Below are 1141577 nucleotides of genomic sequence, written 5' to 3' on the forward strand. Positions count from 1 at the left end.
AAATCAGTGCTACAGGTAGATTTGTATGCAGCAGGATCGGCACACCCCCAGCCTTGGGGTTATAGCAGGAGTAGTACGCTTTGGCCACCCACCCATGTGCCAGCTTTTGAGCTTTTTCTGAAGCAGGGGGAGGGGGTCTCTTCTTGGAAAGCCACACCTAAGTAAAAGCTATTGAGTTATGGCAGTACCATCTTCCTTTTCTAGAGGCAATTTAGAACTTTAACATTCCACATCCCCAATTTCATATCTCCTTTGACCATGGCCTGTGGAGATCCTTGACACATGGTCAAATCCTTGACACATGGTCGAAGGGGCAGAAAGACGCAGTTTTTCTTAACAGGGCCACTCCAGGTCATCCAGCAAGCTAGTGGTAAAACGTGAGCCCAAATTCAGAGGCAAACCCAATATTAACCAGAAGAAAATTAACATGAAACAATTCTTTGTATTTTTAAAGAAAATACATATGTAAAGAGAATCAGCCATAGGTAAACCAGCCGTACATGTCAGTTGTGTTATCTTCCACCTCTGAAAGTAAAAACAAGTTAGCACTGCAGTAAAGTAGAAATAGTCGAAAAAAGTGAACCGTTTTTTGAGAGCTCATCTAATTGTTACTCATTGGTCTGATCACCACAAGGGCACAGCCATCACCACCAAATAATCTAGTATCAGATTTTGGAGCAGGGGGAGAGCCTGAGCTCACAGCTCAAACTGCTGCACTCTGTCCAGGCATTCTAGAATTCCCTCCACCAACATTCTTGCAATGATTTGCGCGTAAGTACCTGCAAACCTTTGGCAATGGCATACAAAATGACCATGGATTGGTGCTAATATGCCGAAATTCCTGCATTTACATTTATTATGGCAATATTTTATACCAGCAGCAGTAAATTCTTAACCACGGGGTATTAAGTTTGGCTGTTGCAGATTGTTTCAACAGCAGCATATGAGCTGTTCCACTGCTGCTACTTTTATTACTGTTTGTATTATTGTTTGGTATAGATGGATTTCACTGGCAAAGTATATGTTCAATATCATGCTCCAGGAAATTCTGGAAGTGGATACATTGATGAGCTTGGTTCCGAGATCGTATTTTAAGGTGAAAGTGATCCCAGGATATGAAAGATATTTAGATGATATGGTTTTACCAAATGCCAAGCATTATTCACCAAGTTTTGCTTAGGGATCCTGCTGGTTGGAATAGTGATGTGTCAGACATATGTCCTTTATGCAAATGTGGCAAAGGGACATTACAACATTTTGAGGGTCATTAAGAGTTCAGCGGTAATACTGTTGCCGCAGCAGAATTACTGTTGCATTACAACCAGTCAGGAGCGCGCACTCATCATCGACGGTAATGGTAATGCCAGCATTCGGTGGAATTACCGTTGGCGGAAATAGAGTCAGTAACAGAACGGGAAGTTCGGTGGCGGCCATCTTTGACAACTCAAACCAATCTGAATCCCCCACTTCCTGCAGCCATCCACAGCAACAGGACACAGGAGCCATGTCCCAGGGAAGATCCAAAAGCAAGGTGCCTGAACACAGGCTGCGAAAGCCCAAATTCAGTGAGGAAGAGCTTCAGGTCCGCACTGAAAGGGTGGTTGCCCATTTAGAAGAGTTATATGACACTCGCCAAAGAAAAGAAAGTCATCTATTTGGTCATCCTTCAGCCAGAAGATGACATCTGTAAGCATGGTTCCCCGGGATGGGAAGGACTGTCGCAAGCGATGGAATGACCTCAGGGTCAGAGTGCACAGCCTGCGCTCACACCACACCGACAGGAGGCAATAGCCTCAGGAGGCGGCACCACATAGCCCCTTGCCCTGACCCAGTGGAAGGAGAAGGGCAGCTCCATCCTCAACATGGAGGGGATCCAGGGAGTCGGTGGAGCAGAAGCCGGTGTCAGCAGCCAAGAACAAGGAGGTGAGTTTGTTTCCCCCAGCCAATCCACAGGGCAAATGATCAACCAAATATAATGTGTCCCTTAGCTCAGATGGACCAAATCGACAGGGTTAGATTCCAGCACATGGCCATAAGTATACGCTACCAAATGCATGCCCATGCAGAGCTAGCTGCAGGCATGGGTGATCCAGTCAGTTGCCTGGGGTGCCACATCAGCCCCACAAACACACCAGGGGGGGTGCAGAATAACATAATTCCCTGTGTGCTGCTGGGCCAACGCTGATGCCACATGCATGGGTGGTGTGTAAACTATGTACATAACCGTGCACAGCAGTATGAATCTGCAATTGCACCAGGTCTGTGTGCTGAGAAAGGTCAAGTGCCAAAGTGGACCAGACCAACTGTATAGAAAGGCCGCCTTAGCAGCAAGAGGGGCAAAGAGCACCTGCCCATGGGGTGGACACCCTCAGGTGTGACAATACCCACCTTGCTGTGGTCACATGCAACGGCCCATAAACAACAATATCCTTCTGCCTACATGTGTGGGATATCCCTCAAACAATTAGCAGGTGTGACTAGCAAGCCAACGTACAGGAATGCACAATGACTGACAGCATGTCATTTGTCCCCCTACAGGGTCGCAGCCAACTTAGGATGAGGCGGAGGAGGAGGGTGAAGGCCCATCGACATCCCATGGCCGGAACTCCAGGGCGAAAACATCGACTACCACCCCTGAAGGGCCAAGCAATGAAAAGGGCAAGTGTAAGGGACACCAGGGCTCATCAGCACCACACGTGCCAGCGCTGGCACATCATCTGATGAGGACACCGAGGACCTGTGTTAGGAAAGATTTCCCATAGATGCAATGTTCCCTCCATTTGTGCACCCCCAAACATTTTGCTTTTGTTTGGCTTACCTAACCTGACTTTTTCCAGTGGAGCACATCCTTTTTTCTGGCCATAGTCGCTGTCTAAGGATTTGATGGCGTTTGTACAAGTGTGCCTAGGATGAACTTGTGGCAGCAGTTTACTTTCAAAGTATTTTTACTTCGTTTTTATGGACCATACCGCATTTGGCCCAAGACTGTGGCCAGTGCCGAAAATGGCAGTGCCACCAAGTCTTTTGTTCTGTCCTTTGGCCATTTTGTCCCTCTGCCTTCCCCCAGGTCGAGAGACCCAGGTATTCCTTATTTGGGCATGCAGCCTCTCACGAAAACCGCATCTTTTGCAGGATCCTGCATGTCACGTGTGCTAGTGCCCAGGAAGAGGGTTGGGACAGTCTGGTCCCAATCCACACATCTGGTGCCAGTATGTCTGGTAACCATGAATGACTGGAACCACCGTGGCCCGGGATTGGCCCATGCTGGCGTGCATGCAAGAGAGCAGATCTTTCATTGGCTATCTGAGGTTTGAGCGCAAACCGAATCTTGGATAAGAGAAGGGGCTCTGTATACATTCCAGGTCAATCTACTGAGGTTCACACCGAACCTCATAAGGAGTATCCTTAACAAGAAAGCAGACACGAGGAACTGCTGGTGACATGCTAGGAAGGTTGGCACTCTGATCCCACTGTTGTCCCGTCAGACCCTTGTTTCTTCATCGAACCAAGAAGGCCTGTAAGGGCGCTTCGCCCCTTTGGAGTAGTGGAAACAACTACTCTCGGCATCTCCTACTTACCCTCGCAAAGAGCATCTTCGGAAGTATTCCTGGGCCATCCAGTGAACTGACCAGCTCAAACCCAGGGTATTGCACAGGAACGCCACCGTCCCAAGTTGAGACTGGAGAGTCTGGGAATTGCTAGCTTGTGGTCCTGGGCCTTCTTCCACCAAAACCCATTTCCCTAGCTCCTCTGGGTCACGATTTATGAGAGTGTGACACGCTGCAAGTATTTGCGGTTCTTGTGTCGCTCCGCTGTGGGGACCATCACTGAAAGTGTCTGCAGTTCTTGCCTACCATGTCCTTGGACATACTGCACTATAACCATCCTTCACTTTTCTCCGAGAGCTGAGTAAAGGCTACTGTCCTGCCACGGACGATCGTCCCTTTCCACAGCCGCTGAGTGACGGGGCGTCCTGAAACTGCAGGGTTAACACCTACAAGCGAAGTGGGCTAGACAGCCAAAGTTTGGTCCAGACTGTGCTGAGGGTCGGTGATTACTTTCCTAACTTACCGGTGGCCCCCTGGCACATCCATCCCTTTTTACGCACGAGTATCCATCAAAAGATACTCACCTTGGCTCAGATAGCCTGCGCTCCCCAGTTATTCTTGAACTCTAAAAATTGCTCTATCCGCAAGCGTAGACCCTCTCTACGAATAGGAACATATTCTTCATCGCCCCAAGCCCCTTCCTGAGCACCAACAGCACCCTGAAGAGAACCTGCTTTTTCATTTACGCACAACCGCACGTTTTTAATGCACAACTGTACTTTGAGCGCTAGGCTCCTCACTTCATAGGGCTGGACTACATACGTTAGGGATTGTTGATGAAGGACTGCCTAAACTGGTATATATGCTGAACTTATCCCTATGTTGCAGGTTCTGGTTACTTTCTCCCCCATCATCAGCCTTAGGCTAATAGTGAATAAGCGTGTGTGGTAATTCTTTTCTCGATAACTGTAGTTTAATTTTGTTTTTGTTATAAAGGCCTATCATAAATGTATTTTTGCTATACATCTGTCTAACGGTAATATGTGGAGTTTTACTGGGTGTGCTCATGGTGGGCTTCCAATCACTCTCACCCCTCCTGAGACTTAGTTTTGACCACCTGCCAAGCTACCATTGAATGGTCTGGTTTGTCAGCAAGGTTCCCCTGTTCCACTAAACTAGGGGGGCCTCCTAAACTTCTGTCCAGCAGATCAGAGTTTAGAAATCCAATTTAACAAACTTGTGTAAAGCGGTGGGATAAGAGCAGAGGTACCCAGTGTTGTGCACTGGTGAAATACCCAGGTTGTACTTACGCAGAAAACACTGTGACTGTAGTTAAAATGTTACTGTTAGCCACTTGCCTCACTTATAACATGGAAGCAATTGCAAACATAACTTTGAGTGCTTCCGAATCTGAAACGCTTAGAAATATCTGTGCTGAAAGAGGCTTGTCCGCCTTCGGAGCTTCAGACGTCTGTGTCACCCCTATAGAAGCGGCTTCAGATTCAGAAATCCCAAGATACAAAGGTGGTGGCCTCAGGGCCCCAACAGACGGATTGAGGTGTCTTCATTAGCCATATTTGTCTCAACAGGCAGTAATTTATGATTTGGCAGTTTATTGGTTGACATTTGGGGAGAAGTATCCTATGGTAAAGTACGCTGCAGGGGAGGATCCATGCAAAGCACAGGACCCAACCGCCGCATGCGCAGAGACATGTCATGCTAGCCTTTTGCTTTATTACATTCCAGATCTTAGTTAAGGTGCGACTCAAAGGCCACTAGCCCACAGTCGTCTCCCCTCACAAGGATATGCCGATTAAGCCCGGAAAGTGCCAAGGTTCAGAAGACTTTGCCAGTGTGCGTATCAGCAAGTCACTCAAATAACAATAGGGGAGTATGCTTTCAAACAAGAAGGGAAAAAACTCCTAAAAGTCAAATGGATTAGAACACGAACAGAATATCAGTGCAAATCTATTTCTGCTCCCGATAAATAGCAATCACGCAGCGATATGGAGCAGTCCAAGAGAAGCGCCCAAAGATGTAAAGTGAGGTTGTGGCTGCAGAGCCGGCACAGTCGACACGGACTGCACCGACTACCACTCTCACGCCACTCTGCGCCGCTCCACAGAGTTCCTGGTGTTTTTGTAAGAAAGGCACCTCCTCCAGTAAATCAATGCCACAGTAGAAAGACTTCAACTTAGTCTCACAAGAGTCCTGAACCGACTGCCGCTCTCACCCCACTCTGCCTCTTTCCTTTTCTTCTGTCACCTTTAGATCCCACCACTTTCTTCTTTATGAAGAGATCACCTCTTCCTCTCTCCAGCTACCCTCTGTAGCACCCTCCTATCTGCAGAGTCTTTGTGGCACAGTTCCTCTGCACCAATCTCCCCTCTCCAAACAAGACCTGTCAGCTACCACACTGAACTGGGCTGCTTGGCTTATACAGGAACATGCCCGTCCCCCTGATTGAAATGAGGACTGATAGTCTGCAGTAGTGAGCCTAAATAATGCAAGCTTGGGATTTGCTGGGCTCTCTCACTTCCTGATGCTCAGATTGAGGGTTGAGCTGATTCTATATGAACCCTTGTGGCCATTTTGAAACTCTGTGGACAGGGAGGAGCCTGTTCACCTGCTTGTGTTGAGGACCTCATGCTGTGCTGCTGTTGGGAAGGCACTTGCGTTAGAGGGTCTCTAGGGGTGTTTAGGTTTCTTCCAGAGCCTCCCTGTCCTTGAAAGGTTTTACTATGGCCCCCCGCTCTTTGAAGGGATAATTTAACATCCCTGATCCATTCTGGGGTTTCCTGGTTGGGAGAGAAGAGCATTGTGGGAGATGAAGTCTCTCTGAGGGTGGTTTGCCTGCTTCATTTCGATATTTGGGTCCTGTCAGAGGTTTTCTAGTGTCTTTCCTGTCTTAAGTGAAAGGACTGGGTGCTTTTCCAGATTGACTGTTTCCCTAGCCCCTAATTTTGCTTCCTGGATCCAGTCCGGGGTTTACTCCTGTTTCTGAGGGGCATTGTGGGAAATGTATTTTTCCACTACTAGTTTGTCTGGGTTCCCAGCTCCCTGGGTCTCTTGACTCGTGGTCACTAGACAAAGGGGACTTCATGACAATAAGCAAATTTAAATAAAAGTTATAGATGTAAACATGCAAATGCCCCAGGCAGTAGGTAAGGCCTGACATTCATTGGATTTTCTTTCTACGATTTATGAACAAAATTGAACTTTGAGGCCCTTTTCGTTAGCAGATGTGCCTTGATTGCTGGTTGGCAGGGCAATGGCGGAAGGGTTGCGTGCCATTGCCAGCCCCGTCGTCTCTGATGCGGATCACAGAAGACTGTGGCACAGTCCGAGGAGAACTTGAGATCTCCCAAATAATCGCTGCCATTATCATCCAGCAGACCGCTCACGCAGTAACAACCGAGCCTCGAGGGTGGGGTAGGTGCTAATGATCGATGCCCGGCCTTCGATCTGACCAACACATGCAAATGCAGTCCAACGTAGTAGGGCCTGTGTCTGCATAGAGAAGACATAGGCTCACGGGTCACACAAGACCCACCTTGTATATTAGACAGCTTACCTAGATGCAGGAAAAATATGGTGTTGGGAGTACACGGTCATGAAATCTGCAAAAGAAGAAGCTTCAGAACAAGACCATGGCCAGGAAATCTGCTAAAGAAGAAGCTTCACAACAGGACAATTGCTTAAGTTATTGGCCATGGGCAGAGCTGTGATATATCTCAGTGCTCTAGGATAGGTATGGGCAGGCGCAGACAAAGCAGAGGCAGGGGCGGAGCTACAAAGATCATTAGCCAATCCCAGTGACAGAGCCGGTGGAGGGCTGGGCAATCAGCGTGGCCGCGCTGTATTTTCATTCCCAGTTGTTTATATGGCTCTAAACCTCTGTGGGTGGGTGGGGCTACCAGGCGGCTTATGTTCGCAAATTTAAGAATGCAGCTCTACCCGTCTGCCATGGGGAAGCAGAATATCATACAACACCGGCCCCTTCCGTTTCCGGGGGAATCCATTTATTTGCGAGCTTGCACATTTATGTCCAATTAAAATCAAACGTTTAGTAGTGACAAACAGCTTGTGTGAATGGGCTCCTGTGTGCTACTGGGAAGTAAGCACAATGAGGAACTGTTTGCACAACGACAAGCAAAGCCAATTTAAATGCTGCTGCATTCCGGCTTCTGTGCCGTGCAGGAAGTGCATGTGTCGACACTGGGTCCCACGCGGGGCTTCACAGGACTGCCAGAGTCCATTCATTGCTGATAAATGGCCGCTTTTGTTCCCAGTATGCGAGACTAAGAGCCGAAAGGTGCTCATAATTTCACAGCATGCGTCCACATTAGAGCTGCAACGCTCCTCCCCCGTCAATTTAGCATTTTCTGAAAGCTACGTAAAAATTATTGCGGACACATACAATCCGATCGAGACATGGGGAATTGTTATAGACTTTTAACCGTATTCAAAACGCCTCTGAAACGATGTTCGCTTATACAAATAGGGAAAGAAAATAATTCGGAATCTTTGAAGGATCCCATTGAATGCGCCATTGCCAGTGACTGTACTTCGACCTGGTTCATGTTGTGTCCTGGCCTTGCGGTCACGCAGGCCAAGGCTGGGGGGGGAGGGGGGGGGGGGGGCATCCAGGGACAGGGTGCATCCTGTAAGGCCGTGAACACATGGGTGCTTCACTGGCCTGGGGGCAGGGGGCACCCTGGCCAACATCAACGACAGCGCCGTGGTTGCCCAGCGAGGGTCACCGGCACCTTGATGCAGAGTTGCCCGGCAGGGGCTCTGGGGACACGTGGATGCAGAGTTGCCCAGCACGGGCTCTGCGGACATGAGGGTGGGGGGGATCATAGACAGCATTGCCCAGCAGGCCTTCTGCCTACCACGCAGCGCCAGCATCGCTCTGCAGTAAAACACACACAGCAGGCAGGAGTCAGTTTACATCGACTGACCAGCCGGAAATGGCTCGTCCCTTTTATTCTCTACACCACGTGGTCACAGACATTTGACCCTAGCATGAGCCGCTGGGAGGGACTCGTCCCCCTCAGAAGTGGCACACCACAGTTCATGTCTCCACATACGCCTCAATTTCCTTCCATGTTGTCTTTGATCATGGAGGGTCCTTTTCTCAATATTCGAAGGCAGACAGATCCCGGCCTAGACTCAAAGGTCTCAAATAAAATGCTGTGTTTTTCTTACTATAATAATCACATCCTAAAGCCACCTATCCTGCCCCAAACAGCAACAACTACCTGTATCACATGTAACATCAACTCACCCATATTAAACAATGTATTGCTGAGTATCACCCCTGATGTAAATACTGCAATATCACATTTGTCCACCACTAATGTTGATTGCAATGTGCTGAATGCCAACCCCCTGGTGCCCACCACTCCAGAAAATGGGACCCCTGATGTAATTACTGTGATACCACATTTGTCCACCACTAATGTTGATTGCAATGTGCTGAATGCCACCCCCCTGGTGCCCACCACTCCAGAAAATGGTACCCCTGATGTAATTACTGTGATACCACATTTGTCCACCACTAATGCTGATTGCAATGTGCTGAATGCCACCCCCCTGGTACCCACCACTCCAGAAAATGGGACCCCTGATGTAATTACTGTGATACCACATTTGTCCACCACTAATGTTGATTGCAATATGTTGAATGTCACCTCACCAGGGCCCACCACTCCATCAGTTACTAAGGATACATGCACCGACAAGGCTACAACCACCCACGCACTCACCGCCCCCACCCCCAAACGCTCTCTCTCTTGCTCTCCCTCCAAGCTACACCATCATCAGACAAGATCACCAATCCAAAGGTGGAGGTGTAGCGCTTATAGCCAAAGACTGCCTAGCCATTAGAAAAACGGAGAAATACATGAACAATAACAGTGACTACCTCCAACTCAAACTCAATCTCTCTCCACACTGCACCATCGTCATACACCTGGTCTACCGCCCTGAGGTCCCCTAGGTGACTTCCAACATGCACTCACTCACCTCCTCTCAGACAATCTAAAGAAAACTTCCAAAGTTATCCTTCTCAGGGATGTCAATCTAGGTCTCCATGACATGAAGGATCCAGCTGCCAAATCCCTTAACTCAGCCCTTGAGACTCTAGGATTCAAGAACACTATTTCCGATCCCACCCACTCTCTAGGAAGAACCCTGGATTGGATCGCCCAACATAACTGCCCCATCACCATCACTAGCAATACCCCCATCCCATGGTCTGACCACCACATCATCTCTTTCAGCATACCCACAACACACCCCTCTACTCCATCTCCTCAACCCTTACCACCTGCCCTCGCAAGAAGCTCTCGCCAGCTAACTAAAGAGAGACTACTACCCTTCCTCCAAGGCGCAGCCTTCAGACCACCCTTCTCCACGGATCCAGAAAGCCTCGCACTCTCATACGATGCCGCCATCAAATCAGCCGTCAACGCCATAGCCCGCTCAAACCCCGCAAACAAAAACCCACGAGTCACTCTAACTCTTGGTACACCCCAGACCTCCTCATACTCCGCACGGAAAAACAGACAGCCCTCACACTATGGCAAACTTCCCACTCAGATAAAGACAAACTCGCCTTCAAAGCACACTCTAAAGAGTACAAGAAGGCAATCATCCTTGCCAAAGCCAAATCCTTCGAATCAAGAATCGCCAATGCCAACTCCAATACCAAAGAAATCTTCTCCATCTTCAGAGAATTAGAGACCCCCACGCCTGCCCCCCGTAACCGCACCAAAGACAAGACATGGTGTGACGAAATCCAAACAGCCATGCGCAACAAACTCAGTAAACTCCAAACCAAAATCCAGTCCACTAAGCACCTGCTCCCCACCACCTCTACCCCACCCCTCCCGAATCCCCTGACTCTACCCCTGTCTTCTCATTCAAAGCCATACAGGAACAAGACGTGATCAACCTCATGAGGACACTAAAAACATCCAACTGTAAGGGTGACTCCTGCCCTGCCTCTATTATTAAAGACTGTGCTAAGACCCTCGCACCATTCCTGACTGCGTTCATCAATGCATCATTTGCCACTGGGAAAGTCCCCTCCTGCCTCAAGGAAGCCTGGGTCCACCCCCTCTTGAAAAAACCCTCTCTCGACCCTACTTCCCCCAATAACTACAGGCCCATCACCACCGTCCCCTTCTTGCTCAAGATACTGGACAAAGCAGCCTATCTGCAGGTGCAGAACTTCATTGAAGAAAACAAGCTCCTAAGGCTACGTCAATCTGGCTTTCGCCCCAGACATGGAACAGAAACCGCCTTACTTGACCTAAAGAATCAGATGGACGATGCCAGAGACCTAGGCAAACCAGCCCTACTCCTACTCCTCGACAACTCCGCAGCATTCGACCTAGTAGACCACAATGTCCTATGTCACCACCTTTCCACCACAGCCAGATTCTCCCTTGATGCCACAACCTGGATCACCTCCTTCCTACAAGACAGAACCATGCAAGTGTTCTCTGACTTAGCCTCTGCCTCGCCCACTATCATGCTCTGTGGAGTTCCAGAAGGCTCCTGCCTCTCGCCAACCTCTACAACATCTTTACTCGCCCACTCTTTCTCATCCACGACGCTATGGGCATCTCCTATACTAACTACGCGGACGATAAACAGATCCTCCTCACCCTCACGGGCAACTATGACACAGACTCCGCCATGCTTAACGACATTTACAACACCATCCAAGCCTGGATGGCAATAAACGGACTGTGCCTCAACTCTGACAAGACAGAACTCCTCCTGGTAGGCTCTCCCGACACACTAAAAAACCACAACTCACAATTTAGCCACTTCACTATTGACTCCATCAAAATTCCTGTATCAGACTCAGTTAAAACCCTTGGAGTCTATTTGGACTCCAATCTATCCATGTGCAAACAAGTTAGTGCTATCGCCTCCTCGGCAGCCTACCAAATCCAAATTAATTAACGCAGCCAGACCATTCCTCTCCAAAGAGAACTGCACTAACATAGCCAGAGCCATCACAGGCTCAAGGTTAGACTACTGCAACGTCCTCTTCCTTGGAACCTCACCAAAAACCTGGACAGACTAAAAGTCATCCAGAACAACGCACTCCACGCAGCTCAAGGCATCGCAAAAAGAGAGAACATTACTGCCGCCAGGAAAGCAGCACACTGGCTCCCAATAAAAGGGAGAATCTTATTCAAAACCCTGTCACTGACCCACAGGTGCATCCACCACTCTGCACCCGAATACCTCTCGCAAAGGATTCACCCCTCCTCCTCCACAAGGCCAATTAGGACACCTTACGCCAACATGCTTTGTGTGCCTTTGGTAAGAAGAGTTAGAGCAGGTGGCTCCAGCTTCCCCTACTTAGCACCAACACATTGGAATGCCCTACCTCCCACTATACGAGGTGAGGCCTCCCTCATGACCTTTCTCAAAGCCATGAAAACAGTGCTCTTCACCTGAAATACGCCACAATCTACAGCCATAATCTAACTGTTTATCACATAAATGTGAGTCCACATAAATGTGACTCACCTATGCCTATATGTATATTTTATGTATCCGAATGTATTGTTGAAATTTGCTCATTGTATAACTATTTCTCCCCATGTGCTCTCTCCCTGTAACTGAGCTCCCCTCAAGTAACAGCGCCTCAATGCCCAAGGGCTGTTGTGCGCTATACAAATGAAATAAATAAATAAAATACATCAGGCGCGCGTTTTGCAAGAGTGGTTGCTGAGTGGGCTGTCTTGCTGTCTCCCACGCTGTTCCAGTGTCAAGTGCAAAACCGCTGTGGATCTACTTTGGATTGGACTTTGCTGAACTTTGTTACTTGTGTAACCAGGCCCTATCATTGACGACTTTTGGGCCATTTGTCAGCTTCCTGCCGGCCCCTTTTCCCAGCAACCTCCTCATAACCACCATTTCCACGCGTTTTCGCACGCGCGTTTTGCAAGAGTGGTTGCTGAGCGGGCTATCGTGCTGTGTCCCACGCTGTTCCAGTGTCAAGTGCAAAACCGCTGAGGATTTACTTTGGATTGGACTTTGCTGAACTTTGGTACAAACTATATCTAAAAGCACACTAAGGAACTGCTTGACTTTATCCCAGTGAATAGTGGCTTACTTTCTTTATTTTCTTTATTTTCTTATAGTTACTTGTGTAACCAGTCCATATCATTGACTACTTTTGGGCGATTTGTCAGCTTCCTTCCGGCCCCTTTTCCCAGCAACCTCCTCATAACCACCATTTCCGCGCGTTCCTGCGGAACCAACCTTGTCAGTTGAAGTGAACAACATGAGAGAGAGTGGTAGTGGTGATAATATGACTGTCGCTGATGTGCATGTGATCCCAAAATCTTCTAATGAAGTCACAGACATGACTCTGGTGACAGCATGTACTCTCGACGGTCTTTCAGCCTGGTGGAGAGCTCATTCCCCAGGTTGACATCGGCACGCAGCCCATGTTGGAGCCTATCTGCTGTTCAGTGGTAGCCCAAGATCGATTGCGTGCTGCACATGAGGTGCTTACCATGGCAGGGGAGATTGATGAGGAGGCCATGGATTTTATGAACGCTTCGGAAGGGTCCATCTCCCCCTCTGCCGATGTCATGTACATATGTTCGAATACTGGGGATCTGATTAAGCTACAGCGAGATAATCTATCAGGAACTGACAATCAGATAGCCGGATCCGGCGAAGGGGGGACTCCTATTCAAATCTGTCACCAAACCCCTCCAGACACTGATCAAATGCCTAGCTCTAATTGTATTGAGGAATCACCCTCATTTATTGCTCTGAAACCTCGACGGACAAGGTTTGAGGAACCCAATCGGGAGTCTGTTTTTTCATTAATAAAAACTGCTCTAAGCGGTTTTCTTTTCCGGAAGCCCCGGCGCTCAGCAATACTCTGGGCGCCATGAACACTGCGCTGTTAGCATTAGCAAAACTTTATGAAGTTCTTGATAGTAAAGTCAACCATCAAACCTCCTTATTAGAACAATGTTGCAGTGGACTGGCGGTATTAACACATTCTCCGCTCATTGGGCAGGCGAGCACTCAGTCCAATGTAGAGGCTGTTCTAGATGGCGTATCGTCATCCCCTGACTTACATGATGCGAGAGTAATGGGTCCGATCATTGAGCAAGGCCCTTATCGGCCTGTTTCTCAAAACTTTAAGGATGATGAATGTATTCAAGTGTGTGCTATGACTGATACAGGATGCAAGGAAAGATTGTGTGTTGTAGATCATAATGGCTGGTATCAACAGTCACTGTTGACGACTAATGATTCTGCTCCATCTAGACCTAATGTCAAAGGTACTGAACAACACAATATAATTAAAAGTACCGATAAAAAATCTAATCCTGACACTGATGTTCAAGCTCAGAAGAGGGTCCCAGTAACTACTGCAGCACCGTCCAGCTATACACTTTTTTCTTCTAAACCTGTCAAGACAAATGCAAAGGTCACGGCGGTAGTTACTGACCCTGCGCCACTCATACCTAGGAAATTATTTACAAAGGGGCGGGGTACTGGACCACGGGCCACAAGTTTATCAAAGCCCTATTCAGACATGAACAAATTACTAATGCTGCAAAAGTTGAGTTGGTGAAATTATGCCCCAAGCAGGTCACTCAAACCGTTATGCCGTATGGGCCTCTGGATGAACTCGTCACTCCTTCAGGTGGTGTGGATATCCCGGAACTGGCACGGAGTCATAATCCCCCAAAAACATCAAATAGTCTTGAGTCCGGAGATACTGTGAATAATAGCACAAAACCCTGCAATGAGGGTCATGAAGACATACAGATCGGGTTGCCCACTGGGGTGAGTGATGGGTGTTTGAGCCAATTGGCCATAGCGGAACTTATAGAGGAAATTAGAACCTCCATTAAGTCATACATGTCTCTCATTCCAAGAGTACCACCTGGCCCAATGAGCATTGAAGGTTCTTTGATGATACAGGGTGCTGGTGCGGGAACAGAGACCAATGTATTGGGAAATGTAAAAACAGTAATTTCTGAGGAAACCCATATACAAGTTGATCCAAATTCCAAACCATGCCCTGTGCCTATATTGCAAGCCGAGTCCTCTGATCTACTTCTGCTCCCAGCTATGCCTCTACAATCAGTAATACCACTGGTGTCCCTTTGCCTCAACAATATAGCACCACACAAGTACATGCTCAGTTGCTCCGGCCTGAAACTACTGTCCAGACACAAAACCTCTGAGATATTATAAAATCTTCGATTGCTGCATACATTGACGAGACCAGCCAGTGTCCTTGAGGAACTGGTAGCAGTCAAATGCAGCGATATCCTGATGTGAGCCAGTTACTGAAGGGGCCGGCACAGTTGGCTAATCGAGTAGTATTAGAAAACAGTGTTCCATCAAGAGCGAATTTCTCGACTACTGCCCAAGGCCCCAATTCTATTTTTATGGATGGCAACAAACAGCAAACTAAGTTCAGGTCTCACTTTCTAGTGATCAGATGTCGTCAATATCCCTACCCTAAATATGTACTAAATCGGGCTAGCATTCTGAACATATGCAGTGAAATCCCATCCTTGTCAGCCTTATCCTCAACAGATGTCATTTTTGTAGAATTTACTAATATAAATGATCCATCTGAGGCCAGAATCCATCTCCAATCTGCAATTGTGATGAACATTGTGTGGCAATCCAAAGCAGCCCTATATGAACTGGGCTTCTATCTATTTCAAGACCCACTCATCACAAGTAATGTGATGGAAAAAACACAAATCAGGACAAACCAGCCTATCAAGAATAGAGAATCGAATCAGTTTGTAAACTTTGCTCCAAAAATGATGACATCACATGAATTCAATCCAAGATCGTAACATAATGCCACTGATAGAATAGGCAGCTTACTCTCGTGGAATACTAAAGGGCATAAGCACTTATTCGACCTTGCAAGAAAAGATCTGGCACCATATGAACTTATAGCCCTCCAGGAAACCTGGCTTACTGATTGCCCCATCTGGGCGTCCCACAACATTATAACAACATCGGCTATTCAAAATAGTAGGAGCCGGCCTAGTGGTGGTCCTTTATTAGTAATCAGCAAAGCTTCAGGATTTGTAAGTGAAAAATTAGTCTCCCCTTCTATGTATTTCCAGATCGCCAGACTGCACAGAAATAACGAGATCTTAGTGATTGTCAACATTTATTGGAGTAAAGGCAATGATACCTCAGAATCCTTTTCAGTCACTGAATTCGATTCTCGATTGCTTGACTCTTGAAAGAAATATTTGTCAAACCATTATAGTAGGGGATTTAAACCTCCACTTGATATCACAAAGTGTACAAGAACAGACTGTTGAACTAAATTGGTTAAATATCATGGAAGAGAGAGGGTTTGTGATGTTGAATGGTGCAATTGTGGGGGATGTTCCTGCTCAGTTTACATGGAGTAGACGATCCCAGCAAGCAATCCTTGATGTCGTCTTTGTCCATAATTTTATAACTATGTACAATCCATGCAAGTGGTATCAACTAATCTTAGTGATCATAACAAGCTCGCTATGCGCTGAGACCCCCAGATTTAATTTCATCCAGGGTTGAGGCTTATGTACATCCAAATCTCATAAATAACAGTGGCACACGAGTGAGATGGAACGTGAATAAATTAGACCAGTTTCATCAGGTGCTCCTTCAGTTTTCAGGGCCAACCAAATGTTATGTTACGGTGATGCAATTGTTCAAGCAGCTAAGAATGCCGGACTTGAGCGTTCGACACAAACATTGTCATCCCTTCAATCCTACAGCACAGTGTAGGAAAGCTGAATTACGTAGAGACTTACGTAACCTGATTTTTGCCAATAGCCAACCGTACCTTAGTCAAAAAACAACTCAAGGCCTCTTATAGAACATCAGAAAGGAGACCAGGAGGGGTCCCACCGAGCTACCTCAGGATGTAGGCACTGGAGGTGACAGAACTATGTAACAGCTTCAATGTGCTTATAGCCGCATCTTAATCAACAAATGTAACAAGATGGGGAGAAAAATGGTTCAAAAAATATAATCTTATTTTATTTACTAATTACTCATCTGTTAAAACAAGACCGACAGGTCACATTTGCAAATTTAGACAACATAAAACAAAATTAATAGGAAGACAATTCATTGAACACTTTTTTGTCCTAATGTTCACTCCTTGAATACATTCAATTTCAAAGTGATGTTGGTAACACATGGGTGACTTTGCAAGATGCAATTCGTATCCAACTATTTGCAGGGTCCCCATATACAAGTGTTTTATAGAACATGGCTAAAGGGTCAGCGAGCTTGGCGTTATCAACGCAATGGGGAGATTATGTTGTGTCATATCCTTAAGAAGTCCACTAGTGGCATTTGGGCTTGCCTGATCGAGGCCACACACAAAACACAGGACGCTGTTCAGATAAATGCCATTCCGAATGCAATCTGGAAGGACTATTGTGGCAAGCTCTACTTGTTGCCTTTTCCAAATCCGATTCCAAATACATGTTTTTCAGGCTGGGCCCATTACTTTACCATCTCCATTGATGATATTCAGTTATGTGTCAAAAATGTGAGTCGCTCTAGGGCGGTAGGCCCGGATGGTCTTCATAATGGTACGCTCAAATATCATCCAAAGGAGTGGGCTAGGATCCTCTATCAGATATTTAATCAAATACTTATGACAGGTGTTATCCCTGATTCATGGAGGAAGTCTATCATCCTACCCATATTTAAAAAAGGAAATTGCGATGATCCAGCTGCCTACCGCCCTATAGCGCTCCTGGATTGCCCGGGAACATTTTTTGCACAGTTGGTTTTGAATAGATTTAACACTTGGCTGGATGTAAACATGTTTCGAGACTTGTTTCAGACTGGGTTCTTGCCAGGTAATGGGACGACTGTAAATACTATCACTCTCAGAAGTATTATCCAGAAGGCTCTCCAACAACAGCAGCCACTCTATACAGCCTTCATAGATTTTAAAATGGCGTTTGACGCTGTACCTTAGAACTCCTTTTTAAAAAATTGATGGATAAAAAATGACCGTGGTCAATTGTTAAGTGGCTTACTGATCTACACACAGATACCTCTATTCAAATTAAATTATCCAGCGATGGTCTTCTGTCCGACCCTATTAAGAGCGCGTGTGGGTTGAAACAAGGTTGTCTGCTAGCCTCAGCTTTATTTACCTTTTTTATTTCAGATATTGGTATAGATTTCAGTAAAATTGTGGCAGATTCAACAAAAATGAATGGAGTCGATGTAAAGTACCTGCTTTATGCTGACAATATGCTTTTCTCAAAGACTCCCATGGGGTTAGGTGCACTTTTGTGTACTTTGGACACATATACCAAGAGGAACTGTATTACTCTTAATCTAAGCAAAACAAAGGTCATGCAATTAGGCAAAAGTAAACAACGGAATGCCATATATAGATGGCCGTTACAAGATGTTAATCCTATTTCAGTTTCCTCCTATATTTACTTGGGAGTCTATATAAGTAATTCACCAGATAAGCACGCTAACCATCAGCATTTAAGGCAGCAATTTACAACCGCCATCTCGCAAAGTAGACTCATTAGGAGTAAATACTGTAAATTCTCAATAACACCATTATTGGTCTATTATAGACAAAATGTATTCCAGTAATTCTGTACGACTCGGAGGCCGTCTTGGGTACATCATATTAATATTGGGCAATACTAGAGGGTTGCTATTGGAAGCATGCTTTAAACCTCCCATTGTCGGAACCCATTTGCATCTTGAGACATGAGCTAGGACTTCTGTCTCTTTATTCCATCTATAAATGGAAGCTATGCTCGTTGTATCGTAAGTGTATACTGAGTGTCAATCAACCTGGTTTGTTAGGACTGATTGCAGCATACCTTTTAAGATCTGATGATGCATTTGCGATATCCTGGAGAAAAAAAGGCCGAAAAAATCATCACCAATATCGTTTTTTCTTTGGCATTATTGCTAGGAAATCCCGATACGGCGAAAAAACGGATATGGGAGGACGACTGGATAAAAACAAGGTCTGCATGTCTCCTATGCCAAAAATTAAAGAATAACCTGTTTGCCTTAAAACGCTATGGGGAAACAGAAAGTTATTTAATCATGTTCCCACATTCCCGACAACGGGATGATTACCTAAGATTCCGACTCAATATCTGGCCCACAAAGGAAATTCTGTGTGCCCGCGGAATTATATTAAAAAATGATGTACGGTGTCGGTTTTGTCAACTTGCCACAGAAACAATGCAGCATTTATGCATTGAATGCCCTAGCTTGTGAGCGAAAAGAACTGTGTATTTTGAACATCTGTTTTCTGGGTATATGACTGTGTCTCAAACACGTTGTTGGAATCTGCTATTTCACAGTCATCTAAAAATGGTCATATATGCCATATTGAATTTTATGTATAGCTTGGGGCTTAAAGGCAAAGTGAGTACATTAAGTCACATCTAAGGAGCTCACCAGATAAGCTTTAGGTTATACATCTGTTACCTGTATTTTATATAACTGGTTTTTCTTTTCTCTCCTTTTTTAAAATTATGAATATGTATATTTCAACTCACAGCTGATCATGTAATATTGTGTATATGTATATGATTTGTGTTTTCATTTTCTTATCCTTAAACATGTTATGTAGATTTTATGTTGAAAAATCAAGTTTTACTTGATTAAATCAACTTTCAATTAAAAGAAAATAAAATAAAAAGAATCACATTTTGCAAGTAGTGTTTCTTGATAAGTATAGGGAATCTAGGATGATAGGATTGTTTGGGGGCTTAGCTATTTCCAAGTTGTTGGAAGGCTCAAGGCCTCAGCCACATACTCCTGGTCAGATCTAAATCGAACTGTTGCTGGCGTGTCATAAACACATAATTGTATTTTTTAGGTCCAACCAAAACAATACATCATGCTTTCTGAGAGTGTAGTCTAGCAGGAAGGAGTGTGAAACAGATCGTTTAGTGGTAAATTACACCCTGGTGCAGAGACCGTCTCAAAATTTTGAGGGGGTAGAGGACAGTTTTTAAAGCTGTTTATGAGTGGGGCAATCAACCCATTGGGCTGCCGAGCCCCTTTCTTCTGAGCCCAGGAGGCTGAATATCCATTGGCGATTAGTGAATTTTTTTAATTAGAGAGGCGTACATATTTGTTACAAAAATGCAAGAGTGACCGAAAGTAGACAGGGAGCCCGAACCATCCATGGGAAGTTCAGAGGGCTTCTCCCCCGTGGACATTGTTTGAATAATGGGTTAAATGGTGCAATATTCAGCACACATCTGTGGAAAAATTGGTAAAAAGCCAAACATTTTGCAATATCATAAAATAAACAATATATATAAGTCACCAACAGTGCACAGGATCAATTGCCAAATTATTTTCCAAAAGCCTTTCCATGCATTTCCAGGCTGGCTGCACTTCTGTTTGCCAGTATTCCCATATAAGCACATGCTCATGTTTGCTTTGTGCACAGTGCCATCAATGATACTATAAGAAAACAGGTTCAAGCTGGCTTTACCAATAAATGCTGGTAGCCCCACATAAGAACATATTTATGTTTGGCTTTTCAATTACAAATGCCTGGAAACAATAAGAAAGCATGTCCAAACCGGCTGCAGCAACATCGTTAGTTTGGACACATAATAACCCCGATCATGTTTCCTGTTTCATAGATGCCTAGTAGAAAATGTCATGCCATAGTAAGAAATGGCTAGACTAGCTGCACCAAAATACTGGTCTAGCCACATAATAACATTTATCATGCTTGCTTTATTATAGATAGTGGTACCAGCCAGCGTTGCCCGTCTCTGTCGCCGACATGCACGCGGGGGTCTGCTATAGCCTTATTGATTTTCACTTTGCATCAGATGGAGCTTTTTCCAAAAGATGTTCGTTTTTTGGGAGGCATGTTTCAGTCACTTAATGGCTCCAGCACATTTGATAATATATCCAGCAAAGATTGATTGATTGTGCCCTCTTCTCATGAAGTAAACTTAAGTAAACTGTAACTTTGCCATTTCCCAGATTTGACACTTTTCTCAATTTTGCCTCCTTCTAGTACCTACTGTAGTGAATCGGGGTGACTACGGAGTAAATATTTTTGAATCCGGGTGACTACAGTGCACTTTTCTTTGGCAACCAATCATAGACTACAATCTTGCCCCAGTCAAATGAGGAATCCATGCAAAATTTGGTAGAAGTGCGTTCAACGATGTGGATTTGTATAGCCGGCCAAACACACACACACACACAAAGGTTTTTTCATACGATTTTTGCATCCAAAACATAGACTATAATCTTGGTCGAGACAAGTGAGGAATCCATGAAAAATTTGGTAGACGTGGGTTCAACGGTGTGGATTTGTATAGCGGGGCAAACATACACACACACACATACATACATACATTCAGCTTTATAGATAAGATGCCCAATACAAAATGAAATGCCATAGTAAGAAATTACTAGATTAGCTGCACCAAAATGCTAATCTAACCACATAATAACACTTAACATGCTTGCTTTATCATAGACACCCATTAGAAAATTCCATGCCAAAGTAAGAAATGGCTAGACTGGCTGAATCAAAATGTCAGTCAAGTCATGTAAAAAAGCTTAACATGCTTTAAAAAAATCATAGATGCTCAGTAAAAAACATCATGCCACAGTAAGAAAAGTCTAGACTGTCTGCACAAAAATGCCAGTGCAGCCATGTAATAACACTCATCATGCTTGCTTTATTATAGATGTGACAATGCCACAGTAAGAATTTGCTAGACTGACTGCATTAAAATGGCAGTCTATCTACGTAACAACATGTATCATGCTTGCTGTATCATAGATGTCCAGTAAAAGAATGCTGCACTCCCTCCACTTTGCCAGCCAAAATCAGTGCCCCGGCATAACAAACACAAGCGCACACACACATTCACACAACATTTATTTGCTCATTAACACGTGCACCCATACACCATGCACTCACTCATTCACATGCACACCATACATCATATAGTCACTTATTACATATGCATACATACACACATTAAGCTTTAAACATAATCTTACCTTCTTCCCCAGTCCAGATACTTATCACCTCTGTTGGCTCCCTGTAAGCCTCAGCACAAACAGGAACCAGCAAGCAAAAAGCCCCTTCTGATTCCTGCACATGCGCGCAGAAGGCAGAATGCCCCTGAAGCACTGCCCCAGCCATCTGAATGCGCTAGGAGGCACATGAGACCCCCCCCCAAGCACATTCAGAGGTGCAGTTCCCCAGCCTGCTTCCCCAATGGGCCATGCAAGGATGGGGAGGCAAAAACGTCCCCAGCCTAGCACAGTCCATTGAACATGGGCGCTGTGGAACACAAAAACTGTCAAAGAGAAACCACAATGCCCTGAGACAATTTAAGCTGCATGTCCTGCAGAATGGATGAGGGTACTGGGGGTTCAGAGCGCACTCACCCATTATGGGTGAACTGCCCCTGTGAATATCTCATATGCCTTCCTCTGGTCCATTAGATTCCTCTTTCATGCCAATTCAGAGGCTATTAGTTTTAACAAGGTGATGCTAATCATTGGATGAGTGGACCATCTATAAGCTGCGCCCAGCAGTTAAGCCTTTGGCTCTATCCTAATGGGTATAATGATATTGCCTGGACAGGCTTTTGTCCTCTGCCGCTGGACTTTTACTGCTGCTTCGTGTTGTTGACTGTTGATAGTTTTAGCACCCCTTTCCCATCAGAGTCCCGTGCTGTGGATCGCATCAGAGTGCAGCCTGCTGTCTGCAAACTCCCCAAAGATGGAGGTCTTAATTCCCCCCAAGCCAGGGGCTAGCGCTGCCCCTGAGTAGGTCTCAGGTAGTAAACATCATGAAACATGGTAGAAAAAGAGCAATCGAAAGGTGCCCTCTTGCCAAACATTGCCTTTTGAAAGAATAGCTCTCCGCTGTTCCCTCCCTCCTCTCCAAGATTCTCCCATAGCATCAGACTCGCCGATCACCTTTTACTTCCTTCTCCCCATACCTACCTCGTTAACCATAGCACCAACTCCGTGTCACAGGATTATGCACCCGGGACATCAGCAGCCTGGAGCAGCGGCCTGGTAGACAACCGTGACAACGTTCTGGCTCTACGTAGGGCCGAGAACTGTGATGGTCTTGGTATTGTAGAATTCAAGTGGCCCGCTCTTCCCGCCTCTACTATCTCATTTCCTCCTTGACTCATTTCCATATCCCAACACGCTCACAATCTTGGGGTCACCTTTTCCTCTCACACTGCTCATTCCTGCTGTCTACAGCTCTTCAATATATGGAAAGCCTGCCAGTTCCTCTCGTTCCAAGCCTCTAAACATCTCATCTGTGCCCTTATATTTATTTGATCCACTTGATTATTGTTCTGCCCTTCTGATTGGCATCCCCGCCTAACCGACTTGCTCCTCTACGTTTGATTTTCAACTCTTCGATCCACAGTGTCTTCCTTCTTTCAGCTCTCTTCCTTCTATTTCCTCGCTCCCTTTCAAATCTCGCCTCCTTTTGCAATTCGTGTACGTTCTCTTTAAATGCATGCATGGGCTTCCTCCCCCTTATCTTGTTTCATTTGTTTCTTTCTATGTCGCGCTTGTTCATCATGCTCTCTAACTCTTTTCCTTCTAACAGTTCCTACCTCCCCCCCTCCCCCTTGTGCGCCTTTGAGTTTTTGCTTCTATTCTTTTCCAGCCCCCAGGCATTTGAACTCCTTACCTATAACCGTCCACTGTATTTACGAATAAGGGTGCCCCGATGGACAGCTGTGGTGGGGGTCAAAAATCTAAAAAGGTAAATACAGTCCACGCAGTGAATAGAATAATTCATCATTCAATATATAGTTATTTTGATAAGATGCGTGTATCAACCTGGATATCACGTTTGGTATCCCCCGGAACTGCCTCCCGAACGCGGGGGCGGGGCTTTTATTTAGTTCCGCCCTGCGTCCCGCTACGCGGTGACGCAGGGCGTCCTAAATAAAAGCCCCGCCCCCGCGTTCGGGAGGCAGTTCCGGGGCCGACCAGCAACCGGTGTGGGTGTGTAATCCTTCTGCTCCCGCTGGAGCTGCGCAACAGGCCGTGCGGCCTACCAGCATTCTGCCAGCCCCCGCGCGCGCAGGCCGAGGGCTGACAACTTAACAGTAATCCTTCGGCTCCCGCTGGAGCTGCGCAACAGGCCGTGCGGCCTACCAGCATTCTGCCAGCCCCCGCGCGCGCAGGCCGAGGGCTGACAACTTAACAGCAGTCCGTTTTATTCAAAAGAGGTTAAAAAATCAGTTGGTGAGAATACTCAAAAAACTAAAAATATAGACATACATCAAAGCATTTGGAATAGAGAGACAATTAATCAATGCAAAAATGAATGAAGACAAAATCCGCAGTTAACTGCCCACCGTCATCCTCTTCACCCACATTACTCTCTTCTTTGAAAACGCATTTACTTTCCTTACAATGATTTCTTTGTATTTCACCCGATGTGTGTCTCATATTATTGTACCGTTTTATTTTTTAGCTTTGCTTTGTCGAAATCATTTAAAAAATTGAATAAATACAAATAAATGCAAAAACACTGCTCTCGTGCCACCTGACAAGGGTACACAATTCCCATCAGAAGGAAGCCTATGCCCGCCTTCCAACTGAAGCCTACTCCCAGCAGCAACCTGGTCCCTACTCCCAGAAGCATCCTGGTCCCTAATGCCAGCAGCATCCTGGTCCCTACTCCCAGAAGCATCCTGGTCCCTAATGCCAGCAGCATCCTGGTCCCTACTGCCAGCAGCATCCTGGTCCCTACTCCCAGCAGCATCCTGGTCCCTACTGCCAGCAGCATCCTAGTCCCTACTGCCAGCAGCATCCTGGTCCCTACTCCCAGCAGCATCCTGGTCCCTACTGCCAGCAGCATCCTGGTCCCTACTCCCAGCAGCATCCTGGTCCCTACTCCCGGTCCCTACTCCCAGCAGCATCCTGGTCCCTACTGCCAGCAGCATCCTGGTCTGCCAGCAGCATCCTGGTCCCTACTCCCAGAAGCATCCTGGTCCCTACTCCCAGCAGCATCCTGGTCCCTACTGCCAGCAGCATCCTGGTCCCTACTGCCAGCAGCATCCTGGTCCCTACTTCCAGCAGCATCCTGGTCCCTACTTCCAGCAGCATCCTGGTCCCTACTTCCAGCAGCATCCTAGTCTTTCATGAATAGTTTTTTTCGGTCCAAATATTTTTATTGAGAAAATAGAAAACACCAATCAGTAGAAAACATAATAAAACAATGAATTCAAGAAACCTACATTCATCCAACACTGCCCTGCCCAGCAAGGAATACCTCCACCGTATTTCAATGATACTCCCACATGGCCTGTCTTGAAACGTACCTCTGTTTTGAATGGCTCCCTCGCCCTCTTATCCCTCCACTCTCTGTTCGTCTTCAGTTTGTTTACCCCGTGCCTGTCCTTCACAATCTTCATATGATGATTAGATCATTCATCTCGTTGCCTGCTGTATGCACACCGTACTGTTGTTATTCTCTCATTCTAGATGGTCTCTTCTCCATTTTATCACTATACATTTTTCTCTTCATCACTTTTTGTTTATGATATACCTACTGATATATTGATCTAATCGTTTCTGTCATTTGCTATTATTATTAAATAATTAATAATAAATGATTGAAACAAAAAAAATATTTACTTCTAACACCTACACGCCCATTCCCATTTTAATGGGCACCCTAATAAGTGTGGGGGAGGTGGGGAACGATAGCACAGAGAGGCGAGAAGAAGTGTCTGTAAAAATGACTTCATCCCAGGCCATAGTGTTCTTGAACGACTGGAACCATGTTTTCTAAGAAATGTTCCACTGCAGCCACCCTCCAAAACATGTTTTGTTTACCCTGATGCACCACTTTTAATTTAGTAAGGATGCCTCCATCCCCATCTCCATCAGTTTCCTCTGGACTCCTCGAAGAACTTGCCCCATATTCGGGGTACCCGCCAACATCAGGAACCAGGAGGATCATGTCACTGTCCAGCTCAAGACTGTTCTTCTCAGGATCAAGTCTCTGGCATCAGTTTCTCAATATCGCAGTAGAGTGCCACCACGTTGACCTGACTAACGCTTTGACCCTAGAAGGACATCTGTCTGCTTTAATCAAAGGCAGAATCTCCCTGATGTTGAAATACCACCAAGTTACTCAACATTTTTATGATGCCCCTCTTTGGATGGCTACTCTGTTGCCATTCGGGTAATTGTGGGACTCACACATTTCTCACCTGCGCACCATTCTCCACCCTTTCTACCATCATTTGCAGTTGAGTCCTAGTCTTTGCTGCACAGAGTTGCAAGTTTGAAAACCTCTCCTGTATCTCAGTAACCCACATCATTGAGGCTTCTAAATGTTTAACTTGTCGGCCATTACTTTATTGTGAATTTCCTAATCAGAAAGTCTCATAGCCATCTTGTCAAGTTTTGTTTCTGATGTTCCCAGCATATCTCATAGTCGGACCAGAACGAGCCTCTGTCCTTCCACAATTGTTTGTCACTCTTGAGAGTTGCCACTTCCAGAGCAGCTCACTATAGGTGGGGTGCTTTGGGGAATTTGTACAGATATTGGGATTCAATTATTGTGGCGACGCTACTGCTCCTGGCTGGGGCTGCCACGGGGCACGGCTGTAGGCATCGGTCACATTGCTGTCTCCTCCACCAGCATAGGATTCAGACATCTGTCAACTGCACTCTCTACTTTGCCATCAGTCCCTCACTCCTCTTCAGCTCATCCAAATTGCATGCCAGCCATCACCTCTTTGTTTTTGCTTTGTCACCCCGAGTGCTCTTCAGCTCATCCAAATTGCATGCCAGCCATCACCTCTTTGTTTTTGCTTTGTCACCCCGAGTGGAACGGGTATGCCCAGACGTGGGTCCCGTGCCTGCTGGGCCTAGAGACCCAAGCTACTCCTCACTGATGAGCCCCAAAAAGAGCGAAACATCTTTGGGGTTGCTTGTGGTCTTGTGCAGAAGGGATGTGACCTAGCAGTTCAGGCTGGACTGCCCCTTTTGGGGTGGGGCCAAGCCTGATTTGCATATGGTCTTTCCCCTTCTGTAATGGCTTGGCAGGCGAAGAACGGTGGTCTGGAGGGTTGCCCAGAGCAATGCCAGTGGTTAAGATTCATTCTAAACCTTCCAGCCATCACCTCTTTGTTTTTGCAGGCTCACAGGAGATAACAGAAGCTGCTGTCTCCTTGTTCCCTGCCACTCAGATGCCCTGTCTGTGCCAGGAGATGATACACATCAGTGCAGAGCCTCAAGCATGTACAGTCACAATCTTCCTATCATCTGCACAAAGAGGCTGGGGGTGCTGGGCCATCGCTCACCCCAGAGCTGCAGCACTGACTTTCCTTAATCACCAGCCTGTTACCAGGGGCATCAGAACATCTGCCCTATTCCCTGTGCCAGCCAGAACCAAAGACTGCTCTGCGCTCTCGTGATTGGACCCAAGAAGGCACCCTCAGCAAGAACCCTGTTTTCTTTGGCCCCCTCCCCTCCATGAATAGTTTTTGTGTAGTGCTCATGTTGGTGCGCCTGCTTTCAAGTGTGTACAATAAAGGTAGGGGGATATGATATGATATATGTCATTTATAACACGCCCATACACAAGTATTTCAAGGTGCGACGAGCCAAGGGGGGAACAGAGGGAAGACAGACAACGATCCTACTAGGCCAGGTGTCATTCAGATCACGCAAGTGCATGGGAAGGGGGAGTGGGGAAAGTGCAGTACATGGGATAAGGAATAATAAACAATAAGTAAAGTACGGCCAGCTGGTGGAAAGTGCATGGGTAAGTGCCGACATCAGGTGTCAAGTGCTGGTAGTAAAACTGTAGGGATACAGAAAACAGTCCCCAAGTGCCGGGGTTGCCAAGAAGGCATTGCAGGTGTGCGACTGGCGGGGGAGGGGACCTGGGCCAGAGATCAGAGGGTGGCCAGGTAACCAGTGCAGTTTCAGCGAGTGGTGAAGCGAAGATGATCAACGGAATCCAAGTGATCCATCAGCTAGTGTCTAATCCATATGCATGTTTGAAAGCTGAGGTTTCCGTCCTTTCTAGTACTTTCTGAAATCGTACCGGAGGTGGCGCGCAAAGAAGGAAAAAAGCGCCATTGCACATATTTACTGCACCTGGGTATGTGAACAAGATGGGCATGCGATGGGTTACATGTGCCTTGGAAAGTGAAGGCCGTGGCTGTACATGTGATTGCTTCACCTGGTGTAAGATGGCATTACCTCGATATTTTGGGGGATAATCTGCTCATATCTTGTCTATAATTGTGCATGAAGTTGCGCCTGGGAATCTGAAGGTGCAACAGGTATACAATGGCATAAGATGGGTGTGTCAGTCTGCACTTGGTTATGTGATGCTGAGCTGAGCTTATTGAACTGTAATTGATCATTTAATGGATGACCTTGATATATAAAGCAGCACAGGGCTTAGGTGGTGTGTCTGGTCCTGTGATGCTGCACCAGCACATGGGCAGCACTTGCATGTTTGGGCGGCACTCTGCCGCCCACACAGCCAAACTGATCAATGCCAGTAAACCTTTCCTGTCCGTACCCAATCACCTCACAATTGCCCGGGGCCAAGTTGGACTACTGCAACGCCCTCTTTGCTGGCACTTCAGAACGCAACCTGAAGAAGCTACAAATCATCCAAAACAATGTCATCCGAGCTGGCCTCGGCCTTACCACACACGCTCACATCTCAGAAGCCAGAAAAGACCCCCATTGGCTTCTGATCCGAGAGCGAATCAACTTCAAGATCCTCTTCATCATTCACAAGTCCCTCTCCGAAACTGCACTGGCCTACCTTTCTCAGCGCGTGGGAAAATACACCCCCTCTCACCCACTAAGCTTCTCACATGACCACTTGCTCAAAGTGCCTAGCTTCAATCACCAAACTGCAGGAGGCACAAGCTTCCCTGTCGTCGCCGCCAAGCTGTGGAACAATCTCCCCACGTTCCTGAGAAAGGAACCTTCCTATTGGACCTTTCAGAGAAACTTGAAAACTTGGCTTTCCGCTTGAGCTCCTCGGACCCAAGACACTATCACTATTGAACGTCTTGAATGTACACCTCCTGCTTTCCGTGTTTACCTTTACCTGTACACCCGCTTCCCACTTTCCCTAATGTAACTAGCGCCTAGCTACCTGAGGGTTCAGTGCGCTGCTACAATTGCAATAATAAATAAATAAATAAAGCTTTGCCTAGCATTTGGGGGTATATCCGTTCATTAATACTATAGTTTTATAAACACATAGAAAAGCTGTACCTGGGATACCAGTATGCACTTTTTAATGTGTTGATTCTCACCTTTGAGCATGAAAACGATGTGTAGTTACAGCATGTCAGTTTGTCTTCTTAAATGATCCTGCATGGGGTTGATCGAATTGTGAGTAGGAACAAGTTCTCTGCCTTGTCGCGAGAGGATGAAAATCATCCATTGGAGGGCTGGGGATCAGGCCTATTTGTTACAGCCTTCGCTCAAGGATTGTGTGCTTGCTTATAGCATTGGAGTGGATATATTCTTTAGGATCAGGGATCAAGGACTGTCTGGGTCAGGAAGCAAGGATCAGGGATCAAGGTTATCCCTTATGGACAATAGGACCCCTCCTCTTCCTCTGAACAGTCTCAATTCTATCTATGATCGATACAGTTTGTGGTTTGTTCACGGTACTCTAGGGGCTGGTAGAAGACTACTTTCATTAGTAATGGCAGGAGGCCAGGTGGGGAATGTTGGATATAGGGAATGCGTTTATTGGATTTTATGGATTTACCTAGCTGGTCTTCATTAAAAGATTGATGGAAAGTGGCGTGACATTTTATGAAACTATCACTTGGTGCGGGAAGGGCAAGTTGAAGCAATTCTTGAACTTGCAAGCTGGAATTCGCCACAAAAGAATGGTATTGGACATGTCTGTTGGGGAGGGGTCTGCTGGAGAGCCTGAATGGTTACTAACTGTAATGAGTTTATTGTCTGGTTCTGGTGATGCGAGTGAATGAGTTCAGGTGTGCTACCTTTGATAAAAGTGTTGCATGGTCCTTATCTTGTCTGATCATCATATTTCCTGTGGTTCAAAGAGATTTGATAGTTTTATTTGAGCTGATGGCACTGCATACTTCCTGCGATGGGGATGGCACCCTCTTGTGAATCACTCATAGTTTGCTGTGAATATCCTTATCATACAGTGATGCAGGTGCTGTTACAATTGTGCTTTAGAGTGTGTTGTAGTTTTTCATTCACATGCGTTCCATTTTCTGTTGCACTTCTTTAGTACTAGTATTAGGGGGCACCATACTATTGCATGCTTTATTTCGAGAATCACACGTTTTTTTTGGGGGGACACGCTTGCCAACGGGTTTGTGAGTCCATTGTTGTAATATCATTAGTGTCCTTTCTGGACCTATTGCAGGTAGGCTGTGGATTTGGAACAATGTTGTCGAGTGTGTTTTTGATGTACTTCATGGTCAGGACTTTCTGTGCTCTGGACGCTAGTGATCGGCTTGGGAAGCATGCAGATGTGTTCCTGGCGTGGCACATGTTAGCTATTAAACACATGCACATTAATGGGGTGCTTCATATAGAATTCTGTTTTGCTATAGTCCCTTTCACAGTGTCAGGAGCATTGGTTTTCAACAATACTGATGGTATAGTCTGTACACCTTATCTTAATGTATATGTGGTTACACCTGTCTTCCTTTTTTACAGCCTCATAGGCACTTCTTTTCTCCATTCCTCTACTTTCCAAATCGTTTGGCTTTTTTATATTCTGACATCATTAGATGAATCTTTTTTTCTGCAGTCTTGTGGAATTGCTCCTTCTGGAAGATAATTAGTTTGGAACTGTTCAAGTTGTTTCCTTATGTAACCTAGACTGTGGCAGATCTTGCCAGGATGGCATACATCCCATACGGGGTTCTGATGTTTCTGACGTAGCATAGATAGGTTCACCCCTTAATTTAATTTTCCAGTCATGTAAAAAAAAGAAATAACTTTCAATGTATAATATCCCCTAGTTATAGCAACTCTCTTGCCAAGGGTTATAGTGCTCAGGGCAATTTACTTCTGTTCCCAATGTGCCATATTTCTCACTTGTGTATATGACGCATTGGGATCTTGTCCTGTACCACATTTCCCTTAATGTAGCATTTCAGATGGCTTCATCTTTATTTACCTCTCTTTTTGATGTGACAGGGACAGAATATCTAATACTTTAACCAGTGTTTAAAGTGGGGCAAATGCCTAGATAATAGTGAATGCAGCAAACTGGCTTAGTCACAATCCGTATTATCTAAAAACATTTTTTTCTGGGGCAAACATGCAAGAGTGTTTTTTGTAAGGTGTTTCCTACTTCAGTGTATGGTGTTATGGAATGTTAACCCATGGCTATAAGAATACAGAGTGGCACAGGTTTCTTTGCTCAAGAGTATCACATCTTGGGATTGTGTTCCAAAGGTCAAAGAGGGATGCATTTCACTTTGTTTAAATGTTTCCTAGTTGAGTGTATTTATTTACTTGTAGAATTTATATAGTGCCTCTATCCAAGGTAGTGCACATAATTAACCCAGCAAAAAAAAGAGTAAATGACAATTTAAGCATGAAGAGAATGAAAAGTCATGAGGCACTCAAAAAGCTGACAGGGAAAAGTAGACTGCAAAAGTTGACGTTTAAGATGTTTCTTAAAAAGAACAAGGTTAGAAGAAGATCAAATGGAAGGGAATTCCATAGTTTAGGGGCAGGTAATTGGAAAGAATGAAAATGCGAAGAAACACAGTAAGACGAGGAACAGAAAGAAAACATTGAGATGAAGAACGTAGAACCCTATGGCGGGTGATATAAAGAAACTAAAGAAGCCAAATTATCAGAAGCCAAGGCATGAACACATTTAAAAACAAGAGGAAGAAAATGAAATTGAAATCTTGATCTAGTTGGAAGCCAACGAAGTTCAAGCAGAAAAAGTGATATCTTTGAAGAGTACTGCTATCCAAACAATAATCTAACTGCATAATGAGAACAGAGCATAAGCTGGAAGACCAATATATAGAGAGCAGAAAATAGTTGAGTCGAGAAGGTACACAAGTTGGTAGTAACGGTTTAGTAGAAGAAAAATTAAGAAGATGTTGAATTCTCTTTATATCATAAAGTTAGACGCAGCAAGATTGTATAATGGTGGTAATTTGGTTTTGAAGAGAAAAGGCAGAATCAAAAATAAAAACCAAAGTTAACAACATGAGTAGTGACTGAAAGACTAAAAGGGGGAAAATAAATAGCAAGTGAAATAATAGAAGTAGAAGCAAAAAAAAAGTGTCAGTTTTCCTCAGGTTAAGACAAAAGAAACGTGAGGTGAAACAATTGTTAAGAGCCAGGAGACAAGCATACAGATGTGGATGGATACTGTCATCAAAATGAAGAAGAAAAAGAAAATGTGGGTGTCGTCAGCATAAATGTGTGCCTGATAACCACGAGGAGAACTTAAAGAAGCCAGCAGCGAAGTATAAAAGTATAAAAGGTGAAAAAGAGGGAACCAAGGACAGAACCCTGTGAACCTCCAAAGGAAAGAGGAAAGGAATGGAATGAAGAATATTCCCAGGAAACCCCAAAGGAACCACTTGAAAGATAAGAAGAAAACCACTGAAGAGCCCTTCCCAAAATACCTAAAGAAGATAGAGTAGGAAGCAGCAAAGAATTCATTGACTTTACAGTCATGGAAGGGCAAGGTGGGGGAGAAGGAGAGAAGACCCAGCATGATGATCAAATATCATGTCCTTTAGATAAGAAAAAAATGAAAAGTCATTATAATCATGAGTAAGGTGTAAGAAATGGTGAGATAAAGGTGGAGCCAAACGTTTATTGAGGGTAGAAAATAATAATCTAGAAGAAGTTGCCAGTGATTGACTAAGAGAATTAAAGTAATTGGCCTTGGTTAAAGACGTAGAAAGAGAGTGATGGATAGAAGAATGTGCTTGGAGATTGGCTTCACTTCATTTTTTCAGCCATTTCCATTCAGCCCTACGTAGACAAGTTCTCGATTGTTTCAGAGAAGCAGACAGTCAAGCATGTGGAGGTTTGCCCTTGGGAATAAAGACTTACACATGACATAATACACAAAGAGATGAAAGGACAGCAGGGGCAGAGTCATTTATGATGCCATCAGGAGGACATGATGAATCATAGCAAGGAGATGAATGTTTAAGAACAGAAGGATTAAGAATACGAATATCGCGCCAGAGAAAAGTAGAAGGCAGCAAAGGAAGGAAAAGAAAGAAGAAAGCACTGGGTGGTCAGTCCAGGGGACCATGTGAGTCTGTACAGAAGCTACAGTAGCGATATCAGATAAAATAAAAATAAGACCAAGAGTACCTCTCTTCATACGAGTCAGTGGGAAGGGAACCAAGGAAATATTCTATGCTGAAATAGAGAATAACAGGGGACATAGAGAAGAGCCTGATTAAGAAATGTGAATGTTAAAGTCTCAAGCAACAAACAGTGAACTGGAGTAAGAAAATAACAGAGATAATAAGGTTTCATAAACATCAAAGTATGATCTTAAAGGACCAGAAGGGCGATTCATTATTGAAATAGCAATTGAGGAGGGCATAGAAAAGAAGATACAAAAGAAACTCAAAAGAAGAGAAGAAGAGAAGTGAGGGAACCCGGTGAGACAGGAATCCAGCAGGGATGGAACTGTCGATTGTACTTAGTGACTTGGTCATCTTTGCCTACAAATTGCATGAGGGCTTGTCCATGGTTCACCCTTCTCCTACACAAATAAAATGCACATGAGTTCCTCTGTTTGCTAAATGCAAATGGATTCATAGTGCTTCGGCCTTCTCCAACATCCATCCCAGCTCCTCGACTACCCTTGCACCGTACTCTACCCTGCTACCCATGGCTGCGCCCCCTTTGTACAGTACTCTGTTGCTTCCTGCTTGGTCAGCACTTTCTAAATTCCATACATCATACTATCTAATAAAAGGCCAGATGTATGCTTGTCCCAGCCCGTGTTGCCCACTTCCCCACTTAACCTGCTATCACCACTAGAGGGAGCTGTTGCCTTACATATACAACATTAAGACTTCATGTTCCTCTTCCAGGCAAACAAAATGTGTATTTCATGTTATCACTGTTAGAGGGAGCTGATGCCTTACGCATAGAACAATAAGACTTCAAGTTTATCTTCCAAGCAAACAAAATGTGTATTTCAACATTAATAGCATACAATTAGTTGCAGAAAAGGCCCCAAGACAGTGAAATTTTTTTTAAATAGCATACTTGAAGTTGCATACATTAAGAAAATATATAAACAGAAATTCATTTGATATTTCTCTAACAAAATACATTACTTTTTTAAATTTACTTATGCATTATGTAATTATTAATTGTAATATTTCTTGGTATGCATTAAATCGTTTTAAACTTTATTTGACTTCAATTGCTGCACAAGAATTGTAATATTCCGACATCCCTCAACATTATATATTTGAGTCCAAAACACGTAACAATTGGCTGTATGTACTATGTTCAATTTTCAATGGATTCTGTGAGCTTTTGTTTAAGGTTACAACTCCTCCACGTAAAAGGAACAAGAGCCTTTACACATTTGTTTTCTATAAACATAAATTACGTTAAAATACACCACATATGTTCACACTCTGCACAGTTCTTACTTTACGCAGATCATCCCGTTTACACAGGCTTTTCCACAAGTATGTCTAATGAATGCACATCGGGTTCTGAATACCATGGACTTTGCTACTACCTACTAAATGCACATGGGTTTCTGTGTGCTTTTCTTTCTCATACACCTACTAAATACACATTGAGCTCTAAGTGTTTTGTCCTTCTTCGCCTGCTAAATGCACATGAGGTCCTCAGCGCTTTGAGTTTATCCAACGTCTACAAAATGCATGCAGGGATTTCAGTGTTTTGGCCTTCTCCTCTACCTACTACATATGTGTGGGACTTTCAGAGTGTTGGCTTTCTCCAATGCCAACAAAAAGAACATGGTGTTCTCTGGGCTTTGGTCTTCTCTACCTACAAAATGCATGTGGGGTGTACTTCCCACCACCCACAATTCCCCCACACACACCCACAAATTATGTGCACCAGACTATCCAAAATTCTACCCCAAATCCCTAACTTTCCCAAAGCTCTATTGGCAATTTAATTGTACTCTAAGCTACACTGTCCTAGCTACAGTTGCCTTCCCAAATAAGCCTCAACTGCTCCGGTCAGTTCAAATACCAACAATTGATTGCCCACATTTTGTACACACCTGCATTTACATAGATTCAAGGTTGAATCCAGTAGAAACTCAATCATCCAGAAACACCCACAAAGTTAGACCTAGTTTACCCCTTCGAAATTCTAGGTGGCATTTTGTAGGTGTCGGAGAAGGCCTACCCCCTGGGAATCCTGGGCGCATTTAGTAGGTGTAAGATAAGGCCACAACACTGATAGTCCCAACTGTCTTTTGTAGACAGAGAAGAAGGCCAAAGCACTGAGATGAACGCATGCATTTAATAATGGAAGGAGAAAGCCAAAACAGTGTTGGGTGCCCTGCTTATGGAAGGGTAGCGGTGAATTGAATAAACACATTTTTTTAAAAATGTTTTATTGGTTTTTACAAACCTTTAAAATATGTACAACATAAACACCCACGTATTAGCATATGTCATATCACAAACTCCAACAAACAAACAAATTCCAATAGGCCATCCATATCAATATCTCACACGTCTAACATCAACATATGTTATTTTAGTCAACATTACTGTTTGGGAGGGGAATTTCTTCTGTTGATGTCAAACGTGTTTCAATTATTTTCAACAGCCGTGTTAACAGGAATATTAGTTTCACATCAGTTCCTTGAAACATCAGCTTCCACTATTCGTCTGCACACAAGGATGGATGGTTTAGGCTCCAGGGACCCAGATGAATTGTCCTCTCAGATCTTAATTTAGTACAAAATAGCTCAAAATGTTTAAGTGATTCCTTTGTACAAAAGCACAGCCTACATTCAGGTGTCAAATGATCATAACCTTTCCACAGCCGAAGCCGATCAGCGGTTTTAAACATGTTCAGTCTGAACAGCATAAAAAGTTGACGTGTCTGCGGATCGGGAAATAGTGCGACATAGATCAGGAGAGTATTAAACGCACGTGCCTCTAGTGGTGCGTCGCTCATTCGACGGGCAGCCGATCTCTCCACACAGGTTTCATCCCAGTCTAAACGCCATATTTTAAGCTTGGCTGCTTCCGGGTTCTCCTGGAGCATGTCGGCTTTGATGTCATATTTTTTTTTAAATTGCCTCACATCTGTTTAACCACATATTAACAATTTTGGAGTTAGCGGGTAAGTCGTCATGAAAGATCTCGAATTGTGGAATCTGCGCACGAGTACAGTTCTTTCTATAAAGATTCAACAGACTCCAACATATTCTTGCCTGTATCGATATTAATGCAAGCTCATACCTTATACAGGACGTCTTCACACCCCTAGGAAGGGATAGTACCTTGGTCCAGAGATTTTCTTTTAAGGTGGCCCAGGTCTCATGTGGACAACCAAGGGTGTTTTCTGCCCCGTAAGTCACAACCGGGATGACCTTCTGATGATAAAAGGACAAGAAAATTTACCAAACTTCTTATGAATTATTAATGCCTGGCTTGCTAGTTGGTTACATTTCCATTTGGTTTCCGCAAGCCAGGGCCCGTCATTTATAGTAGAACTTATTGTCATCCCAAGATATTTGACAGTTTGAGAGATTTGAAGCGTTTCTTGACCTAAGGACCATTTTATATTTTTTCTGTTTGACACGCCACCACCATTCAGATTCTGTAGGACCAATATTTCGCATTTCTTTGTGTTAATCGCTAGCTTGTTGGATATGACGTATCGTTGCACCGCATTTAGTTTTCTTTGCAACCCGATCGCAGTCGCATCCATGACAATCAAATCATCTGCATAAAGCAGCCAGTTTAAGTGTGTATTGGCGACTTTTGGCGGGAAGGACTTGACCTTGTTGATCGCGTCACCTATGTCAGAAATAAAGAGACTGAATATTGTTGCGGCCAAGGGACAGCCCCGTTTTACTCCTTTAAAAAGTGTTGATGGAGGCAGATAGAAGGCCAGATTGATCCAAGCGAACTCGAATAGAGGCCTTTGTGTGGAGTTCTCTGATTGCCGCAGCTAAATCCAGCGGACATCCCCACTGGCTCAGTTTAGCCCACAAGAGCGTTCTGTCAATGGTGTCAAATGCATACGAGAAGTCTATGAATGCTAAATACACCTTTGTATTTGATTTAATGGCCTCCATTTTGATTATATTTAGCAATAATAGATTCCGCGAACAACCCACCTTCTTTACAAAACCAGACTTGCGTATATCCACATGGGATGTTATCGACCAGGCTAGTAATTTTTTCTGTAACATTGTGGCATAGATTTTGCCTAACACGTCCAACAATGCAACAGGCCGGTAGTTTTTCTGGTTGGATCTATCGCCCTTTTTAAAGATGGGTACAATGATCGCACACTTCCACGATTTAGGCGTATCACAATTTTGGACTATCATTTTAAAGAGAGTATCACAAAACCCAGCCCATATATCTGGGAACTGTTTGATGGTAAAATTTGTGAGCCCATCAGGGCCAGGTGCTCGTGAATTTTTTGCTTTTTTGATGACATCCACTATATCTTCTTTTGGAAATTCTAAGTCCCACGGTTTAAGCGTTACTTTTACTGGAATTTCGTAGGACTCAGATGAATAGTATAAGGCTCCAAAATGCGCTATCCAATCAGCTTCTGACACCATGCATGCTTGAATCGCGTTTTGGGGAGCATGCAAGTTATTGATAAGGCACCAGAAGTCCTTTGTGTTTTTATTTTGCAGGATCCTCAACATTCGTTCAGCGTTGTTTTGCAACATGATGACCTTATGTGATTTTACCCAATTTTTGTACCTTTGTTTCGCATTCTTGGCTACTTGCAGACGGGCATGTTCTTCTAGCGTCTTAGCATGTCTTAATTCACTACGTAGCAATTGCTTTTCTTTCAAGAGCTCCAAGTCGAAGCAGTGAGTGCGTACGTAGGACTTGTTTTTAAAGCCCGTCTTTTTGGGTTTAAATTGCATCAATAGCTGATCATATTCCAGAGATTTACTGACATTACAGTACTCACTTGTAAGATTTTCAATTTCAAGATAATCTAGTCTCAGGCGTACCCTGTTTGATTCAGCCTGGACTTTATGCTGCCACATTGGTTTCGAGACTTTCAGCCTTGTTAGAAATTCTACTACCAGCATGTCATGGTTGCTCATTTTTCTTTGTGACAGTCAGTGAGCTTATTCGCGGATGTAAGGCTTCTGAAACAAATATGTAATCAATTGTTGAGGCTAGATTAGCCCAATGCCAAGTTTTAGCTGGTGGCATGTCATTACGCGTGTTCCCGTTTAACATCTGAAAGTTACGTACAGCCATCTCTTCTGTCCATGATTGGATTAAAACCCTTTTTTCTGTGTCCGCTGGTTGAAACAAATCAATATTCAGATCACCACAAATGATAATATTCGACCAAGCTGAAACCTCCATCAGAGAGCCCAATATTTCCATTACTTTATCCATAAAATCCTGTTTTCCGGCCCTTTTATGATTCCAATACGTGTTTACCAACGTAATTGAGTCGGTACACGTGCCTGAGCCTCCCAGAAATTCTATAGAGGTAGTCTGAATAAATGGAGTATGGTTGGTTGAGTTAACAATCCTCCATCCTGAAGATCTTCTAATCATTGTGAGCAAGCCTGCCATAGGACGACCCTTTAAAGGTTTAATTGCCGGATTTAATGCCTCCTCGAAATTATTGGAGACCGGGGCGTCCATTAGCCATGTTTCCTGTAAACAGACAATCTGTAATTGTTCAAGCCAGTTTGAGTTGAATAGATGTAGGTAACCACGGGTGTTCCAAGATGCAAGACTGCACACGTCCTGTGCTATTATTTGTTGGCGTTATTGCTGGGATATGCTGTTCAAAGCTTCAGACAACCAAGACCACTCATTAATTTCCATAGGTAGGTTCTCGAGAGGGATTCTCGAGCCTTCAGTTGAGGACAGGCGTGTTGTTCCATTTATTGTTATCTTGTCTGTTTGTTGAGGTGTTTCCATGAGTGGCACGGATAGATCTTGACCTGAATGCTTTGAGGCTATTTGATTATCGTCTATCGTTATGACCTTGTTGATTCCAAAGTGCGAGCTTGATTTTATAATACTTTTAGTCGGGTTGTTGGCTGGCAATGTTTTAATGGGAACCGCTCCCGTTGAAGACGTACAAAAGACAGTTTCGTCCTTTTTAGAGTCCAGTGATCGATACTTCTCCTCAAACTTGTAGACATCAAAGCCCAAGGAGAACAATGCTACATTGGCATCCAAGATTGAGGACGCAATCAAGGAAGATAAAACATGTAAGATGACTTTGTCGTTTCTGTTCTCGTCAAAGAATTCCACAATCTTCAAATCATTGGCGCTAATAGCTCGCAGTGATGGCACCAAGTGAAGGAGCTTGATAGTGTTCTCTCGGTTCAATATTAGGTTGTCAGAGGGTTCCAGCCTCTCAAGTATCAATTTTTGAACTGGGATTGACAAAACGGTGCTTCTGGATGATGAGCCTTTAGTGAATTGGACACGTTTTTTCGGGCCTTGTGGCTCCTCAGGTCTGACGAAACTTTGGCCGATTTCACGAGTTCCGGGTGAGTTTTTTTGGTTCTTTTTTTTTCTCCCACGGCACCAAACAAGGGGACACGCAAGAGTTAGGTCCTTGAGCATTGGCACTCTCAAGATGTTGGGATGCTAATGTCCTCATCCTTTTTTCGTGTAAAGTTAGAAAGACCGGACTGACCAAACATCTTGATTGTAGCGGTAAACTGTCGTCCTTACTGATGATACGGCAAATTCTGCCATTTGGAATTATGGTTTCTCGAGATACTTGCAAGGGCTCCTTCAAGCTATAGGCATTGGTGTTTACTCCTGAGGCCATACTGGATACCTGATGCTCCTTTAGGCAGATTTGTACATTTTGATTCGTCACACTCTTAGTACTGGTAGACTCAGGGTTCACGGACGTTTCGGGATCCTTTTCCAGGTCTATGATAGCGCTGTCTTCGTAAGTTGACAAATTTAACAACTCCCCTGTTAAGTCCATCGCTGTGACCAATAAGGCCGCTTCGATGTTGTCTGTCGTGACAACATGCACTGCAGGTACTTGTTGCCGTATATTATTGGTTTGAGCAGACACCGTAATGGAATTCTTTGTACTACTAGACGCATTCTGTGCTACGTTTATGTTCCGCAAGAATTTTCTGGCTCCTTGTAGAGACTTATTTTTCCGACTTATTTGATTTTTTGTTTTTTTCGTTTCCTTTAGAGGTTGCGAGCTGACCCGTTTTGGTAAAGCAGGAATTGTCAGAATTTGAAGACCCCCATTGAATATTGAATACACCACCTGTTGTGGCATCTTAGGATCCATTGAGAGCCTGTTGTCGGCCACCGCCACAGCCTGCTACAAGTGTGAGGAAGAGGCCGTCTGTAAATCCGTCTGCGCTGGATTTGCGCTGCTACGCGCTCGTTCAAATGCAGTTTTAAAAGAGATGTCTGCAATTGGGGCAATTTCGCCACCTGCAGCAGTTGATAAGTCAGCAGTTTTTGGATCAGATGTTTGTTCATTTGTTCCTGTCGAGTGTATAGTACATGACTCATGCAAGGCAAAAGAAGTTGTAGATTGTGACGCAGGCACGTTACTCAATCTTGGCAGTGGTCTAAGATCGATGGCCATGGAGTCCACCTTTTCCACAGAAGTTGAGTGAAGGGCCTGTGTGCCTCGTTGATCAGCTTTTTGATTAGATAAAGTGGTGTCAGTTGCAGATGTTTTAAGGTGTTGTTCTTTATTTGATAGATGGCTCTCAGATTTAAATAGCGCCAAAGCCTCTTCTGCAACTTCTGCCAACAGTTTTTTGTCAAGGGTATCACTTTTCATCTGATCGTGTAAAAGGCTGTATTATGTGTCAAGCCGTTTTATACCTTCATATTGTTCATGATGAGATCGGTCACATAGTTGTTCAAGGTGGATTAGTTTCGATAGTACTAAGGCCACCGTTGTTGATAAGTCCCTGGTTGCTTCTTGCATGCTTTCATATAATTTCATGAACGGTGCCAGGGAAATTGCTGTTGAAGATATCAATATATTTTGGAGGTCATGAGGTAAAGTAGGGATGATTTTATTAGGAGAGGACTCATGTCCCTGAATGATTGTAGTGGAAGTTTCCCTGCCTTTGCGAATTTTTGGGAAAGGACGTTCCATGAGAGAGGAATCCTGAGAGTCCTCTAAACATGCTTCATTCCTTCCAGGAGGCTGTGTCAGCAAAACATTATCAACAGATGAATTATGTTGTCTCGATATTAACCTCTTTTGAGATAACAGCAACTGGCTAGATGCATCATCCAGATTGACGTTGTTCTCAATAAGGTCATCTGTTTTTGTTCTTTTATAGCACACTTTGTTCCAAATGTCCTCATTTGCTCCTGTTATTTGGCAATTTGATCTTTTAACTGGATGTCTGACCATTTTGACTGGTGAGTGCAGACACCCTCTGTGGGCGTTCTCATTGCATGTTTTGTTCATTGCTAATAAGTTTGCCAACACTTTATTTGCAATTTCCAAGGAACCCCTTCTGTTGTCCTTTTGTGTGAAATTGTCCTTAAGTAACATGATTTCCTGTAAGTCTGTATTGGTGTTATGCTTGTTAGTGACTGTAGTAGGGCTTGAATGAACAAACACGTCGTCCTGCAGCGCCTCACACTGGAGGCTGCCTAAAGCCGCTACCGGCGAACAAGCGTCCAAGGAAAACACACGCGGACGCATAGCAACGCCGACGGACTCCCCGACACCCAGAAGCCCCAGCGGTGCCGCAGCGCTGACCTCCGCGCACATCCCGACATTGAGGATGCCGCCAGATCCAAGGCCAAAGACCCCGGGGCACAAGCATTCCTCTGCTGACACCAGCACCAGCCCGCCCTTCGCCCCACCTCGCTCGGCGAGTCGATCCTTGACAACAGCAGCAACACGAGATCGAGCACATCCACACTCGCCAAGCAGGACGCGAGTACAAGTCTCGCCGCTGTCGCCGATGCAGCCGGGCTTCCCCCCCCCGACACCCACAGCATTCGCGGAGGAAGCGGGCCCGCCACTCAGTAAGTCCTCAGAATGAATCACAGCAGTTTTATCATTGTTGGAGACATTTTCTTGTGATACTTCGTGCGATGCAGTTTGAGCCTTGTGTTGCGATGTAAATGGCATGTAAACAACATCGCCAGACCTCGTCTCATCAGTTAAGGCACAGTCAGGCGTTGATGAACCTCCCACACTACACGTGTTAGGTGAGTCATCCATAACCATTATAGATTGTGCATTACTAGCTTTACTGGCTTGACTGCAATCCAGGGGACACGGGAAAGGGGAAGGGGGCACAGGTTCATCTGTAGTTGGTGTAGTTGATGCACACGAGAAGTAACGACTTACTTTGTTAGCTGGTCCGCGCTGAATGAGTACATCAGTCACAGCATTGCCGACTGCAGCACCTTCACGCTTCTTTTGAGCGTGGTTCCTTAAGACTGGTGATAGTGTTGTAAAATCTCTTTTCGCGAAACTTTAGATCTCACCAACTCACCAAACAGCCCAACAGCCAGAGAAGTTCACCACCCTTCACTTCACCGGGCTTAACGCCACAAGGGTGCTTGAGGCGGCCTTAAGTAGTCAGCTGACCCTCAGCTGCTCCAACTGTTAAAGGCACACGCACCTCAGGTGTAGAGATATGCTCCAGGCTCCAGTAGAAACAGCAGTAATATCTTTTCAGCAGGTACTCGCCACAGCCCAACAGCCAGAGAAGTTCACCGCCCTTCACTTCACCGGGCTTAACCCTGAATCTGAATGTGCTAAAGTACACCAATGTGGTAGGGGATAGGGTAGGAATCGAAAGAGAACTGTATCTGTTTTATTTTCATCTGCTACAGCACTGGCTGTATGAATTGGAGAAGCCCAGTTAGTACAGAGCTATGTTGGCCAATCAGTAGCTGCTGATCTATTCTTCTGCAAAAAAAGGGGTAACTGACTCAAGTGAATCTGATGCATCAGAAGGAAATATAATTGCGCATGCACTCGCATCGGGTGCTAGAGGACTGGGTTCAGGAAGCAGGAAGCTCAGCCCCTTCAACCAAAGTACAAGGGGGGCAAGAGGTAACGTCAGCTAACCAAAAAGAGAGCAATCCACAGATGCGAGACAAGAGGTGATTCCTGAAAGCTTCCCACCATGGATTTCCTTGGAAACAGATGACAACGAAGAACATCACAAAGATTGTGCTCCATCCATGATTGAAGAACAAGAAGCAGAAACTGCTACTTTGACAGTGTCATTTAGCGAGTGAGTCAAAAAGACTGAAAAAGAGAGTGCAGGCATTGACAAGCCCATGGAATCGTCAAGTGCAAGCACTGTGTACAAGAAGCAAGCTTCTTGCACTCCCTGTGTGCAAGTGTGCAGTCTTTTCTGAAAAACACCTACTAGTGGCAGTTCAACTTTGCGGTCAGTCACATCAACAGCACCAGCTAATCAGTCAACAGACGCCGGAGAATACTGACAAAGAGAACACACAACGAGAAGTAGCAGAAGGAAGACGCCATGCAGCGAAGACTCTATTGGTCTACATGCCATCCAGAAATAGAGGCCTTATTAATTAGTCTCACCAGCCCAGCTGGGACATTAAAGGCCCACCAGAAGGCCTTTTGAAACGGGGACTCCAGTCCCTCAGAAAGTCTTTTACCTTTTTTGCAAGAGCTACTGCCAGAAAAGGGGGCAGGCCTTACAAGCCCTTTTTGAAGCCTCCCTAAGCACTTCCCCTGCCACAACCCCTTGAGCCAGTAAAGTGATTGGACAGGGTAAGTATCCAATCCTGGGAGGGGGTGAGGTATTTAGGTATTTAAGGAGGTGCGTGTGAGTGTGCAACTGAGAGTTAGTTGGGTGAGGACAAGCGGTGGAGAAGGACATCCGAGAGACCAGAGGTGGCAAGGGCAAAAGGAGCGCAGAGGTTATCGGTGAGAAGGGGTCTGTGTAGTGTTTGTGTTTGAGAGTAGGGAGTGAGTGAACTAGCGATAGAGTAGAAATTAGTATTCGTTGGCTGTGGTGGTAGTTGGTAGTAGGGGATAATAGTTGGTGGTAGTGGTTGTATTGGGAGTGACAGTAGCAGGAGAGGGTTTGTGAGAGTAGTAGGAACAGGGGAGAGAGGTAGTGGTGGTTGTGCAGTAACAGTAGATCGGAATAGAAGATGGTGTAGTAGTGCGCAGGAAGGAAGGCAATATTAGAGGTATTGGTACTCGAGTGGCAGGTGAAATAAGGAAAGTGATAACATCTAAGGGTGGAGGTAGGAAAGCGGAGTGTGAGAGCAGAGGAACAGTGGTATGGCAGTAGGGGGAACATCCCAGGGCCCAGTGTATGGAAGGGTCAGGAGAGACTGTGCATGCAAGGATAACAAGTGGAACATGTTAGAACGAAGCATCAACCCATATCCCCCTAGAGTACTAAGTGGGGTTGGGTCAGGGACAACTAGAAGACCCCCTAGAGAGTTAGCCAGCCATCGTCTTAGTGTCAGGGTCCAGCTTGTCAAAGTTCCGCAGGAGCTGATGCTGGCCCCACAGACCATCACCAGGAATTCACCTCTCAGCCCTTAAGTAATAGCTGAGCTGAGAATCCCAAGAAAGGGAAAGGGGAAGTGGAGAAAATAACAAACGAGATACTGCTGCCTTGCGATCTTCTGGTAGGCTCTGGTATCTGTGGTAAAACAAATATGCTTGGTTACTTATGCTTTATGTAAAATTCTCTTCTCTAAATGTTTTCAAACATATGCTAACTTCTTTACCCGCTTTACCTCTGCTATGGCACAGAGGTTCAATAATCATGTTGAAAACCCTAAAAAACTGTCTTGGTTCTCTTTATGAAATTTGCTACAATGCCACATGTAGTCTATTTAAAACTCTCTAGTGAATAGCTCTTGTGAGTGCTCAACAGTCTTGGGTACTTTACACTCTTGCTTCATTAGATATGGATCTGTAATGTCTACTCTCATATGCTTCAATGAATAAAGATTTATCTTCCTTATTTGCTCCTGTGAGATTGTCCTCTTTCTACTTCCATGAAAAGGACTTCATATGTATGCTCTCTAAATAGAAAGTCTGTGTGAAGTTGAATTGTGTCACTCTTCTGCCAATTTATTGTTTTAAAATCTCTTTTTAAGGTAAGAGTTGCGTGAAAATAGATATGTCTCTCTTTTTTTAATGCAGCTCCTCCCGCACATGAGTTAGTAAATAACACGCGCGTTGAAACATGTAAAATCCTTGCACGCTTTCACTTGCGCATATTCGATTAGAAAATTAACACGCGCATGCACTGCTCCGCCCACATATGTTAATTTTAAAAACACGCATTCAAAACTCCGAAAAAAACCTTGCGCTATTTCTTTTCTTGACCCAAGCTTTTAACACATGCACACACTTTAATTTGTGCTTGCACTCTTGTTTTAAAAATGATCTTGCGCATACTTCATTAGGACACGCGCATTGTCGCGCACCACACGCGCGCTTCCATGAACGACACTGCTAAAGATGCGAAGACACGCGCTTGTGCTGTTAGGTATTTAACAACGCGCAAATCAACACTGTAAACTTTTCGCGCACAGTTCTTTTTCCTTCTACTTATTACTTTAAACAGTGTTTATATTAGTTCTCACACTGCATAGTCATTAAAGAGTATCAGCTCAATCGTATTCTTTAAGTACTGGCACTTGACAAATTACTTAATGAGCTAACAGCATGACTAATAACTTTTTACAAAACAACAAATATATATATATATATGTACATATATATATATACATACACACATATGCTCAAGTTTTCTCTCTTTTCGCATTACAGTTATTCAACAAATGTCTTCTCCTTATTTTCTTGTCTCAAGGTTTCTCTTTCACCAACGTTACTGTTACTTTAGATTGAAAATTCTTTGTGAAAATCTATGAACTTTAAAAGGAACAATCCCACCTGAAACCTTCAAGCTCACACTATTACTGCAATCTGTTTTCTTACTTCTTTAATGGATTCTCTGAACTCTGGAAAGGCCTTACTTAAGGATCTTAATAAATTTACAACCAGCCACTGAATTACTATGGATGAAAGGCAGTTTAGAATCTTGCTCACCTACCAAGAATCCACCCCATTATCTTCCCACCAATCAGACAAAGCAAATATCATTGTTCCTTAAACCAATCAGATAAGGTTTCCTTCCCTGCATTTTGACTCGGGCAACCAAAAATGTTTATACTTAAGGAAACAGCTTCCTATTCTGTAAATAACTACAGGCCCGTTCCTGCTACCAGCCCACCTACTCCAGCCAGCCCTGACACTTAGGGATACCCTTTATAACCGAAGGAAGAAACTCAGACAGTAGGGGTTACCTTCCATTATTACTAACAACCCCATTAGGGATGCTTGGGACAGGGAGGTGGCATAAGACCTGGCGGGAGGCGAGGGAGAGAGTGTGAGAGTGAGAGACACAGAGGGACGGACGGACAGCCCTAGTGCTAAATCTCCCAAGAGGACCCGATAGGCCCTAAAGAACCTTGAAAACAGAAGCCATTCTGACCCGTTGTATTTTAATAAAAAACCCTTGGACTTGCTATTGGAGTCGGCGTGGTTATTTGTGGTGGACCACCCCATCACAGAGCACATATAAGTTAGCATCATCACATGCTTGGCAAAAAGGAAGGCTGCTCCCACCACTCAGCTGCAGGCAATGGGCATATTTACAATATCACCCCACACCACTGCACTGGAGAATCGTGCTGATTTACAGAGTTACAGAGTTTTACAAGCCCTGTTTTATCACATTCTTTGCTTGCAGATCTCATGGCATGCAGGCAACATATTTACCACCCAATGGGAAAAATTACATGTGACTGTAGCACATTGGGTGTCCCCCGCTGATTTGCAAGTACTCTTTGGGGCAGCTGACAAAAAGTACAGTATTGTAGTTGGCATGGGGAGCAGTGGAACCATGTATCTGCCCTGCTTTGACCCTGCCCTCCAATATGCGACCTCTGTTATAAGCCAGTATTCACCACTAGATGAGATGTTAAGTGTGTGCCAGGAGATATTATCCCACTTTAGCTACTCAGAGAGTTCATGGAATATATTCAGAAAGGTGGGTTGATGCCACCAATACCCTTGTAAGAAGCTGAAAACTGCAAAACCGACTCAGTTGAATTCAATCCTCAACATTCTGAGTGGTCTCAGAGAACAGTGCAGTGCCTGATTACTGTAACAGCCAGATCCGGCAATTGGGAGATGCCTACTCAACACCTACATAGTGGCAAAGGTTGGACAATGTAGGGGCTTTACTGAAGCCTTTTAAAGAGGGCATAGAATAGGTTATCTGTTATGCTGTGCCAGTCAGAGAGTGGCTAGCACTATTTTATTTGTTAGAATTGGGACTTTCCAATAAACCGTAGGTGTCTGGCAATGCAGGAGCAGGGGATCTAAGCACAAATCTCAACGTTGAACGGGATCTATGCATTGTTTGGATGAAGTGGATTATGGAATGCCTCCTGGCATCTTATCTGTACCCATGGTTTAAAGCAGGGCTGTCCAATTCCAAGCCACCAGGGCCGGAATCCTGACCGGTTTTCAGGATATCCCTCAATATTCTTGAGAAAAAATGTGCATACATTTAGAATCATTGTATGCAAATATATCTCATGAATATTAATCCGACCTGTTTCTGGCCCTTGGGGCCTGGACTTGGAAAACCCTGGTTTAAAGTGATGGTGACAACATTTAAACAGCATGCGAGAATGGTGAAAATGTAGGTCGTAAGAATAGGTGCTATCCATGTTTAAGGATGCACTAACAAGACTATTATCAGCCAAGGGAGTAAAAGAGGAGTGCAGAGGAGGTCAAAGAGCATCAAACCAATTTGGAGCCCACAACTACAATGTAGGGTGGTGGACCGGGCACACTCATTCTCCACAACGTATGACATACGTGCAGGGGCACTGTGAGGGGTCAGACATGAGAGCCAGACACAAGGTTGTCATGTTATTGTCAAACATATCTATTCAAATAAAAAGGGTTATGAAAATGCCTCTCTAACTCTATGCTAAAGAGGAGTTTCCCTACCTATAAACTAAAACTAAGGATCTGTCTGTGTCAAGATGCCAATAACTGAAAAGCCTTCCTTGTGTTCAAAACATCCTATACCGACCCTCACACTACAAAAACAATAGAAAATGTGTAAGGAAATGTCTTCAACTTGAAACTGGCAAAAGGTGTTCACAACGGAAGTAAGAATAATTCCAACAAACAAATGTTCTCCAAGGTGGAATTCCTTGGTTCCAGAGGGTGGATCCATTCCACTGGATTCTTGAGTAGATTGAAAACAGTTTCTTTTACTAGCAGAACCTTTGTTTCCTGCTTGGCTTCACAAAGTTCACGTTTGAACAGTAACGTCTGTGACTGTCTTTCATTAATGCAACTTTCTCCAGGATTAGGAAAGTCAACACCAATCTTTCCTTGGTTCAGCCAACACAGTGTTTCTTTAATATTTCTGGGGCTTGCAGAGGGCCTGGTATACTCTCCTACCAGCTTCCGTTATGCAAATCCCACTGCCTGGTGTACTCTCCTGGCACGGCTCTTTCTGCAATGTCAACTGCCTGGTGTACTCATCTACCAGGACTTTTATTTATGTAAATCCCTGAGTTGCCTGGTATCTCGCTTGCCAGGACTTCTCATGCGCTTTACAGTTCTCAGTGTTACCAATATTGTATATATTGTTCGTGGTCTCTCATATATATAATATTGTATATATTGTTCTTGGCTTCGTAAATTGGTTTGTGCGAAGGTTTTTTCAAAGCTTGTCCCACATTTCCACTTTAGGTATTCATAGTTCATTGGGGTTGTAATTTGCCTTTCCTGCATTCAAACATTTGTTCAAACAAATCTTCAATGTTATTAGGTTCAAACTGCTGTTGGTGTGGTTGCCGGAATGGCCAGGGCTCCCCACTTGCATCGGGTAGATTCATGGCTTTCTCCAGCATCTCCGGTTCCGTTTGCACCTCTGCAGCAGGCTGCTTTCACCCGCTTTCCAACTTAGAGGGCATAGACATTCTGCAGGCTTCTCTTGCAGCTCCAAGGTCATGCATCTGCTTTCCTGCAGCTCCCGGAATTGAGTTCTTGACTTGCTGAACACCCAGAGCCTTCCTCACCGCTCCCAGCATCTCCACGGCACTCCTGTCTCTGGTACGGCGTCCCTCCCACAGATGCGGCGGCCTCCTCTGCCTTGCCACACCGGTACATGATCCTTGTGTCTTTGAGCTCGGGGACTGGAGCCAATGGGCCTTATTACGAGTCCGGCGGCAACCAGCCGGTTTTTCCAGCTCGGTTACCGCCGGACTCGTATTACCATTCCGCCTCCGTGACTCCCAGAATTACCAGGGCATTACAGCCCTGGTGTCCTGGGAATTCCAGAGGCGGAATTCGGTAAATCCCCCATTCCCATTGAGTCCAATAGGACTCAATGGGAATGGGGAAGTGGAAACACTGGCACCATCTCGTGATGGTGCTGGTGTTTCCAGGTCCGCCTGCAGGCGGGCGGTGTTAAACCCGCCAGGTCAGACCTGGCAGGAACGCCACCTCCCGCCTGTAGGACTCGGGATCAGGCGGTCCGGAAATAACAGTGGCGGCGGGTCTACCGCCACTGTTATTTCCGGACCGCCCGACCCTTAATGAGGCCCAATGTCTCCTTCTGCACTGCCTCCTAGAATAGTGTGCTCGCCAGGTTTAAATGTCCCGTGCACAGGTGCTTTAGAGAAATAACTAGACTGCACCTTAGGTTTCATGCTTTTGGTATTATGTTGAAACTCCTGCATCCTACTCGTCTCAGTTATTGGGGAATTCTGGGACTGGAAGTCCATAGGAGTTATTGAACTGTTCTTCTTACTGATTTTACAAAAAGGTACTTTGGAAGAAAAAGACGTTGTGTTGGCTTTATGTGTGTTCGTGTCGGCGTTAGGAGTTTTACCAGAAACATATGAAGAAGAGGTTTCTTTACTTCTTCAACAAGGGGGAACAAGCAAATGGCAGTATGCCATCAGGGCCTTTGGTATTAGTGGGCCTTCTTCATGGAAAATGGTTCTGGGTATTAAAGCGTCTTCATCATGGGAAAGGGGGAGATACGGTGTCTCGTCCAGTGAAGTCATGACATCCCCCCCGGTAGTTGTCTCCTCCCATATGATCCTCCCTCATAAAGCCACCCCCATGGTCAGGATCAGGCTGCGTCTGCCGTTTCCTGGTTACATGGGAGGAGGTCACCGCCGGGTAATCTGTGATGACTCCACTGGATTAATCACAGCACCAAAGACAAGGTTTCGAAGAGTGGAAACATGTATGAGACTTTAGGGCAGATTTCACCCCCTGTCCGGCTTGCCGTATGTAGCAAACTCCCCACAAGAATACAATAGGCCCGATCCTGACCACGTGGTTAATTTCTATGTTCTCAAAACATGCCAATATTGATCATATCCACTGCAAAATGTTGTCTGGACAGGCAGTCAGTGTGTTTATCTGAAGTTGCTAATGTAGTTGTGGAAAGCCTTGGCATCCAGTGGCTAGTGTGCATTGTAATCCGGTTTAAAGGGCAGATAGGGATATTGTCATTGAACACAGGAGGGGCCTAAATGATACACACCTGAGAGAAATTACCTTCATGAAAATAAAGAAGCATCTTATATCTGAATATGGTGGAAGGAGGAAATACTAATCTCATCTCTTGAAGACCCAACAGAATCTTCAGATGATGTGCAAGTCAACTACAGTCATGTAGATGGATGGGGATAGGAAAGGTGTTGGAGACATTAACTCTAACAGTAGCAGTTGAGTGCATTGCAAAAGTAAATGTTTTTTCCCCTTATCCCAAATGTATTAGACCCTACCATCTACCAGAGCCACTGTCCATATTCTAGTACTATGCTCACAAACTGGTGGTTCTGTCTCTATTTGGCTTTTCCAATGAGCAGAGCCGCCCTCTAAATCCGAGTAATGCACACACAAAGTGGATATCCTTCCTCAATTTAATTTTCTTTGCTAAACAGCAGAGCCACTCTGAGTCCTGGAAGCAGACACACCATCTGGAAGTACTGCCTCAGTTTATTTGACTTCACTTACCAGCACAGCTGCACTTTGAATCCTAGTGCTGTGCTTGCAATTTAGAGGTTCTGGATCAACTTGTTTGCTTCTACCAACTAATGGAGCCACTACTGCCTTTCAACTGCACTCACCCAGTTTCTATGGTATCCCTCTTGCCCAGTCAGTCACACGAGTATGGGTTGAGGCTGGAACATGCGTTTCCCTATGGCATCCAATATAGTCCCCCCCACAACTGATAGAGGTTAGGAAATGCAGGCAGTGCATGCCTGCATTTGGCATTATATGGCTTCACCTGTCCTGCTCATATTGTGCCACACACTTGTGCCACATTCTTGCCCCTGTCATGAGGATCCACCTGAAACCTGCCACAAAGCGTAATACTTGGTGCGATTCTGATCTAGGGGCCCTGAAACGCAAGTGCAGAGCTGCTGAACGGAAGTGGCGGACCTCAAGCTCATCCTCTGACAAACTGGAGTGCCTTCTACAAAGGCAATATCGTCTCTCTATTTGCTCCATGAAGAGAGCCCACACCCAAGCCCGCATCATTGGAGCATCCAACTACACGGCTGAATTATTTTAAATCTGCAAGGAACTAGCTAATCCTTCTGCAGTCTCCACCTCGCCTTTTCCTTCCGAGGCCCTCTGCTCTGCACTGGCCACCAAATTCACTGCAAAAACTGAGAACACCTAAGCACACTCTCTTCCTCCCCAGCCCCTCCCCCTGCCACTCCCGGCCTCCCGTCTTCCCCCACCCACTCTCTCCTTCTCTCCTATCACACTGGACGAGGTCACTAGAGTTGTCCGCTCTATGAAGGTCTCCTACAAACAGGTCGCCCCCAGTTCTTCCAGAACTATTAAGGACAACATTGTTCCCTTGCCCCTACACTTGCTGATTTCTGTAATAATTCTCTTACTACCAAGTCTTTCCCCCTTCCTCCCTCAAGCCCTCCCTTGTGCAACCCCTCCAGAAAAAGTTCTAAGCTGACCCTTTGTGTCCGGCTAACTACCGCCCTAGCTCTATCATTCCCTTCCTTGGAAAGCTTCTGGAGAAGATGGTCTTCCCCCAACTAACCCAGCACACTGAGCTCATTGGTTGCCTAGACGACCATCAATATGGTTTCTGAGCATCCAAAGGCACGGTAACTGCTCTCCTGTACACCCGTGAATAACTGCTCACATATCTTTACTCTAATTCACCTACTGTTCTCATTCTGCTTGATCTCTCCTCTGCCTTCTATAATTTCAACCACTCCATCCTCATAAAGTGGCTCCATGATACCCTGGGTATTTCGGAGCGGGCACTAGACTGGCTGACCGCCTTTCTCACTGACCATCCCTCCCAGGTTGTCTTGGGTTCTTTATCCCCCCCACCTCTATCTCCACTTGTGGCATTCCCCAGGACTCTACCCTTTCACCCTGGCTCTTCAACATCTATCTTGCCCGACTTGCTCACCTTATCTCCACTTTCTCCCTGCACTTCCAGTGTTATGCAGACAACACCCAACTCTTTTCCCTCTGAACCTCCTCCTATTTCCTCTACCATTCCTGACTGCCTGTCTGCTATCCAGTCTTGGTGCACCTCAAATGATCTATGTTTCATTGCCAGCAAGACTGAGATCCTTCCCATTGGTACTCCTGTTCCTTTTCTCAACCTTTCACTCTGGCCACCCTGTATGGGCTCTCCCCTCTCTCCTTCCTCTGAAGCCATAAACCCCTGAGTCATCTTTGACTCCTCTCTCTCTTTCCTTCCTCACATCCTTGACCTTGCCAAGAAAGTCCATTTCCAACTCTACCTCCTCAGAGGTATCCTCAATTTTCTCACTTTTCCCCAGAAGCATAATGTCTCTAAAGCTCTGGTACTCTCTAGGCTGGACTACTGCAATAGCCTCTTCTTTAATATACCCTCTTCCTCTCTCCGCCCCCTCCAGCTAACTCAAAATAGGCCTGCAAAACGTATCCTTGGCCTCAAGCCCAGGGACCATATCTCTCCAGCCCCAAAATCTCTCCACTGGCTCCCGGTTGCTGCAAGGAACAAATTCAAATCTCTCTGCATCATTCATAAGGCTGTCTGGGGCCTGGGATCACGCTATCTACAACTTGCTTTCACCACATACTCCCCCCTCCAGATCTCGCTGATCCTCTGGCTTCAACTCTCTGCTTGCCAGGTGCTTCTCTAGGCACGGAGGGTGGCAAATCCCTCTCCTCAGCTGGCTCCGTTCTCTGGAATAGCCTCCCCCTCCCTCTCTGTCTTCAGTTGGATCTCCTCAAATTCTCCTCCTCCTTCCCCTTTCCCTCCCATGCTAATCCCCACAGTTGCTGAGATTGGCGGCCTGGACCCTTATGTGTCCTGCTGGGTGCTGGCCTTCTGTCCAATCACCTGCAGCCTCCGCCCACCCCCTGCACTTGCCTTCGGACTCCCACTGTCCTGTGTTGTCCCTCAGGCCTGCACTTACCATACTGGCAGGTGATCACTCTCCTACCGAGTGGTCACTGCCTGACATTTACCTATTGCCCTGCAATTGGCTTTCTGACACTTTCCCCTCTGTGCTACCCTAGCACTTACCCCCCTCCTCCTCTGTCCCTTCTCTCTCTCTCTTCACTTGCATGTTACGAATGTTCACAAGGCCTAGTAGGACCGCTTCTTGCCTATTGCTCACCATTGTTATTTTCTTTTCCCATTGTCATGTTTTGTGCCCTTGCTCCCTTCCCTTTGCCCTGTGGGCCCTTTCAAACACAATTTCTTCATGTATAAGCACCTTACGAATGCACAATAAAAAAATCAAATCTACCACCATCACATGAGGCAGCGCTTCTAGTGGTGGTAAAGAGGCCCTGCTAGTTGATGATGCCACAGGATCGGGTTTCACTGGGCCAAAAACATGGGATCAGTAAGACAGTTGGGCAGGCCCAGAGGTTGGGGAGGGTTTGGTGTTCCCTTGCTAGACTGTGACCAATGATGATTTGGACGGCCATCCAACACTTGTGGCAGCCATCGCTATTGGAGGATGATGCTGCAGTAGCTGGGTCTGTGGCATGTGATGTGCACTCCCCATACACATCCTTGTGCCACAGCTTACAGTGCCTGATCAATAGGGAGGTGCCCAACACACTTTTACTTGGGTTACACTGACAAGCTGTCTACTGGCAGCGTTTGCATATTTCACTGCCACCTCATCCTGATAGTCACACCCTCCAGCAAGCTGAAGTAGACCCACACGCATGACCATATTGGTGGTGATAATCTGGGTTAGTATGACATCTGTCCCGGCTTCACCCTCCTAAGGAAAGACTGAGCATGCATGGCCCCTTCTGCATGGGTAGGTGATTCTGCAGTGACACCAGCTCTTCCTTCTGGGCCATATGCTGGAGGACCATGTCTGGCTCCTCTGCCTAGTGCTCTTTATTCTTCATCAGCACCACTACCTCATCCGCTCCCCTTCTTTCAGCTGCATCTCATTGGCAACTTCGCCCTGCCGCTCCTGGTGTGCTGCCCTCACTATGTCAACTTCAAGGTCAAGGTACGTGTCCACCTTCTGCAGACATTTCTCGATTGACTGTGCAGTGTACAATATTATCTGATTAAATGCAATGCCTTCTATTAAATGATACAAAATCAGAATTATATTTTGCACCGTAAAAGCAAGTAAATCATGTTTAATAGACAAACCAATATAATGTCATGGCCACAGGCCCCAGAACACAAAACCACACCATCTAGTGATGGGGGCAATGGGTCACTTGACTCACTTATGTCCCTTTGGGACCCATAAACACAGGGGCCCTGACTGAACTCAGTCCTGGCGCCTTTGGCGGCAGCTCATATAGAGATGTGAGGAGCAGCGCTTTATGTCAGTGCAGGAGTGCTTTTATTTTACAAGAACTTTCCACGAGCTGAAAGCCTTTATTCGAGAGAACATCCTCATGTGCTGACTCATCGGGTGTGGCTCCCTAAGCCTGGTCTTCATGTGCTGACTCATCAGGTGTGGCAGGCAGGCTGAACCTGGTGGGCGTGGCTTCAGAAGCTCAGCTATATAAGCTGCTCCATCCTTAAGGCCGGTGCTTCGCGTTACAAACACTTGCGTGCAACGTGGTGCTCACCGCCGCTTGGACCAGTTTACTTACCTTTGAAACCAGGCGTTCTCCTGCATACTCACCTCCAGGAAACCCATGCTTCATCGCTTCATCTGCAGATTCATCTCTTGACATCCAGTGATCTTGATCCCGATGCTGCAGCACCGCACTCCACATCCACGAACTCGGACCCTGTGAAGAAGAGGAAACATCAAAAGTGGAACGGACAGCAATACAAGACAACAAACTTTACAATACAACAAAAACAGGCGAAGAAAGAAAGGCAAACAGGAACACTTACCTGAAGTATAGTGGCTTAGTCGCATCAGGACTGGACTACCACGTGCAAGGGACCAGTGAAGGAAATCAATCCAGATCATACAAGCGCCCCTGCCAGAAGCAGCAGGACGGAGTGCTCGCCAAAATTAATCAACAGTTGAGCTTTCCAGGGACAGCGCATCCCACGGGTACCACAGTTTGGGAGAAGGGCTCTGGAAGGGGATCAGGCGCACAAGCTGGCATACTCACACCCCCTATTCTCCATGCAGGAGCAGTCCTGAGCAGCATCACCTATTACCACCAGTCACGACATAAACGCAGAGGGCGAAGTCAGACCCGAGCGACCTCACCCCCGGGAGGGCTGCAACCGTGCCCCAACGCCTCCGCAAAGACTAGGTGAGCGTAACAGAACGCGAAGCCTCTTCGAATCTCTGCCTGGGCGTTATGGAAACTTCTGAAACAGACCAGTTGGCCCGATTACTGGGAGAGTTACTGGCTGAAGTTCATGCCTCAAGACAGGAAACCAATGTCCTAAGGAAGGATCTAATTGTGAACCGGGAGCGGACAGATGAACTAGCAATGTATTTATTTTTAATATTGTTTTTGTAATGAAAACAAAGTTTTAGATTAGCCAACACATGTTTCGACCCATGTGGTCTTTAACAAGACTACTCCAATAAGTGCCTAATGAGTAAAATATGTATTGAAGAATATATAATAATTCCATTTACCTGGCATCAGAAACATTTATTTTGGCATGTTAGTCAGTCCATCAATTAAGATACCATGAATGTTGTCCATAAAAAGACAATTGGAAAATAGAAATTGCATTAAAAAAGGAGGGAGAAGTTTAGAGGGAATGGGAAAGAGAACAAATGAGACAAAGATTCGTCCTCATAAATTAGTAACATACTTGTTTGTCTGTATTAAGTATTTTGTGCAAATGTTCATACCAATTTGGATATTCAAAATACTCCTTTTAGAGATGTGTGCATCACTCTTGTAATTCTAATAGCATCTTTAGTGACATGCAGGTGAGTTGAAAAGTCTGTATTGCTCATACTGGTTTGTTTTATCTAGGTTAAAATGTTGGATAGTTTCCTACTGCTTATGCATATTTTAGGTACATTGTCCTACCCTTAGAAAATATAATGTATCATGGAATAAATTGCTTTCTTTATTTAGAGAGACTGCAGTCCTCGATTTCTACTGATAATCAGAGCTGTACATTAAATGACGAATTCTCTTTTCACTATTGGACTATTGTTTTTAGCCTTGTGGATTTGTCCATGCAGGCCCATTGCATTTAGCCTATGCTGATTTGCCTATATTCTGATGCTCCCAGCCCAGGCTGCCCCAGGCCCTACTGCCTAACTATCGACAGGAGAAGCCCTTATTAGCTTTCTTCTCGCCCACCAGACTGGCCATCATACTCAGTGTTCCATCTCTATGTGTTTCTATGTGCACCACCTACGCCTGCCTAGCATTTACACCTAGTTGCTGCCTTACGGCATTCAACCTCAGAGTGTATCTTCATATCTAGGCTTTGCCCCATTGCAACCTAGCCAAATCAGTGTACAGTGTACTGTACTTGCTTTGTATTGCAACCTGCGCCCAGACCATGCTCATCTGGCTTACTCTCACCATGTTCCCCTTCTGTATTGTGCCAGACAATTTACCCTGTAGCGGCAACAACTTCATAACCTTCTACGATGGCCTAGCCAATCTTGGATGTCCAAGGCACCACCCAATCCCTTGCCCCACACCCTTCCTACCCTCCCAATCACCCTTCCCACCTAACCACCACCCTCACCACACCTCCTCCGTAGACAACAGCCCCCCAGACATTACTACCTCCAACAGACTCAGTGCCCTTAGCCACACTGTGCCCCCCACACTGAAATCCCCCAAACCCTTATGCTCAACCTACCCAGATATCACAACCCGCAACAATAGACTAGGCACTAGACTCCCCCTTACAGCTAGCAACCACCCTGCCAAACTTAATACCAATACCAAGAAGAATCTAACGCCCCCTAATAAACCTGATCCACTCCCCCTAAAAGGAGCCTTACTCAATGTCAGGTCCCTGGCCGCACACCCCACTGAGATTGCCGATACCATCCTAATCAACGATCTTGACTTCCTCGCCCTAACAGAAACATAGCTGCACGAGGCATCAGGACCACATTTATCGTTAGCTATTCCTGTCAATTACTCCATCCTCAGAGCTGATAGACCTAATGGCAAGGGAGGAGGCATAGCAATCATCTCTAAATCACGATTAGGCTGTAGACTAGTCTCCACCCTATCACTCAAATCCTGTGAGCTACTCACAGTCAAGCTACAAACCTCTCCCACAAGCATGATCACTCTTCACCTTATATATAGACCCCCAGGCCCTCCTGGAGTCTTCGAAGAAGACATCACTGCGCTCATCACTGAAAACTCCAAGCCATTAGCACAAACCATTATCCTCAGAGACTTCAATCTTGGATACAACGACCCGAAGGACGCCCCAGCCACATCCTTAGCTAACGCCCTAACTGAGCATGGATTTACTCAACTCAGTACCTCACCGAGCCACCAGAAAGGTGGAATTATCGACTGGGTAGCAACTCCCAACTGCAATACCACTTGTAAGGACCCCCAACCTCTCACATGGACGGATCACTACCTTATCCCCCTCGAAATTCACATCAACCATGCAGCTCCTAAAAAGTGCCCCTTGGCACCAGCCTGCCCAACCAGAAACAAACGCAACATCACCGCCGAAGCCCTATTGCCCCTGATCCTACCCACCCTTAACGCTCTACCGGACAATGCTGACCTAAATCTACTTGTTGACACCTTCAACAACTCCATGGCCACTGCCATTGATACCATTGCCCCTTTAAAACTACGTAAATGTAAGCCAATGAGCCACTTGAACTCATGGTACACCCCCGAACTTAAACTACTGAGGAAAAAGAAGGCCAAATCAGAGCTCCTATGGAAAACCAATCCATAATCTGAAAACAAATCCAATCTCAAGAACATCTCCGCGCTATACAAAAGTGAGATAATCCGCACCGAAAAAGATGCCTACAATGCTAGGATAGATCAGGCTGGCTCCTCCACTAAAGAACTATTTAAAATACTGAAGGAGCTAGAAAACCCCAGTCCACTTCCAGACACCTGCTCTAAAGATAAACCCTGGTGCACCAGCATCCAGAACGTCCTCAACAACAAAATCATAGGACTCCAAACCAAAATCGAGGACAAACGCCAACAACTCTTCAGCAATAAGACTACCAACCCTATCCTTAGCCTACCAAATCCTATCAAAGATAATATAGGCTTCACCTTTAAGAAAATTACTATCCTTGAGGTCCAAAAAATCATCACCTCCTTAAAACCACCTAACTGCAAAGGGGACAGTTGTCCTGCCCAGATAATAAAGGACACAGCCAGAGACCTCTCCCCATTTATCACCAAGCTCATTAACCTGTCATTCACTAAGAACTCTGTCCCCAGTAACCCAAAACAATCGTGGGTTCTCCCTCTCTTAAAAAAACAATCACTAGACCCAGCCATACCAACTAATTATAGATCCATCACCACTGTCCCTTTCCTGTTAAAAATCCTGGACAGAGTACCCTACCTCCAGATTCAGGAGTACCTAGAATCCAACCAACTGCTAGGCATACGTCAATCTGGCTTCAGACCTCAACACGGAACAGAAACCGCTCTGGTTGACCTCAAAAGCCAGATTGACGAAATCAAAGACAATGGTAATACCGCAATCCTACTTCTAGACCTCTCAGCGGCTTTCGACTTAGTCCGCCACAAAATCTTCTGCAACCACCTATCTATCGCAGCCCACTTCTCCTCCTCTGCCTCCGCATGGATACAATCCTTCCTGTCGAACAGAACTATGCAAGTTTTCTCCACTACTGCAGCGGCAGACCCCATACCCATCACATGCAGAGTCCCACAAGGCTCCTGCGTCTCCCCCACTTTGTATAATATATTTACAAAGCCGTTTTTCGACAAACTGGACCGTCTGGGTGTCACCTACACTAACTACGCAGATGACACCCAGATCCTCCTCACCATCTCGGGCAATTACAATGCGGACGTCACCCGGATCAACGAAATCTTCTCCATCATTCAGGCATGGATGGCCACCCACGGCTTATGCCTGAATGATGAGAAGACAGAGCTTCTTCTGGTCGGCTCTCCCAATAACCTGTCTAAACTCAGTCCTTGCTACAATAACATTATCATAGATGGCAATACCATCCCCATCGTTAAGAGTGTGAAAACCCTAGGCTTCCACCTTGACGCCAACACCAACCTCTCCAATCAAATCAACGCGACCGCCTCAGCCACGGCCTATACGGGTGAGCTAATTAGGGCTAGCAGACCCTTCCTATCCTCCAACAGCTGCCTCACTCTTGCCAGAGCCCTAATCCAGTCCAAACTGGACTACTGCAATAGCCTGTACCTAGGAGCCAACCAATCCATTATCAACAAACTCCAGGTTCTCCAAAATAACGCGCTACGAGCAGCACTCAACATCTCTAGATGAGAGCACATTTCCACAACCAGGAAAGCATGTAAATGGCTCTCCATTCAGCAAACAATTGACCTCAAAACCATTTGCCTCACCTACAAGTCCTTAAACCACCTAGCCTCACCGTACCTCACCAACAAATTTACTTTAACATCCTCCACCAGAACTACCAGATCATCCAACTCCTTATGCCTATCAGTGCCCTGATTCGCCCGAAAAAGAGCAGGGGGCGCTAGTTTCACAGTGCTTGCCTCCCAACTTTGGAACACCCTACCTCTCAACATTAAAACTATCGAGTCCTTTCCGATCTTTAGGAAACATGTTTTTGGCTGGTTACTGAACAAAGAATAGCACATACCTCATCTTCTAAGATCTTCAACTCACCAAGGCCGCAACCATGCCCACTCTATATGTAATTGTTGTACCATGTAATTTATGTAATTGTTGTACTATGTAATGTATATCTTAATGCTGTAACCGCTTCCTTAAGCGCCCATTTACCTACGGGTCTGGAGCGCCATACAAATAAAATAAACAAACAAACAAACAAACAATACAAGTATGATCTTTCTTGTTATCTATTTGAGGTATATCATCTTACCCTTAAAAAATATAATGGAGCAGACCAGCATGGGGCGCAGGAGAAGATGGCCGCCTAAGACCACAGCTCCCGCTACCTCCAGCAAAGATGTGATGAGATTGAGCGTGAATAGCCTGTGTGAACCACATCTGAAGGCATCCGCTGTACGAAGAAGGCTCCGGAAACTGTTTAAGCCTGAAAAGGAACTTGGAGAAGGTGCCAGCGAGGAGTTAGCCAGAATATGTCGAGTGGGGCCCTCCCCAGCGTGGACCCGAGAAGCTGTGTGCAGGCCTCCACCCGAAGGTTGGGAGCCGTGTAACAGTCCGGGCAGAGGGAAGCACATAAAGAGTTCCGGGAACAGTCGGGGTCCCACGCCTTGATCGACAACAACGTCCCCGACTGAGAGGAGAGAGCCGGCGCACAAAGGAAATGCGGTGCAGCCAGAGCCATCCAACCCGCTCTGGAGGGCTTCCAGGACAGCTTGGACATTGGCAGTGCCTTGCATCGCCAGAGGGGTGAAGAAAGCCGCAAAGCCAGCCCCGGAAGGAGAGCCCAGGACGCAGCAGACGAGTAGGAGCAGCCCCGGAGAACGGCCTGGGAGAAAGAAGAGAGCATGACAGTGCTACAGGAGCATCTGCCCCCCCCCCCAGCTCCCACCCGGGTGCCCCATTAGATGCCCAGAGCTCCCATACCCTGCCAAAAAGGCACAGGGGAGCGGGACGCTTGAGGGGCTGAGGCAGATGAGTCTCAAAGCTCCACAAGTAAAAAAATAAATTAAAAAATCAGAAAAGGCTAAAGGGGAACAGAAAGGCGTATGAATACAAGGCACCCAATATACTAAGGGGAAGGAAATGAAAGACAATCAGCCTGGACACCCGGAGGTGAGAGCCTCTGCCCAAGCATCCCCCGCATCGGTGGGGAGCCACTACGGGCTGCGACATCGACGCGGCTGGGAGCGGAACCAGGAGCGGCACAAATGACGTGGGGAAAAAAAACAGAGGCTGCACCCAGAACTATGCAGCAAAGTAAGGGAGAGACTCCCTCGCACCCGCAGGCTCTATAAAGCCAACGAGAGAAAGTGACAGAGTGGGCCATAGAAGCGAGACCCGGAGGAAGGGCCCACCGGAGCAAATCTCCCATAGATCAACATACACCCCGGGAGCAAAGACTCAGTGAGACCCGCACCAACCCAAAGCACTGCTCAAATTGTGGAGGAAGACAGGTGGGTCTGAGAAGGGGACTCACCAGCCAGGAGGAACCCCAGCCCCGCAACACATAGGGGACCGCATGACGCAAGGGTCTGATTGGCCCCACATGAAGGGAGAGAAGGTGCCAAGTGACAGGCTACGGTCCCTGGGATGGCAGACCCTACACAAGCTGGCAGGCACACCGCCACAGTGATAAGCCAAACCGACCTCAGCGCTGAAGAGACAGCACAGAGGAATTGCAGGAGGGAGCACCGGTGACTGGAAAGAACAGCCCCCTGGCCAATATAGACTGGCAGAGAACAGGCCCACACACTGTAGAGCAACACATTTAAATACACACAGGAAGAACCCCGAAGGGGGAAAAGGTGATGGCGAAGAAAGCTGGGGAGTTAAAAAAGGACACACCAATGGAGCTGGACCCATCAAGATTCTCAACCAAGGAAGACATAGGACACATACTGGCAGAAATAAAGGCCCTCAGGGGAGACATACAATCCTCTATCACAGACGTGACGGGCAGAGTGGCAACAGTAGAAGGGAAAATTGACAACCTCAAGGACAACCAGCTGAACACAGACATGATCGAAATGAAACTGGACGCAAGAATGACCGAAATAGAGCTTCGCGAAGAGGAAGTCGTGGTCGAAAACAGGGAATGGCGCAACAACATACGGATACTCGGATTAAAGGAATCACTGAGAGAGACACCGGGGTAGGTTGAAGAGAATGTCCAGGCACTGGTGCACCAGCTATTTGCGGCAGAAGGTGGAAAGACGGTGCAACTGGAGAGAGCACACAGAGGTGGCAGGACCTATGGGAATGGCCCTCGCTCCATAGTGGCTAAATTGCTATGGTACACGGACAGAACGGAGGTGTTAAACAGAGCTAAACAGCTAAGAAGTGGAATCCGAGGGTTCCACGGTTACAATCTATCAGGACCTCTCCAACCTCACGCTGACCAGGCGCAGGGCCTGCAAGCCCCTCACTACATGGTTTCTGGGCAAAGGGATCAGGTAGAGATGGTGTTACCCGTTCTCACTACAATTTGAAGTGGGGGGGTGGACTATCACATCATATCAGCAGAAGAAGCAGAACAGGCCCTACACCACCTCACAGAAGGCCTGGAGGAGGAGCCAAGGAGTATGAGGGGCCCGTCCACAAGCAGAGAGGGGTCAAGGCCTGCGCAGGGCCCACAAAGGAGGAGGAAGGGATAAACAGGGAGGACGTTTATGCAGCTCAAAGGGCCATCACCCCGCAAGACACCAGCTACGCAAGATCAGAGGCCAGAACAGGAACTCAGAGAGCGGGACACATGAACAGGGTAATGGAACCATAGGGTCCCAGGCTGACACTCACATAAGCATAATGGAATTGCCGGAAGGAGGCATTTAATTCCATTCCACGATGGCCCTCAGTGACAGAGGGGGCGTCTCCAAGACACTTTCTAAGTTCAAGTTAAGGTTGGGGTTTGTTAAATCACTGTTGGGGGACTCGCTCGAACGACAATTGTTTACAGTTAATAAATGGTTGAGGGGTTTGCACGAATGCTACAGCTCTTCGGACAGGGACGGTGTAGGAAGTAAAAATTGCTCCCAAACCAATGATGATTATGAGAGGGAGGAGTCACATGTCATGTTAACGCAAAGCAATAGCGATGAGGGGGGTGAAACTGAAAGCGGTCTGTTGGTGGGGACGCTGAATGTGAAGGGGCTCAACTCCCCAAATAAGAGATCATTGGTTGCAAGAGAATTTTTCAAAGCACGCCTGGACGTCCTCTGCCTACAGGAGACGCGTCTAATGCAGGGAGAGGAACGAGCTATAAGAGGGGTGGGTATAGGTCAAGTCTACTGGGCATCGGGACGGTCAAGAAGGGAGGAGCCTGTATAGTGATCCATAAACAATGTAAATTGCAGGATTGTGTGGCCACCCACTTACTGGAGGGACGATTACTGATACTCAAGGGGAACCCGGATGGGGCGAGGGTACTCCTGGCGGCACTGTACGCCCCCAACCAAGGGCAGGTGCAGTTTATATCGAGGACACTCAATGCAATACAAGAACAGGAGGCAGATATCTACATAATAGGGGGGGGACTTTAAATCATGGGCGGATGAAGCCATGGATAGGAAGCCTACCGGGGCCACAGTGCGAGGGGATATAGACGCCAAGCCCAGACACCTGGGATGCAAGCTACTGGTCCATGGCCTGATAGCTGTTTGGCGGGAGCAGCACCCAAGGGAGGAGGGATACACATTTTACTCAAACCCACACCATACATACTCCAGGATAGATTACCTTCTTATTAACAGGGATCAGGGGATGAAAATGAACCACAGTGAAATTAGGCCAGTGGGCTGGACCGACCACGACATGGTACTCGTGTCCCTCGATGTCACTGGACTCTATAGGCCAGATAGCAGCTGCCGCTGTAATGAGACTCTTTCGAAAGACCCCATCTTTGCCAACCAGCTTGAGGAGGCAATCAATGAATACTTTGTACTAAAATACAACAGGCAAGTCAACAGTGGAGTCCTTTTGGATGCAGGGAAGCGACGTGGCGGGGACTACTTATCAGGGAGGGGGCGAGACGTAAAACGGAGCAGAACCACAGGGAAGAGAAACTGAGGAGAGAAATAGTGGAAGGGGAGAAGAGGATGCACGCAGCAGGGGGAGACGTAGAGGCCGTTAGAGAGCAAATACTCTCCAAAAGGGCGGAATTGAAAGTGCTGGCAATGGGGGAAACCATGTGGAAACTGAGATACCGTAAGCAGACATATTATGAGAAAGGGAATAAAGCAAACACGCTTCTGGCAGCAAGACTTCGGGCGCAGAGGGCGGAAAGGTGGGCATCATCCCTTACGAGCCCGGGGGACTACGAGGGACTCAGCCAAAGAGATAGCAGGGGGATTCGCCCAGTATTACGGATCCCTCTACAACTCAGAAATATAGGGAGGGGGAACGGTGGTGCGGGAATACCTAGACAGGATAGATATGAACATGTTCACTAGTCTGGAAAAGTAACATCTGGAAAGTCCCATGACAATAGAGGAGATGCAAGAAGCAATATCCCGCCTCCCCAATGGTAAATCCCCGGGGGAAGATGGTTACACAAGGATTTTGCAAGAAATTCTCGGGGACCTTATTCCCGCATATGATCCGATTTTACAATCAAGACCTAGACACGGGAGAGGCCCCAGGCACCTTTAGCAAAGCACTGATATCAGTAATCCCTAAAGAGGGCAGAGACCCCACCCAATGCTCGTCATACCGCCCCATTTCATTATCGAATGTTGATGAGAAGATATTCTCACGCATCCTAGCAACACGCTTCGAGGAAAAGATGCTGCGGATAATACACCCAGACCAGATGGGGTTTATAGCGGGTAGACAGTGCCCCGACACGGTTAGAAAGACCCTAGATCTTATGGAGCATGCAGACGGAAATCAGGGAGATCATGCTCTCCTAAGCTTAGAGGGGGAAAACGCAGTCGATCGGGTAGAGTGGGGATTTCTATTTGCAGTGTTGAGGAAAATAGGGGTAGGAGAGAGAATGTGCAGAGCTATTCAAGCCATTTATACGGGCACCAGGGCGAGAGTTGTGGTGAACGGGGTGAGATCCAGGGAATTCGGGCTAGGAATGGGCACCAGACAGGGGTGCCTGCTTTTCCCGCTCCTCTTCGCTCTAGTGATGGATCCCCTGGGGGAGTAGATCCGGAAGGATGAGCAATTGAGAGGATAAAGGTGGGTGACGTCCCCCCTAAGCTATGCGGATGATATCATGGTATATCTCTCGGGGGTGAAGGAAGACGTGCCAAGGGTGCTCCGAGTGGTGGAAAGATACGGGAGACTGTCAGGCTTTAAAATAAATGTCCAAAAAATCCATCCTCCTCCCTTTGGGAGAGGTTATAGATGAGAGGAGAGGGGAGTGGGAGGGCCTCGGGATAGAGATAGGGGGAGGCAGTCTCAGACATCTTGGAGTGAGGGTCAAAAGGGAACTGGACAAGTTATATAAAGAAAACTCCCTCGCCCCCCCTACTACACCGGCTCTTTACAGATCTAGATAGTTAACCATCTCATGGCTGGGACGCCTAAATGCACTCAAGATGGTCCTCCTCCCTAGGGTACTATACCTATACCAGGCACTACCAATAGAATTGCCGGAAGCACATTTTGGAGAACTAAAAAGGCGAATGATAAGGTTCCTCTGGGAGGGAAAGAAGCACAGTGTGGCATACAGACTGTTGGTGCAACCCAAGGAGAAAGGGAGGTAGGGCTCCCGGAATGCGTCCATACTATAGGGCAGACAAGTTTAGGGCTCTGATCCCCCACTTGAGGGGAGATAGACAGAAGCAGTGGGTGGACATAGAGAACCACCTGTTCCGACTGGTGACACTTGGTGAATGGTTGTGGGCACCACGAGAATCCGCTCCAAGCAAGGTACAAAGGCATAGGATCCTGGGCCCACTCTGGTCCCTTTGGAGGGTTAAGAGGGAAATGGCGGGAGTAACAACATGGCCCTCACCTCCAAGCCATATTTGGGCACCCCCATAAGAGATCGAATCCCCGGTCATGAGAGATTGCAGGACTGGTTTGAGGCGGGTGTGGAAAGGGTGGGGCAAGTCCTGAAGAAAGATGGGTTTAGAGAGTTAAGTGATCTTGAAGACCGGCTGGCAGTGGGAATGATTTCGTTTTTTAAAATATCTACAACTCAAAGGGGTACTGATGTCGGTAGACTGGAAAGAGAACCTACAAATGGAATTAACACATACAGAGAAAGTGTTGGAAGCATGGAAAGGGACAAGGGGGCTTATTTCTGGGCTATACCAGGGCCTGTTGGAAGCACAGGGATGAGACAGAGATATGCAGGAGGAAGTGAGAGAGAGATATGGAAAAATAGTTGGAAGATACTCAAGGGCAAAGACTGTGCGAGAATGCCCACCGCAACTCAATAGCCTGTCAATATAAACTTCATTGTAACTTTTGTACAGGTGGCAATGGGACCCAGTGAGACTGTCACAGATGTTCCCAGGGGTTGATCCTCGGTGCTGGAGGGATTGTGGACACAGAGCGGACTATTGGCGCATGTGGTGAGCCTGTCGCAGGGTGCAGAGATACTGGAAGGAAATCCTGGGCTGGATAAAGGAATTAGATGGGGTGGAAAGACAATTGGACCCACTCCTGGTGTTATTTGGGGTAGAGGTGGGGACTGGATTAAGTTTCCACACATGCCACACTTCTTGCTACTGATGGCCAGGGCAGGCATAGCAGGAGGTTGGAAAGAGTGAAGCTTCCCAGCGAGAGGCTATGGGCTGCCAAAGCATTGGACATATACAGAATGGAACAACTAACTAGTCAGATACACGGTCAAACATCTACAAGGAAAATGGAATGGGCCCCCCTTCCGAGAAAATATGACCCGGAGAGGCCCCAACCAGGAGACCAAAAATGACCCCGGGTGACTCTGCGGGAGTAAAGAACGGTGCAGGGACACGTACACAGGGGAGGAGCGGAGGGAGGTAATGTCATGGAGGGGAGAGGGGGGAGGAGGTGTTCAACGGATCACAGCCATGCCCAGCACGGACCTCGGAGGGGGCTGAAGTAGACAACTGGATTCTGCTGCGTGACAACTCCTAACGTACGAAGGGAGGGAGTGACATTGAGACCTGATGGAGATGGGTCCCATGGAACTATCTTGCTTGCCTCATCTGAAGAGCCTACCTGTTCCAGCAGGGTGTGGGGGTGGAAGAGGTTTTGGAATCAGGGGGGGGGGGGTGGTTGGGGTGATTAAGTTTCTCAGGAAAAGTAAAAAACCTCACATGGTGCAAAATGCAATAAGCGAATGTCTAACTGCAATCCAATGTATGTTTACCATGTTGAAACATTAATAAAGTCAATTGGAAAAAAAAAAAAAAAAAAAACATATATATATATATATATATATAAAAAATGGAGACCGCTAGGGGGAGCGGTCCAGGATGGTCACGCGAAGAGGTAGCTCTGTGCTGAACTGTTGGGCCTAGGAAAACAAACTCTGCCCCCGGGGGAGATTTGAGCCAGTAGGCGCAAAATTAGATCCCCCTGAGGCCAGAGTGGAGGTTGAGGAAACTGAGGGCCCTGCCCACACACGGCGCCGCAGCAGCAAGAAATAGGGACACCGTGAGAGCCTCAAACAGGAGTGGCGCTGTGCCCTGCGAATAAAGGCACGAAGTGCCGTGGTACCCTTCTCCTCCATCCTCGCCATGGACATTGGACACGACCAGCGGAGCGAGACCTAGCGGGTGTCAAGGGTGGCTGGTCGGGTCACCCGGGGCGGCAGTGGGAACCCACTTGACCACATGTGGAGAGACAATACAGCCCGTGCCTCCGGTCGAAGAGAGGGCCAGTGAGACACGTGTACCTGTGAGTCCGTTTGCAGCCCTGCGCAGACACGAGTCGATTGTCCAGGCGAAGACGCGCTGTGACCCCTGAGTAGGAGACAGAAGCGCCTACTCCATACAGCAGAGGCGAGCACCGGCGACCCTCAAGATTGAGAAGGGAGCTGTAGGGAGAGGCTGTGTGCGTGGAACATCCAGATGAATCAATCAATGGCACACCAGGTGAGGAGTTTCCTCGGGGACGCGCAGACCTGCGGGGAAGGCACAGAGTACCCAACAACCCCAGGCACTGCAGAGAGGAGGCCCCTGTGTGGTTTTTGAGAGTGACTCAACACCGTGCAGTCAGGTGAGAGGCCCCGAGGGGCGTTGGGAAGGAAAACCGAGGCCCGGGGAGGGCAATGAAGGCACGGAGTGCCAATAACTGCAACGCCCAGGCCCAGGGCATAAACACGACATGCAGAGGCACTCCGAGGGCGGATCCGAGCACATTGCCGTCTCGGGAGAGCACCTGGGGGAGAATACGCTCTACCCACGTTCTATTTCAAAGGCCCAGTCCCACGCAGCCACAATGGAGATTGGACTGATAAGGCGCAGGCCAGAGGGGGAGAGGCACATCCCGAAAATTAATATGAAGATACTGTGGTGTCCACCCTGAAGCAGTGAATAAGCCTGAGCTGGGTGCAGGCCTGACCCAGGTGGGAAATCTATGTAGCCTCTACACAACTGAGGCGCAGGGAGAGGCAAATACTGGGTTGTAGTGCCGGGCTCAAACAGTGGGGCCCTTAGCCTGATCACAGAGCCTGGAACAGACTGGAGACAGACGCACAAAGCCAGTTGGAGGCACCCAGAGCACGCTAACACACACACGTGATCTGGAGGCCGACTGAGGGTCACAGTGAGTCCCCGTTACCCAGTGGTAGTGAGAATGGCACCCGGGACCGGTGGACCGGCCACAGGGACACGCTGCGGGAATCACAGGAACAGCTTGCCGAGCCCGGGAGTGTTCCCCCTGGGGTCCTATCCCTCCAGCGTCCAGCATTTCAGGAGAAGAATAGAGAGTGTGGTGGGGGAATCCCACCCAGACCAAAATGAGATGGCAACAGGGGAGAGCACACCTGCACGGATCCTGACAAGAGAGGACCTGAGGGACATATTCCAAGGGATTAAAGCAATTAGGATGGACATTCAAGCATCTATTTGTGACCTCAGGGGCAGGGTTGATAAACTGGAGGACAAGTTGGAGGGAATGGAAAACAACCACCTTCATGTCGATCTCCTTGACAGTAAATGTGAGGCAAGGCTTGCAGACCTGGAGATGCGTTAGGAGGAAACCCTGCTTAAATAGATGATTTGGAGAACAGGGAAAGTTGTAATCTACGCAGCCTGGGAATTAGAGAGCAAAAGGGTGAATCCGCAGCTGAGGTGGGAAGAAAGGTTCAATGACTAATCAACCAACTATTCGCCCTGGAGGGAGTCAAGGAGGTGCAACTGGAAAGAGCCCACAGAGGCGGAGGTGGCAGCCATAGTGGTACGCTTCCTTAGGTACAGGGAGAAGATGGAAATGCTCGACAAAGCAAAACGCATGGGGAGCTTCCAGTATCAAGGCGACTCAGTCAAGGTATTCCAGGACCTTTCAGAACTGACACTGTCACGACGTAGAGATTGCCGTCCCCTCACACAGTGGCTGATCGATAGGGGCATTCAATACCGATGTCTCCTACCCTTTTGTCCTCTCATTCGTACGTGGAGCAGTCGTCTATCGGGTGACTGGTGGCCAGGAGGCATTGCTAGTGCTCCAGGTCCTCAAGGGAGAAGACAGGACGGTGGGCGAGGATGGAACGCGTGGACCCCAAGGATCACAGAGCTCGAAAAAAAAAGATGCCAGGTGGCAGGAAATTCAAGAAATTGAATACCACTCCACAGAAGGGGTCAGGAGATAAGTGACAAAGGGAATGAGAGTGTGTGCTGCCCAATTAATAGGAGATGTATTTGATCTAAGGACATCACCGCGGGGAGGCGAGGGGACATGGGGGACAACAGGAGAGATGGACCTTCGCCCCTGATGTAACACTGAATGGTGGCCGTCTTACAAATGGTTTTTCTTAGGGGGGGGGATTGTGGGGGTGGGGTGCATGGAAGGGATGCATGAAGAGATGAGAGATGAGACAGCTCCGAAGCATATACACTGAGTCCGGTATTAACGGAAGCCGAGCGGTTAAGAGGCAAAAGAATCTTCTTAAATGGTGCATTATGAAACAGGGGGCTGGGCGGAGGTTCTCAAGTTGGGATCTTTGACTGTCAAGGGCCTAAACTCTCCAACCAAACATTCCCTACTGGGGCGAGAGATGCAGAACTGTGACCTGGATGTGCTCCTGGTCCAGAAAACATGGACTATACACAGGGAAGAGAGACGCATCCCAGGGGCACACGTTGGGCAGGTCTTCTGGGCATCTGGTTCTTTCAAAAAGGGAAGGGTAGGGATCATCCTCAGCTGCAGGACGAGGATGGAGGCACCGGGTTCTGGAGCAGTGCAGATGGAAAGGCTCTGGTGATTTCGGGAGAGATATGGGGCTCCAAGTGTTCAATTGCATCGATATACTGCCCGAATATGGGCCAAATGCTGTTCCTTTGGGAAACCGTAGGGGAAATATTGGACAGGTCTGAGGGCCTACTCCTGGTGGGTGGCGACTTTCATATGTGGGCAGACAGGGAGTTGGATCATAGTGGCGGGCAAACCTCAGCGGGGGGGAACGAACGGCCATCCAGGGAGTAGTTTTATAGACTACATGTGGGACCAGGGATTGGTGGATATGTGGAGAGAATGCCACCCTGGAGCTCCACTTTTTATTCCTCTGCCCACGGGTCCAGAACCAGAATCGACTACTGGTTCATGGGTCAGCAGAATGCAGGGAGGGTTGTTAAATGCGAACACCGTCCGATTAGCTGGTCTGATCATGATATGGTAGAGATGGATGTAGCATTGGCGGGCCTGAGACCTCAGGAATCCCTTTGGTGGTGCAGTGACCTCCTCTTTAGGGATACTGGGCCTCATTATAAGTTTGCCAGTCTGGAAACAACGGTACCGGTAAGCTTGCCGGTACCATTGTTTCCGGACCGGCAAACTACGAGTTCTGTGAGGGGGTGCCTTTCAGCCCGCCAGGTCTGACCTGGCGGGCGGAACAGCACCCGTACGCAGACCTCGACGGATGCAACAGCACCATTCATGAATGGTGCCGGGGCATCCGGCCTCCCCATTCCCATACTCAATGTGAATGGGAATTAACATTTTCTGTGCCCGGGAATGGGCAATTACCGCGTCCGCCGGGGCTGTAATGCCCCGGTAATTGCCCATTCACGGGTGCCAGAAAATTCATGACTCCGGCGGAAGCCATGCCAGTATTTACCTGCACGGCTACCGCCAGAGTCATAATGAGACCCACTGTCTTTGTGGATGAAATGAAGGCCGCAATTGAAGAATGTTTTCAGATTAATTACACTGGGGAGGTGGAGAGGGGTATGGTGTGGGATGCAGCAAAAGCCACGTGGAAGGGCCTCCTCATCAAGGAGGGTGCTGCCAAGAAGAGAATCAGAGCCCTTATAGCCGAAACCTCAGAGGGAAATCCGCCAATTGGAAAAGACGGTGGTAAAGGGGTAGAAGAGAACGAAAAAGACCTTGAGCTGGCACGTGGAAAGCAACACGAATTATAAGAAGTGAAATTGGGTAGGGTGTTGGCTAGTTTACAGTATCTGAGGCAAAGATACTATAAGGGGGATAAGGCTGATGTGATGTTAGCAGCAAAACTCTGATGCCAGAGAGCAGAGAGATGGGTGTCGGGGATCCGAGAGGCTGAGGGGCAGCTACATTCCCGCCCCGTCGAGGTCTCACGTGAATTTGTCACATTTTACAAGCAGCTCTATGGAGGGGAAGGGGCGGTGGAAAGGGGGGCACTCGAGGCATACCTAGCGGAGGATCCCTACCGTGCCTCCAGAGTACTGATTGGAGCGACTCGAGAAACTAATCACCCAGGAAGAGGTAGTGAAAGCAATTTCTGGACTAAAGGTGGGGAAGGCTCCAGGTGAAGACGGGTACACGGCTGGGTTCTACAAGACCTTCTTTGGATCCCTGGGACGACACCTGGCCGGTCTGTTTTAACAGTATTATGACCACAGAGGGGGCCCCTCTGTCTTTAGGGAGGGAACTGATCACGGTTATACCATAAGAAGGCAAGGATCCAAAGAGCTGTCAATCATACCGGCCCATCACTTTACTTAATGTGGACGCAAACATCTTCACCAGAGTGCTAGCCACACAAATGGAGGGCCTTATACCGAAACTAATCCATTCCGACCATGTGGGATTTATCCAGGGTCGTCAGGGGGCAGACACCCTGCGTAAAACTCTGCATCTGAAGGGGACCACCGCAGGATGGGGGGGGGGGGACCTGGTTCTGGTGGCCTTGGATGCCAAGACGGCATTCAATAGGGCTGATTGGGATTTCCTCTATGGGGTACTTCAGAAATGTGGGTTCGGGGAAGGGATGCTGAGGGGGATTCGTGCACTCTTCTCAGCACAAACGGTCAGGGTCACGGTCAATGGGCGATTGTCACACCGCCTTTCTTTGCAACGAGGGACAAGACAGGGCTACCCCCTCTCGACCCTTTTATTTGCCCTGACGATGGAGGTTTTCCAGGAACGTCTGAGAAGGGCTCCACAGGTTGAAGGTATCAGGGTGGGCAACAGAGTTTAAATTTGGGCTTTATGCCGATGATGTCATGTTGCACCTGGTGAAGCCGGTTGGGTCGGCCCTGGCGTCCCTGGCAATAATTGAATAATACGGTAGGTTTTCAGGGTAAATAGGGGGAAGTCTGTGCTGTTCCCCTTCGCCCCAGATGGCCACAGAGATGTAGAGGTGCTGCAGCCGCTGGGGCTGCAGATTCAACTTGAGGAAGTGAGATACCAGGGGGTTAACCTCGTTAGACCAGGGGAGGACTTTGGCCAGGCCAATTATCCCCCCCTCTGTTTGATAAGTTGTTTTCAGACATGTGCACCTGGGAAAAGGGGCAGCTGTCATGTATGGGGAGACTTAATGCAATAAAACTAACCTCCTCCCGAGGGTACTATACCTGTTCCAAATGTTACAAATTTGCGCCCATGAGGTGCTGCTGCAAGAGGCCAAGCAACGTACATTGAGATTTCCTTGGAAAGGTCAGAAACCTAGCGTGGGGTATGGGACATTGATATTACCAAAAGATAAGGGAGGAGTGGGGCTCCCCGACCTGATGATGTACTATAGGGCAGCACAGCTTAGGGCGTTGGTCCCACACTTGAGGATGGACCCAAGGAAGCAATGGGTATTCCTGGAAAACCAACACCTGCTCCCAGCCACGGCGGGTGAATGGTTGTGGATCCCAAGGGATAGACTACCGAGGTGGATCAGAGACCATCCAATTCTGGGAGTACACTGGGAAGTTTTAAGTAGGGGAGGAAGGGGGCAAGATATTACCACCTGGCCCTCACCGTTCAGCCACATCTGGGCCCCACCGGTTAGAGATGAGATACCCACGGTTGAAAGATACCAGTCATGGTTCGAGGGGGGGCTTAACAGGGTTGGGCAACTGGTAAAGGGAAAGAAGTTCATAGGCATACAGGACTTGGAGACGGCACTGGGCATTGGTAAACTACCAGTGTTCTTGCATTTGCGATTAAAAGGGATTTTCATGAATGAGAAGTGGAAGAAGGGTATTCAGAGGGACCTCATGGCAGTTGAGAAGGTGTTAGATGGACATGTGGAAATGAAATGCCTAATCTCATGCTTACATGGGGCCCTGTTGTAAAAGGGAGTAGGTTCTACGCAGGGTCTCCAAGCTAAGTGGGAAAGGGACCTGGGATGGAGATACAGGGGAACCTCTGGCAGTTACTGTGTAGGAGAGCCTTCAAGACGTCCATATCATGCCAATACAAGCTACACACCATAAAGCTTTTGGATCGTTGGCAGTATGACCCAGTGCCCCTATCCAGAATGTTTCCCACGGTGGACCCCCACTGTTGGCATGAATGTGGCCCCAGGGTAGATTACTGACATGTGGTGGAGTTGCCCACAGGTGCAAGTGTACTGGTCAGAGGTCCTGGGGTGGATTAGGGAGGAATGAGGAGGGGCATATGGATTGGACCCCAAGGTGGTCTTGTTCGGGTTGGAGAAGCGATAGGACTGTTGGGAAGCGCTCCTGCCGCCGGTGCACTTTCTCCTCCTGGCGGCATGAGCATGTCGCGCCAGGTATTGGAAGAGAAGGGCCCTCCCTACAGTGAAAGAGTGGTCGGGCACAGCGAAAGACATATTTAATGGAAACGATCACGGAGACAATTCATGGGGGTGGGGGTCTGTGGAAATGGTATGGCTAAAGTTCTACAGCGCATTTGGGTGAGGGGAAACAGGGTGGATGGTGCATGAAGTGAAAACTGCCTCCGCCCGAATCATTCTTGAGCTAGTGGGACACACTACAGAACTTTATCAGATGGTTACTGTGCACCTCAAACCCACTCAGACTTGGACTAATATATTTGTGGACAGTTTCCTTCCTATCCTGCAGAGGGAAGAGCTGAATTGATGCACAGGGGGCGAGAGGGTGGGTGGGAATTCAATGAGGGGACGGGTCATCTCATTTGATATGTTTCTGGAGGGTCACACTCTCAAGTTGTTTGGTTAACCCAACGCTTGACCATGTTTGAAAACTAATAAAATTCAATTTACAAAAAAAATATGTATAATGTATCATGGAATAAGAGGTCTTCTTATATAGAGAGCTTGATAGCCGGTTCTAGACCTTTGGTTTCTTCTGTTAATCATAGCTGTGAATTAGATTAAAGATCCTCAGTTATCTATGTAGATGCAGCTATAGTTTCTGCCTAAGCTAGGTATGCACTGCATAAGTTATAGTACTTACTACTAAAATCATTATTGGATAGTGCTCTATCACTGCTGAATTCAGCTTTCTAATACATATTAGTGGTCGCCATTTTCTTACTTTATTTGTATATTGTATGACGTCACAGGTATTGTGTGTAAAATAGGTAAATAAATGAACTGCGCATGTGGTTATTCTTAACCGGAGCACAATGAAGACAAAAAATCTCCATACAGATCCATTCACAATGCAACTAATTTTAAATTCGTTTTGAAATCTATTGACTGGTATATAGGTTGGACAATGAATGCAATCTATATGCATGTTGAATTGTCCATGTTGTGATGAGTGAATGTAGTGGCTTTAATGATCATACTTGAAATTAGGAAACAGGATTGAACATGATGAACAGAAAAAAAACATAATCATGAGGGTAGACTACTGCCAGTCCAGGAGCCCATCAGTATCCCACGCAGTCCAATGCCAACAGAGAGCCTGCATTGAGCCCTATGCAATCTGCGTATCAACACTGCCAAGAGTGTGGGAATAACTGAAGGAGCCGCCAGAGCTACTATGTGACTGCCCAACACTGCACACAGAGACTCATCCTTGGCACGCGCAGTGGCCGCCCTAGACCTCCAGCGACTAAAAGCAGAGCATCAACTGCTCCCAAGAACGCAACTTATCTGAGGTGGAACTGAGGCCTGGTCCTCTTACACAAACTCAGTCCCTTTGCAGTACAGCCTGCCATTGTTGCATCATGGCGGCGCTGCGTTTCTGAAACTTTCTGTAAAGCTGTCCCTTCCCACGTGGGGAAGACAGGGCCAGATGGGCCAGGGACAGTGAGCACCCCAAAGATAAGGAGAAATATAGGAAGCAGGAAGTTGTGGGTTGGCAGAGAGCGGAAGGTGGCAGATCAAGAGACAAGTAGGAGGAAGGATGGTGGAGAAGAATGGTGAGTTCAAGTGGTATTGCATTGCAGTGTGCATGAAACAATACTGAATGTGATTTGAGAGAGTATTGGAAGTGGGTGTAAAGTGAATGTGAGAGTGAGAGGGGTTTCTGAGAAGAAGGTGGGGTGGAATGGTAGTAGCTTGGAGGAGGGAGTAGTAGTGTGGCGAGGACTAGTAGTGTAGAGGATTGAGTAGAAGAGTGCGAGATGGAGTCTTAGTGTGTATGCAGGCATGTAGATTGTAGGTGGGAGTAATCACTTTGAAGATTTGAGGAGGCATTGGTAGAAGGAGTGAGAGACATCAGAGAGAAAGATGAAGAACGATTCAGGAAAAGGAGTGAAGGTGGGATGAGTTGCGAGTAGTGGAGTAGAATGAGCGGCAAGCAGAGCATAAGGTGAGGAAGAGGAATAGCAGGGCATGAAAGGAAGACGTCAGAGTTAGGCAGAAGGCCCCCCCCCCTCCTATCGCAGCCACTAACCAACGTTCACTGTAGGGCCAGTCTAGGAAGTCCCTGAAAGAGTCTACATAGAAAAGGCAACTGCCTTTTAGGTTATCACAACCAGCTTTCCAGACATTAGGCACGATATTCTCTATCTAGCAACCTGCGGAATAGGAAGGTTCATAGACATAATTTCGAATACAAAATATTCGAAAGTCAAAAAGTCGAAAAAAAAATGTCGAAAAAAAAATGTCAAATTTTTTTTTAATGACGTTTTTTTTCGAAATGGGGGGGTTCCCCCCCAACCCCCCTTTTTTTATTTTTACCCATTTTTTTCACAGAAACTAGAGCCAAAAAAAAAATATCGAAAAAAAAAACAATTCGACATTTTTTTTTCGACATTTTTGATTCGACTTTTTTTACTTTCGAAATTATGTTTTCGAAATTATGACTGGACACCGAATAGGAACACATGGGCTAGGGTGGAACATGCTATATCAAGCCGAGAGCGAGAAGGATTGCTCTAGCTCCCCGCTGAAACCATGAATAAAAACCCTGAAACCATGCTGGGATTTTGGTGTACTATTCGAATAATCGGTGACCCAACACTACTGTGAATGTAGTTTGTATGAACAAGAAGGGGTGTTTGTGTGTATGCTTTGAGAACGGCATCTGTTCTTATGTGCCGCATGATATTTTCTGTGGCTGATGCAGAATTTGGTGCTCTGTAGAGTAGCATTCTACAAGGGTTTGAGGCCAGTGGCGGCTGGTGAATATTTTCAGTGAAGAGCATTCATATCCCCCATGAATTAGCGTGAGCATCCGAGCATATCACGGAAGGTTTAAATAATGTGCATGGTGTATCCCCATGAGAACATTTGTTGAAATTGGTTTTAATGGTGCATTTTACATTGAGCAAATTCAGTGAAAAGCCATACAATTACCAATCAGCCCTGTACGGTAACACATGAAAAAGTCCTATAGATACCCGGTTAGCAAAAGTACACAGGACAATTTTATACATGTTCTTGATACATGTGTACATCAATTTCACAAAGCTATGCCCACAACATATTTGCCATCATTGTCAGTATACATCGCTTTCATGATGCTGCATCCACAATATAACCAAGCTTTCATACTGCAAATCCCTTTCATGATGACTCACCCACTATGCAGTATATGGCCGCATTGCCACTGTAAATCACTTTAATAATTCTGCATCCAAAATATATGCAGAGATTGCCACTGTAGATCACACTAATGTACCAAGAGAGGGATGCCTGGCACACCAGAGAGAGAGCCACCCCCAGGAGTATGAATTCTACAAATACAACAAAGGGCTCTCCCAAAGCCCTTTTTGGATTTGGACATAATATATACGGTTTCATTCTCACTGCTGCGGCACCCACAGATATGGCCACATAGTTGCTGTTAATCACTTTCATGATACTGCACCCACCATTCATGCAAATGGCTGTGGTGCAAAGTATCAATGACAGTAACATAATAAAACACTGCAAATCACTTTTATGATGTTGTACCCACAATATATGCCAGCAGTCTCCCTGTAAATCCCCTTTTTAAAACTGGGCCTACAATATATGGAACCTGGCCATTGTAAATAACTTTCAGTTAATAACAGTGGCCCTCATTACGACCCTGGCGGAAATCAACCGACCGGACCGCCATAGCGTAAATAGCGTTTCCGCCATTGCACGATGGAGCAAAGTGCGGCTCATTCCGACCCATCGGGCACGAGCACCACGCCATGGCGGAAGTGCAAAGTCCGCGATGGCGGAAATGACCCCAAAACGGCCCACACCGCCGCCGTACGGCGCCCTAGGTGCAATACCGCCACCCATCTCAGCGGACACCGCAGTGAGCGCCAACCGGAAAGTACGGTGACCGTAAATATACGGAAACGGAAGTAAAAGCATGGTCCCGGAACGGGAAACATCACGCCGTACACCTATAAAACCACAAATTCCACACAACCATTAAAAATACTACCCTGAGACACATCCCAACCCGTCATCCACCCTAGTGAAACCAAGAAAAATGGGAAAAGTAGCGAAGAAAGCGTGCGACCGCAAGCGGCAGGTCCACTTCTCCCGTGAGGAACTCACCGTGCTCACAGAGACCCTCCAGGAGAATGCTGCCGCCGTCTTCTCCACGCAAATGACCAGGACGGCACTTGCGAACAAGAAGGCCATATGGGCCCTGGTGGCACAGCGGGTAAGTGCGGTGGGGACCGCACCCCGCAACCCACAGCAATGCAGAAAGCGATGGGACGACCTGCGGATACGCGTCCGTAGCATACTTTCTGCCAACCGCAACATTGCCACAGCCACCGGGGGAGGATCGGAATCACCCATCAAGTTGACCCCCTGGGAAGAAATCTGTGCCTCCACCATTGGAATGGAGAGCATAGAGGGAGTCGGAGGGATGGAGAAAGGAGTGCAGACATCCGAAGAATCAGGTAGGTGTCCCAAATAAAACAATGCCAAAACCACAATGTCCAATCATGTGAAGTACCACGTGCCCACATAGTGCAACAGTAACACATGTCCAGGAGAACGTCCACATACATAGGCCTGATAGCACACTTTAAAACTCACATCAAATACATAAATAATTAAAAATCCTAAAAACACCCTCTACACGTGCAGCAGGCACACCCTAACTGCAGGCTGCCAAACAACTGCACCCTCACTCCACACACAAATGAAACCACCTCCAAGGCCCCGACCCAAATCACCCTCAGGTACCACCCCAATGCATGTGATACATTGCCATTCCAATTCCCACAGACCCATTAATAACGCTCGCCCTCCTTTACTCCACCACAGGGTCCGATCCAAACGACGAGCTCCAGGACACCCCTACCAGCACACCTGCAAAGAGGGCCAAGACCAACGGCCAAAGACCCTCCACCTCAGCTGCACGCATCAAGACACGGAAGCAGCACAAATCAAGTGGCAGCACAGAGGAGGGAACTCCAACAGGCACCCCAGCAGCCAGCATGCCCACAACACCACCACCACAGGTCCCCCCAATGGTGGCAGCAGCACCATAGGTGACACTGCATTAATGGCAGCATGCTCCGACACAGAAAACGGGGATGTCGAAGTCAGATCCATCCATGACCTGTCCCAATCCCCCTGTCTGTTCCATCCCGTACACCATGAGGATACCACGCAGGGGCACACACAAGACGACGACTGGCCATCCCCCACAAGCCCTGTGGTAAGGCAACATGAGGTGAACAGCCACTCTGTGACACCACCGCAAATGGCCATGGCCCAGCAGAGGCAACAGTCCCTCGACCAGTTAATCGTGCAACAGCAGCAACTGGCCACGCTCCTCAAGGACCATGCCGATGAATGTGGGGGCACTAAGGCAGACATAGAAACATCAACTGAGACACTTAGGGCAGAAATGGAGAGAAGTACAGAGACACTAAGGGCACAAATGGAGAGAAGCACCGAGAGCCTGAGGGGGGAACTGCATGCGACGTCCAAAGACGTATGTGCCGAACTTGCCGCAGTGCGCCGTGTGCTCACTGAGCTCTCACAAACCCTTAGGGACATGCATGGACGTGAGCAGGCAGAGACATCATCCGTTGCAAGTTCCGTCCAGGGCAGCCCCCAACGTAGATCTGGGAGGAACCTGCGCTCCACAGGCAGGGGTGCCCCTGATACCCGCAGAGGGGGCTTGCAATAGCGACAGCCCACTGACAATGAGCATCTTTGGACACTGGTGTTCGGGGGGGAGGTAGGAGGGTGGAGGGGGTGTGTTGGGCTCACTTGGGTGGCGGGTCGATAGGGTGTTTAACATGATATCACATATGCCATAAACAATGCACGATCATCCAATGAGATGTGTGGACATTGATCTTTGTGTACGAGGCCATTATAGGCGTACAGTCCATATTGTGCATGTTCCAGACACACACAGTGCCACGAGTCCCGTGTCCATGTATCAGCCACCAGGCGTGAGTGCTAGAAGCATGCATCTATGAGATGCTGACGAATGTCACGGCCCTCCTGTGCCTCGCAGACTCCTTGAGGTGCTGCCACATCCCCACCCTCATCATGACCATCTTCAGGTGCTTGCAGTTCTGCGTCAGGGGGCATGGGCACATTTCTACGTACGCACATGTTGTGTAGCATGACACATGCCATCACCATCTTTGCAACCTTCACATGGCGGTACAGGAGTGCCCCGCCAGACCTGCTGAGGCATCGGAAACGAGTCTTCAGTAGGCCGAATGCCTGTTCTATGACTACACGGGTACGTGAGTGGGCATGGTTGTAGTCCTCCTCATGCTGGTCCCGTGGGTTCCGGACTGGTGTGAGGAGCCATCTCTTCAGTGGATACCCGGCATCACCTGTATGTGGACAATAAAGGAATTTTGAGGAATGCCATTGCTACGTACGCACCCCCCCCCCCTTCCTGCCAGGTCATTGCCGCATCACATACCCCACATCATCATGCATGAAATGAGACTCACCGAGTAGCCAGGATCTGTTCCCTGCGTGTTGCTCCATGTAGCGTGGTATTGTAGAGTTCCTCAAGACCATAGAATCATGGGTTGATCCAGGGAATCGGGCACAACAATGTGTAATGATCCTGTTGGAGTCACACACCATTTGTACATTCAGAGAATGAAATTGTTTTCGGTTGCGGTACTGGGCCTCCATGGCATGTGGGACGACCAATTCCACATGGGTGCAGTCGATGGCACCAATACAACCCGGTATGCCGGCAAGTGCATGGAATCCCACTTTTGTGTTGGTAATTTCCTGCTCCGAGCGTGGTAGAGAGATGTAGTCGTCTGCGTGCTGCAGGAGGGCATCGAGCACTTGCAATAGTGTCCGTGAGAACAGTGGCTGTGATATGCCATGCAACTGTCCGACTATGTGCTGGTAGGTGCCTGTGGCCAGGAAGTGGAGTACAGACACCACCTTCAGTAGGGGTGGGATGGCGGTTGGGCTATCTATCATGCTGACAAGGTCAGCCTGTGTCATGTCCACAATGGCGGTTATGGTGTCCCGGTCCAAACGGTAGAGGGTGTGGATCTGCTCATCCGTGAGGTTGAACGGATGTGCTCGGAGGCGTGGGATTGCGGGCTGCCTGCGTGGTGGTAGTGGCTGTGCTGGCGGCCCTTGCTGGCCCTGCCTTGCCCTCCTCCTCCTCCTGCGTCTCCTCCGTGCGGCCGGTTGTAGTTGGTGTTCGTCTTCTTCTTGAAGTTGGAGTACTTGCAGTGCTATCAGGTCCCCCAGGGCCAACATAGCTAGTCCTGCCGGTAGCATTTCGGAGTGGGTGTGGTTGTGGGAGGAGACTGGGTGTGCAATTTATGTGTTTTCAGGCTGTATGGCCTCCACCTGTGGTGATTCATTCCACCTGTGCAAGCTGCTCTCCCCTTTGGGCGAGCACGTCCCGCACACAACGCTGCAATTCGACGAATGGCATCTTGCTATTACAATCATGTATTTGTACCCGATGGCAGTGTAACATTGGTTGATATGTTCATTCGGCTATGGTCCCATTGTTTCACATACTATCTTTGCAGTCGCTAACAGACTTGTGAAGGGTCAGTGGAACGTAGTACTCGAGTAACGGTGGACCCTCATGCAACACTGTACCGAGGTTCACCGACGGCCGGGGCGTCCCATTTGTGAGTGAAGGCAGTTGCCATTTTCACACACAGCCGCACTAGATGGATTAATTTGTGATTTCAAGCGGCCACAGATGCCTTTTCGACGTGATGTTGCAAATGAGGAATTCGAAGGGCGGCGCTTTCGGTTTTCAGCTAGCGGCGAGGAGATGCCCACAGGTCTGACTGCAAATATAACGTTCTATTGTTCAATGTCCTTGGGACAGGGGCCATGGCGAGGATGCAATGATTGATATGAATAGTTTGGGATGCGCAATAGCGAAGTGGGCGATGAGGCCGGACGTTCCCAAATACATGTTACTTCACAACACTGGAATTACGGGCTGGGGCACAGTGGATTTTGCAGGCTGCATAACGCACAGACTCAATGGAAATTTCACATGTTATGTGAGTATGGAAACAGGCGTTTTCATTACGGGATGAGGGAATGATGTATGGATGCATGGACAGATGATTTGATACAGAGTTTGCCATGTACAGGGCTTCTTGGTATCTATCCGCCTCCCCTGCGCTATGTGATGCAGGGCTGCCATAGTGGGACCATCGTCTATCTGGCCTTGTTGAGCCCTCCCTGTCTCGACGCGCCTTCAGACACTTGTGTCTATGCACGTTACCAATCCCATCTGATGGATTCTGTCTTAACAGACGCATGCACAGGTACACTCGTTTGTGATGGTGTTTTCACCTCGATATAGATAGTTATGATTCGCAAGTGGTTTTTGGGTGGTGATGATCCTTTGGAGTGGGCTAGCATGCATATGGCTGTGGATTTGGTGTGATCATTGAAGTGAGTAATTCAAATGTAGTTCTGATGGCCATACTATTCTTTTTCATTTCATTTGGTTGACAGGTATCTCCTCCCCTTTTGCCACTGCCATCTGTATGCCACTCCTGCAGATGGATTTTACTCCCGACACCTGCTGCTTCGTGTTAATCAGTGGAGCAGCATTACGATCTTATGGGACGATCGCCAATGGGCCACATGCCCTTACGCAGTACTAGTGGCTAGGAGCAACATTTCGGCCTTTCAGCTGGACTAGTGCCTCCCTATTGGGACGGCCCTGCGGTTCTAGGCACTTCCATGTTGCCTTTTCGTATGAGAATGTAGCCCCTGTGTACCATGAAGGAACAGGGCGTCACACAAGAAGTAGCTGGTCATTTGTTGCGGATGCAGCCCACAATGGTGAAATGTGTTTTGGAGTTCATGGCCTAATGGCTGTATGGGCTTGGTGAATTTGTTGTGCATTAAATTTCTATTCTGATATGAACCGTGTAGCGTTCTTCTTTGCAAGTGATGTGGCATATTCCTATTTGGGGAGCGATGTATTGTGAGGAGATCTGCATTGGGTTCCAGCTTCGGAGTATAGTTGCGTGGTACTGTGCTGGGCGCATTTGACTACGAAGCCCAGTGAGGTCAGGGATAAGGGCTGCCAATATGACTGTTTTGATCATGTCATGCTCAGGGGCGGGGGATTAGCTTTTGTGTAACAGATGCCGGTCAGCCAGTTGGATTGGTGGAATGATGTGATTATCGGAATATTGCTGGTCACAGGTGCCTGTGTTTGCGTGCGTTTCTTGGTGGGAGACTGAGGTCATGTCCATTTGTATGGCTTCTGTATTCGTGCCATCTGTGCCCTGCAGCTCCCATTGGCCCCTCTTGAGATTCATTTGTTCGTTGGCAGGCATGGATGACTAGTACATTTCACTGGTTGCATTGTGTGACTTCATTGCACCTACGGGGAGTTGTACAATGTGGCCAGGGAGCGGTGTACAGGCACTCAGTGGGGCCGTTTACGGTTGGTTCGCGATGCCGTACTTCTCACCATGGCGGAATGGTACTTTCCGCCGTGCTTGATGGCGTTAGGTGCATGTCCGCTAGGGTCAGAATTCGCGTACCGTTGCGCCATGGTGGTAATTACGGTCTGGCATGGCGCGCGCGCGCGTACTTGGTGCAGTTAGCGTTGGCGTTCACTACGGTGTCGCTAATGGCATCGTACTTTGCGGTGACGGGTCATAATCGCACCGAGCGCTATTCGATGGCGGTATTGCATTTCCGCCATCGTTTTTCGATTTCCGCCAGGGTCGTAATGAGGCCCAGTATATGCCAGCAATCATAATGAAAATCCCTTTGTTGATGTCATGCCCACAATGTATGATAACCGGATGGGGGTGAGGGGTGTGGGGGGGTATCCTAATAACTGGAGAAACAAAGTTGATTAAACTCAACAGCAACATATGTTGGGGTTTTGTTGGGATACAATTATAATTAATACAAATTAATACAATGAATCAAATATGTAAAACTCCAATCAAAATACAGACCTCTCAAGACCAAATCCACAGCAACACATCAATAAACAAACCAGGGAACAACAGGATTATGAAAAATCACAAGCCATATTTCATAATTCATCACATTCAAATAACCTGAAAAACAAATTGTCACAGTCAACAATCAAATACATAATTTCTGTTATACACTCAAAACAAATAGATCAAAGGTTTTATACTTGTTTATGTGCACCAAGCAGCAGGTATCTCACCATGATTTGAAGTAATACACAGTCACAGCGAGGCTTAATAACATGTTGTTGTGAACTACCTAAGTACACCAGGACAAGATTAAATCATTGAGTAACGTGTTGGAGAACAGGCTGCTGAATGCTGAAAAGGAGCAGCTGCCAGAAGACATCATGAGAGCCATCTGTTGAACATTTTTTTAAAACACTTTTTATTATTTAGCACAGAAACAGAAATAAAAACAGCCCCACATACAGGAGAAACATAATATTGCAAAACAATTGGACGACACTGCCAAATTCGAGCAAACAATAGACCACAGGAAGCACTGTCAAAAGAAGAATCGTCAAGAAACAATGCAAAGAGTTCACAATTAAAAAGGCCAGTCCCTCTAACTTCTCCCATCCCATTTTCCCCAAACTTCTCCCATTTCCCAGGGAAGCCCCTCACATTGTATATTCTCTTCTCCAGGGCAATGCAACAGTTCATGCCAGTGACCATTTAGCCAACCTTGGGCCGTCTGCTGCCCCCACTGTGCTGCAACCGTTTGTTCATCAGTCCGACAGCCCTAGAGACAAACAGTTTCTCAAACCTAGTGAAGTCGGTTTCTCCCTAAACCCCCAAAAGTAATAGTTTCAGGTCCCCGGGAATTACCAATCCCGAAACAGAGTGGACTTTATCCAAACAGTTCTGCCAAAAGTAGCGAACCTGCAGGCATTTCCAGAGAATATGAAAAAAGGTGCCCTCCGCCCCCCCCCCACATCTGAGATGCCCAGCGTGAGCTTCCCGCTTCCCATTTGAATAAGGCAGTTCAAGAGTAATACATCCCATGCAGTATCTTCAGTTATATCCACCTTATTCAAGCCGAAATACCAATTTCTCTAGGGAACAGATAGGCCTCCACCCAATCCTCTGGTTCCAGTGGGCCCAGATCCCTTTCGCACGTGTCTTGAGGCAAATCATATCTTTTGTGGCAAAGGTGATGAGGGCCTGATAAAGGGTAGAGATAACCTTTGAAGGTATATGTTCCGGGAGCAGGTATGCCACTATCAGGCAACAGGTCGGTAGATCTTGAAGGGACTGAAACTGAGCTGATAGGGCATGCGACAGCTGTAAATAATGGTACCTTTCAGTCTCCGGCAAGCCAGATTTGTCACACAGCTCAGGAAATGGTACCAGCACCCCTTTTCTCACCACATCCTCCAAGTTGCACACGACTTCTCTCCCAGACCCCAAGTCTACCAATCTTACCCACTTCCAGGATATAGGCATTATCTCATAGGGGCTGAACAAGGATGGCTGTGCCCCCCCAGCCCACATGGTGATGTGTATTGCTCTCCCCAAAGTGCACGGAACAAACATAAATCACCAATGCAATTACAGAGCAAATACTTTGAACGTAGACAGACGCAATAACTCACAGCCACGCACTCTTAGAAGATAATCAGCTCTTATACGGCTATTTATTCAAAGCTCAGAAATACATAGAAATAACTCACAAAAATAATATGGACATAAATCAGAGAAGAAATAAAGAATTCAAAAGGAAATACATCACCGTGAGCGTAACAGGATTCCTCATCTCGCCCAGAAGCAGCTGCAACACCCCGGGAACAGCCAGGCCGAGAGCACCACAGCTCACAGGAGGGCCGGACGTAAGCGTCCTTCTCTGGCTGAAGTCTCACCTGACCACCTCCGGGCTTCCGCATATATACACACTCCACAAAGGGGAGTCAATTCTCGAACCTTCTGGAAATTGCACTTGCGCAGTTGAGGAACAGCCGTCGGTTGCCAGCTAGGTCAATCGAGAGCTCCCCTCAAGAAGCGCAGTGCCTCCCTTCTCTAAAAAAACGCTCCACGGAGAACAGTAGCAAACCATAACAAAGTTAGCTTTCCCAGCAGAAATGTCCTTGATCGCATACCAGGTTTGGAAAGCATGTTTTTCTCAGCACCGTGAATCTAACACTCAGCAAAATGTGTGCAGCTTTTCAGTGCGACATGAAGTAAATATCCCATCATGGCTCCGAGCGCTCCCAGAATACATTGCGCACCGGCGCCATTTTAGATCAAGCATAACATGATGGGAGTCACACCACACCTTCCTAGTGTGTTGCATCATGGGTGAGAGCAGCCACCTCTTCCGTCCACTGTAAAGAATCAGGGGGGGGCGGAGACCCATCATCCATCCCTCCTCCACAATAACATGCGGTAGCGACACATCCTCATGTAGCCAATTGTTTACAACCGCCAGTTGGCTGGCCCATTAATAGCTGTGCAAATTGGAGAGCCTGATACCTCCTTCCCAGACCGAGGAAATAAAGGGCTGACCACCTCCACCGCCCCAAAGAAGAGTTGGGAGACAGGCGTCGTTCTGTAAAATTCAGCCTTGGGAATCTGTAGCGAGGCGTTCTGAAGGACGTACCATATATCTTGGTAGGGTCAACATCTTCAATAAGGCTGCTTTCCCAAGTAGTGTCAGCGGAAGGGACCTCCAGTGTGCGTCATCCCACAGGAACCTATCCGTAATAGGTTGTAAGTTGTAACGCGTATAGTCTTTTAGGCCAGGACCCACCCGTATCCCCAAATATTTGAAGCCCTCGGCTGAGACCTGGTATGGGCAGCCCTGGGGTCGATCGTTCTCCGTCCCCTGGAGAGGAAAGAAAATTGACTTGTCCCAGTTCACCCTCAGCCCAGTGGCCCCTTGGAACTCCTGCAGGGTATGTGTGACCCGGGTGCAGGCTTCCTGCGGCTTACTTAGATAAACCAAAAGATTGTCTGCATATAGCAAGAGTTTGTCCTCACCCCCATGCCACCAACAGCCTGGCCACGGTCAGTGCGTTCTCAAGTAGATGACCAATGGCTCAAAAGCCAGTGTAAATAAGAGAGGGGAGAGAGAGCGCAACACTGCTCGTCCCCTGCTCCAGGGGGAACACCCGGGAGGTCATCCCATTCACCCAGACCTCCACACATGGAGATGCATATAGTAAGCGCACCCACCCCATGAAACTTTCCCCACAGCCCATGCAAGACAGTACCTTCCACAAGAACCTCCACTCCACTGCGTCAAAGGCCTTTTCAAAGGCCACTGAGAGATGTGCCAACAGCTCCTGCAGCGTGCGTGCCTGAGCCATCGCCATCAATAATCTATGGCTATTTATCCTGGTGGACTTACCAAGCATAAAGCCACATTGATCCGGGTGGACCAGGGAAGTAATTACTTTATTGAGGCGCTCTGCAAACACCCGAGCTAGGATCTTGTCCTCTCTGTTGATAAGGGAGATAGGCCTTTAAGAGGTACAGAATTCCAGGGGCCTGCATGCTTTGCGAATGACAACTATACAGGCCCCCCTGAGGTCTGGAGGAAGCATGCCAGTAGTCTTTGAAAGATTAAATAAAATTGTGTATATGAAGCAACGTCAGTTCACCCAGAACTTTCCAAACCTCAACCAGAAACCCATTGGGTCCGGGGGCCTTCCCTGATTGAAGGTCTAATACAGCCTCTGCCACGTCCTCCCCTATGATATCTACCTCCAGGTCATCTCTCTGAGCAGTGGTCAGCCGCGGCAGAGTGATATCCACTAGGAAGGGTAAGCCCCCCGGCTGCTCCATTGTCTGTCGAGAGCAATAAAGCTACTCATAGTAAGCAGAAAACGCTTCTGCAATCCCAGCATGTTCCCCCATCCGTGACCCACCGGACCCATCACCTCCCTGACAAACCTGTGCCCTTCCTCCCTCTTTTCCAGCCAGGCCAGCATTTTGCCAGCGTGGCTCCTCCCCCACCCTCACCCCCACGATTTATAGATCTGGCTTCATTTGATCCTATGGACTTGCTTGGCATTGTCCAGGCTAATATTCCAGAGTCGGTCCTGTGCTTTGCAGAGCTCCTCCGACCTGCTCGGTGTCCCATGCTCCAGGTATGCCTCCTCTGCCGACCTCTTCTGTTACTCTGCCTCCCTCACCACCTGTCTTTGAACAGCTTTGCAAGCTGTAACTAGGGAGATCATCTCACCCTGTAGGACCACCTCATAACCCTACCATAGCACCTCTGGACTATGCACTGAACCTGTATTCATGTCAAAGTATTAATTTGTCTTGAAAACCCCCCCTTCCAGGAAGTCGGGAAACCCCAGATAGGAGCTATTTATACACCACAGAGGCCTTCTCCTCTCTTTACCTGTGTCAAGCTCCATAACCAAAGGGGAGTGGTTGGAGATACCACTGGCCAGAAAAGTGGCCGACCTAAATTTATGGGTGTACCTCATCTGGATAAAGAAATAGTCCAACCTAGATAATGAGCCATGCACACCTGACAAGAAGGAGAAACCTTTATCCAATGGGTGCACCACTCTCCAGGCATCCGCCAACCCCATCACAAGGGCAAATGTGTTCAGCTTAGCAGGAGTGCCAACCAGTCTACCACTAGTGTGCATGCAATCTTGTGCTGGGTCCATGACGTCATTGAAATTGCTCCTGATGACCCACCTGTCCACCTGCTTACGCCAGTGCTGACTGGATTTCGTTCAGTAGGTCCAGGAGTGGAGGTTTGTACACACACACACACAGGCACCACTCCCCAAACATCTCCCCATAGTTCCCCAGTCCCCAGCACAAATTGCCCCCTCAGATCCTGCATCACCTCCAGAAGCCGGAAGGGAATCCACTTGTATACTAGTATCAAAGCTCTCCTTGCCCCAATAGAAAAATCGGCATGTATCACTGTGCAATAATTTGCGTGTTGAAAGAAGCAACATTCCGATCCCACTAAATAGGTTACAGTAAGAAGGACAACATCGGGTGAATGGCAGTTAATTAATTGTAATACCAGTTGTCTTTTAATACTTGACCCCAGGCCATTCACATTTCAGGTAAAAAAGGAAATTGTCCTAGGCCTATCCTCCCCACCATACATTTGAGATGACCACAGTGTTATAACAGAGGGCTCTCCCTCTTCACCCTGGTCTGGACAGACAACAGAAAAACCTTCCAAATGTTTACCACTTCCAGTGCTCCAATCATTGAACAAACCCACCCCATCCAACCTTCCCTCCCCAACTCCCCTTAGCACAAACTTAAACACCCCACCCTCTACTCCCCCCACCCAACTAGTAGCATCTGTTGCCCAAACCCTTGAGAACAAACTTGTAACAACCCTCGTGAGCATGTTCGGGGTCACCCACGAGAGCCATTCGAGCCCCCTTTGATCCCCTGCCAAGGACTGCCATATGTAGGATCCTTCAGTACAAAAATGGACACAGCAATGGTCATGAGCATTGTTCTACACTCAACCGAAAGGGGACCAACTACTCCCACCCCACAGTCAGCCAGTGTCTTCATGATCTTGCCCACCTGCGACAGGCCCAGCCAGCATAGACCCCTACGTGTAAAACAATGCCAGGGACGATTCTCTGTCACAGCTTAGATTTGCCTGGTCTCTCTGTGATCCAGAGACCGGCCCAGACAGAATGTGTGTCTTCATACAGTCCCAGGCTTCCTTTGGGCTGTGGAACAAATTAACTGTGCCCTTAAAGTAGACTTTGAGCAACGCTGGGAAGAACAGTGCATATTTAATGCTGAGTGACATCAGCTTCCTCTTAACAGAGTCAAAGGGCTGTCTGGCCAATTGTGCCTCCTTTATATAATCCATGAAGAATCCGATCTGATTCCCGTTATACGTAATTGGACCTGAAATCCCTTGCCATATGTAGGAGAGTATATTGATCTCTGCAATTCAACAGACACGCTATCACAGTGCACTGAGGTGCTCCAGGTACTGAGCGGCCTGTTGGGACCCAATGAGCTCGCTCTATTGAGAAGTTAGAATGTTTTTGGGTGCCATTAGATTCGTCAGCAAGCGTTCGAGAAATAGCTCCGTACTTTGCCCCTCCACCTTCTCCAGCAGGCCCAGTATGCATAGATTATTCCGTCGGAACTGCCCTCAACTGTCCTCGGCATGGTTTACTAGGATGGTTAGTTTCTGTGACACCAACGCCAAACGTTCTTTTTAAGCACATCTTCATTGTCAGATATATGTTGCTCTGCCTCGCCCACCCTTGAAGACAAGTTGAGGAGATCCTGCCACAGGAAAGACACTTTTGAGGCCAACCCGTCTATTTTAACCTCCACTGAAGACCTTGAATCCCGTGTGGTACTCATAATGTCTGCAAGCGATATCCTCTGTTCTTCTCCAGAGGTAACCATGCAGGGCACCGCCGCCTCCTGAGACGTGACCAGGGGTGGAGGGGCACTCACTGTATAAGTGTCCATCTTGTTCTGTATGTTCCCCTTTCAGGGTTTGTTTTTTGCCTTCCCTGCTGGGGCCTTTTCATGCCCAAGTAGTCCTTGACAACTGCCGGTGTCCTCCCTCGATCTACCGGCGACCTTATGAAACACCACTGTGTGTCTCCACTATCATCGCACCGGCAAACTCACACAGTGCTTCGAGCTACGCTCATACCCCCAAATGCGCAGCATTTCCCACAGCCACCGTGCCCGCTGTGTCCCACCAGCTACTGTAGGCCCCAGGGATTCTGGTACTCGTGCACAACTGTTACAATTCCCCCCTCATGCGGGGGCGCTTCCTGTCAGCCAAGTCTACACCTACTGTGTCTGTGGGGGAGGATATGTTTGGAGGATTGACCCCTCAGCTGAGGTATGTAAGTCACCAGCGCTATTATGGCACCACTCCTATAAACCTCTGGCTATTTCAGTCAGGAAGATGGTACAAGTAGGAGACAACCAATGTGCCCAACAGGTGAGCCCCAGGATACCCAGGGTGGGAAGCAGTGGGTTGCCGCAGGACATTTATGTGAGGGAGCTGTGCTAGGATTACCTGTCAGTATTGCCACAGCTTTCTGCCAGCTTCCCTGGATGCCGCCAGCTCTGGACAACGCAGTCATATATGCTGGTCTTTGCCTCTCTTTGGGCCCCTTCAGCCCTTCGTCGCTCCTCTCGCCAGGGGAGCCCCACACTTTCAGTGCACCTGGCCCCCAGATGCCACCGGGGCTGGGCTGTGGATTAACAGGCAAGTCTCCTCACAATATTCCTGACTGGTGATTCTCGCTGCATGTGTTCGCACAGCAGGGGGCGACTATATGTTTGTGCTGGTGTGTACACGAGGGCCGAGGGGCCGCACCCCCAGATAATATGGGTCCTCATCCCCGGTTCTGTCATGAGGATACACCTTTTGCTCACCCCAACCTAGAATGAGGGACCCCACAAATAAGACTCAGACCAAATAAGTCAAGTCATCCATTTATTCAATTTAAACATTCGCTAATGGGCATGACTTCCTGCACATTCAAAAGGACTGCACGGGAGTGAGCTAAGCATTCAAAGTTCATAACAGCTTATATACATTTTGGTTAACATTGCATTCAATGGGCTGGCCTAAGCCCCGCCCACCTGGTACCTTCCCGTCTGCTGCTCTTTTTCACCACTTAGCAAGCCCCGCCCACCTGGTGCCTTCCTTCACCATCACTGTCTTATGGCCAATGCTGGATTTGACTTTTATGGACTTCATTCATTCACAGTGCGTCACTCTTTCTCAACTCTCATGCTGGACTTCCTTTGCATCTTGTACTCACGGTGGCCCTGAATCATGCTGTTCCCATCTTCATCTTGTATCCTGGCTTGCAACATTATGTGTTACTACTGACTTCTGCAATTGTATTCGCTCTCCACTCTTGCTTCTCCACTCTTTTTGACTGCTTACTCTCTTTTCTCTCCTCCTTTCCCTTCTCCCTTTTCCTATCTCCTCCCCTTACTTTCTTCTATGCACTTACTCTATCAGAATTGTCCCTGGACCTAATATGATAGCAATCTCGTCTGTTTCCTCCACCCTCCCATTACTGTTTTTTTCCTCCCCACCACCTCTCCAGCACTATCTGAAATGTCGTCAGGCCTAGTACGATAGTCGCTTGTTTTGTTCCTCCCATTCCTTTCTGCACCCCTCTCCCTCACCTTTAGTTTTTCTCCGGCTCTACCAGAAATGTCGTCAGGCCTAGTACGGTAGTCACCTGTCCGTTTCCATTTCCTTTCCACGCTCCCCCTCCCTTCCTTATCTATGGGCCTGATCACGACTTTGGCGGTAACGCCAGCGGTATTACCGCCGGCGGTATTAGCCCTACCGCCGAACTCCCCGGCGCTAATAGCGCCGGATCACGAGTTCGGCAGTAATGTAATTCCCCATTGAGCCCATTCGGGAATGCCCCATTCCCCATTGGGCTCAATGGGGAAAATGTGCGCTCTTACCGCCGGCGGATTTCCCGTCAGCGGTAATAGCGCAAATTTTCAGCGGATTTCCCTCCAGCCAAGAGCTGGGGCGAAATCTGCCGAAGTCCTGATTTGGCGGACCCTTAAATCCGGCGGTAATAGCGCGACCGTCGGATTTAAGGGTTACTGCCAAAGTCATGATGAGGCTCTATGTCTTAGCTCTTGCACAATCTGAAATGTCGTCAGGCCGAGTACAATAGTTAATTTCACATCCTTACTGTTCATGGCCTGTAAGAATGTGGTTGTATTTTCCCTTGTTCCCTCCCTTGCCTTGAAGTGCTTTGAAACACATAGCGTATAGGCGCTATATAAATAAACGATCATATCAAACGATCATATCATGTAGTCAAGACAAAAATCTGCATAGTCATTCGCAGCTGGTTGCACGCCCTGTCTCACAGGTCTTCGTTCGTGCAGAGAATTTCTTGCAAATTCATTCCTGTAGCATGGTTTGGGGAAATTGCTTGTGTGGTTGCATAACTAATGCATATCTTCAGCTACAGGCATGCATCCCACCCCTGCTCTGCTCTTCTTCTTGGAATACCAAGGGTCTTAGTCACAAGCTATCAGCCCTTCCTTCGAAAGTGTCAAAGGTTCCCGAGAAGGGTTTATCTTGCTGAAAACATGAGCACATGCCCAGCCCTCCTAATCAGAATCCAGTCAACGTGCCAGTACAGTGATCTATGCACCGCAATCACAGGTCTCAGTGCATGGCTTGACACTATTGCGGAAGGAAGATGTAATCTGTTAAGTGCATGGGAGCTTGTTGTTTACTGTTTAGAGGTATCCGGGCATTTGCTTTATGACCAGCAATAAACCTGGAGGAGACACCCGATGCCAGAGTTGATTGATACTCTGTCTTTCAATTGTTTTCTCAGGATGTGACCAGAGGCCATGCTTGTTGAATTGTTAGTTGTTTAGATTAGAGTGTTCAGAAGGCCAGCAAGTCGGGGTGGGTGAGATGGTTGTCGCCAGTTCAAAGGGAGCCTATTTATTCATCCCTGCCTCATATTGTCGGCACATGGTTTGCAAAATTACTTCAATTACGTCCTGGGTTAGGTTGTCTCGGGCCAGCTGGGACTTGTAATTAATTATGCTTGTATGCGAGTGTATAACTGTATGATGATGTCATGACCTTCGACGGACAAACTATATAAAGGGGTGTGTTGTATACATGAGCTAAAGATGGTAGTTAAGATAACTGCAATCAATGGGAATGGGGGAATTGGAGAAAGATTGGATTTATTTGTATATGTTTTGATCGATCACATGTGGGAGGTGGTTTGTAATGAAATATGTGGGAGTGTGTTAATTGTTGCAAAAATGTAAATAATATGTCAACTTGTGTGGTTCAGGGAGACCATGGTTAGTTTGACTCTATAGAATAATCTAGTTCCTCCCTGCCGATTGTACAATAAACTTGCTTTATGTACAAATGTGCACTCACTTCTTGAGTGGAGGGCCTGCTTTGGGTTAAGGTGATTAGAGGCCCATCCACACAATACTGGCCAATAATGTATCACTTGCACTCCAAAAGGGCAAACCGAAATGCAGGGAGTTACTTTTAAAATCCAGTCCTACTGTGCATCTGTATCCAAGGAATGAGACGGCATAGTAAAGTGTGAGAACAATCTGGAAGCACAGAAGAGGCAGCAGCAGAGAGAATAATGTTAGGGCAGTGAACAGATAGCAAAACGGCAAACAAAGAGTGAAACTACAGCAAAGATTCAGTGGCAGAGCAGTGAGTATAATGGCACAGACCAGTAATGGCCAAGTGTGAGAAAATGTCCCAAGACGGAGGAAGTAAACGGAAACAATTGTAAAGCGGCAGATCAAGAGGCCCAGAGAAAACATTGCATACAGTTAGCAATAGGGTAAAGGACAAAGCAATAGAGCAACAGACAAAGGGAGGCAGTGTGGTGTAATCAAATAAGAGCAGGTTCCATAGTCTTCAAGGCATTCCGACGAGACTATTATAGAATGAGTGCATCTCTCAATGGTAACTTGCTACATAAAATATATCTGTGTTTCATGTAAATTCTTTTTTTGTGTGGATCTCTTTTTCTCTTCTATCCAACATAGACCATGATAATACGACACGCATGAGGTTTCACTTTATTAGCTCTGACACTTTAAAATCTCTGACACCCAGGAGCTACTTTCAGCTCCTGCTCCATGAAAATCAATTTCGACCACTGCAAATGGGTACATACATTTGTTTGGAATGGCCATGGGCAGAGCCACCATAATTAAATGTTAAACAGATGAACTGACTAGCAGCTGGTTCAAGCAGACGTGAGCCCTAGCCGCTCTGCCGGGGCCGCTGATATCCTTTAGTAGAAATCCTTTTTGCAGATACTATCCTTTTGAAGTTTTTACATTGATAAGGCAGCGGAGCGCTTTCGCCACATTCTGCAGCACCAACGAAGAAAATCTGTGCAGGAGAGTCCTGCCTTTGCGAATCCTCTGAGGTACGCAGAGGCCACCTGCCATTTTAGTGAAGCGGCTGGGGGCGCTCAACCTGAGGCAGGCAATCCGGATGATGTGCGGGTCCCGACAAAGAACCCGCTGCAGTGGGTAAGCAGCAATGGTGGGTGAGCCACTAAGCAACCTGACATCTGCATATAGCAGCGGGCACACTATGGCTGCGGGGCTGAGACCTGGACCGGGATGCTGGAAGTGACGAATAGTCACACTATCCTGAGGATGTGCGACCTGGTGCCCACTCATCTATATTGCAGCCAGATGCAAAAAAGAAAGACACAGACTAGGCCACTGGCAGTAGTAAGCCATGGGCCGACCTGTTGGCTAACCATCTGCTATGGTCCTAGTTATGCATGACCTCTCCTCTGGCCTCTCAAACCCTACAAACCCAGTTTTTCCCAGCCACTAAGGATTCCCCTTGCAAACCCTGAGTGCAGAGTTTAATCAATTCATCAAAAGAGAAAATTGCATAAAGATGTATACATTCCCCATGTATATATATATATATCCGTGCATGTATGTTTAATAATAATTGTGTCTCCTGCACATAAGGTTCTTCGTGACAAATCCCCATCCTCACATGCACATTATAAAGCTCCTTGTTGCCCAGCTTTCAGGTGCTTTGTGACACACCAGTCCCAGATTATATTCATATTTCATTGGTGATTTTGATATGTATCTTTATGAGCACTTGCAAATCTTAAATGTATTAATTTAAACACAAAGTAGCACTTACAGTAACACATCCCATTCTCATTAACTATGCTAGATACATATAAAATTGCAACATTGCTCCAACTTGGCCGCTCCCCCAATTACAAATATGGCATGTGCAATACGAACCGCTCTCTCTCATTGGGACCTTCCCTGACCACCCAAAATTCCCCTTTTAGTTAATACTTTAACTAATAATTCACATTTTTGTTCTTTAGAACCATCTTCTCTAGGAAAACCCCTACAATCATCTCCGACATTGGTCCCAATATGGGCATACATACTCCTCTGCTGAACAACCCAAACTCATCCTGCATCATTTCCGCAATCTACCGGCTGCTCCACACAATCATCCCAACTTGGTTGAGGACACAAGACAGCTTCAGTCTGAGTATCCATGTAATAAGAAATGGTAGTGGTTCTAGCTTTGGATAGGGTGACAGTCATCATTACAGCTGCTTTCGGTACCTGGGCAGAACAGCGTCGTAAGAGCATTTGAAAAGAGCAAAAGATAATAAAGAAAAAGTCAAAAATAGGCATGAAAATGTTGACGCCTAGGCTCATCCAAGACGGCACCCAAGAAAAAAGAGTCCAAACAACGGTCATTTGTGATTCCTGCCTCGTTCTCCATGACCACCCTAAGCGTGTGCAACGCGGCAACAGTCCGAGTCAGGGTCCCATTCTTTGAATCATTAGGAGACACAAGCGTGCAGCAAGTGCTCCCAATCTTCTGACACACCCCTCCCTCCATAGCTGTTAGGAGGTCAAGTATATACCTGTTCTGCAAAGCTATGAGCTTCAGGGCCCGCAGTTCTTCCTTGATGGCACTGAAAGCTGATTCAGAGGAATTCACAGATAGCAGGAGTTTGTACCGGATCACCTGGAGCTCATGCTTGGGTGCCAGTAGGGAGGAAAAGAATGTCTCCATTCGACTAAACAACCCATAGTGTTCTGGGTTGTTCATCAAAGCTTTTGAAGATGCTGCTGAAAGGTAGTTGGACCGCTTGGTCTGTCGCAATAGTTCCTCCTCTCCAGGATTAGACAGAATCATTGGGGTGTCCATGTGTCATGGTACAGGGGATGCAAGGGGCACAGGGGACAAAGGGGGCACAGATGTGGCTTTGAGCATCGGGCGATGATTAAGTGTTCCTCAGGAATAACAAGGACAGGCCCAATTAACGTGGTAACATGTAAACTAATGAATGTACCCTTACTGGTGTACAATGTTCAAGGCAATTGTTTTGGTTGGACAGATGCAGGAATTTAGGCCTGTCCACAAGTTTGATATGGAGGTTGGTCTGCTAAATAGCAGATCCAAATATGGGGTCAAAAAGTACAAATCGCTCACTGTGTTAGAGAATACAAAGATATGGAAGCAATGATTTATTTGCTAATTGTCCAAACAAACATATAGTGCATACAATTTAGAGAAATGCTGGGAAATGCAACATACATATGCAGAAAATAATGACAATTAACAATGACATCAATTAACAAAAACAAAAAAAAAGGGGTGTGTGATATATACAACTAAGTAAACATAAAATGCTGTGTGATTAGTATGCAGATAAATCTCAAAGGTTGTTACATTATTATATAACAGTACACATGCTAATGTGAATACATAGGTATTTGGTAATAAATCCAAAGAAAAAATAGAAACAGGAGGGGCTATAAAGTCGCCCAAATTTTAAAAGTGTCCTAATTAGTGGATGATTTCCTATTTATGTTTAGGGATTCCTTCTAATTGTAACAATAAATGTTCCAGGGTCATAAGGAAAACAAGATATCTTTTTTTAGCCAACGTGGCAAAGACTGAATGTACAGAGTCTGTTGCAACAGGGAACCGTTAAAAACAGGTGTTCCCAGTTCGTATCACGTTTCGGCGGATTTTCAGTAACATACGTCCGCCTTCATCACGGCTCCATGGGGGTGACCCTGCAATGTATATAGAGAACTCCAGTGAGTATATTTGTGGAATGCCAATAATCAGGCATGAATAATAATACACAAGGTCTCAGAGCACCGTGCTGGCAGCTTACCTGCCGGTGCTGTGTATCCCAGGTTCTCGGTTTTCATTCACCAAGAGGCCAGTGGCTGAGCATTGGAGGTCCCCAGACTTGGTCCTGCAGAGATATATGCAGACCCGGACAGTAATAGTGGTTTACACGACCATTCTGTGTGGAGAACAGAAAGACAAAAGAATTAGTATAAGAGGAGCTTCTGAAGGGCCCGCACTGCTTACAATGGCATCCGGTGGGGGCGATGCAAAAACATAGTAAGACTACCGTGGTAGACAGAGGGATTATTGAAAGATGTACCTGCTGGTCGGGTGATTGTGGTCCACTGAGTGGTGGGTGGTTCAGTGGTATCTCTTCTAGTCAGCTGACTATTTGCTGAAACGAGTCCTGGATAGGTCAGGATCACTAAAAGGGAAAAACCCAGAGTAAAGTGGACGACCAAGGGTAGCCATAGAGATTATAACTAAAAGACTTTGTTACGTTCGTTTTCCAAAATATGCCAAGTGAAATTGAATGCGAGAAAAAAGAGGGGCAAACTCGCCGGGGATTCTGTTATAATCCAGTCCGAGTCGGTGAACTGCACTGGTATCGTTAGTGTTATAGTGTAAGTGGCAAGGAATTGTAGTGTATCCTCGCTTGCTCATTATGCGTGTGCAGGCATTTGGCCCGATGCCGTATGCAGCGATTCTAAAGAGGAGTTGTAAGGGCTGCAATCCAAGTAACCTGCGTGACCACTTGTTTGAAATACGTCACCCGATGTGTATTTAGTGCACGACCAAGAATACATAGAAAAAGGGGTCTCCGTACCTGATCGGGAGACTCAAATAGTCCGTCTTGTGCAGAGCGAGCGTGCTGGCCGACTGGCGTTGAACGCATCTAAGCGGTTGTCAGTAGTGGCGCGGGCGCTGGGTGCCGTTGTTAATGTAAAGGCGTCCCTGACGACCACGCGTGCGTGGAGCTCGAAGCTCCATGACGCAAGTCAATCCCGTGGGATCAGGAAGTGTGTTCGTCTGAGAGTACGGGCGCGCGCTCTCAAAGCTTGTTGATGTGGAAAACACGGGTCTACAGCATCTAAGTAGCTGCTCATGTGTAGCCCAGGGCACGACCCTCATAGCAGGTTAGTGTGTGTTAATACAGAACAACACATAGTTGTGCAAGTGTGCACATAACCAAGTGCTACTGTATGATAATGTCAGAAAAGGGAACATATTGGTACTTGTGTGTGGAGTGTCGCGGCACCTGTATATGAAATTTATATCACACAAAGTCCCCAAAGACTGAAAAGACATTCGGGGATAATTGGCTCATGTGATGATGCAATGTGTCCAAGTGCACAAGAATGGTGCAGGCGGGGGGAGGGGGGGTTTGTTGCATTGTGGGGGTCAGGCCAGCAAGCTCCTCACTATGGGTACCTTAAATGAGTGGCTGGAAAATCTCATTCAGGCCATGGTGGTTTGTGTCTAGGCGGTGAATCCACATAGATTCTTTTTTCAGGAGGCTGTGTTGGGTATCAGGTCCACCCTTAATTTTTTCCACCACCCACCACAAGATGTCGTTGGGGGTGTGGTTCATGGTAAGGTAATGCTCCACTAAAGGGGCTGTCAAGTTTTTACATCTTATTTTTGAACGGTGTGCCGAGATGCGAATAATGACTGCCCGGGTGGTCTGACCTATGTATCTAAGGCCACACGGGCACTCGATACAATAAATCACAATTTGGCTTTTGCAATTAGAGAGATCTCTGAGAATCCATTGTCGTTCACCGATGGAAAAAGTTTTCATCTTCTTGGTGAATTTGCAGGCGACACAATTGCCGCATGGATGGTAACCTTGTAAGGGACGGAGTGTGCGGGAGCTACCGAATATTGTGTCTTGTTGATAAAGAGAGTGGACCAAGTGTTCTTTTATGTTTTTGGCACGTTTGTAGGCGAACCTCGGAGGCTGTTCATCCGGTAGGTTCAAGCGTGCGTTATGCCAATGTTTGTTCACAATTTTCTTTAATTGTGACGTGTGTGTGCCGAAAGTGACCACACATGTAATTCAGGTCTCAGGGGGCGAGGGATGCTCCCGTTCTGGATGGACAAGGTTGTCTCGATTGGAGTTGCGGGCTCGTTTCCTGGCTTTTGTAAGTTGTCTTTTAGGGTAGCATCTAGCTTGTAAGCGAGTAGAGAGGGCTTCTGAGTGGCATTTGTAGTCCACAATCGAGGTACAATTCCTCTGACCGTAACACATGTAACATGGTAAAACTGCACACACTGCGCCAGGCTGGAGGTAATTGCCTGAAGACGAACTGTTTACATGTCCAAATAAATGTCAAGAAGCATAGCTGTACTTCCAGCCAGATCGGTGATGTGAAGCATGCAGTTGCAGTTCCCATTTTTGCCAACAGGCACTCTGCCATCGGCCTTAAAACAGAGAAGAATTGGTAAGTGTCTGTATCTTAACAGGTTTTTCTGGGTCCTTGAGCCAAATACTTTAAATATTTCTGCCATACATTTCCACCTTCTTGGTTTACACGTGCCACCCCTTCTTCTGAGAGTCCACTCATCCCTCCAGCTCTCCAACTCTTGACCCCTTGCTCCCATTGGTTATTGGTAATAATAGCCCCTTTTACACTCAACTGGACTCTTTGCATTCCCAGAACATTCTTCTGCTCTTTCTGATCTGTAGCTGAACATTCTTTGTCAACAGGTAAAATAGATGACGTGACTGATTGCCCTTGGACCCTGCACAAAAGCTAGGTGCACTAGACACAGTATCTCTGCTAACTCTATTTCACCTGGGATAAACACCTTAGGGACACCAGAAGCATGGGGGGGGGGGGGGGAATGCGAGAGCAGATGAAGCAAAATCCTACAGATCTTACTCTCCCAACTTTCCTCATATGGCTATACCATATGCTATCTGCAGCAAAACCATGTGCATTTACTATCAGGTCCAAATTTTCATTATTTTCAATGCCCAGGAAAACAGCTTCAACATTCCTTTGTGACAGTCATCAATTTAAACCAGTCACATCCATACTGTTTGCTATCTTTGAACATGATGACAAAAGAAATGAGAAAGACATAAACAATCATTCTGATGTACATTGTGAATCCAAAGTTTTCTCCTTCTTCCTGAAAAAATAACAATTCCTGATTTTCATTCACTGCCCCCTTTTCCACTGCAGTGAGCTGTGAATCTCCAGGGCCTGCCTAACTTTCAGCCTGCTTCTGCTCCTGTCTCAGTGGAGGGGCGCCGGTATCCTTTCATACGTCTCTGATGTGGACACAGCTCTTGCTGCCCTCCACCTTCACAGCAGTCGGAGTTGTGAAAATCACATGCTGCGGTCCATGGAAATGCTGCTCATTCCAGCGTTGCACAAAGGATCGAATAAAGATCAGGTCCACGGGGAAGATTAGTTGCTTGTGCAGATTGTCGGATTCTTTGCTGCTTCTTCCTCTAGGCTGTTGGAGAGAAGGGACAACCTGTGATGATATCATTCTGACACTTTTGGTGAAGGACCGATGATACTCCCTAAACTCCTCACGCAGGACCTCTGCTGGCTTGTGTGCATTTGATGCTGTGTGCGCAAGTGAGAGCGGTGTGCATAATCTACACCCGTCATGATCTCATGAGGGCTAAGGTGGTAATCTTTCTCTGGCCAATTCCTCAAATAAAACAAAACCAACAGCAAATCATCTAACCATGTTTTACTTAAATCACTGCACATCTTGGACAACCAGACCTTAAGAACTCCATTTAACCACTCCACAATCCCGTTAGCCTGTGAGTGGTATACTGAACACACCTGTGCTTGATCCGCAAAAGCGAAGTCATTTCTAAGAACAAGGCATTAAAAAAGTGGGTTCCATTGTCGGACTTCAGGACCTCATGAATTCCCCACCTTGACAATACCTCCCTCACCAGAAATTCTGCTGCAGACTTATCATCAGGGTATACACAGGGACCAACCTAAAGCCATCAGGAAAATGGGCAAACTACAACTATAAAGGTAACAGTAGTTGTAACATTTCACAATCATATTGAAAAAAATCAATATGGCGTTCCCGAAATGGCCCAGAGGGAACAAGCAAAGCTCCCCTTACTGACCTCATTGTGTTTCAGGATTGAATTCCCTACAAACTATGCAGTTTCCTACAACAATACTTACCTGTTCCTGGAGGTTTGTATGAACCATTCCTCCTGGAGCTCTGCTGCAATTTGTCACTGAGAAGAGTGCGACGGGTAATTTAGTTGCTCTGAAGCCACAAGATGCACCTCCACAGGCATTACTACCTTCCCCATCAGCTCCTGTCTTCACAGCAAATCTGTGGGCAAGAGAGCACATGCTCTCTTTGCCAAAAGCTCCTGCTCCCCTTTAGGTGCTTTTCCCTGCATCTCTATAATTTGAAGCAAAGGGACTGCAGTGTATGGGCTGGCAACTGTGCCTGCTGTGACACCGTTTCCATTTTCTGGAGATCTGGGAATGGCAAATATAAAGTTTATTTCACCGCCCTGTCTGTGGCATCATTTCCAAGTGCTATTGAGTTAGTACAATTAGTATGTGCAGCGCATTTAACGATTCCTCCCTCTGTGGACAGGTTTTGAGCTTCAATTAGTCTGGATAACTGTGCGGCATGCTGGACAGGGGTCCCATGAGATATCCAAAACCCTCCTCTCTGCCACCTTGATAAACCTGAATGCACAGTGGAGTTTCCATATTATGCAGAGCCTGCTAATAGTGACCGCCTTCCCTTTAATCATTTGTAGCACCTCTATACGTGCCACTAGTTCTGAAGCTTGTGCGGAGCAATGCAAAGGTAACTGTTTCTAGCAGTCTGACCTGGCATTCCACACCCCACAAGGCCCACAACAGCTGCACCCGTATGCCTCTCACCAGTGTCCTGATTGATTATTGATGACCCATCAACAAAATGTACCTTACCTCCCTCCAAAGTATCCTGCTTAACACTTGTCCTCTCTTCCTCATATGATATGATAAGTTATTCATAACATGCTTAATACCCAGAGGTTTCTAAGCGCGGATCTGGGGATTGAACCTCTGTTGCTCCGTTTCATCTTGCTTCCAAGGCGAGCGTGTTACCCCTGAGCTATCCTCCTGAGACGTGTTGCACAATCGTGGACAATATCATCAGGTTTCACTGGCTAGGCTAAAAATGTCACAGGATTGACTAGGTGACACAGTATGGGATGTGTAGATGCATTCGATAGAATAACCTCATACCCTGACACTCTTTGGGTCTCAAAGTCGACTTGGATTTTCCCAAGATCACAAAGACTGCATGCTCAACATACCAGGTGACCAGGCAACCCATAGTAAGGGTTGAAGACTTTTGAATTGCAAAAGCCGGTGCAGCTAAAGCTTGCTCACAAGGGAACTGTCCCTGCATCACTGGGTTTAGCAGTCCACTACAGTATGCTAAAGGTTTATGGCATAGCAAGGTTTGCTGGCCCAGGAACATTGTCATCACCTGCCCATTTGTGTAAGAAAACAGATTACCTTTTTTTTTTCTTCGGGGTCACCAATACCAGAGCATTGCTGATTGGAGCTTTGACTTCCCAAAGGCAAGTCACCATTTCTTCAGACCGATCTATCGGACTCTTCACCTTCTGTGCTTGCTTAAGTCCCTGCAGTAAGGGCCTTGCGTAACTAGAGTTGTCAAAGATCCAAGATCTACAATAGTTACAGTTACAGAGTCACAAAAACTGCTGCATTTGTTTCACCTGACTGGTTGAGGTGTATATTGAAATGCAGTGGCTCCCTCCGGCATTACCTTCCTTCCTACGGGTAATATCACTTGCCCCAAATATACTACTGCTGTCTGGCAGTACAGTCATTTTTCTTTGTCCACTTTGTCCCCTTCTGCACAAGCAGTGTGAGGAGTGTAATAGAATCTCCTTGTCACTGCTCTTCTGAAGTGCTACAAACTAGCAAATCGTCCACATACTGGATAACTGTACTGGACACATGTAAATTCCCCAAATCCATTTGAAACACCCTGTTGAAAACACTCAGATTCACAGTACCCCTGGGGCAACCTTGTGTGTTCGAATCTCTTACCACGATACGTAAACGCTTTGAGGTACTGAGAATTGGGGTGAAAGGACTGAGAAAAATGAATTCTTTAAATAGATCACGTGAAGTGGGTCGACGCAGTAGGGATAATACAGAGAATGGAAGCAGGATTTGGCACCACTAAGAATTCTGCCTCAACAATATTATTGAGGGGGCACACATCCCGGACCATCCTCTAGCGGGACACCTTCGCTTTCTTCACAGGGTAAATGGCTGTGTTACATGGGGACACAGAAAGTTGTATTATGCCTTGCTTCAACAATGCCATAATTCTCTCATAAATTCCTTCATCTGCCTCTCTAGACATGGGGTACTGCTCAACCAATGGTAATATCGCACCAATTTTCAATTTTATCTGCAGTGCTCCAATACTCTTTAACAGCCCCACATCATGAGGATTGCCAGCAGATAAATAGTCTGGCACGTTTTTCAAATCCTCCTTTGAATAGGGTGCTGTATTTCTATTAACATGGTCTGTGGTAGTTACCTTTGCTCCATCACTATCTGGCAAGGCACCCCACTCTCAAAAAACATCTCTCCTGCGTCTTTGAACAATAGCTCATCAGACACGTCACTTAGCGATAAGGTCGGATTGATGCACAAAACTGCACCACTCTCTGCCTTCCTCATTGGTGTGTGACAAACACCCTGTCTTTCTTTAGGACTACTGATTCTAGGAGAATCGTAACAATGCTGCTGGGCGTTACCTCCTGCGCACAACTGGCCGAATAAAAACTCATTCAATTCTCCATATGTCTGATCTCTACTTCCTGGTACCCAACTCTACAAAACCATTACCCCTTAAAGAAACAAAGTTGGATGTATAGGTACCCCCTTTATTGCGCAATCACTACAGTATGCATGGAAACACGTTGCTTGTCTTACCGGATAGAAACCTGGAGTTGAGCATACTGTACCTTCCTCCATGAAGGTAATCGACATGTGGAGTCGACTGAGGAGATCGCTGCCCGACAGATTCACTGGGGTCTCTGTACAATACAACAAAGGAGCAGATACCCTGCTTGCCTCCAAAGATTGTCTGACTCCCTCCCCACCCCCATTAGAGCAGTGAATAAGATTTTCCTACCCCTATGGGCAACATGCCAATGGTAGTGTGCTTCTCTAATGCATGAATCCACTTTCCCACCTGTGAAGGGAGTATCTTCATCAAATCATTCCAGTCCATGTGTGACCACGGGACATAATATGCCTTTACCTGACCCTTCTGCAGCAACATAAAATAAGTTACACCCGCTTATACTGGGGCTTCCCTATCCCTCTCCTACTACTTACTATGGCCATGCAAGTACCACAGAGAGTACACCATGGGGTCTTAGGACACTGTCGTTGCTACTTGAGCAGGAGGTGGGGCTGCCACACCCTGCTCTCCCTGCTCAATGTCCGAATCCCATTCACCTTTGTCTCCTACTCCTGTCATCCCCTCACTTAATACTTCTACAGGCACAGAAGAATATTCAGCACTACCGTAAGGTACAGGCTCCCGTTCTTCCTGCTTGAATCATGTACCCATAGCAATACTTCCATCCTCCAGGTCCACATTGACCTCTTTGATAACTGATTTATCCAACCTAACAAGAGCCTGTACATGCCTCCCCCTTCCTTCCTCTACGTCCTTTGCCTGTCTATTCACTTCTTCCCACTCTTCACTTCTCTGCTGTCATTAACAGCACTACCTCTTCTTCCAATTTTTCCACTCCTCTGTCTCTACTACCATTCACAGCCTATCCTCAATCCAAAGGCACAATCTCCCCTTTCATACTCATTCTCAACCCTTCGTCTACTCTTCTAGCTGCTGGCCTCACTCTCTCTCATTCCTCCACCCATAATATCTTTGCTAACCTAGCAGTCTGGGGAGTTATTCCCTTTCCATTCTCCTTTCTCAACCTTCCTACAGCTCTAACCGTTGAAGGAGTTATCCTTCCACTTTCCTCAATATCCCTTTTTATAGAAATCTTTGCTGGAGGTGTTACCTGTGTTCGTCTCACACCCACTGGAGAAAATTGAGGTTTGAACTCAGGGTTGTATACCCTTCTGTGGGTGACAAAGGATAGCACCCGTGTGGAGGTGGTGCATAAGAAATTCCTGCACATTCCTTTTCTGCCCTTCCTCTGACTTTAACATTATTATTGTCCTTTTCCGCCTTTCTCATATATCCTCCATAGCTCTAAGATGTTTAACCGCTTCTCTTACAACTAAAAAAGTATGCTGGTTTTCCAATATCCCCTTATCATAGGTCTCCTCAGTAGGCCAATCATTTAGCATTTTACCCTTAGTTTCCCCTCAGCCATTTCCAATGATACTTTAAAATCTTCACCTTATAGCCAGTACCCGACACAAATTATTCAGTGGAGTCTCCATACTCCACCCCAATTTACCCAAAATAATTTCCCAAAAACCAACACTGAAGCCGAACCTTGTGGCCCAAAATGTCCACCCAAGGGACCCCCCATTCTTCCCTTATCGGTATCTTAGTCTTCCCCCACAATCACTTTCCCTGCTCGCTTTCACCGCAATCATCTCGCTTATCTATTCACTTGTATTATGCTTCTCAATTTTACGCAAAAAATACATGCCAGCCAATATCTGAGATTTCTCCTTCACTCGCGCATAGAAGGAGTGCAACGTTTTGCACTACAACACCACTGCTCTCACTCTCTTCATTACTAGTGCAGTATTCTTGACTACAATTCTGTCCTTCCCTGACTACAGGAAGATACCTTTCACTACTTTGATTAACCAAGAAAAGAGAGGCAAGGGCTCTGCCCGCAAAGTCAATTCAAAATGAAAGGTACCAAGGGTATATCTATGGGTGGATTTACCATAAAATGCCCCCTCACCCCTAGGTGAGGGCTCCGCACGACCAGACAAACAAACTGAAGAGTATAAGGACAAACCTCACAATGGACGTGCTGGTGGGGATACCACCTCACACCTCTAAAATAACAAACTAGGTAAAAATATATACAAAGGATTTACAACCTAAAACAGTTCACTCGCTACTTCAAAGCATTCACTCTTTCAATCCCAGTTACCTCGGCTAACTCCACACATACACTCTGATTCTACCCTTATTAAACCCCTTAAATCGAAGAAACAACCCTCTTATTCCCCCACGTTTCCTCCTTGATTTACACCAAAAAGTGCACTCACATGAACCCGAAGCACTCTGAAGTGGTGCTCCTTGAATTTGCGCTGCATACCTAGATCACGGTACTACGCCTCCGAGGAACAGACAGGCCTCTAATCTGGCATCCATAAATCTCTTTTTTCACTGTGCCTGGAAGACTGGTCCCAGCAGAGAGGTGCTGCAGCCAAGTTGTGCGGACAGCAGACCCCCAACTGAAAAGCCTGGGGCCCACCCAGGGAAGCTAAATGTGCAGATGGGCTTCTAATTACCTTAACACAAAGCAGGCCCACCACTTAAGAAGCGAATGCACGTTTGTACATAAAGCAAGTTTATTGTACAATCGGCACGGGAGGGGCTAGATGATTCTATAGAGTCAAACTAATCAGAGTCTCCCTGAACCACACAATTTGATATTTTATATCTTTTGCAACAGTTAAAACACTCCCATATATTTTATTACAAACCACCCGAGTGGTCAAAACCAATACAAAGAAATCCAATCTTTCTCCATATCCCCCATTCCCAGTTGTTGCAGTTATCTTAACTACATCTTCAGCTCATGCATACAAAACACCCCTTTTTAGGATTTGTGCATGACAGGTCATGATATCCTCATACAGTTATACATTCACATTCAAACATAATTCATTACAGGTCCCAGCTGGCCTGAGACCTCCTAACCCTGGAGACAAATTATACATGGTTTGCAAACATACTTCAAACAATATGAGGCAGGGATGAATAAACAGGTTCCCTTTGAACTGGCGATAACCATCTCGGCCACCCCGACTTGCTGGCATCACTGAACACTCTAATCTAAATGACTACCAATCCAACACACATGACATCTGGTCGCATCCTGAGGAAACAATCGAAACACATGGAGTATCGGTCAACTCTGGCCTCGGGCGTCCTTCACTCCAGGTTTATTGCTGGTCAAAAAGCAAATGGCCGGATCCCTCGAAACAGTAAATAACAAGCTCCCAGGCACTTAACAGATTACATCTTCCTTCCATGATACGGCCAAGCCATAAAAACCATGGGCCGCCCTGTTGGCTGACCATATGGTAAGGTCGTAGTTACTCATTACCTCTCCTCTGGCCTCCCAAACCCTGCAAAACCAGTTTTTCTGAGCCACTCAGAATTCCCCTCGCAAACCTAAGACTGCAAAGTTAATGAATTTATGAAAAGAGCACATTGCATAGAGATTTGTACATTCTCCAAGTATGTATATCCTTGCATGTATTTTTAATAACTATTGTGTCTCATTCACAGTGGGTTCTCCATGACAAATCCCCATCCTTACAAGTGCATTATTAAGCTTCTTGTTGCCCAGTTTACAGGTGCTTCGTGACACACCAATCTCAGATTCTTTTTATATTTCATTGGTAATTTTGACATTTATCCTTCTGCGCATGTGCAAATCTTAAATGTATCAATTTAAACAAAGTAGTACTTACAGTAACTCATATCTCAATCTTATTAACTATGCTAGATACATATACAATTGAAACATCGGTCCAACTTCGCTGATCCCCCAATCACAAATATGGCACACGCAACACAACCCCATCTTTGACATTGGGATCTTTTCTCACCACCCCAACAGTATGGATGGGCAAAGAGAGGGATTGGGGTGGATGGGCTAAGGGATTTGAACCAATTGTCAATTTCTTTTCTGTCCTCATTCAAACATATGCATGCATGTTGCACCAAGACCTTGTGCGTGTGTGTGTGTGTGTTTTCATTCTCCTGTCCCCATTGATTAACTTAATTGTTAGAAGTACAAATAAATGTCTGCCACACAAGAACGTGCTGATTATCTTCAGGCAACATTTGGCCCCTATATTCCTTTTTGGTGTCTTCGATCTGAAAATGTGCTTGTGATCCAGGTTCCATGTGTTCACCGTTTTAGAAGGGGGCAGTGCTTTTCTGCTGTGGCTGCTTCACTATGGAATAAACTGCCTCGCTCTCTTCGAGTGATTCACAATCATTTATCGTTTCATCATCATCTGAAAACGTTTGTGTTTTACATGTTTTGTTTTTTTCCTTTTCAGTTTTTTAGCACCATGATGCCCTGGTTGGTGTAAGTTGTGCACTTCATAAGTTTCGTTAACATAACAGCACACAGTAATCTGCCTGAAAAGGGACTGCTGAATATGAACATTCTAAAGCTCCCTGAAGCTAATAATACAGACAAACTCTTGCCCGATTTTTTCAAATGGCAGCACTAGTTCATTCAACACTCTTGTTTCTCACAACTATGCCATTTTTAGCACATCTCATTTTGCATTCCTAGTACACATAACTGCAGGACTATATCCATAATAGCGCAAAAGCCAGGAGTTATTACATACTTGGCTTGGGGTAACATGAGATCTTTTCTAGCTTGTTATGCTTGATGGACTCGTTTTATAGCCAGTTCAAACAAACATCATGGCCAATTAGCTGTAAAAGGTTCTTAAGAGTAAATGCAAATTGGTGATCAAATCATGGGTGCTTTGAAATACAGATTGCCCATCCCCCTGCTAATGGCCCAATTATCAACAAATAAGTGCAAAGATTGTCAGTGGAAACGGCTGTACCTGCCAGTCTTTGCAGTGGCTGCTGTTGCTACTGATAGGACAGATGCATGTTAGACATGTATTGCTTTAAACAAACAGTGTTGGCGGGGGAGACTTGCAGTCTGCTGTTCAGCCATGTTGCAAGAGTGCTAAAAAAAAACGTGCAGAACCTTTTGCCTATGGGTCCTTATGACAACTGTCATGAGCACCAGCCAGATTAAAATAAAAGTCCCAGTTGAGTTGCCTTCCTTGTAGAGCCAGCAGTACAGAAACCTTGTTCAGAATGCTTCTTTAAATGTCTGCACCGACTGGATTAAGCCAGCACCATTTAACCTTTAATGAGGTGATATGCCTCGAGGTGGTCGGCCTACCCTGTAGGTAATGGCCCATCGTCCAAGTTAAGGGCCTGAGCGCAGCATGGATCCCTTAATGAGGGTGACGGTGCCGTTACTATGGAGTTATCTTAAAACACCATAATCAAAGAACACAAGAGTAAAACACACATCAAAATGCATGAGAGTGGGGAAAAAAAGGCTCACACTCTCTCCAGGTAAAAAAATCAAGTCCTCAAAATCCACCAAAGTTGCTGGGGGTCTCTAAGGTGAAGGTAATTAGCACATTTATAAGAATTCTCCCTAACACTCGTCCCCCCCGAGACTAAGGGACAGGGTTTGGCACGTCACCGAGGGGTATATCGCCATTATCACTCGTGTAGTTCCCTAGATGGGTGCTAATGATGTATATTTTTCATTAACATGAAAAACGGACTTCCTGAGATCAGCACTACTTTGGCACCGGCCGTGCAAGAAAGGTACGCTTATTATTTTTTTTTTTTTTTTAACAAAATAAAGTCACCATTAGCACCCATGTAGGAAACTACACCTGTGGGGTGGCTGCCCACAAGGCTACTCAGAACACAGGCATGTACTATACAATGCAACTCGCGCTCCGAGCATCCAGAATGGACAGTGCCCCCTCCCAGGGCGCTAATGAACAACTCCCCCTTGTAGTTAAAATGATCTGTCCACAGTTTCACAATGAAACCGAGGGCATCTAATCTAGCCTTTAAACATTGAGGGCCTGATTCAGAGGTGCAAGTGCCAACTGAGCGGAAAGACACTTTACCATGAGGCAATGGATTCTGATGTAAACCGAGAGTGGCGGTAGAAAATCAACACTGCCACTCCTGCAAAGGCGTGATTTATGGCAAAGCAACAGCCTTGCCAACTGCCTCGTGTGTAAGGGGCTGGCAGGGACTGTATTCTGAAGCCAGAGCACCCTTTCTATACCAGCTTAAGGAGGTGTTAATTAACGGCACCGTGGAATTGTCGTTAGTGTAGAAAACTGGCACTACTTACGAAGGTTCAGCTTTTTCCTAGAAAAAGGAAGTTTGTATTCAAAGAATATGTTAAAAAAGATATTACACCAAAAGACCACAAGATGGCAGACTGCACGCGCTGTAAGCAGTCTAACTGCAATAGGCAATATGCTTTCTTCTAAAATTGTCAGTGCCACACGTCTACATTACAGCAAGTGCTACCGAGGATCTGCAACACTTTCCTGCAGCGATTCATCTGCACGTATTTGTTTTGCCTGCCGCAAGACATCTCCCCTCCACTCTTCCCATCACACTCAGGGCCTGATTCTCAACTTGGTCTGAAGTACAGAAAAGGAAATATTCTGAAGGTGGGGCATTCTTCGGAAGTCGGTATGAATGCGCCACTTTCGGAATATATGTGGCGGTTGCTAGGATGTGTGGGTAACCAACCTAGCAACCGCCACAATCGTAACCTGCCACTTAAGACAGGTGTTCTTGTGGCACTCCTCCACTTTTAAATGTGCGCTAAAGTGGCACACATATACAGTACCATTTTGGTGCCGGTATTTTGGAGGAGTGCCACAAGAAGCCTTGTTGTAGTGCAGGGTGTATACGAACACTTTCATTGTTCATATACACCCGTGTTCTCGGCAGCCGTTTTGTAAAATAACAAATATGTTGTTATTTTACAAAAATGCTGCTGAGATTTCAGGATTGCACCCATTGTGCCAATAAACAGGCGTAATGCTGACTCTGCACTGTCGTACACTACGAAGACGCCCAGGCCCACTTGAGAATAGTGGTGGAGCCTGGACGTCCTGATTTGGCACAGTGACTTGTGCTCTTTAGCACGTTCACTGCGCCAACTTAAGAATCAGGCCCACAGAATGTAGGTGGGAGGATATACAGGAGGGGAATGTCGTAATTCTACACATAGTCCGAGTCAGGCCCTAAATGTTGTGCAGATTCAAACATGAAAACAACTGTCTTTTTTCAATTTGCTGTCAGAGCACTGCTCGTGCCTATCTGTTGTGCTCTGCTGTCACCTAGTGGTAGTAATTATAATTACATCTCACACAACATATACAAGCTGGCGCTAATGGCAGATCTGTTACCAGGAGATGAATCATCCATACCAGGAGCTATTTAGCGCCCGGGAATTTCGAACTGTTCATTGTACATGCAGGCACACTCATTGTCAGTTAAACTCGTGTGTGTGTGTGTGTGTGTGCGCACACACACATGCAAGCACTTAAACACACACTGCATAACATTTGTAAACATACATGACACAACGTTTTTTTTTTTTTTTTTTACTTTCCATTACATGCAAGTCGTCTGCTGCTTCAGTCTTCCCCTGGTGGGCGCGACAGCAGGATTCTGCCATCGGAATTAACACGTGGGGGCATGGAATATCAGCTTGGTTCCCTAGCAACCTGCGGGCTGCGGGCGGCGAGCCTTGCCAGTATGCCGTCTCCCAGCTCATCCCACTACTTTCATCGTGTGCTTTTTTCCTGCGTTTCACTTTTTACACAGGTAAATTCAAAATATCTGCTTCTTCTCCAATATTGTTCCAGAATTGAACAATCGTAAACATTTCCTTTTTGCTGTTTCCTAGAAGAAACTTGGCCCATCGATCTTCAGGATGTAGTTAGATAGCAGAGTTAATGTTCATGTCCCTAAATTGGGATTTTTTTGTGAGAGCAGGATAGGACATAATGATGTGTTGTAATGTTTAAGCTTATATTGTGATTTCTTCTCGATCGTGTTGGGTCGATCGTTGCGTGCAATTCTTTTTTTGGTTGCTTTTTCCGAACTAATTGTGTTTTTAAAAATGTGAATGTTTGTATTTTATGGCATTGTTGTGGAAGTGTGCATCAATACTCTAATGTCATGTAAAGTGGTCCGATATGCTGCCTTCCTGCCAGCAAAGTTGGCCTCGCGGAACATAACTCTGCAAGAGAAGTGGGTAGGTCATGGTCTTAGTAGAAAAGTGAGAGGCAGATGCTGGGAAATCTTATGGTGTTGATGAGTGCATGTCGGAAGTACCCATTACCTGTGTTCCAGTGGGGAAACCCCTGCGTTCTTTCAAGGGGAGTATATACCAGGGCATCCCCGTGGTTTGCAAAGCAAAAGTTGATAGTGAAAGCGATATAATGTGAGCTAACAGGGTTTATGTTAGTGATAATAGTTGTGTGTTTTTGATTTGTAGGTCTCTATTTGTAATGCTTTTACGAAGGCAGAAAAGTTCACCAGGTGTGTAGACTTTGAATCACATGGTTAATGTGTTTCTCTCTTCTGTGTTCTATCATGTTACCTTGAACTTAATTGCTTATTTGATAATATGTCTTATTTAGTTTTGTTGTAAACCCTTTAAGGTTTCATAATTAGTTATGTGTCTTTTAATTTTGCAGACTCTGTCCCTTTTCTCTTTCCATGGTGGCCCAGGAAGGAGCAGCCGTGCCAGGAGCACAGGAAGGTAAATGGGGTATGAGTAGGGTTGGAGGGGGTTATTTTGTTGAACCCTTACATAAGCCTCAAGTGTTGTCTTTCCTATGGCACCGCACACCCACGATTGCAGGTTCCCCATAGGCACAGATTAGGTGCCAATTATACATGTACAGCTAGGAGTCCATGCTGGGATGTTTGAGGTTTTGGTGGAAATATCATTTATCTGAGTGTATGTTGTGGGACATCGGTGGGGTGAAGATTTTAGTAATCTATGGGGGAAAAGTGTGTTTGGGGTGTAATTTCACTGTAGGTTTGTGTGCATGGTAGTGGGGTAGTGTTGGTAATTGTGATAGTGATTGTTGGATTCCATGCGTTAATATCCCCCCAGAAATATTGCCATACTAGAATGGTGCCTTTTTTTGCTGTGATATTAACCCATGGAACCTACAGGGGACACCCCCGCAAACACCATCTTTTTTTAAAGGCTGTGGTGGAACCCCCTCCAACCGCCGCTCCCATTTACCCCATTAATGATCCCCATGAATAATATTGCCTATGGCCTTTCCCGGCGACCATATATATGACAATATTATTTATGGGGATAATATTACCTGATTTTGATTGTTGTTGGTACAATTGTATCTGTGTGTGGTATAAATGGCACTGAGTTTGTGTTCTTAATGGATGAGAGTTGATTGGGTTATATTGTTATGTTATCCTACATTTGAATAGCACCTCCTGTCATAGTTTATGGCATCCAAGTGCTTTTGCCTTTAAGAGAGGCAAAGGAAGAGTATGCTGGAACATTAAGTAGTGGTAGAGAGGAGCAGAGTTGGGTAGATAGTTGGGATGAGGGCGAGGGATAGATCAGATGCTCAGGAAGGAATCAGAAGGAAAAGGCAGAGGAGATATGGGGCACAGTGCCGAAAGGATAGAGGTGGAGAAGAGGTGTACTCACTGCATGGTGATCCTGGGCATGTTAAAGCCATGCCCAACAAAACACAGATTTCAAAGCCCTTCCACTTACTTTCCTATGCCCCCCAACAACTTTTGGGAGCGGTTGTAGGTCAGGAATTCATAATTCCAAGTTTGCAAAAGCTCCCTGAAAAGCGTGCAAAAAACCTTCCAATTGTTTGGTTTCCACATTTATGCCATGATTACTAATATCCTTGACTGGTGCTTCTGTGCAAAGTGCTTGAGGACACAAAGCCTGTATATGGCCGAGCCATGGTCAAACTTTTGAGCCTTCCAGAGTGTCATGGTGAGCCGAGGCATATAGAAACCCTACCTATAATGACAGCTTGCAAAGTCCCTCTAATTACTCCATTAAGCCCAGAACAGCTAATAATGGCAAGGTTCTATAGATAGGAATGCTGGTACGAAACATGGGCACATTAATCGAGGGTGGGATCTCGACCACGGCTTCCTTGGGAGCAGAAGCCCTTTTATGGCCTTTTTGATGTTCCCTCGAGTCCTGCTAGGGCCTTTAAGGTAATTGGTATATTGCTGCGCGAGGAAGGAATCCTTTATGGATGAGGCTGGGTGCTGGTAGGAGTTCATTTATATTATCGAGCCTTTGAATAGCCTTCTCACCCCCACACTACAGTTACTGTGCCCTGTTAACAGGGGGGCATCATGCAAATGTTAGGTCAAAGCAGGGGTGTATGGTCTAGTTAACAGATTACATTTCCAGGTCTACCTTCTGTTTTTGTGCATGTTTAGGGGGTTGCTATATGCTGTTTTATGGCTGCTTCAAATGCACTTGCAAATTAGACATTTAAAGCAAAACAATGATATATCAACATAATATAACATGACCTATCTAGCTAGTATAAAAGGAAACCAATATCATATTCTACCCCCTCCACCAAAAGGAGTGAACGAGCACACACTGTAGCACTCAGGTAGGATATAGGCAGCATGTATTTAGCTTTGGGAAAAGAACACATTGATCCCAGTGGAATAAGACATTACAAATGTTTCTACAGCTTAAAACATGCCATGGCATAGCACAACATAACACAGTGTAGTACACCAAACCTAAATGAATGTAGCACATCAAAACAGGGCGGGCATAAATAACATAGCGTAGTCAAGGCGCGTAGCAAAACATGCCATTGCTAAGCATCCAAAAGGGCACACACACACACACACATTGACCAACCCAAACACACACCCACACACACGCGAACAGCCAGTTCTATAGAAAGGAAAGCTGAGCGCAACATGGGGGTCCTCACGCTTTCAAATGTATGACTTCAAGTAGGCAAGATTGTGTTCAAACCTGTTAAACCAGACAAAAAAATGCTTGCCATTCAGCTAGTCCACAAAAGCAAGATTTCTCCTTTTTCTCAGCACCCAACACATCCCTGTCCAGGATTGAGCATGTGGTTTCCCCTGTGCCTCAGCTGGCAAAGCTTAGAATATGTAGAGTGGACTATCTCCGAAGGTGTCTCTCCGGCCATTCCCCTTAATGTTTACAGTGCTGCGAGCAGTGGGATATGGACATCTTTCCCTTACTGGAAATGGAAAGGAGAGAAACACTCAACGCAGCTACTGATGACTTCTTCCAGCGCTTCGGTAAATGGACGTTGGGGAAGCATACAAAGCAGTCATTCGGGGAAATGTGTTGGCACTGCTGTGTGGTAAAGAGAAGGCTGAATGCACATCAACAAAGCCTATTAGAAGGGGTACTGGGTGAAAGTGAAGTTGAAATAGCTGTTAATCTGCTAAAGGGTGAAGGGACCCCTGGGCCAAACTGATTACCTTTGGAACTGTGGAAGAAATTGAAGTGAGAAGTAGTGACAATAATGCCAGATATGTTCCTTGAAAGTAGAGGGGAGGGTATTATCCCTCTGATCTATGGGACACCATGGTAATAGTTGTAGTTATCCCAAAGTAAAATAAACTGTCAGATCTTTGTAAATTGTTCAGGCCAACAACCCTTATGAATGGCGAAACTAAGATGTTAGTTTGGATCATCGCAAATCGCTGGCTTTAAATGATCTGTGATTGGATACATGAAGACTAAATTGGTATTATCGCAAGTCTTTCTACAAAGTTTAACCCGAGAAGGTTGAGTGTGGTGCTGGGCTTAGGTGGTAACATTGATGGGTTATTCAGTATTCTTTCTTAGGATTCGCAAAAAGCTTTTGATTCTGTGGAATGGAGTCATGTTTGCCTTGTGGGGAAGAATGGACTTTGTGATGGACGGTCTTGAACGGCAGAGGCTTCTATATAATCAACATAAGGCAAAAGTTAGTCAATCAGATAGTCTTGGACAAATTCGAGTTACCCTGGGGTACTTCATAGTGTTGTCCTCTGTCCCCACTACTTTTTTAATGTTGATAGGAACCCTGAGGACTGGGTGCAAATGGATCCAATCCCGAAGGGTTTTGATGGCCATGGGGGGCAGTCAAAGTGTATTTCCCTATAATTTCACTCCTGAGATTTTTATATATTATTCAAAACCACCCTGGGGTATTTAAGAGGGAAGAGTTCTGGAATATAAATTCCATTATCAGATCAGGATCAAACACAGCAAATCTGTTTCCACTCCTTACAACTCAATTTGGGGGATTGGATTCGGTCTCCCGTACCTCTAAATGTACTTCTGGTCTTCCATGTTGGCAGTGTTGAATGAAAGTAAGTTCAGGCACAGAAGGAACTGGATGGGTGAATTGAGAGTGTGTTCTATGGGACCGCTGACAGTGGTGAGGTCCCACAAGGTAAGAAGTTGATTTGAGAGGCATAGAGGCAAGCAAAAAAGCATCTCTGGCCCGCCGCTTGCTCCAAAGACAATACCGGTTCCTTGTCTGCACTAAGAAGAGAGCCCATATCCAAGCCCTTGTCTCTGCGGCATCTAACAACTCGGCCGAACTCTTTCAAATCTGCAAGGAGCTGGTCAACCCTGCTGCATTCTCTACCTCTCCCGTCACCTCCCAGGCCCTTTGCACGGCCCTGGTGTCTCATTTAATCTAAAAAACCCAGGACATCCTGTCCACCCTCTCCTCCCCCCTTCTTTCTCTGTTTCCTCTGCCCCCCCTGCAGCCTCCTCTCCTCCCTCCTCATCTTTTCCTCCTTTCTCCCCCGACTAGATTTCCAGATAAGTCTGATCTATGAGAGTTTCGTCAAAACAGGTTCTTCTCTGTTCATCCAAAACCATCAAGGACCACATTGGCACCCTTACTTCAACTCTGGCCGACTCTGTAGCCATTCCTTCGCCTCTGGAGTCTTCCCCTCCGAAGTACTCTCTTGTGCACCCACTTCTCAAAATGCCCACTGCTGACCCCTCCTGCCCGGCTAAATATCGCCCGATCTCTATCACTTCGCTCCTGGGAAAACTCTTGGAACTGCTGGCCATCTCCCAGCTTAATCTTCACACTGACTCTATTGGTTGTCTCCATGACCATCAGTCTGGCTTCAGGCCTTGCAGAAGCACGGAAACTGCTCTCCTGAACATCCCTTCTGTCGTCATCCTACTCGATCTCTCTTGCCTTTGACACAGTCAACCATGCCATCCTGCTCAACCGTTTCCGTGATAACTTGGGTATCACCGATCAGGCCCTGGCCTGGCTGACCTCTTTCATCTCTGATCGACCCTCTTAGGTCCAACTTGGGTCCTTCCTTTCCTCCATCTCACTCTCTATGTGTGTTGTTCCCCATGGGGTCTAACCTCTCTTCCTGACTTCAACTTTACCTTCTCCTCCACTCTAGTCTCTCCTCGGCTACCTTTTCTTTCTGGTTCTTTACTTTTCTGAGAACTCCCCTTTCCAACGGCACCTCACTCGGGCAGTTCTTTCTTGTCATGGGAATCTTTCTTTCCTATCTGTCTTCTTCTCCCCATTTCCTCTTGGCTGTACTCTCCTTGCACTCTCACCACTGATCCACTCCCACTATTTCTCCTTTTCACTACTTTTTAATGCTCTTAAGATCTTCCTTCTCGCAAGTGCCTCCAACTCTCCCTCCTGCTCCTGAAACCTTTTCTTCTCTCTTCTACTCTAATCTGTCCCCCTCCCTCTTTCTCTCGCTCTTGCCCTCAGCATTTGTACACGCTCATGCAGGGGCGTTGCTAGGGGGGGGGCTAAGGGGGCTATAGCCCCTGATCTTTTGGTTGTAGCCCCGGATAGAATCTCAGGAGCTACAGCCAAAAGACTAGCTAGCCCCCAGTCCCAACAGTTCCGACATCACCTTAGCCCCGGGTCTTTTCCAGACCTAGCAACTCCCCTGCGCTCATGGCATGAACAAATGCCCTGTACATTTATCACCTACAGTAGAGTCTTGGGGGATCTTAAGCCTCACAAATGGAGGAGGTTACGGGCAAAAGGCAGCACTGTTTCGTGACACTCAGCCAAGGAGTGCGGAGGGGAAAGGGGTGCTACCGCAAAAGTCACATTTTCACCTGTGAGAGCAACATATTTACATTTAATCGATCGTTAGCAAGGCACCATTAGAAAAAGAAAAATGGCACAGTACACAAGCCTGCCCAGTTATCGGTTTAACCCCCAGAACCCTCCCCCCCATTTTGAAATCAAAGACTTCACTGCTGGAATCAGCTTTTAGATGGCCCACAACTCCTATGATTAGCATCACTTAGTGGAACTAAATATCCTCAGAATTGGGGTGAAAGATGCATGGAATGGGCCAAAGAAATACGTAATGCCAATTCAGCCTTCTGTTCTCAGTGGCAGTGGGGAGGGAAGGGAAGGGGGTCCTGCCGATAGCTCTTTTTTTAAAAAAAAAAGAAATGTGTTTCGTTTCTAAGCACGGAACCGGGATTACAAACCTCTGTTGCTCTGGTCTGCTTCCAAGACCAGCACGTTGCCCCTGTGCTATCCTCCGTTCACGGGTTAATGGCTCCACTGACTGACTCACGAGCAGCTTTCAAAACTGTCATCTAACACCTCTCTACAAAAAAATAGATGCGGCCTCTGCCGCTGTGTGGTAAGTTGGGTGGGGTAACACGTTCGCTGCGTATTAAGGAGGGGGCTGCCTGCGTTAGGAAGGATGGTACAGGCGCGTCTGAGCAGTAGGGGGTGGATACACAGCCGGTGTGTCGGCAATACGAGGGAGTGTGTGTGTGTATACACGATATGTGGGCTGGTACAACAGGTGAGTCGGCCGATAAGGGCGTGGCCTGTGCTGTGTGCTGGCTGCTATGGCCCTGTGTGGCATCACGGACGTTGTGGGTGTGCCTGTGCAGTGGGTGGCAGGTGGAGGAGGGCCCGCGTGCTGCACCGCCCCCATGACGAATAAAGTAAAACTGAACACCCTCACAAACCACAACAAATAAACAAGCTACTGCCCGAGTGACGCTGCGGTGAGTACCTTGCTGCTCCCTGAAACCTCGAAATGATCTTTAATAAAATAATGCGTTTACTTACAGTGCCTTTACGCCTTCTCCTTAACAGGGCAGCTGTCACGGCAGGACACGGCGGGCGGACAGGTAATGAACGCACCCGTGATGGGGGTCTCTTTCAAATGCTGTTTCCATTCAGTTTTAGGTTTATATTAGTGTCTTGTATTTTATACTCTAAAGCATGTGGTACCGCGATCGGTAGCGATCACTTGGTGAGTGGAAAGAAGCGTACATATATGCTTCTTACCCTTTAATAATAAGTGTACTACTCGCATTATGAACTTTAGAAATAAGAAAACCGCAGTTGTCTTTGATGGGAATCAAGCGCGCGGCAGCTCAACTTGCACACCGGCCTCTGCTCTGAGCGCTAAACTCACCGAGCTATCTAACCTGCAAATGGTGTGATGCGTGATTTTATCTCCTTGAAAAGTTTCAGATAACAGTGATGGTTATTTGTGCTAGTATGTTTGTAGAATCCGACTGCAGTGACAATATATGCAAACCACTGGGTGTATTGCTTCCCATAAGAGTTTGGGTATGGGCAGTTTTATTGTACATGTTTTGGGCGGGGGAAAGGTGCACGAGGTTGCTAGTGCCTATATTGACCACGCACATTTTAGTCTTGGCGATTTGAAGGCCATTAAAATGGCGCCTGCACCCTGCAGGCGGTGAGCTCACCTGTTGTGGAGTTCAACATACAGAGGCGGGAACGTATCCACGGACGGGTTCACGAAGTTCATAGACAAGGGACTGTGGCTGGCAGTGTTTGTTTTACAGCAGAGTAAACACGGGGAAGTAGCGCTCGGCTCGAGGGTGCTTTCCATACAGCAAGGCTGCGCTGACCTCACAGAAACCCTGCGAGGCGCCATCTTGTTGAAACGCTGACAAATATGTAGGAGACACAAGGCTGGAGGTGTGACTAATGTATCTGAGGTTTTGTTTTGCAACTGCATTTAATGGCAGGTTTTGATATTAATATTTGAATATATTAGCAACGTATAGGAACAGCATTCCACACATGGCAACACTTTTTTTTAACACGTTAGAGGTAAACATTGTCAAAGCGGGAGAACTACATTTGGCCATTGGATTCCATTGGGCTTATAATGACCTTCGGAGGGAGAAAGAAAAGCAACATTTTTGGGTGGGGAGGGACTCTAGGATTTCATGGAAAGGAGGGCAGCAACGCATCATGGCTGCCAACTGGCTTCACTCGCGGGTGTGAATGGTAATTTAAAGACCTGTTGCAGGTGGATCACACCAGCATCAAAGGCTGCTTTTCAACGTGCGAAGTGTTGCGTCCTGGACCCAGGGCACAGGGTCCAGGCACACCTTTGCTGCGGGCATCCAGCTGGCACTCTTAGATGCAGGGATCACCATGCGGGACCCTGAGCACACGGTTGGATCGTGGACTGAGGGCACCCAGGCCATTGCGTACCCGGGCGCAGAATTGCCCAGCAGGGGATCTGCCAATTACATTGGGGGGCAGCGTTGCAGGGCAGGAGCACTGCCATGGTTGGGGGGCTCTGCAGGAGCAGGCCCTCTGCCTGCTACGCAGCACCAGCATCGCGCTGCAGGAACAACAACGGAGCAGGCAGGAATAAGCTGTTATCGACTGACGAGCCGAAAACGGCTCGTCGCTTTTATTCATGTGGTGCACATCATCACAGCACGTGACATTAGCACAATCCCTGCGAGGGACCATTATCCCCAAAGGGATGGCACAACACAGGAAGAAGGCTGCCTTCTTGAGTAATGTCATCCCTCTCCTACTGGTTTGCCTGAAGACTTAACATTAACATAACAGGAGCTTACAGCCAGTGGCAGACTGAAGACACAGGGCCCTGGGTAGGCAGAGCTTAGGGTGGGAGGAGTTCATGGCCTTCACAAGTACAGCATTTATCAACTTTAGGGACAAATGTTCCATATATTGTAGGTTATTTTCTGCTATTCGTGTTGTCTGTCTGTTTAGGGGTATGACTGGAAGGAACCAGCTTGCTCACCTCCCCAGCTCTTGCTGACGTAAATGTGTTTGTCCAAGACCACTCCATTTGCCCAAGTGGGAATGCTGCTTTATCTGGTCATCCCTTTAAAAATCACATGCTCTCCTGTGTAAGCCTTCCAAAATCTTCTGCTCTCCTGTGGTATCCGCCCACTTTTCATCTAGCAAAAGACCCTCACTCCTTTCACCTTCCATTCTCCACACCTTCCATCGGTCCTCCATTCTTCTTACCTTCAGTCCAGTACTCTCATTAGCTTCCACCCACTCTCCCTTTCCCCACAAGGAAAACTGACTTTGCCCCAACATGAATAACGAAAACTGTTCACTGCGGATCTCTCACGAGAGCCTGAGAGGTTAATCCGTTCCTAAGAATAAAAATGGTGCACCTTTTATTCAACATATATGCATGAAAAACTGTACGAACCCAGAGCAAAACAGAAGAAAGACAAGAAGTGTAAACACCTCAATCTACTCATCTTCCCATCTGGTCTCCCCTTTTTCCTTACATCCCCTCCCCTTTCAAATGTCACACCAAGTCACCTTCCGTTTACTACTCTTTGCCACCATTCTCATTGACCACCACTCTATTACCCCGCCCCACCATGTCTTGCTGACCTGGCTGGAGAGATTAAAGGAGGATGCCTCCTTTCCTCTAAGAGGACTGAGGAACGAAGGCCCCAGCCATATTCCATCTCTGCTTCAGCGCGCTTCTATGGTATGTCCCTGAACACTGTGGCTGCACTCAGTAGGCTGCGGAAAAGGGGCTTTGGGTCTGGGCATCTTATTGTGAAAGACACCCAGAATGCTGCAGCATGGAGTGGGACATTTTGTGGCTTAATAAATAAACATTTTGAAGCACACAATTGCAGTGCGTATTGAGGGTGTGAAGGAGCGCTACTTTGCGGGAGCGAGAGCCATGATGCAGCAGGATATGGAAATGTAGCCAAGATCCTAGGGCAACATAGATGTTTGGAAACAAAATCTGTTGCTTTGCAGTTAATATGAAGTGTCAATGTTATTATATACAGAGCAAAATTACTCTATTTAATCCTGGCTTTTTTTGTTGAAAAGTGTGCATTGGGAACTGAAACACTTCCTAAGGGAACCTCATTTTGGCAGGTAAGGCAAGATGCACAGATCACACACCTTGGTTAAGCGGTGAAGAGATGAGGCCCAAGTTTGAGCCTAGTCGGAAATGGCAGTACTTGACCAGGTATCTTCCTAGCTCAAGTTGGTACAAATATGTATTCATGTTTGGGGTTGAACACCTACATTAATAGTCAGTTGTATGCAGATGGCTTTCAGAGTGCTACAGTCACATGATAAACCAACCTGACAATGTATACATGCTTGTAGAAACATGCTGATCAAAAATGCATGGGGGGTCATTTTGTTTTGTATCCTAAATTGGACAGAGCGGACCACTTCTGTTTGCAGCTTTGTGCAAAAGGTCCTCCTCATGCAATTTTTATTGTTTCCACCACTTAGTGGAAAAGTAAATGGTAAAACAGGTGAAAACACCTGTACTCTTCACTTCTCCATTATGTGTCTAGAAAAGTGTAAATGCTATCTGCAGTTAAAGATTTGTGAGCCATTTACAGTGGACTCCTTTTTAAATCGTCTGCCTGCTTTTACCATGTGCACAACTCAGATGATTCCAAAGGAATCCATTGTTTTTCCAGCAGCATAAATCTACAGGCTTGTGGAAAACCAAGCAGATTTGGTAGGCAGACTTGAAAGAGCAAACAAGCATTTTATGGCTGCTCTTCTCTCCAACTTTGCATGCCAAATTATTCAAAATCCTGTGCGGCATACAAGGGAGAAGTAAATGCTTTTACCACCACTTTTTCGACTCTGCGGGACATGGACAATAACCCCATATGATTGCACTTTTATTTTCTGCATCCTGAACGAAACAGACAAATTCCAGCAGGCAAATCTATAAGAATCTACAAGAAATCTCATAAAGAAACAAGTTGACTTAAAATGCATGACAATGTCATTGTTTTACACTGCTTGCTGCTAGTTCGGAAAGCCCCCCCGCCCCCCATGTCTAATCCACCAGCAATCATAACATTAAAACCTTATAGAACTATAAGAAGGGGAACAAAAACTATAAGAGGGAAAACAGAACCATTAGAGGAAAAAAGTGCCTCAGAAATGGTCACTGTCATTTACCCGTTAACACCACTAATCCCTGTTGTAAATGGTCTGCAAGCTGAGACTGTGAAGAGATTTTATTTATTGGGCATTTCTAATGCGCCCATACACAATGTATTTCAAGGCGCGACAAGGGGGTGGGGAAACGGGGAGGAAAAAACAAAAAATATCCTACTAGGCCTTGTGAAATTCGGATCGTGGAAGTGCAGGAAAGAAGGTGGGGGGAAGAGTGCCAGTCAGGGTGCAAGGGCACCTGAGAAAAGGTGAGGGCCAGGTGGACAGAGCCAGGGGAAAGCAGAGTGCAGGGGAAGGAAGGTCCACAAGCTGAGTGCAAGGAAAGGGGCTGGCAGGGCTACAAGGGTGCAGGCCCAGCGAGGCTAGTGCAGGGGTGGGGCCCGGAAGGGCAAGTGCAAGTTGAGGGCGGGCGTGGGCAAGGGAGATCAAGTGCAGGGGTAGACTGGACTAGGGGGCCTGGTGCCCTGTAGGAGTCTGAAGGCACCAGGCAGCCAGTCCAGAGGCAGACGGGGGCATTAGCAGAGGAGGGAAGGAAGAAGAGAAAAGGAAGGTCTTGAGAAGCTTCCGGAACTTAAGGAGATCCGGCTCAAGTCTGAGAGGGGCACAGAAGGCATTCCAGTGGGATACACCTACAGAGGCGAGAGATCTACACCCCCCACACCCCCAATCACCCCAATTGCTGCTTGAAAAAGCATCTGATCTGCAGAGAGTTGGAGCTAGAAGATCGAAGGGCTCTAGCAGGGAGGTATTTAGGGAGAGAAAGTTGGTTATAACGGAGTCCCAGGCCCCAGAAAGCCTTCTGTATGATGCAGAGGGTCTTGCACTTGATCCTTGCAGCAACCGGGAGCCAGTGGAGAGATTTTAGGGCTACAGAGATGCAGCCCCTGGGCTTGAGGCCAAGGGTCAGTCTTGCAGTCCTGTTCTGCCTATCTCCTCCCTTCTTCCCCTTCAACTAATCCAGATCGAGGAAGAGGCTGTTGCAGTAGTTCAGCCTGGAGAGGACCAGAGCTCTGGAGACATTGAGTTTCTAGGGGACGGTGAGGAAAGGGAGAATGCCTCTCAGAAGGTGCAGCTGAAAGTGGGCCTTCTTGGCAAGGTCTGTGATGTGGGGAGATGTCAATGGGCGGCCTTCTGTAGCCTGGCCTATTTCCCTTGGAAGTGAGAGAAGCTGAGCAGAGGGGGCAGTGGGCATTTGCCAGGCACTGCTATTAGATGCCCAGATACTTGAACAATGTTGCACCTGCTACCATCAATGGCCAGTTAATACCACTACGGCTGTGCATGCCAAGTGCCTTTCCCATGCATATACAGAAGCCCAAACTGTTGGCATTGCCAATGCTTGTTCGGGGATGGAACAATGCTGCAATTGTAAACAAATAAACTCTGCGAGTCCATGGCTGGCCATTTCAGGGGGCTCGGCTTGGACTTGGAGTAGTGTGTGGCCAACTTTACAACATGGCTTTGAAGGACACTTTAGACAGGGAATCACATGTACGGCAGCAGTGTGCATGGCTGTGTAGAGTCCTTCATGCCCATTACGCCACCTCATCCACTCTTTGGGTAAAGCATCTTGGGAAATGGCGTGTTCGCCCAGACACAGCACAAAAAAAATCTGCAGCAGCGTTTTGCACACAGGGCCCTGACCGGTTAGATTTGTCTGCAGGGTCTGGGATTTCCAAAGCCCTGTGCGACAAAAATAAGCAAAAACCTTCCAATTTGCATATGCATTGACATCAGAAGTGACGGCCCAGACAAGGACTTTACAAATGGTGTCTTCAGTCTTTGATCCTTAGGAGCGCGAAGAGGAGTGATAACAAGTTACCACGATCAAGCAGAGAGAGATGTGAGATATAAGAATAAGAACTCCACAGTCGAGTAAACCACGAGTGGGGCTTAACAGCTTCTATACTACTTTGTACTATTGGGATGCCTTGAAAGTACACACACATTACATAATACACCTCATATCACAAGTTGAGCCACCAAAAAAAGTGTACGATTTTGCTTTATTTTCCCCAACTGTAGTGATTATGTCAAACAGATGCAATGATACCCCCAATTTCCTATCACCCACCATTCGCCCTCCAATGGAGAAGGGTCCCCACCAATAGCCAGGTCACTGCTTTGTCTGCTGTAGTGTGCCCCTTGCTCACGTTTGAATGCTCTGTTGACAAAGAGCGGTATGTTAAAACAAGAGACGTTTCACATACTGTCAAGCCCGAGCGAGGGGGTACATCTGTGATCCAGGACGTGGGACTTGCAAGTCACAGAATTCTGAGGTGGCCTGCAATGTCCGTGTTTCATACAGTACTGGCTGTCTTATTCCCAGTACTACATGGCAACATAACCTCGTCCCCTTTAAAACCTTGAGAAAATCTACTTCCATTAGTTTACAGGACGCCTGACTTAAGGGCCCAGAGCAAAGTAAGGGCCATTAAATATCCGTGAAACCTGCACCAAAATGGTGCTGTGTATTAGCACTTGTGAGCTGAGGCAAGCAAGACAGCACTGGTTGGAAAAAAAGGAACACATTTACAGGGTGAAGTTTGGCAGTCGTTCATTGTGCTGAAGCGTAGTGGTCAAGGAGGGCAGGATCGGTTCTCCTCTACTTTAACATTTTTTTGAAAAAAGGGTTTCCTATTTATTTATTTTCATTTGTATAGCGTACTTGCAGCCCAGAGGCATCGAGGCGCTGTTACATGAAGTTGTAAGAAGATTTGTTTAGAGGCAACAAATACGCGTTAGCAGGCTTGGTTACAGAAGTACAGGTGATAGAGCAACGTTGCACACGTAATACATGTGACGCAAGCATTTACTGTTCCTATCCTTTTATTTTAAAAAGAAACCGTACCGGAATGGTTTGAGTTTTAAAATAAAACTCTAGGAAGAAGTTGAAACTTGCACCTCAATGCACTTGGCTCAACATTTCATTTACCAGCAGGTGTGTTTGTTTGGGAGTTTGGATTGCACGTGGGAGGCAGCGAAGCGATGGGGTTTGTGGGGAGCGGGGGCAGGCCAGCAAGGAACATAGTTTCACTACTTCTTTTCGTACACTTCGACCACTGCTGAAGCACCACGGCACGCACAGCTGAAGGGGAGCGGGCATAGGTGCACCAGGGCGAGAAGGAAGTGTGCCCCATAGAGCGAGCCAAGGCGGGCGGAACAATGGAGTGGGGTTGTGTGCGGCGCAACCCTCTGGGACTGGGCGAGGGAGCAGAGCTCTCCAGGAGTAGCGATGACAAGAGAGGCTGCTGTAAAAAGGAGCAAGGTGGCCAAGCGAGAAGAACCATTGCCCAGACCTGCCTACATTTGAAAATCAAAAACCCTGAAACTTCTCTGGCCAGGCCCATCGTGCGCGCAAGCCCCACACAGCACATATAAGTAGTATAAACTCAGACACACACACACACACGCAAAATGAACATTTAGTATGTACACATCTGAAAGAAAGAATGCAGCAATTGCAACTTGCCCTCTGCAGCTCAAATTATTTCAATCTGGATAATCATAAATATTCCTGTTCCTTTAATAATTCCAAATAACTGCACACATCTGTTCTGTTCAAGTATTTGATCATCATCTATTCAGCGCAAAAGCAGAGCTTACACATTTATCATTAAAACTCCTTAGGTAAGGCACAGGGAGATACACCTGCTGCCCAGCATCACACGCTTTAGTAGGTGGGGTGGCCGCGATTTGACACCTCCCTTTTCCTTCAACCACCATTCGTACCTCTTAAAGGGCACGACCATGATTATAGCCACACCCCCGCCCCCTTCTATTACCTGTAAACAACGCTGCTCCTACAGCAATTCACAGATCGCTGCTGAGCTGGGCTTTGTGACTGCTTGAGAATGGGCTTTATCTCCAAGCAGTTAAGTGAAATAACCAAAGCCAATCCAGCATCTGCGAGATAGCACCATTAGATGAGACCCTTTATTATCGGCAAGGGCCAGGTTCGAATCCCCCGATGGGGAGAAGTTAAAGGCAGCCTTCCCTGCTGTCCTGGGTCACACAAAGTAAGGGAACTATGACAGATTTCCCAAAAAGTAAGGGAACATTTTACCCTTTAGTTTCCGCCCACTTTGATCTCTGTTTAAAGATCCCGCTCAAGGGCCATAACTGAAATTTGGGACACTGTAGTCTGAATTAAAGACCTGAGCACAGCGAGGACGTTAAATAAGATCAAGGGACGAAAACTTGCACTTCGGTCCAAGAACAGGCTCTTTAAAGCCATTAGGGGCTGTTTTAGGGATTTTAAATAAAAGTTGTGGAACCAGGATATCAGGAATCTGCCTGGGGTAGTTTTGGGGATTTAGCTGGGCTAGTTGGGTGCACATAGCTGCATGAGGAAGAGGTGGGTCTTCCAATATCGTGCTTGTCCACATCTGCTAGGTGTAGCCTGGCAAAGAATCGGTGCATTGGCTACGGCATAGTTAAAAACCTTAGTGCACCTTCCATGAGCAACTGGGGTTTCGGGTAAGGAGCGCAGGTGGACGCGGCCAGAGATTAGTAAAACCCTGGGCCATGGCTGTGAGGACAGGACTGGGGGAGGACGGGGGAGTGGTGCTGGGTCTCGATATTAAACAAGGCTGCGAGTTGACCCTGTCGGTAATGGCCACCCGCTCAAGTTAAGGGCCAGAGTGCAGCGATTGTCCCTTAACGCAGGTGGAAGTGCCTTTACTGACGGCGTCGGGCCGCTGCCTTGTTTAATATTGCCATTAGCACCCTTGTAGCCAGAGCTTGCCTGGGGGGGTGCGCCGGGCGACCGCCCGGTGCGCCACGCCCCCCAGGGCACCATTAGCCCCCGCCATGCCAGCTCGGAGGAGACTTTCAAAGGGCTACCCCGAGCTGGCGTTGTGGGAGAAGGTGCAGCAGGCAACCTTTTACTGCAAAATGTGCCCGCTGCGGAGGGTGCATTTAAATGCGCCCCTCCGCCGCGGCACTTTTCATAAGAAAAGCCGCCATTAGGCCCACACCACGCCAGCTCGGGGGAGTCTTTCAAGGGCTCGCCCGAGCTGGCGTAGTGGCAGGCGCCTCTGTCATTGAACGAACCCGTGGCGGCGGGCTCATTCAATGACAATGGAGTGCCAATGCGCCCTATTTAACCTCCTCGCCAAAGCGAGGAAGTTAAAATAAAAAAATTGGCCCATCCTGGCCCTGCCCCCTGTTAACCAGCGGTGCGCGGTGGGCAAGGGGGGCGTCAATTCGCCCAGGGTACTGCTGCCCTTAAGGCCGGTCCTGCATGTAGCTCCACTGATGCTAAGGGTGCGTTTTTGGTAAATTAAAAAAGAAGAAACTTACCTGGGCTGCGTAGCCCTGTGCTGGTGTCCTTGAAATCCGTTTTCACTGTTGATGACTTACGTCTTCAACATGAAAACGTACTTAAGGGAAAGCAGGACTGGGGCACAGCCAAGGTACGTTTCTTTTTTTTTTTATTTTGCAAAAAACAAAAAAACACCATTATCACCCGTGTGGGGAGCTACATGGGTGCTAAGGAGAAGGGGTAAGGGAAGCGCCCCACACCAATGAAAATGCTCAGAGAGCAGGCTTTCCTTAGTGAATACAGCCCGCGTTCCGAGCATTTTAATTGATGGACAGCGCCACACAGGATGCTAAAGTGGGCTAATTCCCATGATCATCTAGTAGGATACGATCAATACTTGTTGACATTTGCAGGGAGAACCTGTTCCTGTGGCGTGCCCCTTTGCTGACGTATGTCTGTATACTGTAAACTTGAAGTCATTCCAATGACTAATAGGGAAGGTCATTGTCAGAGAAGCAGCAACATCACCCTTATGCACGTTGGTGCAATCCATAGTGGTTGCCATCAGCCCCAGAGCCACAGAGTAAGTTATGGAGGAAGCAAGCTTGCGATTTCCAAGGAATGCTTCAAGGGCTTGCCTTCTAAGAAATGTTTGAAAGAAAAATACTGTGAACCCCTGCATTTTAAACCACTTGTCTCCAATAATGTTGGCTAAGTGCCATGGCTTTTAAAACAAGCTCTCAAGATAATCTTATACGTCAAAGTCTACCACTAGACCCCTAGGTATTACTCATTTACAGGGGTAAATAAGCATTTATTCTCCTCTAGCAAAAATAATGTGCATCATGTGTTGTGTGCCAGGATAAATAACACTTGAGCTCTGCTTCCAGTCAATTTCTAGGTGTTCTGTGTCGAGCAAGCTTGAGGTACTGGCGTTCATAGGAGAGACAAGAGTCTGCATTTGTTTGTTTGTTTAAAATAGCGCAGACCAAAACCCTCAGGTAGTTGGGCGCAAGCATTACAAGGATATTTAAGAAGCTTAGTTACAGAACATTACATGTTCATAGGAGCGACTTGAGAGTCAGCGTCGAGCAAGCTTGAGGTACCGGTGTTCATAAGAGAGACTTAAGAGTCAGCGTGAGGTACCTGTGTTCATAGGAGCGACTTGAGAGTCAGCGTCGAGCAAGCTTGAGGCACCGGTATTCATAGGAGAGATGCAAGTCGGCGTGAGGTACCTGTGTTCATAGGAGAGAATTGTGAGTCAGCATCAAGCAAGCTTGAGGGACCGGTGTTCGTAGGAGAGACTTGAGAGTCAGCAGTGCGAAGATGAGCTGGTCAGGACTATGATGAATAAGCTTGAGGTACCTGTGTTCATAGGAGAGACTTGAGAGTCAGCGACGAGCAAGCTTGAGGTACCTGTGTCCATAGGAGAGACTTGAGAGTCAGCATCCAGCAAGCTTGAGGGACCGGTGTTCATGGGAGAGACTTGAGAGCCAGCGTCGAGCAAACTTGAGGTACCAGTGTTCCGACTTGTGAGTCAGTGTCAAGCAAGCTTGAGGGACCGGTGTTCGTAGGAGAGACTTGAAAGTCAGCGTTGAGCAAGCTTAAGGGACCAGCGTTCATAGGAGAGACGAGAGTCCGCAGTGCGAAGATACGTTGGTCAGGACTGTGATTAATAATTTGGTTGGCGAGGTGTGGCTTATAGATGTTTGATGTCTGTTGGGAGGGGTGTTCAGTTGCAATGTGTTAGTTGGTATGTGCATTGTGCGTTGGAAGGCTTATGGTCAATCCATCGATTTCAAATGCATCGAAATGCATTTACATCGATGCAAAAGCATCGAATGCCTTTCCATCGAAATGCTATCTTTTACATGTAAAAGTGCATTTCCATCGAACTAGTCCATTGAATTTCTAAATGGAGAAGTTTAGATGGATATGCACTTTTAAATGTAAAAAACAGCATTATGAGCCATTTTATGTAACGTTTAAACGTTACATGGAGCTGCCCAGTGCTGAAATCTTCAAAGGATTTTAGCACTGGCCAGCTTCATGTAACGTTGCATTTTTTTTGTGGGCGGGGGTGTTCCCCCGCCCCCCAACCCAACTCAAACCTAATTCTAACCCTTGCCCTACCCCTTACCCTAACCTTAATTCTAACCCTTGCCCTAACCCTTACCCTACCCCATACCCTAACCCTAATTTTTAAAATCCATCGAATTGCCATCGAATAATATTCAATGAAAAGGCATTTCAATGGAAATGCTTTTCGTTGGATAGAATTCAATGTAAAGGTCTTAGATGCCTTGGATTTCGATGAAGGCCAGATACCGTGTTCAAGCATTGACATTTAGCATGATAGTGCTGAAAGCCGTCAGTGGAGATTTCATGGGCATTTGGGCATCCACTTGGTGTGGCTATGCCAACGTCTTAGTAGGGGTGCCCCTCTGGTTGGATATCAGCAGACAGCATATAGCGCTTGCTCCTAAATCAAATTATGAGAATGATGGGGGAAGGACATACAGCAGCGGGTGGCGGTTGTGGGGGGTTGGAGGGGGGGGGTAGCAAGTGTAGCAACATGAATCCCGGGCAACATCTTCCTTGGGAAACCCAATAGTAGAATTGCAGTAGGGTAGCTGGGGGGGGGGGGCTTGGAGGGGGAGTATATCGCAGCAATGGGTACAATTGAAATTTCCAGTGAGATGGCAGTTGTAGTTTAGGCTGCAAAAAAGTATGGTGGGTAAAATGGGAGTTGTGGGAAGCCGAGTTAGAGACTCTGTATCCACAGAATATAAGGGTCATGCTGGATTTGGTGACACAAGATGGGCGATTGCGTGGCATTCTTGCCAGGGTATGTAATCAGGTTGGGTCTTTTTTGCGTTCTATCGGTGTGCTTGCTTTCTGTGATCTAGTTTTGACTTTTTGAAAAAGACATTAGTCAGTTTCCCGAACTGATAAACATGTTCATAGTTATATTATTAGGTAACTTGCTCCAAAGAAGCGTCTCAAGGGCGTGAAACGTCTGGCGCCTGTCCATGGATTAATCCAATCTATTGGCAATGTCTGTTTATATGCTTCTAACCACCCCCCCAATCCGGGCATTGATGTAAGTACTCTAGTGATACTTCATTAAGAAGCACTGGCTGGAATATGTCTGCAGAGTGTGTGTGCTCGTGGACTACTCACAGTTGGGGCAGCATTTTCGGTACATTCAAAGCAATATAATGCCAAACACTGCACCCGTGGCACAGAACATAATGTCATCAGCATTCATCCCATGTGTCAAGGGGCTGAGAGTATGTATGCCAGGCAGCTGCATGGTGCTGCTCAATTCATCTAGCTGCTACTTATTATGCCCCGGTGCAGACCACTGACCGGTGCCCCTGCCACATCACAGGTTGTCTGCCCATCTGGTTATCATGAGAGTGTGGCGCAACATTAAAATTACCATATTTCCCCCCTGCCCCTCCCCAAGCGCCCCAAAAAAGAAAGTTTTGCGTCCATGACATCCACCCCCTATCAATACTTCTGGAAAAAACCTTTACAACATAACATTTAGCCTAATCGCAAACACTACCTCTAAATGGAAGAACTTTTGGCTTTGAACGGTTCTGTGATTTTACCGAAAAAAATCCATCAAAAAAACCCCCAATTTTTTGGGAGGCGGTGGTCGCCCGTTTCCCTATGTTTTAACCCTCCTCCCCCAGCATATATATACACATTTTAAAATGTAATATTTCTCGATGGATTTTTGTCAGTAAAAATCCCTGGATAACGTTTGGAACTAGAACAGGTTTTCTAGTGCATCAGCTTTCTGGTGAAGAGAACCTTTTTCCGCTGCGCTTGAAGAACCGCATCATACCAGTGGTCGAAGTGGGCGGGAGCGGTGGGGAGGGTGTTCCTATACTTCTTTTAATTAAGTTTTACCGTTCCTATACTTTTATTTTTAAAAGAAACGGTTCCGGAATGGTTTCGTTTTAAAATAAAAGTGTAAGAAGCAGTTGAAACTTGCACTTTTAGTGCACTGCACTGGACGTTCCCTTAAACATGAGGCGCGTGTGTTTTGGGGGTTTGTATTGTGCATGGGAGAGGGCATGGCGATGGGGTTTGTGGGGAGCAGTGCAGGCAGGTAGGGAACTTAGTTCCACTACTTCTTTTCGTACACTTCGACCACCGCCTCAAACTGAATCTCAAGAATGAAAAGGTTCGATGAATAGAATGCAGATGCAACCTCGCGCTCAGGTGCAGCAGAGGGTATGAACATTGCCCATCGGCAGGGCAGGGCACAGACCCAGGGAGGCACATGGTGCAGCCCATAAGGAAACATTATGAGCAAGGACGCAATGCTTTGGATCACTAGCCTAGCCTGTAAAGAGTATGCCAGCAACTTGCAGATTGGCCACAGTGGGCACTAAGGTAGGACATTTTAAATGTAAGCAAACATTCGCAAATAATGGGGGTTGGATCTTGGGTCCCAACACCTGTGATGAATGATGCCAACTCCTCCAGCTGCTCGGTACCCTCCAGCTGGTCTCTGATTTGGAGTCACCAAGGTAAGGGCACCCCAGCCCCGGTTACGACTCTTGGCAGCACGTGGTTGGCATTCGAGTTTGCCCTATAATACCATTTTCTGTAGAAAGAAAGGGGATCAGCCTGCAAGTCCGCTATCCATTTCCGACTCCAGCAAATGAGAGCGAGTTCTAGTCCCATCTCCTATGTTAAGAACCATTTACTCTCTTCATACGAGGGTGGAAATGGAGGGCTCGCGCATGGTGCAGGGCGGGACAGAAGTGAGTAGGGGGGCTCTCAGGATGGGGCCGGAGCAGCAGGGCATTTTGTACTGTGTCGAAACCCCTTCGTCTTAACTGGGGGAGCTCAGGCAGTGCCGAATTATCCATTAGGCGAGTAGGCACCAGCCTATAGGCCCCACTCCGTTTAAGGGGCCCCGCAACAACAGATCAAAATAAAGCGGTGCAGAATATTTAAAACATATTAGGAGATAATTTGCGGGTGGGGGGGCGACATTTGAATGCCTAAGGGCCTCCACATGGTTTAATCCGGCACAGCTCAGGCATCAACAGTTCCAGGACACCCACAGGTGATAGTGGGGGAACACAGACTCCCTGAGACAACTTTTTTTAAGGGAAGCGGTTCTCCATGGAGTCCACCCCAACCCCTTATGTTACAGCAGGGAGGAAAAGGTGATTGGTCTCATGGTGGTTCTGGGGACCGCTACGTGCATGTCACTTTTTAGGGTGGCCTACATTGTCGGGCCCAGCTTCCAATATCAGAAAGGTCTCTGTTCTCTACAAAACGGGGTGAGATCAGAAAGCAGGGTACACTGCACACATTCCAGTGTTCTCTGCACTGGAGCGGCTTTATACAGTAGTGTATCCACATTATTGTGGCAATAAGACCCGAGGCTGCGGGCCAATACCGCCCCAGGTGATGCCTTAACGAAGGCCACGGGCATTACCTGCGGCGGTATTGGCCCGCCGCCGAGGGTCTTATTGCCATTAGCACCCCAGCCCGTTGGATCGGGGGTGCTAATGGCATTTGTTTTTCTGTTTCGCCGCATTTCGAAACAGAAAAAAATAAAAAAACTGAAAAAATGGGCGGCGGTTTCCATGGGGGCCATCGGGAGCGGACGCGCTGGGAACACAAGTGTTCCCAGCGCGTCCGCTCCCGAAAAAAAATAAAAATGCAGAAGGTAAGTGGGGTTGGGAGGGTGGGAGGGAGGGGAAGAAAAAAATAAAAACGTACCTGCGTCCCCGCTGGGGGACGATGGAAGCCTCCAGCCATGTGGAGGCGCGGAGCGGGGATGGCCCGCTCCGAGTCTCCATACTGCTGGAGCCGGCTATCGTTGCCCAGCGGGGACGCAGGAGTAAAAAGGAAAGTGGGGTAGGGAGGAGGGAGGGAGGGAGGGAAGGAAAAAGAAAAAGCTTTCCCGAGTCCCCGGCTGGGGGTGAAGGCAGCTTCTCAGTCGTGGGGAGGCTCGGAGCGGGGATGGCCCCGCTTCGAGCCTCCTCATTGGCTGAGGGGCTGCCACGTCCCCGCCGATGACAAGGCGGCTGGAATCCCGGCCGAGATTCGAAGGATTCTCGGCTGGGTAATGACCAGGCGAGAGCCAATCGGAATGCTTGTTGCATTCCGATTGTCTCTCGCCGGGTACTAATGTAGGGTATTCACAGTTCAAATGCCCCCCTTGTCATTGCACCACACACTTGGGGAAACAAAAAGGCACGTAACAGTGGCAGAACGCAAAATGTGGGGACTCCCTTACGAGCCATGCTGAGGGGGCCTCCCCAAGCTCAGCAACAAAGCACCGGCACGTCACACTCCAGCCCAGCTTGGACCACCACGCATGCTCAATGCGCATGATGATCGTACTGCTACAGGGGCATGCTTCGCGCTACGAGAAAGCTAGAAGTATTTTAAGCAAACCTTAAATCTTTCACCTGGCGTTGAAACAAGGGGGCTGTGCCTGGCACCCAAACGTACCAGCCAACTCTGTGTAGCCAGAAATAAACCAAACGAAAAAATGTTTTTGCAGCCTCTACCAGTAAATGTCAGTCTCCCCCTGCATGAACCTTCTCTTGTTGGCTTTGCCTTTAATGCTAGTAAAAATCTCCTGCCACAGGAAGAAAACATTTTGCTTGTAATTTAACTCTTAAGAAAATCTAGAGGTATTCTCACAGCAGATTCATACTATCGACAGTCTTTCCATCTCCCCTGTTAGATATGCTATACTTGCAGTGAAATTAGTTGACCTGAGGATTTTGTAAATTGTTCTATGGTTATTAGAGCTGTTAATAATTTATAAATAGATGGCTCTTTTACTAGGGGTTCCTTGCTCAAGAGTGAGATAAGTATAAGCAAATTATTTATAGAGGTGACTGGAATGAAATTGAAATACCTAAAAGCACCTTGAAATCTATAAACTGTTTTTAGCAAAATAATTGTACGAAACTATCAGCAAATTATAATTGAAATTATATGTATAAATACTAATGGAAATGTTGTAAAAGTTCGTTAATCGAACTAAAAAACAACAACAAAAAACATGTTATTGCTGGCTGCACAAATGCTTGTTCAACTCCTGCACCACCATGTAAGAATACTATTCATGTTGACTTTGCCCTCAACGCAAGGAAAACATGCAATGCCAGAGCAAGGAAACCTTTACTTGCTGACTGCCCACGTGCCACCATCATCCCCATGTAAGAATACACATCTAAGCCTTGCCCCTTATGTGAGCAAAAACTACCATGTCACAGAAGATTGCCAGTCTGCCTGCCCCCAAGCACTGTAAGCCCTCCTGCCTAAACACATCTCCATGTAATACAATTTCACATTTTGTCTATGTCCAGAAATGCCAGTAAAACAAAGAAAACATCCATGTTCCAATGCGCCTTGCCTGGGGTGCCAACATTACATGCACACATTCACCCACCAGTCAATCACCCAGTGGTGGCAGGTGAATGTTTTTTTTGGAGGAATGTAAACATTTTCCACAAATATGCAAAGTGACCGAATGTAGCGAGGGAATCTGAACCAACCAATGGGGACTCTGGCGTGTGCCCTCATCCCCCCCAAGAAACGTTTTTTAAATTGTGCATTATACAACACACTTTCTGCAAGAATTTAGTAAAAAGTCAAAGTTTGAAGTTGGGTTTTGTAGGGTGACTCCAATCCAAAAGGGATTTTGTAGGGCAACTCCAATCCAATAGGTGCAGGTCACCAGCAATGCACAGGAGCTTTTCCCAGCCCATTTTAGTGATGCTTTTGCCCACAATATTCACCAGTATAAAAAATAATGTATACCTTGTCTGTGCCCATACATTTCCATTCTGGGCGCACCGATATATGCCAGTATTCCCATATAAGAACATACTGTAAGGCGCAGATGGATACTCGCGCACAGGCACCACACCCGGCTTTCCTAGCGGTTCCCATGGTGCTTGGATGAGTGCAGACTCGAGGCGAACCACAAACGCCAGAATTCCGTGGTCATGCTTTCTCGTCACTCTCGCCAACCCACCCCTCCCACACTTACGTGACCGATGTAACGCACGCCATCTTTGACTCGCCTATACCCAAGTCCTTGAAATAGCTACAGTCCTTTTTTGGTTTTGCTCATTTCTACCGGCGCATCATCGCATCTTTTTCCAAAATTGCATCTCCACTCACTGTATTAACTAAACCCGCTGTTTCCTTTTGGTCGATCGAAGCTCCAACCGCTTTTGAGAGACTAATAGCAGCCTTTACATCAGCCCCTGTAATGCAACACCTCAATCCTGATTCATTGTTGAAGCTGATGCTTCAGCTACAGCAATGTGGGCTATTCTATCAAAGAAGCGTCCACTCACATCTCAGTTGCACCCAGTAGCTCACTACTACTACACTGACCAAATAGACACAGTCACTGAAAGGGGAGCCAAACATCAAGTTCTGGTATATTCCGATCATCAGAATTTACAAGCCATGGCTCACTAAAATGTCGGCATGTCCACAGGCCATATGGCATTTTTCATGATCTTCAACTTTGTGGTCACTTAATGGCCCGGTTCCCTACATGGCAAAGCAGATGCATTGTCTCGGCTGAATGATGGTTTAGTTTCTTAATAATAATCATTTAGCATTTATATAGCGCTACAAACCCTCAGGTATCTGAGTGCTGCATATTATTACCCACGGTGTGTGGTGCTCATTTATCGACCTTGGAAGGATGAAAGGCTAGATTTGGCCTTGCTCTACACAGATGTCAAAGCGAGCGCTGGACTCGCTGTGCTATCAGACAGGCTATTCTCTTGAGGAACCTCTTTTGGGTCACAAACATGTCATGTCAGACTTGGAAACTGACCTGACGACACTGTAACAGTGGGCAAGTCTTCATTCCTAATCCATCAGGGATATAAACATTACGGTAAATGATGGTCTGCTGTTTAAACAAGGGAAACTGCATATAAGCACAGAAGCCCTACTAAGAAGGGTGTTACAATGGTCTTATGATACCAAGCGCACTGGACACCGAGGCCAACACAAAACACTTGACCTTGTACGTCGGTGGTGTTGGTGATCCACTATGCATCCAGATACCATTGACCATGTGCAATAAGTCTACAGAACAAAAACACCTCAGGAAAAACTTGACAGTTTTTTAAATCTTTTATTGGGTTGTGATTTGCATAAAACCTTACACAAAAACAGTAAAGTGACAAATGACATAACAGGTGACAAAAGGCAAAAAGAAGAAACCAGACAATAAAATAACAGCAAATAAACAAACAAAAAACATAATCAAGCAGTCAGAAAAATATCATTTAAAAAAACAGCCCAGCGCAATGATCAGAGGCACGTTTTCCTCCCACATCGGTCACTACCAGAACAAGTTCTCGGGGCAGAGTTAAAGCAATCCAAGTGTTTAGAAAACACCTTTATGCGAACAGGAGCTAAAACCCGACAGTCCAGTACACAGTGTTTTAGGGTTTCTAACTCATCCTTGAGATTACAGAACCAACAAAGTGGGGAGAATACCCGACGTAGAGTTCGACCAGCCTCTGATCCTTTTTTTCGTATGGAGTTGAGTTGAGTTGATTGAACCTGAAGCACAAGTAAGTAAATCTTAATTTGCTACACAGAAAGTGTTTCAGATAGACAGAAAGATGGTCTTTTTTTGTGAAGAAACCTAGCAACACCACCAGGATGCTCACCCTAAGCTGCAGGAGTAAATACAAACAGGAATTACTACAAATGAGCCACTTCCTCTCCCCCACCGGTCCCCACCACCACCTGCCCCACCCCCCAAAATTGTCTGTGGCCCAGCATGCATTAAAAACAAGCACAGACACACACGCAATTCACTCTCCCATTTACACACACCATTCACTCCCTCATTCACACGCACACCCATTGACCATGCACTCGCTTATTAACAAGTGCACCCAACCACCCATACATCATACACTCAATCACACCCATTACATAATACATATACTCACCCTTGCGCGCAGACGCATACAAACATGCATCATGAACATGCAACGCTCCTGCGCGCAAAAACACGCATTTATAAATAAATACATTTGTTTTGTACCTCTTTTACTCCCTAATCCGTCACCTAAACAGGGAGAGCGCCCTGGTCCCTGTCATGCGCAGAGGAGCCTGAGCAGCTCCATCTCGCGACACACCAACCGGAATTGACATTATTACTTTGATGTCCCTCTGACTTCAGAAAGAAATGATTTCCCTTCCAATTCATGAAGAAATTCTCTTTTTGAAGTCCAAGGGGAGCCCCCACTAGGACATGCGGGCACACCCACTTAGCCACTAGAATATGTTAATGTTAAAGGATATTTGTCTCGTGCACTATCGCCACCGGAGTGAAGAAAAGTCCTGAGACAACATGTCTTGGCAACTGGGTATTTCTGTGGGTAGCATTCCTAGGAGTACTTTTTAGCTTGCCACTGCCTTTAAAAAAAGCATCCAAACATATGCAAATCACCCTTGGTCCCAACCCATCTCCTTATGGTTTACACCTCAGACACCCCTAAAGAAGTCTATAGTTACACCCATTAGGTTTTGGCAAGTCTGTCTTCTAGAAAAGCACACACTTTGGACTGCAGGGGTCTCCAACCTTTACGTTGACACAAGCTACTTGTAGCTAATGGCCAGCAGGTGGGAGCTACTGGGGTGATAAGAATTTTTTTTACCACGATTATGTTGAGCTCTTTATATAAAAAGGAATATCATATGTATTTGGTGTGGTATTAATAACTTCAAAAACATCTTTATTTAATTATAATTATTTAGTATTCGTAGCCGTTGCCTAAAAATTGTCAAGCATATCTGAATGTAGGCATTGTGACATTCAATGTGAAGGCCGGCACTGCATGCTATCCACCAGTGCTCAGTAATCCGGTGCGCTGCACAGAACAGCAGCAAAACTCAGATGCTATCAGGTGGAATCAAAGTTTTGATGTCCGAAAGTTCATGTCTGAAAAAAGCAGCTTCGCAGACAAAGGCAATCACATTGGCAAATAGTGCAGATACCCTCCATGCCATAGTGTTTGTCTGCCATGTCAGGTCTGCAGTTAGATGAAAATTCAAGATAGTTTTTTAAATCTCTTACTAAAAGCTTAAAAGTACATTTGTTTTTCATGAAATAATTAACAACTTTGAAGCATGCCTCTGTAACAGCATCCGCATTGCAGCCTTTTGTTTACCTACTTTTTAGGATCGCAGACAGCTTGCTTTGGGAACATTATTTTCATAATTTGTGTGCATTATTGCAAAATGCCTGTCAACCTTACCCTTTTTTCCCCACTGTAACCTGGGCAACATAGATTAAAGATGCACATTTTCTTTTTACACTGGAAGAAAACAAATGTGTTTCCCACTCTGGATGGAAATGGTACATCTTTCTCCTTTTGTTGGATGGGGCGCCTGCTTCTGCATCTAGGATTTCAAAAAGGGAAGTTTATTGGTTTGTTTTAGAGCTGAATGTACTACAATATGGGGAGAATTTTAATCAATGTGTTATTCGGGTTTAAAACAAATTCAGCCTATACCAATTTCTACTTTGGCAAAAAATAAAATCCACAGCCATTTTAGCATATCACCAAATCATGCAGTCGTTCACATGCCTGGTCACTCAATTTAGCTAAGGACAAATAAGCCAAAGCCTACATTGTTGACTACCCTTAAAGGTTTATATGTCAAAATAACTGGCAGGATTGAAAACATGAACAGGTGGAATCCATGTGATCAATTTATATGCAACAAAAAGTGTAAATCACATGGATAAAATAACATTCAATTTTATAGCGATGACTTGAAACGTGCAGGAATCATGTAGCACTATAAACCAAGTTCTAATAAGGCAGAAAAGAATATCTTCAGATAATGAAATAAATTCCAGAGACTTTCTACAAGGCATTCAGTATCCCTAGAAGTACTAAAACGCGAAGTTTGCGACTCACATTACTATTCATTAGCAAAATTAAACAAAACTTTTCTTTATAGAGGCCAGCTGAACACAAGATTAAGTCAAGTCCGCATTCAAGAAGGCCTTCCAAATCTTACCAAAAGTAGCCCTTTCTGTTGCATAGAATAGATCACACTTTCAATATTGCTTGTACGATACATCTCCTCCAACCAATTGTTTTTTGTCAGATAATTAGCAGACTTCCAGTTTGGTAGGAATAATTTCTTCACCATCATGGCCCCTCATAAAATCCATGTGGTCTGATGCGGATTCAAAGCCTCAAGCAGAGCGGTTTCTCCTAAGATTAAAATCTCAAAATCAAAGGTCAGATTTCCCTTGACAACTTTGTTAATCGCGGTGGTGATCTCACTCCAGAAGTTTCTCATTTTATGGCACTCCCATAGCATATGTTTCATTGTCCCGCGAGTGTGACCAAATCCCCAACAGCCTTCCGATGTTGTCATTTTCCGTTCCTTCTTCCTAACTGGGGTCCAAAACACACCATTCAAGAGCATGACTTGACAGGACCTTTCTCCTACATTCAGGGACATTCTTTGACATTCTCACGTAGATCACTCCACCTTTCCTGTGTCCTCTCCTCTGTCAGGCAACTAGACCTGACTTTTTTAATGTGTTTTTTGCCTTTTTTTTATTTGTGTCATTCATCATCCACTTTAGAGATTCAATTAAATATGTATAAAATGTTACGTTATGATGTAGTACTGTAATATGTTAAAGGTTAATAAAATGGTTCCAAAAAAAGGAATCGTAGCAACCCAACCAGACAATAAATACAATGTTATATTAATATTTTGAGCAAAGAGTGTATGGTTGTAGCAAGGGGCGACTTATTCATCATGGTGGCAACCTGCCGCCTGTCTGCCCTTTATGAAAGAGGCAGTATCATGGAGAACAGCTCACAGGATCGCTGCCTTTCCCTGAAGGAATCCTGCAGGTCATTCTGGTGCACAACTAATGGGCCATGTCTGGCTTGCACATACATCTCTCTCAGACCCATTGGAATTTTCCAGAATTACTTGTACATTGTATGGTGTTTTGCCAATTGATTTGCAAAATAACAGGGCGTATCAACCGCACCACTTGACCCCAGTATTGAAAGGCTGAACATTCCGTGCCAGAATTTGAACATATGCGTATCCTGGTTTGTGTACATAGCCAAAGGGGATCAACCCTATTACTACCATCCAATGTCTCTCCTCAGTGTTCTCTCCCTATATTCACACCATGTTTTGTTAAGAGCTCTGTTACCTAGCAACTAGGTTTAAGCTATAGTGATCCTATACATAGCAAAATATATACATAAAAACCACTGCTCATTTTTCCCACCCAATTACCTCATTCATACTCTTGTTTGTTAAAACATATTCTGAAACCAAACTCTGAAATCATGTTTTTGTAAGTTCTGGCATTGATAGCACGTGCCACTTTACAATCCTGTTTAGTTTTATAAATGTAAGTAGACAAACACTGGAATGCAGTGCAGCTAGTAGTTTTCCATGTTTACTTAAATGTAAAATTGCTATTAGCACTAGAATTTCTGTACAGGCACACACAAATGTGGGCTCCTCTATATCATGTCAAATTCCATATTAACATTTAATACAGTTAAGGTACTACTGCCTTAAAATAGAAAACTCAGTATCTTCAACAACAAAAAAGTTCAGTTTTACCATAACCAGCAACATGTAAAGCTAGATGCACCTTTCTTCTTGTGAGCTGGGACACGCAGGGATTGTTCTTTTTTTAACACACACACACCGAACAAAACACGATTCTAGCTGTTGCTTTATTTTCCCCATTCTAATTGAAAGCCTGCAAATGCCAGCATGCAAAGTAATGCAAACTGAAATAATCTAAAGAAACATACTGAAATGATCACTGCCCCAGCTCCGTTTCACAGGGCACACAGATGTATGCATCCCTCCCCTTTCTAATCAGCCATCATTTGCACCTCTTCTCACAATTACCACTAAACACATTTCCCATTTAATATTTGTTTTGATAGTTAACCCCTTGCTGAGACACTGCTCTGAGCCCTTCAATCTCAGATGCAACTTCTCCTCTCAATGTGCACACAGCTTTTGACTGTTTGCTTTGCAGGAAGTGGAGTGGGCAGGAGAAAACAACCAGATACTTCAGACACCAAAATAAACCCAGAGTGCTCATTTTTGTGTCTGATGCAAAGAGCTACTTGAAAGCCTCAGGCGAGCTACTTGTGGCTCACCATTTACTGGTTGGAGACCCCGGCATTAGAGTGACCAGATTTTGCAAACCAATAAGCAGGAACGTTTTGCAAATCTGTACTGCAGACATAGGTGAAGGACATCGCAGCAAAGCCATGAAATCTACTTGATGGACCAATATGGCTACCCAAAAAGAATAATGATTAGGTCTGTGTTCTATTCATTTCAGCTAGATTTGGAGTATATTTAGCTTTTTTAAGTGCTATTTTCAGACAGATGCAACCATTTTAAATGGTTAAATGGTTTCAACGTGTTGAGGGAAGCTCTCAACTCCTCGACTGCACTAATGATGATCGATGGGCAAAAAATGGGGGCGATGGGTCGCCATTGCTCAAGTTCCATCCCCTGCTTGATATTGTCCATTTGTTTAAGCTCCTATTCTTCCCAATCTCAATCCTACAGCTTCATTCATAGCATCTTTTTAAAAAATTATCTTTTATCTCTTATCTTTATGTTTTCTGAGCTATCCGACCTTCTGGCAGCAGTACGGCATGGTTACGTTTTACGTTTACACTTACCCTGCAGCTGCAACCTGCTCAGCAGTCACTAGTTACCATAGAAATCCCTCCATAATTCCTGTGCCTTTTTTAAAACTAGAACACTTGACTGTTTTGCAGGAGTTTGTGGGAACACAGAGGCATTGTGAACTACTTGGACTGCCATCTCCCCCAAACCACGGAACATCGTGTGACCCTAACACACACTAGAGACACCTGGGAACAAGGCTTCATTCGTCAAAGCTAGGGGTAATGGCATGTTTTGAAATGTTCGAATGTCTGTAAAAGGCATTTAAGCAAATAGGACAGTCTGCATTTGTTTTCTATTTAAATTGTACTTTGCATAGGCGGCTGGCAAAATGTGAGGGTGTGCGGTGCCGTAAGGCCCAGATGAGCGAGACAGTATTGCGTCATGTACCTGGTGATACACTTGTGCTCCAAAGATCACATCAGCTCTTTATAATCCAACTACTGTCTTAGTTGAGGTGAGGCTTCTTCTCCGATGGCAGCATTGGTGAATTGTGGAGGTGCTTGCTGCATTTAGACATGCAAACCCAAATGCTAGGCTTGTTGCACTTCCCGATCTTGGGCACTGTGGATTTCTGAGAATGACCAACCAAAAATAAGTTCTTGACAATGTGCAATAGCAAAAATGACAGGCGGGCCTGCACCGACAGATGGCAGATGTGCCGAGGGTGCATGAACCATGCCCCCATCTGAATGACCAGCATTTGTCAAGGTACATTTTCCAATAAAGTTGTGGCAGTCTGTAAAATGTGAAAGGAGGCCGATATATAATTCTATATCCAAATGCTACATTCCCCATGTCCCATATGGACATCCATAGTTGCTCACTCTCCTAGCCTGGCACAAGTGTAGATCCACATTTAGCACGCCCAACAGTGGCATTCCTTACGCCAAGGCAGTTGCGTGTTGTGTGCAGCACAGTGTGTGTCACAGCACAGTCAATGAAGATCTTGACATCGATTCATAGACTTAGCCACTGCCAACAGGTGGGAATACACTCCAATCTCTGATAGGTATATGGGCATGCACTCTTCCTTATGGCAGAAGGCAAATCAGTGATGATCAAAGGTCCTATCAAGCAGCAACGAGAAGGAATAGAAGGGTACACATTACACTACTAGCCGGCCTTAAACGTTACTCACCTATCCAATTCTCTGTAAACACACACAGCACACCATTTCTTGCTGGTCAAGAGTCAATTACCACTAGCCATTGGGTAGAGGCAAGTGCAAATTGAGGGCTGGAATACAACACATGTCCAAAAGAAGAGCCGGATTTAATATGCATTGTGGGTGCTGTGATGAATCAAGGGTATTCGTCCATTCTCCTGAAGGAGGAACCACCCCCTTTGAAGCTCGGGAGGTGAGCCCTTCTATGAAAAACCAAACCCTCCCAAGGGATCTGGGCAAGAGGGACCTTACTGGGAGCGACTCCACCTAGGGGACAAGGACTCCTGTGTCCCTGTAAGGAACTCCATGGATCAGCCACACCATCAGCCTATATGGGACTGTCCACTGGGAAGAAGAATGTAACATTCATATATGTAGCTGCTGGCAATGTTGAAGCACAACTAACAGAACGTTTAAGTTGTCTCTTCAAGAGTCTTGCAGTTAATGGAGATGAGGAGAAGAGAATATTGGACACAGGGAGAAGCCACTGGACGTGATCACACCAAGAAGTGACGTAGTCAAGAGGGGGCCCTGGAGCCCACACCTTTTGAACCTGAGAGGCTTGTCAAAATGAGACACCGGCAGGCCGGTGAACAAGGCAACTGAGAAATCGCTGCCCGAGAGAGAAGAGGTATCCAGGACCTGGTGGTGGCGTGACCATGAGCGAATCCTGGTGGGCATAGCACCCACGCAATATGCTGAAACCATCACTGCTGGGAGCACACAGCGTTCCCTGTTGTCTGCGCCCGTAGCAGGCAGAAGCCAGAGGGTAAGCCGAGAATGGGACCCCGACAAAAGCGGAGATAGAATTAACCATGTACTGAGAAGAATACCTGACATGCAAGAAGAGTGTAACTCGTCCTAGTCCCAAAGAAGAGACACAAGGTCTAAAGTTATTTAACTGGCCACGCGAAGTGCTAGCGGCTCACGTATCAGATAACCCCAAAAGGGTAATAGAGACACTAGAGACAACTAAACTGGGAGGAAGAGACACAGTTTGAAAAGCCAAAACTGGAGAAAGCACGGCCCAAAGCCAGGTCTTAAGAAATATTGGCCTCATCATGCGGTTGCCAGTATCCTGGCAGTAATTGTGCCGGGATACCGCCAACACAAATGGCGTTCCCGCTACTCGGTCCGGCGCTATTCATGCAGATCACGAGTAGCGGTAAGGCGGTAAACCCCCATTCCCAATTGGCCCCAATGGGGCTGGGAGGCGCTATTAGCACCGGCACAAATTGCGCCTGTGCTAATTGTGCCGAAAATGCCCTCTCAGCCAGCACATTCACCTCCAGCTCAGAGCGGGTGCTGAATATGTCCTGGCAGGGCCAAAATCGTGATTGGGCCAACCCTTAAATGCAGCACTAATAGCGTTACTGCTGCATTTAAGGGCTACCGCCCAACTTTTAATGAGGCCACATGCCAGGAGAGTTTGAGAATAGAGGAAAAAGCACTAAAGAAAGATCCCAGCAGAGAGGCATTATACAAGGAGATGAGGTTCCACATAATAAAACCAAGGGTGAATTGAGAGAACATAAAGCAAAAGACAAGAGTGAGAAAGAATGTAAAGAATCACTGCCTACAGCATATCTTTAAAGAAAGCACACAACCCAGGAGTGTTGTTCAAGAATTAAGAGAGCTCATGGAGAAGACTTCCAGGGTTTATTGAAGAAGATTATTAAGAGAGGAAACAGGTGAAAAAGAGAGACATTTCATCCAGACTATTGAAGAAGACACTAACCTAACAGAATAAGGTCTTCTCTTGGATGAGTCTAAGTTATTTATCTTAGTGATAGGTTCAGGTTGAGTTAGGTTTGGACTGAGGACATTTTTACTTTGGGACTTCCTGAGGTCTGACAAGCACTCTTAGTTCTTTTAGATAGGCAGGGTGACTCTTTTAGCGATAGGGAAAGTTAGGCCTTACCTATATAATATTATTAAAACCACAAAAATGTCCGTAAAGTGTGCAACTCTTTCTTCTGACCCGCCACAGCGGGAAGACAGTCATTGGGGTGGTTAAGTCTAAAGGCTTTCATCTCCTGCATTCAAAACACATGGCACAGAGTTGTTGGTATTGGGGACACACATGCCCGCTAGGTTGGTTGATTCAGTTGAACTGATTCCTATTTCTCATATGATCCGTATGCAGACCTTAATTGATTGGACAAATAATTCCACAGTATTCAGAAGAACTTCCCAGAGTTGTGTTGGATCCCACCACGGCAAGCTAAGCATGGCATCGGCTTCAGTGTGCCAACATATGGGTGCTGACCTGTCCTGAAGAACAGTAAGGTGGCTCGGGTATGCTGAAATGATTGAATGTGTAGGGTGGAAGGAGGGCCTTAACAAGTGGAGAGGCCTGAAAACACTTCTAACAAAGTGAGCTAGGCCCCACCAAGAAAGAAGGTCGATGCATTCACAACAGGTGGTCCAGTAGAACCTCAGTTTGGGAAGTTTGAGAGCCTGAGAGAATTTGTAAGAAGGAAATCTGTGGTCACGTGTCACCTGTGAAAAAAGAGGAGCTGTAATCTTAAGACTGTATGCTATTACACAGTATACCTTTTATGCAAACAAAGAGGGAACATAATCTTTTGGAAGTATCAGTGAGGCAAATACCTAAAAGATAAGGCTTTTTATCATCAAATATACGACTTTTATTTAGCACTGTGTGTGTGCCGAGTGTTTGCAACACAGTTGCCACATTCCATGCAACAATTATTGCCAATATTTTCCTGGCCCATTTGTTCCGGTTGGATCTAATTACAGCGGCCATGAGGTGGAGGAACTAAAAAAGCAACCGCTTGCAGCATAAATGCACGAGAGAGAGAGACAAGCTGATTGTGCGACTTTGTGCTCGAATCTTAGCAAAGAGTAACAGCTACTAGATAAGATGACTTGCTATTCCCAGGAATTGTGAATGGGAAATGGAACTACTTTGTATACATGACTTTTACTTCCTCATGTTCTGGGGATTTCTACCGTAAACCTAACATTGACATGATATGCTGTAGAGATGGGGCCTAGGGAAACCATTATGTTGATTGCCACCAAGCCTTTCGTAGCAGGATCCAGTATTGACTTTCCACTCTGCAACATCCCGCTTGCTCCCCTTTTGCTTTTCATGGCCGAGCACAGAAACCACCCTGGTCATGCAAGTCACAATTTACAATCCTTCAAGTAAATAAGTAGAATGTATTGCTCTACTCCAGAGGCTACAACCTGTGACCCTATATAATACATGTTTTGGACTACAAATCCCATGACCCCTTTCCATTGACTATCCTGGGTAGGGCTCATGGCAATTGTAGTCCAAAACATCTTGAGAATCCAAAGGTTGCACAACCCTGCTCTACTCCCATATCTCTAACATCACACACTAGTGATGCCACATATTCGATGATCTGCACTACCATGCACAACTAGTATAGTGGGTGCAGAGAGGCACGCAGCACCAGTTTCTTTATCGATGGATGCAAAGTTCCATACCTCTCGCCTCCTTCCACTTCAAATGCATTCATATTCCAAGGCTAATCCTTGTGCTTATCACAGCAACAGACATCCACCACAGAGATACAAGTCGAAGCTAACCCATAAAGAGATGACTCGCAAGCAGTCCTTCCCCTGCCACACCCCGACTGTTGCATGTCATCCCTCCTGGGGCACATGGTACTGCCCAAGGATCTGTGTATGGTCACATGGTGGCAACCAAGTGACCAAGTTAATAAAAAGAACGAGCCGTTTCCGGCTAGTCAGTCGATCCTTCACCGACTCCTGTGTCGTTCTTTAGGGCACCCTGCAGGTGCCTCACCGTGTGCAGAAGGCCCAATGACGAGGCCCTGCACGAGGACGGTGCCCCTGCTGGGCAACACCGTCCCTCTAGAATGTGCCTGCCATGTGATCATGGCTGAAGGTGCAACCCCGGCCTGGGTGCCCCCAGAGCTGGGGCTGCAGTGAGCTGGATGCCCCGAGCCCACATGCAGAACTCCGGTGATCCGGCGAATGCAGGGTGATCCATGCTCCTGGTTGGTTGCGTGAACGCAGCCCTGGGGTTCCTGTCGGGTGATCCCGACATCAGTGTGGCCCGCACCGGTGACCCGGGAGCGGGCCACAACACCGACCATCTGGAACTCAATACCGGCAAATGCTTGAAATGCCCCCACCATCCCCCAGTTCAGCAAAACACTAAAAACGTGTCTCTTTCAATGATACCTGCCGGACGAATACAAATCGCTCTCCACCCCCACCAACAGTAGTGCTCTACTGTATAAAATGGCAAGCCCAATGCTGGCACCCTTCCGTTTTAAAGCGCTCAGCTACTCTTGAGCGAGTTTTGCACAATAAACAATGCATAAACTTGACGGAATGCCTTTGCCAAAACATAAATGTGTGCACTCGTTGCACAGGTAAATGTGTGCACTCGTTGCACAGGTCTCTAAATTGCTGCGACACTAAGATTTAAAATAACATTTGTTGTGTCTGCAGTGACAATAGATTCAACTGCTCAGCAAATGAAACGAGGGAAAGGGGCGTGGCCAAATAAAGAAAACTAGGAAACCATCGGTGCCATCGATTGACCTGTGAATGGCAACTGTTAAATGAGTGAGTCATGGCAGGTGCCAGTTAGGCCTTTTGAACAGTGCCTTCTGTTTAGCCTCAGGACTACTCCTGTCAACATCTGTTCCTGTTTTGAATTAATTAGAGTGCACTATGAAAGACGTAATTAAGTCCACGTGTGTCTGTTCTGTTTGCTCAAAACATATTTCCGCCACAGTACAACGGACATTGATAATACCAGGGTCTAAAATCTTATGCTTGCAACGTGTTCAGTGAGGTTTTAATTTTAAGAAGGTGCTTTAATCCTTTCTTTATTTCTATTTTGTGTTTATTTGGTGCGGTGGTCGGACATTTCGACCGGAAGTGCCATACAGAGAGCATCAATAGAGACCGCGAAGGCAGTCCCTTGCTAGGATGTTTTTACAACGTATTAATGATTGTATGGGTGGAGATGGGAGGCGCGGGGTAAGGAAATGTGTTGGTACATAAAAGAAGAGACATTAACTGACAGTGAGACATGCATAAATAAAGTGTACAGTATTTACATGTACTTGCATAGATTTGAAAGAATGTAGAGAGGGCAAGGGAGTGGGGTAGGTGATGGGGTTAGAGGATGTCCCTTCACTAGCAAGCATGTGGAGCTTACGTTTATCCTAAAAGTGACACTGACTGAATGTCTTTGATGCTGGATGGAGAGCATTCCAGTAGCCAAGGGGCAGAAAAGAGAAAGTGGAAGGCCAAGCAAGGAGTTCCGGGTCAGAGAGTTTGCTGAGAGTTGAAGAACAGCGATTGAGTGACCCAGTAGCAGGAAAGGCAATCTACTAGGCAATGAATTGATTTGAAGACCAGAAGTAGAAACTTGGAGTGGTAGTAATTTTGCATCAAGAGCCGCACAGCGTGGTGGTGATAGGGCAAAGTCGGAGAGGGTCTGGGGTAGGTTGTAGGGAGTGCATGTGGCAAAGCGGACTACTTTGTTAAGGGGAGTAAAAGAGTATCGGAGGAGACCCAGTAGTAGGCTGCAGCAGTAGCCAGGCTTGCTGCAACTAGCGCAGAGATTAGAGTTTTGGCAGAGTTTTGCATGCAGTGTGACCAGATCTTACTGATATTTAGAAAGGGGTTTCTGCCTGCAGTGAAGGCTGCAATAATTGCATGACTTAGCATAAGCTTGCTTTCAAAGATGACATCAATGTTGTAAACCCTGGATGATTGAGTGAGTCTGTCATGAGGAAGGATATGGGGCACAGCAGAATGGGTGTGACATTCGAGGGCTGGAGCAAGATGCCTTCCATCTTAGCGATGTTTCTTTATCAGGCTGCATAATGCCATGCAGCGACGGCTGGAATAGAGGCAGATGGTTTTATTATTGAAGACGGAGGTGAAAATTCAAAAGCTCTGGGTGCCATTAGCACAGAGGCAGTAGGAATGTACTCAGTGAGTGGGTTTAAAGTGTTTAGAGGAGTGGGCCCACGACTGGTCCCCCTGGGCCGCCCACGGAAGGGGGGTGTGGGAGAGGGCACGGGCCTCCCAAGAATTGGAGGAGTGTTCTGAGTGGCAAGGGCCCGCTTAGTCAAGTACAGTGCCCTTGAAGCTTAGGAACCAGAGAGTTTGAATAAGGGAGGTATGATCGACGGTGCCAAAGAGAGATCGTGTGGAAAGCAGAGTTGCGAGAGGTAAAAAAGCTGGAAACATGGATGACAGCAGTTTTTGTGAAGTGTGTACTCCGAAACCCAGATTGGAAGGGGTCGTATGTGGTTAAAGATACCTCATCAGGATTTTGGAGTGGTGGGGCAGGAGGGAGGCAGTTTTGCAGACAGAGGGATTGTGTCAGCAGTAGGTTTCTTCACGATGGCTACGACTTTGGTTGGGCAAAGGGATCAGTACGGGCACAGGATGGGTTAGCTGAGTGGAGGATGGGTGTCATCTCGAAAAAAGGGGAAGTGCAGAGAAATGGGACAGAGAAAAGATGGAAGGTTGAGTGGGAGGAGAAACGGTCTGGGAGGGTTACTCAGATGTGTTTATGCTTCCTTGGTTCTAATAATGAGGTGTATCTTGGGTCTCTTGGCATGGCAAACTTGGGGCCCACGTCTGGGCATACTCTTCACCCCCACCCAATCTCACACAAGATAAATGCAACACAGAATATGGGTATGCCCAGACTGGGTTCCTAGCTTGCCATTTCTAGAGACCCAGACTACACATCACTGACGAGGCCCATTGGGGATGAAACTTGTTGGGGATGATTGATGGTAACTTGTAGATGGTTCAGAGACATCTCTTCATGAGTCAATTTACCATGCTTCTTTACGTGGTCAGAGTTCCCGCAGCTCAACCGGTTCTAAATGCCCCTTTCTTTCCAATGGCCCTTAATCCATCACAGCAGCTCTTAGTCTCAGACCTCCTTCGTCTTCGATAAGCCACTTGCTCCCAATCGTGTGTTTTCTTATTCCTATGACCTAGTGCCAAAGAGAACAGAGAAGAAAAAGGGCTAAATCACTAATCTGTCCCTTTTACCATCATCTTAATTTCTACTGCCCTGCATGAATTAATGGGGAGATGTGTATCTAAAAATATCACCAGGCTATAAAACTGTTTGAAAAGAATAATTTGTTTTCAAAAAAGCCGGTTATCACACAAAAACAAAAACAAACGGGAGTGGGGACAAAGACATACTTAGGAGTGCTCCAATGTGTCCTGCCTTATCAGGAAATTTGTGTTGGATCACAGTCCTTATAACCCATTGTGCAAGTGTGCAGTGCGGAAGATGGCTATGTATAAATTTATTGGCTATGTATGACCAATCTTTCCTGAATTCTAAATTTATAATTCAGGAAAGATTGGTCATACATAGCCAATAAATGTACCAGAGACTGGCTGATACTTATAATTAACACGGCCAAGAAAGTTACAGAACAACTTATGAAAGAACTCAATGACAAAAGTGATGCTATTAAACTCAAGATCTCTCTGGAAATTTACAATGCAAAACTTTTGACTCTTGAAACATCCTTGAAAGAATTCAAAGACTTTAATTTAAATAAAAAATTGACCAAACTAAAGAAAGATCTGGCAGCATTCTCCCATGAAAATGTCTATCCGTATGTGGGAACAGATTACTTTACAGAAGAAGCCAAACAGGCTAGACGGGATGCCTCACAGCTCAGATTGCAAAACATGCAGAGAGGTAATAACAGAAACAGATCAGGTTCCTCATCCGGGTCCTCAAACAGCTCAGCAAATTCCAGAGTACGGTTCAACACCAATCGGGCCCTGGCAGCACCCACAAATGCCCCTTTTTTAGGACAACGAGGGGGCAACAAGGGCAATCAGCGATGGCAAGGTCAATCCCCTTGAGTAACTCGCAGCAGAGGACGAGGGCTGCAACAACCAATGTTTCTCTAGTGGTTAATTTATCCACATATATACTAACAAAACCAGAAGAGGAAATCTTACAGAAATGCCTCTCGTTTGTTCCTACTGCTTACTATGATCCATTCCAAACAAGAATAGAGGTTGGTCAATTTATGAGGAAGATCAGATTGAAACTATTCTTTACCGAAAATACACCAGCAAAACAAGATGCCACAGACCTTAAGCCACCGTCTCAATTCTATCCTCCGTATGGCACTAACGCAGTGGAGTCCACGACTTTTGAACAAGCCTTACTCAAGAGCATTAGTAAAATGGAAGAAAACATTCCGTTCAGACATTCCAACTGTACCAAACAATAACAGATAGCACTAAAAACCCTTGCTGACAATGAAGACATTGTCATAAAACCAGCAGATAAGGGGGGAGCGACGGTTGTTATGAACAAATCAGATTATGATAATATGGTTCAAGCATTGCTGCAAGACCCCACAAGCTATCGGAGATTCCCAGGCAACCCCACCAATCAATTGAAAAACCAAATCAATACCATCATTGAAGAAGCAGAGGAATATATAAGCTAAAGAAGCAGCTTTTTTGACACCCGCACATCCTCGGATACCAGCATTTTATGCAATTCCTAAGATTCATAAAGGTATCACTCCGCCCCCTGGGAGACGCATAGTATCTGGGATACAGTCCATTCTTGAACCGCTTTCACAATTTGTAGATCACTTCATCAAAGATGAAGTACCTAAAATGCGAGCTTACATAAAGGACTCCACAGCAATGTTGAATCTCTTGGATACTTTTTCTTTCAACCAAGAAACAGAATGGTTAGTCACCATGGACATAGTCATTGTATACAAGAATACCACAACAAGCTACACTCTCCATGGTTCGACACCTCTTGGAATCGGGCATTGAACTACACAATACACCACCCGGATTTATAATCCAATTAGCTGAGAGAGCCTTGACAAGAAATTACTTTATCTGCAATGATATTTTCTACCAACAGATATCTGGGACGGCTGTGGGGGCAACATTTGCCCCCAGCCTGGCTCTTTTGTTCGTCAATGCCTTTGAATGTGATGCCATCTATCCAGCCTCAAACCCTTTCCTTGACAAAATAACAGCCTGGAAGAGGTACATAGATGACATCTTCATGATTTTTAAAGGTACACAAGCGGAGCTACATGAATTCCATACTTGGCTCAACTTACAAAATCCATTTTTGAAATTCACCTTGGAATTTAACAAAAAAACAATTCAATTTTGGGACCTTAACATCATGGCAATTGGAGAAAAACTGTGTACAAAAGTACATAAAAAAACTACTGATAGGAATTAATTGTTGGCATACTTGAGCTATCATCCACAAGCATTGAAAGATAACCTGCCTTTCGGACAATTTCATCAATATAGAAGAACAGGCACACAAATAACAGACTATGAAGAACAAGGCAAATACTTGAAGAAACAACTTACTGACAGAGGCTACCCCAAAAGGATCATAGATTCCACATACAGGAGAGCATGCAACATTCCAAAAAGTATAACTCTTCAACAACATCCAAAAATGCCTCCACAGGACAATATTACGGCTGTTTTTAGTTATTCACCCATGTTGAATAATCTCAGAAAGGAAATTAAGAATCTATGGCCGATTCTCAATACTGGACAACATACTTTGGAAGTACCAAGATTTGCCATCAAGAGGAGGACCAATATTCGGGACAAATTAGTAAAAACGCTAAGTGAAGATAGAGAGAATCATCCTACAACTATCTGGCAAAGTACAGTTCCTACAGGACATTCCCCATGTGGATCCTGCTCTATGTGCTCACAGACGGAGCGCACAAAGGAAATCGATCTTGGACTACGTACCCCTTGGAAACAAAGCCAGCTTACTAATTGTAATACAGCAGGAGTCATTTACTTGATAAAATGTCCTTGTAATTTGAAATACGTGGGCATGACGATGAGACCGATCAAGAAACGGATGATTGAACATTGGTTCTGCCTTAGGACCAAAAAATTGACAGCACCTTTGGTGAACCACTTTATATCCAAAGGACATAGCCCGGAAGACTTTAAATGGAAGATAATTAAGAAAATGCAAATCCCTAAACGAGGTGGCAATTACCATAATATCCTTTTTAGGAGAGAACAGAATTGGATATTTAGGCTAAATACACATAGGGGAGGATTGAATGAATGTATCCAATGGAATGAACTAGCTGTCCTTCCACGTTAATTTCACTTATTGGCGTTAACGTCTAGATCCCTAGCCCCTGGAACATCTATGAATATTAGAAGGTCATAACTTGCGGGGGGTCTATACAGTGTGAATCCCTCAGTATGAACATGTGCCACAAGACAGCACGGTGATGGGAATGCAATATTGGTCTTCCTTTGGCCAGTTTAAGCACTGTTTTGTTAGAATTAGCACTCTGTTAAGAAATTATGATGTGAACCATTTGATGGCCAATTTAAGCATTGCCCTTAGGGTGTTCTACTGGAACGTGTATGAGACTTATATATGTTAGCCGCAGTCCACTGAGGTATAACATCATAGAGGATAGATGTTGACTATCTGAATATGTAAGCATTAAGGTAATGTTTGAACAGCACAGCCACTCAACACAAGGGACTTGAACGGGCCAGTAGTAATGGATGGACTCCCAGCACCAGTGCCAGATACAATTATGCCTTGCATTGGCAATCGAAATCTCCCTACATAAATAAAATAAATACGATAAATAGTGCCACCATACCAATACTAGAAGACACTTTTTACAATAATGCTCCATCAATGCTGTGGCACACTTCAACTTGATTGAGAGGCCCGGATCCATAATTCTTAATGTATTTACATTTATGATTAGGTGAGTGCACATATGTTGTCTAAAACTTTTTTTATCTGCCACTAGTTGCAGGCTTCTGTTTGAGTCTCCAGTATGCCACAATAGACACGGCTCAAGTTCGACACTCACATACAAGCCAGGCATTCACTTGATAGCCTGACTTAAAATGGCCGACTACAGGATCAGTGCTAAGATGGCGATTGTAACATAGAGCATAGGAAATCCTGCTCTCGTTTTGTATTTCTGCCATGGCAGTTGAGGTATCCAATAGCAGAGTACCGACGCGTGCAGCGACTATCCGGATGTGTTGAGATACACGCCATCGACCCGCAAGTAGTTCGGGTAAGCGCTGCCCTCTAGAACAGTGTTCCCATGCTCTGTAGTCTGTCCCCCCCGGAAAAGCTGTCGTCCCCTTTTTCACCGGGGTTTCCGGAGGGGACAGAGCTGCACATGTATATACACAGCCAGTGTTTTCAACACAGGCGGTATTTTTGATAAAGGCTCCTTTCCCTTTTTTCTCTCTTTTCATTCAGGTTTTTTGCCTTAGAGTCAGCTCCATAGCCGCGAGTGCGGCATATTTCCACTCACAGTGCACCATTCAAGCGTACTTCAGCTTATATCTTGGAGCTGGTAAGTTTATCCAGCACTTGTTGAGGAAAGTAGAGCTAGATTAATGTGCAAATAGTGGTCCTTAGAAAAAAGCAGAATCCATCCATTGTTCTCTCCGTTCTGTCTTTTTCACTATATAGAAAAACAGGAGTTAACAGCCCCCTAGCTCTCCCAGACATAGAAATACAGTGACAGCGTTAACTAAGTGCGGTAAGCCATCTTCCGCACTGCACACTTGCACAATGGGTTATAAGGACTGTGATCCAACACAAATTTCCTGATAAGGCAGGACACATTGGAGCACTCCGACAAATTATTCTTTTCAAACAGTTATATAGCCTGGTGATATCTTTAGATACACATCTCCCCATTAATTAATGCAGGGCAGTAGAAATTAAGATGATGTTAAAAGAGGCAGATTAGTGATTTAGCCCTTTTTCTTCTCTGTTCTCTCTGGCACTAGGTCATAGGAATAAGAAAACACACGATTTGGAGCAAGTGGCTTATCCCCAGAGGAAGTCAACACCCTTTGGTTTTGAATAAAGTCCTGATGAAGATGACCAAAATAAGATATGGTTATGAAACTGGTCGACTTTGATATAGCATGAGCGGGTCTCATGCACTTTTATGAACTGTGTACAGAATAATCAGTCATAGACCTATTTAATTCATTTAGATCTGTGCTTTATACCGGGTCTCACAAAGTTTTTTGTCTGTACGTATTTAGATGTGTAAGAGGACCTTAGAGCTTAGGTTCCTTTGATGTATTGTGTGTTATCAGTACAAGTTGCGAGTCTTTTCTAGTGGCTGGCACTACATTGGCCAATAAAGCAATTATACACTGTAGTGCAGATATAGCCCTAAAAAACTCTAAGTATTAGGCATTATCTAATGTAACATGCCTATCTGGTTTCAAACACTTGGGATTGATTTTTAACTGTATGTTTCATAATTGTATTAAAAAGCAGAAGGGTATTTTCATCCTTTTTCTTTTGGCTATTGTTAAGGGGTGTATTTACCGCTGTTGGGAATAGCCCACTGAGATACAGAGAAAAATAAATAAATAACAATCATTTTTACTGCTTTGTGTGTTAGATGCTATTAGATTATATATATTTATTATGTTGAACAGAACACTTTCGGATCCTGTCCATGGGGGTGGATATGCAAGGGAGGATCACCTGGGTGGAGAAGACTTGGGGTGCAGATGAGGCACCCTTGGGTGAGACAGGATATCCCCCATTTCCCACTTCCAGTGAACCTAAAATCCCCCAGGACTTTATAGGTTACTGTCCGTCCCTTCCCTATCTTTCCCAGACATCACTTCCCAGTATACATCTTTCAGGTACTGGGACAAGGAAAATACACCACAGAGCATTACATCCTCTTCATAGTGACTCTCCCATACATGGACATTCCTTTGGTACCGAGATGAGGAAGAGGCATCAAATACAGAAGAAAGACTGTTGGTTTGACACTGAGCAGTCTAGTCTTTCTGACATCGTAATTGATGGCGGGTACTTTAAATCGAGGACGCAATAACAAGAGAGAGACTACCTTTTCCCTGTGGGAACATAGCGGGACATGAGAGGAGAAGCAGAGACCAGAAGAGGCTGCAGAAATGGAGGAGCAGGAACCAGAGAGAAACCAGGTTGAGACTCACGAGCAAGCCAGAAGTGGAACCGGTATTGTGGAAAGCCGCAGAGATGCCGGGAGTGGAGAGAAGTTCCATGGGCGTTCAGAGCTGCAGGAGTGTGAGGACAGTGCTTACCGGTGCCCCAGGCAAGGCAGCCAGGTGAAGCGAGGTCCTTCGAGGAGGTGCCTAGACAGAGTGCATCCACCTAAGGAGAAGCCACGTTTGTGATTAAATCAAAGAAGATACATGTGAACTAAAATTAAGGAATTGAACTCTATAACCTTGTGAAAGGTGACTAAACCAGAAGAGCTGAGGAGCATCCCCGGAGAGTTGTGTGGAACATTGAGAGATCTGGAAGATTGTTTTATATGAGAATCTTGAGATACTTGAAAGCATGGGGAAGGGAACCCATATCTGATAACATGAACTACTTGAACTTTGGGGAAGGGAAGAGCCTTTTCCATCTAGAAGCGGGAAGAAGCTCTGAAATTTATTTGAACACTTTTTCATTTGACACCAACATCCCCACACATTGTATACAGTTAGATGTGAGGGCAAGTATACGCTTTGGCACAGACAGACATTTGCTTTGGACTTCCTGACAGACTATAATTAGTTCATTTAGGTAGGGAAAACCCACCTTAGCATAGGGCAAGTTAGGCCTTTTTCCAACCCCAAATTTTGGTTAATAAAAGTTTGTATCCCAAAACTCTACTCAGTTGTCTGTGTCTACTTCATGATGCCTTCACAGTAGATCATTTGCAAAATATTCTGCAAGCACCAACAAAAGATATGTGGAAGTCATTAACATATATCTACATACTTAAAACCTTGCAACTCAAATCTGTCAACATGACACAAACATCATACAATATACTCTTAAGACGTTGGATTTTTTATGTTAAGGTTGCTACCTATATGTTTGTGTCTACAAATGTTGAGAACAGCTAGCTTAAATTATTACTAAACATAAAACAAACCCAACACTTTATTTTGGAGTGTTCTCTTACCTTCACAAATAAGAAAGAAAATAAGATCAGGACGTATGTATGCCTTTACAACAGATACCAACAACATACCAAGATACCTAGCATAGACATACAATACATTCTAAAAACACACATCATCGGAGCCGCCAGGGGGCGCCAAGATGTCCTGATCCCTCTCGTTGGGTCTCCGTCCCGGGGTGCCTATTTCTAGAAATTGAGCCCACCCAGCACCGCGGGATCCGGCCCCCGACCCCCTCCAAGTGCCCCTGGTGCTGCAGTGCGGCGGCTGACGTGTTTTTGGGGCCCAAGGGTGCCGGAGCCTCTGGAACGACCAGTGCTCTCCCACGAGCGGGTCTTCCAGCGTGGCCGCGCCAGCCGAGAGATCCGAGGAGCTTCATCCCTGTTGGTGGTGGGGGAGGGGCAGGAGCCTCTCTCGTGCGCTTGCAGGTCAGGGATTCCTGCGAGCGGGGAGCCCGCCCGCCGGATTGTACACGGGGAGGACGGATTGTACAGTGGCGGGGGACGAGCCAGAGACACAGTGCAGGACGACGCGGGGCGGAGAGGCTGCCGTCCTGCTGTGCTTGGAGGTGTTCCGCAGCTCAGCACGAGTGGCCCAGCATGGTGGCTGGACCCGGGGGAGGCCTGCCCCTCTTGTCATGTCCGAGGGTGAGCAGGAGGGAGGAGGAGGTGGCGGGGGTGGGCTGGGATCCCCCCGGGGCCCGGTTGGTGAAGCCTGAGGGGTTGGTCGTCTACAGCTGGAGCGAGGTGCAGAGAGCTGCCGGTGGGGGCCATTCATTCATTTTTGAGCTGGGGGGTGCCTCTTTTGCTTTCAGCGGGCGACGGTGGATAGCACCCCTCCCCCCGTGGATTTTGCTGTACTTCAGTGAAGGAGAAAAAAAGGAGAGACAGCTAAAAGGGGGACTATTCCTGCTTCAGTCATGGGGCGTTCAGCCAGGTGGTCTTTGATGGAGCATAGAGGTCCCTTCCTTGGCAGCAAGTTACCGCAAAGTCTACCTTCCTGCGCAGGTATTTGGGACCCCCCCCCGTGGTGGAACTAGGTGCCCCCGGCTGCTGGCCTACCCTCAGTGCGCAGCCCAGTAAGTTTCACTCCTCTGGTAGGGGCATCCTTCCTCCTGAGGCCCCAGGATCGGTTTGGAGTGGGGGGGGGGGCAAGGGAACTGACGTGGCCTAGGTTTGGTCTACTGAGTGGTTCTGGGGAGCTGCGGGGAAGAGCGGGCATCGGTGCACTAGTTGTGAGTGCTTGCTGGCGCTTTGGATGGACTGGGCATAGGCTATGCAGAGGTTTCGGCACGCCCCCGACCTTCCTGAGAGCAGGATCAGCATGCAGGCCCAGAGTAGTACGGGGGAAATGGACTTGCAATCAATGAGTCGTAGCATGGCTAACCTGTTGGAGGAGATTTGCGGCTTCAGGGCTGACATAGGCAGAAGGCTCAACTCCCTTGACAAGAAGGTGGACTCAGTGGAGGATCGGGTGCAGGCACTCGAGGCCAACCAGACCTCGGCTGACCTCTTTGAAACGCAGTTTGACATAAGATTGGCGGACCTGGAGAGGAGGGAGGAGAAGATCACCCTCAAGTTGGATGATCTGGAAAACAGGGAGAGACACTCCAACCTTAGGTTTCTAGGGGTTCCGGAGCGTGAGGGAGAGATGGCCCTGGACCTACTGAAAGTGGTCAAGGCAATCATAAGCATCCTGTTTTATGGTGACAATACCAGTGATCCTACTATTGATAGAGCTCACAGAGATCTGGTGGGCGTCCTGGCGGCCCTAGATCTATACTGGTTAAATTTCACTACTATACGGAGAAAACCAAGATTCTTGACCTGGCCCATAAGAAAGGCCCTTTTGACTGGGAGGGAGCTAAAATATCTATCTTTCAAGACCTCTCGGCGCTCACTCTCGCACGTCAGAGACTCTGTGGTCCCCTGACAAGGTGGTTACATTTGAGAGGGGTGAGGTATAGATGGGGTCACCAATTCTCACTCTCCTTTGAGTTTGATGGCTTCAAGTACTCCCTGGTCACGGAGTCTGACATCCAGAGAGTGACTGGAGAGTTGTTGGGGGAGTCCACTGCAAAGAAGACTTTGGATGCAGGGAATAAGGGACAAAGATTGTGACCCCGCTCGGGAGAGTGCAGGGCGTCGCCGTGTCAGAGGTCATAGAAAATTTAGGAAAGTGGCTCACCTTCCCCGGAACAGCCAATGACTTAACTGGGAAGTTGGGGTTTTGATGGGTTCGAACTGGGTGCATCAATGCATGGGGGTCTAGTGCTGGCCTATGCCAAGTTCTTCTTGGTTATCTGCTGGGGAAGTTGCTTAAGATGTATCTATGCTGGGTGTGCTAAGGGGGGGGCTCAGAATTTCATGTGTGTGTCAGTTGTGATTCGCCCTTGTGGAGGCGTGGCCTGGCGGCCTGGGGGTGCGGCAGTTGGATGTCACAGTCTTTCCAGGTGCTCAGCAAGGGGATGGGGGGAGGGGAGGGGTTGGTTTTGACAGTGTGGGGTTGTACTGTCCAGGGGTTGAGGGTTGTTGATGTGGCGGGGAGGTGGACGGTTTGGTTCTGGTTTGTACTTAGGGTGGGGGGATGTTTGTTGCCAAGTTCATGTTGGGGTTTTGAAGTTCTATCCTTTTGGGCTCACCATTGTCTGCAATTGTTGGTCAGGAGACGGGGTTTTTTGAAGGGTATAGCTGGTGGGAACCTTCTTGAAAAGAGGCCCTGTGGGGCAGATCCAGCATTCTGACCCTATTATAGGGCCCAGCAGTGGTCTGTACTCACTTAATGGTTGACTCTTTATCTATGCTGACTTTGGGGTCGCTAAATGTACGGGGCCTGAATACCCCGGGTAAGAGATCACTGGTGATAAAGGAATTTAATAAACTAAAATTACATTTTTAATTTTTGCAGGAAACTCATTGGGCGAGGGGGAGGGAGATGGCCCTTAGATCTAGGTCGATTCAGGAAATATTCCAGGCTTCTGCTCCGACCAAGCGAAGAGGTGTGGCGATTTTGGTCTCCCCCAGAGCCCACTTTAGCGCAAGAGCGCACCGAGCAGCTCCCCCTTCACCATCCTTCGTGATGGTGAAGGGGGAGCTGAGGGGAAGAAAGGTCACCCTGGTGTCCATCTATGCTCCAAATGAAGCCCAGGACCACATTTGGGAGGAGACAAAAATGAAGATCATGGGTTTCGCAGAGGGGCTTCTCTTGGTGGGGGGTGACTTTAACATGGTGCTTCACCCCGAATGGGATAGGAAGTCTCTTCGCCCGTGTATAGACCTGCAGGCCCAGAAGAGAATGGCAGCATCATTTCTGGCCACTAATGAAGCCTTGGGATTGGTGGATTCCCATCCGACCAGTCATGATCAGAACCCCTTTTTCACTTTCTTTTCCAACCCACACTCGACCTTTTCGAGGATTGATTATATTTTGCTTGACAGAGCCCTGCGGGAGTGTACTACGGGATTCGGGTGGAGCTTATCCCGTGGTCGGACCACGACCTGGTCCGGGTTCAAGTGGGTGTCTCTCCGGGTCTCCCTATCCCCCTGAGATGGACTTGTAACGACCTCTTACTGAAAGACAGGGGGATCTCACAGTCCCTCGCTGAGAATATCAAGGTGTTCTTTGAACTCAACGATAATGGAGAGGTAGGAAAAGCGGGAATATGGGAAGCCATCAAGGCCACGTTTGTGGTGTTCTGATTGGGCTGGCGGCGGCTAGGAAGAGGCTTAGAACTGGAGAGGAGATGGCTCTCAGGAGGAAGATAGAGGAGATACAGCCAGGGGGTAGGCTCCGTTTGCAGATGTCTCCGGACAGATGGGCCAAACTACAACTTCTTAAGGCTAAAATGGCATCTCTTATGGTCGGGCAAACTGAGAGGAAACTGTCTCTCCTCAAACAAAAATATATGGAGAAGGGGGAGAAGGCGGATAAAATTCTGGCCTGGAGGTCTCAGAAATAGTAGGAGAGTTGACGCGTTGCGTCTCCCCGGGGGCGACATGTGCCTAGATGACCCAGGGATAGCTGAGCAATTCCGCGCATTCTACGAGCACCTCTATACATCGGAGTGCATGGAGGGGAGCCCGAGGGCCGATCAGTTCCTCGACTCTCTCCCGATACCTTGCCTCCCGTCAGAGATAGCAGCTCCGTTAGAGAGGCCTATCACGCCTCGAGAGGTGTTAGAGGCTATTGGCTCCTTAAAGGGTGGGACTGCACCTGGTGACGATGGTTTTACGGTTCTCTTTTATAAGTCCTTTGCTTCCGACTTGGCCCCTTTCTTATCTACACTGTTTAACGAGGTGCTTACCCTGGGGAAGCTCCCCCCGTCTATGCTTTCGGCTCGTATAGAGGTTCTCCCTAAGGAGGGGAAGGACCCGTTGTACACTGATGCAAAAATTTTGGCGCAACTCCTTGCGAATAGGTTGGCCCAGCATCTCCCTCTACTTGTTCATGGGGACCAAGTCGGGTTTATCCCTGGGAGGCAGAGCTCCGACAACATCAGGAAAACCATTGATTTGATGCATGAAGTGGGAAGTAGATCGGTGGAGGCCTACATGCTGTTGTTGGACTCTGAAAAGGCCTTAGACCGTGTGGAATGGTCCTATATGGGGAAAGTCCTGAGAAAGATGGGGTTAGGGGTAAGATTTTGTGGGTGGATATCTGCTCTATACAATGGCCCGTCTGCCAGGGTTTCTGTTAATGGGTGGTCTCAGCCCCATTTTCCCTTTCCCGTGGAACCCGACAGGGTTGTCCCCTTTCTCCTCTCTTGTACGCCCTTGCCCTGGAGCCCTTGGCTATTGCTATAAGGCAACACCGCCGGATTACCGGGGTCACCTGTGGGGATGTAGACTTTAAGCTATCTTTATTTGCGGATGACATTTTAGTCTACATGACCAATGTGGACCACTCCCTTCCAGCCCTCTTGAAGCTTATTCATTCGTATGGGGCCTTTTCAGGTCTAAAAATCAATTTAGCAAAGTCCTCTCTTATGCCGATGGGTCTGCTTGACAGGACCATTGACGGGAAGGATCAGATGGGAGGTATTAGAATTGAGCGCGTGGCCACGCCATACTTGGGGGGAGGGGGGTTTGCTCCCGAGAGAGTTGGGAAACCTGTTTGAGCTCAATTTTCTACCGGTTCTCGCTAAGGTTCGTACAGCGTTGGTCTCCTCTGACACTCTCATGGTTTGGACGTATGGTTTCCCTGAAGATTAACGTTTGCCCCGCCTTTTGTATCTCTTCTCGGCAATCCATGGCTTTGCGCATTATCTGGAATGGGAAAAGGCCAAGAGTCAAACTGACCACTTTGACCTTGCCGAAGTCCCATGGGGGAGTAGGTCTCCCGGACTTCGGTTTATATTATAAGGCTGCCCAGCTAAGGGTAATGCTGGAGCATACGAGGAACGAAATGCGAACTTACTGGTCGTACATTGAGTATGTCCACACTCATCCTAGGAAAGTAAGAGACTTGTTGTGGGCCCCAGCGCCCGACATCCCGAAGAGGGTCTGAACTCATCCGACATTGGCTGTTCTATGGACCCTATGGAGACATGATAGGTCCAATGCACCCCTTTCTTCCTGGCCCTCTCCGCTGTCTTCTTTAAGGGGCCCTCCCTTTGATCTGGGGAAAAGGGTATTCAAGTATACCCAGAAGTGGTCTGATTCGGACTTGGAGAGGGCCGCGCAGTTCTTCCAGAATGGCACCTTTGTAGAGTATCCCGCTTTGGTGTCTTTTATGGGGGATCACTCGATCTCAATTTTTGACTTCCTGCGTGTGAAAGGCCTCTTGACTGACCCCAAGTGGAGGGCTGCATTGGCACGCCCCTCAAACCCTTGGAAAATTGGTTGGTGGAGGCTACTACGAGGAGAGGTTCCATTTCCACGATTTACAGCATTTTAATTACAGCCCAGCTGGAGGGTAGGCAGGAGTTCAGAAAATTTTGGGAGGACAAGTGGGGGGAACTGGTAGAGGATGATGTCTGTTCTAGGCTGTGTGGGGGGCTTTTGTATGGTTTTCTATATACAGCGGCTATGGAACATAACTTTAAGATCCTCCACAACTGGCACCTTTCCCCGGGGAAGTTGTCTAAAATGTTCTGTGGTGCCTCCCCCCTCTGTCCCAGGGAGTGTGGCCAGAGGGGCTCTTGGTTCCACCTGTGGTGGGAGTGCCCCCTAGTGCACATTTTTTGGTTGGAGCTCCTGAGCTGGATTAAAGACATAGTGGGCCTCTCGATTCCCCTGTCCCCCATTGACCTCCTACTTGGGTTCCCCTCTCCAGTGCCTGAGTCGGATGTCTATTCGAAAGTGGTCCAGGCCATGTTGAGGGCGGGAGGCTGGCCCTGGCCCAGAAGTGGCAGAGCCAAGGGGGTTCCATCCAGAGCTGACTGGCTGGCGAAGCTCCGTTATTTTTACCTATGAGAAGTTGACAGCCCTGGTTCATGACACGATGAGTTCCTTCCTGCAGGACTGGACAGTGGTGCTTTTGCACGAAGATTGTGGTTCAATGAGACTCTGAGACCTCGGCCCGAGTGCTGCTTGATTTGCATACTTTTTCCGTATATTGATCATAATTGCCAGTGGTGCTAGATTAGTAGTGAACCCAAAATGTCAGCCCAATTACTTTGCACTTTAGTTGGCTCCCTTTTGTAGTCTTTATTTTTCTTCTTTCTTTCTTGTCTCTACAATGTTTGTGTGAGCCCGGTTGAATAAGGGTGGGGTTTGGGGGTTTTGTTCTCAGTTTATATTTCATCTGTTACAACCGTACAGTCACTGGTCTGTGCCTGTCTAAGAAAATGTTCAATAAAAATTAAGTGAAAAAAAAAACACACATCATGATTTATTTAGTAGTCCTAATGTATGCATTACATTTAATAACATAAAACCAGCACCAAAGCTTACATAAAGAACTCTTTCATAATAGAGTACACTCCTTCCACCATCTCCATACTGCGTGCCACACGAAACACTAACATTCCAAAGGACAAAATGCTTGCTTTCTGGACAGAAATCTCAAAATGGCCAGTTCAGTTTTTGAGATTTTTGATATGCACTGACACCTCACGGAGAACCGGTGAACACAAAAACATTGAGAATATCCAATTGGTCGATTCTGATCTAGTCAAAGTGGAATTGTTCACAATGCATCTAGACTTCGAGCATGCTCATCATGGCATTGCATTCCTCATTAAAGATTTTTAGTTTTCAAGGAAGACCTTTGATTTCCCTCCCCTGAAAAATGAGAACTCTGAATTTTCTAAAAGAAATATGCTTCGCATTGGCCAGTACACTCTTAGAAATGGGGGAATTAGATCACCAAATACTTTTTTTTAACCGGTAGATATAGTTAATATCTATATAAGTCTACTTACACTGGACATTCCAATGTTGAGGTTTCTACGAACAGTCCAACTGAACTGTTTCCCAAATGTAAGAAAGGTTCACACAACTAATCAAACCTGACCTCTCAATGCACCACTACAGCTTCACAACACTCACTTTGGAAGTACTAGTTGGCTAATCTCAGGAAGCGCTCACCACTTACCCCACATATCCAGTATTGGGAAGTACACAGAATCTAGGTCACACATAGTAAGAACTAAAGTAATTACAAAAAATAGGATTGCTCTTCTACCTAGATGGTGTGACTGATGTAGCATAAAAAACAATGCACCAGTTCATGATACAGAGGGCAGGTGGGAGGTCACTAGTGTCTTGTTCTAGTCTCTGGGAGAAGGAAGGGAATAGCAGAGCACACATTCTCGGTACCAGTTTCTGAAATGACCACGCTGCAGGCTCCCTGAGTGGCAGTGTTGTGTGGTGTCCCCGGCCGGGCCCTCAGGATCACAAGGTTGTCCTATGATGGATAAACACAATCATAAAAAGATTAGCCTGTGGCGCCTGGGAGCGTGCAGTGAGTCACAGACTCCGGCCGGGAACTAATATGCGTGCAAGGCTTATCTGGAGCATGTGATAGGATTGACGTTTAATGGGTGTTTGACGTGTTTGGCTAATTGCGCTTTTTTATGGGTTGGCTCAGCAGAGCGCACAGTTCAATCTATAATTTACTGACTCCATACGTATCATAGAGTTGGGATATACTGAGGTTCATCACTCCCAGCCCATTAGGGCTGCACTATCCCCAAAGTAGGCAGAGCAACACACAGCTTGTCCAGAGGGCTATACCGTCCCCAGAACAAACTTCAAATTATTCCCGATGATGGGGTCAGACCACCCCATTTACACTTCTTTGAAAACGAATCCATCACACAAGGAAGTGTTCAATGCAGGGCACACATGCTTTTCTGTGACTCGTAGAAGCACAATAAGGTCTTTGCCATTGTGTAATGGTAATAATCTTTTACACTGTGGCAAAATCACCACTGGGGTAATTTTTGGTTGCCCAGGTTGGTGTAATGTGCCCCTGCCTGGGTATGCAGACCTCCGTCTGCTGGAGGAAAAGAGTTAATAGGGTAATTTAAGAGAATGGGAAAGCAGGAAGTAGATGGTCTTTATAAAAACACTGTATACATATACACCATCTAAAACATTCAACAAACAGATAATTTAGTGTCACATAATGATTAAGAAAACAGAAAGGTGATGGCTGGAAGGTTTTGAATTAATCATAACCACAGGCAAAGCTCTGGGCAACCCTCCAGACCATCGTTTTTCAGTCTGCCAAGCCATTACAGAAGGGGAAAAACCATATGCAAATCAGGCTTGGTCCTACCCCAAAAGGGGCAGTCCAGCCCGAACTGCTAGGTCACATCCCTTCTGCACGAGACCACAAGCATCCCCAGACATGTTTCAGCCTTGTTGGGCGTCATCAGTGAGTAGCTTGGGTCTCTAGGCCCGGCAGACTCGGGACCCACGTCTGGGCATACCCGTCCCACTCGGGGTGACTTTAGCAAAACAGAAAGGTGATGGCTGGAAGGTTTTGAATTAATCATAACCACAGGCAAAGCTCTGGGCAACCTTCCAGACCATCGTTTTTCAGCCTGCCAAGCCATTACAGAAGGGGAAAAACCATATGCAAATCAGGCTTGGTCCTACCCCAAAAGGGGCAGTCCAGCCCGAACTGCTAGGTCACATCCCTTCTGCACGAGACCACAAGCATCCCCAGACATGTTTCAGCCTTGTTGGGCGTCATCAGTGAGGAGTAGCTTGGGTCTCTAGGCCCGGCAGACTCGGGACCCACGTCTGGGCATACCCGTCCCACTCGGGGTGACTTTAGCAAAACAGAAAGGTGATGGCTGGAAGGTTTTGAATTAATCATAACCACAGGCAAAGCTCTGGGCAACCCTCCAGACCATCGTTTTTCAGCCTGCCAAGCCATTACAGAAGGGGAAAAACCATATGCAAATCAGGCTTGCTCTTACCCCAAAAGGGGCAGTCCAGCCCGAACTGCTAGGTCACATCCCTTCTGCACGAGACCACAAGCATCCCCAGACATGTTTCAGCCTTGTTGGGCGTCATCAGTGAGGAGTAGCTTGGGTCTCTAGGCCCGGCAGACTCGGGACCCACGTCTGGGCATACCCGTCCCACTCGGGGTGACTTTAGCAAAACAGAAAGGTGATGGCTGGAAGGTTTTGAATTAATCATAACCACAGGCAAAGCTCTGGGCAACCCTCCAGACCATCGTTTTTCAGCCTGCCAAGCCATTACAGAAGGGGAAAAACCATATGCAAATCAGGCTTGGTCCTACCCCAAAAGGGGCAGTCCAGCCCGAACTGCTAGGTCACATCCCTTCTGCACGAGACCACAAGCATCCCCAGACATGTTTCAGCCTTTTTGGGCGTCATCAGTGAGGAGTAGCTTGGGTCTCTAGGCCCGGCAGACTCGGAACCCACGTCTGGGCATACCCGTCCCACTCGGGGTGACTTTAGCAAAACAGAAAGGTGATGGCTGGAAGGTTTTGAATTAATCATAACCACAGGCAAAGCTCTGGGCAACCCTCCAGACCATCGTTTTTCAGCCTGCCAAGCCATTACAGAAGGGGAAAAAACATATGCAAATCAGGCTTGGTCCTACCCCAAAAGGGGCAGTCCAGCCCGAACTGCTAGGTCACATCCCTTCTGCACGAGACTACAAGCATCCCCAGACATGTTTCAGCCTTGTTGGGCGTCATCAGTGAGGAGTAGCTTGGGTCTCTAGGCCCGGCAGGAGAATTGCCTAGCATTTCGGTGTTGGACTGCCCCAGGGCAGGACAAAGACTGATATGTTTAGGATATTTCTTTTCTGTGAAAGATAGTGAGCTAAAGACTCTGGGTAAGTCTCTCGCAACCAGGACTAATGTCTGGCAGAGGCACTCGCAGGACCCCCCTTGTTAATTTGCATATGCAAGTAACTTTGGGTCTCACCCTAAGTTACATGGGGAATCCAGACGTGGACCCCTTGCTCACTATTCTTAGAGAGGCACAGCTCCTCCCTACTGATGAGGTCCAACCAGACCGAAACGTGTGTCTGGGGATGCTGTTGGTACTCTTGTTCAGAGGAGAATTGCCTAGCATTTCGGTGCTGGACTGCCCCAGGGCAGGACAAAGACTGATATGTTTAGGAAATTTCTTTTCCGTGAAAGATAGTGAGCTAGAGACTCTGAGTAAGTCTCTCGCAACCAGGACTAATGTCTGGCAGAGGGACTCCCAGGACCCCCCTTGTTAATTTGCATATGCAAGTAACTTTGGGTCTCACCCTAAGTTACTAGGGGAATCCAGACGTGGACCCCTTGCTCACTATTCTTAGAGAGGCACAGCTCCTCCCTACTGATGAGGTCCAACCAGACCGAAACGCGTGTCTGGGGATGCTGTTGGTACTTTTGTTCAGAGGAGAATTGCCTAGCATTTCGGTGCTGGACTGCCCCAGGGCAGGACAAAGACTGATATGTTTAGGATATTTCTTTTCTGTGAAAGATAGTGAGCTAAAGACTCTGGGTAAGTCTCTCGCAACCAGGACTAATGTCTGGCAGAGGGACTCCCAGGACCCCCCTTGTTAATTTGCATATGCAAGTAACTTTGGGTCTCACCCTAAGCTACTAGGGGAATCCAGACGTGGACCCCTTGCTCACTATTCTTAGAGAGGAACTGCTCCTCCCTACTGATGAGGTCCAACCAGCCCCGAAACGCGTGTCTGGGGATGCTGTTGGTACTCTTGTTCAGAGGAGAATTGCCTAGCATTTCGGTGCTGGACTGCCCCAGGGCAGGACAAAGACTGATATGTTTAGGATATTTCTTTTCTGTGAAAGATAGTGAGCTAAAGACTCTGGGTAAGTCTCGCAACCAGGACTAATGTCTGGCAGAGGGACTCCCAGGATCCCCCCCTTGTTAATTTACATAATGATTAAGAGAAAACAACCAAGGCCTCTAGACATCAGTATCATTAAAAACCCTAAAAGCATATTCCCAGAAACCCACCATGTAATACATTAAATTGAAATCATTGCCATCTAGACATTTCTCCCACACTTCTGGAATATTACAATTGCCAATTCGGCTGTTCTACTGCAGGAGAAATCGATGCCTTAACCTGCCAAGACTCACTCCACAGCTAAATGCATAATAGATTCAATAACCATCTCACCACATAGCCTACAATAGCGTTAGATTCGAGGTAAACTTCTCCCGGGTCCCACTATTTTCAATATATTGACAGTTATATTTTATTTATTGGGTATATATAATGCGCCTATACAAGTGTTTTGAGGTGCAACAAGACAAGAGGGTCAGGGAACAGGGAGGGCAGAACAAAAACGATCCTACTAGGCCTTGTAACATTCGGATCGTGCAAGTACAGGGGGGAGGAGAGGTGCCAGTCAGGGCGGCAGAGTCTGTGAGAAAAGCGAGTGCCAGGGGAATGCAGATAGTGCAGGGGAAGATCCACGGCTAAGAGTTACATTTGATTGCCATGTATCTACTCCCTGTAGTACAGTGAGGGTAAGCTTAATATAGGCCAGTAAGCCCCTGCAATCCAGATACGCACTCAAACATTCCACGATTCACGAGGGATGCAGCATTTACAATATTGTGCTCTTTCCTGCATTTGTAAAGTACGTTTTACAGTAGATTGAAACCCATTATCCGTCCAATGAATCATATTGATGCCCATTTTTCATGTTTCACATAGGGGACCCAAAATGCTATATTTCGTTTGTCCCTCCAGTAAACATAAGCATTCCAGGCTCTTTGCAAGGATCCCTGCTCCATCCCCCTTATCTTTTTATAACGTCAGGCACTTCTGCGTAATCATGTTAGTGCCACTAGTCAAGTTGTTTTCTAATCGAATATACTCAATTGGGAGATTTTTCTTTAATTTCAGTAGATTTCCTAACCTTTTAGATTCCGACGCGCCTAATTGCTTACCAAACTTCCATCCCCATATCTCCACTCCATAAATCAAAATAGGTCATATCTTTGCACTATACAATGTTAATGTTTGAGTGGAGTGTCCCCCATGCCCTCCTACAAATTTACGTATGGTGCCTACTACTCGTACCATATTATTTTTTAGTAGCTTCCAATGCCCCCCACTTCATATACTAACAAAAGTTTGTATCAACAAAGTGTGCAACTTCTTCATGCTCCCCCAACAGATGCTTTCCGAATCTGAAGTCCATCAAACCCAGCTTTGGCCACACGCCAAGTCCAACCAAGGGAGCTTTTTCACCAACTCATGCAGAATTCTTGCCCCATCTGCCTATGACCATCTTCACCATCATCAGCACCCAGTTTAGACACAACCCTCCAAGCACATTTGGGTAATGTCCTAATGTCCCCCAGTCATACATAGCTGCTCCGCCACCACAAAGCGTCGGGTTATGCGTACCAATAACGGGTGGAACCGCCCAATCTTGTCTCTAGCAGCCCTTAACCCCCCACCCCCCAATGTGTCCTATTCAAAAGCATCTAATTTTCCTGAACTAAACACTATGGGTGGTATTACAGACACTTAGCAATAGGGCAAATATTTCCCAAGTGGAAAAAAACATTCTATTATGCATGTTGGCACCAGGGCAGTGCTTCCCCTTACCGCAGTAGTTTACCCTGGTGAAAAGATGCATAGAAGGAGCAATGTTAGCCCTCGTGCTAATTTCACTTGGTGCCACTGTACATTTTCTGTAATACTGCCCTACGAAAGATGTATCTATACACTAACAATTCACCATCTGAAACATGGGTGCCTTGCAACATGACTCAGGAGGATAGCTCAGGGGCAATGCGCTTGCCAAGGAAGCAAAACGACACAGAGCAACACAGTTTCGATCCACGGGTCTGCGCTTAGAAACCTCTGGGTATTAAGCGTGTTATAAATAACCAATTACAAAGACTTTAAGCCCTAGTTGTCTGTACCTCTTCCGCATGCTTGCGCAGATGTGGTAGGCAACTTTTCCCACTACTAATCCCTTACCCTCACTCAGGGAGTGGGATATAACCTGCCATTGTCCTTTTTGCTTTGGCCTTTAGGCAAGTAGAACCAAACTTCACCCCTTTTACCCAAGCAATCTCTTTCAGGTTGATATTTTGCAACCTAAAATCGAACCACACAGAAGAGACCACCACCTTGTGACATGGCCCATTACCTTTCTCCTTGATCTCTGGAAAAGTACACTACCCAGCCCACATCTCAAACTCCTCGCATTCTAACTATGCTAAGTGTCCTTCGCGTCATGGCCAGTCTCTAATAACTTTCACTAATGCAACACTGGGCTCCGTTTTCCATGCTTTAGTTCCACGTCCTAAAGCACCATCAGCTCCTTTTGATAGGTTCTCCCTATTTTCCGCCATTGGTTCTCCCTTCCCCACCCCCCATTAATTGGATATAATTATAATTTTTCTTGTAACGCACTTAATACCGAAGAGGTTTCTAAGCAAGGACCTGGGTTTCAAACAAGTGTTTCTCTGCGTCGTCTTGCACTGAGCTATAATACCCGTGCCCATTCCAGTATTGGTACCCATCATGTGGTGATAAGGGCATGTAGCCCTCCCTCATCATTGTGAGGGGAAGGCCCACGTTTGGGACAGAACAGAGGGAAGTGACGTTGCGTTAGGGAGGGAGTTGCAGCAAGGGGAATTCAGATAACTGTACACTGGTTTGCAATAAAGATGTGTTGTCTTGCACTGGCCCGTGTACGCGTAGTCTTTGAAAGAACGTCCCAGCCCTGAGCAGTCCTTGGGGTCTCGGAAGGGGGAACACCAAAGTATCAATTTAGGTACTTTTGAATGAATCAGTGCCTGTGCCACGAAATGATGAAGAGACGATGCCATCTGGTTTCTCTCTTTCAAGTCTGCCAGTGACTCCTGTGCCAAGTAAGGAACCCCTGGTGTGGTGGCACTCACAAACCTCCGTTATGATGCGGCATTTATAACACGCCTGTACACAAGTGTTTCTAGGCGCACATCCCATCAACCATACAGTGAACAGCTGAGCATGGGGTCATTCGATCTATGTCCAATAACATAAAGGGAGTGTCATCTACAACACTACTAAAGTATTTATTGTTGAATAACTATTCTATTGTACATTTCAATGTGCAATCTTTACATTGGGGCTGAGCCCCAGCCTAGGCCACTTCTTGCCTTAAACATACCTGAACCACCAGGTGTACTTTTGGACTGTTGGTATTCATAATTAATCCTACTTCTCACATGTGTTGCGTTACTGCAACATACTCACATGCACTTAATATATATTTTTGTATTATTATGTATTAGTGCACCTGGTTTATTACAAACCTTAGGCTATACAAAAAAAAGAACATCTTTAGCAATCAGTGTACATGGTTAATAAAATCCATATTATCAGTTTTATCCCTCCAACTTGATCTTTAAAAACCGCATAAATCAGCTTTAGGAAGGCCCCTGATAAAATAAAAGCCTAAAACGCATCAACAAGAACAGGCGGGTGGGGATCAGGAACCAAAGGACTGAAACGCATCCAAAGTCCCATCCGCAAATCCTCCCATTTTATGATAAGGTGCTGCAATGTTTAGATGTCTTGCCCATAGAATCAACATAGGGCATTCTCCAATGGTCGTTTAGCTCTAGTACACTGCAAGAATCAGTATTTAGCTAATTAAAACGAAATCTCAATGATGTTCATTAATCATTGTTGTGTTACTCTAACACACTCACATGCACCTAATTCTGTTTTTAAGAGTTCATGGATAATGCCCAGATGCCAGAGAGGCTTTACTCTAGTAAGCACCTCGTCATCAATAAGAAAGACCCCCTTCACCTATTCCACAACAACATTGGCAAAGCCTACTGTTTTGTGGCAAATGCGGTAGAGCTTAAAGAACCAGGCACAGAGGGAGACATGGAGACAAAACGTTGTACTGTAGGTCAAATCTGAACAGAACTCTGCACTGAGGTGCAAAGGGAGCACAACAACACAGAGGGACAACAACACAACAATGAGGTGCTGCTCAGTGCCTAGTTCTCTCCGCAGTTGCCACTAGGCACCGAGGGCAAATGTGGACAGTAGTGATGTGAGGAGCTCAACATATGGCAGAATTAGGACAAGCAGCATGGGAAAGTGTTTTGCAATGGCAATTGGATGGTGTATTTACGATTTCAGCTGCCCTAGGCCCAACAAAATGCTGGCACCCCTTCTTTACTCCGCCCCCTTCACCAGACTCCACCCCCTTCAGCCAATATTAACCCAAAAACCCATTGGCAGGACACCTGCAGGTCCAAATAGACAAATGAATTGAAGCAGTGACAAGAGGCAGCCGGTGAGCAGAGCTGATAAAACGGACACGTGTGGCATGGATCAGATTCATGAAATCACACGACTTGGTTCATTGAGACATTTCATGAAGTAATGTTTGCTGAACACGCCTTCAGCCCTTCCGGTGTGAATGTGGGTCTCAGAAACAAACTCAAATACATACTCCGATAAAACCTGCGCTTCCAGGCAGTGGTGATCTGTGCAGTCAGTCGCCAGAAACCACAGCAGAGTCACAGATGCAACTTTCAAAGGCACATGACAGGCTGAGGGAGTATCACCATACAAAAAGGTATTACTCTCAAGAGACAAATACCAACCCTCTTAGCATTTATAGTGTCAAAGCACTCAATAGTGAAACCAACAATACCTTCCGTTTAACAAACATTATTCCAAAAAAGAAAACAAGTGAATCTAGACAATACCATGTATAAATCTAGTTTGTTTTATTATTTATTTTTTGTTTGTTAATATAAATTCATCAGTCATCATAGAATTTTCAGAGCAATCACCGTTACAAAGATTTGATTAAACATTGTTAAAATCTAGAATGTACTAAAAACATCCATACCAACTAATCACCTTATATATATCAAAAAAGCATTAATCTCGTACCCATTCAAACCCATGTCATTCATCCTTGAGCAAACAAACTTCTATCTAGCGTGTGTTCTAAAATGAAAAAAGAGACCACTCAGTCTGTATCGTAGACTATTAAATGCTGACTAATATTTGTAGTCCTCGATTGCATCAAATGTATTCTGAAGGTGGTATATATTGTATCTAAATGTTACCATTATATTCAATTGCCACATTTTTCTTTATTTTTTAAGAAGTATATAGCCCAAGTAATAACGCACTCCTGAATGGAGTGATAATCGTAGTGCTGTCAATTCGAGTTTTGGGCAACTGATCTGTAAACCAATCTCAACCAGTGCACCTCATCAGGACATGTGGATATAAGACATACATTTGTTAGCAAAATAACTTAAGTTGGTGTGTAAGACAATTTTATAAATAATTATTCCATTTGTGTTTCTTCTGTATTTAATTCTCAGTCGTCTCTGATGTTGGATTAAATTTCAGAGAAAAAGGGAAAAGAAAGAAGAAATCGGAAATAAGCAAGGGTGTGCAGGCCAGCAATAATTCTCTACAAACACATTATACACAATATTCCAACATTCGATGAAAGCCAAGGGCTTATGCTTTGTCTATTGAAGCCGTAGTGCCGTTAAGGCTTCTACTACAATTGATTTAAAAAGTCAAGAAAAAAATAAATTTCTTCCCATTTCTTATTGGTTTTGGAAGGGTTGTTTAGGCCCCACTAGCAACCCAACCGACAGGCTGGAAAACCCAAGGTACCGCACACACATTGAAGAAATTCTGAAGTTGACATCAAATGATCTCTATCTAATATCACCCATTGCTGCATTGGTCCAACAGAGAAATGGCAAACCTATTCACTACTGCATGGCTCACCTACGACTGGTCGCGGATAGAGTTGCGTCCGGTTTTCTGATTATTTCACACCGGTGCCACTGGCTGACTTGCATCTCCTGGTGCCTCCCATCGCTTTACAACAGCAAGATTCTCTCCTTCTCTTAAGGTTCTTAGCGGCCTGTATCAATAATCATCTTGTATCTTTAGATAAATGATATAGGAAATGATGTTAGGTGTACGGCCTAAACTCTAATATCCCACCATCGTGTGTCTCATTCTCCATAATCAAGATAGCTATAGAGCTGCCACTGATGCCATTATAATTACCTCCACAAAAAGCTGAGTCAAGGGTCAGGTCGTATTTCCCCTGTCAGGTGGAAGCTGTCTGGAAAGTACCCCGACGGTCCGGCTCGCTATAAAGTATTCAGCCGTCATTCACTGAAGCAGTTCACGGTGTCTGCCTCCTGAATCAAAGCAGAGAACACATGAATCATTCGGTGTCTCAAAAGAAACTCGTCTGTGGGCCACACTTGGCAGGGGCTATCAATTGCTTAATTGTTGGTGTGTTGTACTCACCCTCCGCTGGCCATTGACACCACTGCCCGGTGTCGGCTCAGAAAGGCAGCAAAACCGATTGCTGACCTCCGGAGCCGCGCAGGCTTTCAGCTCCCCTAGACCCAACAAAGTGCTGGCGCCCCTTCTTTACTCCGCCCCCATCACCAGACTCCACCACCTTCAGCCAATATGAACCCCAAAAACCCTTGGCAGGACACCTATAGGTCCAAATAGACAAATGAATTGAAGCAGTGAAAAGAGGCAGACGGTTAGCAGAGCTGCGAAAGCGGACAGCCGTGGCATGGATCAGACTCATGAAATCACACAACTTGGTTCATTGAGACATGTCATGAAGTAATGCTTGCTGAACACGCTTGCAGCCCTTCCGGTGTGAATGTGGGTCTCAGAAACAAACTCAAATACATACTCCGATAAAACCTGCGCTTCCAGGCAGTGGTGATCTGTGCAGTCAGTCGCCAGAAACCACAGCAGAGTCACAGATGCAACTTTCAAAGGCACACAACAGGCTCAGGGAGTATCACCCACAGCAAAAATGCCCACCAAAACCAATGCATCCCTTTAATCCAGCAAGGGAGACAATGCAATTCCCTGAACCGCGTGTGTAGTGGTTTAACCAAAGATTCTTTAAAAGATCTGCAGCAGGTCGCAGGCTTGAATCCTGGCAAGGCCAACTGAGCCTTTCATTCTTCCGAGGTCGGGTCATCCAGTTACAGCTCAGAGCGTTAATAAGTCATCACAGTTTCATGCATTTTGGTCCATGACATGTCACATATGTATGTATGTATGTATGCATGTATGTATTTAATTTTTGTATAGCGCCGGTAGCCCACGGGCATCAGGGCGCTAGTACATAAAACACTGATACTGCAAGACGGACAACAAGTACGAGACGGACGATGTGTACAAATAGCTACTGCCTAAAGAATGTCCCTGAGAGATGGCCTTCACCCGAATTCTCCTCTAAAGAGGTGTGTCTTCAGCATCTTCCTAAACGCAGAGTGATTAACTTCAGACCTAAGGGATTCGGGGACGCTGTTCCACAATTTAGGAGCCAGCACAAGAAAAGATCTGCCCAGTCCGGTTTTTAGATTGAACTTGGGCACGTTCAAGAGGCATTTTCCACCCGAGCGTAGATTTCTACTGGGGTTGTAGGGCACTACACATGTTTTCAAGTAGGCAGGCGCTGTGCCATAAAGGCACTTGTGTACCAGGCAGAGAGACTTGAACTTAATGCGCTCTTCTACTCTGAGCCAGTGCAGAGCAAGCCTCTCTTCAGTAACATGGTCTTTCCTTTTCAGATTTTTCACTAACCTGACCGCGTTGTTCTGGATCACCTGACAACTAGATAGATCCTTGGATGAGGCCCCCAACAGCAGGGCATTCCCGTAGTCGAGCGGTGAGAGTATAATGGCTCTGGCTATCGTTGCCCTGTTTTCCTCATTAAGCAGTGGCTTAATTGCTTTCATAAGCCTGAGATAGTACGCTGTGTTTTTTTGGAGGAAACTGGTCTGGGCGTGAGAGTCGACCACTGAATCGACCATCATACCCAGAGTCTTCACCTTGGGGACCACCTGAATAGTGGCGTTTTTAATTTGGAATGAGTTGTACTCTGCCCCTAGTTTTTCCAACTGACGACTGGAGCCAAACAATATCAGTTCGGTTTTTGAATCGTTCAGGCACATCCAGTTTGCCTGCATCCAGTCGTCTATTAACTTGTAAACCCTAGTGATCACTTCACTGTCCGTGGCATGATTCCTACCCCCCAACTCCAATATGAGTTGGGTGTCGTCTGCGTAATTTGTAAACGACACTCCGGCTTTCACCAGAAGGCTACACAAAGTGCACATATATATGTTGAACAGCATTGGAGATAAGCTGGCCCCTTGAGGCACTCCGAATAAGATGTCACATGGGTCGGAGAAACTGCTACCCCAGTGTACTCTCGCTTGGCGGTTGGAAAGAAAGGATAGGAGCCAATCAATAGCTCCCTCCAGGCAACCAACATTCTCTCTGAGCGCCTTAATGAGAAGGTGGTGATCCACCAAATCAAATGCGGCACTAAGGTCTAAAAGCATCAGCATCCCCAATTTGTTATCGTCCAGCAAAGTCAGCATCTGATTCTGCAAGTCTAGCATGGCTGTTTCAGTGCTGTGGGATGCTCTGAAGCCAGATTGTTGCTGGTGCAGAATCTCCTGGTTCTCTACAAAATGTTGGAGTTGCTGTGTAGCTACCTTATCTAACAGTTTGAGAACAAAATTCGAGTTGGTTATGGGACGAAGATTTGCGGGATCCTTGGGATCTAGTCCCGCTTTTTTAACAAGTGGGGTGATAGTGACTTTCTTCAGATCTTTAGGCACCATGCCCTCTTAAAACGAAGCATTCACTATTCTCCGGAGGCAAGTAATGCGCACAATTATTGTACTGTTCTGCCGACGGAGCCACATTCTCATGCAGGCTTTTGTTCTGCCTGGTAAGTGCATTCGGGTTCAGCAAAATTAATCCTTTCACTGCCTGGAAATTGCGACCACAACAAAGAAACCAGTGTTTGTTTTGTACGAGCCCAATTAAAGACCAAAGAAGAAGGACAGAAACACCCAAAAATATCAGTTTTAACCTTTGTGCACCCTGTCCATTTGAAACAAACAACTGGATTGTCTGTGGCTCTGCTGACCCCCAAATCTTTGTGGCCAACTCTCTACTCCAACAGCATCATGAAAACAAGGGACCAATCTTTGGCAATCTTTGGAGGATAAATGAGCACCAACTTCGGTTGGGTGATATTATAAATATATGTTCTATGTATAGCGCTGTAAAAATAACATTATTATCATTCATTTCCAACAATATAGTGTTATGCAATTTACACTCAGCCTACTGAACTTCTATCAGTGCTAATCTGTTAAGCGCCTCTTGTAAGTAATAGCTATTCATATGCAGTTAAATCAGATTTCTTGAATTGAACTGACATTATTATCATTACATTGGAAACGGTTTGGAGGTTCAGCAGCCATTGTGGAGCATGAACAAGTAGACATTTTCTGGGCTATGTACTCAGCACTCACATGCTTGTCATGCATCCACATAAATAACAATCCTGTTCCTTTCTTCCACCACTTTTCTCACTTAGGAGGCCTCCATTAGCATTCACATGACTTGTAGACTGACTCACCTCCTGAAGTCAAGTCAGAGACCACAGTGATGTGACGAGACCAGCCTCTCTGGGTCGGGTCACGGTCGCAGAGGCTGCACAGCACCTGCGCGGCATCACTACAGCTCATCCAGAAGGGCTGGGCCTGGTTTCCGGTTTGGGCACAGAAAGCAAATGCTCTCTTGAAGCACCCTATGCCAGTGTGAATCCTCGCTGGGCAGCACACGTCTTGCAGGGATTCCGATTCCTCCAGTGCGGCAGTGCCACCAGTTGCAGACAGTGCACTGGGACACGGCAGGGTCCAGGTCCAGGCCAGTCCAGCCGGTTCCAGACAGAGTCAAGTCAGTCGCAGCACAATAACGCTGCCGCACAGCAGCCACTCCAGGACTTCAGCTACTAGGACCCAGGGTGGTGGTCACTGGTTAAGGGGTAATGGGTAGGCAGCAGGGAGGGTATGTTACAGCTCTTTTCTGGAAACTTGACTTGAGTCAGGAGAGAGGCCTAGAGAGCATGGGACCTAGTGCAACTGGACGCTGTTGCACACAGTCTGGAAGGAAGGAAGAGCAAAGACACGCCCGTCAGTGTCGTGATTTATTGACTTCTCGTTGTTGTCGGACTCGAACCATTCCAGAGCTGTTTCTTTTTAAAATGAAAGTATAGGAATGACAGATGAAAAAATAAAAGTATAGGAGCACCGCTCATCACTGATACTAAAATGTATTAAATGCACATACAAATGGGCTGCCCTTTAAGAATTTGCTACCCTAGGCCAAGGCCTAGTCAGCCTTAGTGTAAATACATCACTGACAATGCTTGTGTATTTTGCTATGGCAAGCCTCGTGGTTTCCCTTTAAGCACAACCAGCATGGAAATAGGGCAGTGCTGGTATATGTTGTTGCAACAGGCCTCTTAGTTGTCTTTGGTCACAAGCAGCATGAAAAAAAGTGTTTTACCTTGGGAATGTTAACATATTGTTCAGTCGTACCAGCAATGAAAATGCTCCTCTGTTCTCTTGGTGAACTGGCATCTACTGGAGTATTGCATAGGTTACTCTACACAACCCAAAGTAAATATTTGTGCTGCAAAATGCACCATTCGGACCAATTATTTAAAAACATTATTGGGTGGCGGGGCGACGCTGCTCACTAGCAAGTGGCATGGGACAATTAGGAGATATCTTTTAGGCCCCACCACAAACAGTATTCACCACCTGCCACTGTTCACACATATCATGTTGGTAGTGGACATCTGTATGATCTACCTCAGTGTATGAGCCATCTTCCTACTGTAAAAACCATACTCCTTGCTTTGCAGGCAAGGTCCCACCGTTACACCACACTACTCGTTATACTCTGTAATTTGTGTCTCTCTCACACTGTGCATCCCTCTGGCCTCAACAAGATTTCAGCGCTGCTCCCAGGTACTACATTATTCTCCAATTTAAAAGGAAACAGTACACACAACAAATGGTATTGTAATAATGTCCCTATACATAATGTCACTAGGAACACCCCCACATGTTCAATGTAATGATGTTACCACAAAAAACAGCAACTTTTTTGTCAGGAGACATTTTTGCGGGGACTTTATTACAGGGAACCCAACAAATTCCTTAATAAATGTAAACATTTGAGTAATTTTTACTAAACTTATGCAATGGTGTCATTGTCTAGTCCAGGCCGAATGGTTAAGCAGTTAAATGGTTACAGTTCCATTTCCGTATAATGTGTGCATGTATAAGGCTGGTGTTAGATGTTATGGAGGGGCATTTTCTGGACATGCTACTTCACTATAATGGCCTTTAGTTTATCATTTACTCTGACCTAACATTGTGGAGTTGAAACGTGTGTTTGTTTAGTGGGATGACTGGTCCGGAGAGTTAATGAAGCCTACCGTCTTGGCTTCCAAACCATATGTGAATTTCCAAAGTGCCATTGACCGCATTGAGTTTTCTCAGATTTTCACATCACTCACGAAACCACTCGCTTGCCATTCTCGCCAATGTCCCATGCCAGAGAAGTGGGAAAAACAAGTTTCCAATTAGGATTTGAAGAGAGCTCTCAGCTGCCAACTGGACTGAACCAAGAAGATCTGATGGTCTCCTTATGCTTTTGCCCTACTGATTATTAGGGCATCAAAGTTTGTTTCCTTCTGGGGTATCTCGGTGCTACAGGATCTTATGGTTTGACCCCCAGGACATGGGTAAATAAAGAGCTGCATGGCCACAATGGTAGCTACTTTGTAAATCTCACGCCGCATTAGCACATGCGATTCCAGAGCAGACTCATTTTGGAATAACTATTGTTTCCACCCTTTTTCTTTGTGTCTCGGTTGGCAAACTTTATTCTAGGCTCTCCTAGTACCCCTTCCTTGATGATTTGTTGCCAATGGATCAAGAAACAGCAGAAAACTTGGCTCTTGTAGCTGGAAACACAAAACTAAGCCTCACTTAACTACCCGCTAGCAAACATCATAAGCATTACCTTAAGACGACCTTGCCACCTGAATAACATTTGCTATTCTCTTCCTAGCAGACGTCTCCATGTAACCACAATTGTACCTCCTCGTTTTGCTCCGGGATGACCGTCATTGACACTTCTACAACTGTGTAATTTATCTGTCTGCAACTAATAACTCTGCAACAGTAACTTTGAACAATCTTGTATTGTTGCAACATGTACTTATGTAACCATGCATAACCACTGCTGTAAGATAAGCGCCCATATGCCTCCGGGTTGGGTGCGCTACATAAATTGCAAAAATAAATAAATAAATGGGTGGAAATCTAAGATTGATGAATAATAAGGAAACGTTGCTCCAAAACTATCTAGTGCTGTGCTATCATGTAATGTGTCCACAATTACTGCTTTAGCAGGTTTTCTAAAGCACAAAAAGAGGTCCACCTTGCAAACAAAGCAACAAAGGTGGAAGAATATAGAAATTATAAAGAAGAAAGTGCCCAAAGGGGGTGAAGATTTTAAGTGAAATAGTGGATCTTTAGAAGTTTGGATAAGGGAAAAGGAAGGTGCCCAAAAGGGTGAAGAAGACAAGGAAGAAAGTAAAGAGTGGAGAAGAGAATACAATAACGGGTGGTGGTTAAGAAGGGAGAAATAACTGGATGAAAGTGATGAGGAGTTGGTGCAGGAGTTTTAAAAGAATGTCGGGAGCAGGTGTTATATCCGGGAAACAGGAGGTTGATTTGTTGTAGGAGTTAAAACAAGATCTAGAGGAGTGAGAGGAGGGGAACAGCCAGAAGAAAAGAGTGAACCAGGAGAAGGGGTAAGCCGGGCAAAGGCCCAATTAACAGAGAATGGGAGAAGCTTGTCAGACTTAGGGGCAAGAGATTAGAACGTGGAAGGGAGAGGCAGAGTAGCGGCCCACCTTCTCGACCTGCCAAGCATCCCTAGTCCACGGCTCTGGGAGTCACCATACGTTCCACCCAGGAACCTCATACAATTGCCCTGGAGAATACTAGTCACTAGCTGAAATCAACCACAATGAAGGGAAGACCATGATGGTCAGTGAGATCAATAGTGGACCATTGCCTAAAAAGACCAAGTTGCAAAGCAAGAGGAAGAAGAAAGGAGAGATGTCCTCATGAAGCTGAGAGAATGTTTACACATTTTACTACCCAGCCTCACCAGTAAAGGAAGCTCTTGGAAGAACTTCAGGCTAGAGGGAAAGCAGTTGGAACTTTTAGTTGTCCCTGAATTTTTTGCTTGCATTATCCACTAATCCAAGCTTGACAATGTAGTTAAACTTAACTCCCAACTCGTTTATTATTTTGGCTCCACTGAAAGAATTAAAGTACGTTCAATTTGATTTGTTTAGTCTTTTGATACCCGTCACTTGTGTAAACGTCCATGTTTGGGAATTTGACAGGCTGCTGTGTCCAGTACGACACCTTTGACTTTGCGATGGATAAGTATTGCTTTTCTGGGGATGATTTGCCAGAGGCTTGTTTGACCATATATATTTTATATGTGACAAGATTTAGGCAGTTTCTCAAAAATCTCCAAAGGCCCATACTGTAGAAAATTCACTTGTTCGGTCGAGAGATAGAAGAATAGACACCACACAGCACAGTTAGTTACCCTTTGCAGTGAAGGGGACTTTGGTTTTCCTCTTGCCCTTTGAATGAACATTCTCCTTCTTGAGCTGTTTCCATAGCATGCGCTGCAAATTGGCGAACTTTGTGTTCTACATCCAGTCATCCACTGCATGCCACGGCTTGGCAAATGGTGAATCCAAACTTGAACTAGAAGTAATCGGGCACCTGCTATCCCACCTTCCCCGGTTCTAAGTGCTACAAGGACATTGCCACACGACCAGGCGGTTTCCCACGCAAACGTATTAAATTTTTCTGTTTGAAGTGCCGCTATGGGAGGGCATCGCCTTAAGTGCACGGAGTCAAAATCTGCAGGGAAGACAATGCAGTGCAGGGCTCTTGGGCAGAAATGCACTGCAAAGTACCTGTTAATAGTGTAGCTCTGGGTAGACAGTCTGGTGCGAATGAGTCCAGACGGGAGCTTAAGGTGAGCAAGGCTTTCAAAGAAGCTGCTGCCAGTTTAATGGCAGCCGTGGGAGACGGAGCATGAAGCACCGCATCACAAGGCAAGGCAAAACAAACAAATTTTACCATAGAAGAGGGACCCTTCAATAGCTAGAGATATATATATTTTTTTATTTACTTGTATTGAATCATAAAAAGATTTTTACAAGAGCGCATAGCTAGAGATATTGTATTGGCACATTTTGCCCATTCCACAGCTAGCATTGGTCAACTAAGAGATGATGAACTGTTCAGTGGCTAAATGTTCCCCAGCCAACCCCCTCAACCACCAGCATTTAGGCTAAAAAAAGACCAGTTGCACAATTTTAGGGTAAGTGTACACATTTCTATGTAATGTTTAATGCAGGTTATTTCACACATTGTTAATGTCATTTCAGCATAATTGTCTCCAATGTCTAGTGTGCACTGTTTTGTAGGTGTATCGTTTTTTCAGTGACCACTGTGAGGGTGTAGGAGTAAGAGTCGAACACAGGGGATGGCATGCTGATTGGCAAAGACTTTTATTAATAACAAAAACAAGGGGGGTGGAGGAAATCCTAACTAGCCCTCCCTTCAAGAGGGGGTTCCCTGCCTCAACAAAACTACCTAATGAAACTGTCTGTGTCAGAATGTCCAAAGTAAAGTTCGCCATCCTGTGTCAAAATCCTATCCTATATTCACAAGCTGAACTCAAAATAAGGTGAAAAGGGAAATGTCTCCGACTGCCGACCTGCAGACCGGCCTTGTAGTTCTAATCAAAAGTTCCAAAAAGGCATAGAAACGGGAAAAAAAAATTGGCAAGATTCAAGGGGTTGACTCCCTTTTCCATTAGTCTTTGCGCTTTATTCATAAATGTTTCTGCGTCTTCAGTGGTCAGGATGCCACTTCTATATGTAAAGTCACTTCTATATGTAAAGTTTGTATTCCTCTTTATTACTGTTTGAGGTGCCTTTCCACAGCCTGGGTCCCAGACCCCTTTCACTTGGTTACTCTCCCAGTTCTCTTTGTCTGATCTTTCTTCAGGCCACAGCCTTGGTTTACCCCCTGCCAAGGTCTGTGACTATCATCTGTATATGCAAAGTTTGCATTTCTTTGGGTTACTCTTTCACCCCCTCCCAACCACAGCCTCAGAGGTTTCCCTGTGCCTTCCTAGTCCCCATCTGCATACCTTTTTTCACTTCGTCCCCGAGGTTTCCAGTCCTCAGCAACACCAGTAAGCTTCTGCTGCATCCCTCAGACTCTCGCGGTCTTCTCTTGGTGGCTCTCCATCTGATCTCTTCCAGTGAGGGAGACTCCTATTTCCCTTTGTCCCTTGCACACTTCTGGTGCTCAAGGGTGCCCCCCTTTTTGGGAAGCCCACTGTACTTGTTGGGTGCCGTAGTTGGGGAGACTCCAGCTTCCCTTAGTTCCCCACAGGCTGCCAAGGATCACAGGTTCACCTCTCTCTGGGTAGTGCAGTGGTGCACAGCCCCTTCTGTTCCAGCACAGGCTTCCGACTCCCTGCTCTCCTAGGGAATGCTTGAAAAAACTTCCTGGTTTCCCTCCTCTATTTCTGCTCTAGATGGACAACTCAGAAATCAGTAACCACTACACTGTCCCGTGTCATTCTCAAGTTTGATCCTCATGCATCTGCACATCTTCCTCATTACAGTACTGATCTTGGACTCTTGTGAGTCATTGGGGGGGATCATCTTCATCACAGTACTGGGAAGGGGATGCCCACTATTCTTCCTCATTCCAGTACTTTCTAGGGAAATTCTAAAATGACCTCAACTCAGGAACCTATTACGGAAGTAGTTCTAAGGTTTGCACGAAGGGGGGATCGGGGGTCTAGGGGCCAGGTGATTGGCGGGTAGACTACATTCTCTCCTGATGGTCGTCCCTAATCCCACAGGGGTCTCCCACCAATGTTATCCTCCTGCAGGGTAGCACTCCCAAGGAGTCTATCAGGTAGCAACCTAACATCCCTATCCACATGTGAAGGGGCTCCGCCTAGGGAAGAAGGGACAACATCCGAAGATTTGTAACACCACGTTATTCAGAACATCTCACAGTAGGCTTCTAAAATGTACTCAGATTTTGAAGGAGAACCTGGTGAAAGGGTTTAATTAGTCTGAGCAAGCTGATGGGCACTGTTAAGCCCCGAAGGTACGTCGTTCATTTATCGACACTCATTTATTGGAGGAATTTTTTGCAGAATGTTATTTCTTGAAAAAATAGGCTGAGTGGGGAAGGGCATATAAGGGGTGGGGAAGGTCAGGAATAATGTTAAATAGGTGAGGAGGTTCAGGGGCAATCCCCCCAAAAGAAACCCATCGAAAAATGGCTGCTGATAGATGAACATAGAAACACCCCGAAGAAAACCTTTACACTAACTGGTTTTGTCTCATCCAAATATTTTTGTGGCATTTATCATTGACAGCAATTCATCTGGAGCTGTTATACATCAAGTTTAGGTTCCCTTCATATTTCAACATTTTAGGAAGCGGTTTATGAGGCTTTGTGTATTAAAAGGGCATTTTTCTCTGTTTATCATTCTACAATTAGTGTATTAGTATGTTATTTTTCTTAGGAAAAATAACAATTATGTTTCAACATGTCATACAATAGTACGGACCAGGAATATAGATGAGAAATCTACTAGAAAGTGTGGTAAGTCAGACATATGCAACAGACAAGGGGACATGTTTGCAACAGAATGTTTTTATTATAAGGAAAGAAATTCCTCTTCTATCCTTACTTCTACTATGAGCTCTGTAATCCCCAAAGAACAAAACAAAATAGTGCTCGTCAGTATGTCTTACAAAAATTCTGTCCTCTGTCCAAACCTAAGCTAACCCAACATCTACCCTACCACTATTACAAAAAGATAACAAACCTAGCCTAGGAAATAATTACTCCTTCATGTTGGCTAGTGGTGGTTGGTTTCTGACCCCTCCCAAAGCGTTCTTGGTGCTTTTTCAGGTCCCAGGTCAGCTGCTGTATTTCAAATGCGTTTTAGTCTCTCTTTTCCTGCTGGTGTTTGGACCAGAACCCCAACCAAATGTTTGGACTCTTTCTCCCCTCTTGCCTTCAGCCTGTCTAGGTAGTTCAAACACTTCACACGCAAAATCTATTCAATGTCTCTGGATGTGTGCCCCATGTCAGAGCCAGCAGGCTCTAGGGGTCTGAAAAGATCATTCACCCCTCAGGGAATTTCATGTCTCGTCACATTTCGGATGTTTCCCTTGCTCACCATTGCTTGGGTTGTGGGATTTCTTACCGCCTCGCAGACTATCTTGTGTTTTAACACGTTGGGCTACCTGGCTCTCAAGCCCTTCTTCTTGGATTGGTTTTCCATACCCGCCCTCCACCCACTCCATCTTTGCCACATACCCGCTGTTTAGCAGCAGTGCTCTTTAGGGAGGCAGCACAGAACTGCGTCTTCATTCCGGTCTTAGAGGTCAGGTTTCTTGCATTATGTCTCAGGCTGACAGGACTTCGGCATCAGTTAGGGAGGATGCCGGAAGCCCCGCTTCTGGTGTGGCTACATTACGCTTCTCCTGAAGGGGCTCCAAGCTCCTTGTGCTTCCGACCCTCCTGGAAGTGGCGGTGTTCTGCAGGCTTCCCTGTTCTTCCACCCACATCGACATCTGGGTGGATCGGTCTCCAGGCTTCTCCAGAGAAGGAGACGTTCCCTGCTTTGCGCGGCTACGCAGTCGTGGTTCTCTCGCTTTCTGGCTAGATCTCTCCTCTTGTGTCTGGGTCCTGGGACCTTTATGTTCCTTTGTGGAATGAGATGGGATAATCCATTCTTTACGCTCTTCGTGTAAGGACAGCACCAAATATAGGTCAAAATTCAAACTATCCACGTTTGAAAGGCCCTGTACATTGCTGTCCTGCTCAATCCCAATATAACCAACAAACACTGTGTAAAAGGGAGGTGAAGTAAAACCCTTGTTTGGGAATTCCTTGTCCTCTAAGGGGGGGGTTACTTCCAGCGGGATTTTGCCTGCCCTGTCCCATGGAGTGTGGGGGGCGGGGTAAGCATAGAGTGCTCACCTCTCTATTCCCAAAAGGAGTGGCTCCCAGTAGGGGAGAAGGAAGGGATTCCATAGATTTGTTATATAGGATATGAGAAGAGGGCAGAACATACCAACAGTGAACAAGTTGAAAAACCTTTGTTGAGAGGGGAAAACGAGACAAGGAAGGAAGTCCCACTAGGCTGCTGGGGCAGTAATCAAGCTTGCTTCCCACCAGAATGAAGATCCCAGTTCTAACAGAATGGAAGGTGATATGCAGGTCTGTTTTTCTGGTGTTTAATAGGTTATCCCCTGCTACAATGGTCATGGAAATGATTATCTGTTAGAGTTTTAGGTCGCTGTTAAAAAGAAGTTCCAGGTTGCTTGCCTTGGCGAGGGGTAGGATAAGGAGGTCAGGTGCAAATGAGGGGAGAATGGGTGGGGTGTTAGGAACTGAAAGGGAAAGAACTTCAGTTTTGGAAGAGTGGGGCATCAGAGAGTATATTGCCATTCGGTGATGGATGACAGGGAGACGGAGGTGAGGGTGGACAGCTTTTGGGTGAAGAAAGAAAAGGACTTGGGTGCTATCTGCAGAATGTTAGGGGGATAAGCCAAAAAAGGAGAACAGTTTGTGGCGTGAAGAGGCATAGAATGTAGTGATGTGTGGCCCAGGATTGACCTTTGGGCAGAGGAGATACTATTGCTCTATGGGATGGAGAAGGAGCGGTCAGATAGGCAGTAACCCAATCAAGGACAGTGTCTTGGGAGCTAATGACAGTGTGTGAAGGGGTTGAGAATAGTTCACAGTATCAAAGGCAGCAGAGAGATCCTGGAAGAGGCAGGTAAAGGGGAATATAGGGTGGTGAGCAGTGGTAAGCAAGTTAAAGACATGAAGTGAAGAAGTGCCATTTCAGTAGAGTGCTTTTTGTGAAATCCAGATTGACGGGGCAGGCCGTTGCATTCCTCTAATTGTAATTCAGCTGAATACCACATGTTCGATAAAGTTGGGTGGGGGGGGGGGGTGGAGAGATAGGCCAAGTAGGGGCTATGTCATTGGGGTCAGGAAATGTCTTTTTACCGGATTGGTAACCCAGTTGCTATGTTAAAGCAAGCAGGAGTTATCCCAAAGGCCTTTGACAAGTTAAACATAGGACACAGGAAGGTTTGATAGTGTTATGAGTAATTAATGCAACTGATGACTGGTCGGTGGTACGAGCAAACACACACACACACACACACCCCACCCCCCGCCCCCCCCCCGCAACCCACCTCCTCCAATGGAGGGGCACAGCCTCGTAAAAGGAAGTTCTTCGCGGACAGGTGGGATTCCCAGCAGCATGGGTCTTATTCATAGCAGCTACTGTGTGAAAGGCTGCAATGCCAGTACAAACAGAACAGATAGGAATAGAGGGTGTGTTGACGTCTTGAAGCATAGGTACTGTTTGTGTTACATAGGTGGGATGGAAGTTGCGCAAGGACGAAAAGGAAGGAGGTGGTTAATGATGGAGGGTTGACAGAAAGGAGAAAAAAAGGGTGTCTCTGATCTTAGATGAGCAATAAAGGGCAAAGTCCTCAACAGAGGAGATGGAAGCGGGGACAGGGGTCAGCATAGGTTGGGTGCAACGCTGGGAGCCGAGACATGAGGCAAAGCTGTGTGTTGGATGGGTTTATCAGAGTCGAAAGAGGACTCTGCTTCGTTACATTTTCGCAGGCGGAGGACGAGACGAGATCATAATGCTGCCCCATCGACGCTCAAGTATACATAACTGCTAAAACTACTCTGGCTGTGAATTTACCTTGGAACGGAAGCATCAATACACACGCAACATCTGTACTTGTACCATAGCCAAGTTACAGTTGATAAATAACATGGAACACCCATCCAGAATCAGGACTCTCTTGTCCAACTGTTCCAATAAAGCTTCATGGTGGCTCGGACCTCTGATGTGATTACTCTACATCTATTTGTGCTACATTAACATGCTCACTAGAACAGGGTGCAACATTTCAAGTTGCCAGCTACTAGCCAACCAAACAAAGTCACTAGTCCCCTCAATTCTACACTTACGCACAGAACACCATTTCTTACGCGTCAACAGTCAATTATCCCTAGCTAGTGGCAGTGCAAATGTTGAGCCATGCACAGAAGGTTGCGAGCTGACCAACCCATCTAAGCCTCAAAGTGTAGTCTCTAACTACTGGTGCAGTCCACCCCTGAAACCTGCTTTAGAACGCAGCGCCTTCCTTCGAAGTACTGACCATAAGAAGAGTAGTAACTTCTGGAGGGCCAGTGAAATGGAGAGCTTGTTAGGGAGAAAGGGGCAGTGCCAACAAATGTATTTGGGAGTAGAAATATTGACCTTGAAATTGATAGAGGATGTTAGTTACGTGCCACTCACACGCCTACTTTGAACCCAGTTGGCAAATGTGTTTCACAATCAGCACAGAAATCATTGTGCCTGTGTTGTGCGCCTACATTATTAATACATGGTGGTATTTATTTTCAGACTATTTCTCTTTTGTTATATTTAATGATTCTTAAAATGTTCTCATTGCTTGGGAAAAAAAGGCAGACTGTAAAGGAGGGCCCTCACGATGATAGTCTGTGGCGGTTTGTTTGCTGCCTGCGGGGTAGGGAGAGCTTTTATCGCAACAGGTGTGATGCCTTATGTTGCGCTTTAGGCTTTTGTCTTCCCAATGTGTGGTTTGTTTACGTCTGGTTTACTTGCACCTAATGCGGGTCGTTTTGAGACACCGGCTTTCATGTGTTGTCTGTACTACTAAAAAGGCTCCTTTCAATTGGGGAAAAAGCATTTGTGTATAAAAGTGGCTTGACAGGTGAATACTAGTCTTTCCCCATGTCACAACAGGTGTTTTCAGAAACCTTCTGTGTGGCATTAGATAAAGATCTGCGTATGCTTGTGCATCACGGAGATGCAGGAGGTCCACCTTTTGGACCCGCCCCCCCAATCACCAACCTTCTACAGAGTACAGTCTGAGCGTTCAGTCTCGCTACCAAACTTAATCTAATGTGAAACTGTTCAAAAACCCCTTGTTTGACATTAGATTAAGAGTTGTATATGTTGGGGCATCAGTGAGTTTAAGGAGACCGATTCTTTTGGACCTCTGCAAATCTCTGTGGGCCACACGGCCGGGCCAAGACCAGAGTCAGCAGTTCTACTGCTTCAACTTTTTAAGCCAATGTGCAGCTTAACTCGTCGACAACAGGCAACCAAAATCTGTTTGTCGGTCTGCCTATTTGTCTGTATGTCTGCTTATCGATCTAAGCCTGTGTATCTCTATTTCCCTGAACCTGCAGGGACAGCTTCACCACCGTTTCATCTTTTCAGTTGAAAGGGGCCTCAGGGGCCCCCCAGCAACCATCCCATGTCACTGGTCAGCAGTCTTATAACACAGCAATATATTCCTTTCTATATGTCGTTTTGTGGGTTTAAATGTGCATTTTACAGCGCTGACCTTACAAGCTGCGTTTGCTTGAACCCTATCAGCTGTCACTTCCCTCGGGGTATACAGAAGTGTAATCACCTCGTTGCCTTTTTAACACTGGTTCCTTCACATCAATCCCTCGCTGACATAGAAGGAATTGTAGCTTTTCAGTGGGCATTCAGTGTTTCATCTCCCTGGTGGCTGGCCGTCTCATGATAATCGGCAGCTATTCAAATTATCTTTGGCTCCATATAATGTGTGCACCCCACTGGTGTCTCAGGCTATTTTCTGCTCTAAGCAACGCCCTCCCGCAACTCTATTGTTGAAATGGGCCCCCACACATGTTCCGCCAGGAATGTGTGGATTTAACACCCCACAACTCCTCGCAATCAGCAAGTCTCCCATTGCAACGCATCTGCCATAATCCCCTGGCTCCCCACACCCCTTTATTGGTAACCAAGTCCTACCTAAAACAGTTCCTCACCCAGGCTCCACATGAATCTACACATTGACCTCCTCTTTGTCCTCAATTCACACCGATCAGAAACATTTAATGCTCATCACCAAAATTGCACCCAAGTCAGCACTAGGCTCGCACAACTGGCCTCTGCATCAACTGGTATCAGGTAATAAAATTGCGGCAAAAATGTTGCTGGTAAAAAAAAAAAAAAAATGGTGGCAAAAATGCCGTGGTTTGAGCCGGTAAAGGTGTACCCCATTATACCATTTAAGGTGAGCAGGGGTTGCAGGGGTGTCCCCCGCTCCTCTTAAATGGTATAATGGGTCCAGGGGTTGCAGGGGTGTCCCTCGCATCTTTAACATGATTGTGGCAGCAAAACCACTGCATTTTTGCCGCTATATTTTGTATTCACAGCCATTTTTGCCACGATTTTAAGACATGGAACCCATCAACTGCTCTCTACCCCCTAGTTGCCTTAAAAACACACCCATTTACTCTGTCTCATTGGGGCCATGGTTCGCCTGCTTTGTTGCCGGAACTGAATGCCTGCCCTTGATGTTTTTGCCTCCAGGATATACCTCAACACGAGGCAAGTGAGGGCCCCATAGAAGGGGGAGGTGTCTCATCAGTCTGTGACTCGGTCTGTGTACCGTGTGAGAAAGGTTTGATTTGGCCACAAAGCACATTGTGTTAGTGAAAAGGCTCATATCCAGAAAATATCAAAAACACCCTTCTCTTCTGTTAAATTTTAACAAGCGGTCATGCAATAAAGCAACAGATAATATGGCGCCTATCAATTAGACAGCGAGACTAGGTACGTTCAATGCTTCTCCTTTATTCTCCTGGCGACAAGGCGGTAACCCCACCCTTAACGTCACGTGGGTCGCAGCCCACAACATGTCAACAACAGAAAGGGGACAGGGCCCTCTTTCACAACAGTAACGATAAAGAGGGGACACTACATCTTCTAGTGACCTTTCTCTTGCATGCACAGCATTTTTCAGACCAAGTTCCTGGGAGCCACAATTTGCAGCTGCCTCATGTTGGTGGCCTTTGATCAGACTTATTGGTGAACTACGAGGGTGCCCCCCTGTCTTTTACACTTGACAAATGCTGCCCTTGGCTCTATGGAAAATGCTCCAGGAGGTACACCGGGCACAGGATAAGCCCAGAAAATACCCTCTGCCTCCATCTGCATATTAAGAAAGGAAACATGGTCCTTCCGGGGGGGCAGGCGGGGAACAGGGAGGGAGGGGGGATGGGACAGGGGAGGGGGCGGACGAGTCATTCAAAGAGGGGAGGGGCAAGGCGGCAGTAGCTCATAGTAAGGCCCAAGTCTGAAGTTCTAACTCCTTAAGTGGTTAACGCATAATGTGAGAGGGCTGAACTCCCCACTAAAGAGGAAAAGGTTGGAGCACTTTGCGAGAAAGGAAAGACCCGACATTATGGGGCTCCAGGAAACGCACCTTGTATTCAAGGACCAGGGAAGGTTGAAGCTGCGGGTATTCGATCAGATTTTTCATGCCTCAGGGCAAAGTAAAACAAGGGCGGTAGCTCTGGCCATTAGGAACACAGTTGACTTCAGAGTTGAAGCAGTGACGAGAGATAAAGAGGGGAGATAAATTGTGGTCAGGGGGAAATATCAGGATGCCCCTTACACAATTGCAGTTGTATATGGCCCTAACTCCGGTCAGGAACAGTTTTTGCTGCGGGTCCTGAAAGTATTAGAAGAACATTCTTGGGGGCAGATTGTTTTGATGGGAGACCTGAATATCGCTTGGGATAGGGAGAGGGACAGAAATGGTAAACTAGTCAGAGGTGGGGGGGGTGGTGATGGCGGCTGAATTGAAGGAAAGGATTGGTAGGCTGGGATTGAGGGATGTATGGAGAGAACTAAATGGGGAAGAGGAGGGTTACACCTTATCTGGAGTTCATGGATCGCAATCCAGAATAGATTATATATAGGTCTTGGTAGGACTGGTGGGAGGCATTTGTGAGGTGAATGCGGGACCGATAGGAATAGCGGACCATAAGATAGTTTCAGCGGTTCTGGACATGGGTAGAAGGGTGAGGGGAGTATGGGGCTGGAAGTTTCCAAGGGCGGTCCTGAGAGACCAGGAAGTTCGGGGGACATCGAAGAGAAGATTAGGGCCTTCTTTTCTGTTAATAGGGAGGAGGATACGGGAGAGGAGGTACGGTGGGACGCATTCAAGGCTACTAACAGGGGGGACCTAATTGCAGGAACTGCTTTTCGCGTGAAACAATTGAAGGCTTTGGAGGCCCAATTAGAGTCTGAGGTGGAAGCAGCTAGACAGGCAGCGGGTATGACCCCATCCCGGGTAGCCATGCGGAAATACAGGAAAGCGTTGGGACAGTTAGAACTTTTGCGTACTATAAAGGCAGAGGGTGCACTGTAAGCTGTGAGACAAAAATATTATGCGAAGGCAACTAAGGCTGATACGCTTTTGGCACGGCTACTCAGGGGGGAAAAGGGCAAAAAATGCCATTACGGTGTTGAAATCGGGCTCTGCGGAAAGGGTCACAAAGCGGGAAGAAATGCAGGAGGCTATAGCGGGGTACTATGACTCCCTTTATGCATCCCAAAACCCCCCTAGCAATAAGCAGGAAAAGGTTTTACAATCTGTACAGCTACGGGAAATTGATAGGGAGACGAGGGAAGCCCTAAACCGAGAAATCGCGGGAGAAGAAGTTTGTGGGGTGATTAGAACCCTCCCTATAAACAAAGCCCCAGGCCCTGACGGTTACACTGCAGCCTTTTATAAATTGTTTATCACGCAGCTGGCCCCGCAACTGACCTCTCTATTCAATTTGTTTCGGCAGACAGGTAGAATTGCCCCGTCCATGGAGGAAGCAAAGGTGACCCTTTTTTTCCTAAACCACATAAAGACCCTGAAGAGAGAGCAGCCTATCGCCCCATTGCCTTGATCAATATCGATGCCAAGATATATACAAACATTTTGGCAAACAGGCTGGATACCATTCTCCCTTTTTTGATACACCCCGATCAAGCGGGTTTCGCCAAAGGCCGGCAAACCGCAGACAATATCAGGGGGGTGGCCCATTTAGTCGAAAAGGTCCAGGGAACAAACACTCCCGCGGTCTTGGTGGCACTCAAAGCAGAAAAAGCTTTTGACCGCGTGGAGTGGTCCTTTCTGTTCCGAGTAATGGAAAAGATGGCCATTAGGGGGGAATTTCTGACAATGGTTCAGGCCAATTACCAAGCCCCGTCAATTAGAATAATGTTGAATGGGACAGCTACCAGACGGGTTAATCTACAGAGGGGAACAAAACAAGGCTGCCCGCTATCCCCAATTCTTTACGCAATTTATTTGGAACCGCTCTTGCAAGCGATTAGGGAGGCGCCGGAAATAAGGGGCATCCAGTTTGGGGGGGGGGGGACAACAGAAGGTCGCAGCCTTTGCTGATGACATGTTGCTTATGTTGACGGCGCCGAGAGAATCGCTCCAAGTTAGCTTGTCCCTGTTGGAAAAGTTTGGGGAGGCCTCAGGGCTAAAGGTGAACGCTAACAAATCTGAGGTCCTAAACCTAACGCTTAGGGGAATGGGACGAGTTAAAGGGGGGCACTCCTCTCCTATGGAGCCCGGGAGGGATTAGATATTTAGGGGTGAGAATCACAGCTACTCTGGCCGGGTGGTACTCAGCGAATTTCCCCCCTCTCCTTAAAGCAATCAAGAGGGATTAATAAAGGTGGAGAGGCCTTAGGGTATCTTGGTTAGGGCGGATTGCAGCGGTAAAGATGGTAACACTCCCGCGGCTGTTGTACTTATTCCAGGCGATCCCGCAGCCGGTTCCCTCAAGCTTTTTTAAGGAATTGGGGACCCTGACTAAAGAATTCGTATGGGAAGGGAAGAGACCTAGGGTGAGTGGTAGTTTGCTGATGACTCCCAAGAGAGAAGGAGTCTAGCGTTACCAAACTTTCGGCGGTATTATGAGGCAACTCAGCTACGAATCATTAGGGAATGGTTGAAGGGGGAAGAAAGTCAGCAAGAGAAACTCTGGGTGAGAATGGATAGAGCGGTGGCCCACCGCAATCTATCGGAAGTGCTTTGGCTCCCCAAAGAGCGTTAGACCTCGGCACCTTTACGAAAGCACTATAACTAAGTTAATGGCAGATACTTGGGATAAGTTGGTGGGATCTAAGGGAATCGCTACGTACCCATCCCCATTTACCCCCCTTTTTGGTAATGGAGACTTCACCCCGGGTCTGGAGAAAGGAGCATTTGAGAGATAGCAGGAGGGAGGCTGTGGGAAGCTGTGTGACATGTTTCGAGGAGGAGAATTGCTGTCGTTTGAAGAATGTAAACGAGAATTCGCAATACAAGAGAGGGAAAGATTGAGATACACACAGATAAGACACTGGGTACTTCACCCGAGAGTTAGGATTGCAGCAACTCGGGAACCAACACAGTTTGAAAGATTCCTACTAACCAATGACTGAACGAAAGGCCTCATTTCTAATATCTATAAGATTTTAGATAGCTCGCATTCGGATCCTCAGTGGACTTACATGCAGAAATGGGAAAAGGTTCTATCGAGAGAAATCAGTAGGGCTGAGTGGGAAAGATTGTGGAGGAGGATACCTAAATTGGCTAGAGCGTCCCAGCTCCAGGAAGCGTGGTATAAGATTTTATTCGGGTGGCACTATACCCCTGCCCGGCTTCATAAGATGTTTCCCACAAGATCGGGTAGTTGTTGGAGGTGCTGTGGTTCGGCAGGAACAGCAGAACATATTTGGTGGAGGTGCCCTAAGATTGCATCTTTTTGGGGAGAGGTACAAAGGGCGCAGGAGCAGGCTTTTGGTCCGGGGATGCATGAACTCCAATACAGATCCTCTTGGGCATCCGTGGAGCCTCCGAAGAGGGGGGAATCAGAGGAAGGGAGAAAGCAAAAGTGATCCTGACTCTTGCAGCTTTGTTGTTGATAGCTCAGAGATGGAAGAGCCTCGAGATCCCCATGAAACAGGATTGGCTACGGAAAATTTGGGACATAGTGGCCATGGAGTGGGCAACTTATGCCATGGAGGATAAAGTCAAAACTTTGCTGCGGATTGGGGGGAGATTATGACTTTTCTTAAAGATGACTACAGAGTGATGTGGTGCCTGCAGCGCCTGAGAGTACTTGAACTACAATAAGGTGGAGGGACTGTCTAGAAGAAAGAAGATTTAGGTTTTGAATGCTCGTCACTTTGGGGTGGGGGAGGGGTGGGAGGGAATGTTTTCTTTGCTTTTGACTTGTAAAATTCAATAAAAAGAGTTTAAAAAAAAAAAAAGAAAGGAAACATGGCGGCCTGTTTTTGTCATCCACAGTGGAGTTTAGGACGAGCCCAGCAAATAGACTCAGCCTCCATCGGTATACCAAGAAAGGAAACATTCAGGCCTGCTTTTGGCATCCCCAGCGGAGTTTAGGTCGAGCCCAGCAAATGGACTCAGCCTCCATCTGCATACCAAGAAAGGAAACATACAGGCCTGCTTTTGGCATCCCCAGCGGAGTTTAGGTCGAGCCCAGGAAATGGACTCAGCCTCCATCTGCATACCAAGAAAGGAAACATACGGGCCTGCTTTTGGCATCCCCAGTGGAGTTTAGGACGAGCCCAGAAAATAGTCCCAGCCTCCAAGAAAGGAAACACGTGGGCCTGCTTTTGGCATTCCCAGTGGAGTTCGCCATCTCCCTCTCAACCAGCGATTATCTCCCAGAATCCCAACCAATGCACTTGACCAAAAAAAGGGAAGGCCCAGGCAGCCACTCGCCCCTCACCTGCCACCTATGTATCTATGTATGGGGGGTAAAATGAGAGCCGTTTGCTGGCACATGGAGGGGAGTGGGGACAATAGAGTGTGGGTGGGGTGGCAGGTGGAAGGAAGGGGCATAGGTCTAGTGAGAGTAGTGGGGTTAGTGATGAGGCGACGTACCTGTAGTCAGCAACTTACAGCAATGTAATACCAAAGGAATATACCATACAAATGTGTACAAGGCTACATGGTGTGTAAAACCTCATTGCGGTTAATGGCTGCAATAGACTTAGATCAGGCAGTATTCACACATGTACAGCCAGCACCATGTTGGCTGCTGCAGTGACGACTCATTGCTTAATTGCCGCACACAGTTCGGAAAGCCCAAGGTTTCAGATTTACACCTTTTTGACGATTTTGTTTTTGATTGCTTTAACCACAGCAGACACAAGTTTCAAAAGTGTGATATTTTATCTTCAAATGTGTGACAAATAGGGATGTAACGGTATAACGGTATACCCTTAAAGATACCGTGAACCACTTAATTGAACAATAATAACCGTCACATTGTTTATACCGTTATACCGTTCATACCGTAAAGTGTGCTTTTCAATCTGATTTGGAAAGGCTGCAGTAAGCAAGTGCTGCACAGTCTTGGTCTTGCACTGTTGGATGTGCCGTCTGCCAAGTAGTTTCAGTTGGAGCAGTTTTTAATGCCATTCCATAAACCACACGTGCCTGACACAAAATCAATATGTTAGCAATAGGAAGAATAGATACAGTGCCAAGAAGGAAAAGGGTTTACTTTGGGTTGGCGGCTTTGGGGTTTATATATTTATAATGGATAATGTTCTCTAAACATATGGCAATGGGGGATTTCCCTGGTTCTATCATTGAATTTACACATAATAAGTCATACTGCGAAATTCACTCATCTCTGTGGGTAGTCCCTGCTGCCATACCAAAGGGTAACATGTCCGTGATTACTGAACACCTTTTGGCCCGCAAGTAAACTAAAGGCTGTAACGTAAAGAGAGTGCATCTGTGTGTGTGTCTGTGTGTGTATATGCGCACAAGCGTATACTACCATCAGCCTCCATTGATCGGTGGCATGCAGGTTATCAAGATGGCAACATGTTCATCTTCACCAGTAGCCAGTGGGGGAGCATAAAGCCTAAATGACCACTTAAGAAAAGCTATTCAGTTTGCTTTGCCAGTTGCAGCAGGGCTCCCCCCCTCCTCCTCTCCACACCTGTGTTTGTGTTTGGTGGAAGCAAGGCATTTCAGTGGAAAGTATGTTGAAAAGCCCAATTCTGGCCCTGGGTGCCTGGTTTTGTTTGTGATGCTAAATCTGTCAATTTATGACTTTTAGAAAATATTTGTTAAGATTATTTAACTCCACCTGCTATACCGCGATAACCATGATATACCGTCATTTGGCAAGAAGGTTATCGTACCGTCATAAAACTAATACCGTGACACCCCTAGTGACAAATGAAAGGGCACCATGCGAATGACACAGAGGGGAGTGAGGGGGGTGGGGGGATACACATGGCTTTCTGACCAAAAAAGCAACAAGAGGCTAGTTTCCTGTTTGAAGCCAGTTCTCAGACCACAGGCGTTTTTAGTTAATTGTATGAGTCATATTTTTTTTCATGTTTTTAGTTTACAATTTTTATTTTCAATCTAACCAAAATACATAAACAATTTAACAAATTAAATCAACATATGATCCTAAAAGCATCTAATAATTGTTAACAAGCAAAATAGCATACTAAACTACATCAAGGCCAAGATCATTAAAAAAGAGGTAAGAAATATAGGAAGAAAAGAAAGAAAATGAAAAATGTTTTTTTCTTTTTTAAACTACTTTTGTCAGCTACTCCACCAAGGCAGAATAGTTACTAAACGCAACATTTGGAATTGCAACCATATCTGTAAACTACGCCGTTCCCAGACTGCCCACAGCACAGCACGATTATTTAAAGTTACATATATCACACCTCTGATAGAGAAAGGAACACGTCACCTGATGACTGTTTTATGAGCGGACATCAAAAATACTCAACCTTTTGGGTAGCCATTTTTCTGTAGCAGCCCAAATAAATATATATACACACTAGTGTGAAAGCCAGTGTACACTGCCCAAAGTGTGTGAAGAAAGACATTTTCAGAGTGCTAATATATTATGTGATATCATCGATTGTAATTCATGGTAATAGAAAACAATATTGTTTAGGGTTTCATTCACACAGTAGGATCACTATATATCCTAAGGCGACAGCTCACTCTAGCGGTGGCAACAGGCGAAGCAGGCAATCTCTACTGCACACGACTGCATCAAACACATGCCTGTCCTTTTATTATATAGGATAGGCCACAAGGGCAGATAGACAGGGACACACAAGGCCAGCAGTCGTGCCACTGCGAGGCATTGGAGACGGCTGGGCTGGGGAGAGGAAGAGCCAGAGCCAAGTCCGAAGGAGCAGGAGGAGCTGACCAGAATGCATAGGCTAAGGAAGCAGATGCCTGTGCAGCCTCAGCGAAAGCCTGTTACTTTGATGCTATTTTTTCTCCAGACATGAGTATAATGGATCCTCCGCTGTGCATGTGACACCAGGCGTGTAGCGTAGTGTAGAGCAGGAGAGATATGTGTTTCAGTGAGTTTTCCTTCTTCCATGTTTTTAGCTTAATTGATACTTTCACTTATTCGACTGATGTTAGGTTATAGTTGCTTTCATATGCGCTTGTCTAATAAATATACAAGCTGTTAGGAAATTAGAGATATTAAACTGCGTTAAAAACACATCTCATTGTCATTGTAATTTACGCAACTCTTCTTCTCTGGTTGGGTTAGGTACTCTAATTTCCTGACCATGCTGTAATCACTGAACTAAATCCAAACATGCATAGGGCCAGCTTGTGAGCCTACTGTGGTTTCAGACATGAATGATTGATGAACAGAAGCCCTTATTCACAGTCTCACAAGGAGGTTGAGATCAAGGCCTTCGGATTGCACCCAATGTAATAAGAAAAACTTAAAGGGGAAGTTTGCTCAGAAATGTTATTGTCCCAATCAATCAGGCATTTATTTTTAAGCATACTGTATTCGATCTTAAAGAAATTTCTTATGCATCTTACCTTGGTTTTCCTCACATTTACACATGTGGGAAAAAAAAACTGTTGGGCGCTGTCATCTTGTGCTGATCTTATCCGTTGATCCATCGTCCTAAGTTCAAGTGCCCTCGCAGCAAGAATATAGATTGCCCGCCCCTCAAACTGACATCACTTGTCCAAACGATATGCTCCACCTATTTTCAGGACGTCTGTGGCCAGCATAGGCAAAACGTACCCCATCATCACCCACGCCATAACGCTACCCAGCGCAGTACCAGGAAGATAAACGCACACATCCTCTCACAGCACTAAACTTTTCATTCTTTTCACAAATGGGAGAACAACGGTATTTTGAAGAAAACAGCAATAGTCTACAATGTAACGAGTACTTTTATTTTTCACATAACGCTCAAAACTGAACATTCTGTCCATGAAAATGAAAACATTGATATTGTTTTCCAATAGAAGTTATTGATAGGGTACATAGTGTGCTTTGAATGTTTTATACGAGTTCCCCATGAAACGTGGATTGTGCTCTGCAATGGATTAATCCCTGTGTTTCATGTCTATGTTCCTTGTGTCCTTCTGTTCCATCACCAATGTTTGAACGCACATGGTGTTCCATTAGTCAGAAGATAATGAGTCATTTCACTTTCAAACGCAACGCTTTCACATCAGCTCATTTTTACATCATAAATGCTGTCAGCTTGCTCCTTATTGCTGCTAGCGCTAAAGGACATATTGGTCCCTGGTGATCATCGCACATAATGGTTATCAAAGAAGCGCTATTGGTGATTATCATCCAATGTTGATTGAAGAATCCAACAGACGGGAGATGGATACTATGGCATGCACAGAACGGTAGAATGTAGCTCTGGAAACGACAGAATAAAAGCATATTCCAGTAGCCACTTTTTTATCGACTATATACATTAAAATATGTTAGCTAACAAGTTATGTTAACATTTCAGAACCGGATGAAAACGAATGAGCAACACCCACACCACACGGAATGAACACAGATGTCAAAACAAGGGAGTGGTTCACACCACGACGTGCAGGGAGGTGCACAGAAGTAGTCAGACCACCCAATGGGAAGGAAACCCACGTTCCCCCGTTTCCCATAGCGAGCCCTACCTGAAACTAAGGGCACAGATAGGAACATCTTAGGTTGTACCACAGACAGAGGGAATTATAAATGAAGGAGAGGGAGTAGCGGGCGAACAGATAACCCCTAGGGCCCAGGGAGCACAAGGACACCGGGAAAAGGTTCAACGCCCCCCACCCCCTTATTAACGGTGCACAGGGATGCAATGGTGACTGCACACCAAGATATGCCACGGAACAAAGCGGTGTAGACATTAGCCTGAACACAGGTTGTGGGTGCTGGTGTTCAATGAGTCATCACCACAATTATTTGTAATTTGTTTTATTGATTAAAGTACAGCAAGGTTGTCTTCACATCAATACAACAGCAATATGCAATGGTGATGCTCTTCTTTTAGTACAATACGGTTAGGATATGCAGTCATCCCATTAGGCTTATATGTAGTCAACCTTTTGTCAAACAGTCAAACCAAAACTAAACAAAGATAACAAAGGTCACAAGAAGAGCTCAGATAATTGCTTTTCCTCCGATAAATCTATTGGCCTATAAATGCAACAAATACAGTATAATCAAACACTCTGAGAACTCGCTGAGCATTGCACATGTGGGATAGCATGCAACTACTGCAGGTGTGTTTCTATATTGTGCAGTCCTTATTACCATGTGTCTGTCTCACTCAAGGTGGTTTATCAACAGAAGGGTGAAATATTGCTATATTGAGACCTTTCCAGGAATCAAACGTGTCAGCCAATCCTTCCTCACTCTCCTGAACAGCTCCAGTTCATGCTTTCGTCCCAGCCACTGTGAGAAACCTGAATATGTCTTCGTAGCTAGTCCGCAGGGATCTGTCATCCAGGTGGCCAGGACACAGCCATCGCTATTGGATCCAGTTCCTGGGGGTGGACTAGTGAGGGAGGAGCACCTGGATGGGGGTCATCAGGGAGTGGGAGACCAACGGGTGAGACGCAGTATCCCCCTTCCTTAACAACTTTTCCCCATCCTCTCATATAGGACATTCCAAACCACTGCACCTCCCCGCCCCCATTTGCCACCACACTTTTGTACAATACAATGGACAAAAACTAGAGCCATTTTCCTGACATGTCCCAATACCAGGGTCACGCAAAGTCAGGCAATTGATCAGAATCACACACACTTGACTGCCCTTTCCCTTGTGCACAGGGATAAAAGGTGGAACCAGAGAGCACAGTACAAGCAAGACAGATACGACCGGCAGCACTTCAAGAGAAGGAAAAAGGCGGCCGGAGGCGACAGTGTGACAAGAAGAGAAGCACCTCTTGCCCTTTTCACCCCACGCCTGCAGAACCTTTGTGGAGAGGAATCAGACCGCGTACAATAGAACATGTGTCCTGCTGCAGATGTCAACTGTACACAGGGCAAGCCTATGCTGATAGGGCAGAGGAGAGGCGACTGCCGCGCCTGTGATACCGGTCTGAACTCCAGGGAAGCCAAAAGCCAAGCGGTTCATCACAGCCGGTGAGTCAAGGAGAGAATCAATAACCACCGGGCTGTGTTGAGTGAGAATCACGAAGTGGCAAGTTTTGAACAAAGCTAATGAACTTTAAAGGAATGGTTCAAAGTGCGAGACCAGCTGCAGAGGGAAAGCGGCACTACATGGGCGCTAACTCAAGAGACTCTGGTCGGGCCCCATATTGAGAAACTACAGAAACCTGAAGGCCATAAGAAGGCCAACAAAGGAACTCAAAGTGGTCATAAGTGAGGGTCGAGCAAAAGCCCTGTATAATCGAAAGACTGATCAGTACGTTGGCTGAAAGAAAGGGAAGTAAATCCCACAGTGAGAGAAAAGCATAACAGAGGTAAAGAAATAAAAGTGAGAAAGGGTTAGCCCAGAAAAGGGGGACCCAAGGGTGAAGCCATCCCCCTATCTAAGATACGGATTATTGACAGGTGTCAGTCCAGAAGAGGGGTACCCCGGGGTGAACCCATGACCCAAAGAATATTGGAAACAAACTTTAATTTGTTAAAGGAACTTTTGTTTTGTTGGTTTTCTGAACACAGACCCCGAAGGCAAGAGATTTTTAGGAGAAATGAGACTTGGCCATCGGCAGACCTGAGAACAGCCATTAGAACTGTTGTCTCATGCTAGAGAAAGCCAGACTGTCTGTCATTGGAACCACCATCTCGTGCTAGTGAAGCCCGAGACTGTACTGTGCTCAACCAGCTCCCATCCTACCCAGTGCTAAAACGTGGGGAAGCGAGACCCAAACCACTGCATCCTGACTCATTTGAGAACACATGTTTCTTTTCTTGAGAACTATCCCAAACCCTTTTCTGTAATAGTTGTAAGGTTTGGCAATAGGTTTCCTAGTATAGGCCCTTTTTATTTTGACACAATGCCACTAGGACTGAATTATTTTTCATTTAATGGTCGACACCTGTCCCCACCTTAGATATAGGTTTAGATTGGGCGTTTTTGCAACCAGCACACCATTTTTCATTGTTCAGAGAACACCCTTGAACTGTGATCATTTGTGTCCGTCTTACTTGTGTCACCATGCGTTTCTCATATATGGTGTCTGGAGTGGGATCCAGTTGAATTGACACAAATTGGGGAATCCTACAATTTCAAAAACATAGCCAGAGTGCCTCCAACCCTTCCATTGACACCAAGGAATTAATAGGGTTTCATATCTGTAGCAGTAGGGAAGCTACTATTCCCCCTGTGAAAAGAGGAATGATTCCTACGGATTTAGTTCCCCCTCCGGGGTGTTACATACGATTAACCCTGAAATCTGGCTTAGCATGGAAGTTCGGGATAGACGTCTTGGCGGGCATTATTGATCTTGACTTCCGAGGGGACGTGAAGGTTCTATTACGGAATCATGGCGAAGTCCCTTATGAGGTACATCGGGGAGACCAAATTGCCCTGGGAATTTTGGAGAGAGCTCCATTACCTCAATTCCAAGAAAGTGAATCAGATGAAACAGATTAATAACAAAAGCACTGGATTGGAGGTAGATTTGTCAACAGGAGGCTTTTTTTTATGAACAAGAAATCTAAGGTTCCTACCTTTTACATTCTTCCCAAAATGTATGACACTTGTCGACCCGCCCACCCCCCTCCCCCAGGTCACCAGATTGTTTCAGGGATTAATTCCCTAGTAGAATCACTATCTAAGTTGGCTGATCTCTACTTCTGCACTAGCAGCCTTTGGTTTGGACATGAGATCCTATATCTGTGATACTATGGATATTATAAGATTGGTTGAGGATTGTGCATTTAACCCTAATGAACACATGCTACTTGGCCCCAATATAGTCTCACTATATGCTAAAATTTCACAGAAGGCTACCTCCCAAATTCCTTCATTTGTTGGTGCACAGAAGTGGCCTTGACTGAAAAGTATTTTCGATTCCAAGGTGAATTTGACATACAAATAGAGGGATCAGCGAAGGGGACAACTGTAGCCCCTAATTCAGCAAACCTATTTGTTGAGTCATTTGAGAAGAGGTTAATTTACAGCAATGATAACCCTTTTCTATATAACATTTATCTGGAGAAGGTTTATTGATGATGTTCTGTGTATCTGTCATGTTAAAAGAGACCAGGCAGAAACATTTATCCTCTGGATTAATGAGCAGAATAGATTCCTGCAATTGACCCACTGTATGAGTACCAAGGAGATCAACTTTCTAGATATAACCATCTTCCATGAAGAGGGGAGATTAAGAATAAAACCACATCACAAGAGCACTGATAGAAATGTGCTTTTACACTTTCAGAGTCACTATCCAAAACATTTACAGGAAAATCTTCCATTTGGACAATTTGTAAGAATGTAACTGGACCGCAGCACAGATTTTTTAAACCAAAGCAGACACCCTGTGTGAGAAATACAAGGAGCTACCCAATAATAGTACAGAGAGCGGCAAGACATTCGTTTAAAAATAACAGAAGCGCTGTTGGAACCCAAACCGAGATAAGAAGAGCATAATCAGTATGTGTAAATACCTTTATTGAACTGTTGTATAAAATTAAGAAGATCATAATGAAGAATTGGAGAGTTTTTGATAAATCTGAGCAAAAAGCTGAGATACCAATTTTGGCTTTTACAAGAAGCTCTTGTATATGAGATATGGTCATGAGTAATGATGTAAGAATTTGCAAAACAAGTCAACCAAGTATTACAGAAGCTTGAGGTCTTCCACCAGTTTAAGGCCATTACTCTTATGGCAAATGTGAGGTTTGTCATTGAACCATAAAATCAACTGAGATTGATATTGGTTTACAATTTAACTGGCTACAAAATGGTTTTACCAACTGTGATTCCCACAATGTAGTGTATATGATAACCTGCTCTTGTGGCAAATGGTATGTAGGCAAACACTCCAAAAGGTAAAAACATGCATTATACAGCACAGGAGCTGTCTAAGGTTGAGGAAGAACCTATGGTGAGGCATTTTATAAAAATGGATCACAGGTACGATGACTTTAGTTGGACAGTGATTGAGCAGTTAAGAGGCCGAGACGGCAGGTGTATAGATAAGAAAATACTCAAACAAGAACAGCAACTCCTTTTTTTAACTAAACGTTGGAAAATAGGGTTGAATTAGTGTGGAATGGCAGACGGTATCTTGATAACTGCATACGATTGGACATATGTGATACATCCAAATTGATATTAAGGTAAATAGAGATGTATTCAACAAATTGGTATAAAATATAGTCCATCTAAAATATGGCACCCGCTAACTCCAGTAGACTATCCATCACATGTGTCTTGTGAATAAACTTTGTGGGTGAAAATTAGCAGTACCAATGGGGATACTGTACCAGCTTCCTTCCCAATAAACAATTTAAGAAAGGATGAAGCCCATTAATGCTAATTCATACTAGTCAGGTTTACGGTTTATACGTGGCAGCTATATATCTGCACAATACCATAAATATGGCAATGATGCCATCGGGATGGTTTAGTATTTTAGCTAATGCTCCAGCCATTATAATAACATTATGTTATTGGAAACCTAATGCGAGAGCATTTTGAAATTCAGTGCTACTTTAAAGATTTTTGGGTTGGAATCAATAATATTGCCAATCCTTGTAGTAAAATCCATACAGTGAAAATTCCCAGTGTTTGCTATAGGCACGATCCCCTCATGCTCTTGTTTGTAGTCGTAATGGGAAGGAGTACTGAAAACAGTATATTCGATATGGTGATGCTTCACGCACATGGTGGAAACCAGGAACTAATGGTATCCCTACAAAATATCCCCACCAAAAATATTGCCGTACATATGGCCGTTTGTCTCGCCATAGGTGATATTTTAGGGGGGGATAATTTGTTGGAGCAGGGGTTGCGGGGGTGTCCCCCGCAGGGTCCATGGGTCAATATCGCCACAAAAATATGGCGATATTTTTGTATCGTGATATTTTTGCGGGGATATTAACACATGGAACCGAACTAATGGTCTAGGAATTGCAATAGTCTAGAAAGAGTAAGCGGTACGCAGTAGTGTTTGTAACCGACCACAGAATTACGAGCAATGTGAGAAGAATGGAGCTCTGCTGTCACGATTGATGCTAAGGCTGAAGTTTTGTATTGAGCGGACTGGTAGAGAATTATTGGAACAGTAAATCTGTGTTTGGTACTTATCCTTGCAGGATGATCACCTCCAGTGTAATATTTACACTCATTCCGGAGCATTGTGAAGTAAAAGGAGCAAGATAATTTTGAAATAAGCGAAACTAGTGAAGTGTCAAAGATTATGATCTCGTTTCCTGTTTAAGTGAGGTGTTTTTTTCAAATTTTAACTTCTTAAGCTTGCTCCGTGTAAAATAATGGCATGTGGGTGATTAGAGGTTTTTATAATTAATATAATAGTCTTAATGGACCAAGGACAATGTTCAACCCTTCCGCCCCCTTCTTGTTCCGTGACAGATGGATGTCCAGGTCATTACACTAACGCAGACGTCTGCTCAGCCCCAGATTAGGTTGGGGTAACAGAAAAGGAAAACGCAGGTAAAGAGTCAACTGCAGGAATAGTTTCTTCTGATGCACCGGTGGTGACATTTTTGTCTATATTTACCATGTTATTAATAGGACCCCAATTGAATGTTTTCAGAATGGTGTAATTCTCTTTTCTCTCTAAAATAGAGGAACACTGAAAGAAGCTAATCATTAAAGATAAGGTATTCAATAACTTTCTGAAATACCCATGAAACTGAATGGGTTGATCCCAAATTAAGTTGGGTTGTTAATAATCACAATATTGCTATCTGCAGGTTCCTTTAAGAAGATGTGGGGTATCATTGGTTTAGGAAGGAACAATGGTATATTTGCAATGTTTTTTGTGTTGTAATGCACTTTCATCTCCATGGCGGAGGGGGCTTTTCTGGTGTTTTTGGTGTTTAACACTTTTTGAGCAATGAGTGAATTAATCCTGATGAATGTTCAGTATTAGATATGTTTAACAAACTGAAACATGTAGAGTTTAGGGAGACATATCTATCATATGTCAGGACAAAGTTAAACTTGTGGTATATACACACTTTTTGATCTAGTTTACCAGGTTCAGCAGTGTGTTAATTAGGAGATCTGTTGTACTGTTTGGTATAACTGTTGCTTGATCTGTTAGACAAAAGGAGGGACACTCGGGAAGTCTATTTTTGAATTGATTCTGATGTTTTAGTGAAAAATATTTTTTGGTGAAAAATATTTTTTGATAACAGAGACATTGTATGTGTTTAAAACGTTTAAATGTGCTTTGTACAGAAGAGGTTAGTGATGCCCTATGAAGTAATCCTAAATTACCTGCAGTGACTTGAAACTTCCCTATGCTGGAGATTTGATGTTTTATTTATCTAGTGTTCTGAGTAGCTTCTTTTTTGATTTTTTTTAAATGTTATGTTATATGGTTATACAATAACCTTTAACATTATTAACTTCAGCATAGTATTAAACATCTTGGAATCCTCTGGTTGTTTAAGTGCCTGGGTCATCTACATCTCTTCACACCGGTCAGCCATGCATATAGCAGCAGCAAGGGGGCTGCCATTTTAACTTCAGCCCTCCTATCTGTGGACCAACACCCAGTAAATTCTACTCCTCGTCCGCCAACCCATCTCACTATAGCCTACTACGCACACCCAAGCCCATCAAAGTTTGCAAGTTGGAACAACCAATAGGATAAAACATAGGTCTCCCCTTTAGCAGCACAGACCCCCACATGCCCTAACCCAATTCACTTAGAATCGTGCAACCAAACAGAAAATGCGGGCTTCCAATCTGCATGCATCGCCAAAACCAGTTTTGTATCTTGCCTCCACCTATCCACCCCAATAGTTCCAACCATTCTTCCTCTCTTATTGAACCTAGCACCAAGGGGATGCTCAAATAACATGAAGAGCGCTATAAAAGACCCAGGAACATTACATTATCCAGATATGCTGGAATGAGAACATTTGCATGCAAGTCTTGCTGCATTATATGTGAGGAGCAAAGCTCATCTCTAAAAATGTTCTGACATGCTCCCTTAGTATGCGTAGCATGCAACAATAATTTACAAATGTAAAGTAAGACAGAGTTGGTGACCATTTGAGAGCAGGCATATTCCCAGGAATGGAAACAAGTGCTCATTGTTCTTTGTTTTCAACAGAATTCTAGGATTTTTATTATCTGATGTACAGTGTGGACCAGCCCTGTACATGCAATATATATATTTCAGTAAAAAATGTTGTTAAAAGGATGCTGTGGTTACAAGTAAAATCGAAAACCCCCTGAAATTCGCCAGTTATTGTAAGCTAAGCAACCATAACTCGCACCACCACCGTGCACTGCTAAGACTAACACCCAGGACATCAAAGAGGACATCACAAATATTGATGACATCACATGTCTAGCCCCTTATTTTTTGTTCACTGCCATATCTAGGCCAGGTGGGTTTATTTACTGACAGTCAGAAACTTAACTTTCAAAAGGTATTACATTTATAGATATTGCTATTCTCACATGTTCTTACACTACTTTCCTTAGAATTTAATCGCATCTTATGATGTACATATATGGGGAAGAAGCAGGCCTGAAACACAGCAATCATTTTTGTACGTGAATACAATCATGTAGATTATACACAGTTGCTAATGATACTGCCTCTTGTTTGCTTACTTTACTCTCCATATATATAAGCCCCATATGTGTATGCATTGTAGTCTATTTATGTTTTGTGTGTATTAGTAGAAATATGTAGTACGTGATGCATTATTAGCTGTTTAGTACATGTTTCACAGTACGGAAAAGTCTGATACAGAAGCATTCACTGTTTTATTATATAACTTTGGAAAACTACAAATATAGCACCTCTGTGGTGTACGCTGCAGCCAATACCTACATTTCTGTATGAGTAGGTTCCTGTACTAGAAAGAACACTGCAGTTGGATGTTCTTTAGAACACTACATTGCGTGAGGAAGTATGTAGTTTATTACACATCTCCCGATAATCCCTGATACTTTTTTGCCAACATTACATTCACAACCCCTTGTATGAAAGGTAAATGCACATGTGATGTCATCCATGATATTTGTGATGTCATCTTTGATGTCCTGGGTGTTAGTCTTAGTAGTGCACAGTGGTAGCGCGAGTTATGGTTGCTTAGCTTACCATAACTGGCGTATTTCAGGGGTTTTTCGATTTTACTTGTAACCATAACGCCCTTTTAACAACATTTTTTACTGAATTTCATAGGTTTTTATTCTGCAACCTAACCAGAATGTCCCTTTAACAACTTTTTTTCAGTGAATTTCATGGGTTTTTACCAGTGCATGCTACTTTCCTACAACTTACTAATATCATACCTACCAAATATAACAAGATTTGTGTCCAATTTACAAAGTGTCACTCCTTCTAAAATCATTTTAACACTTCTATACACTTTTTGCAACTATTTCAACTAGTTTTGCATCCGTAGACATCTACGAACATCTGACTTCATTGCGGACCTTCCGGACCGTGCCACATGACCATACAACGGCGCGTGGCATGATGACCTGTCAGAGAACCCGTCCACACTTCACGATAAGATCCATCCTTCGCAGACAGTTCGGGACTGCATTATCTACTGATCTAGAAACTTTCAACTTCAAAATTTCCCTTGCACACCTCCTACACCTTTTCGTACTCATTATCCATTACCAATCTAGTACACAGTACATACTTGGAAGAAGGTTATCAAAACTGCTATCTTCCCCAAGAGCCACCACCACCACCACCACCACTAGCTGGAGGACCTTCACAACAAAAAAAGCACAGTACTTTCAAAGACAATGAAGAGGACCAAGAAGATGAGGTAGAGTAAGTGCCTACTTCTAGCACCAAGATCGAATCATGGGTGTGCCAGTTCTTTGCTACTGTTGGGAGTGTACCAAAAGCTAAATCTACCAAAGTGAAATGCACGGAGTGTACTCAGTCGCAGACTACCTGGACAGGACTCCTATGGGACCACCTCCATGGCCGCCACACCAAATCCAATGACCGCAATGCTCTCAGAAAGGTTGTTCCTTTCTCAGCAAGTAGTAAGCTGTCTTCCTCCACCTAATTTTCCTCAACAAATACTGTAACCACACAGCCTGATGTCTGCAGGCATTGGTGCGTTATAAATAAATAAGGAAGGCTACGGACCATGATTGTCCATTGCAGCCCCTGAAATGGGGGATAAAGGCCATTAGCACCCCTGGTTCCCAAAGCGGGAAACAAGGGTGCTAAAACATATTTTTCTTCCTATAGTGGGACGCCTACAGCGTCCCGCTGTAGGAAGGATAATCCTTTTACAAGACAGCCAACATGGAAAGAGAAGGTGGGGCTCCGTACACAGGCCCTCTTCTCTTGCCATGGCAGCCTGCAAAACCCTATGAACATATTACCACAAGCACTTTTTTCCCTTTCAAACTTATCCTACCTTCGAATAACTTTACCACATAGCCGGTCCCAAGTAGACATAGCCACTTTAACACCATTTTTCGTCCATAGCGGTCATGGCCAGTAGCCAGATTGTCCGCGTCATGAACTTATGCCATGACCCAGACAATCTGGCTACTGCCCACGGCCACAAGCTATACCTCAGTCACCAAAGGTATATGTCTATTCTTTGTACCAACATTACTACACTTGTAAAAAAAAAAAACAAGGGCACATTTGCAAAACTATGCTTAAATATTCTTGCCAATGCTCCTCACGTGTTTGCTCGAAATCCGCCCAGGTTTTATTTTTTTTAAAGTGTCAACATGTATGTACATACAATAGTCATAACTTAGCCCCCACTTGACAAAATCCATTCAGTCTTTACGCAAACATTGAAGGTTGGGTCTATAATCTTTCTCAAAATGTTTGTCCACATTCATCAAATAGCAATAAAGTTATAAGCCATCCAAAAATGTTAAAACCCCCCCTCTAATTTTGCCCCCTCTTAAGAAAATCCCACCAAACTTTACAAAACCATTAATATCTAGATCCAAAAGCGTTTTGCCAAATGTTGTGCAGATTCGTCAAATGACACCAAATATATATGCCTTTACAATATTTTGGGACCACCCCTCTAATTTTGCCCCCTCTTGACAGAATCCCACAAAACTTTGCAAAACTATTCAGGATTAGTTCTACAATAAAATTACATAATTACATGCAGTTTCATTGGATGGCGCAAAAGTTATAAGCCATCCAAAAACTGCTTTTCCCCAACCCTGTAATGCAGAAATAGGTACAGATGTCCTAGGACATGTGAAGTTTCCCCGAACACCACAGCACTGCCCCAGGACATCTGGAGTGGTTGCGGACTTTCGGGAGGTGAAACGACACGTTTTTTGGCTTTTTATGGCCATATTCAATCCAATCCTCATTCCCTCCACATCCCCCCCACATCCCCAGAGATTGATTGAGTTTGACAAGTGAAATGCTGCTTTTTTAAAAATGTTTTCACTGCGCTGTCCGCAGACCCCAAAAAAGTCTGCGAATCCAAGATGGCGGGCGCTTCAGGAAAACCGACGCATTTCACGTTTTCCCACCAGCCAATCAGCGGGCGCCTCCCGATGTCCGCGGACCATGCAAAAGTCAGCAAATTTTCTGGCCAATCGGAGGCCAGTCTGTGGACAGCACAGCCAATCAGAGGTCAGTCCGCGGAGCGGACATAGATTTCACACATTTTTTTGCCTCACGTTTTGGTCATTTATAAAAAAAACTACTGGACGGATGTACACCAAATTAACAAAAGCATGCTTTCGGGACCAAGCTGCCGCTTCTGCCGCAAATTTGGTGAAAATCCATCCAGCGGTTTGGGCTGTAGGCGTGAGCAAAGTTTTTTCCCCATTATGTCTATGGGAAACAAATAATATATTTTGGGACCCCCCTGTAACTTTGCTCCCCCCCCCCCGGACCAAATCTCACCAAACTCAGGGTGGGCTATATACCTTTTTTGCAAAGTCTGGTGAGGATTCCCTGGCTGTGTAGTGTAATAAATATATATATATATATATATATATATATATATATATATATATATATATATATATATATATATATATAATACACACACACACACACGAAAGAAAAAAGGCCAACACCGCAGCCATCCAAATGAGATGTGTGTCAGCTGAAAACACAAAGACCCAGCACTCGAATTTAGAAAAGTGCGAAAATCTTATTTATTAATGAATTGATAAAAAAAAGTTACATATTATTCAAACCATGACAGCCATTTTAGCCTGATTAACTATAATACTTTAATGACTAGAAATACTAGTGCATGCCCAAAATATAAGCTTCAATCCTCATGTTTGATACTACTTTAAATTGTATATCGGATTGCTTTATCGCTGTGCCTGCTGCTCGTGATATTTTTAACATTTGTGCCGAGTAGATTGCATAGTGCAAAATTCTTTAAAAAACAAATACTTTTAAATACAACATTTTCAGGTCTCTTGTGCAGAAACAGACTATTGCAGCAGATTCAGGTGCAATGAATGTAAAGACACAATTAGTTTCGAAGATATGAAGCTTTACCGTAAGCATAACACTGATTGGACATGAAAAACTGCACATCTTGTAGACCAATGAATATTCAATGTGTTAATTCGCAAATTGATAAATCGATATACTGTTCCAAATAGTGGTTCTGGTGTCGTGCAACAATGCAGTTAATTTCAAAACTATGAAGTCTCACAATAGATTAACCCTGATTAGCCACAACCGTGTATCTGAAGAAACACAGCAATGTTCAATATCTGAATATTCAGAGTAATGGAAAAATATGCCATTCCGTGCAATTGTACTTCGCACTCACAACTTGGTGGCCACTACACACGTGTAGCCATCATACCACAACTAAATTGGTAACCACCATTAGGTGGTTCCCAATGGAGGTACATAAACCAAAAGCAGACATATCACCATGTAATTGTAAATGGAATACCATGCACAGATTATATGAACTAGAAAAGTACAGCCCAAGTGGGCTAAAAAACATGTCGCTATTTGCGTTTTACCTGTGCTTAAATTCTAATGTCTGTCTATATAATATACATTACAAAGCTGTGGCTGTGTAGTTACGGTTAAATTGCTAATCCCAAAGGAAGAGCACTTTTTGGGCAGTTTATAACTTCGCTCCCCTTGGGCGAATCCTCACCAAACTTTGCAAAAAAAAGTATATGGCCCACTATGAATTTTGGTGAGGTTTGGTCCAGGGGTGGCAAAGTTATAGGGGGGTCCCAAAATGTATTTTTTTCCCATAGACTGAATGGAAACTACAGCCCAAACCGCTGGACGGATTTTCACCAAATTTGCGACAGGAGCAGTGGCTTGGTCCCAAAAGCGTCCTTTTGTACATTTGGTGAAAATCCATCCAGTAGTTTTTTTTAAAAAATGACCAAAAAGTAGGTCACAAAAAATTTGTGATATCTATGTCTGCTCCGCGGACACACTTCCCTGTTCGCTCCGCGGACAGGACACCGATTGGTTAATCGGCTTGCGTCATGTCCGCGGACATGCAACGTGTTCGCTGACTGGATGGTGAAGAGCGTGAAGTGCATCAGATTTTGCAAACGCCCACCATCTTGGATTTGCGAACATCTGTCGGTGTCCGCAAACATTTTGCTAAAAACATTAAGAAACACAATATTGCACTTGTCAAACTTATCAAATAATCTCTGGGGAGTTGAGGGGTGACGGGGATGGGATGGGATATGGCTGAAAGAAGCAAAAGAACAGGTGTTTTTCACTGCGAAAGTCTGCGAACAGTTTGGATGTTCGCGAACAGTCCTGAAAAGTTCTCGGACACCTCAACATTACAGGGTTGGTGAAATGCAGTTCTTGAATGGCTTATAACTTTGGCGCCACTTAATAGAACTGCATTACATTTTGCATGTATATTTCTGACCTGATTCCAAATGAGTGTACACAGTTTGGTGGGATTCTGTCATGAGGTGGCAAAATTAGAGGGGGGGTGCCAAAATAATGTAAAGGCTTAATAAATGAGGTGCCATTTGACGAATCTACACTTCATTTGGCAAACTGATAATAGATCTAGATATAAATGTTTTTGCCAAGGTTGGTGGGATTCTGACATTTGTGATGTCATCTTTGATGTCCTGGGTGTTGGTCTTAGCAGTGCACGGTGGTGGCGCGAGTTATGGTTGCTTAGCTTACCATAACTGGCGAATTTCAGGTGTTTTTTGGTTTTACTTGGAACCATAACATCCCTTTAACAAAGTTTTTTCATTGAATATATATATATACATTCTGTAGTGCCTCTACTGTTTACATAATTAGAGGTGGTTAAGTAAACTATACTGATGCACAATCAGAATTGAAAGAACACTATCTTAGAAAAACGTATAATTCTTCCGTCACTATTATGACCTTTAGGATTCAAAGTTTCCATTTAATAATGAGCCTAGATTCTAAACACTTAAGCTGTGCTTGTGCGATATATAGGGGGAGGGGGGTGAAAGGGCTATGAGTGGACAAGGCAATAGGGAGGTTGCCGAGACGGGAGTGAAAGGGACATATGGGGGACACCTATTATAAGAAAAGCAATATATACACACACAAGTCATGACTCTGTGTTACTTGATAAAACTGTATACTAGTAAAATATTGTTGAAAACACGTAGAACACCTTTTTGCCATTTAAAACTTTTTGACATTTATGTATAAGATGTACATGTCTGGCGATTTCATAAAGATTTGGTGCAACTGGAAACCCAACAAATTGCCACACTTCTGCCCGGACAATATATAGGGGGGGGGTGAAAGGGCTATGAGTGGACAAGGCAATAGGGAGGTTGCCAAGACGGGAGTGAAAGGGACATATGGGGGACCACCCATTATAAGAAAAGCAATATATACGCACACAAGTCATGACTCTGTGTTACTTGATAAAACTGTATACTAGTAAAAATATTGTTGAAAACACGTAGAACACCTTTTTGCCATTTAAAAGTTTTGACATTTATGTATAAGATGTACATGTCTGGCGATTTCATAAAGATTTGGTGCAACTGGAAACCCAACAAATTGCCACACTTCTGCCCGGACAATATATAGGAGGGGGGTGAAAGGGCTATGAGTGGACAAGGCAATAGGGAGGTTGCCAAGACGGGAGTGAAAGGGACATATGGGGGACCACCTATTATAAGAAAAGCAATATATACGCACACAAGTCATGACTCTGTGTTACTTGATAAAACTGTATACTAGTAAAAATATTGTTGAAAACACGTAGAACACCTTTTTGCCATTTAAAACTTTTTGACATTTATGTATAAAATGTACATGTCTGGCGATTTCATAAAGATTTGGTGCAACTGGAAACCCAACAAATTGCCACACTTTTGCCCGGAGAGGCTAAAGAGCTATAGTAAGAGTACCCCAGGAAATGTATTCTACAGGCAATTTTTGCCTGGACGAATAAGGATATCAGTCCCGGGAAAAGTGTATTCGATATCCCTACATATTATCCCCCCCAAAAATATCGCCGTACATCTGGTCGTTTGTGTCGCCAAAGGCGATATTTTTTGGGGGAGATAATTTGTAGGCTCAGGGGTGTCCCCGCAGGGTCCATGGCTCAATATCACTGCAAAAATATGGCAATACTTTTCTATCGTGATATTTTTGCAAGGATATTAACACATGGGACCATGTATAAGAGGCCAGATGGTGCAGTGAACCCCAAAATGGCGTGAAGGGAAACCTAGAATTGCTCAGGGTGCAGCAAGGAACCACGGTGCTACTAACCAACGTTAGGGCCACAATGCACTCCACCAATTAATGCCCTGGTAACTGTTCCTGCAAAATAGAAGGAATTGAAAATATAATGTATGCACAGGGGAATTAAGCCCCACCCAGCAGCACTCCAAAAGTACTGCAGGACCACAGTTTCCCATCTCCAAGACTTTATTACATGGTGAATAGAGATGGAACGAATTCTACAATGGCAAGTGCCACTACAAATTGATAATTTACAATATCAAAAATGAATTGTGAGGAATCTGAAGCATGAGATTTCTACAAATTATGAAATTTTGTTAAGTAAAGGGCTTCTAGGTCAGATACTACTTTCACGTTCACATGATATTAATATCATTGCTTCAAGTGAAATGAAAAGCAAATACTAAAATGTCAGTGCAGACTATACAGATACAGTATTAAAAGTAGAATGACAAATCAAGTAACCTAAATTGGAATAAATAGAATTTTACAAAATACAAGACTTATTTATGAAAGGGGTATCAAGTTCACATGCCAGTTCAGTCGTTAATATCTCTTCATTAAGTAAATCGAAGGTGCAAATGCTAAAGTGCCAATGATTAATATACAAATTCAACTATTTAACAAGAATGGTAATAGATCAAATAACCTAAATTGAAATATATGCACACTCTAAGGAGAGCAATAATCACTGAATTCATAAAGCCAATACATACTATACGGAACCAATAATTGTAATTACTGTGCAGCTTTACCTTATCCAGTGATCAAGTAACAAAAGAGCAATAGAAGGTCAGTGTGCACTTTGTCAGAATATATACAGATTAACACTTTCAACAATAGATAGTTTTGCGTCATGTCAGGATATGAGCAGCAACCGGAAATACACCAGCTCTAGCACTAATCCTATAAGGACATGCAGCTCCCCATCTGGGTTATGTCCATTGGGGGCATTTGTATCAGTCAATAATCAGTCAATAATGTACCTGCCATCTTCCTGTCTTAGTCATTTTCGCCTATTTCCCCCACCCCCATCCCCATCCCCACCCCATCCCATGCACTTTTTCAGGGATAGAGTCAATATCAAAGTAGGTAAACGAGGAACAATTCCCATGGTGTACCTTCTCAAAATTATTTGCCAATGCATACATAAAATCTTCTTTTTAATGGCTCGAATATGTCGCAAAATACAGATTTTAACCTTGTGTTTAGTGCTACCTATCTACTGTTTGTTGCATCCACAGGATAGCATATACACAGCATATTTGTTCTCACAGGTCAATCATAATCTTATTTTGACATGAGACAGTTTGTATAATCTTATATTCTATCATAGTAGTTCTATGTTGAGATGCTTTGCGTTTGAGGCATTTCAAAGTCTGTTTGTTAGCCATACTATACCCTCAAATGCTGTCTTTCCTTTGAAGAAGCGCAGTGCTACAAATGACTGCAAGGAAGATGATCTCCTGAAGGTCATCGATACATGATCACCCATAAGACATTTTAGATATTTGTCTCATGTGTGAGAAACCTGAAGGTGTCTCCCTGACTAGTCCTCGGGTATCTGTCATCCAGGTGACAAGGACACGGTCATCGCTATTGGATCCAGTTCCTGGGGGATCAACCAGTGAGGGAGGATCACCTAGATGAGGGGTCCTCGGGAAGTGGAAGTGGGACACTGATGGGTGAGACATGGTATCCCCCTTCTTATAACACCTTTTCCCCATCCTCCCACGTATGATACTCAAACAATCTAACCCTCTCTTTTCGAACAGAAACACTTTCATGCACCACAAAAGACGACAAACACAAGAGCCGTTTACCTGACATGTCTCAACACAAGGGTCAGGCAAAGTCAGGCAATTGACCAGAATCGCACACAAACACCTGACTGCCTTTTCCCTTCCCCACAGGGATAAATGTTGGAGCACAAGACAAGCAAGGCAGAAAGCACAACGAGAGAGTTAATTCCACACGGCAGTTCAAGAGGAGAAATACAGCGCAAACCGAGAGGGTGACAAGGGGAGACGCAACCTTGCCCTTTCTGAGCCAGGCCTGTGAAACCTGCAAGGAAGGAATCGTAAGACCGCGAACATTAGCCAGCGTGTGTTGCAGCAGATGTCAACAGTACACAGGGCCCTCCTCTGCTGATAACCAAGCCAGGGAGAGACGCTTGCCACCGTGGTATCGGCCTTGACTCCAGAGACAAGAAAAGCCAAGTGGTTCATCAAAGCCAGTGAGTTGAGGGGAGAGCCAATAAGAACACCTGTGTTGAACAAAAGTAGCAAATGACTAATTGTCGAAAGTACAAAGAACTATTAATGTGAAAGGGGAAAACCAGCCACAGAGGAGTCAGCCACCACGTGGGTGCTCATTCGGGAAACTCTCGGGGGATTACCCTATTGTTGAAACAACTGTTACCAGAAGGCATTGAGAAGGCGTGAGAAGAGGGTCACAGTGGTCATACAGGGGTCTAGCAATATTCACTGTACAGGCAAAAGTCTTTGACCTGCAAACAGTAAAACTAAGGTAAGTGAATCCTGCACTGTGTGATTTGCAAAAGTTGGCAAGAGTGAACCCGACGGAGGGACCTGAAGTCCCAATGTACAGTGTGTTGACAAGAGTGAGCCCGGCAAAAGGATGTCCACAGTGAACTGTTTAAAAAGACATTAAGATTTGTGAATGCCACAGAAGAGATTGTTTTGCGAACCTGACGGAGGGAGGCTGAATTTAGAAGGGTCTGAGCCAAGAAGAAGGGGACACGGGTGAAAAGGCATCACCCAACGTGCATGCGAGAAGGAACTTTATTTTGGATACATCAGGTCCTCGGAGGCAAGAGATTTTTTGTAGAAAATAGATTTAAGCACCAAAATCCCTGATAACTGAGAACAGAACTGTTGGCTCATGCTGGGAAAGCTGGAGCATGTTCTGTGCTCCATAATCCCACCTTGTCCTGTGCTCAAAACGTGGAGAAGGAAGACCCCCCCCCCGACTACCACATCCCGACTTATAATTTGCGTACACGTGCAGACGATACACAGATCCTCATCCCCTTGACGGGAGATTATGACAAGGATTTGGCCTTTGTGAACAGAGTCTACCTCATCATCCAGGCATGTATGGCCGCCCACGGTCTATGCCTGAATGATGACAAAACCGAACTCCTCAACCTAGGCACCCCCTCCAACATCAAAAATCTGGGCACCAAATATGACTCTGTCATAATTGATAACAACACCATCACGGTAGCCAAAGTTTTTAAAACCCTCGGCTTTTACATAGATTCCACGCTCTCATTTGACAAACAAGTGAATGTCATGGCCTCAGCTACCTCTTATACATGCAAACTTATCAGGGCAGCTAAGCCCTTCCTCTCACCCAATAACTGCGTCACCTTAGCAAGAGCATTAATCCTATCTAAACTAGATTTTTGCAACGCCCTTTACATAGGCAGCAACAAATACATCACCTCTAAAATTCAAACACTGCAAAATAATGCCCTGAGAGCTGCACTAAATTTCCCGAAAAATGCCCACATATCAGACCTTAGGAGATCCACTAACTGGCTCTCCACTAAAGACAAAATCCTCCTTAAAACAGCGTCCCTCACTCATAAATGCCTTAACCATTCAGCCCCGCAATACCTAATAGACAGATTCACCAGACAAACAGCTGCCCGTCCCCTACGAAAAGCCAACTCGAACCTCTTACTAGTACCCAGATTTAAACTCACTAAATCTGGCGGGAGTAGCTCCGCTGTTAAAGCAGCACAACTGTGGAACTCCCTCCCAACCAATCTAAGAGAAGACCTTCCCTACCAGAATTTCAGATCTAACCTGATCCAACGGCTAAAAGATCATGATGTCTAACATCTCGCTACCGTCACTCAAGATCTCATGTATTCTCTGTATTTTGTACCTTCTGTATTTTTAACTACTATTTATTTCTGTCATATCTGCACACTGTAAACCTGCTGTACATACTCTTATGATCCTTTGCCTCTACTCGCCTACAGCACTGTAACCATAGCTGTACCATGGTACCCTGTTTATATGCAACATGTAACTAAGTTGAACAATCCTCTTTCTGCCTTCGCGCCCGAATACCCCTGGGTCTGGTGCGCAATATAAATCAATAAACAAACAAACAAACTTCTTTCTTTCTTATGAACATTATCCCACTCTTCTTTGTATTTAGCGTAAGGATTGGCAATAGGTTTTTCTTAGTATGGGCCCTTTTTATTTGACAAGACGCCACTAGTACTGCCTTATTTTATTATTTGTTTGTTGTAGCTTGCTACTATATTAGATTTAGGTTTAGATTAGGCGTTTTTCCAACCTTCCGATACAGTTTAATAAACACCCTTGAACTGTGATAATTTGTGTGCGTCTTTACTGTTGCCACCATGAGTTCCTTACACATGCTAAAAGATGTCAATGCATGTTGAGAGGTATTCTGATTCCATTCGCTCTACTGTTAAAAGTAGTGATAAACTTAATACCAGACAGCTCCACTTCCTTCTGATGATTTTCTGTGATCATGATAACACTTCTTTTATATTTATATGCTTTCTTGAATGCTACATTAATACATTGTTTGGCGTATTTCCTTTCTTGGCATCTTCTAGCTAGAACTTGTAGATGTTGTATTTAACGTGCTCTGAGCAATTTCCCCTAGTTCTTAAAAACTTCCCAAAGGTTATGCTCCATTTATTTCAAACATCCATGGTGAGAGCCTTCAGCATGCAACAAAGAGTTGATATTAATTTATTTTCTGAAGAGTTCACTTTGTATACCATTCTCGCCAATGCCAATGTTGGCATCCAGATAACCATTTTATTTTAACTGTCTTGTTCAGTGAAACGAATATTTTATTATTCAATATACTAATTAATTCTTGGAGTTACTTTATAGAGCCACTACGCATGATTAATAGTCAATGTATCTGTTCCACAGAATAATCTTATCCCTGTAACAGATACACAACAGGATGTTGCCATAAAGAGGTTGGCATAGGTAGGTGTAAAGGATGGGCCCATGCCCGTCCCACATAGCTGCTCATAGTAATGCCCATCAAATAAAAACACATTAGGCCTCATTAAGTGGTCTGCGGTAACCTGCCGGTGCTTCTGGGGGGTTGCCGCCGACCTCATAACACCTTTTCCGATTCCCGATATCCCAGTGCCAACAGCATTTTACAAGTCCCGGAATCCCAGAATGTCAGGCAGTGGGAACTGTAAGTCCCCATTCCCGTTGAGTCCGATGGGACTTCATGGAAATGAGGACACGGAAACACTGGCACTGTTAACGGTGCCAGTGGTTCTGTGAAAACCATGCCTGCAGGGGCTGGTGCTCCTGGCAGGTCAGATCTGCTGGGAGCACCTTCCCCGGCAGGCATTCTCGTAGTCTGGCGGTCCGCAAAAGGTGCTGGTACGTTGCTACTGGCACCCTTATTCTAGACCACCAGACTTGTGAGGAGGCCCATTGTGTTTGAAACAAAATATTAGCATATCAATAATCATAGGGGAATGTTGCCAATAAACTAGAGGACCTCATGGATAGAACATGTTTAGCTGCTGAAATGCTCTGAACATGATCAATGTGCTTATAAAGGGAGACTACATCAAGTGTAACCAGAAGGTAACTTATGCCATGGGATCCCATGAATTGTACTCTGTGGCTTACCTCACATACAACGGTAAAGTTTCAACAAAAGTAAAGAGGAATTTATATACAAAACTAGATGTCTTTTCCAAAAGAGATTCATAAAATGCCACAATAGGTCTCCCTAGTGACTCAGAGCTTTTTGTGAACTTTAGGATTAAAGTAGATAATAGGTGTCAAGGGATATCCTTTAGTGAGATATTAGTTTAGTTTATCACTTGAATAGCGCACCTAACCCAAGGGTAACTGGGCGCTCGTACTTGGAGACATAAGTTGCATGATACATTACACTTAAAAACATATTCACACAGTTGCAGAATTACATGATACAATACAGATGATAAACATTTTACACATGTACAGAGTTACAGAGTCATAACAAGATGGATAGAGTAATTTACAGATAGGTTAAGTTAGTCATGTTATAAATGACTTCGGAAAAAGGGATTGCATTGCATTGAAGTCTTCAATATTGTTTTTCCTTCCATTCAATGAAGCCTGATTCAAACCACTTCTGTAACATACTATCATATTCGATTTGTACACTGCATAGGGGTTTGTTTCAAGTCTTTCATAGCATTTTCTATCCCAGAGTTGTCGCTCTTTCAGTAGAATATTTAATACCAATAATGACATTGCCTCCTTCATCGGATGACTTAACAACAATACTGTGCTCTTTTTGCAAGGACTGGAGAGCTTGCCACGGGATTTTACTTAGATTGAAATCCTTGACATTATCTCTTTTGCCCAATCTTTTAAATTCTTCAATGACCAAGTCCTCAAATACTTCCACATTAAAACAATTTGATATACCAGGATTACATTTCGACATTTTAAGTCCTTATTTACTGAAACTATGGTATTTGTGCCAAATCAATCTACATCTTTGATATGTCACTGATTCTGTTCATCACGTCTCTGCATATAACCAGTTCCACCAACAATGTGTGCTCCAAGGTCATCTAACGCACATTGAGCAAACCTCTACTTTGACTATCAAACAAAAACTAAGCTGGAATGCCATCTTTCTTTTTTCTTAAAGCAGTCTTGATTTGCAAAATATTTAGCCAGTTTGTTTTTTCTCATAAAGCAATGCAAATCGTTCAAGCTTGTACATAGTTATATTTGTTGAGGGGCAAAAGGTTAGCCCTTTGGCTAAAACCTCTTGTTCAGCTGGAGAAAGTATTCAATTAGACACGTGAATGACTTGTATGTTACTTTTAATTGTTTAATATGTTCTTCCCACCATGATGCAGTAGCCCCATCTCTTCTAAAAAGAAATGGAGATGTATAAGGGTGTGTTCTCCTTCACTGCTAGATGCTTCAATTGATTTGCAACCAAACATCTTCAATTTATGATTCAGATTCTTGTTCTTTTACTATATTCTACTTTGGTGCGATTTTGCAAATATTGTCGACTCTCTGGGCAAAGGTATATATTCTTCGGGTTTTATAGTCTTGTTTGTCCCTTAGACATTTCCTTTGTTTCCATTCCTTAATCTCATTTTCGATGTCTTCGTTTTTGGCATTATCTTACATATTGGGCTTTAGTTCCTTAGCTTTTTTTTCTTCTGGGCCAATAAAAACCAATATCTTCCAAATCTTTTAAGATTTTTTCACTGTCCATTTTTATATTTTTGAGCAAGATTTCCACCCAGTTAAAGGAAAAAGCGTTGGTAGCATCTCCCCATTCATTTAACATTTCTGAATCAGGATCTTCATATGTTGCGATAGTTAGGATACGTAAACATTTTGGAAAGCATTTCATATGTATATAATTTTGCAATGATGTTGCTTCCCATTTGTTAGTTTCCTTTTTATGTAGTCTCTCCAATTTGTCCATTTTTTTGTTTAATAATTTTATTTTCTTCTCTAGACGCGTTTGAGGATCGGTTAATGTACTTGTTACATAGAGCAGATGCTTCTACTGCTCTTGATACTTCCCTTTCCACCATGTTAACACTTTCGTAGTAGTGCTCAGTATATATATAAAAAATATAATTACACCATTAAAACCAGAGAATTGCATGGTTGGAAAAGTAGCATGCTGGGAGGATGCGAGTATGCAGCCAATCAGGTTGTTCAGAATGCGGGCCGTATCTGCTAGTAGAGTAGAAGCAGCTGGTCCAAGCGAGCTTTCAACCACTCTTCGCACCACACCCTTAATATAAAAAAAAAAAATCCTTTTTATTTCTCTGCATCTCCCAGTCAGAGCAACAAAGGCCAAGCATGGCCCAGGAGAAGGCAGTATCGCCTAATCAGAACATTGGAACTTTCGGATTTCCTTTGGAAACAGCAGAGGCAGCGGGTTATACTTGCTGCTGTTAAAGTGTTTACTGACCATTCTGATGTCTTCCTTGTCCTTAGGTCCCATATTCCCAGTCAAACCTCTGAACCTCTGCCTGTTCAGGGGATAGAGCACAGGGGCTTGTCGTAGTGGGGGTCGCTGCTCTGACGATCATTTATCTGGAAGCCGACTCTCTTTTAACAACTCAGCTAGAGAGTTTGAAAAGGGCTTAAGTGGCACGCTTGCCTCCATACTTCCCCCAAAGATGCTGCATTAAGCCAGTGCCAGTAAAGACAGTCGTCATGGGTGGAAGGTGGTGGGCGTCCTCTCTCTTGCAACAACTCCAAACCCATGCCTCAGTGTTTAGTATGGGTTGGGATGAGGGCACTTCGCCCACCCACCACCTGAGAAAGGCTACTGGCAACAAAGACCGCTATAAAAGGGGTGACTTGAAGGGAGGGAGAACTAAGGACAACTGCCTTTCACACTCCTCTTCCAGAGTTAAAGGGGCACTGCCATCAATCATTTTATATCAACACTTTTGTAATTATCAGTGGCACGCACCTTGGAGAACACGAACAGACTTGTAAATAAATAGTTAAACATCTCGAAAACTGGGCCAGCCAGTTGGCTCCTGGATGCAAGCAGCTTCCTCACCAGCTTCACTGGTGCTGTGGCTCCTGTTACAAGGTGCACATACAAGACTGATTCATCAGTAATTTTCAAGCAATCATAAAAGTTATTTAAAAAAAAATACGAATTCACAAGTAGTACAAGTATCGTGCCATTTTGCAATGCAATGCTAAGAAAGGAAAAAAAGGAAGGCATAAAAAGGAAAGATGGATTGAGAAGGAAAGATGGAAATAAAATAGGAAGGAAAGAGTAAGAAATTAAGTCACATTAGAAAAGATTTTTTTTTAAAAAGGACCTATGAATAAAACGATAGAAAAGAGACGAAGGCTAGAATGATGAACATAATGTTGGGAGGAGGGTCACAATATTATTGAGAAACATCATTTGTGAATTTGCCAAATTAAGATGTTCGTATGGTCGAGTTAATTATTGCGCCATTGTAATAGCAGCCATTGTCTCGCCTTGTAGAAAATGGCCTTCAGTGATCTGTCTAGTGTAGATTCCATGCATTAACAGGAGCCATGTGAGTCAGTGAGACAGATAGCAGCCTCCAGGAGCCAAATGAAAGGCTCATTTATGTGTCTGTTTTACATTTTTTATACGTTTTCCAGTGTTCTCCAAGGTGACACTGGTAATGGCTTCTTGCTTTAAAGTAAAACGATTCATAACAATGCCTCTTCGGTGAATTGGTACGAAGACGAGACCACCTTCCCTCACTGCAGAGGGGAGGTGGGCAAGGAAGCGAAGATATGAATAGAAATGTACTCGTCCAACGTTACTGCAGCCTTCCATCTCTTGCTGGAAAAGTGAGGGGGGCACAAGGATGGGGGATACACTAGGTGCACCAGTTTGTCTGCCCATGCACCAATGTACTCAGTGATAACACACACAAATGGTGTCCGATGATCAGTTCGAGTCCTTGAGAAAAATGATGCAACGTTAGCTCAGCAGGTTGAGTGATGGTTGCTGAGATGTTACATGATGAATTTGGAAATTGTGAATTTCAAAGTGTGACTAAGAAGCGCTATATAGCAAATACGTTATTACTATTTTCTAATATTGGTGCGCCTCTGAGCTCTTGACATGGACAAACAAAAAAAAGTTGCTTTTTGCACGGGGAAGTATTTTCGGCATTATGAGTGACAGTGCGCCAGAGGGTTTGTGGCAGAATCCCTGGGTCTGAGTTTATTGCATGGCTTCTTTTGTTGCGTGTCTTGGATCGCTTGACGTGCAGTGGGCATGAGTAGATTTTCATGGGTGCCATTGTATTGCATTCTGGGACTTGTAGTTTGCCACTCAGAATGTGAGGGTTAAGGCCACGGGGAGATTCTTTTGGCTTGGCATGTTGCTGCAGGGATTTCTGTGTTGTCATGTGGCTTTGTTGGGGAATTTGTGCTTTGGTATGTAAACTCTATAATACATTATGACTGTAGGCCTTGAAATCCAAACTGTTTGTACCAAGTAAAGCTTGGAAGGTATGGGGTAAAATTTGAACTAGGAGAGGTGGGTAGCATGCAAGGGGGCCATGTGCAGAAGTAGGAAAGCAACATTGCAGGCTTGCTAGAGGGTCAAAAAGTACAGATGAGGTAAGTTGAACAAAAGCAGGGGAATAGGATAGTCAATGGTACATAACAACAGAAGGACGCAGTGTTGCTTTCCCAATGAGATTAGGGACTTTCTGGTCGGAGTGAAACAAGTAAGGAGAGGAGGGTTTGCCTCCACACGGTGTGGCTGGCTTGGGGAAACAGGTAGGGCGCACTAGATGCCTGATGTTCTCCTCAGAGCAGAGGATCAGAAGGATGACACAAATGGGGGAATGTGCTAACAAGGTGGTGGTTATGGACCCCATGTTATGTGTAAAACAAATAATGTGAAGGAACTCATTCACAGGTCAGCTTGGGGCAAACGGGGAATGGTAAAAAAGTGTGTGAGAGGTCAATGGACCTGGGTAAATAAATAACTACGTAAGAGGTCAAGGTACCTTGGGGCAAAGGAAGAACTCCGTAAGAGGTCAAAGCACCTGGGAAAGGGGGAATTGTGTAAGAGGTCAAGGAACCTGAGAAAGGAAGAAATTAGTAAGGGGTCACGGCACCTCGGGATATGAGTAAGAGGTGTACGAGGTCTAGACTCTCAGGCAATGGAGAATGTTGCAAGAGACCTAGGAAATAAGGAACTGCGTAAAGGGTCAAAGCACCAGGGAAAAGGGAATGGTGAAAGAGGTCAAGGTACCTGGGTAAATGACCATAAGAGGTCAAGGTACCTGGGTAAATGACCATAAGAGGTCAAGGTACCTGGGGGGCGGGAGGAGGAAGAACTGCCCAAGAGGTCAAAGCACCGAGGCAACGAGGAATGGTTTAAGAGGTCAAGAGACCTTGGAAATGGATGAATAGGAGGTCAAGGTACCTGGGGTAAGGAATAACTGTCTAAGAAGTGAATAGCGTTAGGGGCTGGGAGATCTGGGAAACTAGCAAGGGCGTAAGAGTGACCTGGGAAACTGAAGAAGGGTGCAAGCCATGCAGAAGTGCATGTAACCTAGGGTAGGGGTACAGTAATTGTAAGGACCCCATGCTCGGTGTAGAACTGTGGACTTCCCCACCCACAAAAAAATGGTGTCCTGTTATTTATTGCAAGACATTGCACAAAGGGGGAGAGACGGGTTGAGAGCTCCTGGGGCGGAAGCTCGCGGGGAGGCTGTGAGGTGTTTGTTTGGCGATGAGGCAGCATGGGCAAGGTCTGGGCTGCTGCTGCTATGCCACTGACTGGCGCGAATGGCCCATATTTTGATTATTTATGACGTTAAGTATTGTCTGTAAGTTTTACAATGTTCTCACTGCGCAGTTTGGGATCAGGTTGCTGAAAGGGAAAAAACTGAAGTAAACAGAGCAGCGCCTCCAGCGATACTAGCTCTGTTGTGGACGTTGTTAAGTTGTCCAGATGGTTACAGCGGCCTTCATTGTTGAGCAGTGTGGCTGGCAGGCCTGGCCCTTTGGGCGACTGACAACAGACTGTCTTTGGCTTAATCCCGAGTTTTTCTGGAGAGCCCGGCGGCACTATGGGTGGGACTGAGAAACACGCACAGCAACAGCTTGGAGTGGAGTCCGTCTGCAGAAACGTTTGGGCATCACTCCTGAACAGGGTCGGCCCCTTGTAGCTCCATAAACACCACATTTATGGAATTACAAATGAGATACACGGTGTGTGTGCTGGGAGAGTCTACCAACACGTGTATCCAGTGCTAATAATCCGAGCTGAATTTGTCCAATGGTGGGTGGGTGTCAGCCAACTGTAAAAAAAATAAAAATGTGGCTTTTTGCCAGGTGCAGCCAATAGCCGAATTGAAGCCTATCTTTTGTGCAGGTACAGGGTGGCACGGAATGTAATACAGTGCTAGTCTTTCATACATTCATAAGGAATAATACCTACGTTAGCTGGCAAGATAGCTCAGCGGGTTGAGCGCTCGTTGCTGCAATTTGAACGTTATATGTAAATATGTGCTTTGTTAAGCACTTTGGATAAAGACGATATATAAATAAAAACATTAAAATTGTACATCATTTTGTTATTTCACTCTGATCACTTACACCCTCCTTTCCATTGCTAGTTACTTGCACCCTTTTTCCACTCCTTTCTGTCCTCCTGGTGCTAATTTGCACCTTTTCCTTTTCTTTCCGCTCTCTCCGTGCTTCTTTATACTTCTTTATACACTTTCCACTTTCACTTCCGTGTCTTTCGCACACTTTACCAATCGCTTTCAGCTTCAAAACCTTTTTACTTTTTGTAACTTGCTTTTCGCTCATTGCCACTTTATATTCTGTGCCTTTCTCCCACTCCGCTACAGTCACATGCACACTACAGAGTTTCTTTCTCACTGGTTTTACGAAACTCACTGGGCAGCATCGAGTTGACCGGCGGGCAGTCCCTTCAGGATACACAGGGTTGAGGTCAAGGTATCACCACCCGCCCTCCTTGGGAACAGCACAGGTCCCAAGAAAACAAGCACTTTTTCCTGGACACAACAAGCAGGATGCAGGCAGTTTCACTCTGGTTCCTTGGAGAAATGGCTCCTTCGCCATGCGGCAGCCCCTCACAGACACCGGGTCAGTGTATCAGCATGCTGTTCTCCCTCAGCTCCTGTCAGTCTCTGCTCCTTGGCTCCTCTGCTCCAGACAGCATCCCCAGCTCGCTCTTATTCTTGTGAAAAACCACAGCTTTTATAGTTGAGAAAACAGTCATGTGGAGTCAGGTGGGAATGAGGATTAAATGCATGACCATATTAGTGGGATAACTTGAGTTCTTTCGACAGGAGGTTTCCCTTACTTTCCCACTGTTTCTATGGGTAATGTAAGGGAGGCATGGTATCACAAATAGATACCGACGCAAGAGTTGTACGTTTCAAACCATTTATTGTAAGATTCTAGGGGGTTGGAAAAACTCCTATCTGGCCCTTGTGAGAAGCTCATGGTGCAACAAGTAAGACAGACACAAGTGTTCACAGTTCAAGGGTGTTTATTGAACAATCAATGCTGTGTGCAGGTTGGAAAAATGCCTAATCTGAACCTAATTCAGATGGGAGCAAGTGTCGACCATCAAATGAAAAATAAGGCAGTCCTAGTGGCGTGTCAAAATCAAAATGGCCTATACTAAGAAACCCATTGCCAAAACCTCACAATAAATACAAAAAGGGGTGTGGGATAGTTCTCAGAAAAAAAAAGAAGGGTTCTCAAATAATATGTCAGGATGCGGTAGCCTGGGTCTTCCTTCCCCATGTTTTGTGCATGGGGTAAGATGGAAGCTTGGAGGACAGTACAGTCCTGGGCTCCTCCAGCACAAGACGACAGTCCCAATGGCAGCTCGGACACGCTCAGGCCTTTCTAGCATGAGATGCTAGTTCAGCGTTTAACCCTCAAGCTTTCAATTATCAGGGCCATCTATGGCTAAGTCTTGTTTTACTTGAAAGTCTCTTGCCTTCGAGGACTTGACATTTTCAAACAACCAAACCAAAAGTTCCTTTAACAAATTAAAGTTCTTTTCCAAGATTTGCTGGGTGATGGGTTCACCCCTGGCTCCCTTCATTTGACCGTTGACCATTCTCATTAGTTTATCACAGTTTTTAGATAGGGTGACAATTTCACCCATGGGCCCCCCTCTTCTGGGACGCTGACCCTTTCCAATCGTATTCCAAAATATATCGCAGTTCCTTTATCTGTCAATTTTGGGCGATAGTTCCACTTTGCGATTCTCACTCATCACAGCCTGGTTCTTATCGCTTTTTCCATCGACTCACCGGCTGTGATGAACTGGAGTCAAGGCCATTACCATGGGCCCGGGAGCTTCCCTCGCTCCCTATTATCGGCATAGGTTTGCCCCGTGTACTGTTGACATTTGCCGAAGACACTTGCACTATTGTTCATGGTCGTAGGCTCTCTTCCACGAAAGGTCCGCGGGCCTCTGGTGAAAAGGGCAGGGTCACTTCGCTCCTCGCCACCCTCTCAATTCCCACTGCCTTCCTCCTTTTGAACTGCCGCGAGGTAGCCATCTTGTCGTGCTTATGCTGTACTCGCCTTTCTCGTACTGTGCTCTCTGGCTGCACCTTTTATCCCTGTGGGAAAAGGAATGGGCCCTCAGGTCTGTCTGATTCTGATCAATTGCCTGACCCTTGTATTGGGACATGTCAGGTAAACAGCGCTGCCGTTAGTCTGTTGTCCTTTGTGTTGTGCGAAAGCATTAGAGTTAGAAAAGGGGGGCCTGGGGGCAGTGGTTTGGAATGTCCTAGGTGATAGGATGGGGACAAGTTGTTAAAGGAAGTGGAATACCATGTCTCACCCATCGGTGTCCCACTCCCAGAGGACCCCCATCCAGGTGATCCTCCCTCACTGGTCCACCCCCAGGAACTGGATCCAATAGCGATGGCCGTGCCCTGGCCACCTGGATGACAGATCCTCGAGGTTTAGACAGGGAGACACCTTCAGGTTTCTCACACTCAATAAAGGCCTTTATTGTTTGACTAAGACTGACTAACAAAAACCTAATGGCTGCCTCGCTCTAATACACTCTAATGTGATATAGGCTTATGTATCTACAAAAGGAAAAATCAGTGATGAAACGAAATGTTAAAATAAATCTGCATTAATTCTCGTTCCAACATTGTATAGCACAGGGTTAAACGGCACACTTGATGGACGAACACACTGTCTTACAAACACAGTGTAACTGTTACCGGAAAACAATAGGAGTACTTTAAACTACTTTAAGACGGTGGCCACAATTGGGAACCTAGCGCCCCTACACACAGCGGTGAAGACTGCCGTAGACCGATAATACCAACATCTTTTACACAAACTGTGTCATGGAAACAGTACAAGAATAAAGCTGTTCCTGATTAGAAGTCAAAGGTATGGTGAATGAACACACCATCTGAATCGAATATCCAGAGAGCAGCCAGATGGCGCCAAGCTTTTCTAAATGTCTCGAAGCAATCTGAGTAAGATACAGAGTGCTTTCTAAGAAATTGTGAATCTGGGAAGTATATACTACACGTAAATCATTTTCTCTGTCCTGAAGACGGCCTTAAATAACAAGACCAACGGCATTGTGAGGGTGAACTGTAAGAGTCGTTACGGCCGAAACATATGTCGACTAGATTTGAGGAAATTGTTACCAACTTTTTTCTCTCTTAATCTACTCCAAGTATTACAAGGGTGTCCTTTTGGATCAATAACATGCACACCCTGAAATAACGTGGTACAGTAGCCCAGAGAGGCTGTATATAAACACGAATGAAGAAACCAATGTCTCCGTAGATAATTGTTGTATTTAATTATGCAGGAACAATCATGGCTATTGAGGCGAGATTTTTTCCTGAAATTACGAATCAGTAACATAGATCAATAGTATTTTAGACTGTTTTCCCTTTTTCTGATCCTTTTTTGTATTTGTTCTGATTTTTCTTTCTTTTTTTGGCACTTAGCCTTAAAAGTATGGTGCACTGACACCTTTAAGAATGTAAGTGCTTTGCACAGGATATATTTTATGAATATGTACATGACTTATTTTGGAGGCCTTTTTTAATTTTATAAATCATGTATTAAAATATAATGAATATGTCGAATTGAACTGGTAAAATGGTTAAACAATCTCTGAATTATTTAGATTGTTATTGATCTGATCTGTTGAGATTAAAAGAAGGGGTAGTCTACCTATCTGCTTTTTTGGTCATCCTTTCACACTTCAACCTACTCTTCCTCGGCTCAGTGTTTGTGTAGAAGGGGATGGGGGAGGGATTTGGGAAGTTGGAATATCCTAAAATGGTCCAGGCACCAAATCAAAAACTAGCCACATATGCATACTGCCACCTAACACTGCTCGTCACAAACAAACCACATGCCCATGTGCGGCTTCAGTCTGTCCCACCACAAAGACGAGCATGAAGCAGGACGCTGTCTCGCATGCACTACAACAAACCCTACAGACATATATATATATATATTCTCGTGTTCCAAAGAGAGGGTGGGAAAGCCGGCGAACCACGTGGACAGAAAATAAACTACCACACAGTTGTTTGAAAACATATGCAACGGCACACGTGAGAACACATGGCCAGCAGCCAAAACACTGCACGCAAACCCCCTCCCATATGGCCCAGCAACGAGGTAAACAGAGGCAGTGTGTTAACAAAGGGCTCTAGTAGCCAATACTACAAGGAACAACCCGTTCCCTGCCCTTCCCCCATACTTACTTCATGACCGCACCTCGACGACATGCTTACTTCATCCCAAACTCACCTGCAAAAGAGGATCAGTTTTTCCAGTGGAACCTTTATAAACCCTACCTCACCCTGCCCTTTCCGTGTTACCGCATCGCCCCCCAAACATTCCTTTTCCTGCCCAGCAGCTCCACCCATTCGCCCACCCTTCCCCTTACAACTCCTTTGCTATGGTCCAAGGGCATCCCTATGCCGTCCGAGCTGGACCCCCAGGTGTGGTGCGCGTCGCTATTGATACTGCATCCACCAAAGCCTTGCGCTGCTCGGCGCGTCCACAGACCGTAATGATTAAGACGGTCATTGTAGGCGGGATACATTCACATCCCAAACAGACTGGAAATTGTTTAAATGGATAGGAAAATGCTGAAATGAGTAAATCTTGTTCGAGCATATTTAAAAACATCTCACCTAAAAGCACCATGTGATACGTGGAATAGAACAAGTCTGATGGACATTCTTAGCTTCCAGAATTTCTGATTTGTAGAGCCTTTTGAGTGATTCTGCTGCATGTAATCCCTTTCCCTACAGAACCACTTGAGCGGACCAACATATGCATGCATACACAACATATGTACGTTGACTTCTATATGACGCGTACAAATTATGCCCGAACCCAATATTCGGTTTACAGCCAAGGATGAATAAATATCTATAGGATAGGGACACTGGACCAGCCCAGCGGCTGCATGGACTGTTTTATCAAGGCAATCAGCAATGTGTTTGAAATGTGATTCAAGAGTTCAGACGTTTGTATTCAATGAAATGAGTGCATGAATGACAACACCCAAGAGCAACTATCAATCCGAGCAGAGCAGCTACTTCCTCTGGAATACCTTCTGCAGTTCCCCATTCATCATAGAAATGGTTCTGCATGCCAATGCATCACAACAATGGTTCTGCATTCCCCCATACATCAAAACAATGGTTCTGCAATCCCCCAATGCATCATAACAGAACAATGGTTCCATAGCTCAATCTTCTCCTTCCCATATCTACTCTCCACCTCTGCGACTAATCCAGAACAGGACTGCAAGATTTACTCTTGGCTTCAAGCCCAGGGACCGCATCTCTCCAGCTCTGAAATCTCTTCACTGGCTGCAAGGATTAAGTTCAAGACCTTCTGCATCATCCACAAGGCTTCACACGGCCGGGCCCGCACTTCATCCAACTCTCTTCCGAAATACCTTCCTTCTAGAGCCCTTTGCTCAGCTACCTCCAACTCTGAGGGTCAGAAGCGTCTCCAAGCAGAGAGTGGGGGGGTAGATCACTCTCCTCTGCAGGGCCCTCCCTCTGGAATGGCCTCCCTGCCCCACTGAAACTTGAGCCAGAACACCTGAAGATCCAGAAGCAGCTCAAGACCTTCCTTTTCTCCTATGCCTTCTCATGTCTTTGCTAACTTACTGGTCTACTGCGCTGACTGGTTGCTTGGTACCCAGAGTCTCCCCGGGTACCAGTCTCTTCCTTGACAAGTCATCCTTGCAGTGCCTCCGGGCCCACAGCGCACTAAGGGACTGTAACCGCCACCGCCCCCTGCATCCTTATCCAGAGCCACACTGCTATGGCTGCACTTATGCAGAGCGTGCAGCCCTGTCCACCCTTCCCCTTTCCCTCAACCTTGCACTCTCTCAACCCCCATGCCTGCCCCCTTTGCCCTGCCCTTTACGTTGTCGCACTTGCACAGTCCGCATGACAGAAGGCCTAGTAGGATCATTTGTCTTGTTTTCCCTCCCTCGTTTTATGGCGCCAAGAAACACTTAGGATATAGCATTTAGAATGCGCCGGTACACATCAGAACTCAGATCGAAGGAATTCCAGCAAGGATATTTCCTGGATGTTGTTTTCCTAGACAGGCTGGTGTGGTGGCATGTATGCACTGGAAGGTATAGACCATGTGCTGGAAGACAGGAGGTAAAGAGGGCTGAGATGACGCTAGGGTGGTGGGAGAATAGAGATCGCCACAGCATCCTCTGCACAGGTTGAGGAGATGTTCACAGCGTGACCGGGGGTAAGAACAGGATTTGCCGAGACCCACATACGCTCAACAGTATGGCAGAGATGTGGGGGTTGGTCCAATGAGTGATGAAGGAACAACCTCCACATCAGACGTTCGAGAGAAAATTGGCCTGGAGGCGGGCCACGGAAAGTTTTGCAGTAGCCAGGAATCGCCAATGTGTGCTTGCGCGAAGTGCACCTGGATCCGTCCAGACTGTTGTATTCAAGAACCACACATCAGTTAGTGAACTGAATTCTTCAAAAGGCAACCCCAAGAGTAGGGGTCAATCTGACCTCAGCAGAATCTCCCCCCGGATGTGTTTTGGCTTTTTCCCCATACATTGTAACATAACTACCTTTGTTAGTAAAAACACATCAACATTATTTATCAATACTTGGCCATTCCACTCAGGCAATTCAAACATACTGGGAACATTAAAGATATGAATTATTTTTATGTATTAACTTTTATTTACAGCATGTTGGTGGTGTCCTTGCAACTCATAGATCAGGTATAAAGTACACTTGTGTTGGTTGCATACGCTGGCGCCACAATGATCATGTTGGACTTAGAGATCATGTTCAACTGTTGTTCAAGAGATAGTATGCACAGATACCAGGTCAACCTTAAATTTCAGATGAGTGCTACTGTTGGATGTAGCAATTGAGTGGATGTTATGTGTGCATGGAAATGTGGGATGTTCCAAGGCTAGAAATACTGGCAGACATCTTGAATGAACTAGTACCGCGCCTGCCTTCCACTGCCAACTCCCAGACCTTACTGCTATTGCAGAGTCCAGGCCTGATATCTCAACGCCCTGTTGTGCAACACTGAGCTCAGCTTCTTGCAAGGACCCATGGTCTTCCAAGCAGCTAGGAAGCCTTCAACAAGGCTAGCACAGGAAATACATGGCTTAGATCCTGCCCTTGCTTGTTGGTGAGGCAGCGCAATCCACTCTACTGTTCATTAAATGTCCTCTCTCGCCATTATGGCTATACAGATGAAGTGCTGCAAGTCCTATCTGGCTGCCCTTAGCATGTAATGTAATTCGGGTATCAACTTTTTTTTGCAGAATTCAGTTTTAAAGTGTCACTTTGAAGGATGGTATTGTTTCCCCAAAGGAAGAGTCCCATCCATATTATTGGGAGTTTAACGTTGTGCTAGCGACTCTAGCCACTTCCTCGAAAGATGGTGGTTTTGGGCACCATTACATCATCGGGAAGAGTGTTACAGGGCTTATTGACTCGGTAGCCGTACACAATGTAACATGTACAATGTGGTTCCAATGACCAGCCCTTTCCTTTCTTCAATGAATTGTGCCCGATTTTCACATAAACTAAGACATGTAGCTGCGCTTCTTTCGAAACCCATCCTCCCTGGACGAAAGGACTCTGCATCGCCTTGATGTAAAAAGAGCCAAATCATTCATAGCCCATAATCATCTGTTGCCGACATATCACTGCTCTACTTCTGGAAAGCCAGCTTCCAAAGACACTTTGGCTCATTGCCTTGCCACTTGTATACTTGAGGGTGATATGTTCTTGCATCGCCACATATTTTTTGGCCAAATATGTTCGGCCAAAAAAAAAAAAATTATAAAATCACAAAATGTTTATATTGGGGAGGGGGCAGGGTTCTCTCCCCCCCCCCCCACGCCATATTTTTCGAACCCTGCGGAAAACTGAAGCCTGGTGATGTACCAACACAATCCCTCCTCTGGAAGGGATGTATTGGCATGCCACATGGGTAAAGGCAGCACATGACAACCAGCGACTGATCTGCAACAGCAACCTGGGCTATGACGCATGTTTTTTTTACAAGCATTACTCCCCGAACATTCGCTCTTTGGGGTCATTTGTGATATGGCTTCTGTGTGCTTCATCATCTATCAGAGTTGTCGAAGTACACATAATTCAGCATTGGGGTGCTTATACTGATGGTCTATATCCCCCTCTCTAATGAGGCCCACGGACCCTTCCTTCATTCCTCGTTCCGGCATTTGCAGAATGTGAAACTGTGGTATGGAAGCCAGTGCACCTATTGGGTGGGGGTACCGGCAGCATGGGTGGTGACCTGCCTGCGCTCAGGCTTCCAATGCCTTCTCTAGGCTTTAGAAACTCTTTGTTCTGTGGACCCAAGATAGGGATATCCCAAGGAGTCTCAGGGTAGAGGGAATGGACTATCAGGAAAACAGAGACTACACTGAGTAACGTGTAAAATGTAAATAATTTCCAGGTGTGTTGGCATTTCAAGTTGGTGTACTGTTTTTGGGGTATAATGTTCATGAGCATCACAAAAGGTATGGATATGGTCACACATTGCAATCATGGGATTCCAACTTGATTTATATGGTCATCATTCTAATCATCAAAAGCTTTATTTGGGGACATTCCCGTACGTACATCACAGCACTGCTGTAAGAGAATACATTGGTACAAGAAAGGGTGGACACTCTTAAAATGTTCATCCAAAATAACAGCATTGAGATGCAAGTCTAGTCTTGTGGCAGTAAAATAAAATAGTAATAACAGACATATCTTTTCAGGACACAGCAGCCGAAAAAGGCTGACACGAAGCCCTATATAAGAACACATTGGGCCTCATTACAAGATTTGCGGTAAAAAATGGCAATTACCGGCATGCCGGTAACAACATGTCCGTGTAGCTTCGATCCCGCAAACAGCGGCTGATCATGTGTGCGAGCACGCGCATACCTGCATGCCAGTAACGGCTGACCGGCATGCCGGTAACGACCCTCAAACCCCCAGATAGCGGCATCATGAAATGCGCACCTAACACCTCCGCCATCGGCAACCCCCAAATAGCGGTACCGGTATTAACATAGTGGTATAAACGGGTCCGGAAGTAACGTCATCACGCCGGAATGGGAAATGCACCGGCAGCCATCTTTAAAACACAATCCATTGCCATCCTCCACAGACTGGACCTTCTCAGGCTAAACTCCAAACACACCCAGGAGAAAATGTCAAAGGCAACCCAGAAAGGCACTGCCCGCCTGCGGAAACCAAGATTCAAGGATGAGGAGCTCAACATGCTAGCAGATACCCTTGTAGAGAATGCGCACATGGTCTTCTGTGCTGACCTCAGGCGCCCAGCACAGCTCAGGAAGAAGGAGATCTGGGAGGAAGTGGAAAGGAAAGTTAGTGCAGTTGGCACCACCGCATGCACAGTGCGAAACTGCAAAAAGCGCTGGGATGACCTGCGGCTAAGAGAGAGTAATATCTAGTCGGCCAATCAGAGCCAGGGGCTGGCAACAGGTGGTGGTGTCCACTCACCTATTAAATTGGCATGGTGGGAGGAAACATGCAGCACATTGATAGATTTCGAGTCCATTGAAGGAGTCAGTGGAGCGGAGTTTGGAGTGCCATCATCGGCAGATGAAGGTGAGTGTCCCTACAAACACCTGACAACCAATGATCACAGTTGACCAACACATGTGACAGTGATGTGAGCCAAGACATGGCCCATCATACACACATACACATATCCCTGTCCAAATGCTGGCCCCACAACTGTCACATCCAAATGCATGCCGCTCCCATACACAAATACACACCCGACACACAGATGACCTGCACGTGTCCCACAGCACGCAAGACACAACACACCTGTAGGCCCCACAGCAGACACAATGGTGAACATGTGAACACATGAGGGATGGCAATACTCCCAACCCGCCGCAAACCTTGCACGTACCCAGCCCGCTGCAAAAATAGGCATGCAGCTAATCACATGGCGCAAACTGCACAAACACCAATGCATGCATGATGCAAGCACCACCATCACTGATTCCCTGCCTCTCTCTGTCCCCCAAAGGTACGGATGCAGACACCCAAGAACGTGATGGAACTGCACAAGCCACGACACCAGCCAAAAGGCCCAGAGGCCAAGATGATGGCACCAGGCCATCCACGTCGAGGGGATCAAGGATGGTCCAAGTGCCACGCAAGTCAGCAACGAGTGCACAACCAGCCACACAGCCACCTACACAGGACCAGCAGACACCTGCCCCTGCACCCCTGGAGACACAACCCACACAGGGTGAGGCCACATATGCGGAAAATTACCATGAGGGCTCACAGTCCGCTGCCACAAGCTTGATAGGGGAAGACCGCTGCATCGGCACTGCATAGTGGCGATGAGGAAGGGGTCCATGACAACAACATAATGCAGGAGTCTTCCACTCAGAGGATGTTGGTCAAACCCCAAGCCCCCAGGTCAACCCACAGGGCACCCCTCAAAAGGAATCTGTACGACAGGGCAGCCATGGAGAGTGGTCTCCAACATTGCACAGCCCCGTATTGGCTGCAGACATACCACCAAACCTACCATCCACCTCCACCAGCACAATACAGGACCTCAAAGGACGTCTGTCCAGGATGGAGGGCCGGGAGGAGGAGATGCATGGATATGTGAAACAGTACCTTGCAGAAGGCAAGGCAACACGCTGTGCAATGCGTGACACCACTGCGGCCGTTATCGAGGCCATCAACTGGAACACTAAGCGCATCCAAGATGGATTTGCTGCTGTGAGCCAGATCCTCACCAGAATTGCAAACAGCATGGAGCAGTGGCAAACAGCGGCTTCGGGGACACAACCATCTACATCATCTGCATCTACCACGCCAGCAAGTTCCACTCAGACCAGCCCTGTGCGCAGGTCCCTGCGCAGCGCTCAGAGATGCAACCCCCTCCTCCGAAGGGGGGTCCACATTAGCAGGGGAACCCTGCACATGTTGAGTTGCACCGCATCCGGACACATGTTGTGCCATTGATGTCTTTGGGTGAGGGTAGGGGTGTGTTGGGGAGGGTGGAGGGTGTGAGGGGGTGTTGGGGGGAGTGGGTGTAGAGGGTTCATTCACATTGTACAAACCATCACTTAAATACACCCGTTGTATAAAAAACGTCACATGAGTGGACATTGCTTCTTTGGTGTGTGTCAATGTATTGCTTTACAGAGCGCTGCACCCATATACCCCGACACCCAGTGCCCAGGGTACCACATACATGGCACCCTCAGCATCCCAGTACATCAGAATGATTGGTCTATGACCGATGCACGTCCCTCAAGTGTATCACGTCCTGGCAGATGTCCAACATCTACTCCTTTCTCTCCTTCAACTGCACCTGGTGATGGCTGGTTCATGTCAGGTGGTAGGGGTACGTTCCGCCGGATGCACATGTTGTGCAGCATGGCACATACCATGATAATCTTGCCCACCTTCTCAGGCCCGTAAATGAGGACGCCACCCGACCTGCAGAGGCAGCAAAACTGTGCCTTCAACAGGCCAAAGGTCTGCTCAATGACCACACGCGTGCGTGTATGGGCACGATTGAAGTCCTCTTCGTGCCTGTTCTGCGGGTTCCTGACAGGGGTGAGGAGCCATGCCTTCAGGGGGTAGCCAGCATCACCTGCATGGGAGCAGAAGAAGGTATGTTTAAGGATACTGCTCAATTTCCATTTGTTCTCGGCCTGCACATCGTTCATGTTCACATGCAGCATTCCATCAATGGCAGCTTTTGACTTCACATCTGCACAACTATCTGTCCTGTACAAATCTTGCCAATCCATGGTGCTGGCCTTGGGTGACGTACATGACTTGGGGGCCTTGACATTGGAACCACCAGCCACCCAGATAGATTGACAAGGTCCATGATGTACACACATGTGAGGACTGTGTGGCAGGGGATGACTCCAGTTGCATGTTGGGCAATGTTTGATGAATTTGGCTGCTGTACAACATGATATTGCTTGTTCAGACTATGAAGCATATGGGTCATTGTAGACTCCATGCACGTGACCCTCGACGTCTACACACTCGTCACATTAAATGGCACAATGTGAATGTTGTTAGTGTCCAGCGTTGGGTAGAGTACCTTAGATGATGCATGGTGTCAACTTGCATGCTGGTACTCATGCGCTGTGGGCAATGCCCATGCCTATTGCACCAATATAGGTGTTGCTTGCTACTTGATGTATCCCTGTTGCATGTGTACTGCCACTTTTTTTCCATCTGCACATGTTGCCATGGTGTTATGCAGCATTGGTGTCGGGGAGGGGCAGTGACAGCGGAAATACCTGAGGTGGAATTGATACTGCGCACTCATGGATGCTTGTACTGCAAGGTGCTTCAATGCGGTCATGTGTTTTCAGCTTCGTGTACATGTGATGATGCATTGTGGTGCTGAGGACATGGTCAGGTGATGTCCGGTGGGCATGTTCAAGGGTGTGTGCTGATTGTGTGCGTGACATTTACACATTGGTGTGCGGTCAGAGTGCATCAGACTCCATTGTCTGTTTCATGCATCATTTCTGGTTGATTGTGGGAACGGTCTTTGGCAGCATGGACAGTGTCCAGACATCCCATTGAGGCCACTCGCATGGGCCAGAGGGCAGTCTCCTTGCGTATGCATATACTCCCCCCCACCCCCCACAACACTCTCCCATGGCCCAGAGTGCAGTCTTCTTGCGTATGCATGTACGCCCCACACCCCCAACACTCTCCCAGGGCAGACTCACCCAGCAGCCAGCCACGTCGTACGACATTTCCTTCCATGTAGCGGGGTAGTGAGGAGTTCCGTAGCACCATAGCATCATGCGTGTATCCTGGGTATCTGGCACAGCAATGTGTTATCATCTTGCTGGCATCACACACCATCTGCACACTGATGGAGTGTTATAGCTTTCGATTGCGGTACACTACCTCCACGGCATGTGGGACTACCAACTCCACATGGGTGCAGTCGAGTGCACCAATTACATTGGGCATGCCTGCCAGTGCATGGAATGCTATTTTGGTGTCATTCAACTCCTGTGGTGTCCGTGGTAGGGATATGTAGGCCCTTGCGTGCTTTAGGAGTGCATCCAGCACTTGGTTTAGCACACAAGTGAAACATGGCTACGAGATGCCATGCAGCTGGCCCACTGTGTGCTTGTAGGTGCCTGTGGCCAGGAAGTGGAGCACAGATGGCACCTTCAGCAGAGGGGGGATGGCAGTGCGGATGTTGATCAGGCTGACCAAGTCCTCATGTATTAATTACACTATGGTGGTGATGGTGTCCCTGTCCAGGTGGTACAGACTGTGCTGGAGTTAAGTTGAATGGATTGGCCCTTATACGTGGAATTGGTGGCTGCCTGCGGGGCACAACTGCCTGCACTGGGGGGGGAGGGGGTTTGTGATTTGCTGGCCCAGTCTCACCCTCCTCCTACTGCGTCTCCTCTGTGTTGCCTGTTGTACTGCCTGCTCAAGGAGTAGCAGTGCAGGCATGTCCTCCAGCTCCAGTATGGCGAGTGCAAGTTGTATCATTTTGGTGTTGGAAGGGGTGTGGTGTGCGCTCCTTTTGTGCAGGGCCTGGCTCCATGGCCTCCACCTGTGTTGATTGTGTGCACCTGTGGCAGTTGAGTGCACAGCAGTTTCCTATTAACGGGTGATCCACGATGCTGGTATTGACGGCATCATGGTGGCCCTTATTACCGGCATTTGGATGCTGGTATGTGCATGTCCGTGCGACTCGTGATGTCCTCTTCCTTTCGGCATGCCAGTATTACGGGCATGGCGCCCGCACGCATGCCGGTACGGTAGTGCAAGTCCACAGCGGGTCCCTGTCAATGCCTTTGGTACCGGCATCTAGGGTCGTAATACAACGGCCTGGTAATGGATGCCGGTATTGCCTTACCAGCACCGTTATTACCGGAGCGCCAACCTTGTAATGAGGCCCATTGTTGATACTATTATTTTGTTTTTATAAGGGTCAATAATGGCTGCACACTATCCTAAAGTGCAAATAATAAAGTGGCAAGCTTGCCAAGATAAAAATTCTAATGCAAAATAGTATATGTTGTGAAACGAATTTATGAAATAAGATACCTAAAAAAGGTATTGTCACAAGTTTTAGAAGGAAAATAAAATGCTGAATGAACGTTTACTGCCCATTCGGCAGATACAAAAATATCAAATCCCACTTTACCGAATGAGGGGAGCGGGGGATGTAGGGGTCTCCCCATGTTAGATCAAATGAGACTCGGGGCTATCCCCTGCTTACATTACATGGATTGCGGGGGAAAATAAAGTAAAAATAATGACATAAAAATTAACATTATTAAAAAAAGGGACCCTGCAGCGTCAGTTGCCACCCACGTTGGGAATAGGGAACTGACATTGCAGGGGGAAAGGGGGGGGGGGAGGGGATAAGGCACCGGAAAGAAGTATGCCAGAGAAAGGTAAGTAGGGCTAAATGGGTAGCGGGTAGGGGGATGCAGGAAAAAGTGATCAATGTTATCACTGTGTGGCTCCATTTTCATATTCAACATTTTCGTTGTCAAAATTTCAGGCCGCACAGTGATCACATAGATCCCCTAAAATAAAAAAAATAAAAAAATCACTGTTCAGTTGCTACATGCAACACAACATAGCCTGGGCCTATTCTTTTACAAGTGTATTGAAGCAGTATTAGATATCAATACATGTCATTACCAAACTCATAATACCCGAAAGTGCTGATGCTTAAGTGAGAACTGTACTAAATGAAAGATACAGAATAGACATTTCCACATGTATCATACACCTAGTTCATACAGCGGAGATAGGCCTTATTAATAATCACTGAATTAAAATCCCAATACAAAACGTGCCTGGTCAATGTTGATGGCAAAAAAATGGCTAATGCTGTGGGAGCAAGGTTTGTGCCCCCTTTGCCACAGCCCCAAATTGAGGAATTCCAGCAATTATATATTTTATTTGCACTTAAAAGGTTAATTACTAGTGTAATTTGGGTCATTAAAAAAATAACTTTTGGTTAAACATACTTTTTACGTATTTGTAGCTTTGGGTCCTCAAGTGTCTAAATGCTGTTAAAGGGGTGTATACAACACAAAACTATTGGGTCTGGTTAAGGTCAGAAAATGTTAAGTTTGAGTGTGTGTCTCAGCAACTTAAGAAACAGTCTAAGACTCTGTTCCATTTAGTTAGGCCACCACAGCAGCTATTGTCACCGCACTTGGTAGCCAGAGGAATACGGGTTTAAGTATTGTATACAAAAAAAAAAACATTACAGAAAACCAATGTTTGCTATTTGACTTTACAGGAAACATGTCTCGCCAATCAAGACCAACCAACTTGCACTTTGTCCCCGACTTCCAGAATGGGCAGGAGGAATCCAGCCACCAGAGCAGATCTAGAACAACACAACAACAAAGTGACCTAAGAATCAGGTATCCATTTACGTTAGTCAACTTATATCTCTGTTATATTACCCCCTGGTTGATCCAAAAAAAACTACATGTAGATCACCACCCAAATTTAGGGAAGTGGCGTGGAACCTACAGTCGATGTATTGCAATGAATGTTATATGGATTTGGAATTATTAGTGTTCATAGAACAGCCATTGCATTTATATTTTTATTTGGTTAATTGAAAAAACCTTTAGCACATTGAAAAACAATACTTTCAAACATATACAAAATTACTTCAGATACAATATTCCATACATACTTCTCACACAAAATATATTCCATAATATAATTTAAACACTTTTCTCCATTATTACTCAAATTTATCACAATTCATTATAATAAAATATTCATCAAGTTAAGCTGTAAAACATTCAGTGAACACAAAAAGTAAAACACATATACTCATCCACATATCTTAGTTCTTAATTTCTGGGAGAAGTTGAAATCGACGCAATGCCTCCTTTCAGATATAAAAAAAAGACACCCGTCATCACCAGAGAGTCTGCACCATAAATACTACTACAGAATTTCTCTATGAACTCTATCGTTGGAGTAAGTCATATGTATCCCTTCAGATACACTTTTTAGGGTAGGGCAAGCCGTTAAAATATGCTGCAAAGTCTCAATCATCTAATTACATTGACGACATAGTCTATCCTTATAACGGGTCCCAACCCAAATTCCAGTGTGCTCCTGAGTCGAGATAATATTAAACCGCATATAGATGATCAATCTTCTCAGCTGCCTAGAGCATAACTTAGTATGTGCATCGTAGATGACGGCGAAAGCCTTGGCTGCTATACAGTACATCGTTTTTTGTTGTTGTGCAGATTGTTCAAATTAGTATCTGCATCCCAGACTTTCATTTAATTTTTAAGGATCATCAGTGCATTAAGGAGGTCAGCCAATTGTTCGATAGAAGCCTAGATTAATCAAATGATTTGTTACAGTGATTCAAAGTTCTTGTACAAATCGGTTCGATTTTTACGATGATATTGTTTAGCAATTAAGCCCAATAGCAATTCTGTCAACAATTGGGGAGAATATAAAGAGTGACAATTTACAACGTTGTAAGAGCCTTAATTATCTCAGGGAGGAGAAGCCAAGTGCACGTCTTTTTCTTTTGTGGAAACTTTGTTTATTGGTTTATAACATATATACCAACAATCCCATAACATACCCATTCGGAGTATGATCAGTACAGAAACAAAAAAGCATATGCATGTCTACATCTGCTTTCAGTGCCCCAAAATACATTCATCCAATGTTAATTCATGAGTGCGGTGAGGCCCTTTCTGACTTGGCCAGGTCTATATTGTCCATTGTGTTACACATCCAGCACTCCCCCCTAAGGCTGCAGGGGGATGACAAAGGCCCGGGCCATCCTACTTCATGGTGCCTGAGAGTGCTCCGGCAGAGGCTTTAACACTTGGTGTAAATATAGGCGGATCAGCGCTGGAATACCCTGTGGCGAGTTTAATTGCCTCTCAGTTGGAGTAGATGGGGGTTGACCCCACAAGATTAATACCGGCCTCCAGCGACTCTCCCCCGCCTATTTGCGCTACACCTCACTATTTTTTATTAGCACAAACCATGTGCTAACTGGTCCGGCAGTGGCCCCTCTTCATCCACGGGTGTGCACTTTCCTCTTTGGGTCCCAGTCCGACGTTGATCTTCGCGGCCTTCTTCTGTGCTACTCCTGCACTCCACTGTGACACTTGGCGACCTCTGCACCCAGGAGCCCACCTTGCTGCCTCTAGGGAAACTTGGGAATCCCCCTCCCGAGCTGCCGGCTCCACGGGCGTTGTGGTTGTTTTTCCACTGGTGCTTCCAGGAGAGATCTTGGAAATGGGTAACCAAAAAAAGCAGGCGAGGATGGACCAATATGCCAGGTCTGAATCGACGAGACAGGAGATGGAACCTGCCTCACCCCAACTTGACATCTCGGCTCTCAACCACACTTTATTAGCTTTCAAAAATAGCACAGACAATCTGAGGGCTAAAATCGATGCACTGACTTGTAAGGTGGATGTTTCAGCAATCCAAATTGAAAAACTGTGTGGCAGAATGTCGGATGCTGAACACCGGATTGGGGATGGGTATGGGGAGGAGAAGATCGCGGAGCTTCGGCGGGAAGTGGCGTCCCTTCAACAAACAGTAAAAAAAAAGTTGTTGCCAAGAATGACGACTTAGAGGGACGATCGAGGAGAAATAACATCAGGATAACTGGGGTTGCCGAATCCACTCCTGTCGACAACATGGAACTTTTCGTGGAGAAGTTGCTTAAAGAAGTGCTTGAGGATCCACCTGTTACAAATATGTTCATGGTGGAGCGGGCCCATCGTTCCCTTGTGACTCGACCTCCGCCTGGGGCCCCGGGAGAGCCACCATCGCCCACATTTTTAGCTATCGGGACCGGGACATTCTTCTCTGCGTGGCTCGAGAAAAAAAGACCCTACGATGGGGCTCAGCAACGATTAGACTATCCCCTGATTTCAGTCAGCAGGTCCAAGACCAGAGGAAACCCTTCCAATCAATGTAAAACATACTGAGAAAGAAAGATATATGCTATTCCATGATGTACCCGGCCAAACTCAGGGTTGTTTATGAAGGGAAAACCTTTGTTTTTCACCACACCGGAATCCGCGGAACGTTTTGCATAGGAGATCCCAGACCCGGAGGTCCCCCCCCACCACCCAACCTAGGAGGACCCAGGAGGCTCTGTATCCTTTTCATAACAGCAATTTGTCCCTGGACCATCCGGGTCAAGCCCGGGTCCTCCATTGACTATGTTTGAAACAGCGTCTATGCTTGGAAGCTCTGCCGTTAAAGTTATATTGTGGCAATTAAGCCTCTTGCCGCTGGGAGTCACGACAGCCGCCAGCTCCCCCCTGCGCCCAGCCGCAAGTGATTGAGTTATTGGTTAATGATTGGTGTTAAGCGGGTGGGATACATCGGCCGGTAGTTTGGAGTTTCTGGCATGGGTGGAGGGTGGCTGTGGGGGTGTATTGTTATGCACCAGCCGTGCTTTCAGTTCAGTGTGGGGGGTGGGAGGGAAACTTCTTCTGGGAACCAGGGGTCCACTACACACCCAATAGGCACAGAGCTATTGGAATACCTTGGACCAGACGGAGGGCTATCTAATATAAAAGGCAGGGTTTTGAAGCATCTAACAGACCTTGCTCAAATGCGTCTTCCTGCATCGCAGCCATTAGTAAATACCCTCCTGCTAGGCATAACATGACACCACCTTATGGGGGCCCAGCTCCAGCAAACACTAACATAACCCTGATCACATGGAATATCCAGGGCTTTACCAACGGTAAAAAGGCCAGTCTTATTGCTAATTATGTGAGGAACCACCACGCTACTGTTCTCTGCATACAGGAGACACACTTTGGAAAGGAACAGAAGCTCCCTGACCTGCCCGGCTGGGATATTCATAGGTATGACTCATCTTATAATAACCAGTCATGGGGCGTTGCAATATGCATTCATCGCTCTTTGGAATTCAAATTGCATTCACAGGTGTCTGACACTGAGGGTCGGTTTATCCTGGTGGCCGGGGAAATAAGAGGATGGCCTGTCCTTTTTATAAATAAATAAATATGGTCCTAACCATCACTCCCCAGACTTTTTTCAATCGTGCTCTGAGCACCTACGTGTACACTCAGGCTACGAGGTGATCTGGGTGGGTGATTTTAATCTGGCTTTATCACTATCACTAGACAGGTCCTCAACAGCGCAAACCTCTCTCACGGGCGGCACAGAAATGGAAATCCATAGCAGCAGACTACACCCTGGTTGACATTTGGCGATTTCGCCACCCTGAAAACCGCGAGTTCATCTTTCACTCGAGTGTACACTCCAGTTCCTCTAGGACAAGTTCCACTTGTATTCTGAGTTGGTTCGGACATCCACCAGAGCAGAGATACTTCCTCGAACCCTCTCCAACCACTCCCCGGTCATGGTACAATTTTCAGCCCCATCGCCTCCTCTAGGCAGCCTCGATGGAGGTTCCGTGCACGGGTATTGAAAGTCGCAGTATTCCGTGAGGATATGCGTCGTTCCATCTCCAAATTTTTTCAACTAAACAGGGACTCTGTCCCAGACCCGGGGTTGCTTTGGGAGGCGTTCAAGGTATATATCGTAAGAGGGTGTTGTTCTTAAAAGTATTCGCAGAGGTATCGCTCCAGGGAAAAAGATATAAAAGACTTGGAGCTCCGACAAGCCCAATCGGATTCCTCCCAGCTCCAGTCCACCCTGTCCGCTATGCGCCATGAGCTACACTCGTCATTGGACAAGGAAACATTTCTGGGACAACCCGGTTGCAGCTGCCAGGTATGGAGAGGGAGACCACCCAAGTAGAGTCTTGGCCTGGGCTGTTAGGCAGGAACACCACCAGGATCCCATAATAGAAATTGAGACACCCGAGGGTGAATCCACTAGGGACACTCGGAGTATAAATGCTGTGTTCCAACAATATTATGAGACATTATATATGTCCAAATGCACGGAGGATCACACCGCTATTATTCCGTATTTAGACAGGGTCGTCCTAGGATGGCTGGACCCGGAGGTCGGAACTCTCCTCAATGACCACCCTGCGGATGAGGAATTTCTTGAGGTGATCCGCTCGCTCCTAAACGGTAAGGCCCCCGGTAATGATGGCATTACTGCCGAGCTGTACAAAGCCTTTCCGTCCCTACTCATTCCCCATCTGCGCAGCATGTACGAAACGGCTATCTCATCGGGGGTCCTTCCGGAGTCCACCAGGACAGCCTTGGTGACTGTACTGCTTAAACCTAACAAGGACCCCAAGAAGTGTTCATCATACCGCCCCCTCTCGGTGGTAAATACCGACTATAAGATCCTGGCAAAACTCCTTGCAGATCGGCTTCTTCCGCACATGCCTAAGCTGGTCCTCCTAGACCAGGCGGGTTTTATACCGGGTTGCTCAACACAGAATAACCTCCGGAGACTATTCTCCATGATGCATAACGTAAATCCCGAGATCTCGATAGCTGTGGCGGCCTTGGAAGCTGAAAAGGCGTTTGACTCGGTTGAATGGCCTTTTCTGTTTGAAGTTCTCCGACGCTCCGGGCTGGGCACCTCATTCCTATACTGGACTTGGTTACTTTACTCATCCCCACAAGCCCTGGTTTACACAAATGGTACTCAGTCAGCACCTATTTATCCAACCTGGGGCACCAGGCAGGGCTGCCCTTTTTCGCCCATCCTGTTCGCCTTGGTGATCGAGCCGCTTGCCTGCGCATTGAGGGAATTTCATGCTCACCGTGGGTTAACTATCCGATCGCACACTTCCATTGTCTCTTTATAAGCGGACGATATGTTAATTTACTTAAAAAAGCCCCAAACCAACCTAATCCCTGTGATGGAAGAAATTACCGAATTTGGTGCCTTGTCTGGTCTACAGATAACTTGGTCCAAATGTGAGATTTTCCCGCTCACCTCTAGTGCCTCCCTACAAGACATAGGCGGCACCTTTGCATGGTGTCCGCAGGGCATCCGTTATTTGGGTGTCCAGGTGTCCACGTCCACAGCACGATTGTATGAGGAGAACTATGATGCAGTCCTACAAGACTTATAACACAGGGTAGACACGTGGGACCGCCTACCTATCTCTCAGGCGGCACATGTTGCCCTATCCAAGATGGTCATCCTACGGAAATTATACGTTTTCAACAACATCCCGATTTGGCCCCCTGTGACCTTTTGGAATCGTTTGAAGAGTATGATGATCAAATTGATATGGGCCGGGAAGAAACCTCGCATTTCACTGCATACAATGTCACTCCGTGTAGTCAGGACAGGCTGAGCGTCCCCAACCTCTTCCTGTATTACCTCGTGGCCCAGATCCAATACGCAGTGTAGTGGTAGTCCCCAATGTGCGATCTCCTCCACACGCGCTTGGAGAAGGCTATCATTAAGCCCGACAACATACTGGGCCTGCTCTGGGCACCTCGGGAGCGAATCTTTAGGGCTGAGATACGACCTTTGGAGATCACCCTGCGGGGATGGGACTATCTGGCGAAGAAGATGGGCTTGGACTGTTGGTTCTCGCCATCCTCTGCTATATATAATGTTTGCGGCATACCCCTCACGCATGAGACCATTTTCATTCAACACTTCACTAAACTCCAGATATATACACTAGGTGATATTGCACCAGGGGGTACGTTTATGCCTTGGGAGGAACTCAAAACCAGGGGCACATTGCTCTTGTACTACCGACTTCGGGAGGTCTTGAAGACCAGGTGGCCTGATTTTCCGAATGCACCTCACCCATACCCATTGTTGTCATTTGTGACAACGCTAAAACCACCAAGAAATTAATACCTTCCCTTTATGGTCAGATTCGGTCTTTAGGACACTCGCCTGCTACTCCGTATAGGGATAAGTGGGAAAGTGACATAGGAAGGTCACTATCAGAAGACCAGTGGAACCTGATTTGGAACCAGACCAAAATTATCTTCAGTAATAGCAGGTTCCGCCTGATGCATTTTAAATTTCTGCATCAGACATATTATTCCCCTCTTTCCCTTCATAAGCTATTTCCACATGGATCACCTCTGTAAAAGGTGCATTCACACCCCAGCTGACTTTTATCATGTTGCTTGGTTTTGTCCTTGGATACAGCTGTATTGGACAGGTATAGTGGGGATAATGGTCGTGATGGTGGACAACCACATTCCATGTACCCCTGAGTTCTGGTTGCTGGCTCTGGTTGAATTGAAATCCTGTACGGAGAAACGCTTAGTTGCTATGGCCTCTCTGGTTGCCAGATCTCTGGTGGCTCGTTCATGGGGGGCTCCTAGATCACCCATGGTCCAGAACTGGCTCAATCTTATGTCGCTGTGTGAGAGAAGGGAGACACATTACAACTCAACACTCCCTTCTGCCAGCAGACCCAAAGACTATTGGACTGCATTCAGGAGTCACATTGCTAGAGAACCGGAATCGGGGCATGCTACTCCCGACCGAAATTCTCCAAATAAGACTCTCTCAACCCTTCTGGAGTACCTGCCTCGTATAACTTAGACACGGCCAATTCCCGCAGGGTCAATGACGAACTGATAACCTGTGATCAAGGATCTAGCGCGCGGTGGTTGTGGTTCTTTGGTGTTTTAATGTTGCACGGTGTGCACTTGGACTCTAAGAGCAACAGAAGAAAGTGGGTGAGGGGAGGGGTGGGTTCTTGTTTACACGGGCTGTGTTAGTCTGTAATGTTTGTTAAATCAAAAAGTTAATAAAAAAAGTTAAAAAAAAATAATAATTGGTTATCTACATAGAGATCTCCCAGTTTCGTCACAACTAACTTATCAATCAATGGTATACACACTCCCTGGAGATTCCCAGACCCTGGATGTTTCACCAGCAGGGCTGGCGAGTACAGCATTGCCACCACCATTTTATCTGCCATCTTCCTTCATGCCACATGTGCTTGCCCACACCCCAGTCCTACGACCAGCCCGTACCAAAATCTTGGTTCTCAATAGGTGTGGTTCTGACATCGCTCTCACAATTTGAACATGTAGTCTACTGGATCTTGCCTCGTACCAGAACTATAGGAAGTGCGCTTGTGCTGCCAGTCATAATGCTCGAAATCTGGAAGCGCTAGTCCCCCTTCTTTTGAGGGTTGCGTAAGCAACTCCCAACGCACCTTTGGTACCTTCCCTGCTCACAAAAGTCCTGACAACATCCCCTGCAATTTCTTGAAGAAGCACCTGGGGAGATTGATTGATTGATAGATTGATATTTTATTTCTATTGTGCTCGTACACAAGTGTTCCAGAGCGCGACAAGGCAAGGGAGGGGAAACAGGGCAGAACAAAACAGCGATCTTACTAGGCCCAGTGACATTGAGAACGCGCAAGTGCATGGGAGAGGGTGGAGGGGAAAAGTGCATGGAAGGGGGGAGAGGTGGAAAGTGCGAAGCAGAGGAGAAACAGATAAATAACAATAAATAAATAATAAAGGCAACAAACAGTGGTAATGCAGCCAGTAATTTGCAAGTGCTAGGTTTAAGGCAGCAGACGGGGTAGGTCCGATAAGTGCAGGAAGAAAAAGGGGGGGCTGTATGGATACAGATACAGACCCCAGTGCAAGGGGTGGCCCGGAGGCAGTGCGGGAGGGGGACAGGATGAGCAGGTGCCTGGGCCCAAAAGACAGAGGGTGGCCAGGTGCACGGTGCCAAGAGAGAACAGATCAGCAGGGGAGAGGGGGAGTGAAAGCAGAAGAAAAGAGGAAGGTCTTGAGGTGCTTCCAGAACCGGAGATGGTTCTCCTCAAGTTTTAGAGTGGCAGGGAGGCTGTTCCAGAGGGAGGCACCAGCCGAAGACAGAGATCTAACCCCAGCTCGTTTCTTAGAAAAACGACTGACCCTGAGTGAGTTGGAGGTAGAGGAGTGAAGAGCTCGAGAGGGGAGGTATTTATGGAGGGATAGCTGAAGGTATTTTGGACCCAGGCCCCAGAAAGCCTTGTGGACAATGCAGAGGGTTTTGAATTTAATCCTTGCATCCACTGGGAGCCAGTGAAGAGATTTCAGAGCTTGAGAGATACGATCCCAGGGCTTGAGGCCAAGGACAAGTCTCGCAGTCCTGTTATGGATTAGTTGCAGAGGGTGGAGAGTAGAGGCAGGTAGATTTAGAAAGAGGCTGTTACAATAGTCCAAGCTAGAGAGAACCAGAGCATGAGATACCATGAGCTTCTGGGGGAAGGAGAGGAAAGGCAGCGTACCTCTGAGGAGGTGCAGTCGGAAATTTTACTTTTTAGAGACCTCAGAGATGTGGGCGGAGAAGGAAAGAGTGGAGTCAAAGATGACCCTGAGGTTCTTAGCCTCGCAGGAGGGGGTAGGAGGAGGGCCAAGGGAGGCCGGCCAGAGAGTGAGGGGAAAGGATGGAGGGTTTGGAATAGGTAAAGGAATTTGGGTAACACCACCATCTTAATCACTGCCACCAGCCTGATCAGAGTAAGGGGGAGACCCGTCAATCTATCCAGTTGCCCCAGCAGTTTTTCCAACGCCCTGCCATAGTTTTCCCGGAAGAGTATCTCTGGGTCTCTAGATCTCTATCCCCAAATACTTAGCATTATCATGCTTTATCACAGACTTGTCATAATTGATTTTTAAACCAGATATATCACCAAATTGTATAATCCGTCTGGATTAAGGTTCTCCTGTGAGTCTATTAGTACAACTGAATACCTCTCAGCAAATGTCGCGGCCATCGGCTTGATCGCAAGGGCGAACAGTAGCAGCGAGAGGGAGCACCCCTGTCATGACCCCCTTGCCAGCCTTTTAGGCATGGACTGTTCACAATTGATGGCTATCCGAGCCGTGGGAGAGGCATACAATAGAGCCAAGTACTCCAAGAATCTGCAACCCAGTCCCATCTGTCACAGCACAGCGAACATGAATGGCCAAAAAAACGGAATGCCTTTTCAGCATCCAGCATGACTGCTATTGCCAGGACATCACTATGCATCCCCTCAAGAAGCCCAAAGAATCGCTTCCGTCCATAAGTGGTGTTCGTTCCCGGTATGCACCAAGATTGGTCCGCAAATACAAATTCTCACATTAAGGGAAGGAGAAGGAAAGGGAAGGAGCCTGTTCGCCAGTACCTTTCCCAGAATTTTATTTTGAAGGTTAAAGAGATAGGCCTGTATGAGGCACAGTAATCCACCAGCTTCCCCTCTTTATGCAATAGCATTACCATGGCCTCCCGCAGAGTCTGCGGGAGGACGCCCCACTGCACTGCCTCCTGGTAGACCTGAAATAGATATGGGGCCAACACATGGATGTGCGCCTTATAAAATGAGCCTGTCAGCCCGTGCAGGTCTGGAGATTTGGCTCAATATATTTCCTCCACTGTCATTTCCCTATCCAGGTGCTTCCTCTGTTCCGGAGACAGGCAATATAGTGCCACCTCAGCCAGATATCGCTGAATGTCGTCCGCTGAGTGGGTTCCTTTTTCGAAATATAGCCCACTATAGTATTTGCGAAACGCCTCCCCAATGGCTGCAGTCTCAGAGACCAATTCCCCTTTAGAGTTTAGCACACATTCCACCTGCGTAGGACGCCTCTCTGCACTGACGAGCCTCACCAGGAAGGCACCAGCCTTCTGCCCCTCTCCATACTGTCTAACCTTAATGTACTGATGGAGATAGTGAGACTCCCATAATGCGTTCATATGAAACGCAACCAGCGCCCTCCTTTTATCTGCTAATATCTCTCCCTCGCTGGTCTCCCGATAGTGGTGCTCCAGGCTTTTCTGGTTAGTCTCAGTGACTTCCATCTCACCCCTAATCAATTTCAACATCCCTGCTTCCTTACCAATGCAGAGCCCACAGACGCAGGTCTCCCACAACACCCCAAGGGATTCAACAGTACCAATATTGGAGCTGGAAAAGGCATGTATATCCGTCAATTCCCCCGCAAACACTGTCTCTGAGCACCTCCGTCTTGAATCACCAGTTTATTGCCTTAATCCATGCCCCGGGATAAGACACTAAATTCACCGGAAAGTAGTTGGAGAGCATCCTCGGCAGGATCTCAGAGGACCCGATCTACTCCTGATTGTCTAGAGCCAGGATATACTCTATCCTGGACTCTGTATGATGTACCCATGAGTGGAACGTTTAATCCCTCGCATTCGCATGCTGCACCCGCCAAATGTCCACCAAATCATATGGCACAGCTATCCCTCACCCTTCAGCCGGCGACTGTCTAATGCTACCCTAAATGACGACCTGAATGGATCAGCTGGAGAGATACATAAAGTCCGCTCCCCAAAGGACAAGGGAATCCGGAATCGGCGGTAGGTGGGATGTGATCCACTCAGAGAAGTTGGGGTCATCGACGTTCGGCACGTATATATTCATCAAGGTGACCTTTATGTCATCCAAGTACCCTGTTAACCGCAGCACCCTCCTTTCCTCATCTTTGGCCATCTCAGCAAGGTGAAACCTAAGAGCTACAAATTAAAATGGCCTACTTGAATATCTGTAACATCTCACTCTGAAACTCCTGCCACTTAGCAGGCGTAGAGGATTTGGTCAGACATGAAATTCTCTCAGGAGAGGAATCACTATGGAGATCTGGAATGCCTCTTTTTCAACTTCTTAGTCGAAGACGAAGAATGGCGAGACGCACGCCTGGAGCGAGATCGTTTTTTGGAAGATATTGTCAGGCAAGAGTCCCCTCATGACTTGTCAGAAAATTTAATTTTAGATTGGTATGAAGGGGATTTCGAGGGGGTCCTATCCGCTGCTAACTTCCCTTTATGCTCTCTTAGAGCCTTACAGGTCACTGCTTGACAGGAGTCGCAATCAAAAATAGATGCTCTCTGCCGAGACACCATAGGTACACTCGATGAGGGTAAGTGATCGACAATTTGGCACTGTAATCGGGGCACTTCTTGAATCCTGTCTTCGGTGTCCATGAAGCGGACAATGACATGGTCTCTTGAGTGGCATTGTTCTTATTTTAAAAAACATAGCGCATCATAATTCTTTCAAAGCAATAGCTGCATCGGAAAAACGGAACTGAAGCCAACGGGTGCTGCGTGTGCTATATATACACTGGTGATGACATCGACCTTGAGACGGAGGCCCTCGAAGGACAAAATTATTTTTTCCGAAGCAGCATGAAGCTGGAAAGTAGATATCAAAAGAGGAGGAATGCATGGAAGGACACAATCCATTCAAAAGTACATTTTGCATATGGGAACTTTGTGGAGGACATGTCGCTGGTGGAACGTTTCAAAGACGTCTTCGCAGGAATTGGATGTATGTCAGGAGAGCAGCTACGGCTTCATATTGATGAGACCATTCAACCAGTAGCTTTAAAACCTAGGAGGGTGCCTTTTCTTCTACGGGAGCAAGTAGAGAAGGAAATTCAGAATCTTGTCCCGCTGCATACATTATAACCATTGGACGGGTCCACTCCGTGGGTATTTCATATTGTCATCACCCGCAAGCCGAAGCAACCTGAATCAGTGCGGATTTGCGAATCCCTAAAAAGGCTATAAAAAAGGAAGCGCAATATCACACCAACAATTGATGACATTGTGGCCGACCTGCAGGGCTTCACATTTTTCTCAAAGCTGGACCTAATGAAAGGGGCCCTTAGGCGTCCCTCATGCCATGGAAACAAGGCAATGACCATACACGAAAAGATGCGCCAGACATGAGGTTTCAAATTCCAAATGCTAGGGTTTATTGCAAGCAAAAGATAGTATCAATTGGCCAATTCTGATCTCACGCCCCGCGACGTGAGTTTCTAGGACCTCGAGGGACGCAAGAGAGCGAATTATGTACATCAGTTACATATATACAAAATACATATCATACAATCAGCAAAGTCATGTTCAACACCCCTCTTTACTACGTTCCTTTGAACTCGGGATGACGATGGACATATCCGACGAGTATGACCATTATCATGCTTTCGATGTCTATTCTAGTAACAATGTGCAATTTAGAAAGTGCGGAAGCATCTTTTAGAACACGGTGGTTCTGTACTTGGAAGTAAGCTGTACACAGGGGAAGAGCCACATTCCAAGCTTTGCTATCTATGAGGTACTATTCGTGTCCTGGGAGCCGACACGTTCTAAAGGGTTTTGCGAAGGGGGCCGTAAGAAAAGCATAATTCAAGCCTTTAACTGTATTATTCTAACATATTCTACCATCGTACGAGACTGGCTGGCAGCTGTGAAGTGATTAAATGCCCTGCAGCTTCCTCCCAAGGCTACAGAGAGGGAGCGTGGGCATTCCTCTCTGGGCTACTCATGAGGAGTTTCAGCAAACTCTTCAGTCCCGCGACCTTGTCCTTTCATATTCAGACAACAATGTTAACAGTTGAGCAGAGTAAGCAGAATCCGCAAGAATTGCAAGCTGCAAAGCAGTTTTTAGACAGAAAGCAATGAGCAATGGTTAACAAGCAAAATGGCGATTCTTGCTACATTTAAAATGGCCGCTCGTCGGTCAAGCATAGCAGTTTATATTTCTATAATTCGGTGCATAAGACGGTTGGCCCACGGCCATCAAGTTACGTCTATCATTCAAATGAAGGGTATTCATTTTTCCAGATTGACAAACCCTCCTTTTGGCCGTGTGCCAATCGTCTTATTTCTTCATTGTATCCTCCTCTTCTGAGGAGCAGTCTGGGGTCTGAATCATCTCCATCATTAATGTCTATCGCCATGAATTGTTTTACTATTTTTGTTTCCTCAGTGTCTCTGTTATTCCGGCCATGCGTTTGTTTTCCTCTCAACACCATGTGCATACATCCCTTAGTACATCCATCAGTTATTTCAGTGCATATTATTGGTAAGCATTGTATGCAACAGCAGCATGTTATGAATATCCAGAGTACCATCATTAGTATCGAAATTAACTTCCATCCCCAAGACCGCAATAATCCCCATAACCAGGATTCCATCCCCCAACCCCCTGCTTCAGTAGAGAGTGTGGAACTTATGACATGTAATTTCCGTATCGCTTTAAATATCGTAGGGGAGTAGTCATCTATATACACACAGCATGCAGTTTTTATGAGCTTGCAAACTCCCCCACGATCAACTAATATTATATCGAGGGCCATCCTGTTTTGAAGTGCCATCAGTCTTATTCCTTTTTCTTCTAACGTCATATTCATTAAAATATCCGTTGTGGAATCTATTGTTTTTTGTAATATTCCAGACAGTTTTCTTATATTGGGACAAGAATGGTATAAATGATTTGGCTATATCCACTGCTATCATTCCATCCTCATTACTCCTTTGAGTTCTAACTTTTGTTCGTCTGGCTACTTCTGCTGTCTCCAAGAGGAACACTCCTGGAAACAGTACACCTAGGTAGCATGTACCTCCCCAGTTCCTAGGTAACCATGGATATGCTTTTTCTCCACATATAAAATAAATGGGGTCTCCCACGTACACAGGTTCTATTTCATGTTTTAAAACCACTGTGTTCAGACAGTTGCTAAACGTTCCTACTTTATAGGAACCCTTTTTTCTGTAGACATAGGGGAGCAGTTTTGGGGCTGTGATCCACTGTATAGGCAGGGGGCACAGCATCTTTGTTCCATTCATCCCTCATCCGAAATGTCATTACTGATGTTCTTTCTGCTGGCTGGGTTGGTCTATTCTGCCTATGTAATCTATCTAGTCTTGTTATTTTCCGTGTATTCTTTCTCATGGGTTCTAGTGCAAACACGCAAGCTTTTTGGAATATGGAACAACCCACAGGTCTCATGATTACTTCCTCAAATTCATTCATATTGGTCTCATCTAGCTGACACGTATTACTCTTGTTCCATTTCCAAAAGAACATTGCACTTAACGTTACTTCACTGGAATAAATCAATGGCAACGGTTGTGCATACCAGCCTATCCCTTTCCCACCGTGCTGTGGTAAATGGGCGCAAACCCAGCAATGTTTTTTCTTTAACACCGCATGGGTCATGTTCATGATGAGCAACAATGTATTGTTGCCGTATACTTCTCTATGTCTCTCTTCCATTGGGGGCAAAGTACTAGTGATTACATGAACCGGGCTTTCAGTAGCTGTTTTTGGCAAAAGTGTTTCTAATGGGTGTACATATTCCAGGAAGCATAGTGTAATAGCTGTTATTGTAGGTACTATCATACTTAAAAAACATAGGACCAATGTCCAAATCAGTACCTTAGTCCTTTTACCATGCTTTTTCCTTAAATTTACAGTCTCTAAATTTATTATCTTTTCAGCGGGGGTGCAGGAAGAGGCTGAAACCGGTCTTGACTTGTTCTTCATCGCCGTCCTTCTTGCTGGCGAAGTTCATTGTGAATGTCTCTCGTTCTTGATGCCAGAAAAGTTCAATGAAAAATGTCACAGTTCAATTCTGCCAGCCTTTTCACAGCCTGGATCATTTATCCACTCCCGAGCAAGATTAGTTGTTCCTTTTCCCACTGCTCAGACGATTTCTGAATAGTTCTTTATTGATAGAGTACTATCTGCGTCCAGCTTGTCCTGCTCTGGCTCCTGACACATGTACTTTTATAAGCACACCGAGGAGCCGTGAGTCTTGAATTGTCTGACTTGCACAATTCTCACACTTCTCTCCTCTACGCCCCTGGTTCCTACTCCGTCCGTGAGTAGAACCAAAGGCCAAAAAGAAAAGCACCAAAGATCTGTGGATCACTTTGCCTGTCGAGGCCACAGATTATATCGATTCACTCCTGCTATTGCATGATCCGTGAATAGTGCCGTTGCATTTCCAGTATCAGGCTCAGTGTCAGCCTGTGGCACAATGATGGGCATCGATGAGCGTCGTGGCAATGATGTAGTTTCTTTCTCTGGCTTTGGTGCATTTGCGAGAACTGGTGGGCGCCAAAGGGGTACACGCGTTGTTTCTGCTCGTGTTTGCAATGCAGGGTTTGTGTCGCTCGGCAGTGATGTTGTTTCCGTTAAGCAACGTTGAGGTACCTTGAGCCCTTCCCCTTACTGGCAGCCTCCTCAGACTCTGTTTCGAGTTTCACTTCTCGCTTGGGCTTTGTTTCAACTTTCACTTCTCGCTCAGGCTGATGCTGTGGCACTGGACTGGCAACAGTTTCTTTTGTTTCCGAGACCGTTTCCTTTCTCTGGTCATCGGAAGTTGTCAGCAGTCCTGGGAATCTTTTGGCATGTGTCGCATGGATCCATGCCTTCCGTCCGTCCACTCGGATGGCTGTCTGTGTTGCCAAAAGTACTTGATAGGGGCCGCGCCACCTGGGTGCTAATGCTGTCTTCCGTTCAAAGTTTTTTATTAACACCCAGCTCCCAGGCTCCAGTGAGTGCCCTGGTCCTGTATATCGCATTGGCAACGCCTCCTGCACCTTCTGATGAATCAAACGCAAACTTTGTATTAAAAGTCCACAGTAAGTGCTTAACATAGGATGCTCGACCTCACATAATCTTTTGGGCTGCGGGGCGCACCATACATTTGCTGGTCTCCTCATTATAATCTCATAGGGGGAGAGCCCAGTCTTCGCCTGCACAGACGTGCGCATACACAAAAGCGCTAGGGGTAATGCATCCACCCAACTCAACTTGCTCCCAGCGCAAATTTTCGCTATCTTTGGCTTCAGGATTCCGTTGTGTCTCTCCACAAGCCCGGCAGAACTGGGATGCCTGGAACTGTGGAATCGCTTCTCTATTTGCAGACCTGCACAGATCTGTAGCACTTCTGCGCCCACAAAGTGGGGGCTGTTGTCTGACCACAGGACACGGGGCAACCCAAACCGGGAGAAATACTCCTTCAGCATTACTTTTGCTGTGGACATGGCAGTACAGTCTTTTAAAGGATATGCCTCCACCCACTTGCTGAATGCACAGATTACCACTAACACGTACTTGTAGTTCTGGCACCTTTCCATTTCTATGAAATCAAAATGGACCACCTCAAACGGCATAGAGGGTGGGCCGAAACTACCTGCTGGAGTCACGGTTCCCTTCCCTACATTGTGTTGCAGGCACGTGATACAATTCTGCACTAGCCTTTCTGCATTCTTTTTTATGTGCTCATTCTTTCATACTGTGGATAAATGCTGTACCATTTTCTTTGCGCAAATGTGGGTAGGGCTGTGCGCCATTATAACCATTGCAGTTACGTAACAATTTGGCAACATCCAGTTCTTTGTTCCCTTGTCCACCCAGCAGCCTTCCAAATCTAACTCAGCAGAGCCCTCAGCCCACCCCTGAATCTCTCTGGTCGTGGCCTCAGCCTGAATTTCTTTGACTGTGGCAACTCCATTCTCTATCATACAAGGTACTTCCTCAGTCTGTACTGTCATCATTTTATTCCCCAAATCTGTGGCTGTTTGCTTCGCAATCCTGTCTGCAAACGCGTTTCCCTCTCCCACTCTACATGTTACTTTCTTATGCACCTCGCACTTTACTATAGCTAGGCGCTTTGGAAACGTGAGCGCAGACAACAATCGCACAATCAAAGGGCCATGCTGTATCCTGGCTCCATGTGATGTCTAGAAACCCCTCTCAGCCCAAATTCGGCCAAAATTGTGAACCACGCCAAAAGCGTACTGGCTGTCAGTATAAATATTTACGTTCAAATTCTCAGAGAGTTCACAGGCTCGGGTCAGTGCTATTATTTCTGCGGCTTGTACTGAATTGTAGGGGATCCTTCTGCTTTTTACAACTCTCTTTAGGGTAGTAATTGCATATGCAGCCGTTGATGTGCCATCAGGTAATTTAAAACAAGAGCCATCGCAAAATAACTCCCCATCTGGCTCTTTTTGTGGGATATCGCTCAAATCAATCCTTCCCTTTGTTTCTTCTTCAGTGTTCATTAAACAATCATGGGGTGGTGATTCGTTGTCTCCAATTTCTGCTATGGGCAGTGGCATTAATTCTGCAGGATTCAATGCGCTACACCTCATAATTTGGATGTGGGGTGCAAACAAGATGAGCTCATATCTTGTCAGTCTAGCTGAGGTGAGGTGTTGCGTCTGCGTCCTATTTAATAGAACGTCTATAGCATGTGGCACCATCAGAATTAAAGTGTGCCCAAATACCATTCCTTCCGTTTGTTCCACTGACGCAGCAGCCGCTGCGACGGATCGCAAACATCGTGGTAGTGCGCTCGCTACAGGGTCCAACGCGCAAGAAAAATAGTCGCACGGCCTATTTCTTCCACCTTGTTCCTGTGTCAAAACCGCCAATGCACATCCTTCACTCTCACTCACAAATAGTCTGAAGATCTTTTTATAGTTGGGAGTGCCTAAAACTTGCGCAGCACACAATGCAACTTTCAATTGCTGAAACGCTTTCTGACATTCCTCATCCCACTGCAAAGGCATCTCTGCATCCTTTTTAGTCAACTTTACCATCAGCTTCACAATCAACGCAAAATTACTGATCCACTGCCGACAATAAGAGGCCATGCCTATTACAGCTCTCCCTCCTTTTTGAGTTTTTGGAATAGGCATACTAGAAATACTTTCTATGCATTCTGGTGTTAATCTTCTCCCTTCTTTCGAAAGTAGGTATCCCAAATAAGACACCTCCTTTTGATTATACTGGAATTTCTTCAAACTTGCCTTATGACCATGGGTCGCTAAATGTGTCAAGAGTAATACAGTACTTTATATGCAGATCTCTTTCGTGTCAGCAGCTAATAACAAGTCATCTATGTACTGCAAGAGTACACAACCTTCGGGTAGTTCTAGCATGTCTTGCTGTTCTTTTAGCGCTCTGCTGTAAATGCTCGGGCTTTCTGTATATCCTTGTGGAATGCATGTGAATGTGAATGATCGACCTCCTAGAGTGAACGCGAACAGATATCTACTGCTTTTATCCACTGGGATGCTAAAGAATGCGTTCTTCAAATCGACTACACTAAAGTATTCTGCAGTGGCCGGTATCATTGTTAGTATTGTTGTGACATCTGGGACCAAAGGGAATTGTGGGTCTACCACTTTGTTTAATGCGCGCAGATCAATTATGAAACGATAGGGTACTTCATTGCCTCCTTTCTTGTAAACTGGAAGAATCGGGCTGTTGCACGTGCTACCTGAAATTTCCTCAACCACCCCCAATCTCACCAGGTCAGTAACAATGCTTTTCAATCCCTTCTCACCTTCAACCGAAATTTTATACTGGGGAATTTGTGGTAGTGTTACACCTTCTTTCAGAGTTATTTTTGCTGGCTTTATTTTCAAGCATCCTACATCGTTATCATGCATTGCCCACAGACAGGTTGGTACTCTACTTAGCTCTTCTGGTAACTCTTTTGACATAAATCCCGTCACCGGTGCATCGTGAGGCCACATCGTGAGGAACACCCCGTCTGCCATACAATGTATGACTGCCCCCAATTTTCTCAACAAATTCAATCCTAACAAGTTCTCTCCACAATTTTCTGTCAAAAGAAATGGACACTGTTCCGTAAATGGTCCTATTGTAATTGGGACAGCTTCGGACATGGGGTTAATTACTGGTGTACCTGCGAACCCTACAGAAACATTCTTCTGCCCCGACAGTGGTATCGCCAGAACCAAGTGGTGGTCTATCGAGCACTTCTGTGCCCCTGTATCTACAAGGAAACGGTGCTCCTTATTCCCGACTCTCATTTCTACGTAGGGTCCACTCTGATTCACGGGAATAGACACTGTTTCCGACCCCTGTCGTGGGCTGTCCTATCGCGAAAATAACACATCGTCCGATGTGTAGTCACTGCTACTGCTATAATACGTGTTTGGTTGTGTATCAAAAATATTCCAATTTCCCCCTCGATGTCCTCCACTCTGATAATTTCTCTGTTGGCCCTGCCCGCCCTGATTTTGGTTCGAAACACTTTGGTTCAATGTCTGGTTCTGTTGTGCTTGGTTTTGGCCATATGATTGGGTTTGAGTACCTCCATTGGTATATCCCTGCTGCTGTTGCATGTTACTTCTGCTTGGGCCGTTTGACCCCTGATGTCCTCTATGAGGCCTTCTCTGACCAAGCCCACCTCTATTCTGTAAGTGCGGGCATTGCGCTTGCTAGTGTTCTTCCTCCTTAAAGTACGCACATTGATTTAATCCCAATGACACCCCATGCATATTATTCAAATTTCCCCGGCCTTGTGCATTACCTCTACCTCTATTGTATCCAATGACCTGCTGCAGTAACACCCCTACTATCGTTTGCATCGCTTCCTTTCTCATCTCCAATGGGTACCCATTACATATCTCACTTACTTCTTTTACTGACGTTCTTTTGTTCGACATCCATCGCATTGTTTCCCCTACCCATACCTGCAATCTTTGTTTATCGCCTATCTGTCCCGGTACCGGAAAATGCTTTGTACACCTGGAAAAACTCAGCCATGATTTTTTCATATTCAACCTTGACGCCTCCTCCCTACCTTTCTTAATAAACTCTCTACTATACTCAGGTGTAGCAAACATTTCAGCATATCTGTCTTCCATTTCATTTTTTACTTCAATCAGTCTGTGCACATGTTTTCTTACATCCTCATCTCTTTGCTCACTGCATGCTAACTTATTCAAATCTAACAACCGCTGTGGCGGTAAATTCCCAAGTATCCTTTTCCATTCTCCGACCAGAATTTCCCCCATGCATTCCAACACTACCTGTCTCTCGTCTCTTCTTCGGTACCCATACAATGAGGCCAATGCTGCCGTCTCATCATTTCCTTCTATTATCCTTCTATTAGGGATGTAACGGTATACCGTTAAAGATACCGTGAACCACTTAATTGAACAATAATAACCGTCACATTGTTTATACCGTTATACCGTTCATACCGTAAAGTGTGCTTTTCAATCTGATTTGGAAAGGCTGCAGTAAGCAAGTGCTGCGGAGTCTTGGTCTTGCACTGTTGGATGTGACGTCTGCCAAGTAGTTTCAGTTGGAGCAGTTTTTAATGCCATTCCATAAACCACACGTGCCTGACGCAAAATCAATATGTTAGCAATAGGAAGAATAGATACAGCGCCAAGAAGGAAAAGGGTTTACTTTGGGTTGGCGGCTTTGGGGTTTATATATTTATAATGGATAATGTTCTCTAAACATATGGCAATGGGGGATTTCCCTGGTTCTATCATTGAATTTACACATAAGTCATACTGCGAAATTCACTCATCTCTGTGGGTATTCCCTGCTGCCATACCAAAGGGTAACATGTCCGTGATTACTGAACACCTTTTGGCCCGCAAGTAAACTAAAGGCTGTAACGCAGAGAGAGAGAGAGAGAGAGAGAGAGAGAGAGAGAGAGAGAGAGAGAGAGAGTGTGTGTGTGTGTGTGTGTGTGTGTGTGTGTGTGTGTGTGTGTGTGTGTGTGTGTGTGTGTGTGTGTGTGTGTGTGTGTGTGTGTGTGTGTGTGTGTGTGATGCTAAATCTGTCAATTTATGACCTTTTAGAAAATATTTGTTAATTTACTTAAATATGTTAAATATTTGTTATTTAACTCCACCTGCTATACCGCGATAACCATGATATACCGTCATTTGGCAAGAAGGTTATCGTACCGTCATAAAACTAATACCGTGACACCCCTACCTTCTATGTACATTTCTGCCTCTTGCCGTAATTCAATCTTTCTCTCTTTGCTGATCGCGCTTCGAGTTACCCGTCCAAATCCTGTTCCTTCAGCCCCGCCTCTCGCCTCCCCAGTCTCAATTTCGACTTCGGGAGGGGCGGATGGTGCTGAATCTGTCTGATGGCGGATGGGACAAGTGTCACAGGTGGCATCTGTGAAGGGCCTTGCTGGGTGCTGGGAAATTGTGTGTCCGCGGTCTGCGCTTGTGGGAGTGCTCGTGCTGTGGGTGCGGCTTGGGTTAACGCTTGCGTGAGGGGAAGTGCTTGGGCTGCGGGAGGGGGTATGAGAGCTATTGGTTGGGCCTGCGCAGTCACTGCTGGCGTGTTTGGTTTCGATTCTGGTTTCGGGCCTCGACCCATGTTAGTTAACAAATGTTCCATTAACTCATCTGCTATGTGTAGTTCCCGCTGCGGGTATATTCTGTCTATGTTCATCTGGTCCCGTCTCCCTTCCCGTCTTAGACTCTCAGTCCACTCTGCCTCTTCCTTCTCTTCTGCTATCTCAAGCTTCGTTTTGTGCCTACACGCATGCTTCTCTCTACTCCTTAGTCGGAGCATCGCTTCCCTCCTCCAATCTTTGACGGTCTCAAAAGCTGCAGGTCGCGCTTTCTTTCTAATCAGCACCCTCTCTAGGTTATCTAGCCTCCCCATCTCAAAACTACCATAAATCGGCCACTGATGGTCGGGTTGCTTTCTAGTTTGCCTATGCCAAATTTCACAAAATATTATCGCACCCACACCATATTTCGCATACATATCATAAGCCGGCGTTCCCCCAGATGGTGCACTTTGGCCATTTTCCAAGGACTGTCTACCGCAGCTGAAAAGCCCCGCTAAAGTGGACAGTACTCCAGGCATGTTTCTTTAACCTTCCCCTTAGCCACTTTTACCTGGACGTTTGAGTTTGCAAAATCAACACTCTACCAAAAATCAGGTTTCTCTTTGAATCGGGGAATGGCTCACCTGATAAAAAAAAGTCGCCTGTTCTAACGCAAACTCTCCCCACGTCGTGTCTGCGCTTCTCTGGCTTCTGCCTCGTCTCGGGACCCTCGCCTCCTTTGCCCTCTGGCCCGGTACGTCGATCAGGGATCAGATGTGTGCAGATCTGCGGAAGGAATCTCTCCTCTTTTCTACATGGCGCCCCGTACACTTCTGGATCCCGGCTCGACCGTCCCGTCCTCACAGTTCTTCCGCCTTTACTCCGTTACAACGTATACGATGGGGCAAGTGGGTGAGGGTCCCTATTCGGGGCGCCATCTTGAAAGGGGCCCCTAGGGGTCCCTCGTGCTATGGAAACAAGGCAATGACCATACACGAAAAGATGCGCCAGACACGAGGTTTCAAATTCCCAATGCTAGGGTTTATTGCAAGCAAAAGATAGTATCAATTGGCCAATTCTGATCTCACGCCCCGCGACGTGAGTTTCCTAGACCTCGAGGGACGCAATAGAGCGAATTATGTACATCAGTTACATATATACAAAATGCATATCATACAATCAGCAAAGTCATGTTCAACACCCCTCTTTACTAAGTTCCTTTGAACTCGGGATGACGATGGACATATCCGACGAGTATGACGATTATCATGCTTTCGATGTCTATTCTAGTAACAATGTGCAATTTAGAAAGTGCAGAGGCATCTTTTAGAACACAGTGGTTCTGTTCTTGGAAGTAAGCTGTACACGGGGGAAGAGCCACATTCCAAGCTTTGCTATCTATGAGGTACTATTCGTGTCCTGGGAGCCGACACGTTCTAAAGGGTTTTGCGAAGGGGGGCCGTAAGAAAAGCATAATTCAAGCCTTTAACTGTATTATTCTAACATATTCTACCATCGTACGAGACTGGCTGGCAGCTGTGAAGTGATTAAATGCCCTGCAGCTTCCTCCCAAGGCTACAGAGAGGGAGCGTGGGCATTCCTCTCTGGGCTACTCATGAGGAGTTTCAGCAAACTCTTCAGTCCCGCGACCTTGTCCTTTCATATTCAGACAACAATGTTAACAGTTGAGCAGAGTAAGCAGAATCCGCAAGAATTGCAAGCTGCAAAGCAGTTTTTAGACAGAAAGCAATGAGCAATGGTTAACAAGCAAAATGGCGATTCTTGCTACATTTAAAATGGCCGCTCGTCGGTCAAGCATAGCAGTTTATATTTCTATAATTCGGTGCATAAGACGGTTGGCCCACGGCCATCAAGTTATGTCTATCATTCAAATGAAGGGTATTCATTTTTCCAGATTGGCACTAAGGGCCAGACACCATCAGTTGGCCCAACATCTGGAGTCGAGGTATAAAACGACTTTCACGACCCACATCGGATTCTATTGTTACAAAAGGATCAGTTTTGGTTTCTCATTGGCCACAGGGGTTTTCCAGAATGCCATCCATGGGGCTCTGGCAGGCCACAAGATGCGCTGAACATCAGCAATGACATTTTGGTGTTCGCTCTGGTCCGAGGCTGAGCACTTTCATCATCTGGAAACTGTTTGAGAATTCCGCTCCTTGGGGTTGACGCTCCATAGAGAGAAATTGAGTTCTTGAAGAGACTCATTGAAATTTGCCATTTGACATTCCAGGAGGGTGGCGGGTCAGCAGACTGAAGGTGAAGGACAATCTGGAAGCAAAGCCCCCCTGAACTGTGTTGGAAGTGTAAGGAAGCCATGGTATCAAACAGTGAAGACAGACTCAAGTGATCACAGTTAAAGGGCGTTTATTATACTTCAAATGGGTTGGTTGAATGCCTATCTAAACCTAATGTTGAGTCTCAAAATAAAAGGGTCTACACTAATAAACCTATTTATCGCGCCTTGAAAAACTTGTGCATGGGCGCGATATAAATAAAATAGATCATATCTATTGCCAATCCTTACTTCTAAATAGGAAAGGGTGTGGGACAATGGTGTATGCAAAATGAAGAAGTGTTCAAGAAAGTTCTATTCCTGTTAGGATTTTCACATGCACAACTTCTCATTTTCAATGTTCATCCTGGGTCTCCCTCTTCACGCTGAGACCCCCTTTTATCACAATGTTCATACTTGGTTTCCTTCATTCAGGCCCGGACCATGGACCTCCCTCATTCGGGCTCAGGTCCTCTTTTTACCAGAAACAAAGACTTTGGGTTTTGCTTAAATCGTTGCTTGACCACTTCCAACCACTTCAAACAATTGTTTTCCACAATCTTCTACTTTCATTTCTCCTGATGGGATACCTTACAGAGACCTTCAATTGAGCACATTCACGGGTGCAGGACCACTCTGTCAACAATATCATATCTTTCCTTTTCAAGTTCAAACATTAATTCATCAGCAATTGAGCTTTATTTCCATCTTTCGTCACACACATTTAACAATGTTCGTTCCGGGGGGCGCGGCCTGGAGCGCCACTGATGAGGCTGCTCCGTTGATGGCCTCCGTAGGGACCCACGGCTACAACTAGGATTTTGCTGGCTCCGGCGACGCTGCTGCTTTCCTCTGGCGGGGGGGAAGCTGGCGCACCCACTCCTGCACCTATAGCTTCATTCCCGTAGCCCAACGCTGCAGGATCACCAAGAATGAGACCGGAGAACTGGAAGCTGGTGCTCCCCGCCGCAAGCCAAGATGGCGGCTGCGACCCTGGCCCCTCGTCGCCCTCAGCATCCGGAATCAGAGTGCCCGTAGTGCCTCCTACTCCTCCCTCCCTCCACTTGGATCCGGCCTGTGGTCTCGCTGCCGGAGACTGGGGATTTGCTGCATCTCCGGACCAGAGTCCCTCCGGCTCGGAATTTGAGAGCGGGAGTGGGGGCGCTCCATCCGCCCCCCCCCCTCCGCGCCTGCTGCTGGTGGAGTGGGGACTCGGGACAGCTCAGTCTCCCCCCTTGGCCTGGGTTAATCCTCCTGCAGCCCCAGCCCCTGCCACCCGACCCTCCTGCCTGCTGATCACATAGCGGAGGAGAGCCTCCGGAGCTCTCGAACGATCTTCCGTTCCACGGCCCGGCTCCCAGGAGGGACGCTCGGGGCCCCCCCTGAACCCCCCCTGCTTGCAGACCAGATGCGGGGGTGAGAGCTCCTCATCCACCCCCCCTCGCCTGCATCTACTAACACCGGGAGTCGGGACGGTGGCGTCTCCCTCCCGAGCGGCTCCGCCTGCAGTCTGAGGCCCTGGTGGACCCCCCCATCCGTCTTCCGACACTCTCAAACGACCATCCGCTCCGCGGCCCGACTCCCAGGAGGGAAGCTCGGGCCCCCCGATCCCTCCTGTCTGCGGACCAAGTGTGGGGGTGAGAGCACATCATCCGCCACCCCCCTCGCCTGCATCTGTCACCGCCTGAAGCCCCAGTGGAGCCCCCATCTGTCCTCCTACGCTCCCACAGGAGGGAAGCTTCTAAAGCTTCCCGCCCACTGGCGGCTCTGCGGCCCGGCTCCCTGGAGGCAGAAACGAAGGACACGCTAGGTGAGTGCCTACCCCCCCCCCCCACGTCTCCATTAAAGGAGGAAGGCTTTATTCCCCCTCAGCCCGGATCCTGCTCTGCCTCCCACCCTTCCTGAAGTGGGGCCTCTCCAGCTATCTGCCTTCTCTGGGATAGATCACTGCTCACTGTTGGCAGGATCCATTGATGCGCCTCCACCTACGGCCACCCCGGGGCTAACTTTAGTGCCCCCTTCCAGCTTCCTGGGGCACCCCTGCTCACCAAACACCTCGCCGGCTGAGGAGAGTGGCCCCTGCTATTCTAGATCCTGGTCGCCCTGTGCAGGCGGCATATCGCAGCACTCTGACCCCCTATGACGGCACAATCCCACTCTGAGACCACTAGCTAAAGGCATTCCCACGTTTCCTGCCTGCATCATTTCCTGGGGCGCTCCTGCCCACTCCACCCCCTGTTATTACCACCCCTGTAGGCCACAGCCACTTGGGGGTAAGTGCAACCACCTAAAACTGGACCAACTCCCCATAATACTCAGGAGCTGCAATCCCAGATACAGTGAGTGCCGCATCACGACTGTCACCTGCAACTCAGCCAGTAGAGGATCCCCTGGGTCTCGGGGCTAACAAAATGTCGAGACTCACCAAACCATCCAAAACCTCAGACATTTCTACCATGCTCCTGGCAGCAGACAAGGCAAGGAAACCGGACCCCCCCTCCTAAACTCACCCCGCAGAAGCCCCCGGAAGAGCAAGGTAATCTCGCCACCAAAGATGACATTGTGGCCTTCATGCGGGACATCAAAGCTGAGTTCCGGTCCTGCATGACCGAACTCACCACACGGCTAGAACAAACGGACCAGCAACTCACTGAAGCCGAACAGAGGATAGGAGAGGTCGAAGACTTGACCCAGAGCCATGACGCAACAATAATAGAAATGTGACACGAGATCCAAGCGCTCCAGTCCTCGAATTTAAGCAAGAGGACTTAGAAAATAGGGCTCGACGAAATAATCTGCGCATCCGAGGGGTCCCATCAGCTATTCAAGACAAAGAGCTACCGGAATATATAAGCAATTTCTTCCAGGCTCTCCTCCCGCTTATGGACAAAGCCCAACTCGTCCTGGACCGAACTCACAGATTGCGCCCGAGACGAGGAGTAGATTCGGACGGCCCCCCGGATGTGATCACTAGGGTCCACTTCTATGCCACCAAGGAGGCCATCTCAGTGATAAGCCGCACCAAAGATGAACTTTCATTCATGGGTACCCCCCTGCAGATATTCCAAGATCCCTCCCTGATCACCATACAGAAAAGGAGAGCTCTCAAGCCCTTGACCCTGTTCCTCCAGAGCCAGCAGATCCGCTACCGATGGCTCTTCCCCGCTACTTTACAATTCTCGTACCAGGGAACCCTGCGCAAAATCAGCCATCTGGAAGACGCAAAATCTATCTTACACCCGAGCTCTCCAGAGACCTAACTCGCCTCCAGTCCGCACCTCCCGCCAGAGGAACCAGATCAATCACCCCAAAGACAGCAGCAACAACCCTGGTCTAAAACACAGAGACGCCGGAAGATGAAATGATTTAGATATCTTCTTCTATTGTGCTAATATCGACCCCGGAGCCAAAACGAAGCATAGCAATTCCGCGGGCCCCGAACGGCCCATTCCCCACTCCGAGGAGTATGTCACCAACTCACCAATCTCGATGGTTCGTCCCCCGCCCCGTTGGCGAGGAAAATTGTCTTGGCCCCGTTGGCCGTGGTGGTGGCTGCGCAGAAAACCCCGGCCCCCACACATTCTTGAGCTCACCCTCCCGTTTAAGTTCACCCTCCCGTTGGTTGGCCCACTCAGATAAAAGGTTACCCTCCCGTTGCAGGATACAGAAAACCCAGCCGCAGGAAAACTTAATTAACTCAGTCACGAAATGAAGACTGAATACCCCCAGCCCCTCCACGAGGAGCAGAATTCCATCCCAGAGGACATCCAGGAGGCTCCCCCTCCACACCAGACACTAAGATTTCTAACTTTGAACGTTAGAGGCCTCAAAGCCCCACAGGAGCGGAAAGCGATCCTAAGACGCATTCAGAATGACAAGACCTCCATTGTCTTCCTACAGGAGACACACCTGATTCCGGCGGATTTCACAAGGCTCCGAGATCGGCAATTCCCACTACAGTTCCTGGCATCGAACGGAACAAAGAAGGGTGGCACAGCAATCTTAATCGCCAAAGATTTGAAGCCGCAAATCCTGGACTCTAAGCTGGGCCCGATGGCCGCTTTGTAGCGGTGAAGTGCCAAATTCTCGGCCAACTATACACGTTGATCTCAGAATATGCCCCGAATGAAGAGCAGGAGGCATTCTACTCGGCCCTGGAAAGCACCCTCCTACCATTTGCTGAGGGTCAGACCATCATCGGGGGAGATTTCAACAAAGTCCTCAACCCCCTAGTAGACAGATCACACCCCCAGCCCGCGGAGACTTTGGCTTGGTGAGTGCTTTGCTTAATTTGTTCCGGACCTTCGACATGGTGGAAACCTGGAGGATCCTCCACCCAGAGGAACGAGACTACTCGTGCTACTCCTATGTGCATAGAACTTACTTGCGCATTGACCTCCTGTTGGCATCCCCGCAGATCATGTCATACACAGATGATGTCCTCATAGGTCCAAGAATCCATTCAGACCACGCACCCATAATGTTAACGCTAAGAGCTCATAATCCAGACCCGTCCCCAAGACGCAGATGGTCTCTTTATGACCCGATCTTAAATGATATGGCCACCAGAGACGTAGTAGCTAAAACAATAAAGCAGTTCTTCGAAGATAATAAAAACAAAGATACTTTCCCAGCGAATACATGGGACGCAATGAAGGCCGTGGTGAGAGGGGTACTGATCTCCCGAGGAGCGGCCTACCACAAACAAAAACAACAGTCCCGCGGCATCCTAGAAGAAAAGGTCCTGGAGGCGGAGACGGCGTGTAAGGCCAGAAACTGGTCCCCGAGAACCTACCGAGCCTTGCAGACGGCCCGAAAGAAACTAGAGGCCCATTATGCGGAGGACACCGCCCAACTACTAACCAAAACTAAGCAAAGCTACTATGCCAGAGGAAACAAGGCGAATAAATTCCTGGTGGAAAAACTGGCAAGAATCAAGAGGAGGAACACTATAATAGGCCTCCGAGACCCCCAGGGTGCAGTCCAATTCGCAGATCGGGATAAGTTGAGAATTGCAGAGGCTCACATGACCGAAACTATGTCGGCTACCCAAAAACCCTGTGGAGAGCAGCAGTCCTACCTGCGGGAAGCCGCCTTACCCAAGCTCTCAACTACAAGTAGAGAAGAGTTGGAGGCCCCAATTACCAGCGAAGAGATCGACGAGGCTATTAAAAGCTTAAGAACTAGTGCCCCGGGCCCAGATGGTTTCTCGTCTCGATTTTTTAAACTCTTTCGGCCCCAGCTACTAGCTCCAATGACGACCCTCTTCAACTCCTTCGCCACCTCTGGATCAACAACCCCATCGATGAAAGTCGATCACAGTACTAGCGCTGAAACCAGGAAAAGACTCCAGAGATATCGCAGCATATCGACCCATCTCCTTATTAAACCTGGACGCGAATATTTATTCAAAGGTCTTGGCAAACCGATTAGCGAAGCTTCTTCCGGACATTATAGACCCAGACCAGACAGGATTTATTCTAAACAGAGCCACCACGGATAATACTCAGAGCCCTCAACCTGGTTGAGATAGCTAGGCAAGGCTCGCCCTGCTAGCCTTGGACACGACCAAGGCTTTTGACAAAGTGGACTGGTCGTTCCTCCGTCTCACCCTGGAATCGTTCTGCTTGAGGCCCACCTTCTTAAAGCTAATCCTAGCGAACTACCAAACCCTGGCCACCCTTCTCTGAGTGAACGGCCTGCTAACCAGCCCGATCTACCTAACATGCGGCACCAGACAGGGCTGCCCCCTCTCTCCCGTACTATTTGCTATGGTTGTGGAACCTCTGGCCCAGCGGATCCGCCTCAACACCAGAATCAAAAGCCTCCAAGTGGGCCCCACCCAGCACAAGATCGCGCTCTACGCTGATGACGTGATGCTAACCATTACAGACACCTCCTGGTCCTTAAGAGCCGCCCTAGCGGAAATCCACAGATTCGGGAAGGTGTCCGGATTTGCCATCAATTTTGTGAAATCAACAGCGTTGGGGATAGGTTTAGACCAGAGAGACAAGGAATCCTTCAGCTCCCAGAGCGCGATCCCACTAAGTGAAACATCCATCCCCTACCTCGGGGTGCGGATCCCTGCTAACCCTGGAGACACCTATCGGATAAACTTCCCGCCCCTGATGAAAACGCTGGAAAAAGACCTAGACGCCTGGCTCAAGCAGGAAATATCGCTAATAGGTCGTATTACGGCCTGTAAGATGAATTTGTAGCCATGATTTCTGTATGCCTGCTCAGCTCTTCCCATCATAGTCCCTAGCCCCCAGCTGCAGCGACTTCAGAGGAAGATATTTGAATTCATATGGTGGGGGAAGAAAGCTCGCATCCCGCGGAGGACCATGCTGTGTGCCCCGGACCAGGGAGGCTTGGGGGTCCCTGACCTCCAAAAATACCAAATGGCGGCGCAGATAGCTCACACCCAGGCTTGGACCATAGCGTCAGGGCACCCCAAATGGATGGACATAGAACAATCCCAATTACCTCTCCCCCTGCACTTTCTCTTGCACCTGCCGACTTCACTGCGGCGGTCGTGGCCAGCCATTTTGTCATCGACTAAGCAGACGTTGAAGGCATGGGATTGGGCCCGCAAATCCAGAGGCATCCCGAGAGACCTGGGCCCCTCTGCTCCAGTCTTCCACAATCCAGCGTTCTCACCTGGATCCTCCCCCTCGAACTTTAAAAACTGGATCGCCGGAGGCCTCAGCTCCCTAAGCCAACTGTTTGAAGGGACCCAGCCGCTGACATTTGCCCAATGCAAAAGTGCGTTTATTCTCTCGGAGTCAGACAGGTTCTCATACTGCCAAATCAGGCACTGGTGCTCACATCCCCAGATGCGAGAGACGGCCACCCGGGACCTGGACGCCTTGGAGTTAACGGTGGCAAACCCTCCAGCCCGAGGGCGGATCTCGACGCTGCAGAGATTATTCCAGGTGAACCTATTGTCAGTTAGAGCAACATATATGTTGCAGTGGGAGAGAGGCCTAGGGCATCCAATCCAGGATCAGGACTGGACGATATCTGGTCCCGCACGCACTCATCTTCTTTCTGCATCACCAACCGAGAATGCGCACATAAACTGCTCATGAGATGGTATTTTCCACCGCTTCAACTACACCACTTCAATCAGTCGCTGGACCCACAGTGTTGGCGTCGCTGTGGCTCGCCAGGCTCTTACCTACACATGTGGTGGTCATGCCCGGTGGTGACGTTTTTTTGGGCCCAATGTATAGCTATCATCGCAGACATAACCCAGATCTCTTTGCCATTAGAACCGGAACCACTCCTGCTGGGGACCCCGATTCCAGGCATCTACCCAAAATCGGGCGCACACGCAGCCCTCATCACACAATTGCTCTTGCCCGCTAAAATCACAATAGCACGGACATGGAAGTCTCCGCAAGGCCCCTTAACGGTGTTGTGGTGGTTGAAAATCTGGGACATCTTCATTGCTGAGAAAATCATGGCAGCAAATAAAGGCCGCCTCCACCATTTCACAAACATTTGGTCGCTGGTGATAGACTATGACTTGCGCTTCCCGGCGCTGTCATACAAACCGCGCCTAGTGACATATGCCCAGCGGGCGGCAGACGGGGAACAGACTCAATCGATAGAGGAGCAGGCCCTGGAGGATAGCCAGAATCAGGATCTGATGACGTAAGCTCGGAGATAGAGGAGGAAGACTGAGCGGTGTAGGGGATGACAGAAGCGGATGAGTCGGGGATTGGACTTAATGGGCGAAGAGACAGTCCACAGGAGACTGCCGGAACTAAAGGGTGGGGGCGGGTGTCTGGGGATATGCAACTATATGTTAATGCTGTTACAAAGTGTGGAACTGATATGCTAATTTGTTTTCCTGTGCGCTAACCAAAAATAAACAAAACAAAAAAAAACAAAAAAAAAAACACAATGTCGTTCCAGTGCTAGTTATAATTATACAATGTTGCTGCTTGCAACCTTGACTTCAACACAGACCAGTCTTGCATCGGTCTCCCCAACTCACCAGCTGTGTTGATCTCTTCTGCATTTCTTTGTTCTTGGAGCAAAGGACGACAGGACAGCAGTTGCTGCTGCTCCTCCCCGCCTTAGTTACGCTGGAGGGCCCCTGGTTTCTTCGACACACAATGCAGGATTCTTTAGCATGTTTCCTCGCCTTGCGCTTTCTGCCTTGAAGGTTTCTTGAAAGTAACGGCGTCTTGCCGAAAATGTCAAGCATGTTTTACTTCTTAAGAGCTCTTCTGGTTTTGCCGTTTTTTTCTCTCTTGTTCAGCTGCCGACTCGAAACTGCTGTTCCTTCATGTGCTTGCTCTTAGTGTGCTCTCATGCTATGCCTTTTATCCATGTGGGGAAGTTTAATGGAAGTCACGATTGAGTGATTGTCAATAATTGCCTGACCTCGCCTGACCACAGTAGCGGGACGTATCAGGTACACTGCTCGGGTGTGTTTTCTCCCCTAGCGGGCAGTCAATGTGAAAATGCTGGAGAAGGGAAAAAGTGGTAGTGGGGGTAGGTAAGGTTCCCACATATCCTACCTGGTAGGATGGGGTAAAGGTGTTGTAGAGGGAGGGATACCACATCTCACCATCCGGTAACTCCCAGAAGACCACTCACCCAGGTGATCCTCCAGCACTGGTACACCCCCAGGGTGTGGATCCAAAGCCGATGGCCGTGACCTGGCCACATGAGAGAGATCTGCAGGGACTAGCAGGTGAGACACCTTCTGGTTTCTCACAGAAGTGAGATGTTTTTTGGACATGGGCACATATTCCAACTATTTCTGATCCTCTTAGGAATCTCACAAAAAAAAGAATCAGCAGGGCAGTGGACGCCATTGGAACAGAGGGCGTTTGAGGACATAGCTGCGCTGTCGGCTGACGCACACTGGCATTTCTTTATCCTGGTCTAGACACAGATCATGGTGGATGCCAGCCAGTTTGGTTTGGGGCAGTTCTCATATAGTATGGTCGGAGTGGTGAAGTCCAGCTGGTAGTGCATGCAAGCAGGGCTATCCATGGCTGAGCAACGCTACTCCCAGATTGAGCAGGAGGAACCTGCCGTGTTTTGGGGTTGCCGCCACTACTATCTGTACATATTCGGCAAACCTGTGAGAGTGGTGATAGACCACAAACCTCTTTTCCCCCCATCATGACCGGAGCATCGGCGAAAGCCCCACCCCAGATTGAAAAAATGTCTCTTGGCATTACAAGAATATGCAATCGAGTGTATCGACATGGAAAGAGGAATGCTGTGGACTGTTTGTCAACACACCCGTTGGGGAGTCTGAGGGAATTGGAAACAGAGGAAGTAGAGGATTTTGTGAGATTGTCTCTGAATGGGTAATCCACAACTCGATGGCGGTGGACAAATTGAGAGATGAGTGAGAAAGATGAATGTTTCCAACTCCTGAGGGATGCAATCAAGGGGAAAATGGAAGACTGTCCTGGCGAACCTCGAGAAAAAACGCAAGCGTCTTAGACCACTTCAGAACAGTTATGGAGGGTGAACCATGGGCTGATGTTCAACGAAAATGGGCTCCTTCTGCAAAGGTCACGTATGGCAGTTCCTGCAGCCTTAGTACAGAAAGTCACTGAGCTAGCCCATCAGGGACAATAAGGGGTGGTAAAGACTAAGGCTTGTCTCCACCTCAAAGTTTGGTTCCCAGCATTTCAGGACAGAGTGGAGTTCATAAAAGCATATGTATGGTGCCAGGCAGCTGCCCCAAAACACCAGGATCCCTGAATTGAGAGCATGCCTCGTAGTGAGACAGTCTGGTACGGCGTGCACATTTTTTTTTTGTTCAACCATCGAGAATCATTTTATCACCACGTTGGATAAGCGGCTCATTTATCTCAAAGTGGAGTTAATTCGCTCACCAACCCTTCTTGATGTCATTCCAGTCATGGAGAAGATTTTTGCCACACAAGGATTCCCCAGAACATTATGCTCAGACAATGGGCCCCCTTTTTCAGAGTGCAGGGTTTTTAAAATGTCTGCAAGAACAAGGAATACATCACTGAAAAGTCAGTGGCCTCACGCTAATGGTGAAGCAGAGGTTTTATGTGCACCCTGAACAAGGTGTTTTGGATTGTTCGTGGTCAGGGGCTGTGTGAGAAGAGAGCGCTGTTTCAGTTCTTATAGGAATATCGAACAGCTCACTGCTCTATGAATGTGGTCCCAGCAGAGGCTTTGTGTCAGCTATGTCCACTGGGATTTCTCCCAGATTATGAGGAAAGGGCCCTGGGGATGATTGATACTAATGTGGTGAGTGACGAAAGAGAAGGGGCCATTGAGCAAGAGAATGTTTGTCGGGGCCTTTGCAGGTATCCCATCACTGTGGGAGATGTAATGTTGGTACGATCAAGAAATCCTACTGGGAAGATTGCCTCTCACCTATGAACCGAGACCGCTCCAAATGGTGGACCTCCAGGGGTAAAAGGTGATGGCGTCATACAGACAGGTATTCCTCACCAGGAATCCCAGCTTGCTCCAACAACTTTCATACCGTTAGTTTTTTGGTTTATATAAAAAATAGAGGAATGTGGTGTGGCTCTCCTATAAGGCGGGATGACGTGTCACGCCATTGTGCCCAGGAAATAAATAAAGCCTTATTCTCGCACATCAGCAGTGCAGGAGCAGGGACAAGTGAACATACAAGGGTGTCCATGTCCCTTCTTTACTACACCCCCCCCCCCCCCGATTACACCCATGTATACAGGCACTTGCATCATTGTAGGATATCACACAGGATAAAGGGATATGGCATTTTTGCCAGGTCTTAAAGATGAAACAGACATTAAAGCATGTTATGTTAGTTTGCTCTGCCCTTCAGGAAACGCGAAAATAATGTACTGGTTTTGTGCACAACAGAATGGCTTAATACTGAAGTCTTTTGGGACAAGTTGAGCTCTGGTTCTGAAACTTTAACTTTGGAGGTTTTTACATTTTTAGAAAAAAATAAAAAAAATAGGCCTGCTGAAGCGACCATGATATCTTAAAATTGGTAATGTTTAAATCATGAATTTGAAGATATTTTTAATGCCATTGATCTTGTGATAGATATAGGAAGGTTCCTACTTATGTTTTATTAATTGATGCATTGTATTTTCATTTTTTTTAGTATGTTTGTATAAATGAACGTGTATTGTTGAATGCATATGTGAAAAGTCGATTAATTTGGCCATAACACAATAAAAATAAAACAACGTGATTTCTATTTATTTTTTTATGTTAGAACTAAGCTAAACAGTAATCATTTAACATCTGCATCTATTGAAAACATTGTGGACATACAGGTTATGGCGAACGCTGCAGACTAAAAGACTTCAGGCTGTAAAACACATGAAAAACCCGATAACACCCAGGTGGGGCGGGCAGTAGCTGAAACAAAACAAGAAACTGTTCAGCTTTCACCGTGCCTGCAACATTCAATCTCAAGTTACCCGCCTTCAGCCAACATTAGATTTCCGAAATCAACTTAAGTGGAGCGCTGAACTTGTTTCATGTCCAGTTGGTATAGGTCATCCCGTCGCTTTTTTTTTTCTTTGTATTCTGGGACTTTGTTTTACCTTTTCCATTGCAAATGCAGTCCTACACGTCTCAAAATGTGAAGAAGTAAAACAAACCTGGGTGGGCTCCATCCCTGTGACATGTGTCTCTTTAAAAGCTCTGTACATGAGACACGTAGGAATATAATCCTCACATCGAAATATATCAGATACATTATGTGTTTTTATCTGAGAGTAAAGTGGAAAAAGTATGGAGCAGAAATTGTCCACTTGATCTCTGCGATGAAAGGTAAAACTTTAAGACATGTGATCAACAAAACCTTGAATCCTCAATGAATGGCACAGAGAAAATGGCAATAAGGTCTTCAGAGATGTTTAATAGGAGTCGATTGTCCGTTATCACCGAATGCCCCCCCATCCTCATCAAGTTAGGGGCTTCCTCAGCAGAGGCAGTACGATAACCTGTTATTAGTATGCCTAAATGTGCCCACCCCCAAAAGCTACAGGACATCACCTCTCCTCCACCCCCACCTTCTCCCCCCTTTCTTCAGTCACATTCTAAGCGGATTCCTCAATTGCACAGCTCACGTTTACATGCAGCTCAAAAAACAGAGTGATACCCAAAAAAAACACCATCTATTGCTTCTAGAGCAACCGTAACTGTGCCACCTCCTTCAAAATACAACTTGCCCACCACATCTACTGCTGATGCCACATGTGCCAACACAAGTTACTTGTAGGTAACCAAACTATGAGCTATACTTAAACTAAAAACGAAAAATACCCAATTAAAAAAGGAAGGCATATGGCTTGATTTTAATTTCATGTGTGGTCCATGAGAATTTTTTTTTTTTTTTTTTTTTACATTTAATGTGGGAGACAACACAAAAATAAACACCCTAACGGCAGTAAAACAAAGAGGAGATTTGGCAAGGGAATTACCATATGAAGAGACGTCATGACCAGCCATGCCGGTGGCCATGTTATGGATGTTTTACAGTGGCTGTGGTACAGTTATAGTTGATTTACAAAGCATAACTGAGATGTTATTTTTGGTTGATTTTGGGGTCCTTGTGCTGCATCCATAAAGTCCTTTTAGGAAAATGTTTTCACTGAATTTACATCAGTGAATAATACTTTTATATATATATATTTAGATTAAGATCCATCATTGATCATAACATTGTGCTGCTTTATTTTTATAAATCACTCAGGGGGGTTTAGAGGGATGCACGGTCAAGATGGCGGAGTAGTCGGACGCGCCTTGCAGATCCGCTCAAAGCACTGGCCCAAAAGTGAACATTAAAACAGCACCTGTTCATCGCTAACTCGGATATTCACTGCGGCCCCTGGAAAGTAGGGTGAATGGCCGGTGACCGGGAAAATGCTGATCAGTGTTGCATGGAGGTACGATAGTGTGGTGTACACACTGATCGAGTCACATGAGCGAGGGGGAGCCCGCCTCACATGACAAGAGAGTGGGAGGAAATGAAGGGGATGCCCGGAAACGTGGATTTCCATTCAGACACAGCAAGCGGCCTGCCGCGTCTTGTTTCGCCGTGCGCAGCAGCCGCATTTGCTTGTGTATATTGCCGCCGACCCGACCTCCAATGCCCAGAGGCAGGTTGGGCCTAACACCATCACAGTGGCGACGAATAGTGGAAAGAACCCACAAATGCCACACCCTCTATAGCTCGCTCTCATATTGCTGGCTGCAACAAGACCACCACTGGCAAATGAAAAGGCACAAAAGCCTTGACAAACAGCCCAGAGTAAAGCCGTGTAGCAGCAAACCAAGCACCTACAGGGTGAGCGTGGGGGAAGGGCACACACCCCCAGAAAAAAACAAAAAAGGGAAAGTGTCATTAGCACACTGGGGAACACAGGCAAACCCTCATGCACACAAACCTCCAGGCCACATGGCAAGCCCTCAGAGCAGCCCCACCACAGAAGGCAGCAGTAGGAGAACCCATGGACCACTAAATGAGGATAGAAAGCCTGGATACTCGCTAACAACGGTCATGAGGCCCTTTGACCTAGATGCCACGGGAGCAGCCCTCAGGTGGGGGATATGGATTGAACAATTTTAACTTAACATGCAAGGCAGGGAGATAACGGAAGGGAAGAAACAGCACACGGTGCACTATTAAACATCGGCGCTCTAGCACTGAGGCTATTCAACATGTTACCTAACAGGGGAGCGATAAACTACTACAATGCATAAAAATCAGCACTGAACAACAAGTTCAAGCCAGAATTAAACCCTGATTACGAACGTTTTCAATTCTGCATGACCATGCAGAGAGCCAAAAGAGACCATTGAGGATTTCCATGCACGATTCAGGGAAATGGCACTAGGATGCGAATTACCCGATGAAGACTTCGCCCATCTGCATGCAAATTATCAACTGATTATCATTCGATAAACTGTTCAGGGCAGTGCTATCAGAAGAACATCCCTCTAGACCGGATCCTGGCCATGGGCATGTTAAGGGAATGCACAGACAACCAAGTAGCCGCCATGGAGGCTACCATGCAACAACTACCACTTGACAACATCCAGAAAGAGGAAGAAATTCTAGCAGTTGGAGGCAGACCAGAAGGAGGCCGACCCAACACCACCACAACAGGGCGAGCCCCGAAGCAACGAGAATCCTGCAAATGGTCTGCGGGACCCTGGCACAGAGGTGAATCGTGTCCAGCTCTAGGAGTTACCTGCTGGAAGTGCAAGAGGCTAAATCACTTTGCAGGAGTTTGCCTCAACCCTCCACCCCAAGAGGACCAGAACAACCAGAGACCTCAAGCCGGAGGCAAAAAAGGAAAGGAAAAGCCAGAGCCGTCGCAGTAGAATGAAGATCACCCAGCAGCAGCAACACAGACACCTCCTCAGAGGAAGAAGCGTCCCCTGAGAGACGCTGCAGTCGTCAGAAAAAGAACAGTGAATGGGTAAACTGGATACCTGTCATTAAACCCCTGACGAACAACCTAAAAAAGGAAAGATGTAAGTGACCCACCTGCACCATCCTGTCTGATGGAACACCTATCAAAGTCATCAGACACCGGAGCAACCCTAAACGTCATGCCCCTGCTCAAATTCAAGAGGATCAAACCAAGGCCCCAACTCAAAGACAAACAAGTACAACTCTGCCTATGGATGTAAAAAGCAGTTACAAGTAGCAGGATAATTCCGCTCCGACCTATTGCACAACGGGACAACGTATCGAGCCAGCATATACTTAGTTGACGCAGGTCTGGAGACACTGTTGCGCTGCCGAACTGCTGAAAAGCTGAAGCTTGTGAAGTTTGCGTTCAGCATGGACACACCTGAAATCGACAACCTACTGGCAAAACACAAAAAAGTATTCCAAGTCATAGGATGCCTCAAAGGACTAACAGTCAAACTACACATCGACCAAACAATTGAACCAAAGGCAGTGAGACACAGCCAAGTCCCTTTTCACATGCACAAAGCAGTGGAGAAAGAGCTAGAGAAACACTAGAAGAAGAAGTAATCATCGAAAAGACATCCGGTCCAACACCATGGGTATCCCTGCCATGATCGTTGCCCAAAAGCCACGGCAACCGAACGCAGCAAGAATCTGTATCGACATGCGGCTGCCCAACGTGGCCATAGGGCCTAAACATCATGTGACCCCCACAATAGAAAAGCTAATCGTAGACCAAACCGGAGCAAACATATTCAGCAAACAAGACTTGCGCTCCGGCTACCACCAAATACACCTGGTCCGAGAGTCACGCTACATAACCTCATCTCACCTTGGCCTCAGGAGGTACAAGACACATATTCAGCAAACAAGACTTGCGCTCCGGCTACCACCAAATACACCTGGTCCGAGAGTCACGCTACATAACCTCATCTCACCTTGGCCTCAGGAGGTACAAGACACTAAACTTCAGACTATCCTCTACCTGATATTTCAGAACGAGATAAGGATGGTGCTAAATGGTCTAGCGGGCACTACCAACATCATAGACTATATCCTAGTCTATGGGACAACTACGGAAGAACACCATGAACGGTTAGCTGCTGTCCTGCGGCACCTGGAACAGTCCGGTCTTATCCTGCACGCCGAGAAATGCGAATTTGGCAGGGGCGATTTATGTTTTTCCAGCTACGTGTTCAATGCAGAAGGTGTGTCACCTGACCCCGCCAAGGTGTCGGACATTAAAGAAGCCAAAGCCCCCACATCAGGGTCAGAAATCAGGAGTTGTGGGAATGGCTTTCTACTGCGCCAAGTTTATCCCAGACCTAGCAACCATCGCTGCACTCCTAAGAAGGCTGTCCCAAAGGGAAATGCTGTGGAAATGGTCCAAACACCACCAACAAGCTTTCCAACAAATTAAGGACTCCCTATGTAGTGCCACCAAGATGACATTCTTTGACACTAACCATGCCACAGAGCTACAGGTGGAAGACATTTGATCACACCCTACTCCCAACTGAAGTGCAAGTGCCCCTGCCCCACAGTGCCCCTGCCCCTCTCCGGAGCTCCTGTGGCCATTTGGCGCTGCAGGGTGTGCTCGTGGCGAGAGAGAAAATATACACGGCAGAGCAGAGGCCCCTCATCCTGTGGTAGCCGCACACCACCTGACCGCAAACGCCTGACTTCTGCTTGGATGCTGCGGCTGCGAGCTGCCTCTAGGGGCTGAGAAGAAAGCAGCTGATGAAACAGCAGATACGTCCGGATAGTGGTGAGGGCGAAGTCTTTGCGAATTACCGGAGGTTAGAGCCAGACCCTGGGAGCCACATAAAAATATAAAAAACAAAAAGAAAAAGATGGGCCAACAGTCCCCGTTTATATTGTTCCTACTCAGGCTGAGCTCGGATTGAGCGGGGGCGGGAAGAGAATCGTCAACGCACACATGGCGGAGAATATAAGGAGGGACCGGCAACCAGCCTGGACAACGGGGGGGAGGTGTCTGGGGGGAGGGGTCGAGATGGTCGTTCAACAAGCATGCAGTCAAGGGTAATAGCGGGTCCAGAGCACTGGAATAATTCGGTAAAAACGGTTGGTACTGGCAGAAGCGCCGCGAGGACCCCCCCAGAACTCTGAGGTTCTGAGATACAGGCAATATGCCCAAGCCTGCTTGCAAAACCAAAGACATGAATATCCAAGCCTACCTGGTGCTTTCCCATAAACAACCAACAATGCAGGACGACATGAAACGGAGGAGATGCTGCAGAGGTGCAAACTGCACAGACGATGGATCCACTTACCTCGGATTTCCTGGTACGCTCCCTGGAGACACAAACAGTCCATTAAGGAGTCACCCCACTCCGAACTCTCAGCGCTGTGCAAGGAAATGCAGAAGGCAATCAGGGAAAACAAGAAAGACATAGCCTGCTTGGTAGATCATAATGAAAGGGCTCTGTCCAATCTGGAGCAACCTGTATCAACTATGACCAACACTGGGGCCAATTTCATGACTATAAAATCAAGGAGCAAATACTGGACGAAGCAAGAAAGGCAATGCATAAGCTTTCAAAACTTTGCAGTCCAGGTGTACCACAAGGTCTCCCAGCCCACACTATTGAAGAGGCAAATGATGAAACTGGTAACGGAGGAACTCCAGAGAAGAGATGTCAAATATAAATGGACTTACCCCTTTGGCCTGCAGTTCAGACTAGAGGGGAAGCTGAACACCCTTTTCACGCTGGAGGCGGGTACCAAACTACTGGGCATTACAACCAACAACGATGACCCCTGCATGAGGAACATCATCCAATCGGAGAAGACCACGCATGGACTCATGGCATGCGGTGCACTCCATAAAGGAGGGCTGACGTCTAAGGCAGATAGTTGGGCAAAGAAGAGGGTTTCAACAACAGGCAGTGAATAGTGTAACTCACTGTCATTTTGGGTTACTTTTATAAATAAGGTATTAACAGGGTTCTACGTTATTTCGACAAACGAAATTTCATCGTGGGACATTTCATCGCCAGAACACTTGTCGCCAAAAACAGTTTTTTTTTATTTTTTATTTGAGGGGGGTTCCCCCCACCTACTTTAATAATCATACCCCAACCCCTACAAAACACCCCCCCCCCCAAAAAACTTTTTTAAAAAAATGTTTTTTGGCGATGAGTGTTTTGGCGATGAAATGTCCCACGATGAAATTTTGTTTGGGCGAAATGTGTGTATACCATTAACGGGCGGGCTGTTAACAGCTGTTTTATACGCACACATGGCCAGAGGGGAAAGCTTCCAAGTATAGGTTAAATGCCAGATGCAAGTCTAGGGAGGGGGGGTAAAACAGGATTAGTGCTTTGGCCAATTGTCAAACTCCAAGGGAAAACCTCATGTGGGCAACAGTTGGAACCCATATGTTTAGACCTACCTGTTATGGCATTGAAAGGAAATCACAGGAGAACCAAAGCCAAAGCCTGTGATCTACAAGCATGGTTAACAGGATGGGGACTTAAAACGTCAGGGGCCTGAGTACTCGTAATAAAAATATTTCTTATTAAAAAAAAATAACTTGCTCACATGATACATTTCAGGGTAAACGAAATCCAAATGTGCAATCACTCTTGAGAAAACAATATATCACTGAACAGATGACACGTACATGCCAAAATGCAAAGGTTCAATAAAGGGTATGTGCAGAGGCAGAAATAAGTGCTTTAAACTTGAGTATTACTGACATCTATAGAGAAGCTTCCCACTAGGCGTGCTTCTCAAAATGCAATTCTGATAGGGCTGGGGAATAGTCAGTTACTCACCTGCTATGGATTGGAGTTACTGCAACCTTACTTATCAAAGGGTGCTTTAGAGGCTTGGAGGGGAGTGCCTCCAACCTTACCAAAGGGTGCTTGGGACACAAGTCTGTTGGTGAATCTCCCAATATATGGGAGTCAGTGCCCCTAGTTTCAAAGCTATTTTACGTAACTGGAGATGGTAGGTTTCCTTTGAGGAAAGGGCCACTGCAAAGGGCAGCACACACTCACACACCTCTACTTCTCTAAAATCCTAAAAAAGGAAACAAACATTTATACGACGGCAGAGTTCAAATCAGGATATTTGTGCAAGCTGTATTAGGAAGAATTCTTTTAACAGCAATTGGAATGCCTCGAGGAATAGGATGTTCAAAATGCAGATGTTCAATATTGCATGTATGTCCCACACGAAGGAGATCCACAGAAGAAACGGCAGCCAATGCAAGCAATGCTGTTTTTTTTTAAAATCAGCATTTGCAGAGAAGTAGAGAAGAACAAGTAACTTACCAACTGGTAACGTTCTTTTGACTGGATGTTACTCCAACGTATTCCACATCTTTGACATGTAATGTCCACAGCTGTGCACTTCGGAAACTTTTTCAGCAGAAGGCGTCCTGCGATGATGACATTGGGTCGATGTCCCTCGAAGGCCTCCACCGAGGACGTCACCGGATATTATAAATAGGACGCACGGCACCCGGCACCCGTAGCCTCAGTTTATGTTTTTTCCTCCATAGCGTGCAAGACCAATGCGTGCTGGACTGCACATAGCCTTGCGGAAACGTAAGCTGCAATCTCATAGGAAATCCTCCTGTGGGGCAGGCTGGGTGGGCAATGTGAAATACATTGGAGGAACATTCAGTCGAAAGAACGTTAACAGTTGGTAATTAACTTGTTATTCGAATGGATTGTGTCCTCCAACTTATTCCACATCTTTGACAAACTCCCAAAGCAGTACTCGGAAATGGAGGAGGGAAAGAATTTGAAGTACCCAATCAGACGGCAGAATAAAGACCCGCCTTACCAACGGTCATATCAGGACCATGGATGGTATCCAGGGAGTAATGTTTATCAAAAGTTGGATAGAAACCCATATGGCTGCATCAAAAATATTCCTTGTAGGAATTCCCCACTGCAGGGCTGTGAAGGTAGCCATGCCCCTAGTGGAATGAGCTTGCAACCCTTTAGGAGGGTCCTTGCCCGCCAAACGATAACATTCCGTAATGGTGAGGATAATCCACCTGGACAAGGTCTGTTTTTTAACAAGCTGGCCCAATCAGTGACCTGCTTACCCCACAAAGAGTTGATCGTCCACTCTGACCCTGGACAACCTATGGAATCGCTCCCCTTACTTACAAGGATGAGGAAAAGGCTAGAACGAATGAAGAACCAATTTCTGGCTCAAATGAAATTCCGTAACTACCTTAGGTAGAAAGTAAGGACGTACCCGCAGTACAACCTGATCCTTGTGGAACACAGTAAAGGGCGGCTTAGATGAAAGTTCCTGCAATTCACTCACTCTGCGAACGGAAGTCACTGCAACCAAGAACACCGTCTTGAAGGACAATAACCTCAAAAGACAAGAGTGCAAGGGCTCAAATGGAGCACCCATGAGAAATGTCAAAGCCAAATTCAGATCCCATACCGGTACTGGAAAGGAGATGGCGGGAACACATTAGTGAGTCCTTTAAGAAATCAAAAGGAATATTAAAGTAAGAACATTCTTCAGATGAGCGCTTGAAGATAGACAGCGCCACCAGGTAACCTTTAATGGAACCCACTTGAAGGCCCCTGTGGGCCAAAGAAAGCAAAAAAGACAAAACCATGGGAATGGAACACTGAAAAGGATCAACATTTTGTCCTTTGCACCAGTCACAAAACTTACGCCAACAGTACAGGGATTTTGTTGCTCGCCACCTGGCCGAAAGCAACACCTCCATCACGTCATCCGGGAGGTCCCAATCCTTATACCTCAACCTTTCAGATACCAAGTGTGAAGGTTGAGAGTCCTGATCTCTGGATGGAGAACCTGAACCCGCATCCCACCCGCGCCACGCACTCCCCCATGCAGCGGTCAGATGAGACTTCTTGAAATGGAGGGAGAGCCCAGCCGGTGGAGGGAGCAGCAGGTGACACCGATGTGATCCAATGCCTGTTCGGGAGAACGCGCACAGATCAGCCAGTCGTCCAGGTAGGGGTAGACGTGAATTCCACCCCCCCTCGCCTGAGATATGCTGCCACCACCACCATCAGCTTGGTGAAGACCCTTGGGGCGGAGGTCAATCCGAATGGCAGGGCCCGAAACTGAAAGTGCAAGTTGCCAGCCGCAAATCTCAGGTGCTTCCTGTGATTGGGTTGAATAGACACATGAAAGTAAGCATCCTGTAGGTCCAGAGACACCAACCAATACTGAAGTTGAAGGGCCTGGAGGACTTGAGAAAGTGTTACCATCTTGAACTGGTCCTTCCTGAGAAGTTTGTTCAACCAACGCAAATCCAGGATGGGTCTCAATCCCCCGTCTTGCTTTGGAATAAAAAAATGTGGGGAATACCAACCCATTCCTCTCCGCCACAGGCACTAGTTCTATAGCGCCTTTCTCCAGCAGGGCTAGTATTTCCTTCACAAGGAGCGGATCCGGAAGCTTCAAAGAGAGATTCCCTGGTGGATTGTCGTGTGGCCGCTTTAGGAAGCGAAGGCAGTAGCCGTGGGCTATTGTATCCAAAACCTACGCATCTGAAGTAATGGCTCGCCATCCTTCGAGATGCTGAGACAGTCTGCCCCCAACCGGTGAACAATGGGACATGGCCTCATGCTTGTTTAGGAGCGGCTGTGGCCGCGCCTGAAGGCAAAGAGACAGCTGCCTGAGCGGCTTTGGCACCTCTATTTCCCCGACCATCACGGGTACTTTTACGCGGACACCTTTGACTGGCGACTCCTCTCGTTCTACTAAAGGAGGAGTAGTAACAAAAAGAACTTCCCCCTCCACTGCTGTCCCCTAGGACGAAAAGGCAAAGGTTGACGCACAGCAGCGATCAAAGATTCCACCGCAGCTTTTGAGGTCTGCAACCTCTCAAGGCTCTCGTCAGCCTTGCTGCCTAACAAATGGGTGCCATCAAAGGGCATGTTCAAAAGATGGGCTTGCACATTCGGAGCAAAACCCGACTTCTGCAACCACGCAAACTTAACGGTGCTCGTAGCCATGGCCATTGCCATCCTGTATGAGAGCAAGGAACCCATCCCTTTCTTCCCCTTCGGGAATATGCTCAGCCGCTAGTAAAGCACAGTTCCACAGAGTGTGTGAAAACCTTGCTAAGGCACAAGTGGAGTTGGCAGATTTCAACACCATACTCCCAGCATAAAATACCTTATGAGCCCAACCGTCGACGCGTTTCTCGTCCCTATGAGGAGGGATGGTAGGGTATGCTGCCTGCCTCCAGGTGGCCGTAGCCGCCTTAACTACCAAACTCTCGGGAGTGGGGTGAGTGGATAAGTAGCTGGGGTCGCTAACCGAAGGGCAGTACCTCTTTGTCAACTACTTGTGAACAGCCGGAAGAGATTCCGGTGACTGCCAAGCAGCCGTCACCCTTTTCTGTAAAATGAGATGAAAAAGTAACCCCGGGTCAGAGGACGGACCTTGATCTAAAATGTCTGTTAGATCATCTTGTACAAAATCTTCAAGAGGACTGGACCAGCCCAGATACTCCGTGACCCTAGCCATGAGCCTCCTGTATAACGATTCAGCATGAGCCCCAGGCCTACCAAATTCCACTTCTGTAAAAGTGTCCAAGCCACTGGCATCGTCAAGAGTTTGCCTCAACTCCTCCAAGGGACGGTCTCCAGAAAAGACAGAAGCCCTATCGGGTTCAACAGAGTCCATATCAAAGTCAGACCTTTCCTCCTCCTCATAAATGTGATCCAGTGGGAGGTAACAGCCCTGCCTCGGGACAGAAGAGGGTCTAGAGTCCACCACAGGCCTCACAGACTTAGACGTAGCCTTCCTCAGAGGATCCACAATATCAGGGATCTCCAACAGGAAATTTCGGGCAAAAAGCCCCGAAGGTGCCAAGGGCCCCGAAGGTGCCAAGGGCGGCGAAGGTGCCAAGGGCGCCGAAGGCTTCGACGCCGAGAGTGCAGAAGGCTTCGATGCCGAGAGTGCAGAAGGCTTCGACGCCGACAACCGTGTCGACAGCGCCGAGGGCTGATACGAAGGCAAAGCTTCGATGACGCTATCTGACTCACACGGCGCCAGAGTCAACGCCAACCTCAAGCCCTTAGCAGGTTTCTGCGGTCTCGCTGGGGACGAGGACCGAGACCTGGAAGCATGACTCTTGCGACCATCCTGAGCCTTGTCGGAAAGGGACCTCGGAGGTTCCCAATGAGTCGCATCGAGGACCCTAGCCCAAAGGCGTGCGAGCCACGGTGCGAGACTGTTCCTTGCCGGCTTCATCAGAAGGCACGGACGGAACTGTGCCTTGTGATTGAAAAATCAACATCTGCTCCCTAAAGGCAGTCTATTCCTCCGGAGTCAAGGACGTAGGGCAAGCCACTTTCCTTGCGGCACCATCCTCCGAAGACGATGGGGAAGGCGACCGGTGACTGCGCTTCCTAGAAAGCCGGGCGAGGAAGACGAATGGCAGGCACCACTCCGGGACCGAGATGCCCGGGCCTCCTCCTGACGCGGTGAATCGCCTCTTGAGTCGTCAGTGGACACCCCCTTGGAATTAGATTTGCAGGACTTACTGAGTTTAGAACCCCTACCTGAAGCTTCCCCTTACGCTCCCGCAAGGCCTTAGCAGTCAGCGACTGGCATTTGGAACAGTTGTCGGTGTCGTGACTCTCGCCCAAGCACCACAAACAAATGCTATGCGGGTCGGTGATCGACATTTTAGACTTGAAGTCCCGGCAAGACTTGAAGCCAGACCGCAGAGTTGGAGGGGTCGAAGAAGAAGACATCTTAGCGATAAAATACACGAGGCGCGCCGAGTTCTCGAAGCAAACACGTTTGCAGATAAAACGGAACTGAGGCTACAGGTGCCATGCGTCCTATTTATAACATCCAGTGATGTCGTCCTCGATGGAGGCCTCCGACGGACATCTACCCGACGTCATCGACGCAGGACGTCCTCTGCCGAAAAAGTTTCCGAAGTACACAGCTGTGGACATTACATGTCAAAGATGTGGAAATACGTTGGAGGACACAATCCATTCGAAATCATACATGAATGTGTTCGATTTGACTTGCCCGGTAAATGAAACGAAAGTAAGCTTCTTTGAAGAAACCACACTCGACTCTGGGCAACCAGTGCTGCTGCATGTACAATGATGGTCCCGAAAGGGACAGTCATCTGACTGATGACTAATCTTACTATATTAAAAACGTATTTCCACACCACAACAGTTTCATTTTATGCTGCATACAATTCAGAAAGTCAACAAAATGCATTTGTTACTGGTCAGCAAAATGTGCATCTTTTTCCATTCAATGTAATGTGGAATGTAATCATTACAAACATTGTTTTACTTTTGTCAGCAAATGCATTTCAGTAACGGGCATATGTAAACTGATGTCAATGTTTAGAACGTGTTCTCTTTATTTGTAGATTAGTAATCATTGTTTTCAGTAGAAAGCTTAAACCTCTCCAATTATGAATACATGTTCTCACTAGTATATATTTCTAGTTATTATATAACTAGAATTTCTAGGCTATGGTTCCACCATTTCACCATGCAATATCATTGCTTCCTTGTACACTATTCACATCTCAAACCATGATGTATGCAATTTACGACAATATATAGATGCTTCATTATACCATTTATACACTTTGGAGTACATTATAAATCATGGTTTGTGACAGAAAGGCGTGTTGGAAATGCTGAATTTTGCCTTAATGGCACCTCATGGGTTTCTTACTTTGTGTTCTGATTTGTGAGATGTGTGCTTTGATTTTTCCAGTATAATATATATTCGTGGCAGATATGGTGTAAAACATTGATAATGGTTAGGCATAGATAACTTACCTTGTTCATCCTGGTTTTCGCTCCAGCTCTGCCATTCAAGTTGGCAATCAACTCGCAATTATTGGAGATGAACTCAATCAAATTTACAACTGGAAGTTTCAAAATCGGCTGGTCCGTTTTGCACGCACATCCTTGTGGGGGTAAACTTTATTCTCTTAATCTTCTAAAAATGTGCATGCTTCCTTCTTTTATATGTACTGGTACTTTGATGACCACGTTATTTAAAATGCTGGCCATAGATTAACATTTTGGCAGACCACATCCAATCTTTCATCGTTCAATGTCAATGCACCAAGTACCTTGAAAATCGCGTAATAGCAAGACCCAACATTTGCGTTGCTGGGAACACAAACACCACAGTGGCAACCAGTAAGTAATGTAACAAAACTAGTTTTTGTTTCCATTCTGAATGTCTCACCTGAACTTCCCAATAAGCAAATCATCTCTGAAATATTCCCTTCTTGCACATGTTGCAGCTGTCAATCTACATATTTTAGACCCCAAAGTGGACATCATCCATCATGTCTGCACCTACATTTTTATTTAGCAGATCTCCCACTCAAAATACATGAAGATATGTGGTTTTAAACTGGCAAACTCTTCTGTAGCAATACTGTTACCCTCAAAACACTGTTCCTCATTAGCAAAATACAGTGTTACCAGGGCCAATATATGGAAACGTGATCAGGATCACCACTACACAGGACAAGTCTCAATCCAATAAATATATATCCTCTTCCCTCACAAGAGCCATGCTGAAAACCTAGAAATGTCTGACGGAATAAAAGATCATGAACGGGACCAGATATTCGTCTATGAATCCTAGCTCTCACTATTCTCACCCAGCTCCTCTGCTTAGTAACAGCTGAAGGCTACAGCATAATCCACAAAGAACAAATGGAGCAATTGCTCTCATATGAAAAGATGTGGTTGAGCGCTCAATGTTATTCCCGCTCATTATCCTCAGTGGAATATCGGTCTATTCCAGTCATATTTCCACTAATAAAGCTGCAAACTACTATATTATTTACAGACCCCCAGATCACCATTCTAAATTCAACTTCCTAAATGATTTAATGTCGACCGATAAAGTATGTATTTTTGCGCTAGGGGATATACAGTGGAACACAGATCAATACCACATAGTCATATCGCCAATGGAAATTTGCACCATAAATACCCTACACAAATTCTTCTCCTTCAATGCCCCTATAAAAAGTAAAACTTTCAGTCTGATCATAGCACCCACTAACCACTTCAAAGAAGTCAATTTCGGAACAAGCTAGACTGGTCAGATCACTAGGATACTCTCCATAAAGCCAAACACCCCTGCAACCAAATGAAAACGTCCAGCATTCTAACAAGTTAGAGCGCCCCGGCAACCAACTTGCATTCAACGTCACCCATCTTCTGCTAATCCCTGAGCACCTTTGCACAATGACTGGATTATAGAGCTTTATGAAGCCATCTACCTCTGGGACATTAAAAAGTTGGCATCATTCAAAAGGAAAATTAGACTAAACCCCTCGACCCCACAATGTAATAAGAACAGTGAACAAAGCAATATAACTGTGGAGACTGGAGCATTCAAAAATATCCTGCATTCCTTCAACATTTTGTTAACCAAACTGGCTCTTCCACTAACAAGAAAGCTATTTTCTTCATAATCAACCACTGCCTAAATCGTATTAGGCAACCCTTGCTGCTACCCTGTAAAGCACTCACCTCATCTTTTCTAATACATTTCAAATTCGTAACAATGTAGATATAAAAGTCAACCCAAATGTATCCCCTCTGCCTATATCCATGTCTCAAGCTCCTCATTTAAAAAAACTCTTCAAACATTTTACAAATATATCCAATCACAAATCCATTAGTGTACACAGATGGAGCAATCCCAGAAAACATGTATAGAATGTGAGCATGCAAGTTCTCACCTTTCAGAAAATTCATACCTCATTATCCCAAGCCTTTGCTTTGGGTAACCTGAAAGTAGCTCAAATCAGACCATATCCAGAACACTACATGGACCAGTTGACTATTCAAAATCTCAGACATTCTTCTTTTCCTGGGTAAACGATCTGAAAAACCATAGCAATGCAGATTCTCCGACAGTACCGCCTCTAATCGGCATTGAGATTACTATCTGGCAGGTTATGGGTGGAGCTTTTTTCATTTTGGATAAAAGGTGTTGCATTCCTTATTGATCACTTAGCAAACTAATGCAATTGATCGCAGATCACTCCTAACAAGTATCTCCCTAGATATTGACAGCAGTGGCATTATTTTGGACTGGTTCTCCATATTCTTAGATGGGAGATTAGAAGTTGAAAGGAAACTGAATCAGCTACATCTCACATCCTGTGCTTTAAACTTGTATTTCCCAGAGATAACTCCTTAGCCCATGACGTCCTAGAGAGCAATATCTTCATACACCAGTTTGCTGATAAAACAGTTGTACACTAATCTCTCATTCCCATGCCACATCTTCATCTGAAAAAACATACCACAAAATACACAAAAAATTGGTTAAACTTTCTATTCAAACTAAATCCCTCTACAATGGGATTACACCTTAACCACACTAGTACCTCTACTGCACCTGTCCAAACATGGCATTAAAAACCTCTTTTTTATGTCATATAAGAGTCCCCTAGCCAGAGTCTTTAGCACCCAAACTAGAGAAGGGTTTATTTCTACAAAGCAACATTGGCCAAATATCTCAAAAGGCTATCAGCCAATTCTAATCCTTCACTCCATCAATTTGGAGTAAATCTTTGAATCTCCTCTAGCTCCCATAAACGCTGGTAACCTCAAAGACAATTACTTCAGTCTAAACAATGCGACAGCCCTTCCATCCTTAAAGCATTCATTGACTCCCTCAAGGTATGCATTTTCTTCAAAATTGGCTGCATCACCTATACAGTTATTCATACTGTCCTACACCCACATGACATTTCAAATCACTAGTGACATCTACTTCACGCAAATCACATACAACCTCACCTTTTTGATCCTACAGGGCCTCTTTCCACAGGACCCTAGAGATTCATCTCTTCCGAAGCAGCCCATATAGACACTGAATTCCGTGTAACGATCTGGCTTGCACACGTGTCACACCTACTCTTCTTTCCTCCATCACCACTTTCTCTAGGTGATATTTTCTCTTCCAACACTGATATCTGTGATGTACTGTGCTGCTTTTGGCCTAAATGCATGATCTCCTCAAAATGTAATACTAGCTGTGTCAAAGAACATCTTGCGGACCTTAATGACAAGAGTGCAACCATGATGTCAGACATGTAAAATGCCATTGTTGACTCTTTACCGATTTAATACACTTCTGCAAACCTTCTCCACATTTAGGAAAATGAAAATACCCACCAACAGAGAATGAGGTAATTGGCCCTGTTGTGCCCACATATTACCCAGTCAGCATATATAGCCAGTCCCCGCCATACATTGATGCCTATCAAGGGTCAGTCCATCCAACAGTACCGTCTCATGAAAAGCTGGCACAAAGACGTAACCTGGTACAGAGCCAAAATCATCTCCATCACCAAGCTCAGCAAAAGAACACATCAGCATGCACCCATGCAAAGTCTTCGAGCAGTGTCAAAGGTTCTCAAACATAATAGAAATGTTGCTGAGCAATTCACTTAAATGTATGTAACAATTGGTGGTGATGTACTAGCTGCACACAAATCTTTCTATCGTCTTCTAGACTGTCAGGTTCTTAAATGTCGTGAGCCAGAACCTCTCAATGATTTGAGGGCCCTGAATGCAGACACCATTTGATCATTGTAACCACACACTGCTAGTAAGAGTTCTTCCATTCCTCTTTGCCAGGCAAGCAAAGAAATAGAAAATATAAGGAGACTATTCTGTACAATATGTAGTATTAATTCCAGGCTCTGCACCGCACACATGCGATAAAAGAAAAAGAGGAACAGGAAGACCAGAGCTGTAAACTTTGCATCAACGTACTTAAATCTTATTAGCTCCCCAACATCATGCTATAGAACTCTGGATGCTGTAAATGTTTTGTTCTAAGTTTCCATTTTGGCAGGATGGCAACCTGTGTTATGGGCTTGGTGGGCAGAATCAAAATGTGAGGAGTTTTGGCCTGAACTGGAGAGACAACCCACAAGTTTGACTCGTAGCATAGAAGCTATTCTTCAGAGTGATTATGAAGTCCCTTAATTTGGATGGGAAGACAAGATGGCGTTGTGCCACTGTTCCATTCCTGGCCTTTCCTTCAACAAAGCAATGTATTCTGGGAGTGGTACCTTAGTTAACTTGAAGCTCAATAAATTGTACTCAAGCTGCCAATATTAAGGATTTGTAAAAGGAAAGCTCAGGACTGGAAAAGTTATGTCCTGGTGATATGATGCTGCCTATTCACACTGTTTTAGGAGTAAGAGAAACCAGGAAAAAAAGAACTTCCATGACCACCTCCCCCTTGAAGTCCCCCCATCCAAACCCCAAAAAGTAGCCTTCCTGATACAAGCTATATTATTAGGACACTTTGCTTTAATCTCAGAGTAGAACAAGGCAGAATGTTAGCCCAACACATCACTCAGACTCCCCACTGACAAATGGCTTTCATGGAAAATGAAATACAACGTTGACACACTGTTTGAGTGCTTCATTTGGTGTTTGACATCAAGCTCCAACATAACATTTCTTGAAGATCAGTTTTAATTTTTGTCAAAATACAATTGAATTTCTCTCTAATCTCTCTCCAAAAACAACTTTCTCTGAATGTTTAAACCTACCTGCATTTTGCTGCTCATGTTTTTCAGTGTAGATGAGAAGCCTGGAGAATAACGTAATCAATTACATTATTTTACAGCATGGCTGTCGATGTTTGCCAGTTACGGGTTTTGGGTATTTTGAAAAGTGTTATGAAGTGGTTTACAAATGTTGTGAAGAACAATTCGACTCAGAGGATTATGGCCTTCGGAAGAGACTGGGTATGTTGGCATTATCTTTTCCAATTAGGTTTGTGGTTGATGGTCTGTTCCAGTGGGTGTGTAGATAGTGTTTAGTTGGCTTACTGCTGGCTTTACCTTGTGGTGTCTCTCTCAGCAAAGGGGATCAACAGAGAACTCGAGAGGCTGAAGTCACAATGCCAGGTTTATTGTGCTGTACTCTAGGATAGGAGTAGAAAGTCAGATAAAACAAAGTAGGATAGGTCTCAAATAATAAAGCGAGGAAAGAAAGAGGGCAGGGAATATTCACAAGGCCAGTCTCTATTAGGATCTTCACCTCTGGTAAAAAGTTCACCAAATGATCTTAGGACAACAGTCCCAAAATGATTTCCAGCCTTGTAGCCTTAGGCCTTCACACGTTTCCTGGCAAAGACTAATCCTCCTGCACCATATAGGGACCTCTGCAATTGGCAGTCCCTTTCCCCTCGATGACATGGTTCTATTTTAAGGTCAGTGTTATTATAGCCATGCAGCCCCCCATGCCCTCCCCACAAGGCGCAATTCTCTTGAGCCAGTCACAGGTTTGGTTCTCTTAATTGCCTCCTATGCTCTGGCATGACTAAGGATCCCTCATGATTTTAGATACCTCTTTGTTAACATTCACCAACTCTCAACCATTTGGAGAGTTCTCTTTAATATCCGTTGCTGGCCCTGCCAATTTCAACAGTGCTGGCATCAGCTACTGGCTGGTTTGATGAAGTCTGATAGGTTTAGTGTCTCTCCTTCTCTTCTGCAACAAGTAATCTTTGATCGCCTCGGTGGACTTGCCATCTATACCAGATCCAATCCTATTGCTACCGATTAGCCATTCTCCAATATGCTTCTTTTGGAATAGGTAGCCTTGGGTCCACCAGCTCTTGCTGCAGGCTAAGCAGGAATTCTATAGTCACTGCTCTGCCTCTGCAGTTCTTTCCCTTAAATGCACTTCTTTCCTCCAATCTCCTCTCTGCTGCCTACATCAGAACCATTTCCCTTCTGGGCTTCCTCTTTTCTGCAAATCCTTCCTCACACCTTCTCTGTCCTTCCTCATGTCTGTCCGTCACCTTGCTTGCTGTTCTCACTTCTTGCTCAATTTCATAACTGATCTTCAAACTCCCACATCATTGACTGTACTTGGCTCCCTTTAACACTTGTGATGAATCTAACAATAAATCACAAATTCCCTGGAGAAAACCTTCCCTTGCATGGCCAGGAAAGGCAGAAACTACCCGACTCGGACCCTTGGGGTGGCTATCTGCAGGAGCACCACGTAGGGGGAAGACCAACTCCAGAGAGACCAGCAATCACTGGAACAAAATAGTGTTACAGTCACAATCCACAATGATACCTTTGTGCTGCTGCAACATTCCTATATGTCTTACTGTGATGTAGATAAAGAGTTCAGGTTTTCCTAACCCCCCCCTCCCACTTTAGTACTGAAATGAGGAAGAGGGATGGTGCAGTGAAGAGCACTAGAAGCGGTAAGCGAACGCTACGTTCTAGTCTTTGGCGAAAGCTGGCCAATTTCCATTAGTTTAAAGTTGACAGAGCTGGCCTGGAAAGAGGCGGAGACAGAATCTGTTGGTAGCAGTTTTTGACACCAGTCAGAACGCTGGAGATGAGCACGCTGTGAAGAACAGCAAGAAGGCTGACAGACGGTGTGCAAGGAGAGCAAACTGAAAAGCAAACCGAAGGAAGCCCACCGCTTGATGACCTGAAGCAGTGGGAGTCGCACGAAGCAGAAGAAAGCAAAGCAAGGGTATACCGACTAACAGGACGCAAGCCAAGTCAGCGAACCAAACAGAAAGGAAAAAGCCGCAAGAGACACTGGATGCGCTCGGGGAGCAAATGGCTTTACGGCGCATTTGAAGGTGAATGCTGTGTCACACTAATGGTGCAAGAGAGTCTAAAGAAAGCCACTGAAGAAACTAATATGGAGGCAAGCATTAATGTAAAAACGAACAGTGTTAAAAAAAACACCAGTGATACAATGTTTGAAAATAGGAGTTGAAATCGATAAACATTTTGCTGAGAAAGGGTCAGTGACCCAATATTGGAGAAATATTTAATGGATAAAAGGCATACTGATGGAAATGCAAAATTCCTGGCAGGTTACCGAAACATGCCAGCAGCGAGTCTTGGACTCACACCCACAGGAGTGGGAAGATAAGTGAACTTAAAGTTGTGAAACAGTAGAGTGACATCCTGGCAGGAGTAAACCAGGAGTAAGAAGAAAAGTAAACCCAACATTTTGAAACAGTAACAAATATAACAGGGAAGAATCATCCCCCACTTTTTTGATCAGTGAGAAAGCCACACATATGCTTGCACATGAGTACACCAGGGGCATAAACAAGAATGAACAATGAGAAAGGGAAGACCTACACCCCTTTAACCCTAATGGAAATACTGAGTAAGATAAGATGAATATAGTGTGTTTAAAGGAAGCTCAAGGGAAGACTAATCCCCTTTGAAACAGTGAATAAGTTGAATGGTTGCAAAGTGGAAAAAGTAGAAAAGGAAAGGAACCAAGAGAAAGAGACATTTACCTTAAATAAACTGTGAAAGTGTAAAAAGTGGAAAAAAGTGGAAGAACTCAAGGAAGAGAGTGTCCCCCCTGAGACTGTAAAATAAGCTATCAGAAGGCAAGTGGAGCACAGGGAAAAAAACACCTCTGTATGTTTGAACAATGGAACTTTGTCGATTTTTATAATAAACAGTCAAAGACCAAAAGAAACGTAGGGGAAGGGAGGGTCCCTTTCTTTGCCAGAATTCCTCATTTCTTTTCTTGTACACACTTTAAAACTTTATATTTTCCGAACTCTGAAAAGCTACAAGTAAACAGCTTATGTGAATCCCCTTGTACACATTAAATTGCATTTAGAGTGTAAGGGTCAGTTTAGGATTTTTCGGACACAGGACACTCTTGTTTAACATCCTGACACAGACGTTCCTTAGTTTTGTTAAGGCAGGGAAACTCCTCTTTGGATTAGGGATAGATAGGATTTCGCCCAACCTTCTTACTGTTTTGATAAATGAAAGTCTTTAGCCAACACTTAATATCCCACTGTGTCTGAGTCTTACTCTTGATCCCTTATATACCTGTGCGGCTGTCTGGACTTTTAATCAGCTCTGCCTTCAGCTTCACTTTAACTATTCTACTGTAGTCAGGCTGAGCACATAATATAGGGCTAACAAAGGGCTTCTATGAATGTGTAAGATGTTGCAAATGCAATATGAAAATACCCGCATATTTAAAAAACAGTTGCTAAAACATATCTTAACAAAAACAGTTTTTATCCCAAAATACTTCAACTAATTGAACAATTAAAAAACCTAGAGATCAGGACGACAAGGGGTTAGGGAACCGAATTCTGAAACATTGGCCTAAGTTTATGTAGTATTCTTGTGAGGCTGTATACAGTCCAGCGTCAGAGGCATAATTTCCATGCCCTAATTTAATACGATAAAATACTTGCATATCTACTAAACACTTTAAGTAGACTCACAAATAAATTAAGCAACTTGCCTTTGGGTACATCAAAATAGGCTGTGCTTTACATACTTTCACACCCACCGTTCGATTACACACTTCAGCAGTTAGCAGGGCACCATGAAATACATGATCAGAAAGCCTTGCAGTTGAGAACCTTTGAATACAAAATAAAAACATTTGAAATACAGTACCAGTTATTTAGAGATACAATTCTGTCCACTCATTTAAGTTGGCTAGCTCCCAACCAAAGATACAATTTCATGGGTCTGCTAACACATCTAAATAGCACCCCTGATTGGTGTACAAGAGCATAAGATCTTGAACATAAGCCAGTAAACCTAAGATCTCAAAAAGGCACATCCTAGTGGCCCATTCAGAGAGTTAATAAACAGTAAGAGCACTGAAGACACTCTTGCCCTGAACCTTAAGCCATGGCACATAGCTCCTATAGAAGGACATTTTAAAGTAGTAACAGACCCAGAGAAAGCAACAAAAGCTTCTAAGGGACATTCAGGCAGATGGGATTTCACCTTTTTAGAATCCTACTTTTAATACATTTTAGGTACGAGTTATTTTTTGGGGTGGATGTCTAAAAGACTCCTCATACTTTAGGGGTCTGTCTACCCTTTTCTTCGAGATAGTCATCCCCCTGGGAAGTACTCCCTCTCCAGTATCAGAAGGAGCAGCAGTCTGAGCATCAGTTGTGGCCTTTCCCAGTGTTCGGAAAGAGGGCTCCCCCAGGGGTCATAGTCCCCAATCCTGTTAGGCTAGCCCAGGGGCCTGCAACCCACAGCTCCTCAGATGTTTTGGACTAGAACACTCATTATCCTGTTCCATTGACTATGCTGGCTAGAGATTATGGGTGTTGTAGGCCAAAACTATGGGTAGCCAAATGTTTCAGGCCCCAGGGCTACTCAATCTTGAATATGCTTTCCTATTCCTTCCCTTTTTCCTTTCCAGAACTCCCCCTCACCCCCAACCTTCATCAGTGCATACCTTCTCCTTCCCTATTGCTATATTCTTTAGTCACCTTCACCCTGTGGACTTTACCCGACTCCCATTCAGTCTCAACTTCCTCTCTCCCTGCTTCACCCCCTTGAGCACAGCTATCTAACCATTCCATCTCACTTCCACCTTCTTCACCCCTTTGCATATAATCTTCACACTCTGGATCTCTCCCTTATCACCACCTTCACCCGTTTGGGTACTACCGTCTCCACTTACCAAATCTTTCCCTCCATCACCTTCTTCACCCATTTGGGCACAACTGTCCACACTCTCCTTTGCTTCATCCCCATTGTGTAGGCCTATCGCCATTTTCCCGGCCTCTCTCCCTTCTTCAACGCTTGGATCGCAACTTTATCCTAGGTCAACTTTAGTATTGTTACACATTACTCCCACACTCCTTCCTAGCACCAGTTCTCTTGGTTCCTCAGTTTGGCCTCCTAAATTCTCCTCCAGCTCCCAGACTCTAGTATGGTCCACCCTTCAGGACATTTCTTCTAGTGTCCAGGGCTTTGCTGACATATAGGTGCTGCTTCTCTAGCTATCCCCAAACAGCTCCGTTCTTCAGTCTCCTGTTGCTAATTCAACCACTTCCCACCTCAGACAGCCATTGCATTTTTGTCTTTAGCCCCGCCTCTGGTGAAAGGGGCCTCAGAAGTATAAGCTGAGATGGGGGCTAGGTGTTGGTCTCTTTCCCCAAGAATGGCTAACTGCCCTGCTAGGAGACTAAGGATATGCTCACCCTTCATGGATGTGGCCCTGTCTGGCTGCCAGACCCTGCTCCTATGGAAAGAAAATACAGGTTTCTCTCTTCACGCAGCTGTTTTGAGGAGGGCTGGTAGGCTCCACCTCCAAGGATAGCTACCAGTTCTGAGGTGGGACTTTGTGTTGGCTCCTCTTGGGTGGATCTCTCTAGTTGCCATACCCTAAGCATGGGATGGATGACATGTGCGATCTCTTCCAACTGTTGACAATGGAGGTTTTATAAAATGGCTGGCTATCTACCGAGGTTCTCTTCCTGCTTCAGGTCGCCTCCCCCCACTATAGATTTAGATGGAATTCTTACACCTGTGCGGGGAGAGCCGAGCAATCTTGCACTGATGGTTCTGGAAGATCACTGTTCCGTGTTTTGGGTTTTGGTCGAGCCTGGCTTGCCTGATCCTCAATTGCCTTTGCTTCCCGAGGTGGCCAAAGGTTGCTGCACCCTGCCCTAAAATCTGGCAGTAAGTGGGGGTCCCCAGGTCCATCATCCACTCACTTAGGGAGGCATCTACCTCTTTGGTCTCCCCACTGAAGGTCCCCAAAGCGAGGTGGCAAGAACATTTGCTGCACCACAGATTATTTTCTGTGTCCCGACAATCACTGTGCTTTCTTTTGCAAACATATCAAGGTGCATTTGCAAGCAAACAAAAAAAAAGAGAGAGTGCAGCCCTAAAAATCTGTTCCTCAGCAGTCACCCTCTTGCCTAAGTCCTAATAGCTAATTGTAGTCCGAGTCAGTATTTTGCAATGTTTAAACCGATGAGGGGTTGCTTCACTAAATGTGTGCCAAACAGCATGCTTTATTCTGCCTGTACATCTCAGAGTAGGCATAAATAAACAAATGAAAGCTGCAGAAATGCTCCTTGTCAGAACAAGTGCTAGTCCTTGTCCTCATAACAATCCTAGTCTTAATGACAGTCACAATCCCACTTCTCTTCACCTTCCTCATCATAATTCTCATCCTCATCACCATGCTAGCGCTAACCTAAGTCTTGGTCATTGTCAAATTCTTGGTCCCCATGTCATAGTCCTCAATGATGTTAGTCTTCATCACTGTTCGAGGTCTATTGCAGGTCGGACCAGTTTTAGTACTCATTATAGTGCTAGTTTAACAGTCCATGCCACTGCCTTGGTAACAGTCCTAGCTCTCGTCACAAGTCTGTCTTTCATAATTTCATAGTTCCCTCTTGAGAATGTGGAGAAAGAATGTAAGACTACTTGGGGAGTTTGTGCTGGGGCTGGATGCATTAGATTGTGTGGGTGGGTTTATGTCGTTGTATTAGTTAGTAGTGATGTGTATGTAATCATTACTGATGGATAAGATAAAATACTGATCGGAATAGAGGCCATAGGAGACCTGCTCCTAGAGCCAAGCAATTTTTATGACCACAGATTCCAGAACAGTGTCAGGGGGGTCCTAGAGGGAGGTAGTGTATGGACGTGTGAGGGATTGCAAGATGTGCCAGGCTTGCCTTTGAGGCGTGGCAGGTCCTTCACCTGACAAATGTGTGTGACCAGCATGTTCTTTAAATGGTAATGTATGAATACTTCTGAAATGTTGCTCAGCCAGAAATGCATTTATTGCTTTTACGCTATTGAATCTTCCTTCTATCTCTTAGAAGTAACATCTTTACTTATTAGTGCTCTCTTTGCATGGGCATGGCTGGCGGGACTTGGTCTAGGACGATGTACTCATCTTGTTGCAAACAGTAGTGGTTAAGCAGGAAATGCTGGCCTGCATGTTGTCCCGCATAGTACGCATGTCTGCGTTCTATTTTAGAGTGGTTCTGGCACACTTTTTGGCCGCAGTCTAACCAGACCAGGGATAGCATTATTCTGTTAGACATCATTTAAGGCAGTGTCTAATTAGAGCATGAAGGCGGCTTTTAACATTATGAATTAATCCATGCTGGATGGCACAGAAATCCAGAGCATCTGATGGGCCTAGATAGTGAAGCTGAAGGCTTTGTGTCTCAGCTGCTGATCTAAAATGTTAGAAGTATTTCATTAGCCAGCAGAGGACCGCAGTGGTTACCAGCCCATCTATGTGCATGTTCTTTAGCTGGATCGTCACGTAATGTGGCAGACACACTCACGCCTTAACTGCCAGGCTATTATGCAAATTTATGCAAAAAGGACAAGCATACTCATCCTTGGCACTCAAGGGAATGCAAACTAAACGTCAAATGTATTCTCTTTGCCAACTCCTGTTATTTTAAAGCATTAATTTACCATGTTGGCAAGCACCTACTGGATGCTACTGGAAGAAAGGGAGAGGAAACCTTGTATGTGCTTAAATATCTGAATAGGTCTCCGGTGGATAGCTCAGGGGCAACATGCTCGCCTTGGAAGCAAGGTGATGCAAAGCAACACAGGTTCAATCCACAGGAAGACGATGCGGAGCAACAAAGGTTTGATCTCCGGGTTCGAGCTTAGAAACCTCTGGATATTAAGCGCGTTATAAGTAACCAATTAAAATAAAAATATCAAATAGGTAAAATTGTCATTTATGATGAGCATTTAATCAAGGCAGCCTTTTTCTTTTAGCTTATTCATTATACATTTTCTTTTTTCACTCCCTTTGACAGGTTCCTGCACTTGCTCTCAAGAATGTGTACCAGAACCGGACACTGATCGTCCTGTGCGCTCTTCTGTCTGTAGTGATCATGTTAGCACTATACAACTAAGGCCAGTGGGAGCACTCATCTGCCATTGCTGGTCTCTGGCTGACCCATCTAACACCCAGGAGGTGGAAATTATTGGTGTATGTTTTTTAAAAATGAAATTATTTCTTGAAATTGTTTTGATACTTTCAATCTTCGATTAGTGCTGGAACACTCATGTTTTAACTTCTTTTATAAAATAATGTTTTTTTAAAATAAAATAATGCAGGATTGTTACTGGCTAACCGCCTGCGATATAGTGAAGTCTGAAAGTGGTTCATTCTTTTATGATGTTGTTTTATAATCCAGATTGTGTTCTGCTTGCGGAAACACACCTTTCTACTAACTGGTTATTAGATTGATAGTTTTTCCGCAATGGATTCTGAAATCAAAAGTCTGAAGGATTGCTGGCCATCCTTGTTTATTTTCTAAAGCAAATCATGGGGCGGAAAACAATAAAACATATACAACAACTCTAGTAGTCTATTGAACCTTCTTGTTTTTCATTGATGTCAATTAACGACCACGACAGCGTATCCTAATCTGGAGACTTAAAAGTATCTTACAAGAGTACTTTATTAATACAAGTTCTGGAAGGGGTTTAAAGGAGACTGAGAAATATGCATGAAAAGAAAATCATATTAAGGATTTTTTTAATACAAAAAAGTAGTCAACAAAAACAATCTAGCATTATCTCAATATTTGCATGTCTCCTTGGTGTAGTCTGAAAATGAATCTCTTTACCCCTGAATTGGCTTTAGCGTTAATTCAAATCCCAGCAAAGGTTTGGCCCTAAAGAGGAGAGAAAAGGCCCTTTTTTATGTCCTTACATGGTCTACAGAAGGGGATATGCGTGGCAATACGTTTCTTCATAGAGGCTACTTTCTGTTATTGCTGCAAATTAATGGCATGGAGCAGAAGGTGTACTATTGTAGGGATTATACAATTACTGCGCCCAGTTTGCCGTGACCCCCGAAAATGCAGACTTATTTTGAATCCCTTTTCACCCCATATATGTGTGGGAGTATGGGAACAGTACATAATGGGTGAAAAGGTGGGGGTCAAAATATATATTTTTTTAAAACAAGGAAAATTCGCTTTTTTTGGGGGGCGCAGTAATCACAGATCCCCTTTGTAAACAATCAGGTATGTAGTTTCTGACCTGCTTGCGCAAATGGTGAAGGCCAGATTTAACTCGCAGATGCCACACAGGTACTTAGAGATGATGGCACTGACACCTCACCGTCCAAACATTCCCCAGAGACAAACAGGTCTGTTTGAAATGTGAGTGTGCCGTGACAATCGGGCACAGGGCGGATGTGGCGTCTTCCCTCAAGTGAGCGTCTGGCATGGTAAGTGAGTCAGGGGCAACTGAAGTGAAAACCAGTGCGGCTGGACGCAAGATACAAGAAAGAATGAACAGAGGTTTCCTAGAGCCCTCCCTCATCCAGAGGATAAACTCCTTCTCAGACACCAGCTTACCAGGTTAGACAGTCCGGCAAGAAACATCTGGAGAGCTGAGCTAGAGATAGGTAGAGGAGCTAGTATTTCTGGAGAGCATAGTCCTGCGACTACGCGCTGATAGGCTGTAAGCCGCAGTCAGAACAGATTCCAAAGAAAGAAGCTGAGGCAGGCAACTAGGCAGAATCTATTGGAGGATTGGCCGTTGACAAGTCAAAAGGCACAAGCTGACTCTGAAGCAAACTTTTTTAATCATTAATTTGCACAAGCTGGCATGCATCAAGATAACAATCAGTCTCATTGATATGAATGTCGGTTTTCCACAAATGCGCTCAGAAAGGAGACTCAGAGACAATGCTATGGTTTAAGACATTTGAATACCCTTTTTGTGCACAAAATATAGCTCAAACTGGTAGGACAGTGATATAACAATGCACAAGGGGTCAAGATGATCATGTCTCATGGTGTCAGAAGTGGGAAGAGGTCAGTCTCACCAGGATACGGTCAACGAAATAGCCAGTCTCACCAAGTTCCAGAAAACAAATCAAATAATCTAGGCAAGGTGATAGGTGCAACGGAAAATATCTGAAACGTCCCCCAAATCTCAACAAAAGATAAAAAGTCAAATGAAAAGATTCACTCCTCAAGGAAGAGGGCATTGCTCCTCCCAGCGCCAGATTGCAGGGACCATATACTGTACTCAGACCCTTAGCCGGGGATGTACATTTTCTCCAGCCATCGGCCAAAGGGGCTTGGGCAGCCAAATGCTTTTGGGGTCCTCCTGCTCAGTATCTTCTAGGGGTTTTCTGTAGGGAATACCCTTTCTTCGGTCCAGCAACACCTTCCTGCAAGGCAGTGGCCCAGGTTGCTACTTCTGAAAAGAATTGGGATGCCTTGGAGGGGTTCAGTGGAAAAGCGTGTCCCTACTCTCGTCATGTCCCTCTAAAGGCTCACCTGAGGACCTTCTACTCCTTGGTTGGCCTTCCTGTCCTCTGGCAGACGTGTCCCTTCTCTATCCCCCAAATGGCCTTTGCTCTTTCCCTTGGATCACCAGGATTCCCTTTAACCTCCTGGTCCTATCTGTCTAAGTGGTATGAGTTTCCTAGCCAGTCTTCTCACCAGTGCTCTATACTGTGAGAAACCAGAAGGTGTCTCGCCTGCTGGTCTCCGAGGAGCTGTCATCCAGGTGGCCAAGACACGCCCATTGCTATTGGATCCAGTTCCTGGGGTGGACCAGTGCGGGAGATCAACTGGATGGGGGGTGACCTCAGGGAGAGGAAGCGGGGCACCGAAAGGTGAAACACGGTATACCCTTCCTTATAACATCTTTCCCACATCCTACCCTGTAGGATATTCAGAAGTTTTAGCTACTCCCCCCACCCCTTTTCCGACACAAACACTTTCTTATACCCTGTGAAAGATAACAGACTAACACCAAAGCTGTTTACCTGACATGTCCCAACACAAGGGTCAGGCAGAGTCAAATTGACAATAACTACGCACACCTGATGGCCCTTTGCCTTCCCCGCAGGGATAAGATACAGCACACAAGGAGCAAGGGCGAACGCAGGAGGAAGCAGCTATTCCGGACCGGCAGTTCAAAGGAAGGAGAAAGGTGGCGAGACCTGGAGGTACGAAGAACAGTGAATTGCCATAGCCCTTTTCAACTCGGACCTGCGACGCCTTCGAAAGGGAAATCAGAAGACCAGGAACACCAGCTGGAGGGTGGTCTGACAGGTGTCAATAGTACGCAGGGATCTCCCACGCTGATAGCCAAAGCGGGGCGAAGCGCTTGCCGCTGTGGTGCTGTCCTTGACTCCCGAGACAAGAAACTCCAACAGTTCAGCATAGCCAGTGAGTCGGAGAGGACTGATAGTAAACCGAACTGTGCTGGGCCCAAGGTTGCAGGCGGCAACACTGTTGAACAAAGAACTTGTGTATTTGAACTTTAAGAGAAACCCCAGTAAAGGTTCAGAGGCAGAGTGGTCCAGCACCGCAGGGGCGCTCATTCGAAGGACTCCAACTGGAGCCTTTTTGCTTTGTTTTGTTGAAACTACAAGAACCAAGAGGCCTTGGGGGAGGCCGGCGTGAAGTGTCAAAGTGGTCATACGAGGGTCGACCAAAACAACCTTGGACAATCAGAAGTCTGACACATTGAGGAAAACTGAGTGAACTGTGAAATTGGCAAATGTGAACCCAACCGAGGGATACCTGCGAATTGGGGGTAAACAGTGATATACCCGTGAACGTTGTGGCGGTAAGTGAGAGCCCGGATGAGGGATGTCCACAGTGAATACTTGTTTTAAAAGATTGAGACTTTTGAATGTTATGTTGTGAGTGAAAGGCCATAGTGAACCTGACTGAAGGAGGCCAACTCTGAGAAGGATCGAAGAGTAATCGCCCAACATGAAGATTTATTGAATACACTTTTGTTTGTTGTTTATGGTCCATCAGGCCTTCTAAGACAAGAGACGTTGCAGAAAAGAGACTTATTATCTTTGAAAGGAACTGTAACCATGTGCTGGCGAGGCTCAGGAGTGTGCTGTGCTCAAGAGTCCCGCCTTGTCCTGTGCTAAAAACATGGGCAAGGGAGACCCCATCCATACCATCCTGACTTATCTGATGAACATTTCTTTCTTTTCTTGTGAAAATTATCCCACACTATTTTGTATCTTAATAGTTATTTTTTTGAGTAAAGGCCCTTTTTATTTGTCAAGACACCACTAGGACTGTTTTGTTATTTGATAGTCGTAGCTTGCTACCACCTTAGATTTAGGTTTGGATTAGGTGTTTTTCTCTCCCATTATACAGGTTAATAAACACCCTTTAATTGATCACTTGTGTCTGTCTTTACTGTTGCCACCATGTGTTCCTTATAATACCTATCTCCCTCTCGAGGCTTGAAGCCTTTCCTTTCACCTTCAGGGTTATCTTTTCTTCTGTCTCCAACTCTCTTCGAATCTTCTCTTCGAATCTTCAGTCATCTTCCTCCTTCCACTCAAAACAATCCTCACCTCTTCGAGGGTCTTGACTCTCCACCTGAATTCGGTCATCATCTCTAGTCTCTTCGGTGATTGCTCTTCTGCATCTCTCCCCTCTAATATTTTCCTCTGTCTTTTTATGAACAACATACTCCAAGCTGTTATCTCTTGCCAATCCTGTACTATCAGTCTTGCTTCCTCTTTCCAGATAGCATTCCCACTCTGACTGCTCCCAACCACTTTCTGTCCTTGACTCAGACTCATGATAAGATTGTTTCTTTCCTTTACAAAAGCTCACCCTCCTCAAGCTTCACTATTTCTCTCTTCTCTAAACACAACTTTACCCATGCTTCCCCCCTCACCACACACCATTACTTGCGTCCAAGGCTCCGCTTCTAGCCTCCAGGTTTTAAAAGTTTTCCCACATGTGGTTTCCCAGGCTCTTCCGTCGTGCTCCATCCAATTCTCCTAAGGACTGATAATCACTATCTGGGCTGGGTGAAACCCTTTTTCCTACCAAGCTAGAGTGCATTGTCCCCTTCCTTCTCCCATGCCCATTCTTGCTCACGGCCAGCTGGAAAATATCACACCTTTGACAAAACCTTGTCAATCTGAGAATCCTCGGTTTAGCAAGCAGGACACTCTTATCTACAGCCAAAGCAAACAATTACTTAACCATCATTGAAGAATCCAACGAGAGCAGGGCCATCTTCCAAGCTATGAAGCACTGCATCAACACCTCTGCCCAGACCCTTTAATACCGCAATCCACTGAAAAAAGCAACACCATCAGCAACGTCCTCAGACAAGATAAGGCAACACATTGACGGCTCCAAATACTTCACAGGCTTGCCCATACCAGCCTGTAATAAATCTAGATAGTCTAATCGAGGGCAATAACTGCACAAAACCTGACACTCTTGCAGTCCTCAAACCCAACATGTACAAAGATAAATAATCCCCCCCGCCCCCACACCTCCTCCATTCTGAATGTCATCATAGGTGAAACACTGACACCACTTTTCAATGTGATCAAGAGCAATCCCCACACAAAAAGCACCTTGCCAGATGCACTCAAAATGGGATAGATGTTAGCCCCCATGCTGACGAAACCAAAGCTTGACCTGGATGACCTGGCCCACTGTCACTGTTACTCACCGGTGAGATGAGTACGTGGAACCGGGGAGTATCCAAAACCCAGGAAGTTGCTTGAAGAGCTTTGGGTAGGGCCTCTACCCAAGCCTCCTCTCTGTGAGGGAATAAGACCTTCAAAATGTTATGACCACTTGCTGTATTTAACCAGACAAGGGGACTGATCACCCAGAAGGGCGGGGAGAAAGCGCACCGCCACGAACCAGGCTGTAAAGGAAGAACAACAAGTAAGTAATACGAAGGTAACAGTTGTCCCCTGTAAGCCTTACTAACTGATGGAATACCTGGGCTTTGTCCCCCCGTAGGATAGAAGAACAGCACAACCCGGGAATCACCTAGGAATATAACAAGACTTAGTATCTAACTGGTTTAAACTATGACACAATTCAAGAGGTGGACAGGATCTTACCAGTGGAGAATGACTGGAGGATTTGAGTAGTTTAGAACACAACGACAGGGATAAAATAAGAAAAAGGTGATGTTAGTAGTAGGATACTAATACCCGGGCGGCACGAGGGTCGCACTGGATTCGGGATGGTGCACAGCTGCAGAGCGTCCTTGAGTGCACGGAAAAAACAGGTGCATTCCAAATGTTCCGTTTGTGAAGCAAAAAGTCTTACCACTGATGAACGAAGAATGATGATAACAACCAGTCGGGATGGTATTTCCAGGAAAGGTAAGTGGAAGGCAGGTAGGGTCTGGCGCGATGCAGAACAACCAGTCGGGATGGCTATTCCTGAGATAGGTAAGTCGAAGGCAGGCAAGGTCTGGTACACTAGCGGACAGGGACTATGGCAAAAGCGCGTAGAAAAGAAGTCCAGCAGAAAATCGGTTTTCGGTACACAGGCAGGCAACAACAAAGACAAACTTTTTCTAGCGGGGTCCGTGAAGCAAAAACAGGTTCGGTACACGGGAAGGCAGTTCAATAAGGGTATTCCAAAAATAGAGGGTCCAGTAAACAGTCCGAGTCGAATCCGTAAGAACAAAGAGGTTTAGCAATTGAAGATGGAACTTCTAAATGCCGGGAGTAGCTGTAAACAGAAGCGGCGCCCTGGCTGCCTCCATGGACTACATCAGTGAGAGAGGCGGGGCAAGCCAAAGCGAGGCTCTACCGGCAGACTACGGTACGGAGCCAGGTTTTCTGGGGAATGTAGTTTCCGATTTGCTAACTTCCACGGCAGCTGCCATCGTGCATGAAATGGGGCAGCATAATGCCGAATTCTTTTGGGGAGCGCTACAAATCTCCTATTCATTCTGGTAGTTGCACTGGGAAGCCGAAGTGCTAGAGGTGCAGGTGGCTGGGTTTTGCACAAAGAGGGGGGTGAACGACGACCCATAACAGCATCCGCCCCCAAAGGCGGCGGCAACCCCTTGCGGGCATGGAAACGACGCAGGAGTACAGGTGAGTGGATATTACACAAGGGTTCCCAAGACCTATCCTCAGGACTGTACCCCTTCCAATCGACCAGATAAAAGGGCCGACCCCTGCGGAGGTGGAAGTCCAATATATCAGCAACCTCATATTCATCTTCGCCATCCACGCGAATAGCGCAAGGCCGCGTAGGTAGGCGCGTGGAAGGAAGGCAAGGCTTGAGGAGACTGACGTGGAAAACAGGATGCAGTTTCCATGAAGTTGGCAAAGAAAGACGCATTGCCACAGGATTCAACACCTCCGTAATGGGAAAAGGACCCACAAACTTCGGTAGCAGCATACGTTTGCCAGGAATACGTAGATTACGTGTAGACAGCCAAACCTTCATGCCCACTTTGTATTCCGGAGCTGCAGTCCTATGCCGGTCAGCGTATCTTTTCGCTCTCTCCTGCGCAAGTAGAAGATGGGATCGAACTCCCCTACGGAGTCCAATTCTCTTACAGAAGCCTGAGCGGCCGGGTTGTCAATGGGGAGTGCCGGATCCAATGGCAAAGAATGTGGATGGAATCCATACAAGGCAAAAAACGGTGATACACCCGAGGCACAGTGTACCGAATTATTGTAGGCGAATTCGGCAGGGGCGAGCGTCTCTAACCAGGTAGACTGAAATTGGAGACACAGGCATCGGAGGAACTGTTCCAGCGTGGCGTTAGCCCTGTCAGTCTGTCCATCGGTTTGTGGATGGTATGCAGAGCTGAAACGATCGTCAATGTGCAGCGAAGAAGTCAAAGCCTTCCAAAAGCGAGAAGTAAACTGACGGCCGCGGTCCGAAACTATGATAGAGGGAAGTCCAAAGAAACGAAAGACATGCTTGAGAAACAAAGAAGCCAGGACGGGGCCGAAGGTAACCCCGAGCAGGGAACAAACAGAGCCATCTTGGAGAAGTAGTCGATGACAACCCAGACGGTATCATAACCGCTTAGAGGAGGCAGATCCACGATGAAATCCATGGAAACCATATACCATGGTTTATGTGGCACCGGAAGGGGTCGCAAAAGGCCCACAGACTTGGATCTCGAGACTTTGCATTGAGCACACACTGAGCAAGAGGCCACGTAATCGATGATATCCCTGGACATCGACGGCCACCAAGCCCAACGGCGCAGTGCCTCCAACGTCTTTTGCTGCCCCGGATGGGCTGCCATCAAGGAATCGTGTGACCAGGCTAAAGCTCGAAGACGTGCTTCTCCAGGAGGTATAAAGAGACGACCCTGGATATAAGGCAAGCCCTGTACGATGTCGAGATTAAATGATTCACATTCCTCATCATTTGAGGTCACCCAAGATGATATAAGGGCACAGAGCGAAGGCTGAGGAGTGCAGACACAAACCACCCTTTCAGGTAACAGCAGGGGACGATCAGCCTTAGAAACACAGGAACCGTGGGATAACCTTGAAAGAGCGTCAGCACAGGCATTGAGGCGAGCCGGTCGATATGTGATGACAAAGTTAAACTGGGAAAAGAAAAGATGCCAACGAGCTTGTCGGGCCGTAAGGCACTTCATAGATTTGAAGGCAAGGAGGCTACGATGATCCGAATAAACAGTAACCTGATGACGGGCCCCCAACAGATGATGACGCCATTCCGCAAAGGCATCTCTGATGGCTAATAACTCACGTTCTGTGATAGGATAATTGCGTTCATAAGGGGTCAATTTTCTGGAAAAATATGCCACTGGATGGATTTCTCCTGAATCGGGACATACTTGTGACAACACTGCCCCAACAGCTGAACCGGAGGCGTCTGCCTCCACTAGGAAGGGAAGGAGAGGGTCCGGGTGTTGCAAGACCGGTGCTGTCGAAAAGGCGGTCTTCAGGATTTCAAAGGCCCGCTGTGCCTCCGGATTCCATGCATATGGTTTCTTGGAGCTGGTCAGTGCCGTTAAAGGAGAAGAGATCGATGAGAATGAATGGATGAAACGTCGATAAAAATTGGAGAACCCCAAGAAGGACTGCAGTGCTTTAACTGAAGCAGGAACGGGCCATTCCAGAATCGCTCTAACCTTAGAGTGACTCATACGAATGCCACGACTGGTTAAGTCATAACCAAGAAATTCCACCTCGGCGGAATTAAATACACACTTCTCTGCCTTGACGTACAGGTGGTTCTCCCTCAACCTCTGTAACACAAGACGCACATGTACGCAGTGATCTTTCATAGCGGATGAGTAGATAAGGATATCATCTAGATATATTACGACAAATTGATCCAGATAGTCATGGAAGATGTCATTCATGAAGGCCTGGAAGGTGGCCGGGGCATTACAAAGTCCAAACGGCATCACTAAGTATTCGAACAAGCCATAACGTGTCTTAAAGGCAGTTTTCCACTCGTCCCCTGCTCTAATCCGAACGAGATTATAGGCCCCCCTGAGGTCAAGTTTAGTGAACACCACTGACGAACCAAGTTGATCCAGAAGCACTGATATCAACGGAAGAGGGTACTGATTTTTTACCGTAATATTATTCAATGCCCTGTAATCTATACAAGGGCGCAGGTCCCCCTCCTTCTTAGGGACAAAGAATAATGGAGATGCCGCTGGGGATTTGGAAGGCCTAATAAAGCCTGTGGCCAAGGCTTTATCTATGTATTCTTTCAGAACCGTGTCTTCTGGTAAGGTGAGGGAATAGACTCTTCCGGCTGGTATCTTGGCCCCTGGTAACAGGTCTATTGGACAATCATAGGGCCTATGAGGCGGCAAACGATCTGCCCTGCCCTTATCGAACACATCCCGAAAGGATTCGTATTCAGGAGGGATGTCTTTACTAGTGTCACGAACGATGGCACCTATGACAGACAAAGAAGCCACCAGAGCTTGACAGGAAGACTCTGGGCATACATACGTATCCTGAAAACAGTTTTCATTACACTCCAAAGAAGGGAAGCAAACACTTTTCTTTACCCAATCAATAGCAGGGTTGTGGTGTTGCAACCACGGAATACCCAATATGACCTGATATTGAGGAGCTTTGATTAGATCGAATGAAATCGATTCAACATGTCCATCTTCGGTCTTCATGCTGACAAGGGAAGTATTCTGTGTAACCAAACCGGATACCAAAGTTGTACCGTCCACAGTATGGACCCTCTCGGGTTGAGCCTTTGGTAGAATGGACACATTGTTTTTTGCAGCGTAGTCAAAGTCCATATAGTTCCCCGTAGCTCCGGAATCTATAATAGCCAAGGAGGAGAACGTAGCGTCTTCGACTGCGGTAAATAACACAGGAAGACTGACAGGAGCAGACAAAAAACCCTGTGAGTCCAAAGAAGACACTCCCGGTGTAGGGACTCTATCTATCGCCGGGATTTGGCGTTTCCCACCTTTTTGACCGGTCTTTTGGGACAGTCTTTCAATTGGTGTTCTGAAGATCCACAATACATGCACAAATTATGTGAACGTCGATATTCACGTTGGGCCTGAGTCAAAGGACCCCTCACCGTCCCTATCTGCATAGGTTCTGGAGTCGGAGCAGGAGGAGTAACTACATTTGCTGGAATGGGGGTAAGGATTGATGTTTTACGTTCTCCTCTTCTTTCAGACCTTCGGGCATCTATTTGCAACACCAAGTCTAATAATTCACCGAAGGAGGTCGGAACGACCGGTACTGTGGCTAGGATGTCTTTTAATTCTTCGGACAACCCCTGGTAGAATACGGCTGATTTCTTCTCTTCGGGCCAGTCTGTCTCAGCAGCTAGCTGATTGAATCTGGTGAGATAAGAAAAAAGAGAAGAAGAGCCTTGTCGTAGACTCAACAACTCCAGGTCCGATGCTTGAGATTTGTAACGGTTATCAAAAACCTTTATGGCCAATATGAGTTCGTCACAGTCATAGAGGACGTAGCTGTTGGACTCAAGCAAAGGGTTGGCCCACGCAGCCGCTGTACCCCCGAGATGGGAAAGAATAAAGGCTGCCTTGGTGGTGGAGTTTGGAAAGGCGGTGGGCCGACACAAAAAATGCAATTTGCATTGATTCATGAAGGTCCGATATTGCTTTGGATCTCCAGTAAAGCGTTCCGGAGGGGCCAACGGGAATTGAGTGGCCATCAAAACCGGGGTCGCAGAAAACCCAGAGGCGGAAGCTGAAGGTAGACCAGAACCTGAAGCGGCCGCACCCGCCATGTCTACCCCGAGTGTTGGGGGGGTTTGAATACTCCGTAAGCTGTCGATCCTTTGATGCATGGCGTCATGAGCTAATGTCATGTCAGATCGTAACTCAGACACCAAACGAAACAAAGCAGCCAAAGGATCAGCTTCATCCATGGCTTCTGTTTTTGTTACTCACCGGTGAGATGAGTACGTGGAACCGGGGAGTATCCAAAACCCAGGAAGTTGCTTGAAGAGCTTTGGGTAGGGCCTCTACCCAAGCCTCCTCTCTGTGAGAGAATAAGACCTTCAAAATGATATGACCACTTGCTGTATTTAACCAGACAAGGGGACTGATCACCCAGAAGGGCGGGGAGAAAGCGCACCGCCACGAACCAGGCTGTAAAGGAAGAACAACAAGTAAGTAATACGAAGGTAACAGTTGTCCCCTGTAAGCCTTACTAACTGATGGAATACCTGGGCTTTTTCCCCCCGTAGGATAGAAGAACAGCACAACCCGGGAATCACCTAGGAATATAACAAGACTTAGTATCTAACTGGTTTAAACTATGACACAATTCAAGAGGTGGACAGGATCTTACCAGTGGAGAATGACTGGAGGATTTGAGTAGTTTAGAACACAACGACAGGGATAAAATAAGAAAAAGGTGATGTTAGTAGTAGGATACTAATACCCGGGCGGCACGAGGGTCGCACTGGATTCGGGATGGTGCACAGCTGCAGAGCGTCCTTGAGTGCACGGAAAAAACAGGTGCATTCCAAATGTTCCGTTTGTGAAGCAAAAAGTCTTACCACTGATGAACGAAGAATGATGATAACAACCAGTCGGGATGGTATTTCCAGGAAAGGTAAGTGGAAGGCAGGTAGGGTCTGGCGCGATGCAGAACAACCAGTCGGGATGGCTATTCCTGAGATAGGTAAGTCGAAGGCAGGCAAGGTCTGGTACACTAGCGGACAGGGACTATGGCAAAAGCGCGTAGAAAAGAAGTCCAGCAGAAAATCGGTTTTCGGTACACAGGCAGGCAACAACAAAGACAAACTTTTTCTAGCGGGGTCCGTGAAGCAAAAACAGGTTCGGTACACGGGAAGGCAGTTCAATAAGTGTATTCCAAAAATAGAGGGTCCAGTAAACAGTCCGAGTCGAATCCGTAAGAACAAAGAGGTTTAGCAATTGAAGATGGAACTTCTAAATGCCGGGAGTAGCTGTAAACAGAAGCGGTGCCCTGGCTGCCTCCATGGACTACATCAGTGAGAGAGGCGGGGAAAGCCAATGCGAGGCTCTACCGGCAGACTACCGTACGGAGCCAGGTTTTCTGGGGAATGTAGTTTCCGATTTGCTAACTTCCACGGCAGCTGCCATCGTGCATGAAATGGGGCAGCATAATGCCGAATTCTTTTGGGGAGCGCTACAAATCTCCTATTCATTCTGGTAGTTGCACTGGGAAGCCGAAGTGCTAGAGGTGCAGGTGGCTGGGTTTTGCACACAGAGGGGGGTGAACGACGACCCATAACAGTCACCCCATCACAGATCAAACCTTCGTCAACAAAATGAATGAGAAAACAATCTCCATTCAGTTGTTTGAAAAGGATCACTCAGCACAATCACCGACAGGACTACCAATTGAATTAAAAGATATTTATTAAGTGCAACATACGCACTAAGACATCTTGGTGCTACTGGTAAAGCAAGAAGCAAAGGGATCAAGCAAGAAGGGGTAAGATTTTCAGGGCTTTACGGAAAGTTATGTGGTCAACTGTAGATATTAAAGAGCGTGGAAGGGAATTCCACAAGCCAGCAGCCACCACCAAAAAAGAACACCCTACAATGCAGCAGTATTTCACTTCTGTAACAGGGAGCAGACAGGCATCGGCAGAGCGCAGGGCCGACCCAGTACATAAGGCTGTATTTTAGCTTGCAAGTATTCTGCTCCTTGCTGATAAAAAAAGCACGATGGACCAAACACAAAGCTTTGAAACAGATGCGCATGGGTACAGGAAGCCAATGCAGCCTCCGAAGAACAGGGGAAATATGCTAACAGCGAGGGGTGCAAGTGGCAAGTCATGCAGAAGAATTCTCAAGAATCTGAAGGCGCTGTATCACATACGTAGGCTAAGCCAGTAGGAGGAAGTTACAGAAATCAAAACATGAAGAAACAAGAGAAGAAACCACTGGGGTGTGAAGATGTGCAGGAATAAAAGAAAGGACTAGACGCAGAAGCTCAAGTTGGAAATAACCCCGCTGACAAATCGCACTGACCTGGGCTCCAATAGAAAGAGGACGACAGTATAACCGCCAGGTCTTTGACTGTAGAAACAGAAGAAGGCAAAGGCCAGAAGTCAGAGGTCCAGACAGAACAAACAGAGGGGGGCCCTACCATCAGAACCTCAGTCTTGTCACTGTTCAACTTGAGCCAATTGTTCTGCATCCACTCCCCCACAGCCTCAAGGCAAGCATGGAACATGGCCGCTGACTCAGGGATGGACAGGTCAAGGCAAACCAGGATCTGCGTGTCATCTGCTTAAGAAGAGCAGAGGAAGCCGCAAGAGGAGATAAGCTTGGTCAGAAGTTGAATGTAGAAATTAAACAAGACCGGGTAGATGGCGGACCCTTGTGGAACACCACACCTCAGGTCAGTCGCCTTTGAAAGAAAAGGAGGAAGAGAGACTTTGGTGGTGACCAGAAAGAAAAGATGAAACCACACTAGGAAGGTGCCAGAGAGCCCGTGTATGGCTCCCATGATAGATGGTGTCAGAGGCAAACAAAAGCAAAACACTGATGGATCTGCGCCAGATCGTCGATAATGGAGACAAGGACAATCTCCGTACCACGCCCGCGATGAAACCCAGACTGGAAAGAATGAAAAAGAAAATAACCCTCAAGAAAAGTAGTGACCAATGACAAACTTAAGATTCCAAAAGCTTCATAGAAAAGTGGAGAAGGGAAATGGACCGAAAATTAAGTTTGGAACGGGGAGTCCAACGAAGGCTTCTTAAGCTGTGGGATGACAATCGCATGCTTGAGGGGGGCCGGAATGATTCTCGTAGAAAGTGAAGTGTTAACTGCTTTGATCAAAATATCAATAAATAGCTTTAATTATGGAGAGAGGGATAGGATCCTGAGGAAACAATGACTTCAATTTAGAAACAGCCGCCGAGACATCAGAGATAGAGAATACAGGAAAAGTAGACCAAGAAGCAGGAAAAGTAGACCAAGAGGCAGTAACAAAGGATTCTATAGAAAGCACAGAAAAGGGAGATGCATAAAAAAGGAAGATGGCCAATATTAAGCCTGATATTAATTTGGTCTACAAAGAAATGGGACAAAGTCACAAAGATGCTGAGAGGAGGGCACAGGATCTGTCGCCAGAGTGGAAAGTTCCACGGACTGCTTTAAAGAGGTCTCTAGAACAAGTGCCAAAGGCTTCAAAGAGTTTAGCACTGATAATAGCACAATGGTACTGAAAAACAATTAAGACAGTACAGTTTTGGCAGTGGAAGTGTAGGAAAGTCGCTATTTACATTCAAACTGTCTGCACTGCAGACGAAGGGCACAAAGTTAATAAGTAAACCATGGTTGAGTTGGCCGTGAAGACCGCCTAATCTTCCTTAAAGAAGCCATCTGATAGGCTACCAGAGTAGAGGTAACAGGTAAAGTGTCAAAGTCGACAGAGGAGAGCTCTGGATGTGAAGCACAGATAAGCGTAGCAATTTCATCAGGGGGACAGAACGCAAGAGCAGTATTGGCCAGGACGGCTAGCTTAGGTATCCTAAGGTCCCAACAAAACAGGGAGGATGACATGATCAGTCCAGGTCACAGGGAAAGCAGGGTAGGCAATGACCTCCTGAGCCTGAGGGAAAAAAATGAGGCCCAAGGTATTGCCCAAGCTGTGGGTAGGTCCATTGACTTGAACAAAGGAGACTTCCTTCATAGAGGAGAGAAAACTTTACAATCTGATGTTATTAATATCATTGACACTAAGGTTAAAATCTCCCAAGATAATAAGATGAGCGAGTCCAAGTTAGATATCCACCACAAAATCCAAAAAGGCATCACAGAAAGAGCATCATACTCAGGGGGAGGGGGCGGTAAATAACCAGTAGATGAATACAAAGAGCCGGGGGGAAAGAGGCGCACCAACATGGCATCTATATTAATCTGATGGCTAATAGTAAGCATGGATTCCACATAATGACCGCAATATCACCACCACCAATCCTGGGTGAGGGGCGATCAAACTGCAGGAATTTTAAAATTCTCGTTCAGTATTCAAAAGTACTTTACTTTGACTTTGTTCGGCCTGCATAGTAACGCTTGTTTCGGTTAAAATACATGTTTGTTAGCTCCTTTACACATTCACCTGCCAGTCTGTGTTCCTCCCTTCTTGGTACACTCAACGGTCAGAGCTTACAGCTTGCTGCAAGGTCTTCTACTGTCACAGGTTCTCTGCTTTCCATGCAGTACCTCCCATGCTCTCCCAGCGGCTCTCCGTGGCTCCGCTCACTCAGCAAGCTTGGGACTTCCACAGCCGCTTTGCTCGGCCCCGCCGGCTTCCTTCTTGCTTTCTGCCTTCAGCCTCCAGCATCCTTCAATACTTGTTTCCGCTGCATACACTCTGCAGCCTCTTAGGTCTAAAGTGCTCTCTGCTTACCACACAGCTGCTTCTGAGAGGTCTGCCTGCACCCAGCAGTTTGTGTCACTGCTTCCAAAGCCGACTGCATTTTGACAAGAATGTCAGCATTTAAAGAGTTCCCGCCATAATGATTAGTCCAGAAAAGACTAGACCACTCACCATGGAAACGTTAGTCCGGTCTTGCGCTTGTCTCTTCCTTGTCTCAGTACCAAGCTGAGGTTGATGTGCATTATTAAAATAAGGATGGGTTTCTCTAGTTGGTCTCTTCTTCATCCCAGTACTAAACTAGTGTAACTTGGGGAATGTGTTAGGTGCAAAACAGGGAAGGGGCGGACAATAGCCTACGAAGGCGTGTGGGATGGAGGGCTCATTTTGAAAAGGCAATTGGGGGGGATACCATGCCTCACCTAAGGACATCCTCTCCCCACGCCCCAAGTTCCCTCCAAACAGGTGAGCCTCCACCCCCAGGGTCAGGATCCAAAAGCGATGGCCTTTCCCTGGCCTCCAGAGAGGAGGATACAGGGGGAAAAAGAAGTGAGGATGTTCTCAGGTTCCTCACAGTTTACAGATTTGCAAACTGGACTGACAGGAACAAACATTCAATTTCTGATGAATTTAGGAGACATGGAGGTAACCCGGGGAAAATTGTCACTGTCACCTCAGGACGTCTCAAAGAATTTGGAATTTTAAAGAAAGAAATGGGTGCAGTCTGCGTTGATTGTGAGCTGGCCCTATTGGAGCTCAAAAGCTGTCCCAAGTGAAGTAAAACTCATACAATCTGTCTGTTTTCTTTGAATTTGGGGAATTGCAGTGCAGCACTGTTTTTTTCATGAGACCACATGCAACCTGTCACATAGGTGTTAGTGCTCAACATAGACCAACACAAAAACATATCCAGAAATAAACAGGTTTATTAAGGCTCTGGTACAGACCTGGGCAAATTAGTGAACATGAGGGCTTCGAATGAAACATAAGTTATAAGGATGTGTATTCTCCAGGACACTAGAAGTGCTTTGGTACAACCTAAAAGATATTTCACAGGAAGTTGGAGTGTAACGAAACGTTCCCCCAGTTCTCAGTTGAGCATGGGTCACTCCCACATTATTAACACAACCACCATTAAGGTTATAGCCCCAGGATTAGGGTTTTCCCACACCCTTCTCTCTTCCATGTCAATGGAGATCCGGCTTCCTTCTTCCAGATTTCACCAGGGGGCTCCCTCCAGTTCTTAACTCCAAGTTTGGGCCTTCTGGTAAGCTTTTTTTGTTGGCGTTACAATAGACTTGGCCTTTAACCAAGGCCCAGAGCCACAAGGAGTGAACAGGCAGATGTAATACTTGCTAGTCCTCTTACCACACAATTCTGGTCCTGGTTATCCAGACATCTATCTCTCTGAACAAGGGATCCACCACCTACTTTTCACAGCTATTTTCCACCTCCCATTATTTCACCTCCTTGATGTTCCTCCTCTTCCTCCTACGATCTGTCACATCACTCCCTTCCTGGGGCCTATGAAGGAGGTGGACGCTCCGCCATTAATACTCTCGACACATTTTTCCTGGAACGTTAGTTGTAGGTCTAGCTCTTTCCAAGATGGCCACTGTCAGTATGCATATCATTCCAACCGCAAGGGAGCAATGCAACCTAGGATACTTATCTTGTCAACACTTGGGTTAATGTCCAATTTTGAAAAAGGCCAGGGGCCAAAATACGTGACTTGTAACGAAAGGACACACCAACAAATAAAATTAATTATCAGGGAGGTGGAGCTTTAGAACTGGGAGCACAACTAGCTTAGAACCCAGGTTTGGCCATACTCGTCCCACATGGGGTGACATGCAACACTGAAGAGTGTTGGATGGAAGGTTTTGAAAATCATAACATTGGCATAGCCATCTTGCACTATGCCAGTTCTGTGAGTTACAAACTATTATGCTGCATTACAAAAATGTTTGATTGCTTCAGCTTTTCTCTCCCAATACATTTTCTGGTTTGCCTGTCCTATGTAGCAAGCAATGGTTATGGAGAATGATCCTTGTTACGGGTACGAATAATGTAAAACACGGTTGCAGGTAATGTAATGCTGTTGATGAAAATAAATCAGTCCTCATCCACTTTGTCAACAATAATTTGTATTATGTCACCCTTCAATGAACATTAATAGGAGTGCTGAAATTAAAGATTGAGAATTCAACACATTTATAAATAAAAAAAATATATATATTTTGCCTGATGGGCCAATCACTAAAAAGTAAGTGTCACAGGTGGCTCAAGGAATATTCCGACTGAGATGGTTTATGGGTTTTTATTGAACGATTTCTCGGGGCTGCAGGGATGTTCATCTCATCTAGACAGCGCCAATCCACTCTAGCTCAGACATCCCTATTCCCCAGGTTAGCATATACAGAATATGGATCTCTTCTGTCTAAGGTCTAGTGTAGCTGGTTGGGACCATCTAAAAGGCAATAGCGTTATCAATCCTCCCTCACAGACTTCCTGAACTGGTCCGACACCTAACACAGATTTCCTGGACTAGTTCTACACATATTGCCTTCTCTCTCTCGCTTTCTGTTTCCTCCTATGTATTTATTTACTTGTTTGCTTGTTAGGCGCGTATACAGTAAGAAAATACTGTTTCAAAGCACCCACAGGGCAGGGAAGGAGCGAGGGAGGGAAAACATTAAAAAATACAATATTTAACAGCGGAGGGGGGAAAAGGTAGAAGGGACGAACCTACTATGCCTTGTGAGAATTCAGAATGTGCAAGTGCAGCAAGGAAGAGGAAAGAAGGTAAGCGCTGAGGAGTCTGAGCTCATGGGTGAGTCACAGATGAAGTGCTAGGAATGTTGGAGTGAGTGCTGCATGGACTGGGGCCGCAGGAGGTGCAAGTGCAAATCTCCAGGGCGGAGGCTGTGCAGATACAAGTGCTTTGCAGAATTGGTGTAGGAGGTCTGGGCCCAGAGGATGCATAAGGGCCCAGCACACCGATATCAGCAATTGTGGGATTAGTAGAGGAGAGAAAATGGGAAGGGAAGGAGGCGGAAAAGAGGAAAGTCTTAAGGAGCTTTCAGAATTTGAGAAGATCCTGCTCAAGGCGCAGAGGGATGGGGAGGCTATTCATAGGAGGGAGCCCGCTGATGAAAGTGAGCGACCACCTACTCTGTTTAGGAAAGCGCTTTACAAACAGAGTTGGTGCCAGAGGAACGTAGTGGTCTAGAAGGAGAATATTTGGTGAGATAGAGTTGAAGATAGTGTGGTTCCAGGACCCAGACAGCCTTGTGGATGATGCAGAGGGATTCGAATTTCATCTGTGCAGCAACCGGGAGCCATTGAAGACTTTAGTGCAGGATCGATGGGGTCCCTGGGCATAAGGACAAGGATGAGGCTTGCTGCCCTATTCTAAATTAGCTGGAGAGGTCACAGAGTGGAAAATGGTAGATTCAGGAGGAGGCTATTGCAGTAGTCAAGCCTAGAGAGAACCAGGGCTTGGGTTACATTGAGACTTTGAGGGAAAGTGAGAAAAAGTAGAACTCCTTTGAGGCGGAATGAGCTGAAAGTGGGACTTCTTGGCAATGTCTTGAGTGTGAGAGAGAAAGGAGAGGAGTCGAAGAGGGCTGCAAGGTTTCTGGCCTCAGTTGAAGGTGTGGAGGAGAGCCCAAGGAGGAAGGCCAGAGTGAGAGGGGATGGGGGGGAGAAGGGGTCCCGATGGGAAGGATCTCAGTTTTACAGGCGTTGAGGCAGAGATCGTTGGAGGCACACCAGGACTGGATGGCAGATAGGCAGTCAGGGATGATGGAGTGCAGAAGGGTCAGCAGGAAGCTTGAAAAATAACTGTGTGTCGTCTGCTTAACACTTGAAGTTGGAAGAGAAGGCGGCAATGAGGCGTGCAAGGAGAGCAAGGTAGATGTTAAAGAGCCAGAGGGAGAGAATAGAGCCCTGGGGGATGCCACAGGTGGAGAGGGAAGGAGGAGAGAAGGTGCCCAGGATGACTTGGGAAGAGTGGTCAGTGAGGAAAGAGGTCAGCCAGTCAAGTGCCCGTTCCGAGATACCAAGGGTATCACGGAGCCTTTGTATGAGGATGTACAGGTTGACTGTCAATAGCAGAGGAGACATCAAGAAGGATAAGGACAGCATGGGAGTTGGAGTACAGAGATGTAAGCAGTTCTTCACGGGTGTTCATAAGAGCAGTTTCCGTGCCTCTGGTGGCTCGGAATCCAGACTGATGTTTGTAGAGACCACCAGGTTCAGTGTGAGTTGAGTTGGGGCGAGGCCAGCTTCCCCATGAAAGGGGTGATGGAAATAGGGTGGTAGAAGGCAAGTAGGGTTTGAGGATGTTTTTTTCTGGAGTGGGCACACAAGGGAGTGCTTAACGGGCAGGGGAAAGATCCAGTGGCAAAAGCGTGATTACAGAAATCTGCCACAGCAGGGGCAAGAGAGACAATGTTATCCTTTATGGTCCTGGATGAGCAAGGGGAGACCTGTTTAGAAGAGGCCTTCATGGAGCAGACAACTCTGGTAACTTCTTCAGGTGTGACAGGGGAGAAGGGGGCAAAAGATGAAGGAGGGGACAGGGAGGTGAGGGAGTGTGGGATGGTTTGTGATGGAGTGTATAAAAGGTGGTCAGGATGTCCTGAGTTTTGGTGGCAAAGTGTGAGGCCAGTGCATTGCAGAGGGCTTGGGAAGGTGACTGCAGAAGGGTTGGCAAGTTCCCTGCAGAATTTGAAAAGTTCAGCTATGTTAGATGAACCGATGACCCTTGAATGTATGTGGGCTATTTTCTTTGCACAGATGGCGAGTCTGTATTGCCTTTGGAGCAGGTGGCAGGGCAGTTTGTCAGATAAGCCTGAGATTAGCCAATTGCGTTCTGCCCCCCTGCACTTTTCTTTCTGGGCTGGAAGTTTGGTACTGTATCAAGTGTTATGCATAGAGGCAGGTTTCAGGCAGATCCTCATGACTGGGGCAAGAATGTCGAGAGTGTTGGTGATGGACAAATGGAGGTTGCTGAAGGCAGAGTCAAGAGGTGGTGGGGTGAAGGTGGAGGCGAAAGCAGCCGCAGTCACAAGTTTCATCGGGCAGATGTTAGCAAACTATGTTGGTGAGACTTTAGGGGGCAGTCAGGGGGCCAAAAGGACCAAGGTGGACGGAGAAGAGGGAATGGTCTGTCCAGGAGAGAGGGGCGACTAGGAGGGGCTAGGGGGTGAGAGGTCAGAGTGTATGATGGCATCCAGAGTTTATCCAGCTGAGTGGGTTAGCCCAGAAGGGAGAATGGAGAGGGAAAGCAAGGTGCAGAGGTTAATGAAAAGAATGGCTGCAGAGCCAAGGGAGTCCAGTTGAATGTTGAAGTCACTCAGGAGGAGGAGGTTGGAGGTGGATAAAAGTAAGGAAGAGCAGAAGTCAACCCATTCAGAGAGGAACAGGGTGGTGGCGCCTGGAGGCTGGTAAATGGTAGCAATGGTCAGAGTGGAGATTGAAGAGATGACCAACTTGCAAACCAGGCTTTCAAAGGAAGAATAGGACTGGGTAGGTAAGATGGAAGCAGGAAGCCACTCAGGGAAGAGTAAAGCAACCCCCTCGCCAGTGCGGTGAGGCTTGGAGATGATCTTGAAGCCGTCAGGGAGCAGAGAGTCAAGCGGCTGTGAATGAGCTGGCACTGAACCAAGTCTCGGTAAGAGCGAGAATGTCAAGGTAAATGTCTTCAAGAAGGAGACAGTTGTCAGAGGAGTGTTTGTTGGTTGAGTGAGCATTAAGAGTTGCCAGATGGAGGAGGTCTGTGCCTTTGAAGGTTTTCTGGGGTGGAGTAGAGGGATGTGGTACACCAGTCAGAGGAGGGAGAGAGAGTGTCGACGGGAGAGATGCAAGAGAAGGAAGGATGTTTGTGCAAGATGGCAGAATGCGGTCAAAGAGAAGGAGGTTGAGTTGTGGACCCTGAACCAGGATGGTGCCCGTGCGATAGACATTAACGAAGCACCGTGAGGATGAGAAACCAGCCAAGAGGACTTTCCACTTGGTGCCACCGTTAATGGAAGAGCATGTGGAAGGAGAGAGAAGAGATTAGATGGAGGTCCATAGGGGACAGGGGAGAGGATATCAGTGAAAACCTCTCTAGAGGAAGCACTGATATAGGTGTCTGCAATGGGAAGTCCAGGGTTTGCACTCAAGATGTCTTTTTGTGCTTTTTCCTACCAGACAGAGAGGAGGGGGTGATAGGTGATAGAGTAGCAGTTGGAGAATATAGGAGAAATGGAGAGAACCATTAGGTCAGCAGAGGTTTAGACATGGAATGAAGGAGAAGCTGCACAGCACAGTTCTAGCTAAACTCACCAGGTGGCCCAGTAGATGAAGTCGGGAAAAGAGTAAGTGCAAACCAGAAGGAATAGAATTACATCAGATAAGTGGTACAGAAATGTATGAACTATACACACCTAAATTAGATTTTTAGAATGGAGGCAGCAAACCATGCAAAGCAGATGGTGCACAGATCTAATGCTGAACACAATTGGGAGTCGCAAATGCAGTGAAAGAGAAGAAGTTAGTTGAGGAGTGGATGGAAGAGGTGAAAGGCACAGTAAACGCTTCAGGAGAGTTTTTGAAGGAGGTCAACCATACTCACATTCATGTCTGGAGGGATCGTGGATAGACTGGATCCAGTGACAGGAATCAGTCCAGTAAATAGTCGGGAGGACTGGTCATTGTTTGTGCAGTGATTCGGAGGCCCTCCTCAGCACGCACAGACAGGTCCTTAGGAGTAGGTCTTTAGCAGGGGGCCGGCTTTCCCCTGCCGGCTTGCTATTGGCTGGTTTAAGGCAATCATCAGCCTATCAGGCAGCATCATGCAAACCAGAGGCCTACAGAAGGCTACAATGCTCCATAGCGGCCATCTTCGGGCACAGTGGATGTGGATAGAGAAATGCCCTGGGCCACAGAGTACCACAACTACACCCCACTTTCTCCTCAGGCTGCCCTCTCCAAATCACACAAGGTAATCTTTCACAAACACTTGCAATGAAGTACCACTTGGGCTCACTAATGAATGCCACAGCTGCTCCAAATGTCGCATTCACACTCTGCTCCACCGTCCTTCCACCTGTTCACCTCTAGGTCTGCCTTCTCCTCACCCTATCCCACACAACCCATACCTTCCTTGTTTCTGGGGTCTCCTAAGACCATCTAGGGTTCGAAATTGATATTGGATAAGTAGGATCTAAAAGCAGCTCCTGGGTATCCCACAATAACCAGTGACCAGGAGCTACCATGGGGGAACGAGGAGCTATTACAAAGTGTTGTGCATATCTAAATTTCACATAAGATACAAACTTTTATTTTGTCCATTATTTATTATCCTTTAAGCTTTACAGATTTGACCTAATATTTATTTATAGACTGTCCCAAAGGTTAAATTCACATAGGTGCATTAGTTTGGCATCAATTGGGCTGGGGAGCCAAAAGCAGCTCCTGGTAGGTGTTGGTGGCAAACTAACCATGCTCTTCTATACTACAAGCAGGAGCTAAATGGCTCCAAGCTCCTTGCAATTTCAAACCCTGCTCTCCCTATTCCGCTGGCTCGTCTGCTGGCCCTGGCCAATATAGGTTGGTCTTCCCGCCCGAGACGCGTTACATACACCCAATGTTTCATGTAATGCATTACGCCCCTCCAACTTTCTCTGTATGGGGCCACAGTGGAACAACAATGATGGTTTGTGTCGAACAGTGTTCAAGTTAGAGTTAGGTGGTTCCAACCTGGCCAAACACTGACCGCCATATTGGATTAGGGAGATCAAGTGATGCAAAAGAGACATGTCGAGAGACCACCAGGGGACACAGGCAAGATGGATGGCTGATTCTCGGTCCTCCCCATCGTCCCTCGAGTCAAAGCGGACAAACTTAGCTTGCCCAGCCGGTAAGCAAGTTAACCGGATGGTCCTGCAGCCTAAAGGTGTCGTGAATCTAGGGATCGAAACTCGGAAAGATTTGAACTGTAAATTCCCTAAAACGAGCCGTCTACAAGCACCCGTTCCCCCTCTGCCAATGCTGTTGAGGCAGCGAGGCCGACCAGCCAGATAGCACGGTGGCGGTGTTGAGCCGAGAGAGGGCGCAAAGCAGCTAGAAGAAGCTATCAAACACAGCATGGGCGCCAACCTCTTCGGGGATCCAGCAACGACACGAGCCAGCGTTGGTATACAGCAGAGAGACGGTCGCAGGTAGTGGAACTGCGCACTCGGGTAGTCGAACCATGTAACGCCATCGCCACCGGATCCCCGGCTGACTGTGTAGACCCCGGAGCGGCAGTGCTCTGAGGCCCCCCCAGTTAGCGAAAAAGAGTGGACAGCAGAGGTCTCCGACTCAATCCCTCCCTGCAATCGTGGCCGGATAAGGAGAGGCGGGGGCGCAGACCCAAGGAGGGAATTGCACCATGGCACGGAGAAACTGTGGGGGCGCTCGCGGGGACCTGGGTGCATGTGGCTCCTCGAAGCCCCAGTCCCCTTAGGCCTGGCATGCAGACCTTCATTGCATAGATCTGTTTAACCATGTGAGAGGCAGAGGAGCCAAGCGGTTGAGGAAGGATCGCTGTCCGATCTATGCCCCCGGCAGTGAGAGGGGGAGCAGGATTTGCTATTTTCGGAAAGGGAGCCAGAGGATAAACTGAGGGTATGCGAGCAGGGGCCGAATTACAGCAAGGGCGCAGCTTCACAGAGCTACCATTGTAGGCATGCAAATAGCTAACAGCTAAGCCTGCAGAGAACAGCTAGCTGCCAACCCGGCAAAGTGCGCCCTACTGGAACAGCAGGTGATCACGACACTGAGTCGAATCTAGCTTTGCCCTGCTGAAACCCCACCAAACATTTAGAGCTCTTTTCTTTGGGGAAAGCAGTAAGCGCTCCTGGAAGTACCCTCCATGAAACGGGGCCAACGTTGCCCACCTGCCCGCTCCGAGCTACTTGCGAACCATACCCGTCTGAGGTCTGGCTGTCTGCATAGCAATTGTAGAGTCATCCTGATAGCAGGAGGAACTTCGCAACAATGCTAAAACCAGCCAAATCAAACTACCAGCACAGAGTACCAAGAGTGGAGGTGGGAAGGGGACTCTGTTCCTCTCCGGGGTGGAAGCGACGAAAAGCAATCGCTCTTACCCCATCACCCATTGAGGGCAGCCCCCGCCCTAGCTTCCAGAGGAATGGGCGGAGACAGCAACCCTGGCGGACAGGCGGCATAGTGCAACAGAAGAGAGCTGTCTTGACCTAGACTATTGAGATTGCTCTACTGATGAAGCCCTTGAACCCCGGATACACGAGGCTAACAAGAACACTATCGGTTCCTCACGTGGGGGGACGAGGGAAACTGGCGTGGGTCTTACCCTGTACACTACCACCTACTGAGGCCAATGGCTGAGGGATACCCCATCAAGACAAGCCAGAAAAGGGCAAATCCGCTCAGTTAGCGGAGCAAAATAGGGTGGCCTACCTGCAGCGACTGTCAGAGATTAGTCCTGCAAGGAAAAACCTAACACTGGGATCGGTTCCCTTCCCCTCCAGGCGAACGACAGACAAGCAACACAGCTCCACTAGGGCGAGGCTGACAACAAAGTGCCGGGGGAAAGAAGGAGGAACAGGTCCCTGTGCATGCATTCCAGTGTAGCACCATCAACCGCCAAGAGGCTGTTGGAATTTTGGAGAGAGAGCCCAAACATGACATCACAGCCGCCCCAGGAGGAACCTCGAATCACAGAAGGAGACCAAGAGACATCAACAAAGGCGGATATCCGCCTTCAACTTGACGAAATCAGAGATTTCAGGACCAGCATGACCACGACAGTCAGTGCCCTCCAGGAAAAAGGTCCACAGGATAGAGGACAAGGTGGAGACGACATCTGAGGGTCGCTTTCAAGAATTGGAACAAAAGAATCGGGACCTAGAAGCGAAGCTGGACGACTTGGAGAATAGGGAGAGAATAGCCAACATAAGGATTCAAGGCCTCAAGCAATCCCCAAGGGGACCTCATAGCTTCCATACTCTGAGCACCGATACAGCCGCAATTGCAGTCTGAAAGGATTCACCGAGTTGGAGGCCATCCTGGAGGTCACAGATCGATCCTGGCACGATGTCACCACTACAAACAAATTGGACATCCTCCAATGAGCGAGAGTCTCAGACACAATCGGCTTTGAGGACTCCAAAGTCAGGATCTACCAGGATTTGTCAGCAGCGATCCTGGCCAAGAGGAGAGCCTGCCACCCTCTAACGCAATGTTTGAGAGACAAAGACACCAGATACAGGTGGAACCACCCATTTGTCTTGGTCTTCAGTTACAAAGATGAAGAGTACAGGGTCACTTCGGGCGAGGAGGCCGCTGGAGTGCTTAAGAACCTGCAGGAGCAAATCAACACAACCAATGGTGATGACCTGCCCTCCTCCTCAAAGCCAGTTCGAACCCCAGCGGGCCCCTGGTGACAGAAAAGCAAAACCAAAAGGTGGCAAGAAATTCCAGAGACTAAACACTCTGTGATTGCAATCAGCAAGGAGGAATCCATAAGCAGACACGGAAAAAAAAAAAAATACTGCAGGCCTGGGCACGACAAACGTGGACAGAAAGCAACCGCATTGCTATTGAAGCTCCAAGGGCAAGATAACCATGAGGGACGACACCTGTTGTGTGGCCCTGAACATTTAACCAGGGCGTATCCGAAACAAGAAGAATGTGTAAATCTCTTTGTTTCACTCTGATATTCTTATCTTTTTTTTCTTTCTAGAGGAGGGGGGGGAGGTGGGTTCCTGGGAGTCTTACAGGGCCAGAGGTGGAATGAACAATGAGACTTTGCAGTATTCCAAACAAAGAGAGCAGGATCCTTGTCTAGAGAGTTCTAGCGCGTTGTGCTTTGATGATGGGGGAGGGGGGGCGGGTAAAGCTGTCACGGTCGGGTCCCTGAATGTCAAGAGACTTAACTCCCTGCAAAAGAGATCCATGCTATTTCGTACTTTTAAACAAGCAAACTTGCACATCCTCTTTGTCCAGGAAACAAAATTCAAGCAGGGGGGCGAATTTAACTTGCGAGGTAGTACACTGGGGGGCACAATTTGCGCTTCGGCACCCGAAATGAAAGGAGGTGTAGGCATTTTATACCGGTCGTCCCTCGGTCTCCAAATATCAAATGTACACAGAGATACAGCGGGGAGGTCAGTGGTGATACAAGCCTTCATTTTCTCAGCGTCCATAGTGCTATGCTCACAGTCTATGCCCCTAACTCCCAACAAGCGTCTTTCACTAAAGACCTCTTAGCTACACTGGATGGTGTAAGGACAGGGCCATTGATCTGGGGGGTGGGGGCGACTTTAACCAGATTGTTGGCCCAGCTCTAGATTGGAAATCATATAGAGAAGGTGCCCACCCCCCCCAGACAGTAGCTCTTTCCGAAACCTAATCTCATCTCACCACCTGATAGACACCTGGAGGTCCGTGCACCTGCATTATATAGCTTTCACATTCTACTCTCCTCCCCACCAAACATACTCCTGCATAGACTACATACGCACGGAAAGCCATTTTGAACACTTAGTCCTAGGGTCCAACATAAAAGTGGTGGGATGGTCTGACCATGACATGTCACCCTTGATCTATGCCTGGGCAGAAACACACCGGTCGACAGGCACTGGATCTGCAACGACACGTTATTCAAAGACTCGCTTTTCAGAGAGTCATTAAGTGAGGAGATTGGGGACTTTGAGAGGAATAATACAGGTGAGGTGTCCCTCCGGACAGTCTGGGAGGCAGCGAAAGCCACAATAACAGGTCTCATAATTGCACAGGGAGCAGCGGTAAAAAGGCTAAAGCTATTAAAGGAAACCCAACTGAAGTGGCCAGGGCAGAGATTGTGAATCTTAGAGAAGAGCTTCAGGAAATATGGAAGGAGAAGGTGCTGACCCATTTAAGGTTCGTCAAACAAAAATATTGAGAAGGGGACAAGGCACACACATTATTAGTAGCAAGGCTCAGAAAAGAAAGGGCAGACAGAGCGGTCCCGAAAATAAAAAAAACTGCTTCTAAAGAGACTCTGGTAGACCCAAGAGACATAACAGTTTGCTTTGCCCAGTTTCATGAGGAGCTATACACGGCAGACATTCACCCACCCAGAGTGCCCAGACACCTATATGACTAACATAGCTTTCCCAGTCCTGTCAGAGAAAGATAGAGAACACTTAAATAACCCAATCAGCACGGAGGAGGTTAAGTGAGCTATATCCAAATTTAAAGCGGGCTCCGCTCTGGGCTCAGATGGGTTCACCCCTGTGTTTTACAAACGATTCAGCGGGGGTCTGATCTCATTCCTTATGCTCCTCTTCAACAATATAATATGAACAGGGGATGAGCCGCCCTCTTTCACAGAGGCCACAATAATTGTCATTCCCAAGGAAGGAAAGGACAAAACAGAGCGTAGCTCTTGCAGGCCGATCTCATTGCTAAATGTAGACGTCAAGATCTATGGAAGCATCTTGGTGAATAGATTAAGCACGGTTCTCCCCTCCTTGGTCCACAACGACCAAGCCGGATATGTCTCAGAAAGGCAGGGCACCGACAACATACGCAAGATCCTAGACCTCATAGCTATTATTACAGCAGCCGATGTAGACCCCATGCTGATCTCGGTTGATGCTGAGAAGGCATTCGACAGGGTCTAGTGGGGTTTCATGATAAGCATCCTCCACATGGTAGGCCTAGGCGCAGACTGGATCAGAGGTGCACAAGCATTATACCAAAACATCTGCACCAAAGTAGTAGTAAATGGGATAGCATCAACCCAGTTTAAGCTCTCTAGAGCGACGAGGCAGGGGTGTCCCCTTTCCCCGGTTGTCTATGTATTGGTTATGGAGCCCCTGGCTCAGAACATCCGAAATAATATAAGTATTAAAGGGGTACGAAGACACAGTGGAGACTACAAGCTGGCACTATTTGCCGACGACGTGCTTGCCTATGTCTCTCACACTGCACAATCAATTCCAGCGTTGCTGCAGGAAATAGGAGTATGGCTCCAGATCGGGCTTTTGCATAAACAGGGCCAAAACTACGATTCTCCCTCCCTCTTAAGGAGGCTACCGCTCCATCAGCTCTTCCCTCACATTTGTGGGGATTGCAGATTGCGCAATCCAGCATCCGTTATCTAGAGATCACAATCACTAAAAAACTTCAACACCTGTACCAGGCCAACTATAAACCACTGTGGACGGAGATACAGCATGACTTAGATAAGTGGAAAAGACTCAATCTTTCATGAGCAGGTAGGCTCACTGCCATTAAGATTAACATCCTCCCCCGTCTACTCTTTATGTTCCAGTCCATCCCAATCTTATTCCCAAAGGAGTACTTCACCACAGCGAGGAAGGCCCTGTTAGCATTCCTCTGGGCAGAGAGGAAACCCAGTATCAAGTATGGCACGCTCATTCTCCCCAAAGAAAAGGGGGGTCTAGCCTACCCAGATATTCATGCATACTATGTAGCTGCGCAACTACGGGTTCTAGTCTAACACTTGAGAGAGTCAAAGTCAAAACAATGGGTTGGCTTAGAGAACAGCCTCTTTGCTCCAGTCACCTTGGGAGAGTGGCTTTGGGCCCTGAGGAAAGCGATCCCGCATATGGCTAGAGAGCATCCAATTTTAGAGGCACTTTGGGCAATATGGCACGAGAAAAACTCAGAAATGGTAGGAGTGACGACGTGGCCTTCGCCGCCAAGCTGTATCTGGGCTCCCCCAATTAGGGATTCAATCATGGAACCACTCCGGTTCCAGCCGCAATACGAGCATGGTTTGGTGAGGGCCGGTCAAATGTGGAAGGAAGGATAAACCCGCTTCCATACCTGCAGTTAAAGGGCATCCTTACAGACAAGAAGTGGAAGGGCCACTTGCAACGCGCCCTCACTCCCTTTGAGCAAGTGTTGAACACACATCCAGGGACTAGAGGCCTCATCACCAGCATATATTGTGCCCTCATTGATAGAGGCCACCTTCGGACCCCGGGAACTAAAGCAAAATGGGACTCTGAGCTGGGCCTGGAAAACGACAAAAAAGGGTGGGAGGTCATATATAGGGCGGTCTGGAAATCCTCCATCGCTGTACAATATAAAATGCACAACTGCAGAATCATGACTCAATGGCACCTCACCTCCCCAGCCCCTGACACCCATCTAAAATGTCTGCAGGACTTTCCCCCCAACTGCTGGAAAGGGTGTAAACAAGTGGGTTCTTACTGGCACCAATGGTGGGAGTGCACTCAAATGCAGCTATTCTGGAAAGAGATACTGGGGTGAATCCACCAGATAGAGGGAATCAACCGATCCCTGAGCCCGCTCCTAGTCATTTTTGGGGTTGAACGAACAGGGGACGAATACACTCTTCTCCGGCACATGCCCAGAAACCTGTTGCTAGCTGCCCCGGTCTGTGTCACTATACAATGGAAGGCACCAACCACCCTCCCCCCCCAAAATTGGCCTTGTTACACAAGGCTAAGGAAGTATACAAAAATGGAAAGCTTAACTGCACAGCTCATGGAATCTCACACATACATAGATCAGCATTGGCTACCCTTCCTGCAATACTTTAGAGAAGCGCATCAAAAACCCAGTTTAACACCACAACAGAGTTCCATAAGCCCTAGCATGATATTTGGCCACCTCCACCATCCCCACCATCCCCCCCACCCCGGGCCCCAGAACACCGTAAGCCCAAGTGATGCCCAGACGGTAAAGCCTCTAGATCGATCAACCAAGGGCCCCTCTGCTTGATCTACTGCTTGATCTACAACTGCCCGAAGAAACACGCAATTCTCTAACCTCATACAAGAATCTGTTTAAATCTGGCGACCAACACCCCAGGAAGAATAGGGGGTGGGGGACCTTACACCTGGTTACTTTCTATTACTGTCTCTGTTTTTCTTTTCCTAATCTCATCCTTGAGCTTTCGCTGATCTGTATTCTTGAAAAAGTAAACATGTTCATTGTCAAGTGATCTAAATGTTAATTTTGCTTGTTGTACAATGTCACAAAGTTGTTTTCTTGATGATCACAATAAAAAAAAAAAAATGAGTTGTCTTGCATGCAGTACAGAGGGAAGCAGAGGTCCACTGTAGACGATAGGAAGAGGCAAAAGGAACATTTACAGGCAAAGTCCTGCCTGCAAAGCCCACACTTACCCATAAGCCTTTGCATGTACAACACAGTGAATTATTATTCTTTATTTGCATTTAGTTCAATTAACTTTTACAACATTTATATTAGAGAACACATCAAGTAACTATTATTATTGCTACATTGGTAGTACATATTCATCTTTCGTACCAAATTTCATACCCAGTTCGTTCTTATTCTAACATTCTTTGTTATACAATTCAACAATTTAATAATTTATTTTGCCTAAGATTCCTTTTAAAATTCCTCTCAAAATCCTTTAAAAACCTAAACATTCTTTTATATTACGTATTTCAAACGAGTTTTTAAGAATAATAATTCACAATAAAATAGGCATAGTAAAAGCTCAACATAATTAATTAATCTATAATAGACACGATTCAACTGAGGGGCAATAATTAATAGTTTTGGTATAAAATCAACTGAAAGTTAAAATTCCTTAGATTTAGACATACAGAATTAATCACAGGAAGTATTAATCAACCAGGTCTCCACTTGTACCAAGTATTGCTTTTACAGCAAAACAACAGTAAATGGAAACGGGTTAATAAAAGGTCACTGTCTGCATCACAGAGCAATTGATTGGTCTTTGATGCACACATATTTTTATTACCAGCAAGAGGTTTAGAAGAGAGCAAGCTCAATGAAGGCATACTACACACAACTGTTCTATGGAATCCCTTGCTGAACATCTACACTGTCTTTCATGGACTGCCTCTACGGCCCCAAGTCTCACTTGTATCCAATTGATTAAAACTTGAGGCCTGATTCATCAAAGCATTTTATAATGTTGCAATCCCATTGGAAAACGTTCTGTGAATATGGCCCTTAATGTCATTAAATGTTCTTTTTTGCCAGGGCTAGGAATTTGATGTAAAATTGAGTAGTACAAGTTTTCGGTATGATCTTAATATAATGTTTCATGGTTATAAGCTTAAAGAATTCTAGCTTTGGTACCAATTAATCACTTATCAGGATAACAACCAATTTCCCCGACTAACTCTTCACAAAGTGTTATATAAGTCACAATAATCAGTGAAGTCTTCTCAATATAGGCTGTGTTTGGATCACATAATAGCAGCAAGTGCAGAGGCGTAGACAGGGTAGGGCCTGAGCAGGCAAGGCCCACACAAAATTTGTAAATAGCCCACTCAGCAGCGATGTGTGGGCATTTACAGTTGTTAATGTCACTACGTCGGGCCCAGCTACATTAGCTTCAGGCCCCACTTGCTAGAAAATCCTGGCTACACCTCTGGATAAATGTTACGAATCTTTACAAATTACATTTAATATTAGTGGTTTATAGGGCCGGAGTCAAACCAGTACCAACATGGCCACTTGTAATGCTTGGACATGATCTTTGCTCAGTTTGGAGGAGTCAGGACTTCGCATTGTAGTCTCAGAAAGATAAGGCTGTAAAGAAGAAATAAAGTATAGTGTGTTGGGGCAAACTATCACTGCTCACATGTCAGCAACCATGTGTGTTGTCCCAGAAGCATGTGCCCTTGACACCAGCCATTTGCTGTCACCCAAGATGGCATCTAGGTCATTAAAGATGGCAGCTAGGAGGTCCCACTGGCCCATGAAATACATGTATCTGGTGGGCCGCCAAATCTGGTGATTCAGTGCCCAGCTGCAGGCAACCCAAAATGGAAAATCTAAAAAGCCATTGATTATCCCATTGAGCTATGACCAGATTGGCTGCAGATCCCCAATACTGGACATTAGAGTGTGCCTCTTCCGAGGAGTTGTGGAAGAGATTTTTTCAACAGGTGGAAGTGTCAATGAAGAATTCCCAATTGGGCCCATTGAGAAGCCAAATACCTTCAGGCCATATGCCCATTTATCTGCAAGATCTTCTTACCGAAAAACTGTTCACAGGAGATCTCTCAGCTCTAGGAACAACTGATGCCTCCCAGGCGTAGGACCATCAAGGTTGAAAGTGGGCAATTTACATCGCAGCTCCTAAGGCCTGGAACAATTTGTCCCTGGATCTTGGATGGCAGAAATCTACAGATTCTTTAAGTAGAAGCTGAAAACGTGCAGGTTTGTCTGATTCAGCACCTGGGTACCCCCCCGGCTCAGGAGGTTAATGAATAGCTCTGTGTTTGTAGCTTGTCTCATTGTCGGTTTGCGCCCTGATGCCTATGGGTCCATGGCTTGCGCATTATAAATGCATTAAAGTAAAAAATGTTAAGGGACATCTTGGGTCTCAATGTTGTAAATGAGGAAGATATTGTATGCCATTGAAAACCCAAACTGGGGATATTAAATTCCTCCAAGAAAGCTTATGCAGACAAGTAATGGACAGGAGAAGGTATGGGAACTTTACACGATGCAGCACGTGGATAATAAATATTAACATTAACCATATTGAGTGGAGGGCAACCTTATTTCCACGCTTGCTTTCCTGGGCTTTAGTAAATTTCTACTGGTCAAGTTCCTTCAAAGAAACCCTTCAGCATGAGTTTGAGAATTAAGGGCGATATTACCACCAAAAACTGCTCAGCCGTATCAGGCCACTACTGAGTAAACAAAACAGCACCATTATCACCAGAGCCACAATCTTATCCAGACTGGACTACGGGAATGCACTATTCATGGGGGGGGGGCAATAAAAAATGCATCACACAATGTCAAATCATACAGGACAATGCAGTAAGGACAATCACCAAAAAAAAAGGGAGAAACATATTACAGAAGACAGAAAGTCCCTTCATTGGTTAGCACTGGAAGACCGGATCACCTTTAAAGCAATGACCATTGTCCATCACTGTATATGTGGATCTGCACCCGTATACCAAAAAAAACAAATAACTACATACAAACCTTACCACACCTTAAGATCCAAGGGGCAAGGGTTTGTGAAAGTAACTCATTGCAAAAAAGCCAATGGACTTGGATGAGCATTCCCTACCAATGCGGCATCTAAGTGAAACAAGCTCTCAAACAACATAAGGCTAGAATCTAACTACCTATCCTTCAGTAAGAAACTGAAGACACTGTTGTTCAAATAAAGGACCTGCTTAAATACTAATGTCCATGTAATGTGATCTAACCATACGAGTAATCTTACTCTGTCCGGTCACTTTTCAGTTGTCCTGGTCTTCATGTAATGCGCCCTGATGCCTGCGGGCTTCGGCGCTATAGACATAAATAAAAATAAATTACAGTATATAGATTATGAGCAAATGTGAAAAGGCAAGCTGCTTTATTTCGTAAAGTGTTGAATGGCTTTGATACAACACTTTTTTCAGGCAAAAGCCAGCTAACTTTTACATCATATGTTGCCAACAGTGCTGGAGTTCACCCCGAACATCAACATTTTCAATGGGGATTTATACAGGTAACTAAATAAAAGTGCTATATATGCCCCATCTGTGAATAGTCTCCGTCTAGGACTATTTGAAAATCAATATGTGTTATGGCCACTGAAAGACTATAAAAACTAAACAGCAACGATACAAAAAGGTAAAACAAAAAAATTTCATTTCCGGAAATGGAGATTTACGTTTGACCAGAGCATAGTGCATACCAGGATGTCTTGCAAAATAACATATGTTCTCTCTTTTCTACAAGCTACACCACATATGAAGTACTGCCATAAACAATATCCAGAGAACTCCTCTGAGCAAAATTAAACTGTGGCGACCCGGGTATTTAAGTGGTAGAAAATCAGTAAAACAAACCCTTCATTCAAAGAAGCTAAAAATAAAACATTAATATAACATTAAGAAGCAATATCCAAAACAAATGTATATGATAACACCATGAACCTCACAAAGTTCAGAAATTAATAACATTCTGAATTAGAGTTGAAGCTGAAAGAATACAGAGATAAATCCACAATAATTTTCAAGAAAACACCCAACTTAAGATACATACTTTCCCTAGCCATCTCAGAAACAAAATGATCAGCCCTACACCTTGGCTTGGAACTAAAACACATGTACCAAAAGTTAGAATGCATTAATAAAATGAGATGTAAGAATAAAGAAGTTACAATCCAACATTTTCCAAATCACTTCTGTAATTATCTACACCTGCTACAGAATCCATCTAGGGCATGCAGTTCAGCAACTGAATTAGGATCATGAAGACCTCAGAGCCATAAAATCACAATACATGAGACACTTCATAGCAAACTTCTGGTTCGCGGACCACAGGAATGTTAACATAGATAAGATATGCTTCATTATCTTGAAAAGAATAAACAGATGTAAAAGAGGAAGCGACTGAAAACTTGCCATGCAACCAAGTACCTTTCTAACCTAATAGATATACCTTCCACGGGTAGCAAGACCACGTAGAATGGTACAGTAGCAGAACATCACACTTAGGGTGTGTGGAATTTATAGAGCGCTCTGTCCCCTTGGGTATCTTGGCACTAACTGGGAGAAATGTAGCACTAACAGGGAAAGTCAAAGGGCTTCAGGGCATGGTGAAATTGAAGAAAGTGGTAATTGGAACTGATGTCGAGGCAATTGGTACCAGTCCCCAGGGGCGATAAGATCTAAGGCACTTCCTTCCTCCTACACAGGAAAGAGGATAACAGGGCACCCAATAGCAAAATAATTTCTTGAACTGAGAAAGTGGCCAGAAACTTAAGGGCTGGTCTTGGGGTTCTGACACGAGGACCCAACACCATGGAGAGAGTAATGGACCAGAAGGGTGTCCTCAACTCTCACAAACCAGCAGCTATAGTAGTTTGGAAAAGATGGTTGCAGAGATAATGTGATCGGTAACCCATTGAGCAAGGCCAGCCAGTGCTTTTTAGATGATCCTAAGTCAGTGACAAAAGAACTCATTCATTGATAAAGGAATTTCCCATAATCTAGGCAAGAGGACAAATATGCAGAAAGCAAAGGGACAAACTTTCCAAGAACCTTCATAAAGGTTAAAAAAGAATATTACAGTGGACAGTGTGATCCCTAATATTCTACCTACCCTAAATTTGCTGCCAGACAATCTTGACCCAAGCACTATGGTGCAAGAATATAAAAAGATCATGCTCACCACCTTGGACAAAGTCACCCCCCTTAAACTGAGGGCTAGTAAAGCTAAACCACATCTCAACAAGTGGTTCACTCCACAGCTAAAGGACCTGTGACTATTAAAAAGAAAATACGAAACTGACTGGCGCATCTGCCCCTCCATTGTCACAGGTTTCCCCCCTTCTCACCTGTCTGTTTGTTCGTGATCTTCAAAGATCTCTTCTTTCGCACTGTTCGGGTCTTGTATAACCCTGTGCGTGGATCCTCGGGTTGCAGCGTGCAGTTTGTGACCCGACTCCAGGAAGCGTTCAGATGTCCGGGAAAAAAGTCCAGGAATGGCGAGTAGCGCACCCGGAAATATGAATGCGCTGACAATCCAGGAAATGCAAGGTGAGGAAAAAAGGGAAGGATGAAGAAAGAGGAGATTCAGGGAACCGGGAACCAAGATTCAGAAGTAATCGCTATACGAATTCCGGCCGCACACGTCTGACTACTGCAAGCGGTAGCGTTGAGACGCACAAGACCACAGGGGCGTTGTCTGCTTTGTAGAACGTAGTGCGTATGATGCAGAGACTGGCAAACAGCGTCTCGCGTTCAGCGGCCATGTTGGTATTACTGCTGAGTTCAGTTCCCTATGGGTCAGGGACCACGAAGTCCAGAAGGGACGCGTACGTTGGTTCATGACACCCATGAGAACAAAAAGAAGTTAGCATCCACGGCGTCATTCTATAAAAAAGAAATCTGCCAGGCAAAAAGAAACTCCTACAATGAACGGATAGCTAATTCCAACTCTAGTATGAAAGAATTATTCACATTTCTCAAAGAACTAGAGTCCCATATCTCTCCACCCGATATCTGCATCAAAGATAAGAACTGGTGCTCAGAGATACAACAAGCACTAACCAATAAAGTTAACACTCTCCAAACCAAAATAAAAAACAAAAAAGACTCTCTGAACTTATCTCAACCAACCAACTACCACTCTCGACCAAATGTAAACATCCCTGACCTAAATACCACATTCTGCTTCACTAAAACTACAATTCTTGAAGTGGAAAAAACCATCCTCTCTCTCAAACCGTCTAATTGCAAAGGAGATATCTGCCCAGCATACATCATATAAGAGGCTGCAAGAGACCTCTCCCCCTTCATCTCCAAACTGATTAATGCCTCATTTGCCTCCGGCACCGTTCCAGCCAATCTCAAACAATCATGGGTGCTCCCGCTTCTCAAGAAGCCAACATTAGACCCACTTATCGCTACCAATTACCGCCCTATCACAACGGTACCATTTGTACTTAAAATTTTAGATAAAATTGCTTACTTACAGATCCAGAAACATCTCGAACAGCACAAACTCCTGGGGGTCCGACAGTCAGGATTCCGACCATTGCATGGGACGGAGACTGCACTAATAGACCTGAAGACTCAGATCGATGAGCTGAGAAATCAAGGGAAAATAGCATTATTGCTGCTACTCGATCTTTCAGCTGCATTCGACCTGGTCGATCATAAATTCCTCTGTAGGCATCTTGATACAGCAGCCCACTTCTCCATAGGCGCTGTTAAGTGGATAGAATCATTCCTGAGTGACAGAACTAGTAGAGTATTCTCACCCTCTGCGGCTGCAGATCATACCATATCATGTGTGGGGTCCCTGAGGGTTCCTGTGTGTCCCCCACTCTCTACAATATATTTACCAAGCCACTGTACGATGATCTGGACCTTCTGGGTGTCACCTACACTTACTAGGCAGATGACACTCAGATTCTCCTCCCACTTTCTGGGGATCATGGTAGGGACCTGGCATTGGTGAATAGAATCTATCTCATCATTCAGGCATGGATGGCCACTCACGGCCTATGCCTGAATGATGACAAGACAGAGTTGATCATTCTTGGCTCCGCGTCCAACATTTCCAAACTAGGGCATGAATATGCCTCCATCATTGACGGTAACAACACCATCGTCTCCAAGGAGGTAAAAACACTGGGTTTCTACCTCGATGCAACAATGTCCTTTACTAAACAACTAAATTCTCTGGCGTCCACCACAGCTTACACTTGTAAGTTGGTCAGAGCAGGTAGGCCCTTCCTTTCTAATGATAGCTGCCTCATACTGGCCAGAGCATTAATTCTATCAAGACTAGATTACTGCAACGCCCTCTACAGCAGTGCTAATAAAACCATTATCCAAAAACTCCAAATACTGCAAAACAATGCCATTAGAGCTGCATTAGGCATTAACAAAAGAGTGCACATCTCTGCTATCAGATGTCATCACAAATGGTTATCCACCCATAACAAAATACAATTATAAATCGCCGCCTTGACACATAAAGCACTTCACAATGTGGCACCGAGCTACCTGATTGACAGAATATCTAGAAGAACCTCCAGCAGACCATCGAGAACTATTAACACTAACTGTCTGGTAGTACCGAGATTCAAACCCTCCAGGATAGGCAGTAACAGTTTCCCTGTTAAGGCCGCTAAACTTTGGAATTCCCTACCACCCCAGTTGAGAGCCGACCTCCCCTACTATTTCATCAGAAAGAATCTCATCACTCACATTAACTTGACTGAGAATTAGCTCTCCTCTGAAACTGTGGTACGTTAGTATGATGTTGAGATAGGACCGACGCCGTAAGGAGTTTAACAAAAGGCTTTATTTAAGTTAAACTATGCACAGGCAGCAGACACACCTTCAGCTTAAGGTACTCAAGACAAACTGTCTGCCAGTTCAAAGTATGCAGTACATACACATTATGAGAGAATCCTAGGATGCAGGAATTCTCGGAATGTGTATGCATGAATGGAACACAGCATAATAAACACTCCAAAGGTCTGTAACACATATAAACAAAATGATATGACATTTAAACCCAACACATCTCCCTCCATTAATGTGGAAGAATTTTAGCTAAACTATTCAAGGTAATAGTCTTTAAAACAATCAGGCAGTCTCTTTGTTCTTTTGCATTTGTCTCCAGCATTGGATTCATCCTCCACTTGCTCACTAATGTTTGTAGGTGATTGATATGTAACTCTTGGCTCCTGGCACTTCTTGACTCTCATCATTGACATTGTCTCTCATTATATTTTCTCTGTTCACATTTGGTGCACATTTGACTAATTTAGACTTTGACCAACACTCACCCCCTTCAAGAATGACCACGCTACTTCTAATAGTTTCAACTCTCTTGGGACCTAGCAATTTGCTTTCTGTACACTTCGCACCAAAACATGGGTTTTTGATTAACACATAATCTCCCACCGACAACATCATCTCTTTTACATTGAAATTAGAGTCGAATCTGTTTGTACTCAATCTGTGCATCATGAATCAAAATTACTGTCTGTCCATCTACATTCGCGCATCCTGATGCCTCTAGCCATCCAGGACATAACCCGGTAGCTGGCTGCCTACCTTTTAATGAGACAAAAGGTGACACCTTGGTTACTGAATGTGGAGTAATACGATAATTCCATACCAATTCCTTCAACACTTCTGACCATTCAAGACCTGAGTTCAGAGCTAGCTGAATACCCCCTTTAATGAATCCATTAGCCCTCTCCACCAAACCATTCGCTCTAGGGTGGTATAGCGCAGTTCTCAAATGTGTGATACCATACCTGACCAAGAATTATTTCATCCTCTGAGAACAGACCTGCACCCCGTTGTCTGTTATGATCTCTGTGGGGAAGCCCTCTCTGTGGAACACCGCTTCAAAGAATGAGACCATTTCATTCATAGTGGTCTCTCTTAGAACCTTCCACTCAACCCACTTGGTGTGATAGTCTACAAGTACTATCATAAACCTAAAGCCATCGCCCAGACCTTGTATCGAGCCAATTATATCCACAGCTAATTTTTTCCATGGCTCACATGGAACTTGAACAGGGTTAAGCGGCACTTCTCTGACTACTTTTCCTTTATCCGCTTTTTCACATTCATGACAACCCCTCACTTTTTTTCCACCATGCTGTCCATGCCTGGACACCAATACGATTGTCTTAATAATCTTTTGATACTGTTTATTCCCAGATGACCTTGATGAGACAGGTCTACTAAGCGGGCCCTAATACCTGAGGGAGGGATAATCTTGGACCCTCTCCTGAGTTTGATTCCATCTTCAGACAGATTTAGCTCTTGTTTCACCTCATGCATACGATCGAAATTCCTATCTAGGGTATCCCTGCTGGGCCACCCATTAATTGTCCACTCTTTCACCCTGGCGATAGATGTGTCAAATGCATCTGCTTCTAGCCATTCATCTTTCCCCACTGCAACTGTTGACATGTCTGAACTAGTTATATCTTCTTCCATGGCTATTTCTGATGTGCCCTCAGTGTCTTTCACTGACATTCTAGACAGGCAATCAGCCACCACATTTTCTTTACCTGGAATGTGAACAATCTTAAAATTGTATCCTTGCAATCCCACAATCCATCTAGAAATCCTGGGAGAGCCTTTCGCCCAACCACAGCTACTTAACAGTTGAACCAGCAGTTTATGGTCAGACTTCACTAAAAATTCTTGCCCCCACAAAAAAAAAAAAAAAAAATGTACAATGGCCCAGTGCACCGCTAATGCTTCTTTTTCTATTACTGAATAATTACATTCAGCCCTTCCTCGGAGGCCTGTAAGAAAAAGCCATCACCTGACATTCTTTCCCCGAGTCCACTTGGTACAATGAGGCTCCTAACCCAATCAAACTAGCATCGACTGTGAGCACAGTTTTCCTACTGCTTACAAAATCACCAAGAGATGGTGCTCCTGATATCCCTTCCTTTATAGCAGCAAACGCTTCCTGACACTCAGGAGCCCATTTGAAACTCACTCCTTTTTTCAATGAGTTCCTTAGGGGTGCTGAGATAGTGGCAAATGTTTCCACAAACTTATGATAGAACTCCGCCATACTCATAAATGATCTGAGTTGATCTTTATCGGTAGGTGGTGGTACTTCACATATATTCTGCACAAGATTGGTTTTAGTTTGCAAAGGTAGCGGGCGCCCCTCTCTCGAAAGAACAAGGCTTGATAACCTGTTCAGTAGTTATTAACGACTTGAGAGTTCGCAGCCACTACTTTTTCTCACTGTGCCTTTCACAGATGGGAAATATCCATTTGCATATCAGTCTTTGTCCTGCCCAGGGGCAGTCCAGCACCGAAATGCAATGGCAATTCCAACCTGAACGAGAGTACCACCAGCAACCCCATACACGTATTTCACCCTTGTTGGGGATCATCAGTGAGGTGAAGCTGATGCCTCTCTAAGCACAGTGAGAGGGAGACCACGTCTGGTTGCCCCCAGGAGACCTAGGGTTACCAATCCCCCCCAAATGGATATTTCCCATCTGTGAAGGTACAGTGAGCAAAAAGCAATGGCTGCGAACTCTCAATGTGGTTAATAACCACTGAACAGGTTATCATGCCTTGTTCTTTCGAGAGAGGGGCGGCTGCTACCTTTTTTGTATTTTTGAAAGGAACTTGGGGTTGGTTACCCTAGGTTACCTGGGACTCCCTGCTCACTTGTGTACGAGCGCGATACAAATAAAATGTCAATATCAATGACCCTCCAACTCTGCACGTGTCAGGAAGACCACAGAGGGCCAGAAACTGGCCCCAGAGACTTGTTAACTGAAATACATTATGTTAAGGGGCGGGTGACGTTGTTGAAGCCCACGTCTGTCACGTGGAAAGGGACACAGGGCTTATGGGAACGGGGAGGGGAAAAGGGAAGCCAGTTTAGAATGTAGTAGTAGGGAATAAAGAAACACGTTCTATCCCCCCTCCTGTGTCTGCCTCTTTTTCTCCCAAACGCATGCTGCGCTGAGAGGCTGTGTTTGGGCCATAGTATTGACGCGATGACCCAGTTTCTGTATGTACTAATGCAGTAGCCTCATACCTGCTGTTCCTTTCCTGATCATGTATGGCATTGCTGATCAACATGGCAGTTTACTGTGTTTGCTGGCAATTTGTTCCTCTCCATCCACGTCTGCGCTTCCATTCCTGTACCTCATTGAGCCGCTGCCTCTAGCTCACAACATCTAGACAGTCACTCTGCATTGAAATATTGGTGAAGCCAGCATGGAAATGAATGGGCACAGCCACCATGCAAACGTTTTTGTACTGTCAAATATTGTAGGAAAAGGCATTGCAAAAGGCTCCTGTGCCTTTTTGTGAGTTGCATCTATGGTATTTAATGCACAAGTTACCCTACAAAACCATTTATGAAATGCGTGGCTTTATACCCACATTTTCAAAAATGCGGTGCACTAAAATGCACCATTTTAAACCATTATTTTAAAAATGTTGAGGGAAGACGCCATGTTTATAATAACCAGTTATCTGTTTGCTTCTTTTGGGTCCCTCCGTTTGGACTAAAATGTACATGAAAAAGAACTGGCTGCAAAAAATGTTTAAAGTTGGAATTACCTTTAAAAAAATGAATGCCTAGTATTTCGGACAGGTGACTCCATTGCATGTGTCTTGTTAGGTTCCGGTTGCCACGCAGGACAAAAAGCATTTTCTGCAAGCAACAGAAGATGCCATTGTTCAAAATACTATATTTATTTGTCAAAGAATTAGTTAGGTTTACCAAAATAGGGCAGTGCTGATTAGGAACAGCAAAACAGTATTTCACAAGCCAAGTTTGAAAATTACAAACATTGGTATTATTGTTTACTCCTATGCACATTGTTGAGTTCATGTACACTTTCATAACGGAAGAGTGAGGTTTTCAATGAATAGTTTCTTAACCAGTGGCATTGTTCTAAGCAACACTCAAAACTATTTTCAGCCTGCCATGCCATTACTTCCAGGGTAAGTCCAAAAGCAAATTAGAGCTGCTAGGTCACATTCCTTCTGCATATGACCACAAGCATTCTCTGACATGTTTCAGCCTCATTGGGCATCACCAGGGAGCCATTTCCTCTTTGTTTGTTTATTGCATTTATAAGGCACACCAGACCCAAGAGTAGCAGGGCCAGATGAATATGCAAAGCTTTAACGTGTTACATAATATACAGGCAATAAATGAAAAGTCACATTACACAAGAAATAATACAATATACAAGGGTTAAATTGCGCAGAGAGGCAGAGTTATTTACATCTTATTAACTAGGGATATACACAATTTACATATTTACAGTCTAGCAACAGGTCATAGTGCGCTCCACCAACAGTCCCAGGGTACAAGAAAAGTTGCTTGCCAAGGATGTGGCGTTAGAGCAGGCGGTGGAGTTGACACGCTGCATTGAGCAAACCTCTCAATACATGAGGGCAATGAAAATTGACAAGCAATCATCACACAGCGTGGCGCAAGGGGTATGTGCAGTCATGCCAAAAAGGAAAGGAAATACCAGGAAGGAGTGGTGGAATCAGAGGTGCTCTAGATGTGGAAGTACCAAGCATTCATCAAATTTTCCATCCTGTGCCGCAAGAGTTGCAGAATGCTACAAGTGCAAGCGCAAGGGTCATTTTGCGAATATGTGTAAAGATGCTTCGGTGAATTGTCTTGAACAAAGAGACACAGAATACCAATCTTCCACACAGCCCCTGCAAAGAATGCCAGATGAACCGCCTGTCCAGGAGATAGAGGCTTGGCATGTGTTCCAGCTTGATGCTGTATCAGGTGATGCCAATGGACCAGTTGACCATTTCATGATTGATGGGTGTCACATCAAGATGAAGGTGGATTCGTGTTCGCCTTGGACCATAATTTCAGAATATACCTTCAAGAATATTCTAGGCAAGACGCCTGATCTTCTTCTTCCCGCTGAAGTACAACCCTGCGGTTATGGAGACTCAGACATTGCTCTCACTGGCGAGTTTCATGACACAGTATTCGAACATTGTAAGCAAATGGAAAGAATGTTCAGCAAAAATTCTGGCTGCAAAGAAAGGAGCATCATTACTGGGTTGGGAAGAGAAAAGGGTATTAGGTGTCCGTATACATGCAAGTGCATCAGAACCTGTAACTATTGCAGACATTGAGGACAGGTGGTCCAAAGAGTTTCCTGAGGTTTTCACGTCGAGCCTAGGAAGGCTGAATGACTTTGAGCACAACATAAGGCTCAAGCCTAATGCACAGCCGGTGGTGCATAAAGTTAGGCCTGTTCCACTTAAACTTCGGCAACAACTCCGTGAGGAACTTCAAGAATTTGATTAAAAAAGGTGTGATTGAGTGCATCAATGGAACGGAATAGCTCTCCCCTGTGGTCCTAGTAACGACAAACAATGGTAGCCTGAGACTGTGTCGACCTCAGGGACCTTAACAAGAACATTTTCAATGAAAGGCACGCTCTACCCATAATTTCTGAGACTCTGGCTACACTTGGTGAACCTAGTTGGTTCTCAGTAATAGATCTCTCTGCAGCATATCATCAGGTGCCGCTATCGGACAAATGTCAACATGTGACTGCTTTTGTCACTCTGGAGGGCACGTTCAAGTATTTGCAGATGCCTTTCGGACTAGCATCAGCTGCTTCCGTGTTTCAACGAGTCATGGAGGAAGTACTTAAAGGTCTGAAGAATGTTACTGTGTTTCAAGACGACATTTTGGTTTTTGCTAATTCAGAGGGTGAACATGATGTGGCATTGAGGAATGTTCTTCAAAGGTTGAAATCTTCAGGGCTGACGGTACAAAGAGAAAAATGTCGCATTGGTCTCAGGGAGGTTAAGTACCTGGGACACACAGTGTCAGGTCATGGTATATTGCCTAAAACCAATCTTGTACAAAAAAGGTAGCAGGCGCCCCTCTCTCGAAAGAACAAGGCATGATAACCTGTTCAGTGGTTATTAACCACATTGAGAGTTCGCAGCCATTGCTTTTTGCTCACTGTACCTTCACAGATGGGAAATATCCATTTGCATATCAGTCTTTGTCCCGCCCACAAGGGCAGTCCAGCACCAAAATGATATAGCAATTCCTCTATGAACAAGAGTACCATCAGCAACCCCATACACGTGTTTCAGCCTCTTACAGGTGAGATGATGAAGACTCCAGTGAAGAGCAAACCATCACCCTTGTTGGAAGTGTTCCATCCTTGGGTGTGCTTCTGCAGCCACCGAACTGGCTGTGAGAATTCCTGGCATCCTCTTGAAATGTACTAGTTTCGTGTTAACCCTTTTCTTTCTCCTTCAGCTGAGACAAGGGATCCTTTTACGTGAATTACAGTCATTGGTTCTTTGTCAAATGCATCCATGTGTTTCCTGGTTTGCGGCTGACACACTATCACAATGTCTTACTTCAAATTCGTTTTCCCATGCCTTTTTGTTCTTATCCGCTCTCCTTTTCATGTTCTTCTTATTTCTTGCATCTTGCTCCCTCATGTCGGCATCTCCCTTGGAACATTCCTCCATGCTTGTGATGTGTGGGATTCTCGTCGGTATGTTTCTACCAAACATCACCTCTGATTGGGTCTTTCCAGTTGTGCTGTGGGGTGTGTTGCGGTAGTCTCAATAGTTGATATAGGGCCTTCTCAATGGGTTCCCCTGTCAGGCGTGCAATCTATTCATGCCGTTTGAAGTTGCGCATAAAACATTCTGCAGTGCCATTGGCCTGTGGCCAGAGTGGTGTAAACCTCCTATGTGCAAAATCCAAGTACTCCGCAAATACCTTAAAATCTTGTCCTGTAAGGGGGAGACTGGGGGGCCCATTGTCCTATTTTACTGTGCATGGTATTCTGTAGGCAGCAAAGATCCTGTAGAGCACAAATATGGAGTGGTAGGCTGACATGGATGGTACCAGCTGTAGATCCGGGAACCAAGAGTATTCATCTATGGCCACAAATATATATTCTCCCCTTCTAGAGGTCCAAAGGAGTCAATGGCAATCTCGTCCCAGACCTGGTCGTGGAGGTCTGTCATGCGCAGTGGCTCGGGCGAGTGACGGGTTGATGACGGCACATGTGGGGCATTGTTTGAGCAGTTCTACTTAGGAGTCAAGTCAGGAGAATCATACCTTCTGCCTTAGCATGCTTTCATGCGCCAGTTATAGTACCTTTTTCTGCTGAGTCCGCGGGATCACCAGCTCAGTTCCTTTCAATGGTAGTCCTTCAATTCGAGCCATTTCTTCTTTGACGGCCACCAGGTTGCTGATGTTCTGCTGAATTTCAGTATTTGAGATTTCCCGTTTGGCTTTCTTCCATCGTCCCATCGCTAGGCACCTGAAGATAAACTGTAGAGCTTGGTCGTTTTCCATTTCATGTGCAATGCGATCAGAGCTTAGACCTCTCGGTGTGTTCTTGTGCACTATGTAGTGTATGTATTGGTCTCCTATGGAGTTTGTGAGCTGGGACTCTTTGCAGGGGTAACGTGATAAGAGGTCCGCTGGATTGTTGTCCTTTACTGGGCGATGTATAATTTGAAAACTGTAATCGGAGTCTTGGTGCCCATCTGGCAATTCTGGGGGGCATGTTTGATTGGGGGTTTCCATATATGAAAAGTAGGGCTTGGTGATCGGTGACCACAGTGAATGGGTTCCCGTATAGGAAAAGATGAAAATGCTCACAAGCCCACACTACTACGAATCCCTCTTTCTCTGCTTGCAAGTAGGCTTGCTTCATCTTTGATAAGCTCCTGTTGGCGTAGGAAACAATGTGGCACAAGCTGTTGTCTTATGGATCAATGTGTGTTAGAATCATGCCCAAACCCATAGGGGTTGCATCGACTATCAACTCTTTCACGTGTGGTGTTAAAGTAGACCATGTTGTTGGTGTCTGTTTTTCTCGGTTTGATTTTTTCGAAGGCCTGCTGACACTTGTCCACTAAAATATTGTTTGTTGCTTCGTGAGTGCTCAGAGGGGTTCGCTTACAGGCGCAAAGTCCTGAAAATATCTGTTGCACTAACTAGCAAGCCCTGAGAAGGATCGCAGATCTGAGATTTTTGTGGGTGGTTCCGCATTGGTGAGAGCTGTCACTTTCTCCAGGTCTGGGGTCATACCTTGTGCGGAGAATAGGTGTCCAAAGAAATCGAAGGGTGTGCTTTCTGAACTCACATTTTTCCATGTTTAGAGTGAGGTGGGCTTCTTCCAGTGCCATGCATACACGGGTGACGGTGTTGTGCTGTTCTTGATCCTGACCGAAGATTAGGATGTCGTCACTGTAGTTCAGGCAGTTGGGAATGTGTTTTATGACATTATGTATTTCTGCCTGGAACATTTCTGCAGATGAGGATACACCGAAACTGAGGCGTTTATACCTGTACAGTCCTAAGTGAGTGACAAATGTGGTTATAGATAGTGATTCCTCGCTTAGATCAAGTTGGTGGTATCCCTTGTTATGGTCCACTTTTGAGAATACCGTAGTGCCGTTTAGCAGATGCACCATGTCAGGGATGCAAGGGGCTTGATGTCGTTCCCTTAGTATTGCCTTGTTTGGCCGTTGCATGTCCACACAGATTCGGATGTCAGAGGGGTCCCTCCTGGGTACAGGGGCAATAGTGGATACCCATGGCCTTCTGCTGGCTCAATGATGTCTGTGTTTATTAGCTTGTATTGCTCCTCCTCCAACTGTTTTTGGTTGTTTGCTGGAATTCCACAATAGTGTTGAGCTACAGGTGCACAAGTGAGTCAATATGTAGATCAATCTGGCGACCTTTGAGTTTTCCCAAGCCCTTGAACAATGTTGGGAAGAGTTCTATTTTTGCAGATGGGTGCAGATATTTGTGTCCCATGAGTCTGTAAAGCATGTGAATGAGGCCCATGTCAATTACGGCTTTAAAGTTTAGGATTCAGCCACTGTCAGTTGCTGCTTCTAAGACATGCATGGGTATTCTCTTGATATGTGCCTTATATCGACAGGTTGCCATAAAATATCCTTTGCATGGCAGTGGTGTTTTTGATCCACAGGGGTAAATGTGTACCTCTGCTGGTCAGAGAGGCGGGGCATGCAATATACTAAACATTATAGGTGAAGAGGTCTACAAGAGACGCCCCTGTACCTACTAGCAATTCAGCTACAAGCTTGCTTATCTGGAGGAGTAAGACTGGGCTCTGTTCTTTTGCTGTCAGGTTGTCCAGTGCATATATGTACCCTTTCCTTTTTTGTCTCTAAGGGTCTTTCCTTTCTCCTAGTCTTCTTCTGATGACACGCTGGACCTACTGCCTGTTTGAGACTGTTCAATGAGGTATTGCACATATCTTTTGGGTCTTCTCCTGGACCTCGATGTCGTGGATTTGCTTGATCTCCATTCCCCTGATGTCCTTTCATGTGGCTTTCTTTCTTCTCGGTCTTCCCTAGGTCGTCGATGAGGTGGCTAATGAGGTTGGTTTGACGACCTTGGGGAAAATTGTGTTGGTCTCCTTCTGCCTTGAAAAGGTATTGCTCTGTTGCCTTCAGCTTATGCTAGGCTGCGGTACATGCGGCATACCGCTTTTAAATGGTTGTTCCCCCCCAACCCCTGTTTATTTTTAATAGCTAAACCCAAAAAAGATACAAATAAAAAAAAAACATTCAATTTTTTTTTTTCTACATTTTTGTTTTCGACTTTTTGCAGTCGACATTTCCACCACATGCAGAGCATTGTTGGCCTATGGCTGGACAGGCGCCCCCATGGGGGAATACGTATACACACCTGTAGCAAAATGGTTCACCATTTCCTTTATTCTGTTTGCATTAAGTCTAGTTTTTGTATGTTCTCTGCTTTTCCGTGGGAGATTGTCACTTAGCCCGTCCACCGGGGACGCCAATGCTGCATCTGACTGTGCGAGGCACAGTATTTCTTCCAGGGAGCTTCTGTAGCAGTCTCTTTCTGAAGTCGGCGCACTCCCATCCTGCTATAATTTGTGATCTCATTGCCTCGTTGATAAAGTCACAATGTTTTAACTTCAGACGCAGACACATGACATGTGTCCATTGACTCTCCCTTTGTTTGTTTGGTGGTGTGTGTCATGCGCAGTTGGAAGGTCAGGCACACCAGGCACACCGCCTTACAGAACACTCATACCCTCGGGTACTCCCTAACACATAACACAGCGAGACTCTCCAAGTCACAGTCAGCCCTTCACATGATCACGTTACCTGTGGTCGAGGGAAGCGTCACCAGCTTCCAGGCTCTGTCAGAGGGCGATATTATTTGTTCCCTCGTTTCCGCTGGCAACTGCAATGGAGATTGCGAGAGGGCTGGAGCAGGTCGAATTCCCGGTCACGTGCCCTGAGCTCCGCTCACGTGATCAGGAGTCGGCAGGAATAAAAGCGGCGCACTTTAAATCACTCGCCGCTTCACAGCTTTTTCACGACACTGTTTGGCGTTTTCGATTCACGTTGGATTCATTTGGATACAGACCTCAAGCTTACGGATTACGGACTGGTTCTTCTTGCTCCTTGGATTTGGCGTTCGGTTTCTGCTCGGATTTACGGACTTTTTGGACTTCAGCTAACGTTTCACGGATTGATTGGATTACCCTTCTCTACTTTGTCAAGTGTTCTACGTTCTCCAAAGTACCTCAAACTGCTACGGTACCACAGTGTTAAGAATACATCCAAGAATCATCAGGTGGTAGCCAGCGCTGAGTTTTCTGGTGCCTGGCTTTTAATGATTACTGACGCTTCCCTGCACCACAGCCTCAGAGTCCCTCTCAATTGTAAAATCACCCTTGGGTAAGCCCTGTTTCAATAACAGTTACATTGTTGACAGTACTGTGCTTGTTTGTACTAATACCTAAATTCATTCCACAGCTCTGGGGTCCTCGGCGGCATCTGGTCCTGCGAAACAACATCCACCACCTGTGGCCTCAAGGCTTGCAAAGGGAGTAGTTTTCTTTCTCGCTGTGTGGAACTTGGGGACAGAGGCCCATATATTCTTCACGACGAGTCAAGTCAAGACAGTGTGAAAGATAGGTAATCCACATTGGTATGTGTTGTGAAGAGGGCCATCTTGAGATTGATGTATCTGTTGTTCCCGTTGGGTATTCCTCCACAATGTCCCTTACGTTGGAGTCTCTGGATAATGTGAGGAGGATATGTCTTTTGTCTTCCTACAGGGGCCTAATGGCCTTAATGCACACTTCGAAATCTCTGACCCATCTCTTCCATCGAGGTCCCAGACTGCTGGTCTGACAGATCAAAGTGTGTGGGTAGCTGTGTGATGAGGCTGTCCTGTAATCTGGAGGGTAGGACCGCTGCTGGGGTCAGGGGCACTGTAAGGTGTGATCCTGATGGGTTCTCACTAACCAACATCTTGGGTGGTGGGTATGGACTGTGTTGAGGCCTGTGTCACTGGCTGTGAAAGTGGGCCCCTTGGTGTCTATCTTTCCGTCTCTGCTGGTTTTGCATTGGGGCTGGTGTTGTGAAATCTTCAGGGTCTCTTTAGTGTAACTGACCTTGGATTGTCTTGTGATCTCCACAGTGAGTTGAGGCCTTCGACCTGGCTGCACTTGGGCCTTCAGCTTGCTCCTCTTCATGTGCCAGCTTCTGCAGCCAGGCTAATTGCGTGCGCACATGCACTCTGCGGGCCCTGGCCCGATATCAGCACCATCTTTGTCACTCGTGCCTTCCCAGCATCCAGGACCTGAGGTAGGGCTGGCGGACTGCCGTGCCCACTGTTTCCTAGTTCGCAGCACTCATGCCACGCCTTTGAGGGATAAAGGCAGGGCTAGTGGTGCTTCCACGCCTACAATTCCTTCTTCCCATGTGGTTTTCTCCTCACGGCAGTGACCTGACACGCGGTCGACCCGCCTGGTGGCCAATGTTAAATCCGACCCAGAGGGTCGCATCAATACTATGGCCCACACAGCCTCTCTCAGCACAGCATGCATTCGGGAGAAAGAGGCGGACACAGGAGGGGGGATAGAACATGTGTCTTTATTCCCTACTACTCCATTCTAAACTGGCTTCCCTTTTCACCCGCCCCTCCCCTTACCATAAGCCCTGTGTCCCTTTCCACGTGACACGGACGTGGCCTTCAACAAAAATACAGTGAATGAAAAGTAGGGACAGCTAGGCTGTCCGAGTAGTTGATTAATCGGCTATACCATGCAATATCAGGAAACTAACATTAGCGAGGTTGCTGCAGCATGAGTACAGGCATGGACATTTGTTTTAAGGACTCAAGTACGAGTAATGTAGCATCCAATTCACGCTCGGCTTGTTGGAAATATGTATCACACAAGGAGAACCAGTCTGTAAACGAGCGGTTAATTAGCAGAGTTGGGAGAGGGTAAGGATTTGTTGTCAGTGTTACTTTAAAAGTGGGTGCTGTGGTAAACCAGCCAATGTGTGGTTTTAACAGCCAGAGTGTATGATATATTCAGGTTACAGGGATATAATTGGCAATTATATATATGTCTGCAGTAAACAAAGAATTTAATCATGTGTTGCGGACACAAAAGAAAAGTGTTTTTCTTGCCTTCACATTAAACGTGAAGACCTGAAGGTGCAATATGGAATATAGCTGGTTGCTAAGCAGCCTATGGACCGGCTCATTGGAATTGCTCCATTTGACAACAATGCATTGTTGAAGTGACTCTTGGAACTGCTCATTTGCAGAAACATTGTTAATTTAATCAAATATTTTAATATGGAATTTGCGGTTATAATGGGGAATGGGAAGGACACTTTATTGATGTAATGGTTTTAATGTTACAGGAAGTAAAACGACCAAGTTGTATTCATCACAAGAGGAAAAGGGTGGACCAGTGGCTAGTGGAAAATATATTTTTGTCCTGATGAAGGCCAAATACAAAATGTGGGGACAAGACCACAGCACATGTACCTAATCTCAATGGCCGAAACACAGTTGTGTTGATGCAAAGATTGTTTTGTTTTTTTGCATAAGGTTGCTTGCAGATCAGGGTTAACCGAAGCATTTCTCCATTGTACTGTGTAGAGAGGCTTTCTGTTCCAAGTCTCTTGCTATAGATCAAGGATGTGGCAAAGTTTTTGACTGATGTGATCTGCCAATATGATCAAAGAGCACAGGAGGTTTCTGATCATATTAAAGGATATTGAAGTATTGATCTGTATATGTCACAACTAAGTCACAGTAATACTAAACCCTCTGTCACAAAAACACCATGAGTGAACGATAATCTAAATTGAGAAGTGATGTTTGGTACAAAAAGATTTTTTAAGAATACTAAAGATGACGAATATATGTTTTATATATCAATTGTGTGTTACCATTCCCTGGTAAACAGTGATTGAGCAGAACGTAGACCGTGTACTACTCCCGTTAGGTGTTTTTTTTTCGTGTTCCCCAATATCTGCCAGCATTTCCATATCGGAACATACTCTGGTTTGCTTACAATGCCAGAGAAGATACTATGATAAAACATGTCCATGTTGGTTCTAACATATTTCAGAATACGCACTGTGACGAATCCAGAGAATTGGTCACCTCTCCCCACGGACTGTGAGGTCAGAAATGTGAGGCGGACAACTCTGAAGGTTTTTCAATTGATGCCATTTTATTCAACTCAAAAATGGTTTAATAAATGCCTCACTATCCCTACCCTGAGAAGGACTTCCCTGCCTAAAATAAACTAAAGGAAACTCACAAATGGATTCGGCCCACGACACTTCTACATGTAACAAATTCAATAAGGTAACATATGGCAATTTAGATACAACAAAATGGGCAGTTACATTCAAGGAGTTTGAGGGTGGGCACAGCTCTGTTTTTACAAGTTCAATCAAATAAAGGAATACATCAAAAATATATACTGGAGCACACCCTGTTGCCTTGGCACAAGGTCAGTGGACATAAATCAAATTAAGAATCAGAACTTAATCTCTTCGGAGTGTGCTCACTCCCTGCTCTCCTTCCGGAGTTACTCATAAATTTGAGTCAAAATGTTAAATAACAATAATAATAGGTTGATAAATAAGCTTCAATCCAATCTGTGTTGTAGTCAATCTACATTCATATTTTTTTTAATAAGAGGCATGATGCGTGCCCGACTATTCAGTGCCAAAATCAAGGATACCAATGCATTTCGGACCAAGTCCATCGTCAGGGCTTTAAGGCACTATTTTACAGTTACCAAAATCATCAACCACATGACCATATATTTGATCACAAAAATATATATAAAGCAAGCATTCAGCCAGCCATTGTACAATCAGTTGTCATATGTAAGCAAATTACAGTGCGAATAGTATAACACAACAAACCAAAATAAAGAAAATAAGACAAAATTACTTCACATACCAATGGTCCACCATTTGTGTAGTTATAAAGATCAAGACTTAAATAAACAAAAATAAGAACAAGATAAAAATTAGCACATAATTATCCCTTGTTGTTCATTCTCAGCCAATGTGGACAATAATGTGAAACGATGGTACCTGAATAGATTGTCACTATGTGTGAATGTAGGGCTTCATCTTGGGGGGAGCGTCATGCACCTAAGTTAGTTTGAGGTGGCATATGTTACACATGTATCTACCTCCATTCATCTCTACAAATTCATATGTCCAAAGCAATGCCGACCTGCGTTGTCCGTCAGTGCTTGTATGCATTTTAAATCACGTTCTGTGGAGACACAAAGTACGTGATAGCTAGTGTCCCTAGTTTTGCTCCTTCAACATGTTGAATATATCCCCATTACAAAGATACATCGTGCCTTCATATGGTGGTCAAGTTTACTTACCTTCGATCTTCCTTTAGCATATCGAACACACAATGCTTTCTAGAGTCGGTGTTCAGTTAGCCGAATGCTAATATAATTGTGTACTCCAGTATCCTAGCAACGGACGGGTGCGTCATAGTCAACGTGGCATTTGCGAGAATGTTATTCTTAGAGTGATCCGACTGTTTGTAACGTAGTAATAGCTCAATCTATATACAAGACCGCTGATATGAATGGCAATGAAAATAAAATGAAAAATGTAAAAAACACAAGTTGCTACTTGTCATTCCACTGTACTGTTGCGCATGCACAGTGCTCGTTCCACTGTCTTCTATTCTCAGCATTGGTGATGGTGTGCGCCTTACTATGGGTATTGTGTCATGCCACTATGTTGTTGTACATGCGTAATGTGAATTCCTCACTTTCTGTGCTAAATGCAGAAAGCAGTGTGAGACAATGAACAAAGTCATTGCCTCACATCCCACAGGGCCCAGAGAGGCACAACTGTGGGTAACTTTCTGCACTTATGTTATAAATTGTACATGGTGTATCCATTTGCATGGTCATTTGTCTAACCATATCTTTAAAACATGTCAAATATGCAAGCCCAAATAATACCCCAATATAAGGTTGCTATATATGTAGTGATAACACATGAGAAGTTGAGTTAAACCTATGCTCATATGATCTCAATTAAGACTCATAGGATCTCAATTTAAAGCTCATATGCATGCAGAGTTGGGTGAAGATGGTGATAAGTGATGGTTGCCAGACAATCGTTCGTATCGCTTTCATGAGTTTATGAAAAGCATAACCAACAGTAATGAACAATCATGAGCACATTAACAAGTGTCTTTGGGACCTTCTTAACTTCAGTAGGTCCCTGCAATGAACGCAGAGCAGTATTCAATGTCAATTCAACCCTGTATCCAATCTACTTGCAAATAAAGAAGCACCTTCTCGCTAATGTCTATTGTCCTTTTCTTGCTACCGTAACCTGGCGAGGCAGGGTCACTTAAATGAAGCATATATAAATCTCTTTGTTGATGCCCCCGGGTTTCAGGGAGTCCAGTCTATCAATCCAGTATGTCTCCTATTGATTCAGACGTCTGCTTAAGTCTTCCATGATGTGCATTGCGTTGTCAGATTACTTCTACAACAAAATCCTTATCTGACTCATATTATGCTTCAAAGTGTTCCAATGTCTGTCGACCGCAGAGTTTTCATTGTTTGTGCAAATGCACGACTTGTGTTGATTCCACCGCTGTTTTCCCGGTCTTTTGGACTGGCCAACATAGTATATGCCACAAGGGCACTTGATAGCATATATGAACTTTGGTGCATCACAGGTGGCAAAGCTTTTAAGTTGTAACTTCTGCCTGTGCACGGGTGATTAATGCTGTCGCCGTTCGTTATGAAACTGCAATTGCTGCAGTGTAGGCATGGGAAGTTTTCCTTTCCTGGAAGTTGGTGGTGTGTGTTGGTGGCTGGGTCTTGACAAGCCTATCCCTCAAATTTGCACTTCTTTTGTATGAAAATATGGGGACGTCCTTAAATAGATGTTCCACCCTAGAGTTTTTGGTTAGGGTGCACCAGTTCTTTATCACCAACTTGATTCGGTTGCTTTGTATACAGTAACAAGAAACAAAAACCATAGGTGACTTGGTGGCATCGTCAGTTCTTCTGTCTGGGGTCGATTCTACTCGTTCCTTGGCTGTTATTACCACCGGTTTGTATCCATGTGTCTCAAATCTCTTCACCATAGTCTCCATTTCTTTTGCATAGGTTGCTGGATCATTCACTATTCGTTTTACCCTCATCATTTGAGTATATGGCAGATTCTTGATCAAGTTTGTTTGATGAAACCTAAGGCGATAGAGCAAGTTATTGCGATCAGTCTCTTTTCTGGATATGCTGGTCTGGTATTTTTCGTCATGTACAGAATGGAGACATCCAGGAAGTGCATATCTGAAGTTGAGCTTTCATGAGTAAATTGAATGAGTTGATCAATGGTGTTGAGATATATAAAAAAATCTTCTAAAGATTCTGTGGTACCAGTTCAGATTCCAAAAATATCATCTATATATCTGGTCCACATAGAAATATAGTTCCTCCAAACTGCATGATTCAAAATGTAATCTTTTTCGAATTTGTACATTAAGCTATTTGCGTAAATGGGGGCCATGGCGGCCCCCATGGAAGTTTGAGGTCTACAAGAAGAACCGATTCCTGTATTGGAAGGAAGAATTCTCTGAAATGAACTGGAGGAGTGTCAGAATGAATTATTGTATTGCCTTCATGTCTCCTTCCTTCAATAGAAGCCAATCTATGGCCTCCATTCCCATGTTGTGAGGCATGGAAGTTTATAAACTCCTCACATCGATGGTGAATAGTATCAAATTCTTAGTGTACCTTGTAGCACGCAGGCGTACACAGAAATTGTTAGTATCCTTTATGTAGGTTTCTGTTTTTTGTATGAGGGGCTGGAGAAATTGATCAATATACTGTCCCAAAGGTTGTACTAGACTGTCTACTCCATATACAATCGGCCTGCCTGGTGGTTTTGCGGGATGTTGGTGTACCTTTGGTAAGGAATAGAAGTTCGGGATCCGCAGGTGTTTATTAATCAGAAACATTTTAATTCTCACCGATTCATCCCAAATCCTCTGCTTTGTCCAACAGTGTTTCTAGGTTATGTAGGATCTCCATAGCGGGGTCTGCATCGAGTCGGGCGTATGTGTTCATGTCACTCAGCTGTCTCATACATTCATCATGGTAATCTGTACTGTTCATGATCACCAGCGCTCCTTGTCCGCTGGCCATATTGTGATATTTTCATCCTCAAACAAATCTTTGATTAGACCAAATTCGTTTGGTTTCAAGTTACTGTGTCTGGGAGGTTTGAACAAGATCTTCCTTGAATCATTCAGAGTTTGCCTATGAAAGATATCTATGGATGAACACTTAAAGTCTCTTCTTTTTCTAAACTCTTGTAGCTGTCGGAGCGTCTAACTCGTCTAAATACCTTGAATTGGAATTTTCTGATGAGTTTGAAGAGATCTACTTTTGTCGTGTAAAGGGTTGTGCTGTGACTTGGTACAAATCTCAGACCTTTCTGAAGCTCTGTCTCTGCCCGATTGAGTATTCTTGATAAGTTGATCACTAAATGTTCTTCTGTTGGAGTCTCGTTACTCCAGGTTCTGCTTTTGTGCTTACTCTTCCCCAGTCTCGTTATATTCAAGACCAGGTAACTATTTCTCCTTGTAACCTGGCTGAATCTCCTTCCCCAGATTCAATCAGGATTTCAACCGACAGTTCAAAAAGAATAAGGAACTCCTGTCTTGCAACGACATTACAATATAGTTCCAATAAGTCTCTCAACTGAATTTGACCAACAGTTCAATTCTTTGGTCTCTCCACTTGAAGCACTGAGTTGTACACACAATTTCTTCAGAGAATAAGGAAGTTTCCTCAGTTCATCGAGATGAACAAAAAGGGTTCCGTCATGATAATTCTACAATAGTTCACAAAATACTTGCATCAGCAATGTTGATTTGTCATGTTTCCACAACAATTCACAATGTACATTTGTGGACTTGCCACTTCTTCTACACTCACACCACAGTACTTCAATGACTTCTGCCTTGTCCATTCACCTGCCAGGCCTATACTACAAGGTAACTTGCCCTGGTGTACTCCCCTGCCAGGACTAGCAAAACTACTACTTCAGGTACTCCTGTGGTTTAAGTTTTTCTTCATATAGCTCAAAAGGCTTATAATTTGATCAGCAACAATTTGGACTACTTCTTCAGGGAAAACACGAGACACATTGGTGCTGTTTGTTCCACAGTTGATTGCCACATGCAATGCAGGTTATGTTCCTCTCCTCCTTTCTCACGTCTGCTCCCCTTTGGCTTAGGCAAATCTATTTAGGTCAGTTCTCCCTATTGCTTATTTCTTCCTCTGACAATAGGGTTTACAAACAACTTTTTTAATTGTTCCCTCTTGGCTTTGGCAATGGTGGTTTATATTTGTTTCTAGCAATATTGCCCTCCTTGAACTGTTGATAATTGTTCTGACCTTTAAATTCTCAATGAAATTCTGATGGTCTGCTTGCAAAGTTCTTATATTGTCACTTTCTCCCTTGTGTTAGCTTGGTATAAAAATTATTATCTTCCTGATTTACATCAGTTCGACATACCTCATGCTTATGTTTCTGCTACTTTGCTCTTTTTCCATTAGTTTGATATTCAAACGCACAGAAACTTCTCTCCTGAACACCCATAAAGACCTGCTCTCCAATGTTGATGCCAGCTATCCATCCATTCTCATCCTTCTGGACCTTTCTTCCGCCTCCGATACAGTCAACCATGCCACACTAATAAAATCGGCTCTGTGATACCCTTGGCATCATGGACCTGTCTCTGGACTGGCTGACTTCCTTCCTGTTGGACCGACCATCCCAGGTTCAAATGGGCCCTTTACTCTCTACCATCTCACTCTGCTACTGCAGAGTTCCTTAGGGGTCTATATTCTCACCTTGGCTTTTAAACATCTACCTGGTCCCTCTTGTCCACTTGCTCTCCACCTTCTCTCCTAACTACCAGTCATAGGACACTCAGCTCTCCTTCAAGCTTCACTCCTCTTGCGCTCTCCTTCCGGACTACATGTCTGATATTCAAGCATGGTGCTTTGCTAACGATCCCTGCCTGTAATACCAGCAGACAGAGATCCTTCTCATTGGGACCTTTGCTCCCTCTTCCCTCCCACACTCTGGCCACTCCATGGGTCCCAACCCCTTACCCTCCGGTGAGGCAAAAAAAATTGGCGTCATCTTTCGACTCCTCTCCCCTTCTCTCCTCACATCACGTACTTTGCCAAGAAGGCACACTTTCAGCTGCACCTCAGAGGCATGCTCCCTTTCCTCACCTTCCCCCAGAACATCAAAGTCTCAAGAACTCTGGTCCTCTCCAGGCTGGACAACTGCAACAGCCTCTTCTTTAATCTGCCAAACGCCTCCCTTCGCCACTTTCAACTAATCCAGAACAGGGCTGCAAGACTTTTATCCTTGGCCTCAAGTCCAGGGACAGCATCTCTCCAGCCCTAAAATCTCTCCACTGGCTCCCGGTTGCCGCTAGGATCAAGTTAAAGACCCTCTGCATCATCCACAAGGCTTTCTGGGGCCTGGGGCCCTTCTACATCCAACTCGCTCTCCCTAAATACCTCCCTGCTACAGCCGTTCGGTCATCAAGCTCTAACTCTCTGCACATTAGATGCTTTTCCAAGCAGAAAGTGGGTGGCAGAATTCTCCTGTGCAGGTGCCTCACGCTGTAATGGCCTCCTTGCCCCACTCAGACCTGAGCCAATCTCCTTAAGTTCCTGAAGCTTCTCAAGACCTTCCATGTCTCGTCTTCCTTCCCTCTCCCCATCTGCTTCTTGACTGGCTGTCTGGTTCCTTCAGAGTTCCCCAGGTCCCCCCATTCCAGTTTATCCATGCACTTGGTCTCCCCGGACCCCACCCTCTCAACCCCGCCATCTCTACCTGCACTGCCCTCTGGGTTCCCTCCCCCACACTGCCTGGCTGTGCCTGCAGCCCTCCCATCCCTTTCCTTGCACTTAGCTTGTGGACCTTCCTTCCCCTGCACTCTGCTTCCCACAGCTCTGGCCACCCCTGGCACTTGTTTTTCCTCACTGGCCCTTCCACCCGATGGGCATCCCCCCCACACTCTCTCTCCCCTGCACGTCTGCACTTGCACGTTCCGAATAGCAAAAGGCCTAGTAGGATCTTTTTTGTTTTGTCCCACCGTTTCCCCCTCCCTCTTGTCTTGTTGCACCTTTAAACACATTGTGTATAGGTGCATGGTGTCCAGTTAAAGTTACAAAATCAAAAGGATCGAATGCCAAAGGTGAGAGTGCATTTGACTGAAAACAAAAGGATTGAATTTAATTTTTAAATGTCTTTTTTTTTAATTTAGTATCAGTACAAAAAGGTGTTTTTACACCAAAAACAGGGGCTTAGGGGGACCCCCCCAAAAAGAAAAAAAACTTCAATACTTTTTTTCGGTCAGATTGACTCGACCCTTTTGTCATTCTACCCTTTTGAGTCAAAACTTCAACCTATAACCTAGGTGCATTATAAATAAAATAAAAAGTGTAGTTTGGCCCAGTGGATGGTTACCGAGCGGTCCAGTTTCACAACACACAAGTGAACTCTCTGGGTTTGATGTGCGTGTCTGCTTGCCTCGCTTTCAGGTTGCCAGATTCTTCTGCTTCGGGCAGCATGGAAAACAGCCTTGCTTGGTTTTCCTTGGCACCCTCTGAGGAAAACATGAGTGTTCCGTGCTTGAAAGCATCTCTGGTGCTCGCCTGCCACCACAATCTGCCTTGTTGGAGGGAAGGCTTCTTAGATTCACGCTTCCCGTCGCACTACCTCTGCAACCACGATCTTCAGGGGGAAAGCTTGTACGAATAACGCTTCCCGCTGCGCAATCTCTGCACCTTAGTTCTCTGAAGCAAGAGACCCTCTCAGAACAGGCCTCTTCTCTCCTACAGCTGCAACTGCAATGTGGAGCAATGTTAGAATTGACCCACAAAATACAGCTTCAAATGAGGAAAGAACCAAAAAGCTTACCGGGATGGTTCTAGTCCTGGATGGAGTTATGATGCCCTGATGTGAATGGTGACCTTTGATGGAGTAAGACCTTTCCGATGATCGACCACACCAGCTGAGAGAACTCTAAAGCTAGTGCAGTGAATCACTTGCAAGGGCGTGGTGTTCCCGTTTAGGGGGAAGACCAGTAGGTTGGTGCTGCAGGTTCTGCTGGATTGGATCTTCTCCTAAAAAAAGAGGAACGGTTTGAGTAGAGTGTCCCCCGAACCCCAAAATGCCCTGTGAACCACTAAATGTACTGGTCTCCTACCGGAGGATGAAAGGAGCAGGCTCTAGGAACTTGAGATCCAAGGAAAAAAAAAAGGAAGGTTAGTTAGGGACTAAGCCGGATGGAATGAGAGATGCACTAGTGTCAGGTTGGTGCATGTATGGCCACAAGCGTCCAAGAGTCTGCGCATAGTTAAATGTGGAAGCAAAGTATCGAGGTATTTACCAATCCCAAAAGTCCCATGCGTTCCAATGGACGGAGTATCGCAATGAGAAGCAGAACCAGCACGTGGGAAATACATGAACCCTGCTAAGAACAAGTCTCAAGCACTACACAGATAAGAAAATCATACCGTATTTGCTAGGTGGTATGAAGCGACAGCAGGTGATGTAGCTGAGTTATGCAGAACCAGCAGGTGTAGTAACTGGAAATGCAGAAGCAGCAGGTGTTTGTAGCTGGAACAGCTGAGGCAGCAGGTGAAGTAGCTGGTAATGAGCAACCCCTGAACAAACCAATACAAAACGTCCTTTACGTCAATGATGCAGCTGCACTGAAAACAGGCAGATTACCAACAGCCGCAGAAGCCATGCGGCTGCAGTTCCTGTAGAATGTGGGAATACCACATAATGAGAGACTAGCCGCGGGAGGCAGTGGCAGGTGGCCTAATGCAGACAAACTGCCTGTCCCGAGCGGCGGCTGCAGCAGCGGATGATGAAAGCCCCAGAGGCGTGGATAGCGTTGCTGGCAAGCAGAAGGAAAGACAAACTGTCAAAATAAACAAATTGCCGAATTAAACGGCTGAAGCACTTAAAGGAGAGTTGCAGAATATGAGTGGAACGCCAAAGCTTCAGGAAGTATAATGCTAATCAGAAGCATCGGGCTCAAACACCTCAATGCTTAAATGAGGACAGTCACGGCCCCCATGACACGCGATACCAACTGACGTAATGTGCAAGTCCTGGGAGCGTCCCATCAGCCCTAGCAGCGTCTCCATGGGAACCTCCCTGAGACTCTATAACAAGAATAGAACCGTCTGGCAGCCGTTCTCTGTGCAAAATGTAGTTTGGATTGAAATGCAAAGCTTCTTCTGGCAGGAGAACGAACATATGCAGTGGGAGCCAATATGGCATGCATGACAAGCTAATGCAACCACTCCACCTTGTACTGTTACTCTTCTCTATGGCCTGCACCTGAGGGGGCCTTTCAAGAATCCCAGTTTTCCTCAGTTGTGGATCATTAACCATATTAACCCGCAACATGCACTCTAGGGCCTCCGCATCACTCTTCGTCCCAGTACTTTTAGCATCATGGGACTTGAAGCCAGCTTGCTCCTTTTAAGGGGATAATTGTTCACACCTTTGTTTTTATTCTTAATTATCTTTTTTAAAAGGAGTTTCACAAGAGGTTACTGAATGTTTTTTTCTCTAGGGGAATTAGTACTCTCAGAATCTGATACGTTAACATTTAAAGATTCAAATTTAATAGTCCCCTGCTGAACATGGGAGCTTTCACCTCTACATTTGCGCTTAACTTTGGGAAGAAGATTCTGACTCCCAATACAGGATTGGCGAGTACAGATTATACCATCCTCAGGATAAATAGCATTGGGAAAGAATAACTCCCTCTGACAGCAAGCCATTACAAATTCAGGAATTACTCCGTCTCTCTCAACCAAGTCCCCCCCCCACTTTCCATGAACACCTTCTCCTCCCAGGAGATCCTCCCGGCTAACACCGCCCCGGATCGGGATCAGGTTGTGGCTGCCTTCCCCTGGCCACCTGGGGGCTGGAAGGATACATTTGGTAGTGTTTTTGTGAAGTCTCCACAGGATTCATCACAGGAGCCACCCCCTTTGGGACTAGGAAGGTGGGCTAGCCAAGCTACACACACACACTCCTAGAGGGTAGGGCAAACTGGGTCCCACAGGGGAGGGGGGTGACCCACCACCTGCTTGAAGGACAAGCCAATCCTTAGCAGGGATATGTACCACCCTCCCCTTCCTCAGACAGCCTGAGTCTTGATTGGCCATTTGGCAACAACCTCAAGACACTAAGAACGTCGTGCCTGGCGTGGCTTCTGACCCCCTTGTTTTCCACACAAAAGCAATGGTTGCTTCCTCTCATTTCAGAGAGACATAAAAGGAACGCTCACCGACACAAAGAGGAACAAGAGAACAAGCTGGAGCAGGACTCACAAGACTGCTGAGCCAAGGCATAGAGGAGGGAGCATCCCACTGGAAGGCGGAGTCAAGGAGACATCCTGCGCACTCGGCGTGGAGCACTGGGCAGCAAGCAAGCCCACAGAGCGCTACTGTCATTCCAGGAGCCTGGCCCTACCATACAGAGAAGTGATGCTACCACCAGTCGTGTTGGACTGGCCTTCCTGAAAGCCACCAGAAAGAAACGAAGCCTGTGCACCAGTGCAGAGGCATGAAGGGAAAAAGGAGCTGCGCTGCTGCCGACCCCGAGGAACGTCCCACTGCAAGCTTGCTACGAGGGACTCAGAGCTGGAAGGAGGGTGGACCGGCCAGGAAAGACCACAAACCGGTGTGAGTGTGTGGAAGACCCAGAAGGGGGCACCCCGCTCGAAGTCGGGGGAAAGAAAGCAAACACCCCAAGTCTGGATTGGAGTCCCGAAACATGAGGGCGCGGGATAATCAGTGCTATAGCCAGAGATAGGGCAAAAGTCCATGTACCCCAGGTCGGGGTGAGAGCCTGAACAGTCCACACAGGCGTGCAGGAGCATGATACAGAAAGGGGCTAAGAGCACAAAGAGCCCCAGCCTGGCCAACAGCCCATATACCCCAAGCCGGGATGAGAGCATAAGAAGAAAAAAAGTAAAAAAAAGAGGCCTGAGCAGGGTTAGTGCCGCTACCCAGCCTGAGAAGAGAGTCTGAACACCCCATATGGGGGTAACAAACAATACAAAAAGGGTCTGAGAGCCAAAAGAGTCAGAGTGTGAAAAGGAAAATAGCCCAAGAGACTTATGACCCCACAAGGGGGTAGAGAACCAAAGTGGGTCATAACACAACAGGAGTGGCCTGGCCAACTGAGATATTTTGAAAGAGCTTGGTTAAGACTTTAGGAAAACCACAGGACAACCAGCCTAGAGAGACTGGTTTCCCCAAGCAGGAGCCTTGGGAGCTGATCCAGGCTGGATCTGTAAGAAAGGCAACAGATCTTAAACTACCATGTAACAAGGGGTTTGGAGGCTACAGTGTGGGTCTGAAGTGAGCCAAGCTGGGTGATCATCCCTTACTCTTTTCTTTAGTATTTGGTTTCTCTATAGCAGTATGTTAGGATTAGGCTAGGTAGGTTTTTGGACAGAGGACATTGATCTGAGGTACACCCTTTTCTTTCATTTAGTATAGAGAACAGTTTGATAGGCTTCATAAGTAAATATGCCATGCCACAATAAGAACACATTTCCAGACTGGCTGCACACAGATAGGCCAGTATAGCCATGTAGGAACACTCAAACTGGCTTTACACTTGATTAGTGCACAGAAGGGATGTACCTACCAGTGGTCATCCAGCATTTATTTAGCAATGTCTTCATATGAAACTAATCCAATACTTAATGGCATCTCATTCAAACAAATTGAGATTGTTATTTATAAGTCTCAAGCATCATTTTGCATAATTATACATTTTTTTGGGAAAGTTCAACACAGGTTTACACACAGACAATATTCCAGAGGGAAGTGCTGTGACAGAATACATTGTATGTACATAATTCCGAAGGTGGAAGACGGAGTGAATAAAAAGTCGCAAAATATTTTTTTGTGAGTTGTGCAGGGTCAACACACACTAGCTGTGTTTCGTCAAAAAAATAAATTTGACGCCTTCTTCCAGACAGGAGAGGCCTGTATAAGTGAAACTGAGGAACTGAACTTATAAACTGGTGAAAGGTAACTAAAATGAAGAGCTGGTAAGTGTCCCAAGGAATTGGGTTATTTTGGAACATTGAAAATCCTGAAGAACTCTAACTGTGGAACTGCGATACATTTGAAAGCTTGGGGAAGGGAACCCCTCTTTTGGGAACTGAACTGCTTGAACCTTGGGAACTTTTTTATTTATTTTTTAACACTGATGCTGCCATCCCTACACATTGTATGCAATTAGATGAGGGCAAGTATAGGTTTTGGACACAGACAGACATTTGCTTTGGACTTCCTGACACAGACTATCATTAGTTTAAGTTAGGTAGGAAAATCCCACCTTACTATAGGTAAGGTTAGGCCGTGTTTCAACCCTCAACTTTTAGTTAATACAAGTTACTATATAAAATTGTATTCAGTTCAGCGTCCACTTCATGGTGCCGTCACAACACGTACAATCAGGGCCTTGCTCCCTGGCACACTCATTTCTCTCACTCACACATGCATTCATACCTCCATTCATTTCTCATGTTTACACACGCATTGTGACAGCAAACCTCTTCTCATTCACTCCTGCACACTAGGAATACCTTTCCTTCCTTACCTGCAGCCCCAGACCGGACCCTGCCTGCCAGATAGACCCCTGGCTTTCACACAGCACAAACAGGTACCAGCAGGTAGAGAGCGAGCACCTGGATCCTGAGGGCAGGCGCTATGGAGCCCAAGCGCTTCCTTGATGCTGCCCATGAAGACCTAAATGTGCAAGATGGGACAGGATCACCCCCTAAGCACTTTAGGTCTGCAGATGCCCATCCTGTGTTGCCAGTGGACCATGCAAGGCGGGGTAATCAAATCACTCCCTAGGCCTTGCAGACCATTTATTTATTTATTTGATTTACTGAGCATTTGTTAGGCGCCTATACAACAAAATGGCGTTTCCAGGCAGGCACCACAAGGCAAGTGGGGGGCAGAGGGGAGTACATAATATTGGCAAAAAAAACACTATACACAATTTTGGTCCTACTAGGTCTTGTGATATTTGGACGTGCAAGTGCAAGTGCATGCGGTAGGGAAGGGGGGACAGGAATGGGCAAGTGCTGGTGAGAGCCCAGGAGGGACGGGCCGGAGGATGCCAGGTGAGGAGGCCACTGGCTAAGTGCTAGGGGTGAGAATATTAAGGGTGGGAATGCGTTCCATCAGGTAGGGGGCCCAAAAGGGCAGTGATGAGGGGGGGCGGGTGGGAGGATGCTGGTGTTGACTGGGTAGGAGCCTGGTACCTGTAAGGTTCATGAAGGTTCAGGCCGACAGTCTCGTCAGCAGAGGGGTGATTAGCAGGGAAGGGAAAGAGGTAGAGAAAAGCAGAGTTTTGAGGAGTTTCCAGAATTTAAGAGGGTCCTGCTCAAGCCTGAGAGGGGCAGGGAGGCTTTTCCAAAGAGGCACCAAGCGCCCATCCCCCACCCCCACTCTCTGCTCAGAGAAGCATTTGACAAGCAGAGAGTTGGCGATAGCGTGGTCCCAGACCCCAGAAGGCCTGGTGGATGATGCAGGGGGTCTTGAATTTGATCCTGGCTGCCATCAGGAGAGATCTAAGGGCTGGAGAGATATGGTACCTGGGCTTGTGGCCACGGATAAGTCTTACAGCCCTATTCTGATTTAGCTGATAGGGGCGTAGGGAGTAAAGGGGGAGATTGAGGAAGAGACTGTTGCAGTAGTCAAGCCTGGAGAGGACCAGAGCTCTGGAGAAATGTCAGCTTCTCGGGAAAGGTGAGAAAAGGGAGAATGCCTCTAAGGAGGACAAGCAGTTTTTTTGGGCCTAACAGGATAGTGAGGGTAGAGGGCACATGCAGGACAGCCAGAGGGCACGAGGGAAACAGGGTGCAGGTATCTCAATAAGAAGGATCTCAGTCTTACTGGCATTAAGACAGAGGTCTTTAGCGGTGCACCATGCCTGTATAGCAGAAAGGAAATCGGGGTGGAAGAGTAGGTAGTGGATGGGATGCGCGATGGGAAACTTTAACAGCAAAAGGCAAAACACATTTCCCTCATACAGTTCAAGCCAGCCCAAGAGCGCCTTTGAAGGACTAGCTTTGGATTGTCCAAAATGGAGACAGTGGTGGATGGGCATTGATGAACCAGGATTGATATGATTGTGGTGACTAACTTTTATTCAAATCAAAAAGGGATTGGAACATGCCTCACTGTCCCCATTCTAAGAGGTATTTCCCTACCCTAGCTTCGGTGGCAGATAGGGCTACCCTTTATGTCACTTTTGTGGACTTCCGTGCTGACTTTGATGGACTTAACCAGGGGAAATTAAAACTGGGGGTGCCCAGAATGGTTCCTTAATCTTGTCAGGGGCTTGCACTTCAATACTCAAGCTCGTATTCATCTGGACAACCAGGACGCAGGTCAGACTTTAAACACTTTGGGTTGGGAGTTGGGTGTTTTCCAAGGATTATGAACTGCCCTAGCCTGTGTATTCTGTATGCAGACAATTTGATTATGTTTAATTTCACCCTGCCAGGCACTTGGGCTATGTTTGAAACCTTGGTGGGGTTCTCGAGAGATAATGATTTAATAGTTCACCTTGGGAAGACCAAGGTCATGACCATATCGGCCAAAATAATAGGTTTTGACACCAGCATGGCTAGGATAGAGTATGTGGATTCATACCCATACCTGGGGCTTGAGGAGAGCACTAATGGGGCCTATAAGGATATTAAAAAGGCCAAGTGTATGAAGGCCCGGCACTTGATGGCTTCAAGATCTTTTTCGGCCATAGCACTCTACTTGTAATGTGTTTGCCCTACGATACTGTAAGGACTGGAGTCGCTTTGTATGAGTGATTACAGGTGGTTGGAGGCCCTCAAAGGCCACTTTTGGAAACTAGTATTACAATAGAATAGATTTGCTCCACCCTGATGGAATACCTTCGACTGGAGCTGGGGTTGTTATCCTTGAAAGGGCAACTGATAACCAACAGGGTCTACAGCATATCAAAGCCAATTCACGCCCACAATGTAAATTACTTGCCACCCTTAGGGAGACAGAATGCAGCCTTAAAAGACAGAGTGAAACGGAAATCAGCACCATTATGGCACAGATATACAAGTGGATAGGATGGTGCCCTGACTAAACAAGAGACAAGGTCAAATTCTGTGAATCAATTGTTTAAAAATAAAGTCAGGAAGTGGGATTGGACAAATAATTACCTGCACTTGTCCACCCTTTAGAATTATAAGTATGCTGTAAACGTGACGCACACCTACTTCCGAACAAAGACATTTGAAGCAAAGCCCGTGCCCAGCAATGCAGTCATTTTATCTGAAACTGAGTACTAACCAACTACCACTGTTTATATTCTCTGGTGCCAGGTATAAAATCCTGGAAGCAGATAGGATATTGTATATGTAATGTTCCTGTGGCGCTTGAAACTCTGACATGTCCTCGCCCTATGTAAAAAAAACTAGGAGTCGCACATATAACTGCTCTGGGCGGCTTTGTACACGGCTACGATGCAATAAAAGAGGATTTCTGGAATTACTGTCTAAATGCAGAATCCGAAAATTATTAGCTTGCCTTGTTCCATGTATGGTGTTAGGTGGCTAAAAGCCTCATTGATGTTGGAGGTGAAATGTCAGCTAATTAAACTTGGGTTAAAGGGTTCGGATGTTAGTGCCTTAAATGGTCCACAATGAGCTATTAGGTTGTCACATTTCCACCCTACATTGGTTTAATATTTATGTATTTCTTGAGGGCACACATGGTGGTGCCCTTGCCGTTTTTAATTAAATCTCAATTTAATAGAGACTTTTAAGTTTTAAGCCTGTTGGGGTTGCTTTCTCGGAACACATTCTCACTCACTTTTGCAGACAGGTGTTGGACTTTTGCTTAATACTTGTAGTGCAGTGGTTTGGCAGGTGTACCTCGTTTATCTGGTTCTTGATCCGCTTTGGGCTCTGAATCTTGAATTCTGAATTTTGTGAATTGCCAACTATGTACTTGAATTGTATTATGACATGTGTATGAAGTACTATTTTAATATAGAATATGTGAACTATGTACTATATATATATATATGCAAAGGCCAATGGTGTTTAGGTGACCTTGTAACATTGTAGACGGGTGCTAGTAGAAGTGGTCCTAAGAGGAGCCACTGGATATGGCTAACCAATTACAAAACTAACTTACACATTCCTTATATATAAAACGTACCCAAACTGACCAATGTAAATGTCTAGTTTTCCGGGAGTGAACCTAGATGTGTGACGTCACAAAAGGATAAAACCGGGTGATGCATGCTTAGAACCCGAGAGCTCTAGATGAAACTTGTTTTTCTGGTGCGATCACGGTTATGTTTAGTTGCTAATAAATGGAAGTAACTTTGCCCCATGGCTGAGTCTTCCATTCTTGTGGTTGGGATTTTCTGAGGGACCCAAGTGTACTCTGCTAATAATCAGTGTGACTGCTAGAGGAGCATGGCCATGATATACAAAATAGTAATACACACACTCAGCATTTCTGCTCCAATTCAATTTAGTGGAATGGTAAGCAAAAAAACGGCATGTGTGCTCCAAGCATACGATTTGCACCCGCAGGAGGGTACCAGTAATGATTCTCACTTGTTTTCGTCTCTTTGTTATTACTGGGACGAGCAGGAGGGTAGCAGTAATGATTCTTTACGTTCTGCAATGTTCTTTCTTTATTATGTCCCCATATATCTTCCTCCTCAGGGAATATTGGGTTTCATTTCTCACTGGGATGAGTGTGATTATTATAATGTGTTATTTATATAGCAACTTTATCCAAAGCACTTTACAGAGCACATATTTACATACAATATCACCCAACCAAAACTGGTACTCATTTATCGACCTCGGAAGGACGAAAGGCTGAATTGGCCTTGCCGGGATTCGGACCTGCAGAATACGCTCAGATTGGAGCAGCAAACGCTCAACCCACTGAGCTATCTTACCAGCGACTATTATGCTTGTTGTTATGTTGGTTATCCCTCCCAGGTCTTCAAACCTCCTGCTACTTCTCTGACTTGGGGTTACCGTCCCGGGCCTCCGATCAGGATGGGATGCTTCCTTCTGTTCGTCAGGTTGGCTCCTTGCTTCCTGACTTCTCTCTTGTTCTCTGCATCCGCTTAGTGTCAGGAACGGGTCTGTGGTCTCGGCATTGTTGTTTGACCTCTAATAGTCCACTGACCATCGATCCCGCAACCACTTACAACTCTAGTGTGTATCACAGGTTTCCCCTTTTCTCACCTGTTTTCTCTGTTTTGCAGAGTCCTTTGTCGGGGTTTTCTTCCGAGCAGTTCGGGTCTTGTACAAGCCCGCTCGGCCGTCTTCGGATTCCAGGATTCGTTGAGCTTCTTCGTCCGTGATCTATGGAAACTCCAGGAAACTTGGAATGGAGGCAGCACACGGAGGCGGTCTGTGCGGAACGCAGAAGAAACAGGATCAAGGAAGGTAGAAGGAAAGGAGAAGGAGGAAGGTCCGGGAACCAGGAAGCAACACAGTTCAGGAGAACGAACTACGGAGCACGTCAGGCCACAGCTATCGGTAGCGCTGAGACGCGCGGAACCGCAGGGGAGTGGCTAATTTATAGAACATGCTGCATAGGACGTAAAGGTCGGCCATGTTGGGTGTACTACAGCGAGTAACCCCCGATGTGCCAGGGACCAGGAAGACCAGAAAGGGCGTGATCGACGGATCATGACAGCATGCCCCCTTCTAAAACCCGTTCCACCGGGTTTACCTGGATGTATTCGGTGGGACCTTCTGAGCAATCTGGGGGAGTTCAAATTTGAGACTGGTTCCACGTACATTCGCTGGGTGGATAACCTTTCCATTCCACCAGGTATTGAAGTTTGCCTCGTCTATATCGGGAATCACAAATACGAGAAACTTCATATTCCAGCTGGTCATTGACAAGCACAGGACTAGGTCTAAGAGTAGTCCGGGTAGTTTGGATGAAAGGCTTCAACAGGGATTTGTGAAAAACTGGATGTATCTTCTTCCAGGAGTCCGGGAGTTGGAGTCGAAAGGCCACAGGATTGATGATCTCTTTTATAGAGAAAGGTCCATAATACCGGGTAGCCAACTTATTCGGTCTGAGATGTCGGGCTAGAAGTTTCGAGGATAGCCATACTTTATCCCCAATGGAGTATGAAGGCCCTGGTCTTCTCCTTGAATCTGCATAGTGTTTGGTTTGGATTTGTGCTCTTTCGAGATGTTCCTTGGCTTCTCTCTGAACATTTATGAGTGTTTCAATCCACGAATCGACAGTAGGAACAGGTGTAGGGTGTGGAAGATCAGAAGGTAAGACCGAAAGGGTGAAATCCTTGGCTGCAGAAAAAAGGGCTGGTCTTAACAGCCGAATGGTCCGAATTATTGTAAGCGAATTCGGCTACTGGTACTAAAAGTGACCAATCATCCTGGACTTTGGTAGAGAAACAACGAAGATATTTTTCAAGCGTTTCATTTACTCGTTCTGTGACACCGTTGGTTTGGGGATGATATCCCGAGGAGAGAGCTTGTTGAATCCCTAGTATCCTGCAGAGGTGTTTCCAGAACTGAGAGATATACTGGGGTCCTCGGTCCGATATGATCTTGGAAGGAAGTCCATGCAGTCGGAAGACGTGTTCCAGGAAAATACCAGCAAGTTCTGAGGAGGATGGTAATTTATACAAAGGAGCAAAGTGAGCCATATGAGTGACTAGATCAATGGTGACCATGATAGTGGTATAACCTCTAGAAGGCGGCAATTCCACAATGAAGTCTGTAGCAATGATTTCCCAAGGTCTGGTTGGTGGTGTAGGCTATAATAAGAGACCTGCTGGTTTCTGGTTATCATGTTTGTTCTGATTACAGACGGAGCAAGATTGAATATACAGTTGTACATCGGTCTTCATCTTGGGCCACCAAAATTGTCTTTGTATTAGACGGAGGTGTTGGAAATACCACGATGACCGGAATGAAGCGTATCATGGCAGAGATTTATTATTCTTTATTGTAATTTTTGTGTAGGAATGACCAGATTGGTATCTTTGAACAAGTATCCGTCCTTGACTCTCAAGTTTCATTGATTCCTTTCTGAAATTCCTTTCAAAATTTCCGAAGTCTGAGTTTGCATACAAATCTCTTCCAGGAGGTTGTTTGCTTGAGCTACGAATATGGTATGAGGAAACATCTTGGGATACGTCCGATCTTCCGGAGGTTCATAGTCTGGATGACGAGAAAGTGCATCAGCTATTACATTTTGGTTTCCAGGGACGTGGTTAATCTGAAACTGATACTTGGCAGGAAAGAAGGCCCACCGACCTTGGCGACTATTCCTACATTCCAGGGCTTGAAACACTTGTAGGTTTCGATGATCCGTGCGGACATGGACCGGAAATTTGGCTCCTAGAAGTAAATGACGCCATTCTGTGAAGGCTTGACGGATGGCTAGCAGCTCTTTCTCTAGGACGCAGTAATGGGTTTCACTAGGAGTTAATGTCTGAGAAAGGTAGGCGAGGGGATGTTCCAAGCTATCCTCGAATTGCTGTTTTCGGACGGCTCCAATGGCGTAATTGGTGGTGTCTGTCTCCACTATGAATGGTCAATTAACATCAGGCTGAGCAAGAATGGGAGCTTGTGTAAATTCAGACTTTAACTGTTGGAAGGCTTTTTCTTGGGCCATGGACCAATGGAAGGGAACATCTTTTTTCAATAAGGCAATTATTGGTTGGACAATCTCGGAAAAGGAAGGTATGAATTTCCTATAGAAATTAGCCAAGCCCAGGAAGGATTGTATCTGTTTCACCGAGGCAGGGCTAGGCCAGGATAAAATAGCCTTAACCTTGGATTGATCCATACCGATACCATCGGGAGTAAGGACAAACCCTAGGTAGTGAACAGTAGAAGTATGGAAGATGCATTTCTCGGGCTTTGCCAGGAGTTTATTTTCGCGTAAGTGTTGTAATACTGCTTTCACATGTTCTTCGTGCTTGAAAGGGTCCTTCGAAAATATTAGAATATCGTCCAGATAGACTATCACAAAAAGAAACAGCATGTCCGAGAACACTCGATCCATGAAACGTTGGAACACTGCTGGGGCATTAGCAAGTCCAAAGGGCATGACTAAGTATTCAAAATTCCCAAAGGGTGTTCTAAAGGCTGTCTTCCACTCGTCACCTGCCCTGATACGAATCAAATGATAGGCGCCCCTGAGATCCAGCTTGGTGAACACAACTGTGCCTCTTACTGCCTCCAGGATGTCTGAGATCAAGGCAACGGATAGCGGTCCTTGAGAGTACATTGATTTAGACCTCGATAATCAAGACACGGTCGGAGTTCTTTAGTGTCTTTTTTAGGAACGAAGAACAGGGAGGCCCCTGATGGAGATTTAGATGGTCGTATGGTGCCATTTGCAAGATTTGTATCCAGGTATTCACGAAGGGCTCTCTTTTCAGGTTCTGATAGGATGAACATCCTTCCAAAAGGAATCACCGCAGAAGGTTCCGTTTCAATAGCACAATCTTCAGGTCTGTGGGGAGGTAAGGCCTGAACAATGGCAGAGGAGAAAACATCGGAATATTCCTGGTAAGCCTCCGGAACCCGGATGATGTTTGAGACTGAGATTGTGTTCTGATGAGTTGTAGGAAATCCTTTCGATGGTGTAGGATCAAGGTCTGGATGTAAGCAGTGGGACATACAAAACTCAGAACCCAGGAACAAGGATCCCGCTGCCCAATTGATATAGGGGTTGTGTCTTTGAAGCCAGGGCATTCCCAAAACCATGGGGTAATGGGCTGACTTGATGATGTCAAATCTTATCTTTTCTCGATGTTGATTTATAGCAAGCTCGATCTCCTTGGTCTGCAGGGTTATAGGTCCAGAAGAAAGGGATCTTCCATCAATTGCTTCTACAGGTTGCATGATAGTCCGGGATTTGTAAGGAATATGGTGTTTTAGTACCCATTCATGATCTATGAATACCCCCATAGCTCCACAGTCGACCAGTGCCAGGATGGGGTATATTTCTTTCTTGGATGTTGTCAAGAAGGCCTGTAAGATTACCAAGGAATTTTGTCCAGGAAAGTTCAAGGATGGAATAGAGGTGGAGCAGACATCTCTCTCCCGAACCTGCGCTCCGTTTGGGATCGGGAGCTGGCGTTTCCCGAGCGCCGTGGGGGGGGGGGGGGCAATCAGACATTCTCTTACTAAATGTTTGTCGGATGCACAATGCATACATAATCCAGTATGAATCCTTCGCATCCTCTCTTGGGGGGTAATGGGTCCACGGAAGGCCCCCAATTGCATAGGTTCAGGCTCATTGCTTGGAGTAAAAATGCCTTCTGAGCTCGAAGGGGTTCCAATGGGGTTTTTCTGGAGTGGTAACTTGGTTTTCTTTTTTTCTGCCTTTCTCTCCTGAATGCGAAAGTCAATCTGTAGAGCGAGATCCATTAGGGCTTGAAAGGAACCCGGGCGTGCCACTCTGGCTAGTTCGTCCTTGATCTCTTCGTTTAGCCCTCTTCGAAATAAAGTAAAGCAAGCTTCAGAGGACCAATCCGCTTCCTTAGCCAGCTGTTTGAAGCGTGTGACATACGAGAGCAAATCCTGGGTACCCTGATGAAAGTCGAGTAAACGTTCCTGGGCACTGTAAACTTGTTCCGGGCGTTCAAACATGGTCTTGAGGGCCTCTATAAAGCCGTCGTAGTCATCCAGGAGAGCATCACCAGAGTTAACCAATCGGGTGGCCCAGGTCAAGGCATTCCCGGAAAGATGCAAATTAATAAAGCCCACTTTAGCCGTGGGCGTAGAAAAATAATAAGGCTTAAATGTAAAGTGGACCAAACAAGAATCTAGGAATCCACGAAGGCTCTTTGCTGAACCGTCGTACTTGCCAACGACACCGCCTAGAATTACACTCTCCTTCGTGGCGGAATCACAGGATAACACCAATTGTTTTAACGCAGCGTTTTCCGCCTTTAAGTTTTGCACTTCGGTCGTCAGCTCTTGCATGCCACGCATAAGATCCTGGACGGCTGCTTCCATGTCTGTATCGAGATCGGTCAGGTGGCGTCTCAATCTCTCACAGGTTTCCCCTTTTCTCACCTGTTTTCTCTGTTTTGCGGAGTCCTTTGTCGCGGTTTTCTTCCGAGCAGTTCGGGTCTTGTACAAGCCCGCTCGGCCGTCTTCGGATTCCAGGATTCGTTCAGCTTCTTCTTCCGGGATCTATTGAAACTCCAGGAAGCTTGGAATGGATGCAGCACACGGATGCGGTCTACGCCGATCGCAGAAGAAACAGGATCAAGGAAGGTAGAAGGAAAGGAGAAGGAGGAAGGTCCGGGAACCAGGAAGCAACACAGTTCAGGAGAACGAACTACGGAGCACGTCAGGCCACAGCTATCGGTAGCGCTGAGACGCGCAGAACCGCAGGGGAGTGGCTAATTTATAGAACGTGCTGCATAGGACGTAAAGATAGATAGACCGCGTTACGTGTATACGGCCATGTTGGGTGTACTACAGCGAGTAACCCCCGATGTGCCAGGGACCAGGAAGACCAGAAAGGGTGTGATCGACGGATCATGACAGCGTGAGGAACCAGAAATGAGATGTGGACACAGGAGTCAGGATTGTTGTCATAGACTTATCAAATGATAAGGGTTTGGAAAATGCCTCACTGTCCCTATTCTAGGAGGCATTTCCCTACCCCAACCAAAACTAAGGGTATATCCTGTGTTTGAAATCCTATCCTAGCCCTCACATTCTAGGGTACTGTCTTTGGCTTTAAAAGTGCACAAATGTTCGAGTTCAACAAAAAGGTATAACTCCAACTAAAGTTCATATGGATAAGGTTCACAGTTTCAGGGAATGGCTCCCTTCAAGGTTTATCTCCACAAAAACAAAAGTTGAAAAGATTAGCCACTATATCCCATCACTATATGTGCTCTATATCCCAAGAGGATAACCCCCCTCCTCTTGGTGTTGCAATCCACGCCAGGGGAAATGACTCCCCCGCCCCCAAATCTTTCCCCATTCAATACAACTAAAAATCCTAAGGGCATGAACCTTCCTTGGATTCTCTTTTCCATAGCATCAACTTGCTTATGGGTCTCAAGAGTCGCAAAACACCTGGTATACTCTCCTGCCATGTTATTTCTACAGTGTCTGATGGGTGTGAATCCCAGATCCGCAGTTCGTCTGGTATACTCTCCTGCCAGGACTTTTACATACAGCGTCACTTTGAGTACTGGTCCCAGACTCGCATAGTTGCCATTCAGTGCAAAATCCTAAGGGTACGAGTCTTCCTTGGGATATCTTTTTGCACAAATTAGGATGTAGGTCCCAGACTTGCAAGACACCTGGTATACTCCTCTGTCAAGCTCTTTTCTATAGTTTATGGGTACGAATCCCAGATCTGCAGTTAGTTTGCCTAGCATACTCCCCTGCAAGGACTTTTACAGTCAGCTTCTTCACTTTGGGTGCGGGTCCTAGACTTGCAGTTTGTTGGGCCTCAGCCTTTTCCATATTCTTTCCATGTATTGGGTCCACAACCCTCCGCTTGTCAATTCATGGCTTTCTGTCAACTTGTGAAAGCCGTTCACTTTCTCAATCAACTCCTTTATTGCTTCCCTGACTGTGTGGCATCCACCGTGAAGGGCCCTGGCATCCCACCTCCTCACGCTGGGCTCACCGATCTGCTGTGGTCACTTCAGCATCCTTGCGGTATGCGTCCCGCTGTCACGCTCACCTGATTCCCACGGAGGCGCAGGTCTGGCTTCGAGTGCTGATGCTTCTTCAATGGTGAAGCGCAGGACTCTGATGATGGACAGGAAGGGCCCCTCTACTCTGGCTTTTCTGGCTCGCAGGAATATTCCCCTGTGCGTGAAAAGGGAGTATTACCTACTGACGGAATAATGCTCAAGCCTCCCACTCCCTTCCAACCCTCCTCAATACACTTCCACGATTCCCCGTGAAGTCTCACCTTAGGGTTTGGAAGGATGAGCTCTCCATCCTGCTTCTGATGCAGGGGCGCGTTGAAACCCAGTTACTTCACTGGATTGAGGTTTGATGGGAGTTCAATATAAGCTTGACTATTCAGGTGAGGAGCTGTAAGAGTTCTGTTGCAACTTCAAAAGTTCAAGCTTAATAATAATGTTCATTGTGCTATTGCAGCAAGCGCTAATGCTTATGTCTTTTTCCCCTTAGGGGCCGGGGTTCGGAATGCCGGAGATATGGCGCCGACCCGAAGTGTAAGTTCTGGATGAGCGTTCAGGTAATGTCTTTGCATTCGCTCATTCAATGTCTTTGTCTTTTTTTCCCCATTGGGGCCGGGGTCCGGAATGCCTGGAAGCGGCAGGACACGAAATGAAATGGGAATGACCCAACAGGTAAGTTCTAGAAGGAAACTGAGCTTTTCCTTTTTCCCTTCCTTCTCTCACCTTGTTTTCTTGTCTTTTCTCTCTAGGCTCTGGGAAGTGGGTGCGGATCCGGAAGATCGCTGCTGAAGATGGAGGCGCCCAGGAAAGGTGAGTGAAATGCAGCGCTGCAGCGGTCGAAACGAAATGCTTTTAAAATGATGTCTTCCCTTTCAGGATCGTCGGTGTGATGTCCCCGTGATGCAGCTTTAGCAGGTAAGGTCTTCTTTCTCTCCAATTCCTTCTTATCTCCTTTTGCAGGCGACCCAGGATGCTGACAGGCGTGGCTGAAGTCCAGATGCAGGAGCTGACACGGTGAGCGTCCAGCTGCGAGGAGCAGAACAACGCGAAGCGCGAGTTGCTGATCGGGCATGGTTTAAATAGCTTTGGAAGAAGTTCCAGGCATGTACCCTTCCACCGATCAGGTATGTATCCTTCCCCGACCACACCCAGGTGGAAAGTAGTCCCACAGGTAAAGTAGTTCCATTCAGGCCTCAAGAGGGCCTGGATGTAGCAGCATGGTCTGCATCAGGTAAGTGCACATTAAAACAATTGAACACATGTCTAGCTTTATGAGCCTGGCGCCTAAGGCGCCAGGACAGGGGTCCAACATGAGCCTGGCGCCTAAGGCACCAGGACTGTGTCCAAAGGGCCCCAGCTTGGGCCCGCTGGCACTTCCCTGGGGGGAATGATGCCTGCCTCTGGGGTTGCTGGGTCGGACCTGGCTCCTTGGAGGTAGGCATCATGACACCCGCTCCCTCTCTGCCACTCGTCTGATTCCCCGATGTGCTCTGACAGCCTCTGCCTCAAGTTGCCTGACCTCCAGTTCTCCAGCGTATAGGGCTTAACTGTTTCCAGCAGTCCTCCTCGTTTGGGTAGCACTTCGCTGGCTTCCCATCTGGTCTCACCAGCAGCACTGCTCTTCCCAGGAGGTGCCTGCCCGTGTCAGCGTCTCTCTCACTTCCTTCAGCTGTCAGGTGTATAAACATACTGGCATCGCACACTTCTCTCCAGAGACTAGAGCACAGCGTTGGCTTCCGTGCTCTAGAGATCCTCAACTCCATTTCTCTTCCTCGTTGTAGTATTTTCAAAGGATTCATATACAGGGGATTGATAGACCGTCATTCCATCTGTTGCAGAGTTTTGAAGGAAGCCATCTGCAAGTCAGCAGTAAGGCCATGGGACCTCAGTACCAATCCTGTGTCCCAGGAATCCTGGGCTGTTTAGCACCCTCACAACGTTCACCCCTAGATCTCTCATAAAGCAGAGCGCGCCAAGTCGAAACCTGCCCAGAGCGGGACCAGCTGTCATGAACCACCGTATGCGTCCCTTCTGGACTTTGTGGTCCCTGACCCATAGGGGACTGAACTCAGCAGTACTACCAACATAGCCGCTGAACGCGGAACGCTGTTTGCCAGTCTCCGCATCGTACGCACTACGCTCTACAAAACAGACACGCCCCCGCAGCCCTGCGCATCTCAACACTACCGCTTGCAGTAGTCAGACGTGTGCGGCCAGAGTTCGTACAGCGATTACTTCTGAATCCTGGTTCCCGGTTCCCTGAATCTCCTCTTCCTTCATCCTTCCCTTTTTTCCTCACCTTGCATTTCCTGGATTGTCAGCGCATTAGTATCTCCGAGTGCACTCCTCGCCATTCCTGGACTTTTTTCCCGGACATCTGAACGCTTCCTGGAGTCGGGTCACAAACCGCACGCTGGAACCAGAGGATCCACGCACACGGTTATACAAAACCAAACAGTGCGAAAGAAGACATCTTCGAAGATCACAAACAAACAACACAGTCAGGTGAGAAGGGGGGAAACCTGTGACACCAACCAGGAAAACCACGGCTGCACGAATGGCCAGCAGCAACCACCCAACCAGAACAACTCTGGCCCTGAATGGCCTCCTACAGCAAGTAGCATCATGCCATGGCGAACGAAGAAAAGATGGAAGCGGAAGACTGAGTGAAGCTGTGTAAGCAGAGAACCGGAGAATGCCACTGCGGGCGAGAAGCCGAGACACCAGCAAAAGTGGGTGTAGCGGCCACTCAGAATCTCAAGACGAGTAAAGAAATGTGTGGCCGTAGATAAGTGTGTACGGCAGCCACTCCTGGAGGACAAACAAATATAGCACGCGCCATGAACAAAGGAAGACCAGCAACCTGAGAAGTGGAGCAGCTGGGCTGAGATAACAGCACCGCAGAGGACACTGTGGGCAGGTGCTGCGGACACGGAAGCAACACTGAAAAAGTCTGGCAAATCGGTGCACATACTCTGCGTGCATCTGGATACCGGTAGCAAGTACACTCCTACCAGAACAAACTAACAACAGGCCGGAGTGCGGCGGCAAAGGTAGACTCCCCCACTAGGAGCAGCTGCAGTGGCCACGGACAGACGGGCGGGAAGCAGTCAGAGGAGAGGCCCACGGACACCAAGGAAGGCGGTAGGGAGTGAGGGGCGCAGCGCAATTGTCACTAGCTTTCCTTTTTCTGGCCCTCCCCCTTCTGCTCCCACATGTCCTTTAGGTTGACATTACCACGTCTATGTGGCGACGCCTAATAAACATTTGCAACGCCCGCTAACCTAGGGAAGGGAGTTGCAGGCAAAGCCACATCCGCATCAGGTGCATGTTTACGGCACTGCTTGCAATGCACACAATGACCCGGCCCGACTCTCCAGCCCCTGCAATTGAGAGCACCACTACCGTTATAACACTGGCAATGAGGCGGAAGTGATCTGCGCCCCGCACGACGTGGGGCACTTAACATGAGATGGGAGACACTTTCTCCCCTCCCCACCTCGTGAAGCCTGGGTAGCACAGCAAGAGGCCAATGCAGAGAGGATTCCTCCCCACAATCTGCAGACACAATGACCAACTGGCAAATGGGCAAGCCAACCACCACACGTCAGTCAAAAGGAGCCAGCTGTGGGTGAGCGTGTAAGCAGGCCAATGCAGCATTGGGGAGAGATGCAGGATACACCACGCTTCCACCCAAAAGGCAACCATCCACACCGCGAGACCCCACAAAACAGCTACCACCAATGCCGCAGCGACCCCTGCCAGTCTGGTGCCCAACTTCAGCCCTAAAACCATGCCAGGCACCCATGGGCACAGGGAACAACAAGGGGTTCCCATTGCTCTGTTTGACCAATACCTGGAACCATCGTTGGTGGGACCCAGATGGGCTTTGTCGATACAGAAATTCGAGATGGCTTGCAAGGATATCACCACGCCTGGGAAAATGCAGTCACATCTACTGCTGAGTATAGGTGACGACACTACACATTTTCAAATCGCTCCTTCAGGCCGCAGATACAGAAGATGCATACAATTCAGCTAATGATTCCCTTATACACCACTGTTTGCCCCACTAAACCCAAATTATGAGATCTTAAACTTTTGCACAACGGTGCAAGGTGAAGCAGAGACACTTGATTCATACCACTCGCCCCGTCATGTGAATTTGACAACGTGGACAAAGAGACCAGAGGACAAATCATAAATAGGATGTCCTCTGAGAAGCTAAGGAGGATTATACTAAGTGAAAAGGGAAATCCCCTATCTCGCATCCTAGAACATGGCAGACAGAGGGAACTTTCACACACTCGAACTACGCACATGAGCGCCATGCTCCAGGTTACAAATACCACCTGCTCCAACAGTGGCGGCTGTCGCTGACATACCCCCACCACAGGGAGAGGACCATGGCCCAGCCTGCACGCCAGGGTGGCGCCATCGCATAACGGGACCCAATGACTGCGGGTGGGGGGGGACATGGCAAATGCAACTGGCCGGCACAAGGCACCACATGCAGTGAATGCGGCAGCCTGAATCACTATGCCAAAGTCTGCCAATTCGCAAGCAACTCATCAGCCAGCGTGGCCACGCAGGCAAACTGACCCTTGAAGACAGAAAACAAGCAAAAGCATGCCAAGTTGAGGCAGAGAATGACTCCCCATTAGCAGAATAGGACGGTGAAGACAGCCAGACAATGGCAACCACTGCGGCCCACCAGACCAGAAAAAAGAAGGGGAGGTGCTCCTAATCTCTGCGCTGGTGTGGAGAGACCAGAAAGACAAGAGGAAGAAAAATAGGCCAGAAGTAACATCATGGTAGGAGAGCAGGATGTCATGATCACCATCGATCCCGCAGCCTCAGTAAATGTAATGCCCCTCAACGTCCTACACACAATGGACCCCCACCAGGATTGAAGCCTATGAACACTCAGCTCTACACATACGGGAGCCAAAAGCCTCTCAACGTGGTCGGACGGTTCAGGACCACACTCAGCAGAACGGCGGGGTCAGCAATCCAATCGAAGATATATGTGGTAGACGCAGAGATCGAATGCTTGCTCAGCTGGGACTCCGTAGAGGATCTGGGCCTTATTAAATTCATCTGTCACATTGCGAGTGATGAAGTCTGCGACCTCCCAGCCAAACATCCCAAACTGTTTGAAGGGATCAGAGGTCTCAAAGGGCGAGTGATCAAACTGCACATCGACCCAACCATACAACCACAAGCAGAAGGACATCGGCGGACCCCCTTCCACATGAGGGACCTGGTCACCAAGGAGCTACATGAACTAGAAAAAGACGGGATCATCGAGGAAGTAACAGGACCAATGCCATGGGTCTCCCCGATGGTGGTTATAAAGAAAGCTAAACAACCCGGCTAGATCAGAATCTGCAAGATCAGAATCTGCATCGACATGCGCCTCCTCAATGCAGCCATAGTGCGGGAGAGGAACATCACACCAACCATCTATGAGATCATCGAAGACCTCATGGGCTCCAAGACATTCCCAGACAACTACTTAAAGCAGGCTACCCTCAACTCAAACTGCACAGAGACTCATGGTATATCACCACCTTTTCAACATACCTTGGGCTAAGGTGAGACAAATGCCTGCACATCGGATTATTATCTGCAGCAGAAGTATTTCAACAAACTATACACACCGCCCTGCAAGACTTCCCCGAGTCCTGAATGTCAGCGACTCCTCGTACACGCCAAAGACAAGGAGGAACACATGGTTCGACTGGCAGAGTTTCAACACATTGGAGAAGGCTGGCCTAACCATTAGAGACAAATGCAAATCCCTCAAGGAGGAACACACGTTTTCTGCATACATTTTCCATAGCCAGGGTGTATTGGCAGACCTGCTGAAAGTGGTCAATGTAAGGAAGCAACACCCCCCACAACACCAACCGGAATCTGCAGCTTCCTGGGAATGGCCACCTACTACGGGAGGTTTATAAACAACCTGGCCACCCTATCCAAACCACTACGAGCCCTAAACAAGGCAGGCGCAAAATGGGACTGGGATGTGAAGTGCCAAGATGCCTTTAACAACTAAGAAGCCCTGTCAACCGACACCCTTATGGTTTACTATGACATCAACTTACACACAGAACTACATGGGAACGCAAGCCATCTCTGTTCTGTGGTGGATGCAGATACTTCCAGAAATGTAAAACATTTACAGATCACAAGCCTAATTCCCATTTTTACAGGCGCAGCGCCACAGCCTAAAGCCAGAGTGGGCAAGTGGCTACTGCAATTACAGCAATAAGACCATGACCTCATACAAACCTAGCAGATTTTTGGGCTAGACACCCATGGGCTGCCACAGACACCGAAATCACAGAGTCGCACAAGACAGAACACATCTGCTCTATTGTGGAAACAGCAAATCCCAAGGCAGTAAGCATTCCAGAGCTCATTTAAGCCACAAACGATGACCCATGTTGCACCCTGACAAAGAAAGCTATTCTAGGAGGGGCATGGAACACGTTTCTCCAACATATCCACAACTGCACCGCAGAAGCAAGCGAGTTACTAACAGGCATCTTCACCGTCTGCCATGAACTATCAATCACAGAGGATGGCCTCATCCTGAGGAGGGGGTGAGGGGTTTGCATCGCGATCCCACCATCACTACAAAAAAAGATAATAGCACTGGCACACGAGAGCCACCAGGGGAAGTGCAGACCAAGAATCAGGGGCCGTGTATAGTTCCCCCACATTGACTCCAAAGTCGAGGTCGTTGTCAAGACCTGCCTCCCATGCCTATCCATCGGACACCCACCAAGGGACAAACCCATTCAAAACACACCGAGAGGCACATCGCGCTGAGAGTCAGTGTGCATGGATTTCTGCACAGTGCAAGAAAGGACCTACCCCTTAGTCGGCGGGGAATATGGGGGGCCTCGGATCCAACCCTGGAAGCAGCCCGGGGCAAGGACCGGCCACACCACAACCAGCTAGCCCTCCTCCGAGCCCGACCTGGCGGCAATACAGCCAATACCACCCGAGAACAGTGGTGAAGCCTCCAGCCAAGCTAAGTGACTATGTGCTCGACTAAGGACTTGAGTGATGCATTAAGTAGAATGCATGTTTGGTGGCAAAGAAGAGGAATGTTATGTTGACATCAGCACATCTATGTGGTGACGCCTAATAAACTGATGCCCTCCAACATAGGGAAGGAAGTCACAGGCAAAGCCACAGTTGAGTGCATGGTTACCACGCTGCGAGCAATGCGCGCAATAACCCGGCTCGACTCTCCCTGCAATTGAGAAAACTGGCGCCATTATAACAGTGCCCTCCCATGCCCAAGTGTCCTCCCTCTTAAAGGGGCTGCTGTCAGTTCTCTCCAAAACACCCCCCCTACCCCTGATTTACTGGAAATTATTCAATTTTCTACTTTCACCTTCCTAAAATAATCCCAACCCTAAAGCAATTGAAGGGTAATATTTTATTCACCCCAATTCCCCCTAAAAGGCATATCTGCTTGTACCCTTCCAAAGGAACTGGCTAAAGCCCCCTTGCACACTCCATTCTTTCACTCACCGAACGGTCACAGCATATGGTAAGGCCACAGAGTTCTAAAGCGGAACGTGACGTGAGAGGATCACGAAGGACTGTAGGAAATATCATACCCAAAATGTCACACGATGAGGATTTGCTAGGGTCATTCCTTTAAATGGTAACTAGTAAGTACAAAGCAACCTATGTATGTAGCTGGTTATGTTTTGACTGCGAAGGGTGGATCAGCAGTGTGTGCAAATTACCTCCCGTCATACGAAATGTCTAAATGTACATCTGGCAATGTTATAAGAATGGTAACGAACGCATTATACTAGATACATAATTCTTAAAGTAGAGACATTTTAAGGCGGCATCACGCCTGCAATAGATGTGCAAGACAATAAATGAGCAGAACAAAGCCAGAAGAAAAAAACAAGCGCAGAAGCAGTGATGCTGCAATGGCACAGGGTGCGGGCTGTAAAGCGGTACAAGGGTCCACATTTTTGTCTCAATGAAGCAGGATGTACTGCCCATTAAGTGATCAGCCAATAAAGAAGACTCCACTCTACCCCAGAGGTAATGCTATTACTGTATTTTAGGAGCTAGAGGGAGCGGACAAAGAAGGAAGATAAGAAATGGTAGAAGGAAATTACCAGACCAGTGGTCCAGCATAGAATTAAAAGCGTCTGTCAAGTATTTGTCTGAAAAAAAATCCAAAAAAGGACATTGCTGCTGCATTAATTTGGAAAGTGGCTGCGTAAATGCAGATGGATATCAGCCAATGCAGCAGTCAGCTTGCTAGCTGAAGAGTCATTGGGGTTATTAGACAACACATTAAATTGCCCATAAGGATGAGCTTGGAGTGGGCCAAAGCAAGATCTGAAACAAATGGGAGTACATTTGCAAGCAAAGCTAGCTAAGGGATAAATAAGCAATATATGAATTGTATCATTGTTTGTAATTTGAAGCCGAATTAAGAAAAGTTAACAGGGCAAATGAAGGTACAATAAAAAAACATCTGAGTAAATTAAAGCAAGACCTCAAGGTGCAAAATTCTGTATTTTGAAGGTAGCATCTGCGCAATATCAGGATCAGACACTGGAGAGAGGTTTCCGTTAGACATAAAATGTCATGGGAATTGTTTTTTATTAATCATGTATAAATATCATCTTGGTGGGCTAATGCTGATCTAGCATTAAAAAAACTAGGATAAAAAACATGAGTTGAACATGTTTTAGAGGAACAGTTGTTCCTTCCCCCTTCTGGTCCGTCAATCTTGGGAGTGGCTTCCACCCCACTTGGGCCCTAGAATGCACAGGCTTAATGGTGAGCAGTAACAACTGCCGAAACACCCCGCTTATCGCCTTCTTCTTGTACTAGGTCAAGGAGCACATACATGCCAACATTCCGACTCACCTGGGAGGGAGATTTCATCCGAGAAAACGGGGGACACTGAAAAATCGTGAGTCTGCCGCCTAAATTGAGAGGATTGGCATGTGTGGGAACATGCAGACATGTAACATACACGCCAACATTTTGCCACAGCTGGGAGGGGGATTTTGTAACAGAAATCGGGAGAATAGAAGGCTCCCATTGGAGTGAATTGGTGTTAATAATTTAGGAGGGAAGTAAAAAAAAAAAATAGCCCCCATTTTTAACAAACAATTGGGAGTCTCCTGCCAGAATCAGGTGGGTTGGCATGTATGCACACAGTACAATGTCTTCATTATTCACTCTTTTACACTGTACTGAATAGTCTCTTGCTGCATGTGATATTTCCCTTTTCTCCCGCTCAGCCCGCTAAGTGTGTGTGTAATGTGGAGCAATGAAGGACACATCACATCCTGACCTCTTTTACAATTGTCTATCCAGACCTCTCGAAAAAGCTCTATTTAGACCACATTACACAACCCTATTTAAACCATCCTTCCACAGCTCCATCCAGGTCCCGTACACAATGACCATCCAAACCTCCTCTACTGAAGTCCAATCCAGATAGTATCTTCAAAGTGCCATGCACACTTCTCTGCAATGCCTGTCTAGATCCCCTCTACAATGCCAAATTCGGGCACTTCTCCAGCATGGGGTCTGGCATGGATTCACATGTTAATGAATATTACCCGTTATTAGGCTGGGAATCCTCTGTTGAAGAAAAAACAGTTTCACTTCACCCGAAAAATGTATTTCTCTTATAAACCAATCACTGTCCTCTGGGTCATACTGCCCCCGTCCAATGACAGTCCTCTCCCTGACGCCTCTGGCAGCCATCTTCAGATTTTACTGCACGCTTCTGTGGTACGAGTCCTCGACTTTTCTCTCCGAGCTATCTAGGCTTTTAAAGCTATTTAGATTGAGGAAAAGTTTGATTTTTGTTTCCAAGAGCCTGTGTGCTCATTTCCTCATCAGCCGGCAACGGCGATTCAATGAGGTTTCCAGAAGGACATCTTGGGTCTACTTAGCGCCCTCTGACCATGACAAAGAAAAAGGAGGGAAGGACCCTCTTCAGGCCCTGCACCAAATGTGGGCTACAGAATGTCTTTGTGGAAGACAAGCATCTGCAGTGTCTTTACTTCCTGCACCCGGATCACAACGAGGAGGGTTGCAAGATATGCCTGGGTTTCTCAAATAAGACCAAGAAGTACAGGCATAGTAGGCTGGTGGCATGGCCGAGTTAGAGCAAAAGTGCAAAAGCAGTACATTAAGTACAGGTCCACGGGCTGGACTGTTAGTGAATGGACAAAAGGTCTACACAACTGTGTTTCGGCCTCAGAGCTGTTCTTGTATAGCTGTAACTTGATTGGCCTGGACGGAGAAGATTAACATATGAGATGTTCCTATGTAATCTGTCAAAGTAATAGACAGAGAAGGAGGTCAGGAGTGTGGGGTTCCGGGTGATTAAAAACGGTTTATGAGGCATCAAATGCTGGTCTCCCTAATAAAGACTACGTGGATTACGGGTCTTACCGTAATGCGTTGCACGTTGGCAGACAATTCCAGATTTCTTAGTCATCAAGAGAGGGCCGGAGAGTTCCAGAATGGGTCACATGCGTGGTACTATGCTGTAACAATGGATGTGTGTCAAAAGGGGTATCAGGATGTAGTTAGAAAAGTGAGTGGTAAGACGAATTTATGAAATTCCTACCAGCACTTAGTGCGTGCCCAGAGATCCTCAGGAGTAGGGTACTTTGGGTCACGGTATGCGGTAATAAATGTGCACCGATCTGTAGAAAAGGTAGAAAAACCTTGTAGATCTACAGCCCAAAACCTATGTAGAGCGTGTGCCGAGGGTGATAATTAGGCATAAGAATAAGCCGCTGCAAAAATGACTATCGATTTAAAATCGTGGGTCACTGGTGATAGTTAAACATATATAAAACAAAGTGGCACGGAGTGCCTATGGGGTTTGGCTGCCATGGGATGATTAGCGTGGTGCTGAAATGGCTAGTGCAGCCCCCGGGGAGTGTGGGTCAGAACTACTCACGGGTGAGACGTGAAAAAACAAAGACCGCGAACTAGTGCGGAGTTGCCGCGTGATTGTGCCGGAGTATGTGAACACAGGCATGATTGGAAGAATGCCCGGTGCTAAACATGCCTGGCAAATGGAGCTAATCCAGGGCGGCGTCCAAGGACCTGTGTGTGGCAGCGACCAGCCTCCCGTCTAGCAAGTGAGGAAATGTGGTGTAAGGTTGCTATGGCAACGCTAGTTGTTTAAGTTATGTCGGCCATTTTAGAATGCAAGCGTGGCAAACAGAACGCGCAGACAGAGGTGGCCCCCGCGGCTAGGGGGGCTGTGCTGAAAGTCCGTAAAACAATTTAGGTGCCACTACATGGCACAGAGATCACTAACTTCGAGAAATCGTGGTTGTTGAGAAATGGATGCTATGGCAACCGAAGCGTAATGGTACGGAAGGGCACAGAGATGCTCTAGTGCCTCAGCACATGCTCGTATAAGTATGTAAGACGGCCAATGCATTTCATATGTTTTGGTGGTCTCATGGACATGTGTGTATACAAATGATATTGGGATGTATACAAATGATATGGGCAATTACGTTGGTAACACAGATCTGGCAATAACAAGAGTCAAATGCAGTGTCAACAGATACGCACCCTGGTTTGATACATGCAAGGGGTTGCATTTGTGTACATTTCCTCAGTTATATGAGATAAGTCTCATGGACCTGCATGTGATCTGAATTCAAATGATACCTTTGGAATACAATTAATATTATAGTATGCAGGGTCAAAAACAGTATCGGCAAACCCACAGGTGGATTTCAGAGGAATACAAGCAAGGTTTTACATTGTGTACATTTTCCATAGTTGTATAAAGACAATATCAAGCTCCTGCGTGTAACCAAAGGGTCCGCATACTTTTCACATTATTCCAGAAGCAGATAATGTGTTAATGTGTGGAACAGACCCTCATGTGCACCCAGGTTAGTATTGAAAAAAGTCTACATGTTGGTTTAGGGAGCTGAAAAAGACACGCAATGTTGCGCGAGTTCCCTGGCAGCAGTAAATTAATGTTCTGGTGCAACTCCCACGTGCCTGTGTGTGGTGTACATTGTGGTCTAGGGTCGTAGGATAAGGACAGGAACCATCATTGGCATCATAATTTTTTTTTCTCCATTCACCAGTGATGTTGAGACATTGTTTGACGGTGTTCAAACAATGGACCCACTTCTGTTCAAGTTTAGTGAGAGTTTTGTCTCTGCCCCCTCCTCGTATACTGGGGCACAGCTTCTGCAGCACAAACCACTTTAGGTCTTTGTTGATGTGGTTATTCCGATTGTAGTGTTCTACAAGCATTTTATTCTTGATACACGATCTGTGCTCAGATATTCTTGGTTTGATGGCACACATAGTCTTGCCAACATATAGTAGGCCACAGGGACATTCTATGACATATATGACCTGTTTGGTGTTACAGTTGGTATGGTCACCGAGTGCCCAGGAGATGGTGTTGTGTTTGAATGCCTTCTTTGTCTCAATGAACTGGCATGCTAGGCATAGCCCAGATCAGTAGTAACCTTTCACTGCGGGAAGATTCCATAGTGTAGATTGAGGGGTGCATGGTTCGATGAAGGTATGCACTAGAGACTCTTTCAGGTTCTGGTTTTTCTTGAAATCGAAGAGTGGTAATTTGTTCAAGGTTCCTTAATTCTTTATAAGATGCCAGTATTTTTTGATTGGGTGGCAGTGTCAGTGCAATTCCTCCTCACCCGTAGAAATTTCTACGGGTGAGGAGGAATTGCACTGACACTGCCATCTACAACAAACATGCTTTGGACCTCAAAAAAAGTCTCCTTGAATGAGGATGCCCATAGAAGGCGGTGAAGAATGCCCTTAAGCGAGCAGCGAACACCAACAGGACTGTCTCCTGAGGATCTCCGGGCACACACTAACTGCTGGTAAGATGGGTGCAGATATTTGTGTCCCATGAGTCTGTAAAGCATGTGAATGAGGCCCATGTCAATTACGGCTTTAAAGTTTAGGATTCAGCCACTGTCAGTTGCTGCTTCTAAGACATGCATGGGTATTCTCTTGATATGTGCCTTATATCGACAGGTTGCCATAAAATATCCTTTGCATGGCAGTGGTGTTTTTGATCCACAGGGGTAAATGTGTACCTCTGCTGGTCAGAGAGGCGGGGCGTGCAATATACTAAACATTATAGGTGAAGAGGTCTACAAGAGACGCCCCTGTACCTACTAGCAATTCAGCTACAAGCTTGCTTATCTGGAGGAGTAAGACTGGGCTCTGTTCTTTTGCTGTCAGGTTGTCCAGTGCATATATGTACCCTTTCCTTTTTTGTCTCTAAGGGTCTTTCCTTTCTCCTAGTCTTCTTCTGATGACACGCTGGACCTACTGCCTGTTTGAGACTGTTCAATGAGGTATTGCACATATCTTTTGGGTCTTCTCCTGGACCTCGATGTCGTGGATTTGCTTGATCTCCATTCCCCTGATGTCCTTTCATGTGGCTTTCTTTCTTCTCGGTCTTCCCTAGGTCGTCGATGAGGTGGCTAATGAGGTTGGTTTGACGACCTTGGGGAAAATTGTGTTGGTCTCCTTCTGCCTTGAAAAGGTATTGCTCTGTTGCCTTCAGCTTATGCTAGGCTGCGGTACATGCGGCATACCGCTTTTAAATGGTTGTTCCCCCCCAACCCCTGTTTATTTTTAATAGCTAAACCCAAAAAAGATACAAATAAAAAAAAAACATTCAATTTTTTTTTTTCTACATTTTTGTTTTCGACTTTTTGCAGTCGACATTTCCACCACATGCAGAGCATTGTTGGCCTATGGCTGGACAGGCGCCCCCATGGGGGAATACGTATACACACCTGTAGCAAAATGGTTCACCATTTCCTTTATTCTGTTTGCATTAAGTCTAGTTTTTGTATGTTCTCTGCTTTTCCGTGGGAGATTGTCACTTAGCCCGTCCACCGGGGACGCCAATGCTGCATCTGACTGTGCGAGGCACAGTATTTCTTCCAGGGAGCTTCTGTAGCAGTCTCTTTCTGAAGTCGGCGCACTCCCATCCTGCTATAATTTGTGATCTCATTGCCTCGTTGATAAAGTCACAATGTTTTAACTTCAGACGCAGTCACATGACATGTGTCCATTGACTCTCCCTTTGTTTGTTTGGTGGTGTGTGTCATGCGCAGTTGGAAGGTCAGGCACACCAGGCACACCGCCTTACAGAACACTCATACCCTCGGGTACTCCCTAACACATAACACAGCGAGACTCTCCAAGTCACAGTCAGCCCTTCACATGATCACGTTACCTGTGGTCGAGGGAAGCGTCACCAGCTTCCAGGCTCTGTCAGAGGGCGATATTATTTGTTCCCTCGTTTCCGCTGGCAACTGCAATGGAGATTGCGAGAGGGCTGGAGCAGGTCGAATTCCCGGTCACGTGCCCTGAGCTCCGCTCACGTGATCAGGAGTCGGCAGGAATAAAAGCGGCGCACTTTAAATCACTCGCCGCTTCACAGCTTTTTCACGACACTGTTTGGCGTTTTCGATTCACGTTGGATTCATTTGGATACAGACCTCAAGCTTACGGATTACGGACTGGTTCTTCTTGCTCCTTGGATTTGGCGTTCGGTTTCTGCTCGGATTTACGGACTTTTTGGACTTCAGCTAACGTTTCACGGATTGATTGGATTACCCTTCTCTACTTTGTCAAGTGTTCTACGTTCTCCAAAGTACCTCAAACTGCTACGGTACCACAGTGTTAAGAATACATCCAAGAATCATCAGGTGGTAGCCAGCGCTGAGTTTTCTGGTGCCTGGCTTTTAATGATTACTGACGCTTCCCTGCACCACAGCCTCAGAGTCCCTCTCAATTGTAAAATCACCCTTGGGTAAGCCCTGTTTCAATAACAGTTACATTGTTGACAGTACTGTGCTTGTTTGTACTAATACCTAAATTCATTCCACAGCTCTGGGGTCCTCGGCGGCATCTGGTCCTGCGAAACAACATCCACCACCTGTGGCCTCAAGGCTTGCAAAGGGAGTAGTTTTCTTTCTCGCTGTGTGGAACTTGGGGACAGAGGCCCATATATTCTTCACGACGAGTCAAGTCAAGACAGTGTGAAAGATAGGTAATCCACATTGGTATGTGTTGTGAAGAGGGCCATCTTGAGATTGATGTATCTGTTGTTCCCGTTGGGTATTCCTCCACAATGTCCCTTACGTTGGAGTCTCTGGATAATGTGAGGAGGATATGTCTTTTGTCTTCCTACAGGGGCCTAATGGCCTTAATGCACACTTCGAAATCTCTGACCCATCTCTTCCATCGAGGTCCCAGACTGCTGGTCTGACAGATCAAAGTGTGTGGGTAGCTGTGTGATGAGGCTGTCCTGTAATCTGGAGGGTAGGACCGCTGCTGGGGTCAGGGGCACTGTAAGGTGTGATCCTGATGGGTTCTCACTAACCAACATCTTGGGTGGTGGGTATGGACTGTGTTGAGGCCTGTGTCACTGGCTGTGAAAGTGGGCCCCTTGGTGTCTATCTTTCCGTCTCTGCTGGTTTTGCATTGGGGCTGGTGTTGTGAAATCTTCAGGGTCTCTTTAGTGTAACTGACCTTGGATTGTCTTGTGATCTCCACAGTGAGTTGAGGCCTTCGACCTGGCTGCACTTGGGCCTTCAGCTTGCTCCTCTTCATGTGCCAGCTTCTGCAGCCAGGCTAATTGCGTGCGCACATGCACTCTGCGGGCCCTGGCCCGATATCAGCACCATCTTTGTCACTCGTGCCTTCCCAGCATCCAGGACCTGAGGTAGGGCTGGCGGACTGCCGTGCCCACTGTTTCCTAGTTCGCAGCACTCATGCCACGCCTTTGAGGGATAAAGGCAGGGCTAGTGGTGCTTCCACGCCTACAATTCCTTCTTCCCATGTGGTTTTCTCCTCACGGCAGTGACCTGACACGCGGTCGACCCGCCTGGTGGCCAATGTTAAATCCGACCCAGAGGGTCGCATCAATACTATGGCCCACACAGCCTCTCTCAGCACAGCATGCATTCGGGAGAAAGAGGCGGACACAGGAGGGGGGATAGAACATGTGTCTTTATTCCCTACTACTCCATTCTAAACTGGCTTCCCTTTTCACCCGCCCCTCCCCTTACCATAAGCCCTGTGTCCCTTTCCACGTGACACGGACGTGGCCTTCAACAAAAATACAGTGAATGAAAAGTAGGGACAGCTAGGCTGTCCGAGTAGTTGATTAATCGGCTATACCATGCAATATCAGGAAACTAACATTAGCGAGGTTGCTGCAGCATGAGTACAGGCATGGACATTTGTTTTAAGGACTCAAGTACGAGTAATGTAGCATCCAATTCACGCTCGGCTTGTTGGAAATATGTATCACACAAGGAGAACCAGTCTGTAAACGAGCGGTTAATTAGCAGAGTTGGGAGAGGGTAAGGATTTGTTGTCAGTGTTACTTTAAAAGTGGGTGCTGTGGTAAACCAGCCAATGTGTGGTTTTAACAGCCAGAGTGTATGATATATTCAGGTTACAGGGATATAATTGGCAATTATATATATGTCTGCAGTAAACAAAGAATTTAATCATGTGTTGCGGACACAAAAGAAAAGTGTTTTTCTTGCCTTCACATTAAACGTGAAGACCTGAAGGTGCAATATGGAATATAGCTGGTTGCTAAGCAGCCTATGGACCGGCTCATTGGAATTGCTCCATTTGACAACAATGCATTGTTGAAGTGACTCTTGGAACTGCTCATTTGCAGAAACATTGTTAATTTAATCAAATATTTTAATATGGAATTTGCGGTTATAATGGGGAATGGGAAGGACACTTTATTGATGTAATGGTTTTAATGTTACAGGAAGTAAAACGACCAAGTTGTATTCATCACAAGAGGAAAAGGGTGGACCAGTGGCTAGTGGAAAATATATTTTTGTCCTGATGAAGGCCAAATACAAAATGTGGGGACAAGACCACAGCACATGTACCTAATCTCAATGGCCGAAACACAGTTGTGTTGATGCAAAGATTGTTTTGTTTTTTTGCATAAGGTTGCTTGCAGATCAGGGTTAACCGAAGCATTTCTCCATTGTACTGTGTAGAGAGGCTTTCTGTTCCAAGTCTCTTGCTATAGATCAAGGATGTGGCAAAGTTTTTGACTAATGTGATCTGCCAATATGATCAAAGAGCACAGGAGGTTTCTGATCATATTAAAGGATATTGAAGTATTGATCTGTATATGTCACAACTAAGTCACAGTAATACTAAACCCTCTGTCACAAAAACACCATGAGTGAACGATAATCTAAATTGAGAAGTGATGTTTGGTACAAAAAGATTTTTTAAGAATACTAAAGATGACGAATATATGTTTTATATATCAATTGTGTGTTACCATTCCCTGGTAAACAGTGATTGAGCAGAACGTAGACCGTGTACTACTCCCGTTAGGTGTTTTTTTTTCGTGTTCCCCAATATCTGCCAGCATTTCCATATCGGAACATACTCTGGTTTGCTTACAATGCCAGAGAAGATACTATGATAAAACATGTCCATGTTGGTTCTAACATATTTCAGAATACGCACTGTGACGAATCCAGAGAATTGGTCACCTCTCCCCACGGACTGTGAGGTCAGAAATGTGAGGCGGACAACTCTGAAGGTTTTTCAATTGATGCCATTTTATTCAACTCAAAAATGGTTTAATAAATGCCTCACTATCCCTACCCTGAGAAGGACTTCCCTGCCTAAAATAAACTAAAGGAAACTCACAAATGGATTCGGCCCACGACACTTCTACATGTAACAAATTCAATAAGGTAACATATGGCAATTTAGATACAACAAAATGGGCAGTTACATTCAAGGAGTTTGAGGGTGGGCACAGCTCTGTTTTTACAAGTTCAATCAAATAAAGGAATACATCAAAAATATATACTGGAGCACACCCTGTTGCCTTGGCACAAGGTCAGTGAACATAAATCAAATTAAGAATCAGAACTTAATCTCTTCGGAGTGTGCTCACTCCCTGCTCTCCTTCCGGAGTTACTCATAAATTTGAGTCAAAATGTTAAATAACAATAATAATAGGTTGATAAATAAGCTTCAATCCAATCTGTGTTGTAGTCAATCTACATTCATATTTTTTTTAATAAGAGGCATGATGCGTGCCCGACTATTCAGTGCCAAAATCAAGGATACCAATGCATTTCGGACCAAGTCCATCGTCAGGGCTTTAAGGCACTATTTTACAGTTACCAAAATCATCAACCACATGACCATATATTTGATCACAAAAATATATATAAAGCAAGCATTCAGCCAGCCATTGTACAATCAGTTGTCATATGTAAGCAAATTACAGTGCGAATAGTATAACACAACAAACCAAAATAAAGAAAATAAGACAAAATTACTTCACATACCAATGGTCCACCATTTGTGTAGTTATAAAGATCAAGACTTAAATAAACAAAAATAAGAACAAGATAAAAATTAGCACATAATTATCCCTTGTTGTTCATTCTCAGCCAATGTGGACAATAATGTGAAACGATGGTACCTGAATAGATTGTCACTATGTGTGAATGTAGGGCTTCATCTTGGGGGGAGCGTCATGCACCTAAGTTAGTTTGAGGTGGCATATGTTACACATGTATCTACCTCCATTCATCTCTACAAATTCATATGTCCAAAGCAATGCCGACCTGCGTTGTCCGTCAGTGCTTGTATGCATTTTAAATCACGTTCTGTGGAGACACAAAGTACGTGATAGCTAGTGTCCCTAGTTTTGCTCCTTCAACATGTTGAATATATCCCCATTACAAAGATACATCGTGCCTTCATATGGTGGTCAAGTTTACTTACCTTCGATCTTCCTTTAGCATATCGAACACACAATGCTTTCTAGAGTCGGTGTTCAGTTAGCCGAATGCTAATATAATTGTGTACTCCAGTATCCTAGCAACGGACGGGTGCGTCATAGTCAACGTGGCATTTGCGAGAATGTTATTCTTAGAGTGATCCGACTGTTTGTAACGTAGTAATAGCTCAATCTATATACAAGACCGCTGATATGAATGGCAATGAAAATAAAATGAAAAATGTAAAAAACACAAGTTGCTACTTGTCATTCCACTGTACTGTTGCGCATGCACAGTGCTCGTTCCACTGTCTTCTATTCTCAGCATTGGTGATGGTGTGCGCCTTACTATGGGTATTGTGTCATGCCACTATGTTGTTGTACATGCGTAATGTGAATTCCTCACTTTCTGTGCTAAATGCAGAAAGCAGTGTGAGACAATGAACAAAGTCATTGCCTCACATCCCACAGGGCCCAGAGAGGCACAACTGTGGGTAACTTTCTGCACTTATGTTATAAATTGTACATGGTGTATCCATTTGCATGGTCATTTGTCTAACCATATCTTTAAAACATGTCAAATATGCAAGCCCAAATAATACCCCAATATAAGGTTGCTATATATGTAGTGATAACACATGAGAAGTTGAGTTAAACCTATGCTCATATGATCTCAATTAAGACTCATAGGATCTCAATTTAAAGCTCATATGCATGCAGAGTTGGGTGAAGATGGTGATAAGTGATGGTTGCCAGACAATCGTTCGTATCGCTTTCATGAGTTTATGAAAAGCATAACCAACAGTAATGAACAATCATGAGCACATTAACAAGTGTCTTTGGGACCTTCTTAACTTCAGTAGGTCCCTGCAATGAACGCAGAGCAGTATTCAATGTCAATTCAACCCTGTATCCAATCTACTTGCAAATAAAGAAGCACCTTCTCGCTAATGTCTATTGTCCTTTTCTTGCTACCGTAACCTGGCGAGGCAGGGTCACTTAAATGAAGCATATATAAATCTCTTTGTTGATGCCCCCGGGTTTCAGGGAGTCCAGTCTATCAATCCAGTATGTCTCCTATTGATTCAGACGTCTGCTTAAGTCTTCCATGATGTGCATTGCGTTGTCAGATTACTTCTACAACAAAATCCTTATCTGACTCATATTATGCTTCAAAGTGTTCCAATGTCTGTCGACCGCAGAGTTTTCATTGTTTGTGCAAATGCACGACTTGTGTTGATTCCACCGCTGTTTTCCCGGTCTTTTGGACTGGCCAACATAGTATATGCCACAAGGGCACTTGATAGCATATATGAACTTTGGTGCATCACAGGTGGCAAAGCTTTTAAGTTGTAACTTCTCCCTGTGCACGGGTGATTAATGCTGTCGCCGTTCGTTATGAAACTGCAATTGCTGCAGTGTAGGCATGGGAAGTTTTCCTTTCCTGGAAGTTGGTGGTGTGTGTTGGTGGCTGGGTCTTGACAAGCCTATCCCTCAAATTTGCACTTCTTTTGTATGAAAATATGGGGACGTCCTTAAATAGATGTTCCACCCTAGAGTTTTTGGTTAGGGTGCACCAGTTCTTTATCACCAACTTGATTCGGTTGCTTTGTATACAGTAACAAGAAACAAAAACCATAGGTGACTTGGTGGCATCGTCAGTTCTTCTGTCTGGGGTCGATTCTACTCGTTCCTTGGCTGTTATTACCACCGGTTTGTATCCATGTGTCTCAAATCTCTTCACCATAGTCTCCATTTCTTTTGCATAGGTTGCTGGATCATTCACTATTCGTTTTACCCTCATCATTTGAGTATATGGCAGATTCTTGATCAAGTTTGTTTGATGAAACCTAAGGCGATAGAGCAAGTTATTGCGATCAGTCTCTTTTCTGGATATGCTGGTCTGGTATTTTTCGTCATGTACAGAATGGAGACATCCAGGAAGTGCATATCTGAAGTTGAGCTTTCATGAGTAAATTGAATGAGTTGATCAATGGTGTTGAGATATATAAAAAAATCTTCTAAAGATTCTGTGGTACCAGTTCAGATTCCAAAAATATCATCTATATATCTGGTCCACATAGAAATATAGTTCCTCCAAACTGCATGATTCAAAATGTAATCTTTTTCGAATTTGTACATTAAGCTATTTGCGTAAATGGGGGCCATGGCGGCCCCCATGGAAGTTTGAGGTCTACAAGAAGAACCGATTCCTGTATTGGAAGGAAGAATTCTCTGAAATGAACTGGAGGAGTGTCAGAATGAATTATTGTATTGCCTTCATGTCTCCTTCCTTCAATAGAAGCCAATCTATGGCCTCCATTCCCATGTTGTGAGGCATGGAAGTTTATAAACTCCTCACATCGATGGTGAATAGTATCAAATTCTTAGTGTACCTTGTAGCACGCAGGCGTACACAGAAATTGTTAGTATCCTTTATGTAGGTTTCTGTTTTTTGTATGAGGGGCTGGAGAAATTGATCAATATACTGTCCCAAAGGTTGTACTAGACTGTCTACTCCATATACAATCGGCCTGCCTGGTGGTTTTGCGGGATGTTGGTGTACCTTTGGTAAGGAATAGAAGTTCGGGATCCGCAGGTGTTTATTAATCAGAAACATTTTAATTCTCACCGATTCATCCCAAATCCTCTGCTTTGTCCAACAGTGTTTCTAGGTTATGTAGGATCTCCATAGCGGGGTCTGCATCGAGTCGGGCGTATGTGTTCATGTCACTCAGCTGTCTCATACATTCATCATGGTAATCTGTACTGTTCATGATCACCAGCGCTCCTTGTCCGCTGGCCATATTGTGATATTTTCATCCTCAAACAAATCTTTGATTAGACCAAATTCGTTTGGTTTCAAGTTACTGTGTCTGGGAGGTTTGAACAAGATCTTCCTTGAATCATTCAGAGTTTGCCTATGAAAGATATCTATGGATGAACACTTAAAGTCTCTTCTTTTTCTAAACTCTTGTAGCTGTCGGAGCGTCTAACTCGTCTAAATACCTTGAATTGGAATTTTCTGATGAGTTTGAAGAGATCTACTTTTGTCGTGTAAAGGGTTGTGCTGTGACTTGGTACAAATCTCAGACCTTTCTGAAGCTCTGTCTCTGCCCGATTGAGTATTCTTGATAAGTTGATCACTAAATGTTCTTCTGTTGGAGTCTCGTTACTCCAGGTTCTGCTTTTGTGCTTACTCTTCCCCAGTCTCGTTATATTCAAGACCAGGTAACTATTTCTCCTTGTAACCTGGCTGAATCTCCTTCCCCAGATTCAATCAGGATTTCAACCGACAGTTCAAAAAGAATAAGGAACTCCTGTCTTGCAACGACATTACAATATAGTTCCAATAAGTCTCTCAACTGAATTTGACCAACAGTTCAATTCTTTGGTCTCTCCACTTGAAGCACTGAGTTGTACACACAATTTCTTCAGAGAATAAGGAAGTTTCCTCAGTTCATCGAGATGAACAAAAAGGGTTCCGTCATGATAATTCTACAATAGTTCACAAAATACTTGCATCAGCAATGTTGATTTGTCATGTTTCCACAACAATTCACAATGTACATTTGTGGACTTGCCACTTCTTCTACACTCACACCACAGTACTTCAATGACTTCTGCCTTGTCCATTCACCTGCCAGGCCTATACTACAAGGTAACTTGCCCTGGTGTACTCCCCTGCCAGGACTAGCAAAACTACTACTTCAGGTACTCCTGTGGTTTAAGTTTTTCTTCATATAGCTCAAAAGGCTTATAATTTGATCAGCAACAATTTGGACTACTTCTTCAGGGAAAACACGAGACACATTGGTGCTGTTTGTTCCACAGTTGATTGCCACATGCAATGCAGGTTATGTTCCTCTCCTCCTTTCTCACGTCTGCTCCCCTTTGGCTTAGGCAAATCTATTTAGGTCAGTTCTCCCTATTGCTTATTTCTTCCTCTGACAATAGGGTTTACAAACAACTTTTTTAATTGTTCCCTCTTGGCTTTGGCAATGGTGGTTTATATTTGTTTCTAGCAATATTGCCCTCCTTGAACTGTTGATAATTGTTCTGACCTTTAAATTCTCAATGAAATTCTGATGGTCTGCTTGCAAAGTTCTTATATTGTCACTTTCTCCCTTGTGTTAGCTTGGTATAAAAATTATTATCTTCCTGATTTACATCAGTTCGACATACCTCATGCTTATGTTTCTGCTACTTTGCTCTTTTTCCATTAGTTTGATATTCAAACGCACAGAAACTTCTCTCCTGAACACCCATAAAGACCTGCTCTCCAATGTTGATGCCAGCTATCCATCCATTCTCATCCTTCTGGACCTTTCTTCCGCCTCCGATACAGTCAACCATGCCACACTAATAAAATCGGCTCTGTGATACCCTTGGCATCATGGACCTGTCTCTGGACTGGCTGACTTCCTTCCTGTTGGACCGACCATCCCAGGTTCAAATGGGCCCTTTACTCTCTACCATCTCACTCTGCTACTGCAGAGTTCCTTAGGGGTCTATATTCTCACCTTGGCTTTTAAACATCTACCTGGTCCCTCTTGTCCACTTGCTCTCCACCTTCTCTCCTAACTACCAGTCATAGGACACTCAGCTCTCCTTCAAGCTTCACTCCTCTTGCGCTCTCCTTCCGGACTACATGTCTGATATTCAAGCATGGTGCTTTGCTAACGATCCCTGCCTGTAATACCAGCAGACAGAGATCCTTCTCATTGGGACCTTTGCTCCCTCTTCCCTCCCACACTCTGGCCACTCCATGGGTCCCAACCCCTTACCCTCCGGTGAGGCAAAAAAAATTGGCGTCATCTTTCGACTCCTCTCCCCTTCTCTCCTCACATCACGTACTTTGCCAAGAAGGCACACTTTCAGCTGCACCTCAGAGGCATGCTCCCTTTCCTCACCTTCCCCCAGAACATCAAAGTCTCAAGAACTCTGGTCCTCTCCAGGCTGGACAACTGCAACAGCCTCTTCTTTAATCTGCCAAACGCCTCCCTTCGCCACTTTCAACTAATCCAGAACAGGGCTGCAAGACTTTTATCCTTGGCCTCAAGTCCAGGGACAGCATCTCTCCAGCCCTAAAATCTCTCCACTGGCTCCCGGTTGCCGCTAGGATCAAGTTAAAGACCCTCTGCATCATCCACAAGGCTTTCTGGGGCCTGGGGCCCTTCTACATCCAACTCGCTCTCCCTAAATACCTCCCTGCTACAGCCGTTCGGTCATCAAGCTCTAACTCTCTGCACATTAGATGCTTTTCCAAGCAGAAAGTGGGTGGCAGAATTCTCCTGTGCAGGTGCCTCACGCTGTAATGGCCTCCTTGCCCCACTCAGACCTGAGCCAATCTCCTTAAGTTCCTGAAGCTTCTCAAGACCTTCCATGTCTCGTCTTCCTTCCCTCTCCCCATCTGCTTCTTGACTGGCTGTCTGGTTCCTTCAGAGTTCCCCAGGTCCCCCCATTCCAGTTTATCCATGCACTTGGTCTCCCCGGACCCCACCCTCTCAACCCCGCCATCTCTACCTGCACTGCCCTCTGGGTTCCCTCCCCCACACTGCCTGGCTGTGCCTGCAGCCCTCCCATCCCTTTCCTTGCACTTAGCTTGTGGACCTTCCTTCCCCTGCACTCTGCTTCCCACAGCTCTGGCCACCCCTGGCACTTGTTTTTCCTCACTGGCCCTTCCACCCGATGGGCATCCCCCCCACACTCTCTCTCCCCTGCACGTCTGCACTTGCACGTTCCGAATAGCAAAAGGCCTAGTAGGATCTTTTTTGTTTTGTCCCACCGTTTCCCCCTCCCTCTTGTCTTGTTGCACCTTTAAACACATTGTGTATAGGTGCATGGTGTCCAGTTAAAGTTACAAAATCAAAAGGATCGAATGCCAAAGGTGAGAGTGCATTTGACTGAAAACAAAAGGATTGAATTTAATTTTTAAATGTCTTTTTTTTTAATTTAGTATCAGTACAAAAAGGTGTTTTTACACCAAAAACAGGGGCTTAGGGGGACCCCCCCAAAAAGAAAAAAAACTTCAATACTTTTTTTCGGTCAGATTGACTCGACCCTTTTGTCATTCTACCCTTTTGAGTCAAAACTTCAACCTATAACCTAGGTGCATTATAAATAAAATAAAAAGTGTAGTTTGGCCCAGTGGATGGTTACCGAGCGGTCCAGTTTCACAACACACAAGTGAACTCTCTGGGTTTGATGTGCGTGTCTGCTTGCCTCGCTTTCAGGTTGCCAGATTCTTCTGCTTCGGGCAGCATGGAAAACAGCCTTGCTTGGTTTTCCTTGGCACCCTCTGAGGAAAACATGAGTGTTCCGTGCTTGAAAGCATCTCTGGTGCTCGCCTGCCACCACAATCTGCCTTGTTGGAGGGAAGGCTTCTTAGATTCACGCTTCCCGTCGCACTACCTCTGCAACCACGATCTTCAGGGGGAAAGCTTGTACGAATAACGCTTCCCGCTGCGCAATCTCTGCACCTTAGTTCTCTGAAGCAAGAGACCCTCTCAGAACAGGCCTCTTCTCTCCTACAGCTGCAACTGCAATGTGGAGCAATGTTAGAATTGACCCACAAAATACAGCTTCAAATGAGGAAAGAACCAAAAAGCTTACCGGGATGGTTCTAGTCCTGGATGGAGTTATGATGCCCTGATGTGAATGGTGACCTTTGATGGAGTAAGACCTTTCCGATGATCGACCACACCAGCTGAGAGAACTCTAAAGCTAGTGCAGTGAATCACTTGCAAGGGCGTGGTCTTCCCGTTTAGGGGGAAGACCAGTAGGTTGGTGCTGCAGGTTCTGCTGGATTGGATCTTCTCCTAAAAAAAGAGGAACGGTTTGAGTAGAGTGTCCCCCGAACCCCAAAATGCCCTGTGAACCACTAAATGTACTGGTCTCCTACCGGAGGATGAAAGGAGCAGGCTCTAGGAACTTGAGATCCAAGGAAAAAAAAAAGGAAGGTTAGTTAGGGACTAAGCCGGATGGAATGAGAGATGCACTAGTGTCAGGTTGGTGCATGTATGGCCACAAGCGTCCAAGAGTCTGCGCATAGTTAAATGTGGAAGCAAAGTATCGAGGTATTTACCAATCCCAAAAGTCCCATGCGTTCCAATGGACGGAGTATCGCAATGAGAAGCAGAACCAGCACGTGGGAAATACATGAACCCTGCTAAGAACAAGTCTCAAGCACTACACAGATAAGAAAATCATACCGTATTTGCTAGGTGGTATGAAGCGACAGCAGGTGATGTAGCTGAGTTATGCAGAACCAGCAGGTGTAGTAACTGGAAATGCAGAAGCAGCAGGTGTTTGTAGCTGGAACAGCTGAGGCAGCAGGTGAAGTAGCTGGTAATGAGCAACCCCTGAACAAACCAATACAAAACGTCCTTTACGTCAATGATGCAGCTGCACTGAAAACAGGCAGATTACCAACAGCCGCAGAAGCCATGCGGCTGCAGTTCCTGTAGAATGTGGGAATACCACATAATGAGAGACTAGCCGCGGGAGGCAGTGGCAGGTGGCCTAATGCAGACAAACTGCCTGTCCCGAGCGGCGGCTGCAGCAGCGGATGATGAAAGCCCCAGAGGCGTGGATAGCGTTGCTGGCAAGCAGAAGGAAAGACAAACTGTCAAAATAAACAAATTGCCGAATTAAACGGCTGAAGCACTTAAAGGAGAGTTGCAGAATATGAGTGGAACGCCAAAGCTTCAGGAAGTATAATGCTAATCAGAAGCATCGGGCTCAAACACCTCAATGCTTAAATGAGGACAGTCACGGCCCCCATGACACGCGATACCAACTGACGTAATGTGCAAGTCCTGGGAGCGTCCCATCAGCCCTAGCAGCGTCTCCATGGGAACCTCCCTGAGACTCTATAACAAGAATAGAACCGTCTGGCAGCCGTTCTCTGTGCAAAATGTAGTTTGGATTGAAATGCAAAGCTTCTTCTGGCAGGAGAACGAACATATGCAGTGGGAGCCAATCTGGCATGCATGACAAGCTAATGCAACCACTCCACCTTGTACTGTTACTCTTCTCTATGGCCTGCACCTGAGGGGGCCTTTCAAGAATCCCAGTTTTCCTCAGTTGTGGATCATTAACCATATTAACCCGCAACATGCACTCTAGGGCCTCCGCATCACTCTTCGTCCCAGTACTTTTAGCATCATGGGACTTGAAGCCAGCTTGCTCCTTTTAAGGGGATAATTGTTCACACCTTTGTTTTTATTCTTAATTATCTTTTTTAAAAGGAGTTTCACAAGAGGTTACTGAATGTTTTTTTCTCTAGGGGAATTAGTACTCTCAGAATCTGATACGTTAACATTTAAAGATTCAAATTTAATAGTCCCCTGCTGAACATGGGAGCTTTCACCTCTACATTTGCGCTTAACTTTGGGAAGAAGATTCTGACTCCCAATACAGGATTGGCGAGTACAGATTATACCATCCTCAGGATAAATAGCATTGGGAAAGAATAACTCCCTCTGACAGCAAGCCATTACAAATTCAGGAATTACTCCGTCTCTCTCAACCAAGTCCCCCCCCCACTTTCCATGAACACCTTCTCCTCCCAGGAGATCCTCCCGGCTAACACCGCCCCGGATCGGGATCAGGTTGTGGCTGCCTTCCCCTGGCCACCTGGGGGCTGGAAGGATACATTTGGTAGTGTTTTTGTGAAGTCTCCACAGGATTCATCACAGGAGCCACCCCCTTTGGGACTAGGAAGGTGGGCTAGCCAAGCTACACACACACACTCCTAGAGGGTAGGGCAAACTGGGTCCCACAGGGGAGGGGGGTGACCCACCACCTGCTTGAAGGACAAGCCAATCCTTAGCAGGGATATGTACCACCCTCCCCTTCCTCAGACAGCCTGAGTCTTGATTGGCCATTTGGCAACAACCTCAAGACACTAAGAACGTCGTGCCTGGCGTGGCTTCTGACCCCCTTGTTTTCCACACAAAAGCAATGGTTGCTTCCTCTCATTTCAGAGAGACATAAAAGGAACGCTCACCGACACAAAGAGGAACAAGAGAACAAGCTGGAGCAGGACTCACAAGACTGCTGAGCCAAGGCATAGAGGAGGGAGCATCCCACTGGAAGGCGGAGTCAAGGAGACATCCTGCGCACTCGGCGTGGAGCACTGGGCAGCAAGCAAGCCCACAGAGCGCTACTGTCATTCCAGGAGCCTGGCCCTACCATACAGAGAAGTGATGCTACCACCAGTCGTGTTGGACTGGCCTTCCTGAAAGCCACCAGAAAGAAACGAAGCCTGTGCACCAGTGCAGAGGCATGAAGGGAAAAAGGAGCTGCGCTGCTGCCGACCCCGAGGAACGTCCCACTGCAAGCTTGCTACGAGGGACTCAGAGCTGGAAGGAGGGTGGACCGGCCAGGAAAGACCACAAACCGGTGTGAGTGTGTGGAAGACCCAGAAGGGGGCACCCCGCTCGAAGTCGGGGGAAAGAAAGCAAACACCCCAAGTCTGGATTGGAGTCCCGAAACATGAGGGCGCGGGATAATCAGTGCTATAGCCAGAGATAGGGCAAAAGTCCATGTACCCCAGGTCGGGGTGAGAGCCTGAACAGTCCACACAGGCGTGCAGGAGCATGATACAGAAAGGGGCTAAGAGCACAAAGAGCCCCAGCCTGGCCAACAGCCCATATACCCCAAGCCGGGATGAGAGCATAAGAAGAAAAAAAGTAAAAAAAAGAGGCCTGAGCAGGGTTAGTGCCGCTACCCAGCCTGAGAAGAGAGTCTGAACACCCCATATGGGGGTAACAAACAATACAAAAAGGGTCTGAGAGCCAAAAGAGTCAGAGTGTGAAAAGGAAAATAGCCCAAGAGACTTATGACCCCACAAGGGGGTAGAGAACCAAAGTGGGTCATAACACAACAGGAGTGGCCTGGCCAACTGAGATATTTTGAAAGAGCTTGGTTAAGACTTTAGGAAAACCACAGGACAACCAGCCTAGAGAGACTGGTTTCCCCAAGCAGGAGCCTTGGGAGCTGATCCAGGCTGGATCTGTAAGAAAGGCAACAGATCTTAAACTACCATGTAACAAGGGGTTTGGAGGCTACAGTGTGGGTCTGAAGTGAGCCAAGCTGGGTGATCATCCCTTACTCTTTTCTTTAGTATTTGGTTTCTCTATAGCAGTATGTTAGGATTAGGCTAGGTAGGTTTTTGGACAGAGGACATTGATCTGAGGTACACCCTTTTCTTTCATTTAGTATAGAGAACAGTTTGATAGGCTTCATAAGTAAATATGCCATGCCACAATAAGAACACATTTCCAGACTGGCTGCACACAGATAGGCCAGTATAGCCATGTAGGAACACTCAAACTGGCTTTACACTTGATTAGTGCACAGAAGGGATGTACCTACCAGTGGTCATCCAGCATTTATTTAGCAATGTCTTCATATGAAACTAATCCAATACTTAATGGCATCTCATTCAAACAAATTGAGATTGTTATTTATAAGTCTCAAGCATCATTTTGCATAATTATACATTTTTTTGGGAAAGTTCAACACAGGTTTACACACAGACAATATTCCAGAGGGAAGTGCTGTGACAGAATACATTGTATGTACATAATTCCGAAGGTGGAAGACGGAGTGAATAAAAAGTCGCAAAATATTTTTTTGTGAGTTGTGCAGGGTCAACACACACTAGCTGTGTTTCGTCAAAAAAATAAATTTGACGCCTTCTTCCAGACAGGAGAGGCCTGTATAAGTGAAACTGAGGAACTGAACTTATATACTGGTGAAAGGTAACTAAAATGAAGAGCTGGTAAGTGTCCCAAGGAATTGGGTTATTTTGGAACATTGAAAATCCTGAAGAACTCTCACTGTGGCTCTGCGATACATTTGAAAGCTTGGGGAAGGGAACCCCTCTTTTGGGGACTGAACTGCTTGAACCTTGGGAACTTTTTTATTTATTTTTTAACACTGATGCTGCCATCCCTACACATTGTATGCAATTAGATGAGGGCAAGTATAGGTTTTGGACACAGACAGACATTTGCTTTGGACTTCCTGACACAGACTATCATTAGTTTAAGTTAGGTAGGAAAATCCCACCTTACTATAGGTAAGGTTAGGCCGTGTTTCAACCCTCAACTTTTAGTTAATACAAGTTACTATATAAAATTGTATTCAGTTCAGCGTCCACTTCATGGTGCCGTCACAACACGTACAATCAGGGCCTTGCTCCCTGGCACACTCATTTCTCTCACTCACACATGCATTCATACCTCCATTCATTTCTCATGTTTACACACGCATTGTGACAGCAAACCTCTTCTCATTCACTCCTGCACACTAGGAATACCTTTCCTTCCTTACCTGCAGCCCCAGACCGGACCCTGCCTGCCAGATAGACCCCTGGCTTTCACACAGCACAAACAGGTACCAGCAGGTAGAGAGCGAGCACCTGGATCCTGAGGGCAGGCGCTATGGAGCCCAAGCGCTTCCTTGATGCTGCCCATGAAGACCTAAATGTGCAAGATGGGACAGGATCACCCCCTAAGCACTTTAGGTCTGCAGATGCCCATCCTGTGTTGCCAGTGGACCATGCAAGGCGGGGTAATCAAATCACTCCCTAGGCCTTGCAGACCATTTATTTATTTATTTGATTTACTGAGCATTTGTTAGGCGCCTATACAACAAAATGGCGTTTCCAGGCAGGCACCACAAGGCAAGTGGGGGGCAGAGGGGAGTACATAATATTGGCAAAAAAAACACTATACACAATTTTGGTCCTACTAGGTCTTGTGATATTTGGACGTGCAAGTGCAAGTGCATGCGGTAGGGAAGGGGGGACAGGAATGGGCAAGTGCTGGTGAGAGCCCAGGAGGGACGGGCCGGAGGATGCCAGGTGAGGAGGCCACTGGCTAAGTGCTAGGGGTGAGAATATTAAGGGTGGGAATGCGTTCCATCAGGTAGGGGGCCCAAAAGGGCAGTGATGAGGGGGGGCGGGTGGGAGGATGCTGGTGTTGACTGGGTAGGAGCCTGGTACCTGTAAGGTTCATGAAGGTTCAGGCCGACAGTCTCGTCAGCAGAGGGGTGATTAGCAGGGAAGGGAAAGAGGTAGAGAAAAGCAGAGTTTTGAGGAGTTTCCAGAATTTAAGAGGGTCCTGCTCAAGCCTGAGAGGGGCAGGGAGGCTTTTCCAAAGAGGCACCAAGCGCCCATCCCCCACCCCCACTCTCTGCTCAGAGAAGCATTTGACAAGCAGAGAGTTGGCGATAGCGTGGTCCCAGACCCCAGAAGGCCTGGTGGATGATGCAGGGGGTCTTGAATTTGATCCTGGCTGCCATCAGGAGAGATCTAAGGGCTGGAGAGATATGGTACCTGGGCTTGTGGCCACGGATAAGTCTTACAGCCCTATTCTGATTTAGCTGATAGGGGCGTAGGGAGTAAAGGGGGAGATTGAGGAAGAGACTGTTGCAGTAGTCAAGCCTGGAGAGGACCAGAGCTCTGGAGAAATGTCAGCTTCTCGGGAAAGGTGAGAAAAGGGAGAATGCCTCTAAGGAGGACAAGCAGTTTTTTTGGGCCTAACAGGATAGTGAGGGTAGAGGGCACATGCAGGACAGCCAGAGGGCACGAGGGAAACAGGGTGCAGGTATCTCAATAAGAAGGATCTCAGTCTTACTGGCATTAAGACAGAGGTCTTTAGCGGTGCACCATGCCTATATAGCAGAAAGGAAATCGGGGTGGAAGAGTAGGTAGTGGATGGGATGCGCGATGGGAAACTTTAACAGCAAAAGGCAAAACACATTTCCCTCATACAGTTCAAGCCAGCCCAAGAGCGCCTTTGATGGACTAGCTTTGGATTGTCCAAAATGGAGACAGTGGTGGATGGGCATTGATGAACCAGGATTGATATGATTGTGGTGACTAACTTTTATTCAAATCAAAAAGGGATTGGAACATGCCTCACTGTCCCCATTCTAAGAGGTATTTCCCTACCCTAGCTTCGGTGGCAGATAGGGCTACCCTTTATGTCACTTTTGTGGACTTCCGTGCTGACTTTGATGGACTTAACCAGGGGAAATTAAAACTGGGGGTGCCCAGAATGGTTCCTTAATCTTGTCAGGGGCTTGCACTTCAATACTCAAGCTCGTATTCATCTGGACAACCAGGACGCAGGTCAGACTTTAAACACTTTGGGTTGGGAGTTGGGTGTTTTCCAAGGATTATGAACTGCCCTAGCCTGTGTATTCTGTATGCAGACAATTTGATTATGTTTAATTTCACCCTGCCAGGCACTTGGGCTATGTTTGAAACCTTGGTGGGGTTCTCGAGAGATAATGATTTAATAGTTCACCTTGGGAAGACCAAGGTCATGACCATATCGGCCAAAATAATAGGTTTTGACACCAGCATGGCTAGGATAGAGTATGTGGATTCATACCCATACCTGGGGCTTGAGGAGAGCACTAATGGGGCCTATAAGGATATTAAAAAGGCCAAGTGTATGAAGGCCCGGCACTTGATGGCTTCAAGATCTTTTTCGGCCATAGCACTCTACTTGTAATGTGTTTGCCCTACGATACTGTAAGGACTGGAGTCGCTTTGTATGAGTGATTACAGGTGGTTGGAGGCCCTCAAAGGCCACTTTTGGAAACTAGTATTACAATAGAATAGATTTGCTCCACCCTGATGGAATACCTTCGACTGGAGCTGGGGTTGTTATCCTTGAAAGGGCAACTGATAACCAACAGGGTCTACAGCATATCAAAGCCAATTCACGCCCACAATGTAAATTACTTGCCACCCTTAGGGAGACAGAATGCAGCCTTAAAAGACAGAGTGAAACGGAAATCAGCACCATTATGGCACAGATATACAAGTGGATAGGATGGTGCCCTGACTAAACAAGAGACAAGGTCAAATTCTGTGAATCAATTGTTTAAAAATAAAGTCAGGAAGTGGGATTGGACAAATAATTACCTGCACTTGTCCACCCTTTAGAATTATAAGTATGCTGTAAACGTGACGCACACCTACTTCCGAACAAAGACATTTGAAGCAAAGCCCGTGCCCAGCAATGCAGTCATTTTATCTGAAACTGAGTACTAACCAACTACCACTGTTTATATTCTCTGGTGTCAGGTATAAAATCCTGGAAGCAGATAGGATATTGTATATGTAATGTTCCTGTGGCGCTTGAAACTCTGACATGTCCTCGCCCTATGTAAAAAAAACTAGGAGTCGCACATATAACTGCTCTGGGCGGCTTTGTACACGGCTACGATGCAATAAAAGAGGATTTCTGGAATTACTGTCTAAATGCAGAATCCGAAAATTATTAGCTTGCCTTGTTCCATGTATGGTGTTAGGTGGCTAAAAGCCTCATTGATGTTGGAGGTGAAATGTCAGCTAATTAAACTTGGGTTAAAGGGTTCGGATGTTAGTGCCTTAAATGGTCCACAATGAGCTATTAGGTTGTCACATTTCCACCCTACATTGGTTTAATATTTATGTATTTCTTGAGGGCACACATGGTGGTGCCCTTGCCGTTTTTAATTAAATCTCAATTTAATAGAGACTTTTAAGTTTTAAGCCTGTTGGGGTTGCTTTCTCGGAACACATTCTCACTCACTTTTGCAGACAGGTGTTGGACTTTTGCTTAATACTTGTAGTGCAGTGGTTTGGCAGGTGTACCTCGTTTATCTGGTTCTTGATCCGCTTTGGGCTCTGAATCTTGAATTCTGAATTTTGTGAATTGCCAACTATGTACTTGAATTGTATTATGACATGTGTATGAAGTACTATTTTAATATAGAATATGTGAACTATGTACTATATATATATATATGCAAAGGCCAATGGTGTTTAGGTGACCTTGTAACATTGTAGACGGGTGCTAGTAGAAGTGGTCCTAAGAGGAGCCACTGGATATGGCTAACCAATTACAAAACTAACTTACACATTCCTTATATATAAAACGTACCCAAACTGACCAATGTAAATGTCTAGTTTTCCGGGAGTGAACCTAGATGTGTGACGTCACAAAAGGATAAAACCGGGTGATGCATGCTTAGAACCCGAGAGCTCTAGATGAAACTTGTTTTTCTGGTGCGATCACGGTTATGTTTAGTTGCTAATAAATGGAAGTAACTTTGCCCCATGGCTGAGTCTTCCATTCTTGTGGTTGGGATTTTCTGAGGGACCCAAGTGTACTCTGCTAATAATCAGTGTGACTGCTAGAGGAGCATGGCCATGATATACAAAATAGTAATACACACACTCAGCATTTCTGCTCCAATTCAATTTAGTGGAATGGTAAGCAAAAAAACGGCATGTGTGCTCCAAGCATACGATTTGCACCCGCAGGAGGGTACCAGTAATGATTCTCACTTGTTTTCGTCTCTTTGTTATTACTGGGACGAGCAGGAGGGTAGCAGTAATGATTCTTTACGTTCTGCAATGTTCTTTCTTTATTATGTCCCCATATATCTTCCTCCTCAGGGAATATTGGGTTTCATTTCTCACTGGGATGAGTGTGATTATTATAATGTGTTATTTATATAGCAACTTTATCCAAAGCACTTTACAGAGCACATATTTACATACAATATCACCCAACCAAAACTGGTACTCATTTATCGACCTCGGAAGGACGAAAGGCTGAATTGGCCTTGCCGGGATTCGGACCTGCAGAATACGCTCAGATTGGAGCAGCAAACGCTCAACCCACTGAGCTATCTTACCAGCGACTATTATGCTTGTTGTTATGTTGGTTATCCCTCCCAGGTCTTCAAACCTCCTGCTACTTCTCTGACTTGGGGTTACCGTCCCGGGCCTCCGATCAGGATGGGATGCTTCCTTCTGTTCGTCAGGTTGGCTCCTTGCTTCCTGACTTCTCTCTTGTTCTCTGCATCCGCTTAGTGTCAGGAACGGGTCTGTGGTCTCGGCATTGTTGTTTGACCTCTAATAGTCCACTGACCATCGATCCCGCAACCACTTACAACTCTAGTGTGTATCACAGGTTTCCCCTTTTCTCACCTGTTTTCTCTGTTTTGCAGAGTCCTTTGTCGGGGTTTTCTTCCGAGCAGTTCGGGTCTTGTACAAGCCCGCTCGGCCGTCTTCGGATTCCAGGATTCGTTGAGCTTCTTCGTCCGTGATCTATGGAAACTCCAGGAAACTTGGAATGGAGGCAGCACACGGAGGCGGTCTGTGCGGAACGCAGAAGAAACAGGATCAAGGAAGGTAGAAGGAAAGGAGAAGGAGGAAGGTCCGGGAACCAGGAAGCAACACAGTTCAGGAGAACGAACTACGGAGCACGTCAGGCCACAGCTATCGGTAGCGCTGAGACGCGCGGAACCGCAGGGGAGTGGCTAATTTATAGAACATGCTGCATAGGACGTAAAGGTCGGCCATGTTGGGTGTACTACAGCGAGTAACCCCCGATGTGCCAGGGACCAGGAAGACCAGAAAGGGCGTGATCGACGGATCATGACAGCATGCCCCCTTCTAAAACCCGTTCCACCGGGTTTACCTGGATGTATTCGGTGGGACCTTCTGAGCAATCTGGGGGAGTTCAAATTTGAGACTGGTTCCACGTACATTCGCTGGGTGGATAACCTTTCCATTCCACCAGGTATTGAAGTTTGCCTCGTCTATATCGGGAATCACAAATACGAGAAACTTCATATTCCAGCTGGTCATTGACAAGCACAGGACTAGGTCTAAGAGTAGTCCGGGTAGTTTGGATGAAAGGCTTCAACAGGGATTTGTGAAAAACTGGATGTATCTTCTTCCAGGAGTCCGGGAGTTGGAGTCGAAAGGCCACAGGATTGATGATCTCTTTTATAGAGAAAGGTCCATAATACCGGGTAGCCAACTTATTCGGTCTGAGATGTCGGGCTAGAAGTTTCGAGGATAGCCATACTTTATCCCCAATGGAGTATGAAGGCCCTGGTCTTCTCCTTGAATCTGCATAGTGTTTGGTTTGGATTTGTGCTCTTTCGAGATGTTCCTTGGCTTCTCTCTGAACATTTATGAGTGTTTCAATCCACGAATCGACAGTAGGAACAGGTGTAGGGTGTGGAAGATCAGAAGGTAAGACCGAAAGGGTGAAATCCTTGGCTGCAGAAAAAAGGGCTGGTCTTAACAGCCGAATGGTCCGAATTATTGTAAGCGAATTCGGCTACTGGTACTAAAAGTGACCAATCATCCTGGACTTTGGTAGAGAAACAACGAAGATATTTTTCAAGCGTTTCATTTACTCGTTCTGTGACACCGTTGGTTTGGGGATGATATCCCGAGGAGAGAGCTTGTTGAATCCCTAGTATCCTGCAGAGGTGTTTCCAGAACTGAGAGATATACTGGGGTCCTCGGTCCGATATGATCTTGGAAGGAAGTCCATGCAGTCGGAAGACGTGTTCCAGGAAAATACCAGCAAGTTCTGAGGAGGATGGTAATTTATACAAAGGAGCAAAGTGAGCCATATGAGTGACTAGATCAATGGTGACCATGATAGTGGTATAACCTCTAGAAGGCGGCAATTCCACAATGAAGTCTGTAGCAATGATTTCCCAAGGTCTGGTTGGTGGTGTAGGCTATAATAAGAGACCTGTTTCTGGTTATCATGTTTGTTCTGATTACAGACGGAGCAAGATTGAATATACAGTTGTACATCGGTCTTCATCTTGGGCCACCAAAATTGTCTTTGTATTAGACGGAGGTGTTGGAAATACCACGATGACCGGAATGAAGCGTATCATGGCAGAGATTTATTATTCTTTATTGTAATTTTTGTGTAGGAATGACCAGATTGGTATCTTTGAACAAGTATCCGTCCTTGACTCTCAAGTTTCATTGATTCCTTTCTGAAATTCCTTTCAAAATTTCCGAAGTCTGAGTTTGCATACAAATCTCTTCCAGGAGGTTGTTTGCTTGAGCTACGAATATGGTATGAGGAAACATCTTGGGATACGTCCGATCTTCCGGAGGTTCATAGTCTGGATGACGAGAAAGTGCATCAGCTATTACATTTTGGTTTCCAGGGACGTGGTTAATCTGAAACTGATACTTGGCAGGAAAGAAGGCCCACCGACCTTGGCGACTATTCCTACATTCCAGGGCTTGAAACACTTGTAGGTTTCGATGATCCGTGCGGACATGGACCGGAAATTTGGCTCCTAGAAGTAAATGACGCCATTCTGTGAAGGCTTGACGGATGGCTAGCAGCTCTTTCTCTAGGACGCAGTAATGGGTTTCACTAGGAGTTAATGTCTGAGAAAGGTAGGCGAGGGGATGTTCCAAGCTATCCTCGAATTGCTGTTTTCAGACGGCTCCAATGGCGTAATTGGTGGTGTCTGTCTCCACTATGAATGGTCAATTAACATCAGGCTGAGCAAGAATGGGAGCTTGTGTAAATTCAGACTTTAACTGTTGGAAGGCTTTTTCTTGGGCCATGGACCAATGGAAGGGAACATCTTTTTTCAATAAGGCAATTATTGGTTGGACAATCTCGGAAAAGGAAGGTATGAATTTCCTATAGAAATTAGCCAAGCCCAGGAAGGATTGTATCTGTTTCACCGAGGCAGGGCTAGGCCAGGATAAAATAGCCTTAACCTTGGATTGATCCATACCGATACCATCGGGAGTAAGGACAAACCCTAGGTAGTGAACAGTAGAAGTATGGAAGATGCATTTCTCGGGCTTTGCCAGGAGTTTATTTTCGCGTAAGTGTTGTAATACTGCTTTCACATGTTCTTCGTGCTTGAAAGGGTCCTTCGAAAATATTAGAATATCGTCCAGATAGACTATCACAAAAAGAAACAGCATGTCCGAGAACACTCGATCCATGAAACGTTGGAACACTGCTGGGGCATTAGCAAGTCCAAAGGGCATGACTAAGTATTCAAAATTCCCAAAGGGTGTTCTAAAGGCTGTCTTCCACTCGTCACCTGCCCTGATACGAATCAAATGATAGGCGCCCCTGAGATCCAGCTTGGTGAACACAACTGTGCCTCTTACTGCCTCCAGGATGTCTGAGATCAAGGCAACGGATAGCGGTCCTTGAGAGTACATTGATTTAGACCTCGATAATCAAGACACGGTCGGAGTTCTTTAGTGTCTTTTTTAGGAACGAAGAACAGGGAGGCCCCTGATGGAGATTTAGATGGTCGTATGGTGCCATTTGCAAGATTTGTATCCAGGTATTCACAAAGGGCTCTCTTTTCAGGTTCTGATAGGATGAACATCCTTCCAAAAGGAATCACCGCAGAAGGTTCCGTTTCAATAGCACAATCTTCAGGTCTGTGGGGAGGTAAGGCCTGAACAATGGCAGAGGAGAAAACATCGGAATATTCCTGGTAAGCCTCCGGAACCCGGATGATGTTTGAGACTGAGATTGTGTTCTGATGAGTTGTAGGAAATCCTTTCGATGGTGTAGGATCAAGGTCTGGATGTAAGCAGTGGGACATACAAAACTCAGAACCCAGGAACAAGGATCCCGCTGCCCAATTGATATAGGGGTTGTGTCTTTGAAGCCAGGGCATTCCCAAAACCATGGGGTAATGGGCTGACTTGATGATGTCAAATCTTATCTTTTCTCGATGTTGATTTATAGCAAGCTCGATCTCCTTGGTCTGCAGGGTTATAGGTCCAGAAGAAAGGGATCTTCCATCAATTGCTTCTACAGGTTGCATGATAGTCCGGGATTTGTAAGGAATATGGTGTTTTAGTACCCATTCATGATCTATGAATACCCCCATAGCTCCACAGTCGACCAGTGCCAGGATGGGGTATATTTCTTTCTTGGATGTTGTCAAGAAGGCCTGTAAGATTACCAAGGAATTTTGTCCAGGAGAGTTCAAGGATGGAATAGAGGTGGAGCAGACATCTCTCTCCCGAACCTGCGCTCCGTTTGGGATCGGGAGCTGGCGTTTCCCGAGCGCCGTGGGGGGGGGGGCAATCAGACATTCTCTTACTAAATGTTTGTCGGATGCACAATGCATACATAATCCAGTATGAATCCTTCGCATCCTCTCTTGGGGGGTAATGGGTCCACGGAAGGCCCCCAATTGCATAGGTTCAGGCTCATTGCTTGGAGTAAAAATGCCTTCTGAGCTCGAAGGGGTTCCAATGGGGTTTTTCTGGAGTGGTAACTTGGTTTTCTTTTTTTCTGCCTTTCTCTCCTGAATGCGAAAGTCAATCTGTAGAGCGAGATCCATTAGGGCTTGAAAGGAACCCGGGCGTGCCACTCTGGCTAGTTCGTCCTTGATCTCTTCGTTTAGCCCTCTTCGAAATAAAGTAAAGCAAGCTTCAGAGGACCAATCCGCTTCCTTAGCCAGCTGTTTGAAGCGTGTGACATACGAGAGCAAATCCTGGGTACCCTGATGAAAGTCGAGTAAACGTTCCTGGGCACTGTAAACTTGTTCCGGGCGTTCAAACATGGTCTTGAGGGCCTCTATAAAGCCGTCGTAGTCATCCAGGAGAGCATCACCAGAGTTAACCAATCGGGTGGCCCAGGTCAAGGCATTCCCGGAAAGATGCAAATTAATAAAGCCCACTTTAGCCGTGGGCGTAGAAAAATAATAAGGCTTAAATGTAAAGTGGACCAAACAAGAATCTAGGAATCCACGAAGGCTCTTTGCTGAACCGTCGTACTTGCCAACGACACCGCCTAGAATTACACTCTCCTTCGTGGCGGAATCACAGGATAACACCAATTGTTTTAACGCAGCGTTTTCCGCCTTTAAGTTTTGCACTTCGGTCGTCAGCTCTTGCATGCCACGCATAAGATCCTGGACGGCTGCTTCCATGTCTGTATCGAGATCGGTCAGGTGGCGTCTCAATCTCTCACAGGTTTCCCCTTTTCTCACCTGTTTTCTCTGTTTTGCGGAGTCCTTTGTCGCGGTTTTCTTCCGAGCAGTTCGGGTCTTGTACAAGCCCGCTCGGCCGTCTTCGGATTCCAGGATTCGTTCAGCTTCTTCTTCCGGGATCTATTGAAACTCCAGGAAGCTTGGAATGGATGCAGCACACGGATGCGGTCTACGCCGATCGCAGAAGAAACAGGATCAAGGAAGGTAGAAGGAAAGGAGAAGGAGGAAGGTCCGGGAACCAGGAAGCAACACAGTTCAGGAGAACGAACTACGGAGCACGTCAGGCCACAGCTATCGGTAGCGCTGAGACGCGCAGAACCGCAGGGGAGTGGCTAATTTATAGAATGTGCTGCATAAGACGTAAAGATGGATAGACCGCGTTACGTGTATACGGCCATGTTGGGTGTACTACAGCGAGTAACCCCCGATGTGCCAGGGACCAGGAAGACCAGAAAGGGTGTGATCGACGGATCATGACAGCGTGAGGAACCAGAAATGAGATGTGGACACAGGAGTCAGGATTGTTGTCATAGACTTATCAAATGATAAGGGTTTGGAAAATGCCTCACTGTCCCTATTCTAGGAGGCATTTCCCTACCCCAACCAAAACTAAGGGTATATCCTGTGTTTGAAATCCTATCCTAGCCCTCACATTCTAGGGTACTGTCTTTGGCTTTAAAAGTGCACAAATGTTCGAGTTCAACAAAAAGGTATAACTCCAACTAAAGTTCATATGGATAAGGTTCACAGTTTCAGGGAATGGCTCCCTTCAAGGTTTATCTCCACAAAAACAAAAGTTGAAAAGATTAGCCACTATATCCCATCACTATATGTGCTCTATATCCCAAGAGGATAACCCCCCTCCTCTTGGTGTTGCAATCCACGCCAGGGGAAATGACTCCCCCACCCCCAAATCTTTCCCCATTCAATACAACTAAAAATCCTAAGGGCATGAACCTTCCTTGGATTCTCTTTTCCATAGCATCAACTTGCTTATGGGTCTCAAGAGTCGCAAAACACCTGGTATACTCTCCTGCCATGTTATTTCTACAGTGTCTGATGGGTGTGAATCCCAGATCCGCAGTTCGTCTGGTATACTCTCCTGCCAGGACTTTTACATACAGCGTCACTTTGAGTACTGGTCCCAGACTCGCATAGTTGCCATTCAGTGCAAAATCCTAAGGGTACGAGTCTTCCTTGGGATATCTTTTTGCACAAATTAGGATGTAGGTCCCAGACTTGCAAGACACCTGGTATACTCCTCTGTCAAGCTCTTTTCTATAGTTTATGGGTACGAATCCCAGATCTGCAGTTAGTTTGCCTAGCATACTCCCCTGCAAGGACTTTTACAGTCAGCTTCTTCACTTTGGGTGCGGGTCCTAGACTTGCAGTTTGTTGGGCCTCAGCCTTTTCCATATTCTTTCCATGTATTGGGTCCACAACCCTCCGCTTGTCAATTCATGGCTTTCTGTCAACTTGTGAAAGCCGTTCACTTTCTCAATCAACTCCTTTATTGCTTCCCTGACTGTGTGGCATCCACCGTGAAGGGCCCTGGCATCCCACCTCCTCACGCTGGGCTCACCGATCTGCTGTGGTCACTTCAGCATCCTTGCGGTATGCGTCCCGCTGTCACGCTCACCTGATTCCCACGGAGGCGCAGGTCTGGCTTCGAGTGCTGATGCTTCTTCAATGGTGAAGCGCAGGACTCTGATGATGGACAGGAAGGGCCCCTCTACTCTGGCTTTTCTGGCTCGCAGGAATATTCCCCTGTGCGTGAAAAGGGAGTATTACCTACTGACGGAATAATGCTCAAGCCTCCCACTCCCTTCCAACCCTCCTCAATACACTTCCACGATTCCCCGTGAAGTCTCACCTTAGGGTTTGGAAGGATGAGCTCTCCATCCTGCTTCTGATGCAGGGGCGCGTTGAAACCCAGTTACTTCACTGGATTGAGGTTTGATGGGAGTTCAATATAAGCTTGACTATTCAGGTGAGGAGCTGTAAGAGTTCTGTTGCAACTTCAAAAGTTCAAGCTTAATAATAATGTTCATTGTGCTATTGCAGCAAGCGCTAATGCTTATGTCTTTTTCCCCTTAGGGGCCGGGGTTCGGAATGCCGGAGATATGGCGCCGACCCGAAGTGTAAGTTCTGGATGAGCGTTCAGGTAATGTCTTTGCATTCGCTCATTCAATGTCTTTGTCTTTTTTTCCCCATTGGGGCCGGGGTCCGGAATGCCTGGAAGCGGCAGGACACGAAATGAAATGGGAATGACCCAACAGGTAAGTTCTAGAAGGAAACTGAGCTTTTCCTTTTTCCCTTCCTTCTCTCACCTTGTTTTCTTGTCTTTTCTCTCTAGGCTCTGGGAAGTGGGTGCGGATCCGGAAGATCGCTGCTGAAGATGGAGGCGCCCAGGAAAGGTGAGTGAAATGCAGCGCTGCAGCGGTCGAAACGAAATGCTTTTAAAATGATGTCTTCCCTTTCAGGATGGTCGGTGTGATGTCCCCGTGATGCAGCTTTAGCAGGTAAGGTCTTCTTTCTCTCCAATTCCTTCTTATCTCCTTTTGCAGGCGACCCAGGATGCTGACAGGCGTGGCTGAAGTCCAGATGCAGGAGCTGACACGGTGAGCGTCCAGCTGCGAGGAGCAGAACAACGCGAAGCGCGAGTTGCTGATCGGGCATGGTTTAAATAGCTTTGGAAGAAGTTCCAGGCATGTACCCTTCCACCGATCAGGTATGTATCCTTCCCCGACCACACCCAGGTGGAAAGTAGTCCCACAGGTAAAGTAGTTCCATTCAGGCCTCAAGAGGGCCTGGATGTAGCAGCATGGTCTGCATCAGGTAAGTGCACATTAAAACAATTGAACACATGTCTAGCTTTATGAGCCTGGCGCCTAAGGCGCCAGGACAGGGGTCCAACATGAGCCTGGCGCCTAAGGCACCAGGACTGTGTCCAAAGGGCCCCAGCTTGGGCCCGCTGGCACTTCCCTGGGGGGAATGATGCCTGCCTCTGGGGTTGCTGGGTCGGACCTGGCTCCTTGGAGGTAGGCATCATGACACCCGCTCCCTCTCTGCCACTCGTCTGATTCCCCGATGTGCTCTGACAGCCTCTGCCTCAAGTTGCCTGACCTCCAGTTCTCCAGCGTATAGGGCTTAACTGTTTCCAGCAGTCCTCCTCGTTTGGGTAGCACTTCGCTGGCTTCCCATCTGGTCTCACCAGCAGCACTGCTCTTCCCAGGAGGTGCCTGCCCGTGTCAGCGTCTCTCTCACTTCCTTCAGCTGTCAGGTGTATAAACATACTGGCATCGCACACTTCTCTCCAGAGACTAGAGCACAGCGTTGGCTTCCGTGCTCTAGAGATCCTCAACTCCATTTCTCTTCCTCGTTGTAGTATTTTCAAAGGATTCATATACAGGGGATTGATAGACCGTCATTCCATCTGTTGCAGAGTTTTGAAGGAAGCCATCTGCAAGTCAGCAGTAAGGCCATGGGACCTCAGTACCAATCCTGTGTCCCAGGAATCCTGGGCTGTTTAGCACCCTCACAACGTTCACCCCTAGATCTCTCATAAAGCAGAGCGCGCCAAGTCGAAACCTGCCCAGAGCGGGACCAGCTGTCATGAACCACCGTATGCGTCCCTTCTGGACTTTGTGGTCCCTGACCCATAGGGGACTGAACTCAGCAGTACTACCAACATAGCCGCTGAACGCGGAACGCTGTTTGCCAGTCTCCGCATCGTACGCACTACGCTCTACAAAACAGACACGCCCCCGCAGCCCTGCGCATCTCAACACTACCGCTTGCAGTAGTCAGACGTGTGCGGCCAGAGTTCGTACAGCGATTACTTCTGAATCCTGGTTCCCGGTTCCCTGAATCTCCTCTTCCTTCATCCTTCCCTTTTTTCCTCACCTTGCATTTCCTGGATTGTCAGCGCATTAGTATCTCCGAGTGCACTCCTCGCCATTCCTGGACTTTTTTCCCGGACATCTGAACGCTTCCTGGAGTCGGGTCACAAACCGCACGCTGGAACCAGAGGATCCACGCACACGGTTATACAAAACCAAACAGTGCGAAAGAAGACATCTTCGAAGATCACAAACAAACAACACAGTCAGGTGAGAAGGGGGGAAACCTGTGACACCAACCAGGAAAACCACGGCTGCACGAATGGCCAGCAGCAACCACCCAACCAGAACAACTCTGGCCCTGAATGGCCTCCTACAGCAAGTAGCATCATGCCATGGCGAACGAAGAAAAGATGGAAGCGGAAGACTGAGTGAAGCTGTGTAAGCAGAGAACCGGAGAATGCCACTGCGGGCGAGAAGCCGAGACACCAGCAAAAGTGGGTGTAGCGGCCACTCAGAATCTCAAGACGAGTAAAGAAATGTGTGGCCGTAGATAAGTGTGTACGGCAGCCACTCCTGGAGGACAAACAAATATAGCACGCGCCATGAACAAAGGAAGACCAGCAACCTGAGAAGTGGAGCAGCTGGGCTGAGATAACAGCACCGCAGAGGACACTGTGGGCAGGTGCTGCGGACACGGAAGCAACACTGAAAAAGTCTGGCAAATCGGTGCACATACTCTGCGTGCATCTGGATACCGGTAGCAAGTACACTCCTACCAGAACAAACTAACAACAGGCCGGAGTGCGGCGGCAAAGGTAGACTCCCCCACTAGGAGCAGCTGCAGTGGCCACGGACAGACGGGCGGGAAGCAGTCAGAGGAGAGGCCCACGGACACCAAGGAAGGCGGTAGGGAGTGAGGGGCGCAGCGCAATTGTCACTAGCTTTCCTTTTTCTGGCCCTCCCCCTTCTGCTCCCACATGTCCTTTAGGTTGACATTACCACGTCTATGTGGCGACGCCTAATAAACATTTGCAACGCCCGCTAACCTAGGGAAGGGAGTTGCAGGCAAAGCCACATCCGCATCAGGTGCATGTTTACGGCACTGCTTGCAATGCACACAATGACCCGGCCCGACTCTCCAGCCCCTGCAATTGAGAGCACCACTACCGTTATAACACTGGCAATGAGGCGGAAGTGATCTGCGCCCCGCACGACGCGGGGCACTTAACATGAGATGGGAGACACTTTCTCCCCTCCCCACCTCGTGAAGCCTGGGTAGCACAGCAAGAGGCCAATGCAGAGAGGATTCCTCCCCACAATCTGCAGACACAATGACCAACTGGCAAATGGGCAAGCCAACCACCACACGTCAGTCAAAAGGAGCCAGCTGTGGGTGAGCGTGTAAGCAGGCCAATGCAGCATTGGGGAGAGATGCAGGATACACCACGCTTCCACCCAAAAGGCAACCATCCACACCGCGAGACCCCACAAAACAGCTACCACCAATGCCGCAGCGACCCCTGCCAGTCTGGTGCCCAACTTCAGCCCTAAAACCATGCCAGGCACCCATGGGCACAGGGAACAACAAGGGGTTCCCATTGCTCTGTTTGACCAATACCTGGAACCATCGTTGGTGGGACCCAGATGGGCTTTGTCGATACAGAAATTCGAGATGGCTTGCAAGGATATCACCACGCCTGGGAAAATGCAGTCACATCTACTGCTGAGTATAGGTGACGACACTACACATTTTCAAATCGCTCCTTCAGGCCGCAGATACAGAAGATGCATACAATTCAGCTAATGATTCCCTTATACACCACTGTTTGCCCCACTAAACCCAAATTATGAGATCTTAAACTTTTGCACAACGGTGCAAGGTGAAGCAGAGACACTTGATTCATACCACTCGCCCCGTCATGTGAATTTGACAACGTGGACAAAGAGACCAGAGGACAAATCATAAATAGGATGTCCTCTGAGAAGCTAAGGAGGATTATACTAAGTGAAAAGGGAAATCCCCTATCTCGCATCCTAGAACATGGCAGACAGAGGGAACTTTCACACACTCGAACTACGCACATGAGCGCCATGCTCCAGGTTACAAATACCACCTGCTCCAACAGTGGCGGCTGTCGCTGACATACCCCCACCACAGGGAGAGGACCATGGCCCAGCCTGCACGCCAGGGTGGCGCCATCGCATAACGGGACCCAATGACTGCGGGTGGGGGGGGACATGGCAAATGCAACTGGCCGGCACAAGGCACCACGTGCAGTGAATGCGGCAGCCTGAATCACTATGCCAAAGTCTGCCAATTCGCAAGCAACTCATCAGCCAGCGTGGCCACGCAGGCAAACTGACCCTTGAAGACAGAAAACAAGCAAAAGCATGCCAAGTTGAGGCAGAGAATGACTCCCCATTAGCAGAATAGGACGGTGAAGACAGCCAGACAATGGCAACCACTGCGGCCCACCAGACCAGAAAAAAGAAGGGGAGGTGCTCCTAATCTCTGCGCTGGTGTGGAGAGACCAGAAAGACAAGAGGAAGAAAAATAGGCCAGAAGTAACATCATGGTAGGAGAGCAGGATGTCATGATCACCATCGATCCCGCAGCCTCAGTAAATGTAATGCCCCTCAACGTCCTACACACAATGGACCCCCACCAGGATTGAAGCCTATGAACACTCAGCTCTACACATACGGGAGCCAAAAGCCTCTCAACGTGGTCGGACGGTTCAGGACCACACTCAGCAGAACGGCGGGGTCAGCAATCCAATCGAAGATATATGTGGTAGACGCAGAGATCGAATGCTTGCTCAGCTGGGACTCCGTAGAGGATCTGGGCCTTATTAAATTCATCTGTCACATTGCGAGTGATGAAGTCTGCGACCTCCCAGCCAAACATCCCAAACTGTTTGAAGGGATCAGAGGTCTCAAAGGGCGAGTGATCAAACTGCACATCGACCCAACCATACAACCACAAGCAGAAGGACATCGGCGGACCCCCTTCCACATGAGGGACCTGGCCACCAAGGAGCTACATGAACTAGAAAAAGACGGGATCATCGAGGAAGTAACAGGACCAATGCCATGGGTCTCCCCGATGGTGGTTATAAAGAAAGCTAAACAACCCGGCTAGATCAGAATCTGCAAGATCAGAATCTGCATCGACATGCGCCTCCTCAATGCAGCCATAGTGCGGGAGAGGAACATCACACCAACCATCTATGAGATCATCGAAGACCTCATGGGCTCCAAGACATTCCCAGACAACTACTTAAAGCAGGCTACCCTCAACTCAAACTGCACAGAGACTCATGGTATATCACCACCTTTTCAACATACCTTGGGCTAAGGTGAGACAAATGCCTGCACATCGGATTATTATCTGCAGCAGAAGTATTTCAACAAACTATACACACCGCCCTGCAAGACTTCCCCGAGTCCTGAATGTCAGCGACTCCTCGTACACGCCAAAGACAAGGAGGAACACATGGTTCGACTGGCAGAGTTTCAACACATTGGAGAAGGCTGGCCTAACCATTAGAGACAAATGCAAATCCCTCAAGGAGGAACACACGTTTTCTGCATACATTTTCCATAGCCAGGGTGTATTGGCAGACCTGCTGAAAGTGGTCAATGTAAGGAAGCAACACCCCCCACAACACCAACCGGAATCTGCAGCTTCCTGGGAATGGCCACCTACTACGGGAGGTTTATAAACAACCTGGCCACCCTATCCAAACCACTACGAGCCCTAAACAAGGCAGGCGCAAAATGGGACTGGGATGTGAAGTGCCAAGATGCCTTTAACAACTAAGAAGCCCTGTCAACCGACACCCTTATGGTTTACTATGACATCAACTTACACACAGAACTACATGGGAACGCAAGCCATCTCTGTTCTGTGGTGGATGCAGATACTTCCAGAAATGTAAAACATTTACAGATCACAAGCCTAATTCCCATTTTTACAGGCGCAGCGCCACAGCCTAAAGCCAGAGTGGGCAAGTGGCTACTGCAATTACAGCAATAAGACCATGACCTCATACAAACCTAGCAGATTTTTGGGCTAGACACCCATGGGCTGCCACAGACACCGAAATCACAGAGTCGCACAAGACAGAACACATCTGCTCTATTGTGGAAACAGCAAATCCCAAGGCAGTAAGCATTCCAGAGCTTATTTAAGCCACAAACGATGACCCATGTTGCACCCTGACAAAGAAAGCTATTCTAGGAGGGGCATGGAACACGTTTCTCCAACATATCCACAACTGCACCGCAGAAGCAAGCGAGTTACTAACAGGCATCTTCACCGTCTGCCATGAACTATCAATCACAGAGGATGGCCTCATCCTGAGGAGGGGGTGAGGGGTTTGCATCGCGATCCCACCATCACTACAAAAAAAGATAATAGCACTGGCACACGAGAGCCACCAGGGGAAGTGCAGACCAAGAATCAGGGGCCGTGTATAGTTCCCCCACATTGACTCCAAAGTCGAGGTCGTTGTCAAGACCTGCCTCCCATGCCTATCCATCGGACACCCACCAAGGGACAAACCCATTCAAAACACACCGAGAGGCACATCGCGCTGAGAGTCAGTGTGCATGGATTTCTGCACAGTGCAAGAAAGGACCTACCCCTTAGTCGGCGGGGAATATGGGGGGCCTCGGATCCAACCCTGGAAGCAGCCCGGGGCAAGGACCGGCCACACCACAACCAGCTAGCCCTCCTCCGAGCCCGACCTGGCGGCAATACAGCCAATACCACCCGAGAACAGTGGTGAAGCCTCCAGCCAAGCTAAGTGACTATGTGCTCGACTAAGGACTTGAGTGATGCATTAAGTAGAATGCATGTTTGGTGGCAAAGAAGAGGAATGTTATGTTGACATCAGCACATCTATGTGGTGACGCCTAATAAACTGATGCCCTCCAACATAGGGAAGGAAGTCACAGGCAAAGCCACAGTTGAGTGCATGGTTACCACGCTGCGAGCAATGCGCGCAATAACCCGGCTCGACTCTCCCTGCAATTGAGAAAACTGGCGCCATTATAACAGTGCCCTCCCATGCCCAAGTGTCCTCCCTCTTAAAGGGGCTGCTGTCAGTTCTCTCCAAAACACCCCCCCTACCCCTGATTTACTGGAAATTATTCAATTTTCTACTTTCACCTTCCTAAAATAATCCCAACCCTAAAGCAATTGAAGGGTAATATTTTATTCACCCCAATTCCCCCTAAAAGGCATATCTGCTTGTACCCTTCCAAAGGAACTGGCTAAAGCCCCCTTGCACACTCCATTCTTTCACTCACCGAACGGTCACAGCATATGGTAAGGCCACAGAGTTCTAAAGCGGAACGTGACGTGAGAGGATCACGAAGGACTGTAGGAAATATCATACCCAAAATGTCACACGATGAGGATTTGCTAGGGTCATTCCTTTAAATGGTAACTAGTAAGTACAAAGCAACCTATGTATGTAGCTGGTTATGTTTTGACTGCGAAGGGTGGATCAGCAGTGTGTGCAAATTACCTCCCGTCATACGAAATGTCTAAATGTACATCTGGCAATGTTATAAGAATGGTAACGAACGCATTATACTAGATACATAATTCTTAAAGTAGAGACATTTTAAGGCGGCATCACGCCTGCAATAGATGTGCAAGACAATAAATGAGCAGAACAAAGCCAGAAGAAAAAAACAAGCGCAGAAGCATTGATGCTGCAATGGCACAGGGTGCGGGCTGTAAAGCGGTACAAGGGTCCACATTTTTGTCTCAATGAAGCAGGATGTACTGCCCATTAAGTGATCAGCCAATAAAGAAGACTCCACTCTACCCCAGAGGTAATGCTATTACTGTATTTTAGGAGCTAGAGGGAGCGGACAAAGAAGGAAGATAAGAAATGGTAGAAGGAAATTACCAGACCAGTGGTCCAGCATAGAATTAAAAGCGTCTGTCAAGTATTTGTCTGAAAAAAAATCCAAAAAAGGACATTGCTGCTGCATTAATTTGGAAAGTGGCTGCGTAAATGCAGATGGATATCAGCCAATGCAGCAGTCAGCTTGCTAGCTGAAGAGTCATTGGGGTTATTAGACAACACATTAAATTGCCCATAAGGATGAGCTTGGAGTGGGCCAAAGCAAGATCTGAAACAAATGGGAGTACATTTGCAAGCAAAGCTAGCTAAGGGATAAATAAGCAATATATGAATTGTATCATTGTTTGTAATTTGAAGCCGAATTAAGAAAAGTTAACAGGGCAAATGAAGGTACAATAAAAAAACATCTGAGTAAATTAAAGCAAGACCTCAAGGTGCAAAATTCTGTATTTTGAAGGTAGCATCTGCGCAATATCAGGATCAGACACTGGAGAGAGGTTTCCGTTAGACATAAAATGTCATGGGAATTGTTTTTTATTAATCATGTATAAATATCATCTTGGTGGGCTAATGCTGATCTAGCATTAAAAAAACTAGGATAAAAAACATGAGTTGAACATGTTTTAGAGGAACAGTTGTTCCTTCCCCCTTCTGGTCCGTCAATCTTGGGAGTGGCTTCCACCCCACTTGGGCCCTAGAATGCACAGGCTTAATGGTGAGCAGTAACAACTGCCGAAACACCCCGCTTATCGCCTTCTTCTTGTACTAGGTCAAGGAGCACATACATGCCAACATTCCGACTCACCTGGGAGGGAGATTTCATCCGAGAAAACGGGGGACACTGAAAAATCGTGAGTCTGCCGCCTAAATTGAGAGGATTGGCATGTGTGGGAACATGCAGACATGTAACATACACGCCAACATTTTGCCACAGCTGGGAGGGGGATTTTGTAACAGAAATCGGGAGAATAGAAGGCTCCCATTGGAGTGAATTGGTGTTAATAATTTAGGAGGGAAGTAAAAAAAAAAAATAGCCCCCATTTTTAACAAACAATTGGGAGTCTCCTGCCAGAATCAGGTGGGTTGGCATGTATGCACACAGTACAATGTCTTCATTATTCACTCTTTTACACTGTACTGAATAGTCTCTTGCTGCATGTGATATTTCCCTTTTCTCCCGCTCAGCCCGCTAAGTGTGTGTGTAATGTGGAGCAATGAAGGACACATCACATCCTGACCTCTTTTACAATTGTCTATCCAGACCTCTCGAAAAAGCTCTATTTAGACCACATTACACAACCCTATTTAAACCATCCTTCCACAGCTCCATCCAGGTCCCGTACACAATGACCATCCAAACCTCCTCTACTGAAGTCCAATCCAGATAGTATCTTCAAAGTGCCATGCACACTTCTCTGCAATGCCTGTCTAGATCCCCTCTACAATGCCAAATTCGGGCACTTCTCCAGCATGGGGTCTGGCATGGATTCACATGTTAATGAATATTACCCGTTATTAGGCTGGGAATCCTCTGTTATAGAAAAAACAGTTTCACTTCACCCGAAAAATGTATTTCTCTTATAAACCAATCACTGTCCTCTGGGTCATACTGCCCCCGTCCAATGACAGTCCTCTCCCTGACGCCTCTGGCAGCCATCTTCAGATTTTACTGCACGCTTCTGTGGTACGAGTCCTCGACTTTTCTCTCCGAGCTATCTAGGCTTTTAAAGCTATTTAGATTGAGGAAAAGTTTGATTTTTGTTTCCAAGAGCCTGTGTGCTCATTTCCTCATCAGCCGGCAACGGCGATTCAATGAGGTTTCCAGAAGGACATCTTGGGTCTACTTAGCGCCCTCTGACCATGACAAAGAAAAAGGAGGGAAGGACCCTCTTCAGGCCCTGCACCAAATGTGGGCTACAGAATGTCTTTGTGGAAGACAAGCATCTGCAGTGTCTTTACTTCCTGCACCCGGATCACAACGAGGAGGGTTGCAAGATATGCCTGGGTTTCTCAAATAAGACCAAGAAGTACAGGCATAGTAGGCTGGTGGCATGGCCGAGTTAGAGCAAAAGTGCAAAAGCAGTACATTAAGTACAGGTCCACGGGCTGGACTGTTAGTGAATGGACAAAAGGTCTACACAACTGTGTTTCGGCCTCAGAGCTGTTCTTGTATAGCTGTAACTTGATTGGCCTGGACGGAGAAGATTAACATATGAGATGTTCCTATGTAATCTGTCAAAGTAATAGACAGAGAAGGAGGTCAGGAGTGTGGGGTTCCGGGTGATTAAAAACGGTTTATGAGGCATCAAATGCTGGTCTCCCTAATAAAGACTACGTGGATTACGGGTCTTACCGTAATGCGTTGCACGTTGGCAGACAATTCCAGATTTCTTAGTCATCAAGAGAGGGCCGGAGAGTTCCAGAATGGGTCACATGCGTGGTACTATGCTGTAACAATGGATGTGTGTCAAAAGGGGTATCAGGATGTAGTTAGAAAAGTGAGTGGTAAGACGAATTTATGAAATTCCTACCAGCACTTAGTGCGTGCCCAGAGATCCTCAGGAGTAGGGTACTTTGGGTCACGGTATGCGGTAATAAATGTGCACCGATCTGTAGAAAAGGTAGAAAAACCTTGTAGATCTACAGCCCAAAACCTATGTAGAGCGTGTGCCGAGGGTGATAATTAGGCATAAGAATACGCCGCTGCAAAAATGACTATCGATTTAAAATCGTGGGTCACTGGTGATAGTTAAACATATATAAAACAAAGTGGCACGGAGTGCCTATGGGGTTTGGCTGCCATGGGATGATTAGCGTGGTGCTGAAATGGCTAGTGCAGCCCCCGGGGAGTGTGGGTCAGAACTACTCACGGGTGAGACGTGAAAAAACAAAGACCGCGAACTAGTGCGGAGTTGCCGCGTGATTGTGCCGGAGTATGTGAACACAGGCATGATTGGAAGAATGCCCGGTGCTAAACATGCCTGGCAAATGGAGCTAATCCAGGGCGGCGTCCAAGGACCTGTGTGTGGCAGCGACCAGCCTCCCGTCTAGCAAGTGAGGAAATGTGGTGTAAGGTTGCTATGGCAACGCTAGTTGTTTAAGTTATGTCGGCCATTTTAGAATGCAAGCGTGGCAAACAGAACGCGCAGACAGAGGTGGCCCCCGCGGCTAGGGGGGCTGTGCTGAAAGTCCGTAAAACAATTTAGGTGCCACTACATGGCACAGAGATCACTAACTTCGAGAAATCGTGGTTGTTGAGAAATGGATGCTATGGCAACCGAAGCGTAATGGTACGGAAGGGCACAGAGATGCTCTAGTGCCTCAGCACATGCTCGTATAAGTATGTAAGACGGCCAATGCATTTCATATGTTTTGGTGGTCTCATGGACATGTGTGTATACAAATGATATTGGGATGTATACAAATGATATGGGCAATTACGTTGGTAACACAGATCTGGCAATAACAAGAGTCAAATGCAGTGTCAACAGATACGCACCCTGGTTTGATACATGCAAGGGGTTGCATTTGTGTACATTTCCTCAGTTATATGAGATAAGTCTCATGGACCTGCATGTGATCTGAATTCAAATGATACCTTTGGAATACAATTAATATTATAGTATGCAGGGTCAAAAACAGTATCGGCAAACCCACAGGTGGATTTCAGAGGAATACAAGCAAGGTTTTACATTGTGTACATTTTCCATAGTTGTATAAAGACAATATCAAGCTCCTGCGTGTAACCAAAGGGTCCGCATACTTTTCACATTATTCCAGAAGCAGATAATGTGTTAATGTGTGGAACAGACCCTCATGTGCACCCAGGTTAGTATTGAAAAAAGTCTACATGTTGGTTTAGGGAGCTGAAAAAGACACGCAATGTTGCGCGAGTTCCCTGGCAGCAGTAAATTAATGTTCTGGTGCAACTCCCACGTGCCTGTGTGTGGTGTACATTGTGGTCTAGGGTCGTAGGATAAGGACAGGAACCATCATTGGCATCATAATTTTTTTTTCTCCATTCACCAGTGATGTTGAGACATTGTTTGACGGTGTTCAAACAATGGACCCACTTCTGTTCAAGTTTAGTGAGAGTTTTGTCTCTGTCCCCTCCTCGTATACTGGGGCACAGCTTCTGCAGCACAAACCACTTTAGGTCTTTGTTGATGTGGTTATTCCGATTGTAGTGTTCTACAAGCATTTTATTCTTGATACACGATCTGTGCTCAGATATTCTTGGTTTGATGGCACACATAGTCTTGCCAACATATAGTAGGCCACAGGGACATTCTATGACATATATGACCTGTTTGGTGTTACAGTTGGTATGGTCACCGAGTGCCCAGGAGATGGTGTTGTGTTTGAATGCCTTCTTTGTCTCAATGAACTGGCATGCTAGGCATAGCCCAGATCAGTAGTAACCTTTCACTGCGGGAAGATTCCATAGTGTAGATTGAGGGGTGCATGGTTCGATGAAGGTATGCACTAGAGACTCTTTCAGGTTCTGGTTTTTCTTGAAATCGAAGAGTGGTAATTTGTTCAAGGTTCCTTAATTCTTTATAAGATGCCAGTATTTTTTGATTGGGTGGCAGTGTCAGTGCAATTCCTCCTCACCCGTAGAAATTTCTACGGGTGAGGAGGAATTGCACTGACACTGCCATCTACAACAAACATCCTTTGGACCTCAAAAAAAGTCTCCTTGAATGAGGATGCCCATAGAAGGCGGTGAAGAATGCCCTTAAGCGAGCAGCGAACACCAACAGGACTGTCTCCTGAGGATCTCCGGGCACACACTAACTGCTGGTAAGAATTTCAAAAATGTGTCTTATCACTCACTTTTATAACTACATCCTGATACCCCTGATGTACTTTTGACACATCCATTGTTACAGCGTAGTACCACGCGTGTGACCCATTCCAGAACTCTCCGGCCCTATCCTGAGGGCTATGAAATCTGGAATTGTCTGCCAAAATGCAAAGCATTATGGTAAGACTTGTAATCCACAGTCTTTATTAGAAAGACCAGCATTTGATGCCTCAAACTGTTTTTAATCACCCGGAACCCCACACACTCCTGAACTCCTTCTCTGTCTATTACTTGAACAGATTACATAGGAACATACAAGAACAACTCTGAGGCCGAAACACAGTTGTGTAGACCTTTTGTCCATTCACTAACAGTCCAGCCCCTGGACCTCTACTTAATGTACTGCTTTTGCACTATCTGAACTCATGCCACCCCCTACAAGGGACCATAGAGACTGCAACTGTTGATAAACTTGCCCAAAAAAAAAAAATAATTCATTTTGGCATGCCCAAACAGGCTCCACAGGCTCAGCCCAAGTCCTCGTCTGCAACCTCGTCGACATCTAGGACAACCACAGTGGCGGTGGGAGCCGATTTTAAGAGGGGTGGGGGACTCCTGCAGTGTAGAGTATTCCTGTCCTCAGGGAGGAAAAAAGGGGGCGGGAGGCGAGGAGGCCCTGAAACAGCCCTACAAGGTTGGCGTCCAACCCATGGACATTTCACCCATGGACGACGACCAAGAGTACATTCATAAGGTCCACGAGGACGATGATGACAGTGGCGCAAGGCCTAGCGCTCAGTCGTTCCATCCTCAGCCAAGGGGCATTTTCGTGGAATTTCAGTAGAGGTTGCCACCAGCACCGGCACCGGCACCCACGGTGTCACAGGCTCCTGATCAGCCTCCACATGAAAAGAGAAAGTACCATCAGACGCCTACACATCAGTCTCCTCCAACAGACACTGGTAAGGATACGACCACGGGAACGGACGTAGATGATGAGGCTTTCATCCCAGCGGACGATAAGTCGCTGCATTTGGATGCTAGTCAGAGTTTCTCCAGTGGACGAAGTGGGGTCATTCCACTCCATGAGCTCCAGGGCCTCAGAGCTGTTCCAGCTGGCCCACGAAGAAACCAAGAAAGAGGGTTTCTTGTATCAGCGGCGAGAATCCAAGAGGAAGACAAACATGGTGGTACCCTTTCTGGACAACATTTGGAAGGAGGGGCTGGCCCTCATGAAAAACTCAAGCACAGTTCCTTCCAAGCAAGACAGGTTGGAGAAGAGGTACAGGGTGCCAGACTACACGCCCAAGTGCCTGATGTGTCAACCGTCTCCGGACTCGCTAGTGTATGCTGCCAGAAGGAAACGTTTGGCTAACGCGGCCTAGTAATCATCAGTTCCCCCTGGACGGCGAGGGTAAGAGAATGGATGCCATGCAGAAGAAAGTAATTTACACTGCGCTAGCCACAATCAAGGTGGCCAAAGTCCTAGCCATCTTGGCCCGGGGTGACGGGGAGCAGTGGTAGAAGCTTGGCCTGATCCTGGAGTTCCTCCTGACGACAAGAAAATGGAAGCTCTCGCCCTTTTTCAGGAGGGTGAAGTGGCATTGGACCATGCCTTTACAGTGGCAATGGGCATCGCCGACACAGGTTTCCGGCAGATGGCGAGTCCGCCTTCGCCGACGGGGATGGTTGAAGGCTACTAACTTTCATCAGGACGTTCATGCGATTGCGAATGTACTGGACATGCCCTTAGACGAGAATCTGTATAGGAAGGCGGTCGACAAGTCCCTCCAAGCCGTACAAACCAGATACAGAGACGGCACAGTCCCTTGGCACCCTTCAGCAGCATCGCTCATCTTATTTTCGCTCCTCCAGGGGTAAATAGAGCAGATCCTCCAAAGGTTTCTCCACATTTTACAGGCAACCTCCCCAATCCTCCACACAGGAAGCCTACAGAAGTCGCTCCCAGGCTTACGATAGCAGGGGCCAGCATTGCTGTCGCCCGCCAGCCAGGGCCCCAGCACCAAAGCAAGGCTGAACCGGCGAAGACATCAGGGCCCCCACTCGTGCACCCTGGTGGGAGGCCGGCTGGCTAGGTTCGTCAGCGAGTGGAAGAAGATCACCACTGACAGATGGGAGCTGGACACTCTTGGCCAGGGGCACACCTTGGAGTTCCAACGCAGGTGCCTTCGTATGCCACCAGTTCCCCAACAGGAGCAGCACATTCTTCAACTCCTGGAAGACGTGCGTGCCATATCACCGAAAGGGGCGATAGAGCTCGTTCCCCAACAGCTCCGGGGCTCAACAGTCTATTCCAGCTACTTTCTAGTGAGAAAGATGACAGGAGGTTGGAGACACATCCTGGAACCGCACAAGTAACTGAAGTCCCAAAAATTCAGGATGGTCACATTGCAACACATGCTCGGCCAACTGGAAAAGGGGATTTCTTGACGTTGTTGACCTGGAGGATGCGTACTTCCATGCCCACATTCACAAGAAACATTGAAAGTTCCTATGTTTCATGGTGCAAGGCCAGCACTACCAGTTCAACGCCCTACCATTCGACTTCATATCGGAACCAATGGCGTTTACAGAATGCCCTGCCCCGGTGGCGGCCCATCTGGGTCTGCAGGGCTTACACGAATACGCGTACCTGGATGATTACCCGTACCAGATAGAAACCTGCTTACTGATGAGCAGACAAATGAGACCGTCTACAACGGAAGGAGCTGGGATTCTCAGTAAACTATCCGAAGTCCTGCGTAATGCCACTGCAGAACACACGTTTCCCCAGCGCCAAACTACAAAGTGTCTTGTCTGGCGTCACCCTTGGAGGAGAGACTAGCAGCCATTCAAGGTAAGGTGCAGCGACCGTCGCCGGCAAAGACTGCCACAGTGCGGGCCATCAAGTCATTGTTGGGTACGATGTCATCCTGCATCTACCTCAGCCGTCTATGCAGGTTGCAGATGCGACCCTTCAAGGAAACGTTGGATACAAGTGTCCAGGAGTTTTGCGGACAAGATCCCTCTCAACGAGGGTTCTGATGGGCAATAAGAGTGGTGGGGAGTGTGCTCCTACAACCCTAGGTGAACGGGATTTCAAACCCTGCCATATCAGGAAACGGTCACCACAGACGCCTCGCTCGAAGGTTGGGGGGCTCACACCAGAAGTCTAGAAGCCATAGGTCCGGCTTCCAGAGGAGAAGGATCTGCACATCAACATCCTGGAGCTACGGGCAGTGTTCTCGGCACTCAAGTCTTTCCTACTGTCTCTGAAGGGCAAGGTAGTGAGGATCTTCGTGGACAACACCACCACCATCATCATCAGGAGGCAAGGGGGCACTGTCTGTGGCACCCTGCAAGAAAGCTCAGGACTTGTGGCACTGGGCCATCGGACAGGGGGGGGGGGTAATATTCCTCGTCCTTCTCCACCTGGCAGGTGTCAAGAACACCATTGCAGACTTCCTCAAAAGGGAACTGCACTCCTGCCATTAGCAGGAACTTCATCAGGACCAGGTGGGCCATCTGTTCATCAAATGGGGCAGACCCCATATCGATCTTTTTGCCACAGCAGCAAACACCAAATGCTAGAAGATTGCCAGAAAATTCCACAAACTGAGGAGCTTGGGGGGGACATGTTCTCCTTCCCGTGGGAAGGTCAGGTTCTGTATGCTCCCCCCCTTTACTCTCCTGCTGTGCGTCGTCAGCACACTCAAGACAGTGTTGATGCAAGAGGTTACTCATCGCTTTGGCATGGCCGAGGCAGATTTGGTGTCCGGACGTACTCAGCCTGTCAGCATCGTCTCCAGTCAAGTTGCCGGTACTTTCGGATCTGCCCACCAGAGGGAGGCGCAATCCTTCATCACGACCCAGGATTGCTCCTGCAGCCTTAGAGTTTGGCAGTTGAGTAGCCAGCAGATGGCAGGGAAGTCCTTGCCAAAGCCAGGGAGACATCAACTCCAACGTGCTATGGTCACAAGTGGAAGCGATTTACTACATGGTGCTTGTCGCAGAAGATTACCGCTCGGAGGGTCACGGCTCCACAGATTCTCCCTTACTTGCTGTCCTTTGCAAAAAATGGACTGGCTCATGCATCCATCAAAGTATACATGACGGCCATATTACGCTACACCAGATCCCCGGATATATCCTTGCTGTGGTCCCACAGACTCGACAAGGAGTTCCTCAAATGGTTTTTCTGGTCTTTCCTGCCTGTGAAGTCTCCTGCCCTAGAATGGCAGCTCAACATGGTCCTGACAAGGCTCATGGGGACACATTTTGAACCTATGCATCAAGCCCCACTCAAGTTTCTTTCATGGAAAACAGCTTTCCTGATGGCCATCACCTCTGCCAGACGTGTGGGTGAGATCCAGGCTCTATCCTGCAAGCAACTGTATCAAACTTCCCATGAATCGAGGGTGGTACTGCATACACACCCCTCTGTCATGCCGAAGGTTCCGTCAGAATTCCACCTCAATGAGCCATTGTGTTACCCGTTTTCTTCTTAAAACCTTTCGCCGGCAGAGAGGGCCTTGCATTTGCTGGACGTTGCTCGCTCTTTGAAGTTCTACGCAACACTCAGTTTTCGTAAGACTTATTGTTTGTGAAATTTGGTCCTGTGAACCATGGAAAAGCATTGTCCAAGGTTTCCATTTAATGGTGGCTCTGCTGCTGCATCATGCTCGGTCATTGGCTGGCGAACCGGCCTATGCTACGCCACCCGAGAGCCCACTCCACCAGATCAATCACTGTTACGACAGCGTTCTGTTCTGGTGTGCCCCTGTGACATCTACACCTTCACAAGGTTCTACTACGTCAACAGGGATTCCAGGGAGGAGTCCAGAGTCGGCCAGGCAGTGCTAAGCAACCGGTTCACTTGAGGCAAATCTGTCCCAGGGGTAAGTGTTGATTACTTCTGTTGAGTCTTGCCACCTCCCGTGATTGTGTAACGTGGTACTGCTGTTTATTCGTTATTCATGAGCATGTGAATCCATGCCAGTCCCCATGCTGAAGGTTTAAGTTACTTACCTGTAACTATTGCTCTCCAGCATGGGTCTGGCATGGATTCACATGAAAACCCTCCCTCCGGCCCCCCTGCGGATCGTCTTAGTCATACTGCCACTTTATGTGCTTACCAAATCTTAAACATGGCTGCTAGAGGCGAGGCTTAGGGAGAGGACGGTCATTGGACGATGGAAGTATGACCTGGAGGAAGGGGATTGGTTTAGAGAACTAAGTTTTCAAGTGAAAGTGAAAAGGTTTTTTTCTTTTACTGAGGATTCCTAGCTTGACAGGGAATATTCATGAGCATGTGCATCTATGCCAGACTCATGCTGGAGAACAATAGTTACCCATGCAGTCTTCATTCCCTTCTACACCATTTTCAATACACATTCTGGCCACCCATTCAGTAATGCTGTAGGCAGGGTGTGGCATGTGGGATAAGGCCATCATTGGCTGACTACCCAACCTGCAGTTCCGCCCATGACAAAGGTGTTCATGACATCTGGTTGAGGTAAATGTTTTAGTCTTTCGTGCATACAAAAAGTGATAAACTAATTGGTAAATCCGGACATTTTATGCAAGTTATACATGACTGCAACAAGCTGCATGCCTCTGCCAAATAGTCACAATAAACGGGCATATGTCTTTTTTGTCCCTAGGGTGGGTGAAAACCGAAAGTGTTTTTTGGGCTGGTGGGAGCCTACTAAAATGTATGGGTGAGTTAGGGGTTTGGCAGGCGAGCAGTGCACACATGCCAACCCTCACGATTTAGGTGGGAAATTCAAAAATGTTCTTCAAAAAGCTATTTTATCTAACTATATATCGGCTTGGGTACTGTCCTTTATTAAAAGGGTGAACTGTGCTATTTGTTATGTGCACTGCATGTTCCCTAGGGAGCCAAGAGAAACATTTGTGTTTCCGGCGTGTCAGCTTATGTCTGTGTTGTGCTAGGATAATGTGCTAGAAAATCTAGAGTTTAAAAATAAAAAAATAAAAAGTGTATAAATAAATATAGCTATTTTTTACCTTCTCCTACCTAAAATAATTCTAATAATTCTTATCCAGATTTCTGGGACAGTTTCCCTCCCAGATGCTGCAAAATGTTGCCATTTATGCGAGTGGAATGATGAGAGGTCTTGAAGCATATGACTATCACGCAAGCTCTTCAAGGTTGTGTCCAAGCTTTGTAGTACAGAGTGCCCTGTTGTCCCACACTCATGCACATACATGCCAACCCTCCCGAGTTAAAAAAATACCTAACCAGAGAAACAGTGGGTGGCAATAGAGAACGACATCTTTGATCCGGTCACCCTGGGAGAGTGGTTGTGGGTCCCGATATCAGCCATGACACAAAGGATTAAACAACACCCCATTCTGAAGGTATTATGGTCTCTCTGGCGTCCATCCCGGGCCATGCAGGGAATTACAACATGGCCCTCTCCTTTGAGTTGCATCTGGTCCCCACCTATTCAAAACTCACTGAGAGCAGTCCAGCAGTCACAGTCATGGTACGAGGCGGGTCTAAGTCGGGCGGGACAGCTCTGGAAAAATGAGGTGTTTACGACCCGGGAGGAATTACAGGCTGACTTGCAGGGCACAAGTGTCTCCCCTTTGTCCTTCCTTCAGCTGCGAAGTGCCATGCACGACCCAAGGTGGGGCAACTCGTTAAAGCGCCCTTTGACACCATTCGAGCAAATCTTAAGCTCCCCCCAAGCATCGAGAGGCCTCGTATCAAAGTTGTACAGAACACTAGTCACGAGGGGTCACAGTCCACGCCCACCTTCAGAAGTGAAATGGGAAACCGACCTATCCATAGAAACCCAAGGGGAGGTATGGAAAGGAATATATAGAGCGGTATGGTCATCATCGGTCTCCATGCAATACAAAATGCACAATGTGCGATTACTGATGAGATGGCACTACACACCCCTTCGCCTATCCAAAATGTTCCCCGGGACATCTCCCTACTGCTGGAGGGGTTGTGGAGAGCAATGTGACTACTGGCACCAATGGTGGGGTTGTGACAGAGTCCAGGTGTACTGGCGGGAAGTGCTGGGCTGGATTCGAGACATAGATGGGGTCCCCAGAAACTCAACGCCCACACTAGTTTTGTTTGGAGTAGAGTCGGAAGATGACGAAACATACGAATCTCTAATGTACCTACCACGCAATCTTCTATTAGCAGCCCGAGTGTGCCTGACCATAAAATGGAAATCGATGGTCTTACCATCGAAGAGAGAATGGTTAATAAAGGCCCACGCAATATACGAAATGGAAAGCCTAACGGCAGCGATAAATGAATCTCGCAGAAATATCGAAATGATTTGGTTGCCCTTTCTAGAATACTACACGACATATTGGGAGCCCACAGACTAAGAACACTCGCTTACCATCTCAGCCAACCAAAGGAATCAGGGCAACGCCCTATGCTGCTGGACGATTGCTAACCCCAAGCCCTGTGAGGGCTTTTTCCTTTCTTGCAGTAGCAACTTGCAGAACACTTGCAATGCTGTAATGCCCAAAGTGGTGTTGAACTTTTATTTAGAGTTGTGTACAAAGCGACCGAGTCGAGTGGAGGGGGTGTGGGGGGGAGGCTGGGGAGGGGGAGGGAGGGGAGTCAGAAACACAGGACTAAAAAGTTCATCATTGCTTTGCACTTCTCCACTCTCTATGTTCCTTATATATACGTTACATGAAAATAATACAGGGGATTTTTGTTGAAGTAACCAACACTGCAATTGTCTTGATGTTGAAAATGCAAATAAAAACATATTTAAAAAAAAAAAAAATACCTAACCCCAATGTGAACCTTTCATTCTCCTGATCCTCGTGATAAGCTCTTCCTCCCAGGTGATCCAAAAGGCTGGCATGTATGCATACAGGCTAACCCTCCCGATTCAGATATAATTTATTAATAAAAGAAATGTTGCCATTTTATTTACGTTCTCCCTAAAGCACTTCCAGCCCCAATGTAATAAACGGAAAAACTCAATTCTGTGACAAAATGTGCTGCAAAATGTTAGCATGTACACATGCCTGGTCTCACTCTCAAATAATCAAATGTTTCTTGCTTTTATGCTCACATCATATTGCATTCCGGTAATTGTATTTATGTATTTATAAACTTCTGGGCTCAATACACAGAAAACCTTTACACCCTGTTGGGGTTTAGCCCTTGGTTTATCAATGATCACACGGAGCGCCACATGGTTGAACCTCTCTTTATTTTCCTGCAACAGCTAACTTTCCATTTCCTTGCTCTTCCTTTCCTTCTCTCTCCCACGTGCCTGTTATGTTGACATCACCACATCTACGTGGCAAAGCCTAATAAAAGCTACAACGCCCTCCAACATAGGGCAGGGAGTCAAATCCACAGCCGAGTAAGGCGCATGTTTACCGCGCTGCGTGCAAAGCACACTGCCACCCAAAGGCAACCATCCTCACCACGGGACCCCACAAAATATCTACCACCCCGCTATATGATAGTTTATTTGTAACGCGCTTAATACCCAGAGGTTTCTAAGCGTGGAACCGGGGGTCGAACCTGTGTTTTTCCGTGTGGTCTTGCTTCCAAGGCGAGCACGTTGCCGCTGAGCTACAGATGGGCCCTGTGGATACAGAAATTCAAGATGGCTTGCAAGGATATCGGCAAGCGAGGGAAGATGCGGTCACATCTACTGCTGAGTGTAGGGGACGACGCTACACATTCTCAACTCGCTCCCACAGGCCCCAGAAACAGAAGACGTTTACAAGTCAGCGAGGATGCCCTTACGCATCACTTTATGACCCAACTAAATCCAGATTAGAAGAACTTCAACTTGTGCACAACGGTGCAAAGTGAAGCAGACACAGTCGATTCATACAACTTGCCTACGACTCACCCAGTCATGTGAATTTGACAACGTGGATAGAGAGAGATCAGACGGCAAATCATGAATGGATTGTCCTCTGAGAAGTTAAGGAGGATTATACTAGGTGAAAAGGGAATCCCCCTATCTCGCATCCTAGAATATGGCAGACAGAGGGAACCACATGCTTTGGCTGCGCACATGAGCACCATGCTCCAGAGGCTACAGGTACCACCTGCCCCAACAGTGGCGGCTGTCACTGATCGGCCGCCACCATGGGAAGAGGACCATGACCTGGCCGGCACGCCGCTGGGCTGGCGACATCACATAACCAAGACCCAACTACTGCGGGTGGTGCAGGGGGCAACGTCAACGTCAAGACAAAAGCAACAGCCTGGCACAAGGCACCACGTGCAGTGCATGCGGCCACCTGGACCACTTCGCCAAAGGCTGCCGATCTGCGAGCAATCAGCCAGTGCAGCCCCACAGGCAAACTAACCCCCAGAGACAGAAAACAAGCAAAAGCAGGCCACGTCGAGGCAGAGAAGAACTGATCAGCAGAGTCAGTCAGGTTTTGAAGACAGCCAGACAAAGGCAACCATTGCAGCCCACCAGACCAGAAAAAAAGGGGAAGGTGCACCTAATCTCGGCGCTGGTGTGGGGAGACCAAGAAAAAGAGGCCCCGAAGTAACATCATGGTAGGAGAACAGGAGGTCACGATGACCATCGATACCGGTTCCTCAGGAATTGCAATTCCCCAAAACATCCTACACACAATGGACACCCTACCAGGATTGAAGCCTACAAACACTCCCCTCTACGCATAGGGGAGCCGAAAGCTGCTCCCTGTAGTCAGAAGGTTCCGCACCACACAACAGAACGGCGGGCCAGCAATCCTCTTGAAAGTCATCTGTTACATTTCCAGTGACTATGAAGTCTGCAACCTCCTAGCCAAACATCCCAAACTGTTTGAAAGGATTGGATGTCTCAAAGACCGAGTGATAAAACTGCACATCGACCAGACTAGGCATCCACAGGCCGTACGTCATCAGCGGACCCCCTTCCACACGAGTGACCTGGTCGCCAAGGAGCTAAACGACCTAGAAAGACGAGTTACCTGGTCGCCAAGGAGCTAAACGACCTAGAAAGAACGGGATCATCAAGGAAGTAACAGGACCAACGCCATGGGTCTCCCCAATGGTGGTTTCAAAGAAACCTAAACCACCCGGTAAGATCATAATCTGCATCGACATGCGCTTCCCCAATGCAGCCATAATGTGGGAAACCGCTAAACCCAAGGCTTTCCAGAGGGGGTCTGCATCCTGATCCCACCATTGCTACAAGGGAGGATAATAGCACTGGCACACAAGGGCCACCAGGGGATAGTGCGGAAAAAAAGCAAGCATCAGGGACCGGGTATGGTTCCCCCACATCGACTCCAAAGTCGAGGACGTTGTCAAGACCTGCCTCCCATGCCTATCCACCAAGGCACAAACCCATTCAAAATGCACCAGGAGGCACATCGTGCTCGGAGTGTGTGTGCGCTGATTTGTGCACAGTGTAAGAAGGGACCTACCTCTTAGTCATTATTGATTAACACTCTCGCTTCCCAGAAGTTGCAAACACTTTGGTGCCCAGTAGTTGAGATACCAGCCCTAGGGAAGATGTTTGCGAACCACGGGCTGCCAAATCAACTGGGGAGCAACAACGGACCACCTTTCCAGGGAGCGGAATTTGCCAAATACATGGATGATCTTCAGATCGCAGACTACCTCATGCCAAGATGGACCCAGGCAAACTGGGATGTTAACGGTTTATGAGAACACTGAACATGTTCCTGAGAATCGCAAGGACCTAATCGGCCCCATGGGAATTGGAACTATTCAAATTTCTCCAAAATTATCACCCGACACCTCATGTATCTAACACCCCCACCCCCCAGCTGACATGTTTCGGGCCACACTACAGACCTCTATAACACACCACCACTACAGTAAAGCCAGGTTGATAGACAAGTGGAGAACAAGTGAAAAGAGAATGCGGAGGAATAAGCACGAGTCGCAAGCGATGAACCAGGAAGTCTCACACCAAAGCAGGAGACCAAGTGCTAGTCCTCCGCAACCCCTCGAGGACAAGGCTGGCAAGTGTATTTGAGACTGAGCCCTGCACAGGGATATGACGGAAAGGAACCATGGTCACAGCAAGCCAAAAACGGAAAGCAACTCACCCAAAATGCCTCGTTGTTCAAACGGATCCTCAAGACATTGTGGAAAGAAAGCAACAATCCTGGAAGGGACAGAGAGACCTGAGGAAGAAACAACAAGAGCATGCAGGGAGCTGGCACCAGGCTGACAGCCCTTGTAACTGGGGGCACCCCGATGAGAAGGGGTAGGGGGGCAGCATGGAACCCTCAGATCAGACCTTGGTAGCAGCCTGGGGTAATGACCAGCTGCACCACAACCAGTTATCCCTCCTTCAAGCCTAACCAGGCAGCAAAACAGACGATACCACCCGAGAACGGCAGTGAAGCTACCAGCCAAGCGGCTATGTGAGCGAAACATTATAATTAGAATGTATGTGGTTTGTTTTGTGGGGAAGAAGAGGAATGTTATGTTGACATCTACGCGGTGACGTCAAATAAAAGCTGAGACGCCCTCCAATGTAGGGAAGGGAGTCGTAGGCAAAGTCACAGCCAGGTTGAGTGCATGTTTACCGCGCTGCAAGCAATGCGCTCAATAACCCGACTCTTGAGTCTCTGCAATTGAGAGCACCGGCACTGTTATAACAGTGCCCTCCTATGCCAAAGTGTCCTCCCCTTAAAGAGGCTGCTGTCAGTTCTCTCCACAACACAGCCCTCCTTGATTTACTGGAAATATTTATATTTTCTACTTTATCCCATCTAAAATAATCCCAGAGGTGTAACATTTTATTCACCTCAATTCCCCCCAAAAAGGCATATCTGCCGCCTGTGACCTTCCCAAGGAACTGGCTGAAGCTCCCTTGCACAGTCCATTCTTTCGCTTGCCGAATGGTCACAAGATTTGGTAAGGTAGCAGAGTTCTAAAGCGTAGGGTAAATTGAACGTTATTTCCAAAATGCCACTTGATGAGGATGTGCCAGGGCCGTTCCTTTAATGCTAACTAGTAGCTACAGAGCAACCTATGTATGTAGCTGGTTAGGTTTTGACAACGAAGGTGATATCGGCAGTGAGCAGAAGTACATATTACCTGCTCGTCGTCATACAAAATGTCTAAATGTACTTCTGGCAAAGTTATAACAATGGTAAAGAATGCATAATACATGAATCTTAAACAAGAGACATTTTAAGACAGCATCAAGCCTGCAATAGATGTGTAAGGCAAATCAGCAGAAGCAAGCCACAAAAAAATAAAATAAAGCAGCACAGAAGCACTTCTGCTGCAATGGCGCAGGCAGCGGGCTGTGGAGCATCAAGCCTGCAATCGAACCAGAAAAAGGGGTATTGAATTACCAATGCGAAAGATTGCAGACTGCAAAGAAACAAAAAGGTTGAAAGCTGCAAACGAACAGTGTGTTCATAGACTATTAAGCCAAAAATGTAGCAGGTTGCTGAGGGTATATATGATATGACATTTATAACGCGCCTGTACACAAGTGTTTCTAGGCCCCACAAGCCAAGGAGTGGGAAACAGAGGGAGGTCAAAACAACAATCTTACTAGACCTTACGTCATTCAGATCGCGCAGTGAAGGGGAGAAGTGCAAGGGGGGTGGCGGAGTGGAGAAGTGCCTGCAGAATAGTACTGAGAGCATCCAGATAGCATTTAAACAAAAGGCATCCAGATTTCAATAGAACATACCGACATGTAACATGGTACAACACAGGGGAAAAATGTGGTGAGGCTCCTTACCTATTTTTCGCACTGCTCCAGCAGCACCACAAGTAGGGGGATGCAAAAACATTCCCTTTGAGTTTATGTGGAGGGCATACATTTGTTGATGAGCCCATCTGGATGCAGCTACCCAGGTCAAAAATGAAGATCTTCCTGGAATAATTCTGGAGTCATTCAGTGACTGCATTCTAGAGTCATCCATGGCTAGTTGAGGGAGATCACCCGAAACCCTCCTAGAGTATGTGTATAGGCCAAAATATTTAAATGAGATGACTCTAGGCTTATCACAGAAACTACTCCAGGACGAGTTCTGATATATTCCAGTAATTATCTTTTATTACTCCAGGATGACCCCACCCATGACAACTTCAGGATGGATGGGGATTACTCCAGGATGACCCCATGCATGACAACTTCAGGATGGGTGGGGGATTACTACAGGATGGTTCCATGACAACTTTAGGATGGGTTTGGAATTGTGAATAATTATTGCAGACAACTTCAGGAGGGGTTATTTCATAATGCTTCCAAAGAAAATGTAGGAAAAGGGTTTTGATTATCCCCAGGATGTATCCCTTGTGTGTAACACGGGTAGTATTACTATAGGGTGAGTCTAGTTAGATTTATGGATAGTGTACTGGAAAAACTCAAGGGAATTTGCAGCCGTCATTCCATCTTTGCCTTCTATGCTAGAGCACTCAAATGTTGCTCACTACGTTCGCTGATTTAGTATACAAAACTACCAATGCACCCCATAATGTCAACAAACCAACCTGTAAACTCCCTCATTTAAGTCCTCACCTCTAGCTAACATGACATCACACGCAATAAACTCCCACAATTAAAAATCACTGCACTAAAATACACACTTTTTATTGACCTAAACAGAATCCATTAAAGGTCTCCTTGCAAGACAGACTGCCGAAGGTCACTTCACTTCACCCAATATCACTATGAGCAGCTAACAATTAGTTTGACGATTCACCACACCCAAGAAAACACTTGCTGACCCCACCAGAAATCATAGACAATAAGCACAAAAACCATGTATCAGTTGGCACCAACCTACAAATTCACCAGATCAACTACATAGTTCTACACACAAGAGCACTTGCATTTTCAGTTTCACACAGCAGGTGCCACTTCACTGTCTAAACAGGCATGACCGTCATACTGTAACAAGGACACGCTCTTGAGAAGACGTGGTGATTTGAGCTTGCCAAATTAGATCTGTCCAACTAGCAGGCAATTGTCCGTTACTTGATAGTCAAACATTTTGGAGTTGTTGCGCAGCTACATCTTTGGGAACTGCAACATTACACAGTTATCTGCAGATTTACTGCAGTGTCTTTCAATTGTCCAGATGAAGTAACAGAGGCGGGTTCTGAGGCAGGAATGAAGAACACTAACCATCCCTGCCAAAAGACTTCAGTTTTTCAGTTTTTGTGACCATAACTAACAGCCATTACTAAGTTTGGAAATAGTGGGTTTCCACCCAATCAGCTTTTACAATATAATTATCTTTGTTTTCTTGTTTTTTTCACTGCATCTTCTTGCAGTTCACGCAACACTTTCCAGATTCCACCAGTAGCTGGTTTTTCTCCTATGCCTTTCTTTTTAAAGCCTGAATTAGTACCTCCGTATCACAATAAGTTTTAACGATTTCGCCAAATGTTTTCTCTGTCTTAATACACGGTTACTTGGCTGCAGGTATGAAAAAGGCAAGTTAAAACTGTGACTAGCAATACAACAGAATTTTTGCTTGAGTGGTACACTGAGGTAAGTGACACCCCTTAAGCACAATCCTATCTGTCCCCTTGGATTCATTTGTGCACTCCTTAGCGCTTTTCCTCCCTCCACATGCTACCCACAACTCTAGCTGCATACATACTCTACTCTGACCTGGTCTACGGTCCCTGAGGCCGTTCAACCCATAGCGTTTTGAGAACATACAAATGGTAAAAGGCTGCCTACAAAGGACCAATAACATAAGATAAATCTTGTATTCCATCTATACTTATAGAGTTACTCTAGTGTCATGAACCACCGTACGCGTCCCTTCTGGACTTCGTGATCTCTGACCCATAGGGGACTGAACTCAGCAGTACTACCAACATGGCCGCTGAACACGGAACGCTGTTTGCCAGTCTCCGCATCGTACGCACTACGTTCTACAAAGCAGACACGCCCCCGCGGCCCTGCGCGTCTCAACGCTACCGCTTGCAGAAGTCAGACGTGTGCGGCCAGAGTTCGTACAGCGATTACTTCTGAATCCTGGTTCCCAGTTCCCTAAATCTCCTCTTCCTTCATCCTTCCCTTTTTTCCTCACCTTGCTTTTCCTGGATTGTCAGTGCATTCGTATCTCCGAGTGCGCTACTCGCCATTCCTGGACTTTTTTCCCCCCAGATATCTGAACGCTTCCTGGAGTCGGGTCACAAACCGCACGCTGGAACCCGAGGATCCACGCACAGGGTTATACAAGACCCGAACAGTGCGAAAGAAGACATCTTCCAAGATCACGAACAAACAACAGACAGGTGAGAAGGGGGGAAACCTGTGACATCTAGATGAAAGATGTGTTAAAGAGTGGTGGGCATTGTGCAGCACTCATCTATACGTGTGAAAAAAGGGAATGCCTCGGTGTAGGGATGTCAGATGTACCCTCCTACCCCAAACATCAAATAGATGGACAAAATAAAAATATAGTGCTTACCTGCTGACTGGAAAAGCACTACTGCTTCACGCATTTCTCTTCTACTTTCATCAAGACCCTGTATCAGCCATTAACAATTAACTTCACCAGGAATTGCCAAAGGCTTAAATTCCCCTTCCTTTCAAATGCACAGAATTGTCGCAATCAAATAAAGAGTGCCATGATTTGAATTATTGCCTAAAAGGAGAAAAAAAAACACAAGGGAAGAAAAAAAGTACATTTAGTATGCTCCAAGTATTTGTGAAACTTACTGGTACCCAAAACCTTTAATTTATAGTGGGCTTGCCATGCACGTTCCTGTCTGATGTGTCCCTATTTGTGAGTGAAGCGTCTTTTGGTGCTTGGTAACTTCCTCCAAGACTTCACCCATTGTGGCTTCAACTAGTTGCATCTGCCCGCTAATAAAATTAGAGGTGGGTATTCTGGAGAGGCAATACGTTCTTAACTGCAAAGCTCTTCTACCTAAAATGCTGCAGAGTCATTTTCTGGGTGTCCTTGACAAGCACTTGTTTCAGTTTCTTAAATGTAAATATCAACCTTAGAGAGTCCCAGCTTGCTGACAGCAACATGTACACGAAATTAAAGGGACCAGAAATAGGAGGCTATGCAGGGACAGAACCCATGACCAAAGTGATCTTTACTGGGGGAACAAAGAATAAATATTACACCTTAGCAGGCAGGGTGATTGCCAATATGAGCCAGGCACTATCCTCCAAAAGGGTCAAAAGCACCACAGCCACCCCTCCCTCCCAAGCAGCACTACTACGACATAAATTGTGCAGCGCTCATGAGCAGTGGAAAAATCCTGCAAAAAAGTAAACCAAGCCATGGGTACATTTTGCAGAGGCATGGTTTCTCACACATGCGCCAAGGCCTGACACACACAGACATCTTATTACTTAAGAGGGTCCGGTGCAACTATCTGAGGAAGGCATGGACCTATCCACGTGGAACATTGTGAGGGTATTGGAGTAGCAACAGCGTTAAAGCCAGAGAGGGGCAGCCAATAGGAGCATATATCCACTACGTGGCAACGGGTTGAAATCCCCTACTTGGCGAAGGGTTGAAAGCGATCAGACTGATCGGTAGAACAGTCATTGTGTTAACTAGAAAAGGCAAGGAAATTAAACGCTCCACCAACGAAAAGGGAGCCTCTGAATGCTGAACAGGTAGGGTGCCTTGAGGCAGTGGTCTTCAAACTGGGGGGCCTGAATGATGCCATGGAGGACGCAAAGCTCTTTAAAAGAGGGTTCTGGTGGCTGTTTCTAATAGAAAATAGCACCTGTGGCATGTGGCGGAGCCCAGAAACTATTATGCGGGGGGAGGCTTCAGGCCTTTAGGGAATAAAGTGACCTCCTACTTTCAAATAGCAAAGCAATTATCAGCACTCAGTCACCCCCAGGTCAGTAAACTCCCGCTACCGCGGCAATCTTCTGTTACACAAGGTTGCAGAAAAATCCAGAAAAGCTAGAAAATAGCTACAAGCTCCACATCTAACGAGAATGAACTGGTCCCATCATTATAGACAAAAAAATGCTTTTTAAAAAACACCATTATAAAAATCATTCACTCCAGATCATAAACAATGATCAAAAATATATTTTCAAATTAATGACATAGTGATCACAACTAGCCCAGGCAAGCATTCAATAAATAAGTTATAAAGTTTACAGGCAAACTGCTGAGGCGCAATGGTTGCAAAAAATAAACAGCATTGAAGGTGCAATGAAAACCCTCCTGGAATCTTAACAACCTATTTAAAGAATGGGACATAAAAACTAGAACATGCAGTAATCTGTCGGAGTCCCTGAAACTTAATTTTATATTTATTAAATAATGTAGCGATTTCCCCAAAGCGTTGAACAAACTAAACATAGATGGAGGAAAGCAAGAGTCATGGAGGGGATTAGAACACCCGTCCCCCACGCCCAAAGGCTGGCACAACTTCGCCCTACTGTGAACTGGGGAAAACAAGCTCTGTGTTCTTGCAGTGAAAAAATAATATTCAAAAGCATTACAATACAAAATTACAGTCTATGAATGCCAGACAGTTTGCTATTTATGGGGTGGCAGCTTTACAGAACCTCTTTAGGGGTGCTTGGACCTTGAACTTCGCTTGAGAACAGAGTACCAGTCCTGTACGCTTTTGACAATACACAATTCTCAAACTGATGCATATACTGTAAACATTCTTCCCCCAGCTTAATGAGAGCTTGGAGGGTCAATATATGTAACCATTCTCGGTGCGCAGAAACACAACAGCAAATCTAATTTGGAGCTTTTGTAAAGTAAAGCCCAAAGCGCCCTGTGCCACCAGAAGCACGAAGGCAGGAATCAAAGAGCGCATTCATCCAGGCATTTCAACTATCCCCAGCCTACACCTGGCGGCGTGTGCAGCACACACCATACCACACAGCGGCTCAGTCTGCCACACATTTCAAAACGTAGCCAGCCTTCATGCCAGTCAAACAAAACTGTGCCCCTTGGGACTCAATATTGAAGACGCTGCAAAAGTCGCACACGCTTCCCATGTGCCACACAACAATTCTCACACATGGGAAATCTGTGCCAGCAGGAGTCTGTGCACCGGCATGCAGCTGTCGGCCAACTTATTGAAAATTACAAGCATAGCGCCACTGTGCCCTTTATATACTACCTAGGGATTGCGAAGTGCTCTTCCAAACTAGCAATCAAAATATACGTTAGCATAGAACAGTGGCAACAATATGGCGATTAGGTTTTTCGTTTTTTTAAATATATTTAAATTGTTCTTGATAACAAGATAGTCACTCTACAGCAGTGGTGTTCAAACCTTTGGGACCCCAGAGTCTCTCCTAACAAAAATGTACCTAGCTTAGGCCCCCCTATACACACGGACTCCAAAATGTTTTTTGGTTGCGAACGGTTACAGTGCGCTAGTGCAGAATGGTGCTATAAATGGAGGTGTGGGTACCCAACTCTAAATTCTTTCAAAATCATTGCTTGCAACACATTTTAGATTAGAGGACAACATATTTGTAAAGCATTCTGAATGTTTTGCTACAATACAGAGGACTTTGCTATTTATTTCCCACAAAAGGAAAACAGCCAATATTACTTCCCTACAGTAACGTTTGACATGCAACTGATGTAACAATTTGTTTAAGTACAACAACTTAGAGATTACCCCCAATGCAGTCACTTGAAAGCTGGGCAGTGGTGTTAATGGAGAATTTGTGTGAAGGGTGGGCCTGTCTTTCAGCAGCCAGCCTGTCACCATTTGGTCCAGCTTTGACTGATATTTAGCCTTTAGGGCTGCAAGTGCTGAGAATCGAATCTCACAAAGGTACGAGGTGTTGAAACAGTACATTGACTACCCATTTGGATAAAGCTGGAAACTCTGCAGACACATTTTGCTAAAATCCACACAAAGACAAATTTTCTGAATTGGCTCTCCAGTAGGCGGTCACTTTGAAGCTCCATTAGTTCCTCCTGGAAGTGTATTGGGAGGTGGGCACCTACGTCTGCTAGGAAAGCCTGAACCACCCGGTAATTGACATTACAATTGTCCTCTGGAAAGTACTTTGAGACTAGTTCTGAGATTGTTTCCTATTAGTTAAGCAACACATGAAAGATCATACCTCCTCAAGAGCATCTGCCAGTAATGGAAACGCATCGGTAATGCCGACATCAACCCTCCTCCAAAGCTCCGGCTTCTTCTTGAATGCTGATATTTTTGCGTTCATAGCAAATTACATTGTTCCTGGCCTTGCACGGGGAGGTTAGAAAATGTTGCTTTTCAAAGATGTTGCCAAGGTAAATTAACAGTACAAACCAGCCTTCACGCAGAGGCTCTTCTTTTGTCTGGTCTAAACACAGGATAAAGTATCTCACTTCGTTCCTGAGTTCATAAATGCGATTTAAAACCTAGAGTCACCTGACCTCCATGTGTAACAACCAAGCATCATGTTCAGCTCCCATTTATGCACATAATGTGTCAAACAGACTGGCTCTTGCGGGGTGCATCTTAATTGGGGTGGCGTCTTAATAAAATGTACAATCTTTACAACAGAAGTCAGCACCTCTGAGAGTTCATGCCCCATATTGAGCACAGGCAAAGCTTCCTGGTGTATCATGCATTGTGTCCCCAATATATGTGGAGCTACTGCCAACACTTGCTTTTAACCTAGCTCTAGCACCACACATTGAAGGAGCACCATCCTTGCAAATACCAACACATGCCTCCCACTTTAGCCAGTGGGAACTTAGAAAGTTGTTAATGTCAGACTTTGGATGCAGTTGCTCTGCCCTGAATTGGTTTACAAAATAAGAAATCCTCCAATATTTCTTTTCCACGACAGTACATCACATAAGCAATCAAATGATCTTTTGAAATGGCAGTGACCTCATCCAACTGTAGGGCAAACTGACTGTTCCAAGCGCAATATCAATTATGTACTGATCTCGAAGGACAGATCAGTGATGCAGCAGAAATTTGTGAGTTCGGAAATAGGGATACTTGGCATTTCTGTGCTGCACCGTCACCAAGCATTACCCGGTTGACAGCGAGAATTGTTAGTAGAATCACTTTCTCAGTATGAGTAAAAAGCTATGTTTTTGCCCAGATAGTACACAATGTGGTAAAAAGCTTCGAAAGCATTTTCAGATACTGAGGCCACATTTTTAACAGTGGCCCTCATTACGACCCTTGCGGAATTCGGAAAACGATGGCGGAAATGCAATACCGCCATCGAATAGCGCTCGGTGCGACTATGACCCGTCACCGCAAAGTACGAAGCCATTAGCGACACCGTAGTGAACGCCAACGCTAACTGCACCAAGCACGCGCGCGCGCGCCATGCCAAACCGCAAACACCACCATGGCGCAAGGGTACGCCAATTCCGACCCTAGCGGACATGTACCTAACGCCATCAAGCATGGCGGAATGTACCATTCCGCCATGGTGAGAAGTACGGCATCGCGAATCAACCGTAAACGGCCCCACTGAGTGCCTGTACACCGCTCCCTGCCCACAAAGTACAACTCCCCGTAGGTGCAATGAAGTCACAATGCAACCATTGAAATGTACAAGTCACCCATGCATGCCAACGAACAAAAGAAACACAACAGGGGCCAATGGGAGCTGCAGGGCACAGATGGCACGAATACAGAAGCCATCCCAATGGACATGACCACAGTCCCCCACCAAGAAACGCACGCAAACACAGGCACCTGTGACCAGCAATATTCCGAGAATCACATCATTCCACCAGTCCACCTGGCTGACCGGCATCTGTTACACAAAACCCAATCCCCCGCCCCTGAGCATGACAACATTCAAACTGTCATATTGGCAGCCCCCATCCCTGACCTCACGGGCTTCGTAGGCAAACGCGCCCAGTACAGTACCACGCAACTAAACTCCGAAGCTGGAACCCAATGCAGATCTCCTCACAATACATCGCCCCCCAAATAGGCATATGCCACATCACTTGCAAAGAAAAACGCTACACGGGCCAAATCAGAATAGAAATTTAATGCACATCAAAATCACCAAGCCCATACAGCCATCAGGCCATGAACTCCAAAACACTTTTCACCATTGTGGGCTGCATCCGCAAGAAATGACCAGCCACTACTTGTGTGACGCCCTGTTCCCTCATGGTACACAGAGCCACATTCACGTACGAAAAGGCAACATGGAAGCGCACAGAACCGCAGGGCCGTCCCAATGGGGAGGCACTAGTCCAGCTGAAAGGCCGAAATGTTGCTCCGAGCCACCAGTACTGCGTAAGGGCATGTGGGCCATTGGCGATCGTCCCATAAGATCGTAATGCTGCTCCACTGATTAACACGAAGCAGCAGGTGTCGGGAGTAAAACCCATCTGCAGGAGTGGCATACAGATGGCAGTGGCAAAAGGGGAGGAGATACCTGTCAACCAAAAGAAAAGAAAAAGAACAGAATGGCCATCAGAACTACATTCGAACAACTCACTTCAATGATCACACTAAATCCACAGCCATATGCATGCTAGCCCACTCCAAAGGATCATCACCACCCCAAAACCACTTGCGACTCATAACCATCTATATCGAGGTGCAAACACCATCACAAACGAGTGTACCTGTGCATGCGTCTGTCAAAACAGAATCCATCAGATGGGAATGTTAACGTGCATGGACACAAGTGTCTGAGGGCGCGTCGAGACAGGGAGGGCTCAACAAGGCCAGATAGACGATGGTCCCACTATGGCAGCCCTGCATCACATAGCGTAGGGGAGGCGGATAGATCCCAAGAAGCCCTGTACATGGCAAACTCTGTATCAAATCACCTGCCCATGCATCCATTCATCATTCCCTCATCCCGGGATTAAAACGCCTGAATATTTACTCACATAACATTAGAAATATCCATTGAGTCTGTGCGTTATGCAGCCTGCAAAATCCACAGTGCCCCAGCCCGTAATTCCAGTGTAGTGAAGTAACATGTATTTGGGAACGTCCGGCCTCATCGCCCACGTCGCTATTGCGCATCCCAAACTATTCATATCAATCATTGCATCCTCGCCATGGCCCCTGTCTCAAGGACATTGAACAATAGTACGTTATATTTGCAGTCAGACCTGTGGGCATTTCCTCGCCGCTAGCTGAAAACCGAAAGCGCCGCCCTTCGAATTCCTCATTTGCAACATCACGTCGAAGAGGCATCTGTGGCCGTTTGAAATCACTAATTATTCCATCGAGTGCGGCTGTGTGTGAAAATGGCAACTGCCTTCACCCACAAATGGGACGCCCCGCCCGTCGTTGCAACTCGGTACAGTGATGCATGAGGGCCCACCGTTACTCGAGTACTACGTTCCACTGACCCTTCACAAGTCTGTTCGCGACTGCACAGATAGTATGTGAAACAATGGGACCACAGCAGAATGAACATATCAACCAATCTTACACGGCCATCGGGTACAAATACATGATTGCAATAGCAAGATGCCATTCCCCGAATTGCAGCGTTGTGCGCGGGACGTGCTCGGCCAAAGGGGAGAGCAGTTTGCACAGGTGGAATTAATCACCACAGGTGGAGGCCATACAGCCTGAAAACACATAAATTGCACAGCCAGTCTCCTCCCACAACCACACCGAAATGCTACCGGCAGGACTCGCGATGTTGGCCCTGGGGGACCTGATAGCACTGCAAGTACTCCAACTCCAAGAAGAAGACGAACACCAACTACAACCGGCCGCACGGAGGAGACGCAGGAGGAGGAGGAGGCCAAGGCAGGGCCAGCAAGGGCCGCCAGCACAGCCACTACCACCACACAGGCAGCCCGCAATCCCACGCCTCCGAGCACATCCGTTCAACCTCACTGATGAGCAGATCCACACCCTCTACCGTCTGGACCGGGACACCATAGCCGCCATTGTGGACATGACACAGGCTGACCTTGTCAGCATGATAGATAGCCCAACCGCCATCCCACCCCTACTGAAGGTGGTGTCTGTACTCCACTTCCTGGCCACAGGCACCTACCAGCACACAGTCGGACAGTTGCATGGCATTTCTCAGCCACTGTTCTCACGGACACTATTTCAAGTGCTCGATGCCCTCCTGCAGCACGCAGACGACTACATCTCTCTACCACGCTCGGAGCAGGAAATTACCAACACAAAAGTGGGATTCCATGCACTTGCCGGCATACCGGGTTGCATTGGTGCCATCGACTGCACCCATGTGGAATTGGTCGTCCCACATGCCATGGAGGCCCAGTACCGCAACCGAAAACAATTTCATTCCCTGAATGTACAAATGGTGTGTGACTCCAACAGGATCATTACACATTGTTGTGCCCGATTCCCTGGATCAACCCATGATTCTATGGTCTTGAGGAACTCTACAATACCACGCTACATGGAGCGACACGCAGGGAACAGATCCTGGCTACTCGGTGAGTCTCATTACATGCATGATTATGTGGGGTATGTGATTTGGCAATGACCTGGCAGGAAGGGGGGGGGGTGTGCGTACGTAGCAATGGCATTCCACATCATACGTTTCTCGTCCACATACAGGTGATGCTGGATATCCACTGAAGAGATGGCTCCTCACACCAGTCCGGAACCCACGGGACCAGCATGAGGAGGACTACAACCATGCCCACTCACGTACCCGTGTAGTCATTGAACAGGCATTCGGCCTACTGAAGACTCGTTTCCGCTGCCTCAGCAGGTCTGGCGGGGCACTCCTGTACCGCCATGAGAAGGTTGCAAAGATGGTCATGGCATGTGTCATGCTCCACAACATGTGCGTACGTAGAAATGTGCCCATGCCCCCTGACGCAGAACTGCAAGCACCTGATGATGGTCATGATGAGGGTGGGGATGTGGCAGCACCTCATGGAGTCTGCGAGGCACCGGAGGCCCGTGACATTCGTCAGCATCTCATTGATGCATGCTTCTAGCACTCACGCCTGGTGGCTGATACATGGACACGGGACTCGTGGCACTGTGTGTGTCTGGGACATGCACAATATGGACTGTACGCCTATGATGGCCTAGTACACAAGGATCAATGTCCACACATCTCATTGGTTGATCGTGCACTGTTTATGGCATATGTGATATCATGTTGAACACCCTATCGACCCGCCACCCAAGTGAGCCCAACACACCCCCTCCACCCTCCTACCTCCCCCCCGAACACCAGTGTCCAAAGATGCTCATTGTCAGTGGGCTGTCGCTATTGCAAGCCCCCTCTGCGGGTATCAGGGGCACCCCTGCCTGTGGAGCGCAGGTTCCTCCCAGATCTACGTTGGGGGCTGCCCTGGACGGAACTTGCAACGGATGATGTGTCTGCCTGCTCACGTCCATGCATGTCCCTAAGGGTTTGCGAGAGCTCAGTGAGCACACGGCGCACTGCGGCAAGTTCGGCACATACGTCTTTGGACGTCGCATGCAGTTCCCCCCTCAGGCTCTCGGTGCTTCTCTCCATTTGGACTCTCAGGCTCTCGGTGCTACTCTCCATTTGGACTCTCAGGCTCTCGGTGCTACTCTCCATTTGGACTCTCAGGCTCTCGGTGCTACTCTCCATTTGTGCCCTTAGCGTCTCTGTACCTCTCTCCATTTCTGCCCTAAGTGTCTCAGTTGATGTTTCTATGTCTGCCTTAGTGCCCCCACATTCATCGGCATGGTCCTTGAGGAGCGTGGCCAGTTGCTGCTGTTGCACGATTAACTGGTCGAGGGACTGTTGCCTCTGCTGGGCCATGGCCATTTGCGGGGGTGTCACAGAGGGGCTGTTGTCCTCATGTTGCCTTGCCACAGGGCTTGTGGGGGATGGCCAGTCGTCGTCTTGTGGGTGCCCCTGCGTGGTATCCTCATGTTGTACGGGATGGGACAGACAGGGGGATTGGGACAGGTCATGGATGGATCTGACTTCGACATCCCCGTTTTCTGTGTCCGAGCATGCTGCCATCAATGGGGTGTCACCTATGGTGCTGCTGCCACCAGAGGCAGTGCCTTCTGTGGCATCCATTGGGGGGACCTGTGGTGGTGGTGGTGTGGGCATGCTGGCTGCTGGGGTGCCTGTTGATGTTCCCTCCTCTGTGCTGCCACCTGATTTGTGCTGCTGCCGTGTCTTGATGCGTGCAGCTGAGGTGGAGGGTCTCTGGCCGTTGGTCTTGGCCCTCTTTGCAGGTGTGCTGGTAGGGGTGTCCAGAAGCTCGTCGTTTGGATCGGACCCTGTGGTGGAGTAAAGGAGGGCGAGGGTTATTGATGGGTCTGTGGGAATTGGAATGGCATTGTATCACATGCATTGGGGTGGTACCTGAGGGTGATTTGGGTCGGGGCCTTGGAGGTGCTTTCATTTGTGTGTGGAGTGAGGGTGCAGTTGTTTGGCAGCCTGCAGTTAGGGTGTGCCTGCTGCACGTGTAGTGCGTGTTTTAGGGGTTTTTAATTATTTATGTATTTATTGTGGGTTTTAACGTGCGCTATCAGGCCGATGTGTGTGGACGTTCTCCTGGACATGTGTTTCTGTTGCACTATGTGGACGCATGGTACTTCACATGGATGGACTGTGTGGATTTGGCATTGTTTTATTTGGCCCACCTACCTGAATCTTCGGATGTCTGCACTCCTTTCTCCATCCCTCCGACTCCCTCTATGCTCTCCATTCCGATGGTGGAGGCACAGATTTCTTCCCAGGGGGTCAACTTGATGGGTGATTCAGGACCTCCCCCGGTGGCTGTGGCAATGTTGCGGTTGGCAGAGAGTATGCTGCGGACGCGTATCCGCAGGTCGTCCCATCGCTTGCGGCATTGCTGTGGGGTGCGGGGTGCGGTCCCCACCGCACTTACCCGCTGTGCCACCAGAGCCCATATGGCCTTCTTGTTTGCAAGTGCCGTTCTGGTCATTTGCGTGGAGAAGACGACGGCAGCATTCTCCTGGAGGGTCTCTGTTAGCACGGTGAGTTCCTCACGGGAGAAGTGGACCTGCCGCTTGCGGTCGCACGCTTTCTTCGCTACTTTTCCCAATTTTCTTGGTTTCGCTAGGCTGGATGACGGGTTGGGGTGTGTTTCAGGGTAGTGATTTTAGTGGTTGTGTGGTTTTAGTGGTTTTATAGGTGTACGGCAGGATGTTTCCCGTTCCGGGCCCATGTTTTTACTTCCGTTTCCGTATATTTCCGGTCACCGTACTTTCCGGTAGGCGCACACTGCGGTGACCGCTAAGAGGGGTGGCGGTATTGCACCTAGGGCGCCGTACGGCGGCGGTGTGGGCCGTTTTGGGGTCATTTCCGCCATCGCGGACTTTGCACTTCCGCCATGGCGTGGTGCTCGTGCCCGATGGGTCGGAATGGGCCGCACTTTGCTCCTTCGTGCAATGGCGGAAACGCTATTTACGCTGTGGCGGTCCGGTCAGTCACTTTCCGCCAGGGTCGTAATGAGGGCCAGTGTCTTTTTGCTTTTTTATGCCTTGCAGCTGCCATACAATGAAATCCCTGGTCTTTGCTACATAGGCATATTTTGCTTCCAAATGCCGCCTTAATTTTGTTGGCTTTAGGCTGTCATTTTGCCAATGTAGCACCACATACCACACACTGCGGCTTTAACTTCTCAAGCAACTGCGATCCATGTGAACCCAAAGTCCAAATATGAGACATATTTCTGTGTTTATGCATTTTTGTCTGTTTCCACCTCTCCTGCTTTTCCTTTGGGATTCCTACCATCTTTGGGCTCAAGGAAACAGTTCTGTGAGATATTCCCCCATTGTAAAGCACGAAAAAAAAAAAATAAAAAAAAAAAAATAAGAGACGGATGATTTTGTTCAGCCGTTGGGTGTTCGGTGAAAAAAGCGCAAATAGCACATAATGCGCCCCCCCTTCCCCACCACCAGCCTCTCCTGCTCAAGCACTCGTTAATGGGGGTGTTTAATCTCCAAACCCCCATTTCTCCACCCACCATACCCTTCCTGCATCATCACACGCATCCTCCCCACACACACATACACTCACGCACACATACAGTCCAAAACTCACCTCTGCCTCCCGTGACGACTCCGATGGGGCTCTCAAGAGTCAGTCAGCCCCTGCGCGCACTTGTGTGCGGCAGGGGTTTGACAAGTATGACAGTATGATTTAGAAAGATCGCTTTTTCCCCCATTGGTACAATGAAAAAAATCTTTGGTACAAAGTGAAAAGATCCATCTAAAAAAAAGGAGCCAGAATCTGAAAACGTTGCAAACCCCACCCCACTTTAGTGTATGTTACGTTAGTTTTTAAAAACTATATCAAGTTTTCAAAAATTTAAAATGCCTCCAAAAAAAAATGAAAATAATAATACAAAAATACATTTCAAAATTGCACACACCACATCAAAAGATTTCAAACAAGCAATGTGAAAAGGCTGGTGGCGGGGAACATGCATGCAAAAATGGGTCAGATATACTGGGTGGGAAAAATAGTTTTTAATGTCGCCGAAACATTTAAACAAGGAAAGACCCCACATGCAAAGATTCAAAAGAAACCATGTGAAAAGTGTGGTCCTTGACTAGGCCAAAGATTGGCAGCCAAAACATCACCTCGATGCACAGATATAAACCTTCGCACTTCTACACAACCAATGGTACATAGGGAAAATAATTCCATACCTGCCTTCCTGACTGGGTCAAATGCTTCACTGAATTTTTCTTGCTGGGACACAGGTGGTTAGGTTGATATACTGACGCATGGAGCAATGCTGCTGCAATAAAAACAAACAGTTAGTCAAGGATACATGGGTCTAACAGAGACTACAAAATTAAGATTAGATGAGCAAGGGCTTAAACCAGCTCTTGGGTGTTAGGCATCAGCTAGTAAGCAGGATCTAACACTGGGAAACCAGGAGAGAGTACGCTGTGCACTGTAAATGAAACTCCCACATGAGATGTGAACTTTCAGTACCGCCCCAAACTGGACATGAGAAAGTAACAGCCACAAAAATAGGAGTCACAATCAGTGATTTCAAACCTAACTATACCTTTAAAATTGCCCCACCTTCACCCACAGCAAAAATAGTTTTTTAAAAAAGGCAGCTTTACTGTCATCAAGTCCAACTACAGACGTAAGGTTTTTGATGGTGCCACTGCTGCTGGGGGACTTTGCTGTCCTAGATGGGATGATAAAGCCATTTTGTGCTCCTGCAATTGAAAAAGTACAATACATTTCTTTTATAGACGGACCAGATTCACCTTACCAATCTTTGTGCACTGCACTCTGCCACTCAGAGCACATCCTCCCCGCAACAAAAGGGACCTAGGTAGTCGCATTGTACAGGGCCCCAACGGCAAGGGTTCAGGAGAACGGGGAGCTCTCTGCCTCTTTCTCCCTCTCACAGGGCACAAGAGAGGGATGCCCTCTCTCCCCCAAATATATGCACTTACAATGGATCTCTGCATAGCAGTGAGGACCCACCCGGGCATTAAGGGAATTATACGGGGTGAAGTGGAATTCAAACACTCTCTGTTCACAGATGATATCTTGGCATACTTGGTGGAGCCCCGCTGGTCGCTCCCCACCCTCCTGTCCTTGATAGGATCCATTGGGCAATTCTTGAGATTGAAAATCAGTAAATCCATAGCTCTCAACTCACACGCTTTTGGCGGGTGTCACCCGCCTTGTAAAGAGCTGACTCACCCGCCAAGCCTCCAGCATGCCCATTCGTTTCAATGGGCCTCTCACACACCAAAATTAAAATCGGGTGTTTTCACCCGCCTTTGTGACACAAATGGTTGAGAGCTATGGTAAATCAAAATCAATGTTGCTCCCGATCCGGATACAGGATCCATTGCTGGACTCGGTGAATAGGTTCAAGGGGATTGGGGTTGTGCAAGATTCCATCCGTTATCTGGGCGTCTTCCTCACCAGGGACCTCTTGAGGCTAACTCCAGCCAACTACGACCCTGCCATGACCGAAATCAAGTCGGCATATGGCGGTAAGGAACTATGATCCTTTCATGGTATAGTCATGACAGCAGTGAAAATGAATGTCCTGCCAAGGCTGCTCTACCTTTTCACTGCACTTCACCTTTCGAAAACTCCAGAATGCAGTGCAAGACTTTATCTGGCAGGGTAAACCCCCTGCCCCCCGCACTCCCCACACCGAGGACTAGGAGGACTATCCTCACTCTGCCCAGGGAGGAAGGGGGCTGCGGGTTGCCGGACCTCCGCCTATACTACTGTGCAGCCTAGCTTAGGGTTCTTCTTGAACACATGAAAGAGGGCAAGGGCATTTACTGGACCTATATGGAGGATATGGACACTCACCCTCTTAAGGTGCGAGACCTCCTTTGGTTTCCGCGAAAGGCAATCCCGAATAGGTTGAAAAACCACCCAACGTTAGGGGTGCTCTGGTCAATTTGGAAAGAGGGGGCTCAAACCAACCATTTGACAACATGGCCCTCCCCGTTAACTTCACTCTGGGGGCTGGGTAGCAGGGGATACAAGAATGCGCAGTCCTGGTCTGATAATGGGTGGGTCAACTGTTTAGAGAGGGAGGCTTCTTGACATATGAGGAAATGGTGGAGGCACTGGGGTAGGGGACAATCTCTATATTTGAATAACTAAAGCTGAAGGGTATCCTTTGTGATCAGAATGGGGGACAAAAACTTAGGAGATCTCCGGCTCTCTTCAAGAAAATGCTAAACTCTGCTAACTCAAGGAAAGGGATGGTGTCTAAAATTTACAAAATACTGAACACCAACAATCTTACGGAATGGAGAGGGTTCCACATTTATTGGAATGGCTTGGCAGGGGAGGTCCTCTCGGAAGGAGCGTGGAGCAAGATTTTCAAAATAGCCTTCCATGGGAATCTTTTACAATGGACATTGAACATAACTTAAAAAATCTACAGGGATGGCACAGGGACCCACTAAAGCTATCAAAGATGTTCCCGGGGGTTTCGCCCAAATGTCTGACCGATCATATGTGGTGGCACTGTCCACAGATTCAGGGGTATTGGGAGAGCATGAGGGGTTCGATCACAGAGATCACCGGGGGAAGTACTCACACAGGACCCACTGACGATGCTACTAGGCCTGCCCCATCTCCCCTCCAGGGACTCGGACATGTATAGATACCCCAGAAAGTGGGAGACAATGCTGAGGGCGGGGAGGGTGGCCCTGGCGCAGAAATGGAAGAGTCCCGTGGCCCCGTCCAAGGAAGACTGGCAGAGAAAATTGAATAATATGTTCCTCATGGACAAATTAACTGCAATGGTTAACGATGACTCAAGCACATTCCGATCAAACTGGGGTGGGGTGAGACAATCATGGGGATGGGAAGTGCACTGAAACACTAAGGCCGTCTAGGATCTGAGGGGAGAGGAAGGGGCTTCGAGATTGGAAAGGAAAGGGAAAGACAGGAGGTGAAGAATACAGAGGGGGGGACCCATGATCTGGCAATAAGCAGACGAAATAGAGATCATTAAAAGAATCACTTCTGGCCAAGTTCTCAAGCACCGGGGACGAAGTTCGCTTGAACGTCTCAGCGCTAATGTTCACTATTGACAATCTCCAGGGGGGGACAACTCGATTGTCATTTGATAATGCAGAAAGTGTAATGAAACTGCCCCTGAGGGCACTGTTTTTGTTTTATATAAATGCCAATAAAACCACCAGAGTAAAAAAAAGGGGGGGTCTTAAGTGCAGAGTCTTACCGGGAAAACTCCAAAGTTTTGTACAGGCCAGTCCCCCCCCCCCAGCTGGAAGAGAACAAAGAGCAGTCATAGCACATACCTGTAAACGCTGAAAGCGTGATTCATACTCAGTCAAAGAGACAAAAAATGATAGAGAGAGCGAGAGAAAGAGCATCAGCTTGTTATTTTACTTTTTCTATTCCCCTACCTAGAACAGTTTGGAAGTTCAGCCTTTTGGCATTCCAATCATTTATCTACATATCTTACAGAGATTCCGGCACAGTAGTGCTTAACCCACCGGGCTAACTTTTGGAAACATCCAGTAATAGCCATTTAGCTTTTACTGCAGTCCGGTGACGGGGCTGAAGTAGCAGCAGACTCTGCTGAGGCTGACGTGCCAGACACAAGGGCCCCCGGCTTCTCTTCGATATATGGTGCCCCATGCAGGTGAATGCCTGCCACCCACACAAAATATACATGAATTCCAAACACTTCTATGGCAGGGGTGCACCCAAAGCACTGTTGGTAATGCAGTGATTTTTAGTACATCAGGGGAATGCACAGACTTGCTCTATAGTAGATGGCTACTGGGGGTAGCGCAGCAGGTTGACAAGACGGTTGTCTAGTTGTTATATATGCAAAACTTGTATGGCTTTTTGCAATTACTTAGAAAAAAGGAATTGCTATAAAATGTGCTTGACCAGCAGATGGGTTGGGGTATTTCTGCCCCTGTAGTGAAAATCAAATGTTTGCACCCATGAACTCAGTTTAATTTCCTAACAACTGCGGTCAGCACAATGGAAGCATTTGTGATTAACCAGTTTGACAAACATAACATCTTTTTAAATATAACCTGTGATAAAACACAAAGCAAGGTGCACACATTATTGGTGTGGTGCTCCAAAACATTTTTTTTAAACACGTTCCAAATAAAACAACTGAATGCAAGTTCAGCAGCGTTTTTGGAGTTTTGAAATGACTTTCCAATGAACGTGTAAAATGCACATTTTAACAATAATTTGTCCAGTATGTAGAATGCCTGCTTTCAACAGTGATGCCACCCCATACCCCACCCCAGTGATGATCATGGCCGATTGATTCCTGTGGTGTCCCTTTCAGGACATAAGAAAACATAACAGGACGAGCAAACGGGGCCAGGAAATGCACGAGTGACGGCTGGGCAAAGCAGCACAACGAAGATTAGGTCACTTAGCCCCCAACTTCCCTTGGCGAAACTGCGGGGTTGGCAAAGCCTCAGGATTTAGGCAGGCCAGGTCCCGACATCTGGCCAGACACCCAATGCTAGATCTCGGACCCGGCCAGAGCCAGCCCATGGACCAGGGGGGTGATGAGACAGAGGGGCAGCCAAAGCAGAGAGGCCGGTGTTGTATGACATCCCCAGCAATGGGGGTGCGGGATATCATACAACACCAGCAATGCCTGTTTCCACCCCCACTTGCCTCATCTCCTAGTGGCCACTAAGGTGGGTGCCCAGAGGCAGAGGGGCGCAGGGGGACCAGCATTCCAGTGATCCGCCCCCACCCCTGCTTGCCTCCCTCCCCACGCGTCCACCTTCATGGGTCCACATGGTGAGCGGAGAGCAGAGACACCAGGAAAGGCCTGAAATGCTAGCTTCTGGGCCCCCCGTCCAACCTTGGTGTGGGGAGGTGAGCCGAGAAGCAGCAACCCTTATCGGACAAGAAGACACTGGCGGCACCAGCAGGAAGCAACAACGCAGCCTGGATGCGCAATCCAAATGCAGGTCCCACAGATTGAAGACCTCTGCCTAGAGTACAGCTAATTTTAACGTGAAATACTCAATTGTTATCTTGCTGGCAAGGACTATGCATTTTCACTGTATACTAACTTAGTATACAGTGAAAATGTATACTTGCATAGCAAATGGGCAGGATGGGGTCAAGAAAGATACAGACTCTGGCCAGTACAGTTCAATGCACTGCCTGGCAGCACTGAGCGGTAAAGTTAGGCACATCTCCCTGTAATGTTCAAATCAGAACCCCTCACCTCATAAAAGTAGTAAAGTTACAGAAATCATGCCAAGGGAACTTCATGCTGTGGTGCTCCCGTCCTCCGCCGTTGTGGCCACCAAGGGAGTTGCTAGGTCAGGAAAAGACCGGGGGCTACGCTGATGTCGGAACTGTTGGGACTGGGGGCTAGCTAGTCTTTTGGCTGTAGCTCCTGAGATTCTATCCGTGGCTACAACCAAAAGATCAGGGGCTATAGCCCCCTTACCCCCCCACTAGCAACGCCCCTGGCGGCCACTGTTCTTCCAGAGCCCTAGGCTGCCGCCATACTCGTCCCCCACTCCGGTGGTGGCATATATATCACCACCGGGGCAGCAGGGCTCAGTAGCCCCAGAGGCATCCAAGCCCGCGTGAGCCTATGCAGCAGTGCAGAAAAAGTAGCAAGCATGCATCTGTTGTAAAAATGGGATCGACAAGGGGCTTAAATTTAATTTCCAACTTGGCGAGTTCATTGTGTTTCAAACAGTGAAAGGTGCGTTGCGTAGATATGGCTGAAGAAAGATGGCGTATTCAGTGTACAGTTTTGTAGAAAGCCTGTGTTGCAAGCACGTTAATACAGCAAAAAGTCACTGCCATCTGGAGGTGGAAAACATGCAATAAATCCGACTTGCTGGCAGCCAAATTTTAAAAAAAACATCCGCCCTGAAATTCCCTCGGCCTGCGCAGCACTGCCATAAATCACTTCTGTTTGGGGGGCTGAATGCTAATACTTACCAGCCAAGAAGACACACAAAGGTCTGCTGTTGCTGCAACCAGAATCTTAAAAAGAAAAACAAACCCACCGGGACTTCGAAACGGTTTCCGAGATGTATAAGCGCCTAATAAATACACAATAAAAATAAACACCTTTTCGCGTCCACCGCATGAAATCTTCTGAAAACGCCACGACTTAACAGCATTTCAGAAAGTGTCGGCAAACTTTTAAACCAACACACAATGCTATCTGGTGTCACAGGAACTTTAAATATGATTAAATGTATAATTAAATCAACATAAGGCCTCCATTTACCAAAGGTTGATACTCGTTCCATCTGAGAAACGGACCATTGGTTGCCAGGGCCATCTCTCAGGTGGAAAATAGCTGCTTTGTTGTGAGTAGGCTAGTTCCTATTATGCGTCTTGCAGGAACTTTCCAGGTATCACGCAAGCCAAGAGCACGTCCGGTGTTTTGCATACACTTTACCGTTAACCAGACACTTTTATCTTTAACCCGTCAGCCACGAGCACGCAGACTCCGATGCCAGCCAAACATTTCACGGTTCCCGCTAAGAAAATCACAATGATGACGTTGGACGCTGCGTGAATGGTAGGAACGTGCACAAAGTCACGTGAAGAATAGTAGGCGGGGCGTTGCTATGGTCCGAATGGGAACCAGACCCTGCCATTTAACCAAACGCTCCTTTTCAGTTTCCAGGCAGCACCAGGTGAGTGCATGCGGTCCAGCCCTTGTAGTGAATTTTATATGCATTTATTTTAGTATTCATTAACTTAGATCGGTTTCACCCCATTGTTGTCATAATGGCAAGCGCAGCCCTTTGCAGCTTCTGGAAATGCACGTTTAAGTAAGTGACTGAAGCTGTAATTCGTTGTATTCTTATGACATGATGAAATAAAAAATGTAAGTACGTGACTTTCGAAACATCTGGTTTTGAAATTACGCTGGGCAGCTTGTTGGTACATTTTAGGCTCTGGAATGCAGGCAGACATAGTAACTGCTATGCAGCTATTACACAAAACGTGGTCTGGTGTAAGTGACTATATATATATATATATATATTTTTTTTTTTTTGCTTGATTTTAATCGAAAAGCTTTTAACGATTTTTACAAGAACCTTTCTTCTTCATATGCGCCTATGCGCTCTCATACTGTGTTTACGGAGATAAAAGTCTCGAGTTAAAGTCATCTGAACCATCTTTCTCAGGATTATGATGCCTCTTAACTGTTTGCAGAGATAGGAGGGGTTAGAGATGTCGATGTCCCCACCTCCTCTGATGTTGATATGTAAGTCGGTGCTTTGGGAATCATTTCGAAAGCTAGATCTATCAATTTCACCGCTGCGATGGTCCATCTCGTCGTCTCTCCTGAGATTAACCTATTCCACACCGCCTCTTCGTCTAGCGTGATCGCCCCTTGCAAACAGGATTGTAGGTATTTATCTCTGTTTATCCTTGTTTTCAGGCATTTTAGGACTAGGTGTTTCAGCGTTTCTCCTTCCTCTTTGTCTTTACATAAATGACAACTGTTGTCCATCTTCGGTGTTCGAATTGCTAAGATTTGGTGGGTCATCAGGAGGTTTAATCTAGCTTTCATAAATGTTCCTCGCATCCTTTTTATTTGGGAATTTTGTGCAGTAATTCAGTAGCACTTTCACTTTATTGAAAGTCGGAGGGAGGTGGGTGAGTAGCTTATTAGCCCTCGCGGTATCCAAAGTCCGAATCCAATCCATGAGTTCGATTTTTGTTTTTACTCGATCTGGATTTGTTTTTAGAAGTTTCTTGGATTGTTGTCGCCCAGTTGTTGAGTGCCTTACAGGTACCGTTTTTGAGTTCTTCTGCGATCACAGCGTATATTGGTAACGAGTCAGCCATTGTGATTTTTCTGTACAGTCTCATCTTGCTCTGTTCAACTGAAGATGCCAGTGAGACCAGGCCTAGTTCCCTTCTAATTGCCGGCATGGAGGTCGATTTGGGTAGACCTAGTACTGATTTCCACACGTGGCCTTCCAGTTTTTGCCATATTGAGTTCGGTATGTTGAAGGAGGCTTCCATACCATAAATTATAGATGGAACTACCTTTTGCCTTGTAAAACTTTATCGCTGGGACAATGGAAAATTTCCCAAATTTTTTGTCGACCAATCTTATTTGAGCTGTAAGTCTTTTAACTTTGTCCCATAGCTGGTCTTGCATTGCTTTGTCAACAGATGATCCATCCATGGCCACCCCTAGATATTTAAACTTGTCGACTACTTCCAGCTTTGAATCCTCCAAGTGCCAATTCTGCTGCTTCGACCATTTCTTTAAGTTTTTTTCAAAAACCAGCACTTTAGTTTTTGTTGCGTTGATTTCCTAATTATTTGTTGTCATGTAGCTTGCCAGATTATTCAGTTTTCGTTGCAGCCCAATGGGGGTTTGGTCGATGATGATGGCATCGTCTGCAAATAGCAGTTGCGGGATGGTACTGTTGCCAATTTTTGGTGGGAAAACTCTTATTTTTTCCTCCTCGTTCTGATAGTCCCCCAGAAAAGTGATGAACAGGGCTGGGGCTAATGGACAGCCCTGTTTAACACCTCGCTGGACTGCAATCTCTTCCGACAAGATGCCTTGTTTGCTCAGTTTCACTCTGATCTTTGTGTTGTCGTGTAGCGCTTTTATCGGGCCCATGATGGACATTGGGCATTTCCAAATGCTCAATTTTGACCATAGTTTTTCTCGGTCGATTTTATCGAATGCTTTCGATAAGTCTACAAAGGCCAGGTAGACTCTCTGAGCTCCTTCTCTTACTTTCGCTTTCAGAATGTGTAGCATCAGAATATTTATTGTCGTGCTTCCATTTTTCTGAAATCCTGTCTGGAAGGTGTCGAAGCAGGGTGCGCTTTTTGCCCATTCTAAAGTGGTCCAGCAGCTGCGTTGCATAGATTTTGCCCACAATATCTAACAAGGCTATGGGCCTATAACTTTCCGGATCGTCTCTTCCACCTTTTTTATAAACCGGCACAATTATGGCCTTTAGCCATGTCTTTGGGACCATTTTTGTTTGGGCGCAGTGTGTGAAGATTTTACTTATTATCACTGCCCAAGCGTTCGGTGACTCCTTCAGATCCACATTCGTCAGGCCATCAGGGCCGGGGGCCCTCGATGATTTCAAATTTTTGATGGTCCTTTCAATCTCAATATATATATAATCAAGAAAGTTATGGTTGGTTTAAAAAGGTTTTTAAAAAAACCTTGCACTTGAAATGTGAAAGTAGGAAACTCCATTTGAGCCAAGTCACCCATTCCACACATCACCTAGTCCTCTTAGACAACAATTTCCTGTAGAAAGATGTTTGCTTTTGAACTAATTTGCATATTAATTTGCTTAGAACTGGAGGGGAACTTTGAGCGATGGCTACTAGGTAGCGTTGTGGAATGTAATACCTGCGCCGGCTAATAATTGCAGACGTGTACTGTCTCCAGTTCCTTTGCCTATTCTGAAAGTAATGATTCCTCAGTGCTAATGGCTGCAGGTCCGGTACTCTCTGATGACACTTCTGGGGATAATAACTGCAGGCAATGTGTCTTTTGTGGGTCTTAGGGCGGCACAGAGACACCCTAATGAATATCAGCAGACACTACCTTCTCTAGCGCTAACGGTAAAGGCCCATCACATCCTCTGGCTGGAGTGAATGAATGCAGACACAATACCTGCTCTGGAGCGAATTACTTCCAATACAGTATGTACCTGCTCATCAGCTACATCTGACAATACCTTCCCGGGGACAAATAATTACAGACACAGTGCCGGGTCGGGATACTGATTCCAGACACAGTACCTGCTCCTGGAACTAATGATGTTTGATACAGTACCTGCTAATCCGTTACATATGACAAAATACCTGTATGATGGCATGCGCAGTACGTACTCTGGTGCTAACGATTCCAGTCACAGTATGTGCTCTGGAGCTAATGGTATTTAACACAATACCTGCTCATTAGCAAATCTGGGGTTAATGACTGCAGAAACATCAAAAACCCCATGCACCCTTTCCTTCTCGTGTGTCCTTTACCATTCCTCATTCCCCTTTGTCACCTCGAACCGCACTCTCTGAAATGAACGTACAGCATCAAGAAGAGATCAGTAGGGATAAACCATCGTGCCACAATTTTCAAAACGTGCTTGGGGGCAACTGATGGGATGCTCATTCACTTCAATTGCGCCAAAAAGGTGGTGAACCGTGCACAAAGGACATTTAAATGTGTGTATCATAATTGTGCACATTGTGGTGCTCTTTTCCCATCAAATGCACAACTGTGCAAGGCAGATGGGCTGGAAAGGGGCTTCTGAGCATTTTCAAGTAAATCCTGATTTTCAAATGAGGTGAACTTTTCAAAGCACAGAGGGAAAAACAATTTCCGTGTGCCCATTTGGAACAGGTGCAGGGGGATATAAAATGTATGAGGTCAATTCTGATCCTCTCATGCAATGAGTAAGTGAATGCTGTGTGGGAATAAGCAAGTGAATGTTGAGTCAAAGGATGTGTGTGTAGTGTGTTTGTGGTGGGCCAGGGAGATGATTTTGGCTAGTGAGAGCAGCACAGTAACAATGCACTTTAAAAGAAAATGTATTTTATTGGCATGTTCAACAGTAAGAACACGTGTAACCCCCCCCTTCCCATCCCTTCTCGCCCTCCCTTCTCTGCCCCTCAAGCCCAACACATTTAACCAACAACGCATCCAGTCCTCTCCCCTGCCCGAGTCCATATACTCTGTAGATGGCTCCAGGGCTCAAGTTTCTGTGAGTGGCCAGCTCTCTCGCTAGCCGTTGCACAGGCCCTCGCACTGTTTAGAACTCCTTCCCTCGATAGTCATCGCCTCCCCTAGAAACTTCAGCTATATCTCCTCAGAGCTTTGTTTGAAGGCGCCCTCCCCAAGTGGAGTGAGTACTACACCAGGCCCAGCTATCTCATTTTCCTTGGGCACCATGTGGCCCGCAAGTCCCGCTGCAGGTGATGCAGCACAATGCCCCATTCGGAGACAAACCTTTGGTGATCCGCTTGAATCGAATAGGTCACCCACTCCAGTGCCACAAAGTTCCAGATTTTGCTAACCCATTCGTGTTCTGTGGGGGCAGCTTTTTGTTTCCATTTGTGTGCCACCACAAGCATTGTCGCAACTATCAGGATGACGAATGTCTGTCTTTGAGCTTTCAAGGGTAGATTTTCCTAACTCGCCCATTCCCAGGATAGCCACCCCTATGTTGTCCGGCATCAATACAAGTACAAATGCCATATCATATCACCTGACTCCCGAAAATACTATTAATTGCTGCAAGGATCATGTCCCAATAAGGCTATATGACTGGGCATTCCCACCAGATATGCTTTCACAATCCCAGTTCCCCAGATCCCCTCCAGCAGAGCGCTGACGCAGTTGGGTAGAATATATGTAGTTTTTCTGCAGTGAGATGCCATTGGACCTTTTTATCTTAACCCGCATCTCCTGAATCCGGATGGCCTGCGTGAGCTTGTGGATATCTGCCCATAATTGATTCCGAAGTTCTGCCTCCAGCGGCTGTCCCACTGCTCCATATAGTGCCATACCTGGCTCCTTTCCCCTTCTGCTATACTCCCATATAAGGCTCGTACCAAATGCCTGTCCCAGTGTCTATCGTTAGAAACCATTCAAAGGGTGTGAGATCCCTGGTGGCCGCTGACATGACCATTGGGTTCATAAGCAAGTGCCTCAGTTGAGAGTAGCAATACTTCTCCCCCTCATCTAGCCCGAAGTCCTGCTTTCACTGTGCAAAGGATTTATGTCCTGACCCGAGAACATGCCACATCGTTTGCGGCACCCTGCCGCCTTCCACCCATTGAAGGCACCCCTTTCCATACGCAGTGTGAACTGGGTATTCCTAAACAGCAACGTCAGCGGGGAGGGGAAGGTGGTCACATTCATCCTCTGCACCAGCTCATCCCACGAGTCCCCCACTAGGGCCCCTATCCTGCTACAGTACATGTTTGCAGTTCTACCCCCTTGGGTCGCCACAACACCTCGTCCAGCGGCGAGCCTACCACCACTTTGTCCATTTGACACCAGACCTTCCCGCGACCGCCCCTCAACCGATCCTGGATCACTCTGATTTGAGCCGCAAGGAAATGGAGGTGGAAGTTTGGCGCTCACAGCCCTCCTTTGCTTCTGGGAGACATTAGCATGTGCATAGCTACCCTGGGTCTCTTGCTGTTTCAAATAAATTACCCCATATATGTTTTGAAGGGTCCCGCAGAAACCTTGGGGAACACCCACTGGTAGGGCCGTGAAATAGTACAGTAACTTAGGCACAATCACCATTTTAAGGGCATTTATCCTCCCCGTGCAGGATATTGATAAGGGCACCCATTCTGCCAGCAACAGGTGCAGCTTTTCTGCTAAAGGCGGGTAGTTAGCATGGTAAAGAAAACCCAGCGAACCAGTAATCTGGACCCACAAATATCCAATGCTGGTTTCTGCCCATCTATAGGGTACTATACCCCACAATTCCTGAACCTTTTCTGAGGGGGCGGTCACGTTTAATAAAATCCGCCTAATATCTGGCGAGGCCCTAATGCTGGCCAAGAGCGGCTCCAAGCGGATGGCATATAAGTGAAACCGTGATCCTCTGGGAAAGTTGCCCGTTGATTTCCAGATGCAAGGAGGGTGTTTGGTAGTTGGCTCTTACCATTGAAAGGAATTTAGAACCAAATCCCATAACCTCCCTTGTATGGAAGAGGAGTGGCCATTCAACCTGGTCGAATGCCTTCTTGGCATCCAACGCTAGTATAAGTGCAGGTGTACTAGATTTATTTACTTTTTCAATCAGATGATCGAGCGGCCGAATGTTATCCGAGGTTTGCCTATGCCTGATAAATCCTGACTGTTCGCATTCAATTAGTTTGGGGAGGACCTTGTCCAGGCGTGACGCCAGAACCTTGGTGTAGATCTTTGTGTCTAAATTAATAAGGGTTATCGGCCGGTACGAACCGCATAGAGTGACATACTTACCTAGCTTCTTCCATTGTTGGGGTGATATGCACCCTCTCCCTCCCCCAAAGAGTTGAAGAAATGGACTAAGCCAGCATCAATGCCTCTCTAAAGGATATGTAGAAACACTCTGGAAAGTCATTTGGACCCGGGCCTTTCCTGATTTGCAAGGCAGCTATAGCCACCCTTACTTCTTCAGAAGTAATGTCTCCCTGAAGTTCTTGCCGTTCTTAAGGAGTGATTTTAGGGAGAGGGTACCGGGACAGGTATTCCCTTTGGGCTCCCTCCTCGGTGGGGAATCTGATGTGTACAGGGATGAATAATATTCTGTGAAGACCGAAATTATCTCAGGTAGAGCGGTACTTTCTCTCCCCCCCTGCCCCCGCCTTTATTTTTAGGATTGTCCTCAACACTTCTTTTTTCCTAATAAACCTCGCTAACAGTCGATCCGCCTTATTGGCTTTGACAGAATATCTCTGTTGGAGGTAGAGCAATGAACGCTCTGCAGCTCTATTCTGTAAAACTTCTAATTGCCCCCTAATCAGCCAATATTTCTTTTGCAGTGTACTCCCCCGCGTTATTTGTCATTTGAGCCATTGTTTAAGTTTAGCTTCCAATTCCTTCTGTAAGAGACCTAGTTGTTTGTGCACCGGGCACTTCATCGCAATGAGCTTCCCATCAATGTAGCCTTAAACGCGTCCCACACCACCTGGTGGCGTACATCCTCTGTTGCGTTAAGTGCAAAGTAATACAAGATTTTATTCTTCATGTCCTTGCATAGGACTCTGTCTTTAAGGCTGTGGTTAGGGAACTTCAGCCATATGCCTGGTTCATTCTGCCCTATATTTAAGGTAATCGTTATGGGTGCATGGTCAGACAGGGCGATCACCCCTAGCTTTATGCCCGCGACCCTACCTAATAGTGACCTTGAAATCCAGAAGTAATCTATCCTTGAGAAGGATCTATGAACGTGGGAATAAAATATATAGCCCCTCCTCTAAGTTCCCTCCAGCCATCTACCAACGGCAATTGGGCCATGTTTTCGGCTCCTGTCTTCTCTTGGGTCCCACACCAGATTAAAGTCACCTACCAATATTCTCTGCCCTTTGGCAAAAGTCTCCAATTTGGTCAGTGTCGCCCGCAAGAACCCCTGTTGCCCCGTATTGGGGGTATGGATTGCTGTCACTATATATGTCCCCCTCTCTCATTGGAAAGAAGCCACCAGATACCTACCCTCTGTATCTCCCTCTGTAGCTATGTCCTGGAAGCCGGCAATATGGATTATAACCCCCCCATCTTCCCTGAGGCGTTGGATTGTAACAGATGGCGGTACCCCTCGATTTTCAGTTTATGCCTATCTCGCCATTGCACATGCGTCTCTTGAAGGGCTACAATTCCCGACTTTCCCCGCCCCAAGGACTGTTCACCTTCCTTCTTTTAACCAGGGAATTAAGCCCCCTGATGTTTAGGGAGGTTACCCTAAGCACTTCCCTCTTTCACATGGTCGTCTTACTGTGCAGCTCGCACTAATGAGTGGCTGCCATTGGGACCCCTTCTGGACAGGCTAAACCAGCCTCTAGCTCCCCTCCTTGACCCATCATCTCTGGAATCGAGCCCTTGTAACAACCCAGCGTAAAGCTGTGCGGGTCCCCCTAGACCTATGTAGATAAACCAAGACATCCTCTACCACCTACCTCCCCTGTTATCTTTCCCCCTGGTATCTTTCCCCTAACTACCTTCCCCAGGCGGGCTACCACAGTCCTTCCTGTAACCCCCCTTTCCCCTCAACGTGACGCTCCTGTGTCAATGGGCGTGTGGGCACCTTCCGCCCCTGCACTCTCAGCACTGGGGTTAAACCGGGCCCCTTAGCCCCTGTTTATTTTAGCCCCTTCTTGAAAACTTTGTCCACGCCCACATTTACCTCTTGAGCGGGTCTCTCACCAGTCTTTGTTCTTGCCTTGGTGACCCTTCGTCCTCAGTCTTCAGTACTCTCGTACCTTCATCGCAGGTGGTGACCCAATGCTGTTTCCCTTCCCATTCAAATAGTAGTTCAAAGGGAAATTTATAGCATTTGTCCACTCGCATTAGGGTGCACACCACTGGACCCATCATCCTATTATTCACCAAGGTGGTCTCGGCTAGGTCCTGGAATAGCTGAAGTTCTGAGCCATTGTAGCTGATTGATCTGGCACTCCTAGCAGCAGCCAGCACCTTCTCCTTCTGCCCGTACTTGTGTAAGGCCACAACTACATCTCTGGGTCCGGCCCCTGGCTCTCCCCTCTTTGGCTCCACTCTGTGTATGCAGTACAGCTCTATGCCAACCAGTCTTCCACCTCCAGCAGGTCCGCAAACGCTTGTTGTGCTATCGCTATCATGCGTAGATCCTTGTCCGCCTCAGCGAGGCCCTTTTTATTCTGAAGTTAGATCTTCTCGAGCGGTTTTCAAGATCTTCGCTTGGGTTTCGACGTTGTGCATGACACTTGCTAATTGCTCTACCAGCTCGTCGATCTTCCTTGTCCTCTGCAACCTCTTGTATGGTGCTCTCTGCTGCATCGGTGCACTCCTCTAGTTTCGTTATGTCCCCTTCACCTCTTGCAATGATTGTGATAGTTCCTCTCGCGTCATGCTCAACTGCGATTGAATGGTGTTCGCTATCTTCGCCCCAAAATCCTGAAAGCATTGGCGAAGGACCTTCTGGTAGACCACTTAATCTTTTCTGGTGCCTGCCAGCATCCCCAAATCCTCTCCTTGCCCGGGCCCCTGATCTCCCCCAGCCGGTACCTCGCTGTCTCTGCGCAGGAGTCTGTGCAGATAACCCTCCTGTGCTTTCTTCACCGACTTGGGTGCAGCTTGCATGTCTGATGGGGGGAGCCCTGCCCCCCTCCTCTTCTCCCTGATATCTTGTTGCATCCTTCAGACCTCTTCTGGCTACGTTTTCAGGGCATAGGAACCTCCTCCCTCCAACGCTTTGTAGGTCTGCCCTTGAATGTAGGGGGGGTTGGAACTCTCTCTAACTGTGTGAAACAGACCCACTGTTTGTCCTCCTTAGGTTTCAAATGACCCTTTGGTGCCAGGATCACTCTCCCCTGAGCCCAACCAAATGGCCTCTCCCTTATTCTTCCTTGCCCACCACGGATGTAGATGGACTCTTTAGCCCTCTATTCTGCCTTGGGAGTGACCCGGGGAGGCCAGGGACCCACCAGACACTGCCTCCTACGCGTGGTGCGCCTCTTGCTCCCTTGTCTCCCATGCTCTGCTTCTGGATGGGGGTGCGCTGGCTGAGGTACTAAATGCAGCTCCACAATTTACCTCAAATGGGCCTCCAGGCTCCCCAGCTATAGCGCCACAGGGCCTCCCCTGATCTCCTCTACAAAGTGCTGGCTTCAAAGCTTGGGCCGGGGGCAGGTGCCCTCCTGCCACACCCCCCCCCCCACTCCTCACTGTCACTCTGCTCAAAGCTGGTGATTACTGCCTGGTGATCACTGCCTGCAACGGCCAGCCTCTGCCTGCTTGCACACTTATCTTGGTCCAGGGCGCATGCTGACCTGTGATGGTTCTTCCCCAAGGAGGGACGGGTGGAAGTCGAGCCCTCGGGGTTGCCGCCTTCCTGCCTCTCGACCTTCGATGTGCACCCTGTCTCAGGCCTCTTGGCTCTCTGGGTGCTCTTCTCTGCTGCGTAGCTCTCAGCAATGGGCTACGGGTATGGCCCCTCCAGATCCTCCTGATCTCTCCGATGAGACGCTGCTTCTCCAGCGCCAGGCGACTCTGTACCACCTCAAGCTTCCTGCTGGTGCCCGCCAGCAGGGGAGACCCCGCTCCACGAATCCAGCCCTGGTGTGCCTCCAATATTGCAGGCAGCTCCTTCATAAGGGGCTCCTCTGCCATCCAATAACTGTTGCTTACCGCCACCCTGCCTCGCAGCCGCGCTGGGTCCTCGGTCTCCCTCAGTGGTTCTTGCTTGCGGTCTGCAAGTGTGTCTTTCAGCTTGGCCTGCACCGGTCGCGAGCGCAGTGCCTCTGCACCGCAGACACTGAAAAGAAGAAGGCCGCACACCACCTCTGACAAAGTCCCCCAGTGATCCGGGCTGCTGCACTCCATCACTGCAGCCTACATCGATAAATCCCCGCCTTTATTGTCTTTGGCCCCGTGGGTTGAGAGCTCTAGGATCACGCTGCTCTCATCTCTGCAGCCATCTTGGAATCCCAATCACGGTGCACTTTTTAACGGGGCTCCATTATAGATGCCAGTACAAAATGCTGTTTTTTTTGTAGAAAGGATGGTGTGCTTTTTTGTGGCTACTCTGGCATTTTGGGGCTCCCAGTTTAGCCATTCTTTCGTGTGGCATGACATATTCTTTTTACTGAGATTCTATGACAAAGCAAGCATGATGAGTGTTATTATGTTTCTAGACTGGCATTTAGGGCATTGTGACAAAACCAGAAGGTGTCTCTGTCAGGGAGCTGCTCCATATTACCACCTTACGAACTTCAGTTTACCATCCCCAAACAGATGTTTTGCTTGAGAGATTCAATAAAACACTTAAAATGCTATTAAGAAAGTTGGTAGATAAGGACTGGGAGCGTATGATTTCCTGGGCACTATTTGCAGTAAGAAAAACCTCTCAAGCATCCCCTGGATTCTCCTTTCGAAGTACTTTATGGTAGATAACCTGGACATTCTCTCGGGGACCTGGGAAGAAGGGGATGCAGCACCCAGTATCCTGTTGCAAACTGCTACCAGATTTCAAGAGTATATGAGACTTGTTTGAAATCTAGTCTGTACTCGCAAGGCATAAATTATTTTTCAAAAATTGATTAGCAGAATTTGCTCATTAAAATATTCTTGCTTAGCAAAGTAACCCATCTGATTAGCAATATTATCCTAATATTTTATTTAAATGTCACAAGAAGTTATTTTTTACCCAGTACATAAAATAAGCATCAATACAGCATTGTTTTGTGTAACACTGAAGTAAGACATTAGTGAGCAAAGTCAGGCCTTAAGCTTTCTTTAAAATTCTGTTAGACCTGCAGGTCGAGTAATTTAGTTTACCCACTCGACAAAAAAGAAATGCGCTCGACCCATGGCAAAAGATGACACATTTAAATGTGCTTTCTGTAAAAAGGTGCAGTTCACCACAAGCCCACTTTATGCTTGGTGCACTGCAACCACTCAGTGGCCAGCCATGCACAGTGAAACATTTGACATTTACTGCAAACAAAGTAAATGTTACATAAAAGTTCCAAACGGTATTCATCCTTTATTAAATCTACTTGACTATGAGTGGGCAGGTAGACTTTACAAGCCTTGGATGAGTGTCTGCAAAATGTAAAAGGTTAGCTGCATGAATGGATACAATAGATATGATAAAAAGGCTCTGAAAACAGTTTGGCCAGCTCTCTGCCGCAGGTTGTACTATATAATGCAGTCATAATCAAAGCGCAACGCGAACTATGGAGGCCAACTACAGTGTATGCTAGATCTGTAGATTTACAGACTAGATGGAACTAGTGATAACTATTTTGCATAAACATCTAGTTAGCTTTAGGAACGAAAGTAACAGACTTTAGATTAGATGCTGTAGCAACCAGAGAACTGGGTCAACTATGTGAAATATTGAAGTTTGCTGCCCACTCGTTTTCAGTGTATCTATTATAAAACAATAGGGTGATAAGATAGAATATCAGGGAGTACATATCAGCTCATGGTTTGAGCACCAGTAGTTGCACAGATATATGAAACCAGAAGGTCACAGAACTAGGTTTGCCATTGAAAGCATTTGGCCGTATGATCATGTACATTTTCAAAGGTGTTCACTCGTCAATGTGATACATCATCTGCAAGAAAATGAAATATAGTTGACACAAGGGGATTTAAATACAGTAACCTAAACTTTAATGTAAAGCATGGAGACAGTACAGTGTTTTACAGTGGCAATACTATAACTGTGCAACAACTTACATTTTTAGAAATGAAATTGCAGGACTGTCTTTGCCAGACATGATATAGTTCTCTTAATAAAAGTAGCATCCTGATTACATCTGGCTTTTTAATTATTTGAAAAAGAAAATCAAATCTTGCCTAGCACTCCAACCCAGGCCTTTGGCTGCCTTACTGCTTCTCCCTCTCCCCCTCCATTAGCCCCCTTGAACTCACAGCGAACATAAAAAAGGGGATGGAGGGAGCCCTGAGGGCAAGAGACGAATGTAGGGTGAGCTGTGCTTTTATTGAACCGGGTACATTAAATAACTAGTTTTGCTACACAAGTGTCAATGTAATTAGCAAACCTACAGAATTGCATAGCAAATTGCTATGCGACACTGCTTATTGAATGCCTTGACTCATATGGAAAAGGACTAAATCCAACAAAAATCCACCTGTGGCAAAAAGGTGAATTTAAAATCATTTTTCCTAGGACAAAAAGTATTGGTCCTCTTGCCCACCTTGGAAAACAAGCTTGTCTCTAAGCGGCATGGGCCATATGAAATACTGCAATGAACAGGAAGCTGTACTTATAAGGTAGCACAACCTGACAGAAAACAAAGTCCATCTATATCATGTAAATCCACTTAAAAGAGTGGAAGGAAAATCCGTCTGCCACTAATGCCACAATACTATTCTTTTTGGTGCCAGAAGAAATAGACAACTTTGAAATAATTCCTCAAGAGCTATCTAAGCAAAAACAAGATTTAAAGGATTTAATTGTATAATTTCCCGATGTATTCGTGGAGAAACCAAGAAGAGTGAAAGGCACCTGCATTGGAACATCCAAGGGCAAAGTAGTTAATCTGACCCCATGTAGAATCCCGGAAGCCCGTAAACAGATAGTGGTTGAGGAAGTCCATAACATTTTAACAGCAAACTATTATCGAACCCCTTTCAAGCCCCATGGTCCTCGCCTATTGTATTGGTCACCAAACCTGACCATTCCTCGAGGTTTTGCATAGAATTCCGCCAAGTTAATACTGCGACACCATTAGCTTCAAAAACCTGCGCTTACTTAGACTTTAAATGCTTGTTTGCTGACTGTGCACTATATGCCCACTCATTTATCACTATAAGCCTACATTGTAAAAATTGGATTTAGGTGTTCCATTTCTATACGGCTAATACTTTAATACTTCTGAGTGTTATTCAGTGACAGCCTCCACTACATAACCTGAATCCAGATGCACATCTGACTGCGCACTCTGCATTTTTCTGTACACCTTTGCCTATCCGCATTGCAAATATGAATCAAGGTGATCCATTGAACTGCTGCCTTTCTGGCTCCCATTGCTAAAATTGAATCTAGGTGATCGATTGTTGTGCATACTGAACTGCTGCCTTTCTGGCTCCCATTGCTAAAATTGAATCTAGGTGATCCATTGTTGTGCATACTGAACTGCTGCCATTCTGGCTCCCATTTCTATAATTGAATCTAGGTGATCCATTGTTGTGCATACTGAACTGCTGCCTTTCTGGCTCCCATTGCTAAAATTGAATCTAGGTGATCCATTGTTTGTGCATACTGAATTGCTGCCCTTCTGGCTCTCATTGCAAACGTATACCTTATCATGTGCAGTATTTGCTTAGCCCCCACTGTATTACACAAGGTTTCCTTGCATCTTACTGTGTCAGAACTGCTAGTTCTAAGCTGCTACGTATGCTAATTGCCGGCAGCCCCACTGCATAACTCCTAATTAGCTCCACGTACACAATGTAATGTATCTCCCATTGCTTTACACTGTTCTACTAAGATCGCTTTTATATATTATCAGATTAGAGTATCCTACTATCACACTCGACTTACTTCCACTAGTGCCAGCGCATAACTTCCTTAAACGGATCGACATGATCACTATACCCTGTGCTGTACTACAGAGGAACCTCAAATTACGTGCTAGACTCCCAAGGCTCTATGACCCTTTAACCAAAATAGGCGCAAAGCAATGCCACTATTAGTCCTCGTAACGCTAGCCATTCCCAGCACCCCCTCCAAATTAACAGCAGACTTTTCCGAGAGCCAATCATCGCCCCGAAAGGTATTCATAAAATTCAGCCATAACTTCTGAAACCAGTACAGCTTGAGACAAAGGGCGCACTCATAAATGCCCGATCCATGGTAGCCCACGCAACAGATATATCCAACCTACTACACAATGAAGATTTAGACTTCTTAGCTGTGACCGAATCTTGGCTCCACCCAGCAGCTGGTCCAGCAATTATGCTAGCCCTACCAGACGATTATACCTTACTAAGACTTGATCGCACCACCTCTCGAGTTGAGGTCTTGCCATAATAGCTAAAACTAAACTAACATTGAACATTTCTCCTCCCCACAACACAGGTTCATGTGAATCCCTAACTGCTAAATTAACCTTAACTAATACGCAGTCTGTATCTATTCACATTATATACCGACCTCCCGGCCCTTTAGGATCTTTTGAGGAGGACCGTACAAATATCCTATCAAACAATCTCAAGAACTCCTCCCAAAGCATCCTATTAGGAGCCTTTAACCTTGGCTTCAGCGACCCCGCAGATGCTAATGCCACTCTAATTAACAACATTTTAGAGGAATTAGGCTTTACCCAGAAGATCAGAGCTCCGACCCACATCAAAGGCAGAACTCTTGAATGGTTAGCAGTGCATAATTGCCCAATATTGGTCTCATCTATAATACCACAGCCCTGGTCTGACCATTACTTGATAACATTCTCCCTAGAGGCTGTACCATCGCAACCTGACAGTATAGCTCCAGCTGTCCCGACCAGCAACAAAAGAAACCATTACTCCTGAAAACCTTATCCCCTTAATCCTACCTACTCCCAATGCCATTCCAGACTACAAAGATCCCTCCATTATGGTAGACCTGTATGATAAAGTAATGCTATCTTCCCTTGATGACATAGCACCTATGAAGATGCGAAAGAGTAAACCATGCAAACATATGAATACCTGGTTCTCTCCTTATCTTAAGGCTATCAGACAGGAGAAACAACGCTGCAAAAAAAATCTGGAGGTCAAATCCGACCGAAAACAATAAGAAAAACCTGAGTAAACTAGCCTCCCAGTACAAAAAAGAAATTATCCTGGCTAAACAAACTTCCTATAACCTTCGAATTTCTCAAGCCAAATCTAACACTAAAGAGATTTTTGTAATTCTGAAAGAGGTAGAATCCCCTGTACAGACGCCTGACTCTTGCATCAAGGATAAAAACTGGTGCACAGGTATACAAAATGCTCTAGCTAATAAAATTACCTCCTTGCAAACTAAGATTAGTCTAAAAAAAGACTCCCTTCTCTCCACCTCCAAACCTAGCATCACTAACTCCTCATTGTCGCAATCCAACTTGACGCCTCCTCCTGTGCTGATTCCCCACTTCAACTTCCGTAAGTATCCACCAAAGAGGTTGAAAATGTTATTCTCACTCTCAAACCTTTGAATTGCCATGGGGACCTATGCCCTGCACAATTGATAAAAGATGCAGCTTGTGAACTTGCACCATTTATCACCAAACTAATAAATGCATCCTTCACATCAGGCACCATACCTAATAATCTGAAATAATCTTGGGTCCTCCCACTCCTTAAAAAACCTAATCTAGATCTCTCCACCCCCACAAATTACCGTCCCATCACCACAGTGCCGCTCCTACTCAAAATCCTTGATAAAATAGCATACCAACAAATCCAACACTACCTTGAACACTACCACCTTCTAGGAGTCAGACAGTCAGGCTTCAGACCCCAGCACGGAACTGAGACTGCACTCCTAGATCTTAAGACACAGATAGATGAGCTGAGAGACGAGGGTAAGACAGCATTACTGCTGCTTCTTGATCTCTCAGCTGCATTTGATCTGGTCGACCATCAGGTCCTTTGCAATCACTTACAATCGGCACTTTTTCCAAGAGGCAACCGACTGGATCTAATCCTTTCTTAACAACCGTAGTATGCAAGTCTTTTCGCCACTAGCAGCTGCTGACCCAACGCCTATCACCTGCGGTGTGCCTCAGAGCTCTTGTGTCTCTCCCACCCTGTACAACATTTTTATGAAGCCCCTTTTCGATGATCTAGATGGTCTGGGTATTACCTACACAAATTATGCTGATGATCCCCAGATCATCATCTCGCTGATGGGGGATTATGACAAGGATCTGGCCTTTGTAAATAGAGTGTACCTCATCACCCAGGCATGGATGGCCTCACACGGTCTATGCCTGAATGATGACAAAACAGAACTCCTCATCTTAGGCACCACATCCAACCTTAAACTAGGCCAAAATTACTCTTCCCTTGTTATTGACAACAACAACATCACCGTAGCCAAGGAGGTCAAAACCCAGGCTTCTATTTAGACTCCACACTTACCTTCAAAAAACAAGTTAATGCTACGGCATCCACCACATCTTATACATGCAAACTTATTAGAGCAGCCAAACCATTCCTCTCTCCCACTAACTGCATCACCCTAGCCAGAGCCTTGATCCTGTCCAAGTTGGATTATTGTAATGCTCTATATGTAGGCTGCAACAAATACATCACAAACAAAATTCAAATTTTACATAATAATGCTTTAAGAGCTGCACTAAGCCTCCCGAAGAAAGCCCACATCTCAGAGACTAGAAGATCTGTCAACTGGCTCTCAACGAAAGACAAAATATTCCTTAAGTCTGTCTCTCTGACTCACAAATGCCTCCACCAAGCTGCCCCTCAATACTTGATAACGAGATTCACTAGACCAGCATCCTGCCGCCCTTCCAGAAAGGTCAACTCTAACCTCCTTCTGGTGCCTAGATTCAAACGCACTATGTCGGGAGGGAATAGCTTTCCTGTCAAAGCAGCACAATTCTGGAACTCCATACCACCATCCATCAGGGAAGACCTTCCTTACCCTCAATTCAGAGCCAATACCATCCTCTGGCTCAAGGAACATGACACCTAACGCTCTTCCTTGCCGCGCTATACTTAACTACTGTAAATTGTGTATAACTATGTACATCTACTGATCCTCTATGTTTAGACATATCTTATAACCTGTAAATATTGTATATTTCCTGTAATTATAATTTGACGTATCAGCTTTCATTGTTCTTGATGTTGTTCAGCAATGTAACCTCAGTTGGACTCCATCTATTGTGCTGCCTGTAACCTAAGCATTACAATCCTCTTGTTGCTTTTGCGCCCTGCTACCCTTGGGTTAGGCGCGCACTACAAATAATAAACATTTCCAACTTCGGTGCCTATCCCATGCCATGCATCAATGACTTAATTGATAAACTCGGAAACGCCACTTTTCGATCGACCCTTGACATAACAAAAGGGTAGTAGCAGGTCCCAGTACATGGACTAGATAAAGAAAGGACAGCTTTCTCGACGCCCCTGGGAATGTTCGTGTTCAAAGCATTCTCTTTTAGCTTACTCAGGGCTCCAGCCACTTTTCAACGACGTATGGACAAAATATTACAGCCATACTCTGATTTCGGTGGAGCTTATATTGACGATATCGTAATTTATAGTAAAACTTGGGAAGACCATGTTTTCCATCTCTTTACTAGTATGAGAGCCTTCGGAGAAGCTGTTCTAACTGCCAATCCATCCAAATGCAGACTGCCACAATCGGCCATGAAATACCTCGGCTTCTTTGTAGGGAATGGTAGTGTACAACCTCAACGCGAGAAAGTGAAGGCCGTCTTGGATACCCCTACACCTAAAACTAAGTGAGATCTCAGAGCATTCCTAGGGTTAATCGGTTATTACCGTAGGTTTATCCCAAACTTCTTGCACAGGACAGCTAGGCTGACGGACAAATTGAAGAACGCCGAACCCCAGAAAATTCAATAGACTGATGTGGTTGATATATGTTACAACACCTAAAACAAACCCTGTGCCAGAACCCGATCCTAAAGGTTGTATATTTGTCAAAGAAACTTGTGTTACAAACGGAGGCCTCCCTTACAGGGCTAGGCGCCGTCTTGTCACAAATTTGCAACGGATTGGAACATCCCATCTTATTTACGAGTTGCAAACCTTTTCCACTTGATAAAGATTACTCTGTGCTGGAATTAGAGGCCCTTGCCACCAACTGGACCATTATCCACCTTAGATACTACCTCCTAGGAAGAAAGTTCACATTCATTACGGACCATTCTCCACTAGTTTGGATTAGCCAGCAAAAAGATTCTAACCCTCAAGCCATCCGATAGTTCTTAGACCTGCAGCCCTACTGTTTAACTGTGGAGCACCGAAGAGGCAAAGATCAAGGGAACGTGGATTTCCTTTCTCCGTTTCCCTTTGAAACAGATGTAGCTACATCGCATAGGTGAAGGGTATGCCCGGGAATCTCTCATCCAGGTGGCCAGGACACAGACCTCGCTTTTGCATCCAGTTCATGGGGGTGGACCAGTGTGGGAGGATCACCTGGATGAGAGGTCTTCAGGGAGTGAGTGGGACACCGGATGGTGAGACGCAGTATCCCCTTCCCTTTAACACCTTTTCCCCATCCTACCATCTAGGATACTTAGGAAATCTACCCACCCCCTTTCCCGGCACAAACCCTTTCTCATGGACAACTCGTTGTGAGCAACAACAGACTAACACCAGAGCTGTATACCTGACATCTCCCAATACAATGGTCAGGCAATTACAGATCATTACACGCACCTGACTTCATCACACTTCTCCCCACACGGATAAAAGGCAGAGCACAAATGCACACTACTCTGAGCAAGGCAAAGTACACGAGGAAGCATCATTTCCAAGATGACAGTTTAATACGAGGAGAAAGACTGCAAGACCAGAAAGGGTTGCAAGGAGGGAAGTGCCCTTGACCTCTTCAGATGGTTACTTCTGTGAACCTTGGAAAATAAGAAGCCCAATACCAGGGACCAACGCTGAAGAAACCTGCATTGTGTGTTGGAGGTACCCGCGGCTCTCCCCGTCGATAATCAAAGCGGGGAGGAGCATTTGCCGCTGTGGTACTGTCCTGGACTCCTACAGCAAATCGGCTCCAGTAAAGACTGCACAGCCAGTGAATCGAAGAGACTGATACCAGACCAGCCTATGTAAGAACCAAGGTTGCAAGCAGCAACATCGTATGAAGAAAGCTGAAGAGAACAGTGTGTGAAACGTATGTGATGAGAGACGTGCATATAATTGAAACCCAGAGGAGTGATTGAACTTTGGAGGCCAAGAAAGATACCGCAGACAGAGTGGTCCAGCGCCACGTGGGTGCTCATTCAAAGGTCTCTGTTAGGTATCCAACTGTGAAAAGGGAATTGGAGATTGAAGTGGTCCTGCAACGGGTCAAGCTAAACCCTGTGCACATCCAAAAGTCTTTGATAGTTTGATGCAAACTGAGATTGGTCCAAGCCCAGCTGAGGGAGACTAATTGTGTAAGAGGAAGGATCTGAGCCCAGCTGAGGGGTATCCAGGGTGAACCGTGAGTCACCCGAGAAAGAATATTCTCTGAACCTTGTAAAGGGGGAGCGGAGCCCGGAAGAGGGGGATCCAAAGTAACGATTGTTGTATAAAAGGGATCTGAGCCCGGCTGGGAGGGGGGGGATCCAGGGTGAAGAGTGAATCACTCGAATTGAGTACAAGTAAAAAAAACCTTTCCATTTGTTATGGTACGTCAGGCCCTCTGAAACAAGAGACTTTGATAATTAAAGAGACTTGTGCACAGAAAGCTCTGATACTGGTAATGTAACTGTACCCTTGTGCCGAAGAAGCCAGAGTGTGTGTTTTGCTCAAGTGAACTGCCTTGTCCCGTGCTGAAAACGTGCGGAAGGGAGCCCAACGGCCTGAACGTTCTGACCTATCATTTTATGAACACTTCTTTCTTTTTCATGAAAACTACCCCACACTACTGGTATAGCGGTACGGATTGGCAATAGTTTTTTTTTTATTTTAATTAGAGGCCCTTTTATTTTCACGAGACTCCACTAGGACTGCATTATTATTATTTGATGGTCGTAGCTTGCTCCCATCTGTAGATTTAGGATTAGATGGGCGTTTATCACTCTTGTTGAAGTTAAATAAACACCCTTGAACTGTGGTCACTAGTCTGTCTTACTGTTGATACCATGCCTTCTTTACAGCAGCCAGTCCATCCGTTTCCAGTGTCCCTTCTAGGTTGTCATTATCTGCTGAATAGCCAGGTTTTGAGCAGTGTCCTGAAGGTGATATGCTCTTATGTGGTTCTAATTACCTTAGGCATGTTGTTCCAAGTGTTAGCAATTAGACGGGAGTCCGTGGGATCAAATTATTTTCATCAGTGGGCACATGTAGATGGGAGAGGCTGGAACCCTGTGGGACCCTCCAGGATATATTTTTGGTTTTTGAGGTGAACGGTGGTTGGTGGCTTCTTTCGTCTGTTAGGAATGAGGTAAGCCACTTTAGTTTGGATTCCTGTATGCCACATTCCATCAATCTTTTTATTAGTGTTGCGTCGCTGATTGTGTCAAAAGCCACTGATATGTCCAATTGAAGGAGGGCCGATTGGGTGTTATCTGCGTTTATTTTCAGGTCGTTCCAATATTGAAAGAAGTGATGATTCTGTTCCTCTCATCGGTCTGAAGCCAACGTGGTCGAGTATTCTGTTTGTTTTGTTTAGGCGTGTGTAAGATGGATTTTGTAGATGTGGTTCGCCAGGATCTTCGCTGGGTAAGGCAGGTTGAATATCGGTCTGTGGTTGCTTGGGTTGTCTGTGCTTTCTGACCTTTTTTTTTTTTTTTTCTTTTTTATCAGTGATTTGATGTATGCAGATTTGAAGGATGACGATACTGTTCCTCTTTTGAGTGATAGATTTATTAGGTTCTGCAAGCGTGTCGCTGGGGTTCTGTGGTTGAGGATTCCTTTTGAAGACATCTGGGGGCAGGTGTCCCTTGGAGATCCTGCAAGTTTGGTGCCCTTGATCAGCGTGAGGAAAGTTTCCTCTGTGAGTGGTTCTACGCAGATGAGTTTTGCTGTAATCTGTGTTTAGTCTGGTGTCTGTGGTCCAGTGGTTATATTTGCCCCGGCTAGGTTGATGGTCTCGTGTATTGCGTCTATTTCTGCTCCCAAATGTTTGGTGATTTTGTGACAAAGTGTTTGTGTAGGGGTGATGTAATCTTTGCAGGAAGAGGTGTTTTTTTTTTTTAAATCTCTGATTTTGCAGAGTTCTTTCTGTGGACTGTTTGCCGATTCTATTCTTGTGACTGTTGCTTTGTACAGTTTGAGTTGTCTTTGGTATTGTATTTTGTTCTTGTCTGGTGTATTGTTCTCTCCATTTTGTTTCCATTTTGCAATTTATTTATTTTTTTGGAGTTTTTTTGAGTTCTTCTGTAAATCGTTTTGCTGCTAGTTTTTCTGCTGTTGCTTTGAATGTTTTCGCTGGTGCTAATTGGTCAAGGGCCATGGTGATCCAATTGTTTGTCTTCTGTTGTATTTGTTTGTTATCAGTGCGTCTCAAAGGGTTGTCGGGCCTCTAGGCCCAAGTAATTGCGGTTTATTTTCTTGGTGGTGTGGAGTATTTCTATCCAGGCCGGTAGGCGGGTTTGGCGTGTGATGTAGAATGGTATCAATTAGTGCTCACTCTACACCATTGGTGTAGGTGGCACGGATGCGCATAGTTATTCCCTGCAGAACATTGCATGCAGGGTGTCTGGCGTCGTGAGTGTATCCATTTACTATTTGCTTGAACTGCAAGGTTTCCAGGAGTGCACAGAGTGAGCTTGCTGTGTACTTGTTTTCTTTTTCGAACCGTATGTTGAAATCTCCCAGTATGCTTGTGATATGCCAAGTAAGAGGCAGTCGTATTGCTAGTCTACATAATCTCTGGGCTTTAGGTCAACCAGATCAATAGTAGGGCCACTTTTGCTCTTGTGAGTAGCATGACCCCTACCTGGGTTTGATGCACTATGTTGTATGTTTCTATGTTGTAAGTGAGTTTGTGGTAGACTTGTGTGTAATACATTTGGGCAGGTGCTCAATGTATATACTTTTTGCTAGCAGCCATCTTGCCATTCACCTTTGCTTTCTTCTCTTCTAGGCATTGGTTGATTTGTTCATCTTTGTTAGTAACATTTATAGTGTCTCAGAGCACCTGCAAAGCTGAAGAAGTGTTTCTGCAGGTATTTGGGTTAGATTTCAGATCCTGAGAGTAACCAAATCTTGAAGCAGGCTCCAAGATTGATGCATATGTTTTGGGTTTCGAAGCAAGCGCCCTTCTCTGAGCCTTTAGCTCACCTGTAAGGCGAATTGCACCCTGACAGCAGCAGACCATGAAGGCAGGGGTCTGCACTGAATTTAACCATACAGCTCTATCGGGGGATCACCACATGAAACGCACCAAAACATTTAAAAATAGTCAAAGGGGTTGAAGCTGGTGCAAGAAGTAACGCCGTTTTATTCAGGGCCCCAGATGCAGCTGGGACAGCAGATTCAAACAGACCGCAGAACAGAACTGCATGAAAAGGCACTGTCAAAGAAACTCCCCTAAACTAAGAACTTGTATACACAATAAAATAATTAGCATTTACGATCGTGCGACATGAAAAAATCTCCCCACGCAGAACTGATTGGACTTCATACTTTGAACCCTTATAGAAAAACATACATTGCAATTGACCATTCGGTCCATGTACCTTCCCATACCACCCTCAATTATACCCTATGATGTCACAATCCACCCCCAATTCCCACAGCACAAAGTTAAGTCATTGAAACATTTGAGATGACCAGCAGAACTCTATTCAACTGCCTTGGTCGCCTCATCCTGATTTCCATGAGCATGGCCCTCCACCGTGACGCCATCAGAGCCTTGAATCTCGGACATACTACCATACAATTGTTGCATATCGGGAATACCCTAACACGTTTCCTAGGGAAGATGTCCTATGGGACAATCTGAAATCGCATTGGTTCTTTTCGTCTCCATTCGAAAATTGTATTTCATAATTGATTTAGAATTATAAAATGGTCATGCATTACTTATTAGTTGGCGAAACCTGTGAGCGCTAATCTGTGACCTCGGAAAAATAGCAACCACTGTGTTCTTCTGACAGCGCTGGCCTGGGATTGCAGACTCTGCACTAAATCACCAGCCACAGTGGCCTTTACGGCGCATAAAATGCTAACACACGTCTAAAGCAAAAGCAAGCTTTTAAGGCCTAATTACCGCGTTTACGTTCTACCACTAAGTTTGGTTACACTTACCTGTGCTCATGTATTTATGGATTCATTTTTATTAAGGATTTTATTTCACAGATGGGAGAAAGAGCTGCCTCTCCTTTTACAGTGTAAGTCTTGCAGCTGATAAGTACATTGCGTTGAACTTGCATCTTTATTACATTATTCCCCCTTTTTTAAATTTATTAATAACTCTTTCTGGGCCTCCCATTGCTTTTTAGCTACTTTATCTTTATGTATCCAAATTTTCTCCAACAGTGTCATCTTCCCCCAGTTTATTCCCAACCGTTTAAATCTTCCCCCACCCATACACACCCTGTACCATCCAACGCAGAAGCTGATGAGAATGAGCACTAGCACGGGTAAAGTCACTTGAAAAAATCCAGAAAGTCAGGTGCGTACCCATGCATAGTCTGTCCAGCCAGTCCTTTGCTTGCACTCCACTGACCTTGCTTGTCATTTTTCTCTGCAGTGTCCATATCTCTTCTATATAGCTGCACTTAGTGTTCCATTGAAGGCTTGGAGGCATCACCGTTCGATATTTTTATTTTATATTTTTTCGGTGCAGCAGCTTGTCCCAAACCGTGCACAGACACCTCCTCCGATGGCTAAGAGGTCCAATACAAATCTGTATTGAGGGGCTGCCAAGCGCAAGGCCCTCATCTCCTCTTTAATCGTGTTTAAACCACTTGCTGTTGAATTAGCCAGCCGCAATAACTCCTATCGAGTCAGCTGCAGCCATTTTGAATTTGCTGCATGCAATGCTCTGCAAAGTGACGAGGACTGAGGATTAGATCATTGGTAATCTTCATAGTCACAGTACTTGGCCTGTTAGTGAACCAGGTTGGTTGTGAGAGAAGCTGACAAGAACCATATATAAAGCCAAGAGAAGGGAGATGTTCTCTTAGTACTTTGAAGAAGCTAAAGAAAAACCAGGGGATATGAGTCCTACCTCTGGGGACATTTTAGAAAGCCAAGAGAATGGGGAGATTCTCTTGGCATTGTGAGGACTCGACTTTTTGTCTCGAGATTGCACATCGTTTGGAAGTTTGTTTTTGCATCATTTTGAACTTGGAAAAGAACTTTCAATCTCGCGTTCAGAAGAAGAAAGGGATTTTTCTGAACCAAAGGTCATCGCCATTCCCCTTCATTTGAGTTCTTAGTGTAAGGGTTGGAAATGGGTTTGACACAACATACTTTTTCTTTGGACATTCTGACAGACTCCTTAGATTTTACTTTGAGGCAGGGAAACCCCTCCTATTATTAGGGATAGCTAGGGTTTCACCAACCCTTATTTCTTTAATAACGTTTTATAGCAATAAACATGCAGCCAACGCTCCAGATAAGGTGCATATATAAATTGTGGAGCTCACTGGTGACAGCCTGGCTAGCAGCAGCTCACAAATCCACTCTTTACTTTAGTAATCGAAACAGTTCCTTGAAAGAACCAATTGGGATGAGTCCTGGTCGGTTTAATTTTTTTTAACACACTCCTCTGTTAGAATTATCAAGATAATACTTTCTGAGTAATGTAAAAGGGAATGTGTGTTTTATTCACTTTGTTCAACTGCCTGCATTTTGTAGGTTACAGTGTTATTAAAGTATCTTGAATCATGAACATGCTTTTCACTTTGCTAAAGATCTCAGGTAGTATTGTGTAAAAAGAAAATTGTCTTAAACACGGGCTGCGTTTTTGCTTAATTGGCTTTAATAGAGGCAGCGCAGTTGCAGCAGCCTGGCCATTTCATACTTTGTTTTCTTTTCATCAAAGAAGCACACCAATTGCATAGCTAGGCATGTGGTCTGAACTTTAACTCCCTTTCTGACCACCCACTGCAAGCCGGTATAATGGATACAGGTAGAAGCAGCGCTGTATATATTTTCAGTGGCACAGATTGTACCTGTACCTCAAAAGGACTACAATATATTCAGGGAAAATAGCCTAATTGATCAACAGAGCTGTTACACCGTGCGCATGTCATCGCACATTGCCAAATATTCACGGCAGGCCTAATTGCATCATGCCCACATTTCTTAGCAGGACTGCTATGTTTTGAGACAGTACCTGCATTTCTTAACAAAGCTGCTGTTAAGAAAGCACAAACAGGATTTGGCATTTTCTGCAGTGAGCTAAAGTACAGAGCAAGAACAGTGTCTGAGCTCTTCCCACAAAGATGGCATTGCTGTCATATACTTCAATCCCTTCTACTTGGTCTTGATCTTTTCAAAACTTCTGCTTCTCTCATCTGATTACTGAGCCCCACTGCCAAAAATCTAGCACATTTCAAAGCCTCATTATGAATCTCCTGACTGATGTAGGATAGTCCAAACAGGCTTGGAACTTTTGACAAGCCATTTATGTCAGGCAAGCCTCACGTGGAACTGCCAGTGCCCTAACTGTAGACGCCTTTCAGTGTCAACAGCCTGTTGGGAGAGGCAGCTAGTTCAGTGGGTCAATAACCTTGCTGCAGATATTTTTCTGTAACCTGTTAGTTAAAATCATGTTAATAGGTGAGGTAATGAGTCTGTATCAGAGATATTCATTTAAAATACAGTTAACATTAAATTATAACACAGTTTGCTTAACTTTGTCCTTATAAAAAGGACTACTAAATGTTGTGATTCAGAACGCACACCTTTCATCCGGGATGCTGTACTTGTAATGGCTCATAACGCACAACTCATCTGGGCTGCTATACCTGTGATTCCTCAGAACACAACTCTTCAGGGCTGCTGTGCTTGTATTGGCTCAGAGCACACACCTCATTGGGGCTGCTGTACTTGTAATGGCTCAGAAGAAGCTCATCTCATGAGGACTGCTATACTTGTAATGGTTTTGTCAGACACATCTCATCTGGGCTGCTATGCCTGTAACATCTCAGAACACACAACTCTTCAGGGATGCTATGATTGTAATGGTTCAGAATACACACCTCATTGAGGCTGCTATACCTGTAATGGATCAGAGCACACCTCATATGGGCTCTTGTGTGTGTATATGTATATATATATATATAATAGCATACAGTGTTGGTAAAGCATCTGCATTCAAGCAAGTGCTGCAACTGGTCAGACACACCTCTAACTCTATAATTCCCAGCCTAATGGCCAAAAGAATGTTTGCACACTTCTAAAAAAGGAGCACCCAATGGAAAAGCTGCACTAGATTTTTAACTTGAAAAGGTATTTTCAGCTTTTTGGATATTTAATGGTTCTATGTTAAAAGAGAAACAGAAAGACAGGAGAGGAAGAGCAACTCTGAACCTAAGCAATACAGAAGAACAAAGATGTGGCATGTAGCAGGTAGCGAAGGGACAGAGAACATACTAGACAATCCAAAACAGGAATACAAGCAACAGGGAGAGAGAGCAATGAGCTACATAATAGGGCAACAAAGAAAGTGAAAAGGGAAACAGAGTTAATAACAGGACAAATACACAATAGGAGTGAGGGATAGAAGCGGAGCAAAGGAGACATTTGGAGACGGTAAAATAAAACGCAGATCAACAGCTAATGAGAAGAGATGGAAATAGAAAAGGAAGACAAGAGAAGAGCGGGTCAATAACATAAGAGACAGTGCAAGAAAGATAATCAAAAGCAGTAGCAACCACAACTGAGAAAATTAAAAATCAGCTATAGCCAGAGTAATGACATGAGAGAGGAAGAGGCGTTATATCAACAGATATAGCGAGATATAGGAGGGAAAAGGCAACAATAGAATGCAGAGATCGGAGATCCAGAGGGATAGAGAAACAGCCCGCAAAATGTGGCATCGCAACACTTAAGGGTGAGAGGCAGAGCAGCAGAAAGTGAGAAAGGAGAAACAAAGTAGCCAAGGGAAGGATAGATGGAGCAAAAACATGGAGTGGCTGTCAAGGAGAAGCAGTCTGTACAGTCTATTTATCAGTCCCTTGGACCCCTTCTGTGTAATCCGGAACCCTTCGAAGTCTGTCAACTCCCTCCTGAGATTCTCCCTCATCTTTCCTCGGTCAGGGCCCCCTTTAATTGCAGGAATCGAAAGGGTGACAGCTTGTGCAGACCCAGGGCCTCCTCCAGTCCCTTGAAAGATATAAAGGATCCCCCAACCCATAGCTGTCCCGCCATGCTGACCCCAGCCTCATACCAAGGCTGGAACGCCAATGGCTCCTCAATCCAAACCCTGAGTGGGGGCGGCCAGATACAGCTCAAGGGCGATGGCCATGTCATTAGCCACCTATTTTCACCTCCCTCCTTCCAGACAGACCATAGGACCTCCAGCATTGGGTGGAGCAGGACTCACCTCGGGAAGCAGATTTTGGGAACCCACAACCACTCGTCCAACGCGACCTGGGCCAATATCTCATTGTCCATTCCCACCCATTGTTTCCCTGACCCTGGATTGAAATGATCCACCAGAACTCTCAGCTGGGACGCCTTGTAATGCGTCGCCAAGTCTGGGAATACCAGCCCCCCCCCCTCTTCTTTCGGCCTAATTAATGTCTCATAGGAGAGCCTATGTTTCTTCTCCGCCCAGAGAAACCGCAACATGGTTCGCTTCACCTCCATTAAGAAAGACCTGGACACAGGCACCGGTAGAATCTGAAACAGGAATAAGAACTAGGGGGGGGATCGAGGGGGACCACCATCTTTATAGAATCTAGATACACCATCCACGATAACCCCAACCCTGCCCACCTCTCCATGTCTCGCTTCACTGCCGACCAAAGGGGGAGAAAGTTGCTGGCGAAGAGGTCCCTCGGGCACTGTTCACCTGAATTCCCAAGATAGCGAAACATTTTCCTCTGCACCTTAAAGGGAAGCCCTGCCACAAATTCCCTTTCTCCATCCGATAACCCCTTTTGATATAAACACCACTGATTTCCCCAAGTTGACCTTAAAGCCTGACAGCTTCCAGTAATGTTCCAAACTCCTCAACACGTGGGAGACCAATTGGGATGGCCTGGAAATATATAGTAGTGCATCATCTCTGAATAGGCTTAACTTGCATTGTATCCCACCCACCATGACGCCCTTAATCTCCCCATTGTCTCTGATCAACACCGCCCATGGATCCATCACCAACACATATATAAACGGGTATAGTGGGCATCCCTGGCGTGTACCCCTCCCTAGTGGAAAGGCCCCTGATTAATTCCCATTAATTGCAACTCTAGCAGTGAGCTCGGAGTATAAGGCCGATATCTAACTCATGCTCCTTGGACCCATTGCTGTGTGTCCTCCACCGACTCCTCCACCTGTCTAGCATGGAACTCCTTATAGAAGTTTGCAAAGCATTCCGTTATGTCCTCCCCACCTTTCTGCACCCATCCTCCTATCTCCCGGATTCTTTCTACCCTCTTATCCACCCTAAAACCTCTTGTCCTATTTGCCAGGAGGGTCCCCACTATGTCTCCCCTCTCATAATACCTCTGCGGGGTGTATCTCGTCTTCTTGACAACCTCTCCATTTAAGACTGTGTGAAATGCCTGCCTCTTAACTCTCACTTCCTATACGCACAAAGCTCTCTGTTCTTCTCAGAGCTTACTTTCGATCAGCGCCCTTTTGCGTTTCCTACGGGCACCTTCCGCAAAGAGCAACCCCCGGAAGGTGGCCTTGGCTGCCTCCCACACTGTCGCCCTGTCCGTGTCCCCATTGTTGTTAATTTAAAAATAGGCCTGTATCTCCTTCCTCAAAAACTCCTTGAACACTTGGTCTCTCAACAGAGTGTCATTACATCGCCACCTTTAAAACTGCAAAGCCTTTGGTAGCCGCTAATCGACCACTACAAGTTTGTGGTCTGACCACGTAATGGCCCCTGCTCTTGGCACTCCCACCTCCGCCTCCCCCGTTGTCAGCAGGAGTTCAATTCTCGTGTATGATTGATGCGGGAGGAGAAAAGGGTATAGCCCCTGGTTCCGGCCAGGATCTACGCCACACGTGTACCCAGAGGTGGTGCTCCAAAAGGTCTCACAGGGGGAGATTGTTCTTAGTCACCCCTTTCATCCCCGAACCCTTCACTGACTACCACTCCAGCTTGGGGTCCAGTATCAGATTGAAATCCCCACCCAACATCACATCTCTATCTGCACACCCATCCAACACCCTAAACACCTGGCCTAAAAACACCACTGTCCCACTTTGGGTGCATAGAGGGTCGCGAGTGTGATCCGCGTTACCTCGCATGTGCCTTTTATGCCTAGAAACCTCCGCATGAAACCCCTCTTGGTCTCAATCTCTGTCAGATGGAGCGATTTGCCAAGGAGTATCCCCTTCCTTTTTAGATAATTTATGAGAAGCCCAAAAATTCCTTCCTATCTTTTTACCTTTTATCAGTGACTCCGCCCCCTGTCAAACATGCGTCTCTTGTACGAAGAGGACCACTAATTTTTGTTTGCATAACATGTTACTAGTCAGGGATCATTTGTTTTGAGAGTTCAAACCCTTTACATTCAGCATACCAACTGCCCCTTCAACCATTCCCCCACTTCACCCTTTGCCCATTACTCCTCTCGCGTCCAACTGGGCTCCAAACCCTTCCAATGTATTGATTCCAATTGCATGGGCTGTCCGCACCGCTTACCCCTACTTTAAGTCGAGGTGTCCGACCCCACCCCCTACCTTGCTGAGCATGGTTGTCGAACCATCAGGGACTAGTCCCCTGCCTTGGACCACCTGTTTAGTGGTCATTCCACCATACCATAGCCAAACAACTATGGGAGGATTTTAACCCCCCGATTCTGAACTAAACCCCAAACCTGATCCCCCAACTCCCGGGTCCCCCTAACCCCCCCTCACCAATAGTTCACCCCCCAAACCTCCAGGAACATTTTTCCATTCCAGCAACTCAAATCACTATCAAGCTGATCATTTGACCACACGTCTGGCAACCAAAACGGAGCCAACCACAGCCAAGCATCAGGGCCCCTAGTCCTGACCAGAGCTGCCTGCAGAAGATGTAAGTGCTCAATGTAAGTTTGCAGGTGTCCTCTTCAGGCATCAGCGTTCCGAGAAGGAGGGGTATTCCATTTCTGGGATTTTCGATCTCCTTTCGCCCTCTTTCCTTGCACCAATTCCGGAGCTCTCGATTGGGGTCCACTCCTTGGCCACCCGAGGTGGGACCCTCCCGACTGCCAACCAGGTCTTATACAACCCTTTCTATGTCTTCTACTGCCACTAAGTGGTGCCTCTCCCCCTCCCACTCAAATACCAGTGGGAAGGGGTAGCCCCAGCGGTACCTTACCCCCTTCTCCTGCAGTCACCTGGTGAGGGCCCCACATTTCTTCCGCCTCAGCAAGGTGTTGGCCGAGAGGTTCTGGAAGTAGGTCACCTTTGAGTCACCATAGTTAACTTCCCTCAGACGTTTTGCCTTCTCAAGGCTCTTCACCTTATCGCCATAGTAGTGCACACACGCTAGGACTGACCACGGTCCCCGGGCTCCACCTCCAGCATGATGAACTCTGTCTATTGTGGCCCGATTGTCTTCCCCCAAGCCTAGCACCATCCTTATTATGTCCTGTACCTTGAGCTCCATGCCTACTGGGGTCTCCCCCCCCCCCCCCCCCCCCTCCTCCTCCATGTGTCCGAAGATCCTGAGATTGTTCCTTCTCTCACGGTTTTCAATATCCTCTACCTTGAGACGTAACTTCTCTTCATGTCTCTCCATTTCCATGAAACGGGCCTCCATCTACATCTCCAAGAGCCCCATGGAGGTTTGGTTTGCCTCGACCCCGTCCATTCTGTCCTCTAGGGTGGTCACCTTGGCTGATTTGCCAATTTTTCCCCCATGTCCATCCTCATACCTCCAATCTCCTCTAGGATGGTCTGTATGTCCATCTTTATGGAGCTCAGCTACCCCGGGGCTGTGGGGGCATCCCCGGCCTCCATCGTGGTATCTGCGGTATGAAACTGGAATTTTGCCAGGGTCTCCTTCCAGCTCTTAGGGTTCCCACTCCCCCTTCTCCTGCGACCTCGAGGTGCCCAGACTCCAGCTCCCCCATTAGACAGATATCTCTCTTCCGGCGTTGGGTCCCTCTGAGCCCAAGCCGTCTCCAGAAACCCCACCCTCCCAAGGCAGGTGCCCTAACTCTTTGTGGTGGGGTGGGAGCAGCCATGTCTCCAAGACTGAGCTATGACGCGTAGGCACTGTGACTCAGTTCTCTAACCTCAAAGGTTCCTCTTCGTGCTGGTCGCTTGCAGATTAATATCTTGTTGCCTAGTTGGTGGTCTGTGCCGCCCCAGGTGTGTTGCCAGGATGATGCACCCCCCCCCCCAGCGGTGCAGAATCAGCAAGAGAGGCCCCCACCTCTCTCCCATTTGAAGACAGCTCCTTCCCTGAATTCTCCCCTTGGCTTGGGGAGTGCCCATGTGTGGGAAGGCCCACTTTTCAGCCTCACGGGGCCGTTATTCCCCTTCTGGGTGTTGGTGTCACCAACATGTGTCTTTTTGTATATCATTCCACACCCCTGCCAGTCTATGGGGTGGTGCAGGGTCTCTGAGTCTCCCTCTCTCGGACCTTGTGCCCCTCCACACATCAGTTTGCTCAATGCGTTGCCCCCGGGATGTTTTCCCCTCTTTAGTCGGTGCGGGAGGAGTGCGGCGGAGTGGAAAGATGGTCTCGGGTCTTTTCCTCGGTGCGCTGCTGCACGTTGCCCAGGAGCGCCCTGCCGCGGGGCCCCCGCTGGTTACAGACCTCCTCCTGGCTTCTCACACGTGGGTGGGGGGGGTGGCCAGGTCAGCCTCACTCCAAATGGTCAGGGTTCCCTCTGGCTCATCACCTGATGCACTTCACCAGGCGGCCTGGTCTTTAACTGGCCGCACTTGTCTGCCTTTTCTTCACCCGCCCATGTCCGGCGAGGCGTGCATCCACGTCAGCTTCGCCAGCAGGCTGTAACTCTGTTGGGGGTGGGAGGGAGTCTCCATGTACCCCCACCGCTACTCCAGGGTCCCTCATGGGGGCCCGCCACTCCTCGACCTCCAACACAGCAGGAGAGACCTCTGGACCCGCTGCCCTTGCCTGGCACGCCACACCCGCCAGAGCCGGGTGTGATGCGGGTAACTGTACCACGGTTCCCGGGCTGTAGGAGGCCGTCAGATACCATTCCGGGGCTCAGACACCAAGCCCGGGGCAGCGCCAAACCCTCTTTTTCACCCCTCCTGGAGGACTGCATGTTCCGTCGCCGGGAGCATAACTCCCCAAAGCTGGTTAGGGACCGCTATTCACTATAACTCCATATTAAGTTTGAGGCTGGGGACAAGCTTCGCGTTCAGGCAGCCAGCTTGCCTGCGCCCCCTGGTGGTCTCCATGTGTAGTAACTCTCAACAAAGTTTGTGCCCAAGTATCATGAAGATGAAGCTGGGTAGTTTCCCACGGCTGCAATAAATTATTTTGAACCACTTTGAAATACAGCTGTTTTGTCACTTATGTTTTCGAACAAAGTTTTAATTTTACACACAAATTGGATAGTTGTCAGACACTTTGTACTCCCTTACAAAGGAGGAAAATCATTTTTACTCTCGTGAAATTGGATTTACTCTCTAAATCTAAAAATTGGGAGTAAAATACTCTCACTCCAAAATCCTATCTGGAGCATTGAATGCCGCCATTGTGTTGACCCTTACAATGCTTTGATGTCAGGACTGGGCATATTGTTTTTTGTGAAAGTTAAGGTAATATTTGTATTTTTTGCATAATGATTAGCCATAGTCAAGATGGGCCGGTGTGGAAAGGGAGCATATTGAGGTATTGGAGTTTTGCTGTTCAATTCAATTAAGACCAATCGTAGTCCCTTTCTGTTCCACTTAATTTTGTCCTCTTTGCCTCTCACCACTGCTTCATATCCATCTGCTGCATGGTGTGTCTGAGATTCCATAATGAGATGACCTCTCTATAAAAAAGGAGCGGATGGATCTATGATGCTGTGTTAATTTACATATTAAAAAAATCACGATGTTTTGATTTATCGCTAGAGTGATGGGGACATATCAAGGATGACGGATGCGAGCACTCGGCTCCAAGCAAATTATTTACATCTCTACTAAGTGGACACATCAACATCAATCGAATATAAACTGATGCATATCAATGTTTTGATTAAGGATGATCCTATGGTCCAGGATAGGTGAAACAGGGAAACGCAGTGAGGATCCTTGACCAATTTAGAAAAAAATCTTGAGTCCAAGGAAGAAGTGGATAGAATGGCACACCAGGCGAAACCTCCTCAAAATACTTGCAGTATTTTATCTAAAAAAGGCTCCTTCCACCAACAGTCTTCTAGCACACTTATTATGTGGTTGTCTACAGCAGATGGCAGAGTAATTATCTTTTTTACCCTCTGGGGTAACGGCTATGGTAATGGTCTCGTGAGCACTACTGATCGAAGAGGTTGAAGCCTGCCTAAAGAGCTCTCCACCTGCTGCTTGATGTGTTAGGAAAGATTTCATATGTGTATGTCATTTTCCCTCCATGTGTCAACCCACAAACTTGTTGCTGCTGTTTAGCCACCACTAACTGACTTTGCCAGAGAAGCACAGCCCTCGACTGTACTCCTTTGGGTTTTCGCTCACTGTTTATGGGGAAATTGACATGCCCTTAAGACATTCAGTACTGGGAGACTTTGTTTCCCTTAGTCCTTTTCTCATGTGCAACCTTTGTGCAATATGTAACAAGTGTACAATGTATCTTACTATACAGCACACTTGGGTCTATAGTAATTTCCAGAGGCCCTAGATACTCTCGCTGGACTTTTTATGAGCTGTGGAGATGTGTCCGGGACAAGACTGGTGCACAGCTATCGTTTCAAATTATTTTTTAACCCTTTCCTGCCATGTTAACCGCGTTTGGCATGAATTGGTGGCCTGGCTCCAAAATGGTCATGCCACGAGGTTCTTTGTCCTGTCCTTTGGCCATCTTGCCCCTTCACCTTCCCCAGGTCGAGTCGACCCGGGCCAGTCCTTATTTGGTCATGCACTTTCCCGCAAATCCCAATGCTTTTGCGGGCTTCTGCATGCCTTGTGTGTGTGCCTCCAGGATGTGGGCTGAGATGTCTGGTCCCAATACACATCTTGGGTGCCGGAGAGCCTGGAGTGTCTTTAATGCCTGAGACCACCGTGGTCTGTGATTTGTCCACATATGGAGTGAGTGTTTGTGAGCAAATCTCCCATTGGGTCCTCTCCGTTTTGGCGCAAAGGCAACTTTGGATAAGAGGAGGCTGGAAACACCACTACCAAGTCGATCTCCTGAGTTCTCACTGAAGAAAGGATAGGATCCAAGTATCCTGCAACTACGAAGCTGAGTCGAGGAACCGCTGGTGAACCAGTGGAAGATTTGGCACCCTGAGCCCGCTGTCATCCCGTGGGACCCCTCTGCATCTGGTTGTCTTAGAAAGTCTGCAAAAATGCTTTGACCCATTGGAATAATGGGACCAACTATTATCGGCACCTTCACCAAAACCTGTAAGTAACCTTTCTCGTAAGTGTCCCTGGGCCAACCAGTGGGCTGGCCAGCTTACGCAGGACCTTTGCTCTGTCTCCGCCGTCGTTTCGAGGAGGCCCTTGAAACTTGGTGTACTGGTAGCTCTGTGTGCACGGCACCCTCACACCGAATTTCGTACACTTGGCATTCCCAGGTCAGAAGTGAGACGAGTGCGTCCGGACCGGAGTAAACGCGGTTACCTGTGTTGCCCTGCTGCGGCGACGTCATTTGCAAGTATGCTGCATTTATGACCCTCCTGCCCCTGAAGCCTGCTGCAGTGAAACAGGGGTGATTCATCCCCCCAAAGCGGAGAAATCGCCAGTCTCATTTGGGAATCCTCGCTGGATCTCAGGAACTAAAAGGTGCAGAGACGTCCTTTTTGCCACCGTCGAACCTGCAACCGAATTGGACTAACCTGCTGAAGTTTGGGTCTCCTTGCCTCAGGGACCAGTGAGTAATTATTACCCCAACCAGTGGCCCCTAGCGCCATAGCCCAACTTTAGCACAAGTGTCCCCTGGAGGCCACTCTGCTGTCCACAGCTATTGCGAAATAGCGACTCCATCCCAAACTCTTGAACTGCCTCTGCCTTCAAGTGGAGGTCCTTCTTGAATAGTGGGAACTTATTCTTCATCATCTTATCCACCTTCCCGAGCTGCTAGAGACCCCTAAAGAGACCCTGCATTGGCACATATGTACTATTGAGCACAAGGCTCCACTCTTCTTAGGGCTTGGACTGCCTCTTAGTTAGGTGAATAACTGATGTTGAATTGGGCCTAAAGATTAACTGCACTGCCTGTTTTCGTCCCCTCTAGGTTGTCCACATATTTCGTGCAGTCATCCCTTTTTGACCCCCTGGTCTTGTGTGTATATATATATTGTATTGAGTGTGATGTATTGGTTTACTTAGTGTTACTGTGATTCTTTGCTATAGTCTGTGTTACAAAGGCCTTGTAATAAAAGTCTATATGTTTAATATAACACCTGTCTGGAGTAATTTGTAAGTGTCCTTGCTCTGTGTGCTCATTGAGGTCCTTCAGTCACCCTCACCCCTCCTGATATTTTATTTGTATCGCGCTCGTATGCAGGTTAATTGTGCTACAATTGCAATTCTGACATGTTTTGTATCCCTCGCAGGGATTAATGTTACAGAAGGTATTTTGCCCTCTCCTGAAATAGCAAATCTGGGACCCCCTCAGAAATGCGAATTGCGCCTTTAGTGATGCCACTGGGACGCTAAAATAGGAGATATTCATGATTTACTATCATGATAGTCAAAGCTTCGATGGTGAGGAGCTCTACCACACCTCCGCAAACTAGCAGGTGACACAGCAACTTTGGGGTAGAGCACCTGTTAAGTATTATGTTCTTGGGTTTTATGTTATGCTCCGCTGCTATTTGCAGGGTCTCTTGGCGCTTTTCCAGATCTGGAAGAGAGGTGGGCTGTGTTTGGTTACAAGGAACGTACAAGATTACTTGTCTGTTGTGTTGATGCATGCTGTCCGGATGTATCTGGGTACTGAGTGCAGGTCATGTTTTAGGTGGTTCCTATTAAGAGCAATTGAGGTACCTGTGTCCAGAGGAGAGAAGTGCAGCCACACATCAACATCTCATGCACAAGCACTTGCATCACCATATCTGCAGGAGAGCTCATGGGCGGAGACTGTGACAAGTGCGTTTTGCCCACTCAGTCTCCCTCTTACTGGAGCATCTGCAATGCAGGACTAGATTTGAGAGACTGGAAACAGCAAGTCGAGATCTAGAGCCCACCAGTGTGCTGCATACCTGCAGTGCCCCTTTGGTTCAATAGACCACAGCAATTCTGTCCTTAATCTAGAGTGAAAGCAGGGACATGTTGCACCACCGTTTGGTAGCAGGGCTGAACAGTGAGGCTACCCTCTTAGAATGTGTAAACTGGTTGGAAGACGCAATATGGTACCATAGAGAAATATCAACTATAAAGCAATCGTGTACAAGTGAAATAACATTGATTACCAACAGAAGTGATGATACATTCAAATAAATTGAAATGAAGAATGAAGTGGAATTATGGATACCGTTACCGCCTTGAAAAGACAAGTAAGCCTTCATGATATACATATTTTATGACATACGGTGGTCCCACTATCCTATTCAGTTGCTTGGACTCCTCAGTAAAAGCCTGTCAAGTAGAATTTCTCTGGAGCTTAGTCGCTGAGCATAGGGACAGGCAAACATTTCAGCCCGGCTTCCAAAGTGTTAGCTATACACAGGCTTCTGGGTGGCAGTTGCAGGTTTTTGGCCGTCCTAACTCCTAAGGAATTTCCAACAGTATTGGTCTACGAAGGATGTGTCTTTAGAACAGCAGCCTCTGAGATGGAGTAGCAGCGCCTTACTAGTTGGGATGCATCTTGGCCTAATGCAGAATTTGGGCTTTTATAGTCCTGACGGGCAGCAAAATTGCTGCTCCTTAATCCAATAACTCCAGAGTGCATGTGTTCACGCTTTCTTACCACCTGTGGTTTTTGGCTCCAAACGAAAGTGTTTGTCCATACACCGGCACTGTTCATCTTGCAGCAAATGGGCGTTTCACAAGAGCTTTTCTGCAGCCCATAAAATGGCACAATGGAAGAGGACTGAAGGGGAATGCTCGGTCCACGTTGTTGGGGGTGTGCAACTACTGGATTAGTGGCTGCAGGGGGAGATTGTTGTTGTTATCTCCAAATTCCAAAATGATCAACAATTTCAGAAAATAATCTACACATGTTTCCAGAAAGAATACTTAATTTCGGTGTGAGCATGTCATCAGACCAAAGTAACACACCTACTTTGTCCCATTCACTTTTACTACCATGAATGCCAAAGTGCAATCTTTTTTTCTGAGTAGAACCATGTCCAGTTTAGCAGTCAAGTCTGTCCGGTCATTTGAATTTTAGTAGGCTGATCTAGTCCAAAGTACTAAACCCTCTAGTTCTATAAAAAAGAAAAGACAGCTAAAACTGTTTGAAATGCACAGCATTACAACCTAGTGCACTGGTCTCTGGTAAGTTACACCCAGATGTTCGGTGCGCAATGTTTGAATGAAGATGTGTGCAGAATATTCATTGTGTGACATGGTTTAGGTGCAAATGCACTGTGCGGAGCCAGGAATGAGACGCAGACACAGGGGAGACATGTTTGTGGTTACAAACCTTTATGTACATAAAAATGGCTTGGAAAATGCCTCACTATGCCTAATCTATGAGGAACGTTCCTACCTCCCAAAACTAATGAGTCTGTCTCGTGTCAAGATGTCCAAATAAAAGGTCTGTCCTATGTCTGTAATCCTATTCTGACCTCACACTCTGTGTAAGGGAATTGACTCTTGAGGTTTCCAAGTTCTCAAATGTACAAGTTCAACACAAAAGTTGAAATCCAACAAAAAGGTTTCCAACAATGTTCAGTTTCAGAGATCAACTCCCTTACCCAGATTATTTATCTTAAGTTACACCACTTCAAAAGAAATGCTTAAATTCCAAGAGGATTCCTCTCTCCCCTACACTTTTCCTGGGCTATCAGCTTTCTTCCCCCTTTATACTTGGCAAATTGCAAGGGAATGTCTATTCCTAAAGGCTCTTTCTTTTTATACAATTCCACAACAGTTCATTATTGCAAGGGTATGGCCTTCCTTGATGTTCTTTACAATAGGTATTTGGTCTTCACCCGGGACACTCTGACACCTGCTCTTCTCACACAGATGCCTAACTTTCACTCCACCTGGTGCACCTTCCTACCAGGACTTTATTATGCAGACCTTGATTGATTTGTAATTTATTATGCGCATATTCACAAGTAGTTCAAAGCACAACAAGGCATGGCAGGGGGAACTGATGGAGGACAAAACCACAATCTTACTATGCCTTGTGACATTGAGATTGTCCAAGTGCGCAAACAAGAAAGAGCAGGGGAGAGGGTACAAGGAGTAGATCACACAGAGCAGCAGGGCCCTGAATTAAGTGCTGGGAGGCTGAAACTCCAAGGGGCAATCCCAGCCTGGTAGTGCAAGGTTAGTTAGAAGGCAGTGCAAGTAGGGGCAGGCGGCAAGTATAGGGGGGCTAACCAGGGGTGCCTGGTGTCCTGTAAGACTCTGGGGACACCCAGGCAGCCAGTTAGCAGACGGGTCAGGAGCAAGGGAAGGTTAGCCGGGTAGAGGGAGAGAGAAAGGGGAGGAGACAAGGTAGGTCTTGAGGAGTTTACGGAATTTAAGGAGCTCTGGCTCAAGGCGGAGAGAGGCAGGGAGGCCATTCCAAAGGGAGACGCCTGCAGAGGAGAGAGGTCCACCCCCCAATCTCTGCTTGGAGAAGCGACTCACCTGCAGAGAGTTAGAGGTTGATGAACGAAGGGCTCTAGGAAGAAGGTACTTAGGAAGAGAGAGTTGGATGTAAAGTCTTGTGGACGATGCAGAGGGTCTTAAAGTTGATCCTTGCAGTCACCGGGAGCCAGTGGAGGGATTTCAAGTCCGGAGAGATGCAGTCCCTGGGCTTGAGGCCAATGATAAGTCTTGTGGTCCTGTACTGGATGAGTTGAAGAAGGCGAAGAGTAGAGGTGGGCGGATTGAGAAAGAGGCTGTTTCAGCAGTCCAACCTACAGCGAACCAGAGCTCTGGTGACAGTGAGCTTCTGGGGGAAGGTAAGACAAGGGAGAATACCTTTGAGCAGGTATAGCTGGAAGTTCGCCTTCTTAGCAAGGTCTGTGATGTGTGGAGAGAAGGAGGGTGTGGAGTCGACAATCACTCCAAGGTGTTTTGCCTCACCAGAGGGTAAGGGCAGAGAGCCCAAGCGGAGAGGGAAAGCAGGGGTCCCAATGAGAAGGATCTCCGTCTTGCTGGCGTTGAGGCATAGACCGTCAGAGGCGCACCATGACTCAATAGCAGATAGTCAGGGATGAGCAAGAAGGAGGAGGCCGAGGGAAGCCTGAAGGAGAGCTGTGTGTCCTCTGCATAACACAGAAAGTTAGAGGTGAAGGTAGAGCTCAGGAGGGCCAAAGGGGCCAAATAGATGTTGAAGGCCTGGGTAGAGGATGGAGCCCTTGGGGAAAACCACATGTAGCGAGAGCGAGCGAGGTGGTGGAGTGAAAGGAACCAAGGTGGACCTGGGAGGGGGCGGTCCAGGAGGAAGGTGGTCAGCCAAGCCAGAGCCTGATCCGTGATGCCAAAGATCTTGTGAAGATGATTAATCGGGAGGTTGTGGTTGACCGCGTTAAAAGCAGAGGAAAGAGAATGAGGACAGAGGGAGAGCTAGAGTAGAGATTTTAGAGCAGATCTTCACGGGTGCTCAGGAATGCAGTTTCCGTGCCTCTGACTGCTCTGAAGCCAGACTGATGCTCCTGGAGACAACCAGCAGATTCAGTGTGGAGGGTTAGCTGGGAGATGGCTAATTCCTGGAGAAGTTGGCTCAGGAAAGGAGTAATAGAGATCGGGTGATAGTTTGCCAGAAAGGAGGGGTCAGCAGAAAGCTTTTTTAGAAGGGGGTACATTAGGGAGTGATTGAGAAGAGAGGGGAAAGTGCCAGTGGTGAAGGAGTGATTACAGAAGTCGCCCAAGGCTGGAGCGAGAGATCAAATGTTGTCCTTGATGGTTCTGGAGGAGCAAGGGGGGTGGGGGGATCACCTGTTTAGATGAGACTTTTAATTGTCTGGAAAACATCTTCAGATGGCTTTGCGTGTGCCCTGTCAAGCGTTGCACTCCCGTTATGTCTACTTTCGCTGTGCGCGGTTCCCAATGCCTTCTCTCTTTCTGCAGTGGACCGCCCACACCCTGGTTTCTCCAACCTTGTATCAGTTTCACCCCTCGGTCTCCTACCACGGCTTGCTTGCCTTCAACGTAGTGTTCAGCGGTCCCACGGGCAGCGCAGCAGCTCAGTGAATGCAGCTCCCTTCTCTCCTTCCTCTCATCAGCTGCAGCCTGTCTGCTTTTGAAATTCCTGTCTTGCTCACTCATTTGCCAACAACTATTCTGCTGCGTTGGTCACCCGGTCTTTGTAATCCTTATTACTCTGTTGCTCTTCCTCATGTCAGTCATTATGGGGGTACTTTCTGAATAACTTAAAGGACTGGAATACTGAGCCTCCTGGGAAGTGATCCGCACTACTCTCTGCCTCTTCCCCATCCTAGTTGCCAACATATCCTTCCTAATCGGAGTTTGGGGATTAACCACAATAGATCTGTTAGGAGGTGGGGGAAGAGTGTAACACTATGCCATTCCGTCATGGTGACTGAGGAAACATCCCTGAGGGGGTGGGGGTAGGACTGGGGGTGTATTTGCTTTCCTCCGACAATGTCCTGTCACTCTACCGTGGCGTACCTCCCCCTAGATAGTCCTCCCTCATATAGCCGTCCCGCGGGTTAGGCTCAGGTAGCGGCTGCCGTCTCCCGGCAATATGGGAGGGGGGGGTCACCTCAGGGAAAAGAAGTGAGGACATTGTCCGATTCATCACAGTACCCTAATTCTGTTCCTATGACAGGTGGTCCATATGAAGAAAAAATTAAATGAATGAAAAATGGCAACTATGGGGAGGAAATGAATTTGTTTTTCTTGCGTGAGCAATTAATAAGCACGTATAACCTTACCACTGTGTCGGTCAATTGATAATGCTCTGAAGATATAAATATTTTGCTTTCATTTTAGGGGTTGGAGATTTAAACTGCTAACTTGGATCTATTTTAGAAAACAAGGTTGTACACTGGTGTTTCAAATTACCTTTCTCAATGCCAGTAATTCTGTTCTGCCAATTATAATCTTACATTCCATTAGCCAGAAAGAACAAATATGTTTATCTTTTGCAGGTAGATGGCAGGTAAACTAAAGTGGGTAACTGATATCGAAAAGTCTGTACTTATAAATAACTTTGAAAAGAGAGGATGGATTCAAGTGTCGGAGAGCGAGGACTGGAACTTTTATTGGTAAGATTCATCATTGTTGCTCATTTTTCAGCAACTTTGCATTGCTGTACAGTCCATCCTCCCAAATACAGACAGGTGCTATACTTGATCTTTCTATCACATCCTAAGTTTGATAGCCTAAAATATTCAAACTGGCTAAATAGTTATTTCATTCTTTAACTGACTGTCTTAATTAGTGTTCTTGCTGTTGAATGAGGCCTGTTGCATGTATTTCCTTGTGTGTTATTTTATGCACGTGTAGGTAGAGGCAAAGTGCCCTGGTACACTAAAGCCATTGCAGCAGCTCGTCAAATAATTTCCCCTCATGCCATTTTTGCCCTTCATATTTGCTGGATGCTCCTCGTTCAAGTTACATATATTTGCCATGAGTAATTGTACTGCTTGGTGCCAAACCGCACAACCATTTGTAATTGATTCTTTGTGTACCGGTCCACTCAAAAACAACCTCCATTATGTGTTGTAACATAATGTTAACAGACTTGTTGATAACAATGGTTTGTTGAAATGCAAGTCCCCAAATGCTGCCCCATGCAACCACACACGTGTCATGTGTTCTAGCTCACTAGCTCCCCCTCTCTCGCAAGCACTATCTCTATCATTTGTCTAAACCCTGTTACCTTGCACTATTAAATAAAATGATTGAAATCTCCACAAAAAGTGTTTACTTTGATGTGGTTTTAATTAGTGTTTACAAGTTGTCAGCCGACACGTGTTTCAACTCCTCGGGGTCCTTAGCAAGGCTGGTACATATACATAAGTGACCATTGTGACATTAAGTGATCGTGATAAAGGTGAGTATCAAAATATGAAATTCATACGCTAAATCGTGTTTCAAGAAACGATTGCGTTTTACAGCCATGTTTAGCATACAGATTACATCAATTGGAAAAAGGGGTCATAGGCATATGTGTTGCTTAGATGATGTCCATGTTAAAGATAGCACAGTCCCAATGGAAGAAAAAGGAGGAAAGGGAAGGAAGGAAAAAGTTGTACAAAGTGAGTTCCAGGATAGTTTAGGCGTGTGTTTTTAGAAAAAGTTTGTGTCGATGCGAAAATAGAGTAGTTGTGATTTGCTTATGGCCTTACCTAAGTTTGGATTGATGACTCCACATCCTGTTGGATCATGGGTCTGTAAACACTAATTAAAACCACATCAAAGTCAAAACGTTTTGTGGAGATATCAATCATTTTATGTAATAGCGCAAGGTAACCGGGTTTAGACAAATTCTCTTGCCAAAGAGGTGTGGGTAGCACCTCTACTCACCGGTCACCATGCCGCTAGACACAAGCAACCCATTCTTAAACAAGAGTATAAAAACAGAGTGAAGCACAACTGGAGTCCAAAACCTAGTGCCTACTTTGTATGTACAAAATCTTTAGGGACTGCATGCACACACACTCTTGAGATAGAAGATATTCCGCCATTATATCTCGTACAGATGACATACGGGCCCTTTTCGCACCCAGAGGCTCAACAGACCATGCATTTAGAAATGTAACTTATCCAAAAGAAGACCTAGGCAGACATTCATGAAATTAGCGAAACTATCCTCAAAGGAAATCAACAAATCTGGGGGAAAAGTATGCAACAATATGAAGACCAAAACAAAATACCAAGGGGACTACGAAATTTGATATTCCCAGACTTTGAAGATACAAGAGACACAGATCTGGCACAACAATGGGAAGAAAACCTAGTACATAGCGCAACAACCATGATACTACTACTAATAGAACATGCAGATCGAATGAATGGCAGATTGGTAACCCAAATCAATTAAATTAAGGCTGAAATTGACACTTATGATGCACCGAAATGCATCCGGCCAAGGTTAAAATGAGAAAATTACATACATTTTTCAGAGATGATCGAGACTGCAGGGAGGATTGAGTCTTTACTTATCAGTCCAAATACGACCAAACAAGTACTAAATCACGGGAAAGTACACCAAACCGCTCCCCCCGCAAACCTGGAAGCAGAAAGTGTACTCCCCATATCTGGTTGATCAACCATTAACCTAGACCCAACAGCTACTAAGATGTATTTTTTAGAACAAATGCAACAACACAAGAAGGCAAATTGCTTGAATACAAAAATGGCAAAACATGTCCACTTCTCGGAACCCCTAACAAATACTGCAACAGGAACAAATGAAGGAGAGGCAGGAGGGCTCGTAAACACAAGCAACGACTTGGAAAAAGAAATGGGGAAAATGGCCAACAAGATTGCACTTGCAGGACAGGACATCTCCCAGACTTATGAACCTATCTACAAGACAACTAACAACAATGGAAAGGAATTTACTTAATAAAGGATTGTCTTTTTCACCAGCAAGTTGCAACAATTTTGTGGACCTACAAATAGACTGGTATAAATGTACCTGTAGGTTCAAATTAAAAATAATTACTTTGCAACCAAACCTACTATGTACAAAAAAATGATCGCCAAGATGATTCCTAGAACTACCACACTAGGAAACCTACATGACACACATCTATTAACAAACCTTAGATGAAGAAACCCTGACTAGCAAAGAACTACTAATGGCACACCTAGATATTGAAGAAGTGCCCATACAAATACCAGAACTCAAACGCACCACAACTATTTGCATAGAATGTTAATGATACTTTCCAGCAAGTAGTGACATTAGATCTCCACAAGCTAGAAGATTCAAAACAGCTCAAAGTGGAAAACATGCAGAATCTGAACAAATATTAACTGGAAGGCCTACGTAAACTTAAGGAAGATACTCAATTTATGATTAAAGAAGCAGATAAAGGTGGTAATATTGTTCTGATGGACAACAAAGATTAAACCCAAATGGCGAACACACACCTTTACACCCCCGGAGGATATACTAAACTAACTAATAATCCGATCCAACCCATCCTAAGAGATCACAACGTAATGCTGAAAGAATATGCAAACAAGGGTTTGCTAACTGATGCAGAACACCAGTACAAATCAGTGACCCACCCAATAATGCCAACCGTATATTTTTTACACAAGATACACAAGGCATACATTGATGTCCCCAGTGGCAGACCAATAATGAGTGGCATAGGTGGAATAACAGAACCCCTAGCCAAATATATGAATAACATGATCCAACCCAACAATATCATTATACCTAAGGGACTCCATGCATACATTACAAATATTGGAACAAATCCGATTTCTTCATTTATGTTTTCCCCCTTGCAACCCTGGGTGTCTAGGCTCTTTACACCTCAATGGACCATAAGTTGGCATTAGAAAGCATTGACTTTCTATTCTCAAGCAAATCGGCCTCATACTTTACCCATTTGAAAATGGCAAAAGATGTTTTGAATTTCTCTTTATCCAACAACATTTTTCTTTTTAACAAGGAGTATTACCAGCAAACCAGAGAGATGGCGATGGGAGCAAGCTATGGCCCCTTACTGGCAAACTGCTTCATGCACCTATGGGAACATAAACATGCCCTCAGCAATACAATGTTTATAAGGAATATCATAAAAAGGTACCATTACATAGATGATGTAATACTCATCAGGCAGGTCAATGAAGACCAACTGAAGATGTTTGTACAATACCTTAACACAAATTATTTTGGAATCGAGCTAACCAACCATATCATCGCCACACAACTGAAAAACCTAGACCTTACCATCAAAGTCGCAAATAACAAACTGACTACACAAACGTACCATAAGCCAACAGAAGTGAACTCTGTATTATATGCAACCAGCTATCATAGAAGATCAGTTATCACTTATATCCCGAAAGGCAAATACATTAGAGCCAGACAAAACTGCAACACAACTGAGGCCTTTTACAAAGAATGAACTTTTGGAACAAAGATTCAAAGACGGAGGCTACAAAACAGGTAGTTTAAGACAAAAGAAGAAACTACTGCCTTGTAAAGACAACCACTATTAATACCCAATCAAAAGGCACAACGAGAGGAGAAAACTATCAGATTTGTAGCCAGATACAATGAAGACAGTTATCAGATACAAATGATCCTAAAAGAACATTGGTCGTTATTACGTATGGATGAGGATATAAAATCAGACCTCGGACCATACCCAACACTATCATTCAGTAGAGCACCAATACTTCGCACCATCCTACGCCCATCAAATATGGCCAAAAACGAGAATGAGGCAAACAGTTGTTGAGTCCAGCAAGACCAATTGGTTTTACCAAATGTGGAACTCGCTCTGTGTGTGGGTATGCTGAAAGAACCTAAACTACAACTTTCAAAAATTGCAAATACTTCACCATTAATGAACATATTAATTGCTGTACCAAATATGTAATATATACGATAATTTGCATATGTGAAAAAATGTACATAGGAAGTAAAATAAGAGAGCTTCAGACAAGAATCTGGGAACTTCTGAAAACAATAAGCTCACAGAACCAGAAGCTCCCATTGGCGACCCATTGGCAAGCGAATCATCAACTTGATGACTAAAAGAAAATCAAATTTGTGGGACTTCAAACTGTCGTATGTGGAACCAGGGGCGGGAACTGGGAACGGAAACTGAAACAACAAGAACCAAGAATGATCTGCAGATTTAGATGTATTATGAATGGTTTAAACAAGGAACATGAATTGAATGCATTTCTGTAAAATCTATAGCATAAATGATTACAAAAGAATAGCATGAATTAAACATATGTTTCCCCAAGGACAATTGGGGAGGGAATGCTGCCCAATTGGACACCTAACTTATGGGTATATACAAATATATTTAAACATCTCTAACTGAACTAAAGCGGACAAATATCAGGTTTATTTAGTCATTGACAGAATAACTCATTGTAACCACTCTCTCTAATTTGGCGTATCATCTAACTCCGATACCCAGCGGGTAGAGGGACTCGAGCAATCAAGATGTGCTTCTCGCACTTAATCAGCATCTGTCTCTAAAACATGTTTTAAACTAACCAATGCGCTTGAGCAAGTGCACACTAGACCAGTGTCTCCAACACACCCATGTGCATGCACGGGGTACAACAGCTCCATTGGTAGTCATTACTATGGTCTAAGTGGCCAAATCTTTCCTCTTAGCCTATAGTCAATGCTACCCATTAGGACACCCAACATATGGGTTTACAAATAAATCTCAACATCACCAATTTAATTGAAGCATACAAATATTGGATCTAGTTATCTAGATTCTAACCATTTGTAGCCGTTATCACTGCTTTGACAAATCGCGTGGAGGTACTAAAACAATAAGATGTCCTCCTCACACACCGGAGCATCTGCAAATAAAACAAGTGGTCTAAACGCCAACCAATGCGAATGCCCACAAGCCAATGCGGCCCACCTGGACCCCTTAACATATGGGTTATACCAATTAAATTTAGCATCTCCTTTTGCAATTCAGAGTTTAAATATCGGACCATGTCTCTCCACACTAACCATTGTGTAGCTATTTCTCTGTTTTGACAACTCATTCAGGGTGACTTAAGCCACAAGATATGCTCCTCGCACTTACTGAACATTTCCGAATATAATGTGTGGGAAGACCCACTCCTCAGCCTCCAGGGGCTGTTATTCCCCTTCTGGGTGTTGGTTTCAGCAATTGGTGTCTTTTTGTGTATTATTCCACACCCCTGCCAGTCTATGTGGTGGTGCAGGGCCTCAGGGTCTCCCTCCCTCAGGCCCTGGCCCTCTCCACTCAACTGTTTGCTCAATGCGTTGCCCCCGGGATGCTTTCCCCTCTTTAGGTGGTGGGGGTGTTAAGGGGGGGGGCCGGAGGGCAAAGGTGATCTCAGGTCTGCTCCTCGGTGCGCCACTGCACATTGCCCAGGAGCGCCCTGCCGCGGGGGCGCCGCTGGTTGCAGGCTTCCTCCTGACTTCTCATGCGGGGGTGGCCACGTCAGCCACCCTTCTGAATAGTCTGGATCCCCTCCGGCTCCTCACCTGATGCACTTCACCCGGTGGCCTGGTCTCTAACTGGCCGCGGTCAGCAGCCTTTTCTTCACCAGCCCACACCGGCAAGGCGCTGCACCCGCGTTGGCCTTGCCAGTGGACTGTAACTCTGTTGGCGGGGAGGGAGAGTCTCCGCTTTCACCTGCCGCTACTCCAGGGTCCCGCTTGGGCCGCCGCTCCTCGACCTCCACCACGGCAGGAGAGACCTCTGCACCCGCTGCCCTAGCCCGGCACGTCCCGCCCTCCAGAGCCGGGCCGGGATGCGGGTAACTGCACAACGGTTCCCGCACTGTAGGAGGCCGTCAGATACCAGTCCGGGGCTCAGACAACCAAGCCCGAGCCCCGGGGCAGCGCAAAGTCCTCCTGGGGGACTGCACGTTCCGTCATCAGGAGCACAACTCCCCAAAGCTGGTTAGGGACCGCTATTCACCATAACTCCATATTAAGTTTGAGGCTGGGAACGAGCTTTGCGTTCAGGCAGTCTTTTTGCCTGCGCCCCCTGGTGGCCTGCATCTGTAGTAACTCTCAACAGTTTGTGCCCAAGTATCATGAAGATAAAGCTGGGTAGTATGCATCTACAAGGTTCTTGCATGGGGAAAATGTTTTCCACAGGTGCAATACATTATTTAGAATCACTTTGAAATACAGCTGTTTTGTCACTTGTGTTTTCGAACAAAGTTTTAAGTTTACGCACAAATTGGATAGTTGTCAGACACTTTTAACTCTCTTGCGAAGGAGGAAAATCGTTTTTACTCTCTCATTCTAAAAATTGGGAGTAAAATACTCACTCCAAAACCGTATCTGGGGCACTGCTAGAACCGTATACTTGACATGTCCCAATACAATGGTCAGCAGCGTCATGCCATTGCTGATCATTAAACACCTGACTTCCATCACACTTCCCTACACGAATAAAAGGCGGAGCACAAAAACACACTCAGCAAGGCAAAGCACATGAGGAAACAGCAGTTCCAAGATGGCAGTTTATTACGAGGAGAAAGACGGCGAGACCAGAGTGGGTTGCAAGGGGAGAAGTGCGCTTGACCTTTTCAGACTGTTACTTTCGGGAACCTTGGAAAGTAAGAAACCTAAGACCAGGAACGAACGCTGAACAAACCTGCATTGTGTATTGGAGGTACTCGGGGCTGTCCTGCATCGATAACCAAGGCGGGGAGAAGCATTTGCCATTGTGGTACTGTCCTTGTCTCCTACAACAAAGCAGCGCTAGTAAAGACAGCACAGTTGGAGAGACTGATGCCAAGCCAGCCTGTGTTAGAACCAAGGTTGCAAGCGACAATATTTTATGAAGAAATCTAAAGAGAACAGTGTTTGAGACGTATGTGACGAGCGAAATGAATAAAATTGAAAACCAGAAGAGTGATTGAACTTTGGGAGGCCAAGCAAGATACCGTAGACCGAGTGGTCCGGCACCACGCGGGTGCTCATTCGAAGGTCTCTGTTCGGTATCCAACTGATTGGCAACTGTTCAAAGGGGATTTTGAGATCAAAGTGGGTCTGTAACGGGATAAGCTAAATCCTGTGCACATTCAAAAGTCTTCGATAATTTAATGCGAACTGCCATTGGTCTGAGTCTGGTTGAGGGAGTCTAAATGCAAAGGAGAAAGGATCTGAGCCCGGCTGATGGCGATCCGGGGCGAACCGTTAGTCACCTGAGAAGGAACTCATGGTGAAACAGTAAAGACAGCCACAAGTGATCACAGTTCAAGGGTGTTTATTGAACTTTATAATGGGTGAGGTAAACGCCTAATCTAAACCTAAATCTAAGATGGGAGCATGCTACGACCATCAAATAATAATAAGGGCGTCCTAGTGGCATCTTGTCAAACAAAAAGGCCCTATTCAAAAAAACCGATTGCCAATCCTTACTACTAAATTACAAAAAGAGTGTGGGATAAAAAGAAAGAAGTGTTCACAAAATAAGTCGGGATGGGATTGGTGTTTCCCTTCCCCCACGTTGGAAGCACAGGACAAGACTGCACTCTCGAACACAGCGCGCTCCTTGGCCTCGTCAGCACGAGGTTCACAGTTCAGTTCAACGATATCAAAAACCTTCAGAGATTAAGTCTCCTTCTTGCAAAAGCCTCTTACATTAGAAGGCTGGCTGATTCAAAGAAAGAAACAGACAAACGGAAAGTTGCTTTGTTACTCTTGTACCTTGTGTGATTGAGATCTCCCTCCATCGGGCTCGGCTCACTCTTTCAACGTTGGCCTCCCTCTGTCTGGTTCACTACGGCCTTTCAAATAATGGTTGTCATATTCAAAATGTCTTTTAAACAACTCCCCGCTGCGGACAACTCTCGACCGGGTTCGCTCTTGTCGACCTGCTATTCCCCTGTGTAATACTCTTGATTCCTTAATAATTTTACAAACCAAAGTTCTCTGTGGTCTTGCACCTGGGTGATTGCTCTACGCCCCTAGGATCTTCCCCCGCCAGGTTCGTATCCTCCTTGTAAAAATGTGCCTCCCTCCGTTGGGATCACTATGGCCTTTCTTTAACACAGTTCCTGCATTGCTCATTTTCTCACAATTGACACCACTCTCCTTCGCTCTCACCTGAGCAGTATGAGGCGGACGGGTCTGAGTGGCTTGATTTGGCATCCTCAGATCGCTGCTTCGAGGATCCCTTCTTGTCGAAGAGATGGGGCCTGTTCCGGGAGGTCGCCACTATGCCCTGAGGATGGTAACAAAGGGGCTCATAGGCAAACCTCCTGGAATCAGCCAGTTTTGCAGGGAAAAAGCTGTGAGGCGTAAAAAAAAAAAACCCTGCTGATGACAGCAACAGTCGAGCAGGATTCAATGAGGTCCATTGGAGCAGTAGACTGCCTGATCTCTTGTCAGCTCCGTGCTCACTATGTCTACAGAGGATGTAGCGTGGAACAAGGTAAGCCAAGCAGGAGAGGTAGCGAGGATCAAAAGAAGAACAGCAGGAGGCAGCAAAAGTAGGCAGAATATCCGGCAAGGCAGGCCAGAAGGGGAAAGAAGGAACGGAGGAACCAGAAAACAGCATCAGTACCCAAAGAGGAATAACTAGGGTTGTAATGCGAGGAAGAGGGCGGAGCGAGCAATGGATATAGTAATCACTTGATAGAACGAAAGCTAGTCAGTGAATGTACTTTATTAGGAAAATGTTACGGGATATCTATGGCGGCGCTTCCATTTGGGCCAAAGCTTCCATGAATGCATATTCATGACAATATGCCCCTTCTTCTGGGTAGGAGATCCGGGTTTTCTTGGGTGCAGACAATGGAACTGTCGGATCAACCTGGAAGCCTTGATGTGTGTAACAGGTTCCCATGAGTCTTCTGCTGCACAGTATCCTTTCCACTGAACCAAGTATTGGAGTCTGCCCTTGCGATACCTAGAATCTTGTATATCTGCGACCTCGTATTCCACAGAGGAAGGGTCTTTCCCTTGTCTTTGTTGATTTATCTTTCTTGAGTAGGGATCCAGGCTATAAGATTGTAACAAAGAGGCATGGAATACGGGATGATTCGTTGGAGACTTTTGGGTAGTGTCAATTTGAATGCAACAGGATTGATTTGTTCCTTGATGGCTCGGAGAAAGCTTAGATGGATGTACCCATCTTGGGAGTTGTTTAGTGGATAGGCAGACTTGGTAACCCGCCTTCCATCCAGGAACCGCTCTGCTATGAACATCAGCTTGACGCTTGTAGCGTTGTTTGCTATCAGTCAGGTTCTTGTGGGCATCTTTGTGGGCCATGGCAATGGAATCCAAAAGAGTCAACGGTGAAAATGAAGGGGGCGGCGGGGTTACATCACTGTGTCTGGTTGTCTCTCCTGTTCATAGTGCAGATGAGGGATCTTTTGTATTAGGATGTACTGTGATTGCCTCATGGCCGAATAAAGTTATTTGATGATGATCAATTACCACATCATCCCAATCTACACTTAATCCTCTCAAAACTCCCGAACAAGCTTTGGTGTTAGGCTTCCTCCTCCTGAGTACCTCGAAAGGAATGAACAGTGTTACACATTTTGTTGAATCTAATCCTCCCACTTCTTACAGCTAGAGGCACTAATATAATATGGTCTATTATGACTTGGTTGAATCTTTCAACAATACCTTTAATCGCTTGGTGATAATGAGGTTTTGTGATGGTTGAGTCCATTGTCTCTGGAAAAAATCCTCATCCCACAATAACAATAGAGCCCTGTTATCGGTAAGGTTCAGACATTCATACCACACTCTTGGAAAGATCTATGCAAGGAGGCAAATGGCTTCCTTACTATCTGCTTTCATAATTTCTGCAATTTTAACTTCTGTTTTGGAGAAACGATTGCTAATCACCAACACATACTTTGTCGTGTAAACGGTTTACTAAGTAATTAATATGCCTAGATCTTTTTTGCTGAATACGCTTACAAAAGGCTTGTGATCTGTCCATATGATAAATTTAGTACCTCACAGAAAGGTCTGAAAATTGTTCACTGCCCAAACACAACCAGGGTTTGAAATTGCCAGGAGGTGGGTGCTATTTAGCTTCTTCTTGTAGCCAAGAGGAGCATGGTTAGCTTGACAGCAACAGATACTAGGAGCTCCTTGTGCCTCCTTTGGCAAACTGGTCCCAGACAACCTACCTGACACTAACTGTGGGTGTTTAGAAATGTAAATAAAGGAGCAATAGGCCAATGTCACGCACTCCACTCACTCTCCCTCCAGTTCTTCTAGGGCTCCCATTTCCCACCCATGTACCTCCAGTTCCCCCCTTCCTCTGGCCCGGTTCCGAGACTCACATGTGCTTTCCTCGAATCCTCAGGTGCCACGGCGCCGGGTGCCACAGCGCAGAGTTCGGCATGCTGCTTGCTCGCGGAGACGCCCGCTCCATTGGCGTCTTCCCTGGCGCTTGCGAGACCGGCTTCTTCCGCGTCACATGACCACCGCCTCCCGCTCGTGCGTTTCTAACCTGCGCTCACGTGATGCGGTCAAGGCTCATGTGACCGGGAGGAAATGGCAGCGCTAGTATTTAAACGGCTGCATCGTAGGGCTTTGGTGCTTCACAGCTGTTCTCTTGGACTTCTGTACGGCGCTATTCTTGTCTTTTGTCACTTTGGATTTTTGGACTCGGATTTCACTACAGACTGCTATCGGATTACCCTTGGCTCTGGTTTCTACTTCTTGGATTCATTGCTACGACCACGGACTGCCTCTCTGATTCCTACCACTACGTTCCGCCTTCATTGTGCGGATTCTGGTACCCGGTGGGCCCGGCTCTTGCAACACTGCTGGGATCCCTACACTGCTAAAGAAACAGCCTTGTTGGGTCTCGGAACCTCCCCTATAGGTACAACTGATTCTCCACAGACACCTCCTGGTAAGACCGTTCCACTTATTTGTTGATTGGTTGTTGATGCTGTTTTGGCTTAATACTTAACCAGTGTTTTCCTTACAGTGGTTCGGGGTTCCACGAGTTCCGCAGTTCCGGAAGAACATCTCCCACCTGTGGCCTCAAAGGTTGTACAGAGAGTGGCTTAGATTCTCTCTGTGCAGCACTTGTGGGCAGAGGACTCTTGGACTACACGACAGTTAAGACACAACAGTCTGTGGAGCCATCCTGTCGTGTAGCCTATGGAGGGAGCTGCAGATGACCCCTTGACCACTATGGTTCAGGCAATAACCGTGTTACGTGCAGACATGGCCGCAGCAAATGCTGCCATTCACCAACGTTTAGATAACATTGAGTTCTAGACACCCCTTACCCCCGGAAGCTGAATTTGGGGATTTGCCACCAACCCCTCCGCCTGTCCAGCCTCCTGTTCCACCCACTCCTAACCCCATTCCCGTGGTACTCCCCTCTCCTTTTCCCTTGGCCGCCCCCGAGAGTTATCATGGGGATCCCAGCAAGTTTAGAACTTTCCTGAACCAATGGAAGTTGCATTTTTTGTGCAGGCCCCTGGCCTTTCCGGACTCCACCACCAAGGTAGCCTTTACTCTCTCGCATCTAGCAGGTACGGCCGCTGCCTGGGCTAACCCACTCCTAGAAAACAACAATCCAGCCCTTTACGACTTTGATTTACTGGTTACGGAAATGTCCCGAGTGTTCGACACCCGTCATAAAGTTCAGTCCCGAGACCTGGAACTCCTGGATCTGGGGCAGGGTAGGGCGTCCCTAATCCAATACATCACTAAGTTCAACCAGCTTGCTGCCGAAACATCCTGGCCAAAGCAAAACAGGCTGTTGTACATTATCGAGGCCTAAACAACGCTATGAAGGATGCCCTTGTGCTTGTTCCCTCCTTACCGACCTCTTACCAAGATCTAGTAGACCTAACCCTGCAACTGGACGCCAGATGTTATGAACGCAGGGCTGAGGCTGGTTTTGTGCACACAAATGCCCCATCTCCTTCCACCTCTCCCCCCTCTGGCACCAGTCCCGAACCCATGCAGATTGGGGGCATCAGGAGTCCGATCACACCTATAGAAAGGGAACGTAGGAGGGTGGACAATGCATGCTATTATTGCGGCCTAACTGGCCATTATGTGTAGGAATGTCCCCGTCGCTCAAAGCTTGAACCTTGGGGTTTTCGGAGTGCTTGACCCTAGACTCGGGGACTGGATCGAGCGCTCCTTGTCATACCCCGAACCCTGTGTTTGCCTTTGGTCGCATCAGGCCCGTTTATGTACAGGCCTTTCTGCAACCCACGCCTGATGTCTCTCATCCACTCACTATTATCATAGATTCCGGGGCCACAGGTAACTACATGGATATCACGCTTGCTCAAACCCTAAACCTACCTCTTCTAGCCAAAACCAGGCCGGATCCAGTGCAGGCAGTCGATGGTACGTCTCTAGTATCTGGGCCCATCAAACAGACCGCCCCAATGCTCCTGACCATACAAGCCATACATAAGGAAACCTTGAGTTTCAATCTCATCTTGATGCTCCAGTTCGGTGTAATAATGGAGATACCCTGGCTACGCGAGCACAATCCCTTAATTAATTGGAAAGTGGGTTTGGTGCATTTTGAATCCGATCTCTGTCAACACTATTGTCTAGCAGCAACCACTAGCATCGATACACCCGCTCAAGCGTTGGGAATCATAGCTCAGTTAACCCTAGAAGAGGCCACTATTCCCTCTACAGAACACCACACAGTTGGATTGGTCTCCACACTCATTCCAGCTCAATACCAAGATTTCATGGGAGTGTTTGACCATGGTTCATCGGAAGTCCTACCGCCGCATCGTCCGTACGACTGCCCGATAGATCTGGTTCCGGACAGTGCGATTCCCACAGGCCGTATCTATTCCCTTTCCCCTACTGAAGACCTGGCCCTCAAAGAGTACATTCAGAAGTCCCTCCGTTTGGGCCAGATACGTCCTTCCACTTCCCCGGCGGCTAGCCCCATTTTCTTTGTCCCCAAGAAGGAAGGTGACTTACGGCCTTGTGTGGACTATCGTCGGCTCAATGCCATCACGAAGAAAGACCGCTATCCCATCCCACTAATCACGCCCCTGGTGGACCGCCTCACACACGCCACGGTTTTCACTAAATTGGACCTCCGCGGTGCCTATCTAGTCCGTGTGCATCCCGGAGACGAATGGAAGACCGCTTTTTGTACTCGCTATGGCTTGTACGAATATACGGTCATGCCGTTCGGTTTGTGCAATGCTCCGGCCACGTTCCAGAGGTTCATGAATGACATCTTCTCTGATATCCTGGACGTGTTCGTTGTGGTCTATTTAGATGCCATCTTGATATTCTGCCAGACCATGAAGGAGCACGTACAACACGTTAGGGAAATGCTTTCCCGCCTACGAAGCCACTCCTTGTTTGCCAAACCCGAGAAGTGTCAGTTCCATGCCGACTCCGTAGTGTTCCTTGGTTTTCACATCTCGTCTGGAGGGTTAGCCATGAATACCTCCAAAGTTCGAGCGGTGTTGGACTGGCCGGTCCCCGATTCCCTGAAGGCTCTCCAGTCTTTCCTTGGTTTTGCTAACTTTTACAGGCGGTTTATCTCTGGATTCTCATCACTGGTGGCTCCTCTTACCTCTCTAACTAGCCCTCGCTATCCATTCTTGTGGACGGAGACACAACAACGAGCATTTGAGGCCTTAAAGACGGCGTTCACTACCGCCCCTATTCTACAGCACCCAGATCCCGAACTGCCGTTCATAGTGGAGGCTGATGCCTCATCCTTTGCCCTAGGTGCTGTATTATCACAGACTTTTCCTACCTCTGGTCGTCTTCACCCCGTGGCCTTCCATTCTCGTAAGTTCACAGACGCCGAGTCCCACTATACCGTGACCGAAAAAGAACTATGGGCGGTCATGGACGCATTCCGCGTTTGGAGACACCATCTCTTGGGGCCAAGCACCGTATCACGGTTTATTCCGATCACCAGAATCTCCAAGACCTAGCGTCCCTGAAATGTATCAACAGCAGACAGGTCAGGTGGCATCTCTTCTTTGCGGCCTTTGATTTTGTTATCAAACATCGCCCAGGTCCTATCCATGGCAAAGCTGATGCCTTGTCGCGTTCCACTGGGGGGCGGGGGGTGGCCTTGCCGACGTTTGCAGATACTCTTCTAGATGTCGGTAAGGTGGTTTGTTTGTGTACTCCGACTTTGCCCTTGCTTGACACAATACGGTACTGGGTTACCTTACACCCAGATCAGTTGTCCGATTCGGATTTAGTGGTTCACGCCGGTCTTCCCTTTGTTTCTGATCGACTATTCCTGCCCACGGTAGACACCCGCAACATGGCCTTGGAGTGGTCCCACGACGCTTCGGTTTATGGACATCCCGGTCAGAAACGCACTTTGGAGTTGTTGAGAAGGTGGTGCTGGTGGCCGTTCATGAAGAGAGATGTTGAGTCATACGTCAACGCATGTGCTGTTTGCACACAGAGTAAGCATCATAGGGGTCGCCCCGTGGGTCTTCTGCTTCCTTTACCTGTCCTTCCCAAACCATGGCACACTTTGACCATGGACTTCGTTACTGACTTACCCCGGATCCGGGGCTTTGATACCTTGTGGGTAGTCATCGACTCTTTTTCTAAGATGGCTCGCTTTATCCCTTGTAAGGGCATCCCCTCTGCACCTACACTGGCCCGACTGTTCTTCGAGAATGTGTTCTGTCTTTTTGGGCTTCCTTCGGTTCTCATCTCGGATAGAGGTTCCCAATTTACGTCACGCTTTTGGCGGGCCCTGACCAAGCTACTCAGTATGGACGTCCGCTTCTCCTCCTCATAACCATCCGGAGACGGACGGCCAGACCGAAAGGCTTAACCTGACGCTGGAGCAGTACCTGCGTTGTCTGACCTTACAGATGCAGTGGTCTTGCTTAAACATGTTGCATCTCGCGGAATTTGCGTACAACAACGCTGTGCATTCCTCCACTGGTTTCTCCCCGTTCTATGTGCTCTATGGTCAGCATCCTCGTGTTTTACCTTTCACAGATCTGCCTCCCTCAGTCAATCCGGCTGCCCTTGCGGGTGTTAGGGACCTGGCCTCCATCCACGCCCAGGTGTCGACTCATCTTGTTGAGGCTCAGGCGTCCATGAAGGCGCAGGCATAGGAAACGGGTGATGGCCCCGTTGTATTCTGTGGGGTCCCGTGTTTGGTTGTCCACCCGTCACTTGCGGTTGGTGTGTTGCCGCAAGCTACTGCCTCGTTTTGTGGGTCCCTATGTTGTCACCTGTGTTAGCAACCCTGTGCCCTATCGTCTTGCACTTCCAGGGTCATGGCGGCTTCACCCCGTCTTCCATGTTTCACTGCTCAAGCCCTGTCACGCTCCCACACGGCTTCACTCCGGTGTCTCTGTCCTCCCCGGATGTGTTTGAGGTCTCTGCCATTCTGGGTTCCCGTGTCTCTAGGGGTTGCCTCCAGTACCTCGTGGATTGGTCGGGCTATGGCCCTGAGGAGAGGTCCTGGGTCCCTGCTGCTGATGTCCAGGCTCCCCGTCTGGTGGCACGCTTCCATAGGGACAATCCTTCATGCCCACGGGGTCGTGGGCCTTTGGGGGGGGGGCTCTGTCAAGCACTCTACTCACTCTCCCTCCAGTTCTTCTAAGGCTCCCATTTCCCGCCCCTGTACCTCCAGTTCCCCCGTCCTCTGGCGCGGTTCCGAGACTCGCATGTGCTTTCCTCGAATCCTCAGGTGCCACGGCGCCGGGTGCCACAGCGCAGAGTTCGGCATGCTTCTTGCTCGCGGAGACGCCCGCTCCAGTGGCGTCTTCCCTGGCGCTTGCGAGACCGGCTTCTTCCGCATCACATGACCACCGCCTCCCGCTCGCGTGTTTCTAACCTACGCTCACGTGATGCGGTCAAGGCTCATGTGACCGGGAGGAAATAGCAGCGCTAGTATTTAAACGGCTGCATCGTAGGGCTTTGGTGCTTCACAGCTGTTCTCTTGGACTTCTGTACGGCGCTATTCTTGTCTTTTGTCACTTCTGGATTTTTGGACTCGGATTTCACTACGGACTGCTATCGGATTACCCTTGTCTCTGGTTTCTACTTCTTGGATTCATTGCTACGACCACGGACTGCCTCTCGGATTCCTATCCACTACGTTCTGCCTTCATTGTGCGGATTCTGGTACCTGGTGGGCCCCGCTCTTGCAACACTGCTGGGATCGCTACACTGCTAAAGGAACAGCCTTATTGGGTCTCGGAACCTCCCCTACAGGTACAACTGATTCTCCACAGACACCTCCTGGTAAGACCGTTCCACTTATTTGTTGTTTGGTTGTTGATGCTGTTTTGGCTTAATACTTAACCGGTGTTTTCCTTACAGTGGTTCGGGGTTGCACGAGTTCCGCAGTTCCGGAAGAACATCTCCCACCTGTGGCCTCAAAGGTTGTACAGAGAGTGGCTTAGATTCTCTCTGTGCGGCACTTGTGGACAGAGGACTCTTCGACTACACGACTGTCAAGACACAACAGCCAAGCATTAAAGCATATTTGGTCATATACAGTAGTCAAAACATTATCGAGTGGAAGTTAGATTTGTCACTTGTGATGTAATAACTTGTCAGGTAGCTCCTGCTTTCTGGGCGATACTTGATTCCCAGGAGCTGCTTTAGCCCCTGCTCACCAAGTTATTATTTCGACCCCTGGCAACTCTCTTACCTATTTGTCCCTCTTAAGTGGTTTCAATGCAAATGCCACAGTCCTCTCGGCACCACCTTGCTCCTGCACCAGGTCAATCCTCAGTTCATTATCGATGATATTGGTCATAATGTTGTTTTTGCAATCAATGGCTCCAGTGCCTGGTCGGCACAAGCACATATGCAATGGCAAATTGAATTTCCCCAACATCGTCTTCACATTCCTCACCTCATTGGAAGATTACCTCCTTAAACAAGCTACGAATATTCTCTCTGTGATCTAAGGTTCCCCATATTTTGAGTGACACCCAATTTAATCCATGAAGGAGATATACCCTCTTACTAGGTTAGGGGTCTATCCATTACTACAATAGCTTTCAGCATGCTTTCTTTTAGCTTCACATCCTTGCTAGTCAACACAGACCTTAGATAGCTTATTGCCTTTCCATGAAATGTCATTGGGCCTCACTACAAGTCAGCTGGTCCGGAAAGAACGTTGGTGGTAAATCCGCCACCACCATTCTTTCCCGGACAGGCTGATTAAGAGTCCTGCATGCGGGAGGTGTCTCTTCCGCCAGGTCTGACCTGGCGGGTTTAACACCACCCGCCTGCAGGCGGACATGGAAACACCGGCACCATTACAGCATGGTGCCGGTGTTTCCACTTCCCCATTCCTATGGAGTCCTATGGGACTCCGTGGGAATGGGGATTAACAGAATTCCGCCTCCGGAATTACCGGGTCACCGGGGTTGTAATGCCCCGGTGATTCCGGCAATCACAGAGGCGGAATAGTAATACGAGTCTGGCAGTAACCTGCCGGAATTTCCGGCACGGTTACCGCCTGATTCGTAATGAGGCCCATTGTCTTCTCTACTGTGAGTGAGCCCCCGCTTCCTTCAGACTACACATTACTCTGCCTAGTCTCCCACCATGTTCTTCCTTAATTCTGCCATACACTGTTAAGCCATCTTGAAAATAACGTATTCCGTCCTCTTTCCCAACAGTGGATTTGTAAAATATCAGACAAACTGAAGCCGCAGACACTAGGTCAAATATCATTCGGCAGAACCAAAAATTTATTTTAGGAATAATGAAAGTGGAGAGGCATCTGAAGACCAGGTGTAAAGTTATTTGGTGATGTGCAGATGCTAAAACAAGTATACAAAACGTACTTAGCATCTGCAGTTACACTTTTCAGTTCCCTGATATTATGGAGTGGGAACCTGCTCACCATAATATAACTAGTTAAATGCCCCATAGTCAACACTTGGGGCTTTATTATGAGTTTGTTGGAAAATATGCCAAACTATAGCCAAATTCTGTTACCATTAACTTTCCGCCGGGTTACAAGTGGCAGCATGCCGGTGTTAGTGCCCGTTTATGGAGTCCATAGGACTCCATGGGGTTTTCGGCAGAACTTCTGCGGCTGTTAGCTCCGCCGCAGTAATTTTGCCAAAAACTGTCAGTAGGTTGGCAGATTCGCCTCCAGCTAAGTGCTGGAGGTAAATCCTCCACCTCACTGCCAGTCTTGTAGTTGGGCGGTGCAGAAATGCAGTAGTAGCAGAATTACCGCTGCATTCCTGCCAATGTTTCCTGCACCACCAACCTCTTAATGAGGCCGTTGGTCTTATTTGTGCAGACTGCTTTCTGGCAACACCTACTTGGGAAACCCATTCAGTCACCTCAACTGGCACAGTTGAGAAGGGAAATTCGTTTTCTTTAAGGTGTACTGTTGATGGTAAAAAAAGATATAACTGTGTAGGAGACAGCTTGCCAAGATCCACGGTATCCTAACATGGGATGGGGTACATTGTGTGTCAACAGATATTTCTAATGTGATGACAAGTAATATTATTAGGCAGGATTGACAATTGTTTAATCAACGCCATGAGGTGCAATATTTAATCCAAGTGATTGTTATATGAATGTTCTATCCATCTGGTAGTTCGGCAGCCATAAAGATATGTTTGCCACCAGTAGGTGCCTTTCTATTTACATGGCTTGCAGTAGTTGCTGATTTTTAACTGGTGTTTGTTTCCTTTCCAGGATGAGCGTACAAACCATTCGCAATGTCTTCAGTGTAGAGACTGGTTACCGGCTTTCTGATGACCAGATTGTTAACCATTTCCCGAACCACTATGAACTGACAAGAAAGGACTTAATGGTGAAGAACATTAAGCGATACAGGAAAGAACTGGAAAAAGAAGGAAGCCCTTTAGGCGAAAAAGATGAAAATGGAAAATACCTTTACTTGGGTATACATATCTTATTTACTTCACACAGGTGGTGTTGTATTCATTAATTTGTTAAACAAACACTGATTAAATTGAGGCTAGCATATGTTCTTGGACATTTTCAATGTTTTAACTTCCTTTGGGGTTCCCTGTTTTTAGTCTTCACTTTTCTATATATTCCGGTCGCTGGAACTTACAAACTTAAGCATGTACTGCATAGTCATGGGTGAACAGTTCAGCTCCAAGCTAAAGGAAAATCAGTCTTTACGTTTTTCTTGGGACCTGAAACCTTAGATGCTTAACCCCATGAGTGCCCTAATGATTTAGTATTGATTCATATTTAAGGTGTTATATGTTCTCTAAGTAGAATGGGGACCATGGAGCATTTCAATGTGGCACAGCAGCGTGGCAGGAACAATGTAAAATGCTACATTATGAATGACAGTTGTCTAACAAAGGTTTTATTAACACTTTGGGTACAGGGATATTCCAACAACCCCGACTGAGAAGAGGTTCAAAGCCGTCCCAGGTAGTTGTCCGTTTTCCAGATTCTCAGTAATCCCGGGCTGATTGATGTTGGAACTAGTATTCAGAGGCTGTAGTAGCAGAATAACATTTTGTAAGTGGGAGATTTTATCTCTGTTGCAGAAAACCTTGCGTAGAGTTCAATTTTGCTATCAGCTTTGTTGCATATTGTAGGTGTTTACATTATTGACTTGACTTACAAGATTTGCACAATGATGATGTAGTACATTACCTACTTAGAACTCAAAAGCTTTCTTGTGGGGGACGGCTTAAGTAGGACAAGTTAATCGACCACTCTGTTTCTTTTAATACGATCTGCCAAAAAGTTGCAACATTTGGGTCCAGCATTGAATGGTTGATGAAAATGTGGAGGTATGTTTGTACTGTGAACTGCAAAATCAGAAAAAAATATCTTTATATTACGATGGGTGTTGGAGCCACTTTAAGTAAAAGTTTCTGTACAGAATGTTTCTTGAAACAGTCATGATATGTTCTCTGTAATTTCTGCAATATTTGTTAAAATCCTGCTGTAAGGATTAATTATGAGGCAGGGTCCAGGTGGAATCTTGAGGCAAACATATTTTACATACGCCTTTTGAAAGTTGGAAGTACAACCATTTTTCTGGGTGTAAAAGAGCAGTTGCTGTGCTCGACTGGAGTATTTTAAGGCTGCTAAAAAATATTTATTTTAACGTTAGTACTGGGTGGTGTGGTGCTGTGGCATGTGTGACATAGCTGAAATGGCTTATTTCACATTTCATGCGGCATGATTATTTCAAGATTTTATAAACTCACTAAATCTTTGCTGGGGTTTGCTAAAATGTAAAAAGATATATTTTTCTTGCCATCCATAATTTCATTATAGCTAGCACATTCTGTAAATAAAAAGCTGAGGTTGGCCCTTAAACACAAATCAAGTAATGTAATAGTAGTTCTCTTTTTGACATGTACGCTTATGGCCTGAATACATCAAGACGCAGACAATGCTGCATCATTTTTTGGGGGTCAGGGGCGGGGGGGGGGGGAAGTAGAAAACTGATTTTCCTCATTAAGGCAAATGCAATCTATGAATCTAAAGGAATTCTATCTGCCAGTGGCTACGGTCTTAGCCTCCCCATTCCCTCCATGTGGACTGGTGTTGCTGCACCATTCCTGAAGAAGTTGAAAGTGCAGTTCCTCCTGCTTCATGCCAACATAGCTATTGCATCCTCCCTCTCCCCACTCCCCTCTTCCGTCTCCTATCTTTCCAATCTCCTTCCCATGCTCTTAATGGTCCCTCCCACCTCTCCTATCTTCACCCTCCAACTGGTCCCCACTTCTCCATGTACCCTTGTTATTGGTCTTACCTCTCTCTCACCCTCCGTTTTTCCCTCTCCCCGCTCCTTTCCCTGTTCTTATTCCTTGTTCTCCATTCTGCCTCTACTGTCTCTGTTCTCCAACTCCATCCTGATATTTACTCTCTCTCCCACACTCCTTGCTCCCACCACTACACCTGCCTCTACTCTTCTTACCCTTCTGCCTCTCCTTTCCCCTATCACAAATCCCCATTTCTCTATTCTCCTTTTTTATTACTCTCAGCTTTCAGTTAAGTCTCTTTCTCTTTCTCTCTTTCTTTCTCTTTTTCTCTTTCTCTCTCTTTCTCTCTCTTTCTTTCTCTCTCTTTCTCTCTCTTTCTCTCTCTTTCTCTCTCTTTCTCTCTCTTTCTCTCTCTTTCTCTCTCTTTCTCTCTCTTTCTCTCTCTTTCTCTCTCTTTCTCTCTCTCGACAGACATCTCTCAGACTCAATCCTTTTCCTCTCTCTCTGCTCCATCTTTCTCCTCAATCTCCTTCTCCACCTAGTACACACTCCTTTCTGGTCTCTTGGTCCACCACCTGACCTCACCGGAACATCTTTCACCCTCTTCTGCACAGAAGAGGGTGAAAGATGTTTTTTATAGCACAGCCAATTCAGTTGTGACCTTCCTCCCGGCTCCCATTGGCCCTCCATGTCACATGCTCCTCTTGGCCAATCTATGGCTACGCTATTCCCCTGTGGTTTGGGACCTCCCCTGTGTCATATATCTGTTCACATCGATGCTTGGCTGTGGATCTAGGAAGATGTTTGTGTTGACTAGAACTAGGTTTGGTCTTCTCTGGATGGTCCAGGCTTCCAGCAGGTAGCAGATGTGGAGTGGGAACTGGCTCCCGGCAATCCAGTGGATAGGAACATGGAATGATATGATACAGCATATAAAAACCTGCCTGTACACCGGTGTTTCTCCCAGGAACCAACTCCCTACACCACTATGACTCCACAGAATTCCATGGTGCAGGGACAGTGACAAGCGCTGTACCAGGGTGTCAGATGTTATAGCTGGTGGGATAGATGAAGCCAGGTATCCCAACCCCTAAGGACAATGGACCAGGAGGAATAGGCACGACAGGTCAACTTAGGTGCCCAAATGGAACCTGGTGGACCAAGGTGAGCAGGCAACATATGGTCTTGATTCCATTTCCCTGGTTCCATTCCAGATTTCCTGGTTGTGCACTGGTGCATTCTAGCTGTTGAGGTTCTGAAAAATGGGAGAAACCTGAGAAGAAGCTGACAAGTAGGTATTGCAGCAGGAACAGTGGTACCAATAGCCATGCACATGTTCAGGGGCTCTGAGAGGACTTAAGGGGAAGGGGGTCTAGAACCCGGTTCCCTCTAACCATCCCTTCTTTTGACATGGTCACATCCCCGACCCTGTCCCATATGTCCACTCTTTACAATAATTCCCATTCTCCCCTCCAGGTTTCTTGTTTTGAATCCAGGGTCAATTCAACATGCCTTACAGAATTTGCTTTGTCCTCTGTAAGACCTGGGTTAATGGATCTTGACACTTTTTTAATAGGGTGAAGTCTGTGCCAATCAGCACTTCCTCAGGTATGCCTGGCGTTACTATGGTGGATACCTCAATTATATTTTTTTGAACCATGTCTGTAAATGTTAAGTACAGTAAACCACCGCATACACCAAAACTGTTGGCTTTGCCAATGCTTGTTTTTCCATTATAGCTCAGTTTTAGTTTTGTCAAATACAACAGATTTGTGTTTTTGCTCGAATCAAATCTTTCGCAAACACTTAAATTACAGTAACATCCAATTAAATTGATCACAATGGAAAATAAAGGAAAAGCTTATCATTTCTACTGTAAAATTCATTTGAGATTATGCAAAACCTAAACAAACATTTCTTTTTTGTTTTATAAAACCACCTATTAATACACTAAATCAATTATTTTTAAAAACCGCACCACCACGAATGTGGCGCCCACCCTCTGACCACTTCGCAAAAGGACCCACAGTTATTTGTATTGTTTTTTTTTTTTTTACTTCAGGTTCACAACTTCGTACAGCTTCCTGGTTTTGCATCAGTATTAACATACCCCCCCTAAACTCCCCATACCAACCCATCAACATATGCACATCTGCTGGTGTAGGTGGTGAAAACGCCCACAAAAAGACTCAAAAAGGTCAACAGAGGGCTACAACACCTCAACAGAGAACTTTCCTCTGTGGTTCCCTTCCCGACTGAAACCTAATAAAACAATTATAATTGTCCAGCCACAGTAATGGAGGAGTGCCGGCATAGCCCCCCTATCAGGGCAGCTCCCCCCATGCTGGTATAGGCACACCTAATTCGCCCATCATCTAGGTCTGTTGACTGGGCTTACTGATGTGTTTTGATTTGAGATTTGCAACGCACATATCCCTTAAGAAACCAAATAGCAAACTGCATGTAGGTGCAGATGTTGAGCCCAATTCAGGAAAGACGGAAAAACCGATAAATCGTGGAAATAAGTACGTTTTCAATTTTTTTCGAAAAAGAGCAATGGACGGAATATTCTGCAGTTCCACTAGTGCATTCCAAAGGCGAGGGGCCCTAATAGAGAAGCATTGGTCTCCCCGAGAGAGACGATGAGATAAAGAAACTTCCAGCACATTGTTGCCAGAAGAGCGCAAGGGACGGCTGGTAAAACTTTATTTTATAAATCAGATATCTAGGTGCAATTCCTTGAGTGCACTTGTGTATAAAAGAGTGTTCTAAATTAAATTCTTTGCCGGACAGGTAGCCAGTGCTGTCTTCGTCGATGTGTAGAGATGTAAGCCATTTTAGGCAGATTGTACACCAGTCTAACGGCACCATTTTGGGCTACCTGAAGTCGTCGCAACGAACTGTCTGGTGCTCCCCAAAGTAGCGAGCCACAGCAGTTGAGTCTAGAGTTTACCATCGTCCCCACAACCACAGCACGGTCTGGTTCGGAGACAAATGGCAACATAGATTTCAGGCGATTTGAGTTGAACAAAGACAGATTTAACAACCTCCGGAAAACCTGAGCATTACAACTTCGAGATGCTTGCCAACTTTACATGGAAAGGATGTGGCAGTATCAAAGATGGTGGGGCAGGAGGTAGTGAAATGCAAAAAGTCCTGCCACTTGCCAGTTTGACATTCAATAAGTCATGTATGAAACAATTATTTATAACAGTGGCTGGAATAAGTCAGCCCTTCAAAACGCTTCAAAAGCGTAGTATTACGTAGATGGTATTATACAGGTAAAAATGTATCTTACAAAAAGTTTCATGCAAGTCGACCTTCTGAAGTTGGCCAAATCAATGTTATTGCTGTTTCCATGTGCTAATACGTTGGTGAACTGCTTCCTTGCATTATTCTGTGGCAGTTTTTTTCTTACTGCTATTTTCTTTTTAGCAATTTTTAACAATTATTTTTCTTTTAGATGTTTGCATTTGAGACAAAACATACAGCTGTGATACAATCATGTGTTGCATGTGAAGTGCACAAAAATCTATTTGCACTTCAGTGCTAATGCATAATATTTAACTACAAGCCTAATATTGTGAAACAGAACTGAGCATAGTGCAACAATTCAACAACATGAATGGATCTGTGTGTGTGTGCGTCATATTATGTGAACTGACATAGGTCGTGCTGCAGACTGAAGTGACCAATCCTGGGTCGGTGTATAGTTCCCACGATGTGTTATGGACTGAACAGACAGGTTGTTACTGTGTCCATAGGCATTTCTGCTGCTGCAATTGGCGATGCCGTCTTCTGGGCCTTGGATCATGTCTCTCTCGGTAAAGAGCACAGAAGTATTAAGTGTGGTAAAAGCTAAAAGATGAGTTTTAAGAATGGGCTTGTGAGAGGGTAAGGAAGTGAATAAAATAAACTAAAAAGCTAAGGAAAATGACTTTTCTTTGGGGTTTGAAAACTGGTTGGTAGTTAAGGCTGTCAGATTGCGGTTGCAGCTGTGCACCCCATCCACCCCATCCGATTCATCCTTTCTATACTTTCCATCCTTTCGCTTCTTTTTCCAACGACCCCATCCACTAGAGATGACACTATTAGGCACACTTTCTAAATTCAACTTTAGCACAGTGATGCTATTAGGGACACTTTCTAGATTCAACTTTAGCACAGTGACACCATTAGGCACACTTTGTAGGTTAAACTTTGACGTTGTTAGACTTGACCACAAAGAAGCATGGTGGATGTACAAATTGCACTCTGTCAGCACATGACTGCACGGGGCTAAAGATGTGTGCCCGTACAGTTAGTTCAATTACATTTACCTCACGCCTAGTTCTTGTTATTCCCCTTCCCCTTTGCAGCCTGATCTGCATACAGCAGCCACCTTTTCTTTTCGCAAATGCCCTCCCTCAACGCTGCATATCTGGGTTCAGCAATTACACTGCCTCATGTTAGGGTATGTGACGGCGGCCTCCTCGCACCCTCTCCATTGCCGGTCTCTATATTCTTGAACCAGCTTTTTTCATAAAGGGCAACTTGCCAGCTATAAGCCCTGAATCCAGGCTCGCCGGTGATCACTCACGCAAATAGGTATCCATGACTGCCCTTACACACAGCAACGCCTGGGACACAATTGCGCTCACGCCACTCCAATGCGCCCTAATCACTGTTTCAATGTGCATGCGCTATTGTGTGTATGTTTCCTCCGTTGTCCCGGCAACAGCCACAGAAAGGGACGCAGTCTGCGACCTCTGCGTTACTGCCCCTTTCCGTTAGCCTCTCCAGGAGGTAAGAATCCTTGCCCTTCCATACCGATGCACGTACAGGCATAGTGCTAGATTTCTAAACTGTCATTCTCCTGTTTAGCGGCCCCCAGCCCCAGCTACCCAGTGATCCAGGGGGCCTCAGTCCATAGTATCTTATGATGGTGTGCCACAGGTATGCTTTTTTCATGTTTTCCTTTCTTCACTGTGCCGCCCAATTGAAACCACTGGGAGTGCCCACCGGTTCGCCCCCTTTCTACACGCTGCTTTACTAATGTCAGGCATCAGCGCCTCATCTATAAGCTCCCTAACTGTTATGTCGCCTCTTCAGAGATATTCCAGGACCAAATGCGCCCTCCCTTTTTGGCCCGCTACTGCAGCCCCGCATTGATATCTTCTGAGGCAGCGGCCAGCACAGCAATAACGGCAGCCTGACAGCCTGAACCACCAAACAGTTTTCATACCTCAAGGAAAAGTCATTTTCCTTCGCTTTTTAGTTGTTTGTATTCACTTCCTTGCCCTCTCACAAGCCCACCCTTAAAACTCCCCTTTTAGCATGAGTAGCACAGGTTTTTTTTAGTACAAATGTTGAATTTTGTGATTGAAAAACTATTGAGGTCGAATGTATTGTGGCTATTTTTTGTCTCTGTAACATATCCTTCTACACACTGTGTTTTGATAAGTAAGGTGGTTTTATAAATAAAACGGAAGAAACCGAGAATGGTTTTGAAGAAAGATTGACCAAAGTGTATGTTCTATAACAGTCCACTGAAACAGATTTTAGAGCTACAGCCTAGGGCACCACACCGTTGGAAATTAACACAGACGGCGAGGACCCTCCTTAAGGAGGGAACCACGGATAAGAGACACTAATAGTTTGTGAAATCAACCTCGAAATGGGCAGGCTGAACACAGTAGTTAAAAGGGACTGTTAGGGTAGCTGGCTCCCCGAGCGCCTTCCATGCAAGAGCATCTGGTTGTTGTGAGGAGGATGGGGGTGGGTTGTAACTGGCAGGTTGGGGTTGCTTGTGGGGGTTGGTGGAGGAGACTGGTTGGGAAGTTAGCAACTTGCAGTGATTGCTGATACGGCATACATTTATTGATCACATGGATACAGTGCTAGCGCTGGCGCCGTTCCGCAAAAGGCTGGAAGGCCCAGGTGGTGGCTGTTGGTGCCATTCTCTCCTCTCACATTGGCCACAGTAAGGGGGTGACATTACTGCTCACAAACTGGGGACAACCGGAATGTCCAAGGCCCAGTCAACACAGCACGGCCTACTCAATTAAACGTATGAGGTGGAATGTCATGGGCCTGAACTGCCCGTCCAAAAGTCGCAAAGTGATTCTACACATGCAGAGGCACCAAGTAGAAGTAGCATTCCTACGAATATTCACCTTACCCCTGTTAGAGAGGCGAAATTTGGACAAAGATCGGGCTGCCATCGCTACTTCTCTTCATACTCTGCGCACTCCGGGGGCGGGAGGGTATGTATTACAAAACACGGTGGAGTTCCGACTAAATGCTCAAAACAGAGACCTGGAGGGGAGAGCAGTAAGGAAACGGGGGACAATACAGGGTGGTATATACACCTTGATCAAGTTCTACGGATCTAACCAAGACTCAGTTGAAACCGTGGAGTGGATCACTAGGCAGCTAGAAGCAGCCCCCCATTCCCTCGGGGAAATCATCGGGGCGGGGGTCTTAATGCAGTGAGGATTCCTGACCAAGACAGAACAGGTGGGACCCTCCGCCCAGCGTCCAAAGTGACGAATAAACTACAAGACATATGCTGGGTGGGGGAGGTGGGAGACATCTGGAAATTGAGACACCCCAGGGGACAGGGGTACATATTCCACTCCTCAGTCCATGACTCTGCCTCCCGACTGGACTACTTCCTGATCTCACATACTGATGGGCGGATTGACTGATGGCACTATCCTAGCACGCACTCTATTGGATTACGCCCCAGTACTCTTGGCCCTAACACTGCCCGACATAATGGTGGGGAAGACCACCCTGGGGATTTAAGACCGAGAGCCTAACAGATGTGTTCTTCCGAGAAGGACTGGCCACAGCCATTGACAACATTTTTGAGCTTAACGTTGGGTCGGTGGGTTCATACACCACCCTATGGGAGAGCTTCAAATGCATAATTGGATGGGAAAGCATCTACAAGGAAGCAGGGATACTTGATCATATCAGACGCCAACTAGCGGACACCGAGACCCAATTAAAACAGTTACAAGCAGAAGCAGTGGGGGCGGACATCTCCAAACATGCTGAGATTAGGAGGCTAGTACAGGAATTCAATGAATTGGCACGGAGGGAGGTGACGTTTCTCCGGGGTAAAGCAGCGGCGCGACAGTACAGGAAAGGTCAGCGCCCCGGCAGGGTACTAGCGAAGGCGGTCAAATTAGACTCACAGAAGAGTCAAGTTCTATCTGTCGGAAACGAGCTACGGGAAGACAAATTTGGGGACGCAGATATTGCTGCCGAATGCTGCGCCTTTTACAGTCGACTGTACTCCTCCCGCATTCAGGTAATGCAACGGGAGGTGGGGGTATACCTGGACCAAGTTCCGTTGTACCTGTCTTCAGAGGAGAGGTGGTGGTTGGGCCGGCCCCTGTCCCTAGAGGAAGTTCTTTCTGCAATTAAATAATTACCATCTGGGAAAGCCCTGGGCCCAGACGGCTTCACAGCCAAATTTTACAAATGCTATGCCGCCAAACCTGCCCCACACCTGCTTCAGGTATACCAACAAAGTTTGGAAGATGGCCACCTACCAGACGTCCATGCGAGAGGTATTGGTGGTGATACTCCTGAAACAAGACCAACCACCAGATGATTGTTCCTCTTACCACTCTCTATCCCTCCTAAACATGGATAATACAATTCTGGGCAAAATTCTGGCGACTAGGCTGGCCCCACTGATGCACAGGTGCATCAAAGCGGACCAATCCAGGTTTATTCCAGGAAGATCTGCCTCTTTTGGGCTCCGCAGGATTTTTGGGCTAATGTCCTCTGTTCAGCATGATGAACCCGTGGTGACAGCACTGCTGGACACTACGAAGGCGTTTGACTCGGTGGAATGGCCCTCCTTTTCGCAGTGCTCCGCAGAATGGACTTAGGGGAGAAATACATAGCCATGGTCCAACTGCTGTACACTTCGCCTAGTGCCAGTCTGGGTGAATGGTTTATTGACACCGGAAATACGTTTGGGGAGAGGCACATGACAGAGGTGTCCGCTTTCCCCGCTACTAGCAATCCAACCCCTGGCGGAGGCGTTCAGGGACCGGTAGATCCACAGAGGGATACAATTATAGAAACACAAGGTGATTATCTCTCTCTCCATGCGGCCAATATGGTGCTATATATTACAGACCCGGCAAACAATCCGAGACCCGTCCTGATGGACGTGGCAACCTTCGGGGACTAATCTGGGCTAAGCATCAACACTACTAAATTGGTTCTGTTTCCCCTCACGGCGAGCACTATGCATCTCACGGATGAATTGGGATTTCAAGGGCACGACACTTCTTGGGTGTATATATAGCCAGATCCGTAGAAGAACTATACATGCAGAACTACCATATGGTACTGAGTCAGACTAAAGAGTCACTGAACAGATGGAGGGAATTGCCGAACCACTTGTACGGTTGCTTCCTGTATGTGTTCATCAACGTGCCGATCATACCCGCTATGGACTATTTCTGGGAAATACGGTCAGAAATACTGAGGTTTATGTGGGCTGGGAATCAAGCAAGGGTGTCCTGGGAGAGATTGGTAGTTCGCCTAGCACTTCCTGACTTCGAGGTATACTATGAGGCGGCACAGGCAGGGTTTTTGTTATACTGGTTTGGGGGCCAAGCAGACAAAAGGCATGTTAAGGTAGAGCGAGCACTAGGGGCCCCATTCTTACTAAGGTCAGTCATACTGACATCCACCAGCAGAGCCCCGAAAATGCCAAAATTGATAGAGCTGGCCTGCAAATCGTGGGCCCACATCGAGCGCAAAGCAAAGGGTGAGATCATCTATACCGCAAATCTTCCGGTCACAAACATAACCCGGAGTTCCATTGACAAGCGAAAAAGGCTATGTCGACCTCATGAAACGGCTGAACATATACAGCTTTAGGGACCTCTTCCCAGGCGGACAATTCTTGCCGATGGAGGAGAGAATACGTAAGGGGGCACTTAACACCACTGAATATGTTCATGCATTATCGACTAAGGAACTCATTGAAACAGGTTTTTCATAACTGCCCCACTGAACCCACGACAGCCCCCATACTAGCCCACATGATCTTGAGAAACGAAAGCAGCAAAGTAGTGTCAATGCTGTACAAAATGTGTATTGATACCAGAACCTCAGGGGACGATAAGTCCCAGGAGAAATTGGAACGGACACTAGGACAGGTAGTAACAGAGGAGATGTGGGGCTACTGCTGCAGGGAAACGAGCAGGGTGGCTCTTAACTCTAGACAAAAGCTGATCCATTTTAAATACCTGCATCAATATTTCTACACGCCATCGAAGCTGCACAAGTTCTTCCCAGAAACCTCTGACGAGAGTCACTGTTCCAGGTTGATATCAAGAAAGTAGAATGTAAGGTGATGTCTTGGAATGTGGCTGGGGTCTTGTTCTTGCTGACGGACTGAGAGTGGATTAGATTTGTCCACACATACAATTTTGTATGCCTCCAGGAAACCTGGGCAGTGGTAACATAGAGATGCAGGGTTTCAGCTCTTGCAATCTGGCCATGCAGGGAACCAGAAGACCTAACGGTGGTTGTCAATTTTGATCAGCCCCTCATTGGATGTTGATATTACCCTGATTTTCTCAGGCTCAGTTGACCTACATTGGGAAGCTGCCTCTACTGACGGGAGGCACATCTTGATATTTAACATCTATAACAGACCTAGTGGGACTGTGCCTTTTTGAAGGTGTTAAGAAAATGATCAATATAATCAACGACTATGAAATTGCTAATGATGTTACTCCCTTAGTTTTGGGCAATGGGTGATATTAATGTTCATTTTGAACCAGCTGATTTGTTAAGTGTGCTTGGGACGATCAGGATGCGTCACACAGGCTTACTACATTAGAGACAATTAAACCGGCAAGGCTACATCCACGTGCTATTGAGGTTGATCGGTTAATGTATGAGGCAGGTCTTTTAGCCTATAATGATAGAGTACTTCCGGATAGGCCTGCTGGCGGTAATTATGTTGGTCACCAGGGGAGCTCAAGGATCAACTATGTCCTGATCAGTCTGATGGACTGGGACATGGTGGTTGGTTTAGAGATCCTTAAGTGCAGCAACGTCAGTCATTGCCCACTTAGTTGTGCTCTGAGCTGTAACTGGATGGGGTGGGGGGGGGGGAGCAGATTTACTGATTTGAAGGATGCATGTTGGGTTTCTATCTCGGGACACTCGAGACAATCTGTTCAATGGTCCTCATAGATTTGTGATTAAACCCTGTATCTATGTAAGTATTGAATCACATATTGTGGGTATTTGCATGGCTAACAGCCATGTTCTCAGTATTCAGGATATTTATATTGATATGGTGAAGGTTTTGTATCCTTACTTCATCATATCTGCGAGTAAAATCAGAAAGATCATCCTAGGGAACGGGGGTTGGTACGATGAGGACTGCCAGTTGGCAAACCAAGATTTGTTAATTTATCTTAAAATTACAGCCGAGATTGATAAAATACATCGAAGAAATCTGAGGGCCAAATACAAGGGAGTACTTGCCACAAAGAAATCAGAACACGTCAAAAATAGATGGGATGAATTGCTGTGATGCTGTGCTGGGGGTGACAAGATAAGCTTTTAGACTTGAATTCTGGGGCTTGCATGCTGTCCTATACCATCTAATGAATGGCTTCAACATTTTAGTACAGGCTGGGAGAATCGCATCTAGTACCACAGGTTGGTAGTATTGAATACCCAGGCTAGAATTACATACCTATTACAATCAAAGAGGTGGAGGAGGCCATACTTGGATTGGGAAGTAGGAAAGCGCCAGGTCCCGACAATATTCCTATTGACCTGCTTAGGGATGAGCTCAGTATTTGGGCCCCACTGTTGACCCGGGTGTTTCATTTTGTCACCAGGTCTAGGAGTGTACCACAATCCTGGCGTGAGGCAATCATTTTACATATTTTTAAGAAGGGCGACAAAAAACATCCCGGGACTTATAGGTCCATCTCAGTTTTGGATGCTGTGGGTAAGGTCTCTGCTGAAGTTCTGTTGGCCCACTTTCAGCACTGGGAATCCAAGGGGTGGCAAATTAATCATATTCAAGCTGTGTTTCAGAGCGTATTAGCACTGTGGATCAGTGTTATAGGTTGAGTGTGATTCTGGCCAACTATGTTTCTGTACTGCACTCTAAAGTCTACGCAATATTTGTAGATTTTCATACGACTTTTGATTGCGTCTCCTATAGTACGTTGTGGACCATTTTGAAGAATAAGGGAGTCCCAGGGTACCTCCTGGCCAATATTCCAATATTCAGTTCTTCTATACTGATAACAGGGCATCATTGCGATGGGGATTAGGAGTGGAGACAACAGAGTTTATTTTAGTTTGAGGGGGTTCGCCACGGTTGTGTGCTCGTCCCCCTCTTATTCTGTTTATGTATTAACAAGATTATCAAGGACCCGTTTGTTATATGACTGGATCCAACGAAACTGGGGAACGATCAGCTCCTGCGCTATGTTGGAGACATCATGGACAAAGGTAAACCAGCACTTCTCCTCCTCTTGGACCTGTCCACGACCTTTGACCTCGTCAACCATGACATCCTAGGCATGCACCTTAAAAATGAAGCAAATTTTTTCGCCAGAAGCCATCGCCTGGGTGACTTCATTCCTAAAAGGTAGACTCATGAAAGTCTTCTCGGACACTGCATTTGCCGCCCCACACCCATCCACTGTGGTGTCCCTCAGGGCTCTTCCACTGCCCCCACACTCTACAATATATTCACCCTCCCGCTCTTCAATGACCTTGGCTGTCGCAACATAGCCTACACCAATTATGCTGACGACACGCAGGTACTACTGCCACTAACTGGGACCTATGTAGAAGTTGCGGCAGCTCTAACCAAAATCTATTCAGCTATCCAGACCTCGATGGCCGCCAACGGCCTTTGCCTAAACGGAGACAAAACTGAGATCCTCCTCTTAGGCACCAGCATAACTCTCAATAAGCTCCCACCTCAATATAAAACCTTCAACATTGACAACTCCACCTTTCCAGTCTCTTCAACTGTCAAAACCCTAGGTGTCTATCTAGACTCCTCACTATCCATATCTTGCCAGGTAAACGCCATAGCGTCCTCGGCCGCACTTACCACTAAAGTAATCAATGCAGTTAAGCCCTTTCTCTCCACCAAAAACTGCCTATCCATCGCCAGAGCCACAGTAGGTACCAAACTGGACTACTGCAATGCCCTATTCCTAGGTACCTCTGCAAAAAACCTGAATAAACTTCCAGTCACCCAAAACAATGCCCTTAGTGCAGCCCTGAGCATTCCCAAAAGGGAACACATCTCTCAAGCCAGGAAAGATGCCCATTGGCTACCGGTTAAGGAACGCATACTAATCAAATCCATGGCCATCACACACAGATGTCTCTCATTAGATGCCCCTCCCTACCTATCCGAAAGGGTCACACGCCACTTCTCCAACAGACCCATCAGAACCCACCTCTCCAATCAGATCTGTGCACCCACGTTTAAAAGATTGAAAGCAGGAGGGTCCAGTTTTCAACACCTTGCACCAAAGAATTGGAATGCCCTACCCACCACACTAAGAAATTAAAGTTCCTACTCCACCTTCTGCAAAATGCTAAAAACCTTACTGTTCTTCTAAATGTCATTAACCAACCTGCGTATACTTGCTGCCGTTTCCTTGTAACCTCAGTAACCGCCACATGTATCCTCCTTGCTTGCATCTAGCGCTTGCATCTGTTTTTATCCTATGTCCTCACTACTGTCTGTTACCTATGAAAGATAAGCAATCTGTAACAGCGCCACAATGCCCCAGGGCCGCTTGTGCGCTTTATAAATGCAAATAAATCAAATAAATGTTATGCTGATGATGCAGTGCTTCTAGCGACCACCCCTATGGGACTGAGACATAACTTACAGGTATTTGTTGGTAAATGCAAGGAACTCTCAATGATGCTTAACACTGAAAAGACCAAAGTGATGGTGTTTAGTCAGAAATCTGGTAGGAAAACAAATTGAAGGATTCCATTTGAAGGGTGCATTCTGGAGCAAAGTGAGCTGCTATGATTATTTGGGTATCAGGTTTTCTGACAATATTTCTTGGTCGTCCCAGCATACCAAGGCAGTAGCGACCCTTGAAAAATATAGTGGGGGAATTTGTTTCTGTTTTAGTCACGGCAGAGGAGCAGTCTCTCCGGCTCTACATTTATCTAAGTGCCAGGGTTTGGCGGCAACCATGTATGGTGCTGAGCTGTGGGGATACCGCACATCCCCCCACACTTAATGTGCTTGATAATCATTTTCTGAGAGCTTAACCTATGCAACCCAGAGGTGCACCCCTGGCAAGCCTTCGTTGGGAATGTGACTTTATGTCAATTTCCAAGCTATTGGCGACTAAACCACTACTATTGGGTCAGAATCTGGGGCGCACCTGAATTGGGGAATTATAGAGACGCACTTAGTAGTTTGTTGGACATACCTGGATCAGATTCTTTGCCCAGGCTTAGGTTTATTCAAAAGGGTCTTTGCTGCATTGGATCTGGAAGTCTTCTGGTCCAACCCAGCAGGCCTGACTTTTGGCTCAAAGGCAGTGGTAAAAAAAGGCATGTCGTGAGGTGATTATTAATAGACTGAAAGGGGCCTGTCTAAATTTAACAACTGGCTGTTTGTGTTATGAACTTAGACAGAGGGCTCTGATTCTTATTTAGACTACATGCTTCCGACCATGCCCGGGATTTATATATCCAGTTGCTCAACAATACATTGAAGCTGGCCACATTCACAGCAAAGTGAAATGCTCAGATGAGTGTAAGGTTTGTGTGTCTTCTTGGAATCGAAAAATAAATATATATTTTTTTCACTGTATTTTTATTGAAATTTTCAGTAGATGAAAGGCAAAGTCTTTAAAGAGCATATAACAAAAAACACAAGACTCCAAACCCCAACTAAACCCTCCCATTATCCCCCCTTCCGATCCCTCCCGACACCCCCTCCGCCCCCCTTAGCCCCAGGTAAACCAGGCCTCTGAGAGTCCATGGTGCTAGTGACTGTAAGTAAGGACAAAATACATACACAACAATATATTTGGGCCATGCAAATGGCAGCGTCCCCACAACCACCCAAACCTGCTTTCGCCTGTAAGGCTTCAGCAGCTCCACCCCGGTGACCTGATACTGTAGAACCACAAAAACAGTTCATAGCTTCAAGACTTCAGAGTCCACATTGAGTATAACCACAGTCCATTCCTGCAAAAAAGATGACCTAGAATCGTGGACAATAGCAGGAAGTTTCTCATATTCGAAAATAGCAATTAACTTGGTAAACCATTCTGTTTTGGAGGGAGCTAGGGGACTCTTCCACTTCTGAGCCAGACCCAGTCTCCCCGCCCTCAACATGGCACCCATTACCTTCGAAAAGGAACCCACCTCTTTATCAGGCAGGGGAGTGCCCAGAAGGACCTCAAGCGGATGCAGGGATGGACATATTCCCAGGATGTCTATAATCCAACTGAGCACTTCAGTCCAGTAGGCCCGAATAACCGGGCACTCCCACCACATATGCAACCACATACCTTTATTGGAACACAGTCTGGGACACCACGGGGAGACTTCTACAAACATTTTAGAAAGGGCAACCGGAGAACGGTACCAGGAGTGCAAAACCTTAAAATTATGCTCCCTTGACGCTGTATACAGCCCCCCCGAAAACACCGACCTAAACACGAATTGCCAAGATCGGTCATCCAAGGACACGCCCAACCATTCCTCCCAGATACGCTTAAACGACTGCCTACCCACCAGGTTAGAGGAAATGAGCACTTTATAAATCTTGGAGAGGGAACCCTTCCTAGACTTAGCCTCCACAAAAAACCTCTCCAAAGGAGTCAATGGGCGTGATAACTCAGCCACCCACCGCGCTTGGGTGAGAATTCCCTTAAGTGTCAAATACTCAAAGACCCGAGGGAGGCTTCCCCTCAAATCCCTCCACCACCTGGGGATATTCCAAGAAAGATCCTTCTTCGAACAGCTGAGCAGCTCTTTCCAACCCCTGATCAGACCAGGCCTGCGATTCCCGGAACCCCTTCACGGCCAAATTAATCGATGGACCCCGCAAAGATGACAGGGGGGAAGGCCAAGAGGAGAGAAGCCTATTGTCTCTGGAGGGCTTCCAAACCGACCACAAAACAGCAAGAACAGGATGTGTTCTAATGGGCTCTGGAATGGAGCTCGGAGGAGCCCACAAAGTCCCTAACCTTTCTTGGGTGAACCTGAACATCCTCCACATACGTCCAATATGTCCGCATATCGTCCCTCAAATGCTCCAGCATAACTCGTAACTGGGCCGCCTTGAAATACCCTCTAAAGTCTGGGAACCCGAAGCCCCCAAAAAAGGGTCAAAGTAGCTAAGCCAACTCTGGGTTTCCTTCCATTCCAAATAAAACTGAGGACACGCGATTGCAAGGCAGCAAAGAAGGAATCCGGCACCAAACACGGAAGGGACATGAAAAGGTAGAGGAGCCGTGGAAGAATATTCATTTTAACCACCACCATACGCCCAAACCACGAAAGGGTCAAAGGGGCCCACCTTGCGAGATCGCTCTGAATTTTTGCTTGGAGCGGAGGGAAATTCAGCTCAAGCACTTTACCAAGATCCCTGGGAATATCAATGCCCAGGTACCTAGTTGATGCACGTTCCACACGTACCCGTTATATTTCTTCTCTTCCCTTAATCTCGGAATCTGCCCCCCCCATGGGCATAATGCACGACTTGGACAAATTAACTTTTAGCCCCGAAAAAGACCCGAACCGGCGAATCAGACCAAGCAGTCACGGAAGAGCCACCCGTCAGGTCCCGTCAGGTACACTAATATATCATCCGCAAACGAGGATAATTTAAATTCATGGTCTCCACATTGTACCCCGTAAGACCTCCGTCAGCTCTAACCGCAATGGCAAAAGGTTCCATCGCCAGTGCATATAACAGATGTGAGAGGGGCCATCCCTGACGCGTGCCCCGAGATAGCGAGAACCTCAACGACAGGCAGCCATTAACCAACACCCTAGCAGAAGGACCATTATAGAGTGCAGCAACCCACTTACAAAAAATTGCCCCCAAAGCCCATTTTCCATAACACCCTCCCCATGGAAAGCCATTCTACAAAGTCGAAGGCCTTCTCAAAGTCTTAACGACAAAAGGTAGGCCTCCAATCCCCGCTTCAACGCCTCATGCATTAGCCCCAGGGTCTTCCTCACATTATCCGTTCCCTGGCGCCCAGAGACGAATCCGACCTGATCCCCATGCACCAGGGAGGGAAGGAACTTGGATAACCTATTCGCCAAGAGCTTAGCTAAAATCTTAACATCTACATTAAGGAGGGAAATAGGTCTATATGACTGACAGCGCGCGGGATCTTTCCCATCTTTTGGAAGCACTACAATGAGCGCCGACATCATAGAGGGGGGCAGGGAACCAGAATCCAAGGCCGAATTAAACACCTTAGCCAGAAATGAGGCTACCACGGCACGGAATGTCTTATAAAACCGGACAGTGAAGCCATCGTCTCCCGGGGCTGTGCCACTCTTCAAGGAGGTGATAGTATCTGCCACCTCCTGGGGAGAGATCTGGAGCGCCAACACAATGACAGCCTCCTGCGAGAGCCGAGGGATATGTAGCAAATCTAAAAAATGGTCCACATCAGCCCCATGTCCTGAGTTTTCCGACGAGTAAAGACCCTCGTAATGCCGCCCAAATTCTGCTGCTATCATATCATCCTGCAAAATTCCCTTCCCTTCCCGATCCACGAATGCATCCCACACGCTTAGAACATCCACCTCCCCTGTGTCATTAAGGAGGAAGTATTCATTAATTGAGCCCAAAAGAGACTCCTTAAGCTCCTTGTCTAAATGCAACAAATCATTACATATCCGCCGAGCCCTAGTCAGCGTCTGTGGGGGAACCCCCAGCGAGACCCAAACCAGATCATCATCGGCCCACGGGACAACCTCCACCCCAAAGTCTGAGACACCATCCCGCAGTGTCGAATCCACCAAGACAAGATCTATCCTGGAGAATGCCCCATGCACCGCAGAGTAAAAAGTGAATAGAGGGTCGCGGTTCACCCTGCAACAGATTGCACATCCACCAAGCCCAACCCCTCATTAGTTCGTTGAAATTAATCCGCCATTTTTCTCTGAACCCGCTGGCCGGGGCCTGGGGCAAGCGACTTCCTATCCCTGTCCGGCCAAAGGACCATGTTAAAGTCCCCACCCACTATAAGGTCACCCTCCGCAAAACCCTGAATGGACCCCCCCCCCCCACCTTTTACCAAAAACTATCCTATGCCTCATTCGGGGCATAGACCCCTACCAGGGTAATCAACCTGCCTTTCACTGTCCCCTTAACCATAATGTAGCGCCCTTCCGGATCAGACCTATGAGTCTTCGGAACAAAGACAGCCCTGGGGGAAACCAACAACACAACTCCCCGCTTGTTTTCCACATAGGAGGAATGAAAAACATATTGGATAGCTTTAGCTCGAAACAGTGGCTCCTTCCCCCTAACCCAATGAGACTCCTGCACAAAAAGGAAGTGCAACTGAAGCCTATTAAGTTCCCTCGCCACCAGGGACCTTTTCGTAGGAGAATTCAATCCCCTCACATTCAGGGACCCCACCATCAACCGCTGCATGGAATCAGCCATTAAATAGGCCCAAAAAAATGGTCCCACCTCCTTCCAGGCCACACCAGAGTACCCGTACCTCCATCTCACACGCACCAAGGAAGATCAAATAAGTACCTATATACCCCCTACTTCTCAGACCCCAGCAACCCAAAACATACCCCCAAAATTAGAAAGACAACAACCAAACCCCCCATTACCCACCTAAAACCTCCCCAGCAAACCCAACTCCCTCCCACCATCGCCCTCCCCCCCCTTCGAGCGCCTGGATAGACTGCGACATCTCCTCACCGCACTATCAGGCCACCAGAGATCGCCTCCCCCATGGCGCCTCCCACAAGATACTAACAAATAACATTTTGAGCCCCCCATCCCCAGTCAAAAACAAGCTCCTAACACCACCACCTGTATAAGCCACCCCCCGATCCCGAGACCCCATCATCAACGTCAGGCAGAGCAAAGAACCAGTCACTCCGGAGGTCACCAGACTAGACAAATGACCCTATAAAACTCAATGGCAACCAGCACACCAATCTCCACCAGTAACGTCAGGGCGCCGGCTGCTTCGGCGACGGGGGCGCCACTCTCCTGAATTTCCTGTGTCCCCGTACACGTCGCCTGCCCACAAAATCCGATGGGCCAGGGCGGACTCTCCCCCTCCGCATCGTCCTTAGAAGCGGGGTCTCCCAAAAATTCACGAGAGACTCGATGAATGTCAGCTTCTGAGGAGAGAGAGTATTCGTAGCAGTCAAGTTAAAAGGTAAGGGAGAACGAGTGGCCACATCTATAACCCACTCCCTTAGACTGCAACCACCTCGTTAAGGGACCACAAAGGCGTTATTGTGCAAGGGTGAGCGCGGAAAGATCCTGAAAAATCTGAGTTTGCGCAGCTTTCCAGTCAATAGGACCCTTCTTACGAGCTAAATCTAGGATCTTGGCTTTTTCAGCAAAGTAGTGAAACTTCACATGAACTGTACGGGGCTCACCCGCACGCCCCCCCCCCCGCACCCCCCCCACCCTGTGGGCCCTATCAATTGTGGGTTCACTGGTATTTTCCCCACCAAAGAGGCTACTTACAATCGCCTTTACCCCTCTCACAATGTCCGCCTGAGACTCCCCCTCCAATTCAGGCATACCAAAAAACCGTAGATTAGAGCGCCGTTCCCTATTTTCCAAGTCATTCAACTTGAGGGTAACTTTCTCCTTCCACTTCTCAAGCTCTGCCAGCCTCCTATCAAATTGTGTCTCAAAGAGGTCTGCCGAGGTTTGATTGGCCTCAAGGGCCTGAACACGGTCTTCTACAGCGTCAACTTTCTTGTCCAGAGAATCCAGGCATTTGTTGACATCAGCTCTAAAGCCTTGTATCTCCTCCAGGAGGGCCACCATGTTACGGCTCACTGATAGTCTCGGATGCCTCCAACTGGGCCTCAGCCTGCATGGCGGTGTCCTCCCCCTTCTCTGCCACCACTCTCTGGTACTTTTGTAGGGCTCGCGCCCAGTCCATCCAAGGGGGCTCACTAGGGCACTTCAAACAGAGGAACTGATGACCTCCTGGGGATATAATGCTAGGGCCCACAACCTGGCCTAGGAGGCCTCTCCCCTCCAGCCAGTCCTAGATCAACTTACGGCCCACAGACCGACTTCCGCTTCGGCCCAACTGACAGACAACTTATTTCACCTCAAGGAAAAGAGAAAGAAGCCTGTCGTAGCATCTTCATTCTTCCTGGCTGGCTTGAAGCAAGAATATATATGCTCCGACTTGCAGTCACAGCACCGGCAGCACAACATACTGTCTCTATGGGCGCTACAGTGCACAAGGAAATCCAACGTTTTCGACTTTCATGCCTGGAGCAGTACCTTGCCATAGTGTAAACCGTTGAAAGACACTGAAGCTGTCCTTATGAGGGTTGGTGCAAGCGCCGTGAGCAGCTGCTTAAAAGGTCTTCTGAGAGTTTGCAGCACAGGGGTAACGTATTAGAAAAAGGTCCGCACAATTTTAGAAAAAGGGCTCGCCAAACGTGCCCCCGTGTCCAGTAAATGTCCGGCACAGGCTGGACTCCGGGGGGTGGGGGGATCAACAACTCACCGTCCATAAGCCTCCAATGGGCATCTATACCTGGCGCACCCCTGCTCACCGTCGCAGCCCGAGCTCCTCCGCCTCAGCAGAACGCTGCAGCAGGGTGATCAACAATGCTGAGGCGGCCACTACACCTCGCCGGACGCTCACTTCGGGAAGTTCGCCGCACAGATGCTCTCTCCCAAGCACGGCAGCCCGCTCCAGCAACCGCCGCTGCCGTCCTCTGTCCCAGCGCGGCCGCGGACCCAGCTCCAGCCGAGTACTGAGGCGCTTCCCGCACCAAAGCGCTCCAGGTACTGCTCCACCGGCCGCCTCCGGGGTGTGGGGGGAGGGCAGACAGACCACCACCCCAGCCCCGCAGTCCAGGCCAAGGGTGCACCTCTGGGGATGCACCTCCCCCACCGCAGGGCAAATGTCTCCCGCGCAGCGTGCCTACCAGCGACAACAGGCCTCCGACACCACCCTCCCCACTCCGGTCTCTCGGGGCCGACGGACTCCGGAACCGCTCTCCGCAGGCTCACTCCAGGTTCGGACCTCCGTCAAGGGGGTCCAGGCCAAGTCACATCAGGGCTGGTGGGCTCAATTCCCACTAATTCAGTGCCCTGGGACGGAGACCGGCCAAGAAACGTTAGGACATCTCGGCGCCCCCTGGCGGCTCCCGAAAAATAAATATTTAATTTTTTTTCTGGGGTACAAAGACCTGAGGGAACGTTATTCATTACCTCTTTTTAGGCTAATGAATGTTAGATTGACTACAGTAGCTGTGGATTTGTGTAAAAACACTGATGATTTGAACATAGTTTTTTTGACTTCTAAATATGTTTTTAGGGCATAGTTTAATATGCATTTACTTTTACTGTTGTGATAAATCCTACCTAACCGATGTAGTATTCATTTTCGTGGGCTCTGTTTTTAATGTATTATATTTTATGATGAACTGTTGGTTATATAACTGTTTTTTTAACATTTTTGTTTTATGAAATGTGCCGATCTTGTGATGCTTTTATGGTTTTAAAGTCAAATAAAGTTATGTATTTGATAATCGTATAAGCTTTCTCCCAAGTTCCTTCTTAAGATTTCCATCCCAATATGCAAGGCCCAGTACTCTAGTTTTTTTCTCTCTGTTTTAACTGCTGTCACCAGAACCCTGTATAGCTCATAGAGTATGCCTTTCCTGGTGACTGCACTGTCTGTCACTTGTTCAAAAGGTGTCCGTGGTCTTTCCAACCCAGCTTTCCAACTAGGGTCTTCTAGAAAATGTTGATTGCCGAGGCACCCCCCACAATGAACTCATTAGTGATGGCCAGGAAGAAAGCCTATCAGTCCTACCACCCCCTCTCCCCCACGCCCCAAAAACCTCCTTTCCACAGGGACCAGAGAACTCCCAAGCTCAGGTGGAATTTCATCCTATCTGGGGCTGCTTTAGTCGAGGAACACAAAATGTCTCTAACCTTTTTAGGGTGGGTGAACATGTTCTCCTAGTTGGACAATAGGTACCACGGTCATCTCTCATATGCTCCAAGAGTACCCGTAGTTGGGCCGCCTTGTAATACATTTGGAAATTCGAAAACCAAATCCCCTGAAGTCTCTAGGCAACGTCAGAGTTGTTCTCTTGACCCTAGGTCTTTTCCCCAGCCAAAAAAAAATGTCACCATGGCATTTAAGTTTATAATAAATGATTCCGGAAGCTTTGTCGGGAGTGCCGTGAACAAAGATAACAAGCGTGGTAGAACGCTAATCTTCACTGAGGTCATAATACTGTACCATGAAAGTGTGAGGGGGGGCCCAACGAGCAAGGTCTGATCTGATCACTTCTAGCATCGGGGCAAAGTTAACATGCGCCAAAGTCTGCAACTCTCTGGGTAGACGGATTCCCAAATAAGTAATAGCTTCCATCTCAACTCTCAAGCTACTGATGGTTTTACGCTTCTGTATGGTGTCATCCATGAGGCTCTGCGGCAAAACACTAGATTTTGCCACATTTACTTTTAAGCCTGAAAATGAACCAAATGAGCTTATTTGCCCCAAATGTTTGGGGAGGGAGTGGTGGACATGAGCCACATAGGGCAGGATATCGTCAGGGAACAGGGACAGTTGAAAGGTCACCTCCCCACCTGGGATCCACCTAATCTCATGCGGCTCCATCGACAAAGGATATAAGAGGAGTAATAGGGGGCATCCTTGCCTTGTACCTCTAGTAAGAAGGAAAGTGGCAGAGAGTATCCCATTAACCAGTACTCTGGCAGTCGGGGCTCTAAACAGTGATGAAGTCCATCATCAAATTGTGGCCAAACCCCATTTTCTGCAGCACCTTTCCCATTATAGATCCATTAAACCCTGTCAAATGCCTTTTCAGAATCGATTGACACCAGGCACGCGTCTAGTCCCTGCTGCTGGGCATGATGTATTAAATCAATTGGCTTACGGACATCCTACCCTTAACGCCCCTTGATGAGCCCTATCTGATCACCGTGAATCTGAGTTGCCAATACTCGGTCAAGTCTGAAACCAAACAGTTTCACCAGAATCTTTAAGTCGCTGTTCAATAAAGATATCAGACGATACGATTGTAACGCTCACCTGACTCCCACGGGGGCGCTGGCCTGGTTCGCGCTGCTGTGACCTCGTCTAATGTGATGCGCAGGGTTCGGAAGACGGACTGGACCAGGCCCCAGATCTGGCTTGTCTGACTCGCAGAAGTATCCTTCTGTAGGTGAGAATAGGGGGTTAACTGTCTGCGGGGTAATGCAATTGGCCTCCCACTTACCCTCTCAGCCTCCTCAAAACCCTTCAGTGCTTCCCCGTAGCGTCTCACCTTAGGGTCTGGAAGGACGAGCTCTCCATCCTGCTTCTGATGCAGGGGCGCGTTGGTATCCAGTTACGTCACTGGAGTTTCGGATGGGAGAGAACCAAACTTGCTTGGCTTCCAGGTAAGTTTTTCTATAAGTTGTTCCCCTTGTGTCCATGCATTAATGTTCTAATGCTAGTGTCTTTTTCCCCATAGGGGCCGGGGTACGGAATGCCGGGGAACAGGCACCGACCCGAGGTGAGCGGTGAAATCCTTGTGGAAATCAGGTGAGTCTTTAATGAGTGTTTTGGTAATGTCTTTTCATTCACTCATTAACGCTGATGTCTTTTTCCCCTTAGGGGCCGGGGTCCGAAAATGCCTGGATGCGGCGCGGACCCGAAATGAAAAGGGAATGACCCAACAGGTAAGTCTTGACATGGAGTTTTAGCTTCCCTTTTCCCTTCTTTCTCTCACCTTTTGTTCTTGTCTTTTTCTCCCTAGGCGCGGGGACGTGACTGCGAATCCGGATGGTCGCTGCTGAACATGGAGGCGCCCTGTAAAGGTGAGTAGAATGCGGTGCTGCAGCAATCGATGCGATGTGCTTTTAAAAATAAATGTCTTCCTTTTCAGGATTGTCGGCGAAATGTCCCTGGGATGCAGATGTAGCAGGTGAGGCCTTTTCCTTCTTCTGTTCTCTTGTTCCCTTAATTTGCAGGTGATTCAGGATGCTGGCAGGTGTGGCAGAAGTCAAGATGCAGGAGCAGACACGGTGAGCGTCCAGCTGCTAGATGCAGAACAACGCGAAGCACGTGTGGCTGATCGGGTGTGGTTTAAATAGCCTTGGAAGAAGTTCCTATAATGTGTCCTTCCTCCAATCAGGTATGTATCCTTCCCCGACCACGCCCCGGTGGTAAATGAGTCCCACAGGTAAAGTAGTTCCTTTCAGGCCTCAAGGAGGCCGCGGTTCTGCAGCATGGTCTGCATCAGGTAAGTGCACCCAAACACTTTCATAATGAGCCTGGCGCCTATGGCGCCAGGACTGACGTTTTCTATGAGCCTGGCGCCATAGACGCCAGGATGCTGTCCAAAGGGCCCCTATAAGGGGTTGCTGGGACCTTCCCCAGGGACTTGATGTCCGCTTTCGGGGACACAGGGCCTGAGCCGGCTCCCCGGGAGCGGGCATCGTGACAACGATGGACATAGGGCTGGGTCTTTCCCTCCCTTGGGAATCGCCACAATTCTGGCTCTGAGCATGGAGTCCGGTAGCACTTCTTCCTCCAGAACATTGTTGAACATTTTAGCCATAAACAACGCTAGAATAGAGCGGTACGCCTTATAAAAGCAGACGGTGGAACCATCCTCGCCCAGGGATCCTGCCTTCAGTTGTTAAATGGTACGAATCACCTCCAGCTCTGTTATTGGGGCATCCAGTGCAGCTGCTGTGTCTTGTGAAATACCCAGAATAGGCAAAGAGTCTAAGAATGTATCAACATGCAACCCATCCCACCGATATTCCACTGTGTACAGCTGCTTGTAGAATTTCCTAAACTCCTCCCCAATATGCCCATCATTATAAACAGTCTGTCCCTGCTCTAGACGTATAGCCACTAACCAACTCCAGGCTAGTATCTTATCTGCCCTTTCCCCTTTTTCATGGTACTTTAGTTTAAGAAACGTCAGTCTTCTTTCCGTCTGATAGAGCAATAGGGCTTTTAATTGGGCTTTGTGCCTTCTGAGTTTTTCGGATACTGCATGACATCCGTTTATTAGCCCCCCCCCTCAACCCCGTAGCTGTAGCGCCTTGATTTTACACCTCAAATCTGCCTCCTGCCATCCCGTTCACTCTTCTTAAGGGCACCTATTCTCATGAGTTTACCCCTGATTGTCGCTAAAAGGCGTCCCACTCAACCGGAATCCCCACCTCCACAGTGTCGTTAATTTGGAAATGTTATGCTGGCCAACAGTCCCTGGGTGACTTCCTTATCTTTAAGAAGGAGGTCATTACATATCCACCTTCTCTTGCGTCCCTCCCTGTCCCAGCCCCAATACCATTTCACACAAAATCATGGGGCCTCATTAAGAGTTCGGTGGTAACCGAGGCGGTAAAACCACCTGGTTACTGCCGGACTCGTATTACCATTCCGCCTCCGTGACTCCCAGAAATACCAGGGCATTACGACCCTGGTGTCCCGGGAATTCCGGGGCAGAATTCGGTAAATCCCCATTCCCATTGAGTCCCATCTCGTGATGGTGCTGGTGTTTCCATGTCCGCCTGCAGGCGGGCGGTGTTAAACCCGCCAGGTCAGACCTAGTGGGAACATCACCTCCCGCCTGCAGGAGTCGGGATCGGGCGGTCTGGAATTAACAGTGGCGGCGGGTTTACCGCCATTGTTAATTCCAGACCGCCCGACCTGTAATGAGGCCCATGGTCTGACCATGGGATCGACTCCGCACAAGACTCCCTAACCCGCCCTTTCAGGCTCCCCTCTAGAAAAATGTAATCTATTCTTGAGTAGGAGTCATGAACCTAAGAGTAATATGTGAATGGCGGATCAGCTCCCCCCACCTTAACGTGAGAGGCCACTACCCCCAATTTGCCATTGATTTATTCAGAACACCAGGATTGAGCCACCTGGGTCTGGGAAGGAACTGAGTCACGCATTCTCTTCTGATCTGTCATTGTGTCAAGGACCATGTTAAAGCCCACCCACACCACCAGCCAGCCCTCCACAAATAGTTGTAGCTGCTCCTTGACCAATCCCTGAACTGTGCTTGGCCCTCATTTCGGACAGTATACAGACCCCACTGTCAAACTGCTCCCGTTCACCCATCCTTTCAAAAAAATGTAGGTACCCCTATGGGTCGTTAAGTTCCCAGTCTACCACCATACCCAGCTTGCTAGCAGCCATGATCGCCCCCCCCCCCCGGTTCTTGGTTGTATCGAATGCACTATAAATTGTGTCTACAGTCCTCGCTTTGATTGTTGGCTCCCTGCGTCGTAGCCAGTGAGTCTCTTGTAGGAACAAACGGTCCAGCCTCAGTCAGTTAAACTCCTACACTGTCGGGAATCATTTATATGGGGAGTTTAAACCCGCCCTGACAACGCAGCCAAAGTCATTCATTCGGTCCACTCCAGAGCATCTGAATCTCTCCACTAGTACCCAAGCACACTGTTAGATTCCTTGGAATGTCTTGCTTTACCAGATTTTCCCACTGCCACATGACCATAAAGTGCTTTAAACCACTGAAACTTCTTGTTGCCCCCCCCAACGATAAACAACAACCACTCCCCCCACCCCCTCACCTCTCCCGTCAGCATCCGGCCCTCTGATAACTTGCATACCACTCTAGGACCAGACCACCAGTCACTCTCGGGCCAACGCACTAAGAATCCTCAACATTTTCCTCCTTTAGCCTCCCGTTCCCCACCTCAGATAGTACCAAGGTTCTACCACCTCTCTGCCGCCATTCCCCCAAACACCCCCTCCTTCCTACCCCCACACTATGGAGCAGCCTAGGGGAAACCTTTACGCTCCACAACACCCAGCTCGCTGCTCAACCCCCAAATGTAGAAAAAAAACATTGTAAACTCCCCATAACCAGTTGTACAGTACATGATATTCAGTTCAATTGTTCAGGTACTATTTCTGACAAGCATGCCAAGTCAAGACCCTGCGGGTGGTGGGGTGTTCAATTTCTAATTTGTGGGCACCCACGACCTGACACCTGTCCCTGGGTACTTCTCTTCCCCTCGCCTTCTTTGTCCACCTCATCGGTAGGCAGGGGCAGGAGCCTTTCATCCTCTTCCCCAAGCAATTTCCCAGAGACTTTCTGTATGTCATCCTTCGTGACCAGCCTACATTTGGACCCCCTCAAGCTCTAAAGAAAATGAAAATGGGAAACCCCATCTATATCGCACCCTTTTGGAGTTGAGCCATTTGGTTAAGGGATTACACAGCCGACACCTAGACAGCGTAAACGAGGATCGATCCTGAAAGATGGCAATTTGGGCGGTGCCCGACTCCACTGGGCCCACTCTCCTGGCCATGTCCAAAACCTTCACTTTTTCTGAATAATAATGAAATCTAGCCAACACAGATTGGGGACCACAAGCTCTCCCTGTCGATGTTAGGCTCTGTGGTATTATCTTCATTGAAAATGTGATTTATCACTTAATCCCTCTGATGTCTCTGTTTCTCCCTCCCTTCCTGGAAAACCCAAAAATCTCAAGATTATGCTGCTCTCGTTTTTCAGTCATCCGTTTTCAGGGTAATTTCCCCTTTCCTTCTCTCAAGTTCCGACATCTGCATGTCTATTTGTCCTTTTGTGTTTCCAGAATATCCACCGAAACCTTGTTGGCCTCTAGCCCCTCCACTCTGTCATCGATCTTCTCTGCCTTCCTGTCTAGGCTGTCCAATCTATGACAATTGTCAGTGTGAATGGCTCCGATTTCTTCCATCAGTGCTGCAATGTCTTTTTTTTGTAGACATCCTGTCTTCCGCCATCCTCTGACCTGCAGAGAGGGGCTCCTCTCAATTAAGTGGCGTTGGTGCCACAAATTTATACTTCTCGAGGGACTCCTTCCAGTTCATGTTTTAGAGTGTGGGACCCTGCTAACTTTCTCACTCCTTTTGTGTCGCCAGGCCCCATCAATGTCGGAAGTGGGGTGCGACCCATCCACTCCAGGTCTCTCCTTCTTGCAGGGCCGTTTTTGCAGGGCTGTCAGTGACAGGCGAGCCCCCTCAGACCCGCTAGGGTACTCTCCGGTCTTCCTCCTCACATTAAGACTCGAGCCGTCCACTAGCTAGAGGGACCCTACTTGCCACATGTAATAAAGGTTCGGGAGGCGGCTAGATCCCCTAGTTCAAGAAAGTCTCATAACCCCACTTTGGAGGGGGTGGCACTGCAAGCTGCTCCACACAGGCTCAGATCTCAACTGTGGCAGTGGTAGATCCGCCGCCTGGCTACCTCAAACGAGCAGTGAACGCACCTGGGAGCATGAGCCTCCGGACGGCCTTGCTTGCTGGTTTTCGCCCCTCGGCAGCAGCAAACTCTTGGACAGCTCCACCTTGTCCATGCCATAGCCTCCCTATCTTGGAGCGCAACAGGCACCTGGAAATCTCTCTCGGTACAGGTCTGAAATCCGCCGAATATCCTGTGGCTAGCGGGCTCGCCCTGTCTCCAGCTCCCCATCCTTGCCTTTTCAAACCATGGAGCCCTCAGTCGGGTCGGGCCCATACTGCTACCGCACCAACGGCAGTCAATTACGGCTCTGTGGATCTCGGTCCATATGGCTTTATTTTTCCACCAGGTGGTCCTTGGGGGCCCAGGAACCGATGGCCTTCACTCTTGTGAGAAACCGGAGAGGATTCTCGCATCTACTCCTCCTAGATCCTCTATGCAGATGGCCAGTGAAAGGCCATTGCTTTTGGATGCTTCCACTGCGGGTGGACAAGCAAGTGAGAATCACTTGAATAGAGGATCCTTAGGGATTGTAAAGGGGATGCCCTTTGGTGAGACACAGTATTCTGCATCAGAAAGGAACCCCAATGCCAGAAGTGGTTATGGGATATTGTTAACCTTGTTCCATTACCTCTGAGAAGGATAGGAGATCTTATTATTCCAGATGGGATTAACAGAGAAGGAGAAAGATTGGAGATAAAGCACATTGGGATAAAACGCAATGTTCCCCTGGATCCTGGAATAGCCAACCTAACCATCCTCTGACCTTTTTGGGTCATTATAAAGCATAGCCCCTTCATGCCTCTCTTGAAATACATAACAGTACTTAGACAAGGAAGAAACACTAACGAGTTACTAATATTACAACCTTTCCCTATACAAGTACTGAGATGAGGATGAAGCACCTGAGAGTAATGAACACCACTTTGGTACTGGGACGAAGAAGATGCAGAGAGGTCAGGCATGTCCTGGTAATGAGAGTCGGGCAACAGTAATTGTTGGAATACACCTGCAGCCTGCTATCGGTCCACAGGTGTTTAAAAAGTGGGACACTGAAGGAAAATGAGAGAGCCTGGAAAAAGGAAGAAGAGAGCCGTGCAGGAGCTAGAGAAGCCAAAGAGTCAAGGTGCTGAATCGGACCCTCGGAACCCTGCTGGAGTGAAAGTGCAGGATGGAAATCCCATAGAGGGGAAGGTGGGCAGCAGACGCTGTCTGTGAGCAGAGGGGAAACCGCGTGAGAGCTGGAGTGAGCAGAGAGAAGTGCCCGGCAAACAGGCTTTCCCAAACCGAGGGAGAAGCTGTGTGAAGGAGCTGCTGATTCTGGGCAAGTGTCAGGGACACTTAAATCACTGGAGCGCTCCAAGGGATTGTGAATGCAGTAGCAGTCAATGGAAATGGAAATCAATGGAGCGGCATTGTTCCGAATACCTAAATGAATTAATTGCCTGTAATGAATACCGAACTGAGTAACACAAGTTGCCTTTTAATGAATATAGTACTGAATGAAACAAGCAAAGTTACTTTTAATAAATACTGAATTGAATGAACAAGAAAAGTTACCTTTTTTGAAAACCGAATTGAAAGAAAGCAACAAAGTTGACTTTTAAGTGAAACACGTAACGCAAGAAAGTTGTGAAACTACAATTTTGAAACTACTAAATATTGAACTGCTCAAGGAAACCTGTAAGTTCCTGGTTGCATGACCTGTAATGGGTGGACCATGTGGTCTGAAACTGTGCCTAGACCAGAGAACTACTGTATGGTGAATTAAGAACTATTGAAAATGAAAGCCAGGTTCCTGGTTGCGTGACCTGTAATGGTTGGACCGTGTGGTCTAAAACTGCGCCAAGACCAACAAAACCCTTATAAGCTAACAAGGAAGTTTTGATGTGGTGAAAGAAGGAAAACAAGATATGGTGAATACCAGACTTGGGGAAGGGAACTCAAAGTTGTAAAGTCTTGTGGAAAAACAATCTACTATGTGACGAATCGGATGATCTCGTACCAGAATTAAGGAGAAGAAACGGAATTCCCACACCAAAGCCCAGAAAACAAATACAACCTCCACCACACCTTACATGTTAAATACAAATATACCATATAGATATATGTAAGGTGAGACCACCCTCTCAGGCTACCGGGACGAGGAGACTACATCCAGAGGGAAAAGGAGTGGAAGCTAACACACAAAACTACAGTCCTTTTTAAAAAAATGTATTTCCATTGGGAAGCCTGAAAACAAATGAGAAGGACAGAGAACAGGGTTAGAGAGTAGGAGCAGCAGCTGCAGTATTGAAGACAGCGGATGTAGTAGTAGAGGTGGAGTGGAGCAGGAGACTTGTAGAAATTGGAAGAATCAGGCAAGCAGTCAGAAGAGTAAAACGGGGGAGAAGCAAAGTGGCACCCCAGGGTTACCATCACAGAGTGGAACAAAGAACCGTTTTTGGCACACAGAAGAAACTCCCCAAGGGAGTTCTCTGGAGTGGCAGTGTTGGCAACCCGCCACAAGGCAACAAAACCGTGCAGTGAGGTGGCACCAAACGTATCAGTCCCGTGCTGGCAAAGCACTATGCCGGAAACAACTAGCGAGGCCCAGGACTGCAACATGGTGGCCGGCAGCGAGAGAAAACTATGAACGAAGTAGAGTGATCTCTTTCCAAACACACCAGTGAGTGGAGGCGCCGGATGCAATGGCGGGAAAGGACCCCGCTAAGCAACACATTGAACAGTAAAAGGGAGCATAGATCCGGGGGTGTGCAGGGACATACCTGAGGGCCTGCAAGGACTTTTGGGAAAGAGAACTCTTGGGGAGTGGGGGGGCAGAATAGATAAAAGGAGGTAACTTGTAAGGTTAACCAGCAAAACAGTTTACTAAAACGAATAGTGTTGGTCAACTAGACACTTAAAAATGATTTGTAGATGTTGCTGTAACAACCGAAACAGCCTTCCCTCCCCCAAACAGCACAAACTAACCCAACACCGCCACAAGACAGGAAAAAACCAAAACTGCTGGTGGAGAAGATAAACCAGCATAATTAAAGGTGCAGTAGACCGGCTAGAAGCCCCAGTGTGATTAGGAATTGGGAAGGAAACACAGCCCTTGGTAGGAGATTACACCAAGGCTGTGGGCTATTGTGGCAGCTAGCAAATAAACAAGGCTAACAGAGAAGCATGTGCAATTAAACGGTTCGCACAAGCACTGGGCAGAAGGGAGAGTCCAGTTGGACACCTCAGGTGAAAAGACACAAGAGAAGAGCCCTAATCCTCTTTGCGTCAGTCAGTAGTGGAACACTTCGTACCCTTGACTGGAGTGAAGACCAGGTGTACCCCAAGAAATACCCAAAGCCATTGAACGTTTGTAGTAGGTGAAACAAGGGCACAAAAGGGTGAGAACAACCCCATAGGCCCTTCCGGGGAACACCAGGGGAAGAGGATTGTCCCTCTGGCATAATAAGGGGAGGCAGTAAGACTAAAGCTCGAGGCTTGTCCCCTTGGCATAAAACAAGCCACCTCAGAACCACTTAGACAGTGGTGCCTGTACGCCAAAGAATAGCTGCAGGAAAGCAGCATACCATATATTATTTTCCCTTGTAGGAGTTTTGAATACTTGAGTGTGAGAGTCAGAATAGGTTTTGGAGACAGGACAGTGGACATTTTGGTTTGGACATTCCAGACAATAATTTCATTATTTTTGGTGAAGCAGGGAAACCCCTCATAGAGTTGGGGATAGTGAGGCCTTTTTCACCAGGGGAATCGGTACAAAACCTTAAACATTGGTGTTACAAAGAAAACAAGTTCCCACGTCTCAACAGCGACTTCTCTTTAAAGGACGATCCCTACAGACAACACCAAACTCGCATTATGCCATATGTCCCACTGGCAGATATAAACCTGGTTAGTCTTAGTGATACCTGCCACCAATTGGGCTATTGGGGATAAAACCTTGTCTATCGAGATCCAGAAAAGAACTAATGAGGGTAGCTTCAGAGAGCCTACCCATAGAAGGGGGTATCTCGGAAAACCCTACAGAAGGACCACTTGAACTCGACAAACTGACTAAGAGGTTCGAGGAAGACACATTCTTGTTTATCTCAGAACCTACCCTGGTTGTCGAAGAAACCAGGTCTGAGAATATGGCCACTTTGAAGGCTTTAATCCAGCGCCTGGTTGACTACCAAATTCAGGCCGAACATACGTTTCAGGAGGTCTTGAGTGTGGCAGCCAGCCACCACCGACCAGTCCTTCCCCACAGGATTTGACAACCTTATCAGCAAGGGGAGGACTTGGAAAATGTGTTCCTGAACTTTGGTTGGCCCAACAGTTTAGGTGGAATGAGGAAGTAAAAACATGTTACTTAGCACCACTGCTAAGGGGAGAACGGCATATCAAAGCCTAAATCCCTTAGGAACTATGACCTTTGTTGAAATCAAAGAGGGCTTACTTCAGAGGGTCAGTCAGACTGAAACCTTCTACCAGGATAAATTCAGAGATCTAAAACTCACCCTAGGAGCAACTCTAGTGGAACTAGGAGCCTGGGTACAGAACACATCCTTTTGGTTGGGGAAGAAAACCCGGAATTAAATAATTGAGCTTTAACCCTGGAACAGTTTGATAGCTTACCGGTGTTCCTACAAAAAGTGGTATTACAGCTGACAAAACCAACTCTAACTGTTGCCATAGAAACAGCTCAAAGCTTTTCAGATGCTAATAAACGGCAACAAGCTTTACATAAGGAAAAAGTCCACAGGGAAATAAAACCGGATCTCCGCTCTACTTCTGTCATGCTCCACAAATCCCTCCTGTATATCCTCCTCTCCTGTCTCTTCAAAGGTGCTGTCCTGGGCCTCTGATTCCTTCTTTTGAGGTTTCTAGTGTTCATTCCCCTTCTTCTCTTTCTTTTGGTGTAAGTAAGGGTGAGCCCCCTCTGGATCCACCTTTGCCCAAAATAAACTCTGGCCCTGAGGGACCCCAAGGGCCAAGCCCCCTATAAGCAGGGAAAAAGCCTTCTTGGCAGAAAAAACCCTGAGGGATGAATTGGCAGTCCAGTCCAACAGAACAAATCCTTGTTTCAAAGTACATAAGTCCAACTTCTCAGAAGAGTGTTGAAAGGCAGTGGATTAACTCCCAGAGTCCAACAGGAGTATGGTACTGATGTCCTTGTATGAAACTTTGAGTGTCTGAACCAAAGAGCTATAATGGGAACTGTTCGAGATAAGCTCCCAAAAATAAATCAGAGTAGCGGGGAAGCTCTCCTTACAGGAATTAAGAATATCCAACAGTGTCTTCCTAAAAGGGTTCAGAATAGATAGAAAGGTTGCACACCGTAAAGTAAACCGGAACGTAAAAGGAATAGAATGTAGGAAAGGCATCAAACTGTAACCCAGAGGTGTAGCACCGCGAGCGTGGGTGTAACAGCAATAAAGGGGAAAGTCCAAGGGAATAGTGCGAAGGAAAACATGATACTGCTAGCGTGCAGTATTATGTCATAGGGAACACCATAAGCGCGGTGAGACAGTAAGAAAAAGGATAGTCAGAACGCTGTCCACAGCTGAGCAAAGAGAGGCAATACCGAAGTATGCAAAGACGGATAAAGAGATAAACAATGTAGAACAAGGCAAGGTATAGTAAAGAGGTATCAAGAGACAGAAGTTTACACAAAGACAAACAACCCACGAACCCAAGAAAAAAGACAGGATAATAGTAGTAGTGGGAAAAGATTAGAAAACAGAGCAACGAGAGTGCTAGACAAGGCAAAAGTATAAGGGCTGATCAGTAAAGGCTGATAAACTGCAGCATGGGAAAACTGGATCGTCCTCCTAGAGCAACGGATACAACGCAAAGGGAAGATGGCTGCGCCCACCCTTATAGAGGTGGTGGCAATCTTGGAGGAAGACTAGACCGTAGGATACAGTTCTATGTGAACTTCCATCTCTGCCAATATCTCCGGTACCGGCGCATGACCACTTCATTCATTGAGGTGAAACCTAGACTGACACGTTTCCCACTGGAAATTACTCCCAGAACTTTCAAGTCCCAACCCAAAGAGCCCAAAGAAAAATTTTCACCTCTTAAAGCCCTGCGAGGGACAGAAACCGAAGAACAAAGTCCATCCCTTGTCTTATGCTTTTCTTGTGGTGAAAAGGGGCCAAACAGTGTCCAAAGAACACGAAGGAAGAACTTATGGAAATTGTCTGGATGTCGGGAAATCCCTGTGATGACATACAGACACAAGAAGACTGTTATCGACAACATCCGGAATTGTCTCTTTACCTACTGTAAGGAAGGCATGGTATCAAACAGTGAAGACAGACACAAGTGATCACAGTTCAAGGGTGTTTATTAGGCCATCAAATGGGTTGGTTGAATGCCTATCTAAACCTAAGGATGGGAGCCAGCTACGACCATCAAATAATAACGCAGTCCTAGTCAAGTCTCTGTCAAAATAAAACTGCCCATTCTAATAAACCTATTGCCAATCCTTACTTCTAAATACAAAAGGGTGTGGGACAATGGTATATGCAAAATGAAAACTGTTCAAGAAATCATATGTCAGGTCAGTGGAGCAGTTGGCTTTCCTTCCTCACTTTTTCAGCACGGGCAAGGTGGCACGTTTGAGCTTTGCATGCACTCTGGCTTCTCGGCCACGAGGGCACACTTCAAAGCACAGCAATCTGGGCCTTCTGTCAATGCCTCTTTTCCAATAACAGTCTCCTACTGCAGATGATCTGTTGTAACAAACAAATCTCAAAGTTCCATTTTCACATGCACAAGTTCTCGCGTTCAATGTTCATCATGGGTCTCCCTCCTTCAGGCTGAGACCCCCTTTTATCACATGATCTCCCTCTTTCGGGCTCTGATCCACTTGCTATGGATCTCCCTTGTTCGGCTCAGATCCTCTTGATTACAAAATCGACGACTTTCAAATGTGCGATGGGTTTTGCTTATCCGTCGCAGGGCCACTTCGATTCACTTCACAAAATTATTCTCATCAATATTCTACTTTCGTTTCTCTTGGTGAGATAGCTTACAGAGACTTTCGATTGAGCACATTCACAATGCCAGACCGCTCTGTCAACAGTATCGTATCGTTGCTTCTCAAGGTGTCTCACCCGCTCGTCCCCGGGGATCTGTCATCCCGGGGGCCAGGACATGGCCATCACTTTTGGATCTAGTTCCTGGGGGTGGACTCGTGTGGGAGGATCACCTGGATGGGCGGTCTTCGGGGAGTGGAACACTGGATGGTGGGACACAGTATGCCCTTCCCAATAACACATTTTTCACATCCTGCCAGGTAGAATAGCTAGGAATTCAACTCTCCCCACCCCCCTTTCCGACACAAACACTTTCTCACGGACAGTTCACAGTGAGCGACAACGGACCAACACCAGAGCCGTATACCTGACCTGTCCCAACAGCATGGACAGGCAAGGTCTGGCAATTACGGATTATTACACACACCTGAATTCCATTACACTTCCCCACACAGATGAAAGGTGGAGCCACGAGGAAACAGTTCCAAGATGGCAGTTTAATATAAGGAGAAAGATAGCGAGACCAGAGAGAGTCGCAAGGAGGGAAGTGCTTGTAATCTCTACAGACTGTTACTTTCATGAGCCTTGGAAAATAAGAAACCGAAGACCAGGAACTAAGGCTGAAAAAACCTGCACAGTGTGTTGGAGGTACCCGGGGCTCTCACACGTCGATAACCAAGGTAAGGAGGAGCGATTGCCACTGAGATGCTGTCCTTGTCTCCTACAACAATACGGCTTCAGAAAAGAGCACAGCCGGTGAGTCGGAGAGACTGATACCAAACCAGCTTGTTTTATAACAAAGGATGCAAGCGGCAACATTGTACAAAGAGAACAGTGAGTGAGGCATTTGCAGAGAGTGATGCAAATATAATTGACAACCAAAAGAAGTAATTGAACTTTGTGATTGAACTTTGGGGGGCAGCCCAAGATACCATACATAGAGTGGTCTGGCACCACATGGGCATGCTTTTGAAGGTCTCTGTTAGGTATCTGATGCTGAGTGTGAGAAAAAGGAATACTCTGATCAAAGTGGTCATGCAACGGGTCTTGCTAAATCCCGTACGCATTCAAAATTCTTCGATCGTTTAAAGTACATCGCAATTGGTCCGAGCCCGGCTGAGGGAGACTAATTATCTGTAAGAAAGGGATCTGAGCCCAGCTGAGGGGGATCCAGGGCGAATGCCCAAATTGAATATTAATAAAAAGGAAAAGAAGGTTTGTGTGGGTTTTTTTGTGTACAAAAGAGACCTGCAAGAAGCAAAGGGAGTTGGACAGAGGAGGTCCAGAATAGTGAAACTGAACTGTATCCTCGTGCCGCAGTGCCAGAGTGTGTGCTTTGCTCGAGTGATCCGTCTTGCCCTGTGCTGAAAACGTGGGGAAGGGATGTCAATGGCCCAATCATCCTGACATCTAATTTTGTGAACACTTTATTTTTCATGAACTTCACCCCCACACTATTTGTAAATTAGTAGTACGGATTTGCAATAGGTTTCTTTTAGTATAGACCCCTTTTTGATTTGGCAAGACTCCACTAGGAATGCATTCTTTATTATTTGATGGTCGTAGCTTGCTGCCATTTTAGATTTAGATTTAGATAGGTGTTTATTTCGCCCTTGTGAAAGTTCAATAAACACCCTTGAACTCTGGTCACTTGTCTGTCTTACTGTTGATACCATGCCTTCCTTACAGTCAGCAGTTTAGCTGTACTCGCGTCTTTCATCACACGCGTTTAACAATGTTCGTTCAAGCACTTATTATATAATGTTGCAGCTTGCAACCTTGACTTCAACACAGACCAGTCTTGCATCAGTCTCCCCAAATCACTGGCTGTGTTGATCTCTATGGCGCTTCTTTGGTCTTGAAGCCAAGGACAATACCACAGCGGCTGCTGCTCCTCCCCGCCTAAGTCGGGAGCGCCTTTGGTATCGCTAACACACAATGCAGGATATTTCTTCCTCAAAGGTTTTTATTAAAGTAACAGTGTCTTGCCGAAAAGGTCATGGATAATTCCCTTCTTACGAACCCTTCTTGGTTTGCCGTCTTTCTCCCCTCGTTGCCGACTCAAAACTGCTGTTCCTTCGTGTGCTTTTCCTCGCTCAGAGTGTGTTCTCGTGCTCTGCCTTTTTATCCATGTGGTGAAGTGTAATGGAAGTCGGGTGTGGGTTTTTGTCAGTAATTGCCTGACCTCGCCTGACCATAGTAGCACGACATGTCCGATACACTGCTTTGGTGTGTTGGAGAAGTAAGGGGGGTGGGGGTAAGGGTCCCACGAATGCTACCTGCTAGGATGGGGGTAAAGGTGTTACAGGGGGAGTGATAATGCATCTCGCCATCCATCCGATGTCCCACTCCCCGAAGACCCCTCACCCAGGTGATCCTCCTGCACTGGTCCACCCCCAGGAACTGGAACCAAAAGCGATGGCTGTGTCCTCCTGGCCGCCTGGACGACAGATCCCCGGGGACTAGCAGGGGAGGCACCTTCTTGTTTCTCACGCTATTCCGGTAAAAACCCACAAAAAAAGGCCACAGTGAATGGCATCCCATTACTCGCTATGGTAGCCGACAAATGGCTCTTGGGTCTGATTTCATTTATCGGTAAGTGTTACGGTGGACGGACCCAGTTCAGATCCCCTGCGTCCATGGAGACCAAGAAGTGCATCACCGAACCCCAGTGGTGATTAAGATCTGGGACCACGAAGAAACAATGAAAACAGCAGTTAATACCAGGACTTCCAGAGGAAACAATAATAGGGACAGACTTCCCAAATTTCAATAACATTTTTCAAGACCGTAATCCCATACAAACCACCTATTCACCATTCGATAACTGAAACAAAGGTAATTTGGTGGAATATCTACCTGCTTGGTCCTGGGAGGAGGGAACATCGGCGAGGTTAACCAGAGAGAATCTGCCCCCAGTTTTCGATGGTGGAGCCTCCGTCTTGTGGGAAAGAGAATGCGACAAATCGGATGATCTTGTCCTGGAATTAAGGAGAAGAAACAGAATTCCCACAGTAAAGCCCAAATAACTGATACAACCTCTCACCTCACTGTACAAGTTAAAAACAAATATACCATGTAGGTATATTTATTCTTGTAAGGTCAAACCACTCTCTCAGGCTTCTGGGACGAGGAGACCACATCCAGAGGGAAAAGGAGTGGAATCTAACACTCAAAAATGTAGTCCTTTTTTTGATTTCCATTGGGAAGCCCGACAACAAAAGGGAAGGACGACGCAGAAAAGGGTTAGAGAGTAGGAGCAGCAGCGGCAGTATTGAAGGCAGCGGACGTAGTAGTAGAGGTGGAGTGGAGCACGAGACTTGTAGAAATTGGAAGAATCAGGCAAGTAGGCAGAAGAGTAAAAAGGGGGGAGGAGCAAGGTGGCGCCCCACAGCTACCGTCGCAGAGTGGATGAGAAAACCACTGGCGGCACACAGAAGAAACTCCCCAAGGGAGTTCACTGGATTGGCAGTGTCGGCAACCCACCACAAGGCAACAAAGCTGTCCTGCGAGGCGGGACCAAACTGATGAGTTACCCACTGATCAAGCGCTATGCCTGAAGCAATTCGCATGGCCTGGGACTGCGATATGGCAGCCGGCAGTGAGGAAAAAAATGAATGGGAAGTAGTTATTTTTTCCCCGATAGACCAGTGAGTGGAGGCGCTGATGAAACGGCGGGAAAGGAGCCCACTAAGCAACACATTTAACAGCTGGTAAAAGGGAGCCTAGATCGAGGGGAGTGCAGAGACGTCCCTGAGGGCCTGCAAGGGACTCCACAGGCAGCTACAAGGTAAGCCGTGCTGCAGGGACATTTAGGAAGGAGAACGCTTGGAGGGAGAGGTGAACAGAATATTAAAAAGGAGGTAACTTGCAAAGTTAACCGGAAATACGGTTTACTAAAACGAATAGTGTTGGTGCCTACACATTTAAAAAGGATTTGTACAAAGTTGCCATAACACCAGAAACAAACCCCCCATCCCTCATAACAGCACAAATCGACCTAACACTGCCACAAGACAGGTGAAACCCAAAACCGCTGGTGGAGAGGAGAACCTAGCCTAATTAAAGGTGCAGTAGACGGGCTAGAAGCCCCTGTGCGATTATGAATTAGGAAAGAAACACAATTGGTAGGAGATTACACCAAGGCTGTGGGCTAGTGTAGCAGCCAGCAAATAAACAAGGCTAACGGAGGAGCCTGTGCAACTAACAGATTCAAACAAGCACTGGGCACAAGGGAGAGCCCAGTTGGACACCTAAGGTGAAAAGACACACCAATCCTCTTTGTGTCAGTCCATGGTGGAAAACTCAAACATGTCCTCAAATGTATGATTGAACCTATTCAAACATGTCTAACAATGTATGATGTAATCTTAACACACCAACCATCACCAAACACCATGCACATCTGCTATATGCACCATGTCACACGAATGTCGCCATAAACAGGAAATTGTCACTACACTTGATTTTGAATATTTAGCAGCCTTGAGAAGGACCTACGGGTCAAAACACATGTCAGCTGACCACATGGGGACACGAGAGCCCCGTCTGTACCTAGGGCATTGCAAAAAATCAAATAAACAAAATACTTCACAGCCAAGCACGAAAACGTATATAGCTGTGTGGAAAATCAATTTCTTGAAAGCTTTGAATGCAAGATGTCCAGTCTAAATCCCCCCCCCCTTTTCTCATATATTATTTTCTCTTGTAGTAGTTTTGGATACTTGAGTGTGAGGGTCAGAATAGGGTTTGGACATGTTTCATTAGTTAGTTTTGGTGAAGCAGGGACACCCCTCATAGAGCGAGGGATAGGGAAGCCTTTTTCCCAACCCTCATTATTTAAATAAAGGCATTATTGAACAACCCTACATTGTGTCCGACTCCTTACTCTGGCTACTCACAACAGACAAAGCTTCAAGATACTTTGTTTTGTGTTACACTGGAATAATGAACTTGGGGTGGGGAACCTTGACCTTTACGATATTGTGGAACTGTATTTCTTCAAGTCTTAACAAAGGTAAATTGAACTCTGTGGTGAACAACATTCGGGAACAAGAAGCGGAAAAGTAAGCCCAAGCTGGAAATAGGTGACATTATGTTTGAACCACTTTTTAGTTTATGGTTGACACCCCTACACATTGTTTTATATTAGTTGTGAGGGCAATAATAGGTTTTGGACACAAACAGATTTTTCAATTGAACATTTTGACACAGACTTCCCTTAGTCTAATTAGTTATGGAAATCTAAGCTTAGGACAAGATAGGCCTTAATCCCTCCTGACATTGTCTTAATAAAACATTGTTGTTCAACTTTGAATCTGTTTTCTGTGTCTCCTCCCATGATGCCAACCTCACACTCCTGTCTGAGGGTGAATGGGGGCAGAGGGCCAGGGACCCAAAACACACAATCGAGGGAGAGCTATGTAGACCTGCTACTGCATCTCTGTGCCCACTGGTGGTTGACCACCCACAATTATTTTAACATTACACATTGCCTTAACTGTTATAACTAAGGTTTTATGACAATGAAACACAAATGATACAGAATGATATGCTTCGGATTCTCTTTAAAGGATACAGACTGCTAGCTACAAAGGATACAGACTGGTAGCTACAAATGATACACTTGGAGTCTTCTCCCAATCGACTGATGTCAGAAGTAGAACAAAGTTTTGTCAAGAGAAACCTTCTAACTAATGTCACTCTCTGACTAGTATAATTCTACAGTCAAAGAGAGCTATTAGTGGGAAGGGCGTGAGTGGACCAAGATTCACCAGGCTGTTGATAGAGAGGAACTAAATTAGAACACTATTATATTCAAGAGGACGGCAAGGGCCTATCTAATGTACACTAACCTGGATTTGCACAGCCACAGGTAAGTCCAAAACTGTCCGGTGAATCCAAGGAAACGACGACAAGGAAGGGAGTAGTGAGGAATCTAACTCGGACGGAATGAGGGCCGCACAGGATAGCGTCCAAAGTTCATTGCACTATTCAGTGTAGGTAGGAGGAGGAGATGTGGAACCTTGATCCAGGAAGATGAGCCTTTTTGTAGTAGTAGAAGGTCCAGTTGGGAGAGTAGGAGTATAAAGGACTTACTAATAACAAAACTAATCTCTCCTGCAATATGGGTAGGATTTAGCAGAGGTCATATACCCGTAAGGAGAGTGGAAGTCTGTAGTAAGTCAGGGTGACAGAGTGTAAATAGTCCAAACAGGATAAGAAAGGAGGTATGGGTAGATGGGGAACAGGACTCTGCAGGGTGTTGTTGGCAGTCCGTGGAAATCAGCTAGAGACTCCGTATGGGAACAGAGCAGGAAGTTACTGGGCGCTGCGTAGGAACACGGCTGGAGGCTCCGTATGAGAACAGAGCAGGAAGTTGCTGGGCGCTGCGTAGTAACGCGGAAGAAGCTGGCGGCTCCGTTACGAGCGGGGAGTTGCAAGGCACTGCGTAGGAACGCGAGAAAAGGCAACCGCTCCGTGCGGATGTTGAGACAAGGAAGGCAGGAATTGCTGAGTGGAGAATAAGGCGTCTGCGAGGGAAACAGCAGATGCCAAGCTCCGGAACGCTGACGAAAGTTTAACGATCAGAAGCGCTGCTGCTTTGAATCTGCTTCGTTAAATGCAGTCAGCTGACGTGCACCTGACCAACGTAATGACGTATACGTTGATCAGGTGATCCGAGCTTGCAAATGTTGGAAAAACACACAATAGCGATCGTAGCCCCAACATGACACCATCGGCAAGTGCAGTACTAGCGGCGCCTCCCAGATAACCTCCATTGTATATAGAACGGCCTGGCCGTTCTGAAAGCTGAAGATGCCGGTAAGAAGGAGCGTTTAGGGAGAATAAAGGAGCCGGATGATCCTGGGATGGCAGGCATGACACTAACCACTAACCACCATAGCCATGCTTCACCGAAGCAGTTGCAGTCTCCCACCAAAACCAAACAGCAGATACACCCCCGTAGTCACACACCGCCCTCTCCCCGTTCTCATCTGCATCTTAAAAAATAAAACCAGTTTGGGACCTGTAGCTTAGGAGGACCTAATGTCTCTCTTTGTCAGCCAGATAACCCTAAGCTGTTTTTCAGGAACATACACAAGAAGCAGTGTCCAGAGAAAGAGCATGTGTGTGTTACTCTCTTGTAATAATGCCCCAGAGTTTACAAGACCACACATAGTAAAAGCGTGTCTGCTTTTTCCATGAAGCATCTACTATGAGTTGGGCTGCTAAAAGTAAATGTCAGACCTGTTTCCTACTGAACCTTTAAACCAACCTTCTTCTGAAGAGTTGCCTTGACTGCCCAGCCATTCCATCACTTTGAAAGTCTCTGGGTAACTCGGAGAAAACCTTCTGTAAACCAAAAAATATGGGCCCTAGACATCGGCCGAAGAAAAGTCTCTCCAACATCCTTCAAGGATTGAAATGCACAAAAACTTAAATTATTTGGGAAAGCTTAGTGCAGTTGCATCGAGGAGCACCAAAGTTATACACGTCTTAAAAAGTTGGAAAGTCCAGTTTACTATCTCAGAGTCTGTGACATGTATGCACACAGTTTTTTTTTCTCTCAATTATTATTTTTTTACATTTCTTTATTGGCTATGTATTTTTGAACATATACATACATGTACTGCTACAACATATTTCCATATTGGAAAAACATTCGAAACCTCCTTGCCCACCCTTCTCCCCCACCAGATTTACACCAGTTGGTGACCCATATAGTCCAGAATGTTCGGCATTCACATTTTTGTGTTATATTTTCACCCATTTTATAATGTGTGCTGTCTATGCAAACCGTTGTGTGTAAAAAGTGTGAATCTCTGCGGTGCCTGCTACTTAGTATCAGATAGATAGCATTGTGTATAGTGTGACAAATCTAGAGAATTCCCTTCCTCCGAAGGGGGAGTAACCTCCTGTGAGACTAGGGAAGTCAGCCCACTACACAAAACCATGACTAGGGGTTGGACAAGGGGAATCTCACTGAGAGTGACTCCCCATAATGGGACACAGACTCTCGGTTAAACAAGCTGGTAACATCTCCCTCAAACCCAATATCCCACATTCTTTCTCCATATATGGGACCAGATGAAAGTATTAACATAATGGGACATTCACACATACTTGGCTTGGTTGCTGACCCCTCCTTAAAGAAGAAGCCCCACGACCAATGTGACGGTGTACCTCAGTTTTGAGATTGACATACAAGAAAAACGTCCCTAACCTGGAGAGAGAGGAGCTGACGTGAAGCCTGCCAGCCTGAAGGGTGCCGGGCAGAGTGGACATGGCCATTACAGTGCAGAGCCGATCCAGCCTAGAGGCAGGACCACTAAATTTATGTTGTGGGCAGAGAACCTGCACAGCGCTGCTGAGCCCAGGTGCATTAGGCAACCATAGAACCAAGGTCCCTCCTGGCGAGAGACTGAACTGCAACCAATTCACGAGACCTGCTGGAAATTAGGCCCCTGGAGAGAAACATTCGGAGAGAAAGGCAGTCGCAGAGAAGGCACCCGAGAGAGGGAGCCAGTGCCACAGGAGTTCCGTTGCATACAGAGCAATGCCTCCCCCTTGGAAGTAGACTGAGGAACAGCAGGTATGTGGAAGGCAATATGGAGAGGGAGGAGGGCGGTTGAGCTCCACAACACTACTCGAGAGACTCTGAGTAAAAAAGCCGTTCAAGTAGCTTAGCTTATGGGTCCTGGAAGTCTAACGAGGAAGAGAAAATAAACTCCAAAAATAGGTAGGAGAATCTGGAACAACCAAGGAGATACAAGAAACCTGAAGATGGAGGAATATCTAAAAATAGGGGGACAAGAAGCCTATACCCTAGAGCTGGGTAGAATAAAGAAGAGGAAAGTCCCGAACAGGGATTATATGTAGCACATAGTCATCCTGAGAAAGACACTGGGCCGAGAGGCAGAGGCCCGAAATAGAGGGAAAACCCAGTATAACGATGGAGGGCGGGTAGAAACATCTTGTAAGTCACCTGAATATACATCTAAGGGTCAATGTAGAACCTCTGACAGTTATTGCCCTTGGAGTGTGGAACAGACCTGAAGAGTTGAGTCCAACTGAGTCTTGGAACAACTGACCTGCGCTCCAAGCCAAGTTATACCAACCCAAGGGAAGACAATCTTAGAGTTCACTGAGAATTCAGGGATACTAAAACTAATACCCTGAGAAGTAACGCCAGAGTCCCACATAGAACAGGGGACTATTGGAAACCCAAAAACATAAGGATACTTGAGAAGAAACGAACTAAAGGATTATATCTTACAGGTGGATAGCCGCAGGGTCAGAAAGAGGTAGGTAACGGTCTAGACCAACCAGATACCAAGACCACAGACAGTGACTAAAGAACTAATATTGGTCCCTAAAATCTGAGACAGGTCTATACAGGACCACCATAAACTATCTCATCTGGGGAAGAAAATCAACTTGAAGGGTGAGAGAACGCTAACTTTTGAAACTACTGAAACTCACTCCTAAACAAGTTCTTGACAGAAAAGACTTGTGAATGTGCCCAGAACTGTGAAAATGGAAGAGGGAGTTTAACCTTTTTTGGCCTATGAGACTAGGTTGTGGAACTGTATGATGTATTGAAACTGTAAACAAGGAACCAGATCTGAGAAAGACCAGAGGAACCTTTCTATTTGGTCATTTTTATTTTTCATTCATTGGACCTGTCAAAGCAACAGAGAACCTGGAAAACTGAGAGGGGCAATTCCCAGAGACATTTGGTTTAGAGGGACTCCTGCACTAGTCAACACCGAGCATACGAGTTGTTTGAATTGGTTTTCCTTTAAATAGTTGTAGGGTCAGGTAGATAGCTTAGGTTTTGGGCAGAACCAGTTGAAGTAAGACTTCCTGACGAGCACCTTTTTATTTTTTTATTAGATGGGGACTCTCTCCAATAGCAATACTGCTAGGTGAGGGATTTTCTGTCATGATGCCTACCTCCAAGGAGCCAGGCCGGGCCCAGCAACCCCAAAGGCAGACATCATTTTCCCCAGGGCAGTCTCAGCGGGCCCAAGTCGGGGCCCTTTGGACTCAGTCCTGGCGCCTTAGGCGCCAGGCTCATAGCGGACCCCAGTCCTGGCGCCTTAGGCGCCAGGCTCATAGAAGAGGATATGTGTTTAAGTGCTTGGGTGCACACTTACCTGATGCAGACCTTGCTGCTTCATCCAGGCCCTCTTGAGGCCTGAATGGGACTACTTTACCTGTAGGACTACTTCACCACCCGGGTGTGGTCGGGGAAGGATACATACCTGATTGGTGGAAGGATACATACCAGGAACTTCTTCCAAGGCTATTTAAACCCCACCCGAACAGCCACACGTGCTTCGCGTTCTTCTGCACCTAGCAGCTGGACGCTCACCGTGTCAGCTCCTGCATCCTGACTTCAGCCACGCCTGCCAGCACCCTGGAACACCTGCAAGGGGAGAAAGGAAGAGAATAGGAGAAGAAAAGCCCTTACCTGCTAAATCTGCATCCCGGAGTCATTTCTCCAACGGCCCTGAAAAGGAAGACATCATTTTAAAGGCATTTTGTTTCGATCGCTGCAGCGCTGCATTTTACTCACCTTTGCAAGGTGCTTCCATCTTCAGCAGCGATCTTCCGGATTCAGCTACGCCCCGGCGCCTAGAGGAAAAAAGACAAGAACAAAGGTGAGAGGGAGAAAAGGAATAAGGAAAGCTCAGTTTCCTTTTAAGTCTTACCTGTTGGATTATTCCCACTGCATTTCGGGTCCTGCCGCTTCCTGGCATCTCCGGACCCCGGCCCCTATGGGGAAAAAAGACAAAGACATTGAATGAGCGAATGCAAAGACATTACCTGAGCGCTCATCCAGAACTGTTTCACTTCGGGTCGGCGCCATATCTCCAGCACTCCGAACCCCGGCCCCTAAGGGGAAAAAGACATAAGCATTAGCACTTGCTGCAATTAGACAACGAACATTATTATTAAGCTTGAACTTTTGAACAGAACTTTTACAGCGCCTTACCTGAACAGTCAAGCTTACCTGAACTCCCATCAATCCTCAATCCAGTGAAGTAACTGGGTTTCAACGCGCCCCTGCATCAGAAGCAGGATGGAGAGCTCATCCTTCCAAACCCTAAGGAGGGTATCCAACGAGCCAGAGAAGCCAGAATAGAGGGGTCCTTCCTGTCCATCTTCAGAGTTCTGCGCCTTCGACGCCGCGCCTCCGTGGGAACCAGGTGAGCGTTACAGAACGCGAAGCCTTACCACAATTTCCCACCTGGGCGCTATGGAGACTTCCGAGACAGATCAGCTGGCCCATCTTTTAGGGGAATTACGGGCAGAAGTGCACTCAGCCCGCCAGGAGACTAATGCTCTCAGAAGGGAACTAATCCTATCCAAGGAAAGAACTGATGATCTGGCCAAAAGGTTATTGCAGGGCCAGGCAGAGCACACTCCTTTACCTGTTTCCGGAGATATTTCTACAACAATGGGTTCGAATAACCAGGTACAAATCAATCTACCTGGACACATGCCAATGGTGCTTGTGAACCCAAAACAGCCTCAGCAGTTGCATGCTATAAAAGCATACATAGACAGTGGAGCTATTGGAAATTACATAGACCGTGAATTGGCTTCCAGGATTAAGCTTCCTCTCCGCCCGAAAGTAATCCAAGACGTAATTACTACAGTTGATGGAACCGAAATAGCCTCAGGGCCTGTAACGCATTCCACAGTTGAAATCACTCTGGTGGGTCAGGACGGACATCGGGAAGCAATCGTGTTTGATGTGATCAAGGCCCCACAATTTCAAGTACTTCTTGGTATCCCTTGGTTAGAAACACATAATCCGAGAATAGACTGGCGAGCAAAGAAGATAACTATTCCTGATTGTGAACCAACCTGTTACCCAAGGAATCCAGCTATGGGTCTAGCCTCTGTAACTTCCACCCCTGTACAGCTACCATCTGAATACCAAGAATTCCAAGACGTTTTTCAGAAAGAGCAGGCTAACACCTTACCTCCCCATCGATCTTACGATTGCCAAATCGACTTGGTACCCAATGCACAACTACCTTGCAGTAGGATTTATGCTCTTACTGAACCTGAGAACCTGCATTTGCGCCAGTATTTGGATCAATACCTGGCCAATGGCTTCATTCGCCCATCAAAGTCACCAGTCTCTTCCGCTTTGTTCTTCGTACCTAAAAAGGAAGGAGACCTTAGGGCCTGTATTGACTACCGCGCCCTAAATCAGATAACGATTAAGAATCGTTACCCTTTGCCCCTGATACCTGAGCTTATCGGCCAAGTAAAAGATGCTCGTGTGTACACCAAGCTAGATCTCCGAGGAGCTTACCACCTGGTACGTATAAAAGAGGGCGACGAGTGGAAGACTGCATTCCGCACCAAATTTGGGCTCTTCGAATATCAAGCACAAACCGAAGGGCATTACAACGCACCTGCCGCCTTTCAGTACTTCATGAATGATGTTCTTCGGGAACTTACCGATGTTTGTGTCATCGTTTATATTGACGACATCCTGGTGTATTCCTCCTCAGAATCTGATCACAGAAACCATGTTAGGGCAGTTCTTGAGAAATTGCGCCAGCACAAATTATTTGCCAAGCTCGAAAAATGCGTTTTTCATACCACAGAAGTGGAGTTTCTCGGATTCATCCTGACACCTCAAGGAATCCGAATGGACTCGCGGAAAGTGGACGCCATTCTCAAATGGCCATCTCCTAGCTCTGTGAAGGGAGTGCAAAGCATGCTTGGCTTTGCCAATTTCTATCGAAGGTTCATCCCGGAATTTTCTCGAACTGTTCAACCCATCACAGCTCTCCTAAAGAAAAATAAACGCTTTGAATGGACTCTTGAGGCTGAACAAGCCTTTCAGGAACTGAAAACCAAATTCACCTCTGCACCTGTATTGAAGCACCCGCGCCCAGATCTCCCTTACATCGTGGAAACCGATGCATCCAGTTCGGCCATGGGAGCTGTCCTGTCACAAAGAAACCCAGAAACTAACCAACTACACCCTGTAGCCTTTTGGTCCAGAAAATTCTCTCCACCTGAACTCAATTACGCAATTACCGACAAAGAACTACTGGCTATTAAATCAGCTTTCAAGGCTTGGCGTCACTATCTTCTCGGTGCAAGACACACCATCACCGTAATTACGGACCACAGAAATTTGCAGTATTTAAAGACGGCCAAAGCTCAATCTTCGCGACAACTCCGATGGGCTTTATTCTTTGCGGAATTTGATTTTGTAATTACCTATTGCCCTGGCTGCAAGAATGGTAAGGCAGATGCCTTATCCCGGATAGGCATGGAAGAACCCAATTCGAGTTTAGAACCTGTGCCAATCATACCGGAACAAAGAATTCTGGGCTTGACTTCATTGCAAACCATTGAGGACATCCAAGCTCAAGTAAAACAGCTTTTTGACTCTTCTGCCTTTCTGGAATGGAGTCAAAAGGGTCCTCACTACACGGTTAAGATGATTTACCCTACTTCCAAGAGCGGTTATTTCTGCCAAGTAAAGAATTGCAGGAACTTGTCATTACCCGTCATCATGAATCATTAATGGAAGGACACCCCGGTATCGCCAAAACAGAAGAAAAGATCAAACGCCACTTCTGGTGGCCTTCTTGGAGAAAAGACATAAAGTCATTTGTGTTGTCTTGCGGAATCTGTGCCCAAAATAAGAGTCAAAAGAAAAGGCCAGCCGGCCTACTTCAACCTTTGGACATTCCACCAGCACCTTGGCACACCTTGTCAATGGACTTTATAACTGACCTGCCTCCTTGTGGTGGTTACAACACGATTCTCGTAATAGTGGATCTATTCTCCAAAATGGCCCATTTTATCCCTTTAAAAGGATTGCCGTAAGCTTCCACCTTGGCCAAGGAATTTATGGAAAATATAGTGCGGTTACATGGTTTCCCTTCCATATTAGTCTCAGACCGTGGAAGTCAATTTATCTCCCACTTTTGGAAGAAATGTTGCCAACTAGCACAAATAGACGTGCGGTTATCCACCAGCCACCACCCCCAGACCGACGGACAAACCGAGAGAACCAATCAGACTCTCGAGCAATATCTGCGGTGCATGTTACACCAATCCGAGTTAAATTGGAAAGACATCCTTTGGATTGCAGAATATGCATACAACAATTCAGTGCATTCTGGAACCGGACAGACTCCTTTTTATACCCTGTATGGTCACCATCCTCGGACCTCTGACCTAGATCCACCTCTGACCCTGGAGATGCCTGCAGTAAATCACCTACATTCCACAATAACCCAAGCCTTCAAAGAAGCTACAACCCACTTACAGCAAGCCAAGAAAAAGTATAAAGAAAACGCTGATTTGCACCGAAGTAAAACTTCTCCTTACCAAGTAGGAGATCAGGTATGGCTAGCAACTAAACATCTACCCCTCAAGGGTCAGCGAACTTTTAATCCCAGATTCATTGGGCCTTACCCCATCAAAGCTATTATCAACCCAGTGGCCTTTAAACTCGATTTACCATCCAACATGCGGATTCATCCCGTTTTTCACGCATCTCTTCTAAAACCAGTACAACCTGGAACCAGACTGTCTGAGCCCCCAGGCCCTGTCCAAATTGATGGAGAATTAGAATTCGAAGTGAAAGACATTTTAGATTCCAAGATAGTTAAGTCGAAACTCTTCTATCTTGTTGATTGGAAAGGATATGGACCTCAGGAAAGATCTTGGGAACCCAGTAACTATGTTCACGCACCACGATTAATTCAACGATTCCATCGAAGATTCCCGCACAAACCAAAACCCCCGGAGGAAAAGACCTTGGGAGGGGCCTTGAGGGGGGGTACTGTCATGATGCCTACCTCCAAGGAGCCAGGCCGGGCCCAGCAACCCCAGAGGCAGACATCATTTTCCCCAGGGAAGTCTCAGCGGGCCCAAGTCGGGGCCCTTTGGACTCTAAGGCGCCAGGCTCATAGTGGACCCCAGTCCTGGGGCCTTAGGCGCCAGGCTCATAGAAGAGGATATGTGTTTAAGTGCTTGGGTGCACACTTACCTGATGCAGACCTTGCTGCTTCATCCAGGCCCTCTTGAGGCCTGAATGGGACTACTTTACCTGTAGGACTACTTCACCACCCGGGTGTGGTCGGGGAAGGATACATACCTGATTGGTGGAAGGATACATACCAGGAACTTCTTCCAAGGCTATTTAAACCCCACCCGAACAGCCACACGTGCTTCGCGTTGTTCTGCACCTAGCAGCTGGACGCTCACCGTGTCAGCTCCTGCATCCTGACTTCAGCCACGCCTGCCAGCACCCTGGAACACCTGCAAGGGGAGAAAGGAAGAGAATAGGAGAAGAAAAGCCCTTACCTGCTAAATCTGCATCCCGGAGTCATTTCTCCAACGGCCCTGAAAAGGAAGACCTCATTTTAAAGGCATTTTGTTTCGATCGCTGCAGCGCTGCATTTTACTCACCTTTGCAAGGCGCTTCCATCTTCAGCAGCGATCTTCCGGATTCAGCTACGCCCCGGCGCCTAGAGGAAAAAAGACAAGAACAAAGGTGAGAGGGAGAAAAGGAATAAGGAAAGCTCAGTTTCCTTTTAAGTCTTACCTGTTGGATTATTCCCACTGCATTTCGGGTCCTGCCGCTTCCTGGCATCTCCGGACCCCGGCCCCTATGGGGAAAAAAGACAAAGACATTGAATGAGCGAATGCAAAGACATTACCTGAGCGCTCATCCAGAACTGTTTCACTTCGGGTCGGCGCCATATCTCCGGCACTCCGAACCCCCGCCCCTAAGGGGAAAAAGACATAAGCATTAGCACTTGCTGCAATTAGACAACGAACATTATTATTAAGCTTGAACTTTTGAACAGAACTTTTACAGCGCCTTACCTGAACAGTCAAGCTTACCTGAACTCCCATCAATCCTCAATCCAGTGAAGTAACTGGGTTTCAACGCGCCCCTGCATCAGAAGCAGGATGGAGAGCTCATCCTTCCAAACCCTAAGGAGGGTATCCAACGAGCCAGAGAAGCCAGAATAGAGGGGCCCTTCCTGTCCATCTTCAGAGTTCTGCGCCTTCGACGCCGCGCCTCCGTGGGAACCAGGTGAGCGTTACATTTTCTTTTTTTTCATTAAAAAAACCTAGTGTTCTGCTAACCTGTCCAGTTATCCGCTTTCTATCTCTAATCCACCACAATAGTAACTACACAACAGAGCATTTTAAACAGGGTTACAAAACAGGCAGATAACATGTTTAAATACTTGTTCAAATCTTGCTGAGTCCTTTCATGGTGGCATTAAATCAAATAGGACATTGACAGAGAAGAAACCCACCATTATGTTCTGTGAACTTAATTTTCAGCTCTGGCCTACTTGATTAACTCCCTTGACAGGGTGCTGAACTTGGGAGCCCCTGTGTTCTTCCGGTTGTGTACTATTATGTGCTTCAACGGTACAATAACGAGGGCCAGGAATTCTCTTTTAAATTTTAACAATACATTTCCTATGCTTTATCTGCCATACTAACATATGCCTACTGCCACGTTGTACTATAAGGTGACCACACGGAGGTGACCTCTATGACATGCAGAATAAATACCAATGAATAGTAAATGTGTACTTACCCAAATGAAAATAAAAAATGTTAACATAAAATTGAATCTTAACCAGTGTTTTTACACAGTGCCGAATTTCAATAAAGTAATTTTGTTTAAAGTTTCATATTTTTCTTTTTTTTTTATAGATTTTGTGCCAGTCACTTTTATGTTACCAGCTGATTACAACCTGTTTGTGGAAGAATTCCGGAAAAATCCATCCAGCACCTGGATCATGAAACCTTGTGGGAAAGCACAGGGCAAAGGGATTTTTCTCATTAATAAACTCTCCCAAATTAAGAAGTGGTCCAGAGACAGCAAGACATCCTCGTGAGTAGACTGTGCTTCCTTTTCTGAACCACTTTTCTGATGAAATTATAATTTGTGAACACAAACTAGACTGCATTGAGGAGAACGGGAGTCTTTCAACAGGTAAGTCCAAGCCTTTAATGTTTGTAGCAGTGATGTGAAAAGTTCCTTGAAAGTAATGCACCATTTCGAAAAATGAACTTTGGTTAGCTACTGTTTGCCATAGTAAAACATTATTCCAGTTTAGTGGATGCTGCGAGAAACCAGGTGTTTCACTCGCTAGTCCCCAAGAGTCCCTCTCTCAGATGGCCAAGGCACAGCCATTGCCTTTGGATCCAGACCCTGGGGTCTGCCAATCCATGCAAGTGTAAGTTGGCGCAATCGGCGTGAAATAGCTCTGCTTCTTTGTAAGGAATGGTAGTGTCCAGCACCGACGAGAAAAAGTGAAAGCCGTCCTAGATACCCCCACACCTAAAACCAAGAGAGATCTTAATGGCATTCCTAGGATTGATTAGTTATCACCATAGGTTTATCCCAAATTTCTCAGATAGAACAGCTAGGTTGACAGACAAATTAAAGAACGATGAACCCCAGAAGTTTGATTGGACTGAGGAGGGCGATGTATGTTACAACATCTTAAAACACACTTTGTCAGAACCCAATCCTAAAAGTAGTAGACTTTAAACCAATGCCTCTCTCACAGGGTTTTGAGCATTTTTATCGCAAATTAGTGATGGATTATAACACTCTATCCTATTCACTAGTCGAAAGCTCTTCCCACGTGAGAAGAACTACTCTGTGTTGGAATTTGAGGCGTTTGCCATCAAGTGGGCCATCATCCATCTAAGATACCATCTTCTAGGAAGGAAGTTCACACTTGTCGCCGACCACTCTCCTTTAGTATGGATAAATCAACGAAAGGACTCTAACCCTCGATGGTTCTTAAACCTGCAACCCTACTGTTTCCCTGTGGAACGAGTCATGCGATGGTTCTTAAACCTGCAACCCTACTGTTTCACTGTGGAACACCTAAAAAGGTAAAAACCAGGGAACGCCGATTTCCTTTCCTGGTTTCCCTGTGAAACAGATGCGGCTATGTGAGAAACCAGAAGGTGTCTCACCCCCTAGTCCCTGGGGGGTCTCTCGCCATCGCCTTTGGATCCAGACCTTGGGGGTGGACCACCTGGGTGAGGGGTCTTCGGGGAGAGGGACACCTGATGGCGAGACGCAGCATCCCTCTCCCTGCAATACCTTTATCCCATCCCGGTAGGATATATGGGAACTCTACCCCCCCCCCATCCCCTTTCCCTGCATGAACCCTTTCACACGGACAGCCCGCTCTTGGAGAAAACAGACTCACACCCGAGCAGTGTACCTAACATATCCCACTACTATGTTCAGGCAATTGTTGGTAACCATTCTCACCTGACTTCAATTAAGCTTCCTGTTAGGGGAATTTTCCTAAAGTCCTACTGGTAGTAAGACCTTTTAGTTAGCTATCCCAGTGGTTTGTAGATCCCCAACTTTTAGGATCGGTCTGTACTACCTCAGGACCTTGGTAGTGTTGTAGAGTAGTCCGGCTTATCTTATGAGCTGTAGCTAAGTACTTTGAATCTTCGTTAGACGGGCATAACAAAGAAGCACTTACATGTACATTTATGTAAAAGATATATATTTATTATATTTACACCAGAATCATCACTTTAAATACTTAGATGGTAATGGTAGAACACTTAGGAATTCCAGATAATACACTTTAAAGGGCACTTTCACTTTTGTGTTTGTACACATTTACAATTGTATCAACGTTGGAAAGGGAAAAGGCAAGGTTATCGTACTATCGGTAATTGCGCACTCATGCAGTTTTCAGCAGATTATACAGTAAAGCATTTACTCTGCAAACACATACAGAAAAGTCACTTAAAGGGAGGAAAATAAATGGATACTGCCTCATGAGCTTACTTCAAGGTTCTAGAGACGGTTTCTTCTCCTGGCAAGTCTTTTAAATCCAAAAATGCAACCCTTGCTAAAGGCAGTTTGTAGAGGGCTTAAAGATTTGGCAAACGGCGAATACTGAAGCGTTCCTGCGGATTTCTTCCAGTGTCTAAAGTTATTGAAGCAGCAAGTTAGAAACTAACAAGGGAGACCTATAAACAGTCTTGGAAAGGCGACATAAGCAGCAGTTTGGGTCAGAGGTACGAGGGGGTTTCCGTGGACTCCTTTGTGTTCTGGAGCGACTTCTTGGAATCAGATAAGCAATACCTTTTTCCCCACAGTAACTCGAGTTTGAAGAAAGTGTTTGTGTTGGCTCCTGCGCAATGTGCCAGCTCTGGACCCAACCTCTGGATTCCTTGGTCTGCTGACGAAAGGCAGGACAATGGACAGTGTCTTCCAGCAGCAGTCTCGAAGGGGGACCTGTGGCACGACTTTCAGAAACTTCTTGGTTCACTCTGCGGTATTGGTGCCTTTTCAGCAGCACCAACAAAGGACACGGATTGCCCGGTCAATCTTCTTTGCTTCCTGCAGTCCCACACTTTGGTGAGGGGATCTGAGCGAGTTGGATCGGATCTCTGGAGTGTCCTTACCGGCTCAGCATAGATTTGGAGGGATTCGACCTTTCCACAACAATGCACACAAAATTGGCAGCATGTCTTGTGGTATTGGGGTTCTGCAGCCCTGGAAACTCCTAAAATCTCAGGAGATGGCTCGTTTCGTTTCAAAGTTCGTCTTGGGACTGGTTGTTCCCACCAGCCAAAGGGAAGGAGTCGTCCTCTTTGGAGCTCCTCTGTTGCATAAAAAACGGGGTCAGGACAGCAGTGGTCGCTTCACGTTCTTGCAAAGGGTCTGCAGGCGTCTCTGGTTGTCTTCTTCGGTTACTTCCGTTTCCTGTGGTCCAGCACACACTCCTCTGTAATCTCTCTCAGCATTTTACAGAATGGGGCATTCGGCTGTCCAATCAGGACAGCCAGACCACCTGTGGGAGCTGGTCCTATTCAGGCATTCGGGCAGACAAAGGACAGTGGGGTGGAAGACTCCTCCCCACTTCCTGCCTGCCCAGACGCTGTGGAGCTTAGGCAGGGATACCTACTGGTTCCCGCCAAAGGCAAAACACACATAGAGACCCCCCCCCCCTCCCAGAATGGTAAAAGAAGGGCTAACAAAGAACAACCACGCTAGTAATGGTGAAAAAAGAAGGGAGGTCCCAAGTTGGTACTTGAGTGCCCCTATTGTGCACTACTGAGGCTATGGACATAGCCTGCGATATAAAAATACACAATAGTTGAAAGAACGCGTCCACTGCCACCAGCCATAACTAGTTAATTTTCTATGTGACTAAAAAGTCACAGGAGCAGAGAGAAGAGGGGTATACTAAGTATCCCTTTGGCAATCCACTGACTGTGGTGTGTGCCAATCTCTCAGACTATAGAGTTTTGGGAGAGATACGAAGTATCCCTCTAGCCTCCAGAACTGTAGCTAACTTTAAGGATATAGGGAAAGGAATCTTAAAGGAGGACCCTAAGGGTTCTGTGAGAAACCTTAAGGTGTCTCACCCGCTAGCCCCCGGAGATCTGTCATCCAGGTGGTGAGGATGCATCCACCGCTATTGGATCCAGTTCCTGGGGATGGACCAGTGGAGAAGGATCACCTGAATGAGGAGTCTTCAGGGGGTGGAAGTGGGACACCGACGGGAGTGACGTGGTACCCCCTTCCTTCTAACACCTTTTCCCCATCCTACCCGGTAGTATACTTAGACTTAGAGGCTCTATTTCTCCCCCCCCCCCCTCCCTTCTGACACAAACACTTTCTTACACAGTGAAAGACAACAGACTAACACCAGAGCTGTTTACCTGATGTGTCCCAACAAAAGGGTCAGGCAATTCACAATAACACAGACCTGACGGCCCTTTCCGTTCCCACAGTCATAAAAGGCTGAGAACAAGAGCACACTTTGAGCAAGGACAAACGCACAAGGAGGCAGCTATTCCAGAACAGCAGTTCGAACTGAGATGAAAAGTGGCCCCTTTACTTGTGAATAATACAGTAACAAGAGGCAGTAGGAAAGGCTGGCATACAGAGTTAAGGTAGTCATACAAGGGTTAAGCCAAAATCCCATCTACAATCGGAAGTCCTTAACCCATTACCAAAGTTGTGACAGTGTGAAACAGGCATGTGGCCCGGCTGAGGGAAAATGCCTATGAACTTGGCCACAGAAGGCCCTGATAATTTAGAAATTAACTGTAAGCTTGTGCTGAAGAAGCCCAGGAGTGTGCTGTGCTCGAGAATCCCGCCTTGTCCCATGCTAAAAACATGGGGAAGGGAGAGCCCAGTTATACATTCTGACTTATAATTTTGTGAACGCTTCTTTGTTTTCTGATTAACATCATCGGACACTATTTTGTAAGTTAGCAGTAGTGATTGGCAATTTTTTTTTTTTAGTATAGGCCCTTTTTATTTGCCAAGACACCACTAGGACTTCCTTATTATTATTTGATGGTAGTAGCTTGATCCCATCTTAGATTTAGGTTTAGATTAGGCGTTTTTCTCACCCATTTATACAGTTTTTACAGTTTCACCCTTGAACTGTGATCATTTGTATCTGTCTTTACTGTTGCCACCATGAGTTCCTTACAGTCCCCAGCAACACTGCCCTTAAGGAGCGGTGTGCTGCAGTAGTAAAACACAGATGCCTTTAAGAGCTATGGAGCAGACAGACTACATAGCAGAGGTAGAATACAAAGAATAGAGTTCCAAAAGACAGAGTCCATTAGAATGAATGAGTGGGAAAAGGGTCTGTTCATTCAGGATTAAAAGAAAAAGGTCCAGAATTCCATCAAAAAGTACAAAAAGTGCTGGGGGGGTCTGAAGCACAATAATGATACATCTCCCTAACACTTCCCCCCCCCCCCCCCCCGCGGATAAAAAGCGGCGCATGAGAGCACAATCTGAGCGAGGCAAAGCACACAAAGGAACAGCAGTTTCCGGACGGCAGCTGAACAAGGGAAGAAAGACGGCAAATCAAGAAGGGTGCAGAAAGAGGGAGATACCTTTGACCTTTCCGTTACTTTCTAGAAATTGTCAGATTAAAAAGCCTGAGGCCAGGAAACCAGACTAAAGACTCCTGCATTGTGTCGGAGATACCCGCCGCCCACCTACATGGGTGACCGAGTTGGGGAGAAGCAGCAGACTCCGTGGTACCGTCCTTGGCTCCAAGAGCAAAGAAACATCAACACAGTCAGTGAGTTAGGGAGACCGATGCAAGACCGGTCTGTATTGAAGTCAAGGTTGCAAGCGGCAACATTCTATGAAGAATGAAAACATAGAGATTGGTAACGCGTGTGATGAAAGGAGCGAGGAAAGCTTAATGGCTGATGGATGTTTGAACTGTAGCAAAGATGATAAAATATTCATGACAGAGTGGTCTGGCACTGCAAGTGTGCTCAATCGAAGGTCTCTGTGAAGTGGCAGAAGCGAAAGTAAATGACAAAGAAAGGTAAATGGAATGAATCGAGGTGGCCCTGCGACAGTTTAAGCAAAACCCATCACACAATCAAAAGTTTGTTTTTGATGCAAAGGAGTCTGAGCCTGAAAGTGGGAGATTCATGGTCCGAGCCCGAATAAGGGAGACCAATTGTGAACATTGTGCTAAAGGGGTCTGAGCCCGAACAAGGGAGATCCGTCATCCGAGCCCTAAAAAGGGAAACCAATTGCGAATCTGTGAATGTGAAAATCCTGATAAGAGACTGTCATTGGGAGAGAAACTGGCAGAATGCCCTCATACCTGTGCTTTGAACTGTTTCCGCATGGCCAAGAAGCCAGAGTGTATGTGAAGCTCAAACATGCCACCTTGTACCGTGCTGAAAACATGGGGAAAGGAAGCCAACTGCTCGACTATCCTGACATATTATTTCTTTAACACTTTTCTTTTGCCTACATTGTTGTCCCACACAATTTGTATTTAGTACTAAGGATGGGCACTAGGTTTATTAATATAGGCCCTTTATTTTGACAGAGACTCTAGTAGGACTGCATTATTATTATTTGATGGTCGTAGCTTGCTCCCATCCTTAGATTTAGGATTAGATGGGCATTTCACCAACCTATTATGCCTTCCCTACAATGCATAAACGACATTTAAGATCTTTATTCATTAAGAGAAATCTGTTGTAATGCTTATTGAATGCTGTTGGAATTACAGATATCAGCATTTGCTGCATTCTAAACTACTCTCCCTTTGGCCCCTAAGAAGTAAAGAACGGGGGATGTGAGTGGGGCAACAGTGGACAACTGTTGTGGATGAAAGAGGCAATATTTTAGGATTTAAAGTAATCATTGGGCCTTATTCACAGAGAAATTTGAAAACAGAAGCCTATTTCAGCTACCAAAATGTGTGCTTGTATCTGCGTGCAAACTACGCACATATGCTGAATGACAAACAATGTGATTGAAAAATCTTGTACCTTTCAATAAATATTAAAAACAATTGAAGTTTGTGCCTGTCACAGATTCTCTGAAATTGTTGTGCGATTCACAAAGGGGCGTACATTTCCAAAGGGGGCAATACCCTAGTTGGAAACTTGGTAAGCAAGAAAGATAAATGTAAAAATGAAATTGCATATGCAGTTGTAAGTGATACCAAATAGTGGGGTAAGCAGCTCCCAACATAAGTCGAGTATCTATGTGTTTTACTCCATGTAAAAAGAAATCCAAGAGTTACAGGTAGGAGGCAGGTTTCTACCCCTTCTTGCCTTCTGCACTGGTGGGTTGATTTTTTCAGACATGGGAACTCTACCGTTGTTATATGACATGAGGAGGGCCTAGAAGATTCAAAACAAAGCATTTGATTAGTGGCAATTGCTGGGCATGAAGCAAGTAAAGTATGTGTTAAAAACTATGTTTATAAAATCAACATTGTTTTGACCTGCTTAAATGTTACATGGAGCACAGGTGAGGAAGTGACACATTTGTATAAAAAAAAAAAAATTCACTGCAGATTCCCCCTTTACCAAAGGTGACTTGATTACAACTGGGGAACAATATGAACCACCAGGAAAATAGATGGCACTGATGTAACCCATATTGTGACTCGCCATGCTCTAGTCAGCTTGTTTGACGCTGCCTGGGCTAGCCATGGAGGCCTGGCTGTGGTTCCCCGCTAAGAGATGCTGGGTAAGGGGATGTTCAAGTAGAATCCCCTGGCTTACCCTACTATGATCCTGCTGGATAGCGGTGCCTTGCCACACAGTGCGAATCCCCAGACCTGTCCCTTCAAGGGGCACACATGATGCAGGGATGATAACAATGTACACACAGATTCATTCTGTTACAATCGCCAGTTAAATATTTAGGTTTAGCGGGATAAATGTTTACAGAAACTAGAGTTTCCAGTCTGAATATCGTCTCAAGCAGCAAATAAAACTGGTTGCCCAAGCCCCAGGAACCAAGGAGTACACTTTGAAACAGAACATGTATTCTTCTCCCCCATCTCTAACCAACTTCATCTCCAGATAACAACCTCTGAATGGATTCCTAGAAGGTATATGCAGGAGATTCCCTTTCACACCTAACACTAATGTAGTGCCTAGAAGCCAATATGCAGTCAGAAATAGGAGCACGCATGGGGCCCACAGGTATCAGTGTAATTATAGCACCTGCGTGCCAGATGACCTTTCTCAGGAGCTTATGTGGAGTGCCCCAACAGTGAAAATCTAAATAAAGATGGGCATGAAAGAAATGGACATCGGTTAGACTCGCTCCCTGAATAGTCTAGACACAGTCACTAAACAACTGCTGGTTGAGTCTGTTGAAACACACTCTGCTTGGTCGCAATAAAAAGAACAATTATTGGATTCTTGGGGGTTTGTGAAAATTCACACCCTGTGAGAACAATTTACTAACCTTCTTTGATTTTAGGCATGCACTTCTAAGCCACTACCTTTACCCTGAAACATCATCTTTAAAGCATTCTTTGCCCTAGTTGCCCCCTTTAGAAGCTCAAGCTCGCCAGGGTCTATAAATGGCCTAACCCCAAGATATTTTCGTACAGGATTGGCTTAAGTCATATAAACGCAGAATAAAAGTATAAAAGGGGATGTATGGTGGGGGCTCCCCCCTCCCCAATTAGGTAGAAGGGAGACCCAGAAGTTTTGTAAAGGACCCCTGGTCCTACAACATAATTTGGGCTCCCGTTTGCTAGAGCATCTGATCACCACTAACTCCAGTCACAAACTCCTCTGAGACTTCTCTCACAGTTTAAACTGTCAAAATGAGTCCTAACTACAACCTTGATTGGTTCCTCTGCCTGTTAATAATAGCATTGTCGCCCCATGCTACATAACCTTCCCCAGCACAGTCCCTCAAGAGAAGAATGTGTGCATGCATCACTAGCAGTTTGCTAATGAAATGTAGGATGTTGCTGCTTAAAATATATGTATTGATTTGTATTGTCCCTTTTTTGATCTTGGAGTACAAGAAAGGGGAGATAGGGAGGTCAAAACGGAGGAGTGAAACACAGAGGTAAAAAGGGTGCAGTGTTAGGTGGAGGTTTTCCAAACATTCATGCTGTACTTCATGTACTGTACTGCATTCCCATCAGAATTTGAAATGTACCTAAAAGTATTATAAAAACGAACCGGGTTGGTATGAAAGGTACAGGACTGTGGCCCAGTACTGTTTCTAGCGCCAAGTCCCTCTCTTGACTGGGCTACTCTTCTCATTTGTAATGAGTTATGGTAGCCTGACAATTCCAGACTTCATGTAGGCTTATTTCTTGATGTATGCTTTTGAATGTAGTCCATGAAAGCAATTCATTAACAAAGAAGAGATGCGTTTTCTTCACCTCCACAAGCTATTTTCAGCTGCTCGCCCTAGCGTTCTTAAATGGATTACAGCTGTGAGGGTGCAGCAGTGAGAGATCGATAGAAAGTTGACATTTTTGTTGTTGCTGACTTTTATTAAATGAAAAATGGGGCTGGGGAAAGGCCTAGCTAGCCCTAACGATAGGAGGGGTTTCCCAGCCTCGAGATAAATCTTAAAGAGGTCTGTCAGTATGTCAAAATAAAGGTAAGTCCATCGTTGTGTCAAAATCCTAACTCTTGCCCTCACACTAATAACTAAATACAAGGTGCAAAGGGGTTGTCTGCTCAGCAGGTGGTTCTTCTCAGAGTTCAAAGGACAAAGTTCCGATTGGTGCAAAAATAAACAAGTTTCACGGGAGTCAAGAGAATGTTCCCCTCCTCTTGACTTCTTGGGGCATTTAACAAGTTGCAAGAGGAAGTGCCCACTTTCCCTTGGTGCCAGTCCCTTAAGATGAGAGAATATTTCCCTTCTTTCAGCTTTACCACAATGTCTTGTCAGGTACCTGAGGGCTTCCTCACTTCTTTTCCCCTTGTATCCACCCCTCGCATGGACAGGGAAAGGCCATCGCTTTTGGGGGTAGATATGCGAGGGAGGATCACCTGGGTGGAGGGAATTTGGGGAACGGAGAGAGGATGTCCTTAGGTGAGACAAGGTATCCCCCTTTCCTCTTTCATAATGAACCCTTTGTCCGTAAAGCCTTCATGGGATATTGTTAAACCTTTCCCTTCTCCTCCTTCGAAACTGTTCCCCACTGGGACGAGGTAGGGACCAACTAGGACACATCTTCATTTCACTCACACACACATATATCAGAGACCAAACACAGGTGTAAAGGCTTCTTTTATTAAATCATAGTTCCAAACACCACTCTGGAGCTGAGACAAGGAAGAGGTCTATGGAGGAATACCAGAGGAACAACCAGGCATGACTGCCTGATGGAGTCCTCCAGAGTCAGGCACGAGAACTCAATGACCCACACCTGGGGTCACTTAACACACCTGATGGATACAAGAAATGCCCATCTTTCTGAGAGACGACGAACGGGTTGGAGGAAAGGAAGCTGGAGACCCATGTGGCTGGAGCAGTGCTGTGCAGGAGAAGGGGCTGCAGTGGCTGTGCAAAGGTACAGAGTTCCTGCTATCTGCCAGAGCGGGTCAGTTTAGGAGAAGCTGTGGAGCTCCCCTCGACCTCAGCCACCGCCAAAGGAAACCAGGAGAGCGGGCGGTGTGCATGGAGCAGACCGCAAGGGTAAGGCGGAGTCTGGAAAAGCCAGGAAGCTTGCAGAAGCCCTTCGTGAAGGACGCCAAGAGGAAGAACGCTGCTCTGTGGGGCTGGTGAGTGTAAAGCCAATACACACTCCTACCGGGGCGCTCCGGTAATGTATAACAAAGTCCTTTTCAAATACTGTACGAACTGCAAGGGATTAAAAGTACTGTTGAATGCCGAAACAAATATTGTGAAGATATCGAGTGAACAAACTGATTTGAAAGGACTTGTGAATGCCTCACAGAGTAAAAAAAAGTATTTAATGCACTTGTGAATGCTGCACAGAGAACAACGTCAATCGAATGTGCATGGATGGGGTGAAAACCAAGTAATACATGAACCAGAAATCAAGGATTATATAATTTACGAAAACAGTCTTGCTAAAGTCAAGAAAATGCCACGAAGGGTATGAAAGTCAGAAATCCAGCATTGGCACTAGGTTAAGAGGGTCCCGACAAAGAAATGGTAACAAGGTCAAGAAAATACCAAGAAGGGTGGGAAAACGAGAGACCAAGTGTTGGCCCGGATCTAGGAGGAACCCATAAAACAAGTACTGGCACAGTCCAAAGATTACCAAGGGGAGGGTATGAAGAACACCCTTTTGATGGGTGCTAGCAAGGGAAGTATAGCTCAATATCAAATCATACAAAACAATGCAGTTAGAATCATCCAACAGAAAGCCAGAAGGGAGCATATCACAGCCGACCAGAAGGCTCTCCACTGCCTAGCCCTGGAGGACAGAATCATCTTTAAAACCATGACTACAGTGCATCATTGAATATTTGGACCAGCTCCCACCTATCTGAAGGAACAGGTCACCCTTTACACCCTGGGTCGTTCCTTGAGATCGGCGGCTCAAGGCCTTGTCACCTGCAATGATGCCAAAAGAGCAAACAGACGGGGATGCTCCTTTCCCGCAAGAATGGCTCAGACTTGGAAACGTCTGCCGAGCTCTCTAAGACTGGAAGAAAAATACACAACCTTCAGAAAAAAACTAAAAACAAGTCTTTTCAAGTAAAACAATAGGTGCTGCTTAATTAACTAATAATCCAGATGCCCTGTTAAACTAATTGTTGTTTTTTCGTCTAAATGTACGTGCCTCGATGCCTGCGGACTCCGGAGCGATATAAATAAACAAATAAATAAGAGGAGATACTAAATGGTGGCCCAAAGTGAAGAGTGCCCAGGCATTGCAATCTAAGAGATGCATGTGTTGGCAACAGCCAGAGGAATTCGAACAAGAATAATCAAGTGCATAGTAGTTAAGCCAGGCACGGAATAGTGTCTAAAGAATGTGACACACAGAAATCCACTAAGCATCACTGTCAGATGGAACCAGTGGAAACGGTAAGAAGGGGTATCGGTTGTATGAACTGTAATGGGTTAACCGTGTGGTCCGACAACTGTGCCTAGACCGAGTGCCCTATTTGGAAGAAGCCAACGAAAGTAGGTTTGAAGTAAGTTTCTGTATTGCCACATCCCTTTGTGAGAAACTGAAGTTAAGAAAATGTACTGTTATTTCTGGAAAGCTGGAAGGTTTGAACTCTTGGGGAAGGAAACCTTGACTTGGGAAGTGTCCAAGGAACTGTTATTTTTGGAAATGAGAAGGTTTGAATTCTTGGGGAAGGGAATCCCAATATTCTGAGAACTATTTTGAAATTGGGGAAGGGAAGCTGATCTGAAGTCAGGAGCTGGAGGGAGCTCTGAACATTATTTTGAACACTATTCCTTTGAGGCTAACATCTCTACACATTTTATCCAGTTAGTTTTGAGGGCAAGTATAGGTTTTGGACACACAGCTACTCAATTTGGACATCCTGACACTGACTATCCTTAGTTTCCTTTAGATAGGGAAATCTCACTTTAGCATAGGGCAAGTTAGGCCTTACTCCGCCCTACATTTTAAGTTAAATAAACTTGCAGTACGAATTTGAATCCATTATCTGTGTCTTGCTTCATGATGTCCTCACAGTCCACAATACATGGGGTTGTCTCCCTTCCTCAGGTTTCGCTTCCTTTTCCACAGCCAATTGGGTCCATTCTTATTCTTCTTCCCAGTGCTGTGATTAGGAAGAGGAGTTTACAACTGTTATTCTTATATGGGTGTGAGTCCCAGACTTGCATAACAAATACATTTCACCTTCTAGGTAGACTTGGTGTACTCTCCTGCCAAGTACTACCTATTACACAGCCAACCTGGCTCACCCTTCTCCCAGGTACTGGGACTATGAAGATAAGTGATTGATGTATTTTCTCCAGTACTGCCCTTCCTTCTGGGTAGTCTTGGTTCACTCTTCTGCCAAGCACTACCATATATAATTGGGGAGGCAACGGCTGCTTCGTTACTTCTTTCAGGGTGCCAGACCCTTGGTTTGCAGTATAGCGGCAAAAGCCCATGGACATTAGGGCGCTAACACAGAAACGATGAAGGACAAAAAACGACCAACAAATACTAGGGGCGGAGGCCAAATAGCAACCCCTACGGCAACCTTCCTAAGCAAATATGCTTCCCCCCTCTACCTGCCACCTCTTTCTTGTAGTAGTCCCAGAGTCTAGGCTAGGGATATTCTGTCCCCTCCCCTCCTCTGCTCGCCTTCACTTCCTCGGGTTACCAGCGTCCTCTAACACTCCCATTTGCCTGTGGCTTTGGTCCGCGAGGGCATCCGACTTCTCCCAGCTTTCTCCTTCAGCTTTGTGACTTGTGTGGCTTACAACTGCTCAGCTTGGTCTGCGGCAGCTCTGCAGCACCAGCTTTTCTTCCACGAGTCGTGCTGCTTTCCACGCCTCAGGGATCGCCTTCCGTCGTTGTCCGCGAGCCTGTTGTCCCAGCCAGTACTTCGGGACCGTCTCTGGAGGTCTCGATCTCTTCTTGGGCGTCCCAGCGTTCACAGGTGTAGTGATCACGCTCTTCTTTCTTTAAGTTCCTTCCAGGAGGACTAGCCCCTCCTGTAAGTACTACTTCACTTTTTATTTGTTCATCAGGCTCAGCCAGTTTGAATAAGCTGGACTGCTTACTACGCTTCTTCACTCCACATCTTCTTAGTCACAGTACTATTCTTCAGGTTGCCATGACCATTCTTCCTCATCTCAATATAAAAAGGAGGCCGTACTTCTACCTTGTTTGCACACATAGAAGTACTGAGGAACTTAACACTTTGGAGAGGGTAAGAGGGTGAAGGAGTTGGAATAGTGGTATGAATGTACCACGTCCCTCCTAGGGTGTCATACCCTATCCCATGAGGGTGTTCCTTCCTCATCTGATCTTCCCACGGTGCACCACCCTAGGGGGGAATTACTGGACTGTGGCTGCACCGCCATGGCCACATGAGAAGTGTTCTCCCCCATGGGAGAAGGGACGACACCCAAGGATTCGTCACACAGTGCAGAGTGATGAGAGACCTGATGAAATTAAGGAACAATGGAATATAGAACACCCTCAATACAGGTTGCTATACTTCTTGCTCCATGGCACGTGTATAGTCCGGATAACCTTTGTCACAGAATCTGCCATGTGGGTGGGGGGGGGATTGTGATGTCCAAGGGAAGCAGAGAATAATATATTAACAGCGTTTTGTTTATGACCAAAGAATAAGGTGCTTAAGGTAAGTGGGAGGGGAACTTCAAAGAGCTTGGCAAAAGGGGGTCCCCAATAACCACAAAAATAAGGTTATCCTTTTCTGGCGAATGTGAGGAGCCAGGGATGAGATGCAGACAGAGAGCTCATAGTGGTTGTTACAGACTTTTATTGAAACAATAAAGGGGTTGTTAAATGCCTCACTGTCGCAAGGGTCTGTCAGGTGTGCAGATGTCTAGAGGAAAAATGTCACGTGCCCAAAGTCCTATCCTAGCCCCCTAGCCCTCACATTCTAAAACCAACTCTAAGGTGTAAAGGGGCATTGTCTTTTGTTCAAAAAGATGCTCAAGTTCAACAAAAGGTATAACTCAAACGAGAAGGTTCCAGTAATCAATGTGCACAGTTCCAAAGGGGATGACTCCCTTCCCCAGGATTTACTTCATCAAAACAAAGTTCAAAGAAATAACCAAGTTCTTTAAAGTTTAAGAGGACAACTCTCTTCACTTGTGTTGCAACTCGCTCCAGGGGAAATTACTCCCTTGCCCAGGATTCCACATTCAATACAATTAAATTCTAAAGGGTATGAGTCTTCCTTAGTATTCTCCTTTTAAGATGGCACAACCCCTGCCAGGTTCTCCTACACAATTCATTTGTGTTTGTGAAACCAGATCCGCTCTTCACCTGGTATACTCTCCTCCCAGGAACTTATAATACAATCTCTCTTTCTCCTTCAGCACATGGGGGCATGGGTCTTCCCCTAGTTACTTTATGGCAAAGTATTGTGACGATGAAGATGTACTGATTCCAATGAGGGTTACTTGTTCCCCCCACACTTGGCAACCACTTCACTCTTTAAGGGTCTCTTTGCCTCATCTTCGGCGTCCCCTTCTCCCCTTGGGCTCACCACCAACTTGCATTCTCTCAAGCCACTCCTGTTTGTTTGGGTACTCGCCTCGGTGTCTGCCGGTTTTGAGCGCTTTCTTCAGTCAGCGGCATGGAGCGTTTTCGCTCCTTGCATTGGCACAAAGCCCATTCTGGCTTCCAGTTCCTGCTGCGACTTTCTTCTTCTTTGGGCGATTCTCCGGTTAACCAGCAACACTGTACTACGCGACCGGTCCGCAGCTCGCCTCTTCGCGTCTTCTTCCACTGACAGCACTCTGCAGCCACAGCTCCTGGTTCCACTTAGAGTGCTGGGGTCGGCTCCCTCTCTCACTACCTCCACTCGCCTGCCTTCGGGGCTTGCCTCCAGGTTAGGATACCATCTGCTCTGCAATGCTTTTTGCATCTCTCGCCAGTTTCCATGTCGACGCTTGGAAAAGGAAGGTCTCTCCATCTTCAGCTGCTGATTTAAACTCCTGCCTCCAGGCTGAAAGATGTCCTGAACCAATCCCATTCCTCCAAACACTAGGCTCCGGATTATGGTTCACACTCTTACTTATTGCAGTCCTCTTCCTCATCTCAGTACATGTTGTTTCAAAAGGTGTAAAATGTTCATGAGCTTTGTCAGTAGCTTTTGCATGGTGTTGAAGGGGTTTATCACAATATGACATCAAAGAATGGGGAATGGAAGAGGTATCCCTAAAAGGAAAGTGGGGATACCATGTCTCATCTAATGATACCTACCCTTCCCCCTGATGGTCGCCTCCCCTCATGAGATATCCCTCGCATAGCCTCCCCCAGGGACAGGATCCGGGCGGCTGCCGTTCCCTGGCCACATGAGGATAGGCTCTCTGGGAAAGGAGTGATGACATAATTAGATTCATCACACCTTTCTTAAATTCCCTTAGCTGTGACTTAGGTCCAAAAGAAAAGCCTAAAATGTAGAACCGAAAAGATTTTAAAACGAACCAGTAACACCATGGGGCTCAAGTAAAGGGAAAGGGCTGAATGGCATTCATTGCAATAGCATAGACTTTGCAACATACTTAGTGAAAAGGTAATTTGCTTCAGTTTAATCTATTGTGATATCAGTAGGCATTGGTTTACTAGTAGCTACGCTAAATGTGATAATTCTTCCAATGTTTTTCGGATCTCTCACCAATGAGATGAGACAAACCTTGCGAGAGGGTCCAGGCTTGCGGCCCATTCTTCTTTTTTTTTAAATTTTTTTTGTTGTACAGGCATAGTTTCTGGATTCTGTGTGTAGAGTAAGAAATATTGTCATCTGCATATGCCACAGTTGCAAAGCAGCCTCTTTCTCTAGTGGCTGCCTTCCTTAACTGTCCCTCCCTGTTACGTTGCCATAAATGAGTTACCCAGCTGTTTGAGAGTTAAGGCAAACCATATTTATAGTGGCAAACCATATTTGTTTTTTTCCTTCTGTGCGATTTTGCTTTCAGAGTGTACCTTTTGTACAAAGGTTCACGTGGTTGAAATCGGACCTCCTGATACTCCAGAAAATAAACGTACTGACTACCAACTAACAGCTCAAAACGGGTAGCTTCCTTGGTGCATAAAACTCTTTTTAGTTTGTGGGAAATGGGACCTTGTGCAATTCGTATAGCAGAGTTGTCCTTCTCATGGGGTCTTTGTATGGAAACCCCTGATGGTTGTAAATCCCATGTTTACTCTTCCATCCCCATTGTCCCATGGACACTTGTAGCTAGTGCAGGACAAACCGATGGCTAGCCAGAACTTTATTTTATCCAATGACTACTTTACAAGTTGTTAGACAGGCACAATTGGCAGAGTCGAGGGATGGCACAGGGCACACAAAGAAGAAAGATGGTTCGTATCATGGACCTAGAAATCGTGTCAATTTAGCACCACCTATAGGATGGGCAACACTTTGTCTTCTCTGTGACTCTCCTTTTCTGACATTAATTTATTTTCTTGCATCATATTATGCTGACAGGGTTACATTGGCTCCCTGGCTCCCCAAAGTCCTAACTGATTTCTGATTGCTCACCGCTAAAATTCAAGTTCTCATCTGGCTGCGCCAGGCCCAATGAGGTATGCACAAAACTGGCAGATCAGTACTTGGCCAATTCTCTTGCTATCTGTGACATAGCCATAACTTTGGCGGACCGTGAGGAGGGTATTACATGGACTGTGCACTGCTGCAAACTAGTGGATGCTGGGCCTAGAGGAGGTATACGGGATAACTCAAGATCAGAAGGCAGGGGACATGCACAGTGACAGCCCTCACCTTCGACTGTAAGTTTGCTAGAGAAACCTTAAGTGATCTAATGCCAGCAATAGGCGGGCCCAAATCCACCAACATAAGAAAAGATACTCTTCCCCTTAAGGTACATTATTTTCTGACAATCTGTAAAGGTAGTGAAAACTTTAATACAGTTTGAGGTACACCTAGCTAATGCATGAGCTGCACAGTCAAAGTTTTACAGATCACCTGGTCCCCAAATGTTGAGAGAAAGTCGTGGGAAGCCATGTCAGTCAAGTATTGTTGCCCAGTGCAAGATTTTTATACCACCCTAATATGTTTGTGTCTCAGCGCAAATAGGCTTTCCAAGGGAAAAGGGAGTATGTTGTACTTAAATGTTTCCTGGACTTCCATTTCATATACTGGATAAATTGGGGACTCCATCTCCATGCAGGCAGCATAGGGGAGGGTCACAGTAGGGGATATAAGATGCCTCCAGACTCTAAAATAGACATGGCCCAACCCCTATCCAGCATGCCTGACTGTTGTCACGTTAACACATCGGGCTCAGTTCATCTCATGCTCACTCAGGTGCAAACCATCCCTCATATTTCAACCCAGGAGAAGGAGAACTCGCACTATATAAGAAAAGCAGTTCAGTCTGGCACTTTGCGTCATTGGATAAGGCGGAGTGGAGTTTTCTGGTAGTTGGAGACTGGAGAGGGTGACGAAAGATGAGACGGGAGGAGCATGGGCAGAAGAGGGAGAACACAAGGTGGATTACTGAAGGCTGAACATTAGAGAAAGGAGAAGGTGAGAAATTATTGGAGGTTGAACATCAGGTGTGGAAGGAGGTGGTGAAGATAGACTGGAAGTGGAAAGGTGAAGAGAAGGTGTAGGAGGAAAAGGAAGCTTGGAGTTCAGAAGGTGAACAGCATGTGAGGAGAGACCGAGGAGGCCGGACGTCAAACCTCACGAGGCAAAGAAAGTGATACAGAAGAAGTTGGTAGGTAGTTTCCAAGAGAGGGAGAAGGATGTACTTCAACATGAGGGCCAGCTAGTCCACCTAGACCTGGCATGGACTTTTTTGTGTTTGGCAAGTTGTGGCGTATGGGACTACAGGAAAGGCTGCAGCTGGTAATTTCAGAAAAGGGCATAGCCTATTGAGGACACCAAGAAGCCAAGCCAACAAGATACTAGCTTTATTGAAGTGTCAATTTTCCGTTCCCCAGAAAAGGCGAAATGGAGGAACAGGAGTCGGCTCTTACATTTGGCTTTCCTGTGGCAGATGACCCCAAGTTAATTTTGTATCCCTTTATTAGGTGCCCTGAAATTCTTTAAGAACCACCCAATTCTTGTTTATTTGATAAAACAACAAAAATGGAAAATAACGTGGCTGTTGATCTCCTTTCTGGTCACAGACACATTGTGTTACATTTCACAAAAGAAATATAAACTTAAAATGGACTAGTTCCCTACATGAGATACTCTTGGGAAGACCGAAGGGGATCCTGCACTATCTTAAAGGAAACTCTAAATACAAACAAGCATAAGCGATTGGTACAGCAGTTAGTGGGTAAATTGTCCTGTTTTGAGTCAACTCGACAATTTTCCACATAAAAAGAAATTGTAAAAGCAGACAGTGAGAGAGAGTTCTCCAGCATGGTAAGCAGAGCCATGCACTTTGCATTGTGCAGATTATAATAAAGCTAAAAAGCATTCGATAAGCATAGACACATAGGAAGGGAATTGGACATGCTGTCTACATACAAACTCCCAACATTTTGGCAGAGTAGTGTAAAAACTCTATTGTGCCTCTACCACTCGTTCATAGATTCCAGACTGATATTTTCTGCACCTTGTAGATCTGGCAACAGAGAGTTGGTTGCCGAGATATTGCAACATTGGGTGAAAGTGAACATATACTTAGACCTGCAGAATGATAAAATCATCAGACATTACAATTCCCCAATTAATTTTCTTAACTGGATTGATCTACATGCTCTCTACTCTCAAAATAAGATACAGGCTAATATCAGAGTTGTTAGAAGGCATGCTAAAACAGTGCAATTACCCAGAAAAATAGGAATGTGGAACTGTAGTGCTTCGATCAAGAAATATCTGAATGTGTTAAAATTAAAATCCTACTTAAACAGCTCTTGTGAGTTTGCTCATATCTGCACAGCTCTGAGGTTCTACCTTCATCAGAATATACACAAAGGAGTACAACCTGTTCATGCAGTATCCGTGCATGTGTTATTGATGAGAAGATTTACCTGTGCATGGTTTTGACTTGTTCCTTTTGAGGCGCTCTTCATTTCTACTGATTTTTTTGGTTCCCTGAAGATGGACCTATGTCTGAAATGCATTGGCCAAGCACTATCAGCCTTGCTAATCATTGAAGGGATGTGAAGACTTCAATAAAAATAATTTGATATATTTGTGATGAAAAAGGAGTAAAACAAGTATGCAACCATAACCCAGGGAGGTTCCCTTGGTGCTTTCTTTCTACTAATGTGCATGGTGGATCTGGGGTGCGCCAAATATCATTTGTTGTACATTGCTGAACTCATTTGATGGAAAAATGTATATGTTTAAAACTAAGTTGGTGCCCACTTTCTCCCACTTCAGTATTTCCTTGCTAAAGAGCACCATATTTGAAAATAATTTGTGCAGCAAATAAAAAAAGGAGACGGAACAGCGGCATCCACAAAAAGAGAAATGCAGAGCGAGAGCAGGAAGTGCCGTGGAGATGCCGGGATCTGTGAGAGAGTTCCTCAGTGCTCAGCAGCTCAAAGAAGCAGCTTTCTCCAGATCAGGGAAGCAGGTGTGTGAATGCAGAGCCGTGCATTGTATATGTTAGCATTGCTCTGTAAAAACACATTTTCATACTGCTGCTGCCACTTGCTGCCTGTTTCTGCCCCAGGTCGCTCTGCTTTCCCACCCGTGACCATGATCCCCATATCAAACTCACAAACATGCGCTTACTCACACACAAACACACACACGCACGCACACGCACGCACACGCACACTTTTGCCTTTGAGGTATCTTTTTGGTGTCCTCTCTGTCCCGTCCAGGTCCTCTCTTGTCACTACGCAGCAAAAGGATGCAGGGTGTGAGGTGTCAATAGTCTGTTGCCTCCAATAAACAGGCCCCTCCCTTCACCTTTGCCTCTCCCTGCTGCTGAAACATTCTGACACCTTCCCCAGAATGAGACAGGTTGGAAGAGGCTGGCATGAAGAACTTTATTTTGTCCAACGTGGCCGGATCCGTAAGCACCAATCGGCCACAATGACGGCTTTTACATCATTGTCACTGTCATTCAGGTCTCCGAGTGAAAAACATTTGCTCATAATGCAACATTTTTTGAGACTTTCATAAATTTGACTTTGTTGCATTGGGTTTATAAACGTAGGCAGAATGCAATCAGATGTGAATGTTGTATGTAGAGTGAGAGAATTATCCGTGACTTGTTCATAGTATTCCGCTGATAAAGAGCCATCACTAACAGATGATGCGATTGAATTTTCCTGTAATGAGCTTTCTGTGATGTCTTCATATGGCAGACTAGTCTGCCGGTCTCGGGTACTGTTATATTCATCCATTATTATGTAACTTGGGGATGTTTCAGATTGTATATCTGGTGGCGTATCTTTCGGTTCTTGGTCTTCATGAGTTGTGCAGTTTAGTAGGTCATCCTCTTGCGAAGCGTAGTCTGATATAAGTTGAGGGCGTAAAAGTGGTATTCCGTTCTGTAACTGCTTAGCAGTAGCATTGTTCGGACCCGCTGATTTCATCTCAGCAATTCTTGAATGGGTTTTTTCTAGCAAGTCCACTGTTCTTGGTTGTGAAATAAGTTCAGCGGGTCTTATTGCTCTGAGGAACGCTCTAGAGCCTGTTTGTCGTTTTTTGGTAGCTTTAGGGTGTGTTGATTTTACAGCATTGGTTGCTTTTTCTTTCGAGAAGATCTTGTATTGTTCAGTTTTATTCTCTTTTACATGACCGTCGCCTTGTACTTCTGGATGTAGAGTTGAGACAGCCCCGGTTCTCTGTTGAATGGTGTTTACGCCAGGCGTTTGTAGTTGTGCCTTTGTACTTTGTGTAGGGTTTTCATTTGTTTGTGAAACTAGTGTTTGATTATTTCTTATATCCATCGGTTGGTTTTGTTGTTGTTCTCGCTGTGCTTTAAGAAGGGTTAGTAATTCAAGGTTTAAGTTTGTTTTTTCCTGTCGATCGCTTCTAGCCATTTCTGCTAGTCGCTGTTGCCAGCGATTTGATTGCTCCGCTTCTGAGTTCAATCGAGCTTCTATTGTATTGATGAAATTCTCGATGTAGATCTGCTTTGAGTGAATCATGGCTAACAGAGTTGCTTGATCTTTGATATTATCCTTCATTAATTCTTGGATCTTAATGAAAGGTATCATTGTATGCGAGAGCACTGCAATCAACGTATTTTGCAGGTCGAGCATCGTGGTTGGAATCCTGGGGTTGGTGTTTTCATCCTGTTCGTTGTGCTCAAGTGGTGGGTTTGAAGGTTTGGTTTCTGAAGCATATGCTGCGTGTTTTGACTGCTCATTTTTGTTGAAGATGTTAGGCGTGTAAAAAGATTCATCTGTATCATAGTTAAATTGTTTGGGAAACTTATGGTTTCCTGATTGGATCTTCTCGCGTTCTTTTTTAATTGTTCTGTTTTCAAGTTCTTGTAAAAGACAAGGCGTTGAGGTCATCTGCGAAGTATGGGTTTCTGGTGTTGTGCCGAATATTTCTTTTCGTTTGTCAAGATTTAACATGATAGATTCGATTTCTGTTATGTCCATTGATAATCTTTTGGCCTTGGTTATAGTTTGTTTGTTGATGTTTTCAGACGCTTGTGGATATTTGCTTGAGTTGTGAGTTTGCAGCCATGCAAGCTTAGCTAGTCTTGCTTTCTCTTTTTTTGCTTGTTGAGTTACATTTATTTGTGAGTTGCGTGATGTTGCGGGAATTCGTTGTTCTTCTAATTGCGGTTTAAGAGGTTCGTGAGGCTCACTTCCGTTGAAAGGTTCATGCAGTCCAATTCCAATGGCGGTTGGATCTGTATGATCTATGTTGATAGCCTGTGCATTGGCTGTTAGTGAATTGGGCTCTCCTGTGTATTCTTTTATTTGAAGCATTTGTTGATCAGTGACTTTGTATACTTGTTGTCCTTTTGTTGTGGTACTTGAAATCTCTTGGCTTTTCTTTCCATCGTCGGAAGCTTGCGTGTATTCTATAATGGTCTGATGATTTGAGGCAGCATTCGTGCTATGTGTTTTTGGTTCTTTATTGTGCGTCTGCCGTTGAGGAGCCGTAGACAGTTCTTGGTGTCGGTCCCCGGTTAATGCTTGAGGTGGTATAGTTAGTTCCTCAGATTGGCCTCGTCTTGAGCTCAAGTTTAAAGGATCTTGTGTTTCGTTTAGGCGCTCTTCATAGATTTTTTTTAGTTCTTTTTCATCGAAATGTTCTTCATCGGTTTGTTTAGTGTTTTCTATGGGTGGGATGATATTCGTTCTTAGCGATTTTTTGCCAATTTCTGTACTATCGGGCGTATTTTTTTCAGGCACTATATTTTCATTTGCTGAGGTATCGGGTGTATTTGATGAGCTTGGATAGTGTGATGTATTAGAGATGAGCTCAGGCAGGGTTGGTTCATCGTAGATTTTAGGATCAATTAAATAGTTATCCTTTGGGATTTTGATTGGAACGATTTTTGCTTGAGCCGCGCTTGACACTTCCTCATAATTGTTGTCAAGTTCACGAGTGAGCAGATGTTCATCTATCAACGCACTGTGATGAAGGTGTGCTTTTGTATTGGTTTGAGCTTGAGGACTTGGGTGGACGTTTAATTGGGTTGTTGTAGCAGTTTCTGCTTCGAACAGGGCATCTTCAATAAGGTGGTGTTCAGTGTCGTGAGGGGCGTTTTGTATCTGATGGTTCCGTGTGAGTTTTGCTGTCTGAGCTCTCGAAAGTGATTGTTCTAACGTCAGCTGTGATGCGTCGAGGTCAGACAAGGCTGCTGTGCTTATTTTGGTTCTTAGTCTTGTTTTTGGCCGCACGATTGGTTGTTGTTTGGGTCTAGTTGACGTCATTTCTTCTTTAAGTGAGTCGCCCGCCAGGGGAGCGAAGCTCTGTATGGGGCGTATCAGAGTTGGTAGTAGGACGTAGAGAATTTACTGTCAGGTTCTGGGTGGATGATACGGTTTTCTACGCGGGATGCCTGTGAGCTGTTAATTTGAGGTTAGAGGGACAAGTTGCAGGATCCAAGGAATAATCCTTTCGGTCTCCTGTAAGTGAAAAGTTTAGAGGATGTCGTTTAGGTCAGGGTTGTACAGTTGGGATGCAAGGAATTTGCCTTTCCGGTCTCCCAGGTTAGGAGTACTTCCAGAGACGTTGTGTCTCCGTTAATGATGCTATTGGGTAGAGGATCCAAGGGACAGGTCCTTTCGGTCTATTGTTGGCTAACCCAAGAAAATAGCCTATTAGTCTCTCAGCAGTACTTGCAGTTTCCAGGGGAGGGTGGCAATGAAACAGCGCGCCCTTATTTCCGCACAGGCTACAAGCCACAGGGAATGCGCTGTTGTGCTCTATGCAGATGTTCAGGGGGAGTGTCTCAAGGTTGCCACGTGATCCGAGTCATGTGATGACACGGCGACCGATACACAATGACCCGCTCACTTCAACTGCAGTAGGCTGATAGCGATAAAGCTGACTGACTTGCGCAAATTGGACTAGGTGAGTCTTTTAAAGGTAAGCTTGCTTCGTCTGCCGAGTTGAGCGTGAATGAAGTAAGCTTCCAGCCTTATCTCCGCGTGGGTTTTTTTTTTTTACTTAATATCAGTAGATTGGTTTAATTTTCAGTTGTAACTCCCCCTATGTTTTAAGGGGGAGGATGATCTGAGGGGGCAAACACGGGATCAAAGGAGTATGGTATCCAACAGTCTCACGTTAGTCCACCTTTTATACGTTTAATATCGTCAATAGAAGAAACTGTAAGGGCTTACCGTGTTGGGACGACTTGTGTTTCTCTGATCACTGAGACCACAGCTGAGTTTCGGTCTCTGTAATCCACGGTGCTAACGTCACCACAGAGCCAAACAGCAGCAAAACAGTTCTTGCCGCCGTAGGATGCGCCGCCCTTTACTCCGCGGCCGGGCTTAACGCCGCAAGGGTGGTTGAGGCTGCAATTTGAGATGGCAAGCAGGTCACGTGACTGCACACGTGAGCGGCAATGGGCTCCGCCTCCTCCAGGAAGCGAGCGCGGATTGTAGTGGCAAGAGTCTTCCAAGACTCGCAGTGCCAGAAGGTGGTCAGGATAAAAGACAAACGTTCTTTCAGTACAGCAGCTTCCTCAGTAAAACAAAAGCGCCGCTCGGCCGGTTGAGGCTGCAATTTGAGATGGCAAGCAGGTCACGTGACTGCACACGTGAGCGGCAATGGGCTCCGCCTCCTCCAGGAAGCGAGCGCGGATTGTAGTGGCAAAAGTCTTCCAAGACTCGAAGTGCCAGAAGGTGGTCAGGATAAAAGACAAACGTTCTTTCAGTACAGCAGCTTCCTCAGTAAAACAAAAGCGCCGCTCGGCCGGTTGAGGCTGCAATTTGAGATGGCAAGCAGGTCACGTGACTGCACACGTGAGCGGCAATGGGCTCCGCCTCCTCCAGGAAGCGAGCGCGGATTGTAGTGGCAAGAGTCTTCCAAGACTCACAGTGCCAGAAGGTGGTCAGGATAAAAGACAAACGTTCTTTCAGTACAGCAGCTTCCTCAGTAAAACAAAAGCGCCGGGAACCTCTTCAACCTGCCTACGTGACTGGGTCAGGTGCTTCACTGGATTTTTCTTGCTGGGACACAGGTGGTTAGATTGACACACCAACACTAGGAGACATGCTGCAACCGGCACCTAAATGAACCTGGCGCTTTGTAATAAGTTTATTTGAATGCAGAAAAGGCAAAGTGCAGAAACAAAACCCAATAAGAAGTTTGTTTGAATGTAAACACCGCAAGTGCAGAGCCAAGCTCCAATGAGATACAGGTGTATGAAATGCAAGTGTGGGGCAAAGTTTGAACAAATATTACTGCAGACAGATCTACCGAGTAAACCTCAGTATATACAGTTTTGGTGTTACAGAGGAACTATGAAATGCATATGAAGTCCTGGCAAGAGAAAGATCGCAGGCAATAGAAATGCATAGGAAGTCCTGGCAAGTGAGTATACCATGCAAGTGAAACTGCAAGAGAAGTCCTGGCAGGGGAGTACACCATGTGAGTTACAAAGCTACCAGGAATACTAAAGAAGAACAGTGTTTTGCTAGTTTCCTTGCACACTTTATTGTTTTGTTTGCTGTGTGAGAGCCAGGATTGGATGTTTTGGACACAGACGGCTTTTCATTTATTGACATCCTGACACAGGCAGATCCTTAGTTTTTGGTTTCTAGGTAGGGAAACTCCTCTTTGGCATAGGGTCAGAGAGGCAATGTCCCAACCCATTGCAAGTCTTTAAAAAAAAAAAAAAATGCCAACTTTGTTTCCGCTTTCATTTCTGACCCTTCACATACCCCTCACAATCTACAAATAACTCTGTGACAAGGGTAATGTCTTTGGGCTTGAAAGTGCACAAATGTTCAAGATCAAATGAAAATTCCTCAAACACAAAAGTTTACAGTTCCAGGTGATGTCTCCCTTTTCCAGGTTTCTCTTCTTCATCCCAATGAATACCGAAGATCTTTATAGCCCAATAGGATATCTCTGTGCTCTTGGTGTCGCAGTCGACTGCTGAGTAGCGGTCTCCCGTCCCCCGTTCTATTTAAAACACTTAGAAACTCTGAAGGGTATGAGTCTTCCTTGAGGAGTTTCTCTGGTCAACAAAACAACTTAGACTTAGCTTTGCTTGGTGTACTCCCTTGCCAGGACTTTCTCATGGGGTTTCTTTACACAGCTGCAAACTTGGCTTTTCCTGGTATGCTCTCCTTGCTCTTGGCTTTTCATACAGTTCACTTTAAATCCTTATTCACAAACTTGCTTAATGCCGGGTACAATACTTAGCCTATTTGTGTTACAACTTGGCTCCCCTCTTTGCCAATCTTGGTTGAAATTTATTTGGTTTATTTTCTCACCTGGGGTCCCTAGACCCGTTACTCTTATTTGCACAGCGTTTCCCATGAGCTCCCGGAGCTTCAGCACCCACCTCTCCGCCCGTGTACCGTTTCTCTTGTGTATAGCTTTCGGGGACAGGTGCTTCCTCCTGCCCCGTTGGTGGTGTTTGGGTGTCTTCTGTGGTCGGCGGCTTCTCTGCTTCTTACTTCTCGCTCGATTATCCAACTGAATGCCTTTATTAACAATGGGTTTCCTAGTGTCTGGGTGATTTCGTAGCAGTGTTTGGACCTTTTCTAAAAATGGCATTCTTCCTGTGTCTTCCCCAACCACCTTGCTTCCTCTCTTGTCCTGCCCAGGTCGTTGTCCAGTATATTCATAAGGGTGAGGTCTAATTTCCATGTGGTCGACCCTTGTGGTTGGCTTACCAGCCTTATAAAGAGCAGTAGGTATGGGGTCTACCTGCATGTAGACATCGGGAGAGGTGGGGGCGCTATGGGATTCAACATGAATTGCTTAGGTACATGGGGGCTTGCATTAAATATAAACCGGGACCCTTTTCTGGGTAAATCATACTTGGGGCCCGGTACTCACACTGTTTTTCAGTGTGGGCCCTATACTAGCCACATTAGTAAAGCCTGTGCTGATGCAAGCATCACAACTGTGGCCGGCTAAAACATGACAAATGTAGGCTTCCCGCAGCACCCTCCATACTAGTTGACCCCTTCATCTCAGAACCTCCCCTTCCATGAGCTTCAAGTAGGAACACAGCTAATTTCTTTCAGCTAACTCTGCCAAGACTGAGCTGCAGTAGCTCCCACCGGCTCCATTGACCCCTTGCTAGCCTGGTCAGTTTGATGTGTTGCAGGGGTACCTAAACTGGCCAATGGGCAAGGTGGTTTGCTAAGAGGGCCGCTTATGGTGCACCCAATCAATATTTGGGTCTAGACCCTAATTGGAGCTGGAGCAGTAGCATCGCTCTCCTCTGTAGGGCAGCATTACATACCCCTCCTCCATTTTCCATACCGGGATCAGGACTGTTTGGGACTCGGGTGAGGTGCCCTACCTCTCCCCCTCCATTATCCTTATGATTTGGCAGAGTTCAAAGAATTCAGACCTGAGGATGCCAACATGGGCACTGCTTAGGCTAAACAAGAGCCACATTGTCCTCTTTTTTTAATGTGGGCTGTGTGGAAGAGGACTAAAATGAAAAAGAAGGGGATATTCCATAAAAACAGAAACCTTTCCTCACACCCTCCGGTATTCAGTATCCACTTAACAAAAGCTTGCAAGAAACTGTCAGTTTTAATTTAGACAGAGGTACGTAGACTTAAACAATTATACATATTTTTAGCTCAGGAAGTCATTCAAGAGATCTTCGCCCTTTGGGGAACCCCTCAAGTGGATCCATTTTCGACTAGTGCCAACCGGAGTGTGAACTGTACTGCTCAAGGGAATTTCCCACAAGAGGAGCTCTAGGGGACGTGTTCGTAGTGGACTGGGTATTTACACTCCTTTACGCGTTTCCTCCTGTCCCCATGATTCCTCAAGTGATCAGGAGGTTGAGAAAGTTCTGGAAAACCATGATCTTAATTGCCCCGGATTGGGCCAGGAGGACATGGTACCCGGACCTTCTGGACATGTCCATCTGCCCTCTGATACGTGTTCCACAAAGAGGATCTTCTCTCGCAAGAGGAAGGTCGGGTTCTCCATCCAGAGGTCAAAACACTCAGCCTTCACGCATTGTTTCTGAGAGGCTGAGATATAAGGATTGGGACCTCCCGGATGATGTAATGGAGATTTTGCTTTTGGACAGAAGGCCATCAACAAAATCCCTGTATCAGTGTCATTGGAACAAGTTCAGTAACTGGTGCAGGGATAAGAATGTGGATCCATTCCTTTGTAATACTCCAACAGTACTTTCTTTTCTCTTAAACTTAGCCAATTTGGGGCTCCAAGTTGGCACTATAAAGGGATATCTGGCAGCACTATCTATCTTTAAGCATTCCTCGCAAGAGGTGTCCAATTTTAAAATGACCTTAGTAATTCAATTCTTGAAAGGGCTAACAAATGTGTACCCCCCCCCCCCGGAACCTTTTCAGGTGCCTATTTGGGATTTGAATTTAGTCTTAAAATTTGTCATGTGTGCCCCTTTCGAACCTTTACATTCTTGCCCATTGAGACTTTTCACTCTTAAAACAATTCTGTTGGTGGCTATAACATCAGCCTGCAGGGTAAGTGAGTTACAGGCACTGTCTTGTAAGCCTCCTCGCACCATTTTCCATAGGGACAAAGTTATTCTAAAAGTCAAACCATCTTTCTTGCCTAAAATAGTTTCTGATTTTCATCTGTCACAAAAATTACCTTACCTTCTTTTTATCCTCCTCACGCTACTAAGGAAAAGGAAAGGTTGCATAGACTGGACCCAAAAAGGGCTCTCAGTTTGTACATTTCCAGATTGGCAAATCTTCGACAATGTGACCAACTATTTCTTGGGTATACTGGACACAAATTGGGTCTTGGAGTGTCTAAACAAACTCTATCCAGGTGGATAATTCTAGCAATCTCTGAATGCTATAAATTGGCTGGAAAAGAGCCTCCAAATGGATTAAGGGCTCATTCAACTAGAGGCATGGCAACTTCCATGGCTCTTTAGAGGGTTGTCCTGGTGCAGGATATTTGTGCTGCGGCCACCTGGTCATCAATGCACACCTTTGTGAAGCATTACTGCTTGGACTCTACTTCATATCAAGGAGGACTTTTGCAAAAGCTGTCCTTCATTCAATCCATAATTAAAATGTCTATTAACTCCCACCTCCAAAATGACCACTGCTATGGGTGTCTATCATAAGATGAGGAATACGTGGGAGGACACAATCCATTCGAAGAACAAGTTACTTACCAACTGTAACGTTCTTTCGGTTTGGATGTTCCTCCCAGCCAATCCTCATCGACCCTTCCAACCTACCCCTCCATACAGTTTACGCCAGTTGCACTCTAACTTCCTTAAGAGCATGAGGACTTAAAACCTGATCAGCTGATACGACCATGAACACCGTAACAACAGAACTGAGGTAACGGGCGCTGCTCTAGCCCTTTATACAGCAGATGACGCTGATGCTCGACGGCGGCCCTCGAGGGACTACGACTCTTTCGGCCTCGAACCCAGCGCCTCTGGTGAAAAATGTTTTCTGAAGCAGCAAAGCTGGGAGATGCATTATTGTAAGATGAGGAATACGTTGGAGGAACATCCAATCGAAAGAACGTTAGAGTTGGTAAGTAACTTGTTCTTCTAGCTGTGTTACATTGGTGCCATTGGCTTTTTGAACATAGATTCAGGCTGGTTTTCAAACCATTCACCTTCCAGGCAAGAGTGCAGTGTTGCTCTTTAGTACACAGGTGAAACAAAAAACAATGTTAATATCTAATGATGTACTGCATTTTGTTTAAATTGGAATGTCATTATAAATGTAGTGTAGCTTAGATGGATGTGGGTGTTAACATTTAGTGTGGCATCTTATTTTAGTGTTGAATTGAGCTGTGGAGTAAATGATGTTGCAGCGTGCATGGGCACTGTCACTTTTAATCTTGTAACTCTTTCTTCTAGATTTGTTTCGCAGTCATCCAAAGAAGCCTATGTGATCTCTCTTTATATTGACAATCCACTGCTGATTGGCGGGAAGAAATTTGACCTGCGCTTGTATGTTCTGGTGTCCACCTATCGCCCACTTCGGTGTTACATGTAAGACCGTTTTATCTATCCTCGTTTCATATCCTCTTTTTTGATTGGCCCTCTGATTTACAGTCTCTTGCTTTAAAGAGATTGACTTACTTTGGACTTTCAGTTCCTCACTAACATGGAAGTCTGAGAACAAGGTTTGTCTTGCTTCTGGTCTAGATCGGTGCTTCTCAAGCAAGTGAATGATGCCAGAATGTGACCTTACACATTGCTTCAAATGTGCCTCCTTTTTCCATATTGGTGTCCTGTAGCTAACAAGGGACTTGTACGTTTTATTGTGGTTTCAAAACCCGTAACTCTCTACTCTGCCATACATACTTTCCTCATGATGTTTAATCAGAGTTCTGTATCTTTACCAGGGAGCCCATATGTTTTCATTCGGCTACAGATCATAACAGGTTCTGCATTTATATCGCAGGCTGTATACCCCCTTCGTGGCTTTTAGTAACATACTTAAAGTCATTGTGGACTGCTAATGTTGCCTTTGAAATGCCACTTGCTTATTATTATGAGTCCAGAAGGAATGTAATGGGTCTGGTCATGAGGAGTTTCCATGCTTATTTTCATTGCTGTCAGAGGGGCATATCAAACTGTTGGTTTTGACAGGGACTTGAGGGGCGATGCGAACAGAGACGCTTGTATCTGCTCACTTCTTTAATTTGGGAGCCATCTGTGCCCTGGGACCCCAAAATCAGGGTTTGAAATTGCCTGTAGCTGGGAGCTATTAAGCCAAGGGGAGCCTGGTTATCTTGGAAACCATCAACTAGCAGAAACTACTTTTGACTCCTGTGGCAAGTGGTGCCATACCAACCTAGCTATGTGATATTAAGTGTGTATGTTTGGGAATGTGTATTAAGGAGAATATAGAACTCACCTAAGGGGCGTTTAGAGCATGTTGGATAGTATAAAATAGACAAATAGCTAGAGTTTGCATCTTGCACAGCTTTATTTGCTGTGTGCTACATACTATTGCCTTGTTCGCCATAAGTAGCTCCTGTCTAACTGGTTGGGCCCGATATCCAAGAGCTGCTTTTTGCTCCTGGTGAACAAATCCCAATTTTGACCCGTGCAAAATCCTTAAACTGGCCCTTTCTCTGTCCGTATTAGTTTTTGTTTACAAAACAAAAATAAACCCAGAGAAAGCCTTGCGCTAGAAGACGTAAAATTATAAAATGCGCAGAATTGGGTGCATTACTTAAAAAGTTCAGAGCTTGTTTTCAAATATCTGTTCATATTTGTGCCCAAGTAGTTAAGCAAAAAACTGCACAGAAATGGCCCAATATGAGTACAATTAAAGCATTTCTAGAATGTAGCGTTGACTATTTATATGTTGGAGATAAACTATCTAAAATGGTGCAAAACCCTGATCAGTGCTGAAATGCACATGGCCATAGCTCTAGATTTCTATCAGTATTGCTTCTAATAGTACACTTTTATGAAATGAGGTTTAAGAGGGATGAAGAATTGATGAATGTTGGGTCTGAAGGGTGTGGTGGGGCTAAATCGTTTCCTCAACATATCTTTTTTTTAAAAAAAATTTTATTGAAAAACTACAGTTTTCTCCTTTCTCCCTCCATCGTCAAGATGGAAAGAAAAAAAAAGAACTTTTGTTTCAGATCATCTACACATCCAATACATATCATTATTATCAAAATCATCATTGTGTTTACTATGCTTTCAACAACGAAGATCTTCTAAGCATCATCGTATCATACAGTACACTTAATAGACAAGCAAACAGACAAAGTCAATTAAACATTCAACTTAACAATTAAACAATTACGCACTTAGGCAGTTCATTAATCACTCTGCCATTTTCGAGCATCAGCCTTCTGATTATGGAGGACATCTCAGGAGAGCGTTCATAAAATGTACAATCGCACAAACATGTTTAATGTTTTGGCCTGAAGATATCAGACACCACCAGGTGATCATATCGCCATTGGACAGGGCATATTCGCCTAGGTGAACAGAACGTAGATCAACAATTGCTGGACAACTTAGAATCGGGTGTTTCAAAGATTCAACCGATTCCTCACACAATCGACACAGATTGTTGTTTATAGCAGGCTGCATTCTTTGAAAAAGAATTTCTTTCGTATTCAACGTGTTTAAACGGAAACAAAGAAATTGTTCCCGATAATGACGATTGTAGCACTGAAGGAGGTCAAGTTGTTGAGAGTTTAATTTTTTTTTAACAATAACTAACTTATTAGAAAGATCGAAATTTGAGTATCTTTCAACATTTATAATCCATGCCCAAGTTTCAAATTTTCTTTTTGCCACTTTTGGGCGTGAAAACAGGTCGACATTATTAATGTCAGCTGCTACAATCCACTCTTGCACTCTTGAGCTCCATTGGTCCAACAGGTTGCTAATTTTCGAATCATCAGAGGCAGTAAATATTCTATACGCTGGCGCTCCACCCACTTCTCTCATCTTGCGCCAAAGCGAGATGGACTTCCAGACAACATTTGAAAAAAGAGAATTTAACGAAAGTTTGTGACGTATTGCTATAATTGGAATACAATTCGGGAGGTTGAGAACCCGTTTCCAAAAAAGACCCTCTACAATATTCCAATTTTGTTCACTGATATTCCATCCCGCTTCAGCACCAAACGTTAAAATAGGAACAACCTTTTGACGATAGAACGTTATCACCGGGGATAAGGAAAATTTGCCAAAGTTTTTATTGATCTGGGCTGCTTGCAGTGCCAGTCTTACTGCTTTCAGTTTCAACGCAATTAGCCATTGGACTTCTCCGATTGAACTGTTAAATTCGATGTCTAGATAGCGAATCGAATTAACAGACATTAACTGTTGACCACCTACCGCCCATTTAAATGCACAATCTCTTCTACTCGATAGCGAACCAATCGACACAATTTTAGTTTTATCTGTGTTAATGGCCAATTCATTTGCGACTATATATTCATAGAGGCAACTTGGCAAACATTGAAGGCCGATTTGTGTTCTATCGATCAGAACGAGATCGTCAGCATAGGCAATATACCGAACTGGAGTTCCGTTTAGACATGGAGGAAAACAATGAGCTTGCTCCAAGAATAGTGGGAGATTTGCCAAAAATAGTTTGAACAAATCAGCAGCCAATGGGCAGCCTTGCTTAACACCCCTTGTCGTTGGATTGCTGTCAGATAATATGCCTTGTTTGTTAAGGCGTACTCTAAAAGAGGTATCAATATGTAACGCCAATAATTGGGTTAGTAAGAAGGGCCATAGGACATGCTTGCCTCATGTCTATAAAGGCTAAATGCAATTTGGTTTTACTCTGTAATGCATGATATTTCAAGGCTGTCAAAATTGAAAGGTTGACTTCCACACCTGTACCTTTTGAAAACCCAGTTTGCCGGATATCAAGGATTCCCGCCTTTTTAGCCCAACTCACCAATTTACCTCTCAAATTAGAACCAAAGAGTTTTCCAATAGAGTCCAATAGGGCTATGGGACGATAGTTTTCAGGTGCATCCCAACAGCCCTTCTTATGGATTGGAATTATGATTGCTGTTAACCATGATTTAGGCAAACACTTAGATTTTGCGATTTTGTGGAACAAACACTCAATAAAAGGTGCCCAGATTTGTGGATTTTTTTTTAGTCTGACATTACTTATCATGTCCGGACCAGCAGCGCGAGAATTTTTCAGTGACTTAATAGCGTCAATGATGTCTGACAGCGACATCTGGACGTCCCAGGGACCCAATCTAACCACTGATTTCCATTTGGGAACCTTCAGCTGGCTATTGAACACTGACCTAAAGTGTTTACACCAGGTATCCCCAGAAATTGTGTTCTGCGTAGAATTGGAACCGTTAAAGGGGCCCCTATTTAATATTCGCCAGATGTCGCGTGTGTTCTTTGTAATCATCAGTTTCATCATAAACTCGGCAGAATCCTGTTCTACAATCACTTTATGGGATTTCAACTAATATCTATAAATCGCTCGTCTGGCCTTCACATTCTCCAGCATTGTCTTAGGTGGTACATTTTTTTGCATTTTTATTTTACGGACATCTTTTCTTAGATCTTTCTTTTTAACATCCAGCAATTTACTAAAAGGGTGAATATGCAGCTTATGTTGCTGAGCGCTATCTTTGATCAAAATGATATGATTCTGTAGAAGCAGAGTATAATCCACAGCGTCTGTCAAATCACTTAGATTAGCCGTTAGAGCACGGATCTCATTTGCACTCAGTCTTAATCGATTTCCGCTCATGTTTACTTCAACTGCTGCTGGGTATGGGGACAAAGAATCCGACACCGCCAAAAGACATTTGAGTTTCAACAGCGAATGATCGCTCTTAGTCGTTGTCAGTGAATGCAGTGTAAGAATCCTTGACCCCAGGTTACTAGACACACAGAAATAGTCAATTATACTGTGCATGGATTCAGGATGCCATGTGGCCTGAGCTGGAATATAACCATGCACATTGCCGTTCAACAAAACGCAGTCAAACGACTCCATAATATCTGACCAACGTTGTTCTTTCTCACCTAACTCTTCATATGGAATCTGGCTATAAGCTTGATTGTGGAGATCGTATTTAAACCACGAGCCATTTAGGTCACCGCAGCATATAATGCTCAAGTTATTGTATTGCATGGCTGCCTCTTCCATTAAACCGTTGATCGCTGTGGTAAACTCTGTAACTTTTATTTTGGCCGGATTCCAGTAACAATTTATGATCAACAGAGTTGCAACTGTATTTGGAGTATCTGAACATGCTTGCATAATTAAACCTTGAACATAGGGATTAGGATTAAAACAAATGGGAGAAGACCACACTTGTGAAATCCGAACCATTGTCAATAGTCCTGCCGATGGTCGGCCCGAGTATTTTGTATTGCAGGATTGACCAATATATTGAAGCCATCTCTCATTGGAGCATCAAGTTTCCTGCAGACAAATTACAAACACATCATCCAATGGAATGTCGAAGTCCTCAAACAAATGTTGAAAGCCACGAGTGTTCCATGATAGGATCGAGAAGATTGCTTCCTGCGATCCCAATCATGGCTATTCCTGCTTCTGTTGTCTCTGATGCACCAGTTGTTTCTCAGACCGACGAGATTCACCTTGGCGTATTTCAGAAGTCATACTATGGCGAACAGATTTCACAACTGTTTGTTTTTTCGATGTTAAGCCTTGAATCGTCTGTGCAGGATTTGAGCTACTCCTGTCCACATCTGGTTCAACTGAGATATCAAAGCCGAATAACAGAAAATCTTCAGCTGCCTTGAGAAGATTGTTACGTACATCAGCGGCATCAATATGAAGGAGCACCGCATCAGAGGCACTTTCTGTCACATACTCGACTATTTTAATATCATCTGATTCAATCAGTCGAAGTGGTGGAATGTGCTTAAATAACCGCAGAACATTTGCACGGTTGAGATTCAGATCATTATCATCCTTAAGTATGTTTTGCAGTCTCAATTTACACCTGCCATCCTTTGTGCGGTGCTGCAGCTGGTCCTGTGGCCTCAGTCGAGAGCAGCGTTGCTTGTTACGTTGGTTAGTTGTAAATTTTGGGTTCAATTTCGAAGTAGTAGCCTTTGAGGACAGAACTTCCTTTTTCATAGTGGAAGCACGGCGACCTTGCACTACTTGCCACTCTGAGGGCGGGCAGCTTAGTCTAGTATTATCAGCTCTCATAGGCAGGTTTATATCCAGTGGCTGTTCTTCTATAGAGTGTTGCGTTAAGTCCTCATCACTACAATGGGAATAAATAGGTATACATGTAGCACGCACGGCGTCCGTTGGCCTCATTTCCATTTTTCTGCGGTACATGTTGCTTTGGAGATTCGGCACGCCTTGAGTTCTGTGACGCAGTGAATATTACTAATCTATATCGCTATGTCCTTGTCATCGACGCCGACTACAACCCTGCGATAGGGTTTCAAAAAGTGTAAATCTTTCGGTTCGAAAATGTCTATCACTGACCCGCACCGGGAATATCTGTGGTGTCTCGGGGAAGGCCACGACATGGTGGCCTGTACGAAGTGTCAGGCGATGACGGGGAAAACCTTGCAAGAGAGGAAGGGAAAACTACAGGTAGGTCGTAAATCTGACCGGAAAGCCTCTAGCGTCGAGTCGAGGTCCCATGAGGAGAAGTCTCCTTGACGCGAAAGGCATCGGTCCAGGTCCCGAAGCGATTCCCATCGCTCGTCGTCGATGAAAAAAATCAAAGAAAAGAGGCCACAGGTCCACCTCGTCCTCGGACGAATCCCCAAAAAGAATTAAATGCCCCCAAAACATTCTTCCTCCAAGAGTGGGAAGCATTCAGAGTTAAAATGATGGAGGTGTTCGAAAAAGCAAAGCCTTGGTCCGCGCCTTCTTCGGAAGCTGGCAGGGAGCGTCAGCGCTCTGACACTCGCACGCCCTCGAGCCCGGGTGATGGAAGAAGGAAGGATAGAGAACCTTCCAGGACGCTGAGCGAGAAAGACCGCTGGAGTCGAGTCTACCACTCGAGGTCACCGACGCCGTCCGAAACCCAACGCACCTCGAAGGGCAAATCTTCGTAGAGCGCCACAACGCCCTCGAAGCCGGCTCAGTCGACGACCACTATTCCGTCGGCACCATCGATGCCTTTGTCGACGTCGACCCGGAAGCCCTCGGTGCCAAGTTCCAAAGGCTCCATTTCAGCCAATTCAGCCAGAACAAAGAAAAGAGAAGGCTGCAAAGACTGTAATGGCTTCTGGGTCCACTAACACACCTCTCCCAGAGGAACAGGAGAGATCAGATGAGGAGAATGTACCCTTTGGACTGGAATATGGTACCCCAAATGTCCCAGAATGCCTGATTTCTGAAGAAAGCAGGATGAGGGAGCTGGTGGAATCCTTACATAATGCAAGTGGCATTGATACATCTCCTGAAACAGATTTTGGCAGGCCAGAACCAGGAGAGCATGCCAGTCCTTCATACTGTCAACTAATGACAAAGGTGGTCGATTATTTAGGATGAGCTAGACCACCAACCCAATTCATCCAGGATGATTTGACTGATATATTGGACCATGGTCCCACCGAAGATCCAATCCTACCCTTCCATGTAGCCTTGAAAAATAGGGTGGCCAAGAATTGGGGGACGCCAGATTCTATTCCTCCAGTGAATAAATCCCTTACTTCAAAATACCGCCCTGCCAATGGCGACCCCGGCTATCTGTCTAAACATCCCACTCCCGAGAGTCTGGTGGTCCAGGCAGCCACAGCTTCAAATAAAATGGCGTACTCTTCTATTCCTCTGGACAGGGACGACAAGCGTGTGGATGGCTGGACATGCAAGGTATTTTCAGCTGGGAGTATGGCGTTAAAAACAGTCAACTCCACATGTGCCTTGGCAAGGTTTCGTACACTCTGTGGGAGTGCATTGCAATGGCGGCAGAGCACATACCAGAAGGGGATGAAAGGGAAGGATTCCTAGCCATTGTTAGAGATGGAAAGGAGGCTACGCAGGAATCTCTTCAATCTGGATTGGACACTGCAGATAGTGTGAGCAGGTCCATGGGTACTAGTACGGTAATACGCAGATTTGCGTGGTTATGGAAGTGGGGTTTTGCACCAGACGTACAGAACCGCCTTCTGAACATGCCCTTTGACGGGTCTCGCCTTTTTGGCAGCAAGGCTGACGAGAGCCTTGAGAGGTTGAGAGGTTGCAAGCCTCAAAAGCAGCTGCCAAGTCTTTAGGAGCTGCTATTAGGCAATCTCAGCCTTTTCGTGCGCAGGATAATCTTGGAGGGGAGGATCCTATCATTACTACTCCTCATATGGAAAGGCGAGAGGAATGGCCAGTCAAAGGGGCCAGAGAAAGGCCACTCGTGGTGGACGAGGAAAGCGTGCAAAGCCAGCTCCAGCTGCAGCCTCTTTACCATCAGCAGCTACAGCAACCGCCACAAAACCACTTAGAGGACTTGCATCACAAGACACCTGTGGGAGGCAGGCTGTCGCAGCATCTGCAAAAATGGCGAGCCATTACTTCAGATGTTTGGGCTCTAGAAATAATAGCCCAAGGTTACTACCTTCCTTTTCTAACGCAGCCTCAAAACAATCCACCAGGGAGACACCCTTTGACGTTTTCAGACCCGCTCCTACAGCAGGAAGTTCTAAACCTGCTGGAGAAAGGTGCTATAGAGCCAGTACCTGTAGCGGAGAGGAACAAGGGATGGTACTCCCCATATGTTTTGATTCCCAAAAAGGATGGAGGACTGAGACCCATCTTGGATTTAAGAAACTTGAACAAGTTCCTCAGGAAGGACAAGTTCAAGATGGTCACTCTTTCTCAGATTCTTCAGGCCCATCAACTTCAGGATTGGTTGGTTTCATTGGACCTCCAGGATGCTTATTTTCATGTGCCAATTCATGTCAAGCACAGAAAATACCTGAGGTTCGTAGTTGGCGACTCACACTATCAGTTTCGAGTCCTGCCATTAGGATTGACCTCCGCCCCGAGGGTCTTCACCAAGTTAATGGTAGTGGTGGCAGCGCACACCAGGAGAGGGGGGATTCACGTCTACCCTTACCTGGACGATTGGTTGATCAGGGCGCGCTCTGCTGAGCAAGCACTGGATCATCTGAAAGTCACCTGCCACTTCCTCCACAAACTGGGCTTCTCCCTCATTTTCAAGAAGTTGCAAATTACACCTTCCCAACAGCTCCAGTACATAGGGGCTGTATTAGACACATCCTTGGGAAAGAGCTTGCCTCCCAAGTCGAGGGCTCAAGACATTCTTCAGATGGTTTCCAAATTCCAAAATGCCCAAAATCTCCAGGCCTACAACTTCTTAAGGTTACTCGGCCTCATAGCATCCTGCATCTTCCTAGTGCCAGAGGCACGCCTAAGAATGAGATCCCTTCAATGGGCTCTAAAGACTCAATGGTACCAGTTGTCAGGTCAAATGACGGATTTTCTCCAGATTCCGAACAAAGTTCGGCAGGATCTTCTGTGGTGGACTTGCACAGAGAATATCCTGAAGGAGAGCATTTTTGGCAACCATGGCCGGAGATTACAGTAGTGACGGACTCCTCACTCATGGGCTGGGGAGCTCATGCCAACTATCTGACAATCAGCGATCGCTGGTCTCCATCGGAGTCCAAACTACACATCAACCTTTAGAGCCGAGAGCAATCAGACTAGCGCCGCTTGCTTTTCTACCATCTGTCAGAGGAAAAAAATGTCTTGATAATGACGGACAACACAGTGGCGATGCATTATCTAAACAAAAGCGGAGGTGTAGGGTCACTACCTCTGTGCAGAGAGGCAATGCATCCCTGGTATTGGGCAATTCAAAAGGAATCTCCTAAACGGCAGTTCATCTAGCTGGGGAGGAGAATATGACGGCAGACGCTCTAAGCAGGCAGAGCACGGTGTCCCACGAGAGGGAACTGGCTCAGGAAGTTATTCAAGAGATCTTCGCCCTTTCGGGAACCCCTCAAGTAGACCTATTTGCGACTGGAATCAACCGGAAGTGTGAAAGGTATTGCTCAAGGGAATTTCCCCCGAGAGGAGCCCTAGGGATCGCGTTCGTGGTGGAATGGAACTTCCCACTATTATACGCGTTCCCTCCGATTCCTGTCATTCCTCAGATCATCAGGAGACTGAGACAGTTCGGAAACCGCATGATCGTAATTGCCCCGGATTGGGCCAGGAGAACGTGGTACCCAGACCTTCTAGACATGTCCATCTGTCCCCCGGTACATCTTCCTCGGAGAGAGGACCTTCTCTCACAAATGGAGGGTCAGGTCCTCCATCCAGAGGTCAAGATTCTCAACCTTCACGCTTGGTATCTGAAAGGCTGAGATACAAGGATTGGGACCTTCCAGATGACGTCATGGAGCTGTTTCTTTCGGCAAGAAGACCAGCAACAAAATCTCTATACGGTTGCCGTTGGAAAAAGTTTTGCAACTGGTGCAGAGAAAAGAATGTTGATCCTTTTCTATGTTCTATTCCAGAAGTACTGTCCTTCCTCTTGTCCCTAGCACATGGAGGTCTAAATGTTGGGACCATTAAAGGTTATCTTGCAGCGCTTTCCATCCTCAAGCGCTCGTCGGAAGAATGCTCCTATTTCAAAATTCCTTTAGTAGTACAATTCTTAAAAGGACTCACCCATGTGTTTCCTCCTTATCCTTTCCAAGTACCAATTTGGGATCTTAATCTGGTTCTAAAATTCTTAATGTGTGCCCCGTTTGAACCTCTGCACACTTGTCCATTAAGATTACTGACATGGAAAACTGCTTTGCTAGTTGCGTTAACATCTGCAAGAAGAGTGAGCGAATTGCAGGCACTGTCTTCTGGGCCACCCTAAACTGTGTGGTATTAAGGGTTAAAACTCATTTTTACCTAAAGTTGTGTCCAATTTTCATTTAAATCAGAAAATTGTTGTACCCGCATGCTACCCTCCACCTCATCCTAGTAAGGAGGAGGAAAGATTGCACAGGTTGGACCCGAGAAGAGCTCTAAGCTTTTACATTTCTAGGCTTTCCAAGCTTAGAGTGGATAATCAACTTTTCATTGGCTACACCGGAAGGAAATTGGGTCAATCGGTGTCAAAACAAACCATATCACGTTGGATTGTGCTTTGCATTTCAGAATGCAATGGATTAGCAGAGAAAGACCCACCAGAAGGCTTAAGGGCCCATTCCACCAGAGGCATCGCCTCTTCGACAGCCCTTCAAAGAGGTGTTCCCATAAAATCCATTTGTGAAGCAGCAACTTGGTCTTCGATGCATGCTTTTTCAAAATTCTATAGTCTGGATGTTTCCCAGTCTAAGGAGCTGAATTTTGGTAGAGCAGTACTATATTCAGCCATTTAAGGGTATCAAAAAATCTACTCCCTCCTCCAGAGAATTAACCATACTGCTTTGGGAGTCTATCTAAGATGAGGAATATGTTGGAGGGCACAATCCACTCGAAGAACAAGTTTCTTACCAACTGGTAACGTTCTTTCGATTGGATGTTCCTCCAACGTATTCCTCATCGCCCTCCCAGCCCACCCCTCTGTAGATTTGTCAGGGTTGTTGCCACTTCAGCTCTCGCAAGGCTGATACCTGACTAACGGCACAATCTGCACAGTAGAACAAGAGTGAGGGGGAAAAGCAGAACTGAGGCCAACGGGCGCCACACGTGCTACTTGTATACCCGATGATGTCACTGTTAGGCAGAATCCTGTGCAGTTCCCTTAGGGAGCACTACAGAATATTAAGACTACAGGTATGAGCAATAAATCCCCTTTGGTATCAGTCTGTACCACAAAGATTTAGTTGGTAGCTGTGGCTAAGCAGTCAGACCTATCTCAAGAGGGAGATGAGCAGTATTCAGGGTGTACACATTAGGGCTACAATACTATGGCACAAGGAAACACTGACCAAAGCTTTGTAGTAAAAAGAATATATATATTTATTTTACACCCTTCAAAGTTAACACATTAATCACAGCTATAAAAGCAAGTTAAAATCAGTCAAGAAAAGTATACACAACTCCCTAGTTAAATTGTAGGCAAGTTTGAGCAAGAGTGAAAACTGAGCAAAACGGCACAGTGAAAACCAAACGGCACTCTATCAATTTCTCACAACGGAAGGAAAACGCAAGTTATACAGAGATATCTTCTTAAACACCCTAGCAACACTTCCCATAAGTTTGTGAACAAGTTTAGGCAAGGCAGTACTTTAGCATGTATAATACTTAAATGAAAACCAAGCAAAAATGGCACTTCACAAGTTTTAAAAGTAGGAAGGAAAAGGTGGTTATAAGAATTAGGTGCACCAACACAGTTCTAGTTGAGGAACAAACTAGAGAAGGCAGTTCTAACAAATTCAGCTAGAGTCAGTGGTACAGGGCAAAGATCCCAGGAGTAAAATGTTTTTGTAGCTGCAGTCAAGTCTTTGTTAAACGACGATTCGAAAAGGTGGATGCAAAAGGTAAAAGACAATGTTAGAAGATAGGGGCGGCCAACCCAACAGGTAGGGAAAGGATTTAAAACACCTTTAGCACTACCACGCGGAAAGGGAGGCCTGGTGGAACAAAGTACCTTAAAATGAGGAAGAGGCTCCTGGACGAACAAAGGATCCCCGACCTGCGTTAGGAATTTTGAGAAAGACACGAGAAAGAATTTATATAAAAGTTCTGGCAAATAAAACCTACCGGAGTAAAGTCAATATAAAAATAAACCTGCGGTATGTTATAGGCTGTCAGTAAATGTGGTAGCCTCGAACAATGGGATAATCCCATAGGGAAATATTTGCGGTCGAATATTTTCGGTAGTAACCACTGCCACCAGCCAGAAACTTTTGAGAGGGACTGTACGGTACCCTATTGAAAATGAACATAAGGGAAAAACTATTAACCCTTGTCAGTACCTCCATAGTAAGTTGGGTTGTACTGGTTTTGTTCATAAAGATTGACTAGTAAAGTCAATGGGGACTTTACATGCCCTGGGAGACAGTAGTCAGTCCCAGGGTATGGAGTCTATGTTTGGGGGTCGCTACGACACCCCTGTGTCACTGCACGGAGGGTGCTGTGTAACACATGTGGATAAAGATGGTTCCTATGGAGGTGAGAAAAAACCCATAGACATTAAACACAAAAAATAGCCTAGAACACGCATAGCAAATATGCCTAAGAGTGGGGAAAAAGAGTCTCACTCTTAGCAGGAGAAAACAACAAACCCTTCAAATCCAGCAAAGATTCTGGGGGACGCTATAGGTAAGGGAAATTAGCCATAGAATGAGAATTCTCCCTAACAGTCGCCTTCGAGGGACCATCGACTCAATGACATCAACGCACAGCGCCTTCTGCCAAAATTATTTTTCCGAAGAAGCTAAAGCTAGATGGGAATACATCTAAGATGAGGAATACGTTGGAGGAACATCCAATCGAAAGAACGTTACCAGCTGGTAAGTAACTTGTTCTTCTAAAGCCAGATAAAAAAACGTAATGCCAGCACTCCCACCCAAGTGTACACTGATTAAAAATGATTGATTTTGTTTTGACATTAATTTCTTTATTTCACGCAAAGATAGTATTCAACATCGTATCTGTACTTGCTGTTCTGTTTTATTACTGGATTGAAATGTAAATAGACTCTTGTTACGGTTGCTGCTCTGGTGGCAATTCCTGTTACTTATAAGATCCGTGTGCGTTTGATCATATCCATCATTGCCCTTTGTTCACAAAATGGAAGCTGGTGACTTGTGTGTGTGGCTGGTAGCTTTCAACTTGAAATGTTGCACTCTTCCCATCAGACGTAGGAGTTGTCCCATTTCAATGTCCATAATTGCACAGGGGATATTTCGGGAGAGCACATGACAACCGCTGAACAGCGTCTGACTGTGGGGCTATCCAGGGTGAAGAAGGGAGTAGAGAGACTAATAGAGGCGCATAAAGGTCGGTGAGGGTTAGAAGAAAAGCAGCAAGCAGTAGTGGCCATGACTCGCGGTCAGGGAGAAACAGAACTTTGCAGGTGCAGCATTGAGATGAAGCCGAGCACATGACCAGGTGAGCAAGAGCCCTTTGCTGAGTATCAGACATATGGAGCCTAAACATTTAACACAACTACCAAAAGTTAATTCCAACCAACATTCTAATGATCCTGGTTGGGGGCTCCAGCCTTCGATACGGGTGCTAATTTATAATAGCAGAAACTCCCGAATGGAAATGTTGCTATCAGGCAGCAATCCAGTGATGCGGCGAAATACCTTTCTGCCCTGCATAAAGTCATTGTTTTGCTACATTGCCCATTTTTCAATTGGCGAGTAAATGATCTGCTGCTGCTGATGAACATTCTTTACTTGGGGTACTGTGCCTAAAACTACAGTATTTGAATATTTATTGAGATCTGTTTTAGAACTAGCTATGTCATCTGTTTTTGTCAAATATATTCAGAAAATGATGCTTTAAAATGAGAATTCTGACCCCATTTAAAAAAAAAAAAATGAACATCAGGGTGTTGTTGTAGTAGGAAGACTATGGTCTTTTTACAACGCCAAAGGGGCCCCGGATAATGAGCCTGTGCTAGCCTAAAAGTACACTGAGGGATATATTCTCAGAGAAACTACCATACACTGCTAAAACCTGTCCCTCAATAATGTCTCTAAAATCTTTTAATCCAGTGGGACATTTACATACTATTTAAAAACCCTTATAATGCCGTTTATTATTCTGTTCATTGGTTAAAAAACGTGCTTAAATAGGGGGGGGGCGTGGCTCGGAGCTGGGGGAACAGCTTCGGCGGCCGTCGCCCAAACCTGGTCCAGCTCCGTGGTCGGACCTCTAAGATGTGGCCCGAAATCCTAGCCGAGACCCACGCAGCCAAAAGATGGCGGCAGTCAACATGCGTCTGTTATGCTTGAGATAAAACATGGCGGTGGTGTGCAGTGCATTCTGGGGGCACTCAGAGCCATAATGGATATTTATTCCATGCCTCAGTGAAAAGCTGTACTTGCTTTGCTGAAAGACATGCTTTCTAAACCTGGTATGCAGCCAGTCAGGGACATTATGCTGGGAAAGCTGGTTTTGTTATGTCTTGCTATGAGTTATGGAATTGTTTTCCGTGGAGTTTTAGAAGAAGAGGGAAGCTTTGCTCCTTGGGGTTACTGTCGGTTGACCGGCCGGCAATCAACAGTCACTCAGCAATGCGCAAACGTTAATGTCAGAAGGTTCGAGAAAGTGCCATCCCCTTTGAGGAGGGCATATATGCGGAGCTATCGGGAAGGTCAGGGGGAAACCACAAAGACCTCAGTCAGAGGGGGGACGCCTTGTTCCGACCTTCCTGTGGGCTGTTGTGCTACCAGGGTATTCCAGCCGCATCTGGCAAGATGAGGGATTCAGTTACGCCCACAGTGATGTATTTTCTTTTGAATTCTCTGTCCTTTCTGTGATTTATTTCTGTGTAATCACTTGTTGCTTCCAAGCTATGAATAAATAGCCGTATAAGTGCTAATTATTTCGCTAACTGCGTATCTGGTTGTGAGTTATTGCTTCGCCTACCTGCGTTCAAATTATGTTCTTGCTCTACAAATGTACTGGTGATGAATAATTGTCCGTGCACTCTTGGAGAGCAAAACAGCGTCCCATACACAAGCTTTAAGGGGGAGGTGCAGGCGAGCTAAAGCAGCCCTGGCTGCCGAACAAAATCAGCTCATGCACCCGCACTGTATCTGATGCTCCAGCACTTCAACTGCCTCCCTCCCATTGTGACGCCTGGCGACCGCGGGAGTCAGGGGAATGAAGCTCCTTCTACGCAGCGGCAACCATTCCCGCTCTGCAGGTACCACATGCCACGTCTCCAGCTGCCTCAGACAGCATGGACCTTCCCAAGCTCAGCCGAGGCACAGGGGAGCCCGGTATGAGGCTGTGCAGCACCCTGGGTCCTCATCGTGGGAAACCTGCACACGAGGACCGGGGGCACCTAGTTGGAGTTCCTCTCCTCCTCTCCCTCTACCATTGTGCATGGCCCCTCTGCCCGCGATGCGCAACAGGAGGCAGCAATCCCCAAGCCTGCTGAGTGGCTTCACTGTGCAGAGCGCCCCATACCAGAGCCCGCTGGACGCTCGGCACATGGATGGACCCACCTCGCTGCAATCCAGGGTCCCCCACGTCCCACCAGCTGCATCTGCGCTCGCCTGAGGGGCCAGAGGAGGACCATTGCATTGTTGTGCCTGTAGCCTCGCGCCAGACGTCCTGGAGCAGTAGTGAACCAGCAGCTCGGCCCCATCAGCTTATCAGCCGGCAGTACTGATCGCCTCAGAGCTGCAACACAGGACCACCTCCGGTAGATCGGATCGGAGCACTAACGCTTGACGCCTGCCACAAACATCTGCAGCGCAAACCGATCTGCCCAGCCGCCCACAGATCCGGGTTTGTTGCGCCCTGCAGGTAATCACCTGCGGCCACTCAGAGCGGCGGGGGCCCGTGGAACTGCAACACCGGACCAAGCGAGGTGAGGAGACTGGGGAGGGGGAGGCTCTGCCTCGGCCTGCACGAAACCCAGGCCTGCTTCCCACATCAGCCCCGGACCTCCCCTCATATAACAAATGGGTATATTCACCTGGACGACCACGGCAGAGGGCCCAGTTCCTCTCCCCCTACAAGATCCCTCCTACAGCCAGCCTGTATACATCAAGAGGAACTAATAAGGACCTCTTTGTCAAGGGGACCCACGATATAGCGGTGGGGCTGGGAACTCAGACCCGTGAAGGCTCCCGCTCTTTGGTCTGTTCATCAGCGGACTTTATCTTGCTCATTGAGCCTCCCCTACCTAGAGGGATGCCCGCGGCCAGGTGAAAGCACAAAGAACCAGCGGCAGCACCCTCCAACCCCAAGGCTAAAATCACTGCGACCGCCAGATCACCCTCCTTCACATTCCTTAGGCTAGGCTTATCAAACATCGCCCTGTGGAGGGAGCCAATGTTTGGGAGGTGTGGCGCCATCACAGACACCAACAGACCCCACGCGGGCAGAGGCGCCAGAGGCATCTTGCATCTCGCACAACTAAAGCATCAAGTACAAGCGTAATTGCAAAAAGCGGGAAAACATCTAGGCAAACAGACATCGCCCCCCTGATGACCAGCACCCCCACTGAAAGGTCCAAGATGGGGACCCACCAGAGGATCCAGCAACCAGCTCTACCCATAGCTCAGCAGCCCATAACACAGCACATATCGTCACAAAAACCGATCTCCAAGACTTGTTATCTGCACTAACGAAAGAAATTCAAAAAAGCACGGAGGAGGTCACGAAAAAGATTAGCTCCCTCGATAAGAGAGTGGTAGCCGTGGAATACTGCGCCGCTGAAATTGAAACAGATCTGTGACCAAAGATTCGAATGGGAACAAGGCTGGGATAGAATTGCAGCCCTAGAAGCGAGATGCGACCTCCTAGAAGCAAAGCAGGAGGATGCAGAGAACCGTTCCCGACGAAACATCCGCCTGTGGCGATTCCATCCTCAATCTCAGACGCAGACCTAAAGAGCTATGCGTCGGACTTGCTCAGATTCATAATCACTCTCCCTGACAACTCGCCATTGGAATTGGACCGAGTCCACAGAACGACCCCAACACAGGCTTCGGCTCACCCCCCAGATGTCGTTGTGAGAGTACATTTCTTTCAAGTCAAGGAAGAGCTCATGCGAGAGCCAAGAACAATGCACCAAATCACCTTTCAAGGATCCACAATTTCCCTCTATCAGAACTTAGCAAATTCCACTCTTCAAAAACGAAAAGCTATGAAGGCACTCACGGAATGGCTGCGCAAAAGGAAGATTCCATACCGCTGGGGTTTCCTGACTTCTGTGCGATTCTCCTGGGAGGGGGCTCAAACAGATTCAGTCACCAAAGGAGGCAGATAAATTGATGGGCATTGGCGGGGGAGAGGAGGAGTCAGAATCGGTGGGAGCAGGCCTTGCAGCCCCCAGAAAACAATCGGAAGCAACCTGGACAAAAGTCGGTAGAAGGCGCAGGCTCCGAGGCCCTCCCCGGAAAGTGTCCAACCCAGGATTAACAGCAGCAATATCGATTGCCAATCAAGTTCCGTGGGCTCTGCGATACTCACAAATTCGGATGAAGGGGTCCTCACAGAGTCAGCGACTGAAGGCAATCTGAATTCCTCGCAAAAGGAACCTACCCATACTGTTACAGTGCAGAAACTATGTTTGAGTTGAGTCTTATTTGGTTTTCGGCGGCCCAGTTGGCCACCTTCCGGGGCACACGCGCCACCAGTTACCCATTGGTAGTAGGATGAGGTTTTCCCTACTAGGCCAAAAAGGGGGTGGTGGAGGGTGGGAGAGGGACAAGGAGGGACAAGTTCAAATCACTGAGAGACGGGACACATATGGTCCGTCTTCTCAGCCAACTTCACAACACGATACATCATCGCCTACGCTAGGCCAATGCAGTGGTTTCGCCCCGCATTCAAATGATCTGGAATATCCAGGAGACAAAGAGCTCATTATAGCCAATGCCGAAGATCGAAGGGATGGCTGACACAAACAAAGTGATAATCCTCATCTGGAACGTCCAGGGCTTGAATTCCCCAAGGAAACGCAGATCAGTGGAACACAGGCTGGGGCAATTAGCCGGAGACATAGTTCTCCTCCAGGAAACCCACTTACTGCAGGCATATGAACATCGAGTCAGATTCAGCAGATATAAAAAAGCTTACTTCACCACGTCTGGACAGAAGAAAAGGGGGGTGGTAATTCTGCTGAGTGACAGGGTCCCTCTATCAAAGATCACGGTGAGGAGAGTTCCGGGAGGACGCTTCCTCCTACTAAAGGGGCTATTTGAGGAACTGCCTATTACTATTATTACAATCTACAGACCCAACACGTCTTAAAGCAAGTTCATCTCCAAATTAATTCCAATCATTTTAGCCTTTCAGGAGGGGCACCTGATTATGGGCGGAGATTTTAATACAACGCCAAACCCCCAAGTGGACAAAACTCTGCCTCCCACAAACGCAGACTTCGCACAAGCACTATCCCTGGCAAAGCTGCTCTGGGAAACCGAATCGGTCGATGCTTGGAGGTTATTCAACAGAGCATCCAGAGACTACACCCACTACTCCTGTGCACATAGAGGGTTATCAAGAATAGACCTTTTACTAATCTCCGTGGTCCTATACCCGTGTTTAAATAAAATAGAGATTCACACATGTATGATCTCCGATCACGCCCCAGTAACCGCAACACTCAGCATATCTGGCCAAAGGCACCCCATCCAGAGACATTGGAAACTGAACGACCCCCTACTGTTAGATGAGTGCATCAGAAAGGAAATTGGCAAAACTCTAACCAACTACTTTAGGGAGAAAACGATCGATGACTCCCCCATCAACATTGTATGGGACGCTATGAAAGCAGTGGTCTGGGGGTCCATAATCAGTTCAGGGGCAGAACAGAGGCAGATCTCGAACATTGCTGCAGCCAAACTTGAGGAAAAGGTAAAGCACTGGGAAGTGGAGCTGAAATCCCAAAGTTCCAAGAAAATAGAGAGGGCCCTGAGGAAAGCCAAAATAGCACTGGAAATGCACTGGGCCGATCGGACGGCAAAATCACTAGCCTTCACGAGAAGTTCTACTATAGCAAAGGGAATAAGGCGAACAGGGTAATGGCACAAAAATTTAAAAAGGTTCATAGTAGGAACAATATCCTCAAACTAGTGGGAGCTGACGGCAAGACCCACTACTCAGAGGCAGACAAAATTAGTAAGCTGGTGCGACACCACAAAGCTATCACAGGGCAGCCTACACCGCTGGTCGGCATATAAGAGTACCTGCGAACCATCCGGCCTCAAAACAATGCCCAACTGGCATCCCCGGAATCCCCTATTACAACTGAAGAAACTATTGAGGTCATTAAATCCCTCAAGAATACTGCGCCGGGCCCAGACGGATTAACCACAAACTTATTTATATATATATATATAATATAAAATATGGCGCACACTAGCACTGCATTTGTCAGCCCTGTTCAATTCCTTCCTGTCATCCAAATCAGTCACTAAATCAATGGCAGAGTCGCTCACAGTGCTGCTACATAAAGCCGGGAAAGACCCCGAGCTGGCTGCGTCTTAACGGCCAATCACACTACTGAACAATGATGGAACATTTTTCGCAAAGATCCTTGCACGCAGACTGGGGGCGACTCTTCCGAGCTTGATAGACTGGGACCAAACAGGATTTATCCCAGGGAGGGGGACCCATGACAATATAAGGCGAATGATAGCCCTCATTGAAAGCGCTCATAGGCTGGGTGTGGGAATGGCAGTCCTATCCCTGGACGCACATACAGCCTTTGATCTGGTGGACTGAGGGTATATTCGGAGTGTGTTAGAGCACTACGGCTTCGGCCCCAATTTTACAACATGGGTAATGGCCAACTACCAGGTACCCACCACACAAATACGGGTCAACGCCACTAGGTCCAAGGCAATACGCATAACTAGGGGCACTAGGCAGGGCTGCTCACTCTCGCCTCTGATTTTCGCTCTATCCATGGAGCCCTTCGCAGCGGGAATTAGGCAGAACACGAAGATAAAGGGGATCACCGTGGGAGACCACAAATATAAAATCGCTCTATGTGCGAATGATGTCCTAGTAACAGCAACAGACCTGGCGGCTTCCCTGGGGTCCCTCTAGGAGGAAATTGGGGAGTTCGGAGTGGTCTCCAGGTTCAGGGTTAATTTAGATAAATCCTCAGCATTAGCAGGTAATCTCCCCAAGCAAGAAAGAAACAGCCTTAACCCCCCAATGCCAATCCCATGGGCGAAAGGAGCGATTGATTAACTCGGGGAACAAATTACTAAAGACCCATCACGCTTGTACACAAGTAACTTCCCGCAGCTGATTAACAAATTCCACAGTTACCTAAAGTGATGGAAGGCCCAGGAAATCTCCTGATTTGGGCGGATCACAGCCATACAAATGAATATAATCCCCAGGTGGCTGTACTACTGCACAGCACTACCGGTTCATATCCCAGGTTCCGCCCTGCAAAAGAAAATACAGGAATTTGTTTGGGGGGGGGCTCGAATTGGAAGGAAGATCATGGTGCGGGGGAAAGCACAGGGGGGGGGGGTTGGGAGTACCCGATGTAGCTAGGTATGCCCTTGCGGCGCAGTTGTCACATGCATACACCTGGGTTCAAACGGAAGATCAGCCGATGTGGAATCAGCTGGAGGAGGCCTGGTGCCCGGTTGCCCTATCGGACCTCCCACACCTGCCAAATATAAAACCCCAGATAAACAGCGGCCCTCTGTCCGCAATAAACACAACCGTCCGCAGTTGGAAAGCCGTGAGCTGGAAATGGGGCGTCCAGGGTACACTGGGTCCTCTTACCCCCATTTGGAACAACCCCAAATTCTCACCAGGCAATCCACCGCTTGGCTTTGAACCTAGGAGAGAGGGGGGACTATTAAAAATGAGGGACCTCCTGGAGGAGGGACTCCCCATATCGTTCGAGAGATGCAAGGCAAAATTCGGAGTGGGTGAACGGGAAAGATTTAATTATGCCCATATTCGGCACTGGTTGTCCCACAGAGGAGTTGGGGGGGGGGGGGAAAAAAGCACTAGAGAGTTGCCAGCGTTGGAACTCTAACATCCCCAGCTGCGAGAGGTAGAACCGCAGCGCTATATCTGCTTTTGGACAGATCAGACCCCTCTAAAAAAGAAAGACATATGCTTGAATGGGAGAAAGACCTGGGCCAGGAAGTAGATGTGAGGATTGGGAGGAAATCTGGATGAGGCTACACAAAAGCACACAGTGCATCACGAACAGGGAAGGGGGTTACAAACTCTGCTACAGGTATTAGGTCACTCTTGCTCAACTAAACATGGCCATCCCGGATATCCCCGCGAACTGCTGTCGTGGATGCCCCACCCGAGGCACCCTATTCCACATGGTCTGGTCCTGCCCGAAAACAGAGGCATACTGGAAAGAGGTAACGAACCATATCAAGGAAATAACCGGGTTATCCATCCCCTGGCACCCCGGCATAATCCTCTTGGGTGAAACGGGGGGAGGGGCGCTCCCGTTCTAGGGCCCAATACCTCGCCTGTGCACGCACCTCCTCATTAGCAACAAAAATTGTGATGGCTCGGCTGTGGAAAAACGCAGACGGACCCTCAGTAGCACTATGATGGTCCAAATGCTGGGACATAGCCGTCGCTGAAACGGTCACAGCAATCCGGTCAGGCTTCCTGAACAAAGCTCTAAACTTATGGGCCCCATTTATGGACTACGCAGCAAAGTTTCCAGCTCTCACCAGAAGACCTCCACTTACCAGATGGCTCCAAGGCAGCGCAAACTATTAAGCCAAAGAAACAGGAGGGGAGAATCCAGGGCACATGGGGCCTCCCTTGGCAATGTGAAAAGGCATGGACACTGATAAATTGGAACCGCGGCCCAGCCATTGAAACAGGACTAGCTCACGGCGTAAAACTGTATTACTGTATTGGTACTATCATTGAATATTGCAATGTTGTTGATGTTGTGTATACTCGTAAAATCCAATAAAATGTAATGAAAATAAATGCATAAATGGGTGTGCGCATATAACAAAACATTGATCATCATTATCTTAAAATGACATAAAACTTACATGATATGATAAGTAATGTATAATGCGCCTGCACACAAGTGTTTCTAGGTGCGACAAGACAAGGGTGGGGGGGGGGTACGAAGGACAAAAGCAACGATCTTACTAGGCCTTGTGTCATTCATATCTTGCAAGTGCAAGGGGGCTGGGAGAGAAGTGCCAGGAGGGTGTAGGGGGGTGGAAATGGTTAAAGCTCAAGTAAGCGCCATCAGGGTTGCCGGCCCTAGTAAGTGCAATTAGGCAGTGGACTGTAGGGTTGCAGATACAGTCCCCAAGTGTGTGTCAAGCGTAGAGGCAGTGCAAGGGGCTACTGGTCGTGTAGGAGCATGGTGCCCATTAAGATTCAGAGGGTGGCCAGGTAACCGGTATGCGCAGCAGACAAGTACATCAGCAGGGGAGAGAGAGAGAGAAAGTAGAAGCAAAAAAGAAAGGTCTTGAGTTGCTTCCAGAACCTTAGGTGGTCCTGCTGAAGTTTGAGAAAGGAAGTCAGACTGTTTCAGAGGGAGGCACCAGCCGAGAAGAGAGATCTACCCCCTACTCTCTGCCTGGAGAAGCGTCTGACCCTCAAAGTTGGAGGTGGATGAGCGGAGGGCTCGATCGAGGAGAGTGCTTAGGAAGAGAGAGTTGGATGTATTGTGATCCCCGGCCCCAGAAAGCCTTGTGGGCAATGCAGAGGGTCTTGAACTTGATCCTTGCTGCCACCAGGAGCCATTGGAGAGATTTCAGGGCTGTAGAGATATGATCCCTGGGCTTGAAGCCAAGGACAAGTTTTGCAGTCCTGTTCTGGATTAGTTACAATGGCCAAAAAGTAGAAGCAGGAAGATTTACAAAGAGGCTGTTGCAGTAGTCCAGCCTAGAGAGAACCAGGACTCTGAAGACGGTGAGCTTCTGGGGGAAAGTAAGAAAAGGCAGAATACCGCTGAGGAAGTGCAGCTTGTAGTGGGACTTCTTAGAGAGGTCCATGATGTGTGGGGAGGAGAGAGAGTGGAGTCGAAGATGACACCAAGGTTTTTTTGCCTTGCAGGAAGGTGCAGGGAGAGGGCCCAAGGAGGGCAGCCAGAGGGAAAGAAGGAAAGCAAGTGGGAGCACGGGTCCCAATGAGAACGATCTCATTCTTACAGAGATTGTTGGAGGCGCACCATTCCTCAATAGCAGATAAACAGTCACGAATGAGCAAGAGGAGAGGAGCCTGAGGGGAGCCTGAAGGAGAGCAGAGTGTCATTGGCATAACACGGAGCGTTAGAAGAGAAGGTAGAGATGAGGTGTGCCAGAGGTGCCAAGTAAAGGTTGAAAGTCCGGGTGAGAGGTTAAAGCTCCGGGGAACACCACATGTGGAAAGAGAGGTGCTGGAAAGAAAGGACCCAAGTTGGACCTGGGAGGGTCGATCCAGGAGGAAAGAGTTCACCTGGATTGGGGGCCCTCGGTAGTGGGAGTGGGACACCGATGGGTGAAACGCAGTATTCCCCTTCATATGACACCTTTTCCCCAACCTACCACGTAGGATACGCAAACACTCTATCCCTCTTCCCCCTGTTTCCGACGCGAACACATTTGCATATCACAAAAGACCACGGACTAACACCTGAGCCATTTACTTGACATGTCCCAACACAAGGGTCAGGCAAATTCAGGCAATTGACCAGAATCACGCACACCTGACGGCCCTTTTCCTTCTACACAGGGATAAAAGGTGGAGCACGAGAACACAATACGAGCAAAGCAGACCGCACGTCAAGAGCGCTAACTCAGCACGGCAGTTCAAGAGGAGGAGAAAGACTGTGCAAACCGAGAGGGTGACAACGAGAAAAGGGATCTTGCCCTTTACGACCAAGGCCTGTGAAACCTCCACAGAAGGCATCGTAAGACCGTGAACAATATCCAGCGTGTGTTGCAGCAGATGTCAACGGTACACATGACTCTCCTCAGCTGATAACCAAGCCGGAGAGAGACGCTTGTCTCTGTGTTAGCATTCTTGACTCCAGGGAGAAGAAAAGCCAAGCGGTTCATCACAGCTGGTGAGTCGAGGGGAGAGCCGATAAGCAATCAAACTGTATTGAACGAACAATTGTAAACGGCTAATTGAATTGTCCTTTGGGAGCTTGATGTCATTTCTAACCTTCACTCATAAGTAAAGGGCTAGATATTTAGAAAGGGGCCATTACACCTAGATTTCACAGTGATTCTTATACATTTTTTCCAAATGCTTTTCGATCTGTTTAACCAGAGGACTCGGCGTCTGGTATGACTGTTTCCCAACATGCATTTTGGCTTTTTTGACTGTGGTCTTTGATAGGACTTTGGTTCCCAACATACATTAGAATGTAATACTTTGATAAACAAAGACAAATTAAAGACCAAAGTAAAAGTGTATTTTCTCCCGCTCCCCCTCTCTCGCTCATGCTCTCTCCGCCTCTCTCCTGCTCTCCCTCCCCCCTTTCTCCCTATCTTTCTCTTTCTCATTCTTTTTTTTAAATCTAGTTTTATTTTTGCATTTGACTTATTACAAGCCTTTAGCAATTATCCACTACACCAACATATTATTCACTTAAGTTAATCAAAAAATCATCCACACATCATAACAAAACATTATCATCAATTCATCTTACTTTATACAGATTTCTGCTAATTTAAAACATGCATGTTTCATTTAAGAACCCCCTCTTAAAATGTAACTGTTGCTAAAACCATTGTGATTTTCTCCCTGCTTATTAAAACTGACCACCACTCCACAGGAGTTAAGCTGCTGACATCAGCACGAAATGTAAGGTTCTCTGAGCAGTTAGGCCAGTACAAAATAACAACATATGTTTTACTGTTTGTTTCATTCCTATCGCTGCAATACCTACAACCAACATCTGTTTGCTCCATCCCAGCCTGTGAGGCCAAGCCTTCCTCTGTCAAGAGGAAATTCAGACGCACTCGTATAAATTGGTCCCTAAAATAACTGCTGGGGAATTTACATAGATAGATAGGCAGCATATTGTGTGCTCTCACCTCATGTTTAGGGTGATAAGAGTTTATACTCTTGCCTCCTCTTGGGTTTGAATCCAGTCTGTCGTCCATAATTTCACCTTTACTTTATCAGGATTTGTTACCAGATCCACCTCTGTCTCTTCTAGTTTAACTGGAAGACCCCTCTTTCTCTTTTTGTTTTGCTCTTTTTTTTCTCTCTCCTCACATTTTCTCACTCAGTTATTTTCTGTTAAACGTGGCCTGTGGAACTGGACTACATGACCCAGCATTTAGTCAATCTTCAAGTCTTTCTTATGCTTTCTCTTAGTCGCAACTCCCTCTCCTTTAGTCTCTAGTTGGACTTTGCTGGGAAATTGCCAATGTTCACACAGCATGCATTAAATGTTAATCTCACTTCATATGTTTTCTCTTAGTAGCACATTGGATTTAAGACGACGTGTCCCAGCATGCATCTCCATTTCTCCCACTTTGCCACTGCTGAACTTGGCCTGGGAATTCGAATTCATTACCCAGCATGCAATCCTGTGTCTCGGGAGCATAGCTCAGGGGCAACGTGCTTGCCTTGGAAGCAAGACGGCATGGAGCAACACAGGTCCGATCCCCGGGTCAGCGCTTAGAAACAGTTAGGTTATTTATAATGTGGTTAATACCCATCATATCGTATATCAAGTCTCTTCTTAGCTTTTCACTTATTCTGATGCTAGGTTCTCAACTATGTGTCATATACATCACATATTTTCAGCAGCATTTGTGGTACTGTAGCTGGTCCTTTTCCCGCCAGCATATGCCAAATGGTTCTGTTTCCTCCAAAAACCTCTCTGGCTCCTCTACTCTGTCCTTCTCTATAGTATATCCCCTCAAGTCTTTCACCCTATATCTCCTCTCCATTTGCCTTTTACTGGCGTTGCATTGTTCTCAAGCTCTCTCAAAGTTGTCCTATGTTCTCAGCACAGTGGGTCACAGGTGGCACTGCAAACTCCCAGACTTCAAAGGTTGAAGGGCCTGTATTGTGCAAAGCAAGAACAATGTATAGCTTTTATTATGCTTAGGTTGCAGGAAGGGTTAACTTATGAGCTTCCCACTCTCAGCCTCTTGTGGGGTCCCTCCAACCGAGCTCAGGTTTTCCAACAAGCGATCGGTAATAGCTGCTCTTGAAAGCTACCTCTATGTAAGGGCCTAAAGGCCAAGACCTTGTAAGGGTTCCCTATTCTCCCGCTCCCTAGGTATTCTCAACAAGAATGATGTGGGTTTTATTGTGCCAATGACTGACACCATGGTCCTTTCTCTTCCTCAGTTGCTCCCTTTCTGTCATTATACTGATTGTACTACTCCTTCTATTCTACTCTCATGCTACCCCTTCTTTCATTCTTTCTCACGCCTTCTGGTCATCTTCTCGGCTCTCTTCTTTCCTTCTGTCCCTCCAATGTGCACACTGTCTCCTCGCTCACCCCTCTCTTCACCCCTTGCCTTTCCTCTCTTCTCACCAGTCTCCATACCCATCTTCTCTTCTCCCTCCATTCAACACATACTCCCAGCCCTAAAGATAAGGGGTGTATCAGGCACTTTTACTCCCTAAAAATGAGCAGCTACTCCCAAAAAATAAAAATATAATGTAAGAATTCATGCAATAAAAAATATGAAATAGACACATTAGGTGCCTACCCGCCTGCTTTCATCCATACTACTATTATTACTGTATTATTTGAAGAGGTAAAAATGTACCTTTTAATATTTACTTATTTATTGCATTTGTAGAGTGCACTGCAGCCCATAGACATCGAGGCGCTGTTACATGAAGGTGTATGCAAGCAAGATTATGTAGACATAGAGAACATAGCTACTTAGTTACAGAGATAGAAAGCGGAGGGTAGTTACATATGATGTTCGTATGCCTGAAGAGATCCTGGCAGGAGGGTTTAAACAAACAGCCTGGTTTTTAAAGCTTTGCGGAAGGCTAAGTGAGAGTCAATCCCCCTGAGGTGCATGGGTAGGGAGTTCCAGTGTGAGGCTGCTAGAGCTGGGAAGCTCGAACCACCTGCACATACTCTGCAGGTCTTGGGTGTAGTAATCAGGTTGGTGTAGGCAGGTCTAGAGGGCCTGGCAGAGGTGGGTCGTGAAATCCTCTGGGCAAGGTAAGGGGGAGCAAGGTCGTGGAGGCATTTATGGGTGAGGGAGAGTATTTTAAAGGTGATCCTCTGCCTAATGGGCAACCAGTGGACCTGCCTTCTAAGGTCAGAGATGTGGTCTTTCCTGGAGAAACCTGTGGTGGCCCTGAGGGCATTGTTCTGGGCAAGTTGGAGCTTAGCAATGTTTTTGCCAGAGGTTCCACCAAGGAGCGGATTGCAGTAGTCCAGCCTGGATCCTATCATGGTCCTAGCAATAGTGAGGCCATTTTGAAAAGAGATGAAGGGTCTTGCTGCGTAAATGAGTTTGGAGTAGTATGCAGATGAGGAGGCAATGGCATTAACATGCCTGTCCATGGTGAGGTTTGAGTCAAGGTAGACTCCTAGAGTCTTGACAGTTTGAGATGCCGCAATCAGTATGTTGTCGATGGTAAAGGACGAGTATTGCTTGTCGAGGTTGCCTAGAATTGTTGGTGACCCGATGAGTAGAAGCTCATCTCGCTGTTAAGACATAGCCAATTGTCTGCCATCCAGGCTTGGATGGTGGCGTAGATGGAATTGAGGGTGTTCTTGTCCAACTCATAATCACCTGTGAGCGGGATGAGCACTTGGGTGTCATCCGCATAGTTGGTGTATGAGATGGCCATGGCATCTAGGAGATTGAAGAGAGGCCGGGTAAACAGGTTGTAAAGGGTGGGCGCTATGCAGGAGCCCTGGGGCACCCCACATTTTATGTGACTGGGAGAGGCGCATGCTGAATCCGAGAAAACTTTCATGGCCCTTTCCTGTAGGAAGGAGGTGATCCATGCGCATGCTTTTGGGGAGAAGTTAGCTGCTATAGAGAGATAGCGGCATAGAGTGTTATCGACGTGGTCGAATGCCGCAGATAGATCGAGGAGGAGCAGGAGCGCTGGTTTGCCAGCGTCATGAATGTCGTCCATTTGATTTTTTAGGTCAAGTAGAGCCGTTTCAGTCCCATGTCGGGGTCTGAAACCAGACTTCCGGAGGCCCAGAAGGCAGTGCTCTTCGAGGAATTTTTGGACTTGTTGGTAGGCCGCTTTGTCCAGAATTTTCAGTAGAAAGGGGACGGTGGTGATGGGCCTGTAGTTCCCCGGTACTGATGGGTCAAGTGAGGGTTTTTTGAGGAGCGGACGAACCCAGGCTTCCTTAAGATCAGACGGAACATGGTGTCTGCTAGGAATTCGTTACTTGGGTATAAAAGTGTCCACCTCTCCTACTAGATTCTTTGAGGAAAACTACATCGCTGCCATACAACATTTGGAGCAAAAGGTAGATGTGTGGATAAGACTTCCCTTGTCTCAAGCATCCCGCATCTCTCTGTCTAAAATGGTAATCTTGCCGAAATTATTATGTTTTTAATAAAGTCCCAATATGGGCCCTACTTCTTTCTGGAAACGTATAAACGCTCTAATGTCCAAACTGGTCTGGGCATGGAAACGCTCTCTTGTATCTTTATCCACGCTATGCTGCTTGTATGCCCAGGGAGGGCTTGAGGTCCCTAATCTTTTTCTTTATTATCTTATTGCTCAGATCCAATATTCAATTTGGTGGTGGTCCCTGTCGGATGGTTCTCCTCACTCCCACCTCGAGAGGGCCATCGCGCAGACCAACGACTTGTGGGGCTTTCTCTGGGCTGTTCGGGAGCGTCATGTAAAGGCGGAGGTCCAACCCCTCGAGATTACGCTGAGGGCCTGGGATCAGTTGGTGGACTGGGCGGGTCTGGGTCCATGGTATTCCCCGCTGCTGGCTATTTACAGGGTTCGTGGGATCCCCCTCAGATTCAAACACATATTTATTCAACATTTCCAGGCTTTGGTTATCTCCACGTTGGGGGATGTTGCACCGCATGGTATATTCTTAACTGGGGATGAACTTAAGTCCCGGGGTGACTGGTCCCCGCTTACTATGCTGTTGTACTTCCGTCTTCGCGAAGTGTTGAGGTCGAGATGGCCGGATTTCCCCTCGGCGCCAGTCATCTCCCCAATTTCGGAGTGTGTTACAAACTCGGCGTCCTCTAGAAGGGTGGTTTATCTCTGTATGGTATGGCTAGATCTTTGGTGTCCCCCTTATCATCCCAATATAGGTCTAAAGGGAAGGCTGCTTAACGCGATCTCTGACGGAGTCACAATGGGGTGTTGTTCTGAGACAGTCCAAATCAATCTCCATTAATTGCAGATAAAATAGGCTCAATGCCTGGCATTTTGCAAGGAGCACAAAGGAAAAAACATGTTGGGCAATTCCCTTCAAGTAGAGTATGAAGCAGGACATGTCACACTTTACATGTTTAATGGCTGTCAAAAGTGAAACTGCACCATTGTGGGCCTTCCCTGCCGACACACTTCCAGATTCTGGCCAGCTCTCCCACAGTACGTCCTTTAGATTGATGAGAGGAGATTGATGACACTGCAGGTTCACCACTCTTTGAGCCCCCAAGGGTTCTCTCTTTTGCACAGTTTCAGACAGCCTACACAGTTACTCTGACCTTAGTGCTGGCCCTGTCCTCAGAGCCTCTCAAATGTACATTCCCGAGTTTACTAATGGTTACATGCACCTCACACAGTTCATCTGGCCAGACAATGTAAAATGTCATCCATCTGACATTTAAGTGTTGTTACCACCACACTCGCCACACCAAAGAAACAGCTTGTCTGCCACTTGAATCCACAGGAGAAGGGACGGCATCGGGCACAGTGTCCTATCAAACGCCTCTCAACATTACCATTACACTTTTAACGCTAAAACCAAACATTTGTATCAAACTCCACAGTCCAACATACACTCCGTACACAGACGCAAAAAAGGGCACCCTCCTGCTTTCTGGTCTTCACCTACTGCCAAATACCTCTCTAGGATGAGGAAGGTCCACAATCGACCGAAGGCCCAGAGACACCCCCTTCCATCCCCATGGGACACCAGTGTCCTCATTATTCAGCGTTTTACTCCAACATCCCGTCCCCTTTCCTCCATTCTGTATGGGCGTCTTCTCCGCTGCAGTGATCTTTTTTTAGCTGCACACTTCCTCTATTCAAGATATTTTTACGAATTCCCGCCCCTCGGCCCCCCAAAACTCCCCCTCCCCCCTACCCCCACCCACACCCAGATTCCCTGACGCATGTCAGGTTCACCTGGTTTCGGTCAGTGTGCGTAGTGTGACGTGCCCATTTGCTCTGTCTGGAGTGTCTATGCCCCGACCATAGGTGGGACTCATGGCCCATATGTGACACACTGGCTCCACGTTCACTGAAGAAAAGGTTGGCAAGGTGGAGAGAAATCTTCTCCAAGTCTCTGACGGATCATCTCAAGAGGTTTGCATACCGCAAGTCTTGGATAATGTAAGTGATCTTTCAGTTTCTAAGGCACCTCAGAAGGGGGACTCCCTTTCGGGGAGCTCATGGACTGGAAGGGGTCGTAAAGATCCTTGTACCGGTGCAAGGCCCAAGGCTTGCGTGATTACCAGTGCTTGCAACAAGAGATCCAAGGCTCCTCCTGGGCCTAGTAGCGAGGGGTGCAAAAGCTCTACTACCGGACGACTGTCAGAGGGGCCAGTTGGCTCGCAGACCGTGACTTGGCCAAACAGTGCACCATTGCATAGGACTACCAGTGCTCCCGCTGAGGTTGTGTTGCCACTTGGACCGAGTCTGAGGTCCATAAGAGAACCAGTATAACTACTGAGGGCCTGTCAGGGCCTCCTCTTAAGAGTGGTACGCCGGGCACAGTCTCCCTGTGCACTCAGTCAGACTCTGCGATAGCAAAGTCCAAAATTGTAGTGACTTGAGGGTATGCACTGCCATCTTTGGTGGACTCCTCTCTGTCTGAAAGAGCGACAGAGCCTGCCAGGCTGTCAAAGGCTGGTTCAGTGCTGGCAACGGAGCCATTGGTCAGGGTTGACTGGTCTAGTTGCGAAGGTCCCTGTTGCACCTCAAACCCTACTCCATTGAGTTCCACAAGGTATGCCGAACCGACATTGCAACATAGGCAGAGCCCCCGGACTACAGTCACGTCTGCCTGGACTGCCATGGCAGAAGGGGCACTCGCCTCAGTACAAGTCAATCCGACCTGTGAGGTTCTTTGATAGTTTCCTGCAAGTAATGAAGTCTCTGCATATGTCTGGGATCCTGAAGGGAATCATCAAAGAGGTGGTTCTTCAGGAGATTCATCAGCAGCAGCAAGGCCTGTCTGGGCAACAGACTCCCCGTTTGCCCACGGTACCAATGCCTCAACCAACTTTCCCTCACCCTCCACTGCTGCCGGCACCCTCCCAAACCCCCAGCACCTCTTCAGGTGCCTCAGGCTTCACCGCTGCCGGTGCTGGACAGCAGGCCCAGGGATCCCACAACATGTCAGGACATGCAGGGCCAGCCAGATTTGTCCGGAAAAGGGCAAAGCATGATGATGACAAGGGGTACTCAGATGTCCATTCTTTGGCCAAAGCATTCCACGAGAGGATGCAGGGGTACCACTGCCTCCTCAGAAACAACCAAAAGTGGGAGTGTTGGCAGACTTTTTGGCGCTGCAAACGTCATTCAGGTCTGGCGTCCCCCTTCAAAAGGACATCCTGGAAGTTGCCAAAATACTGTGGGCCAAACCGCATTCGTGCCAAGTGGTTCGCAGAAAGCTAGACACCAGGTACAGACAACTAGGCTGTGTGGGGCCACCACTTGTGTCTCACCCACAGCACTATTTTGCTGTTGTGGCCGCAATAGCTGTATATCTGAGGTCGTAATCTTGTAAAAAGGATGTTGTAGTTTGAGTGATGGGTTTAAAAAATAAGTCGATAAATTGTCATAAGGCTTCCAGGATAGACCGACATCCTGAGACACTAGGTCTGCCAAGGGTGCTTTCTGTTTATGTTGTTTTGGCAGTGCATATATCTGCAGGATCCTCCCTTCTGATGCACTGAGAAAGTCAAATTCTCTCTGACTGTGTTTCATTGTTGCCTCTTTGCTAATTAGGTTGCAAGTTGAAGAAATGATTGAATTACCATGTATTGGTGTGGTCACAGAGTTGCTTGTGTAAGGTGGTACCCTAAGAGGTTAGTGACTTTACTTATAGGGGCTAAACTGCTTCTGCAAGTTTCCTTTTCTAGTGTCTCTTCTCTATTAATGAGTTTCATTTTTTTACCAGGTGTCTTGTCGGTCCGGCCGAAGGCGGTACATCCCTATCTGCCGAAACTTTCTTTTTTGTTTTAAAACCTTTATTTAAGCAGACAGGTAGACGGATTGGACCCGGGTCCCACGACCACAATGATTCATACAATAATAGTACATACTGTGTTGGTTCACTTAGCATAAAAACGTTACAATTACATTATTTTCCAATCTAGTTTTCGCTGATAATGCTTCCAGGTATTCACAGAATGGTACCCAGATATCCCTTGGTCGACATGTTCTAGGTAAAGTGATTGCATATCCCACCTCTTTTTCATTTACATATGTCAATTCACTGAGCCATTCATCACACGTGGGCACATTTTTCAACTTCCATTTAAGCAGTATACATGTTTCCGCCACTATACAGGATATGTTCAATAGTTTACGTTTCAACGCAGATAATTTCCCAATATCGCCCAGCAGGTATTTGAGTGGAAGAAGTGTAGGTGGTACCCCAACCAGATTGTATAGTGTTGTTGCAACCTTCTGCCAGAACTGGGCTACAACAGGGACCGGTCCAGAAAATGTGAAACAAATCCGTGCTCCTCTGCCAACATTTCATGTAATTTTCTTCTGTGGTTGGTAAAAAATGTGCCACTGTAGCAGGGGTGCAGTCTAACTGATTCAAGACTTTGAATTGGATGAGTCTTAATCTTGCAAAAGACAGTATCTGCGCCATCTTGCCTCATCTATACTCTCATTCAGATCCCTCTCCCATTTAGCCTTTGCTGTGATCCGTGGGGGATGAGTGGCCTGTATGGCAGAGTCATGCAACCTGTCCCCTCAATCTGTCCCTTGATATTACCACATCGATAATTTCACATACCTCTGGCTCCTGTGGGAACAATGGCCATTTCCAGCGTGCTTCAGCCCTAATTCGGAAATATTGTAGTAACCTAACTGGGCTCGTACCTAGCTTTTCTGTGCATTCTTCTTGGGTCACAAACCTACCCCCAGGGAATAAATCGGCCAAGACCATCTCTTTACTCGGGGGGCCCAGGAGATATGTATGTTGTTGTCATAAGTAGGTGGAAGGCCAGAGCAGTTCCAAAGTCCAATCTTTCTACTATACGAAACCACTGTTTCTAGGTGCCTGAACAATCGGGCACAAAAATTCACTGTTGTGCGCACCGGGTTTAATATGCAAGAATCCTTGTATTGGTTATCCAAGATGACTGCCTTGAGATCAGTTGGGGCCGCTCCATGGCGATCCAACTCTGTATGTACCGGCCTGGGGGTTAATGTGTACCAAAAACCTTCATATTGTGCCTGGGCAACCATACCATTTGAAGTCAGGGGCGGCCAGGCCTCCCCGTTCATAGGGCTCTGTCAGTCTCTCCCAGCTCATATGAGGTGTTCCATCACCCCATACAAACTGCACTGCCATGGATCAGTGTTTTGCAGAAAAACGTTTTACCCAGCCAAACTGGGATAGTTGTGAAATAATGAGTTTGGGAACCGCTACCATTTTTATCAGGAACAATCGTCCATATAGAGACATCCGGGATGTCCCCCAAAGTTAGTTTTACAGTGAGGGTATTAATGTATATCTCATGATTCATTTCATGTCTGTTGCATACGGGATACTATCACCCCCAAGCATTTAAAGCTTCCTGAGGTGCATCTGTGCCCCTTAAGATCAGTTGGGTTTCTAGTGTTGTCTGTAAGTGGAAATAGTTCAGATTTAGTAGTGTTGATTTTATAACCAGAGTAATTGGGGAATTTGGTCACTCCATCCATAACTAGTGCCAAGTGTACCTCTGGATTTCTAATGTACAGTAAAGTGTCATCTGCATATAAGGAAATAATCTGGGGCTGTCCAGCTATGTGTATCCCCCTATTGCCATGATGTTCTCTCATCTGTTGTGCAAGAGGTTCTAATGTGAGCGCAAACCTTAAGGTGAGAATGGGCATCCTTGTTGTGTTTCCTGTTTGAGTGTGAATGTCTGATAGAGAGCACCATCAGTTCTTATTCTGGCCGTCGGGTTTGTATATAGGAGTCTAACACATTTGACAAAGTAGCCTCCAAACCCAAAACGGTTAAGTATCCCAAACAAGTAGTTCCAAGACACAGAGTCGAAAGCTTTCTCCGTCTCGAGAGATGCAGCCACCGCTTGAGCCTGTTGGTCAATCTGGGATATTATGCCAAACGCGAGTCGTAGGTTAAGGGCTGTGGATCCAATTGAGATAAAACCAGACTTTGGATGTATAAGATATGTCATGTGTGGGAGTAATCTTTTTCCAAAACTTTAGCATAGATTTCTGTGTTAATCAATGATGGTAGGTGTTGGGAGGTGACCTCATTCGCCGGCTTGCCCGGTTTCGGTCGTACTGAGATAATTGCATCCATGAACATGCGCGGCAATTTCCTGGTTGTCAATGCCTCCTCCAACACCTTCAGTAGTCGTGGACTAAGGACGTCAGAGTAAGTCTGGTATAGTTCTGTACCCAGCCGAGTCTGGTCCGGGAGCCTTGCCTGATGCGAGCATGTTCATTGCAGTAGTTATTTCCTCAGCTGCGAGAGTAAGGTATAGTGTTGCACTTATCTCTGGGGGGAGTATGGGAAGAGGTAGGTCATATAGATATGACTCCATTTCCTCTAATGTGCACGTGTCGTCGTTAGCGTATAGCTCACTATAATAACGTAGGAATTTCTCCTTAATCCCATTGTTGGTTGTGAAAAGCTCCCCGTTTATCCCCTCAATTCCCCTGATGGGCACTATCCCCTTCTCGCTTTTAACTATTCTTGGCATTAAGCTGTCATGTCCGTCTTCCTCACCATAGAACCTTGCCAGGGCAGGCTTGGCCATGTAACGTATCTCTTGGTCGGCAAGTTCTCGAAACTTGATCAGATTACCCTTTATCACCCTGAGTAGTGCTTTATCTGCTTTTATGCCATATTCATTCTATAGCCTATGCAGCATGCATTCTACTGCCGCCAACTCCAGTCTGGTGGCCTTTAGTACCCCTGTTGTGACCGATATTATGGTGCCCCTCAACCAGACCTTGAAGGTCTCCCATATTGTGGTATACTTTGGGATTGACCCCTCGTTTATCTCGAACAACCCTTTCGATTTTCTCACGGATGCTTTCTACTAGCACATCAACAGTAAATACTGCCTGGGCATAGTCCACAGCGATCAGGGTCATGGAGTGTTTCCAGTCTCCAGCGCCATCACCACTGGGGAGTGATATGGCAGGGTGCGAGCCAGAATTCTGCTGCCACGCAAGCATGTTGCCCATCGTACAGAGAGCAGCCAGAGATCGATCCGTGTCATGGACCTTAGAGTACTCCCGGGTGTTCATTTCTCCATACATCTATTCTAGTTCTAAGTGGCTCATGATTTGCATAATCATTTTGGCTGCAGCGGTCACATCACGCCGGGTGGCTCTCGATCAGTCCATTGTAACATCCAAGATCGTATTAAAATCGCCTCTCCACACAATGGGGCCATCAACCATCCCAATCATAATCTGAGACACTTGGGAGTAGAACCCCAGATCATCTATATTTGGGCCGTAAGTGTTTACTAGCGTGATTCTTCCCCCCCCGGTTAGAATTCCTTGAACTATGACATATCGTCCCTCGGGATCCACCCGCATCTCCTCCATTTGGAATGGCAAATCTCAGTGTATCATAATTAGGACTCCTCTAGCTTGACATGAGTACATTGTGTAATATCTCTGTTTACCTCAATTGTGTGCAAAGCCAGTATGTACCGGACCTAGTGCGTGCATTTCTTGAAGCATTATTATTTTAGGAGCATGTCTAGTCAAGTATTCTGCAATCTTTCTGGCCTTAATAGGATTATTCAGACCCGGGACATTCCATGAGAGTAGTTCATTCACTTCTCCCAGAATTTAGTCTTACCAGGGAACAATAACGGACCAGCACTATGCATACACTTTACGAGGTATTGCAGTAACCAAGTCCACCCAATAGCCCGCTGCTGTCTGCTTTTTATGAAATGTTAACTCCTATCCCTTCTCCGCCCTCCTCCCTCCCGCTAGCTTCCCTGGTTGGTGTGCTTAAGCATTTCCCTTAATTTACCCTGCCCCTCCCCCACACCTTACCATATACCCCAACTTGATGATGGCGTCCCTGTTGATCCATGGTCATTTCCAGAGCTGTGGCCATAGCAGCACAGCAGTAGGTCAGCCCAGCAACTTCATCCCCGGCTAATCACCCATACATTTTGTTTCATGTTCCTGTATATGCTATAGCCATTAACAGTGACAGTATACCTTTTCTCCATCAAGCTTCCCCCATTCTGTCTAGCATTTTTTCCTGGGACCTGAACCGGTACTCCGGTAAGGGGAGCGGGATGGACGCTTCAATATAAACCGTAGCTTCGGCCGGATTTTTGAAGAAATTTGCCCTTCCTCCATTTTGAATGCGTAACTTTGCAGGAAACACAAGAGCGAATGGTATATGTCTGGCTCTCAGTAGTCTCTTGAACGAATGATATGGTCTTCTTTGTGCCTGGACCCCAACCGCAAGATTGGGATAAATGTGAATGTTATGAGCTTCATAGCGGAGCGTCCTATCCCATTCTCTTGACAGTTTCAGGATATGATCTCCTTACCTATAACTAAGCATTCTTGCTATAATGGTGCACGGTGGGGCACCCGGTCTGGGGATCGTGGCTAGATTGCAGTGCACCTGCTCGACCAGGTAGTGTGTAGAAAATTGATCTTTGCCGAAAAGGGTTTTCAACAGATTTTCTATGAAAGGTTCCATGGGACCTCTGCTTGCGGCCTCAGGCACACCAACAATACATACATTATTCCTTCTGGACCATGATTCTAGATCATCCTATTTTCCACAGGTCTTTTTGAGTTCAGCTTTTAGTAGTGTGATGTCCCGGTCGTGTTGTCCCACCATGTCCTCAACTGTACTTATCCTGTGCTCTGCCTCATTGATACGACCAGTCTCTTTTTTCAAGCTTGGATTTTAGAGACCCAATGGTGGCTAGTATGTCATCCAGTTTGACGTTTACTGCCAAGAATCCACTCTGCATTGCTGTCAGTAACTGGTCATCTCTGGTTTCGCTACCCAAGGGGGCGAATGTCCCCGCCTGTTCTGGCGTTGCCGGTCTGGAGCCTGAAGCACGATTGCTGGTGAAATAGTCCATTGGTCTGTGTTTCTTCCTAGCCCCCTTGGTCCTGTTGCTCCACCTGCCTCCCCTCTGTTGCCACTATATAGCCAAAGGGAGTGTGCCCTGGCTCCATATATCAAAGGATCTTTAATTGGATTAGGTCCTTACAGCTGGATTTTCTATTTGACGCAGCAGACCTCCAGTGGACCTAGTCGCTGGTGAGCTGGTGTGGATTTTTTATAATCTACGAAACCCACATAGTCCACCAATAGTCGCCTACTTCTGCCAGCTTCAGAGAGGAGCAGGTTACGGGTCCTCACCTGCCCCAAACGCAGTAGCACAGTGTATTCAATGACCTATGACCGGGATAGCTCAGTGGTTGTGGGGACCAAACCCTGTCCCTTTTCAGTAGCCTCAGGTGTTGCCCCTCCACTCCGCTACTGTTTTCTTATCCCGCTAGTTGTGGGCAACTCGGGGAGGGGGGAGTTGGTGGGAGGAGGTTTATGGTCCAGGGTCTGGTTATGACCTAGCAGTGCGGCCTAACAGCATGTGGGGGCTAGGACTTCTGCTGTGGGGGCATTGATGTGATCTTTGTCCCGTGGGGTGTCTTATCGGGCAGTGCAGTGCTCGGATACAGCCGGGACCCCGTTCAGCACCCGCACACGCAGTTATTTCTCTTGCAGTGGAGTCCCAGGCAGCTCCCTTTCACCAGGCCAGCCAGCGGGATAAGTTTTCACGAAAACCACTATACATGGTTACTGCACAGCAAGGCCTCACAGGTTGCGAGTGTTCCCACTGCTGCTTGTGTAGTCTGCAATATCAGTATCCCCCCACTACGAATGTGTGCACAACCAGTGCACTGCGTGACTTCAACGCACACGACAGTTACGCCATCATTGTGGGTCGGTGGGTTGTTAGCTGGACCTCACATTATCCTGTTTGCCTGTGGTCCAATGTCCCTCTCGCTCCCAGCGGGGCACGGGCGCACCATCAGACAGCCCGAGCAGCAGGGGTGAATGTTGCGCAATTCGAGCAGGACCTGCTCGTGATATCAGCAGCGTAGGATTTGTTAGAGGGGGAAGGTAGCACATCCCGTGGGGGGTGTTATGCTTGCGGGCTGTGAACGGCCCGGGGCCCAGGACCCAGCATGGGCAAGCGCACCCCCGCTTCTCTCGCCTCTCCTGCAGTCGGCGGTGCCCCCGTCACAGGTGCCCCGTCACAGGTGCTGCCTCGGCGGGCTGCCAATGTAGCGTTGTAGAGCTGCCCGCTGTCAACGCCTTGGAAGGCCCGTGGCTTTGCACCATCCCCACCTCCTCATAGCAATCACTTTGTAGATGAGGAGTGGGTCGGAGCGGGCAGAGTCACACAGCCCGCCCCTCCCCCAGTCAGGCCGCCACAGCGCCAGGGTCAAGTAGTGGTCCACCCACTTCCACAGATGCTTCCCTCAGAGCCTGCCCAGCTGTCTCCCCATCAGATGCGCGGTGCTTCGGTTCCTCACTTCAATCTGGATGAAGTTTGAATATGAGGTGCTGGAGGACTATTGGCACATCTGTGTAGAGTCAGAATGTCAAACACAGGCACTAGAACAGATATTTTAATGCTCAGGATTTTGCCGGGGCCGGAGCTAGCTCCTATGCTGCCATTTCTTTTGCTGCCCAACTGCGCCCCCTAAACTTTCTTTTAAGCGTAGACCCTGAATACAGCATTTAGGAAGATCCTTCCTTTGATACTGTGGTTTTGTTTCACGTGCACACATCTTTGTCTTTTTTCTCACTGTGCATAGCTCACACTATTTGGATCAATAGTGCATAGAAATGTGCTATCCATTGTTGTAATGTTGTGTTCCTTAACAGTTTGTAAATTATTTCAAAACTGTATGTAAAAACAATTGTATTAGGGGGCGCTTGGAGCCTGAACAAGATGGCAACCTCTAGCTGAAACGCTGCACCATGAAGTTGGGCCCCAGACAAAAAGGACTAGTGAATGGTGACGAGAAGCCGTGTAAGTGGCTCCGATCACGGATTGAGCTGCAGTGTGGCGGTGGCTGGGAAGTGGCACCGATCGGCCACCCAGAGCTGGGATTATAGCAGTGGTTGGGAGCACTGTGCTCTGCTGAGTGGTTTGGCGGTTGGAGCAGCAGGGGTCCACCATGGGTTCATGTCAAGCCAGTTGGGAGAGGAGCAGTAAAGAGGCTGCCGTGGCACAACGCTCAGAGTGCTGCCTCCCAGACTTAAGGCAGGGGTCTGGACTCTTGTTGCATGGCACACTCTCTGCTGCTCTGAAGCCGTCCTCCCAGCCGGGGACGAGGAGCACGAATTGATATTAGCATGGCCAACGCTGGTAATGGAATGTAGGGTATGCTCTATTGAACAGGGCGAAATGTAGGGGAGCGCATGTGGGTTGGAGCCATATACAACCCCAGTGCTGGTAAACGTCAGTAAGTGGCAGTGTGCAGCCCTTGCAGATTTGCAATGCGCAGAGAACAGTCTACACAAAGTGGGGAAGACTGTGTGTACAGTGGAGAGGCGCGACAGCGGTACAATTGGGACTCTTGTGTCCTCATTAACCCCTGTTGGCCCCACAGCTCTGCAAAAAGGGAAAGGAGAATGGCCTCGGGAAAGGGGGGAAAAAAAGACTGTTACTGAAGAAGCTGATTTTATTGCCCTATGTGGAGGGCGACGTTCCCTTGAAAAGTCAGCTCCCCAAGATCATGTCATGGCAGCTCTGAGCCAGATAGAAGATTCGATGTCGCAGCTGGAAGGTAAACTTGGCAAATTGACTGAGTCGGACAGCTTGAAACAAGAACCTCCACACTGGAGCAGAAAACTGGTGAGCTGAATTAAGAATGTACACACACTACCACTGGTGTAAAATCTTCGCCACAAAGTGGAGTCAGTCGTGAAGGGCAGTAAGGTGGCTGACAACAGACTTGAAATCCTCAAAAATGCAGTGCGAGCCTCAGCTGCGTATCATCGGTCTCCCGATGGGTGCAAAGGGGGACCTGATAGGTTTTGTCTCGATATGGCACACTGAGCTGCTCAACCTCGATGTGGAATAAGATCTCGTATATATTGAGAAGTGCTATCAGCTTAAAATGACTGGATCTAAGGCGAAACGGCAGTCAGAGATGGGTCCCACGCTGTTGGTATGTCTCACTGACTCACGTGACCAGGACAGGATCCTGAGGGCAGTAGCAGTCAAGAAAACCGTGGCATTTCAGGACCATAAGATTCTTTTGTTTTCAGATCTTTCGCCAGTCACTGACAGAAAAAGAAAGGCCCTGAATGGTATAAAGAAACATTTTCTGGAACGGAGGATTAAAGCGGGCCTGCTTGGCCAGGCCACACTCAGGGTGACCTGAAATGGTAAGGATTACCTCTTCTGGGATGCAGAAGGGGGCAACACGATTGTTGAAATACATACCCTCTGTAGTGCTGCCCGATGGTGACAATCGGTGAAGGACTGCGGCGCAATTGAGTATTGGGTTTCTTGACTTTTTCTTTTCATGTCTTGTTCTTTCCTGAGATAAAATGCATGGTGTTGCTGTTATGTCACCATAATATGCTAGTTCTTTTCTGTGTGCTTTTCAAGACCTTTGGGTTCTCTGCAATGTACTGTCCCTCCACAGGGCTTGTGTTACCCTCTTGTACCCTTCGGGATAAGCCTTGGGAACCGTTTGTTGATGGCGTTGGTTACCAGAGGCATGTTGCTAAACCGCCCCCATACCTCCTTCGAGTTAATGTAGACTTTCAAGGATGTTTCCCCAAAAGACTCTGAAATTGATCCAGACTGCGGTTGGAAATTGTGGAAGCTTCTGATTGTTGTGCCTTTATATTGTATTTACATGGTTAAAATAAATACTCATTTTAAAAAAATTTAAAAAAATGGAATTACAAATTTTGTATCAAACTAACAAAACAACTATTAAGGAAATCATATCCTTTTAAAAAAGAGATGTCTCAGTTGTACACGATCAAAGCTCATTGATCTATTGGGATTCACTCCCACAAATTCATTGTCATGTTAAAAAAAATGGAGTGAATTGTATTATTTCTGACGGTTCTTTCTATGTGTTTTCTCAGGATGGAATCTTAGACCTTCCCTTCAAGAGCAACACGCTTCCTCCACGGATGAGGTGGCCGCTCCGCTCACAAGCTTTGAAGACCATCCAGCCCCCAAGGGCTAGGCGTGCTCGGGTGGGCGGTTGCGCCTTCTCAGTGGTGGCAGCCAAGGCCTGGAACCTTCCATTTTCTTTACGTAACATTGAGGCCCATCTGCCATTCCGCCGGGTGTTGAAGACTTTTTTTCTTTTTTATTACTCTGTTGCTTTGATTTGACAGAGATGACCACAGATTCCTTTGTGGAAGTATGGGGAGCGACACTAGGTTCACTTTGGCACACGGATTGTGGTCCGGAATGGACAAGGAGAGACACATAAATTAACTCAAATTGAAGGCTTTCTTCCTGGTTCTGAAGGCATTTTTCTTGCAGACAGAGGGCCGGGTGAGGCTAGTGTTCATGTCATGAACAGTACAACATTGATGTTCTACGTGAACAAACGGGGGGGGGGGGGCAGGTCCAGTCCCCCCTCTTGTACAGCCTAGCCATACAATTGTGGGACTTGTTGGTGCAGCAGGGCTCCTGGATAAAGGCAGTTTCCCTCCCAGATCAGGACATTTCAGAAGCACACCGGCTCAGCTGACTCAGCTCTGCCTCTTACGACTGGGTGATTGACAGGCTGATCTTGCAAGAGTTGATTCCGATGTGGGAGCAGTCGGAGATAGACCTGCTCACCACGAGCACGTGCAAAAGATTGCCATCATGGAAGGGCCAACGAGAGGGCCCCCAAGGAGATGCGTTCCAGATAGACTGGTCGAACAAGACATGTTATGCATTTACCCCGACCCCACTGTTGCAGAAAGTGAACAACAAGTTCAGGGGGGCCAAGAATTGCAGGCTGATCCCGTTAGCTTCGCTGTGGTCCTCACAGGCATGGTTTTCCGATCTCAGGACACTATCCTTTTACGATGCCCTGCCCATGAGGATGTCAGAACGGATGTTGTCAGAGCAGCCAGGAGCAGTTCTACATCCAAGTCTACAAGCATTGGACCTAGCGGCTTGGTTCTGAAAACATAACATTAGCCCATCTTAATCGTTATGCAGACAATTTAGACATTATTCAGAGGCAAGCCTCTACAAGGACTCCGTACAAGAGAAAGTGGGCAAGGTTTCTTCACTGGGCAAAGTAAGTGTGCTGTAGATCCACTGAGCTGTTCTCAGGTCAATGTTATTTCATTCTATGCCTATCTGGCTCAGTCTGGCGTTCAGGCAGATTTGGGCAGGACGTACCTAACGGCCATTGGAGCTTATAAGAATTTAGATGAAGTAATTTTTATCTTCAGAAAACCCAGTGGTTAAGAGGCACCTGGAAGGGCCTCCCATCAGAAGACCGATGCCTTCCTGGTATCTCAATGTAGTACTAGCAGCTCTAGCACACAAGCCATTTGAGCCCGTTGCCATGGCAGACATTAAAATGGTTACTCCTAAAACCGTTCTGTTAGTAGCAGTTACGACAGCCAGACAAGTCAGCGAAATTCGGGCATTGGCAGCAAAAGAACCATTTACCATGTTTTACAAGGATACGGTTGTGCTTCGCTCTCATCCTTCGTTTCTACCCAAAGTCGTCTCACAGTTTCGTATAAACCAAGAGATTGTGCTACCCACATTATTTCCAAATCCGCAGTCTCAGGCAGACAGATTCCTGCACTGTCTTGATGTCAGACGGACCTTGAAGTTTTACTTGGACAGGACGAGTCAATTCAGAAAGTTAGACGCATTGTTCGTGACATTTGGTGGAACAGCTCCAGGCATCCAAGGCTTCCATTGTTAGTTGGATAGTATGTGGTATCTTGGAGGCTTGTAAGGTGAAAGGAAATTCACCTCTGGAAGGTATTGTGAAGAATCCTGCTGATCCCTCACTTAAACCCTGCTTAATGTCTCCTCCCAGGTGGCCAGGGGAAGGCAGACTCTTCCAGATCCCAACCCTGGTGTACTGCGGAAGAATCACCTGGGTGGAGACCGGGCCTTGGGTAGTGAGGAGATGCCGTGGGATGAGACACAGTATTTTTCCTCTAACAAGGGAGTCTTAACACTGTGCCAGAAGAGATTATGGCTTACTGTAATTTCAATATCTTTCTACCTTCTATTAAACCTAAAGTGGCAAACACTAGGGTTGTAACAACAAAGTGAACTATATCAAAAGAAAGACTCATTTTAGTATCTAAAATTAAATGCCCTCCTCATTTCCACGGGTACACTACGAAGGATTGTTGAAATGTTGTCTTCTCTAAACCATGTTCCTCTAAACAAGGTACAACCCACAGCCTCTCAGTTAAAATTACTAAGGAAATTACATCTACCCTTAAGTAATCAAGAAGTAGAAAAATCTAACTTTATTGATTCAAACAACTTGTCCCAGAATCCTAGTGGGACTGAGACGACGAAGAGGGTTGCACAGGTCTGTAGATTTAGCAGTCAGGCAATTAATCCCAATAGATATTTCAGAAGTCAGGCAATTGAGGCTGATGTCTCACACCTGAAGACAATAGTCAAACCGCTGGGGCATAAAAGGCTGCAGCAGGAGAGAAGGAAAAGCAACTGGAGCAGGAGTTGGAAGGCTGTCAGTAGTAGTAGAGGAGAAACACAAGGCTGGCAATTTGTGAGGAAGTGGGTACACCGAAGGGACAGCGGTACGTGGAGACACCAGATTTCACCTGCAGGTTCTGAGAGGGTCTTTTGTTCTCAAAACCTGTATTGCAGAGACTCTGCAGAAGATGATGTGCTGGGAGTAAGGTTTTCCCCATGTGAGCCGAGGAGTTGTGATTGCAGAGTCATGACCGTGCAGCAACGCAAGGCAGGAGTCGGAAAGCAAGCCAAGGGTGTCTGGAGCAAAGGAGACTCCCAATTAAGGATGCCGGACCGGAGACACACGTGCTGGAGAAGGGTGTGGGTCCCAAGCGAGCCCAAAGAAGTAGCAGAGGTTGAGGAAGTCGGGAAAGTGAGGCTCGGTGGTCAAAAACACTTCATAAGCCTTGCCGTTAACTGTAAGAAGCTCCAAAGTAACTCACATAGAGTTGAAAGCAAGTAGAAGTTGTTCATCGCTTTGAAGTACATCAGTAACCATGAAAATGTAACACATGCGCATGTTCTGAAAGCCGGAGTGTTGGCTTCGAAAGTAAAGACTGTTCTGTTCATTGTTATTACTTTATTATACTACCTAAGTAGCTGCGTTCCTTTAATTGTGAAAAAGGAATGCTGTTTGAATCTATTCCAAAAACCTGGCCATACGGTCTTACAAGAGTTACCAGTGAAATGAGCACAAAGGAATGTTTTTCTGAAATAAATCAGATGTTGCCTCTTTAACCTTTCGTGGGAATACAAATTCATTCAAGTCTTTAATCTGCATTAAAGACTGTCCACAAGTGCCTAATTATGGTTTCACATTGAAGACTAAACCTTGTAATATCCTGAACTGACATTCTTTAATTTATGAATTGCCTATACAGAAGAAAATAACCAGCAATACCCAAGCCAAGAGGCAAATCCTTTTTCCAGTGAAGCAAGTACTGTTTAAACCCTTAGACATAAAATATAAGTTTTCAGCAGTCCAGTAGCCTTGAGTCAAAGTGTGGCATTGTTACCTGAAGTCGAAAGAGTGGCACTATGGCTTCTGGGTAATAACTGGGACCAAAGGGGTGTGAACAAGTCTGGGGAAGGGTAACTGGGTGCTTGGAAGGAACATTGGGAAAATATCATGTAATGCTGAAGACTGTTGCAACTGAGAGGAAGTCAGTCTTCTGGCCAGAGGTAGGTTACCCGTCGTGGCAGTTAGACAGACAGAAGAGGCAAAGAGGCTGCTGCCTTTTTTGGAAGTGACTGAAGGGAAGAGTGCCTTGCCCACCTGTAGAAGTCAAAGTGTCTTGTCCTTACTTGCCTGATGATTCTAAAATATAGAACTGAAGCAGTGGTACCTGAACTGTGGTGGTATGCAAAACTGTCAGTGGATGTTACATTGAAGTAGTTTGAATAGCAGTATACTTTGAGACAAAATGTAACTGTTCTCAGGGTTAGAAATATAGAAGGGGGGTTGTTAAGAGGGAAGCCACGGCCCAAGAAGAAGCATCCTGACAATTATACCAAATGTACCTCAGAAGTCCGAATTAATTATAAAGTTGCAGAGGAAGAAATGATATTCTTTGAACTGTGGCAATATTGAAGAGAAGAAATGCAGGATCACCGTTGGTGCTGTTTTTTTTTCCAGACATTGTTCAATTCTTTGTTGTTCTTATGTTGCTTTATTATTATTCATTAAATGTTTTGTTGTTTTAAAGTGAGGACCAGTTTACCTGCATTAGGAGTGGTTCCCTTAGCCTTTAGACTCGGTAGGGAATTCCCTAACAGAGTAGGGCAAGCAAGGCTTTATTTGAAAACGTTTTTCTTTTAATAAAATATCTAATCTTGAAAAACCTACAAGCAGTTGTTCGCCTTGCATTACCTACCCCTCACGGTATTAGAGCTCATCTGGTGAAGGCTAAACTGCGGTCGCGTTTCAGAGGCACATCCTTTGAGATGTCATAAGTGTGATGACTCCGATGGTGTCATCACTCCTTTCTCAGCTGTTCTCTCCTCATGTGGTCAGGTGACGGCAGTCGCTACCGGATCCTGACCCTGGGGGTAGCTGTATGAGGGAGGATCATATGAGGGGAGGCAACCCTTTTCCTGTTCGGTATCGCCCCTCTATTCCCCATGCCTTAATGTGACTCACGTTCCCCACTCATGAAGACTGTTGAGAGTACTTCCCCTTATTCTGCATACAAGTCATTAAGCGCTGACGTCCCCTGCTATGACTTCAAAATACTGTGACGAGAAAGCTGAGCTGAGTAATGAGAATCACTGAAGACCAGGAGGTCAAGCCGCGCTCTAGTAGTTGTAAAAACATACTTGATACCGGGACATTTAAACCAGGGAATCAGCTGACTGAGAGGAGATGCTGGCTGGGAGAATCGCTTGCTCTCAGTGTTGGCCAAGGGAGAACAATAATTGAATGAGTAAAAAAAAGGTCTAAGCTTCAACAAGTCTCCAGTATGAGATATCAATGTGGGGAACGTTAGGACAAGTAATACCTTAAGCCAAGAAGGTGTATCCAGTAAAGGAATGTAACTGTGACATACTAAAGGACATTGGGAATGTTAAAGAAGAAGTCCTGGTGAAAAAGTGCATCAGGCAAGAAGTATTTGGAAGAAACTACCTGGCAGGAGAATATACCAGGGGATTTATTGGCTCCAAAAGGGGTTTCCTGTCAAGGGAGTATACCAGGTGATCCACGCTAAAGGCATAGAGGGTTCCTGGCAGGAGAGTACACCCAGAGCCTTTCTAAAAAGTAGCTATTGGTTTAAAAAGACTTCCTGGCACGGGACTACAGCAGGAGGTTCTATGTAACAAATGGTTGTTTTGAAAAGCATCACATTAAGACACAACTTTTTCTAAGGAAACTACTGTGCACATCCTTAAGGAAGCTTAAAAAGAACACTTTAGCCAACCTTAAGAAGTGGTTGTTTAAAAGGAACACCTTTTGTAATCTTTGAAAAGTGGATGCGTGAAAAGGATATTTTTATTAACTTTAAAGGTCCAATATTTGAGAGAGACATTTTGCCATCCTTAAACGTTTGTAAAAAGTGGTTGTGGGAAAGGGACACTTTGCCATCATTGAGGCGCTCTCATTTGAAAGCAACGCTTTTGCCATTCTGCCAGAGACATTTAGGGGAAGGGTAAAATCCTCATTTAAATCCAAGGATGGTTTTGTTGAACTCACCTATTCACTTTCTTTTAACACTTTTCTCATTAAGTTTACATTAGAGACACTGTTCCTTACACTCTTGGTTGTTTTATATAGTGTGAGGGTCGGAGTAATATTTTGGACACAAGGACAGTGGTTATGATTTTGACGACAAGACATAGACTGATCCTTAGTTGTAGTTTCCTAGGTAGGGAAACTCTATAGGATAAGGACAGACCTTTTTCCAACCCTTTTCTTCTAATAAATGTCTGATGTTGAAAACACGATCTCTTTGTGTCCGCCTCTCATTTCTGACTCCTTACACTGGACATTAGCTAAATGTAGGAAGCAGCCTTTGGCCAGCTGGTGCTCAAGAATAAATGTGCATAGGGTTATAGGCTCCTCCCCCATTAAGTTTCCTCAGCAGGCTCCCTCTTATGGAACAGCCTCCCCCTTCCTCTTCCGCCGGATCAACTAAAATTCCAGAAGCTCCTCAAGACCGTCCTTTTCACCTCCTCCCCTTCCTCCCATCTCTGCTAAACCCCCCACATTTGCTTAGATTTGTGACCAGGGCCCTTGTGTCCCCCTGGGCCCTGGCCTCCACACCCAATCGCTTTCAGCCTCTGCCCGCTCCCAGCACTTACCTTGGCACCCACTTGCCTATACCACCACAGGCCTGCACTTATTATTTATCGTCAGCTGACCACTCTCACCTAGTAACTTAACAGCTGCTTACTCCCTAGCACTTCCCTCTTTGGTACACCTGGTATTTACCCCCCACAACCTCATCCCTTCAGGAACCAGTAACTGTTCCTAGCTCTAAAGAGTGGAGCTCAGCCGACATTGACAGCGTCATGACAAGGTTAACATTCATGGCTAACTTTTATGAAAAGGACCCTAACTACTTTTGTAGTTACTCTAACACCCCTCCCACCTCTGCCCCTTCTGGGTCCAAGGTAACACCTGTGTCCTCCCAACCTCCTACTAAGAAACACTCCTCAGACGCCCCTTTCCAGGGCTTGGTCACAGATCCCTTTGTGGTGGAGCCTTACCACCCTGATTCCTATTGTGATGAGACAGAGCCTCAATATGTTGAGGACCAGCCGGGTGACCCTTATTATGGGGATGACGAAGACCAGGAGGAAGATGATGAAGCTGAAGCTTACAACATTGACTCCCGGTTCCTAAAGATCCCCCGGTGCATGACTCGCCTGTGGACAACCAACCCCTCCTTAATGAGGTGCTCGCTAAGGCGGCTGCCCACTTCAGTATTGACGCACAGGGTGTTCAGGTAGACAAGGACTTCGCGGAGGAAATCCTAGGGGATAAGAAAGCTATTACTCAGGCTATCCCATTGCTAAAGTCAATCCAGCGCAGGATTGATCCCTGGCTGCAATCTCCGAATCTCACTTGAGCGGTTAATTCGCGTGTCGAGAAATTGTTCCTTGCTGCGCCCTTGGATCCCCTGTACATTAGGGGTCAATTAAAACCTGATTCCCTGGTCGTGACAACCATCAGGAAGAGGGCGGGCACCCCGTTTGCTTCCTCGGAAGCACATCCTGATAAGGAGAGCAAACATCTCTATGGCCTGGGAAGGAAAGTCTCCTCCACCCTTTTGGCAAGCTACAATTGCCATCAGTGGGAGGAAGTGTCCACCTTGGTTTCCTCCGCACCTGACCCCTTAAAGAGCCAGTTGGCTCGGGTGGCAGCAGAAGGGAGATCTGAGTCCGGCTGCATGTTAAAGACTAACTCTGATGCAGCGGATAATCCTGGGAGGTTAATCGCCGAGGGCACTGTTATCAAGCGTCACGCTTGGCTTAGACAGTCGGGTTTCAAACCTGAAACCCAAGCAACCCTAATAGATATGCCTGTTGAGCATGTACTATTCGGCAAGGCAGTTGAAGCTTTGAAAACGGCAAAAGTTGAGTACGAGACCCTGAAATCTCTTGGCCAACTCACCAACAAACCCTCTGGACAGAGGGGTAACAACAATTTTCACCGCTTTCGGGACCAAAATTCCCAAAGGGGTTCCAATTATTACCAAAACCAGGGAACTTCATGGGGTAACAACCAATCCCAATCCTCACAGGGCTACCCCAGAGGACAGCGCAGGGGTCGCACACGGGGTAGAGGCAGCCCCGCCAGAGGTGGTACGCCACCCACCAAGTAGTGACATTCCGCTTCAGGTCCCCTTCCATGCATCCCCAGTCGGGGATCACTTCGGACAGATGGGTGCTGTCCACGGTGCCCGGATGATACTGCATGGGTCGCATGCGCGCTTGGGGAACCAGGTAAATGCAGGACGCCATCATGCCTAGCTTTGCGCATCCTTATTTGGCGACCAGCCTGATATTGAGTAATTTGCAGCAACAAATGTCGACTTCTTTCCCCTGATGGAAAGACCAACCCCTCTTGGGTATTTAGGACCGCTCCTAGGAACTGTTTTGATGTGCTTGGCACCAGGCTTGACATTTTCTCATTGATTGAGAAGCCCAATTGGAAGAGGAGGTCAATGGTTTTTTGGATGTTTAGTCTGAAAATTAGGGGGGACTCCCCTGTAATGAGCCAGTCGTCCAGGTAAGGGTACACTGGGATTGCCTCCCTGCGTAGGTGCGCTGCCACCATCGCCAGAACCTTGGTGAATACCATTGGATCCGGGGCTATTCCAAAGGGCAGCACCTTGAATTGGTAGTGCTCGTTGGTTATCTTGAAACTTCTCTGCACTGGGAACATTGAAATATGAAAATAGGCATCTTTCATATTCAATGTTGCTATGTAATCCCCCCTTTTTAGTGGAGGGATTACCTCTTGTAGTGTAGTCATGCAGAATTTTTGTGGCTTGACATACTTGTTTGAAAGGCACAAATCTAATACTGGGCCACTGTCGGATCTTTTTTTGGCACAAGGAAGTAGGTTGAATAAATACTCCTGTTTACCTGGTTGTCCGGGGCGACCTCTATGGTGTCCTTTGCTAGCAGAACAGTGCCATGAAAAGGGCTCTTGATATAGCCAAGTGTAAGATTCACATGCACATAATGCAATACCATTAGTGTACGTTTTTAAGTTATCCCACACCCCATGTTGGGCCATATTTCAGAGAATTGTGAAAGTGTAATGGCTTTTTATATGTAGTGAAACTGGGCAATGAAATGCTTGAAATGGAATCGTCCTTAGCAGTGGGAATTAAACAGGATGTGAATTGGCTGTGAACAGGCCCTTTCATTATTATTATTCTTTTTTATAGCGCACACCTAGGTCTGGCGAACAAAGTGCTGTACAGATCATACAGCAAACATGAGTTGCGAAAATGTAACAAGTCATCAAGTAAACATTTTTAATATTCTTCACAGTATGGGTAGAGGTGTGCACAAGATAGCCTGAATCTAGGTTACAACAAAGTGATCTTTCCTAAACTGGACGAGACTTGAAGCAGTGTGAATTGCCACGGCATGGAGTTTCTGAGAACGAGCAGATAGCATGAGAAATACTGTTTCCTAGTTTTCTTCTTGCAAACCAGTCTAGTTTCCAGTCTGGTTATGGTCTTAGCGCAAAATGACAGTTTACCGCCCAGTGTTTTCAGTTTGACCATCAGGTAGTCCAACATACTGGCGGTAGTTGCCTTTTAGTTTTTAACCAGGTTCTAGCCTGGATGGGGAGCCAGTGAAATTCACGCACGGTGGGGTGATGTGGTCAAATTTCCCAGAGCTGGTGATGAGGCAAGCCATGACATGGTAGGCTGCTTTGAGTGGGGGCCAGGTGAGCAGCCAGGAGCCCTTCGAGGAGGCTGTCACCCTCATCAGTAACCAAGATTACTATGGCCTGCACCTCCTTTTGGAAGTCATAGGGCCGAAGGACGGGTTTGAAGTACAGTGAACTGATACCAAGCCATTTGAGCCTTTTTCTGAACATTTTGTTAGAAAGATAGATTTCTATTCACAATGAAACCTAGACGTTCTGCTGAATGGGTGATGTGTGGTTTGAAGCCAGACAAATGCATTTCATCCAGCCACCTATGAGTAGGTTCCTGCTTGAAGCGGTAGCCCAGGAGTACAAATTTGGGATTGGTAGGGTTAAGCTTCAAGTAAGCACTTGTCATCCACCTTTCAATGTTTGCATACATGGTTGAAGGAGAGCAATCTCTTATGAGCCCTTGATCTTTATGTACAACTGTGTTGTGTACCATCTGCCTACTGGTATATCTCAATGTTGGGGTCATCGAGGAGTGAGCCCTTCATTTTCATATAGAGGTTCAGTATGATCGGGTAGAAAATGGAACCAGATGGACTACACAGGTGACGGAGCAGTATTCAGGCATGAGGGAGTCCATCTGGCAGCATGCTGTCTGCCAAATAGGTAGATATATGAACAGGAGTGAGCACTGAGAAACGTGAAGGCACTCTCAAACCGACTCCCCAGGGATCTTCTGTTCAGGTGGTCAGGGGAGGGCCATGACTTTTGTATCCCGACCCTGGAGGTGGACTAGCGAGGGAGGATCATCTGAGTAGAGGGTCCTTGTGGATTGGGGAGAAGATACCAGAGGGCGAGACACGGTATCCCCATTTCCTGATGGTGATTCATCTTACCCTCCCTCAGCCTTTGTAGGATATTGCTATTCAGATCCTACTTTCCCCCTGAAGTCAGACTAAGTACTGAAAAGAAGAAACTAACCGCAAGAGTAATGTAGATTTCCTGTAGAAGACACCACTATAGTACTGAGACGAAGTAGAGGGAGCCTGAAGGATATAGAACTGAAGGCCAGACATGTCCTGTTAATTGGGCTGATTGTGGTCAGGCAATTGAGCCTGGCACTACACACCTGCAGCCTGTTAGAGACTCGCAGTTGTATAAAAGGTGGAGTCAACCAACAGGAAGGAGAGGGAAATGCTTGTGCAAGAAGAGAGTGAGAATCCTGTGGAGTGAGGGAGGAGCAGGAAGGCCAACACAGCATGCAAGAAACCGGAGGAGAACGGAACGCAGAGATGCTGGGGGTAATGTAAAAGCAGAGTGTCATTGCGTTGCAAGGGAGTTGTGTCTCCAAGATGCTGGGGTGAGCGAGAGAAGGGAGCCGTGGAAGCTGGTGGTCCCTAAGCTGTGGCCGAAAGGTGCTTGTTCCCTGACTGGAAGCAAATGTTTATGGGTGTCTGCGGGGCAGGCAGAGAGATCCTGGTGGTGCTAACCCAGAAGCTGGAAAAGAAGCCTTACAAAACTGGTGAGTGTCAATGAATGAAAAAAACCTGGTGCGCATTTGAAGAGTAGTGAAGCTACATTGTATCTGAGTGGTCGGTTACGGCAGCATGTTCTCGAAAGCCTCTGATGAGAACTGAATGGTGAAATAGAGGAATGCAAGGGCAACAGTGGGCTAATGAATAACAATGTTTCAGAGTGGTCACGTTTAAGGGTGAATAAGTGTTCAGAAGTCTCTGAACAGTTAAAGCTAGTGAAATCATAAGAAAGAGTTTTCTGCAAGTGAGCAGCTGAGGGGGGAGCAGTGAGGTGTGAGCAAAATACCAAATTGAAACTTCAAGCTGCATTTGAATCTTCCTAGTGTGAGTAACCCAACAATCCTAAGTTACAGGTATAAAGTGCTTGGGTAAGGGCAACTGGTTGCGCAATCTGTATTGGGTGGAACATGCAGTCTGTCAACTGTGCCTAGACCATTGAGCCCCAACCAATAAAAAGGAACTGTGCAAGCAACTGAGAAACTAGAAAGAGCGGAATATTGGTTTTGAATCAAGGTAACAAGCTTGGGGAAAGAGAAACCTAAGATCCTACTGAACACTGTAAGATCTTTGGTGAAGTAACACTACAAACATGGGGAAGAAAGACCTAAGCTTCTTGGGAACACTACTTTTTGGAGAATTGTGTTGTGAACAGTGCTTGTAGCTTGCAGAAGGGAATTATGAGCTTCTTGGAACACTACCTTTTGAACATCGTGTTGTGAATCTATGCTTAAACCTTGGGGAAGGAGACCCCAAGCTCTTTTGGAACTTGGTTTTGGTCAGCTAGTACCTACTGTCACACATCTGGTCCGACGCTGGTACTTATGGAGGAGATGGAAGAGGATTCATTGTATTGGCCATGCTATTCCCAAGATGGTGTCGGGAGGGACGTTTACCTTTCCAGTCTTTCATTGTCCTGCCTGCCACTTCCTGACTCTGCTCACCGCAGATCCTCAATGGTTATATCTGTAGGAGCGTTCTATGGAGCAGCGCATCACTACTCCTTCATGCACAACCGCTTCGTGAGTCTCGTCGATTCTTCTTAACTATCAAGAGCCTTCCAAACTTCCCTGCCTAACCTCTTTCTGTCTGCCATTAGGTCTTCCAGTGCCGTTATCCCTTTGGTCTCTCTCCCTGAAATTGCTCCCTCACACGCGCTCCTGCTATCAGCCGGGTAAGTCACCTAAACAATCTTTCCTCTGCCGACTTCAGTCCCTAGATTTCCACTTACCTCTTGCCTCGGTTATACAGTGTGGAATCCTCTTTTCTCAAACTCCCGCCTTCTACCTCTTTCTTCTTTGCTCCAACGCAGCTGTACGACACAGACCTCCAAGTCCTTTGGTGTGTTACCATTCATTAGCACCCGTTCTCCTGAACCATTTCCCCCAGCTCCTCTCGTATGCTCGTTCCTTGACAGCACTGGATTCATCTTCCCTGAACCGCTACGCAAGCAGCCGGCGGGAAACCTGTTGCTGACCTCAAGCCGGTAAGGTATTTACCTCGCAGTAGTATGTTTACACATTCTGACAATACACTTACTCTTTCTTGGCAGGCAGTGTCAGCACACGTCTAGTGGGGCAGAGAGGGAAACAGTCCAGAGTCAGCCACATTCCTAAGACGAGAAGGAAGACTGTTGCCAGGGTTTTATTCTCCAGAGGGTTTCACTGGGTATCCTGTTCCTCTGTCACCAGATACCAGGACATGGGCGTAGGGTAGTTCGGGGGGGGGGGCTTCTCATTAGCAACATTGCTGCATCTGGAACAGGTCAGTGTTGCCAACTCATGCTAATTACTGTTACTTGTTAATGTCCTTGATACCTACAGCTTCGGGAAAGAGCCCCAATTTCCTTTTGAGAACATTGTCTTTTTGAACTATATCCTGAACTTGGGGAAGCGAGCTAGAGATTGCTCCAGACTTTAATTTGAGCACTATTTTGAGTTGGAATATCCCTGCAATACATGTATGTATTCTAAGTGAGGGTAAGCATGGGTTTTGGCACAGATAGACTTTTGTTTTGGACTTCTGGACATATACATTCCTTAGTTTCATTAGGTAGGGCAATCCCCACTTTAGCTATAGGGCAAGTAAGCGTTACACCAATCCTGACATTTTAATAAAGGTTTTCAGAACTGTTACATCTGTTGTCTGTGCCATCTCTCCATACGCTACCTGCCTCACAGCACCGCCAACTTAAGTGTTTTGCTAATGTGTGTCTGTGGTTGTTGTGAAGGCATCATGAAGTAAGACTCAGACAACACAACAGATTCACTTTTCTTTTTTTTTTAAACTTGTGTTTATTGGTTTTACATAATAATACATCAACACAACAAACAACTCCCCCCCCCCCCCCCTCCTTCGCACCCTCTCCCCACCCCTTGGGGCACTTATGTCCAACATTCCGGGGGTCATTTTATGCGTTGAAAATATCCGATACTTTAATGTTATGGGGGCACTATTGCTCCATAAAATCCGACTGAAGATATTCCAGAATCCCTTCCCATTCCTTTGCGAACTTGTCTCTCGTGCCCAGAATTGTGTGGGTGACTTTTTCCATCGTTATATGGGCCCACACCTTTTGTAACCATGTGAAAGTCAGTGGGGTATCTTTATTCTTCCAATTCTGGGCGATGGTTGCCCATGCTGCTATGAGAAGCCCCATGAAGCCTCTCCATTGTGACTTTTTAAATTTTCTTGCTGTTTGGTCTCTTATTCCGCATAGCCACACCCTTTCTCCCATCAGTCTCACATCCGGAAACCTCTTTCCCATCTCTCCCTTTACTTCTTCCCAGAATGCTTTTATCCCTTTACAATCCCACCATATGTGCCTCCATGTTCCCACCTCCTCACACCCTCGCCAGCATTTATTTGACATTTTGGGAAACATAGTTTGCAGTCTTTCTAGAGTATAGTGCCATCGTGTTACTATTTTGGTCCACATTTCTCTAGTCTGTGCGGAGCGCGTCATCTTGGGGATGAGTCTCCACAGGTCCTCCCACTGGGTTTTTGTAGGTTCCTTCCCCCAACGGTCTGCCCCACTTAATCATGTATGACCACTTAATTTCCTTCCCTTGTGAGTTTATGAAGGAGTATAGCAGCGATACCCACTTTTTCGTCCCCATGTTGGAGGTAACATAGGTCTCAAATGGTGTGAGTTTCCTTGTTGCCGCTTTAGAAATATCCGGGGATTTCAACCAGTGTTTGAGTTGCTCATATCTGTATTTATCTCGACTGGAACGTGATGCAGTTGAGTAGCATCAGTCATGTGACCTAATTTCGTTGTCAATAAACATTTCCCCTATCTTAGTTATTCCTGCTTCTTCCCATTTTTCATATGCCCCTTGTTCCATACCTGGTGGGAATTGAGGGTTTCGGCAAATGGATGTGAAGGGGCCCAGCGTAGTGGTCATAATGCCTTTCCGTGCTTGGGAGTCACATGCCTCCAATGTGGTCTTCATTATTTCGCTTATCCCTAGATTAGGGTGTCTATGTTGTTTCTGTTTCCAGAGTAGCTCCACCAGAGGTGTCCTTGCCACTGCCCGGTCTTGTCTCGCCCAAATCGGCTGTGGGTCTTCCCCCATCCATTCCTGCAGGACCTTTTAATTGCACCGCATGGTAGTATTTCTTGAAGTGGGGGAGTGCCATCCCCCCCTCCCTGGTTGGTGCTGTGAGGGTAGCCCTGGCTATTCTCTGGGTCTTTCCTCTCCATATAAAAGATGAGATCGCTTTAGATAGTGTTTTAAAGAAGGTGTGGGGGACACCCACCGGGAGAGCCTGAAAGTAATACAGAAAGTAATACAGTATCTTTGGGAGAATGGTCATCTTGACTGATTGAATTCTGCCCCACCAGGAAATTAGTAGTGGATTCCATCTTTCTAGATCTCTACGTATGTCTGCTAGTTGCGGGTAATTTTCCCCATAAAGCTGCCCTATTTTTGGGTTATTCTTATTCCCAGGTATTTTATGCCCTTCCCGACAATTTTAAGATCCAGTAGGCTAGCTTCTCTTTCTATCATTCCCCTATCTCCCGCAAGGATCAGGATTTCAGACTTTTTTCTATTAATTTTTAGTCCTGAGATAGCCCCAATTTTTTCTAATTCCCTAGCCACTGCCGGTAGAGATGTCTCTGGTTCTTCCTGGGTTAACAGCATGTCGTCTGCATACTCTATTACTTTATGCTGTGTTGCTGCCATTTCAATCCCTTTAATGTGAGAAGCCTCCCTTATTTTTATTAAGAAGGGTTCCAAAAAGATAACGTACAAAAGTGGGGAGAGCGGGCAGCCCTGTTTCGTACCCCTAGAAATTATAATCCTATCAGTGACCTCTCCATTGATGGCTACCCTGCTGGATGGGGAGTTATAGTTCGCCCCAATCCTGGATATATATTGTTCCCCAAATCCCATGTAGGTTAGGACTCTAAATAGCATTGACCATTCTACCCGGTCAAACGCCTTCTGGGCGTCCACTGAGAGTAATAGCGCTGGGGTGTGAGTTATGCCTATTTTTTCCACTAAGTGGATAAGCCATCTAAGATCGTCATCGGTTTGTCTTCCTGGGATGAAGCCCGATTGATCTAAGTTAATTAGTTTTGTGTGGAGCGGGGATAGCCTTGCTGCTAGGATCTTTGTATATATTTTTGCGTCCAAATTGATAAGGGATATTGGCCTATAAGACTCAGGAAGTGTCCGGTCTTTCCCTGTTTTATGGAAGACTAACACCTTTGCCTCATTCATTGTGGGAGTCACGTTGGCGCTATCTTTGAATGAGTTTAGGAGCCTAGTGAGAACTGGGGTTAACTGCTCCACATACTTTTTATAGAAGGGGGCTGAGAAGCCGTCTGGGCCAGGTGCTTTATTTACCGGGAGTTCTGTTATTGCCTTTTTAACTTCCTCTTCCCTAATTGGATTCTCTAGGGCCAGTCTATTTTCTTGTGAGATTCGCGGAATTTGGAGGGCTTTTAGATGTGTCCTGTGCTTCTACATCTGGGAGATCCGAGGAGTAGAGTTTTTGGTAGTGTTCCCTAAATGACTCTCCCCATATTATGCGTGCGCGTCTGTAATTCCCCTTTAGAGTTTCGTATGGCCTTAATCGTTGTTTGTTTCTGCTTTTGTGCGGAGTTGTCTCGCTAGGAGTTTGTCAGCTTTGTTTGCTTTTATGTAATATCACTGCCTCAGGTAGAGTAAGTTCCCTTCTGCTCCTTTTGTACGCAACAGCTCTCGTTGGCCCTGCGTGTGTTTCAGCGATTTCTTTAATGCCTTAGTGGGGTGGATCATGATTTTCTCATGCAAATCTGCAATAGACTTTTCCAGTTCCTTTTCCCACCCATATCTCTGTTTTTCCTTCGCAGTTTTGAGTGCTATGATTTTCCCTCGCATGACTGCCTTAAACGCATCCCAGATTGTGCCCATGGAGGCTTCCTCTGTGTCATTTTGTGCAAAATATTCTTCTATCATTTCCTTTATGGTTTCCCCTGTTATCGGGTCTTGAATTACATCCAGGGGTAACCTCTACCTCCACAGCCCATTTGTTCTCCCCGGGAGGTTTAGGTCGAGTCATAGCGGAGCATGGTCCGAGAGCGCTATCGCTCCGAGTTCTATCCCTTGTATCTTTCCCATGAGGCCCACAGATGCCCAGAAATAGTCTATTCTTGACATAGAATTGTGAACGTGCGAAAAGTATGTATACCCCTTTTGTTCCCCCTTCAGTTCCCTCCACACATCGTTAAGGGCCATGTGGTCCATCTGATGTCTGAGGCGTTTTGATGGTGCTCCGTGGCCCTGGGCGTTACCTGCGCTTCTGTCTAATTGTGGATTCCAAGCCATATTGAGATCACCTCCCCCTAGCAAAGTCTTCTAATTTCCCCTGAACATCTCTGAGGAAGCCGCCTTGCCCCAGATTTGGTGCATATATCAATGTGAGGTTAATGCTATAGCCTTTTAACTCCACATTGGCAAGCGCGGATCTCCCTTCTTTATCCGTAAGAGTATCCAGGTTGGCCTCACTCCCCTCCTTTATCGCTATCATTATCCCCGCTTTTTTCCCTGCAGCGGTTGCTTGTGCCCAGATTTTATACCCCCTAATGCGAGTTTTCTGCTTGTCCCTCGTCCTGATATGAGTTTCTTGTAGCAGTAGTATATCCGAGCTCTCCCTTTTAAGCTGCTTCCTATTGTTGCTAGGGCGTTGCACCCATCGCTCCCTGCCCATCTTACCCTCGGGGGTGAATTTTGTAGGGAATCCTAAACCCCACATTTCCGTCCTCTTACCAGATTCCAAGTCGTTGAGTCCTTCCCGGACCGCCAACACTATGTAGTTAGTGGCCATTCTTGTCTCTCCTCTCCCCCTCTGTGAGAACCATAAATTGGTATCGCGCAATTTCTGTCCATTAATGTTCTTACCTCTTGTTTCCTTCATAGCTGTTTACCACGGTTCCCCCTTCCTATGTTTGTCCTTCTCTGTTTGATCGTTTCCCAGCCTCTCTTTTTTCTCGATTGCTCTCCCCTTGATTTAGGTTCCTCCGCATCTACTTCCTCTTCCTGTAGCCCCATCATGTTGAGGCCTTCTTCCCATGTGGTAACTCTTTTCTGCTTCCCTTCCCAGGTGAATATCAGCCCAAAAGGGAAAGTCCATTTGTAGTGGATTTGTTTCGCCACCAGCACCTTGACCAAAGGGGCCATAGCTCTTCTTTTTTGTAGGGTCACCAGAGCTAGGTCCTGATAAAGCTGTATATCTTGTCCATTCATTCTGATATGCTTCATTTCTCTTGCCCTCCTCAAAATCTGCTCTTTCTGTGGGTATGAAGAGAGAGCAGCCAGGACATCCCTTGGTCTTTCTCCCGGTGCTCCTGTCCTTTTCCGTCCCACCCTATGGACTCTATCAATCCCAATTTCCTCCGTCTCCTGAGCGCCCAGGACATCCCTGAATACTTCCTTCACTGCCAGCTTCAGGTCTTTGTCAAGAACGGATTCTGCCATGTTTTTGATGCGAATGTTGGACCGTCTGGAACGGTTTTCAAGCTCCTCGCATTGAAGTTCCAGGTTGTGGGTAAGTCTCACTAGGTGTTCCTGTGTTTCACTAACCTGTAGCGCATCTTCCTCGACCTGCTGGATTGATCTCTCAATTATATCCGTTCTCTCCTCTAGCTTGGCCATGTCCATTTCCATGTCCTGCACCGCTTGCCTCATGTCGTTCTTCATCGTTGTAAATTGTTCCTGCACTGTGGACATGAACTTTTCTTGCAGGTCTTGAAACCATGTCTGCATATCTTCTCTCGTGGGTGGCTGTTGGTGGTGGGTGGGCGAGTCGCCTTCCCGTTGAGCTTCCCCCTGTGGTTTACCTCTATTTTGTGCCACGCCCTCAGTCGACCACATTTGTAAGATATTTGCGTCTTGTTTTGAGGGTTGTGGTGTTTGTTGCATGGCGTTGCTTTTCCCTTTGGCTCTTGACATATTATAATGCCTTTCTGGGATGTCCCGGGGGCTTTTAATTTCCTCCTGCTATTTGTAGTGATTTGTTTGACGAACCGTTGCTTTGTTCTCTCTGAGCTGAGTATTCCCTCTTATCCCCTTATGAGTTAGGGGTAGTAATTTCTGATGTTTCAGGCTTTACTTTATCTTTCCGTGCACTTTGAGCCTGTGTTAGCAGGGGTGTTCCTGGTCTCTTTCCCTGTTAGGTTTCCATGTTCCCCCAACATGCTCCCCCGTATCCTTTCTTGTTTCCCTTCGTCCCAGATACAGGGTCAGCTGTGCTTGCTGTTGCTGCATATGTGGGGGGGGTCCCCTCTATGTCTGTGCCGTTCCTTGTCTGTTGGGTTAGTGGGGTGGATTATCCGATATTGCGGAGTACAGCCCCGGGGGGGAGAGGAAGCCCCCCCTCCCACTCCTTTCACTTGTGCGTCGCTAATCCACCCCACCCTCTATGCAGGGTCTGCCTCCCCCCTGGTGGGTTTTATGCAGCTATTGGGCCAGTTTTTGCGAGCTTTATAGGTTGTCCATTGATTACTCTTTTTGTTTTGTCCTTCCTTTCTCAACTCAAGACAAAACGAAAAATTCCCTTTTCCTCCTCCTTCCTTCCTGTTTTGTCCGCAAGTGCCCCCCCCCCCGGGTGTCTCCTTCTGTTACGCTCACCTGGCTCCCACAGAGGTGTCGATCTGAACTGGACAGCTGCTGTCTCCACCAATGTGGCGCGTAGGGCCGAGATGACGATCTGGACTGGCCCACCTAGCTTCGTTTGCTTGGGCCGTATGAATGTTCTTCTGCAAATGGAGAAAGGGAATTAACCACTCGTGGAGTTGAGCGTAAATCGCCTCAACCCCCGCTGTTCTCCCCACTGATCACCTTTGATGTCCCCTCTTATAGTCTCACCTGATGGTTTGAAGGAAAAAGATCAGCTCTCCATCCTGCATTGAGCGCAGGGGCGCGTTGATAACCAGTTGCTTCACTGGCTCGAAGGAATTGGTGAGTTCCAGAACAATATTGATTCAGAGATTCCCGGCAAGACGCCGTAAGTATGTAGTTCGTAAGAGTTCAAATGCCTGACTTTTACTCTTGTCCGATTCCTTGCAGGTTGCAGCTTGACCCTAGTGAAGAGTTCCTCGTGGCAACCGGTAATATTCTGGTAAGGATTTGTATTTTCCAACACAGTTCGATAAAATAATGTCAATATGTAACCTGTTGCTTTCTCCCTTATTCAGGCACTGAGAGAAAGTATGACGTCTCGGGGAATAATACCTCCGACGGTAAAATCAGGTAAGTCTATTGTGGTGAGGAGGGTTCCCCTTGTTAGTCCCTTTGTTTCACCTTGCTGTCCTTTTGTTTCCCCTTAGGGGCCGGGGTTCGGCGAAGATGCAGTGGAAGCTGCGCCGACCCGTGAAGAGGAATAGTACCCCCGGTGGTAAAATCGGGTAAGTCTATGGGGGGGTAACTAATATTCCTCTGTGTATTCCCTTGGCTCACCTTGCTGTTCTTGTCTTCTCCTTGGGTGCCGGGGTGTGTCGGGAATATGCAGGAGGATGCGGTGGAATGTGAAGATGCTGCAAAGGCAGGTGAGTTCAGAGCGGCGCTGCAGCAGGCGAGGCGACGCGCATAAAATAACTTCTTTCTTCCAGCTTGAAGGCGCGATGGATCGGGAATTCAGGTAAGGATCAAAGGTATTGCTCTTGTTCTAACCTTTTTCCTTCTTTCTCCCTTTTTCTAGGAGCTCCAAACTCGAGGCGGGCGTGGCAGAAGACTGGATGCAGACTTGCAGGCACGGTGAGCGTTACGCTGCTGGATGCAGAATAACGCAAAGCGTGTGCTGCTCTTTGGCCGTGGTTTAAATAGCCTCCAAAGTAGTTCCAGGTAAGTATTCCTCCCCAGCCCCACCCGAGTAAAAAATAGTCCCTAGGTAAAGTAGTCCCTTCCAAGCCTCTTTTGGCTCGGAGCTCTTGCAGCATGGTCTGCATCAGGTAAGTTTTAATCTATGAGCCTGGCGCCATAGGCGCCAGGACTGCACCCAAATAGCCCCTAGCAGGGGTTGTTGGGCTTGCTTGGGATAACTTGATGCCTGCTTCAGGGGTTGTTGGACTTGGTCTGGGTCCCTGGGGGTAGGCATCATGACACCTTCACCTTAGGGAGTGTGGGAGCCCACAGGGGATCCGCTCCGCCCGTTCTCGCTCCCACTCTTCCTCCTCAGCAGCAAGACCGGCACCGGGGTCCCGCCCGACAGGACTCACCTTTTCCCTGGAGTTTGTGGAGTTTACAGGGTGGCCCTCGCTCCGGGATCAGAGCGATCCCCCCTGCGTGCTATCGTCCGAGGATGCCTCTCCCCACCGGTTGCGGACTCCCTCCTCCGTGGTGGCTCCTCTGCTGCAGCGCCTCTCCTCCCGTCGGCAACACCCCCTTTCGGGCCGGTGTCAATCAAGTGGCCCCCGCCGGGTGAGCAGTGGGGCCGTCACTGGCTTCCTCGCTGTCCCCGATTTCAGGCTCACTGGTCTTGTGCCCTGGGTGTGGGGGCCTCGGGACCTTAGCGCCTGCCGCTAGGCCTTATCCTCTCCCCGGCCTCTACACTCTCTCCTCGCCGGCGCTGTGGGGGAGGGGCCGCTCGCATTGGTTCTCCGCTCTCGTTCCTCCGCCAGCGAAGGTTCGGGTGGGTGCTGATGTCTCCGGGAGGGGAGCTATCGTTGTGGCGGGGGTAATCCACCTGTTTTGGCCACTTCTGCTTATTAAACTGTGCTAAATTGTCGGGCGGCCCGGGCGGAGCGCGGCTCAATTGTGACTCCTCACCCCGGCAGCCATCTTGGAATCCTCAGAGATTCACTTTTCTAAGTGGATTATTTTTCTTTGTCAGGATGGAGTAAGGCCTATCTTGCCCTATGCTAAGGTGGGATTTCCCTACCTAAAAAAAAAAACGATGGATAGTCTGTGCCATTAAGTTCAACACAAAAGTCGTCTGTGTCCAAAACCTATACTTGCCCTCACAACTAAAGATATGCAATGTGTAGGGATGTCAGCAACCAAGAATAAGTGTTCAAAATAAAAGTTCTGACTTTCTTCCAGCTCCTTGCTTGCTTTTCACCTTCTTAAAGTAAACAGTTCCAAAAAGACCTTGGGGTTCCCTTCCCCAAGAGTTCGATACAGTTCCACAATCTCAGGGTTCCATTTCAACTTTGTAACTATTCAGGTTTCTCAATAGTTCGTACAGATTGTTCTTTTCTTGAATTACTTCAGCACTTGTTATGCAATACAACCTCTGTATCTTGGCTTTCCTTGGATCTTTCCATGTAGGGGTAACTCGGTCTTGGCTCAGTTGTCGTATTATACGGTCCACCCATTACAGGTCACGCCAACGATGAAACTTGGTACTTAGTTCTGTTCTTGTTTGTTCTCTTGGTTCTTCCAAAAAAAGGGGGTCACTCGGTCTATGCGCAGTTGTCTGACGGCACGGTCCACCCATTACAGGTCACGCAACCAATAACTCTTACGCTTTGTTACCAACTTCTGGTATCTCGTTCTGCACCTGAATCATTAGTTGGCACTTAATTCTGCTTCTCTTTAACTGTCTCTTGGTTTCACCACAATGTGTTTTCCATACGTTTTTGGTATATCTGGGTTCACCCTTATTTCAACTTCTTAGCATACCATATATCTCATACAATCCGTCAGATTTTCTTGCCAACAGTGTTTTCTCTAAACCTGCGTCCTGAGTCTATATTCGGTGCTGTACCTTGTTGGTCGTCTCTTGACTTTATCACAATATTTATTTCACACAATTCACTCCATGGTGTTAATCCTTTTCCACCACCTTGCTTTCACATTGCCCATTATTGTTCATCACTTGCTTTCCACTCTATTCACGAGTATTCATTTCTTGTTTCACTTTGTTTACAAATTGTTACGCTCATCTGATATCCACAGGGACGCCACCCAGCCGGGTTACTCGCTGGTATGCTTCTCAGCTTTGCCCTGATGTGGTCTGCGGGAAAGGTTCTGCCTTGTGGTAGAATTAGGCGTGCTCTCCGTCCTGCCTTCTTTGCATGGGCGCGTTGTCTTTCATGGGCGAGTGCGGTCCAGTTACTTCACTGACGCCGGCCCGTTTGATATTGTTCAGGTTGGTCTTATTGCTGTTCTTTAGTTTTGTTGCTATCCTGCATGCCTTTCTTTGTTTAAAATGTCGTCTCTTTTTTCTCCCTTAGGTATGCAGAGCTTCAGCGCGGCGAACTGGCTTGGTTGAGCCCCGCTGGTAAATGATGGTGCATTAAGAGCGCTATGATGCGGTAAGTAAGCGCTATGTGCAGCGCTGCGAAGTCTTGCCTTTGCTAGCCTGTGTTTTCCTTCCTTGTAGGTCGCAGTGTTCTTCAGCGCGAGTGGAATGTCCGGAGTGGTGCCAGCCGAGAGGCGACCAGCCAGGTAAGGCTTTTGAGCAGTTCGTAATTTGTAAATGTCTCTACTGCTTTCTTTAATGTTGCCTCCATCTTCCTCTTTCAGGTCGTTCTGTCCGGGATGCGTGCAGATTCGAGGAAGCTGTTCTCAGTAGCTGCGAGTGTTTAAAGATGAAGACTGCAGGTAAGATGATGCTGCTGCTAATGATGTTCCTTTTGTCTCCTTGCAGGTTCTGCTCCTCCGAGGTTCGAGGGAATAGCTGGACACAGTGAGCGTCACGTTGCAAGCTGCAAAGTAACGCGAAGCGTGTTGTCTTGCTCGGGTGTGGTTTAAATAGCCCCAGCAAAATAGTCCAGGTAAAGTAGTCCCTAGGCTACCACACCCAAAACACTAGACCACATAGCTTGGTTCTTGGGAACCAAGCTATGTGGATGCCTCCATGTTGGCTGACAATAAAATAAAGTAGTTCCAAGCACATTGTTTTTCATGGTGTATGAGCCTGGCGCCAGGATTGGCCCCATGAGGGCTTTTGAAGAGGATGCCAGGCTCTAGAGGCCCGAGTCCTGACTCCACCTGGCCAATGGGTTTGCCAGAGGGGGTTTTGGGCGAGGGTCGTGACACAAATATTCATCAATTTATTTAACTCCATTTATAAGTGCTCTTCACTTTGCTTTCATGTGTGCCGTATTTTCATACACTTTTCATATCTTTCCTACAGTTCACCTTTCAATCATTCTTGTTGTAATCTTAAAGTTACTTTGCAGCTTATTCGGTATTCAAAATTCCTCAATTCTGTTTCCAACCACAATTAACATAAGTTTCAGTTCATGCAGCATTTTCATATGCCCCTTTCTAGCCCGGAGCGCCCCGGTATGAGTGTTCCCTTTCTCACACTCACCGGTGCATGGGCGCTTCCCCGGGCATCTTCTATTTTTCCTCCTTGGTTTCTTCTCACTCCGCTTGAGCTTTTCGGGAGCTCCGGTATGCAGCGCTTGCTGCCTTCAAACCCTGCTGCAGTGTCCCACAGCTCTGGCTGTGGACACCTGGCACATGGGACGGCAGGAGACTCGACCCTCTCACGATCCACCTCTCTCACCCCTCTGCAACTCAGTGTCCTTTTCACCGGCCCCTCTCCAGCCTGCTCCACGTCTGCCAGCCGCGTTGGGCTCTCCAAGCGGTTTTCGGTTCCTCTCATGCTGGTCCCGCATTTTATACACCTGTGGACCCTTAACTGTTTGCAGGTGTAAGTCCTTTCCTGACTATAAAGTGAGTAAGGTGAGAAGAAATCCTGGTGCTTGGTGTGCGCAATCCTAAGTGATCACAATAGATACTTAGTAAAAGAAGATTATATGGTCTGCAGCAGATGTGGGAATACAAGGGGATACTTCTCACTATCACTGAACATAAACTAGAAACACTCAAAAGTGTATTCTCACTGACTGCGCTGACTCCTGATTTTTGATATGTTGTTAACAAAATCGGTCAACTGTGCATTACAAATATGCTTGATAGCCAGGTAGAGAACCTATGTTCAAAATCACAATGAAAAGGATTACTACACAGACATCATCTGAATTGATCTATAAGAAGGTAAATTCCATTTCAAAAAGCATATTCAGTAAACACCATTTAATAGAAGTACTGAAAACCTTGAATCCGCCAGGTCCATTTATTGAGAACCAAGGGCACATGAAACGCAAACACCATATTTGGAAACGGACCAATCAAGAAAAATCACTGAAAAACGCCACGCCAACAAATGTTTCAACCCTCTTGGGTCTTCTTCAGGACGTGTAAATGGTTGTTACTTAGGTCCATACATGAATACTAAAAACAAACATCAACGCATTAAGTGTTTGAAATGGAATACAACATAAGTGGCAAAATAAATTACATCAAGTTTCACTGAAAAGTGAGCCGTTTGGAGCCGTCAGTGTCCCACAGCTCTGGCTGTGGACACATGGCAGAGGGGACTGCAGGTGACTTGACCCTCTCACTATCCACCTCTCTCACCCTCTGCAACTCAATGTCCTTTTCACAGGCTCCACTCCAGCCTGCTCCACGTCTGCCAGCCGCGTTGGCCTCTCCAAGCGGTTTTCTCTTCATCTCATGCTAGTCTCTCATTTTATACACCTGTGGACCCTTAACTGTTTGCAGGTGTAAGTCCTTTCCTGACTATAGTTGAATCTATTAGCAGGACATGCATGACCAGAACAATGGTACAGTCTTCTTCCTTGTCCCAGTACCAAAGGGTTGTGAATGAATGGGGGTGTGCATAACTCCCAGTTGCCTCTTCCTCATGCCAGCTTTAAAGGGAACTGATTGTGGGACAGTTTGTGTATGTGAAAGAGGTAAAGACTGAATGGAAGGGGGTATACTTCCTAGTTGTTTCTTCATTGATCTGATTTTCCCCTGTATTAATAAGAGGAGGATTTGGGTTTAACCTGCCTAAATAAGGCAGTGCCCTCCTAATTGATCTCTTCCTTGTTCTCGTGTAACAATGGAAATTCTGAGGGTCATTTTGAAAGGAAGGAAAGGGAAAGGTTTCACATCCTATAAAGGCTTCTGGGACTGAAAGTTCATTGTGAATAGGGAAAGGGGGATAACGTGTCTCACCTATGGAAGCCCTCTCCCCACTTCCCAAGTCTCCTCTACTCTGGTGATCCTCCCTCGCGTATCCACCCCCAGGGTCTGGATCCAAAAGAGATAGCCTTTCCCTTACCACCTGAGTAGAGGAAGCAGGGGAAAAGGAAGTAAGTACGCCCTCAGGTTTCTCACAGTGTGTAGGTTTGTAAGATGATAGGAGCACTGCAGAGACCTCAAATGGCACATTATAGGTAATAGTAAGTACAAAACCAAGACCAGAGTGTTGAACCTTGATACTGTGTCTTAGGGAGATCTATCATTATTGTGCTTCATCCCCTCTCCTAGGGAGACCCCCAGCACTTGTTGCTGGACTTCTGGACATTTTTTCTTTTAATCCTGAATGAGAGGATCCTTTTTCCATCATTCACTCTTATGGGCTCTCTCTTTTGGAACTCTATTCTTTGTTTTCTACCTGTACTATGGAATCTGTCTGCTCCATAGCTCTTACAGGCTCCTTATGGGCAGTGTTGCAGGGGACCTTAGGGTCCTCCTTTAACTGTCTTTTTCCTGTATCCTTAAGTTAAGTACAGTTCTTAAGGAGAGATACTTTGTGTCTCACAAAAATCTATAGTGGAGAGATTGGCACACACCACCTTCAGTGGAGTGCCAAAGTGATACTTAGTATCCCCCTTATCTCTCTTCTCCTGTGACTCCTGCTCTCCTACCTTGATTCTACCATTCTGTCTGTCCTCATCCTACTCGATCTCCCTTCTGCCTTCGACACGGTCAACCATACCATCCTGGTCAAACGTCTCTGTGATAACCTGGGTATCACTGATCAGGCTCTGGCCTGGCCGACCTCTTTCCTCTCTGATCGACCCTCCCAGGTCCAACTTGGGCCCTTCCTATCATCTATCTTCCTCTCTACCTGTGGTATTCCCCAGGGCTGTAACCTCTCGCCCTGGCTTTTCAACCAATACCTGGCAACTCTCGCCCACTGCATTACCATTTTCTGCTCAAATTTCCAGTGCTACGCTGATGACACTCAACTCATTTTCAAGCTTCCCTCGGCCACCTCCTCTCCCATCTCTGATTGCCTAACTGCTTTTCAAGATTGGTGTGCCGCCAATGATCTTTGAATGCCAGCAAGACAGAGATCCTACTCACAGGCACACCGTCGCCATCCTTTCCCCTCACTCTCTGGCCGACCTCCCTTGGCCCTCCTCCTACCCCCACCTGCGAGGCTAAGAACCTCTGAGTCATCTTTGACTCCACAAGTTCCTTCTCAGCACACATCTCTGATGTCTCTAAAAAGTCAAACTTCCTACTGCACCTCCTCAGAGGTACTCTGCCTTTCCTCTCCGTCCCCCAGAAGCTCATTGTCTCCCAAGTTCTGGTTTTCTCTAGGTTGGACTATTGTAATCGCCTCTTTTTAAATCTACTTGCCTCTACTCTCCACCCTCTGCAACTAATCCAGAACAGGACTGCAAGACTTGTCCTTGGCCTCAACCCCTGGGATCGTATCTCTCTAGCTCTGAAATCTCTCCATTGGCTCCCAGTAGATGCAAGGATTAAATTCAAAACCCTCTGTATTGTCCACAAGGCTTTCAGGGGCCTGGGTCAAAAATAACTTCAGCTATCCCTCTGCAAATACCTCCCCTCTCGAGCTCTTCGCTCCTCTACCTCTAACTCCCTCAGGGGCAGTCGTTTTTCAAAGAAACTAGCTGGGGGTAGATTCGTCTTCGGCTGGGGCCGCCCTCTGGTACAGCCTCCCTGCAACTCTAAAACCTGAGGAGAACCATCTCCGGTTCCGGAAGCACCTAGAGACCTTCCTCTTTGCTTCTGCCTTCACCCCCCATCTACCCTGCTGATCTGTTCTCTCTTGGCACCGTGCACCTGGCCACCCTCTGTCCTCTGGGCCCAGGTACCTGCTCACCCTGCCACCCTCCCGCACTACCTCCGGGCTACCCCTTGCACTGGGGCCTGTATCTGTACCCATACAGTGCCCCCCCTTTTTCTACCTGCACTTATGAGACCTACCCTGTCTGCTGCCTTAAACACTGGAACTTGCCACTTGCTGGCAGCACTACCACTTTTTGTTACCTTTATTATTTATTTATTTATTATTATTTATCTGTTTCTCCTTTGCTCCGCACTTTCCACTTCTCCCCTTCCATGCACTTTTCCCCTTCCCCTCTCCCATGCACTTGGATGTTCTCAACATCACTGGGCCTAGTAAGATCATTGTTTTGTTCTACCCTGTTCTCCTCCCTTGCCTTGTCGCGCTCTGAAACACTTGTGTACGAGCGCGATAGAAATAAAATATCAATAGATAATCACCTAGTTATGGCCAGTGGCAGTGGACGTGTTCTACCAACTATTGTGTATTTTTTGTACTGCAGGCTATTTCCATAGCCTCGATAGTGCACAGAAGGGGAACCCAAGTACCAACTTGGGACCTCCCTTCTTTTTTTGCCATTACTAGCGTGGTTGTTCTTTGTTAGCCCTTCTTCTACCTTTGTGGGAGGAGGAGGTCTGTGTGTGTTTTTTACCTTTCGCGGGAACCAGTAGGTATCCCCGCCTAGGCTCCAGAGTGTCTGGGAAGGCAGGAAGTGGGGGAGGAGTCTTAAACTCCCCTGTCCTTTGTCTGCCAGAGTGCCTGAATAGGACCAGCTACCGCAGGAGGTCTGGCTGTCCTGATTGGACAGCCAAACGCCCCTTTCTGTAAAATGCTGAAGGAGATGGCAGAGGAGTGTGTGCTAGAACTTTATAAAAGGTGAGGCTCCTGGAGTGTAAAGCAAGTCGACCACAGAAAACAGAAGTAAGCAAAGAAGAAGACAGCCAGAGATGCCAGCAGACCCTTTGCAAGACCATGAAGTGGCCCCTGTTGTCCTGGCCCTGTTTTCTATGCAACAGAGAAGCTCCGAAGAGGACGATTCCTTGCATTTGTCAGGTGGGAAAAACCAGTCCCAAGACAAACTTTGAATTGTGCCATATCCCAAGGTCCTAGGAGTTTCCAGAGCTGCGGATCCCCAATACCAGGAGACCTGCTAACCATTTTGAGTGCACTGCCGTGGAAAGGCTGAATCCGTCCAAGTCCGTAAGGACACTCCAGAGATCCGATCCAACTCGCCCAGAAACCCCACACCAGAGTGTGGGAATGCAGGAAGCGAAGAAGATTGAACGGGTGAACCGTGTCCTTTGTTGGTGCTGCTGAAAAGGCCCCAAAACCGCAGGGTGAACCAAGAAGTTGCTGAAAGTCGTGCCACAGATCCCCCCCTAGAGACTGCTGCTGGAAGACACTGTGCATTGTCCTACTTTTCGTCACCAGACCAAGGAATCCGGAGGTCGAGTCCAGAGTTGCTGCATCGCTGAGAAGCCAACACAAACACTTTCTTCAAACTCAAGGTACTGTGGGGAAAAGGGTATTGCTTACCTGATTCCAAGAAACCGCTCCAGAGCGTTGGAGTGCACATAGAGGTGGCCAGGGCAACCCTTCTTACCTCTGACCCAAGCCGCTTTTTGTGTCCATTTTTCAGGTCTCCTTTGTTAGTTGCTAACTTGCTGCTTCAGTAACTTTAGACTCTGGGAGAAATCCATAGGAACTCTTCAGTATTCGCTGTTTTTCAAGACTTCAAGCCCTCGCCGAACTGCCTTTAGTTAGGGTTGTGTTTTTGGACTTAAAAGACTTGCCAGGCGAAGAAACAGTCTCTAGAACCTTGAACTAAGCTCACGTTGCACTAACCACTTATTTTCCTCCCTTTTAAGTGACTTTTCTATATGTGTTTGCAGAGTAAATGCATTACCGTATAACCTGTTCAAAACCGCATGAGTGCACAGTTACCGATAATACGATAACCTTGTCTTTTCCCTTTCTAACATTGCTACAAATGTTACCACGAACAAACACAAAAGTGAAAGTGCCCTTTGAAGTGTATCATCTAGTATTTCTAAGTGTTCTACTGTTACCCTCTGAAGTATTTAAAGTGATTCTGGTGTAAATATAATAAATATATTTCGAATGGATTGTGTCCTCCCATGTATTCCTTATCTTTTATAAATCCACTTCCAGCTTGCTGGCCTCGGGAAAAAAAATCATATTAGAGGGCGCTGTTGACATCCCTCGAGTCGGTGTCCCTCGAAGGCCTCTGTATCGGCGCCAACGTCACCATAGGTATAAAAAGTCCCGCGTCCGTTGCTCAGTTCCGTTTTTCTGCGCTTCGTAAGCCTCGGAGACGCAACACTCGGTTCTTCACAAATTCTTCAAAAATCTTACTATCCTACGATGGCATCTTCGTCCGAAACATCGACTCCACAATCCGGCTTCAAAAAATGTCGAGATTGTGGAAAAAAGATGTCATTAACAGATCCTCACATGATCTTTTTGTGGTGCCTGGGATCCGAGCACCAGTGCTCGGAATGTGCGGACTGTATGATTATGACGACGAAGCCTTGAAGGAGCGTAGGGGGAATCTAGAAAGAGATAAGGCCGTTAAATCTTCTACCCCTTCGAAATTGTCCTCGGCTGAGTCGAGACATTAGTCTCCTCACCATCTAAAGAAACATTCCCGATCAAGATCTGTAAGCGGTTCTCGGCACTCTTTGAGATTGAGACATTCTAAGAAGAGGCGTCATAAATCTCCTTCCTCTTCATCCTCTAATTCCCCAGAAAGGGTTACCTGCCCCACTAAACGCGGCTCTCCACCTTGGTGGGAGAAATTTCGCAAGAAAATGCTTGGGGTCTTTGAGAACACGGCCTTGACCCCCTCGGAGATACCCCGGGTGAAAGACCCGAAAAACAAAAGTGCTGTGAGTCGTCGAACCTGGCAAACATAAACCCTCGAGAGCGTCCCGAACCCTCGAGTAAAGACATCGACGCCATCATCGAAGGTACCTTCGACGCACAAGTCTGTGTCATTGACACCACCATAGACGCTGTCGTCGACCCCCGATGAAAGAGAGGACCTCTAAGACTCGGGCCCAATCGGCACTAGAGGTGTCGAAGGTCCCGGCCAAGGCGTCGAAAGTGGCGTTGACAGTATCGATGACACAGAGTAGAATCCCGATTCTCTCAACGACATTGAGGCCTTTTTTGATTATTTCTACGACATTTGTAGGTTTGTCGAGACCTATGACGTCTGCATCGACAACTACAACTTTTTCCCAAGCAGTGTCCACCAATTTGGCACCCTCTTCTCTAGAAATGGGTTTTACCCCTTATACAAGTTCTGACTATTTTGGAGCTTTATCCTCTATGAGGAAGGAGAGGACTCTGATAATGAGAGACCATTTGGTTTACAAACAACAGGAGTGCCTATTCCAGAGGAGCTAATTTCTGAGGGGACTAGATTGAGAGATCTTCAAGAATCCTTACAAGATGCCAGTGGCATAGATACCTCTCCAGAGGCGGAATATGCCAGACCAGAACCTGGAGAGCATGCAGAAATGCCTTACAGAGCCATTATGGCAAGAATTACAGAATGTATGGGGTGGACAACACCTACACCCTCTTTCCAACAAGTTGATCTAACAGACATCTTAGATAAAGGGCCTCAAGAAGACCCTATAGTACCTTTTCATGCAGCATTGCAGAGAAAAATAGCTGCAAATTGGGAAACACTGGAGGTTATCTCTGCAGTAAATAAAATGTCTGCGAAGTACATAGTGTCGGCCTCAGACCCTGAATATTTAAGTAAGCACCCAACCCCAGAGTTTTGTAGTGCAGGCAGCGACATTGTCAAGTAGTAAGTCGGTATACCCCACTATACCACAAGATGGAGACGACAAAAGATTTGATACCATGTCGAAAAAGATCTTTTCAGCATGCAGCATGGCACTTAAGTAACACCACTTGTACACTAGCGAGATTTAGCCACACCCTTTGGGAGTGCGCTTCATCAGCGGCTGACCGTATCCGGAAAGGGGAGGAACAAGACGCATTCTTGAATATCAAGGATGGGAAGGATGCAATGTGTGAGTCCCTCCAAACAGGTCTCAACTCGGCTGACGGCATCAGCAGAGCCATGGTGGCGAGAACCACAATCCGCAGATTTGGGTGGTTGCTCCTGATGTACAAGCCAGGCTTCTGAATATGCCCTTTGACGGCACCTCTTTATTTGGCAAGAAAGCTGATGACAGTCTGGAGAAATTGCAGACCTCAAAGGCGGCAGCAAAATCACTTTGGGTTGGAATTCGTCAAACTCCAAACCGCCCCACAGGTACATCCTGGAAGGGGAAGCCCTTTCATTTTTACTCCGCATTCGGAATAAACGGAGAGCAGCCAGCTCAAAGGGGCCAGAAACGATTCACCCGGCGTGGACCGGTCAAAGGTACCAAGCCAGCATCAGCAGGTGCTGCTTTACCCTCAGCAGCTGCGTGAGCCGCTTCTATCCCCTCTGAGGTCTCCCCACACAAGACACCATTAGGAAGCAGGTTAACTCAACATCTGACAGAATGGCAGGCTATTACGTCAGATGCTTGGGCATTGGAAACCGTACCGCAAGGTTACTGCCTACCTTTCCTACACACTCCTCAGAGTCATCCACCGGGGAACAACTCTTTGAAGCTTCCAGACCCGCTCCTTATGCAGGAGATATCCGACCTGCTAGAGAAAGGTGCCATGGAACCGGTACCTGCAGCGGAGAGGAACGAGGGTTGGTATTCCCCCTACTTTCTAATACCAAAGAAAGACAGAGGATTGAGACCCATCTTGGACTTGCGAGAATCGAACAAATTCCTCAGGAAAGACAAGTTCGAGATGGTAACCCTTTCTCAGATCCTTCAGGCCCTCCAGTTTCAGGATTGATTGGTATCTCTGGACCTTCAGGATGCTTACTTTCATGTGCCAATCCATCACAAGCACAGGAAGTACCTTAGGTTCCCCATTGGCAGCTCTCATTATCAACTTCGGGTTCTGCCATTTGGGCTGACCTCCGCCCCGAGGGTCTTCACCAAGCTAATGGCTGTTGTGGCAGCAAGTCTAAGGAGGGAAGGGATTCATGTTTACCCCTACCTGGACGACTGGTTGATCAGAGTTGTCTCCCCGGAACAAGTTCAGGTCCACCTAAATTATGTTTGCCACTTCCTCCACAAGCTGGGCTTCTCCCTCAACTTAAAGAATTCACAGATGATACCATCAGTCTCAAGTCCATTGGAGCAGTCCTGGACACATCCCTGGGAAAAGCCTTGCCACCAGAGGTGAGGGCTCAAGATATTCTACAGATGCTCACCAGGTTTCATAATGTCCAACGTCTACCAGCCTTCAATTTTGAGATTGCTCAGCCTCATGGCATCCTGCATTTTTCTAGTGCCAGAGGCTCGCCTGAGAATGAGGTCCCCCCCAATGGGCGCTAAGGACCCAGTGGTCACAATTCTCGGGGAGAATGTCAGATCTCCTACAAATCCCGGACAGAGTAGCACGAGGCCTTCAGTGGTGGGCATGTCGGGAGAACATCTTGAAAGGAGAACAGTTTTTGCAACCATGGCCGGAGATAATAGTCACGGACGCTTCACTCACGGGGTGGGGAGCCCATGCCAACAACTTGACCATCAGCGGTCGTTGGTCTCATCAGAGTCCAGACTACACATCAACCTATTAGAGCAATCAGGCTAGCACTGGAAGCTTTCCTGCCATAAGTACAGGGAAAAAAATGTCCTGATAATGACAGACAACACTGTGGCCATGCACTACCTCAACAAAAGAGGAGGCGTATGGTCACTGCCACTGTGCAGAGAGGCAGTGCAGCTCTGGTTCTGGGCAATTCATAGAAGGAATCTCTCTATCAGCAGTTCACCTAGCTGGAGAGAAGAACTCGATGGCGGACACTTTGAGCAGGCAGAACACAGTCTCCCACGAGTGGGAACTATCTCAGGAAGTCCTTCAAGAGATCTTCGCCCTTTGGGGAACCCCTCAAGTGAATCTGGTCGCCACCACTGTCAACCGGATGTGCGATCAGTATTGCTCAAGGGAATTTCCCCCGAGAGGAGCTCTAGGGGACGCGTTCGTGGTGGACTGGGAGTTTCCACTTCTGTATGCGTTTCCTCCAGTCCCCGTCATTCCTCAAGTGATCAGAAGGTTGAGGAGATTCCGTAAACCCATGACCCTAATTGCCCCGGATTGGGCCAGGAGAACGTGGTATCCAGATCTTCTAGACATGTCCATCTGTCCTCCGATTCGTCTTCCACAAAGAGAGGATCTTCTCTCGCAGCAGGGAAGTCGGGTTCTCCATCCGGATATCAGGACCCTCAACCTTCACGCTTGGCTTCTGAAAGGTTGAGATGCAAGGATTGGGACCTCCTGGATTACATAATGGAGGTGTTGCTTTCAGCCAGGAGGCCAGCAACAAAATCTTTATACCATTGCCATTGGAACACATTCTGCTGCTGGTGTAGAGATAAGAATATTGATCCTTTTTCATGTAGTACACCGATGGTGTTATCCTTCCTGCTATATTTGGCAAATTCAAGCCTTCAAGTTGGCACAATCAAGGGTTACCTCACCACGCTGTCCATCTTTAAGCGCACAGCTGAGGAGCCTTCATATTTGAAGTTGCCCATAGTCATTCAATTTCTGAAAGGTTTGACTAATGTCTTTCCCCTAACTCCTTTTCAAGTTCCCCTGTGGGATTTAAACCTAGTCTTAACATTTCTAATGGGTATCCCATTTGAACCTCTTCATTCCTGTCCATTAAGGTTTCTCACTCCTAAAACAGTCTTCGTAGTGGCTTTAACTTCTGCTAGAAGATAGTGAATTACAAGCTTTATCTTGCAAACTTCCTCATACGGTTTGTCACATAGAGATAGTTCTTCAAGTGAAGCCAGATTTCCTCCCAAAGGTGGTCTCAGAATTCCACATCACACAAAAAATAACCTTACCTTAGTTTTACCCTCCTCCCCATCCAGGGAAAGAGGACGAGAGATTGCACAGGCTGGATCCAAAGCGTGCCTTGAGTTTTTATATTAACAGACTTGCAAGGATTAGACAAGTAGATCAGCTGTTTGTGGGGTATGCAGGGCATAAATTAGGTCTACCTATCTCAAAACAGACTATTTCAAGATGTATAATACTATCTATCATATAGAGCTATAAATTGGCAGGGAAAGAGCCTCCTCAATAACTCAGGGCTCATTCAACCAGGGGTATCGCAGCCTCTTCAGCTCTCCAAAGAGGAGTTCCAATTAAAGACATATGTGCGACTGCCACATAGTCGTCCGCACATACTTTCACCAAATTGTACAGTCTAGATTCGTCCACTAGACAGGAGACTAAATTTGGGAAAGCTGTGTTGCACTCTGTGCACCTTTAAAGAGATCATTACGTTTTACTCCCGCCTCCTATACACATTACTGCTTTGGGAGTCTATCAAAGATAAGGAATACGTGGGAGGACACAATCCATTCAAAGAACAAGTTACTTACCAACTGTAAAGTTCTTTCGACTGGATGTTCCTCCCACGTATTCCTGATCTCCCCTCCCACCCTTCCCTGCAGTACAACTTCCCTTGTAGTTGCACACTACGCTCTTTCAAGGGTACTAACCATCTCATACAAGGCAAAAATAGCACCTCAAAACGGAACCGAATAACGGACGCTGCGCGAGACTATTTATACCTATGGTGACGTCGGTGCCGATACAGAGGCCTTTTAGGGACACCGACTCGAGGGACGTCGAAACGCAGCACCCTCTACTGTGAATAATGTTTCCAAGGCCAGCAAGCTGGAAGTGGATTGATCAAAGATAATTAATACGTGGGAGGAACATGAAGTGGAAAGAACGTTACAGTTGGTAAGTAACTTGTTCATCTTTTATATAAATATACGTGTAAGTGCTTCTTTGTTGCGCCTATCTAAGATTCAGAGGACTTACCTACAGCTAACATCTGCCTCTCAAGATAAACTTGACTGGTCTGCCACTCTACCAAGGCCCTGAGTTAGTACAGACTGATACTAAGAGTTGGGGATCTACAAACCACTGGGATAGCTTACTAAAAGTCTTGCTGCCAGTCGGACTTTAGGAAAACTCCCCTAACACTGTGTGCTCACGGGATAGTTATGGATAGCCAATCTGATTCAAAAAGAGTAATCCACGTAAACTTCTTGTTACACTTTTTGCATGACAAAAGTAGCCTTTGATGAGTAATGTAAGCTACTCTCAACATGATTTTTAGCCAGAGGGTATGCCAGAAAAAACATTACAATAGCACGTGACCAAGCAAGGGAACTAAACGGAGAGAGCACCCTGACTCCTAACAAGCAGACAGATGGTCAGCTGGAATGAATACGGTTTATTGCCACATACTGTGCCAACAATGTAACGTTACGGAAGATCCTAAAAAAAAAGAATTGGCACCTATTGAAACTAGATCCTCGCATCAAAGATTTCATAGAAGACAGCCCTTCAGTGACATTTAAAAGAGCAAGAACGCTGAAGAACATTCTTATTCCTTCGATGCTACCAGAAGAGAAATGCTCAAAAACAGCAACATGGTTACCAAATTTACCCGTGGGCTTTAGGAAATGTACTTCGTGCTCCATGTGCTAGTATGCAATGGGTAATACAGAAGTGTTTGAAGACAAATTTGGTACAAAGTACAAAATTACTTGCTTTATAAACTGCAAAACTAAATTTGTAATCTATGCTATTATTTGCCAATGCAAAAAAATGTACATTGGAAGTACAATCAGAGAAATGGGAGTCGGAATTTGGGAACACATGTCAAGTATCGGAAGTCAGAACGTTAACCTACCACTGGCATCTCACTGGCAAAAATACCACCAATTAAGCAGTAAAAAAAGACATCAGATATTTGGGACTAAAAAGAGTAACCCTTGGACCCAGAGGAGGAGATCAAGAATTGAAACTGAGACAAGAGGAAGCCAAATTAATCTTTCGCTTCCGGACAGTGGAAAGAGGCCTCAACTCTGACAATGAGATGTCCTCTTTCTTATGAAACAAAAAGTTCCTATGCTTACGTTAGTGTATGTGGGTTTCTTTACATGATGCTAATCTGTTACAACTTCTTAAAGTATTTTGGCTAACCTCCTAAGTGCAGGAACGGTATCTAGGGTATACATCATTACTCTTCGTTATAGAACAATAAGGCATATTCAATGGTAACAGAAATCTGGTGCTAAGAAAATGTATGATTTTCCCCTTTAAAAAGTGTCTTTTCGGCATTAGCAGGTAATATAACAAAAATCTGCAACCAACACTAGTGATTGCCATGGTAACAGTAAACACTTGCACACTTTTTATTTTTAGTGTAGACTCAACATACATCAGATGTTCGAACGGGCCGCTTAAGATGCAAATATATATTTTTTTCGGATATTAACCAACATGTACACACATATGGTGTATAACACATATATTTGCACCCTTAAACACAATAGTATGGGCTCAATCTCCGTAGGAAAGTATACTTTCAGTGACACCAGCCCAAAAGATGGCGGCTGGAATAGAAACTGTAATAGGACTAACACGGTCACCTAGGAAACGGCAACAACAATAGTTAAGGCCACCATTTTTGGTCCGCACACGAACACGGACAGATTTGTACGGAGCTGAAAACTGAATGACAGAGGTACGCAAAGAATAAGATTATGAATACACGCAAAGCCTTCACGGCACGCTTAGCCCCCCATAGGCTCTCCGTAAATCACAAAATATAATGAATCACACAATCTATTGACAATGTAAGAACGCTGTGCAAAGCTTAGAAATGTGCAATCCTCGCTCCAGTTTGAGAATCAACCTACTCACACAAAGATTTGTGATAGATGTGACCTTATACTTAATGTAGTCGCACCTCTGAACTAGAAATTACTAGGAAGCATGCAAAATATAAATTAGTTTTAAGTAACAGAAGACCAATTTTAATGATGAAAAATCAAGCTGCTTATCACACCGGCATGTTTGATCAGAAATCTTGTAGAGATACAAGATACACAAAGAACAATAATCTTAGTTGGGGTCACCAGGATTCCGCCTAACATATTACAAAAGTAGCACCCCAGGTAATACAACTATGAAGTGTTAGTTAACTGAACACAAGATTAATTTTTACAAGTTTACTCAACAGGTTGGGATTGAACCCATGACTTATTAGTTCTTTTGCCGAAAAGCTGTGCTCCATATTACAATTCAATATTATTTGGTAAGAACATTTCCTTTTAATTTCTCAGTCCATCTGATATATGTGGAGTTTGTTTTTGTTTTTTTATTTTTTAAGAAGCATGACTCATTGGACAAATTAACTTATTGTACTCTTCTTTTTCTTTTCCATTTTTTCTTCCCCCCCTTATCTCTACATATGCAACAATATATGTTGTTTTCACCCTAAACAATCCTCCTCTACTCCCCTCCTTGATGTCTGTGTTCACATGCAACCTACCCACTTGATTGTTGTTTCATTCCTTGATGCATGTCAATGTATACATTTAATTTTGTAACCTAATTCAGCCCTGATTTGAAAAAGACGGCTGCGTCCGTCGAAACACGTGTCATCACTATAGGGCAACTGTTCACATAATACACCGCGTTATAACTACAACCTCATTGAGTGGAGTTTTTCTTTGACCATTTTGCGCATGAATGCAAAAAGTGTAACAAGAAGTTTACATGCTTTTCCCAAAACAGAGTTGAGGAACCATTAAACTCCGATGTTACCAAGCTCATGCGACAACTATTACTTTTTCAATAAGCATAAGGGCGCTGAGGTCTACCTTTTAAGAGTGTTCATTGTTAAAAGGTTCCTCACCCAGTCTTGATTTTATATTAAAGGTATAATCCACCTGACACATCCAAAATTGAAAGCTTTAATGATACACAAATTCCATATGTTGTGACGCAGAAGCAGACTTGGCAATGCATTTTAGAATGCAATCCTTACTTCAGGCAAATAATCTGTCCTCCTAAAATGGAAGGCTGACTCCATCTGTGTCACCTGTGAGGAACTCATGGTGACAGCAAGTAAGACGGACACAAGTGATCACAGTTCAAGGGTGTTTATTGAACAATGAATTCTGTATGCAGGTTTGAAAAACGCCTATTCTAAACCTAAATCTAAGATGGGAGCAAGCGTCGACCATAAAATAAAAAGTAACGCAGTCCTAGTAGCGTTGTCAAAATAAAAAAGGCCTATACTAAAACCTATTGCCAAACCTTACAACTAATACAAAAATGAGTGCGGGCTAGTTCTCAAGAAAAGAAAGAATGTTTTCAAATAATATGTCAGGATGCGGTAGCCTGGGTCTCCCTTCCCCACGTTTTGAACACGGAGTAAGATGAGATCTTGGAGCACAGTACAGTCTCGGGATTCTCCAACATGAGACAACAGTTCAAATGGCAGCTCTCAGGACACACTCTCGCGTTTTCAGCTATCAGGGCTGTCGATGGCCAAGTCTCCTGTTACTTGAAAGTCTCTTACCTTCGGGGACATGACATGTTCAAATAACAAAACTGAAGTTCCTTTTAACAAATGAAAGTTCCTTTCCAAGGTTCATTGGGTGATGGATTCTTGCGGCAGCTGACCGTTCTTTATTTTCCTCAATTTATATTCAGTTCTCTTCTTACTTAAAGTTTTGGATGATAACTTCACCCCTGGATCTCCCTCCATCAACCTCGGATCCCTCTTGACTGCTAGTACTTGGGTGATAGCTTCACTTCTGGATATCCCTGTGCCGGGTTCGGACCATTCTTCTCTGGCATCCCTCCTTTGGGTTCACTCTTGCCGTCTCTTAATTTTGCTTTCACTTTTCTCAATCTTGAGGTGCCAACTTTACACCCTTGGATCTTCCTCTGCTGGACTACGACCCCTCTCGACTGTAGGCCTCCCTCCCCCTGGTTCATTGTGGCTCACGATTAGGGTGAAAGTTGCTCTCCCCTGGTTCCCCCTCTTGTGGGCGCTGACTCCTCTTTACTTTGAATGTTTTCTTTTTTACACAGTTCCATGTTTACGGAATTCACTTTCCTTTCTTTCACAGTGCTTGTAGATCAAAGTCTTTTGATTGTACAGGGATTTTGCTCAACCCCCTGTATGACCACTTTGACCTATTTCGCTGCCCTTCCTACGGCCTCCTGGTAATTGTAGTTTCACTGTGTCTCTTGAGTTAGAACCCACGTGGCGCCGGTTTCCCTCTGCAGCTGATCTCCCTTTAACACTTTTCCAGTTCATTCACAGTTCCTTGAACTTGGTACAAACTTGCCACTTTGCGATTCTCTCACTCAACACAGTCCGGTTCTTATCGATTCTCCCCTCGACTCACCAGCTGTGATGAACCGTTGGGCCTTTTGACATTTCTGGAGTCAAGGCCTGTACCACGGGTGCAGGAGCTTCCCTAGCCCCTCCTTATCAGGGGCTAGGGAAGCCTGCCCCATGTCCCGTTGACATGTTCTGCAAGACACTTGTGCTATTGTTCGCGGTCTTAAGCTCTCCTCCACGAAGGTTCCGCCGGTCTGGGATGAAAAGGGCAAGGGCACTTCTCTCCTTGCCACCTTCTTTGATGCCGCCTTTCTTCTTCTCTTGAACTGCTGCACCTGTGTAGCTGTGCCTTTGTGCTGTCTGCTGTGCTCGCCTTGCTCGTACTGTGCTCTCTTCTTCCACCTTTTATCCCTGTGGGGAAAGGAAAGGGCCGTCAGGTGTGTGTGATTCAGGGTAATTGCCTGACTTTGCTTGATGCTGGGGTTGGGATATGTCAAATAGACAGGACTTACATTAGTCAGTTGTCTTCGGTGTGTAAAGGTGTTTGTGTCTGAATGGGAGGGGGTTGATGTGTCAAAGTATCCTTCAGTGCTGGAAGGGAAAGAAGTGTCACATGGGATTATGGCTTTCGTATTTGGAGTGATCGCGGAAGGCTAGGATTTGGAGGCTTTTCAAGGTAAATGAGAATGACCGTAGTTCTTATTGTGACCTGAAAATGGAGGATTGTGGGGATGATAGTGAGTTGTCAAAGTAGCCTGGGAGCCCGGAAAGTGACAATCGGAGGGACGGGATTGGTAGGGTTCTTGAAACAGACAGGAATAACTGGGATCGTGAAATAAAGCAAGGGGATTAAGGGAACGGTAATGCCTAACCCGAGTAGAGTGGGTGTTTGGGACAGAATAACTAGAGGAATGTGGACAAGAATATCTGGGGTTATCCGGGTAAGAACCAAGGAAAGCAGAAGTCTGGGAGTTGTGGTTCGTAACAAGTTTACCAGATGTGAATGGATTGTTGGCGTTACCTTTGGGTGAGGAAGATTCAATGGGTGGAAGAGATGATGAGCGGGAATAGCTTATAAAAGCTTCAGAGATTTAATTCCCCTCACCATCCTTCCTGTGATGGACAGCATCTCACCTGGAGTATTCCCTCTGGATAGCCCCGGGTTCCCCTACTCGGGGGATTCTCCCCCACTGGTCCACCCCCAGGAATTGGATCCAACAGCGATGGCTGTGTCCTGGCCACCTGAATAAGGGGTTCTCGAGGTCTTACTGGGAGAATACCCTCAGGTTTCTCGTACACCCAAGAAATACTGGCTCAAAGTTCTAAAAATTAAACCATAGTTAAGAGAAAGAATGCCTGACATGCATGACCGAAATGCACCAAGTTTCAGAATGGTGCAATAGAAGCCCATCCTGTGTACAAGAAGGGTGAGTAGTGTGTGATGGTCAACCGTGTCAAATGCATTTGAGAGGTCCAGAAGGACTAGCAGGCACAAGTCTCCTTTGTCGATACTTGGAAGGGCTTTGTTGACCACCTGGATGGTGGCTGTTTCAGTGTTGCATCTGCGGTGGGGACTGAATTGAAAATCCCAGAGCAGACAAAGTTGCTACATTTTGTAAGCAGTTGGTTAGCAACTATCTTCTAGATGACTGACTTTGCTGATAAACAGGAAGCTTGTGATCAGTCAGCAGTTTGCTAGGTCTTCTTGGTTCAGGGTGTGGGTTTTATTTTAGGAGTGAGCATACAACCCCTCTTTTCAGGCTATCTGGGAGCGTACCGAGGGATGAGAGGACTATCCTAAGAAGAGCATGAAGTACCATGACAAAGATAAGGGGCTTTAACTACTGTGCCTTCTAATGAATTTGGATAGTTGTGCCTTTAAAAAGTTAATTGGGTGGTGTAGGTGGGATGTCTGAAACCTGAACGACAGATGTTTGCCATTGGCTATAGATTAGAAAGGGAAAGTCTTGCAATAATCCAGGGATCAGATGTACTTTGCTATATGAGGTATTTAGTATGTATTTTATATGAAGTGTTTTATATGTTCAACAGTTTTTCTTGGTTTATGTTCATGCTTTTAAGGTACAAACTTGGATTTTGCCGTTTTTGCACAGTGAAATACACGCCAAGCACAAGTGAACTGGATAACATGTTTGTACATCTCACCAATGTCGCCATCCAGAAGCATGGGGTAAGTGTTGCCTTCCATCAGGGCACGATGAATACCTTTTATAGTTCATACTACAAAGTCATACCACTTGTTATTCAGTGACTTATGAGATAAGGGACAAGTCCCTACATTTTACATTTTCTTTCCAGATATGCCTGCAGCTAGGGGGCAATTAGTCATTACATTTGTATTCAACTTTCCCAGTGTCCTTGCAACTTTTTCACATTATAAACCATTTCACCATTGCCTTTATCTCTTCTTGGTGGGTGGACATCTTCAATCAACTATTCTCCCTTGTGGGAGAAATAGTGAACAAAAATAATTAAAACAAACTATAAGAAAGATGAGCCAATCAACAATGGAATTTAAGCAACACCCCCATTAGCACCATGTTAGCAAAGCCTTAGTAATAGTTCTCTGTCAGTGGACTTTGTGGGACTCTGGTGCATTAAATCAAAGAGTTAGCTTTGCTCCAACTTTAGACAATAGGTGTTTTAGTATAGGCCCTTTTATTTTGACGAGACTCCACTAGGAATGCATTATTATTATTTGATGGTCGTAGCTTGCTCCCATCTGTAGATATAGGATTAGGTAGGCGTTTATCATACCCTTGTTGAAGTTCAATAAACACCCTTGAACTGTGGTCACGTGTCTGTCTTACTATTGATACCATGCCTTCCTTACAGCATCCACTGTTACTGGTGATCATTAACAAGAGAGTGGGCATGAAAGAGACAAAGTAGGATTATTATTATCACCAACTCAGATTACTGATTGTGTAACTTGTGTAATGACGCTGCAATAACTTCACCAATAAACAAATGTAAAAATAAATCACCAACTTAGACCTTAGCTGCATCTCTCCTGCCAAACCTGCATCATCCTGATGAAATGAACCTAAGGCCTTAGTATGATCTTATGTCCCTACCGGTGACTTATTGCATTCTGGGAGCGACGGCCATTAGTATGTTTAGATTCCCACAGCATATAGATATTAGGTATGCAGTGATAAAATCGTGGCAAAAATGTCGCCTATACAAAATGATTGCGGCCAAAATGCAGTTGTTTGACCCGTAAAGGTGTACCCCGTGATACCATGTAAGGGGAGCAGCGGTTGTGGGGATGTCCCCCGCTTCCCTTCAATGGTATAATGGGTCCAGGGGTTGCATCGGTGTCCCCCTTTACATGGATTGCTGTAGCAAAACCACAGCCTTTTTGCTGCGTTATTTTGTGTCAACAGCCATTTTTGCTGTGATTTTTAACACATGGAACCAGATATTATTCATGCATTTTTCTTTAGAGTTTCTGTTTCCCTTTTACTATGTGCTTTCAGGCACCAGTCCAATCAAAATCTTATATTTCCCTTTTCAAATTAATTAAGTTTTACCACTGACAAAATGCAGGTTTTGTATTAATCCGTTCCAGTGATTATGGATCCCCAGCCGCCTTCCAAATGGATCCCTCCAGACAGCATTTTAGGAGAATCAAGTATTAACCAGCCTGTAGTGGCTTGGAGTTGTCGATGTTGGTTGCTTGTGAGCGCATGTAGATATGAGCGTGTGTATAGATTGTTGTGTGCGGCTGCATGAAATGTAAGGAGTGAATGATGCAGGCCGTGTGTTGGTTTTGCCTACTGGAAAAAGGCAAGATTAAATAAACCATTTAATTTTACCTTATTCTTCTATCTCATCCTTACACTCCCCTAATTAAAGGAAGTCAGACAGTTGACTCTGAAGCTAGTGATTGGGGACCCATGGCCAGAACAGAAGCCACAATAATGCCCAGTGCCTGTCAGCAGATCAACGTAAAGACGAGACTCAAGAAGCAGCTTAAGTGCTCCCAAGGGCACTTAAAACCTAGCACTTAAACTTAGCTCTTGTGTTGCCCTTAAGTAATGAACTGCACTCGCTCTATATATGGTTTCTGTATGATAAATATTTCGAAGCCACTGAAATGCAACCTCCAGTTGCTTTGAATGGATCTTACTGTTGTGAGAAACCTGACAGTATTCTCCCACCTACTCCTTCGGGATCTTCCATTCAGGTGGCCAGGGAAGAGCCATCGCTTTTGGGGGTGGACAAGCGAGGGAGGATCACCTGAGTGGTGGGTCACGAGGGATTGGGAGGAGGATATCCAAGGGTGAGACATGGTATTCCCCCAGTCCCAAACATACCCCATCCTACTCTCCCTCAGTCTTCATGGGGTATTTTCAATCTCACCCCATCTCCTCCTCCCCATTTCCAACAAATATTGAGACGAGGAGGAGGAGGAACCTAAGAGCACTAAAGATTACCCAACATGGGGGGGAAAAAAAGGGAAACCTACTATAGGAAGGACTCAAGTTGTCCCACTAATAGTCAGTCATATAACAATGACAGTTTACACCGGACTCCACTAGACTGTTTTTTCAACTTTAAAAGGTGTGGTTTTTCACAAGGAGGCGAGCGAGGTGGTGATGCTGTCCAGACCAGAGGAGCAGAGAGCAGCAGGAGTGAAAGCTTGGAGGAGAACAGCGTGCCGAGATGCTGGCCCGGTGTTTGTGAGGGGGTGCAGCAAGGATAGGGAGCCGTGCCTCCAAGGAGCCAGAGTAAGGCAGCCTGTATCCTGCTGGTGGCGGTTGGTAAACTGCTTGTTCCCTTGGGTCGTGTGCCGATCCCAAGAGTGTCTGAGGGGCAGGTGGTGAGACCCTGCCCTCAACCCCCTTGGATTCGGAGGGACCACGCTGCCAGGTGAGTGCGAGAGAGAAACTCGTGAACATGCGTTTGTTTGAAGCGGCGCGGGAGAAAGACACTGTGCGAAAGCAGCACAGAGTGGAAAGAAGGAAAAAGTGTGTAAAAGACAAAGTGTAAAGCGGAAGAAGAGAAATCGAAAGAAGAAACAATAAAGAGAGGACATTGTGTTAAGCGTGCCGGAAGCACTGGAAATAAGACAGTTGCAGGAGTGCACGTTAAAGGAAAAGCAGGTGCAAGAGTGCACGTTAAAGGAAAAGCAGGTGCAAGAGTGCACGTTAAAGGAAAAGAAAGTATGTGAGGTGCGCAAGAGGCACAATAAGATAGAAAAGAAAAGGTGCAAGTGTGCATGAGGAAAAAGCCAAGTAAACAAGAAATGGGTGCATGAAGCACCTGAAGGTGAAAGGTCTAAAAGTAAGAACAAGGGATAGAGCGACATGGGACGCCACGGAGGAGAGGGAGAACAAGGTGCAGGAAGCCAAACGTGAGAAGGAGGAGCTCCAAACTTTAGAAGGTCAGATAGTTCGGAAGCTACAGCTTATCAAACACAAGTTCTATGAGAAGGGGGATTAGGCGGAGGCACTGTTGGACACCAGACTATGGCGACAGCACGCTGAGAGATTGGTGGCGTTCATAGAGGGGACGGAGGGTGCTCAGAACTCAAGGACAGGAGGTATTCCAGAGGCATTCATGACCTTCTAGGAAACCCTAAATAAATCTGAGACCTATCAAGAGCGGGCGAAAATAGACAAATACATAGAGAACATGCAAATGCCAAATCTTTCCCGCGAGGAAGCTGACGAACTCGATGCCCCAATTACTGCGGAGGAGATCGAGAGGGCCGTGAAGAGGCTACCGCTATGGAAACCCCTGGGGGAGGACGATTACACTGCAGGTTTTTATAAGTCTTTCATCTTTCCTCTTCCTGGTGGAGCTGTTCAGTGATATTCTTGAGACAAGTGTGGCTCCTGACTCTTTTCACAGTGATCCCCAAGGACGGCAGGGACCCCAAAAAGTGTGGATCCTACCATAGCACTACTAAACATCAACGCCAAAATGTTTTCAAGGGTACTCCCAGCGAGGCTTGAAATATACATGAAACGTTTGATACACTTGGACCAGGTCGGGTTTATAATGGGGTGGCAGGGTGCAGACACAATGCGGAAGACGCTACACCTGATCCACGAGTCACCGAGCATGACAGAGGACACGGTCCTCCTCTCTGTGGACGTGGAAAAGGCATTCGATAGGGTGGAATGGGGTTTCGTGGAAGCGGTCCTGGGCAAAGTGAGACTGGGTGCAAGGTTTTGAAGGGGATTAAGGGCAGTATATACTTCCTCCAAGGTGTCAGTAGCTGTTAATGGTGATCACTCACGATGGTTGAACTGGGTAGAGGAACACGGCAGGGTTGCCCCCTCTCAGCGATATTGTTTGCTCTCTCTCTTGAGGCCCTGGCTCAAAAACTTAGAGACCAACAGGTGGAGGGAATTAAGGTGGGCGGGAAAGAGTACAAAGTAGCCTTATACGCGGATGACCTGCTGTTACAGGTACAGAACCCCCTGACATCCAAACTTAGGGTGATCCACCTGATTGAACATTATGGGACACTAGCTGGCCTTAAGATCAACACGGCCAAGTCAATTTAATTTCCGCCACTGAACCCCGACCTGGGGGAAACCAGCAGATTTCCCCCACTGGGCCTAATGATTCGAGGCGACACCCTTCGCTATCTGGGGATACATCTAACGAGAGAGCTAGACACTCTATATGTTGCCAACTTTCCCCCTCTTTTCTGTCGAGCTTTCAGGCAAAGGGGCAAAACGCACTATATCCTGGCTTGGGAGCCTTAACGCTGTGAAGATGGTGTCTGCCCAGATTCTTGTACCCATTCCAGATGCTCCCGATTCGCCTTCCCTAGCCCTTCTTTAGTGAGGTAAAGAAGGCAATCCTGAGATTCCTGTGGCTAGGAAAGAAGGCAAGAGTGTCATACGAAGTCCTAACTTTGCCCAAAGATAGGGGTGGTGTGGGGATACTGGACCAACAAAAATTTTACGAGGCTGCCCAGCTAAGGGTTCTTATCCCCCATCTCAGAGAACAGAGAGGACTTCAATGGATAGACTTGGACAACTTCAATCTATCCCCAGCCACGGTCGCGGAATCGCTGTGGGTTCTGAGAAGTAAGCTCATAATTAGAATTAGGGACCATCCAATATTGGTACCATATGGGAAATCTGGCGGGGAGGAGTTAACATGCAGGGGATCACCTCATGGCCATCTCCATTGAGCCACGTATAGACTCTCGGGGTCCGGGAAGACATCCCTAATCATGAAAGATTTCAACCTTGGTTCGAAGCAGGTCTCTCGAGAGTGGGTCAACTCTGGAAGGAGGGCACTTTTGTTACAATTGCTGACCTCGAGGAGGCACTCGGGATCGGCCCCCTATCAGTCTTTCCATTCCTTCAACTTAAAGGGATCTTTATGAGGGACAAATGGAAAGGTCCAGAGGCACCTAACCCCCTTCGAAGAGCTTCTAGACAAAAGGAGAGACTCTAAGGGCCTGATCTCCCAATGTACAGGGCTTTGATAGGCGCAGGGAAGGAGTCCACTGAAACTCTAAGGCTCAAATGAGAAAGGGACATCGGATCAGAAATAAATCCCGACGTGGGGGAAAATATGCAAAGGAACTTCGCAAATATCGATAGCGAGCCAGTACAAACTGCATGCCATTTAGCTTCTTCACAGGTGGCAATATGACCCGAATAGATTATCTAAGATGTTCCAGTCGGCCAGTCCCCTTTGCTGGCGTCAGTGTGGTCAGTGTGGTGAGAGGACAGATTACTGGCATATGTGGTGGAGATGCTCTCGTATTAAGGTATTTTGGGAAGTCCTGGGTTGGATTAGGGATCTGGATGGCGTCCAATGTGTTAATGAACCTTTCATCATACCGTTTGGATTGGAAGATTCTGAGGGGAGCTCACAAGGATGACGGGAGTGGCAGCACCGTTCCTATTGGCAGCACGGGCTAGCCTTGTGATGCAATGGAAAGGGGCAACTGTACCAAGAAAGAAAGAATGGATTAATGTCACTACCCATATTTGTACAATGGACAAGATAACCACAGCTCTCCATGGGAAATCTGCCCCGTATGAACTGCTATGGGGAGAATTTGTGAATAAATATATAACTAACACCTAGAAGATTGAAATGCATAATGATCGAAGACCCAGACTTGGGTGCCCCGCTGACTACGCCCAGAAAATGCTAACCCGTATTCAAGATGAATCCCACTCGAGCGGGCCCAAGCGCCATGTCAGACTGTGCCTCAATTAAGCGGCTGAGGCCATTGTCGGATATCAAAAGAACAATTATATCACACACTGTCATTCTGATTAATAGATAACGAAAAACGCAGAAGGAGGCTCCAATCCATGGGGCGAGGGAAGGGGAGGTAAAGTGAGGAGTTGCAATGAAGATTGAGGTTTTGATCGGGGGAGGGAGGGAGGTGAAAAGTGGATGTTTATATTGTACCCCAAGCATGTAATGTCTTTGAAAACCTTAATAAAATACATTTTTTAAAAAAAAAAAAAGTAAGAACAAGGAATATAAAGAGAGGGATTACAGGTCGGAGTGGTCACGCCTAGGAGGAGCAAAGAACCAGCCGTTTTTGAAAGCCTCTGACTGTAACCCATAAGTGAAGTGTCTGTGAAAGAACGGTGTATCAAAGGAAACGTACATCCTGACAAATTGAACTTATGTCTGAAACGAAAAGGGGCCTACGCTTGGGGAAGGGGAACCCTGAAGGGCCTAGCAAAGTGGAATTGAAGGAAAAGCAAAGTACATCCTGTTAGAACTGAATTTGTGTTTAAAACTGAGAGGGGCCTGAGCTTGGGGAAGGGAACCCTGAGAGGCCTAATCAAGTTGGAGACTTATTATTTTGTAGTGTTGAAAGGATTGAAGTTTGTGGTTGGGAACCCTGAGAAGCTTAAAAAAGAAACGGTTATATTTCTTTTGTAGTGTTTTGCATTTGGAAAAGTTGAAGCTTGGGAAAGGGAATCCCCAAGGAACCAAAGTCACTGAAGGTACTGGAGAATATTGCAAGGGCTCTGTGGATAAGGTCTTGAGAACAGCCCTTTTTCATTGAACTCGTTTTTGTGATATCGACCAAACTACCCCAGGTGAGAAGACCGCCTGAATCCAAAATTGGTCTCCAATTTTCTGTTAAACCACTATTTTTCCCTTTTGACTTCCTATTACATTTTTGTAAAGAGTGAGGGCAAGCATAGGTTTGGACACAGACAAACTTTTATTTTGGACTATGAGATGTCGCCGGCCTTTAGAAACCTCAGTTAACCCCTTAACTGCCATGGGTTTCTCTCCCCCTCCCCCATGCCAAGGCCTTATTTGGTGATTTTGGTATGTCGCCATTCAATCCCTTGTAACTTTTGTGTTACACGAGATATCTCGGCCAAATTTGGCCCCTTTTTTCCCCACATGTTGGTGGTTGTAATGCCACCAAGGAATCCTAGTTTGCTGTAGGGGGTGAGAGAAAATAACAAAAAAGGGAGAGAATGTTGGGGTTTGTCAGAAAATGCCAATAAAATGAGGTAAAAAGAAGCCTGTGTATAGTACCTAAAGCAGCAACTAAATGTAGGTCACATTTGGGAAATGAAAGGATTGTGTGACAAAGGGCAGCAGCAAATGTGTTGAAACGTAATGAAAACCAAGCAAACACAACAATGGCATACCTTCCCGCGTTCCCACAGGTGTCCTGGCGAAATGGTACCTCGCATGTGTGGGTACACCTACCTGGGCGCAAAGGGAAAAGGCTAAACCACTGGTAACCCTAAGTCTTTCGGCAGAGCAGATTTTTCAGGAATTTTGCTCATGTGGACAACCTACAGATTTGGGCCTAGGGTGTCGAAGCCACGAAGGAAAACCGGGAACCCCATGCATTTCCGAAAAGAGGACACCCGTGGGAATCCAGAGGTCTGAATTGCGCGAATTACCCCAAAATGTATTACCCTCAATCCCCGGCAAAGTCCGAAATTTGGTTGAAAAAAAACACCATTTTCAGACATTTCCCTCTGCCCATCCACCGAAACACGCTGCCAACAACACAAGTTCTACATTCCTGCTTTCCCACAGGTGTCCCGACGAAACTGGTACCTCACATGTGTGGGTGCACCTACCTGGGTGCAAAGGGAAGAGGCTAAACCACTGGTAAACCCAAGTCTTTTGGGCAGAGCAAATGTTGAGGTATTTTGCTCATGTGTGCAACCTACAGATTTAGGCATAGGGTGTTGAAGCCACTAAGGGAAACGAGGAACCCCATGAATTTCTGAAAAGAGGATATCCATAGGAATCCACAGAGGTCTTACTTGCCCCAGTCGCCCCAGAATGTATTAGCCACAAGCCCCAGCAAAGTCGGAAATTTGGGAAAAAAACTCAATTTTTAGACATTTCCAACCGACCGAAACATGCCACCAACAACACATGGCCTACTTTCCCGCGTTCCTACAGATGTCCCAATGAGAGGCAGACCTCATATGCATGGGTGTCGTCACCTGGGTGAGAATAGGGAAATCATTTGTACAATAAGTACTCTGGGAATACAAGAATCACTGTGTAGCACCCACTGCCACCCTGTTGCTTCTCTTGAAGCCCATTCACATGCACCTTTGCTCACACTTCTCATACATACAGATCACAAGGCAGTCGGACAGACAGGGTGGGGTTTAGCACAAGGAGGAAAGTCTTGTGAGCAGTGAAGCCACGTCAAGGCACCCACCGTTTCACATGCCATTGATACACCTTTCGTGTCTGCAGTCAGTAGGCATTCATTTCAGCAGTAGCACCTCTACCAAATCACTTGCGACGCAGCAACCGTATCTGCACACTTATAGCATGTGGACATCTGCTCACAATGCAACCTTGCCTCTAGTGATATCTTTCACATCATTTCCCAGTACTTGCGTAGCAACTGTGTCTGCATTCAGAAGTCATGTGGCACCAACCGTATCTGCACACTGATAGCAAGTGCACATTGGCTTACTTGGCTACATGGCCTACAGGCGCTGTCTTTCACACCAACTCAAGCACGCCCGCAGCAAGTATTCCTGCGTTCACTGTTCATGTTGAAACATTCGTATGTGCAACTTTACCCACGCTAAACGCACACCCTCTGACATGCTAATCATTTCTGCAATGCTGGGAAAGTGCATTCACAGAAATGACATCTGCATGTACTACGTAGCTTTACCTCACTTACACACCAATCATATCCAAGTAATTCCTACAGAAGACATTTCAGTCATACCACACATAACATTAGTTCAGGTAAAATAATAAAGAAGGCTGGGTGGAATGAGGTACGCAAGACACCGCCGCCATATAGATGGTGTCCAAGTATCACTTTCATGACCCTTACACCTCAAGGGAGGGAGCCTGGCGTTTCTTTGCATGGCAAGCCTCAGGTGGAAGGACCAATGTATGCCTGAAGTGGAGCAAGCTGAACTAGCATGCCTTGCCAAGACCTCCCAAAGGGGAGTGAACCAGAGTGGTGTTCCCTTCTTCTCCAAGGCACACCTCAAGTGGAGGGAGCTGGAGTGGCATTCCTTTCCAAGATACGCCCGAAGTGGAAGGAGACTGAATTTCGTTCCTTTGCAAGTCACACCTCGCGCAGAGGGAGCTAGACCCACCTTTCCTTCTAAGGCCGACCTCAAGTGAAAGGTACGGGAGTGGTGTACCTTTCCAAGGCAGGCCTCCAGTGGAGGGAGCAGGACTAGCAATGCTCATGAAGTCACGCTAAATAAAGTGAATTCAGAGCCTATGTGTCCCTTTCAAGGAATGATTGGCATTCCCGGAAATCAGCCAGTTTCCCAATACTTTTCCTTTGTATGATACAAGGGTGTAGGCAGAGGGCTGGCTTGTAAGGGCATTGGTGACAGTACACCCGAGTATCCCTCCTCATTCCTTGTTTTATACACACCTTACATTTTCTGTAAGGTTGTCTTCATTGCTGTGGCAGGAACATAATCAGCAAAGTGTCAATCTTTCACTATGTCCACATCTTCTACCTCTGGTAAGGAAGGAATTTGTACATGGACCATAGTCCGAGATTGTACAACTTCTTTTTCAAAGTTCAGAAACGAGAGGTTGTTTTTGTGGAGCAGCTGCCTGGTACACCACATAAGCATTGTGTGTAGCTACATGCACAATCTGTATGGGCAACCTTTGTAAAACATGCGCAACTTGCGTTCAGCATGGTATGGTTGAAGCACCTGGTCTGCTTTATCTACTCCACCCATGTACTTGTTGTAGTCCAGAATGCGGTTGGACTTCTCCACTTTCTGAGCCTGCCCGCGCACAGTGGCTAGTGAACTACTTTCATCATGACTAGTACTTAGCATGTGCACATCCCTTCTGTCGCAGAATTTTACTGCCAACAGTTCATCCCACCGCAATGCCGTACATGCCCCCTTGTCCAACTTTTTACACACAAGTTGTCCGGGGGAAGCCTTCGCGGGTCCTGCGGATTGTAGCGCATGCCAGTGTGCCCACATTGTACAATTCCTTGAAGAGTGGCATTCCTGTGTAGAAATTGTCCACATACAAATGGTGACCATTGTGGAGCAATGGTGTGAGAAGATCCCAAACGATCTTCCACTTGTCCCTAAATGAGCTGGCCAGCCCAGAGGGTTTAGGGTAGAGTCTTTTCCAGTGTAGACCCTCATGCTGTAGGCATACCCAGTGGTACTTTTGCACAACATATACACATTGATCCTGTATCGCGCTCTCTTGCTCAGAAGGAACTGTTTGAACACCAGCCGATCTTTGAACAACCTCAATGATCCATCAATGGATATGTTCTGGCTAGGAACATACACCTCTGCAAATCGCTGAGTAAACTGCTTCAGAAATGGCTGATGTTTGGATAGCCTATCAAAATTTGGGTCTGTTATGGGTAATGCTGCCGAGTTGTCATTGAAATGCAACATACATTGTAGTGCTTGAAATCAATTCCTACTCATTGTTGCTGGATAAAAAGGGGTTGAAAATACCACTTCGGTAGACCAGTACATTGAGATAAACCGATTCAGCGATAATCCCATTAGCAGAATGAGACACCAACATTTTCTCATCTCAACATTGGTCGTTGGAACCCATGATTGTGCTCTCGAATGGGGTTTGAGAGTGAGACCCTGTGTCCTCAAGAACTGTGCAGCGTACAAATTGGTTTGCTGAACAACATCTGCAATGAACCCATCAACAAAAAAGTTGAAAAAGTCAATAGGCTGAAACCATCTGTATTCACTGATATACCAGTGAAAGCGGGCACAAAAGGCTGAGCCATTGCTAGAGGCAGCCATATCAGAATCTGGCACATTCCTTGCACGCCCTGCATGTTCCCTCACCCTTACAGGTCCCTTGCGTGTGCGAAGTGTGGGAAAAGATACATGTACTCTTTCATCCTCTTCGCCATCAGATGATGATGATGAGGAGGAGGAACTAGCATCCTTCAAACACTCACTTCCCCAACAAACTTCTTGCTCACCCTCTGAAGCACCATCTGTTTCAGATTGCACATCCGGCTCTGTGCCTTGCTCCGAGCCGGACTCATCACTGCAGCGAAAGCATCTGCACCAGACATCGTTCGAGAAGCCATGACTACTGTCGCTATAGAACCCTTCACTGCCCAAAGAACAGATAAAGAAACAATAACTATGTGTGCTTCTCAAAGTATGGAACCTAATAGAGTAAGTGGCATTCAATTCCACAGACCTCCACCACACAAGTATGCCAAAATGTCCAGACTCTACTCAGAAACTGTAGCAGCCCTCTGCAATATGATGTACTCTCAGCACGCTACAAAAAACGGAGTACTATTTTGCAAACACTCAAGTGAAATGCTAAGGACCAGCTCACTGCTTTCTTACAAGTGGGTAGACAGCTACAACACACCTGCACCTTTAACAAAAACAAAAAAATAAGGAAAATGTCCTCTTTTTCTATACATTACACAATACAGGTGTGGGGACGATGATTGATCCAACCCACAGTACCAGTTCAGAGACAGCCAATGAGCGTTGCACCCTCCCCTCCTCCATGGGATGCTGGTGGATGGGAAATGGAGGCAAGAAGCAAACACGTAACGTATTCCTGATTGGGTGAGTTGAAAAGGCAGAGGCGATCAAGACGCAGACAGTGAAGATAAGGAAAGTACATGGCGGGCCCTTCCAGACAATTGCTGGCACACTTTCGACAAAACCCCCTGCTCATTCCCATAGGATTATGTTTTGGAAGTGGGAAGGTCACAAGGATGGAACTACTGCAAGGGCCAGCAAGTGGAATTAGGCTGCTAAAAGTGTTGATGGTTTGCAATAGAAATAAGCAGCACTGACATATTGAATACATTGACACACCATGCACACAACATACTAATCAATTGCTAGGAAGTTGGAGTCTCACTGTCAACATATTTACTCACAATCTCATTACCCCGCCACACAATCCAGTTACTCCATCAGTTACTGGGCTCCCCCCACCCCCGCAACATAGCGTCTGGGTAAAGGTCAAAATATCTGCAATGAAAATGTTCATGCCCCTTTTTGAAAGGGGCACCCCGTCTCAGTGAAACACCAGTTCACCTTTGATGAAGCCATAGTGAATTGTCCGAATTCTATCATTGCCCTTTGTCAGTCATGCCATCTCGCCATTCAGTTTCCTCACCGAGGAGTTGATGGCCCTTTCTTTCCCTGGAGTTCTCCAATCCCTCCTGGGAATCATCTGGGACCAGGCCACCAGTGTTTGGAAACCTCTGTGATATCCGTTCCAGTTCCTCCATCAATGGCTCCCATACCCCTTTCCGTCCTATAGACTCCAAATAATTTCCTCCCAGGTGCACCAATATAAGGTCCGTGAGGGGGGGGGGGGAATACATCTCCTTTTGCCTGGGCATCGCTGATGGCTCATCTGAGCTGCTGAAGGCGCATTCCCCTGACACCAAACCAGTGGACCGAGAGAGTATCCCTCCGAGACCTAGAAGTGGTTGGCCTTTTGAAATATCCTGCATCCCTTTTGAAAGAGTGGCCGATAGGAAATGGAAACATGAAAATCCCCCATGAATATGGCCAGACATACAGTTTATCAATTAGCACAACTATTGATTCTACACATGTCTCTTTTAACAATCTCACATGCACTTCTCATGTGAGAGAACATTAGATCAATACGTAATTGGCACATACCTTTCTGGGGAAATAATAAGTGAAGATTTCTGTTCCTGTGTACAGCACGGTGGTAAGAGGACTAGCACCGTTCCAATAAAAGGAAAGGGCTCCATACCAAGTATGCATTTCATGATCAGAAAAAATTACCATCAGCATTAATAGCGCAAACATATTTAAAAAAGTGGTAGTAATTAGGTTTACAATTTTTTCTTCTCCTACTAAGCATCCAACTTCGTCTATTCAGGCCACAACCATCATTGCCCACATGACATCCCCACTACCCGTTCTCACCGATACCACTGACATTACAGCCACAGTCCCTCCCACCACAGTAACCATCCACCCACACATTACAATGCATACTAACCAAAAGGACATTTTGTACTACTTACATAAGTCAGCGGAAGCTTTCAATTAGACACAACTGCAAAGGAAAAAAGAAATTTACAATCTGTACTCAGCCCACCAATAATACATGTAAACGTTAACTTTTTGATTTCTTCAAACAGATACATGGCACATCCCAGTCATCTACCACCACGGATGGGTGAACTGCACACTGATAGGAAATGGGAATTAAGACCAATGGGCATATGGAAAACCCCACCACTAGGTAAACAGTATGCAGATGGCATATTGGCAAACTGCCCTCCCAGGGGAACAGCACTTTTCGGCTGGTAGGGGGGGCAATTCGTAGCCTGCCCCTGCAAGTGTGTCCCAGGCCACCATAATACCTTCCCCAAGCAGCCACTCCCGCTCACACCACCAACACTCCAGCCCCAGTTCCCACCCACCTCACTAACAATCCACCCCCGCGTAATATATACATTGTTGAAAAAACTCAAATTCCATACTTGCATAACAAAGGAGAAGCTTGAACTGTACAAGAGCTGTAGTGCGGGTGGCCATAATGGAAAGGGAGGCCCCTGCCGACAACGAGCACCCGGAGGGGCATGAAGCAGCATCTTCTGCAGAGAACGAGGCGAAAGGAATCCCTCCTGGCAAAACCCAGCATGAAGTACTGGACCAGGGAGGGGGCCGGCGATCGCCATTCGGCATCGGTCTCTTCCTGCTGTAAAAGGCTTCAGGCAACCAATCAAATGGGCTCCCTCTGGGGGAACGGCAACAAAGGATCAGCTGTTAAAGTTGCAGCACAGGCAGCCATAGTGGAAAGGGAGGCACCGTTCGGCGAGGGGCAGCAAGCATCATCTTCAGCAGAGAACAAGGGGTTATGCATCCTTTAGCTCTCCAGATGTTTTGGGCTACAGCTCCAATCAGACCTAGCCAGCAGAGTCAATGGTGAGGGATCATGGGAGTCGTGGTCAACAAATCTGGATATCCGCAGGTTGCAGACCCATGCATATGATATTGTGGTCACATTAATGTTCTTTTTGACAAATCTGTATCTGCAACCGTACAGTCCCTTTACCTGCACTTATCAGACACTTGTCTGCACTTACCCTTGCACTGCCACCTGCTTGTTGCACTACTTGTTTTTGATCCTGTGTCCTGCACTTCCCTTCCACCCCTTCCACTGGCATTTCTCCCCTCCCCTCTGCACTTGCATGATCTCAATGTCATTAGGCCTAGTAAGATCGTTGTCTTGTCCTCCCTTTGTTTCCCCTCCCTTGCCTCGTTGCACTTTGACACACTTGTGTATAGGTGCATTATAAATGCCATATTGTATATCAAATGGTTATCTATATTAGGTATGTTACAACATCCGGATTTCTTGGCTCGCATTATCAGGGCTTACGTTAAGTGACCTTCTAGTGCACTGTTTGTGCGATTTCTTTCCAATGCTGTAAGTGATCAACATTTTCCTTTGTCACACAGGATGACTACAATCACATCCATGGGGGAAAGTGGACAGTGAGTAATTTACGACTTTATTTGGAGAGTACCCGTGGCAAGGAGGTCACCAGCAAATTATTTGATGATATTCATTGGATAGTTGTGCAGTCACTTAAGGCTGTAGCGGTAAGTTTTGTTAATGGAGAACATAAAAAGGCATATGCTAGTTCAGGGATAGATATTGGGATCTGGCGAGCAGGATCTTAAAGCTGCTCCTGGGCAGTAGGCATCAACCAGTAAGCAGGAGGTAGCTACCTCTGGAGATCCAGTAGCTAGTACACAGTGCCCAATAAATTTAAATTGCACATGAGATACAAACACTACATTTTTGTCCATGATGTTTGTTGCATTCTGCTTGAGATGTTAGAATTAATATCACATATGTATGTCTGTGTGGCGCCAGTTGGCCTGGGAAGTCAAAAGCAGCTCTTTGTAACTGTTGGTTTCAAGCTAATCAGTCTCTCCTAAGCTAGAAGCAGGAGCTAAAAAGCTCCCAGTAATTTCAAACACCTCTAATTTGTCCCAAAGAAATATCAGCATTCCCAAAACTTAAATTCAATCCTGTTTTAAGAACTATGAATAGTTTGACGTGTGTGTCTGTGAAAATATACATTATAGGGTATTCTTTTTATATATCTCCCAGTATCCATGATTGTGCAACCAGCATATAAAGTATAGCCATATTTCCATGTACTAACATTGAAATGCCTATTAATTACAACATAATCATTACTAATAAGGGCACATACGTAATAAAGTGCTAAGGGCATAATTTCAAACCAAAACCACAGTTCTTGTTCTAAAAATATATATATATAGTGTCTTAAAACATGCCCGATTTCCTCTGATGACAATTAAATATCTATTGGCCACCAATAAGCCATATTCCTGACTCCAATATAATGTATCTGGATATATGTAATACATATGTATATGATGTATCTTGTATATTTGCAGAAATGCAAATGTACAAGAATGCAAATAAAGTGCAAGTGTCTATATCAATACAGATCTGTAGATGTGAAACAATTCATATAATGTATATAATGCCTGCATATATAGCATAGTGATTCAATTGATGCATATCAGCCAATGTGCAACAATGCATAGAATAAAGTGCATAGTGCCTATTCAAATTGCATAGATTGTTCTACCTCTACATCCGATAAATCGTATTGCTTTAAAAAATCCAATGTTTTAGAAGACACAAAAATACACTAATAAATAAGTGTTGTGGAGCAATAAGCACAAATGAGCATAAATAGGTGGATACTTTAATACATGGTATAAGCAGTTGGAATCATTTCAAAAGGAGAAAGGCAATAAGTACCCCAATAGACACTAAACGAAGGACAAAAATCAAATTAAAATCCAAACATCACAGTTGCAAACCCAATGTTCATTATTTTGCACAATTAAACTCAAAGGAAAGAGTTCCTCATCAATATGGTGTCTCTGTGGAGCCTTTGTCATGACCCTGGCCCAAAACCCCCTCTGGCAAACCCATTGGCCAGGTGGAGTCAGGACTTGGGCCTCTAGAGCCTGGCATCCTCTTCCAAAACCCTCTTGGGGCCAGTCCTGGCGCCTATGGCACTAGGCTCATACACCATGAACAACCATGTGCTTGGGAACGACTTTATTGTATTGTCCGCCAACATGGAGGCATCCACATAGCTTGGTTACTCGGAACCAAGCTATGCGGTCTAGTGTTTTGGGTGTGTTAGCCTAGGGACTACTTTACCTGAATTATTTTGTTGGGGCTATTTAAACCACACCCGAGCAAGACAACACGCTTCACGTTACTTTGCAGCTTCCAACGTGATGCTCACCTTGTCCAGCTATACTCCCGAACCTTGGAGATGCAGAACCTGCATGGAGACAAAAGGAACATCATTAGCAGCAGCATCTTACCTGCAGTCTTCATCTTTAGTTACTCGCAGCTCCTGAGAACAGCTTTCCTTGGATCTGCACGCCTCCCAGACTGCACGACCTGAAAGAGGAAGATAGAGGCAACATTAAGAAAGCAGAAGAGACATTGCAAATTATGAACTGCTCAAAAGGCTTACCTGGCTGGTCGCCTCTTGGCTGGCACCACTCCGGAAAATTCCACACGCACTGAAGAACACCACGGCCTGCAAGGAAAGAAGACCAAACAGGTTAGCAAAGACAAGCCATCGCAGCGCTGCACATAGCGCTTACTTACCGCATCATAGCGTTCTTAAAGTGCCATCATTTACCAGCGGGGCTCAACCAAGCCAGTTCGCCGCGCTGAAGCTCTGCATACCTAAGGGAGAAAAAGAGACATTATTAAACAAGGGAGGCATGCAGGATAGCAACAATACTAAAGAACAGCAATAAGACCTACCCGAACGATATCAAACGGGCCGGCGTCAGTGAAGTAACTGGACCGCACATGCCCACGAAAGACCACGCGCCCCTGCAAAGAAGGCAGGACGGAGAGCACGCCTAACTCTACCACAACGCAGAAACTTCCCCGCTGACCACATCTGGGCAAAACTGAGAAGCATACCAGCAAGTAATCCGGCTGGGTGGCGTCCCTGTGGATAGCAGGTGAGCGTAACAGCCTTGCTTTCAAAGTCTATATTTATTTGATGTTCCTGTGGGCGCAATTTCAAAGTTCTGTCTCTGCCTCTGGGGTGTTTGGGTACATGAATCACAAAATCACCAAAAAAGGAAAACCCATCTAACATGCCACCATGATGTTCGTGAAAATGCTTGTCTATGGGATAGGAAGTCATTGTTCTTAATAGCCCTCATGTGCTGCAAAATTCAGAATTTTAATATACACGTGGTACTGCCAACATACCACTTTTTACATGGACAGCTCAAAACATAAACTACAAATTCAATTTCACATGTAATGTAAAAATGAATAAAATAGCTTGTCTGTAACACAGGATATAAAAACTCATTTTACGGTGCTGAATATTGGCATACCTTGCACTTTTGACATTTAAAAAAACCCATACGGATTCTTGATGGTCAATTCGGTTTGCTTAACACCACAGGGGACAAGTAACCTGACACAAGTTTGCCTTTTTAAGGAAGGGGATCGCCTATAAGTGATACTTGGGCCTTTTGGGTAACAATCTAGATAGATCCTTATCAACTTTGAGAACATGCCAATGTCTGAAGATAATTTCTCGAATATAAAATGAATCAAGACAATACATCAAAGTCAGTCTTATGACCTCTGTGTCTTCAATATGATCTTTTCTACTTATTGTATTGTCCAATAAAGTACCTCGATTCAGACATCTGGATTTGATAAATGCCCTTTCAATCACTTTATTTTAGAATAACCTCTAAAGATAAAGTTGGAGGCGGTGATAGAGCACTCCACTTAATATTTAGTTAAATCAGAACAGTTGCGTCTGAGATGGATACGTTCCCCATAGGAGATGCCGTTAATACAGGTGGCTGGATGATTGCTCAAGGCCACCAATGGGGCATTAAAGCAATTGGGCTTTCGGTATACCAATATACTGATACCATCTTCGGGTTACACTTACCCGAACATCCAAATATACCACTTCTGTTTGGCTGTGTGTTTCTGTGAAACTCAAATTCATTGCAATTCAAGATCTTCCCAAAATCAAGCCATTCACACTCCATCTGTTTCCAAATGATAAATCATCAATAAACCGTAACCAGCATAACACCTTACTTAAGAAATACTCATTCTCAGGCACCCCTACAACATTCCTCTCCCACCACCCCATGGCGAAGTTCGCATAAGAGGGGGCATAATTTCCCCCATTGCAGTTCCCCTAATCTGGTAGCATAAAAACCCATTGTGTGTCAAACTAAAAAAAAAACATATCTAAAATCATAGATATATGGCTCAGATAGTTGAGAGAGCTGGTGTCCAAATAAAATGTACAAACCTCCAGTCCAAATATATGGTCAATGGAGGTGTACAAGGATACCACATCAAGAGAAGTAAGCATCATGTCTGACTCCCACGGTATCTCATTGATCTGTTTTTTAAAAAAAAAAATCAGTGGCATCACGTACAAAAGAAGGTAGAGTTGACACTAGTGGATTAAAAGTCTCATCAACACATTTAGCCATATTGTCCAACAAGGAACCACATAGGTAACAATAGGCCCCGAGGAGGCTTAATCATGGACTTGTGCATTTTTGGTAAAAAAATAAATAGTGGAATTGTCGAGAGGGCGCTAGTGCGCCATCCAAGATGGCAGCTCACTAAAAGCTATGTGCTGGCCCCATTCAAAATCCTTGGAAAATAACGCTCCAACTTCAGCCTCCAATTCTATACCATCTGTGATGGAAGATCACACACCTAGGCAGCCCCCTGTGCTGAAATCCGGTGTGTATTCAGATCGGGGGCCCCACTGACCGGGCCTGTGCTGTGGCCACGGCAGGCGTAGAGCGAGCGAGCCCGGCGCGGATTGGTGCTGGGGCGGTCCCGGGGCGGCGCTGAGACTAGCGGGTCGGTGAGTAGCCAACTTAGAGTGTCGCTGACGCATTGGGATCCAGCGGTGCCCAAGTAAAGAAGAGGACGGGTAGATCTCCGGGAGAGCGCTGGACAACATCTGCGCAGTGCCGACTGGTCAAGACCTGCACTCCCGAGGGGCGGAGGAGATCCGGAGCCAGCCCGCCATAGGAGAGCCTTTGAACATCCGGCTACAATCATATCCAGTGAAGAAAGTGCCACGCCACCTAGGAACTTGCCGGCCGAGCTGCACTGAGCCTTCGGAAGAGAGCGGGTCGGCAGTGGTGACGGAGCGACACGGGAGGAGCCACAGACGCCATTGGGCCTCGGCAGGCTTGCAGTCCTTCAGGTGAAGGTGCGACTCGAGCTCCCCGCCGCCTCCCACTTGTGCGGTGCAGCCGCCTGTAGCACCACTGGATCATCAGACCCCTGGCACCCCAGTAAGCATGAGGGGCACCTCACATTGTCCCACATCCGCCACACCTCAGGAAGCTTGGGGTCCCTGCCTGAACATCCCTGCCGAGGTATACAAAGAGGCGCTTCAATCATTTACTGGGCACCCCCACCGCCCCTCCCCGCGGGCCTGAATCAATCCTCCACAGTCACTGTCTCCTGGGGGGGCGGGATCTCAGCCCCCGCACCCTCTGGCACCTAGTGGCGGAGCAGTGGTGTGGGCCGCTGAAGACCGGGACAATGGGGTGCTGCACCCTCAGCCAACATCCGGGGAGGGATAAGGTCACCAGCAACGCACCCGCCTGTCATCTTAAACTGTGCTGTAGCCAATGCACCCACTTACTATGTGTGCCCAATAGAAAGTGATCTCTGCGTACCCTCCAACTCTGTGTGACCGGACCGTGAAGTCATCAGCCCCACTGCATCAGCAGTCACCGACCATAATAGTACCTCCTAGTGGAGTTCTGTCCTCCGCACGCCCAAGCAACCACACCTGCCCCCCTGTTGCCCAAAATGGGCAAAACAGATAAATCACAACGAAGACAAATGTTTGAAACCGGCTCTGTGGTCAAACCCCCAAAACAGCCGCAGCATGCGTCGCCTCGGCCTCCTGAAATGGAGCAAACTGAGGAACCCCAGCAGTCACCAGCATTTAATATTCGCGAAATCCTCCTTGATCTCAAGGCGAGTATTGGGAATCTGGACTCCAAAATAGACACTCTGTCATCTAAAGTTGACCTCCTACAGCCCCGCATGGACAAACAAGGCGAGAGGCTCAACTCTGTAGAACAGCGGGTCTCCGACATCGATGATAACACCTCGTTCCTGCTGACCAGGGAACAAATGAAAAGAGTAGTCGACAAGAATGAAGACTTAGAAGTGCGTGCCTGCTGCAACAACATAAGGGTGGTGGGCATAAGAGAACAACAAGCTCCAACGAGGACGGAGGACTTTGTGGAGTCGATGTGCAAAGAAATCTTCGGGGAAGCGGCGTTCTCACGTCTGTTTGTAGTGGAACGGGCGCACAGGGTCCCCTCCAACCCCCCGGCCCCTGTAGTGCCTCCCCCCCCCATCATTGCAAAGCTCCTTCATTTCAGAGATCGCAACACCATCCTTAGGTTGGCGAGAGAAAAAGGCGAGCTGCATTATGATGGGGACAAGGTACAAATATTTCCAGATTTTTCGCCAGGTGTGCAGGCCTCTCGGAGAGCCTTTGCGGGAGTAAAATGCAGACTACGTAAGAGCCAGATCCAGTACTCCATGTTATTCCCTGCCAAATTACGCATTATCCATGCCGAAAAGACCCAGTTCTTCACCTCCCCTGAAGAGGCCAACCCCTTCCTTGACGGCATTGGGTGCGACCCCCTGCGTGACCAACCGAGACCACAGAGGCGGGACAGAGGAGGGGAAGTTCCTCCATGGGGAGGAGCTACCCGGGCTGCCATGAGTTCTGGGAAGGCTCATCCACGATGTGAGAGCATGCAGACAAATCCTTTCAATGGGGGTACCAGTCCTTGGAGCACACCAGTGCCCCACGCTCTGCACTGTCAATGTTTACTAAGGTTAATATGTTGGGGGTACCATCGGGCAAGTTCGGGGTTGCCCAGCAGGAAGGGAAGGGGAGAAGTTGGGGGATCATGTTCAGAAGTTTGCATCTGCCTCAGGCAGGGCCACCTCCGACCATCCAACCCAGGTACAGTCGCTACAGTCACTTGGGTGCCCGCCCACTCGGAAACTACCTGACACCAGTCCTACACCGTCTCCGCAAATATCTTACACCGGCATCCCATTCAGGATAATTACCTGGAACATCAGAGGAGCTAATGCCCCTACAAAGACCAGGAAGATCTTCCTCTATCTGAGACGACACAAAGTAGACATTGCCCTCATCCAGGAGACCCACCTAACTCGCTCCTCAGAAAACCAGTGGGCCCCGCTCCGGGGATGTTTCCGCTACTACTCTTCCTACTCATCATACGCAAGAGGGGTTGCAATCCTAGTCAGCAAGAACATCTCCTTTAAAATTATGTGTCTTGCGACAAGGAAGGAAGAGCGCTGCTGGTGTGGGGGGGTCCTGGCCGGGACACACATAGTTTTAGTGAACTCATATGGCCGTAATGTAGACGGCATCAATTCCTTCGACTGGGTAATGCAGAATCTAGCTGACTCAGGGCTCGCCACGATTATATGGGGAGGTGATCTCAATACTGTACTCGATCTGGCACTAGATAGACCAAATGCTATCAGCGGACAACAGTCTAAGGCCTCCTCCCAAATCAAAGAAATCTGTGACACCTACAACCTGGTAGACATCTGGAGGCAAACACACCAAACTGTCCATGAGTTTACGTACCACTCCTGGGTGCACGGGCTGAGTTCCCGACTCGACTACCTGCTAGTGTCCAGATCAGGGCACTACAGTGGGGCGAATGTGAGATCCTTCCCAAGACGTTGTCAGACCACTCCCCTGTTTTTCTGGACGTAGACTCCGGCAGACGGCAGTAAGTGGACTCCCTCTTGGTGTTTCAATTCTGGTGCCCTTCAAGACGCAGTGTTCACCCAAGAACTGTCAGACGAAATATCACTCTTCCTGTCGGCAAACCTGGAGTCCGCCCCATCCCCTGGTGCCCTGAAGTGCTACACACGTGGTATCTGTATAGCCAAGGAACTCAGTTTTGAAGACAATACGCAGAGACCGCCAGAGAAACGAGTCGTGTCTGAAAGACCTGGAACGAACGTTTGAAGCCACAGGCGACCAATCGACCCTGGCCCTTATTAAAACCGAACTGAATGAATTCAACAAAAATGCAGAACAAGAAAGTCGCTACCTGTCGAGACGCCATGTGATTCACCAGTATGGCGAGGGACAGAAGCCGGGGACACTCCTGGCCAGAATTCTCGCGGCGGAGAGAAGGCCACCGGTCATTGACTAGGTCCGCAACCACCAAGGCACTCTGGTCTACCCAGAATGGGGAATTGTCTTCTATCAAGAGCTGTACAAGTCCAGATCTACAAGAACCATGGCAGCGCTCCGAGAATACTTGGAAGATACTGAGCTGCACTGAATCTCAAATGAGGTGAGAGAACACCTTAATAGAGAAATCACAGCTGAAGAAATCCAAAATGTGGTAAAAGAGCTGCCAGGTTCGAAGACACCTGTCCCGGATGGCCTTACAGGTGAGTTCTATAAGGCGATGGGACCCTCGCTTGCCCCTGTTCTCCTATCGGTCTTCAATGAGGCAGTAGCAGTCAGGCAATTGCCCCCTACACTGAGAGAAGCCAATCTCATCCTTCTGCATAAGCTGGGAAAGCCTCCAGAGGACTGTGCCTTTTACAGGCCAATCTCATTGATTAATATGAACAACAAAATCCTGACCAACAGACTGTTGCCCTGGATGCCGAGTCTAGTGTTGGTGGACCAGGGAGGCTTCATCCCGGGCCGGAACACAACCTTCGGCATTCGGCATCTCTTCGGCATCATGGAAGCTCTAGACCCTTCGAGACAGGCCATCGCATTTCTATTCGACGCAGAAAAGGCATTCAACTCGGCCTTTCCTTTTCGCCGTCCTGTGCAAAATGGGACTAGGCGCTTTCTTTATAAAGCTGGTAGCACTCTTATAACAGCATCCCGGGGCCTATATCACCTTGGGGACCACTAAATCAGCCCCCATAGTACTGTGCAGAGGCACCAGGCAGGGCTGCCCCTATCGGACCTATTGTTTGCCCTGGATATGGAACCCCTTGCAGCCAACCTCAGGAGCAAATTCATGGACAGAGGGATCACCATTGGGCCACACAAACTGATATTTCCTTCTACGCAGACGACGTGGCCCTGCTCCTCAGCGACCCAGAGACCAATCTCAATCCAGTAATGCGTGAGGTTCATAAGTTTGGTGCCTTTTCAGGCCTCAGAATTAATAACAGCAAATCAGTAATTTTCCCACTAACTCCCAACATAGTAGAATTCACTGACTTCATGTTTCGATGGGATAAATCCGACGTCAGGTACCTAGGAATCATGCTGTCCAGAGACCGCGATGAGGTCCTCCGTGACAACTACGGCAGGTTCGTGGCATCGATTTCAGAGAAGATTACCCAGTGGAAGCATCTACCGTTAACACTCTGGGGGCGGGTATCCATTGTCAAAATGGTGATCCTTCCAAAATTATTGTACCCATTTGTGAATATTCCTCTGCTCCTTCCACACCACTTCTTCCAGCAGATGCGGGCGCTCGTCCTCGATCTGGGCGGGCAAGCCGGCGAGAGTGGCATACACCACGCTAGTTCAACCCATCGCAAAAGGAGGTCTGGCCTTACTGGATCTGGAACACTACTATTGGGCTGCACAAGCACAGTTTCTGAGCCATTGGTACATGACCCAATTTATCAGACCGCACGTCCAGATAGAAAGGGCCCTCGCCACTCCCAATCTTCTGAGAGCGGTGATCCTCGGAGATCAGCCAGCCCTGCCGAAAACATTGAACTTTATGCTGATCACGTGAGATCTGGAGAAGGATAGCTCAAAAACAAGGCATAACGTGCAGATGCCCCCCGCTCCTGCCGGCGAAGTTTATTCCAGGACTGCCGATAACCACCGAAACAGTGTACCACCAACTAATGAGCAAACTCCACATGACAATAGACGATTGGTTCGTAGACAGCAGCTTTATGACGCTTCAACAAATCAAAGACTGCTGCTCAGTCACAGCACTGGACATATTTGTATACTTCAGGCTTCGTCACGCCTTCAAAAAGGAGTTCTCAATGTTTCCGACGCGTCCACCCACGTGGCGGCTATTACATCAGGTTATTCAAGCAAGCGGTGAGGGTAAGCTATTCTCATCCATTCTCATCCATCTACAAAGAATTACACACCACAAGAGTCCAACCACAAACGCCTAAAGCGAGATGGGAAAGCTCCATGGCCCGCACTATAGATGAGGCCGACTGGCTTGCATTCAGAGGCAGACCCAAAAGGTTGCGCTGAACTTGAGACTAAAAGTGATCCATTTCAATTTTCTTCATCAGACGTACATCAATCCAAGCAAACTTCACCACTTCCAAAACTCTGTTTTGCCGGACTATCAGCGGTGCGGAAGCTCCCCCACTGACTTATGGCATCTGGCGTGGGAATGTCCATTTGTCAGGAGATTCTGGGACAAGGTATTAACCACAACATCGGAAATAGCCGGTGAGCACATCGACAGAGACCCGATGGTGACCATGCTGGGGTACACCCATGAGATACAACCGGCAGCTAGGAAACTAGTAGGCCTGCTGCTAGTGTTGGCAAAACACTGGGTCGCTATGTCTTGGAGCCATGGTCCACCTCCAAAGCAAACTCAGTGGCTCAGGGACGTGGCATACAGTCATAACGCTGAGAAAGACTTTGTCAGAACGCTGCCCCTCATGCTCGTCCACCTGACATATGGAGTCCATTTGTAAACTACTTGCTATCATGCCCAGACAGCTCACCCTCACAGGAGGACGCGGAAAAAACGCTATGAGTACGGCATGTAACCCAGTAGATCATATTCATGCAACCGGGGGCAGCACGGCAGTGACTGAGTGTAGCAAGTGACCGAAGGTCACAGACTTTGAATTCTGGGGGGCATGGGGCTTGGAAAGGTGTGGGGGGGGGACCAGGCTGGTGGGCAAACTTTTTTTGTGTTTCCATTGTTTTGTTTGTTTGGAAAAAAGCACAAAATACAGGGTTAAAAAAAAAATGAAATAGTTGGAATCACCAGTGCTGTGGGGAACAGGAATTTTGGTGTATCCAAATCCAAAATACCCTTATTAGTCAATTTCTGGAGCAGATCAGAAAGGTCACTAGTAATATCTTGATATCTTGAAAGGGATCAGTCGCTTATTTTATATAGCAAGAGTGATCATGCAATTGCCTATTAGCTTCGACTATATAGTCCATGCAGTTCAGAAAAACCCCATTGCACTCTTTATCTGAGGATTTAATAACCACTTCAGAACGACTTTGCAACTGAGCCAATGTTTGTCACTTATTGGTGGTCAGATTATGTGTCTTTGGAGTTCTTTTATGTCGTAATTTCTTCAGATCCGCTACCAATAGATCCTGAAAAGCCAGTCAACAAAGGGTTCAATCTGGACTTTGGTTTTAACTTAGTTCTCTTAGACCATTCTGTATTTATGCCATAGTCTGTAGAATTCACAAGGAATTGATGGCAATATATCACATGGCACGCGGTATCGGCCCTGTAGTTATGGTTAAGTTGCTCAACCCATAGGAAGACTACTTTTTGGCAGGCTTATAACTTCGCTCCCCCTGGAAGAATTGTCACCAAACTTTGCAAAAAAAGTCTATGGCCCACTCTGAATTGTTTTGGGAAGTTAGGCGAGGTTTCGTGAAGGGGGGCAAAGTCATAGGTGGGGTTCCAAACATTTTTTTTCTCCATAGACTGAGTGGACAAAACTCACGCCTTCAACCCAATCCGTTGGACGGACTTTCACCAAATTTGCAGGAGGAGCAGCGGCTTTGTTCCCAAAAGCAGGTTTTTGTAAATTTGGTGAAAATCTGTCCAAGTACTTTTATTAAAAACAGATGAAATGTACGTCTCAAAAAAATAGTGGTATCTGGCTCCGCTATGCTGTCCCATTTCCCTGTTCACTCTGCGGTCAAAAGTCTGATTTGCCTGGAGTGTGGCGTGATGTCAGTGAACATTGGACGCGCCCGGTGGTTGGCTGGAGGGGAAGTATGATGTGCGTCACAATTTTGGGTAAAGCTGCTATGTTCTATGCGAGTATAGTGTGGCACGAAAGTGGCTAGAGAACATGCTTTGCAGCATGTGGTGGTGGGAAGAGGGAGTGGAAAGGGTGGGGGAGTGAAAAGGGGTTGATGCAATATATTTATTTAGGTGGAAGAAGACAGGGGTGTACGAGCGGTGTCCGCGAGTACTGCAGCAATTCACGGGTAGCTCCTCAGGCGACTAGCTTCTGTGGTGACTGCAGGGAGGCTCAATTGGGGATGGGGAGTGGATTGCAGATGATATGAGGATATTTACATTGTGTGTAGTATTCTGTGTTGAGTGTGGTAAGCCTCTCGCGCCTTGGGTGCATGGCCAGAGGCCTTGCACCGAAGAGTATGGCCACTGGTTGCAAGTACATTTCACACTGTTGGCTTGTGTGTGTGGTTTGTGCACAGTGTACACATTGTTGGCTGCAAGATTTTGTGGTTTGTTTGGAAGTAGAATAATAGTATGTGAATGCAAGTGAGTAGGTGTGCCGGAGGCTGTGTTCTGTTTGTGGGTTGTGGTAACTGGCACATGTTCCCATGCATGGCTGCATGCACCCAAGAGGCTAGTCCTTGGCCACACCCACTGCAATGCATCCATGCATGCAAACAGTGTGATACTGGTATATGGATTGCACAAATATGTTTACGAGTGCATTTTTTTTCCTTCGCTCATTTGGGTAACTTGTTATAACCATCCGTTGCTCCATCGTAAACACTTATAAATATGCATATCTCCTAGGGTAGTCACCTTTACAGAATGGTTGTGGAAGACATTTTAAACTTGGTAGAGCACCAGAGGTGAGCTGAAATGCATGCACTTCATTACACTTGTTGCCCATTACGGAGTGACAAGCCACCATTTGCGTTTGCAATGGTTTGCCCCTGAGCACATCCTTTCCTTAGCGAGTGCAGTAAGATATTGCGACATGAAAGGATTTCCTTAGCATCACACATTTACAATATGGACAATGTACGCAGCTACCCACATATAATTGATTCTCGGGTAACTCCACTGGCAACTAGCTTCTGTGTTGAGTGCAGGTAGGCTAAATTGGGGACAGGAAGTGGAGTGCAGATGATATGAGGATATTTCCATTGGGTGTACTATGCTGTGTTGTGTGTGGCAAGCCACTAGTTCCTTGGGTGCATGGCCAGAGGTCTTGCACCAAAGAGTATACCCACTGGTTGGAAGTAGGTTTCACACTGTTGGTTTGTGTGTGTGATTTGTGCGCAGTGTGCACATTGTTGGTTGCCTGGGTGTGAGGATTGGTGGCACGTCCTACAGTTTTCGGTCCATGCCTGGAGGTGATGTCAATCGTCCTGCAGTGTGTTCACTGGGTGAAGTGTTGCAATACGGTGTGTATAAAAGTGGATAGGGTTCCAGTGGATGGTTTATTTGTTTGGGCTGTGCCCATTGGCCAGATGAGTGAGTACTTTACTATATTATGATGTATTGGTTGTCAGTACTTAATACAGTCTTGGGTGCAGGGGCAATGTTCTGAAGATGTGCTTTGCTTGCAAGAAGTACAATAGTATGTGAACGGAAGTGGGTAGGGGTGCTGGAGGCTGTTATATTTGTGGGTTCTGGTAACTGGCTACATGTTTGCATGCATGGCTGTATTATGTATCGGGGGTTTGGTTGGGGTGCTGGTGGCTGTGTTACATTTGTGGGTTGTAACTGGCCAATGTTCACATCCATGGCTGCTTTACGTTGCGGTGGGTGTGGCCAAGGCATAGCCTCTTGGGTGCATGCGGAGGCTGGAAAAGGAGCATTTCACAATGATATAACCTTGCACTATATAATTGGTCATAGAAATATATGTTCAGCGAAATCAGTAGGGTTTTATTCCTTTCTCCCCTGTCCTGCATGGAAGGTACAGCAGTACTAGACAGAATACTGTGGGAGAAAAAGTGTACACTTCACTTCGAAAATTACAGTCTTACTTGAAAGATAACACCGCTTCTAATCACTGCGAGTGCACGTTTCTTAAGGGAAAACAATCCTTGCTAATATCCCCCCTCCCTGCTACCCCACCATGGCACCTATTGATGTTTATCTGCTGCCATTGCAGTTCTCTTTTTACACAGAGCAACATCTTCAAATGCTGCACATCCTTGGAGAGCTCAGCTACCGCCTTTCTGTCGTTGCCTCCAATTATCACACAGCAGTGTGAGCTCAGGGCACAAAAGGTTTTACTGAGCCAGGGGGTGAAGGCAAATTCTGCATCTTTAGAGCTCTGTGGAAAATGTCAGCAAATCACCTGACAAAACCATCAATGCGGTTAAATCCCGCAAAATACAGGACGGTTGGCCGTCTAACTAATACGTTATTAATTTTAATAGAATGAAGGCGCGTACAACTCTTAGTGTTTGAAAGGTCATTAAAAGGACAATACAGGTAATCTTGCAGCACACAATTGAACATACGGTGTGCTGTTTCAGTGCACGAGTTACGTTCACTTTCACCGTTGTCCTGTATGCATATGATATGATATATGATATGGCATTTATAACGCGCCTATACACAAGTGTTTCAAGGCGCGGCAAGGGAGGGGGAACAGAGGGAAGACGGAGACAGCAATCCTACTAGGCCAAGTGTCATTCAGATCACACAAGTGCAGAGGAAGGGGGGGGGGGGGAGGAGAAGTGCTGAGGTGGTGGGGACAGTGCAGTACAAGGGGTAATAGAATAAATAAAACAATAATAGAAGTAGGGCCAGCTGGTGGCAAGTGCAAGGGTAAGTGAAGACATCAGGTGTCAAGTGCTGGTGGAGGACTGTAGGGATACAGAAACATTCCCCAAGTGCAGGGGTTGCCATGGAGGCAGTGCAGGGGGAGGAGACCTGGGCCCGAGATCAGCGGGTGGCCAGCATACCAGTACACTTTCAGCCAGGAATTCAGCCGGGGAGAGGAGGACACAAAGCAGGAGCAAAGAGGAAGGTTTTTATGTGCTTCCAGAACCGGAGATGGTTCTCCTCAAGTTTCAGGGAGGCAGGGAGGCTGCCCCAGCCGAAGAAAGAGATCGAACACCAACTCGTTGCTTGGCGAAGCAACTGAGTCAGAGGGAGTTGGAGGCGGATCAGCGAAGAGCTCGAGAAGGAAGATATTTAGGAATAGCGAGTTGAAGGCATTGAGGCCTCAGGCCCCAGAAGGCATTGTAGACAATGCAGAGGGTTTTGAACTTAATCCTCGCAGCCACTGGGAGCCAATGCATAGATTTCAGTCCTGCAGAGATACGATCCCTGGGCTTGAGGCCCAGGACCAGTCTCACAGTCCTGTTCTGGATGAGTTGCAGAGGGGAGGGCGGAGAGTAGAAGCAGGCAGATTTAGAAAGAGGCTGTTGCAATAATCCAGCCTAGAGAGCACCAGAGCTCGAGAGACAGTGAGCTTCTGGGGGAAGGAGAGGAAAGGAAGAATACCTCTGATGAGGTGTAGCTGGTAATGTGACTTCTTAGAGACGTCAGAGATGTGAGGAGGAGAGTGTGGAGTCGAAGATGTCCCCGAGGTTTTTAGCCTCGCAGGTGGGAGCAGGAAGAGGGCAAAGAGAGGCCAGCCAGAGAGTGACAGGAAAGGAGCGAGCGTGTGTGCCAATGAGGACAGCAGTCTTACTGGCATTAAGGCAGAGATCATTGGCTGCACACCACTCGTGGATAGCAGACAGACAATCAGACAATCAGAGATGAGAGACAGAGAAGAGGTGGCCGAAGGAAGCCTGAAAATGAGGCGTCATCTGCATAGCACTGAAAGTTGCGGCAGAGAGCGGCAATGCAGTGGGCAAGAAGTGCAAGGTATTGATTGAACAGCCACGGAGAGAGGTTAGACCCCTGGGGACACACCACATGTAGAGATAAAGATAGAGGAGAGGAAGGAGCCAAGTGGGACCTGGGAGGGTCGATCAGAGAGGAAAGAAGTCCGCCAGGCCGTGACCGGTGATACCCAGGTTATCACGCAGACGGTTGAGCAGGATGCCATTGTTGACCTTGTCAAAGGCAGAAGAGAGATCAAGTAAGATGAGGACACAGGGGGTGTTGGAATCAAGGTTTGAGAGCATGTCTTCACGGATGTTCAGGAGAGCAGTTTCCGTGCATCTGGAAGCTTTGAAGCCAGACTGATTGTTATGAAGACAACGAACAGATTCAGTGTGAAGATTAAGCTGGGAGATGGCCAGCTTTTCCAGGAGTTTGCCCAGGAAGCGAGTGAAGGAGATTGGGCGATAGTTAGCCGGGCAGGACGGGTCGGCAAAGGGTTTCTTAAGAAAAGGGTGCACAAGAGAGTGCTTCAGGGGGGAGAGAATACTCCAGTGGCGAAGGAGTGGTTGCAGAAATCAGCCAGGGCAGGAACCAGGGAGTCAATGTGGTCCTTGATGGTTTTGGAAGAACAGGGGTGAACCTGTTTTGATGAGACTTTCATAGATTGGACTTGTCTAGAAACCCTGTCTGGGGAGAAAATGGGAAAGGCAGAGCAGGAGGGAGGAGAGGTGGCCGAAGAAGGGCCAGAAGAAGAGCAGGGAGTAGATGGGCAGCAGGAGAGGTTTGAATGGGCCGGAGAACCATGTCTACAAAACCAACAACAATCATTGCTGTCATTTACGATGAATGATGGAGACATGACACTAACGCAGCGTGAACACTGCTGTTACAAAACCCAGTACAGTGCACACAGTCGAAATCTATGGGATGGTACATTCATAATTATGCTTACAGAACTGTATCCTACCACATTGTAATCCCTACAAACATGTTAAATTGTAATTACATAACTTCTGCCAATTCCTTGTTTATTCTGTGTTGACGGGCAATTGCTCTTTACGGCATATTGGACAGTTGCAGACTACCTTTGCAGAACATGTGCGCTGCAAATATACTATGTTATCTTTCCTTTTTTTTATTATTTCACACAATGTCTGCCCTTGGAGCAATTCATGCGTACCGCTCATGGCTATTTTACAATGAGCATTTCTCCAGTTGACAAAGAGGTATGTTGGGTTTCGCTTTCCAGCCACCATGCAGCTAAAAAAAAAGTTTCAGGCTGCAACGTGTTACTATTTCACCGGGCATTTCCGAATGTCAGTAGTGTAGTTACGTTGAAGTTAGCATGACGTACGTGGAGATATGATGTTATCTCATACATGGTGCACTGAATGCACAGATGAGACAATACATAAATGTACATTTACTGCCCCTATGTACTATTTATATGTGCAGTATCTTAAAAAGCAAGTGATGGCTCCACATACATGGGTGGCAGGGCCATCTTACGTGTCTTTCAGCACAGAGATATTTGGGGCTCTAGTTCATGAAACAAATGGAATTACTTTACAACTTCTCCAAACATCATAAGGGGTATATGGTTTTCAAATTGTGTCTCCATTACACATTAAAATAGAGAAGCAGAAGTTTGCAATTTTAAGGAGTACAGCAGACTGATATGGTTGCCGAGTTGTGCACCATGTGCTCCACTCTATTGTGTGTTCTATACCTTCCAGTCAAATGGTGTACATAACAACAAAACTGAACGAAATGCCATAAACTATGCCAGTGGCATTCGAGGAGGCAAATCTTACAGAACATAGGACAGTTATGTAAGGCATATGGATGCATTTTTGTGTTTGGGTTGTTGTGATTGTGCAAATTATTGGGCAGGTTACTGTACTATAGTGCATTGCATGTGCCCAGTGATTACAGGCTTGGGTGAAGAGGGCATTCAGCAAAGAGGTTGTCCGTTGTGTGGAAGTAATGTCATACAATGTGAACTGAAGTGGCTAAGGGGTAGGTGGCTGTGTTATATGTAGGGTTTATGGTAAGTGGACAGATGTTTCTATGCATGGTTGTACTGTGCTGTGGTAGTTGTGGCCAGGGTCTACAATATTGAGTACATGACTGTAGCCCATACACTGTACGGTGTGCAGTGAAGCGTGTAGGCAGTGGGTACAAGCAGCACAGTGTAATATAGCTGTACATTGAACATTGTGACATTGGTATGTGGATTACAGAAATATGTGGACAGGTTACACTTTGCAGATTATACAGAAGTATGACGCCAGTAATTTCATCCTTACTGTTTCTATTGTGGAGGGCCTGTGCAGTTGTGTATGGGATGTGAAATATTGTAGTAATCGTTGCTTAATTATCTGTGGAAAAAGAGAACATAACATTTTAGAGCAGATATTTAGTTATTTTGCAGTTCATTGCATTGCAGATATTTTTACACTTTGTGGACCCTCATAATTAGTACTATGCTTTAAACAAGTGTATTGTGCAATGTGCACAGTTCCTGTGTTTCTTTGCATAATCATTGGGTCTGTGGGGGGAAAAATAAATCCATGCTGGATTAATAAAAAATATTCCAAATGTATTTGCTGTTACGTTGCAAAGTTTCCATTACATTAACGTTTGCAATGATTATAGCAATGTTTAAGGTGCACTGTTGCAGTAGGAAGAATTGCTATGGTGTACGATTGCAGTCATATAGCAGTTGGTGTATTCTAATTGTTTACCTGCTTCCTTTTTTTTAGCACGATTTCTTTATGCTTTTGGTTGCTGCTGATGTTTTGCATGTATTGTGCCATTGCACTGTGATACTGCAGAATTGTGAGGGCAGTTTTGTACCTGTTGGCGTACTGTAACTGTTCATAGTTTGGAGGTGTTTGAGGATATGTTTTTAGCACAGTGGTTGCTGAAGGTTGAGTTGGGCAGTTTCAATGCTACAAGTAATATTTGAAGTATTGTGGTTGCAGTTAGATACCAGTTGGTGTATTCTAACTGTACATTTAGAAGCTTGTGCATTCCTGTTGGTAGTTTCACATCTTCCCACATTCTGAAGTGTTGGTGCACCATTATGGGTTTACGTAATGATATTTGCATATGTATGGAATTGGTTTGGGCATTGTAAGACAGGTGGTGACTCATTTGTGTCGTTGGTGGTCTCAGAGGTTACTGAGAATTTTGAACCCTCATAATTAGTCGTTTTTCTTTTAAGTACCATGTAGGAAACAATATTAGTGTGATCTTTGTACACTTACTGTTTTTCTCAGTCTAATCATTGGGTTCATTCGGGAAAAAAAATGTAGAACAGCCACATTGATGTATTTGTTGGATAGTTACTGTATGCCAAGTTGTTCTAGTTCCACAGTGTAGAAGGTAATTCTTTTTGTGTGCAATTATTTAGGTACTGGAGGGTGTTGGGGAGTAGGGTATTCTAATTTTGTACATCAATGAGTACATTTTGGCTTCAAGAATATTAAGCAGGCATTTGAAAGATTTGCTGGTAATCTCTGCTTTGGAGTAATGGAAGTATCATTGCATTCAAACCATGACCATTGCTTTCTAATGTATGCAGTATAGTGGCCTGCACTGGTTGTGTCGCCTGTGTGGTAGATTATGGCTACTGTTGTGAAGGTTTTCTTGCCAAGTGATACCTGTCCATGTGTAAAGGTAGTAAGTTTGCAGTTATTTTTATTTCCATCTGCATTGTATCTTAAAAGCATTAATATTACATATTGACTATGTGATAGTATATTGTATATGTAACGTTGAACGATTATCTGTTTCGCAGAAGTACACAATATGCTATGGTTTGCATTTTGCTGAAATGGAATAGAATCACAGTTAGGTATAGATACATAGAGAAAGCGCTCGTTAGGGACTTGTTCCTGAATGACATGGTTGCAGAGCGTGCATGTATGTTTCCACATGTAGGAAATCTGAAATATTTCATTTATGGGTATGTTTTGGCTTTCCAGTATTTGTAATAGGTACATTAGAAATTCATGTGGATCTTCTTGTCTGTTTAACATGAATTTCACCATTCCAGCACAGTAGTCCAATTCCTGCCTTATTCCTGAGACACTAAGTGTTGTCAGGATTGTTTGCCTCATTTCTCTGAAGGATTAGCATTTGTAAACACAACTGGTCTGAGCTATTTAAATAAATGTTTTCAACAATTGCTGGCATTTGGAATAGAACATTCAATGCTACATTTGCATAGCAATTTACACAAATTGTATTGGAAAATGTGAATGGCCCAGGAAGGTCTGTGTCTGAGTACTTTGATGGATGTGAACATGGTTTCTTCTGTTTGTGCGTGGAGTTGGGTATGTTGTCATTTGCAATCCATTTTTCTGTGTTTTTGGTAGTTGATGCAGTATGAGCTGATTTTAATTTCTTTAGTGGTACTGTTTCGAGATAATTTAGAACTTCTGATTGCATGAGTTTTCTTTTAAAACCTTTGTGTTTTTGAGGAATAAGGTACATTTTGAGATGGGGTGTGTAGAGGGCACGTAGTCTGTTGTACTCTATGATGCCAGGAATGTCAGCGCTGAATGCACTTGCATCAAAATTGACTAGATATAGTCCTTCAAGTGTACATAGGCCACATAACTCATGCCATGTTTAAAGACTGTGCTGCCAATATCAATTAATGCTTGATCTAAGGTTAGACCTTGCAATTTATGAATAGGCACTGCATAAGCTAGCGACAGAGAAAACTGTTCTCTGCGTGCGTGCATACATACATGTCTTTGAAAAGAAGGAATCAAGCTGTTGTGCATCCCATCCTTTTAACCTCTGAAACTTTGTCAACTGGATGTTGACAAGCTGAATGCTGTTGTCACATGGGTGTGTCTGGAAGCCAACAACTATACCAAGTGCTTCATTAACTAAACCTTGCTCTACGTCCAGGTTACGCTTTAGCATTACTCTACAGTTAACACATAATGTTAACATTTTCTCCAAGCCAGCTTTGTTGGAGAAAGAGTTTTCTATGTCCAGTTTGTCTGTGGAGTGAATTTCCACTAATGGTTGCATTTCTTTTTTCAGCATTGTTGCATTAAATTGTGCACAGCTTGCTAGAGTTGGCATTAAAAACATACAGTTGACATTTTTGTGTGCTAATTGTTCCATGACATCAGTAGCACATGTGTTCTGCCCGTACAGCTCATGGATGCGTCTGGTATTCAGGGTAGACTGCGCTTCCTTCGATAGTACACCAATCTGTATGTTTTTTTAAATGTTGGCGTAGGTGAGGTCTGCAGCCAGACACCTGTGTTTAGTTAGTTCTCTGTATTGGAAAAGTTGCCAGAGATTTACATTCCCGATGCCTCCAACAGTTTTACGGCACAGTTTGTGTCCTAAGGGTTTGAAGATGGATTCACCTTTCACTGTTGTTAATTGAAGGAGATCTCCGAAAACAATGACATGTTTTCCTCCAAAGAATTCTTCGTGGTTCAGTTTTAAGGACCTCTTGCAATCTGAGGTGAATCAAAGCAAACATTAGGTTGGACACCATGCTCCCCTCATCTATTAGGAGCATTTTCATTTGTTTCAAAGCTCTGCCTATCTCCAAAGCAGCTTATGCTAAGTTTGTACTACTCTAATTTGTTTTGGTGGTCTACTGGAAGGAGTAGCAATTGGTGTAAAGTGACACCACTTATGTTGTAGACAGCTAAACCTGTGGGGGCGGTTACAACAGCTGAAAGGTGGTTGTTTGTTAATTGTTGTAGGAATTTACTGGTCATTTATATTAAGAATGTTTTCCCTGAACCAGCTTCACCACTTACATAGAGCAGTACAGGTTTGTACTGTTCACAGCTACAAGTTTTAGTTTCATGCTGAATACCATGTTCATGGTACACTGCTCATTGTTTAGTTGGGATTTTAGTAGAGCAAAGTCTTCTGCAGATTGCTCATACTGACACATGGTGGTCTCTACTTCCGTCATGGCTAATTCTGCCTCATTTGCTGTGAGTGGCTCTCTAATTGGTTCTTGGCTTCCTGTCATAGAAGGTTCACTGCTTTCAGGAGTGTCTACATTTAGTTGTGCTCAAAGTTCTTTTTCTTGTTCGCATTCATTGTGTAATATTGTTTTGTACCGTATAAGGTTTATATCTGTTATGGTACTTTCACTTGCATTGAAAGCATCTTCCTAGGAGGAATGGGTGGCTAATAAATCTTCTTTTCTCCATGGTTTAAAAAGTTGCAGTAGAGCCATGTAGTATAGCCCTTTGTGTTGAGGAGTTTTTAATGACAATTTCATATGATTAATCAGGCTGCGTTTGTTAAGTTTCACCAGGCTGCCTTCACAACTTTCGACTCTGTATCTACCTTTTTTTCTCATCTTGTTTTATGTTATTTTTGTATGAGACGTTTTGGGCTATGTTGTACAAGCACATGATTTCTAAACTAATACTCCTGTTTGGATAGTATTTGTCCAATAAGTTGTTTTTCAAAATGTCCTGGCTGTTGGGATTGTTTTTGGCTATTGTTGTTTCTATGTCTTCCTACTATTTGAGAACTCTTTTACTGGATGCAGCAGGACCAAGGCTTAGCCACACTATGTTTTCAGATTTGCCATATAAGGCGGTGCCGGTTAAACTGTCTGCGGCTTCGTAGCAGCCACATTCTCTATGGGACAGCATTTTTATGCCAAAGCTGTGCCATTTCTGTGACCGTGTTTTGTCAGATATGTCATCCCAGAGGTCTTTGAGCTCTGTTTTCTCTGCTTTGATTAAGTAGACTGTAACATATTGTGCAACTGCAGTGGAATTGTCTGCAATGTACTGAACATCTACATTTGCATTCCATAGGGGGGCGTTTATTGCATTGTAAGCATTGATGTACTTTGATGCTTCAGTTCTTTTTATACAGTATGTGTTCTTGGGAGAATTCCCTTTCACACTGTGTCTAACCGAAGGCATGAAGCTGTTCACTTGCCTTGTTGCTGAAACTGGTCTAGGGAAACCAAAGTGGCATTTGGTGTAGTATTTCCCTGTTAAATTATTTGTATTGTATTTGTATTTATTGTGTTTATATAGCACTTTACTCCAAAGCGCTTCACATTATAACAAGATACATAGAAGATTATAACAGTAGAAGCAATTTATAAAACATTAGTCAAACCAACAATACAGTGTATAGAGCAATTTGCCTGTAAGATGGGCGACAGGTGAGTGTAGGAAAAGAGGAAGTAGGTAGGGAGAGGTAAGACATGGGGGGGAGAGAGAAAGAGAGGTTTCAGGGTGGGGAATGGAGAAGGAGATATTTCAAGGAAGCACAGAATGAGGAAAAGGTGGGGATGGAGCAGATAAAGAGAGCTAGGGAGTTCCAATATAGGGGGGCAAGAAGCTGAAACGAGCAAAAGTGAGAAGAGGCGCATGAGGGAGAGGGAACAGAGAGAGTATTTGCACCGACAATACTTGCCACACTTGTGTCTTTGAAGCTGCAAGATCTGTGCATGTAGGTCACTATGGGCCTCATTACGAATGTGGCGAAAAGGCAACAACGGCCCCAGTATTGCTACCGGTGCCGTTGTCACCTCTCTGCCACATTACGAGTTCTGCTTGCCGGTGCCAGACTGTACCCATGGTCTGACCAGGCGTGCAGACCGGCACCCGCAAGCAGAACTTGTGATTGCACCAGCACCGTTATTAACGGTGGTAACGGTGGCGGTACAACCATGCTCCCGACCCCCATTCTGCCCTATGGGAGGCCGGCCATACAGGCACCTGCGAATTGGAAATTATCAGCCCATTCATCTCATAATGGGCCGGTAATGGCCCATTCGCGGGTGCCGGTAGCAGGTTTGGCAGTAGCCGTGCCCTTAATAAGGGCACGGCTACCACCAAACTCATAATGAGGCCCTTTGTGTACTTTCTGAAGGGATTTTGCAAGTGACATATTTGTGAATGAACTGCAAAATAGTTGCATTACTGTCCTCACCAAATTTAGGAGCATGTTTTATCCACAAAAGCATGCAAATGTGTGGGGCTCCTCTGACTTGATATTATTTTCTCCAAAAGAAGTGTTCCACTTCTCTGAGGGGAGGAAGTGCTTTATTGCAAATGAAGTGCAGCATGGCAATGAAGCGATGATGGAAGTACCTTGATACATATACAGGATCAAGAGAGCAGAGTTCTTGTGTTTTCATGTCTACACCTTTTTTATTTTTGTTTGCTATGCGTAGGAAAGTGTGTAAGCCTTCCCATGCATACTCTGCACAACCTAAAGTGACAAACCATGTGGGTGGCCCAAGGTTGTATAGCATACACTGTACATCTGCGTGCCGTCGGAACCAGTACTCTTTTGTACCAAGCATGTTTGCCAAGATACTTGTAATACTTGACTGTACAACTTTGTCTTTGTCTTGCACCTATTGAAGTAGCTGTGTAGCAGACATGTTTTGAAAATGGGATCCTGTTTTCAATGTGTGTTCAACTCCAAAACATAGCGTTGCTAGTTCACTTTCAAAGAGGAGGTGAAATAGGTACTCCACGTTTTGTCTAAATCGAGGGTTTTCAGAATACATTCGTAAAGAGCGGTATTCTGATACTGTAATTTGTGTGCATCTTTCCTCGTATCTCCCACCTTTTCCAGTCGGGAGGAGTAGAGGAAAGGCTTGTGCTTCTACACTTTGTTCCCATATACTGATTGGTGAGCCTTTGGCTTGCCGTGTTTGATATGTTTCTAGTGCATCGTCATGGTGTCTTTGGAGTGCAGTGGTTGAATTGTATAGTGATCTAAAATATTGGAGGCTGCAGTAGGATCTAGAAGTTTAGATTGGCCAGTTGACGAATCCTGAATTATTTATGTGGTTTCTTTCAGGTTTTCTTCAATGTTTATTCCTTTATAGTATGCATTGTTCTCTTTAAGGTATTGCAAGGCTTTCCTAACTTTAAGTCCACTAGTTGCTGCCAAATTATTTTGTCTTTTGTAGGTACACCATTTACCAGGAAAATCAAAGATTGTTCCATTGGCCTTTGCACTCGTAGAGTGTCTACATTTTCTTTCAGATCGAATGGTAAATAAAACTACTTTCCCACAAATGCATTGTAGTAATTTGGTGGGAGGTAATTTTGCAGTTGTTGGTTGAAGTTGTATTATTGCTTGAAATGGGTGTACTGTTTGGATTAAAATGCTCTCATACAAATTAAGCTGCTGGAGTCTGTTTGACAGCGGAAATATTTCCAAATAATTGCTGATAGACCGTGAAGGCATTTGATTATTGTCAAGTTTTGCAGTGCTGTATGTGCACAGTATGGAGGTGTTAGTAATTTTGTATTTGTTTTTAGGTACAGAGCTAATTGAAACCATTGGGATTCCTCATTGTCTTCTATTTTGTGCAGTATATCTACAGTTTTGGTGCTTTTTCTGTAGAATGTTCTGCGACAACACACACATACTTGGTTTGGCACTTCAGCAGAGGTGCTTTTGAACTTTTGTATTTCTTTTTAGTATGTGTGACGAAGACCGTTCACATTTGGAAAGTTGTCACTACTGTTTTCTGAAAGTGCTGGAGATTGTAAGTGCTCTTCAGTTCCAAAATATTTCCTTTGGATGTGGTCTATTTCTTCGAGTAGCTGTTTGGCTGTATCATGTAGGAAAATATCATTTAAATGTTCCAGTGCTAAAGCTGGACATTTCGCATAGTACAGTTTGTAAACAAGATTTCTTACAGTGGAATGGTATGTTGCTAACATTTTGATATGGTGGCAGCTGCTTTTGCAAACAGGTCCAGAAATGCAGTCTAAGGAATGTCCTTGCAGTCCTGTGTATTTGTGCATTGGACAGGAGTCCATAGTTTGTAGTATTTTCATTTTTCATTTGTCTTTGGCTTTCACATAGTGATTGAGGAACTGCTCCAAAGCTTTGATAGTTTTGGCAAATGTTACACATTGATGTGCAAGGCCATTTGTAGATTGGGCGTATTGGTTCAGTGGAATGGTGAGTCGAATCTAAATTTAATGGGGATTTTTGTGAAAGCAGTGTTTCTTCTTCCATTATGGTATTATGTACCTTTTCATACCCTGGTCCACTGCTATGTATGACAATTTGGTTTCTTTGCTCTGTTTGTGTGATTCTTCATTGAAGTATGGCTCTGTGCTGGTGGTGTGACTCCACCCACCTGTACAGATGTTGCCAAAGGTTTCTATGCTGACATTGAGCTTGTTCCAAAGTAGTTGTTGTAGTTTACAAATGAATTTTGTTAGTGGATTCATTCTGTTTAAAATTAATAGGAACAATTTCCGTTTCAGGAGCATTGCACTGTCTACAAGAGCTTCCAGGATTGCTTTTCTGCAGTAATTTTTAAGGGTTCAGCGTGATGTCTCCCCTCTATCAGGGTTTGAAGGTCTCTGCGGTGGCACATTTTTTGTAAAATACATTTTTTTAAATGCTTCCTTGTGGTGTCATTACCATTTCTACATGCTCTGATAGCAGTAGTGCGAGCTGCCCTCTTTTTAGTGCATTTCTTTTCATTTCTACATTTTGACAGAGGAATTGCAGTTTCCTTATTGGTAGGTGCTTTCGTTTCTGTCAGTGACTGCATTAGCTCTTCCCTTTCAACTTTCTGTACAAATTCTGCTAGGGTTGAATGCCTACTTTCTATTCTTTTAGGTTATGCTGATCTATTTCTGCGTTGTTTTCTACAGAGTTGCTGTTTGGTAGGCATTTTGTAGTAGCTGTTGGAGAGAAAAGGAAAGTTTGGGTGTGTAGATTTTGAAATGTATATGTTTGCAATGTGCATGAGTGGTTGAATATGTGGCCAGGCAAATAAATAGAAGTGTGTCATTGTGTAATGGGCTGTAACTTTAAGTTGGGAACGCTTTATTGCTATCTGGGGTTAGTATAATGGTGGCGAGATGATACCATAAAGTGAGGAACTATAGAGGTGTACTGACTAAGAATGAAGCAAATACTGGTGGGTTGACGGCATTCTGTATCTTACAATACAAGAAGACTGCACTCTCTCAGTAAGACGTAAAATACTACGATGGTATTGTACTTACTTTGTTGGTTGTTGAGAGTAGGTTTATTCTAGGTTGTATTTTCACGTTCACACGCCAGTGGCTTTCAGGACAGAGGTGACTACTGCACCTGTACAAGAAGGTCGTAAGAAAATAGGTTTGTTAATGGTATAGTGATTGCATTTGGAGAATACATTATTTAACAGTGTAGCGGGATGTCTTGGCAGGAAGAGTTAGTGTGTGTGTGTGTGTAATTGGCTGACTTTGTGGATGAATGAGGACTTGGCAGTATCAGCATGTTTGGTAAGGGGTTAAGTGGTTTATTTGTAAGTGTGTTGTATGATGTGCACTTTAGCAAGTGTGTGCATTGGTGTAGGACTATTTAGTTTGGAAATGGATTACTCCTAATTGTAGATGGGTGACAAAAAGGTTTGGAAAGATGTACGGATTGGAAAGGAGAATGTTTTCGTGTGTGCAATCCCATTTACTTTTCTGCAGATATATTCTTGCTACATGAGTAAAGCAACTACTTCAGTTGTTTGATTTATTTATGCGCATGTATTAATGGTACTGTTGTCAATGCACACATAATTTATTGGGGTTTTTAAGTAATGTTGCTTTCTGTGAAGTGTCCAGGGTAAGTGGCATGCACCCTGTTATGCATGAAATGTATGTACTTGGTTTACTTTGGTAGGATACATTCAGTTATTCTTTTCTGTGTGCATTTTACGAATTTTATAGGAGGTGAGTTAGTGGGGGAAAAGGTCGTGAAATTGACAGAAAGAAAGAAGAGCGTAACCGTTTGGATATTACAATGCCCGATATGGGTAAATGCAAACTTTGAAAGCACATACCATTGTAGGTGGCGTTTGATGGAGGTGATGGGAGAAATAACAGTTTTCTTTTTGAGTACGTTATGGAGGTTCAGTGGCAGGTACCTTGTTGTGCGGAACTTATAACAGAGTTGCAAATGTACTGTATGAATAATGTTCATACCTGTAGGTTGTGGTGATGGGTGGCAATGTGGATGAATCTGGATGCAGACATCTTTGATAGTTTTACAGTACTTTCCAGTGATGGTGCTTTTGAATCACAGGGCATTTTTGAACAGAGATGATAGTGTTAGTGTTAGATGCAAAGGTCTTTGATGTGATTGGTGGGTGCGTGTGTGACTGTTTAACAGTACCCAATGAGGGAGTGCTGGAAAAAGAGTACTGGAAAGGGAAGGACTGCGCCTGCTTTACTGGGGTGCGGCCCTCGCATATTTGGGGAAGCGCATGTGCCACATGCTGTCCTTCTTACTATGCTTGGCATGGAAATAGGACTGCAGATTATCCAATCGGGTGTTGAGGGGTGTGCTTAAGAGGGAAGGGTGCAATATACTTTTTTTAATTGCTGTGTACCGTTATGATGGCAGAGAGTGAGAGTGCTCATTGTCAGTGATTCGTTTGTGGGAAAACTGCAGAGCTATGCCCAGGGTAGCGGCGTTGATGAATGTTTTGGTGCGGAAGGAGTGCACGTTTTGTAGCGAGGTGTGGCTCTGCCGAGTTTGGAAGCTGTGATTGCATAGTGCAGAGATGTGGCCACTTGGAGTACCGTTGACATACTAGTCCTGCATTGTGGAGCACTGCATGTGGCTTTTAGGAGTGTTGCAAGTTTGCTTTGTGAACTGAAGGAGGTGATTAAAGTGGTGATCCGCCTTTTTCCTACTGCAACGGTGATTTTCTCATGCATACCACCAAGACCAGTGTGGAACAATCCCGATGTACTTTCTTCAGAGGTAGAGAAGGAAAGTTGTCTTGTAAACGGCGGAATGTCTGCATTTCTGTTCAATGCTGGGATGTTCTTCTGTGTCCATGAGAACCTTGGTGATTTTAATGTGCAGTTTTTCAGTGGAGCTCATTTCTTTTTGTCCCCGTTTGAAAATGCTCTTATGTTCCAGAATCTTAAGTATATTTTGGAGAAGCTTGTGTAATAATGTAAGGAGGAGAAGACGAGAACAATCCCCAAAAAATACAAAAAAAGGTGTTTGTTTACAAGCACCTTTAAAAAAAAAAAAATGTTTTTAAAAAAACAGTTTTTAGAGCTTCCAATACAGAAGGAATCCTCTACCCTGGTTGTGCGCTGGTACCGGAACACATTTCAAAGGACAATATGTCCACGGATACCACGGCACAGTTGGTGGTGCACATGTGCCACATGCAGGTCCTTTGAGGGTGGCAGGCATGGAAATGGGACTGTGGAGGCATGGGGATTGGTCAATAAGGTTTCCTGGGTGTGGTTTGTAAGGACAGATTGTGGCAGAAGGTGTGTTATCAAAAATGAGTGCAGTTAGCTATGGTTATGGCAGTGCCCTTCAGGAGGCAGAGTGTATGGCTTTTGGGGGACTCCTGGATACATTGGTTGGAAGTGTAAGCAGAATGCTGTGGAGTGGCTACACACCTTGGGTTCCATCATGTGGATGTCCACTGGTACGGAATATGTGGGATGAAGTGGCTGCATGTGTGTCGTCTTTGTGCTACTTTGTCGATGCTCTATTATCCAGAAATGATTATTATTCATTGTGGAGGAAACAGTTTAGGACATGTCACCGGAATCGCACTGCAGTTTGCAATGAAGGAGACACTTAGGCAAGTCATGGACATGTTTCCAAAGTCACAAGTAATTTTTTCTCACATTGCCCAGAGAAAGATGTGGCTATGTTCTTTCTCATTTGGCCCGCAAATGGAGAAAGAGAGGCACAATGTGAACAAGGCTGTTTGCGCCTTTTTGCGAGACGTTGGTATGTTCTCCTTCCACAATCAAAACTTTACGTTTCGTAGTACCAACATTTATCGTGCAGATGGAGTCCATCTTACTAATGCTGGCAATCAGCTGTTTCTGCATAGTATCCAAAATGCAGTGTGTCGCTTTTTGCAAGCATAGCAAGCATTTCCCCAGTAGATGTTGACTACTTCAAACCTTCCAAACGCAAACAGCACAAAAAGGCTCTTTTGAGAGCCACCACTTCCTTTTGGAAATGCATGCAATGTTTCTGATGGAGCCACCCTGCACATTATTTACCGCGCAGTCCACAGAGCTTATAGGCTGCGCAGTGGCCTGCATGCTTTCATTGGAATTCTATTTTTGAACTGAAAGATGGCTCTGAAAAGAGCCTTTTTTTCTTTTTTGACATTTTTGGTTGTTTTGTATTTTACTTGTTCTTGTAACACACGACACAGAAGGGAAGGGACGTTAAGAAAAGGTCACCAACCACAGGGATAAGAAAGGGCAAGTGGAGAGAGGAAGATTTTGGGTGACCCTTACTTAGGTAGGGGGCAGTAATTCTCATGCTCCCGGACCAAAGCCTCAAAAACACTTCGAAGTTGCTCTGCCCTGCAGAGTACTGCGTTGCAGTACATGCATAATACAGTGACATTTGAAAGGTAAGGGTCTCTGCTGTGCATATGGTGGCAGGAGCAGCTGCGGAGGATGTTTTAGAGGAAATTAACCTACTGCCTTGTTCGAAGGAGACAACCCTCCAAACTGCTGCCTTGTGGTGCGATTTGAGGTGTTGCCGCATAGAGGTGGTGCCCTAGCTGTACAAGCCAGGCTTTCTGTTACTGCGTGCATCTCACCTGTTAAGCCTAGGGCCTGGACTGGGACAAGAAATAGGCCTGGACACCCAAAAAAACGTGGACCACCCCTCGCCTCAAAAAAAGTGACCCTCAAAGCATCATCCGTGAATTGCAACAATTCACGATTTTACAGAAAATGCTTCTTATGTGTCTGTTACATTACAACACAAGGTCTACAGCTCCGGGGCCCCTCCCCGTCTAAAACACCTTCATGCGAATTCTTTCAGCTTCCTTTAATCAAGCCTTACCATCAAACTTTGCAGTATTTTCTCAGTCTTCAAGATTTGAGGACTTAATTGAAGCTGTAAACCCGCTAATGGTGTAATAAAAAATGTCTGACGGGTCTGCCTTCTGCCCCTATGTGTGTGCTTCACTGAAGTCCTGTTAAAAACAGTCATTGGGAAAGCCAACAGTTTTGGCTTATGTATAAGTATTAGGCATTTGCCAGGCACACTGCTTTATATGCCCATGCCGTGTCGCACTATTTTGCGGCTGCCATCACATGTTAGGCACAGCTATGACTTTCAAGAAGTTTGGTTGCATAAATAACACATGTCCCATGAACCTGTTTGGGCGGTTTGGCAGCCCAGCAGTTCTTAAGCCTCCATGTTGTAGCTATTTACTATGACTGCAGAACTCGGAGTACTTCTGCTTGATTATGGCTTGGAAAAGAATATTAATGCATGAAGAAATACTGTATGTATGAATGCGTAACAGAAAGTGGGGAGGTGGTCATTTTTAAAATAGAATCCATTCAGAGTCTTACATTTGGAGCAACCACTCATGAAAAACAAGCATTGGCAATGCCAATTGTTTGGGCTTTAGTATAAGAATGGAATAATAATTTACCAGTCACTGCTGTGATGGTATTAACTGGCGATTAATGATAGCAGCTGTAAAGCAGTGCAAGTACCTGGACATACAATAGCAGTGTTATGCAAATGCCTATCTAATACCTACACACAGGCCAATATGGTTGGCTTTGCCAATGCTTGAAGCTTTGTTGTCCCACCCGCACATACACGGATGCTGCCAACAGGTGCTCTTGTTTATTGTCCCCTCCTTGCCTCTTGGCTGCTGGTTCCATGTGGTCATGTGTGTGAGAAAAAGCCCCACGCACACCCATCCTGCATCTCCCTAACACAATGCACGTCAAGTACAGGGTTTTCTATAGCCCTTTCTCCAGATAGGATTTGGGTCTCTGGATTTTCCCAAGGAGAGCTGTTAAAAGGTTTGAAGGGAGGGAGGGTGTGGGTGGGGGAAGTTGGCTACGTTGATGAATATAACGGTGCCTTCTCACATTTCCCAGCTGGAAAGAACGCTTCCTGCATTCCTACATGGAATTAAAAATCACTGGCAGAGCCAGTCCTTTAGGCTGCCAGCTCACTGCCATCATATGACCAGGTACTCACAGCATTTCTGAAGCCTTGCCATGTGACCTCTGGCTGAGGGAAAGAATGGGCATTTTGCTGTAGTCAAAATGTGAAGTACTGCCCAGTTGATAAAAGGCTTGGCAAACAGGGTACAAACATGTGGATGGTGCACATGCGTGTGTGGCTGCAGTGCCCAAGAGCCATTGTCCAATATAAGTGTGAGGGTATTTGGAGATGAGGATCTCAAGCAGGATCTCATGCTGTGGCCCAATTACTTGGTCTCAAAACGTCAGTTTGTTTTGAGCCATGTTTGTTACCAATGCACCTAAAAACTAAAACCCATATGTCAAACCTTCCACGTACAGCCTATCACATACTCAACACACCGGTACAATGGTGAAAACCACCCGCTGACATGACTTTACATTCAAGCAAGCAACATAACCATAAAATAGGAAAGATGTTAACAAAATATCTGAAGAAAGAATAAACTGGAGGCCATTTTCCCCAAGAACTTGGAAGTCGTGACAGGCACACTGAACAACCAGGCTGTCCTCTGCTCTCGAAACCACCCCTTGCCAAACAAGCACACGATTCAAAGCTAAGCTCCATGCCTCTGATGATTGACAAAAACATTCAATGTATGTAACTTGCATAAAGTCAATCTCCTAAAACCAAGCTCAATGGTAAGCATGTTGGAAGAAAATGGTAGCTCTAATACTTTTAAAGTAGCCTTTTTTGGCGCGACTTATAATTAACCTTGTTTTAAAAATGTACATCAGACTGCTCTTTGGCCTCACAGAGAAAGTATTGAGCCAAACCTAACGAGTAAGGGAGACCAACCAAGACCAAACACTGAGGACCACTGGCCAGCGACACCGGCCTGAACAAATCATGCAGGAGGATTGACAGGGACCAGCATCCCTGCAGCACCCCCACTCACCTGTGGAGGGGAAAAGGATGACTTGAGAGGCGTTCTCCTCCATGGACTCTACTCTCCCTCTCCTGGCAGTCTGCGGTGGGGGCTCATCCCTCTGGATTCCCCAGAGTGGGGGGTGCTCGCTCAACCAGGGTCCAGGCCAGGGGCTGGGCCCAAGGCGTCCAGTGCGTGTTCCCGCACCTTGGCCATGGGTGAAGACAGCCTGTGTCATGACTGAGTGGAAGCGTATAGCTTGTGGTGCTCACCTACTTCTCTCCTGACAAGATTGTTGGCATGCCCACCATCCAGGCTATTGGCCAAGGTCTCCACGGCGAGGGGTAATATGGCGGGGTAAGCTTAGGAAACGTGCAGCTCCCAAGGGGCCAAAGGATACAAATCTGTTGCTTTCCGAGACGCTGACAAAGCACTGACTGAAAGGATCGAGGTGTTCAGCAAATGGCATTGAACTCTGCCACTCCAAAAGACGAATGAGCAATGAATGAACTGACACCATCAGATGCAACTTTTAGCTACCGCTAAGAGCACTGACAGGCTGCGGTGCAGGGAGCGAAACAAGGGCACTGAACTAGTGCAAATTGCCAGTTAGATTAAAGCAGACCAACTTCGCGGTGAGTTCTCTGAAAAAGGCTCACTGTGGAAAGTACATTGGCCCCTGCTGCTGCCTAACAGGAACCCTGCGGCACGGAATGCACGGATGCTGCCTGTACACCCAGTTAATGGGAAGAAGTTACTGGCTCCAGTGCAATGGGAGACTCCAGCTTTGGCGTGCTCCCCTACCCACTGCCACAGCTACATGCCCAGCCCAACCCAGGGCCCACACAATCACCCACAGGAAGCACCGTGCATGGAAACGCCAGAGTCAGGACATAAATCAGGCAAAGCAAAATACATTTCACTGGGAGCGGGCCGGGTTCAAATAACAAAAAGTAACACTGCTCGGTTGGCTGGCGCCATGGTGTCGCTTGTTGCAGCAGCAGCAGGCACTGGGAGCTGAGCACGGTTGACCGGGCTCCTGAGGCCTCTCTTCAGGCAGAGGCAATGCAAATGCATTAATCAAATACACAGCAAATTCTGCAAAGGAAAGAACCGGCCCCCAGGGCCTCGAAGAATCGGCCCAGGCGTGGGCTGAATTATTTCGCTTCGTCCAAGGGCCGAAAGGCTGATGGGCCAATCCAGCCCTGGGTAAGCACAATATTTGGGCATGTCTCCAACAGTGGTAAATAGTTTCCACATCCAGGACTTGGCTGCAGACAATGGGGAATTGCTCTACTTCATCCTCGTTCTCCTCTTGATCTTGGTCTACATTACCATGCCTGTTCCCTTGTCCAGTCCCTTCGGAAGGAGGTGGTGGGGGTGGGGGTGAGGGTGTGGATGCTCCAGAGTTAGAGGTAGTAGCAGCAGCCATGGTTGCCATTAGTTGCAAAGGTAATATAGTACCGCCAAATTGATCACAAAGCAATTCCAGCACAAAGCAATGTGCAGCGCTGCTCTGTTCTGGAAAGCCAAAAACAGAATGCAGAGCACCTCTGGGGTGTGGCCTTTTATAGGGCTGCTGTGCAGCATTTGGAACCGGAAAGCAGCCCTACACCATTGCCAAAAACAGTGTGATGTACAGGGGCACAGTGTAGGACCTCTGTAAGGGTGCACTTTCACAATAACACTCCATACATTGCAGAAAACAATACTTTTTTGATGTCCGGGGGTCTGAATCATGTCCTTCAAAAAGGGCCCACGCGCAGCGTGGGTGCGGTCACATGGTGATGTTGCGAATGTTCTCGAATGGGACGGCTGTCTGCAGGACGCGAATTGGGCGGAATACTTTGTGCGCATGTGCATAGGTGTCCTACAAACACTGTTCCGATCCACAGACTAATCAAAAGTGCGACACACGTGCGGCGAACAATTGTGGACCAAGCTGGGTGTTTGTATGGTCCAGCAGATGGGATGTTCATGTGCACAGTTATCCGTAAGACATGGGTGGGCGCCTCAAACTACTACAAGTACATCTCAAGTTTCTTTGAACATGCCGGACAGGGGCGGTGTTACCAGGACAAATGGGAAGAGCTACGCTTGCGTGTAGTTGTGCAACAGAAAAACGTGCGCTCCCACAACTAATTACAGATGCATCACAAGATGCAGACATGCGGCCCGTAGTGGCGTACTACAGATGCCTCCATTGTGATTGTGGATAGGCCGGCCAGGTGTGGTGTCCGCAGGACACCACCATTTTGCTAAATTGTGGTCATCCCCACCAGTACTGTACGCCGCAGAGTCATGACAGGATTTTTAAAAAAAGGAAAAGCCACACATACACTCAGCAGCAATTTACATATAAACCTTTATTTTCACATATTCATAGATACTATTAGGAAATGGAAGGGGTAGCAGAAATGGATACATATACAGGGGAATTGGGGATTTGTACAAGTTGGTCGTGAGGGGAGGAAGGGATTGAGGTCTCATCGTAACGTCTCTGATCACACGGAATTTGTGGGGATGGTGGGCTGGGAAATGGGGAAGGGGTGCAGGTGGGGCGGTGGTATTTTATTTTATCCATAATATGTCCTTGTACAAAATCTTTTGAGGCAGCAATATTTTTCAGCAATTCCTCCATTTTGGTGTCCAGGCTGTCCAGTTTACTATTTAGAGTTTGCTTCACTTCCTGTGCCTGCATGCTGTTGTGGAAGAGGTGGTGCATTCCTTTCATTTCCAGTATGTTCTGTTAAAGAGAAAAGAAATTAGTTGGGTGTACATGAACCAATACATATTAATTGTTTTACTTTACAGACTGCGGTGCGTATCAATGGGGTTACTATCGTCACTCATTTGGTCATGAGGGAAATTCTCTTCCAGCCATTCCAGGGTGCTTACCATTGCTGCGTAAAAAAAGCAACATTATGCTTTTCTACTATTGTACACTGCATGACCTGTGCAATTATAGGACAATCTTTAGTGTACTTACCACGTTGTAGTGCCGTTCTGCTCTCAGTACTTTGCAGTCCTTACTCTGCCAGTTCATTCTTCGTTCCTATGTAAAGCAGCAGTGCAGTAAGATTGTTGAAGGCAGACGTTACTTCTCTTGTTGGTGCCCATGGCATCAAAGATGACATCACAAATGTCATTGATGACATTTGTGATGTGACAGTTCTGATGTGGCTCAGAACTGGAGGTTAACTTCCAGTGATGGCTACTAGGTGGCGTTGTGGAATGCGACTTGGCTGAAATGGACTTTCCTACTTTCACATGTCAAGTGAAAGGGTTTTCTTCAAACCTTTATAAGCCCATCAATGGTGGGAGGAGTCCTCATTACAAAATTATTTGTGTGTTGGAAGGATACCTCGAGGGTTACGAAATTTGGTCACCCTGTCATTTGATGAACAAGATCCAGCTGTGATCCAGTGGGGGCAAGCAACAAGTGAGTGTTCTGAAACGTTTGTGACATTATTGAATTTATTGAGCGTGGACCTAGCTTCGAGAAGCAACGGTGCACTTTACAGAAGTATACACACCAATACAACTACATAACTGAGTGCTTTACAGAGGTGTGTACAACATTACAGATGCATACAGGAGCGCTTTTTAGAGTTAACAGAACAGATATACAGAGTGGGGTAGGGCACAGAGGAGGGGGTATAGCTTTAGCAGCTGGTGTGGAGGAAAGGGACGGGTGTCATGTAGCTAGTCAGGAGACGCCAGGGGCGACATGATGGCCTAGGTGTTAAAGAGAAGGGACTCCTTGAAGAGGTGGGTTTTGAGTTCCCTTCTGAATTGTAAGAGCGTGGGGGCGTGTCTGATGCCAACAGGGGGAGGTTCCATAGTCTTGGGGCATATTTCCTTTCCTTTTTGCAGCTTCGGATTTCAAGTCTGCATGTGTCCTGGCTTCTGGTGGTGCGCGGTCCACAGGAGATGCTGAGTTTCTCGGCGAGGTAGCTGGGTGACTTGAGGGTGACTGCCTTCTAGATGAGGCATCAAGACTTTAAGGCAATTTGTGCATGCAGTGGGAGCCAGAGAAGTTCGATGAGGGCCAGGGTGATGTGGTCGTATCTATGTAGACCTTAGATGAGTCATGCAGCCGCATGTAAGACACTTCTCAGAAGCACAAGGGAGGACGATGGAGGCCTTCGAGAAGTGCATTGCCCTCATCCCGGAGGCATAGGACCAGTGCTTGAACGGTGGATTTGAAGCTGTCGGGAAGGAGGAAGGGTTTGACGTTTCACAGGAGGGAGAGCAGATTGCAAGCTGTCAGAGTTTTACCTATGTGTGTCTTGAAGGAGAGTTGCTTGTCGATGTGGAACCCAGTGGACTTGGCACAGGAGGTGAGCTCAGGTGTAAAGCTCTGAGTTCATGGCTGATGGCCAGGTCTGTGTCTGGGTGTTCAGTGGTGTTAGTGAAGAGTAGGAATTCAGTCTTGGAGGGGTTGAGCTTCATGTATGCATTGGACCTCCAAGACTGGATTAGCGAGAGGCAGGTTTTGAGCCTTTGGATGTCCTTGGAGTTGATCTTGAGGCATAGCTGTGTATCATCAGCATATATGTCGATGTTGTGTGTGGCTATGAGGGGCCCCAGCAGCTCCATGTATAGATTGAAGACCATTGGGGAGAGGATGGAACCCTGCGGGACTCCACAGGCGACGGATAGCATTGGCGACCTAGAGGAGTCCATCTGAAGAAACTGCTTGCAGTTGGCGAGGTAGGATTTGAACCAGCGTAGGACATGTTTGCTGATCCCCATGCACCAATGTTAGGGGGTCCTTAAGCGTCTGGTGGTCCACTCTGTCGAAAGCGGCTGAGAGGTCGAGTAGAACCAGGACGCAAGAGTGGCCGTCAGTGAGGATGTTGAGGGGGGCATCAACCACCTGTATGGTTGCTGTCTCCGTGCTGCATCTGGGTCTGATTCCAGATTGGTAGGTTTGGAAGAGATAGTTGGTGTCGCTGTGTTGCTGCAGTTGAGCAGCTACCGCTTTCTCGAAGATCTTACCTAGGAAGGAAAGATGGAAGATGGGGCGATAGTTACGTAGGTTGTCAGGATCTAGAGTGGGTTTTTTAGTTAAGAAAGGATTTGTCCTGTTTTTAGGGTTGATGGGAAGGTTCCTTGAGTTAGGGAGCTATTGATGCTCTCCAGGTAGGGAAAGAGAGCTTCTTAAGGGATGGTCTTGAGGATGGATACTGGGAGGATGTCGCCTGTACACGATGTGGCTTTGAGTGCAGCCAGGGTTTCTACCAGGTCCTCTGTCAAGAGTGTCTTAAATGTTGTTCAGGGCTGTGGAGATTTCGCGATGAGGGATGTGAGGTGGGCCTGCGGATGGAGTTCTGGCATCTATGTGCAGGCAAATCTTGATCAATGAAGGTGTTGATGGTGGTGGATTTTTTTCGATGGCAGGTTTGGGTAGCAGGTTTACGCAGTGTTTGACCTCTTTGAAGAGGGCTCTGCTTTTGTTGGCAGCTTCTGCTATGGTATTCTGATAGTAGGAGGCCTTGGCTCGGTTGATTAGTTGTCGGCTGGTTGCTCGGAGTTCCTTGAGGAGTGCCAATTCAGATGCAGTCTTGAAGCGGTGCCAGGTTTTCTCTTGTTTCCTCATGACTTTTGCTGAGGTGATATGACATTTCTAACGCGCCTATACATAAGTATTTCAAGGTGGAGTTCTTGCTTGTACCAGGGTGCTGACTGTTTTGGTTTGCTGATGCGTTGTTTCAGAGGCTCGTGTCTGTTGATGGAGATTGAAAGGGTGGTGTTGAGTGCTTCCAGTAGATATTCGCAGTTCGGTTGGGGATGTTCGATCCATGGAAGGTGTAGTTTGGCAAGGTCCTCTGTCAGGGCTTCCACTGGGAAGTTCTTGAAGGACCTGAAGGTTTGTCTTCGGGGTTTCTGATGAAGGTGCTTGACTTGGGTGGTGTGCAAGATGGTGAAAGGCACGGCTAGGTGGTCAGACCAGTCGAGCAGGGGAGGAGAGCTGTAGTGGAGGGAAGTGTGGGAAACCTGAAGGTGTCTCACCCGCTAGTCCCCAGAGATCTGTCGTCCAGGTGGCTAGGACACGACCATTGCTATTGGATCCAGTTCCTGGGGGTGGACCAGTGGGGGAGGATCACCTGGGAGAAGGGTTTGCAGAAAATGAAAGTGTGATAAAGAGGGTTGGGACGCGGTATCCCCTTCCCTGAAACACCTTTTCCCCATCCTACCATGTAGGATATTTAGAAGCTCTACCCCAAACCCCTTTTCCCACACAAACACTTTCTTACACGGTAACAAACAACAGACTAACACCAGAGCCTTTTACCTGACATGTCACAACACTCTGGTCAGGCAGAGTCAGGCAATTGACAATTATGCACACCTGACGGCCCTTTACCTACCCCACAGGGATAAAAGACGGAGCACGAAAGCGCACTTCGATCAAGGCCGAATGCACAAGGAGACAGCTACACCAAACCGGCAGTACAAAGGGAGAAGAAAAGCGGTGAACCAGGAAGGACGACGAAGGCGGAATTGCCCTTGCCCTTTTTAACTCGGACCCGCAAAGCTTCCAGAAGGGAAAGCGCAAGACCGGGAGTTATAGCTGGCGTGCGGAGCAATAGAGGTTGATATTGCAGGCAGAGAGGCTAGTTGATTACCATGGTACTATCCTTGACTCCAGAGAACAAAGAAGCCAAAGGGTTCAGCACAGCCGGTGGTCGGAGGAAGCTGATATCAAACCGAACTGTGTTAAGCCCAAGGTTGTGAGTAGCAACATGTTGAACGCAAGAAGAAAGGATTTGTGTGTCTGTTTGAACTTTAAAGAAAGCCCAGTTGGGGAGCCAGGTGCTGAGGTGTCCGGCTCCATGTGGGTGCTCTTCCGAACGGCTCTGACCAGGACCTGTTTTGTTTGAAAACCACAGCAACCAGAAGGCCCTAGAAAAGGGTGGCATGAGGCATCATAGTGGTCCTATAAGGGTCACGTCAGATCCCTTATACAATCGAAAGTCTGACTTGTTGCCAGAAGAAAGGTAGGGGAAGGGAACCCCGTTTTCCGCTACGGTTGTGACCTGTGATAATTGGCAAATGTGAACCCGACAGAGGGATGCCGAAGGAAAGCTAGAAGAAAGAAACCCTGCTTCCTGATGAAACTGAGCAATGCATGAACTGTATTTAAGAATAGATTAACTGTGCCTTAAACGTGGGGAAGGGAGACCCAGCCACTCCCATTCTGACTTATCATTTTGTGAACACTTCTTTTTTTCTGGTGAACATTATCCCGCACTCTTTTTAATTTAGTTGTGAGGATTGACAATAGTTTATTATTTTAGTATAGGCCCTTTTTATTTGAGAAGACGCCACTAGGACTGCCTTATTATTATTTGATGGTCGTAGTTTGCTCCCATCTTAGATTTAGGTTTAGATGATGAGTTTATCTCACCCATTATAAAGTTCAATAAACCTTGAACTGTGATCACTTGGATCTGTCTTTACTGTTGCCACCATAAGTTCCTTACAGAAGACAGTGATGTGATGATTAGGTCGAGGATGTTATCGTTATTGGTGTGAAGTATGCCCAATCTGACCGTGTAGCTATCATAATTAAAATTGAGGAAATTGAGAACAAGCACAAGAATGTACAATCCACTGAGGGTGGCAATAGATTGAATGCAAGCTTTGATGGACATCTGGTTGCTCATGAAGAGGACATTAAACAATGCAAGAAACATATATTTTGACGGGACAAATGTGTGTGTGTGTGTGTGGTTGTGTGTGTGTATTTATTAAGAGATTTGATGTGTAGAGGTAACGTTAAACATGATCAAGAAAGTGTCACTTCCATTAATGACTCCCCATCGACCTAGTCAGTGGAATCCGATGTTTCGAATAGTGACATTGAACAACCACCTACTTGCCTCCATTTTTTTAGAGGATATGCAGATCCTAAGCAGAGATGGAAAAATCAACAAATGAGGAAGCAGCAGTGGAAGAGGTCGAAGGAGAAACCAAAGGGTGTTGAGCGAAAAACCCATCGGGGAAGGTGTGGGAAATGTATCTAATCAAACGCAGACCGAGAGGATGTCATGATGCCTACCCCCGGGGAACCAGACCAGGCCCAGCAACCCCGGAAGCAGGCATCAAGTTGTTTTGAGCAAGCCCAAAAGCCCCTGTTAGTGGCTGTTTGGGTGCGGTCCTGGCTCCTATGGCGCCAGGCTCATATGGAGAGTCAGTCCTGGCGCCATAGGCGCCAGGCTCATAGAGTAAACTTACCTGATGCAGACCATGCTGCAAGCTTACCTGGTGCAGACCATGCTGCAGAGCTCCAAGCCAAATGAGGCTTGGAAGGGACGATTTTACCTATGGACTATTTTTCTACTCGGGTGGGGCTGGGGAAGAATACTCACTTGGGACTACTTTGGAGGCTATTTAAACCACGCTGGAAGAGCAGCACACGCTTTGCGTTATTCTGTATCCAGCAGCGTAACGCTCACCGTGTCTGCAAGCCTGCATCCAGTCTTCTGCCACGCCCGCCTCGAGTCTGCAGCTCCTAGAAAAAGGGAGGAACAGAAGGAGAAAGGTTAGAATAAGAGCAAACCTTCGATCCTTACCTGGATTCCGGATCCACTGCACCTTCGAACTGGAAGAAAGAAGCATTTACGCGTGCCGCCTCGCCTGCTGCAGTGCCGCGCTGAACTCACCGGCCCTCGCAGCATCCTCACGATCCACCGCATTCTTCTGCACGTTCCGCCGCATTCTGGCACCTAAGAGGAACACAAGAACAGCAAAGGTGAGCCAAGGAAATAGACGGAGGCGATAGTAACTACCCCCATAGACTTACCTGATTACCGCCGGGGGTACTATTCCTCTTCACGGGTCGGCACAGTCTCCATTGCCTCCTCGCCGCACCCCGGCCCCTAAGGGGAACAAAAGGACGGCAAGGTGAAACAACGGGACAATAAGGGGAACTCTTCACTTCAATAGACTTACCTAATTTTACCCCCGGAGGCATAATTCCTCGAACTTCATATTTTCTCGCCACATCTGAATAAGGGAACAAGCAGCTTACATTCTGACCGTATTTTATTGAACTGTGCAGGATAAGCCGAATGCTTACCTGAACTTCGTCAGCTACCACGAGGAACTCTTCGCTGGGGTCAAGCTGCAAAACTGCAAGGAATCGGACAAGAGTGAAAGTCAGACATGTGAACTCTTCCCAACTACATATTTTTGGAGTAATTATTGTTCTGGAACTCACCGATTCCTTTGAGCCAGTGAAGCAACTGGTTATCAACGCGCCCCTGCGCTCAATGCAGGATGGAGAGCTCATCTTTTCAAACTATCAGGTGAGACTATAGGAGGGGACATCAAAGGTGATCTGTGGGGAGAACAGCAGGGGTGGGAGGGAATTTACACTCGACTCCACGGGTGGTTAATTCCCTTTCTCCATTTGCAGAAGGATATTCCTACGGGCCAAGCAAACAAAGCTAGGTGGGCCAGTCCAGTCTGTCATCTCGGCCCTACGCGTCACATTGGTGGAGACCGCAGCTGTTCAGTTCAGATCGACGCCTCTGTGGGAGCCAGGTGAGCGTAACGGAGGACAGCACGCTTTGGAGGACGAGGAAGTAGTACCCTCATCAACCATGCAGATTATGAATTTATCCAGACACGTCCTGACTAAAGAACAATCTGGCTTTTTTCGATTGGTTTTAAACTTTTGGGCTTTAATTATACTCGCACAAGGTTGGACTCCAACCAATTCATGAGAAAGATAAAACTAAAAAGAATTATTTTCAATGGACCCGTCGGAAACAGAGAAACTACCAGCACGAACTGGGAGAACTGACCAAACCATTGCCGATTTACCTACCTTGCATGCAATGGCCAAATTGGTTCAGATTCTGAGTGAAGTCAATGATTTCAGTTTGTCTGATTTTGGCATTAATACTGAATGGTCTAATAGAACTAAAATCCAATCCAAGTTTAGATTTAATCCTCCTTTAACTGGAGGTAGTTTGGAGGCCTTACAAGACCTGGTGGTAGCTGATCTGAAAACTTTGGGACATAATAAGACTCCTGATGTACATAACTTGACAGTTAAGCAGGAACAGATATTGGCTCAGCTTCGAGATCTATCTGAGTTGATGATAAAACCATCAGATAAGGGCTGTAATATAGTCCTTTTGAACTGTGTGGATTATGTAGCTGAAGCCAATAGGCAATTACGGGATCATTCTTGCTAAACCAAATTGGCCAATGACCCTTTCCTCAATGTTATCTGTGACCTTTCTGATTTACTACAGAAATGGGCAGATAAGGGTATCTTGGATTTGGATACTGCTTAAATGTGTGTTCCCTTCTGCACCAGTAATTCGCACTCTTAATTTTTTACTGAAAGTTCAGAAGTACATTACAAAGCCTCTACGTAGGCCAATTGCTACTTTGTGTTACGCTCACCTGGTTCCCACAGGGGCGTAGATCGAACCCGGACAGCTGCAGCCTCCATCAGCGTGAAGCATAGGGCAAAGATGACCGTCTGGACGGACCCACTTAGTCTTGTAAGCTTGACTCGTAGAAATATTCTCCTGTAGATGGAGAAAGGTATTTAGCCCTGTGGGTGTGAATGCAGACCCCCCTCCATGCTCCCGCTCTCCCCACTTGCCACCTCCGATATTCCCAGTCAGTGTCCTCACCTTATGTTTTTGATTGGTGAGCTCTCCATCCTGCGTGGCATGCAGGGGCGCGTAGATACCAGTTACTTCACTGGTTTTAGGTGCTGGAGTTCTGGACGATTATTGAGTCCGGAGTTTGCCAAGTTTAAAGAGTTCAAATGTCCAATGTTCACTCTTGCACTTCCCTGTTGATTTGCGGCAACAAATTCTGTCTGGAGGTTGCTGGAGGCGTTCAGGTAAGAGTCTGTATCACCCAAACTATCCTGTAAAGTTGCGTGAGTTTAGCTCATTGTCTTTTCCTTTTTTCCTAGATGCGGCGTAAGAAGATGCTGCGTATTGAAGGCTAAAGCCTCCGGTGATAATCAGGTAAGTCTTGTAATATTAGTGATTGTCTTTTTAGTATCTTTAGGCTCACCTTGCTATTTCTTGTCTTTTCCCCAGATGTTGAAAATCACCGAAAAAGTGACGGAGGCAGCACGGACTCGGAGATGCTGTGGGCTGGTGAAAATGGAGCGGCGCTGCAGCTGGGATGCGACGCGTGCTGGAAGAAGGTCCCTTCAGGCTCGGAGTGATGCAAGATCCGAAATCAGGTAAGGAATCAGATTAATGTCTGTAATCTAACCTCTTCTCCTATTTTCCTTTCTCTCCTAGGGGCTCCGTGTTCGAGGCGGGCGTGGCAGAAGACTGGATGCAGGTTTGCCGGCACGGTGAGCGTTACGCTGCTAAATGCAGAATAACGCGAAGCGTGTGTTGTAGATCGGGCGTGGCTTAAATAGCTTCAAAAGTAGTCCCAGGTAAGAAGTCCCTAGAACCACACCGGAGTCCCTTCCAGGTCTCACGTTGGCCTGGATGCATTTGCAGCATGGTCTGCTTGAGGTAAGTGATGACTATGAGCCTGGTGTCTTAGGCGCCAGGACTGATTCCTACTATGAGCCTGGCGCCTAAGACGCCAGGACTGAACCCAGATAGCCCCTAGCCGGGGCTTCTGAGGTTTAAACAAATGTCCGGATGCCTGCTTCTGGGGCGGATGGGCTTGGTCCAGCTGCCTGGGGGTAGGCATCATGACACTTTGTGTGGCTCTTTACTCGAAAATATAGCTAAATTTATTTTGCTTGGACCATTAATGTCCACATTACTGTCTTTTGAGCGTGACACCACAGATTTCTCAAAGCAAGTGAATGAGATGCTGTGGGAAACAGATATGTTGTTAACCACTCTTGACGCAGTGCCTTTATACACCTCTATGGATCATAAGTTTGGTTTTGATGCATGTATACTTTTCTTAGACACTAGATCTCAACTATTTAAGCCACAAAGCTATGATTTTGGAAATGACCTTTTTCTGTTTGGTGAACATTGATTTTCTGTTCAACGTTTCCTTCTACCATCAAGTGAGGGGGAACTGCAATGGGGGCTGCTTTTGCCCTTCATGTGCTAACCTTGTTATGGGGTGGTAAGAGCATAACATTGTATGGTCCCACCAGAATAATTGCTTCACTGAGAATGTGGGCTGCTGGTTATGCTTTATAGACTATTTATTTGTCATTTGGAAAGGGAATGTGAAACAATGGCTTGATTTTGTGAAGATGCTAAACTGTAACAACTTGAGTTTACATTTTACAGAGACAAATAGTAAGATAGAAGTGGTGTTTCTAGATGTTCGAATACCTGTGACGGAAAATGCCATAAATACATTGGTACATCGCAAGCCTACTGGTTCCACTGCTCAGTTTGTGTCCTCCAGTAATCATCCGGCCACATGTATAAACAGCATCCTCTATGGCAAATTCATTCGTTTTAAATGTAATAGTTCGGATCTAACCAAATTTGAAGAGGAATGCTCTATTACTCCCTCTTATTTTCTTTCAAGAGGTTATTAAAAAAACTTAATTGAACAGGCATTCAACAAAGTCAGATGTCTGAATTGGGATACTCTTTTAAACAATCCCAGAAATGACACTGTTGAAGAAACCTCTGGTTATTAAGCAAGTCATGAATAACCTATTATATCAAGATTCCCACTTTAGCAGATTAATTTTAACCTATTGTCCTGATTTACTATACATTTGTGAAATCATTTTCAGACATTGGCATGTCCTTAAGATAGACCAAGATCTGCCCAAAAGCTTACCAGATCATCCCAGAATTACCTATATGTGGTCCCTTTTGCTGAGAGATAAATTGTGTCCAGCTATTTGCCTCCAGGGACAGCTCCAAAATTAAATTGGCTGTCTGTAAATCGTTTGGGATTTCATACATTTCAGAAGTGTAAGATCTGTCAATATGCAGTGCCACAACTGAATTTCTGACATCCAGTGATGCATACCACCTATACCATTCGTTCAAATACCACATGTAATACTGAATTTGTGGTGTATGTTTTGTGCTGCCCGTGTTATAAGTGGTATGTGGGCAGCACTATCTGTAAGTTAAACATTTGGAATCTGCAACCTATACGGACCATAAAACAAACCGACTTTTCTTATCCTGTTGCCAAGGTTTTTCACAAGCACCATGGGGGTATTTTAATTGGCTTTAACTTTATTGGAGTGAATCATGTTTCCAAACAACCTTGGGGCGGGGACATAACCTTAAAGTTGCATCAACTGGAAACACAACTGATCATAGAGTTTGAAACTAAAACCGCACAAGGCCATAACATTGACAAGCTTTACACTTGTATTGGAACTTGATTATTAAATCTTTATATTGGACGTTTGACCTTTTTTGGTTTTCGTGTTAGTTTTCTTTTATTGTTTTATTTTTAATCAATTCTTCTTTGAGATAACAATTGGTTTAGGAAATAGGTTATATGGTGGGTACATTTTGTATCCACGATGATGTATTCACAACTATATATATTTTTGTACTCTAATGTGAAATGCCATTAATAGCTACAGTATAAAAATCCAGTTGGCTCTTCACAATGTAAGAACATGTTTTCAGTTTTATGCACTTTGGACTTTGTAGTATTTTCTGTACATCTTGCAACACTTTACATTTTACAATGTTTTAACATGTATTGGAGATACTCACTTTAAATTTGGCTATAGGGGGGGGTTATATCATGGACGTACAATTGTGTGCTTAGAACTAAACTCACTGTGTACTTTAATAGGCTGAGCCAATAATAGCCTAATAATTAAATACAGCTGCCTCTCTGATATGTAAGAATATATTTACAGTTTTATGCATTTTGCACATAGCAATTCTTGCAGGAATCTGAGATACTCAGTTGTAATTTGACTATAGGATGAGTACATCCTGGATTTATAATGATACGCTTAGAACTCCATGCACTGTTTACTTTATTAGAGTTTGTCCATAACAGCCATAGAAACATATCCAGTTGGTTTAAGAATGTGTTTGCAGCTCTATGCACGTTGCTCTGTAAGCCAATTTATGTACCAAGAGTAAACCTAACATGCATGTAATTGGTTGTCTGGGAAACAAAAAGTCCACACCTAATTCAATTCTGAAAATAACCTCTTAACAACATTCATTAACTTTGCTGCAGTGCCAGAACACGTGGATCATGAAACCAACTTCTTTCTTGCAACTCCATCATATGACACATATCACTCTTGAGTGCCAATATATAAGGGTATAAGAGTAAGAGATCGACACAATGGTAGCATAGTTGATTGCTACAGACTTTTATTTAAGAAAATGAGGGTTGGGAAATGCCTACCTATGCCTAATACTAAGAGGGGTTTACATGCCCCAAAAGAATAACCAACGGTCTGTCAGCATGTCAAAAGAAAGAAACGTCTGCTGTTGTGTCAAAAACCTATTTCCAACCCTTACACTAGGAACTCCTACTAAACTGAGTGGGGATCTTTTTCTGCATGTGCGATTGAAATGTTCTTCTCAGTTCATAAAAGAAAAGTTCAATAACTGGTGCAAAATAAACTTCTGAATTAACAAGAGAATGGGCCTCATTACGAGTCTGGCGGTAGCCATGCTGGAAAAACGGCAGGCTGCCGCCAGACCCTGAATAAATGACCACCTCCAGACTTACCGGGGCATTACAGCCCCGGTGGTCCGGCAATTCCAGAGGCAGAATTACGTTACTCCCCATTCCCATGCTGGGGATGGGGACCATGGAAACACTGGCATTCTAATTAACGGTGCCGGTGTTTCCATTTCCGTCTGCAGGCGGGTGCTGTTACTCCCGCCAGGTCCGACCTGGCAGAAGTGAAGCCACCCGCCTACAGAACACGTAGTGTGCGGTCTGGAGACAACAGTGGCGGTGGGTTTACCGCCACCGTTGTTTCCGGACCGGCACACTCTGAATGAGGCCCAATGTTTCCCTTCTCCTGGCCCTTTTCTAGTATTCACAAGCACCACTGGGAATGCCTCCCTTCTCTTGGCTTTCTATAGTGTCAACAAACACCAGGGGGAATGACTCTCCTACCCTGGCTTCTTGTCACCGCCTTCAAACGTGCCAAGAGAATGCCTCCCTTCTCTTGTCTTCTTTATAGGTGTGGGTCCCAGACTCACACTTGCTTCCTTCTGTATTTTAGTCCACTTTGTACACTAGGCTGTCAGGTATCGAGAAGATACTCGAACATCAATAATCAAATTGACTCAGGAAGTTGGCAAAGTACGACTGTTTTAATGTCAATTATCTAAAATAGGGGGCACAATGGATATCATCCGTCACACAAGCAAGCTCTAAAATAATATTAAAAAAACGGAATTCTTATCCTAAAAACTCATCATTATTGACGTCTACCTTCATTGTAAACTACAAAAACCTACTTGGAATGGTGATAGGCTCACAAGGAACATCTAGGCATACGTTCCATACTGGTCAGGGAAGGTGATTGGGTATCTATCGTCAGGTGGACAACTAAGCCCTCCTCTAGCGCAGATCACTATGAACGTCATCAAATGCACAACGTCCCATTGATTACACAACACAAACTATAGAGCTCTCTATTACGTGTCCCTCTAACTGGTTGGCACCCTTGTACCCCTCTGTAATATTCCACATGCGTTAGCAGCACGCAGGCTGTAGTCCAGGTGCCAGTGGGCTGGTCATAACCATAGCTTCCCACAAATAAATCTGTCTTCCATAATCACTCTTGCAGTTTGCCAGTCAACTAGTCCTTTGAGGATTGGCCTTGGAACTGTCCTTTGTGCTTGAAAATAAGAGGGAGTATAGCATACTCTGTCTTCTTAGTTTTGACACAACTCGTCTGTGTCTATTTTCATCCAAATACGTGACTGCAGACCACGATTTGAAGCTATTCTGTATTTAAAATACTATTATTCGATGAACCTCTGACGTCTCCAATGTTATCGCCCCTCACTTAGAGACAGGAGTTCTGTTCTTTCACACGTTCTGTAATTGTTTGTTCGCACATCCAGGTCCACGGTAGCCTTGTCTTCTCGGTGTCGATCCAGCCAAACCCTTCTTTGATTCACCTCCATGGTTCAGCTTTCAATTTCTAACTGCAACCCACTGGCAAAGTATTTCTTGCCCACCATGTCCATCTCTGCTAAAGTGCATTATGGAATATCTGTAGTCCATTTATTACTATACATATACGTTGGCGCATCGCCGCAATCTATTCACTACATAGCCAGCCTTAAAGAATACTTTGTCTGCTTGCTTTGCTGCGACTGTACAATTGTGAATTGACTTAATATCTTCTTATTTTCTGTTGCATGAGCAGCTAAATCTCGAGCCCGAAATGTTGCTCCTCTTTAACACCTCCTCCTTTACTTGTATGGTATATGTATGTTGTCTCATCTCTACATCTCTTCTAGGTGCGTCCGCTTTGCTTCTATGACATCACCAGCCTGCTCTTTTGCTCGGTTTTCCCACTTCCTCCGGGATTTCATTCAAATGGCCATCATATTGTCGTGTATGCATGTTCGGTGGCTATCTCAATGGGAACTGTACTTCTAGGGTCCTCTTTGGTATGGGTATCCTTACTGGTACTTCACGTGTCTCACACTCTGGCTCCCAACGTATAGGTAGCATAGGGGAGGAGCTTTGGGTGGGGGTACTTGACTCCACCTCTACAATCCCCCCTCTGGGCGATTCATCGACCACTCTTTCATCAGTCATTCTATCTAGACATCCTTGTTTGAAGAAAGGCTTCTTTGGGACCCATATATTTGACTCCTTTCAGGCATCCTGCTGATTTTACATGCTCGTCCTTACTCCAAGACATAAGCATGCATCGTCCACTTGGACTGCAGTAAATCCATTTCCCCACATACTTCTTGTGGTTCTTTGGGTACAGGAACGTCGTTCCCTGAGGTGCATGAATGCTGGCCTTCGTGTGATCGCTGATTTCTTCATCTTTCTGCTCCTTGGTTTTCCATCCTGATTCAACATCAATCATGATCTTCATTCCTATTGGTTTCTTTGCAGTCTCCTTGCATTGTGCGAGTATTATAATCACACAAATCCAAGCAATACCACCACTATCAGGGCTCCAAGGAACTTGAACATATCTGCCATCAATTGTGGAACCCATGAAAACATTTCTCCAAACTAACTGTCATTAGCAATGTCCTCCACTTCGTCTCTCATCTGGACGTGTAACTTTGTCAACATTTCTATGGCCTCTGTCAAGGTACCATTCTTGTTGTCATGAGAAGGTATGAATGTGCAACATGATTCTACAATTTTGTCACACACCTCTATCCATAGCTGTGATCATGTCCAGGATGTATCTATTCTGAAGAGTCATTAGTCATATGGCTCTCAGCTCTTTCTTGATGGCATTGAATCTCTTTGTGGTAGTGTTGATTGTTTGCAACAATTCCCATCTGGTTATTTGCAAACACTTACAGGCCCATTCATGGAATTAATGTGCGCCGAAAATTCCCGCGCAGAGGTGCCAAAACGTGCGATTCGCAGTAAAAGTGCAAAAATCGCAGTGCAACTGCGAAAATCACAGGGAAACCAGCGCACATCGATTCATGGAAGTCCGTGCGCGAGAAAAATATTGGATGTGCGCTGAAAAAGTGCGCGGCGCACTGGTCATCCAACGGCGTGCGCCACGGCCGCTGCGAAATCGCGCATAGCGCGGCGCACATCACAAAAGTAGGCGGAACACGGGGCGTAACACTCGGAATGGGGAACAACGTGTGAAAATATGGGCTTCACGGGGGAAGTCACGGAGGCAAGTGCGCGGAACGCCCACACGCTCGCCTACAACTCGTATTCATGGAATCGAATAGGGCAAACCGGCGCACGGGCAAAACGCGCACAGGGCTTAACAAGTATGCCACAAGAAAGCAGGCGGTAGCGTCCCTGCGCCTGAAATAAATGTGCGCCAAAATGTGCGCTAACAAAAAGCACCCATATACAGCTATGATGAATGATCCATACAGTGGCCCTCTAGGACAAATGAGGTGCAAAGGGGTACCGACAAACACGGACACCCGCTGTGTGAAAAATAGCGTGTGCGTGTATTACGGGGTTCGCGGGAAGTTCCACAAGCGATTGGCCTGGGCACGTGTATTCCGGGGTGCGCGGGAAGTTTCACATGTGAATTTGCAGGGTACGTGTATTTCGGTGTGCGCGTGAAGTTCCACACGCAATTTCAGCAGGGTACGTGTACTCCGGGTGCGCGGCAAATTCCACACGCGAATCCAGCAGCCTACATGTATTTCGGGGGTGCCGGGGAGTCCCACACGGGAATTGGCCGTGTGGGTCCTCCCAGCTGTTCCCTCTACACCCTCCACGGCCCCTGCAGGCGGCCCACACCACAGGGGACTACCCTGCACCCTTGCACATGTCCCGCAGGCAGCCCATCCATGGCCATGCCCCCCAGCCAACCCACATGTCACCTTGCACTACTGCCCACCAACGCATGTCTCCCTGCAGCCCCACCCCCCAGCATCCAGGGGCACCCTCCACCAGGTCCCCACTCCTGTCCCCCTGCACCCCCACCCCCAGCACTGTAGGACACCCTCCACCAGGCCCCCACTCCTGTCCCCCTGCACCCCCACCCCCCTGCATCCAGGGGCACCCTCCACCTGGCCCCCACTCCTGTCTCCCTGCACCCCCACCCCTCAGCCGTGCGATTTGCCTGGGTACATGTATTCCAGGGATGCGCGGGTAGTCTCACACGCGATTCCATCAGGGTACGTGTATTATGGGTCCGCGTGAAGTTCCACACGCGATACCAGCAGGGTACGTGTATTCCAGGGGTGCGCGGGTAGTCTCACACGCGATTCCATCAGGGTACGTGTATTATGGGTCAGCGTGAACTTCCACACGCGATACCAGCAGGGTACGTGTATTTCGGGGTACGTGTGAAGTTCCACATGCAATTTCAGCAGGGTACGTGTATTCCGGGTGCGTGGAAAATTCCACACGCGAATCCAGCAGCCTACGTGTATTTCGGGGGTGCCGGGGAGTCCCACACGTGAATTGGCCGTGTGGGTCCTCCCAGCTGTTCCCTCTACACCCTCCACGGCCCCTGCAGGCGGCCCACACCACAGGGGACTACCCTGCACATGTCCCGCAGGCAGCCCATCCACCATGGCCATGCCCCCCAGCCAACCCACATGTCACCTTGCACTACTGCCCACCAACGCATGTCTCCCAGCACCCCCACCCCCCCAGCACTGTAGGGCACCCTCACCCCCCCAGCACTGTAGGGCACCCTCCACCAGGCCACCACTCCTGTCCCCCTGCACCCCCACCCCCCTGCATCCAGGGGCACCCTCCACCAGGCCCCCACTCATGTCCCCCTGCATCCCCACCCACCTGCATCCAGGGGCACCCTCCACCAGGCCCCCACTCATGTCCCCCTGCACCCCCACCCCCCCAGCACTGTAGGGCACCCTCCACCAGGCCCCCACTCATGTCCAACTCATGTCCCCCTGCACCCCCACCCCCCAGCACTGTGGGCCACCCTCCACCAGGCCCCCACTCATGTCCCCCTGCACCCCCACCCCCCTGCATCCAGGGGCACCCTCAAACAGGCCCCCACTCATGTCCCCCTGCACCCCCACCCCCCAGCACTGTAGGGCACCCTCCACCAGGCCCCCACTCATGTCCAACTCATGTCCCCCTGCACCCACACCCCCCAGCACTGTGGGGCACCCTCCACCAGGCCCCCACTCATGTCCCCCTGCACTCCCACCCCCCTGCATCCAGGGGCACCCCCCACCAGGCTCCCACTCATGTCCTCCTGCACCCCCACCCCCCAGCACTGTAGGGCACCCTCCACCAGGCTGCCACTCATGTCCCCCTGCACCCCCACCCCCCAGGACTGTGTGGCACCCTCCACCAGGCCCCCACTCATGTCCCCCTGCACCCCCACCCCCCAGCACTGTGGGGCACCCTCCACCAGGGCCCCACTCATGTCTCCCAGCACCCCCACCCCCCAGCACTGTGGGGCACCCTCCACCAGCCCCCCACTCATGTCTCCCAGCACCCCCACCCCCAGCACTGAGGGCCACCCTCCACCAGGCCCCCACTCATGTCCCCCCTGCACCCCCACCCCCCAGCACTGTGGGGCACCCTACACCAGGCCCCCACTCATATCCAACTCATGTCCTCCTGCACCCCCACCCCCCAGCACTGTGGCCCACCCCCCACCAGCCCCCCACTCATGTCCCCCTGCATCCAGGGGCACCCTCCACCAGGCCCCCACTCCTGTCTCCCTGCACCCCCACCCCGCAGCCGTGCGATTTGCCTGGGTACGTGTATTCAAGGGTGCACGGGTAGTCTCACACGCGATTCCATCAGGGTACGTGTATTATGGATCCGCGTGAACTTCCACACGCAATACCAGCAGGATACGTGTATTCCAGGGGTGTGCGGGTAGTCTCACACGCAATTCCATCAGGGTACGTGTATTATGGGTCCGCGTGAACTTCCACACGAGATACCAGCAGGGTACGTGTTTTCCAGGGGTGCGCGTGAAGTTCCACACGCAATTTCAGCAGGGTACGTGGAAAATTCCACACGCGAATCCAGCAGCCTACGTGTATTTTGGGGGTGCTGGGGAGTCCCACACGTGAATTGGCCGTGTGGGTCCTCCCAGCTGTTCCCTCTACACCCTCCACGGCCCCTGCAGGTGGCCCACACCACAGGAGACTACCCTGCACCCCTGCACATGTCCCGCAGGCAGCCCATCCACCATGGACATGCCTCCCAGCCAACCCACATGTCACCTTGCACTACTGCCCACCAACGCATGTCTCCCAGCACCCCCACCCTCCCAGCACTGTAGGGCACCCTCCACCAGGCCACCACTCCTGTCCCCCTGCACCCCCACCCCCCTGCATCCAGGGGCACCCTCCACCAGGCCCCCACTCATATCCCCCTGCACTCCCACCCCCCAGCACTGTAGGGCACCCTCCACCAGGCCCCCACTCCTGTCCCCCTGCATCCCCACCCACCTGCATCCAGGGGCACCCTCCACCAGGCCCCCACTCATGTCCCCCTGCACCTCCCCCCCAGCACTGTAGGGCACCCTCCACCAGGCCCCCACTCATGTCCATCTCATGTCCCCCTGCACCCCCACCCCCCAGCACTGTAGGGCACCCTCCACCAGGCCCCCACTCATGTCCAACTCATGTCCCCCTGCACCCCCACCCCCTGCATCCAGGGGCACCCTCCACCAGGCCCCCACTCATGTCCCCCTGCACCCCCACCCCCCAGCACTGTAGGGCACCCTCCACCAGGCCCCCACTCATGTCCAAATCATGTCCCCCTGCACCCCCACCCCCGGCACTGTGGCCCACCCTCCACCAGGGCCCCACTCATGTCCCCCTGCACCCCCACCCCCACCCCCCAGCACTGTAGGGCACCCTCCACCAGGCCCCCACTCATGTCCAACTCATGTCCCCCTGCACCCCCACACCCCAGCACTGTAGGGCACCCTCCACCAGGCCCCCACTCATGTCCCCCTGTACCCCCACCCCCCAGCACTGTGGCCCACCCTCCACCAGGGTCCAACTCATGTCCCCTGCACCCACACCCCCCTGCATCCAGGGGCACCCTCCACCAGGCCCCCACTCATGTCCCCCTGCACCCCCACCCCCACCCCCCAGCACTGTAGGGCACCCTCCACCAGGCCCCCACACATGTCCAACACGTGTCCCCCTGCACCCCCACCCCCCAGCACTGTGGGGCACCCTCCACCAGGCCCCCACTCATGTCCCCCTGCACCCCCACCCATGTCCCCCTGCACCCCCACCCTCCAGCACTGTAGGGCACCCTCCACCAGGCCCCCACTCATGTCCAACTCATGTCCCCCTGCACCCCCAGCACTGTGGGGCACCCTCCACCAGGCCCCCACTCATGTCTCCCAGCACCCCCACCCCCCAGCACTGTGGGGCACCCTCCACCAGGCCCCCACTCATGTCTCCCAGCACCCCCACCCCCAGCACTGTGGGCCGCCCTCCACCAGGCCCCCACTCATGTCCCCCCTGCACCCCCACCCCCCAGCACTGTGGGGCACGCTCCACCAGGCCCCCACTCATGTCCCCCTGCACCCCCACCACTGTGGGGCACCCTACACCAGGCCCCCACTCATGTCCAACCCATGTCCCCCTGCACCCCCACCCCCCAGCCAGCACTGTGGGCCACCCCCCACCAGGCCCCCACTCATGTCCCCCTGCACCCCCACCCCCCTGTATCCAGGGGCACCCTCCACCAGGCCCCCACTCCTGTCTCCCTGCACCCCCACCCCCCAGCCGTGCGATTTGCCTGGGTACGTGTATTCCAGGGGTGCGCGGGTAGTCTCACACGCGATTCCATCAGGGTACGTGTATTATGGGTCAGCGTGAACTTCCACACGCGATACTAGCAGGGTACGTGTATTTCGGTGTGCGCGGGAATTTCCACACGCGAATTTGCAGGGTACGTGTATTTCGGTGTGCGCGAAGTTCCACACGCGACTGGGCCTGTGAGAGCGTGTTACGTGTATTCCTGGGGTGGGCGGGAAGATTTACACGGTCGCCTACAACGCGCCAAAAAATAAAAGGTCCAATCCTGAAACACGTACGCCAGCATGAAGCAGGCGCATGTCCCGCATAGCATAAAAGAGTGCGCAAACAACAAACAAGCTCAGACGCCAAGATGAATATACCGTTCCTAGCAGCAGTGGCCGTGGGATACCGCAGGAGGAGGAGAAGGATAGTCAGGGCCAGAATCGTCACACCCAGAACCAGCTTATGTGGTATGCCTGATGACCAGGTGTATGGGAGGTACAGGTTTACACCACACATAATACTCGACCTCGTCAGTGAGTGGGAGGATGACCTCACATCACCCACCTTGTGCTCCCAAGCACTCAGCCCCCTGGAGAAGGTCCTCAATGTACTGCACTTCTTGGCTACTGGATCATTTCAGCGGACAAGTGCCATAGTGGGGGTGGTGTCACAGGCCACGCAGTCACGGTGCCTATACCAGGTGTTGGCCATCATCACTGCACGCCCATCAGTCCGCAGGCACATATACCTGCCCAGAACACTTTTAGAAAGGCAGGCTGTCAGCCAGGATTTCTACAGGGTGGCACAATTCCCCAAAGTGCTAGGTGCCATAGATTGCACCCATGTCGCTCTACGTCCGTCCAGGGCATCTGAGCACATCTATAGAAACCACAAGCACTGGCATTCCATCAACGTCCAGGTAGTATGTGATGCCAAGGGAATCATCACCTCAGTATATGCCAACTATCCAGGATCCACCCACGACAGCTTCATTTACAGGATGTCAACCCTAAACCAGGACATGGAAGCTGGGTGGCATGGCGATGCATGGCTGCTTGGTGAGTAGAAATGCCACAGCACATGCATGCATGACAGATACAGAGTAATGCCAATACCCCACTAATGATCCCCATCACCACCTCCCCAGGGGACAGTGCCTACCCTCTGAGCACACACATGATGACGCCAATTCGGAACCCCATCACGCCTCCCGAGGTAAGATACAACACAGCCCATATTGCAACACGGGGCATAGTGGAGCGCACATTCGGAGTGCTCAAGTCACGCTTTCGCTCCCTTGACCATTCTGGTGGGCAGCTGTTATACGCTCCCCCAGTAGTGTGCAGGATCATAGTGGCAGCATGTGTCCTGCACAATGTTGCAACACGCCGGGGCCTGGCTGTGGACATGGTGGTGCCCCCACATCCCCAACCACATGCACGCCCGCTGCGCATGGGAGGGGAAAGGGCACGGGGTGAGGCAGCCCATACGCAGCTGGTGGCTAATTACTTCACATAGAAAGCACACCCCTGTGGAGTGCACACAGCCCTGGCACATACCATCTGACAATCAATGATGACTCAATCTGACAATTCTGATGAATTAAGGGACAGTCAACTGTCAGAACCATAGCAGCCCGAGATTGTTCACCTGGAAGTGTCACAATGTGTGCATCCCTACCTACACAAACACCACCAATGTAGTGTCATCAAAAGACACACTTACAGCAAAAATGAATACCCACTTGCAAATTACAACATGAGAACAGTGCCATGTCACCCAACCCCTCCCCGGCACGGCCACACAACACACCATGGCATGTCATGCAATGTGAGAACAAACAAATTAATCCCCACAACATGCCCCAAGTGTCACCAACTACAGTGTCCCTAATGGAAACTGGCCACATATGAAATGCTCACAGTAATGCAGGACCAACAACACACATTACCAAACAATAATACCAATCACCTACACAACCTCCAACCTACCATAAACATGACAGTACGGACTTAAAAAATTGGTAGCCTCACTACCTGATAATGCCAGCACTCCGAACACTTCCAACTATACAGTGTTAGCGCCACGCAAGAGTGTAGGTGCACTGCTTACAACATGGACTCCAGTTCCAAAGTAGACCGCCTTGTGAAGACATGAGAAATGGACCTGCAAATTAGGAGGATGAGATGGATGCAGAGGCACATATCAATACACCATGCAGTGTACAATACAACCACAATATGCACTAGGAATGTATACACAGTATTGACTACAGACTGCCCGCACATCATATGGGAGTCCAACGTCACTGTGTAAGTCAATGTCACTTGGGCACACCCTTTGCAAGCCCATGGAAACGGGAAGCAGGAGGGGTGTGTGTGTCACACAAACCCAAGCATCTGACCCAAATTCAGGACAAGCCTGCATGTGCCAGCCACAATACAGCGTATGCCCACGGGAGCCACACAAGGCAACACACTGTCAAAAAAATCAAGATTCAAAAATAAAAAAAACTAAAAAAACAAAAATGGCCATGAATGGGCCCGGGGGGGTGGGGGAGGCCACCCAGGCGGTCCGAGGACCGGGTGCACACCAAAACCCACCTGTGTGTATCTTGCGGAAAAAAAAACCTCATGGGCTCATGGCCTGCACGGTTACCCTATTGTGGGAGAATCGCTGCTGTCGCTCTCCTCACCCTCTGCAGCTGCATCAGGAGGTGGTGGCACTATGGGAGGCAGCCCACCCAAAGCCCTAGTTTGGTCCTCCATGGCAGCAAGCATGCGGGTGTGGAAGGTCTGGTTCTGGGGGATAATGGTGCGGAGGTCCCCATGCAACAACTCATGGGATGCCCGGACCTCTGCCCTAGTTGCCTGCATCTCAGCTGAGAGCGTACGTGTGAGCCGCTCCAGCTGCTGTTCTGTCCTCGTGTTAGCTGAAGCCTCAAGCTCAACCAGAGTTGCCGTGAGCTGACGGAGTTCCACCCTCAGGGCTTCCCTGTGGCCGTGGGACTCAATAGAAATGGCTTCCCGCAGAGTCTCCAGTGCCGCCCGCCTGTCCCTGTTGGACGCCAACATGTCCTCCCTGTGTGACTGGCTAATGGAGTCTGTTGCCTGCTGTAGTTGTTCCATTGTCCCGCAAGAAAGGCTAATTGAAGTGGCCACCCTATCCATGGCCTGAGCCATCATCTCAGTTGATGCTGCCTGTTGGTTTGCCATACCGTATATGGATTGCTCCCATGCGGTATTGCCAGGTGCGTGCGGCCACCGCATCGGCGGGCACCACACCTGTCTGGGGCAAGGCGAACTGTGCCTTGCTGTGCCGGCATTGCCTGAGGCTGCAGGACTGCATGCCCCCTCTGATCTGCTGGCCCAGGAACAGGATCAGATGTAGCGGAGTGTGACCTTGCATCCGTAACCACCAAAGGCGGACCTACCAACACTGACATCCCCATTGAGGGTTCTACCCCTGGTGCAGGTGGGTTGGACAGTACAGAATCCCTCCCAGAAACACTTACCTGCGACGGCACATAGGTCTCATCATCCGAATCGACACCTGAATAGAGCTCGGGGGAGGTGCACCCAGAGACACCCCTTGAGATGACCGCCTGCAGCAAGTGTGGGTTCTCACCCACCACCACACCACGTCCCTCACTGGTGGCTGGTCGGGCCTGAGACCCCTCCTGGGTCTGCACCATCTCCACAACCCCAGCAGTATCAAGTGCGTCATCCCCTGCAAAGACATGAAAGAAAAGAAATGTGAACAGGCATTAGCAACATGGAACACAAATAGGGCTGAGAAGCAACAGAAACAGTACTTGATTGACACATGTACCACATGACTATAACCCTCCCATGCATGCACTGTCACTGCGTATGAAGGGGAGGCAAATGGCACACATTGATGACACCAAGATGGAAGACCAACAAATTTGCTGCATGCTGCCTAGCAGTGCCATCACACATTGGCCTGTGATTGGCATGTCCAATACACATACATGACACATGCCATCGCACAGATGGCATGTACCCTAGCCATGTCACACATGTGAGAATAGGACTGAGAAATGACTAGTGAAAGTGGTGGAATGCAGACAATCAGCCTGAATGAACACAGAATAACATGCAACTATGTTGTGGCAAGATGACAATTCAAGGGCAACTGGCGTGAGGTTGGGCTGAATGTCTACTGTTGCCAGAAGGGATACTGCAACACCCAAATCCAGGTGCGCAGAATGTATTGGATGAGGCACATGGGTGACCCAAACCACTCGGGCACACACCCCTTCACCTGGCACTCAATCAGAAGCACTCACACACACACACCATGCACATAGCTGACACACACATGCATGTGCACTCACCGGACAATGCCTCGTAATCTGGCAGGTCTCCCACGCCTTGGATGACGTAGGTCCCAGCAACATACTCATGTGGAGTGAGTTCTATGTCCTCTGCCGGAGACCCACCTCCAGTCACTAGAGTTGCGGCATGACTTGAGGCCCGCTTTTTCTTTGCCCTGCGCTTAAAGTCATTCCAGCGCTTGTAGCAATCATTAGCTGTGCGCCTCACGAATCCAAGGGCACTGATGAGTTCCGCAATGGTCTGCCAGTGTGCCTGACGTTGTGCAGGTGTGGTCTTGCATCCTGCAGTAATCACCATTTCGCTGTCATGTGCGGACACATACTCCACAAGTGCATCAAGTTCGACCTGATTGAAGCTGGGCTTCCTTGGTGGGCCAGACTGTGTAGCCGTGTCTGGGGCATCAGCCTGTACTGGACGAGCACTCTTCCTCTTCCGCTTGGAAGGTGGTGGTGATACTGAGTGTCCTACGCCGCTCTGGACACTAGGGGCAGGAGCCCCGGTGGACTGGTGACTAGGAGTGTGGGAATGAACACTCACCATGGGACTTGGTGCAGGCATTAGCTGAAGTGTGATGTAGTCAGGGGGGGACGTCAGCAGGATGGACTAGGACCGACACTGTCCTGGCTGGGACACTCAGAGCTGGGGTGGATGGAGCCGCAGCTGCCCCTGCAGCCTCCCCACCCTGCCTACTCGGGGCAGCAGATGACATAGCTGCCCCTGATCCACGTGGGCTGGTGACACCAACGTGCACCGCCACACTTGGCCTAGACCTGCTGACCTGGAAGTCATCCATGGAGTCACCCAGTTCCAGGTCTGGTGCCACAATGGGCTGGTCCAGCAAGGGCTGAGCAGGGATGGTGTCAGCCACGTTACCCTCAACCAGGGGGGGGGGCATGGGTGTCCCTGACTGGTCACCCACACATGGGGGGCTAGGGGCACCCTGCAAGTCGTGCCCCATCCCCTACCATATCCACCACGGCCATCTCTTGTGGCTCGCCCACCTTTGCCACTCTTACCGCGTGCTCGCCTCCCAACCATGGCACTGATGTTGATGTGCGTATGGGTGTTGCAGTAAACTATTGTCCTGGGCAATTGGGGGTCAAAGGGGTAGGGTACTAGATGGAATTCGTACCCTAGTGCTCTAGCAAGGCTGTATGTGACCCCTGGGGGAAGATGACGGGTCACACAACACACAGGCACACCGAAAAAGGGAGATAATGTGCACACAACCCCTCCTACACCACGTGCGTGGAAAAAAAAACCTGCACTACGCTGTGGCACCCAGAAACACAAAAATGAACGTATGCGTGTCACACGCAGCCTAGACTGACCTCTGAAGGGGTAGGCAACACACGGGGCAAGCACAGATGTCAAATATGTGCACGACTCACCGTCTGCCAGGAAAAATCGCGTGAAAAATACGTGCGTGTGCGCGTTGGCAACACCCCCGCCAAAAGAAGAATTGTACGCTGTCTGAGGAGACAGGACAACAGGAGAAGTGAACGCTGTTTGAGGAAACAGGCCCAGGAAAAAGACAAGAAGACAAAAAGCTGTCAGAGGTAACAGGGAGTACGAATTTGGAACGCCGTGAAGTAAATCGTGTGTGAACCGACAAGAAGTACAGATTTCACCTACTCGCTCTCCACGAAAAGCACGTACAAGGAAATGGCGTTCTACACGTACCTTTTTAAACATGCCCACACGTCCAGCGTCACTTCCGCGTGTACGCGCTAAGGCCCCTCCTCCAATTACACGAGCTGACACTCTGACGTGCAGTCATTGGACGTGTAACATGCACCCGTGTACAGGCCTTTGGGCCAATGAATTCGCGTACGTGTGCTGACGCGCTTACGCGCTAAGGCCCTTTCCTCGAATTACACGCAGACGTGCTGGATTTTCACCTGCCAAATCACTCCGTATCAAGCTGGCCACGCGTAAGCACACGGAAGACCACGCTCCTGCCCAGAAGGCCGAATTACTGCCGCCCAGAATCCCGAGCACGCTCCCATCTGCTGCTGCCCGATTGCCTGCTGCACACGTGCCCTGCCATTTGCTGCCTGCACATCAGCCAGGGGTGCTGTTGCTGTGCCCACCCCTGCTGGAACCGAAGACTCCCGACTGGGATTCCATCGCTTCACAGCCCAGCCCCAGGACCCAGTTGCCCACTCACTCCTGCCTCTGGGGTTGTCATGTCGGGCACTGCAACATCTGGCACCACTGACAACCCCCGGCCAGAGAGGCAGAGGGGCACCAGCTTCACTGCCACTGAAGTTGGTGTCCTGGTGGAGCAAGTCCTCGGGCAGTATGATGCCCTCTTCGGAAGTTTGCACGCCGACAAGGAAGGACGGACTCGGATCTGGACGGACATCGTGACTGCCATCAACGCGGAGGGGGGTGGCAGTCCGCGACTTCCAACATGTCAAGAAGCGCTGGGAGGACTTCAGGTCCAGGACCCTCAACAAGGCCCGGCGCCTCTTGAAGGCAGCGGATGCCAAGGGGCGCCGGGGCCACTTGTCGGACGATCAGATGAGGGTCCTGGAACGCATATCCCCAGCGCTCCAGGTCCTTGAGAGGCAGACCCATCTGGAGTCGAGCGGTAAGTGTACATGCATCATGATTGTAAGCTGTGCGTGTGGTGATGTGCCAGTAGAGGCAAGGTTGCACATGTGTTTGTATGGGTCCAAGTATGGGTGGGGGTGTACAGGGCCGTGAGGCTAACACATGCAAGGGCTGTCATGTGTGAGACATTGATGGTGCTTGTGTGTGTAGGCTTGCATGCCAAATGCAGTTGTGTGGGCACACATGTTTGGATGAATGTGTATGTAAGTAGGCATGTTCGTGATGTCACACATGGATGTTGTTTTCAGCTGCATGTATCAGCACTGTGTACATGGGCATGTGTGTGTATTTGACAAGGGTGCAACAGTTATGCAACATGGATGCATGTGACAGCGTGACGTGGAAGCCTGATTGGTAGATGTGACATGGATGCCGATCTGAACACTGCGACAGTTGGCAGAGGTGTACACATGCATGCAAGTGTGGTGGTGTGTGTACATGTGTAGTGCACTCCCTGTGTTGCATGTGATGTCTGGCTCGCCTTTGCCTGCTCATGCTGTTGTATGTGTATGGATGGTGCTGGCAGTTGGGATATGGCTGTGGTATGGCTCATGTGTTCAAGTTGAAATGACATGTGTGTTGGCGATTGTGATGCCATGTCTGAGGTTTGCCAATGCCACTCATGTACAACTGTCATGTGTGTATGTGTCCATTGTACAGTGCCCTGATGCCTGTGTTTTATTTCTCCCTGTGTGCAGCGTCAACTGATGAAGAGGGCGGAGAAGGTGCTGTGGAGCACAGTGGCGGGAATCGCACCGCCAGCCGGAGACGCAAGGCCCGGCTCCCCTCCCAGGTTGTGATCTCGTCAGGGAGTGAGGAGTCCGGTGCCGCGTCCCAGGCCGCAGCTGCCGGGGGGAGGTCCAAGAGGCAGAGGTTGGAGTTGGACTCCTCGGCAGCAGAAGGGGCAGCTGGGACCCCACAGTGCCCAACGGGGGAAGATGGCACGGAGTCATCCAGGTTGGTAGGGGGTTTGGTGGAGGAGGAGGCCGTGCAAGCAACAGAGACGGGGTCTGGAGGTGGGGATTCCACTGGTGCAAGTGGTGCAGTGCAGGACCAGGGACAGGAGGCAGCACAGGCCATCGCGGAGGTGCCTGTGTGCAATCCTGTCCCTGTCACTGCATCATCTTGCACCAGCAGGGATGCCTACGTCCAGACCCGTTTTCAGGCAGGGGATGAGCTCACAACAACTGGCCTTCCTCTGCCTGCGGACGTGGCTATCCGGGTCCGGGTTGAGCCTGTCCTGACTGGTGTGGCGTTGCGTCAACGGGCCATGCGAGGTCACCTGCAGTCTTTTCATGAGGAGACTGCACATCATCTCGAATGGCTCGTTGACCGCGTCGGCCTACTGGGACAGGTCCCCCAGACCGGATTCCTCTGATTGATGGGGCTTGCTCAGACCCCCTCCTCAACTGAACCCCCCTATGCGCCAGTCGTCCTCCGTGCCATCTTCCCACCCATTAGTCACCTGGGTGCCCTGTGGAACTGCCTCTGACGGTGCAGCCAGGCTGGTGGAGGAGGCATCCCTGCCACAGTCGGGAGTCGGACGTCCAGCAGGGGTGGCCACATCAACGACTGCACCTCAGCCGGTGGAGGATGTGCAGACAGCAGGAGCCAGGGCATGGGCAGAGGCACAGCAGCAGCAGCAACGAGGTGGGAGCCATGATGGCTCGAGGCCTTCGACATCAGAGGGGCAGACATCGGCCGGAGGGCAGGAGGACCCAGGACGGGAAGTGTCTTCCGTGTGGCAGCGGTTGGGCCACGCCGTAGATGCGGAGCGGCAGCGGGCAGAAGAGGCACGGCTCGCGATGGTCAGGGCGGAGAACTCCATGCGGAGGGCCCTGAGGCGGGCCGAGTGCCTCGAGGCAATCCGCAGGGAGTTGGAGGTGAACATGTCGACGGCCCTGCGGACCCTCGGGGCCATGGATGAGGCCTTGGCCCGGAACATCCCGAAGTGAGCCGTCGGACTGGCCCGCTGCCCTTGTAAATAGTTCTGTAGTTAGTGTTAGGTTTCCTTTGGTTTTGCATTTTTTTTGGACCTTTTGGACAATGGGCCACATGTTTGTATATAGTTTTTTTTATTAGGTAGTGTTATTAGATAGGTTTCATTTCTTCTTTTGGGATCATGGACCCTGGATTGTTTATCTGTATATAGTTGACTGTTGGATTTTCTATTTTTTTTTAATGATTTACCCATGGAGCAATGGTTTTCGATTTTAATTTTCCATTGGATTTACTTTTGTGAATTGTGACTTTGGACACCTTTCCTTTGGATTATGATTAGTGGTTTTACATTATTTTACGGACATGCTGCTTTCTTTTTTTTAATTCCCATTTTCGTTTGTTTGTTTTTGATTCAATTTATGTTGCTTTTAATACATATTTTTTTCTTCGAACTTCAATGTGTAGTATCATCTCATTGGTTTCATGCATATTTTGACATTCACTGACACCCATTGTGTGTATGTGAGGGACACGTGTTCATTTACAAACTTGCCATTGGGGTTGTATCATGTAATTGCCATTTCTAAGTGGGTGGATGCAATACTCGAGTGGGTGTTTGGCATTTGGAGGCTGCCCATAAGGCCCAGGGATCTAGATTGTGATGACATGTTGGCTGGGGGACGTGTGGGGGCCTGCTGGCAGGTGCCCCTGACTGGTGGGGGGTGGGGGTGCAGGGGGACATGAGTGGGGGCCTGGTGGAGGGTGGCCCACAGTGCTGGGGGGTGGGGGTGCTGGGAAACATGAGTGGGGGCCTGGTGGAGGGTGCCCCACAGTGCTGGGGGGTTGCTGGGAGACATGAGTGGGGGCCTGGTGGAGGGTGCCCCACAGTGCTGGGGGGTGGGGGTGCTGGGAGACATGAGTGGGGGCCTGGTGGAGGGTGGGCCACAGTGCTGGGGGGTGGGGGTGCAGGAAGACATGAGTTGGACATGAGTGGGGGCCTGGTGGAGGGTGGGCCACAGTGCTGGGGGGTGGGGGTGCACTGGGACATGAATTGGACATGAGTGGGGGCCTGGTGGAGGGTGCCCCACAGTGCTGGGGGGTGGGGTGCAGGGGGACATGAGTGGGGACCTGGTGGAGCGTGGCCCACAGTGCTGGGGGTGCTGGGGGACATGATTGGGGGCCTGGTGGAGGGTGGCCCACAGTGCGTGGGGGTGTAGGGGGACATGAATGGGGGCCTGGTGGAGGGTGGCCCACAGTGCTGGGTGGTGGGGTTGTTGGGAGACATGAGTGGGGGCCTGGTGGAGGGTGCCCCACAGTGCTAGAGGTTGGGGGGTGCAGGGGGACATGAGTTGGACATGAGTGGGGGCCTGGTGGAAGGTGCCCCACAGTGCTGGGGGTGGGGGTGCTGGGGGTGCTGGGGGACATGATTGGGGGCCTGGTGGAGGGTGGCCCACAGTGCGTGGGGGTGTAGGGGGACATGAATGGGGGCCTGGTGGAGGGTGGCCCACAGTGCTGGGTGGTGGGGTTGTTGGGAGACATGAGTGGGGGCCTGGTGGAGGGTGGGCCACAGTGCTGGGGGGTGGGGGTGCAGGGGGACATGAGTTGGACATGAGTGGGGGCCTGGTGGAAGGTGCCCCACAGTGCTGGGGGGTGGGGGTGCAGGGGGACATGAGTGGGGGCCTGGTGGAGGGTGGTCCACAGTGCTGGGGGTGCTGGGGGGTGGGGGTGCAGGGGGACATGAGTGGGGGCCTGGTGGAGGGTGCCCCACAGTGCTGGTGGTGGATGGTGCAGGGGGACATGAGTTGGACATGAGTTGGGGCCTGGTGGAGGGTGCCCCACAGTGCTGGTGGTGGGGGTGCAGGGGGACATGAGTGGGGGCCTGGTGGAGGGTGGGCCACAGTGCTGGGGGTGGGGTTGCAGGGGGACATGAGTGGGGGCCTGGTGGAGGGTGCCCCTGGATGCTGGGGGGTGGGGGTACAGGGGGACATGAGTTGGTGGGCAGTAGTGCAAGGTGACATGTGGGTTGGCGGGGGGGGCATGGGCATGGTGGATGGGCTGCCTGCGGGACGTGCAGGGTAGTCCCCTGTGGTGTGGGCCGCCTGCAGGGGCTGTGGAGGGTGTCGAGTGAACAGCTGGGAGAACCCACACGGCCGATTCACGTGTAGGACTGCCCGGCACCCCCGGAATACACGTAGGCTGCTGGATTCGCATGTGGAATTTCCCTTGCACCTTGGAATACACGTACCCTGCTGAATTCGCGTGTGAAACTTCCCGCGCAACCCGAAATACACGTGCCCAGGGCAATCGCGTGTGGTACTTTACGCGCACCTTGCAATACACATACCCTGCTGAAATCGCGTGTGGAACTTCCCGCGCACCCCGAAATACATGCACAACGGACAATCGCCTGTGGTACTTTCCGCGAACCCCGTAATACACTTACCCTGCTGATATCGCGTGTGGAAGTTCACGCGGACCCATAATACACGTACCCTGAAGAATTTGCGTGTCAGACTACATGCGCAACCCTGATATACACGTACACCGGCGAATCGCACTGCTGGGGGGGTGGTAGAAAGGAGTGGGGGCCTGGTGGAGGGTGCCACTGGATGCTGGGGGGGTGGGGGTGCTGGGAGACATGAGTGTGGGCCTGGTGGAGGGTTCCCCACAGTGCTGGGGGGTGGGGGTGCAGGGGGACATGCGTTGTTGATCAGTAGTGCAAGGTGACATGTGGGTTGGCTGAGTGGCATGGCCATGGTGGATGGGCTGCCTTCGGGACATGAGCAAGGGTGCAGGGTAGTCCCCTGTGGTGTGGGCTGGCTGCAGGGGCCGTGGAGGGTGTAGAGGGAACACCTGGGAGGACCCACATGGCCAATTCACGTGTAGTTCTCCCCGCGCACCCCTGAAATACACGTGCCCTGATGGAATCGCGTGTGATACTTCCCGCGCACCCCTGAAATACACGTACCCTGATGGAATTGCGTGTAATACTTCCCGCGCACCCCTGAAATACACGTACCCTGCTGATTTTGCGTGTGATACTTCCCGCGTACCCCTGGAATACACGTGCCCTGATGGAATCGCGTGTGTTACTTAACGCGCACCCCTGATATACATGTACCCAGGGCAATCGCGTGTGGAATTTCCCACGCACCTTGGAATACACGTACCCTGCTGAATTTGCGTGTGGAACTTCCCGCGCACCCTGAAATACACGTGCCCTGGGCAATCGCGTGTGAAACTTCCGGCGAACCACTGAAATACACATTCCCCATTTGGCGTTTGCTGTTTGGCAGCCCTGTTAACTGGTCCAGGGTTAGCGCAGCCCTTTGCGATGAATTGGGAATTTTGATGGCTTTTCCTTGCGCAAGGGCGTTCTTGGGGGCGTAACTGGCGCTGCTGCAGGGTCGCTGCGCCACGGCTGGTTTTGGAGGCTGAAATCCATGAATATGCTGTGCGATTAAATGGATTTTGTCGCACACGGCTGGCGCAGTGTATCGCACGGGGACACTGTGCGCCAGCCGCGTGCGCCACTTTTGTGCGAAATTCTATGAATTACCCTGTTAGTATTTGAATCTGCCTGGATACAGGGCATGAAGATTATTGTGAATATCGATGAAGTCTTGCTAAACATTCTATGTTCATAAGGGATGGCATCAAAGGCTTCTATCAATTTGGCTGAGAAGTAGTTAGCTCTCTTCATTCGATTCAGGATTTCAGCAGGTCTCTTCTTTCTCAGGTGAGCATCTGCTTTCGGGAACTCCCAATATCCAGGTCACTTTTTGGAATCACCAATGCTGCAACATGGACGTTCACTATATAACATAGTCCTCCCCAATCGTTGGGCATCTTCGTATAAGGTCTAGATCCACAGGCACGGAAGTGATCAATTATCACTGCTGTTCCAATGCTCATTCCTGGTACGTGAAAGATTCAACCACAATTCTGATTTTCTCCAAGTTTTCTCATGCCATTCTTTCTGAAGCACAGTTTTGCACTTTCCAAAACTATCTGGAGGGGTCCTCCTTTGTCGTCAACGCATATCAGTAGGTTAGCAAGTTTCGACCTTAAAGGTTTGCATCCATTTTGTACCATATCAATAGTCGGCTTGTGGTGGCCAATCGCTACCCATGCTTTGCAGATAACCACTCCTTCTTCCCATCCACCTGGAGAAAGTACTGATCCCCAAATCTGCATTTGGTCTCTTCTTCCATCTTGGAATTTCTTCTGCAGCTTTTCCTGGACTCTCAAGTCTTCTGTTCACTTCCTATCTGATTCCAGCTCCTTTCACTCCATGTTGCCTGTATCTTATCACATGCTTTTTGGTGTGGGCTTTTGCTCTTGTCTCTGTGTCTTGCACATAATCATCTTCGTCTGGATCTGTCCATTCTGTTGCCCATGCTAGATAGGCTATTCGGCCCATAAATTGGCCTTGTGTTCTGCAGAGTGCAATGTGGGATAAACGGTGTGCTGTCTGAACATCTATTTCAATGGCAATGAATATCTTTAACTTCCCCATACTATAGGGCAGGCGTGCACATACATAGCATTCCTCCTTAGAAGTTTGTTTGCCCACCTCTTTCATGTGTTGATACCACATGTTATTCCCAAATGTGCTGTGCTGTTTCAAAACATGATCATTTTCCCTTGTATTTCTCTTGGGTCTCCTTCTTGCCTCATGTGGTGCTATAATCATCTCATGAAGTATTTCTGCATAGTTCTTTCTTGCTGGGGGAATCGCAGAGACATTTGTCAGTGGAACTGGTGTCATTGCACGTGCTACTGGTGTAGGATCAGTCACAAAATGTGTCTTTCTTTTGGCATAATACGAGGGTAACCCAATATCCTGAAAAACCTGTAAAGCTGTCCTCCCCTCATAGGGAAACTTAAATTTATCAGTCTCAAGACTAGGCACTTTCATATGCATTGCTGAAGTAGGGACGATAACATAAGGTCTTGGTGGTCTTAAACTTGCCACTTCTGTACCCTGCTGCTGCATAGGAAGATACACAGGAAATACTGCTTCATTTGGATCTATATAATAGACAGTACGTACTGTGAGAGAAAGTAGAATGATAATAAACATAATGAATGTATATATGATATACCAGTAGGTCCACTGGATACAACAATAGCCTCTTGCATGTCGTTGTGGTCTCTTGTTGTTTGCCACATTATTATTGCTATCAATATTGGCCATTTTCTACTTTTACTTTTAAGGAAGGAAAAAAACATTTTTTGTTTCGGGCAATCGCATAAGGTATTCGGGTAATTGCTGGATCTGCTCTGCGAGCTGCTGGCTGATTGCAGGACGGGTTCCTGATGAATACAAAAGAGTTGTCTGTTTGCCAAACCAAATGAGGATGTGCTTCCAGTAGATAATAAAAGACTAGGGCAAGTAAGTTATTAATGTCTTCATTTGTCAACACCATCAGGATGCTCGCTGTGTTGTCTCAGAAAATAGACAAACTTGCTCTATGATATCACAAAGTAATTGATTGATTGCCACTTGATTCCTAGGATCCCTCAGAAATGAACGAGCGTCAATTTGTCTTCCAACAAGATGTGGGCGTTCTACGATAAAGAAATAAAACACCATTCCAACTAGTGTATTAGCGCCATCATCAGACGGGGGCATTTGTGTTTTCCATACAGTACTCAGGAAGCTGCAGGATCTGCTCGATTATAGCTGTGAGCCGTCTCCTCCCGATTGGACCATTTTTAGGATCTTGCAGGAACAAGTGTACATCAACAGTTCTCCCAACCAGTGCAGGATAAGCACGAAGAACGAAGAGGAAAACAGCAAAAATTATCAGATGAACGTTGCCATTAGGCACCACCATGGGCACCTCAAAAGAGAAACTCAATGAGAAAGGAATCGGGGAACTGCTCCCTTTTACAATTATCAAAGATGAACTCTAGGTCTGGCATTTCTTTTCAAGACTTCAATATGTCTCAGTCCAATGTTAACAAGCTTTTCTGGCTCAAGAACAATAGCTTCTTCACCCTTTGCTTAGCAGCTGCAAAGAGTGTCTCAAACAAAACCACACTCCAATGAACCCTTTATCTGTTTACTGGACAGTCTCTGTGTCTTTCTTCCTCGTTATCGATCTATTCTGCGCATGATGAACTTCTTCTTCATTGCTTGCTTCTGAATAGGGTGGGGTTACGGTGGTCTCGCCGTTAGACCTTCACGTCTCCCAGGTACAACCAAGCACGTCTTCCTTATACCTTCACTGCCGATGGAGTGACGTCCTCTACCACGAAATGACCATTGATCCTTGGCTGGTGCCATTTGCGGACAAGGTTCCTGATCAATACTCAATCTCTGGGGAAAAAGCTTAGGCAATAAAAGTTCTTTTGATCCGGTTGTTGTATGGTCTTCATCTGTGTTCTGCCACCTGCACCCCGTCCGCTTGAGCTGATCTGAAATGACAGACACTTGTAGTCATACATGTTAAGTAGGCACGTAGCTCATTTCCTAACAATTCTGCTGTTGTTTGGGCATCACTTCTAGTCCTCGACGGAGGAGTGAAAGGCATTCTCATTCGCCTCTCTGTTACTAGTTCGTGGGGCGTAAGATGATGGTCTGAGCCTGGTTGATTCCTCAACGGATAGAGTGCAACAGGCAGGCAAGGCAGCCATCAATTTTTCAACGTTAACTTAAGCTTAGCTATCCTTTCTTTAAGCAAACCGTTGAGTCTCTCACAGATTCCATTTGCTTGAGGATGATAAGCCAAAGAAAACATGCTTCATACTGAGCAATAAACTAAACTGTTCCAAAATTTAATTCACAAAATGTGGGCCATTATCTGATTTCAATACTTCACATATTCCCCATCTAGGAAATACTTCTCGAAATAAAAATGTTGCTGCGTAAGTGGCATCTGGATGTGTACACGGGCCAGCTTCAACCCACCCTGAGAAAGGGCACACTACCAGTATCATATATCTGTAACCATTACAGACTTGCAGCATATCAACATAGTCCATATGTAAATGCTGAAAAGGACCAGTAGGTTGATGGATAACACCTTTGACTGTTCGCAGTGTGTGCCCAGCAGTAAACTTTTAACATACGATGCAATTTACTACATAAAATGCAATGTGTTCTAACACATTTGGTACAAACCATTCCTCCACAATAGTTGCTGCGAGTCTTTCCCTAGTGACATGCGCAGGGTAGTATAGCTGTTCCGACGCCACCCTTAATAATGCTAAAGGCATCACCGGATTACCAGTGCTTTCCTGTCGCTACTAGCCCTCGGAAGGGGATAAAAAACACCCCCTCCGTGTCCACAGATCTTTTTCTTCCTGTGGTGCTTCACCTTGAACTTCAATCAATTGAGTCTTTGACAATGTATTAAGGATTTTGTCTACAATCGTCATCGCCACCATTCTTTCATTCACATCAGGTGTATCAAAGCTCATGATGTCTACTGAATATGCAACCCTTTTGACTTCCTCGTCTGCTGCTTGGTTTCCACGTGAAATAGTCTGCTTGCTTAGTGTGTGCTGCACACTTAACTATTGCGATGGCTACTGGTTGTTCTAGTGCCTTAAGCCTGTCCAATGGGGTGGCTTGTTGCACTGGATTGCCGTCCGCTTTGAGGTGGCCCCTCTTTTTCCAGCGTGCTAGCCCTGCGTGTACTGTTGACGTCATGTAGGCGGAGTCACTGTACACAGTTACTTCCTGGTCTGCATGATTCTCGAGCGCGACAATCAGCGCCACTAATTCTGCAGCCTGTGCAGATAAGTGAGACTGTAGTCGTGCACTTGTCATTACTTCGAATTCCCCATTAGCCATGTGCCTCACTACAGCGGCACCCGAATATCTCTGTCCATCAGTTTGATTGATTTTCGAGGGACCATCAATAAAGAGAATCTCCCCAGCTGCTAGAGCATTTTCTTTGACTCTCTGAATCTCGTCATAGAAATCCTCATAGAGCAATCATGTGCATGCCCATCTTCTGTCAGTGGTATGGCTACAAACGTGGCAGGATTCACTGTCTTACATCTGACTATTTTAATTGCCGGATTTGTTATGACCACCTCATAAGCAGACGCTCTTTGAGATGTCGGTATACCTTTGCGTTTCTCCAAAAGCACAAATAATGCATTCTCAACTAACATCGTCATGTAACACCCCATTACTATGCTGGCAGACCATTCAATAGCGAACGCAGTGGCTGCCAAAGATTGTTCGCAGGGGAAGTGGCCCCTCATTACTGGGTCTAAAATCCTACTGTAATATGCTAAAGGCTTGTACCCCAACGTAGGTTTGCAAAGGTAGCGGGCGCCCCTCTCTCGATAGAACAAGGCTTGATAACCTGTTCAGTGGTTATTAACCACTTGAGAGTTCGCAGCCACTGCTTTTTCCTCACTGTGCCTTTCACAGATGGGAAATATCCATTTGCATATCAGTCTTTGTCCTGCCCAGGGGCAGTCCAGCACCGAAATGCAATGGCAATTCCAACCTGAACGAGAGTACCACCAGCAACCCCATACACGTGTTTCACCCTTGTTGGGGATCATCAGTGAGGTGAAACTGATGCCTCTCTAAGCACAGTGAGAGGGAGACCACGTCTGGTTGCCCCTAGGAGACCTAGGGTTACCAATCCCAGGTTCCTTGAAATTTGGTTTGCAAAGGTAGCGGGCGCCCCTCTCTCGATAGAACAAGGCTTGATAACCTGTTCAGTGGTTATTAACCACTTGAGAGTTCGCAGCCACTGCTTTTTCTCACTGTGCCTTTCACAGATGGGAAATATCCATTTGCATATCAGTCTTTGTCCTGCCCAGGGTGCTACGCTCACCTGACTCCCACGGAGGCGCTCGCCTGGTTCGCGCTTCTGTGACCTCTTCTAAAGTGATGCGCAGGGTTCGGAAGACAGACTGGACCGGGCCCCCAAATCTGGCTTGTCTGGCTCGCAGAAGTATCCTTCTGTAGGCGAAAATAGGGGATTAACTTAGGGTCTGGAAGGATGAGCTCTCCATCCAGCTTCTGATGCAGGGGCGCGTTGGTATCCAGTTACTTCACTGGATTTTCGGATTGGTGAGAAGCAAACTTGTTTGGCTTCCAGGTAAGTTTTTTGATAAGAGGTTCCCCTTGTGTCCATGCATTCATGTACTAATGCTAGTGTCTTTTTCCCCATAGGGGCCGGGGTACGGGATGCCGGGGAACAGGCACCGACCCGAGATGAGAGGTGAAATCCTTGTAGAAATCAGGTAAGTCTTTAATGAGCGTTTTTTGGTAATGTCTTTTCATTCGCTCATTAACGCTGATGTCTCTTTTTCCCCTTAGGGGCCGGGGTCCGGAAATGCCAGGATGCGGCGCTGACCCGAAATGAAGAGGGAATGAATCAACAGGTAAGTCTTAACATGGAGATTTAGCTTTCCTTATTCCCTTCTCTCTCTCACCTTTTGTTCTGGTCTTTTTCTCCCTAGGCGCTGGGGCGTGACTGCGAATCCGGATGATCGCTGCTGAACATGGAGGCGCCCTGTAAAGGTGAGTGAAATGCGGCGCTGCAGCGATTGACGCAATGAGCTTTTAAATTAAAGTCTTCCTTTTCAGGATTGTCGGCGAGATGTCTCTGGGATGCGGATTTAGCAGTTAAGGACTCTTCCTTCTTCTGTTCTCTTCTTCTCTTCCTTTGCAGGTGATCCAGGATGCTGGCAGGCGTGGCAGAAGTCGGGATGCAGGAGCAGACACGGTGAGCGTCCAGCTGCTGGATGCAGAACAACGCGAAGCACGTGTGGCTGTTTGGGTGGGGTTTAAATAGCCTTGGAAGAAGTTCCAGGTATGTATCCTTCCCCGACCACGCCCGGATGGTAAATTAGTCCCACAGGTAAAGTAGTTCCTTTCAGGCCTCAAGGAGGCCGGGATCCTGCAGCATGGTCTGCATCAGGTAAGTGCACCCAAGCACTCCTATAATGAGCCTGGCGCCTATGGCGCCAGGACTGATGTCTTTTATGAGCCTGGCGCCATAGGCGCCAGGACACTGTCCAAAGGGCCCCTATATGGGGTTGCTGGGTCCTTCCTTGAGGACTGGATGTCCGCTTTCGGGGACGCAGGGCTTGAACCGGCTTCCCGGGAGCAGGCATCATGACACTGGGGCAGTCCAACACCGAAATGCAATAGCAATTCCAACCTGAATGAGAGTACCACCAGCAACCCCATACACGTGGGCTCACTGTGCTTATAGAGGCTCAGCTTCACCTCACTGATGATGCCCAACAAGGCTGAAACACGTGTATGGGGTTGCTGATGGTACTCTTGTTCAGAGAGGAATTGCCATAGCATTTAGGTGCTGGACTGCCCTTGTGGGCGGGGACAAAGACTGATATGCAAATGGATATTTCCCATCTGTGAAGGTACAGTGAGCAAAAAGCAATGGCTGCGAACTCTCTATGTGGTTAATAACCACTGAACAGGTTATCATGCCTTGTTCTTTCAAGAGGGGGGCGCCCGCTACCTTTTTTGTATTTCTGAAAGGAACTTGGGGTTGGTCACCCTAGGTTACCTGGGGGCAACCAGCCGTGGACTCCCTGCTCACTGTGCTTAGAGAGGCTCAGCTTCACCTCACTGATGATACCCAACAAGGCTGAAACACGTGTATGGGGTTGCTGATGGTACTCTTGTTCAGAGAGGAATTGCCATAGCATTTCGGTGCTGGACTGCCCTTGTGGGTGGGACAAAGACTGATATGCAAATGGATATTTCCCATCTATGAAGGTACAGTGAGCAAAAAGCAATGGCTGCGAACTCTCAATGTGGTTAATAACCACTGAACAGGTTATCATGCCTTCTTCTTTCGGAGAGGGGCGCCTACTAACTTTTTTGTATTTGTACCCCAACGTAGTTCTCTTCGTGAGTACTGCTGTCATAACTGTTCCATTCATGTGCGAAAATGAAAATAATTTCTCCGAAGAATTAGGAATCCCTAGAACGGGAGCCATGCAAATTGCATTCTTTAATTCACCAAACCCTTCCTCCATTTCCTCAGTCGATACAATCTTTTCTTGATTCTGTTGCACCTTTTTCAGGGCCTGCAACAATGGCCTTGTGCATGAACTGTAATCAAGCACGCATGCTTTGACATGGTTACATAATCCCATAAATTGTTGCATGTGCTTTCTGTGCGGTTTTGCTGTTTTCAAAAGGGCCTCAGCCCTTTCAGGTGTAGCTTACTTTCCTGCATGCAGAATTAACTGGCCTATACATAACGCTTCTTCTTGACAATACTGCAATTTCTCTTTCTCTACTTTATATCCTTTCTCTGCTAAAATAATCATTAGCCAAACTGAATCACGTCTGCACTCTTCCTTTGATGTGCTACAGACCAAAATATCATCTATCTATTGCAGCACAACACTTGGCAAATCAATATTGCTTCCATCCGCAGGACTCTATTGAAAACAGATGGAGACTCGCAGTACCCCTGAGGTAATCTGGTGCTTTATAACTTAGTCTGTCTGAACGTAAATGGCGTCAGATCTTGAGAATCTTTTATGCAGCGGGATTGTGAAAAACACATTTTTTAAGTCCAACGCAGCGAAATATCGCACCTCAACGGGGATACTTCATAAGATCATTGCTGGATTAGGAACTAGTGGAAACTTGGCTTCTACAATTTGGTTTACTGGGCACATGTCCTGGATTAAACGCCAAAAGCTTCCCCCCCCCCTTAATTTTTTGATAGGATACACTGCAGTATTGCATGGTGACTCTGACGTCACTAAAATGTCTTGCTCCATCATGGTGGACCTCGTTTTAAAAATACCTTTGCCTCTTGAAACATGGGATACCGTCGTGCTCGAGGTAAAATTGCTCCTGGATTCAATTTAATCTTGACTTCTCCAAACCCCTTCAATAGGCCTACGTCATAAGGGCCTGTAGTCCATAAAGAAACTGGCACTTTGCCATTTCTTCATCAAAAAATGTGGGACGATGTCGCACGATCATCATTTTCTGTGGAACCTCACGTCTTTCTGCCATAACCCAATATGTAATGCTCATTTCAAACACTACCTCGTCATCAGATGGGTCATCCTTAAATAGGTCCTCATCAGGACGTCAGTCAATCTGTAACCCTCTCTAATAGCGATTACTGTGCTCCATGATCTACCTTTGTCATCAAAACCTTTAAGCATAACCAAGACCCCTCTCACCACAGCTGCTTGCAGCTCTAAACGAAAAATGTGTCCTACCCCCCCTTCTTCGTCCATGGGTATTTTTTAGCATAAAGAGAAATTCATCAGGTATTCTAACCATCTTACCCACTAAACCAGGCAACCATGTTAACAGAATGCATACCCCATAATGAAACACTTATGGTTCTAAAGGTACTCCTCGTATGGCTATTTGCCCTGCGAATGCCATAATGAATTCAGTCACATTCAAATAATGTATCCCTGGAGTCGAACCCACTATGCATTCATCAGTGAAAGAAATCATCATATTCAAGTTCGTCATTAAATCTCGATCCAGTATGTTAACTGGTGTCTGTTTTGAATACAACAATGGAACAGACATATCACATTCTCCTATAGAGACTGGTAATTTCTCAGTAAAAGGTACTCTACTTGTAACTCCTATGAAACCTTGTGCATTCATGGCATTACCCAACATTAAAAATGTTCCCTCTCATATACATGAGCGAGTTGTGCCTGTGTCTACTAAAAAAGAAAAGGATTTGCCTCCTATGGTGACATCAACCCTCGGTTCCACTTGAGGATTAGGCGTTACGGATAGTACTGAACCTATCACGTCACCCAGTGAGCTGTTCTATTGCAGGTACATGCTTATTCCTGTGCCCATGAAAGAATTCCCACCCTCGACAGTGACACCCCTATCCAGTAATATTCCTGTGTTTGTGCTCTGCTGTATCTGCATGGGTGCATGCTGCGACTGCCCTTGTGGCGGATTCAATGGTGCTCGCTGTGATTGCAAAGCTTGTTGCGTTTTCTGCACTTGTGTCCGATACACTGTTGGATCTTGGGCAAATCATCTCTATTTTGTGAGCTATAGGCAGGTGGAAAAGCGTCCTCCCCCCCCTCAAAAAATTGCCCATTCTGCACATACCCTTGGCTTACGCATGTTCTTGCTATGTGTCCTGTCATTCCACATTTCCATTGTACAGGAGGAAGTCTCTGAATTTGCCCTCCCTGCTTGCCCTGATTATTGTTCTGCATGGGCTGAAACCCACCTGGTTATTCTGGAAGTTTCCCTGATTATTCTGAAAGCCTCCTCTTCCACATAAGTTTCCCCTTCCTTGCGGTGCAAATCCATTCCCTCCTTGATTGAACTGCTGTTGGTTATTCACCTATGGCATACCTGTTGCTTGCTGCAGTTCTGGCCCTTCTCCACTAGTTAACATTGCCCCTTCTATAGCATACTTTGATCATTTTTTTCTGTACCAATTTAGCCTCCTCAAGTTCCTACCTTCTTCCTTCTTTTGGTTTTTCTTTTGCAACAATCTGCAATGATGCGCAATGGTCAGTTGTATTTCTGGCCATGACTTTGCCTCCATACCCACCAGTTTCTTGAGCTGCCTCTGCACTTTGTCTGGCAGCCCTTGACATAATATATGACAGAATGCAGGTATAGATTTTCGCCACGGCTCGTGCGTTTCCAAGCTAAATTGCTCTTGGAAATTCTGAATGTAAATCAAAGGATCCTCCCCCTTCCTGCATTTTACGTGCCATAGCTCCCATATCTGACGTGTCTGGATACTGCACTTGAAGCGCTTTCCAGACGGCTGCTCTACGATTGTTAAACAGTGCTCCATCATGATCAGTATTCAGAGCAGTGACGCCTCCGTATCCTGCTCTCGACCAAATGTCATCGGCTCTCTCCCCAAGTATAGCTGCTAGAAGACCCTTAATGTCCCCTATGGCTAGCGTGTTTCCTAATGTCATTTTCTCTAATTCATAGATCCATTTTCCGGCCCCCGACGTCAGACTCTGTTGTTTGCACCTTAAATTATCCTTATCCATTTGGGGCCACAGTATATGCTGAGGTCTGACCCGTTCTTTCTCTAACAAAGGGAACTGCGAGATCCTGCATCGTCTGTCTGTCCTTAGCAGGGATAATGGTTCCACGCTGTCTTCTTCTTGACAATGACCTTAGTCTACTCACATAAGGTGGCGAGTCACCTATCACACTATGGGATCGCCCCTTAGGTCGATCTAGCCGAGCCAGAGACTCTGGCGCACGGGGTTTAGGTAGGTCTAGATCTGACCATCTTGCTTCTTTCTGCCGGAGAACATCTCTCAGGACCACATGCACTACCGCCCTCCTTCCCACGGAAGGTTTCTCTGTGTTCATCTGACATATCCTGTCCCCAACTGGTGTGGCTTCCCTCTTTCTCATCTCTATTCAGATTTAGCCTGTCAAAAGACAAGGCTTTGTGCTTGAGGTTAAATTAACCTCTCTCTTTGCCTCGCAGCTGTGCACTGTCAAGTCGATCATTTTTTACCTTGTTTTTTTATTCACTTTTGGCCCTCATTTCATGATATACCTTATCCATTTTTTCTCCTACAGCTCCTATGTCATAATCATCTTCTGGGTCTGTTCTAGACGGTCTTGGCAATGGCTCATATGTCGGGAAGAACTCCTCTAGGTCCTCCCAGGCTACTACTGGATTAGGCTCCATTAATTCATTTTCTATGCTATCAAGGTCGCGTGGCCTTTGCCTTCTCTTTCGTTCCATTTCTTCATCGACTTCCCTTTGTTTTCCAGTTTGTTTCCCTGTCCTCTTCCTGTCTCTTCAGCTCTTCGTCTTTGAATTCTTTTATCTCTTTCTTCTTCTTCTTCTCTTTTCTTTTCTAAGCTATTTCGTTCCCCGATTGCTCTCTGCCTGTTATCCTACTTCCTTTGCTCCTCTGCTCTTCCTGTTTTTTTCAACTGTTCATCTTTAAACAGCTGCTCTCGCCTTTGTCTACTCTTTCTCTTAGCCTTGTCTTTCAATTGCTTCTCTTGCTCTTGATCTTTCTTATCTTGTCGGTCCTGATCTTCCTTTTGCCTTACTGCCTCAATGCTCTTTCCATCAAGTTTGAGGAATATCTAACCGCCCATCCATTCGTTCTGTATGAGCGCTGCTTCATCAGTTTTATCTTTCTCTCCTTTCCATCTCTTTATTTCTCTCTCTGTGTCCAAAAAAGACATACTTGGTTTGTCACTTATTTCCTTTGTCCCTTTTCTCCTTGTCCAATAGGACCTTGGGGATTACGTCCCTCTCTGGAGTTTTCTCCGGACTCTCGTCACTGCTACATGTAGGTAACTTATACCTTTAATTGCTATACCCTGTTGCTGCCTTAAGCTCTCTCAAATGATATAATCCTTCATCTTTTCGGACTATCGCCATCTCAAGCGCTGTAGGGGGAGCAAAAGGCTCTTCACCCCCCTCTTTGCACTAGTTAAGCATCCAGTCCTCAGGGGGCGGGTCTTCCTGTTCCTCCTGGTACATTTTCCAGAGCTCCAAGCTTGCTAGTCTCTTTTCTAACTTTTTTCCCTGTGTACGCAGCATGCAAATATGTTGTCATATGCTGCAAAATTGCTTTAGATAGTGATCCCCCTTGCGGCCATGGCATGAACATTTTATCTGCCGTACCCTTAACCCATTCTGCACTGTACTGCTTCAACTTGGGTGTGGGCTTTGGCAGCTGAATGCACAAATGTATGAGCGGAGTAATATCCTCCATCGTGACTTGAGCCACAATCGATTATCACAATTCACTGTTATTTTGCACCAATAAATGCTTTCCAGAAAAATAATACAATATGAGTGTGCACCAATCTGCGTAGACCAAACCTCTTTTTCACTTTTACTTCAATCTACCTATTCAATAAACGCTGTTGGTCACTAAAAAGAAAAATATTGAACTTTCAAATCTCATTATTTCAACCAGTCTTTCTTTCTCGTTTTTTCGATATTTCATTTCTTTACCACATACACCTTATACAATATACAAACAGACAGACAATATTGACAGACTGGCCGGCCCACATATACGATCGTCAACGCTCCTCGTGACTATCTCTGCCCCTAAAAATGACTCCAATGGAATATGAGCTGTCCTCTTTAAAGACACCTTGGTCGTTCATAGCCTATATGTCCGGTTGGACTTTAGAATGAGCTCCTTCTATACGTCCTTGATGTAGGTGTCCAGGCTTACTATATAGATCCCTCTTTGTCTATATAACTAAAACTGTGATGCTCATCGTCTTAAATAATAAAATTCCCCAACCAACCCTCTGTTACTTATGTCCCCGTAATCACTCTTCCCCACTCAGTACTCATTCAGTTTGCAACCTCACTCCGCCTACTCATCATTTGCGTTTTGCGGATCGTCTCCTCCTCAAACCAGTCTCTTCAGCCTTCGGTTCACTCAGCTTCTTGTAGAAGTCAGGAGGGAAATTCCGCTTGAAAACGTGGGGCTCGTTCCACCTGTACTTGCAAGATTTATATTAAACTAACTGCCACTATCTACAAGGAGCTCCACGTTCTTTCAGTTGAATGGCGGAGGACGTCCGATATCACCGGGACCCCAAAGCTTACTAACTCGACTGATTCTTAACCATCAGCTCTGCTACCGCATGAACTGGGGGGACCAACCCAGCCCTTTAAGACAAGGTAGCAATACTTAGAGATGAATGGTGAGGCAGAATATATACTCAAACATCAATAATCAAAGTGACTCAGGAAGTTGGAAAAGTACGACTGTTTTAATGTAAATTATTTAAAACAGGGAGCACAATGGACATCATCTGACGTCGCACAAGCAATTTAAAAAATATGAAAAAACAGCATTCTGATAAAAAAAAACTCATCATTATTGACGTCTACAAATGTTGTAAACTACAAAAACCTACTTGGCATGGTGATAGGCTCACAAGGAACATCTAGGTATACGTTCCATACTGGTCAGGGAAGGTGATTAGGTATCTATCGTCAGGTGGACAACCAGGCTCTCCTCTAGTGCAAATACACAAAATCCAATTGGTTATACAACTAGATGGCTGTCTATTACGTGTCCCTCTATAATTGGTTGGCACCCTTGTACCCCCTCTGCAATATTCCACATGCGTAAGCAGCATGCAGGTTTGCGTCCGGGTGCAAGTTGGCTGGTCATAACCATAGCTTCCCACCAATTAATCCGTCTTCCATAATCACGATTGCAGTTTTCCAGCCAATTAGTCCTTTGAAGATTGGACTTGTAACTGTTGTCTGTGCTTGAGAATAAGAGGGAGTATAGCATACTCTGTCTTCTTGGTTTCGATACAACTCGTCTCGGTCTATTTTCATCCAGCCACGTGACTGCAGACCATAATTTTAAGCCTTTCTATTTAAAATACCATTATTCGATGAACCTCTGACGTGTCCAATGTTCTTGCCCCTCACTTAGACACAAGAGTCCTGTTCTTTCACACGTTCTGTAATTGTTTGTACGCACATCCAGGCCCAAGGTGGCCTTGACTTCTTGGTGTTGATCCAGCCAAACCCTTCTTTGATTCACCTCCATGGTTCAGCCTTCAATTTCTAACTGCGACACACTGAAAAAGTCTTTCTTGCCCATGATGTCCAGCACTGCTAAAGTGCATTATGGAATATCTGTAGTCCATTTATTCCTATAAATATACGTTGGTGCATTGCCACAATCTATTCACTACAAAGCCAGCCTTAAAGAATAATTTGCTTTGTGACTGTACAATTGTGAAATGACTTAATATCTTCTTCATTATTTTCTGTTGCTTGAGCAGCTTAATCTTGAGCCTGAAATGTTGCTCATCGTTAACGCCTCCTTCTTTGCTTCTATGGTATATGTATGTTCTCGCGTCTCCAGACCTCTTCTAGGTTTCTCAGCTCTGTTTCTCTGTGATGTCACCAGCCTGCTCATTTGCTCCTTTTTCCCACTTCCTCCGGGATTTCATTCAAACGGCCATCATATCGTCTTGTATGCATGTACGGATTTCTCATTGGGAACTTTACTTCTAGGGTTCTCTTTGGTATGGGTATCCTTACTGGTACATGTCTCACACTCTGACTCCCAACATATAGGTAGCATATGGGGTGGAGCTTTGGGTGGGGGTACTTGACTCCACCTCTAGAGCCTTGACTTTTTTTATGGGTGTGAATACCAGGCTTGCACTTGCTTCCTTTTTTCTTTAGTCCACCTGGTATACTAGCCTGCCAGGTACTGTGACTTCGATGATTACACTGGAGACATGGATTGCCTTTATGGTTGCGGGTCTCAGATTTGCACTTGCTTTCTTCTGTATTTAGTCCACCTGGTATATTAGCCTGCCAGCTACTGGGACTATGATGACTACACAGGAGGCCTGGATTGCCTTCCCAACTGCTTCCACTTCGATAGTTAGGGTCCCCGACCTTTGGCTTCTGCTCCCTTCATTGCACCCCACATCTACAGCATTGCTTTGGGCACTCCTCACCTCCCCTCGCACCCATGTACCCTTTTCATTGGTCTGCAGTGCTCTCAGGGCCCTTCTGATGCTTTCGGGCTATCAAACTGCTTTCTTGCCGGTCAGCCCTTCCCTGCGGTCTGCAACGGCTCTGCAAGGGGAAACTAACGTTTGGCTGGGGTGTGGTCTGTTCTACTTGCTTGCCAGCTACCAGGGACACCTGGAACTTCTCCTTCCACCTTCCTATAGCGGTCTCTCCACGCTGGATCCTCCTTGCGGTGGCGTGTTCCTGTCTCGGCGTCCGGTCTGCCTTCTCTTCGCTTCCTGCTTCTACGACCTCGTGGTTCCTTCTGGGAGGGCTTCACTTCAGTCGGAGTCCTTCCTTGGTTTTTATAAATACATACTGCGCAGTGATCGCTATAGTTCAGTGCTTCTTCGCCGTTGCAGTACCTTTTGATATTTCTAGCTCCTTAAAAGTTGTTCTCATTCTTCCTCATCTTACTCTTAGTCTTGTAAGGAAGGGGCATGTTCTACCTTACACATCAAATATAATCTGGGTACTTCCAACTTTTTTGTTACCAGGGGGCATGTCTCTTATGGGAAGAAACAGTGGAGGCGGTCTACCCAGCCCTTCGTCACGTCAGTAGGTGAGCTCTAGCTACGGAAAATACTGATCGTTACCACTTATCAGCATACATGGTCAGAAAGATAAAAACAGTTTATTAATACACATTTGTGAATTTATCAATAAATTTGTGAGCTGATGAAAGACACAGCCCTCCCTCTAGCCAGAAACACAATGTATCATCATTGATGGTGGAATTTGTGTCACACTTCTACTCCACCTCACTTAGATGAAGGAATGTGTAGTAGTTAGTATGCTTATGTGATAGGTGATTGTTTTTAGTACATCCGTTCCAGTGGCTGGCTGTTTATGCACAGATATTGATTGATGTCCATGTCTCTTTCGGGATTCATTTTTTGTGATGAATTATGTATACATGTTTTGATATTGTGAAAAGAAGTTTTGTATTAATGAGCTGTTTTTATCTTTCTAACCATGTGTGCTGATAAGTGGTAACTATCAGTATTTTCCATAGCTAGAGCCCACCTGCTGACATGTGGGGTAGCCCGTCTCCACAGTATATTAGCTACCTCACACATATGCATATAAAAGGGAGGGAGTGGGTTAGACAGTGAGGGAATGGGGAAAGGGGTATTCAAATACCACATTTCAGACTGGAATTGTGCCTCTGGAGATCCAGCGGGATGCCCACGAAGTTTCAGCGAGATTCGGAAGACCATACACTGCCCAATGGCCCAAGGTCCTAAATTATTGGGGTATTGCAGCCCCGCCAAGTTGCAGCATGGCGTGGAATGGCTCAAAATGCAAGTCTTCTCGAGTCTAGTGGGTCTTGCCGGGCTCTGGGTTGCCTTTTTCGTAGTCCCCAGGTTAATTTGGAAGAAAGGGCTGCTGCAGGCTCTCTGATCGCTGGAAATCGTTTCAGCCGCAAATTCTTAATCTTCCTCTTCGGTTTTGGTTCCAGTGGTCGATAACCTCTTCAGCGTCCAGGTTCAGACTTTTATGCAGGAACCCAGCCAATCAAACAGCCTTGCAACATTAAAACTTGGGTGGTTGGCAATTCTTTCCGGACAGCGAGCCTCCCAGTTTGAATTGGAATCTCGCACTCAGGCTGGAAGACAAAGGTGTGTGAAGTTTTGGACTCCTTCTCGATTCCTGCCTTCACAGACACTCTGCAGCCCGGGCGGGGAGTCCACATGAAAACTGCCAAAGATTAAAATCGCACAAAGGAATTACCCGCCCTGGATGTCGGGGAACAAGAAAGGACAAGGAACAGTAAAATGGTGAAAAAACAAGACCTGTGCCATTTTGGTAAAATGAGCACCCATGGGTGCCTTTATCAGGACTGTTCAAACAGTTCACAGTAAAGGTGCACCAAATTAATAAAAAGGTTTACTGCCGACAGCCATTAAAGGTAATTTTGTCCTTGTTACATAAATGGTACATTTAAAATGAGAAAGGGGATACTAAGTATCTCCAGAGCACTCCACATAAGGTGAGGGGTGCTGGTCTCACCTAATAAAATGTAAAAGGGATCCAAAGCTCCTTTCTACCCCTGGGAACTGTAGTTCTCACATGGTTAGCCAGATAAAGCTAAAAGGGGAGCCCCTAGGGCAACCCAGCAATAAAAGGCAAGTATTGCCAAAACGTTGTCAAAGAGGATAACTTTTAAAAGACACTATGGAGAATCTTAAAAGTGACACCCATAAAAAGAGTAAAAGATTCTGTGATTGTGGGAAAAGGTTCCCACTCACTCAAGTATAAGGACAATCCACCAGTAAAAGCAAAATGTTCTGGGGTTGACACAGGTCAGGAAGATTTATCATTGCAATGAAAATCTTACCCAACACATATCAAATCCTATCATCAGGAAACATTTTGAGTTCCTTCTTTGGCTTCATCCTCCTTTGTTTAGACCTCACCCGGTGTGGCAACTTAATGTTATGCTAGCAACGTTATCCCATAAGCTGTTTGAACCCATGTCAACCACAAACTTCAAACTGGTAACTTGGAAAGCATATTTCTTGGTTGGTATCACTTTGACTTGAAGGATCAGCGAGATGGAGGCCTTCTCTGCTTTTGATCCCTACATGGTTTTTTCATAAGGATGTTCTTAGAACTCATCCTACGTTTCTACCTAAAATGGTATCTGCTTTTCACAAAAGTCAGGAAATTGAGACGTTCCTACCCTTTTTTGTCTCTTCAAACCAACAGAGAAAGAATATTGCATCCACTAGATGTGCATTGCGCACTTACATTTTACTTATATCGATCTAAATCATTTTAGAAGTCAGACAGTCTAACGTTTGGTGAGCAGCAGCCGGGTTTTGAAGCTTCTAAAGCTGCTATCGTCCGATGAATTGTCTCTTGCATTGTAGAGGCTTACAAGCTTCAAAAGAAAACAATTCCTAAGGGCTTGCACGCACACACAGAGCCAAAGCTAATGCAATCCCATTTCAGAGGAGAGTACCCTGGGTGGTTACCAGTAAGGAAGCTACCTGGTCTTCACCTTCCACTTTCTGCAAACATTACTGCATGAACACTGCAGCCAGGTCAGATGCCAGATTCGGGGAAATAGTCCTGCATAATTTATTTGGCTAAATCAAATTTCCAGTGCTTTGTAATCACCCAGAAGTATGGAGGAAAGAGGACTCCTAATCCATAGTCACAATATGTTGCCAACCAGCAAACATTTGGTCACTTCTGAGTTCTTTGTGACCATCTACATGCACTTAGCACTGTGATACAGCGGTTAATAACTATCCATATAGGTGCCATTGTATATGTAATATGCACATGCCAACAATCAGTACAGCGCATGCGTTTGTGCATGTTCTCAGGCCGGCATGCATATCGTGCCCTCTGGAGATTGGCTCAGGCAAATACAACGGTGTAGGTTACAGTAGACAGTTATGGTGAAAGGAGCAGGTGAATTATTTGTTTTAGAATGGCTGCCAGTGCCAACCCCCAAAAAGCTGAAGTTGTAATGAAAATAAACAATTGCACAGGCGTTGCCAGCTCGGCTAACGCACTTCCTCCACTGTATATCAACTCAACAAAGCTTCTCCTTTAACATTGTTGGATGACAAAATGTGTGTTGTTGTAAAATCATATTATGCCAAATAGTAAGGCCATCTGTATTGACTGCGATTGTGACTCTGAATCTGTTGGCAAAATGTGAAAATTGCTTGATCAATACACATTTCAAACAGAAACCAAGCCAAAAACAGATGTTTAAAGTCTTCTTTATTGGCAATACATGATGCTTAATAATAGCATTTTCTCACACAAGCAGTCAAAGAATGTGACAGGTAGAAAATGAGATGCTCCAGACGAACATTGTCCTCCACATGTAACAGAACTGCTCCTATAGCTGCATTTGAGGTATCCATTTTGAAGTGGTAACATGTCTCAAAACACACTCGGAGTTAAAGGGGCTCATCAGGGGTTGGGCGGAGCAGTTAAAATGTGGCGGTAATAACGTTACTGCCACACCCAATCCCGAGTTTGGGCAGCAAGTAGCAGATTTACCTCCAACTTTGAGATGGAGTACAATCTTGCCAATTTCCACCCATTTGCAGCACTATTACTGCGGCACTATTAGCACTGGCGGTAATAGTGCTGATACTTGCCCATACAGTCCTATGGACTCTTAGCAAAATGGGGAGTAAGAGCCTTACCACAACTCGGTATTCCGCGCTAATAGTGCCAAACTGAATTGCGGTAACGCTATTTGCATTGGCAGTATCCCAGTAGTTTTACTCCAGGGATACAGGCAAACTTCTGATGAGGCTCAAAGTCACTAAATACCTTCTTACCCTTTTGTCGCATCTTGTGATCAGCAGACGACTCAAAGCCAACCTCTGTGGTTGCAGGGGTTTTATTATGCAAACAGAAACACCTAGGGATTAAGTTTTGTGGGAATTCCATATAAAATAAACAGTACAGGCCTATCTCAAGGTATTGCACCTCAGTCCTTTCCTTTGTACATTTGACTCTGGGTTCACTCATTCTTTGGACTTTTAAGTGGCCTCAAAGTTCTTTCTTGGCTGTTGACGTTGCTTGTGTGGGTTTCGTTGTTGTCAGAATGTTGCACTTCTTCACAGACAAAACTGGCACCACCACCCCTAATGCCTTTAGCCATCTATATGTGGGCCACTATCCTATGCATGGTTCTAAAGTACTGAGAGCTGTTTAGCTCCTGGTTATAGCGCAAAAGAGCCTGGTTGGCTTGACACCAAAGCTACCAGGAGCTACATTTGGCTTGATGGGCCAACTGGTCAAATACAAACCTACACACCTGTGTGACTTTAACTCTGTGTTTGGGAATGCATATAAATGTGTTTTAGGACACTTCAATTGGGCCATATATAACGGCTAACGTATTATAGTATCTGAAATGTCAATTCAATTTGCGGCATGCTGTATAATCGCTCCTGATTCCCTACAGGGAGGTTCTGCTTACCGGGTTATGCCAAATAGCCTGCAGCCACAATCCGCTCCTGCTATTCAAGTCCTTATTGAATTCCCTGCATTGCTGGATCCAGTTGAGACCTGTGATTGTCAGGCTTAACCTCTTGCCATGCTCTCAGGGGCCGTCCCGTTTACTCCTCCTCCAAGCCAGGGTTCTCTTCAGAAGCTATGCCTTCAACCACCCCTATTGCGGCCTCTCACATTGGCTGTTCCTCCAATTAATTATCTCTTTCCCTTTCCCTCCTACTGGCGTTTATCTTCTTTCTCCCTCCTGCTCTCTCTCCTTGATTTTCTGACATGCTTTGTCTGATCCGCTCCCCCTACTTCCCTCCATCTTCTTCTCCTGTCTTCGCCTTCCTTCTGGGTTTCTTAGCTCCCTTTTTTCTTGATCTCTCTCTGATCTGCTCTCCTCCTCCTTTTTGTTTTAATTAAATTTGTTATTTTAATTGTTTTTTTTACAACGTGCTTAATTACCCGAGTTCGGTTTTTAAGCACAGATCCGGGATTCAAACCTCTGTTGCTCTGCGTGGTCTTGCTTCTAAGACTGACACGCTGCCCCTGTGCTATCCTCTGTTCACTTCCTGTTCTTCTTTACCCACATCACTCTGTCCTACTCTGATGTTCTTCCCTCTTCCTCTGTTCTACTCCTCAGCAAATATTTCACCTCCTCTCACCCACTACTCTTCCCTATCCTCTTCTGTTATGCTCCTTTCCTGCCCCCTCTCTACACCTTTCCTCCTTCTTCTGTTACGTACAGTCGCTCCACCTTACGCTTTCAACTGCTGACTCCCTCAGTTTTCTGTTTCATCCTCCTTTTTATGCTCTAGTGGACACATCCACAGGGCTTTTGCTTGTTTGAAGGGCTTCACCTGCGCATATGCATGGAGCAAACACTGCAATTGGCTCGCCCAATCCCCATAGTACCATTAATATGCAAACCCAAATAATGAGTATCGACCCCTTGACCTCCACGCTATGCTATACAGATTTCTTTACCAATTGACTTTTTTCAAGATTATACCATTGTTGATATCTATCCAGTTATTCGTTCTACCAATGGACTCGTGCCTTCATAACGAACTGATCGGTCGAAACACGGGTCGGCTCTTCATGACCAATAAACCCTGCATTCAAGCAGACGACCTTGGTTTCATATTCTGATGTGACAGTGTATTTTTCGGAACTGCGCATTGGATATTACTTTATTTCACAGTTTCTGCTTTAAGTTTCCTGGTGCTTGCTAGGGGGCACCAGAAAAAGGTTTCCAACGCAGCAGATCCACACACTTATATTAAATAGTGGCATTCACTAGCGCACTTCTACTTTACGACCCCCAGGGTTTCCTGTTGCTACTCTCAGCACTAAGCACATAGCCAAGGGCCAAGAATCGATGCGACCGTTGACCAAACGCCCACACACAGCGTCAAGAGGGAGGTCCACCGAATCCCTGTTCTCTGGGCACTCGAGGACCCGATCGCCACATGACAGGCCCCGAAAGTTGAAAGACAATACAGACACTGTGTCCAAATCCTCCGCCGAACGTCAGAAGATGAGACTTCGGTCCACTCCACTGCCGGGATTTGACATTCCACATCGAAAACGGTCAAAGGCACCAAAAGCTTGGGAATAGCCCACTTGGTGCAAAAGCATGTCCCTGAAAGCCTCATTGAGGGGAACAATTCAAAGAAGCACTCTTCTGGGAGCCATCACCCTCACAGGGAGAAGTCTTATACAACACACAAGGAAAAGGGTTCTGGCTCCCAGGGGGGTGGGGGTGGGGGCGGGAGGTTGCTCCATAACAGCAGCCTTGAAATACAAGGGCCAACCTACACCTCAGATTGAAATTACACCTCAGGGTCAAAGTCAGACAACTCCTCAGAATCTCATGCCCATACCTAGCTCAGCGGACCTGTGAGGACATTGATGGTCATAAGTAGTTCAAAGTTTACAAACCACACCACCCACTACTGCCACCTCTTCCTCTCATTCCCCCACCTAAAAAGTCAGCCTGACACTCTTTCTCACCTCGGCAAGACCCAGAGCCAGTCTATATTGATTTGTATGATCCTAATACAGACAATGAAGACAATGATACTATACAGGAGGGAGGAGACCAGTACTACGATGGCTATGAGGAGGATATGTATAACAATCCCTCTCCCGTCAACCTAGACCCTCCAGTGGCAGAGTAACAGTAGACAATCAACCACTGCATAACGATATGCTTATTAAAGCAGCTGAGCACTTTCAGATTCAGACACAAGAAACTCAGCTGGATAAGGATTTTGTGAAGAATATATTGGGAGACAGGAAAGACGGTACCCAATTTATTCCCATCCTTCAAACCATCCAAAGAAAGATGCAATCTTCTCTGGAAACCCTGAATCAAACGCGGTCAGTCAACCTGTGTATCGAAAAACTATTCCGCCCTGCTCCCACAGACCCTCTTTACACCAGGATACAACTAAAACCAGACTCTCTTGTGGTAACCACAACTCGAAAGAGGCCTGGAACACCTTTAGCCTCTTCAGAGGCACCCCCTGTGAAAGAGTAAAAAACTGTACACTCTGGGAAGAGAGGTGGCCACTTCAGCTCATTTCAGACAAGAATTGTGAATAATACAACACTATTGGCAAGTTACAACTGCCACAAGTGGGATGAGGTAACAACACTATTAGCTTCTGCTCCTGAACCCCTCAAATCACAATTGGCCCTAGTAGCAGCAGATGGCCAAGCGGTATCCAGCTGATCTTAAAGAACTATTTACATGCCAGAGACAATGCGGGCAGGATCATCGCCAAAGGTACCATTATTAAACGCCACTCATGGCTACGCCAGTCTGGTTTCATGCAGGAAACTCGGGCAACACTCCTTAACATGCCGGTAGAGCCCAACGTCTTGTTTGGGAAGGACGTGGAAAATGCTTTAAAATTCACAGAGGAGGCGTACGATACTTTAAGGTCACTGGGCCATCTAATGAATAAGCCACCAGGCCAAAAGACATTAACCATTTTCGTAGATTTCGTGGTCAAAACTCACAAAGGGGATCAGGCTATGGACAAAGTCGGGGCACATCCTGGGGAAACAATCCGTGTCAAGACTCGCAGGGTTTCCAGAGGGTCCAGCGCCGATCTCGTGGACGCGGGAGGACCATTTGACAGAATCTAAGGCCTCTGCATCTAATGATACAATTGCAATCTCGCGCGTGTCTCCTCCCGTTTGTTCTAGGACATGGTGGAGCCTCCTGAGGTTGTCGAAAATGCTTCTGTGCGGTACATATCCAGCCTGATCGGGATGTATTAGTCTGCTTATGATCTGTCTCATTCTATTTGCCAACACAGCCATGAGTATCTTGCTGTCCTGGTTTAGCATCGATAGCGTTCTGTACGACCCGCAGTCCATGCTAGGCTGATTAGGTTTGAGGAGTGGAATAATGATCGCCTCTCTCAGGGATTCTGGCAATATCCCTGTTTTGAATGCTTCATTTAACATTACCATTAGCGGGGGAAGCACTTCCTTCTCATGTGTTTTGTAAAACTCGATGGAGAGTCCATCCGCTCCCGGGGCCTTGCTGGTAGGTAGTTGTTCAACCACTGCTTCTAGTTCTTACAATGTGATTGGTCCATCTAGGTCCTCTCGCTCTCCAGCACTTCATTTTGGTAGGTCAATGTCCTCTAGTGTTTCCACTATCTCGCTCCCTTCGTCCCCTCCTTCGTCTACGTACAATCGTTAATAAAATTCAAGGAACTCTCTGTTCACGCCCTCTTGGGTATCCAATATTTGTCCCCTCTCCCCCTTTACTGATTTAATCGTTAGTCTGGGGGTCTCACTTTTATACAACCATGCTAGCAATCGCCCCGGCTTGTCTCCACCAGCGTGCTGCTTTTCTATGTATTTCTTGTAGATCAAGTTACATAATCTCTCCCAGTGCCCTCCACATTCTTGCTGTGGTTTCAGTGTCTTCCCGGGAGTAACCTCCTCTGCCCAAGACTATCTCTAATTTCACCTCTGGCCTCTGCAGCTCCCATAGTATGCCTCCCTGCAGCCCTTTAGATTTGGCAATAGCTGATCCTCTCTTCGCCACTTTAAATGCTTCCCATAGAGTGCCGGCTGATTCTACACTCCCAGTGTTATTTTCAAAGTATTCTACGATTTTCTTCCTCGGGTCCCCCTGAACACTGTGTATTTCAGTGCTTCGGCTCTGAGCCGCCACGTTGGGATCCTAACTCTAGGAGGCACGTATTGCCATGTTAAAACCAATGGCGAGTGGTCTGAGAGGACCCTCACTTTGTATTCTGATCGCACTATTTCCCCCGTCGTCTCCTGAGAGGCGAACATAGAGTCTAGTCGTGTGTACAAGTTTTGTGGGGCAGAGTAATGAGAATAATGTCTGTCATGTGGGTGGTGTAGCCTCCACATATCCTCCAGCCGAAGGTCTCCCAACAGGGTCCTTAGGGTTTTGGCAGCAGGGGTGGGTTTGTCTAATTCCTTGTCTGACCTGTGAAGGCAAGCGTCCTCAAAAGGCATTACCCTCCCCGCAATGAGAGGCAGTAAGAGACACACCCAAAAGGGAATGAGGCTAGGACCAAGTGCGGGTAAAAGTAAAAAGGTTCTTTATCTAATCAAAATAGGACATGCAAAGGACTCTGCAAGCTCTGAGAGCGCTCTGTCTGACAATAGCAAAGACAGTCTTATTTATTACAAAAATTCATCATAGGAAGCTACACACTATAAGGGGCACATATTCTTGGGGATTGGGTGGCGTCGACTAACTATAAGTGCAGTTGTGACAAGACGCTCCGTGGTTGTTGGATATCAGCGTGGTGCCAACGTGGGGCGGATAGGTCAGCTGGGCTCATCGGGGTGGGGCTGCCAGGCCAGGCGCAGTCAGTGTTGTTGATGGACGGATGCCCTGACTTTCTGCCCTTGTGGCTACACACACAACATTCATTCATTTAGATAATTCTGGTTGTCCTGTAAATCCTGCAATAGGTTACTCTAAAGGTTAATAAGACACAGGAGGAATACATATAATGTGAGGCTTTACCAATACATCAAGACACTGTTACTTCTGACCTGTTGGCCGGGTGTCATAAACCTGGGGGTCTGGTCTGAGGGCATGGGGTGGGCTGCACTGTCATTCTGGTCTCGTTAGATGTAGTGAAGAATTACTTTATGATGTGTTAGTACAGGATTGAATGTCTGTTTCCCAAGGCCCATTAACTTAGGGTGAACTGGAGGGCCACTGCACCAGCAAGGGTGTACCTCTGGCCCCTTGGGGCAGTGGGGTTTTAGGACCGGGTTGTAAATAATTCATTTGGCCTACCGTGGCGGTCTGGGACATGAGGGGAGGCGAATACTTGAAGCGGGTCCAGCAGAATGGGGGGAGGTGAGGCTGTGCTGCTCGCACACCAGCTTGTCCTGGCATGCCTTGGTGGGAGGGGAGGGGAGATGGCCTTGGGTGTGTGTGTGTGTGTGTGTGAGCAATTCTCTGTGCTTAAGCTGTACACTATGTAAAACAAGGAGATGATTAATGAAGTTGGTAATATAAAAAAAAAATCACACATTTCTAGCGTCTATACATTTGTATATTATTTTATATCTGTCTACGTTGATTTGGCATTGTTACATACATCATTAAACATTGAACGATTATATTTTAGTAATGTCACACGGTAGTAGCTGAATAACACATGAGGTAGCATTAGGTTTGATGGTGTACTCAGAAGCATGGAAGCAATACATTCAGAGACGAAAATACATTTTCATTCTGGCTTATACATTTAAATGTATCCCTCTATGCAAATACACACACATGCACATGCTTGCAGTAATGCTCCGTTTGCCTTCCTTTGTACTTAGCAGCATTCGTTAGTTAACCCTAGGCGGTCGGTATCGCTTTCTTTCCATTACACATGGTACCGTATGTGAGCTAAAACCATGCTTGTTTTACCAAAACGTATGAATTAGTTCTTTCTTAAACATGAGTGTTTATATTTGATATAGCAACCTTTGCAAACCGTCAGGCATTGGAGTGTGTTTAAACATCGACAAGGGTTCATACAAAGTGGGTTTTGACATCATATATTTTTACATGTTACGGGTTAGATGCAGGGTCGAGGCCTGTTCTGTTAGGATGGTTTTCTGTTATTTTCCAGACTTGATCCGCGAGTCAGGTCACTTCAGGGCCAGTGATGTACTGCGGAAGGTAAATGATAGTGTTTGTTCTGATACTTGTTTGTGTCTGGTTGCTCGTGAGAACGGGCTCTCAGCGAATCTGCCATGGAGCGGAGCCGCCAGGGGAAGGGCACGGCTCTCTGTAAGGGGGGGGCCAAGCTGCATCATTCGCAGGCACACTGTCTCGTTGAGATTCAGGTTGTCTGTGTCTAAAATGGAGTCCTGCTTTCCAAAATGAGGTCCGTGGTCTGTTACAGTACAGCATGATCAGTCCTGTGTGTCGATCAGTGGCCACCCCGTCACCTGGGCCCTGGCGACAGGGGGGCCCCTGACGAGCCACGAACCTCACATAGGTGGGGATTGTCTGGAAGGGGGGTCTTTCAGACCTGTCCTCCCATACACCTGTCCACCCTGGGGTCCAACGTGCAATTAAAATCACCTCCCCATTTGAAACCGCCCCCCATGTACGGGCTCATTTTACTATATAGGGTCTTGAAGTAGGCCACTGTTTCTTGGTTCTGGGCATATGTATTGATAATGCATACTTCTCTGTTTTCTATTAATTCCCATATTGCCACCATCCTCCCGTCAGACTCCCCTGTGGACTGTAGCAGGTGGAAGGGGACATGTGGTGCCACCCAAGTTATTACCCCTCTGGCATAAGCCGAATACGTTGCACCTATGGTAGTCCCTTTCCATTTCCTCTTTATCACTTCTTGTTTTTCCTTCGTGAGGTGTGTCTCCTGTATCAAGACCTGCCTCCCTAAATACATCATGATCTTATTCCTCTTGAAGTAACTGTTGAGTCCCCTGACATTCCAGGTTATTATCTTTAGGTCTCCCATCTTTCATCCATACCCAGTCCCACCTCTATCCCTCCTCACCTCCGCATCAAGCTCAGCAGCACGTGTGTGTAAACTTGTTCCCTCACTAATAACACTGCAAATCCCCCAACTCCCCTCCCTCGTCCCACCCTTCCCCAACTGTTGCCCAGCTCCATCCCTGGATCTCAGGCGATCCTGCATATAGTCTTTTCTCGGCTTGCCGGTACTAGGAACTCAGCAGGGGGTTGCCACACTACCGGTAACCTATCTAAACTTATCTATAGGGGTATGAAAGTGAATCCGCTGTATCTCCCGCAATCATGCCACATTATACTGTGCTCGCCTGTATTCTTCTACTCAGAGCCTAGCTCGTCTCCAGCTTACGTTTGCCCTTTCTTATAATCAAGTCCCAATGTTATAGTTTATACAGCACCTCGGCCTCTGGAACCGCTGCCTCACTTATCTGTTTACATCCTCCTTCTATTGGTCTGTCCCTGACGGGAATTTTTGTGTATACAGCCACTCTGTCGCATAAACAGAATTATCTTTAAAGTTCTCTGTCCTGTTTGTAAATGCCTACATGGTTTATCACCAAATAATGTGGAAAGTAATGTTCACCTGGCTGTCTCTTAACCTCTGAAATTTGTTTTCATCTACAAATACCAAAATGCCATTTTAAATCCAGAGGCAATCAATGCTTTTATGTTGCTGCTCGCGCGTATTGAATACACCCCTAATTGCTATTTATAAACTGAATAACTATTTGTATTTTCACAAAAGTATCAAGGCATGTCTTTTCTGATAATTATGCAGGTTTATTTCTTCCATTGAGTTTACATCTCAGCGGCTCAGTGCTGCATGCCTTGATGCAGTCAAGTCCATCAGTGGCGCGTTATAAATCCACTTCACAGATCAGAAATCCTCTCTCACCAGAGTTAGTAACCTCTTGGTTATTGCAAACATTAAGCCCTCCATGATATACATAAAGGGCTCTCTTACTAGGGGGACAGGGGTTGGGTTTACCGGGCTGATGTGGACTTAGACATTGGAAGGCTAAGGAGGGGCTGTGAATCCTGGGAAATCCCCATATACCGCCTCTGAGGCCGATTTGAAATGATATGGCATTTATAACGCACCTATACACAAATGGCGGGTGGCAGACCCTGGCCCCATTGTCTTCTCAGCCCCATTTTCTAGCCTAAGACATATAATGTCAACACACGTCATCCCAACATAACACTTTTACGTAAGTTCTTCTTTGTTAAAAGGTGAGAGATTTTTGATGTGACTAGTTCTCAATCAGTTGCATATCAAAATTGCAAACCCAAGGGAACAGCGATGCAATATTTACAATATCATGGGCAGACAAATTACAATGCAGGATATTTAGATCAATTAATTAAGAATGCATGTCTTCTTCAGCGTTCACTTCATCACATTTACCTCTTCATCACTTTTACTTCTTCTGTCTTTCACTTCTTCTAACATTCACATCTTCACATCGTCTTTACAGGGTGGGGATACCCTCCGTGACCCCCATATTCTTCATCCAACCCCTCCTTGACCCCAACCCTGACCTTGCAGCTAACCTTACAATATGCATTCACACCTTGAGCATGTGAAAATGCAGCCAAAGTAAAAGTAAGAATTAGTAAATGGATGAAGATATAAATGCTGAAGAGCTAAGTGTAGAAGTAGTGTTTTTGGAAAAGTCAAGTGGGGCGGGCAAACCATTAATCTATTCTAGAGGTTCTGTAAGAGGTAGTCTGTAGGTTTTTCTCGTTTCTCTCTGAGAGATTATATATACTGTGGGAGACAGGCATGGTATTGTGAGAAACCAGAGGGTGTCCCACCGTCTAGTCCCCAGGGATTTCTTGCCCAGGTGACCAGGGCACGGCCATCGCATTTGGAACCAGTACCTGGCGGTGGACCAGTGCAGGAGGATCACCTGGGTGAGGGGTTCTCGGGTAGTGTGGTGGAACACCCGTTGGTGAGACCCAGTATTCCCCCCTTTTCAACACCCCTACCCCATTCTCCGACTTCCAACTCCACCCCTTTTTTTACACGAACACTGGGACGAGGAAGAGAAGGACTGAGAGGATGAAGAGTACTGAGAAAACACTAAGACACAGAGGACAGACTCTCCCATTTTGACAAAAGGCTGTCTGGTTAACGAGGGCAGACAATGTCAGACAGGTCCAACCCTGACCACACACCTGCAGCACATGAACCTCTCACAGGTGTTTAAAAGGAACCTGCAGGGGAGGAGAAGGCAGTTGCACTTGGGAAGAGAGGAGGGAGGCTGCAAGGCTGAGTTCGGCAGAGGATCCCTGCCCAAATCCCAAGCACTCAAGGGGCAAGGCTTGGCACGAGAAGGAGCAGCTCATCAGGGGCTGACAAGGACCAGGCAGCGAAGCACGGAAGGCCAAGGGGCTGTTCAGCTGCAAACTAAAGCAAAAGAATGCCAGGCGGGTGAACCGTGCTTACGAGAGGCTACAATGGTTTGTGACGTAGAGCCATGGAGCTGGAGAAAGCATCAATTTTTGTGTCATGATATGGGCCATTGTCTTCTTGGGTAAACTATAGTGTTGGAGAGTAGCAGAGAGGCTGATGCTGAAGGCCAGTGGAAAGCCTGAACGCTACTGGTGAGTGAATGAACAAGAGTCCGGTTGGCAAAAGGCACCAAAGATAAAGGGGCAAGAGCAAGGCATTATGGGACTTGCAGTCCAGTTGGGAAAAGAGGGATAAAGAGTAACGGAGTGGTCCGACAGAGATAGATTGCCCAGTCAAAAGTCTCTGTGAGGTGTCTTGATCTCATAAATGCGGCAATGTTAGTGATAGAAATGTGAGATATGTGAAATGAACGTCCTATGCTAAATTGAAGAACTGATCGCGATGACAGGGAAACCAAGAGTACAAGATTGAATGGAACTTTTTATGCTTCGAACTACAGGCACCAAGAGGCATTGGGAGAGGAGCTAAAAGTAAAAAGGGAACGAAAGTCGAAGTGGTCCTGCGGAGGTATTTGACAAAGTTTTGCACATTCAGAAGTCTTCGACTGGAAACAAAGTGTAAAGAAACTTTACTTAATGGTAAAAGCTTGGGGAAGGGAGCCCCTAAGCATTATTGTTTAGAGGTCCGGGCCCGACGAAGGGAGACCTAACAAGAATTGTAATGTGAACCTTCATATTTGGAACTTAGTTGAACTGTGAAACCAGAAGAAATCGAGTTGTGTTTGAACTGTAGAACAAGGAACATTAATTTGGAAGGCTAAGTAAGCCTTGATCCACATTGAGAACTGTTTCCTTGCAACCAGAGCCAAAGCGTGTCACCCAGACAGAGTGTGCCACCTTACCCCGTGCTATGTAAATGTGGGGAAGAGAGGTTGCTTAGCTATTTTTTGTGAACACTATTTTTCCTTGTTACATACATATCCCTTTTCACAGTTATTCTAGAAGTATAAGGGCAGGCATTCGGCTTTTTTGTATAGGCCATCTTTATTTAGACTAAAAGACTGACTAGGACTATGTTTTCTTTATTTTGATGGTCGAGACTACTCCCATCTTAGTATTAGGGCAGGTTAGGAGTTTTCCAACGCCACAAATATTAAATAAAGGTTTTGAAAACATACTTTTGTTTGTGTCAGCCTCTGCCTTGTGATATCATGTCTCCCCTACAGTATCAAGAGAGACACAGACTCAAAAGTAACAGTTTGAAAACCTTTGTTTATAAACTTTGTTGGGTTGGCCTAACTGTGACCCCCTCTCTAAAGGGGTGGTTCCCTCAACTGATGCTTCTCAGGACAGTCGATGTCCGGAAGTTCAACACCAAAGTCTGTATGTGTCTAAACCTATACTTGCCCTCACTTTTAGACAAAATGTGTTCAGGGTCCTTCTTAAAGAAAAAATGGTTGTTAAAAAGGAACTGTAAACCACAGCTGGTTTCAGGAAGTCGTACCAATATGTGTAGTTCTGCCAGTTCAAAGTAGTTAAACTCAAAAGGGTTGCCTTTGAAACCTTCCAGGTAGGGAGCTTGCCATAAGTCAGTAGAGTTCACAATGTCTCTGGGTCTCTTGGCGTTCCCTTCCCCAATTTTCAATCCTTCCAGTTTCAAACAAAAAGACACAGTTCCTGTTAGGCCTCTAAGGGTTCCCTTCCCCAAGGTTTAGGCCTCTCTTCACAATGTTCAACAATTTCTCTGGTGGACTTCTCGGTCTTCCGTTCCCCCACTTAGGCCTTTCTTCTTCAAATTCAACATTTTCTTTTGTGGGCCTCTCAGGGTTCCCTTCCCCAAGCCTAGGTCCCTCTGGTTTGACACAAAAGTTCACTTTGTCAAGACACAACGTTTTAACACAGAGTTCTTCCCGTGGGGTAGTGTGATAGACTTTCCAAAACGCCGCACTTTGGATCCTGCCCTGCACGACCACTCTGACTCCTGACCCCTCTCTTTGTACTCTTTCTTCTTTTTGCGCACCTTTTCCTATTGTGCTTTTTTCCACTTGGGCTTAGTTTCTCTTTAACCTTCTTTCACCTTTCTTTCCTTCTATGGTGCACACCTGCACCCTTCTCTCTTCTTTGCTGTGCCTCTTGCACATGCCTCTTGACTTTATCGTGCCCTTGGCACTCTGTCCTTTGCTCGTGCACCCTTGCCGCTTCCTTTCCTTGTATAGTGCCTATTGCACTTTCACTTATCATCCTGCGGGTCTTCCGTACCCTCCTTTCCAACTTTCGGGTCGCTCTCACCCTTCCTTTAATTTCTTTCACTTATCTTTAACTTTTCCCATCTGTTGGGTCGCATGCACCTCCCTTTCCTGCTTCAGGTTGCTTGCACCCTCACTTTACTGTCTTTCGCTTCACCCCCCTTGCGCACTCTGCTTTTCCTTGTGTTCTATTTCATTCTGCTTACCGCTTTACTTTCTGCTTTCTCATTTAAGCCACTGCTCCCGCTCCAGCCATCCTCGCACCGCTTGGTTCCTCTCATTGACATAGAAACTCACCCAGGCAGCGCGGCGCCGCCGAGCGGCTCCACTGGATAACGGGGTGTGAGGTCAGGGCCTCACCACCTGCCCCTCAGATACCTCTGGACCGACACACGTTCCAAGGGAACAAGCACTGGCCTGGACAGGGCCAATAAGCAACCACTCGCTTTCCTCTGGCTTCAGAAACACGGCTCCTCTGCCACACTACGACCCCTCTGGTATACCGGGCCAGCCCCTTGGCGTTCCCTTCTCCTACGGCCCTCCCAGGCTTCTCGTGTTGCTGCCTTCGCGTTCCAACCAGCAATCCCAGCTTGCTCGTACTTCCTGGCAGAATCACACCTTTTATACCTGAAGTAATTGTCAAGTGGAGTCAGGTGTAAATGATTTGGGTTAATTACCTGACCATGCCAGACTCTTATCAGTGAAACAGTTTACTTGTGTACTATAGTAGTAGGCCTCTCCCGGCCTATGTTAAACTTGGGAGAAATCTTTATTGCTCTCGGTCGCCTCTTCTTCGTACCAGTACTTTTGGAAATGGGCATGTGGAGATGGGGTGCGATTGGGAAAGGAGAATACCATGTTTCACCCTTGGGTATTCTCCTCCCAATCCCCATGACCCTCCACTCAGGTGATCCTCCCACGGATGTCCAGCTGCAGGGTCGGCATCCAAAAGCGATGGCCCTTCCATGGCCACCTGAATGTAAAATCCCAGGGGAGTAGGTCGGACAATAACAACGGGTTTCTCACAACTGCCAAAAGGAACTCTGCATTTGGTGCTAACACCAAAACAGTTATATTCCTTGGGATTTGGAAAGCATTACCTTCAGGCTTCTGGAACACATCCATCATGGCACTGAAACTGGACACTGGAAACATTTGCATTTGATCCCTCATCTGCCACAGAATTAATCTCTAAATCCCCTTCTAGCTGCAGGTTGCAGAGGCCTCCTTTATTAAGATAGTTATCAGAACATTCTGGTCCCAGTATCACAGAATAGTTACTCTAGTTAATTTAAGAATTATGATTGCAGAATCCTAACATTTCAAAACGAATAGAAAACCTGGGGATACAATAGCATTTAAGGATCCATCTTGATTGGGTATTAACTGTTCCCTTCCACCTTATGCACCAATTCAATCCCAGCCCTGGACATTTCTGCAATTCCTTGGGCCAATTCTGGTCCACATACATGACAAGCACACCAGAATCAAACGGGACTAGTGATTCCAAAGTGTTTTCCTCAAAAAACAAAACAACCTTTAACATAAGCAAGCATCTGCTAATGGCAGAACTGGAAAATGTACGCTGGCTGGGAAAAAGTGAGAAAGTGGAATATACAGTCTCAGCGTCTCCTTCTAAAAACGAGATGGGTGATCCTTTTTCCTGGCCAGTACACAAAGCAAGCTTCAAATCATCCTTAACTGGATTTCCCTGTAGACTTCAGTTATTAATAGCAGGACAGAATAGAGGAATCCTCCACTGTTCCGGTCGGTGCAGAAATATGGTTGTTCCTTCCAAGGAGACACCTTGTAGCCCGTTTAAAAAAAAGAAAGAAAAATAAGAGGACTTTGTGACGAATCAAGGGATTCAGTCACTTCCACCAAGGGGAAAGCCCCTTCCTGTGAGGATACGGAAGTGAGCCCATTGTCAAACCGGATATTAAATTATGCCTCTTATTACAAACGATTTGAATGCATATTGGCCTACGGCAAGTTGCTTAAAATTGTACGCGAATAACTCTGCGGCAAGGCTTCGACCTTAGAAATTAATGTAAGCCGCCATCTTGAATCAAGCCTCCATTTTAGGTTAGAAACCGCCATTTTGGGGTTTTATACAAAGTCACCCTGTAATCTAAAATGGCCATCTCATGTGTCCTTGTTCTTGCCTTAACCTCTCCAACCTCTGTAGGGGAGTTAATGTCCAACCTGCCTTCAGGCTACATGTTAGGGTCATGTAGACCTTGTCCTTCGTTGACCTCAGGAGCTGAGGATTACTTGAATAAGCAATGTTAAACTACGAGTATACAAAAACAGTAATGCTATCCAAATATAATATGTGAAACATTTGTTTGGTCTGTATTAAAGCAGCATGTAAAGAGTGTAAATGTTAAATTAAAGAATAATGGAGTGTGTTAGTAAATGTGTTCAAAAGTAAACCGCATGCACGAGATATGTAAATTAGGAAAGTGAACCTGGCGCGACCCTATGGGAATCTTAAAGGGCAGAGTTAAGTACCTCCTTACCAAAAGCGACATCATGAGCATGGGAAGTGTCCACAGAATAATGCTTCGTAAACGTGTGTATTGATGACCACGTTTCCGCATCACATATGTTCTTAATAGTGACACCCTTTTCAAGGGCTGTCGATGTAGCCATGCCCCTGGTGGAATGGGCTTGTAAACCCTCAGGAGGGTCTTTGCCTGCCAGTCTACAGCACTCATATATGGCGATAATGATTATCTAGACAAGGTCTGTTTGGAAACAGCCTGGCCTAGGTTGTGTCCTGTATATCCTACAAAGAGCTGGTCGTCCACTCTGAACTTCGACATTCTGGAAATGTAAAAGCTTAATGCTCTCCTAGGGTCCAACCTATGGAGCCTTTCCTCTTCCTTCCCAGGATGAGGTGGAGGATAGAAAACTGGTAGCACAATCTTCTGACTTAAATGAAAGTCCGAAACTACCTTAGGCAAGAAGGAGGGTTTAAGCCGTAACACAAACCTGTCCTTGTGGAATACAGTGAAGGGTGGCTTGGAAGAAAATGCTTGCAATGCGCTCACTCTACGGGTGGATGTTATAGCAACCAACAGTATGGTCTTAAAGGTTAACAACCTCAATCGACACATGTGCAAAGCTTCAAACGGAGCACACATCAGAAATGTTAAAAGCAGGTTGAGGTCCCAAACCGGAACCTGAAAAGGAGATGGAGGGAACACATTTGTGAGCCCTTTTAGAAATTGAGTCATCAAGGGGATGCTGAAATAGAAGCATTCTTCTAATGAGCGCTTAAAGATTGAGAGTGCTGCCAAGTAGCCCTTGATGGTGGCAACCTGAAGACCTTTATGCGCTAATGAAAGCAAAAAGGATAAAATATCAGGAGTTATACACTGAAAAGGATCAACATTTTTTTCTCTGCACCAGTCGCACAACATATTCCAATGGCAATGATACAGAGATTTGGTTGCTGGCCGAAAGCAACACCTCCATTATGTCATCCGGGAGGTCCCAAATTGTATCTCAGCCTTTCAGAAACCAAGCATGGAGGTTGAGTTTTTACCTCTGGATGGAGAACCCAACCCTCCTCGTGCAAGAGAAGGTCCTTTCTTGGGGGAAGACGCATCAGAGGGCAGATGGACATGTCTAGAAGGTCCGGGTACCATGTCCTCCTGGACCAATCTGGGGCAATGAGGCTCATGTGTGTCTTGGCTATCATGTGTGTCGCGTGTAACGACTTAATAAGGGTCGAGGACCCGATGGGCACCAACAGCTTTGTGGGCTTTGAAGGCGTTGACGATATCGATCTCTCTCTTGAATGATTGTCAATCTGGGATTTTCTATGGTTTGTTTAGCGTGGCCTAATACATTCATTAATCATTCATTCATGCATGCATTCATTTTGAATTCATCTAGAATAGGCTATGTTTGAGCACTATAGTTTTGCTCTAAGGTATCATGGTTCCATATTTGCGGAGAGCCATGTAATTATGCATACTTGTCATTTATAGCCCAATATAGTGTGCTTTTAGGCGCTAGAGATATGCTTTGTGTTTCTGTCCATATGATTATGCTTCATTCTGAGCACGGAGAGACAACTATTTTCGCAGCAGAAAACAGTATAAAATGTTAATATAACAAAAATGAGTCTTGGCAGACTAACACAATGTTTAGCACAGAGAATATAGCGTTGACTACAGGACTGCAGAGATAGCATGTACAATGTTTTCGTTCTGCAGGAGAAGGCTTGTTTCATTTTGCATATGAGACAGTCTCATCGGTCAAAGGCCTAGCAGATTGGCACTTGGAGGGGGGGGTGGAGTTTCCTACCTGGAGCTTCCCCTTTCGTTCCCTCAAGGCCTTTTCTGTCATGGATTGACACTTGGAACATGTGTCAGTTTCGTGGCCTCGCCGAGGCACCACAGACCAACTCGATGCAGATCAGTGATGGACTTCTTCAATCCGCATTTTTTGCATTTCTTTAAACCAGACCAAGGTGTCAAAGGTGTAGATGACGAAGACATAACAAGTCGATATCTCGATAAAGAGAGAAGTATACTTCACAAGTACGAGCCATGCCAAGTTTCTCACAAAGCAAACGCGTTTGCTAAAAAATAAACTGAGACAAACGGGCACTGTGCATGCTACTTATAACCTCTGATGATGTCACCCTCGATGGAGGCCTTCGAGGGACACTAGCTCGTCGCAGACGCAGAGCATCCTCTACTGAAAAAGTTTTCCCAAGCAGCCGAAGCTGGACATTACATGTCAAAGATGAATACGTTGGAGTACACAAACCATTCGAAAGTGAGACTGGGAGTTTTACCCGCAAGATCGAGGAGGCTGGGAAACCGAAGGAGACACTACCTTGCTGTCAGAAAGCAGCTATGGAGAAAAAGGGACTGCACTTGTGTATATGCGCATTATAAATGAAATATATCAGAGCGGCATGCTGTCCGACCAGCAGAGCTGAGGAAATTGTGATGAATCCTACGGATCCCTTACCAAACCCCTGCCGAAAGTCTCCTCCCAGGTGACCTTGCTGTTGGTGCTCTGCAGGAGGATCACCTGGCAGGAGACCAGGCTCAGGGTGGTGATGAGATCCTTCCGGATGAGACATGGTATTTGTCCTTAAAAAGGAAGAATCTTTTACAAGTACCAAGGCAGGTAGTGGCTTATTGTCGTTATTTATCTAATCCACATATTGAACATTCTGACGTGGGTAGAGCTAATTTTCTTTTGTGTGAAATCCCTAAACATCTTGAGGGAAAGCCTGTCTGAGACTTATTCCACTCTATCTCCCAGAGGTACAGTGGAAGGACATCTCTATGTGATGGCTCAAATGAAATGCCTTCCCCTTTCCAAGTAAACTCTTGCGATTTTACCTTAAATACATGTATGAGAAATTAACCCATGTTTGAAGGTAGAAAACTGACTAGAAAACCTAATTGTTGTTGGGGACTTCAATACTGGGACGAGGAAGAGGGCTCACGAGAAATGTTGCAGACGAAGGCTTAAAAGGCCCCCTCAGGTGCAGGCCATTAGATGGAGATGCAGGTGGAGTTGGAAACAGCAGCAGTAGTAGTACCAGCAGCAGCAGAAGGAGAGCCCGTTGTTGGTAGTCCACGCAGAAGTTGTAGGAAAGAAGGGTTGCCGGGACCACTGAAAAGCAGATTCCAGCTGCCGATACTGAGAGGGGCCTTTTCCCCATAATTCTGAAGAGCAGAGATTTGCACAGCGGAAAGTGTGAAGGAAGAACGGTATTGCAGAGACTGTGCAGAAGGAAGCGTGCCAGGGACTGTGGCTGGGAGCTGGTGTGCAGCTGAGGCTCTCAGGAGCCAGCTGAGCTCTGTTTCCGTGGCGGGAACGAAGGCAACTTCAGTGAGGTAGTTTGCCTGCTCAAAAGGAGCCAAAGCAGTGGAAGTCCTGCAGCACGTGAAAGGATTGAAGGCAGAAGCCAGTGAGTGTCACCAAGCATTCTAATGCCTTCGGCGAAAAAAGGCAGGTGACTGTAGCAAAGGAGAATCACTCGCGTATGAGTGAATTGTTGGACAATGAAATGCAACAAAAGTAGCACTTGTATATTCGTGTATGAGGAAAAACAATGTAAACCCAACTGTTGAATGTTTGACATGAAATTGCTGGAATAGTTCTAATTGAATATTAAACTACAGAAAGCGGCTGAAATACTCATCGTGCGAGCTGAAAAATGATTCTGAAAGTGAAGGCTAAGCTATAGGATCATTTGTAAAGCAGAAAAACATTGTAGCACTGAATTTAAGTGACTGAACTTTAAATTGTGAGTTCCAGGGAACAAACAAGCATTGCCCAAAGCCAAGAGTGGTACAAGCATTATCCAAAGCCAAGAGTGGTGCAAGCATTGCCCAAAGCCAAGAGTTGTGCAAGCAATGTCCAGAGCCAAAAGAGACTAACAGCAAGGGATACCACTGAACCTATGGGCCCACCGGGAAGAATAGGGGCAAATGCATGGTTTTAAAGGGGTGAAGCTTGTTGATTGTGATTGTTCCATTCAATTGAAGCTAGTTTAAAAACTCACATTGCCAAGCCAAAAGGGCCTTTGGTTATTGATGTTGCAGAAAGACAAGAGTGGCAAAGAAGCTGGCCTTCTGGAAAGTGAATGTTCAGAAGAAGAGTGCCTTGCTTACATGAAGGTTTTGAGGAACACTAAAGTGAATCTTATTTTATCTGAAAAGTTGTTGAAAGTCTGACGCTGACGCTGTGGTAAACTGATGGTTGTCAGTAGATTTAGAACTTCAGAAGCGCTGTTGATTGTTGAAAACTATCGGGTAGGCGAGTAGACGTGCATGATGAATCTTGTAATGTGGGCCTGGTAAGAGAAGTTGTGGCAAATCATCTGGACTAAGAATATCATTCATGCTGTTTGATTAAGTGGAAATCATTTTTCAAGGAAGAAGAGTCATCTTTCTTTTGTTGAACCCTGGATTAAGACTTTTCTTTTGCGGAATTGAAGGAGCAAAGAACTGTGTGGTAACTTTGTTACAAACCCAGGTTTTTGTGTTTCTTTTTGCTGAACATTGGAACTAAATCCATCTTAAAACCTGGGGCAGTGAAGTTCACCCATGTTATAAAGAGAGACTGTGAACATAATATAAATACAATTGAGGATGTTGTGAATTGCCATATATTTCCTTGTGTATTTTATGTACAAGTGTGAGCAAATATCCTTTGTTAGCGTGTTTCCTTTAGTTTGTTAGGCAGGGAAATCCTCATCAGGGTAGGGATGGTGATGTGTTTACTGAAACTTATTGTTTAATAAAATGGCATATTTTGTGAAATCATCTAAAAGTTGCCTGCCTTACAATTCGGACCCCTCACAAAGTCCATAACAGTGCCTGAAGGGATGCTCAAAAAGGACCGGTGGCGAGCCCTATTGTTGGCGTGCCGGGTAGGCTATTTGCCAATAACAGACCCGTGGAGGTCTGTTCATGGGAGGAGAACCAGACCAACAGACCAGAGGAGGAAGGAGGTGCCTTGAAACAGCACCGAAAGACAGACCCTTCCATCGCCCAACTGCCAAAGAAGAGCAAAGTGTGTCGGAAAAGGGACACAGGAGAAACCAGAATCCCAGGCCCCTTTTTACATCTGAGTCTCAACAGACAGTGGTCTGCAAATGGCAACAATTTGCATTGGCTCCAACCCAGAACAGTACAATATTTAGAAACATGCATAATGTCATTTGATTGAGGAGCTATGGGGGCACAAGATAACACTTCTGTCATCCCCTTCAAAGTTGAACAACCCTTTGAAGAAAGATGGATGAGCAAACTGGCCAGCTCATGCTTGATTTATTTCTAGGAAGCTCTCTCATGCAATGTAGGCTGTGAACTTTCTCACAGCTGAGGCTCTGCAGCATGCTGCTTGAATTTAGTAATATAGGCAAGACATTCATAGTGCCTTGACTTTTCAGCAAAAAGCTATATGTTTAGATATTTGACAGGAAGCTGACTCGAAGGCAGAATAATTATTCAGAACTGGACCATTGCAGTGTTTAGACTCTATTGTCTGCACCTCAGTATTCTAATTATTTATTGATGAGACCAGATCCTGGATCTGATCCCTCTGTTTTAGGCTCTTTGTGTGTCGGAATGGATATGATCAGCTCTTTCCCTGATGCCACAGAGCCACGCTGTGTTGAACCCAGAGTTAAGCACAGTGGATCCCTTTGAAGGAATTTGGGAATCTCCAAGTACGAAGAAAACTCACTTTTGTAAAGACTCTTTAGAATGAGTCTCAAGAGACCAAATAATTGTGGGCTAAGTAACAAAACATGGGCACACACTCATTGAAGCAAGGAGCAAGTGAGAGGAGCAGAAGATGTATGATGCTTCTTCCTCCTGCATCTACAGCCATTAAATACTATCCGAGACCTCGGAAGAAAGTTCACGACTTCCATACCGGCTTGGTAATCTCCCATTGCTCGTACACTACTGTATGGGAGCAAGGTAAGAAATACAGGTATGCTGACTTCTTGAAGCAACCTATTGAATGGGTTATGAAAGCCGAGCCTCCCTGGAAGCTAACAATTCGGAGCAGCACCAGATCGCTAAACCACGTCTCATGGCCTTGACTGTGGATCATGTGTAAACTGCCACCAGACCAGCCCGATTGTCAGGGGGGACCATAATGATCACAAGCCAGAATAGTGACCAACAAAAAAAGAATGCTCATGGATCTGACTGGCTATTGTTGCATGTGGGCAGCTCACTGCCATTAGTGTAATGTGCAGAAAAGGGTGGAGATTGTGACCAGTAATGGGGATAGGCCAAATGGCACCTGCAATCTATTTCAGACTACTGTTTATCTTATACTGAAAGTGAGCATGGGCTCTTGCATTGACTGTTTCAGATAATGGATTGGTAGCAAATCATCATGATTTTGCCAAGGTTAAACAGTAGTAAAGCCAAAGAGACATGTTGTTTTCTGCATTCTCTTCTGGCCACACGTATGTGCTGCTTCATGCTTCATTTAATACTAGTTCATTTGATTTTGGTTAGCAGGCAGACATCGCTCTTCACGGGTGTATCATGAAGCAGACTTGGACCCGTTGTAGGCCTCAGAGGTAATTCTTTTTCAACATAGGTTTATTCACTCGTCAATAAAAAGCTTATTTGATTATCAGGGAGAAATCGTTCTTCTGTGGTCTGTCATGAAACAGACATGAATCAATCATAGGCCAGACAGGTAATTCTCTTTCAACATAGATTTATTCAAGGATCAATACACAGAAGAGTGAAAATAATAAATGGGCTGCACACATTTGGTCGGGATAGCTTCTTAACTACATATTCCCTTGCTGTGTGGCTGCCCATGCGAATGTCTCTTGCCGGGGGAAAGCATTCCTATGGGTTGTCTGAGTCTTGTCAACCCCTGGGCATATCCCATCCAGCTGCTTAGCACAACAGAACAAAATTCACTCATCTTTTGCCAATTCTCTTTCTGGATCTAGTGCCTAATAGGATGCCTTACTGATGACCTGTTCCACCAAGCAACGGTCTAGAGCAACGAAGCATAAAAGGGGTTGACAGCATGCTTCATTGGAACAGCCATGGCCAATTTCCTGACAGCCCTATAGGACTAGGAAATTCCTGGGTGTTACACAGGCTGCTGCACATTTACATTTAGGAGTGAGATGTTGAGTAGGTGTTTTACCCAGGGATTGTACCTGCCTTTAACCCCCACTGCTTCATTGTACCCTCCCATCAAAATACATTTTAAGCTAATGCCCACAATGTACTAACGAGAGAGAAGAGGTGAAAGCGCAAGTTTAATATTCATTTAAGGTGTTGGTTGGGCTCCAACAAAGAATATGAAACTCGGACCAACTTTTTAAGAGGGGTTGTGGGGGGAAGCTGTGTACTTTTACTGTAGTTTCCTCTGTCAAATTTAAAAGGATCTTGACAGCAAATAAAAATAGAACAATGTGATTCATAGATCAACCGAAATCAGTCAGTAATTCTGATTCAGAGGCAACGTTGTTTGTGTGAGGGTTAGCTGAATAGACGGCTTACAAGTTAACATGGTCCATGACCTTGCCAGAGGTGTGGCTGATTAGGCTTTAGGCAGTAAACGATGTAGAGGTAAAACCTTCGTCAAATTCTTACCCATTTTCAATCTCATTATCACTGCAAGTAAACATTAGGCAATATTCAAAAGTACAAAAACAGGGCATATCTAGTTTGCACCATTTTTAGTTCTTGGAGAATAAAGAAAGAAGTGCAGATATTCCAAAGGCATCAAGGTAGCCCACAGTTGCCAGGTCGATGAACGTTTGTGCTTCTATGTTTACGTGTGTGCATTTGTGCTTGGTATAAACTCCCCAAATTTGTCCAAAGAATATGTATTGCAGTAGTTGGGCGGCATATAAAGGGCCATTTAAGAGAAGCACAGGTAACTCGCAGAGATGTCTATTGGCAACGCTGGTTTACCCTTGATTTGTGGGAAAAGGTTTGGGGTGCCTATTAGAGTGCCAGATATATGGTAGTTTCTTTCATTTTTACTTGGGGTGTTGAAAGGTCTTGAAGACTATCTTCTTCTGCGGGTATGTGCTCCAGTTTGTACCTTGGGAAACGTGTAGTACCAGAACGTGTGAGGGATTTAATGCTCATGCTGATGGGAAATCCCGTTCAATAAACAAAAATGTCATGCTTGTCTCGCTGTCACATCTGCTCCCTAGAATATCAATGATGATTTTATCGGTTTTGGATGCAATACCAAGATCCTCATTGATTTACTTGCTCAGGTCTTGACAGCCATGCTTTGTAAAACAAAAACAAAAATATTTCAACTCATAGGCTTACTTGTGGCCAGTATTGTAGGTTCTCTAAAAATGTGATTATTTCTTGTTAATCGATCACTTTTTGATTTTCAAGCTTGGTGTGCTGTGGGATTAAAAAATACTTTCCATGCCTTTCGCAGGGTGGTTGCTCTCCTGGAGGCTGACCACATACTGTACTATTGGCAACTGTTTTAAGTGTTTATTACTGGCCTGGCATTGATACAACTGATGCCTTATGAGAATAATAAAGCTTTCCTCCACTGATGCCAGCATTAGGTGTTTTGCTCAGTCCCGTTATGGGTCGGGGTGGTTGGTTATATATACTAAGGATTAACAAGGATCAATAAAATAGTGTGGTTATGTATTTCATTTTATTCTATTCTAATAAAAGGTGATTTGCTTTTTATTTTAGCCTGTGATGAATAATGACAAACACTGCTTTGAGTGCTATGGATATGATATTATCATTGATGATAAGCTTAAACCATGGCTTATTGAGGTAAGTTGTCAAATATATTATATTTAAAATAGAACATATTAAAACCTTATGTGTTGCATTTAATAGTTTTTTGATGAGGTGAGTCAATTTCTGGTTCCATTCAGAAGTGCAGAACTGTACTGTGGCGTGTTAAAGAAAACACTGGTGATGAGCCTACTACCCTTGCAATCTCTCTTGTCAACTTCAAAGCACACATTCAAGTGCCTGCTTCATATTGATCGCTAGTAGGGACCTGGCCGACTTAACCCAACTTTGCTTTGGCTAAAATCCACACACACATATTAAAATGCCCTGACAAATTTCTCATACACGGACTTCGGTCCCCCAAGGGCGTTCAACCTCCAACGCGCTGGGAGCATACCAGTGGTGAAAAGCGCTTTACCAATGACGATGACGACGATGATGATGATGATTTAATCGGAAACTGGTTTTGAAGTGAAATTTTAAAGATTAATATTTGAGAAAGAAGAATGAAAAAGCAAACGATTGGAAGCCAAAAGTGGTAGAAAGTTTGAAACCATAGTAAATAATTTCAAAGATGATGTTCTGTGGATGCAGGAGGGAATGGTGGGCTGCCAACTCATTTTAAAATTAAAGTAATCTTTTTTTAAATATGTTTTTATAAAGGGTAGAAGGACACATTGGACCAGATTCTCAAAAGGGAATGCAATTGAAAACTGTGAGAATGATTCCACACGGGTTGTATATAATAATCAGTCTTTATTCAAAGTAAGATGCACACAGACCCCCAGCACGTCTTTCCTCCAGGCTGGGGCAGTAACAACTGGTACAAAACTAACCTCAAGCCTAAACATTCTACACAGTAACATAAACGTTCTACACTACATCATATTGGTTGTGCTAACATTCCACTAAGAACATCATGTACATCATACATGATCTACACAAATAACTATTTACATAAGCATCATTATAACACGTCTCCCTCAGTTATCACACCCAACTTCTCCGCACAATGGCAATTCTATTTTTATTCGACACTTGTCGTCCACTCACTCTAACAGCACCCTTCATTACAGCAACAACACGCATGGGATCAGAATATAACAAATCACCTTTCCTCTTTATCATGGATTTCCTGATCCTCACCAACTCGCCGCATTCCACTAGGAGTTCCTTCTTACCTCTTCTCCTCCCTCATGACATACTCTTCTTGCTTTCCTTTTAGATTCCTCCTCATCTCCTCAACCTCACAGTCCGAATCACCACCTCTCCCTAACCAGGTGGGACTCACTTCTGAAAAACCTCTTCGACCTCTCATAAGCTCAAAAGGTGACACTCCTGTAACAGAATGGAAAGCCATCCTCAACGCACACTACCTTTCCTTGACTGCTGTCTTCCTGTCTAAACCACACACTCCAGCTAAACAGATCCCTTCCATAATGCACCTGTTCATTCTTTCCACTAATCTGTTCCCCTCGGGTGGTATAATGCTGTTCGCTTATGGTTTATACCACAATTTAGCACATACTCCTTAAAAAAAACAACTGTAAAAATGTAAGGCATTGTCAGTTAATATGCTACAAGGAAACCCCTCCCTCGCCAAAACTTCCTGCAAAAATACGACAATATTTTCACGGTGTATCTCCCTAACCACCTTAAATACACAAAGGAGGAAGGTAAAGAATAGTTCGAAACCCATCTTCTCATTGGCCTAATCGAGGTAAATTCATCTAACACAGAACAAACTGAAAAAATGAATGTCCTGCACACCCTCAGTATGTTATTAAATTACAATTCAATTTATTCAAAAAAATTATTGTCCTTTTAAAAAGAATTCATACATTTTATAAAAACATAAAAACACCCATTTCTATCCCTTGGACAACCTTCAATTAAAGGAAATCACCTGTGTAAATCATAAATACATAACATAACAGAATTCACAACATATAACCAAGACCGTACATAAAGAATACATTTTTTAACATGTGTCTCAGAAAATAAAATCCCAACATGTTTCTGTTCACAATGTCTTCAATGACGGAGCATTCATCGGGGGAGTTTTTATTAGAGAAGTGAATTCCTTCAACATCACTAGTTCAAGGATCAAGCAACAACTTCTTTCCAAAATGGGGGGTATCCTAAAAATCTAAAAACAAAAATGAAAAAACTTATATTAGTGGCCATGAAACGAATTCTCCCAAATAGGAAAGCTGGCCTCTATCTTCATAAATTCAGAAAGGCAAGCTACCAAAACAGTTACAACATCAACCAAATTGTAAAATTCCAGAGACTATATACCTTTTGATTCTTAAGCCTCCTGCAACTGATTTCTTTAAATTCGTTGCCTTGTGCTTGAAACATCAAGCTCCTCAAATACAACATTATGCTTGTGAATCGCAAAAAACCAAACAGATATCTGCAAAGAAACAAAGCCAACACACCTCAGTTATATCACGTGGTAAATCGACTAGACTAATACCTTTTATAGCTGATTGAAATACAACACTAAATTACCTGGATAGTTCGTTATTTGGTGTCCACACCTTTAGTCTCCGTCCATAGATGGACTACATATCTGAATTGCTCCACACCGTGCCAATTAGTGCACACCACTCTGAAATGACATAATAGATGAACAAATACGTCAATTCTCATGGCGTAATTCTCTATTAACACAACCCTAAGTATAACCATCTGGGCATGAGATACCAATCTCGCTCAATGCTACCCAAAAGCAAGTTCTCAATACTGGAGGACACGCCAATACGCATCCTGCACTAGCTCTCGAACATGCGAGTAAACACGCTAGATAATCTACATACAGCCATATTCGCGTTGCTCATTAATAACATCACTTCTCTTACTCTCAGGCTAAATGCCACAGTATCAACGCGTAACGAGCACAGCCACAAGGCACATTTACCTGAAACGGGAATTTCCAATGGAACGCGCTACGCCAGACATACGCGCCGGTTCCGTATTCAACAGTATAAATAGAGTGAAAACAAACGATGGACTCTCATACACGACCAACATAGTAAGCATATCGTGCGCCTTAATGAAAAGTGCTACGGAGCCTAAAACGATATAAATCAGCATATATATCGCAATATTCCTACATGCACATCATAAATTAACGGATCCCCTTGATTTATTAGGGAAGCACAGGACCAAAATAAGGGTGAAACGCACTGAGCTGTCCAACAGAGCATACATTAGGTGAAGTTATCATAATAGAGACAAGCCTCATAACCGGCAAAGCGCCCTGTTTAGGCATAGGCGTGGGAATATGGTGGTGTAATAAGAACAAGTCCAGAAAAGGTGGTGGGGTAGTACAAGACTGGCTTCGGGACAAAAAATAAGGCGGGGCAGGGGGGGGGACGCAAAGATGCCTTGAATATATCGGATGTTGAAAAAATCCACCCCTCGTACATAAGAATGAAAAGGACATGTAAAGAATGACTACAAGAGTGTTGCCTTCGTAGTGCAATGTTGCCCAAATTTAGCTTATCACATCTTTCAGAGCAGATTTAGCTCATCATGCATCAATCATAAATACAGAAAGTGCTTCTTACTTTATTGTAATCAGTTAATGACCTAAAGGCAAACAATAATTAAAATTTATCAATCATAATTTTACATGATGCCAATCAATTCCTTCATTTAAACCATCAATATCGCTTTGAATTTTGAAGATCATCTTTTGTTCAAAATTATCCAATCTGCAGGCCGTATCACTTTTAGTCAAACCTGTAACCTTTTTTAAAATAGTCAATTCAAAACTCTCATGGCTATGATCTTTTTCTACAAAATGTTTGACCATTGGTGCAGTTAACACTTTATTTTTAATACAGCTCCGATGTTCTATCATCCTAATGCGACATTTTCTGTTGGTTTTCCCAATATACTTTAAACCGCAAGGACACGTAATCATATAAATTACATTTTCTGTATTACAATTTGTCATCTCACCAAGTACCCCATCTGTTTCTAGGCCAATATTAACATGAGTTGTTTCCTTGGTGAATCTGCACATAGTACACTGGCCTCATGGAAAATGGCCTTTCACAGTAGGGAAACCCCACAGAGTGGTCTGTCGGGGCATAGGTTTCTGTATTTCAGAGATGTCATTCCTCACCAACATGTTTTTAAGATTTTGGCATCTTCTAAACGCCACAAGTGGGGGGGGGTTCTTTGTCCTTATAGACTTTTTTCCAGGTCTTATTCACAATGTTTTTGATCTTATAAGAAAGGTTTGAAAAGGTATTTACAAACACTATTCCAGTTTTGTTATCATTCTTTTCTCTTTTTTCCAATAAGGCCTCCCGGTTGTTGTTATAGGCTCTCTTGGCCGTTGTTCTGATTAGTTGTTTTGGATAACCTTTCTCAGTAAGTCTGTTGGTCAAGATCTCCGCACTTTTACAATAATCCTGTTTTAAGCTGCTGTTTCTTTTTAGCCTGATAAACTGTCCAAATGGTAGATTGGATTTTATATGTTTGGCATGATGACTCGAATAGTCTAACAAGGCCTTCTTATCAGTACTTTTGCTAAATGGTCTTACTTTCAGCACCCCCAGATGATGAAATATAGTAATGTCAAGAAAATTAATTTCTTCCTCACTTATATCTTGGGAGAATTTGAGATATCTATTTTGGCTGTTCAGCCAATCTACAAAAGTGGAGGCTTCCTCCTTAGTGCCATCCCAAATAATGAAAACATCATCTATATATCTCAACCACTTACATAGATGGATTCTGTAAGCATTGTTTGCATGATAAATCATAATTTAAAAAAAAAAAATCAACATAAAGGTTGGCTAGGTTAGGGGCCATAGCTTCCCCCATCGCCGTGCCTTCCACTTGCTGATAGAAATGCCCTTGGCATTGGAAAAAGTTCTTGGTTCATGTAAATTCGGTACACCACATAATGAAAGCACTGCTGACAGGATGTCCGTCTTCCCTGTTGAGCAGATTTTCTTCCACCACTTCTAGAGTAGCTCTTTGTGGTATTACTGTGTAAAGGGATTGTATATCAAGACCAATTAATAAATTGTGTCCTGGGGTGAACTCAAGATTCTCAATTTTGTTAATGGCATCTGCAGTGTCTCTGAGATAGCTGGACATTTTCAGGACAAAGGGTCTTAGGTAAAAATCTGCATATTTCGACAAGGGTTCAAGAATCGAACTTACCCCTGACAATATAGGTCGACCAGGTGGATTAGTTAAACCTTTGTGTATTTTAGGTAATATATAGAACACGGGGACTCTTCCCTGTTCTCCTGTAAGGTATTCAGATTCCTGTTGACTGATCATTTTAGCCTCAAGAGCACTGGACACTTTGTCCTTGATAATGCCAACTAATTCCATAGTGGGGTCATTCTTCAGGGGACAATAACTTCTTTCATCACTGAGAAGCCTCATGCATTCATTGATATAGTCGACACGATTTAATAGAACAATGGCTCCTCCTTTATCAGCCTGTCTAACTATAACCTCTTTGTTTTTGGCTGAATAAGGGTCTGAACTTTGTGACCACTAAGAAACACGACCTGTTCGAATTTAGGACCGAATTGCAGGGGTTAATGCGTAAAGTACATCTTAATGAATACTTTAGTGAAGGTAATGAGTTTACCAACACTAATTTTAGTGGTTTAAGAAATAAATCTACCTTCAACGCTCCTACTTAGTCACTCCCCGGAATCGATTGTATTTGAAAAACAGGTGTTGTGTGAAATACGCAAATTAGAGCTAATGGATAATCGTCATCACTCCAATTTTAGCAACATCCAACGTGCCCTCATAACTAAACTAGCCAAAAACAAAGAGGTTATAGTTAGACAGGCTGATAAAGGAGGAGCCATTGTTCTATTAAATCATGTTGACTAAATCAATGAATGCATGAGGCTTCTCAGTGATGAAAGAAGTTATTGTCCCCTGAAGAATGACCCCACTATGGAATTAGTTGGCATTATCAAGGACAAAGTGTCGAGTGCTCTTGAGGCTTGTGTCAGGGGTAAGTTTGATTCTTGAACCCTTGTCGAAATATGCAGATTTTTACCTAAGACCCTTTGTCCTGAAAATGTCCAGCTATCTCAGAGACACTGCAGATGCCATTAACAAAATTGAGAATCTTGAGTTCACCCCAGGACACAACTTATTAATTGGTCTTGATATACAATCCCTTTACACAGTAATACCAAAAAGAGCTACTCTAGAAGTGGTGGAAGAAAATCTGCTCAACGGAGAAGACGGACATCCTGTCAGCAGTGCTTTCATTATGTGGTGTACCGAATTTGCATTAACCAAGAACTTTTTCCAATTCCAAGGGTAATTCTATCAGCAAGTGGAAGGCACGGCGATGGGGGCAGCTATGGCCCCTAACCTAGCCAACCTTTATGTTGAATTTTTTGAAAAAACTGTGATTTATCATGCAAACAATCCTTACAGAATCCATCTACGTAAATGGTTGAGATATATAGATGATGTTTTCATTATTTGGGATGGCACTAAGGAGGAAGCCTCCACTTTTTTAGATTGGCTGAACACCCAAAATAGATATCTCAAATTCACTCAAGATATAAGTGAGGAAGAAATTAATTTTCTTGACATTACTATATTTCATCATCTGGGGGTGCTGAAAGTAAGACCATTTAGCAAAAGTACTGATATGGATGCCTTGTTAGACTATCGAGTCATCATGCCAAACATATAAAATCCAATCTACCATTTGGACAGTTTATCAGGCTAAAAAGAAACAGCAGCTTAAAACAAGATTATTGTAAAAGTGCGGAGATCTTGACCAACAGACTTACTGAGAAAGGCTATCCAAAACAGCTAATCAGAACATCGGCCAAGAGAGCCTACAACAACAACCATGAGGCCTTATTGAAAAAAAGAGAAAAGAATAACAAAACTGGAATAGTGTTTGTAAATACCTTTTCAAACCTTTCTTATAAGATCAAAAACATTGTGAATAAGACCTGGAAAAAAGTCTGTAAGGACAAAGAAACCCACCCCCCCACTTGTGGCGTTTAGAAGATGCCAAAATCTTAAAAACATGTTGGTGAGGAATGACATCTCTGAAATACAGAAACCTATGCCCCGACAGACCACTCTGTGGGGTTTCCCTACTGTGAAAGGCCATTTTCCATGCGGCCAGTGTACTATGTGCAGATTCACCAAGGAAACAACTCATGTTAATATTGGCCTAGAAACAGATGGGGTACTTGGTGAGATGACAAATTTTAATACAGAAAATATAATTTATATGATTACGTGTCCTTGCGGTTTAAAGTATATTGGGAAAACCAACAGAAAATGTTGCATTAGGATGATAGAATATCGGAGCTGTATTAAAAATAGTGTTAACTGCACCAATGGTCAAACATTTTGTAGAAAAAGAGCATAGCCATGAGAGTTTTGAATGGACTATTTTAAAAAAGGTTACAGGTTTGACTAAAAGTGATACGGACCGCAGATTGGCTAATTTTGAACAAAAGATGATCTTCAAAATTCAAAGCCATATTGATGGTTTAAATGAAGGAATTGATTGGCATGATGTAAAATTATGATTGATAAATTTTAATTATTGTTGTTGTTTGCCTTTAGGTCATTAACTGATTACAATAAAGTAAGAAGCACTTTCTGTATTTATGATTGATGCATGATGAGCTAAATCTGCTCTGAAAGATGTGATAAGCTAAATTTGGGCAACATTGCACTACGAAGGCAACACTCTTGTAGTCCTTTTTTACATGTCCTTTTCATTCTTATGTACGAGGGGTGGATTTTTTCAACATCCAATATATTCAAGGCATCTTTGCGCCCCCCCACCCCGCCTTTTTTTTTGTCCCGAAGCCAGTCTTGTCCTACCCCACCACCTTTTCTGGACTTGTTCTTATTACACCACCATGTTCCCACGCCTATGCCTAAACGGGGCGCTTTGCCGGTTATGAGGCTTGTCTCTATTATGATAACTTCACCTAATGTATGCTCTGTTGAACAGCTCAGTGCGTTTCACCCTTATTTTTGTCCTGTGCTTCCCTAATAAATCAAGGGGATCCGTTAATTTATGATGTGCATGTAGGAATATCGCAATATATATATGCAGATTTATATCGTTTTAGGCTCTGCAGCACTTTTCATTATGGCGCACGATATGCTGAGTATGTTGGTCGTATAGAGAGTCCATCGTTTGTTTTCACTCTATTTATAGTGTTGAATCCGGAACCGGCGTGTAAGTCCGGCGTAGCGCGTTCCATTGGAAATTCCTGTTTCAGGTAAATGTGCGTTGTGGCTGTGCTCGTTACGCGTTGATACTGTGGCGTTTAGCCTGAGAGTAAGAGAAGTGATTTATTAATGTGCAACACGAATACGGCTGTACGTAGATTATCTAGCGTGTTTACTCGCATGTACGAGAGCTAGTGCAGGACGCGTATTGGCGTGTCCTCCAGTATTGAGAACTTGCTTTTGGGTAGCATTGAGCGAGATTAGTATCCCACGCCCAGATGGTTATACTTAGGGTTCTATTAATAGAGAATTACGCCATGAGGTGTGACGTATTTGTTCACCTATTATGTCATTTCAGTGTGGTGTGCACTAATTGGCCCGGTGTGAAGCAATCCAGATATGTAGTCCATCTATGGACGGAGACTAAAGATGTGGACACCAAATAACAAACTATCCAGTTATTTTTGTGTTGTATTTCAATCAGCTATAAAGTTATTACTCTACTCTATTTACCACGTGATATAACTGAGGTGTGTTGGTTTTGTTTCTTTGCAGATATCTGTTTTGTTTTTTGCGATTCACAAGCATAACGTTGTATTTGAGGAGCTTGATGTTTCAAGCACAAGGCAACAAATTTAAAGAAATCAGTTGCAGGAGGCTTAAGAATCAATCAAAGGTATATAGTCTCTGGAATTTTACAATTCGGTTGATGTTGTAACCGTTTTGGTAGCTTTCCTTTCTGAATTTATGAAGTTAGAGGCCAGCGTACCTATTTGAGAGAATTTGTTTCATGGCCACTAATATAGATTTTTTCATTTTTGTTTTAAGATTTTTAGGATACCCCCCATTTTGGAAAGAAGTTGTTGCTTGATCCTTGAACTAGTGATGATGAAGGAATCCACTTCTCTAATAAAAACTCCCCCGATGAATGTTCCGTCATTGAAGACATTGTGAACAGAAACATGTTGGGATTTTATTTTCTGAGACACATGTTAAAAAATGTATTCTTTATGTACGGTCTTGGTTATATGTTGTGAATTCTGTTATGTTATGTATTTATGATTTAGACGGGTGATTTCCTTTAATTGAAGGTTGTCCAAGGGATAAAAATGGGTGGTTGTATGTTTTTATAAAATGTATGAATTCTTTTTAAAAGGACAATCATTTTTTTTGAATAAATTGAATTGTAATGTAATAACATACTGAGGGTGTGCAGGACATTCATTTTTTCAGTTTGTTCTGTGGTAGATGAATTTACCTCTATTATTAGGCCAATGAGACGATGGGTTTCAAACTATTCTTTACCTTCCTCCTTTGTGTATTTAATATGATTAGGTCTAACCCAGACCGTGGAGTAGGGTTGTTCTAATAGGGGGTTTGTTTGTGTGTCCTGTCTTATATATATGTCTCCCTAACCACCTTACATTCACGCCACCTTGACAACATATCCACCAAAACTACCAAATATCTACCTTGTCCAAATCCTATCTCAACCGGGCCAAGGATATCCATTGCCACTTCATCCCAAACATTTAGCGGAATTTCATTATCATCATGGGTTGTTCCTTTGCCATAATACCTTTACCACTCTTTATACATCCTGTACACTCCCTTAATTTTCTTTCTATCCCCCTATCAAAACCTGGCCACCAGTAATCGCACCTCAACATGGCTTTGGTTTTACTAATACCCACGTGTCCTTTGTGAGCAATATCAATAATGCATGACCTAATATTTTTGGGCACAACTGCCCGTCCCCAATGAAACACAACTCCATTCTCCAAACTTAGTCCATCGCGAACCTCCCAAAATACCCTCTCTCTCTGACAAATATCACTTTTATTGGGCCTTCCTGCTTCAATATATAACTTTATTTTTGACAACACATAATCACTATCCACAGCTCTCACCGAGTCTTCCTTATTTATAATACCGTCACATGTTGCAAAAATTTAATTTCATAGTATCATTTTGTTGGCTTTCCTCTACAGCTCTACCTAGCCTAGATAAGCAGTCCGCTAATACATTCTTTGCCTGCCACCCCACACATCCCAAACTTATGGCATTGCAATCGTGTGACCCATCCTGCAACTCTCCTTGAAACTTTATCTAAACCCTTGCATTCAAAATTGGCATTGAAAGGTTTGTGGTCTGTTTGTATTACAAAATGTGTTCCCCGCACAAAATTCTTAAACTTCTCAACCGCCCAGAAACAGCCCAAAGCCTCCTTTTCCAAAACAGAATATCTTAATTCAGCGCCTCTTAGTCCTCTTGATGCATGCGCTATAATCTCCTCCTCTCCTTCCGATTCACTTGAGACAAAACAGCTCCTGTCCCTGTTTCACTGGCATCAATCGTGATAATGTTCCTTCTCCGCGTATCAAATTTCTTTAAAGGGCTGGTAGATCGATTTCTTCTTTAATAATTTCTTAATTCTCAACTACACTTTTCATTCCAGATAAACTCTGTACCTTTTCTAAGCAACTTCATCTCCACAACTCTTTCCGAGTAGTTATAACAAATTTCAGATAAAATTCTAACATTCCTAAAAAGGAACGTAACTCCCCTTTGGATTTTGGTTCAACGACATCCTTAATTGCACTCACCATGGCACTTTTGGGTTTTATCGCCTGGACAGAGATCTCATGGCCTAAATACTCTACCTTATCTACCCGAATAACACACTTCGAATGGATTGTGTCCTCCCACGTATTCCTAGTCTTATGATAATCGTATCCTGCCAGTTTTGCTGCTTCGGAAAATTTATCTCGACAGAGAGCGCTGTGCACGAGGTTGTGGCGTCGATGTCCCTCGACGGGCTCTGTACCGTGCCAACGTCATCATTAGTATAAATAACTTGTGCCGAGCCTGTTGGCTTCAGTTCCATTTTTCCGATTGCTTCGCTCTCGAGAACGGTGCGCTTCGGAATTTTCTCCTGAAAATATCATCTTCCTCTAATCCTTCTACTCCCAAGACGGGGTTCAAAAAATGTGTTGACTGCGGATCAAAGATGTCGATCACAGATCTTCACCTCATTTGTCTCTGGTGCCTAGGTTCAGATCATCTAACCGGCGACTGTGGCTCCTGTCAGTCGATGACGGAGAAGGCCCTTCGTGAGAGGAAAGGTAAACTGGCGGTGGGGTGGGAAGCTTCTAAGGCTTCCTCGAAGGCCTCGTCGAAAAGACATAAAAAATCAAGCGATTCAATAGAATCGGATCGTCTTAAACACTCTGAGATCACAATCTCATAGTAGATGGAGACGATCTTCCTCTTCAAAAAAAGTTAAAAGGAGACATAGATCACCCTCTTCACCATCTGATTCATCTACCGAAATTGGTACAATGCCCGACTAAGTCGGATTCCCCAAGAAAATGGGAAGATTTTAGAAGGAAGATGATGGAGGTCTTTGAGAATGCGGCCTCGACCCCCTCAAAGAGGCCTCAAAAGAGCCATACCCCAGTCGCTCCATCGGACAACGCGGGGAAGTCGGGAACTACTGTGGTAAAACCCAGTAGTATGGGTGAAACTCGTACAACTCGAGTCGACACCAAATCGTCGAAGATTCCTCGAGAATAGTGTTTCCCCGACACCGTAAAAAAACAAAAGTCGTCAAAAACATCTGCGACTTCGTCGATGCCATCGGCACTGACGGCTTCGATATCGAAGCCAAAAGCGTCTTCAACGCCTTTGTCGAAGACATCATCGGTGTCCTCGAAGACTCCTTCGATTCCATCGAAGGTTCCTTTGACCAAAACTTATGAACAAGACAGGAGATTTACCCCTTTACCAAAATCAGACTTCTTTAAGTCTATGTCTTCTATTTTTGAAGAAAGTGGCTCTGAAGAAGAGGAGATTTCTCCTTTTGGAGTACAATATGGTACTAGAGAGGTCCCAGAAGAACGAATCGATCCAGAATCGAAAATGAGATACCTGTATGACACCCTTCACTCTGCTAGTGGCATTGATACGTCACCTGAGCTAGAGTTTGCAAAACCTGACCCTGCAGAACATGCAGATTCAGGGTACAGGAGTTTAATGAATAGAGTGATGGAATACATGGGCTGGGTTAGAGCCTCACCCACTTTTGATCAGAACGATATGACGGACATACTTGATCGGGGCCCCAGAAGGCTCCAGTTCACCCCTTCCATAGGGCACTTCAGAGAACGGTAGAAAAAAACTGGGAAGTTCCTGACAACATTGCTGCAGTAAACAGTAATTTTCCTAAGAAGTATAGAACTTCTAGGTGTGATCCTGAGTATTTAAGCAGGCATCCCACTCCAGAAAGTCTGGTTATTCGAGCTGCAACTACCTCAAAACAGACTGCATATCCGTTTATCTCTCCGGATAGAGAGGATAAGAAGGTGGATGCTTGGGCCCGTAAAGTTTTTACTTCGGGTAGCCTAGCTCTCAAGTAAACTAACGTCACCTGTACCCTGGCCACGTTCACCCATACCCTGTGGGACTGCATTTCGGCGGCTGAACATATTCCGGAAGGCGAGGAAAGGGAAGGCTTCCTGAATATTGTCAAAGACGGAAAGGAGGCAATGGGGGAATGTCTCCAGTCTGGACTGGATACTGCTGATAGTATCAGCAGATCCTTGGCTGCAAGCACAGTGCTACGCAATTTGCGTGGTTGAGGAAGTCGGGGTTTGCACCAGATGTGCAGGCTAGACTTCTCAACATGCCTTTTGATGGCTTGAGGCTGTTTGGTAGTAAGGCTGATGAAAGCCTAGAATAACTACAGACCTCAAAAGCAGCAGCTAAATCTCTTAGTGCCTCCAATGCGACAGCCTCAGAAACCCTATTCGGGCTCATCTTCCTGGAGGGGGTTGTTTTTTTCGGTACTATTCCTCTTTTAGTAGAGGAAGAGGACAGGCCTTTCAAAGAGGCAAGAGAAAGGTCACTCGTGGTGTACGAGGAAAGACTGCAAAGCCAACCTCAGGAACAGCATCTTTGCCCTCAGCCGCTTCTGCAGCCGCCTCCAAATCACTCTGAGGCCTTGTTACACAAAATCCCAGCGGGAGGCAGAATCTCTCAGCATCTGAAAGAATGGCGGGGAATTACCTCAGATGCTTGGGCACTGGAAACAGTAGCTCAAGGTTGCTGTCTTCCCTTCCTAAAAAGGCATCAGCACCATCCACCGGGAACCAACTCTGTCAAAATTCCAGATACGCTCCTGTTGCAGGAAATGTTAATCTTGCTAGAGAAAGGTGCAATAGAACAGGTAGCTGTAGTGGAGAGGAACAAGGGTTGGTACTCCCCCTACTTTCTCATCCCAAAGAAGGACCGAGGCTTCAGACCCATCTTGGACTTAAGAAACTTGAACAAGTTCCTCAGGAAGGACAAGTTCAAGATGGTAACCCTTTTCTCAGATCCTTCAGGCTCTCCAACTCCAAGACTGGTTGGTATCATTGGACCTTCAGGATGCTTAATTTCATGTGCCAATCCATCCCAAGCACAGTAAGTACCTGAGGTTCACGATTGGTTTTGAGTTCTGCCATTCGGGTTGAACAACGGCCTGAGGGTTTTCATCAAATTGTTGGCGGTTGTGGCAGCGAGTCTCAGGAGAGGGGGGGATTCACTTCTACCCCTACCTGGACGATTGGTTGATCCGAGCACGTTCTTCCAAACAAGCTCAGGAACATCTATCCATCACCTGTCACTACTATCACAAACTGGGCTTCTCCCTCAATTTCAAGAAGTCCCTCATGATACCATCCCAAGAGCTTTAATTTATCGGAGAAGTTTTAGACACTTCCTCGGGCAAAGCCTTGCCTCCCAAGATGAGAGCTCTCCACATTCTGCACATGGTAACAAAGTTCCAGAATGCCCAGCATCTGCCTGCCTTTGATTTTCTGAGGTTGCTCGGCCTCATGGCATCCTGCATTTTTCTGGCCAGGTTGAGAATGAGATCCCTTCAATGGGCCCTCAGAACTCAGTGATCCCAGTTATTGGGGAATATGTCAGATGCAGTTGCTCAGGATCTACTATGGTGGACTTGCAACAACAACATCCTCAAGGGAGAATCTTTTTGGCAACCATAGCCGGAGATAACCGTATTAACGGGCGCCTCACTCATGGGGTGGGGAGCCCATATCAACAAACTGATAATCAGTGGTCGTTGGTCTCCATCGGAGTCCAAACTACACATCAACCTAGTGGAGCTGAGGGCAATCAAACTTGCGCTGAAAGTCTTCCTGCCCTCTGTACAGGGAAAGAATGTCCTGATAATGACTGACAACTCGGTGGCCATGTACTACCTCAACAAGAGAGGAGTCGTAGGGTCACTACCACTGTGCAGAGGCGCAATGCAGTTCTGGACAATTCGAGAAGGAAGCTCTCTATCGGCAGTTCACATAGCCGGAGAGCAGGACACGGCGGCAGACGCTCTGAGCAGGCAGAGCACAGTCTCCCACAAGTGGGAACTAGCTCAGAAAGTCCTTCTCGAGATCTTCGCCCTTTGAGGAACCCCTCAAGTGGATCTGTTTGCGATCACGGTAAACCGGAAGTGCAAACAGTACTGCTCAAGGGAATGTCCTCCAAGAGGAGCTCTAGGAGACGTGTTCGCGGTGGACTGGATGTTTCCACTTCTGTACGCGTTTCTTCCAGTCCCAGTGATTCCTCAAGTAATCAGGAGGTTGAGAAGGTTCAAGAAAACCATGATCCTAATTGCCCTTTATTGGGCCAGGAGGACTTGGTACCCGGACCTTCTGGACATGTCCATCTGCCCTCCAATACGTTTTCCGCAAAGAGAGGATCTTCTCTTGCAAGAGGAAGGTCGGGTTCTCCATCCAGAGGTCAAGACACTCAACCTTCACGCATGGTTTCTGAGAGGTTGAGATACAAGGATTGGGATCTTCCGGATGACGTAATGGAGATTTTGCTTTCGGCCAGAAGGCCAACAACAAAATCCATGTACCGGTGTTGTTAGAACAAGTTCAGTAACTGGTGCAAAGATAAGGATGTGGACCCTTTTCAATGTGGCACCCCAATGGTGCTTTCTTTCCTGTTGCATCTAGCCAATCTGGGGCTCCAGATCGGAACAATCAAAGGATATCTAGCGGCGCTGTCCATTTTAAAGCGCTCTTCGGAAGAGGTTTCTTACTTCAAAATTCCATTGATAATTCAATTCCTGAAAGGGCTCACTAATGTGTACCCCTCCAGTTCCCTTTAATGTCCCAACTTGGGATTTAAATCTAGTACTTAAGTTTCTAACTTGTATACCTTTTGAGCCTCTGCACTCTTGTCCCTTGAGGCTTCTAACATTAAAAACTGGCCTTCTTGTGGCCTTAACATCAGTCCGCAGGGTTAGTGAACTACAGGCTCTCTCATGTAAACCTCCATATACTACTTTTTACAAGGACAAGTTGGTTCTTAAAGTTAAACCCTCTTTCTTACCAAAAGTAATTTCTGACTTCCATTTGTCAAAAAAAATCATATTACCAACATTCTATCCTCCTCCTCATTTGGGTAAAGAAGAGGAGAGACTGCATAGAATGGTCCCCAAAAGTGCTCTGTTTTCACATTTCAAGAATGTCATAATTACGTCAAGATGACCAAATTTTGTAGGTTATACGGGTCATAAATTGGGATTAGCGGTGACAAAACAAACCATATCCCTCTGGATCATTCTGGCTCTAATTGAGTGCTACAGATTGGCGGGGAAAGACCCCCCAGATGGGCTTCGAGCCCATTCCACTAGTGGGATGGCTACTTCTGCAGCTCTGAAGAGGGGAGTCCTTGCAGCAGATATTTGTTCAGCTGCAACATGGGCATCAATGCATACCTTCATCAAGCATTATTGCTTAGATGCCTCTTCCTCTGAGGGTTTATTTGCCAAGGCGGTACTTCATTCCGTCCATGAAAACAACAACTAGTACTCCACCTCCAAAATTACCACTGCTATGGGAGTCTATCATAAGATGAGGAATACGTAGGAGGACACAATCCATTTGAAGAACAAGTTACTTACCAACTGTAACGTTCTTTGGACTGGATGTTACTCCCACATATTCCTCATGCCCCTCCTATCCTACCCCGCAGTACAGTTTACTTTTCTTACACTTTCCTCTCACAAAGGGTCTATCAGTCATGTGGTACACCTGAGTGTTCCTCAAATATTTCCTCGAAAAAACAGAACTGAAACTAATGGTGACGTTGGCACGGTACAGAGTCCGTCGAGGGACATCGACGCCACGAACTCGTGCACAGCGCCCTCTACCGAGAAAATGTTTCCAAAGCAGCGAAGCCTGCAGGATACGATTCTCATAAGATGAGGAATAAGTGGGAGGAACATCCAGTCGAAAGAACGTTACAGTTGGTTAGTAACTTGTTCTTCTCCTCCCTTAGTGTTATATCTCTTGATCCTAGAATTTTTAGACCATTTCCAACCTTTCATCATGTACTCTTACACTATCCGCGCACACCAGTATGTCATCCTGGAAACAGAATACCCCTTTGTTTCCATGGAATAGTCTATCCATTATCTTTTGGAAAACGGAAGACGCAGACACAAGGCCAAAAGTCATTCTACCGAATTGAAATACCGCCTTACTGTGTAATGAAAGCCATCAATTTTCTACAGTCCTCCTCTAGCTAGATCTGATGATAGGCTGACGCCATATCTAGCTACAAAAAAACCTTCCCCTGACCCACCATGGCCACCATATCACCCATATTGGGCAATGGATGGCGATCTATGAGCACACACCTGTTCAGTTCTCGCAAATCCACACATAAACGCAAGTCACCTGATGGTTTCTTCACAATTACTAATGGAGACATCCATTCCACGCCCCCCTGCTCTTTCAATAATTCCCTATTGAATACATTCTGCAACTCTTTCTTTACATCATCTCGCATTGCCAAAGGTTCGGGTCTTAATTGTGCATTAACAGGCACACGTCCCCTTTTTAGAATCATTTGATGTTGCATTCCTCCCACCTTTCCCGCACCTTTCTTGAAGACATTTTTGTAAACATCACCCATAGATGTGTTTATTTGAATTACCTGATCCACTTTGTTGGGATTTAATCTCACCATTTAGTTTTTTCTGGTCCTGCCAAATCCAGCAATGTCATCTCCTTTTGGTGTTGTAAACCTTTCCTTTCGCGCACCTCCCTTTGAGTTGGAAATCAGCCTCAAAGTACGCCAATAGCTCTATTTTGTCTTGATTGTACCCACCCGGATTTATATCTGGTGTGAGTAGATTTTCGTATATTTCCTCACATCTCTCGTTCAAAAATGTTCCTAGACATTAATGATATTTTAGATCCCGAATCAGCCATCATCAAAATATTCCTCCCATTCACTTCTACATTCGCATTAGGATGTTCACACTCATCATTATCTGAATCTTGCACAACATTCACAGTAATGTTCTCAACATTGCAATTCTCTTCCTCCTGTGAACTTACATTACCCTCCTCATCGTTTACTACCATGACTCTCCTTTGGTTAGGCTGATCGTTTTTTCAACAGTTTGCAAAGTGACCTCACCTTTTACACTTGGCACACACAGCCCTTCTTCCCGGGCACGTTAGGGAAGCAGCAAAGTGTGCATTACTCGCACACCTGAAACACAAGCGCTCCCGTTCATCCCTTCTCTCCCCTTTCCTTTTACTGGCCTTGATATCTGTTCTTTCTTTTACATTGGGTTTTTCCTTCCCCTATTTTCTTTGTTTCCCATCCCCTACGTTCAGTACTTCGACTTTGCTTTCACTGCTGTCGTTTTCTGCTATCTTTGTCACACAGGCCATGGAATGCTCAACTGTCTTTGAAATGTTCAAAACTTCCTCCAGTGACGGTTTATCCTTCAGTCATAACTCTTCTTTTAGCTTGTTACTGCTACAGTGTATGGTGAACTGGTCTATAATATGTTCATCAAAGGTTTCCTTAAACTTGCATGAAAGAGCTAAATGTCTCAAAGCCGTAACACATTCCTCAACACTTTCCCCTTGCTCTTGGGCCCGCATACCAAAATTATACCTTTCTAATATTGTGCTTGTTCTGGGGTTGAAATGGATGTCCGATTTTGTTTAGAGCAATGTCTAAATCTGACAAACCATCTCCTTCTCCCTCTTCTGGAAGAGGTGGTAATGTGTCATACACACGTTGACCCTCGTAGCCCAACAAATGCATGAGTAGCAAAACTTTTCTATCCATGGAGTAGGAATTGCCACATGCGGCCCTGATCTAGTGCAGAAAGCCTTTTTTTCCACTGCTACCATTTCACTTCTGGAGGGCCTTGGAATGCCATAAAGAGTGATGACCTGGCAATCCTGTCAAAGCCATGCTGTTGCAAGTTTTTACAAATTCTATTTATTTGGTAGTTGCTTTGATTGAAATCCGCTCTCACCCTTGTGGTTTCTTAGCTTGGAATGTCTTCTAAGTTTTATTAAGACTAATGCGTAGTAAAACTTTGTTTCTCCTTATTGTGGCACAATTTTGGGAATTTCTTTCGCTTCCCAGTTCAGCATACATGACTTTCTATGCCCTGCATCACTTTAAATGCATGCAAGTGTTGTTTTTAATAGCTGTGCATGCTCTGTGTTGTCACGTCTTATCTCGGTGGTCAGGCGGCACAACACGCATTCCACTCACCTCCCTAACACCTTTTTACTTCCTCTCTCATTTCGGTCTCTTCCACTTTCCACACCTCCTACTGCTTCTCTTACTGTGGTCCTTCTCCACTCATCCTCAACCACTTCACCTATGTAAATTGTTCCTTGTACTGTTTTCTGTTTCTTGATTCAAATGTTATGTAATGCTTGTTGTATTTCTTGTTGTCCTTTTGTAAAGCGCTTTGGAGTAAAGCGCTATATACAAATGTAATAACTACGAATGCAGTGTGTGCGCGTTAGTTGGCTCAGGTTATCTCACAATCCAGATGAAAACCTCGCAAAGAGCATGCTCCTGACACGCTACTGCCAAGCTTAAGTCCTTCTCACCTCACACTTGGCCAAAGCCGTGCTCTGCACCCTTCGAAGCACCCGAGTCTCAAAACTCCACTTGAGGTCCGACGTGGAACAGGACATACTGTATGTAATGTCCCTGTAATGCCTCCGACTTCTTGATAGGTCGGGAGCAAGTCTTCCGGGTGAAGTTCCCTTTTACTTTCCGTTCCTTGGAAGCTGGGCGGCGTCCCACATTGGCTGCTAATTACTCTGTTTGGTCGGAGCGGTGTGTGCTTTCATCCCACGTTGGCGCTGCCACACATAGGATATAGCGTTGTGGCAGTGCTTCCTTCATGTGCCGGAGGTCTGATTACTTTGGCAATCCCATCCTCATCGCCAATGTGAGAATGACTCAACACAGGTGGTATTGAATAAACAGTCTTTATTCAAAGTAAGATGCACACAGACCCCCAGCACTTCCTTCCTCCAAGCTGGGGCAGTAACAACTGGTACAGAACTATATTGAAGCCTAAACATTCTACACAGTAACATAAACATTCTACACTACATCATATTGGTGGTACTAACATTCCACCAAGAACATCATGTACATCATAGATGACTTACACAAATAACTATTTACATAAGCTTCATTATAACAAAAACAGTACAGAGGATGTTCTTTTTATTATTTGCCCTAGTTTTAGAAATGTGCATGTCACCTTATTCTCAAAGGTGACGTGTGCATTTCAGGGGGATAGACAGCATCTCAAAGATGCTCTAGCCAGCCCCCTTGCATGCATGCATCACTGGCTCCGAGTAACCACGTTGTTGCTAGGAGCGCATTTCACAAAGGCAGGCCTTTTGAAACATGAGGAAAAAAACATTTCAATCCCTGTTTTGGGGATGGAAATGCAAATGTGGCAGCTGCTGTTTAAATGCCTCCTGTGAGACAGACATGGTATCAAGAGACGACACAGACAAGTGGAACACAGTTTGAAAACCTTTATTCCCAATAGTCTGTATGGTGTAACGCCTAACTTGCCCTAACTCTAAGATGGGAATGTTCCCTAACGGAAAGAAAACTAAGGAAAGTCTAAATCTGTCAGTCCAAAACAAAATACTGTCTGTGTCAAAGCCTACGATTGTCCTCACTTCTCTACTGAATAACAGGGTGAATGGGATTTCGTCAACTCAATAGTGTTCAAAATAAAGTTGTGACAATGGAGCCTTTCTGCAGCTCCCTTCCCCAAGTTTAAGGCACTTGGGATTGTAAAGTTTTGCAAGTCTCTCAGAAAAGTTCACTTGGCACAATGTTCACTTGGCAAAAAGTTCACTTGGCAAAAGAAGTTCAATATACCTTTTCGTGGTACGTTCTTTAGGCTGTTTCCTTTCCGTGAACCCAGAAGTCCTTTTGATCATACATCTCCTTGCTTTCAGTTGGGCTCCCTTAGTCGTGGCGCAGTTGTCAGACTGCACGGTCCACCCATTACAGGTCGAGCAACTAGGTGCCTTATCCTTAACAGTTTTCTTTTCCTTATACTGGGGTCTCTCTGGCCAACCTGGCCCAATCTCCCGCCTGATAGCCACCCTGATGCTTATTGTGAGGGCTCTGTGGCCAGCCTGGATCAATCGCCTGCGTGTTGGCCACCTCTGTGACACTTCCTTTCTTTACACAGTCATTCGGGAACATGTAATCATAGACGCAACCACTCTGCCACTATGTAATTCCATTTGGCAATTTCAACAGATGCATCTCCAGTCTGCAACGTTGTATCTTGCTTGCTTATTTCAATACGCACTGGGCTCTCACTGCGCTCCGCTCACCGGTGGTGTTTTCTTCTTTCCTGGGTTAACGTCTTTGTCTGGGTCTCCCCACCTGCCCCTCAGACACTCTTGGGTTCCTGTCCTGGCCCAGTTGAACAGGCATTTCATTTGACCAATGTAACAAGGGATCAGCACACCTCTCGGCTCCCTTCTTTGGAATTCTCTTCTTTTCTGGAAACAGGGGTCTTTGGCCACACTTCTCCCAGATGCTGCCTAACACAGACCCTCAGCGTCTTGGCGTCCCTGTTTCTTCCAGCTGGTCTTGGGCAGCCACAGCTCCTCAGCTCTTCTCCCAACTCACTGTCTTTGCTGATTGCTAGTGTTCTTTTTATACTCTCCTGAAGACTTGATAGGCTGCAGGTGGGCATGGTTGATTTCAATTGCCTGACCCTGCATGGCCTTGTTAGTGGGATATGGCCTATGAAGATGTTGATATGCCGCTATCTGCATCTTCTTCGTCCCAGTACCAGCAGAGCTGCGTGGCTGCCATCTCTCACGGCTATTTTCACTGTACTCCAAATACTGTGAGTACGGAGGGCTGAGTGATTGTTTGCTTGGAGGTTGCTGAGCCGAGCTGGACCTGCTGCCTTCAAAACCTCTCGATTTCTTTCGGAATTCCGCAAGACTATAAATTGAAATCTATTAATCCACTTTTGGCATTGAATCAGTTTTCTTGCCAATATTCGCTGCTGTCCCTTGCCCTTGGACTTTACCACCAGTTTTTCACCAGGCGACTGCAGGGGCATGCCCCTTTGAGCCCGGTGATTGAACCGAGTGCAAGCGGTGCATAAGAAGTTCTACGGTGGTCTGTTGAGGGGCTGCAAGGAGTTGTTTTAGTAATATTTACCCTAATACGTAACACTTATTTAGACACCTTGCTCTACTGTTTGTGGACAGTGGCCTTTATATCTGAATTATGAAGCTAAATTCTACAGCGCAGTGATGTCGCAAGGAAGGGAAAAATATCAAGGAGCCCTATGCATACCTGTAAATCACGGAAAGAAGCCTAAAAAAAACAAAAAGGGGAAGAATGATAGTGATTCCAATAGCTGTGTCCCGCCTACCACACAATCTAGGATTTCAAGATTTTTTCGCAGGATTGCGTAGTGTTACTACACAATTGGAAAGCAACAGTGCATTGGACCCGCTTTTAAACTCCGACTTGCAACTTACACAGTGGGGTACGAAGGTGTGTCTGTCTATGAAAATTAATTCACACACCAATATGCCTGAGGAAAATACTACGTATTTGTCCTGTTCCGCCCTCTCCCTCGATAATAATGGCTCCTTGCTGAACCTATGCAGGACTTTACAACGCAATTCCCTCGGGCCAGGGACACCCGTGAACTGTGACAACCTGACAGGCAATTTATCAAATAGCCCTAACCTTGAGGCTTTAGACGCAGATTTGGAATTTGATGCTAAAACAAATCTAGAGCCCAGAACATGGCATTATTGTGTGACCCGGGCCGTATTTACATGACTGGGTCGCTTAACCACTATTTAAAGGCTATGTTGGCTACATTTGAAGCTCTGTTTGCCCCTTTTTCTGTTTTGGCCACATACCAGCACAAACTGAAACTGTCAATGGCCAAGGTCCTGGAAGCTACTGGGGCCTAGTGTCCTGTCCCAAACCCACATCCCTGTAGGTCTGCTATAGCTATTGATCCTGAAGATCCTGTTTTTACATCTCATGGGGCCCCGGTAAAACCTAATGACATTTGGGTAACCCGGAGTGAGGTCGGGGCATTGGAAGGCCCGGTCTCCAGGATCATTGTTTCCACTGACGAGTCTGAGGTCTCTTGGAGGTCACAAGACTCAGTAACAATCGAAGCTGAGAAGGAGGAGGATGCATTGGAGCCGCTGTGTGCTGAGATTTCCATGATGGAAAAGTCCCTTCCCTCAGTACCCCATCCTAACACCATCAGGAGGAAGCAGAGGGGGAGGTACCAAATACGCCAGCGTACCGCCCTTCTGTAACTTAGCCTGGTGGACGGCACAGGCTCTTAACGCCCACAAGGACTGATGGCGCACAAGCGCCTAATAAACTTAAAACAATTAAGAAAGTGCAAGTTGATGGAACCAGGTGCACCGTGATCCTGCAGGGGCCCCTGCACAGGTGGGCTCTTCCAAAGCCCAGACCATCTTTACTTAACATCATTGAAGGTATTGGACCACGAAAGATAAAAATGAACGATAATGTCAGGTATAGGGCATCGACGATGCAGTGCCCAAATAACTAATTTCCACATTTCCACAAAACCCCAAGGTCACGACCGGTATGTAGCCGACATGTCCTGGACAACGAGTGAAGGTCAAAACCAACGAGCTCCTAACTTAAGTCCCATATGACTGCAATGCCTAATACTGAGAAATTGTCTGGGGGTAGTGGCACATATAACCCTAGATCTGGCAATGTGGTAAATGGACTAATGAAGCCGGGCCTTCTAGTGAAAATTGAAGAGATTCACACCTCTGACTCGAGCCCGTTTCTTAATAGGACAACACTTCTCCGGCTCTGGACCATGATTTCGTGGCTATCCTCGATTACTTCTGCAGACATGCTTCAACTCGAACTTCCAAAGTGGGACAGCAGTACTAGTTGGGCCTGTTATGATTTCTTTCACCTGTGGTGGTATCTTTGTTGTGCGCTAGTGTGGATGCTCTGTATACTTTGGCTTGAAACTATTAGTATGTTGTGATCCACTAGTAAGTTCTAGGCCTCCCGTTTTAGATAACTCTGTTATGCGCCAAAGGGGGCTGGTCTGCCTGACTGGGAACCAGGGGGGTTGCAGTTCAAATGTCAAATGCCCCTTATTTTAACCAGCCTGCTTGTGTCCACACTCACTCCAGCCTTAAAGAGGTGTACTGGGCCCCTCTGAATCAGAAAAAGGAGTCTCCAAGTTCTTTAGGGGGAATTTACCTCTAAGGATAGCAAGTTGGAATACTCAGGGCCATAGCCACCTTTTTCATCCTGAGGGGTCTATGCACATATTGGTCAATTATGTTTTTTTTATTAGAGGAGACCTGGCTCGATTGCCTCCTACAGGTTGAGGGCTTCAACCTCTATCAAATCATGGCCAACAAAGGCCCCAAGGGTAGGCCTTTTGGGGGGCTTATCATAAGAGTAAGCCAGAATATAAGCTCACGCCAAGTGTTGATGCCCAGAGCTGGGGGTAACATCCAAGGTGTTGAGCTGATGATCCCATAAATAGGTGGACGATTGGAGAATGTTGGTCATAAACCTATATATCGCTGCTCGCACCAAATTTTTGGAAGAAGCACAATCTCTCCTGGAAGTAATTTTGTCAGTGGGTGATGTGAGTTATGGGGTGGGGGGGATTGCCCCATCTGCTGGGAGGGGATCTTAATGCAAGATGCTTAGATGAATTACAGTGTGCTGCCTACCACAATGTGGCTAAACAGTGTGAGATGCGTCAGAGGGAAAATAATAATAAGGGAAAACAATGGGTCACCTACTTGAGGTGGTGGGACCTCTTTATGATGAATGGTAGAACAAGGGGGGGATATCCCAGGGCAATATACTTGTGCCGGGAAGAACAGCAAGGCCACACCTGATTATTTGTTTGGGAATAGCGCTTGTCTCACGGCTACCCAGGACCGCAACGTGATTCCTAATGATCATAGTGACCACGACATCTTGACCCTCACCATTAATCTACAGCATGATTCACAGCTTAATGGGTGGGATTCCTGTGGCTGCTCTAGTTTACAGCTTAGCCACGCTGGGAACCGAATCCCCTGGTCTGTCAGAAACCTCAAAAAGGTGGGTGTGAGAAATCTGAAGGTGTCTCAACTGCTAGTCCCCGGAGATCTGTCATCCAGGTGGACAGGACACGGCCATCGCTATTGGATCCAGTTCCTGGGGGTGGACCAGTGGGGAGGATCACCTGGAGGAGGGATCTTTGGGGAGTGGAAGCGGGACACCAAAGATTGAGACGCGGTACCCCATTCCTTGTAACACCTTTTCTGCATCCGACCCTGTAGGATATTTAGAAGCTCTACCTCCCCTCCTCCCCTTTTCCAACACGAAAACTTTCGTACACCGTGACAGACAACGGATTAACACCAGAGCTGTTTACCTGACATGTCCCAACACACGGTTCAGGCAGAGTCAGGCAATTGACAATAATCACACACACCTGATGGCCCTTTACCTTCCCCACAGGGATAAAAGGCGGAGCACAAGAGCACACTACGAGCAAGGCTGAACGCACAAGGAATCAGCTACACCGGAGCGGCAGTTCAAACGGAGGAGAAAGGCGGCGAGACCTGGAGGGGATGGCAAAGGGGGGGGGGGAAACTGCCTTTGCCCTTTTTAACTCAGACCTGCGAAGCCTCCGAAAGGGAAATCATTAGACCGGGATTTACAGCTGACTTGTGGAGCAACAGATGTCCACGGTGCACAGGGGCTTTCTCCATCGATAGCACAGGCGGGGAGGCATGCTGGCTACCGTGGTACCGTCCTTGACTCCAAAAGCAAGACAAGCCAACGGGTTCAGCACAGCCGGAAGCTGATAGCAAACCAAACAGTTTTGAGCCCAAGGTTGCAAGTGGCAACATTACATGAACGCAAGGAACTTGGGAACAAAGAAAATGTGTGTGTTTGAACTTTTGGGAGCCCCCAGACTAGGCCAGCTGCAGAATGGTCAGGTGCTGCAGGATTGTTAATTCGAAGGACTCCCACTGGCCCCTTTTGTTTTGTGTTGAAACTGCAAGTACCAGAAGGCCTTAGGAAAGGGTGGCGTGAGGTGTCAGTGGTCCTACACGGGTCACGTCAAATCCCTTGTACATTTGAAAGTCTCTGACCCATTGCCAAGAGAAAGCTAGGAGAAGGGGAAACCACACTTTCTTATGAGATGAAGCAAATCATGTACTGTGTTCGAAACTCATGAACTGTGTTAAAGATGGCTATGTGACCCCGATGGAGGGACGCCAAGGGAAAAGCTAAGAAAAGTAAATCCTGCAACGTGATCATATTGATATTCAGAGTGAAAGGCCATAGTGAACCAGGCAGAGTGAGTCCCACGTTGTAAGAAGGATCCGAGCCTGTTGGTGGAGGGAGATCCAAGGGGCGAAAAGCAATTGCCCATTGTGCAAGATCACTGAATGAACTTTTTTATTTTTGATCCAGCCGGCCTTCTAAGGCAAGAGACTTTGTAGAAAAGAGACTTGGGCCCATGAAGGTTCTGGTATCATTGAATGGAATTGTGATCCTTGTGCTGGAGACGCTTAAGAGTGTGCTGTGCGCAGGAGTTCTGCCTTGTCCCGTGCTGAAAACGTGGGGAAGGGAGACCCAGCCATACCATCCTGACTTATCATTTTGTGAACACTTCTTTCTTTTCTGGTGATCATTATCCCACACCCTTTTTGTAACTTAGTGGTAAGGATTGGAAATAGGTTTTTTGTATAGGCCCTTTTTATTTGACAAGACACCACTAGGACTGTCTTATTATTTGATGGTCATAGCTTGCTCCCATTTTAGATTTAGGTTTAAATTGGGTGTTTTTCTCACCCATATACAGTTTAATAAACACCCTTGAGCTGTGATCACTTGTGTCTGCATTTACTGTTGCCACCATGATGAGTTCTTTACATGAGGGAGTGGGTTACTGAGCTCACCGGAGATGATATTAAGTCCCTGGGTGCACTTGGTTGTAACGAGGTTGAAGCATGGCTTAAAGGCTTAGCCACTCAAGTAGGCTCTTGCACTAAGAGGTACCTGCTGATTAGTAATAAAACTAACAATACATTTGACAGGGCCATCCGTGACGCTAAGAGACTTGTGCGTTGGGAAATTAGAGCAGTGCAAGGCTGTAGGTGGCCGGTGCTCAAAAAGATTAGACGGGTGAGACGCATTAGGAATAACTGTAAGGGTTGGCTTAAGCCCTGGAGGTGCTCTATAAAAAATACCAATTGCCAAAGTATGATCTTGGGGGTTCCATGTCTTAAAATCGTGGCAAAAATGGCTGCGACTACAAAATATTGTGGCAAAAATGCTGTGGTTTTGCCACCACAATCATGTAAAGGATGCGTGGGACACCCCCGCAACCCCCTGACCCATTATACCATCTAAGAGAAGCAGGGGGAACCCCTGCAGCCCTTTCTCCCCTTAAATGGTATAATGGGGTACACCTTTACCGGGTCAAACCACCACATTTTTGCTGTAGTTTTATTACCTGACACCGATCTTGGTACTCAGGAGAGGTAAAACTAGGAATACTTGGGCTATGCTATCTAGAGCTTAAGGGGCAGTAGGGAAATCATTTTAAACCCTACGCAGGAGCTTGAGTCGATCAGTTATATAAAGGGGAATGCAGGCTCCCCAGCTGGTGCCTCCCCCCCCCCCTCAATTTCTGATCAGGGGTTGGCCACTGATAATTCGGGGGAAGACATTGAAATTATGATTGCAAAGCTTAAAAACGCCAGGCCTTAAAAAATGGCCTTGCCAATGCAGTATTGAAGCAGAATCCATCTAAGTGGGCATCTATTTTGAAAATCTTGTTCGACAAAATGTGTGCTACACAGGAAATCCCGATCTCTTGGCAGCAATCTGTGTTAGTACCGGTTTATAAAAAAGGTGATTGATTGTTTCTGGCTAACTACAGACTGCTGTCGTTATTAGATGTTATGGGAAACATTTTCGCCACATTCATCCTTAGGGCCTTGTAGAATTGGGTTGATGAGGCACAACTACTAAATTTCACACAGACCGGTTTTTGCCTTGGGTATTGTACCTCACGTAATCTAAGGATTATGGATACACTGCTTAGAGAAGCCACGTAGTCAGGGGTTGGGGGCCCATGGTATACCATCTATGTGGACTTCCAGGTGGCCTTTGACAAGGTGTGCTGCGACAGGCTATGGCTCAAGATGGAAAATTGGGGGTGCCCCCAGTGGCTTATGAATGTACTTAAGGGCCTCCATTTTAACACACAAGCACATGTGCGATTGGACGACCAGGGTGGCTTAACAGCCCTGGTCAACATTTATAGGGCGATAAAACAGGGCTGCACTTTAACGAAGGGTGAACACACACCTATGGGGGTTACACCTTGGTAAGTGTGTACAAGTAACTGTGAATGACTTCTGACAACAATATATCAGGACAATTTTGGGTACTGCAGTTAGATTTTTAATAAAACTGCAGTTTATGTATTTTTAGATACACTTGATAGAAAGTAACACAAGATACAACAGTATTTACACATTTTGAAGGTATAGTAACCAGTTTGTGAGTGACAAATTTCAAATATTTGTAACGTCTTTTCAATGTTTACACATCCACTGAGTGGTCCTTGGCAAGGAAACCAGTGGATTTAGTGAGGTGATAGCATGTGATAGTCAGCACATATACATCAAAACAATGAGGGGTTGAACAAGGACAACGCAAACAATATAACAGTCAACACGACAGTGTTTCGGCCAGAAAGTGAGCTTGGATGAGCTCTGATGGTGTGGCCTTCATCAGGACGAGATATTCCAAGGCGGGAAGTATCTTGTGAGGTCTGTTGAAATAAACAGACGGGGTGTTATAGGAGTAGGCACATTTGTTGAAAACTAGCACAGGTAGAGGTATCAATACATGAAGGACCGGTGCTTACCGGAACTTCGGAACGCAGTGGCTCAGGGAGCTGCAGTGTCAACAGTACACTGGAGGATTTTCGAGGTCCTAGAAGTGGCCGTTCCTGTGGAAGTAGGAAGGACATGGAGGCTGTATTAAGCCGTGTGGAGTAGTGGAGCACATAAGGGTAAAAGGGGTAAGAGCAAGCTTACCTTGAGGGCCTGTTGCCACGCATAATATGGGTAGAACAGGCTGGTGTGATGAGTACGCTGAAGTCAACCTGCAGGCGTGAGGGGCTGCGGAAAGAGGGGAAACACGGGGCTAGGATGAAAAGCCTCGGAGTATGTCGAGTATGTCAAGTGTCAAGGTGCACGTGAGGGTTGGTGAGACGTGCAGGTCACAGATAGCCATGAACCAGGTGTGGCTGATGCAAGGGTGTGTGTTCCAGTGTGATTAATAAATGGACGGAATCGTCCGTGATGTTAAAATTACAACCTCTAAGACAGGCAGCGGAATTGCGGGATAGCCCGTGCAGGATAGCATGCTTGGCGAGGACGGTATAAAATGGAGGCTGGGTTCCCGTTTTAAAGTGAGACATGCAGCCGGGAAATGGGTGCACGATATCATGGAGCTGCGGTGGTTGCATGCGCGTGTGCGACATCAGAGAATCCTTGGTACACACCTTCATCGAGCCCACCAAGTCCACAAGCACCCTATGGAATCTTCCACCCGTACAAGGCCACTACCGATGTGGCAAATGTACCGTCTGCCAATTTACAGAGACTACCAAAATATTCAAACACAATCACATCAATTGGACTCTGCAGGACCACACCAATTGCATCACAAAGCAGGTCATTTATGCTATAACTTGCCCATGTGGACAAAACCATGAGACCAGTGAAGACCAGGATATGCGAGCACCGCTCGTGCATAAAAAACAAAGTACCGGATAAACCACTAGTAGATCATTTTGTCAAGAAAAACCACACCAACATGGACGTTAAATGGGTGGTAATTCAGAAAGTTTCTGCCACCATCAGGGGGGGAGATGTCGACAGAATTTTGACCCGTTTAGAACAGAAATAGGTTCACAAATTAAACTCTGTCAGGTCAGGTTTAAACATCTGTGTAGAGTGGAAACACTTCCTGTAATTGAGACAATGCCTCCACTCCCATTTGACTTCATGTGGCACTGCTGGACTCTGTTTATGCCACCCCACTGGGGTATATGTGCCTTCTTCTGTTTCAATGATAAACATAACCATCATCAATGAGGCATTTCATGCAAATATGTATCGTGATATGTTGGGATCCCCTCTTTAGTAGCTCCTGACTCCATCACCACCAACCGCCGGACGCTGACCTATCAGCTTCCCAGCCTCACAGTGAGGCGCCCTCCGCCCGCCTTCCTAGACATGCATCACCCACCTGAGCCACGCATCCCCGCCAGCAGTAGTGTACACACAAGCATGCCCCTCTTTGGCTGAGAGTTGTGTAGTCTTACCAGTATTCTGATTTGTACCTTGAGGACTTAGCGCCCTTCATTTGGGTCAGGCACCCCCACGGGCACCCCGACCTCGCGCACCTCATCATGGCCGCTCACCCCATTTAACCACAGTCCGCTCAACAGCTCACTCCGTGCGCAGCCAGGGACCGCGACCGCTGACAGCTTGTTCTGCAGCGCTCTTCCTTCCTTCATCCGCAGGTAAGCACACACGCATGCAACCACGTCAGCTCCATGATATCATGCACCCATTTCCCGGCTGCATGTCTCACTTTAAAACGGGAACCCAGCCTCCATTTTATACCGTCCTCGCCAAGCATGCTATCCCGCACGGGCTATCCCGCAATTCCGCTGCCTGTCTTAGAGGTTGTAATTTTAACATCACAGACGATTCCGTCCATTTAGTAATCACACTGGAACACACACACTTGCATCAGCCACACCTGGTTCGTGGCTATCTGTGACCTGCACGTCTCACTAACCCTCACGTGCACCTTGACACTTGACATACTACGAGGCTTTTCATCCTAGCCCCGTCTTTCCCCTCTTTCTGCAGCCCCTCACGCCTGCGGTTGACTTCAGCGTACTCATCACGCCAGCCTGTTCTACCCATATTATGCGCGGCTACAGGCCCTCAAGGTAAGCTTGCTCTTACCCCTTTTACCCTTATGTGCTCCACTACTCCACACGGCTTAATACAGCCTCCATGTCCTTCCTACTTCCACAGGAATGGCCACTTCTAGGACCTCGAAAATCCTCCAGTGTACTGTTGACACTGCAGCTCCCTGAGCCACTGCGCTCCGAAGTTCCGGTAAGCACCGGTCCTTCATTTATTGATACCTCTACCTGTGCTAATTTTCAACAAATGTGCCTACTCCTATAACACCCCGTCTGTTTATTTCAACAGACCTCACAAGATACTTCCCGCCTTGGAATATCTCGTCCTGATGAAGGCCACACCATCAGAGCTCATCCAAGCTCACTTTCTGGCCGAAACACTGTCGCGTTGACTGTTATATTGTTTGCGTTGTCCTTGTTCAACCCCTCATTGTTTTGATGTATATGTGCTGACTATCATATGCTATCACCTCACTAAATCCACTGGTTTTCTTCCCAAGGACCACTCCGTGGATGTTTAAGCATTGAAAAGACGTTACAAATATTTGAAATTTGTCACTCAAACTGGTTACTATACCTTCAAAATGTGTAAATACTGTTGTATCTTGTGTTACTTTCTATCAAGTGTATCTAAAAACACGTAAACTGCAGTTTTATTAAAAATCTAACTGCAGTACCCAAAATTGCCTGATACGTTGTTGTCAGAAGTCATTCACAGTTATTTGTACACACTTACCAGGGTGTAACCCCCATAGGTGTGTGTTCACCTTTCGTTAATCAGCCAGGTATTCTATGACCTTGCTCAATTTTGCTCTTTAATACGTGACTACCCACCTGAGTAGAGCAAGGCATCAACCAGGTGCCCTTTTTGATAAACATCCTTTTGGTTGAAGACCTTTATTTAAATGAAAATGGGTTGGGAAAATGCCTCTCTGACCCTATTCTAAAGAGGAGTTTCCTTAACTAAAAAACAAAAACTAAGGATCTGTCTATGTCAGGATGTCAATAACTGAAAAGCTGTCCTTGTGTCCAAAACATCCTACCCCACGCTACAAACAAAACAATAAAGTGAGAAAGGAAAGGTCTTCAACCTAATATTGGCAAAAAAGTGTTCATAATTGTGAAAAACAGAATAGCGGCAAAAGAAATTCTGAAAGACCTTCGATCCAGAGGGTAGTTACCTTCCCTTGGATTCTTAAATAGGACGGCAAAGTCTCTTCACTAACCGTTCCTTTGTGTGTCTCTTTGATTCACAATACTCCTGTTAGAAAACACGTTCTGTAACAGTCTTTCTTTAACACAAGTTTCTTGATCTAACAACCACTGTCCTGCTTTAACATTAATGTAGCTTTGCAAATGACCTGGTATACTCTCCTGTCCGGACTCTTTATGCACTTCCAACTGCCAAGACTTCTCTTGTAGGTTCAATTGCCTGATATAATCCCCTTCCAGGACTTCTCTTTTGTTTCAACTGCCTGGCATCCTTCTTTGCCAGGACTTCCTATGTGTTTTCACAGTTTGTCTGTATCACTAAAACGGCATATGCCGTTCTTGTCTCAATATATCTGTCTGCTTTAATGTTCGTTCAAACTTTACCCCACACTTGCATCTCTTGCATTCGTATCTTACTGGGGTTTGGATCTTTACTTTGCCTTTACTGCTTTCAAAAAAACTTCTTGCAAAATCTGTATTAGAAATCTCATAACACTCTAATCGACATTGGCGCGGTGCCATAATGTCCCGGGGTCCCCACTTGCTTTGAACCGACTCACCAGTTCTATCCAGCGTCCCCGGTCCTGTGCACACTGCTGTGGCATGGCTTCCCACTATGGAGTATGCAGACGTCCTTCTGGCTTCCTTCATGGCTCCGGGCTCAAATGCCTGCTTCCCTTCATGTCCCAGTAAGGAGAACTGTGGTACTTTGAGCTTCCGGGCACCCAGGACTTCTCTCATGGTTCCCAGCGTCTCCATGGCACTTCCTGCTTACGCGCTGCTCTGCCACACCGGTTTGTGTCTTTCGCCTTCATGAGCCTCTGCATTGGAACCACCATCTTCTCCTGCACTGCCACACTAAGTAGTGTTGTTGCCATCTTTAAATTTCCCGCGCCCAGGAGATTTCATAGAACAACTAGTCTGTATATTGAGATTCATGTTCCTGTTACTTTGTACCAACTCCTTCATCCTCTTCGTTTCAGTGGTTGGCATTGGACGTACAGTATTTAGTTTTTCTCAGTTGCTTTACATGAGAGAACAGTTTTACAAAAAAGTACACCAGAACCAAAAAGGGATCTTTTGGAGTTCTGTCTCTTCTGGTCTTAGGTGGAAGTTTGACCTAAAGAATATTGAGAAGAGGTTTTTTTACTTCCTCTACAAGGGGGAACAAACAGCTGGTAATAGGCCATTAATGTCTTGGCTATTAGATGGTCTTCCTCATGGGAAAGGAGGGGATACTGCGTCTCATCCAGTGAAGTCATGATATCTCCCCAGTAGTTGTCTCCTCCAATGTGATACTCCCTCATATAGTCGCCCCCAGGGTCAGGATCAGGTAGCAGCTGCCGTCCCCTGGCCACATGAGAGGAGCTCACGACCAGGGCGTCCGTGATGACTCCACTGGATTCTTCACATAAGGCAACTCATAACATGTATATAATGGAATTTACTTCTACGTCCCGTCCCCTTTCCTCCATACTGTATAGGCGTTCCTCACTAGGGACGGGAAACAGAACCTTTTTCACCAGAAAAAAGTCTTCTCCTTTAAAGTTAAATGCGCACGGGGCGTGGCCTTGGGAGCATGCGCTCCCATGACTCGGCCAACTGGCGCCACTCCCCAGTCCTCTTTTCATTGTCGACTGGAACGGACCGCTTTCACCAGCGCTCCTGGGTTAGGCCTTCGGCCTTGTAATTCCATGTGCTCTTCCCCGGAAGACTTTCTTTTCTCTTCTTTTTTCTCATAGCAATTGTCAGAGATAATACTATGTCCTCTGGTGCCATGCCCCTCCCCGGCACATGTTGACGATGGCAGGTTTCAGCAGGTGTCCGGCCTGCAAGGGATCCTTCCCCACGTTGGATCCCCACACACTCTGCCTCCGGTGCCTTGGCCCCGACCACGGCGGGGATGGCTGTTCTGCGTGCGATGCATTGACCCTGCGTAGTCTGAAGAATCGTCTTGACAGGTGGAGGAAGCTGTTCGAAAGATATCCTCTAAAGGACATCAAGACATACGTGTGGAGGAAGACCAGGCCATAGGTAGGTGCCCTATTCTCCTCTGCACCCCGCAAGGGCGACTCCTTCCCTGGGAAGCGCCCAAGTGGGAGGGGGCTTCCAGGTCCTAAGAGCAGCAAAGGGACCAAGGTTCCTAAAGCTACCGGCCAAGAGGCCGAGGGGTCACAAGATCTTCCCGGTCCTACCACTGAGGGGGTGCAAGGCTCTAGTACGGGTCCTCCATGAGGGGCTTTGCTCTAACACTGGGCTTGTGTGCCCGAGGGGGCAACTGTATGCAGCAGTTGCACTACAGGCATCATCCTCGAGTGCACTCTGCCTCCCAGGTGTCTACCTGAGGTGCAGGGAAGGTCTGAGCCTTCACGTTTAAGGGTGCAGACAGAGACTGTGCCCAGCTCACCAGGCACTATGCAGCAGGCATGGGGCATGTGGCACAGGGCATTACTAAATAGCTGCCAGGCCAGACAAGATGGCAGCGCACCCAGAGGCTCGTCCTTCTGGAGAGCCGGCATGGGAACGCACGTCCAAATGATACTGGACAATGCCAGTTACCTGGTCCATGTCATACCCGACCACATCGTCACAGGGGCGGTACACAGCTCCCAGTGCGGCAAGGACCAGCAAGACCTCAGCCACAGGGCCTGGTTCCTACACCCCCAAGCCCTTCACCTGCATGCAAGGATAGATTCTTTGAAAAGTTCCTTATCCTCATGAGATCACCTCAGATGGGCACCATCCTCAGGGGGGGTCATCAAAGACATGCTCCCTCCGGTACCACCTCAAGCTCTGACCGTGGTCCAGACCTCGGTTCTAGTTCAGCCCCTAGTTCCCATACTTACACCAGTCACTGTTACTCCACCCCTGGTGTAGCCCCTGACACTGCAAGTTAGCATGCCAAAGCTGCCTGCACCCAGCACCCCTCCAGCAGTTCCCAACCTGCAAGACACCGCGGGTGACAAGGACGAGGATCAAGATACTCCCTTGTCAGCTAACGCTTTCCACAAGAGGCTGGCGGGTGTGGCTGAGTACCTGGGGATCCCACAGCCACAGATTGAACAACCTGAAGCGGGGTTCTTGGCCGAGGTGCTGATGATTCGTCCTGCCACAAGAACTGGCATCCCTCTACAAAAGGATGCAGAATCCTTGGCCAAAAAAGGGCTAGGTTGAAGCTGCACTCCACGCAGGCTACCAAGTATAGGCAGGTGGAGGGGGACTCACTCATACTGTTGGTGCACCCCCAACTGCATTCCTCTGTTATAGCTGTGGCCTCCCTTTATTCCAAACCCGCAGTCTTCATCTGCCCCCTAATCAGCACTCCTAGGGGAGGAGGAAAAGCTCTTGGAGTCGTACGGCAAAAAGATATACTCTAAAGCCATGCTCCACCTGCGGCAGGCCAACACTGATACTATGTTGGCAGCAGTGAATCAAAAGCTTTGGCGGGAGATTGCGGACGTCCTCCTAGAGCTCCCTGCGCCTAGTCAGGCACGATTCAGTGCAGGGTTGGCAGAGATGAAAATTGAGGCCCAGGATATCATGGAGTCTACAGTAGCTCACGTATTAATGTTAGGAGATGTCTCACAAATTGCGCTCCCCTACACATTCGTGTTGAAGGTGTTTTTGAGAGAGATCTATATACCCACTAAATCTACTGGTCACAAATACATAAATATAGTCTCCATTTGTGGTTATAAGGGTTTATTCACAAACACTACACGCCAACACGTGTTTCAGCCCTCTCTGGGCCGTCCTCAGGGCGTTGTTACAAATGTGATAATTAGGATTCACTTTAAACAAACACTGTGACTAGGTATAATGGCATTTTCATACTTGCCATGTGAGAGTTTGAAAAAACAACGAGATCCAAACAATAAATACAGGTCATATATACACAATCAGCACCGGATTCAGGTGCGAGTAGAGAGGACCGAGGACAAAGAGTAGGGGAAGGGGAGAGAAAAGAAGAACAGATTAGTAGAAGACAAATTATTACGACCAGCACATGTACTTAAAAGTATGAGATACAGATAGCAAATTAATTAATTAATTAAAGTTGGCAGGTTTGCATTTACAGTAAGTCCAGCTATTATACTACCAAGAAAGATGTATGCATAAGGATTATGGCATGCCCACATCACAAAAGAGAGAAAGCAGTCCAAAAACGTGTGGTACCTGTTCGAAAGAACCCTGCTTAATAAATCTTAGCTGGATATCATATCCTTTCTTTTGCTACCTGTAAAGTTAGAAAAATGCCCCTGGTTACTAATTATTTGACAATAGTATTAGGTGAGTTGCTGCCAGACCGTGAGAGAGAAGACTAGCAATGCGACTAAATTTCCATAACATGTCAATTTCATTACCAAATTTTCCAGTGACTCTAAGTTCATTTATTACATTTTGAATAAACATTGGAACCTCTTACATTTGGATCCAGATTTGGGGACATACATTACAGATAAGCCAAGAATTATTTTTTTGAGGGCACCTACACTCAGAAATTTACTTTGCCCTTCTTTCATGAAATCTGGCCCCAACAGACAGGAAAATTGGCTCACACAGAGCACTAGACCGACAGGTTTCCACAAGTGTGGGACCTGTAATTTTTGCCAGTTCGCACTATCCCCAACCAAAGTATTTACATGTCACGGTAACCTGAGAACCAATATTACTGATTTCATTAACTGTCGTTCCAAGTATATTGTATATGGTATCCTATGTGTCTGTAAAAAAGTATATGTTGGCAGCACCATCAGGGAACTGAGAGTACGCATTAGAGAACACCTCTCGAATCTTAGCAGTCAAGACATGAAACTACCTTTTGTAACACACTGGCAAAAGGAACACCAAATGGAGCACAGAAAGGACATCAAATTCGTGGGCCTACAACATATCAAACCACATGCAAGAGGAGGAAACAGGCAACTGAAATTACGACAAGCGGAAGCCCGTATGATTTGCAGGCTCAGATGTGTACAACTTGGTCTCAACCAAGAACATGAACTGAATGTTTTCCTCTGAATATCACTATGTGTAACAGTTATATTCGAGGCATTCTCCACATCACAAGAGATCAAGCAACCTACCGTGTGGCCCCAGAACCAACACTAACTTGGTACCCCTTAATGGAAATGGGACCGCTCTTACGTAATAAATCTCATTATGCCCTTATTGCATTTTAGCGTGCACGCGTTTTATAAGATAGACATACACTTCCTTATAAATTAGACGGCTAACCATCACCTGGCAGCTGACATTTGAATATGAATTACATTGACAAGGATACACCATATTAACTTTGGACGGAGTATTTAATACCAGCACCTAGCTTCTTTTAAAATACATATTTAGGATGTTGCCTTTCTAAACGGACACGCGTTTGAAAATATTCAGATTTTACACCACTTATTGGTGTTAAATCTAGCACCCGAACACACGCTATATTGCAAACGATTTCTACTTTCTAACAATGGACGGAGTTTATAAATACTAACGTTTAATTCCTTTTTGCACATGTTTAAAAACTGACTGTAGCACCAGGATTGGCAGATACTCTCTTCCTTACTTACTACACACGGAAGATCCTGTGCTCAATCTATGCACCAATATGCTTGGCAACATTAATTGCCAACTATCACATGATCGGAGACTTTAACCTTCATCTGTTTGGTGACTGGTCAGCCCAGACAACACCTACATTCTTCTGAGGCGTACGCCTGACGGACGTGCTGGAGACAGCACTTAGACTCGCATTGAAGCGGCTAATGGGAAGCGATTAATGGTTAGTGTCTGACAGCTCGCCTTTCCTTTCAACTCCAGTACAGTAACTTTCTATTCACAGCGACTGATGGGAAACCTGTCCTTTGTGCTTTTTCTCTATGTTATTCTTAGAACTCTAAACAGAATTACAGCACCGAAACTACAGCACATTACTCCTTGTACTATCGGCTAAGCTTCTAACTGGGGTAAGCGCGAGCATTTGCAAATTTTATCCAATTCTTGACTCCTGGTTGTTAAACCTCACCTAATACTATTGCCAACTAATTAGTAACCAGGGGCATTTTTCTAACTTTACAGGTAGCAAAAGAAAGGATTTGATATCCAGCTAAGATTTATTAAGCAGTGTTCTTTCGAACAGGTACCACGCGTTTTTGGACTGCTTTCTCTCTTTTGTGATGTGGGCATGCCATAATCCTTATGCATACATCTTTCTTGGTAGTATAATAGCTGGACTTACTGTAAATGCAAACCTGCCAACTTTAATTAATTAATTTGCTATCTGTATCTCATACTTTTAAGTACATGTGCTGGTCGTAATAATTTGTCTTCTACTAATCTGTTCTTCTTTTCTCTCCCCTTCCCCCACTCTTTGTCCTCGGTCCTCTCTACTCGCACCTGAATCCGGTGCTGATTGTGTACATATGACCTGTATTTATTGTTTGGATCTCGTTGTTTTTTCAAACTATCACATGGCAAGTATGAAAATGCCATTATACCTTGTCACAGTGTTTGTTTAAAGTGAATCCTAATTATCACATTTGTAACAACGCCCTGAGGACGGCCCAGAGAGGGCTGAAACACGTGTTGGCGTGTAGTGTTTGTGAATAAACCCTTATAACCACAAATGGAGACTATATTTATGTATTTGTGACCAGTAGATTTAGTGGGTATATAGATCTCTCTCAAAAACACCTTCAACACGAATGTGTAGGGGAGCGCAATTTGTGAGACCTCTCCTAACATTAATACATATGCTTTGGAAGGGATACCGAGAAAACTACCCTTCTATGTCTCACTATTGCAGCAAACCCCCTAGACTGACCCAGTTTCACAATAATTGTTAAAATTGTGCACAACAACCCATACTAGGGACTTTTTCTCGGACTCTTTACTATCTACAGTAGCTCACATCGACACTACGGGCAGAGCGATCTGTGTCGCCAACGACATGAGGAGGACAGCTTGGCTTAGTGCAACCAAGTTCAACCCAGATGTGCAAGAGCGCATTCTCAACCTGCCATTTGAGGGGGGGCGACTTGTTTCACTTGACCACAAACAAAGAATTTGACAAGAAGAAACATAGCTCACAAACAGCAAAGTCCTTGTCAGTTTTGAAAAAATCTGCACCCAAGGACTATAGCTAAGCTCATCAATGCTCTGACAGAGGTCATACCTTCTATGTGTTCAGGGGCTTTCAGGAGAGATGTTCTAGACAACCCAACAGGTCTCCAAGCCAGCACAGGTGCAAGCAGCACAAATCTTCTCGCAAATGTTTTTTCCAGTCCCGCTCCCAGGCACCAGCCTCAGAGGACAAAAAACTGTGACAGTGCCATCCAGATCCACATGTCTCCAAAGCCCTTCACATCCGCTCCTGGCAGACAAGGTTCGTGGACCCATGGATCCTCTTTGTAGTTTCAACTCGCTTCCGTCTGACAATACCTCCATTTTCTCCACTCCCACAGATTGGGACTGCAACTCTTTTTTTACAGAAATCTGTTTGCTCATGTTGAGTCAGGTGGTAGAGGAGGTTCCGGCTTCACAGCGAGGCACGGGCTTCTATTCCCAGATATTCGCCATACAGAAAAAGAACCAGGCTGGCCTGAGAGTTGTGTTGGACCTTTCTTCCTTGAACCTTTCCCCAGCCCTTCAAAAGTTCAAGATGGTTACTCCAGCTCTCATTGCGGAGACACTGTGTGGGGGAGACTGGATGTGCTCCCTGGATCTGAAGGATGCCTACCTGCACGTCCTGATTTGGGAACCCCATTGTTCCTTCCTAAGGTTCAGGATCATGGGCTTTCACTTTGAATACAGGATCCTACCTTTTGGCCTCAATTCGGCTCTGAGGGTCCTTCCAGGGTAAATGAATGCAGTAGCAGCCCTAGTCAGGGCAGAGGGCCACCACCTTTATCCATACCTCGATGACTGGCTTGTCTGAGCAGAGTCAACAGCGGCAGTACGTTTCACAGCTTCAGCACTCATGCTATCTGGGGTTCTCTATCAACCACAAGAAGTCAAAATGACTCCCTCCTCAGTCCTTAACATTCCTGGGGCTAATTTGGGAGACAAGGGCAGAGAGGATCTTCCCCTCAGCAGACAAGATCACAGCAATCAGGAAGGCCACAAGGCATTTTCTCAGCAGACCTCAGCATGGTGGTACCAGCACCTGCTCGGAATAATGGCAGCTTGACTCCTCGCTGGGCCATACACAAGACTCAAAATGAGGAGGCTGCGACTACATTTCTCAGTTTCCTGGAATCCGAAGACGGGTTCCTTGGCAAGCTCCAGTCAGCATACCACAGCACCTCCACCCGGACCTAGTCTGGTGGAGTGCAGAGACCAACCTGTTAGCAGGCAGGCTGTTCAGGCAGCCTTTACCCGAGATCACCATTACCACAGACCCTTCCCTAGAGGGATGGCGGGGGCTGCACTGGACAACCACAGTTTCCATGGAGTATGGTCCTGGCAGGAACCGCTGGAACACATCAACTGGCTAGAGATGATGGCCATCTGGCTGGTTCTCAAAGCGCCTCCCCATCCCCCATTGTCAGCAGCAAGTCGGTGTGCATCCAGAAAGACACCTCCCCTTGCGTGTATTACATCAACAAGCAGGGAGGGACCAGGTCCCCGCCGCTCTACAGGCTGTCCATCGACATTTGGGAGTGAGCACTGTCGAACAACATGTACTTATCAACAGTCCACCTTCTGGGGGAATCTAGCTCAGAGGCAGAAAGGCTCAGCAGGCTGGGGATAGACAACTATGAGTGGCAGTTGAACGACACGGTCCTGAGGGGGATCTTCAACAGATGGGGCCACCCTCAAGTAGACCTATTCCCCATCACGAGCAACAGGAGATGCCACCAGTTTGCTTTCTGACTGGGGCAAGGCAGGAGATCTCTGGGGGACGCATTACAGATCACGTGGAACGGCATGGATGCATACGCTTCCCCCCCCCTCCGCTGATCCACATGGCCATCACAGGGAGTGCATCTTGATAGCACCATGGTGGCCGGCAAGACCTTGGTTCTAGGAACTCCTCTGGCTTGTGGACCAGCCTCTGGTACACACCCCGGTGTCTCCAGCCCACTTACTCTCCCAGCAGGGGGGCACAGTGGTTCTTCCCGCTCCACAGAAGTTAGCCCTGGCAGATTGGTCCTGAAAGGTCGCCCTGAAGCATCTGTACTTGTCGCAGGACAGCCTGGCTATCCTACAGGGGGCAAGAAGCGACTCCACCAGGAGTCTATACAAGAGTATGTGGTTCTGTCACTGGGCCAGGACAAACCAGATTGATCCGCTGACATGCTCACTGGGTGATGTGTTATCCTTCTCTGCGCATCTTACCCATTCAGGTGTGCAGGTAGACACCTGCCATACATATCAGGCGGCCATAGGGGCCTACAAGAACTCAGGAGGCGACCTCTTCTTCTCCTCCAATCCGGTGGTTAAAAGGCACTTGGCGGGTTGGACCAGATTGTATCCTCCTGTTAAATGTCCATGTCCCGTTTGGGACCTTAACGTGGTGCTGGGCCACCTGCCATACGAGCAATTTGAACTCATGGTTGTCAGCAGACATCAGGCTGGTTACCATAAACACAGCCTTACTGGTTGGCCTTACTTCAGCATGCCAGATCAGTGAAATTTAGGCCCTGGTGGCTTCAGAACAATAGACCACATTTCACAGGGACAAGGTGATGCTGAGGACGCATCCTGCTTTTCTCCCTAAGGTAGTTTCCTCATTTCACATTAACGAGGAGATGGTTCTCTCAACTTGCTTTGCGGATCCAAAGGATGAGGCTCAGAAGGTATTGCACTGTCTGGATGTCAGGCGTGCTCTAAGATTTTACCTGGACAGGACAAAGCGCCTCCATAAATCGGATGCATTGTTTATCACTTTTGGAGGGTCAAAACCAGGCTGTCAAGCCTCAAAGACTTCTATAACTAGGTGGATGATGATGGCCATCAAGGAGGCGTATGAGGGACAGCACAGGGCTTTGCCAGCAAACATGCATGCCCATGCCATCAAAGCCCAGGCCACGGCTGTGACTTTCCAAAGACACGTCCGTGGCAGACGATCAGCAAGGCGGCTACTTGGGCTTCCCCATCGGCCTTTTGAAAACACTACTGTTTGGATGCCAGCACCAGGTCGGATGTAGCATTCAGCCAGGTGGTGTTGAAGAACCTGTTTTCTTAGAGGGGCAACTCTGCTTCCCCAGGGCTGCATTCAGTTGTAATCGGCCATACAATATGGAGGACAGGAGACGGGACGTAGGAGTATTTAGAAGATACTCATTGTAGTGATTAACGTACTCTTAGTCCATAGTCCCCTTTCCTCCATATGTTCCACCCTCCTCCCTGTAACATCTGTGTCATGAGGCAATCAAAATATTGTTGAGTCTTGAAAGGGGACAGAGGAGTGGTACCGGTGGGCAGAGTCAGTGGAGCGCATGCTCCCAGGGCCGCGCCCCCTACCTAAATTTAATGTGGAAGACAATTTTTCTGGTGAAAAAGGTTGTTTCCCGTTCCTAGCGAGGGACGCCCATACACTATGGAGGAAAGGGGACAATGGACTAGGAGTACGATATTCACTACAGTGAGTGACTTATAATTAATTAGGAATTCTGTTTCTAGACGCTCATGGTGTTGGAAGGAGATGATCCTGTAGATGCACTTTTGATATGCCCGGTGTGTGCCATGTGGCGGGCCGCTTATCTGTTGCCGGCTGGCGTTTGTATCCCGACTGGTGCTTGCATCGCAGGGCATTACTGTGAGAAACCTGAAGGTGTCTCACCCGCTAGTCCCCAGAGATGTGTCATCCAGGTGGCCAGGACATGACCATCACTATTGGATCCAGTTCCTGGGGGTGGACCAGTGGGGGTGGGGGAGGGGGAGGGGGGAGTGTCACCTGGATGAGGGATCTTCGTGGAGTCGAAGTGGGACATGGACGGGTGAGACGCGGTATCCCCTTCCTTGTAACACCATTTCCCCATCCTATCCTGTAGGACAATCAGAAGCTCTCCACTCCCCCCCCTTCCAACATAAACTCTTTCTTACACCGTAACAGACAACAGACTAACGCCAGAATCTCGTTTACCTGATGTCATGAACAGTGGTTGCAATGAAGATATGGAACACCTCCGTCCCCAAGTACCAGCCAGGGAGAGCGTAAAACACTCACTGGTCAGTCATTGAGGCCACAGGTTAATTGGAACAGCAGCAGCAGCAGCAGCAGGATCCCAGGTAGCTAAAAGGAGGACATTGCAGGGTCAAATATTGTACAGTGGAACTAACTGTGAGCAAATCAGGGAAGTAATGAAGGCACCTACCTAAAAGGGTTACTTCAGAAGCTGTGTGGGTATGGAGAGGTGCCAGTCTTCAGAAAGCCCGAAGGTAAACTCCTCGCCCACAGGCTGCTAGGCAACAGGGTTCCAGAAAAGACCTGGGTCTTCAATGATGTTGAGCTTGTTAGTAAGGCCAAAAACTGAAAAGCAGTCTGGTCTGCACACCCCCAGTGGTAGGAAATACAAGGGGCAACCAGGTTGCAGAAGTTCAGGTAAGCGAATCCAGAAATAACCAAAGACCATGGGAAAATCCAAAAGGCAGTCCAGGTAGGTGGAGCCAGACCTCGTAAAACCAGGGAAAGCAGTCAGAATCCTAAGCGGCAAAGGAAAAGGGTAATCCAAATAAGAGTCCGATGGATAAACAGGCCAGAAGTTGGTAGCAAGAATAGCACGGGCAAAGGTCCAAGTAGAACGCTAAGCAGGCTGTGGAAGAAACAGCTGAGAAGCGGCATTCTGTTACAGGAGGCGTTTTATGGCCGTTGTCATGGTGACGCGTCATGTGACCAGCACGTTGATCGCGAGTGACTACAGGCACCATCCTAGCATCCTGTAGTCACCAAGGTAACTTCCAGTGCAGTACCCACCATCGCAGCGGAAACCGCAACCTCCGCGGTCTGCACCTGGTCCCTTCCTTGTGCGCTGCGGAGTACTGCGCCACTGAGGAGCGAGCGCGGAGGCGGCAGTCGAGCATTCCTGCTGCGGGTAAGTGTCTAATGAAGTAGGGTTTGCTGCACCATGACACCTGACTGTGATGCTCGAAATGCATTGGAGGGACAGGGCCTCTGTGTCCTTTATTGCTTTATCATGTATGTTCTGTCTTGTTTTCTGCGCAGGAGTTCATGTGGGACTCCTGGCGGTGCAGCTCTTCCTCTTTTTGGTCATGGTGAACAGACCCTTGGGGCACCCATGGGTGGGAGTACAACCTTATTCTTCTAGTGTATGTTTTTGGGCACCTGTGTGTGGACCACGGAGCAGGGTATGGGCTGGTGGCAGCTCCATGCTGAATTTGACAGGTACTCGTAGTATCCTCCATTTTGGGATACCTAGGCCCTGCCATTGGAATCAGTTGATTCCTGATGGGGAAACAAGATGGCCCCTGTGGCCTCTTGCTCTGTAACGCTCACCTGATTCCCGTAGAGGCGCCGGTCTTGACTGGGCGTATACCGTATCTTCAAAGGTGATGTGTAACACACGGCTGGCTCTTTGGGCTGGACCTCTGTGCACTGTATGTCTGACTCGAAGGGTAAGATGTCTGCAGATAGAAAATATGGGATTAAGGAACTGGGTTATTGAATGTCTCTCTCTTCTTCCCTTTCTCTTCTCCTGTAGAACCCCAAAGGTTAACGCTCTCACCTTAGGTAAGTGAACGCCGTGCTCTCCATCTGCCTCGGGGCAGGGTGCTGTAACCAGTTTCTTCACTGGATAAGGGGAGCAGGCCTCTTGACTTCAGAGGACTGCTGTCCGTCGTTTACTGCACGAACGGTAAGTTTCGAGTAATTCTAATGTCTTTAAAGTCTTTAGTAATGATGTTTCTTGTTTTGCAGGGTTCCGGCGATGGCGGATGACGGGCTGAAGTGAGTTGAAGATGGAGCCCGTGTGATGAATAGAAGCGCCTGGAAGCACGTAAGTAAGCGCTTGTTGCCTGCTTCACGATGCGCTCTAACTGTCTTTTTATTTTGCAGGTACAAGTTCGGAGTGGCTGCAGGGTGCCGGAATACCCACTGGGTTAGATGTGTAAAGGAGTAATGGCACGTGAGTATTAAAGTTCCCCAATGTCTTTAAACGCACCTTGTTTTGTCTTTCAGATGCGGGATGCAGCGCCGAAGGCCTCCGGAGCGTGCGAAGAGTTGGTAAGCTTTTGTCTTTCAGATGCCGAATGCAGTGTGAAGACCTCCGGAGCGCACGAAGAGTAGGTAAGCCTTTGTCTTTCAGATGCCGGAATGCAGCGCGAGGCGTTGGTGACAGCCGATGGACCAGGTAAGTGAAGAGCTGTCACTGAAGACCGTAATGCTAACCTGTTCTTTCTTGTCTTTATAGGTGTTGCTGAAGACTGGATTCAGGATGGTAAGCCTTTTTCCTTAGGCCCACGATCAGATGCAGAAGACACGATGAGCGTTCTGCTGCAGAGGATGCAGAATAACGCAAAGCAAGATTCATCCATCGGGTGTGGTTTAAATAGCCTCCTGTAGTGCTTGGGTGTCTCCTTCCACAGCCACGCCTAGGTAAGAAAAGAGTTCCTGCTTTCCAGAAGAGTTCCAGTGTTCTGAATCTAGGGAGTGGCTCCTGCCCCACCCAACAGGAAAAGTAGTTCCAAACAGAAGAGGATCAGAGGCTCAACTGGCAGGCAAGCAAGCAGCATGGTCTGCTGCAGGTAAGTCCACCCAAGCATTATGAGCCCGGCGCTTCCAGCGCTGGGACTGGGCATATTTATGAGCCTGGTGCCACTGGCGCCAGGACTGGGTCCAAAAGGTCCCAATTGGGACTGGTTGGCACTCGGAACCTGGGTTATGGATCTGCTTCCAAGGGAGTTGGGAAAACCCTGACCTTTTGGAAGCAGAGATCATGACATGCTCTCTATTGCCTGTTACCTTACTTTTCCCAAATTCCCGGGAAGCCCTGACTCTGTCCCTTCCCCCTGACTGGCTGTTGGATGGAAGTTCCATATATGGTATTGTGGGGAAGTCCAGGCCAAAATGGCTGGAGCCTTCCCATTTACTGTATCTTGTGGGTACGCCAGTGGGCTGGGACCTGGGTGAATGGAGTGTATGACGAGTACGCATTTACTGTTATGGGTGTCGCGTATCTAGTGGTTGACACAATGACTGAGACTGCCCTGTCCGAAACTGGTATGAATGCAGTGTGGAATGCTGAATGGCAGAGTGCTTGTACGAATCCACATTCTGTGTTGCGAGTGTCTGGATGGAGAAGAATGTCCTGAATGCACTGTGAGCCTGATTGGCTGCCTGATGGTCAGAATGCCCTTCTGAATTATTGGTTGCCTGAGTGTGACCCCGCAGAGTGAATGGGAGATCAACAGTATATCTGGGGGCCTCTCACTGATGGAAATTGTTCAGAAGCTGAAGTTGATACTTGATGCTTAACCTTGAAGCTTGTTGGAAGAAGAATTGGTGCTGCTGTCCTTAGCTAATCTGAAAGCTGCGTGACTGTCAAGGAACTGATCCAAGAGAGGACCTGGCTAGGAGACGTCTTCCCGAGCTACGAGGGACCATCGTGCACAAGCTGATCTTTGCCAAAGCTCTCTGGATGTCAGACCCTCGAAAGGCTGCTGACCAGAGACGGGGGCCGCTGTGGAATCACAGAGTGAAGCACCCGGACATTAAAGTCCCTCACCGTCAATGACCGCCGACCAGAGCCGCAGTGCTCCTTTGCGTAAGAACATGGAAACAAGAATTCCCGTGCTCATCATCGTCGACCATTTTCGTCCTGTCGGAGAAAGTCAAGGCCGCCGAGGAGAATCCGCCAGTGGGTTTCCCGCCACTCGAAGACCGCAGAGACGCTGACGACTTGACTCCCCTGCTGGGCCAAAGTTCTTCATTAACTCTTTGCAGCAACAAACTCTCATCGCTGAGGTGCACTTCACGATTCAGCTTGCAGGTCGTTTTCGACCGATCTTCAACAAGCACCGCAAGAACTGAAGCTGCTGCTTCAACAACAGTGTTAACCGTTTTCTTCATCGAATCTCGACGACCCGTGGCTCCTGCCTTAAAGGGGGTGCACTCAAGAAGGGCCTGTCGACGACTCACTGAAGAACTCTATGAAACCAGGTACTTTCAAGTCATGGAACCTTTTAGGAGGACTCAAGACGATATTGAGCATAATTGGACTGGGCTTGTCAAATAAGCTTCATTTACAGGATGCCCAGGTGGGGGGATCCTCGCATAGAACCGTCTCATGGTAGGTGGGATAGACTGTTCTGCCATTGTTTTAACTTGCATTCTTTCTGTGGTCTATCATTGATTCATCTTATAATCTGATTCATATGCTATTTTGGGGCTAATAGTCATGGACGTATTTTAATGGAATCGATAGAAAGAGTGGTACCACATAGACCTGTATATATTTGCCAGGATAGTATTGCCAGAGTACAAAGTGTGTTATTGTGATTGTGTTTATAACCTTGAACCTTAATTATGTAAAGACTGTGTTTTCACTAACATAGTGTGTGGACATTCCTTTTGGGTGCTTGGGGACTACACTGTACTTATGAACCTGCCGCATCATCTCCTGAGAGCTAAGCCTTGATTGCTCGCCACATTTTACCAATATAGAGAATCTTGGCTGGGGTGCTCTGTGCCTCTCCTCTGCCATATAGAGAGCAGGAGTACACACACCCCCCTCCAGTGCTCTACACTCACATGTCCCAACACACAGGTCAGGCAATTGACAATGCCATGCACACCTGGCAGCCCTTCACCTTCCCCACAGGTATAAAAGGCGGAGCACAAGAGCACACCCCAAGGAAGGCCGAATGCATGAGGAGACAGCTATACCGGACCGGCAGTTCAAACAGAGGAGAAAGGTGGCAAGACCTGGAGGGACAATAAAGGGCGAAATGCCCTTGCCCTTTTCAAATCAGACACGCAAAGCCTCCGAAAGGGAAATCATAAGACCGGGAGTCACAGCTGGGGTGTGGAGAAACAGATGTCAACGGTGCACGGGAGCCTCGCACATTGATAACACAAGCGGGGAGGCATACTGGCTACCGTCACTACCGTCCTCTACTCTAGAGACAAGCCAACGGGTTCAGCCCAGCCGGTTAGTCGGAGAAAGCAGATAGCAAGCAGAACTGTGTTGAGCGCCAAGGGTACAATTGCCAACAATTTGTGAATGCAAGGAACTTGTGAACTAAGAACTTGTGTGTGTTTGAACTTTTTTTTGAATGCCCAGAGAAGGGCCAGCTGCAGAGTGGTCAGGCACTGCAGGAGTACTCAATCTAAGGACTCTGGCTGGCCAATTCTTTTTGGTACCGAAACTGCAAGTACCAGAAGACCCTAGGAAAGGGCAACGTGAGATGTCGGAGTGGTCCTGCAAGGTTCACGTCGAATCCCTTGTGCAATCGAAAGTCTCTGACCCATCGCCGAGAGAAATCTAGGGGAAGGGAACCCACACTTTCTGATAAAGATGAGCAAATCATGAACTGTGTTTGAAATGCATGAACTGTGTTAAAGAAGGCCATAGTAAGCCTGACGCAGGGAGGCCCATTTTGCAATGAGGATCCAAGCCCGGCGGAGGGAGGCCCTAGGGGCGAAGAGCAATTGCCCAAAGGTGCAAAACCACCAAACTGACTTTTGTTTTTGTTGTTTTGGAACCAGTAGGCCTTCTAAGTCAAGAGACTTTGAGGAAAGAGACTTGACCCTTGAAGGTACTGGTATCGTGAAATAGACTTGTGAACCTCGCGCTGGAGAGGCCCAGGAGTGTGCTGTGCTCAGGAGACCCACCTTGCCCCATGCTGAAAATGTGGAAAAGGGGACCCCGCCATACCATCCTGACATCGTTTTGTGAACACTTCATTCTTTTCTTGTGAACATTATCCCACACTCTTTTTGTAACTCAGTCGTAAGGATTGGCAATAGGTGTTTTAGTATAGGCCCTTTTTATTTGAAAAGACGGTACTAGGACTGCCTTATTATTATTTGATGGTCGTTGCTTGCTCCCATCTTAGCTTTAGGTTTAGAGTAGGCGTTTTTTTCACCCATTTATGAACACCTTTGAACTGTGATCACATGTATCTGTCTTTACTGTTGCCACCATGAGTTCCTTACATTACTCCCCCGGCGGGGGTTCACGAACTCAGTGAGGGAACGCTGGTTGCTGCATGGCAGAACACACTATGGCAGCCATTTTTTCTGTGCTCATGACGAGGTTGAGGCCCTGCCCCTGAGCAGCATGTGCACGCCATTGGCAACATAATTCTGGTTGTTATGGGAGGCATGTTTAGCCCACGGCACGCCAGAAACTATTTAAACCAGCCTCTTATTCAAGTCGTTGTGTCAACGCTCTGAGCACTGTAGTGTTTTCCCCTCAGTACTTGCTAGCCTCTTTCCCGGTACTCTTTGTTTATCTCTTGACTTCTGTCTGCCTTGCCTTTCCACCTGTCCTGTTCCTCGCCTTGATTTGTTCTCCCCTGTCAGCCTGCCTTACGTTTATTATTATTATTATTATTATTGAGCGTGGACCTAGCTTCGAGTAGTAACAGAGTGCTTTACAGAGGTAAACAACAATACAGATACACAACAGGGTGGGTTACAGAGATACACACCAGTGCTGATGCATAACTGAGCGCTTTTCAGCGTTAACAGAACCGATATACAGCCAGGGGTAGGGTACTGACGGCCACAGAGGAGGGGTACAGCTGTACAGGATGGTGGAGAGGAGAGGATCGAACAGCGTCTAGCGAGTCAGGTGACGCAGGGGGGATGGGGGTGACATGATGGCCTAGGTGTTGAGGAGGAGAGACTCCTTAAAGAGGTGAGTCTTGAGTTCTTTGCTGAATTGTAGTAAGGTGGGGGTTAGTCTGATGCTGATATGGAGGAGGTTCCATAGTCTTGGGGCGTAGGCAGAGAAGGCTTGTTTTCTGGTCCTTTTCTTTTTGCAGCAGTGTATTTCAGGTATGCACGTGTCCTGGCTTCTGGTTGTGCACTGTCCACCAGAGATGCTGAGTTTCTCCGCAAGGTAGGTGGGTGACTTGAGGGTGACTAACTTATAGAGGATGCAGCAAGACTTGACAGTGATTTGTGCATGCAGTGGGAGCACGTGAGGTTCGATGAGGGCCAGGGTGATGTGTTTGTATATCTGTGTAGACCCTTGATGAGGCGTGCAGCCACGTGTAGGGCACTTCTCGGGTGCACAAGCAAGGACAACGGGAGGCCTTCGAGGAGGTCTTTGTCCCCATCAGGTGTGATAGGACCAGTGCTTCAACAGTGGCTCTAAAGCTGTCCGGAAGGAGGAAGGGCTAGACTTTCTGTAGGAGGGAGACTTTCCTTGGTATAATTGCCATTCCCTGTCTTCTCCCTTTCTACGGCTGGACTTTAGTCTTCCTCCTTGGCCTCCAGCCCTCAACTGCAGCTCTTCCCTGCCTGCCCTCTATCCATCCTGTAGACTGCACACGGTGGGAAACTACCAGCATTTCTTCAGCCACACGCCTGTTGGGAAGATCTGTCTGTCAACCTTGTGAACCTACCATCGTTTTTATCTATTAGCGACTCCCCTGTCTGCGTTTCTTCACTGTCCTGGTGCCACGTTAATCTGGGGAAGCCGAATAATGGTATAGGGAGTGGTTTGCAAGAAGTCTGAGTTTTGAATTCCTCAGGCGTCCTTGTTTGTGACACCTCCTCATGTCAACCTTACAACGGACAAATCATTGGATTCACGAAGACCAGTTTCTGGAAACAATGGTAAACAAAGGAAGCGTGACATGATCCTTGACAACTTTTTACTGTAATTGAAAGATAATATGTGGATAATTTTTTACCATGTGCATTTTATTAATCATGTGTGATTTTAATGGTTAATTTTTTTGTAAGGTTTGTAATAGACCAATAAACAAAGAAATGCATGCGTTCATAGCAATGTTCAGTATATCAAAGGTGTATTATCGAACTTCAAATTTAGAGATTTAATTTTCAAACTTTGCTGTCAACCTATATTGATTTAGCCATTTTTGTAAAAACCCTTTCGTTCTTCCACTTAAGTGTGCCGTCCCATAATGTGCCAAAAAACCTAGCCTTGAGTATAACGTAACATAGCACCTAATTTTCCCCACTGCTTTTCTTTGGGCATCTTAAACTTGCTTGCATTACTAGATTGTGTGCATTCTACCCACCTCTGTTATTCATCATGAGACGCAAGTTTCTGCTTAACCTTCTCAACGACATGTTCTGTCCCACAACATGGAGCCCATTTAGCCACTTACAAGTGACAAAGTGAAGACTTTGGTCCAATCCAAGACCCTCAGATGCCGTTATGCTGCTTATTAACCAACGCTATAAACATTCCACCCGTCCTTTGAACTAAATCACACAAAGTCGGTGCTGGTTACTGGAATCTTGTCACTTTGAATTTTAGGCCACTTTGCTCAGACCTAGTTACATTGGTCATATTCTTGGATCCAGGTTCTGACATTGAGGACATTGGATGATACCACTCTGTCACTCTTAGTCTGGTTTCCCCTAATCGGTGAGAGCATTAGCCTCCGCCCCATTTAGCATTGATGTGCCCTGCAGCCTCATTTGAATTTAGCCTCTGTATGCCTTACCTTATTTAGCCTTAATGTGCCCTGAAGCCTCATTTGAATTTAGCCTTTGTATGCTTTTGCCTTATTTAGCCTTGATGCGCCCTGCTGCCTCATTTGAATATAGCCTCTGTATGTTTTTGCCTTATTTAGCCTTGATGTGCCCAGCAGCCTCATTTGAACTTAGCTTCTGCACGCCCTGCTTTATTTAGCCTTGATGTGCCCTGCAGCCACAATTGAATTCAGTCTCTGTGCTCGACACCGTTAGCCTCTCTTAACCAATTGGTGCCCCCCAACTACAATTCAACTCAGCCCTCTTTACCTCGTACGGTGTTCACACTGTCTGCACAGCTGCATGCTGTTGACCAATCACCTCCCAGATTCCTAGGACTGACTGTATTGGGTGTCCAGTCAATTGGTCGACAGCAAACTGGTCGACTGCAATTTGGTCGACACCATTTGGTCGAATGCCAAATGGTCGAATTTTTTTTTTTTTTTATATATATATATGTGTTTTGTGGGTTTTCGTGTGGGGAAAAAAAATAAAAAAGAAAAAAAAGGGGGTTGGGGGGGGGGGGGACCCCCCCAAAAAAGGGGTAAAAAAAAAAAATTCGACCATTTGGCATTCGACCAAATGGTGTCGACCAGTTGTCCTGTCGACCAAATGTTTTCGACCAATTGACTGGGAACCACTGTATTGCAACCAGCGTCTGTTAACACCTGCTTGGTGCCTCACCATCTTCTCAACACTGTTTGTTTTGTTTGTTTATTTGGTAATGCGCACCAAACCCTCAGGTAGACGGGCGCAGCAGTAAAAGAATTCTCGAGGCTTGGTTACAGTGCCTGTTGTAGGCAATTACATACATGCAGATGAGGTACAGTAAAGTAATAAATGCAATGGAATACAGTATCTAGAAGGGGGGGGTATACCTGATTAGGTACAAATCAAGGCCACTTATTTACAATAGGTTTATACAGCATATACAATATTTATGTGAAAGTGCAGATCATATAATACAGTGTAAAGTATTAGAGCTTGCTGACCCAGGTGAACAGTTGGAGGCCAGGCTCGGCCAGTGCGTCCAGAAGGATAGTAGGTGACTAGTGTTAAAGGTCACTGGTGCAGAGCCAGTCAATAGTGCTATGTCTAAAGCTGGTGTAAGGTAGTGGGCGTCTAAGGTTAATTGGGAGTGTATTCCAATATTGCGCAGCTTTGACTGGGAAGCTGGTTCCTCCAGCCGTGGAACGCTTGAATCGTGGGGTTTCAAGCATGAATAAATTGGCAGTCCTGGTGGGTCGGATTGTGGATTTCCTCCGAATTCTTTCCGCTAGGTATGGGGGAGCTAAGTTGTTTAGACATTTGGAAGTTATGGAGCTAGTTTTGAGGAAGATTCGGTCTTTTATTTTTAGCCAGTGGTTATTTTTCCTAAGTATAGAGATGTGCTCTCTGGATGGGACATTCAGTGCTACTCTTAGGGCATTGTTTTGCAGTCGTTGTAGTTTGTCCGTGATATATTTGTTAGCTCCAGAGTACAGGGCGTTGCAATAGTCTAGTCTAGACATAATTAATGCATTGGCACTGGTATCATGTTACCACGCTACTCCTCCCACCCAAAGGCTACTGTTCTCCTCATGGAGAGCACCCTTCTTACTGTGGGTTTCTACCTGTGCGTTCCGCTTATCATTAGCCAGTTTACCTACACCCAGCACCCTGAGCGCTGGTACCATGGCCCCTACCTACAGACCGCTGGACACCCACCTGAACATTGAGCTTCAACACCACAATATCTACCTTAACGCCCCGGCCTTATGGCTTGACCACTTTACTAAAAAACCCACACCTAACCAACCTTGCTCTACCCACCTAAGAAACAAAAGATTAGGTACCAGATTCTTGGGCATGAAGGGACACCCTATGCACCCTAGCACATACTCTAAACCCCCGAAGCCCAACCTGTCTACCCCCCCACCCCCAGGCCACCATTGCACCCACTCCTCATTGTCCCTTGACGACTCCTGCCTCTTCAAGCAAAGTCAGATTGATCAAGGCCGCTTTGGTCAACGCAAGGTCATTAGCAGCTCACGCACTGGACATTGCTGATCTTATCAAGACTCAGGAGCTAGACTTCATTGCCATCTCTGAGACCTGGTTGCACCCTGCTTCGGGCCCGGCACTCTCCTTGGCCATTCCCCCCGAGTACTCCATTTCCAGATGTGACCGCACCTCCAGAGGCGGCGGAATTGCATTCATCCATAAAAACTCATTGGGACTTAGAACCTTACTGAGTATTACTCTGGAATCCGCTGAGCTACTCTGTCAAACTTCCACTATCTGCCAACCAAACGTCCACCATTCATCTAATATACAGACCCCCGGGTCCCCCCATATCGTTTGTGAATGACATCACTTCCTTAGTACTGGACAAAGCGAAAACTAACTCTCAAACTATCATCGTAGGAGACCTTAATCTAGGCCACCAAGACCCCAATGACCTCCCGGACATTGACTTTGCCAACACCTTATCGGATCTAGGCTTCTCCCATCATATTCACGAACCTACTCACATCAAAGGGCGGTCCTTAGATTGACTAAGCGACACTAACTGCAATATTAGCCTGCTCTCGAATGCCCCTTGTGCCTGGTCGGACCATCATATTATCACCTTCAACATTGAAGCAGCACATCTACCCACGCCTCCTGTCGCTCCAGCCATCCTTACCAGAAACAAAAAGAACATAACCCCTGATGAGTTACTCCCCCCTCATCCTCCCCTCCCTCAATAATGTCACAGACTCTTGGTCAGACCCTACTATCTTAGCGATACCTATAACCAGACAGTGCTCTCAGCCATAAATTTCATCGCCCCGCTCAAACTTAGGAGGCCCAAACAACATGCGCACCTCAACACGTGGTTCAAACCACAGCTCAGAGCCTTACGTAAAGAGAAACGCAGTGCAGAGTCACGCTGGAAAAGTCACCCATCTGACACCCAGAAGGACAGTCTCTTCCTAGCTACGCTCAACTACAAAGAAGCCATACTCCAGGCCAAAAAAGAATCCTACAATAACCGTATCCTGTCAGCACAATCGAATACTAAGGAACTATTCAAAATTCTTAAGGAACTTGAGACTCTGGCAGCACCCCCTGACTCCTGCACCAAAGATAGCAATTCTTGTAACAACCTACAGACAGCACTTCTGGGCAAAATTGCAACTCTCCAAACTAAAATTAGAAACAAACAGTCTTTACAGTCAGACCAACCTCTGACCATTCCCACACCTAACACCCGCAAAGCCAACTTGACCTATAAACCATTAGCCTTCTCCCCTCTCACCACTCTTGAAGTAGAACGAATCATAAACAACCTCAAACCCTCTAATTGCCAAGGTGACCCTTGTCCGGTGCCTATCATCAAGGCAGCTGCCCACGACCTAGTCCCTTTATCACAGCCTTTATAAACGCTTCTTTCAAAACTGGCATAGTCCCTGACAACCTCAAGGATGCCTGGGTGATCCCACTACTCAAAAAACCATCCATTGACCCCAACATACCAACTAATTTTAGACCAATCACTTCGGTCCTGTTCCTGCTCAAGAGCCTAGATCGGGCAGCATACCTGCAAATCCAAGACTACGTTGAATCTAACAATCTCCTGGGGCTAAGACAATCAGGATTCTGCCCCAAACATGGAACCGAAACAGCCTTGATTGACCTGAAAACTCAGATGGAGATACTAAAGGACAATGGAAAGTTAGCGCTACTCCTTCTCCTTGATCTGTCCGCGGCATTCGACTTGGTTAACCACCAAATACTTTGCCAACATCTCAAATCTGCGGCCCACATCTCGGACTCTGCCAATCCCTGGGTCTACTCCTTCCTAAGCAACAGGTCCATGCGGGTCTTCTCACCCACAGCATCAGCTGACCCCTCCCCAATTCATTGCGGTGTCCCCCAAGGCTCTTGTGTATCGCCCACGCTTTCAACGTATTCACCAAACCCCTTTTCGATGTGCTCAATTATCTGGGTGTCTCCTACACTAACTATGCGGATGACACCCAGATACTTATTCCCATCACTGGTGATTACACAACCGATACCAAATCTTTGAATGATGTCTATCTGGTCATCCAGGCCTGGATGGTCCAACATGAACTATGTCTTAACGACGATAAGACAGAGCTTCTATTATTAGGATCTACTCAACGTCTCAATAAATTACACCAAGCCTTCAAGTCTTTTACCATTGACGGTAATGACATCAAGGTCTCTAAAGACACCAAAACTCTAGGAGTCTACCTGGACTCTGCTCTATCTCTGAACAGACAAACAAATGCAGTAAGGTCGGCATCAGCCTATACTTGCAAACTGATTACCGCCTGCAGACCTTTTCTGCACCCTCAGAACTGTATTACCCTGGCAAGAACACTCATGTCCAAAATCGACTACTGTAATGCCCTCTACCTGGGGACTAGCCAATCTAACCTCAACAAACTGCAAACTATCCAGAATAATGCCATAAGGGCAGCCGTCAATATCCCCAGACGGGCTCATATCTCCAAAGTCAGATCTGAGCTACGTTGGCTTCCGGTCAAACAAAGAATCGCCTTGAAAACACTAACCTTGACTCATGAATGCTTGGACAACAAAGCCCCACCCTACCTCTCCTCTCGTCTCACACTCCACACCTCCACAATGCCCACTAGATTAGCACAAACTCACAGCCTCATCCTGCCTAGATTCAAACTCCAGAAAGCGGGTGGGGTGAGCTTCCCTGTCCTAGCTTCAAAACTCTGGAACTCACTTCCTGCTTCCATTAGAACCGAGCCTTCGTTCCAGTCCTTTAAGAACAATACCAAATCATGGCTGTTCACGCAGAATGCTTGACGTACCTTCACTTAGACTCGATACCGACTTGTAATATACTGTACTTGTGTATATACTCTATAACGTACTGTGTAATGTAATTTGTGCATATTGTGTATTTGTAACCTTGTATCTAAGAATATGCGCCCGGTTGCCCCTGGGCCTGGTTGCGCTTTACAAATAAAATAAACTAAACCAAACTAAACTAAGCCTTGAGCATTTTAATACACCGGACTGTTGTCTGCAAGCTGAACCGTGCCTCTGATCATTGCGGTAAACTGAACAAGAGCATTTTACCATCAGACAGGTTGACTAACCCAGTGGAGTAACTTTGCTGACAATGTTGGGGGGGACATGACATCTGAAGAAAAGGTGCCCCAGCCAAATGAATGGGGACAAAAGTGTGCCATGAAAGTTGAGGGGGACAAACGTCCACCCCCTAAAATTACGCCCATGGACTAACCTCTGAAATGTGTTTAATTTCACACGCTTTAACCACTTCCTTGCTCAGGATGTGCAAGGCTGATCTGTTGTGCAGGCCATGGACAGCATTTTGCTTAACCCCCTGTTTTTATGAGTGTATGATCTGTATTCTGCCACTGAAAGCTGAGGACTAAATGGAACGCTCTAAGATCAGACAGAGATTTCAGATGGGTCGTGTTAACCAAAAATCGTACCATTCTCCTTGTCCATTTTCATAACGCATTCCTCATTTTAGAATCATGATAAGCACCTTTAGCTGAAGCTTGGCATAGATGTATGTTTGTGTGCCTATTTTGTTCAGTTTGAGTTTAAAATGACCAAAACCAATGCAGGATTAACTAAGACATGTTCCAAATCACAAATCAATAGCCTTAATAATAGTTTTTTTTCTATTTCAGGTCAATGCTTCCCCATCTCTAACTTCTAGCACAGCCAATGATCGCATACTGAAGTACAACCTTATCAATGATACACTTAATATTGCCTTACCTAATGGGGAAATTCCAGACTGCAAGTGGAACAAACCTCCACCCAAAGAAGCTCTTGGGAATTATGAAATGTTGTAAGTTTTGCACTGGGAATTGTTGTTGTTGAACCGTCCATTTTATCTCCTTATTTGTGTCCCTATTGCTGCAACAGACCGGGCAGGAAAGGACCAGACCTTCCACTGTCCTAGGTTTGAGAGGATTGTCTTTGTTTTACAGACAGAAGTGAATCACATTATCTCAATGGGATATTGTGCGCTGCAAAATCATGAATATATTTTCTTTGTGCATGCATGTTCCATAGTCACCACCCTGCTTCCTCAGACCTGTGATTAGACTGTAAGCATCTATCATGCAAAGCGATCACTAAAATGATATTGAAATGTTTCAAAAAGCACTCCTCACTCATTGGGGATATTACTGTTGAACCCATAAAGCAGCAACATTTGTTTAGCTTCTATGTACCAGTGAAAAAGGATCCTATCATAATCGAACCTATCTAACCTGATACAAAAAAGAGGTCTTGGTGAAACTGCTTCACTCTGCACAAGAAAATGGAACACTCTTAATGTTTCTTCCACACTGGGCAATGTCACTTACTTCAATGTTCAGTCTTCAGGCATAGTAAACTAGGGGGTTACATCTCTATGTGCCCCCTACCTCGTACGGTCATTGAAACGTTATTACTAAAATGTGAATTAAATGCTTGAGTGCAGGTTTTATGGTTCCTGAAGAGCCCACACACTTGCCATATTTTAGAACCTGCTGGAAAAGACCCATTTGTCTTTTTTTGCTGTTAAATAATCTGTTTTTCCAAAATGCAGTGTAGTAGTGGAAATTAAGTTAAATACAATTGTGACAAGGAGGATAGCTCAGCGGCAACGTGCTTCCCTTGGAAACAAGACGACATGTAGCAACACAGGTCCGATTCCCCGGGTCCACGATTAGAAACCTCTGGGTATTAAGTGCGTTATAAATAACCTATCATATCATACTAATGTCTGTGAAAGGAGGAAGTCCTACATTAAAGGTGCTATCAAGTGAATGATGCCTTAAAGATGTTACAAACTAAACAAGGCCTCACCTAACAAATAAGGGCATTGAGTGATACATTGTGTGCTTGTTGCTTTTCACTGCGTAGCTCTTTTTCGGTTAACAGTCTTTTCTTACTGTATCTCTGTCCCATCCCTTTCCTCTCATGTTATGTCCTTTCTAATCCTTTCACCCCCCTCTGCCCCGTACTCCCCCTGGTCCTTGAATTCTACTTTCTAATCACCTAATATCTGCTAAAATCATCGCTCGTGACTCTCTACATAAATGCTCCAATTCCCAGCAGGTCTTATTGGGTTTTCTTTAAATACACTCATTTTGAGTGACGACAATGTGCTTTAAATCTGAGTTGACCTTAATTTGCATTGAGTGAGGTTTTTTGATAATTTTATTGTATTTCTATTTATTTAACAAAAGGGTGCTTTGACCTGAAACACTGTATAAAAGGACAGTAACAGAGGTTGGAGCAGTCCTATTCAGGGAATGCTACAAAAGGTTCAGGGAAAAGGAGAGGGTTAATACTTCATTGACTGATGCCAAAGTACAATTAGGAACAATGAATAAGAACACTACAGATTAATGTAGGGAAGGCATGGTATCACAACTATTTCCACTGCCACAATGGATACAATTTGTGAAACCTTTATTGAAAATGTTGGTGTTGCAGAAACTCCTATTCTGCCCTATATCTAAGATGGCAGTAGTCTTGACCATCAAACCATAAACAAAACAGTCCTAGTGGAGTCTGTCAAAACAAAATGGCCTATACTAACAAAAACCTAGTGCCTGCCTGCCTCTTGTACAAAAAGTGTAAAAAGGAGAAAATGTATTCATGAGGAAAAGTCAGTGTTCAAATTATAATGTGGCTGAGCCAGCTCTCCTCCCCACATTAGGCCTCACAAGATAAGGCGATCCTTGTAGGCAGGATGACACACTCTGGCTCATCTTCTAACACAGTTCAAAACCCGTCTGGCCCTTTCTCTGACTTTCAAAATAATGTTTCAACCAAAATGTTCACAAAGGTCCCCCTCTGCCCGACTCAGACCTTTCACCACACAGTTCTCGTAGGCCCCCTTCTGCCAGGCTCAGACCTCGCACAATACAATTCACACAAAGTTGGAAGGAGGCTCCCTTCCACAAGCTTAATATACTTCGGGTCTCCCTCTCGGGCTCGGACCACTTTCAGATATCCAAGTCTTTCAAATGTGCGTGACTTTCTTTACTGACCACCGCAGGACCACTTTGACTCAATGTTCACAATTTACTTCAGAGAGACTTTCAAATGGGCTACTTCCTTGCACCTGACCGCTCCGTTATTTAGTATCGCTGATCTAGCAGCTGTATTTCAGTTTAAAGTTCATTCATAGGTCTGCCTTTCTTCGTGTCTCATCCACATGCGTGCACTTGTGAGATATGATGTTGCTACTTCATTCACTTTAATACACACCAGTCTCTCTGGTCGCTTGCTAAATCACTGGCTGTATGCGTTTCTTTCTTGTTTTGTGTTTTCCGATTTTCGAGTCAAGGTTAGTACCACAGGCTTGACCTCGCCACCCCAACTCTGCAGGTCAGCCGGGGTGGTCGCTGGCATCCTTGAAACACAACGCAATCTTCACTTGTGGAATCTGGCCTTCTCCATGAGTCTTTCGCGGCCTGTCGGAGGCAAAGATCTCCAGTAGAGAAGCCGTGGGGTTTTCGGCCCGCTACTCTTGTCCCTTGGTCTGTTGCTCTACTCCAGTAGGTGTGTCTTCGTCCCAGAAGTTCTGCTCGTTCTCGTGTTCTGCCTTGCTCACAGTGTGTCTTTAGGTGTTGCCTTTTATTTGTGTGAGGAGAGCTAATTGGTATCAGGTGTATGCACTATGGGAAAGTGCCTGTCCCAATTAATGTGACATGTCCAGTACGATGTGAGACAGTTAGTCTCGTTGCTCTCAGTCACCCTCTTCCTCAGTCCAGTGTTTCTGTATAGAGGGAGTTGGGACTTCGGAAATCCTAAAAAATAGGATGGGGTAAATGAACAAAAAAAGGGGGACTACCGCGTCTCACCATCGGCTATCTCACCCCCCGTCCCCGAAGACCCCTCACCCAGGTGATCCTCCCACACTGGTCCACCCCCAGGAACTGGATGCAAAAGAGTTGGCCGTGTCCTGGCCACATGGATGGCGAGTACCCGAGGACTAGCATTTGAGATACCCTTTGGTTTCCCACACTAATCGCACATATTATGTACATTATGTATGGAGATGTACTGATTGGGTTTATGTACATTTGAATGCTATGCAGGTGTTCCATACATGTGGGAAGGGGTGCTAGAAGGGAGAGACGACTCTGCTGGCTTCTATTTACCCTTCTTTTGATGTGAGAGGGTAGTTTTAAAGGCAAGAAGAGAAGCTATGTTCTTTATAATCAAATGCATTACAGTGGTGGGACGCAATGAGGGTGAATGAGCAGAAGTGGGAGGCAGGTGTGGAAGTGATTGTCTGACTTGGGTTTGAGTCTGAGGGGGAAGGTAAAGGGAGTTTGAGTTAGCCAGGTGGTGCAGTGGGGCAGTATATGAATGGACTCGAATACCAGGAGAAGGAATTTTAAGAGCTCCATGTGTTGCATTGTGTTCCAGCCATTGTGGACATTTGGTAGAGGAGGAGCTTGGTAGGTTGAAGAGACTGCCTGCAGCAAAGTTGAGAATGTTATCGACGGGGAGGAAGTAGTAGAGAGGAAGAGCTTAAAGGATACAAGAGCAGTAGTCATTTCATTTGAGGACTAGAGTTAAGATCAAGGTTTTGGAAGTGTGGTATGGGAGGTGGGTACAGGTTTTGCGAATATTGTGAAGATGTAACCTGACCAATGACACAGTGAAACTAATGAATAGCTGGAACTTTATTTTGCTGCCAAAGGGTGCCCCAAGGCTGTGGGCCCTGGTAGCAGGAGAATGTGGAATGGGAGAAACGGTAGTGGGCGGGGGATGAGAGATAGATGTTCTGGGTCTTGGAAGAGTTGAGCAAAATGAGTGCCATTCAGTGGTGGATATGAGACACAGTTGGATATATGAAAAGATAAGTCAGGGTAAAGCAAGTGAAGGAGAAACGGATTTGGGTGTCACCAGAAAATAGTTGATAGATTTGTTTTCTGAGAGGACATTTAGAATTTGAAGAGGAGCATTTCAAGAACCAACCTTATGAGGCATATCCAGTGTTACTGAGTTCAGAGAAGAGATGCCAGTATTCCAGGATGGAAAAGTACCCAGTCCGATAGGCGATTCAGTCCAGGGCAGAGTTGCGGATGCTGACGTTGGAGACAGTAAGGAGAAGACGGGTGGTCTACCGTTTTAAAGCAGCAGAGAGATCCAGGAGGATGGGAATCGGGGAGAGTTTAGAGTGCTGTGCAGAGGTGAGGAAGCTTGAGATGCGAGTACTGTTTCTTTTGGGAAACTGTTGCGGATGCCAGATTGGAGAGGGTCATAGATGCTGTTGGTCTCTTGCTAATCAGTTATCTGATTTACCACTTTGTGTTGTAGGATTTGTGTTTAGTTGGGGAGAAAAGAGACAGGTCAGTAGTTGGCCGGGTTGTCGGAGTCAGCAGAGGCTTTTTGGATATGGATAGGACAGTAGCAGCCTTGGAGCAGGCAGGGAAGATCCTGTATACAAGCAAGATCGAAGAAACAGGAGAGGTAGGAGCAGGTCATTGTTGCCAGTTTCATGATAGTTTGAGTTGATTGCCTCACAGGATGTGAGCACCCCATTCCAATCTGGTGCCTATGGAAATGCTGGTACGTACCACACAGCACAGCCGCTTCACACTGTAGACTGATCTGCTGTACATGGTCTAGTTTATTTCCAAGGTGGCGCCATATGCTGTTTTCTGTGCATCGAGACACTGAAGAAAAGGGGGACTGCTTCAGCGGCTCCTTGCGTCAACACTCTGATATTACTTCTGCATGATGCTGCCCTCCCCTTTGTTCCTATACTGTTCAACAGTTCACAGTTGTGTCAGCTCTTCTTATGTCATTACTTATTCTATGCCTGCGATCCGTATTCCTTGTCCTGACTCCCATTTCCCTGTATGCTCCAGTTGCTCGTATTTTGACTTCTACGTTAATCACACGCGGTCGCTCACCAGATTAGGGGTTTCCAACTGTTGCCTTTTCCCTCAGGGATGTTGCGGTTGAACTTCCTTTTATAGGTCTAGACTTTCTCAGAGAAAAACTGTTTGGGAAGGTTTGTTGTTGCTTTTCCCCCCACTCATCCACCAGCCCGGCGTCAAGCAAGGCGATAAGTGGGATGCTACCAGCCCTTCTTTAGGACTCTTTCGCAACCTCTGCTCTTCTATCCCTCTCTATTCTTCCCTCTGGCCCGACTCACTGTTCTGATCTCCTCTAACCTCCTCTTCTCTAACATTCTCACCATTCCTCTCTCTTAGAGTGATCACTTACTCCTTTCTTCCCACCTCTCTCTCTTCCCCGCAGGTCAAGCCGACTCTAGCACTGCCACCTATGCTCTCGGTCATCCAACCCATAAAGCGTGTGTCAGTTGAGGCTTTCGCCGCTACTTTCTCTCCTCCTCCTGCACCTTTGGCTGACTCACATCCAGACACATCCCTCTCTAACCTTCAACTCTCTATCTCTAACACTCTGTATGCCCTTGCCCCTGTTGTGAGGATCCGCTTGAAGCCCAAATCCAAGTACAGCGGAGAGGAAGTGGAGGGCATCGGACGCACCCCATGACAAACGGCTTGTCGCCTGGCGCAAAGGCCTTACAGACTCTCTGTCCTCTCTAAGAAGAGAGCCTACATCGTAGCCTGCATCTCTGTGCAATCTAACAACTCGGCTGTACTTTTCAAAATCTGTAAGGAGCTGGCCAATCTTGCTCCCGTCTCTACCTCTCCTAGGCCCTCTGCATGGCCTTGGCCTCTCATTTCACTGCTAAAGCTCAGTACATCCTGTCCACCCTCTCTTCCTCTACATTCTCTTCATCCTCCTCCTCTACCACTCCTGGCCTGTCTGAGGCCCTCTCTCCTCCTCCTTTCCCCTGTTCAAGTCCAATCTATGAAAGTCTTGTCAAAGCTGGTTCTGCCCTACTCATCCAGATCAAGGACCACATCAATACCCTTGCTCTAGCCTCGGCCGGTGTCTGCAATCACTCCTTTGCCACTGGAACATTCCCCTCCCCCTTAAGAACACTCTTGTGCACCCCCTTCTAAAGATGCCCTTGGCCGATCCTTCCACTCTGGCTAACTATTGCCCGATCTCCATCACTCCTTTATGGGCAAACTCTTGGAAAAGCAGGGCCATCTCCCAGCTTAATCGACATACTGAATCTGTTGTTTGCCTCTATGACCACCAGTCTGTCTTCAGAGCAACCAGAAGAACGAAAACTGCTCCCCTGAACACCCTTGAAGACTTGCTCTCCAATCATGACTCTAATCTCCCTTCTGTCCTCGTTCTCCTCGATCTATCCTCTGCTTTTGGCACAATCAACCATGCCATCCTGCTCAATGGTCTCCGCTACAACCTTGTTATTACTGATCAGGCCCTGGCCTGGTTGACCTCCTTTGTCACCGACCGACCCTCTCAGGTCGAACTGGGGTCTTTCCTCTCTTCTATCCCTCTCTCTACTTTTGGTATTCCGAGGGGTCTAACCTCTCTCCCTGGCTCTACAACCACTACCTGGCACCTCTTGCCCACCGCATCGCTACTTTCTGCTCCGATTTTCATTGTTATGCGGATGACACTCTGCTCCCTTTCAGGCTCCCCTCAGCCACCTCTGCCTCTTCTCTCATACCAGACTTTCTGGCCGCAATTCAAGAATGGTGTGCAGCCAATGATCTCTGCTTCAATTCCAGTAAGACTGAGCTCCTTCTCATTGGGACATCCGCTCCCTCCTTTCCTCTCTCTCTCTCTCTCTGGCCGCCTACACTGGGCCCTCTTTCTGCTCCTTCCTGTGAAGCTAAGAACCTTTGTGTCATCTTCGACACCACCCTCTCCTTCTCTCTTCACATCTCTGAGTTCTCTAAGAAGTCATACTATCAGCTGCACCCCCTTAGAGGTATTCTTCCTTTTCACACTTTCCCCCAGAAGCTCACTGTCTCCAGAGCTCTGGTCCTCTCTAGGCTGGACTATTGCAGCAGCCTCTTTTCTAAATCTTCCTGCCTCTACTCTTTGACCTTTACAACTTATCCAGAACAGGACTGCGAGACTTGTGCTTGGCCTCAAGCCCAGGGATCGTTTCTCTCCGACTCTGAAATCTCTTCACTGGCTCCCGTGACTGTAAGGATCAACTTCAAGACCCTCTGCATCATCCACAAGGCTTTCTAGAGCCTAGGACTGCTCTAGCTCCAACTTTGTCTTCCGAAACATCTTCCTTCTCGAGCTTTCCACTGATCCATCTCCAACTCTCTAAGGGTCAGACGCTTCTCCAAGCAGAGTGTTGAGGGCAGATCAAGCTCCTCGGTTGGGTCCTCCCTCTGGAACAGCCTCCCTGCCTCTCTCAAACTTGAGCAGAACCACCTCCGGTTTCGGAAACAACGCAAGAGCTTCCATTTTGCTTCCGCTTACTCTCTTCATCTCCCCTGATGAGGCACCTGACTTCTACTCACGCTGGTCACCCTCTGAACTCAGGCCCAGGCTTCTGCATCTCCAGTTGCCCTTGCACTGCCTCAGGGCTCCCCAGCACTTAAGGGTCGGTATCTGCAACCCTACAGTCCCTTCTCTCTGCACTTATGAGCCACCCGCTGACTGCACTTGTGAGTTAACAGCACATCCCCTTCCGTGCCCCCTGGCACTCTCCCCTTCCCTCTTCCCCGCATTTACGTGATCTGCATGACACAAGGCCTAGTAAGATCGTTATTTTGTCCTCCTTTTATTTCCCCCTTCTAGAAACACTTGTTTACAGGCGTGTTATAAATGCCACATCATGGGGGGTGCTGTGGTGCAGCGATTGAAATTGCGGCTCACGTTTGAGCACCCGCACCAGTTGCCTTCCTCGACCGCATAGCCCCTTCTGCAGAACTTGGTCATGGTACTTACAACCTCCCACTGGTGCCGGACCACTTTGCCCATGTTACGGTCGCACAGCGACATGAAAGGGTGACCATTTAGCTAAGAAACAGAGGATTCCATTCTCTGCAGTGATGAGAGCCGCGAGCGGGCCGCACACAGCTCCTCCCACTACACAATGTGACCTCCTGGCTGTATCCCGCCAGCGGGCCTGAATATGCTGTGCTGGGGAGGCGCATTGACGGCTGTTGCTGAACAGAGGCAAGGGGGGGGGGGGAACGCCCCAGCCTCCTCCCGCCCCCCTGAGCTCATCGGACTGCAGGCCGGGGCAGCCTGTGCTACATATGGGCATCCACAGAGAATATTCTGCACAAGAGGTAGGCCGCCCCATACACACAGTGCCGGTTGGGCCCTCTGTGAATTCAACCAAGGGCAGGGGACAGCATACCACCCCCTCTGGGTGCTGTGTACCCGTGCTGCATGCGGACAACTAGACTGTCATCAATAGCAACTTGCTGGGACCCAGTACCAGGCAATGGACCCACCCTTATCTGGACAGGCCTGTTCAACCTCATTTACTACAACGCTACAACCCGAATAGTGACAACTACTGCCACTTGAAAATTTGCCTGTGGGGGCCACCACGGCGGCCACGAGCGCAGCGCTGACATCACCTGCGGGTGCTGCAGACCTGGGGCAGGCCTGCATTACTCTACCCACTGTCACAAAGACATGAGTGCCTGGAGCAGGTATCCCAACCCGCATTTTGCAACGACCATCTGAGCCCCCATGAGACTGTCTGCTCATACACTTGACTCCAACTCTTCTCCCCTGGTAGTGCATTGGAAACCCTAAACAACTTTCCCAAAGTGTACATGGCACTGAAAGAGCGCTCATCCACTAGCAGGGGTATGCAGCCCACCTTCAGAGCATGACAAAAGGGAGCGCCAAAACCCAATGCTCCATGAATCAGTACACTACAGCTACACTTAAGAAACCAACAACTTCAGTGGCAGCAGTCGCCATGGAGCAGAAACCATCCCATGTCAAGCCTACCCAAACACAACACATGTTGGCATGCATGCATGCAGGAAGGATTTGCTAAAGTACATAGCAAACTAGATGATATGACCAGTAACATTGACTCTATTAAGTTGCGTATAGACAGAATGGACCAGTGTGTTGACTAAGCTGAAACAAGGGTGGACACGGTGGGAGACGACGTGTCCAACCTCTGAACCGAACTAACTACACTCTCCAAGCGGGTTCTACAAGTAAAGAAGAATAATGATGACCTAACGTCGCGATCCCGCTGAAACAATATCTGCATTATCGGGATCCCGGAGAGTAACTCTGAATCCTCCCTGGAGCAATTGATTACAGACACCCTGCAACCACTTTTGGGTGACCCTATACTGTCACTGCAATTTGCTATTGAACACGCCCACACATACCTAGCACCCAGCCTAAACCCGGCGCAACTACATGCCCAATCATTGCTCACATTCTTAATTATCGTGGCTGCGTTGCCATTCTATGGGCAGCGCGCAAACAAGGGGTCCTAATGTTGGGATCAAATAGAATCCACTATATCCCGACTTTTCAGTAGCTGTACAACAGGAAAGAAAATCCTTTTTAGCAGCTAAAAAGACTTTGTGGTGGGAACTTGAAATACGCCATGCTATACCCTGCTAAGCTCTGTGTGGAGTGGAACGGCAAAACCTACTTCTTCACTCTACCAGGAGAAGCCATGAAATTCCTGAATGGGATACTACGGGTACCCAGACTTTATACATGGAGACCAAAAATATGCCTGTGCTTTGACCCAACACTTTGTATATTTACACATCTCATGGGCACTTCCCACGCCAACTGCCTAAAGACCCATGGTCGCTGTCCCTTTACCATCCAATTAGCTGGGAGTAGAGCCCCCCCCCTTCTCTATTGTAGCAATGCGACCGATGGCAGAGAGTCATACTTATGAGTTATTGTTGACTTGAAAGACAGTTGCCCCCATGCAAGCATGCTCTCAGAATTTGGAGTTTTGGAATTTTTCCTTCTTGTTGGGTATGTTGTTAAAGGGATTTCATTTCCTGAGTTTGGCGGGAAATGTGGGTGGAGGGTGGGACCGGGAAGTTAAAGGGCAAAAATCACACATGGCGAACATTGGGCAGACCGTTAGTGTTGCAGTGAACTTCGCAGGAGGGTTAAGACTGAAGACGGGGGAAGAGGAGGTCAGGGTGGGGGCAAGCCATTACCCTCAGTGCAGGGATGGTGGTGTCTGAGCTGGAACGTGCGTGGCCTGGGGAATTCAAGTAAGAGGTGCAATATACAGCTGTATATAGATCGGCACAGGGCCAAAATGTTAGACCTGCAAGAGACACATGCACTCTCTGTGACCTGCAAGCGATTTTCTAAACGGTGGGGAGGGAACCGATTCTGCAGGTCGTACTCCACCCAGACAAGAGGAGTTATGACCGTAATACATAAGTCCCTCCCGTTACAGCGCAGACATATGGACATTGATCCTTTGGGTAGGTACATGATGGTATATGGGACCCTAGCGGGACGGGAAGTGTTACTAATGAATATGTATGGCCCTAATATTGACGACCCTCAATTCTATACGGAAATCATTGATAAATTGGCCCAGTATCTGCTAGTCCCTGTAACGTGGGGAGGAGATTTTAATATTATACTTGATCTCCTGCTGGACAGATCCACATTCTCTGAGATCCCTAACGCGGGCAGCCAACACAATATGTAAGGGCATGCATTCCCTTCGCCTGGTCGACGCATGGAGGGCGACTAATGGTAACGATCGCTCATATTCGTTTCTCATCGGCCCATGATTCATCCTACCGCTTCGATATGTGGCCAATCTCTGATGTGCTGATGGGAGGAGTCAAGGAGACACACATGCTTCCCAGGAGCTACTCTGATCACTCTTCTATCTGCCTCCACGTAACACTGTCAGCGCTCCCCAGACCCTGTAACACCTGGTGCTTTAAACCACAGACGCTGCTGGATGTGGCATTTGCATCTACTATGGACAACCATATAAAAGTTTTTTTAGACCAATGTAGGCTCCGCAACACTCATCTGCACACTTTGGGGAACCTTCAAAGTATAAAATGTGGGATTGCAATGTCTACCGAGTTTAGAGTCCTCAAAACGATACGGCGAGACATGGAGAAAAGCAAGAACAAACTTGAGAGCAGCCTGACAGAATCCCCCCCCCACCAACCCCTCCACCACCGCGACATTCACACAGATCAAGGAGACACTAGACCTCTTTAGAGCACAAGCGGAACGGGAAGTGAAGTTCTTCAACCTTCCTATGGTGGCGCGCAGGTACAGGGAGAGGGATAGGCCAGGTAAACTGCTTGCTCGTATATCCCACAGGAAAGGGGTAGTGGGTATATCCGGTGATTATGGACACTTCCGGTAACCTGGTACACACGCCAACAGTTGTCAACACAGTGTTCGCTGAATTTTAGACAGACCATTATGCCAATGCAGGTACAAGCACATCAGACAACATTATTGAAGGCAGAAACGAAATTTTCAGCTTGGGCCTTGTTACCATACCTGAAGGTTGCAATGTTTCTAAGAAGGGGATTTTTAAGAAGGCGGGTGCTCGCATCTTAGCTTTGTGCAACATGTGGATTCTGATTGTATTGAACACCTGTATATTTTAATAGCATCAGTGCAATGTTTTATTGTGACATGTTATATGTATGTATTTAATATTTTATTGTTCGAATAAACATTTTCAAACACATCAGACAACATTGAGGGGTTTCTAGACGCACTTCCACTTAGTCAACTTTCCCAAGATGCTAGAACCCTTCTAGATCACCCAATCTCCCTGACCAATATCAACCAGGCTATTGAACGCTTACCATCTGGGAAAGCCCACAGCACTGATGGCCTGACGGCCATGTTCTACAACCGATATAAGACACACCTTGCCCCATACTTACTGCTGCTATGGCAAGAATCCCTTAAATTGCAGACACTCCCTACCACTATGCGCAAAGCCGTTATCACAATCCTACTGAAGCCCGACAAACCAGTAGAACAGTGCAGCTCCTACAGACCCCTTTCCCTAATCAACACAGATGTAAAAATATTCACAAAAAATGATGGCCACATGACTGATGCCATTCATGTCGCACATCATTCACCCGGACCAGGCATGATTAATTTCTGGGAGATGCACAGCATTAAATCATCTAAGATGCCTCTTTAATATACTGGCCCAAATAGACCCGGAAACCGAGGCAGTTGCGGCTGCTCTGGATGTCCAAGCGTTCAACTCAGTATCCTGGAGGTTTATGTATGCATGTTAATGAGATGTGGGTTTGGACCAGAGTTCCTCGCCTCTATTCGACTCATGTACATGTCTCTGATCGCCAGGGTCAACACCAATGGGACGCTATCTGCGCCCTTTGCAATAGAGAGGGGCACCCGGTATCACCCCTAATATTTGCGATTGTCATCGAACCATTTGCAGATCTTATACGCCATAAACATGGACCCACTGAGGTATCGGGAAGACGGGGAACCTATATGCAGACGACACGCTATTCTATGTCAGGGACCCCTCTACCCATCTGCAGCCCATCATATCTCTAACTGCGACGAACTATCGGGCCTTAGAGTGAACTGTAGTAAATCAGAGCATTTCCCCCTCACAGATGCCACCGTCCAGCCCCCTGAACTACAAGGATTTACTTGCGCCTCCTCGACCATACATTATTTGGGGATAGGCAATGCGAGACACTGCCCTGAACTATACGAAAATAATTATGTGTATAATACACTGCTGCGAGATAAACTTAGAAGATGGGCCAATCTCCTTATCACGATTGCTGGCAAAATAGCGCTCCTTAAAATGACGGTGCTTCCTAAATTGCTATATTTATTCCTTAATATACCAATGTGGCCAGGACAGACATTCTTCCCGGACTTTCAAACCGACATATGCAAATATGTATGGCGCACCGGGGCAGTGCGCCTGAAATGGAGCACACTCTTGCAGCCATACAACAGAGGAGGGTTTGCTGCTCCAGACTTTCACTTGTATTGGATAGCTGTACAAGTGCACGTTGCTACCGCCTGGTACTCTGAGGAACCGCTTCTCCCCCATAGACACTTTGAAAAACACTCAGCAGGTGACAAAGACCTGCGCTCATTGATTTTTCTCACCCGATTCGCAGACAACTGCGAATTTGACCCAGCTAGCACCACTGAACTCGCTTGGCGCAAAATATGGAAAATGGTTGGCTCGCCCACCCCATACAATAGAAACCTCCACTTGTAGGACTGTGTACCCTGCCTGCCACAAATGGACTCGGGCTCACGCAAAATGTGGGCACGACATGGATTCCATACACTAGGGAACTTATACCCAGAAGGCAATTCTTTTCAACCGGGAGACACCCCAATGCTTACAACACTGTCCATCATCACAATGGTTACAATACGCGGGCCCACACAGGGCACATTACTAGAATACATACTGACCGCAAATGGGAATTGGGGCCTGGTGTCATCCCTATATCGAATGATACAAAATTGCCTAGCTACACCAAAGTATAGTGGCCGCTCCAAGTGTGCAGCCAACCTGCAGTTTGACATAACGGGCGACCTCTAGTCAAACATGTGCATACAGACACACAGTTTAGTACCATTCTAAATTTCAATTGATACAACGAAAAGTGTTACACCGGTTTCACTGCACGCCAGCCAGACTATGCCTGTTCTCTGGTGAGGGAACCGGGGCGTGCCCTCGATTGTCCCAATGCCAAATACTTTCATAGCTGTGGGACTGCCCGAAATTACAACCACTCTAGGGTAAAATATGCGCTGCTATGTTAGAAATGACGGGCTGAGATATTCATCCCACCCCACTGTCCTGTTTGTTCTACATATTTGATTCCTCCATGGGCAGCATGAGTAAATATGTAAAATGATGTCTTCTACTTGCATATTATTACGATGGATAAGTCGTTGAAAGATGTAATGTGGGCCAGTGATATGGAGGAACGCTGGGCGTTAATGCAACCGATTAACTCTCGTCCAAGGAACATTTGGGAACCACTTACAATATATTTCTTACATGAGCCACCAGTTGCTGATACAGTCTCAGACTCCTGAATGTGCTATTCTATGTTCCCACCTGTTGATAAGACTTGATTGATACTCATCCAGGATCGCCTCCACTGATTTTCCCCTCCCCCTCCTCCCCAACTTCCTCCCCTTCCCTCTATACTCTGGTCCATGTGACACCCGACTTATACCCCTGTGGACACACTGCCTGTAACGCTAAATATGTAATGTGATATGTGATGTTTTGCCATGTGTTAATAAAGAAAGGTTAAAAAATATATATATATCCTATCATATGAACTATATCCATTACAAAAACGACAGATTGTGACGCCAATATCTTACAGATGGCCAAAATGCAGGTCCTCATGAATGCTGTGCACCAGTGAAGGCCTCATCTGTGAATCATGCTAATGGCTTAAATAATGTTTTCAGAGACAAAATTCTGACGATTCAGAAAAATATTAGGTCTCACAGAAATCGAGATAAAATCCGGAACGTGAGGTTGTCAGTCAAACTATAGAACATGCGGGACCAATAATCCACTTCAGTTTTAGGCAAGTATCAGCGGAGGATATTACAACACTCATCTGAGCTAAAACCCACAAATGATTCTTTCTTGCCATTGCCAGCTTTGGGTGCTAAACGACTTTGTCTGGAACATACACCTTTTATGACTAAATTCGTCAACCTTTCACTCGCCCATGGATTGGTCCCGGATGCTTTGAAAATTTCGATTGTCACTCCTTTGCTGAAAAAGGCTGGACTGGACCCGGAAGATTATGGCAATTCTCGCCCTATCGCGGGTCTCCCCTGGCCTGGCAAAATCCTAGAGAAAGTAGTTACTAAACAGCTACAGGATTTTATTGAAGAACACTGCTTACTCCATCCTCTGCAGTCTGATTTCCATCCATTACATGGGACAGAGACTGCAGAGACTGTACTGATGGCGGTTTGGGATGATATGTTGCAGGCAGGAGATACGGGGAAACTCTCCCTGCTTGTAATGCTTGATCCCTCAGCCGCATTTGATACAGTGGACCATAGCATTTTGCTTGATCGTTTAAATGATCTGGTTAACGTGGACCATGGGGCACTTCAGTAGTTTACATCCTTTCTCACCGATCGTCAACAGTGTTTCTTTCAGAAATCCTCCTCCCCTGCTGTGGTGTGCCACAGGGATTGGCTCTCTCCCCACTCTTGTTCAATATTTATCTTCGTGCCTTGATGAATATCCTGGAAAAATACCATCTCAGGTTTCACTCTTATGCTGATGATACTCAGCTGTACATCAGGCTTGATGATGTAGAGGATGCTCTTGCCCTGGTTACTAGATGTTTAGAGGAGATGGGTACATGGATGGAAGAAAACTGGCGGCAATTGAACCCAAAGAAAACGGAGGACCCAAACATCATCTTGATGGAGGAAAATGTCCCCCTCCTCCTCAGTTTCTGGGAGCCAGCCTCAAATATTCCACCAAGGTAAAAAATTTGGGCTGTATTTGGCAGAGTGACTTGGGATGTAATGCCCAGGTCTCAGCCAAGTTTCAGTCCGTATTCTACAACATTCGCCTTTTGCGCCAAGCTCTACCCTATGTGCCTGGAGCCGATCGGGCGGCGGTGGTGGGGGTGCTGGTCAATTCAAACCTTGACTACTGCAACGGAATTCTGGCTGGAGAACCGAGCAATCAAATCCATCGGCTTCAGAAAGCACAAAATGCTGGAGTGCGATTGGTTTTTGATATTGCCAAAAACACTCACACACTTGGTCTCCGCCGATTACTACATTGGTTGACGGTGGAAGATCGGATTAAATTTAAGACTGGTTGCCTGGTCTATAGATGCTTGCATCGGATGGCACCAGTATATCTGATAAATAATTTGAAACGATACCAACCCACCCACACCCTTAGGTCAGAGGACCAACTCCTCCTTGTAATTCCTAGGATGAAGTGCAGTTCTAGAGGAGACCAGTGCTTCTCAGTGACCGGACCCCGATTGTGGAATAGTCTCCCGTTATACCTGAGACAAGCTAACTCCTTGATGATTTTTAGAGCAGGTCTCAAAACCTATCTTTTTAAATAAACTCAAGATCTTGGATTACTCCTCAGTTTGTGTTGTGTTCAATACGATCCACTTGGTCCCCTTGGCCCTTGTTTTACTGTTTCGTTCCATCTGCGCCAGGATACGATTTAGTTTTTTGTGTGCGCGTTTATAAATGCCTCAAAATTCAAATTATCTCAGGTTCAGGCACTCAACAAATAGAATGCCACATTGTGCCAGATTATGGCCTCCTGAGAAATGCTGGGGGTGTAACCCCCTACTACCTCTGGCCTCATAGACACTTTTGAAGGCAATCCAAAGAGATTAGACGAGTTAATGGATGCGTGTACTGTGTGCTTTTCCATCAGGCCATTATCCTTTTAATGAGAACTATCAAAAATCGGTTTCACAGTCTCCAGCCTACAGATAAGTGTTCTAGCCTGGGCCACCTCTTTAGAAAAAATGGGCAGCCCCATGATGCAAAACTATTTGGCCTTTCTCAGAGCTTTCAAAGAGATGTTCAACCGCCCAGAGCTATCCTATACGGCACAAGAATCCTTCCTTGATATCTCTGAAGGTTCAGGAGATGTAATGATCTGCATAACTCTGTTCAAACAGATAGCAACTGAGACTGCATGGCTGGAGTCAGCTGTGAGAGGTCTAAGATGTAGAGTAAACCAGGCATACAGCGAGTCTGGGACCTGCAGCAAAATAAAGCCCTGGCAGGAGAGTAAACCAGGGATTGGCGAAATAGGGCAGAGACCCCCAGGAAGTGCTGAGAAAACAAGGGGAAGAAACCCCTCCTTTTTGAATTGTGGACCAAAAGGGAAGAACCATACCCCTTTCTGAAAAAAGCATGGGGGGTCCAGAGAAAGTACTGTAAAGTGTTGTGTAAACAGAGAAAACTCAAAGTAAGTCCATCCCCTTTGGGATTGTGGAATATATGAAAAGTGACACTTTGAATAACCAGAAAGACTCTACGGGAAGGGAAGGCCCTTCTCTAGTGGAACTTTATTCATTTTTCTTTACTGCACCCTAGAGACTTTATATTTGGAACTTTGGAAGGAAGCTGCCGGTGTTCAGCCAAGACACATTCCCCATTTGACGTTCTGTTGAGTTTAGTACGCAAGGGCCCGCTTAGGATTTTGACACAGGAAAGTGAACTCTTTTTGCTTTAGACACCCTGACACAGACGTTCCTTAGTTTTGTTGAGGCAGGGAAACCCCTCTTAGAGTCAGGGGTAGGTAGGATTTTCGCAGACCCTCTTTTTCTTTTGAAAATAAGTCTTTGATAATCACAGAAAATGCCACTGTGTCCGAGTCTTGCTCCTGATACCTCACAGGTGCTAGGTGCCTTATAATTATAAAAATATTTATTGATATATGCTTAACATCTGTTCTCCCTACTTTGGTGAATGCATTTATTGCTTATTTAACTGCTTGTGATTCTAAATTAGTGTATAACCCAAAGCGGGTTACCTAACTGTGAGTTGTATATATGTATGTAGGTATAATTTCCTTGGAAAGTGTAAAGTGTGGTATTGTAATAAAGTATTGCTATTTATTTTAACATACATGTGTGTATCATTTTGTTCATTGTACTTCACACAGTGCACCCTTTTTTCTTAGTTCAGCCTTGCTTCTTGGTCAACACTACTGAAGGGAGGCTTTGATCAACTGGGGTTGGAAATCTTGCTAACACTGGGTTGTTTCTTCTGCATCCTACACCTGGTAGTGACTTTGAAAAACCCTTATAAGACATGAAGAGAGACATGTTCACTAATCACTAATTTGTACAGTTACTCAAAAACCCTGAAAAGCACAAATCAAGGGGCATGTCCGTGGATACACTCAAAATGGAAAGGGGTTACATCCTGTATTTTTAGGCAGGTAGCTCAACATTGCACTATTCTAGGGCAAGCTATCTTTCTTTTGTTATACTAGGTGAGCAGTAGTTTTTTTCTGGATTAATGAGCACCAGGGAAAAATCTAAGAAATCCTTGCAGTGGTCTGTAGTACGGTATGTAGTGGAGAAGACAATCAGTCAGGTCAAACAGTGTAAGCTACTGGTCAATAAACACAGAGGATTAATATAATAGAAGCACACTCAAGGAGCACTAAGATCCAATCCTTCTGGGTTTTCATGGAGCCCGGGAATGACATGTGCACTTAAGCATCACAGACAGCCCTTAGAGCCCTAGCCACTGGTAATTGTAGTGTGGATGCTGCACCCTCCGTGGGTAGCCTGATGCCACCACAACTCATTGGCCACCTCACAGTGCGCCCTTCCACACCATATGAAACTGAGCCTCCAATACCAGGGCTGAAAACCATGACTTTTAACAGGTGAGGCTGGGTATGCTTAATGCTGTGTGTGTGTTTTCTGTGGGAGTGTGTTGAGCCCTGACATTTTCCTTCCTTATCATACCACAAGGGTGATCAGGATGAAACTCTTGGATACATGTCCTTTGTCTCAAATGGGCATCAAGAATGGCGCAGACCTCGTACTCGCTGGTTCGTGTATCATGATTAGTGCAGGTTTCATTGTTAAATGCATACCAGTTAGGTCAGGCAACAAGATAGTGTTGTTGAAGATGGGGTGTATCTACTACCGGAGAGCCCATTGATGTGCATCCGGGTTGAAGACTTGCTTGCACAAGCCCACACACACAGGAAAGGGTTTTCTTGTACCTGCAATATTTAAATACTTTGTGAACAGCCACACAAGATCCCCTACTGAATACAGAACTGCTTCCTTTCGATGCTTGTCAGCTTGGACTTCTAAAACCTACCAATGCGAAGCACCGGAATGCTGCATTTGCTGAAAGGTAAGTACTATTACAGGAGCTGGAGTGATTAAGGATACTGAGGGCTTGTGATGCATCCTATGGCTCCCTCACCAAATCCCTGCCTAAAGTCTCCTCCCAGGTAGCCTGGGAAAGGCTGATTCTTCCTGATCCTGACCTTGCGGGTGGTGCTCTGCAGGAGGACCACATGGGAGGAGAAAAGTCTCAGGGAGGTGAGAGGAATCAATGGGGTGAAACGCAAGATGTTACAAATGCCAAAATACCTAATCGCTTGTTGCCACAATAATATAACTGTTCCACATGTTGAACACCTAAATGTGGATAAAATCAGCCTAAGCTCCTTTGGCATAAAAATGAACAAAACACATTCTAAAGCCCCAAAGCTAAATGCTCCCCTAACTCAAAGGGGGTTAATGGAAAGAAGTCTGTGATTAATAATGACCCAAAGCGTAGACTAGTTTATTCATCTTTCCAAAGAAGACTGGTCACTGAATTGTATGAAATTCCTTTAAAGAATGTTGTAGAAACTAGAAAGCTGTTCAGCAAATCACAAAGAGTTAGAAAAATGAACCTTGTTGCTAAGGACTTCAAGTCTCTTAATTCCCTCAGTACTGGGACGAGGAAGAGGGATGCAGCGGAACACTACTGTATGAGTGATCTCCTGATTAGTGCAAATGACCTATACCTGAAGGGGACTGAGAGGCTTTAAACTCCCCGTCAGGTGCAGGCATTGGAGAGAGAAGCACAGCACTGGAAGAAGAAGAAATTGCGCAGGCCGAGGTTGAAGCTGAGAGGGAAGTGTGTGGCGAGAAAAGACGCCAGGACCACGGAAATGTCAGAAGCCATATTGGGTTCTGATAAAGCCTTTGCTTATGACTCTCCCTGTTGCAGAGGTTGTGCAGTGGTAAGTGTGAGGAGGAGACGATTGCTAGATAAAGTTCGTTGTTCAGAGTTCACACAACGGGAAGCGGCAGTAGCGAGGGAAGTGTTCCCTCTTTGTAGGTTCCAGGTGGCAGGGTTGCATCTGGCCCTCTCAGGAGCAGAGGAGACTCCACTCCTCAGTGGCGTGAGCAATGAGGACCAGAGGAAGCTGTCCATCCGACCGTGAGGAGGCAAAAGTACAGAGGACTTGCAAACACTGAGCAGAATGTAATCGAGCGACTTACTCTGGGAGTTCACAGCGTGTGACTCCGGAGCACTCTTATGCTGTTTGTGTGTTTACGGCAGGCTCCTTCGCTCGCAAGTAAGTGAAAGCAACAGTAGCAGTAATTTTGAATACCAAGCTAAATGAAAGCAACAAAAGTGGCACTTGTTGAAATGAAATGACTGTATAAATAAGCGCACGAGTGTGTAGAAGGCCCAAGAACCCCATGGGAAAGCTGTAAATGGTCCAAAGGTTTACAAGCAATCCCCAATCTAAGAGCGTATTACCAATCAACAATACCAATATAACAAACAGTACTCAAGGCAAGAGGGGAAGATTGAGAGGCTTAATGATTGTGAGACTTACTGCCTACGTGCTATAAAATCCAGATCTTCAGAGGATAGAAACTACATTGCCAAAGTCAAGATAGAGGAAATCTGAGACTACATATTGGTCATTATTTGGCTCTTGGTACAGAGGGGCAAAAGAAAGGTGGCAAATAGGCTGCCCTTCTGAAGAAGGTTACCCAGAGGGAGATGAGCATAGCTGCTAATAAGTCTTAAAAGAGCATTAATGTGGTTCCTTGTTTTCCCAGGAACTTTTTAAAAGTTTTATGTTAAAGAAGCCTAATGAAGTTGTTGTTTTCTAAAGTTGGAAGTTAACACTGGCACTTTTCCATTCTTGTTGTGGAAGAAGTATACGGCGGGCGAGTATACCCGTAGGGCAAGAAGTTGTTGTCTCAAAGAGCCTGGCAAAGGAAGGAGCCAGATAGTAATTGATAAAAGTGCTGAATTGTGGTTTTAACAGAAACAACTCCTGTTCATTTGTGACATTTGAAGTAGAATTGTGAATGCTTGTTGAAGAAAAATTGCAATTCTTTTTAAAACCAAAAATTGTAGTAAACCATCTTGACAAAGGCATTTGTTAATACCACAAAGGTAAAACCTGTTCGTACTCTAGGAAGAGTTGGAATCGTTCATTTCTTTCCGAAACCAAAAGTTCTGACAACTATCCTAACAAAGATATTGTTGTTGCTTATTTGGAGAAAAGACATTTCTTATTCCAGGAGTAGCAACTTGTGATTTTCTTGAGATACTTTATTGAAGCAACATAACTTTATGTAATTGAGTATCAAACATTAAGAACTGTATTGGAACTTTGTGCTAAACCGGATTACCTAGTTTCCTTTTGAACTGTGGAGAAAAACCCCTATTCAGATCTGCGGAAGGAATACTCGCCTAGGTTATGAGAAGGGTAATTGATCATACTGTGAATCAGATCATATGTTATACTTTTTTATTGAATGTAATTGCCATATATTTCCTTGTTGCTTCATTTGTCTTCTAGGTGTGAGGGTCAGATATCCTTTTGTTAGAACGTTTCCTTTTTTAAATTTTAGGCAGGGAAATCCTTGTCAGGGTAGGGATAGTGAGGCGTTTATACAACCTATTTTTTTTATAAAATGGCTAAAGCTGAAAACGCTTTACAAAGTTGTCCGCCTCACATTTCTAACCCCTCACAGGCTGTACCATGAAAAGTATCTGCAGATGCAGACTTGTAGATGCTTGTAAGAGGGAGGACCCAGTTGTGGAATGATTATTCAGTCAGTCAAAATTGCTTTATTTTGGTTCAGAACCGTAAAAGCTTACAAAAACATACAATTAAATAAAAGCTGATGCAGTTTGTAAACATAACTAAACACCAAATTTACAGGCACAGCCTATGTGCAGTACAATACCGGAACAAGTTTGTTTGAAAGAAACACACACGTTAAAACATAACATACAGTGATCGAAAACACTTAAAACCTAGAGCAATACCAAATTGGCACATGGCTGCAATATCATTCCGGTTCATTATTGTTATTGTATGTAAAATCCTCAGAGGGCATGCCTGGTTTTCTCATTTTGCTGGCAGAAACAATACAGGTAGTGTGCCAGGGTTTGATTAATGAATTCGGTTTGCCCATCCATCTCCAGATGGCACCATGAGTCTAGGCGTCCTTCCACTCCAACAGAGCTGTGAGCTCCCTCTAAAACTGTGGATTGAATTGTAACTCCCTGTCAGAAAGCAGGATAGAAGGCAATGGTGGAGATGAAGGACATAGTGATAAAACAGGTTAGCCAATGCTGACTGTAGTTTGAGCATGATGACATGCCACAAAATTCAGACCCTCCAGCTTATAGTGATTTTGCGATCCCGCAAAATGCCGCGAAAACGGCCGTTTTGTGCAAAATGCCGCAAAAACGGCCGTTTTGTGCAAAAATTGAATCTTAAAAAAAAAAAAAAATTTTACTTTTTTTTTTTTAAGTAATCTGCAAAAATTACTGTTTTAAAAAAAATAATACTCAGGGTGACAGGTTCTCAACTTTTTTTTACACAAGTAATGAAATGCGCTAACACATCTCATCACTTGCGCACCAAAAAAGTGCAGCCCAATTCACAAGGGACACATGAATGGGCACATTCTATATGCGCGCCCATTCAGATGGCCTTTTTCACCTCCTTGATCAAATAAAGTGGCGTTTTTGTCAATTTAAAAGCGCATCCCTCATTTCCAAGCAAGATGCACTTTTAAATGTGCAGAAATTGTAGGCAACCCTACGTGCACGGGATGTGGGGCTGCCACTGCATGGCAGGGTCTTTCCTGACCCTGTCATGCATTTCTTTTAAGGTATGAACCGCTGCTGTGCCGCTTGCATTTCTGTTCCTCAAACAGGATAAAAATGCATTTTTTGGGTCGCATTTTACAGCGGCAGGCACCTTGAGGGCCTGTCCCTGTGAAAGGCGCTAGGAGCTTGCAGAACACTGTCGGGAGAGCGATTCTATTCAAAGTACTGCCCATTTTGATGACAAAAATCTATCGAATGTTACAATTTGACCTATTTCGTCCAGTACTATTCGATCAATTTTTATAAATACTAAACATGTGTTGCGTGGGTGTCACCCGCTCCCCATGTTCCGCATTTTTGGTCATTTTTGGTCTAGGGTGGTTGCCCCTTTTTCCTCAAAATTGGAGCCGGGGACAAAAAAAAAAGAAAATAACAAAAAAATAACAAAAAAGGGACCCTGCGGAGTCGGATCCGACCCACGTTAGGGTGGCAGGGGAAGTGGCAGCGACCAAGCAGTTAAGTAGGGGATGGGGTGGTGGTGAAAGGTACATTTAAAGTGTTTGGCTAAAGTGCAAATCAATTCGCAGCGAAATTGACTACGGTCAATTCTGCCGCAAATAATTACACTTCGGTCAAACAACCCAGAACACCATTCAAGGCAGCTGGCCAGCGCACAATTTGCGCTACAACTCAAGCCTGTGGAAATGCGCCGGTCACCTTTGAGAATAAGGTGACCTGCTCATTTCCAAAAATGGGTTGTCTAAAAATAGCATATCCTCCGTTCTTTTTTTTAAATGCCCCACTATTTGAGGAACTGGGTCAAAATCTACATTTTAAAAAAAATAAAAAAATGGTTACACTATGAAAGAGGGAGAGTGATGGGTGAGATGTGAAGTGATAGGCAAGAAAGCAAAGGGAGAGCAGTGGGTCAGAGGAGGAAGCAGTGATGCGGTGGGCCAGAAATCTAAGAGCGAGCAGAGGTACAGAAAGTAGAGGGAGCGTGTGGTCAGTGAGCCAGAAAGCAGAGAGGAAGCGGTTGGCCAGAAAGAGGCAGTGAGCTGCAGATTGGGAAAAAGTATGAGGGAAGAGTGTGATAGAATGGGAGAAAGAATGCAAAATGCAGAAGCACCACAAAAGAATGAAACTGTATATTGCGGGAGGAATTGTAGAGTGTAAGGTGTGAGTTGGGAGTATGATTTGGAGTGTGGCAGGGGCTGGGCAGTGCAAATTGTGACTTGACAGTGTGACATAGCACGTGAGTATTTGTATGACAGAGTGAGAGGTTAAGGAATGTAAGTTGGGATGGAGAGTTGGTGAGATGTGTGTTGGTGAGAGAGGTGTGTGGGTGTTTGGGGGATTGGAGAACATAGAAGGGGAATATTTTCAGCATTACAATTTAAAATGATCAATTTAGTTAATATTATTAAATAGTTCAAAGATGGTAGCAGGCGCTCCTCTCCAGAAAGAACATGGCATGATAACACGTGTATGGGGTTGCTTTTGGTACTCTTGTTCAGAGAGGAATTGCCATAGCGTTTCGGTGCTGAACTGCCCATGTGGGCGGGACAAAGACTGATATGCAAATGTACATTTCCCATCTGTGAAAGGTACAGTGAGCAAAAAGCATGTGCTGCAAACTCTCATCTCAGAACAGGTAATCATGCCATGTTCTTTCTGGAGAGGAGTGCCTGCTACCTTTTTTGAAATACTATTAAATAGGCTTGAACATTAAACCAGAAATGTAGCCAAATCAAACACTGTTCTGCCAAGCCAGAGACATCTGGGACTCTTCCTATTAAATTAATACAAAAGATACATAATAATGATACCCTGGCTCTCTTGTAGCCTTGCACTCTGCCTATTTCCTGCAATGTGGCAATCTTACACCCTCCAGTTAATACAAAATGTCCCGCAAAAATGGCGCAATAAATAAAGGTTTGTGCCTCCCGCCTACCCTTACTCTTCTGATACCCGACTCTGTGGGTCGCACAACCAGACACAGGGGCAAAACACAGCTCACGGCCCGAAATCTCGGCTAAGAAGAGGGCCTCACTAGCAACCCTGCAAGCGATCTATCCTTTGAGGCCTAGGACATCCGCAATCATCATTTCAAGATGGCCGCCAAGAACAAGACCAGAGCCGCCACCATGGACTCCTTTGTTTCCACCAAGGGGAAGACCCTCACTCAAGCCGGGGCCGGCTCCTCTGAAGTCGCCCGGACGGGCGAAGGGGTGGCCGCCGATAACCACTCTCAGATACTTGATGCCATAGCCTCCCTAAAAACGCATATAGACTCTAAGATTGACGAATTCAAAATTGATATCCAATTGATCCGCCAAGACGCTCGCAACTTAGCGGAGAGGGTCACGACCGTCGAACAGTCGACGGAGGAAACATCCACGGCCACTACAGCCATGAAGTCAGAAGTTGCCCTCCTGAAGAAGAAAGTTGCCTTCCTGGAGGAAAGGGCGGAGGAGGCCGAAGGTCGGGCCAGACGGAGCAACATCAGGATCCTGGGCGTCCCAGAGGGGAACGAGGGGGCAAATACCACATCCTTCGTCGAAACCCTCCTGCTGCAAGAAATAGGGGCCGGCAAACTGACCCAGGGATTCTCGGTCGAGAGGGCCCACAGATCCCTCCAGAGGCGCCCTCCCCCTGGATCGCACCCCAGACCTATAATCGCTAAGATACTGAACTTTCAGGACAGAGAAACTATCTTACGGCGATCCAGGGAGGGGGGCCCCATCGAAATAGGGGACTCCAAAATCTCCATCTATCCGGACTACACGCAGAAGGTTCAGAGAGAGCGGAATTCATTTGTCCCGATAAAAGCTAGGCTCCGACAACTGAACCTAAATTATAGATTGTTATATCCGTCACGCCTCAGGGTCGTCTACAAAGAGAGAGTGGTATTCCTCGATAATCCAGAGGCAGCCAACATGTGGCTAGAGGATAATAACCTGGCGGATGGCAAGGACAACTCACGGAAGGAGGCCTAACCCCCCCTGATCCCACAAGCGACCCCCGAGTAACAGTAAGAACTATCGTACATGACGCTGGAACACAGAAGGTAATCCAACTTCAGTTTTTCACTTGGAAACGGCCTCGCTCGGCTCCGCCGCCAGACCCTCGCCCCACCCCCAGCGTAGAATTCACCCGGTCTGGGCACCTGCCTGACCCAGCTCGCGCCCGACTCCCGGATGGGCTCCGACGGCTCGAGAGCGCCTGAGCACCGCAACAATGTTGTAGTCACTGGGCGCACCAGTTTGAGTTTTGTTATTAGTTTTATTAGTTATACAGTCTTCATGCTTCTCTCGCCAACAAAGACCGAGATGGGTCCGGGACGCGACCCCGACGACCGGAATTCAGTGATATTCCCCCCGCAGTCCACCTACGGAGGACTTAAAGCAGAGCCGGACTCCGGAGACTGAGTCCCGCATCAAATCCGAAACTCAGACCCGATGGCGGCACAGTTCACTGTGATGACATGGAATGTGAGGGGCATGGGCTCATACCTCAGACGCAATCGTATACAATCCTATCTCAGAAGGAAGAAAGTCTCGATTGCACTCCTTCAAGAGACTCACCTCACGACGGAGGCCATGTCCAAGATTGCAGACCGATGGGCTGGGACTGTGAGAGGGTCCCCCTACTCCAAATACGCTAGAGGGGTGCTAATATGGATAAGCCCGGATGTGCCCTTCCAGATGGAGGGGAGTGAACAAGATAAGGAAGGGAGATACGTAGCGATTTGGGGCACAATGGAACAGACCCCAGTATGCTTGGTCAACTCCTACTTCCCACACCACGGAACACCGGCGTACTTCTCCACAATGATTACAAAACTGATTCGGCACCGGGACCGCACTTTCATATGGGGAGGGGACTTCAATTGTGTCGCTGACGCATGCGCGGACAGATCGCTGCCCCCCCCGTACCCGAGCAACCCTGCATCCCGTGCCCTAAGGGAAACTCTGGAGCAGCTCAATCTAGTCGACATCTGGAGGGAACACCATCCGGCCGACAGGATTTACTCCCACTACTCAGCCCCACACGGAGTCCATACAAGAATTGACTATCTGTTTATCAACAAGGAGCTCGCCCCATGCGCTGCATCTACAGAGTACCTGGGGCGAACGATCTCCGATCACTCCCCACTGACCATGCTATGGCAATTGAGGGGCCCCAGACCCCCGATCCCCATGTGGAGGATGCCGACTGCAGCACTTGGAGACCCCGAGTTCAGGGAAGACCTTGCCGAAAAATTGGAAGAATACCTGGAAATCAACATGGGGTCGGTATCCTCCTGGGGCACATTATGGGAAGCTATGAAGGTGGTGACCAGAGGGGAAATTATATCGAGAGCCGGCGGTACTCGCAGGCAGTTGCAGAGAACGCTCGAAGCACAGGAGGCTGAGATCTCCCGACTAGAGTCTGCTCACGACAACTCCACAGAGGCCGAGAATAAATTGAAGGAAGCCCGTGCAGAATGCCAACAAGCATGGGAAAGACTGGAGAAATTCGATTTTACCACACATACCACCCGATCCCACAAAGAATCGGACAAACCAGGGAGATTACTGGCCTGGCTCTGCAAGCGGGAACACCCCAAACACCTCCCAGTGGAGATACGGGACGCCGATGGGACATCCCACACGACCCAGTTGGGGATCAATGAAGCCTTTGCCAAATTCTACACCGAACTGTATGCCCACAAGACGCAAATTCCTACTGAAGACATTATAGACACACTTGAGGAGATAGAACTTCCCCGCATCTCACTCGAGCAGAGAGAGGAACTAGAGATGGAGATCACTCTTGAGGACGTACAAGGGGCGATCAGGTCCCTCTCTAACAACAAAGCCCCTGGCAGCGACGGCCTCCCACCTGAGTTTTACAAGACGTATGAGCCCATCCTTACCCCAGTTCTCCACGAGGTCTACCAGGAGGCATACACGAACGGGATTCTCCCCAACACCATGAAAGAAACCATAATCGTCCCTATGCTCAAGCCACACAAATCGCCCACCGACTGTGAGTCCTATCGCCCTCTGGCCATGCTAAACTACGATGCCAAGATCCTCACATCCATATTAGCTCGCAAGCTGGCCAGAGTGGTGGGATCCATCGTCCATGAAGACCAGAACGGATTTGTACCTGGGCGCAACACCACTGCTAACCTCAGGAGGCTACAGCATGTAATGGCTGAAACACACGAGAGGGACGAGGACCTAGCGGTGTTGTCGCTCGATGCTATCAAGGCCTTCGACTCCATATACTGGGAATGGATCAGGGAGGTCCTGAGAAGATTTGGCTTCGGAGGGGGCTTCATCAGGTGGATCGAGGTCCTTTATAATTCCCCAATGGCGAGAGTGAAAACGGGAAGAATGGTATCAGCAGCCTGGGAAATACAAAGGGGAACGAGACAGGGGTGTCCGCTATCGCCCATGCTGTACATACTGGGCCTGGAGCCGATTGCACTATACTTCAGGCAGCAGTTTTCCGACGCTGGCATCAAGGTGGGCACTGTACACCACATAATATCTCTATACGCAGACGACGTCCTCCTTTACCTAAGCACTCCCGAAGTTAATGCACCGACAGCACTGGAGGTACTAGATAATTACGCGAAGTACTCGGGGATCCGATTCAGCAGGAGCAAGTCCTCCGCCTTCCCCCTGGCGGGCCTACGCAACATTCCAGAAAGCAATCTCCCAGCGATAGGAATAGGTTGGCAACTGGTCAAGTTCCGTTATCTGGGGATCAACGTAAGCCACAACCCGCTACTCACGCACGAACACAACACTGAGGTCGCCATCATGAGTCTTCGACGCTCTATAAAATTCTGGTCCAAGCTCCCATTGGCCATGGTGGGCAGGGCAGCGATAGTCAAGATGATCGTACTCCCCCGATTCCTATATTTCTTTGTGAACATTTGCCATTACGTTCGACCGCCCTTCTTCAAGAAGCTGGAGGCTATTATCAGGGACTTCCTTTGGGGCCCCCACAGGCACAAACTGTCGCTATCTGTTCTCTCCCTGCCACACAAAGAGGGTGGAATAAAGCTACCGGATCTCCAGTTATACTGTCTGGCTGCCCAGCTGAGTCACATAACGAAATGGCTCTCGGACGAACCTTCGGCTGAGACGGAACTATTGAGGCAATCCTCGAATAATGTGATCCCCAAGGAAACCCTGTGGTACCCCACACGACAGTCCCTGGTCACCTCACAAGTGATTGACCTGGGAAGGAAGATATGGGCCAGGTCCTGCTACATCAGGCGAGTACAACACCCATACTCTCCGGATAACCCCATTTTAGCAGACACCTGCCGAACGGATGCAGACTTCTCCACAGCAAGGAGGTGGGAAGAAGCCGGCATATACACATGGGGCGACATGTACGAGGAAGGAGAATTCAGGGACTTCGAATCTCTAAAGGCCGCCGAAGGAATACCCCCGGGCCAGTTCCTCTGGTACCACCGCCTTAAACAGACTGCCAAGAAACAATGGACCGGCTGGCCGGAGGAACCCTCCCCTGATCCTCTACTTCAAGAAATGCATGACCTCTCGGATGGCTGGAGACCAGTCTCCAGGCTCTACAGCAGACTATGCGACAAACTTAACCCTAAAGGCGAAAATCTGAGGGCGAAATGGGAAGCGGACCTTGAGACCCCGATCACGGATAAAGAATGGGAGAGAGCGCTAATATTTCCCAAAAAAGTGTCCAGGAATACCAGATTCGGCCAGATTCAACTGAACGTCCTGTATAAGACATACATGACCCCACATAGGGTCGCCTCCTTCAATAAGACATCCTCCCCTGCATGCCCATGGTGTGGGAATGATAAAGCGGACATGATCCACATGTTCTGGACTTGCACTAAGGCGATGACACTATGGTCCAAAGCCAAACAGACTTGCATGGACGCCGGAATGACGAGGTACGAATGGACCCCCGGAGAGTGCCTCCTGGGGAAATACCCCAGACCTAGCAAGTCCAAGCATACTGTCAGACTAATGGACATCTCATGCATCCTTGCTAAGAGAACAATTGCGATGGCCTGGAAGACGCCGTCGGGCCCCAGGCATGAACGATGGCTCAAAGAACTCGAGAGATGGACAGTAGCTGAAACCAGGGCCTGGCAAGAAGGAATCATGTCAAGCGGCGAAACCGAGTGCGGCACCCTGGAATCATGGAAGGCCCTCCTCAGAGACATACGCTTCAGCGCCGACCACAAACCCCCCTGAAATCTCGTAGCATCACACTGGCGCCAACCCCTGATGCCAGCACTGGAAGGACAGCCCTTGTATGCGACCCCTCCTGCTTCCTGAAACTCTGGGTCGCAGGCCCTAACCCATCCGTCCACTGTGAGTTCGCTGCAACATGAAGACTGTTGTTGATTTGTTTGGCCCTTCCCCTCCCTTGTCCCCCTTGCACCGTCCCCTCCCTTGTTTGAACCACTGTTTGATTTCTCATTGTATTGCACGTTTTTTTTTTTTTTTTCTCACCAAAATCAATAAAATACGTTTAAAAAAAAAAATAAAATAAAGGTTTGTGCCGCAAAATTTGCCATTTCATGCCGCAAAATCCTGGAAGGTCTGAAAATTATCAATTTGAATGCGTCAACAGTCCCGAATACTATGTCAAAGCCATCATCAGGAGGAAATTCAATAATTAAGTTTGAGACTGTAGTTCTTGTAGTAAAGGGCATAGGTTGATGAAGGCTTAAAGGTTTCACTTGTGAGGTTTTATTCTGGGTACAAATGGCACAGGTGAATATGTAAGAGGTCACTTCATAACCCAATACAGGGCCACCAGCATCACCCCTGCAACAATTGGAGAGTTTTAGCTTATCCTTGATCCCCTGGTAGTGTAGTATTGTGGGCCCATCTGGGTGTCTGTGTTTATGTTGTGTGAATGGGGATGTGCAAAACAGAACTATTAAACAGCAACCCAGAATGAAGGGTTGTAATGGCGGAGTGCAGCCAAACTCATTTATGGATGCCTTCTAAGAAACTATGTGGAGAGACAGATGCACAAAATGAGAGGCGAGTAGGATGGGTTGTGTATCAGTTGGTAATGTATTGTTGGGGCATAGGCCTGGGAAAGTGCAACAGGTTTGGTATGTTTGTCCGGGGTGGCACTTGATCATGTAATCAGACCCCAAACTATATGCTACTAGGCCTGCCGTGCATTAGAGCGTTTCAATGTGCTTAGAGCCAGGAGGCTTTTATGATCTGAATAAACAATAACTTGATAATGGGCACTCAGCAAATAGTGCCTCCAATCAGGGAACGCTCACTGTATGCCTAATAGTTGGTTCCCTGTGATAACTTCGCACAATTTGAGTGTTGTAGAACTGGGAATAGGACAGAATGACAGAGGGAAAAATGTCTGAAGCCCAAAGGTCTGACCCCTATTAGTTTGTGTATATATATATATATATATATATATATATGGGGGGTCGGGTAAAGTTAATAAAAATGTATAGGGGTAAGGTGGGGAGGGTCTCCCCCCATATATATATATATATATATATACACAAACAAATAGGGGGGGATGCCTTTTGGGACTCAGACTTTTCCATATGGTAATTTCACGCAGATCCGTAGAATTGTAGACAATGGGGTGAAGTTGTTTGTACTCATGGCAGCATACCTATGGCTGACTCATCAGTATCCATGATAAATGTATGCACAGATTGCCATTCCAGAGGACTGGAACTGTGCTGAAAGAGGGCTTAAGAACGATGAAAGCCTTGTGCGTTGTCCAGATCCTCTTAAATGGGACATCTTGTTTGGTCAAGTGCGTTGCACACACTGGACCATTCCAAAAAGTGCTGCTTGCGCATGTGATGGCTGTTGCTACTTGGAATTGTGTGGGTGCTGTGGACCCTTGTGGGAAGCATGAAGCCAAGGCAACCTCCTCACACCATATGAAAATGAGCTCCCCAATGCCAGCACTGTAGACCATATGTTATTAACAGGAGAAGCTAGTTATGCTTCCTTTTGTAGTGTATGGAGACTGGACACCTTTTTGAAGAACTGAATCCACTTTTCCACACTATCTTTGCACAGTTGCAGGATTGGTGCTCCCTTAACCCAAAATATCATATGTATTATGTGGCTAGTCGGGTACTCCCAATCCTTCAGATGGGGAAAACTGAGTTACAGGGGGCTGGGTTGGGATGGCCGATGCTTGGTGAGTTCCCCACAGGATAGAATTAGCTGGATTCCCTGGCCTCCATTTTTCCCTTGAGACACAGATCCAGAATTATGGATCATGGAGTCGGTGTTGTTCATCCTACCTAGCATATGAACATGAAACCAGACGAGAGCTGCCAAATAAGCAGGCTAAGTGCCAGTGGATCACTTATCTTGCAAGCAGTGTTGAAAGCACAAGTCACTGTGGAGTCAGCAAACAATGTTAGAAAAAAAAAGATGGCACCAGAGGCTGCAAGCCTTTTTAAATCCTCACCCAGAGGTAATGGGTAACATCTACAAACTCAAAAGGCCCTTAATCAATCTTAGGAGGCTAATTAATCTTATAGGCTGAGGAAAGAACCAATCAAAGGTCAGTTTACTGGAAAGTCCAAAGTTGAATGAGCTCCAGGAGAAACCTGGGACTTGAGAGAGAAGCCTGCTTAGGAGGAACTAGACATGTGAGATACTGTGAGCAAATCAAGTTGAGATAACCTCTCACTGTTGTGAGCAGCTCTGTGGGAGAAAGGGAGGCTGAGTGCCTGGTCTTTTTTTTTTTTTACCATACATTTTTATTAACATTTTCAATAAAAGCATCTGAGTCAACAGAAACAAATGAAACAACCCCCGTCCTCCCGAACTACCCACCCTCCCACCTCCCGATCCAACAGGTCCCCTATTTTCAACTCTTGATATGTGAACTGCACACACAGTTCTTTCCCCTATAAAGTCTTTTGGCCAGAGTACCAGGGTAAATCCATGAATCGGGATCGAAAGCCGACTTCCTCTTAGATTAGCTGTGAATAATTGACCCAAATCTTCACAGATCAGATTTGTCCTGAGGGCTAATAATGCCGAGTTGTTCCATAGCTTTGGGACACCAGGCCCATCGAGCCCCCGCTTTTAGGTAAGTTAGCAAGTTGGCCCAGTCCGACATAAATCGCATGTGTTGGCCCTAAATAGAATAAGTGAGCCATTCAACCGCCACCAGAGACCACAACTTAGCAACCCATTCGTGTTCCTCAGGGGGATCCCTCGACTTCCACCTCTGGCAAGTACCAGCGCTGCCGCCATTACCATTATTACATAGAGTTTGCGATCCCCTCTCGAGGAAGGAGTTGTAAGCAAGCCGTTCGGGCCCAGTAAGGCCATGCCTCTGTTTTGGCTCGGCTGAATTCCCAGCACCTGGGTGACGGCTTGATGGACCTGTGTCCAGAATGAGTCAATTTTGGGACATTCCCACCAAACATGAGCCCAGGAACCCTCTGAGCCGCATTCCCTCCAACACAGCCTCGAGACATTGGGGTATACTTTATTTAACCTGGTTGGGGTTAAGTGCCACCTCATCATCAGCTTCAGCCATATCTCCCGGATTTTGAATCGATCTGGTGAGATTCGGGATCTGAGACCACAGTTTTACCCATTCCTGACCCTCAATAGCCACCCCCATATCCTGCTCCCATTGGACCAAATACTTCCTCACTTGCAGCGTTTCCTGGCCTTTAATCAGTTTATAGATGGACGATTCCACTCCCTATCCCCAGATTCGGTATCTAAGTATTTTTCGAAGTCGGTGAGGGAGCGCGAACCCGCCTGTTTAAGCTCTCGCTGAGAGACCCAGTGCCTGAGCTGGAGATAAGAATACCTTTGCTTTTCCCCTATGCCAAAATCCTTCTTACATTGCTCAAATCTTTTCACCTCCCCCCCTCCAACATGCCTGGTATTTTTTTAATTCATTTTTAGTATAGGGTATCATTGTAGTGATGGGTTGTGGATATTCTCTTGGCCTGAACGTTGGCATTGTGTTCTTTAGATTAACATTAGCCTCTGGGTTAACAGGGCTGCTCAATACTTGGTTTCAGAATCTTGTTTCTATGCTCTACCTTCCCACAATGTGTGGTGCTATTTTAGCTTAATACTGTTTAGGTTAAAGAATATTGTGTGATTTTCTCCAATCGTGGACATTCACTATTTTAAATGGAATTTAGCATTGCTGAAGAATTATGCTCAAAGTGTCTTGATACATTTATTAGATCCACGGCTCCTAATTTTGGCAAAATTGAGGAAGTCCAGGAGTTTTTTTCTATGCATATTCTGCAAAACCTAATTTCATGTATGTAACAAGCAGTGTAGTACAGAGTAATATTCTGTCGAGATCTGCATGCTTGCTAATATGTTTGTTATATTGCCTTCTAGCATTTGACCTTTAGCTCCAATCTTCTATGCTAAAGTTGACCCAGTTATCTTATTGTACCATTTACATCAGTTTAATGTGTGTACCATGCCATAACACAAAGTAGCTAATTCAATTTAATTTAGAGGGTGGAACATATAATTGTGATTTGGTCTCAGTAGCAAATCAGTAGAATGTCGGTGACTTGCTCTGTTCTCTGAGGTGAAGATTCTGACTGGTCTGTCATCTAATCTTCCAGTATAAACAGTAGGGAATAATTGTGAAAATCGTGTTACCTATAGTCATTCATTACATTATATGAGTGAAATGGATGTATTGTATATGCTGAATATACATTTTCTACTGATTGGAAATCTCCTTTTTTAAATTGTGCTTCTTTGCCTTTTGTGGTTTATTCCTCTACTGCTATGTGCATATGTGCTTTATAATTGACTGTGTAGCTGTTTTATTGTTTTATGCAAGTTAATGCCTCAGGGACCTAGTCTACTTACTCTTGCCAAATTATTTTACTTTTAGTTGGGTCGTTCATTTGTATGTTTTAAATGGCACAACTAACACAAAGTGGTTTGAGCTCGTCATGTATGTTTATTGTTACTTATAAATAGATAACCTAGTGTAGAGGAGGTCCCACATAAAGCCTGCACTCCCATCGCCCATTTTGAAGTACCATGAACGTTGACACCGAGATATGACGTATGATGAGCAAATGAACCAGGAGAGAGCCGCAGTAGGGCTCTGCCCAGTACCTATCAGAAGAACAACACCTATTGAAGTCCCAATACCCAGAAAACCATAGACAGTAAGGTATCCTTTAAGAAAACCCTACCAGCAAATGAGACGAAATTAAGATTGCCTCAGTACTGTCCCGGAAGAGACCAAAAAGACCATAATGGAAGACGAATGGTGACATCACGAGGGCCCGGACTGACGCACAGATAGAAGAAATAACGACCAAATGATGACGCAAAGAGACAAAACGCCATGAATAAGGATATCGTGAACCTAGAAGATGAGAATGATATTAAAATACAAAGAAGATTAAGCTGTAAGCAGGATGACACTACTTAACCAGCTAACGCCTGTACATATGCTTGAAACCGCAAGAAAGCTAAGAAAACAGTGTGACTTGCTATGCTAAGTAGAAGAATAGAGCGGCAAGCGCCATATACATAGTCTACCTCAAAACGAAGCACAGTATTATAAGTGCAAGTCCACTTTGCACGAAAAGCAGAATCAATTCAGGTTACTAGAGGTCAAACAAGACAAGATTCATATTCTTGCAAAACGAGAAGAGACGACTGTATCGAAACTCAGCAGATGCAACTCGTGCCAGTAGAGCCAAGGTCAGAGCAATAGAAGGAACGAACAGTAGCCTCACATAATTAAAAATTAAGAACAGAGGATCCTGTCTTTGAAAGGTCGAGATAAGAGGGCATAGGCAGGTGGCAAGCTGAATAAGAATCAAATATAGTAATTGAGAGAAACTAGACAAATTCACGGTGCAGCCAGCACGTGACCAGCCAAGCGAGAAGAGGCACAGTTTCACACCTACGCTTGGCATCCGCCCAAGCAATGATAGCAGGACTTTTCCAGACCGAAGATGCAGTTTCTAGGCTGACCACAGTGAACTAATTCACACATAGCCACTAAAGTAATGATTGATTGAAGGAAGACCGGGTGAACTGGGGGGCACCCTGCACCTGGCTGACCGTTCTGCATGCTGCTAAACAAAGTGGACATTTATGCAGGGGGTTGATGCCATCCCATTCACAGTGGACCAAATAATCTAGGGTCCTATAGTTAGTAGAACCAGTGGGACGTCGTACTTTTAGTGACGTCTACAGTAGTCATTTTTTAAGGAAGGGCTTAGATGCCCACCTGATAGTGTTTACCCAATCCCCTCACATTACCCTACACAGATATAGCACCTATATTAAAGTTACCTTTTCCTAACCAATAGAATTGCATGTTAACTTTTGAGTGTTACACCTCAATTATGACGAGTTTTGAGTATAAATGTTACAACTTGTATGAAGATCTTTGGAGTTGAAGCGAAACAGACGATCGCACCACTGCTGATTTCCATGACTCAGCGTTTTTTGTACTGGTCATTAAACGGACTCCCTTTGCCAAACCATTGAGTTGTCCTTATTGATTGGTGTTGGAGTAATAAATCTGCACCCCCATCCATCTCAAGGTGCAGCTATCTCGTCTTAAAGTACTCCGGAGCAAACCCCGACTCTATGGGCCGGCCGGGAATCTCCCCAGTAGACTTGGTAGCAGAGGATGGTTATGGACTATCGATTATTGATTAGAGTAACACACCTATTGACCATCGACATAAAGTAACTCTAGGTCTTCGGCAATATCACAAGTCCTTTGCCATTCGGCTGAGAAGACCGTGAAGCTCCCTGTAGACAGTGGTAGATTAAAGAGAGACTGCACTCAGGGCCTGAAGGGACCCGTGTTCCCCACACTTCCCTTCCCATTCCTACAGGCGAAAAACCGAAGAAGGCGGTAACAAAGGCGGTGATCCCGAGGGTCCAGAGAGGAACAATGTGAACGGTGAGTGAAACAAAAAATGTTATGTTTTGGCAAATAGTGCATGCCTTAGAACAAGTAAAGGGAAAAGGTAACGAGGGAGGCGGGAAAAAACAAAATATAGTTAGAAGTAGAGAAGACTGTACATATATAAGGGGATAATGACTCGAGAATAAGTAAATAAATAAAGGTTACCGGGGAGGACACCAGAGAAGAGAGAGGTTACCGGGGGAGACACCCAAGAAGTGAGAGGATTCACCTTATTCCTACGCTTTAATATAGCGGCTAGAAGAAACGTGTACCCAGAGTCGCACATAATGGGGAACGATTAGACTACCACAACGTCATGAAAGGGGTACATTTACACTCCATGAAGGGGTAATGATTAGAGGCAGAGATATGTGTCCAGCTGGTGTCTGTCTAGTCTGTCAATCGTCTTTATGTTTTGTTGTTGTGATGTCATATATACTGAAAATTTTCCTTGAGAAAATTTGCGCGATTTAATAGCTGAGATAGAATCGCACACAAATTGATGTTTTTTGAGTAAATTAGAATATACAACATTTTTAAGAAAATTTCGATTGGAGCTTGCAGTGTTTGGTGCTCACTCATATTGTTAGAAGTTGTTCAAGCCACACGAAAAGGAAAGGGAACAGATTTAAGCATGAAAGACATGACTCCATTGGCAGACTTATGCAAGCAGTTGCCAAAACACACACCCAAGCTAAAGAAATATAGTATTTAGTGGGTTAAAGGTACCGCCCACAAGATGTGTATGCCATGTCCACAAAATGGGTCCTTATCTAAGGCCGTCTTACAACATATGACGACATATTTGCATGCCTCATATACAGGCAAGAAGTTAGAAAAACGCCTTGCTGTTCTGGAGTTATGGAAATTGTATGAACGGGGAAAGGAGGAAGAGCTGCCAACAGATTGGATACTTAATGTATGCACAGAGGGGGGTGAGACGCCTACCACACCACCTGCTCCATCCGAAACGTAAGTTGTAGAAAGTAAGGACGAGGGGTTATACCCACTGAGAGAGCTTAAAGCAGCCACAGGGTATAGCAACCCCGCATATGAGTCACCTACGCATAGTAGTGACGGAAATCAAGGGAAGGACAAGAATATTGCCTCCACAGTCTCAAGAGACAAGGAGAGTCGTGATGACGAAAGAGATCAGGCAAAGACAAGTACATTTCTCGACAAAGAGAGAGAAGGGAAGAGATGGAAGGGAAGCGAAGGTAGAACTGATGAGATGGCATTCGCAAAAGACAAATGGATGGGAGAACACATTTTATTGAAACTCGATGGCAAAGGCATTGACGTCGCGAAACAAAGAGAGGTTAGATGATGTACAGAGAAGGGGGAAAGAGAAGGAGTTAAGAGATGAAAAGATAAGAAAGAAAGACAGACAAAGGCAAGAGCAGCTATATCGCGAAAAGCAAGAAAGACAGCTCGATCGCAACCCAAGAGCAGTCGATGATCACTATAGACAGAAACGGCAAAGGATAGAGGAAGAGCAAAGGATACGTGAGAAAAGAATAAAGAGCCGAAGAGATGAGGAAATATGAAGGGCAGATGAAGGTAGAAACGAAAAGAAAAGGCAGAAGATAGTGTCAGAGAAGAGGTGAGGAAACGCAAAGAATTCGATGACGATATAGAACGCAAGCGAAGACAGAGAGAACGCGATCTTAAATATCTGGGAAGAGAGATTAAACAACCTGATCCAGTAGTAGAGTAGGAAGATATAGAGTAATTCTTTCCTACGTACGATTCAGTGCCAGGCACGTCTAGGGCAAATATGGAAGATGACTTCAACACAAGAAGCATTGGGGAACCGATCGATAGACTATATGATGAAATGGGGCTAGAACAAACACCCCAAAGGGAGGGGAAAGACGAGCGCCTAGAGAGCACTCAGCTGTACGACACTGAGGATGTCTCCCGAAGTAGTGGAAATAGAGACCTATGCCTGGATAGGCTAGAAATAAGTAGGAGTAAGTAAGACACAAGAAGAGACACTAGTTGGGGACAGACTATGTCTGACTCGGAAAGAGAAGAGCGCGAGGAAAATGAGGAAGGGAGATGAAGCGAAAGATGACTCCCAAGGGAAAAAGGAATAAGATGGTCAGACACTACCAAGTCTGTATTGAGGGAATCAGAGTCAGCCACGCAGTCTGACCGACATGAAGAAGTATCTCACAGCTAGAGAGGGGTGTCTTCGCCGCCCTATACAGACAGGCTCAGGACATTGCCTGGCAGACAGCGATGCAGGAATATTACCCCGGCAATAGACAGGAGAACAATGAGAGAAGAGAGGGAGGGCTATGCATCCCAATTTCCGCTACTCGAGAAAGGGGGAGTAAGACCACAATATATTCCATGGCCACACATGGATCAAGAAAACTTGAAAAACAAGCTTCCAATGTTGACATCGGGAGCCGGAAAGTGGATACACGAGTTAGAAAAAATGACAGGAGGAAACACGTTAGCTATAGGGGACATTAAAGGTCTCCTAATCGCCATACTTGGTGAGAGAGCAGACAATGTGTGGACACGGGCAGGCTACCCTGGTGTAACCACAATTAATAACTCGCATGATGGAGCAATTGTAGAGCCGCAGTATGGAAAGTGCTACGAGTGCTGTATCCAGATACTTCCGATATGGGAGCTATAATGCCGCGAAAAATGAAGGACTCTGCGGATTCGTCAATTTACATACAGAATTTCCAAGACGCATCGTTTCTCGAGACTCATGAATCTTGGACGAAATCTATAACTGTATTTTACCATATATTGTGCCAAGGGCTGCCCAAGCCGGTACAGAAGCAGCTCAAGAAATTGGTAGGAATTGAGGCTAAACCTTGGGCAGAATACAGCTGACCATCGCACATTATTGTAGACTGCTGCAGGAAAAGAATCGCAAAAAGGAAGCAACTCAAAAGGGTGAGGAAGCAAAATTGGTGCAAAAGAAATTGTCAAAATATGCTCTTGAGCTGAATCGAGCATGCTGCAGGTGGCCAGTCCACAGCAGAATAATCGGGGTAATGCAGGGTTTTACCCAAGACGAAGAGGATTTAGGGGAAGAGGATGGCAGAGCAATCGGGGAGGCTTTCAGAATAACCAAGATGGTTTCCAGAATATGCAAAATGGTAATCAAGATATGTCAAACGGGCAAATAATCCGGCCACTGCCAGTATGTTGGTTGTGTGGAATGACAGGGCACTTGGCGCGCGCATACAGAAACCAAGGCATGATGCAGAATGGCCAAGGGACAGGAGGAGGCATGGCGAATCCACCTGCAATTTTACAACAAGGTGTTGCACAGAATCACACAGTGCAACAAGCGCCAGGAGTGCAACAAGAAGCGCAACCTCGGAGCATGGGGAATTTTCCACAAGGACAATCCCAACAGGCACCAAAGCAGCTGTCGCAAACAATGAGCACAGGGCAGACCACGAACCCTGGAGTGGGAAGTTTTTCAGCGATATCAAACCCTGCATTGGAGAAGGCCCCCTGCCTGCACCCCACTGAGGGGAATCAACAAGCGACGTGGAAGAACCACAGCATGTGCAGACGAGATCCATGATGAGGAAGAAGGATGCATGACCAGCAAAACAAGGACAAAGAACTTTTTTGCAAGTTGTGGCTTAAATTGAACACTTCTTCCCAAAGCAAAAAAAGAGGACAAGGACATAAAAATGGACACTCTGTGCATCCTAGTTGCAGGGTGAAGAAGAAAATTGCACACACAAGCCACAACACAGTCTGATGACTTTGAACTTTGAACTAAGGCACACTTAAGCCTTAATAAGAAAAGAATATGCCACATTTTGACAAAGAATACTTACATTGGAAGCAAATACAGTATCCCGATTAGTTTAATACAGAAACACTATTCGGAATCACTTATGGTGTCCCACAGTAGAGACATCACAAAGGACGTGGTCCCCTATTGTCACCTAGTGCTAAGATCATGTTGAAAAAAACAGTGAAAAAAGACGCCACACACTTGAAGGACTGCGCCACTTGGATTTATGTAGTTAGATTCACTGACCTAAATTAACAAACGTTGCCCTTTTCGGGTAACACGTGTTTCGACACACCAATGTCTCCCGTGATATACTGGCTTTTCAGACGGAAAAATTGATTTGGAGTATAGGTTTTTACTAGCCCTGATTTGAAAAAGACACTGGTGTGTCGAAACACGTGTTATCCAAAAAGGGCAACGTTTGTTAATTTATGTCAGTGAATCTAACTACATAAATCCAAGTGGCACAGTGCTTCAATTGTGTGGTGTGTTTTTTTCACTGTGTTACCAAGGGGCCCTTGCCCCTTTTCTTGCCCCACACAGCTGTGACACCATTTTGAATTTTAAATAGCTACAGGCACATGGGCATAAGTTTAAATTGGCACCAACAAAACCCCAGTAACGGTGACCATAGTGCTAAGATCATACGCATCGTTGGTAAGAAGGCTCACCAGTGTCACTGACTTTCTACAAGATCCTGAAAACGAAAGGACAATAAGACAACTCCTCACTGTCATTGCCGAACAATTTATTCTACTCCCTGTATACAATGAGAAAGTACCAAATGTTCCCAACACAGGCAGAAATAGATGAGCTCATCAACACACTATTCTTTCTCATAATCGAAGATTGTCCAACTATTGTCGAGAGAACGACAGATACACTTACATTTCTTCGAGATCCAACAAATACAGAGAACCTAAGTCGTCTCCTAAATAACATATATTATTTCTAGTTACATTCCATGCAAACAGGCATGCAGACATTGCCTACATTGATGAAAACATATAATCCTGAACCTCAGCAAAAACAGGACAAATGTCCCTGTCACCAGAAGACAGCAGATTGGCACACAACATGCTTTTTCGTCTAGTCACTGACTTTCTAGAGCTAGTGGGGAGACCAATCGATGTTGACGTCACCACCTTCATCAGAGATCCAGGTAATGTTGCACAGATGGGAATGCTCCTGCATGGAATCATGCTCCAAGTAGAACTTTCTAACCATCGGAGGAGCTATCTGAGGAGATTCTGAGAAACCTTCCACTGAGGGACAGATCGAAGAGGCAAAGTCAAGAACTTCATTTGTTATACCTTTTATTCTTCCCTATTTTTTCATACTGATTAAGTACAATATGTCTTCAGGACTAAAGCAAGGAACTGTATCCTGAAATAAGAGACAGTTTGTCACTTACAAGAGGGGGGACACTTGTGGAGCACCGGACAGTCTCAAACCCAGAACTCTAAAAACGATATTGGTTAAGGGAATACAATAAAATTGACATTTGGTGAATGATCGAGATGGGGGTGCAGAACAGCAATCTGGAGTGGAGAGACGACCGCGCTTCTCTGGAAGTAAATGCTGCTGCCTGACATACAGAGGCATCATGATATTCATCATTTTTTTACTGTCATTAACAATTAGAACTGCATTCTTAATTGGTCAACAAAGCGTTCCAATTCCAGTGCACCCACCTAATGAGTCATTCCAGTCCCTAGAAAATCTGATGGTGGAGTGAGTGAACTTGAAATGGATGTGATTAGTAATGATACACACACACTTGTAGTAACAAACAAACAGGAAAGCCAGAGACGGGGTCGGCAAGGAGTGGATGAAGAAAGATTATTGACAATCATAGGCACGCAAACAGTGAATGTACATGCAACAGGCCTAGTGTTGATAACTGCAGAACCACAAGCCGAACCAGTGGGATAAAGGAAACTACCTACCATAAGAAATTCCACAGCAGATGTTGTGAGAAAACAAGTAGAGTTAAGAGGAAAACCAACCTTCAGAAATTCTTAAGAAAACAAGAGCCAACTCGGAGAACCTTTCTACATGGACACAACGAATAGTAGACTCATTGTTTCCGTACATAGCCAGAACAAGGAAACTACAAGAGGAACTGAAGAACAAAACCACAGAGACTGTATTGCCATGCCTATATGTGCCCACACGAGGGACAAGTACCAGTTCCACAGTACAACCATTACCAGACCAGCATCAGGCTGGTTGGCATGGGCATTTGTAACCAGCAGAAAGAGGATGTATGAGGAGAAAGAAAGAGCTGCCTTACTCTTGTCCACTTAATTGGTGCAGATGAGGAAGCCAGCACCAAGGGGCCAGGATACCTGAGAACCCTCCAGCAAGAAAGAGCCATACAGATGCATTCAGAGATGTAGTAATAGCAAACTACATGAAAACCTTAAGACTCAAGAGAAGCATGCTTGGAGATGACAATGAACTGAATGACTACCTGGATAGCACAGCACACCTAGGTAAAGCACAGCACACCTAGGTAACAACATTTGGTACCAACACATGAAGGAAGTTGGAAGACGAAATTCTGAAGGGGAATGCTTTGTTTGTGCACTCCTACAATACAGCATGGGGAAGTCCAAGATCTTCGTGGCTGTAGAAATTGATGTTCAGACAGCACACTGTCTTTCACACGTAGCCATGTGCAAATCTAGAGGCCAGTTCATGGGAAGTGACGCTTATCTAATATGGGCAACTGAAATGGCCTATCCCGATGAAGATGATTATGTCCAAGACATCAAGACACGAAATAGAGCTCATACTAGGAACCATGTGATCAGATACGAGAGGCCTGGAGTTAAAGGAGCAGGAATAAGATGGGAAGTGAACCCGAGACTAAATGTCCAAGGAAAAACTCCAGAAGAGGAAAAAAATTGGAAAAACAGAGGCCAAATGCAGATTTGGGGAACAGTGCTTTCACCAGACGAATAGGAGAAAGGAGTAGTGATTTGCAGGGCATGGATGGTCCTCGGAGTCTGTAAGGAAGCAATTGAAAATTCACAAAGACTGTGCAAACCATTATGGCCAAAACTTGCAAAACTACTGACCTGGGTCGAAGACAGAGGAGGACCCTTGCTGATAGTACCACTGGAGAGCTAAAAATATGGGGGAGAATCAGAACTGTCGACAAATTTTTTGATGCTCCAGGAATGGTACATAGAACTGCAGTGATTATGGATCATTGGGCATGTGGATCCAAAGCATACATCAGACTGCCAAAATACTGGGGAGGTATATGTACCCTAATGATTGTCCACGTTCCAGCATTGGTGATCCCGAAAAGTGACCTGAATATTGAGTTTCGCGAATGCAGATGCTCACCTGAGAAAGAACAGATTTGTGGAACTGATAACCCGACTGGAGAGAGAGAGAATTACTTCTCTGCTAAATCAGAAGAAGCATTTCATGCAATCCCATATGAACACAGGCTGTTCAGCCTCACCTCATTAGTATCCACAATGATTTTTATGCCAAGAATCCAAGTTGGAGTAAATACCAAATGGTTGCAGATAACCAGATGGGAGTTGTTTCAGACCATCAACACGACCATAAAAGGATTCAATGCGATTAAGGAAGAATTGAGAGCCATTCGACTGATGACTCTCCAGAAAAGATACTTGCTTGACATGATCACAGCTATGAATGGAGGAGTTTGTGCAAAAATAGGAGAATCATGTTGCACATTTATACCTTCGAGGGGATTGGGTCCTCCAACGTATTCCATATCTATGACGGGTAATGTCCACAGCTGTGCTGCTTCGGAAAATCTTTGGCGCCTGCGTCGATGACGTCGATGCGCCGTCCCCGAGGACCTCCTCTGACGGCTGACGTCACCCAATGTGATAAGTAGGACGCACGATGCCCATAGCCTCAGTTCTGTTTTTTCCGTGAACGTGTTCGCTTTGTGAATCGCGGTACGCCTCGACTCGTTGGAGTTGCTGTTTTCTATTTTCAGTTCGTTGAACCTGTTTGGTTGGTTGTGAAGACCTGTTCGTGGCGATGTCTTTCTCATCTTCGACCCCGCGTCCGGGCTTCAAGAACTGCGGAGACTGTGGGTCCAAGATGTCTGTCACGGACTCGCACGACGCCTGCCTCTGGTGCCTCGGGGAGGCCCACGATACGGACGACTGTGTCGACTGCCAGTCGCTCACTGCAAAGGCCTTGCGGGAACGCAAGAAGAAGCTGTCGGTAGGCCGGGTGTCTAAGCCCCAGAAGTCGAGGTCTGCGGAGCTTTCGACCGATGACTGGAGGGGTGACTCTCCGCGTCGTCGTCAGAAGTCCGGTGCGTCTCCTTCCAGGAGTCGGTCTCGCCACTCCTCCGCCTCTTCTAGGCATTCCAGGAAGCGCCGACATAGATCGCCTTCCCCGTCCTCTTCCGAGGACTCCGCCCATCGGCGGGTCGCTTATCCCTCCATGCAAGCGACACCGGAGGAATGGCTTCCTTCGGGAAGCAGATGCTAGCGATTTTGGAATCGCAGGGCACTGGTCCGTCCGCACCTCCGCCACAGGCTTCGAAGAAGACATCGACGCCTGTGGCGCCGAGGTCGTCGACTATTTCTCTCGAGGTTCCGTCTTCAAGGGGGTCGTCGACACCGTCGGCGCCCAGGTTGTCGAGAGACACACTCGGAGCTCCGGCTTCGAGGACTGTGCCGCCGATGCTGACGGCGCTGCAGCTGTCGTCGACGCCGATTCGCTTGACGCCGATTCGCTCAACGCCAGCGCCGAATTGTTCGGCGCCCCTCGACGCCTTTTCTGTCGACGCCGGCGCCTTTCGAGGCGGTGGTGTCGGAGGGGCCCCGTGGCACAGGGTTTGCCCCTAGAAAGGCTATGGCTAAGGTCCACCACTGCTTTGGTCCGCCGAGGTCTTCCTCTCCCCGCCTGGAGTATATTTCAGAGGGTGATGAAGGCTCTGATGGCGGCCTGGTTCCGGTTGCGGTTCCAGATGACCTTATCTCAGGCCATAGCCAGTTTGATGACCTGAGGCAGTCGCTGCATGATGCCAGTGGACTGGACACCTCTCCGGAGGTGGAGTTTTGTCGGCCGGAGCCTGGCACTCATGCCGATTCTTCATATCGGCGCCTTATGTCTCGGGTTACCAAGTACTTGGGTTGGTCAGCTCCCCCAGGGGAGTTCGTTCAGGATGATCTCATGGACATCCTTGATCTCGGTCCACCCACTGACCTGGTTTTGCCTTTTCATATGGCTCTGCAGAGAAGGGTGGCAGCGGCTTGGACTGCTCCGGAGAGTCTCCCGGCAGTGGGCAAGTCTTTGTCGCGAAAATACCGTCCAGCCAGTAGCGACCCCTGCTACTTGTCTAGGCACCCCACCCCGGAGAGTTTGGTGGTGCAGGCGGCCACGGCCCCGGCAAAGCAGGCGTCGTATCCTACCATCCCTCCGGATAGGGATGACAAACGTTTTGACGGCTGGGCGGAGAAAGTGTTTTCTTCGGGGGGTATGGCGCTTCAGGCGGCCAACTCCTTATGTGCCTTGTCTCGTTTCACACACACTCTGTGGAACTGTGTTGCATTAGCGGCTGATCATATTCCCGAAGGGGACGAACGGGATGGTTTCCTTGCTATGGTTCAGGATGGCAAGGATGCTATGTGTGAGGCCGTTCAGTCGGGTTTGGACTTGGCGGATTGTGTCAGCCCGTACATGGCGGCGAGCTCCGTTATGCGCAGGTTTGCGTGGTTGCGGAAGTCTGGGTTTGCTCCTGATGTGCAGTCCCGGCTCCTCAACATGCCTTTTGACGGTGAACACCTTTTTGGCAGCAAGGCTGACGAGAGCCTTGAGAGGTTGCAGACCTCCAAAGCTGCAGCGAAATCGTTGGGTGCTGCAGTTCGCCAACCTCTGTCTTTTCGTCCTAGGGGACAGCAATGGAGGGGAGGTTCCTTTCGCTATTACTCGTCCTTCAGTAAAGCGAGAGGAGCTAGCAGTCAGAGGCCATCGTAAGAGTGCCAGAGGTGGAAACAAAGGTACTCGAGGTGACAAGGCCGCTCGGGCAGTTATCTCTTTGCCCTCAGGCAACGCCGCAGCCGCTACCACTCAGTCATGAGGCCAGGTCCCATGGTTCGCCGGTTGGGGGGAAGGCTGGCGCAGCATCTTGTAGAGTGGCAAGCCATTACTTCGGATGTGTGGGTCCTGGAGATCATAACCCACGGCTACTGTCTTCCTTTTCGGCAGAGGCCTCACGACAATCCACCAGGGAACCTCTCTTTGAAGAGTCCGGATCCGCTCCTTGCGCAGGAAATTCAAGCCCTGCTGGAGAAAGGCGCCATAGAACTGGTGCCTGTAGCAGAGAGGAACAAGGGATGGTATTCCCCTTATTTTTTGATTTCAAAGAAAGATGGGGGATTGAGACCCATCATGGACTTGCGCGGTTTGAACAAACTCCTCAGGAAGGACAAGTTCAAGATGGTGACTCTTTCTCAAGTCCTCCAGGCCCTTCAACTTCAGGACTGGTTGGTGTCTCTCGACCTCAAGGATGCTTACTTCCATGTGCCGATCCATCCCAAGCACAAGAAGTACCTGAGGTTCGCGGTTGGCGACTCGCACTTTCAGTTTCGGGTCCTGCCGTTCGGATTGACCTCTGCCCGAGGGTTTTCACCAAGCTCATGGTGGTGGTGGCAGCGCATCTCAGGAAAGGGGGGATTCACGTCTACCCCTACCTGGATGATTGATTGATCAGGGGGAGCTCTCCTGAGCAAGTCCTGGAGCATCTGTCCATCACCTGCCACTCCCTTCACAGGCTGGGCTTCTCCCTCAATTTAAAGACGTCCCATTTGACACCAACGCAGCGGCTCCAGTACATCGGAGCAGTGCTCGACACGTCCCTGGGGCAGTGTTTTCCTCCTCAGGTGAGGGCTCTTCACATTCAGCAGATGGTGCACAAGTTTCAGTTTGCCCAGAATCTCCCAGCGTCTGAGTGCTTGAGACTGCTCGGCCTCATGGCATCCTGCATTCTTCTGGTGCCAGAGGCTCGTCTGCGGATGAGGTCTTTGCAGTGGGCACTCAAGCTCCAGTGGTCTCAGTCCTCCGGCAGGCTGTCGGACCCTGTTCAGGTGCCGCCCTAGTTAGCCCGGTACCTTCTGTGGTGGGCCGTCAAAAATCTGATGAAGGGGGCCCCATTTTGGCTGCCCTGGCCGGAGGTGACGATCGTGACGGATGCATCCCTCACGGGATGGGGAGCTCATGCCAACGAGTTGACAGTCAGCGGTCGTTGGTCTCCGTCGGAGTCCAGACTCCATATCAATCTGTTGGAGCTGAGGGCTGTCAGGCTAGCCCTGAAGGCTTTTCTGCCGACTATGCGCGGGAAGAGTGTCCTGATTCTGACGGACAACGCGGTGGCCATGCACTACCTCAACAAAAAGGGGGGGGCAGGGTCACTTTCGCTGTGCAGGAGGCGATGCAGCTCGAGTTCTGGGCCATCCAGCAGGAAGTTTCGATCTCGGCAGTTCATCTGTCCGGAGACGACAACGAGACAGCGGAAGCTCTGAGCAGGCAGAGCACGATCTCTCACAAGTGGGACCTGGCTCAGGAGATTCTCCTGGAGATCTTCGCCCTTTGGGGGACCCCTCAAGTGGATCTCTTCGCCTCCAGTGTCAACCGGAAGTGCAAAAGGTTTTGCTTGCAGGAATTTCCTCCAAAAGGAGCCTTAGGCGATGCGTTCATGATGGAGTGGTCATTCCCACTGCTGTAAGCGTTTCCTCCAGTCCCCGTCATCCCGCAAGTGTTGCGGAGGTTACGGAGGTTCGTTCCGGATGATCCTCATTGCTCCGGCGTGGGCCCGGAGGACGTGGTACCCGGACCTTCTAGACTTGTCCATCTGCCCTCGACGTCGTCTTGCCTACAGAGACGATCTGCTCTCACAGGAGGGGGGGTCAGGTTCTCCATCCAGAAGTCAGATCCCTCAATCTTCACGCTTGGCTTCTGAAAGGTTGAGGTATAAGGATTGGGACCTCCCTGAAGACGTGATGGAGGTGTTGCTCTCGGCCAGGCGGCCGGCAGCAAAGTCTCTGTACCGTTGGAGAAAGTTCTGCGACTGGTGCAGAGTTCAGAATGTGGATCCTTTTGAATGCGACATTCCCATGGTTTCGTCTTTTTTGCTTTCTTTGGCCCACAGGGGCTTGCAAGTGAAGACCATTAAAGGTTACCTGGCGGCGCTGTCCATATTTAAGCGCTCGTCTGAAGAGTGTTCCTATTTTAAGATTCCTTTCAATTTCGCAGTTTTTGAAAGGGCTCACTAATGTGTTCCCTCCGTCACCTTTTTTGGTGCCAGGTTGGGATTTGAACCTTGTTCTTAAGTTTCTTAAGGGTGCTCCGTTTGAGCCTTTACATTCTTGCCCTTTGAGGCTGTTGACTCTGAAAACTGTGTTTTTGGTTGCGGTTACTTCCGCTGTCAGAGTGAGTGATTTACAGGCACTTTCAGTTAAGCCACCCTTCACTGTGTTTCACAAGGACAGGGTTGTCCTAGTTCGTCCTTCTTTGCTTCCGAAGGTGGTTTCGGATTTTCATTTGAGCCAGAAGGTTGTTCTTCCGGCGTTCTATCCTCCTCCACATTGGTTACGCTGGGAAGCGTTTGGGACAAGCTGTGACGAAACAGACTTTGTCTTGTTGGATTATTTTAGCTATCTCCGAGTGTTATCGCTTTGCGGGTAAGGAACCTCCGGCTGGCTTGCGGGCCCATTCTACCAGAGGAGTGGCTGCGTCTACTGCCCTGCAGAGGGGAGTTCATATTCGTCACATCTGTGATGCTGTCACCAGGATTGGTGATATCCTCGTCAGAGAACGTATAATCCGATTCGCCACCCTCCCCTAACTCCTCACCTTCGTCTCTTCTTCCAGTACCCTTCTTCCCTTTACTTCTTGGTCGCTCCTTTTTTTTATGTAGGTAGGGGCGCCCACGGAAGGAAGCCACCGTGTACCCTAAAAGGGTTTCCGGTGCCTCCTCCCGGGAACGCCGGTAAGGGGAAAAAGCCGAAAGGCACAAAAAACCCCGAAGCGACCTGCGTGACTCACCTTCGGAATGAGCTGGAATGTGCTGGAATGCAGTCGGCTGAAGCAGATACTCCGTGGTATTTGGATGAAGCTCCGAAAGAAGGTAGGCAGTCCTTAAACAGGCCGGGATCTGGTACACGGGGATCACAGAGGAAGGTATCCGAATCAGAAGAAATCAGCAATCCAAGAAAACAGGCCTAGGTCTGGTACACAAAGAGGCTGGCAGGAGGAGAAAAAGAACAGGAAGGGCAGAAGGCAAGAACAAGGGGAATAGGAAAAAGGACCCGATAGAATTCGGGTAACCAGCAGTGAGTGAGAGCAGGCGAAAAGGCAGACAGCACTAACGGAGGAAACCGGAAGCGTTGCAACGCGTACACAACCCGGAAGGAGCTGTAATTATACTCCGGGCCGCGTAAGCGCGCATACGCACGGGCGGAACTGAAAGTGGGCGTGACAGGCTACCAGCGTGCACGGCCGGATAATGTCCGCGCCGCCAGCGGTTCCACAGGCGCCAAGTACCGCGTGGCATGACAGTATGCCCCCTCCCAAGGGACCCTCCCCCTGGTTTGCCCGGATGGTAAAAGTGGAATTTGCGCAACAGTGTAGGGGCAGAAATATGGGAGAGGGGTTCCCAGGAATTCTCAGAGGAGGGGAAACCCTTCCATCGTACAAGGTATTCTAGTCTGCCTCTATGATATCTGGAGTCGCAAATTTGAGCTACCTCGTATTCTTCCGGAGTGGAATCCTGAGGAACATTAACTCCCTCAGCTTGACGCCTCCAGGTATCAACATGAAAGGGCTTAAGCTGAGACGCATGAAAGACAGGATGAACTCTGTTCAAGCTGGCAGGAAGTTTAAGACGGAAGGCCACAGGGTTGATCCTTTGTACAATCTTATAAGGCCCTAAAAACTTCGGGGATAGTTTGGATGGATGGGCCCAACGAGGTAAGTATCTCGTAGAAAGCATTACCCTGGAACCAACCTCCCAACCTGGCACGGGTTGACGATGTCTGTTGGCTTGGGACCTATAGCGTTCCTGCGCTGCCTGAAGGCTTTCCATAGCCTTCTTGTGTATCTCTTTAAGGCGGGTGAGTGAGGAATCTACAGATGGTATATTAGTAGAAAGACAGGAGATAGGAAGAATAGACCGGGGATGGTAGCCATAATTACAGAAAAATGGACTAACCCCAAGAGCTGAGTGTACGGAATTGTTGTAGGAGAATTCGGCCAGAGCCAATAACGAGTGCCAGTTGTCTTGTTGGGAATTAGTAAAACACCTTAAGTATTGTTCCAGAGTTCCGTTTAGCCGTTCAGTTTGTCCATTAGACTGGGGGTGAAACCCCGACGTGAGAGCTCTTTCAATCCCCAGACGCTCACAGAGAGCCTTCCAGAAACGAGAGGTGTACTGACTTCCCCTGTCAGAGATGATCTTAGAGGGCATACCGTGCAGTCTAAAGATGTCTTGGAGAAATACTTCGGCCATGTTGGCTGCAGTGGGAACTCCGGGCAAAGGGGAAAAGTGAGCCATTTTAGTGAATGAATCAACCACCACCATTATACATGTGCACCCCTGTGAGATGGGAAGATCCACGATGAAATCAGTGGAGATTGAGCTCCAGGGGCCGTCCGGCACAGCACAAGGTTCGAGTAATCCTATAGGTCGTTGACGAGGGGATTTACTTCGGAGGCAGATGATACAGGATTGTACATAACGATCCACGTCCTCCCTCATTCTAGGCCAGTAGAAGTGACGACGAAGGAATTCCAGGGTGCCTGTACCCCCCCGATGCCCAGCAAGTTTTGTGTCGTGACACCAATTCAAGGCCATCTTGCGAAAGGCAGGCGTGGGTAGATAGAGTCTACCTTTGACCAGGTAAAGACCATTTCTGATTTCGTACGTCAAGCCTTTGGGATGTCTCTCTACTTCAAAGCGCCCTCCCGATTCATCTTTTACCTGACTGAGGAACGTCGAAACCATTCCGATGCTTCTGGGTCGGGGAAACATGTGTTCACGAGGAGACTCGGAATCGGGTAGGTAGTCACAACGCCGTGAAAGGGAGTCAGCCAACACATTCATCTTTCCTGGGATATAAGTGATGTGAAAATCGAATTGGGCGAAGAAATGAGCCCATCGGGCCTGTCGGGTGTTGTAGCACTCGAATTGCCTCAGAACTTGCAGGTTCTTGTGATCAGTCCGGATTGTAAATGGATACCTGCCTCCCTGAAGGAGATGCCGCCATTCCACACAAGCCGATTTCATTGCTAGTAATTCTCGTTCAATGACCGAGTAGTTTCTTTGACTGGCGTTGTGTCTTCGAGAAGTAGGCGACAGGATGCTCTACTCCCCGAACCTCTTGGAGAAGGACAGCTCCTATGGCAGCAGCAGAGGCGTCGGTCTCCAGAATGAAGGGCAGCTCCTGGTCAGGCTGAAGAAGTATGGGTGCGGGACAAAAAGCGTTCTTAAGATCCCCAAAGCTATCCTCGGCCTCACCCGACCATCTGAACGGCTCAGAAGATTTCTTGAGGAGAGTAGTGATGGGCAGGATCTTCTGGGAGAAATTGGGAATGAACCTACGATAGAAGTTCGCCAGACCCAGGAATCTTTGAACTTCTTTCACTGAAGAGGGTGAAGGCCAGTCTAGGATGGATGACACCTTGTGGGGGTCCATTGAGATACCCTGACTGGACAAGATATAACCCAGATAAGGTATGGATGAAGCGGAGAAAACACATTTAGCAAGTTTAACTGACAAGTGATTGTTCTTAAGCCTAAGGAAAACTTCCTTGACATGTTCCTCGTGTTCTTTGGCATTGTTGGAAAATATCAGAATATCGTCAAGATACACTAGAGTTGTTTGGCACAACAAATCGGAGAACAGTCTGTCCATAAACCGTTGAAAAATAGAAGGGGCATTAACCAACCCAAATGGCATGACCTGGTACTCAAAGAGCCCAAACGGAGTCCGGAAGGCAGTTTTCCATTCATCTCCTTTGTGTACTCGGAGAAGGTGGTAGGCGTTCCTTAAATCGAGCTTAGTAAATGTTGTTGCACCGTGGACGGCTTGTAGGATCTCAGTTATCAAAGGCATTGGATAACGGTCCTTAACAATGACTTTGTTTAAGCCTCGATAATCAATGCAAGGTCTTAGGTCCTTCGAATCTTTTTTGGAAACGAAAAACAAGGAAGCCCCAGCAGGAGACTTTGAAGGTCGGATCAGTCCATTAGCCATGTTATCGTCCAGATAACCTCTGAGATATTGTTTTTCCTCCAGTGACAGAGGAAACATCCTGCCGAATGGTACTAAAGCTCCTGGAGTTAGTTCGATGCAACAGTCCTCAGGCCGGTGTGGAGGTAGTTCAATAGGTATCTTTTCTGTCACCACCTCTGTGAACTCCCTTAGATAATGGGGCAAACAATGGACAGACTTGGTTTCACAACTATTAGATGTCTTGACAGTTTCGAATCTTGGCTCGGGTAAACATTCAGCTCTACAGAAGGAAGATTGAAAACTCAATAGATTTTTTGACCAGTCAATGCTGGGGTTGTGCTTGCGTAGCCAGCAGATTCCCAGAATGATGGGGAAGTGCGCGGCTCTGATGATGTCAAAAATAATTCTTTCCGTGTGCTGTTGTATCGACAAGGTGAGTTCCTCGGTGGTGTGGGTGATCATGCCTGAGCTCAAAGGTTCACCATCCACACCTTCAACCTTCTGGTCTTCCTGTTTGGCAATTCTTTTAAGACCTTTTTGTTTGGCCCAGTGAATGTCGATGAAGTTGCCGGCAGCACCACAATCCAGTAGAGCTAATGTAGTCACATCTGTAGACTCTAGTTTGAGGGTAACTGTGAGCACCATAAGACGAGAGTCTTCAGGGATTTCGGGAGATGACACAGATAGAGAAACGTAAGGACTAGGACCAGCCCCTCGGTAGTGAGTCCCAACACTTACCGAGGGCGAGCGTTTCCCGACCTTCTGGGTGGAACCTCCGGACAGTCTCGTAACATATGAGTAGAAGCTCCGCAATACATGCACAGGCAGCCGTCCCTGCGCCGTTTGCGTTCCTCAGGGGTAAGCGGAGCACGCGCTGTCCCAATTTGCATGGGCTCCTCCTTGGAGGAGCGTGAGAAGGGTACAGAAGGAGACGGGTGTGTTTCCAGAAGAGGAGGAGCATTTGTCTTGGTCTTTCTTCTTTCCATCCGTCGTTCGGTCAGGCGGAAATCTATCCGGAGGGTTGCCGTAAGTAGATCCGCAAAGGATACAGGTCTTTCTATCCTGGCTAGCTCATCCTTTAAGTCTTCTCTCAGACCTCGCCGAAAGATTGCATATTGAGCCTGTTCCTGCCACCCGGCTTCAGCTGCCACCTGTTTAAATGTTGTAATGTAGGTTAGTAGATCCGAATTTCCTTGACGGATGTCCAGCAGATCCTCTGAAGCCATGTAGGTACTTTCAGTACGTAGAAAGGTTTGTTGTATCAAGCCCTTGAAAGCATCATAATCCTGTAAGACAGGATCCGGCAGGTTCACCAACGGAGTAGCCCATGCCAGGGCATTACCTGACATGTGTGTTATCATAAACCCCACCTTGGCATGGTCCGAGGAAAAGGTCTGAGGGCGGAATGAGAAGTGCAAATGGCACGCATCCAAAAACTCTTTTACTTTTTTTGGAGTGCCATCAAACTTGCCCGACACAAGGGGGAGCGGTGGAAGATCGGTGAAAGGTCGTTCTCTCTCTGTTATTCGTTGCTGAAGGGTGGCATTGGCGGCCTTGAGATTCTGCATTTCCATATTTAAGTTCTGGACTGCTGCTACAAGTTCCTGTACTTGCTGTGGTGTAGCCATCTCAACTTCAATTGGGCGTTGCAAACTGTCACCAGGATTGGTGATATCCTCGTCAGAGAACATATAATCCGATTCGCCACCCTCCCCTAACTCCTCACCTTCGTCTCTTCTTCCAGTACCCTTCTTCCCTTTACTTCTTGGTCGCTCCTTTTTTTTATGTAGGTAGGGGCGCCCACGGAAGGAAGCCACCGTGTACCCTAAAAGGGTTTCCGGTGCCTCCTCCCGGGAACGCCGGTAAGGGGAAAAAGCCGAAAGGCACAAAAAACCCCGAAGCGACCTGCGTGACTCACCTTCGGAATGAGCTGGAATGTGCTGGAATGCAGTCGGCTGAAGCAGATACTCCGTGGTATTTGGATGAAGCTCCGAAAGAAGGTAGGCAGTCCTTAAACAGGCCGGGATCTGGTACACGGGGATCACAGAGGAAGGTATCCGAATCAGAAGAAATCAGCAATCCAAGAAAACAGGCCTAGGTCTGGTACACAAAGAGGCTGGCAGGAGGAGAAAAAGAACAGGAAGGGCAGAAGGCAAGAACAAGGGGAATAGGAAAAAGGACCCGATAGAATTCGGGTAACCAGCAGTGAGTGAGAGCAGGCGAAAAGGCAGACAGCACTAACGGAGGAAACCGGAAGCGTTGCAACGCGTACACAACCCGGAAGGAGCTGTAATTATACTCCGGGCCGCGTAAGCGCGCATACGCACGGGCGGAACTGAAAGTGGGCGTGACAGGCTACCAGCGTGCACGGCCGGATAATGTCCGCGCCGCCAGCGGTTCCACAGGCGCCAAGTACCGCGTGGCATGACAGATGCAGCCACCTGGGCTTCAGTACATACTTTTGTACGTCACTATTCCCTTGATTCCATCAGAGGGCAAGATCTGGCCTTTGGCAAGGCAGTTCTCTATTCCGCAATTTGATTGGGCATGCTAAATTTGTATTCTAAATTCTTTCCCACTTCCTTGCTTGGTACTGCTTTGGGAGTCTGTCATAGATATGGAATACGTCGGAGGACCCAATCCCCTCGAAGAACAAGTTACTTTCTTACCTGACGTATTCCATATCGCTCCCCCTCCCTGCCTTCCCCGCTGCAGAATTTCTTTTGCGATTGCAGCTTGCGTCCCGCAAGGCCTTGTGTGTCTGACTGGCAGAAAACTGGTGGCACACGTTCTGGGAAAAAACTGTAACTGAAGCTATGGGCGTCGTGCGTCCTACTTATCACATCGGGTGACGTCGGCCGTCGGAGGAGGTCCTCGGGAACGGCGCATCGACGTAATCGACGCAGGACGCAGACGCCAAAGATTTTCCGAAGCAGCACAGCTGTGGACATTACCTGTCATAGATATGGAATACGTTGTCGGACCATCCCATCGAAAGAACGTTACCAGGTAAGAAAGTAACTTGTTCTTCTCACTACGAGGATAATGGAACTCTAGCAGAGGCTATAGGAATGCTGACACAACTACAGAACCAGATGATTGATGAAACTGACGAAGTTGATGATGACAGTTGGTTTAGATCACTGTTTTCATGGGTTCTACAATGGATGGCAGATGCATTCAAGCTTTTGGGAGCCCTGCTAGTGATGATATTACTAGGATTTTGCGTTATCAAGAAAATAATCTCGCAATGCCAGAAAACTGCAAAGAAAGCAATAGGGATAAAGATCATGATTGATTTCAAGCCAGGATGGAAACCCAAAGCCTGGCTGATGAAGAAATAAGAGACTTTGTGAAGACCAGCATTCATGCACCAGAAGGAACAAAGTTTCTCTATCCCAGGAAACACAGAAATTATGTGGGAAGATGGATTTACTGCAGCCCAAAGTGGGGGGACTCTTCAACAAAAGCAATGGGATGTGACGTCGGCAGGAGTTAGCATATCAGGGTGAAATATGCACATTTCATGAAATTGGCTTTGCATAACCACCCAAATTGAACAGGACGAATGACATTTGCCTTTCATAAAATCAACACATGCACAAAACCAAGAGAGGATATTTTCTTCTAATAGTGTTTTGAAAACCTTAAAAGGTGTGCATGGTTTAAACTCCAAGAACCAATACAAATGTTTTCCCTGGGACTTGCAGTACCAAAATGGGACATCACCTTTAGTTGTTTGTTATTGTTCATCATGTTATATAGTGCAGTGGTTAAGTCTACGGCCTACAAATCTGCCCACTGCGGGTTGATTCCCGAGGTCGGCTTTAATTCATACATTCAAAGAGGACATTCAGTGTTTCTCATTTTAGCTGGGGGGACTGAGTCCACCCTCTGTATTAAGTGGGGGAACTACGTCCCCCTGTGTGTAACCTCGACTTGAGCCGTGGGCAGCAGGAAGCCTAAAAAGAGAAATAAAGATATGGACTCCAAAGAGACACTTCTTCAAACCATCATGTATGGACCCAGAAGATGAAGAAGGGATGAACCCAGGCGATGGAGTGAAGAAAAATATAGAAGAATCAAGTGAACTAGATCCTAAGAAGGAAGTGAAAGTTGTCGATCAATCACCCAGAGCGGGGAATGTAGAGGAGGTCCCAAATAAAGCCTGCACTCCCATCGCCCATTTTGAAGTACCAGGAACGTTCACACCGAGATATATGATGTATGATGAGCAAATAAACCAGCAGAGAGCCGCAGTAGGGCTCTGACCAGTACCTATCAGAAGAACAACACCTATTGAAGTCCCAATACCCAGAAAACCATGAACAGTGAGGTATCCATTAAGAAAACCGTACCAGCAAATGAGACGAAATGAAGATTGCCTCAGTACTGTCCCGGAAGAGACCAAAAAGGCCTTAATGGAAGACGAATGGTGACGTCATGAGGGCCCGGACTGACGCACATATAGAAGAAATGACGACCAAATGACGACTCAAAGAGAAGAAACGCCATGAATAAGGATATCGTGAACCTAGAAGATGAGAATGATATTAAAATACAAAGAAGATTAAGCTGTAAGCAGGATGACAATACTCAACCAGCTAAGCCTGTACATATGCTTGAAACCACAAGAAAGCTAAGAAAACAGTGCGGCTTGCTATGCTAAGTAGAAGAATAGAGCGGCAAGCGCCATTTACATAGTCTACCTCAAAACGAAGCACAGTAAGTGAAAGTCCACTTTGCACGAAAAGCAGAATCAACTCAGGTTACTAGAGGCCAAACAAGACAAGATTCATATTCTTGCAAAACGATAAGAGACGGCTGAATCGGAACTCAGCAGATGCAACTCGTGCCAGTAGAACCAAGGTCAGAGCAACAGAAGGAACGAACAGTAGCCTCACATAATTGAAACTTAAGAACAGAGTAACCTGTCTTTGAAAGTTCGAGATAAGAAGGCATAGGCAGGTGGCAAGCTGAATAAGAATCAAATACAGAAATTGATAGAAACTAGACAAATTCATGGTGCGGCCAGCACGTGACCAGCTTAGCGAGAAGAGGCGCGGTTTCACACCTATGCTTGGAATCCGCACAAGCAGAGATAGCAGAACTTTTCCAGACAGAATATGCAGTTTCGAGGCCAACCACAGTGAACTAATTGACACATAGACACTAAAGTAATGATTGATTGAAGGAAGGCCGGGTAAACTGGGGGGCACCCTGCACCTGGCTGACCGTTCTGCATGCTGCTAAGCAAAGTGAAAGTTTATGCATGGGGTTGATGCCAACCCAATCACAATGGACCAAATAATCTAGCGTCCTTTAGTTAGTAGAACCAATGGGACGTCATACTTTTAGTGACGTTGTCAGTAGCGCTCTTGCCCTCGTAGTGTAGCCGAGGAATTCTTCTCGCCAATCTACCGAACTAGTCAGTACAATCAACAACCAGAACAGTTGATTGGCGGAAAGATGGAATGCCAACGAATAATCCAGAACCCGATGGAACAGGATACTGGAACGGGATGTCTTCTCAAGGTGTACAGGCAAGACCCCCAGACAGCTGCACTAAGAGCAATAATCACATAGATGCGATTTTATGCAAAATAAATGCAGATATCAGAATAGAAATCAACCACTAACCTGTGTTGTTCTTCAGAATCTCCGACTCTCCGAATATTCCCAAGGAAGGAATAAGAAGTAAGGTAGAGGCAAACCCAAGATCAAGGACCGGTATAGATCCAGAAATGAAGGCAAAGCAAGAAGCAGGTGAAAATCCAAGCTGAATGTCCAACGAGCAAAACCTAACCCGACGGCACGAGGACGCCTAAAGGTACAATAAAGGCAGTCTCTAGTCCGTGTACCAAAGGTGCAAAGTTCCAATGCAGGAGAAAAATGGGTAAAGATGGGTAAGCGGGAGACAGTACACATCAGTAGCAGGGCAGGTCCGTGGACGATCCTAGCAGGGCAGGACCGAGGACGATCCGAGGTCGAAGAGCAGGGCTGGCAGCAAAAGTACAAAGGAGTAAGCAAAGCAGGTCCGTGGACGATCCGAGGTCGAAGAGCAGGGCTGGCAGCAAAAGTACAAAGGAGTAAGCAAAGCAGGTCCGTGGACGATCCGAGGTCGAAGAGCAGGGCTGGCAGCAAAAGTACAAAGGAGTAAGCAATGCAGGTCTGTGGACGATCCGAGGTCAAGAAGCAGGAAGACAAGGCAAGGGGGGGCAAGAAGCTGGATACGAGAGAAAGCAAGCCGCTAGAATACAAGATTCAGAAGCGCCGGCAAAACGCACAGGCGTGGCTTAAATAACAGTCACATGATCACTATACGTCAGTTCAACGTGTAGGGGGAAAAGTGACAGACGTGAGAGGACGCCATCGTCTCCATGCCAACTTCCAAGATCCCGGCAGACGAGATCTTAAAGGGACCGTAACCACCGTTCGTCGACAAATACGAGAACCACAAGTATTAGGTCTCGTGGAAGCCGGATAACTACGGCGTCCCAACACTGATGATCTCTGCCGATACTTGACAGTTTCCTTCCCCAAAGAGGCCCCCACACGCCGAGATCTCCAAAAACGGGACAACAAAACCGGGGCATGTATGTTTTCACATGGCTCCCAGGTGCGATCCTCCGGACCATAACCCTTCCAGTCAACATAGTAGAGTCTTTTACCGTTCCGAACCTTGGTGTCCAAGATGGCTGATACCTCATATTCCACAGCACCCTGAACCCTGACAGGCGGAGGATGGGAGGGAAGACGGGTATCAAGACGGCATGGTTTAATCAAAGACACGTGGAATACTGGGTGAAGTTTCCACGAATGGGGAAGAACCAGACGCACCACTGCCGGGTTAATGACATGCGATATAACATATGGCCCAACAAAACGTGGGAGCAACTTCCTCTGACCAGGCAGGCTTAAATTGCGGGTGGATAACCAGACGTTCATGCCTGGGAGATACACCGGAGCAGGGGTACGATGCCGGTCTGCATATAACTTGGTCCTGTTCTGAGCCTCCAACAATTGTCTCTTAACCTGGACATGGGTGCCGGAAATGTCCCTAACACAGGCAAGGGCAGCAGGATTGTGAGCCGGCAGTTCAGGGGCGAGAGGCAAGGAACGTGGATGTTGTCCATACAGGGCAAAGAAAGGAGAAACCTGTGTAGCAGTGTGGAGCGAATTATTGTAGGCGAATTCGGCCATAGACAGTACCGAAAGCCAATCGTCCTGACGCTGAAAGATGAGACACCTTATATACTGTTCCATAGTGGCGTTCAGACGTTCGGTCTGCCCATCCGTCTGAGGATGATAAGCACTTGAAAATCGAGCTTCAATACCTAAAGCAGCTGACAAGGCTCTCCAAAAGCGTGAAGTAAACTGAGGACCACGGTCGGAGATGATTATAGAAGGAAGACCGAACAACCTAAACACGTTCCGCAGAAAGAGATCCGCCAGTTTAGGAGCAGTAGGGATCCCTTGACAAGGTACGAATAGTGCCATTTTGGTGAAATAGTCGATGACCACCCAAATAGTATCAAAACCGTCCACCATAGGTAGTTCCACAACGAAATCCATGGAAATGGAGGACCAAGGATGATCTGGAAGAGGCATAGGTTGGAGCAAACCCACGGGTTTGCCATGTGATGTCTTACACTGAGCACAAACCGAACAGGTATTTATGTAATCAGTAACATCCTGCAATAAAGACGGCCACCAACACCATCTTTTCATTAGATCAACCGTCTTCCTAATACCTGGATGAGCAGCCAGAGATGAGTCATGACACCATTGTATAGCAGTACGTCGCGTCTCTAGAGTAGGCAGGAATATCTTACCCTGGTTATAGGGCAATGAATTTATGATCTCCAGTCTGTATTTGGTTACTTCTGGCGGATCGTTTCGAAGCCATTCCTGTATAAAGGACTTAAGTGACGGACGCAAAGAGCAACCACAAACCACCTGAGTGGGTAACAGAGGTACACCAGTGGCGTGAGAGGATTTGGCGGGTCCATGTAGACGAGAGAGAGCATCCGCTTTAGAATTCTGAGAACCAGGACGATAGGAAATAGTGAAATCAAACATTGAAAAGAATTCATGCCAACGGGCATGTCGTGCAGTGGTGCATTTCACTGAATGAAGGGCCAAGAGATTCCTATGATCCGTGAACACCTGAACAGGCACTTGAGAACCCAACAAATGATGCCTCCAAACCAAGAATGCGTCCCTGATGGCCAACAATTCGCGCTCTGTGATAGTATAATTCCTTTCATAAGGCGTTAACTTTCTGGAATGAAAGGCTACTGGATGTAAACCTGCATCATCTGGGCAATGTTGGGACAGGATAGCCCCCAAGGCCACATCCGAAGCATCAGCCTCGACTATGAATGGTTGGGTTGGGTCCGGATGCTGGAGCACAGGTGCTGAGGTGAAGGCGGACTTCAGAGAGTCAAACGCCTGTTGAGCCTCCCCATTCCAATGGAAAGATCTCTTGGAGCTAGTCAGAGCCGTAAGGGGACAGACAATGGCTGAAAAGTCTTGAACGAAACGTCGATAAAAGTTCGCAAAACCTAAAAAGGATTGCAACGCCTTCAGATTGTTGGGAACCGGCCAATCCAGAATAGCAGAGACTTTAGATCTGCTCATTTTGACTCCTTTGTTGGTGATGTTAAAGCCAAGGAACTCGACCTCTTGTACGTGGAAGAGACACTTTTCCAGTTTGGCATATAAATGATTGTCCCGCAGACGTTGTAAGACTCTACTGACCTGAACAACATGGGTTTCATGGTTGGGGGAGTAAATCAGAATGTCACTTAGATAAAAGATCAGAAATTGATCCAACATATCATGAAAGACTTCATTTATGAAGAACTGGAAAGTGGCGGGGGCGTTACTCAGCCCGAAGGGCATTACAGTGTATTCGTATAGACCGTATTTAGTTTTAAAGGCGGTCTTCCATTCATCCCCTTCACGTATGCGTACAAGGTTGTACGCCCCACGTAAGTCTAACTTGGAAAAGACCTTGGCCGAGCCGAGCTGATCAAGCAAGACTGATATCAGAGGAATCGGGTATTGGTTTCTGACCGTAACAGCATTCAAGGCCCGATAGTCGATACAGGGGCGAAGGTCCCCCTCCTTCTTTGGAACAAAAAACAGAGGGGAAGCTGCCGGAGAACGCGAAGGCCGAATGAAGCCGGATTTTAAAGATTTATCGATGTATTCCTTAAGGATGACATCCTCCTTGGGTGTTAACGAATAAATCCTGCCAGATGGTATCTTGGCCCCAGGAATCAATTCTATAAGACAATCAAAAGGCCTGTGGGGTGGAAGGATTTCTGCCCTACTTGCGTCAAAGACATCCCGATATTCTCGATACTCTGAGGGCAATTGAGTGTTAAGAACAGCTCCTATCGTGGAGGCGGAATCCATGAGAGCATGGCTTGGGCTAGGGGTTTTCTGAACTGATGTCAAACAGAACTGGTCACAATGTTCTAAGAGGAAGTTCACTTCCCCCGACTGCCAATCCACCACGGGGTTGTGTAGTCTCAACCAAGGAAGCCCCAGGATAACTTTAAGCTGTGGGGCGGCAATCAGGTCAAAGGTGATCTCTTCAGTATGCCCACATTCCGTCCTCATGACCAAAGTAGCAGTACGCTCAGTCACTAGACCAGAAACCAGGGTTGAGCCATCGACCGCATTCACGACCTCGGGGCAGTCTTTGGAAACAATCTGTATACCCAGCTCTCGAGCATAATCACCATCAATATAGTTCCCCGTGGCACCTGAATCCAAAACAACTGGAATCACCCGTCTACCGAGGGAGGTGGAATTAAGAGTGACGGATAAACAATAAGGTGTAGACATGAGGGGGTTGCTGTAAGAACCACCCGGCAACTGAACCCCTTCTATTGCCGGGCTTTCGCGTTTCCCTGTTTCTTAGCAGGTTTCTTAGTACATGATCGTAGTAAATGATCTGATGACCCACAATAGAAACAAAGGCCGTTCTTTTTTCTGTGTTCTCTTGTTTCTGCTGACAACGGTCCCCGCAATGCTCCGATTTGCATTGGTTCTGAGGACCCGGTGGCAGGATTTGCCGTGGCGGTCGTAAGAGGAGGAAGCGGTCTCCGTTCCCCCCCTTCTCTCTGCATGCCTAGAGTCAATTTGAAGTACCAAATCAACCAACTCAGAGAATGCTGTAGGGATTACCGGTACCGTAGATAGAGTATCTTTAAGGGAATCAGACAACCCTTTGTAAAATAAGGATGACTTATTCTCCTCTGGCCAGTTAGTTTCGGCAACCAATTGATTAAACTTGGCTAAGTAAGCCAACAGGGTAGAAGTTCCCTGCTGTAAGGCCAATAACTGTAAGTCGGTGGCTTGCGTAGCATAGCGCGTATCAAAAACCCGACTCATAGCCTCAATCAAAGCGTCACAATCGTACAAGAGGTGACTGCCCTCTTCCAATAGTGGATTGGCCCATGCCGCCGCCGTACCACCCAAGTGTGACAATAGGAAGGCTGCTTTAGTGGTTGGATCTGGAAACGAGGCTGGCCTACATAGAAAGTGCAACCTACACTGGTTAAGGAAGGTTCGATAGGCCTTAGGGTCACCTAGAAACCGCTCTGGTGGAGCCAAGGGAAACTGAGCAGTCATGTACACTGGCCCTGTGTCAGTACGGGCGGGAGATAGCCCAGAACCCGAAGCCACAGCGGGCGAAGGCGCCCCAGCACCGGTGGGCTGAAAACCAACCTGTAGCTCATCAATGCGTCTTTCGGTGGCAGCATGGGCATGAGCCATTTCGCTGCGTAAATCCGCCACCAATTGCATGATGGCCGACAAAGACTCGGCATCCATTTATATAGTAGGCTTCTGAATATGTCAGTAGCGCTCTTGCCCTCGTAGTGTAGCCGAGGAATTCTTCTCGCCAATCTACCGAACTAGTCAGTACAATCAACAACCAGAACAGTTGATTGGCGGAAAGATGGAATGCCAACGAATAATCCAGAACCCGATGGAACAGGATACTGGAACGGGATGTCTTCTCAAGGTGTACAGGCAAGACCCCCAGACAGCTGCACTAAGAGCAATAATCACATAGATGCGATTTTATGCAAAATAAATGCAGATATCAGAATAGAAATCCACCACTAACCTGTGTTGTTCTTCAGAATCTCCGACTCTCCGAATATTCCCAAGGAAGGAATAAGAAGTAAGGTAGAGGCAAACCCAAGATCAAGGACCAGTATAGATCCAGAAATGAAGGCAAAGCAAGAAGCAGGTGAAAATCCAAGCTGAATGTCCAACGAGCAAAACCTAACCCGACGGCACGAGGACGCCTAAAGGTACAATAAAGGCAGTCTCTAGTCCGTGTACCAAAGGTGCAAAGTTCCAATGCAGGAGAAAAATGGGTAAAGATGGGTAAGCGGGAGACAGTACACATCAGTAGCAGGGCAGGTCCGTGGACGATCCTAGCAGGGCAGGACCGAGGACGATCCGAGGTCGAAGAGCAGGGCTGGCAGCAAAAGTACAAAGGAGTAAGCAAAGCAGGTCCGTGGACGATCCGAGGTCGAAGAGCAGGGCTGGCAGCAAAAGTACAAAGGAGTAAGCAAAGCAGGTCCGTGGACGATCCGAGGTCGAAGAGCAGGGCTGGCAGCAAAAGTACAAAGGAGTAAGCAATGCAGGTCCGTGGACGATCCGAGGTCAAGAAGCAGGAAGACAAGGCAAGGGGGGACAAGAAGCTGGATACGAGAGAAAGCAAGCCGCTAGAATACAAGATTCAGAAGCGCCGGCAAAACGCACAGGCGTGGCTTAAATAACAGTCACATGATCACTATACGTCAGTTCAACGTGTAGGGGGAAAAGTGACAGACGTGAGAGGACGCCATCGTCTCCATGCCAACTTCCAAGATCCCGGCAGACGAGATCTTAAAGGGACCGTAACCACCGTTCGTCGACAAATACGAGAACCACAAGTATTAGGTCTCGTGTAAGCCGGATAACTACGGCGTCCCAACACTGATGATCTCTGCCGATACTTGACAGACGTCTACAGTAGTCATTTTTGAAGGAAGGTCTTAGACGTCCACCTGATAGTGTGTACCCAATCCCCTCACTCCGTTACCATAGCACCTATATTAAAGTTACCTTTTCCTAACCAATATAATTACATGTTAACTTTTGAGTGTTACACGTCAATTATGACGAGTTTTGAGTATAATGTTAAAACTTGTATGAAGATCTTTGGAGTTGAAGCGAGACGGACGCGCGCACCACTGCTGATTTCCATGTCTCCCTGTTTTTTGTACTTGTCATTAAACGGACTCCCTTTGACAAACCATTGAGTTGTCCTTATTGATTGGTGTTGGAGTGATAAATCTGCACCCCCATCCATCTCAAGGTGCAGCTATCTCGTCTTAAAGTACTCCGGAGCAATCCCTAACTCTATGGGCCGGCCGGGAATCTCCCCAGTACACTTGCTTTTTAAGGCTCTAACTAACCATGTGCTGTTTTTATACCAGACTTTGTTTGATGTTGTACAGTTGTTTGGAGTGGGCAAACTAATTGTATAATGATATTCTAATATACATTGAGGCTTGATAATTGCAGTGGAAGCGGTTCTGCCTATATGGTATTTACTCTGTAGTTTCAATTGATTTTTATCTAATCTTGAACCAAAGTACAGACTGCCTTTTAATTCATTATACTGTGGAATGTAATGCCAGTAAGACAGATTCTTCACATTGGAACTCCTTCCCCTTCCTTCCCCCCTTATCTCTGGCCTACCTCCCTGGGGTCCCCTCCCTTCACTCTCTTTTCAGGTAAAAAAACCTGGGAGTCATCTTCAACTCCTCTCTCTCCTCAGCTAGCATCGCGGACCTAGTCAAGAAGGCCCACTTTCAGCTCTACCTCTTCAGAGACGTTCTCCCTTTCCTTACCTTCCCCCAGACCCGCAATGTCTCCAGAGCTCTGGTTCTCAAGGGTGGACTACTGCAAAAGCCTCTTCCTCAACCTGCCTCTTTCCTCTCTCTGCCCTCTTCAGCTAATCCAGAATAGGACTGCAAGACTTATCCTTGGCCTCAAGCCGAGGGACTGCATGGCTACATCCCTAAAATCTCTCCACTGGCTCCTGGTGGCTGCGATGATCAAATTCAAGACCCTATGCATCATCCACAAGGCTTTCTGGGGCCTGGGACTGCGCTATCTCCAAATTTACCTCCCTAAATACCTCCCTGCTAGAGTCGACTCTCTGCTGGTCAAACATTTCTCCAAACAGAGAGGGGTAGAACTTTCTTCGGCAGGAGCCTCCCTCTGGAAAGGCCTCCCTGCCCCTCTGTCTTGATCCGGATCTCCTTAAATTCCAGAAGCTCCTCAAGACTTTTCTCTTCTCCTTTTGTCTTCCCTGCCCTCCTCCCTTGCTAATGATCACCTGCTGTCTTGACTGGCTGCCTAGTCCCATCTGAGTCTTACAGGGGCCAGCCAGGTTCTCGTCCTACCAGTCTCCCGCAGTACCCTACTCCCAGCATTGCCCTCGGGCACCTGTCCCAACTCAGCCTACTGAGCCTGGTCCACCCCAGACTTGCATTTTTCCCTTACCCCTGTCTCCCCTTGCACTTGCCCTGGCTCAGTCTCAGGGACTCTTTTTGTTTGTGTCATTAGTTTTTTCAATTAAAATTATGTTTTTAGTTTTTTCAATTAAATTGGTGTTTTTAATTGGTTTTTGATAAAATATACATTAAGAACATTTTTTATATGTTCTTTGTTAATTGATGTGTTACTCATTAAACGTTAAGATGGTGTGTGCATGTGTTGATTGGGAACCTGTTGTTCTCTTTCAACCACTAAGGTCGTCTTCTATATCTTGGAGAATTTTAAGGATACTTTGTACTCTACCATGTTTCATTTAAATTAATGTAACATTTCTGCAGTTTTTTCAGCAATGTATGTTTTCCATATTAAATTTCTTGTTGTAGAATGGGCTTTGCATCTTTCCTTCAAAACTGCCGGAAACATGATGTTTGTAGAGTTTTGCATATTCTTGCATGGGACGAGAAACATTTTGTCAACATTTTTATTTTACCCTTGTTGCTAGTCCTACAGTATTTGTAAACAATGTTTAAATGTTTAAAAGTATATTCTGCGATAAGATGTATCCCTGTGCAAGCCCATTGGTAAATACTTTTTATACCAACTTGTGCATTATAGATACCCGCTCTATTTCTCAATATTTCCTTTCAATTGCATTGCCTTCTGTAGTGAACATTAGATTACTTGGTAGTGTGTCTTCTTTTTTTTCTTTTGGTATTTTTGTTCATTGTTGAGGGCGTTTTCCTCACTAGGCAAGTGTTGGCATACTAGTAGTTTTATGTATGTTGAGCATCTACTGGATGTGAATGTTAATCTTTTTGTTTTGTTTCGTTTGGTGGGATTGTAGTATTTATGTTACATAGTCCTAAGGCTGCTCTTTTTCTTTTTCTGTTTTCATATGCCTTTTTGGTATGTTTTCCTGATTTAATGCATTTTTGCCTACACGTTGTGTGTCATGCGGTTGTGAGGGGGGAAAAGTGTGAGTTTATGTTAGCATAGGTGTGCCATGTGCAAGTTGCTTTGTTCTTAGTTGCAGTTTGTGTTCTTCATACTGTTTGTTTTTGCTTTCAAAGCTTTCGTAATGGCTTTCTCATTTTTTAAAATGTCTCTATGGACACTGTACAGAGGACAAGTAAAAGCACTGTGTTCATTAATTATCTGGTATAGCTGGTTAATGTATTGCAAGCATACATTTTTATATCTATTTTACTATGTAGTCGGTGTGCAAGATATCATGCATCAAATTTGTAACGTCTGGATGTAATCTATTTCCCAAAAATGTGATTGTGGAATATTTTTTTACTACCATGCCTCACTTTTACACCACATCTGGCCCTGTTAACCAACCCTTACATTGGTATATTCACTGGTGTTTGCATGCTAAGGAGAGGCAAGGGCTCCAGACCAGTAAACCACCCTAACTCCAACTTCATTCCTGAACGTCTGCCGCTATGACCCTTTACTGCACAGCTGTCTGGGACCTCTAGCCAGGATCCCCTCATGTACGATTCTGCTTATGCTACGGACGGCAACATGAGCGTGGCCTCCCCCTGCTTTTCAGTTGCCAAACAAGTTTGGGATCGCATCTCAACTCCTGCTACCATGGAACTCCCTCCTCACGTTGCCTTCATCTTTCCCTTGTTCTCTTCCCTTGCCCCCCTACGTTTTGTCCCCTTGGTCCCACTTCCTGCCTACCTGAGCCTTCTTGCCTTGGCCTTTTGGAGAGTGGTGTTGCCTGACTGAACCTTCACCTGCCATCAATAAAGAGAGACCTCTGCTACCAGTATATTGGCACTATCATGCACAACTTTAATTGCGCGTGGCACCTGCCCATGGTGTCGGGAGCTGGAGCCATCTCATTATTCTGTATCGCTTCACTGATCCTTTTGATTCTGAGTACTATCATGACAACACCACACAGAAACCATTTCCCTCTTCTTATTTCAGCCTACGTTCGGATGAACACATCTTCGAATCTGTATTTTTTATCTATGCTATAAAATGTGTAACTTCTAATTCGTCTCCTGCATCCAGAACTTTAAGGTATAGGCCGATTTGACCAACAAAAAATGGTTGCAATGACTAAAAGTTCTAAAAATGCTACCACCAAAGGACCGAATACCAAAAGTTTGAACCTTTGGTGGTAGCATTGTAAAAACAAAAACGGGGACTGCGGGTGTGTCCCCCGCATCGCCCCTCGCACTATACTTTATGATATAGTGAGTGGAGGATGCGGGGGTCACGCCTGAAGCCTTCCATTTAAAAATAAAAAAAAATAAAAGAAAAGGACCCTGTGGCACCGGTTCCCGATCACGGAAGTGAAAGAGAACTGGTGCTGCAGGGATCCAGCGTGAAGATGAAGTTAAATGGAGGTTGTTCATGTTAGGGGTGTGGGTGTTAATATGTATGTGTGTTCGCATGAGAAATGTGCAAACTTTTGGTAGTTCGCACCTTCCTCATGCGAACGTTTTGGCCGCGTTTTTTTCTGCAGCGGCCAAATCACGTAGATTAGTACTTTAATATTCTTTCAGGCTATTAATCTGCATCTATGATAGGTATATGTGTACTTTACCCATATCTTCATATCACTGCCCTGAATTTGTACTAGAGCACATACATCATCTTCTGGCGGCCTTTCTGTGCCGTGCAGGCAACATGTACCTTTCTCGTAGCTTCAGAATTCATAACTCAAGACATGGGTTCTTGTATACAAACTTTCATCATGTTTAATCAAAGTTTTGTATCTATGCTGACTTTTTTCATGCAGAAACATATAGATGTGTCCTGCATCAGTACTACAGTCTGTATACCCTCTGTAACAGTGTCCTGCCTAACGTTGTGGACCTACATTGATGTGGTCAGTGGCGTCGTGGACAACCATGAGCTAGCGAATGCTGACTGTGGAGGAGGTATACTCTGGATCCCTACACCAACACCACACCCTCTGGGTTCCCTTACTAAGGGAAGGTGTAGTCACAGGAGCATACACACAAACAGTAAAAACCTGGGCAATCGGGTTGGTTGAAACCTTGTGAGGGTTCCTCTCATCAGAGTATTGGTATGCCTAGAAAGCTATTCCAACCGCCTAGCCAGACACAAACACCTAGCATAGGAATTAATGCCTTTCCCTTTAAGGGAACATTCATAGCCATTTCAGAAAGCTTAAAAAAGGCCACGTTTATGAACTCCTTGGAGCAGTCTCAAACCAGCCACAAATACGTCTGGAACCTATTGAACCTTCAGTTTGCTCAGTCAGAGAGTGTCATGTGTTCGAGAAGGAGTTTGAAGATTTGCGAGTGAGTGGTTTATTGAGAGGAGAGATAGGAGGACGTTGGAAAGAGAATTATTCACATCTGGAGAGAGTCGTATTAAGGAGGTTTGAGGGAGAGTTATTGAGGATGTTAGAAGGCTAATTATTGCCATCTGTAAGGAGTAATCAGCCCTGCAGTTAAGGGGTGTATAGGCCACTGCTACTCCCTACAAATTGGCAAATGCTCCCAAAAAATTAAAATAGGAAGTCAAAAAACTCCCAACAAATAAAAGGAAACAGACACTTAGGACCCTGTGCCCCTGCTTTCATCCACACGGCTCCATGGATATGGTTGGTCCAGTAGATAACAAGGTGAGTCCTGGGAGTCTCTCTGCCAGACATTAGTCCTGGTTGCGAGAGCCTTAGCAAGAGTCTTTAGTTCACTATCTTTCACAGAGGTGAAATATCCAAAACATATCGGCCTTTGTCCTGCCCCGGGGCAGTCCAGCACGAAATGCTAGGCAATTCTCCTCTGAACAAGAGTACCAACAGCAACCCCAGCCACGTGTTTTGGTCTGGTTGGACCTCATCAGTAGGGTGGAGCTGTGCCTCTCTAAGAATAGTGAGCAAGGGGTCCATGTCTAGATTCCCCTAGTAACTTAGGGTGAGACCCAAAGTTACTTAAAATATGAAAATAACAAGGTGGGTCCTGGGAGTCTCTCTGTAGTACAACAGGAAGAAGCTACTATTATTATTGCCTTATTGAAAGAAGTAAACCTGTATATTTTCATGTGCATAAATAACTAGCTGCAAATATATTATTAATACAAAAACATTTCTGTTTTCCAATTAAAACAATTTTAATCGCTTCTAAAATACTCCCATTGGGAACTGAACTCACATTTGTACTCCCTAAAAAATAATTTTACTCCCAACTTTAAAAAATAGCGAGTGAAATACCCCCACTTCAAAATCTTAACTGGAGCACAGAGAGTAATATTTATGAAGGAAGATTGCCATCAGGAAGTTACATTGGAGGAGGATGGCTACCATCTGGGGTAGAGTTATTGAGGAGTTTGGAGGGAGAGTTACCATCTGGAAAGGAGTTCTTAAAGGGGGTGTGGAGGGAGAGACCGATTATCACCTGGGGAGGAAAGCTAGAGTGGGCATCTGTTACAAGACCTCAGGAGGATGGAGGAGAAGAGCCACCCTTGCTAACCAGTGAGGGTCTTGGTTGATCAGGTGTACCTAGGACAGACTGCAAAGGTGGGAGGAGGTATGAAAATGTGCAATTTCAACAGGGGCAGTGAGGTTACATCAGGGAAGTAAGGAGGCAGCTGTTCCAGAGAGGAAGACCCTAGAATAGGGAGGTGGCAGGTGACGGAAACCCACCCAAGAGCATCCCTAAAACTATGCAGGAGCAGACCTTTGTTGAAAAGGTTCCCCCATCTGTCTGCTGGAGAAGTCCCTAAGGCTCGGCAAACCTGTGACGACTTGGCCTTGCAGAGTCCGCAGTACATCCTTGGCAGAAGTTGGTTTGGGAATCCCAAAGCCTGCTGTGACTGATTGTAAATACTGGAGGGGGGTCTGTACTTTTGCTCTCTATATGGCAGAGGAGAGGCACAGAGGACCCCAGCCAAGATTCTCTATTGAGGTAGCAATGGATGAGCAATCAAGGCCTAGCTACTCAGGAGGTGATGCAGGCTGGTTCTGAAGTACAGTGTAGTCCCCAAGCCCCCACAAAGAAATGTCCACACACTGTATTAGTTAAAACTGTCTTTATATAATTAAATTCAAGGTTATATTCAATCACAATAACCCACTTTGTGCTTAGTTAATCTATAATGGCAAATATATACAGCTCTAAGTGGTACCACAATTATTATCAGATCTCTTTAAAGTGCGTCAACTATATTCTGGTCAAATGTGACACAGATCATTCAATAAAGGAATCCAACAATAGGAGGAAAGTAGTTGGTTAGAACAATTGGCAGAATACTGGTCTCTACCGTTAAACACAGTTCTGTGTGGCGATCCCTCCACCTGGGCAACCTGTAAAGTAAAGATATCATACAAGCCCAGTCCATATATTGTTCACAAGTCTTATTTCCTTCTAAAATAGTTCTACAACCCCAATGTACCTGGAATAGCAGAGTTTGTCATTGGGTCGTCGACGGATCCTTATTGAGAGGCTCCCTTTAAGGCAGGAGCCACGGATCGTCGAAATCCCACGAGGAAAAGGGTTGGAGGACAGTGAGGTGGCAGCTTCGTTCCTAGCGGTGCTCGGCGACGACAGAGCGTTGACGTCCTGCAAGGAAGAGGCGTGCGGGGCAGCTCGGTGATGCTAGTTCAGTACCGCAAAGAGTTTGAAGAACTGTGGCCCAGCAAGGGTGTCGAGTTGTCGGCGTCTCTGTGGTCTTTAGGTGGCGGGAAACCCACCGGCGGATGCTCCTTGGCGTATCGGTGGCCTCAACTTTCTTCGGCAGGACAAAGCGGTCGACGGTGCAAACGAGAGCGTCCTTGGATCAAATGTTACTTAGGCAAAGGGAGCACAGCAGCTCCGGTCGGCGACGGCAGTCATCGACGGTGATGGACAACAGTGTCTGGGCGCTTCTCTTTGTGATTCCATGGCGGTCCCCGTCTCCGGTCAGAAGCCTTTCGTAGGGCTGTCTACCAGGGAGCGCTGGCAAAGATTAGCAGTACACAATGGTCCCTCATTGCTCGGGAAGAGGGCGCCTAACCAGGTCCTCTCTGGGTCAGTCCTTGGAGACACAGCAGCTTTCAGATCGACGAAGTAGAGCAGCAGCAAGAGTTCTCTTCCAGCAGAGATTCAAGGTTAAACTTCGGTTTTACTACAGTTACTCTTCGTAGTGGACTTCAGCTTCTGAACACGAATTCTAGCAGTGAGAGGCCCCCAGATATACTAGTTGATCTCGCATTCATTCTGCTGGGTCACACTCAAGCAGCCATCGGTCAGAAGGGCTTTCATGCAGGCTGGCAGCCAATCAGGTGCATAGTGCATTCAGGCCATTCACTTATCTCCAGACACTCATAACAAGGTATGTGTATTGGGACAAGCACCCAGCCATTCAACACTCCACACTGCATTCATACCAGTTTTGGGCATGGCTGTCTCAGTCATTGTGTCAAACACCAGAAACCAGACATCCACAACAAGAAATGCATATTGGTCAAACACTCCATTCACCCAGGTCCCACCCACAGGGTGTACCCACAACATATAGTCACTGGGAAGGCTCCAGCCAATCTGGCCTGGACTTCACAACACCACCAAATATGGAACTTCCACCCAACAGCCAGTCAGGGGGAAGGGACAGAGTCAGGGCTTCCCAGGACTTTGGGAAAACAAGGTAACGGGCAATAGAAAGCAAGAGGCCACGGGGGCCATCTTGTTTCCTATCGGGAATCAACTGATTCCAATGGCAGGGCATGGGTATCCCAAAATGGAGGATACTCAGAGCACCTGTCAAATTCAGCATGGAGCTGCCACCAGCCCATACCCTGTTCTGTGGGCCACACACAGGTGCCCAAAAACATACACTAAGGGCACAGGGTTGCGCCCCCACCCATGGGTGCCATAAGGGTATCCCATGGGTCTGCACACCAAACCAAAAGAGAGAGCTGCACCACCAGGAGTCCCACATGAACTCCTGAGTGTAAAATCCGACAGAACACACGATAAAAAGCAGTAAAGGACAAGGATACGGAGGCCATGTCCCTCTGATGCATTTCCAGCATCACACTGATCCCTGGGGATTTATCATCCAAGCGGCCTGGACACGACCATTGCTGTTGAATCCAGTTCCTGGGGGTGGACCAGTGCAGAAGGATCACCTGGATGAGGGGGTCCTCGGGGAAGTAGGGTAGGGGCACCCGATGGTGAGATGCGGTATCCCCTTTCCTTTTAAACCTCCTCCCCATCCTACTGTGTAAGAGTTACTGACTTTCCAACTCCCCCTCCCCTTTTCATGTGAACATGGAGACGAGGAAGAGAGGGATCGGGAGGATTAAGATTACTGACAGAAAACGCAGTCAGACACAGAAAACAGACTCCTCCTTTTGACAGCAGAATGTCCCAGTAATCAGGCCAGGCAAAGTCAGGCCTCCCTTTACAACTATGCACACCTGAACCTAATTATCTCTCCCAAGAAGTATAAAAGGTAGAAAAACAAAGGCACACTTTGAGCGAGTCGGGGATGCTGGTAGGTTCTGGGAAGCAGGAGAAAGACAAAGCAAGTTGCAGAGACCTGGAGGAGGAGAAAACCAGAGAGGGAGAACTATACCTACACAACACAAGACCTGGGGCAACCGGGGTTGCCTGGCGATACCCACAGCAGAACTCCTCCCCTGTGCCAGGCAGGCAAACCCAGGTGAGGGGCAGGAGATGAGACCCTGACCTCATTTAAACATCCCCCTCTTTTGGCTCGTGCAACTCCCAAAATCATGGAATGCCATTCTGGGGAGCTGTGAAGTGGGAGTGAAATTATCACAGTGCATTCTGGGAGTCCAAAACATATAATTGAAAACAGTGAATTGAGAAGTGGCAGCTCGAGCCTGGCGGAGAGAAGTCTTCTCTGTGAACTGTAGATCTTGAGGAGAGGGGTCCGAACCCGGCACTCTAAGAAGGCAAGACCAGCGAGGCAAATGCAGAAGGTCACGGCAGCAACTACCTCGATGGAGCTTCAAGGGAGGTGAGCCACGCCTGACCGAAAACCTTGACGAACAAAGATAATTCTACACTGAATATCAGACGCTGCTGGTGAGGGAGAAGAGAAGCTGGCTTGCATGAATGTATGATGCGATACACGTTTGAAATATTCGCTGAGTTTCGTGGAACCGCGAGTAAGAGACATTGTAACCTGAACTGTGGTGAAGGATGCAGGGGCTGCACAAGATGAGAAGGCTTGCAAGAGGGGGCGATTAGTTACAGTGGTCATTTGAGGGAAAAGGCATGAGTTTAAGTATCCCTCGTACAGTCAAAAGTATTTGACAAATGAGAAACAAGATATGAAGCTAACCTGAGGAAATATTGTGAAACTAAAGTATCTAAAACTGCAAATACCAGAAGGCCTCAGGAGAGGTGGCAGAAGTAATAGTCAAAGTGGTCATGCGGGGTCAAGACAAATCTCTCCTATAATCAAAGGTTTTTGACAAGTGTTAGGAATTGAGTTAAAAGGGCAAAAGTGAACCCGACAGACGGATGTCAAAGAAAGGCAAGGGAAAGTAAATCCTGTTTAAAGTTGAGGGAACTGGGGGCGTGGCCTGGAGCGCTGATGATGCAGACGCTCTCCTGATGGCCTCCGTGGGATGCCCGCTTCCTTCCACGATTTAATGCGGCGGCAGCACACCACCACACGAAGGAACTCCCTGTAGCGACGCACAATGACTAGGGGCCTCTGCTGACTTATTTTCATGCACCTGGGAACAACGAAGCACAGGTGAGATTCTCTCGCAGCCCCTCCGCCCGCCATTCCGTGTGTCCCAAGATGGTGGACAGGACTGCGAGGCTCGAAGAGATCTGGGGGAGGAGTGAAGAAGTGATGGGTTCCTGGGCACTCTGAGTCCCCCCATGGCGCCCTACCGTCAGAGGGGCCTCCATACACTGCCGGTGTCAACCCGCCTCGCAGGCTGTGCTAAGTCCTCACCTGGAAGGAGAGCAATGGGATCCCTTTGTTGTGCCCGCCTGCTCCCGCCTTCACCCGTGCTCTGTTTTTTGAGCCCGCTGCACTGAATCGGAGAGCCCGACAAGCCGAGGGCGCTCCCACTGGCGTAGCAGAGACAACGAGCGACCAGCCCTGCCGTGGCGGACCTACTTCCAGCAACCCTCAACAGCTGGTCTCCTCCGAGGATCCCATGGAGCAATGAATCATCTGACTTCTCCAGGAACTACGAACGACCTGGCGAGCTCCTGCCGCATCTCCGCTCCTCCTGAGTGGGAGACACGGCTCCCAACGGTAAGGCAGCCCAGACCCCACAGCAACACTGGAGTAAGCTGTGGGGCTCCCCCTGATCCCTCAGGAGGGGCGGTGAAGCAGCTGCCCTCCAGCACTCACCCTCTCACTACCAGGGGGCCTGTGGGAGCCTGTGCTGCCCCCTTGGACTTGACTCCGCTTCAGAGGCCCCCCAGAGCCAGGGAGCCATTAGAAGGGCAGCGCTCCTCCTGCACCTCCAACCAGGGATATTATAATACAGGACCCGGGGATTTCATCTATCTTGGTGGCACGCAGGAGCCCTTCAACAACCAAGCCTGACAGGAGGGGAGCCGGGAACTCGAACTGGGGGGGAGAGTGAGGAGAGCCCTCTTCCTAGCCATCTCCATCTAACTTGGTCCAAGCTCTGCTTTAGGGATCCTGTAAGCTCCTCACACCACGGAGGAACCCAGCCCGAATACCATCAAGAGGCCCTACACCCCCACTGGAACACCTAGCACATGGCAAGAACATCATACCCGAAAAAAGGGTGAGGAGCTCCAGTTGACATTGATACCTCTCCCGGCTTCACTTACACAGCTGCCCCCCCCTTCCCTCCTCTCCTGAGCATATCCTGGGGCGCCCCGGGCACATCTTGACCTCCCCCTCCCCTCTACGGGTTCAAGAATATACCCTCGCCATCACCCACTTCCTAAAGGAGCGGGGAACCTCCCCATAAGTAACCTCCGTACCCACACCAGCGATATGCCATTGCCTACATTGGTGGACCCACGTGGTAGCTATACTCCTCTACCAGTGACCGAGGGGTCGACCTGACCACCACTTCTTCTCCAAAGGGCGTTGTGCCCCCCCCTCTACTCATAAAAGACACTATGGCCAAACAACTAAAGTCTGGTAAGAACCTGGGCATTGCTGTAATGTTGATGTCGACTGACAAATCCAGGAAACAGGATCCCCCGCCTCCTCTCCGCAGGAAACTTCAGATGACAAGGGATCCCTCATAACTAAGGACGACATCCGGGCATTGATGGCCGACATCAAATCCGAATTCAGATCTTGCATGACCGAACTTACCACAAAATTAGAAAGCACCGACAAAAGAGTAACTGAGGCTGAGCAAAGGTTGGGAGAGGTCGAAGATCGGACCAAGACCGCACAACTACCTTGATTGAAGTTAAACGCTCAATCAGACTCTTTCAAGACAAATGCGAAATCCTGGAATTCAAACAAGAAGACCTTGAAAACAGGGCCTGACGTAATAACCTCCGAATCCGAGGAGTTCCAGCCTCAGTCCCAGACAAAAATCTGGCGGAGTACGTGGGTGACCTTTTTCAATTCCTACTTCCACAACTAGAGAAACCACAACTCCTTCTAGACCGCACCCACAGATTGCATCCTCGCCACGGGGTTGAATCAGATGCCCCGCCTGATGTTATTACTGGTGTGCAGTCATTTTTTCGAAGAAAAAAAATGTCGAAAGACAATAATGTCGAAAAATAAATGTCGGAAAAAAAAGTCGAATTCCTTTTTTTTAATTATATATTTATTTTGGGGTCCGGGAATAAAAAAAAAAGGGGTAAAATAAAAAAGAAATAAGGGGGGGTTGGGGTGGAACCCCCCCTATTTCGAATAAAAAAGTCATTAAAAAAAATGTGACTTTTTTTTCGACATTTTTCATTTCGAAAAAATGACTATGAATCGTTATTACTAGGGTACACTTCTTCACTAAAAAAGAAGCCATTTCATCGATCGCTCGCACTAGGGATGAACTAACCTTTCAGGGCTCGCCCCTTCAGGTTTATCAAGACCCATCTCTGCTCACCCTCCAGAAAAGACGATCCCTCCGACCCCTAACTCTTTTTCTTCCGGACCAACATATCCGCTACAGATGGCTTTTCCCCACGGCCCTACAGTTCACCTACAGGGGCACCCAGAGGAAGATCAGCCACCTTGAGGATGCAGAGATCATGCACCCAGCCTCACCTAAGTGCCCGTTACCCTCAACCTCGGAAAACGTCATTGATAAGGACCTCACAAGAAATTATCAGACACAGAGATGCAATAGATACACTGAAACGTCGAAACTCTGAGCAGCCTGAAGCCCGGGTCATATTCTCTGGGACACTGTGTCCACCTCTTACCTGACCTGACTCATCTCACCTTCTCCCCAAACCCGGAAACATTTTATGTTCACCCGATGGAGTTTTGCCACCTACGAACATGCAGATGATCCCTTACAACCGGAGCAGCGGGCCCCACCCCACGGCCTATGCCCATTTCCAAGACACAATCCACCCATGAGTCCTTGGAAGAATCCACCAAGTTTGCTCTTAGTTCTAGCCATGTTGGCTAAAAACAGTTATTTGGCCCTGTTGGTCAGGGGTGGTGCCAGATCCACAAAACTGACCCCCCTCAGTTAAATCTTGGCCCTTCTGTTGGAGGTCTAAGCAAACATTTCAGGAGAAGGTTAATGAGAGGCTACAGACCCTACGAAATGTTGACTGATCCATGCACATCTCACTCCCCCCATCTGAACCCACCAGCAACCCCACCTCCCATTCAGGAACACCACGCCCTAAGATTTGTCTCCCTGAACGTTAAGGGACTGAACTCTCCTGCCAAACACAAATCAATCTTGCAAAAGCTCCAGGACGAAAATGCAGCTGTAGCCATGCTTCAGGAAATGCACCTCCTGCCAGCAGACTTTGGCCGTCTACGCTACCAGTACTTTCTGAAGCAACTTTTCGCCTCTGGAAACGCCAAAACAGGGGGCACAGCAATCCTCTTCAGGAAAGGACTAAACCCCTAGACATTGTATATGAAACTTTGCCCGGACGGCCGATTCACAGCAGTGAAATGCCTACTGCTGGGACAGCTATATTCCTTTGTTTCAGTATATGCCGCAAATACAGGTCAAGATGCTTCTATGAGACTCTGAGCTCCACTCTCTCCCCTTCATAGAGGGCCAGATAGTAATCGGTGGTGACTTCAATGGAGTCCCGGACCCTGCAAAGGATAAATCACATCCGCCTTCCTCTGGAGACTTTACTTCTGCACTGGCACTCCTACATCTATTCAGATCCCTGGAGGTGGTGGACTCATGGAGGATACTTCATCCTTCAGAAAGAGACTTCTTTCTATTCTTATGTTCATAGGGCATTTTCCAGAATAGACCTCCTCCTGGTATCCCCGCAAATGCTCGCATTCCACAACGACGTAACCATAGGTTCAAGGATCCTGTCCGACCACGCCCCGGTGACCCTGGAAATCCGAGTACATGAGCCATCCCCCACCGCGCAACGCAGATGGACTCTGTACGACCCAATACTTAACGAGTTGCCACTTAGAGACTCAATAGCGAAATCAATTAAGAACTTTTTTTAAAGAAAACCCTAACGAAGATACTTCCCCCGCTAACACCTGGGATGCTCTGAAAGCTGTAATACGCGGGGAGCTGATAGCCCAGGGAGTAGCCCTCCACAAGAAAAAGCGACAAACCCACCTGATCCTCAAGGATGGACTCCAGAAAGCAGAGAAGAGACACAAAGAAAAAGGTTGATCCCCAAAAACACTATGAGCTATTCGCATGGCGCAGAAAAAGATGGAGGCCCACTATGCTGAACACACAGCACACCAATTAGCGAAAGCCAAGCAATTTTACTATGCAAAGAATAATAAAGCGAATAAACTATTGGTGGCCAAACTCGCTAAAGCGAAAAGGAACAATACAATCATTGGACTGTGGGACCCGCAGGGCAGAATACAATACGTCAAACAGGAAAACCGATGACTGGCAGCAGATCATCTGGCACAGGTGATGACCGCCCCAATACGAGACCTGAAGGAGCAAAAAGAATACTTACAGAAAGCAGCACTCCCCCGATTACAAGACTCAACCCGAGACATCTTGGACGCTCTAATTTCAGGTGAGGAGGTGAGGTATAAGAGGCTATAAAGTCCCTCAAATCCGGAGCCCCTAGTCCGGATGGCTACTCCACCAGATTTTATAAGATCTTTAAGCCCCAGCTGCTTGCGCCATTAGTAAAACTATTCAATTCTTTCAGGGATACGGGAGTCATAACCCCCTCCATGCAAGAATCAATTGCAGTTCTCCAACCCAAGCCCGGAAGGGATCCAAGAAATCCTGCCTCCTACAGACTGATCACCTTGCTGAACATTGCTGCCAATATCTATTTCAAGATCCTAGCGACACGCCTATCCCATATCCTGCCTGACATAATTCATCCCGATCAGACCGGGCTTTTCAAGAATAGATCCACAGCCAATAACATCTGTAGAGCCTTGAACCTGGTGGACCTGGCCTCCAGGACTCCCAGGGACTAGTACTTATGACTTGACGCTACCAAAGCATTCGATAAGGTGAAATGGACCTTCATGAGGCTCACTTTGGAGGCCTTTGGGTTTGGGCCAGAATTCCGCTCTATGGTCCTGGCTATCTATAAGTCACCCAAAACCCTTCTTGGGATCAATGGCATTCTCTCCGCTCCTATCTCCTTATCCTGTGGAACCAGCCAAGGATGTCCATTATCCCCACTCCTATTCGCACTGATTATGGAACTGTTTGCCCAAAGGATCAGGCTGAATAATTTAATCAAGGGCCCCCGTGTTGGCTCCTCATGCCACAAACTGGCCTTCTACGCAGACGATGCCTTGCTGACCATCACAGAACCCTGCTCCTCATTGACGCACACTTTAGCTGAAATAAACAGCTATGTAAGGGTTACTGGATTCTCCATCAACTTCAACAAATCAGCGGCACTAGGGATGGGTATAGCCCCAAGGTAACGGGAAGCCTTAATCCCAATGTGTCCTATTCAATGGAAGACAAAGGCTATTAACTATCGAGGGGTTCAGGTTCCGGCTGATCCAAAAGATGTTTACCACGTGAATTTTCCCCCACTTTTCAAAGAACTGGAAATTGACCTGAAGCGCTGGGCGTCCCATGAAATATCATTAATGGACCGGATTACTGCCTGCAAAATGAACCTACTCCTGAGATTCCTATACACATGCTCATCTCTCCCGGTTACGATCCCGACACTAGCAGTCCGAAACTTACAGAGGAAAATGCTACAATTGATTTGGAGGGGGGGAAAAGCCAGGATTCCCAAAGAAACGATGCTGGGTAACGCAGGGCTTGGTTGCCAAGGGGCACCCAGACTGACAGGGATACCAGATGGCAGCTCAGTTGGCATGCATCCAGGCGTGGCAGACACTCACTAATTGCCCCAGGTGGGTGGACATGGAACAATCACGCCTACCTCTCCCTTTTCTCCTGCACATTTCACCCCTGATGCGACAGCAATGACGGGGACTACTGTCAGCCACCAAACACACCATAATCGTCTGGGACAGAGCCCTAAAACAAAAGGGGATTCCAAGAGGACTCGGCCCCTCATCCCCAGTGTTCTTGAACCCAGCTTTCTCATCTGGGGTAAACCACAAGAACTTCAAAACCTGGATTGCAGGGGGCCTAGAGACCTTGGGGCCACTTTTCGAAGGAGGACAACCTTGTACCTTTGAACAATGTAAAGAAACTTTCCAGCTTCAGGAAAAGGATAGATTCACATACATCCAGCTACGTCACTGGTGCTCCCACCCACAGACCCGCCAAGCAGTAACTCGCCCTCCTGCCCCCACAGCTATAGAACTGACTCTCAAGGAGCTCCCAATCCGGGGCAAGATCTCCACCCTATACAAACGCCTCCTGAAGGATTTTCTTACCTCAGAAACCTGATCCATGGCACAATGGGAGGCAGACTTAGGCCACCCCATAGAGGACCAATCTTGGGTGGATATTTGGACCCGCGCCCAGTCATCATCTGCCTGTATCTCAAACAGAGAATGCGCATACAAAAACCTGCTGCATTGGTACTACCTCTCCCTACCCCCCTACCAAGGCTCCACCATATGAACCATGCACTCGACCTGGCCTTCTGGAGACAATGTGGTCAAATAGGGTCTTTATTTCACATGTGGTGGACCTGCCCAAAGGTTCAAAGTTTTTGGAAGCAATGCTTGGCTATCATTGCAGAAATCACCCAGACAACACTTCCTCTAGACCCCGAACCCATTCTCTTGGGCGGAGATCCGGAGCCAAAGCCAAATTGCTGTCCCAGTGCCTTCTGGTGGGAAGAATAGTGGTCGCCCGTTCACGGAAATCTGTGGAGGGTCCTCTCCTGTCCCTCTGGTGGGTGAAAATATGGGATGTACTAATTGCGGAAAAGGTGACTGCAGCCAGCACAGGTCTCCTTCATCGATTTCGGAACATTTGGAGCCCAATTCTCGACTTTGACCGAGACTTCCCGGCTCTGACCTACAAACCCCAGTTGGCCCAGAGGGTCCTGGACAATGGGGATACTCTCCAGGAACAGGAACAGGAATAGGAACTCAGGCTTAGCTGGGTCCAAAAATTGCAAAGCAAGGGGGTGAGGGGGAAGAGATATGTTTTTATTATGATGTATAACATGCTCTGATAAAAATCTGTATTTTTGCCACCCTGCCTTGTTCCAAAAATAAACATATTTAAAATAAAAAAAAGTTGAGCGAACCGTGGTATTTGGACAGAAGTGAACCTGCCAGAGGGGTGCCAAGTAAAAGCAAGGAAAATGGAATCCTGTCTTGTGATAAAGATTGATTGAAACGAACAGCGCTATAAAGACAAGGGTGAACCCGATGTAGGGGCCTCAGACAAGAAAGAAGAAGAGAACTCGCCATTGTGAAGGACACTGATTTCCAAGTCCTGACGGCTTGGAACGGATTGCTTTCTGGTACATACAGATTTAAGGGGGAGCTCCCAGTCTTACCATTTGTTCCGCGTTGTCCCATGATGCAACGTGGGGAAGGGAGCATGTCAGTTTAGCAGTCCTGAACTTCCGAAACCCTTTGGACCTTTCATTTTGCTAAACACTCCTCTTATACACATTGTTATCCCGCACCCATTTTGTTGTTTAGAAGTAGCGAGTGACAATATTTCTTTTTAGTATAGGCCATCTTTGTTTGACACAACACCACGAGGAAAATAGCGTTTTCTTTATTTTGATTGTAGGAGCTTGCTCCCATCTTAGATTTAGGTTTAGATTAGGCGTTTTCCTCACCCTTACGAAAGTTCAATAAACACCCTTGTACTGTGGTCACTTGTGTCTCTTACTGCTGCCACCATGCCTTCCTTACACTGCAACCCGAAGAAAAAGACCATGGTAATCTACTGGATATGTGATTGGGGCCAGGACGTGCCCAGGCCAAGAAATGTGTAAGAACCTTTTTTTCATTTACTCAAAATTTGTTATTTGGGAGTTCACCTTCTAATGGGGCGTCTTTGGATCTAGTGTGAGAGACTTTTCTTATCACATTTTATTAAGCTTCATGGTCTCGTGATTGGATTATCTTTCCTGTACAGGTATGAAGAGGTGAACACACGCGAGAGTCGACTTTAGTTGTCTATTTCTCCCCATGTGTGTTGCGGTCATTTTCTCTATCCTTACTTAGCAGAAACCCATTATTCTTTGTTTTCTTAATACTTGGGTTATTCTAATCAGACTTATCTTGACTCTGAACTTGTTAAACTATGTGATATCTCCTTGTGGCTGCTATTGTTAAATGTGTCTTCTACCCAGTGCCCCAGATAAGATTTTGAGGTGGGAGTATTTTACACATGCTTTTTCAAATTGGAGAGTAAACGCAATATCAAGATAGTAAAAATGTGTTTTCTCCTCTGCTACTAGAGTAAAACGTATCCAACACATACTATCGAATAGTATATTTTAAAGCGCAATATGCAGAGAGGTGATGGAAGTCTTTCTTGAAAGTAACAGCTTTAAAGTTTTACTGTGTTTGTTCCAAGTACATTTTTCTGAACACATACAGTAAAATTTCAACACTGCCACTTCCGGGGAAAGGCTTCCCTCACCTCTCTGCCTAACAAACTGCAAGTGTGCACATCAAGGGATGCACCTAGGCGAAAATTTAGGCGGGGGCTAACCCTTCAAATGTTGGGAGGGGCACCAACTTCAGAGACGGTGGAGGAGTAGCAAACTTACTTGTGTAGGGGCATCTAACTACATTACTCATTGTAATGAGACTATTCCAGTGCAGCTTCAATGTTAAAATCAGTTAACTCTCTCAATTTAAGTCTGAAACACCCACTTCTTGCAGATCCTGAAGGTTCTAGAAAGTGTGAAAAGGGCAGATGGAGTGCAATGAAAGATTCAATATCGTAGCATAACAGGACATTGCAGAGTCTGGGGCAGTTCTCTGGACGGCCCAAGCAACTTCAGTGGCTGGGAGCAACATGGGAGAAAATGTAATGTTGGTTCTACCACAGTCGCTATACTAGACTCTCTGGTGCACTGACTGGCTGGTGAGACTGTCTGCCTGTCAAATCCAGTGTTATGAGACTGGGAGAGGGCCAGTGCAGCAACAATGCAATTCTACACGCCCCATATAGAATTGCATTATTGCTGCACTGTGATGTGCCTGTGTTTAACAGTTAACTGCTCACACACGTTTACTGGAATATTGGCTCTTCCTATAGGAAGGAGGGGCTCGGGGAGAAACTGTCACACAGTGGCTGAATCCACCTGTTGTTGATGTTCAAGCGTCTGCATCACCTGGATGATTTGCAGATTCCACTTGTGAGGCTGCCTGGTCAGACTCTGTGTAATTGCCCAACCTTTGAAGAGATTTACTGCACTGTTAAAGTCAGCTGTAAATGCACAGGATTGTGTGACTAATTATGCTGTGCGGTATTGCAGAGCTATGAATGGGTTCGCTAGGGTCACACTTAGCAGTCTGGTTAAAGGCCCTGTTTCTATCACTGAAGATGGATAAATCATATTCAACTGAATGTTAATGTTAAAGGCTATTTATACTGTGAACTATCACCACTGGAGTGTTCCCCTGGCGGATCTGAATGGAAAAAGGGTAGGATGGGTTAGTAGGCTTGAGTGTGAAAAGTGCAAGAGAGCTGTGATGTGCTGTTGGGAGCTTCAGTTCGGTTAATACCGTTCGCTGTGCTGTGTAGACATCACACAAGTCCCAGCACCTAGAAGCTGTATTTCCACAGTCTGCTAGAGACAGCACTAATATGTGAGGGACATGGACAATTGCGCAGGCTCCATTAGCCGCTGCAGAGCCCTGTCATTTATTCCATAGCTCTAAACATGCTTAGTGTTCTCCTTAAACAGAAGATAGTCCATGAAGAACACTTTTTAGAGAGTTATGTCTGCTTGGGGGTATGATCCCGTTAAAGAGTACACGAAATATTGGGTTTTTGAGGAGGCAAAATTAACATACCACATCCAAAATAAAAACATGTTATGTCCCTTCGTCATGGATCGGACATGAGTGGTAGCAATTAACCCCGTTCAGATTCAGCCAAATAAATCAAGGGCCATGCATGACATTGTAGGTACTTCCGTTTCAGGCCGGTCCCCGTCCCCAATCAAACTCACCAGACAGAGCCTGTGCGTTTTGAAGAATTGATTTAAAAAAGCAACCGCTTGCAGCGATTCCTGGACTCGCACCCCCACTTTTGCACCCCACTGGGAGGAGGCCTATCGAACTTTGTCAAGCAGTGGAGAAACATCACCATGGACGAATGGGTGCTGAACATTCTTCAGCAAGGGCACACTTTAGAATTTCAAGAAAGGTACCCCTGCATTCCTCCTGTCGTGCGTCAAGAACTTCACATGGCACAACTGCTACAGTAGGTTCAGGCCAGGTTTTGAAAAGGGACAATAGCACTTGTCCCTCAGCGGCTCCGCAGTGTACTCCAGATACTTTCTGGTAAGGAAGAAGTCAGGAATGTGGTGACCGATCCTAGACTAAGGATGCCTAAACAAGTACCTAAAGACCCTAAAGTTCAGGATTGTCGCGTTGCAGCACATGCTCGACGAGCTGAAGGGGCTTTTCTGTCAACTCCCAACCTGGAGTATGCATACTTCCACAGCCCTGTTCATCGCAAACACGGGAAGATCCTATGTTTTGTCGTCCAGGGGTGGCACTACCAATTCAAGACCCTGCCCTTCGGCCTGAAATAGTCTGAGGGAATTCACAAAGTACTTGGCCCCAGTTGCAGCGCACTTACGCTGTAAGGGAAAACATGTCTACCCTTATCTGGACAACTGGCTCATCCGGTTCCGCTCTCATGCACTGGCAACCCAGCACACAGAGGAGACCATACACCTTCTAACTTTGCTTGGATTCTCCAACAATTTTCTGAAGTCCTGCATGGTGCCATCACAGAACGCTCTGTCACTGGTCGCCTGGCTCAACACTATCCTGTGTCTAGCGACCCCCTCGGAGGAGAGGGTAAAAGCCAACCTAGGGAATGTTCAGCGGCTGTCGCCCACGCATCGCAACTGTCCGATTAATCAAATCCCTGTTGGGCATGATGTCCTCTTGCATCCATCTGGTTCCATTTTGCAGGCTCCAGATGTGGCCCCTCCAGGAATTCATAGATGCCAGGTGGCAGCAAGTCACAGGCACATGGACAGAGAAAATCTGATGAAGTCTGATGAAATCAGAGAAATGCTGATGAAGTCACTAGTGCAGACTGCAGAGGAGATGCTTGCCCAGAAGCCTGGTACTGTAGTACAGCATGCAAGTGAGAATAGATTTTTACAGTTGTGACTGCAATTTGCAGGGTAGATTTGAGTCACTTTAGAAGCGAGTGAAAGACAATCGACTTTATTGCTGTGCGTTGGTGAAATTCTTAATAGCATCTCTTTAGTTGGAGCCACCCTTAGGCAAGAGTTTGAGCTAATCCTTCACTTGCATCAGGATGGATTAGGACAATGAGGCATTGATTAGTCACTCTTTCTCATAAACACGCTTTTAAGCCGCCATGTACTCTTGTCACTGACCTGAGTCAGGAACGTTTTCACAAAGAAAGTATGACTTTACTATAGGTTGATTTAGTATTAAGGGTAATTGTTCAGTTCAGAATTTTCTAGCGCACATTAAAATTGGGGCCTGTTCATGGAAATCGTGGTCGCGTTGTACCAATCGATTATTCACACACTAATTCTTGTCTTGCAGCAGCATCTCGGCTCATCAAAGCAACAGCTTCTTCACCTCATCTTTTGAGGGCTTGCAGGACCACTACGGTCCTGCACTAGGAGAAACCTTAAAGAGGCAGTCCAAGTCTTCTCACACTGAGGGGCAGGCCCTGGTGGCACACTTGGAAACAATAGAACAGGTTTCATACTCTCTTGGAAGCTTCAAGAAAGGCATTTTTTTTCTCCGATTTTCTTGACGGCCACTGCAGCACGATGGGGACCTATTCATGAAAGCTATAGTGACTGGTCCTGTGGTTGAACTGGAAAAAGTGTGTCCTTTGCCCAGCCCTGGACACAGCTATGTCTGCTGTGAAAACACATGCACAGCTTTTTTTGATACCAGGCACTCCAGGAAGTTGTTGTGCTTTCCCTCGGATGTCCCCTTCAGTCTACAACCCAGGGATCCCCAGTGGACAATATAGGAAAGGGAAAAATGGTGCTCACATTCCTCTGGGGAAATTAACAAAACAGTGCTGCCATTGCACTCTGTGTAAAGCTAGGTGCAACTGGGGGAGAGGGAGACGTTAACAGTAGTACTTGCTACAGCTTCCTACCTTTTGAAGGCTGACTTGTGACCTATACCACTGCTGTAGTGCAAATGATGCTGCCTTCTCTGTAGCCCGACTCCCCCCAGATCACTCGGCTTAGTTGTAGTGTTGCTGTCAGCAAACAGCATTCTAACTGTTTCTTGCTAAGCTGCAGTGGCACAGGGCCACCAACTGGACAAAAGAGGGAACTTCACAAGCAACTGCTTTAAGTTGCTGCGTAAATGAAACGCAAGATAAAAATAAATGTGGCTTATGCAAATGATTTAATTGCGTAAAATAGCCCATGTGGTAGAAGGTAAGTACCTTCCTGGTCTGCTTATGTTTCCCTTCAAATGCCACTTTCTTACTAATCTTATTCCAGCCAGGATAGAAAGGGTCTGTGGTCTTAAAGGGATTGCCCAAGCTTATTTCAATGGCTGCCATAACAGCCTATCATGCTTTGGCTTATTACTGCGATGTAGAGGGCGAGAAGCGGCGAACCGAGAAACTTGTATCCCTTAATTTCTGTGGTTTTTGGTGGGGGCAAGTGTCTGCCCTGCCCAAAACCTTTAATGGCTCTATCTCCCCCTTTTTTACCAGCCATTATTTACACTTTCAAAGGAGTGCAAGACGGAAAGACTACCAGTAAAGAAAAAACAAATATAAACACAGGTAAAACGGTGCTGGAAGCCTTCACATCAGAAAATGCCTAGGATTGTGTGCATGCAGAGCTTGTTTTCAAAATATCTGCCTGATCACATTTTGACCTACGTCATGAAAGCATAAAATTAGGGGTGTACCGAACTTCGGCTTCGAGTAAGTATTCAGCCAAATTCCGGCTGAAAAAAAGCTATTCTACTCCGTCCGAATAGTTTCTTGCTATTCGGCTCTTGCCAAATACTTTGACATTATCATTTCAATGCAATGCAACAATAAATCAGAAAGGCAAATATAGAGTTCAGTTTACAAAATTGAACAGAATTAGACCAGACACTTAGTCACAAGACCAGACAAATTGCTACCACAAAGCTGTAAATGATGTTATATTGTAATCCGCTCTTTAGAGCATGTTTTGTTAAAGATTCTTAGACCTAAAAGGGGCTCATCTTCTATACTTAGCCTGCAAAAATACAGGAAAATATTTTCTTTTGGCGAATGTTTATACCCAATGTGCACTTTTTTCAGTTGGAAAAGACAAACTGAAAAGAATATGCATATTTCACTTTAGGATACGCTCAGTTCCTGTCATGTCACTTCTCATTGCGTACGTCATAGTCCCCCCTTTTCTTTTTTTAAGGACTTGAGTCCTGAGTTTAAACATTATCTGATATTTTATCAGGAATGATAAGTTGCATTAGTTTGTGTATTGGTGAGAAGGAGTGGCTAGGATAAGTGAAAAGTGAGCCGCATTGGTTTGGGTGGGTTGAATAGTTGTGAGATGGAGTTAATGCATTTCAGATTTCCTCTTGATTTGTGTCCTGCATGAGCCGACATGAACCATTTTATACATTTCTATGTGAGCTGCAAAGAAGTTTCGAAACTCGACCGCATCGACTTTGCAACTGGATAGAGAATGCAATGCATCTGATTCACAAAGGCAGTCCTTTTGCATTTGTGAAGCCTCCTACTTTAACTGTCACTGAATATGCAACAATCTTCTGGACATTTGGTCCCATCATTTTAGTTAAATCTGCTTTATTTCTGGCTTTTATACTTTAAAAAAGATGCTACATTAATTACAATGAAGAGAAATAAAAGTATGGAATGCATTTAAAATGGTGCTTTATTTGTTTTTTTAATAAGTTTGTTTTTTGAAGTGTGGAACATGATTTGTTAAATAAAGCAACTGTTCGGCTTCATATTCGGCTTCAGCCGAATAGTTGACAAACTGTTCGGTATTCGGCTGAATACTAAATATGCTATTCGGTACAGCCCTACATAAAATGCATAGAAATGTCTAGAACATAACTTTTATTATTATGGTATTTATTGAGCACAGACTTGGCTTCGAGAAGCAACCAAGCACTTTACAGATGTATACCCCATTACAGATATACAACGGAGCACTTTACAGAGGTATGCAACAATACAGATGCATAACGGAGCGCTTTTCAGGGGTAGCGACAGAACAGATATACAGCAGGGGTACGTACAGAGGGGCAAAGAGTAAAAGGACAGCTGTATCGGGTGGTGGGGTGGAGATGGGCGGGCGGCGTCTAGCGTGTCAGGTGGCGATGTGATGGCCTAGGTGTTGTCGGAGAGATTCTATGAAGAGGTGGGTCTTGAGTCTGACTTTATATGCTGGAAATTAACAATGGAAAATGGTGCAAAATACCTAGTGCTGCTTTAAATGGTAAAAGGTATAGTTTAATATTTGCTGAAGTTTTATTTCAGTTGCTTCTAATGGTACACATGGCACAATAGATTGCCATAAATGGCATTTTAATGCGAAACATTTTATGATATTTATGTGGTGTATATAAATATTATAATTGATATTGTAAAATTAAGTAATCCAAAATAAACATATGTATGATAGAATGTATTGCTAAATGTTTTAATGTTTGAGCAGTACTTCAAGCGGGATGAAAAAGGTGTGTGTGTGTGTGGTGGGGTGGGGGCGAAAGTGGGCTGGGCTAACGCATTGCCTTCAAGTGAATAACGTGACATTAATACATTTAAGTACAGCACATTTCTGGAAAGTGGTCTCAAATGAACCACCCAATAAAAACAAGAAAGTGAGATAATGATTTGCCCAAGATCTCATAAATCGGGGACACTGAGATTTGAGCCCTTCAATGGTTAACGACGGAATTACACACCAGGCCAGTTTTTACTTGTTATTTAGCACTATGTAGTGGTCACTGTTTTATGTACTGCTCACTTACGTATTTGAACGAAGGGGGAAAAGGAGAAAACGTGGTTCTCAAGATTTTAGTGACACAAGGAAGCGGGATTGGAACCTATGTGTCGTACATTTAGAAAGCCATGGCAAGAAACCAGCCCTCCCACCCCAATATACACTGGCTAAAAATGATTGGCCTTATTTCCTTTGGGTAGCCATAGGGCAGGATGCAACATATGTTATCTTTCATTTCTGTTCTGTTTTACTGCTGGACTGTGACTTAAATGTATACTTGACATGGCTGATGCTAGCATGGCTGTGCATTATTGTTGAAGAGTGGTATGTGTCTGGTCACGTCACCAGCTGCCCTTCATTCAAAAATGGAGCGAGTGACTTCTGTGTTAGACTAGTAGCTTTCAACTTGAAATGTTGTGCTGTGTTTAAAATATATACTTATCTACTAACCTATAACAAAATAGCTTGCAGTCCTATCATCATTCCCTACAATTCCCACAACAAAATGCATCAAAATTTCTTGTGCTGTTAAATGCGTTGCTCTGTGACAATGAAAAACTATTCTTCCTTCCTGCTGTAGGTACGATGAAGAGCTGGCCCAGAGTGAAGGACCAGAACGGGATATACGAAGTCGCTCCGGACAAGCTATTGGACTGAAGGGAACGAGATCAAGGGACTCTGGGAGATCAGGAATCACAACATGGAAATAGCCTTTTCACTGAAGTCACATACAAGACTGACGTTTATTGAGAGGCTATTGGTGCTGAGCCCATACAGGATACCAAGGGCTTAATTCAGTGACGCCTATTACATTTTAATATCTGTCATTGGTGCCCATTGGTGGCAACAGTGCTCTTTCAACAAGAGTTTGGGCGACTCATACATGGTTATGGCGCATTACCCTTTGTCTTTGAATTGTTCTACCTCTCCCCGTCCGGAGTCAGGAATTGCTCTGGGGGTATGTACGTAGTTTGGTTTCTTTTGTTTGCTGGAACATTGTACATCTCCTCCATCCCACTTGCAACTGCGTCCCCCGCATGATAGTACACAGCACGTACCTTCCAAGTTGACCCAAAACGCATTTCTATACTGTTTAAAACGTGTTTCCTTCCTGAATGGGCATCCTTTTTCTTGTGCATTTCATTATCATTGGCAACTACTGTTACAATACTACATAGGTGATAAGCATGCAGTTTACATGAACTTAAATAAATAGATGAATTATCCTAAAGTGCCAACAGAGGAGGGATAGGGCACTCTGTTAATATCAAGACACATTGTACAAGAAATCTGTAACCTTGTATTTCTTGATTCAGTTAAAATGCAGGAAAGCAGCCGAGTAGGGGGCATCTGTTTGCTGGGTGATTACAGGAACTGCGTTGGGCTTCCCGTGAATGTGACTTTGCTGGCACGGCATGAAGGGAGAGCGGAAATATTGCCTCCCAGAGGCACATTAGAGATGGACAACTTGAGAAATAAAGAGCAGATTAACAGTACACTCAAAACAATTTGCTAACGTATGTCACAAGAGCCCTACAAATTAGGTTTTTTGTTGTAAATTGCATTTCTTTGTTCTTTGCTCCAGTAGTATTCAAAAGGGAGCATTCCACTTTTCATGATATTTTTCTTTTTTAGTTTAAATGTGTAGTCCATGTGAGCAGACGTCGACTACACATCAAATAAAAATGTAAAATACGAGGTACATGTTAAGAATGTGACATGTCAGCTGGCGCAGTGTACCACTACCATAGACAATATTCCACTGTGCTGTTTAGCACCAATGGAGCAAAATAACACAGGGATGCAGTTTAATGATGGAGCAAAATAACACAGGGATGCAGTTTAATGCAGAAATCTTAATTTGCACCACCCAACACAATGAATATATCAAACCCATGACCTGTGAAGATGGTCACGCCCCACAATACAATTAGAAACTCAGAATAAAGGACACATCCCAGTAGGGAATGAGACAAGGAGATTGGCTGTGAGAGACAAAGGTTTATGTAAAATTCAGCATCCAGAGAGCTCTCCTGCTTTGAGAGCGCTCTGGCAAACAATACAAAACAGTACATTTTAAAGGGTTACAGGGACATAGATTATGTTTTCCATACTGTCTACAAGTTACATTTGGATTGGTGAGGGATTGGGTCCTAGTATGGCACTATAGGGGCAGGTTCCACGAGATTGGCTGGCAGCTTGGCGGGCTGGTAGGCATCACGTGGGTCAGCTGGGCTGGGCCGGTCCGTGCAAAGTGAAGGTCAGTTCGGGATCTGGAGAGGCGGCTGGTGCTGTCTAATCAATATGCTATCACAAGACATGCAGTAAATAACCCATAAACTATGCCTTTGGTATTAAGAGAGGCCTATACGTTGTACACACTTATTTACATTATCCTGCCTCAGAGCGTTAGAGTGGTGAAGGGTGTGGGGGTCTTGCCCTCCAGGTGGCTTGCTGGGGGGTGAGGTTTAACAGTTGTCTGTTCTGGCACTTCAGAGCGGGAGGGGATAGATTGATGTGTTGGTTTAAGGCAGAATATATGACAACATGAAATTAATCATATTGGGGCACTCGAGTGGTCAACAAGGTGGGGTCACCCTTCTGCTATATCAAAGAAAGGTTAGAGGGGCGCAGGGTTGGACTCTCCAGTGGTGGGGGTGAGAGGAGTTGGAGCAGGTTTGTTGAGACGGATGGGCTGCAAGTCATGATTCAGCCCGGTCACACGCAGTGCAGTGATCTCAGAGGAAGGATGAAAAGAATACACTGTTAGCTTGCAACAATTCGCGCCAGAGCCTCTGTGAGAAATGGGCTTGGGTAGCACAGACACGGGAGGAGGAGATGGGGGCTGTCAGTGTTCGCTGTGCGCGGTGCTGCAGAGAGGAGAGAAGGCTTAACAGATACCAGAATGCAGCCTAGTCCAAAGATGGAGTCTGGGGTACACAAAATGGAGTCCAAATGTATCTTGCAGTAGCCCTGCTTCTGCTGCTTCTGTAGATGCCAGAGACTCATCCACTGGGAACAGGGAAGGGGCAAGTAAGGCGTCCCCCCCCACTATTGCAAGAGCAGGTGGTCCCTTTTGTGTTGAATGTACGGGGAGGGGGAGGTCAAACCGACCCCCTTGTTCCTTACAACTGTTAAATGTCATTTTTGCTAGTTTACCACATAAAGTCAGGATTATATTAAGGGCACAGAAGCCATTATTATTAAATTCACATGTTCTTTTATTCTGTGCACGTCTTCGTGTCTGATGATTCTTTTTGGACCATAGAGAGAGAATGGCATATCCTTTACGTTGGATCCATAATTAGGTCCGCCCCATCACACGTCCTCATTTCTTGAGGTTGTGTCACCACCAGGAAGAACGGTGAGCCACCACAGCTTACATTGAACCGTCATCCGATGACTTTAGAAGAAAACGGAATGATCCCTGAGCTCGAACCAAAGTAGGTAATTCAGGATGGGACACCAAATGGAGAAATGAGTAGATCTTACTCCAAAACCCTGACTTTCCCTCGATAAAATAGCAAAATCGGCATTTGAGAGCAGGGCACAGGGGCTTCTTATTATGCACGTTTAAAGCGTAGATGGTAGAGTTGAGGAAACCTGTTGATATGCTTACAATATAATGTACTACACACAGATTCATTAGACCCATCTGCTGCTTTAAGAATGTGCTTCAAACAAACTGACACCTGCCAACTGAGCCTTAGATGCCATAGCCCCCTGACAGAATGAGCGCCCAATCAACACAAATACCTGAGACCCAGCTGACCCGTCTAGCTCGAGTGAGAGAGAAGACTCGCCCATTGGGTCTTCTGTAGAAAATAAGCAAATGATAACAAAAACCCCTCAAACCACTGGCAGCATTCTTATACATTTTGATGCAATAAATAAAACAGTTTTGGAAAACCATGCAATGGTGGATATTCCACTTTCAGGCCATCAGGTGCAATGTTCTGTTCAGGAGCAAGGAATAAAGAGCCAATTTGGGTTGAGAAACTATGAGATGGAAGGAAAAAGGAGCAGCATCTCAATACACATTTCTAGCCAGTAGGAAGTTATCAGCACGAGTGTCACCTGCAGCTTAGACCAGCAGAAGTACTCTTGGGGATCGAAAAAGAGAAGGAAAGTGTAATACAAGCTCCCCCCCTCCCCCAATTCAGAAAAAATGCATCTGCTGCTGCAGCACCTGGGCCTGAACTTTAGCTGAAACATAAGGAGTTTGAAGCGGATATTCAATCTGCGAACAATCGGGTTGATGTCTTTCATACCCCATGTGGACCCACGTGCCTGAAGATTCCTGGAAGTGAAGGGTGCCGATTGCTAGCGTCTGAGATGCCAAGAACACCAATCTGCCACTGCATTGTGCACTCCAGGTAGTAGTTCTGCATGTATCCTGATGTGGCAAAGGAGACAAACCTTTCAACACTACTTTGCCAGCTCTGCACAGTTTTTTAGCAAGTGTCCCTTAACCTGTTTATGTAATAGACTGGCGTTATTGTAGCAGTAATGATGGGACAGAATTAGATAAAGATATGTTATTAAATATTTATTAGTGGTTTGTGGGTGATAGACCGCACTGGTCACATGCTTAATCAATCTCTTTTCTAAATAATCTTCCATCTCTCTCGAGACGAATTGGGGGCCATTATCAGATAGGATAACTCCTGGATATCCTTCCCTACCACATACCTCTTCCATGAAATTAATAATGTTTTTAGTTGTGACACTAGGCATCATCTTTACCTCTGCCCATCTTGTTAAAATATCAATCATAACCACACAAAACGTTTGCCTGCCTTCACTCCATATGGGACCCATAATAGCAATACCAACTTTCAACCACGGTCTGCTCGGCACATCAGTCATAACCATCGGGTACTCACTACTCACACAACCCTTATCAGACTTATTACAAAGGATACAGTGTATGACCCTCTCGATTTCTGCATCACAGCCTGGCCACCAGTATGTATTTCTTATCCTGGATTTGGTCTTGGAAATGCCTTGCTGGCCTTCATGACCTAGATAAATTATTTTCTTCCTTAGATCTTCAGGTGGAATTAACCTATCTCCTCTGAGCAAATATCCATCTTGTACACTCAACTCATCCCTGATACTCCACCGTCCTTGCACATCTGCCTCCTTGATCTTATTGAGGGGAACATATTTCCTGTTTACATTTTCCATCATGAACTGCAACTTTGCATCTTTACTCGTTCCTTCAAACAATTCTTCCTTGGTGACAGCTGTGTCCTGTAACACACATATCATTTCCTGTTGATTCTCTTCACCATTACTTCCATTGTCTTCTTGGTTATTCGTAAGTCTAGATAAATAGTCTGCAGCATAATTCCTCACTCCTGGAATATACTTGACCACTGCATTGAACTCCTGCATTATATTTACCCATCTCCGTATCCTTGCTGATACTTTGTCCAGTCCTTTGTTCATGAATAGTTCTACAAGTGGTTTGTGATCTGCGTTTACTTCAAATTGCGTTCCCCAGACAAAACTCCTGAACTTGTCCACTGCCCAGATAATGGCTAGAGCCTCCTTTTCAATATTCGCTTATGACTTTTCTGCTCCTTTTAACAGCCTCGAGGCAAATGCAATTATCTTCTCCTTTCCATTATGCAGTTGCGCCAATACCGCACCTAGGCCCACATTACTGGCATCTGTTGTGATTACTGTTCGCTGTCCTCTTATAAAATTCTTAAGTGCTGGTGCAGTTGTAAGAGCATCCTTTATGTAATTGAATTCTTTCTCACACTCTTCATTCCACTTGTATTTGACATTCATCCTGGTAAGATCCCTCAATGCGGCCGTATGATCAGCAAACTTTCTAACATATTTAGAGTAATACTCAGCCATTCCCAGGAATGTTCTCAGTTCTTCTTTGTTGCCAGGTTTAGCCATATCATTAATTGCAGACATCAAGTCCGGCTTGGGTGTAATTCCCTGCTCTGATATAACATGACCTAAATATTCAATTTGCTTCCTGTAAATCTTTGATTTCTCTCTACTCAATGTCATGCCCATCTTATGTAATTTCCTTAATGCTCCATCCAGAATCCTATCATGCTCTACTTGGTCCTTAGCAAATATGAGAATGTCATCTTGAAAAAATATAATGCCCTTGTCGCCATCAAATATGTGATGCATGGTCTTCTGAAACACAGAAGCTGCTGATATAAGGCCAAACGGCATCCTCTTATATTGGTACAAACCCTACGGGGTTATGAACGATGTCAAATGACTTGAGTCGCTGTGCAAACGAATCTGATGATATGCTGAAGTGAGGTCAAGAGTTGAAAACACTTTCGCTGGCCCCATCGTTGATAACAACTCATGAATGTTGGGAAGCGGATGTCTCTCTGGGATGAGGCACTTATTCAGTTCTCGGAGGTCGATACACACTCTCACCTTTCCAGAGCTCTTCCTCACCACAACTAACGGTGATACCCACTCCGAAGCATCAATCTTTTCAATTATACCCTGTTCTTCCAGTTTCTTCAGTTCACTTTTGACCTCATCTCTCAATGCTAAAGGTACATTTCTAAGTTTCTGTGCAACTGGAGTACAATCCTTTCTGAGCTGTATTTTGTGTGTAATCCCTTTTGCACAGCCTATTTCATCCTTGAACAGCTCCTTCTTGACTGCCTCTGTGGACATCTCATTGGATTCAATCACATAAAAAGAGTCCTCAGCACTAGCATCCAATCTAACTTTCAACCATGCCTGATGCATCCAGCTGAGTAGCGGCGTTGCTCCTCTTCTTGATACATAAACTTTCCCTTTTGCAACTCTATCTTTGAAGGCCAACTTCGCCTCAAACCATCCAACAATGTCTACCTTCACACTTCCATAAGCACTTGGGTTAATGTCAGATTCATTAAGTCATCTGGGACCAATTTTCCTCCAGATCTTTTCAGGAAACAACGTATATTTCGCTCCCGAATCAGTCATCATTCTCACTGGCCTATCAGTTATCATTATGATAGTCTTTGGACTTTCCAATTCCATGCCATTCACTGTGTCGCTGACGGCAAATACACATTCCTCCTCCTCAAATTCTTCTGCACCACCCATCCAGTTCATGCTTGCCTTGTCCATTCTACATCATTTGGCCATGTGGCCCTTGCCATTACAGTTCTTGCATATGATATGGATAGCTGGACACTCAGGACTGTTAGCCCAGTGCATGGGACTGTCACACCTAAAGCACGTCCTGATTCTTCCTCTACCTCTCTGACACATTTGAGGGCGTCTATTACTCGTGAAACATCCTCTGTTGTAACTCCCATAACCATGTGCAAATCCTCTGCCTCTCATATCACCACTGTATTTGTATGTGCCCTGTATTCTAGGTTCGTCTTTCCGTCTCACCACAGCATTTTGATTATTTAAATTGTCACCTTTCGCCACTTGGATTGCATTAATAGGACTTTCAGGCTTATTTTCAGGTTTTACAGTAGTGCTTTTCACCCTTTCTTCTAGTGTTTTGACACAATTCTCTATATGCTCAACCTCTTTGGCTATGCGTAGTACCATATCCAAATCAGGATCATCTTCGGCCCATAGTCTCTCCCTGATTTTAGTTCTATTACACTCCAACATGAATTGATCCCTGAGTCTTTCATCCAATTGCGGTCCAAATTTGCAATTCTTTGCTAGTTTCCTCAGGACTGTTATGAATTGCTCCACACTCTCTCCACTTTCTTGCGACCTCTTGCCAAACTTATACCTTTCCAGTATTGTACTCAGTTTCTTTTCATAATGTTTATTCAACTTAGCAATACACTTTTCGTATTCATTCATATCCCCCTCATCATCATCAGGCAAGTTCAGCAAGTCCTCATACTTTTCCTGTCCTGCTGGCCCTAAACAGTGAAGCAATAATGATTTCTTTCTCTCCACACTGTAGTTTGTTCCACAAACTACTGAAGCATAGTGCTCAAACGACGTCAACCATCTTTTCCATGGTAGATTAGGCTCTCCAGCCTCCAATAGAAACATAGCTGGTGGCGGGACAGTGTGCATTGTCATGTTGCCAGCTAGAGCCTGGTCACCCGCTCCTCTTTCACCAATGACTGTGTTACCACTTGATAACCTCTGTATAATTCTCTTATTCACACAATGCTTTGTTTATCCGGTGTATAGCTCCCTATAGATACAGTTCTTCAGTGCATGTTACTGTTCTATGACTGTAGATGTAGTGAGTGACTACTGTATTGTACTGCGACGAGTAGGAGCAGGAATAAGTCAACCAATCCTCATACGTTTTTTTTTATATATATATATATAAATATATTTATTTTTTTATGCAAATAGTTCAAAGTGCTTCTACAATTACTGTGCCGACAATCAGTTTATTAGCACTCTCCGTCACTCCGATGCAACAGTGTTTCAATCCAGTGAAGCACTGTGGTTGCGACCGTTATCCTACCTAAAATGGCCGCTTGTGCGTGACGTACGTCATGGCGGAGTAGGTCCTTTCTTCTAAAGCGCTGGCTCGCGAATGGCACTTGGAGCAATGTTTACTTTCAATGTAGAGCGCGGGGCACTGGCGCGTGTTGTAACCGGAATAGTGAGTCTGCTTACTAATTACATATAACGATTTGCGCTCTGCGAATTAACTTGCCCAAAGTTTTTCAAATAAGTATAGGGGCAGGGTGGGTTCCAGCTCACCTGCAGCTTCAGTTTCCTCACTCGCTTCCCCAGGTGACTGGTCTTCTAAGTGCCTCGTCGCCAAATGTAGCATTAATGATGGGACAGAATTAGATAAAGATATGTTATTAAATATTTATTAGTGTACTTAAGTCAACTGGATATATGTATAATAAAAAGGGGGATATGGAAGGAGTCTCTGAAGGGAGCTGCTTCAGTCTCTCCAAACGTCTTCTCAGTGTCCTCAGTCCACCTCCACATTCTCCTTCCAGAATCACTGTAGATTCCACATCAATGTAGCATATGATGTACCATGCTACAGTTATGTTGTCCATCCTAAGGACAACTGACCCCACCAAGCTGGCATCCGATTCCAATAGTAGAATGTGGGGGTAAATGTAAAAGTGCCCTATCACTCCAGGCCTCTATATGGGCCGGCCACTAATTAATCTTTATTGTAACCTTTTCACAGGAGTCCAGTTCTTCTTAGGTTTAGATACAGACAACCTATCTGTTCTGCAGTGTTTTGTATAACATCAGTAAGAGAAATATGGCCAGAATTGATGATGACTGTAGACCTATTATTTTGGCTAGCTGCACGGAGAGAACTGGGTGAGTTAAAACATAGCATAATGCTCTATAACTTTGACCTTGGTCTGCAGCAAATTGAGGGGCACAGTCCCTGCATTTATCTAGAAGCCGGGGAATATCCTCTGATGAGAAGGACTTGCTGATTTGTCCTGATTTATGACAAACCATACTCCCTGAAGGATAGTCTGGGTCATGCAAGGGTTAATCATCGGCAGATCCCTGGAAGTGGACACGATCAGGATGCCATCTAGATAAATATGAATCGCCTGGCTTCTGCACCACGGAAGCACCATCTCACTACTGCAGAGTCCAAAGCCCTACCAGATTGGCCTGTTCAGCGACGCCAACCTCTGGCACTGGTTAAAACCGGCTTGGCAGAAATATTTAGGGTGATCTGAGTTTTGACATACATAGCCAACCTTTTCCCATATTTTTCCCGAAACAGAAATCCTTCTATAGTCTGAGGTTGTGAATCGCACAGGGCTCATAAGTAAGGGTTAATTTTCACTAGGAGTTTGTGGCGTCACATGGATACATTAGCATTACCTAAAAGACAAACAGCTGTCTGAGCTAACCCACTAAGTACCCAAGTACTCACAATCAACATGGCAGCTATCTTGTTTAGCAGACTCCTCCGTATCTAGAAGCACACTTGTTAGGGAGGATCCAATGTGGACGATCACAACAAATCCTGTCTAGCCTAGCTTGAATTTGTTTTTGAACATATTCAGAAACATGAGGAAGAAAGGCCCATTCTGTAGGATGATTGACAGGGGTTTGAACATTAGGGCCCTTGGAATCCTAAACTCCTCTAGGACCTGCCTTCTCAGAGTCACCCTGTTGTCACCCTGTTGTTGGTACCCAAAAATCCTCTTCAAAGGTGTTTGTGATGGGGTGGAGTCTGGTTATGGATCCTACATTGGGATAGGTAATTACTTTCGATGACCCAAAGGTAATTATGGGACTGGTTCTTCTGCATGGAAAATAACTTTTGATTTTAAATAATTTTTTGCTACTATTGGGAATAACAAGTGTATTTTGAATAATGCTCGTCTCTGTGCCCTTCATAAAACCCTGGCTGTACTTTGTAAACCATTACAAAAGCTGATATCAAGAGATTATGTTGCATAGGAAGCCTTTATGCCCTACAATTAAATATTTTGCATATGTTTTGCTTAAAAGCATTACCTTTCTCCTTTTCTTACTCCTTACTACAGGTGCATATGAATGTAGATTTTTTGGGTCTGTTTTACCCCCAATATCTCCATCTAAGAGTTTTTAAACTTTGGTGGGTGTACCTTAGATGACATGTACATTATGTTTGTAACTAATTAGCTGTGTCCAAATAGTTTGAATTGAAATTCTTTTAAACAATTTCTGTGTATGAAATGTCTGGTGCATACCTCCTAATGATTACATGTGCAAATATAGCCTTCTGGCAATAAGAGTACATGACAGACCATTATAATGTTCCACAGTGTGATCTTTGAGCTCTTCATGCTAGAAAAGAAATATGTTTGCAAGCCTTAATGTTGGAGAGAATGTGCCTGGTCAATCAACTCTCATTGCAAATTGGGAATGTGCTGTACTATACATCACTGTATATTTTAATTCATCAATGAAGTGTATATAGTGTACAGTTGAAATGTATTTAAATAAAATTATTTATCAATGTGCTTTATATGTACTGTAAGAAAATAACCATAAATAATGTCAAGGTTCATGTTGGAGTTTTTAAAAAGTACCTTTGTCTTGGAAGGTTGCGTTGTCCTTGAGAAATCGGATCCTTTAACATCACCAAGTGAAACGGTGCTTCTTCAAAGTGTTGCGTCCATGCCTGCACCTTGCCTGTTTTCATAACCCTGTACTACTGTTTAGGCGTTAGCAGTAGATCAAACACATAAAAGCAAATTAAACACCTAAAGCAAGTATACAAAAGTAGAGCATGCTATAGTACTAAGAATGATGGGTAATGTTACTTTTACAACAGAGTCTTAGAGCCTCTAATACATGCCGTTGCTCTCTGGCCATTTTTGGCATGCCTGCTGATGGATGAGAAGGTGCAGATTATTAGAAAAGTTTGGTATCTGTTACTATAAGACACTGTGTGCTTGGTTATTTAGTCTGCCAAAAGCATTCAAAGACATTTGATAATAGCATATGAGAGAATTATACACAGCTGTCATCTTGTGTACTAGAGTTTTAGATTGCCCCGATAATTCCAATTGTTAAATAATGCTCCAATACAGTTAATCATAAATTAAATGCCACAACCTTTCCTCAATAGAGTTCAAGCCTCCTTCCATGGCTTTGGTGTTGGATGCTTCCAGCACTAGGCTGACCGAAGTTTGGGATGCATGACACAGAAAAACTATGCTAGGAACTCCAAGAAAAGAAAGGGCACGTGAGGACAAGAATGTGAAATAGAAGCAAAGCCACACCATCAATAAAAGATCAAAATCTTCTACATGTAGCAAACTGTTCCCATTAATACAGTCTTGAGGTTTCAGCCGATTCGTAAACACATTGCAAGAAATTACAAGTGGTCTGGCATATGGACTTTATAGGGCTTCAGCAAGTCAAGTGCTGCTGTTTTTTTTTTGTTGGTTTTTTTTATAGAAATCAACCTAGCATTGTAGAGTTCAAGGCAATCCTTCTGAATTTGAACACCGTTGTCCAATCACTAAAATTGAATATTTCACAGGCTATTGTATCCAATAGCTTACTGACATCCATTAGGGACTCGTCCAGTATTTAAAACGGTAAGCCTGAAATCAATTATCCACTATTTGAATTTTTGGATACTTTTGTAATGGGGGGGGACATATGAATAGTATTTGAGAGCTAATGGCGTGCATCAGGTTTGCCATCAAGCAACCAATTTACCAAAAACAAGTAAAAATGTGTATCCCAAGTAACTGGGAAGGTCGGGTACAAACCGTGTATCGACCCTTTCACTGCCTGGAATACAATGATTTGTGGGAATTGGGACGTATATCTACATCTTTGAACAGTGAAAGTGTTAAGTCTTCTGCAATGTAGCCTTGAGAGAATTCATTTTTCAGTACCTTTTTGATGACTTCACCTGGTTTATTAATAGTAAACCACCATGTTGAAACAAAGGACATCCTGTTAAGGCAGGACACAATAATTAAAACATTGAAGACCAGTTAACATCAACACACAACTAGTACATGAGTGACATAATATTCTGTATAGTATGTGGGGGTTCTAAGATTACCACTAAGGATTTCATTCCAGTGGAAATCATTATTTGTAATATAGAGAGTGATTCAAGTATATCCTGACACACGTTATGTACGGGTGGTTAAGTGAAAAAGTGATATGTTGCATAATGCCTTCAATCACACAAGTAGGAATATCTCCTTTTAGAGCTGAATGCAAAATAAAAGTGTATGGAAACACAATATTAGCATGTTTTTGAGGAACTGTGTCAGAGTGATGGATACGTGTGTCATCAAACAAATTACTGTGGTTCATGGTGACAAATTGAGGGGGGTCGGTTTTCTGTTTATATACAAACTCGTAATATGGGTATTATTGGGCAAAATCATATAATTCTTTTGTAAAATTCTGTTGACACTTAGTCTGGTAACAATTTTGGCAGCATTATTCAGGACAGTATGGCTTTACTAATGGAGGGTCAGATCTTACCATAGGCCTGCTGGTCCGCGGGCATGGTTAAATCAACGTAGACGAGTGTGTACATACACAGGGCCAATTCAAAGGGCCTGAAGGTGAGGAAAGTCGCACTGCTTTATGTTCTCTGTTCCCTATAATGAGGAATTGTATTTGTATTTTATTGAATTTATATAGCCTTTTAATCCAAAGTGCTCTACATGAGAACAATTGTCTTAGCATAGAAAGCAGTATGTACTCTTACGCCTGGCTGATCAAGGCACATAGCAATAAATCGATTTGCTTAGCACACATTTTGCTTAAGTAGAGATTCCAGGATTAGAATAATTCTTGTTTTGGTTACAAAGTTAGATTGAATAGATAGGAAGGATAGCTTGATCAAAATTTTGTAATGGTGCCTAGACAGAAAAGAGGGATGGATACCCAAATAGGAAGTGCAAAGGATACTGTCATAAGCACTAAGCCCCCAAGCAAACATACGCACTCAACTAGCAGGCAGATAGGGGCTATGTGGTCGTGGGCCTGGCACACAAGGCACACTAGTGTCGCCTTAGGGCTAACTCACCCTTATAATACTGTATAATACAGTGTTCACAGTAGTTAGATCCACTTCTTGTTAGGAAGCTCCATTTCCTGTTCCTTGTGCCCATTCTGTGAGTTGCGGTCTAGTCTCTGGGAGTGGCTGCCTATATAAGCCACACCCAGTCGGCAGCCTGTGCTTCATGTGACTTCTGTTTCCACACTCACCGCAGCTCGAGAGATCTTCTGCCTGTCCAGGATTTCTTCAACCTTAGTCTTCCGCAACACGCCGCCTACCATCTCTTCAGCAGCGGTGTCTTCTTCGTTCTGCAATGCGCTATAGCTTACCTGCAGAAACTCCAGTCCTCGCCCTCTTCTCCTTCGTTCTGCAACACGCCATAACTTACCTGCAGAAACTCCAGTCCTCTGCCTCTTCTCCTTCGTTCTGCAATGCGCCATAGCTTACCTGCAGAAACTCCAGACCTCGTTGGAATTCCACCGTGGCGGCTCAAATTCTACCAGCCTCGCAGCAGCGGCAAGCTTATCTGAGAATTCCTTCCAGCTTTCCCCGTCGCAGAATCCTCAACCCGTGCTGCTCCAGCTACGTGTCATTTCCCTCACTTGAGGCACTGCATAACACGGCACACTCTGAACCTGATCCTGAAATACAAAAAAGACAAGCAGTAAAGCAAACTTAGCGAATACAGCAGGGTTGCCAGTCAGGATTATCCAAACCACGCCGGCAACATCAGCAGCCCGCAATCTGAAAGGGAAGAAACACATGTAAGAACCCAAAGAACATTTGCATGTGAAAGAAACGGCCAGACAAACAAATATTTACCGAACCAGTGACGCAGCTGGTTTCGGACCAGCTCCAGCTTCAGCACCCCTGCATAGCTCAGGATGGAGAGCTCACCAAATCAACATACAAGGTGAGCCCGATAGAACAAACACACAGCAGGTACCCGGAGAAGGGGTGGGGTGGTGACGCAGCAGACTAGCTTCGAAAGAACACTAATCAACAGTTGTGTCAGCAGGTTCACCTTAGCAGTCCTGAAGAGCAGTAGAATAGGGGGAACCAGTACTCGAACCGGAGGTTGTATCCATCGCTCCTGCAGAATCCAGGTGAGTGTGACAGATACCTACATAGGAAGGGCAGAAGGATAGATCCATAGGAATGGTGGAAGCATTGTATTAATGTGAGGATAACATGAATGCATAGTAAGGATAGATGGAAGTACTTATACTCTCAACATAAAAACTACTGCAACAGCATCTATATGCGTCACCGTAGAAGGTGGTACAGCAACTCCAGCTTTTCATGAACAAAGTGCTTAGAATGATTTAGAGACTTAATTTACGTGATTGTAGAGAGTGACACAAAGTATTACATTGAAGAATATCACATCGGTCCATCAAGCGGTAGGAGATAAAATCCTTCAATACCTCCACCAGCTGTCCAAGAAACCTATACCCAAGAGAGTCCTAGTGGTACAGCGAAGACTGATTTCCCCATCTTTCAAGAGACTTAAACAGAAGAAAATCCATTGCAGTACTAGCTCTAGGCTGTGAAACAATCTGAACCCTGTCTTTAGGAAGGAAAAGGGCTACAAAGGTTTAAGAAAGCACCTCAAAGCCGACTCCCCTAATGAAACTTTCAATGCATAATCCAACAGCCCTGTTTAACCAACCAAACAGTTAGCTCGGTTACTCCGAGAGACTTATATTTAACTTCTCCTAAGGTTAATTCTAATATCATGAATTCATTCTCATTATATATTGTATTGTATACACTTGGCTGGCGCGTATTCATTGAAGGATAGAGTTCTTTGTTCTAGAGGGTGGTTCCCTTCCCCTGGATTTCTCTTCAGTCTATTTTATACTTTCAAGAATATCAGTTCCTTAGACGTCTCTTGATCAACAACACAATTGGTATAGAAAACAACGTGGCTGTTAATCTGTATCTTTGTAGGATACTTGGTGTACTCTCCTGCCAGGATCTTCTATCCTCTTGGATATTTTGTAATTCAGCCTTTTGCCAGTCCTGCTGTATCCTTACCAGAAATTCCTGAGTTGATATATTTTACACACTGTTCAACTTGCATCTGCCTGGTATACTCTCCTGCCAGGGCTTTTCTTTATGAACACACTTGCAACTTTTACTTGCCTGGTATACTCTCCTGCCAGGGCTTTTCTTTATGAACACATTTGCAACTTTTGCTTGCCTGGTTACTCTCCTGCCAGAGTTTTCCTCATATGTGTACAGCACACACTTCTTATATATATTCTCTTCTCTCCTGACTCTGGCGGTATACTATCCTGTCCAGGCTTTCCTTATGGGAATCGACAAACTTGGCAGTCTCTTAAATTTCCTTTGTTCTGTCTCTTTAAGTAATATTCATTGAAATGGATTGTGTCCTCCCACATACTCCTCATCTTTGATAATCTCCTTCCAGCGTAAGCTGCTTTGGAAAACAATTTGTATGAAGAGGGCGGCGTTCGTGATTGACTCGATGTCCCTCAACGGCCTCAATCCACTCTCGAGCATGATGTCACCGATAGTACATATAGCAGGCACCACGCCCATTACTTCAGTTCTGTTTTTCCGCTGCACAGTTCACTTCAGATACAGTGTGCTTTTCGTCGTTTTCGACGGTTCAACTCGATAATGTTGACTCCAAAATTTGGATTTAAAAAACGCAGAGACTGTGGAGCCAAGATGTCCGTTACGGACTGTGAGAAATCTGAAGGTGTCTCCCTGACTAGTCCCTGGGGGTCTGTCATCCAAGTGGCCAGGCCATCGCTATTAGATGCAGTTCCTGGGGGGTGGACCAGTGAGGGAGGATCACCTAGATGGGGGGGTCCTTCGGGAGTGGAAGTGGAACATTAACGGGTGAGAAGCGGTATCCCCCCTTCTTCCGACAACTTTTCCCCAACCTACCACGTAGGATACACAAGCACTTTACCCCACCCCCCCTTCTTCTGACGTGAACACTTTCACATATTACGAAGGATGACGGACTAACACTCAAGCTATTTACCTGACATGTCCCAACGTTGGGTCAGGCAAAGTCAAGAAATTGACCAGAACCACACACGCTTGACGGCCCTTTCCCTTCTGCACAGGGATAAAAGGTGGAGCACAAGAGCACAATACGAGCAAGGCAGACCACACATCCAATGAGCTAACTCAGCACAGCAGTTCAAGAGGAGGAGAAAGACGGCACATACCGATAGGGTGACTAAGAGAGAAGCGACCTTGCCCTTTCCGACAACGGCCTGTGAAGCCTCCGCAGAAAGAATTGTTAGACCGCGAACAATAGTCAGTGTGTGTTGCAGATGTCAATGGTACACAAGACCCTCCGCCGCTGATAACCAAGCCGGGGAGAGACGCTTGTCTCCGTGGTACCAACCTTGACTCCAACAAGAAAGAAAGCCAAGCGGTTTATCAAAGCCAGTGAGTCGAGGGGAGAGTCGATAAGAAACCAAACTGTGTTGAATGAAAAGTAGCAAGCGGGTAATTGAAATTTCAAAGCATAATTTGCGATTGGTGTGAAAGGGGGAAAACCAACAACAGAGGAGTCCAGCACCACATGGGTGCTTACTCGGGAAATTCTGGGTGATTACCTGATTATAGAAACTGCCGAAACTAGAAGGCCTTGGGAAAGGTGAGGAGATGGGTCAAAGTGGTAATGCAGGGATCTTGTAAAAATCCTCTGTACAGTCGAAGGTATTTGACCGACAGATGATTGTGGAGCTAAGGGAAGTGAATGCTGCATCGTAAGAGTTGAAAGAGGAAAAGGTGCAAGTGACAGATTGGCAAACGTGAACCCGAACAAGGGATGCCGATAAAGAAGGGACAATGACTAAAGCCCCGAAATAGGGTGTTGACAATGTGAACCCGACCGAGGGATGTCCAAAGTGATCTGTACAAAAGGACATTAAGATTTGCGAAAGTCACCAGATAAGTTGCATTGAAAGCTGTAGTCAACCAGATCGAGGGAGGCGAACGGTCAAGTCAGATCTGAGTCTGGAAGAGGGGGATCCAAGGGTGAAAATCCAAACACACACCGACCCGTGAGTGCAACAAATAAAAAATAAGAGGGAAAGCCTTTTGAATGCATGACATGCCAGAGGGAACCCGACAAAAAAGTGATATTGGAGAGGGGTCTGAGCCCGGAAGAGGGAGAACCCAGTGGTGAAGAACTATCACCCAAATACAGAGAAGAACTTTTTGTTGCACTTTTATTTTGATACTGTGAATTTGAGAGACCCTTGAAACCAGGAGATATAACTATCAGAGGTGCTGGTATCTTCAAAGAATTTTCTAGGCATCTGCACCCGGAAGAGGGGGATCCAGAGGTGAAAGACATCACCCGATCCATATGTGAAAAAGAACGCTTTAATCATTATTTGAATACATAAGGCTCATGGCGGTAACAGACTTTTTGATAGAAAAGAGACTTAACCACCATATGCCCTGATTGCTGAAAGTGGAACTGTTAGCTTGTGCTGGGAAAGCTCAAGCGTGTGCTGTGCTCCAAAATCTCACCTTGTCCCATGCTGAAAACATAGGAAAGGTAGACCTCAAGTACCGCATGCTGACTTATCATTTGTGAACACTTCCTTCTTTCCGAAGAACATTATCCCACACTTTTTTTGTATTTAGTGTAAGGATTGGCAATAGGTTTTTCTTAGTATAAGCCCTTTTATTGGACACGACTCCACTTGGACAGCCTTATTATTATTTGATAGTCGAAGCTTGCTCCCATCTTAAATTTAGGTTAAGATTAGGTGTTTTTCCAACCTATCTTTGCAGTTTAATAAACGCCTTTGAACTGTGATCACTTGTGTTTGTATTTACTGTTGCCACCATGAGTTCCTTACAGGACCCACACTGTGTTTGTCTTAAGTGTCTCAAGCTCGGGCACAAGACAGAGGACTATGGTTCCTGTCAGTCGATGAAAGGAAATGTGCTTAAAGAGAGGAAAGGGAAACTCGGTACTGGTGGACCCCAGCATAAGTCCCCATCGGCGACACCTATAAGGAGATCCTCCGATGAAAGGAGTTGGAGGGGAGGTTCACCATTGAGAAAGCATTCCAAGAAGAGCTCAAGATCTCGCAGTGGTTCCCATCACTTGTCTACATCTCGTAAGAAGGCCAAGAAAAGACGTCACAGGAGCTTGACGTCGTCTGACTCCTCTCCTGAGCGCAAAATAGCACTTCCAGGTAAGTCGACTTCAAAGGCTAAGTAGGAGTACAATTCTTCGAGGAGGCGGCTCTTTCTGAAAAACTGAAAAAGTTCTATGACCCCATCGCGCATCCTATTGCAGAAAGGACCTCTTCTAAGGTTAAAGCTTACGCACCCTCGAGCCCGGGCTCTAAACAGTCGACCCCCTCGAGTGCATTCGAAGCCTCGGGTCAAGGAGAGGCCTAAACCTCATTGCTCTGCGGCTCTGTCGAGTCATGGGTCAGCTTCTTCGGATGTTGAAGTTCTCGAGGCTGAAGCCATCAACGTCGTCATTGGAACCTGTGAAGGTTTTCAAACCTTTATCTAAAAAATACTTTTTCAAGTCCATGTCATCTATCTTTGAGGAAAATTAGTCCGCTGATCAGGACACTCCTCCATTTGGACTTGAATATGGAACCCCAAATGTCCCAGAGGGTCTCATTTCTGAAGAATCAAGAATTGAACACTTGTTTGATTCCTTGAAGAACGCAAGTGGCCTTGATATCTCTCCTGGGGTGGATTTTGTAAGTTCAGATCCCTCAGATCATGCACTCATGAATACCGTCACTGAATATCTGGGATGGCGAAAGCCTGCGCAGTTTTTCAGCAGGATGATCTTACTGATATTTTAGACAAGGGTCCACAGAAGGATCCTTTTTACCTTTCCACTCTGCTTTACAGAAAAGGTTGATGGCAAATTGGGAAACTCTGGATACAAATCTGGCAGTCAACAAAAATCTCACTAGAAAATAGAAGCCTTCTAGTGTAGACCCAGATTTTCTATCCAAGCATCCCACTCCTGAAAGCTTGGAAGTACAGACAGCCACTTCTACATCTAGTTCTGCCGCACACCCAACTTTACCTCCGGGCAGGGACGATAAGAGATTAGACACTCTAGCCAAGAGTTTTCTCAGCCAGTAGCATGGCATTGAAATCAATCAACACTACTTGTGCCCTAGCCAAATGTACTTATACGCTATGAGATGTCATAGCCCTCGATGCAGAACAGATCCCTGAAGGGGAGGAAAGAGAAAGGTTCCAGAACATTATTAAAGATGGCACAGAAGCCATGCGTGAGTCAGCACTAGATTCTGCTGGGCCATGGCAGCTATTACAGTGACATGCAGGTTCGCTTGGCTGTGGAAGTCTAGCTTTGCGCCTGATGTTCAGTCTCTGTTATTGAGCATGCCCTTTGATGCGTCTCATCTCTTTGGTAGGCTGATAGGTCTGGAGAAGCTTCAGACATCTAAAGCGGTGGCTAAGTCACCTATTGTGGTAATACAGCTGCAACAGGCTGATACCACTTCCCATGGATGTAGGTGTCGTCCCTTTTGGTATTATACGTCCTTCAGAGGGGCAAGATTTCAGTCAAGCCAAAGAGGTCAGAAAAGGTTTTCTTGAGGTGGACAGGGTTGTTGTACAAAGTCTGCCCAAGTGTCGGCTTCTTTGCCATCAGCCACTTCAGCAACTGACCAAGAGCCTCCGAGTCCTTAGCCCACAGGACTGTTGTGGGGGGCAGGCCTGGTCAGTATTTAATAGTGGCGGGGCATTTCTTCTAATGCTTGAGCCTTGCAGACCGTAGCCTAGGGTTACTTGCTCCCATTCTTAAAAAGGCCTACAGATCATACACCAGGGAGCCACTCCCGTACGGTTCCGGATCTGTTCCTTCTGCAGGAGATCTCCATCCTGCTGAGAAAGGTGCCATGGATCTGGTACCTGTAGCAGAGAGGAACCGGGGCTGGCACTCCCCTTACTTTTTGATCCTCAAAAAGGACAGTGGATTGAGACTCATTTTGGACTTGAGACACGTGAACAAATTCCTCAGGGAGGACAGTTTCAAAATGGTTACTCTTTCTCAGATCCTTCAGCTCCAGGATTGGATGATATCATGGGACCTTCAGGAGTCCGGTTCTACCATTCGGGCTCACCTCCGCCCAAGGGTTTTTGCCAAGTTGATGGCAGCAGTTGCAGTAAGTCTCACATCTACCCCTTCCTGGACGATTGGCTGTTCAGGGTCCGTTCTCCCAAACAGGTCCTGGAACATCAAAGCATTACCTGCCACTCTCCCCACAGACTGGGATTCTCCCTCAATTTCAAGAAGTCCCACATGATACTTTCTCAAAGGCTTCAATTCATTGCAGCATTCCTGGAAGCTTCCTCATGGAAAGCCTTGCCTCCCGATGTGAGGGCTCAACAGGTGCAGATGGTCGACAAGTTCCAGAATGCCCAACATCTTCTGGTCTTGGAATATTTTGAGGTTACTTGACCTCATGGCATCCTACATTTTCCTGGTGCCAGAGGCTCATCCGAGAATGAGGTTTCTTCAATGGACCTTCAGGTCATGGTGGTCTCAGCTCTCTGGCTATATGACGTACCTACTTCAGGTCCCAAGTAAGGTCAATAGGATCTCATGTGGTGGGCCTGTGAGGAGAAAGTGGAGCCTTTCTGGCAACCATGGGCGGAGATGACAGTAGCTATCTACGCTTCCCTCACGGTTTGGAGAGCCCACAACAACAGTCGTTGATCTCCATTGGAGTCCAAACTATACATCAACCTTTTGGAGCTGAGGGCAATCAGACTAGCGCTGATGGCCTTCCTGCCCTCTGTACGGGGAAAGAATGTCCTGATCATGACAGACAGCACAGTGGCCATGTGCTACATCAGCAAGAGAGGTGGTGTAGGGTCAGAGAGACAATGCACCTCTGGTCCAGAGCACCGCAAGAAGGAATTTCTCTCATGGCCATTTACCTGGCTGGAGAAGATAACATGGCGGTGGACGCTCTGAGCAGGCAGAGCAGTCTCCCACAAGTGGGAACAAGCTCAGGTAGTCCTTCAAGTGATCACCCTTTGGGGAACCCCTCAAGTGGACCAGTTGGTGTCCAGCGTCAACAGGAGGTGCGTCCTGTTCTACTCCAGGGAATTTCCTCAGAGAGGAGCTCCGGGAGACGCGTTTGTAGTGGACTGGGAGTTTTCCTCCAGTCACCGTCATTCCTCACATCAGGAGGTTGAGGACGTTTGTGAAGACCATGATCCTCATTGCTGGTGATTGGGCCAGGAGGACATGGTACCCGGACCATCTGGACATGTCCCTCTGCACTCTAATTCATCTTCCGCAAAGAGAGGACCTTCTCTCGCAGGAGGGAGGTCGCATTCTTCACCCAGAGATCAGGACTCTAAACCTTCACGCCTGGTTTCTGAGTTTGAGATAGAAAGATTGGGACCTCCCAGAAGACATAATATAAGTGTTACTTTTGGCAAGAAGACCAGGAACTAAGTCGTTGTACCGCTGCCATTGGCAGCTTTGCAACTGGTGCAGAGATAAGAATGTAGATCCCTATCTTTGTGACACGCTGATGGTGTTATCCTTTTTGCTTCATTTGGCCAATCAGGGGCTCAAGGTTGGCACTCTGAAAGGATACCTGGCAGCACTATCCATTTTTAAGCGCATGCCAGAGCTAGGATCCTATTTCAGGATCCCTATCGTAGTACAAAAGGGCTTAAAAGGGCTCACTAATGTGTTCCCTCGCGTCTCCTTTTATTGCACCTGTTTGGGACTTGAACCTCGTAGTCCTTTTGAACAGCTACATTTATGTCCTCTAAGAATGTTAACTCTCAAAAAGGTTTTCCTCACAGCCATTGCATCAGCGTGAAGAGTCAGCCAACTTCAGGATCTTTCGTGTAGCCACCGTTTACAATTTTTCTCAAGGTTAATGTTGTTTTGAGACTCTGTCCTATCTTTCTTCCAAAGGTAGTATCAGAGTTTCATCTTGCTCAAAGAATTGTCCTGCATACTTTTAATCCACCACCTCTTCCTTCTAAGGAGGATGAAAGACTTAATTGTCTTGACACTGAGAGCCTTGAGTTTTAACATCTCTAGGATGGCAAACCTCATGCATCACAATGAATTGTTTGTTGGTTACACTGGACACTAGCTAGGACTGGCTTGTGACCAAGCAAACCTTGTCGAGCAGGATTATACTTTGCATTACAAAATGCTATAATTTAGTGGGTAAAGATGTTCCTGTAGGCCTATGTGCACATTCTACGAGGGGTGTGGCATCAGCATTACACAGGGGAGTACCAGTACGAGACATGTATGCTGCTGCCACTTACTCCTATCTGAATACATTTACACAACATTACTGCCAGGACTCTGCGTCGGGACAATAAGCAGGATTTGGGAAGCCATTAATGACACGTACAGTTCTTACTCCCACCTCCTACACATACTGCTTTGGGAGTGTATCAAAGATGGGGAATGCTAAGGAAGACGCAATCCATTCGAAGAACAAGAAAACAGTGGGTTCAATACAGCTGCTGTGCGCTAGTGTCCACTCAATATTGAGAAAACATCGGAAGATGAAATCCAGCAGCAAGCGTCCCAAAACTAAAAACGCACCCACTGGGGTTTGGATTATAATGAACAAATGGTATGAGATCTGGGATAACTTGTGCTCTGGATTTGATATTAGAGCTGATGATTATGTATAGAACTAATATCCATGAAGCACATTGAATGAATGTATATATAATGTACGGAGAAACAGAAGTTGGGCTGAGATAGCCAAATGTATTCCATGTGAATTACAGCCGACGCGTGTTTCGACCACATGGTCGTTCTTAAGGCCTAACGCTGTCTTGTCAATTTTTCGTTACCTGATGGACTAAATAGTCCTGTGTAAATTGGTATTGAATATTTCAAACGATTCCGTTAATATGAGGTAAGGAATTCCAAATGTACTGTGTCACTCTATCTGGATTACTGATGTGTCCAATGAATCACGAAAAGCAAGCTAGCTTCTAAATCAGAAAACAGCCAGATAGCAATCTACAGTATCTATGCACTGTGCCCATGCTTCTAATCACGGGGATAAATCCCGAACAAAAAACTATTTTGTGTCCGCAAACATTTCTCATTCGAAGAACAAAATGCTTACCACAGGTAATGTTTTTCTGACTGGATATTCCATGTATTCCTCATTGCCCCTCCCATCCTACCACTCAGTAGAATGTCTGTGTAATAAACCTTCACCTCTTTAATGTCTGGTTATTTTGACCTCGCAAATTCCTGTGCTCTGTAAAGAGGGAGGAAAACTAGAACTGAAATAACAGTCATGGTGCGTGCTATATGTACTGTTTTTGACGTCCTGCTCGAGAGCGGACAGAGGCCATCGAGGGACATCGAGCCGACGACACACAGTGCCCTCTACAGATAATTATTTTTCCAAAGCATCTGACTCTGGTAGGAGATTATCAAAGATGAGGACTACATGGGAGGAACATCCAGTAATTTGTTTGTTGTTCGCTATTGCTCAAACACTTTATTGAATGTTATTTCTTTCTGGAGGATTTCCAATACGCCCCTGTGTCCCTGCTTCCATTGGATGGCCTCGCCAGCTGTTGATGGCGTGTAATGGCTTTCCTGCAGCAAGCCTGCAGCTTTTCTGTGCTACATTCCTTCTTGCCGCCTCTGCCTTGCAGCTTCTGTACCTCTCGTGGCTCCCACTCTTCCGTTCGTCCTCTCTGTGGGCTTCGGCAGTAAGGAGGCTGCCTTTTGGGCACCTGTGAAATGTGATGAATCTGATGGTGTCATCATTCCTTTCCTGGCGTTTACCTCTCCCCATGTGGCCAGGGTACAGCAGCCGCTTCCTGACCCTGCGGGTGGTTATATGAGGGAGAATCACATGGGTGAAGTCAACTGTCGGGAGAGTTGCAGGTCACCTTCGGACAAGGCATGACATTCCCCTACCTCTCTTGAGGATACTCCATCCATACCCAATGCCTTAATGGAATATTGTTACACCCTCTTCGTCTATCTAGGAAGAATACTGATGGCCTTTTCTCAAGATCTGTATGGAAGTCTCATGAAAACACCTTTTCAGATTCTACCTGCAAGTCATTCAGAGCTGACTTGCCCTTAAAAAACACGTACCCAGACTTGGTATGTAAAACACCCAAGAATGGACTACTATTCCCATAACCTTAAGAATACTGGGACTTGGAAGATGAGCTGAGTGATGCAGAGTGGAAAAGACCAAGAGTACAGGCTGTGCTCTGGTTAAATCTCCCTGCTACAGGTATGAGCACATACTTGTAGCCGGGAGATTTAAACAGCAGCAACAACTGACTGGGTGGGGCACGCTGCTGGAGCGAGAAAGATGCTTCTCTCTGTTCGGACCACGAGACTGTGGGGCTTCAGAGAGTTCAGTGGAGCGATCCGGCTCCAGGAGGAAGACAAGCAAGGCTGTCCACAATAGAACAAATGCTGCAGGACTGCCAGAAGCCAGCACTGGGCTCATGGGCGTTCACAGATGTTGAGCGGCAGCGTTAACCTCATCGAAGCCGGACGCAGAGCAGGAGAGCTTAGCAGTACCCGTGAGAGTCAAAGTAGCGGAGGAATGAAGACGGCAAGATAAGAAGGGATGTTGAACGCTCGCCACAGGCTTGCCGCGGGAAGGAGGAAATAGGCCAGCAAGAGCTGGTGAGTCCTGTGAGGATTGAATATATCAACAATTATAACACATTTTATTAATCACAAATCATCATATTTGATAAGACATCATCATAACAATGATCATTGTACCTAAAACATTTACAAAACACTAAAACTCAACAACACAAGTGAAAAGACCAAAAGTGATTCATAATTCAACAATTAATGAAGGATCAACATGTGTAGTTCTTTCACACTTTGATTCCAGTGCCTCACTAGATTCACGCTGGTTTCATGTTCTTATCGGATTCTTATCGGAAACTTGTACAAGTTGGGTATTTTGTAATGTATCGATAAGAATATGAAACGAGCCTGAATCTAGTGAGATATTGGAATCAAAGTGTGAATGAACTACACATGTTGATCCTTCATGAATTGTTGCATTATGACTCACTTTTGGTGTTTTCACTTGTGTTGTTGAGTTTGTGTTTTGTAAATGTTTTAGGTACAATGATCATTTTTATGATGATGTCTTATCAAATATGATGATTTGTGATTAATAAAATTTGTTATCATTGTTGATATATTCTATCTGGGGTGTAAATAGATAAAAGTGACACCTTTATGGAAAATTGAACTTCTTTTTGTATATTAAGAATATACCTCCACAGAGGAAGAAGTTTATTTGATCCCTACCTTTGCTTCAAAACCATGTTGAGAAGAGAGTAGTTAGAGACCAAAAGGGCCTCAGTGGTGTTCGTGATAAGGAAACACGTAGTTTCCCCTCTTTTGTTTCTCTCTGCGTTAGTGTACAACTAAAGATGCTTATTGGTTCTACATCATGGAATTAGAAAAGTGTCTAGCATATGATGATGATGATGTCCGGAAACTTATTGAATCTCTCTAGGCTTGAATAAAGATCTGGACGCCCTCGATAAAGATGATCAATGGGATGAATTAGTACAGATGAGAAAGGGACTCATCCGTACAGAACTGCATGCCATCATTATGTTGGAGTATGTTAAAAATCTGGCTCTACCCCAAGGGCTCGTTGTGAGAAATGAACCCAGATTATTTCTAGATAATCCTGAATTTAAATTAAAATGGAGTTATATCTCCAATAAATGCGGCCATGACTGGCTGATATTAATTATTGAAACAGCACAAGAAACGGCAAAAAAGATTGAGATAGATCTGAAGAATTTAGAGGAGAAAATTAAGAGTAAATTTGATGTAGAAGCTTTCAAGAAAGGTCTAGACAAAAATCTTAAAGATATGCAAGAATTTAAAAATGAAACAATTTCTGAACGAGTGAAGAGAATGAAGAAAGATATACAACATTTCTCCTATGAGAAGGTTTTCCGTTATACGAATAAGGATTATAAGTTTGGAGAACCAAGACCGAATGTAAGGCAGAACCGGAGAGTACGCTTCCGCAATACTTCATACAGCTCCAGCGATGGGGGATCTATTGAAGATGAGTCTCAAGGTGCTGCAATAACTAACAACAGAGGAGATAGCTGTCAATTTCGGGGCAGAGGACCAAAAAATAATAGCCAGAGAGGCAATAATCAGAGACAATCTTTTTTAGGAAGGGGAGGAGACCAGAGACAGTAGGCTCCAGAACGGATGCAGACAGGCAGCCACAGGGGCTGGTAGTGAATCTCTCAGATGTCCCTTTGACCATTAAAGAAGAGAAAGTACTCAATAAGGGATTACATTTTGTATTGACAAAATTTCATAATCCTTTTGAGTTTAGGATTGAATTCAACCAGTTCATGCGGAAAGTTCATCTAAGAGAATTTTTTTAAAGATAACACATTTGATAAGGGGGACAATTGCAGTGGTCTGAGAAATCCTTCTGTGTTTTGTGCCCCTACAAGTGCTCACTCTGCAGAATCAGTAGTTTTTGAAAGAAAGGTATTGGAGGAGATTGCGAGATTAGAATCCAGGGGCATTCCACACCACTCCAACCTAAGCAAAACTGAACAAAATGTATTGAAAAAACTTGGGCGCTAATGAAAAGATCATCATCCGTCAAGCGGACAAATACGGAGCCATTGTAATACTGAACAGAAGTGACTATCTGATGAGAATCATTACCAGAAAATAGACTAAGATCCCAGTATTGACCTACTTGGAGTGATCAAAGAAAAGGTTCATAGAGCTTTTGAACAACATATGATTAGCAAGCAAGAAGGGGATTTCTTTTTTTTAAAACTTAATTTATATTGGTATTTCATATATAACAACAATGAAACAGTCAACAAGTCAAAACTCCCCCTACCCCCATCTCCTCCCTCCCCTAATGCTCGACCCAGGAAAAGCCCTCCCCTCATGATGTCCCCGATATGATCCAGGAGACCAAGCAAAGATTGAGACCCATACATCCAACCGATAAGATAAAACTTTGTAAGTCCAGATCACCCAATACAACTTAAATGTCCGAGTCCTCTTGCGGGGCTATAATTCCCAGTAATGACATTGCTTTTGGGCACCAGGCCCTGCGCGCTCCCTCCATTAAGTAGGCAATTAGATCAGACCAGTCGGTCCCAAATCTCATACCTTCTCCTTGAAGGGAGTAAGTAAGCCACTCCATTGCTAGCAGCTACCACATTTTGGCTACCCATTCATGCTCTTGCGGCGGATCCATAGATTTCCGTTGGCGTGCCAACACCAATGCCGCCGACATCATCATAATGACATATAGCTTTCGATGGGACCCGATGGGACTCTCCCTCAGCACTCCCCCAGGCAAACCATATCCATCCCTCTATTCCTGCCTCCAACCTTCCCCAGGGTACGAACCACTGCCTGCCTTATTTGACCCCAAAACAGGTCTAATTTCGGGCAATCCCACCATTTATGAGCCCACGTTCAAATCCCCCTGCACCGCCTCCAGCAGTCCCAAGATGAAGAAGGGAAGATCCCATGCAATCTGACCGGGGTGAGATGCCACTGGACCAAAAGCTTTAGCCAGATCTCGTGGATCTGGATCGATCAAGTTAGCTTCGGGATTTGGGACCAGAGATGTTGCCATTCCTGCTCTTCAATTATGACCCCCGTGTCTTCCTGCCATTTCTTCATATAAGACCTAGGGGGGAGAGTTTTACCTTGTTTAATATGCCTATAGATGGATCCCATTAATCCCCTGTCCCCTGAGTGCGAGTCTGAATATTTCTCGAACGACGTCAGGGGTCGGTAATCCGCCTGACGCATCTCAGGATGAGAGCCAATGCCGCAATTGCAAATACCCATATCTATGGCGTTCATCCAGGCCTAAATCCCTTTTGCACCTTTCAAAGTCCTTAACTGACCCCTCATGGTACATATCTCGTAGCATTCAGCAGCCCCCTTGGAACCATGCATCAAAATTCCTGTTCTTACACCCCGGGGTGAATTGCGGATTCTCAAATATGGGAGTGTACGGGGAAGGAAACGTGGTAAAATGAGAGCCTATCAATGCAGAGTCCCATGCCTTGCCCACAACAGTGGTGATTTCACTAGCATACATTTGAGGGGTTCTATCCGCCCTCGGCTTCCAAAGCATTCCCTCCAGGTGCCCTGCCACCACTGCTCTGTCTATCTGCCTCCACAGCTTGTTCCGATCATCTCTCTGCCAGTCTCTGAGAATTCTAATCTGGGCTGCTAGAAAGTACGCCCTGAAGTCCAGGACACCTAGCCCCCCTCTTGAGCAAAGAGCCCTCATAAGAGATGCGGCCACCCTTGGTTGTTTCCCCTTCCATATAAACCGGCTCGTAACCCTGTGTAGCGCTCTGAAAAAACTACTTGGAACCGCGATTGGGAGGGCCGCGAAATGGTAAAGCACCAAGGGTAGAACTGCCATTTTTAGAATATTAATGCGGCCCAGCCAGGAGATACTCAGGGGACCCCAGTCAACCAATTTCGATTTAATTTTCCCAAGCAGGGGGAGATAGTTAGCCCTAACAAGTTCTCCCACCGTTCTCGTAAGGAGCACCCCGAAGTATTTGATATGTTTATCTGCCCAGCTAAACTCATAGGTAGTTTTAATATGCCTCTCTGTTGAAGGCGACAGGCCAAGACTCAGAATTTCGGACTTACTGGAATTTACCTTTAGCCCTGCCACTTGCCCAAAAAGGTCTAGCTCATCACAGAGAGCTCGAAGAGACTCTTTTGGGTCCGTTAATGAGAAGAGCAGATCGTCTGCAAAGGCGGCCACCTTATGTTCCTGTCCACCAAACGTCATGCCGTGTATATGTACAGCGGCCCTAACTGCTGTCAAAAAGGGCTCCAACTGGAGGGCATATAGCAGAGGGGAGAGAGGGCAACCCTGTTTAGTACCCCGAGAAACCGTCACAGGTCCTGAAATTCGACCATTAATCGCCAATCTAAGGGTCGGTTTTGATAGCTAGCCATCACCCGGCCTACGAAACCTGGGCCAAACCCCATCTTGATCAGCGTAGCTCGGCGGAAGCCCCACTCCACGCAATCAAATGCCTTTTTGGCGTCAATGGCTAGGAGAAGAGCTGGAACCCCCTTCTTGTGAGCTTTTTCCATCAGGTGAGCTAGTCTCCTCACATTATCCGCCGTTTGGCGACCCCTAATAAAACCCGCCTGGTCGGCCCGGACTATAGAAGGCAAGATGTTGTCCAGTCTGGCTGCCAAGACCTTTGTGTACAGCTTAGCACCAACATTTATTAATGCAATTGGTCGATATGCCCCACAGCGCTCCGTGTTTTGCCCTTCTTGTGAATACGAACCTCCTTCGCTTCCTCCATAGTCCGTGGCAAAACCCCCCATTGACCCTATGTGATTGAACAGCCTAGTAAGATGGGGGATTAAAGTTTCCTTGTGTAGCTTATAAAATTCGGCAAGGAAGCCATCCGGACCGGGGGCTTTACCAGTAGCCAAGGAAGAAAACGCTTTTCTAACCTCATCAGTGGTAATTTCCCCCTCCAACTGTTCCCTCTGTTCTCTCCTTATAGAGGTAATCTGAACTCTCTCTAAGTATCTCACCTGCGCACTAGCATCTGGTTCACTAGAGGAGTACAGGTCTGAGTAGAATTTACAAAACTCCCTCTCAATATCTCTGTTGGATGTGTACATCTGATCCCCCTCTCCTTTGATTCGTGTGATTGTTTTCTCACTGTCTTCTCTCCGGAGCATCTTGTCTAACAGGAGATCGGATTTATTCGCCTTAACATAGTATTTCTGTTGCAAACGGAGGAGAGACTTCTAAGCTTCCCTAGACTGTATAAGATTCAACTGGGCCCTGAGTGTACGGACCTCTCTTTCTATAGTCCTCGTTTGTTTCTCGGACATCTTGGCCATTGCCTCCTTGAGCCTATTTCCCAGCTGCTCCTCCTCGAGACCCAGTTCCCATTCCCTCCTTGCTTTAATCCCTATTATCTTACCCCGTAGTGTAGCTTTGAGAGCGTCCCACCATATTTGCGGCGTGGTGTCCCCCCAGCTATTACGAACAACAAACTCTTCAAGCTCTAGTTCCACCTCCTTAACCAGAGTAGGGTCCTTAAAGAGGGATTCGGGATACCTCCACTTCCACAACCCCGGGGGCCCAAGTGGTCTAGCGAACACCAGAATGGGCGTGGTCAGAGACTGCAATAGGACCTAATGTGATGTCTTGCAAATTCCCTAAGAGGGAACTGGACAGCCAGGCGTAATCTATACGTGAATGTGTTCTGTGTGCATGCGAGTAAAACGTGTATCCTGGGTCATCCCCCCCCGAACTTCCCTCCAAGCATCGACCAGTCCCAGATCTCTCATTTTCACCTTTAGGTTCCCCGAGGGTCCCCCCTGCGAGCCCCACAGCAGTCTACTCCTATCCCTGCGAGGGTCCCAGGCCATATTAAAGTCCCCTGTGAGGATGACCCGGCCCTGCGCAAACTTGCTCAGTTTAGTGAGGGTTTGTACCATGAATGGGTCCTGTCCCGTATTGGGTGCATACATTGTTGCAATAGTGTAAGTCTCGCCCCTACCCTCCAGTATTATCGCCAAATACCTGCCCTGAGAGTCCCGCTGAGAGGCCTTGATCGTCAAGTCCACCCTATCTCTCACAGCAATAACCACCCCTCCCTTCTTGGCGGCCTGAGTGGCCTGTAGAAGCTGAGAGTAACCCCATAGCCTAATCATGTGGGAATCTTGGGTTGTAATGTGGGTTTCCTGCAACGTGACAACTTCGGGTTTCTCCCTCCGCACAAACCTCTCAACTTTCACCCTTTTGTATGGTGAGTTCAACCCATTAACATTCATGGACATGAGTTTCAGCTGACTCAATCGTGAGGGCCCCTCTAACTTGGAGAAGCATCCTTGCTCCTTCATTGCCTGGGCCTCAGAAGTACACTGGATACGGGACCCCATAGTAGAAGGTAGAGCCTTATTCAGCACATGGGGCTTCCTGGATCGATAGCACCCCCCCTAACCCCTCCTCCCCCTCCCAAAACACCCCCTGGGCGAGCTCAACTGGCATTCTGCCCCACTCGCATCAGAACTACGAGAGCTGAGCTCAAGCATACTCCCAGTCTGAAACAACTCGGGACTAACACATCCCATTCCAAGACAATCACCCCGCCCCAACGCCCCGATGCAGCTAACGGCCATGAGGACGATGCCTATTCCTCCTCTCGCAAGTGCCCTCCCCGGCCTTGCCTTGTTACTCTTCAAACGTGGGTGAAACGGCAGGCTCCCCATCGCCAGAGAGCCCTCGCTGTGCAGAACCCCCCCCAGGTGTGGAGGGCTTCTCTGAGACACGTCGATCCCGTACTTTAATCCATTCCCAGGATTTGAGTGCTTTACGGGGAGCCTCTGTCTCAGGCGGCCCCTGTGATTGTTGATCCTCTATACCTAGTAGCTCCAGGCCCTGTTCACAGGACGTGATGTTATGCTGCTTGCCCTGCCACATGAATTGCAAACCAAACGGGTGAGTCCAACGATATCGAACTTGCTGTGCCCTTAGGCGTTTCTGGACTGGACTGGACTCATTTGCCTCCTTTTAGCTAGAGTCACCTGCGCCAAGTCTTTATACAGAAAAATCTCAGAACCATTGCAAGTGATGCTGCTCGCCTTTCTGGCCTTCCGCATAATTGTCTATTTAGTCACATAGCTATGGAAGGCCACCAAAACGTCAGTTGGCCTTGCGCCGGGTTCGGACCGGGGAGGCCCCACTCTGTGAATTCTATCAAACTGCAGGTCCAGGCCCGGCTCTTCCTCCAACAAGTCCGTGAAGATGTCCATAAGAGTTTACGTGAGATCCTGGGCCTGGATAGTTTCCGGAAGAGCTTTGACCCGGATATTGATCCGCCTGGAGCGATTTTCCAGCTCCTCAATCTGCAGCTCTAGATTCTGAGTTGCCACAGCTAGAGTCTCTAGCAAATTCTCTGCCTGACGAGCATCTTCCGTCAGTTCTTGGATGGCCTTTTAAGTAATGACGACCCTTTCTTCCACTTTGTTTATGTCGCGTTTGATTTCCCTGAGTCCTTCCGTCAAATCTTCTCACAGGGAAGCCGTCTGCCTTTGGCCTACCGCAGTAATTTTGTCGACCATCTCACCCAGAAACTGCTTTAGGATTGCATGTGTGACTAAAGCATCCTGGGAGGGCTGAGTTGAGAACTGTTGCGCCCCCCCTGCCGCCTCCTCTAGCAAGTCCCCCTCCCTTTCAGGGGCCCAGGACTTTTTCAGGCCCTTCACTGCCGAGGAGGGGTCTTTAGCTTTGTTTCTGGCCATTGTGGAGAGCCCTTCGAAGTGCCTCAGATATCGTCTACAGACCACTGCATTAAATAGGGTTGGAACCCTTCCACAGATTCAGGGGCCCGCCAGCGCCCGAGGACAGGGAGGGGAGCAGACCGCCCAACCAATACTGCCAGGCAAAACTTGAGGATCTTCAGCCACGGGTGTGGAGGCCCACCCCCTCCACCGTACAGCCCAGCGACTGCACCCCTATGCAGGTAAACCTCAGATCCTATGTGGTCCAGACTCAAGGGCTGGCTCTGCAAAGAGGGTCATCCCCCCTCGGGTAAAACGTTGGGATCCCCGGACAAATAGGAGGAGAAGAAAAAGAAAAAAAACGGTCTCGTTAATATTCAGGGACACCTCGATCTGAAGGGCGTCCCTGACTATGTGCTCCAGGGCAGACCTCTGGCTGTGTACTGCTTTGGGGGGCCTGGATAGACTGCTGTTCCCCCCCCCCCACCGCTCGGTGCCTCCCTCCGTCTCGGGCTTAGCTCCAGAATCTTCCCTCTACCTGTGCTCCTTACTTGAAGCCGGGCCGTCCGGCGAAGCAGAGGAGGCCTCCCCTCTGAAGTCCACTGCCAGACCGCTAGCCCGCAGGGCGCTCCAATTCGCCGAAGCCCACACTCCGCTTCGGTCCGCCGCTCCAGTGTAGGTGCCGGGGGCCGAGCAGGCCAGCCGCCGCAGTCAGCCCAGCGGGCACCAGTCACCACCTCCTCCACACCAAAGGGATCCCGGCGCCCCCGCAATCCTCCAGCAGCAGGTCCCTCTACTAGCGCGCCATATCCTAGACAGGGGGCCACCCGCAGCAGCCAACAGGCGGGGAACGGAGGAGCTGCACACCAGACCCGCGTGTTGGACCGCCACCCAGGCGGACGCGGTTCTCAGCGGGTAGCCTGGGCGAACATACCCCCCTCCAGTCATCCACGTTGGGGACGCCTGCACTACACTGCTCCACACGGACAGGAGACCGCAACCATCAGCCAGGGAGGACAGATTTCTTAATTAGAGAGAATGGTAGAGTACCAATCTTTTACATTCATCCTAAAATTCATAAATGTTTCGAAAAACCCCCGGGGAGACCAATTGTTTTGGGAGTGAATTCTCTGTTGGAACCCCTTTCCAAATTTGTAGATTTCTATTTGAGACCATTCATTTCAAATATGAAAGTTACGTAAAGGACACAACGGATGTCATCAATAGAATAGAGGGCAATATCTTTGATCCTAGTAAGAATTTGTTACTGTGTTTAGATATTCAAGCACTGTATACGAATATACCTCAATTGGCAACATTAGAGGTAGTGGAAGAGACCTTATTGAACAGAGAAGATGAACACCCAGTGTCGAATTCATTTATAAAGTGGTGCACAGAAATGGCCCTCACAGAAAACTTTTTTCAGTTTATGGGACAGCTTTACAAACAAATTGAGGGTACGGCAATGGGGGCAGCGATGGCACCTAATGGTGCTAACCTGTATGTGGACATGTTTGAAGAAACTGTAGTTTACACTGATCGTAATACATTTCAGGACAACATAATATGTTGGCTACGTTACATAGATGATGTGTTTGTTATTTGGAAAGGGAGTGAAGAAGAATATTGTCAATTTGTACAGTGGCTAAATCAACAAAACAGATATCTGAAATTTACCAGTAATGTTAGCAACAAGGAAATCAATTATTTAGATATCTGTATAAACCATCAAAATGGGTTCTTGTTAGTTAAACCATACACCAAAGCAACAGATAGAAATGCTCTATTACACTTCAATAGTCGCCATGAACAGCATGTGAAAAACAACCTCCCTTTCGGACAATGTATACGATTAAAAAAGAACAGCAGCACAAATCAGTCGTATGAAATTGGAGCCAACAATTTGATCAAAAAATTGGTGTATCGAGGGTATCCTGCTCCATTAGTCAAGAAAGCAGCTAAGAGAGCCTTTAATAACAATCGGGAGGCTCTCCTTGACCAACAAATACAGAGAGAAGAATACGAAAGAAACACCCTTAGTATTTGTGAATACATTCAGTAATTTGTCCTATAAAATTAACAGTATCATCACTAAGAATTGGAATAAGAACATGACTAAGGAGTTTGAAAGGCCAATTGTGGCATTCAAGAAAAGTACTACCGTTCGGAGTCTTATCATGAGAAATGATGTGAGTATCAAGAAGAGGACAATGCAACAAACCAACTTATGGGGCTTACCCCCAGTTACAGGACACTACCCCTGTGGTAATTGTACCATGTGCACACAAACGAAAAAAAAAAAATGAGTGTGGATTTGGGTTTAGAAAAAATGTGGAATATTACTGAGCATACCAATTGTAACACTAACAATGTTATTTACCTGATAAAATGTCCCTGTCAACGTATATATATTGGAAAAATGAACAGAAAATGCAGAACGAGAATGATTGAACATAGGAGCTGCATTAGAAATGGAACCGAGCAAACGCCTATGGTCAAACATTTTTTGGAAATGCAACACACGTAATGAATTTGAATGGTGTGTTCTGAAACAAATCAAGGGTAAATCACAGATTGAGATTAACAAGAAGTTACTCCAATTGGAACAAAAATTGATTTTTCTGTCGAAAAGCTATATCCATGGATTGAACGAAGGAGTGGAGTGGCACAATGCGTAGTTATGTAACAAGATTGATAAATACTAATTTTCTTAGATATATGTTTAAACCCTTAAGATTTGTTACCCAGTTACCCATAATCCTCAGTTATTTGTTACCCCAGAGTACACGTTTGGTGTTTTGGGCTGATAAAGAAACAGATGTTCTGTTCATATGAAAAATCTTTAAACAGTATTTTGTCTGGGTGTAATTGTGGGATGCCCCATTTTACATTTTTTATGTTTCTATTTCTATCCCTGTCACTTAAATAACACGACCGTCCCTGTGAGTCTTCTACCACAAAGGGTCTGGAGGTGTAGTCCCACTTAATATATTTTGAGAGTCTCATTCATTAGGTCTTTTGTTATTTATGGAGGAAGCATTAAACGTTCAGAATTTCGGGTGCCTACAATTCCCATGAGACCGCGGTGTGTGTTTACACATACGCGCAGGGACGCACTATGTTGTGCATTGCCTTTCCGGCTCTGACGTCCTCATGTAGTGAGGTCACAACGTCACGTGCTTGACGCTTGATGCCGCATCAACATTAGTAATATGATCGGCCGCATAAGGAGACTAAATCAGACGATGTGGGAGCTAATATATATGCACGCAAGGACATATTTTGCCGCGTGTTTGACGCTGTGCTAGTAATGACAACTTTACCCACCTCACGAAGAGATTTATCCGACCAAAGAATAGATGAGAATATAAAAGTAAGTAAATATGAGTATGGGATGAATGACTCAGTGAAAAAGTTTGAACAATATGGTAAATATGAGAACCATGGTCTAATTAAGTTATTCTTGGTTCATTCCTAGAGCTTGATAACAACAAGGAAGTGGAATTTTTGATGGCCTTGGTTACCTATTGTTATGGGGCGCATTAAACAGTGGAATTTTGAAATAATACTGCACTGAATAGTTACAAGTAAGTGCTTTTTGGACATATGGTGGAGTTTTATGATTACTATGATGAGTATGCTAGGTCTATAAGCTCTGACCAATTGAAATAGGGTGTATGAATGTTGTCTTTGGTTCATGGGGAATATGTGCGATCCAGATAGACAGAGACGCAGATACACATGCGAATAGAGACAATTTAAGAATTTTGGCCTGGTAAGAATTAGAACTATGCTTTACCTAACCATTAAATATATATGAAATAATGCATATGAACATTCTGACCATATAGAATTGTTGTGCACTAGAGTAGAAAGAAAGAGAGGAAGTCCAGCAAGAATTCCGATAAGAAATTGCAGATCTGCTTTATAAACCAGTCAAGGTTGAAAGAAATTGCATGGCAAGAGAGGTATGTAATAGTGAACATACTGGTTTTACCCTTTGAGGGATAAGGGTTTGTTCAAATATAACTAGAGATTAATACTAGTTTTGAGTAATAATAGGGTGTCTTTGTTTGTTTAACAGGGTACCACTCCCAATGAAAGAAGATTTTAGAATTCAACACAGGACACATTCCCCTGAAGAATGTCCTACATTTTTGTATATAAAGGACAGAAACTTGTACAAGTCGGGCATTTTGTGATGTATCAATAAGAATATGAAACAAGCCTGAATCTAGAGAGGCATTGGAATCAAAGTGTGAATGAACTACACGTGTTGATCCTTCATGAATTGTTGCATTATGACTCACGTTTGGTGTTTTCACTTGTGTTGTTGAGTTTTAGTGTTTTGTAAATGTTTTAGGTACAATGATCATTTTTATGATGATGTCTTATCAAATATGATGATGTGTGATTAATAAAATTTGTTATAATTGTTGATATATTCTGTCTGGGGTGGAAATAGATAAACGTGACACCTATATAGAAAATTGAACTTCTTTTTGTATATGAAGAATATACCTCCACAGAGGAAGACGTTTATTTGATCCCTACCTGTGCTTCAAAACCGTGTTGAGAAGAGAGTCCTGTGAGGATTCTGAGGGTGTCCTCACTTCTTTTCCATAGATATCCTCCTCCCATGTGGCCAGGGAAAGGCCATTGCTTTTGGATCCTAACCCTGGGGTGGATATGCGAAGGAGGATTACCTGGGTGAAGGGAACTTGGAGTGGGAAGAGGACGTTGTAAGGAAGGCAAGGTATCAATAGGATAGACACAAGTGACCACAGTTCAAGGGTGTTTATTGAACTTTTAACAAGGGTGTGATAAACACCTAGCTCATCCTAAATCTACAGATGGGAGCCAGCTAGGACAATCAATAATAATAATGCAGTCCTGGTGGAGTCTCTTCAAATTAAAAGGGCCTATACTAAAAAACATATTGGCAATTCTTACAGCTAAATACAAATAAGTGTGGGGGTAGTGTTCATGAAAAAGAAAGAAGTGTTCACAAAATGATAAGTCAAGATGTTCAGGCCGTTGGCCTCCCCCACATTTTCAGCACGTGACAAGGCGGCTCACTTGAGCATATCACACTCTTCCTTTCCTCTTACAAGTACTCAAATCAGGTGATTCCTCTTCACCCTGGATCTCCTCAGCCAGGCTCCAATCCCTTTTTATACCACAATTGTTACTTCAGATCCCCCTCTTTCGTGCACTGATCCCCTTCTTCAAAGTTCAGAGAATATTCTTTCTCGAGTGACTCGCGGTTTACCACGGATCCCCCTCAGCTGGGCTCAGATCCTTCCTCGTACACAATTAGTCTCCCTCAGTCGGGCTCAGACCAATTGCAGTTCATATTGGCTATCAAAGACTTTCGAATGTGCACAGGTTTAGCTTGACCAGTTGCAGGACCACTTCGATTCCACAATTCACAGTTCACATTTGCCACCTCTCAGTTGCATACCTAACAGAGACCTTCGAATGAGCAGCACGTGGTGCCCGACCACTCTGTATATGGTGTCTATCTTGGCTTCAAAAGTTCAGTCACTTCTTGGATGTTCAATTATATTTGTGTCGCTCATCACATATGCTTCACACACTGTTCTCTTGAGATTTCTTCATACAATGTTGCTTCTTGCAACCTTGGCTCTAACACAGACCGGTCTGCTATCAGTGTCCCCGAATCACCGGCTGTGCTGACTTTACTGGCACTGCTTTGTTGTAGGATCCAAGGACAGTACCACAGTGGCAATCGCTCCTCCCCGTCTTGGCTATCAACGCGGGAGAGCCCTGGGTACCTCCACACAATGCATGTTTCTTGAGCTTTATTTCCAGGTCATATGTATCTTGTTCTTGAGGGCTTGTGAAAGTAGGTTTTTTTTTCTCAAAAAAGGTCAAATGCACTTCCCTCCTTGCAGCCCTTTGGTCTGGATTTGCCGTCTTTCTCCTCATATTAAACTGCCATCTTGGAACTGCTACTTCCTTGTGTGTTTTGCCTTGCTCAGAGTGTGCTTTGGTGCTCCACCTTTTACCCGTGTGGGGAAGTGTGATGAAAGTCAGGTGGGTGTGTAATTATAAGTAATTGCCTGACCCTTGTGTTGGGACATGTCGGGTATGCTGCTCGGGTGTTAGTCTGTTAGTCCATTTTCTCTCACAGTGAGCGGTCTGTGAGAAAGTGTTTGTGTCAGGAAGGGGGATGTGCCAATTTCCTAAGTATCCTACCTGATAGGATGGGGAAAAGGTGTTAAAGGGAAGGGGATTCCGTGTCTCACCATCCGGTGTCCCACTCCCCAAATCCCCAAAGACCCCTCATCCGGGTGATCCTCTCGCACTGGTCCTCCCCCAGGAACTTGATCCAAAAGCGATGGCTGTGTACTGGCCACCTGCATGACAGATCCCTGGGGACTAGCAGGTGAGACACCTTCTGGTTTCTCACAACGTCCTTAGGTGAGACATGGTATCCCCATTCCCTTTCCAAAACCAACCTTCTATCCCTCAAGCCTTTGTAGGCTACTGTCACCCCTGTCCCTTTTTTTCCATCTGAAACAGGAGAGTGAGTGGTGCTCTCTCCGGTCTCCGTGAGAGAAGAGCAGAGACACAGGAAGCCAGACAGCAGTGCGAGGAGCTGGTGAGAAGCCAAAGGGAGCTCCTATGTGGAGCCGGTGAGTGACGAAAGGGAAACACTCATACCGGGGAGCTCCAGGAGCTTGAAATATGCATGTGTAACTACTGAATGAATTGAAAGTTGTTATAAGCACTTTAGAATGCAGTAACAAGTGTTTTTGGAATAGTGAGCAAACTGAAAGTTGTAACAAGCAATTGTGAATGCTGCATAAAGCAAAGTTAAGTTATTTTGAATAGTGTTAATGTTAAAGGATATTTGTACCGCGCACTATCACCACCGGAGTGCTCCCCTGGGGCTTTGGCGGATCTGAAAGAGGGAGGGGGGGTGAGTTAGTGGGAATAAGCTGGAAAAGTGCAAGCGAGCAGTTATTTGCTGTTGGCAGCCTCAGCCCGGTGGGTCTGTTGGCTGGGCTTGGGGTGTGCGGTTTGTTTTGTTGTTGCAGTGTAGTGAAGTTTGTGCAGATTGCTGCAATTTAGGATCGTGGTTGTGTTTGGTTAGAGTTTGAGAGGTGTATGCAGAGAGATGAAATTGTTAGTGGATTGGTTAGTTGGCCTTTCTGTCCTTGCAATTATATCTAGGCGCGATGCTTGCTATCATTCACTATTCCATCTGAGTGTGTGGCGCTTGCTAATTTCAAAATTCTGTCTAGATGTGAGGAAGGCTAGTGATCATGATTCCATTTGGGTGTTGCACCTGTCATCATTCACAGTTTCATCTAAGTGTGGCGCATGCTAACATTCACATTTCTTATCTAGATACGACGCAGGCTAAAGTCAAGAGTTCCATCTAAGTGTGGTACATGCTAGCATTCATAATCCTACCTAGATGTAACGCAATCTAGAGTTACGGATTCCATCTAATTGTGGTACATGCTAAAGTTCATAATCCTGTCTAGATGTGACGCAAGCTAAAATTGAGAATTCCATCTAAGTGTGGTACATGCTAAAATTCATAATCCTGTCTAGATGTGGCGCAAGCTAAAATTGAGAATTCCATCGAAGTGTGGTAGATGCTAACATTAATAATCCTGTCTAGATGCGAAGCAGACTAAAGTCAAGAATTCCATCTAAGTGTGGTACATGCTAACGTTCATAAGAACAAGTAGTTCTTGCCAACGTAAAGTTTGGAGACCCTGGCTCTAGCTGCTCTTTACCAGAGTTACATCCTGCTTAATGCCCGATACACAAAAGCTCCTTTTAGCTGTAGCTCATGAAAACATTATTTCTGCTCCGTAAGAAATATACATGTAGTAAGGATTGCAAAGACCAAGGTAAGCAGTTGAACTCTTCATTGTAGTAAACCTCTAAGCACACTTAATGATGGCACTCATACATTAACCCCCTCCCCTAGCATGCTAGGAGAGGTGTTCTACCTCTGAGAACACAACACAAAATGTCACGACGTGGAAACCACATGTTATAATATGCCCCAGTTTAAAGAAAAACATCAAATGAGGAATAAAAAAAAATCACAAGAGGAGTTTCCCCGTGTATAACATTTGATATAGACAATATGACAGGAGCACACTCAAATCAATGAATCCACGACATGCCTAACAATATTCAGTAGAGGAAAAAACAAAATAAGGTACAGTCTAGGTCATATAGTTCTAAAATCGGGGTCTAGAATTAACCCCCCTAATTACTGCCACATTGCCTTAATTGATTCGTCGACAAAAGATATTTGCAAAATTCATTTTGAGGGACTTCACAAAGTGGTTGGAGGTTGACAATTTGTTAAGCCCCTTACAAACAGGATTTAGCAAAAGGGGACATAAGTGCCTTGGCTCTGTCCATCTGCACTTCAGATATTGGCGTGCCTTTGGGAAATCATTAAATATGGCAGTGTTAGACCCAACGGCTGCTTTTGATAATATGGACTTAGCTATTATTTGGGCAAAATTGGAGAAGTGTGGTATTCCTCTGGGTCTCTTGGGAATGATCCAGTTGCTATATAGCAACAACTCCAATTGTTGGATTGAACACACAGGACGATCTGTCTAGCCCTATTGCTGTTACAAGAGGGGTCCGCCAGGGCTGTATCCTGGTCCCAATTCTCTTGAATATCTTTCTAACAGATTGATGGAAGGAGTCCTTATTATTGGCCTGTTACGCACACAAATGGGGTGAGTTAAGAGTCAACACTATTGGCTATGCGGACAACCTTTTGCTATTGGATTATACCCCAGCTGGCCTTCAAAAGACTTTTGGATGGGGTTCAAAGTTATATGGAAAGGAATCATCTCAAAATTAACCACAGGAAGTCATTTGTTAAGCCCTATACCACAAAGCGAAAGTCCAAATCCTATCCCTGGAATCTAAACCAGACTAAAATTGAACAAGTCCCTACTATAATTTATCTTAGATTTCGAATTTATTCCGGCTGCAAAAAGCGGAAATGGCAGCAAAACTTGGTCTTGGCATTTCTTTGATGAAAGCCCTTCGGAGCAAACTTTGTGCCTTTTCTCTGATAGCTCCAATTGAACTGTATACATTAAAATCTACTGCAGCCACACTGTATGGTTGTGAATTGATGCCCTTTCTTGATAGAACCTACTTTGATAGACTAGAAGCAAAAGTTTGGAAAATCGTTCTAGGTCTTCCTAAGTCTATGCCAATAAATGCCATTAGACTGGAGTTGGGCCCAATACATAAAAAGATGCTTCTTGGGAGTCTGAAGGCAATTCACTTTGCTCATATATGAAAGGTCTTTTAAAGGGTACCTTGGTTTCTCCTTTGTTTTTTCTGGGGTGTAACAAGAGTTGTAGAGATGTGAGAACTTCACTAATATGATCTCTGTAGATCCCACAGAAAGTGACTTTCGTAAAAAAAAAAAGAAAAAAAAATCACTGTCGAGACAGAATCTCCAATACGATGATCTTAATAGATTGCTAGTATTCCGGAATAACCAACATCTATTCGTACCACCACGCAAGTTAAGATCAAACTTGCAGGAGATCCCATCTAAAAGACGTTGGGATCTTTACTTTAAATTCAGTTCAAACGCTTTGCCTATTTTAGAAGTCCTAGGGCCAAAATTGGGTATAGCTAGAGAGATGCATGGTTGCCAGATGCCAGATGTGCGGCTCCGACCAAATTGAATCATTGGCTTACTTGGCATTGGAATGCCCTTTTTTCTTGGCAAAGAGAATTAGCCATTTGGGGAGGTTTCTAATAATTGCATTTACATCATTCTTAGAGGACATTTTCCAGGGTCGGAAGAATAGAATGTCTGAGGAGGAAGCAGCAGATTTGGGATTAATGTTTATATTGGTTAATTATGCCGAAATTAGTTGAATTGTGAATTGTTTTATGATTTGAGATTAGTTGATGTAATTTAGTGTGTTTAAATGTTTGTATTCGTTTTTTAGTTAGTGCAAAAGTTCCTTGTAAGCTGTAAAACACTTTTAAAGGATAGTTCCGGGACTTTTTTTTTATTGTCCCTACGGTTCGGCCATGTGTTTTTAAGCATAAATCGGTAGATCGTAGAAAACTTTCCTATGGACCTTACCCGACTTTTCGTCCATTAACGCACTCGAAATCAGCCGCCATTTTCTGATAATCCTATCATTTCCCCCATCGCCCTGGCTCACCTGCTTTTGCGGCACTAAATCAAATCCCCCGCCCCTGAGCCTGACATCAGCAGACGCGTACCGCCCATTTCCCAACGCCAAAGTACGTTTCGTGTCAACAATCGCTGCGCCTCAGCTAATGAAGTGTCGCCATGGAAATGGCAGGACGCCTCTTTCCTCAATAAGTATAAACACACCGTTTCACAACACACAGCAGCAGATTTTCGATTCCATTATTCTCTCTGTGTTACTTTGAGTATTCTGTGACTCGTTTCTGTGCTCTGGTCAGCTACCTTCGCCGCTTCTAGGCCTTGTGAACACCTGTACCATCTCTGTAAATTATTTTACTTTCTTTACCACACAATGGCTACAATAATGCCGTATATGTACGAGCCCGAGTACACCGAGGAAGAACTACTGGAAAGGCAAGCACGCGAAAACGATGGGGATTCGGACGGCAGTTGGGAGGACCAGTCAACGGATGAAGAGCCTGGACCATGTCGCATGGACGGTGTCTCCACCTGGTGCACGTGCAATCGGTGCGAGCTAATGCCAACTGAGGAGGAGAACTGCTGCTGCCGTGAAAATTCCGGGTGCTTGGCCTACATTTCGGAAGGCGAGCCAAGTCCGCAATGCATCACCGAGCTGCCAGAGTTCAGGGAAGCCTCCCTCTCACGGACCGTGTTGAGGATGATGATGGTGCTTATGCACGAACTTCGCGGCACTGTTCGTCCGCGTAATCCGAGTAACAAGCAAGTATACTCTGGTTGTGATGTCAGTGATGCCACTAAAATTTCATGGTCGTCTCCCACATATAAAATTACATCTACATATCATTTGAACGCATGTAAATTGGTTCCATATTGTGCATTTTCTAGATAGAATTTTTTTCAAAGCAGAATGACATTTTTTACCTGAATCGACAGTGATAAGAAAGTTTTGTCATTTTAATACAGTTTGCATCTTTCATTTTCACAGGTGGTACAGGCTGGTGGCCTATCGTTGCTTCACTTGGTGGCTTCACGGGAGGCTCTGACACCGCGTTCGGAGAGTAATACCTGCCTGTGCGGTACTTGACATTAGACAACATTTCCCCAGCGACACGGGACAATACCGCAGATTTTCCCTGGATGTGCTGCAACCGGAACATGTGTAATGTTTATTATTTATGTTCAATTGAAATTAAGATCTAAAATAAAACCCAACATATATTTTAACAATGGTTGTTTTGATTTTTTAAATGAATCTAGTGTGTCTCCATTGAATAGTCTTCCTGTGCCTTGTCTTGTCACACCACATGTCTCTGGCCAGCATCCTCCCTCACGCTGGCCGCCCACCTTCAATCCACATAACCGTTGAACCCATATGCAGCAGACATACATATGTTATTTTGCGGGTTGGCATCAAGCCTCCCGGCCTTGCCTCCTCCCCCAAAAATACTTACCACACCACTTTGTTCAAGCGTTGGCAATAAAAGGCCGTTGGATTTTATTGATACAAAACATGGTTATAGGTAAATAATCAATATGGTTGATCATAATAAATCATCCTTTTGGGCACCGGGTACAGAGATGACCCCCTCTGGCCCGTGCTGCCTTGCCACCACAGGCCAGCCTGCTGCTGACTAACTGCCTAGGCATCCAGGGTCTCCAGGGTGAACTGCACCCATATATTCTCCTGGGAGGGTGAGGTATTTATAAACTCACCCTCCTGCCTTCCATGTACTAGATCCTGCAGCCTGCCTCTTACATGCAGTTAGATGGCCTCTCCTTGGTGAGGCCCTGCGGCAAACGAGTCTTGTCTGCACGACCACCGCCCCAATCCACCCCCCCCACCCTATCAAAGGCAGTTCGCACCGGGGTACTTGTGCTGGCAAGTGGAGCTGTCAGGGAGCGATAAAGGCCAAGAGGTGCCAAATACCATGTACACTTCAAAGTGGTCTATAGAGCATGAGTTGTTGTTCCCATGTCTACCTCCAGACCCCGTGTCTCCTGCCAAGCATCCCCGCTCACGCTGGACGCCCCCCTGCAATCCACATAAGTGTGTCTCCATTCACGAGTCTTCCTGTGTCTTGTCTGCACGACCACCGAGCCAATCCACCCCCCCCGCCCTATCAAAGGCAGTTCGCACCGGGGTACTTGTGCTGGCAAGTGGAGCTGTCAGGGAGCGATAAAGGTCAAGAGGTGCCAAAGACCATGTACACTTCAAAGTGGTCTATAGAGCATGGGTTGTTGTTCCCATGTCTACCACCAGACCCCGTGTCTCCTGCCAAGCATCCCCCCTCATGCTGGACGCCCCCCTGCAATCCACATAAGTGTGTCTCCATTCACGAGACTTCCTGTGTCTTGTCTGCACGACCACCGCCCCAATCCACCCCCCCCCGCCCTATCAAAGGCAGTTCGCACCGGGGTACTTGTGCTGGCAAGTGGAGCTGTCAGGGAGCGATAAAGGCCAAGAGGTGCCAAAGACCATGTATGCTTCAAAGTGGTCTATAGAGCATGGGTTGTTGTTCCCATGTCTACCTCCAGACCCCGTGTCTCCTGCCAAGCATCCCCCCTCACGCTGGACGCCCCCCTGCAAACCGCATAATGCCACCACATATACACGTCATTCATTCACAAACACACCCCTGTTTCGAATTCTTTATAACCCACTTCATATTTCTAATGAGAACTTCTTTGCGCTTTGCTAGTCAACCCGTGAAGGTGCTGGTTATATGCTCTTCGTCTCTGTGAACTTCCGTGACCACTTCGAGGAAACTCGTCAGTTTGCAACCTGTGAACTGCTCCCTGTTCTACGACAAGAAACTACTCTGATCCCTGCATCTAACTGTTTGTTCGTCAAGGTAAGGCCATGTACCATAATCATTTTGCGTCCAATTCATAGAGAATTGTTGATCTTTACTTTTCAGAACTTTCCACAATGCCTGCCTGTTCCATTGGCGGTTGCCCTTCGAAGACTCATAGTAAATCTGAAGGTACTATAATGCATGTTTTCCCTAAGACAATAGATCAGATAAGAGAATGGGTCCGATATTGCGGATATCCACCGTCTGAGCTTGAAAGTAGAGTCCTAGAAGTCTTTGCGGACAAGAGGGGTGATCGATACCGCATCTGCAGCAGGCACTTTACCTCTGACATGTACTCCACATCATTGCTAATAAAGAAGAACAACACCGCGAGCGAAGCAAAAATTGCTCTCAACCGCTATTCCCACTCTATTCGTCCACATCCCTCCACTGGTGAGTCAAGTTTACGTATTTATCTCGCGGCCTTGCGGTAGTGTGTAGCATTAGCTAACAATAATTTCCCCATTTATGTATCCACTCAATATGAAGGCGGAAGATTCTCCATCCGTGTCGTTATTGCAGTCATCAGCCACTTCAAGCGCCTATCGGGTAATCTTACTTAGCTATTCTGCCACTGACTTGTTTTAGGCATGTAAATCAATAGTTTTAATTTATCGTGTGATTATTTTACCTAATGGTACACCCTTGTACTCGTCCTCTAGTCTTTGTTTTCAGTTATAATTATTGTTATCCAAAATAATGCAATTACTGTCTTTCAGGGAGATGCTGAGGAGTCCAACGCATTGACGACAACCGTTGATGTCACTTAGATGCTCGAGGTACGTTTCCGGACAGTTCCATCGATGGAGATCATCAGATCTTGCATTCTTGTAGCGTGATTGTTACACACAATGTTTCTTTCGTTTTTAGCCATTGATATGTCCTTCTGTCGTCGCCCTCCTATGTGTCTTCTTTTTTCAATATTGTGTTCATTACTAATGAAAGTCCTATGTTTCAGGGAGTCGATGGAGCATTAGTCCAAGAAGAAGGGGGAGCATGCAGTTACGGGTCGGCGCAACAGCTTGCAGAAGTGTGCACCGCAGTTACATTGTCCCTTGATGGTCTTATGCATTTCAAGGTATGGATACTGACAGTTCGATCAAGCAAAATCATATGACGTGATTACATCCGCTATACTTCCTTCTTTATTAACGCAAGTACTATGTTTCAGGGAGATGACGGAGCTTCTTCTACAAGAACATCACCCCTAGTAGTTGATGCAGATCTCTGGGTGGTGACACTTCCAACGATCGAGCAAATCGAATCATATTTAGATATCCATTATTTATTTTAGACAACTGATCATTTGTGCAGGTCTATTTAGATGAGCCGTTGACGCCTTAACAAAATAGAAAACCATACTAATGCAATTACTGTGTTTCAGGGAGTTACTGAAGCATCATCTTCAATAATATCATCAATGGAAGTCTATGAGGAGCCCGAGGTATGGATCTTGACAGTTCCATCTAACTAGATCAACAATGCGTGAATAATTGTCGTTTGAATGTTCTACACAAAGCGTTCATTCGTGTTTTGCTATTGAGATGTACGTGGGTATTGGTCCCCAAGTACATTTTGTGTTTTCAATATTATTATACATACTAATGAAAGTTCTATGTTTCAGGGAGTCGATGGAGCGTCAGTGCGTGATGGATGTGCTTATCATGAAAATATAGTCGTTGCAGCGCAAGAGGAAGTGGAGACATGCACACACGAGTCGGAGCAACAGCGTCCCGATGTTGAAGTTCGAGGCAAGAAAGTTTAAAAGAAAAGAAAGCAAAAGAAGGTTAGTGTCCTGGTCACTATATTATGTTGTTTTTCACTGTTAATAGTTCAATACTGTAAGTTGTGTTTAAACTGAACATCCCTTTTCCAATCTGTCCTCTAGTTGCGAGTGGGTGTACGAACTAGATCTACACAGACAGTGAAGCGAACGAGAGATGTTGCTTGTCAAACCTTTTGGCAGGGACTTGAGACTGGAGATGCATCGTGCCAATGGGAAGAATATGAAGTGATTGACAACGGAGCTATACCACATCCAGCCATTGATAGTGAATGTCCTCCTGGTAGTTCGGATGCAGTCGGAGATCAATTCACAGAATCCACACCCGCAAAAACTAAGACTGCGAGAAAGTTGAAGAAATTGTTTTATTCACCCATCGCCGGAGAAGGAACAGATGTTGCAATGGAAGAGAATGAAGTGGCCGACAATGAAACACCATCAATATCACTGAACATAGCGGAAGACGATATCAGAGATTCTACCTTTCATGTGAGTGACATGTCCTCAACGTTACAGGCCGAACCAGCTGGGATGCAGAGTGACAGTATAAGGAAAGAGGCCAAGTTCATTGTATTCGATAGTTGTTTGATTGATATTATTATTCGGATGAAATGTGGGCATTCGGTTGGTGGGGAAGTATGTGGGGAGCCATTGATTAATGTGACTCGTGCAATTCGAGGCACTAACCTTAAAATACATGCCACCTGTACAAAATATCATCCTTTCTCATGGTCTGCACAACCCATGCTGGGGCAACTGCCAGCAGGCAATCTACTTTGTGCAGCGGCTGCACTTTTTAGTGGTTCAAGTTTTAAAAAGTTAGAGTCTTTCTTTCAGTTTGTGGGAATCCATTTCATTGCGAAAACTCAGTTCTACAAATACCAAACCGATTATCTATTTCCAGCCATTAGCGAAGCTTGGAGAATGGAAAAAATGTCTATTGATAGTACATTCGCGGGCAAACGGTTCAGGCTAGCCGGTGATGGACAGTGCGACAGCCCAGGATTTTCAGCCAAGTACTGCACCTACCACTTTCAGGACATGGAAAGTAAGAAAATTGTGAGTTCGGTGGTCGTGCAGGTGTCATAAAGCACATCCTCAGTGGCCATGGAGAAAGTTGGCTTTGTAGCATCATTGCAAGAACTACAATCGCGGGGAATGGTGATCGACCTGATAGCCACGGACAGACACGTTTCAATTGCGAAGACAATGAGAGAAGAGTACAAAAATATAAATCACCAATTTGACGTTTGGCATCTTGCAAAACCAATCAATAAAAAAATGTCGGCTGCAGGTAAAAAAAAAAGGTATGCAAGGTATTTCACAGTGGTCCAAGTCAATCAGCAACCATCTTTGGTGGAGCTCAAAAACATGTGGAGGGTTGTTGGAAATTCTACTGGAAAATTGGCGGTCAGTAATGCTACACTGTAGCAACGTTCACCGCTGGACCACAAACCAACATTTCCACAATTGTGAACATGGCCATTTGTCCACAGAGGAGGAACGGAAGAAGAAGTGGTTGATTCCTTCATCACCCACTCACAAAGCCATTGAAAAGATTGTATTTGATAAAACTATAACAAGAGATTTGAGGGGACTCACGGAATTCTGCCACACACGAGATTTGGAGGTGTTCCACAATATGTGCCTAAAGTACAGGCCAAAACGATTGCATTTTGGCATGGAGGGCATGATAAATCGACTCTTCTAGCGGTCTTGGCACATAACCATAATGTTGGCCGACAACAAAGTAGGACGACCAGAACTTTAGGGACGCTTCGCTACAAAGGCCTTCACTAAAAGAAGTAAACAATGGGTTATCAAACCAGTGTTTGAGGATATGCAATATGACTTTATTGAGAGACTTTTCGTTGATGTCCTAGATAGGCACATACATGGAGTTGTGAACGAACCTGTGCAGGGGACAACTGCATTGCCACCCAACATTGCCTCTGTTCCATGTCCACCTAAAGAAGAGCTCATTGAGAAATACACATCACGGTTTAAATGATTGTAATTTGATTGTCTGTTCTCTCGAGTCTCCTCATGTCGCAGGCCCATTGAATATGTGTAGCTATGTATTGTGTAAATAAAAGTGATTGCTCTGTGAGTCCTGTGAGATGGCCTTACACTGAATGTAGCTAACTAGGAATGTGTGCTCGTTCAAAGTGAAGGTCAGCTGCTTTGATTTTTTTCTCGGGTGCCGGAATGGCCCACGACTCAGTATAAGGTTCTATTGTTATTTGACCTTGACAGGCCGGGACCATCCCGAAAGACTTTTTGGGGGTGTGGGGCAATAACGTAAGAAACGATAATGAATATAACTTCAGAAACGAAAGCCATTTAATGTTCGTTCATTAGAAGAAATAACGTCGGCATAGAAGGAGTGGTATTTCGGGGCTGCCCTACGCACAGACACAATGGAAAATGCAAATATAATGTAAGTAACTCTTTAGATGAGTTTATACCGCAATTTAATTACTATACAGTAGCTTTAAAGACGGGTTAAGTTGTACTTGTTCGTTCTATGTGGCATATTGTTTTGTACCGCGCACTATCTTGAGGAGAACCATCTCCTTTTACGGAAGCACCTCAAAACCTTCCTCTTTGCTTCTGCTTTCTCTCTCCCTCTCCCCTGCTACAACTGGTCCACTGTCTGCGACCTCGGTCCTGGGCCCTTCCACTCTCCACCTGCACTGCCTCCCTGTCAACCCCTGCACTGGGGGACTGTCTCAGTATCCTACAGCCCCCCTATTGACGTATAATACCCAGTTGCACTGTCCTAGCTATGAAATAATTTCCCGACCTAATATATAAAATGAATAATTTTAATAAAGATCTGATGGTGAGACTAATTTCATTTTTTATGTTTTTAAAACAGGTACATCCTTCATTATTGTATGTGTCACGAGTACCAGACACCGGCGGATGGCTTTTATAACCGCCAGTGCTTCTCCGCGTGAACAACGTTACCACCCTGACCATTTTATGGGACGATCGCCAAGTACAAGTATGCCCTTACGCAGTACTAACGGCTAGATGCAACATACAGACCGTTGTGGTGGCCTAGTGCCTCGTTGTTCGAACAGCCATGCGATTATCAGTGTGACCGAAGAGCTTATTTTATCGTAAACCAACACCCTGTGTACTGCACACGAACATCGCTTGCCTCAAGACGAACTATTTTGGATCGAGAGCAAAGAAAAATGCAAATCGCAGAATATTCTCTAAACATTTGATGTCCAATAAATGTACTTTGCCAAATGGACAATCTTGCCGTTTGCTTTTAAACCACAGTTTCATATTCCGAATTGTGGCGCTGCATTGTGAGATGATCTAAGACCCTGTGTACAGCAAAGGAACATCGCGTGCCTCAAGACGAACTATTTTGGATCGAGAGCAAAGAAAAATGCAAATCGCAGAATATTCTCTAAACATTTGATGTCCAATAAATGTACTTTACCAAATTTACAATCTTGCGGTTTGATTTAAAAGTACAGTTTCATATTCCGAATTGTGGCGCGCTGTGTTGTGAGCTAATCTGTGTTGGTTTCCGGGTTCTGTGTGGAGTCGCGTAGAAGACGCCTGGGCGCGTTTGCCTACGCAGCACAGTCACGTCACGGATAGAGGCGGGGAATATGAATGTTTTGATAAAGTCTGTTTCAGGGGCGGGGGATTTGATTTAGTGCCGCAAAAGCAGGTGAGCCAGGGCGATGGGGGGAAATGATAGGATTATCAGAAAATGGCAGCTGATTTCGAGTGCGTTAATGGACGAAAAGTCGGGTAAGGTCCATAGGAAAGTTTTCTACGATCTACCGATTTATGCTTAAAAACACATGGCCGAACCGTAGGGACAATAAAAAAAAGTCCCGGAACTATCCTTTAAAGAAATGTTGTTTTTTTTTCTTTTTTAATAGTACAAAACGCACCGTCTAATTGAAGGGTAGAATGTCTATTATAAGAGGCTAGAACATCAACGCGGGATGTAGTCACTAAAACAAGATGACATTGATGACCCCCCCAACGGACAGACTGGCGCATGCCAGGACTAACCCCCCCAGAGACGGGCAGGGCCTTCTGTCCGCTCCAATATAGAGGTCACCCTAGTATTTCACATAAACAAGGATTCGTTTTTCATCACTGGAACAGTGAAAGATCCAAAAGGTCACTGTCTTGCCACACAATGAATCCTTCGTAAATACCAAAGCCAAGAGTTGTTGCTTCCCTACCACATGCCCAGCGAACCTCTTTGGTACCCACACCCAGAAGAGAACTCTTTAAAACCACACAACTCTTACTCCAGCTTCTACTACACTCCGTCACCATATGTCATCTGCCCAACCCCATGACTGCCAGCCCTGAAGAACATACTCAGAGTACACCTTGGAGACCCTGAACTATTTCCACTCCCTGATCAAATCACCTACATCAACAGAGGCATCTGAAGGAGATGCTAGTGAGATGTGGTACCTTATAATTATGCTGCAGTCAATCCAGCTGCCTCGTAGAAGAATCTTCTATGCCCGAGTTGCCTCTGGTATCCAATGGGATGCACATATTCAAAAATGGGCCCCTGCCCACCCATCCCAATAAATGCTGTTACACCGGTCATGAATGCTGTCCTTATAAAACACTGTAATGGCTTTCAGAGTCTTAACCTAATCGAGGCCATTGTTGGTATAGGCCAACTGCAGATCATGCGATTAACCCACTCCACAAGCTGACTGGCCTTAGGGGGTATTTTTGTTCATTTAATTGTTAATTTATGATGCTCTTAATACGAGGGTTGTGGTTTCTAAGCACGGGATTAGATTCAAACCTGTATAGCGATGAGTTGTCTTGTTTCCAAGACAAACGCGTTACCCATGGGCTATCCTTCCTCCCTAAAGCCATCCTGGAGTTTGTTATTCCCTTCTCCTTCAAATTACTCTGCATTTCTCTCAATGCTAGTTGAACATCCTGCACAATGTACTTAGGATAGCCTTCCCACAAAAAGGCTGCATCAAAAAACGAATGACTCTAGCAGCAGAGATAGATATTAAGATTAGATAAACCGGAGCTGAAAGTAGCTCCTGGGCATCCAGCATTAACCAGTGACCAGGAGCTACAATGATGGGACAAAGCGCTAGTAAAAGCGTTCAGCAAATCTAACTTGCACTTAAAATACCCTCATGCTTCAAATGTCACATAGATGTGTGCTGATGTTCTATTTAATGTCCCAAATGCACAGCGTTACAATTCACATAGATGTGTTTGTTCTCCATCAGTTCGCCTGGGGAGCTAAAAGTAGCCCCTGCCGTTGGTGTCAAGCTAACTAGGAGCTTAATATCTCCCAGCTACCCTCAATTTTGAGCCCTTTAGTGGTGTCGATTATGCCCACAGAATCAAACGCAAGAGCAAAGGCAAATCAACTCTTAGCCCAAAGCACTTACATGAAGTCAATAGCAAGCTTCTTCCTCATCCATTTGGGAACTTGTATGGGATTCAACTCTTGCATGTTAATCTGGTGCGATGTATCACTCAGGTCACACATGGCAACCACTTGCTTAATCCCATCAATATCACGCCACCAACATTTAGACCCCAGACTCGGCTTAGTCAAGCTCCTACCCAAGTACCAAGTACTGCAGATTAGCTAGGCCCACCAACCTGCTCCATATTTAGAGAGCAATGAATGCTTGGATGATTCCCTCAGCCGCCCTTGCTGAAGGGTAGCTCATGATCAAGGATAACTCATGATCAAGGGTAACTCATGACCTCTGCTGACTGCTCGCCCATCTGCAATGCCTCCATCCATACAGATTTGGCAACAATCAGAGATTGAACCACCTACTATCGCCACTCACTCTCCATGCCTTACTCCCGGATAGTGGTATCTTTATGTGGAGACATCGTTAGAGAGTCGGCCATGGGGTGCTCCCTCTCCGGGACCCACCGAACGTAAACATTGTATTTCTGCACAGGAGCCAACCACCTGGTGATGTGGCGTGTAGCAGAACCAGATCCCCCCCTTTCACAAGAGGTGCTGTAAAGGCTTATATTCAATAAGGATGATATACGTAATATCCCACAAATAGGTCATAAAGTATTGTGATGCCCACAGCACGCTAGTGCCTCAATAGTGGAATAGTCCTACTCACTCCCACCCAAACCCTTGAGATCCAGGCCCTGGGTGCAGGCAGGAATACTTAGAAAGGCCTCCGCCATGGGGTCTCATCTGTAAAAAAAAAGGTAGAGGTTTCAGCTATCTCTGCCTTCTAGGCACAAATTCTGCATTTGCCACCCCCAATGAAACTCCACCCTGTGCAGACTTCTCAGTTACCTTGGAATAGTATTCTAACAGATTCAGGAAAGCCTTAGTTGGTTGATGCTGGTTGGAGGTTTGACTTTCAGAATAGACCCCATAACTTCCTTCTTTGGTTAATAGATGGCCCAACTAGAACTGTTAATCCTACCTCCTCTAATATCCTCAAGATCGTGTACACTAAAGCATCATATTCCTCATTTACATTTTTTAAATTAATTTTGTTATTGTGATTTAGTTTTAAAACAAAAAAATGTCAATTTCAAGTTCAGTAGCGATAGTTTATCCATTAGCTTTCCAGTCTCAAACGTTCCCAAAAGTAAATTCTCATTCTTCTCTGGTTCCAGCCAGAGCCTTCAAATCAAATTGCGTTATTTCTCTCCAATCAATGATGTCTCTTCTCCATTTCTCTTCTTGGAGCTGATCTTGATCTGTAAATAGTTTATCCAGAAAGTTTATCCCAGCACAAATTAACGGCTGATTCCATCCGGTGTAAAATCTTCCCACCATTCATCAATTGATTTTGCTTTGAATGTGCCATATAACTGTCAAGACATTTCTTTCAGCTGCAACTGCAGTGCTCTCGAATAGTAGGTGCAGTGTGGATTCTGTGTAGTTATGTTTGTTGCCGAATCTACATGAGCCCTCATTTATTCCACGTTTGCCCGTGTTGCGTTTGAATGAGTTGGTTGGATATACTCTGAGTCTGATGTGCATCATCCTCTCACCAAGATGTTTTGAAGGACATTGCTTGACTTTTTGCAGTAGTGTCTCTTTCTGTGTTCTTTGGCCGCGTGGTTTTGTAACTTATATGAAAGTTTTGCTTCTCGTGAGTATCCAATCGTATCTCTTTAGTTTTTCCTTCACTCAATCTGGATTCTCTAATAGTTCATCGAGCGTTGAGTCCAGAATGTGTAGTTGTTTGTTTCACTCTAGTTTCCAAGAGTTAAGCAAGACGGTTCCCTTTCCCACTTCTTATGTTGCAAGTCTTTTGTGTCTAATCGCTGGGTTTTCCAGAGAGATCTTTCAAAGAAGTGATAACGATTTCCGTTTCATTATAGAGTACAGAGATTGGAGCCCTAACTGCAGCTATTGGGGTGCATCTGGGAAGTTTCGGAATTGGTTACCAAAATTGTGCCTCAATTGTTGCCCAGCTTCTCCACAAGAGGTTCAATCCTGCTTCTCCACTGTAGTACAGTGCAAATCACAGATATCATGGAACAAAACTCGCCAGATAATTCCTTGAATAAACATCCCCCTACCCATCATGTGCTCCAAGACTGAAGATGCCTTTTTGGATTTGCTTCCGCATGTGGCAAGATCTAGAAACCCCCAACTGGGTGATGAAGGAACTAAGAGGCCATGAATCAAGATGCAATTAAGATGCTGGCAGGCAGACGAGAGATTAGGGGTGATAAACCACCCAACTCTACCCATGCTCGTTAATAATAATTAATTCACTTTGCGTAATAGATCCATGTCCATCCATCAAGATTTCCATATTGAGATCCTGAAGATCAACACAAGCTTATACGTCAACCAGAGACCACTATTCATTACTCAATATGTTCAATAACCATAACCCCTACTTTGCACAAAGAGTACCTCTCACAATTTCTCCCGCACTCTTAAGGGGGCAGACCTGTGTATAGTAGGCTTGGCTGAAGACCTCAGTTTTATGTTATGATGGAATCCTTTAATCTTATCGATGCACGCTAACAGCATAGACACACTGAATGACAGGTCCTCGCCTGTCAGTCAGCGTGTTCACATTGTGGAGAGGAGGGTCAACCGGTCCTCCTTGGTGGCCCGGCAAATGTCGAGAGTGAGACTAGGCGAGGTACATGTGCTTGTTTTTTATTATGAGTGATTGCATGCAAGTTGTTTGAACGATGTGTAAATCCACAGTGAAAGTGTTGCATGCGTACATGCTTCAGGCCCAATCTCTAAATTCAGCTGGTCCCTTACAGTAAGGGGTGGGGCTTCTGGGGGCATAACATTCTATTTTTGCTTTACTCCCAATATGTTTTTTTTACCCTTGATACACAAGTGTTATGTGGCTAGAAAGAACTACATTAGTGGTGCCAATCTCCATATACTTTCTTAATGTGGCATCATATCTTTTACTATCTGCTAGTCCTTATATGGTAATTTTGGCATTTATTGATGCAACCTGTATGGACATATATGGGTACAGCCAACATGAAAAGGTTTTATATACTGGAATACGTTGTTGCCAAAAGCACTTTGAAAATGTGTTAAAAAATGGCCCTGTGCACTGTTGGTGTCTTGGATCTATTAGCTTTTGTCATGTGCTACCATTCTAAACTGATTGCCAACGGTGGCTTTTTACCCAATTTTTCACAGAAAGTTTTGTAAAGTGGACCACGTTATCCCAGTATTTTAAAAATGTTCTCAGGGAGGATTGGGTAGTGGAGCGAGAGAAGCGTTCTGAATCCCCTTGTTTGGTTCAGGCTCTCTCGATGCCCAGTCCCTCCCACATATCGGGTGCACATTTACACCCTACAGTTCAAAAATTCACCAGCCACCACTGATCACATTACTCTTCTTTGATGAGGCAACTTGAAGGAAGCGTCCTCCAAGAGTAGCCTCTCCTGCTAAGGTCTACAATTACATAGTTCGAGACGAACATCATCGTGTTGATGGCCACACATGGCTTTGGTGGGTGGTTGCTTGCATTACAACAGTAAAGGTGAGGAAGAAGTGGAAGAAGTGGCTGGAGTGATTGTTGCCACAAAATGTTGTAAGGAATAGGAAGACTAGGTAGGTAACTCAGTCTTTTATTGAAGTAAATCTGCGAGCACCCTAGTGCAGCAAACATCATTCTGGGACTTGGGATCTCCCATTCTAAACAAAGTGCTTCAACTCTACAAATCCCAGAATGCATAGTTAAAAACAGAATTGTACACTTGTGTGTCCCAAATGGCATGCATACGAATGACACATGGAGTTTTCTTGCGACTATTAACATGAATTTTCAAATGAGTTTAGAATAACCCAATAGAACAGAACGTTTGCCAAGCAATTTAACCACAATGCATAGCACAAACCATGTAAAATGATCCGATAATAGCAAACGCGTGTTGAAACATTGCCAGTGATCAAATTCATCGCTCTAAAGCATCTGAATTTGTTTGGTCAGATCTGATCAAAAGAGATACGATCCGCAGCCCCATGCTGCAAAGTCCATGCTTCAGGCGATACACCTAGTTTGAACTTAAAGGTGAAATTGGTGGCAGGTTCCAGTGGTACGGGGCATACACGAGCCAATAAATTTTTTAGCAAGACCTACAAACCCAAACCATGCCAGCAACTGACACCAGGAAACTGCCGAAAGTAGCCAAGACAACCCGTAATGTCCTCACTGTGCGACAGACCGCGTCCCCGTCCCCATTCTTCGTTAAACAGTCCACAGGGGAGTTTAATGGGTAGTGAATTCCCCACAATACAAGATTCCCCATTATAAAATCATTCACAAGTTAAAAAATAAAAAGAAAATAGGACCTCCCGGGCGACCTTCAAAGAAGGAAAAAAGAAACCCCAGGAATTATAACGAGATCAACTGTATAGCTTAAAGGTTCAAATTAATCGCTTCTTGGTTGATATATACAATATTAAGAATGTACATCTTTCATGGCTCTTGGAAAGGATTCAGTTGTAAATTGGTAATCTGCAGATCTCCACAGTATGTGTACATTTAAGTGAGCTATATTTGCAGTACAGCCTGTGATCTACACATACACATTTCTGCAACAGATCGACTGTGAAAATAATGGAGACTAAAAATCAGACTAACATCCTAATATACTGAAAATACAACTATAAGCAACAGTTGGCATATATAAAAACTGGCACACACAACCCAGACACAACACTCCGAGAACACCAAAGTAGCAGTATCCCAGTGAGGAAATTGTTAGTATTGCCACAAGACGTTTAAATATTTAGATGCTGTGCATGTCTATTCACCCAATTTAGCCATCAATAATGGGTTCTTACACTTCTACCCAACTGAGCAAAGAGCTAGTGCATGGGGAGCTAGAGTCCACTGATTCCTAAACCTCCCCTGCGGCCTCCGTTAGGACTGTGAGAGGTGGTGCTCTCTCCTTATAAACACATGGGGGGCGATTGGGTGCTGGTCACCCTTAGCCCATACTGAGATGCATGGAACAGCAGGAATGCGTGGAAGTACGTCAATGGCCTCCTCCATGGCACTGGCGTGCAGGGTCACTGCCCTCCTCCTGCGTATCCTTGCAAACCCATATGGTGGGAAACCGTGTACGTGCACACATTAGTGACAACACCTCAAGGGAATTCTATGACAAGACTGGAGGCGAGCATTATGCTTCAACTTCTTTAATTTACCACTCTTCAGCAGTTTCAACAAAACTCAAAAACCATATCAAAACACTGAAAACAGTCTGAATAGACTTTTCTTCTTTTGAGCTACAATCCCATAGTCTCTGTAGTCCATCTCACTCCATGCTCAGCTATGACCACATCCTGTTCCTGAGCTCCTCCTCTTCTTTTACTGCTCTTCAAGCAGATAAGCACTATCCTAGTTATCCTCTTACTGATTGTGGGAATAGTTTCGGCATGTAGAGTTTGGATAGCCTTATTAACATATAGTGTTAGAGTAAGGCGCAGGAAAGCGTATTATGTTTCGGCGCTGCGGAGCGTTAATGTCAGATGTTTAAGATAAGCGTTTATTCAGTATTATTAGATGTTGTCATATTGACAGCCCACGTCGGTAGCTCGTTCGGGTGAGCGGGCGGCTCCTAGACACGTCCGCCCCGTGCCATACTTACGGCACCCTAGGGGTGGCCGCCCAGCGTTGAGGAGCGCGCCGCGGCTCTGTGGAGCCGTTCTAAGATACGAAGCCCCAGCCCCTCCACCGCGGAGGCGAGGCAGCGGGGACTCCAAGCGCAGAGAACGACCCCCTCCCTCATAGAGGCGGGATCAGCAGTGCTCCAGCACGCCAGGGGCCTACGGCCCCGCCTTTGCAGAGGCGGGGCCGGAGTGAGCTTGCTCCTTCCGCACTCGCATTGCAACACTGCAACGTGGAACGGAGCGTATCCAGGGAGCCGGGCCGGCGGTAATTTTCCTAATAAGCTACGCGGTAGCTTCAGAGGATAGTGCGAACGAGTTCCGGGCAGGAGCTCGAACTAATACATGCGCTCGTAGCGCAGATTAAGCAGCAGGCAGCTATTGAAAGATTACAGCCTCCCGTGACATTGAAAGACAGTTGATTGAGGCTTACTCAGCGCTCCACAGCCAGTGAGGTCAACACGGATAACGCCCATTACAAGGCGCATGCAAAACTATTGTAAGTCCGGCGCAGCCACTAAGAAGAAAAAAAAATATACAACTTTTATTAAAAAAAAAGAAAGAGGAAGGACAATAAAGGATTTATTGTGAAAAGATTGTGAGCACCTATAGTGAAAGGGCGTGCAGTGACACCCTCACGGGTATATCAGGCACACAGCATCCTCCCAAAATGTCGGATTTTGAGTGGAGCGAAGAACAGCCTTCAGACCTTGCTGCCAGCTTCAAGGAGGTGCTGGGGAGTTCACTTATAGATGCAGTGGCACAAGGGGTTAAACCCCTTCAAGATAGGCTGGAGTCCCTAGAGGCTATGCTGATCCAGCCCTTAGACAGCGCCGGATGAAAGGAGCGCACGCCCACAGAACCCTCAGAATCAGGGTCATTGGGGAGTACTAAGGCCCGAAAGAGGAAAGCCCCTCTAGACACCCAGGGCCCTTCGGATGGGGCAAGAGATAAGGCCCCGGAGGTCGTTGACGCTTTCGCGAAGCTCTGTGAAGCATATATGCGGCGTCAGACTGTGCCAGACCTCACAACCCCCACTCCAGGGGAAGAAGGTGCTGGAGAAGAGAACCCAGGCTCGGAAGAAGAGCCTGAGGAAGGGGATCTTCCCTCCCAAGATGAGGAGGAACGAAATGAAGAGGAGGTACCCAGACCCAGCGGAGGCAAAAGACTCCGCAAGGAGAAACACCTCAAAGAGGAGGAGGAAGGTATGTTTGATCGGACAGCATCTGGAATCCGAGATCCTCAGACTGACAGGCCTCGCCAAGAGTGGCGCAGTATATGACCGAAAGGTTAAGGAAAGCGCTGGACAAGGAGGTCCGCCAGAGACTTCGAGCGGAGTGCCTGAGGCCGGAGCTTCCAGGAAAAGTGCCCGAGAAGCCAGAACTAGACCCCAAAATGCTAACTTTCGTTTCGAAACCAGCAAAGACCCCCGTAAGGGTATCGATAGATCTTGGAGGAGTTGTCAGGAGAAAGTGCTGGACCTGGCCGGGCCACTCACGAAGATCATGGATCTGGCTGAGAGGGCCAGAGATACGGGGGAAGAGGTGGACCCCGACACCCTGGCAGGCTGGGCGCAGAGAGCAGTATGCCTCTTAGGGAATGCGAACTGCGCCATCGCCTCGGAACGCCAGAGAGGCCTGTTATTGAAAATTGACGAGAAGCTTAGTGATTTAGCCTCATACGAGGCCGGAGAGGCAGCTGAGGGACTCCTCTTCGGAGAGACCTTCGACAAAGAAATGGGCCGGTTTGTGGGCACCTACACGTCTTTGAAGAAGGCTCAGGCTTCTATGCGGAAGATTTTCCCCGACCGAGTTTTTGGAGGGACCAGTCGCTACAGGGGTCGTTCGACTGGTCGCAGCCGGGGTGGAAGAAGACCCCAGAATCCCAGGGCTCAATACTGGGAGAATAGGCAGCAGGACTCTTTCTTCCCGTCCAGAGGACGCTTCCCAAGAGGTCGCAGAGGAAGAGGATTGGGTTGTGGACAAGGATTCACTCAAGGTGAGAGCAGCGTATTATCCCCCAGTGGGGGTGGGAGAACTGGCATGTTCTTGAGAAACTGGCGCAAGCTTTCCAGCGATGCCTGGGTGTTGCAAACGATTTTGGGTATGCGCCTAGAGTTTGTACAACCGCCCGTGCAAGGGCACAGGCCTCACCAGCACCACCTGGAGCGCGCAGAGCAGAAGCTTCTAGATCAGGAAATAGTCCAGCTAGCGGCGAAGAACGCCATAGAAAGATGCCCGAGAGACCCCAAATTTATAAGCAATATGTTTCTGGTGCACAGAAAAAAGAAAGTGCGTCCAGTTATAAACTTAAAGGAGCTGAACGGTTGGATAGTCTACCGACATTTCAAGATGGAGGGCATCCATCAACTCCGAGACTCGCTCAGAGAGAAGGATTGGCTGACGAGATTGGATTTGAAGGATGCCTACCTAACGATCCCAATAGCAGAAGAGTTCAGGTCTTTCCTAGCTTTTTGCTGGAAAGGACAGCTTTGGCGGTTCAAGACTATGCTCTTCGGGCTTGCCTCTGCACCTTGGGCTTTTACCAAGGTGATGAAGCCGGTAGCGGCGGCGAGAAGAGAGAAAGGAATAAGATTGATCATTTATCTAGATGATCTACTGCTCCTAGCCGAGGATCGGGAGACCCTCAAGTACCAGACAAGATGGGTCCAGGAACTGCTAGCTTCCCTAGGATTCCTAGTGAACATAGAGAAGTCAGACACCGAGCCAGCGCAAAGACTGGACTTTATAGGCTTCATCCTAGATATCAGGAAAGTGACGCTCGAGCTTCCAGCCCAGAGGATTTGCGACATCAAGAGAGAATTGAGAGGATGCCTACAAAGACAAGTAGTGTCCCTCCGAACACTAGCAAGGATTGTGGGGCTGCTAGCAGCCTCTATTCAAGCCATATTCCCAGGGCCATTACACTGTCGAGCACTGCAGAGGTTGAAGATAAGGCATCTGCAGCAAGGTCTGAGATACCACCAATCAGTGCCGTTGGATCAGGAATCCAAGACAGAACTGGAATGGTGTTTGAAGAATATGGACGCCTGGAATGGACGTGCCATTTTCAGAGATAGACCAGATCTGACTATAGAATCTGACACTAGCCGACTGGGCTGGGGTTCACGGTGCGGAGACCTGCAGACGGGGGGAAATGGAGCGAGGAAGAACTCTGCTTACACACAAATTGTCTAGAACTGCTGGCAGGATCCTTCACGATCAGAGCCTTCACGAAAGGGAAGATGAGATTGTGCATACTGTTAAAGATGGACAACATATCGGCAGTGCTATACATAAACCACCTAGGCGGCACCAAATCCAGAATGCTAGCCGAGCTAGCGAAGGACTTTTGGCACTTCTGCCTACAGTCAGAGACGTCGGTCACAGCGGAGTACCTCCCCGGAACGCTGAACATAATAGCAGACTGGAACTCTCACTACCTCACGGATCCCAGCGATTGGAGGCTGGATCCAGCAGTGTTTCAAAGGATGACCGAGATATGGGCCAGTACACATAGACATGTTCGCATCCCGGTTGAACGCTCAAACAGCAGAATATTTCAGCTGGAGGCTGGACCCGGGAGCTCAAGGGACAGATGCGTTCCTGCAAGATTGGAGCGGAGGTCCGCACTACGTGTTTCCCCCATTGATGATGCTGAGCAGAGTTCTAGCGAAGTGTCGGAGGGAGACAGCGGGGTTGCTATTAGTAGCGCCGTGCTGGAAGTCGCAAGTATGGTTCCCGATGCTTATGGAGCTAGCAGTGGATTACTCGAGGCTTCTCCCAGAAGGAGAGCACCTGCTCACGGACCCAGCTGGGTCGTATCACCCTCTGAGAGTGAGGGGGACACTCCCACTCATCGCATGCAGGATATCCGGAGACGCTGGGCGTTGCCAGACATTTCGGCTCAGGCTGCACATCTCATTGCTGACTCCTGGGCCCCGTCCACTAGAAGGAGCTACGACGCGGCTTGGGCCAAGTGGACTAGCTGGTGCAGAGGGAGAGGTGTTCATCCCATTTCTGCGACTGTAGTGATGATTTTGAACTTTTTAGCTCAATTATTGCAAGGTGGTAAAGCGTTCCGCACCATAGGAGTGTACAGGTCCGCCATATCCGCGGGACATCTCCCTATCGAGGGTGTACCAGCGGGTGAGCACCCAGCAGTGGTTCGGCTTATTAGAGGAGCCAAACTTAAAGTACCTCCAGAGCCTCGATATAAGACGGTCTGGGATGTGCTGTCAGTTCTTAAGCTGCTGGAGAGTTGGCCAGGGAACAGATATTTATCGCTGAAGCAGTTATCAGGAAAGTTAGCGATGCTGTTGTGCCTAGTTTCTTGTAAACGCGTGTCAGACGTGAGGGCACTAGAAGTAGATAGGAAGTCATTGGGGCTGGACAGCGTAACATTTACAATAGTGGGAAGGACTAAGACGGGGACATCCTCAGTTCACTACCCATATTTCCCGAGTAGACCTGAATGGTGCGTAGCAAGCGGCGTAAAAGAGTACGAGAGCAGGACAGCAGAATTCAGAGCAGCGAATGCTAAGCAGTTGCTTATAGCGCGCAGGAAGCCATTCAAAGGGGTGTCTACAGCGACTATCGCCAGATGGGTTAAAGAAATCATGCAGGCAGCAGGGATAGATGTGGGGAAGTATGGCGCGCATTCGGTGCGCAGAGCTATGTCATTTTAAGCTTTTAAGACAGGAGTATCTCTTAGAGATATTATGCTAACAGCAGATTGGTTGAATGATCGAACTTTTAAAGTATTTTATTTTAAGCTGGCCGAGAGTTTAGCGGTCGCAGTGTTGGGAAGCTTTGAACAAGCATAATGATCGCCTCCAGTCTTGTCATAGAATGAAGATTACCCCTTCTATCTGCGCAGGGAGTATTCATTCTATTAAAGACTAGGAGGCGAGCATTAAATTCCCACCAGAGTTATGTATTGAGCATGATATTGGATGATCGTATGTAATAATAATATGGTGGTATGGTCAATACATGGACACCACCCTGATTTCTCTGCTTTCTATTATTCCTAGGAGAGGAGCAGAAGAACAATTGAAGTAGGAGACTAGCAGAGGTAGCCGCCTGGGTCGAGGAAGTTCGACATTCGTTTGGAGTGGTTCAAGTCGTTTCCAGTTGCAGGACTTAATGTGGAGTTATCATTGTGACTTTCAGAGCGAGTAAGAGAGGAGGAGCTCAAGGACAGGATGTGGTCATAGCTGAGCATGGAATGAGATGGACTACAGAGAGTATGGGGATTGTAGTTCAAAAGAAGCAAAGTCTGTTAAGACTGTTTTCAGTGTTTTGTGATGGTTTTTGAGTTTTGTTGAAACTGCTCAAGAGTGGTAAATGAAAGAAGTTGAAGCATAATGCTCGCCTACTAGTCTTTACTAGAATTAATACTCACTGCGCAGATAGCAGGGGTAATCTTCATTAGCACTGCATCTTCCTCCCAGGCAACAAAGATTCAGTCCCGAACTATTACACCTCTAAACCTCTTCAACACACGCAGTCTGACCGGAGCCTGCAAATGGTCTGCACGCATTCCTCAAATCATAACAATGGCCAGAAATAGAGGCCAGGAAGGGGGTATGCAGGGAGAGGGAGCTGGCAGCTAGTGTGCAATAAATGGCAGAGAGTTTAGGAGGGACAGACGGGGCTAGGGGAGAAGCGAGATTGAAAGGCATATAGGAGTCAGATGTGGGAGAAAGAAGAAGCAGGTGTGGTAAGCGATGGAGTGGCTAAGCTACAGTAGACCCGAAGAGAGGCAGGGGATAAGGCTCTGGGAGGGGATAGGAAGAACAGCAGCGCAGGTAGGCCGAGAAAATAAGTGCTGGGGGAGGAGGAAGTGAGGGGAAGAGGAGGTTCAGAGAGGGGAAGAGGAGGTGCAGAAAAAGGACACGGCAGACGATGCGATGTGTGCGGAGGCTGGGAGTGGGAATGCAAGTTAATGTTAAGGGAGGGCATGAGAAACAGATGGGATGGAAAGTGGGTAGAAGCAGCAGGTCCGGCATTGGGCTGTATAAGGGAAGCGGGGATCTGGAGAGGTCGGGTAGTGAGGCGATGTGGTATGCAGACGAGAGAGGACTCAGGGGAGGGGGGGAAGAATGGTGGGGAAGGAATGCTACAAAGGGGACGAAGAGGTGGGGTAAAGGGAGGAGAGCCTGAAAGAGACCGGCTCAGCCAGATGCTCAACACAGTACAAGGTGGGGAGACAGATCCTTGCTTACCTGAAAGAGGCGAATAATAGCCACACTCCTCGCCAGCACTCTTGTCTTCCTCTAGCCTCTGATCTTTCGACGGTTGCTTCTTCCACCTCTCTGGCTCACATCAGAGCTGCTGCTCGGCACTAGGGCTCAGTGTTCACCCCTCCCCCCCTCTCTCAGCTTCCTCCCCTGCCCTCTCTTGCTTTCCTCACACCCTGATCTTTCTCTGCTTACACCTCCCTCCCACTCCCGTTTGTCCTAGTGAACGAATTGAAAGACATTGTGAACAAATTTGAATGCTGCATAAAGCAAAAGCAAGTTATAAGTAATTGTGAATGGAACGGAAACATGGTGGTGCAAGTAAGAGAAACTATGGAGTGAAATATTTGAGAAACAAGTGTTGGCAAAGCCAAGATAATACCAAGAAGGATATGAGAGAAGAAGCCAAGTGTTGGGCAAAGTTACAACAGTTCAAGAAACTGCAGGTTAAGGGAAAACCTGTATTGGCAAGAGCCAGAAGAATACCCAAGGGGTAATAAAGTGCACAATGGCAAACCAGGCCACGATAAAGTGTTGGAAGAGTATAACATGGATGAAACTGTTAGGGAAAGCAGTGGACAATTGTTGATGGAAAGCAGACAAGAAGGGGTATTGCTTGCGTGACCTGTATTGGGTGGACCCTGTGGTCCGACAACTGCACCTAGACCAAGTGCCCTATATGAAGCAAGCCAATGAAAGTATCCATACAGATGTTTGTGTTGTGCAACAGCTGCTTATATGATTTTGAAGTTAAGCAGACTTGTCTTTGTGAACTAGTGAAGAATACCAATGACAAGACAGTTGGGAAGAGACCCACATAACTGTATTGTTTTGAAAAGCTGGAAGATTTGAACTCTTGGGGAAGGAAACCCCAATCTTTTGTGAATTGTCTTGAACTTGAGGAAGGGGAAGCTGATCATAAGCCAAGAGCTGGAAGAAGCTCTAAACTTTCCTTTGAACTTTTCAACACTATACATTTTCTGGCTGACATCCCTACACATTGTGTACAATTAGTTGTGTGGGCAAGTATAGGTTTTGGACACAGACTGTCATTTTATGTGGACATCCTGCCGCAGACTATCCTTAGTTTTGTTTAGGTAGGGAAATCCCATCTTAGCATAGGACAAGTGAGGCCTTACTACATCCAGTATTTTGAGTTAAATAAACCTTTTGAATATAAATTTCAATCTGTTGTCTGTCTCCTTTGTGATGCCTTCACAGTCCTCAAAAGGGAAGCTGGGACACTGGGTCATATTGGCAGACATGCCACATGTGAATAAATGGGAAAGAAGCAAATAAAGTGCTTGAAAGAGAAGAAGCCAGTGAGCATTTTGTTGAAAGGGAAAACACAAGAGAAGTAAGAGACATTAAAGTATGAGTTTATGCAGTACACACACGAAGAAAGCCCTGGCAGTATTGTGTACCAGGCAGATACAGTATTAGATAAAGCAAATACAAGAAGATATTACGTTTGGAAATATGTTCAGAGCCCACATGAGAAAAAGTCTGGAAGGAGAGACGCCAGGCAAAGTAAATCTGCAAGTGTATGTATTTAAGAGAGCCACGGCAGGAGAGCATACCAGGCAATTTCATGTGCGTTCACATGTGAAAGTCCTGGTAGACCAGGCAGGGACAAACTGAATAGTATAGAAAAAATGCATGACCTAAAGGGGTCCTGAGAAGGTGTATCAGGCTGTGTGAAACCAAAGAGAAGAGGATTGAAAACCTGGCAGGGGATTACACCAGGAATCCTAACAAGATGAAGACTAAGAGCCAAGTTGTTTTGTGCATCGTTTGTATTGTGGAACAAGAGAAACCCAAGGAGCTGTTATCTTTGAATATACAACAATGGGGAGAGAAATCCTGGAGAAGGGAACCACCCTCTGGAGTAAGGAACTCTATCCTTCTGGAACTTTTGTGTTGTATGCATTATCCTTTTTTTTAAAAAGTAATCCTTATTGTTATTTATTATTTTCTCCTGTCAAACGTGTTTACAGCAAAACACAATTTTCGTACGGTTTGCAAACCCCGCCCACCAACCCACCACAACTGACGTTTCTCATCACTGGGTACAATATGCACTGACCACACTTAAGTTGAACCATGTAGGAGCTAATCATTTGTCCATTCCAAGTCTTTCGATCGATTTGACTTTCATAAAGCCCCCCCCCCTTTTTTTTTAACAAGGTTCAAGTGAGTGTTGCTATGCGTTGGAAACCCAATCCCTCTCCAGCTCATCATCTTTTCCCCTATACTGCCTCCCCTACCCAAGGGCTTGTTGTACCCTTAACCTCCATCCTTGCCAGCCAAAATCCCCATTCAAATGGATTGTGTCCTCCAACATATTCCACATCTTTGACAGAGGGCGTCGGGTCGATGTCCCTCAAAGGCCTCCGTCAAGGGCGATGTCACCGGATGTTCTAAATAGGACACACGGCGCCCGTAGCCACAGTTCCATTTTTTCCACAAACGTGTTTGCTTCGAGAACTTGTCGCGGCTTGTGTATTCTTTGTGGATATGTCTTCTTCGTCTACTCCTCCGACTCTGCGGCCTGGCTTTAAGACTTGCCGGGACTGTAAGTGTAAGATGTCAATTACGGACCTGCACCGCATTTGTTTGTGGTGTCTGGGCGAGAGTCATGACACCAGTAACTGTTCGAAATGTCAGACGCTGACTGCTAAGGCCTTGCGGGAGAGTAAGGGGAAATTACAGGTAGGTTGGGGTATTAAACCCAGTAAGTCCCAAAAATCTGTGAAAAGGATGTCCCCGGACGATTCGAGGGGTGACTCTCCTCGTCGGAATGAGTCCCAGGGATCTCCACAAGTGGGTCCCACCTCTCGTCGTCCTCGTCTTGGCACTCCCGGAAGATGTGTCACTGGCCACCTTCCCCCGTCCTCGTGGGATGATGGCGCCGCAAGGAAAGTGGCTTGTCCCACGAAGTCCTTGACTCCGGAGGAATGGAAGGCCTTCAGGGAGCAGATATTGGCGATTTTTCAATCCCAGGGCACATTTCCATCCGCGCCTTTGGAAGAAGCCGGCAGGGAACGGTCTTGGTCCGATGCTTGCGTGCCTTCGGGCCCGGGTCCTCGCCGCAATACTCATCGGTAACCATCGAGGTCCCGTTCGGACAAGGTTCAGGTTGATCGCCAAAGACGTGCTAGATCCAAGTCTCGGTCTTCGTCCCCAGCGAAACCACAGAAATCTGGTAAGGGCTCGAGGTCGGCGGTGACTCCGTCAGCGCCGTGTCTGTCGGATATGGAGGTCGATGCTTTGCCTTCACACCAGCCATTGGCGCCATCAGCGCCGTTGTTGACGTCGAAACAGTCAACGCCTTCGGGGCATTTTGCCCGGAATTTGCAGCTGGAGGTCCCTGGTACTCCAAGGAAGGCTGAATCCAAGTCTGTGAAGCCTGCTAAGGAATCCAGACCTACTTCCGTCCCTAGGCAGGAGTTCTTTCTTCATTTGGATGATATCTATGAGGAGAGGTCAGATTTGGAATTTGACACTGTTGAGTGTGATGTGGCTCCTGTCTTTTCGCAGACAGTCAGTTGAAAGACTTACGTCAATCACTACATGCCAGTGGCTTAGACACATCTCCTGAAGTGGAGTTTGGCAGGCCTGAGCCTGTGACTCATGCTGAGTCCTCTTATAGGAGACTGATGGCTAGGGTTACTGAGTATCTTGGTTTGTCTAGTCCTCCGGAAGCATTTGGTCAGGTTGACTTGATTGATATTTTGGATCAAGGTCCGTCCACTGACCCAGTGTTGCCTTTTCATTTGACTTTGCCAAAAAGGGTGGCGGCTGCTTGGCAGACCCCGGAGTCTCTTTCGGCGGTTATCAAGTCGTTAACTAAAAAATACCGCCCCTCCAGTAGTGACCCCAGCTACCTATCCACTCACCCCACTCCCGAAGGTTTGGTGGTTCAGGCGGCTACGGCCACCTCGAGGCAGGCAGCTTACACTACCATCCCTCCTGATAGGGAAGACAAGCCCTCCGATGGTTGGGCGCGCAAGGTGTTTTCTGCGGGGAGTATGGCGCTGAAGTCAGCCAACTCCACTTGTGCCTTGGCAAGATTTTCACTGACTCTGTGGAATTGCGTCTCTCTAGCGCTAGCGTCTGAGCATATTTCCGAGTGGGAAGAAAGGGATGGGTTCCTTGCTCTCGTGCAGGATGGCAAGGATGCCATGTGTGAATCCCTTCAGTCTGGGTTGGGCACGGCCAACAGTGTTAGTCGGTCCATGGCTGTGAGCACCGTTATACGCAGGTTTGCGTGGTTGCGGAAGTCAGGTTTTGCTCCAGATGTACAGGCCTAGGCCTGTCCTCCGAACAAGCCCTTTGATGGCTCTCATTTGTTTGGCAGCAAGGCTGACGAGAGCCTTGAGAGGTTGCAGTACTCCAAAGCTGCTGCTAAATCTTTGAGTGCAGCAGTGCATCAACCTTTACCTTTTCGTCCTAGGGGACAATAGTGGAGGGGAGGCTCCTTTCATTACTACTCCTCTTTTGGTAGGACCAGAGGAGCCGTCAATCAAAGTGGTCAACGAAGAAGTACCCGTTGTGTTCGGGGAAACCGAGGTGCCAAAGCCACTCAAGCAGCAGCCTCTTTGCCTTCAGGCGCTGAAATAGCCGCTCCAAAACAACTATGAAGCCATGTTCCATTGTTCGCCGGTTGGGAGAAGAATGTCTCAGCATCAAAAAATGGTGAGCTGTTACTTCGGATGCGTGGGTTCTGGGTACAATAGCCCACGGCTACTGCCTGCCCTTCTTATAAAGTGGCCTCATGACAATCCACCGGGGAGTCTCTCTTTGAAGCTTCCAGATCTGTTACTTGTGCAGGAAATCTTAACCCTGCTGCAGAAAGGCACTATAGAACTAGTGCCTGTAGTGGAGAGGAACAAGGGATGGTATTCCTCATATTTTTTGATTCCAAAGAAAGACGGGGGACTGAGACCGATCTTGGACTTGCGTTGATTGAACAAGTTCCACCAGAAGGACAAGTTCAAGATGGTTACTCTTTCTCAGGTCCTTCAGGCCCTTCAACTTCAAGATTGGTTAGTGTCTCTGGACCTACAGGATTCTTACTTTAATGTGCTGATTCAGCCAAAGCACAAAGTACCTTTCAGTTTCGGGTCCTGCCATTCGGATTGACCTCCGCCTTAGGGTCTTCACCGAGCTAATGGTGGTGGTGGCAGCGTATCCCAGGTAAGGGCGGAATTCACGTCTATCCCTACCTCGACGACTGGCTGATCCGAGCACATTCTCCCGAGCAAGCTCTGGATCATCTCAGTCTCACCTGCCGCTCCCTCCACAAGCTGGGCTTCTCCCTCAATTTCAAGAAGTTGCATCTGACACCGTCTCAACAGCTCCAGTACATCGACGCTGTGTTGGACACATCCTTGGGAAAGTGTTCGCCTCCCAAGGTGAGTGCTCATCACATTGTACAGATGGTGGACACATTGTAACATGCCCAGAGTCTTCTGGCTTTCATATTCTTAAGGTTGCTCGGCCTCATGGCATCCTGCATTTTTCTGGTGCCAGAGGCCAGACTGCAGATGAGATCCCTGCAATGGGTCCTCAAGATGCAGTGGTCCCAATTCTCAGGCAAGATGTCTGATCCCTTTCAGGTTCCACTCTCAATCTCGCAGGATCTTCTGTGGTGGGCCAGCTAAAGGATTCTGATGAAGGGAAGCCATTTTGGCAACCTTGGCCAGAGGTGACGGTGGTGACGGATGCCTCACTCACTGGATGGGGGCCCATGCCAACGATGTGACTGCCAGCGGTCGTTGGTCTCCATCGGAGTCCAAACTCCTCATCAATCTGTTGGAGCTGAGAGCTATCGGGCTGGCCCTGAAGACTTTTCTGCCGTCTGTGCGGGGGAAGAGTGTCCTGATCATGACAGACAACACAGTGGCCATGCATTACCTCAACAAAAAAGGGGGGGTAGGGTTACTCCCGTTGTGCAGAGAGGAAATGCAGCTCTGGTTCTGGCCAATCCAGCAAGACATTTCACTCTCAGCAGTTCATCTGGCCGGAGAGGAGAATGCGGCAGCGGATGCTCTAAGCAGGCAGAGCACGATCTGTCATGAGTGGGAGTTGGCTCAGGAAGTCCTTCTGGAGATCTTTGTCCTTTGGGGAACCCCACAAGTGGATCTTTTCGCGACCAGTGCCACCCGGAAGTGCGAAAGATTCTGCTCAAGGGAATTTCCTCCGAGAGGAGCCTTAGGGGATGCATTAGTTGTGGATTGGTCATTCCCACTTCAATACACGTTTCCTCCAGTCCCCCTCATTCCTCATGTGCTAAGGAGGTTGCGGAGGTTCAGATCCCACGTGATCCTCATTGCTCCGGATTGAGCCAGGAGAGCGTGGTACCCAGACCTTCTAGAGATGTCCACTTGTCCTCCATGCCATCTTCCCTACTGATAGGATCTTCTCTCGCGCGTTGGGGGGTTCAGGGGGAGTGTGAGGGGGTCAGTTCTCCATCCAGTGGTCAAGACTCTCAACCTTCACGCTTGGTTTCTGAAAGTTTGAGATATATGGATTGGGACCTCCCGGATGACGTGATGGAGGTGTTGCTTTCACCCAGGCGGCCGGCAACCAAATCCCTGTACTGTTGGCGTAAGTTTTGCGACTGGTGCAGAGGACACGATGTTGATCCTTTTCAGTGTTCCATTCCCATGGTTCTGTCTTTCTTGCTTTCTTTGGCCCACAGGGGTCTTCAAGTAGGTACCATTAAAGGTTACCTTGGGGCGTTGTTGTTTATCTTCATGCGCTCATCTGATGAAAGTTCTTATTTTAAGATTCCTTTGATTTCCTAATTTCTTAAAGGGCTCACTAATGTGTTACAACCGTCCCCGTTTCAGGTGCCGGTATGGGATTTGAATTTGGTCTTGAAATTCCTGATGGGTGCTCCTTTTGAACCTTTGCACTCTTGTCCTTTGAGACGGTTGTCTTTCAAGATGGTTTTCTTGATTGCGGTTACATCCGCTCACAGAGTGAGACTACTTTGGTCAGATTGGAGACAAGCACAGATTTTGCTGTTGTTTGTTTTCTACAAAGAAATGTTGGGCTTGATTAAGGCATAACCTTTTCCACCCCGCAGAAAATATTGATTATTGTTGACCTGCGTGTCTTTGGTGCCTTACATAACTCCTCTAGCCCCATTAATTAATTCTTACATATATATAAATTGGTTACAAAATATCCCCTTGTGTGAATACAGATCGAGTACCAATTGAGGATTTTTGCTGTCTACGGATGTTATGTATTTTTGAATTAAGTTATGCACAATGCACTTATGCTTACATCCTAGGATGTGTAGTAAAATAATATGCACTTCAACTGGAGACGTTCAGCATTAATTATGTGTTTTTATGCTGTTTTTATTTGTACGATAATTGAATATGTGTTTATTAAAGATTGTTTGAATACTTCTCCATGTTCCTTGACCTGATCTATCCCCATATTTAGCTCCCTCACCGTGGGCAGTATATTCCACTGATTTATTCTATGGTTTTGTTTGCATGAACCCTCTCTCCTCCTTGGTGGGTTTGTTCTGTTTTGGTTCTCCCCTGGGTTCATGGTGCTGGGGACGCCTATTCTGGATTACACACTTTCATCTATGCCACCCTTTACTGTGTTCCACAAGGATAGGGTTGTACTGAGGGTATGTCCATCCTTTCTACCTAAGGTAGTGTCTGAGTTTCATTTAAGCCAGTAAGTGGTACTTCCTGCTTTCTATCCTTCTCCTCATCCTGGTAAGGAAGAGGAGCGACTCCATAAGTTGGACCCTAGGAGAGCTCTGAGCTTTTATATTTCTAGGATGTCCAGGGTCAGAGTGGACCATCAACTCTTTGTGGGGTATGCTGGACACTGATTGGGCCAGGCTGTTACCAAACAGACCTTGGCCTGGTGGATTATCTTCACCATTACTGAATGTTACAGATTGTTGGGCAAAGACCCTCCTGAGGGTTTGCGGGTTCTCTTCACAAGGGGCATCGCTACTTCCATTGCCCTGCAGCGGGGAGTTCCTATTAGGAATATTTGTGACGCAGCACCATGGGCTTCTATCCACACCTTTGTCAAACATTACTCCCTGGATACGCTCCATGGTCGAGATATGGCCTTTGGTAAAGCGGTTCTTTATTCTGCCGTCTGATTGGGTATTCTAAATTCTTCTCCCTCCTTTTTCTGGTACTGCTTTGCGAGTCTGTCAAAGATGTGGAATACGTTGGAGGACACAATCCATTCGAAGAACAAGTTACTTACCAACTGGTAACGTTTTTTCGACTGGGTGCAGGTCACACGTTATGGAGGAAAAAACATAAACTGAGGCTACGGGCGCTGTGTGATATTTATAACATCCAGTGACCTCGCCCTCGACGGAGGCCTTCGAGGGACATCGACGCAGGACCCCCTTTGCTGAAAAATTTCCAAAGTATGCACAGCTGTGGAAATTACAAGCCAAAAAAGTGGAATACGATGGAGGAACATCCAGTTGAAAGTCCCTATACCAACCCTGGAGGAGCTTAACATTATGTTTCATTGTGCCAGTGAATAGGTTCCAGTGGAAGGCTATACTATATATCCTATCCCATTCATCCTCTGATATTTCCCTGCCCGCCAGGTCTGCTCATGTCTTTTTAATTGTTTGTCTCCATACCAGATCAGCCATGATTAGTACTTTGTAAAGCCGTGAGACCATCCTTTTCCCACTTGTGGCTGAGTTCAGGGTTTTCTCGAAGGGGGTGAGGTCCCTCGATAGTAAGCCCTTCCATTTGGGTGTAGTGATAATCCCCGAGGCTCAGGTAGTCAAAGATTGGGATGTTTGTGTTAGGCATGTCATTCCGCAAAGCTTCTATGGATTTAAAGCTCCCTTGATGAAAGAACTGACCGACCCGCTCATGCCCGTGTCTGACCACCGTCGGGAATATTTAAAATTCTGCTCATCAAGGCATATTTCTGGAGCCCAAACCGAGTCCAGAGGGGATGGCCAGGAAGACAGAGCCGCAGTTGCTTACCCCTCTGCCAAGTAGCCCACCAAACTTCTATGGTTGGGTGAGTCTTGAGGTTGGGTGGGATATCTCTGTGTGATACCCATAGGTAATCTCTCACTTTCCTGGGATGGGCCTCGAGATCCTCCAAGAATGACCAGTAAGTTTCCTGTGTTCAAACATACCCCTCAGCTGAGATGCTCTGTAGTATTCAGGAAAGTCGGGGAGACCAAAACCACCCTGATCCCTGTGGAGGGTCAGTGTCGATTTTCTTTTTTTTTTTTTTTGGTTTTTTCTTTTTTTTTTTGATTCTCTCTATTTGATTTCCCCAGATGAACCTGGGCAGAGCCCTGTTAAGATCCCTGAAAAAGTTATCTTGGATGACCACCGTTAGTGAGATAAATGGGTAGAGAAGGCGAGGCAAGACATTCATTTTCACTTAGGTCATTCAACCATACCAGGACAGAACCAGTGGTTCCCACCTTTTCAGGCCACCCTTTATTATAACCATGGTGGGAGAGAGATTGGATGCAAATAAACATGAGAGATCCCTATTAAGATTGACTCCCAAGTATCTGATGCTTTGCCTTTCGATTTTCCCTCCAAATTGTAAGATCCATGACACCAGTTCTGGGAGGGAGGAGCGAATATCAGACAGGTAAACTAGGATGTTGTCTGCAAAAAGGGATAATTTGAATTTGGTTCCTCCTCTAGTTATCCCTTTGATCTTTGTGTTGGCCATAACAGAAATGGGCAATGCTCCATTGCCAGGGCGTATAACAGTAGGGAGAGGGGGAAGCCTTGCCAAGTGTTTCTGGTCAGTCCGAACGGGGTGGAGGGCCTTCCGTTAACCTGTACGCGATCCGATGGACCTTTGTATAAGGCTGCAACCCAGCTTCTAAAATGCACTCACAATCCCATTTTCTTTAAGACTTCCATCATGTGTCGCCATTCCACCCGGTCAAAGGCTTTCTCTGAGTCGATGGTAACAAGGCCCAGTTCACCACTCTCCTTTCCCATGCAGTACATTAAGTCTATGGTTTTCCTAATATTATCTGTACCTTGTCTGCACTTAATAAAGCCAACTTGGTCACCATGGATTAAGGATGGGAGCAGATTTTCCAATCTGTTTTGCATACTTTTTGCTAGGATTTTCACGTCTACATTTAATATGGATATAGGCCTGTACGAAGAACACAGTCAGTATTTCTACCATCCTTGGACATTACTACTATGATTTCCCACATCATTCTATCCAGGAGAGATCCACCTGCCAGGACTGCATTAAACATTCTAGTCAGGTAAGGGGCTAGGAGTGATCTATATCGTTTATAAAACCTCACTGAGAAGCCATTGCTTACTAGGGTCGTACCCCCTTTCCCCTGATCGTCCTCAGCACCACATCTTCTTCTACTGGGTCTTCTAAAGTTGCTGCTAACTCACCTGGGAGTCTGGGAATGGGGAGATTTGCTAGGAAGTCTTTTATGTCCGAGGTGTCGCCTCGGTATTCCGAGGTAAATAGGTTTTCATAGAAAGCTCTAAACGGTTTCCAGATTCCCTCAACATCATATACCCTCCGATTTTCGGTGGACTTGGCACTAGCCACAATTCTACTCTTCTGTTCCTCACGCAATTTCCAGGCCAAAAATGTGTCTGTCTTGTCCCCCGTCTCATATTTCTGCTTGGAAACGCTAGTTTCTTGTCTATGTCCTGAACCAACAGTCGTTCAGTTGGGCTTTGTACCTTCTAAGCTGTTTAAGGTCAGGGAGGGGAGTGGCAGAGTCTTCCCGTGTCACAGTTTGAATTTGTGCTGTCTTTTCCCTTAGTTCCTTTTCCCGCACCGCCCGTTCCCTCTTTTTACTGCAGCCCGTCTATATCAGCACCCCCCTTATGGTCGCTTTGAATCCCTCCCAAAGGTATTGCTGGCCCACCTCCCTGTTATCATGACATTTAAAGTAATCCTCGGCCTGCACGAGCAAGGCTTGTGCTACTTCGTTATCTTTGAGGAGGAAGTCATTGCACATCCACCTCTCCTTGGGTCTCCCTGCTGCCCAATCACTCACCAGGACTTTCACTAGATTGTGGTCTGGCCACGAAACTGATTTGACTTGAGAGCTTGAGTATTGGCCCTTAAGTGCGATGTCAATCAATAGCATGTCAATTCTTGAATATGAATTGTGAACCGAGGAGTAAAGCGTAAAGAGTCTGGCTCCCCTATCTGTTTCTCACAGGGCATCGGACAACCGAAGCCCCTCATTCATTCACCGAAATCTCTTCAAGCCTTTCTCACTCGGTCGAGTTCCCTCCTCTGATCCAGAATTATAGCGATCCTTGACAGGGTCAAAGACCATATTAAAATTATCCCCCACCACCTGGGAACTCTCCACAAAGAGCTTCAGCTTGTCCCCCAGTTCCTCCCAAAACTGTACCTGACCCACATTCAGGCAATATACTGAACTCGGCATCAGCGGGGAGCCGGCTAGTGAACCCTTCACAGATACGTATCTCCCTATGACATTGATCATTTGTGCCCTCACGTCGAAGGTGAGACAGCTGGAAAGAACAATCGCCACCCCTCTTTGTTTAGTTATGGTCGAGGCCCTATGAGTCTTCCCCACAATGTTTGCCTTCAGAGATGGCTCCTCACCCCATTTCCAATGAGTCGTCATCCCATCCAAATGAGACCTTCGCAATTTCCTCAGAATGAGAGATCTCTTAGTCGGAGAGTTGGCCCCCTCTTATATTAAGGGAGCCAATGGTTAGGTCAATCCTCATAAGCTATCTTACCCTTGTGCACAACCACTGAATGATAGGCCCCTACATCATAACTTCGTATCTGTGCTTTACAACCCAGTTACTTTCTCACATAACCCCTTGAACAAGCCGTCAGAACTTGATACCTTATAAAACAACATCTCTGAACGTCTAAACTTCCACAACTTTCCACCTCTCTTCTACCCCCCACACCCACACCACCCAAGCGTCCAGACTAGGTCGGTCATAAAGAGGGACCACCGCCTTGACCCTCAGTACCGCTCCATATGTACACCCGGTCTACATACCACCACATAACATCTGAGCCACCCCCTTATCTGTGGTCAGAGTCAGAACACAACCTTAAATTCAAACCATAAATGCTATGTAGCCCCACCCGATGACCGTACAAGTGAAGTAAACCCCCAGCTTCATAGAGTTAGCATTTCCTTGTCCCATATGGGATCAATTCCTCCCATCCCTCAAAGGTCTCGTTAATTGTTAAAGGTTCTACCCATCCCTTTCGGTGTCGCAAAACCCTTCCCCCTTACCTTTACTGTTATGGGTAGCCAATACTGACCGGCGCCATCTTTAATGTTACAGTAGCCGGGCCCCAAGGTCTAGTTCGTCTGGGATCTGAGGTCAAGTGAGATGGCACCAAACCTGGAGACCCCCACACAAAAGTCAAGCAGACCTTCTACTTTACGTAGAATCAGTGACCACCTGGTCAGCCTCATGGTCCAGAAGGTTCTTTCTGGGGGTATTAAGTTATCGGAACTTGCGGGAGCCTGGGATTCGATGCTTATTCGACTGTTTAATGCGCCATGCATCCTCCTTTAGTTGGCCTTCTGTATCCCCAAGGCGCCCCGCCTTGTCCCCCACCAATTCTTCAGTGACTCTGTGTATGTCGTCCTTTGTGATGAGCTGGTATTGGTATCCTTCGTTCTCAAATGTAATTGAAAAGGGGAAGCCCTATCTGTAGCGAATGCCCTTATCCATAAGGTTGTAGGATGACGAGTCTTGAAACACAGTGATCTTAGCCTATCCTACACCGATCTCGGGCCTCTGGCTGCTCTGCCCGCTCTGTGGGCTGTGTCAGTTTTCGGCTCAACTGTCAAATCGTCACCAAACAGGGCCTTTGCCACTTCATGAATAGCTCTCTTGTGGTCCCTCTCTCTCTCGCTTTCCGGAATCCTGAAGAATAGAAGGTTGTTTCTCGTCTCTGTTTTCAAAGTCATCCATCGTTAATGTAATTTCTGACTCTCTCCTCTCCAATTCTGATAGTCTCAAGTCCATCTGTGACTCTAATGTGTCCAAGGGAGATTGATTGTTTTCCACTTGTTGTGGCCTATCATCCATATTGTCCACTCTTTGGGTCAATCTGTCCAGCTTTCCACCTATATCGGCATTGTGCCCCTTATTTCCTCCATTAGTGAGTCTGTTTTATTTGGTGGAGTTGCTGCCTTCTGTAGCGATGGCGTCGTCGTTCTCAGGTTGCAAAGGGGTTAAGGAGCGTAAGTAGTTGAATTGTTGCAAAATGGATCTCCAGTCCATATGTGGCCTGGCAGTATGTAATCCCCAAGGGGGAGGGGAGCAAGGCTGATCGAAGGGCTTCAGGGCCCTCAGGGTTTCTGCCCTCCATGGGATCAATGGTGTTGGGGGCTGCTGTTGTCCACCTCTGCCAGGCTCAGCCGTCTGTCTTCTGTGCGATAGGTCCTTGAGGCCATCCGACCCGGGAACCTTGTTGCCTATAGACCACCCTCTTCACTCACCAGGTAGGTCGAGCAGTATGGAGCCAGGGAATCAGCCAAGCCCTCCTCTCCAGCCGCTGCTAGCTGTGAACTGGGGTGTCAGTGTTGTCCTCGTGTGATGTGGCTAGACGAGCACACGCCCCTCTTCAAGGCCAGGGGGCCCACACCTCACCACTGGCGTCCTGCGACCACACTGATCTTACTGTAACAGGGCAGCAGTCTCTCACTCCAGAGTGCATCAGGTCCGGGACCTCCCAGTAGGCCTCCTTCGCCAGGCCGCTTTCCCAGAGATATCCAGCAACCCTGTTGAATGACAACACAGACCCTCCCTGGGTCCACTGTGCAGGGGGGCACCGTGGGGCAGGGGTCTCCAGCAGCCCGCTCCTCCTCCTGCCCCTGTCTGTCCCCCTTATGGCTCACTTGCTACACTGGTGCTTTCAGCTCTGTCCCTCACCTGGGCTCAACAGTGATTCCTCCTTTAAAGTCTTGTGGGCTCCTCTCCCCGCTTCTGCGTGACTTCAGTGGCTCTCCACAGTAGCCTCTGGTTCGCAGCGTCCTCCCAGGTAGTCTCTGCTTCCCCAGGCACTGCCCACCACAAGCACCACCGGGATGACTGAATCCCAACTTTCTCCCGTGCCGTAGAGCAGAGGCCTCACTGCCTACTCCCCCGCGCCATTCCCCATGGGGGCCTCCGGTGCTCAGCCCTTCGCACTGCCCACAGATGGTCTCTTGGCCGCCGCATTCCTCGGTCCAGGGGCCCTTCTGCAAGGCCTGCACGGGTCTCCCCTGGTTTGCCTCCTACGGTTTACTGCAATCTTTATGCCGCATCCTCCTCCGCCTGAGCTATCGGCACGGCTAACTGAGCTGCCCGAGCTCTGAATTACCTCAAACCTGGGGGAGGCCCAGGTACACTCCTCCTGGGGGGAATCTTCTTTATTGCCCCGGGGGAGCAAAGGTGGGGCTTAGAGTCCCTTTTCTTTTGCCAGGGCTCAGGAGCTGGCATAGCTATCGGCTGTTTACCATTACGCCCCTGGTAGCCTCTGCATTTCTCTTTTGAACATTTATAAACCACTCAAGCCCCTTTTCACCTTGAGTTTTTTTTAAGAGTGTGAGGGCCAGAATAGTACTTTGTTCACGGGACCATTTTGCTTTGGACCTTCCAACATTGACAGACCCTAAGTTTTGGTTTTAGGTACGGAAACACCTCTTAAAGCAGGGACAGAGAGGTATTTGCCCACCCCCTTTTATTTTAATAAAAGTCTTTGACCAAAGCCATGAATCCCTTGTCTCTGAGTATCATTCCTGTCACCTTACAAAACGCTTTGAAGCTTCTCGTCTGATTCTGGCAGCCTTGCAGCATGCCGTTCCCTGCAGTCCATTCCTCTCGGTTCCTTCAGTGAGCTGGTTGGCCCCACGGATATCGCACCAGCCCCACAGTCTCTCGGTCGACACTGAGTGGACTAGAGTTCTCCAGCCAATGTCTCCCTCTCAGCTGGTCTGCAATTTAAATCTCTGCGCAACTTTCCTTTCCCTGCAACAACTAGAGCGCAGCTTGTGCTCTTGGCCTCCATGATCTTCATTACTGGGCACATCTTCCCTGTCTCAGTATTATCAGTCATTTTGAAAGGCAAGTCAGTTCTTGAGGACTTGTATGAAAAGTCAGGAAAAGTAGTTTTGAAAGGCAGTTCAGGTATTGGTAACATGTGTACAAAGTATGGGGAAATGTTTTCCGTAACCTTCCTAGGTGTGTGAGGGGAGGTTTGAGCATATGCCATTAAGGCAGCATGGGGAATGGATACAGGTTCCTCCAAAGAAAAAGGGGGATACCATGTCTCGTCTGATAATGTCATGTCACTCCCTTGGTGCTTGCCTCCCTCCATGTGATCCTCCCTCATATAGCCACCCACAGGGTCTGGATCAGGTAGCAGCTGCCATCCCCTGGCCACATGTGGAGAAGTTGCGGCTGAGAAAGGAGTGATGACACGATCAGATTAAACGCATTTTTTTTAAAAGGTTTTTATTAAATTTTGCAAGCAAACAAACAAGAAAACCAAACGAACAGTGCATGTTCCAACAGTTTCATTACACGTTTTTATAAATTCCTAACCACTACTCCCTCTACCCCACACCCCTTGCGAGTCTATTGCATTGAACCTTCAGTTTCCACACCCTGTGGTTCGGTCTCCTCCTCCACAGGCTCAGTCGGGTCATCTAATGACCCAAACAGTCCAGCTATCAATGATTTCCAGGCCATCAGGGACTCATTCTCCTCCTCCCCTCCGTTGCTACACGCTTGTGGCCATGCCATGGTTTCGGCTTCTGCCCATTTTTGCAAGTCTTTCCACCACACCTCTATCCTTGGCACATGGCATGACTTCCATCCCATGGCAATCCTTCTTTTTGCAAGAACATAAGCCAGGTCCCTTAGTTTGCTTACATGCCTGAATTTCTGTGGTCTGGGGCACACCCCCAGCAGACAGGACCACACCGTATCCACTACTATCTTGACCCCTCTTCCTTCTAGTTTCTCTTTTACTCCCCTCCAGAACCTCTCTATGATCGGGCATGACCCAAACATATGCACCATGCCCACGTTCTCTTCATCGCACTTGGGGCATGCTTGCCGACCTGCATTCTCGAAACTCGATATCCTCCAAGGCGTCATATAAGCCCTATGTGTTATCTGTTTCAGCCTCGCGTTTCTAGTCACCTTCTTATGATACCTTTGCACCCGTTCCCACATCCCATCTCCCATTTGGGCCCCAACCTCCGTTTCCCAGTCCATTCTCAGCTGTGTGACCTCCTTCCCCACTTTAGACATCAACATCTCATAGAGTCTGGAAATCTCATGGCCCCCCTCAGCTATATCATATATCACGTCTATGGTGGCGTCCAATTCTTCCTCCAGCACAGTTTCGGGCCATGTTCTCTTAATCATCTGTACTCTGTGATACGTAATGTACTGGCCTTCGTGCAACCCAGCTTCTACCCGCAGCCCCCCTCAAAAGTAACACTAGAGCCCCCCTGCCAAATATCCCCCATCGTTGCCACCCCAGCCGGTTCCCAGTGGGTCCGGAGTATCAGTCGCAGCTAAGTGTCTGCCCCTGTCAATACAACCAATGGCATCTGCGGCGAGCATGGGGACGGGTCCCCCATCATTTGGCATGCCCTGCGCCACACCATCCACCCTAATAGCATCATTTTAGGGCTCCCCACCATTTCCGCCCTGGGTGCCCACATAACTTCTTTCAAATAAAAAGGTGCACAATCACGCCCAAACAGCCTAAATTCAGAGGTCTCTTCATCAGAGAGCCATTTGGCAACATACTGCAACTGGCTCGCCACATAGTACGCCTCGTAGTTGGGCAGCTTTATTCCCCCTTTGTCATGGAAGTTCCGAAGCTTCGATAACGCCACTCTGTTTCGCGTGCCATGCCACAGAAAGTCCCTACACATGCTATTCAGTTTGGTAAAGAACCCTTTAGGAATCGGGTACGGTATATTCCCGAAGTAATGTAGGAGCCTCGGCAGGACCACCATCTTTAGCATCGCTCTCCGCCACATCATCGCCAAAGGCAGCTTCGCCCAAAACCGCATGCATTTCTCAATTTTTGGGATTTCCACCTCTGTATTACACCTATGCTCCTCCCCCACGGTGTGATATATAATCGGATTAAACGCAATTAGAAGGATTTATTTATTTTTGCGTTCATAAACATAAATAGCGCACTTATCCCTGAGGCAACTAGGTGCCACTTACATTTGAGTTGCATACATAGGGGGAAGGTATCAAGCATTAGGAAATAGTACTGGCAGCGTGGGCACTTAGTAGGACAAAAGCCAAGTTTTTAATAGTTTTCTTTAGGTCCAGTATGAGGGTTCATCTTGGAAGGTGAACGGGAGGGAGTTCCATAGTTTGGCAGCGGTAACTGGAAAGCTTGTGCCACCTGCTCTAGAGCGTTAGAATCTAGGGATTCTTAGCCATTGGGTGTTAGCAGTGCATGTTGGTCGCAGTGAGTTCGGTTTATCAAGTCTTTGTGACCGGTATTCTGGAGCAGCATTGCTAAGGCAACGGTGGTCAATGGATACGCTTTTGAACTACATGAGTTCTCCAATTGGGAGCCAGTGTGCTTTCACTGTTGTGCTCTTGTCTCGATAGTCCCAGGGCAGCGCAGAGGGCATGGTTTTGGATGGATTTGAGTTTGCATAGGTTTCTCTCTGAGGTGCCAGCCAGTAGTGAGTTACAATAGTCAGGTCTGGATCCGTTGATGGCTCTGGTGATGGTGAGGCGGTTATCCGTGGCAAGAAACGGTCTGCTGGCATTTGAGTTTCATGGTCTGGGCGCTGGCAGTAGAGGATGTGATGGTGTTAACTTGATGTCATGTTGAGGGTGGCGTCTAAGTAGACACCCAGGGTTTTTACTGTTGGAGAGACTGTGATTGTGTTTCCGTCTATGATGGAGTGGTAGGCTGGGTTGAGTTTGTTGAGTGTAAATTGGGTGCTGACTAGGAGGATTTTTGACTTCTCATCATTTAGGCATAGGAGATGGGAGGCCATCCATTCTGGGATGATTTTGTAAATAGTGTTCAGAGTTGAGATGTCCTGTGCATAATTAGCAATTAGTGGGAAGAGGATTTGGGTGTCCGCATAGTTTGTGTATGAGATGCCGAGGGAGTACAGGTGGTCGAAGAGCGGTTTTGCACAGGTGTTGTAGAATTTAGAGGAGATGCAGGAGCCTTGTGGGACACTGCAAGTGTCTGGGGTAGGTGGGGCTGTGTGTTATCCGGCAAAGACCAAAGTCGTTCTTTCTGCAAGGAAGGATGTGATCCATCTAGTTGCAAATGCGGAGAGGTTTGCTGTGGCAGGTGGTGTCCAGTCAACTGGTCGACAACAAACTGGTCGACTGCAATTTGGTCGACACCATTTGGTCGAATGCCAAATGGTCGAATTTTTTTTTTTTTATATATATATATGTGTTTTGTGGGTTTTCGTGTGGGGAAAAAAAATAAAAAAGAAAAAAAGGGAGTTGGGGGGGACCCCCCCAAAAAAAAACAAAAAATGGGTAAAAAAAAAAAAAAAAATTCGACCATTTGGCATTCGACCAAATGGTGTCGACCAAATTGTCTGTCGACCAAATGTTTTCGACCATTTGACTGGTAACCGTGGCAGGTAGATGGTGGCAGAGGGTTTGGTGGTCTACAAGTTTGAGGGCCAAGTATAGGTCTGGTAGGAGGGCTAGCTTGCTTGAATCCCTGATCCGTTGTTGGTTTTTGAGGTCCAGAAGAGCAGTTTCTGTGCCGTGTTTTTGGCGGAAGCCTGATTGGTGGAGACCAAGGATGTGGTTTTGTTCTAGGTATTCCTATATTTGGAGGTAGGCCACTCGACCCAGGCTTCTTTGATGCTGGTAGGTACTAAACTTGTGGTGAAGGAGGTGTTGATGATGGCGGTGATGAGGGGGACAATCGCTATAGCACAGTCTTTAATTACAGGAACGGGGCAGGCATCGCCATTGCAACAAAATGATTTTAGACTTTTAATGATGCAGGCTACTCCTGGATCTGATTGGGGGTGGAAGTTTAACTGGGGAAAGCTATACTGAGTAGGTGGATGGGGTGGCTTGTATTCCGGGGTTTGTTATGAATGACAAGCTGTTTTGCACAAATTTTGTTTTTAAGTAAAAGAATTTTTCCTATGAGGGCATCCTGTACCTTGGTGCACCATGCGTCATCTTTAATTAAGTCAGTGGGTGGGCTGGTTGGCGGATCAAGCTTGCGGAGGATAATGAAGAGTTTGCGAGTGTCAGATTTGGCATTAGTTATTCTTGTGCTGTGGTTGGAAGCTTTGATTGTGTGAATTGCTTTCTTGTACTCCTTGGCTATGGTGGTAACGATTTGTTTGTTGGCCTCTGTGTTTTTTTCTCCATGCTGTCTCTGCAGTGCATTTTTTGGATCGGGTGTCTAGGTGCTCAGGCGTTAACCATTAGTTGTTGTGTGTCAAGGGTATTGCTTTGTGTTGTTTGCGGGGGGGCTGGTATGTTGACCGCTTGCATGATCCTGGAGTTATAATGTTCAACTAGTGTGAATGGGTCAGTTACCAGGTCTTGTGTGTCATGGAGATCAGCGAGCAGTGGAAAGAGGTGATCTTTAGTGAGATTTTTAGTACAGCAGAAAGTTACTGCTGGCACGTCAGCTGTGATGCTTGGGGTGCGTTTGGCCATCAGAATAGAGAAGTTGATGAGGCGGTGGTCAGTCCAGGGGCATGGTGTGTTTGATAGGATAAATAAGTTGCAGTTTGAGTCTGCAATCCATTCTATTGTTCGTTGTAGGATGTGGCTAGGAGCTAATATTTGCTGAGTGAGGCCAAGATTGTGTAGTGCATTGTCTAGGGTAGTTGCACTTTTTTGTTCGTTGTGTCCTTGTGGCCTAGGTTGAGGTCTCCTAGAAGCAAGAGATTACATGTAGGTTTAATATTTGAGGTAATGATTTGCAGGTTTTCTTCGAAGGAGAATGGGATCTGGGTGAGAGAGATGAGGTGTAGTGTAATGGTGTCAGTGGGGGATAATGGGAGTTTGGTGGAAAGTCGGTCGCACTTTGGTGGGGGGGTGGTGTAGATGGTTCTGATGGGGAGGGTTTCTTTGTGGATGAGGGTTAGCCGCCACTATAGTTTTTGATTCCGTCGCTGTGGAAGGTGGAATACCCTGCTGGACGAGGTCATTGGTGATGATGAGGACAAGGAGGTCTGGGGCATGGGCAGGGATTGATCAGGCGTTGATGAGGTTGCAATTGAGTCAGGCGATGGAGAGAGTTGTGGGTTGTGGTTGGTATGATTTGTGTGGGCTGGGGATGTAGTACATGTTTCTATTTCTTGGAGGCAAAGATGACAATGTGACTGCTGGTTGGGAGCGTTTGTGAGCATAGGAAGCTATTTCTGATGATGGGCAGTGGTGGGGGAGCTGGGGGTGGCTGGTGGTGTGCGAAAGGAGAGGCAGTGGAGCCTGGCAGTGGAGCCTGGCAAGGTTTTGACATGGGATGCTGGTTGGCTGAGATGCATTTGGGTTGGGGGATGAGATGGGTTCTTGCTTGGCAGGCATCGAGGCTGACTGGCTGTGGTTCATATGTGAATGTGGAACTTGATGTGGAGAGTGTGCAGGCAGGAACCCAGTAGGATGGATGGTGGAATAGTGGGGTCGTTTCTGGGGAGGAATCGGGTAGCAGGAGGGTGAAGGGTGGTGCTTAGGTTGAGGGTTGGTTGCATTTGTTGGTGTATATTCTCCTTCTAGTAGAGGTAAGGGGTTGCATGTGAATGATATACAGGTGGACGAGGTGTGTATGGGTAGGTAGGTAAGGTAAACTGGTATTGGTATGCATGAGTGAGTGCAGAGGGTTGGAGCACTGGTGGGCTCAATGAGAGGACATGCGGGTGAAAATGAGTGCCTTGCGGCTTTGGATTGAGTGACATTGAGGGGGCTGCAAGGGGCGACTAGGTGGGGGATGGGATGGCTGTACACTGCATCAGCAATACGATCAGAGCAATTGTTGCTATTAGAAGAGCTGGTAGGCTTACTTTGATTAGGGCCTGCCATTTTGGGAGCCTGGGGGGGCAACAGCTGGACGGGGTGGGTTAGGTTTGCTGGCCAATAGCCAATAGTGCTTGGGTTTGAGAAATGAAAATGGCGAGAGTCGGCTGGATGGAAGCAGTGAAGACTGGGCGTTTGTGCATGTCTGGAGAGGCATGAGCCTTATTTGTGGGTCTTTCTTTTGTTTGTGAGCCTTTCTTGTTGGCGGATGCCACCCTAGCCTTCTGGCGGATGTCTGCTTCTTGTATATGCACACTGGCGGACCAATCACTGTTGTCTCTGGTGCAGGCTGGTGAGCAGGGTTGCTGCAGTGCTGCTTTCCTACGTTGGCCATCTTAGCACGGAGCATGTGTTGGTAAGCCCTGGTGGGCTGCTGTCGTGGTGAGGCACAGCACTGGCGGCTGCTGGGTCTTTTAGGGCAGGGGTCTCCTGCGCAAATGAGGCCCGGACAGGCATGAGCCTTATTTGTGGGCCTTTCTTGTGGGCCGATGCGCCTTGCTTGGATATGCCTGATAGGATATGAAGTGGTAAAACAATGGTTAGATAGAAAGGATAGGTAGATAGGAAGAATAGATGGATCAGTTAATAGGAAGGATAGTTGGGCTTGACCTGCAGGTGGATAGATATTTAGGATCAGAGGTTAGTTGGAAAGAATGGAAAGCTAGATAGGATAGATAAGAAGGATGGCAGTATAGATGGGAAATGTGGAAGGATAGATGAGAATTCATACACAATTATGAAGGCTAGACAGGCATGGTAAGGATTAATGGTGCATAGATGGGAAGCATAGAAGGGTAGGTAAATGGCATGGATAGGCAAAGAATTAATATCATCAGGTGTTTATATAAAGCTCCATGCTAGAATGACCCGCTTCAAAGCACTGTAAATTAAGTTATTACCCAATTTGTCAGCTTTAAAGAAATAAAGGCCTGAGTTAGCCCAGCCACGATTCAAACTTGCCAAATGCAGTGCAGGCTTCCCCATGTCATAGCTGCCTGCTTAATCTGTGAGCTATCCACCAACAGTTATGAATAGTTGGATGATCGGAAGGAAGGGGAGATCAATGGGATGGATTATAGGCACATGGCTAGATGGGCACGTGGACAGATTGATAGATGAGAAGGATTGGACAATATTTGGTACAGATGGGATATAAAATAGGAAGGATGAAAAGATAGACATATCCATCACTCGTTTCATCCTCTAGTCATCCTTCCTTAGTTCTTATCTTTTTTCTTCCTCTCATCTCCTGGTTTTATGACTCTTCCATGTCATTGGGCCTCATTACAAGTACTCCGGTCTGGAATTAACACTGCCGGTAAAACCATACCGGCACCGTTTCCATGTCCGCCCAATCATGACCCGCGGCCCCGGTAATAGCACCACCCTCAACCGCCACCGCGGAAATAGGGGTCCCGTTAAGTCCGTCTGCACGGAAACACCTCCGTTACCGTCAACACAAAACACCGTGAGCATCACAACTAGCGCGGACACGGAAATACCGGGAAAAAAATGGCGTAAATACCTTGATCACGGTGGTGGAACCGCCGCCACCGCGAACATGGCGTTATACACTGCCTGCTGAACTGAATCAGGGCACAGGTGCACCAAATCAGCCCAGCAGGACCTAGCAGGCCACTGGGAGCCCACAAAAGGGCCACACCCAGCCCAACACAACATAGAACCATGCAGGCAGCAGGTCTAGTAGCACTGGGACTGGGCCTACTCAACCAACAGGCAGCACTGCACATCGTGGCAGTAATGGCGCAGAGGAGGAGGCGTAGGCGGAGGAGGCGCAGGCGGCAACCAGCCAACCCTGCAGCTATGGCAAACCCCATTGCCCAGCCAGCCCGACCCCGCCGCCAGCCACCAATACCACGCATCAGGGCCTCACCCTGGAACCTCACCCCAGGACAGATCCACACACTATACCGGCTGGACCGTGCAACAATCCTGCACATCACCGCCATGATTGAGGACAACATCAGCAGCCAAATTGACACCCCCACTGCCCCCCCCACCCCCTGAAGGTTGTCTCAGTACTGCATTTCCTTGGCACTGGCACCTATCAACACACGGTTGGTGAGCTGCACGGCATATCACAACCCTGTTTCTCAAAAATCCTGGTACAGGTACTGGATGCCCTGTTGCGCCATGTGTCGGAACACATAGCCCTACCCCGCACCCTCCCCGAGGTCATTGCCACCAAGTTGGCCTTCCATGCCATAGCAGGCATGCCAAATTGCATAGGCGCAGTTGACTGCACCCACGTTGAGCTGACAGTACCACGTGCAATTGAGGCGGTGTTCCGCAATAGGAAACAGTATCACTCTTTGAATGTCCAGATGGTTTGTGATGCCATGCAACTGATTACACACTGCTGCGCACGTTTCCCAGGATCATCACATGACTCAATGGTACTGCGAAATTCCACGTTGCCACGGTACATGGAACGCTATGCCGGACAAAGCACATGGCTATTGGGTGAGTACAGATGACGATGCTACAACCCTGTCGAAGTGGTGTGTGTGTGTCCAGCCCATTGAGCATTGTGAGTGTGCCGCTGTGACCGCACATGCATCACCCCCCTTCCATCTACCAAATACACAGCGGATGCCAAACATCATGAAGGAAGACATGACAGGGCACCACAATGTGCCCGTGCACACGCTGGCACAGCCAATCCCGTCACTGTCCCATGAACCTTGTGCCACTGCAGACCCCCACCCTCAATTGAAACACTGCCTCAAAAGGCACGAGAGGCGTGTAAATGAGACGACGTGTATTTACTACTTCCGTACAGTGAAGTCACTCTGCCATGTGTGGACAGCACTGCACCGTGACATGCACACAAACAAATGTCAGCCGCAGGGCACAGTAAACATGCAAGTTAATATGTAGGCCCATATCCAGTTAGCGACATACATCGTGATGCCCAAAACATACCTCCATACACTGCATGGTACATATGCATGAATGAATGATGACACAAGAATGCACAGCAGCAGATGAGGACATGATGCCACAAACACTGACATGTTCCCCCATCTACATCCCATGTAGGTGATGCGGGATATGCACTCACACCATGGATGATGACACCTGTACGGAGACCAAGGAACAGGCATGAAGAGGCATACAATAGGGCACATATCTGCACACGTGGAATGATTGAGAGGACATTTGGACTGCTGAAGGCCCGTTTCCGCTGTCTGAACAGATCTGGCGGATCACTGCTGTACAGCCCAGTGAAGACGGGTAAAATCACGCTCGTATGTGCCATGCTGCACAATATATGCCTGCACAGGAACATCCCAATGCCACCTGATGCAGATGAGGAAGATGGGGATGGAGATGGGGATGGAGATCGGGATGGGGATGGAGATGGGGATGGAGATGGGGATGGGATGGCACCACCTCCCCCTGGGGGTCCACATGATGGCCAGAGAGCACGGGATGCCCTGATTCACATTTACTTTTGAGTCACAGCACATTCACAGAAATGCACGAACATGGTGACGACAATGAATCAATAGTTGCACTGCAAAATAGATGATCAATGTCCACACATGTATGTCTTGATTGGAAATGGTGATGTATTGATGTAATAACAACAGGGAAGGAGGTGCATTGGTTAGGGAAGCTGTACACCCGGGGCCACCCGCCACCCAAACGTGCCCACCCCCACCCAGGACCCATTGTTCAAACCCCAAAAACTACCTACCCCACCACCCAAACGTGCCCACCCCTCTCACACCCTTGTAGTCCACATGTGTCCTGCACTGCCCCACACACATGCCATCACTTCCGTGTGCGCTTCTGTGCCTGTCCAACCTTGCCCGAGGGACCCGTTAGCCTACTCGAGCGCCTCCTTGGACTGGCAGTAGTGGAGCTGGAAGGGGTGGTTGTGTTTGTGCAGAATCTGGGATTGAGGGCATCCGTACCAGATTTGCCTGTTGGCCAACCAACATGGCCTCTACAAGCCTGGAGTTGTGGTTGTTGCCCTCCCGCACATGGCGTGCAAGGGTTACTATAGTGCTCGCAAAGCGTCCGATGGACCTCGACAGGCGACGCACTGAGCCGCTGTAGCTCTCCCTCTGCAGCCTGGATTTCTCTAGCTGCCTCTCCACCAGCTGGGTGAGGGTAGCCTGCTGGTCCTCCATCCGCTGCATGCGGGCATTCAGTTCGGCCATGGATGGGGTGGGCGACCTCATGGGACTCCCCAGTGATGTGGGGCTGAACCCCAGCTCATGGAAGGAGCCCAGGTCTTCAAATGTGGGCATCTCCCCCTGTGGCCCCGTTTCCGAGTGCTCTTGCGGGGCACTGTTATCACTGCAGGCCGCCCCCTCTGCAGTGCTGCTGCCTTCGGTGTTGTGTTGGGTGGCCATGATAGGTCCCCGTGGCACCTGTCTAGACTCAGGCAGTGTGGAGATGGTGGGGACATCGGCGGTGGTGGTGGGCGGCACATCTGTAGTGGCTGGTAATGTGGCCAGAGGTGCAGAACTGCCGGCAGCATCCTCCTGTGTGGTGGCGGTGGCTTGTGTACTTGCCGGTGCAGATTGGCTGGCCTGTTGTGCAGTATCACTGTCACTTGAAACGGCTATGGGGACACAAAGGGCATGCAATTAGTGTTGTTGTGGTGGCAGATGGGTGCATCACATGCGTCATTAAGATTGTACATTGAATAGTGTTAGTCACATGCATCTGATTGCTGGTGTATGCATTCTGTGATATTGGTTGCCATGCGGATCATGATGGGTCCTTTGGCCCACACATGCACTGCCTGGGGGGGCGGGGGGTTGTTAATGGTTCCTTTGGCCCACACATGCACTGCCTGGGGGGGGGGGGTTGTTAATGGGTCCTTTGGCCCACACATGCACTGCCTCGGGGGGGGGAGGGGGTTGTTAATGGGTCCTTTGGCCCACACATGCACTGCCTGGGGGGGGGGGGGGTTGTTAATGGGTCCTTTGGCCCAGTACTCACAACTGCATATTTACATGTGGCATTCATGTGCGGGCACTTACCGGCATCTGCAGGTGGGCTCACTCCTGCCTCAGCCTCCCCGATCCCATGGATTCCCTCTAGGTGGAGGACGCTGCTGCAACGCTCCTCCCATGCTTGCAGCCTCAGTGGGGAAGGGGGTCCTCCACCTGTCCCACTGCTGCGTTGGTGGTGCGTGGAAATGAGGTTGCGTACCCTCAGCCTCAGGTCGTCCCACCGCTTGTGGCAGTCCTTCACGCTCCTCACTGCCACGCCCACAGCGGTGCACTTGCGTGCAGCTTCGGCCCACACCTCATTCCTCCGCTGCCTTGTGGCACGCCGTTAGTCGGCGCTGAACAGCATCTCCGCATTGTCCACAATGTGCTCCACCAAGACGGTTAGCTCCGCCTCGCTGAAGCGCTGTTTGCACTGCCTCTGAGCAGGAATCCTGGCAGACATGCTGGTGGTCCCTTTTGGCTTCTCAGAGTTAGGATTGTGCTGGCTCTGGATGGCAATGTATTGTGCTTTTATATGATGGCCGCCTCTCTGTTTCCTGTTTTGGCGATCATGGCATTTCCGGTTCTGTGTCCATGGCGGCAGAGGCGGAAACGGGTTTTGGGCCACTTGTGGCTGCGTTATTTCCATTTCCGTGGGGTTTTCCGTGATGGCGGTAACAACGTTTCCGAGTCCGTGTGGTGCGCGCAACCGACAGCGTGTAATCGGACGGTTTTTTCGCAACCTTGCGGACACGGAAACATTTTTACCGCCGTCACGGATTTTGCACGGTCCCGGACTGGCAGGTTGTAATGAGGCCCATTGTCTTTTATCTTATTGCTTTCCTTTGCTCCTCCACTATGTCATCTGTTTTTCCCTCATTTGCCTATTTTCCTTTGTCTCATAGCCTTCATACTCCTACTTCCTGTCCCCTTTCCTCCATACTGTATGGGTGTTCCCATTAGGAGATGTGACCGGAGCGATTTGCACCATTACATGCACCGTCCCATCAAATTAAAAGGCGTGTACAGTCGTAACCAAAGAGCATAGCCCCACACCACAAGCCCTGCCACCTAACGCCACCGGTTAGTCTTTTTTCATGCAGACATGACCAATTGTCTGCATCTACAGCTATTCGCTTCCACTTGTTTCTTCCCCTTTTTTTCTTTTTTCATTTCTTTCACCACAGCCTACGGTGCCTCCACATGTTGGACTCAGCCAGTTGCTTTAGTAGCACCTACTACAAGAGCCCCTCCCCAGTGTCGGACCTACATGCAATCTGTCTGAAGTGTCTGAGGACCACTAACTGGTGAAATGCTTCTGAAGTGTACAAAGCGCTTACCACCAGAACGGTCGAAAGTAGGTTGCAACACTGGAGGGAGATCTTTTCTTTGTCGTCTTCAGATCACCTTAAAGAGTTTGACAAGTGGACGGTGAAGTCAAGGAAGGTAAATCTGTGTCTTTTCTCTAGGGCACCCTAGAGAAAAGAGGTGCCTCCTTTCCCAGGAGCTCTCCTGCTGAGAGGGCTCTTATGGATCTTCCGGCAAGTGTCCCTCACTGCACCGGGATAAATCTTGAGGCCCATCGGGCTATTGTGCTGAGTGGTGCACATACTCTGATCCCGTGTCTCTGTCCAAGGGATAGCTGGTCAAGAATGGACAGCCAGTCTTCCACGGTCTCCCTTGAGGTCCTGAGCTTCCACTACCAAGGAACCTAACCTCAAGGGCTCTGCGCCAGACTCCAGCCTCCAGCTTCTCATATGCCCCAGAGAAAGTGCGTTAATTCTTGCACAGGCAGAATGGCGGCCAGACATTCTGGTAGCACAACTGTGGAGATCCCAGAGTCTGGCCTTTCATCATGTGGCTCTTCTCCTGTGGAGACAGCTGCTGGACCTAGAAGACACCAAGAGCCAGTGATCTCTAGTCAGACTCCTGCATCAGTCTCTAGGTACTACTATGTAGCCAGTGCTGAATGGTCTTCAAGGCTAACACCATGAAGCATGGCCTCTCATCAAGAATCTTCCTCTGTGAAGTAGTCTGATCCTTTGTGTTCCTGGGACAGAGACCTTTTCGTCAGTCACTATGCAAGTTGTGAGTGGTCGGATATGAAAGTCGGATACAAAGTTGTCATGTTTTCGGTTAAAGACTTTTATTATCATAAACAGGTTGGGAAAATGCCTCTATGACCTTGCTCGAAGAGGAATTGCCCTACCTAAAGCCAAAAACTAAGATCTGTCTTTATCAGGATGTCAGAAATCAAAAGCCATTCTTGTGTTCTGTCCTGACCCTCGTACTACAAACTAAATAATAAGGTGAGAAGGGAAATGTGTCTAACCTGGTACTTGCAAAATGTTTTCATAAATGAAAATATAATGGCTCCAACATAACAGGTCTCCAAGGTAACAGAACCTTGGTTCCAGAGGGTGGCTCCCTTTGCCTGGATTCTTCAATGGGATGGCAATGTCTCTTGGACTAACAGTTCTGTGTGTCTTTCCTTGGCCCACAGCAATCCTGTTAGATGTTAAGCTGTTCAGCGTTGAAGTTTCCTTCTTTTAAAAAGTTCCTTCTTTACACAAAATTCACCAAGAGTGACACGCCTTGGCTCCAGAGGTTTACTCCCGTCCCCTGAATTCTTCTCCAACCTCAATGACTCCTGTGATTGCCTGATCTACTTCCTTACCAGACTTCTTATGACTATCTGGTATACTCCCAGGGTTCATAAACAACAGTTGTCTGTGTACTTTCACAATCTTTATTTAACAGATGCAGTCCTTTCTTTGGACTTCTTTGTAGGTTTGCAATTTGCCTGGTTTACTCGCTTGCCAGGACTTCTTATTTCCATCTATGTGTACTAGTCTCTTTTTACATTCTTTTATTGTTTATCTTTTCCTCAATTCAGAATTTCTAGTGCTTTCAATGTTCACTTTCAGTTTTCCCCATATTGGCGTTCCATGCACTTGTATATCTTTAGGGGTTGGATTTGTATTCTGCCTTTTTGACTCACAACCTTCTTATCGTTTTGGTTTCTGTGGCCTTACAAAGTTTGAATTGGCTTTGGCGCAATCGCTGAAATGGGCCATGGTCCCCACTTCGCTTGAGCTGACTCACTTGTTCTGTGTGGTCTCTTCTGTGCAGTTCGCACTTACAATGTGCAGCCATAGCCCCAAATCTGGCTAACCTGTACGTGGAATTTTTTGAAAAATCTGTCATATATCAGGCCACCAACCACTTTTTTCATCAACTGAGGAAGTGGTTTCGATATATTGACGACGTTCTCATTATATGGGACGGTTCTTTGGAAGAGGCCAATGGTTTTGTAGATTGGTTGAATCTACAAAACCATTTTTTGAAATTCACTAAATGCATTAGTGAAAGCGAAATCAATTTTTTGGACATTACCATCTACCACTCTATGGGGTCACTGAAAGTCAAACCTTATAGTAAGGCCACTGACAAAAATGCCCTTCTTAACTTTAACAGTCATCATGCTAAACACATGAAAATGAATCTTCCTTTCGGGCAGTTTCTCAGGTTAAAGAGGAATAGTAGCTGTAAGGAAGATTATAGCAAGAGTGCCAATATCCTGACTCAGAAATTATTGACTAAGGGGTATCCCCCACGTGTGATTAGAACTGCTTCCAAGAGGGCCTACAGTAACAATCGGGAAGCACTGCTAGAAAAAACTCTGAGAGAAGTTAGAGAGATTGGTACTGTGTTCGTGAACACGTTTTCCAATCTGTTTTATAAAATCAAAACGATTATTAAAAAAGCTTGTAAGAAAGCGTATCATGGCAAAAAAGTGCTACCACCATTGGTTGCTTTTAAGAAAAGCCAGAGTCTACGTAATATGCTTGTCCGCAATGACATAACTGAAACTCAGGAGAAACAAGCACGACTAACTACATTGTGGGGTTTACCTGAAATCAAGGGTCATTTTCCTTGTGGGAAATGCAGCATGTGTGCACAGACAGAAGAGAAGAGGAATTTTCAAATTCTACCAGATTTGGTATGGAATTTTAGTGAATGTAATGTAATGTCATATATTTGATCATGTGCCCTAGTGGCTTACAATATATAGGCAAAACAAATAGAATGTGCCGAGTACGAATGATTGAACACCGCAGTTGCATTAAGAACAAGATAACTACTGCCCCATTGGTAAAGCATTTTTTGGAGAAAGAACATTCACAAACAGATTTTACATGGTTCATTTTGAAAAAGATCAATGGAGTGAGCAAACAGGAGATAGATCGCAAGTTACTCAATTTTGACCAAAAGATGATTTTTAAATTACAGAGTCATAAAATGGGTTTGAATGAGGCAATTGATTGGAATTGTGTCAATTTAATTTGAATGTCCATTTTAAGATATCATGTGTTAATATGATTGGGTCCTTTGCAAACTTTGAATGTTTTACCACACTTGCCGTTGTATAACCTTCCATATTTGTGCAAAAATAATTTGTTCTAAAAAACTGAATAATTAGGCCATTTTCAAATGATAATATCCCCTTGATTACTTTTGTTAATCTTTTGGATGTGAATAACTTAAATTTAGACATAATTTTGGTGTCTGCAGCTTTACCATTTGATGTTGCTATGGATACCGTAATGTACTTTGCATTGTGCAGGCTGCTTCAATTTGCATCATGGGCTCGTTTTACCAAAATTGCCCCTCCAGCATTTGCCTTTTCTTGACCATGTTAATTGCCCTACGTACCGAGTAATTTTGTTTCGAGAAGCACACTTCCATGGCGGACGCTTTTTCAATGCTGTCTTGTAATCTTTGTTGTAGTCTCCCCTTTTTTTAGTCCTTTGTTTACATCGGGCATTTCCGATTTAATGGACTAGTCCTTCATTGATGTCGATCTCCAGCAACACTTCTGTGTTCTGGACCTGCCGGGAGCATCTGACTGAACAAGATGTGAGGTTGTTCCCCCGTTGCTCGTACTTGGTAAGTACGTGTGGAATCCGTTCACGTAGCTTTTTGTGGGTTCTCTTAGAATGAGTTACGCCACTTTCTCGTTTGTAGACATGGTGCTTGTGCTTTAAGGAGAATGAACATTGCCGGGTGATTTGTTTTTCAACAGTCTCTGTGTCCTGGCATGTCTTTTTGATCTAACTGGATTTCGCACTTGTGCAATTATAAATACACGCTGATATATTTACCTTTCTAGAACAGGTGTTTGCATAACATAGGTGATGTGTGGCGCTACATATCATTGTACAGCGTTGGATGTACTACATACAGGTGTTACTACCTTTATTGGAGGTTGGTGATAAGGTTTCCTTTTACAGCGGTCAACAAGTACATAAGGTTGTTTGTTGCCACTTGCATTTTAGGTGACTAAGACACGAACCATTGGATACGTTGCAGTTTGGGACGCCATGCCTGCTTCCGTGAATTGCTCCATCGTCAGCTCGGTATTTTGACTCAAGGTAACGCATGGGATTAAGTCCTTGTCCGTGTTTATATCTTTATTTTCCAGATGATTGCCAGTTCATACTCGAATTAAAGCGGGAGATTTGGTTTTCTTTGTCTCTACAGTGCCCGTGACCGAATATTGGGGTGGAATTGATGGGCCGATTGTAACAATAGATGCACCTAGTGATTGGTGTTTTTGGTGTAGCTTTAACTGCCAGCACACCCCTAAAGAAATTACACAGTGAATGTAATTAAGTAGTTCATTTTAGAACTGTAAGTGAGGTAGATGGTATTTGTTTGGTCTTACCTTTTGTCCCTCATGCTACAGAAATGTATACTATAGTATGGGTGTATATATTTTGTATTTTTTGGCCCCGTCCTCAAGATCCTTCCCATTTATTGTATTTTAGGTACATCCTTTTCTGGTGATGTGAAAATCGACCCATTACATGCAGTGTTGAAGCCGTCTGCAACATATATTACAGAAGGTTTTCTCCTGAAGTATGTTCGCCCGTTTGACGCTTTGGAAGAACAGAAACATGTTGGGAATCATTTTTACAACACATGCAGAATGTTTATTGTTTTAATTACATATCTTTTGTGTTGGTGTAATCACGTTATGGGTTTTTAGACGATAAGTCTAGGTACTAGTCCATTTGCTCGACTGTGTTCTTATGTTTGTTGGGTCTGTTTAGGTTTTTATCTTTGAACTCCTATTGTTCTAATTAAATTTTCACCATCTATTTTTGATACTTTACAGTTTACAGTCTATTTTTTACAGACTTCGTTTGCCGGATAACCTGGGATTTTCTTTTTGGATTGAAGGGTCTAGTAAAATGATTTATCGTCTAATCTTATCTCCTTTATAGAAACATTCCACTCTGGACAGCCTGGACGTTTCTCTCTGCTTTCTCCCGTGGCTCAGCTCCTGCACGCCTGCTTACCCTCCAGGTCCCGGTGAGGGTAACGCTGCTTCCGCCAGCTGCTGAGCACACAGGAATCGTCTTGTTGTTTCTGGCATTGTTGCAGACGTGTTTGTTCTCGCAACAATTCTTTCCCTCCTTGCTGGAGAGCCCTTTTTCTCTGCCTCACTGGCTCCAAGGGAGAGGCAATGTCTTCTCCTGAGCTCGCTTTCATGGTTTGGTTTCCATTTTGAAATGTCCCGCAAAGAGATGCCCTCACAAAATCAGCAGCATGCACAATGAGATTGAGGCTCCTGCTGCTCTGCATCATTTCCTTCATCCTCTTTGTCTGAGTACTTTGGTGTTTGTGGGAATCGGAACCCAAAGATATTAAATGATGCACAGTATGTGGAGAACCTTTCTCAATGATTTTATATGAAGGCTCAGTTCTATATGAAGGGGATTTAGAACTGAAAAATATCTTCTTGGAGCTTTTACTTTTCAGACCACGGATGGGAGTTTGGCCTGAAGGGTGTTTGGAAAAGTTTTCTCTATCCTCCCTAAAGGGGGGAACAGATGCACGGTAATAGACCATTAGGGTATTGGGTACCAGTGGGTCTTTTCCATGGGAAAATAGCAGATACTGCATCTCATCCAATGAAGTCATGATATCTATCCGGTGGCTGTTTCCTCCCATGTGATCCTCCCTCATATAGACCCTCCACCCAGGGTCAGGATCAGGTAGCAAGTGCCATCCCCATGCCACATGGGAGGACTCTACCGCTGGGAAATCCGCAATGACTCCATTGGATTCATCACAAGTTGCAGATCAAAATTCAAGCATGTGAAGACCATTTTTTTGACCGGTTCACAGATGACTGGTCTCCTGAAAAACCTCATCAAACAGGTCCTTTGCCACCTCTTTTGGTCCCTACAATAACTGCATTCACTTCCCAGGCTCACATCTTTACTCCCAACAGTTCTACCTATGGAGCCTCTATCTGTTTTGCTCCTGGTGAATACTGTTCCTCTTCCCCTAACCTTTGGTTCAGAGGTAGCTCATTTATCACAGAATGAGCTGCTTAGGGGTCCAAAAGACTGTACAGATGCTAGTTGTTTTCACAACAGAATGTAGGGAATCCATCATTCCATGGCATTCTGCTTCCTTGGGTCCAGCCAAAGAGTTGGGTTCTTGCAGAGGTCCTTGCCATGCACTTGGCTGGTTTGTCGGGTATTCCCCTCTGAAAAGATGTTTTATAAGTAGCCACCAGGAATTGGCAAAAACATCACTCTTGCTAGGCCACAAACAGGAAGTTAGAGGCTTAATTTTGGCATCTATCCTCAGAAGGCATATCTTTGACACATCCTCAGCCTCACTCATCCTTAGTAGCGTCTCTTCTCAACAGTCATCAGAAGGCAGTTCAGCATCAGCTTCACTGCTCAACAAGGGGGACATGTATTTGTAATATTTTTGGTGGAAGGTATATTCTCTGTTTCTGAGAAATGCAAATGCAGATGTGCTTTTGGCAGCCTCAAATCAGCACTTTTGCTGTGAAATCGCTATCGATTTGCCAGGCTAAATAAATGGTCTTTAAATTAGGCTTCAGTGAAGCAAGGCTCAGGATTTGATAGAATCCTGCATCCATTATATTGATAATGGATACCACCAGCAGAGGAATATATGTGGGAGCAGATATGAGACACATGTCATGTATGTGGTCTACAATATTTATGACTGATGTCCAGCTGTGTATTCTGGATTTGCCATTTGATGGAACAGACCTTTTCTATCCATATACTTTCACAGATGGCACAAAAAACACTGGGTCTCAAGAACTGTTCATGGGTTTTATTAAAATCTGTGGGGCCTAGAGCGGTCCCTCTCACTCGCCTCCCGACACGTTATCCCTAACCCAGGAGTCCATAGACCCTGGTTAGTGCTAGAGGTTGTGACGCCTACATGCCATGACCTAGTGAGGTTCTCCCTAAATGCAGGATCTATATATCCTTCAAGGAGGTCTTACCTTTCCCTATACTTGTCGGATGTTAGTGCTGTAATGGGATACTTAGGGATGGTGCCTTGCCGCTACTCGAGCAGATTCACCAGGTTGCATTCTCATCCTCTGTTTGCTTTCCCTTCTACTCTACCTGTCTCCTACCTACCAACTTCCTGTCTCTCTGATGTTCCACTCCTCTTCTCTCCTGCCTCCATGCTTTGATGTTAACTGTTCCCCCCGCCTTCTACTCCACTACCCCTCCTAATAAACCTCCTTCCAACCACTTGGACTACCACCCCTCTCTGCTACCACTACTCCCCTCCTACCACTCCTACACTCATCCTACCACCACTCCTACTCCTCCTACCATTCAACCTATCACTCCTCCCACTCCACATTCGGTCACCCTCCTTTCACTCTGTACCAGCCTTTTCACAGTCACAAATTACACTGTCTTTCATAAACACATGTCTTAAAAATATGCACGCTCATATTACAGACCCACTACCACTCTTAAACCAATGCATCATCTGCTCCAAAACTCTTCTCCATAATCCGCTGCTTCCTCCTTCCTCTTGCTGGTTTCTTGGTCATCATCATCTTCCTCTGGCCCGATTCACCCTCACTTTCTATTTCCTGTCTCACACTTATAGAGCGCTCTCTTTCTGAGGGTTGCTAAACTCTCCCTATAAAATCTGCTTGCTTTCTTCCCCTTACAGAGCGTGTACGTGTGAGAAAACATTTAAAAGCCGGACTTGGCCCTGCCCAATTTTCTCGATGCGGGCCTGCCCACTCTGGAGATCTGGCATTGCTGGAAGATGTAATCCAGAGTATGTTTTTAGGGTTGCATCGTCTGAGAACCTGTGGGTAATCTGGAGACCATCCCCTTTCCAGGTCCATGGTGGTCTAGTGGATATCCATGATTACCAGTGAGCTCTGCTGGCTGTTTTTAATCTGCAGCCATTCAGGGCTGCTCCACGACTATGCTGAGGTTCTGCATGGCTGCTTCCTGTCTTGGTGCTGGTGTCCCTCTTTCCTCACTGCTCTTCTACAGGGATCAGGTCTCTGCAGTGTGGGAGTCTCATTCTTACAGGTAGCCGCCTCTGATCTTTCTGGCTTCCCTCTTCCGGTTTCAGTGTTCACTGGCCACTCTTCTTGACTCTGCCCCTGAAATGGAAAGAGAAGACTGCCAAGCATAAATACTATGAGGCAAGGATGAAGATCTGGTTCTACACGAAACATACTAGCACATGAGGGTTTGTCGAGGATTGGGACCCGAACAGCTGCCCTCCCCCTTAGTGTTAGGGCTCATTTTGGAATCCCCCTTTCACCTCCCAAGGATTGGAGCAGGGATGCTCAGACCCTGTGGACAAGGTTAAAGATTTAATCTTTTCACAATACTGATGATGAGCATAACACGCCAAATTGTTAGTTCTGCTCACAGAACCGGCAGGAAAATCTTTTTTGCAACCAAGCAAGCTGGCAACGAGATTTAAATTATTTGGTGGCTGCAGAGGCTGTCCGAGAAGAATGGCTAGGCATTGTGACAGGTCACCAAGTACACATAGGGTCAAACAAAGCAGACCCAGGTCCCAGTGTTTCTACTCGCCCCCTTCTACTAACAAGTCTCAAACAGTTGGTGGCAGGCTAGCACTGCATTTAGAGGCATTGTTTCACCACTTTGAAGCTGCTTTGTTAGTTTCAGTAGTTTCAAGGGGGTTTTACCTCCCACTTTCTCACCGCTTTTGTGGGCATTTTCAAAACTTCTATAGATGAAGGAGGTAGACCCTGTACCAGCCCCTCAGAGGGGTTTGGGATTTGTGACAGATCTTGTCAATTTGTCCCTTCTCCCCAGAGGGGAGCCATCCCCTGTGAGGCCCGGGAGGTGAACTCGCTAAGCAAGACCCTCCCAAGGGGTCTGGGCAAGTGGGACCTCATTGGGAGTGAGTCCCCTCTTGGGAAGAAGGACTCCCATTCCAATAAGGAACTCCCAGTCCAAAACACGCTCTCTGCATAATCAAAGAAGAGGCACACAGTTCTTGTTGCTCTTATGACGTGCATAAGGGAGCAGAGACTCGCACGGAGGTAGGAGATTCATCGCTACGCAGAGGCGAGCCTCTGTAGAGACAACATCCTGGTGGGTTATTCCCTGATGGCGCGACCACTGGAAAACCGGTGGGCCAGGTGCCTGGCAACTGATCGCGATGCCAGAGAAAGGAAAGGAGCTGGGTCCTCGAGCTCCACACGGCAAGTGCCTTTGCAGATGAGACGAGTACCAACAGGCAAGCTAACGCTCCCAAAGTGAGCATGCCACAGAGGGCTATGAACCTTGGTTTCCAATATTACCGAAACCGACAAAGGTACGAGAGTCTTGAGAAAACTGAATCGGCACACAACCCAGGTAAAACAAAGTGAAAGAGATACGAACACTGTATATCAAGGCTGTAGAAGCCGCCAACAGTACGCGAGCCTAAGAGTACCGAACGGACGCACACCCTATGCAAAAAGGATTTTTTGGATAACTGGTTGGTGAGGGGTTTGTCACAGGAAACAGTTAAGCAGTGTCTCCAGGCCAAGATCAATTTGTTGCATGAGCTGAGCTTCACAATCAATTCTCCAAAATCAAAATTAATTCAGATACAGACAATCCTGCTCATAGATATCTGTTGAGACATGCTCCAAGCAAAAATATTTCCCACTCCAGAAAGAATGGAAGACATTATCACGTCAGTGAGACACTTTCTGAGCAGATAGAGTACTTTATCTTGGTGGTACCAGAGATTATTGAGCCTCATGGCTTCTTGAATACTCTTGGTGTCCCTTGCCAGACTCAAAATAAGGTGGAGTCAACTGCAGTTAACAGATTTCTGATCCAAGGAGACAGGCAACCAGTCAGACAAACTGTTCATTCTGGAGTCTCTGCAGCAGAATCTCCTGTAGTGGTAGGGCAAGCAAAACTTGCTAGCAGGGTGTCATATGAAGGATACACTCTGCAATAATAATTGACACATTCCGTGAGCTACTCTGGAGGAGAACCCAACACATTGTCTCTGGATAGGCCAATATATCTGTCAACATATAAACTATCTGGAGCTCAAAACAGTGTTTCTTGCACTTAAATCGTTTCCCCATTTTGACGAGAGCAAAGTCATGCTGACCCCTATGGAAAATACTACCACAGTGTTTTACATCAACAAACAGGGGGCAATGAGCTCTCCCTTTCGCTCTCTGTTTTGCCATGGGACGCTGGGAATTTGCTTTAATCGAAGATCGTTCTTAGAGTGGTTTCAATACCAGGAGACCCGATACTGAGGCAGACAGATTAAGCAGACTCGGTGCTGGGATCGGGAATGGGAGTCAAATACAAAGGTTCCTCCGGATATTTTTCACCTCTGGGGGTGTCTTCTCGTGGACCACTTTGCATCAGAGTCCAACAGAAAGTACAGGATTTTCATGAATGAGACTGGGGAAGAGGTCAAGAGGTCTCGGGGGGAGGGGGGGGCAGGTGCATTTCAGATAGTCTGGAACAATTGACTTTTCTGTGCATTTCCTCAAACTTCTCCCATCCAAACAGTGATCTCCAAGTTAATGTCATCAATGTCTCCCTGATTTTTTACTTTTGGTGGGCCATTGCCTGGTAGACAGGCCTCTAAAGCATCCATAGTGAGATTAATGGTATCGACTACTGTGGAATCCTACATTTTGCAGAAACTGTATCCCCCTCAGGGTACTTGCACATGCTGTTCACACCAATGCTACAGCTGTAGCCTATCAAAGGCAAGCGTTATAGAAATCAGTAAGAAGGCTGGTCCATTCCCGCTGCCTTTGTATACACTGCTGCATGGACACTGGTTCTCGAAATAATGCAGATTTCATAAGAATCTTTTCTTTGGTGTCAGATCACGGTCTTTCTCCCTAATTGTCTTTATGATTTGCAATTGTTATACAGTTTGAAGGAAAGGGGACGGGGATGGCTGAGTAAGGAAATGTTATTCACCATAGTGAATACTGCACTCTGCTATAAAGCAGATGGTTGGAGTGGGTGGACTAAGGTTTAATCAGATGTTTAGGGGCCACCCAGTATCAGCTGCTTTGCAAGCTTATTAGTCTATTGCTACATCTAGTGACCCCCTATTCAAGGGAGTTATGGGATCATACGAATGTAAAGAATTTCCAATAGCAGAAAATATATTTTACAAAACTGTATTAGGCCTCATGAGTTTGTCACCTAATGTAATGATTGCAGAGGAAATATGCCTTAGCCCCTAAACCAGTGCTCCTGTTGGCTAGGGTGTGGACAGTGGAAGGTGACACAGCATAAAGGATTTACCTTGAGGAGCTGAGGACCCCAGGAGGTGCATCCTCCTGGCCCTCATATTAAGAAGCCTTTAAGCTCCCTGTGGCTAAAACATTTATGGGATTCACCCAATTCGAAACAGCTGCCAGATTTAATGCATCTGAGCATCCTAAGGTCACACCCTTGGGAACATACCACACCAGGCTCCTGGGAGCCAAAATGGATCTCTTTGGGATAGAAAAAACAGTTCAACTATAACCCCGAGAGGTTTGAATTCTCACGTGAATGGAAGATTGTGCACCCATCTTGCTTCCAGGAACCTATAAACAACTCTGTCCACCAGTGCCAAGTGTGTTGTCCGTTATGTCTATAAGAACAGTTAGTTGCACTCTGGTTCATCTGCTGGACACACCGACACCAGAAGAGATAATTAACTGAGCTTACTGACCCAAAGTGCTCCATTGCGCCTGGAAAAGGCTTAAATTGGTGACTGAGCATGGACCTCACAACTAACTGTGGACATTCCAGAAACCATCCCTGCTCATGGTGGCGTTCACCCCGCCGCGCCACACAAGCCAAAGGTTGACTCCATATCAAGCCATGCCATATGAACCAGCGGATACAGGCACAACTGAAGTATACAGAGGGAGAATGACACGGGAGGCTGGAAATAAGGAGAGGAGACTTAATAGTCTTAACATCTTGTTATAGAAGCATCCCTACAGCAGGAACAACAGGATTTACCTGGGCGAACATACTGGATACCATCCCATGCGATCTCCCAACCCTTACCCCCAACTGGGTTATCAAATTAACTATTTAATTCCAGTCGAATTGAGGTAATTATGTCTAGTTATATACGTCACCTGTGAACAAAAGGGCAGGTCACTTATAAGGGATACAAAGAAGAGCGGGAGAAGATGGAAGGAGGTGGATGAAGGAGAAGGAGTGTTTGAGGAGAAGGAGACAGAGGGAAAAGAGCAGAGGAAATCTAGGTTAAGGAAAAGGAAAGAGTGGAGAGAGAACAAATATAGAGAAGAACATAGGAGGAGGGTAAGGAAGAGAAGGGAACAGAGGAGGGAGAACAAAGCAATGAAAAGGGGTGGTGGTATAAAGAGAAAGAAGAGTAGCGAGAGTTTGGTGGAGTGGAAAGGAGGCAAAAAAAAGATAGTGCCAAATAGTTGATCGGGAAAAAACAACTGAGAAGAGAAGGGGAAAGAAAAATGAATTATGTTAGGAAGCAAAAGAAAGCGAGGGAAAGAGACCTTGCAGCAATGGGATCATCTCCAATTCACTTGATCTGTAGTAGAATAAACCAGTGGTGAAAAGGCCTTACAGAACCTCCCACTCCATGTAGGTTTGTCAGCAGAACAGCCCTAAGTCATCAAGGAGGTGAGAGAGGGGAGACCATCTGATAACCATGCGGTCCAACGATTGTGAAACATTCTGATGCCTGGTTCCCTATACAAATGATCCACAGCACATGGTCTGGTGGCGTCTGTTATCGAAGAACCCCTATGGAACCAGCAAGGCATCCTGACAAACCAACAAGAGCCAAGAAGGACGTAACAAAAAGAAATACAAATTGTGAAGTACTATAAACTTCAGAGATTGTAAGTGACTATTTTCCAACTAAGCAGCCAAATATTTTTGTGGGAGGAGGTACACACTCAGGACAACACACACTTAAGAAGGGCCTGAACAGGTTTTTCTTACTTTCGGAATTCCACCCCCATGGGCCCAGTTAAAATGAATCCCCTCTTTTCCCTAGTTATTAATATGTTGAATTTCTATTTTGGCTTTGAATTGTCTGTCTATCCTTTGGTTGTGACTGCTACTAGAGCAAAAGGTTAAGTAATTAGAAGTAGCAAAGCCCTTATTGCAGTGTGTAAAGTGCCATAATATTTGCGAGGTTTGAATTGAGGGAGTAAATAGGACCTGCCAGGGTTGTCGATCAGTTGCTCTGTTTAGAATCTTTCAGGCAGAGAGGAAATACATGCCCCGATAACATAAATGCCATTTTGCGCCATCCAAAATCCTTTAAGCCTAAAGATGGGGCCCATTGTCGCCCTAACATTCACAAAGGACATCTACAGGTATAACGGTGGGGCCAGGAAACCGTTGTAATTTTACTGGATTTCTTGCCGGCGTTTGATACTGTGAACTACAACCTCTTCCTATCGCAATTGTCTTCTGTCTGCCGAGTGTGAGTTGTCTATGGCATTCATCATACACCCATCTTCTAGCCACTGCCCTATAGATAGCTTATTCATAGTCGTTATTTTGTTAGCTTGATCAAACAACATGGGGTAGATCAATTGTTTTTCACAGAGAAACATTTGTACTTGGTTATATACTGTTATTTTACTCTGATTTAGCCCTGCCCAAAAATTGTCTGATTTTTCGAAGTAAGGCCCTGTCCTTCTGACACTAACCATGGGTAGGACGTCCGTGCAATCTAGTTCTATAGCAACGCGTGATCCTGTTTTTTTCAAATGTATTTTTTTTTAATTAACAAAATTACAATGAAAAATGTATTCTCATATTGTGAAAACCAAAGGGCCCACCTGAATACAACAACATTCGTCTTACCGAATAAAACTGTGAACATGGGCCTGTCCAACAGTACATATCACTAGGAATAACAGTACAACTACGCATAGCATATAAAATAGCAGGAGTACTTTTTCTTTTTTATCTAACGTGGCCAGCCATATAAGTTACCACAGGAATCCCCCAGATTGATTAAAAAGAAAACAAGAAAAAAAGAGGAAGACATCCACATGTCTAAATACACAAAGAAAGCATACAGTATAATATCCACCCCATCAGCATTAGTCCCTCAGCCCCATTATCCTCCAGAACCCTTTCACGCCTTCCTTCTCCATAGACTGCAAGAGCTCCTTAGCCTTCACATGGTCACAAAAGATATACTCCTCGTCTTTGAGCCACCCTGAGCTTCACTGGTTGGAGAAGACCCGCTGTTATCCTGCTTGCCAGAAAGTGCTTTTTAAATTGAATTAAAATTGTCTCTTCATTATTGTCTTTGGTGATAAGTCAGTGGACAGCAGTACCTTGTGACCTGAATCGTGGAGATCTTTCTTTCTGCAGCTTCTAGAATCATATCCTAGTATTTCAGATCTGTGATTAAGTCCCATGAATGTGCGTAAATCAGACAAGGGAACCATGTGGGCTGTGTGTGACCACTGTAGAGAGGCAGATGTACATGTCATCTCTAGTGCCCACCGCCTCACCTCTGTCTTATTGAAAGAACAAGAAGAACCTGTGCATGACACCAGGTATCATCCCAATACTGCATCGAAGATATGAGAGATGTTGTGCACTCAGACAACCGTATCGAATGTACCATCACACTGACGTGGTAGAAGTATGTTTAAAAACACCACTTAACATAGAAGAGCAAAGAGTGAAATCTGACAAGAGCAAAGGGATGTCATGAAGAGAAGATACAAGGACACGCTTAAATGATATGCAAATACTTAAAGAATGAAGATGTGACTGAAGTAATAAAGTGAACATTTATGCGAATACGAAGAAATCATATACACTCAGAAGTTAAGTGAGAAGAGATGCAGTAGATGTAAATATGCAGAAACACCAGGTAGATGAGACATTTTGAAGCTTGCTGCAGTAACACGGATAAAGTAGCTATGATGTAAAGATGGACGTCGACTCTGTATAAATAGTAAGCGAGAAGCCTTGAGGAGAGAGACCAAGGCTGCAGAACTGACAGGCGCTGGAAAACAGCTTCATGCAAGGAACAAAAGGTATTTGGTTGGCTTAGGATAAAGGATGCCACATCAAGAAGTAACTGCAAGGCACAAGAGGAGTCGAAGAGGATAAGCTATGTACGCACAACATATTTCTCTTAGATTAAGCAAAGAAGTGAACATTTGCCAGTGCCAAGAATTGAACAATCAGAGATGCAGAAAGCATATGCAAGACGGAGCAACCACGTCTGCAGAGGCCAAGAGGAGTAATAGCACCTGGCATAATTGAATTAAATAGCACTAAATAAAAGGTCAGAATGGACAAAATCATGGTCTCCTCAGGCATGGTGAAAGACCAGAAAAAAAGGCCTATTAATTAATCTCCAGTTGAAGATAGCAATGTACCTTCACTCATTTTTAAAGTTCTGAGGAAGAGAACAGTCATCAAGGTCAACTACAAAGAAGACACCTTGGCTTAGGGCCTGACTGATGAGAGATATTAGGCGAATTGGCCAACTGAGCAGTGGTCTGACGTCGTTCCGCGCACCTGGGTTTCGTTTTGCTCACGTGCTGCGAACAAGCCGAATATCCATGGTTGGGAGAGAATGTCAACCATTCATGAGGGCCTATGTAGCAATGGACCATATATTGTTGTAGAAGCCAATCTGCTGATGTTATTCTGCTGTTAATGTGTATCATATGTATTCAGTGTTAGTTCAAAGCATGTCTACCAGATCAGGGACAGCCTATTATGTTACTAACACCTAAATGAAGTATAGGTATATATGTTTTTCTAACCAATTCCTCCTTTCAATAGGTTTTTACTGTTTGCCACATAGTATGACATCATAGCTGACGTACATTGAGGTATAAAGCTTTTGTGTAAAGGAAACGTATTCCAGAGTGAGTGAGCTGTAATCTGTTTGTTCACCAGGTTTCTCTACTTTACTTGAGCTGATAAAGTAGTATTTTGCCATATTCTTTGAGTCTGTCTGGTTATTTGGGTCTGAGATCATTTTGTCATGATTCCTGCCCCTCATGTCCCCAGCCCTCCAAGATGTCAGGCTGGAGCCAGGCCACGATCACCTACATGGCCCTCAAGGGCCTCTCCATCCCTCCGAAGACCCACTTGGAGTCAGACTTGGCGCTTGTGGCACCAGACTCACTCACTCCCATAGGATAACATTGGGGATTGGACTTAGTGCATTGATGGGGACAAGATGGATGCCCCCACATATTACGCTTCCCAGAACTGCATGTGCAGTCTAGTCTTTTGGGTATGGTTCAGCCCAGAGACACCTGGGATACCCAGAGACTATTTAAGCCACACCCCAACTGAGAAACATGCTTTGCGTTTTCTGCACCTGCAGCGTGACACTCACTGTGTTCGGATCGGTCTCCAGTAGACCTGCATCTTTCTTCTGCACTCAGCTCCTGCAAGAACAAGAACACTGCTAGGAACAGCCTTACCTTGCGGCGCTTCTGCCCATCATTCATCGCTCTTTCTGTTCTGCGGGCATCTTCGGCGGTGTCATTCCCATCCCGGCACGCCGCTTCCTAAGGAAAAGGGAAAAGAACAGAAAAGAGGCATTAGTAAGCCTTCTGCAAATCTTCGCTTATTTTTAAATACTGTACGAGCCTCAAATGCTTACCTGAATCCATGCCGCTCTGGGGGAACTCTGTCTCGGAACTTCTCATTCATCTGCAAGAGGGAAAAGACACTCCATGTTAGCGTGGAAACATCTAGAGGCGCGGCATACCGCGCTTACCCACCGCATTTGTTCTTCATAACCGGCACCCACGCTGAAAACGTTGCGGCACCTAAAAGTCACAGAAAAATAACTCAGTTCTGTGCAAATACAAAAGGGGTACATCGCGCATCGCGCTCTCACTCACCTTCTGCGCTACTCATCTCAGCAGCACGCCGCCATCCCCGGACGCCGGCCATCATCTAAGGAATGAAAGGGATGAAGTTAGAGAACTGTTCAAAAGCCTCATTGTACTTACCTGTCAGACTCTTGCCAGTGGAGTAACTAGGCAGCAACGAGCCTGCATCAATCAATGCGCCCCTGTGCTGAAAGCAGGACAGAGAGCACACTATCGAAGAAAACAGGGTGAGCTGTGGATCAAAGGGAAGGTTGGACCCCGGGGAAGAAGGGGTTCAAGCACACAGAGACAATAGGGAGTTAAACTCTACCAATCCTGTGTTTCAGGCTCAGTCTCCAGTCGAATAGTCTCCAGGGAAGGGTTTGAGGTCGTAAGAGATCAGAACAGGCTGAGTGACGTTTCCGTGGATACCAGGTGAGCGTTACACATTTATTGGCGATTCCATCTGGCACTTGAAATGCTCCAGGTGCTACTGGACATTTTGGTAGCTTTGCAGATGGTTCTGGTCCAGTCTCCTGGGCCCAGAGCCAGACTCTAGGATTTTGTACTGTGCCACCATTAGCCAGAAGATCACAGAGTTTCCTGTGGAGAGTGGAGAAAAACACATGTGTGAAAACAAGACGGTCGGCAAATGCCCCTTTGAAGACATTCCTGTCCGGTCCCCACAGGCGCCCCACAGACTGAAAGCAAACTGGTCCATTGGGGAAGAGTCGATAACTAGGAACTTGAGCTGAGCAATGGAGTAGAGCATCAAAAGTGACAAAGGGGGGGAATTTTATTGTAAGTGTAAATCTATATAGTAACAGGATTCATGTTAAGAGAAAGAGAGAGATACCTCGATCCCTAGTCCCAAGGGGACAGAAGGGCATGCATTACACTGCCAGAGGGGGTATTTGTTAGGGATTCCTGAGGCAAGGTCGAGATGAAGAATGGGTGTCACACTCCAAAATTGGGTAAAGTTTAGATGAGATACCTTTACTAGAGAAAGTAGGAGAAGATGATCGTAGAAAAATAAAAAGCACATTTGTTTGGGGTTATGAATGTCAGCATAGAACGTTTGACTTCTTTACTAAGACATAAATAAACTAGCTGGTTATCAGACTCTAAAATCAAGTGTCAATAATAAAATTGCAGGACAGCAAGAATCAATAGAACTATAAACGAGAGAGGAAGGAGACCTTTATTGTATAGGCTTAAAACTTGGTTAAAGATTTATTTTTTGGTAATGGGCGGTGATTGACGGTGCTTGCCGGAAATTGATTGCTGTTGTATAATTGATTCAAGTAAGAACAGAACAATAGAATACAAGGTACGGTAATATAGCTGCTAATTATAATTCTACTTCATATTTCAGAATATCCTTACAAATAATTATTGGTAAGTGTTTTGGACCCGGCTCAGTGTAGAATAATGGATGAGGTCACTAACTGGAGTGATGTACAAGAATCTAAATATTAGTCAATCCCAGATGTGGAGATAAAATACCAACACAGCACTAATAGTCTGAAGGTCAAGTAGGACACCTGCATTGGTGTGATAAGATTACACATGGATGTACTCGTACAACGAACAATTCTGGTTTTCAAATTATTTGTGAATTTAGTATTTTGGGTGCTTTACTGAATCCATGCTTTACATGGTGTGGTATTGTTAAACACTCAGGTTCTGTTTTATTACAAGGTATTTGAAGTACAACCATCACCTTGTACCTCAAGTTGCATGCCAATTGTAACTATAGTTATTTACCCGTTTCTCCTTCTTTTTTTGCTGATCTCCCTTACCAGATATTGGTATGTATACACCAATTTTTGCAACCAACTTTATTTGATATGATATGTTTTAACATGGATTTGAATTTGATACTAATACCAGTCTGGAGATACACCAGTGGTCGAAACACGTGTCAGATGGACTGTGGTTATGATAATTAAATTCTACTTTTTGAAGATTTATCAACTACATTGTATTATATGTATTTATCTGATTTTCAAACTGTAATGCACACTCACTCTCGAGTGTAAAAGTATGAACCGTGGTAAGGGCTAATTTCTATACTCACAATATTTTTGGTAAGCGCAGTACACTGGTTTAACTCCATAACCTTTTACTTTTTACTGGGTCTAGGGTAGGGCCCAACATTACCAGCTCTGCAGCTTACCTCATCAATATCTTCTAAATGACTTATGCCCAAGCGCACTCACAAGCAGTTAACCCTACCATTTTTTAATTCTTATATTTGAAACCATTTCTGCTTTAATACAGCAGGGAATATTGGTGCCATCAGAATCCCCATGTAACATGGCTGTATACCGAGTGAAGAAATCAACAGGGGGGTGGTGGAGATTTATTCAGGATCTACGGCCCCTAAACAATATTGTCGAAGCAGAGTTTCTTCTGGTTCCGAACCCAGCTATGATATTATGCAACATCCCAGCCAAAGCCAAATATTTTACAGTAATAGATTTAAAGAATGCATTCTTTTCAATCCCCCTTCAAGAGGGCTCACAAGATTTTACCTCATTTGTGTATAGAAAGCAGCACTGGAAACACACGAGATTACCTCAGGGGTACTGTGAGTCCCCCCTTAATCTTGAATAGGGTCTTTCAGATGGACCTAGCTAATATACAACTTGAGAGCACAATAATTCAATGCGTAGATGACACAGTAATGTGCAGCGAGACAGAAGAAAAGTGTAGAAAAGATTCATTTCAACTAATGACCATACTAGCAGAGAAAGGATATAAAATAGACAAAGAGAAATTACAGTACTGCCAGGAAGATGTTCTGTACATGGGACAGCTGATCTCTCAAGAAGGGAGGAAGGTGACCCCTGAGAGAGCAGAAGCAATCATGAAGATTTAAAAACCTGAGACAGCGAGGGAAATGCAACAATTTGTAGGCCTATGTAATTATTGCAGGGCCTGGGATTTTGATTATGGTACATATATGCGGCCACTTTTCAAAGGGCTCAAGGAAGCACAGATAGGTAAAAATAAGATAGCATGGACAAATGAGATGAGTGAAGGATATGAAGAATTAAAATGGGTGATTTGTACAACCCCTGTGTTAGGGATTCCAGACTATAATGAAGAGTTTTACTTACTCTCACATTCAAATGGAGAAGTGATGATGGCATTCCTCACGCAGAAGACAACATTAGGACATGGACATATACCATTAGCCTATTACAGTGTGATTTTAGACCCAGTAATAACAGGACATTATCCTTGTGAACAAGCGTCCGCTGCTGCTTTCGCGATTCAAAAAGCTGCAAGTATTACAATGGGGTACTCAATGACGTTATTCATCAAGCATTCCTTATTTGCCATTTCAGAAAAACCCAAAAGTACATTGATTGCATAAAGAGCATCAGGATATGAAGTAATTATTTCAAGGCCAGCGATTAAAATTGTCAGATGTAGAGTAGTGAATCCAGCGACATTCATAGCAGAACCAGTACGGAAGGAGGTGTATGTACATGGCTGCACAACGTATACTTAGTTCTATGACGATATTCCCCATGTTAGACAAAATGCTCTTGGAGGGGGGGGGGTCTAATTCATTGACGGTTCTTCAAAAATTGACCAAACGACAGGAGAAAGACATACGGGATCACCAGTAGTAAAGCTAAACAGGAATGGTGAATTTGCAGTGACAAGTGCAACATTGCCTTTACATTGTTCAGCACAGGTTGCAGAATTAGTGGCGCTTATTGCCGCACTCCAGGGATATGAGAAGGGGGACGTGACAGTGTACTCTGACTCCACTTATGTGACATGAACGTTACACAAAGGATTGTTACGCTGGAAAAGAAGGGGCTTCCTCCACACAGACGGCACACCAGTGCAACATGCATCTTTACTGGATAAACTCATTAAGGCACTAAAACTCCCATTGGCTATTGCCGTGGTTAAATGTGCATCCCATACTAAAAGGGCAGGCATGATTTCTCATGACAACAAAGCCATGGACATTGAAGCGAAAATGGCAGCTTATTTCCCAAATATTTTTTTTTTTAAGTAGAAAGTGTAAAGCAAATGTCAGGGCAACATATGATGGTGAAATAATGTTTTAATATGTTATCTGTTGCACAGTTAATTGAGCTACAAGGTCCAGGCCCAGATGAAGAGCAGGATATATGGAAGAGACGGGGTGTTCTTTATCACCCACAGAAGCTTTATGGAGACAAGATATACTGAAAAGCTAATTATGCCTCTAGCATTATTGAAGGTGGTGCTGGAGCGCGCTTCACTACCCAGCGGCATACAAGTGAGTCTTGTTGCCATGATCACAAAAGACTGGTTCTCACCAAATTTGTTAGAACATGTGGCACAGTTCACGTGGCACAGTTTATTGTGGACTGCATTATCTGTCAGAAGTTCACAGCAGGGCACACATTGCACACAGTGAGAAGAGCCACCCCTGGACCCAATGGTCCTTTTCAGCATCTACATATAGATTATTTGGATATGTTGCAAACATGTAATGTTACAAGTATATGTTAGTGGTAGTTTGTCCCTTTTCCAGATGGATTGAGGCAGGTCCATGTATGCACTCAGATGACACATTTGCTGCCAAGTTTCTCGTACGTGAGGTGTTTCCTAAATGGAGTGTGTGTGAAGTCCTGCGGTCTGATAATGGGTCACATTTTTTAAATGAACTGTTCAAATAGATCACTCTTTTATTAGACATAAAGCACACATTTTCATCTGCCTATCACCCACAGGCAAATGGTATTTTTGAGAGATTAAACAGACTCCTTAAAAGAAAGGATAGCGAAGATCAAAATGACTTTGCAGAAGGGGTGACAACATTGCCTACCCCTTGCATTATTTGCACTGAGGAATCAGGCTGTCTCAGATCACCACCTGACTCCTCATGAATTTGGGTGACTGGATGCCCCATGAGAGTACCCCTTGCTCCTCGCACTCGTATAGAAACTGCCTACGATGTAGAAAAAAATTAGGTGATGAGATGCATGATTGACAAATATGACTGCTAGTGTTTCTTTTATTTCCCAACAGATCAAAAATTGGAGGGAAGGGTCGAAGAAGATTGAAGAAGACAGCCAAACAGTTGTTCCTATATACTTAATGAAGCAACCTTGTGTGTACCCTGGTGACCGAGTGGTTGTTAAGAGTTTTGTCTGCACTTGGAATAGCACATTTTTGAAGGACCGTAGAGGGAGCCACTCCCACTGCAGTGAAAATTGAAGGAAGAAGAGCTTGGTTACATTTGAATGACTTAAAGCTCTACAAAGGAGAGACCCTGACCTCTCTTGCACCCGTGTACAGTGAAGCAAGAGAAGAAGTTCCTCAGATGATGATGAGAATGACTACCAAGAGCCAAAATAAAGACTCATCGAAATAAAGACAATTTGAACTTTCTAAAATTCCCAAGTCTGAAGGGGCAAAATGAATAAACTTTGCAGCAGTTCCAGAAATATTTTTGATAGGTTAAAGAGACAATGCTTTAAGCCAAACGAAAAGAAGAGCATACAACACTTTATGTTGCCCATAACAATAATGTTACACACATTCTTATATGCTGTGTTTACTTATATACTTCAATCTTACCAAGCTTTAGTAAGATGACACGTTGATGTTACATTTTTTGAAAATCCTAAAAACAGTCCTGTTATTTTTAGGCTCATCATTGTGATTATTTTACAATTTATATTATAACAGTGTGGTTGTTATAAAGAGTAATAAGAATTGCATGTTGATAAAAAGAATGGGAATGTTCCAAGTTATAAGAGACACATTGCCAGCAAGAAGATCGATAGATTTATTTGGAATACTTCTTGCAACCTCATTCTGTACAATGATTTGTCTTTTCTTGCTTAGTATCATGGCATTTTATCAAATAATGCTCAATAATACAGATGACGTGTTTAGAAATGAGATCTGTTTTTATCCCTAACAAAGCACAAATGATATTTTCTCTGATATTACTAAACAAATTATCTGATTTAAGAGAGGTGCTAAAGATAATTAGGGTACAAATACATACCTCGATAATTTAGCCCATTTAAAGAAGAACATGTGGTATCAGCTCATGAAGGAGGTAGGGAGAAGGACGTCAGATGAGAGCTGCTATGTGTGTTATCTCATCCCTTCTGCCATGAGCACAGCCAGAACATGTATTGCAAGAGAAATACTTGTACCGGATGTGAAGTGTCTCAGCCGTCTAGCAGTGTACACTACAAGAGGACAATTTGAAGGATGATGGGCAACCCTACAATGGCGGTCGAGAAAGACATTCCCATGTGAAGATGCATATGTAAAAACACAAAAAAAAGGACCCAGATTGGCAAACCAGAATGCTCATGTACTCACTCAGTGGTATGACTTAAGACCAGGTAATAATTGTTGAACAAAAGAGACTGGATTGTGTAGAAGCATGGGAAATGCCAGGATTGCCGGGCTGCTGGAGAGACCTCAGCTATTAGTATATGGACGAGTAGCAACCAGCAGAGGATGGGAAGATGGAATGCTAGTATGCAGCGCACTTTTATTGAAGACAGCACCAGTACAGATAGTGCAAATAGTGAATGATGAATGCCTGAATGAATGGCCGAAGGATTTGAAATTATTAAATGGGCCAAGTATTTGAAATCCTTAACATGGGTTGAAAAAGAAGCAGGGCCTGTGTCCATACTGCCAATAAAGAATACCACATTATGTTTCCGGAACAGGGGTTTGACACAACCTGGAGAAAATACAGGATGCTGTTACACATTGTCGCTATCGGACCCTGTGCCACCTGCACCACTTACCTGTTGGTTGCTGGTGCCTGTATTCCCGTTGGTGTGGCCGGTCACATCGTCATATGCAAGCCCTGGGATGCTTGTGAGCGCTGGAAGGCACTGGCAGCAGAGTGTGGGAGGATTATGCAGTGCACAGGATGATTCCAGGGTCAAGGTTGAGCTGGGTCTTCATTATGGCATGGATTTCTTCACTCGGCTCATGTGGTTGCGTTTTCGGCCGTAGCATCCGGTTTCCAAGAAAACCACTGACACAGAAGGAACACTGCATTCAGAATAAAAGGCTGGTGTTTCTTCTCCTCAGTGCGGCATAACTGTGTCCATACTGCCAATAAAGAATACCACATTATGTTTCCGGAACAGGGGTTTGACACAACCTGGAGAAAATACAGGATGCTGTTACACATTGTCGCTATCGGACCCTGTGCCACCTGCACCACTTACCTGTTGGTTGCTGGTGCCTGTATTCCCGTTGGTGTGGCCGGTCACATCGTCATATGCAAGCCCTGGGATGCTTGTGAGCGCTGGAAGGCACTGGCAGCAGAGTGTGGGAGGATTATGCAGTGCACAGGATGATTCTAGGGTCAAGGTTGAGCTGGGTCTTCATTACGGCATGGATTTCTTCACTCGGCTCATGTGGTTACGTTTTCGGCCGTAGCATCCGGTTACCAAGAAAACCACTGACACAGAAGGAACACTGCATTCAGAATAAAAGGCTGGTGTTTCTTCTCCTCAGTGCGGCATAACTCTTGCATGAGTGAGGTTCTGTTCTCTTGCATCTCCATGATTCTTTGGTTCTGCTGTGCCTCATTGCAGTACCTTGATCTATCTCCTGCATCTGCATCTTGTCTTCTTCTCCAGTCCTGCCTTTACTATTTCTCTGCCCTGGCTTTCATCTTTCATCTCTTTCCTCATTGTCCTGCCAGAGGGTGGCTCCTCTGGCGGATTGTATTACCTACTCCGCTCCCTGGCTCAGTGGGACCTGTGTGGCCCTGCTGCCTTTGCACCACGTGAAACCAAGGAGTAGCTCAGCCCATGGTGTGGGGGAACTGGTCCCCGACCTTGTCCAGGTCCACATCCATCTGGACTGGAAGGGGGCTGGGTCTCCTACCTGCACTGACCTCGATACATCCTGGAAACCCTGCAAGCCAGTGTGTCAAAACACCAGAGGGTGAGAGTATCTGCACTCTCCCCTGAACTACAGAAGCCGAATAGCTTTGGCCCTCCCACAGTGGTTGTCACGGGTACCTGATGTCAGAATTAACAGTAAACCACGTGGCAGCCAATGGGGGGAAGAGGGATTAGGCAGAGGTTGTGGATGGGGAAGGGGAGATTAGGAAAACCAGAAAAAGGTTAAGGACACACATCTCTGGATACGTATGGGGGACATGGGGAAAAACATACATAAGCATGAACCTTAAATCCTGCCTCCTGACCTGTCTGACTCCACACTCCTACCATGAACGTAAACCCAATATGTCATATTGTAATCTTTTTAGACATGTAGCAGTGTCTTAACTTCACACAGCTTGAGGAAAACATGAACGCAAACATAATTTGCGCAAACTCACCTTGAGCATAGCAAATGAAACAAAACAAGGGTGTCACCCTCCATGATAAAACACATACTCATGGCCCTTCGGGCAACCAAAGCCACAAACAGTTAACATAGAAGCTGTAACCTCCAGCTTAACCCCCCCCCCTCTCATATGTCTCTTGAGCAGTTCTTAAAGAATACCCGATGGGGGTGTTGGCATGCCTCTGCCACCTACACAATGTTCTTAATCAGACTTAAAGAGCACACACTTGAACATATCCATATTGCAACGTCCTTGAAATCAGCGTAACACGTCTGGACCCCTTTCATGATGTGCACATGTATTCCAAGTTGTTTTATCAGACGTCACTTGCCACTTAACCAAACCATACATCAACTTATAGGACTTAGTGTGCGGGCACCCCACGGGATCACCCGGACCTGAAGAGATGACGCAGTGAAAATGCCCAGCAGCGTCTCCTCACCACCACAACCTGGGCTGCCGTTGCACTGTGCTCATGAAAATAGCAGTGCTCACCAGAAAACGTCATGCATGCCGCCGTGACCGCCCGTTCCTAACGCTTCAATAATCTGCACCTGGGCATGGGCGGCCAGCGTGCAAATAGACCTGGTAAGTGCATTCAGCTGGGAAAGCGCGTGTATGTGTGGAAGGACTACAATTCTCTCACAGTGCTGCTGGGAATTGTAGTTCATTCATTCTATACATGCCCAGCTAACGTTTCCTTAATCCTACACGCCTCCTCCTTGCCCAAACATGGAACCTGACACAGTGTCTCCAAGAAGAAAGGGAAGGAAACCTTGCAAGCAGGAACCAGTAAGCAATGCCCGAGAGACCAAGTGCTTGACAGATGCAAGCAAATAATTCATCTAGCGGGAATGAATGGAGGAACTGCTGTGACAATGGACCACTATTGGGCCTGTGGATCCAGAGCATATATGCAGCTGCCTAGAAATTGGGGAGGAATATGTTCCATAGTGATCATATATGTTTCTGCACTGTTGATTCCCCAAACATCTCCATATTGACAGCTTTCTGAAAATGGATGCACACCAAAGAAAGAAGAGGTCACTTAACCTCACTTGATCAATTGAAGCCTATCATGACATTCAGCAGTGCATACATTGTTCAGTAGAATGGCAGTGATATTTGCATCCATATTCTTGCCAGGAATTCAGACTGCAGTGAAAGCCAAGTGGTTACAAATAACCAGGTGGAGATGTTACAAACAATAAACACAGCAATAAAAGGATTTCATGCGATTAGAGAAGAATTGTGGGCCATCAGACTTATGACCCTCCTGGACTTGATTACAGCAATGAAAGGTGGTGTGTGCACCAAGATCAGCCCTTCCTGCTGTAGATGCAAAGCTGCCCACGATGGAGAAAATGGAACTCTTACAGAGGCAGTAACTATGCTGTCAACTCTGCACATGAAAATGGTAGAAGAAATAGATGGGACCAAAAATGATGACTGGTTCTCGTCCCTGTTCTTGCGGGTTCCAACCTCGCTAGTGAATACCTTCAAGCTGCTCGGAGCAATACTAGTGTTAGTATTACTAGGATTCTGTCTTGTAAGAATAATCATAGGACAGTGCAAGAAGACAGCAAAGAAGGCTATTGGAATGACTATAATGATCGATGTGTACACACAGACTGAAAGCACCACACATGAGCACCTGAAAGGAAGTCCCCTGGCACCCCGAGGAACATAGTTTTATTGCACCAAGTATCATAAGAAGTATTTAGATTGTTGGGTATTTTGTCACCCAACTGGAGAATGTTGCCATATGACCCCGAGAGTGGATGAGCACATAAAGAATGCAGGTGATCTGAGGGAGGTGACGTAGATATGGATTCCAAAGAAACCAAAGTGTGATGAAAAGGTGACGATTGAGAAGGTGTTTGAGGATTCGACCAGAGAGGGGAAATGTAGAGAGGCAGATCTACACACGTCATCTCTAGTGCCTGCCCCCTCACCTCTGTCATATTGGAAGAACAAGAAGACACTGTACATTACACCAGGTATCATTCCTATACTGCATCAAAGATACGAGAGACATTATGCACTCAGCCAACCGTATCGAATGTACCCTCACACTGACGTAGTAGAAGGATGTCTGCATACACCATTGAACATAGAAGAGCATTAAGTGAAATCGGACAAGAGCAAAGTGACGTCATGAAGAGAAGATACAAGGACACACTGAAACGTTATGTGAATACTTAAAGAATGAAGATGTGACTGAAGTAACAAAGGGAACATTTATGTGAATACAAAGAAATTCTATACACTGAGAAAATAAGTGAGAAAAGATGCAGTAGATTTACATACGCTGAAACGCAAGGTAGATGAGACATTTAGAAGCTTTCTGCAGTAGAAAACATAATGCATTTAAAGCAGCAATGATGAAAAGATGGATGTTGACTCTGTATAAATAGTAAGCGAGAAGCCTCGAGGAGAGAGACCAAGCATGCAGAACTGACAGGCACTGGAAAACAGCTTCATGCAAGGAACAAAAGTTATTTGTTTGGCTTAGGATCAAGGATGCCACATGAAGATGTAACTGCAAGGCATAAGAGGAGTCAAAGAGGATAAGATACTGTGAGAAACCAGAAGGTGTATCCCCCACTAGTCCCCAAGGATATGTCATCCAGGTGGCCAGGACATGGCCATTGCTTTTGGATCCAGTTCGTGGGGATGGACTAGTGCGGGAGGATCACCTGGGTGAGGGGTCTTCGGGGAGTGGGACACCGGATGGTGAGACACGGTATTCCCTTCCTTGTAACACCTTTACCCCATCCTACCAGGTATGATATCTAGGATTTCAACCCCCCACCCCTTTCACAACACAAACACTTTCTCACAGACAGCCCACTATGAGAGAAAACAGACTAACACCCGATCTGTATACCTGAGGTGTCTCAATACAATGGTAACGCAAGGTCAGGCAATTACTGACCATCACACACACCTGACTTCCATTACACTTCCCCACATGGATAAAAGGCGGAGCACGAGAGCACACTCTGAGCGAGACAAAGCACAAGAGGAAGCAGCAGTTCCAAGATGGCAGTTTAACAAGAGGAGAAAGACAGCGAAACAGAAGGGGATAGCAAGGAGGGAAGTTCCCTTGACCTTTTCGACAAGGAACCGTTACTTTCACGAAGCCTCAAGAATAGAAAGCGTAAGCACAGGAAACCAAGCTGAATAATCCTGCATTGTGTGTCAGAGGTACCTGGGACCTTCCTGCATCGATAATCAAGGCAAGGAGAATCTTGCTGTGGTACTGTCCTTGGCTCCAACAACAAAGCAGCATCAGTGAAATCAACACAGCTGGTGAGTTGGGGAGAACAATACAAGACCGGTCTGTGTTGAAGCCAAGGTTGCAAGCAGCACCATTGTATGGCGAATGCTGGAACGAGTATTGAATGAAACGCATTTGATAACCAACACGAGTAAAGTTGAACTGCAGTTGAGTGATTGAACTTTGAAACCAAGATATAATACCTTTGACAGAGTGGTCCGGCACTACGTGTGTGCTCAATTGAAGGTCTCTGTAAGGTATCCAGCCGAGAGTTGACGAAAGTGAAAGAGTGACAAAGGATTGTGAATCAAAGTGGTCCTGCAATGGGTCAAGCAAAATACTGCGCACAATCGAAAGTCTTCGATGTTGATACAGTAAAGTAAGTTTATATCAAAGTAAATGAAGTTGGTCTGAGCCTGGCAGAGGGAGACTTATTGAAGATTTTGGGCCTCATTACGAGGTTGGAGGTAGTCATGGCGCTATTAGCACCATGACTACCTCCAATACCGGTACCGTGTCCGCCATCGTTCAATGGAGACTTACCAGTCTATTCCGACCTTTTCGGGACTGGTAAGTCCCCATTGAAAAAGCCATTCCCCATTCCCATTTCAGCCCCCATAGGGCTCAATGGGAAGGGGGAAGGTGCTAATAACGGTACCACAAATTGCAGTACCGTTATTAGCTCTGAAGTCCCTTAACGGGTCCCTTCCATAACGCCTGGTAAAACCAGGCATTAAGGAATGGACCCGCTAAGGGACCTTGTAGCAGGGTGGTAAGGGAGAACCGGCACCGGTGCCCTTACTGGTGCTGGTAATCCCTTACCGCCTACCGTGTAATGAGGCCCTTTGTGTCCAAGTGGATGTGAGCCCGGCGTAGGGGGATCCGAGGTGAATAGTAAATCACCTACGAAAATTGTGTGTATGTGAAATATGAAAAGGAAAGGAACTTTATTGTTTGTTGCATCAGGCCCTCTGAAAGAAGAGACTTTGAATGGCAAGGAGACTTTAGCACGGAATACCATGATGTGGAAGTTTTGAACTGCACCCTCGTGCTAGAGAAGCCAGAGACTGTGCTAAGCTCGAGTGTGCTGTGTTGTCCTGTACTGAAAACGTGGGGAATGGAAGACAATGGCTTGAATATCCTGACATATCATTTCTTGAACACTTTTCTTTTGTATAACATTGTTTCCCACACTATGGGCCTCATCACAAGTTTGGCTGTAACCCTTAAATCTGACGGTAGAGCTATTACCACCGGATTTAAGGGTCTGCCAAATCACGGGTTTGGCAGATGTACCCCCAGCTCTGAGCTTGGGGGAAATCCGCCAAAATTTCACGCTATTACCGCTGGCGGGAAATCCGCCGGCAGTAAGAGCGTGTAAATTCCCCATTGAGCCCAATGGGGAATGGGAAATTCCCGAATGGGCTCAGTGGGGAATGGGCAATACCGTTCCGCCAAACCAGTTATCCCGTGCTATTAGCGCCGCGGGGTTTGGCGGTAGGGCTATTAACGCCGGCGCTAATAGCGCCGGCGTTAACGCCCAACTCGTGATTAGGCCCTATGTATATTTAGATGTAAGGATTGGCAGTAGGTTTATTAGTATAGGCCCTTTTATTTTGATAAGACACCACTAGACTGTATTATTATTTGATGGTTGTAGCTTGCTCCCATCTTTAGATTTAGGATTAGGAGTTCAATAAACACCCTTGAACTGTGGTCACTTGTGTCTGATTTACTGTTGATACCATGCCTTCCTTACACTACATACTGTAAAACAGACATGGTATGAACAGTTAGACACCAACACAAGAGATCCAGTTGGAAAACTTTTATTTAAAATTTCAGGATGGGAGTAACGCCTGGCTTGCCCTGACTTTAAAAAGGGACTTCGCTCAACTGATCTATCTAAGTTCAGTCTGTGTCTTAAAGTCCAAAGTAAAATGCTGTATGTGTCACAACCTATACTTGCCCTTTCTTCTAATACTAAGCATATGCTGGAATGTTCAAAGCAAATAAGTGTTCCAAAGTTATATGACAGTGTCTTTCAGGAGCTTCTCACACAGCTCCCTTCCCCAAGTTCCAGACACTCAGGGAGTTAAGTTCCATAAGCTTTCAGGATTAAGTTCCAAGTAAATGTCACAGTATTTTAACGGCTCACTGTTCTTGTCAGGTTAGGCTTCCAATTTGCCTGCGGGCCTTCTCTAATAGTTCCTTTCAGGAGCTTCCTACTCGGCTCCCTTAGCCTAGGTTTGCGAAATTCAGGGATTTAAAGCTCCACAGGTCTCTCAGGTTGTACTTGCAAAAAAAACTATCAAAGTAACTTATTAATTCACAGTTCTTGTTATATTTTATTTTAAGCCACAGTACCTTATTAGCTCCTAGTTCTTAGTTACACCCGGCACCAGTCTTGTTATGCTCTGCTCCACAATCTTCCCGTTTGGTTTCCTCGGATGCACAAACAAAAAATGTCCAGCTAATTTCTTCGGCTTCTCTTGCCTGAACTCTGAAAACATTACTTTGGGCCTCATCAGAAGTCTGGCGGTAACCCTTAAAAGTGGCAGTAACGGAATTAATGCTGCCAATACCGTTCTGCCGGATCATGAGCCGGGGCAAATACCACTGACTGTAAAATCAGCCGGCGCTATTACAGCCGGCTAAACAAGGCGCAAACACAGCCGCATCATAAATCCATGTTAGGTGGTATTTGCACCAAAAACCGGAGCTGATACCGCAGAAAACACAGCGCAATTACCTCTAGCTTGTAGCTGGAGGTAAATGAACACAGGGCCTGAAATGAAGCCACAGGTGATCCCAATACACCCGGGAGTGCTACATAAGGCACACCCTCACCCCAAACACTGTTTCCAACACCATGCTGCCACTAGCCACTGTGAGCTGAGACAGGCAGCTGTTCATGCTGTGGCTGGACAGCCAGGCCGGGCACAGGGAGGTTTTTGGGGGAGGGTAGAGGCCAGGCAAGGCGCGCACCGATCCCCAGGGTTATGCCCTCATCCTGAACCCTCACTGACAGCCATTGGTCATCCTGTACGCCTCAACAGGGAGATCATAACAAAGCTGCTCACCACAATACAGGATGACATAGGGAGCAGGATCAACATCCGGATAGCTATGCCCCCACTGCTGAAGCTAGTGTCTGTACTACAATTCCTTGGAACTGGCATCTTCCAGTACTCAGTGGCCATGATGCACAGCATGGCACAGCCCACATTCTGCACAGTGTTGAGCCAGGTGCATGAAGCCCTCCTGCGGAAAGTGTAACGCCACATCTCACTGCTTACCACCCCAGGTCAATGCCATGAAGGCCCAGTTCTATCCTGTTGCCAAATGTGATTGCTGCCCTGGACTGTACCCATGTTGCACTCGTGGCCCCCCAGGCCCACAAAGCAGTGTATCGTAACTGCAAGCACTACCACTTCCTGAATGTGCAGGTAACCTGCAACCCCCACCGGTTTATAGTGACTTTTGTTTTCGAATGTCACATTTTGTAATGCCTTTTTCTCGACACAAATATGCTGGAAAAAAAATGTGATTTTTTTTAAATTTTATTTTTTATTTGGGGGGGTTCCCCCCAACCCCATGTTTTTTTTTTTATTTACACTTTTTTTTACTAACTAAACCGAAAAAAAACATAAAATTAAAAAAAACACATTCGGAATTTTTTTTTCTCCAAATTTATTTTTGACAAAAAGGCATTCGAAAATGTGCATTCGCCAATTTAACTGGATACCACCCCCACCTGTACATCACTCACTGCTGTGCCCGCTACCCTGGTTCCACCCACCATGCCATGGTCTTACAGAACAGCACGCTGCCAGGATACATGGAGAGGCACAGAGGACAACAGACCTGGATAGTGGGTGAGTATAAAAGCCAGCACACATGCGCTGTGATGAGCATGTCCGATTGCGGTGGGTGGGTGGGACAAATAAATACACAAAGGATTGCATGACCAGCGAATGTGAATTTTGTACTTGACCACCTCCTGCACCAATGTCACAGTACAGGCCAGGGAGACTGCACATGCCACTCTTATCTGCAAGGAGAAGCTAATATACGCACACAGTAGCAACTATAAACACCAACATGACTACAGGTACCACAATACAACATGCACATACCAAAGCAATATTGACAAATGGTCACACAAGAACAACCCTGCCAGTACTACAGCCATGCACCCATGTGCGGCCAGCCCACAATGCTGGCACATTAGCACAAGACGGCCAGGGATGGCCCATGGGGAACCCATCATGCCACATGCACAGTGTAAATACACTGCCACATGACAGCCACCATGTCCGCTGCACATATCACCAACCTACACCTTACATAACATATGCTGCAGGGGAACAGGGTGCATGTGAAGCACAAAGAATGCATGGCACGAGGGACACTGCAAGCACAGACATAGAATAGACATATGCCATGAAGTGAATGCCCATGTGCATGCACGAGTAGTCAATTGACCTGATATTGTGCACGTCCACCCCCTCAACTACACTGTGACTAATGCCTGTGCCTCCCCCATGCAAGTTACTCTGGATAACCACAGCTGCCATGGCTAATGACCCTTGTGCATGATCCACGTACACCACAGGAGAATGCCTACAACCACACTCACAGCAGGACTTGTGTGTGCATCGAGCGTGCCTTTGGCCTTCTGAAGGCACGTTTCCGCTGGCTCAGCCGTAGTGGTGGAGCCCTGATGTACGCTCCAGCAAAATATGGCAAAATTGTGATTGTGTGTCCTATGCTTCACAATATCTGCCTGAAGAGAAATGTTCTGCTACCCACTGATGTGGACATGCCACCCCCAGAGGATGAGGATGCAGTGCCTGTGGCAGGGGTAAATGCATGCATTGCCAGAGATGACATGAGGGATGGGAGAATGGCATGCCAGGGACTGATGGGCAATTTCTTTTGACACCTTCACATGGCACAAGCCATGCACGCTATTCCTCCTCCCCACTCCCCCCCCCACCACCAACTCCCCAGCATGGCCACTCATGCCAATCAGTGTCTTAGAGTCTCTTACAACTGTGGCCTCTTCCCCCCCTGCCAGCCCCCAGTGATTTTAGGCACAGACGGCCCTACTGTAACCCATCTGTGGGAGTGGTTGAAGTGGAAGGGACGGAGCCCGTCCCCAGGTTTTGTTGGCGTTGCACCTGCGTGCTCTGCTGAATGGCCTTGCCCTGACTCTCTGGGCATACAGTGTCAGGGCGGCCGTATTGGCAGTTGTCTCCGCCCTGTAACGCATGATGGCTTGCACAATCCTGCGGCTGGCCTCTTAAATGCTGTCCCTTATGGCCTGCAGGTGTGCAGAGTGCATGTGGCCAATTGCCTTCATCTCCCGCTGTTTCCACTCTCACTCCTTGAGCCCTCGCAATAGCATGCTGAATGTTGGTGTGTTCTGTGTGGGAGGGGCTGTGCACTCGTCCTGGGCTGTAATCAGGGGTGCCATAAGTGGGTGTGTCAACCTCTGGCTCTGGGGTCTTTGCATGCTGGTGTCGTGGAGGGCTCTCTGGGGTCTGTAGATGCTGGTGGCGTGGGTGGCTCTCGGGGTCTGTGGACACTGGCGATGTCGGGGGCTCTCTAGGGTCTGTGGCCCTTCAGGAGGTGGTGACACCGGGCTGGTGTCCCCCTGTGATCCCAAAGGCACCCTGCCAGTAGGTGTGGCCTTGGCGTCTGAACCTCCAGCTGCGCGAGTGGGTGCAATGTGCCTTGCGCTGCTCCTGGTGGCATGTGATGTGGAAGTTGGCTTGGCCCTGCTGAGTTGTGGTTTTACACGGCAGGACATCTGCCTCGGTGTAGCCTGACGGGCCCTTTGCAGGTTGCTGGTGGTGGCAGAACTTGAGGGCCTAGATACGCTGCTCCCAGTTGGCCTACAACCCCCTCCTCATCTGATGCCTCTGGTGATGCATGGGTGCCTGTAGAGGACATAAATGGTGTCAGGTATGGTATGCAAGACACATTTGCTATGGTACAGGGTGGGACCCCACACATATGGGCAAATGGGCATGGTTGGTCAGGGGGGATTGCATGTGGGCGTGTGTGACACATGCCCAGCTGGTCTTTGGTCTGTGTGTTGGGAGGGCAGGGTGTCCATGCTGGGGCAGTCTGGCATGCATGCTTGTGGTCCTTCATGCCCCCGCATCCCCTCCCCGGTGGTCACTCGCATGGTGAGGGTAGGTTCGGTAGCTTAGTCCATGGCACTGGCATTGCGCTATGGGGCACTGCTCTGCAGCCAGCAAGGTTGCACAGTGATTGGCAGGCTGAGCACATGTCGGTGTGGGGGACCACTGTGGCATGTCTGCCATGCCAACATGGGGCAGGCCAACTGGGCCTGCAACATGCTGGTGTGACTGCTGCACAGTGTTGTAGTCACTCACACACCTCACTCCCGCTGGCACAGGGTGCGCCAGTAAGGGTTTGGTGTGCATGGCATTTGGTAAGGTCACTTGCCACCCCTTCCTGCTGCTGTGATGCTCAGGGGTGTGCCTTTGGTGCCCTGCCCCATGGCTGCTGTGGAGGGTGGCTGATGTGCAACCACATCATTCCACCCTGTTGGCATGCCCAGCTTCTGGGTCTGCTGACATGTGTCCCTGTCCACCGGGGCATCTTATGCTTGCCTGTCATTTGGGCATGCACTTGATTATTTATTTATTGCATTTATTGATAGTGCCCAAGAAGTATCACAGTGCTTGGGGGGGTTGACTCTCCTCCTGCTTCCTGGCTGCTGGCCCCCGCCTCTGTGCTGCCGACTCTCTCCATTCCTTCTATGGCAAGCACCGTACTGAACTTTTCCTCTCAGGCGGTGAGGACCAGTGGCTCCACAGTGCCTCCTACAGTCGCCAGGGACTCCTGGTGGTGTTGGGACAGCGGTCCCTGCACCTTGACCCTCAGGCCGTTTCACCGCTTGCAGCAGTGCTCTCCATCCCAGGGTACACTTGCCACTGCTGTCACCTTCTGGCTAGTAGCATGCCAGATGGCTGTCCTCTGCTGTCCAGTGGTTTTCTGCTGTCGACTGCCATATACTTTGTCACAGTGGGCAATGACCTCATCTGTGAGGACCACCAGCTTCCCCTCACTAATTTGTGGTTTGCGCAGACTATGTTCTGCTACCTTGCCTCTAATTCACTCCTGTGAAATTCTGGCTTCCTTCCAGGACTGGACTTTCTGCAGGAAGTGGAGATATTGAACAAATTGTGTTCTTCAAAATGGTCACTGCAAGGCTTTCCGTTCCGGAAATGTCGCAATTTCTGCCAGCGCTAATAGCACTGGGATCGGCAGCGGTAGTGCTATTAGTGCCAGTTTTTCATCAGTAACTCTTATTTTGGCACAGTTTCCGCTGGGTGCTAATGGTGTTACTGCCAGGTTGTGATGCAGCGCTAATACTGCTGCACGACCCAGCGGTCGTGCTATTTCTGCTCAGCAGAAATTGCACCAATTACCGCCTAATTGTGATGAGGCTCTTTGTCTTTTCCCTTACTGTCCACAGTACCCTGTAAACTCAGAATTCCCTTCCTCAAGTCTCAGCTCTTAGGTGTAGCTGTTGTAGTTATTCACAAACGCTTCTGGGGTTCCACCTCCGAGTTCCACTTTCAGGCTTCCCTGGTCTGTATGCAGTTGTCAGACCGCACAGTCCACCCACTTCTAGGGTTCCTAGCTCTGCCTCTTCCTTGTTAGTTCACTGGTTCACTAGGTTTGGATGGGCTTTACTTGCTCTGGCCTTTTAAAAGTGTTCCTTTTTTGTGTACAGCCTCCTGCCGGCTCTCACTGTGTTTCTCGATTATCAGTGCCCCTTTGCTTGCACTTCGTACCTCACACAGCTCCCCTTGGGATGCCAATTTCCTTTTTTCAGTCCACCGAGACTTTCAACAACATAAACTTCCTTATCCGACCACTATGTAACTTTGTATCACAAAAGATTCTATTAATGTGTCTTGCGGCATAGAGTATTTACACTTTGAATGCCTTGACAATAGGTTTTGCCTTCCCGCGCCTTCATTCATATGCTCTTTGTTTCTTCTTTCCCAATCCAGATTATCCTCTTGTCTCACAATCATAGAGGACTGCAATAATGAATTTCCTTTTATTCCGCTTACACTCGCTACATAGTATTTAGCCGTGCATACCACATTGTGAGTCTCCCTATATTTAAGACTCACCGGCAGTGATTACGCTCACGCTTCCAGCTTATCTGCTTCAAGAACACTGCAGCTGAGGTTAGGGTCTCACCATCTGCCCCTCAAACACGCCTGGCCACGGCAGGAGAAGGCACATGCCCGGCTTCCATATTGGAAGGTTGGCCCTATCCACTGCCTCCCTGGAGACATGCTCCTTTGCCTCTTCACCCCAGAGCCTTTGCTCTGCAGTAGGGTAGCGTGCAGGCTCGTCAGTCTCCTTCAGCTGGTTTTCTTTACGCCTCCTTGCTGCTCGCCTCCAGAACGCCAGTTTCTGACAAGTCAGGGATCCCCTGCTGGACTCAGCCACACAGCCTCCCTGTTTATGTGCCTCCAACTGCTGCTCCCTGCTGCACTGCTGGATGCCCCACCTTTTACACACCTGCGGCAGATTAACAGGCTGCAGGTGTGTGGTCAGTGCAGAGCCTGCCTGACCTTCCGTTACTCAATAATCTGGACATGCCTGTCCTTTAGCTCTGAGTGAGTTGGATCTTAAAGGGCGCGGTGTGTCTTTTTTTAATTCCTTTTAATGGCCTGCAAGGGAAGTGTAGTTTTTTGCACGGGGCTAGGGTCACAATAGCCCATGAAGACATAGGAGGTGTAGGGGAGGTCAATGTCCAAAAAAGGGGGATACCATGATGTGCTTTTATATCTTTGGCTTTCGGAATTGAGAAAAGGGAACAGGTTGTGGTTTAGGAAAGACCATAGGTGTTTTCCCCAGTTGCTCCTTACCCTTATTCCTAGATTGGTGGTTATAATGGGAAGGGAGGTTTATCTTATCTCTAATGTCTCGGAGTGTCATGATGCCTACCCCCGGGGATCCGGACCAGGTCCAGCAACCCCGGAAGCAGGCATCAAGTTATTTTGGGCAAGCCCAAAAACCCCTGCTAGCGGCTGTTTGGGTGCAGTCCTGGCGCCTATGGCGCCAGGCTCATATGGTGAGTCAGTCCTGGCGCCATAGGCGCCAGGCTCATAGAGTAGAACTTACCTGATGCAGACCATGCTGCAAGCTTACCTGATGCAGACCATGCTGCAAGAGCTCCAAGCCAAATGTGGCTTGGAAGGGACTATTTTACCTAGGAACTATTTTTTACTCGGGCGGGGCTGGGGAGGAATACTTACCTGGGACTACTTTGAGGCTATTTAAACCACGCCCAAAGAGCAGCACATGCTTTGTGTTATTCTGCATCCAGCAGCATAACGCTCACCGTGCCTGCAAGTCTGCATACAGCCTTCTGCCACGGCCCCCTCGAGAAAAGGTTAGAACAAGAGCAATACCTTTGATCCTTACCTGAATTCCCGATGCATCATGCCTTCGAGCTGGAAGAAAGAAGTTATTTTATGCGCATCGCCTCGCCTGCTGCAGCGCCGCGCTGAACTCACAGGCCTTCGCAGCATCTTCACATTCCACTGCATCCTCCTGCATGTTCCCGCTGTATTCCGGCACCTAAGGAGTAGACAAGAACAGCAAGGTGAGCCAAGGCAATACACAGAGGAATATTAGTAACCCCCCCATAGACTTACCTGATTTTACCACCGGGGGTACTATTCCTCTTCACGGGTCGGCGCAGCTTCCACTGCATCTTCTCCGAGCCCTGGCCCCTAAGGGGAGACAAAAGGACAGCAAGGTGAAACAAAGGGACTATCAAGGGGAACCCTCCTCACCACATTAGACTTACCTGATTTTACTGCCGGAGGTATTATTCCCCGAGACTTCATACTTTCTCTCAGTGCCTGAAGAAGGGAGAAAGCAACAGGTTACATATTGACATTATTTATCGAACTGTGGTGGAAATACAAATCCTTACCAGAATATTACCGGTTGCCACGAGGAACTCTTCACTAGGGTCAAGCTGCAATCTGCAAGGAATCGAACAAGAGTGAAAGTCAGGCATTTTAACTCTTACGAACTACATACTTTTCGGAGTCAATATTGTTCTGGAACTCACCAATTCCTTCGAGCCAGTGAAGCAACTGGTTATCAACGTGCCCCTGCACTCAATGCAGGATGGAGAGCTCATCTTTTCAAACCATCAGGTGAGACTATAAGAGGGGACATCAAAGGTGATCCGTGGGGAGAACAGCGGGGGGTGGGGGGATTTACACTCAACTCCACGGGTGGTTAATTCCCTTTCTCCATTTGCAGAAGAATATTCCTACGGGCCAAGCAAATGAAGCCAGGTGGGCCAGTCCAGTCCGTCATCTCGGCCCTACGCGTCATATTGGTGGAGACCGCAGCTGTCCAGTTCAGATCGACGCCTCTGTGGGAGCCAGGTGAGCGTAACAGGACACGAAGCCTACCCACAAATTCCCACCCGGGCGTTATGGATACCTCAGAGACTGACCAATTGGCCCAATTGCTAGGGGAATTGAGGGATGAAGTGCATTCCGCCCGTCAAGAAACCAATGCTCTTAGGAGAGAACTGATTTTGTCAAAGGAGCGAACTGATGACCTTGCTAGGCAACTATTGCAAAGCCAGGCTTGACAAGCACCCCTACCTGGTTCCGGGGGAAATCCAGCTCCTGTGTTATCGGGTAACCCTGTGCAAATTAACCTACCAGGAAATATTCCATTAGTTCCACCCGAACGCTTTGCCGGAGATCCCAAAAGGTTTGCCGTGTTTATGAACCAATGCTGCTTGCACTTTTTATGCAGACCTGGAGCCTTCCCAAACGATCAAGTCAAGGTAGCCTTTGTATTGTCATAGCTCAGCGGCAGTGCAGTTGATTGGTTAATTCCACTAGTTACTCAGGATGACCCAATTCTTCGGGATTTTCAGGGCTTTCAAACAAGCATGGAAAGACTATTTGCCCGGCACTCCCAAGGACAGGCCCTGGATAAAGAACTTTTGTCCCTACGACAGGGTAACCAGGACCTTCTATCCTACATCGCGACCTTTAATAGGTTGATGGTGGAAACTGGATGGCCGGAGGTAAAACGAATCACGTTATTTCATCGAGGGCTTCGAGGAGAACTCAAGGATGTCTTGGCTCAAGTTGTGAACCCACCTCAAGACTGCGCTGAATATATTGACTTAGTGGTCCAGTTAGATCACAGACTTCAGAACAGAAAGGCTGATCGAGCCAAGTTTGAGAATCGGGTCTTGGTCAAAACCCACGCTAACCCCAAAGGAGCAGATGCTTCAGAACCCATGCAAATCGGAGGGGTTAAAGGACCCTTAACCCAGAAGGAAAGAGAAAGGAGACGTCAAATGCAATTGTGTCTATATTGTGGAACTTCTGGGCATTTTCTACGGGATTGCCCTGTAAAACCACCCAAGAAGGTAGTAGGAGATGCTGATAAAAGCTATATGGAGTCAGACTCGGGAAACGACCACACCCGACAAGCGTAGAGGCCCGCTTGCCGAGCTTGAAGAAGGATACTCAGACCTCGCATTTCACCATACCAATGGTCCTCGTAGATCCAGGGCAGCCATCGCGTATGCACGCAGTAAGGGCAAAGATTGATAGCGGGGCCATAGGAAACTATGTGGACTATGAATTGGCTTCCAGGATGATTCTACCTCTCTGCCGAAAAACCACCTCAGATGTCATCACCACAGTCGATGGAACTGAAATTGCCTCTGGCCTGTAACTCATTCCACCGCAGAGATGACACTATTGGGTCAGGATGGGCATCGAGAGACTATTGTGTTTGATCTAATCAAAGCCCCACAGTTCCAAATAATACTGGGGATACCTTGGTTGGAAACACATAATCCTTGTATTGATTGGCGAGAGAAGAGAATAACCTTCCCGGATTGTGCACAGACCTGTTACCCAAAGAAAAATCGGAACGCAGGCCTGGCCACAGTAACCACAGCAGTCATTCAACTACCTCCAGAATACCAAGAATTTCAGGATGTCTTCCAAAAAGAACAGGCAAACACCTTACCTCCTCACAGATCGTACGATTGTCAAATCAATCTCATACCCGGTGCACAACCCCCTTGTAGCAGGATTTATGCCCTTACGGAACCTGAGAACCTTCACCTACGACAATACTTAGACCAGTACCTTGCCAATGGCTTTATTCGCCCATCCAAGTCCCCTGCATCTTCAGCTTTGTTCTTCGTGCCCAAAAAGGAAGGTGACCTCATAACGTGCATAGACTACCGCGCATTGAACCAGATAACTGTTAAGAACTGATACCCATTGCCTATGATCCCTGAACTACTAGACCAAGTGAAGGACGCTTGTATATACACTAAATTAGATCTCCGGGGGGCATACAATCTGGTACGTGTAAAAGAGGGTGACGAATGGAAGACTGCTTTTCGCACTAAGTATGGGTTATTCGAATACCAGGTGATGCCTTTCGGGTTGTGCAATGCACCAGCAGCCTTCCAATACTTCATGAACAATGTCCTTCGTGAACTCATTGACATTTGTGTTGTTGTATGTATCGATGATATTCTAGTATACTCCTCTTCAGAATCTGACCATGTGAAGCACGTCCGAGCAGTCCTTGAGAAATTGTGCCAGCACAAACTATATGCAAAACTAGAAAAATGCATTTTTCATGCCACAGAAGTTGAATTCCTTGGGTTTATCCTGACCCCAAAGGGAGTCCGAATGGACTCACGAAAGGTGGATGCAATCCTTAAGTGGCCATCACCAAGTTCAGTTAAAGGAGTACAAAGCATGCTCGGCTTTGCCAATTTCTACTGCAGATTCATCCCAGATTTTTCACATGTCGTACATCCCATCACAGCACTCTTGGGAAAAAATAAACGCTTTATGTGGACTGAAGAAGCTAAAAATGCCTTCCAAGAGCTGAAAGCGGAATTCACGTCTGCACCTGTATTAAAGCACCCGCGCCCTGACCTTCCATACATAGTGGAAACTGATGCATCCAGTCTAGCCGTGGGAGCTGTCCTGTCTCAAAAGGACCCTGAAACTGGCCGGCTTCACCCAGTAGCATTTTGGTCCAGAAAGTTCTCGGCACCCGAGTTAAACTATGCGGTTACCGACAAGGAGTTATTAGCCATTAAATCCGCTTTCAAGGCTTGGCGACACTATCTTCTCGGTGCCAGGCATACCATTACTGTGATCACCGGAACTTACAGTATTTAAAAACAGCCAAGGCCCAATCGTCACGTCAACTCCGATGGGCATTGTCCTTTGCCGAGTTCGATTTCGTGATAACCTATCGACCAGGTTGTAAGAATGGTAAAGCAGACACCTTATCCCGAATAGGGATGGGAGAGGCAGAAGTGAACCCAGAACCAGTACCTATAATTTCCAAACAAAGGATTCTTGGCATGACTACTCTACAGACACTAGAGGACATTCAGGTAAAGATCCAGCAACTCTTTGATCCTACAGCCCTGCAGGACTGGGTAAAGAAAGGCCCGGACTACTCTGTCACCAATGATCTGCCTTATTACCAAGGGCGGCTATTTCTGCCACACAAGGAACTACAAGAGCTAGTCATTTCCCGTTATCATGATACCCTTATGGAGGGGCACCCAGGTATTGCAAAAACTGAAGCTAAAATTAAAAGACAATTCTGGTGGCCCACCTTGCAAAAGGATATTAAATCATTTGTGATGTCTTGTGGCATTTGCGCCCAAAACAAAAGTCAAAAGAAAAAACCAGCTGGACTCTTACAACCTTTAGACATTCCGCCTACACCATGGCACACCTTATCGTTAGACTTTATTACTGATCTAACTCCTTGTAATGGATTTAGCACCATTCTAGTTATTGTGGATCTTTTTTCCAAGATGGCCCACTTTATTCCTTTAAAAGGATTACCTTCAGCCTCAATCCTGGCCAAAGAATTCCTCGAAAACATTGTTCGCATACATGAATTTCCGTCCGTGTTGGTCTCTGACCGGGGCAGTCAATTAATTTCACATTTTTAGAAGAAATGTTGTCAATTGGCGCAAATCGACGTGAGATTATCGACCAGTCACCACCCCCCGACCGATGGTCAAACGGAGAGGACCAACCAGACTCTTGAACAATACCTGCGTTGTATGTTACATCAAACTGAGAGTAATTGGAAGGACATTCTTTGGATTGCAGAATATGAATACAATAATTCAGTACATTCTGGAACTGGACAAAGCCCCTTTGATACCCTATATGGGCACCATCCTCGGACCTCAGACCTTGACTCACCCCAACACTTAGAAATGCCCGCAGTGGACCATCTACACGCTACGATTACACAAGCCTTTAAGGAGGTAACTGCACATTTAAAACAAGCGAAGGAGAAATATAAGAAAGATGCTGATCGGCATAGAAGTGATACTCCACAGTACCAGATAGGGGATCAAGTATGGTTGGCCACAGAACACATACCTCTCAAGGGAACGCGGACCTTTAACCCTAGATATTTGGGACCTTACTCTATTAAGGCCATTATCAACCCGGTGGCCGTCAAGTTGGACTTACCTGCTAATATGCGAATTCACCCCGTCTTTCATGTGTCTCTTTTGAAGCCAGTGCAACCAGGGACAAGACTAACCAAGCCACCAGACCCCATCCTTATAGATGGGGAACCCGAATTTGAGGTTAAAGACATCCTGGACTCCAAGATGGTGAAGTCAAAACTTTTTTATTTAATGGACTGGAAAGGTTACGGACCACAGGAAAGGACCACGTGCATGCACCTCGATTGGTGAAAAGATTCCACCGAAATTTCCCAGACAAACCAAAACCACGGGAAGAACGACTTTAGGAGGGGCCTTGGGGGGGAGTGCTGTCATGATGCCTACCCCCGGGGATCCAGACCAGGTCCAGCAACCCCAGAAGCAGGCATCAAGTTATTTTGGGCAAGCCCAAAAACCCTGCTAGCGGCTGTTTGGGTGCGGTCCTGGCGCCTATGGCGCCAGGCTCATATGGAGAGTCAGTCCTGGCGCCATAGGCGCCAGGCTCATAGAGTAGAACTTACCTGATGCAGACCATGCTGCAAGCTTACCTGATGCAGACCATGCTGCAAGAGCTCCAAGCCAAATGAGGCTTGGAAGGGACTATTTTACCTAGGGACTATTTTTTAATCGGGCAGGGCTGGGGAGGAATAGTTACCTGGGACTACTTTGGAGGCTATTTAAACCATGCCCAAAGAGCAGCACATGCTTTGTGTTATTCTGCATCCAGCAGCATAACGCTCACTGTGCCTGCAAGTCTGCATCCAGCCTTCTGCCACGCCGCCTCGAGTTTGGAGCTCCTAGAAAAACGGAGAAAGAAGGAGAAAAAGTTAGAACAAGAGCAATACCTTTGATCCTTACCTGAATTCCCGATCCATCGCACCTTCGAGCTAGAAGAAAGAAGTTATTTTATGCGCGTCGCCTCGCCTGCTGCAGCGCCGCGCTGAACTCACCGGCCTTCGCAGCATCTTCACATTCCACCGCATCCTCCTGCATGTTCCCGCTGCATTCCGGCACCTAAGGAGTAGACAAGAACAGCAAGGTGAGCCAAGGGAATACACAGAGGAATATTAGTAACCCCCCCATAGACTTACCTGATTTTACCACCGGGGGTACTATTCCTCTTCACGGGTTGGCGCAGCTTCCACTGCATCTTCGCCGAACCCCGGCCCCTAAGAGGAAACAAAGGAACATCAAGGTGAAACAAAGGGACTATCAAGGGGAACCCTCCTCACCACATTAGACTTACCTGATTTTACCGCTGGAGGTATTATTCCCCGAGACTTCATACTTTCTCTCAGTGCCTGAATAAGGGAGAAAGCAACAAGTTACATATTGACATTATTTATCGAACTGTGTTGGAAATACAAATCCTTACCAGAATATTACCGATTGCCACAAGGAACTCTTCACACAGGCATTCGAACTCTTACGAACTACATACTTTTCGGAGTCAATATTGTTCTGGAACTCACCAATTCCTTCGAGCCAGTGAAGCAACTGGTTATCAACGCGCCCCTGCGCTCAATGCAGGATGGAGAGCTCATCTTTTCAAACCATCAGGTGAGACTATATGAGGGGACATCAAAGGTGATCCGTGGGGAGAACAGCGGGGGATGGGGGGATTTACACTCAACTCCACGGGTGGTTAATTCCCTTTCTCCATTTGCAGAAGAATATTCCTACGGGCCAAGCAAACGAAGCTAGGTGGGCCTGTCCAGTCCGTCATCTCGGCCGTACGCGTCACATTGGTGGAGACCGCAGCTGTCCAGTTCAGATCGACGCCTGTGTGGGAGCCAGGTGAGCGTAACACGGAGGCCCATACCTGGTTTGACTAAGGAGGGGCTGTTGGGGCAGGGTTGACAGTATCCCATAAAGGAAGAGGGGCGAGGAGAATTATGACTTTCCCAATAGGGAAAATACTGCGTCTCGTCTGATGGCATCCACGTCCCACTCCCCAAGGATCCCCCACCCAGGTGATCCTCCCTCACTTGTCCACTCTCAGGGTTGGGAATCAAGTGCGATGGCCCTTCTCCGGCCACCTCAGCAAAGGATCCAGGGGGAGTAAATGTGAGGTCTTCCCCAGGTTTCTCACAAAACGCACTGCATATTTCTCTTAGATTAAGCAAAAGAGTGAACATTTGCAAGTGCCAAGTATTGAACAATCAAAGATGCAGAAAGCATGTACATGATTGACCAACCAAATCTCAAGAGACCAAGGAGTAATAGAACCCAGTATAAATGAATTAAATAGCATTAAATAAAAGGTCAGAATGGACAAAATCGTGTTCTCCTCACACGTGGTGCCAGACCACGAAACAAGACCTATTCATTAAGCTCCAGACGAAGATTGCAATGTACCTTCACTCCCTTTAAATTTCTGAGAAGGTAGGCTAATTGGCCAAGTGGGCAGTGGTCTGACAACGTTCCCGGCACCTGGGTTTCGTTTTGCTTACGTGCTGATAACGAGCCGAATGTACAATGTTGGGAGAGATTGCCATCCATCCATAAGGGCCTATGTAGCATTGGACCTTACATTGTTGCAGAAGCCAATCCACTTTTGTTATTCTGAAATTAATCTATATTATATGTAGTTGGAGGTAGTTCAAGGCGTGCCTACCAGATAAGGGGCAGCCACTTATTTTATTGACACCTAAACAAAGTATAGGTATATATGTTCCCCTAACCAATCCCAATCCCAACTTTTGATAGGTTTTTACTTTTGGCCACGTAGGATGATGTCATACCTAACGTACATTGAGGTATAAAGCTTTTGTGTAACGGAAATGTATTCAAGAGTGAGTGAGCTGCAATCTGTTCACCAGGTTTCCCTACTTTAATTTAGCTGTTAATAAAGTAGTATTTTGCCATATTCTTTGAGTCTGTCTGGTTATTTGGGTCTGAGATTGTTTATAGCTAATTCCATCTGGCACTTGGAACACTCCAGGTGCTACTGCACGTCATGCTCTCTGTGAAGGAGGCATCCCCAAGTTCCCCAGCCCATCTATAATCTATGGTCTTCATCCAGTTTCCACAATTCAGGTTCAATATCATACCTTATATATCCTTCTGTGGGATCCACACTGATGATTACTTCTCCCCAGAAATCTCTACTGATTGCTGTAGCTCTATCGAATGATGGCAATCTCGGGAAGAGAGTATGTATTCCCCTACATACACCCTTCAACTGTGAGAACATGTTTGCTACATGCCTACAATGAGGAAGAGCAGCGAGACCTGCATGGCGCCAGGAGGACACGTGGCCCTACAGCGGTAGCCCAGTACACATTTAGTGATGGTTTGCATTGTGAAAAGCAGATAGAACAACTTCCTTCTACCTTGTGTACTACCTGGAGCTGTAAAGGAGACCTCTTGGAGGGTGGGAAGAATCAGGGGGACCGTTTCCCTGCTATGCAGTGAACCAGTATATCAAAGATGGCAAGTATGTGAGAAGTCAGATAGTGGATGGACCTCGTGAAGATCTGGTCCATAAATCCACACTGGGGTGCGAGGGACCAATCAGGCATGAGGCAAAAGAGCAGTTTGAAAATTGTGAACCAATCCTTGAGCTTAGCGGGTTGGGGTGGTGTAGTTTGAAAACACTTGGCATATGACTCGCCAGGGGGTTTGTGAGAGGAAGGCAGTGCTGTAAAGGAGTGGTGAAGTGGAGAGAGTGGCCAGAGGGCAGGGAGGAGGAGGAATAGGAGTGGACATACAAGTAGGCTGACAGAAAGAGAGAGGAGGTAGGGTAGAGTGAACAGGCCTGGGAAAGGTGACCTGGAGAGTAGAGGAGTTGAAAAAGAAAAAAGGGTGACAGTAACAGCAGTACAGTAAGGAGAAAGAATGAGACTATGGTGAAAGGTACCGAACATGTACATTGGAGGAGCTTCGGAAGAATGAAAAGGATCGGCATGAGGAAAAGGGGAAGAAGTAGGAAATAACAAGAGCAGAGTTTGGTAAAGAAGCAGTTGAAGAAAGAAGGAAAGGAAGGATGGAAGTAGGTGGACTCCACATCATTGGCAATAGATGTGGACATCCTACTCCGGGAGTTTTGGTGCTCCCCACGCACCTGGGGGATCAATGCCCCAAAGTCTCCCCTGCCCAGGACACATAAAAACTATCTGTCACTGTGATATGCACACCACTGCACCACCTTTTAAAAATAGATTATTCAATGTGTCCTTTGTGTGGAAGGATGCAATCAGCAGATCTTGCGTGATTGAATGAAATGACAGAGCGCAAAGTGGCAGGTGCTTCTGAAAGCCCTTGATATGGGTGATTCAGACATAATCTCAACAGCATACTATGAAGACATGGAGGCTAGGCCCTAATAATACCCTGGTTGCATGTTAGATTTAGGAGGTCTAACAGTGACACATGTGATGCCAGGTAAATGTGGTTAAGAAGGATATATTTTATTGAATGGATTGGACCAAATGCATAAAGGATTTCTGGTAATATCTAGGATGTTCCTAAAGCAAACCGTGTCAGTGATGAGACAAGACAGCGTGGGGTTTTCTCCAGGTGTCCAACACCTCCAAATAACCTAATTTTAACAGTCCTGGTCTCCAAAACAAGTTTCAAAGATGTGAAGAACAAAGTTGCAAACCCTACTCTTAGCCTCCAGGTTAGTCCTAATCTAAAACACAAATGTTCGAATTTTTTAACAAATAAAAAAAATTCACAGTCTGTTCTATAATATCCAACCTTAATCTACAACAGAACTACAAAGTAATGGCCCCGGGGAAGGTTCCTTTCTTCTCAGTCTAGACCCTCCATCCTTCCTCCCACTTTCACAATCTTCCTCTAGACCTTTTACATGTCTCCATCTCTCAAGACTGTTCTTTGACTCTTTTTTGACCTGTGTTTGTTACCAGGATTCACTATTTCAGGAACCTCCCAGACCTTGAGCTTCTTAACATTCACTAGGCCTCTCCCAGAGCCGGGGTGTTGGCTTTCACTTGGTCAGCTCTCTCATAACACTGTGATTTCAGGTGCATAACTAGACCTCCGATTCGCTTTACAGGTCTCTTCTAACACACTCCTTATCCACATTCAAGGCTCAGTCAATTTTAGACCTCTGGTTTCAGGTACCTCACTATTTAAGCCTCTCCCGTATCTCTGGTGTGTCAGGTTTGCTTCTAGCTATTCCTGAACCTCTTGGTTCGCCACATAAATGGTCATAGTCCCTTGTTGACCTCTGGTTTTGGATATTACACTGTGAAGGTCTCATAGATCTTTGGCAGGCTTCATTCCTTTATCTCAGAGCCTGGGTAGCAATCACATGCTCCATCAGATTGAACACCTTCTTCAAAATGGTGGTTCCCCTGTCTCCACGGGGGCCAAGGGAACCCCAGTCCAACTCTTCTTAGTGCACGTCTATCTCCACTACTCCAGCCTCTTTCTTGCACTGTACTGGGCTCCCCTAGCCTCTTTAATAGCACTTACCAGGCATGTGCCCTTGAGTCTGCCTAAGGTTTTGTCTGACTTTGTTAGACTGGTTTCGCCTGATTTCTCCCCCGCCCCCAACCAAACCTTCTCCTCATTGGTTAATGAGCATACTGGTTTTAGCTGGCGAGACTGAGTTTATAAATGAGTGGTGCACAATCTCCACCATCTTGGATTAATGAGGGGGGAGTTGCATGTGTGCCTCATTGCACAGAGTCAACAAAAGCAATGACCCTTGAACATTTATTTTTTATATTTAATCAATAAAAGAATGTATTCCATTTTATGGCAAAGCAATGATAAATGTACAATAAATGAAGACAACTGTGCAAAGTCTTCTACTACACACCAATTTTAGAAACGAATCAAAGAATGTAATAATAAAGAAATAAAATAAGTCATGAACACTTATACATCAGAAAGGAACACTTCAAATGACCAATTTACTCTCTAACACCAACAGCTCGCATACGTCACCCACTCTTCAATTGCATACTCGCACATTCACCTCAAAACAATACTAAACACTAATGAATTTAAAAAAAACCCATTAAATTAACAAAACTAATCGCAGAGTGATGAATCCTGGCTGGCATTTGCTTTCTTTTGTTATAGCTAAATGCTTAACAATTAATGCCCCTGATGCATTAGGCATCAATTGAGAGCTGAAGTCCAAATGGTAGAACTGCAATCAGAGAAAAGCTAAAAGCTTGGCCAACTCGAGTTTCCGCGAGGTCAATTTCATTTCATCAAAACCTCTGCCTTCATCAGGGACACCATACACAATTCCATACAAGTATTGGTTTTGTTAAATGTCTTGTTCTGAATATATGTGTTCAAAGCAAAATTCACTGTTGAGACCAGTGAGAAACTGCTGGATCCGGCGGTCCCGTCACTTATACAAACCCCATGAAATCAGGGGGCAAAGAATCTCTCCCCCTCCTTTCATGCCTGTGAAACCTCTTTATCTCCTGTTAACAGAAAAGCCCATGCTCAATTTAAATCGCATGCCTGCAAAGCGAGCTCAGCCATATCCTGCATCGAGTGGGTGGCACTAGAGACCTGACCAAGATGGCGGCCTCTTCTTGAGCTCCGCACGATGCTCCAATAAATCCTGGAGAAAATAAAATCACTTCTGAGGCAACCATAATCAGCAGCTCGATGCGTCTGGAGAGTAGAATGAGCACCCCTCTGCACTGGCCGATGGGCGAGAGAGTCAGAGGACCGCTCTGGGCACCCCCGTGCTGGCTTCTCCACTGCACAGACAATGCCCTCTGCATCGGCCAATACGCTAAACGTTGTTAAGATTACCTGTGCGGTCTGGAAAAAAATGGCAGGAACGGCAGGCCTCCCTACTCTGACGCAGCCCTTGTTGTGGCCATTACTGCAAGGGGTGATCCAATCAGAGGGGGTAGGCCGCTTGGTCTCGCAAATCTACAGTGGTTTGGTGTCGGACGCACCGTGGGAGGGAGAGGCCCCGATCAGGCGGCGGGAGGTATGTCTGAGGGAACCTATCGGAGATGAGGACTGGGCGTATGTGCTGAGACACTCAGAAAGTGTGCCTAAATTCCAAATACAAGCTAACACATTTTAATTTCTTACACCGTGTCTATCATACCCCAGCCATGCTCCACAAACACTTTTCCACCACCCCAGCTGCATGTCTCAGGTGTGCTTTTGCTCTGCAGGTTTTCTCCATTTGGCATGTGAATGCCCACAGGTCTCCAGGTTCTGGTTGGAGGTGTTAACAAAAATCTCACTGATTATCGAGGTACTGCTGGTACTAGACCCTACTGTGGCCCTGTTGGGATGTACAAGGGCCCTGCAGCCCGCGATGAGACGCTTGGCGCAGCTATTGCATGTGATAGCGCGCAGGATGGTGGCCACGGCTTGGGCGAAAGGGTCGCCCTCCCAGCGCACACGGGTGACTACAGGATGTTGCTTATTGTCATGCCATTGAGACAGCCGTTATTCAGACTCTACCATTGCATGCTTGTCCTCCAGAGGTTTGGGGCATATATATTCAATACCAGATTACAACAGCGGACTGACAAGGATGAAGGAAGCGATGATAACGATTATGTTTCATGTTCTGTGAATGTGTACTTTTGAGTTTGGCTGGGCGGTGGGGGTGGAAATCGGACTCCATGTATGTTTCTGTATATACACAAAAATAAAGTATAAAAAAAGAATCCTGCATTGAGTGAATCTTGCACACTATACCCTGGACAGTCAAAATGCAGTCTCCTGCTTTTTTCATTGCACACAGTAGCAGATGATGGTAAAGACCAGCAAAGGACCGCAGTGGTCTTGCCCGCATTTGTTGCAAAGGAAGCTGCATTCTGACCATGGGCCCTGACGGGCACATCGGCTACAATGCTTCAATGGATGTTTCTTTGTGATTCCAAACTTTGGGAGAAGGCATCAGCCTCAAGAGACCGCTGCCTGCATGCCTGGATCGCCCCAGTTTACTTCAAGGGTATAAACGGTGCTGTATGGCCCGCTGAGGCTTTGTAAATGATTAGGGACTGCACTGAACAGTTGGTAGCATTCCAGTAGCTCGCCATACCAGCGAGGTCGAAAACCATTGATTCAGTCTCTTGCGCAGAGGCGTTGCTATGGTGGGTGGTGGGAGGGCTCAGGGGGCTATAGCCCCGGGTCTTTTGGTTATAGCCCCGGATAGATGATCAGGTGCTACAATCAAAATGCTACCTAGCCCTAAGTCCCGCCAGTCCCGGCATGAGCTTAGCCCCGGATCTTTTCCAGACCTAGCAACACCCCTGCGAGTCTTGCGAGTCATAATGATGTTGACTGCTGCCTTCTCACTTCCAATAGACTGGCAAGAGGTCGCAGCCTGAACATTGCTATCAGTAAAGCAAATTGGGGAAACGCAAAACCACTTCGTACATTCAGCCTTTTTATGAAGTCCTCTCTCTGATTGCATAAACGGATATTTAAAGTTGGCATTTTGTTCAACCTTCTCTTTAAGGTTACTCGGTTCCCCTCACATGGGATTGAAAGCATAATGTCATGTCTCATGCCCCAATCATCCTTTCTGAAACTATCCTGCAATCTAGTATATTGCTATATTCCAAATAAAGTATTTAGAAATCATCATATTTGTAACTGCTATGAGGTGGTAATACCCCCCTCTGTCTCTTTAATAAAATGAACCACCCTACACGTTAGCATGGAAAATCTGCATTTTATGGAAAGACAGAAGTCGACTGTTATGCAGGCTTGAAATGTACTGCCAGCTGTGCAGCAGCAAAGATTTTGTTTAGCATATATTGTATGGGTTGCAACTACCAGCAAAACACAAACAATGGAAGGGAACATTCAGCAATGACAGTAGCACCAAGAAGGGAACATTCAGCAATGACAGTAGCACCGGGTACATCAGGCCATCATGACCCATATGACCAAGTCCTGTGCATGCACTTCACAGTTTCAAAATAAAATGTTTCAACATGTGAATCTGTGAACTAATCCACTGTCTTCACAATCAGCCCATATGCAGTGCTTTCACCATCGTTGGTTTAAAAGTGGCGAGTTTGGTCGAGTCCGTTTGCCCATGGCGAGTATATACATAAATATGTATATAATAGGGTTGGTTGGGGTGTGCAGGGGTGGGGTAGTAGAAGTTAGCGGGTGGGCAGTGTGAGAGGGTCTCAGGATTAGACATTTTATTAAAGAAAAGGTTTGCAAGTTAAGCCTCGCCTGCCCTACTCGATCAGGGAATTCCCTACCTAGTTTAAAGGCTGAGGGAACAGCTCCTAGCATAGGTAAACTGGACCTCACTTTAAACAACAAAACATTCAAAGAATATTTAATAAAACAACATAAGATAATAAGCAAGAATTGAACAGTATCTGGGTGACTTTCACCTGTCCTGGGAAAATCCCTTCCCCAGGGTTTCTAAGTCACTTCAAAAATGTTCAAAAGAAAAGTCTTGACTCGGTTCTTGTCAGTTCCAAGTCAAATCAAAAGTTCATACACAAGTCCACTGGTAGCAATACACTACCACAGTTCAAGTAGTCCTACTTCTACTTTGTACTTCAGAATTATTAAGCAGATAAGGACAAGACACTTCCATTTCTACAGGAAGGCAAGGCACTCCTCCTTTATATAAATTCAGAGAAAAGGGGAAGCCTCTTTGCCTCTTCATTCTGTATGACTACCACTAATATAACATGCCTCTACCCAAAGACTGTTGTCCTCTCAACTTCAACAGTATTTAGCTTTACAGGCTACTTCCATACAATTCTTTACAAGTACCCAGCTCCCTTCCCCTGCTTTACTTACACCCTCTCTGTTCAAGTCACTACCCAGAAGCTTTATTGCCACTCTTTCAGCTTCAGGTAACGATGCCACACTTGTAGCAGAGACCACTGGACCGTTAGAAACTGCCCAGATTAGGTGGATGGGTTTAAACAGGACTTCTATCACTATGTAAAGGGTTTGCCTCTTGGCTTGGGTAATGTGTGTTCTCCTCATCGGCATAACAACTTCTTGAAATAAAGGACAATTCAGGATACTACAAGGTTCAGTCTTCAAAAGGGAAAACATAATTAGGCACACACGACCACTCTTTAAGATGGATCTTTAACCTTAAAGATTTATAAGTAATTGTTTTCTCATATAATATCACAGAGATGATTTCCTACTTCTCTCTGGAAACACAGTTGGCCACATGCAACCTTCCTTTGATGCTGTATTCACTTGTACCTCTTGTAAGAAGTCAATGTTAGTTTTCAGAACGGTTTTAGAAAGGGTTCCCTTTTCAATTAAGAACATGCAACCACTCCGGTAACAGAAAGAATGTTCAACAATGGATGAAATGTTCCTCACTACTCACGCAAACACTATGACTTTCACAATTAGTGTGTGTGCTACATTTCCATTTTTAAGAACTGGTTTTAAAGCAACAAACAACTTTTACTCGCTTTTAAGCATACGTGAGTTACTTTAGAGCTGGTTACAGTTACCGGCAAGGCTTGCTGAGTGAATCTGAACCCGAGCTTCACTCACCGGCTCCAGGAACACTGCGGTTGCGTGTTGCTTCGCTTTTCCAACTTCCTTGACTGCTGCTACTACTGTGGGCTCACTTGAGACCCACACCCTTCTCCTGCACGGATGTCTCTGGTCCGGCCACATTGATTGGGGTCTCATTTACTCCGAGTCTCTTAGCTTGCCTTCTGCCTCTGGCCTTGGGCTCCAGCACGGTCACAGCTCTGCAATCATAGCAACTTTGCGCACATGGTGAAACCTTTATTCTCAGCACGCCTTCCTCGGTGCAGCCAAGGCAATTCAGATTTTGAGTACAAAGGACCCTCTCAGAACTTACAGGTGAAATCTGCTGTCTGCATATTTTGGCATCCCTCCTATTGCCAGCCTTCCAACTCCTGTTCCAGCTCCTTTCTCATCTCCTTTCCTGCTCCTGCCTTTTATGCCTCACAGGTTTGGCAATTGGCTTCAGGTGTGAGCGATTAATTTCACTTGCCTGACTCCTGCAATGACTGTTTGGCCTAACTGCCTGACTACTACATCTGCATGCTTATTCAACCCTCTAGGATACTGGGACATCTAGTTTATTTCTTTAAAGTTACGTTTTTCTTCCTCTTGATTATTTTTAATGGTAGATTTCATTCTGTTGGTAATTTTAACAGAGGGACTGTGGGTTTTAAGTTTTATAGAGGAAGATGGTTGAGAGGAGACCATTTCTGCCATCCTTTGTAGTGTACCCTTGGAATCGAGGAGGGCAATTAATTATAGAAACCAAAAGGAGTCTTTCTTTCGGTATAGTATGCTTTGCTGTTACAATTATTAAAAATTCCAATTATTCTTGAAGCTACCATTTTCATCTTGAAGTCTGTTAACAGGGGAGAATAGTTCACCTCATTCCCCCTATTTAGCTCAGGGCAAAGCTTTTCAATCTGCGACCTATTGATCCTCAAACGGTTTCCTGCCGCATTTGATGCGAGTTGCACATCATATTTGCCAGTTGGTTCGCCCCAGTCGGAATCCCAAACTAGATGGAGCAGGTCGTGGTCGCTATTGGTCATTGGAATTACATTTAGGGAGACCACTTTTTCGAAAACATGTTGGGAAACCCAGATATAATCCAATGTATTTCGACTGCGTGGACCTCGCCATGTTGGATTACAAGGCTTGTCACCTTTAGTATTACCATTGACCATTGTGCAGTTTTTTATTGCTAGCGCATTGTACCAAAGTTGTCCTGTGATAACTACCGCATCAGCTGGCTTCTGCGTGTTCGTCTTTTTTACGTTATCGTAATTGTACCAACTTCAATTTAGATCTCCACATACCATTATGGATAGGTTGTTGTATTTCAATATTGTATCGTCAATTAGTGTTGTTAAAGCACTGAGGAAGCTGTTTGTGGAAATCATGGCGGGATTCCAATATCCGTTTATTAAGAGCAGATGTTTTTTTCTCGGCCTTAATTGTCGGTGTTATTTGGACCAAAGTGCCTTGAACAAAAGGATTCGGATTTAACGATGCCAGCGGCGTCACCCAATTATGGATCTTCAGTAGGGTGACTAAGCCAGAGAAGGTACGCCCAGTAGAGCTCTTCCCAGCAGGATTTAAAAAAATGCTGAAGCCATCTCGGGTCGGTGGCTCACGTAGCCAGGTTTCCTGGAGGCATACAGCAAAGGCATTGTCCATTGACACCTCAAAGTGGTTGAACAGGTGGACAAAGCCTCGTGTGTTCCAAGATAGTACGATTTGGGCTGAGTTGCTCCTCTTCAATCATTGTTATTGGTGTTTGTCGTTTGATGGAAAGATTCCTGTTCGTGTTCTGAGGAATGATCCCTGGGTCCAGCTCTCGTTGCAGTTTGCAGGAGAGTAAGCCATTGATTTTCGCAGTGTGGTTCGTCATCGAACAATTCCATCCGCATTTGCACGGACATCTCGACCCAAGGTTTCTTGTTGTGGCTCATGCTCAGGTTCCAAAGTTAGGTCAAAACCAATTACCAATAGATCTTCTGTCGCTTGCAGTAACATATTTTTCACCGCTAAGGAGCCAATATGTAATAGTACTTGATCAGAGGTTATCTCGGATGGATATTCGACGATCTTAATGTCGTCCGAGGATATTGTCCGCAAAACTGGGATACATGCAAATAGTTTCATTACTCTGTTTAAGTTGACCTCGTTGTCATCTGTTTGAATATTTTGAAACCGTAATTTCCAGAGCCGAGTATTGTTTGTTTGATTTTTGCTAAGATGTACCCTAGATGAATATTGGGTTCTTGTGTGCCTCTGATTAGATGTCAGTTTCGGATTTAATTTGGAGGCGAATATTGGCGGTGCCTTCCAAATTGGTTCTGCCTTTTCTTTTTGCAGGGTGTTCCCAACTGATTTTTTTTAGGAAGTGGCTTTGGTTGTTTCCAGTTTCCGGCAGCTAGTGTCCACGGGACGCCTGAGCACTCAGTTGAATGCCCATTTTTTGTTCGCTCTTCTTGGTCGTCAGCTTCTGCCGAATAGGTTGAAAGGTCACATAGGTCTATTGCTGAGGAGGCAGATGGACTGACATTGCTCATTTCATCGGATTTGAGACGGCAGCGTTTTGCTGTCTGTTTGTTAGTTAGTTTGTTCATCGTTTTCTTTACCAAGATCTAGGTCAAGCACTGCCTGAGCTACCCGTTTGCTTGATCTTGCTGTGCGATCAAACAAGCCAGGTTTTGTTGGCGTGGTAAGGTTCCTTATACATTTTTTCACGTTTGAGTGTACAGGCTTTAGTTGCTTCTTTTTGTTTTCTTGAACTGAGACTTTATTATCTTCTCTAGCCGATCTAGTGGGCTTTTCGGTCATCAGGATAGTTTTGGCAGGGCCATTGAATATGTCGAATGAACATTTTGAGTTGTTGAGAGGTGCTATTGATGCTGATGTCTCCAGGTTTTTCTTCAAGGCTGAGGGCATTTGTGCCTTTGGTGGTGAAAATGACTCACCGGCTGCACATTGCAAGGAGTTAGTTGCATCTATGTTGTCCTCAAGTGTTTGTTGACTGTTTGGTTCTGTATTACCAACCTCGATGTTTTCACGATCAAGAGTTGGGGGTCTTTTTCCTGACGCGGAGCCGTCCGCAGTCGTTATCAAGGATTGTATGACATGGTTTAGGATGACAAGCGGCCTTGTGCTTTGATCTGTTACTGACCTGATTACAGGGTGCTTCCCCTGAGCCTTTGATGTCTTGTTTTTGTTTGGTGGAGAGATGGTTTTCGGCAAGTTGTTTCCCATCAGAGAAGAATCGTGTGTCTGAGTTTTCTTTTCCACTTAAATGAAATAAGAGGGTAAAGTGTGAAGGTGCACTCACTTTTATTCAAATTAACTAGTTTACATATTTCCTCCTCAATCAAGTACTTAAATAGTTCAGAGTTTTAGGTGCTCCTTGTTAAAGTCTGTGCTACCCGACTGAACTGAAAATGTAAAGTGATGGCTTCCCGTGATCCACGGGATGCGAAAACAGGGGCACACTTTTGTCCGATTTAATCGGAAACAATTTTAGAGTACAGTTAAAGCTTATTTTCTGTATAAATTCTGTGAATTCAGTGCCTTCTGCCTTCCCTCTTTTGAGAGGTAACTGAAGCAGTCTTACTGAATCAATGCAGCAGCCCATATGCATATCTTGAGCTGTCTCTAGGTCTTTTTGTTCTGCTTGCCAGAATGTTTTGTGCAGCAAAGTAAATGTGCACACATTTCGACCATGTAACCAGGGCCTAGCCGTTGATGCTATTCACACATGGATGTGGCCTCTGTGTGATTTCTGGGCTGGTTCTATGTGGTCCCTAGGTTAAAAATCTACAGATATCACGGGGATTTCTTTGATTAAGTAATTGCACTTTGGTATTCTTCATATTAAACCTCCCCCTCTGTCTTCTTTCCTCCACCTCCTTCATCAAAGAACAGATCCAGTACCTTAAGCTGAGATTTGCACTGGGTGACTGCATCTCAGATGGAGGGGAATGTAATGAACAGAACTCTTGTGGCGGTGCGCAGGTGTATTTTATATCAATAACGTGTTGGGGTTTTGTGGAAAGAAACCACAATGTTCAATTGAAATCACGTTCAAGAACTGCCATACCTCTGATTGTTTTGCAAAGCTCTCGATTGCTAAGTGCTATTCGTGTAAATAAGAGCATGAATGCATTTTCAAGCTAGAGCAACTCCGTGGAAGGGGTTGCCTGTGACTCTGTGAACCCTTTACCCATTAGGACGATTGTTCCATTCTTTCAAATGTCCCATTCACTTCTGCCAAGGAACACCAGCATTGGCGCCAACAGTTTGGGCTTTTGTGTGGGCATGGGAAAGGCCCTTGCCAGGTACTGCTGTAGTGGTATTAACTGGCTATTGATGGTAGCAGGTGCAAATACCTGGGCATCTAGTAGCAGTGCCTGGGAAATCCCTAATACTTATACACAAGCCAAAACGGTTGGTTTTGCTAATGCTAGTTTTTGACAAGACTTCAGTGAAGGACAGCAGAGTGCTTATAAATCGAGTGGCTAAAAGCAGACCTGGTTAAGGCATTTTTATTACACCAATAGTGCATTTACAACTGCAATTGAGTCATTAAGTCTCTGAAGACTGCTATGAGAAAGCAATGGCAGCCACTTTGAGGGCAAAGTTTGATGGTAAGGCTTGATTAAAGTGAGCTCGGGCTTGATTAAAGTGAGCTCAAAGGGTTTCCGTGAGGTGGTGTTTTGGGCAGGGAGGGGCAAGAACTGGGGGGGGTGGCTATATGGATTAGCACGGCCAAGGGCAGTTAATGTGTGGTGTAAGGGTGCAGAAGTAAGGCTTGGACACAAAGGTGACATAGTTTTCGCTATAAACTTTTGTTAACCAGTAAGCAGGTTGGAGAAATGGCCTCTCTGTCCCTAGAGCAAAGAGGCGGTTCCCTGCCTCAAAGAAATCTAAGGAAAACATCAGGATGTCAAACAGTCAGTCACGGTCGTGTCCAAAATCCCTAGCTCTGAACCGAACACTATTAACCTAAATCTAATGTGGGAGGGTGCTACACTCTCAACTGAAGTGATGATAAAAGGTCTTTGCCAACAGAAGGTTCCCAATGTCTTGGGTTGCCAATACACAAAGCAAATGTTCGTTTTGTACAATGCAAAGTTCCAATAAACAGGCTCCTTTACCCTGGATTCCTTCTTGTTCTACTTCACAAGTTATGAGCTCGTCTCCTCCTTAGATGACTTTCTTGACTTAGCAAAATAACACAACAGAAAATGTCTTTAAGCCAAGGGAAGTATTTCTCAGACTGGCTTCTTCTAGGCCTTCACGGGTTACATCACACTGTTAACTAAGCCAGGAGACTTGTCTTCATTTCCCTGGACTTTTCAAAGTTTCCAAATGATGCACAACAAAGTTTCCCATATTTCCAGTGAATACCTCTTCCCGGAGGGCTTATGCCTGGTTGATTCTCCTGCCAAACATACCCCAGGAGAGTACAGCTGATCGTCTCTGTTCATTTTCTCCTTCTTTTATCTCCTTGGGTCTACGGCCCTGTGTTCTCTTCAATGGGCTTCAAATTAGAAATCCTTAGAGTTTCATATGGGTGCAGGTCACAGACTCCCAGTGGTTTATTATACCAGCTTGGTGTACTCTCCTGTGAAGCATATGCTGCTCTTGTATCGGTCTGTTTTGCTCTCAGGGTCCCAGACCCTTGTCTTCTCTGGCTCTCATATGGGTGCGGGTCCCAGATTTGCAATGTGTTATCACAACATCTTGGTTTACTCTCCTGCCAAGCATTTGTTTCTTTATGCACTGTCTGTTTTTTCTCTCAGGGTCCCAGAACCTCTTATTCTCTTCCTCTCATATGGATTCAGCTCCCAGACTCACAATGCAGATTCAAAACAGTTTGGTTTACTCTCCTGCCAAGCATTGGTTTCTTCATCAACTGTCTCTTTATCCTCCAGGGCCCCAGACCCTCTTATTCTCTAGCTTTCAGTGTGACAGGTCCTTTTATTCTACTCTTCATGCTACCTTTGTGCTTATAGGGTCGAGGTTGACTCCAGATGTGGAAGCAGCCTGTGCTAGGCCTGCTATTTAATTGAGACTAATTTAATTGTTTCAGTTTTGCAAGATCACAGGAGCTGTTGGGGTTTAGCCAGTACCCCAAGATGTTTAGGTAGATAAGGAAAAATTGCCTCCTGGCTATCTTGCTTCAATCGTTGAAATGATTGTTTTAACACTGTGGTTAATGCGATAAAGGTTTTGCTTTTATTCGTGATAGTATTGGATAGCTGCTCCTGAGGAGCCGCAACGGACAGAGGAATATAGCCATATACAAGGGCCCAACAGGTGCCACGCCTGTCTACACGACAGCAACCATTCCAAGACCAGGACCCCACAGGGGGCTCAAGAATTTTGTCAATAGCCTTGATAAGGACCCTTCGGGTCGAAACACGTGTCGGCTGACAAACAAGGCGTGCAATTGCCATCAAATGTACATGACGCTGATCAATGCAATGTGAGAAACTATCCAATACTATCACAAATAAAAGCAAAACCTTTATCGCATTAAGCACAGTGTTAAAACAATCATTTCAACAATTGAAGCAAGATAGCCAGGAGGCAATTTTTCCTTATCTACCATTGTGCTTAGTTCGTGTCTTCCGAGTGGCAGGATGTCAGTGCGAGGCTCGGATAGTGTTCGGGGCCTCAACTCGTTGGTTGCAGCTTAGTCAGCTTCTGCGACTCTCTCAGGATGCCTCTTCTGTGCAATGCAGCTCCTGGGACAACCAGAGGGTTGTTCGGGCAGCGTGCCATGTGGTCCTCACGTCCTTGACTACGCACTGTTTTCTCACTTCTCTGTGCACTGCGTTCTTCTCTCCCGGGCTGTGGTAAACGTTTCGGCGTACCTGGTAGTTCTTCTCAGGAGGGTGGATCTCACTACCTGGTTTCCCTCCACTATTTTGTATTTCTCTGGCCCAATTGTGTAGAGTGGAACACTAGATTGCTCACAACAATTCCCTGGAGTAATCTTCAGACTCCTAGTCATCATCTTCTTCCCAGTACTTCCATTAACAATGAATGGAAGACATAGTTTGTTTTTCTTGTGCCTTAGTCGTATTCATCATTGTATTAGGTTGGCTGACTTTACAATAAATAATATTGGCAGTAGCTGGCAAGAGGGAAGGAGGATTCGGTTTTAGTAAAGAGGGAGGGTGTAACAAAGCGAAGTTATACCACGTTCTCGGGGGATGGTCGTCTCTAATCCCATAAGGGGCTTCTTCTCCCATGCAATCCTCCCCCTGTGCACCACTCCCTGGGGGACTATTGTACTGTGCACAGGCCCCATGGGAAAGGTCTTCCCCTAGGGGAGAATGGACAGCATCCACAGATGTGTCACAGTGGGCAAAACACCAAACAACACCTACAAGCTTGGTGTCCCTCCTCATATGACATTTCTCCCAATCTGTAGTCTAATGCAATAGTTTTGGTTTATACGTGGCACTAAAGTCTCACCTAATAGCCCAAACTAAAACAATGGGAGAGAGGTAGGTGGTGGCTCTGCAATGCAATAAATGTAGTGCCAGCACATCTCGTCTCCAAAAGTGACATATTGCACATTCACTGTCAGAGTCCAGTAAAAATAAAGACCAGCGCCTATCATCATCAAGGTACACCAACTTGTTCTCACATCTGTGAGCCACACCTTTGGATTCACTGGCCACCCGTACTTGGCTGAAAATAAATATTGTGCCTTCACGCGAACCTCTCGGCAAACCAGTCTGCAATACCAAGGCATGGTTTCACTTGTGACTTGTTGGTGTCCTACCCCTGGGGGGAGCGGCGGGGGTTTCAATATAAAAACCGTTACCCGAATTTCTAGGACTGGCGATAGAAAAGTACATTAATCCCTCTTAAAATATTTTCAAAGAAATTGCATATATGTAGTGTATTTCATTTAATATTCAAACATGAATTTTAATGAACATCTTTAAATTCGGCTGTAGTATTCCCTGAGAGATCCCACCCCTAAGGACAGTAGTGAAAGCTCATCAACCATTGGAATACCTTTCAATGACACCACAGTGTCCTCCGGGTAATGCTGAAGTTGCCCTTGTTTTCTCAGCTTGTGCTATTTTTTGTATCCACCTGCTCCTGGTCCCACTAACTTAATTGTGTTACCACCTCCACAAATTTCGCTACCATCATTGTATCCTCAATATTTCAAGGCAAATAGATTATATCTTTCCCAAATAGATTTTCCACCTTTCTTTCTCCCATTTTTTTAGTTTAGACTATTAGGTGAGACTTTAGCGACACCTATAAACCGAAACTATTGCATTAGACTACAGATTGGAAGAAATGGCATAGACAAATTTCCTCCAAACTAGGGGATAACATTGACTCTCTATCCGCCAAGATCGCACTCTCTCCCAACACCATCACCTTTAATCTAGTATATCGCCCACGAGGCCCGATACTGGATTTCCAAGACAACCTCGCACACCTACTAGGTGAAAACCTCAAAACTACCACCAAAACCATTCTCCTAGGAGACCTTAACCTGGGACTCCACGACCAGAAAGATAGACCTCCACCACGTTAGCACAAGCTCTCCAAGAAATTAACAAAAAGTACTCCATCCTACCCACAGCAAAGGACGCACTCTTGACTGGATAGCTAACCATAATTGTGACATCGACATCAGCTCCATCACGCCTACCCCATGGTCCGACCACTTTCTCATTCACTTCCTCATCCCCACACCGAATAACTCGGTAAAAAAACTCAAGCCCGCACCACCAGCCTTGGCCAGAAGCGCCAAGAACCTCACCAAAGAAAGTATTTTACCCTACCTAGACTCCCTCACAAACAACCTCCATGCCATATCCGACCCAGCTGCACTGGTAGATATCTACAAATCCACCATTAGCACTGCCATAGACATCATCGCCCCCCCTACAAAAGAAAAAATCCAAACATTCCAAACACTCCAATACCAGGTTCTCAGCAGAACTAAAAGAACTACGAACCAAAAAACGTAAAGCCCTAAACTTATGGCAAAATGCGCCCAACACTTCTTCACTATCTTCCTACAAATCACTGGCCACCCAATACAAAAAAAGCATCATAGCAGCCAAATCCGCGTCCTATAATGAAAGAATCGCCAACGCCACCCCTGAATCCAAAGAGCTTTTTCGCCATCTTCAAGGAACTCTCTACACCGGCCACTAAGTCTCAAGAGATTGTCAAGGATCAAGCCTGGTGAAACACCATAAAATCCACCCTCCTAAAAAAAATGGAACTCCTCCAAGCTAAAATCCTAGACCATCACAAAAATCTCACTCAGCAAATCTTAGCAGTATCCCACAATGAAATTATGACTGAGAACAAAAAGACTAATCACATTACACCTTTTAAATTTAGAGAAGTCACAGAAAAAGAGGTAGTCAATATTGTCAACAGAATCAAACCCTGCCCCGCTAAACTAGTTAAAGACTGCGTTGAAACATTAGCACCATTTCTCAAATCCTTCATCAATGCATCCTTCAACACAAACTCAGTCCCAACCAGCCTTAAAGAAGCTTGGGTGCGCCCTCTTCTCAAGAAACTCACTCTAGATCCGGAAAACGCCAACAACTATAGACCCATCACAACCGTTCCCTTCCTGCTCAAGATCCTAGACAAAGTTGCCTACACACAAATACAGCATTACCTGGAAGAAAATCGCATCTTAGGAAAAAGGCAATCGGGCTCCTGCCCGGGACATAGGACTGAATTGGCCCTACTAGATCTTAAAATCCAACTCAATGTCATCATGGACAAAGGCAAACCAGCACTCCTGCTACTATTAGACCTATCTGCTGCCTTTGACCTGGTCAACCATGACATTCTAGGCACGCAACTCAAAAATGAAGCTCACTTCACGCCCGAAGCCATCTCTTGGGTCAAATCCTTCCTTGAGGGTCGACTTATGAAAGTCTTTTCTGAATCTGCGAACGCTACCCCCACCACTATCCACTGTGGCATCCCACAAGGTTCCTGCACTGCACCCACCTTGTACAACATCTTCACCCTCCCACTGTTCAATGACTTGGACCATCGCCACATAGCCTACACCAACTACAACTATGCTGACGACACACAAGTCCTGCTCCCTCTCACTCACAGGTGTCTATGAACAAGACGCCGCAACATTAACCAAGATATACACAGCTATCCAAACTTGGATGGCAGCCAACAGCCTCTGCCTAAACAGGGACAAAACAGAGATCCTACTAGTTGGCACCAAAGAAACATTAAACAAACTCCCGCAACAATACAAATCCTTTAACATAGACATCTCCACCATCACAGTGTCCACTGCAGTAAAAACGCTAGGAGTATATCTTGACTCCACTCTCTCTATGACACGGCAAGTCAATGCCATAGCCTCCTCTGCAGCACTTACCACTAAGGTAATTAATGCCGTTAAACCCTTCCTATCCTCTAAAAACTGCCTGGCTGTAACCAGAGCCACAGTAGGTACCAAACTGGACTACTGCAATGCCCTCTTCCTGGGCACATCTGCACAAAACATTAAAAAAATGCAAGTCACACAAAACAATGCTCTAAGAGCCGCCCTAAGCATACCAAAGAGGGAGCACATCTCCCAAGCCAGAAAAGAAGCTCACTGGTTACCTGTAAAAGAACGCATACTATTCAAATCCATGGCCATCACCCACAGATGCCTCTCTGCCAATGCTCCGCCCTATCTTTCTGAAAGAATCACCCTTAATACATCCACCAGACCCATCAGGTCACACTTGACTAACCAGACCTATGTACCCACATTCAAAAGAAGCAAAGCTGGAGGGTCCAGCTTTCAACACCTAGCACCCAAAAACTGGAACGCACTCCCCACCGCCCTAAGGAATGGAAAATCATACCATGCCTTCCGTAGACTACTCAAAACCATGCTGTTTAACTAACCCCCCACCCCTCTCTACCGGTTCCCTTGCATGATCACTACTGTATGTAAATAACCTCAAATGTATGAAAATATGCATTTATGCTCTGCACTGTATCTATCTATGTACCATTTATGCCTGTAACAAGTAAGACTGCTTTCAGCGCCACGATGCCCCCGGGCAGATGTGCGCTATACAAAACCAAATAAATAAAATAAATAAATATGAATAGTTTTCTTATGGAGAAACCTGAGGGACACCGTTTGGCCATATCTGATCATTCACGAGATACATTTTCTGTCTCCTCTCCAGACGTCCTGGCACTAGGATTGCGGCTTAAAAAAAATGTGATTGTGGGCAGCAGGGCTTTTGACATGCTAGGGGCAGCTGGATCCATTGAAGGATAAAGATGGTACATAAACCCTTTTAATCAATGAACTATCAGATGGTGTTGTAAAGGCCCAGCTCTAGGTTCCACTCTGTACCTATAGGCTTGGCCACTTCTTGAACCGAGGCTCCTAGAAGATCGGTCAGAGCATCCTTCTCTGCCCTGGACCTCCACACCTCCAGCTCCCACCAACAGGGAAAGACAGTCGGGCCCATTAGTAGGATGGCAACCCTCCACAAGCCTGATTGTTGGGCTCCAATGCCCGCTGTCTCCATCTCCCTTGCACTGGCCCCCTCCCCTGATTTTGGAAGGGCACTGGGATTATGCTTATGTGGCACATATTACACCCACCATTTTAGGTGCCATTTCACCATATAAAGGAAGTAGTACATGGAGGAGGTTGACGAGAAAAGGAGTGAAAATGTCAAGAGCTGGTTCATGGATTGTGTTAAGTACAGCCATCAATACTTGGCCTCTTAACTAGGGCGTGTTGGCCTTTGCATCCTGAGCAGTTGGAGATCCCCCACGTGGAAAGGTGCAAAGACCATGCAAGAGGATAGGGGTGTTGCTGGGTACTCTACAGGAGTGTTGTGTGTGGCCCCACGGCCCTTGCAGGCACACGCACACGCATGCATACAAAGAGGACACGGGACGTGATGTTGCTCGCTACGCGTCCCGGCGGCAACTGCCGCACGGATGCAGTTTATTCCTGCTGCGCATGCGCGGGTCACAACGAGGCCCGCGCATGCGCGCTACCACAAACTGGGACGTCACATCCCTTTTTAACTTTAACCAAAACAGTGTAAACCTTCGGGGTGTGCATACCCCTGCACAACTTGTGACCGTATCAGCGGTCGCATTATCAACTTTAAGTCTCACCTCACATTCTCAGCTCAGTCACCTGAGTCCAGGACGTAGTCCTTGCGATGCCACGGTAGCCTCCGCTCACGGCAGACCGGGTACCTTGGCGAGGTAGTGGGTGGTGTGGGACACCCCGGTTCAGAGTCTGTGGGGGCCCTGGCTTGATCACCCGCCTGATCTCCAGGTGGCTCCTCCCGACTCACGGATTCCTCCGGAGCCCCGTTCTCAGCGGGCATCTCGAGTCTTTTGAAGAAAGATCAGTTGCGCGTGACTGTTCCTCGGTCGCAGCCCGCCGTCACCATCGTGCCTTTCACATGCGTTACCTCCCACGGGCGCGGCTCAAATGGTAGGGACAGCTTCCCTTCGGGGTGCCGGTTCCTGACCAGCACCGCGTCCCCTACTCGCACCTCCTTTTCCTGCAGACCCCTCCGTTCACTTTCTTTCTCGTTGCAGCTGGCCCGTTCTTCCTGGACTCCCTCGTCATTGATCATTCCTGGCAGACGGCCCTCCTCTTCCGGTAACATTCCCCTCGGGCATCGTCCGAACAGTGCTTCGGCGGGAGCCACTCCCGTGGACTTGTGGGGCGTCGTGCGATATTCTCGTAGAAATTCCACTAGTTTTCTCTCCAGGTCTTCACCGCCACTGGCGGAAATCCTTAGAACCTTGTTGAGGGTCCGCATCATTCTTTCGGCCTCACCGTTGGCTCGCGGCCAGAGTGGGGACACTCTGCGATGCTGGATCCCCCTTTCTCGGAGGTAGATTGCGAACTGGCTGCCTGTGAACGGCGGCCCGTTGTCTGAACACAGTAGGTCCGGGAATCCGTGTGTGGCGAACATTTTGTCCAACGCCTTCATCGTGAACTCCGTCGCCGTCGACTCCACCTCTTCCACCTCGGGGTATCTGGACCATTGGTCGACGGCTACCAGAAAGTACATGCCAAGACCAGTCGAACCGAAGTCCACGTGAACGGTCCCCCATGGCTAGTTACTGCGCTCCATCGATCTTATCGGTGGGGCTCTGTCTCCTGGGGTCGCCGCCTGGCAAGCTAAACATCTCCTCACGAAGCTCTCCACTCTCCTCTCCAAATCCGGGAACCAGACTTTGGGTCTTAGCCGTGCCTTCGTTTTGACGACCCCCTGATGACCAATAGGGGCCAGTTCGAGCACCCTTGTCCTCAGTGCCCGTGGAACGACGATTTGTCGCCCTCTGAGTATCAGCCCATTGTCTGAGACGGAGAGTTCATCTCTCACTTTCCAGAGTGCCTGGAGGTCTCTCTGGGCCTCCTCTTGTCGGCGCGAGTTGTTGCGCAGCACCTCCCTCCAATCACCGCTCCTCACTGCGGTTTTGATAATGCTAAAAACCTTGTCGTTGGAGCATTCCGTCGCTATTGAAATTCTCGAGAGTGCCATTGGAAGGGACCCTTCCACCACTTGCCACAGCAGCCCATGGCATTCGCTCGCACCAATGTCAGTGACTGTGCTTTCCCTGTTGGGGTGGCGCGACAAATAGTCGGCCGGGTTGTTTGTTCCTGGTCTATAGATTAGTCGCACACCATACTCCATCAGGGCCAACATCCACCTTTCAATCCTGGGGTGCGGCTTTGATGACACGCCTGCAAGTATGGGCAGTAGCGGCTTGTGGTCGGTCACCACCACGACGGGTTTGCCCAGGATGTATAAACGGAAATGGCGACAGCCCCACAGGATGGCCAACGCCTCCCGTTCGATCTGAGAGTATTTCATTTCCGTGTTTGAAAGGGCCTTACTTGCATAGGCAATGGGACGCATGTCCCCGCGTTCATCGGGTTGCAGCAGCACAGCACCTACTCCCACCGGACTCGCATCGACCACCACCTCCGACTCCACCTTGGGGTTGAAATATGCCATGGTGTCCCCATCGGACAGGGCGTTCTTCAGGGCCTGAAATGCTTCTTGTTCACTGGCACCCCATTTCCACACTGCGTCGTTTCTTGTTAGCACCCTGAGCAGTTCTGCCAGCGACGCCAGCCCTTTGATGGAACTACCGCAGTATGTTACCATCCCCAGGAAACTCCTTACTTCCGTGGGGGACTGAGGGGCAGCGGCTTCCTTAATGTCCTTGACTTTGGCCGGGTCAGGTGACACACCGGCCGCGTGGAAGATGAAACCGAAGAAACCAATGCGGTCTTTGAAGAATTCGCACTTTTGCCGATGTAGGGTGAGCCCTAAGTCCTTCAGCCTCTGGAGCGTGCTCTCAAGTCTCTTCATGTGCTCTCTTTCCGAATCCACGAATACTAAGATGTCGTCGCTCATGTTCAATACACCTTTTAGGCCTGCCAATGCCCCCCTGATGGTGTTCTGAAATACTTCGGCAGCCGACGAAACTCCGGAGCTCAGGCGTTTAAATTGGTATAGACCGTCATGCGTCGTGAAGGTCGTTATGAATCTGGAGTCTGGGTGCAGCTCAAGCTGGTGGTAGCCCGCCCGTAGGTCTAGTTTTGAAAATACTCTTGCACCTTGTAGCTCTCAGATGATGTCGTCTAGAGTTGGAGTAATGTGCCTCTCCCTCTTTATTGCGGCGTTTGGAAGGCGCATGTCTACGCAAATTCTCACCGCGCCGGGCTGTTTCGGCTTGGGTGCCACCACAATCGGTGACACCCAGGGTGTCGGCCCCTCCACTCTCTCAATAATATCCATGCTGACGAGTGATCGGAGCTCCTCCTCCACCTTCTCCGTGAGGTGGAATGGTATCCTTCGGTACTTAAGGGCTGTGGGTCTGATGGACTCATCAATATGTAGGCGCACTGGGGGTGCTTTCAGCTTCCCTATTCCCTTGAAGATGCCTGAGAACTTGTCCAGCAGTGTTTCGATGTCAATCTGGTAGACTTCATATACAAAATGAACCAAATTGAGGGCCTCCGATGCAGCACAGCTGAGTAGCGAGTGAGGGCTAATGTCCGTGACAAAAAACCTTGCCTTGATGGTATTCTCACCTCTCGATACCGGTGACACGAACACTCCCTTGAGTGGCAACGGGGTGTCCCCTCCAAAAGTGAAAATCTTCGCCATGGTTTTGTCCAGTGCCGGGGGGCCTGGGAGTCTTTGATAGTGTTCCTCCAACAGCACGCACACAGATGCTCCGGTGTCGATGAGGATCTGTGTCGGCACGCCCAGTATGTTCACCACACACTTGGGTTGTCTCTTCCGTTTGCTTCCTGAGTCAATGTTTGAAATGAAAAATACTTCGTCTTTGTCCTCCTCCTCTTCTTCCTCTTCCTCTGCAAGCTGCAACCTCTGTATCTCTTGTTCGAGAGCTGCGATGCTGCGCTGCCTTCTGAAACCGCTGCCCCGTGCTCTCGCTGGGCCTCTCTGTGTAGGCACAGGAGCGGGGGCGCAGCACATGCGGGCATAGTGTCCCTGTCCATTGCACCGTCCACAGGATCTTGTTTTGGCAGGTCATACCCGCAGTCTTGGCAGAGTGATCCGGGCGCTGCAAGATGCCGATTCTCAGTTGTCTTCGGGACCCACTTATCCTTCAGCTTGGTCCGTTTGTTCATGGCAAAAGCTTCCTCCCACGTGCTTGGCCTAACCGCTGCGTCCATGCTCGCTCCTCTGGATTCTGCCAGCTCGTACGTCCGGCCGCTATCTAGTATCTGCTGTAGTGTCCACCCCGGCTCTCTCAGCACTTGTCGCCGCAATTTACCTGAGCTGCAGCCCTGGAGGACCTGGTTTCTTATCATCAACTCCTCGTTGTCCCAGCGACATGTGCTGGCCATCAGCCTCAGTCTGGCACAGAATTGATCGAGGGGTTCTTCCTCCCTTTGCTTCTCTTTGCAGAATAAAAATCTTTCATAGTCGACATTCGACTGTGGAATGAAGTGGTTTTCTAGCGCAGTCTTGACAGTGGTGTACGTGACCACTTGCAAGTTGAGTGATTCATAGATGCGCATTACGTCCAGCCCAGCCGAATACAGAAGGGTCGCCCTTTTTACATCATCGTTGGTGGTTCCGGTCGCTGTGAAGTACATCTCGAGTTTCTTCACCCATAGTAGCCACCTGGGGCCTAGTTTGGACGGGGGGCCTGACGTATCAAACTTCTGCATTGGTAACAGCGACCCCTGTTGCGTCCTCACCGCTCTTGTCGCTGCTTCTGTTTCTCCGTCGCTCTCGGCCATCTTCACAGGTCACACAGGCACCTCTGGGTGTGTTAGAGGCCGCAAACCTGGCCGGGGTAGGGGCTACACGCACCTCCGGTTGTTGTCTGTCGCCTCTTCCCCATGTCTTGTCTTTCGTCTCTTTCACCCCTGTGTCTGTGTTTTCAGATTGTCCCCAGGTTGTTGGGGACAGTCAAAGGTTCCAAAAATTGACTGTGTCCTCTCTGGGTAGCAGCGCACGAGCACCTTTTCAGGCCGCTACTGCTCTGAGGAGAAAAGAACGTTCACGCTAGGTCCGCGTCGTGCCATCGCATAGCGATACGGATTATACGCCCACGTGTGTTTGGCGAACGCTATGGCGGCGATCCCGCCTCATCGCCAGTTGTTGTGTGTGGCCCCACGGCCCTTGCAGGCACACGCACACGCATGCATACAAAGAACACAGGGGACGCGATGTTGCTCGCTACGCGTCCCGGCGGCAACTGCCGCACGGACGCAGTTTATTCCTGCTGCGTATGCGCGGGTCACAACGAGGCCCGCGCATGCGCGCTACCACAAACTGGGACGTCACAAGGAGCATGATTCCATACCGCCACGGTGGCCAGGTCAGTATTACAATAGCAAGATAAAAGAGGGACTCTAGGGGATAAAAGCAGCTCGTAATGCTGCTCTCTTTGCCAAGTCAATAATTCAAACCTGAGCACAACCTATTACATGAAACTAAAGCATGTAGAAGCCTACTGCACATCGTAAGCTGAAGTACAGCATGGCACATCTCCTGCCTGACTCTTAGGGTAGGAGATGGAGTTAGCCATGGGGGTCCGGTGTTACCATCCACTAAGTGAGGCTGGGTCAGGGACAATGTCGGGGAAGATCCCCTGACATCCCCTTCTACACCCCATTGCTATGGCAGGGGCTTCTCAGTAGAATCAGCATATCCCTTTAATGTACACACGATACTAAGGAGTCTGCTGAAAATATTTCATGCTTAACTGGGTAAGATAAACCGAAATCCATGCTTCGTCCCAAAATAGACAATGACCCACTCCATCCACAAGACTTCTGTGTGTCTGGTGTCAGTTTGTGGGAGGTAGGGAGAAGAAGAGTAGCATCCAATTCCATTAGTGTAAGGAATTTCACTCGGAAGTGCGAGAAAACCGAGAACAGTGAAAGAAGTAAAAATGAGGTGAGGAGATGACAAAAATCATTTCATTTACCAGCGGGGACTTGGCCACCACTGAGATTATCGTATTGGCCAATATGCAGACACGCATACTAGCGCCGCCTCAAATTCTTCCCCTACCCGACTCTGGTCCTCCCTGAGGGCGTTCAACCTACAGCGCGTTGTGACCATACTAATGGTGAAAGGCGCTATACAAATGACGCATTACATTGCCTTCGTTTTGCAAGCTGGGAGGGCAAATTGAGACCACAGAGCTCCAGGGGGTCGGCTTCATTCCGTTCATTTGCCCATTGGGGATCTGAGATGACAGCGAGCTAAGATATAGGCTTCTTTGGTGGAGCCATGCAAAGAGAGAGGAAGTGGGGTTCACAGAGTGGTGGGAAAGCCGCATGTCATGTTGAATACAACCAATCATATTTTCAAACAGAATTCTCCAAAACTCACATCAGTTGAACAAAGGCAGTACCCGGGGCTAGGTCCTGGGCCCTATATAAGCTGTGAGGCAGTACAAGCAGGTGTGAGCATTCAGAGACTGTGGATGTGGGGGTGTATGTAGCTGGAGAAAGTGGGGGCATGGGGAGAGAGACAGAAAATGAATGAGGGTAGACAGAAGGAGGTGCATCTGGAAGATATGGAGGAGGCTTGAGAAAGGAGGACAAGAGGAAACAAATATGGGAAGAAGACTGGATAGAGAGGAGAGGGTAAAGAGTGGAGGTGTGGCAATAACTAAGGTGGAGTTGGTGTGGAAAGAATTATGAACCATCCAGTGGAAGGTCGAAAGTGAGGAGGCGGGAAAGAGGTGGTAACACCTGATAAAGAAGAGGGTGAGGAAAAACCAAGAGCTGGAAGAGAGCCATTAGGTAGGAGGAAGACCAGAAAGGAGTGGAGGAGGTCGGGAGAGTCGGATCACCCAGTTGGGGTTAAAACATAATGGATAGTTTAACAGGCTATAAGCTACAGGCTTGAGAAAAGAGAAATGAGGAGGGGAGGGGAAAAATGGAGACAGGGGCAACGTGCTCGCCTTGGAAGCAAAATGACACGGAGCAACACAGGTTTGATCCCCATGCTTAGAAACCTCTGGATATTAAGCGCGTTATTAAAGCGCGTTATAAATAATCTATCATATATCATACAGGGGAGAATAGAGGAGAGTCAGAGGGGACCCCCCATAGAAAAAATGTTATCCCAGACTTCAAAGAGGCAATTTGTTGAGGACGAGAGCTATGAGCACAAAACCTGACCCAGCCTAAGTGGGCCAGAGCTTAGTCACAACTCTGGGGTTTTGCCTAGCAACCCTTCGCTAGCCCTCTTTCTGCTGCGTATTATACCTAGGCCTCGTTACCTAGGGAAAAACGACTCTGAGAAACAGTGAAAAACCGGAACGAGACAAAGATCTCAACCAGAAGGAGCCATAAATCAAGAAAGAAGTGTTGGGCCACTTAAACCCCCAGACTGTGAGCACCTGGGATGAGAGACTACGTTGCACCAGAAGACTTAATTAGTACACAGGACTTTTTGCCCTATTGGAAGCTACTGAGAATTCATCCAGTCTTTTGTGGATCTTACTTTAGTTAACCAAATAGTAAACCCTACGAACTGGTTACGATCCAGAAGGACCACAACCTCAGAGAATTCCCTGTAGTGACAGAAAGGACGCCAATGGGCTGGCAGGGAATCCGTGGGTGTTTTTTTGTGTACAGTAGGAATAATCTGACAACCATACTGAATAAATACTTAAATAAACATAACCTGACCTGTGTCTCTTTAATCCCACTTGGCTTTGTGATAAATTACATCTGCATTTCATGCAACGAATGCGATTTCCTCAGATCACCTTGGTTACAGAGACAGGAGGCCATTTCTTTCTAGAAACAAATTATCTTAAAAATCACGTGTCAAATAGATTAGGAGAGCGTGCACTATTATAATATAAATGAAATAAATTAAGTTCAGTCCGAACAAAAGAGCACAGATTTTTTTTTTAATGCTTGTAGTAATTTAACAGTGCAATACTGTTTGTACAGATGAGGGGAAGCGGCATTGGCCATCAAGGGATTCCAACCTGCAATGTCTCCTGGGACAGACCACCTGAATCACCCAAGCACACAGAGAGATCCACCTTGGCTACCAAGCCATGAGGCGAATTGCTTTCAGACCACAAAGCACGTACAAGCGAACATTACCCGAAGGACAGCACTTCACGTAACCATGCCCTAAAGCCAAAACCTTGCACATGGGCACCGTGGTTTGCACCTAGCACCATACCGTGGAGAAAGCGGATAGGCGCCGTTATTTTCTATTTAGGCCCATTAGTGATGGCTTAAAAAAGACATGAATTTCACCAGAAGCTGCTCCCTGAGACAAAGTGTCCCAGAGTGTGGCAAAGAGTGCAATCTTAGCTTAGATCTACCAGTGTTATACATATCAATGACAAGTACTGTATGAATCATTTTGTGAAACTGCGGACCTGGCAAGCTGGCAGTGCCACAGATGCAAAGGATGTTGGCACTTTCTGTGATGGCAGCCATAGTGAGACAAACGACACCTGGGCTCCCCTGGCACATAAGCTGTGTAAAGGTTTCTGTACTTCCACTGAGGGATACATATGAAGTGTCAAGTCTTTATAAGAAGCAATTTTACCTTAACATATGCAATTGCTTCTACTCTACCATTTATAGTAAATACATTGTGTAGATTGTTTCCTTCATTGATGTGTGTATGGGACTAGGAAATGTGCCGTGTTGCAATGATGTGGTCTGGAACAGCGACCTATTCTTATAAGCGTCTTGGAAAAGTGATATCCTGCACCTGAAGGCGATGCCAAAACAAATGTACTTTTACTTGGCTTGTGCACCAGAAGAACCGGCTGCGGCTGCAAGGTCTGCAAGGTGAGCACTGTAGCACTGGGTGTTTAAGGATGGCTCAGTAACAAACCAGAAGGCCTGTTGGGCAAAAACGATGTTCTCTCTAACGCCTAAAAAGCACCATGAAAACACAGTGAAGACAGAAGTAAACAATCTATTCATAAACCTGGAATGCCTATGTCCATCTCCCTTGCAAAGGTGCCAAGTATCCCTTTCGAGTAGTGTACGGACCCTGGTCTTGTGTCCCGTTCTCCCTTCCTCTTAAACTTCCCTACTGAGGCAACTTGGTTTTCCCAGAGGTCGGCTTTAAGAGTGCCGTTGTCACCTTCATGCCTTAGGGTCCTGACTCCTACTCTTGTCACCACCTCCCTACTCTTGCTCCTTGATGCAACGCCACATGCTTCTTTCTCTTCCCACTGTGGACTTGACCCCTTCCTATTGAGATCCCTCCCCTTCTTCCTACATTGGGCTTTGTGCCTAGCTGATCTTATTCGCTAGGCCCCTGCTAGCCAGCAGCCCTTTCTCTTGGGATGTACCTACAACCTCCTCCTGGGGTCTCCAACCCACCTTCTGACAGCTCCAAGCAAAATCCTGATGTCTTTGGCCAACCACCTCCTCTTCTCTTACACTAATCTTGTCCTCCACATGACTTCATCCAACCTCTCCTCCTCATGATTTATTTCCCCCTCATCTCCAACCTCCTACTGCTCCAGTCTCCCTCCAAACTCCTTCCTAGTTCTCCAACTTGCTTCACTCTCCTGCTGCTAGCCCCTACTACAAACACCAATGCTGCCTCACTGGGGCTTCAAGCTTATATAGCCCTCCAACGCCACTCTTGCAGTTGGGCTTCCTGTGAGGGTCTGCACCTGTGAATGTGAATGATGGACTTCGCCCATTTCTTTCACCTCTGAATGTTTGGGACTTTTGGGTGGAACAAAGTCTTTAAAAGGGTTAGTCGGCCATCTTGGATTTTCCTCCCCTCATGTATGCAGCTTGGGCTCCCCATGGTGCACACTGGGTATCAGATGACTAGAGAGTGAGCACTCACGCTCTATGGCCGTTTAACATGAAGGTAAGCAAAGTTACAGCATTTTAAAACTGACTGGCAATTCCCTGCTTGTGCTGATGGTAAACTAACACAGAATTCATTGGTATGTTGTACTTGCTGCGTGCCTACTGTAGGAAGATCCAGAGATGTCTTTGCAGACGGTTCCATGTCTTAAAATCACAGCAAAAATGGCCGTGGATACAAAATATCGCTGCAAGAAATGCAGTGGTTTTGCCGCCACAATCCTGTAAAGGATCCGGGGGACACCGCCGTAACCCCCGGGCTCCCATTATACCATTGAAGGGGAGCAGGGGACACCCCCGCAAACCCTGCTCACCTTAAATGGTATAATTGGGTACACCTTTACTGGGTCAAACCACTGCATTTTTGCCGCAATTAGTTTTACCTGCAACTTTTTTGCCTTCGATTTTATTACCCGATACCGTGCAGGCTCAGCATGTGTGCTCAATCAGAAAACTTGGTGTTTCCCTGAGGTCCATGTGGGCTCGCTGGGCAAGCACTGTCCAAGTAGACTCGCGGAGCTGTTCAAAAATGTAATGCGCCTCTCTGTTCAAAACCAAGGCCAAGGCAATTCAAGTCCTTTCAGGGATAGTGTCCTTAAAGAGTCTCCTTTCCATACCACTGCTGTGCCCATCATCCACTAATTCGGGTAGGCACTTGACCCTATTGGACACCCAACTAGATATCCCCTAGAATTAGGAAGGGCACTTTGTCACAGTCCTTACAAATCAGCAAAATGCTGAAGATCTGCATCTAAACATATGCCATTTCTCCTCCCGATGAGATACACACATTTTAGAAGAAAGACTCTATATTTAAGGATGAGTCCTTTGGAACCACCTCCCCTCTGTGAAAAGCAGCAAGAACATTTTTAAAGTGTTAGTGTATAAAGGTTTTTGCCCAGTTGGCCCGAACAAGAAAGTGAAGCATGCGAGCCTGAGATCAACTGATGAAGTTTGTGTGTGGAAGGTTCTTCCAAGACAAAATTGAGTTGTGGCTTGCTTCTCTGGCCACAGCATTCTCAATAGTATGTACCAGCATTGCTATGATAAAACAGAGCGTCCGGCTGCTTGTACCAAACAAATCAGACGGCCTCTTGCAATAAAATATTGACACTGTAAAACACTTCATGCTGCGTGTGCCGAAAACAAAAACACGTGGCATAATTCCACAATATGTGACATCTTTGCAAAATACATTTTCCTACAAGTGAATTTTCCTACAAGTGACAGACTCAAGGACAAAGAAAACAATAATATAGGTTAATAACACAGGTTAGCCAGTTTTAATAAATGATGGTCAAGATAAGAGTTTGTGTTTGTTGTCTGATTGACACCATCAATTATCAAGACTGTGTTGAGGTAACTCAACTTCACGCTTGCAATTCATGATAAATGTCAGTTTTTACATATTTCATAGTTTACTTTATCTGCATTCAGTGCGTCAGTAGAAAAATTGTCTCTCTTGTGGGGCTCGTCAGTCTCTCAAGGTTCAGAGTTTCTTTAGGCACAAGTAAAGTCATAGTGAAGTACAACACAGACAACAGACTTAAAATTCAAACAAGAGATATTTATTAACTTAAATCTCTGGATGGTTGAAGGCTTAACTTGTCCTCTGCCAAGGATGGGATTTCCCTACCTGAACAAAACTTAGAAAAGTCGGAGTCAAAGAGTTCAACTGAAAAGTCTGTCTGTGTCCAAAACATATACTTGCCCTCAAGAATACAATTAACCAATGTGTAGGGATGTCACTGTCAAAGAAAATAGTGTTGACCTTACAGTTCTGTGCTTCTTCCAGCTTACTTGCAGCTCCCCTTCCCCAAGCAAAAGAAAGAAAGTTCCATGAAAAAGTCTCAAACTTTACTTTCTTCCAGTTCAAGGCAGCACAGTTCCGAACCAATCTTGGGGTTCCATTCCCCGAAGTTTAAGTAACACAATCCAAAAGCAAAAGGGTTCTTGAGACTGCGCTTTCAAGACAACAAAGGTGGTTCTTATAAGCCTCAGGGTTCCCTTCCCCAAGATACAATTCTGCTGCCTATACTTGTTATAGTCTTTCCAAAGGAAAATGTTTTAGCAGAACACCAGGTCAACCTGACCTCCTTTCTGGCCCACTTTGCCAGCTTGGATGCAGTGGTCTCTTATGCTGTGGTTCGGAGTTCTTATGGTTTACCATGCAGGGCTTTCTGTTCTAGGCGCAGTTGTTCGACGACGCGGCCCACCTATTACAGGTCACACAACCAGGGGCCCAGAACTCCTAGTAACAAACAGGCAGGTTTACTCGGCACTGTCTCCTGTGCACCAAGTCACCTTCACTTGGCTCCTTTTATTGGCCTCTTCGCTTTGGGGTTATTCTTGCACTTCCTTGGCTTCACCTCGTGGCCCTGCCACCATGTGTTCCCCCACCTCCTACGAAGATGTGGCCAAGCATCTTTTGATGGCCTCTTGGCTTCTCCTTATTAGTCTCTTGGCCCTGCCACCATATGTTCCTTACCCCCCTGCCAAGCTGTGGCCTTTGCACACTGCATTCACTCACAAAAGGTTCATGGTCTTGAAATATGCACTTTTTTGTTCACATTTTTAAAGTTCTATTCAATTCAGTATTCAATGTGCACCTTTTTATTTAAGTGTCACTTTTTTCAGTAATCAATGAGCCTTTAGTTGTTCAAAGTAGTTTTTCTTTAGCTCTGTATTCAATGAGTATTTAATGGTTTGAAGTAAAGTTTCTCGTTAGCTCAGTATTCAAAACCTACATCGGTGTTCCTATACTGTAGACCGGAGTTCTTTCACGGTTTTGTTGGAGTGCCCCGGAGCTTCTCTGCCCTCCCAATGCTCACTGGCCTTGCGTACATTACCAGTGCTCTGCACGCCAGCAGCTCCAGTGCTTCAGTCAGCACGCAGGCAGCATCTTCTCTGCTCCGGCTTCACGGCAGCTCCTGCTGCGCTCTCGGGGGTCTGGAAGCTTGCAGGCTTGGGGAAGTCACACAGGACACTTGCATCAGGTCCCCCAAGTCTGCTTCGTATATTGCCGGCGTCCTGGCTTGTGTTGCTCCAGTTCCACCACAGCTGCCTCTTCACACGTGGCTTCCTGTCTCGCGTTCCTCCTCTCTTCGACCATAATCAGAGGGACATGCCTGACCCTCACAACTCTTAGAAGGCATCTCCCTCGTCCCAGTACAAAAGTGGTGAAAAGAGGTAATCTTAACTGCACTTGAACGTCTCGTCTTTGTAAACCCTCCCGCTGCCAAGGCGACATCTGCCTGGCACAAATTATAAAAGATGCTGCCAGGGATCTCACCCCCTTCATCACGAGTATAATAAATGCATCCTTCAATTCATGTCAGGTTCCCACTAACCTGAAAGACGCCTGGGTTCTCCCCCTACTAAAAAAAGCCTCACTTGACCCCCACTATCCCGACCAATTACAGACCCATCACGATGGTTCCCTTTCTACTGAAAATCATTGACAAGGCAGCATACACCCAAATCCAGACTTACCTCAAGACTAACAACCTCCTAGGGCTTAGACAGTCTGTCTTCAGACCACTTCACGGTACGGAAAGAGCCTTAATTGACTTAAAAACACAAATTGACCTCTTGAAAGACAATAGACAATGCGCTTTACTCCTTCTGCTAGACCTCTCCGCCACCTTTGACTTGGTAGACCACAACATTCTTGTTGGGGTGACAAAACCTTGTTGGTTACCGGTGCAGGAAGGGTGTTGGTGCTCCAGTAGTGTCAGTAGATATTCACACTTAAGTCCTGAGTTATTGTTGTGCATTGGTATGTATTGGTTCAGGTGTAACATAACACTTGTGGCACACTGTGCCCGGATGGTGAAACAAAAAACACAGCCGACACGTGTTTCAACCAGAGTCTTTCTCAAGGCAAGCGAGTTGTAGTGGGGCTCGGATTCGGATGCCATGGCATTATAGAAGGGAAAAGACGATATACAAAATATGAATGGCCCAACCCTAAAAGGTGGAGTCCGGCCTGAATTGTTAAGCTAAATGCAACAACAAAAAATGGAACAATGTAATCTTGCCAAGAGAGACGTTCTTAGTCACAAAATAAATCATGTCACTGTA

The 1141577-nt window shown here is 46.4% G+C and overlaps 1 protein-coding gene across 1 annotated transcript; it reads left to right on the forward strand.

The window, feature by feature from the left end:
- The first annotated feature begins 470387 nt into the window (after positions 1-470387).
- Positions 470388-971203, forward strand: TTLL1 (TTL family tubulin polyglutamylase complex subunit L1). The gene is made up of 10 exons (XM_069628218.1): positions 470388-470616; positions 512312-512428; positions 531496-531704; positions 584783-584963; positions 614454-614588; positions 697831-697939; positions 712713-712856; positions 822735-822821; positions 879997-880160; positions 970673-971203. Exons 2-10 carry the CDS (start codon positions 512316-512318, stop codon positions 970800-970802), a joined length of 1272 nt encoding a protein of 423 aa, XP_069484319.1. The 5' UTR covers positions 470388-470616; positions 512312-512315; the 3' UTR covers positions 970803-971203.
- The last annotated feature ends 170374 nt before the right edge of the window (positions 971204-1141577 follow it).

The sequence above is a fragment of the Ambystoma mexicanum genome, chromosome 12, assembly GCF_040938575.1.
Source record: "Ambystoma mexicanum isolate Mex_15411 chromosome 12, UKY_AmexF1_1, whole genome shotgun sequence".
Taxonomy (NCBI): Eukaryota; Metazoa; Chordata; class Amphibia; order Caudata; family Ambystomatidae; genus Ambystoma; species Ambystoma mexicanum.

Coding starts and splice junctions, on each gene's coding strand:
- TTLL1 (XM_069628218.1), top strand. CDS start 512,316: ATGGCAGGTAAACTAAAGTGGGTAACTGATATCGAAAAGTCTGTACTT. Junction 697,940..712,712: donor TCGCCATCCAGAAGCATGGG/GTAAGTGTTGCC, acceptor TTTGTCACACAG/GATGACTACAATCACATCCA. Junction 712,857..822,734: donor AGTCACTTAAGGCTGTAGCG/GTAAGTTTTGTT, acceptor TTTTTATTTTAG/CCTGTGATGAATAATGACAA.